Here is a 1,125,038-nt window from a genome sequence, read left to right on the forward strand (position 1 = left end):
CAGAGAGGCTAAAAGTGCTGGCTGCCCCAAAACTAGACAGGGGTGAGCACCACCCCTTCTTAGGCCCTTTCTCCTAAGGGAAGGAAAGAAAATTTTAATGAGTAATTTAGAAGGCCTGTGTGAGGTTTGCATTAAATTCACAAATCAAAGTTGTCAGTATGATAGTAAGGCCTTCAGAAGGTGATAGGATTTAGATGAAGTCATGGGAGCAAGAAGCAGGAGATGGGTCTGCGCCTTCCCTCCCTTTTCCATACCCTCTCCCCCTCCCTCCCTCCCTCCCTTCCTTTCTGTGGAAGTAGGGTCTCCTGTATACCAGACTAGCCTCAAACTTGTTATGTATCCGAGAATGACCTTGAACTTGCCATTCTCAAACCCCCAGCTTTTCCTGAGTGCTAGAATACAGGTGTACCACCATGTCCAGTTTATACGGTGCTGGGAACTGAACCCAGGATTTCATGCTTGCTAGACAAACATTCTACCAACTGAGCTAAGATGAGGAAGAGCAGGGTATGATGGCTCAAGCCTATAATCCCAGCACATGAACACTGAGGCCGGAGATTGGCAAGTTTTGAAGTCAACTTGGGCTACACAGCAAAACCCTGTCCCAGAAAAGAAGAGACCACAGGTTGTCCATGCCAAGAAGAGTCTCACTAGAAACCAAATCAGCTAGGACCTTGATCTTGAACTTCCTGGGCCCCAGAACTGTGAGAAACAAGTATCTGCTGCTAGAGCTGTCTGTTTAGTTCATCATGGTTGCCAAGCTGACCAAGACCTTCCTTCTAGAACCTTCCTCTTTCTACGGGAGATAATAAACCACATCTATTGCACCCTTCCTTTATCTTTCGGCAGACCAACATGGAAGAGACTACTCCTCACAATTCACTCAAAGACTTGTTTTAGGGCTTGGATGGGAAATGCCTACACCTCTGCACTGCACATGCACTTGGTCCCCAGCTGGTGGCGCTGTTTTGAGAGGTCAAATCTTTGCAACTGTAGTGTCTTGCTGGGGGTAGGGGTGGGGGATGAGGGCAGGGGTGGGCTTGAAGGTGATATCCCAGGAGAGCCCCACCCCCTGCTTGCCAGTCTACCAAGCTGTGAACAGGACATAACACGAGCTCCCATTGCTACGGAGAGAGTCCTCTCAGCCACCATCTCAGCCATGATGGATTGTTCTCCCTAATACTATAAGCTAAAATAAGCCTCTCCTTTCTTAAGTTGCATCTGGCAGGTATTTTGTCAAGGTGATGAGAAAATTTACTAATATATCTATATTTCACGGCAAGACGTTTTCTCGGTTCCTGTAGGTGGAGAAAATGATGCTCTTCTGAAGGTCCCTGCTCTGGTGAGGGGGGCAGTCTGCCCAGCCCTATCTACAGCACTCTGAGTTCTGATGGAGAGAGAACTCTCTGCCTGGAAGGGGATGCTGAAACTTGTGTTGGGAAGGATACACAGTGTCTGTACTTGTGCTTTGAAAAGCCATAGCTTGGGGACCACTTCAGCCCTGACTCTGTTTTGTTCTCCTTCGTTTCTCTTCTGAATTGGGTGCTGTCTGGGTCTTTGGCTCCAACTAAGCAGCCATGGGAGTGGGCATCACAGCTGTGGGTGGAACCCCGCAGCTTGAGCAGCAGCCATCAAAGGTGGCAGTGGAAGCTTCTGTCTGTGCCTCCAGGGTGTCCCCACTGGTCCCTGACACCACTCACTGCTGCTGGAACACACAGGCTGATCCTGTAATTGAACACTCTGTTCTAGCTCCGGTTACACTAGAGATTGAAACAGAAAAAAAAAAAAAAAAAAAAAGAATTACACAGTAACGACAACAAAAAGCTGACTCTGCCTGACCCATCCTGAGCTCTGTGCCCGTGAAAGGAGGCAGAGGCTGGGTTTGGTGTCCAAGGCTGGCCATAAAGGAAAAGGTGACCTGTGGTAGCTATCATCTTCCTCCTGGACACAGTGATGTGACCCTTCCTCTGCTAGAAAGTCTCCCCAGCAAATAACACCCTCTCACTAACCATGTATGGTGGAGAGGTAGTCTTGTGTTCCATGGATGTTTTCCTAAGAGAAAACACACACGTGAGAAGGCACACAGGTATACAATTGTGTGGAGGCCAGAGGGCAGCCTCAGCTGTCAACCCTCAGGTGCTGTCCACCTGGTTTTTTTAAGATAAGCTCCCCAGAGATCCACCTGTCTTCATCTCCCTAGTGCTGGGCTTACACGTGAGCACCACCTGCCTGGCCCCCAGGCAGGTTCCGGGGGAGGGTATAGAACTCACGTCCTCACGTTTGAAAGGCAAACGTTTTACCCACTGAGCTGTCTTCCTAGCCCCCTTTGAAACCTTCTAACTATTCCAGGGCCACCAAGAACGAGGGCGTGGTGTCTGGAAGTGACTTTCCCAGAAACAAGTTCCTCTCAAAGGGACAGGCTTCCCACAGCAAAACTGATAAGAAGCAAAACCGAGTTCGCATAAGCTGAGGCCCCCAAAGCCTGAGTCTTCTCTCTATTCCGGATCGATGGAGGCAGATTGGCTGAGAGCTTCAGGAGAGGGCCTCCTCTTAACCATGCAGGCATGGAAGACTGCCAACAAAGACCAGAGAACACCCTCCCTTTTCTTTTTGGCCTCTCCTGGGGATAAGGCTTACTAGATTTGTAGATATCCACCTGGTTAGGCAAAAGGTCTGCTCTTAGGACGAGCACAAATGCTATTAGGGGCTGGAGCAACAGTCAGCTCAGAGCCTTGCAGTTATGAGTCGGGGCTCTGGACCCAAATGGAGGAATCCACCAAGATTTCAGAGCTGGTACCCACATGAACTCCAGCCCAAGGGCACAGACAGCCTCTCAGCTGCTCGCTTGCTGGTTAAGAAGCTTTTGCTGCAAAACTGACTCTCAGGCCCCCTCTGCGAGCAAGCTGAGTAACAACACCCTAAAGAACAGCTGTTCCTGATGGGCTGGGCAGGGCCTGAGCTCTCAACTGTGCAGTTCAGAGTCTGGGGGGATGGGAGGGGCCTGGCCACCCAGCCGGGGAATAGATCTGCTATATCTAGCCTGCCTGTCCCCAAAGCCGCTCCTCAGTCAAACATCAGCCAGACAGCAAGCCTTGGGCCTGGACTGAGCACAGACAAGCAGGGAGAAAGAGGCAAAAACACTGTTTGAAGTGGACGAATGAAAAGCAGAAGAAAGGCAGGCTAGTTTTTCATCCGTTTTCACTAAATGCTCACAGCTGTTCTTCCAAGGCAGGTGAGGAGAGACCGGGAGAGCAATGAGATCTGTGCAGTGGCTGTGTCCATTCCACAGCGATGACAAGAGGCACCCTGGGGCTGAAGAGGATGGGGCAGAGCCCTCAAAGTCAGTAAGATACCTGAAGGGCAAAGATCAGAAAAGGAAGACAACGGGGTGTGGCTCAGAAGAGTGGGCCCACGGAGGAGTGAAGGGGGAAGGCTGGCAAAGGTGAAGGGTCTCCCTCCTTCCTTTTCCAGCCGAAATACCAAGATTGAACGGCTGATTTCTTCCAGCAGGCTCAGTGCCAGGGACTACAGTCTTTTAGGAAACCCACGGAAATGTTTTAATTTCTTTTAAAATCAGGGGAAAAATTAAATGAACTTTTAAATGAAAGAAAATGTTTTAATATGTAGTAATATATTTGTTTTTATGCCAACACAGCCGCAAAATATTACTTTTAATATTTTTAATGGAGGAATGAGCCCACGGAGGTAGAGGCGCCTGTTGACTGTTGAGTGCACCGGTTAAAAGGGTCTTAACAGCTCCTGGGCTTGCCACACTGGAAGGTACATTCTGCTCCCTTCCCTGGGCCACAAGGGAGGACCTCTCTGTCTCTCTCTCCATTGTGTCTCCGCTGCTAATGTGCCTTTAAAGGGGGAGCTGAGAAGAAGAAAGAAACAAAGAGTGCACGAGTTTGGCACCAACTTCACTTTCTCAGCCTTCTGCGAGTCCCAGGCTTCTCCTTTATCTTGCTCTCCTCCCTGAGCGGTTCCAGACTTTCGTTTAAGAGTCTGACCTGGGAAGGAAAAACTGGAGTCAACCGGCTAACACACACATACCCTTCCCAAACTGTCCTGCCCTGTCAAGTCCAGAGGGGTGTTGGGGACTCCGGCCTATGGAAGACCTGGATGAGGCAGGCCTTCGAGGGAGAGAGGGAGGGCTGAACCTGGAAGACAAGGCCGGAGAGAGAGCGGCACGTTCGCCGCCCGCACTACTGCCCTCCGGTGGGTCCGGGAGACGCCGGGAGCCCGCGGCCGCGCACACGGATTGGGTTTCTGCGGGGCTCGCTCCCGGGCCTGGCTCGGAGCCGCCGCCGCCGCCCCCTCCCTGCGCGCAGGCTGCGCTCCAGTCGCGGCCACGGGGTAGCGCTCGGCCCCCCTCTCCGCGTCTCCGCCTCCGCCGCGCTCGTCCCCGGCTCCCGCTGCCCCCGCAGCTCCGGCTCGGCGCAGGCAGACTCTCAGGCTCGGCAGCAGAGCGGCTCTTAGGACGCTGAGCCCCGGCAGCCCAGGGCTCCGGGCTCCGCGAGCCAGCGGCTCCCGAGGTGGGCGAGCGGCAGGCGCGACCGAGGCGCCCGAGCGGCCGCGGAGACTCGGGTCCCCGCGCTGGGCGAAAACGCCGGGCGGCCGAGGCGGCGCCGAAATCCCGGAACCTGGGGCTGCCGGCCGAGCTCTTCCCGTGCGGCTCGCGCGGAGCTCCAGCCGGGGCGCGGCGGAGAGCAGGACCCGCTGGTCTCCTCCACTGGATCGCCCGCAAGAGGCTCCTCGCCCCGGGCGCTGGCTAGAACCCTGGCCGCCCAGCCGGGCACCCGAGCCGGGCATCCATCGCCACCCGCAGCTGGCGCAGACATGGGCGCACGGGGCTGCGCGTCGGGCCGCGGGACCCGCAAAGTTTGCTAGCCAGAGGGGCGCGGAGCTGAGGGCGAGCCCGGCACCGAAGCCCCCGGGGAGGTAACCCCGAAATCTTCGAATTGGGCGCGAGGACCGCGGAGCTGAAAAGGGTGGCTCGGCCCTGCCAGGTGCCGCCTGCAAAGTTAGAAGAGAAGAAAACTTCGACTCCAGGGAGACTCGGACCGTTATGCTAACCGCGCCCCCACCCCTCGTCCCCTGCGCCCCCTCTGAAAGACACCCGGCACCCGCGCCTGCCGCTGCGCTCCGCTTGCATCCAGTCCCAGGGGCCGGGCGTCTAGAACCACAGTGACTACGTCGGCCCGGGAGAACCCAACCAGGGGGCGGGGAGGGGCGGGAGGCGGGCAACGTGGCCATCGGGAGGAAGTTTCCTGAAGTTGTCCTCTCATTCGGGAGCTCGGCCAGCAACCAAGCCAGATCGCAGGGGTCGCTCTGCCTGCGAGAAGTAGTCGGAGTCGGGGTGTTAAGGGATATAGACGCCCTGAGTTTGAAAGGAGACTTGGCCCCTTTCTGCTCTCCCCTCTCCTTGCGGAGCAGCAAACACAGAAGGAGGAAGGAGCATTTGGGGTCGCCTGCGCGGCCCCTCCGGCCATAGCGTCCTGGACTCGGCCACACAGTCTCCCGGGACGAAGGCGCGGGGTACCGGGACCCCACAGGATTATAAAACAAGTCACAAGGAGGGTGCACCGTAGAGGACCCCTCCACCAGGATGGCCAGCATGTGGAGGCTGCCGATCTGGACTCTACTGGCCCTGCATCGGATCCACTCGGCCGGAGCCCAAGGTACTGTATGGGCGACTCTCTCCACGTGGACTGGGAAACGGGTTCGGATGGGCGGGAATGGAGTGCCCCCTAAAACACCGCGCTTAGCCCAGGCTGCACCATCTCCTGGGAGTCTCAAAGCTCTCCCCTTCTTCGACTTTTGGGGCTTTCTTTGGGGTGGGGCAGTGTCCGCGAGACTTCTGGCCTGTCTGGATGGAGATGGTGAGATCTCCGGGGGAGGTGGAGAAGCACCTAAGCACCTAAGGTGCAGTAGGTGGGCCCTCGTGGGTGCCCTCTGGCCGGGAAAGGAGGGGCGCGTCATTCCATGTCTTGGCTCCACTGAACTCCCTAGGCTCCGGGTCCTGCTTGGGGTCCTAAGTGAAGGGCAAGGCCGTGCCAGGCAGGCACTGGGTGCCCCCGGGGTGAGAAGATGGGGCAGGGAGAAGCAAGGAAGAAGCCGTAATGAGGTTCAGGGTGCCCTCTTGGTTTCCCCTCGGGAGCAGTCACTCTGCTTGGCCATGTACGGGAACCTGCTCCTGGCTGCCTGGCCGGGCGCTGGAGCTGGAGTGGGTTGGCGGCATGGGCCTGGAGCCGAGCGGCAGGGACAGCGGCAGACCTAACCCACCCTCCAGACACACCCAGCGGGCAGTCCCAGGCTCCGGCTTCCACAGCTCACTGGATGTCTGTCCACTGCTGCTTTGATCTGTAGCCTCCCAGAGCGGCCAGCCTGGCGGTGAAGGGCTAGTGGGTGTGGAGTGGGTGTGTTGGAAAGGAGGTGTGATGGGGTTGTCTCTCCCTGCCTCCTGCAGCGGATGCTCAGCCGTCTCCCGGGTCCTCTGGAGGGTCCTGGCAGGTTAGGGCAGCTGCACCGGAGCTTTCTTCTTGCGTTTGGGGTTCGAGGATGCAGGTGGTGGTGGCAGCAGTGGCTGAGCAGCGCCTGCTGGGGGCAGAGAGAGGAGTCTAGACTGAATCCCCAGACTCGCCGGTTTGGCCTTGGATTTCTTTGGGTTTTCCGGGCTCAGAGGGAAGCCAGACCTACCCAAGAACCAGGTTGGGAGGGACTGGGATGGAGGCGCTGCAATCCCCCTACAGAGCCCTTCTCCACCTCTGGGGTCCTAGAGCCTCGGAAAGCAGGGACCCCATGGTATCCCAAGTCAGGCAATCCTCAAAGCCAAGATCGGAGATAAAAATAACCGGTTGTCACTCACAGGGTCGAAGGGAAGACTTTAAAGACTTTACAGGGTAATTTAGGTAAAAGCACTTGGAAATTTTCTAACGAGCTCCATAAATGTAAAGGCAATAAAAGTTATTATTTTTATAGTCACCGTAAAACCTTCCAGTAGGCAGGGACCTCGGAGGTCATCACATTCTAGTAGCCATTTAACAGATGGGGAAACTGAGGCCCTTTGCAGCGAACTGACTTGCCCAAGACCACACTGATACGTAGAGTAGGAGTCCTGAGCCCCCCTCTCTGCTACTAGGACCCTCTGTAGCTGGGGCCTCTTGTCTAGGATGGGATTTTGTGGAGACCCAAGACAGTGGCCCTGACAGAGTAGGAATGAGCTGTCCTCCACTCTGGGTGCCTGGCGAGTTTGTTTTGAGATGGCCGTAGGGAGGTTTCAAAGGGGTAGCAACTTGTGTGGAACCTTTTTGCCCCACTTCCGTGCAGACTCCCAACAGCTGTGTAACTGGACTTGGGAGGGGCAGGTGACTCACAAATTAGTCGCCCATCTAGGACCAAGCCCTTATGGAGTCTCCAGGGCACCTTCTTCTGGTATCTTCATGCCCCACCCACTTCTATACCTGCCTATCCCCCTGATGCCAAGATGCCAGTGTCTACTGAAGTTCTGGCCTCCCATCCCTGTGTGTCTCCCAGATGAGCTCCATCCTCCTGACAGGATCGGAGAAGCCCTTTCCTGACTGTTTCTCTGTCTTACTGGGGAGCTGCCTGGGCCCCTTCTGCTCTGATTATGTTCTCTGGCTCTGAGGATGTTTGTTTGCCAGCATTGGCCCCCCCCTTCCATTTGTCTCCCTGCAGAGGATTATGGGAAGACAATCTCTGGATTCCACCTTGAAGGTGATGCTGGGTTTGCTATCTGAGGGGTGAGGTTAGGGCACAGGTCATTTTTTTTTTTAAATCTGCTTTGGGGTTAGAGTTTCTCTGCCTCTGAGGCCCTGCCATTGATCCTTTGAGTATAGTTAAAACTGCCAGCACTTCCATTCTGCAGACTTGACACACACAGGATACACCCAGCAGCTGCTCCTCCTTTGAGACAAATGCCCAGTGGTCACTACATTGGGATGTTATGGAGATTTTTTTCCTAGTTCTTTTTCCAGGTGCAGGACTAAAGCTACATTACCTGGATGTACTGAAAACTATCATTTGGCCATTTGTCCCCAAATGGATCTTACATGATTTCTGCTCATTTTCCAGACAAAATGCAGTGATAGCACAGAAAATATTCTCTCCCAAACAAGGAAGAAAGGTTTCTCATGATCTGGTGAAGGCAGCTACAGAGATGTTTCTGCAAGACTCTTAGCCACTGGAAGCCTTGTCTCCTCATCTGTACCTTGGGAACATTATCTCTGTCTTTGCAGACTTGGCGTGGCTAGAAGCCCCAGGGAGAAGGCCCCAGCAAGTCCTTCATCCACAGGAGCTACAAACTTCCTTCTGTGACTACCTTAGTGTTTCCTGGAGTGGTCCTCCATGCTCTGAGCTCCCAGGAGCTAGTCACATACAGAGATTTCCACCAATCCTCGGGAGCTGGCTTCCTGACAGTCTGAGTGCTTTGGAGACTTTTCACAGGCTTGTGAGCTTGACCATTGCTAGAAGGCATCCTGGCCTGCACGCACAAGCAGTGGGGAAGGGGGCAGGAGCCGCCGAACCAGCCATTCTAGGAGGTTCTTTTTCAAGAGAATTGCACCTGGGGCGGGGGAACAAGAGGACACTGAAGGCTGAATGAACCAGACAGTGGGGGAAACCCTGATGGAGGCCTGGAAATGCCAATCCGGAAGCCCCTGGAGGGCCCCAAAGGGAGAAAGTTTAGTGCTGGGAGCTAATCACGATAAAAGCCAAACAGCACACGGGGGAATGGGATGAAAGTTTAATTACATGGTGTGGCTAAGCTGTAATTATTAATTACTGACAGCAAAAAATAACTTATTGATCAGGGCCTCTTGCTAATTACCAGGAGGGCTTGTGTCATGCTGGCCCGGGGCTCAGCTGTCAAAAGCTCCACAGGGGCATGAGCGTAGGGTGGGAAATGGCCCTGCTTCTCCCTGTCCCCTTCTCCTCTCCCCCTGGGTACCTCTTGATGTCAGCTGGGGGGTCTGGAACATTGTTGGTATGGTGAGATGAGTGATGGTGTTTGGGCCCTGCTACCGCTGGCTAAAGAAGTTCCCCCTTTGTGGGGTAGGGTCCACTTGGGACCCAAAGCCAGAGACCAAATCAGGCAGGCAGCTTGCACCTGCTGTGGGAATACTCTCCTGCACTTATTCGGCAAATACTTATCGACCGCCTCTCCCCTACGTCCTCTACTGGAAGGCTGGAGTAGGGGCCAGGATCCTCATTCCATCATGGAAAGGGGGCCGGGAAGGAGGCCAAATCCTTTATAGCAGACCTGTGTTTAAGACCTTCAGTTTAAGATGGTGTGTTAAACTGCATATTGGAATGCATTTGACCTTGTTTCCTAGGACACGGTCAAGCTGTAAGCTAAAGGAGAGGGAGAATGGGCTTGTTTCCTGTCTCAGGGGTTCAGAGAGTTATCTGAAGCTGCCCTGCAAATCCAGGACCAGTGCTCTTGTGGCCAACTTTCATACCCTCAGCGATGGAGGGCTCACTACCTTATACCAGCTGGCTGTTAGACATCGCCTCATGTTGATGAAGGGACTGGCCTGTGCGTTGTTGGTTATTCTAGAATTTAATGGGTTCCCTGCTTGTCAGGAAGCCCATTTCCTGACTCCTGGCCCCTTGGGGAGTGGGGATCTGGAGACACTGGGTCTCTGAGCTGCTGTGGGTTATCCACTTTGGCTATCCCATCCCCAGCACATTGCAGCAAAGGCCCCTAGAGCTCCCTAAGTGGTAAGAATTAGTCATTGTAATTTGGGGCCTTGGGATGCCAATAGCAACAAATGGGCCAGCAGCGGAGCGGTCTATAATGGAAAGGAAAACAAGCCGGTTGCTGCCGAACCATCCCTGGTTACATACCGCTTACCATCCCCTGTTGTCCATATGCTGGGGAGAGGCAGAGCCAGGGAGACTTCCCAAGACCCCACCCCAGAAGGGAGTGGGAAAACTGGCAGTTCTCTGGGCACACTCAGGGAAGGGAGTGTGAACCAGGCTATGACTGAGCCAGGAGCCTGGCACAGCCCTTCTGATGTCGGGGAGTCCCCAGCTTGGGTCTGCCCCTTTCGGCTCCCACCTCCATCACAATGTGATACTGAATTCAGTCTGCTTCATCTCCCATGTGAGGGAATGAAGAGCGGCATCTAGCTCCTTGTGGTGGTTTTGGGATAACTTTGTAGATGCTCTCGACAAACCGTAAAGGCTTTGAATGTTCTGGTCACATGGATACAAGAGTGGCCGAGTCCCTCCTCGGCTCCCTCACCATGTCATCTCCACACATTCGCTCTTGTGTCTGTGTAGACCCACCTGTTCTTAGAGCTCTCTGTAAGCTGACCTCTAACTCCCTCTAGCATTTGTATAGTTACGTACTGACTTCTGGTTTCCTTGGGACCCTACCTGATGTCCCTTTCCCATCTCTGAACACCTATACTGTGGCATCTCAGAGCAGGCACCACTGTCTCTACCCTTCCTTCTGCAGAACATGTCTCCCAGTGCATTGACATGGTCTTTCGTATATCCATTTCTCTCTTGTATTCACTCCTGATTTCCCAACCCCAACAGCAGTGCCTAGTACACAGGGACTTAACAAATACATATGAATGAATGAATGAATGAATGAATGAATGAATGAATGAATGAATGACTCACTCTTCCTCTTGCCACCTGGCCCTGCCTATGTCTCCAGCTTCCAGTCTTGCACGGATGAGTGACTTCTAAAGTGTCTGTGGTCTCCTTTGTTCTGTGGAGACCTCCTTGTGCCAAGCAGCAGAACACCCCAGATCATGAGCCTGACCCCAACAGTTGTAGCCTCTGATGGTGGCACCACCATGCTGCCATTGAGGGAGGGCCCTGCACAGAAGTTCTGGTACCCACCACACCCCAGCCATTCTTGGCTCTGGCTTTGCCAAAGAAGCTGCCTCTAACGGCCTGGCCTTAGGGTCCCCACTGAGTCCCGCCAGATGCCCTTTACCCTGATAGGGTACAGCAGGAGGAGGAGGGGTGAAAAGTTTGGGGCGATGCCTTTGTGTAGTAGATGCACTGGATGTAATACACAGGAGGCAGGGCACGTCATGTCAGCCTCCAAAGACATCAATCAGTCCCTCTTTTGACAGTCATTGGCCAGCATTAGCTATGGCCCCGCCCAACATCAAAGGAGGAAAGTAGAGAAGCTCAGCAAGGCCAACTGCCCAGGTGCTCTAGCTGAGGCGTCCAACTGCCAGCATGACCCCAGGATTCTGTGATCCCAATGTGTGTCTTCTTGGCGTTGCCCCAGGCTGCCCCTTGGCGTCTTCTACCATCTTCTCAGTGAGACTCAACCGTTGGCCTGGGAGATGCTCAGCTGTGCTGTGAGGAGACAGGACTGACCTAAGGAGGGCAGCAGAGCTTAAAATGGCTCCTCCTCTTCCTCCTCTCCCTCACCCCCTCCTCCCCTCCCCTCCTCCTCTCCTCCTCCTCACCCCCTCTTCCCTCTCTTTTCCTCTTCCTCTTGGCTCTGCCTCCACCCCTGTTATATTCTCACAAGACTTGAGCTTGGCAGAATGCAGGATGCCTTCTCTCCACCCTCCTGCCATCCCCTGCCCATGGGCATCCCAGAGCTGTTGGAGAGGCCTTCCTCGGGTCTCTTGAGACTCTGGTGACTGGCTGGCCAGTCACCAAGCCCCACAGGAATCTCCCAAATGGAACAGGGTTTGGGATGGGGGAGGAATGAGGTAAGAAAGGCAATTAAAGTTTGATGCCAACTAGGAAGCGATTAGTGGCCCAAAGGGGCCATGAAATTTTGATGCCGTGATCATCCAGGGAGAAGGAAATATTACTGGCATGCAGCTCACACAGGGAACTGAGCTGCTGTGGTAGACGTGGGGACTCTTGAGGGGCTGTTGGAGCCAAGACCCTAGGAACCCCTCTGGGCAGCACTAGAGAGGCAGACCAGGGAGGCTGTCAATATGCGATTTAGAAACCAGGTGACGGGAGGGATATGACCCAGCGCCAAATACTTGGATTGCCACTGCATAACATGAGCTCACGTTATGACTTAAGCCAGATTCCCCGTGTCTTTTTAAACTGTAGCCACCAATGCAGCATGAAACATCATGCCCCAGCTAGAGCAGCACAGACTGCTGAGCGGCCTCTATCATGGGTGGACCCCTGCTTATCATTTACCACCTGGGTGACCTTGGATGACTCACAGAGACTGTGTGTGCCTCGATTTCTTTATTCATAAAGTGGGAATAACAGTTCTATGCACTTCATTGGCTGTGACAGGGGTTAATGAGATAAGCGAAGCTCCTAGGGTACTAGTCAGTGTACCGTCAGCTCTAAATGCATGTTGTTATGACATTAGCACTTCTTCATCCTGGTAGGAAAGAAACAACATAAACTTGGGGTCTGGGTGTGCTGGCCCCAAAGGCTTCTGTTTCTTCTGTCCTTCACAAGCTTCCAGCGGCCCCTGAACTTCTGCGTCGGGCATTTATTAGACTAAGACGCTCACTGTCTCTAGCTGAAAATGCAAACATGCCCCCAGAAAGCCTACACAGTCAGCTTCTCTCAGCTGTGCAAACTTCAGAGCGGGTGTTTTTACTAGATCCTTTCATAAAATGTCAAGTGGATATGGGTAGCTCTTCAGTCCAGCCCGTGAAGGAGGGTGACAAAAAAAAAAAGTTAATATTGTTAGCATCCAATTCAGAAGCATTCAGTAACATGCCAAGATCACCTGACCTGGGAGAAGGAGATGACACATGCTGGGAGACAGACAGACAGACAGACAGACAGACACACACACACACACACACACACACACACACACACACACACACACACACACACACACAGGGGAAGGGGAGAAAGAGAGATGGAGGAGAATGAGGGGAGAGAATGAAGTGAGTATGAATGTAGGTCAGCTGCTTCCCAGGGCACTGCCTTTGATCTGGGCAAGATGGCACCCTCAGGCACTACGTGCCATACTGCTTCGGACCTACAGGTCCAGGGGATTTGAAAATAGTCTCCTGTGAGGCTTTTCCTCAGCTTTTCAGGCACAGGGGCTGGGCAAGGGGTATACCCTAAGATGGCCTCGCCCTCTCTCTCAGGAAAGGCCAAGCTTCCCTCAGTTCTCCATGTGCTCACCCAGAGGGTCTTAGCCATAGGTTCTGAGTGCATAGACCCCGGGTGTCACCCTCCAGCACCTCCCTTTCCTGCACCTGTATACATGCTGCAACCCAAGTTCAGGCTGCCCTCCCCGCCAAGCGGCCTGTGAGCACCCATCTCTTCCATCCCCACTTATGGACTCTCAATCTCCTCCACTATCCCAGATCCCATTTGTGCCCCAAAATCTCATGTGAAGCCACCACTGAACCCAGCTGTAGCACAGGCCTCAAAATTCCCACTCTCAAGACACCCACAGACTAGGTGTTCCATCCCCTTAAGGTACCCTCAAGCTGGGTTCCCATCATTTCTGCAGGCTGGGTGCCCTGAGAGGATAGGATACTCTGTCCCCTCAGGATGCCTACTGGCTGGGTCTGGGTGTGTCCTCTCAGGACACCCAGGCATTGGCACCCCACCATCTCTGGATGGTGCCCTGTGCTATTGGGACCCACAGACAGGATATCCCACCCCCTCAGGATGTCTGCAGACTGGATACCCCATCCCCTCAGGATGCCCATGGGCAGGATGCCCCATCCTCTTCGGCCTTGTTGATGATGACTGATCTTGTAATGTGTGTGTGAGACTGATTTCTTTAATTACAAACTCCTTGAGTCTAGATAATAACGCTTCATCAACAAGGATGGAGGTATTAGACATCAATTACTTTTCCCAATTAATAAACTTAACCCTTCAAAGACCAAGCCGTGAGAGTTCACAAAGCCAGAGAGAAGAGAGTGTTGATGACACCAGACGCCGCTGGGTCCTTCTGGGTCAGGCTTTTTGACCCCTGTGGCTAACGAGTTCATACTGGGAAGGCATGGGAGCATTAGTAGCAGTTCCTCAGTCTCCCAAGATGACTGTCCTGGTAGAAGAGGCTGGACACTGCCAAGATGGATCTGGCTGAATGACCCAAATCGACTGCCCATCCATATAACCTTTTCCCTTCTATTTAATTTTCCAAATAAATAGAAATTTGCATTCTACCCTATAGCATACCTGAATTCCATTTGCACACACACACACACACACACACACACACACACACACACACACACACACACAAAGAATATTCCAAAGCCAGATGATACGGGCTAAGATGTATCGTGTATTTTCCCCTGTGGCTTCCTTGGACCTCTGGAGCTACATGGAAAAAAAAAACCCAAATGAGATGATTTCTTAGGTCATGTCTTCCAGAAAATTATAAGGTACCTGACATATGTATTCCAACCATTCTCATTTAAAATTTTCTGTAACCTTCTAAAGTAATTGAGTCACCATGTAAAGTAATTGAGGGTCATGGTAGCCACCTGCGGGACTGGTCTATGATGATGACCTTGAGGGTGACGAGTGTGAGGATTGCATCGAACTAGCATCCCTGTTAGGTGCCCCTGCCACTGAGTTGATGGGTGTTTCTGGTTTACTCAGCTTTGGCAGGTCAGCTCCAGGCCACCGGGAGACTTGTCTCCTGGCCCCTCCTTCCTCGTTGATTGAGACTGGACAAACCAATCAGAAGCCTTGTTACAGAAGCATTGGAGCCAAGCAAGGAGGACTCACAGACTCTCCGCAGGGACAGAGACCTCTAGATGTTTTTGTGTTATTTGTTTTTCTTGTTGCTATAACAAAATAATGAATGAAACTTAAGGAAGGGTTTGTTTTGGCTCACAGTTTGAGGGTACAGCCTGTTGCTCTGGAGACCTCATGGCCAGCGGCAAGAGCTCAGGGTGACTGCTCACATTGCATCTACAGTCAGGAAGCAGAGAGAGACAGACACTGGTGCTCAGCTCCTTTTCTTTTTGTTTAGTTCAAGACTCCATCCCATGGGGTTTAGTCCAAGGCCATCATCCCTGTGGTCTCCTCTCTCTGGGCAGCACATTTAGAGTGGGTCTTCCCTCTCCACTTTCTGGAAACATCCTCGTGGGAAGCCCAGAGGGGTAGTTCCTAGGTAAATCCAAACCCAGTCAAGTTGGTGCTGAAAATGAGCCTGGACAGGTGTGTGGGTGTCTTCCAGAAGGGCTGAGTGACTGGGGTACTGACCTGGGAGCAGATGTCCTGTGTACGTTGTCTCTTCTAAGTCAAGTGACCAACTGTCTCTGAACTTCAGTGCTAGCAAAATTAATATTTTCTGGCCAACTTCCTTATTGTTCTGGGTGAAGGACAAATGGCATGTCTGTGAACATTACTCACATGAATTTGAGGTTTTATGAAAAGATCCAGTAAAAACATTCACCCAAGACCTCCATAGCTGATAACAGTCTAATATGTAGCTTCTCCATGGCATGTTTGAATTTATCTTCTAGAAAAGACCATCTTCCAGCAGAACACAGTCTTCACTGTAGTGTCTTTTCTGTGGCAGCTCTGGGCACCGAGCTCTGCCTAGACAACCAGCACCAGCTGAGTGCTTTAAACATGGTTCTGTCATCTATCTGCTCTTGATGTATGTGTGTGGATGTGTGTGCATGCATGTTTGGGTGCATGTGTGCATATGTGTTTGCATATGTATGTGCGTGAATGTTCATATGGGCACACATATACGCATGCATGTCCATATGGGCACACGTGTGTATGCATGCATGTTCATATGGGTGCATGTGCAAATAGGTGTGCAATACATGTAGAGGCCAGACATCAACCTTAGGTGATGTTGCTCAGGAGCTGTCTATCTTGATTTTTGAGATGGGGCTGTCACAGGCCTGGGGCCCACCCATTCAGCTAGGCTGGCTGACCAGTGCGCCCAGAAGATCCACCTGTCTCTGGTTCCCCAGCATTGGGATTACACGTGTGTGCCATTGTGCCCAGCTTCTTCATATGGGTTCCTACCGATCAAACTCAGGTCCTCATACTTGGGAGGCATGTACTTCACTGACTGAGTGTCTTCCCCCAGTTCGATCTCCTCCTGACTTCTCTAGACATTCTGTGCTTTGGGAACCAGACCCCCAAAATGTCAGTCCAGCCTCCCGCCTGGCAGCCAGCCTGGCCAGCACCATTGTTTGTCCCTTGCTGCCCTGGCACAAGGTCTTGGAAGCCAGAGCGGAGCAAGTCTATGCCTGCTGTCCATCATCCTGTGGTCTCCTCTCTCTGGGCAGCACTCTGTGCTGCTCAGCGTTATGACCCAGGACTTCTCTGTTCAGAGTCTTCTCTCCCTGCCTGGGTGTGGCTCCCACATCCGGGGGGTTGGCAGATGGGCAGTCTCAGGCCAGGCTGCCAGGGAGGGCCGGGGGAGTTCCTCATTAGCTCTGCTCCAAGCTCATTATCAGTCTGCGCATCACTGGGTGAGAAATGGCTGTCGTCAGGACAGTAATAAATACACGCCTGTCAGGGTTGATGTGATTGGAGTAATGAAGAGCGAGCAGCCATCGAGGGAAGGATGCTGCAGGCTGGGGCTTCAGGTTGGCCGGAGAACTCTGTCCACTGCCCATCCCCCCTGACCTAAGAAGCAAAGGACTGGTGCAGGGGGAGGGGGCGGGGGGGGGAGTCGTTGGCATCGAATGTCTTCCTCCTACAACTGTGCTCAATGCAGAACCTAGAAAGTTCTGGAAGCTCTCAGGTAAAGGGACAGGGCACAACCCCAGGAAGAGAGGAACAGGGTGCTGAGGCCCCCCTCCTCAACCTTGGCCTGAGCAGAGGCAGACAGGACCAGCCATTGGAGAGTGGTGCTTTTGATGGCTCAGCCTCCCTCTCTAGCCCTGGTTCTAGAACAGCCCACAGGAAGGCGTGGGGGGAACACAAGGCCTATTGTCCACACCACCCCGCCTGCCACCTCGCCTGCAGTGTTAGAATGCATTGTGTCTCCAGGAACTTGGAATGCCTAGCGCTGAGTGTGGGGAATAGGCTTCCAGTTCAGCTTCTCCCCTCTCTTCTAGGGAAGAACCTGGGGGCACTTGGCTGAGTCCAGACAGGACCAGGCTGGGCCTCCTAGACTGATGGATAGGGAGAGCGGAGGGAGCTCAGACTTGATATGATGCCAGGCCCTGGGGCACCTGGAGACCGGAGCAGGCGGGATTGGGGGGGGGCAGGGGATGGTAAAGCTGTGTCGTTCTTTCAGCAGCCTCGGGAACCTGGTACGGAGTGAGGGTGGCCTCCAACGATCCCTTGGAGGGCTTATTCAGATGCAGACCCCCAGATCCCATCCCCAGAGCTTCGAAACCAGCAGGTCCGAGGTGGGGCCTAGAACTCTGCATTTCTAACAAGTTCCCAGCTGACGCTGGTGCTGGTCCAGGGACCGCACTCTGAGAGTGCCTAGTGTTGAATTTCGACCAGAGCAGGTTTGATGTCCTGGCTGTGTCTGCTTCTGCTGCACAGCTGGGCTTTCCAACACCTGGACTCGAAGGCCTGTGACGTGGCACTCTAGTAGAGGGACGACTGGGTCTCCTCATGTCCTCAGACAGTTCTTGCTCTCAGTGTCTGTGTTAGTCAGCTTTCCACTGCTATGACAAAATGCCGGAGCAAACTGACTTCACCAAGGACAAAGGTTTATTTGGGCTCCTGGTTTGGGAGGTCTAGTGCATGGGCTGTTGGCCATGGTGCTTTGGCTGTGTGGTGGAGCAGTATGAGGCAGAGGAGAAGGCTGCTCACCTCACGGCTTTGTGTCTGAGAAGTGAGAAAGAGGAAGGGGCCAGTGGCCCAACATCCCTGAGGACACACCCCAGTCACCTCACTTCCTTCCATTAGGCTCCCCTCACCCTCGTGTGTGTGTGTGTGTGTGTGTGTGTATGTGTGTGTGTGTGTGTGTGTGTACATGCACGCGCATGCGCATGTGTGCAATAATCATGTGCACACAGGTATTTTGGGGGAGTGCACATGTGTGGAGGTTAGGAACAGCTTCAGCTGTCATCCCTTAGACACCTTGTTCTCCCTGATGCGAGGTCTCTAGCTGACCTGGAGTTCATTTCATAGGCCAGGCTGGCTGGCCAGTGGGCCCCAAGGAACCTGCTTGTCTTTCTCCCCTGGAGTTGTAAGGGCACGCCACCACGCCCAGCTTTTTCAAGCATGTGTTCTGGGGTTTGAACTCAGGTCCTCATGTTTGTGGCAAGCACTTCACTTGGCTGTCTCCCCAGCCCTGGGCACTGTCCCTTAAAGATCTCAATAACAGCACACTGGTGAGCAAGCTTTAGTATGTGGGCTTCGGGAAACTACCTCCAACCCAAGCCAATGTCTTCTGTCCAAATATGTATGACAAGAACAGCCCGGAGGCCTCTGTTCTGGGAGATTTATGACCCTCCTGAGATGATGGGAAACAAAAGCCATTTGTTCAAGTGTCCTACAAATGCCTACTGTGTGCAGGGTGCAGCATGTGGGTCCCAGCAAAGGCTCAGGCAGGTAGGCCCTTGGCATGGGGCATACCAGTGGCATTTGGGATGACATTGGAGGTACTTGGTGCAGGGAGGAACCATGTGATTCCAGGTTGCATAGGCGTGGCCTGATAATGCTGCCCAGAAGTGTCATCAGGAGCGGGGATGGGAAAGTGAGTTGTGGAGGGCTGGAGCACCCCGTTTCCCTGGAACATTTTTGGACTTCATTTCCATCCTTTCTGTTTCCAAGTGGGTACTGTGGGCTGAGGATGTGCACCTTGTGGCCTTTCGCTGCTGAGATGACATTGTTCCCGATCTAGGGGGCTCCCTTGTTGCTCGCCTCCCTCCAGGCACCCTGGCTCCATTTTGTAGAAACCACACAAGCTTTAAGGTGGACGTGGCAAATGACAGCCAGGCAAATCACCCTACTATATATGTATGATAAGCAAACACGTATGGAGAGTTGCAGCTTCCTCCTTTGGTCCCAGGTCCCTAGAGACTCTCCAAAGGGCAATGAGTACGCTCAACATGTAGCCAAATCACTAAGACCAGGTTACAAAGGGCCTGCTCAGTTTCTAGAAGAGAGGGTGGAACAGAGAGAGGAGGGAGGGATCTGGGTTTCCAGTTGGGAAGCCAACCAGCCAGGCAGGACTAAGGTTTCTCTGGTCCTCCTCCTTGGCCCACCCCCCATGCAGGATCAGTGGAAGTGGGAGACGAGAAGATCAGAGGGCCACTTCTTGTCCTAACAACCTTTTCCAACTTTAGGAGCCCTGTGGTGTAGCTCCTAGCTCCTCCCAGACAGCCCTAGACTCCTCCCTTCTGCTACCCCAAAGGCTTATCCCCAGACAGATGAAACTCCAGAGCTGAGCTCAGGGGAACCTGTAGTTCTCCCAGATAATTCACTTTCTTTGGGAGTGATCTCCCAAAACCAAGATGTAAGAGCAAGAGGCCCCAGAGACTTTGCCACCCTCCCAGGCATTCTTCCAAATGCCTTGTGTGACTTCCATCCTTAGACTCTCTCCACATGAGGAGATATGTTAGCCCCATTACATGAACCGAGAAATGGAGGCAGAGAGATCTAGCGGCTTGCCCGATGTCACCCAGCCTGTGAGTGAATAGATTCAGGAACCATCCCAAACATCCCACCAATGGATGGCTCAGGAGGCCCATTGCCTTTCCTGCCTCCCACCCACCTTTAGAGAGGCCCCATTCCCACAGCCAGACAGTAACATGGCCTAGCTCTGGCACTCAAGAGTGTGATTTACCCTAACTAAATCAGCCAAGCCTTTGATCCCCTGTCTGTTAACTGTGGGTTTAAAGCACATGAGTGAAGCCCCTCTTATGCAGAGGCTTTGGGGGAGGAGCATCGGGTTTTTGCCTGGCCTGTTTGGATAAAGCTGGAATTTCTCTAGAAGCCACTACCAGGACTCATTCACCCAACCTACATAGCCTGTGTCTCTGACCTTGTGCCGATCCCTCTTGCCTTTTAAATCTGGGGATCTTCGCATGTGTTCCCCAACACAGATCACCCTAGAAGTCTGTTCATGTGGAAAGAGAGGGACTGAAACATGCGATAGACAGGCACCATTATTGCCAACATGGTCATCATCCCTGGCCCTTCTTTGATTCAGGACACGTCAACTGTAAGACATGCTATGCTGTTACATGCCCCTGAGGAAGAAAAGGAGGATGAGGGGGTTGCTGTGTAATCTATAAGTGCATTCTGACTCTAAAGATGTAAAAGAATAAAAGGAGAGGTTCATCGAGAGGGTAAGGTGTGCTGATGGCCGGCCTATCTGCACTGCTTACGCTTCCTAGCTTCCCTCTGAGTCCCTCATATCCTCATGGTAACCCATGACTTGGCCTTTCCCGCCCTGATGAACAGAGCAGGCCAGACAAGTGGGTGCAGAAGACTCACTCACTTCTCACCCATGCAGCAGCATTGCTGGGCTCTCTTTGGAGCCCGTGCCCCAGCCAGAGCTGAATTCTTGGCTGCAACTGGAAAAGGAAACATGGAGACAGAGCTACCTGATGAAGAGATCAACAGAGCCAGGGGGATGACTCATTTGGTAAAGTGCGTGCCATGTAAGCATAGGGCCCGGAGTTCCAGCCCCAGAACCCACACGGAAAGGCTGGCCGTGGTGGTGTGCGCTTGTCACCCCAGTGCTGGGGAGGCAGAGACAGGACGATCCTCTGAGACTTACAAGCCAGCAGCCAGCCTGGACTACTTAGTTCCAGACCAAATGAGAGAGAGCCTGTCTCAAAACACAAGGTTGGCTGGCCAGCATTTAAGAAGTAATACCTGAGGCTGCTCCCTGACTTTCACACTGTTGCATGTGTGTATGAGTGCACACACACACACACACACACACACACACACACACACACACACACACACACACGAAATCCCCAGTGAAATGAACACTATCCCTTCCATCCCCAGTACAGCAATTCTAAACTCTTAGCGTCTTAGCGTCTAACCATAGACCAGGTGTCCCGGGCAAAACCTCCCACTCTACCCCAGTGTCCCAACACCCCAAGTCCCTGTCCCACTGCTTTCTAGAATGTCCTAGGCTGCGGAAGCCTCTCCCCACCCTGCCCTGCCACAAGCTTGCATTCCTTCCTCAGCTGAGCCCAATGCCAGCACCTGTTTCCTCAGAACGAGGCCCCTGAGGAGTGAATGTCTAGCATGGGTTCCTGATAGGGATGGGGGAGCATCCCCTCCCCCACAACTGGGACTGCCAGGCCAGAACACAGCCACTTGGTATGTCCTTTCCCCTTTGACCAGTCCCAAAAGGGAAATGAAGGGCTTGGCCGTGAGTCCACCAGGACCCTGGGGACAGGCTGGCACAGCTGTGCCCATCCACCTGCCCTTGGGGTTTGTTTCAGGGAGGTTTCCTTGGAGAGGCAAGGCCCTGAGACAGCTGCTCCCCTGCCAGCTTCCCACTCAATCCCCCATCCTCAACCACCTGGTGAATCTGTCACTGCAGACCGACCCAGAGGACAAGGAGCCCCCTGTCCTTCTCGCTCTCTCTGCCCCTCCCTGCAGAAGGCCCCTTCTGGCTTCTCTTGCCTCTCTGACGGTTCCCGTGGAGCTCCAGGCCTCCAGGCTCCGGTTCTGTGGGTTCGTGGGCCTGCAGCAGCCTGCTCCACAGACTCCCTCTGTCTGGCTCCATGCTACACAGTCACCACTCCATGACAGACAGCCGCTTTAGAAGACGGTCTGTCTGCTAATTTGCTGGCAAGGCAGGCCAGCTTCCTCATCTGCAGGGCCCAGCACAAAATGAAAATGCAAACTCCTGCTGGAAAATGGTTATGAATTTAAAAAATGGTGTCAGGGAGCGTTTTAAACCAAAAGCCCAGAGTTGACCACACAAGTCCCTGCCCAGAAAGTCCCCCCTGTCAATCTATTTGGGGGTGGCGGGGAGCATGGAAATCTCCTCTCTCCAGAGGGCGGTTTCATACTCTGAATGTCCAGTCACCCAGATGCCTGATTCCTGTTATCCACTTCCTGGAACCCACTTCCTCTCCCTGGACGGTGAGGCAAGGGGCCCTCTCATCATGACCCCAGGGCTAAGTCAAGAAATGGGCTGAAGAATGGTAAGCAAGCTCGGAAACTTCCCATGTTCTCTCCAGTTTCATACAAGATGCCAGGGAATGAAAGCCAGGGGCTGAGACTCCCGTGCCAGCGTGTCTGGTCCTGTCTAGTGGATGATGCTTTCTCTGCTCCTGGCTGCTCGCTTCACAAGAGGCCAAATACAAAAAGCCACAGCTTCGAAGCCGTTAAACACTCCAGCAGGAATCTCTGCCCTGTTGCTTGCCTACTGTGAGCCATTCAGAGAGACACTGCAGCTCACCCCACCTCAGGTGCCTCTACTCTGAAGAGGGACAGGTGCTCAGCTTGAGTCAGCTGACTAGGACAGACCCTGGAGACCAGGACTCACAAGAGAGAATGTTGGTGTTGGCTCCTGGTTTCAGGAGTTTCTGTCTGTGATCAACAGAACCCCTGTGGTCTGGGAACCTGTGATGAGGCAGTGAATCATGGAGGTGGAGGTGGGGGTGGGGGATGGCAAAGCAAAACCACTCACTTCATGGTCCCATAATTCCCTCCAAAGATATGCTTCAATGACCCAAAGACTTCCACTCAGAAGTTCAATCAGAAAAAAAAAAAAAAAAACCAAAACACTATTGGAAGGTTGTAGACACTTTAGGATTGCCACACTGGAGACCAAGCCTTTGCTACAAGGGCCTTGAGGAGCACTCAGAAGATATGAAGCCTCATATCAAGGCTGATTCTTTGGAGGGAGTTTAGGAAGATCCCTCAAAGCCAGATAGATTGTCCCTCTCTCCAACTGTGTCATGGAGAGCCTGGCATGTAGTGGGCACTCAATAATACCCCTTCTTATAAGCTGTGCCTCTGTATCTGATAACTCTGGCTGGACCTCCCCCAGATGATGCTAGGTCACTGGGCTCTGATGGTTTCTATCCTGGAGTGGCTGAGAGTATGCACAGGCCGGCAGCAGAAATAATCAGCAGACTACCCCAAATGCAGAAGCTGCCATGCCCTCCCCGCCCTCCCCTCTCCCGCCACGATCAGCAGCCACTTTGGATCCCCAGGTGGCAGGTGTGCTCAGAGTCCGGGAAGCCCTGGAGCTGGCTGACTGCTGTGGTTATTTTAGGAGCCTCGAGACCTCAAAGTCAAGTGGCCAGCCCCACCCACCTTCCCGGAATATGTGGAAAAGTTACATGTCACAGTTAACACTCATCTGTTTGGAAGCCCAGTTTTCTGTCTCGTACCCCAGCTGGAGGGCTGATGGGGGTGAGGCTGGGATGGGGGGAGGCTTATCATCTGGGCCTGCAGTTCTAGAGCCCAATCCTCCCAGAGGAAAAAAAAGCTTCCCAGAGGCCTTAGTTTTGTTAATGGCTGTTTGCAAGGGTAGGTTGGGAGGGGCTTCCTTGGTATAAGAAGGACTTGAAAAAGACTCACTCCTTAAATAAACAAACCCTCAAATTCTCCAGGGACCAGCAAGGAGAGCTCTGCAGGAGCTATCATTTATTTAAGGGCAGTTCCCTACAGTGTGGTGCAGATCCATTAAACAGCCAGCCTGGACCCACAGGCAGAAGAGAGGCTGCAAAGGGAACCGAGGTCTGGGGGCTTCAGGAGAGCTAGTCCTGAGGCAGTCAGGGGCCCAGCATCAGATGGTGGGGAACAGCCGGACCTGAGTGCTCCCCACACCCCACCTCCACACCTGCAGAGCCGGGCAGGAAGAGGAAGGAGCTAACTAGAGAGCCACCTTAGTTCCCCAGGTGCCCTCCCTTCCCTTCTTCACCTACCCCTTCTTCTTCCTCTTCTTCCGTGAGAGCCTGGACAGAAGGCCTCTTCACCTACCTGCATGCGGATAAGGCTTCGGTTGTAAAGCAGTTGCGAACCACTGAGCTCAGGGGTAGTGTAAGAACCCCGAAGCCAGACTGTGTCAAAGGCCTTCGGCTAGCAGCTTCACCTCTCTGAACTACAGTTTCCTCACTCCATGAGGTAGCTAAGGATTGAATTATTTCATAAAAGCTCCTAGCAGAGGTGCTGGCACACAGGCGGCATGACACAAATATGTATTAAATAAGTAAAACTAAGATGGGACACGATATTCAAACAGGGAAGAGCTGGCACTCCATGGAGGAAGCAGGAAGGTGAGACATTTGAACTGGGTGCAGAAAGATCCATCGTTGTTAGGACCTGGAGATGCAGAGATGGTGTATGAGGCTTGGAGGTCACCAAAGGAGCAAAGGTCCTGAAGACAGAGCCGTCGGTCCAGAAGAGGATGGATGATGTAGCAGGCTGGGTCCTGCAAGGAGGGGGCCAGGGAGTCAAGCTCTTGAGTCCCAAGCCCAGGACTTTGGAGATACATCTCCATAGAGCTGGAACATGGACCAGCCAAACCCCACCCAATGCAGGCATGGGGTACCTGAGCATTGCTCTTGGACCTTCCTGGTTCCGCAAGTTCGGTCCTTCTGGGGCCCTCATCAGGGGTAGGAGGTGGGAGGGAGAGCAAGTCACTGTGCTTGGGCTGCAACACTCTCAGCCTCCCTCCCACTAAAATACCAAACCACTGAGAGGAGGGCAGCAAAGAGACGGAGCGGGAGAGATTGAGGACTTGCCACTCCCGTCGTGAGCTAAGGAAACTTGTCCCACACATGAAAACAGTTCCGGTTTGTAGAATCGAGAGGGTCAGCCTGCAGGTCAGGAAGGAGTCACCCAGGGAGGAGAGGCGGCTGCCTTGCAGGGGGATCCGCCTACACAGGCACACAGACGCAGTGGGGCGGAGGGGAGGGTCCAGCGTGTTGCTGACTTTCTGGCAACCCTGAGATGAAAGGACTTTTTCCCCTTTAGTTGACCCCTCTGCTCAACAGGGAGAAAAGTACTTTAGCCGGTAGCTGAGCTGGAATGAGACTGGAAAAGCTGTCTGAAGTTTGGAAATGTGGAACACAGCATTCCCTGGACAGCATAGGATGAAGGGGTGAGGGGAAGCAGAATCAAAGGAGCACATGGGTAGGTCCCGTGTCTGTATCACACCCCTCCTCTCTGTTCTACTGTTGGGACATACAGAGTATGCTGCTGAAGGACATAGACTCCCTTGTCCCATTTTCAGATCTTAATCATTGGTTTTCAGAAGTTTGACAATGATGTGTCTGAATGTGGCTTTCTCTATATTTGTCCAGTTCACTAGCTATACTGAATCTGTATACGTGTATTTATTGTTTGTATGCGTGTATGGTTGTGTGTGTGTGTGTGTGTGTGTGTGTGTGTGTGTGTGTGTGTGTGCGCGCGTGCACGTAAAAACTTTTGTTTTTGTCCTTCCACCTTTATGTGGGCTCCAGGGATCAACTCAGGTCATCAGGTGTGTGAGCAACTACTGTGACCCTCTAAGCTATCACCCCCCCCAATGAATCTTTATATTTATGTCTTTCACCAAATTTGGTAAATCGTCAAACATATCTTCAAATATTTTGAAGCTTTTCAAGACCTTTTTGGCTGTTGTCTGAAGTGATACTGTGAATGTGTGTATGTACCCAAATGAGTATCCAGTCTCAATCTTTTACATATATATGAATGTAATTTCTGAATCTCATGATGGTTCTTTATTTGTTTTTGAGGAACCAACAACATTCCCTGCACACACAATCACTGAATAATTTAAAAGCACTCTATTTTTAAGATTATGTGTACCCTTGTGTGTACGTGTGTGTACCATGTGAGTGCAGTGCCCATGGAAGCCAGAAGAGGGCATCAGATCGCCTGGAACTGGAGTTGCAAGTAGTGTGAGCCATGCAGTGTGGGTGCTGGGAACTGAACTCAGGTCCTCTGAGAGAGTAGTACGTTCTTTAACCGCTGGCCCCAGTTACTGAACTATTTTCATTTTACTGTAACTCTCCTGATGTGTATGATGTGGTATCCCATAGTGGGTTTGATTTTTTTAACCCTATTTTATGAACTTAAAAAAATGAGTCTGCCCCCATCCCAACAGCCCTCCTTTGTGCCTCTGTCCCTCTCTGGCCTCTTCCTCTCCTCCTCTCCAAATGGTGCCCATTCTGTTCCCATGTCACAGGCATGGATTGGATTTGTATTTTCCTGATGAGCAATGATTTTCCTATAATTATTAGTTGGCCATTTGTATGTCTTCTCTGGAGATATTTCTATTCATCTTTTTTTTCCCCATGTGTCTGGGTGTGATGTATGCATGTGTGCTTGCATGTGTGGGATGCATTTGTGTGTGAAGGTGCACTTGTGTGTGTGTGTATGTGTGTGTTTGTCTGTGTGTGTCTGTGTTAGCCTGAGGTTGATGATGTTGGGAATCTTCCTTCATTGCTCTTCCCACTTTATCCTTTCAGGCAGAATCTCTCAATCAATCCCCGAGGCTTCTCCATATGGCCAGTTTTTCTGACCAGCCTGCTCCGGGGATCCCCTGTTTCCACCTTCTAAGGCTAGAATTACAGGGAGTCTGCTACACCCACATGGCATTACATGGATGCTGTCTGTCCACTCCGGCCATCTTGCTTGCAGGGCAGGGCAAGCACTTTAACTGCCGAGTTACTGCCCCAGCCCCTTCTGTTTTCCGAACGTGTAGGATTTGTTGTGGTTAAGTTCTTTATATATTCTAGACGCTAGACCCTTGTCAAATATATGCCTTCTGAATATATTTTCTTCTGTGAAATCTTTTTGTTTCCTTGATAATGCTCTTTGATGAAAGGTTTTCATTTTGATCAACTACACCATCACTATTTTGCTGTTCTTTTGTTTTGTTTTTTCTTTTTAATATCTTATCTAAGAATCCATTTATTAAATCCAAGTTCAACAGGATTCAGCCTGGGCTACATAGTGAGTTCAAGGCCAGCCTGGGCTAATAGAGTAAGACTCTACTTTAAAAATATATAGGATATATATGATATATATTTTTATCCTATATTTTTTATCCTGTGTTTTTTCTAAGAGTTTCATGGTTCCACTTTTTCAGTTTGGACATTGATCCATTTTGAGCTAATTTTGTATATGGAGTGAAGTAGGGCTCAACTTTGTGTGTGTGTGTGTGTGTGTGTGTGTGATTTCCAGTTACTCAAGCCCCACTTATTGGAGAGACATTCTTTCCCGTTTCTTGACCACATTATCAGTCCTCAGTGGCTGTGGCCATGGAGGTTTGTTTGTGGACCCTTACTTCAGTCCACTGTTATCTATGTCTTTCCTCTGAGGCTGATACACCATCTCACTACTACAGTTTTGTCCGGTTACACATGTGGTTCTCTGGGCTGTGCTGCTGTCATTGTGCCTTCAAGTTCAAAGCCATGAAAACATTGTAACAACTACTCCTTTAGAGAACAAAATCCCTCCAGAGCTTGCCTACTCCATCAAAATGCCTGTGCCTGCCGTTGGTTGCATTTTGGCATTTGGTCCAGAGTTTATGGGATGGTGACTGACATGGGTGTCACCCAGCCATGCAAAAGTAGACATCCACCTATCTGCCCCTTTGGTCCGCTGTTGCTTCCATGGTTCAGAGTAAGAAGGGTGGTGTAGAGGAGGGCATAGAATTTACCTGCCCCTACGCCCTGGGTCCCCTGTGCTCTTGAGTGTTCAGTAGCCTGTAGATTGCAAAGGGGAATTTCAGTTCACTTCACTGGTTTCTCAGCCTTACCTCAAACACATGGAGCCTTTAGGTAGCTCCTTGCCAAATATTCAAGAGTCCTTGACTGTAAAAAGGCAGTTGGGTGGGTTTCTGTGTGATTTTTGTCTGGTGTGCCCGGGGGCGGGGGGGGGGGGGGTCGTCTGTTTAGGCAATAGTAAACAAATCTGCACACACACTGATCTTTCCTTTTCCATGTGGAGGGCACATTGGCATCAATGGATGTTTGTGCTCCAAACCAGAAGCAACATTTGAAATATGGCCAGGCCAAGGTAGGGGTGCTAATTCAGCGGGACATTCCTAAGTGTCAGAAGGGTGTTATTTGCAGGCTAATGAAAGGGCTTTGCTTACGAAACCGCTGTTTGCCCTCCTTGCGGGTTAAGGAGGTCTGTTTACTGGTTGCCCGTCTTTCCTCAAATGGTGTGAAGTCCCCACACTTGAGGTCTTTTTCTGGTCCACCCTCCCAGGGCCCTCCCGTGCTCATCCGCTGCTGGTAACTGCTACAAGAGCAGTTTAGCTGGCCCTACCTCCTCTGTTCTGTTTGGTTTTGAGGGGACAGTGAGACCCTGATGCATTCCCAACCAGGGCTGCTCACTGGTTAGGTTCTGTCAGGTTTTACCAGATCCCTGATGCAGAGGATTGGAAGAGATGAGTGGTAAGGGCTCCTGGGCTCCCTCTGGTCCTCATCCTTTTTCTCCAGGAGGTAGATCAGGAATTCTTTGGTTAATGGGCATAAAGTGCTTTGAAAACATAAACTGTTAAGTGGCACCAGGGACGAGCTTACTAATTATTTATGATTTCAGGAGAGCCAGTTAATACACCGGGAGAGGGAGGTGCAGTGGAGGCAGGGTAGAAAAACCATTCAGAAGGCTGCAAATGTCACCCCCATATACCATACCTGGATGTGTGGGACAGGGCCCACTGCAGCCAGGGGAACAAGGTCTGTAGGTCAGGCCACCTGCAGTCTGGGCTCCTCCTCACAGCAGGACTTCAAGACCAGTCAGGTTCTCCTCCCTGCCTGCCTCAGACTGAGACCACATTCAAACTACCCCAGAAAAGGGAGATTAATTGATACATCTCAGAACTCCCCAGAGGGATGGGGCTGGAGGGTCAGCTCAGAGCATAAAGTCAGTCTGTAGTTGGTAAAATGCTTGGTGCTCAAGCATGAAGACTCCAGTTCAATCCCCAGAACCTGCAGAAAAATGCTGGGTGTGGTGGTGCACACACCCAGTGCTGAGGAGGTGAAGACAGATGGACCTGTGAGTTCCAGGCCATTGAAGGGACCCTGTTCCAAAAGTGGATATACCAGAGAGATGGTATCTGACGTGGGCCTCTGGTCTCCATGTGTAAGAACACACACACACACACACACACACACACACACACACACACACACACACACGCTCACTTACACCCACGAGCCTCCCTGCATCTGCCCTTCATCTCATCAAGGCCAGCTATTTCGCCCACAGGTGTAATCCCAGCTATGGCCACTTGTTCTTCTGTTCATTCAGTAAATATTGCCAACTGCCTCCCCCATGCCAGGCTGCCAGGCGTAGGCATGTGAAAATCCTTGCTCCCACTCTGCACCCTCCCTTTATCAACAGCTTCCTAGGGAGAATGGCGTCTCTGCTCACCCCCCCATCCCTCCCCCTCCGTTCTCAGCTGTCCCACTGGGCCCTGAGCCCTGGAGTCCCATCTTTCCCTGGGTATCCCATTACAGTTCTGGGAAGAGCACCTATACAGAGCCCCTACCCCAGCTCTCAGGCACTGTTCTTAGGGCCGGCCTGTAGTGTTGCAACTTCTCCGCAGTGTTTAGCTGCCTTAGGCTCTTCCCCCTTCTTTTATAGCAATTTAGAACATTCTTTGTTCCCAGCCTCAACAGCCAGGGTGAAAACTCCATTATTCTAGAAAATGGGCCTGTTACCGTATTCTAATTTAGTGAGGAGAGCAAACCAAACTATAGCACCACACCAGACAAAGACCACACCCTTAGGGTCTAAGAGTACAATGACCTCCCAGAAGCCCAGGGGTCAGCCCGCCTCTGCCTCCTAGGATGTCCATGCTGAGTCTGTGAATCTGCATAGCATTCTGGTCTGGTGCTGGGGAGGCTGTGGGGCTCCTACTGGGGAGACCTGAAAGGAAGCCTGAAGACCCAGGCTGCTAAGGGCAGGCTGGGCAGTACCCTGAGGTCAGTTTGCCCAGGAGTATCCACATGGCATTCTGGGGGAGAGGAGGTACCAACTCCAGAAGCTGGGTGATGTGTCCTCTCTGGCAGACCATCAAACTCACAGTGAGCAGGATGAAGACTACAGCTTGAGGATCGTGTCTGGGTTCCCACCATTTCCAATGAGCAGAGACAATCTGTCTGCTTCAGCTGACATACTCTCTAAGCGCTGTACACAGAGCCCTGAATCCCCATTGCCTTACAGGAGTGTTTGGTTCCTACCAGTTCCTAGTAGGAGGGCAGTGGGCTAGAGGTAATAGATTATGATGTTAGGGGGTCTGCATCTGGGCTCTGTTCTCCTGGGAGCTGGGACCTCAGATAACTTACTGTGGTGATATATTATGTACCCTAATAAAATATACCTGAAGATCAGAGAACAGAACAAGCCACTAGATTAAACATAGAGGCCAGGCAGTGGTGGCACACACCTTTAATCCTAGCACTCAGGAGGCAGAGATCCGTCTGGATCTCTGTGAGTTCAGAGCCACCCTGTACTACATGAGATTGACTCAGGAGAGAAACAAAGCCAGGCAGTGGTGGCATGCACCTTTAATCCCAATATTTGGGAATCACACGCCTTTAATCCTAGCACTTGAGATCTCATGCCTTTGCTTGGGAAGTCACATGCCTTTAATCCCAGTACTAAAAAGGAAGTGATATGGTGGGTGGAGAAAGGTATATAAGGTGTAAGGAGACAGGAACTAAAGCCTTTTAGGCAGAGGAAGCTCATTCAGCTAGAGGTCTTTTGGCTGAGGAGTCCTAGAGGTAAGAGGTGGCTAGTTCCTTTGTCTCTCTGATCTTTCAGCATTCACCCCAATATCAGGCTCTGGGTTTTTATTAAAAGACCATTTTAAGATTCGTGTTGTAACTTACAGTCATCTCCCCTTAGCTGTAAGGGACACTTTCCAAGACCCCTGGAAGATAGCACCAGGCCTGTGTGTGCTCTATCCCCTATACTTCCACAACACCCACGATAGTTTAATTTATAACTTAAGCACAATAAGGTATTAGCAGCAAAGGAAATCCAGGAGAACAATGATAACATATTCTATATAAAAGTTATTTAAAACTTATGAATTATTTCTGGAATTTTCCATGTACTATTTTTGGACTGTGGAAAGTGCAGTCATAGGTAAAGGGGAGCATCGGTGTGTTCTCTGTGAAGCCTGGAGTGCAGCAGCAGCAGCAGCAGCAGCAGCAGCAACAGCAACATGGGGTGGGCAGCAAAACTAGAGAGGTCTAAGGCTGTCCCCATCTGTACTTTCCCCGAGACCCTAGAACGGAATCCCACATCGTGAGGCAATAGCATTCACACCAAGCGCGTGCTTGTTGTGTTCTGGTATGCTTCACAGGGCTGGAAAATAAAATCAAAAACAGCAATGATAATAACGACAGAGCACCAGTACTCAGGGAGCAGTTATTTCACGCCAGGCGTGACTCGCACAGCAACTGAGGAGTGGCCTTTATGAGCTCTCTCTTAAAGATGCCTGGGATAGCTTGTCTCAGTCCTGACCTCCAGCCCAGCCTAGGCTTACAGTCTACTCTAGGGGCGAACACGCCACACTAGGAAAATCCAGGACTGCTAACCTAGTGCTAAGGGTCGACTCTAAGTTCTTTAGGAACCCCTGGGCAGGCGTGTGGTCAGCTCTGGGTGCCTCGCTGGGCTCCACTGTGAAACCAAAGAGCTAGGCACAGGCCTGCAGGGAAATGACGGAGACACTCCAGCAAAGCGGGGAAGGCCCAAAGCCACACCATGCCTGGAAAAACTCAACACAGGAGCCTAAGTCAGTGCGGTGATGTAAGCCGGGCAGGAGGCTACTCTAGAGAGGGCAAAGAGTGGTGTGTCCGTGGTGCTGTGACCCTTAATACAGTTCCTCATGTTGTGGTGAGCCCAACCATAAAATTATTCCATTGCTACTTCATAACTGTAATTTTGCTGCTGTTATGAATTGTAATGTAAATATCTGATATGCAGGACATCTGATGTGTGACTCCCAAAGGGGTCACAAACCACAGGTAGAGAACTGCTGTCTATGTCTTGTACACCAAGAGAGAAGGACAGTGCATTTGCTTATTTATTCTCCCCCTCCTCCTCTTCCTCCTCTACTTCTTTTTGAGACAGGGTCTCATGTAGCCCAGGCTGTCCTCAAATTCACTGTGTAGCCAAGGATGACCTTAAACTCCTGGACTTCTGTCTCCACCTCTGGAGTACTGAGATTTCAGGCATGTGCCACCATTTACAAGGTTCTGGAATTGGACCCAGGGCCTGGTCCCTGCTAGGTAAGCATTCTACCAACTGAGCCACACCCCCAGCCCCTGTTCCTTCTGATGTTAACTGCCTGCCGGGACTCTGGCTTCACCATGGAGGGTGTTTGGTTAGGTGCACATATTCCTTTATTCTCCAGGATACTCCTTACCTCTTCTCCGCTTTGCAGCAAGTCCTGGGACCTTAGTCAGTTCCTTCCCCGTGGAATCTAAAAGGCCCCATCCCTCGTCCCTGCCCCTCCTCCCCTCCTCCCTTCCTCCCCGGGGATTTGGCTGATGCATCCCAGGCTTGGCCTGCTGTAGCCCAAAATAGAAGGGAAGGTGGGGCAGCTGAGAGGGGGAGATGCCGCTGGCAGGGGGCTGGCCAGCCAACAAAGGGGTCCAGGACAGCGTGATGGATGGATGAGCACATGTGGGGGGAGGGACCGCACAATAGCTCTGATTTCAGAAACTGGCCTCCCCACGCCTGCAAACAGCTGACAGCCATGGAAAGCGGATGAAATGGGATTAGAACAACCTTTCCAAAGACAGCACGGACTGCAGAGCGTGACAGTACTGTCCCCTGTCCGACCAGCTTCAGGGGTGATTCTGCCAGCCTGGATCCACCTCTCCCCTGAGGCCTGGGGCCAGGGACCTGGAGAGTGGGGGAGGGGAGGGACAGTAGAGAAAGCAGCCACCATTGGTGTCTCCAGGGAGACCAGGCTTGGACCCACAGAGAGCCCTGGCTCCTGCAAAGGTCACCTTGTCCATCTTCCTGCCCCCTGCCTGGCCCCAGGATTATGGAGTCTTTGCAGAGTTGTACCATGGTTAACTGGCCTTCACTCAACTCTGCGGGGACCTGAGTAACAAATCCCCATGGCCAGCTGCCCCCTATCCCCTGCTCCCCAGTATGACAGGCAGGCCTCAGCACATCACTCTGTAAGGTGGCATTACTTTGCCCACACAGCACTGAGCTGGTGTATATGGAGAAGCCAGCATGCTGCTGCTGTTATTATTATCATATTCTTGGCATCATTGTTGTTTGTCTGCTGTGTATATGGATCCTCTCCTTTGGTTCACACTTCCGTACCCGATAAGGGCCAGGCTGGGGTGAAGGGGCCTGAGCTAGAGGAATAGGGTTATCCTACCATCATTGACCAAGTCATGATCTGCAGAAGACCCGATCTTGGCTTCCTCCACCCTCTACCCTGACACGGCCCCTGAAACAGTGAGGGATTGTGGGACCTTCTGAACTAGCTTGTAGCCCACATGCAACCAGGTCACGGCTGGCCGCTGTGTATTTGTGTTTGTCTTCCCTCGCTTGAAGAGGCTGCGGCAGGGGTGAAAGGAATTGATGTTTATTTTGATAACGAGTTCTCAATGCGTTTGCAAACTAATAAAATCAACTCATTAGGCTGCATGTTTAATTCACAACTGTACTGTGGGGAGCCTTCCCTGGTGGCTGATGGGTAATGTGGGCTCCCTCCTGAGATGGGGGAGGTGTCTACGGTACTTAAACTCTCTGTGACCGGCAGGCAGCACGTGGAGAGGAGGATCCCGTTCTTTCCTCCCACTCAGGTTCAGCCCGAGACCCAGTCGGAGCCCAGAGCCAGAAGACAGTTCCCTCTGTCCCTGGTTGCATCTCCCAGGATGTAGGCTACAGGGACAGAAGGGCTAAATTGGCAAGGACCTGGGTCTTGAGGGGATGGGTGTAGGTAGAGTGGATGGACTCTTGAGAGCTAAAATTGAACAGGGAAAATCCTCAATTGAATTGTGTGACATGGGGCGCCTTGTGACTCGTTCCAGAGTCACTTCTTGGAGAAGAAGCATGACAGCCCAGTGAAGGAAGGTGAGGGGGTCAGGGGTCATTGGTGGGCTACTAAGCCTAGGGGCCGTAGAAACTCAGTCTCATAATGACATGCGACAAGTCTTCTACCCCATATTCTACTAACCAAGCAAGCAGAGAACACTAAACACTGAAGGTAGACCCCAGTTAGGACTGTGCTGGGACTTCTCCCAGACACTGTCCCAGGGTTCTGGTTGTCCAGCAGGGTAGTCACAGGAAACAGCTCAAGCCTTGTGGTGCTGGAGCCTGGCTGCTTGGAACATGATCCAGAAGGTCCTAGGGAGTGTCCCATGCCAGTCATGGAAGACCCTGGCCCAGCAATGGAGAGGACTCTGCCTCTTCCATGGTCCTCTTAGGAATACCGGGGTTCTGGGATAGACTGGGCCTTCCTATATGATTTTTTTTTTAATCCCCAGAGAGAGGATTCCCTCAAGAATGTCACAACATAGAGTGACATGTTGTCCTAAACTTCTTATCTTTCCCTAAGAGAAAGCTAGTCATTTATGTCCCTCAAGGCTTGTGAGTTTGGATAATCGCTCAGCCTCTCTGAGATCTTGGAGGGGGAGGTCATCTCTTAAATAATGTCAGCATGATCAGTGTCTGGCAGGGCAGTGTCTTAGATTTCTAGTAAAGTCCAGTTTCACTCCACAGAGAAGACAGGACTGGGAACTGGTTTCACGTCCTTTGAAAAGTTGTACTGTGCTTCTGACAGATCCTCATGTTCATGAAGTTAGAACGTGGGGACACATGTTACCTGGACTCTTTTGCTCTCCATGTTCCTTTATTTCTCCTCCTCTGCATGCTCACTGCTCATGTACACTTGCCCCTTCCCCTGACACACATACACACACCTCTGCATATACATGAGCATATGTGCACACACAAATGCATGTGTTCATATGCCACAGTCTTTTGGACACATAATGCGCTATTCAGACACATTCCACTGTGCACAAACACACACTCACCAGCTGTATATGCACATGCCCAGTCTCCTACTCAACTGCTTTGGGGGAATAAGCAAACGTGAGTGCTCTTCCAATATTCAACATCTTGACTGTACTGAAGTAACCCTGTGAGTCAGAGATCCAGAGGGTGACCCAGATATGAAGGATCATACATGCCATCCTTAAGATTTGCAGCCACCTGGGACATGTGACGGCACAAAATTTAGGATGATGGCAGGATGGCTAATTGAGAGGTCCCCTTTTCTGCAGTGTCTGGGATGGGGCAGGGAGCTTCTGGGTTAGAAGTGGGGGAGCACATGTGTGTCAGTGTCCCCCCACAGTGGCTGGAAAGGCCCTCTTTGTCTTCTGAGGGGGTTGTGTCCTCAGAAACCTCTGAGTCCTTTCCTCAGAAACACATGTAGACACATAAGAATGAACATCTTTAGGATATATGCAGGGAGTTTCAAATCCAGCCTGTAGAGCCCTTGGGACAAAGGCTCTGGAGCGTTTAGTTTTTTAAAGTTCCTTCCAGAGGCCTGCAGGGAGGAAATGGGTGTTTCCTCCTGTCTTTTTGGGGCTGGTAGGCCAGTGGAACATGCAAGGACACAGGGAACCCTCTGTCTTTCCTGGTAGGTTTCCCTCACCGCTGCCTGGAGGGCGTTCACTGCAAGCCTTGCTGGACTGACCAGTCTCATGGATGCTCTTAGCTGCTGCAATGGGCAACCTCCTACCCAAGAGGTTCTGAAGGGTTCCAGGAGAGTCCTACATGACACCCTAACCTTGGTCCTACCATTCCCCACTTCCTCCCTGCTTGGTGCTTTAAGGTGTGAAGCGGCCTTAGCAGACTGTTGCACACATTACTGAAGACACCTGTCGCCTCCATCTCCATCACTCCTAGTAGTGGAATCGAGTTTGGTGACTTCTTGGTCTTGGGATGCTTCCAGTATGTCCTCCCTTTCCCGCTCCCCCTTCCCCTCTCCTCCCACCCTCTCCCCTCCCCCCTCCTCCTACCTTCTCCCCCTCCCCCTCTCCCCTCCCCTCTCCTCCTACCTTCTCCCCCTCCCCCTCTCCTCCCACCCTCTCCCTTCCCCCTCCTCCCACCCTCTCCCCTCCCCCTCTCCTCCCACCCTCTCCCCTCCCCCTCTCCTCCTACCTTCTCCCCCTCCCACATGTGTTTACTTCTTTTATATCATAGAACCTCCATCATTAGAAAGATGTCATTCATTTCTCCTGTCCCTGCCTCCCTCTTCCCTTCCTCTGTGGTCCTACCTCAGGTTTGGACTCCTGCACCCCGCTGAGCTGCCTCTGTGGAGTTGATGCTCAGCTCTTAACTGCCTTCTCCTCACATATCCTACCCCTGCCTTGGCACCTCCTTTGCTGGCTTCTCTAGATGAGGTCGATGTCGGACACCTGGGGCCCCACCCAGCTCTCTCCTCTCCCATGCACACTCACCCCTTGGTGATCTCGTCCCATCTCCATGCCCATGACTCCAACAGACATCCTTCCGACAGACATCAGCCTAGACCTGATTCTCAGACTCTGGACTTAACTTATGCACCTTGCTGTGCATGGAAATGGCCACACTGCCCCAGCCTAATATACCCAAGCTCCCACTTGTCCCCCGAGACAGTCTCCTCCCTGGGCTTTCTCAGCTTTGTAAAGGGCAACACTGAGACATGTATGTCCAAAGCCAGGACTTTAAGATACACTTGACTCTTGCTTCACTCATGTCCTACATGCAATCAGGGAATCACCTGGTAGGCAGGGACATTGTCAGTGACCCACATACAGTTCAGCACCCTGCTCTGCTGCCTTGGGGTCCCAGGCAGCAGTGTCTGATCCTGAGCTGCTGCAGTGTCTACCCTCTAGACAGTGGCTACTGTCACCCCTTAAAAAGAACCAAGCCTCCTCCCAGAGTGTGTCCTATACTTCGTGCATAGCTTCTAAGCCAGCGGTTCTCCACCTTCCTTAATGCTGCGACCCTTTAATACGGTTCCTCATGTTGTGGTAACCTCCAACCATAGGATTATTTTCATTGTTACTTCATAACTGTAAGTATGCTACTGTTATGGATCATCATTTAAATACCTGATATGCAACCCCTAGGAAAGGGTCGTTCTATCCCCCTAAGAGGGTTGTGACCCATAGGTTGAGAACCACTGTTCTAAGAACACCATACGGAAAGGGAATTTGCCCGTAACACCTTGACAACAGAGAAAACTAACCAACCTCATCTCACCAATGGTTAAGGTTAATGTCAACTGTGATGAGTCACATGGACAGTATGTCCCCTTCTGGGATATGACATAAAGAGCACCTTATATGGTCTTCCATTCCCCCCGAAAAAAAAAAATCTCCAAACTAAGGCACACAATGCACTATAGGTAGCATGTTTCAACTCAAAATGACCAAGATTTTCATAGACTCTGCATACCTGAGGAATGGCCACCGTGTCGGGGAGTCAGAGAGACATGGCATGGAAGTATAATGTGGGGTCCTGGTTGGTATGTGGGGGACAAGAGGAGACACTGGGGGAATCCGGGGACATCTGATGTACACGGAGTGTAGTGGATGGATGGAATGGAATGAACTCATGTTGGTTCCCTAGTTGATACGTGTGTAGAGCAATAGACAAAATGCTAACAAAGGGGAGACTGGGTGATGGGGATACTGGAAGCCTCCATTCTGTCTTTATTGCTGTGGTACAGAGTCTAAAATTGTCCTTGTTCGAATTTTGGGTTGTTTGGTTTGTGGGTTTTGTTTGTTTGTTTGTTTGTTTGTTTTCAAGACAGGGTCTCATGTAGTCCAGGCTGACCTCAAACTTGCTGTATAGTGGAGAATGACCAAGAACTTTGACCTTCCCACCTTTACCTCTGAAGTGCTGGGATTACAGGTGTGCACCACCATGCCAGGTGTTTATGTGGTGCTGGGATCCAATTTAGGGCTTCCTTCAGGCTAGGCAAGCAGTCTACCAACAGAGTTACATTCTCAGCACTAACAGTGTTCTAAAGTTATCAAATAGAAATCAGAGCATGTGTCCCCTACTCCACATCCACAGTGGAAGCCATAGAGTGAGAGCCAGGGCTGGTGAGGACTCTGAGCTATGAACCACACTCTTGCTTCTCGGAACCTCTGGCTCACAGCTTCAATTCTAGCCACGTGGCCTCTTCTAAGCCTCACACTGCCATGTGGCCACACTCTAGAACCTTCCGGTTGGCTAGTTGTACTACCTGGAGTGTTCTACTCAGGGAAGTACAGGGCTCTGTTTGGGGCATGTCCTTGAGGGCAGGGTCTAGCTACTTCCCCCATCGAACATAGCAGCCTGTACCCAGCTCTTCTACCCTTCACCTTAGACCTCCATGTTTTTATTTTCTTCCCAGCACACATGACCCTCTAGTACTTTATGTCATTTGCCTGTTTATCTTGCGTGTTGGTGATTCCCCCTCACACTACCAGACTAACTCCCAGGAGGCGTCTAACCCCCCAAGGGCGGTGACCTTGGTCTCAGTGGTCCACTGGAGGAGCCCTAATGCCCACAGCAGTGCCCGGGACTTGCAGGTATTTGAACAAATGCAGATTTGTTGAATGAATAAATCAATGAGTGTGGACCTCCCTATGAGGCGGGGCCAGCTAACTGTTAAAGTGTGTTATGGTAAGGATGTAGAATGTTCCCTCAAAGACCTACATATTGAAGTCTTGGTCACCGAACATGGTAACACTGGAAGGGGGTAGGATCTTTAGGAAGCAGGGACTAATGGGAGGAGGTTAGTCATTAGAGACATGTCCAGGAGGGGACACTAGGACCCCAGCTCCTTCCTATTCTTTGCTTCCTGGATAGCACTTCATGATGCCACTAGGATCTGTGAGCTGCATCAAGTGACCGTCAACTGAAACTTCTAAAAATATGAGCCATGATAAACCCTTCTTCCTCACACGTGTACTGTTTCAGGTTTTTTGTCTCAGTGACTGAAAGCTGACTAAGGCGGATGGTTAACATCCCCACCGGTCATGGCACAGAGTTATCAAAGTGTATGTCTCATCCGTGGTTCCTCAGCCCTGCTTCCCGCTAGGACCGCTCCTGTGAAGGCCACCCTGTGGCGGACACCTCTTCCTTTTCGCAGCTCTGGAGATAGCTCTGTGGGGCCCTCTTCACTACTCACTGTTTTCTCCCCTTCTCTGGCACTTGAATCAGCCACTACCTTCTCTGGGGGTCTCAGCTCATCTCTCAGAAAGTGTGAGGTAGCGACTATGAGGTGACTCAGAGGTTAAGAGCATTGGCTGCTCTTCCAGGGGACCCAGGTTCAATTCTTAGCATCCACATGGCTGCTCATAACCATCTGTTACTCCAGTTCCAAGGGATCCATGCCCTTTTTCTGGCCTCCATGGGCACCGCGCACATGTACACCGACATACATACAGACAAAACTCTCATAAACATAACATTTTTAAAAAGGAAAATGTTTGGTGGAGAAGTTATACCCGGAAAAGGTATTGAATGAATAAGACATGAGATGCCATTTCCTCCTCAGCTGCCCGGCTAGCTACAAGGTCTGACTCAGAGCCTCATATACTGGAGAGCCTCTGTGGACATGAAGCATTCCCAGGCTCTTATACCTGGCAGCCTAGAACATGGATTTGACCCCACAGTGGGACCCTTTCTCAGAGCTTTAGCCTAGGTCCCTTCAGGCACTCATGACATCTACTCCCAACTCACTGGCTTTTCCTTGCCCCACCTCATACAGGACTGAAAATTCCAGATTATCCAAGAAGGTATCTATCACGCTTCCAGGGGGAGTTCTGGAGTGAGTCAAGGTGGCTAGAAACCAGCGTTACTATTTACCAGTCAGGCCACTTGGGTCAGCCGACACCGCCTCCTTGAGAGTCCATGGACGCCAGGTGACCCTGCCATCTGCCTGGGCAGCGGTTGAGAGCGTGGATGCAGTGCTCCAGACAACCTGGTACAGAGTGAGCTCCAGCAGAAGGGTAGCTGTTGCTGTCTTCTCACCCATGTGACCCGCTCCTAACCTCTTCTCACAGTCCGGTCACCCCGAGGAAACTCCCCTATTGGTGAAATTATTAAGGCCACTCCATGTAGTTAAAAGGGAGATTTATTTAGTGGCGTAACTTACAAATGAAGGGATAGGTAACAGGGTCTGGGAAAGACGCAGCGCAGTCTGGCAGTGTTCTCTGGAGAACTCTACTAGGTCTACCTCCAATGTCCAGGGTCCAGGAAACAAGAGAGAGCGGAGCATCCAGATCTCGGGTCTTCAGCGTCCTCTCTTGGCCCCGCCTTGTAGGCGTGAAGCCTCAATGGGGGTTGGAACTTCCAGATCAAAACTGGAATGGCTACCCACTACACTCCCCCGCCATTCCTTGAAAGAGGGGCGCAGTGGGGTACCCAGCCTCTAGCTGTCCAGCTTCCCTGGGGAGGGGCAGCTGCAGCTCCAGCTCTGTGGACTCCTGCGACAGCCTCTAAGAACCAGTCTTTCCTTAGAAGTCCATCCATGTTTGTCGAGGCATGAAGCAAAGTAATAACAAGAAACAAGCTTGGTGTGCCACCCCCCGATGAGCACCCCACAAATAAATAAGATGTCTGTGTTAGAAAACCAACACAGCCCCATCTCTGCTAATTGGATCTCATCAGCCCTCCAAGAGGGCCACCTCATTTGGTTTTGTTTGGTCTGAGTAGATTGTTTTCTTATTTTTCTTAAATCACAGGAAGGAAAAAGCCAAGTCCACAGTTTTCTGCGGTCTCACTGGGTTGGCAGGAAGTAGGGTTTTTAGCTTTGTCGAGCTTAGGGAATCTGAGAGGGGAGCATAGGGGTTGAGGGAAGAGATGACCAGGCAGTCCATCTGCTATAAGCATGATGTCATAGTGATGTACTGAGCATGTGTTGAAGAGCGGGTGATGTGTGGGTGCACATGACCTGTTGGCTCGTGTGTGTCGTCAGTGAGGGACACAGTGCATATAGGTGCATAGGATGTTGAATAATAGGGAAGCCCTCCATGAGGTGATGTCAAGCCAACTCAGAGGAAAATCCAAGGTGGGAGTTACAAATTATTAGTGATGGCTCTCTCCAAAAAGTGAAAGATACCTTCAGTGGGGTCTCCTCTCCTCCAGCCTCCAGAGAGCCTCTCCTTTCCCATATCTGTTCCTATCTTCACTGGTCAGAGGTGGGCCTTCAGTGAGCCCGTGCTCACCCAGCCCCTCACCTGCTCGGGTATCCTCTCACCTGAGCCTTGAGCCTCTCTTCCCAGGGTCCCTGCTGCTGGCATACAGTCTCCCATCTGTCAGCCCCTCGCCTGTGCTGATGTCTTCCCTGTACAGCTCCCGAAAGTGCCATCACCACTTGCCCATACCCTTCCTTTGAGGCTTGGTCCAAGTGATCTGTGATCCCTACATCCATAACTCCAGTGGATCCTTGAATGGATTCCCCCAGAACTCCTGTCTTCCAGGGTCCTTTTGCCATCAAACTCTCCTTCCCTGCCTCTTCTGAGAATCTCCTCCCCTCGCATGGTCCAATGAGTGTGGGTGTTACTGTGGGTGTTACATGGCCTTGCCCAGCCTCCATCACTGTCACCCTCAGCTTCCTGCTGAAATGTCTGGGATGAGCCCAGACCTCCTGAGCATCTCCAGAGTCTTCAGCACCCCAAAGTGATCCTCTCAATTTCTACCCCTATGTGCTTGCTATCTTATTGAGAACCTTGCCTGTTACTTAGAGCTGGGGTGAACCCCTAGTGGTATCCCCATTTCTCCTGCTTCCCTTATGCTGAATGACCTAGTCAGGTCTCCTCTATTTAGAGATGAACTGCTGACTGTCCTCAGTTCCAGGACTCTGTCGGGGAGGAAAAGGAAGGTGCGGTGAGGTTGCTGCTTGTCCCCTTAAGCCCACAGACTGTTGGTTCTTTGGACTGTTGTATTCACTGGCCATGCTGTGTGTTACAGGCTGAAATTCCCTCAGGATAAACTGAGGTGTCACAATGCCTCACTCACTTCCTCCAGCCCTGTATGCCACTCCTGGGGAGGGTTCTAAGGATGCCAGTGGTAGCCTTGGCTGCAAACCCTCCGGAGATGACTTCTCCATCCTTCTTGGAAGGGATATGGCTGTTGGCTATGCAGGTCAGCTCCTTAGCTGGTCTGAATGGGGCTCTGTTCTGAAGACTGGCTGGGAGGTGGGGAGGCAGCTCAAGAAAGTATGTGTGTGAGCGTGGGTTTCCACGACCCCCACCTGGAAACCGCTCCTGGCCTCGCCCTGAAAATACTCTGTGGCCAGGCAGGCTGACGTGTTGGCGCCTGTGTCCAGGAGCTGCCCGGCGGGCGTTCCCTACATGTGGCAGACTCCAGGGGTGTGTGCTGCCTGTTTGGCCCTGGGTTCTAAGACAAGCATTGTCCTCCTGCCAGATGGGCCTCCGTCTCTGCCCTCCACCTCCTCTGAGTCCTCTCCCAAGGGCTCCTATGGAGAGGACACACAAGACCATTGGTGCCTGCCCCTTTAAAAAGCAGCCAGGGTGAAGGACAGCCTCAGAGAACAGGGGGTGCTTCAGGGCCTGTGTGGTAGAAGGAGCCACTCAAAGCTGTGTAGCCTCTGGCAACCTTCTCAATCTCTCTGAGCCTTGGTGTCCTCTGCTTTCGCAATGGGGCTACTGACTCTCTCTCTCCAGGGTTCTTTCAAGGAGAACATAAGTTTGAAAAGCCTCCAGCACAGGATTTTGGCACTCATGTGAACACTGCCATGTCTATAGATTCAGAGTGGAGGGACCCACAATCTCTGTACCTGGAAAGCCTGGGCTGCCTGTAGTGGCATCGTGGTCACCACAGAACGTTAGCTGTCTTTAGACTCATGAGCAGCTACGATTCAGAGAGGAAGGTGTTATACCTCCCAGCATGTCAATGGAGTTGATACCAGGGCATTTTAGAATCTTCCAGAAGGGATGTTGGTGCTTAGTATGAATCCTCCATCTAAAGCTAGACGTCTCTGTCTACCACAAAGTGGTCCAGCCTGTGCCTGGAACCCTCAGACAGGGAGCTCCGTGGAAGAGCAGGCCACTGATGGTGGGAAGCAATGGTCCCCTCTCCCAGGGTACACCCTGATCCTCCAGTCCCATGGTCATATAATATGATGATTTGGGGGGCAGTCTGGAACCTGCATCTTCTGCACCCCAGAAGACATGTGACAGTATCTGCAGACACTTTGGATTGTCACATCTTGTGGAGGGATGTTGAGTACGCCCTGCATCAAGTAGGTACGGCCAAGGACTCTGCTAAGATCCTGTAGGCACAGGGTGGTCCCCCAGCAAACTATGGTCCAAACTCCAGGCCATGGTGCCAGCAGCACTTGGGTGGAGAAACACAGCTTTAAACTAACATCCTCCCCAAGGGCGTGCCAGCCCCAACACAGGGCTCCTTGTGTGGGTTTCTTAGAATTTTATGGACAGAGAGTAGGGGAAGAAGCCTTCCAACTCCCCATCCACGTGACATCTAAAACATGGAGCTTTGCATAGGAACTGATAAAAACTTGGTTTCGTTTCTGCCATCCACATTGTTGTTAATTAGCACCTACCAGGTCCCTGCTACCCTGCTAAATACTCACGATTCTTAGATTCTGAGAGCTCTTGGGGACCTTGTGATGGGCAGTGTGTGGATCTGGGGAGACTAGGGTCCCCAGGCCTAGCCTCCTTCCAGGCAGAGGGCTGCCTGCTGTGCAGGATTGCTGTCCTCTGTGCTCTCTGGGCCTCCCACAAATGCTTGGAAGGCAGAAGCTCTAAGTCCAGCTTCATGGCCATCAGTGTCCTGTGTTTGTGACAGTTTGTGTCAGTTTCCCAAACCTGCCCAATCTGCCACCTCATCCAAGTGATGTAAACCAGGTAGCTTGAGGCAGTTCTGAGGGCCGGAGGTCCAGAATAGATATGGACAGTGTGGGCTCCCCTGGGAGGCCAGCAGGGACTGTTGGTTAGCATTGTGCCTTCATTGTCAAATGGTTTTTGTCTCCATCTCACGTCCTCTGTGTCTCTGGGACACTATCATTGCATGAAAGCCCACCCACGCCACTATGAAAGCCCACCCACTCCCCTATGAAAACCCACCCACGCCCCTATGGAAGCCCACCCACGTCCCTATGGCTTTGTTTTAACAGCCCCACTGTAAGGAGAGGGACATCAGGGCCCAGAGAGGATAAGAAAGTTGACAGAGGCTCACTACATGGCTTGCGAGTGGCCCCTTCTACCACACAGGCCCAGATATACCTCTGTTCTCTAAGGATGCCCCCTACCTGGGCTTGTTCAAGCAATGACCATATGTCCAAATGAGGTCACATCCTGAGCTGACATGAATTTGGGAGAAATATTGTCCAGCCCAGCACATGTACCCCAGGGTCCATTCAGTTACATTCCCTTCACTAGCAAAGACACAAAGACTGAAGGCCCTGGGCCTCTCCCAGGCGGGCTGCTGGGCCCAGAACCCTGCATCCGCTTCCTGCCTCACACTGGACCCAGCCTGGCTTGGGCAGAGACTGGAATGCAAAGGGGAGAGAGCTGCCTGGATTAGTCAGTCTGAGCTGTTCCAAGGACAGAAGAAGGGTACCCGAGTGGGAGTGGAGATGGGACTGGCTGGGCATGGGGGAGGGGACCGTTTGTTTGCAGGACAATAAATGCCTCTGGATGGGTTGTGGTTTTCACGGGCCTTGATGCCAGATCGAGTTGTCTGCATTGATTGGATGGCCACAAAGCCTGTCACAGAAAGGAGAGGAGCTGGCAGGGGACCTGATAGCCTGTCCCCAAACCATCCCCAGGCATCCCCAAAGGTGTCAGGAAGTTAGGTGCAGAGTGATCAGAGCTTGCAGCGGGGGCTGCCCTAGATAGGCCCTGGGTACCCTGAGATATGACAGCTCTGAGCCTGGACCCAGAGGCTTCCCTCTCCCCAACTCCCTCCTTCTCCCTCAGGGTAGGCAGAGGCCAGGAGGCCTATTGGGAGGGAATGTAACAGACAAATTAAAACCCTTGTTAGCAGTGTAGATAGGGCTTTGGAAGATCAAGGGAGCAGGGACTTGGGAGACAGCCACTAATTTAATCAAGAGGATGAATTCCAGATGTGGTCTCTGGCCAGCACACAGCTGCTGTCCTTGGACACTTGGGGAGAACCCTGAAGCTTCTGGACATAGGGAAGGAGACTGAAGGGTCAGGCTGCCCAGGACTCGGGCCATAGGACTGGCGTCTTCTCTAGCACAAGGGCCCGGTGTCAGAGAAACGCAGGCATCGCCCTGCGCTGGTGGCTGTTGCTGTATCAAGCACAATTTGAGGACGTGCATGGTGACAGAGGCGGGCTGGGTGTCTAAGTGGATCTGTATCCTGGTAACCTCACCATCTGCCACTCATGACCCATGGGCATGGAGGCTGTTGATCTGTGTGCAGATAGGGCTGCCCACTTCCTGTACTGGAAGAACTCCTGGGAACAGCTCAGAAGTCCTCAACCCCACATTAGAAACCAGAAGCTCAGCTTTCTGGAGCATGAGAGCAAACTAGTTTCTGGTAAGGTCTGAAGAGGAGCCAGTCTGGCTCTATCCCAGGTCTAAATAAGTGGGAGGGTAGCTAGAGGATGGGGAGGACACACGGTTGAGCTGTGCTTGAAGAGAGAAAGACAGATGTGGGTTCCTGCACGTTGCCCTCCCTCCATCCATCTTCTTCCTCTCTCTCTCCCTTTCTCCTTCTCTCTAAGCCTCTATGCTAAGCATTAGTACATGCAGATCACAGGGCAGACCCATTGTGTAGGGGACAACAGTGCTAAACCTCCAGTCTTTGCCATCTAGAAGTCTTCTAGAAGTTTCCAGCTGGAAAATTAAGAAGAGGGGTGGGCCCATCTAGGGGAAAGCTGCTTCCCACTTGCTCCTTAACCAGAAAGTTCTGTTTACATTTTCATGGACTAGGGACTTGGTTCAGTTTTTGCTTATGTGTTTTCATGACTTGGGAATAGCTCAAGGACAGCCCACCACTGTCACCCTACACTTCTTCAAACTGTGGTTATTGCATCAATAGCTCAATCTTCTCTCAGTTTATAGAATGCTTGCCTAGCAGGCACAAAGCCCTATATTTGATCCCCAGCACCACACAAAACAATATGGCGGCACATGTACCATAATTCCAGTGTTCAGAAGGTAGATGCAAAGGGACCAGAAACTCAAGGTCATCCTGGGCTGTATAGGAAATTCAAGGCCAGCCCGGGACACATGAGACCTTGTCTCAAAAAACATTTTTTTTTTATGATGGCATGGTAGTACATGCCTTTAATTCCAGCACCCAAGAGGAAGAAGCAGGCAAATCTCTGAGTTCAAGGCTAGCCTGGTCTACATAGCCAGTTCCAAGTCAGCCAAGGATACATAGTGAGACCCTGTCTCCAATCTGTTTTCTTTCTAAAACAAGGAAAGAAGGGAGAGGGGAGAAGAGGGAGAGGGGGGCCTCAGTTAAAGAAGAAACAAACAGCTGGAGCCATAAATACTCACTCCACTCACTCCCTGTGCTGTAGAAATAAAGGTAAAAGCCAGAGAGGTTCAAAACCCATCCAAGACCTCACTGTGTGCTGGTGTTTGGGGTCCCCTCACCTCCAGGCTCAGCACCCTGCCTGCCCTGTGGTGACCCAGATACAGTTCTCGGAAGGACCTGCCCTCCCAGTGAGGCCATTTGGAGCCTCTGCTAAGAGAAGAGGCCAGCCATCCGGGCTGCACCCAAGCCTCACACTTAACTGGCAGCTTCCTGTCCTGGAGGGTCATTTACTGACAGTGATGGACTTCAAGTGATCCAGCTTAGCAAGTGGTTTCTGTAAAGAGCAGAGCCTTGTCCTCAGGGACGGAGAACTGGGGGTGGGTGGGGGGAGGGGGAACCAGGAGAGACAGGCATTACAGGAGTTATGGATTTTATCGAGTCATAAGCAAGGCTGGAAAATAAACAATTAAAATTGGCTGGAGCACCGGGCCGCTGGGCCAGCTGGCTGTCGGGGAGGCCTGTGGAGGCAGAGAGACCCCGACACAGCTGCCATGGAGCACCTGAGTGGCCTGACTCAGGGGAGGATGTGGGGCTAGGGTCTTGGAAGCTTCCCATTCTCCATTCATGTAGCTGCAGGATTCACCTCTGAGTGCATTTGAATGGCCTCAGTACTGACAACCGTCAAACGGTGGGAGGAGAGAGCTGACCCATGCTGTGGGAGGGCATCCTCACACCCTCACCCAGGGAAGATGGGATGGAGAGAAGTCCTTCCTTGGGGACATATGTGTGTTCACTGAGTCACTGGTTGACTAGGTAAGGTCTGAGTAGCAATCAGAACTCCACTGAAGCTCTGCCCAGGATCTGTAGCTTTAGTGAGAATACCTGGCCATGTCTGGGTGCTGTAAAAACAAAAACAAAAACCCACAGAGGGGGACGTCCCAGTCTCAGAGCTATAGAGACAGGTGGAGGGAGTCTGGGAGAGACCGTCACTGGAGTCCTGAGAACTGGGACCAGAGCACATTGGGGACATCCTGGGCCCATTTAATTCTGTGCCTTCCATACTCAGGGGTGATGCTGGCAAAGGTCATCTGTAGATAGCAGATGGCCGGGTTTCTATAATGTTTCGCAAAACTGAGGTCACATAAGTTAAATTCTCCCTCAGTTGGAGAGTCCTGAATGCCGGCTGGTATTCCATTGCAAATGCATCTCCTGTGTCCAGAAGCCAGACATTGAGATACATACACGGGAGCTGGCTCCCCCAGGCCTTGCTTTCTCCAGTCCCCACAGAGAGAGGCGGAAGGCCTGCACAGGCACAGCCTCCACCTCATGGGCCCTGTGAAACCCAAGAGTCAAAATTACTTCAAAACAAGTCAGGAAGGAGGAATGATGTGCAGAGAAGCCAGAAAAAAAAAATAACCCAGGAGAACCTGGGGACAGGTGACCTGCAGACAAAAATGGACCCAGTATAGAGCGGGAAGATGGGCCTGGCTTCCAGGTATGATACAGGGGTCCTAGTAAGGAGAGGAGGTAGCCCCTGGGCCCCCAGGCTGTGCAACCAGGGTTCCCAGGAGGAAAAGCCTCAGAGTCCTCCTACATGTGCCTTTTCAGGCAGGTGATAGAGGGAGGCAAGGGTCCTCCTAGAACAGTGCTTCTCAAGCTTCCTAGTGTTGTGACCCTTTAACGCAATTCCTCATGTTGTGTTGACCCCAACCATAAAATTATTTTCGTTGCTACTTCATAACTATAATTTTGCTGCTGTTTTGAACCATGATGTAAATATCTGTGTTTTCTGATAGTCTTAGATGACTCCTGTGGAAGGGTCATTTGACCCCAAGGGGTTGTGACCCACAGGTTGAGAATTACTTTCCTAGCGTCAAGGTCAGCACCTCTCCATCACAGTCAGCCTGATCTCCCTCCTTCATTCCAATGTTTCGGTCTGTGCCAAGGAGCCGTTGCCAGAGATCTACCAGGGGCAGGACATTCGTCAGAGTGGTGGTGGGAAGCTCAGGGAGCTTGGGACCAGCTACTCCAAGCTGTGTCTCCAACTCTGCCCCTTTCTGTCTCCTTCCTGGGAGTTAGGGGACATCAGAGACAACTAGAACCTCTTTGAGAGAGGGCGCTTGGCCACAGGCTGCCAGGACACAGGATCAGGGTGGGGTGGGGGTGGGGAATATGCCACCAGCCGTCACTTCCTATCCAAGACCAACAAGGGACAGAGAGACCAGAGAGTCTGCTTAAACAACGCATACACACACACACACACACACACACACACACACACTCACACACACACACTCACACACACACACACTCACACACATACTCACTCGCACGCACACACACACACACACACACACACACACACACACACACACACACACGTGAGCAGGAATGAATGAGATGATGCGTCTATGCCTCAGCAAACCTTTACAGATAAGGGAACTAAGCCCCCCAGAGGCTGAGTGCTGTGACCTATCCTAGGTGTGACAAGCCAGGTGCGCCAGGCCAGGCATCTTCCCCAGGGACACGAGGAGGCATCCTCTGGGTCATCCAGCTGAGTGAGGAGGAGGCTCACGTAAGCCAGCCTCTCACCATATTGCTGGTCGCACACCAGGTGCCTTCTGTCGTGGTGTCTGCCGAGACTGCCTGGTGGTCACGTCCCAAAGAATCTGTGTGACTTCCTACTACCTCATATCAGGTTTCTGTCAATGAGAGCCCGGAATGTCAGCACAGGCAAGAGAAGAGGGGTTGCTTGGGGTGTGGAGACTGGGAAACAAGTTAGCATCCTCTGAGCCAGGACCTCTGGTTTTGACATATCATAGGACTTCCCTGTCAACCCACCTGGGCCATATCCATGACACCTCTAGCTGGTGACCCTTGGTGACCCTTCCAGATGGCAGGGAGCCTGACAGGGGCCCCTGGCAGCATGCCAGCCCTTCCCTTCCCTCCTGGCTACCTCTACGCATTCCAAAAGGGATAGGCTCTTGCCAGGACTTAGGGGAGAGAGGTCAGGCCTCCTCAGACAGCCTCCTGGCCTCTATTGTCTAGAGCTCCCTGCATCCCATCTTCCTGCCTGTCCCTGGGGCTGTTGGAAGCAACTGGAGCCAGCTGGCACTGGCCAGGGGCCCCAGGCCAACGTCACTGACTTCGCACCCCATCTGGAGGGGGCTTGTAACACTGGAGTCCAGACAAAGAAATAACTTCCTATGTCGGCCCTCTAAGCTGCTCGGGGGATGTTCTTGCCATGCAGAGCTGAGGGACACAAAGGTAAGGGGTGGTGGCCACATAGGTGAGAGGCATAAATAAAAGCCATGAGGGTAAAGCCCAGAGGTGAGGCCCCAGTGAGGAGGACCACAGGAGTGAGTTCCTTAGAGGTGAGTACCAGAGTCAAGAGTCATGGAAGTGAGGGTCGCAGGGATGATGACTATAGAACCAAGAGCCCCAGAGATCATGGACACTATGCTGAGGGCCGCAGAGCCCAGTGCCATGGAGGTGAGGACCACAGGAATCAGACCACAAGCACAGTTCTGAGGAACTCTGTGGCGTCAGTCTTTGTACGTCACAGGCCTCCCTCTTCCCCCATTCTGCCATGTGCCAGTGTATCATATTGGCACACCCTCAGGATTTAGAGGGCAAGGAGGCCATGCAACAAGTGGTGATTGACAGCCATGACGCTGCCTCCTGCCAGCCCTATCCTCTGACACCCACCTCTCTGCTTCCTCTCCTATCCCACCCCCGACATGTGTCACACCTGTGGCATGGCTTGCTCATAAGCACAGCCACATAGGTCTCGGGAACACACCAGGCCCCTTGGCACGGCCTGTGTTTGCCCTGGCCTGCATCTCTAAATGCTTGTCTGGAGAGTCAAGCTGTATACCCTGCTATATACCCCTCACCCTTCTCCCTAGAGGGAGACACAGCGCAAGGCCAGACACCTGTCCACATCACATGCCCAGGCCCCTGTGCGGTTTAATAACCTCTCAGGCTGTGTCTCCTGAACGCCTTTCAACTAATCTAGTTAACACCCGCAGTGATCCGATTACTCTGGTACTCAGTGTAAGAAACCCCAAATCTCATCATCAGAGAATGCATGAGTGGCATGGATTGGGGGTGTTCCAGAGAAGGGGTTCAACATTGATCATCACCTGCCCCTTCCCCCTGGACCTCCAGTCGTGCTCACCTGGGTGCTCTGCCTCTGGGACCAAGTCCTGAGCCACCAACCATCCTTTCCAGTCCCCTGCACAGAAAGAAAGTGGGGGCTATGTCTGTTACCCAGAATCCCAAGTACTCACCTCACAGCATCTAGGGGACCCTCTCTGACCCACTATAGTTATCCTGTAGTAGCACCTCATAAACAGTGAAGAGGACCAGGGCGTAGGGTGCTCCTGTGGGTGCCTGACCCACCTGAACTTCCAGGAACACCTCTAAATCCAGTATTCCCTGCTGGCACTGGACATAGGTCCACTTGGGAGGGACAGGAGCAGGAGCCAAGGGCAGAGCCCACCCAGCCTCCTGGAAGAAGTAAAGCCAGATCTGCAGAGATAAGGTAGGCGGCAGGATCCTGGTGTGTGTTTAGGGGTGTCCTACCAACCTCCAAGACTTCTCTGGGTATGCAGTAGTCTACCCTTATCCAGGGCTTTACTTTCCGTCAGCTGAGGTCAACCACAGTCCAAAAATAATGAAATGGAAAATTCTAGACATAAACAACTTACACTGTAAATAACTTCTGGCATCATATATTGTTACAGTTGCTTTTCTTCATCATTTGTTATTGAAGGTGTGGGGGGCGGGGGTCCTACTGGAGGTGGGGCTGGCTGAACTCAGCTTTCTTCCTGCCCTCTGCTTGGTGCCCCAACAGTGCACAGCAAGCCCTCCCTGGGTGTCCATCCCTGCCCCTGTTCCAGCGAGCAGGATGGTCTGCCACCTCGGTCCCAGTCTGGCTGCCTCTCCTGCCCTGTCCTCCCTCCTTTCCTGCTTGGCTCAAGGTGGCAGTTCAAGAGCTCCTAGTTAGACTCCAGACAGCTATATTCCTGGAAGGCAGCTCATCAGACAGAGAGCTGAAGGGGACAGATGGCTGGAGGCTGGCTGGGGCTTAGCAGGGAGGCCACCGTGAGCTCTGTGAGGTTGCCCTGCTTCAAAACTAAAAAGGCTGCAGACTTCACCACTCCCTCACCAGGTCCCCACTCCGTTGTGATCATTCCTATTATCCCATGAGCTCTGCTCTGACACCTTCCAATTGCACAGGTAGAACCCTGCTGGCAGGTTCAGGAAAATCCCATGGAACCAGTCTCCAATTCGGTCATGATAGAGACCCAGGGCCTCAGTCATTCCTAGTGACACAGGTGTCAGCCTCTTCCTTGGCTGAGGACAGCCACATGTGATTTCTTCAGGCTAGGAAGCTACCTTCCTCTGTGCTGTGTGAGCTGGGTGGGGACGAGGTGGCGATGATTCGGGTTTTGAACTGAGGAGGTTGAGCAGACCCAGCATCTCCTCTTACATGTGAGGAACTGAGCTGAGCTCATTAGTGGCACAGGAGAAGTGTCCCCGGAGAAGCCAGGCTGCTTCTTGGCAGCCTGTAGGCTCTAACTGAGCGTGTAGTGCACTTCCCAAGGTAGGCCCATTTTCTCACTGCCTGCTTCTCACTTGCAAGGTATCCTGACTGCCTGCAATGGCTGTCCTCAGAGGCTGCCCTTTCTACCTTAGTGGTTATGGAGAGGACCTGGGCATCATGGTACCCCCTAAACTTTTCTCCTGTGCCATGTTCTAGCCAAGTGATTCTCAACCTTCCTATGCTGAAACCCTTTAATACAGTTCCTCATGTTGTGGTGACTCCAACCATAAAATTATTTTCATTGCTACTTCATAACTGTAATTTTCCTACTGTTATAAATCATGTTGTAAATATCTGTGTTTCCTGATGGTCTTAGGCAACCCCTGTAAAAGGATCATTGGACCCACCAAGGGGTCCCAACCTGTAGGTTAATGGGATTCTAGATCCGTCAGGTTCCAGGCACACTTCCATGGTCAGTAAAAAAGGACTTGTCTTATCTCTTTTAATTTAAAAAAAAAAAGGTGTGCATGAATATGGGTCCCTGTGTGCCTATGTGGAAGTCAGAGGACAACCTCTGGTGTAGGTCCTTTTCACTTTGTTTGAGACAAGAGCTCTTGTTCTAGGCTGCGTGCATCAAGCTGGCCTGTAGGCTTCTGGAGATCTCCCGTCTCTGCCCCCCATCTTGCCATAGAGCCCTGGGGTGGCAGACACATGCTGCCATGCCTGGTTTTCTGTGGGGTCTGTAGATCTGAACTCAGGTGCTCATGCTTGGGCAGTAAGTGCCTTACCTACTGAGCCATCTCCCCAGTCCAGGACTAATCTGTTGTCACAAGTAATCCCCCACATTGCAGGTATATCCTACATCCCCCCACAATCTTGTTTGCACTAACCCCAGCCCTCACAGTTAGGGTCTGGAAAGAGGTTTCCCTGTGGGTCCTGGTTCACATATGGAGCCTGGGACTAAAGGAGTCAGGACTGTCCTGGAGGAGGGAGATAGACGAGAAAGCAGGCATGACACCCCCAAACTATTTCCAGTTACTTGTAGCTAACCTCTGACCTCAGTGGGCCCACCTCATTCTCTGTGGTAGGAGCGATGTGAGCAAGCCCAGGGTGGGTGGTCCGGATGAGGGACACCACAATGGATGGAGGCCTGAGATTCAGTCTCTGCTCACCACTGCACTATCAGAATGCCCAGCACAATAGGCCAAGAATCTGATAGGACAGACATTCACTCTACGTAGCAAATGGTGCTAGGTCTCTGCTCTTGTTCTCCACGATGGGCAAAGCCAACTCTGCCTTGCTGACATGTATCCTGCAGGACCCTCAGGCTTTCCAGCATTGTCCCTCCAGGGCCATCAAATGCCTGGGAAGGAGGGGTTGGTTGCCAGGCTGTCAATTCTCACATATTCCTGGTACTCAGCTGCATTCGCACATGCCCAGATTCCGGGAACAGCCTCCCACCCGACCCTCTGATCCAGGCTCTCCCCCTCCATCCTTCCTGCAGACAGCTGTCCAATTCATCTTGCTAAATGTCCTCTTTCATCACACACCTTCCCCTTCTCAAAGGCCCCCACCACTCCCTGGTTCCTACGGAGCCAGGACTTTGATTGCCACCACCTTTTAAACCTCTGTATCCTCTGTATCTGCATCCTTGCCAGAAGCCTGGTTCCCCCCCACCACTCACCGCCCCGCCTCCCCGGCCCTCTGGCCATTGGAAAGAGGCCACTTTAGGAGTGGAACGCACACATTTGCAGGTGCCCCCGATAACAGCTGCCTGCCTTCTCTTTAAGGCTCTCCCTCTTCCAGTCCTTTGCAGTTCACCTGATTACGGCAAGGACAAAGGCGTCATTAGGCGCTAATGGCACTTAGTACCTGTGAAGCACCTGTTAGTCCCCAGCCTTCTGCGGGCTGGCTGCTCAGAATACAGCACACCACAGCCAGGGATGAGGACCCATTACTGCTCTGCCCATTTGCCAGTTTGCCTGCCTGCCTGCTCTTAGGCCCCACCTTGGGTCCCAGTGCCCAAGGACCAGACCAGAACTTCTTGTCCCAGCACCAGCCAGCACCACCCTAGGAGCAGTGAGAACAGAGTGAATATTGGGTATTGTCCATGCGTTTCCCTGTCTGTCTTTACCCGTGCCAGGTGGTTGGCATCAGTGTCCCTATTTCACAGACTAGGAAACTGAGGCTGGGGCGTGAGTGAGGGTGTGTGCTTGGCTAAGGCTTATAGTGCTATCAGGCAGTAGGGTGGGATGCAGAGCCACATCTGTCCAACTTCAAGGTTACCTTCTTGGCTCCCTGCTCTTGTATGCGTTTAACTGGCTTCCTTCCTTCAACTCCGTAAATCTGACCTACACCTCAAAGCCCAGATCCTCCAAGAGCCTCATTTACTCTATTTCTCAAGTGGCCTCGAGCACCTGAGACTCTGCTCATTGGGAGAGACCCAAAAAGACACGAAGACATTAACACACACTATTCTCGTGTGTGTGTGTGTGTGTGTGTGTGTGTGTGTGTGTGTGTGTGTGTGTGTGAACAGTAATCTCTCCAGAGCTAAAGAGTCTAGTTCTTAAACATCTACAGTTCTCCCGTCACACAGTGGTACAGCTGGGTTAAAGAGGAGTATACAGTAGGCACTGACTAGACAGACCAAGGGAGCAAACAGTTGCAGTGCCTTCCTTTAATGGATCGCTGTATACAACCAAGCCTTTCCCTGTGGTCATACTATGTGCAGCATGAGAGGTAAGCCACCCACTCGAGCTTCATTGGCTCTGGTCCGAACCCTGCCCTTCGACTCCACTGGGACATCTTGGACAAGTTATCTGCCCCATCCCCACCCTTGTCAAGGAGATCATCCACAGAGCCCACTTTAAGAAGACTGTAGTAGTAGGGGAGGCGGGCTGACCTGTGTGCAGCACCTGCCATTCAGAGAGCTCCCTGGGGCTCCCCTGTGTCTGGGCCCCACCCTGGACCCATACTGCCCTAGCCTATGAGAACTCTGTGGTGTTCCACCCTCCTCCAATGTGAGTTACAAGGTACCCCAGTCTCAGCCCTGCTGATCTTTGGAGCCAGAGCATCCTGGGAGGTAGTGCTGTGGCACTGGATGCCAGTGTGACAACTGAAATGTCACCAGGCATTACCAAATGTCCCCTGGGACCATAGTGACTGTCACCGCAGATGAAAAACAGTTCCTCACGTGCTGGTCCTCCAACCTAAGGGTACATCAGTATCTCCTTGGAGACTCTAAAATTCACACTCCTGAGCCCCACCCCAGAGGTCCTGGCTTATCCTCAGAACCAGCATTCCTTAGGGATTCCTAAGGACCCCGCTTTGAGAACCACTCTACAGGTGTCCCACAAACACGTTTGGCCTCTGGTGGTGATGAGGCAAGATTCCAAACTGAGCTCCTGAACAGAGAGCCAACTCCCCGGGCGTATACAAGATTACAGACTAATTCTAAGATTGACAAATGAGCAAGACCCGTAGACTTGAAGGATAAGGAGAACACTGAAGAGAGGCAGCTGTGTGCTTAGGAGGAGCCCATGCAGGGGAATAGGGGAAGCCAGATCCGGGGAGTCAGAAGGGTTGATGGCTGAGGGTTGTTCGCAGAGGACCTCAGGGCTAGACTGCTCAGAACCAGATGGAAAAGCACATTGACTAGGGCCAGCGGAGCCAAGGACAGAATGCTCTACCTGAATGGGGAGTCATCAGCTCTAGAAGTGGCTGGATGTCTCATCTGTGAATAGCTAAATGAGTCCCAGCACTTGGCAAGCAGAGATGATAATGTGCAGAGACACCCCCATCATCGAGCCCAAGGGACAGAGATAGATGCAGACTCACAGCTGCTCAATGGAGTGGCAATGCCCGGCGACCCAGGGAGACAGGCGTGCCGTGAGTAGCCCTGGGGCAGTGACGGCGCAGTCACTTGGCAGCTGCGCAGTGGGGATGGCAGCAGAAGCTTGACCCAGCTCTGCCCTCACACAAATGGCTCCAGGATCCATCTCTGTCCTGTGGCCTTGGGATGCACAGCCAGGTCAGGACTTAGTGGTAGGCTCAAGCCAGCTGGCTCAAGGGGCCTATCCCAGTGACCCCAGACTCCATAGCCCAGAGACAGAATTTCAAAAGCTGGAATTTGACACAGAGACTGTGCCAACTTGTGGCTGCCTGGATTCCTCTGGGTCTCTTCGATAGCAGTTATAGGCTAGATGTGGTCCTGGACCCATTACTTGGGACATTTTACGTCTCACTCAAAAGCTGTAAGAGACATTGTCTACCCCCCTATATAGAAGAGGACACAGAGGGTCAGAGTGGCCACTAGGAAGCAGCTGAGCCAGAATTCTGTCCAGACCCACCTCTGAAGACCACCTTATAATGTGGTTTTTCTACCTCTTAACACAGCGCTTATGTTCCCTCCACATCCCCTCATAGAGACGTCATGAGAATCAGACAGGACAAATCTCACCGTTATAACTCTGAGATCGCAATCACAGCCCCTGAACTCCTGAGCCTTTGGGTCTCAAGAGCCAGGTGTGCTCGTCTCCAGACATCAGGGGACACGCTTCAGTCAGCCTGGCCAGGGGCTGGGAATCAAATTGGGGTGTCCCCCCAAACAGGTGCCCGCCCACCCCCCACACAGTGTGCTGAAGCATCCAAAATTAAATTTCACGCCTGACTGCACAGAGATACCAACTCAGCCCCGTGTGTTTACGGCTCGAGGAGGAGATAAGATTTGATTAAGAAGGCCGCTATTAATTTATGGAGTACGCTGGCGCGAAGGGAGAGGCTGCTTTTAATTAATAGCCAGAAGGAGTTTACGCTTTGGGTCTCAGCGAGGGGGAGAGGGCTAGGAGGCTCATCAGTGGATGGATGGATTCAGGCACTCTCTCACCTTCTTTCTGAAGAGGATATAAATAAATAAAAGGCAACGGGGAGGAGAGAGGCTGTTCCGGCTTAGGAGAATGGCAGGTGGGCTGGAGAACCAGCCAGCAGTGGGGGGGGGGGGGGGGGGGGGGGGAAGAGGGGGAGAAGGAAGGAGGAAGAGGGAGGAAGGGGAGGAGTTGTGAGGGGAAGGAGGGAGGAAGGAGACAGAAGGGAAGAGAGAATTCACTTTGCAAAGTGCTAGCATCGCAATAAACCCTTCACAGGGAGGACCTTGTCCTGGCTTCCCCACAGCCCCAGGAGGCTGCAAACATCCCCCAAAGGGATCCAATGGCTGTTGTGTCTCCCTTTCCCAACATTGATATTACCTTCCAAATGTAGTTCTAGCCACGTACTCCTTGTCCCCCAGGACCCTTGATGCCTTTGGAGTGTGCTTGAGTCCCCCAGATGAAATGGCAGAGTAGATGTTCAGAATCACAACAATGCTCATGTGGAGTTCTGATCCTCTAGCTGGCTTACAGTCACTAATACAATATAAATGCTGCGTAAACAGTCTATTGTTTAGGGACACTGACATGGAAGAAGTCAGTGTGTTTAGTACAGACAGAATTTGGGAGGTGGTATTTTCATCTGATGCTGGTTGCTGGTCATTGGTCAGAGAGTGCATGGGACAAGGGCAGACACTGTGTACTTCTGGTCTTAAGCTTATTTTAGATAAGAAACTTAGGGCTCAGAGAAGTCTAGTGACTTAACAAGGTCAAACAGTTGTTTAGCAGAGTGGCCTTCTCCCTGACGCCGTCTGCAGGCTCACAGGGAAGCTTTGCTCGTTCAGGCTGCTGAGAACAGGGTAGTCAGGGGTGTGGGGAGCTCTTGCCCTGGGCCTGCCCGCCTGTTGCTTTACACTGCCACCACACCACACATCTAATGTAGTCTTCACATTTTGAGAGCTGAGAGTAACTCCGATGGACTTTATTTGAATACACTCGGAGTGTGATTCACAGACTGACAGTACCAGCATTGGCCAGACACATCAGAGCACCAGGGAAGGCCCAGGGACCTGCTGTCCAACAGATCTTCTTGGAGATTCCCATTACCATTCTCTTGAAAAGCAGTTTCCTTTTTACAGACAGTGAAACTGAGGCCCAAAAAGAGCCCCCAAGTGTTCCAAGAGCACCAAACAGGATGGCAGACGTGAGTAGGGGCTAGCCTTGGACAGACTCCTAATCCCCATCCTGGTACCTTCTGTGCCAGTTAACCCTGATAGTTGCTTCTCTGGCTGTAACAAAATACCTGACCTGAAACAGCTAAAGAAGGGGGTTGTTTTGGCTCACAGTGTGCGGGCACAGTCCATCGTGGTGGGAAATGCATGGTGACAGGGTTGTTTTGGTTCACAGTGTGCGGGCACAGTCCATCGTGGTGGGGAATGTGCTTGGGGCAGCTGTTCACATTACAGGACTCAGAAAAAGATGAACACCGGTACTCAGTTCACTTTCTCCTTTTTATGCAATGATCAGAGCCCATGGGAAACCATAGCATCACCAAAGTGCCACCCATGGTTATGGTAGGTCCTCTCATCTCATTTAACCTAATACAGACATTCCCTGATGGTCCATATCAACCATCACAGCCTGCAGCATCCCCAGCAGGATGCTGTGGAAAGGGCATACAGACCACGCAGGGCTGGCTTCGGATCGCGGCTTTGCTTCCAGCTGCGTAGCTCTGTGCAGGTTTCTCAGCAAGCAGCCCCAGTGAGCTGGCACCACAGCATGCCAGGCTGGGTGACAGTAAGAAGCCAGCACGAGGCCACCACTCCACAATGCCTTTGGGACAGAGCGGAAAAGTAGACTCCCCTCTGTCCCCTTCGTCCTGTCTTTCATCTTCCCTCGGACACTGGCTTCTAATCAGCAGTGACCACAGATGAGCAGTCATCAGCATCCATCTCCGCCAGCAAATCGCCAGGTGTCAACCTCTGAATCCCTGCATCTAAATCACTCTATGCTCTGTGATGGAGGATGGAGGCCGGAGACCGAAGCCAGGGATGTGCGGGTGGGAGGGCAGGAAGGGACTCCAGTCGGATGGAGAGACCCTGCTTCAGTACAGAGCATGACACATTTGGGGAAACAAAGGCACAGAGGAGACGTGTGGTACCCAGAGTTCACATTGTAGGCGTCTGGCAGAGCTAGAAGTAAGCTCCACCTTGGGCCCTGCACTGCTCAAGGGTCCTGTCCTCAGGGACAGCTACTGTTCCGTGGGTACCTGCTGGGACCAACCACCCTTCAGAGCCCCATTCAAGCCTAAGGACAGGACCATGTAGAGGTAGCGTGTCCTTACCTCCAAGTCAGCTTTGGCTCTCTTAGGAGAAGGTAGGAAGATGCCCTCCCTGGGCACAGGCACAGGGCATCTGGTCCAGGACATACTGACAGAATGAGCCCACTCACCCTATCCTACTGGGACCAACAGCCTTTCGGGGTAGGATGGCACTGTGTATGGGAACCTCACCTGGCCCACTCTGGACCTCTGAGTCCTACCTATACCCACACCTGGGGCCTGCCAGCTGCCCATCCTATAGCTGGGAATGAGGGAGCCAGATTCCCCATGGCCATTCCCAGCTGCCCAGCTCTCCAATAGCCACTGCTTTGGGCACCACGTCTCTCCTGTCTGCAGTGCCAATGAAACTCTGGCCATCCTGCAGTGGCCAAATCCCTGTATCCCCAGCCCCCTAGAGCCTCCTCTGCTAAGCAATCCAGGTGTCCTTCCTGGCTGCAGCCAGTCCTTGGAGATCCAGCCTGCATGCCCAGGAGGACCAATCCCCGCTGGCACATAGAGGCCAAAAGTGTTGATAGCACTTCCTGGTCCTTCTTCCCTCATCCATATACTCTCTCTTATGCCAGGACCCCTGGGCTTGAAGTGGGGAGTCACAGACAGGTGATGAGGAAGCCACCCTTACCCTGACCCTTCCAGGTGTGTAAGTAGCAATCCCAGGAGCCTCAGCTTGTCAGCAGGGATGATTCCAGCCAAGGCACAGGACACAGGCAGCCCCTCTCTCCCTGTCCTGATAGCCAGCAAGCCTGTTTTTACCTTTTGCAGTGGTTCTCAACCTGTGGGTCACAACCCCAAATATAGTGGTAGTTTGAATGTAACTGGCCCCCACAATCTCATAGGGAGTGGCACTATTAGGAGGTGTGGCTTTGTTGAAGTGGGTATGGCCTTGTTGGAGGAAGTGTGTCACTGTGGGGGTGGGCTTTGAGGTTTCCTATGCTCAGGATACCATCCAGTGTCTCAGTCGACTTCCTGTTGCCTGCAAGCCAAGTTGTAGCCAGCACCGCATCTACCTGCATGCCTCCATGTTCCCTGCCATGATGGTAATGGACTGAACCTCTAAAACTGTAAGTGAGCCACCTCATTTAAATGTTTTCTTTATAAGAGTTGCTATGGGCCAGGCGGTGGTGGCGCACGCCTTTAATCCCAGCACTCGGGAGGCAGAGGCAGGCAGATCTCTGTGAGTTCGAGGCCAACCTGGGGTACAGAGTGAGTTCCAGGAAAGGTGCAAAGCTACACAGAGAAACCCTGTCTTGAAAAACAAAACAAAACAAAAAAAAAGAGTTGCTATGGTCATGGTGTCTCTTCAGAGCAATAGACTCCCTCACTAAGACAATCATGATTCATAAAAGTAGCAAAATTAAGTTAAGTAGCAATGAAAATAATTTTATGGTTAGGGGGTCACCACAACATGAGGAACTATATATATCAAAGGGTCACAGCATCAAGAAGGTTGAGAACCACTGCTCTAGAGTGAGGAAGATTGGTCATGCCTTGAGAAAGGACATGAGATACATTGTATAGACCAGGGACCTGCTTTCAAAGGAGAGTGTCAACCCATCTGCATAAGGGACAGCCTGTGCTAGCTGTTCAAGGTGCGAACTCAGAGCAGGGAAACTGGTCAAGGTTCCCACTGCTACAGAGCATCTAAAGTCTGTGGGAGCCAGGATGGCTCAACCACAATGCCCCCTCTTCACCCCATGGATATTTAGTACTATCCTGATGAAGATTGCAATGGGCAAGATACCACCCTGGTCTAGAGGAAGACACTTGCTGGGGCACTAGAGGAAGTGACAGGATTCTGAATATAGTCACCGATGGATCTATGACCTAGAATGGGAGGCGGGATTCAAGATCTTCCCAAAGGAGGTGGCTAACTAAGCTGATCCCTAAAGCTATAGGGGTTGGTAGACAAAATTAAAAGATAATTGTCCAGACAGCAAGGACAGAAGGTGTGAAGGTGTAGGCATAGATGCAGGAGCTGAAAGAAAGCTGATAAGGAAGAGACTGCTGGGCTCCAAGGGACTCATGGATGGGGCATGGAACAAACCAATGAGACAGACATGAACCACCGCAACCATACGTGTGCCTGCAAAGTGATAGTACAGTGTTGGGGAGAATGGAAGACTCTCTAGGTAGATAAATCTAGACTGCGTTTAAGGGGTGGAAGGTTGCCTCCCAGAAAGGGGGGTGTCTCTGTTCTGTTCCGGGACCAACAGAGCATAAAGATACAGAGAGGGTAGTCAAGGGCATAGTCTCGCCTGCCAGTGAGGTGGCTGGGACAGGGCTGGTCGGGGTCAGGAATGAATGGGTGGGAGGGCAGGCCATTTCCCCAGAGCCTGTCCCTTGGATGTCATACTTTCTGGCTGGCAGGCTGGCAGGCTTCTACATTATTAATAGTGACACATAGTAAACATTTTGATAATTGTCACAGCCACAGGCTTTGCGAGGCAGCACCAGCTGTTAGCAGCATGAAGAAGAAGCGAATCGCTTGCGCCCGCATACCAGGCTCCCTACCCTCTGCTTTATCCTGCCCCCCCCCCCATCAGTCAAGTGCATTCTGCCTCAGCCTGAAATGGGACATTTCAGGAGTACAGGGGAGGGACACTCCTTCACCTTCCTCATCCAGCCCCAGAGAGAGAGCTCAGCCAGGTTCTGCACCTCCCTGAGTGACAGTGTGGGATTTGCAATCCCCAGTAGGTTAGACTGCCCTCCCCAAATAACACTGTCCCAGCCCACCCCCAGCCCAGTGCCCCCACTGCACAAAGCAAGCCCTCTCCTATGGAAAGGCCCCAGGAAAGGAGCAGGATGCAGGGAGACCTTCTGTGGGAAAAGAGGGATCTCTTCTCCCAGGTATTCTTGGACAGTGGTCCCTTGCAAAGCTGATATTCTGGGAATGTACCTTCCCCAGAGTGGGTAGATATAACAGGTGGATGGTGGTGGATGGTCCGTGGGGGCTCCTGTGTGTGAATGGATGTCATCCTGGATGAGGAGGTCTGGCCAAGCGATGAGACCACCAGTGACAGGAGGGGTGTCCACGTAGCAGTGTGTTTTTGAGAGCTAACCTGGGAAGCCTGTGGATCGGAACTAGGGCCCCGAGGCATGGAAATGAATTTAAAGTCCCCTCTAGGTGCCCTGGGAACTCACCAAGGAAAAGAGACTGGCCTCAAGAGACATTTTGGGAAACAAGCTAAAGCTTAATGGTTGCTTCTGGGGCTGACTTGGTGGCCTGCGGGCCTTGGCGCAGCATGAGTGTATGAGGCATCAGAGGCACTGACGAACTGGGCTCTCTTCCATCTCTCCTCCTCTACCGCCCATGTCCGCTTCCTCCACAGTGCTTTGCTTACAGAGCGCAAGCTCAAAGGTGAAAGCATTGAGAATTCCTTAAGCTGAGTATGGACCACACATCCTCATACCTATGAGGCTGGTCTGGGTCTCTGGGAACCTCCATGTTGCAGAGAAGTAAGCTGTAGTTAGAAGCACCATCCTCATGAGAGAAGGGACAGGGCAGGGGACAAACCCAGGGTACAGGACAGAGATGGGGTCATACTTACAGGGTGTAGCCAATTGTAACAGGAATTTGTCCTTGAGGGAACAAGGGAAGGAAGCAGGGATCTGTGGGAGAACCTGCTGTTGGACAGAACCAGGGAAGGCTTCAGGATTCGTTTTTCCAAGACAGTCCTAAGAGAGATTTGTTTTGAGAGAGAGAGAGAGAGAGAGAGAGAGAGAGAGAGAGAGAGAGAGAGAGAGAGAGAGAGAGAGATTTGTTTCTTAAGTTCCTGGAGGCTGGAAGGTCAAGAGCTGAGTGTAGCAAGGTTAGTTTCCTCTGACCCTCTCCATGGCTTGCAGATAGCCACTTCCTCCCTGTATCCTCCAATGGTCATCCCTCTGTGCCTGTCCAAAAAGGCTGCCCCCTTCCCCACCTCCCATGATGGCAGTGGACCCTAGGCTTTTCATACGGTGGGCAAGCTCTCTGACACAGCTATATGCCTAGCCCTTGTTTTTGTGAGATGATGGATTGCTGTGTATGTAATCCAGGGTGGACTGGAAGGTTCTCTTGCCTCAGCCTCCAGGGTGCGGTGGTCACAGGGGATGCATAAGCAGACCCAGGGCAAATCTCTCCTTACGATGACAGCACAGTGAATGGGGGTCCCCTCTAGTGACTTCTGTAAAGTGTCCCCTCTCCAAACACAGTCACCTTCTCAGTCAGCAGGACCTAGACCCTTATATGAATTCAGGGGCCACAGTTCATTCCTGTGAAGTCCCTGATGGAGTGCCATTTGGACCAAAATTTAAACAACGACTTTAAAAATAGTGATGGGGGGAGGACCCTTCCAGACAGATGAACATTGCCCAGGAAGCTCTGGGGTTAGCTGAGGGTAGGTGAGGGTGTTAAAGAAGATTCTCGAACATGGTGCCCAGTAATTTGCAGAAGGTGACTGTGGTTGATGTGGGCCTTGATGAGAACATGGTTTCTGACCCAAGAGCCTGTAGCTGATTTGAGAAGATTACCGATCTCCTTGACTGTGAAGAGAATGGGCTCAAAGAGGCTGCATGGAGTCGAGGGAGAGACGCCTGAGCAGGTAGAGGAAGATGGCAGCAGCTGGACCAGCACTGTGACTTCATGATGGGCAATGTATAAGAATACAGAGAAAGAAGTAAAAGCATTGGTGGGGACATTGTGGGGTCTGGGGTGCTGGGATGGCTCCTGGCCTTCTGCCTGGCCAGGGTAGAATGCCTGACTGAGAGAGAGCATCGTGGGTAGGACACCTGGGATGAGGATATTGGGTTAGGTACATGGTGACTCGTGTCTTGGAGATACATGGTAGAGATAAGTGAGGCATGGGGCCTGGAGAATGTAAACTTCATAGGGGCCAACCATATATGGACCATTTCTTCATCCCTCTTCTGTATTTAGACCATTGTGAGGACACCACCCACCCGGATAGTCCAGGACGCCCACCTTATTTTACAGACCTGTGATTCAGATCCTCCATTCTATCTTTGCCATGGAACTCAGAAGGGTAGGGCTCTTCTCCTTTCCACTAAACCCAGTTCTTGGGGTCCCTAGCCTTTGCCTGTACCTCCTTGGTAATGCTCTCTGTGTTTGTAGAGTAAATAAGATGTTGAGTGATGGAATCTGTGCCCTGAAACTCCAATGCCAACAGAATTAAGCATCTTTGGGATACACTCTACAGAAGTCTTCACAGGACCCTGGAAAGCCCTTATCCACAGCTAGTGTTGCTTTGGACATCACATCATTGCTTCTCTCTTCTCTGTGTCCCTCAACTCCAGTTCCATCTCCCAGAGACGACTTTCAAAGCTCTTTAGGCTTCCCACCTCCATTTCCTGTCCAATGTCCTCAGAAGCCCTCCAGTGCTCAGAGGTCATGGTGCCTCCTTATCGACTTACTTGGTTTCCTGCACAGAAGGCCTGGATGCCAATGGGCAATGTAAGCAGCACCATGGGGTTGCCAGCCAGCATGGAGCAATATAGTTAAGGCAGTTTATAGGAATGACTGTAAAGATTTGCTACCAATGTCAGGTGGACAAAGTCCACCAAGACAAAGAAGACCTACTCAAACTGTGTCCTAAGGAAGAAAAGGAGAGGACGGTTTGGTCCCAAGGAGCCTGAGCTGGCCAGTGTCTCTAGAGGTTATATGTAGAACCCTCAAGTGTCAGAGCTGGCAGGGGCCCTAAAGACAACGTCCACCCTCCTCTACCCAGAGGATGCAAGCAGCTGGCAAAGGTGGTGAAGCATCAATACTGGATCCTGGGTCTCCTGACTCCCGGCATGATGATCTCACACTGAAACCTAGAGGGGGCAGGGTGGAGAGAGTGCGGTCAGTGATGTGTTTGCTATGCAACCATGAAGACCTGAGTTCAGTCCCCCAAAACCCACATAAGAGACTGAGCATGAGCAGATAGCCAACACAAAGCCACCGCAAGGCTGGTTTAGAGAAGGGTTTGTTTGTTGGTTTGTTTATTCCATAGTGCTTAGTCTGGGAATAGGAATTTTTTTAACCTTCCAGTATTTTTGCTTATGTATTATGATTTTAGGTTTGGGTTTTGATGGCCTATGTGTGCAAATGTGTGTGTCTCTGTGTCTGGGTTTCTTGTCGATTTTCTTTGGCTCTTTTTTCCCCCTGTGGGTTTGTTTGTTTTATCCTATTCTGGCCTGTTTGTTTGTTTGTTTTTAATCTCATTTTATTTTTAGATGCTTGTTTGTTTTCTAATGAGAGAAGGCAAGAAAGGGATTTGGTGGATTTGGATGGGTAAGGAGGCGGGGAGGATCTAGGAGGTGCTGGGGGCAGACCATAATCCAAACACACGGTTGAAAAAATCCATTTTCAGTAAAAGAAGAAGGAGGAGGAGGAGAAAATATGAGCATGGTGGTTTCTCTTGTAATCCCAGTGCTGGCTAGGCAGAGACAGGTGGATTCCTGGGACTCTCCTGCCAGCCAGCCTATCCTGCTTGACAAGCTCAGGCCAATGAGACACCATCTCAAAAAAGTGGATGGCTCCTGAAAAGCAACATCCAAAGTTGTTCTCTGACCTCCACATATATACATGCACGAGCATGCATTCATTTGTATACACACACACACACACACACACACACACACACACACACACACACACACACAGCACAGTTTTCCAAAGCCAAGAGAAGCCAGGATTCTGCCATCTCTAGGCACCAGGGATGCTACCAGCTTCCTCAGGCCATGAGGGGTCACTGAGGGGTCACAGGTGCTGTGCCTGCTGCAGGCTGGCACCTAGATGGCACAGGTGAAGGCGGCCTCACTGGTCCTCCAGCGCTAAGTGTCTCTTGTCTTCCTGGGTCCCTTGGGCTGACCCAGTACTCTCTGGCCTGCCCAGACTTTCTGCAGGTTTAATACTGGGGAGCTTCTCCCATCTGCAGAATGCTGTCTTCATCCTTGGGGTGTCCTTTCTGTCCTTGGGGTATGGCCTGCCCCACCCTAGGGACACCATCTACACCCTCTTGCCTCCTAGCATGCTCTGTATTTGTCTGTGCTCCCACATCCCAGACACTTCCTTGTTGACTCGGGAACTTAGCAGCTGTTCAGTTTTCTTTAGTGGGAACCCATTGGTCCTGTTCTGACCTTTGGTGAATCTTTCCCCTCCCATCTTGCCCATGTCCTTTCCCTGGGTCCCCATCTCATTACCAGGGTGGAGGGGTACCCACAGTGCTCTTTGCCATGTGTTTCTTTACTCCATGAGTCTGCAAGCCTCCAGGGACCAGGCGTCACTCTCCGTGAGCCCCAGCCCCCAGCTCTCATTCCTATTCCTCTCCTGGGCCTGCCATGGCTGTGTTGCGGGCGTCTGGGTGCACGCTCTGTCTCCCACGCTAGGATCAGCTCCTCCAGCACAGCAATTGTCTATTCATCTTTAATTCCATAATTACAAAGACAACAAGCCTATCGCGCCTGCCAAGTGCCAGGCGCAGTCCTGAGTGCTTTATACATATTAACTCGCTTAATCCTGACCCCGCCCCGGGAAGCAGATGTGACGATGACCCTGGTCTACAGACACAGGAGAGACACATGGAGAGGTGAAATGACGCGTGTGGCAGGGTCTGTGGCCAGCAAGAGGCAAAACGTTAGCTCCACACGGGTCTGCTCCAGCGCGCCTGGTTCAGAGTGACTTCTGAGGTCGGTGGGATGACTCAGATAGACGCAGGGTCTGGAGGGAGACACCTAAGGGTTTCTTCTAGTATAAGAATGATTGTGTGTGTGTGTGTGTGTGTGTGTGTGTGTGTGTGTGTGTGTATCTCCACCTGTCCATCCATCCATCGGTCGGTCGGTCTGTCTGTGTTTATGTATCTGTGTGTGGAAGCCAGAAGGCCACCTCAGCTGTTGTTCCTCAAGACACTGCCCACTCTGTTTTGTTTTGTTTTGTTATGAGACAAGATATCTCACTGGCCTGGAGCTCCACAAGTAGGGCTGGTGACCTCAGATCCATCTGTCGCTGCCTTCCCAGTGCTGGGATTCCAAGGGTGCACCACCATGCCAGGCTTGTATAAAAAAGTGGGTTCTGGGGATTGAACTCAGATCCTCATGCTTGCATGGCAGGCACCTTTCCAACTGAGCAACGGAGCCAGCTCCCCAGCTCTCAGGCCAGGGTTGTGACCTTTGCAGTCTCCCTAGCAGGTTAGGCAGGTGTCTCAGCCCAGCACAAGCACCAAGAGCAAGTGGTGGAACCAGGGTTGTTTGATTCCTGAAGGATACACACATCCAGCAGATGTCCAAAGCTATGTCCAGCTCAGGCTCTCACAGGGAATCCAATCTGCCACTGAAGCACTAAGCAGGGGTCAACTGGCTTCCCCAGGGCTGGTCTGTGCTGAGGTACAGATGTAGACTCTTGGCTGGTGTCCCCTTCAATCCCAGAGGTCTCTGGGATGTCCCTTAAGCTTCTACTCGAGAGCTGGACTTCTCATGACTTGGGACCCACTTGGTTCATTTCTTCCTGAGCCATCTCAATGTGAGCACCTGATCCCCGACACACACTGTGTTGACAGGAGGTGTCTAGAGCACGTGGGTGGAGAGGCAGGGGCTGGGCGCCAGCTTGGCATTAAATGTTTATTACGTTGGAGCAAGATGGTTAGTTAGCACACCTACTGCTTCAGAAGGGAGGTGGAGGGGATGCTGTGCCCCTGGGGGACTTTTGTCTCTTGACTGACAGCTGAACCTGAAGGGGAGGGTGGAGCTGGCCCTTCAGGGACTGCTCCAAACCCCTACCCCCCCACCCCCCACACACACATACAGGTAATGATCACACAGAATTGTTTCTGCATGAGTTCATAAGCTGTGTGGTCCATAGGGTTGAAGGCAGGGATGAGGAAGAGGAAGGAAGGAATGCATGCTGCCATGCACATGTGCACATGTATGTGTATGTATGAGTAATGTCATGTGTGACCTGGTCTTCCATCTGATTTTCCTACTCCACACTGAGTGATGAGTCAATTAATTTGATAACTATTAACTTTCTTGTTTAATAACTATTAAGCATCTCCTGTGTACCAGACACTGATTTAGGGCCATGTGTTCAGGGGTGAAGTGACGTGGAGGATAGTCCTTGTCTTCCTAGTGTTTCTACTGGAAGGATGAGCGATATGAGAAAACAGTGACACCAGAAGCTGTCGACGCTGGGACATGGCACTGGAGCCACTGTCATGGGGATGGCTGAGAAGGGATTTTCTGAACAGGTGGTACTGGGACAGTTGCCCTGATGAGTGGGCTGAGGGACCCTGAGAGCCAGTCCTGATAAAGGACTGAACATGGCAGCATGTGGTGAATTCAGAAGGGAGCCCTGCAGAGAGTCTGGAGAGTCCAGGGAGACTTTCACCACGGCCATGTGGACTCGGAGGTTTTATGCTTCACAGGAGGGGAACCCCCTGCCATTGGTATGATTTTTGCATTCATTTGAGCCCTCTGCTGTCCTGTGGGTCTGGAGCACAGGGACAGAGGGGGCAGCACATCAGAGAGGAGGCTGTAGTACTGCCAGTGATGGTGGTGGCCCCAGCCAGGGTGCCTCCTGCTGGTATAGGATGGTGAGATGTGGTTATGTCTAAGGGACCTTTGAGAGGTAGAGCTTGGATGTAGCTAGAGTTTTCCTGCCTGGCCCACAGTCAGGACAAATCTCTCTCACCTGCCAGTCCCACAGCCACTCAGACCCAACCAAGTAAACACAGAGACTTATATTGGTTACAAACTGTATGGCCGTGGCAGGCTTCTTGCTAACTGTTCTTACAGCTTAAATTAATCCATTTCTATAAATCTATACCTTGCCACGTGGCTCGTGACTTACCGGCATCTTCACATGCTGTTTCTCATCGTGGAGGCTGGCAGTGTCTCCCTGACTCAGCCTTCCACTTCCCAGCTTTATTCTCCTCCTTGTCCCGCCTATACTTCCTGCCTGGCCACTGGCCAATCAGTGATTTATTTATTGACCAATCAGCAACACACTTGACATACCGACCATCCCACAGCACTTGGAGGAGGTTCTGAGCTGATGACTGGGTTTGAGAGGATGAGAGGATCAAAGGTGAGGCTGAAGTCTGGGATCCCAGCAGCTGGATGAATGGTAAAGGTGCCCATTCCTAAAACGATGAAGACTTGGGGGGAGCTGAGTTGGAAGGTGACTCAGAGAGACCAATGGACCATTAGGATGGGCAAGAGACACTGTCCTTACTCTTTTGTGAGAGTGAGGTAGAGACCTGGTGGCTGAGTTTCCACAGAATCCTGTCTGTTTCCTCCTTAGCCACATCATTGAACATAAAGAGCAATCATGACCACTGGCTACAGCCGAGGCCTGGGTCCTGTTTAGACTCCGCTGATCTGGACCAAAGTAGCTGAAGAGTTTGTTCGGGCCTCCAGGAAGGTGTCCAGGCTGTGGTGGCTAGAAGCCAAGGGTGGAGAAGAGCCATCCCACAACCTTGTGATCAGCCCCAAGAGGAGGTGGTGCTGTCCTGTGTTAGCAGCACCATGGTGCAGTTTCTCATTCATCAGCATCCTCACAACGTTCCTCAGTGTCGTGACACAATGGTTAACAAAAGAAACATACTGGTTTATCGAGGTTCACTGTGGCAGCGTGCAGTCCATACTGGAGAAGACATGGGGCAGGGGAATGGCAGCTGGCTACACCCATCTACAGTCAAGAAGCAGATGTAGACTCTTGGCTCATTCTCAGCTCGCTCTTCTTTTTATTCAGTCCAAGACCTTTGCCTTTGGAACTGTGCTGCCCACATTCAGGGCGGGTCTTCCCACCTTATTTGAAGCTCTCTGGAAATGCCCTCACAGACATACCTAGAGATGTGTCTCCAGGGTGATTCTAAAACGAGTCAAGGGGACAGTCAACATTAACCATCGCTGGCATTGGGGCATGTGTTGACGCTAGACATACCTACCTTCTGTTTCAGAGTCTAGGGAGAGAGACAGGTAGTGATCATTGCAAGGGAGTGTGTTCAGGGGGCTGCTTGATGAGGCTGGGAAGCCTCTTAGGGGTACATCTCAGCTTTCAGATGAGAAAAGAAAAAAACTAACCAGATGAGAGCAGACACAGAAGGAAGAAATGCTACCTACCCATTGAGGGCTGGAGACATAGAAGAAGTCAGTGATGACTATATGTAGATACCTCTCCAGAAGCAAGTGGACATCATCTTCTTGGGTCATTCACTCATTCATTTATCCATTCATCCATTCAAGTATTCATCCTATCTCTACCACTGTCTAGGCATGGGCTCATTATTGAGATAAATAAATAGTTTTTAAAAAAAAAGAAAGAAAAGAAAGAACAAGCAGGCATGGTCCCTGTGTGTGCTGGCTAGTTTTGTATCAACTTGACACAAGCTAGAGCCATCTGAAAGGGGAGAACCTCAATTGAGCAAAAGTCTCCATAAGATCTGGCTGTAGGGCATTTTTTTTTAAATTAGTGATTGATGGGAGAGGGCCCTGCCCATTGTGGGCTGAGCCACTCATGGGCTGGTGGTCCTGGGTTCTTTAAGAAAGCAGGCTGAGAAAGCTAGGATGAACAAGCCAGTAAGCAGCACTTCTCCAAGGCCTCTACATCAGCTCCTGCCTCCAAGTTCCTGTCCTGACTTCCTTCAGTGATAGACTACATTGTGGAAGTATAAGCCAGGTCAACCCTTTCCTCCCCAAATCGCTTTGGTCTTGGTGTTCATCACAGCAACAGAAAGCTAACAAGGACACTCTGTGTAGACTTCGGATAATACTGAGGGGAAAATGGGCAATATGCAACTACCTACAGAACTACGATTTGAAAATGTCACCTATGCTAAGGAGGAACAGAGCGATCAGACTTGGGACTAGAACCATCAAGGCCTGGAAAGTGGTGGCATCAGCAGCTTCGAGAGGGTTGGGTGCTCTGGGTGGTGTGGGTCAGTGTCATGCAATCATGTTCCCTGGGTATATCTCCATTTCCACCTGCCCAAAGATGCTGCAGCTCCTGGTAGGTGGGACCTATGACCGGGTCGGACAGCCTTGCACCCCACAGCACCCACCCCCTGGTTGAATAAGGATCAGTGCACTCAGCTCTGGCTTCTCTGCTGGAGCCCTGGGTAGGATTTTGATAGGGCCAAAGTGAAATCCTTCGGAAAGCTTGAAAGTATGGGAGACACCTTGATTGATTCCTGAAGTCTTGCCTGCCTGAGACTTAGGCCCTAGTGATGACCATCATTCCCAAGATGACTCAGGATGTCACCACCAGTGAGAGAAGGGACCTCTACACAGGGACTGCCCTAGGTATGTCCCAGTAACCTACTATCCTCCCTTCTGATTGGATGTCAGCCTGCCTTGGGAGTAAGGTTATCAAAGGGACAGTGAGTGCTCTGGGCCACAGCACTGACAGCCTACAGGCTGGGAGCGTCTCAAGGAGGGGAGCTCCATCCGTGATACCCCATGGGACAGAGAGGGCACATGAGGACAGGTGTTGGCCAGGCCCCAGCCACACTTACCTTTCCTGGAAGACTGGCCTGGTGGGCATGGGAGACTGTGTTTCCAGTAAGAAGACAGAGTCAGGCTGGGCACACACCCCCTCACTCAGAGGAGGGAGCTTGGGGCTCCTCGGGAGCCCTAATGACTGCTGTGGAGAGCTGTTTACAGCTAAGTGAGCTGTAATGGCTTTCTGCGGTCATTAGACACAGGCTGCCAGAGCCCTGAGGGGCTGCCTGGCCTGGCTCCCACACACTCCCCCAGGACCCAGATCAATGAACTCAGGATGGGGCTGGTGGACCTCAGCTCCCTGAGCACAGGTGACCCCTGGGACCACACAACAGCTCACAGCTGTTACCCTTGACCTTATGGCCATGCACTGGGTAGCAGGAGAGAGTCCTCTTTAAGGAGCAAGACCCTAAGGGCATGGAACATGTGGAGTGAGTCACATTCCTAGAGGCCTGGGCACAACCTGGTAGGGAGACCACTTTGGGCTAAGTTGGATTGTTTCAGTGAGGGCTAGGAGGGCTCAGGAGCCTGGGAAAGCAGATAAGGTTCCCCAAGGGCTCTGGTGTTTAAAACAAGGTCCAACATTGAACTCAGCTCTGACCCAGGCAAGGACGGTCCTTTTCTGAGCTCCAGTCTTTCCATCTCTAGAACAGAGCTAAAATGACATTCTGTAGGTAGCTGTGAGGATGCAGTGACTGGTGTGTGTTATGTGTTTATGTGTCCCAAGTGCTCAGGGGAGGATAGCTGCCATGTCATCATCACCACACTGCCACAGCCACCACCAAAATCACCACGACCACCTTCACAATCAGCATCACCATCACACCATTATCACCACCACAATCAACATCACCAACATCACCACCACCACCACCACCAAAATCACCACCACTACCAAAATCAACATCACCATCACCACCATCACAATCAATATCACCATCACCACTACCACCATCACAGTCAATATCACCATCATCACCAATATCACCATCACCACCCAAATCACCACAGCCATCACCACTACCACCACCACAATCAACATCACCACCATCACAATCAATACCACCATCACAACCATCATCACCACCACCATCATCACACCATCACCACCACAACCATTGTCATCACCATCACCACAACCATTATTGCCACCAACGTCACTACCACAGCAACTATCACAATGATAACATTGCCATTACCACCATCAGCATCACCACTACTACAAACACCATATCTACCAACATTACCACCCTCATCACTACCAATATCACCACCACCACCATATCCACCATTGCTACCATACCATTTCCACCACCATCATCACCACCACTATCCTTATCACCACCACCATGACCACCAGCAGCAGCATTATCACGCCACCTACACTTATCACCTCCACCATTATCTAACCACTGCCATAGGAGGTATGCATATTGGGTGTTCTTTTCTTCTTTTGCTTTTGTTTTTCCTCCAATCTCATGAGAAATAGCAGAGAAAAACTCATATTAAATTGTTCTGAGACTGTCTATTGGGCATCTTGTCTGTGCTGGAATTTGGGAAACTTCTCCCAACTCCTAATCTATGGGTCACATGATTTCTGGATTAGGTGTTGGGAATAGAGAAGGGATGGCCATATCCTGAAGCCAGGCCATTTCTTTTGTATGTCACTTTTTTCTGCCTTTTTCACATGCCCAGAAATGTTGGACTGTATCCTGGTCAGTGTGAGTGACACACTGTGTTAATGTGACATAAACTAGAGTCATTTGGGAAGGGACTAGCCTGGGCTATATGAGACCCTGTTTTTACTGAGAGGAAACTCACCTAGGGTGTTTGAAAGAGATTGTATTGTTGGTCTCCCCCCCCCCAACCACTACCACCAAAATATCTACCTGGAATGAAACTTTTCTAGAGCTCTGTTGCTCTGTGGAGTCATCCAGAGAACTTAAACCTATGGGTATGATAGAACAGTTACATAGTTACAGAGAGGCACAAAGTCTGTTTTTTTTCCTTCTGGCGTGTCAAGACAGGGTCTTTCTATGTAGCCCTGGATATCTTAGAACTCTATCTAAACCAGGCTGGCCTCAAACTCACAGAGATTCTCTGCCTCTGCCTCTGCCTCTGCCTCTGCCCCTGCCTCTGCCTCTGCCCCTGCCCCTGCCCCTGCCCCTGCCTCTGCCTCTGACCCTGCCCCTGCCCTGCAAGTGCTGGGATTGAAGACATGTGCCACCATGCCTGGCTCCAAGTAATTTTTAAATGTTATTAATTCCGCTAAGATGTTTGAGGTGTAATATAATTTATAAAATCAGATCTGCCTATTCCTTGCAAGGAACAAGGAACAGATAACTCCTTGTGGGCTGCAAATTGCCCGTGACGGGTTTGGGCCTTCGTTCTGGGAGACAGTACCCACCTAAGCCTGATTCCAGCCGTGGGCAGATGACCATGGTGGGGGAGGGGGGGTGGGGTAGCAGAGCCACACCCCACCTGCCATCCCCCTCTTCCTTCCTGAAATAGTCCCTTCCCTGAAGTCTGAGTTGGCTGTCTAGCTGGGAACTCTAGCTTCCTCTGAGTTCTGCAGCCGTGGCTACCTCCGTTTCCTCGTCTTAAACGCAAACATGAAAGGGACCCACCTTGCAGAGCTGCTCTCAGAAAAAGCTAAAGAGACACAGAGAACAGGGACTCAGCGTTTGCAGGGCCCATGGTACATTCTGCAGTGTGCCCTAGCGGCCCTTGGTCCTTCAATCCGACTCCCTCTACCAAGCTTAGCTTCTCCCCTACGTCCTTCCTGACTATCCCAACCCAAGGTCTAACCTCATCTACCCTGTCCTCAGCCCTCACCTCCTGACCTGTACAGACACCAGGGACAGTCTCTGAGCCCCTCACCCCCCCCACACACCTGATACCTTCTTTTTCAGTCTCATACAGTAGCAGTGTCTTCTTTTTTCCCCTTTGAGACAGGGTCTCTGTATCCCAGGCTAGCCTAGAACCTGTAATCCTCCTGCCTCAGATGAGACCACAGGCATGTGCTACTGTGCCAAGCTCATGTCTCTTTGTCCTTTGAGCCTCGTGTGTCCTTGGACTGAGTGTGCCCTCTGGCCTCCCTCATTTTTGCCTAGGGAAGGAGAGAGTTAATTAGATTTAAAAATAACAGAGAACAGGAGCGAGCACGGAATTTAAGGAGGTACCCCCAAAACTCAGCAATCAAGTTGAGTAATATTTTAATGTAATATTTGAAACTCCAAATGAATGCAGACATTCCCAGATGAACCAAATATCAAAGCGTTCCATGGAAATAGGACTCTTCCGCTTTCTGGGTCCCCCAGCCCCATCAGAGCGCATCTCTATCAAACACTTTGATGTCTTGCTCTTCATGTGACTTTTCATGTAAATTTGAAAGGGCCACATTGAGGAATTGTTTGTTTTGAATGCCCAGTTGAGATGTCTCGCTCTCTCCATCCCATCCCAAGCTCCTGAACAGAAGGCCCTCAGGCGCAGAGACGTTACTCAGGGCAAATACCTTGGGGTCCCCACACTGACAAGAACCAGGGACCTCTGTTTTTTGTTGTTGTTGTTCCTAGCCCAGCTTTGTGGCTATTGGAAGTCCAGAACTGCATCACATCCAGGAAGGATGTGAGCTCTGATACACTGACCCCAAGGGTTCCCAAAGAACCTCTGTGCTTTATACCTCAAGGGTCCATGGTGACATTTCCATAGTACTGCTTGAACAAGAAAGCCAAAGAGCCTATGTCTTCACAGTACTTCTCCATAGTCACGCTACCGTTTGGGCATCTCCTCCCATGGGCCCTGTGCTGACATCTGCTGTCCCCACCCAGCCTCTTTTTGGTCTGTCTCCTCCACCTCCCACAGCCCTTCAGGTTCCCCATCCTCTGTATGAGACCTGACCACAGGGTGGAGCTGGTGGGGGGAGGAGGCCATGAGGAGGGTGCCCAGCCTCACTGACCCTGTCATTGTCTCCCTGTCCTGCCCACTGCTGTCCACCACAGCTATCTTTCCAGTTCCAAAATAACTCTCCCAGCTCCTCCCTTGACCCCTTCTAGCCACAGCTAGCAATGCCAAGTTGTGGAGATGGGTGGAGAAGTTGCCAGGTCCCCCAAAAGCTTGGGCGAAGGAGGTGGGAGCAAGCAGGTCCCTCTCCTTCCTGAACCTATGAGCAGTGATGGGAGAGGACAGCCAGAGTTTGTCTGTGCCCAGTCAAGGTGGGGGACAAGGTTACATCCCTTATGCTCCTCGTCTTAACCTTCATCCTGGTTCTAAATCCTTGCTGCCTACTGCTAGGTGAATCCTAGGTGCCTTTGAATCACACTTGGGGTGGGATGGGAGCCCCACATGTGAGCTCTCTGGCTTTACATTAAGGCTGGAGGCGGGGATGTGGCACCCTTGTTTCCCTTCAGCAGCATGCCAGGTTTCTGGATGTTGAGGTTCTGTTCTATGTGCCCAGCCTGTCATGAACCAACATCCTGACGGCTCTGGAACATTCTATCTTCTGCAGCTGAAGGACTAATGCTTAGCGTAACCATGGCCATCCAGCTCTGTTCCAGCTTTATAATCCAGGGTATAACCTTGGATACTTTCAATGACCCTGTCTATACTATGTCCTGATAGTTTTGGGTGGTGGGTTTAGCAGTGCCCACTGATGCCCTAAGCTTAAGGGACTTCACCAAAGCTGAACTTGAACCTGTTTCTGTGTTCTTCTGACTCCCGTACCAGCCTCCACATGGCTCTGTGGATCAAGACAGAGCCAAAGTAAATCTCTTAGGGGCCTAGATGTAACTCCTGTTGCATCACAGCCTAAAAGGATCTCCTAGCCCTCCTTGATACCCAACCCTGGAGACACACACACACACACACACACACACACACACACACACACACAGAGAGAGAGAGAGAGAGAGAGAGAGAGAGAGAGAGAGAGAGAGAGAGAGAGAGAAGTGAAGGAGCCTTGCTAAGTAAGGGGCTCTGACCAGCTGGAGCACAAGCAGCAGCAGGGTACTTGTCCCCGACAGGACAAGGAAGTAGGAAGATGGAAGTGGGAGAAGCTGGCCTCTCCTGCCCCTTCCCTCTCAGGGAACCCATCTAGCCCTTGGGAAGCTGGGAAGAGCCACTCTAGGGTGTAATATGTGGCAATGAAAGCAGGAGTGGCTGCGGAGATGGCTCAGTTGGTAGAGTTCTTACCACACAAGCATGAGGAACTGAGTTAGATCCCCACCACCCACATGAAAAGCCCCGAGTAGTTACGCAGACTTTTATGATCCCAGTGCCCAGGAGGTGGAGGCAGGATCCTGGGGATCACTGATAAAAGTAAGAGACTCTGTCTCAGAAAACGAGATGGACAGTGAGGAACAGCACCCAAGGCTGACCACATCCACATGCAGGTGTGCACTCTCATACTCGTTCACATACACAAGAACAAAAGGCAGGGGATGAGTCTGTGCCCCCACCCCCCACCATCTTCTCACTTCCTGACCCCCCGTCAGCAGAAAGTTCTCATTCCTGAGATGCCCTGGGAAGAATGGGGCTGCGTGTTATCACGTTGTTGTGTAATACTGTGCCCTATCGCTTTATGCTCCATTGTGCTGCATCTGTGCCGCATGGCATCCTCCCTGTCAATGCCTTCATTGGCTAGCTACTCTAACTCACATCCCCACCCCAAGCTGTGTGAGAAGGCCTCTACCTTCAGGGAGCAAACCCAAGGTCCAGGGAGGTTAACCAGCCTCCCAGTATCTAGCAGTGAGGCCCAATCTATGCTACCTTACTGTCCCTTCTACAAGGGGCCTGGTTGTAGCCTGTACCTCAGGGCAGTAGAGGGGGAGAAAATAGGGGGAAGGGGTGGCAAGAAATAGCAGCCTTTTGTTCCTGCTCTGACCCATCAAGAAGGGAGAGACAGAGGAGCCACTCACTGCCTCTCTCAAGTGTTTGCCTGTCTTCATGTTTTTGACTTTTCGTTTTCTGAATGGAGACTAAGAGGCAAAGCCTGTAGTGAGTGTTTTGTCTACAGACCTGGTTCTGTGGCAGTGGAGTACCTCCTACTTCATATGATCAGGGCCCTGGGCTGTAGAAGTTCAAGTAATGCCTACCCAGGGGAGGAGAACACTGGGGGACACTACCCACAGCTCCCCTCAGGGGTCCAGTGGAAAGAACCGAGGCTTAGTCCCAGGACCCTGAATCTTGTAGAGTTGGCCACTGACTCCACTCTCTCCCTCCCTCCCACTCCATCCTTCCCATCCTTTCATTTCTTCCAACTGAAGTTAATTTTAGAAGAAGTCCCTTTCTATCTTTGCCTGAATAGGGTCACTGTCATTCACAGAGATTCTAGAAGGTTCTAAAGGTGATATGGTGGAACTACACTCAGAGATGATCACATTCACCACCTACTAGATCCCCTACCCCCTTCAGCATCAGCAATAACACTACAGGTCTTTGCTCCCTGCCAATCACCCAACAGAACAGAGAAGTTCTCTGTTGGCTGCTGACCTGTACCCCTTCCCCTGTTTCACTCCTGTGTTTGGAGACAGATGCTGCTGAGTGGTCCTAAGGCTGAGGTCTGCAGCCTGGTTCTTGGTGTGGTCTGGATGCATAGGGACAGAGCAACAGGAAGAAGAAATTCCTTGAAAGGAAAAAGATGGGGACCTGGCAGGGAAGTCTAGGAAGATGACAGGAACTGGGGGATGTCCACTGCCATTCCTACTGTGATGTCCCGAGGTGCCTGTGCCTGTGTGATGCCTCCACAGTAGAAGCCAGAGCAGATCCCGCTGAGGGCAGCAAGTCTGGACTCCTGGAGTTCAGAACTTCCCTCAGTGACAAGGGGAAATGCTCATGGCAGGTCTGTGATGGGGGGGGCACTCAGGACCCCATGATTTCTGTACTTGATGGAAAGAGCAGGTCCAGCCCGGAGGGAGGGAAGGAGGAGGAAAGAAGGAAAGACACAAGGGAGAAAGAGGGAGGGGAAGGAAGGATCATTCTTTCAAGGTGCGCAGCCCCAAAAGGTCTGACCTAGATTCTAGCAGCCTGGTCCAACAGGGTCAACTGGTGTGTGTGGACCATGTTCTTGTTGTTCCATGAGCTTCACCCACTTAAACATCCTGTTACGTGGAACATATCACTCTTCCCATTTTACAGACAAGGAGACTAAAGCTCACAGAAGTGAAGTGGTTTGCCTCTGTCGCACAGCTAGGAGAGCTGGAGAGTCCAGACTCAAAGCTGGCTGCCTCAGGGTCTGCACTCTCCAGCTGCTGCTGGAAACTCCCGACACTTGTGAGGGAGAACCTTGCTGAGGGTGGATTGGTTCTTAGGCACAGCCTCTAGCCAGACATATGCTCTAAGGCTGGGATGGATGGCTTGTGTTTTTGAAAGAGTTAAAAAATGATTACAAGGCACTCTGAAGGAGTTCCCATGATAATCATTACCCCCTTGTCCAGAGGGGCCACACCTGGCTCTTCAGAGCAGACTGACTCCCCACCCCACCCTACCCCACCCCACTCTACCCCAGGACTATTCTGCCACTTCCCCACACAGCTAAAGGGAGCTGGTGGCTTCATTTGGTCCCTCATTTCAAAGCCAGGGTTCTCCCAGGCCAGGCTCACCAGCTCCCAACATTGCTTATGGCAGCTGAGGCTGGGCTTTTCTGCTCTGCACATCTGTTTTGGGGAAGACGCTGCTGCATTCCTTGCTGATCCCCTCCAGGGTGACTGTGCTTCTGCCATCCCTGTCAGGAGAGTGATGCCCACCCTATGTCATTTCCCATGACTCATTGCCTTGCCAACTGTCTGCCAAGTCCAGATCCTCCTGGACAGTGCCTCTGTGTCTCCTAAAGCCCTGGACACATCCCTGTAGTCCAGGAGCCCATTGGGCCCCTCTGTATATCCACATCCCCTGCTCTACAGGGAGTGTCCACTGCCTCTGACCAGCAGGACTGATCCCTCATCCTTCTCATCCCTCTGTCTCAGTCTTGAGGCCCTTTTCCTTTGGTGTGAAGCTCTGAGGCCTGAACCCTCCCCAGGTGTTTAGACTCTGCATCATTTCAAGTCAGTGTTTGCATTTTATAAAAGGGAAGTCATCCTGCCTGTAGAATATTAAGTGGCTCAGGCAGCTTTGGGAGACAGACTTGTGAATTCATAGACATCTGCCCATGTGATCTAGGAGCCCCGCAGCCCCGCAGCCCCACAGCCCTACAGCCCCACAGATGTCTCCCTACCTAGGCCCTTCCTCATCCTATCCCATTGAGTTCTGAGACTCTGAGACAGAGAGGCTGCCTAGTCATGCTTGACCAGTGGCTGGAAGAATTGCCTCTGAGACCCAGGGCAGATTCCTGGCTGAGACCTTGGGCAAGCAAGTCCCTTTCTCTCATGGGTCTTACTTAACATCCCTGGTAATGAAATCAAGGACAAGCTATGGAGTATTCACAGCCTGTTCTTCTTGATTGCCTGGTCCATGCTGGCCCACCAGCCTCCCAGCGATGTGGCCCTCTTAGCAGGGTCTGAATCTTCTTGGGTTTAGAAAGGCCAGTTCCTGACACTCTTCAGGACTAGTCAAGACCAAGCTCCCCACAAGGACCCTGCTGGATCATCACCATAGAAAGCACTTCCATTGCCCCACCTCTCCCTGGCTCCTGTAATTCCCTACACTCTATTTCAGCCTTCTCGGAGACAGAACCATATGCCCTCAGGTCAGGACTAGGCACACTGTTCAATGGTGTAAGCCCTCAGAAGACCAGGTGGTGTGATGAGGTTGGCTGCCTCCCAACATGATCCCCAGGCACTCTGGGTGCTAAACCCTGGCCCCAGAACACCAAGCGGGGCTCCTAAAAATGGAATAGACACCTTACTAGAGTAGAGAATTCAGTTTCAATCCTGGAACAAAAATCCACACTCAATTCGTGGTCTACATACTACTGCATATAGTATCTATTCACACTCACGGGGAGAACAGCCTGCGTGTGATTGTGACTGGATACCTAGCAAGAATGACAATGGAGAGCTCCCACAGCTAAAAGGGGAATGTGTGGATTCAGTCAGAGCGGAGCGGGGGTTCCCAGAGAGGGGGACATGGAGCCCAGACTTGATGCATAAGAACTCATGCTTGCAGAAAGGGAGGAGCATGTACCCCAGGAAGAGGAAGAGATGTCTGCACAAATGTGTGTGTGTGTGTGTGTGTGTGTGTGTGTGTGTGTGTGTGTGTGTGTGTGTGTGTGCGCGCGCGCGCGCGCGCGCACAGAGTTTGGGAGATTAGACACATAAGAATGAAGTATTGAGAGGGTCAGTTTCCTCCAAGACCCCTCTCCTTGGTGTCTTTGTGTCAAATGTCAAATAGTGGCTCCTTATGCATGGCATATGGCATTGCACAAAATGCCAGTTCCCAGAGATGAGGAAGATCTTACCAGTGTTCCCAGGAGCCTTGGGTGGCTGGAAAGAGCAGATGGCCTGAGATGGAGTGATCTGGACAGTGGGTCTGCTCTAGGGCTCAGGACTTCTGAATGATCTCTTATTGGTGAAATTATTAAGGCCACTCCACGTAGATAAAAGGAGATTTATTTAATGGCGTAACTTACAAATTAAGGGATAGGTAGGTCGCGGAGTCTGGGGAAGGTGTATCGCAGTCCAGCGGTGTTCTCTGGAGCTCTGCTTGGTACACCTCTCTAGTCCAGGGTCCCGCAACCGAGAGCGAGCGAGCCCGCCGATCCAGATCTCAGGTCCCCAGGCGCCTCCTTTCGCCCCGCCTTGTAGGCGTGACAGTTGCCGAAGTCTCAATGGGGGTTGGAACTTCCAGATCAAAGCTGGAATGGCTACCCACTACAATCTCTTTATGGGAGATTTAGGATGCCAGCTCCTCTGTGACCTCCTCCCCAGTCCATCTTCCTCCGCTGTCTTCCACTGAGAGTGGCACACCCCAGTAGGAAGGAGCCAGGATTTCAAGAGGGCATGTTAGAGCCATCAAATGCATTCCTTTGAAGAGGCTTCTATAGCCAAGCTTGCACCTGGGGAGGGGGATCACTAGGGACACTCCCAGAGAGCCCAGGGAAACCTAGGGCTCAGAGGAAGCTAGACACACCCCTCTGCCTACACTCCAAGGGAAGGGGTGATCTGGGTCTCCTGAGCTCAGGATCATTCTTGGCTATACAGCCAGTTTGAGATTAACCTGGGATAATGGGAACCTATCTCACATTTTTTAAAAAGATTTGTTTTTTAAATTGTGTGTTTGTGTGTGCATGCATACACATGAGTGCTGATCTTGTGGAGGCCAGATGTGTTGGATTCCCCTTGGGGTTGAAGTTACAGACAGTTGTGAACTGCCTGACATGGGTTCTGGGAATAGAACTCAGGTCCTCTGCAAGAGCAGTATGTGCTCTTAAGCACTGAGCTATCTCTCCAGCCACTAAACTTTTCCTAATAAACTCTAAGTTTGCTTCTAAATTGAAGAAGTAATAAGAATTCCAAGGTCACCATAGGAACCTTTGCATTGAGTAAATGATGTACAGGGATAAAGCCTTGACACTGGAGATGGTGGACCAATATTAGCCTCCCTATGGGAGGTGCCATGGGCTCTGGGCACTGGCTGCTGGGGCCTATTCCACTTCTCCAGCTCTTGGCTCTGATGAGATCTAGAAAGAGCACATTCCCAATCCTAAAGACTGGGTGTCTCAAGTTCCACACCACTCCCATGCCTAGAGGAGGGGGCCGTGAACTCTCTTCTTTCCCATCCCCCACATCGGCTGTCAATCCTTCCATTCAGAGAAGCACTGTAAAGCTGTGGTACTCTCCCTGGTCCCCAAGAGCAGGGGCTCAGAGTCCCCCACATAGAGGGCCCTGATAGTGCCACTCCTCAACAGCTCCCCTGAAGGTGACTGTCCCTATCTCTGAGTGCCAGGCAGAAGGCTGGGGGAAAACACTCTTGAGCTGAGAGGCTTGCCAGGCAAAGAATTAAAGTGCAGGGTAAATGAAACCAGAGAAAGATATGCCAGGGGGTCAGTTCCAAAGAAACTCTGCCAGAGACGTAGCCCACACCATGCCACAGTGGCTGGCACCACGTTGACATCAGCTACAGGCTCAGCAGTCAGCTGGGCCAAGTTCAAATCCCGTTCCTCGACATCCTACCATTGAGGTCTAGCACAAGCCACTTAAGTCGTGTGTCTGTTTCTTCTTGTCACTGACATACGATGTGGCCCAATGTCAGAGTGCTTGCCTAGTGTGTATGAAGGTCTAGTTTGGATGCCCAGCACAGCAAAAGAAAGAAATAAAAATAAAAGTGGGCATGGCCATAGTGCCTACCTGGTTACTTGGATGCTAGGAAGTGAGGCCAGGTGGCAGACAATGGGCGCCCAGTGCACGTGGCTCCTTGTAATGATCTGACTTAACACAGAGAGGCCAAAAGTCAGAGGACCAGGGAGGGCCCTTTGTTCCGTGGACTCTTGTTCCTCCAGCAACAAGCTGGCTTCATCGCATGATGTCTCTGCCTAGCTTTCTTCCCTCCTCCAATGATCCGTAGCTCTGGCTTGGACTCAGACAAATAGGATGTCTGCCTGCCTGAGAGGTTGTGAGCTCTTGCTTTGCCTCCTGGGTGCAGATGATCCTGCACTGCTAGGCTCCTACCCCACGCCCATGGACACAGCAAAGTGAGGAAAGACAGTGACCAGGAGAGACGGGGTGAGTCTGGATACTCTCCAAGACTCTCAATGGCCAAGCACAGACACACCCTTCAGCTCAGCCCTCCCAGACTGGGACCTCCACCATTCTCTCATTCCCCCCAGCTTGAAGATGTCCACCTCCATCACCCCACCCCTGACACACTGCTTATGACACAGATGTCATGAGTCCTCACCAAGCTGCCTTAACATGAGGGGATTCTATCTCAAATATGTTGCACAAATGAATAATAAAAACAAAGGAAAATTACCCTCTTTATTGAAACTCATTTTATGAATAAAACAATTATTCTGGTAATTGAAAAAATGTGTCGTTAAATTAAATGCAGTGGTTCCTATTAAAATTTTAGTGCGTTTTTGCTGCTGCCGGCTAGAGGCTGGTAATTATAGTCAAGAGTTTTGCTTTCTCTTTATTGTTTTTTAATCTCTCTGTGCTGCGGATCTCCAACGATATTTTATGTCAAAGAGATTTAGAACTGTGCCCCAGAAGGGGGGTGAAGCTGGCCGGGGGAGGGGGAGGCTAGCAGGGGGACTACAGCGACATCTGCCTCTGACTTGGAGCTTGCCTGTCATTCCAGATGTCCAACAGTTTTGATTGGTCTCTTCACCCATCTGTCAGCCTAACATCCAATCACAGCCCTCTAAATGTAGTTCCTGCCCCTCCATGCTCCTCCCTGACAGAAGCAACTGGAGTTAGGTGCCTAGGATGCCTGGGTATCACTGTCCCTTGGAACCTGGATTTGGAAAGCTGCAAGGTGAAGTGGGTGGGACCAACCAGCTAAGGCTCCTCCTTCCTTAGGGGTGGGGTTACTGAGGAAGGGTATGTTACTTTGGGGTTTGTGATCATATTGAGGAGCAGGCATGTCCCTGCCCTTCCCACCACTTTATCCTTAACTGGCAGCTTAGCCTCTGTCAATTAAGGTGGAGAAGGGAAGAAAAGGAGAGCTGTATTGCAGCCTGCTTGGTATAGAGTGGACCAAAAAGGAGAATGGGCAGGAGAGTGCGTGAGAAAAGTTGCAGGTTCCCTTTCCAGCCCCCGGCCCACTCTCTACACATACATCGCAACTAGTAGGCAAGATTCCCAAAGCATCACGGCTTCTGCTCCCACACTGGCAGGAGCCTCCAGACTCCTAGGCTGACTTAGACCCGCCATGACTGCCCTTGATGTGTTATATGTTTCTGGCTCACTCCGTTCTGTTCTTTGTCTGGGAGATTAAGCTCCTGGTGGGCAAGGTCTCTGGCTGTGCAACATGCCACTGGGAGCTTGATGGATGGAGCTGGGCTGGGAGCATCCTGACATTTATCTCTAAGACACCAGGAGTTGATTAGGAGCCAGATGCCATTGTCCAGTGATGTCGAATGCGGCCTGGGTACCAGCAGTGAGGAAGGCATAGTAATCCAGAGCCCAGGCTGGTATACCATCTTGCTCCTCTGTGCCCACCTGGATTGCTGCTTCATAGATCCCTTTCTCGGCTTTGCTATAGTTCAGCCTGAATTGCAAGAAGCTCTCTGCTCAGTGTCCCGGGCTCTGAAATTAGCTGGCTTCGGGCTGGGTTTGGCTAATGGGAAGCCGGGGCAGGATATAGGATGTGGAGGGAGAAAGAAGCTGGGGTCCCCTCCCCCACTCTCTTATGTCTATCCTGGCAATCCTGTAGCTGGCTATATCTGACTCATGACATCATCTCAGTGGGCAGGTGACTCGCCCTGGTTTTAGAACCTATTTCCTCACTGACCCCAGCACCTTGGGGGTGGGGATGGAGGCTTCCTGAATTATAGACCTCTGGGTTACTACTGTATTTGCCCCATGTAGCTTAGAAGCCCTCCCATCACCTATAGCCAGTTCCTCAGAGCAAACTTCAGTTTCAATACAACAGTTAGCTTCTGTTTTCCTAGCTGGACTCTGACCAGATGCCCACCCTGGTGACACCCCAGGAAGGAGAGATAGCTAGCCCAGGACTGTGGGCACCCCGCTGAGGATTGGAGAGGCTGTAATCTCCTAGCCTCCCTCCTCCCACTAGCTTCCATTCTGGATGTTCCAGCCCCCAAGTAAAGAGGCTGCTGTGTGCAGCAGCCGGTCCCCACACTGTCCTTGCCACCTCTCCAAACAAGTGCCTTCTGGTGGTCAGCCCTTTCTGATTATTGTCAGATGCCAATCCATCCGCCCTGGGACAGTTCCTCAGCTTATAGGGAGAGTAGAGATAGTGATTTTCCCAGTAGGCCAAGGGGTATGGTATTTCCTGAGCATCCAACAGAATATATGTCAGCACCGTTGACCCTGGAGACGAGTGACTGGGAGGTCAGGGTCCCACACCCCCGCCACCCCCTGCCCTTTACCCTACACTGTATCCTGTTGAGAACTTTAGTGAGCATAGTCCCAAGACCACTTAGCTCACCCTAACCTGGAAATGCCCAGGACCTCAGACCAAGGAAGCACATGGCAGCCACAGAGGAGTCGAGCCATAGGAAGTGTGTCTGGGTGCTGCAGCCAGCTGCCAACTGCCCTGGGATCCCCAGAAGTTCGGGGCTCAGCAGCGTAGAGGTATGACACAGAGTTGCAGGCAGATGACAAGCAAGATCCAGAATTCATCTGCCTTTTCTGTCCCCCTAGCAATATCCACTGTCTCCGTCTGGATTTTGGTCCCGGGATCACGGTTCCCTACCTGCCCTCTCCCTTCGGTCCCCAAGCTGCAGCCAGGATGATCTTTGGATATAGAAATCGGTTACCCTTTGGTGGCTCCCTATCTCCTTGATTACCCCTTGAACCACCCTTCTCAATATTTTCCCAGAATCTCTACACACCCTGGCATACATGGTGTCCCCCTCTGCAGACAGATTTATTATGTTTCTCTCCCACTAAGGCACATGTTACTTCTGGCTCGTGACTCTTGCCTGCCCTTCGGGCTGTGACTAGGGCACACGTTCCTCTAGAAAGCTGTCCCTGACTCCTGCAGCCAGGATTAAAGATTCCCCCTGTCCCCCAACCCCCACCTAGACACATCATGTTTTGCTGGCTTGTGTCTGGGAGGCAGAGGTTGAATTTAGGTTTGCGGTACCTGGTCCATGCCAAGGACTCAGAGAACGGTTTTAGGGGTAAATGGGTGAGGCATCGAATTGCCTAACTAAAATAATCATCATCATCATCATCATCATCATCATGTAGAAGATGAAGAGAACCTGCAGAGCCCAGCACAAGGAGGAGGCTATAGAAAGCTTTGTCTAGTGTGCATAGTCCCGGCCAGGCAACCTGTCTGTGGCAGTCAAGGAGGGCTTCCTGGAGAGAGAGAGAGAGAGAGAGAGAGAGAGAGAGAGAGAGAGAGAGAGAGAGAGAGAGAGAGAGAGCGCAGCCCTCTCTTCCCACCCCTCTCTCCTGGTCCCCCTCTCTCTTCACTCTTCACCCTGCTTCTCTGCCAGCCCCAGAGCGTCTCCATGAAGGAAGCCTGCTGCTTGCTGCTCCTCTCCTCAGCAGAAAAATCATCCCTTTATCAGCCAGCAACAGGGCCAGGGAAGGGACTGCTGGTGTCTGGGCAAACAATGAGAAGACCAATGGCGTCATAGTGACAGGAGTCCTTGACGTGTCTCCTTACGAGGCAGCCAGGGTCGTCATTGAAAGTCAGAGCGGCTGGGAAAAAGAGAGCTGACAGCAGAAGCTGTTAGTGAAGATGACATTTCTAGGGTGTCTGTGCTGGCAGCTGGAGCCAGAGAGGACTCCGCTGGGCCTGGGGAAAGCTGGAGTCGAGGTTCCTGTCCCCAGTGGCCAGTGGCCAACTTGAGTGTATAGGTCAAAGGCTACAGTGACCAAGCTGAAAGCTTGGTGGGTGTTCTGGTTTATTTCTGTTGCTCTGGTGAAATACCCTGGCAAAGCATCTCAGGGGAGAAAGGGCTTATTAGGCTTAAAATTCCAGGTTGCAGTCCATTGTATCAGGGAAGGGACTTGAAGCCGTTAGTCACATCACATCCAGCGTAAAGAGCAGAGAGAGAAATGAATGCATGAATGTTTTCTTATGCTCAGAGCCTAGGGAATGGTGCTGTCCATGGTGGACTGGCTCTTCCCACATCAATTAATAAAGACAGTCCCCCAGAGATATGCCCACTGATCCACCTGATCCAGACGATCTCTCATTAAGACTCTTCCTAGGTGATTCTAAGTTGTATCAAACTAGCCATTGTAATAGATAAGAGGGAGAAGGCCTGGGTTCTCCCGGCTTGGTTTCTTCCAGACAGTGTTCAAGTTCAGGGCAAGGTCCAAAGTCATACCTTCCCACAGAGCATCCCTGGGCTCCCGAGTGCTAACCTCTGAGGACAGTGGAAAGGAAAGAGGCCTTAGGATGGAGTATCATCCTTGTCCCCTCCTTGCTCTGTGGCATTCGACATGAAGTTCTCTCTGCCTCAGTTTCCTCGTTGTATAAAGTGGAATGATCAGAGATGTAAACAGCATCCATCTGGCCTGTCTGGAGTAGAGAAAGGTCAAGGGGCTTGCTGGGCGCTCACTGCGTCTACCCTTCCCTCTGCAGAACCGTGTACTCAGAAGCAATGCTGCCATGGCTGCTGCCACGGCCACTGCACACAGAGGCTTACTCTCCTTGGGACACATGGCCTGAGCCCCAAAGCCCACCACCTATCCAACCCCTTGAGGGTGCAGACACTGGCAGTGTCAATTAGCATTTCTGTATACATGAGAAGACAGGACCAAAACCCAACCAGATCTCCTGAAGCGGACACTATACCTCCAGAGCCAGAACCGAGTCCCCAACCGTCCCATCAGGGTGACACAGGGATGTGACTGAGGGTGCAGTCTGGACCTAGGGAACTTGTACCCCAGATCTGGTGCCATCAGGCTATATGGTCCCTGTACCTCTCTCAGAGCTGCCTCTCTTCAGGTCCCTTGAGTCAGTCACCAGCATTTGGGAAGAAAAAAAAAATCATCCAGATTCTGAAGGTAAATTCGACACCAAATGACAAACCTGACTGTCAGACCAAAAGGGACATCTGGGTTGAAGATGCTTCCTTCCACATACCGTCAAAGGCCTAGAGACTCAGAATCAGGAAGCCGAGTCCCCTGCCAACATGGAAGAGCTAGACTGCAGCCCCAGGCAGCCTAAGAAGGTAACAGACTTCCTCTGATTAGGTGGAGACAGAGATATGGCCTTGGCAGTGACCAGGAGGGGGCCCCTTCCTTGCTCTGAGATAAACCATCGTTGCCTTGCTCTCTCTGCCTAACCTGCCTCAGGGAGCCACCTGACCTGTGGTTCCCACAGCTTTAAGCATGTCCCATGCCATGAAGAAGCAGCTGGTTCAGGTGCCGTATCAGAGCAAAAGTGCCCATTAAGCCACCACTGGCTGCCAGGCCCACAGTGTCCCGGGAGTAGTGTTCACAGATATGTCAGCCTAATGAATTAATTGATTCTTTTCTGTACAGCTGCCTGAGGGAGTGTGGGGGGTGGTCCAGGGGCAGCTGGACCCCAGGCAGTCTCCTGCCCAGCCCCCTCCTTTACTCCAAATTCCCAGAGGCTGTTTTTCTACCCTAGACTCCCCCTTTGGAGGTGAGGTCTGAGCCTCTGATGGAGTCCACCTTGTTCCTAGGCTGCACCCCACACCCCATCTATCCCTGCTAACCCTTCCTGCCTGCCCCACCCAGTCCACTGAGGCAGAGAAGGAATGTGTCCAGTCCCTGTATACACCTCTCAGCTAGATGTCCCTCCCCGTCTCTGTTAGTGGCACTGAGAAAGCCGTATCTCTAGCTGGGAGGAATGGGGCTACCTGGAATCTGGGGAGCAGTGTTCAAGGCTGAAAGGACCCCATTCCTCCCAAAGACAGGAAAGTCTTTTCCTAGGGTTCACTGTGATGTGAACAGGTGAACTGAGCCCAGAACCAGTCCCCACTTGAAAACTAGGGTCCTTGAGGCAGATTTGGGCTGCAGCCGGCCACCCCTCCACCCCATCCCAGAACAGCTGGTGGCTGGACTGTAAAGCCTGGTGGGACCTTCCATTAATCGGCTTTAATCAGATTGGGGGAACCATCTGGAAATGGCAGCACTGTCCCCAAATGTGACACTCCTAATCAGGCTCCTGGGGCCTCAGGCAGTGGGGTGGGGGTAGGGCTCCTGTGTTTCTGGTCCCTTCTCCAGCCTTCAGGCAGGGCAGAGTTAGCTTGGTGTCTGCTCTCTGTTCTGCCCCCTCTTTCTGGGCCGCTCAGGCACTTCTTCCTTATCTCCAGCATCATCCCTTCTCCGCGTACATTGTCTCTCAAATAGTTCTGGCAGGCCTGCATTAAGAAATGGGAAAAGGTCTCCGAGCTGCTGTCTGGGCCGAGCTGGGAGACAAGGTGGGGTGGGTGAGGGGGAGACAACGAGCTGGCAGCTCAGGGAGAGAAATAGGATGAAGTGAGTCCCGTGGGGTGAGCTCCCCGATCTCATCTTGGGCCACGATAGCCAGGCAAAAGCCCAAGAGATAAGAAGCCCTGACAGGACGGTATGAACTTGAGAGGCCTTTCTCTGAGGAGACAGGAAGGAAGGAAGAGAAGTCTCGGGGATCTGGGATTCACTGTGTGAGAAAGGACAAAGGACCTGCTGCCCCGCAGCCCAGGTGATTGGCAGGCCCTGGTGTGGGGGCTGCGGAGCTGGCTCTAACCCTGCCTGCTGCCTGTACTCCTTGGAAGTCTCATGGGAGCCCTCTCTCCTCCTTGAGGCTCCGTTTTCTACCTGGGAAGTGAAGAGGTTAGGTTAAAAACTGGCTGAGGTGGCATGAAGCATGCTGGCTAGAATGATAGACATGGTTATGAGACTGCTATCTCTGTCTGTCTACCATCCATCCATCCATCCATCTATCTATCTATCTATCTATCTATCTATCTATCTATCTATCTATCTATCATCTTTCTGACTATCATCTATCTGTGTGTCTATCATACCTACCTAATCATCTACCTGCCTATCATCTATCTATCTATCTGTCTATCTATCTATCTATCATCTATCTAGCCACCCATCCTCTTCTCTCCCTTCTTCCTTCCATCCATCTAACAGCTGCCAAGGAGGCAGCTGCTACAGTCACATCTGGCTGCAGACTCTGACAACAGTAGTGATCTAAGACCCAGGCAAGTCTCACCCTCATGCAGTGCAGAGCTGCTGGGGACACAGATGTAGGAATCGTAATAGTGGAGATGGAGAGGCACTAAAGAAGGGGACATGGCAGACCAGCCAGCCTGCTGGGATCAAGGAAGGCCTCCTGGAGGAAGTAACGGAGCTTCAGCCTGGAGGCTAAGTCCTAGGTACACTGGCCCCAAGTGCTATGAAATTCTCCTGAGTCGAGTGGAAGCAGAGGCTCTTGGCAAGCACTGGTGGTCTTCAGTGTGTGACACATTGTAGTGGCCCTTTGTCTCTAAGAGTCCTGACCCAGTGAAACTTTCTCCTGTCCCCTAGACCCTCCACACTCACCTCTCTGCTTACTCATTCTCCCCTCCACTTACCTCCAAGACCATGCGGCAGAGTGACTTCCTCCTAAGTACTCCTGTGTCCCCTGATGTCCCTGGGCTTCCAGTTTCTGATTCTGTACCCCCTTCCCTGTTCTGGGACACGCTCGTGAGCAGCTGCCTCTCCTGTTATGTCCTGGGTTCCTAGAGGACAGACTTGGCACTAGCTGAAAGCCAGTGAGATTGGACAATAGAAAAAGAGAGGATGTGGCCTGATTGTCCCCACGTCTGCCCAGTGCAGGGGGCACAGCAAGGCTGGCAGAGCTCAGATGTCAGGATGTCTGTGTCCTGGTGAACATCTCCAGCCCTGTGGACTGGGATCATCCTACAGAGTGGGTTTGGGGAACCTCATCTTTCCCTCCTGAGAATGGCATTTTTTTTGAGACCTTTGTGCCTAATTTAATATTTGATACGTTGTGTTCCTGATGAGAGTCACTAACTCAAATAAGCTTCAGACCTCATGCAGCCCAAGGCTAGAGAAGAAGCATGCAGAGACCCTGGCCTCAGAGCTCCTGCCAGCCTGGGGCCCTTCCGCAGTGCTGACAGGGCCCCTCCACGGTAAGGTGTCAGTTTTGATTTTCAGGAGAGGACTCTTCTCCTGTGGCCCCGTAGCCTGTCCTATCACAGCCAGTCCCCACAGTCCTGACTTGGAGATCCCTCCTCCTGAGGCTCATTCCTGTTGAACTACTCCACATCCCCTTCACCAGGGCAGGTGCCCAGGAGGAGCAGGCCTGCCATCCAGGAAGTACAGACATCACTTTTCATACTACTGTAGATCAACTGTCCTGTCTGTGGATAGTAGCCATTGTGGTTACCAGGCAAGCCTGGTCTAAACTGCATTCTCTGAGCCATGCCAGTCCAAGGAACTCGTATCCAAAGGCTTAGAAGTAGACCTTGCAGCCGGGCGGTGGTGGCGCACGCCTTTAATCCCAGCACTCGGGAGGCAGAGCCAGGCGGATCTCTGTGAGTTCGAGGCCAGCCTGGTCTCCAAAGCGAGTTCCAGGAAAGGCGCAAAGCTACACAGAGAAACCCTGTCTCGAAAAACCAAAAAAAAAAAAAAAAAGAAGTAGACCTTGCATGGCATTGCATGGCATAGGCCAAGTGCCCTATGGAGCCCAGCTCGCTTCCCTCCCGTAATCCTGGGCACTTTAGATGTTTCCTGTTGCCCAAGATCCCTAAATACATCCTTTCCATTGTGTGACACTCCACAGTTTGCCATGTGTACCCCACAGATGCGGCTCTGTTTTGTTCTTGTCCCAGCTCCGCACTAAGGGAAGTGTGACTGTCACATTAACAGCAGACTGAAGCTGGGGCAGAGGGGGCTGTCCCAAGGGTCTCCAGGCAAGCCTAGGCCAAAGTCAGCATCTGTGGCTTCCTCTTACCGTGCCCGAGCCCATGAGCTTGGACCTCAAACTGCATCCACACTGCTGCTTCCTGGGGAATGACCCCTTCGGAAACAAACTGCTTTTCATTCAGTGTCCTCTCCCTCCGGCCCCTCCATGTGGCTCCTCCCCTTCTTTCTGCTGCTGCATGCTGGGTGAACTCATTTTCATATGAAACCAGACAAAAGCAGAGCAAATTAGGAAGGTGGAAACGCCCCAATAAATGCTGAGCCAGCAGGAGGTGGGGGGTGGGGAACCCTGGCCTTGGAGCATCTGGGATACGGACTACAGACAGGTGGCCCACCTCAGTGTCCTCACCTGTGAAATGGGGATGTCCCAGCCTCACCCTTGGAAACAGTAGGGAGGGGACCAAGAGGGACAGGAACGGGGCCCTCAGCAGCTTGCCCCCTCACCAACTGCCTGTCAGTCCTGGCCTCTGGCCTTCATGTGTCAGTCTGGGGATTATCAGTGCCTCTGAATCCACTTGCCAGCGGGGAGAGCCAGGCCCTGGCACTGTTCCATCTTTTAGAGGGACACTGAACACTTGGCATGCAGCCCAGTCCCCACACCACAGCCCACTCTCTCCAAACCCTAGGGACCCACCCCTTCCCCCTCATCAATGCCCCAGCTTGAGTAAGGAGGGGTACCCTCACAGTGAAGCTGGGCAGCAGCTGCAGAAAGCTCACAGGGCATCTGTCAGCAGCCATTTGGCAGTTTGCTAGACTGGGACCACATTAGTGGAGTGAGTGGAAGCAGAGCAGGGATGCCACAGTAAGGGTGCCTGGGGAGGCCGAGCATGTGGAAGTCGCCACAGCTTGGCACCCTCCATCCGGTCTGTACTGGTGGAGATACTGGACCATCTAGCATGTCTCCACCTCATTCAGACCTATTTAAGGAGTAGACCAAAGTCAAGAGAGGCACAGGAAAGGACCTTGAATGGGAACCTAAGTCTGGGACTCTGTTGCTAGCAGGTGGGTGTGGTGTTGTAAAAGAAATATCCCTCACAGGCTCAGACATTTTGACACTTGGTCCCCAGTTGGTGACCCTGTTTGGAGGGGTTGTAGGGAGGTGCAGCCTTGATAGAGGAAGTGTGTCACCAGAGACCAGCTTTTAGAATTTATAGCCCTACTCATGTCTAGTTCATTTTCTGCTTCATGCTTGTGATGAAAGATGTGATCTTTTACCTTCTTGCTCTCACCAAGATGCCTGCTGCTTGCGTGCCTCTGCCCCATCATGATGGACTCTCATCCCTCTGGAACCTTAGGCCAAAATAAACTCTCTCTACCTTAAGTTGCCATCAGTCATGGTGGTTTTACCACAGCAACAGAAAAGTAACCAACACAATGAGTGTCCTCAAGTTTGACCGTCCTAGCCAGTTTCCTCCTTTATCAATTGGTTATTATAGCAAATGCTGTGCATCACTCGGGGTTCTACTGAGAACATCACATAGGTGAGCCTTGATATTCCTGAGTTTAAAGTACTATCCTTGTTATAGCAGGAGGGATTGAATTCAGATGCAAAGAAGCTCTGTGTGTGTGTGTGTGTGTGTGTGTGTGTGTGTGTGTGTGAGAGAGAGAGAGAGAGAGAGAGAGAGAGAGAGAGAGAGAGAGAGAGAAATGTCACTTCCTGCTGCTGGTCTTTAAATTTAAAATCAAACAACCCAAAGCTGAAGAGATAGCTCAATGGTTGGGAACACTTATTGCTCTTGCAGATGACCTGGCTTTAGTTCTCAGCATGTACATGGTGACTCACAACAACCTGTAACTTCAGAAGGCCCCCTTCTGGTCGTCACAGGAACTACACACATGTGGTGCACATACATACATGCAGACAAAACACTCATCCACATAAACTACAATAAATGAGTGAATTTTTAAAAATTTAAACCCAACCCCACTTGAGGACTGTTCCACCAAATATTTTACTAGCACCCTAAAAACAAGGAACACTGAGAAACAGAGTCAAGGTGTGGGAACACATAATTGCCGAATGTAATGTGCTACCCTGGGAGTAGATATTAGGAGAAAACTAAAAAGGCTGAATGGAATGTGTGTTGTCATTAATAAGAATGCACCAGCACTGGCTCATTCCCTTTAGCAAAGCTACCTGTTGATGTACGGCATTCACAAAGAGGGAAACTGCATATCTCATACATGGGAATTCTGGGACTATTCTCACAACTTTTCTTACAATGAACACTTACTCAAAATCTATACTCCTACTGCTAAGCATTGCCTTCCGTCTGGGCACAGTCAAGTTGCTCTCTTCGATTCTTTGTCTTGTATTTAACAGTTTGACACAGAAGTAGTCTCTCCATTACAGAAACGACCTAAGGGACGGTGACTTATTTGGACTCATTGCTTCACAGGGCTTTAGTCCACCATGGTGGAGAAATCATGATAGTATATTTGTGGCAACAGAAGTGTGTGACAGAGGCTCTCTAGATCATGGTGGACCAGGCACCAGGGACCAAGGGCCACACTACATTCTTCAAAAGCCCACTTGTAGTGTTCTACTTCTGCTAGCCAGACTCCAACCCCTGAAGGTTCCACAACCTACCCAAACAGCACCACCATCTGAGGACCTAGCATTCAAAGCCATGAGCCTGTGGGGAGTGTTTCACATTCAAGGCATTATATAGGATATATCTCCCTAAACCTTGCTTACACACATACATGTAGAGTCTGTGGCCTCCACTTGATTTCTCAAGTATGTGCTGAGGCTGTCTGGAGTAAAGGAGGCAGGGAAACCCAGGAGTCAGCGGCAGAGACCCTGACCCCGCAGCCCATTACTGGGTCTCACGTTGCTCATGGAGGGGTCTGAATGAGCAAGCTGATTTACCTCTGATCCTCAGCTTTGTGGGAGGCAGGGACCCCACCTGTTGTAGATGCTCATTAAACAGAGGCCATGTTTTCCTCTCTGTGTATGTGGACATGGAACCATGTCTGCAGAGCCCTGGTTCTTCCCACAAGAAGGGTTCCTGAAAAGCTCTGGCAAAGTTTTCAGATGGCCACAGGCAGCTCATACCCAAAGCCAGAGAAATCGCCTAGAAATTTCTTCAGGATCCCACTCTCGCCATAATTAAATTGCTGGCATCTGCCCTGGTCTCCTTCCATCTATCTTCCCTCTTTTGATGGGAAGTCCACTGACTTATCTATTCCCTGATTCTCATCTTTAGCCACTTGCTCATGGCATGCTCTGCTCTAGGCCACAGGAAATGGTCATGAAGGGCGTACAGCCTTTGCAGTACATGTGCCACATGGAAGAGTCGATCTATACTGATGGGAACAAAGGAAGTCAGAGAAGTAGTGATGGGACCAGAGCAGTGAGAAAGAGTGTGTAGAGAATAGGCTAAGGACTGCTGGGGCTGAGTCACCCCAGGAGGTGCCCTAAGGAGGTGATGCAATTTGAGTTAACAGAGCTGTCCAGGTGGAGGGGAGGCTACGGGGGGGGGGGGGGGGGGGGGGGGGTGGGGGGGGGGCGACCTGTGTGCCTCAGCAGAGTAGAAAGTGGTCATTTGGCCACACAGGCTGCCAGGCTGAGCCCCCTGGAAAGAAGACCCCAGCTTTTCCTGAGGGTCGGTGGGACAGGTAGAAAAATGGTTTTACTTTTTGTTTATGATGGTGAAATATAGATGAGCTAAAACACACTGCATTATCCATCTGCGTTTGTGCAGATCTGTGGTGAGTGTATCACAGTCCATGTGAGCATCACCCCCATCTGTCCCCAAGCCACGGTCATCATCCCAAACTGAAGCTGTCTCCATTGAACACTTCTCATCCCTCCCCCTCACCCCCATTTTGTTCTCTGGCTCTGTGGAGAAAGACTACTCTGTGCGGATTTGACTATGCCGGGGACTGCTTATTAGTGAAATGATGGAATATTTGCCCTTCTGTGATTGGCTTAGTTCACTTAGCTTAATGACCTCAAAGTTCAGGAACAGTGTAGCCGGCGTCAGCATTTTCTTTCCCTTCAAGGTTGGATAAGATTTCATTGTGTGTTTACACCACATTTGTGTATCCATTCATCCTCGGTGGCCAATTGGGTTGCTTCCACTATGAACAAGGGTGTGCTAGCATCTCTTAGAGACCCTGCCTTCAATTCTTCTGGATCTGTGCCCAGCCGTGAGATTGTGGGACCATATAGGACTTGAGAGGATGTTTAGAGCACAGGAATGAACTGGGCTTGCTTGCGTTATTGAAATGTGAAGAGGCATGGTGGTAGTGGTGGTGCATGCCTGTAATCCCAGCACTTAGGAGGCTGAGGCAGGGAATCTCAAGTTTGATGCCAACCTGGGCTGTATAGCCAGACCCTGTCTTACACAAAAAAACAAGATGCTCCCTGGTGGACAAGTGGTTAGGATTCGGTGCTCCCAAACAAACAAATGAAAAGTTTAAAATGCCCCCCACCTAATTTCTGAGGGACAATTGATATACAGTTTGGGGAAGGGCTGCAGGTGGAAACATGGCCCAAGTGAGAAGTAACCATGGGTCCAGGGAAGTAGGTGGATTCTGGAATATACCTTGGTAGAAATGACCACAGGACATGCTAACTAACTGTCTGTGGAGCTGACCGAGTCGATTAAGGAGGATGCCTGGGTTAGGGACTGAGCAGGCCTGGGGCTGGATGGCAGCACACCCTCCCTAGATGGCAAGCTGTGGGAGCTTTAGGTTAGAGGTTTACTGGAAAAACTGGGACAGGGTGAAATGTGCTCTGACCATATTAATTTCCCGGAGCTGCAGTAACAAAGTGCCACCAGCTGGGTGGCTTAAAACACCAGGAATTCACTGTCTCCCAGCACTCAAGGCCAGAATTCTGAACTTGAGTCAGCAGGGCCAGGCTCACTTCCTCTGAGACTCTGGGTAGGATCTTTCCTTGCCACCCCCTTCAGCAGCAAGTGGTGCCATTCTGGGTTTGCCCAGGCTACCAGCTGCCATGCTCCAGTCTCAGGCTCTGAGGTCCCACATGGTCTCCCTGTACATCCCTGTCAGCATTCCCTTTCCCCTCTTATGACGACCTGACCGTGCTGAACTAGGGCCCACCTTCATGACACCAACTTGATGATGTCTGCATACTCGCTATTTCCTAGTAAATCCACTCTCCGATACTAGAGGGGGGTGGCTTGTTTATGCTTGTGGGTTATATGACATGATAGGCCAGCAAACAGGACCCAAGTGAGAGGTGATCATGGGGCTAGGGAAGTGAGAGGATTCTGGCATCCCCTTGGTAGAGGTAACCACAGGACTTGCCTAAGCCACACACTTCATGCCCCCTCTCATGCTGTGACCCCCTAGCGTTTCGGGGCTTCCCTGTAGCTCCTGGATCCCAGTTTTGGTCTCCCCTCCCCTCCCTAACTGCCCCCCTCTGTCTGTGCTTAGCAGAGCCCAGGTGGCATGCCTGTTTAACCCCTGCCTTTTGCTGACCTGACTGCTGCGCCCCACGTCCCTCTCTCACAGAAGCTGTCTCCCTTTGAGAACAAAGCAGCAGTTTCTCACTTGCCTGTTCACAGTTGTTTTTCCTCTTGAGGGAGCCTGGACAATGAGTGACAGCCAAACAGATGTCAAGTGACAGGGAAGCATCCCCAGTTCCTCTCCTTAGCTCCTGGGGGAATTCCGTGGCCAGAGCAGGCATAACCTGAGTCCTCTCCTGTTTGCAAATGGGGGCTCCAGAGGACTCAAGACGTGGAGGTTGCCTGGCCTGTCTTCTTGGGAGCTCTCTATATTCAATGTGTCCGTCCCAAATCACTGCAGCAATGGATCAGAAACTAAGGAACCTACAGGTTTCAGCAGCACCGGGTTGGGGGAGGGGGGCCACCAGAGGCCCAGTTTCTCGTCCCACTCAGCTCCTAAACAGACCTCCCTCTAGAAAGTGGGGAACCCCACAGCCAAGGTCCATTGAGACAGAACTGTAGTATACAGTGGGTATCCAATAAATGTTACTTCCTGTTCTCTCCTCCTAATGTGGCAGTGAAAAGCTTTTGAAGGAACCAGATGTCCTTCACTGGACCACAGTGTGACTGGAGCTGGGTTAGCCCCTACTTGATCTGTTCACTACGGTCCCAGAAGTCCTCATGTATCCATCTTTCTAAACGGCATATAAACTTGTTTTTGTACTTTCTGTTGAAAACGCACTTGAACTTGCTAAAACCAGCCCCACATAGTGAGCTTCTAGCAAAAGACCCCCATTGATCTTCTCAAAAGACAGCAGAGACAAGGGAATGGACAGACAAATATTAGGCGATCGTGTCTATAGACAGACCTAGGGACAGATGGGTCAATCTACTGACTTTTAGCACTGTGACCTAAGGAAATTGCCCAGCCTTCTAAGCCTCAATTCTCCCACCTAAAAAAAAGAAAGCACAATCATGACAATAGTCTGGACCTACATATAAATATTTCTGAGCCCTTCCCACCAGACCCAGACATCACAAGTCTCTGTCTGCTAGAAACTAGTCAGGAGACCTGAGGACAAGTCACTGTCCATGCGCTGCAGAATGGGAAGAAACCTCCTCATCCTGAAGGGAAGGAGTAGGTGGGTTGTGTGTCCCATAAGGGCCCAGCCCTCCAGGCCAAATGAGTCAGGCTTCTGCCTGCTGCAGCCTCCACCCGCTCAGCCCCAGATGAGCTCCTGGGCTTCTGTCCACTGCCGGACCAAACCAGTCTCTCCTCCCTCCCATCCCACAGCTGCCTCTCCATTAGCAGACCCAGAGCCCCATGAAAGGCGCCCTGTGAGCCTGGTTGGGTCAATAGGTCCCACTTTGGGAGATAAAAGCATGGGGGTGGGGACCGAAGCGGGTATGGAAATCGGGTGGGCAGAGGCTGGGGCAGAGTGGGCAGAGTGAGAGAAATTGAGTTCCGAGAGGCCCAAAAGCAAAATCGACAGATTGGAAATCTGCTTTGATGGCCTCTCCGTTTATCCCCCTCGTTAACAGACGTGTCCATTTGGCAGGGGTGAGGGCGGCAGGGCAGGAGGCTGGCCGAGTTTCAAGTTTGATTTCTCGGGGCTTACGATACATCTCTCTTTGCATAAAAAGGGATTAATATTTGTGCCTAAGTATTAACCGAGCACTCAGGCATGAGCTTGCAGGCGCATACACACACACACACACACACACACACACACACACACACACACACACACACACACACGTGCATGCACATAGGCACATACACATTATTATCATGAGCTGCCAACAGGACCAAGCCTAGTTTGAGACCCATCCTCACATTCTCCAAAGCCCCACATCCCAGGTTTCACTTCTGCCTCCCCGCAGCTGGCTAGTGGAAGGCTTCCCTGGTCCGTTATGTAAATAAAGAGCAGGGACCAAGATGTTGATCCTATTATGGGAGGATTAGTTACTCAGGAGGCCTGGAGATTAGACTATCAGCTAGGAGGGGGAGGTGGGACACCGGGGAAGGAGGGGGTTGGGCTACAGTTGCCTACATCATCTTGCACCCTATTTAAAAGAGGCCCTTCCGGTCAACTATGTCACCTCCCCCAGTGTGACTGGGATTATATGGCAGAAACTAGCCATATACCACTAATGTTTCTTTCTCTTCCTGGTCCCTGGATAGGTGGAGTGAGGACCTCAGCATACTCAAAGAAAGACAGCAGCAAATACCCCTCAGTTCCCTGGCATCTGGGTCCTCTTCAACCCATCATGGCGTACAGTTTTTATATCCCTGCTGCCCATTTTAGATGGACTCTACCTCCAGGCTAGCAGTTCTAAAAGTTTGGTCCCTAGACCAGGGGCAGCAGTATCACCTAGAAGCTTACTACAAATGATGGTTCCTGGAGATGGCATGTACTATACAATAGTGTTGTAGCACATTGTCTAGGGAGTCTGACGCTTACCCAGGTGACGGGGCAATGCAGCCCAGGCATGTTCTGACCACAAACCCTGCAGGGCAGGGCCTGAGACTTGTAGGCCACATAGGCAGAGAGCATAGAATTCATATAAGATGAGCACAGTACTAGGCCAGGCATGGCAGTGAGGGGAGAATTAGAAAGAATCCTCAGTGTATGGCTTTAGCTTTTTTTTTTTTTTTTTGGTTTTTCGAGACAGGGTTTCTCTGTGTAGCTTTGCGCCTTTCCTGGATCTCGCGCTGTAGACCAGGCTGGCCTCGAACTCACAGAGATCCGCCTGCCTCTGCCTCCCGAGTGCTGGGATTAAAGGCGTGCGCCACCACCGCCCGGCGGCTTTAGCTTTTTAAAAAAGTTTTATTTAATGTATTATTATTATGATGATTATGATGATGATGATGATGATGTGTGTGCACGTGTACGTGCTTTCATGCATGTGCATGTGCATAGGTACAGGTGTGCACATGTCATGGAATGCTTGAGAAGGTCAGAGGACACCTTTTGGGAATTGGTTCTCTCCTTCTTTTACATGATATGATAGTTAGCTTTAATTGTCAACTGTGCACAACCTAGAATTACCTGGGAAGAGTCTCCATAGGGACCATCTACATTGGCTTGTCCTATGGGCATGTATGTGGGGATTATCTTAAGTTAGTTAGTGTGGGAAGACCCAGTCCACTGTGGGCAGCACCATTCCCTAGCCCAGGGGTTCAGTCTGTGTAAGGGTGGAGAAAGCCAGATAAGAGCAAGCAATCAAGCATGCACGCATGCATTTCTCTCTGCCCTTGGCTAGATGTGATGTGATCAGCTGTCTCCAGCTCCTGGCATTGTAAGTTCCCCAAACTGATGGACCTTAACCTGGAATTGGGAGCTGAAATAAGCCCTTCCTCCTCTAAGTTGCTTACTGTCTGAGTGTTTTGTCTCAGAAACAGAAATGAAACTTAGATACATGAGTTCCAGGGGTTAAACTCAGGGCATCAGGCCCATGGGGCAGACACTTTTACCTGCTGAGCTCTCTTGCCGGCCCAGATGTATCTTTATGGAGTATTTGTGTCACCAGCTGTTGGCTCTCCTCCTCCTCTCCCAAAGATGAGTCCACAAGGAGCGAGCACTTCAGTCCATGCTGCCTTGTGTTCCAGGGGCTCAACCGGCCCTACCCTGGGTGGGTCTGATCAGCCCCTGCCAGCACATCCATAGGCAGAGGGATGTCTACTCCAAAGCCTTAGTTGGGTGACATACAGGTAGATGTGTTTAGAAGCCACTACCCACCATGCACCTCTCCTCCTAACTACAATAGGAGCAAAAGCAGCCAATCAGAGTCCTGAACCTTTCTCCTGGTGTGTCGGAGCTAGACATTGAGCAGGACACTGTCAGCTGCAAGGACAGAGGAGGAAAAGGCATGCTTTTCTCCAGGGTCCAACAGACTGCATAGTGCCCACCTACTATTCACTCAACAGACATGTGGAATAGCAAACTGTAACGCTATCTTCTCATCGGCCCTGATGGCAGCCATTGAGTTTAGTGTTTCCAGCCTCATTTCTCAGAGGAGCACACACGCTCAGAGCAGCAGCTAAGCCACACAGCAAGCAAGTGGCATGGGAGAAACTTCAGCCACCATGTGGTGTGATTGCCATAATCCTACTCTTGAGGAAGATACAGAGGGGATTGCACAGGACACATTCACTGTGAGAGCAAACCCAGATCGAGCTTTTGGGCTGAGATCCCTATAGACCCCTGGTAAGGACTCCAAGTAGAAGTATGTGGTGACCTCCATGATGTCACTAGGAAAGAAGCAGGGACAAGGCTACAGTCCTGCCCCCTTCAATTGCAGGTTGTTCTGGAGCCTCCCTGGAGAAGCCTGGCTGCTCTGGGAACTGCAGTTCCCCTCCATCTGGCTTCCTTCCACCCTGGCTGGCAGCCACTGGTCTCAGAACATCCACATAGAGAGCCCTAGGAGACTTGGGGGAGTCCAAGGAGCCAGTCCCGCTGCCCAAGGCCTGAATAGAAAGGAACTTTGAGTAATAGCAGGCTCTCTGCCAGAGATGAGAGGAAGGGAGGTCAGAGTTAGGGCCTTCTCCAATCCAGGCTGTTGTTCAAATGGGTGGCGTCCATCCACGAGTCACAGAGATTTCTCCCCAGTCCGGCCACATGTCCTCACCCACGCCAGGGCCACGCCTCTGACTTTTTAAGGCCACAATCTGCAACTTCTCCTCTGCCACCAATCTTTGCACCTCCTCTTTTTGTGATGCCATCTTTGGTCCTTCTCCATCCCATCTGCCTTTCCTCCCACACCCCACTGTATGCCTACATCCTTTTCTCTCAATACCACTCTCAAAGCCCTCTTTCACCCCACCCTCTTTGGGGAATGCTCTTCCCTAGGATCTTGGTCCAGAGGACATCGTCTTCTACCAAGTGGTGGGCAGTTCTGTGTCTCACTGCCCATCAGTTCATAAATTCCACTCCCCTTCCCTCAGCTCCGTTGTGTCTACTCATGGACCGGTCTTCACCGATCCATTCATTTAGAGGTACATTCATTTATTTATTCTAGATCGTATTGAGTTTCCACTGCATGTTCTGCACTGCACTGTGCTGAGGAGCTGAATAAAAAGAGCCAGCAGCCTAAGCCTTCTGGAAGCTGACTGGGAGGAGGGGGGAGGAGGAGTGGGAGCAGCTGAATGGCGCCTCGGCTCCAAGCGGAGGTGCAGATGTTGCCCCCGCATCGCTGCGCTCTTCCTGCTGCCGTGTTGTGTTTGGAAAGTGATGAATTTCAGCACCAGCTAATTAGTCTCTAATTAGCAAGTGGAGTGTAAACAATCACAACAGATGGGGGAGAAAAGGCATTAGCAATAATGACCCTTCTTCGGGGGCACCATCTCCAAGACAGGCAGGCACTTCCTTGACAGAGCTGGAGCCGGAGCCGGAGGGCATCTTAAGAAGTCCTGCTGGTGACAGGCTTGGCTGGGGTGCAGGGTCTCGGGCAAGGTGCTGGTTGGTGCCCTCGTGGGTTCCCCAGTTCGCCTGTGAGGGCAGGTCCCTTTCAAGAAAGGGTAACAATAGTCAGGAGTATGGCCCACATTACAGCCCTGAGCACCTGTAAAAGCGAGGGCTTTTTTCTTTTGCTTTGATGACTATTGTTACACCACACCATATATACATGCATATAGATACATACAACCTCCTGGGTATATTGAGTGTTGCTGGTATAGGTATGTTTTTAGGGCTGACCACTTGGTATTGGATAACCAATTAGGGGGCTCATTCCCAGGGAAGACTAATTTACCTTCTCTTAGCTGTCATTCATTGCCAGTAGCTCTTCATCTAGGATGGGACCCCATGAGGCTTCCCCCATCTATGCTGGCATGTCATCTGATGTTGTCACCTTTTAGGTCTCATTTAGTCCTATTAGCTACATGTTGTTGAGATTTCATGGGTACAACTTTCCTGTCCTGTATAGAAAATATGGTCTTTCAGCAGACATACTGTAAGTAAATATGAGGACAGGTGGGAATGACGGTCTAGACCCCAGAGGTAGGCATGGCCCCTGGGGGGCCTTGGGGTCTGTGTCCAAGGACCTAGTAGTATCTGAAACCATTCCCCTACTGCTGGAGATATAAACCTATGTTGATGGACCTGCCTGCTAAGTGGTATGCTTGCCTGCTCTGGGGTTGTCTCTCCAGGCTAGGCAACCTGTTCCTGAAGCCGGGCCAAGCCACCATGCCAGTCAGCCCCAGGGAACTTGAGCATATCCTGGCTCCTAGCCTGCCTAAGTCCTTGGCTGCAGGGCCAAGGATTCTGAGGAATTGGGTCAGAATGGGTTTCTGGCACCTCTCCATTAATATGTACCTAATGAAAAGCATCCTGATAAGATGTCCTTGATCTTCTAAGATAGACTGCTGTTTTACCTGCATCTGGCAGAGTCACCAAGCTTTCTTGAAGAGCTAGAGGAGAGCAGTCAACCTCCAGGGTGACACTCAGAAGGGGCCAGAGGCTGCACTTGAAGCTGACAAGAGAGAAAGGATTTGATGCCCAGACTCACCCTTAGTACATGACATTTATCGTGTGTCATCTGGGCACATTCCTGGGCTAAGGCCCACAGGAGAGGTGTCCAATGTGTCCCCTGTGACTGAAGAAGCCATCTGTGACCTCTCTGTCCAGGCCTTTCCTATGTCCCAGAGTGGCAGCTGTAGTGAGATGAGCCTTCCTGCATCTCTGCAAAATGACAAAGCCCAGCCTCAGGCCATATCTCTTATGGGACAAGAAAGAGCTACCACCTAGTCCCTATCCCTATTTTCTGGGAAACTGTCCCCTTCACAGCTGCTATTACAGGCCTAATTAACAGGCTTGTTTGTATCATCTGCCTGGCAGTCCGTGTTGGTAAGAAGGGCAATTTCACTGTCTGGCAACGGTACCGTGGCCCTGGCAACTTGTTAGCTAAATTGGTTGCATCCGCCCTGGCTCCTGAAGGAAGCCAGCAACTCTCTAAAGGATGCTGCTCTCCTCTGCCTTTGTCCTTGCCGCCTGATTCAGGTCTGGGAGACAGCCAGCTGCCCGCCTTTGCAGCCTCCAGTTTGCAGAAGGGATTGGACTGTGTCCTTGTGCTGGGACGGAGTGTGGAATAGCCACTCAGCAGGCTTACAAAGAGGCCTGATAGGTAGCAAGGACAAGGTGTGGTGGTTCGAATGATAATGCCCTTTCTGGGCTCCTATATTTGAATACTTGGTCCCCATTGGTGGACATGTTGGGGAAGGATTAGGAGGTGTGGCCTTGTTGGAGGAGGCAACACCTGGGGGCAGGCTTTGAGATTTTAAAAGACTCATGCAATTCCCAGCATTTGTTCCTCTCTCTCTCTCTCTCTCTCTCTCTCTCTGCCTTGGGTTGTGGATCAAGATGTAAGCTCTCAGCTGTTCCTTTGCTCTGCCATTGTAGACTCTAACCCCCTGAAACCAGAAGCCAAATTAAGTGCTATCTTTTATAAATTGCCTTGATCATGGTGTTTTGTCACAGCAATGGAAAGTAACTAAGATACAAGGCAAGGCCCCCAAGTATACAGGTGGGTGGGAATCACCTTGCTCAAGCCCCAACCAGGGTTCCTCAGCCTCAGCATTGACATGTTGAGCTGAGTCACTCCTTGTGATGGGCCTGTCCTGGGCAGTGTGGGTTACTCTAGCTCCCAGCCTGCCATACCTCCTTGGCTGTGGAACTAAGGATTCTGAGGAAATGGCTTGGAACACAGTTTCTGGGGCCTCCTCATGGATATATACCAAATGAAGGCAATGCTGAGAAGAAGATATCTTGGGCTTTATCGTGTCCAGCTTGCTACAGAGAGGACTGGAAGAGAGCAGTTAGCCACCAGGTCCACAACCAGAGAATGAGAGGTGAGCTGGATCAGAAGGGGGTCTGTGACCTCTGTCCATCAAGACTATTAATGTCTACTTCCCCTAAATTGTAACAACCAAAGACATTTCGTATTGTCAGGGTTGCTCCCAAAGGCAGTCTTTCTCATGGGGAGTCAGGAGAAGCAGAAGACAGTTATATGAGGACACCATTATAATGAGGCATGGTGGAGGTGATCCCGGGAGGTGAAAGATGACCTAAACTTTGTAGGGTTCCATGTCAGGTAGGTGTGTGGGCACTTGGTAGACAAGAGCCTGGAAGGGCTGACAAGAGTGCAAACCAAAGATAAGCCTGCATGGTTTGAGAGGTGTGTTGGTTATTTTTCCTGTTACTGTAGCAAAATATGTACATCAGCAAGGAAGGGTATATATGGGCTCACAGCTTGAGGGTACAGTCCGTCAAGGTGGGGAATGCATGGTGGCAGGAACTTAAGGCGGCTGGTCACATCACATCCACAGTCAGGAAGCAGAGAGAGATGAATGCTGGTGCTCAACTCACTTTGTCCCTTTTTCCCCTTTTTATTCAGCCTACGACTCTAACCCATACGGCAGCATTGCCCACTACTTAAAGTGGGTCTTCATATTTCAGTTCATCTAATCTAGATAATCCCTTGCAGGCCTAGCTCCTGGGTGGTTCTAGATTCTGTCCAGTTGACAATATTAATTATCACAGAAGGAAACTACAAAATGTCAAAAATCTATTTCATTGGTATTTCCCAAACATTTGCCACATGTGTGGTTAAATAATAGAGAGATCTATGGTTTCCTTGCCAAGATAGAGTATTTGACCTTTAGGCCATGGGGTCCTGTGCATGAGCAAGGAATTTGAATATGAGACACATGGTTATATATGCCTTTCATTTAAGTAGACCACTGAGCTAATGATGGGTGCCCAGAGGTCAGCGAGGGCCTGGAAGGTAGATTCCAGAGCAGAGAAGAAAGAGGTAGGGTTGGATGGCTTGCCAGCTTCAGAAATACTTAGGGCAAAAACCCAAGTGGACTAATTTCTTAGTTATTTTTTAAAAGTGTTTATTAGCTACTGGCTGTGGGTTCCATCCTGTGTTAAATACCAGGGTTAGTGCAGTCATCACAACATGGCAGCTGGGCTCACATGCAGCCTGGAGTGGGTGAGTGGGCAGTAGAGGTGGAAGAGAAAAAATACAAAAGCTACCATTCTGTCTAACTTGGATAACTTGGCCCACAGTGTCACTACCTGTACTAGTTTACAGGCCCTTGAGTGTTGCTTTGGCTGTTTTATATTTGTGAACATGAAGACCACCAAAATATAGTTAATTTATTCAGATAAGAAGTCAGGATTGAAGAGAAAGGAGGTTCATCCATCACACAGTGGCTGAGACCAGAAATACAGATGTTCTCAACTAGAGAAATGGTAGTCCCAAACACAAAGCTGGAGTCTATGATGTCTCAGAGGCTGTGGAGGAAAAAGAGTAAGGCAAAGAGGCAGTGGATGGATGGGGTAGGACCAAGCTGGATGGTGGTGATGGAAACCCAGGGTTAGAGAGAACATGAAGGGGGTGACTGTCAGCAAACTCCCACAGGCTTGTAACAACCATGAAAAACAGCCTGGGGGAGTTTAGCTAGTGGAGAGTCCCAGGAATGTGATTGGTGTTCCTCATCAGAAGTTACCACAAATAGTTCACTTCTTAAAGGAAATACTGTTCATCTTAGGCCATTTTATGTTGCTCATAACATAATACCACAGACTGGGTAAATTATGAAGCAGAAAGGTTTATGCTGGCTCTCACAGTTCTGGAGGCTCCAGGGGCTACATCTGGTGGACTTCTTGCTGGCAGAGTCATGAGGTGCTGCATGGTATCTCCTGGCAAGAGACACCAGGTAATGAATGTGTGGCTTCTGCTTTCTCTCCTTCTCCCTATAAAAACAGCAGGATTTTGTCATAGCATCCTACCCTGATGACTTTATCCAGCCCTAATTACCTCCTTCATATTAAACCTTTAGACACTATGGTCAAGTAAGTTTCTACCTTTTAAATGTTCACAATAAGAATTAGAACCAGAGTAAGTTTTAAGGGGAAAAACCATACTGGAGCTACAGCATCATGCCATGGCATATGTTAAGATGATAATGGGGGGATTTTTATCAAGATAGATGAGAACAAGCCTGTGAGATGTGTAAAAGGCAGGCATGTAGTGGTGCCATGTGACACAACTGATGTTGTCCAACCAACAATGGAGGCACCCACCACTCATGACCAGTCTTTGTCAAGTCTTAAAAAGTCCCTACACCTGTGAGTAGGAATGCTAGTATTCCATGTATCATAGAGAGAAGAATATCAAAATGATACATCAGAAATGAAACATGGAGTGTAAATAAGCTTGCTCTTCTTGCCTCTTTAAGTTCAGTACAATGAAAAATACATGGAAGGACAGGTTCATTCCCCCTGGCCCCATGTCCATGTAGATATCACTCAACCCCTACTGGGCACTGCACAGGGAAAATGGGAATGGTCCAGGATTAAAGAAGTATGTCTTCCCACACTTTATAGCAATTGTGTTAGCATTTTGTGGCTACTATAACAAGTTGCCACAAATTATGTGCCTTAAATAAAAGAGATGTATCATCCCAAACCCCTGGACCACAGATGTCTGAAATCAAGGAGCCAAAAATGTTGTTGGTTTCTATGGAGGCTTTGGGGGAGAACACATCCCAAGCTTCTCTCCTAGCTTCTCATATCCGCTGTGGTCTTTACTGTATTTAAACTGTAAATATACCATGCCAACCTCTGCCTGTCTTCACATGCCTTTCTTCTTTGTGTGTCTTACTTCCTTCCCATGGTCTCCTTGTAAGGACCCTTGTCATGGTGTTAAAGAATCATCTTATTCCAATGTGACTGCATCTTAACTAAGTACACCTGCAAAGATTCTAGTTTTCAAGAAAGCCATATTCTGAGAGCTGGGTAAACAAGAGTTTTGATGAGCACCATTCAGTTGCTTTATTCAGGCCAAAAATCACAAAGACATGAGAAGCATGATCACCCATGCAGTAGCCAAAACCAGGGACATGGATGTTCTCACTTAGGGGCATGCCAAAGCAGAAGGCTGGAACCCTCAATATTCCAGAGGCCAAGGGAGCAGAACAAAGTGGGGAGCACAACAAAGCCAGAAAGAGACCTAACTTACTATGTTTATGAGCCCGCCCACCCTATACCAGTTTCCTTGCCTGGCCTGTTTACCATTACATACTTTGTTCTCATGCCACTAACCCAGTTCCAGATGAGAACATCAAGACACAGAGAGATTCAGTCATTGCCCAATGTCTGTCAGCTCACCATACAGTCCCTGTGCATTCCAGCCTGGTGTTCCCTCAGCTGCATCTCAGCTTCCTGCATCCTCACCACATATCATAGCCTGGCTCCCTGGTGCCTACTCATAAGCACTTCTTGCTACAAGCTAAATTACCTCATCTCTCCCCAGAACCATCTTTCTTCTAGATAGGGAGATATTTTCCACATATGACTGAAAAGAAAGCCAAATCCCCCAAAGTGGGTATTTACAGAAGGTTCAAAATGGCCAAAATGATCTAAGAAGACTCAAGAGAGAAAGATATGGGAAGAAGATGCAAACCGCATGAGAGCCAGCAAGAAAAGTTGGATAGAGTACAGAGACACGAAAGCAAGAGAGAATCGTAGGTGGGGCTGCTCCCCTGGTTTCTTCCACCTATGTTGGTACCATAGTTCAAAGGATAATGAACTCACTGATGGCACATGTTATCTGTGTGTAGGGATGGCCACAGGGACTTTTCCCCTCACCCAAAAACAAAAGTTCTGACCTTCAAGGGATAAATGTAATATGTGCACATGGAACACAGAGAAATGGGTCTGCTGCCCGAGCTGATGGCTCCATAGTGTAGACAGTAAACAGAGGAGTGGGAAAGCCATGGAGAAACGGGGATGGGGCTGTAACTACCCTCTTGAAATAACACCAGGCAAGCTGTCCTCCTTGTTCACCTGGAGCTTGGCATAGAGGCAGGTGTCCTTGGGACAAAAGCCTGCGCCAAGGACTTGGCCAGATCTGAGTGTGAGTCTTCCTCTGCTGCTCACATCCACATGACCTTGGGCAGATCCTCTGTGGATACACTGCTGCCTCCCCATCTGTTAGAGGAGCAATAATGACCTTGAAGGATTGGCATGGCGATTTTTACGTATCTCAAGCACCTGGGACAACCCGGCATCTTCCAAGTATGTATTATGTGGTCGCTGTCTCACTGCTCCTGCAGACTATGAATAGGGCTGATCTGGAATGGAGAAGGAACCCTATGGGACACGAGAGATTTCTAGGAGTTCCTAGCTCATCACTCTCCCCTTTTCTCTGGGGAATTTTACAAGGTATTCAGCTCCAGTTTATCCCTAGAAATGCTAACTGACGGCTCCAGAGTCCCAGCCCTGGACACGTGCCTGGATGTCTCACCTGGACATTTAACTGACCACAGCTGTCCCCAACTGGACCAGCACCTTTTCCATAGGTCCATTCTTACCCTGTTATGTTCTTCCTTGTACCCAGGGCTCTCACTTCCAATTCTTCCCAGTCCTGCCTTGGCTGGACTCTTAACTGTCCTCTGAAGAGCCACATGACAAAGGCTTGGTCCCCATCAAGACACTATTTGGCAGTCATAGTCATTGAGAACTTGTCCTCGAAAAGGACTGTGGGACTACAGTCTCTTCGTTTTCCTTATTTACTCTCTGGCTATGAAGTGAGCAATTTCTACCTGTCACATGGTTCACTCACTGTCCTATGCCCCAAAGCAATTGTGACCATGGCCAAGAACTTCGCAAACTGTGCCAAATGATCCTTCCCTCCACCAGTTGCTATCCCAGGTATTCTAGTGACGGAAAACTGGCTCACACACCTTCGGACAACCCCACCCTCTACTCTGAAACAGCTCCCAGAGCCCACACTTCTTGCTACCTTCCTCCCCTCTCCCAGACCCCCAGACTCTACCCGAACTACCTGCTCTGTCCTCCCCTGCATTTTCCCAAATAACTACAGAGGAAGCCAAGCAGCTGCCTGGAAGGTCATTGTCCTTGTTACTTCTCTATTGCTGTGATAAAACACCGTGACCAAGGCAACTTGTAAAAGAATGAGTTTAATTGGGCTGACAGGTTCCAGAGATGAGAGTTTATGGTGGTGAGGGGAAGGCACGGAGGCAGTGGCTGGAGCAGCCGCTGAGAGCTCACATTGCCATCCACAAATGGAGCAGAGGTCACTAACTCAAAATGGCACCAGTCTTTTGACTAAGAAGAGCCCTAGAGACACACTTCCTCAGCAAGCCTGCAGCCTAAGACTATAGCCACCAACTGGGGACCAAGTGTTCAAACATATGAGCCTATGGGGGCTATTTTCATCCAAACCACCCCAGTCATCTCTGTCCTGGATCCTCACTAGTCTCTCAGTGTCCACCATGACTTTTTTTAGTTCATGTCTTACTGAACTGCTGGGGGCGGGGGGCGGGGGAGCTATGTAACTTCAGTGGCTTCCTGTGGCCCTTGGGATAAAGCCAGAGGCTTTGGATGCAACCTGCTAAGAAGGCTAGGACAGAAGCCCATGCCTTTTCATATCTCTATTTCCTCTCCATTCACTATGGACCCAACTATGGAGCCTCTGATAGTTGGCTCTAATTGTCAACTTGGCACAAGCGAGAATCACCTGGGAAGAGAGTCTCACCTCAATAGAGCCTGTGGGCATGACTGTGGGGGGAGTGTCTTATTTACTAGGACAGACCTAGCCCACTGCTGGCATCACTTTCCCCCTGAACTGTATTAAACTGGAGAAATCACACTGAACGCAGAAAGCAGGCAAATGTGCATGCATATATTCATTCTCTGTTCCTGACTGTGGATGCAATGTGATTAACTCCTTCAAGTTCCTGCCATGACTTCCCTTCAGCGATGGACTCTAATCTGAATTACAAGCCCCTTTCTCCCCTAACTTGCTTTTTGTCGGGGTATTTTATCACAACAATGGAAATGAAATCAATGTAAGGCTCCTTTCCAGGTCTAACCAGGTATGAATGGCCCAGGCCACCTTCTCTCCCACCCTCCAACACTGACTGGATCGTCCCTCTGTATTGGACACAACCGGCCACTTCCCTTTACCTGGCTGTGGCTTGGGATAAAAATGCACCTCCAGGGACTCTCTGCTCTGCAACCCCATTGCCCTGTCGTCTCCTGCTCTTTACTCTCAGGCACTTTCACTCTTGCAGCCTCTGTCTAGAGCCTGAGTATCTACAGACATGACTCCATGAGCTCAAAGATGCCATCCTCCTAAGCCACTCCCACCCCTGTCCCCAAGCAGAGTTGTCCTTCCATAGATGTAGTTAAACCAATGAGCTGATGACTCATGCTGCCTTGTCTCTTCCCTTTTGTGGCGGTTTCCTGGCTACCCTGCCAGTCCTCAGTGGCCCATGCTGCCTTATGTGCCCATCGCCTGATTTCTGTATCTTCTAAGAGCGTGCTCAGTGATGCTTGGGAGCCTTAGTCATCTCTTGCCAAATGAATCCTATCTCTGCAGCCAGCTGGCCATGGCCTCTGGGCAGGGGTGGTGCTCCACCTTTCCATGCTCCCAGGGACTGGTCCTCAGCCAATCCACATACACTAAATATGGAAGGTCGATGGAATAGGTTGTAATGCTGAGAAGCCAAGGGCCCTCACTCCATCCTCTTCCAAGGTCAGACAAGAGCACCTCAGTCTCGTCTGCCTGGTCCAGGTGGGGATCTCCCTGGAAGAAGCTGGAGATGAAGGCCTTGGCAAGGATGAGGACTGGGGTGAAGAGCTCCCCAAACCATCCTCTATGTATACATGACACTTTCTAAATTATCATGGCTTCCCCATCACCCTTGGGGTGCTCTCCAAGCTCCTTAACACTGCCTATAAGCCCTTTATTCTCTGGGACATGATCCTCCCCAAGCACCCATCTTTCCTTCCTTCCTTCCTCCCTCGCTTCCTTCCTTCCTTCCCTCCTTCCCTTGTTCATTCAAAACTAGGAACCATACTGGGAGATATACCTGCATCTTCTCTGAGGAAGCAGTGTCTGGTCCCCACATGCCATCCTCTTCCCAGGTGGATAAGTCCGCTTGATGACAATAGATGACTTGGCCAGGTCATGTGGCATCCACCTAGAGAAGCTAGCTGTTAGATTCAACTCACCGCACAAGGCCTGCTCTTTAAGTCAACAGGTCCTGACTCCCACCCAGCTTACCCTCTCCTACCTATCATGCCAAGATTCCTGAAGTTCCCAGAAGCCAATGTGTCTCTGACTTTTGCACAAATTGGATCTTTTGTCAAGTCTTCCAGACATCATCCCCCAGCCTTGACACATTTCCCTCCCTTTAAAACATTATTCAGACTGGGCGGTGGTGGCACACACCTTCAATCCCAGCACTCGAGGCAGAGGCAGGCAGATCTCTGTGAATTTGAGGCCAGCCTGGGCTACACAGAGTGAGTTTCAGGAAAAGTGCCAAAGGTACACAGAGAAACCCTGTCTCGAAAAAAAAAAAAAAAATTCAGGGACCCTTCTTACCCAATAGCCTTTGCAGCACATAAGCTTGGCAGGCCTTGTGTGTCAAAGGCTTTGGTCTCCAGTGTGTTGTCTCTCTGTCAAGTGAGTCCTCCACCTCCTGTGCACCTGTGAACTCTTGAGAGCTGGGGTTTGTTCCTTGCTTGCTGTGACAGCTCCTGGCACATAGTAGGTGTCCAGAAAACAGCGGCTGAATGAGTGGTGTGAGCTGGGTGAGGGAGTAGACCTCCTGTCATGCCTGTGTCTGCTATCACTCAGGGCTGAGAGCGTTCATATCAAATGAGTGTCAAGGGCACCCAAAAACAGGGGGAAAGTTCATGAAGGCTTTGTGGGGAGGTGAAGATGGAGGACCCAAAGAAGGAAGGGGTTCTGCAGCAGAAACCCTCCCCAAGGTTGACTGAGGGAAGGGGGAGCTGAGGAGGCCTCTGCCATGTGGTTTTCTTCCACCCCTCTGACACCCCCATTCCATTATTTCTCCTCTGTCCTGCCTCCCATCCATCCTGTTGACAATCTCACATGGGGCTGTTTTGGACCACATGTTTTATCTCTTGTCACCAGCCAAACAGCCCTATTATATTAATTTATTGTCCTTTCCAGTAACTTGTAGCCTTCCTGTAAACTCTCCCTTTCCCATGCTGGGGTCGGCCATTGCCAAACCACAGCTCAACACTTCCCTCCTGCCCAAGGCTGGGACAGGCAAGATGCCAAAGCAGAGGTCTGTCTCCAAGGGCCCTATTGGTTTGTTCCCCATGAAGGCCCCTTCTGGTGCCTCCATCCCATGTCAGCTCCCAACAGTGCTGCTTTGGGCTCACAGAGCTGATAAGGACCCCTCTGCTCCCTCTGGCTTCTCACTTCCAACGCTTTCTCACTTACTTCCTAGTGTCCAGGAGGATTGAGTGTCCATGACCTAAAGGGGAATGGGCCTAGAAAAGTGACCTGGCTGATGGACCTAAGGGACATGGGCGCTTTACAGTCTTATCACAACCACTTGAGGCAGTTGGTGACTTGGCCTCTGCTGGCAGCCTCATCCTGCCTGGGATATCCCAAGCCAGCCTTGGCCTATGGGAACTATGACAGCAATTGGAGCCTTTGTCACTGCCTCTCTCAGAGCTGTGGATGGGGGGGGGGGGGCACCTGGAGGTGACTTTATTGCTTTTCCAACCCACTTTGTGCCTTCTTGGAGACAAACAGGGACTTGCAAGACAGACAGTCCTGCGTGCAAGCTGTGAAACCCTCATGGCCCTCTGAGCAACTTGGGTGGCCGCTCTTGTTCTCGGGTATCAGTTTTCTCATTTTAGAGTGGAGCCATCAAACTGCCTGGGATGCAGGGATCACACACAAACAGCGCAGAGACAGTGCCCCTTCTCCAGGCCAGGCCGGCCACAGAGAGAAGGGACAGCAAGTGGGTGGCTGTCACATCACTCTCTGGATGAGAGCGAAAAATAGTGGGGTACAAAGAACGTCTTATTCAATTCCTGGGACCAGGATCAACAAATATCCCACCCACTGCCTCTACCCCCACCCCCAGGCTACAGGGATGAGCAGGGCCTTCAGTTCTGGGAAGGAGGAGAAGGCAGAGAGAAGGGTGAAAAGGGCATGGGGGGGGGGGGGGTCCACTGCTCTCCTTTCCAGAGGCCCTGGCTTCCAGGAAATGAGTTGAAAATGGCCTGCGATGCAGAGCCATCCATCACACGCCTGCCAACCTGCCAGTCCTGCCACCATGGGCTCCCCGCCACTCAGGACAAAGTCACTTACCATTAGCTGAGCTCTGGCCCCACTGCAGGGCAGCTGGCATGCTGTGGCCAGGGGACAGGAGAGCAAGACAAGGCCTGTGTGTAAGGTGACCAGTGAGAATGGGAAGCGATAGGTGGAGGGTGAGGAGTCATCATGCAACATTCTGGAAATGAGAGGGTTCTTCTTATTCATTCCTTCATTCTGTACTTATTGAACTTCTGCTTGGTGTGAGATTAGATACTGAAGGTACTAAAAGGGCCGAGTGCTGGTGGCATAGCTTGGTTATGGAGTGCTTGTTCAGAGTGTTCAAAAAGGGCTAAGACATGTCTGCTAACAGGTTAGAGTTGGGAGCATTTAGACATTTAGAGGCATCATTCTGGGTTGCACTCCAGTGGGTGTGTGAGTCAGCACACAGGGACCCCTTCTATTGGGGAGATATCCAGAAAACCTTCTCACAGGAAAGGACTCTGCAAAGCTGGCTGGTGTTTGGGTGTGTTTGTGGGGATAAGTTATCTTTCTGGGGGTGTCCTACAGTACCCTAAGTTGGTGGCTTGAGACAGTAATCACTTCTCATCCCAGCCCTGACTATCAGGGCGCGAGCCATTTGGACATTCACTGTAGCCTACTGGAGAACCTCTGTCCTCAGCATTCCTGGTCCCTGGCACCTAGGCCAGCCTCGGTATCCTTTACCTGTGACTCTGCCTCTGTCCTCGTGGGCCATCTTCTCCCTGGGTGTTTCTGTGGATGTCAACCATATCAGAGGAGGTCCAACCCCCAGGAACCTCATCTAAACCTACTGATGTCTGCAGAGGCTTCACTTTCAAATAGCATATGCATTGCCCGGGGATGTAGCTCTCAATTCATAGAGTCCTGGGTTTCATTCCCAGCACCACATAAATCAGAAGTGGTGGTGCTTGCCTGTAATCCAGGAACCCAGGAGGTAAAGACAGGATCAGAAGTCCATGGTCATCCTTAATTACATAACAAGTTCCAAGCCAACCTAAGACACATGAGACTCTGTCTCAAAAACAGTAACAAACAGCCGGGGGGCGGTGGCGCACACCTTTAATCCCAGCTCATGGGAGGCAGAGCCAGGCGGGTCTTTTGTGAGTTTGAGGCCAGCCTGGTCTACAGAGCGAGATCCAGGACAGGCTCCAAAGCTACAGGGAAAAACCCTATCTCGGGGCGGGGGGGGGGGGGGGGGGCGGGGGGCGGGGGGATTAACAAACAAGCCATAGTCACAGGCAGCTGGTGGAGGCCTTCATGTATCTTTTTGAGAGACACAATTCAACCCATAACAGGGATCCATGGTGCACACTTGGGAACCTACTCTTTCTCCCCATCAATTAGTGCAGCTGGGGCTTTCTGGGGGCCCCGGGCTCTGGGGAGGGGCAATAGCTGAACTTAGAAAATGGCAGTGAGTGTCTATTGAGCCCTTGTGCATAATTTACAGTTAGGGAGCTGAAGCGGATTGCTGTCACATGAGAAAGAATGACTCAGTACTAGGAAGCCAGCACTCAAGTTCTCCGTTAAACTCCTGTGCCTCAGTTTCTCCATCGGCCAACCAGAGAGTTGTAGGCTAGATGAATGCCACAGATACCTCCCCCTGGAGAAGCTACAAGGCGGCAGCAGCCGAAGTATTCTACCCATCAGGGACCCAAGCTGGGATGGCGCCTCCAGCTGGCCTAGTGTCCAGGCCAGGTTCCTCTGACTTCCAGCTCAGCCTCGAGAACCCGCCTCACCCCACGTTCAGGAAGGTCCAGGGACCCAGAGACAGGACTCCAACTCATTTCTGTGAGAGCCACTGCCCTCGTGGAGCGAGTTGTTCATGGTAAAATGACCTGTTTTGCCTGGTGACTTTCCTCATCACTCTCTCTCTCATTTTCTCTGGCATCAGCTACAGGACCCAGGCTTCTGTGCAAAGAGCACAGGGTGGGGAGGGGGCACTAAATCAGGAGTATTTTGGCCTTTGTGGCACTGACTCCCAACAAAAGCCAGCAAAGGAGGTTGACATGGCCCCAACACACACACACACACACACACACACACACACACACACACACACACGCACGCACGCATGCACGCACGCACGCACCAAGATAAAGTGGGAGGACTTGGGGAGCTTGGGCGCTAAATCAATGTCAGAGCTTTTGCCAATGCCTCTGTCATTCATATCCCATCTGCCCCTGCAAAGCCCAGGCTTCCCGCCCCCATTCCAAATGCCCTTAACCCCGAGGCTGATGGGAGCCAATTAGAACCCAGGCCCCCTCTGGCACCCAGAGAGCAGACCAGCACCCAGTAAGGTGCTTCTGGTGTTGGACAGGCCATGGGTGGGCTGCTGCAGACTGGGCCAGGTGGGAACTCCTAGGTGTCCCCTCCTAAGGGCTGCCTGGAGCTGGGGCAGGGGCTGCACCTGTCTTTCTTTCTGATTCAGCTGAGATTTCACACAGCATCAGAGCAGACAATTCAGTGACATCAGCGTCATGTGCAGTCACCGGTTCACCCCAAAGCATTCCCAGCACCCCACAAGCAAACCTTGTGCCTATCACAAGCCACCATTCCAGTTCCCTTCTCCCAACCACTGCACATCCACCTTTAGGAGGATGCCTTGGGTGTCCCTTTGAAATGGCATCATGCTGCGTGACCTCAGTTCTCCTCTAGTTAGGGATAAGAAGTGGGGCTGGGGCCCCTGCAGGCTCGGCCTGAGCCCTGCCTCTGAGGGAGAGTCTCTGGGCTTTGCAGAGGCAGTGGGTCAGTCTGCCCATCCACAGACCACCCTCCATGAGGCTCTGTGTGCTGCAAACTAATGACCACCATCCCCAGGTTTTGGGCTCTGTACAGCAGTCCATGTGGTAATCTCAGGCAAGTCGTCCCATCCTTCTGGGCCCAGCAGTCTCTGCTGATGAAGCTTCACAGGCTGCCCAAGGTTCAGGAGGGGGGAAGTAGAGCTCCTGGTGGAGACAGGAAGCCACTTTCTTTTTTAAGACTTATTTTTACTATTTTTAATTATGTGCATGGGGGTAAGGGGTATGTGCACATGAATGCAGATGCCTATGGGTGGCCAGAGGTGTAGGATCCCCCGAAGCTGGAGTTACAGGTGCTTTTGAGTTATCTGCTCTGAGTGCTGGGAACCAAAGTCCTATACAAAGCAGTATACATTCTTAACCACTGAGCAACCTCTCCAGCCCCTAAGGGAGCTGCTGTGTCCCCTATATCTGTTCCAGCGAGGGCCTGAGACTGCCAGGCAGAGGTGAGGGCTTCACACTCAGGTGCCAGGAAAGAGGCCCGAAAGATGGACCATGGGACAAGTTCTCCATTGTGCCAGGGAGGGGCCATATGCGGCTGTGCAGGCCTGTGTGGATAATCCAGCTTGTAAATTGCTTGGGGACTCTAACTGTGGAAAGGGCCATAGAGCCGCGTGTGTTATTATTTATGATAAAGCGCAGAGGTGCCTGCCAGGGACTGGAATGGGCTGAGCGTTGCGCACGGGATGGACGGCAAATTGAACTCCAATTTTCTGCTCCGCAGTCTTTGTTACACGCCACAAAGCGCCGGTACAGCGGGGTCACCAGCCTGATGAATGTGTGCTCTTCCTCATAGGCGGGTTCCATCTCTCAGCCTCTGCGTGGGGAGGGTAGTTTGGCTCCTGAGTTGCTTTTCCCTCCTCCCCCAGCGCTGGTAGACTCCTTTCCTAAGATCAAGTACCAGCCCTGACCCTGGAGAGATCAGAGGCCTTGGCAAGTTCAAAGCCCGTTCTGTCACTGATGCTCACGTGACCTGTCCCGCTCTGCGAGAGCTTCAGAGAAGAGAAACAAAGGGGTGGTGATTGCAGGACCCCACCAAGGCGGCTGGAAGGATTTAAACGAGACAGGAGGAGCTCACTCGCGTGGATTAGGCCTTCAGCACATGCCTGCTTTCCTTTCCTTTGTGGGTTTAGCTGCCTGATGCTGACCCCAGGGAAGCAGAGGAAAGAGAAGCCATGGAAACTGGGTGGATAGCCCCGACTGGAGTGGGGAGAGGAGAGGCTTAGACACCCACACTGCTCAGCTCAGTGGTCTTCCACCAAACTTTGGATATTGTTTCACGCTGGGGCTAAGTTTATCACCCCCCTTAGTGCCTGTCCCCTGTCATCTATGTCTTGTTAGGGGAGGATCCTGTTTTTTGGTGAAGAAATACAGTTGTTCCTGGGAATTGTGGCAGCCAGACTTGAGGACCAAAGACCTGTTCTTCACCATCCAGCCTTCTGTGTCCTATGTCTGGGGATGCTATCATCAGGCAGTGGGGTAGACCCCTGAGGCCTCTGGGCTGTGGGCTCTCCAAAAGCATCTTTCTGACCTGTGGGTGGCCAGTGTCTCCCTGTCATCACAGCCCCCTGACTTAGTGGGTGATCTGAGAACTGGTACCCATGTGGTGGCAAAAACCACCTTTTAGGAACCTTTTAGAGCAACATCACTGGGGTGGGGTCAAATCACTGAGAACCTGGATATGGAGACAGCTAAGCTCCAGTGCCAACCCTTTATTGATTTGTGAGGCTCTTGGGTCCCTCCTATAACTGGAGAATGGCCCCAAGCATGCCGCCCTGCTCCGAGGTCACCAAGGACAGTGTGTGGTCCATGCAACATGATCGAGTTTCTTGAGAGGAATTCCTGGAGTTAGTGTAAATTTTTATTATCAGTGTTTTACGGCTCAAATGAATCTGAATGCTCTGACACGATAATAGAACCGTTAGGCAGAAAACATCCTAATCAATGGTATAAGTTTAATCTCTGAACCCTCTGGCTGAGGTGGGAGAAAGGGCTCCCTCCTCCTGTTAATTAGAAAATAAACCCATGGGGAATGAGAACCATCTTTTTTCCATGCCAGGCTGGGGCTGCTCTGATGTTATTCACCTTTGAGATCCAGGGCAGAAGGCTCTGGCTGCGATACTGAGCAAAGATGAAGAGTAACCATGGCCTCCTCTTCACTGATGGCTCGTCTGAGCCGCACACTAGTCAGAGCACCAGCCCCTCTCACCACCTACAGTTGTCAACCCAGTTTCCAAGAGAGGAGACTAGGGGGCAGGGAGTTCATGCCCAGGGTCACATGGCTAGGGAATAGCAGAGCCCACTGGAGCTGAGCCAGAGGTCCCATTCCAGGACCCAGTAAAGTCAGGATGCACTCAGCTACTCAGATCTTGCCAGGGCAGAGCTGGAGAGCAGTGTGTAGGGATGCTCTGGGATGGCTAGTCGCCAAGAGGAGCACTACCATGCCCAGGCCTACAAGTCACCTGAGCCTTCCTACATGCAGTCTAGTGCCTGGCTCTGGGTGTGGAAAGGTCAGAGATCCCCAGCCTGCCTTGTAGTGAGTGGCATGCTAGTGTGAGAGTTACCCCACAAAGCTCTGATTCTTGTATGCCTATAAGGGGGATACCCTACAAAATCTGGGGATATAGATGAAATCTCAGGAAGAAAGTCAGAACATTGCATTTGAGTTTTATGAGTTGGATCTCAGACCCATGTTTTCCCAGTGAAGAAGGGATAAAAGGGATCCTTGTGAGATAGAACAGGCCAAGGGACAAGGCTGCGTGGTATCTGGAACAGCTCTCCCAGGACTCTTGGCCTCTGCCATAGTGGGATGATAGGCACAAGTTGCCATAAAGCATTATGTGAGTTTCCTAGATTGGCCATAACAAAGTTCTACAGATTGAATGGCTTGAAACTTAGTGCCATATCTCTGGAGGACGGACTCTGACGTCTGTGGGCCCCTTTGACAGCTCAGGGAAGAGAGTCTTCCTACTTCCTGTTCCCATTGGCTTCCCCAGCACTGCCTGGTGCTCCCTGGCTTGGGGCTACATTAATCTAGTCTCTGTCTGTCTCCACCTGGCCTTCCCCTTCCCAAGATTCTCAGCCCTTGTGTTAATTCTTCTCTTGTGGTGGTCAGACTTTCAGTCAGTGTGACAAATCCCTGAGGATTTGAGAGGAAAGATTCATCTTGGCTCATCACATCTGTGGTTTCAGTCCAAAGTTGACTGGCTCCCCTGTAATGGGCGCAAAGCTGAACATCGTGGCCGGCAGCCCATGGTAAATCTGTGCTTCTCCCCTCATAGTGAGCAGGAAGCAAAGCAGAGATGGGAAAGGGGAGGGTCAGAGACAAGGTCTCTCTTTCAAAAGCATGCCCCCTAGTGACCCACTTCCTCCAACAGGCCCGACTTCCACAGTCCCACTGCATCCTGGTAGTCTATTGAAATTCTGAATCTATCAACGCACTAACCACTCATGAAGAAGAGCCCTCATAATCCAATCATTTCCCCAAACCCCTCTCTGGATGTGTCTGCCTCAGGAACCAAGCTTTCAAGCATGTGCTTTTCAGTGGGACATTTCCTGTCCAAACCATAATACCATAGCACCTTCTAACATGCGCTGGGAATTGAACCTAAGGCCTTGCACATCCTAGGCAGTCCTCAACCATTGAATTATATCCCTAGACCATTTATTCATCAACTGAGCAGGGTCTCACTAAGTTGCCCAGGCAGGCTTTGAACTTTTTATCCTCTTATCTGGCTGTTGGGATTTGAGTGAGAAGTGTTCCCCATTGGATCACGTATTTCCAAATACACTTGGTTTTTGAAAGCAAAAATCGCTTGGTTTCCCAGTTACTGGCATTGTTTGGGGAGGTTATGGAACCTTTAGGAGGTGGAGACTTGTGGGAGGAAGTTCATCACTGGGGGCAGGCTGTGAAGGTTTATAGCTTCTCCCCACTTCCTGTTCTCTCTCTTTGTCTCTGCTTCCGGTGTGGGGAGGAAATTCGATCTCTCTGCTTCCTGCTCTGGCTGCCATGCTTTTCAGGTCATGATGGATTTTCATCCTCTGGAATAGCGAAACTAAAATCAACCCTTAAGTTGCCTTTGGTCATGGTAGTTTATTACAGCAACTGAAAACGGGTTAACATACAGGCCTGTGTCCCCAGGCCTGCACTACAACCTCTTTTAACACCACCCATCACGTAAAGCTAGTTCTGCTCTTGTGTGGCTTCCTCTTCATCGATCCTATCAGCAGTGACTCTGTTTCCAAGTAAATTCACGTTCTGAAGTTCTTGGAAGGGTTTTTTTTTTCAGGGGAGAGGGGGGTGTCACTCTTCAACCCAGGACAGCTATCATTTTGTCTTGTCCTGGAGACAACTTTATCACCACTCATGGCTTTAGGGAACCTCTGAAGACCACCACAGTGCTACCAGGCCTGCCTGGTCGTTCATTCACAAGGTGCTTCCAGAGCACTGTGTGAGCCCTGGGCCCTGTCCCCAGTGCTGGAGCTGTAGACAACCCAGAGCCATCAGCCCAGCCCTCAGGCATCCTCACTCTTCGTACTTCTCTGTGACATCTTTTGGCTGGCTGTCCAAGGGGCCCAGCCCGAGGAAGCCTGCTGGGTGACGGGGTCAGGCACACGCTCCTCCTTCCTTCCCTAACTGGAGCCCTGCCACCGCACTTACAATTCCCCCAGGGCTGTGTCGAGGCTAGGTTACGCTGGCTGCCCTGGTGGCCAGGCCCCCCTAATCAGATTAGATGTGTATTCAAACAAATTGATGATCCGTTCCATTAGATGCTTTTGAACACGCTTCCTGAGCGAGAAATTCATCCAGCTGCAGCTGCGGAGGCCGTGGTAGAGCTGATTGTTGCACCCTCCCGGGCTCCCGGAGTCAGAAGTTACTGGCTCCTGAAGGTCACTGGCAAGGATTAGATTAAGGAGGGCAAGAGCCTTCTTTCCTGGCTAATGAAGCGCTTGGCACATGGGCGGCAACAGGCCAAGCGGGGCCAGGCATCTGCCAGGAGACAGGGGAGGGGCATTGATTAGCATCTCATTTGTGGGCGAGCATCAGGAGAGTGGGGGGCATAGAGTGTTCAAGGCCCTGGCTTGGATGGGGCAGGAGTGGGCAGGCAGGTGTGCCAGGCACGGGAGTGGAGGTGAGGAAAGCAGATGGGAGTCTGGGTCCCATGCAGAGAACACCCGCTGTGCCTCCTCTGCACCGTGTACTCCCCAAGCATTCTCCCGGAGAACAGGGAGCAGCAGAGCCCCGGCAGCATCTTCTTGGGCTATGAGGGTCTCTTCCTGAGCCCTCTACCCAGACAGAGCCCAGGCTTAGTACTAACCCCTCCACACCCCATATATAAATATCTGGGCTTCCATGCCCGACAGACCTGTACAGTCACAGACATTGTGGGGAAAGCCCCATAAAGACTTATACAAACCTAGCCTGCCTCTCCCCCAGACCTGAGTTAGCTTAAAACCTTAGAGTTTGGAGGCTTGCGGGGAGGGGGGGGTGCTGCCCTGAGCCTTAGCTCTCTTTCTGACCTGAAGCTCTCCTCAGGTGCTCACCAGCCAGCTTTCATGCATGCAGGCTTCCAAGCCAAGCAGCCCTCTGGGAGGCCATGGAGGTCAGGATAGAGGTGCTAGACCAGGGGATGCAGGAGAGAAATTTGTGAGTCCCCAAATCACAGCTTCCTATGACCCAGGCACTCCAGGGTCACTAACTGGCTTGCCTGAGCTCTTATCGGGAGACTGGGAGGAAGAAGAAGTTGAAGACATTCAGAGGTGGAAGAGAATTTGTTTCTGTTCAGTGGCTTTGGAAACTTGCTCTGAAGGGCAGAGGGAGGTCCTTTGGCCAATTAGGAGCCTGGCAGAGGCCTTACCCAGGCTTCCCTTCTGCCTCTAGCCAGTATTCCCAGCAGGAACGGCTCCATGGGAGTCCCAGGCCAGGCAGGGAAGCCCCTGAAAGATGAGGCAGAGGGAGTCTGGCCAATCAGGGGAACAACGATATTATGTTGCAGAGGGGCTGGAGGAAGGGGGCAGGTTGAGTTGAGATTAGCTTCTGTGTGGAGCCATTCAGCTTTCAACCTAGCGTCTAAGGGTGACAATGAGGGTATTTAGTGGCAGTGTCCAGAGGAAATGGCAGCCAGGGCCTCCTGGCCTGACACAGGAAATTAGAAGGAAGTCGGCACTAAGACCTGTGGCCAACCTCTGCAGGCAGCAGTTCATCATGGGGCTGTCTCTCAGGAACAGGGATGCCCCCGCTGTGTGACACCCCTGATTCCCACACAGAGGCTCTGTCCTTCCCCTGCCCTCAGTACAGCTGCCCCATAACTGTTTTCACTGCACACATACACTCATGGGGGTTCGTGGATACATGCATCCGGCCGTGAGTGAGCAACATGTGCCAGGATCCACAGCACAGAAAGGACAGAAGGGGGCAAAGTGAAGAAACAGCACATGTGTACACATGGACGTACATACGCAGACACACAGGACACACAGTCACACACTAACAAGACACCGCCACCAATCCGCTCTCCTAAACACTTCACTTGTTAGGAAAAGCCCATCGCTGCACAGCAAATGCATCTTTAACCCAAAGGGCTGGAGGTCGGAGCTCAGTCGGTAGATTGCTTGTCTACCATGCACAGAGCCCACGATCCCGGTACCACATGCACCAGGCATGGTGGTGCAGCCGTGGTGCAGCAGGCTTGGTGCTGCAGCCGTGGTGCTGCAAGCATGATGGTGCCTGCCTAAAACCCCAGCACTGTGGAGGTGGACGCAGGAAGATTAGAAGTTCGAGGTCATCCTGAGCAACAGAACAAATCTTGATTTGAGATGAAACCTATCTGTAAATAAATAAGATTTTGACAGTCCCTGTACGCGGCAGTAGCAGACTCTGTAAATGACCCAGGGGTGGCTCTCAATGGTTGTTCTGGGGCCCCCTGTCACGGAGCAGTCCCATGCTGGAGATACAGTCCTCCTTTTGCCCGGTAGCCTCTGCATCCGCATACAGGTGTTTTCAAAACTTTCAGTGTCCCAGCTCTGAGAGGCTGCCATCCCACACATGCCTAAGTGGAGACCGTGGGAACTGCCTTCAGAGAGCTGGAGGAACGGGAGGGCTGTCGTAGAACTGTCAAGCTGCACTCGGTAGATAGCACACCAGGTCACAGCCCCATGAGGAGTGTGACCCCTCTGGGCACCTGGTCCCTGCACGCAAGTCCATTGGATCTCACACTCTTACACCTTGCTGGGGCCGGGGGAGGAGTATCCTGTTGTGACTTAGTTTACCTGCTTCTTGAGGAGATCAAGCATCCCCACTCTGTCCTTCTTCCCTCTGAACCATTTTCACCCTCTACCCATTGCTACTGGTCGTTTAATATTATGGATTTATGAAAACTGTTTTTTTTTTGAGGCAGGGTCTCAAAATCTAGCCTTGACTGTCCTGGAACTCACTCTGTAGACCAGGCTGGCCTCGAACTCATAGAGATCCCCCTGCCTCTGCTTCCCAAATGCTAGGATTGAAGGCATAATACTGTACCGAGCTGAGCACATTTTTTTCTCCAGGCAACTTAGATCTCTGTCTGCGATAAGTGTCGAGAATATCTTCCCCCAGTCTGTCATGTGTCGCTGCTTTTGATGTGTGGGTTTTCTCTTCCCTCTGAAGAATTTTCGTAGAGTTGAAGGCATCGTCTGTCTCCTGACCGTCTGGAGCACTCGTGGTACTTAGAAAGTGCTTGGCAGGAACTTAACTCCACCAGCATTGTGTATTTTTAAACTTTTGTGATTTCACCCCCCCCCCCCCTTAGTTCTTTTAGAATTTCATTTTCATGTTTAAAACATCAATCCCTCTAGCATTTATTTTGAGGTAAAGTGTGAGGAAGATAGTCAATTTTATATATTTTTCCCACATGGCTCCCTGGCAGTTCCAAAGCCATGTGCTGAGTAATTGATCCTCCCCACCCCTCACCCCCACCTGGATTTGCAATTCTGCTTTCATCATACATTAAAAGTCCTATTATGCATTTGGGTTTATTGCTAGGATTCAAGACCATCCCTTCGTGAAAATAGTCATAAAGACACACTGTCTAAGTGACCGCTGCTCTCTCTTGCGCTTCAGGATCCGGGCTAGTCTTTCCCCCGTGGTCCAGACTCTTTCAAAAGGTTGTTTTGGTTTGGGGTTTGGATTTGTTTTGCTTTGTTTTTGTTGCCAGTTTGTTTGTTTTTAGCTTTTTAAAAGAAGACTTTTACAGATTTTAGATTATGTGTCTTGTGTGTAGGTGCAGGTGGGTGCAGGTAACCCACGGTCCAGAGGCATCAGGTGCCCCCTGGAGCTGGAGTTACAGACAATCAGGAGCTGCCCGACATGAACGACAAGATCCAGAGCTGGGTCCTCTGCAAGCACAGCGCATGCTCTTCACTGTTGAGCCATATTTCCAGGCCCAGTTTTTAATCTATTTTTGTGGTTGTTTTTATATGAATTTTAGAGTCACTTTGTCTCATTTTGTAGAAATGGGGTAGACGGGGAGCAAAATGGATCAGTGGGTACCAGCTCTTGCTTCTCAAGCCTGATGGACAAGTTTGATCCCTGAGCCCATGGTGGAGGAAGAGAACCAACTTCCACAAGGGGACCTCTCACCTCTACAGCATGTGTGTGCACTGTGGACAGTGAACACCTGTCCACACACTCATATGATCATTATCATCGCCGTGGTCGATTTAAATATTTTTTTTTAAAGTTGGGGGGGGCGTTCAAAATGAGGAAAGGTTTGGGAGAATGATATGCTCACAATGTTGATTCTGTTTACCCGGAATTCTCTGTGCAGTTACCCCTTCTCACTGCAGGAGGCTCACAGGTCTGTGGTGAACACAGAGTTCCTCAGGTTGAGCACGGCCTCGTCTGAAAACAAAAGCAGAGGAGAGCTGCCGGCACCTCTAACAGAGTACTGGACCTTCTCACCTTCACGATGTGCCCATCCGTGTATGGGACCCATGGGAGCAATCGCTGTCCCTTCTTAAGCATGTGCTGGCTTCTGGTCTGTGCTTATTACTTTATTTAATTAGTGATCTGTGCTCATTTAGTCTCCACAGTAAACTTATCCCCAGCTTACAGCTAAGGAAACTGAGGTGCAGAGGGTAAGTGACTTCCAAAGCCTACAGTCTCTACGTTCCCGTGAACTCACGTGCAAACAGGAGGCAGATGTCCATGTACAGATGTGCAGGGTGGGGGCAGATGTGCCCAGACACTCCTAGATGTGTCAGGTACACATGTAGACATAGGTATACCAGCATATGTACATGCACACGAATATGCACAAACACACACAAGTCACACCTCACAGCCATCCATCCTCTCGTGGACCACACCCCAGCTCCCAGCCAGCTCCCACTTTCAGATGCACTCGGGACCCCCTGGTGCACGTCCCAATGTTTTCTCTGAATGGAGGCTGCTGTGGGATGTCTTCCTGTACACTGTGAATATGTGTTGCTCTGATTGGTTGATAAATAAAGCTGCACTGGCCTATGGCAGGGCAGGATAAGGTTAGGCAGTACATTCAGACTGAAGACGAGACGAAGAAGGGTGGAGTCAGGGGAGAAGCCAGCCTGCCACTCAAGGAGCAACAAGATACCAGCAGACCGGTAACACCATGGCCACGTGGTAATACATAGATTAATAGAAATGGGTTAATTTAAGATGAAAGAGCTAGCTAGCAAGAAGCCTGCCATAGGCCATACAGTTTGTAAATAATATTAAGTCTCTGAATGATTATTTTATAAGCAGCTGCAGGACTGTGGGGCTGGGCGGGACCGCGGGGCCGGGCAGGACTGGAGAAGCGTACCACTGCAGGAGACTCCCTCCCAGGATCCCTGTACCCAGAGGGCAAGGAGCACCACCACAAGGGTGACCTCAGAGCAATGGCCTGGGGAGAGGCACCTCAGTCCCTCTGTGTCACCTCAGGAGGATAACATGAGAGGAGGGATGGGGAGGACCATGGCAGGGCCTGGTACCCAGCAGGTGCTCAAGCATGGTCTCCCTCCCATTTCTTCCCCCAGGGCCATTATCTCCAGCAACCACTGGAATCAAACCATCCAAGCACGAGGTATTTGCCCAGGTTGTCCATTTCCGGGGCCTGGGCAGTGAGCTGGTAAATTCGGTGTTGGAGCAAGTGGCCCATGAGCAAGCCCACAGAGGTTGGGTGTCTCGGTGCATAGCGTGTGTGTGCTTGCATGTGTTCAAACACACCCGCCACCCTCCTCCTCCTCTCAGAGTGCTGGCTCTGAGTCAGCCCACATCCAAGGAAGGGATTTAATCACGCGGGGCTGGGAATGTTATTGTTTTAAAGCAAATGAGCAATGACAGCCTCAAACAGAGGGTTTTTAAAAACGCGATTCAAAGGGCTCTTGAATGCTGCTGGAGAAGATGAATGCGCCTTTGAAGTGAGAATGTGCCCATTTGTTAAGCTGAGGGCAGCACTGGCTGCCTCCTGGGGTGGCAAGTCGCGTTCCCTGGCAAACAGGTACCCACTGGCCTCTCTTTACCCAGCCAGCCATGGCCCAGAACCCCAGAGGCACAAGCACCTCTGGAAGGTCTCAGCTTTGGTGATCTGAAAGGGGCACCCTTTCAACAGCTCAATCTGTTTTTGAGATGGGGTCTCATGTAGCCCAGGCTGGCCTCACTCACCAGCTATTACGTAGTCAAGGGGTGCCCTTGGACTGATGACCCTCCTGCCTCCGCCTCTGAAGTGCTGGGAGGAGAGGTATGCATCACCGAGCCTGGTGCTGTGCTGCAGATCAAAACCAGAGGTTCCTGCATGCCGGGCAAGCATACTACCAATGGAGCTGCATTCCCAGCCCCCTCAACTGCTCTGGAGGCAGAACGTTCACAGGACAGCTGCAAAGAAAACCAAAGAGACAGTATGGAAGGGCCTTTGGCAGTCCTTGCTCTCCAAGCTGCCCTGAGGCTTGTCCTCTGGGGCAGGAATTCAAGGAAGAGCCCCCTCCCTCAAACTGTGCGACGTATGCACACATAAGATTAGGCATGTAAGTGGAGTACAAGGTTATAAGGTTTAGGGGTGCTACATACAGAGCAGGGCCACTCGGCTGGTCCCCCAAGAGCCTATTGTAACTCTTACTGAGGCACACAAATCAGTGCTTGAGCCCAGGTGAGATCTGGAAACAAAAGGTGAACCTGACCGTGAATGGTCCGTGCTGGTTAGACCTGGGGGTGAGAGGAGACCCAGGACCAGAGATCCTGCAGCCCAACCTGGTGTGCAGAGAGGCCCAGTACAGAGCCCTTCCAGCCCAATGGGACGTGTCCTTCCTCTTCTTCCTTTCCTTTGCCCCCTTCCTTAGTCCCAAAGCAGAACGGCAAGTGCTTTAGGTGCTTTCCCAGTTCTAGGCTCTCAGGGGAGCATGAACTCTGACCCAGGCCAGCACTGAGGATGTCAGTGTCCATCCCTGCACAGACGCCCACTTAGAACTAGACAACCCCATGCGGGGCATCGGTCCCCAGGGGAAGGCCTAGGCCAGCACTGTGACAATCATTATTTCACTGTACCCACAGTTTCTCTTGTATCCATGGATGGGGAAACTGAGACTCTAGAGAGCCAGAGCTTGCCCTCTGCCATGCAGCTGGCCAGTCCTGGGGTGGATACAAGGCAGCGGTCTGTAGATGCTGCTAGAGCCCCTGCCACTGGCCTGGAGGTGGGGACACCCACACTGCCCTGCTGGCCACGTCCTATGTGGCTCTAATCACTTGGGACTCATAGACAGCTTGTGGATTTAGCCTGGGAAGGTGGGATCTGACCCTGTGTCTGCCACTGAGTGGTGTGTGGAAGGTCCTGAGTGCCTTTTGGGGACTCTCTAGATGAGCTGTAGGGGTCACTCTCCATAGCACACTTCCTCAGGCTGTTGATACCTGGACCAGGACACAAACCCTGAGTCTGACTCTCGCCTTGTACTCATCCACTCCTTTAAGCCCTGGTCCAGCTGCTGCCTCCAGGGAGGTTAGCCCAGCTTCCCTGAAGGAGGTAGCTGGTCCTGTGGTTTGGATTGTTCCTCTCTGCCATATGATCTTCAACAGGTTCTGAAGACCAGGCCTCGCTGTGCCCTTTCTAAAAACATAGCTCATATTCCCTGGAGTCGTAACGTCACTATGAGGATCAAAGGAACACATGTGGAACCTTCTAGAATAATAGAACCTGTGAGGACTAGGACCTCTGTTGATATTCTTACCAGATGTTGACATCTGCCCACAACCTTGCTCCATTCCAAAGGCTGGTGATGTGAAGGCAGGCTGGGAGCTCCTCTCCCTTCTCCTCCCAACACCCTGGTCTAATCCCACCCCCACCTCTGTCCTCTTCCCCTCCATCCTGAACCATTTGCCTGAGCAGTCTGAGTCTGGGGAATGGAGCACGTTACTCCTTTTGAAGGAGCTTTGAGCTTTCATGCTCCGTGGGGCTGAGCCCGGCCAGACAGCTGCATGACTCTGCAGGACAGGGCAGCAGCTACCTGGACCCACATCCACAGCCTGGGCAGCCAGAATGGGGAGGTTGAGACTGACTGACTGGCTGGAGGCCAGCAGTCCCATGGCAGAGAGGCTCACTAAATAGACCCTACCATTAAGGTGCTTTCTAGCTTCAGGGAGGGACCCCTCTATTACTTGAACCTTGTGTCACCTCCATTCCGTGTTTTTCTTTTTTCCTTTGTGTGTGCATGTGTGTGTGTTGTGCCCACACATGTATGTGTGCATGTGCACTCATCCATACGTGAACATGTAGGCTAGAGGAGGGCATCGAGTACCCTACTGTCACTCCCTGCCTTGTCCTTTTCAGACAGGGTCTCTCATTAACCTGGAGCTAGGCTGGCATCCGGCAAGCCCCAGGGATCCTTCTGTCTCCACCCCCCAACAGTGCTGGGTGCATGGCACAGCCTGAATTTGTATGTGGGGTGCTGGAGACTGCAGCTCAGGTCCTTATACCTGCACATCAGCTGAGCCACCCCACCCAACCAACCTTTCAGCCACCCCTACTCCCACGCCCCCACACCACAGCTCTGAGGCAAAGGATGAGAACTAGACAAGACTCCCAAAGGGGGAGGGGACCAGAAGTGATGGAAGTTGGGGAGGGTGGAGCAGAGGCAGAGGCTGGCTAAAGAAGAAAGTATGTGGGCAAGACTTTGTTTGGTAGGGGAGGATGCTGAACGCCAAGCACTGGAGCCAGACTGACCTGAGTTCAGGTCCTTCTCAGGGTATGAGCTTGGGCAGGTTACCCAGCAGTCCCTGCTCTGTCTGCCGTGGGTGTTCCGGGGGCCAACACATGGGGCTGAGCAAGTGCTAACTGGTGGCTCTGTACCCTGTTTCCCACAGATGACGTGCCACCGTACTTCAAGACCGAGCCAGTGCGCACCCAAGTACATCTGGAGGGGAACCGCCTGGTGCTCACGTGCATGGCTGAGGGCAGCTGGCCGCTGGAGTTCAAGTGGTTACACAACAACCGGGAGCTGACCAGGTTCTCGCTGGAGTACAGGCAAGTCATCCCCCATCTGCATGGAGCTAGACGCCTCCCTCTCCTGAGAAAGGAGGGTGGAAGACTTGGGTACATAACACGGACCACAGGCTCCCGTGTAATACTCCTGAGAGGCTGGGACTGCCCTGCTCTGGAGTTGACACCCTACCCTGGTGATGCCCGCACTGGATGGCTGAGTGGTAGGCCCGGGCGTTCCCGATACGACTCTAGATGGGGCAGAGATGATTTTGAGGATGTAAACAGTGCCTTCCTCGCCTCCCCACGGGAAAGAACCCCACCCTCTCTAGAAAGTTCTACTGAAGGGGGCTGGACATGTAACAATTCGGGGGAGCAGTAGCAGAGGAGACAGGTCTTCCGGGGATCATGCAGATGGGACATGAAGTGAGGCTGTCCTGAGTATTGGACTTCATGACTCCTCCTGACCTCACTCTGGCCGAACAGGGACAAGCAGGGAGTGAGAACTTGGGGTTGGCACAGTTGGATTTGTCATGAGGACTTTTGCTGCCAGGAACCCGTCTGAGGGGCCCTCCCGCAGTGGAGCCTGGCCTCTGCTTGTTTGCTGGCCCTGCAGAGCGGGACGTGGTGCTCCCTCCTCCCACTCTTATCCTCCCATCTCTGCCTTTCTCATTGGCTCCCAGCCCCCTGCCTGTGATTAATCCCCAAGCACGATGTGCATAATCGGTTTTGTTGGGGAAACAAGATTGTCCTGCCCTGGGGACTCTGATACAAATCTGTCACCAGGGATGAGAATGCAAATGAGAAGAGGGGGGGCTCACCACTGGAACATCTGCCCATCCTCTCCGGGATAGTCGTCCTTTCCATTATGAAGCCAGGAGGCCAGAGTCTGGGGTGACCTCCCTTCTCAGTCTGTGACCTTATCCTGACTCAGCTGGTGCAGGCTGACCATATCAGCCAACAAGGGAGGAGAAGAGGCCACATCATCCCTTCTGTGGGGCTTGGGTGGGGAACACTGGACCAGGAAGCAAGAGATCCTCTTCCATTGCCAGCTAGTCTAGACAGGAATCTCCTACAAGGAGGCCAGAAGGACCTCTCCAAGCAGCCTCCATGATGACTTTTATCTGGGGACCTGGAGCCATTTCTGACTACCACATGGCATTGTTAGGAACAGTTGACAGTGTGTGAAGAGCCCCTGCATCCTCTTTGGTGGGATCTTAACTGAATGGGGTACCAAGAGCTTTCCAGGAACATATTGTGAGTACTGGTTTAGAAGCAGCCTCCTGCTTGCCCTTGACTAGGAAGCTGGAACAGGACCCTGGAGGAAGAGGCTTTGCTCCCTAACTGGATCAGAGCCTCTTTGTGGTACCCTGTACTGCCAGGTACACTCAGCAGCAAAGCCCAGTTCGGATCAATGGTTGGTTTTGGGGTTTTGTTTTGTTTTTTGTTTTTTTTGTTTTTTGGGGGTTTTTTGTTTGTGTGTGTGTGTGTGTGTGTGTGTGTGTGTGTGCGCGCACATGTGTGTTTGTGCATGCATGAGAGCAGACGTGCACATGTGTTCACGTGTGTCTGGAGGCTAGAAGATAACTTCAGTTCTTCCTTGGGTGCCATCTACCATGCTTTTTGAGATAGGTGTCTCACAGGTCTGGAACTTACCAATTCAGCAAGGCTGGTACACAAGTGAGCCCTAGGGATCTGCCTGTCTCTATTTCCCCAGCACTAGAATTACAAGTGCATGCCGCCAGGCCAGATGTGGAGGAAAAAGAAGTGAGTTCTGATGTTCAAAGTCAGGCCCTCATGTTGGCACCGTGAGCATTTCACCAACTAAGCTGTTCCTTCAACACCTCGGCACTGTCAACGATCGGCTTTGCTCAGCGATGGAGTGGGCTGTCTTTGGAAATGGTTCTTGGCCCCCGCAGCGTTAGTGAGCAGTCGGGACCCAACTACTGCAGATGGTAGCCAGGCACGATTGCACAGGTCACCAATCCCAGCCCTCAGGAGCCTAAGGGCAGGAGAATATTGAGTTTAGGACCAACCTGAGCTACCTAGCAAGTCTCAGGCCAGCCTGGGATAAAGGATGTAAAGGATGAGATGAAACCCTGTCTCAAAAACAAAACACGCATATCCCCCCCCCAAAATTGTCAGTGACAGTTATGATGATGATAATCACGGTCAATGAAGAAAGGACTCATACAGGGTCGGCATGGTGGTGTATGCTCCGGAGTAATGTCACTGGATTCTGCCAGCAAGCCATTGAGTTTCACAGATGCACGAACTGGAGCTTAGGGGGGTTCAAGGACACACCCGAGGTCAGCCGTGTCAGCCGAGCCTCAACGATAAGCTGTAGAGATTGGGGGATGGCTCGGTGGGTAAAAGCACTTACAAGCCTGGCCACCTGAGTTGGGTTTCTCAGAACTCACGTAAAAAGCCAGATGTGGCGGTGCACATCTGTAATCCCAGCTCTCTTACAGCGAGGTGGTGGGAGGTGAAGACAGGAGATCGGGGGCCGGCTTGCCTGGGGTGTGTGGGGAAATGGTAGGAAACAGTCAGAGAGACCCCACTTCAGAACAAGCGAGGAGGGGAACCGACTCCCAAAAGTTGTCCTCTGACTCCCACGTGTGCTGTGGCTTGCTCACACGCCCTCACAGCACACCCATACAAACATTTTATCTTTTAAGATTAGCTGTGTGACTCCAGAGCTGAAATCCTTTTTCATCCACCACCCTGCCTCTCAAGGAGAAAGGATCGCGGCAATTGTTTCCTTAATGTGTATCCTTAGCAATCTTTCTGCTAACTGTGCTCTGCAAATTCTAGAAAACAAAGCAGTGGGGGAATGCAAATATCCCAGTTTATAGCTGTGTTGGGTGGAAGTCATCCAGGGGAAATAAATGAGCTTCCACTCGGGGAGCACATCCCTTCGCTTGGCCGCTGCGGGAACGCCGGCTTTCGTGGCCTGGTGGCAGTGAGATACTTGAATGGGAAGCTGGTTCGGATGGCCAGTTCATCAAACACTGGCTGTGACTGTGAGTTAGGGCTCTGCTCCTCCGTGTGACCTGAGCACTCTTCATGGTTGGCTTCCAGCGGCATCTCCTGGTCTCATGCTGATTCCCTGGTTCCATCTAGGGTAGACATTGCCAGCAAGCTAGACGCTTTATGGGTCTCCAGACAATTCCTGCATGTTCTTTTTCTCTTGTCTTTGTCCAGCCTCTCCCAGCCTTCCTTGAGCCCCATCCAAGTGACTTTCAGAAAGCCTGATTTTGTCTCTTGTGTGTGTGTGTGTGTGTGTGTGTGTGTGTGTGTGTGTGTGTGTGTGTGTGACTCTCTCTCGCTTTCATTCCCTCTCTCTCTGTCTCTCCATCTCTGTATGTGTATCTGTCTGTCTCTGTATTTTTCTCTCTTCCTCTCCCTCTCCCCCCACCACATGCCTCTCCTCTGCCCTTTGACTTTTATATCCCATGATATCTTGCCTTCTGAAAACGTATATAGGACACTCTGAACAGACCACAGGACTAAGGTAAGAACCTTGACAACATTGATAATTCCAGGGACCTTGGGTCTTTGAACCCAGAGCCTGACGTCTCCTGGCCTTCTTCCCTATGGACTATTTTGCTATCCCTACCTCTGGGTTCAGCTTCATTCCCACGCAGTGAGTGACCCTGGGGAGTCCAGGTGTGGCAGGTTATGACTGTTTTGAGTAGGACTTCCTGAGAAGCTTTCCTTAGGAAAATGCAGGAAAGGATCAGATTGGGCAAACTCAGATCATCTCCAACCCATTACAATGGGCAGCAGTAGCATGCCACCCTGGCCAGGCCTGTGTCATGTGCACCATTGCTGGGCATCCCCCCCCCCCCACTCCAGCCATGAGGTAGTAAAGGAGGACAAAAGTCATTAGCAGAAGTGGGGAGAGGGTGATGGTCAGGTAGAAGCTGCCAGTTCCCACTACACTGCACCCCATGCCCAGTGAGAGCCTGGCCATAGCAGGTGCTTTTTCTGACATTTCTGTTTTCAATTTTGAAGTTTCAAATTAGGAAAATGGTAGATAGCATGATATCCGTGAACACGTGCACACACCTTACCCTTCACCCATCACTCGCATACGGCCCCTTCTCTCTCCACACGCACACGTATGTATACTCACTGTTTTTGCTCAACTGTTTAAGGATTGGTTGTGGACTTCACAGGGCTTCACTGTTAGGGAATATTTCTTCAGGACAAACTCTTCTACAGAACCGTGACATGGTGGAGACAGAACATGGATACAGTTCTGCCACCTTTAGTGTGGTTCATATCTAGGTTTCTCCATTTGCTTCATCTAGCAACGCCTCCCCCAGCCCAGTGTCCTTCGTGGCCATTCCGTTTTCATTTGATACAGGACACAGTCAGGGAGGAGAACACTTGGCATCTCACTGTCCTGACTCTCCCCCCACCCCCGGCTTAACTGGCATGGATATATGTGAGACGGCAGCCAGTTTTACCAGGTTTCCCCCAGAGTGGATTTTTCCAGTTGGATTGTCCTCGTTTGGGCAATGTGACATCGATGTGGCCTGGAGACACCAGCCATTGGGTTGTCCCCTTTCCCTTTTCACCTTCTTACCCAAGTACTCATTCAGGATCACATGATGCCGTGTAGATACACGGCCTCTGACATCTCACACCTCTCTGATGACTGTTCTGCAAGGGGACTTCTAGTCTTTCACAACCAGCACGTAGGGAGTGTGTGTGTGTGTGTGTGTGTGTGTGTGTGTGTGTTACTTGCCTTACACCAAGGCAGTCCTATGCATCTGCATACAGTCATGCATTCCTTAATGTCCAGGATGTGTTCTGAGAAATTTGTCCTTGACAATTCTGTCATTATGAGCACATGAAAGGGTAAACGTACAGAAGCATCAATAGCAAAGACGGTCCATTGACGTGGCCTCGTGACTCAACCAGGAGACGCGATGAACAATACTGCCGGCATAATAAGGCGCACCAATTTACAATACCTTGGTTTTATTAGCAGACAGAGTGCACGTGAAAATAATGATAAAAAGTATCATGTGGTAAATATATAACCCAGCCCTCCAGTCCCTTATCGCCTAGCATGTTCTGCTCATAATTCAGAGGGTAAGATTTTTGTGTGGCTTGAGACACATCAGCACAGGCACACACACGATGCATTCCATGCTGGGACGTTATGATGGCCGCTGTGTCACTGTACAGTCAGATCTTTTTAGCTCTGTTATATCTTATAGGATGGCTACCATAGCTGTGGTCCGTGGCTGACTTCATTATTGCTGTTATATGGTTAGTCTGGTCTTGCTGGTGAGCAGATCCATGCCCATCTCTAGGGGCAGAAACTTGAGAGTAGGCAGCAGTGGGCTAATGCCCCTAACTGGTTCTATGACCTTGGGCAGCATTAGCCTCCCTGATTCCATTGTCTTCTCAGAGCAATGTATAGTGATGGTCACCCTAGAGGGCTCCGTGAGAGTCTACAAGTCAAACCCCACCCCCAGTGTAACAGACATGTAGTAAATGGTGCTGTAAGGGTTATATGAGTTGTCTGTCTCCATATAGAACCATGGGACAGATCTGATAACCAAGCCAACATAACTCAGGGTTCAGATGGACCTATCTCCTCCTCCAACACCTGGTGCTCTGCACACCTGTCCCAACCTCACTGTCATGACCCAGAGACCTTTTTAAAAGGACCCCACAGTGACAAGTGTTGGGCTGTCAGACCTTTGTTGGGGACAGACCTTTGTTCATTTTGAACCCACCCTTGGATTCTGATTCAAGAAATAGCATTCAGGTGGAAAGGTGGCCCTTGGCTACAAAGCGAATCTTAAGAATGAGATCACACTTCTCACAGGTGTGTCGAACTGCCAGGGAGACCCTCCCCGAGGTTACAGCCCTTCGACTCCCCCCTCCCCGCCAGCAGATGTCCAGTTTTCCAAAGTCATGGCTTGATGGTGACATGCTGTGGAACTAGGAAGAGGCAAGATACTCTTCTAGATCAAAATGGTCTAGTGTGTCTGGGAGTGTACAAGAAGGGGTCACTTCAATCTCATGGGCATAGCTTTCAGTTATGGGGGGACCTGTCTGTAGGGGTCTCTGTACTTTGCAAACTATGTACAATGACAAAGTCATCAGGCAGATTATTCTGTGTCGCAGTGGTGAGACGTAACTACTTTCACACTTCAACAAGAAGAAAAGAATTTGATGAGACTGATGTCCCATGTACACACGTACTGATTTCCCACACGTAGGTAACCAGCTCTGCCCACATTCAGAGGAGAGCTACGGGCTAGCAAAGCTGACAGTGACAGCCAGGAACTTCGCACTGAGCATCTCACAGCAGCCCTGTGGGCTGAGTGTTGTGACTCTTAGGCACTCATTCTGCAGGCACGGAGCCTGGAACTCAGAAAGGGGAAGTCCGAGGTCCACGAGTGTGTTGTCTTTCTTGTACAAATCCTCGCAGACTTTCTAATTAGACCTCTTCTGTCCCCTACCCCATCACTGGTCGCCCTTCTGTCCCAATGGGATAAAAAAAAAAAACAAGGACCTCTTCTGGGGGGTCAGGACCAGGTGCCGAAGGCTGTTCCAGCGGGGAAGAGCCAGCATAGAGGAAAAGCCAAGGGAACTGAGCCTCTGGCCAACCCTACTGCTCTGCTGACATCCCTAGGGAGGGAATTATGAAATCTAGGAGCTCAGAGTAGCCTGAGGGGGGAGGGGAAGCCCCTATGTGCTGGCCCCGTGAGAGGCACAAGGCAGGGGGATGTGCACACACAGACAGCATGGAGAGCCTTTGAACCTCTTCAGAGAAAAAGGTGGCAGGTGGCAAGCTTGGCAGGCCAGGTGACCCAACTGTGTCCCTCCCTCCTCCACCAGCCCTATCTAGCCTCCTCTTAGAAGTGAGAGACACTGGCAGAGGCAGCAGCAGAGAAGAGAGGCCACCTGGGCTCCTAGCAGGGTGGGTGGCTGGAACCAGGAAAACCTTTGTTGGTAACAACTCCAGGACACCAGCTGCCTCTGCCTTACAACTAGGAATTGCCGGCAGCTCCCCCACAAGATCACACAGCAGTATTTGGAGAGTCCTGTTTCTCTGGTAATCTTTTGGACCCCAAACCTACATCCTCCCTCTCCCCATTCCATGCTCTACCACCCCCCAGGGGGTGAGGGGGACTTGTCTTTCCCAGGATAAGGCCACTTGCAAGTCCCCGCCTTTTGAGTACGATCCCAGCCAGCCAAGTAAATTTACAGTGCAGAAGATGTGTGCTCCTGAGAACGCTGGGCCAGAGTTAACCCCAGGCCCAGGCCTGCTCTAAGCACCTCCTGTCTGTCTGTCAACTCTCATTAACAAAAGCTCCAAACCAAATGGTTGATTGATCGATGCCCTGAGTTCCTCTCTCCAGCCCCTCCCCCTTGCACAGATGTGGCTTCTGCATTCATCCAGTTGTTTGGGGCAGAGAAGGGAAGGAGGCCATACTAGGAGCCTAGTTCGGGATAGCTCCAAGGATATGCAGCCCTTGACTGGAGTAGGGAAGAGCTGAGAGGCGTGCACAGGCCTCCCCGAGGGAGGTGCTCCTGGCAGGAGGTGGTGACTTCAGAGACATCGCAGACCACGCAGCCCCATGCAGTCAGATGGTGATGCTTGTCATACAGTGTGACGATGATGACAGATCCTTGCCCCCAAAGGACGGGAGGAGAAATAAATAATGATGCAGACATCAAGAAAAACTAATCGAAGTTTCCACGAGGGATACCAGACTCAGAGGATGACCCGGGCCCAGAGGGAGCAGGAGGGTTATCTAAGGAAGCGACGACGGGGATACATACATTAAAGCCAGAGGGGAGGAAAGGTCAACTTAACACCCCTGCCTGCCTCCGCTCACCCCTCCTCCACACCTCTGCTCCCTGGCGAGCCCTGGTTCAGCTACTAAGATCTAGCACAGCACCAACAGCGTGTGTCCCAGACCTGCCTCCCCAGGCCCTCACCATCCACCTTTGAGTCAATGATTTCTTCCTGGCCTCCACTGCCAGGTCAATAAAATGGGAACAACTGAGAAACTAATAGCTACCTCCCAGGGTGGTCCGAGAGGCGAAAATCTAGACACAGTTGAGCCTCTGGGTACTGAAATAGAAAAGGAAGTCTAAAAGCCATCAAGAAAATGACACCAGCCCCTCTCACCTGGCTCCTCTCAAGGGCCAGGCAACCCTGTATCATTTGCACCCGTGGCCTCCATCACTCTGTCCCAGGAAATCCGAACTCTTCCTTTCCATGAAGCCCGCCTCTTTGTGCCTGCCCCAGCCTCCTGGAGATTTACTCCAGACTGGCCATCACTTTGGGCCTCTGAAAACTGAAGGCCGACCTGAGCCAGCCGAAGTGCAGGAATCTGCTATGATGGACATAAATTGAATTTTAATAGAGATGTAGGTGGCATGAAGCCAGTGTACTGGGGCAGAGGCAAGGCAGTAATTAGAAGTTAACGAGTTTAGAAATGTCGTAATCCATAGGGAGAGTGGGGAGGTGGGCCAGAAGGAGGAAGAGCACCCAGCCTGGTGTCCTTCCCCTGACCCAGAGGCCGACTCCTTTCACTAGGGAGGAAGGCTCTAGAGAACACTGTGTGCTGTCACAGGCCCACCTCCTGCCGTATAGCTTGAAGGACCCTCGGGACCCAGCCTTGTTCTATCTGAGAGGAAGGAGAGCTAGAGCAGGCTTTCCCAACCTGGGTGCTCCTGGTATTAAGGGAAAGAAAGTTCTTTGTTATAGGGGCATCTATGCATGCTAATGTGTAGGCTACATCCCTAGTCTCTACCCCTTAGATTCCAGTTGCTGCCTTCTGCAGATGTGACAGCAAAAACAAAAACAAAAGTCCCCAAGCACTACTTACATGCACAGAGGAACATCACCCTACCTTAGGGACCTGTGTCCAACAAGGCTCTGATGTCCCCAAGGTTCTCTCAGCTGGAGCCAGAGTTCCCATTCCTGAGGGTCCCTAGACCCACACAACTGGAAAGGACAGAGACAGCTGGCTACCCAGCGGATCTCTCGGGGCCATCTTTGGTCCCCTCCTCCTCTTTACACAACAGCCCAGTCGGCTGTCTCCTGTCCAGTTCATTTTTGTCAACGTGGCACAGCTAGTCACTAGAGAGGACGGAACCGAAATGAAGAGAATGCCTCCATCAGACAGGTAAAGCTGCAGCACTTTTTTTTTTAATTAATGATTGATACGGGAGGGCCCAGCCCACTGTGGTTGATGTCATTCAAGTGGCCCTAGGTTGTATAAGAAAACAAACTGAGCAAGGCAGTAAGCAGTGTTTCTCCACGGCCTCTGCTTCAGTTCCTGCCTCCAGGTCCCTGCCCTCCGTCCCTGCCACAGCTTTCCTCAATGATTGACTGTAGCCTGGAAGCCAAATAAACCCTTTCCTCCCCAAGTTGCCTTTGGTCATGTGTGTTTACCACAGTGATAAAAAGCCAACTGGAACACAGTCACTCTGGTATCCTTTTTAAAAATTTATTTTAATCAAGATATAATTACGTCATTTCTCCCTTACTTTTCCTCCCATGTCCCCTCTCCTCAAATTGATAGCCTCTTTTTCTCGATTATGTTACATGTATACATATGTACAAAATATATAAATACAGCCTGCCGAGGCCATTTAGTTCTGTGTGTGTGTGTGTATATATGGTTTCAGAGCTGACCACTTAGGATCAGATAACCAGTTATGGGGTCCATCCCTGGGAAAGACTATTTTGCCCTTTCTCAGTCATCTTTAGTTGCCTGTAATCCTTTGTCTAGGGGTAGGCCCTGTGGGATTTCTACCTTCCACGTTAGTGTGTCTGAACAATGGCATAATAGACATGCTACTGCGTCCTTTATTAATACCCCCAGCTCCTTGGCCTCAGACAAGGAAGGCTATCATGAAACCCCCACTACACACCTATAAAAATGAAGGCTCAGAGAGGCCCCAGAGCCTGGCCATGCCCATTCATCTGCGAGCTGGGCTCCAACCTCAGCTCTCTGATATAGAGACAACCCTCTCTGGCCTCCTCCAAGCACCCTTGCCAAATGCAGTGGTGAGGAGGGTCAGGACACTGTTTTGGTGGAGAGGGCATGGGCTGCAGCCGTGGATCTTGGTTACCTGTGGCACTCTTGACCAGTCCCCAGAGATGCTCAGAAATGTCTCCTGGCACAGCCTGAACTCCAACTTAATCCGCTCCCTGGGAAAGAGCCCTGTGTGCCTCTGTGCAGGTTCTGCCTCGGCCAACCTGGGGTGCAGGCCTGGCTTCCGTGTCCTCTGTGAGCAGCAGGAAAAGCCAGAGGAGAGGCAGATAAGAAGAAAGAGAGGCCACAGGGATGGCCTCAAAGGGTCAGGGCTGGCAGTGGGTGGCAATAGGCACAGCTGGTTCCTTGTGCCTCTGGTGGACATCGCAATAATTATGTCAATTAAAACTAATAAGTTCAGAGTGTAAGTGGAAAGGCAGAAAAATCAGGCAAAGTCTCAAAAACCTTGGCTGGCTAGGTTTCCATGGCAACCTGTTTCCTCACACTCTCCTTTAATAGGTTCTGATTTGAGAGGAAGTGAGGCCTCCATTCCCCCATTCCCAAAGAAACTGGGTTTAGATGGGGGTGTCATTCCCTGTACCTGAGCCTAGGGAAGGGCATGCTAAGGGTAGTGAGAGTGAACACCAAGGGCCTTGAGAGCATCCCACAGATCCAGAAGGCCTTGTCTGGCATCTAGGCCAAGCTATTGGTCTCACAGCTGGCACATCATGGCTGTGAGCAGAAATAATTTCCTACAAGTAGGGTGAGAACTGATGTGAGTTGGGGTTGAAACCCAGGTCACCCAAGGCTCCCCCTAGTCTGCTCAAATCCCCCTGGGCTAGTGGACCAGGCAGCATCCTGTTAGATAAAAGGATCTCACGAGCTGGCTTGATTTGGTATCATACCATAGTTGGGCTGGGAACCTGGGAACATGGTAGAGCTCACTGTGTTGTGGGTAGGGTCCCTGATAGGGCGTTCACTGTAATGAAGGTGAGGCCCATGGATCAGAGGTTCCACTCTGACCTCACTTTCCCTGGACATCTGCTAAACTCTGTCAGTATCTCCATGTATTCACAGGTACACAGCTGGGATGGGTAAGGCGGGACATGTCCACGAATCCCTGGGATCCCCCTGAGGCTGCAGCAGGTAGGGAGGAGCTGTGGTCTTCGGGCGTTGTGTGTCCCTCTGTGGCTCTGCCTGTCTGTTCATCCCAGCCTGACCCCAGCACTGCCCAGCCACTCAGTGTACCTCCGTTCCTGTTCTCACTTGTCAGTCACAGGGTGGCATGGGAAGCCTCGACACATTTATTGATACAGAGACTTGGAGTACGTGCATATGGGAAGCAGAGGCAGGAGGATTGCCACAGTTTTCAGGCCATCCTGGGCTACATAGTAAGATCCAATGTCCAAAACAAACTGAAAGAAGAGGAGAATTAAGAAGAAAAGAGAAAGAGGATGGAGCAGAGGAGGAGGAGTGGGTGGAGGAGGGGGAGGGGAAGGGAGGGAGGAGGAAGGAAGAGAAGAAGTGGGTGAGAGGAGAAGAGACAATAAGTCCCAGACAAGCTAAGTGGCAATGTAAACACAAATTAGGTGGGGGGGGGGGGGGGCGTGGAATCTTCTGGAACAATGTACATGCCTAGCCACACCTCTCTTCTCTCCCTTTTTGCTCTCCCCTCTTTTCCAACAAGCAATGAATTTCCCATGTCCAGTCCCCATAGCCCTGCAGACCAGTGGCCACACCTCCAGACTCCCCAGAGTAGGAAGCACAGAACACGCAAATAAAGGGCTGGCTGCTGCCGTATAGGAAAGACTCCCGAAAGCTCATCTCTGATGAACCGAGGCTATTTATTCCCACCACGAAGAAATTTAACATGCAAATTAAGAAGGATTTGATCATCCATCACTTGAAATTGACATGCTCGAGTCTGGCCTGAATCCCTGGTAACCATCACACATGGATGGGCGTAGGGCATGCGTGCAAGATCTACAGGGAGGTAGAGAGAGGTGGGTTCCACCGAGGCCCATATGCTTCTGATCTGGGGCCTCTCAAGGCGTGCAAATGAGTTGATGATTGCTTCATCCCGCACAGCTGGGCTGGAGAGCAGAGCTGCCATTGTGGGGAGAGGTCCCCCTTCCACGCTTCCTAAGCCTTCCTGTGCCCCCTACCCTACTCTCAGCCAGGACACAGAAACAAATCCAATCTCTCTCCACTGTGCTCTAGGCTGTACAGATGACCGGGACAAATACCTAGAGAGTTGACCAAGACCCTGCTCCATGGGCTGTCTTCTTGCCTGCCCCGTCCTCACCACTGTCATCCCTCACAGCTTCCCTCAGAAATCTCACCTGGGATTTCTCTATCGCCCTTCCCCTAAGTGTTGTTCCCCACCAAGGCCCACTCTTCTGACGTCGGCCTTGCAGGTCCAAAGTTCAATCCCAGTCTCTTCCTGAGAGTTTTCCAGGTCTCCAGGGTCAGAGAAACTCCTGTGAGTGAGCACGGAGCAGTGGGAAGGGATATTGGAGGGGGGTTTTAGCAGGAAATGTAGCCCCAGACGCTGAGAAATGGGAGGGTGGACTGGTTCAGAATGGAGAAGCATGCAGGTAGTTTTCAGGTTCTGAGCCCCAGAAGCCTGGGTCCTTGTGAGCTCCAGAAGGCTAGGGAGAGAAGTCCTTGTGAGCCCCAGAAGGTGGGAAAGAGAGGTCCTTGTGAGCCTGAGAAGGCTGGGGAGAGAAGTCCTTGTGAGCCCCAGAAGGCTGGGGAGAGAGGTCCTTGTGAGCCCCAGAAAGTGGGGGAGAGAGATCCTTGTGAGTCACAGAAGGCTAGGGAGGGAGTCCTTGTGAGCCCCAGAAGGTGTGGGAGAGAGAAGTCCTTGTGAGCCCCAGAAGGCTGGGGAGAGAGGTCCTTGTGAGCCCCAGAAGGCTGGAGAGAGAGGTCCTTGTGAGCCACAGAAAGTGGGGGAGAGAAGTCCTTGTGAGCCCCAGAAAGTGGGGGAGAGAGGTCCTTGTGAGCCACAGAAGGCTGGGGAGAGAGTCCTTGTGAGCCCCCAGAAGGTGTGGGAGAGAGGTCCTTGTGAGCCACAGAAGGCTGGGGGAGAAAGGTCCTTGTGAGCCCCAGAAGCTGTGGGAGAGAGGTCTTTGTGAGCCCCAGAAGGTGGGGGAGAGGTCTTTTTTCAGACTCAAATATAGGAACCAGGAAAGGCCATTTACTGAAAGAGCCTGAGTACAGGCCTAAGGGACAGCCATAGCCAATCCAAGGCCTGCAGCCACTGTGGTGCCTCCTTAACCTTAGACCCCTAGAGAATGGGATCCCTGCCTGTGAGAATACACTCAACTTGACCATGAGCATGGCCTCTGGCCAGGGACCTCCTGCTACATCCAAAACCACTTCCAAAACTTGATGGCTTAAACAAACTACCACCCATCATTCCTCTGCCAGCCCCTCCTAGTTTCTGATAGTCCACTTAGGCTAACTCCTCGGGGAGCCTGAGACTGGCCCCCTCATGTGGCCTCTCCTTCCTGACATGGAGGACCCTGCGTCAGATGGAAGACTCAGGGTCATGGTCTAAGAGGCACATGTAGAAGCTGCAAGTCTACTGAAACCTGTGCTGCCACACTCTGGGAGAATACTCTGGGGGACGCACCACAAGGCCAGCCCAGATTTGGGAGAGGGAGACAGATTCTACAACCTGGAAAAACTGCAGAAAAATACCAGGTTTGCTCTCCCAGTCCCCGAGCTTTTGCTCAGCCTTGGCCAGTGTCCAGTGGCTTCTCAATCACCTTTTCCAGATGGTGGCTCCCAGGCAGGTACCCTTGGGCCTAATTAACACGGTTCTGGTCTACTTCATCCAGAAGTTGCCTCTGAAGTCACCTGCAAGGGTGACTTTGGAGAGTCCAGAGAGAACATGTTGGAGCAGGTGGGTTGGAGGAGCAGCAGGGGGCGGTGGGAGGGGGGCAGAGTGATGGGGCTGGCTCTAGATGCCGGTCTGAGCGAGTGTTCTGAGGACAGAGGAGAGTCCACTCAGGGGACACAGCCATCACAGATGAGCACCTGGTACCCATGCAGCACCAGCGTGGGCACTACCCCCAGGCTGCCTGCAGGTGGGGTTTGCCTGGCTGCGTGAGCCTCAGGCCAGTATCAGGACCATAAGGAGGAGAGACGGCTTTGTTCCTTCCCGCCAAGGTAGAAGAGTGAGTGAGCAAGAGCAGCAGCAATGACAGTGGTGCTGAGTCAGACCACGTGTGTGGCGTGCCTTATGGCAGGCCCTGAGCAGGCCCGTGTTGTCACACTTAAACCTCAGGGTATCACTTCAGGCGGGAGCAATGGCGTGTTCTGCCACCTGCTAGCTGTGAGACCCTGAGGCACGCCACTTAACCTCTCTGGGCCTTGGTTCCTTCATCTTCTCCAACTGACCAATGGAGACACAGTTCTGACGTGGGGTGGTTAATAAGGTGAAGAAGAGAAAGACAGGAAAGATCCATTACTGTGACCTGCCTTGGGGAGGGAGTGATAAGCCAGGCATGTAAACAAAAAGCTTACATATATAGTCTAGTTCCGCGGTGTAGATAGAGAGCCAAGACAATGGAGAAACTCAGCCATACCTTGCCAGGGGGAGGGTAGGTCATCGCCGACCTTGAGTCCGGTCAGCCTGGGTCAGGGAACTCAGTCTGATTACACCCAGTATAGTGCCTGGGTTGCTGGTGGTGGGCACTGCAGGGTGCCAGGGAGGTCTCTTCCCAGTCTCCCCCCACCCACCTGCCTAGCAAGTTTCAGGGAGTCCCTGGAGCCCCTTGGCTCAGCCTCCAGGCTTATCAACATCCATTCATCCCACCGACATCTGGCCTGGGGAAATCAGGAGCCTGAGGCAGCCCGGGGAGCAGCATTGGGCTGGGTAGGAAGCTCATGCCAGCTGGGCAGAGCCAGGCAGGGTTCATTGTATCACAGCTCACCTGTGCCCACCCAGTACCCACCTCAGTGGTCACTCAGTGTAGCCATTGCATGCTTACCCCTCCTCGTGATGCCTAGTGACAATTGAAGGGGTCTGTTGCCAAGTCATCTGTGCCCACAGATACACAAATCCTCATCCTCTTAAGGTCCCAGGGATCCGGAGATGCTGTGGAAGGGATAAAATTTAACACCATCCATTCTGTCTCCAGGAAAGTCCCCTCTGTGATCTTGGTAAGTGGTCATAGGAATGGATGGACCAGAGGTGTAGCTGAGGATCAGTACGGCTCTAACCCACCACAGCAAGTGTTCATCCAATTGTAGGGATGATGGCATCACTGTGGTTGCTGCCGTTGTTGCCGTTAATATGCAGAGCCCCACATAGCATCTGGCCATGGAGCGTTCCAGGGAGGGTGGAATGAGTCACAATGACGATGAGCTATACAGAAAAGCATATTTCCTGGCTCCTGACTCAGTTTCTGAGACCTAGCTAAGCTGTTGGCAGCCAGCTCTGCTATGAGGTAACTTACACATTCGCAAATATCCCCAGGCCATGCAAAGTCATGCAAAACTCTGCACGGCTTGTGGGGGAGGAAGAGGGGACATGGCACTCAGAATCTTCATGGTGGCCACACAGAAAAGGAGAGGTCTCTGATAAAGGTAGCTGTGCGGCTTTGCAGGTGTTCACTGGCTAAGAAAAGCGGAAGCGCTACAACAGGGGTAGTGCTTTGTTGGAAAGGCTGAAAGTGGGCTTTTGAAGTGGGCGTCAGAAGGAATGCAGCTGGTGAGCTGTTGTGCAGTGGTGGCGGAAGAGCCATCTAAAATCAAAAAGAATATCTTCACTCAGGTGTGGGTGGGTAGCACCCGCAGGGAACCGAGGACCCTACAGGTTTGAATATTTGGTGCATACGTGGTTCAGGTAGATCCAGATCTCTGCACGTGCCTGTTGTCTCTTGAAGACAAAACCATGCATAGGACCTACATGAATTGGGCCATCGGCATTCTGTAGTGGCCCCACCCCACCCTGAGGATCTGTGGGATATAATGGTTGCTGGGGGAGGAAGAGGCATTTACTTTAGTGATGTAGCCCATGCTCTGGTAAACAACCCCTTACACATGCTTCTGAAAGTGCCATAGTGAAATTCACTGGGACACACACACATACACACACACACACACACACACACACACACACACACACGCCATGAAAGTAGAAGAGAGATTTAGTTAAGAAGAGAAGGGGTATTCCCACAACTGTGAGGGAGACAAGAGAGAATAATAGGAGCTGAATATGATCAAAATACATTATATATCGCCAGTGTTATATACACAGGCTAGAGAGATGGCTTGGTGATTCAGAGCACTGCTGCTCTTCCTAGGACCTGAGTTCAAATCCCAGAACCCATGTTGGGCAGCTCACAACCACCTGTAACTCCAGCTCCAGGGAATCTGACACCTTCTTCTTGCATCCTCACACAGTTACACTTACAGCTCCACGATGCAGGGAAGACAGTATAGAAACACAAAGAAGCCAGTCACATCGCACCCTAGAGCAGAGAGAGAATAAATACATGCATACTTACTTGTTTGCTCTGATGGGTATCTCCACTCTTACACAGTTCAGGATCCCCTACCTAGAGAATGGTGTCACCCAAGGTGGGTTGGGTCTTCCCACATTAATTAATTTAGTTAAGACAATTCCTCATTGAGACTCTTTTCCCAAGCGATTCTAGGTTGTGTCAAGTTGGTGATTAAAGCTACTCATCATCTACTAAAACCCATTATTATATATAATTATTAATAATATATGCCAATAAATAACTTTTAAAACCATGTATATGCATTTCTAAAATGCACAGGTGCTCGGAGCATTCCTCAGCCTTTCTTCAGAATTAGACAAATGTGAATTTTCAAAGCAAGCCTTCCAGCCAACCAGCCTGTACTTATATTTCTTGTTGGGCAGCTACCCTGATTTTGTCCCATTTTTGAGATGAAGTATCTAAGGTTTGATAAGGTTCAGTCCTTTGTCTGAGGTCACATGCTCCATAGACAGTGGAGCAGCTGAAACTGGAGCAAGGATGGGCTGAGGTCATAGCATGGGCCCTTTAAGACTGTTTTTTTGATGACCCCATCAGAGTCATTTCCCAGATGGGGAAACTGAGGACAGATGAGGCTGCACTCTGCCCCTTACTAGCTCTAGGAGCTCTTCTGTTCTGAAGCCTTACTTCTGACCTCAAGACAGTCCAGGGTGGCTAACATGGCCTCACCTCAGCCTTCCCCTCATCACAGACAGTCCAGGATGGCTAACATGGCCTCACCTCAGCCTCCCTCTCATCACAGACAGTCCAGGGTAGCTAACATGGGCTCTTTTTCCTTCCATGGGGAGCCCAGGTTGTACCACACTTCAAGTGGCAGGTCTGGGGGAAGGCTTCCTCCTCTTGGTCAGTCCCACCTGAGCTTTGGAGATGTTTCCAGCCTAAGCCATCATTCCCCATGGTTTCCAATGTCTTCCCTTCTACCCCTCACCCCTTCCCCAGGAATCTGAAGCTACCATACAGAATTCTTTCTACTTCCTGGGCACAAGACCCCAGAACCCACCTCCTCTCCCTGAAGATGGCTCCCGTCCCTTATTCTCTCCAACTGCTCCCTTCTGCCATAGTTCAAACCTGCTCAAGGATCACGAAGCCCCTCTGTGATCCTCGTTCTACCCACATGCTCTTTGGATTTTCCGTCCTCCTCACTCTTCTCCTCAGTCCATGTCCTGGCTAGGTGTATGTCAACTTGACACAAGCGAGAGTCATTAGCACAAGGGACTCTCCCGTGAGAAAAGTGCCTCCATAAGATCGGCCTGAGGGCAGGTGTGTAGGGCATTTTCTTAACTAGTCATTGATGTGGGAGAACTCAGACCTCTGTGAGTGGTGCCACCCCTGGGCAGGTGACCCTGTAGTTTATAAGAAAGCAGGCTGAGCAAGCCATGGGGAACAAGCCAGTAAGCAGCATTCCTCCATGGCCTCTGTATCAGTTCTTGCTTCCAGGTTCCTGCTCTGAGTTCCTGCCTGAGTTCCTAGCCTGGCTTCCCTCAGTGATTGACTTCTAAGCCATAAGATGAAATAAACCCGCTCCTCCCCAAGTTACTTTTGGTCATGGGGTTTTATCACATCAATAGAAACCACAAGACAGCCAGGACCTGCTATCACACTTATTCAATCCCTTCTCTCCTCATAACTACCCCCCCCAACAAGGGTTGTCGGAGTTTTTGTGCCAAGTCAAAGACACCTGTCCATCATCCCCAGTCTCCAACACCATCCCATCTCCCTTGTGGCAAAGACCAAATTAGCCTGCCATTGACCTTGACTGTCTCATCTCTCTACCAGCTGAACATGGGTTCTGTGACCATGTTTCTCCATACCAGGCTAGGCAAACCCTCTCTGGGAAGGGATCTTGAGGGGCCTTTTCTGAGACTCTGAGAGACACACTGGGTGCCACTGCTCTCGTCCATGGTGACACTAGAGCAGCCACGGACGATGCAAATGGTGCCTGGGCTTGCTTGCAGGTACTGAGACTTGAATTTCATGCAATTTTTACCTCTCACAAAATTGTCTTCTTTTGGGTTTGTTCCAAAACCTACCTGTGTAAATACTATTCTTAGTACGCTATTGTAGATTTGAAGTGCCGTGGTTTGCCTTCCTGCTGTATACCTGGCTTAACATCCTCCCGGGATTCTTTTGTCCTGAAGGAAGACCCAAACTCCTTAGCCTGGCCCAGGAGAGCCTATGGGACTCACAGGACCATCAGCCCAGCCTCTTTCCCGCCCACCCTCATCTCTATTCAAAGCCATGTTGGATGACTGGTTGTCCTGGATCTGGCTCTCCGACATCTGTTTGTCATGCTTCTCCACCCCCATCCCTCCTCCCCTCCTCTCCCCTTTGACAACAGCTACTTCCCAAAACCTTTCCTTCAGCTGCTCCCAGATCCCTGCCCTCCCTCCGTCTCGGGCCCTCCCACCACCCCACCCCTAAGCCCACCCACCCTAATCTTTGAGCACCTACAGAGCTAGAACCTCAGTCATTAGGTGATAACTATCCTTGAGGGGGACCCCTTGTTACAGAATGAACTGTGTCCCCTTTTCTCCCAAAATGTATGACGAACCTTCAGCCCCTGGCACCTCAGAATGAGGCTTCCTTGCAAATGTAGTCAGCTCAGATGAAGTCACACCGGAGTTAGTGAGGTGACCAACACAATGACTGACTTACAAGAGGGAACAAAGATGCAAGAAGAAGCCATAGGAAGATGGGGCACAGCTTAGAGAGATGCAGCCAAGGAATACATGGGAGCCATGAGAGCTGGGACAGGCAAGGTCCTCCCTGGAGCCTTGGCAGGGGTGGGGGGTGGGGGAGGGGGCACTTAGATCCCAGCTACACCTTGACTTCAAACTGCTGACCCTCAAGTCTGTAAAAGAAGTTTCTATTGGGCTGAGCCACCAGATTCCTGACACTTTGTCATTAGAACAAACAAATTGGCCCTTGGATACAATAGAGACTCATGTCCCCAAACACCTGGCCACTCGATTCAGGACCCTCCTGCTGTGGAGGAAGAGGAGGGCACCAAGGCCCAGATTGTACTGCACTGGACAGGTCTAACCCAGACTGGGAGACAGTTTGCCCCTGCAAACCCTGGGATTGGATGAGGCCTGCAGGAGACAGGCCATGAAACTGCCCCCAGCCCTACCCATGTGGTCAGGCCTCCCTGAACCAGCCCTTGGCTCCTTAAGACCCGCTTCCCATGTGATCTCTTTATCAGTGTGCTTTGATTTGCTTTCTTTCTGCCTTGGAGTGAGAAGGATCATAATGAATCATAAGCAGGTGCCAGGTGCCCAGGACAAAAGAGCCCTCCTGGCCCTAGGGCAGGAAGCCAGATGATGGGGCTGTTCTCTGGGAAGAAACCTTCAAGCCATGCTTGAGAGCCACCAAAGCAGAGCGAGAAGCCACACTCCCTCAGCTTGTGATTGTGTTTCCTTTTCTTTGATTTTTAGCATAATAACCACACTGTCCCCAATCAAGCCTTGGGATTTCTTACTTCCCAATCCATATATATGTCCAAACTGAGAGATCTCTGGGTGAATTCCTTGTACCCCAGATAAGTGCTGTCCTCCACAGCCCTTCATTGTTTCCTGCTCTTGATAGTACATTTGGACACCTCCTGGCTGGATGACCTAGGGTATGTCCGGCCTCTCTGAGCCCAGGCCTTACAATGAAAAGATGGTTAGCCTCCACCTGTGGTTCACATGGGATAGTAAACCAAATGATGACATCAAGTTTTTGACTCAGAACCCATTTCCACTCCCATTATGGGAGGAGGATCTCTGCTTTTGCTCCAGACAGAGATGATTCCACCAACCACTGCCGAGTGGCTAGCCCCATTCCCAGCCCTGACCCACCCTTCTCTCCCCTCAATGGCCCACTCAACTTTCACTCCCATTTTCTCATCCAGCCAGTTACAGGTTGAATGGGAAATGACCCCCAACAGGCTCATGTATTGAAATATTTGGTCCCTGGTTGGTGGTGCTATTTGAAAAAGTTCTGGAAACTTTAGTTGTCACTGAAGGTGAGCCCTTGAAGATTATACCTGGTCCCCAGCCCCCTCCTTGCTCTCTGATTCCCGTCCCCCATGAGGTGAACAGCTTCTTCCCCCATGATGCCCAAGCATAGGTGACCTAGCAACCCTGGGCTGAACTCACGCAAAATGTAAACCAAAACAAACCTTTGCTTCTTGTCTTCTTGGGTGTTTGGTTACAATGCTGCTGAAGTAACATGGGCCTCTTCTGGGGTCCCAGGCTGATAGATAACAACTTAATGAAGTCTTTCTCCTTGTTCATTGAGAGCAGTTAATTGGCCCAGAAGGTCATAGGGTTGATGGACAGTCAGCCCAAGCCAGGGCTGTCACAGTGTTAGCAGCCCTGGCTCAATAACACTGCCAGCCCTCTCACTGAGGATCGATCATAACAGCATGGGCTGCCCCAGGGGAGGCTCAGGGTGGCCAGGAGGCCAGGGCAAGCCAGGACAGCTGAAGACAATTCCTTTATTTCTGAAGCAAGTGCCCATTGCAAGGGGTCCTATGAGCATGAGCCCATGGTTTACAGCCTCTGAACACCATCTTCAGGGGCCAGAGGGACTCCAACTCCAGACTGGACTCCCAAGCCACCCGTTTCTTAAGAATCTTCAGGGGTTGACCAGATGGCTCAACAGGGCCAGGTGTCTTTCACCAGGCCTGACAACCTAGGTTTGCCACATAGGAGAGAACTGGACTCCTGAAGTTGTCCCTTAACCTCCACACACATGCCCACACATGTGCATGAATATAGTAAATAGATTAATCAATAAATTTATTCATTAAAATGTAATTTAAAATAACAATTTTCAGAGCAACTGGACCCTCCATCTACTACTACACACGAAAGCCTGTGACCTCCATCATCCCTCCAGGATCCCCAGAAAGAGTTTTCCTTCCTGTGTCCACTTCAGTCTGTGTTAGTTCCCTCCAACTGCCATGACAGATCATCACATGACAGATCATCACATGACAGATCATTACATACTTAAGGACTTGAACCGGGGCATCCCTCAGTGGTAGAATGCTTGCCTAGCATGTTCAGGCTTGTCCCCATCAACACACACACACTCTCCATAACACACACACATACACACACACACATACACACACACACACACACACACACACACACACACACACACACACACACCTACCTTTTAAGTAAGATAACACTTACAGGGTCCAGAGTTAGAATTTCAGTATCTCCTTTTTAGATACACGTATTTTTATTTTATATGTATGCATATGTCTGTGGGCCATGTGCATGCAGTACCCAGAGGCCAGAAGAAAGCATCAGACCCCCTGGGACTGGAATTATAGATGATTCTGAGCCACCATGTGGGTGCTGGGAATCAAACCTGGATCCTCTGAAAGAGCAGGCAGTACTCTTAACTGCTGAGCTGTCTCTCCAGCCCCCAGAAACTCTTTTATGGAGACACAAATCAACCAAAACACAGCATCAAATGGCACATTTTTGACCTTTGGGGAGTAGAGCATGGACAGCTTTAGGGCATCCTTAGGCCTTCCCTATTGGCCATTCCAACTCAGTTATCTAGAAATTAAGTGTGTGACAGTCTAGGCAAGATGGAGGGATGGCAGCCATGACCTTGGGGAATACATTAATTACTTTTTTTTCTTTGCTATGACAAAATACTTCATAGAATACTTTGGAAGGTCTCAGTTTGGCTCATAGTTCAGGGGATTCAGAGGGCACAGTGGCTGGTGGCTCTGCCTATAGTTACATGGTTTGTTGTGTCTTAGTGGAGCAGGAAGCAGGGCATTCAGGCTAGAAGTGGGGCAGGGTTCTAAGCTCTAAAGCTCATGCTGTCGTGTAAGAAATGCCCTCCATAGGCTCATGTATTTGGACACTTGGTCCCCAGATGGTGGCTCCATTTGGGGAGGTTATAGGACCTTTAGGAGGTGGAGCCTTGTTGGAGGAAGTACCTCACTCTGAACAATCTTTGAGGTTAGATAGCCAGGCCATGATTCTATTGCTCTATCTGTCTCTGTCTCTATCTGTGTGTGTGTGTGTATGTCTGTGTGTGTGTCTGTGTCTGTGTCTGTGTCTGTGTCTGTCTGTCTGTCTGTCTATCACTGTCTGCCTGTATCTCTTTGTCTCTCTCTCTCTCTCTCTCTCTCTCCCTCCCACTCCCACCCCACCCGCTGTGTATGTGTCTGTATGTGTACATGTATGAAATGTGATCAGCCAGCTTCCTGCCCCTGCCAATATGCCTGCCTGTTGCAATGTTTTCCCCATCACAAAGGACTCTATCCTTCTGCAACTATGAGCCAAAATAACCATTTTCAAATTGGTTTTCTCAGGGTATTTTATCACAGCAATAGAAAAGTAACGAATTCAGGCCCATCTTCCATGGTGTACTTCCTCCATACTAGACCCCACCTCCTAAAGCAAACACAGCACCTGTGGTAGTTTGAGAGTAATTGGCCCCCATAAGCTCATTGGGAGTAGCGCTATTAGAAGGTGTGGCTTTGTTAGAGTAGGTATGGCCTTGTTGGAGGAAGTGTGTCACTGTGGGGGTGGACTTTGAGGTCTTCTATACTCAAGCTGTGCCCAGTGTCTCAGACCACTTCCTGTTGCCTGCTGTTCAAGACTCTCAGCTCCTTCTCCAGCACTGTCTGCCTGCACACCACCATGTCACACCATGATGATAATGGCCTAAACCTCTGAAAATGTAAGCCACCACAATTAAATGTTTTCCTTTATAAGAGTTGCCGTGGTCATGGTGTCACTTCACAGCAATAGAAACCCTAACTAAGACAGCCACATGCTGGGGACAGAGTGTTCAAATACATGAGCCTGTGGGGGACACTTGACATTCAAAACCATACCAGGGAGACATGTGCCAGTAACCAGGATGTTAAAATTAAGTTGTGATAAACACACCAGCTCTGGCAAAAAGAAGACCCTGGGAGATGGCAGGGAGATTCCAGAAAGGGCTCTGGAGGAGATGCCTTGGCTGAAAATACAGAGGAGCCTTCCAGGATGAGATGTCGAGTTTGGAGACGGGACCAGCTGCTTTCACCCAAAGCTGCCAGACAGGAGTTTGCTCAAGCCTGAGAATGTGCTGTTTGGGGCCTTCCACATCCTAGAGACAGGGCTGGGTCTTCAGGGGCCCTGAAGCTCAGACCAGTTCCTGTTCGCTGCTGCTACCCTTCATATAACCAAATGCTGGCTACTGACTATTTCCCTCCTCACCTGTATCGCAAGAGGATATTCTCAGTATGCCCAGAGTCTCAGCCTCCCCCGCACCCCACATGCCTATGTGGACCAGCAGGGGTGTATGGAAACAGACCCTGCTGCCTGGCCCAGCATCAGCTTGTCCCCATGTTCTGAAGATGGTACATTATTTGAGGTTCAACCCATGTTGAGGTTCAACATAGAAACAGACTCAATAAGATATCTGTGTGTATGATAGTATATCATCCTATATGTGAGATTTCAGATGAGATTTTGAGACCAAGAAGTCTCACAATCTGAAACTTGAGACCCAAGAAAGATAGGTGGGTAAAACACATTAGTATAAAGGCCTGAAAACTGGGGAGGCCACACTTCTAAAAGTCCAAGGGCTGGAGTACCAGGGACTTTAGTATCTGAGGCCAAGAGGAGGTGGACATCCCAGCTCAAGATCCAGTCTCTCCCTTCTCTGACATTCTGTTCTGCTACAGCAGCCATCAAGGACTGGAAAATGTCTAGTCATGTTGTGAGGGTAGTCTCCTTTACTCCGTCCTCCAGTTCAAATGTTGGTCTCTCCCTAAAGCCCCTTCACGGACACCCAGAATCAGTAGATACCAGCTTGCTGTGGGGTGGTCAACCTCAACTGTCAACTTGTCTGGATTTTGGAATCACCTAGGAGACACACCTCTGGGCATGAGTATTTTTTTCAGAGGTTTCATTGAGGAAAGACCATCCATCTTGAGTGCACGTGGCACCATCTCATGGGTGTCCCAGACTGAGTAAAAGGAAAAAAGCAGACTGAACACCAGCACCCATCCCTCTGATTCCTGACTGTAAATAGGGTGTGACCAGCTGTCTCACTCCCCTGCCCCAATGCCTCCCCTGCCACGGTGCCTCCCCTGCCACAAGGATGAACTGTGTCCTCTCAAACTGTAAGCCAATATAACTCCTTCGTCTTTCAAGTTTTTCTCAAGTGCTTGATCACATCAATGAGAAAAGTGACTAACCCTGAGTGTCCCTTAGCCTGGTCAGGTTGACTCCTACAATCAGCTGTCAGCATCACGGGTTCCTCCCCATCCTGGCCACAATGAACATCATCCCTACGTCTTCCAGGGCTCTAGGTGGCAGGATGAACCTGCCATGCTCCTGTCTGCCCACTTGTGTGTCTTAATATCCAAATGTCCATCTAAGACCCTCTTTAGCCTCCCAAGGATTCTGGCAGACCTTGCTTCCCTGTCTGGGCCCACTGGCCATCTTGCCAGGCTCCTATTCCTTCCCATGGGTTCCTCATCAGCAGGTTACTCCCACCCTGGCCAGAGTACGACATCCTTCCCCAGATGCCAGTGCAGAAACCAGTTGAGTGTGTGTCAGACTCTTACCTGAGACCTAGGAGGGAATTACAACACGGGACAAAAGCTGCTTAAAATAGAAGAGCGAAATCATTGCTCCCAGATTGTCCCTCAGGTGCTCACCATGACGTCAGCCTCAGACTCCCTGTGCTTCCTGTGCAGGGGAGTCTGTCTCTCTCTCTCTCTCTCTCTCTCTCTCTCTCTCTCTCTCTCTCTCTCTCTCTCTCTTCCTCCTTCCCTCTCTTCTTCTCTATCCTTTCCCTCCCCCTCTCCTACCCCCTAGTCCTCAACTCCATGAAGTAAGGTTTCTTGGGGCTGCTTTCAGTTAGGGTGACCTTATCATCCATCCCAAGGTGGCCGCAGCTGTCTCAACCCTTTCCATTCCTTGGCGCCCCTTTACACCATCAAAGGGCCCACTGCAGGGGGCAGTGAGATGACTGGGTAGATAAAGGTGACTGCTGTCAAGCCTGATGCACTGGCTTCAATCCTGGGGACACACATGGTGGAAGGAGAGAACTGACTCCTGCAAGCTGCCCTCTGACCTCGCACGCATGCCCATGTTCACAAAATAAATAAGTAAAATATAACTTAATGTCTTTTCAGAGGCTCAGTGCAGGCTTCACACAAGCCGTCCAGCACCTCCGTTCCAAGCCTCCCTTATATGACCATCTTCTGGATCCAGTTCTTAGCCTGCTCAAAACGTTTCTCTCCTGCTGTGCATGGTGTCTCATGTCTGTAAAAATCCCAGTACCCAGGGCAATGAGGCTGGAGAATTACAGTGAGTTCTAGATAAACCCGGGTTGCAGAAAGGGGTCTGAGAGCTAAGTGTGGTGGTGCACACCTTTCATCCCAGTGCTCTGAGGCCAAGACAGGCATATTTTTGTGAGTTCCGGGATGGCCAGGGCTACCAGGTGAGACACTGTCTCAAAAAAGAAAAAGAAAAGCTATCTAAATCAACAGCCCGCTTCCACTATCTTTCACAGTTCTTCACGTGTAAGAGAGCAGGCAAACTATTCTTCAAAGTCAACCCCAGGAATGAAGAGCTCCAAGATCCTGTGTGCATACCCAGGTCTCATATGCTCTACATGCCAGATTGCCCTGACATGCTATGTGGCCAGGACAGGTTAATTTCTGTCTCTGGACCCCATTTTTTACCCAGGAATGGAGACTCATGGGAGCTGTGCCTCATACGTTATTTCAGGGTTGATGTGAATCGGTTGTAAGTGTTGAAGCCTCAGGACACGGCGTTTCTTACAGCCACTGTGGCTGTTGTTAGGTGTGAGTTGCACGGTGGTGTGCTGTTACAGCACAGTATGTGTCCATGCCTCCCTGTGAATCACAGAGCCCTCTTTCCTGAAGACCTTTCATAAAAGCCAATTCCAGGAGGCTGGAGAGATGGCTCCAGCAGCTAAGGGTACAGACCTCTCGTCTAGAGGACCCAAGTTCAAATCCCAGAACCCATGCCAGACAGCTCACAGCCACCTGTAACTTCAGCTTCCCCAGAGCCAACACCCTCTTCTGGCCTCTGCAGGTACCCGTTCTTATATGCACAAACCCACACTCAACCCCACACACATAATTTAAAACAACAGCTAAAAACACTTAAAAAAAACAATTCCATCTCTAGTTGGCCAGGTCCCATACTTTCTTTGTCCCCTGTGTCATAAGCAACCTGAAGACATACACACTCACCGACATGCACACATGCACGCACCTACACACATGTATATGCACATATTGTGGTGCTTGCTATCTACTGCCCCAAACCCTATGAGAAGAGAATAGGAATGCTCACTCCCTGAGCCCAGTTGCCCAGTACTGACCCTGAAACCTGTATCAGTCCCAGCTGTCTATCAGCAGGTGGCAGGCACAGGATCCCTGCTGACCACCAGTGGACATAGTGACCCCTCTGAACATGTTTATATGAGGGAAAGTAGCCTAGTGAGAGCAGGTGCCCATGAGTGTGTATACCTATGAGTTTGCAGGCTGCTGGGTTCCCTGGCCGTCTACATACATGCACAATAGTGTGTATAAATGGTGGTGCATGCTGTGGATGTGCAGGCGTATACACTCTGTATGTGGCATGTGTGCTCCTTCTGTGTGCCCGTGCGCATGCACCCTTCCTCCATGTGAGCGTCTGGCATGCATCTCCAGGCGTCTGATTTATTAACCAGGACAATACAAGGAGAGTGTGCCTATTATTCCTGGTGTCCGCATCAGCTCCTGACAGCTTTGTGGAATTGAAATATCTTATTTAATGCGAGTAAGAATCATTTTAAATATCAACCATGACACTCAAGGACTCCAACCAAAAAGGGCATTGTGTGTTCCACCAAGCGCTGGGGACGATGCAGCACTTGTTAGGCAGTTATTTGCTCACTTTCTTGTCTCTTGTCTCTTAAAAATCCAATTATCTGTCCTGGTCCCCCTCCCCCATGGCTCTGCTGTACACTCTACCCCAGCCCTTCTCTTCATCTAGGAGGAGTAGACTGAGAGGCAGGGCCCTGTTGAATTCAATCAGGGGCGCACTTGGCAAGCGTCAGGACAGGGGTGGATTCTTGGTGTAGCTTCCGGCCCAGTCCAAAGCCCCTTCCCGGTGACCCTGTGCCCCCTCTGCACCCAGTTCCCTTGAGTCAGCTAATTGAGCAAAGCTCTCTGCATCCAAAAGAGTCCCCCATGCTCGGCAGATGTGACAGAGCCCAAGGCAGCGCTGGGTGAGCGATGGGAAGAGGTCTAAGACACAGTCACAGAGCAGGGGCCCGGGTTTGCCTGATTATAAAGGAGAGGGATTGGACATTTGAATTTGCTCACATTTGTGTAAAGAAGTTTCAAAGACACATTTGAGAAGCGACTACCTGTGAGTTTCTCCATGTGTGGGTTACAGGTCATCAATGACAGGCAGCTGGGATACAGGGAGGGTGGAACTGCCTACTATATGTTTTCTATTTTAGTCTTTGAGTTTTGACTCATGTAGGAAAAGTCCTATAATTAAGTGAGCCTTTGAAGGGACTGGAGCTGGGTGAATTCAGATGTTCAGAGCCAGCATCGGGCTCCTCCTTCTTGAAAATCAAAGGAAAGTGACTAGGCTAAGGGTTTAGAAGCCAAGCAAGGAAGTCTGAGCTCTCCTGGTGCTTAGAACAGTGTCATACCATGTTCTCTTCTTGGTCCTCCCCTCTGAGCCTCCCCACGTCATCCCAGAACCTTCCACCAGTGGCCCTTATATTTGCTCTCTCATTCAAAAAGTTTTTGTGCAGAAGCTGCCCTGTGCCTGGAGATATTCACATCCAAGATGGCCACCATCATGCCCACTTTACAGATAGGGAGTCTGAGGATCCAAAGCATCAGTAGCTCAGCCAAATGAAAAGCAATGAAAGTCTAGCATGCATCTCCTCTGCAGGAGAGTCCCAGCACTTTTCTCCCTCACCACATTTCCTCTTGGTGTGGCAGGACAGTCAGGAGCTGCTCATCCATGACATTTCATCCATGATCGTTCCTGATGGACCTGAACCAGCGCTGGCTCTTCCAGTTCCCTGCTGAGGCCAAGTGGCCACAGGTGAATGTGAGTAGACAGAGCTGTGGCCTGAGGGTGTGTGTCCTCCTAGCCATAGCAGGGGACACAATGACAATAATGAATGTGGTTACTGTCATTACCGGGGCTGCTTATGGTGTATGCTGAGTTTGCAAACCAAGACACAGACTGACTCCCTTCCATCCCAGGCGGGCAACAAGAGCCTCATTCTGGTGCTATGTATAGGGCCTCCCCTGGTAGAGAGGCAGTGTGAAGAAGTGTTGCTTTAAATAATGGTACCTGCAAGCCTGAAATAGGTCTCCCAGGCTGCAGCAAGTAGCTTACAGACAGTCAAGGGAGAGGAAGGTGGGAGAAGGGTGGGCAAGGCACTGCCAGTCCAGGGAGCATGCCTGCCCTCCACTACAGGACACGGGAGGGGCCTTCCCCAAAGCTCAGGGAACCGACTAGCAGCTTATGTCCTTCTTCATGACCCCCAGGTGGGGCCTGGGGCTGTCTGGCTGAAGGATGTGGACATCAGTCTTTGGCAGAAATTGGGTTTCATTAAAGTTTAAATTTTGCCACGCATCACTGACATTGGCAAACAAATTCAGCTTGAATGAGTCCCTGGTGCATTTTTTTATAATGTGTACTTAAATTCTATGCACAAAGTGAACTTTTTAAATTTTATCTTTAAAATAAAAGCCATCTATGTGTATGATAAAGATGATTCTAGTGACACAGAAAGATATAAATTTTTTAAAAAAGTATACATGTCCCTCCCCCAACTTCAGTCTTGGATTCTTCTCCCAAAAGAGAAAGAACACATTATGGATACACTGTCTCAAAAATATTTGTGTGGTTGTGTGTGTACACATGTGTGTATGTGTGCACATACAAATGAGTATTAGTACACACACACACACACACACACACACACACACACACACACACACACACACAAGTATACTGTTTCAATTTACCTAAATGATGTCCTAACATGTTACTATTTTTTTTTAACTTGAGGATAAGGTACAATCTAGACTGTTTTTATTGAGTCAGTTTCCAACCATTAAGAATTCGATAACACTTCTCCAAACAGCAATATCTAGGGATCCATTATCTCCTTGCTCCTAACACTCAGTTCTGAGGCTGTTTCGCCCCTCGCACAGCCTTGTATTTGTATTTTGATTCATGTACCTCTCCCGTCCCCCTGCTTTGATTTCCCTTCCTCACCCTGGGTGTCTTGGAGACTTTTCTAGTGCATCCCCACACAGGTGTTCTGCTCGCACTCGGGAACCACAGCATCATTTATTGATCTAATTCTGGTTTGATGGACGTGGCTGTTGCTTCCTAGTCTCTCTCTGCTTCTCTCTGCTCCCACAAGCAGTGCTACAGTGAACATCCTCATACATATTTTTTGTTCTGTCACACTGTTGCAAGCGTAACTAAAGAGCCCCCTCCAGGGGCTGGAGCGATGGCTCAGGGGTTGAGAGCGCTGACTACTCTTCCAGAGGTCCTGAGTTCAATTCCCAGCAACCACATGGTGGCTCACGACCATCTGTAATGAGATCTGACACCCTCTTCTGTGTACATAATAAATAAATAAATCTAAAAAAAAAAAAAAAAAAAAGAGCCCCCTCCAGGGAGCACAGTTCTTGTCCAAGAATTTACATGTTCTAATTGCCATAGATTTTTGCCCCAAAGGTATAGACCAATTCCCAGGACCACCAACAAACCTGCAGGGATACCTCCCCATTCTTCCCTTCCACGGCCCTTCCCCTTCCCTAACCTCCCCTTCCCCTCCCCTTCCCCTTCCTCCTCCCTTCCCTAACCTTCCTCTTCCCTTCCCTTCCCCCTTTGCCTCCCCTTCCTCTTCCTCTTCCCTTCCCCTCCCCTTCCCTAGCCTTCCCCCTCCCCTCCCCTTCCCTAACCTCCCCTTCCCTAGCCTCCCCTTCCCCTCCCTCTCCCCCTTCCATTCATTCTTGTGTTTTGACAATCTGACACACAAATAGGGTCTTGTGTGCTTTAATTCAGTTTCTTTCATTACAACAGAGGCCAAGTATCTTTTCATGAATTTCTCAGGCTTTTCTCTCTATTTCCCTTCCCCTGATGTTTTTTTTAAAAAAAAAAAAAAATATATCAGATTGCATTCTTTCACTTTCATTTATCACCATTGTGTGTGGATATGTGTGGGGTGTGCACACCTGTGGCTGGCACACATTTACTTGAGTTCTAGGGATAGAACTCGGGCCCCTCGGGTTTTGCTCGCTTTTACCTGCTGAGCTATCTCGCTGGCCTCCAGCGCCCATTTCTAAAAGCGGATCATCTTTCCAGACAACCTCTTCTCCCAACACCCTCTCAGATTCACCTACCCCTTTAAAGACACCATGCACTTTCCCCCACAGCTCCTTGGATCAGAGGGGTGGAGCAGCAAGCAAGGGGCAAGTACTTGGGACAGTGCTGAGAATAAAGAAGGGAACTATCTACTCTGAGAGAGCTTAGGTCCCTGCTGTCATCCCCAACAAGGGACAAGAGACAGACAAGACCTGTGGCCACTGGAATAGATAACAGGCTACAGCAACAAGAAGGTTCTGGTGATACTGCAGAGTCCGGGAAAAACTGTACACATGCTCAGTCACATACCAGAGTCGGGCAGTCCCCAGATGAAGGTGGATCTCTTAGGGGTGTGGCCTCAGCCTTGAGCTGGTTCACAGCCAGGCTCAGTGGGACCAGGACCCTGCCTCTTATTATGTGTGGAACTATAGGTCAGTGCGAAGGTGTATCTGATCCTTGGAACTCTTAAATGGCTTGCTAAGTACCCTCAAGAGTGTTAATGTTAATGTAAGGATCAAGACAAAGCTCCTCCAATGCCAGCAGGGACACATTGCAACTGTACAGAGAGCATATTAATGTAACACTAGCATAGGGAGCTTACAGAAAACTTAAATTTAAATTGTGTAAGTTACTTTTTATTAAGGTTCTTTTTATCATCTCAGAAATATCTTTTGGGGAGGGGTACTAGCCATTTGTATTTATTTTCTCTCTCTAGCACTTTATAATAATATTATTTTCTGTTTTTACAGTGGTTTTTGCTTGATTCAGTTTGCTCTTTGGTTGATTGGTTTTAATGATCTTGGCAAAGTTAAAAAGTTGATAGTCTTATATAGATTCATATTTTAAAGTGCTACTTGTCCATGGTATCCAAGAGTTGGGGAACTGCTGTATGAAATGAAGAAATCTATGAAAAGTGTCTGGAACACAGATGGTACCATCATTGGGAAGGGTCATGATGGTGGTGACCATGATGATGATGGCGGTGGAGAGGATGGTGGTCATGATGATGGGAATGGAGATGATGATAATGGTGGTGATAATGATAATGATAGTGGTGGTGGTGATAATGATGGTAATATCATGGTAGTGATAATAATAGTGATGATGGTGATAATCATGGAGAGGACAGTGATTATGATGATGATGGGGTGTTGATAATAATAATGACGGGTAATAATTATGATGATGGTGATGGTAGTTGAGATGTTGGCAGTGATAGTGGATGGTGGTGGTGATGGTAGTAACCATAATGTTGATGTGGTAGTAGTGATGTGGTGATGTTGGTAGTGATGGGATGAGGGGTGATGGTGAACATGGTGGGGAGAAATTATGGTGATGAGGATGGTGGTTATGTTGATGGTGACAGCAGCAGTGATGATGGTGAAGGTGGTAATGATGATTGTGGTGGTGGTATAGGTGATGATAACGACGGTGGTGGTGGTGGTGGTGGTGGTGGTAATGGTGGGAGAGGTAACAATGATTGTGCTGTTGGTGACAGGGCGGATGTTGATCATGGTGGTGGTGGTATGGGTGATGATGGAGAAGGTGGTAGTGGTGAATGGTTATGATGATGGTGACCGTGAGAGTGCTGATGGTTATGATGGTAGTGATGGTAATGTTATGGTAATGATGGTGGTGATGGTGATGTAATGGAAATGATGGTGATGGTAATTATGATTACGGCAGTGATGAAGATGGGTAATGGTAGGAGCAAAGATGGTGGTGGTGATTGTGGTGAGGCGGTGATAATGGTAGTGGTGATGATGATGGCGATGATGATGGGTCCATCCAGGCCAAGACTCTTATAAAACTAGCAGCTCCTATGAATGAGCTACTCCATCCCAGTCTTGGCATACCCTGGAAATAGATGGCTTTGAATTTGCCCACCAAGGTAGCTGGACAAACTCAAGGACCCTGAGAACTGGGGAGAGATATCAATGATCCTACCTCCTCTTTCCTCCGGGGATCCTGCTGGACTATTGCCTAGTGATACAAAAGGTTATCTCTCAGGGCCACTGTCCCCATCCCCACTTTACCTAGTGTCCTCTTGTTAGAACCCTCTTCACTGACCTGCATCATTCCTGCCTCTGCTCTCCTGCCACCTGCCCATCAAGGCCAACTCTGTGGTCCTTTGGGTGACAAGTGCCTGAGGAGCTGATTGAGGCCTTGGCTCTGAGTCAGGCATGTGGACAAGAGCCAAGCCCTCTGGCTCTGGAGGCTCTGTCCCCAGCTCCACTGGGTAGCACTGTATGTAGCATAAAGGAAGAGCTGATGGAGAACACTTGGGGAGATGTGTAAATTTCCCTGCCTCTGTCACCTGTCTCTTTTGATTAATACTCACGACACAGCCCTGTGCTGGCCAAAAACCAAATGTCCCCGTCTTCTCAGTGAGTCACAAGCAGGAGAGGACAACAGCCTCTAACCGAGCAGCCCTGGGAGGTGTGGTCATGGGCAGGGAGGCGTGGCCATGGGCAGGGAGGCGTGGCCATGGGCAGGGAGGCGTGGCCATGGGCAAAGGACTTTAAACTGAATCCTGAAGACATGAGCAAAGTCCTGTGGCCTACTGGAGGGGCCACATCCTATTGATAAGGACTTGCTAGGATCCCATAACATGGCCCAAGAACTTCCTCTAATCTTCATTCAGAGTAAGGTGACCCCATGACCTTTGACCCTGAGCACAACTTGACCTCTGCACCTCTAAAACTACCTACCTTAACTTATTGGCTATGTCATCTGTCTCCCAGGTACATGATCACCAGCCTGGACCGCACCCACGCTGGCTTCTACCGCTGCATCGTGCGCAATCCGGATGGGGGCCCTGCTACAGCGGCAGACTGAGGTCCAGGTGGCCTGTGAGTACAGTGGGGACTGGGGCAATAACGGGCCACTACTGCTGCCTTTCACCCCCTGTTGTAAGTCAGTGGAGCCCTTCCTGCATGGCCAGGTCAGTTCCTTTCATTGTACACCTGGTAGAACTGAGGCTCAGAGTGGGCATGGGAGCTCTCCAAAATCACACTGCTGATCAGTGGCTCTGGTTTCCTCTGTGCAGAGGCTGGAGAGCCAGACATTCCCCGGCACTTTGTTCCAGAAAAGCATTACCTTGATTCTGTCATCCTCTAGCTCATTCAGCAAGAGCAATGGTTACATTGACTTTACTGTCCTCCAGATAACTCACCTGGAGCAATCAGAGCAAAGGGTTCCCATGATCTTCAGGAGGCATTGGGAGACACCTCATGTGGGAGAATAATAACCCTAGGAGGGGGTAAGGAATGATGTATTGGGGCTCCCAGAAGTACCAAGGGGGCAGAGGGTAGAGGAATTGGTCATTACTCAACCTTTGTGGTTGAATCTTTCTCCTCAGTGCCACAAAAGCCCAGAGAGGCTTCCTCAGTAAGAGGGAACAGCAGTGGTCAGAACACTAGGTCCCCCCAGGGACCACCACCCCCCAAAAGCACTTGGCATCCCTTCCCCCAGACCCACTGCTTCCCAAAAGACCAGCTCCTTGCTGCAAAGGAGACCCCATGGTGGGTTCTTTTAAGCTGGCCAAGGACACATCGGTGGTCACAGAAGTCTGGGAAATTTTCCGCGAGTGCTGGAATTTTACAAGAGAAGCCACCTCTGAAAAGTAACAGTGGAGTGAATACCAGGGAGAGGCTGCTATGGGGAGAGAAGTTGAGGATAGAAAGCATAGAGAAAGGAGAAAGCCTCAAAGCCATGTCAAAGAATGTGTGTGATAATTAGGGAAAACAGCCGTAATCAAAATAAACCATAAACCAACCATCAAAGACAATTCAGTTCACACCCTAAGAGCAAAGCCCGAATCTCAACACTGGGTTTCAGGAAGCTGGCAGTACTAAAAGACGGCCATGGGGCATCTTACCTTAGTGCCAGGGATGCCCACCTTTGTGACATTTTGACAGAACGTTGTCATTTACAAAATTCACTCTCAAGAACCCTGCATTCTGCTGGGCAGTGGTGGCGCACGCCTTTAATCCCAGCACTCGGGAGGCAGAGGCAGGCGGATCTTTGTGAGTTCGAGGCCAGCCTGGTCTACATAGCGAGACCCAGGAAAGGTACAAAGCTGCACAGAGAAACCCTGTTTCGAAAAACAAAAACAAAAAAAAAAAAAAAAAAAAAAAAAGAACCCTGCATTCAAGTTACAAAAGAAAATACACATTCACAAAAATCTCATAATGTTTGAAGGACATTTCTTATTTTGTGTTGCCCACATTCATAACTATAGGGTACATGCAGCCCACGGACTGTGAATTGGACACACTAGCTTCTCATCATGTCCCAGAAACCTGCAGGCATGGAGCTGGGGGAAGCCTCCAGAGAGATTGTATGCCCCATGTGTATACATACACTCACATGCACATGTTCAAATGTATTCATAAAGGTCGATCTGTCTTTGATTTATGTGTGTAAGGAGAATGAACATATCTGTGTGCACGTGTGTACACATACACGTGTCTAAAATACACGTGTCTGGGTCAATATGCCTCTATGCAGCAGTGCATATGTTTGTGCAGATGTGTGTCCACACACTGCATGGATTTGTGTATGCAAATGTGCATACACACACACACACACACACACACACACACACACACACACACACACAGCCTGTGCTCACAGGTGTGTGTGTATGCATCTAGAGATGTGCAGATCTAACTTGACCTGTTCTTTCCTCTTGGGAGTGCAAGAGAGAACATGCTCTCCCAGCTTTCTCCATCAGTTTGTCTCTGTCTGTCTGTCTCTCTGTCTCTCTGTCTGTCTGTCTTCTTGCACAGGGTCACCATTCTAAGAGTGGGTGGTACCTGCTGTTTCTCCCAATCCCTGGCTCACCCTCCCCTCTTTTGCTATGCCCACCTGGGGGCGGGGGAGAAGCTGGCTCCTGTGGCTTCAAGCAGCTTGCTTCCCAGTGGCCTTTATAGGGATCCTGACAGGCCCCACCCCAGCTCCCGCCCCTCTAAAGAGGGCTTGTGACTTGTGTTCTAATGAGAAATTAATAAGGGCAGCTGTCTAACAACTAATGATAACGGCAGGGTCGTTTTTAAAAAAGATTCTTTACATGTTTTTAATTACAGCAATTAAGAGGAGTCAATAAAACCTCTCCCCTGACCCAGCCCCCTCCCTGGCCCCATGCAGAGTCTCTTCTTTGTGTTTTAAAAGTCGCCATAAATTTCTGCCATTGAACGAGTGGAATGAATGGCCAGGAGATCGGAAAGGTTCTCCAGACTTGGGATTTCCATGAGCCAGACTTTCACCACATCCAGGGCCTGTTGGTACCTCTCTGTTCCCCTCACCTGGGTGATGCCCCATCCTTCCCCTAGACCTTGCTGACATGCTCAGAATGGAATTTGCCATCCCATCCCATCCCACCCCACAATGCCAAACAGGGCATGGCAAGGGCCTGCTTGTCCTGGGAACCAGACCCACTTCCCTTGTTATCCGTGGGATTTGGCATCACTCTGTAGTCGTGAGGACTGGGCTGACACTGAAACGCCTCTGAGTGGCCAGCTTATCCTGGTTGCCCATCTACAGCGTGAGTGTGGAGAAAGGATGAGACGGCAGGGACTGTGCAGCCTCTTGGGGCAATGTGACAGGTTTGTCATGAGCGTCCATTGCGGGACGTTTACATCCATCACTAATGGCTGTAGCTAGCTACGCGTAGTGGCCTACGCCTGTCATCCCAGCTCTCAGGACTCTGGAAGAGAGGGATGTCAGTGGGTTACAGGCCAGCCTCAGAAACATGGCAATACCCTGCCTGGAGAAAAAATAATAATGAGTACAATTGCTGTAGTGTCCCACAGCATTCCCAACACTGTTCCAGGTAGTGATGATCCAGCAGGAAACACAATCAAGATCCCTCCCTCCAGGAAAGCTAAGCCGTCTATACATATAATATAATATTATCTATATGAGGCCCATGAATGAATGCACTGTATTACAAGGAAAAAAATGGAGCCGTATGAGAGGAATAAGGGAGAGGAACAGGAATCCTACTCCATGAAATAATGGAGAATGACCACTAAGGACGTGAAACTGAGCAGTCTGGTAGGAAGATGGGTGAGCCACATAGAAGCAAAGATCATCCGAAGCCAGGGAACAAGTATAAAGGCCCTGTGGTACACTTGAGGGTCTGGGCTTGGGGTGGCTGGAGCAGAGCGAGGCCAGCAGAGAGCCTCAGAGGTAGACTGGGGATATGGAGCTTTGGGTCAGACCATGGCATAGTACGCTGCCCTCAGAATGAGCTGGAAGTCATTGATGGTTGAGGCAGGGCTGAGGTAGGATCTGGTGGAGAGATGGGTGTTGTTTTCATGATAAATACATAAAACCACAAGGAGATACTTGGCTGTGTGCACCCAACTGACAAAACCCAGCCTGCAACCAGACCACGTGTGAAAGGGATACACCTATATAATTGGTAAATTGATGAGATTAAGGAAGTGGTGGGTGGCATAATTAGTCAAATTACCGTGTATGCACCCTTCCAGCCAGCAATTGCATCTTTGGAATGGTTGCCCTAGAGGTCTCCCCAGATCCTGTGTGCTGGGAGGGCCATGGGACGGTGGGGGGACACGGGGGGGGGGGGGGGTCTGTGCACAGCTTCAGCACCATGTGACCCAGGGAATTCCAGGCAGCTATGAAGATGACTGAACTGAAAGCCAGGATTTCAGTGGTGGTGGGGATGCCACAAGAACCACATTATCCATTTCCCCCCCCAAAAAAAAAAATCACAAGAGACCACATACAGAGTAATCCCAGAGGTGAATGTTTAAAAATAGGTTGAATTAGCCATGAAAAGCCTGAGTAATCCTGTTTATGAGGACATATGGGTAGGTGGCCCAGCATTCTGGGGAGAGGTTAGCCCTGAAAAGGCCAGAATGGGATGGGGAGGCAGCCAGGGAAGGGAACTGAGTACCCACAGTGTCCTGACTTTTGAGCTGGGTGTTGACTTTTTTCTTCAAATTATACATATAATTATATTCATTTTTGTATGCATGATCCATCTGAAGATTTAAAGATAAGTAGGTACAAGGATGTATTCTACAGTTAGAATTCTTACCTCACGGGCCCTTTTAAGCGCTAACAAAGACATCAAGCGTGAGCTCCAGGCCACATCCTGCTGTGCCTCAGGCCTGCGGTCCTCTGCTCCGGTGGGAGTGTGTCTGGAAGGCTGGCTAGGCCCTGCAGGGCATAACATGGTGGGTGGGTGGATGGATTAGCAGCATTTTGGGGAGTTAGCAAAGAGAGTGAGGAAAGTTCCCAGGGGACCTGGACCCAGCCTGACCTCCTCCAACCTGTTCCCCTGCCTCCCCCCGCCACCCCCCGGCTGTTCAGTACATCCCAGCTGTGTGCAATGAGCTGAAAAGTGTGTATGTATACAATGGATGCTGCCTGCTTGGTCCAGGGGCTCTCTGAGCAGATCCTAGAGCTCATGTGACATTGAAAAGGAGAGGATTCCTGGGGCCTGGGGGTCACGGTGGGGTAGGGACTCTGAAGTAGAAGCGTATAGGATGGGATCTATGCAGACCAGAGACCAAGGCTAACTAAGACCGTTTTTCCTCTACCCATCCCACTGTAAACATATACATGCATGCCCACCTACAACCATCCACACACGTGTGAAAACATCCAACCATCCAGCCCATCACACACACACACACACACACACACACACACACACACACACACACAACCATTTACTCTACATATATATATATATATATATATATATATATATATATCCCTCCACAAATACAGCCATCTATTCATAAAACCATACATAGCCACATGCAATCCATCCACCCATACATACAAACAACATATATATATAAACATAAAAAAACATAATTCAATAATCCATCCCTTTCTTCCTTTTCAGCTACCCACTCCCCATCAGTCCAGTCCTCCATGCTTCCATTCCCCATGCAGCCCTCCATCTCTCCATCCATGTAGTAACCTCACCCTACTGACCTTTTACTTGCTGCCTATACCCTTTCCTTCTGTCCCACCTTATAACTTTTTCCTTACAACATACACACACACACACACACACACACACACACACACACACACATTCACATGCATGCATATACACACATGCACAGGTGTAGACACATGTGCATATACACACAAGCATACATGCATGTGCATACACACCTCGTTACACCTATGCCTTATTTATGCCCCAGCCTGAGGAAGGTTTTGCTAGCACTTCTCAGAGTACTCTGTCCTTTCCTTCCCGGCAATTGTCACAGATGCCACTAACCACGTCCTTGTGGTCTTATCTGCCAGGCCATACTGTAAGCTCAGTAAGCAGGTCTTTCCTTTCTTTAAGATTTTTCTTTAAATTTTATGGGTACGTGTGTGTGCTGTGTGAGTCTGCATACCATGTGCATGCAGAGGCTCGAAGAGACAATAGAGGGCACAAGACCCCCATGGAACTGGAGTTACAGACTGTTTGTTGTCAACACGTGGATGCTGAGACCTGAATCTGGGTCCTCCACAAGAACAGCTCCGAGAGACCAGGCCTCTCATCAGCACCTTCACAGAGCCCACCTGACATTCAGTGGGGCTCCATGAGGAGCTCTTGGTTCTAGGCAGAGCAAGGACCTAGCCACCTGGTAGGCAGTTGCTTGTGAATACAGTAGAGTCCAGATGTCTGTCCATGCTGATCACCTCCGAGGAAGTAGGAGAGAGTGTGTGTTTCTGAGAAGAGTGCGAAGCCGAGCAGGGAGGGTGTGCAGAGGGAGGGTGTGCAGAGGGCCGCCTCACTATGCTAGACCCTAACTGCTTAAGTCGATCAGCTGCTTCATCTCCATGAACCCTCATTTCCTCACAGACCAAATGGAGCTAATAAAACAAGAGAGAGTGGGGAGAAGGAAACACTATTATCATGAAATTGCTTTAAATTGTTTAAATCTATCTTCTGAGTTCTGCGGAAAGTTTTTTAAAAATAGATAAAAATTATTATAAGAACAAAAATCAGCCTGATTTATTGATGTGACTTTTTTATAGATAGGGCCAAGTAATGGAAATTAATAAACAACTAAAAATGCATATTTATTCAAATCTAGCTTGTCATGTTATCGGAGGCTCAAATGAGATAATGCATATGTAGTCTGTCTGGAAAGAGACCCGGGATAGGGTAAATGCTGGGTTTTCATTCTATTTGGATGGTTTGGGATAATCTTTGTTGAAGAGGTAATGTTTACACTAAATCATGAAAAATGTACAGGATTCCAGTATTTTAATGCTGAGAATATTAGATATACTTATTTGGCAGCTTTACAGTCTTCCCGTTTCTATGGCTGCATAACAAATGACCCCAAGACAGTGTGGTGCAGAACAGTGTTTTAAAGCTCACACTACGAGTCTGGAATCTGGACAGGGCACAGTGGGGACAAGACATAGCCAGTCCTGCTTGGTGGCAACTGAGGTCTCCATAGTGGTCACAGAGGCTGCAGGTGAAATCACTTGTGTTCATCTGGGCATCTAGTGTTGATGGCCATCACCTGGGAACCCCAGGTCTCCTCCACCAAGGTATTCCCATGCACACTCAGCTGAGCTTCGTCACAACATGGTGGCTGGATTCTAAGGGTGAGTATCTCTCAAGTAGAGCCAGGTAGATGCTGGCTCCTTTGAATGACTTCACCTTTAAGACCATGTAGCATCCCTTCCAGCATGTTCTATTGATAGAATAGTCTTAAGCTCCCAAGACTCAAGGGGAGGGTATATGTGGGAGAAGTGTGAGTCACACTGTAATAAGAGCATGTGGGAAGGGGGATAAATATTGATTCAGGCACCTTTGGGAAAGATGCTATCTGGCATATATCTGGCATATACACATCATCTCATACAACCCCGGTACGACTCGCGAGGAAGCTACCCTTGTATTTCGCTTTTGCAAGGGAGAAAATTATAGTTCCACAAAGTCAAGGGTCAAAGACTTGGGTGCATGGGGCCAGGATTTGAATTCGACCCTTGACGTCTCCAAAGTTACTATATAATATATTCAGTGCCTGCCAAAGTTAAAACAAGGATGCCGTCGGTAGCTGTTTCTTTTAAAACACTGAGTTCCATTATGAAGGATGCTAGAGAGCCAAGGTACCGCCATGGTGAGCTATGGCTCATCCTAGCAGCATTCTGGGCAGGTGCGTAGCAAAAATAAAGCCTAGCTGTGGGAAGTAGCTTGTATGCCACTCAAGGTGGCAGGCCAAGACATGGGCGTTAAAGCAAGAACGGCTGTTTGCAGTCTGGCTATGGAGAACCTGGAATCCAGGCAAAGAGGATCTAGACTTTCCTGGGGCAATAAGGAGACCCCACAGGCTCTAAGTGAGAAAAAAAGAAAACAGCCTAGGACAGTGTGTGTGGGGGTAGGGGCTGATCTAGATGTAGATTGGGATCCAGTGGCTCAACAAATGGGCTAACTTGTCGGGGAGGGCCTTGGTTTGTGAAACTGAAGGAAGAACTGAGGACTGTGGGGGATGGGGAAGAAACACCAATGACTGAGGATTTGAGCTCAAGTGACTAGGGAAAGGGGCGCGTAGAGGGCAATAAACAGGACAAAAAGTAGAGCTTGTTGAGGATGTAGCAAAGTCTCCCCATTCTCCCACCACTCACCCACACCCACCCACACTTACCCACACTCACCCACACCCACTCACACTCACCCACACCCACCCACACTCACCCACACTCACTCACACCCACCCACACTCACCCACAGCAGACTGTTAGGAATGGTGCCTTGGAGGCCAGGGAAGAGTTGGAGCTAGAGATCTGGAAGGTGTTTGCAGAGAAGTCATGGTCAAGGTTAGGTGAGCCAGCAAAGGATCAGGGTGTCTAAGAGGGTCAAGTCTGGGCTGGAAAAAGTGAGCAAGTATGCTAGCAGCCTTACACTTGGGTGTGCTACAGCATCTGCAAGCAATGGACTCAGGAACTCAGAGGCCCAGGTGTGTTCCATGGGGGCCTCCCATGTCCTGGGAAAGTGGGAAGTGGGGAGCACCAGGTCCCCAGGAACTGCCCGTGGCGGAGTAGAAGAGCTCAGGGCTGCCTTCAGCCAACAGAGCAGTTCTCAAGCTTGGCTCTTGCCTGAAACACTTCCGAAATAGTGATGCCTGAACCCCACCCACTCCAGCTCTTACCTCTGGAAAACACCTAGCCAAGAGGCCCCTGAGCCAGTGGGAGGCTGGCTGATCGAGGACATGAAGAGGCCATGGAGTTAGGCGTTGACAAAAAGCTTCTGCCACAGTAGGGCATGTGTTTTTGTAGTTAGGAAGGGGGCCCTGGGTAAAGGCGAAACAAGGGCTCCATAAGCCAGTCTGAACTCCCAGTGCAGATCGGCCTGCTGGTCCGGCAAGCCCAGGTCTAAGCGTGTCACAGTAATAGAGTAGAAGATGGAGTGAGGACTCACAGGGGTATCCCCATCCACACTCCCTACCAAAGAAATGGGAAGCTTTGAGGGTGGGGATCCCAACAGCAGTTTTTAATTCGGGTGCCTCCAATACACAGCCAACCAGCGCTTGTCGCAGGTGAGCATGGATGCTCATCACTGGGTGTCATCAGTCTATGTTCTGACCAGGCAGGTCCAGGGGCTCTGAGACTCTGCAGGTCTCAAGGCCCCCAGGGTACCTATGCTGTGGCCTCATGCATCACACTTGGAGTCTCAAGGATATGCATTTATTGTCAAGGTCATAGAAGTCCAGTTACTCTTTCCCAAAGCCCACTCCAAGACACTGTTGTGGGAACCAATCCCTTCACCCCAGTCCAGCCCAGCAGGCAAGCACACAGGAGACCGGAAGACCCCTACCCACCCACCCCACCACCCAGTCCACCCACACCTGCTCAGTGATTTCTCTGTTCTGTTTCCTCCTGGCTCACAGAAGAGCAGGGCTAGCAGCAATGTCTCTGCTTATCTGCCAAGGGCTGGGCATGCTTTAAAAAGAGCAACGGAGTGTTTATGTTCAGAGGAGGCCTAACTCATTCCAACATGCCCAGCCTTCCCACTGCCTAAGGGCACAGAGGTCCGGTCCCAAGATCCACAGCCTAATCCCCTGCTATACTGAAATAGTTCCACAAGGCAAGGAAGGGGGAAATGCAACCTAATTCCAGAGTTCAAGGTCTGAGTTCAAATCCTGGCTCTGTTCCTTGCTATCTATATGACCTTAGACACATTAATTAACTTAGCTGAACCCATCTGAGCAGGTTTTTCCATTGTAAAATGTGTGAAATAATGATAAGCCTCTCATGGCTGTTGGATAAATCGAGTCAAGGATGCATGGGTACAAATTACACAAAACCTAAATGTCAAAGCAGGACACATCACACAGACTACTAGCGGAAGTGTCCAAGAGCATGCCCTGTGACAGACCTTATTGTCTGTGAATGCCTTGAGCTGTATTCATAGCTATCCTGGAATGTGTGCTGCCAGGCAAGAGTACAGACAGGCTGGATATGCCTGGGGGGATGTGGGGCGCTCCAAGAGAGGTGGCCTTTTCTTCAGGACCTTCCTCGTGACCGCATTCTTTCTCTGCTCAGCAGTCCCAGAGACTCGATTGACCCCTGACCTCTGCACCTCCTCTCCCTACAGACATGGGGAGCTTCGAGGAAGGCGAGAAGCACCAGAGCGTGTCCCACGGAGAAGCTGCTGTCATCCGGGCGCCTCGAATCTCCAGCTTCCCCCGGCCACAGGTGACCTGGTTCCGTGATGGCCGCAAGATCCCGCCCAGCAGCCGCATGTGAGGTCCTACTCTGGGTAGACTGGAGGGAAGCCGGTCCTGGGGGAGGAGGTCTGGGGCCAGATGGTGTCTCCAAATGCCAAGGAGGGCCCTTCCTATAGAAACATCTCAGTCATTCTGTAACACAGCCAGCTGAGCACTCCCCTGGCTGGTGAAAGAAGTTCGGTTTATGAGGGATTTTCTTGGAATATGCGTGCAAGGACCAGGGCGTTGCCTCCACACTCAACCGGAGAAAAACTCTGCTCCCAGAGGATTTAAGTCACCCAAACATGCCCATACAAAGTTACCGTTGCCATAGGAACAGATCCAGGACTCCGGCCATGGCAGGGGTGGGTGGGTGCAGGTGTTTATGCTTCTTGGGTGTGGCTGGGCTTACTCAGTGTATTTTGACTGCAAGGAGTTGGTGTGGCCAGGGAAGGCTGGAATAGACACACACAGCCCTTTCAGCATGCACAAAGACCCTTCTGTCTTCCTCTAGCCTCAACTGTGGGCTTAGCAGTAAAGGCAACACCCTTCACCCCCCAGCAAGCTTCACCTCCTGAGCAGCTCACTCTGGAGCTACCCCAGGCTTTCCTCTCCACTCCAACTCTCCCATTCTTGGAGAAAGACTACCTTCTGCCAACCTGCCCCGGCTGGCTACAAAGTTGCAGCCTGTGCAGACTGCATGGGGGGGGGGGGGTCTTGGGGGGGGGCCCTCCCCCCAGCCCCACCACCCTGGTCTGTAGGGAGCAGAGGGAGGTGGGGACAGGTTTGCCTTTGGGAAGCATCAAGTCCCACAATAGAAGCACAATAATAGTAGCACAGTAGCCAGGCTGTGGTGGCACATGCCTTTAATCCTAGCATGCCTGGAGGCAGAGGCATGTGAGTTCGAGGCCAGCCTGGGCTACAGAGTGAGTTCCAGGAAAGGTGCCAAAGCTACACAGAGAAACCCTGTCTGGAAAAACCGGAAAAAAAAATTAGTAACATAGTAATATAGCAACTACAGAAGTTGCAGGTAGTGGAGTTAAGTTCTCAGGACTGTGCTAAGCACCACACACATGTCCCCGCTCCCTTCCGGCTGAGCAGCTGGTGAGGGAGGAAGGAGGCACTCTCTGCCTTGCCCTTTTTCCTATCCCAAGAGTATGTCCTGGCAACTTTGTCGCTCAGTGCTCAACCCTCACAACAGCCCCCGAAGCAGTTGACTTCACCCCACAGCAACACTAAAGCAGAGCAGCCGAGGGTCAACTACTTTTCCAGATCTTTCCTAGCCGCTGAGTCCTGATAATCCTTGCCTTCCGTGAAACATACGGGCACACAAGCACACAGACACAAGTAAGTGCACACAAGCACACAGACACAAGCACGTGCACACAAGCACATGCACACAAGCACACAGACACAAGCACTTGCACACAAGCACACAGACACAAGCACATGCACACAAGCACACAGACACAAGCACTTGCACACAAGCACACAGACACAAGTAAGTGCACACAAGCACACAGACACAAGCACGTGCACACAAGCACACAGACACAAGTAAGTGCACACAAGCACACAGACACAAGCACATGCACACAAGCACACAGACACAAGCACTTGCACACAAGCACACAGACACAAGTAAGTGCACACAAGCACACAGACACAAGCACATGCACACAAGCACACAGACACAAGCACTTGCACACAAGCACACAGACACAAGCATGTGCACACAAGCACACAGACACAAGTAAACGACTGTGCTTCACAGACCTGATCCTGACACAGCAATTTTCAATCTGACCCCGTGGGAGCTCTGAAATGAACCTATCCTTAGGTTCTTGCCTAAGACACTCGGACTCAATTTAAACCCCTTTGGCTGTCAGAATTTTTTAAAGCTCTGTTTGATTCTAATGTGTAGCCAGAGTTGAAAACCATCCTCAGAGTCAGGCTTAGTGGCACACGCCTTTAATCCCAGCACTTGGGAGGCAGAGGCAGGTAGATCTCTGTGAGTTCGAAGTCTGCTTGGTGCACATAGTTCAGGACAGCCAGAGCTGTCAAGATAGTGAGACCCTATCTTGAAAAAAGCAAAACAAGGGGAGAGGAAGAAAACTATTCTCAGTATGTATCAACTACTTACAGCCATGATGTTGCTGTGTAACAGAACATCTCAATAGATCGATAAGCATTTACTGTGTTTTTCTTAGGAGTGTGCAGATTGGTGGTCTAGCCTGGGCCAGGCTAGGTCCTTCTTGTGGTTGGGCTCATTTGTCTGGGGTCATCTGTTATTGACTGTCCTGGAATGAACTTTTGCTAAAAGGCAGGTTACTTGGCCACATTCCACGTGCCTCATCCTCTAGCCTATCAGCCCCAGCATATTGTCTGGATGTTTCACAAGAGAAAGGGAGGAAGTACACACATACCAAGCCTCTGCTCATATCCCATTGATAGAAACCATGACATGGCAGAACTCAGACAGAAGGCTCTCTGTATCCACACCACTGGGCTCTGGGTCTCATCCTGAACACATGACCAGCAAGCAGCATGGGGCATGGGTACCCAGCAAGGTGAAGGGTGGAATATGCTGCAGATGAACAAGTGGACAGTTGCCTTATGAGTCAAAGTGTGCCCCCACCCCAGGCCTAAAACTCAATAAAGCCAGTTGAGTGGATCACCCATCATGCAGCTGTTGAGATCACATTGTGGAAGGGAAATGGTCTACCACAGAGATGCTGGGGCATACCAATGAGTCCCAACTCATTTACCCCATCTTAACTCCCTCTCTGCGTGTATCTCTTGAACCCCAGGTGTGTCAATGAAGGCATCCTGCAAGCTAATCAATTGGCAGTGGCTGCCTGGAACTCAGAGCTGGAAACAGTTCTGAGGCTCCACCAACACTCATGGGAGAGAACATCATGGTTTGATTAGTAATGTCTGCCCTAACTGTGGAAGGGGGCATATTGGCACTCACCTACTGCATTTGCAGAGGGAGGTGAATCCTTTACGCCAGGCTCTCTTCTATGATCACTTTCCTACCACCATTCTTCATCCTTTTCTCATCCCCATCCTCCATCCTTATCTGCTTCTCATGCCTAGCACTTTTGCCAACAGGCTAGATCAACCTTGGACTGTGGAACTACGCACTCGCACACACACACTCATGCACGCACGCACACATGCACTCATACACCTGGTTATGCGTGACCACTCCCATCCACGTTCATAAACACGTCTACCAAATTTATGATGAAGCACTGGAGGAGTTTTATTTTGGTAATTATAGCAAATTAATATTCATAGGCGAGCAGGAAGGCTCCCTGGAAGCAAGTCCCCTGTGTCTGTGTGCCTGTGCTCACTATCTGATAAGTGCTATTAGCCGGCAGGCTGTGCAGAGCATGAAAGGCTGCACTATCTATCTGCAGAGTGTGCCTCTCACCCCCAGGCAGGACTCGGCCCCAAGCCTGCTGGTGAAAAGGAACATGATTCCTAGCAGAGACACATGCTGGGGGCTTTGGGCGCACTGTAGGATAGCTTACCCACTCCTTAATTAAATTATGGATCCAGCACTCTTGGAACTAAGGAAGGGGCTGCTGAGTGAGAGCAGCAAAATGGAGGCAGAGCTGGGGGCCAGGCCGGTCATGGTGAACAGAAGAAACAAGGGGAGAGGACCCAGCCCCTGCCTGAGAGGTGAGCATTGCTGTTGGTGCCCCACTCAGAGCTCCTCTCCCCAGCTTCTCCCAGTGTGTGTGCATCAGGGGTGCAGCAGGCTGGATGCTGTGGGCATCCTGGAAAGGAAGCACAGCATCCTTCCACAGTTACCTGAAAAGGGACAGTCAACAGGTACAGGGCTAGGGACCCCTCCTGAGAGAATCAAAGTGACAAGTCAGAGAGCCTCTGCTACCCATTCCACTCCATGTCTGGAACTTGAACCCATGCCCTGAGACTTCCCAGACTCCGTGGCTTCCAGACTCTATGGCTCCCAAGCTAGAGTGCTGGGGAAGGCAATGCCAGCCATAGTAACCAGCAGACCACATTCCAGGGAGCTAAAACCACAGAAGGTAAGGTTCTGCCCATCCAGATTCCAACCTGGAGCTATGGACAGGAAGGGTGACCTCACACAGTCACCTGAAACCAGGGTCACTAGAGCTGTCATCACCAAAACTGACCTCCAAGGTTCCCCTGCTCCAGCAGAGGGGAATTCTGCAGGAGTTCCCACTATCCAAGATTAGAGGTGTCCGCCACTCCACCCCAACCCCAGATGAGGGAGATGCAGAGCTATGCCTTACTGCCCAGCAGCCACAGCCTTGTACAGGAGAAGCAGCAGCTTACGGCTCCTCTTCAGACAGGCTTTTACAGTGTCTTGGTCCACTTTCCACGGCTAACTGCACCAACCTACAGACTGACTGAGTTAGAAAGGGGAGCTGTGTTTTGGCTCCTGGCTCTGGAGGTTTGAGTTTGAGGGGCCTTAGCTGGTCATAACCTTGCTGACAGAGTCATGAGGTGGTGTAGGGCATCATATGACTAGAAACAAGTGTGTGTGTGTGTGTGTGTGTGTGTGTGTGTGTGTGTGTGTGTGTGTGTGTGTGTGTGTTCTGGTCTCTTCCTCTTATGAAACCCCCAATATTCAATCATGAGGTTCTGCCCTAATGACCTCCAAACCCAACCCTAATCAAGCCCTACAGCTCCACCTCTAAATGCCAGGGTCAGGTAAAGTCCCTCCCCTTTCCTGCCTCATAATGAGAATTAGATTTATTTCAACTCATCAAGCTTGAAGAAGACATTCAAACCACACCCAGGCCACAGCACTCAAACTCCCACTGGACATCCAGGGTCAGACATATTCCCTTGGGGATGTATATACTGGCAGAAATCCTGGCCTCCACTACTAACTGTCCATGGTGCTCTCCCACAGCTGTGGCAATCAATTGCCCAACCATCATCAAAGGTTCACTGGGAGTAAAGTCACTCCTGCTGGTTGAGAACCACATATGACACATACGGTGTGTGTGCATCATATCGTCATCTGCATATCATCAGCCTTGCAAAACCGCCACTCCCATCATGCATTAAACACCATGCCACATCTAGAAAACTCCCTAAAAGAACAAAAAGGGTCATAAATCCTGCTCTAGAAAAACTTTAACCCTTTCCTAAAATCTCCCCTTCACTCATGAATAATGCCCTCCTCCAGTAATTTGCTCACAGAATGAGCTATCTAAACTCCCAGTGTCGCGGGATGGGGAAGGACAAGCAGAAAGCTCAGTCAGAACATGCACAAGGTACAGCTAAGGCTGAGAGCGGGAGTTAGGCCGGAGGGGCTTCCCAGTCAAGGAGGGAAGAGTTGAGTGTGCTCCTTCTCTGGCACAGAACAAGTGGGTGACTAGACAGTAGGTCCCCTGGAGACTCTGTGAGACCTGTCCCCACAGAAGAACGACTCAGGAAGCTGCATCTACATGGGTCCAGTGCCCTGAGAGTCCCTCCATCCTGAAACCTGACTGTGCCAGGAGAGGGCTATGAGGATGAGGACAGGCAGTGGACTACTCTACTGCCAGGCACCAAGTGACAGAAACAGCCATGAGGCTGGGAGATGTCTTAGCAAATATTCTCTTCTACCTTTGCAAGGACAAGAAGACAGAGCCCACCTAGCATTGGAGGAAACACATGATCCTCAGAGGCCAGGGACCCATGCCAGAGCTCAACCCCAGCTCTACCCACCCTGCACAGTCCAGACCCTTCCCCCAACTCACAGCTCCGCACTCCACAATCCACACCTAAGGACAGGGCTCTAGGTGAGACAAGGAGGCCCTCAGATGGAAAGATGGTCACCAGCCCAATCCTACATCTGGCATTTAATATATTTTAGCATGGTGCTGGGAAAGCTGGACCTACATGATCCAAATACCCTAAAAGTCCGTCCATCCTGAAGTCAGACTGTGCCAGGTGAGGGCCGTGGAATGGGTTGGTAAGGTGCTTGCCTTGAAAGCCTGAGAACATACTAAGCACAGCATGGGGGCTCCCACTTGTAATCCCCACACTGGGGAGGCAGAAACGAGAAGATCCCTAGGGCTTCCAGACCCTGCCCAGACAGCCTAACCCACTTGGTGAGTTCCAGTCCAGCAAGAGACCCTGTCTCAAAGTGGGTGGACAGCACATGAGGAACAACCAGCGTGGTCCTTTGGCCTACACACACACACACACACACACACAAAAAAAAAAAAAAAAAAAAAAAAAAAACACGTGCACATGGACCCACATAAACATACATCCAGACTGTTGTTTACACACACACACACACACACACACACACACACACACACACACACACACACACAATATTCTAGCATAGCTATAACTCTATTCCTGCCACCTCATTAGCTAAAGTTAAAAAGAACTCTCCATGGGGAAAATAGGGCATCACTAGGGTCCCTAAGCATTGGGGGCCAGACAGCTTGCCACCCTACTGCCCAGAACTCCCCTGATGGTGTGAGGACTCTCAGCCTGAAAAGCCCCAAAATGAGGAGCAGCGGGGTGGAGACGGCATAGCCAGGCTAGGAGAGAGCTGGGCCAGAGAGACATTAGTGAGGATGTTTATCTGAGAGCCTGTTTAAAACTCTGTAACATTCACCTAATGGGAAAATTTGAAGAGAATTCAACTGGATTTGTCCTTGTTAAACTAACATTAAGGATGTTTAACAGCTGTCTCGGGCACATCGCATTACAATCCGGAGACAGACTTGGCAAACTAATGGTTTTGTTTGTCATCAGGAGAATGGGTAAAAGAAGCTGGGCAGAGCTGGTGTGGGCAGCACTCCAGAACCCCTTCACACCCGTTTAAGGGGATCCCTGGCTCTCTGTCTTCCTGCCTGCTGACCTTGTGATGAGAACCGGGAAAGGGAAGCAGCTTGGAACAAAAGGCCCAGACCCTGTGGACCAGCCCAGTTCACAGAGGGAAGGGGAAACTGATCCCCAGGGTGGAGTCTAGAGGGGGGTGGCCCTCAGAAGTCTGGTGCAGGCGAGCTGTGGCCTTGGAGTTGGCTTCAACAGGTTTAGGAAGCAGGCCAATCCCAGGGCCGGGGAGATGGCTTCATCCAGACAGTGCTTGCCTTGCAAACACAAGGACCTGAATTTGATCCCCAGAGCCCAAGTGCAAAAAGAAATCTGCTGTAGTGAGTCACAGTTGGAACCCCAGTGCTGGGGAGACAGAGACAGGCTGATCCCTGGGGTTCACTGGCCAGCTGCTCTAGCTGAATCCATGAGTTCCAGGCCAGTGACAGACCCCATGTCAACAAACAAGGATGGACATCTGAACGACACCTGAGATTGACCTCTGGCCTAGGCACAGACACACAGATACGCGTGTTCATTGTCAATCACTCATTCACTCTGCAAACTTTTGGCAGAGGCAACCTCACAAAGCCATCAAAGCTCTGACATGGACAGGAACAGAATCCCAAGAGGGTCAGAGAGAATGGCCCAAACCTGACCCTGGGATGGGCTCTGAGAAAGCTCAGCTTCAGGGAATGAAGGGACGGTTGGGATGTGGTGGGCAGCACCCTAGTCATGGTAGAGTCTCTACAGACACTGTCACTGGGTTTTAGCAGTAAACGGCTGGGGTGGGGCTGGGGGCCTCTTGGAGGTTGCTAGAGGAGAAAGTACAGTCAGTCTACCTACATCCGATCCCCCAGTCACACCCCCTGGCTCCAAGCCCTTTGGGCCGCTGTCCAAAGAATCTCTTGCCTCTTCTCAGAGCCATCACGCTGGAAAACACCCTGGTCATCCTGTCCACAGTGGCTCCCGATGCTGGTCGCTACTACGTGCAGGCTGTTAATGACAAGAACGGAGACAACAAGACCAGCCAGCCCATCACTCTTGCCGTGGAGAGTAAGTAAGCGCAGGGCCCGGGACGTCACTGAACAGAAACCAGCGGGTCATTAAATCTCAAGAACGGGGCTCCAGGGGGCTGTTGGGAAGATCGAATGGTAGGGGAGGCAGGGCTGGGGTGGAGGGGTGGAGCTGTCTCCAGAGGAGGAGGAGCTGCAGCCTGAGTAGGGGGACACCATGAGGGAAGCCAATGAAGGTCACAGGCAGGGGGAAGTGGAGTTCTGGAAGGTGCTTCCATGGCAGACACAACTCCGGGAAAGGGCAGGCTTATTATTAGCACTACCATGTCCACTGGAGGCTAGGAGAAGGCAGAGGCAAGTGAGAGAGTGTGTGCTCGCATGTATGGATGCCAGCCACCCCAGGCTCAGGTGCGGATGGAGAGAACACCGGTGGAGATCGGAAGCTCATTTTCAAAGAAGTACACACTAACTGTCTGCCCAGCTGGCACATAAAAGTGCTGTTTCCGCTCCAAGCCGGGCATTCCTCTCAACAGGCTCTTCTCCAGATTTCTACCTCTGCCCCTCTTCAGATGTGGCTCCATGGGAGAGACAGGCCCAGGAGCTCAGCCCAACATAACCCACCCCAGTATCCTCCAGCACAGAGACACTCACTCCTTCAGATGAGACCAGAGCAGGGTTCTCCCTACGAGACTGGCCTCAAGGCTGGAGAAGGTGGGGCAGATGGCCAAGGTGCCTCCTAGGCTGGACTTCATCACTAAGATGAAGTCAGGGTTTGGGGACAAGACCACCGCTTCCTGTAGCAGCTGAGCACCATACAAGCTGGGAGAGCCAGATGTTCACATACCTCCACATCTGTATGATTCCCACTCCCAAAGCACTTCTCATTTATCATCCATGCTGCACCCATACACATCCAGCAGCAGCAAGTTTAGTGTCTCTGCCCCCCTCTTATCCTAGCTTCTGTCTGCCAGTATCTAGAACATTCCCAGCCCCTGCTGCCTCCTCCCTGGGCCTTCTGAGCTCCAACAGGACTCTTTTCTGTGAAACCTGAATTAGGGGTGGAGAATCCGCTCTGGATACTGTCCAGGGAGGGTCATGGATGTCACCTTTGACCTTGACCTGAGCCAGGTCTATTTATACAGGAACAAGGAATTTGTCAGCAAGGGGGAATGCTTTTTCTAGAGATTTCTCAGTGATAAGGTTACTCAGAGTCTCCTGGAATCCAGACATCTTTTTCAAGCATTAGTGTCAAACTAGGTACAGCTCAGTGCATTGAGTGTTTGCCTACCACACACAACCCTGTCTCCACCCCAGTGCCACATAAAAACAGGTTGGTGGCAAATGCCTGGAATCCCAGCATTTAGGAGGTAGAGGCAGGAGAATCAGGAGTTCAAGGTCATCTTTGGCTACAGAGGGAGTATGGGGTAATCTGAGACACATGAGACATATGGGAGGGGTGGCCCCTGCCTTTAATCCCAACACCCTGGAGGAAGGGCAGGAGGGTCTCTCATTATGTAGACCGGCCATTCTTGTCGGTATAATGAGATCCTGTCTCAGAGAGAGAGATGGGAGGGGAAGAGGAAGAGGGAGAGAAGCACACACTGAGAGACAAAGTCATGGAGTGAGTTGTCCAAGTTAAATCCAGGCATCTTCTTTTCTCTTTTTCTTTTTTTCCTTTATTAAGAAATTTTCTACTCACTCTACATACCACCCACAGATCCCACCTCCTCCCTCCTCCCATCTCCCAGCCCTCCCTCCCAAGCCACCCCACATCCCCACATCCCCCAAATCAAGGTCTCCCATGGGGAGTCAGCAGAGCCCAGCACACAGAGCCTAGACAGGTCCAAGCCCCTTCCCACTGCACCAAGGCTACACAAGGCGTCACTCCACAGGCACTGGGCTCCCAAAAGCCTGCCCATGCACCAGGGATGGATCCTGATCCCCCTGCCTGGGTGCTCCCCAAACAGTTCGAACCAAACAACCGTCTTCTGTATCCAGAGGGCCTAGTCCAGTCCCTTGGGGGCTCCACAGCCACTAGTCTACAGTTCATGGGTCTCCAAGAGTGTGACCAGTCATCTCTGCACTTTTTCCCATCATGATCTCGACGTTCCCCACCTGCAGAATCCCTCCTCTCTCTCATCGATTGAAATCCAGGCATCTTCTTGAATGACTCAGTTTATCCCAGAGCCCTCCTCTGTTCCTCCTCCAGCATCTGGCTCCTCCTCTTAAGAATTGAGGCAGCCCATGCTGGCACTTTCTGTTCTACCTCAAACCACCCCAGCCTTCCAAACAGCCCAGGTGAGGCCAGAGAGCCCCTGCCGCCCCCCTCATCTACCTCTACCCCAGTCCCCCTCAGCTGCCAGTCTCCCTGTTCCAAAAGGCCTCCATTTCTGCATCCTCGACTGTGATTAAAGCCGGATCTGGAGCAAACTCGGCTGATTTTTAGCTAATTTCCCTCCCACGAGTGATTGCACTTCAAAACCCTGTGCCTGCTCTGACACGGTCCCCCAGCCTGCCTGCCAGCCAATTTGTGAGAGCAATTGCCACATCGTCGCCCACCAGCAGCTCAGCTCCCCTGTTACCTGGCTTGAAGCCACACCCTCCTTCTCCGTCCTCCTCCTCCCTTCCTTTCCCCATCAAGCTCTGCTCCCTCCAGCTCAGCAGCTTCTGAACAGCCCTTGGGGGAGCCATGCTCATTGTTAATGGAGAAGGAAAGAGCCAGGCTGGTGACCCCAGAAATTACCCCTAGCATCACAATCCTGAAAGTTCACACCCATCTGATACACACACACACACACACACACACACACACACACACACACACACACACACACACATGGATCAGACTTCTACTATTGTATAGAAATATAATATAGAATAAAATAGAATATAAATATGAGCCCCACATATCATTTAAAATTTTTTCAGTGACCCCATTTTTGTTCACTTATATTACTATTTTATTTTTTTTAAAGTTGGATTTCTTTGATTTTGTTTTTGAGGCAGAATTTTGTAGAGCCCTTGAACTCCCTATGTAGCTGAGGATGACCTTGAATTCCCTGTGTAGCTGAGGATGACCTTGAACTCTGGATCTGCCTGCCTCCACCTCTCAAGTGCTGGGATTACAGGCGTGCACCACCACACTGAAGCTTACCTCATTTTTCACAAAGTAAAAAGGAATAAGCAGAATTCATTTTATTAATGTGTTTTATTTAACCCGATGTATCGAAAATATCCTTTTAGCATGCCATCAATATAGAATATATTAGCAAGATATTTTACACCGGATTTTTTTTTTTTTTTGCGTGCTAAGTCTGAAATCTCTGCGTGTCTTACACTTGAAGCGCATCTCAATTTGAATGCTAAATCTTCATCTGAAATACGTGATCCGTATTTAGATTTCATCAGATTTACAGCCATAAAGGTATAGTCTTACGCCAAAGTTGTTCCACTTCTACTTAAAAGTGTTCTAATAACTGGATTGGGGAATCCGCTTTTAATTAAATGTAAATTAGTTAAAATTAAATCTCATTAAATCAAACGGACGCAAGCCACATTTCAGGAGCTTAGTGGGCATGCGTGGCCTGTGGTCCATGCTGGAATGGCCTGGACTTTGAGGCCTGGATACCCTGAGGATGGAAAGCTGTTGTCCTCGGGGTTGGGAATGAGCAGGTGTCCATGTCCATCAGGTCTTTTCAGGAAAGAGCTAACGGCCCTTTGATGCCCACTTGCAGCTCCTGGGGCCAAGTGAGTCACTTGCTCCCTGAGCCTGGCTGCTTCCACTATATGGTGATAGCTGAGGCAGTGCCAAGAGGAGCCCAGAGGGAACTGTCCCTTGTTGCCACTGTGACAGAAATAGTCCTAGGCTGCTGGATCCAACATGGCTTCCGCTTGAAGAGCTCCATCTGGGCCTTGTCCCTGGGACCTTTTTTTTGTTTGTTTGTTTTTTTTTGTTTTTTTTTTTTTTCGTTTTTCGAGACAAGGTTTCTCTGTGTAGCTTTGCGCCTTTCCTGGGACTCGCTTGGTAGCCCAGGCTGGCCTCGAACTCACAGAGATCCACCTGGCTCTGCCTCCCGAGTACTGGGATTAAAGGCGTGCGCCACCACCGCCCGGCATCCCTGGGACCTTTTAAACCAGCAATTTTCAGAAAGATGTCCTCCCTGTCTGGGCTTGTCTATGAGGTCTCAGCTTCTCTGTTAAGGTTCTGGTCACCACAGCATCCCAGGACTGTGGGGACTGTTATGATCCATACACGCCAGAGCCACCTTGTTGATTGTCCATCCCAGCCATGCTTGTGAGGGCCTGATCTACCTCAAGATCAGTAGCCCCTCCCCAGGTACCAGTCTTGCCTCCCCAACCCTGACTGGTGGCAGGAACCTCACAAGCATGAGTTGTTCCCACAGAGCCCCAAAGCTAAAGCCTTGGCTTCTGCCCATTCTGCATCATGGTATTGAGGGTTATCTTTAAGCCTTTATCTAGAGCATAAATTGAATGCAGCACACACCCGCATTCTGGTGCCTAGGCTGTGCCTCACCACAAGAGGTCACAGGATACCTGGTGGCCAAGCAAACTGATTCAACACAGTCTCCCAGCAAGCAGCACAGGACAACCAGGTATGTCCTGCAAAGTTGAGTAGCGCCATACCTGGTGGCTTCTGACATCACCTTTGTTATCCTCTGCTCTGAGGCATTGCCTCCTTCCTCGGGACTTAAGGCTCTGGGCACTCTGAAGGCTCCCTGGCATCCTCTCTACAGCAGTCCTCAGTGGCAGATGGTTAGGCTGCCATTACCCATACTTTATATTACATTTATTTGCGGGGCGGGGGCACACATGCCAGAGCACACATTTGGGAGTCAGAGACAACCTGAAGGAGTCCCTTCTCTCCTTCCACCATGTGGGTCCTGGGGATCAAATGCAGATCCTCAGACCTGGTGTCAAGTGCCTTTCACTGCTGAGTCTTGTAACTGGTTCCCATTATCCATATTTCATAGGTGACAAAAACTGAGGGGACTGGCCAAAGAAATAATATCATCACTTCCCGGTGGGTTTTACTAATCACTGGCGGAGTCAGGCGTGGGACCCACACTAAGTAACCACAAGCCTGGGCCCTGGGCACCACTGTGCTCTTACAGGGTCCATGTCAGAAGGAAACCAAAAGTTCCTCTTGAGCTGCTAGCCACATAAGGTCACAGATATCTCCCTCCCCAGCTCTGCCAGAGTCACCCTAGCTCAGCTTCTCCCAGCTTGTTCTCATCTTGGATCCCAGCCCCTGACCTCTCACCTAGACACCCCATTCCCTCGCCCCTGGCCTGGCCCTATTGCCTGAGCTGTAGGGGTCTGCACCCCACACTCTGTATCTTTCACGGGTCCCCCTGCACCACCACTTCCTCCTCACAGGAAGTAAGAAAGCCCAGCTGCATCCAGGCTCAGCTTTCATCCCTCTTCAACTTCCTGAATCGATGCCAAGTCCACACTAGGTGGTCCCAAGCCTGGCACCTCTGAACATCTCCAGCCATCTAGACATGCCATCACCATCTCAAACAATGTGACAGAATCTAAACACATCTCCCTTTGAAACCCAGTTTTCCCCCAGGACTTCCCACTACTCTATAAAGGGACCCCATCTCTAGGCTTCCAGTCTCTCAGCCACCATGACCCTTCTGCCCTCTTCCTCTACCCCTAGACAATCACTGTGTCCTGTTGGCTTCCTCTTTTCCAGCTGGGCTCATACATCTTCAGCCACCAAGCCCAACCCGACATCCCCCAGTCAAATCTGTCTCATCCCCACGGTGGGGAAGGAAAGTGGGCTTCCTGGCGTACGGTACCTCTGACCTTTTGTTTGCACTGTGTTAAGAATGATGCTGTGGACACATGTGGGTTTGGCTGGGTAATGTATTAGAACCACGGAGCCCTTCCTTCAGCAGGCCGGAAGGAGTGGTCTGCGGAGGGGCAGCAAGCCAAGATCATGAGCTGTGCCTCCCTCTCCTTATCTCTGAGGGCCACCTCTGTAGTGTCTACACCCTTGAATACTTAGTTCTTGTGTTATAGAACACCCCTCTTTCTTCTCTCAATACCCCTCAAGTCTAGGGGCTTCTCTGAAGCCCTACATCCATCTCCAGCATCTTGAGGCTCTGCCTTATCCCTCAAAGCTGGGTATGGGTATCTCTCTCAGTTGGGAACCCTTGAGGCTCTGAAACTCCCACTTCTCAGTAACCCCAAGGCCAACACTCAGCTGTGAGGTGGTGGGGACATCTCTTCCCAACACTTATAGACTGTTACCAGGAGAAGGAATTTCTTCACTGTGTGCCTACTGTGCACAGGGCATTCTGCACTCATGCTGGACCAGCTGAGTCGCCCCACTCCAGCCTTCCTCCAGCCTCACCACAAGCATCTTTAAGTCACTATTGAGCTGGCACTGAGGAGACTCCCAACTTCCTTCTCTAGGATGACAGATCCTACCACCTCTCTATGTAGGGAATCCCCCATTCCTGATATCCACCAAGCAAGATATGTTGAGCAGGCACCTGAATTCACACTGCCCAGACAGGTGCTACATTTTTTTCCCAATACTAAGAATCAAACCCAGAACCCACAGATACTAGGCAAGCACGCTATAGCTGAACTATGTTCTCTAGTTCCTCTTAGTTTTTATTTTGAGACAGGGCCTTGCCGGGTTACACAGGCTGGCCTTAAATTCTCTGTCTTCTTGCTTCAATCCCCCCTTCCCCCAAAGCAGCAATGATAACAGGCTTGCAGCACCTAGCCTAGCTCTGGTGATGACTTTTTGGTTGGGGGGCGGGGGTTGTTATTTAGACAGGGTCTCCTACAGCCCAAGCTGACCTTGAACTCAGTATATAGCTGAGGATAGCCTTGAACCCCCAATCTTCCTACCTCATGCATTCTGGGATGACAATGTGCCACCATGCCCAGTTGTTGTTTTGAGACAGAATCTCACTATATAGCCCTGGCTGTCCTAGAACTCACTTTGTAGACTGGGCTGGCCTCGAACTCACAGAGCTTCACCTGCCTCTGCCTCCCAGGTGCTGGGATTAAAGGCTCGAGCCACCATGTCCACTACCATGCCCTATCTCTGCTCCTGCTTCCAGCTACCATGTTGGAAATTGAACCCAGAGTTCTTGCATGTAGGCAAACACTCTACCCATTGAGCTATGTCCCAAGCCCCAGGTAATGATTTTTATTCCCCCTTTATCCCTGAGAAATCAGAGACTAGGTAGAATAGAGTAGCCTGTCTAGGTCTCAGTCTCTCTCTCTCTCTCTCTCTCTCTCTCTCTCTCTCTCTCTCTCTCTCTCTCTCTCTCTCTCTCTCTCTCACACACACACACACACACATACACACACACGTGTGTGCACCCTACCTGGGACAGAGCAAGCCTTAGGCCCAGGCCTATCCTCCTCCTCTCCCTGTACCAGGAGTCCTCAGCCACCATGGTTCACCTTCAGCCCTGTAGGCTGCTGCCTGGACCCGGCCACATGCTCCCAGGGTCTCAGTGTCGCACTAGCAGTCCTCATTATTTAATCTCTACCTCCCCGTAACTTGCCTTCCTCCAGGCTGTCTGTTTATCAGGCCAGCAGCCCCGGCTTGGACTCTAACAGTCTGTCTCCTCGGTGTGGCCCATTAATCTGGGCCATGGTACCTGCGCGCGGGCATGTAATAAACAACTTAGAGCACACGTTTATGGATTCAGCTATATCAGCAGCTTTCAATCCGATCGCACTTTACGGCACCTACATGAGGCTTTATATTGTTGCAATTACTCTGCTTTATATGCTGCCTTCTTGCCCCTTCATTTTACTTTATTTTTACATTTTATTCCTATTCTTCCTTGGCTGCTTCTAACAAGGCCTAGAGCTCAGCTAGGAAACCTGCCTAGGCTGGCCACAGTGGCTCACCATGGCTGCGAGGATCTGGTGTGCCCTCCTCCTGGCCCACAGAGGGTACCCCCATACCCACACCTGTGCAAGCGGTCACAGCCTGCTCCCTCTAAAGAGTCCTGGAAGGGGGCCAACTAGATAGATCTGTTGCATGAGAAAAGAAGTCCTCTTGGTGTATTTTAAGAGCTGGGAACAGGTGCGGAGTGGATGTTGAGGCTATGGGCAGTGCTGGGCCTGTGCTGACCCACAGAGAGGAGCCAGGCACCCCTGGAAGGGCCCAGAGTCCACAGAAAGGCTTTGATAGCACCCTGTCCGCACAGCAGGACTGCTTCTTTGCCTTTGGTTTCACAAGCCCACTCACGGAAGCTCTCTTTCATTTTCACCGTGTATTGAAAGTGGACAGTGACGATGGGTGTACAAGCTCATCAGTCACATGAGCGTGTTTGCACACCTACAGACCAGCATGTCCATGTTCCTTGCTGGCGACATGGTGGCTGCCAGGACTAAGCATCAGCTCGGGGGCCGGGACAAAGCCGTGTGTCCGGCCTTAAGCTCCATCCATTCATACTGTCACAGGTCTGCAGTTAGAGACCAAGGTCAGGGAGTTGCATGGCAGAGCCCATGAGGACATGATTCCTGACCGGGACTAATTGTCGGCTCATTCACTGTGTCCTCCTGTGGCTGAAGAAGAGAGGAAGGGAAAGGGGGAGAGAAAAAGAAACAGACAGAAGTAGGGAGTGGAGGGGGTAATACAACAGAGAAAGGTGACAGAGCTGAAGAAGAAAGAGGAAAGAAGTAAGAGATAGAGAGGAGAGAGGAGAGAAAGCGGGGAACAGAGAGACTGGAGGTACTAACCCCACGATGGTGGTCACGCCTTCACAACCCTAGCCAATCTCATCAGCTTCTACAGACTCACCTCCAAAGCCATCATATCAACATTAGGGCCCCAACATATGAGCCATCAAGGAGACACAGTTAGGCCCACAGCCAGCACCACCTCAGCTCCCGTGCCAATGCCTGGACAGGTCCCATGTAGTCACCATAACAACATGCCACCACATGGAGGCTTCTTAGCATAAGAACAGATTTCTGGTGGGTCTGGAGATAAAAATCAGAAACCAAGGGGTCGGTAGGTCCCCATTCTCCCTCAAGGGGCCCTAGGGACCGCCACAACCTCCTCCACTCCGTGCAGCTGGCATCCTTGGCATTCCCTTCTTGGCTCCAGTCTGTACCTCCACCTTTGCTGGGCCTCTCCCCTGTGGGTCTTGTATCTGGAGTCCCTGATTCCTGTGCAGAAAGATGCCGTTCACATTGGATGGAGGGCCTGCCCCAATATGATACTGTGATCTCAGCTGAACCAGTTACATCTACAAAGACCCTGTTTCCAAGTGAAGCCACATCCACAGCTGCTGGGTGGCCCTGAACCGGGGAGGAGACTACTGGGAGAATTTCTCCCCAGGAGAGATGTAAATGTCTCCCCCTTTATTATAAGGTGTCAATGACAAGCCAGAGTATAATTACACCAAAGTTCCCCCAGGTGGACTAGTTGTTTTTGTTGGTCTGGTAAAACACTTTTGACTTATGGTTTCACAGGGAGAGTCCATAATGGTAGGGAGGCAAGGCAGCAGGCAGCCAGAGCAGGGAGCTGAAAGATCATCACTCTTTACACTCAGACGTTAAGTAGAGCAAACTGAAAGGTGGGCAAGGCTATAAACTCTCAAAGCCCACCCTCGGTGACATACTTCCTTCAGCAAGGCTGCACCCCCTAAAAGTTCCGTAACTGGACAAGAAGCACCCCCAGTTGAGGACCAAGTGTTCAAACACATGTGCCTACGGAAGGCATCGCTCATTCAAACCACAGTACCGAGGAACTAATGGCTTACTTACAGAACAGAGATGAGGGTTGATTGACAGGAGCTTGGGGACCCCAAAGCAGCCATGTTGGACTGCCTTCACCCAGCATGGTCTTGGCTTCCCTATAGCCTTGTAGCCTCTTTTGGTTAATTTTCCCAAGCCTGTAGAGTAGACTCTAACACACCTGACCCTGAAGCCTCCTGAAATTAGGGCTTAACTGTATACAGATGGCTAGGAGGAGCAGCCAGAATCTTGGCCGAGGGTCCAGGGACCCTCCCCACCACTTCCTTCTCTGAGGGAGTGTCAGTTGTCCACAGCCGTGAGTCCAGTGGTCTCTTGTAAGCGGGTGCAGCTGATCCGAGGAAAATGGCAGCTGTTTTGCTTGGAGGACCGTGTTCTCTAACAGGGAGGAACACTGCTGTATTCAGTGTGGCGAGTGTGTGGTCTGGTGCAGGGCACAAGGATGAATGATGAAGTAGGTCAGTAAGGTAAACTTAGGCAGGAAGGAGTATTTTGAGGGTAGTGGGACAGGATATCGGTATGTGGAAGGGCATGGTTGACTTACAGGCCTCTGAGAACAGAGGACCTCCCCAAACTCCCCTGACACTTAGACTCATGAGCAGAGGAAGAGGACAGTCCCAGTCTGTCCAGAGGTGCAGCTGTGGGACTTCCCATATAGCATACTCCGTGCTCTGAGTACTGAAGTCTCCATGCACCGCGTGGGCAGGCAGAAATGAAATTTCTGACTCTACCCTCCTAATGCTTGACCTCTTCTCAGATGTTGGGGGACCTGCTGACCCCATTGCACCAACCATCATCATCCCACCCAAGAATACTAGTGTTGTGGCTGGGACCTCGGAGGTGACCATGGAGTGTGTGGCCAATGCCAGGTGGGTGGCACATGGTGATTGATTCCCAGCCAGAGCTGTAGCCAGGAGCAGTTGTCTTTGAGGAAGGGATAAGGACTGATGAGGGTGGGGGTGGGGGTGGACACTGAAAATCCAGAGCACTCTTGAGCATGCTCAACAGCGTTTCTTATTCTTGGATGTCCCAGGGGAAAGAGCTGCCCATGGGGAATTGGTGGAAAATAGATTTTGCCCAGGCTAGGGGCCAGAGGGTGGATTGATGTGCTCCTAACACAGAGCCATCCAGAGCAGGTAAGATAGTCCCTCAGAGTAGAGCCCTTCTGTCTGCAGGGTTCATGGAAGGGGACTGTGTGTATGGGAGATGACGCTCAGGGTGGGCACATGACTCTGTAAGGTACTCTCGTGTCTCTGCAGTCCCTCACAGAGGAGAGTGTTAGACTCTCCCTGAGCCACCTCCTAAGAGGAGGGCCTCTTTTTCCCCCAACATGAGAGCCTACAGCCCAGGGAAGGCAGGTAGTCTACACACAGTCACCCACATGGCCAATAGCAGTGCTGATCTGAAGCCGGCTCCCTGGAGGCCCAGCTCCCCGCACCACAATAAGGACAGATAGGACACAAGGGTAGACAGACAGACCCACTCTCACCTTTGAGAGGTCTGCTCATCTATAAAGTGAGTGTGACTAGGCACACACCTCACCATAAGACCTGCAAGGAGAATGCTGACCCCAGCCTGCCCTGCCTGGGTACTCTATGGAGGTAAAACCATGTTATGGCTGGGGTGTAAGACTGAGGGTCCAAGGCCTCCTGCAGCTGAGGATTCCAGGAGAGCTGGATCCTTTTAACAGTGTTTCTGAGAGCACATTTCACAGAGCCCAAATTTTTCATGAGGGTGGGAAACTTGACCAGGATGTGTTTTAATGGCCCTGAGAAGTCCTGTAGCCAAGAACCTACCAGAGCTTTCCATACTTACATACCCATGGAGATCCTTTTCTAGAAGATTCTGAGTGCCCCAAACAGCTAGTTCCACTCTACTTGGGGAGTTCCATCCTTAGGAACCACTAGGAGCTGGGAAGGAATGTCCACGCAAACCAGATCCCTAGAGTTTGAAGTACAAGGGCCCATGATGGTGGGAAGGGAGCCAAACTCTCCTTACCTCTCAAAAGTGAGAGTGGGTCTGTCTGTCTACCCTTGTGTCCTATCTGTCCTTATCAATTCCCCTCACCCTCCACTCCTCTCGAGTCACATATTCAAAGAAGGGAAGGTGTGGTACCCAGGGAGAGCTCAGCAAATAAGCTGCACCAGCTGCCAGTCTCTTCCAGAGCTGTGTGTGCAGTTACCACTGTGTCCCAACCCTGACAGGCTCACATGTCACCCAGGGCCAGCTGCCCCTATTCTACAGATGGGGAAACTGAGCTTCAAGGTGTTTTAAAAACTTGTCTTGACGCTTTGAGGGGGCGGGGCGGTGACAAAGTGCTAACAACCCCAAAGCCAGCTCTATCCTGTTCCTTCCCATACTTGCCCTGACCCCCATTGTCCTTCCAAAAGCCCTTGTCTGAGGGCAACTGCTTCCCTTACCCTGTAGGCCTCTGATCAAGCTGCACATTGTCTGGAAGAAAGACGGGGCCTTGCTCTCCAATGGTATCAGTGATTACAACCGCAGGCTCACCATCACCAACCCCACGGTCAGCGACGCCGGCTACTATGAGTGTGAGGCTGTGCTGCGCAGTAGCAGTGTGGCCCCTGTCACCCGGGGAGCCTACCTCTTGGTGCTGGGTAAGTCAGGACAAGTGTTGGGGCTCCTCTGCCGTGGGAGAAGGAAGGAACAGGGAGCGATCACAGCAGTGTGGCCAGTTGCCATCTCCACAGTGGCTGGATACAAAAGCAATGAGCCTCTAATCCTGTCTCCTGGTCCTTCCCCCCCACAGAGCCACCTCAGTTTGTCAGAGAGCCTGAGAGACACATCACAGCAGAGATGGAGAAGGTGGTGGACATCCCCTGTCGAGCCAAAGGTAACACAGAGGCACAGGTGTGGGGACAAGGACCACAGACCTTCAGCCTCTCTCATCCCTGCCAGGACATCTCTAAGCCCCCCCCCCCCACTCCAGACCACATCACTAAGCAGTGACAGGCTGGCTAGGCACTGGCACCCAGGAAACAAACAGCCAAATTACGGTAATCTCAGGCTGCAAATCAACCCACGTAACTCCAGGGTTACAAATGAGCCCAAATTACCGTAATTTCAGGACAGGTGACAGACCCAAATTGCCCATAATTTGAGAGTTGTAGACAATGCCGAATCACCATTTTGCCAGCATCTGCGGACCTGGTGTGTCCCACCTGAACAAGTGTCATCCACTCAGCCCGTTGGAGGTGGGGGTTGCCTGGCTCAGTCTTCTCCCCCTGCGGGTCCTACTTAACCCTCCATTACTGTTTCCCATGCTTACTGCCCCGTCCTGACAGAGTCAAGCCCAAAGGCAGCTATAGCCAGGGAATAGAGGGTTAAAAAGGTACTGTCGCGTGAAGTATGGGGACTGAAGCATCCTAGCATCCAGCAGCTGAGGCAGGAGGATTGCTGTGAGTTCCAGGCTGCCCAGAGAATAGAGATTCCTGAGCCAGGGAGGAGATATGGCCCCAGTAGCGTAGAGGAGTTTACAGAGCCACAGCTCTTCTGAGACCCTTGGGCAGAGGCAGAGATGAGGGCCCGTGGGAGCAGAGGGGTGGCAGGTGGACACTGCCGTCGCATAATCTCAGCAGGGTTGCTCATTCTTGGCCACCCAAGGGGAGTAAGCCAGGCTGGGTTCACAGATGAACCACATAGCCAAATCCCTCCTGTTTTCCAACTTACATATTTGCCCAGAGACGAAGAAACCAATAAACAAATAAAACTGCCTTATTTCATCTCATTCGAAATGCCATGAGCTGTGAGGTGCCCCATTATTTTATGTGCCACTAAGAAAGAAAAAAGGCTGCCAATTAAATCATGACATGCTGTCGATTGGAAGCCACACCCTGATCCCCCATCGTGTCGCCATGAATAGCCAAGAATTGGTGTCATCCAGTGCATGAAACACGGTGATGGCTGACTGCAGGGTGGAAGCGGGGAGGGGAGGCGGGGGCAGAGCTGTGGCTGCCTCTTGAGAGTGTAGGGTGCCTCTGGGGAAGTCAAGTTTGAGCAGAGTCAGAGAGGGAGGATGAAGGGGAGCACAGGAAAGCCGAGAGACATCTGTGAGGAGAGAGAACCAGGCCAAGGGTTGAGACATCCATCTTCCTCTGTGTGCAGACAAGAGATGGGACTTCTGGGGACCTCCCGTGGGACAGAGGCCCCTCTGCCTGCCTCTTCACCTGGGCTCCATTGTTGGGGGATGGGAACTGCACCTGGAGGTTAGCACAATACACAGAAGGCTGAGCCAAGCATTGCAGTAAAAAGTTAAAGACATACCTGCCATCTCTGCTCAGGAAGTGGAGGAAAGAAGGTTGACATGAGTTCAAGGCTAGCCTGGGCTATAGTGAGTTCCAAGACAACCTGGGCTATAGAGCAGGACCTTGTCTAAAATATATGATGACGATGATGATGATGATGATGATGATGATGATGATGATGATGATGTAGAAGCCAATGAAGAAGCCAGGGATGGAGAGTTAGCTCAGTTGATAGTGTTTGTGAGGCATGTGCAGAACCCTGGTTCAATCCCCAGCACTGTATGAACCAGGCATGGTGGCACAAACTCTTTGTACTACTAGCCCTTGGGGGCTCAAGGCAGGAGGATCAGAAAGTCAAGGTCATCTTCTGCTACACAGAGAGTTGAAGGCCAGCCTGGGATATGTAAACCTCTGTCTCAAAAATGACAATAGGGCCTGGAGAGATGACTAGCAGTTCAGAGCACTTGTTGCTCTTGCAGAGGACCCAGGTTCGACTCCCAGCACCCACATACATGGTAGTTCACAAGCACCCATAATTCCAGATGTCCTCTTCTGAACCCTGTGAGCACAAGACACATATGATACACATACATACATGTAGGAAGAATACTCATGCACATAAAATAAATACATTTAATAATAATAATAATGATAATGATAATGGTTCAGAGGTTAAAAGCTCATACTACTTATGCAGAGGACCTGAGTTCAGTTCTCAGCATCCACATCAGGATTCTTACCACCTTTGTCTCCAGCTGTGGGTGAAATGGATGCCTTTCGGCACCCACACACATGTACACACATACATGCACACATGTATACACACATATACACATGCACGCACGCACGCGAGTGTGCGCGCGCACACCCACACACACACACACACACACACAATTTAAAAGGTAATTCTTTATATAATAGGAGCAGATAGGATGTCTCTTTGGGCAAAGGTGCTTGCCAAAAAAACCTGACGTTCTGGGTTCAATCCCTGGAGCCCACATAAAGGTGGAATGGGAGAACTAACTCCACAAAGTTGTCTTCCGGCCTCCACATGCATGCAGTGGCACATGCATGCCCTCTCCCAACAATAATAAATAAAAATTTGAACAATAATAATAATAATAATGAACCTCCCCTCTAAAAATTGCCCAGTGAAGCATTTCTGTGGAAAACTGATTCTAGGAAATTTCCATTTTCCAAAAAAATCTCTACTCTATCTTGAAAGTCTTGAGACTTTTCAAAGAACGTACTCGATAAAAATCAATGTCTATGAGAAGGTTCTAGAAAGCAAAGCACCGTAGCGCCCCCCCTCCCCGCCCCGACTTCTGGCTGACGGTGGCCCTGGCCTCCTGCAGGGGTACCACCTCCCTCCATCACCTGGTACAAGGATGCTGCGCTGGTGGAGGTGGAAAAACTGACGCGCTTCAGGCAGCGCAGTGATGGCGGCCTGCAGATCAGCGGCCTGCTGCCCGACGACACTGGCATGCTCCAGTGCTTCGCCCACAATGCCGCTGGAGAGGCACAGACCTCCACCTACCTGGCTGTCACCAGTAAGTGTCCTCCCCTGGGCTGCCCCTGAGCCACCCCAGGAGGCACCGTATCCCTCCACACTGCTGAGGGGCGGGGTGGGGTGGGACTGCACTCTGGTGGGATTCCAGGAGGCTATCCCCTATGGCACCAGCTCGTGAAGTCCCTCAGCGCTGCATCTTGCCAGAGGAAAGGGAGCCCTGCTTCCTCATGATCCCCTTCAGGGGTCCTGGGGCCATTGATGCCCTTGGAGAAAAGCCAGTTCCAATTGCTGTGTCTGCTGACCTCAGGTCAGAGGAGTCACCTAGGGTTCTGGAGACCCAGCACAAAGGCAGTTCTCAGCTGTTCATCCTTAGACAAGCTAGTGCATGTTCTATAGAGGTCAAGTCCTACTGACTTTGTCACTGAGGGTGTGAGCTGCCCTCTGGGTCCTCAGTTTCCTCTCAGTGGAGTCCTGAGGTTCCAGAGGGCAGAACTGTCCTGACAGGTACCTCTGGACCTCTCACATGCCTCCCTGCAGAAGGCCCTGTAACACCAGGGCCAGTGGGCAGAGGGGAGGACCCGTCTTTTTTGTGGACTCAAAGCTCCTGGGCCCTGACCGGGGATCTTCCTAAGTGTCTAACAGACCCTGCTGTCTCCCTCTACAGGCATCGCCCCTAATATCACCAGGGGCCCCCTTGACAGTACAGTGATTGACGGGATGTCAGTGGTACTGGCGTGTGAGACCTCAGGAGCACCACGGCCTGCTATCACTTGGCAGAAAGGTAGATGGGATGAGCATAGCCATGTGACAGTCAGAGGAGAATCTTCAAATCTAATTTCGAAAGCTAGTCACATTGAGTTCCCCGTGTACAGTTGTAAAAGCTGTATACTGTGCCACACGTCTTTCACAAACCACATCACCCTATGTTTTCCTGTGTCTCTCTGTCTCTCCCAGGCCAGACCCAAGACCTCCTACATCCCACTGCAAGAGGTCTGTCCTGACCTGGTAGTATCTTTATCCATCTGTCTGTCTATCTGTCTGTCTGTCTGTCTATCAATCTATTATCTCTGTCTCTCTTTCACATCTCCCCTGCACTGTCCCGCTGCACCCCTCATCCATCCCTCTCCTCCTCAGCTCTCCTGAAGGTGACTGTCCCCAGAAGCATCCTGTCCTGTGCCAGGATGCCCATCATCACCTTGTCAGCCTGTCTCCTGCCTCCTCCTCCCAGCCCAAATGCAGCTGCCTCCCAGGCCGTGGCTGGCTGACGCTAGCAGCAATGACAGACAGAGCGTGGCCTCCTCTGGTGAAGGGCAGCCACGGTGGTGGGTGGAGGGTGGCAGAAAGGATGGCCTATAAAGGGTACTGCCACCCCGTGACCCTGTGAGCCTGAGCCTGTCACCAAGCCCCAGCTCAGGCCTGTTCCCAACCCATTTAACATTTCCAGAGTTGGGTGGGTACCTGAGACCTTCCAGAAGTGGAACATCTGGGGCCAGTATCAAGACTGCATCTGACACCCCAACGATCCCTATGTTACCTCAGGGGAGCGCATCTTAGCAAGCGGCTCTGTCCAGCTGCCTCGCTTCACGCTGCTGGAGTCTGGAAGCCTGCTCGTTAGCCCAACCCACATCTCTGACGCCGGTACCTACACCTGTCTGGCCACCAACTCTCGGGGAGTAGACGAGGCCTCGGCAGACCTGGTCGTATGGGGTGAGTGACCATCCGCGGGGCGGGCTGCCAGCATCTGTACTTTCAGACTGCGTTGCTGACACAGCCAAGGCTCTTCCTGTCACAGGGATGGTGACAAATTAACTTGGAAGCCAAGAACTGGAAGGTGACGGCTCTGCCAGCAAGGCCACAGGATGGGCAGGCTGTGCCATGCTTGGCTGAGTCCAGAGAACTGTAAAAAGCTGTCTTGTGTATTTTAGGGTAGAAATCAACACAGAGCCAGAGTGTAAATATTTTTGGCTCTGTGGGCCAGACAGTGTCCCTCTGAGCCCCTTAACTGCCCTTGTGCTGCTGAGAAAGCACTCGAGACATTAGCGCCATAGTGGTGAGGCCCATTCAGGTGAGCTTGTCTGCTCAGTACACCACCTGCCACACTCAGTCTCAGCCTGGAGAGATGTCCCCAGATGTCTCAAGCCTCTTCCACTTGGGGTGTACACCCTAGACATGCAGGTGTATGGCCACCTGTCCAGGCTGAGCCCCAGGGCCTGGGGTGAATGGCTAGACCCTGTCTGTCACCAACAAGCTGGCCTCGTGGCCCTGATCACTCTCAGCTTCCAGTTTCCATTCCCTACCGGGCACTCTGAGGCCTCACGATGTCTGTTTGTGGCTTCTGAGAATCACAGTGTCCCTGGGACACTTTGTCCTCTCCACTCTTCTGAGACTTCTATGTAGTCTACACACCTGTCTACACATGAGGTCATCCCTCATCCTCTCCCAACATCCAGAGGTACAGCCCCAGATCACCTGAGGAATGCCCCTCCTGTGCCAGGTCATACTAGGGTGCCAGCCCCACATCCCTGCTCGCTGCACTGTGTCTACCTTGTCTTACAGCCCGGACCCGCATCACCAAGCCACCCCAGGACCAGAGTGTCATCAAGGGCACCCAGGCCTCCATGGTGTGTGGAGTGACCCACGATCCTAGAGTGACTATCAGGTACTCCAGGCAAAGTGGGGGGGGGGGTTTGGAGGGGGTTGGGAGGGTGGATGCTTTTAAGTCAGGATGACATCATCGGGAGCTGATGCCATCTGTAAGGCCTTGGGAGCTATTCACAGAACTGGGTACGGGGCTAAGACGAAGAAGAGGCTGAGTGAGCATCTGGGGACTGTGCTGTGTTGACAGAATGGAAGGCAGAGAAGTAGAACAAGGAGAAGGACTTGGGAGATGACTCCGTGCTAAGAACACTTGCTGTGTGAGCACAAAGACCTGAGTTCAAATCCCGGCCCCCAAAAGTAGGGTGCAGCTGCATACGGATGTCAAAAGCAGAACATGACTGCATGGGTACCTGTAACCCTAGCACTGTGGAGAGGCAGAGCAGGACTGCTGGAGCTTGCTCCAGCCTATGCCAGGTTCAGGAGAGACACGGTCCAAAGGAGTAAGGAAGAGTGTTACAGCCAGGTCACCTGACATCCTCCTCTGGTTGCCATACACGTGCATATACACCCTGCCCATATTGTGCACACACACTCACACACACGTGTGCATATACACCCGGCCCATATTGTGCACACACACTCACACACACGTGCATATACACCCGGCCCATATTGTGCACATACACTGCACACACACACACACACACACGTACATATACACCCTTCTCATATTGTGCACACACACTCACACACACACATGTGCATATACACCCTGCCCATATTGTGCACATACACTACACACACGGAGCAGCAAAGGAGGAGGAAGGGAGGGAGGGAAGGAAAGAGAGGCATTTAAGATGAGATGGAGGACTCCAAGTGCACACTCCCCGCTTTTCAGACCCCAACTAACCTCATGTGAACTAATTAGTTTAAGCACCTATTGTAAGGTCTTTGTGTCTTATTTTAGCATCCATCATGGAGTGGTCTGGTTAAGAAGACAAGAGGGGGCTGGAGAAATGACTCAGAGGTTAAGAGCACTGGCTCTCTTCCAGAAGACCCAGGTTCAATTCCCAACACCCACATGGCAACTTACAACTGCCTATAATTCTATCTCCAGGGGACCTGACACCCTCACACAGACATACATGTAGGCAAAACACCAATGCACATAAAATTTAAAAAAAATAAATTTTTTAAAGAAGAAGATGATGATAAAGAGGTGAGCTTAGGGACAGGGCAGAAAGCGACCCCAGGGGATGACCAGGGAAGAAGGCTTATAAGGAAAATGCTTAAACTGAAGTCACCCCCTCCCCACTATGGGGGAGCTAGGACCTTGACCCTCAAGATACCTGGTCCCTCAAAAGCTCAGTGTGGCTCTGGAAGCCACTATAGAGGCTGAGAAAGTCATCTGTGTACCTAGGTTTCCAAATACCCGGACTTGAACAAGGACACCCAGTGTACCCCCAAACCGTAAGAAGACTGGGATGTACAACCAGGAGGGCTGTGTGGTGTCCCTTTGTGCTCTCCTGAGAGCTCCAGAAGGCTGGGGAGTCAGCATAACTGCTTCTTTAGAAGATTCTAGCATGTTACTGTCCCGCTAATGAGCAGTAACACTGTCACACAATTGGCATGGAGGCCAGGAGGGGTGGGCACTCCTGCCTCCCGCAGACATGGCCTCCCTGAGCCTCACAACTGTGTCCTGGGGTGCCACCTGGTGGTCACTGGGCAGAGGACCAGTGCAGAGTCAGTCAGTCACAGTTCTGAGGCGCCAGGATTGCAGGACACTAGGCCCAGCTAGGTCCTTAGAGAACACGGTGCCCACTCAGGCTGAGAAATGCCTCATGGAGTGTTCAGCATTGACTTTTGGAGCATTATTGCACGTCAGCATGAGCACAACCATGAGCCTGAAATCACGTAGAGCTAGTCGGAATGTAGACAGATCAATCTTAGGATCCTTAGTCATGACTTTATCAGATTTTTCTCTAAAAGAAAGCAAAAGTTAATAAAGCAACTGTGAACATGTCCTCAGAGAAGACCCACATCCATGCCACTGTGACTCACACTTTGGCATAACATGGTAGTGTCCTTTCTGTGTCTACTAGTTAAAAAATCTGTGTAACCACTGTGTTGACTCAGCAACTGTTTTCAATGTGTGTGTGTGTGTGTGTGTGTGTGTGTGTGTGTGTGTGTGTGTGTGTGTATGTGTGAATATGTGTGATGGCATGTGAGTGCATATATGCCTGTGTGTATGCACATGTGTATATGTGTGTATATGAATGTGTATGAATGTGTGTGAATATGTGTGTGTGCATACAAGTGCGTATGTATCTGTGTGTGTGTGTGTGTGTGTACGTGCATGGGTATGCAAACCAGAGGCAGATATCAGGCATCGCTCTCTATCAGTCTCTAAGCATCTCCCATTAAACCTGGAGCTCACAGCTTTACCAGGTCAGCATGCCAGTGAGTGCCAGACATCTCCATGCCCCAGCACTGAGATGGCACACATGTACAGCCTTGCCCAGCTTTTACATGGTACTGGGGAGCCAAATTCATGTTTGTATAGCAAGCACCGTGTCCACTGAGCCATCTGCCCAGTCCCTCTGTTGATATTTATATATTAAAATGTCACTTGTGCCGGGCGGTGGTGGCGCACGCCTTTAATCCCAGCACTCGGGAGGCAGAGGCAGGCGGATCGCTGTGAGTTCGAGGCCAGCCTGGGCTACCAAGTGAGTCCCAGGAAAGGCGCAAAGCTACACAGAGAAACCCTGTCTCGAAAAACCAAAAAAAAAAAAAAAAAAAAAAAAAAAAAAAAAAAAAAAAAAAAAAAAAAAAAAAATGTCACTTGTTAAAAAAATTTAAATTAAAATTAAAAAATGTCACTTATTTCTATTTCAGAAAGACCAGTTCATTTTATTACTCTTCTGGGTGGTTCCTAATGGAATAGAACCAGGAGTACCCATGCTTCTACAGACCCACTCTCTGGGTTCCCCAGCAACCTACAAACAGGAAATCCCTGCTGGCACTTTCCTAGAAGTCATCTGCACCTGAGGATGACATAGCCATGTCACACATTCCTCTTAAGATGAGAGGAGAAAGAAGTGAGCTCTCACCACACCCCCACCTCTGCAAATTGGCAGAGTGGATGCCCAAGGCTAGCTCTTCGTCTCTACTCCAAGCCTGTGTCCCTTGGGCAGGGGAGGCCCCTGCTGCCCTCTGCAGCCTTGAGATAAATAGGTGGTGAGGGCAGATCTCAGCATTTTTATAGCTCTCCAGTGATTCTGATGTTTTTTCCAGAAACAGAGTATTCTAGCTACAAAGCACAACGGGGTCCCCTGAGCAGGCTAGAAAGGGGTAAACCAACCGATCACATTCAAGCCTTGGTCGCTCAAATCCCAAGTGATGTGTTGTCAAGACAAAGCTGGGCCCCAGGGATGAGGCCCAGACAGCTAGCTGCAAGCTGCCAGCATGGAATGTCTCTAAAGCCATTCTAGAAGAATCTATTTGGTGTCTGGGTCTAGATCTAGACAGAACCTGAACGACATACTTTGAGACATTATTACTATTAATAATTTTTTTTTTACTTTTACTATGTAATGAATCGATTACATTTTAGGAGGAAAATGCAGATCAGCAGAAAAAAGTAAGATAGAGAAAAACACAGCGAACTGTTCCCCTTAATTAGACACCATCCATAATGATGTTTGAGTTCCATTAAGGAAGCCAGACATTTCTGTTCTCTAATCTTTTTCCCTTAAGGACCTACTGTGCCCGTGTGCCATGTCAATAAATATTTTTGCATCAACTCAATTACAGGACTGCTTGGAATCCATTGTGTGGGTGAAACATAGTTTACAAGTTCACAGTGGCTGCATTTTTTATTATTTCTAAATTTTTGCTAATATGGAGAAATCTCATTATGAGCATCCCAGAATCCAAATTGCTGACACATCTTTGATTTGCTCAGGATTGTCTATTGTGACCTAGAGCCAAGAGGGTCCCCAAAGGACCACTGGCCACACGATTTGGCAGCCAGTTGTATAACTAGATTAGTCTGAAAATTGTCCACACTAATGACTTGAAGAGACTTGGAGGTTATTTAATTTTTATTTATTTCAGCTTTGATTTGTGGAAAATAATGCTAAGAGTGTGATTTGGGTAGACAGATGTGTGTGTGTGTGTGTGTGTGTGTGTGTGTGTGTGTGTGTGTGTGTGCGTGTGCGTGTGCACACACACACATAGCTTTTTGAGATAGGGTCTTATTATGTAGCCCAAGGTGGGCTGAAACTTGTAGTCATTCTCCTGCTTCACCTTCCCAAGTGCTAAGATTACAGACAAGAGCCACCATGCCTGGCTAAGTATAGGTTTTATTTACTTTCGTAAGAAACCACCCAAGCCAGGATTGACAGCACACATCTTTAATCCCAGGACTCAGGCGGCAGAGGCAGAGGCAGGCAGATCTCTGTGAGCTAGAGGCCAGCCTGCTCCACAGAACAAGTTCCAGGCCATCCAGGGCTACATAATGGGAACCTGTGAAAAGGTGGGGATGGGGGGAAGTGCCCAGCTGTCTTCCAGAGGGGTGGTACACGTCTTGGAGGAGTGAGTATTCCCCTGCCTGGCACTGGGTGATTGATGTTGGCCATTCTTTTAGTTATGGTGTGGTTCTTGTTGCTGTTCTGAAGTGTTTTTTTTAATTATGTGCATATGTCTATGTGTCTGTGAGGGGTATGTGCCTGTGAATGCAGTTCCAATGGAGTCCAGAAGAGGGCGTCAGATTCTTTGGAGCTGAAGTTACAGGCGATTGTGAGCCTCCTGACATGGTGCTGGGAATGGAACTCCAGTCCTCTACAACAGCTGTATCCACTCTCAACTGCTGAGTCCATCGGCTGCTCTAATTTGCATTTCTCCATGACCTAGGAGGAGAACATCTCATTTCTGTCTCCCTCTGTGTGTGTCTTCATCGAGGAGGTGTCTGTCAAGGACTTCAGCCTAGTTTTTAATCAGGCATTTGTTTTCTTATGGTTGAATTTTAAGAAGTCTCTGTATATTTTGGATAACAGTGCCTTATCAGATATTTGTTATGCAAACATTTTCTCCCAGTCTGTGACTTCTCTTTTTATTCTCTTGGCAATATCTGTGGAAGAGCAGAAAATTTTAATTTTGACAGAGTCCATCTTATCAATCCTTTCTCCCAGGGATCAGGCCTTCGGTGTAGTATATGGAGCTAGCAACAAGGGCGAGGCCATGTAGATTTTACATTATCCCCTAGCAGTTGGGGGATTCTGCATCATACATTTAGATTTGGGACCAATTTTGAATTAACTTTTCTAACAGGCATGAGGCTTGTGACTACAGCTACATCTATTCTGCACGTGACGTCCAGTGGCGCCAGCATCATCTGTTGAAAGGACCTTTCCTTTTGTTTTGTTCTCGTCGGTCATTGGTGGGAGGGGATTTTTACGTTTTGTTATTGTGTGGGCATGCATGCATGTGGAGGTCAATGGCAGTGAGTTCTCTCTCCCCACCATGGGAGTTCCTGAGTCATCTGACGGTCAGCAAGCACCTTTGCCCACCAAGCCATCTCACCGGCTCTGGTTTTATTTTGGTTTTATGTCATTGAGTCATTGCAGAAACCAGATTTTATAACGCAGAGGTCAATAAACCATTTCTATAAAGGGCCAGAAGTAAATGGTTTAGCTTTGAGAGCCACGTTGTCTTTGTCACCACTACTCAACTCTATCTGTGATATGTCCACAAATGGGCTTGGCCATGTCACAATAAAACTTTTTTATACAGGGGCTGGAGAAGTGGCTCAGCAGTCACTGCTCTTGCAGAGGACCTGAGTTTGATCCCAGCATCTATATGGCAGCCCACAATTGTCTGTAACTCCAGTTGCAGGGGACCCAATACTCTTCTCTGCTCCACAAACAGTAGATGTGCACGCACACACACACACACACACACACACACACACACACACACACACACACACACACACAACACATAAACATGCATTCAAGCAAACACACAGATGCACAGAATAAAAATAATAAATCTTGGTTTCATTTTTAAAACTGTAGATATATAAGCATGTAATGGGCCATAGCTCACTGACCTCCTATAGAATATCTCCATTCTGGATTTGGCTACATACTATCATGTGCTGCTAACCTATTCTTCTATCCTTTGTGTTTCTAATTCGAATCAAGTACCTATTAATTAGATTTGAGTTTAGTAACACAATACTTCCCAGGCAGGGACTTATGTTCCCTGGAGCATCATGTCCTAAAGCGAAGAGCGTCTGCTTGCCATGGGTGTCTCTTAAGCAGCAGTAACTCTCTGCAAATAGATCTGCTTTTAAGGAAAAGCCTGCTCATTCCACGAACGCTAGCAAGGATGATTCTTTTCTGGGTAACAGGATGAATGGGAAGTGACTGCTATTGTCCATTCCTAAGCATATATTAAAAGCCTCTAAAATTAACTTGGCAGTTTCACTGCTTATCATTTATCTTTGAAGAAGTGGAGTGCAGGTAAACATTTTTCGATGAGGGTGTTCATCACATTATTAACTACAGTAGCGGGAAAGGAGGTAATAGTATGTCCAGCACTAGCAAGTCAGTGAAGTGACATGAGGACTGTATCCTAACACCCTGCATCTGATTGTTTCTAATTTTTAATGTATGGTTTAGCAATACCGCATGACAAGAGTATGTGATGCTTTGCTGAGAAAAGACAGTTTTAAAAACAGGATGTATGGAAATGTGGGTGGGTGGATGGATGAATGATGTGTGGATGGATTCTTAGATGGGTAAGTGAATGGATGATGGGTGGATGGAAGGATAGGTGGATGGATGGATGGATGGATGGATGGATGGATGGATGGATGGATGGATGTGTGGCTTGATGAGTGTATGGAAACTCAAAGGTAGATATGTGAGTGGGTAAATAAAAGCTCCTATAGATAGATGAGTGGATAGGTAAATAAGTGGTAGGTAAATAGATGTGTGAATGGATAGATTGATCACTAGAAATCATTGATATAAATACTCTTTGATGAAAACCTCAATGGCTGACTTTCACTGACCATTTGCCATGTTTGGTAACCCCTGAAGTATTCCATATTGGCTCCACAGTCTTTATAATTTTATGAAGTAAGTGGGTTCCACATGCTCCAGATGGCTGAGTCACAGACAGTTAAATAAACCTACCCAAGATCACATCACAAGCTGCTGGTGGCACGGGCAGCCTTGGGCCTGAGCTTCTCACTCCAGGACACAGTATCCCTGCAGTCCACCAGCAGTGCGTAGGCGAAGAATCTAGAAACAGAGATTTATGTTCTCATGTTGATCGCAGGCTCCCAGTACTGAAAAATGTTTCCTTTCTATGTCCTTCTTTTCCTTGTTTGTTTGTTTGTTTGTGGTTTTTTGTTTTTGTTTTTTTCTTGCCAGTAGTTAACACCTCTGTTGATTTTTCTATTTAAACTCGGGGTTAAAATATCACAGACATACTCTCACTGGCAGTCTTTCATTCTCTGAACTTCAGATAACTTTAGAACCCTGAGGCTGACCCACTTCTGTCCCCAGGTGACATCTTGCCCTTTTTGAGCCCTTTTGAGGACTACAGCCCCCTTCCCTGGAGGGCACTCACTGTGCGTGCCACCTCCACAGAGCTAGTTCTTGGAGTCTGTCCATGACGGTGATAATGGCTGTGTTCTCTCCCTAACAACTCTAGAGGAGGTATTTTGTACTGTCATGCACCAGTGTGGATGTCATTTCTCAAGTCTCCCTTCGTTCCGACTGGCCACAGCTAAAGTGATTTTTTTTTTTGGACACTGAAGTCAATTTGTCACAGTGATGCATCGATCTAATGATTCCCCTCATAGAACTAATTCCAAAATGTAGTCGACTCGGAAACTTTGATTCCTTCTCCAGCCATAATCTTTTAACATCTTCAGAGGAATTCCTCGGGCTGGCTCTTTCCCAGGGCTGTTTTGCGATGGCTTCTGGCCAAAAGTAACAACATTTTGACCCAGATCTGAACCCAGGGTGTAAATGGCCAGTAATGGCCTGCTGCTTGAATGGTGCTCCTGGACCCAGCACCTGCCCCAGGAGTGATGGAGTTCCAGGCTCTCCCCAGGGAACAACCTCCTCCCAGGCCCTGCTCCCTGCCCACAAACCCAGTCCCACAGGCCACACATATGAGGCCTGTAATGGCCTCCTGCCTGCTTTGGGCTCATTCTTTGCAGGAGGAGGCTTGGGTGTAGCCCACCCTGGAAAATTTCTGACCTCCTTTCACTGACCCGCCTGTCCTCCCCTTCCATAGGTATGTGTGGGAGAAGGACGGGGCCACCCTGGCTGTGGAGACCAATCCCCGGGTCCGTCTGGACAGAAACGGCTCCCTACACATCTCGCAGACATGGTCAGGGGACATTGGTACATACACCTGCCGGGTGCTCTCAGCTGGTGGCAATGACTCTCGAAACGCCCACCTGCGAGTCAGGTAAGGACAAAGGAGGCACAGGTAATGGGGGCAGTGGGGTATTCAGAGCCAACCAGCTCCTTTAGTCATGACCAAAAGCCATGTACGTCTACGACTAGACCCACCCACGTTCCCTAAGATACCTCCTGAGCATCCTGCTAGGCCTGTCCCTCAGCTCAGGGACACCCTGTGAGAAGCAGAAGTCTGTGTAGGCCTTAAATGGGGCTCTAGTTCCAGAGAGGAGAATCTGCAGGTACAAATGTCTACTCACTCCAGATAGGTCACCAAGACAGCAAAGGAATGATTCCACCTATGTCACTGGCCACTCATGGCATGCCAATGAGTTTGTTGGGCTTACTTGCAGGTGTATGGGTGACCCCCAAGGCAGCTGCATCACCAAAATGTCCCACTCCAGTGTGGATGGTGACTTCCTCGGAGTTGCAGAGATGGAGTTCCCTCTTCAGTTAGCCTTCTGCCCTGTATTTGCACTAGCCCCGCTTGAGAGCACATGCAGCTAGAACAGGGTTACATGCCACACGTCCTGGGGACGAAGGGCAAGAGGGATTGGTGGGACTCTCAGGTGACAGTCTAATGACCAACCTCCCCACCCCCTCCCATGAGGAAACATCAATAGGCAATCTTTGTTTTTACTGTTTGAGGATTTCATACATGCCTGTTACGTATTTTGATCAAATCTACCCGCATCCTTCCCCCCGCCCAACTCCTCCCCACACCCCACCACGTCTCCCTCTCCACTTCATGTACTTGGTTTTAAAACCCAGAGTTCACTTATGCCGCCTGTACGGGCATGGGTGGAGAACCATCTACCGGAGCGTGGAGAGCTTTTCTGGGATCACATCCCTGAAGAAAATGAATTCTTTCTCAGCCGGCCATTTCCAGCCAGATATTTAGCTATGGGTAGGACTCATGAGCCCTCCCCCTTCCATGTGGAGAGTGTGGCTGATTTGGTCTTGAGCATACAGCCACAGACACTGTGAGTTCATGTGTACAGCGTCCCTGTCACCCAGCAAACCCAGTTTCTGTGTAGATGTTCACCACCTCTGACTCTTACGGTCTCTCTACCCCTTCTTCCGAGATGATCGCTAAGCCCTGGTGGGGGGACAGGGGGGGATGTAGATGTGTCGTTTATAACTGAGTACTTCACAGTCTCTCCCTCTGCACATCGACCAGCCGTGGGTCTCTGTGTCTGTCACCCTTTACTGCAGGGACCAGCTTCTCTGGCGAGGACTGAAAGATGCCCTAATCGAAAAGTAGAAGGATAAAAACTTAGGAGGTGGTTACTTTCTATGTCTACTTAGGACAATGATGGTGTTAGAGTCTCCCCTATGACCATAGGCTTTAGGCCCATCTAATGGCATCTGACCTGAATTCCGTCTTGTGAAGCAGGCCTTGAACCCATGCAGAGAGTGGTTGGTTACCCCCATGATGTTTGTGCCACCGATGCACCAGTGAGTGTAGCTTGTCAGGGTTGTTGTTACTATAGCTTACAGGATTCACAGCTGGGTGGGACTGTGGATGACTTTTCTCCCCCAATAGCATGTATTGAACCTTCTAGAAATATAAAGGCAAGGCAGTAGGGATGAAGCTTCAGATTGGTACCAGCTTGATTTCTCCATGTCCTGTGACACTAGTATATGGTATTTTCAGCAGTAAGGTCTTACCATCAAGCTCTGGAAGTAGCAACAGCCTATAATGTTGGAGAGACAGTTTTGGGATCCCACCCAACAACACTGGGCTTTTTTGTTGGCTAGCCTATAAAATTATAAGCTGGTATCTAGGAGAGCCATTGTGCCCCTATTAGAGAGTAACTCCATCTGAACTCCTTTTATTTATTTTTTAAATATTTATTTATTTATTATGGATACAGTGTTCTGTCTGCATATCAGAAGAGGGCACCAGATCCCATTGTAGATGGTTGTGAGCCACCATGTGGTTGCTGGGAATTGAACTCAGGACCTCTGGGAGAGCAGCCAGTGCTCTTAACCTCTGAGCCATCTCTCCTAGCCCCTGAACTCCTTTTATATATGCCTATGAGTACATATTTTAGGAAGTTTCTACAGTAGTAGGTTTCCATATGGTGATCTTGTTGAGGGTCCTCTGTGGGTAATCACAGCTACTTAGATGAAGGTGGTAATGGCTGCTAGGCAGCAAATGCCTATAATCTAAGTATTTGGAAGGTGGAGGGAGGAAGATCAGAAGTTCAAGGTCATCCTCTTCTACTTAGCAAATTGAAGATCAGTTTAGCATGAAGGGCAGCATTCCATAACACACACACAGTGTCATGTACCCAGTGTCGTGGAAACATATGACTCACTGAATCTGCAGTGTTGCTGTCTGCCGATGGCAGAGCATAGCACTCGGGATGGGCCTTCCACACATCTCTCTCCTCCAGGCAGCTTCCCCATGCCCCTGAGCACCCTGTGGCAACACTCAGCACCGTGGAGAGGCGCGCCATCAACCTGACCTGGGCCAAACCCTTCGATGGCAACAGTCCCCTGATGCGCTACATCTTGGAGATGTCAGAAAACAGTAAGGTTCCCCAATATCACCTTCCCATGCCCCCCACAACCTGGGCAAAGGGGCACATGAGCTCAAAGATCACGTGTGCAAGTCAGCCAGCTCCCATCATACACTTCTTGGGTCTCTGAGATTTCCCCCCTGGGCAGCCATCTCTTCCTCACATGTAAAAGGAGCAATGAATGGTCTTACTTCCAGGACCATAAGTGACCCCCAAACAGCTGGTGGGTTATTATACAAGACTTGCACAGGTGAGCCTAGCATGGGACTATAGCCTGTAGCCCCAGCACTTGGAAGGCCAAGGTGGGAGAATCATGAGTTCAAAGCCAACCTGGGCTTTGCGCAGTGTCGGAAGAAGGTCTTGTGTAAGACCTGGCCCAGGGGCAGCCTCAAAGACAGCAGCTGTTGTTCTCACAAGTCTCCCACTGTGAACTTCAGTGTTAGCTGGTGCAATCTGAACGATATCCTTGGTGCAGCTTTTCTGGAGCTCGTGAATTCAAGGGGAAGAAGCATCTCAATTCCCATGAACCCCTGCTTCCACTTCCCCCCAGCTCCCACCAACCCCTGAGTCACATGGGCTAATGGGACCCAAAAGAGCTGACATGGTGACCTATACTGGACCAAGTTAGGGAGACACTCACTCTCCTGCCAACCCAAAAGAGAGGACTGGGAGTGAAGAGTAAAATCTATCGCATCACTGGCTGACGAGATGGCTCAGCCAGTAAAAGCATCTGCTGCCAAACCTGATGACCTGAGTTGAGTCCTTGGGATCCACATGGTGGGAGAGAACCCATGCCCTCAAGTTGCCCTCTGACCTCCAAATGACACCATGGCACATGCATACCCATAGACATACACATGTATACACAAAAGGAAATAAATTTGAAAATTAATGTTTTTAAAAAGGAGCATATCTCATAGCCCACCTGCACAATGCCCCCTTCTACCCCAACCCCATGTGTCTGCAGATGCTCCGTGGACCATTCTCCTTGCCAGTGTGGATCCAGAAGCTACCTCAGTGATGGTCAAAGGGCTGGTTCCTGCTCGTTCCTACCAGTTCCGCCTCTGTGCTGTCAATGATGTGGGCAAAGGACAGTTCAGCAAGGACACAGAGAGGTGAGGGGCACAAGTGTCCCCCTGAGTGAGACTCCACCTGCCTGCCACCAAACCAGGGCACATGGGGCAAGCCACAGGGTGGGTCTGGTTCAGTGTCTCTGCCTACTCTGTAGAATTGGGGAATGATATGTCTGACTTGTTTCCCAGGAGGGGCGTGAGGCTTAAAGGAGATGAAGAGTATTGTGGGTACAGTGTGGTCCATAATAAGCATGAACAAGCCAGGGTCATTCCTGTGACCATGAGCTTGGCAAGTTCAAAGACTTCCCTGATTCTGCCCAGTCTCACGAGCTTCCATCATGGTTCAAGAGACAAGAAGGTCCACAGAAAAGAGGGGCTCTTCAGTGTCCATGTCCAATTCCAAACCTGATGCCAGACCCTGTGGGCATCCTAGCAAAGCTCTTACAAGATGATAGACACCGGGAACCAATAGGCAATCCACATCAAAGCCTCCCACAGTTAGCACCGTTATATAGAGGCTAGACCCCACCTGGCTTGCCTTTTATAAGAAGCAGCTGCTTCTAATGGGAAAGCAGTTGTCATTTAAGAAGTCAGAATGACTGGGACACAGTATATGCACCAAAACTGTACACTTGGCTCTTCAGAAGATGCCTTCCAAGTCGGATGAAGTGGCATGGGTCTGTAATCCTCGTGTTTGGGAGGTGAAGAAGAATCATGAGTTCAAGCTCAGCTTGGGCCATAAATCAAGTTCCAGGCCATCTAAGCTATAGAGTAAGACCCCTGTCTTAAAAAAAAAAAAACAGCAATGCAGCTTGGAGGATGACTCAGTGGGTGAAGTATTTGCTGCATAGGTGTGAGGACCTGAGCTGTGATCCTCAGGAACTGTAGGCAATCTGGGCATGGTAGCACGTGCCTGTAATCCTAATGCTGAAGAGGCAGAGATGGGCAGATCCTGGGCCTCTCTGGCCAGCCAGTCGAGCTGGAAGAGCAAACTGGAAGTCAGTGAGAGACCAGGTCTCAAAAAAAAAGTGAAGGAAGGCCAGGCATGGTGGCGCATGCCTTTAATCCTAGTACTCCAGAGGAAGAGGCAGGAGGATCTCTGAGTTCGAGGCCAGCCTGGTCTACAGAGTGAGTTCCAGGACAGCCAGGGCTACACAGCGAAACCCTGTCTCCATAAACAAACAAAGTGGGCTGGTGAGATAGCTCAGCAGGTAAAGGTATCTGCTGCCAAACCTGATGGCCTGAGAGTTCACCCCCAGGGCTCATGTGTCCTCTGACCTCCATGGGTGTGCTATGGCGCTTGCGCACACACACACACACACACACACACACACACACACACACACACACACACAGCTACTTACTGAGCATTTACTATGTGCCAGGCTGGATTCGGCCCCCGGGTGGTACACTGAACAGGCAGTGGCTCCGCCCCTGAGAAGTCTCACAGTCACAGCAAGGAGGACTCAGAGTGCCGGGAGCCCCTCCCCACTTCTGCTCTGCCTGTGGCTGTACTATACACCCATTCGTACTCGTCAGGAACTTCTGTGCTAATAGCCTGAGTCACCATGGGAAAGGTTAAACCACCCTCCCTTTAAAAGCTGGAAGCAGACAGGACTGTTTGGGAAGCTATCCATCAGAGAACGAAAACATAAAAAATAAACAAAAGGGGAAAGACATCCATCAAAAGTAATTAACTTTTGTTTTTAATGGACAAGTGTCAGTGGCGTGAAAAATATACTTGGGCGGAACACTGTGTTCCCCAACCATGCCACAGAAAGAAATGTGGTGCTTGGTTTACAGAAGGCCGGCTCCAGGCTGGGGCTCCTTCCCTGAACCATCGCCACCCACCTATCCTAGGGCTCTGCTTACCCAGCAAGGGGGGCTAGGTAAGGCCCACCACCAAAACCTGTGGGGAACTGCTGGTGCCCTATTCCTAAAACAATAGCATGTGCCTGTAATCCTACACTCACGAGGCTGAAGGAGGAGGATTACAAGTTCAAGGCCACCCTGGACTGCAAAGCAAGACCCTGTCTCAAAAAAATAAAAAAAAAAAAAAATTCACAAAGAGACGTTAACTGAGCTACCCAAAAGCACACAGCAAGGGTACAGAATTACCCCTGGACAGTAGGTAGTATGACCAGCCTCTTTGTCACCTATCACACGCCTGTGTCAATGGGGTAGAGATGGGGTAAGGGTCAACCACACTTGCTGTTTCTTTGCTCCAGGGTTTCCCTCCCTGAGGAGCCCCCCACGGCCCCTCCACAGAACGTTATTGCCAGCGGCCGGACCAACCAGTCCATCATGATCCAGTGGCAACCACCTCCCGAGAGCCACCAGAATGGAATCCTCAAGGGTTACATCATCAGGTACAGGCCCACTCTAGGGCCCGGAGGGCACCCTCCCCTGAGGGGGATGGGAGGTGAGAGTGGATTAGAAGACAGTACAAATTCATGGTCCATCCTGGCCAACGAACAAAGACCAGGTGATGAGAAATGCCCGCACTGTGACAAGAAGGTTTCACACCAAAATTGCAGATGAATGGACAACAGCGATAGCCTTGAAAGCTAGTAGGAATGGGTGAACAAGGACACAGTTTAATTCCTTCAAGGCTGCGTGGCAGCCAGTGCTGCCACAGGACAGGGCTGATGTAGGAGCAGACGGGAAGAAAGAGATAACGATGCCAGCAGCCAGCCTCCCACACGACTCATGGTGTTCTGCTGCAGGCCTGCCTTTAGAATAAGGTGTGTCCAGACCACGGGTGTGTCCAGATCACAGACGCGTGTGGCAAGGCTAGCTATGAATGGGTCTCGACATAAAATCACAAACTGATTTAAAATGTTATGAGATCTTTCTTTTTGCAATTTCTGTTTGTAATTCAATTGCATGGTTCTCAAAATGAACTTTGTAGATGACAGTGTCCTGTCACAATATCCAAAGGTTGGACACACCAGCTAGATAGAATACAAGTAGAGAAATTGATAGGGAAAAAAAATTGACTGAAAAGAGAAACTTATTTCTCTGGTTCTTGCTGAAAACAAAGGCCGGTTCTGTGGACTTTTAAGCTTTGCATTTGACTGAGAACTGTTTCACTAGTAACCTAATAGAAAGCATAGGAGCGGACCAGAGTAAAATACCCCTAAATTCAAGTAGCTCAGTGGACGGTGACACCTGCCCTCAAGCCCAAGAACTTGAGTTCAATCCCCAGGAGAAAAACAATTCCTACAGACTGTCCTCTGACCTCCACAAGTGTGCCATGGCAATGGCATGTCCCCCACACAAATAATTTTTTTTTAATTTTTGGGGGCTGAAGAAATAATAGCTCAATGGTTAAGCATGCTTGCCGACTGCTCATCGAAAGGACCCAGGTTCAATTCCCAGCACCTTCATGGCAGCTCACACCACATGTAACTCCAGTTCCAGAGGATCTGTTGTCTTCTCATGGCCTCCCTAGGCCCCAAGCACACACATGATGCACAGACAGACAGACAAGCATGCAAAAACACATATTTTTATTTTATATTTAATTTTTTAATTATCTTGGGATTTTGTAGTTACTGGAAACACCTGTCTGTATTCTGAATTTGGCTGGCTGCAAAATGCCTTTCCAAGCCTGTGCCTCCTCCGTGCACAACAATATCCCTGGGTGCTGGAGGGCCGTACAGTTAGAAGAACCCATGGCTCTCGCTGTCCCATGATTGGTTGATTTTGCTGTGGTTTGGGGCTGATCCTAAAGGTTCCCAGAGTAGGGTCCCCAACCCAACAGGGTCAGCACTACCTGAGCACTAGGCAGAGACCCTGATTGTCAAGTCTGTCCCCAAGACCTCCTCAATGGGAAGCCAAGAGGATGGCCAAGCAGTCTGTGTTTTAATGGGCTGCTGGGTTGTACTGATTCATGCTAAGGTCTAGAACATACCAGCTCTGGGGTTCTGGAATGCATGGAAACACTTTGGGGGTTCTGATTTTGCAACTGTTAGACCAAAATAGCTGAGCATTATGCTTTTCCCTAGGACTAGTCCACCATCCATGCAGAGCACCCCACATTTGCTTGCTCATCTCCCCTCCTTTGTTGTGGTTGCTTTGCACCACACCCTTGTCACATGACTATGAGGAGGTCGGTAGCCTTGGGGGTTCCCAGTCCTTCTCAGCAAAGGAGCCACTGTACCAGGGAAAGAAAGAAAATGAGCTAAACTTGGGGAGTGCTTTCCTGGCCCATGATCCCCAAAAGCTAACACCTGTAACACTTTCCCCCGGGGACTCTCAGCCTCCCTGGCTGGCCATCTTGTCCATGTCTCCCAAACCCGTTAAAAAGAATGTTGCAGAGGTTAGGGGTGTTTGTGGCTCAGCCGATTAGAATGCTTGCCTAGCACACATGGAGTCCTGTGTTTGATACCTAGTACCACATCGACTGGGCATGGCTATGCAGATCTTTAATCTCAGCACTTGGGAGGTGCAGGGAGGAGGATTAGGATTATCCTTAGCTACATAGTTAGAGGCCAGGCATCCTGGACTACATGAGTAAATGCACTCTCTAGACCTGTACTATCGAGCAAAGTGGCCAACAGTCAACTGTCATGACTCAAAACAAAATTACCTCCAAGTCAAATTCGTTCCTTGTTGGCACCAAACCCTTGTCACATGGCCAACAGTCATGGGTTCCAGTAGTGACCCTATTAGACAGTTGTGGCGTATTGATGGAGAGTTCCCAGAGTCACAGCAAGTTTTAACAGCCAGCACTGCTCTGGGCAGTTTGCTGTTGACAAGTCTGCAGACTGACTCAACCCACTTTCACCTCTGCCTTCAGATACTGCCTGGCTGGGCTACCTGTGGGATACCAGTTTAAGAACATCACGGATGCTGATGTCAACAACCTGTTGTTGGAGGACCTCATCATTTGGACCAATTATGAGATCGAGGTGGCAGCCTACAACAGCGCCGGGCTGGGCGTCTACAGCAGCAAAGTCACCGAGTGGACGCTTCAGGGAGGTGGGTGGAGAAAGGGGCCATGGGAGAGCAGGTGTGTCCCTTTCTCCAGGTCCCTGGGCCTGTTGGGCTGCATGCCTGCCGGGCCACCCAGATGTCCAGTCATGAACACCTGGCTGACTTCACCTGGCCCTTCATTATGGGGCTTGAGTGGCATCTCCACCTGGCTCCCCTGGGGCAGATGGCTGAGGAGAAAAGAAGAGCATGGTTAGGAGTCATATGGGAAGAGGTAGAGGAACCTTCTGTGATGTTTCACCTTTAACTGGATCACAAGACAGCTTGGGAGGTGGGTCAGAAAAATTTATTGAACTCAAATTAATCCAGGAAGTAGGAGAGGAAGGGGACCCTTGGTTTGGTCAAGCACTATCTATAGAGTCTGCCTGTGTCCTCTACCATGCTGGACAAGATGAACAGCTGCAACCAATCTCTTGATCTCCTCTAGTTCCCACGGTGCCCCCAGGCAATGTGCATGCAGAAGCCACCAATTCCACAACCATCCGCTTCACCTGGAATGCCCCCAGCCCCCAGTTCATCAACGGCATCAACCAGGGCTACAAGGTAGGTGAGGGTCTCTGCTGTCCTCTGAAAGGAGCCTGGAGGGACTCAAGAGGAGAGGGGAGAAATGAAGGGCTCCAGGGAAGAGCAGTGGGGTCACTGTGGGTTTCTGAAACCAGACTCCAGCAGGCAGAGGTCACAGATAGAAGCAGAGGATACCCCCCCCCATGATTTTCAAGGTCACATACAGGTTTCTATGATAGCACACGGTACCCTAGCTGTCACCAGAAAGAGACTGTCCTTGGTAAACTCCAGCCACAAACAAGGCCTGTACACCTGAACATAGCCATATTCCATCAGAACAAAGCAGTAGTCATTCCTTACCACTCTGCTGTGGCTCTCACAGGCTACCTGTCAGGCAAGCCTCCATGGGCTGTCCTTGGCCCCATACACAGTGTGGGCAGAGGCGTGGGATTAGGACTCAGGCAGACTTGGACTAAAATCCCAGCTTGCCTCTTGCTGACTGATGTCATGAATTTTGGTGCGGATGCTGTGCCCTCTCCTTATAGCCTCATGAGGGTCTGTGACCTCATCCCCTCTTCTTGCAAGAGCGCCAGTCACACTGAGTTAGGGTCTGTCCCTGATGACCTCACTTAACTTTAAGCAGCACTTTGAAGGCCCAAGTTCCAAACACAGCCACCCCTGGGGAGTTGGGCTTAGAACTTTGACATATGAACTCAACCCAGACATGATCCACCAGCCAACAACTAATAGAAGCGTCCGAATTGTAGCTATACCAATGCTATTGGGTTTTCTGGCCATTTTAACTGCTGGGCATCTGGACTTCTCAGCCATCCTGTCTGCATCCCAGGCCTGGGGTCCCCTTCTTCTCCTGCAAGGAGGCCTGCTTTCCCCTGAGAGAGCTGAGGACATACCACATAGCACAGGGCAACACCATGTTTGAAACAGGGGGTTAATAGGGGGTTGCCCTCAGCAGAGGGAGGCAGGTAGGCAGGTGCCACGTGCTCATTAATTTCCAGGGGTGAAAAAAGAAGCAGGGAATGTAAGGGGGCTGGGAAGCTGGAGGAAAGGAGAGAAAACTACAGACTCTGGGTTTGCGCTACGGTTCCCAGTGATTTCAAGATGACAGCTGCCATATCCTCGAGTCCCCTACACTGAGGCTGCGCATATACCACAGTCAAGATCATCTATAAAACAAGTGTCTACACCATTGTGACTGTGAGGTTGGGAGGCCGGAGAGGAAGGAAGGCAGATTGTTTGGCCAAAAGAATGTTCTACTTGTGCTAGGAGCAACCTAGGGACCAGAGCTGGAGCCACCAGCCCACAACAATTTCACTCCAACAAAGCCGGAGAGCACGGGCCAAGAAAGAGTCTTCCTGGGATAGGGGCTGCAGCCCAAGCTTGCAGTTGCTGACTGGCCGGAAAAGGCTGCTAATTGGGACTCAGGGGAGGGAAAGAGGTCTGCATGGCTGTGGAGCACAGAGGCCGAGCTGGGAACAATTAAGCTTCTGGCTGCCAAGTCTAAGCATAAGTTTTATTCTGCGTGTGGGAAGGGTGAGCTACCAACTTCTAAGGCAGAAAGCTCCCCGAGGGCTGGAAGGCCACCAAGTGGCCAGGACAACTAGGGCAATGGCCTGTGGTGACCCAGAACAAGAAGACAGTGCAGAAGCCCCCAAACCTGCTTGATCCCAGGCTCTTCCAATCCCTGTACTCAGGAACTGTGCCATATAAACCAATGACCACCAGCTGACCAATATTTTGAGCACAGGAGCTCATGGGACAGTAACAGGGTATCACACTTTTGGGGGCGTACCCAATACCAGCCAACCAGCTACATACTTCACTCATTCTCTCATGCAAGACCCCTAAGAATTAAGCATTATGATCATCACCCCACTTCCCAGAGGAAGAAACTGAGTCATGGGAGAGAAGTCACTGTTCACAGTCTAAAAGTAACTGAGACAGCACAGATTGAACCCAAGGCCATGCTTTTCCTTACATTAAAAAAGAAAGCATGGGGCTGGATTGGTGGCTCAGTGGTTAAGAGCATTTACCGCTCTTGCAGAGGACCCAGATTCAGTTCCCAGCTCCAATGTGGCAGCTCATAGCTGCCTGTTAACTCCAGCTCCAAGGGATCTGATACTCTCTGGCCTCTGCAAGCACCTGCATCCTGGTGGTGCACATAAACTCATATAGGTATATACACATTAAAAAAATAAAACATAATAGGTAGACAGACATACAGACAGATCAATAGATAGACAGGTAGATGGAAGCTCATGTAGCCCAGGCTGGCCTTAAATTCAGTATGCAACCAAGGGTGACTTTGAGCTTCTGATCCTCCTGACTCCACTTCCAAGCCCTAGGATTACAACATGTACACCACATCTGGTTTATGAGGTGCTCGGGATTGAACCCGGAGCTTCAAGCACTCTAGGCAAGCACTCTACCAACTGAGCTACATCCCCAATTCTGTTTTTAATTGTAAAATTATACCCACAACTTGATGTTTTGGGAGTACAAGTGAATAAAAGTGAAGATCTTTTCTCTTTGCTTCTTCAGTTTTCAGAATATCTATGGGGGCGCGGCAGGGAGGGGCTGCCCCTGAACCTCTCAGCTCCTCCCAGCCCTTAGCCTGGTGGTTCTCAACCTTCCTAATGCTATTACCTTTTAATACAGTTCCTCATGTTGTGGTGACCCCCAAACATAAAATAATTTTCATTTTCATTGCTACTTCATAACTGTAATTTTGCTACTGTTATGAATTGCAGTATAAATATCTGATATGTGAGATATCTGATATGCGACTCCCAAAGGGGTCACAACCCATAATAAGTTGAGAACAACTGCCTTAGCCCCTCCTGGGGAACTTGCCGAAGTGAATCCCAGGCAGTTGGTCACATCATCCCTAAATGTTCTTGTAGAGAAAGATTCCATACAAGGTCTCTCTATTAAAAACAAACCTTCAGCCGGGCGGTGGTGGCGCACGCCTTTAATCCCAGCACTCGGGAGGCAGAGCCAGGCGGATCTCTGTGAGTTCGAGGCCGGCCTGGGCTACCAAGTGAGTTCCAGGAGAGGCGCAAAGCTACACAGAGAAACCCTGTCTCGAAAAATCAAAAAAAAAAAAGAAAAAAAAAAACAAAAAAAAAACAAACCCTCATTGACCATATTACCATACCTAAAAATGTCAACCATCCCATCATTACATATCCCACCAGCCTTTGGATTTCTGTGATGGTCTCCCAACCAATTCCTGCTCCTGGATGGTTTATATATTTCCAGATGTAGATGAAGGCCACCCAGTTGCTGTTGGTTAAAGGTTTGAGTTTAAAGTCTCCATTGATCTTAGAGGCTCCTCTCCTCCCTCTCTCCCCCTCTCCCTCTCTCCCCCTCTCCCTCTCTCCCTCTCTCCCTCTCTCCCTCTCTCCCTCTCTCCCTCTCTCCCTCTCTCCCTCTCTCCCTCTCTCCCTCTCTCTCTGTCTCTCTCTCTCTCTCTCTCTCTCTCTCTCTCTCTCTCTCTCTCTCTCTCTCTCTCTCGATTTATTTGGCAAAGAAACTTAGTCATTCATCCAATGAATTTTCCACAGGCCTGGATTTTGCTGATTGCCTCCCTATGGGGTCATTTAACACGTTCCTCTGAGTACTACATCTGCAGTAAATTGGAATGTAGAGCTAGCGGCCAATTGGATTCAAGTTTGTTTGATTACCTTTTTGGCAGGGAGGTGGGGGGGCCCCAAATGGTGCTATGTGTTGACATCAGAAGGTGCAAAGTTTGATTGTCTCTTTAATTGTGAACTTGGTGGCCATGGACAGCCCTGGTAGGGTTTGTGATTTTAATAGGAGTTACAAAATGAGGGTGGAAAAATACTGTCATTTCTTCTTGTTTAGCTGAAATGCCTTCAGGAAGGAAGAAAGGAGAGGAGAGAGAGGGAGGGAGGGAGAGAAGTCAAGAACAGGAAGGAAGGAAGATGACATTTCCCTTTGTCAGTTTTCTACTACATTAGGAACAATTTAAAACTCCATTCTTTTCCACGGCCTCTCAAGTCTCAGCGTTATAAAGTAGTTCCCTAGCATCTTCTAAGGCAACAGTTAAATTGGGTTGGAGGAGCTGTCTTTGGCTCCATTTTGCTTTTAGTGATGTCGTTATGTACTTAAGAATTTTTAAACACATCTGCTATGCTCCAATCCACTGCGGTTATTATCCTTATTGTTGCCAAGTGATCACTGGTCCCTTCAAGTTGGCTCCTGAGTCTTTTTCAACATGGTCCCAGGAGTCTCCCATGGCTGCCTGGCTGGCTGGGATGACAAGATACTTCAAGCTATATAAATGTATATAAAATCTGCATACAAATTTTGCCAGGGTTGCAGTGCAGGCCTGTAATCCCAGCCATATGGGAGGTTGAGGCAGAAAATCCACAAGGTCCAGGACTGCCTGAGCTGTGAGTTCAAGGCTGTCCTCAGTTGTGTCTGTTGCTGTGATAAAGACCATGACCAAAAGCAACCTGGGGAGGAAAGGCTTTATGTGGCTTGCAAATATTGACCATAGTCCATCACTGAGGGAAGCCAGAGCAGAACTTGGAAGCAGAAACTGAAGCAGAGGCCATGGAGGAGTGTTGCTTACTGGATTGCTCTCCATGGCTTGCTCAGCCTGCTTCCTTATACAACTAGGACCTCCTGCCCAAGGGTGGCACTGCCCCCAGTGAACTGCAGTCAGGCCCTCCCACATCAATTATTTACGAAGAAAATGCCCCCACAGATTTTTACTGCGAGATGACTCAGCTTGTGTCAAGTGCCAAAGGGGTGGGGGGGGGGGCTAGGACAAGGTCAAACTGAGCAACTCCATGATACCCTGTCTCAAAATAAAAAGTGGAGAGAGAACTGGGGATATAGTGCAGTGGTGAGGTGCTTGCCTGGCATATGTGAGTCCCTGGGTTCAATCCCCAGCCCAGAGGAAAATAAAAATCTCTTCACTGTACCTGGGGTCAGACATTTTCCCAAGGAACTCTCGATCCCTTGAGACAGAAATAATAGATACTGTGATGTGACTACTGGAGTGTTTCCTGCACCAAAGACAGTATTGTTTCTAGATTCTGATAGTTGACAGCAAGAAGGAAATTTTTTTTTAATAAAATGCTAGAGACGTGGCTCAGTTGGTAGTGTTTGCCTGGCATGCAGGAAGCCCTGGGTTCCATCTCACATCACATAAATCAGGTATGATAACACCTGTAATGCTGCACTCGGGTTGTGGAGGTAGGAGGAGGAGGACCAGAGGTTCAAGGTCACTCTTTGAAGTATGATCCTATTTAGTCTTATCAATAAAAACCAGGAGTCAAATATTGGGGGGATAACTTGAAAGATCAGAGAAGCAAGGGAGCAGCCACAAGCGGCTTCTTACCTCTCCGGATCCTCAGACTGAAAGGGGGTCGAGATTCCTGTCTCCACCTCCTGATTGTGCTGGGATTAAAGGTGTGAGCCTCCCAAGTGCTAGGATTAAAGGTGTGCACCACCACTGCTGGCCTCTGTGGTTAACTAGTGGCTAGCTCCTCCCTCTGATCTCTAGGCAAGCTTTATTTATCAGAACACAAACAAAATATCATACAATAACTCTTGTGTACATAGCAAGTTTAAGGGTAACCTAGACTGCATAAAACTCTGTCTCCAAAAAAAAGGTGCTGGTGATTTCCATTCAGCATCAAGATTGCAAGTTTTCTCGAAAGTCGTTGGTCTTTTGTTTGCAACTTTTTTGTCCACAGTAAAAATCCAGTTCTTGCACAGCTTCCTTGGTACCAGCTCCCTCATCCCACAGACACAATAGCTTCTCAACAGCGATGGGAGTGTGAAACTACTTATCAACAGCCCCAAATTCTTGGCATCTTTTATAGTCTTGGGACATAACCCATGAAGGTTACACTTCACACAGCTCTGCTGTGATCTCTTTTGAAGAGTTTTCCTTGTTATAGTTTTCCCACAGCTCAATACCCTACTAGGTTCATCGGCTTCCTGTGGGTTTTGACTTTAAGGGATTGGTTTTTTTTATTTAATTTCATCATATAACTATGTATAGTATTTACATGGTTTCAAAGTCAAATCAACAAAACAAATTTTAAGGAAATCAGCCTTGGCCTGAGGAGATGATTGTCTTGCTATGAAAGCCCAACACCCTGAGTTTACACATGTAAAAATCTGGACATGGTCACTATTCACATCTGTAATCTCAGCATGCTCTGTCTACTAGGAGAAGGGAGGCAGAGCAAAGAGGATTACCAGAAGCTGGCAGAGTAGCCAGCCTGGCCTACACAACAGTGAACAAGAGAAACTGTCTCAGGCAAGGAGCAGGCAAGAATGGACACCTGAGGTTGTCCTCTGAACTCCACGTGTACAATGTAACATGCTCAAGTACGCACTTACATTTGTATACATGCACATCATACACACAGAAAAAAAGGAAGGGAGGGAGGGACGGAGGGATGGAGGGACGGAGGGACGGAGGGACGGAGGGAGGGAAGGAAGAAAGGGAAGGAAGAAAGAAGACAGGCAGGCAGGCTGACTCGCTTGGCCCTACACTGTGAATTCATCAATGGATTAACCCATTGATTTTATGAGAGCGTTTATTAGTAAATCACCTCCCAATGATTAGGCCCACGATCCAGGAACCAAGCCTTCAATTCATGAGCCTTTGGACAGGAGAGTTGGGGTACTTTATATCCAAACCATAACTCCCAGAAATCTGGGGAACTTTGTGATTCTACGGTTCCATAACCCCACACACACACACAAGATATGTATTTGATGAAGCAGTCTTGGGATGCCTTAGCCCTGCTGCCATTTTGGGTCTCAGGGGTGAAGCTAGAGGAAGTTAATATGGTTGGCCCTTAGAATCACACGCCCATTGCCTTGTACACGTCCCCATGGGTCATTTTTTGTGGGCAAGACCCAGAGATACTATTTTAAGACATCTGTAAAGAAACTCTTTTTTCCTTTATTTTGTTTAAAATGGTAGTGATTGTAATTAGCTTAAGCCCAATAAAATAATATTTACCCAAATTTTACACTTGCTGGGGAACACACCACACAATTAATTCCAACAGCATAATTAATTCAAATTTACATTAATTAAATTAAATTAAAACATTAAACTCATTTCTTCATCTACTCCAAGGAAGTTGGGCAATTTAATTGCTATGAAACAAGATAACTGAAATAAAGAGGATATTTAACATACTTATTAAATGCCACTTAGTATTTCTGATTAGTATTTTTAGGGTCTAATTAGTGTCTAATTAACTTGCTATAGGCTATCTTTTCACAATACCAATTAAATTTCAAAACATCCTTTATAAACATCCGGCCCTGAAAAGGAGAAGATTAAGCATTGTTACTTGTATGAGTTAATCAGGAGACATTGGCGTGGTATTGTTTTATATCTATAAATACCATGCTTATTAAAACTCTTCAAGTGTAGCTTTTCACCATTAATTGCTATTTAATCAACTTCAAATAAATGAGGAAATCTCTGGGACCAGCTGCCATTGTTGGAGACAGATGAAGGCCCAGAAACCAAGAGCAGGAGGTAAGAGTGCAGGAGAGGAGGGGCGGGTGCAGGATGAGGGAGAAGAGGCAGGCTGTGGAAGGATGAAAGGAAAACAATGAGCCTGGGAGAATGCAGAGAAAGCAAAGGGGTCCACATGGGCTCTCCTGTCATCTCCTCGCCTCTGGGTGAAATGTAAGATTGACAACCTGACCTGGAACAAATGTAAGACAATAGCAATCGACACAGCTGTAACCTATGACCTCGGAGAACCCCATGGGAAAACGAGCCAGTAGGAAAACAGGGGTAGCAATTCCGATCCTCAGCTTCCCCTAGGGGTGGCTTTGTGGATGTGTGACCATCGTGGTCACCCAGGACTCCAGGCTTAGAAGAGCTTCACCTCGGTGAAGTGCTCTGCTGTAGTCACATAAAGTTTTAGAACTAAAGGGCCTCTGGCTCAGGTTTTGTGCCCAGTGTTCATTCAGATCATGAAAATGGTTCTGGTAAATGCCTCCCTTGTAGGATAGTTGGGAGAATGGGGTGACAGGTCCCTATGGGAAGTGCCCAGTACTGTGTCTTGCCTGGAGTCAGAAGCCAAGACACCCAGAGCATCAGAATGTGCACAGGAGTAACCTGTCTTGTCTCTCTCTTCCCTGGGATGAGTGACTACAGGAACAGTGTCCCTTGACCTAACCTGTGGGAAGGAGCTTCACTTTTTCTAGAACATTCTTCTGGTTTCTCCTCAGCTGATTGCCTGGGAGCCAACACAAGAAGAGGAGGTTACCATGGTGACTGCCAGGCCTAACTTTCAAGACAGCATCCATGTGGGCTTTGTGTCCGGTCTAAAAAAATTCACAGAGTACTTCACATCGGTGCTGTGCTTCACCACACCAGGAGATGGGCCTCGAAGCAGCCCCCAGCTGGTGCGCACCCATGAGGATGGTAGGTGCCATGGCCTCAGCTCTACCCCCAGCTCCATTCCCACCCACCAACCCAGGCCCTTGGGAAGTCCCTGGGCATCCTGGAACACAGCGGCCATCCTACGTAGGGTGGCCATGCTCTGACTCTAATGGGCACTGGTGGGTGGGGGACACTTTTGGGAACAGTGCCTGGGCCCGTGGGACACCTGAGCTTCAATGACATCCTGGACACCTCACTGAAGGTCAGCTGGCAGGAGCCTGGAGAGAAGAATGGCATCCTGACAGGTAGGCATGATGACGCACCTGAGCCCAAGGGTGGGACATTTGGGACTGGGGTTATCAGCTAGTCTGTTCCCTGCCTGCAGTCAGCCCCCATCCAGACCTCCCCACTGAGCCACACTCTCAACTCTCAGTTTTGCACTTTCAATCTGCAGCACTTCTCAGGGCTCCTGCCCCAGCTCTGCAGGACCTCAGGGTTCTGAGGACCTTAAGGGTCTGTCATAATGTTGCTCTCTCTGCCTGCCATCCCTGCCCACAAAGGACATCCCACTGAGACTCTGCCTGGGCCCTAGGCATGACACCAGCAGCTCCTAGCTCCTTTAGTCCCTCTGCTCCTGGAGTAAACCAAATCACCACACTAGAGAAGGATTGAGAATTGGAACAAGGGTCAGGGTCAATGCACGATCTCAACCCAGCTCATGCTGCCTCTGTGGACTCTTGCCAGGGTACCGAATCTCCTGGGAAGAGTACAACAGAACCAATACCCGTGTGACCCACTACCTGCCCAACGTAACCCTAGAGTACAGGGTCACAGGCCTCACAGCACTTACTACCTACACTATTGAGGTGGCCGCTATGACCTCCAAGGGCCAGGGCCAGGTGTCAGCCTCCACCATCTCATCTGGTGTGCCTCCAGGTGAGTGCCTCTGATCAGAATTCTTGTCTCTGCTCTGCTAAGCAGCACTCATTCTGGGGGCGGGGGGGGGGGGGGGGGGGCATCTGTCTGTCTGGTTTGTTGGCTAGTTGGTTGGTTAGTTGGTTGCTGATAGGTTGGTTTGTTGGTTAGTTGGTTGGTTGGTGGCTGATTGGTAGGTTGGTGGTTGGTTGGTGGTTGGTTGATTGGTGAGTTGCTGGTTGGTTGGTTGGTTGGTTGGTTGATTGGTGGGTTGGTGGTTGGTTGGTTGGTGGTTGACAGGTTGATTTGTTGATTGGTTAGTTGGTTGGTGGTTGATAGGTTGGTTTATTGGTTGGTGGTTGATAGGTTGGTTGGTTGGTTGGTTGGTGGTTGATAGGTTGGTTTGTTGGCTGGTTGGTTTGTTGATTGGTGGTTGATTGGTTGGTTGGTTGGTGGTTGGATAATTGGTGGGTTGGTGGTTAGTTGGTTTGTTGGTTGGTTGGTGGTTGATAGGTTGGTTTGTTGATTGGTTGGTTGGTTGGTGGTTAATAGGTTGGTTTGTTGGTTGGTTGGTGGTTGATAGGTTGGTTTGTTGGTTGGCTGATTGTTGGCTGATAGGTTGGTTTGTTAGTGGTTACTTGATTGGTAGGTTGGTGGTTGGTTGGTGAGTTGGTTGGTGGGTTGGTGGTGGATTGGTTGGTGGGTTGATGATTGGTTGGTTGGTTGGTGGTTGGATGGTTGGTTGGTTGGTTGCTGATTGGCTGGTAGTTTGTTGGTGGTTGGTTAGTTGGTTTGTTAGTAGTTGGTTAGTTGGTTGGTTGGTGGGTTAATGGTTGGTTGGTTTGTTTTTTTTTATCCAGAGTCTCAGTCTATAGCTCAGGCCACCATTGAACTCACTATAGTCCCATTATATAATCCACATTGGACTACAGCTCGTGGAAAGACTTATTGTGGGTGGTTGAACAAGACGGGAATAATCTCAGCCCCAAACACAAACACTAAACAAGTCAGGCATCACCTCTGGGCCTCAGTTTCCCCATTTGTACACATACAAAGTTGGACCAGATCACCATGTGCTCCTATCCAGATCAGAAAGGCTGTGCCTGGATGACCCAGCCAGATTGCCTGGGCCCACCCACTGGGGTGGCCAAGGCACCTCAGACTCCTTCAACCCCAGTGACAACATCTGGTAGATATCTGTATGGGACTTCCCAGGCCTAAAGTGACAGGCTTTCTATGCCTCCTCAATGCAGTTCCCCGCTCTATGTGGTCATTACTGTCACCATTATTCTGAGACATAGAGAAGGAGGTAGATGACTGTGTCGGTAGCTCCCCTTGATACTGTGACAACATGCCTGGAAAAGCAACTTAGAGAAGGAAGGGTTTATTTTTGGCTCACAGTTCAAGGGTACAACTGTCATGGTGTGACAGTCACTTCAGGAGGAGCTCATAGCTGGTGACATTGCATCTGGAAGGGGGGAGGGGGAGGGGCACAATGCTGGTGGTCCTCAGCCTGTAGAATGATGCCACCTGCAGGTAGGGCGGGTCTTCCCACCCACCCCCACCCTACCCCCACCCCACCCCCAACCTAGAAACACCCTCACATGCTCCGAGGCTGGTCTCCATGGTGATCCTAAACCCTGTCAATTTAACTGTCAGAGTTGCTCAAAGACACAGTCTGTGGTGGAAGAGGTGGTGGAAGAGGTAGATTCAAACCGACATGTCGGATGGTTTGTTTATCTGTTTGTTTGTTTCGTTGGTTGATTGGGTTTTTGATACAGGGGCTCACTATATAGCCTAGGTTGGACTCATTATGTAGCCAAGGCTAGCTTCAAACACACTACAGAATCTGCATTCTTTCTGTCCATCTTGAGCCCCAACAACTCCTTAGTTCCTGGTTGGAAAAAGAGAAGCTGCCTCCTGTCTGCCCCAACCCCAGTCCTTCTCACCTCCCAGCCATCACTGGACGTGGAGGGCTGTAGCATCGTGTGGCTGGAGACAGTTCTGATCCAGATGCTTGCTCTGAGCCTAGCTTGATTTGTGCAGCTTTGTGGGTATTTTGCTTATCGCCAAAACTTCTGAGGGAAGCCCCCGGCATGTAGAGCTCCAGGGTGTCTCTCCCCTCAGATCTGTCCCAGCCTCCCAATACGAATGTGGTACCTGTAAGGCAGAGTGTCACCGACAGGCTTTGGCTGCGCTTCTCCGGTGATGTTGCCAAGAACAGCAAGCAGTTCAGGCTCCTTCCTGCTGCAGAGTCCTATTCCGGGGGGAGCCACCCTCTGACTTTTTCTACCCTCTTCTCCCTCCCCAGAGCTCCCAGGGGCACCCACCAACCTGGGCATTTCCAACATTGGCCCACGGTCCGTGACCTTGCAGTTCAGGCCTGGCTACGATGGGAAGACATCCATCTCCCGCTGGGTGGTGGAGGCTCAGGTAAAGCCTGCTGGAGGGGACCCAGACTCCTCCCCAGGCAGCCTCCGGCAGCCCTGTGACGATCCTGTAGAGGGTGGGGGGCTCACTGAAGCTACAGGTACCTGGTATATCAGCTGGTCTTGGAGTCAGGCCTAAAAATGGGTTTCTCTCCAGCCTGCTGTGAGGTCCTAATGCAGGAGGACTCAGAGCCACCCCGCAGTCAGCTGTGGCTTTTAGGCTAAGACCTTCCCTGGGTGGGGATGATACCTACCAGGAGTTGGGACTCAGAGCATCCCACTTGAGCACAGCAAGTTGGACAGGCCTTAGGTTCCCTTTTCCAGGTGGGCGTGATCGGGGAGGGAGAGGAATGGTTGCTGATCTACCAACTCAGCAATGAGCCTGATGCACGCTCCATGGAGGTACCGGACCTCAACCCCTTCACCTACTACAGGTGAGGCACAGGTGGAAGCGGGGGAGGGGGGCTGGCAAACCCCCTCCATACCTTGCTCATTCCTCCTCTCCCACCCCAGCTTCCGCATGCGCCAAGTAAACATTGTCGGCACCAGCCCGCCCAGTCAACCTTCTAGAAAGATCCAGACCCTCCAGGCACCCCCAGACATGGCCCCCGCCAATGTGACTCTACGCACAGCCAGTGAGACCAGCTTGTGGCTCCGATGGATGGTGAGACTCCTTAGGGGTAGTAGGATGGGATATTCACAGGACTGTTGTCACCCTGTAGCAATGTGATGACCTCAAAGAGGTCACTGATTGAATATCTATAATTCTTTCTATTTACTTTGGGGTGGGGGCTGCTGCTGCCTTGTTTGGGTTTTTAATATTTTTAAATTTCTTCCTTACTAACCTAGAAGGTGCCCAATAGTTAATTGTGGCCAAAGGAGGGAAAAGAGCTAGAAGATACTTTGTATGAGCTGGTGAGATAACCCAGTTATAAAGTACTTGCTGTACATTCATGAGGACCTGAGTTCCATCCCCAGCATCAACCTTAAAAAGCCAGGCGTGTTAGCACATGCTTAGAATCTCAGTGCTGGGGAGGCAGAAACAGGAGGATCCCTGGGGCTTGATGGCCAGCCAGCCTCTCCTAGTTGCCAAGTTGCAGGCCAGTGAGAGACTCTTGTCTCAAAAAATAATTGAACACAATGGAAGCTGGCTGTTGGTGGCACAGACCTTTAACCCAGCCTCGGGATTAAAGGTCTAGATCTTTGTGAGTTTAAGTCCAGCCTGGTCTACATAGGGAATTCCAGGCCAGCCACAGATACCCAGTGAGAACCTGTCTCAAAATAACAAAAATAAATAAATAAAAACAAACAAACTGGGTGACTCCTGAGAAATGACACCCGAGTTTGTCCTCTGGCTTCTACACACACACACACACACACGCATGTACACCTACCACCTACACACACTTGGGGTAGGAGGGGGTGAGGAATGCTGCTGACTAGAAGTATTACCAGATGCTGAGCATCCTAAACTTCCTGTCCCGTTGAACCCTCTCAGAAATGTTGAGAAGGACACAGTCCCATCCTGATTTACAGCTGAGAACACGAAGGCTCAGAGGGGTTAGGAACATGTCCATGGTTGCACAGCAGCCATGAGATGGACCCAGGATTTAGAAAGGGTCCACCTGCTGCTGTGGTGGAGGCTGGGACCAGGCCAGTCCCACAGGTTGGGGCTGTGTATTGAGGGTCTTGACAATGGTTGACCTGCAGGAAGTAGCTCACTGATACGCTGTGGCTTCCTCCCGACCCGGGTGCCGTTGGAGGTGTTTTATTCAGAGCCTGTCTTTAGATGTTCTCATTAAGCCACAGCAGCAGAGTGAGGCTAGTCCCCATTTTGCATAGAAAGGAACTAAGGCAGAAAGAGGTCACATCACCTCCCCAGGACCCCCACATTCCCTGAGTTAACGGCAAGAGACTGAGCCCCCAAATCCACAACACAGGCCACTGAGCACATTGTCCTCTCACAGCCAGGAACCAAAAAACTGTGCCCCTCAGGCCACCCTGGGACAGCGCACCTCAGCTGGAGTCCCAGGCAGCAGTCCTAGAAACCTGTGGAGTAAATGAGAATAATTCTGAGAGTCATGAATGAGAGAGGCAACTGGCATCCTGTGCTCCTTGGGACACCCAGAAACTTTGCAAAGCAAGAGCCTGCTTGATGGCGCCCCATGGCCCCTCTCAACACACAGCCCTTTGCCTCCAAGAGAGATCACTCGTGGGTTGTGTAAACTAATGCATACTCCTGCACCATGGGGTCATGCTGCCATTCACCGAGTGGGACAGTGTGGCAGAGTGTGGCAGGAGCTGGTGGCTATGGGAGGACGTGGCACCATGAGCTCCCAACAGACACTGGTTATTAGTGCTGGCTCCTCGTCAGGTGGCAAGCACTGAGTAACACTTTGGGGCCAGCCCAGTGGCCCAGGGCACTGTGAGTGTGTAAGTGGGACCTATAGCCTCTTATGACCTCAACTTCAACTCTTCACTATCCCCTACCCACTGATCACACACACACATATACACACACACACACACACACACACACACACACACACACACACACACACTACTTACTCCTTAATTGTCTCTGAAGGTTTCCAAACATAAAAGTTAGAGAGTGGGTTACTGGGGTTGTGGGGGTGTGGGGGATGGGAAGTTGGCGTCTGTGCCATGCAGCCGCTTGACTCATAATAGTACATGGCCCATTACCTCTCCTTAGCTGGTAGGGAAGTTGCGTGCCAGGCCCATCTCAGCCTCTTGTGCCCATCCATTTCTGTCTTAATGATCTCTAGCTCATGTCAGTAAGTGTCTGTAGAGGGACTTGGAGGGGAGAGAAGAGTGAGTGGGCGAGGGAGGGGCTGGAAGGAATGGGATAAAGTGGGTTGGAAAGTGATGCACTGTGGATTGTGGGCATTTGGAGCCCTGGGGAGGCAGAATGGAGGGAGGGGACTGCAGACACACAGCTTCAGAGGAGTAGAAGCCAGGTTCTCAGCTGATGTCTGCTTCAGGCCAAAGGCCCACCTCCACCACCTACCAACATTGCCAGATTTATCCAACCTTGAACCAGCAAGCAGGACCCCTCCCACTGAGCTCTATGAACTGGGAAAAGAACCTGCCTTTTCTCTTTGGTGAGACTCTAACCAGTAAGAGAAAGATGAACTCCAGCAGGAGAGACTAAGGTTTGCTGGATAGCAGGACTTCTTGGCAGTGACGTGCATCCTGTCCATATGAGGATGCCTTCACACTAGGCTCCCTCCTCCAAAGGACAGCCTGAGCAGAGACCAGGTGTTGTAGGCAATTAACCAAGTGTATGTTGACAGCCTGAGTAAGGGGGTTAAACAGGAAGACAGTCAGAGCCAAAGGGCCCTGCTAATCAGCACACTGGGCAGACAGGTTTTGAGCCTGCTGGGAAGGACCAGCCTCGGGGCAAGGTCATCAGTCAGCCATGTGTATGATGAACAAAGGTGCTGCTTCTCATGGAAGTCCAGTGGGGAGAGATGGGGAGAGAGACATGGAGACAGTGTTACTTAGGGACAGCACCTCTTTGGAGTACTGGCTGCTCAACTGGAAAGAGGGACTATAGAGTGGTCCCCCTCCTAGCCCCTCATCTCTCTGCCCCTGCTTTACCCCAGCCCCTCCCAGAAATGGAATACAATGGCAACCCTGAGTCGGTGGGCTACAAGATCAAGTACAGCCGGTCCGACGGCCACGGCAAGACCCTGAGCCACATGGTACAAGACCGTGTGGAGCGGGAATACACCATTGAGGACCTGGAGGAGTGGACAGAGTACCGCGTCCAGGTCCAGGCCTTCAACGCCATCGGGAGCGGGCCCTGGAGCCAGGCAGTGGTGGGCAGAACCAGGGAGTCAGGTACCACTGCTCTTCAGGGACCACCCAAGAGCAGGCCACGCTGTAGCCATTTCTACAGATAGCTCAAGCCGCTCTCCCGTGTTCCACCCATGGCAGAGCACCCTGCCACACCCCCAGCCCCCCAGTATTGCCCTTCCCTGGGACAGCCCCCCACTCTTGGGGAGTCCGTGGGATAATGAAGCAGGTACCAGCTGTCCAAACATCCCACCCCACCCCACTGCCCTGACACTCCACTTCAACCCCAACACCCAACAGAAGGGTCTGATCTTAGAACATTCCAGAAATCTGTTTCTCCTAGGAGCCTAGAAAGGGGTCATCATTCCTAGAATATGAGTCCTGATCCACAGGCAGCCCTCATTTATCCAATTTGTGGTTCACTGTCCTGAGGGGTTGTGTGCGTGTGCGTGTGTGTGTGTGCATGTGTGTGTGTGTGTGCATGTGTGTGTGTTCCTTGACACTTTTTAACTGGCAGGTGTATCTTCTGGCTTCCTTGATCCCCCAGTTCTGCCCTCCTTCACCTTGCTGGCTAGAAATACAAGGTCATTCAAAGTTAGTCTGGAAGCAGGATAGACTGAATTCCTGAGTTCAAGGCCAGCCAAGCTACTTAGTGATACCCTGTCTCAAAAACAGGTGAAGGTAGACAGCAAGGTGGCTCAGCCGGTAGAGTCATTTGTCATACAAGCCTGATGGCCTGAGTTCGATCAATTAACTTAAAAAGTTAATTTAATCAATTAACTCTACAGTGTTGTCCTCCAGATACACACACTAGGGCATGCACACAACGCTACACACCCACCACAGGCTAATAATAATAATAATAATAATAATAATAATAATAATAATAATAATTTTTAAAAGTTAATGAGCAGGAAAAAAATGAGGGAGGCCAGACTGAGGATGTAATTCATTTGGTAGAGTGCTTGCCTAGCATGCTCTAGATTGCATCTCCAGCATAAACTAGACATGGTAATTGAAACCAGTAATCCCAGCACTTGGGAGTTAGAGGCAGGAGGATTGGACATTCAAGATCATTCCTGACAACGTAGTGAATTCAAAGCCAGTACATGAGACCTTGTTTCATACCTTACATCCCCAGAAACGAAAGAGGGAGGAAAAGCTGACCCCAGAAATCGTATCTGCAACACCCCCAAACCATCATAGGATCATTTGTGGTCTGCATGGGCCGTCTTTTCTCCCACGGAGCTGGTGACATGGAGCTGGCTCCTTGGTTGGCCCCGCATCTTGCTCCACTTACCGCCACTGTAGAACTATTCTTGGGTCCTTATTCCTCTTCTTCACCCCTCACTCCCACAGTCCCGTCCTCGGGTCCCACCAATGTGTCAGCACTGGCCACCACCTCTAGCAGCATGCTGGTTCGCTGGAGCGAGATCCCAGAAGCAGATCGCAATGGCCTTGTGCTGGGCTACAAGGTAGGTCTCGGGATCAACATGAGTGTGTCGAGTGTGTCGCACCGTCTTCCCCAGGCCCCTCATCCAAGGTGACCTGTCCTTCTCTTCTTTCCTATGGGTCTCTGCCTCACAGAGGAAGCACAGGGTATCTGCCTAGCTTCCCATCCGGTAGTCACCATAGCAAACCAGGAAGTCCTCCCTTAGGGGTAGGGAGACATCCCGTAAGTGACAAGGTCCTTCAGAATGCTCCCTCTTCCAGGAGGCTGAGCTAGGAGCCCCAGATCTTATCCTCAGCTCTAAGGGAGCCAGTCCAGTTTCTATGATCTTCTAAAATTCCTTTCCAAACTGTTCTGGGTCATGTGACCATGTGGCCATATGGCCTAGCCCTGTCCCTGAAAGATGAGAATTGTGGGATAATGTCACATGTCTGTTACTACTCCCTTGTGGGCCTACTAGCTGTGCTAAGGCCCTGGTCTTTGTTGGCAATGGCAGGTGAGGTACAAGGAGAAGGACTCGGACTCCCAGCCCCGGTTCTGGCTGGTAGAAGGCAACTCGTCTCGCAGTGCCCAGCTCACCGGCCTGGGCAAGTATGTGCTGTACGAGGTCCAGGTTCTGGCCTTCACACGCATTGGTGACGGCAGCCCCAGCCACCCTCCCATCCTGGAGCGGACGCTAGATGACGGTAAGTCTACATACATCCCAGTGAGCCCAGAGGGCCCATCCCTCATACCCTGTCCCACGAGGATCCCCAGTCTCAGGCTCCTCCTATGGAAAACGGGGTCATCCGAGGCTACCAACGCACTGCAAGAGGATGATACTCGTAGCCAGTAAGGGAAAATGGGGGGAAAGGACCAGGCGAGGACCATTGACTGTCTCATGGCCCCTTGGTAGCACAAGTAAATAGTACAAAGATTTGGTGTTGGTTTTTATTTTGTTTTCGCCTGGGGCAGATCTTGCTTTGAGCCCAATCTGTGAGAGAGAAAGTCTTAATCCCTGGGCCTGAGCCACCTTCCTGTATGCAAGAGTGACACCAGCAGGACTCCGCATACTGCAAATCAGGCTGACAGGCCTCTACCCCTCCATCCTCCTACACACAGCAAAATGGCCTGCCCACCACAAACATTTGCAAGGCCCAGACAAGTGCGGAAGGAAGCCCCAGTACCGTATGTCTGTATATTCTCACTATAAATCAAGCTAATGAGCTGTTAAATTAAATATGTTCTATCCTCCTGCCTTGACAAATATACCCACATAATGACCTAGAAGGCCAAGTCGGAGTTTACACATCTCATCTCCTTGACATTCTGGACTGGAAGGGAGTGTCACAGGAAGAGTGTCCCCTCCCCCATCTTCCTCACTGTCCTCATCCACACTGTTCAGCTCCAGCCACCACCCCCAAATGAATTTCCCTCAGCCATCCCCAGGGCACATAGGAGATAGATCTGGGGAACAAGCCCACTCAGAGTCCGGGGGTACCCTTGGGCCCCCCTGGGCTTTTAAACGCCAGGATTCCAGAGCCCAGTGTGGAGAGAGGATTCCTGCAGGCTCATGGTAAGTGCTTTCCAATCCAAAGCACAGACCAGGCTGGGGTCTGCAATGCCCTGGGTGAATGGATGAAGCCCTGACGGAGGCCTGGGGATCATTCCAGCACAGATTTAAAAACCAGTACAACTTGGAAAACCAAGAACTCCATGCCCATTCCAAGAGCCCATGCATGGACACATGGAGCCCAAGGAAATTGGAGTCTTGGGCCCCTCACCAAATAACTAAAGCCTGTTTGAGGGGTACACATACCTCATCTCACCTTCTAGGTTCTGTAAAATGACCCTGATTTTGAGGATAGATACTGTTTTGTGATCATTTGCTCAGAGGTATACTATACATGAACTCAGTAAGCCAAGAGGCCAAGAGATTCCCCCTCCCTCACTAAGCTAATGAATTAACCCCACCCCCCCTCACCCCCGCCTCACCAGGGCTCAGCTGGGCCTGGACTGGGTTTGGGATGGAATAGCAGCCTCACCTTCTCTCGTCTGTCTCCTCCAGTCCCAGGCCCACCCATGGGCATCCTGTTTCCAGAGGTGAGAACCACGTCTGTGCGGCTCATCTGGCAGCCCCCCGCAGCCCCCAATGGTATCATCCTGGGTAAGGCTGTACCCTTTCCTGTGCCCTTCCTAGGAAGGAAAGAGGAAGTGGCATGATGGGTAAAGGAAGCAGAGATGGGACAGGCCTGAGAAGTGTCCTCAGCCCCTGAGGACTAGGATCATAAGTTCACACCTGTAACCCCAGCACTTGAGAGGCAGAGGTGAGAGGGTGGGGAGTTCAAGGCTGTCCTCTGAGGCCAGCAGACTTGAGGCCAGTCTGGGCTGCATGACACCTAATTTACTAGTTACAGAACACCATGAGCAAAAGCAGAGTTTATTTGGGCTTACAGTTCCAGAGGGGTAAGTGTCCATCAGGGAGGGGAGGGAGGCAGGGCGGCAAATGGCAGGCTTAGTGACAGAAGAGGAAGCTGAGAGATCACATCTTTAACAGGAAGCACAAAGCAGAGAGACAGAGAACCGGAGTAGAGTGAGACTCTATCATCTCCAAGTCCACCCCTAGTGATGTACCTCCTCCAGCAAGGCCATACTTCCTAAACATCCCCAAACAGTGCCACCACCTGAGGAGCAAGTGTTCAAATACCCGAGCTTGTGAGAGACCTTTCTCACTTAAACCACTAAACCACCTCAAAAATAAATAAATAAATAAAAATGAATAAAAAAAATCTGAAGAGCCAAGAGTGATGATGCGCATTGTGTAATCCCAGCTCACAAGAGGGAAAGGCAAAGGGTGTGCTGCAAATTTGAGGCCAGATTGGTCAATATAGCAAGTTATAGCTCATCAAGATGTACAGATCAGGACCCTCTCTCAAAGTGATGCTGGTGGTGCTGGTTCAGGTGCTGGTGATGAGGGTGATGTTGGGGTGGTAATGGTGATGATAGTGGTGGCAGTCATGGTGATGATAATGGTGATGATGATGGTGGTGGTGATAATATCTTGGCCTTCATCCTCACTTCTTTTCCTGTTGTTGTGATAAAATACCCTAGCAAAAGCAACTTAAGGGAGAGAGGACTCACTTGACTCACAATTCCAGGTTAGAGCCTGCCATTGCCAGGGAAGTGACAGCCTCAGGAGCTCAAGGAGCTAGTCACATCACAGTCACAGTCAAGAGCAGAGCAATGAACCAGTGCATGCTCGCACACAGCTGACTCTCCTCCACCCACAGAGTGTCTACAATCAAGATAGGTCTTCCCAAATCAGTTAATGTAATCAAGACAGCCCCTCACAGGAATTCCCGGAAACCTGCCTCCTAGGTGAAGAGTTGTCAAGTAATACTGGCCATCGGTCTTGTTTCTTCTGATAGAACTCTGAGCCCCATCACAATATCTGCAGGAGAGCAAGGTCAAGGTTTAGCTCTCTTAAGAACTATGCATTGTCTTTATCCTTCCCAGTGCCTCCAGCTGGTCCCTCACCAGCTTTCCATCTAGTAAACTTTGGCCAAGCAAGATTCCCTCAACATTCACACATACATGTATACACACACACACACACACACACACACACACACACAAAGGCTTGAGAAGTTCTAGGCCAACCTATACAGCCTAGCAAGGAGACCTTGTCTTAATAATAATAATAATAATAATAATAATAATAATAATAATAATAAATGATAACAATAATAGTTTTAAAAAGAATGAACTGGGCCTGGAGAGATGAGTCAGTGGTTAAAAGCACTGGTTGCTCTTGCAGAGGACCTAGGTTTGGCTCCCAGTGTTCACAACATCTCTAACTCCAGTTCCAGGGGATCTGATGCCTTCTTCTGACCTCCTTGGGTACCAGGCACACGCATGGTACACATATGTGTATATAGGCAAAACATTCATACAAATAAAATAATTTTTTAATTTTTAATTAAATAAACTCCTGAATATACACACCAAAGGTGCCTTGGCCTACCTGTACCTCTCTCTTGGGCTTGGGCGGCACTAGTCCTGGAGGAATGCACACTACCTGAGAAGATAACATGATGGAGGATGTCAAGTCCTTTAGACTAGAAAGCCTTGGGCTGGTGGTTTGGAGCCCCCACTAGCTAACAGGTGACTTGGCCTCTCTCCTCCTCGAGTGGACTAATCAAGGGGTCTAACACACAATGCACTGAACTCCTTATGCCCACCAAAGTCCACCTCCCTCAACCACAGCGGAAGGTGTAAAGGTGACCGGAAGAGTATCACACAGGCAAATGAGGGCCAGGGAGGCCTGATTGCACATGCTGCTGAGCTACGTAGGGATGGACCAGTCCTCTTACAGGGCGCTGGGGCTGCTTGCTCTGCTGTCCATCATGGCCCTTTGCCTTTCTTCCCCACAGCCTACCAGATCACACACCGGCTCAACGCCACGACAGCCAACACCGCCACAGTGGAGGTCCTGGCACCCAGTGCCCGCCAGTACATGGCCACAGGCCTCAAGCCAGAGTCTGTCTACCTGTTCCGGATCACAGCCCAGACCCGAAAAGGCTGGGGAGAGGCTGCTGAAGCCTTGGTGGTGACCACAGAGAAGAGAGGTAACTGCCCATGGGGCTGGGCCAGGGGGGACTGGGGAGCTGAGAAGAGGGGCTCTGTAGCCCACCCAGGGGCTTAGCATCCTTCCTAGAGGGTGACTGGGATAAGCAGTGAGGAGCCATGTTGCTTTAGTCTACAATAGAGAACAGGCTCCAATATTGGAGTCACGGTCAGTGAAAGATCATGCCATCTTACAAAGCTGAACTGGGATTTCCCAGGATCCTACTCTACTCTGGGTTTCTAAAAGACATGGAAAGAGTGCTTGCCTAGCATGCATGAAGCCCTGGGTTCAAGTCCCAGCACTGCATATACCAGATGTGGTGATGCATGCCTGTAATCCTAGCACTTGAGAGACCCAAGCAGGAAAATCGGGAGTTCAAGGTCATTCTCAACTACATAGCAAGTTTGAGGCCCACCTAGGATACATGGGACACTGTCAAAAATAAATAAATAAAAATGAATAATACTAAAGAGGTGGTTGATGACCACCCCCCACCCCCACCCAATCTCCTTCTAGCCTTGTCCCACTGGGCTAGAGCCTGGAGTCTAGGCTGCCACTACCTTACTGCCCACTACCTTACTGCCCTGAGCAGGCCCCTTGACTGAGAGTGAATTCCCTAGATATAAGCCTGAGTCCCCAAATGGTTAAAAGTGATCTGTTAGAAAATGTTCCCAAGGGGGGGAAAAAAAACAGTAAGACAGTGGATTTCCTCCAAGGACTTCTTTGCACTTAGGGTATGTGGGGTAACATCTGTATACCTCTGGGTTACCCTACTTGGAGGAAGATGCTCCTGGCATTAAGCAGGTTGAGGGGAGGGGCTCCACAAAGTGTCCTGCAGTCACAAAGCAGCCCCACCACCAGGAAGTGTCAAGGCCAAGGCCAAGAACACTGAGGCTTGGAAGCCTGCCATCTGGGGTAGGAAAATAGCTAATGAAAGAGGGAAGTGGAGCAGGGGGATGATGGGAATGAATTCCCACAGGGAAGCATGGCTCACTCCCACTCAGTCAGGCACAATGCAGGTCCCATCTCTGTCACTAGCAGAAGCAAATGTGTCAACTCCTCCGTCAGGGGCTGTCATGAGCGGCATGACTTTCCAGGCACCCAGGGCTCTGGAAACTGAGGGCAGGTCTCACCTGAGGACTCATGTGTTGACTGCTGGCAGAAACCATGCAAGGCTCACGAACGTGGAAGTGAGAGAGAGAAGAGGTGTCTGTCTCAAGTTCAGGACACCTTCTCCCTGCCCTTGAGAAAAGGCACTACCACCCTGCTCAGGCTACACTGTCTCACCTGTTCCCTGCCCTGCCTCCCAGACCGCCCGCAGCCCCCTAGCAAGCCTGTGGTACAGCAGGAAGATGTGAAGGCTCGCAGCGTGTTGCTGTCCTGGGAGCCAGGCAGCGATGGGCTCTCCCCAGTACGCTACTACACCATCCAGACGCGTGAACTGCCCAGCGGCAGGTGGGCGCTGCACTCGGCCTCTGTGAGCCACAATGCCTCTGCCTTCACTGTGGACAGGTAAGGTGGGGTCCTCACCCACTCCTCTGCCCACTTCTCTACTGGAGACAGTACCTCGAGTGATCGAGCCTTGCAGGATGGAGGGGGCGGTTTCTGAGAGCATCTTCAGCTGGTCACCCAAGCCTTCCTTCACTCACCCCAGCAGGCACACTCACCCCTTCCAGCTCTCTCCTCCTCCCTGGGAAGCCCATTAAGGGTACCTCTTAATTATCTGTGGAGCCTGCCAGGCCCCCTTAGCGAAGCGCTGCCATCCTTCATTAGCGATTCTCCCGACAGCCCGTGTCCTCCTCCTATCTCTAATAGGGGTACGAAGCTCCTCTCCAAAACTCTGGCCTCAATCTAATCCCCAGTGGTTATATTTTTTGTATTCCAGTCAACGTGACCTGGAACTTGAGCAAGCCTTTCCTCCCCGCTCCCCAAGCCCTGTAAATCAAGAAGAAAGATGTTTATTAGGAAGAAAATGAGGCTCATAGAGACAACTCGCTTTCTCTCTGGGGAATTCCACCCCCACCCCACCCCCCAAAAAATTCCTATCTTTAGGAAAGGAAGTACAGCTTGCAGGGGACCATGCATGCGATTGTGGGGAGAGGGAGGTGTGAATGTTTTTGGTTTTGGTTTTGTTTTCGAGACAAGGTTTCTCTATGTGTAGCCTTGGCTGTCCTGGAACTCACTCTGTAGATCAGGCTGGCCTCGAACTCACAGATATCCCCCTGCCTCTGCCTCCCGAATGCTGGGATTAAAGGCGTGGGCTGGTGGCTTTATTCAAACTGCCCAGCGTGAATGTTTTCATGGCCACCAAAGCCTGGGTAAACATGAGCCTGGAGATGTGTGGCTTATCATTACAATGAGAGACAGCCTAAGCAGGGACGGTGCTGGGCACTCAGCATTTCAGTGGGCCTGTCCCAGTGTGTCTCCTTCCCTGGCCTTCATGTTTCCATCTGCGTGGTGTGTCAGCACCCATGGCCCCCTTTCTCCCCTGACGCCCCTCTTCCAGCAGGGATAGATGGGACCCCACCGTGGAAGTGTGTGGGGACCGGTCTTGAGGGACACTGTGTCAGACTTGTCGTCACTGTGACGGACTCCTGGAGGAAGCAACTTGAGGGGGAAGGCTTGTTTGGGGACACAGCCTTAGAGGTTTCAGCCTGAAGCCAGCTGGGTCTGTCACTTTGGGCACAGTGAAAGGAGCATGTGACAGAAGCCCATGGTGACCAGGACACAGGACATAAGATATACCCTCTGAGGCTCTGTCCCCAGTGATGCACTTCCTCTACCAAGGCCCCACTTCCTGGAAGTTTCCACTTCTCAAAAGACAACCATACCAGTGGGAAACAAATCTTTAACACGGGGCGGGGGGGGGGGGGTCGTTCATGCTCAAATCTTAGTTGACACCTTGGTTATTGGCCCCCAATTCCCTCCACAGACTCAAGCCCTTCACATCCTACAAGTTCCGAGTGAAAGCGACCAATGACATCGGGGACAGCGAGTTCAGTGAGGAGTCAGAGTCGCTGACCACCCTGCAGGCCGGTCAGTGCCACCTCCCTGCTTGGGCCTCTGGCTCTTGACCCTGGTTGCTTCCTGGACAGGAAGTGTCCTTCCGTGGGAGGGGCCTCTGAGGGTGAGAGAGGGCTCACTAGCCCTGCTCTGCCTGTCTGCCTCCAGGCCAGAATGCCTAGAGGTTTGGAACAAAAGGGATTTTGCCTAGGGCTCAGGGTCCCAAACTTAGCCTGAAATTGAGTGCAATTCTCTGATGTTCCCCCAACTAGCAGGAAGTGGGAGTGGATGCCCACCTCCACCCTGCATCTAACAGCAACCTAAGGTCTATGGCTTTGAGGGGTTCCAAGACTCTGGGTTAGGCTAAGGTCAGGCCCCCAGTTCACCCTGGCTGTTTGCTCTGAGGAAAGTGGTAGGTGTCCGGGGAACTTACGCAGGACCTACCTAGCCATCAGTGTCTGCAGAATCGGGTCCCTGTGTGTTCCTGGGTGGGACTGACTTTCCCAACCCCCAGAGTCTACTGTTCTGCCTCTCTCCACAGCCCCAGATGAGGCACCCACCATCCTGTCGGTGACACCCCACACCACCACCTCTGTGCTAATCCGATGGCAGGTACGGCTACGTGGACAGGGCGGGTTCATTTCCAAGGACTCGAATAAGCTCTCGACTGAGACCAAAAACTCCACCAGTCCCCACCAGAGCTGCCTTTGCCTCTGTTGTATACCCCCCAGAGCACAGAGGAAGACATGAGAGATCTAGGCATGTGCACATCACAGAGCACTAGATACACGTGTGTCCACACATGCACACACCCCACCTCTGGATACACATACCAAGCAGATGAACACAGACTGGGGGGGGGGGGGGGGGGGGGCTTTGTGTGGCCCAAGATCACACAGCTCAAGTGACAGGGTTAGTTTCATGACCCCAGGTCTGCTGAACCTGTGTACGGAAAAGCACCTGGAGGCTATGAGGACCTCCCCGCCTCCCCGGCAAGGCTCCACAAAGCCCAGACACAGAGGTCAGTGACAGGCTTCCAGACAGAGACCTGTGACCTCATCATGAGTGGTGTCCCCTTGTCTAGGCAGTCTCTCTCAGCTGCCTGCTCCTTGGTTTGCACTATTGGTTCTACCAGGTCCAGAGGCAACCTCAGCGATCAGGCTGCCCATGCATTCTCTGAAGTCTAGCCTTGGGCTCAGTAGGTCACCCACAGAAGACCCTCCCCCCCAAAAAAAGGCTAGCTCCTGTCCCTACTTCTTGGGATCTGAGGAACTGGCCCCAGCAGCAATCCTTGTACAACTGAAGCCTGGGATTCTAGAGGGGACACCCCCTAAGTGGACCTGGCAGCCATACATGAGCCACAGGAGGCTGGAGCAGATGGGATACCCTGACAAAAGGGCCAGGTGATGCCCATGGCAGCCAGGGAAGCAATTAAGAAGCTAATAAAAAGCCTGAACCATTTCAACAGATTTCTTAAAGGAGGTATCATAAAGAAAATAGTTTCCACTTGGCAGAAAGCCTGTTCTCCAGCTCAGCCGAGGACGGGAGCAGAAAGCAAAAGAGGAAAGAAGGGCCGTGCACACGGGAGTGCTCATCCTTGCACAGGCTGTAGTGTAGGCAGAGGGCTCAGTTCCTGGGAAACACCAGGAAGTGCTGGCTGGGTGCTCGTCAGAGCAACAGCCCCAGGGAGGCCAGAAGTGAGTCACAGAGTTCCCGGACAAGCAATGGCTGGTGACTGCCGAGGTGTGTCTTCCGGTCTTCTCGCCGCTGTGTGACCATGGCCCGTACCTTCATGTCTCTGAGTGTGTTTCCTGCTCTGCTAAAGGGGGCTTGCATGGTGATTCCTGCCCTTCCCCACCTCAAAGGGAATGTAACAACCTCTCTGAAAATGCCCCCAAGCCATCCCAGTTTCTTTTTCTGGTTGAGATAGTCCTTGCTCTGTGGTTGCAGGAGATGTGGTGGGCAGAGAAGGTGGAGTGGGATAAACAGTCAAGGGCCCTCCCCATGTTTGACCCTCATCCCCGTAGCCTCCAGCTGAGGACAAGATCAATGGCATCCTCTTGGGCTTTCGGATCCGGTACCGGGAGCTGCTCTATGAAGGGCTGAGGGGCTTCACTCTTCGAGGCATCAACAACCCTGGGGCCAAGTGGGCTGAGCTCACCTGTAAGTAGTCACCATAGGGTCTTAGGGAGGGGAGGGGTAGGCATGCTCACCTCCCTGCTCTGAAGCTCCCAGTTTCCTTGAGTCTGCTAACCTGCAACCCTGCCTCCCTCTCCTTTGTGTTCATCCCCTTACCCCATTCACTCACTTGCTAAGCATTTATTGAGCACCTTCTGCATATTCCAAGGCACTATGGGCACACACCAGTGGTTAAGCAGACAAGGGTCCCTGACCTCTCAGATCAGTCTGATGGAAGAAGAATCAGGCATTCAGTACTTAAACCCTGAAACAGATGTCAAGGGCCATGGGCATGACAGTATGGGAGAGTGTTCCAAAAGAATTCCAAAGGACTCTCTTGACATGGAAGGATGATCCCAGGTTAGGCAGGCAACTGTGTGGAGGGAGGAGCCACCAGCTTAGAAAGACCATCAGCCTGGAGATCTAGACCCCCACCAAGGACAATAGTCAAGACCCCCACCTATTCCTCCGAAAGTCAACACCCAGCCCTAGGGCCAAAGAAGCCAGCCTTCAAGTATAGGAGAAGGAGAGAAAAGAGAGGACGTTGGGAAAGTCATGAGCAAGAGAAGGGTGTGCGTGAATGTTGGGTTTGGAGGACACACAGGGGGCATGGAGGCGATGGCCTGACTGTAGGAGGTATGGGGGGAACAGAGTCAAGGAGGCTGTTGTGTTAACAGAGTGAAAGAGCACGAGGCTGAGCCAGGGAGGCAGGCTAGGTGTGCCATGGACATGGGTTCCACAGGGCTCCACGTCTGTTCGAGGAGAGGAGAGGCAGGCAAGCAGGAAAGAGGAGATCGTATAGAGGATGAGGAGCGGGGCCCACACTGTTCACCACAAGGGAAGTCAGGCAGCCTAGGTCCCTGTGGGCTCTGGCACTACGTCCCATATCTCCTCAACTTATGGAGCCGTAGCTTCCAGGGATGTTTACAGACAACAAAATGATTGAACATGGAGTGAGAAGATATTAAAAGAAATCCATAGAAATACCCAATCCAACAGCTCCTGTTCTTTCCTTATCTTTATTTATTTATTTTGGCCAATGTCTGCCTATGGCTGTGATTTTATATGGCCTGCGTCTAATTCACTCATATTTCTTGACAATAAAATTGTTTCTGGTTCATATGAGAAAATTGACGATGCCAGTATTTCACCACAGTTTGCCGAGAGCTCCAAAGTGAAACCTGGGAGCCAGTGGGATGAGAGGGTCCCCCAGAACTGTCCCCAGGGTTGGGAGGCTCTAGGGACTTCCCCCATGGTCAGTGTAGATCAAGACAGGAACGACAATGTTTTAGGATCACCCTCTCCCCAATTCCCATCTTGGACCCCTGACTCAGCACCAGGAAATGGAAGCAGTCCCCCTGCCTGCTCCGTTGCCAACCTTGTCATCCCATCCCAGGCCTGGTTGGTTCCCAGTGGGTGGGATGCCTGTGTACACTAACCTCTGTCTGCTGTCTCCCTGGCCTCTCACCTCCTGCCCCCCAGCCTTGTACTCCATGCGGAACCTGACCCGGCCCAGCCTCACGCAGTACGAGCTGGACAGTAAGTCCCCTTGCATGGTGGTTCATCGTGGCCCAGGCCTCCTGGGATGGGCTGGGGAGGGGGCCCTCATGAACACCTAGACCCAGGCCAACTAGGTCCCCGCTGTCCTGGGTTGCTTTCTGTTGCTGTGATAAAGACGGTGACAAAAAGCAACTTGAGGCAGAAAGGGTTTGTTTGACTTACCCAATCATAGTCCATCACCAAGGGAAGCCACGCAGGAACTCAAGGCAGGAACTGAAGCAGAAGCCATGGAGGAATGTTCCTGGCTTGCTCTCCATGGCTTGCTCAGCCTGCTTTCTTATACCACCCAGGACCACCTGCCCAGGGGTGGCACCACCCACAGTGAGCTGGTCCCTCCCAAATTAACCATTGATCAGGAAATGGCCCCACAGAGTTATCTACAGGCCAATCTGATGGAGGCATTTTCTGAAATGAGGTTCCCTCTTCCCAGATGATTCTATCTGTGTCTAGCCAGCATGCCCACTTGAATTCAGTGTGCTTGAACACTAGGACCACCTATAACACATATGTGTAAGCATGGAAAGCAGGCCGTGTTCTGGAAGAGACTCCTCCGAGCCTACCCTATACGTGCTGAGTAGTAAAGTATAGACTTGAGTGGAGGAGGGGGCAGCAGGTCAACACTAGGAGATAAAGCGCACTACAGGGCAGGTAGGCGGGCGTCCATTGCTGTTACCTGACTTGACCCGGGTAAGACATGTTGGCCCTCGCTGTCTCTCTAGCCCTGTCTGAAGCTCCTGTACGTGTGTGAGTCATCTCTGCCTCTTCTCTGTTTCCAAAGCCTCAGCAGGTTCTACACACACACACACACACACACACACACACACACACACACACACATGGGCTTCTGATCAGGAAAAACCAACCTCAGAGTCTAGACTGCCCTTCTCTCCTCAGCATGAGCCTACTCCATGACAGAACTGCCACCCTGGGGGACAAGAGTGGGAGGGAGACAGGGACAGCAGAGGACAGAGGATGGGAGGACATACTGGCCACCAGGAAAAGGGATCACGTCTCCCATCCAGGATGACAGAGCCCAGATTCTTGCAGCAGAATTCTTGGGTTCACCAGGCACCCGCCTCCCCACTCTCCACCCCACCCCCAAGCACTTCAAACTTGACTAACTCTTGGAATTTCTTGACCCAGAATTCACAGTCCATAAGCACTTCCCTCTAGGACTGAGCCAGTGGGGGTGGGGGCAGTCGAGTACAACTCAGTGGTAAAGCTTGTGCTCAGCCTTGGAGAGACCCTGGATTCACTCCCTGGCCCCAAACGAGTAGGGGGGAAAAAAGGAGCTAGTGAATGGGAATAGATGTGGACACAGCAGGGACATGGATGAAATGGTTTACATCTGCCATCGTGGGAAGGTCCAGGGAGGCCAGCACTGTTAATAAGGCCTTCCTCAGTCTCAACACGATTCACTTGGAGATTCAATTGTCTTTATGACCCTAGAGCTTTATGTCACGAATTCTGTTGGCAGGGTACAGCCCAAGCATCTAAGGTACATTGACTCTTACCCACTTCCTCCCTCCATGTCACATGGGGCACTAGATGGCAGATATTCCTCCTCCCTTCCCTGTAGCTCCAGCCTCCGTGGAGAACTCCTTCCATGGGCTCTGTGACCTCTGTGTCCCTGACCCCCAACTCTTGCCCGTAGATCTGAGCAAGCACAAGCGTTATGAGATCCGGATGAGTGTGTACAATGCCGTGGGTGAGGGACCCTTGAGCCCACCACAAGAGGTCTTTGTTGGGGAGGCAGGTGAGTATGCCCTCATGAGTCCCAGGTACTCATCCAGGGTCCCTCCCCTCCCCTCCCCCACCACCGGCCCACCCTAAGCCACCTCTTCTTCCTAGCCTACACCCTTAAATACTCACTCACCAACCTTCATGCCCTCCAGTGCCCACGGCAGCACCACAGAACGTAGCCATCCACAGTGCCACAGCCACACAGCTAGATGTGACCTGGGAGCCACCCCCACTGGACAGCCAGAATGGAGACATCCAAGGATACAAGGTATGGGTGATCTGGCAGAGGAATGGGGTGCAGAGGGCCAAAGGGGTGGGGAGGGCTGGGTGAGCAGGAGGAAGTCCCAAGCCCTTCCTGCTCACAGCCAGGTGTTCGCCCTCAGGCTCCACTGCACACCTGTGGCCTTGCACAGCTGACAGAAATACTGTAGAGTTGTAGAATATTTACGTTCTGAGGCAGGCTGAGCTTGATCCAAAGAACTCAGACCACACCTCGGCTTATTCTGCTCTAAGGCACACAATGCCCAACTCCACCACCTCCAGCCCCACAGTCACTTCAGATTTCTGAGGAGCAGGGGCTGGGGATGTAGCTTAGTTAGTAGAGTGCTTGCTTCGAATGCACAAAGCCCCACCTTCAATCCATAGCCCTGCGTAAACCGGATGTGGTGGTTTATGCAACCCCAGCCCTCAGGAGGTAGACAGAGAAGGATTGGAGTTCAAGGTCAACCTGGACTTTATAGCAAGTTTGAGGCCAGCCTATGCTACATGAGACTCTGTCTCAAAAAAAAAAACAAAAAAACAAAAAAACAAAAAAACAAAACAACAAAAAAAAAACCTGTGGCTTCTTAGGCCCAGTTAGTGATTAGATGATCAATTTGCAAAGCACTGCTGGCAGTATTTGAAAATCTGCTCAAAGGTCATCTCTGATTCAGGATGCTGTGTTATGGTGGGGTTCATTTTGCAGCGCCCTCTAAACTCTTGCAGCTTGCTGAAGGCCTGGGAAGCTGCTACATTGTGGCCATTAATGTCCATTTTATATGGACGAGGAAACTGTAGCCCAGCTTGATGTAGTCTGGAGAGGTCACAAACTAGCAGGTGTCAGAATCCAGATGCCCATCTCAACCTTGCCAGGAAGCAGAAAATACAACCTGGTCCCGTGAGGAGGCAGTGTGGGGAGGATGCAGCCGGGGTCCAGGAGGAGGCAGAATTTAGAAGAATGAAGAGCTAACCGACCTCCCTTGTTGGCGCATGCAGTCCTTGGCTGTGATGGAAGCGTGCCTCCCTAGCCAGCATTTGGGGGAGACTGATTCCTGATATTTGGATGGTATTTCAGAAAATGGACCCCATGCAATGGCCCTGGGGACACTGGGTATGCAAACCACAGGACCCAGTGGTTTCCCTGGCCCAGCCTGTCAACCCATGAGTGACAACAAGTATGTGCCAAGGTGAAGCACTTTCTCTGTCACACAGTCTATGGAGACAGGCCACCCTGGTGTAAGGCAGAATCCAGTATAGGAAGCTTTTCCATCCAGGGTGGAGGAGGAGGAGAAAGAAGAGGGAGGGAGGCATCATGCCAAGGAAGCTCTGAAGATGGGTAATACCCCCTCAAGGCTTTGCCCAGGAATGCCAGCTGGGAAACCAAATATTGCACCCATAGCATATGGCTCTGGAGAGAAAAGAGGCGCCAGGTGGAGCCAGCCACAGTGTGGCAGTCACTAGACTGTTGAGGTTTAGAAGTTGTGAATTAGCATACAGATCCAGGAAATGTGTGGGTGCCCAGGTGCCATATAGAACACAGCGGATGTCTGCAGTTTCCAGAAAATACAGGCCATCCTGCAGGGATGGAATTGTTATGCCCTGGATGTAAGCTAATCAGTGCTGTGGCATCAGCACCCATCAGTTGGGCCTGATGTGTTCACATCAGCATCCAGGCTGTAGGTGGGGCTCAACTGGCAGAATGCTTACCTAGCATGTGTGAAATCCTGGACTCTATCCCCAGCACCATATATCCAGCTGTGAAAGTGCACACCTGTAACATCTGTATGTAACCCCTGTAACACCTGTGTGTAACACCTGTAACACCTGTAACCCCAGCACTCAGGAGGTAGAGGCAGAAACATCAGAAGTTCAATACCATCCGTTGCTACATAGCAAGTTCAAGGCCAGCCTAGGCTATATGAGTCCCTGGAGGAAGAAGAGGGGGAGGGGGTAGCACTGGTAGATTCTAACAGATGACTATGGCATGAGGGAAGAAGAGGAAACATGGACTGCTGTTCAAATCTTAAATGGTCTTTTAATAAAAAACCCAGAGCCGGGGCTGGAGAGATGGCTTAGCGGTTAAGAGCACTGGCTGTTCTTGCAGAGGTCCTGAGTTCAATTCCCAGCAACCACATGGTGGCTCACAACCATCTGTAATGAGATCTGGTGCCCTCTTCTGGCCTGCAAGCATGCATGTAGGCAGAACACTGTATACATAATAAATAAATAAATAAATAAATAAATAAATAAATAAATAAATAAATAAATAAATAAATAAATAAAAACCCAGAGCCATATATCAGGGTGAAAGCTGAAAGATCAGAGAAGCAGAACAGCCAGCCACTAGTTCTTACATCTACAAAATCCTCAGCCTAAAGAGAGTGAGTGAGTTCCTGTTTCCTCACGCCTTATATACCTTTCTCTGCCCTGTCATATTACTTCCTGGGATTAAAGGCATGTATGCTTCCTAAGCAACGGCATGAGATCTCAAGTGCTGAGATTAAAAGTGTGTGCCACCACTGCCTGACTTTTTCTCTCCTATACTGGATCAATCTCATATAGCCCACTGTGGCTTTGAACTCTGGATCTCTGCCTCCCGAGTAATAGGATTAAAGGTGTGTGCCACCACTGCCTGACCTCTATGTCTAATCTAGTGCCTGGCTCTGTCCTCTGATCCTCAGGCAAGTTTATTAGGGTACACAATATATCACCACAATGGACAGCTCCCATAGCCAGGGAGCATGAGGAAGATGGACCCTCAGTCACAGGGAAGGAAAAGGAGGAAGCTGGAGGGACCCGGAGTCTGGCTTCCTATGTGTCCATTTCAGAACATCTGCTAGCCACCAAAGGAGACTATGAAGCTGTAGCTACAAGGGGGGCTTAAGAGAAAGGCTCCACACCAGAAGTGTGCACTGGGGAGTGCTCAGCACATAGAAGGTGCTGGAGTGAAAGTGCCTGAACACATGCAAATGAGAAACCAAAGACCCAAACCTGAGCCCTGAGGGAAAAGCATGAGAGATGACTCAGAGCTCAAGGGAGAAAGTGCTTCTGTGGGGAGGAAATGCAGATTTTCAACTCGTATTGAACTGCTTCTGTGGGGAGGAAAGGTGGATTGTCAGCTCTATTGAAAGACAGCAAGTGAAGCCCAGGGAGCAGTTTTTTGGGGGGTGCTAAGAGAGAATTAGAGCCCAGCTGATTTGTGGATCTTTTTAAAAAATATATATATATTTTTTTGTACATGCAGTGTTCTATCTGCATATGTGCCTGCACACCAGAAGAGGGCATCAGATCCCATTATAGATGGTTGTGAGCCATCATGTGGTTGCTGGGAATTAAACTCAGAACCTCTAGAAGAGCAGTCAGTGCTCTTAACCTCTGAGCTACCTCTCCAGCCCTGGTTTGTGAATCTTGATTAGCTCTATCTAAGATGTCGGAGCGGGACTGGGGATGTAGCTAAATTGGACCCAAAGCCCTGGGTTCAGTCTGCAGATTCCATAAACCAGACGGGATGGTGCACACTGGAATGCTAGCACTAGGCGGCAAAGACAAGAGGATCAGAAGTTCTAGATCATCTTTGGCTACATAGTGAGTTTGAGGCCAGCCTGGGTTATGTGAGATAACATATCCGGGGGTGGGGGTGGGGAGCAGAGGAAGAGAGAGAGAGAAATGCTGGAACTAGGCCAGATAATTCAATTTAACAGGATTGGCCAACTATAGCCTATAGGCCAAATCTAGCCCACTGTCTTTGTATAAATAATGTTTTGTTGGGATATAGCCATGCCTGTATGTTTATAAGTTGCCATGGCTACTTTTGCACAAGAGGGCTCTGAACAGATCTGAATAGTTGCAACAGAGGCCAAGAGGTCTGCAAACCCTAAAGCCTTGATCAGCTAGTGTAGCTAGAGTTTTCCTGCCTGGCCCACAGTCAGGACAAATCTCTATCACCTGCCAGTCCCACAGTCGCTCAGACCCGACCAAGTAAACACAGAGACTTATACTGGTTACAAACTGTATGGCCGTGGCAGGCTTCTTGCTAACTGTTCTTACAGCTTAAATTAATCCATTTCCATTAATCTATACCTTGCCACATGGCTCGTGGCTTACCGGTATCTTCACATTCTGTTTCTCATCGTGGTGGCTGGCAGCGTCTCTCTGACTCAGCCTTCCACTTCCCAGCTTTATTCTCCTCCTTGTCCCGCCTACACTTCCTGCCTAGCCAATGGCCAATCAGTGTTTTATTTAATGACTAATCAGCAACACATTTGCCATACAGAACATCCCACAGCACTTCCCTTTTTTTTTTTTTTTCAAAAAGGAAGGTTTTAACCTTAACAAAGTAAAATTACATATAATTTGGGAATTTGGGCGTAGCTTCTCTTACTACTTCCTGCTGGAGGGGGACGCTGTATCTTATGGGGAAACAAAGAAAATTTTAGGATTATGGAATAGTCCATGAGGGTGTATCGTCTGAGCCAGTTGCCTTCAAACCATTCTGGATGTTGGATCATCTGGGCCATGGTGTCATCGGAGACCTTTCAGGGGGTCTTGGCTGGTCAAACCTGATGTATCTTACTCTGGAACAAATCCATAGCCTCTTGTTTTCTGTGGAAACAAAAGAGACTCTTTTCCAAAGCAACATATCCTTACATCCAAATTTTGAAGTCAAGGTACCTTTAAAGTATACATTTTGACATAACTCAACAGCTTTTACAATCAAATGTTTTTCTGCAGTTAAAAGTCCCAAAGACAACACAATCCAGATTCTCTGTGTAATACTCATCTTTACGTGGCTTATTTTTTATATTAATATTACTGTCTCTTTAAAGACTTTATTTTTAAAACTATGTATTTGTTTATATAACTTTATATATCACATTTTTTGTCTCTTTCAAGCCTATATATATTTTACACACACTTTAAACTATTACATCTGAATCTGTCTTATTGTGAATCTATTGCCTTAAACTGCAGCAGCTGTGGCTGCTGGCTCCGCCCACCTCAGCTTCCCAACATGGCTACGTTTACCACCAGCTCTGGGAGCTATGTGGGTCTATGCTTTTATCCAAACAGCGTGTAGTCCAGAAACCTCCCCTTTTGCTCTGCACCAGCAAAGGCTAAATCCACCACGCAGCTCAAAGTGCCACTTGCAAAGGCCCCACTCCCGCCATATGGCAGGTTGAGCTCGCATGCAAGGAACCCACCAGTAGCTCAAACCAGCAGCTGCCACTCATTTGAGAGAGACAATTAGGAACTGTTTTTAGCTCCGTTTTAGAATCCTTTTTCTCAGTTTTTAGGTGGAAACTCTTGCCACCACGTTGGACGCCATTTGTAGCTTAAGTTTTCCTGCCTGGCCCACAGTCAGGACAAATCTCTATCACCTGCCAGTCCCACAGCCCCTCAGACCCAACCAAGTAAACACAGAGACTTGTATTGGTTTCAAACTGTATGGCCATGGCAGGCTTCTTGCTAACTGTTCTTACAGCTTAAATTAATCCATTTCCATTAATCTATACCTTGCCACATGGCTCGTGGCTTACCGGTATCTTCACATTCTGTTTCTCATCGTGGTGGCTGGCAGCGTCTCTCTGACTCAGCCTTCCACTTCCCAGCTTTATTCTCCTCCTTGTCCTGCCTACACTTCCTGCCTAGCCAATGGCCAATCAGTGTTTTATTTAATGACTAATCAGCAACACATTTGCCATACAGAACATCCCACAGCAAGCTAGTCCTCTGCAGAAAAACAAAACAAAACAAAACATAGTCAGGGTGGCCTTAAAGAGAGCCAGCAGAGCCATGGGGACTCACGCCTTTAATCCCAGTGCTCAGGAGGCAGAGACAGGCAGATCTCTGTATGAGGCCAGCCTGCTCTACATAGTGAATTCTAGGCTATCCAGGGCTACATGATGAGCCTCAATTTTCAATTAATTAATTAAAAAGTGAACCACCATGCCTGTAATCCAAGTACAGATGGCAAGAGGGGCTGAGACAGGAAAATTTTAAGTTCAAAGCCAGCCAATGCTACATAGTCTCAAAAATGAATTGGTAGATGGATGGATGGATGGATGGATGGATAGACGGATGGAAAGATGGAAAGAGAGTCACTGGGCCAGGCATGGCAGTACATACCTATCATCAAGTACTGGAGTGGAAAATGGAGTTGAGGCAGGATAATTGTGAATTCAAGGCCAACTTGGGCTACCTATCAAGACTCTTACTCCAAAATAGCAGGAATGACGTTGGGGAGGTGGCTCGTTGGTTAAGGTTATTTCCTGCTTTTCTCAACACCCACAACTGCATCTGACTTCAGCACCAGGAGCTCTGACACCTCTTCCTCTGACCCTTACAGGCACCTGAACTCATGTGCACAGTCACACACGCATACACATGCACACATAATTAAAATTTTAAAATAAAATAAAAACAAGGGCTATAAATTGGTTGTGGTGATACAAATCCATAATCCCAGTGTTCTGAACGTGCAGGCAGGGAGATTAAAAGTTCAAAGTCCGGACTGGAGAGATGGCTCAGCAGTTAAGAGCACTGACTGCTCTTTCAAAGACCCGGGTTCAATTCCGAGCATCCACATGGCAGTTCACAACTGTCTGTAACTGCAAGATCTAATACCCTCACTCAGACATACATGCAGGCAAAACACCAATGCACATAAAAATAAAATAATTATTTTTTTAAAAGAAGAGTTCAAAGTCCTTCTCAACCATATAGCTAGTATAAGGCTATCCCGGGCTACATGAGACTGTATCAAAAAAGGGCCAAGAATGTGAGTGAATGGTAGACCAGCTGCTCCCCATGCACCAGGCCCTGGGGTCCATCCACAGCATTGCCTCCCTTCTCTGGGAGACACAACAGGTGTCACAATGATAGGAGGTAGCAAAGTCCCGCCTGGTTCCTTCAGCTTCCCATCTCAATGCTCTACTGGGAATGAAGTGAGAGAGAAAGGGCAGGGAGAGGGCAAGTATAGGAAACAGCTGGAGCCAGCTGCCTATTCCCACAGGCTCTTCTGTGCCTGTGGATTCAACCTGCTGAGGATCATCGATATCGGAGGGAAGTGTTGGGCCTGAACTGAACACGGAGACATTTTCCCTGTTGGTATTCCCTAGACAGTGTGCTGTGATGACTGTTTACACAGCCTTGACCTCGCGTGAGGTGTTCTGAGCAGTCTAGAGATGGTGTGAAACTCACAAGAGGACAATGTAGGTTTGTGTTGCCCTAAGTGGCAGGATTTCCCTACTTTTAAAGCAAAATACTATTCCATTGTGTGTGTACACAAGCACCACATTTGTCCACTTAACCCACTGACAAATGTTTAGAAGGGGTTTGGGGCTTTTGTTTGTTTTTGAGACAAGGTCTTATGTTAGCTCAGGCTAGTTTCAAACTAGCTACATATTGGAGGGTGACCTTGAACTTGCGACCCTCAGCTGCTACTTCTCAAGTGCTGGGTGACAGGTGTATAATAGGGTGCCTGGATTTCCTACATCTTGGCTAACTATGGCTCTTACTGCAGTGAACACAGGAGTGTAAATATCTTCTTCAAGATCCTGATTTTAATACTCTTGGATACATTCCCAGAAATGAGATTGCTGGATCATATGGTAATTCTATTTTTAATTTTCTTTGAAGAACTCCAGACTGTTTTACACAGTAGCTATGCCATTTCACATTCCCAGCAATGGCACAGGAGGCTTCTAATTTCTCTCCATAGGGATGATTATCTTTTGACACTTTGACAAGAGCCACCACAATTGGTGCCACAGGACAGGCCCTTGCAATTTGTTTTGTTTGAGACAGGGTCTTATGTAACCCAGGCTGGTCTTGAACTCATCATATAGCTGAGAATGACGTTTAACTTCTGACTGTCTTACCTCTACTATGCAAGTGCTGAGATTGCAGGCGTGTGTCATGGTGCACAGCTGGTCATTGTGGCATGGACTCTCATGTCCCCAGTGGTTAGTAATGCCGGATACCTTTCCAGGTTCCTGCTAGCGGTTTATTTGTCTTCTTTTTAGAAAGGTCCATTTGTTTTCTTGCCACAAAGCTATATGAACCCAGAAGACATCGTGTTAAGCGAAATAAGCTAAACACAGAAAAACTGGTCTACACTGATACATCAGAGTCCATGGGATGGTAATAACAAAATAGAATAGTTCAAGTCATGCAGTCAAGAAGTAGAAGGTTGTAGTGGTATTTGCTCTGTCCATGACCTTGGGCTATAGGGCCTGAAGGAGGCGGTGCTTCTTGCTGTTGTACTTGATTTCTTAAAAGGAAAGGGAGGCTGGGCGGCCGGTGGCGCACACCTTTAATCCCAACTCTGTGAGTTCAAGGCCAACCTGGTCTCCAGAGCAAGATCTAGGATAGCCAGGGCTACAGAGAAACTCTGTCTCGAAAAAAACAAAAAACAAAACAAAACAAAAAACGGAAAGGGAGAAGCGTCACGAGCCCCTTCTCCCTGCTGCCTGGTTCCTGGTGTGATCAAATCCAGGTGGATTCACTCCTGGTCAAATCAGAGGATGAGTTCAGCTATCTACTCTGTTCTGTATTTGTGAGTGTATTTCCTCAATTTACCCTAATAAATTTCCCTACTACTCCTTAAGCAGACTCCCGTGGATCTATCGCATTAAAAGGTGTTTGCCACAGTAGGGAGGGACTGGAGAGATACTGGTCAAAGGATAAACATTTTAAGCCAGGCATGGTGGTGCATACCTTTAATCCCAGCACTCAGGAGACAGGGACAGGCTGGTCTCTGTGAGTTCAAAGCTAACCAGAGCTACATAGAGAGACCCTGAGTCTAGATAGATAGATAGATAGATAGATAGATAGATAGATAGATAGATAGATGAGAAGATATGAGCATTCAGGTCTAATTAAAGCATGGTGGTGCACACCTTTAATCCCAGCCCTTAGAATGCTGAGGCAGAGGATCACTACAAGTTCCAGGCCAGGCTGGACTACATAGTAAGTTCTAGGCCTTCCTGAGTTAGAGTGAGACTATCTCAAAAAAAATCAAAAACAACCCCCACCCAAAAGAGCTTCAGGCATGTAAGTTCTTGGGTCTAACCTGCAGTACTCTAGCCATGACTAATACAACTGTAGTGTGTACCTAAAGTACACTGAGAAGCTCGCTCTTGAAGGTTCTCACTATGTAGCAAAAAAAGGTAATCGTGTGAGCCAATGGATGCCAGTCAGCTTGGTGTAAAGATATTCCACAGAGTCTGGAGATATCAAAACGTTGGGGGGCAGGGGTTTGGCTCAGCTGGTAGAGCATGCTTGATTCCCAGGGTTCAACCCCCAGCAGGCATAAAACAGGTGTGGGGGTGTACACCTATAATCCCAGCACTTAGAAGGTAGAGGCAGGAGGATCAGAGGCTCAAGGCCACATAGAAAGTTCAAGAACAGGGCTGGAGAGATGGCTCAGCAGTTAAGAGCACTGGCTATTCTTCCAGAGGTCCTGAGTTCAATTCCCAGCAACCACATGGTGGCTCACAACCATCTGTAATGAGATCTGGTGCCTTCTTCTGGTATGCAGGCATACATGCAGGCAGAATGCTGTATACATAATAAATAAATCTTTTAAAAAAAAGAAAGAAGGAAAGAAAGAAAGAAAGAAAGAAAGAAAGAAAGAAAGAAAGAAAGAAAGAAAGAAAGAAAGTTAGTTCAAGAGCATCCTGGGCTACAGAATTCCCTGCCCCCAAAAACAATGGGCTAGGGGTGTAACAATGATACAATGATGCATGCTTGCCTAGCATGCACAAAGCCCTGGCTTCTGTTCCTAGCACTATAAACAACAATAATAAATAAGAACATTAACTATATATCTTAATTGTATTAAAATTTGTCAACTATGCCTCAGAAAAGTCTTTTAAAAGGAAATGAACTAGGAATCAAAACCAGTAGATGAGAAATAGAGATCAGAGTCACTCACCGCCACCCCAGCCCCTGTCTGGATCAGGCATTTCCTCGTGTGACATAGGTCTGTTGAGCATCAACCATGTGTCAGTGTGGTTCTAGGTACCTGGGACACAAAGGAGCCAGATGGACTGGGGTTCCTGCCCCCTGGAGCCCACAGCCTGCTATATACCCACTTCCCATGAAGTAGAGTACTTTGGGTACACTACTAATCAACCATGTCACCTTGGGGACCAGGATCCAGACTCAGCCCCCTTATCCCTTCTTACTGTGTATCATCATCTAACAAAGGTCTACTGGCAGCAAGCAGGCGCCTATTCCTGTATGTCCTACACCCTGACACTGCCCTGCCCAAGCTCATGGTCTCCCCAGCAGCACCGTGTGTCTCCCTCTGGGGCCTGTCACAGGCAGGCCATAAAGGCATTGTGAAATTTGTTTCCTCTCTTGTTCATTATTTAGTAGTTTTATATTTTTATTTGTATATGTGTTTGCATGAGTTTGTGTGTACCACGTGCATTCAGGAACCCAAGGAAGCCAGAAGAGGGCTTCAAATCTTTCCAAACAGGAGTTATAGGAGGTTGTAAGCCACTAGATGGGTGCTGGGAACCGAACCTAGGTCCTCTGCAAGAGGACTAAGTGCTCTTAACCACTGAGCCCTCTTTTCTGCCCCTTATTTCCTCTTTGAATGCCCTTTCGTAACCTCATGTTTTTGCTCACATCTCATTATTTCCTCTCTTGGTCCATTGACTGGAGAATTCCAGACCATCTTCCACAGGAGAGGGATGTAGCCCAACTGTAAAGTGCCTGACAACAGTTCACTGTGCCTGGTAATACACAGGCGTGACACAGTATACATGACGCTTGGGCTCAATCTTCCACAGAGGGAGAAAGAAATCAAAGACAGTCTTCCAGACTCACTGCCCCCTCTTTCTGCCATCTATCCTCTTTTCCAAACCTCACTCCAAGTAGGTTCTCATCCTCACCATCCCTCCAAACCTCACCCTGCTAAGACTGCTGATAAATATGCCCTGTTCTTCAACCCGCCACAGGCTTCACCCTTCCTGTCTCTGCAGCACTGTGCCTTGAAAGTTGAGCCACGGCATTTTCTTGCCCATTTCTCCTCACACTGCTCACCACCCCTCCTCAATCTCCTTTGCCGTTCCGGCTCCCCCTGCATTTCAGCACAGAGGTCCCAGCAATCCGTCTATTCCTCTTCTCTGGCTAGAAGAATCCAGCGGTTCTCTGGGTGTGCTCACCAAACTGTTGGTGCTCAGGGAGTGTGAAGATCCATAAAGCTAGCCTTGAGCTTCCCAAACTCTGACTCCAGCAGAAGCTGTGTGGCTGCTGTTCTGTCAATGGATGAGTGAGTGGATGAGTGATTTTATGAATGAAGACCTCAACTCCCCATATAAAAATAATCAAAACAGAGGCAAGGTTGTAGAAAAGCAAGGCTTTCGTCGTAACAATATGTCCTAACTGCCGTTTGCACATGCTGGGGGTGGACACTTTTATTAGCTCTTTCTCACTTTTATTAGTATAGAGAAAATGAAAGGCCCATAGCATACAGAAACCTCTTTGGCCAGCAGGTGGCACCAAATGATTTCTAATCTTGTGCAAGGTTTGGGACTCCAGGCTTTATGGAGGGTCCCAACTCAACATTTGTAATGTAGTTTGAGAATCTTCTCTGTATATTTAAAGGCACCAATCTATGCTGATTACAGAATGCCTGGAGGCTCCATTGGGAGCTCCTGATGCATCGAGGGCCTAAAATCTTCCAGGAGCATGCAATACCTTTAGAAGCTGACCGATTCCCCCCAGGGAAGCGCTGGCCCCTCTTCTTCTGTCCTTACAGCCTGCAGCTCTCATAGTCACCCTGGAAAATGGGTGTCCTTAACCCCTCTGGAGCTGAGAGAAACCATGCCTGACCAAGTCACATGGCTAGCAAATGGTGCCATCAGAATTCGGCCATGAACCAAATGCCAACTTAGTCCAGCCTTCCCCTGCATCAGACTTTGCCAACTGGCGTATCCACATGTATCAGAATTGGATTGTACACATTCACCACCATCCACCACACAACTGTAGTGTGTGTGTGTGTGTGTGTGTGTGTGTGTGAGAGAGAGAGAGAGAGAGAGAGAGAGAGAGAGAGAGAGAGAGAGAGAGAGCACATGCACATGATCAGAGATCTTAGCAGCCTACAGCTGCTAATGTGGCAGGTGGGTCAGGACTGAGGCTCTCTGCTCCTCACCAATCCCTGGCATTCCCAGGCACTTGTGCCCCACACATGGAGCAGAGGCCCTGTTTGCTTTCACCTCCCCAGCTCAGGTTCATGAGTGACAGATTCCTGTTCTAATGTTGACATGTACCAACCACAGTGAACCAAGATACACGGGGTATGAGCTTACAGTCTAGCAGAGGATTGGTTTTGGCTATCAAAAGGAAAGTTCTGGAACCTTTCTCAAATAGCTCTTAGCTACTTCCTGGTTGAAAGCAAAGGTGCCTTTGAACTCCGAGATGGGCAGAGGCAGAGGGGAACCCTAATGTCTTCTTCCCTCTCACTCCCACAATCATTGGTTCCCACAGATTTATTTCTGGGAAGTCCAGCGGAGGAACCTCACGGAGAGGGTGAAGACACTTTTCCTGGCAGAGAACAGCGTGAAACTCAAGAACCTGACTGGCTACACAGCCTACATGGTCAGCGTAGCAGCCTTCAACGCTGCAGGAGATGGGCCACGGAGCACCCCCACCCGAGGCCAGACTCAGCAAGCAGGTAGGGAGACGTCTTGGGGAGGTCAGTTTGTGGGGACAAGAGAGGACCACACCTGTATCAGAGCTGTCTCGTGCAGTCAGAAAGCTGGGTTTGGTACCCAGGCCCCACTTCCAAATGTCCTGCAGAGAGAGAACCCAGCTTGCAAAGAAGCCTCTAGATATGAGTCCAGAATAAAAAAAGAACCTCTCACCACGAACCTTGAGAACGCCCTCAGATCTCACCTCGCCTGTTCTGCCCCCCTTGTCTCAGCTTTGGGACTAGCCTCGGCTCCCACTCCCTTCCTGGCTTTCTCTTTCCTTTTGTCTTCTTGCCTTTGTTCATCCCACCAATGTTTATTATCCTCTATGAGCCCACACTTCTGTTTCACGCTGGTGATGCAACACTAAGAGAAAAAACAACAACAATAAGTCTGCGTCCTAGTGAGGGCCGCGGATCATAAATAAGCACAGCTGAGCTGGCTGAGACGGTGCTGAGGATGGGTGATGGAGGGGAGCGGTGTGGTGGGGAGCTCTGGACAGGCCCGCCCACAAAGGCCTGGCCAAGATGGCTGCGTCCAAACTGGGATGTGAGTGAGAGGAGACCCGCCATGGGAAGTCCTGGAGACAGAGCAGGAAGCCAGGTTCCTGTGAGAGGGACCAGCAGGTGCAGAGGCTTGGGGGCTGGAGGGGATTAGAGGAACAGAACCGGGTGCTGATAGGGAAGTGGGGTTGAGTTTCTAAGGGTCCGGAGGATGGGGTTTGTATTAGGTGTAATAGGAAGACATGGGAGGGTCTGAGCTGTTGAGAATTAGATCTTTTTGTTTGGAAACACTGGCTCTGCCTTCTGGGCTGAGAGACTGGGGGGAAAAGAGGAGAGAGGCAGAGAGACCAGATGGGGACTAGACATAAGACAGGATGGAGGAAGGAGAGAGGGTGCTGATGCTCTCGTCCTGAGGTGTCCAAAACCACTTCTGGTTAGTGTCACACTGGTTCCCCCATAAGTCCCAGGGGCGAGCAGATCAGTGCCACTTCTTTTCACAATGGGCAAACATCACCCCAGAAAACATGCTTTTTTCTCAGGTTCCCCTGGTAAGTCACAGGGCAAAGGACAGCTGCTGGAACCAAGGACAGCCAAGGGGAGTCAGGGGGTTTTATTTGTCTGTTTGCAATGTGGAGTTGAATAGGCAGCCCTCCGAATCCAGGAGTTCCGGATCTGCAGATTCAACCAACCAAGAAAGGAAAATATTTCCCAAAATTGCTTCTGCCTGGGCGTGGTGGCCCAGACCTGTAATCTGAGCACTGAGAGGTGAAGCCAGAGGATCAAGAGCTCAAAGTCAGGGCTGGCGAGATGGCTCAGCAGTTGAGAGCACTGGCTGCTCCTCCAGGAGACCAAGTTCAGTTTCCAGCGCCCACATCGGGTGTCTCACAACCACCTTATAGCCTCAATCCAGGGATCCTATGCCTTTTTCTGACCTCTATGGGCCCCTGTGCTCATGTGACATACACACAGACACATATACGCATAAATGAAAATAAAAAATAAACCTTTAAAATGAGATTTTACAGATCAGAATCGCCACCAGCTACACAGCAAGTTCAAGGCCTCCCTGAGCTACGTGAGAACATCTTAAAAAGCAAACAAAAAAAAAAATGTGTCTATACTGAACATGTACAGACAACACCAAATAACAACTATTTAGCAACATTGCATAGTATCAAGACTCATAAGTAACCTGGAGATAAGTTAAAGTATATGAAAAGGGCTAGTATATCTCTGTGGTTATAGCACTTGCCTAGCCTAAGAGACGCCCTGGCTTTAATTGCCAACACCACAAAAAGGGAGAGATACACAGAAGATAGTATGTCACTTATATGCCAAAGTGACACCATTTTATATACAACAGGCATCCTCAGATTTTTGTTAGAACCAATTGCCTATGGATACAGAAGGCAAAAGGACAGCCTTCTGCCCTAGCCACCGGAAAGCAGCTTTTTCCGGCCTGATGCATCCCTTAAGGAGCTGTAGAAAACAAGCTACCAAAGACAGTTCCTAACCTGGATCCTCTCCAGGGGAGCCTTTCCCTCTACTGGCTCTCCCGGGTCAGCCAGAGGCTGAGCTTGGGTGTGCTAGCCTGCATCTGTCTGCCTGCCTGTCTCGACGACGATGCTCCATCAGTGTCACTGGTCGGATATGAGCCCCTGGGAGCCTAGAAGCTTCCGGCGCTGTAGCAGTAGGACAGAATGTCCTGTCCCACGTCCTTCTACCCCCAAGTGTGTTGGGGGAGGAGGGCAGGAAGGGCCCTGAGTTCACCTCCCTCCTTCAAAGACAGCAGGGGAGATGGAGCAGGAAGCTGTCAAGATTAGTTCTGGCTTGGTGGGAGGTAGCCCTGGACAATAATAGCTGGCCATGCACCCGACCACCTCTGGATGCTGTGAGGGAGGAAATGCTTTCTGTCTTGCCCCTTTGCCTCTCGCCTCGTCCGCCCCCCTCCCCGCCCCCGCCACTGCCACACACCAGAATCTTCCATCTCCTGTTTTCAGAGTTACCCCCCAGGGGTCTCAGTACAAGAAAACATCTCTTGCAGAGGATCTGACTGTCCTTGGCCTGGCTCCTCCTGACAGCGTGATGTCTCTATGACAAGCCTTGCAGCCCGGGGATGAAAGGAAGAGCATGCCTCCGGAGGAGTTCTGACATCTTGTTTAGCACCCACTCAGAGGCAGAGACACCCCCACTTTCTCTAGCAGGAGAGCTGAAAGACACACCCCATGGTGCCAGGAAATGGTCTTGCCCCACAGTGACCCTTGGGGATGCAGTGGCTGCTCCCATGCTACTCGCCAGGGCTCAGGGCCACATAGGAGAGAGTCCAGCTTCTCCATCTGTAAGGAGGGCTTTTCTCCCAGTGCCAGGGCCTCTGATGCTAAACAACTGAGTGCTAATGACGTCAAGGGAGGAAGAGAGAGGGTTCAGGGGCCTCAAGTGACCCTTCCCGTCTTCTTTTGGTGCCTAGCCTCACTCTCTCTTTTTTCTGGGCACAGACCCAAACTCTCCTGGTAGTTGCTTGGAGCCCAACCTGAGGCTTTGAACTTCCACAGAAAGAGGAAAAACACAAACCCTTGGCTGTCTCTCCACAGCCCCCAGCGCCCCAGGCTCCGTCAAGTTCAGCGAGCTGACCACGACCTCAGTGAATGTGTCCTGGGAAGCCCCACAGTTCCCCAACGGGCCTCTGGAGGGCTACAGGCTGGTGTATGAGCCCTGCACCCCAGTGGATGGTGAGTGGGGATCTCCCACACGGCCTGAACTCAACCCCTATCAAGGACTGGTTTGCCTTGAAACTGCATCATGATCACCACTCGGCAGTTAGATGTGATGAGAGTCTTCCCGCCTTATAAATGGGGAGGCTGAGGCTTGACCCAGGAAAGGGGCGGTTCCCAGACAAAAGCCTCTGAGGGTAAAGTCAAAACAGCAACATAAGGCTGCCACCTCCTGTGTGGGTAGGGGACGGCTAACACAGTCTTCCTGTTCCATAAACTGAATTGGGAAAAGAGGGAGGGAATCCAGGCAAAATATAGTTGCCCCAAGATGGGACAGGACCCCGGAAGAGAAGTCCTCTGATGTTCTTCTCATACTCTCCTGGCCCCCTTCCAAACATCCGAGTTCTCAGCATACCCCCTTTGGAGGGTCAGGGACCCCTTTAGAAATCTAGTCAAAGCCTGGGGCGCTTCCCCCGAGAGGATGTGTGAGAGTGAGCGGTCACTCAGCCCTGCTCTGCAAGTGACTGTCCTAGCCCAGGACATCTGCACTGTCTTCAGACCGTTCCCTCTCAACCACTGCCCTTCCCAGTCCCCAAACAAGACCGTGGGCTCTCAGGGCGGTTAGACTGACAGCCCTGGCAGCTGGCATCCGGTACCTGCCAGCTTTCTCACATAGTATAGCCCAATGCCAGCTGGTAGGAATGAGGCAGGGCTGAGCAGAAGTCCCCAGAAGTCACTGATTTATTCTGCACAGCTATCTTAAAAGAACAAGGGACTTACAAGAGAGAAGGGGACTAGGCTCCTCAATGCCTGGGTCTGCTTACAGCAAGGCATAGGGATGGGACTGCCCTAGAAGTGACACCCCGGTGACAGGAAGTGACCACTTCTGTGGTCACCTCCCCCTCACTCTCACCCCCTCCCTCCTCCCAGCACTGGAGCCTGGCAAGAACAAGGGGCGGAGCCTGGGAACATCAGGATGCAGGCAGTTCTGGGTCAGTGGTGGGAACAATGGCCCTCAGTCTTTCTGCCACCACCTGGGTGCCAGCAGCCTGTCCTGCAGAGCAGAGCTGTCAGACCAAGGGGGAGGCAGGTCCTGGGAAGAAGTGCGGTCAGGAGCAGGGCTAGGTCAGAGGTCAAGAAGACAAAATGCAGGGAACCTAGACAGGCTCCTGTCCCAGTGGCTTCTACCTGGCCTATCGGGAGACCTCCCACCAAGAAATGGAGTACTTGGCCTCTTGTGATCTTATTCCATCATAGACCACATGGCTAAATTCCATGTCCCTATAGGTTCCTACCTAGTAAAGGGTTTGCTCAGTACTGTCCAAAGTACTCGTTCAATAAATAAATAGGGGTTAGAGGTGTGGCTCCATTGGTAGAGTGCTTGCCTGGCATGCGCAAAGCCCTGGGTTCCATTCACAGCACCACATAGACCAGCCGTGGTGGCTCATGCCTATAATTTCAGCACTCAGGAGGTGGAGTCAGCAAGATCGGGAGTTCAGGGTCATCCTTAGCTATATAGCAAGTATGAGATGAGTTTGCACTACTAGAGACTACTGTCTCAAAAATAAATAGGGCCAACCTGGCAGTGGTGGCGCACGCCTTTAATCCCAGCACTCAGGAGGCAGAGGCAGGAGGATCTCTGTGAGTTCAAAGCCAGCCTGGTCTACAATGTAAGTTCCAGGATAGATAGATAGATAGATAGATAGATAGATAGATAGATAGATAGATAGATAGATAGATAGATAGATAGATAAAATAGGGCCTAGAGATATGGTTTAGAAGTTTAGGATACTATCTGCTGTTCCAGAGAACCACATCCCAAGCACCCACATGGCAGCTCACAACCGTCTGTAACTCCAGTTTCAGGGAATTCAGTGCCCTCTTTTGGCCTCCTCAGACACCAGGCATGCAAGTGGTATGCAGACATACATGCAGGCAAAACATTCATACACGTAAGATTAAAAAAATGTATAAATTAAATAAAGTACCTACTATGTGTCCGGTGCTCTTTCCCTGTATCTAAAACTCCATATCCCTGTTGGGGATGCTCCTGACACTCCAGCTGAGTGGACAAATAAAGTGGAGGCAGCTGGAGACATATCTGAAGCCACTAGGGCCAGCTCAAGGGTGCAAAGCCTGTCCTCTGTGTGGTGGCACCCTACACAAGGAATCCTGGTCCTGACTCAGGGAGACTTTGGGATGGGAAGCACAGAGCACACAGTACCACCCTGTGAAAGCCCCCGTCCCGCCCCTGACTGCCATGACCCAAGGTGCTGAAGCATCCCTACTTCTGCCCTAAAAGCCAACTAGTACAGATGATGGGGCTCCTGAAGCTAGGCTCTCAATGGCCAACAGCAAAGAGGAGCACAGGGCTAGGACTGGGGCTGGGGCTGGCATCGGGGCTGGGGGAGGGGCTAGAGTAGTCACGAGGTGCCATCCAGCTCCACTTCCAGGGGTGGTTTCTTCACAGAACTTTCCCATGAGGGTGCCTGGATTTCAAGTTCTATGGGATGTCGGGGTGGGCTGATGTGGGGCACAGCGGTGAGACAGGATGGAGATTTTGTGGCTGTTCTGGGTTGGACAGCCAGGACATAGCTCTCCTCCTGGTACTTTAACCATGGAGCCCTGTTTTTCTGAGCTCACGTACAGAGCCCTGCTCCTGACACAGCATTAGCAGCACGTGGGCTGGAGTGACAGACAGCTCAGCTGGTTTCAGGGGCTAGAGGCCACCACTGTCACCTCTCCCCAGTAGGTGCCAGTGGCCTTGGTGGCCCTCTTCCCACCAGCCGCTGCAGCCCCTGCTCACAGCCCTTCCCCCACAGGGGTCAGCAAGATTGTGACAGTGGACGTGAAGGGGAACAGCCCACTGTGGCTGAAGGTGAAGGACCTGGCTGAGGGCATGACCTATCGTTTCCGCATCAAAGCCAAGACCTTCACCTACGGGCCTGAGATCGAAGCCAACATCACCACAGGCCCTGGAGAAGGTAGGAGAGACGCCACACTCACTGCCCTATGCACCGCATCCTCAGCCCTCCAAGTAGGAGGGGACCCCAGGGGGTCCAGAGCTGGACAGGAAGACAGTGGGAAGCACAGAGCTTACTCTTCTACCTCCTGTCCCCGCCCCTCCTTCTCCCCCCCCCTCCCTTTTTCTCCCTTCTCCTGGCTCCTCCTTCCTCCTTGTCCCTCCTCCTCTCAACTCCACTCTCCTCCCCCATCCTGGGCTTGGTTATTAGCATCTAAATCCTCGGGCTATTCCAGTCCCGAGCCAGGAGTGACCCAGACCCTCTCATCACACAGGCCCGTACACACAGCCCAGGCTGCCACACAGCCTCAGCCTGGCTAGAGAGCCCAGGTTGGCCTGGTACTTACGGTCCTTCTGCTGGGTCGCCCAAGTGCTGGGTTTATGAGAGTGAGCCGCCACACCCACCCTGCTTTCCATGCGTTCCTTCTCTCCTTCCTCTCTAACCCTCAGCCTCTGTCACCTCAGGCCCTGTCACCTCTGCCCAGGAAGGATGTGGCCTGGCAGGTGTCCAAGCCTCCCGGCTGGCCAGAACCACCTCCCCATGCCTCCCCCTCCCCCCCACCCCAGCAGCGGCTCCCAGAGCAGGGTACAGAAGAATTTCCCTCCGCTTTTGTCCAAATGCACGCTCCCTGTGGCCATCTCCTCTAGTCGCAAGAACCCCTGGAGGCAATGATGACATTGGCACTTCATTGGCACCTCTGATGGGCAGGCAACCTCCTCACAGTCAGGCCTGCCTTCCCCAAGACTCAAGACCCCCTTTCCAAGCGGCTTTTACACACAGAAGCCCACTTTGTATTTCCACATCAGTGCCCAACCCTTGGCTCCTTCCCTGATCATCTCTTTCACTTCCCCTGGTCTCTGTCACTTCCCACCTCCCACCCAGGACCCTGGGGCAGGCAGGGTTGAGTCTCCACAGGCCCTGTCTTGGGTTCAGGTTTTCCCCGTTCTAAACATGAGAACCACCTCCCAAGCAACCCTGCTGTCCCCACCCCTATCTTTGAGGAAGCCCAGGCTGCCCAACTTCCTTCAGAAAGCCACCCACCTCCTTCCCCTCCCTGCCCCACAGCCAGCAGCACACAATGATCTTTCTCTGGAGACCAGGTGAGTCTGGGCCCTGGAAAAACAAGGCTGAAGAGCCCTTGTCCACTTGCCCTCTACCCGCTAGTGGCTCGTCACCCCTTGGTGGCCCTCCCTGTCACATTCTACTCCCCGGGTCTCACTCAGAAAGTGATTTGCAGGAATATGGAAGGCTGCTGTCCCAGCTGCCCCAGCTCAGCTCCTCACCTGAAGCTTCCTGGGACATAAAAGCCAGAAGAGAGCTGGCAAATAAAGGGAAGGCCTCTCCGTACCTCAAGGACAGGAACAGGCCACCCGAGAAGAGCCATTGTAGGGTTTAAAGAGTTCCAGCTTGGAGTTAGCGGTGCAGGATGGGGAAGATATTGGACAGGAAGTGGGGAGGGGTAGAGGGTACAGAAAAGAAAATGAACCTCACTCAGCTAGTGTGGGGGAGAAGGGACCTATGAGGGACAGCACCCAGGCCAGCCGTTTTTGGCTTAGCAGAAAAGCCAGTGGCCACCCGTCCCTCAGCCCTGTCCTATACAGAGTGAAAAGCAAGGACTCTGAAGGCCACCCCAGCCTGAACCCCACTTTCAGGTCATGTCCCCCCTCCATGGGCTGCAGGCAGGATGCTCCTTAGAAAATGAGGTCCTCCAAAACTGTGCCTGCTGTCAGGACTGGATATAGAGACCTGGCAATGGAATATCCCGCTGTGGGAGGAGTCTCTGGCCTCCTGTCTGAGTTGAGCAGCTCTCCTGGGCCCCAGAGGGCTTCAGTGAGATGTTGGACCCATGCTCTCTTCCCATTGGGAAGCCAGAGGCCCCTAGCCTGCCCTCATACACACAGTGCTGCCTCAAGGGACTAGGAGCATGCTGGGCTCTAGGGATGGTGAACTCCACGTCTAGTGGGAAACAGGCTTGGTGGGGACCACACATGGTAGAAGGTGCCAGATTCGTACTGGCACACTCCCAGTGAGGTGTTTGGGATGCTGTATAGACAGATACCCAGTCCTGTGTCAACACCACCTGTCTCCTGTATCCTATTCTACCTTCCCCCTCCAGTATCTCAGTATGCTAGACACATCTTCTTCCAAGTTCTCTTTAGGCTTCCTAGGCCCTGAGCCTACTCTCTCCACACCTAGCCTAACAGTGCATGCATGGAGGGGTAGGAGATTTCAAGTAAGAGAGGGAGAGCATTATCCCATGCCAGGGAAGGAAATGTTGGAGGGGCTTTCAGCCCCCTCAGCCAGATCTTCATCCCTGGGCATGTCCCCCATCAGTCCATTCACCTCTGCTGCCCACCATGACATCACCTTTCAGGATTTCTTCCCCATGGCCCCTGCAGATGGGCATCCTGAGGCACCCCTGAGGATTCCATGAATGGATCACATAATAAGTTCTGGCTGGACTTAACTTTTGTCTTAGCCCTCTGACTTCCAGGATCACCACCTACATCCTGCCTTGTCCTGAGATTCAGAATGTGGGGTGTGAGGAAACAGGAAGAGACGGTAGTCACAGCCTGGCAGACCTGGCCCGAGATACACCCTTCAGACAGAGTATTTGCAGGGGTCCTGGAGACTCTATGGGCTAGAGCTGATCTGGTTGTCCAGCCCCCCATCACCAGTACAGGTTGTTGGAAAGGGTGGCTATTCTTAGCTCCACAGATGCCCTTACCCACTGTGGGATGTTTGCAGGTGCCCCAGGACCACCAGGAGTGCCAATCATCGTTCGGTACAGCTCAGCCATTGCTATCCACTGGTCCAGCGGAGATCCTGGCAAAGGACCCATCACACGCTACGTAATAGAGGCCAGGCCTTCAGGTATGCCCTGCCCAGGCTGGGCTGTCCTCCCTCCATGGTCCACTTCCTGCCCTCCTCCTGTCCTTAACCCTTGGGCTTGTGTCTGTCCTCCATCCGTGAAGACACGCGTACTATTGCAAGTGAAGCCAGAGGTAGTCCTGTTGGGGAGCAGAAGACAAGGTTTCTCCTTGGAGCTGGACTCTTGCTTAGGGAATTCCTGGGAAGCCCCCCCAAAGAACAGTTCTTAGCACCATCTATGGACCAACTAATGTTCAAGATAGTTCAAGAAGCCAAAAGGGGCTTAGTCAATCAAGTATACACGCATGAGGATCTGCGTTTGGATCCCCAACACCCACATAAAAAAGCCATACATGTAATTCCAGCGCCGGTCAGATGAAAATGAGAGAGCTGCTAGAGTTTGCTTGCCAGAATTGGCAAACTCTAGTTTCACTCTGTCTCAAAACAAAACACCAAACAAACAAAAAACCAATAGAGAGCAATTAACAAAGACACTCAACACTCATCTTTGACCTCTACACACAAGTGCGCACACTTGTGCACACACAGACACAGAGAAACTAGGGGAGCAGGGTTTGGCTCCCGTTGGTTAAACACGCATGTCCTACTTGTGACTAGCTCTTGTCATCCACCCTACCAACGTCTCCTGTCAAGCCTGAAATCGAATCACAAGGCCTTCCAAAGCCATCAGGACAAGAGCGGCTGATAAGTGACTCCTGGGGGGGGGGGGGGGGGGGGGGGGACTGCTCTCCGCTCCTGTTTCACTGTGTCTCTGCACCTGCTTCCCAGGCTCTAGCTCCCTCTGTTGCTAGGTTTCCAAGCTAATCAGAGGTGCCCAAGTCAGCCAAGAGCTGCGGGCTTGCTCTTTGTATTCAGAGGATCTGTGTCTTGGCGATAGAAGTTAAGAAAGATAAGTCTTTGCTACTCAAATGAGAATTATAGTCAGAGGAAGGGACGTGTGTGTGTGTGTGTGTGTGTGTGTGTGTGTGTGTGTGTGTGTGTGTGCCTGCCTGTTATGTGCCTGTTGGTGTAGGTACAGATGTACAGCACATGGAGGCTGGAGGTCAGCCTCAGGTGTAATTCCTCGGGTGTTATCCACCTTGTTTTATGAGGCAGGTTCTCTCACTGGCCTGGAACTCACAAAATTAAGCTAGGTTGGCTGGCCAGTAAGCCCCAGAGATCCTCCTGTCCCTGCCTCTCCAGCCCTGAGATCCCAAATGCTTACCACTGTGCCCATGTCCAGCTTTAAAAAATTAAAACCTGAGCTGGACGGTGGTGGTGCACGCCTTTAATCCAGCACTCGGGAGGCAGAGGCAGACAGATCTCTGTGAGTTCGAGGCCAGCCTGGGCTACAGAGTGAGTTCCAGGACAGGCTCCAAAGCTACACAGAGAAACCCTGTCTCGAAAAACCAAAATAAATAAATAAGTAAAAACCTGAGTTCTAGGGATTGAACTCTGATCTTTATGCTTGAAGGGCAGGCGGTTTGCTGGCTGAACCATCTCCCCATCACCCTTCTTATGGAGATTTGAACCATCCCAATCACAGGCTATACATTCCTCAGGGTGGCTAGGTGCTCATCACCCCAATAACAAAGAGTTAATTATTCTGGGAGGTACTGGAAGCTGCCACTACCCACCACTGCCCTTATCTTACTAGCCTAGTAGCTAAATATCTAGCCAACTCAGATCCACCACATCACCCACGCCACAGGTGGTGCTGGCTCTCCCCCAACTCCAGATGGCTCCTCCCTGGACCTCCAGTGCCGGCTGTTGAGTTGGCCTGGAGGCCTCCACGTGCATCTCCTCACCATAGGCCTGTGCCTGTTATTCCACCCGAGTTGGCCGACCTTGTGCCAGGCTGTGGAATGTTGGCCCTGGACCCCAGCCTGTTGATTTTCCAGTGTTCCCTGGGAAGCCCAGCGTGAGCCACTGCCCTTCCAAGTTTGGGGGCTGTGACTTGATGCACACTGGTGGAACGGAGGGTAAACTGAGCCAGCGCTCAATAACAAGCCAAGAAGGGCCAAAGCCAACAGCTCCAGGGAGGGCAGAATGGTGGAAAAGAGGGGGAAGTGAGCCAGGAGGATGCTAGGACAACCCCTGAAACTGTTGGAAAGTGGACTGCTTTTTAGAGATGGGTGTCTCCCCTCCTCTAGGCTGTCTGCCCCCTCTTTCATCCTCCCTCCATGATAACAAGCTCTCCACAATGAACTAGCCCTGGAGGTAACACTGTGTAGCCCTGGCTGGCCTAGAACTTGCTTTGTAGACCAGGCTGGCCTCGAACTCACAGAGATCTGCCTGCCTCTGCCTCCCGAGTGCTGATTGATATTAAAGGCATGCACCACCACTGCCCAGCTGCTATGCTTCATTCTACATGGACTAAGCTAAACATACCAATTTCTTCAAGCCAGAGAGCTGTCAGAGCCAGGGAGGGATCCACTCTGGGACTGATGAGCCTGTGAGCTGGCCCCCCACAGCTGCTGACTAGAGGGCTAGAGGCCAAGGCCACTGAGGGACATTCCAGCAGCTTCTCTCACTGCCCATACAGTTTATGCAGAGGCGAGGGATACAGTGGAGGGGGAGTGGGTACAAACAGCAGGCAGGAGGTCTCAACTTCTAGAAGGCAGCAACAGGATTCTCCATAAGCTGTTAGCAAATGCCAGTTACACCCAGCACTTTCCCGGTTACCAGGAGGAAATTCCATGCCAAGAGTCAGGTAACTCAGTAAAAAATGCCAGACTGCTACCTATGGCAGTGTGACCTTGGGAAGATGAATTAAGCTCTCTGAGTCTTGATTGTCGTATCTGTCAATATGAGAGCAGCAGTTTCTACCTCCTGCCATTGCTGTAAGCTTGAAAACATAAAACTCACACACACCCCCAGTTGGGTTGCCTAACATAGGAGTGTCAGCTTGGGTAGGGGGGCAGTCATGTGAGGATCTGAACCTCAATACATCTCAAGGAATGAAGTGTTGAACTATGCATTCAGCTACATGATACTACTATGAAAAACCCAGGGGAAAGCCTGTGTTCCTTGATTGAATACACGCTGGGAAGGTATCTGAGCAAAGTGCCGATTTATAAAGAAACAAAGATGACCCAGATGTGATCCTGCCCTTAAGGATTTCATAGCCTCAAAGCAGGGAGAGAGCTGGGAGATTAAACAGAAAGACTATTGGGTAGCTGGATGTGCTAGCACAAGGGAGGAGGCTGAGGCAGGGGGATTGTAAGTGCCAGGTCAGCTTGAGCTACAAAATGAGACCCTGTCTCAAATAATAACTAAAATAATAATGTCGGTAATGATCAAGTAGATACTCAAAAATACCGATGATGGCGTGGGAAAGATGGCCCAGTAGGCCAGGTGCTTATTGTCCAAGCCTGAGGACCTGAGTTTGGATCCCCAGCACCCATGGAAAAGCTGAGCCTGAATCTATAACCCCAGTACTGGGAGAGGGAGGCAGGCAGGGATGCTCATGGTCCATGCCAGCCAGTCTAGCCAATTGCTGAGCTCAAGATTTGATGACAGATCCTGTCTCAAAAAATAAGATGGAGAGTAATAAAGAAAGAAACCCAGACTTCCACACGTTCAGGCTCACACATGCATGCACAGACACACAGACACACACACACACACACACACACACACACACACACACACACACACACACACACACACACTACCAACTATGGCTCTAGACCCAGGGCCTTCTGGGAGGATCTCTGAACACAGACAGACCTCATGCAGGCTTCTGTAAGTTGGCAAGATCTAGAAAAGAGCAAGCTGCCCCCCACTGGGCCTGCCCCACACTTGGTCCAAAATGGTTTTAAAATGATGCTTGGGCAGTGGTGGCTACTTATGTCCTGGATTCCCCTGCTGGATCTGATGGAAAGCTTCGTAGGAGCAACAGATTCCTTTGATATAGGAAAGAACGTTCTAACACTGGGGAGCCAGCTGTGGTGTACAGGATCAGCTCAGAAGTCCACAGAAGAATGAGCTCACTGAGGGTGAAGACATGGGTGCTGCAGTCGGGGGAGAACCAAGAGAATTAGAGGCCCTCCTCCCTGACACAACCCGTATAACCCAGGAATGCACGGCAGCCAGAGTGTGAGGTGGCTGGTGGTCACATGTGTCCACAGTCAGGAAGCAGAAAGAGATGGATGCTGGTGCTCAGCTCACTTTCTCCTTTTTCCCTTTTTATTCAGTCTGGGAGGATGCTGCCCATATTGGAGATGGGTCTTCCCTGCTCAATTAAACCTCACAGGAAACACTCCCAGAGGTGTGTCTCCTAGGTGATTCCACATCCACAGAAGTGTGTCTCCTAGGTGATTCCACATCCAGTCAGCCTGACAAAGAAGATTAAATATCACAAAGCAGGGGTGGGGGACAGGTTCTAGCTAGGAGCTCAGCCTGCACTGTGGCCGAACACTGAGTCTATTCCTCTGGATGCTGGTAGAGATTGAGTGTCCCTTATGAAATGTTTGGGACCCATAGTTTTTCCAGTTTGGGATACTTTCCAGTTTAAGTGTGTGTGTGTGTGTGTGTGTGTGTGTGTGTGTGTGTGTGTGTGTGTGTGTGTGTGTGTGTGTGTATTTGGAATGGACCCATATCTAAACGTAAATTTCCTTATATGATATACCATATACACCTAGCCTAAAATTATTTTTGACACTATTTTAGTATTTTGTATGTCAAGTAAGTTTTATGGTGTGTGGTCTTTCCACTTAAGGTGTTATAGGCCTCAAAATGTTTCTGTTTGGGAAAACTTGGGATTTTATTTTTTTATTCTTTTAGGTCTCACTATACAGCTCAGGCTGGCCTCAAACTTGGAATCCTCTTTCCTTGACCTCTAGAGTGCCAGACCTCTAGACCTCCACTGGCATGTCGATTTTAGAATTTAGGTTCTCAGATTAGGGTGTTCAGTCTGTATTGGTTTGGTTGTTAGAGAATTTATTGCACAATACATTTTTTAAATGTTTTACAGATGTTTTAGTTTTAAAGAAAAGATTAAGAGACACCCCTTCCCAGAAGGTATCTATCTCTGAGACTTCCACAAGACCTTCCTAAGAGCCATGCTCAGACACAGTGTTGAGCCACTGACCAGATGGGACCCAACCTCAGGGAGGTGCAGCTAGAACCAGATGAGGTGGGAGGATCTGAGTCTCCTCCATCTCACAGTGCCTCTTCTCTATTTCCCTACAGATGAGGGACTCTGGGACATCCTCATCAAGGACATCCCCAAGGAGGTAACGTCCTACACCTTCAGCATGGACATCCTGAAGCCAGGCGTGAGCTACGACTTCCGGGTCATCGCAGTCAATGACTATGGCTTTGGCACTCCCAGCAGCCCCTCTCAGTCTGTGCCAGGTACCAGCCTTAGGGTGACAGAGCAGAGAGTCCATGGAAGAGCCTGATGACATGCTTGGCAGTGGGGGAGGAAGACAGACATTGGGCGGCAGAAGCATCAAGGTGGTCATCCAAACGCACTGTCCCTCAGTTCCTCTAACTGTGAACTCTGGGTCCCAAGGCTGCATCAGCTCACAGCCCCAAGGGAAGTTGCCAGTCAGGCCATGAACTATGTTTCCAGGGAAGCCACCTCACCCCACTCCCAAAAGACAGCACCCAGGCGGGCCACGGGCTAACCCTGGTGCCCTCTAAGACCTCACTGAGTAGCACCCAGGTGGGCCATGTTCACTGCCTCCCCTCCCCCTCTCTTTCGTCCCTCCCATCCAGCTCATCTCTGGGTTCACACAGGACACTAGGCCTACACCTGTGACCCTGGTCAGTCACTGAGTACTTTGAAAATGAAGGTAGAAATCCAACTCAAAATTGCACTTCCACTCTCTGGCGTCAGCAACCCAGCTCCTCTTTCCACCCATACTTACTCCTGTGCCCAGATGGGCAGCACCAAATTATAGAAAACAAGGAGTCTGAGACAAGAATAGAGAAACCATTCCCTTATTGGAAGTAACATGGATTAGGAGTTTCTGGGTGCAGGAAGCAAAATACGGGGGGGCGGGGGCTTGGAGAGAAGATGAGCCCTACCTGGCAGAGGCATTTTAAAAACCAACCCATGACCTCTCTACAACTTCCCTGGCTTTCTGCCATCATCAAAAAAAAAAAAAATTACTACAATTTTGAGGAGAGTTCTCCCAGACTTCCTAAAAGCCAGAGAAGCACAATTCTTCCCCATGCAAATTAGAGTCGGTCTCAAAGTCCTTTTTCCCAAGACAAGAGAGTAAAAAAGAAAAGCAGCTAACACACTGCTACTCTCCATTCTTGATCCCCTGGCAGACATCATTAATCAATCCCAGCACTATTTCTTAATAAATCCAGAGGATTCTTAATCAGTTAAACCATAAAACTCTTCTCAAAACAGTCCTCCAGGCAAACCTTTGCCTACAGATCAAAGCCAGAACTTTTAGAGTGCACAGGCCCACCTACCCATAACACCCATGAGCAGTTGGTGAAATCCCAGATGGAATAGGAAGATTTGTGGGCAGGAGAGTATTGAGTACCCTTGGTCCTGACACTGCACCCCCTGTTGCAGCCCAGAAAGCTAGCCCCTTCTACGAGGAATGGTGGTTCCTGGTGGTCATTGCCCTCGTGGGCCTCATCTTCATCCTGCTTCTTGTCTTTGTACTCATCATCCGAGGTCAGAGCAAGAAGTACTCCAAGAAGACAGACGCAGGTGAGTGAGTCTACACCCCTTGATGGCAGGCTTGACTCTTGAGGGTCTCCTTTCCACTGGGGGTGCGGGGCAGGTCTCTTTCCTGGCAATGCACCTTCTCAGGTACGGCAGCCAGAAATTCCTCCACACAACCTCAAGCTCTGATCTGGGTCTTGATGCTAACAAGCCTGAAAAAAGGAGCATCCAGGCTAAGTGAGAATATGGAGCTAGAAAGGAATGACCATGTGGTCTGATGGGTACCAACCCCCACCTCCCATCCTCAGGAGGCAATACCAAGTCAGGAGCCCTCGGCCATGGGGAGATGCTGAGCCTGGATGAAAGCAGTTTTCCCGCTCTGGAGCTCAACAACCGGCGACTCTCTGTGAAGAACTCTTTCTGCAGGAAGAATGGCTTGTACACCAGGTACTGTCCGTGCATGTGGGGGCAGAGGACAGAGGCTTGAGGGCCATGCCCCAGTGCCCAGCAGTGCCCGCTGGGGAGAAGCATGGAACATGCAATGCCCACTTGGCCTTCCACTTCCGGGGAAATAGCATCCAAGTTTCAGGGCTGCCAATGGTCAACAGAAGGTCATGAAGGACCCCAGCAGGACACCCAGGGATCTGTGTTAGTCCCACCAAACCCAGCTGCAGCTTAGGGAATGTTAGAAAATCCACGAGGAGGTGGGTACGAAGAGTTTCTGAGAGCGCCTGCAAAGTGCAGAAACATACAGCATTGTGGGTGCCAGCCTACAGTTGTTCAGAGTCAGTTGCACTAGTAACCGGCCTTAGAGATGGCCATACACCCCAGAGGTGAGCTGGACCCAGCCGAAGCACCTCAGGGAGAGGCACCAGGGACTAGCCCATCGTTGCTCATGCCTTCCTTAGCAAGGGGAGAGTGAAAACCTTCCTCCCTTGGGCTTGACTTGTTTCTGTTTGAGGATGTCCTCCTGCCACCATCTCTCAGCCTCTGGAAGCAGTTGGTGTGGAAAGGCCTCAGGGTATGGCTCAGCTGGCAGAGAGCTTGCCTACCATGCATGAAGCCCTGGCTTTGGTCCCTAAAACTGTGAAAACTAGATGTGGTGGCGCATACCTGCAATCCTGGCAGGTACTTGGGAGGCAGAGCCAGGAGGGTCAGGACTTGAAGGTCATCCCTGAAATCCATGAAGTTTGAGGCCAGCCTGCATCACATATGGCCCCTTCTCAAAAGCCCAAAGCAATGGAAAAAGCAGAGGCTGTTGGTAGCACCCAACTCCCATCCCCGACTTCTTTAAGACTCCGGTCCCTCCTGGACTTTCTTCCCTGGAGCCATCAGGCTGCCCATCTGCAAGGGCAGGGGATGCTCCTGGAGCCCACCTGATCCTCCTCTGATAGGATTCAGGCAGTTTTATGCTTCCAGAAGCTCAAGGGAGATTGGAGCCACAGCCAGAGGGACTCCTGTTTCCAGCCTCAGCCATATTGACATTCACGGCTCACTGGAGGCAGCAGGCTGGGGGAGGCGGGGCAGCTTCTCTAAGGGAATTCACAAAGCGTCTCTCTGTCTCCTCTTGAAGGGATAAGCCATGTGTACTTCTCCAAGGGGGTGGAGGGGAAGGCTGAGGGCAGAGCAGCGGGCAGGCTCTCATCCCTCGCCAATCCAGCCTTTCCAAAGAAAGAGGCGTTTGAAGCTGTGGTTAAACTCACCCAGGCTCTGCATGGCTACCACAGCCCCGCTGAGCAGGCTCCTGGGCCTGCCACAGGGAACAAGGGGGCATTTCACCCATGGCCACACCTCCCCTTGTCCTCTTGCCTCTCCTACTCATGGGACACACACATAGAGGCCCACACGTTCCTATGCCCCCGTGGGAATGAGAAGAATCTTGTTTTCACCAAACCAGATCTGAACCTGAACTGCTCACAGTGATGTCTGTACACGGACGCATGTGCCCAGGCACACAGACACACATACCATTTGCCCTAGATGTTCAAGAGCGTTAGTGTGGCATCCTCCCCCCCCCCCCCATCCCTCTTCTTCCAAGCCTCTCTCTCCAAGGCCTGGGCTGACACAGTGTGGTCACAAGAAGAAGCAGCCCAGGATGGAGGGAGGGGCTTATAGCTTGTGTTCCTCCTGACCTGTCTGAGGCCACCTCTCAGCCTCACTCCCTTCTCTCCCTAGGTCCCCTCCCAGGCCCAGCCCGGGCAGCCTACACTACTCTGATGAAGACGTCACCAAGTACAATGACCTCATCCCTGCGGAGAGCAGCAGCCTGACCGAGAAACCCTCGGAAATCTCCGACTCCCAGGTGAGGGCACAAGGGCCAGCGCCTGGACAGGTGGTGGCTGCTACCAAATGGGGGTGAAGGGGTGAACAGTGTCCCATCACACAGCCAGCCTTCCTCCTACCATCCCTCTTTTCCTCCTTCCTTCCCTCCCTCCTTCCTTCCCTCCCTCCCTTCCTCCCTCCTTCCCTCCCTCTCTTCCTTCTTTGACTAGTGCTATAAAGATGAAGGGCCTGCAGAAGCTCTCCAGAAGTCATTCATGGATCAGCCACCCACCACCACTTCCCAGCCCTGCTCAGAGTTTGCCCCAGGGTGATCACACAAGGTCTCCATGAGAGCCTGGTCCCCTACACTTACAGACTCAGCCCATTGCCTGGGTTCTCAGGAACTCTGACTCATGGAGGAACTTGGGCACTGAAGGTGTCCAGTGGCTCAAGGAGGGCCTAGGGATGCTGCTCATTGGCTAAGAGTACTTACCCAACATGCTGGAATCCCCGGTTCAAACTCCTGCAGCAGGTAAACCAGCAACACGCATAATCCAGCACTTGGGAGATAGAGGCAGGAAATGCAAGATCATCCTGGAGTTCACTCAGGTGCAACAGCGTAAGATTCTAGCTCCATAGTGTTAGGGCCAGATGCCACACTGCCTACCAGTGGAGTTGGGTCTGGACCTTGTGTCTACCCTATCCCAAAGTCCCGCCTATGGAACATTTTAGAAAAGTCTTCCAGTCTGTCCAATGAGACATCTAAGAGAACCAAACATTCATTCCACTCCTCTAGATTGTGTTTGACAAATAACTTGTGGAGTTTCTTTTAAAAAACAGTAATAATCGGGGGTGGAGAGGTGGCTCAGTGGTTAAGAGCACCAGCTGCTCTTCCAGAGGTCATGAGTTCAATTCCCAGTAACCACATGGTGGCTCACAACCATCTGTAATGAGATCTGGTGCCCTCTTATGGCCTACCGGCATTCATGTAGGCAGAACACTGTATACATAATAAACAAATCTTAAAATAATAATAATGATAATCAAGCCCACCTTTAAAGATTAAATGCAAAAAGTGTTCTAGGCACTAAAGTTATTCCCACACCCCTCGACACTCCTACCCACTGCATAACCCTCCCACAACCCCACACAGCTCTGGTTGCACACATTCGGATGATAGTTCCACCTCCCCAGAGGGCTGCTGTGGAAGACATGTTCATTTGAAAGATAGCACTTGGCTGTGGTATGATGCCTAAGACCTACATGGAGTCCACTATGTCTCTTAGTGACCCTGTGACTGGAAGGGTCCTTAGTAACCCTTCATACACACAGTGCAGGTAGTATGGTACACTGAGCAGGAGAAAGTTGACCCGTGTGGTGCCTGGCTCCTCACAGTTTCTGGAAAAGGCACAAAGCAAGAGTCAGGTCTTTCGGCTTTAACAGTGTTCTTGAAAACAAGACATTTGGCTTTAGGGCCACTGCAGAGAACCCAGGTTCTAGGAGGCTGTGCTAGAACCCTAGCATCTCAGAGATGGGGATGCCTGGGAAGACACTGAGAACATGGTGTGAGAAGATACCTAGCCCCTGTGTAGTCCTTCCATCCTTTAAAATATTAAACTGTTTGCCTAGCTGTTGGTGAATAGCCATATCCCTGAGCTCTTAAGTGTCATCAAAGGGACCCCAGGCAGACAGCTTTACCACTCTGTAATTACCAGGAACACAGGACCCTAATTCATCTAGATGGCTTTCTTCTATACTTCTAGGACGGACAGCCATGGGAACTGTGTTTCTGTGTTATCCTAGAGCTTGGAGCAGCTCCAGCAGATTCACAGAGGGAGGGGCCGTCTCTGATTTCTCTCCAACTTTCTTGTCTCTCCCTCTCCATCTCTCTAGTCCTGGGAATGGAACCCAGGGTCCCCCACATGCTAGGTGAGAATTTTACCCCTAAACTACATCACTGTCCTCTGGCTCATTTCCTGAGCCTACTCTCAGGACATGGAGGTGATGGAGACATGGTTGTGACCCCCCAGGTTCTCCTTCGGGTCTTCAGGGTTAGACCTGGAGGTACAGCAGCTGACCTTGTCCCTCTGACACCCTTGTTACACACATCTAGGAATCCTCCTTGTCAGAGCTCTCTGGGTTATCAGTCAGGGTCTGGAGTGTAGCATATCCACCCTCATGGCTGTCCTGGGCAGATGACAGATACAGGTCCCTGAGGATCAGCAACCATTCCCTCTCAGTGTCAGTGGCTCTTGAGAGAGTCACTGCCTCTTTGGGCTGTCCCATCCCCCAGGTCTTCTGTGTATGAGTGTGCATGTGCAGCCTGGTTTACATTGTGAGCCAGGCCACCCAAATCTCCTTCTCTAACACTAGTGCAAACGTGTCCAGCCTCTCTCCTGTGAGACAGTCATAAAGAAAATGTCAGTTTGACTTCAAAATAAACGTACATGATGAGATGCAGTGTGAGAGGCCTCCAAGAGTAATGTGGGTGAAGGGCTAGAGGAAGAGACTGACTCGTGCAAAGGACCCAGGGCCATGCCTCTAGAGATGCTAGGGAAAGGGGCCCCGAGCACAGGAAAGGCACACCCAAAGAGATTTGCCTGTGGCTTGTTTGAGGGAATGTCTAAAAATGCAGCCTGGCTGCATTCCAACTCCATTTTCAAAATAACAGTTGAAAAAAAAAAAAACAACAACAACATGTATTTAGCACACAAATACATCTCAATGGAAAAGAAACACTGAGCCCACAGTGTATGTCTTCTGATCTTGGATCCAGTTGCTAGCAGTTTCAGGGTCAGCCAGCTTCAGGCTCATTTATAAGAATTACATCTATGTGAAAAAGTATAAAGAAAACGTGTAGGACCAATCACATCTCATAGGATATTTATTGAGTGTGTGGAGCACTTACTAGGCGTCAGGATGGGCTCCAAGAATTGTGGGTAAATGACATTACTTGGTCCTCAGAGTTCCTGGAAGGTACTGGTGGCATTATGACCACGTCTAGATTAATACAATAAGAAGGAGTGAGTAGGGGTGGGAGTGTCGCACATACCCCCCTCAACAAGTCCAGAACCCCCAATTCCCTGTTACACCTTTCCTAGTACAACTTTCTGTAGGTCAGGCACATGGAGGGAGTAAGTGCTGAGTCAGAGGGACTTTGTGACAGCCTATTATGGTCTGTCGGGGAAGGCTACCTGTACCTAAATAATCACCTTTCAATTCTCACTCAAATATCACGGGACCATAATGACTAACTGTAAGAAGAAAGCGATGTCCAAACTTCTGTTTCCTCTGGTTTGAGGAAGTTGAAGCAGGGAAAAGAGACCGGGGGAAAGGTCGCTGCCCAAAGGCATGCAGAGGAGGAATGCAGGGTTGGAAGCAGGGGTCCCAGAAGAAGCTGGCATTCATTTGGTGTGTGGGTCTGAGCCAGGTACTTGGTCCCCTTCCCACATGGCTTCTGCCTGTGAATGTCTCAGATCTTTTTGTCTGTTTTGTTTCTTGTCCATTGGTTTGGGCCATTCCTGGTATAGAATCATGTCTCCCCTTCTCCTTAGCCCAAAGAGAGAGGTCCTGCAGGGCAGGAGAGCTCGTGGATACCTTTTCCATGCCAAGCCCACGTCCTGTGCATCTCATTTAGCACCCAGCAGCCCCACCGTGGTAGTGGATTGATCTCCCACATAGCACTTGGAAATACGGAGACTCGGAGATAGAGATGTCAAACACCAAGTTCTTGGGCACAGAGCTCATGAAGGCAGGTCACTGGGATTCAGTCTACATCCTGCTGACTCTGAAGACAACATCCACCCCAAACCTATCTCAGGAACCTCCCTCAAGGCCACTGGCCACAGACATCCCTGACAGCTAGGCAGCATAGGCTGTCACTTTACCTGCAAGGGCACAGGTTAGGAATACACATGACATTGTCTGAGCTAACATTTTTCAAGCTGTTTTCACACAGGGAGCTCAGAGCTCTGACAAATGATCCCTCAAGGGGATATCAGTGAAGTCCTCTGAAGATTCTCAGGAGCCCCTTAGCATGTCATCAGCCTATCTGACTCGAATCCCCAAGGCTGCAGCCCCTGCAGAAGGTAGCAACTCTGCCTCAAAGGTTAGCATATCCAAGGGGCGGGGCCAGAGTACTGTGCCCAGAATGATGTGGTCAGGCAGGACAGAGCCCCTGGGACCCCAGATGAGGGAGGGGATCTCTTCCAGTCTCTTAGTCTCTGAAGGGCCTACCTGTGTCTTCAAAATAGACACACACAGAGACACAGAGACACAGACACACACACACACACACACACACACACACACACACACACACACACACACAGTCTGCCTGGTCCCAGATCTCAAACATCTCAAAGCCCTGGGCAGCTCCTCATCTTCCACCTTTGGAGATAAGCAAAGGGCTTTGCCTCCACTTCGGGGTTTCAGCTTTTTCTCTGGATTTGGCCCCTCCCCCACTCCTGTCCCCCAGCCTGGCATCTGCCCTCCCGCTCAGGAGACCGGGTAATTGCTGATTGAGTGGCTTTGAAGAGCTGTTAAGAGGCCAGGGAACTAAAGCCGTCGCTTGATGGCCTGGCAGGATGGGCCCTGAAAGCCCCCTTTGTGCTGGCCCGCTCCTGGGAAGCTGCATTCAGTTACTGAGAGAGGCTGGAAGCTGCAATCGGAGCCCCTGGTCCCCCTCACACTCTTTCTTCTCACCCCACCCCCACCCTGAAAAGAAACAGATGTTCGAGGAGGTGGAAGCGGGAACTGCTCTGTTTGTCTGAGGCAAAGACCCCCCCCTTCCTCCTTGGCCTTGGGGAGCTGGAGGAGGGGCTGGCCAACAGCTCTGACCCCACCTCGTAGGCACCCTCTCTTCTAGCCTTCCCATCTGTCAGGGCTGCTGTACCAGACGGCCAGGCATCCAGTAAGTGCTCAACAGATAGCAGCCGCTGGTTTGTGGTCTGAGGTGATGTAGATGAATGAATGGGCTTTCAGATTTGGCCCCAGAAGAGCCAGAGAGGACCCACCCCATCCCCAAACCAGGCCCATTCACTGTTGGTTAGCAGGGGCAGGACAGCTGCCCCATTCCAGTGACATCACTGTCACCATTCCAGTGACATCACTGAAGCAGCCTCCAATCCCCGGCCCCTTCTGATCTCTCCCAAGGGGGCTCTGAGTCCCCCCACAGAAGCTAAGTCCCTGCCCCAGGCTTTCTCCCCAGTAATACAGTTTACTTTACCTCTCTTGCTTTGACTCCCTTTGCCTGATAGGTAACAAGCTACATGTTACAGGCCAGTCCACCAGGCTGAAAGCCCAAGAGTGGTAGTTACAAACATGCTTCACTAGTAAGGGCCGGATCACCACCCGCCCACCCCAGAGCCTCCTGCATTATAGGAGTGGCACACAGTGATCTGGGGCTCCTCCCCAGTGAGTGGGCTATGTCATCAGCCTTTCCAACTTGGAATGCCCAAGGCTGCAGCCCCTGCAGAAGGTAGCAACTCTGCCTCAAAGGTTAGCACACCCAAGGGGCGGGGCCAGAGTACTGTGCCCAGAATGATGTGGTCAGGCAGGACAGAGCCCCTGGGACCCCAGATGAGGGAGGGGATCTCTTCCAGTCTCTTAGTCTCTGAAGGATCCACTTGTGTCCTCAAAATACACACACACACACACACACACACACACACACAATGTGTGAGCTGGGGCTAGCCAAAGTTCTAGAAGCCTTGGAGATGTTGGCAAACTCTTCAGGACAGGAAGCTAGTGGAGAGACCTAACCTGGTACTCTATACCCCCAGACCCTTCTGGAGGAGAGATGCCTTACCGACTGCTCACACTCCACCTCCACGACCACCGCCATCACCCCCAGCCTCTCACCTCAGGCCATTAGCCTGGCCTCAGCATATGGAATCCTCCTGTCTATGTCTTTTGTTCTGGGTAGGCAGCTGGTCAGACACACACACACACACACACACACACACACACACCAAAAAAAAAAAAAAAAACACAGCTCACATTGTGCTGCCTTGAATCCATGGAGAATTGACTGAGGGGCTGTCCATTATGGGCTCTACCCTCCTGCTAAGGGGAGAAGCTGGGACTGCAGGGGGTGGGTAGGAGAGGAGGGATGGAAAGGAGGGGTGAGCTGGAGAAGTAAATTAGCAAATGCCTGGGGAGCATTTGTCTCCCTGGAAGGAGGGGAGGGCCTCTCATTCCCTCTAGGGGCTCCAGATAGGAGTAAGGGCAAGTCAAGAGCAAGTGTGGCTTTCCGAAAATCAGCTTGATCTGAGCTGAGGTCCAGCCAGGCCCACCTCCCAGCAGAACCCTCACTCTCTCCCTGCATTTGCTTGTCTTTAGCACTCAGCAACAGCCCATAAAGCACCCATGCCCATGCAGCATTAGTATGAACATAGCTTCAGCCAGCTCTCAGTCAGTACATAGTACCAGTACCTGTACATCAGTAGTACTCAGTGTCAGCACTCCCTTTCACATAGCATCAGTACTCACACAGAATAGAACAGGTACTTACATAGTATCAGTACCCATGTAACATTAGTAGAATTCACACAGTGCCATTAGTATTCACAGAATCGGTACTCAGTCACATAGCATGAGCACTCACTCAGCAACAGTACCCCTGAAGCGTTAGCACTCTCATAGCACCAGTACCCATGCAGCAGTAGTACTCACACAACCTCAGTACTCACATAGCATTCATATGTAGGATCAGTACTCACACAACACCAAAATCCATAGAATCAGTGCTTGCACAGCATGGGCGCACACACAGTGACAGTTCCCACGCAAGGTTAGTGCTCACAAATACCAGCATTTGCATAGTGTTAGTACTCTGGCAACACGCACACTGAGCAGCCTTAGCATTCGCATAGTGACAGAACAGAGGTGTGAAAACTCATTACAGAAATGCCAAGTCGGCAGCTCCTGCCTCCCCAGGAGCATCTGCCTCAGAAGTCACCATAGCTTTGCCTCTCTTGAGGGTCAGGATGTCACAAAGGACTTTGTCCCTGGAACGCTTTGTGCATCCCATCCCCCCGTGACTCAGGCCTGGGAATAAAGTCACCTCCAGTTTCTCCAGCTGTCAAACAGGGCACAGTGGGTCACCCCAAACTCACTGGTGTTAGCCGAGCTGGGTTTTGTTGATAGCACTCTCCCTGACAAGCATGTTTCCCTTAGGTTTACATAAGTCGTGAACTGGCCAGCTAGGGACCCTGGTGGGTAGAAGCGAGAGGAAGCCAGAGCGTTAGCTGGGTTGGAGCCAGGCAGCCTTGGTGGCATCCTCCGGGCTGCATGTCGCTAAGTGTGCCTTTCACCATCCGAGCTGGCCTCTTCCCCGACTCTCCATCTGTTGTCTTCTCAAGACGTTGCTGGAAGCTTGGGGTGGGGGAGGGGGGCTGATAATTTTAGCTTCACAATTCAGTTTACAATTCAGATTGACTTGTCTCCTGCAGAAGAGGCATGTGCATGGAGCTGCAGAATGTCATAACAGAGTTAAGAATAATTGAATGTTTTATGTTGGGGGCCGGGGGGGGGGGGGACCTCCAAAGCCATCGTAAGAGAATTTGGAGCTTTCATTGGCATTTAAAACTTTTTTTCACGTGTTTTCTGTGATTCGTGTACAAATGAGTGTAGGAGCCCAGAGATGCCAAAAGAGGGCATCAGAGTCCTTGGAGCTGGAATTACAGGCTGTTGTGAACTGTACAATGTGGGTGCTGAGACTCAAACCCAGGTCCTGTGGAAGAGCAGTAGGCTCTGACTGCCGAGCCATGTCTCCAGCCCCTGTCGACATTCCTGTCATGATGATTTCCTGACTTCCCCTTGCTTTTACCCTGAATCCCATGAGTGGGCACCTGCATTTTCACTGCCCACAGTTTCCATCTTAATCCAGCTCACATTTCATCTCTTGCCACAGAGTACAGGGGTGGCCCAGGGTAGAAGGTTTCTTGGGGCTAGAGGGATGACTCGGTGGTTAAGAGCACTTGTTCTTGCTGAGAACCTAGGCTCAATTCCCAACACCCACGTCGTGGCTCACAACTGTTCATAACTCCAAATTCCTGGGTCCAGTGTCCTCTTCTGACCTCTAGACACCGGGCACACACATAGTACACAGCCATACATTCAAGCAAAACACTCATACACATTAAACAAATCTTTAAAAAAAATTGATAGCATCTTGCCATGGATGATCAGGGTTTAGAAATGCAAACTGTCCTTAAAATCACTGTGCTAAGTCAAGGACACCAGAAGCAGCTTGAACATGGTATTTGTAATTCCAGAACTCAGGAGGCTGAGGCATGAGGATTGTCACACACTTGAGGCTAGCCTGGGCTGTATAGTATGTTCTAGGCCGTCTTGGGCTAAAGAATGAGACCTTGTCTCAAAAACCAACGAACTAAAAGAAGACACTAGTCATAAAAATATATAATGTGGACCCATCTGTATGGAGATCCACAACAGGTGTTCCTGAAGAGATATGTGGTTGTGTTGGGAGAAGAGGGGATAGGGAGAGAGGGCTCAGTGGCTTCAGGGTTGTACTTTTGGGTGACCAAAATATTTGGAGCTGGATAGACCTAATGGCTCACAGTGTCACCGACTGAACAGTGATGAATTACTCACTTTAAAATGGTTGACATTATATTAAGTGAATTTTATTTCAACTGGGAAGAATAAAGGTCAGGATTTGAGTGTGCAGGTCTGGCTGGCTCAGTGGTGTGGGTCTGAGATCCTAGCTATCGTGAGGCTAAGCAGGAAGAATGCAAGTTGAAGTCCAGCATAGTGAGTTCAAGGACAGCCTAGGGAAGCCCTGTCTCAAAATTAAAAATTAGGAAGGGGGTTCGGGTGTAGCCCAGTGGTAGAACACTTGCCTAGCATGAGTGAGGCCTTAGTTTTCAAGCTTCAGTACCACAAAGGAAAGAGAATGGCCTTCTTGCCCTGGACAGCTCATACCGGTTCTCCCTGAAGGGAGAGGAAAGGGGACATGAAAGGACACGGTGGTGTGAGGGCTTGAGATATTCAAGATCCAGGGCTTGAAAGAGGCAGAATGTCCTGTGCCTTTGAGCCCTGACCTCACAAGGACACTGACACCCCGATTCTCTGTCCTCCCAGGGAAGTGACAGCGAGTATGAAGTGGACACAAACCCTCAGAAAGCCCACTCCTTCGTCAACCATTACATCAGTGACCCCACGTATTACAACTCTTGGCGGCGTCAGCAGAAAGGCATCTCTCGGGCCCAGGCCTACAGCTACACAGAGAGCGATTCTGGCGAACCTGACCATGTCACTGTCCCCAATAGCAACAGCACCCAGCAGGGCAGCCTTTTTCGGCCCAAGACCAGCCGGACTCCAACGCCCCAAAATCCCCCAAATCCCCCAAGTCAGCAGAGCACCCTCTACCGTCCCCCCAGCAGCCTCGCCCCTGGTTCCCGGGCACCCATAGCAGGGTTCTCATCCTTCGTTTGACATCAGAAGAGGAAAAAGAATGAAAAAAAAATGACACCAAAATCCTCCTTTGCCACTTCCCAGAACGCCTGCCAGAAAACACACAAGAAAACCCCACCAAGACATCGGATCAACTTTTCACCTCTCCAGTTTGTTTTTCCAGAGATTCCAGGGCCAGCAGAGCCGGGGTAGAGGAGGAGGAGGACGGGGAAGAAACCCCTGGGACTTAGACATGTGTGACCTGCAACAGCTTCTCACATCCTTGGGGTCCATTGTGCAGTGTGGAGGGTGGAGACCAGATAGTCTCACTTCTGCCCAAGATAGAGGGGCTTGGGACTCTGGAGAGGAGGGAGGAGGGGGGCTGTAGGCAGGTGGGGCTGAGGAATGGAGACGCTTCTAGACATGCAGCCAACTTCACCCTTCCCACGTGGGCTAGATCTTGCTATCCTTGCTCCTCTGCAAAAAGGATGGGTGTCCTCAGAGGCGAAGCCTGACTGTTGTCTCTGGCTCTCGCTGGCAGGTGTTCCCTGGCCTTGCCAGCCCCCTGCCCTGCCTCAGCACCCTCCCAGGGCTCTTTACCCTTGTTCATCTTCTCCACCAAGCATTTGGCTTATTTGGGAAAAAAAGAAGAAGAAAAATCAAAGGGTGAGAATCCACTTAGCAACTTCCTCATTCCTGAAAAAAAATTTTTTTTTTTTTTAAATTGTGAATTCAAGGAAGAGGGCCTGAGGGCTGGGAGAGAGCCCTCAGCTGCATAACTGAGCCCTGCCTCCTGTTGCTTGGATTCACTTCCCTGAATGCAGATAAGGAGGGGTGACATCTGGGAATGGAGACCTAAGGTGCTGGCTGCACATTGGGGCATGCTTCAGGGAGATGTCCTGCAGGAAGTCAGAGGTGCAAGGACGAAGCCCTGACTGTCGTCTTCTCCTCTACCTGCCCAACACTGAGAAAAGGGAAACGGGGTGGGGGGAGCTTAGGATGGGAAGCTCAGCTCAGCCCACCTAGCTGTGGAGGAAAGTTGTATGCACAGATGTACCACTTCCTCTGAATGTACACCTTCCTGCTAACCCATGCACCTGCCCTTGTGAACTGTAAAAAAAAAAGGGGGGGGGGTACAGAAGCCCCTCCCTGGAACTTCTTTGCCCAACAACATTTTCACATGTCTCTACCCACAACACACGGGTGCCCAAAGGGGCGGCCCAATGCCTGGTCTTGAGGCTTTACAAAGAATCAAAGATCACTTGAACCCCTTCTAACATCTCCCAGGTTAGGTTCCGTGAAGTTGGGAAGGACCAAGGAGGGGACAGCCAGGAAGTTCTGTCCAAACTGAACATGGCATGGTTAGTCAGGAGAGGTGGGTCAGGTGGGGTCGAGGGACAAGAATAGCTGATGGGAGAGAAACTGGTACCCCAGGAATGTTCTGTAAAAAGCTGTGGGGGGCCTGAACTTCACATCAGCTTTGAGCTTCCAATGCAAGTGTTTGGGGAGGAGGTTTTCTAATGTTCTGGGTTGTCTGAGGTCCTTGGGGACACCAACCAGCCCTTTAAGGCTCAGCCTACTGCTGGGAATGCATGGCTACCTCTATCAGAGGCTGCATTGGGGCAAGCAGTTCAATATCCAGTTCAATAAAGGACCAGCCTTGCTGGGAGCATGCACTATTTTACTGCTGGCCTTATTGAGAGGCCCAAGTGGGGAGCCTGCAGCTGTCCTCAGCAATCCCTCGTTAGTCACTGCTAATTCTCACTGGTCAGGGACATCTGAGTCAAAGGCTTGAGTAAAGGACACACTCAGATTACTAAGTATGTGGGCTCCTCCCTACACACCTGCCCCCTGGAATATGTGAATGAGGAAATGTTGGAAGCCAGATCAGTAGGCAGGTGACCCAACTGCTGTGTGTGAACCAAGGCTTTTCACAGTGACCTCTCCTAAGCAGGTCCTAAAGCACAGTCTTGTCTCCAAAGGACAATAAAGGGCTGAAGTCTCGCCCCTCTGGGAGTCAGTTTCCCAGGGCTACCTTGGACTTTGTCAGTCAGCTGGACCCGAATCCCTGCAGCATCTGGCCTCTCCAGAGCCACACATATGCAGATGCTGCATGAGCTCACACTGCCACGCTTACTTTGCACCCCTCATTACTTTTTTAAACAACTTCATCTTTTTTCCTGTCTTTAGAGGCTTTAACCTTTTGAGGATGTTCCCTGTTTACATTAGGGAATTATTAGCCTAGCCCAGCCGAGTGAGGGAGCTTTATAGAGGAAGCAGGAATTGTTTAAAAAAAAAAAAAAAAGCATTGTGTGTGTGTGTACGTGTGTGTGTGTTACACATGAGGACAATTTTCCTTTGCCTTTAATGAATCACCTGGTGCACTGAAAGCCCCCTCCCCCTTCTGTGTGCTCATTGGAACCCTTGCTGACGTCCATGTGCACATGCAAACGTGTGTTCATGTACAAGCATGCAAAGATATGCACAGAACATACACATCGATATGTGTTAGCAAAGGGCCTCTTGCCATGCCCTATGATGGCCCCTGGCTGTCTCTCATCCCCATGAGGCACGGGTCACTTACTTTGGGGGTATCACTGGGACCTATTGCCCAAGCAGCTGGGCACATCACAAACTATAAGTCCTGGATGAGCCTAGGGTGAAAGTCCCTATTGGGTCACTACTTGCCCAGGGGGTGATTATTGCCTCCACAGCCCCAGTTACATCTGGACACCCTGTAGCTTTTCTGCTGTGGAACTCTAGGTGGTTTTATGCCATCTCCTGGTCCATGTTTACATTTCTGCTGGGCAGTGGAGGGTCCCAAGAACTCCACCCAGACACCTGACCACGTGCTAACAGTGTGGTGGGTACCAACCCTGAGTAAGGAGGAGCTTTCAATTTCCTGAGCCGCTGAGGCCAGGGCTGCTCTCTTGTGACTCTATGGGAAACAGGTTCACAGAAGGACATGCCTAGCATGTCCTTTTGGTGGTGCCTCTCTGTGCCCTGAGGAAATGTTGGATGTATTCAGAAGCCCACGTATGCTGGGGCTACTCTTTCCTCTCCTGGGAATGCCTCCTGCATTCTTGCAGGCTCTGCACCCAGATTGCCAAGACTAACCAAATAGCTGCTCTGGGTTCCAGAAGCATCTTCCTCCAGACAGCTGCAAGGAGTTTACAAACTCACGCCGCCTCGCCCAGCCCCCCTCCACCCCAAACCTCACACTGCCATGATCAGAGGGAGCAAGAAAACAGCCAGGCTGCCTCGAGAGCCCATGCTTCTGGAGGCCTTCTGTCTTCGTTGTCCATGCCTGCCCTGGACAGCGTACCTAAAGGTGCCAGAGGCTGCCCTAGGCAGGGGCTCCCCTTGCCTTCTCACATGGCACAGTGAAGAGGTCACATTGTGCAGCCTGCCAGATGCACCATCAGCAGGGGAAGGAGGGGACCCATGAACAGCCACCACCAGCTTCTGAGTGCCTCTGTGGTCCCATACAGGGACACCAACCCTAACCAACTCCTTGAGCACAGGTGCCCCACCCTCTTGGGACAACCCCCTCTTCTCTGTTTCCATAAAAACAAATCCAAAGCATTTAAATGTGTTACCTTTCTTCACCCATATAGACTCCCAAAACAAAACTCGGTACAAATCTTTATTTTTGATTTAAAAGCTATAATGAAAAATTATGGGGAGAGTATTCATTGTGGCAGGTGTCTATCTGTAAGAAAAAAATATATATCTATATGTCATATAGCTTGTTAGCAAGTTTATTTTTTAAATGAAAGGTAAGAAAGAAGTTGATTTGAAATATATACCATGAGAAGTCCCATGTCCTGTCAAACTGTCCGTATTTTATAAATAAACTTTTTTTTTTTTTTTTTGGAGTTCTGAAGCAGCAGTTCTTTTCCTCACTACAAATTCTGTTCCTCAAACGTTTGTTTCTGTTTCTAGCCATGTGGGGATTGTACAGAGCGAGCCAAGGGCAGGACTGGGCCTCCTCTTGATTCGTCAGCAGGGAGTATCTATACCTTTAAACAAAAGTTCCTACTTTACCCTGGGAGTATAACTCAGGGGTAGGATGGCAGTCTGGCATGCAGATTTATCCCAACTTCAGTCTCTAGCACCAAAAAGAGAAAAAGGAAAGAATGTGTTATTTTAAGTTTGGGGGACAAGAGCCCCTCAGATGTGTGATGCAACTGATAATGGTCCATAACGATAGAAGCGAGGGTGGGGTGGGGAGGGTGTCTCCGTGGTTTCCAGTGGTTGTAGCTATTGCTCAGGACCCAAGTTCAGTTCCCAGCATCCACAACACTGGATGCCCACAACTGCCTGTAACTCCAGTTCTAGGGGATCCAGCTCCCTTTGCTGACCTCCACAGCCACACGTGTACACACACACACACACACACACACACACACACACACACACACACACACACACATACACACCCAAAATTAATGATAAATATTAAAGTATAATGACAGCAAGAGGTGACACATACATGCCACACTCCATGCCCAGCATGGGTCAAATGATCACTTGATATGTGATAACTGATGAAGCCTTGTGACAGCCAAGGAGGGTGACAGAGCATTTTAAGCTTGCTTTCTGGAAGCGGCAGAACCAGGATTGGTCTATACTGAAGGAGTCTGACTCTGGGGGTACACACTCTCACAGATCTGGTGAGGCAACCCCTTTTTAGGTTTTGTTTTGTTTTGTTTTTGGAGACAGTGTTTCTCTGTGTAGCTTTGTGCCTTTCCTGGAACTCACTCTGTAGCCCAGGCTGGCCTCGAACTCACAGAAATCCGCCTGCCTCTGCCTCCCGAGTGCTGGAATTAAAGGCGTGCACCACCACCACCACCGGGCCTTTTTTAGTTTTTAATCTCTACAAATCTAGCACCCTGGGCCACTGAAGGTTGTTTTTAATGTTTGTGGTAGGACTTTTTGTTGTGCATTTGTTTACTTTTTACTTTTTACTTTTTTTTTTTTTTTTTTTTTTTAGGAGTCTTACTTCCCAGACTGGCCTGGAAGTCACAACAATCCTCCTGCCTCAGCATCCCAAATTCTGGGATTGCATTACTGTTGAGCTCATCAGATTCAATTAACAGCACTTGGGAGACAGAGGCAGGCAGATCTTTGTGAGTTCAAGACCAGCTTGGTCTATACAGTGAGTTCAAGGCCAGTCATGGCTACAGAGTGAAACCTTGTCTCAAAAAGAAAAGTAAAGAAAATGGAGAAATATATGTAGGTTAAATAGTTTTTACTTAAAATGCACAAATGTAAATTCATTCACCAATGTGTTGGTGTTGAGCCGTGACATCCTTTTTCTGCACATTGGCAACTCTCTGTGATCCTCTACTTTGCATAAGCCACATCTATTTTACATAAATCACATTTGTAATCCAACATTAGTGATTTCCTCTTTTTCTTCTTTTCTTTCTTCCTCCTTTCACTCTTCTTTTTTTGTTTGTTTGTTTCTTTCTTTTTAAAGTCGTTTTTGAAAAAAAAAATATGTGTATGGGTGTTTTCGCCTGCATGTGAGTGTGCACAGTGTATGTGCAATGCCCTTGGAGGGCAATAGAGGGCGTTGGATTCCCTGGAACTGGAGTTACAGATGGTGGTGTGCTACCGTGTGAGTGCAAAAAAAATCCAAAATGAGTCCTCTGGAAGAGCAGCTGGTGCTTTTAACCACCGAGGCACCTCTGTACCCCTTTTGTGTTCCCAGACGGCCTTGAACTTGAAGCAAGTCCTGATTCAGCTTCTGAGTGAGGAGATTACAGACATATACCATGTCTAAGCTTTGTTTGTTTGAAGCAAGATCTCTGTAGCCCTGGCTGGCCCAGAATTCACTGTGTAGTCCAGACTAGCTTGAAGCTCATAGCAATTCTCCTGCCTCAGTCTTCTGAGTACCTGGATTACAGACATGAACCATCATTCCTAGTTTAAGTTTCTATTTAACTGGGCATGGTAGCACGTGCATTTAATCCCAGCAGTTGGGAGGCAGAAGCAGACGGATCACTGTGAGTTCGAGGCCAGCCTGGTCTACATAGTAAGTTCCAGGCTGGCCAAGATTACATAATAAGATGGGGTCTCAACACCACCACCACCACCCCAAAAAAGAAGAAACTGAAAAATAAAAAAGTAAAGGGTGTGTGTATGTTTGTGTGTGTGTATGTTTGTGTGTGTGTGTATGTCTGTGTGTGTGTGCGCGTGTCTGTGTGTGTGTGTGTGTGTGTGTGTGTGTGTGTGTGTGCAAGGGTCAGAGAATGACAGTTCGGGTCCAGGGGATTGCACTCAGGTCATCAGGCTTGGCAGCAAGCTTCTTTTCCCCCAGAGCCATCTAGCCAACTTTTGTTTGTTTCTTTCTTGGAGTCTGGGTCTTTTATTTCTTCCTGTTCCTCTATTATGCCATGAGGTCGTAGTGAGCAGGCTTCAGCTGCATAGGCTCCTTCCAGCGAGTTCTCACACAGCCTGCTTCTCCAGGTGGCACAGGCCAGCGTTGCAGGTAAACTCAGGTGCCTTTCTCTTTGGTTTCCTTTTTCCTTTGATCAGTTCCTTGCCTGTGTCAGGAGATGACCTCAACTCCTAGAGAGTTTACTATGCTTAGCGCACACCTTAATCTCTCGGCAAGACTCCTGCCCCCCCCCCCCTTACTTGTTTACAGCGATGCAAACAGCAGGCTGAGTGACACTCTGGTCACAGTGACATTTGCAGGGCATTCCATTTGGAGCAGTGCTCATTCCTCTGATGTCTGCAACATCACCCTTGCAGATACATGTACCCAAAGGACTGTTGGAGCCCATTTGGGTTTCCTAGTGGCTTTACCCAGCAGGTCTGCATAAAGGGGATGATTGGGCCACAGGCCTGAGTACCAGGTGTCTGAGCTGGTCTGCACTGGGCTGTGCTGGGGGAGGTCTTTTACTGCACCCCTTGGCATTCCTTTAAAAACCCTTTGGCAGAGACAGTCAGGGCCTGATGGATTAGGATCCAGGCCCTCTCGAGGTTATCCTGTATTTTCTGTTTCTCTCCCCTCTATACTTCTAATATTTCCTGCTGCTCCTGCTCAAGAGTACCCTGGGGAAAAGTAGGGGTGGGATGGCCCCCCACAAAGGACCGACTCCCCATTTTCTAAAACGCCCACACACTATACAGTGGGTGCCTCTCTCTCCTCCTTCTGTGTCATTTTGGGGAATTGCTGGAAGTTGATGGCTCTCGTCAAAAGTTGAGTTCCTGTTTCTTTAAGGAAAAGCAGTTTACAGAAATGACCAGTTGCTGAGAGAGGAGAGACCTCCAGTTCTAGTGACCTTTCCCCAAGATTCTCCAGGTCCTACCCAGGACTGAGTCATCAAGGCTTTTTTATTTTATGTAGCTTCCCTTTACCAACAGGAATGTACTTTGCAGAGAAATAACCATTCTGTTTCCACTCTGATTTTACATCTTACGTCATAGTTTATGAAGTTAGGTAAAAACTCTCAGAAGGTCTACCAGCATAAACAAGTCTGGGACAACTGGTGCTTTGTAAAAGCCTGGTTCCGGGAGGGGAAATGTGCAGGCCTGATGGACAGCAGCCTACCACCTTCAGCATGCAGGACTCTAGAGGGGTCTCTGTGCTTTGCAAGGAAATCTAAGGCATGCACTGAATCCAGGAGATGGGTCAGGGGAGGTCAGATAAGCGATGTCTGTTTACATCACATTGAAAGTCCTGTGTACTACACTTTACAGCGGATTCTCACATTGATAAGGGGTTCTCAGTGGTCATTTTGACTACACATAATTTTTATCTTGCATATAATTTGGAGCCCCATTCCCACATTAGAAGTAACTTCCAGCCCCACAGCCTGAGGATGTTTGCTTAACGTATAATAACAGGGCTCTTTCAGGTCTTGACTCCAAGATGGACAAAAAGAAGAGAAACAACGGTCTCACCAACAAGGGCCACAGCCGTGTGGAGCAGATTTACGGTAGACACTGTGCCCGGAGCATGACCTCGGACAGGGCCATTAAGAACTTCATCATTCGGAACGCAGTAGATGTGTTTTCAGTGTGTAGGTGCTTCCCTACACACTGTGTAATGTGTCAAGCTGCATTACAGCCTGAGGTGTGCCATTCAGAGCAAGGTGGTCAGGGGCGGATCTCAAGAAGCCTGGAAGGACCAAACAACCTCACCACAACGTAGACACGACCCCCGACCTCCACCGTGTCAAGAGCTGATTTCAAAAGAACAGGAGAAAAGCCATCTGAGAAAAATAAAATGGAAATTATATATAAAAAGAAAAGTAATAACATGGGAGTCAGGAGGATTCTAGAACAGTCTCTCTACAATGTTGGCACTCAGAGTGCTTCTTGGTTTTCTTTTCCTTTCTATTTTTTTAAATATTTTATGTGCACTGATGTTTTGACTGTATGCATATATGTGTGAGGGTGTCAGATCCTCTGGAACTAGAGTTACACAGACAGCTGTGAGCCACCATGTGGTTGCTGGGAATTGAACCCAGGTCCTCTGGAAGAGCAGCCAGTGCACTTAATCGCTGAGCCATCTCTCCAGCCCCCTTTTTCCCTTTCTTTTGTTCTGTTAAGATAGGATCTCATTATGCAGATTTGTTATGGAGCCCAGGCTGGCCTAGAATTTGTGATCCTTCTGCATCTGTCTCACAAGGGCTGGGATTACAGACCCACACCACCATGCCCAGCCCTCCTAGTTTACTTAGGAGAATTGAATGAGCCCTGATCTACTATCACAATGAGATTTCTGAGGATGAGGGCAGGGAAGACAGGCATGGTGGCACGTACCTTTAATTCCAGCACTCAGGAGGCAGAGATAGGCAAATTTCTGTGAGTTTGAGGCCAGCCTGGGCTACAAGAAGCCCTGTCTCAGAAAATGAAAGAAGGGGGCTGGGGAGGTGGCTCGATGGGTAAGAATGATTCCTCTGTGCAAGCACGAGGACCTGAGTTTGAACCCCACGTAAAATGGTGGGCATGCTTGTATGTGACTGCAGACGCAACGCTGGGGGATGGAAAGAGGCACCATCACTTCTGACTTCCATTCTCCGATCAAGCTGTGCTCTGCTCTCCTTCAGGACTTTCCAGAGCTGGATCTTAGGAATTCAGGAACCCTGGGGAGGAGGTAAACCGGCCTATCAGAGTACATGAAACAAGCTTCAAGGCAACCTTACACCCAGATAAGGCTCAGCTGGGGAAAGATTTAGGAAAAGATCTATGCTGGTTGGGTTTCTTTTTTTTGTCGACTTGACACAAACTACAGTCACCTGGGATGAAGAGCCGCCTCCATCAGATGGCCCTGTGGGCCAGCCTGTGGGGCTTTTTCTTGTTTGTTGACTAATGTAGAAGGGCCCAGCCCACTGTGGGTGGTACCATCTCTGGGCACGTGGTCCTGGGTTGTATAAGAAAGCAAGCTGAGCGGGTCACAGGGAATAAGCCAGTAAATAGAGTTCTTCCGTGGCCTCTGCCTGCATCAGCTCCTGCGTCGGCTTCCCCCAGTGCTGCACTTGGCCTGTAACCTGAAATTAGTGTTTTATCACAGCTCAGGACAAGATCTCTCCCCTCAGTCGTGGGTAAGGTACGGAAAACTTCAAGGGGTACCCTAAGACACAGAGGTATGACAGCTGAATGCCATTCCCACCTATGCATAGCATAGCATGGCCAACGGAAAGAGAAATTTCTAGAACTTGCAGAAAAGGTTGGAAGGAGAGGGAAATACCCAGTGGGGATGTGGGTGGGGGCTTACCCTGCTCTCCGCCCATGCCATTCTCCTGTCTGAGCCCCTTGTAATCTAAACCCAATTCCCAATGAGAATTTGAGGGTGCTGGGGTGCAGCCCATCGAGAGAAGACTCCCTGTGGGGTAGAGAATAGGGCAAGGCATAGACATGAGGGTAGGGCCAATAAGAGCCAACTGGGCACATGACAAAGTCTCCTGGTGTTACTGTCCCCATGGAAAGTACCCTGCTCGAGTCCACCACATGTGACATGTACTTCCTGTACAGTCTCTCCTCGGCATCCCCAAAGGGTGAAACAGTAGGATTTCATGAGGTGTCGTGTCATTTCTATTGCTTGCTAGCACTGCCTCAAGCCTGCACTGAGACCCCGCTGGTATATCAGTCAATCCTCACAGCACCCCTAAGGCGTGGAAACACCCCACCCTACCCACAAATAAGGTTCATTCCCTAAAGAGACCTATTATGGAGACACCAGAGGCAGGATTTGGATCCAAGCCTTACCAGGTGCTAGAGTGCCCCTTATTTTAATCAGTGAGCAGCTTTGGCTCAAAGTTTAGACACTACTCAACCCAGAGGAGGAAGGTTCAATACTTGGGGGAGACTCTCAAACTCTGTGGGTGGCAGATCAGCAGGAGGCATTTGATCAAAGCCTCTGCCATCATATTAGCCATAGAGCATACATGAATGAATGAGCATGTCAGTGTTCTGGGCAGATTTCATGTACGAATATAGAAATTTGAGTCAGATATGATTTCATATGTAGCCAAATAGCATTCTGCTTTGTTTGTTTGCAACCCCCACCCCCTGACTCCCCAACCATTTTTAGCTCAAGAGACACAGAGAAATAGAATGAACTAGTGGTTTTCTGGTGTCTAGTGTGGCTTGGAGTCAAATATACACTCACTGGACCTCTGTAGGTTTTTGGTGTGGTCCCTGGATGAGGTAGGCAGGTTAGAGTAATATTTCCCCAAATTCACATCTGCTAGGAAACTCAGAAGTTGGGTCTTTCCAAATGTAATTAGTTAAAAGGAGGAGAGGATGCAGGACATCTCCAGGAGGGAAGGCCATGTGAAGGCAAAGGCAGAAGGCAGGCATGGTGGCAGAGACAGACCAGTCCTTGGGGCTCGATGGCCAGCTAAGCCTAGCCTAATAGACAAGTTCCAGATAAAAGTGAGAAATCCTGCTTCGGAACAAGGTAGACAGCACCTTAGGAACGACACTCAAGGTTGTCCTCTGGCTTCCACGTGTATATGCAATAGGTGTGCATGCCACACATTCATACACACATGTGCAGTGCACAAACCCACTTGGTTGATAGCAAGTGATGCTGATGCCACTACAAACTAGTGATGGAAGAGTTGCCAGGAATTGTTAGAGGTTATAAGAGGCTCTAGCCTAACTCTCTTGGGTTCCCTACCACCCTAAAAGTACCCTGCAGACACCTTGGTTTTGACCTGCCGCTCTCCACATCTGTGGAGAATACATTTCTGTCGATGTAAGCCACATCATAGTTTGTGGTCACTTGTCACAGCAGACCCAGACCCCACCTAAGAAGCTATGCTTGGAGTTGATGTGAGCATCCCTTTTCTCCAGGAGTTTGATTCAAAAAACTTACAGGGGCTGATGGAATCCCAGAGCCAGGGACCTCAGGCCTCTGTTCCCGTTCCTCCTCTAGCAATATTAAGTTTCTGTAGAAAATGCCAGCCAGTCCTGAGGTAAACTGGCAATTATAGGATGCTTCCTTCCTGCCTCTCCCTAGCCTCCCCCATTTGAATTGTTTCCACCTCTCACAGAGAGCCAAGCCCATCCTTCCGAAAAACTCACCAGCAAAACACATCCCAGATGCTGGGGACCAGAACTGGGGGCTTCTGCCCTCTGAGGGGAGCACAGGTGAGTGGGTAGTGCAGAGGACACAGGCAGCCTGGTTGTGATGGAAGGGGGTACCTTTCTTGGCTGGTACCAGGCCTGGCACGTGGGAGGCGGAAGCAAGCATCCAGCCTGGCGGCGTGGCGGCGTGGCGGCGTGGCGGGGACTTCATCTCCCTCACCCCACTCTGGGATGGCAAGAGCAAAGAGCAGACTAAATTCACCACGTGTTCTAGAAGTTAACAGCCCCACCGTAGATAGAGGAAGGGAACCTGAAGCCATCAGCGCAGGGGAACATCATGGTAACACCCTCCAGGACACTGCTGTGCTTTACAGAAACACATTCATTCCGTGTCACAGTGACAGAAGAGTGACAGAGACAAGCCTGGTAATCTGCTAAGAGGAGACAGAGTCAATGCCTGGAGACCATCACAGACAAAACATAGCTTAAACAGAGATCAGCTCCCAGGGGCATGGGATCTGCCCACCTTCCTACAGAGACCCGAAACAGAGGCCTTGCCTGACTCCTAGGCCTGGGACACTCAGCCATGGGCTGTTGGGTGGAGATAAATATGATCCAGCTTAAGGCCCCTGGGACCACACAGAAATAGTGTGGACAATCTCAACAGAGTTTGCTTCCATGGCCTTTGTCCTTTAAAGGAATTAGGGAAGCCTTGGGAAGATTTGGCTGGATGGGAACGGCAAGAGGTCGGAGAAGCCACCCCAGAATTAGTCTGAATGTCCTTCTTAGACTGAGACCCGTGGGGAGGGGCAGAAGAAGGTGGCTGAGGGTGGTGATAACCACATCTGACTGCAGTTGTCCAGCAACCTCCCGCCCCCACCCGGTCCTTCCCCTGTAATCAGCTCACTGCCTGTGCTTGCCTAGCCCCACCCTCCTGCCTAGACCAGTCCTGCAGACACAGGGGCTGTGAATCAGAGGCTCATTTCTGCAGCCTTCTGTGGTTCTTGGGGCTGAAGGCGCTGCGGGGTTGTTCAGGTCAGGATGCTTGGATTTCACCATAGTGGGAGTTCCTGGGGTTCTGCCCCAGGGAGCTTCCTCTGGGGAGACCCATCCTCTGACACCCAGGGAACAAGCAACAAGGAACTGCATGAGAAGACTCTAAGGGAAATGACAGCTCAGGAAAGTGACTCAATGGCTGGTGACAGCGGCCTCAGAAGAGGCAGGCACAGGAAGCCCACGGGAAGCCCACGGGTCATTCGGGGAACCCGCTGGCCTCTTAATAGGGGCTGCTCCTAATGGCTGCTGACATGGGGAGATGAGAGCCTGAGGCTCTCAGGTTCCTCTGAGTTTGAAAGGCTCCAAAGTAAAAGTTATGTAAATCCCCATTCTCATGTTTAAATACTAGCAACTAAAAGCACCGCATATATCAAAGACATACTTGCGACAGATTGAGTCCTCTAAAAATGGCTCCAACAACCTCCTGCCTTAGATACTCTTGACGTTGCTCCATCAAAAAGGTAGGGTTCAAAAACTGGATACGGAAGCTGGAGAGGTGGTTCAGCAGCTAAGAGCACTGGCTGCTCTTCCAGAGGTCCCGGGTTCAATTCCCAGCACCCACATGGCAGCTCACAACTGTCTGTAACTCCAGTTCCAGGGGACCCAATACCCTCACACAGACATACATGCAGGCAAAACACTAATGTACATAAAATAAAAATAAATAAATTATTTAAAAACAAAAACAAAACTGGATTTGGTGGGCCGTTCCTGGTGTTCCAGCACCTGGGAAAGTAGGATTGAATTAGAACCCAGATCTGGGGTGTAGTTTAGTGGTGGAATGTTCACCTAGCACATGTATGAGACCTTGGACTTGATACCCAGCATGGCGGTACACAAGCAAATAAATCTTAAGAAGGGCATGAGGTTCCTGTTGCCTCCCTTTTAACCTCGAATGGAAGTGTGATGTGTCGATTCTAAGGCTGGGTTTTGGGGGTTTTATTTCCTTTTTGAACTTGTCTTTTGGTAACAGAATTTCACCCCATAGCTCAGGCTAGACTGGAACTCACTATGTGGTCCAGGCTGGTTCCCAACCAGCAATTCCCCTGCCTTGGCCTCCTAAGTACTGGGTTTACAGATATGAACCACCGTCTCAACCTTTTAGGTCATTGTTGGGAATCGATTACCTGATCTCAAAAAAAGTCCTGCCTTGGTTTCGTTTCCCGTTGCTGTGACAAAATACCCTGACAAAATCCCAGCACTCAGGAGGCAAAGGCAGACAGATCTCTGTGAGTTCAAGGCCAGCCTAGTCTACATAGTGAGTTCTAGGTCAGTCTCCGCTATGTTGTAAGATCCTGTCTCAAAAAACAAAAAAAACAAAAAAAACAAAACAAAAAAAAACCCACACCAAACCAAACCAAAAAAGAGCCCTGACAAATGCAATTTAAGGGCTTAAGGGAAGAAAGGGTTTACCCCCACCACCCTACAGTTCAAGGGAAAAAACCACCACAGTAGTAAAGTCAACAGGACAGAAGCTTGAAGCAGCTGGTCATGTTCTATCCACATGTTAGGAAGCAGAGAGCAATGAATCCTTCTGCTGCTGCTGCTGCTGCTGCTGCTTTAAAAAGTCTATTTTTTTTTATGCGTTTAGAGTGGTTTACCTGGATGGATGTCTGTACATTGCATGCATGCCTGGTGCCCATGGAGGCTAGAAGAGGGGACTGGGTCCCCTGGAACTGGAGTTACAGACAGTTGTGAGCTGCCATGTGGGTGCTGGGAACCAAACCTCGGTCTAGCAGCCAGTGCTTTTAACCACTGAGCCATCTCTTCAACCCACCTTCTCCTTCTTATACAGTCCAGGATCCCAGCCCAGGGAATGGTGCCACCAGCAGTGAGTGGGTCTTTCATCTCAATTAACCTAGTCAAGACAATCCCCCATCAACATGCCCAGAGCTCACCTCCCAAATGACTCTAAATCTCACCAAGTTGACGACTGAGGTTAACCATCACAAGTTCTAAGCCCCCAATACCTGCAAATGTGGTTTTATTTGGAAACAGGTATTCTACAGATAATCGAGTTAAGATGAGGTCACTGGAACCAGCCTTAATCCAACATGACTGGTGTCCACATAAAAGAAGGGAAAACTGAGCCAGGCACAGTGCTGTATATCTGCACAGTAATGAGTAGGCTGAAGCAGGAGGATTGCAAATTGGAGGCCAGCCTGGTCTACTGAGCGAGTTCCAGGACAGCTGGGACTGTTACACAGAGAAACCCTGTCTTGAAAAACAAAACAAAAAAACACCCTTGTAGCTGAATGAGCAGCAGGCCCGGGGTGGGTGGGTGGGGTTGGCGAGCTCATTCTCATCCCAGGTTCTGCTAGCCCTGTGCTTTTAGACTGTCCCATCACCCCTCTGGATTTTATTTTCTGTTCTGTGAGATAAGTAGCTTCAGCAATCTCTCGCATCTCATTCTCCCCGAAGTAGCCAAATCATTGGCTCAAACCATAAGGATGTGGGGGTGGGGGGACAGCAAGATGCCTCAGCAGGCAAAGGGCAAAGTAGTCACCAAGTCTGATGATGATCCAAGGTCAATGTTCTGAGACCCACATGATGGAAGGAAAGAGAGCAGATTCCTCAAAGTTGTCCTCTCAACTCCACATGTATGCCACGGTACATGCCACACACACACACACACACACACACACACACACACACACACACACCCCAAATAAATGACACAATAAAAAATTAAAAATAAATGAATAAATAAATTGTGGCTAGAGGGATGGCTTAGCCTTTAAGAGTACTGGCTGCTCTTCCAGAGGACTCCGAGTCGGGGGAGGTACAATTCCCAGAACCCACATGATAGCTCACAACCGTCTGTAACTCCAGTTCCAGGAGGTCTAACAGCCTCTTCTGGTCTCTAGGGGCACCAGGCACACCTGAGGTACACAGACACATGTGCAGCTAAAACACCCATACACAAAAATAAAAACAAAGAAGCTTGAAATAAATAAACAGTAAAAATTAAAAAGAAGAGAGAAGTTCACATTTCCATATCTTCAGTTCATCATATTCAGTTGCAAAGGCCCAGGTCCTTTTGCCCTAGCCTTCAACGACACTCTTTGGGGACCTTGGGCTAAGTTTCACTTTGCTGGAGGACCCCTTAATGACAAGAGACATGTCCTTTGCTATTCTGGTGCTCTGGGCTCAGGGCCTGGGTCTGGGGCACTCCAGTCCACTCCACCCTCACTGTGAGCTTACTTAATATGTCTCTTGCCTTCAACTACAAGTGCTTTCTGAAGAGCAGCTGACTCGTGGAGATGACAGAGGGCTTGAGAGAAGGCTAGCGTCCTGAGGCATGATGCTGTCAAGCCAGGAAGTAGAAATCAGCCTTGACATTGACTCGGCTGAGTTATTTATTGTCATGACTCAAAAGCTTCCTGGTACTAAAGGACACACACACGTACACACACGTGTATACACACACACACACACACACACACACACACACACACACACACACACACACACGTACATACCCCTCCAAAACCATGTTTAGGAAACTAGAAACTTCAGAGAAGGGAGAACAGTCACAGGGACAATGTCACCACATCCGTCTCTTCACCCTTCCCTTGCAGATACTGGCTCCACATATGATCTCATTGACAATCAGTTCTGGGTTGATTTGTCTAGACAGGAGAGTGAGACGGATGTTCCCTACAACCTTTTTTTTTTTTTTTTCCAGACAGACTCCCTTCTAAACTCAGAGGTTGGGACCATACAGGCTAGGGTGAGACAGAAATACCAAAATGTCCAAAGCCCAGCCCACCCTGAGATGTTGAGGCTCAGCTTGAAGGGAGGAAAGAGAAGCTAAAGGAGTTTCCCAACCCAAGACACAGACACCTGAACTTCCCATTTTGAGGGGACTGTTCCTCTAAGCCAGTGGTTCTCAACCTTCCTAATGATGCGACCCTTTAATACAGTTCCTTGTGCCCCCAACCATAAAATTATTTTCATTGCTACTTCATAACTGTAATTTTGCTGCTGTTATGAATCAGAATGTAAATATCTGTGTGTTCCTATGGTCTTAGGTGACCCCTGTGAAAGGGTCATTTGACCCCCCCCAGGGGTCGTGACCCACAGGTTGAGAATTACTTCTCTAAGCATTGGTGACAGCTGAGCAGAGGTGTCATATCGTGTTGGGTCTCAGAGGATGCTGAGTGATGCCTTCGGTTCTAATCAGCTTCCTCTTCCCTCCTGGGCTTTGCAGTGAGCTCTAGGGAGCGATTTAATTGGCAGTGGCAAAGGTAGTAATTTTAGCCATTACCATGGCCTTCTAGAAGTACCTAGAAGCAGGCTGAGTCTCCTTAAAATGATATTGAAGTTTTCTGGGCAGAGACTAGTCTGCTATTTTGGTAAAAATGATGTCCAGTCTCCCTGGTAACCCCCTTTTGCCTGCCATCCTCAACCTATACATGATCCCTTGTATAGCTAGAATCTTCCTTCTCTCCTGCTTCCCACAGAAGAGCCATAGTTACAGGGGCCTTCATAATTTGGGATTGGGACTTTCCTGGAGTATCATGTTAGGCCAATTGTTCAGTCTTCCAGTTCTTTTAAATTACTGTTGTATGTACACATGATGTGTGTGTTAGCATTTAGACATCTGTACTGGCCTGCCCTTAGGGTCCTGGTAGGATATATCCTCAGCTGCAGACACTAAAAGCACTCCTTGTGAGCATTTGCTACATTTCCTTCTAAAAGGTGGGCCTTGCCCACCTCCCATCTCTTTCTCTCTCTCTCCCTTCGCTATGGTCCCCAGGGATCAGTCTCTGCCCCCTTCTCTGCCCCTTCTCTGCCCCTTCTCTCCCCTCAATAAACCTCCCACGTGGGCCCTGTTGTATGGTGTGACTCCTTCCCGCCGGTTTTTAAAATACAACAGTGTATTCACGAGTGTGCATGCCACTGTGTGCACCTGGAGTCAACGACAACTTCATGGGGTTGGTTGACACTTCCACCATTATGTGGGGTTGCTAAGTGTTCCTACTGAAGGCATGTTTGCCACGAGAGAAGAAAGGCCTCCTTCCTCCGGGGGTGCCTGTCCTTTTCCATCACTCCAGGCCTGGGAGAGTTCCAGCTAACAGGGGCTGATCTCCTCCAGCAGAACTGAATCTCTGCCTAGCTCTGCCAACTGCTGAGAGACGATGATGAGAGAGCCACACCGCAGTGGAGAAGCCCACCAGAGTTCTTAGCAGATGCTCAGGCCTTAGTGCCTACAGTGTAGTTCGTAGTGGAATCCTTGCTTAATACGAATGAGGCTCTGAGTGCCATCCCCAGCATAGGAGGATGAGATGTAGTGGAGGCCTGCCTCCTACAGATAATGCTGCTAACAGTTTTCTGTTAGCTCAATTCTGGGAAACATTGATGGCAGTGGACCAGTTCTGTGCAAAGATGGATCCCAGGGACCAAGCCAGGTCCAGCTGGCACTTGACTTTGAGACTGCTTGGTGCCTCCTGTGTGTCCTAAACTCTGATTAGCCACAGCCTCCTTTTACTACACACCAATACCAGAGGGTATGTGCCCATGTGGTCCCCACTGCACAGGCCTGGGAGAGGTCAAGTGATTCCCTCAGGTCATGCAATGACAAGCTGGGATTCACACTTAGGATCCTTGTCTCCAGGGCCTGTGTTCCTAATCTAGGTTTGTAGACACTAGGGCACCAAGAGGAGGCCTGCTACGCAGCAAGCCTGGCCTCTGTCTGTCTCTCCTGGGCTTCAGAGGTCACTCACCCTGTGCATTCCTTCCAGGGGCAATTCTTCCAAGACATACTGTCTCTGGTTGAAGCTTATGCCACTTTTGTCAGGAGCCCAGAGCTCTGGCTGCCTCTTTCTTGCCCCCTCTTTTCAGTCTCTTGAACAAAACCCTCTCCCTCTGTGTTGGAAATGTCCCAGCTCAGGATCGAGGAGCCTGTTGGTAACAATGGTGCACAGTGACACTGGAGTTTTGTTGGCAAGCGCTGGTCAACAGGCTCAGCCTCCTATCCTCAAGAGAAGTGGCAGTGAGCAAGCAAAGAAAGAATCATTCAGTGAGGCCACGCTGGGAAGAAGAACACATGATGAGGTCCACTGAGCCCACCAAGTCATTCTTCAGGCTACTGTCATGAGGTTTGGGTTTGAACAGAGGCCTAAAGGTATGCATAGCTAAGTGATCCTGATCAAGATGTGATCCTGCCCGCCACTGGTTCATCATCGTCTCAGCTCTAGTCCCTCCTGAAACATGGTCCTATACATCATCAAAACTTCGTCAAGAGTCTCTGGCTGTCACTAGGCTTCAGCCTCTCCCTTCCCCCAGCAAGGGATTCCTGGGAAAGTTTTAATTCTCTGGGGACCATTGTTTCTATAGTTTGAAAGCACAGGTCTGTCTTCCACAAGTTCTCTTTCCAGAACGCTCCATCTTTTCTCTCATAGAGAGATGGAGGAAACCTGATTTAGCAACAGTAATAGTAACTTGGGTCTAACCTTGAGCTGACAGGTCACCAAGCACGATCCAATGCTTGGTCCCCTTGCATCTGAACAGGAACTCCTGTGGCCTAAACTATGACTGTGCCTTCTTCACAGATGTGACTCAGTGAGACCAAGCAACACCCCAAAGTTCTCACACCTAGGAAAGTACAACCAACTTGTTTCTGGCCGCCTGAGGTCAGGCCTCATTTCTGGAAAGCTCCATGGCCTGTCTGCTCTGTTACCTTTCCTTCATCTACTCCAGCCCTCCTTTGGGCCTACCTCACCCCCAGTGTCACCCTGTCCCCAGAGGGTCCTCTGACACAGTGGCCTCCGTGGTACCAGAACCCACGTGAGCTATGAGCTCATCACAGCTGTCATGCTGTCCCAGTGTCTGGCCCTGCAGAGTTAACAGAGCACACATCAGGGAGGGGTGGCCAGAGTTCAATCTAAGGGCTTCTTAAATGTTCCCTACTCTCAACTCCTTTCTGACCACGAAATTTTTGTGTGACCCCCCTCCCAATATAGATGGATATGTAAAATAAATATACAAATCAGGCATTTAGTAATAGTAAATCACACATAAGTTTATTTTAAAACAATCTTGGGGGACGCATATAATTTTGCCATTTATTAAAGAAAGATGAAAGCAAATCTGTATACTAATGAGATGGATGTGCTTGTTTATTTTTTACATAAATAATTAATGTTGGATGAATACTTGATACCGCAGGGTGCCTATAGTGCATCTTTCAGCATCTTTCAGAGTTGACGGATATTTTGATTTCCTAACAGTCAGTAATGACAACATCATCTTGCATGAATATGCAGCACAAAATGGCAGAAGTATGTTCAGGGCCATTTCAGAAATTGCTGGAAATTCTGCCCTAATCCCAAGCCAAAATTCACATAATGTTTTTAAAATTTTATTTATTTATACAATACTTAAGTCAATCATTCAGACAACAATGTTTACAATCAAATACTCGAACCTAACATGACCCAGTAGACGGATTTGGGGGGCGGTGCTGGAGAATGGCTCAGAGGTTAAGAATGTGCACTGCCCTCGCAGAGGACCCGAGTTCCATTCTCAGCACCTACTTTGGGTGACTCACATCCACCTGTAACTCCAGCTCCAAGACATGACACCCTCTTTTGGCCTCTAAGGACACCTGAATAAATAAATATACACATTCACACAGAGACACACATGCACATGATTAAAATTAAAAGTAAAAATATTTTCAAAGACATACTAATTTGAAGCTTACATGCTGAGGAATAATTATAGGAAAACCTTTTAAAAAATAATTTTTATGTGTATGGGTGTTTTTCCTACATACATATGTGTCTGTGCACCATGTGTGTTCAATGCCCATGGAGGCCAGAAGAGGGCGTTGTATCCTCTGATACTAGAGTTACAGATGTGGGTGCTGGGAATTGAACCCAGGTCCTGTGGAAGAGCTCTTAACATTAAAAGTCATTTGCAGTCAGGTGGTGGTGGCGGTGCACATCTGGGAGGCAGAGGCAGGCGGAGCTCTGTGAGTTCGAGGCCAGCCTGGTCTATACAGTGAGTTCCAGGACAGCCAGGGCTATATACACAGAGAAACCTTATCTGGAGAAGGAAAAAAAAAAAACAGTCATTTGCAGGGAATCTTTACTCACCTGTACCAGCAGAGAGCTGTGTGTGTGTACAGTAAACACACTGCAGTCCGTAACATACAATTGTCTGGAATCGGAGTGGAGGCAGCATCTGCTGGTATTCTGTGGTGTGGCAGCATGCACTGTGCAAAGAACAGGTGCCTGGTGTTCAGTGCCAAGGCTGCAGTGACGTCATGCAATGCTACCAGGGCAAGCCAGGCTATGGGAAGCACCTTGGATTCATTAGGGGTATTTTGGTCCTTGTGCTCTCAGACACCACCTTTTTCTAGTGTCTGGTTTTTCTTGGCCCTTGGTTACAGTCCTCTGCAGTTGAAGGAGGCATGACCTACAGAAACTGCCACAAGCCAGCTCCCACAAGCCAGCTCCCACAAGCCAGCTCCGGCTTCCCGTCACTCATTCCTTCGGAAACAGAAGTGCTAACTACCCTCTTGAAGATTCAAACTGGGAGTCAGACTCCTCACTGTTTCCAGGAAACTTGGGAGGGAACCTTGTCTGGCTTCCTAGGAAGCTCTGGTCACCTAGACCCCAGATGTGTCTGGGCCTGGAGCCTGGGTCAGAGGGCCCCCAGATGAGGTACTCTAACCCCACAGTGGGGGTGGGGCAGGCTTTGTCCTGAGTACTATTTGGTTAGCCTGGGGATTTTCCCAGGTGCTCCATTAGAGGTCCGTCCAAGCCTTGGAGGTGCCCCAGGTGGTTCCCAAGTGAAAAGGTCTTTGTCCTGCGGCAAGAAAGTGAATTAGCCCAGAGCCCAAGCCACAGACAATAGTTCCTGACCTGGGTCACTCAGGCTCCAACCTCAAACTCTCAGACACCAGGCTCTCTGAGAGGATTCTGTTGCAGGAACTCAGGTCTGTTTCACGTCAGTGGTAGAAGGGTCCAGGATAGAAAGAGATGTGAGGATAACAGCGTTCTCCTGGGAAGGAGCTCTGGAGACCAGCTCATTCCAGAATGGAAGTGAGGGGTGGTGGGCATGGTTTGATGGTAGAGTGCTTGTCTAGCATGGCACCAGGCCTAGGTTCAAATCCCAGCACTGCAAAGAAGGGAGACATGCCTCGCCCAGAACCACACTGTATGGAAAACACCAGAGCAGGCCGAGTGTGGTTTCCAGCTCCTCATTAAGGAAGTGGGATTAGCCAATCCTTTTAAGGCTGGGGCAACATAAGGTGAACTAACATCCCGGTGTTAACACCAAGAGGTATGCCTCGGGCTTGGGGGATGCTTTGGAGAACATGCCCATGCAGCTGCAGGAATCACGCATGCTCAAACTCCAAAGGCAGGCTCCAGCAGCCTGGGACAGGCAGAGACACATGCCCAGGCCTAAAGGCTTATAGGTCAGGTTACACCTTAAAGGTTCAGTTAAGACCTTAAATCCCTCTCCAAACTTTGGGGCTTAGCACTTGCCAGAAATTTCCAGCGAGGCATTCAAGCCTCCAGTTAGTCTGGTTGATTTTGCCTGACTATCCACAGATGGCACCAGCCTAAAACGTTGGGAAGAAATTTACCTTCGGTGGAGTCTTTGGAGAAAGATGGACAGGGTTGGGACTGTAAACAGCTGGGAGAAATTAGCATTTTCTTTTGTTCATCCTCTCACCCTTGATGAGTGCTAAAAGGAGGTGGTCTAGACCCCCCACGGAGAGGAACTAGTTTCCACCAGGCAGTTTGAGGACTGTGACCCAGGTGGCTTTTGTCCTCCAAAGGGACCTCCACTAATTTCAAATGTTTGTGGAAGAGGCTTGAATTTGAAGAAAAGGAGATGGAATTTCAAAGGGACTAAAAGAAGAAAGGGAAACCCAGGATTAAGGGAAAACCTGTAACAGCTACTTAAGAAGATGGAGCCTGTGGGCCTGGCCATCTGCTGGGGACAGAGCCAGCTCCAGGATGACCTAGGGACAGCATTCACTCCCCGACATCACCAGCAGGAAAAGGACCCAATTTCCTGTAGTGAAGAGGGGACATTGTACCCCCCTTCCCTAACTGGGGTGGCCTGGCATTCCCAAATGATTTACTGAACACGACGGAAGAAGTGAGGGAGAGGGAGAAGTCTCAGAGAAAACCAGAAAAGCATTTATGGAACAAATGAGACTTAATACTAACAGACGAAGAAGTCCTGGGACTCTCGGAGCACAGGAAGGCGCTGAGCAGGGAGCCACTGGGGTACAGCACTCGTGGGAGAGCCAAGAGCCTGCATCTACCAGCGCATTCATCAGGGGAATGTTAACATTTGGGGTGCTGTGCACATCGTACAGATGAGAAGGCTTGCAGGCCAGTGAGGGGCAGAGTTGGAATTTTAAGCCAGAGGGAACCCCAAACCTTTCCAACCGGCTTGCCCTATAGGCTCCATTAACAGCCACCTCTGACCCAGGTCATGACAGCCCTGACTCCATTTGACACTGCTCTATAGTCTACACAAGGTTTCTCCTCAGGTGAGGTTAGGAGAGGGACCCACACAGGGCGAGTCGGACCTGGTGGGGAGGAGTGTAAGTTCCCCGTGGTAACGCAATCAGGGTCAGAAACCTAGGGCTTTCCCTTCCCCTAACTGCTCTGGACGGCGATTTTTAGTTTCACGGTCTAACTTCTAAGATGGTGGTTCTGGGACTTGAGTGTAGTGTGGACTCGCCTCGTGCTCTGCAGCAGGAGCTAGGCCCCTAGACCAGGCACCCAACGGTTGGATTTGATTTTCACACAACACGAAAAGTTTAACGTCTTCTCTCGGACAGACAGGAAAAGGAGGCGCGATCCTGAGAAGGCACGGTTTCCAGAGGAGGCTGAAGGCGCTGAGGGACCACGAGGCAACGCTCGGGGAGAAGAGGATGGAGCCTCCACCGCCTCCACACCCACTTCCTTTCCGTAGTTAGGGAACTTCGACTTTAGGCTGGCTCCATTTTCCTTTTGTTGACTATTTCACCGCCGGCATCTGTTTCTTTTAACGACCATTCATTGCCGGAACGTCCTTTACCAAGAAGAGCTCGATGACGGCTGCTGCTCAAAGGATCGGGTCCAAGAACTCAGGAGTTATTCCAGGAGGTTCCCTGGGAGGGTACTGAAGATGCCCGTGGTCGCCAGGCAGAGAGATCACAGCCAGGTCACCTTGCTGAAGCCTCACCACGGCGCAATCCGGTATGGATTCGGGCGGGCCTGATCCTCCCGCGCTCCAGATTGAGACGGAATCCACAGAAGCCACGGAGCCCACACTCCTGCTCGTGTCGCCAGTCCCAGGTCCCGGAGTGGGTAGCTGGTCCTGGAGGGAGTTGGTGGGAGCACGAGGGACGCCTTCTGGGCAGGGTGGGGAGTATGTTCCTTACCATTGTTCAAAACTGGAAGAGCCTAGAGAGGGCCTTCCTTCTCTTGGGCCCTGGGGAGGGGATGTGCTCCTGGTTCTGCGGAGCCCAAGTCTGGTTACGCGCCAGAGCACGGGGGATGTGGAGGGGGATCGACCGCTCGGAGCAGGACCAGCTCCTGCTACCCCACAAGGAGCTGGGGGTGGGAGGGAGGAGTCTCGGGCTTTTAGATTTGAACCTGGGAGGCCGAACAGCCAGGCTGAGTTCCGGGACAGCCATTGGCTGCTGTGGCGGCGTGACATCAGCGCGGAGGGGTACGGGAGGGAGGGCTGGGAGGAGCCAGGGAGGGGAGTGTCCCAGCGCCCAGCACACCCGGAGCCCGGAGCCAGAGGAAACAAACGCCGGCGCTGCCATGGGTCGTCAGTCCTGCCGAGGCGCCAAGCACACAGAGGGGAGCGCACAGCCGTGCCGGGCCCGCGCTCGGGGAGCTGCGGACCGAGGTAGGCAATGGGCACCCGTTTGTGGCCCTGCAGCCGCGTGAGGCCTGGGTAGGCTCGAGATCCCTGGTCGCGTGGAGAGGATAGAAAGACCCCGGGGATGGGGAGGACGAGGGAGCAGGGCGCTGACAAACGCAGCCCTCTGTGCCCAGCGGGGGTAGGTATGGCTGGGGCTAGGGGCGCAATCTTGGGTGTCCAGGACCCAGAGCCACACACTGTGTCCCAGAAAATCTCAGTGTGCGGAGGAGGGGGTGACAACAGGGCTCAGCGTCGCCAGGACTCGCCTTCTAGCCACAGGAGCTGCTCCGGGTGGGGTGAGTGGGAAGGTTTTAAAGGTCCACCCCCTCGCGCAGGAATGGGGTGTGTGTTGCCGTGGGTAGGCACACAACAATCGCGGTCGCCCCGAGGGGGGCGTGTGCGCACAGACTTCTCCATGAATAACAGCCGAGTTCTTGTGTAGTGGCAGAGAGGTGTACGCGCGCTCTCCCGCTTGTACACACATTGCAGTAGGCGCCACCCGGTGTTGCCCGGCCCGAGAGAAAGGAGGGCAGGAGCCGTCTGGAAGGCAGTAGCCTAACGAACAAATATTCCCCCTTCCTCCGGGCCCGCACAAGCCCTTCCCTCCCCCGCCCCGCCCGCCTCCATCGAAAGACTTGGAGGCCAAGGCCGCAAGAGGCGCAGGCTCCGGGCGGCGGGGTGGGGCTGCCCGAGCTGGCCGCCCCATTGCAACCCCAGACGAGGCTCCCCGCGCGCGCGCGCGCGCGCCGGCTGCTCCCGGAGCACTGTGTTCGAGGCTTGTTCAGGGGCGGGTAGGTAGCGGTTGGTTAATGTTTAACCGCTCGCTCGGGACGTTGAAGCTGTGATCCTGGTCTCTGGCGCCTCCCCATTCCTGGAGCGCCCCCAGCCGGGGGAACAGATCTGCCCTCCTATGTCTGTGGTGTCGCCTGCAGGGCTGCCTCTGCCTGTTAGGGGTCCCCTGGCTGCTGTGGGTGAGTGTCCCAAACTGGAGGGGTGAGTGGCGGTTGAGCTTCCTGGGAGAAGACCGTAGGACTTGCGTTGAGTGTGTGCCTGAGGGGGGAGGGGCGCTCCCTCTCTGTTAACTCAAACCAGGTTCCTTGTGTTTGCCCAATGAAATACTGCGGCCTGGGCTTCGGAAGTTTTCTTTTTCTCCCAGGGAGAAAGAAGAGGAAATACAATGCTCTCTCTTTTCTTCTTGGCTGGGAACTTCTCCCCCCTCCAACACTCTCACCTCTTGCAATCTGACCGGCTCCCACGTCCCTCTCTGGGCCCACAGCTCCCATTCTTTGCCCAGGTAGTTGAGCAGTGGAATGGGGAAAGAGTCCTTGTGGGCGTCTCTGTACTTTGAAGCCTTCTGTCTACTCTGGCGGGAGAGGATGGTGTACTTGCCATTCTTTACCCCCAGCAGCCATCTGGACCAGAGACCTGAGGAGCATAAACAATGAGAGGCCCTGGCAGGGGGCCTCTGCCACGCAACTTCTTTGCCCCGTCTGGGTTTCCAGTAACGCCTGCAGCAGCTCCGCCCGCCCCTTTCTGAGGCCAGGCTGGAGGAGGGGACCACCAGGGGGATGGAGTGAATTTTAAAGAACAAAGGACAGGGCCCATAGCAGGGGGAACTCTGCTACAGGTTTCTCCCAGAACTTGGGAAGGGGGTGGGTGGGTGCTGGAGCAGAGCCAGGCCTCTGGGCAGCCCAAGGTCAGTTGGCAATAATGGGGCATCCACTAGAGTCCTGGGAGTTGCCCTCCATGTTGGGTAGCCTGAGACCCTGCTGAGGGTGGGGGTGCCATGTGCTACCAAGCTCTCGTCAGCTGCCCGCAGCGTGTGACTACTGATTAATGTGGTTTATCTCCTCTGAACTGAGACTTTGCCCCTCAACTATTTCCCACCATGGGGAACCATAGGAGATAAGCAGGGGAGCTTCCCAGAGGTCCTGGGGACCTGTCTTTGGGGGGCCTTTGGAGCTAGTGTGCTAAAGTGAGCCTGCTCTCAAGCAGCGGTGATTTAGGGGTGTCCTGCCCCCTGGTAACTTCTCAGAGTTCACAGGGTCCCTTGCTCATTCGAGGTACAACTGCTCAGCTCATGCGCTCAGCTCATGCCGTTCCTTGGAGCATTTTTTTCTTCCACTTTTCTGGGGTCTCTGTCTTTCTTTTTTTTAGCTCCCCTCTCCCCCTTCAGTTTGTTTCTCACACACACCCCAGCTGTCCATTCTTGTTCCGAGCCTATGCGTGTGCCCAACAGTCTTGAAACTGACAGTCCAAGCTCCCAAGCAGGAAGTCGCAAAGAGAGGGTTTCCTCCGTAAGGCAGTGGTCCTGGGGGTGGTCTGATGCTGACCTACCTGTAAAGAAATCCCAGACCCTCCTTTCAGAGCTTTTCCACAATGGTCCTGGGTTGCCTCTGGTTCAAGACCACCCCCCTCCCCAGACTGATTTTTGTGACCAGGACAGGCTGTGCCCAGCTGTGGCAGGCAAGGTGTTTGATGTTGGGGTATCCTTCTCTTCCTCCTTTCCTTTATCCCTGCCTCCCCCCTTGAATTTTGGATGGAATTGGCAGAGGAGGGAGGTCTGCAGCCAGCATCCTGGATGGCTGTGGAGTAGCAACTCCAGCTGTTCTGGTTAGGACATCCCGCAGACTCAGCCCCACAGACACTTAGGCGCTTGCCCCTGTTGCAGGGAGGGAGGAGTCTGTCCCTCAGAAGAACAGAGGAGTTGGGTTGATGCCAGCGATAAGGCTGGGGAGTGGAGAGGGCTTGAGCAATCTCACCCTGGGAGTTGAGCACGGACCCGAGCTGTTGCTTAGGTCTTCTGACCTAAGGACCAGAGACTTCCCCCCAGCCTTGGGAGAAAGGACCATCCCAGGGCCAGGGGACACTTAGAGCGGTAGTTTAGCAGCAGTCCCTTGACTGCTGACCCCAGCTAATACTTCTGAAGTGCCTCAGGAAGGCTCAGCCCTTGTCGGCCCTCTCTGGGCAGGGCCTAGGACAGTCATTCAGGGAGGGACAGCAGAGTGGCTCAAAGCAGCCCTGCCTACTTGCCTGGTGGAGAAAGTTGAGCCATTAGCTTCCCACGTTCCTACTCCTGGTGGAGCCCCAGCATGAAGTGGGCCTCCTGGAGCCTCGGGCTTCCTTCCAGACGAGCAACACTAGAGCCCTTCCCTGCGCCCTAGGCATCGCCAGCTTGCTGCCTCGGCTCAGTGCCAGGAGGACAGTAGTGCTGGTATGCTGGCATGCAGAGCCTCCTTTACCTGAGACTGCTGGTCTCTGCCCCACCTTCCCAAGCTGAGGTAAGGTCTCCCTTTTCAGTCTGAAGTGAAAACAGTTTGGGGGGTGTCATGTGTGCACACCTCGTGTTCTCCCCCTGCCCTTAATCCCAGGGCCAGGGCCAGAGAGACCCTTGTATGTCTTGGTGCCCAGTCACAGCTGCTTGGTCACCACCCTCTGCCTTGATTATCAAGATGGCAGGTGATGCCAGCTGAAGCCACCCCAGCTCCCTGCCATCTCTGGGTTTTCCTTTCATCTGTCTCCATTCAGTAGCTGAACTTAGTCTAGAGACCCCAGTTTTAGATCTTCCGAGATGTGACAGGAAGCCAGGTCTTATGTCCCTGTTTCTCCCCATCCCTACCACTTCTCTGCTCTGCAAGCATCTGCCAGAACTCCCATTCTGTTATAACCCTCTCCTTTCTTCAGAACGTTGCCCAGACCCTGAAGCACCAGAGAGGGGACCCTCTGCTCTCCTCCCTCTCTGTCCGTGGAGATTAAGGCTTGGAGAGGAAGAGCTTGGAAGGAACAGAGAGGCCAGTGGTACCCTGTGTGGAGGACTCTCTGGAGAATCTGGGAGGTTCAAAGGAGCAGGCTACTCTCCACTGGGGTCTGGCACGTCTTCTCTTTGAAGTTCCGTGCATTGGATTGTCTCTCCCTTGCTCTTATCCGAGGGAAGAATGAAAGTGCTCACAACCCTTATTGAACTGAAATCAGAGGGAGGCAAGCCTTCTCCATCCTGCATCATCAAAGGTCAAAGGTGAAGAAGAGGGGAGAATGAAGCCCAAGGCAGGGCTGCCTCACGACCCCCTACTGGGTGGCCATGCTGAGTGAGGACAGACTCTGAACTCTGGCTTCAGGGGTCAGCTTCACACAGCACCCTGGAGCCTGCTGGGTTAGATGTGTGCACGTATGCCCAGGGCTCACCGCGGATCCTGGTTGAACTCTTTAGCGTGTCACTGAGCGTGCGGGGTGCAGGTCGTCTTCCCACACACCTGTAGATGTCGGGTACCATATGCAAGAGCATATCTCAGTGTCATCTGTTGAATGCACAGTGTTGTACTGAATACTTCATGTGTTAAAGCTTGTTACATCTTCACCTTAATGGAGGCGGCTTTGAAAACTATGGGGAAACTGAGGCACAGACAGCAAGCTCAATGTGGTGAGCCAGATTATGATCTGGGGACTCTGACCCTTGACCCCCTTTACTTCAAGCTCCAGAGCCAGGAATGGAAGACCTGCTGTCCTGACTGGGGGATTTCTCTGGAGACCCCACAGTGCCCTTGTATTTTCCACTCCGTGGAGTACCGCTTCCTAGGAGAAGTGAAGTGAAACTGAGCCAGGCCTGGGGTGGATCTGGTTTCAAGTGCAGCGGCTTCCTTCTGAGATGAGGGAGCAGCAGCAGGGCCACTTCCAGGCCCCGGCAGCTTGTCCCGCACGGGGACAGCTCACTTCCCCACGGGACACCCTTTCCTCTCCCCTCACTGGTGGTGGCTTGTGTTGGGTGGCAGACTCCTGGAAGCCCACGTTTCCAGGAAGCGTCGTGTAAACAAGTGAAGCTGCCGGATGTCCTTGGGTCACCAGTTCTGCGTCGTCTTGGCTCCTTGGTGAGTTGTTGTTTCCGGTCTCTCCCAGGCCCTGGCTCCTTTCTCTTCCCTTGTGGGCAGTTCACATTCCTAGGACATGGGTGAGGGAAGCCTTTTCCTTCACCCTCCCACTGGCTTCCTTCCCCTGGTTCAAGGCAGAGGGTTCTGGAATAAGGATAGAGGTGGATGCAGAGCACAGAGACTGAGGTAATTCCCAGCTCACAAGGGCTCCCGGAAGGATGCGTCCCCCTGCCCCACCGTCTGTTTCTCAGGATTAATCGACTTTCTCTGGAATGGTAGGAAATGAGGTACCCATTATTTATTTTGATTTATGTGTGTGAGTGTTAGCCTGTGTGTATGAATGTCCACCTGTGTGACTTGCCTGCAGTGGGAACCAGCTCCCCTGGAGTTAGAGTTGTGCATCTCCATCTGTGTGCCAGGAACCAACTGGTTCTCTGCAAGAGCACCAAATACTCTTAACTACTGAGCTATCTCTCTAGGCCCCGAGAGATACACACACACACACACACACACATGAATGGGTGAGATGCACGTGAATGGGTGGGGGAGGGACATGTGACACTGTGGAGGTCAGAAGGCACGGGTATGTGCTCAGTTCTCTCCTTCCACCATGTGGGCTCTGGCCATCAAGCCTGGTGACAAGTGCCTTTACCAGTTTGAGCCATCTTGTTGGTCTTAGGGAGATTTTTAACAAGAAATTGTCTATGAAGCTTTGGGCTTCCTTTGGGTGTTCAGCACCTGCGGTCCTCATCTCTTCTTCAAGGCTTGGGTCCTGATCGTGATTATGAGTCTCCCACCACCTCCGATATACTTTACACCAGAGTGGAAAACATAAGAGTTAGCTAGATTCTCCTCTCAGCTCTGTCCTTAGGAGCTGTGGGACTTGGGTGACTTCACTGGGCTCTCTGAGCCTCAACTTTCTTATCTAGGAGATGGAGATGTTGGTGTTGAACCATGGTATTTGGTGTCTGAGATGCTCAGCAGAAGGACCTTAAGTACTAAAAACTGTAATGAGAATGCAGCATCGGGACATGGAGGGTCTGCTCTACTTCATACTTCTTGTGACCTGTAGACTGGGGAGAGGACTGCCTGGTGCAGGATCTGGCTAGTTCCCTGAGGCTAGGGAGCATCTCACATCCTAGATGTCAGTTGATCGGACCAAACATTGGGAGGCATCATTCCAGACCACTCCTGATTCCAAAGTAGACTGCGATCCCTCCTTTCTTGCAATTCCAGGGTTGATAACCCGGCCATATTGTGTTTCCCCGACTTCTCAGCCTGGCTCAGGTATGGGAATTGTATAAACACTGTTAAGAACTGCAAATGTGAGTGGGACGTGGTAGCACACACCTATGATGCCAGTACTCCCAGCACTGGTGGAGGAAGGGATATTTGTATGATGGAGATGATGAAGAATCTCTAAATCCACTAGAGAATGTGACAATTAATGGCGGTAACTGTAGGACAGTGCTGTTAATAGGAACAAATGCTGGGAGCTGAGGGTAGCTCGGTGGTAGGACATACGCTTAGCATGTGTGAGGCCCTGGATTCTGTGCCCACTTCTGAATACCACTCCCACTTCCCCCAATAAAGGAATATAAGGCCAGTCATACACATAACTTAACTTTCTATAAACAAAGCATTTGTTTTGTTTTTTGAGCCAAGATTTCTCTATGTAGTCTTGGCTGTCCTAGAACTCTCTGTAGACCAGGCTGACCTCGAACTCAAAAAGCTCGCCTGCCTCTGGCTCTTGAGTGCTGGGATTAAAGGCATGCACCCCACCCCACCCCCAGCTCATAACTTCAATTTTTCTAATAGCCATATTTTTAAAACTTTTTTAAAATAAAGGTGAATTTTTAAATTAACCCACCACACCCAAAATATTGCCATTTCCACATATTTGTTGAAAATTGTTAGTGGTGGGTCTGGGGAAATGGCTCGGCAGTTAGGATCGCTTGCTGCTTTTTCAAAGGACCTCATTTGGTTGCTAGCACCCACATTGGGCAGCCTACAAATAACTGTAACTCTAGCTCCAGGAGGAATCTAATACCCTCTTCTGGCCACACACACAAGTAAAAATAAGTGGACATGGTGAGGCACTTGGAAGGCAGAGGCAGGCTGATCTCTGTGAGTTCAAAAACAGCCTGTTACATGTAGTGTGTTCTTAGGCCAGCCCTGGCTACATAGTAAGGCCCCATCTCAAATAAATACATAAATAAACTTACAAAAATTACCTGTGGTGTATTTTATGTTGTTCTTTAAGATATAGAAGCTTTAGCTAGGAGGTGGTGGTGCACGTCTTTAATCTCAACACTCGGGAGACAGAGGCAGGTAGATCTCTATGAGTTGGAGGCCAGCCTTGTCTACAGAGTGAGTTCCAGGGCAGCCAGAGCTGTTACACAGAGAATCCCTATCTTGAGAGAGAGAGAGAGAGAGAGAGAGAGAGAGAGAAGCTTCAGAATGCATCCTGTCTCTCACACTAACAGTGTACTGTAGTCTGAATGCCAAATTTAATAAATATTTGATCAGTGTTTGGATTTCATAAAATTTACAGTCACAGAGTCCCACACTTAGGTTTTCCCAACATGCTGAAGTTTTCCCATAAAGGAACCACACATCTGATTTAACCTGATAATAACTTGAGTTAGATATTAAAAATGTGTTTCCCGAGTCATACTAGCCACAGCTTAAGCACTCGGTGGCCCTCCTGGCTGGGGCTGCCATATTGGGTAGCTAGGTTTAGGGTGTCGTGGGGATGCCAGGTGCAGAGGAAGTGCTCTCTGTCTGCTGTGGTGTCCTGGGAAGTAATGGCAATTGTTGCAGGTGGCACAAGATTTTCTCTCCCCTCCTCTCTTGTCTTTTGAGGTCAAACTCCTGTTTTGTAGCCCAAGCTGGCCTAGAACTTTAATCCTAACTTTGGAATCCTCTTGTCCCAGCCTTCCCAGTGCTGGGATGACCGGTGGATGATGTCCAGCCCTTCCTTATTCTGAGATACAAATGGAAGAATAAACAGGTTAGAAAAGCCAAGATAGTTTTAGAAGGAACAGTTGAACGAGGTCTCTTCCCTGCTGGATACTCAGAATCTGTTCTGCATGGTTAGAACTCAGCAGAACAAGGAACAGAAAAGCTTTTGTGGAAGCTGTCCCACAACTGCACAGGATCAGGAAGAAGTTCATATCTGATAAAGCCATATTCAGTTACTTTCCGCCCATTTTTACAACAAAACTGGTTTTATAAGAGTTCAGGAAAATTATTGTTCTTTGTTGCTGTTATTTTTTCTTAGTTTTGTTATTTTATGTGTATTAATGTTTTGCCTACATAGAGGTCTGCACATTGCCCAAGGTGGCCTGGCGTCAGACCCCCCTGGAACAGGAGTTGCAGATGGTTGTAGGCTGCAGTGTGGGTGCGAGGAACTAAATCCAGGTCCTCTGGAAGAGCAGCCAGTGCTCTTAATTGCTGAGCCATCCCTCCAGTCCTTTTTCTCTGTGTGTGTGTTTTTTTTCCAAGTCATGAAGATTCCCCCACCACACCCAGATTTTTTTTTAAAGAACAAACAAACGTAAACCAGATAGCATCCTGCTCTGTACCTCAGGCTAGCCTAGAACTCACTATGGTCCACGCTGCCTCAATCCTCCTGCACGCACCTCCACAGTGCTGAGATTGCAGGTGGGAACCACCAACCCTCACTAACTTGGTTGCTTCTGTTTGCTTTTTACTGTTATTTATGCTATGATGTTATATTTACATTTTATATACTACTACTTACTGTGTGTGTTACCTGGGATCAATCCAGTCTACCACCGAGCTGTAACCCTCCCTGACTTAATGTTGAAAAGAGGCTCTGGACTCCATTGCCTAGGTTTTCCTTGAGTTTATCACATAAATGAGGCTATACTTGAACCTGCGGTCCTCCTGCCGCCTCAGACTGAGGAGCTGGGATCACAGGCAGGTGACTCCAGGCCTGGCACTTGCCTGTTACTGGTATTTGTGTCCCCTTGTAGTGACTCGGGGAGAGGTCACGGACATGTGTACTTTACTGTATTTCTTGGGGGTTTTGTTTCCTGTGAGTAGTTTGCACTGCATTTGCCCATACTTTCAGCTTTTTTCCCCCTCGGGAGTAGAAGTCTTTGATTGGTGAGATGAAAGCCAGAAGACACAAAGCAGCTTGGACCACATACAAATGAGGCATTTGGCAAAACGTAAATCACCATAATGTAAACAGGCATATGATAACTTGCCAAAATATTTGCAGAATATGTCTAGGATTTCAAGATACCAGGCAAGTCCATTGGAGACGGGAAGCCACTCTTGCCAATGGAGGAATGGGCAAAAAGCTTCAACGAGCAGTTTCCAAGAGAGGGTACAGGCGAAAATACTACATCTCTAAAAAACACCCACACTTAGTAACCAAAGAAAGACAGACCTCAGGTTTGGAAGAGGTTATGTTTGTACTTTAAAGTTTCAGTTCAGTGAAAGCCTGGGGTGGTGCATACTTACCATTGCAGGAGGCAGAGGCAGGAGGAGAGCTGCAAGTCTGAGGCCAGCCCTGTCTGTGTAGCAAGTTTGAGGACAGTCAGAGTCAGGACTACATAGTGAGACCCTGTCTCAAAGAGGAAACAGAGGCCAGGCAGTCTAGCACACGCCTTTAATCCCAGCACCAGGGAGGTGGAGATAGGCGGATCTCTGAGTTTGAGGCCAGCCTTGTCTACAGAGCGAGTTCCAGGACAGCCAGGGCTGCACAGAGAAACCCTGTCTCAAAAACATAAAAACAGAATCAAAAAAGGAGACAGAGACTGGGAGAGACAAAGGGAAGGCAGGCACAGGTGTCCGATGTTGGGCACTGTCACCCTGTGTTGCCGGGACTGCCACACGGCACAGCATCCAGAAAACAGAATGATAGTAAGAAACAAGTGATTTCTCCCCCCGACCAATCTTACAGAAATAATTTCCAGCTGGCATTTTTTCAGGAAAAATGGAAGTTACAGAGTCTAACCAAAGAATAAACATTTGTGAGAGACCGGCTGGACGGACGCTCACAGGGTTAGGACTACATCTGAAGTGGCCTGTGATGTACTAGCCCAGGAGTGCCTTCTGTCCCAGAAGGAACAGTGGCTGGCTTTATTCCCGGTCTGCAGTGCAAGGTCCTGCCTGTGTAACAAGGGGGATCGTCCAGATCTGCACAGCCCCGCAGAGTATGTGAGCTTTAAAGTCAAGGGCTCATTATACTTTTTTTTTTTTCTTAAAGATTTATTATGTATACAGTGTTCTGTCTGCACATATCCCTGCAGGCCAGAAGAGGGCACCAGATCTCATTACAGATGGTTGTGAGCCACCATATGGTTGCTGGGAATTGAACTCAGGACCTTTGGAAGAACAAGCAGTGCTCTTAACCTCTGAGCCATCTCTCCAGCCCATCATTATACTTTTAATATATTTCCTTTAATTGTGTGTGAACATGTGCACACGTGGAGTGCAGGTGCCCACAGAGGCCAGAGACAGCCAATCCCCTGGAGCTGGAATTACAGACGGGTGAGGCGATGATGCAGTTACGTACTCTTAACCCCTAAACCCTCTTTCTAGCCCGTCTACTCTGTCTTTGAGACGGGGTCTCTCACTGAGCCTGGAGCTCACCCATTTGACACGGGGAACTTTCTTGCCTCCCTGGTGCTGGGATTACAGGCATGTGTCACTCTGCCGGGGTATTTATGTGGTGCTAGTGAATCCGAACTCGGGACCTCCTGCTTGCATAGTGAGTAGTTTGCTGACTGAGCTGCCTTCCCAGCCTCCCGTGTGGAGCATTTACCAGCTCAGCAGCCACACACAACCAGTGGCCGCTGTATTGGATGTCAGGTGTGGAGTATTTTAATAACCTGAGGCTGAAGAGATAGCTTGGGGGTTAAGAGCACTTGCTTCTCTTGTAGAGGACTCAAGTTCTGTTCCTATTATCCCCATCATGTGGCTCACAACTGCCTGTAACCCCAGTATCTGGGCCCCATGGGCACCTGCACAAAATTGCATACAGATACATACATATAATTTCTTTATTGTTTTTTTGTTTGGTTGCTTGGTTTTGGTTTTTCGAGACAGGGCTTCTCTGTTAGCCCTGGCTATCATAGAACTCACTCTGTAGATCAGACTGGCCTTGAACTCAGAGATTTGCCTGCCTCTGCCTCCGATTAGAGGCATGATTGAAGGTGTATGCCTGTAGCATTAATCTTAAAGAGTCTTATTAATAAAATCAAACCTGAGCCAGGTATTGGGTTGAACACTGGAAGATCAGAGAGCCAGAACAAGCCACAGCTACCTCACCTCACCGGATCCTCAGCTGGTCTTGCTTCCTCAGACTGGAGGCCTCTGAGTCCTCATCCAGAATGGGTCTCAGCTGAATTGCTGCTCAAAAGCCTGAATGCTTAACCAGGCCAAATGCTTCTAGTTTCTGGTCCTCACGCCTTATATACCTTTCTGCTTTCTACCACCACTCCCTGGGATTAAAGGCTCTTTTGCTTTCTGGGATTAAAGGCATGAGTCACCATGCTTGGCTGTATCCTTGAACACATGGATTTCTGCCTCTGGAATGCTAGGATTAAAGGTGTGTGCTACCACTGCCTATCCTCTATGTTTAATATTGTGGCTGTTCTGTCTCTGACCTAATAAGGGTACACAATATTTCTGGGAACACAATACCACCACATATGCCACCACCACCCGGCTAATAAATATAAAATATTTTAAAAATATAAAACAACCCATAGAGAAGTAGCAGAAAACGGGAATTGGGAAGATATTCTGGTATAGAGGACTGCTCTTTTTCCTTGCCTGATTCACTCTGTGGTCCCTGCCCTGGCTGACTTAATGCCGCCCATCTCCAGCATCCTGCTGCCCTCCTCCCTCCCACCCCCACCCCCACACCCCCACACCCCTGACCAGCAGGGATGGCTAGGCCATGTGCATCCCAGTGCAGCTGTGGAAAGCACAGGGGGATGTCTGGGGCCTCAATCACTTTCCCTTCCAGGAAGGAGCCGTCAAAGAAAGGATGTTTATCTCTAGGAAGTAGGATGTGCCCTGGCTAGGCTTGGGCAGTGTTGGCCTGGCTTGGCTGGCCTCTGGGAAAGGTGGAGTAAATGCCAGGATCTGAGGACTAAAGAGCTGACTTGGGTCAGGATTCTGATCTTCCTCCTTGGGATCAGAATTGGGTTGGGGCTTCCTGGAGAAGTTTTTGAAGCTAAGCCTTGTGCTGACCCCATTCCTAAGTACCCAGGGGACACCTGACCTGGGCTTCTGATGGGTCCTTTCTGCTGTCTTCTCTGTAGGACTTTGGGAGTCATGGAGTTCAACTGTCCCTTTGGGCAAACTTCTAATCAGGGAGTTGGTAAAGTGAATTCTGATCCCAATCATATTCCCTAAGCCCATGTTCCTTAGCCCCTCCAGGCATATGTGTGCCAAGGTCTGCCAGAGATAGGCTCCCAATTGGTTGGTTTAGAAGCTATGAGAGGGAGTGAGGACATTTGACCTCCCAGAGCCTCAGATCCCCTTCCTGTAAAATAGGGGTGATCATGACACTCTCCTGCCCGGTGCAGATGCGTACATGTCCGTTCTTCCTGCCCCGGTGCTAGACACATTGAAGGTACCCAGTAAGGGGAATAAAGTTGCCAGCCATAATTTTTCTGCGCATGGTCAGTTGAAGGGAGCACCTTGTGCTCCTTGCCCTTGAGTGACCTCTGCCCTTTTCTTTTCCCCTCTTGTCTCACAGTATTGCCTCACGGTATTGGGGTGGCCAAGCTGGGTGTGGGAGGAGCAAAAGCTGGGCTTACACCTGCCTGGAGTGTCTCTTGACAGGCAGTCCTGTGGGCAGCTGACCTCCTCAGAGCTCCGGTGATGCTGGCTGGAGCCAGTCTCTGTTGGGTGAGCATGGTTGTTACCAGTCACCTTCTTTGCCAAGAAGGCTTGAGCACCAGGAAGCAGCTGCTGGGGAGTGAGTTCTCTCTCTGGGGGTGGGAAGTGTGGAACAGGTGACTGATCTATACAGATCTAGGAGTAAGTCTATTTAATCTAGTATAGAGCATATGGATCCGTAGTTACAGATTTATATCTTCTTTTATTTTATGTGTATGGGTGTTTTGCTTGCATGCATGTAAGTGCGTTCAATGCCCGTGGATCCCAGAAGAAAGCGTCGGATCCCCTGGGGCTGCAGTTACAGATGTGAAGAGCATGTGGGTGCTGGGAATGGAACCAGGTCCTCTCTTAATCTGCTGTGCCATCTCTCCAGCATCTAGATCTTTATAGTATAGATTGCCCACTCTTAGCTCCCAGACATTTAGCATAAAACATGAATCTTGGGGGTGACCTGGGGGAGGAGGCGGGACGGATGTCAGTGGGAGAGGAGCCCACGGCTGTGCAGAGCCACTGGCCCTTGTTGAGGTCTTGTTCTTGCAGATGCTGAGCCCTAACAGCGGAGAGTTTGTAAAGCTGTTTTGAAATTAAAGTCTTTTCCTTAAGCCTTTGATGCTTTGGGATTTATTATTATTATTATTAAAAGCAGCTTCACCACATTAAAGGGAACTTTGGGGGAGGAGAGGCTGGGGAAATAGTTCAGTCGGCAAAGTAGGAGGAGGATCTGAGATTGATCCCTGGAAGCCATGTTTAAGGGTGTGTGTGTGTGTGTGTGTGTGTGTGTGTGTGTGTGATGGTTCAGAGGGTGAGGGTGCCTGCTGGCAAGACTGCTGACCTGTTGCATCCCTGGGTTGTCCACAGTGAAAAGAGAGAACTGGCTTTTGTAAGTCATTCTTTGCTAGTGTCCCATAGCACACGTACCTAACACACGCACGCACACACACCAGACATGCACACACCAGGGAACTTTTTTTTTTAGACAGGATCTCACTGTCTGGTCCAGGTTGGCCTCAAATTCAGCCACTCACCTCTGCCTCCCCAGTGCAGGGATTAAAACCACCACACCTGGCCTTGGCCAGTTTCCTCTTGAGCCCAGCCTGTTGTCTTGGTTTCCCACTGTCCTTTCAACCTTTTCAGTGAGTGCTTATCTGAGTGGAGTTGGTTGGCTATGTGTCCCCCTTTCCCTGAGTGCCACTGCCTGCTGTTTGGGAACTGTTCATGTGGCTGCATGGCCTCTGGACAAACGGCTCACCCCGCCCTCACCCTCACCCCCACAACAACCCCACCCTCACCCTTCATGGTTTTGCAGCAGTCCCTGGACCTTATGCTTCCTCATTTTCTCAGCCCGCCCCTTCCTGCTAAGCATCCGGTTCTCCCCAGCTTGTGCTGTTGTGAATCAGGCTTTGACGGTGAATATTTGTGCACTTGGGACTTTTTCCTCCTTCGACACAGTTTCATGGGGTCTGTTTCCAGATGTGGAGGTGGCTGAATTATGCCCCTCAGCCACCCTGTCCTGAGGTCCTCAGGATGTGAGCAGTTCCGTGACCCCCTGCCTTGTAGAATTGTCCCCCTGGCTCTTACGTTGGACAGTTTGTTAGAAGACACAGGAAGGTCCAAGCTTGCTCTGTTGGTGACCCAATCGCAGGTGTTACTTGGGGAAAACATTCAGATTGTCAGAGATGTGAGCTCTAGTACCACCTGGGTCCCTGAACTCTGTGACCTTTGGCAAGTCACCTGTCCTTATCTCCACCCTCTCTACAGCCTGGTCCAGGCCACTGGGTTGGATCGTCTCTGTGACCCCAGGGCGCTACATTTTAGTACCCACCCCATCTCTGGGCTACGTGACAAAATCTACGAGTGTGGAAAGAACATACCAGAACCGTGACAGCTGCCCTTCAGTGTCTACAGTGGATTGATTCCAGGTCCCCCGGGATACCAAAATTCACAGATGCTCGAGTCTCTTCCTTTCATGAGACAGCCTAATATTTATGCATATCTCACAGAGCACTTTACTCTAGATTCCCACAATACCAAATGTGATGTGGATGCTATGAAAGTAGTTGTGTTATATTGTTTAGGGAATAAAGATGGATTGGGGTTTTACGTGTTCAGTATGTGTGTGTGTAGTAGAAGGGGTGTGCTCACCTGGGCATGCGTCTGGAGGCTGAGGTAGGCATCGGAATGTCTTAATTGTTTCTCCACTTGGAAAAAAAAAAAACCAAAAACTTAATTTTATTTATTAGTGTATTAGTCTATACATGTGTCTGTGTTTGATGGTTGCTTGGGTTGGGGAGGGCCATGCACTTGTCACAGTGAATGTGTCTGAGGTCAGCAAACTACTTTGTGGAGCTGGTCCTCTCCTTCCACGTTTCCATGGGTTACTGTGATTGGATTTGGGATGCCATGCTTGTTCCTGAACCGCCATCTTTCCAGTGCTCCACATTACTTTTTAAAACCTTTTTTAGATTTATTTTATATGTATGAGTGTTTTGTGTGTATATATGTGTGTGTACCATATGCATGCCTGGTGCCTATGGAGGCCAGAGGAGGGGATTCGATCCCCTGGGACTAGAGTTACGGACAGTTGTGAGCACAGTTGTGAGCTGCCATGTGGATCCTGGGAATCAAAACCAGGCATCCCAGCCAGTGCTATTGACCACTGAGCCATCGCTCCAGCCCCCACCTTACTTTTCAAGACAAGGTCTCACTAAGGCTGCCTGACAAGGGACCTCCCAGATTTGCCCATCTCTGCCTCACCCCATGTGTGCCGGGGATCAAACTCAGATCCTCACACACAGCTATTGCCTTCTCTTCTCCACTGACTCATCTCCCTAGCCTGTTTCTGAGCACTTTTAATTTGACCAGGGAATTCACAGATTTAGAAGGCTGGCCATCTATTGATTTTATTTTCTTAAAAGACAAATAAATAAATAAACAAACAAATAAGTAAGTAAGTAATTGGCAGTTTGCACATAACCTAGGTGCAGAGCTGAGCATAGTAGCACACGCCTTTCACCATAGCACATGGGAGACAGAGGCAGGCGGTTCTCTGTGAGTTCGAGGCCAGCCTGGTCTACAGCGTGAGTTCCAGGATAGTCAGAACTACATAGTGAGACTCTGTCTCAAAACAACAGCAACAACAAAAAAAAAGAATTGTGTACACATAAAGGACACTTTAGGTGGGTGTATCTTACATGGTACCTCCACATTTTTTATATTGTGCACCTCTGTTTTAGCAGATGGAATCTGGAGAAGGAATTAAAACATGGCTTCAACCTGTGGTCTGGGCTGAGTTCTTTAACATGACTTTCCCATCTCTCAAAGCCTGATTCTTTACCCCACCCAGGTATTTTAGAGAGATGTTTGTCACAGGGTGGGAAGTGGGGGTCCTGATGTCACGATGGTGATTGTTTATGGTTCCATCCCCAGCTTTTATGTCTTGGAATCATGGCTGTTCAGACCAGAGGTTTTCTTAAGTCGGTACATCCCAAGCTCCTTGTACAAACAGCAGACTTTGAGATACCAGGATCTCCTGCAGCCACAATCCTGGCACAGACCGCTAGAAGTCCTCCTCGTTAACAATGTGTGGCAAAGCCCCCACAGCTCTGCTGTCCATCATCTGCCCCCAGTCCTCGCCTCTCCCTGTCGTCACTTCATAAAGGCTAGTGAGTGTTCCAGAGAATACCAGATCTTTCTCTACTGACAAAAGCCAGAGCTACTAGTCTCTCTGGGAGAGGTGTGGCCTGTGGCAGTTCTCTTGCCCCTGAGATATGTAAAGAAGCACCGGACATTTGGATGCTTCATCTTTGGACAGACTTAAGTTCTGCCTAGGGGCAGGTACAGCATTGTCCCTGTGGGAAAAGGCATGACTCAGCTCTGGGAAAGGATGCCGGGAGTCCCCTTGAAGGCTGCCCTTTGATCCACCGTGGGACCGTCATCAACTCCTGTTGGCCACAACTCTGAAACACTCTCAGGATGTGTCTCCCTGGATCCTCCCAGCCACTGTAATGTCTTGCCTCATCCTTGCCCTAAACTCCAGAAAAAGTATCTGGACTGCATTTCTCTTTCCCCTCCCCCATGGCTTCCAGGTCTAATGCCACCAGGAACTTCCCAAGGTCATTGGTTTATATTCAACACTGAGGACAAAACTCACCTGGCCTGTCCTCTGACCACATGGATTTTCATTTTGTCCTTTAAATACTGCAAGTGTGTTCCCACCCCAGGGCCTTTGCACATGCCATGTGGTTTCTGCTTGCCCAGGTTTGAACTGGCTGCCTCCTGGTTGTTCAGGGTTCAGTTCACAGCACCCCTTCCTCAGAGGGCCCTTCCCCTTTATCCTCACTTCCACATCCTCCCATCACCCAGTCCCCTTATTGCACACACAACCCTCCCCACTCTCTGTGTGTGTGTGTGTCTTGGGAATGATAATGTGCTGTTTTCACTTACCTGTTTTCGGGTCCTGGAAGAATACAGTCATACCTCGGTATTCATGAGTGACTGGTTCTGGGACCCCTCAGATATCCAAATCCCAGATGTTTGAGTCCTTTGTGCACATAACCTGTGTATGTCTTCCTATGTCCTTCAAGTAGGCTCTGGGTTCCTTGTACACACACAACTCGTGGGAATGGTTGACGGAGCTGTGCAGTCTTGTTCACGTAATCGTAAGGGATATCTGTGCATGTTTGGTGCAGCTGTAGATTTATCCCCTGCAAAAGGTTTTCAGACGTGGTTGGCTCAGTCTTCGGGTGCAGAAGGTGTAGCAGGAATCTTAGAGAGTCTTATTAATAAAATCAAACCCAGGGCCAGTTACTGGGGTGAAATGCTGGATGGTCAGAGAGACAGAACAAGCCACAGCTAACCTCACCTGGCCAACTTCTCAGCTGATCTTGTTTCCTCAGACTGGAAGCTTCTGAGTCCTCATCCAAATGGCTCTCAGCTGAACTGCTGCTCGAAAGCCTGAAGCTTAACCAGCTAAAAGCTTGTTTCTGGTCTTCACGCCTTATATATCTTTCCTTTCTACCATCACTCCCTGGGATTAAAGGCTCGATTTCTGGGATTAAAGGCGTGTGTCACCATGCTTGGCTGTTTCCAATGTGGCCTTGAACTCACAGAGATCCAGAGGGATTTCTACCTCTGAAATGCTAGGATTAAAGGTGTGAGTGCCACCATTTTCTAGCCTCTGTATCTAGTGTCTGTTCTGTCTCTGACCCCAGATAAGTTTATTAGGGTGCACAATATTTTGGGGAACACAATACCACCACAAGAAGGAGCCCTTGGAAGTGCAGAGGGGCGGCTGAATGTGAGTACTGTGGGGGTCTGCAATAACACAGTAAGTGAATGAGTGAGCAGATGAATGAATGGTAAATGAAACCTCTTACAGCCAATCCATCCGAGCTAGGGGCTAAAGTTACCATGCTTAGTGTCCTTTTCTATCTGGCCACATTGCCTGGAGCTGGTCTCAGATGGAGAACAGACGGAGAACCAGGAAAGGACTGACAGGGCGTGGCTGCTCTTGGCGGTGGTGGGCACTGAAGCATGTGTAATTCTGTATACTGACAGGGGTGAGCCTCCGGTCAGCTGCAGAGGGGGAGGCCGGTCTGCCTGGCTGTCTCGGGAGCAGTGTAGCTCTGGCTCCTGCTTAGGGCTGGAATGCCAGGGACAGGCCACTACCTGGGCATTTAGAGTGGAATACATTGGTGCTGCCTGAACTGCTTGTCAGTCTGCTGGCCAGTCCAGGAGGGTGTTTTTCACCGTTCATCCTGCCAGGGAGGGTGGTGACAGGTCCAGGCAAGGACTGTGTTGTGTTCCCAGATACTGGATGAGCTGTGTGTGGGGTTGGTGGACGGGCTTATACATGGTGTCCTGGGAGAAAGTGCTGGTTCCAGAAAGCTTTGCCTTCCAAGGCTCAAGAGGACTAGGGAGCATTGCAAGCTGCTGGCTAGTTTCCATGGTCTACCCAGGAAAGTGGGATGTGGACTCTGGGTGGGATGGGGTGTCCACCTGGTCTCATGGGGCAGCCTGTTTTAGCCACGTCCCCAGAGCTGAGTCACGGTGTTTAGCAACACTCCTCCCAAAGCCACAGCCCCTCTGGTCTAATCCCTTTCAGAAGTGAGATGGAGGCCTCCAGGGCCAGCCCCAGGCAGGCCCTTCCCTATGCTTCCCCCTAATGTCCCTGACCACCTCCTCAGTTCCAAACCCTTGTCTGTTAGAAGCTTGGGTGGCGCACTGCTGCTTGGACCCTTGAAGCCAACACTTCAGACAGTGTATTGACTGAGTTTTCATTGACCTTAAAGAGTGCTGCGTGCTCTGTGTCACAGTGCTCAAACTGAGACCCAGAGGACAGGGCCTCGTCTCACCCGGACAACTGGAGTGGAGGGAGAATTGAGGACTCTAAACACTCTTGCTAGATACTGAAAATGGTTTATCCCAAGCCACACAGCCTGTACCCGGTCTCTGGAGCAAGATCACTGGAAGCAGATAGCGTTGTGAAGACCTGTCATTGTTTTTCAGGAGGCAGAGACGGGGCACTAGGTCTGGCCCAGGATGACACGCATGAATGTGGAGTGTCACACTGATTTTCACTAAGTGTCCCCACTCTCTCTTTTCTATAGCCCTACTGGCAAAGTAGTGTTGGGGAAGGAGACGAATGAGCTGATGCAGGCTTCCCCTTCCCTCTGTTATGGTCTGGATACTTGGTCCCGCGGGGTGGCTGTGGGGGCATCTCTGGAGAATCCTGGGCTGCCGAGCCTGCAGTTCCCCTATATTTTCTTGCTAAAGAGCTCTTCAGATGGGAAGCTGCAGTTTGGCCAAGCTTGAGGGGGATTCCTGGACTTACAGTGAAGCCTTTTCACAAATCACTGTGATCTTGGGTGCCCCGCCTGCCTCTTTCCTGTTTTCCTTTTTTCCTCCTGGAGAATTAGGAAGTGGGTGTCCTGACCATTTCAGATACCATGGTTGGGGGGTGGATGCTGCTGGTATCTTAACAGCAGAGACCAGGGGTGCTGTGAATGCCCTTAGCCAACACCATCCCCAATTTAAAAAAAAAAAAAAAGATTGACTGTCCTCAAGCATCCTCAGGCCACCCTAGAATAATACGACTGTTTTTAGATGGCAGAAGTCTCTCTTCTCTGGACCTCCTGGGCAAGTGGTGGGGAAGGCACTCACTCCATGGTGGTGGGCAGCGAGCAGAGCTCTGATAAAGGACCCAGAATCAGGAGGAAGCCTCAGCAGGTGCCCGCCCTGGGTTGGCACTGCTCCCTGGGGTGTGAACCCGGCTGAGGCTGAGTTACCACCTCAGTGACCCTGCTTTCTCATCCGAAAGATGGACGAGCCTGGATGTCCCTTCCAGCAGTGTGGGAGTCTAGCATGCTGGGTGAGGAACCTTCTGTTCACCTGGCAGCAGAGAAACCAGGGGGGTCGCCAGGATCACATTTTAATGACAGGGACCATACCTCCCTTTTTTTCCCCCTCCCCCCTTTTCCTTTTCTTTCTAATGGCGTGGGGAGCTGGAGAGACAGCTCAGAGGTTAAGAGCACTAGCTGCTCTTCGGAGGACTCAGGTTTGATTCCCAGTACCCACATGGTGGCTCACAGCTGTAACTCCAGTTGCAGGGGATACAACTCCCTCTTCTGACCTCCATGGGCACCACATGCATGTAGTAAACAGACAGACAGACATACACCCCACACACTTAGAAAGAAAATAGGTGTAACACACACATCACACCACAGTCCATGTGTGGAGGATAAAGGAACCTCCCACCTTGTCTGAGACAGGGTCTCTTGGTGACCACTGTGTTGGCCAGGCTAGCGAGCCTCCAAGTGTCCGGCTTCTCTGCCTCCCATCTCTCTGTAGGTGCTAGGATGCAGAGACATCTAGCTTTACATGGGTTCTGAGGATCCAAACTCAGGTCCTCACGCTCGAGTGGCAAGCATTTGACCCACGGAGCCGTTTCTCCAGCCCTTTTTTGTGAGGCGAAAGAGAGTTTTCCTCAAATTTTGGCTCAGGGTTCTCCCAGACTCCAAGCTGGCCCAGGTCACCTGTATAGCAGACCTATCTGCCCGTGTGCCTGGCTCCCCTTGGTGTGTGTTTGCCGTGAGACCTGCAGTGTGATTGCTTGGGTGTTGCTCTCGGTGGGGGTAGCCATTAGACTGGTTGTTTGGCATGGAGCGATAGAATGTAGGGGGAGGTGCAGAGGGCATAGTGAGCCCCGGGATGTGGCTGTGGGCTGAAAGGGGCTGACATGAAGGCAAGAGGGGAGAGATACTGAGGAACTGCATCAGGTTGGGGTGATTGGTGGCCACACTTTAAATGTTTGAAGTCCGACTGTGTGACTCAGCAGTGCTGGACAGAGACCTGTAGAACCCTCTGGAAGTCCGTAACCTGGCAGGAAGGTTAGAGTCCAGCTGTCAGGGACAGAATGACGTAACAGGTGCCTCAGGAGACGGGACATGCAAAATGCTGTGTGAGGCAGGTGGCCCGGAGGACGAGCACTGGCAGTTGAGACTGTCCTGGGGCGGCATTGTCCTCCCGTGAGGTCGTTGGTGGCACTGGATGGTGGGGTGTTGGAAGAGGACACCTCGTATCAAGGGCAAGAGTGGAATGAGAGGGCAAGGGAAGGGTGGGTGGCAGTGATGTCAGGGAGGGGACTGTCACTGTGAGAGTAAGAGAGAGGAGTGGGGCAGGCAGGAAGATCAGTTAAGCAACAGTAGGGACAGGTGGCCTGGGTGGCCTGGCATGGGGCAGCGGAAGCAGCCGGAGCCTGCCAGGCCTCACTGAGCCCTGCAGTGGAACAGGTGGGCTCTGGTAAGACTTAGCTGTCTAGCTGTCGTCAGGATGGGGTGAGGACAGACATCTGGGGAACCCAGCTCCATCTCTCGCCATCCTGCCCGGCTCTGCTGGGGAGAAAGGGCCTGACTTGAGATCTTGACACTGCATTTTCTAGCCTTAGGCTGTACCCTGAGATCTCCCTGTGCTATCCTCTGGGGTTCTAGTTAGTCACCCAGGGTCCTGCACATCCCAAGAGAAAGTCATCTAAACTCCCATCTCCCTCTGGCCCCAGCAATAAACCAGGAGGGAGTTTCCCCCAGCTTCATCTTCCCAAGGGATGGGGGATAGAGCGAGTCTCTGGAAGAGCTTGGGGCCTCACAGTGATGTCACAGGCGGGAATCATCACGCGTGTGACACCCCATGAGAGCTGGAAGGCCAGGGAGCCGGTTCTGTTGGTTCCTGCATCCCCACCCCAATTCTGATTCAGAAAGAGAGCCAGGCCGGCCAGCCGCCCGCATGTGTGGAAATGACAGGCAGCATTTGGGCCTGGCCAGCTGGCCATTCCGTTCTCTGTGACTCAGGCTGAGGTGTCCACCAGCTCTACAGGGATCCAGGTTAGACAGCGGGAAGTTCTTGCCTGCAGAGCAGCTGTCTGGAACCTACCTGCTTCAGTCCCTTTGTGACTGTAACTGCGTTTAAGCCCGTTTGTTCAAACAGTGTTCCAGCTTAGGCAGGGGTGGGGGGCGGGAGGTGCGAAATTTGGGGAGATTATTTCCCTTTCAGGTGTCAGAGAACATATGTCTCCGGTCCCAAACTCTAGCCCAATTATAAATACTCTTCCATGTTAGGAGGCATGGGTGAAGGAATGGCGGGGTTAGGAAGTTCACTGCTGGCAGTTCTCCAGTATTTTTGATGGGAAGTCAGGGGTGATGGGATGATGGTCCTTCGGTGGGTGGACATTGTGAGGCTAGTCTGTATTAACCACTTGGCTCCTGTTCTCTGCCTACAGCCCTCTGATTACCTGCCTACCCTTGGCGCTTGCTGGACTTCAGATCTGACCCCACACCTGCCTGTTACCTTGGGAGTGCCCGCCTCCCCTCCCAGCCAGCACGATGCCCATCCTCAAGCAGCTGGTGTCCAGTTCTGTGCACTCCAAGCGCCGCTCTCGTGTGGACCTCACAGCAGAAATGATCAGTGCCCCGCTGGGTGACTTCCGCCACACCATGCATGTGGGCCGGGCTGGAGATGCCTTTGGGGATACCTCCTTCCTCACCAGCAAGGCGGGTGAGGCTGACGGTGAGTCCCTGGATGAGCAGGCCTCCTCCTCATCTTCCAAACGCAGCCTCCTGTCCCGCAAGTTCCGGGGCAGTAAACGGTCACAGTCCGTGACCAGAGGGGACCGGGAGCAGAGGGACATGCTGGGCTCCCTTCGGGACTCAGCACTGTTTGTCAAGAATGCCATGTCCCTTCCTCAGCTCAATGAGAAGGAAGCCACTGAGAAGGCCTCCAGCAAGCTACCCAAGAGCCTGTCTTCCAGCCCTGTGAAGAAGATAGATGCTGGAGATGGTGGCCAGGAGACAGGCTCAGGGGAGATGGGTCCCCCTCGGAATGGGGCCACAGGCCCCCACTCTCCTGACCCACTCCTTGACGAGCAGGCCTTTGGGGACTTGACAGATCTGCCCATTGTGCCCAAGGCCAGTTATGGACTGAAACATGCTGAGTCCATTATGTCCTTCCACATCGACCTGGGGCCCTCCATGCTGGGTGACGTCCTCAGCATCATGGACAAGGATGAGTGGGACCCAGAGGAGGAAGAGGGTGGCGGATACCGTGACAAAGAAGGTCCCAGCAGCATGGTCCAGGCTCCCCCTTTGCTGGAGGTAGCTCCTCCTATAGGAAGACAGGAAAGCAAGGCCAGCTCGGACCAGGCCTCCATGCTGCCCCCACATGCTCTGGAGGATGACGGGTGGGCGGCAGCAGCCCCCAGCCCCAGCTCAGCACGCAGCGTGGGGAGCCACACCACTCGGGACAGCAGTTCCCTGTCCAGCTGCACCTCAGGCGTCCTGGAGGAGCGCAGCCCAGCTTTCCGAGGCCCAGACAGAGCCCGGGCTGCTGCTCCAAGGCAGCCAGACAAGGAATTCTCCTTCATGGATGAGGAAGAGGAAGATGAGATCCGAGTTTGAGCTGGACAGAAAGTTGACAGTAACTTCCGCAACTCTGGGTTGCATCTTTTCCCTGCTGCTGCCGCTGCCTTCACTATGACCTTTGACCTTCCTATGTAGGTGCAGCTAAGAGCCTCATACTGGAGTAGACAGACCCTGGACCTCTGGGATTGGGGTGCCAGGGAGGTAGCATGGGTACTGATGGCCGGACTCGGACCTGACCTTCCTTTACTGCAGCAGCCTGGGACAGTGGTGTCCCAGCAGGAATCCATTCCCCTCTCTGGGTCCCTTGCTTCCAGCCTGGCCTCGGATGGATGCCAGATGTTAGTTTGTGTTTCTGCAGCAATGGCAGGGCAGCCAAGTGTGGCCTTCTCTCCAAGGTCATGGACACTTAGCTCCCTTTTTTCACCTGATGTCTGGTGCCTACCAGGAAGGTATATGCAGCAGGAGACGGGGTGGTCATATGTCCAGGCTCTTCTTTCCTTCACCCCTGGCTCCTCACTGGAAGCCTGGTGCTCTTTGGGTTCAGCTGGGGCAGGGGACAGCCTCAACCAATACACTAAACCTAGTCCTTCCCAGGGGCCAGGACAGGGTGGGGGGCAGAAGGAACTCCCCCAGCCCCCAGCTTCTTGGGTTTTCAAGAAGGGGCCCTTCCCCAGTGACACAGGAACAGGAAGGGCTAGCTCTGCCCTACGGGTGTATTTGTTTGTTTGTTGTTATTATGTTTGAACCTGAATAGTGCGGTATCAAAATCCCCTCCCAGGAGAGTATAATCCTGTTAGCGAGATTGTCTTGGTGGCACAGTGCCTGTTAGCTTACTCAAGTCTGGGTACTACAGACCCTGTCCAGGTTGAACTGTCCAGGGGGGCAGCCGCCACCAGTGTTTGCCCATGAACCCCACCTCCATAGCTGTTAACAGCTGAATAAGGACTATATAGGAAAGTTCTGGAATGTGATTGTTAAATAATGCATTGTTCCCCGAAGTGTGAGCTGTGTTTTGACTGGGTGGTTCCCTCCCTCTGCCCTACTCTGTGTGGGGGGGACAGGGTCTCCTTCCATTCTCAGCCTCTCCCAACTGCGGAGACCAGGGGGGCTATGGGCCAGGCTTAACAAGACCATATTCAGTTTGAATTCCAGGTTAACGAAAGTGGTGTTTTGTTTGTTTGCTTTCTGAGACATAGTCTCACTCTGTAGCCCAAGCTGGCCTCAGACTCACAGCAAAGCCTCACTTAGCCTAGGAGCTGAGGTTACAGGCATGCGCCACCCTCCTGGCTGTTGGTCAGCAATCTGTTTGTGCTCGGCTCCTGTGACTCTGCCCAGAACAGGAATAGAAGCAGGGGCCTGAGCCCCAGGAATGGTAACTCATTACTTTTCTGTGCTAGGAGCATCCTGGCCCACCTCCTGGTCTAGTATAGCCAGTAGGAATCTGAAGAGAGAGCAAGCTAAATTACAGAAGGATTCTGGCCAGATGAGGCTGGTGCCCTGCCATGGGCTGCTCTTGCTTCCAGAGTCCTCCCAGATCCTGACCCCGAAACACTCACTGGGCTCCAGACTGGTGCTCCTACGTAGGTAGGCATTGACAGAGCCGCAGAACCATGCCTCTGGCCTGCAGCACACACACCCCTCCCAATCTACCTGGTCAGTTCTAGACTCTAAACTTTGTATTTTTTCCATGACATTGATAAAGCAGTAAGAAAACATTAAAATTTCCTCCTAGCACCCCTGGTGTCTTGTCTCTCCTTCCTGGGGTCTTATTTCAGGATGCGGGGAACTGGTCAGGGTCTCGGTTCTGACCAAAGCGGGAACTTGAAGCAGCTGGCCACACCCAGTCCATAGAAGAAAGGGCAGTGGATGCTGGTGCTCGGCTCACTTTCTCTCCTTTTTATACAGCCTAGGAGCCCCACCCAGGGGATGGTGCCACCCATAGTGGGTGGGTCTTCCTACCTCAAGTAACCCAGTCAAGATCTCCCCCACTCGCACACATACATGCCCAGAGGCCCTTCTCCCAGGTGATTGTAGATCTCCTCTAGTTGACCATTAAGATGAACCATTACTGTCAACCAGGGGCTCCTAGCCTCATGAGTCTCAAGGTGGCTTCTCTTTCCCTGCTTGGGGCCACCCCACCTTCAGGCCTCTTGGAGAGACAAAGCCTCATGTGGCTCTCAGGTAGAGCAGGCCCTGCATGCTCTGGGACTCTGCTGTCCCCACTGCTACCTACCAGTTGGGGGCCCCTTGGTCACTGGGCCTTTCTGTTCCTTGGCCCTCTCTGTAAAGTGGGAGTGCTGCTGCTCTTGCAGGGTGGGTGGGGTGGAGCCTGTGGCACAGGGTTTACTGGAGTGTTCCTGGGATGGGGCGGCTCTGTCCTCAGGCCCCAGGAATCGTTCAGGATGCTGCCACCCCCAGGACTGCAGAGAGCAAAGTTCAGTGGGCCTCCTTTTTCTGCCATTTGTCATGGGGAATGGACTTCCAGATGGCATGCTTTGGGCTCAGCCTCAGTGCTCAGTCAGGATCGCCATATTCCAATGGTGCTGGATAAAGAGCCACTCAGGCTACCGGGGCCATCGTACAGCACTTGGAGCCACCAAAGCCGTGCCGAAGCTGAATGACGGTGTGGCGATGGAATCAGAGATCATTAATTGACAACCTCTGCCCCTTTTCACCTCCCCTGGGCGCCTCTCTGGAAACGAGGTCAGGGTGCGTCTGCCCTGGGTGTGGGAACCAGGTGACCCCGCCACCCACAGTTCTGGCTCCTATCTCAGACCCCGCCTCTCTCACACCCACACTCTTTTAACAGGCTGGGGTGGCTCTAAGGAGAGCGAGCATGGCCTGGACTGGGGTCCCGGCTTGACTCTGGAAATTTAAGGAATTCTTAGGCTGAGTTCTAAGTCCTCTAAGCATCTACGAAGAAATGTGGGCTTCCTATTCATCCTCTCCCTGGGAAGCAATTCAAGTTGTAATTAGAGTGTCACCCATGTCTCTCTGTCCCCAGACAGGCTCATTAAGGCCACTGAGAGACATGTTTAATGAGGAGTTAAGAGTAGGGTGGGGCACACAGGGGAGCCCTCTGAGAGTATTAGGGCCACTCTGACTTAAAGCCTGTCTTGAGTGATTTGGGTAAGAAGGAACTATTGGGGTAATGGAACAAGAGATGCCCTTCCTTCCCAGGCCCTCTGCCCACCCCAGACTGGCCTAGGGTTCTTGGCGATCCAGGAGAAGCCAGCAGCCATGGCTGCATCTGATTTGAATGCGGCAGGAGCCTTCCTACCAGGGCTTACAGGGACTTGCACTCTGCTGGGTTCCACAGACCCAGGAGATGCAGATAGGAGAGTGCCAGCACTCTGACTGCCCTCTGCTTCCTGACTCACATGGCTGGTTGGTTTTTATCTCGGATGCTCTGCAGTGATGGTGCACTGAGCCGGTATGTACTAAGCCACAGCATCCCTTGAGTGTGGACTACCGTTGGTGGAAGGCCCTTCTTTTACCATCCCGCCTTGGTCTCTGAATTGTACCTGAGAAACCTGGGGGTCCTACACAGCAAGCCACTTCTCTCCCCACCCCCCTTCCCTTCTCAAGCTGACCTTGATTTCTGATACTGTCCTCATGTCTTAGCCTCCAGAATGCAAGTGTGAGTCACCAGGCCTGGTTCAGGTCTCATATTCTGTAGGATTCCTTCTACCTCAGACAACTTGAAATGGTCATTTTAATTCAGCTCTCAGCTAAGACTTCCCAAAACCTGAGGGGACCCCAAGGCTTCTGGCCCAATAACAAGCCAACATGGGACCCACTCTCTGCCCTGCCCAGACCCACCCCTCCTCCCTCCCTACTGCCCCCAAGGTGCTCTGTTTCTGTTGTGGACCCACACTGTCCTGTCCTGTCCTGTCCTATTAATGTGATGGGGGGGGGGGGGTGTTGGTGTGACTGCCACACATCAGGACCAGTGTTAGTATTTGGTCTCAAGCGTCTTGCAGCCTTTAAGAATGGAAAGTATTCATAGCACATCCACTTAGAAAATTTAATTACATTTATTATTTGGGGGCTGAAGTGGGAGGAGTGATTGTCACAGTGTACCTGTAGAGGTCTGAAGACAGCTTCCAGGAGTTGGTTCTCTCCTTCCACCATGTGGGTTGCAGGGATTGAACTCAGGCCAACTTAGAAGCAAACACCCTTACCCACTGAGCCATCTTGATGGCCAGAGCACACCTGAGGAGTGTGAGTACACCTGAGGAGTGTGAGCACACCAGAGGAGGCAGCTTAACATGAAGGAATGAACTAGTGAACTGAGGAGCCAGGACACACCAGGAACAGCCTCTGGAGGCATTGCTCACACCTAGGCCTTTTAGCAAAACGATCTACACATGGGGACCTAAAACGACCAGGTAAGAACAGTGCCCAGCAGGCCACACCTGGCAGAGACCTGGCTGGCACCCCCTCGCACACACACACACACCCACTCCCCTGGGGTTTAAAATCACAGTCTGAGGAAAACGGGCAACTCTGGCTTTTCAGTGAAAACTGTTCATTCGCCCACCAGGGAGTGCAAAGGCCTTCACTTCCCAGGTTCACCTCGTCTGCCCTACCTTAGCCAGGCTGGACCAGGGCAATGATCCAGCCCTTTGCCTCTGGAGCCCACAGCCTCAGATACAGTCTAAGGTGGTCCTGTGTGTTCATCTTTGATCCCATCATCCTGCATACCCAGTCACCTCCTCTTCTCTCCACCAAGACTCACAACTTCCCCGGGAAAGCAGAATGGAAGGTGTCAGGGCCTTGACATCCCGAGGACTCAGCGTTGTCCAAACCTCAAATCTGGTTTCCCAGTTGCCCCCATGTTACGGATCGGAAGACAGACTGGAGGATAGGGGACCAAGGAGAAGCACAAAGCAGAGACAGAAACTTGCCGGATTGGCTTTGGGTCGTCCAGTAAGAGCTTTTCAGAGACCTCCCAATCTTATCCACACCTCAGCAGGCAGTCCTTCCTTAGCACCCTGGACTACAGCCCTCGCCTGTGCCCATTCCTCTGAGTTAGGATGCAGGAAAAAGGAATAAAAAGAACATTCATCTGCTCACCCATCCTTCTCCCTTCACAAGCTCCTTCCTCTCGGCCCTGAGGCTTTGTGCCATCAGCCAGATGGGAAACTGAGGAGTGCTCTGGGGGAGGAAGTCAGGCTTGCCGGCAGATGGACGTTGGCGGTTTGGCCTCAGCAACCTGTTGCTCAGTCCTGCTTAGCTGCTCTTCCCCTGGAGAGAGACTCCTGGGGCTGAGGGGGGGTCAAGGGTAGCTGTGGCCCTCCACTCCGGGAGTCCAGTCCTCAAGTTAGACTAGGCAATAAATAAACAAACACAAAGCAACCTGCCAAGACCACAGGGCTCTCCTGAATGGTGTTTTCTTTTTATGCCCCACTCTGCTCAGAAAGGTTTGGAAGCAGCTTCTGAAGTTACACAAAATAACAATAGGGTAAAAATAGAACAGAGAAAACAATGCTAGAACAAACAGTGCTATGAACCAAGTGCCCAGGTGGGCCTGCCCTGGGCTCGGGCTGCCTGTCAAGACAGGGAGCTAGCCTCCCATTCGTAGATTCACAGGACTGGGATGGAGGGATGCACATCAGTTCAGTGGTTTTTGTTTGTTTCTTGACACTAAAGTCTAAAAGGAATTTTTGTTTTGGTTTGATTTTGTTTTTTAAGAGCACTTGTTCTTGCAGAGGACCTGAGTTCAATTCCTGGCACCTACATGGTGGCTCACAAACATCTGATCCCAGGGAGCCAATGCCCTGTTCCGACCTCTGGCACAAGGCACACATGTGGTGCACATACATGCAGGCAAAACACTCATACGTGTAAAATAAATCTTAAAAAAAAAAAAAAGGCTGGGTATGGTGGCTCATAGCTTTAACCTTGGCACTTGGGAGGCAGATCTCAGTGAGTTTGAGGCCAGCCTGGTCTACATGGTGAGTACCAGTCCAGCCTTGTCTACATAGTAAGATCAAGGCCCAACAGAGCTATATAGTGAGACCTTGTCTCAAAAATTAAGTAATAGATATGAAATGATAGCTATCCTGATCCCTTAGGAAGGAGCCATTTAGCCAAGCCCCAAAGGACAGAGGTCACCATGTGAAGAACAGGGCAAGCTCTTACTTAGCCAAAGGCACACAATTGACCTAAGCAACAGTTGTGGGAGGGGAAGACTGAGCAGGCCAGCATCTGGGGGAAACAGTCTGTTGTCAGCTTTCCATCACCATAACAAATGCCTAGGAGAACGGCCTTAGAAAGAAAAGGTTTGTTTCAATGCAGGTTTGGAGGTCCCAGTTCAGTCTGTCGGTCCTGTTCTCAGGACTGGGTGGAGGCAGAGCATCATGGTGGTATAGACAGTCAGATAGACTTCCTGATCTCGGGGTAAGGGAGAAGGAGAGGAGAAGCCTGGGGTGGGGGTAGGGGAGCACTGTCCTTACCAAGTCACACCCTCAGTGACCTAAAGACCTCCCAGTGGGCCCTGCCTTTTAAAGGTTCCACCACCTTCTATAGTACTGTCCTGGTGACAAAGCCTTTATTAATACATGGCTCTTTAAGAAATGAACGTGCAGGCTGTGGTAGCACATGCCTTTAATCCCAGCACTCAGGAGGCAGTGGCAGGTGGATTTCTGAGTTCAAGATCAGCCTGGTCTACAAAGTGAGTTCCAGGATAGCCAGGGCTACTCAGAGAAACCTTGTCTCGAAACACAGGCACACACACACACACACACACACACACACACACACACACACACACACACACACACACACATTCACCAGGCATGGTGGTGTGTAACTAGAGTTTTCCTGCTTGACCCAAGGTCAGGACAAATCTCTCTCACCTGCCAGTCCCACAGCCGCTCAGAACCGACCAAGTAAACACAGAGACTTATATTGGTTACAAACTGTATGACCGTGGCAGGCTTCTTGTTAACTGTTCTTACAGCTTAAATTAATCCATTTCTATAAATCTATACCTTACCACACGGCTCGTGGCTTACCGGCATCTTCACATGCTGTTTGTCATCGTGGTGGCGACTAGCAGTGTCTCTCTGACTCAGCCTTCCACTTCCCAGCTTTATTCTCCTCCTTGTCCCGCCTACACTTCCTGCCTAGCCAATGGCCAATCAGTGTTTTATTTATTGACCAATCAGAGCAACACATTTGCCATACAGACCATCCCACAGCAGTGGTACACATCTTTAATTCCAGTATTCCAGAGGCAGGAGGAAGTCTGTGAGTTTGAGGGCAGCCTGATCTACATAGTAGATTCCAGGTAGCCAGGGCCATGTAGGGAAACTCTGTATCAAAAAAAGATTGCACCCTGGTTAAGAGCACTGGCTGCTCTTCCAGAGGTCCTGAGTTCAGTTCCCAACAACCACATGGTGACTCACAACCATCTATCTAATGCCCTCTTCTGGCATAAAAGGTATAGGCACAGGTAGAACACTCACATACATAAGAATAAGTAAATCTTTAAAAAACAAAGTCAAAAAACTGAGAAAGACAGAGAGAGAGACAGAGAGAAGAAATAAATGCACAAGCCACTGTAGAAGATGTTCTCCTACATCCACCCTGAGTTATAACTATCAACAGGAATGGTCTTAGGAGGTGGGGCCTCTGGGAAATGATTAGGTTGAGATGGGGTCATGAGAGTGGGGACCAGAAAGGCTCAATCTCTTTTCTCCTCTGCAGGCTATGACAACATGACCTTGTAGCCCAAGTAGAGTGTCTTCCCCAGGAATCTGTCACATCTTGATCTGTCACATCTTGATCACATCTTGAATTTGCCAGAATTGTGAGAAATGTCTGCTGGACCTGGTGGTTTATGCCTGTAAACCCAGAGGCTGTCTGTAAGAGGGGTCATGGGTTTAAGTCCAGTCTGGCTACATAGCAAGATTCTGTCTAAAAAACCAAACCAACCAAACAACAACAACAAAACCAGAGGCTGGTCAGCATCAGAGTACATGCCTTTAATCCCAGCATCTTGAGGCTGAAGAAGGGTTACTGTAGCCAGTGGCCAGCCTGGGCTACATAGCAAATTCCCTATCTCAATAAAACTCAGTCACCAGCACTGCTGGGTGTAGTTCAGGGGTATGGTGCTTATCTGGCATGCGCACAGCCCTGGATTAAATCCTTAGCACTGCCGCTCATGAAAAAAAATGTGAGCACCGGAGGAGATGACTTCCTCAGTCACCTTTCACCTCATTCATTCATTGCATGCACGCACATGCTATGTGGATATGACACTCATGCCATGGCATATGTGTGGAAGTCAGAGGACAGCTTCATAGAGTCATTTCTCTCCTTCCACCTTTCTGTGGGCTCCAGGGATTGAACTCAGGTCGCCAGGCTTGCAGAGTAAGCGCTGTTATCCCACACCATCTTGTTGGCCCCGTTTTTAAAAAAGATTTATTTTGTGTGTACAATAGGTGTTTTGCCTCCATGTATGCATGTCTGTGCACCACGTGCATGCAGTGCCCACAGAGGGCAAAAGAGGGTATCAGATCCCGAGGAACTGGAGTCACAGATGGGGGCCAGCTGCCATATGGATGCTGGGAACCAAATCTGGGTCCTCGGCAAGGACAACAAATGTTCTGAACTTCTGAGCCACTTCCAACACACACACACACACACACACACACACACACACACACACACACACACACTTTTTTTTTTTTTGACACTCTTACTGAGTCTGGCACTCTGATTTGGCCAGGCTGGCCAGCCAGTGAATTCCAGGGACCTGTTTGTCTCTACCTCCCCAGTGGTTTTTACATGGGTTCTGGGGGTCCAAACCCAGGTTCTCAAGCTTGTGTGACAAGCACGTCACCCACTGAGCCATCCCTGACCCTTCACCTTTGGAAACAGGGTCTTATTTCTGAGGCCCTGACCTTGCTGTGTAGCCTTCTGCTCTCTCGTCTCCACCTCCGGATTGCTAAGATTACAGGCATGCACCGGTACACCACTACGTTCAGTTAATGATGTGCTAGGGATGGAACCCAGGGCTCCCTGCATGCTAGGCAAGCACTCTGCCAGCTGAGCTACATCCCTATCTCCAGATGTGCACTTTTGAAAACAGTCTGTGCTGTTACAGCAGCCCAAGCTGACAGAGATATCAACCAGCTGGACCAGGAAGTCATCAGCCAAGAGATGGAGTCCACCACTTAGCCCAGGAACCAGAGCCAGGGCCGCTGTGGGCTTGGTGAACTCCAGTGGGAGGCAAAGTCACAGGGGACAGGAGGTCATGGAGGATGCACCTCTACCCCTGTGTTGTTCTAAGTCTTCCTCTCATATCCTGGCCCCAGGTCAGGGTGGTTTATTCAGGCGGAGAGGAGGGTCCACCCTCTGTCACCTGCTACTGCCACCCACGCCTACTGGGCTGTGTGCACAATACAGGCACAATGGCTTCCCTGTCAATAGTGGGGCCCGGAGGGTGTTTCCATCTGTGCTCTGTCTGTCTGCCTTGTGACCCAATAATTATTTAGAGATAACAGGCCAGAGGGCAGTCAGTGGGGAGAAAATGGAGTTTTTCTTGTGGACACAGTGGACCTCAAAGGCAGATCAAATCTGTGACCTCAGACTCACAATTAGTGAAGGATTTTGCGGCAGCCAGGCCTGGGAGAATCATTCCTTCTAGGTCAGTGGGTACGGATCCCCGTGGGTCCCTGTTGCATAACCATCCCCAGTCCTGGGTGGTCATGCTGCACCCCCTGGGTGGCCCAGACCATCCACTGGTTAGAAGTTTGCTGACAATTATTGTCTACTTTGGCATTTTACAGGTTTGCTTTAGAAATGACAGTGTGCCCCAGGTCTGGGGGAAGAATCCCTCCCTTCCAGGACTGCCTTTCAGTGGGCTCCTATGGGCTCCTGGCCTTCTTTCCAGAGTGAGTTCAGGGTTTTGCAGGCAAAGGACTTTTTCTAAAATGCACATATGTAGGATATCACAAAGTGGGTGTATGTTTTTTTGAAAAGTTTATTACTTTGCATTTTCTTTTTTTTATAATCTATTTTTATTTTATGTGCATTGATGTTTTGCCTGCATATATGTCTGTGTGAAGGTGTCAGGTCCCCTGGAACTGGAGTTACAGACAGTTGTGAGCTGCCGTGTGGGTGCTGGGAATTGAACCCGGTGCCCCTGGAAGAACAGCGAGTGTTCTTAACTGCTGAGCCATCTCTCCAGCCCCAAGTGGGTGTCTTTGGAGTGTGACAAAGGCCTCAGGTTGGAGGTCCTTCCCAAAGCCTGGCGATCAGAAATGGCTTCTGAAGTTAAGCACTCTATAATTGATCTACATCCCGAGCCCTAAAATGATATGTGATGCTGAGACTGGAATCCAGGGCAGTGTGTATGTTAAGGACATACTCTACAGCTGGACTTCCTCTTCGGACTTTCTTCCCCTGACCTAAGACGGGTCTCAAACCAAAGCATGGGAAGACTGTCTTTCTTTTCCAGGTTCAAATAGGGACTCTGTCTCTGGACTTTTCAAGATGATAGAACCTAGCCAGGCATGCACACCTTTAATCCCAGCACTTGAGACAGAGGCAGAGGCAGGCAGATCTCTGTGAGTTCAAAGACAGCTTCGACTACATAGTAAGTTCTAGGACAGCCAGGGCTATATAGAGAGGCCCTGTCTCAAAAAATCAAAATAATAAAGTAAAATAGAAGAACGCAGAACCTATGTCCCTTGGCTTATGGTCCCTTTGTCCACCTTCAAAGCTAGCAGGTCAGCATCTTCAAATCTGTATTCCTCTGCCTCCACAGATACTTCATTGCTGGGTGTAGTAGTATGCATATGTAATCCCAGTACCTGAAGGCTGAAGCAGGAGGATGACCAGTCAGTGATATGCAGTGAGTCTGTCTCCAAATAAAATACATAATTTTTTATTGACTCTGTAAGGTCTCGTTTGCCATTTATAGTGATGGGTTCTCACTTTCTGGAGACCAGGGCCTGGGCCATCATTCTGCTGTCCACACTACAACATAACCACTTCAGTGGTTATGTCTTGCTCATTCTCAGGCTTCCAGGGGGAGAAGTTGACAGGTTCTTTTGGCCTGCCCCTGCCTCCGAGTCCTGGGATTAAAACCGTGTGACTCTACCCCCTGGTGACAGCTGGTGACAAATACATTTGAGCCTGTGAGTCAATGAATGAATAAGAGGATCCCTCCCAGGAACTAGGTAGGCCAGAGGCCAGAGAGGGCAGCCAAAGGACATTGGAGGCCTGGGAGGAGAGCAGGTGTAGCCCCAGCTGGCCCCAACAGCTACTCTGCCAACTCCCTTTTGGTTGACAGTGGGGTCTGCAGCCTTCCCTGAGCCCATGAGCCTCTGTTTCTACAAGGTGAGGGGGGACGATGTGTAGAGGTAGGGCCTGTGAAGGTTTCTCTCTGCACTCAAGACAGGCCTGGAGGGACTCTGGGCCCAGAACCAAAGGACCAGGCCAAGACTTCTGGTGGTAATGGCATAGAAGGAAAATGGAGGGGATGACCCTGTAGACCTGGGCTTACTACTTGAGATGTCCAAAGACTCAAACTTCTTGACTCTTCAGCCCGTAGGTCCACTCATAGGTATAAGCAACGACCCAGTCATGGTCTTGGGCCTCAGGGGCTTGTCTTGTCCAGAGGAAGCAGGGCCCTCTTCCTCACTGAGGCCTGAGTGCCGCAAAGGAGCCAGGGTCTTGGGAGCAGGCCTGAACTCACAGTTTTTAGGAAGCAGGGTATAGACCTGCCAGGCTCAGAAGCATGGAACTCTGCCTGTTGGGCCCCTTTGCCCTGCACTTTAAATGGCTATTGTGTAGTCAGTCAACAGATGCCCCCACTAAGTGGCATCTTTGGGACACACAGAGATGGAGAGGGCAGGGCACACTGGGTCATTGTCTCTGGAACTGAGCAGCAACAGCAGCAGCCGCCACATCTGTGGGTCACCTCCCCAAACCAAGACTCTCAGACTGCTGGGTTTTTTCAAGTTCTGAGTTTGGCAACTGTCGGGAGCTGAACAAGCAGCAAGCCCCACCCAGAGCACATCTTACCAGGCCCCCTAGGAACAAAATAGTAAATGTGACAAATGATAGCACTGTGGACTGGGAGCAGGGGTCCTGGTCCTTGTGCCTCAGGCCCAGGATGGCTCAGTGGCTAGTGGAGCTTGCAACTGAGCCTGATGACCTGAGTTTGATCCCTGGAACCCATATTGTGGTGAGAAGAGAGAACTGACTCTTACAAGTTGACCTTACAAGAGAAGACTCCTTGGTACACACCCTCCACCATACAAAATAAATAATAAAAAATAAAATTAACTTTAATCCCAGCACTTGGGAGGCAGAGGCATGCAGATTTCTGTTAGTTTGAGGCCAGCCTGGTCTGCAGAGCGAGATCCAGGGCAGCCAGGACTGTTACACAGAGAAACCTTGTCTCGAGAAAACAAAAAAATAAATAAATGAAATACAATTAAATGAAAACATGGTTTATGCCAGGTATGGTGGCTGCACGCCTTTAATCCCAGCTGTCAGGAGGCAGAGGCAGGTGGATCTCTGAAATGTAGGGGTCAGCCTGGTCTACAAAGCAAATTTCAGGCCAGCCAGGGATATAGAGTGAGTCCCTGTCTCAACAACAAACAAACAAACCAAACAACACCCCCCCCCCCCAGTATTTATTTATCCTCAGTCTCTGAAGTAGGTAACACTTATAGGTCCATATTACTGATGGGGAGTCTGCGGTGTAGAGAGATGACCAGAAATTTGGCTGTCCCATGCCACAGGAGCCTTTCCATGAACTTAGAATGAGAGTGTAGGGATGAGGCAGGCGCACAGGATGATGGGTCATGAGTGAGTCTGAGCTCTGCCCCAGCAAGGCACTAGCGGGAAGGCTGCAGAGCCTGGGGAGGTGGAGGGGGAGGTTGGGGTGCTGACCTCACCAGGCTCTGCAGCCAGAGAATTCCAAAGCTCTGGGCACTGGCCACTGCTTTTCAGAATGGGGCGTTTATAAAAAGGAAGGGTGGCGGTGTGGTGGTGATGATTCATGGAATTTGTAGCTGGAGTTGAATGAGAGCCTCGTAATGATGGTGATTAAAAATTAATGCCACTGTGCAGCAATTTTGGTGTCCACTTTGCACCCATGAATTAACAAAGGGCAACACAAGTGCCCAGGGCAAGCTACAGGGTGCAGGAGCTGGATCTGGAAGGATCAGAGGGGACACTCCTGCATGGGGCACCTGTCCCCATCCCCAGAGCATCACTAGACAGGGGCTTGCTTTCTGTCTTTGCACAGTGGGGTGCTGACCCACCCTGGGAGCCCTGACGTAGTCTAAACCAGGGGACAAGAAAGTTGCCCCTGGTCACAGGGGACATTTGTCATCATCAGTAACAGAGAATACAACTGGAGGTTGCCAGCCTGAGTCCCCATTGTGGCTACATGGCCTGGGACTCAAACTCTATGCATAGCCAAGAATGACCTTGACCTCCTGATGTTCCTACTTTTGCCCCTCGAGTGCTAGGATTACAGTCATGGGCCACCACACCCAGTTCATGTGATGTTGGGGATTAAACCCAAGGCCTGGCTCACACTAGGCAAGCAATCTACCAACTGACCTACATACCCAACCTTTTTTTTTTTTGAGACAGAGTCTCACACTGTAGCCAAAACTGGTCTGCAACTCAGTATGTAACCTAGACATCTTAGTTACTCACTTTTCTATTGTCATGAATAGACACCATGACCAAGGCAACTTATAAAATAAAGCATTTCATTTCGGGTCTCACAGTTAAAGATGGTTACAGTTCATGACCATCATGGCAGAGAGTATGGCAGCAGGCAGGCAATCCTGGTGGAGCACTAGCTGATGAGAGAGAGAGAGATGGTTGCAGAATATTCCTTTACTCTGTGTGAAGATGTGTCACTGTGATTGGTTTAATAAAGAGCTGAATGGCCATTAGCTAGGCAAGAAGAGGTTAGGTGGGACTTCTGGGGACAGAGAAGGCTCTGGGAAGAAGAAAGGCAGAGTTGCCAGCCAGACACGGAGGAAGGAGGATGGGCAGTACAGAGAAGAGGTAACCGATCCATGAAAAAGAACATAGATTAAAAAATATGGGTTAATTTAAGTTAATCCCAGCACTCGGGAGGCAGAGCCAGGTGGATCTCTGTGAGTTTGAGGCCAGCCTGGTCTACAGAGCAAGTTCCAGGACAGGCTCCAAAGCTACACAGAGAAACCCTGTCTTGAAAAAATTCAAAAACAAACAAAAAGAAAATTCAAAAACAAAGAAAAAGAAAAGAAAATGGGTATAGAAGTCATAGAATAAAATAGTTTATAAATAAGATAAAGTCTTTAAAGAAAGAATAAAATCATATGAAAAGGATAAGCCATGTAAAGATGGAAAATACACAGAGAGTCTGGATCCTATATGGTATCTTGTTGACTTGGAATTTTTTTTTATTGCTGATGAGCAAATGATAGCTGCTCCATGGGATTATAACAGGGACTGCTGAATTAAATCAGCCTAGATACTTTAGGAATGCTTTAACTTGGAAGTCAGAAAATGTATTGCTTTGGGGAAGAGGTTATGCTTTTGTTTCCACAAAAAATGAAAGGCTGTGGATTCCTTCAAGGTTGATGGAGATCAGGTTTGATTGGGGAAGACCTCCTGAAAATCCTGGCTACAGACATAAAGAAATAAACCTAGAAAAACTACAAGACAAGTGATGTACATTTTACCTGCTCAGACAGAAAACAAAAAATCATCTTTGGCTGGCTTGTGTGCAACACACAATCTATACTTATGTTAATGCAGATATGTGTGTTACCTTTTCAGAACAAGGGACCAGACACCAATAAAAATGGGTGGCCCAGGTATTCCAGCCTCTCAGAGTGCCTCTGTTGCAGTTTTCTCAAAGTTCTACATCCAGAACAACTTCAGAGCAGTTAGCTAAGATGGTCCAGCCTCATAGGCTATTCCAGTCAGGACTTCAGATAAGCCTTACAGTCTCCCATGACACTGAGACTGGACAATAGCTAGCTCTCCCAGAACTTGATCTTTATCTCAATTATTTTAGGGTTCCCTAAAGATGTTGTTGCCCACAGACAACAAGAAGCAGTCTAGACAACACAATGCCCACATTCCCAAGAGGTGGGGTGGGTGGGTTTTGGTCATTCGATAGATGTTTGTCATCATTTAGGGGGTTGGGCACAAGTTGTTATTGGTCATGGTCAGGGAGGAAACTAAGCAAAGGAAATTAAATTCAGGGATCTTGTTCTGAAAAAGGGAAATATAGGAATGATAGGATAAAAGGGTAGCTTATTGTATCTACTTTCAAGCTAAAAAAGTAACTACTAGTTTTAAATATTTTACGTTGGTATAGATTTTTGTATATTGATACAAATTTAAGGTTATTTCTGTTATATATATATATATATATATATATATATATGTTTATATTCTTGTTTAAGGTATTGTACTTATGCAGCTCATTTAAAACAGTAATATAAAGTTTTAGTCCTATTTAGGGTAGTAAAGAAATACAGGTTAATAGTCATCTATAACAATCACACTTACAGTCATGTTACATATGTTTTCAAGGTCAGAGATATATTTTAAATAGATAGATGGTCTTCAAACACTTCAAAGACCTACAGAATATGGCATTTTGATGTTTTGATAACATAAGGCTTTTCATGACAGAGAGACATGTCTGCTCCAAGCAGCATCAATTTACTTCAAAAGAGGATGATGGGCATCAAAGAAACTCCATATGGAGTTTGCTTTCTTTGTGGCAAAAGCTAACAATTGGGCAAGAAACTGCCCTTGCCTCTCCTGCTGACAACATGCTGTCCAAACTGGACAAATAGGATACAAAAGGAAGTGACTACTGAACTTTGCCAAGACAGGGTAGGACAGTCCTTTAAAAATTCCTGCTTCACAGAAAAGTCTGTCAGATATTCTAGGCCTATAGGCCAAAGAAGGATGCCCCAACATTGCAGAGGAACCTTGGTTGACTGTCCAGGCAGTCAGCTGTTTCTGTCATTTCTATAGTTTTGAAAGTTGCTTGCTTGCCGGGCGGTGGTGGCGCACGCCTTTAATCCCAGCACTCGGGAGGCAGAGCCAGGAGGATCTCTGTGAGTTCGAGGCCAGCCTGGACTACCAAGTGAGTTCCAGGAAAAAAACCAAAAAAAAAAAAAAAAAAAAAAAAAAGAAAGTTGCTTGCTCTGAACTTTCTGTTTACTCAGGTAATGTTATATCCTTCTCAGGTCTTTGATGGAGTTGAAGACAAGATAGTTATGGTTACAGTTACAGTTTTCTTGGTTACCAAATTCAAAAAAGAAACTCACAAAAGAGATATAAAATATACAAAGTTGAGAGACATAAAAGCTTAAATTGTTTATCTAAGAAAATGTCTTGAGGTCTCAAAAGTTAGTTTTAAGATGGCTAATACAGTTATGATAGAAAATGGTTTAGGTATAAAACTTTAAATTCATCAAGCTAAGATAGATAATAGAGTATTTTCTCTGAATATGCTAAATACAAATGGACTGGACATTGTGAATATAATTTTTTTTTTTTGGTTTTTCAAGACAGGGTTTCTCTGCAACAGTCCTGGGTGTCCTGAAACTCTCTTTGTAGACCAAGTTGGCCTTGAACTCACTGATGAATATAATTCTTACCTGATAATTGTTCTTATTGTTTATAGTTTTATTATGTTAGAGTTAAAACCTTTCCTTTTTATTTAGACAAAAAGGGAGAAATGTTGTGGAATATTTCTTTACATTGTGTAAAGATGTGTCACTGTGATTGGTTTAATAAAGAGCTGAATGGCCAGTAACTAGGCAGGAAGAGGTTAGGAGGGAATTCTGGGGACAGAGAGGACTTGGAGAGGAAGAAAGGCAGATTACCAGCTAGATGCAGAGGAAGCAGGATGGGCAGTGCAGAGTAAAGGTAACCAGCCATGCAAAAGAACATAGATTAAAAAATACGTGTTAATTTAAGTTATAAAAACTAGTTAGGAACAAGCCTAAGCTAAGGCCAACCTTTTATAATTAATTATAAGTCTCAGTGTCATTATTTGTGAGCTGGCAGTCCTGACAAGAAGTTTTGTCTATAAGAGACAGAGACACAGAGAGAGCGAGAGCATACTAGCTAACTAGGAATGGAAATGGTGTGGGCTTTTGAAACCTCAATCCTAATGACATACCTCCTCCAACAAGGCCACACCTCCTAATCCATCCCAAACAGTTTCACCAACTGGGAGGGACCAAGTATTCAAATATATGAGCCTATAGGTACCATCATCATTCAAACCACCATGCTAGATTAGCCACACAATCATGGCAATCCTCCTTTCTTAGCTTCCTAATTTCTGGGCTTCCAGTCATGAGCCCCCATATTGGTTCTTTCCGGTCTTTGTGTCTGCTTCAGTTTCATCCAGCTTCTGTTTGCTTTTTGCAGGGGATATAATGCAGGGCGCAGTGCACACTAGGCAAGTTTTCCATCACTGAGCCACACCCTCAAACCTTTCCCGGGTCTTCTGTTAGCTTACCAGTGAAAGGAGTGAGGTGTGTAACTAAACACCCCGGAGGGTGGGGTGTGGCATTTGTGGCAGCTGTTGTGTAAGCTCACAAGAAGGGGACTAAAAACTACTGAAGTGTATTCTCTCTCGTGTTCTTGAGGCCAAAGGTGCAAAGTCCCAGCAATTAATGCCAGGTCCCTTTGGAGCCTTAGGAGACGGCCTATGACTCTTGTAGCTTGTAGAGATGACTGCCTGCCGTTCTTAGCTTCCTGAAGTAGCAGTGTGGCTCCAGTCTCCACCTCTTGTCTTTCTGTGGCCCTCTTGTCTTCATGTGTCTCAAATCGCTCCTTCCTCTTTTTGCATGTTAAGACAGACTCTGTGTAGCCCGAGATGGCCTCTAACTCTTCTTCCTCCTGCCTCAGCATCTCAGTGCCAGGATTGACAGCCTGTGCCACCATGCCTGGCTCCTCTCCTCGAACATGGACCTCCACTTATGGGGTCGAGGACAGTCCCTAATTCCAGGGTGATCATATCTTGAGATCCATGACTTACTGATGCCTGCAAAGTTTTTATTTCCAAATAAGGATAAGCCCATAGTAGAAGGCGTTAGACCAAGTAGGGCCCAGTTCAGCCCACTACAGACGGATTCTTTCTTGTGCCACACTAACCATGAGAAGGCCAGGGGAGGGAGCCCATACTTTGGCATTCAGGAGTATTTTCTGCAGACCAAGTGCTAGAAGGGCCCCTTGACCCAGGAGAGGAGGAGAAGCTGGTGGCTCCACTCAGGGAAGTGTTTCTTTCAACTGAGGGTCTGAGGTTTCGCTTTGAGGCACCAGAGCTCCAGAAAGTGCCTCAGGCCGTATCCCCAGTAATATGGATTCACAACATGCCCCCATGGTTGGGTATGGTCGTGCCTGCCCAGCAGGACCTAATCACTTCTGCCTAGTCATATCCAGGTCAAAACGTCTCCCGTGACCAGGACCCATAGCTTTTCGTAGTTGCACATGTGTGGAATAGCCACATGGGCCTGTGTGCGCAGGCGCGGCCCAGCCTTTATAAGCCGGGGCCATGATTCCTGGCCCCACTTCACTCATGTGTCTTTCCACAGGCCTGTGCACATCTGTCCCTCTCCCTTATCTTAATAAAACTCTTGTTAGTGGATTCTGTCGTATTTCATGACATTTCCTCTCAGGGTAAGAGTGCTGCAAATAACCCAACACCCAGGGCCCAACTATCATTTTCTTTCTTTCTTTTTTTTTTTTTTTTTTTGGTTTTTCAAGACAGGGTTTCTCTGTGTAGCTTTGGCACCTTTCCTGGAATTCATTCTGTAGCCCAGGCTAGCCTCGAACTCACAGAGATCCGCCTGCCTTGGCCTCCTGAGTGCTGGGATAAAAGGCCTGTGTCACCACCGCCCGGCTCCAGCTATTATTTTCATATCCCCCTTCCTGCCTTTCCTCTCAGCCCATCCTCGGGGGTATCAGTCCTCTCCAGGGAGTCGGTTGGGAGGTTCTCCTACCATTGTGATAAAAACCATCTCCCTGCCAGTCTGGTCGTTGGTCGTGGTAGCTCATGAGGCCTTTAATCCCAGCAGAAGTCAGCATAGAGCTTGGTCTCTGTAGCTTGGTCTAGCTCCTGGGTTCCATGTTGATCATCAGGGCTGTGTAGAGAGACCTTGTCTCAAACAAACAAACAAACAAACAAACAAACAAACAAACAAAAACAAGCCACCAGAGTGGCATAAGACTCCCCCCCACCTTCGTCCTTCCCGCTTGCCGTCCACTGTACCCCTTCTCTGACCCCCTTCATTGAATGTTTATTGTTTCTTGCCTCAGGTCTTAGCTCGGGCGCTTCTTCTGGAACCTTCCCCCACCCCCATCATCCTTCACGGTTAGACTTTTCTCTAGCACACTCTCAGCCACTTTTTCCCTGCCCCCCTCACTCCATCCATCCCTTATTGTGTAGAGCGTGGAGGGCAGGGCTCCGCCATCTCTAGGATCTGGCTTGTAATGTGCCCTTGGCCTTGACTTCCTCCTCCCTTCTGCCTTCTCCACCAGACCCACGGGACTCTCCAAAGAGCCCAAGGTGAGTCCTGGGACCTAATCAATAGCCAAGGATAGGATCAATGATGCAGAGGCTTCTTCCCCAGGGACCCCGGGTCCCCAGCCCTAGACAGCATCACAGCCATTCTGCCTTCAGTCCCCAGTGTAGACCAGAGCAGGGTGATGCCAGGCAACTCTCCCTCCAGCTTCGCTCAGCCCCCCCCCCCCCCATTTCCAGTGTGGGTCTATTGCTCCAGCTGTTTTCTTTTCAGATCTGGAGTTCAACAGAACAACAGATCTAGGTGTGGCAGCCACAGGACACAAAGCTGGCAGGCTGGATCCTGTCTGCTCAGCCACAGGCCTGCAGGGTACTGCTTACCTCTCTCGGCTGGGTCCTGGGAGGAGATGGCTCTGGTTCTGGTTCTGTGGGCCTCGAAAGCCAGTGTGTCCTGGAAACAGTGGCTCCAGGAGAGGCCAGGCCAATTCAGGACCCAGCAGGGGGAGGGAACAGCCGGGTTTAATTAGAGCTTTAAAAATGTTCTGAAGAAAGCCGATTTAGACGTCCTCAGCCCTGCGGGGCAGGGCTGGCATAATAATAATAAAACAACATTTGCACGGAGATTTCATTTTTCATTTACAAAGCACTTTCTGGGCCGGGGGTAGGGGAGGCTCTGGGGTGGCCCAGCGGATTCCTAGCTGGGAGGTCACACACACCCCCCTCCCTCCCAGCCTTGGGTTGGTTCCACCCTCCATCCAAGTTTACAATTGTGATTGCCTGCAGGGTAAACAAAGGGCCCTTCATACAACTGTTTCCGATTCTTCTGGCCTTCATTCCTTTCGCCCTCTTCCAGGAAGAGCACACTTGAGGCTTGTCATTGAGTCTAGAAAAGAGGCTCAGAGGGCCTTGTGAGAAGGGAAAGTGGCTGGGACCTAATGGAGGAAGCTTTCCTCTGTCCCCCACCCCCACGCACCCCACCCCACCCCACGCTCAGGCAGAATATGGCACTGCTGTGGTAGGTTAGTGCCAATGTCTCCTTTGCTCACCTGTGGCTATGACCCCCACAGACACCATGGGAGCACTAGTTTGGCTTGGCTATGTTCGGTGGTGATAGACAGAGATAAGCAGGTGTGAGTCTGCCAATCCCTCCCCACCTGAGGATGGGAATTGTGTGAACAGTGTGGGGGCGTCAGGCCCTGGGGTGCTTGCACCTGCATGGGTAGGAGGGTTGAGGCGGCTGTGGGGCCTCTGTGGTTCACTCAGAGTCATATGCAGTCACCTGACCACTGGCACCCTGAAGGAAGGGGTAACCTGGGCCAGAGGGGGCAAGCATCAGATAGGGCTTGGCCCCTTAAGTGCTGATGGATTAAATAGGAGCCACCTGTAGGGACTCTAGCAGTTTGGCGCGATCCCCCGTGAGAGACTGAAGATGGAGGAGGTCATCGCGGGGCTGGAAGGGTTCACGTTTGCCTTTGAGCAGGATGTGGAATTGCAGAAGGGCACTGGGCTCCTGCCTTTCCAGGGCATGGACAGTGAGTGGCAATGGCATGTTCCCCTACCCAGGTCCTTGCGGAGCTCTTCTCTCTGACTTCCTTCTGTCTCTCCTACAAGGCTTCTGGGTAGTTCACTGTCCAGGATAGAAAGGCAGATTTCCGAGCTCCCCACTGGCCTCCAGGGCTCCCTCCCTGGCTGTCCCCAAAGACTTGCACCTCCTCTCAGAGATGGGTTGAGTTTAAGTGGAATGTAGAGACTGGTTCTGGAAGGTCAGGGGTCGGGGTGGGGGGAAGGGCTTGGGTAGAGGGTGCCTTTGACTCACAGTCGCCACAACAGGAGACAAATGACAGATGCTTCTGATGGCAGAAACTGTGGCCAGAAAGAGGCGGAGACAGGAGGATGACTATGAGTTCCAGGTCAACCTGGACTGCAGAGTCAGACCTTGTCCCGTAAACAAACAAACGAAGAAACAAGTGAACAACACGAGAAACAAAAGCCCAAAGATGGCAGCCCGAGAGAATGCTTGGGGGCTCGCACAGATCCAAGCCCGCAGGAGGCTTGGGTGGGACTAGCTGAGGAGGAACTTGAGGCTCCCTGGCAGGGAGCTCAGCTCTGGGGAAGCTATCGTCTCCTCTGTTTCCTTCTCCAGAGTCCAGCTCAGCTGTGTGCAACTTCTTCGCTAAAGGGCTCTGTGGGAAAGGTGAGTGAGGTAGCCTGGGCTGGGCAGGAACAGGGATGGCCGTGTGGACCAGCCGGGGTGTGGGAGAGAGTGTGAGATCGGCACCTGGGGTATCCAGCCTCATGAGGAGAGCAGTGGCCTGGGGGTGGCCCACCCCCTGACATTTGTACCAGGGTCATGGGGCTACCCCATTCCCTTCTTTAAATTATGTGTGCCTGTGCGTGGGTATGCAAACGTGAGCACGTGTGTCCTTGGAAACAGAGGTGTTGGATCTGTCTGGAACTGTAGTTACAGATGGTTATGAGCTACCTGCTGTGGGGCTGGGAACCAAACTCAGGGCCTCTGGAACAGCAGCTGGTGTTCTTAACCACTGAACTATCTCTCCAGCCCTGATATTCTCTTCCTATTGGAGGTAGTGGTGGGTCAGGGCCTTTGGCCTGTGTTCTCAGGCTTCAGTCCTCCTCAGTCTAACCCATCCTCTTCCCAACCTTTTTAAGTGCCCCTTAAATTCAAGGTTGATTCCCCACCTTGAGTCACCATGGAAACTGACGCATCATCCCAGCTGTTTCTTCTGCCCTTAGGTAGTCTCTTGAGTGATAGCAACCGCTGCCCCAGGACCTCCCTCTCAAATCCCTCCCCAAATGTAGCCCGACCTGCCCCCAGGCTTCTGGCCCTCTCTCCTGGATTGTGGATCACTTTGAGGTTCCTCCAACAGAAACATACAGTTGCCAAAATACCTTGCCCCTAATAGGAGGGTCCCCCCGCAAAGCCTGCCTATGGATCCAGGTGAAGAGGTTCTTAGTGGGGTGCCTTGGGGACCCCTAGTATTCCGTTCCTAAAAGTCAAGAGGGAGGAGGTCAGGCAAGGAGGGCCTGGAGCCTGTGTGTCCACTTCTGGATGGTTGGATGACAAGGGAAAGGAGCTCAGTGGCCACCCAGGGCTCTGGGCAACCAGCACCTTCCAGGTCCATTACAGACCAGGTCATTGAGGAGTCGTCAGACTCAAAGAGACGGCTTCTTTCTTGCAAAGAAATCAAGCTGCTATTGAGGAAGGTCATAGCATCAGGGATGGCCAGAAGTGTGTGTGCATGTGCGTGGGGGAGGGCGAAGGGGCACTTAAAAAGGACGCCCTGGTCCTGCATGAAACAAGTCCTGTTTAGACACAACCCTCCCTTCTGGTGGCAGTGTCTTCTAAATAAAGATACTGAGGTGGCCAAATCTAACTTTTCTAGTGCCTGACCGTTGTAAGAGACACCTATTTCATGTCTGTGTTCTGTCCTGGAACTCACTCTGCAGACCAGGCTGACCTCAAACTCACTGAGATCCGCCTGTCTCTGCCTTCCGTGTGCTGAGATTAAAGGCGTGTGCCGCCACCACCCGGCAGGCTGGGTTGTTCTCAATATTTGAAGTCACGAATGCATGATGAGCAGGTAGCTTAACATGCATTAGGCCCGTGAGCCCTAGCATGCATGCATAAACTGAGCATGGTGGGCCATGCCTGTAATCTCAGCACTCAAGAGTTGGAGGCAGAAGGATCAGAAATCCAAGGTCATTCTTGGCAATGTAGTAATTTGAGACCAGCCTGGGCTACATGAGACCCTGTTTCAAAAACTAAGAGAGAGGATTCGGCAGCTAAAGGCACTTGCTTCTCTTGCAGAGGACCCTGCCGCAATTCCCAGCACCCACCTGGCAGCTCACAACAGTCTGTAACTCCAGTTCTAGGGGATCAGATGCCTCTTCTGACCTCCAAGGGCTCCTGCACACACAATGTGCACATACACACACAGAAACACATAAAAACAATTTTTTTAAATAAGGAAGAAACAAATCCAGAACATTTCCCTCCCTGCAAAAGTCATGAACACAACAAGCCCTTAGGGTATGCCAAGAGCTGGGCTGGGTATGGCCTTGACTGGGTATGGCATGGAGTGAGGCGACTGCTCTGTCATGGGAGAGGCATCCTGGAGGTTCCTGGGTTTGGCTCTGGGAGATGGGCCCGCCATCTCTTAAGATAGCCTCTTGCCCAGGGTGGTCCTCTGCCCCGTTCCATCCCTTCCTGGGTTGTCTAGGTGATGGGACACTGAGGTGACAAAGATGTGGGGAGCAGCCTCACAGGCCCTGGGGACCCCTCCAGGCAGGCTAGGTGAGGCCTACAGCAGGTGCCGTGTTCTGCAGGGATGCTGTGCCCGCTTCGGCACGAGACGGGCGAGAAGATGGTGGTGTGCAAACACTGGCTCCGAGGCCTTTGCCGAAAGGGGGATGGTTGCAACTTCCTGCACCAGTACGACGTCAACAAGATGCCGGTGTGCTACTTCCACTCAAAGTTCGGTAATGCACTGCCTGGTTTGTGTGGGGGTGGGGAGGGAGGGGTAGAAGAGGCCCAGAAGGCCAGCCTTGTCTGACTGAGCCCAAGCCGCCTGCTTCTCTGAACCCTAAGAAAACAGAACCAAGGCTGGGCCCAGTGGGGCATACCTCTAATCTCAGCACTAGGGAGACGGAGGCAGGAGAAACCGGAATTCATGGCCAGTCCCAGCTACAGAGAAGTTCAAGGGTAGCCTGGACTACATGAGACCTTGTCTGAAAACAACAATAACAACAACAAAATAATAATAAAAAAAATAGGGTCAGTTGAGGTGGTGCACTTTAACCCCAGCACTCAGGAGGCAGAGGCAGGCCGATCTCTGAGTTTGAAGCCATAGTAAGTTTCAGGCCAGCCAGGGCTACACAATGAAACTGTCTCAAAAATAAACCAGTATGGGGCAGGAGAGGTGGTTCAGTGGTTAAAAGCACTCCCTGCTCTTCCAGAGAACCTGGATTTGGTTCCCAGAGCCCATAGAGCAGCTCACAGTTGCCTATAACTCCTGTTCCAGGGCATCTGACACCCTCTTCTGGCCTTCTCAGAGTCTAGGCACACACATGCTTCGCATACATACATGCAGGGAAAACACCCATACACATAAGATAAAAATAAACCTTTAAGGAACCAATAAAAAATAAAAGTAAAATGAAGGATGCAGAGCTGAGTCTGCCGTCTGTTAGTCTCAGCACGGCAGTTGCCTCAAAGGGAAAAGAATATTGTTCCACACTCCAGGCCCGGCTAACCCACACCCAGATGTCTGTCAGGAATAGCCTTGAAAGAGTCACTTCTCAATCCTGCTGGGCCCCGTCAGGCCTCACCACATGAAATGCATTTGGTAGCCGTGCTCAGAATGGTCACCAGTACCCAGGAGGCACCCACACCCCGTCTTCTTCCTGCTCTCCTTCTATTTCTAACTTTCATTTTAGATAAAAATGTCATGTTACCTCCCAAAGGGGAAAGCCTGCATCACTCGTTAGAAAGAGAAGGTCACTGTGTATATAAAGCCACAAAGTTCAGAAGTCTGGTCCCTAAAATTATCTTGTGTGGTCAGGTCTGCTCCAGTCTCCCTTGGGGCCTCAAGTCCTTCTTGGTCATCCAAGGCGCTATTTAGGGCTGATCCCCTTAAGTCACTGCCTAAAGCATTTTCACTTAGAAATGTCCTTTTACTCTCTCAACCCTGGGTTTCTTGGCTTGGTGATCAGACGTGGTACTGGAAACAGGAATGGGACCACATTTGCCTGTAAGTAATTCAGGGCAGATGTGTACACTCATGATTATATGTAACCCAAGGTTGTTTTTTTTTTTTAAGATTTATTTATTTTTATGTATATAGTGTTCTGCCTGCATGTATGCCTGCATACCAGAAGAGGGCACCAGATCTCATTGTAGATGTTTGTGAGCCATTATGTGGTTGCTGGGAATTGAACTCAGGACCTCTGGAAGAGCAGCCAGTGCTCTTAACCTCTGAGCCATCTCTCCAGCCCAAGGTTTTGCTCTTAACAGTGAGTGAATATCTATAATATTACAAAAATAATTATATAATTATAAGCTAGGTGTGGTGGTATATACCTTTAATCCCAGAACTCAAGAGGCAGAGAGAAAAAGGTCAATCTCTGTGAGTTCAAGGCCAGCCTGGTCTATGTAGAATTTCAGGCTAGCCAGGATTACGTAGTGAGACCCTGTCTCAAAACAACAACAAAACCATGAGAGTGCATGCTTGTAACCCTAGTTAGTATTTGGGAGGCTGAGGAAGGAAGATTCAAATTCAAAGGCTGCCTGAGCTATATAGGATGTCTTTTAAAAATCATGTATGTGTGTATGTATCATTTATTCTTCTTAGTCATATCAGGCTGGCCTCAAACTCAAAGAGATCCATCTGCCTCTGCCTCCCGAGTGCTAGGATTAGAGGAATGTGCCACCGTGACACACACACACACACACACACACACACACACACACACACACACACACACACGTTGTTGAGGGGCCTGGAAGCCAGAAAGCACATTTGGTTAGAGCCAGGATGTCCTGTGCTTGAAAGGAGTCAGGGTAGCTAAAAAGACAGAGTGGAGGCTGGAGTGTTGCTGCCACCTGCTGGCCTGGAGCAGATATAGCAATGTGCAGCTGGGAGGGACAGATAGGGGTATACCAATCCTGGACAAATTTCCTCACCATCCCCTCTTCCCCAGGTGTTGACCAACCCTATGCATGAGGTCGTTTTGAGTCTTAAAGAGGCTCAAACCCAGGGGACAGCACTCTACCAAGTTGGCTCAGGATGTGCCAATAAGTCCTTTTGGTGTGAGGAAGCTGATTGGTACTTGCCTCTTCCTGAGGGCTGGCATCCACGTTTGTAAAATGGAAGGGCTGGGAAGGAGAGACAAAACTCTTAGAAATCAAGAGAACCCTTCCTCAGGTGAAGTATCGTCTTGTAGAAAAGCCCCATGTATAAGATAACTCTCTGGCAGACCTTCTGAAGTTCCTGTTAGCTCCTGTCATAGGCCTTGAGGGAGGGTGAAAGCAAAAATATTCCACCGAAAGGAAGCAGAACAGGTCATAATCTTCTCTCTGCTTCAGATCTGCCTAAGGGAAACGTAAAAGCTGCAGCTGCCAGCAGCCTGTGCCTACAAGGCTGCCCCCTTGTGGAAATGCAGTGGAACAAGACTTGGTTTATCCCATAGATACTGCACAGCCTAGGCTCACAGCTAATGCGGTCCCTCTGAAAGGTGCCCACTGGACCCAACCGGAAGCTCTACTCTGTCCTTGGTATTTCTTCCAAAACACCCCTGCCCCTTCTTGGGCTCTGGAAATAGTGGAGGGTTCACAGTGGAGATTACTAGAGAGTAACTTCCTCTTCCAGTGGCAGAGGTCTTCCAAAGATGACGGACAAACAGAAGATGGCCAGGGGATTCCATGGGAAGGAGGGCCAAGGTAAACAGGGTGGGGATGCAGAAGTGGTCGTAAGGGTGAACCTGTTTATATACAGAGAATGTTGTTGGGCTTTTCAGGTTGCTGCAGCAACAAGGACTGCTCCTTCCTCCACGTGAAGCCAGCTCCCAAGACCCAGAGCTGTCCTTGGTATGACCAAGGGTTCTGCAAGGATGGTGAGAGCCCCATGGGCGGGGATGGGATGCACTGAGGGATGAGGGTGATCCAGATGGGGGTGCTCAGCAGGCGAGGAGTAATATTCCCCATGGGGGTTTGTGCCGTATAAATGCCCCCGTGAAAAGCCTTTCTGAAGTTACCCGAGGCTTGTATGCCAGTGGACACACTGGAAGATGCAGCCTGGCATAGGGCACAACAGGCTTCTCAGGCAGGACTGGGGGATGCATAGCCAACCCTTCTCAATGGGTGGATGTGGGACCTGGGCTGAGAAGCCTAGCAGAAGGTCTAGTGCATGAGAAACATAGCTCCCAGGAGCTGAATGCCACTTAAGTTCTAGCCTTTCCCCTGCTCCCAGCCACACTTAGAAGGTGAGGTCCCTAGGCCTTATGATCATGTGTCTTCTGGTGTGATTCTTAGCACTGGTTTGGGAGGGGATGCTGGGGAAAGGTGGCTTGAGCATGTTCTCACCTTCTTTGTGCTGGCAGAAGGCAAGGCTGGGCATTGGAACCCAGGGCCTGGAGCATGGTCAACCTGTGCTTTACCATTGAACCACATGCCCAGCCCTTACCTGAGCCAAGGTTTCTACCCCTGTCTGTCTCCTGGCTTCAGGGACATCAATGGCAGGAAGGCTTATTCACCCTATTTCCAATGGCAAGCTACCACAGCATGCTTTTCCTCACGAGCTATCATGTATACCCCCTCCTCTGAATGAAGCAGACTCTCTTGGCTATTTGCTCTTTGTCTACTAGGTCCCCTGTGTAAATACCGCCATGTCCACCAAGCAATGTGTCCCAACTACTTCACCGGCTTCTGCCCCAAGGGACCTAAGTGCCAGTTTGGGCAGTAAGTATGACTCATCCACTCCTCAATCCACTGGAGTGCTGGGCCCTACCAGCTGGATCTAGACCCTTCTGGACTTCCTTTGCCCTCAGTGGGAGATTATCTAGCAAGTATCTTCCAAGTGATTTTCATCACACTGCTGCCCCACCCTGGAGGTCTGGGTGATGTTGGTTGCGTGGACTCCAGCTCTTTCTCTTAACACGTACTTACAGTGGGGCAGGTGTGTACCTCTCACAGGCTGTTCTAGAAATAAGCGGAAATATTTCTTATCATTCCCCCAGTCCTCTGCAGTTCTGTGCAGTGCTTAGGGTGACGCCTCCTTCCCGAGGGGCTCTGGCATGGGAAGTCTGCAGCAGGCTGGTGCTGAGCATGCTAATGAGCGGGGATAGAAGGCGAGCGCTGTCTCTAGCACACATCCACAACTCTAACACACACGTTCTCTCCCTCTGTCCTATCCCTCTCTCCCTCTCTCTTTCCCTCAGTCCCAAGATGAGTCCTGCACTCCACCCCAGTAATGTGAAGGTAAGTGTAGCACTTGGGGTGTCCACACAGTGTCTGTCTTTTGGCTCCCCCACCTGTCTGTGCTTCCTAGCACTGTACTGATCTCAGCAGACCCCACACTTTTGAGTCCCAATCCTGTAAACGGTACATGTGGTCCTGTGTATGGGGCACCTGCATACCGTAGCTCCTTCCAGGCTCCCCATCCTCTGCCATCTCTGCACTGGGTAGGACCCCTCCATTATCGCCCGGAGGCTGGCCTTTTCTTTAGCTGGGATGGTTTCCTTTCTTGGCTTGTTACTGTGTTTTAAATTTTATTTATTTACTTTGTGTATGTACATGGATACGTGCCTGCCACAGTGAATGCGTGGAAGTCAGAGGACAACCTGGGACAATTGGCTCTCTCTTTCTACCATCCGAGTCCCCAGGGTAGAACTCAGGTCCTCAGGCTGGGCAGTAGACGTCCCACAGGAATGTTTTTCACTGACAAAAATCCAGGACTTACAGTCCAAAGTCAGTTTTCTGAATGAAGACTATGACAATTCATAAATTTCCCTGGTTCCCAGGGAGACACATATTATCCCCATTGTTACCAAGTATCAGTGAGAACTCGCTTCAGTGGTCAGCACACTACTATCTTCAGGCCATGCCCAGCCCATCATACTTCCCCATCCCCCACCTCAGTGCTGGAAATTGAACCCAGAGTGGATCCTGGGTGGCTAGGCAAGTGTACAGCTAACACCCCCAGCCTCCTCATGCTTGTCTCCCCCGCCCCTACCCCCTTCCCCCCCCCCACTTTCTCTCTTTTGAGGGCTTTTTGGTTTTGTTTTTTATTTTTTCTTTCTTTCTTTCTTTCTTTCTTTCTTTCTTTCTTTCTTTCTTTCTTTCTTTCTTTCTTTCTTTCTTTCTGTTTTTGTTTTTTAAAGACAGGGTCTCATGGTTTAGCTCTGGTTGAGGTCTGGCTGGCCTGGGACTTGCTATGTAAACCAGACTGGTCTCAAATTCAAAGGTCCACCTGCCTCTGCCTCCCCAATGCTGGGATTAAAGGCATGCACCATCACTCGTGGATAATGGCTTTTTCTATAACTAGAGACATGAGAATGGTTTTTTTAAGAGGTTGTGGGGAAGGCTGGAGACATGGTTCAGTGGTTCAGAGCAGGCACTGTTCAGTTCACTGTTCAGAGCAGAATGAACCCCAGTTCAGTCCCCACCACCCAGGGGATCTGATCCCTCCAGCCTCTGCGAGCACCTGCATGTACCTGCACAACCCACACACATACACGTACTTATTAAAAAACAAAATAACTCTTCAAAGGTTGGAGGGAAATGAGAAAACTGTTTTGTGTTGTGGGATGATCTTCCAGGCCTTGGAGCAGCTTTATTGGACCAGCATCACACATTCATCATCTACACATTGCCTGTTTTGGTTTGAATGTGCTCTGATCACTAAGTGTTGGGGTGGTGCCTACCGGGCTCAATCATCCTCATGGGACTAGATCCTGATGAAAGTGGTTGTTATGAACCAAGTTGGCTTTCCCGGCTTCCTTGCTCACCATATGACCTCTCTGCATGCACCTGCTCCCTCTTCACTTGGAATAGCACAAGGCTCTGCCCAGAAGCTGAGCAGACATACCTTCCAGGTCTTAGACCTCAGTCTCCAGAATGTGAGCTTGGCAAACCTCTTTTCTTTGAAGTTACTGAGCAGGTAACTTCTTCCAAAGGCATGCTTTTGGTAATTAAAAGTGTTAAAAACTCTGGGGAGGTAGAGGCAGGAGGTTCAGGTCAAGGCCACCCTTGGTTGCATCTTAAATTTGAGGCTAGCCAGAGTTACATGGGATACTGTCTCAAAAATAAAATCTCTCTCTTTCTCTCTGGTGTGTGTGTGTGTGTGTGTGTGTGTGTGTGTGTGTGTGTGTGTGTGTGTGTGTGTGTGTATGCTCAAGACATGTCATATGAAATTCTCAAAGAACTAATCAAAAAAAAAAAATGGCCAGGCAGTGGTGGTGCACACCTTTGATCCCAGCACTTGGGAGGCAGAGGCAGGTGGATTTCTGAGAGTTCAAGGCCAGCCTGGTCTACTGAGTTCCAGGTCAGGCTCCAAAGCTATACAGAGAAACCCTGTCTTGAAAAACAAATAACAACCACAACAAAAAGATATGTTGGGAACAGCAAAACAAATCAACGCCACCACCCTAATCTCTCATGTCAAAATACAAAAAACAAACCCCCAAACCACAGAACACGGGTATCTGGGTGACCATGTCTACACAGGGAGTCTCTGGAGCAGGGTTTTCTCATGATGTCACTCTATCTGCAGCTTGTCAAACAGCCAAAGAATCTAGCAACTCCAGCTTCTTCTGGCAACATTGTAGCAGCCCCCTCCCAGGCAAAGCCCATCGTGTCCCATCAGAAGAGGTGGACCCTGCCTCCTGCCTGCAGCTCAAGGGCCCAGCCTGCACCATAGGTAAGTGAAGGAGCCCACAGGGCAGGGAGAGCCCTTCGGTCTGCTGAGGGCTGCAGGGGAGGGCCAAGCACCTAGTTGGAGACCATGACTCCACATCTGCAGCTGAGGAGGATGCCATGCTGGGGAGGTGCATGCCTGCAATCCCAGCATGCAGCAGGCTGAGTCTGCAGGACTGACTGCAGCAAGTCTGAGGAGGCTCATTTAATCTACATAGCGAGCTCCAGGACAGACAAGGCTACATACGGAGTGAATCCTTGTCTGAAAAGAAAGCTGAACTGCTGGGCATGGTGGTGTAGACCTTCGATCCCAGCGCAGAGGAGGCAGAGGCAGGTGGATCTCTGTGAGCTGGAGGTCAGCCTGGTCTACAGAGCGAGGTCCAGGTGTACTAGGGCTGCATAGTAAGACCCTGTCTCAAAATAATTAACTAAAATATAAAAAATAAACAATGCCTTTATGAGGTAGATGACTGTCTGTCCTGCACTGTAATTTTTCTCTTTAACCAAATAATCAGATGGTGTACGCCTTTAATCCCAGCACTTAGGAGGTAGAAACAGGTGGATCTCCGTGAGTTCTAGGGCAGCCTGGTCTACAAAGAGAGTTCTAGGACAGTCAGGGCTGTTACACAGAGAAACCCTGTCTTGTGAAAAAAAAAAAAGTGGAGGCAGGAGGATCAGAAGTTCAAGGTCATCCTTGGTTATATAGAGAGGCAGTTTGGGCTACACAAGACCTAGTTTCAAAAAGAAAATACAGTTTCACCAGAATGCTAGGCAAGAGGACAGAACCCTTTATTTTCTTGTATGTTTGACTTATGAACTTTGAAAATCAAGAAATACCTTGTCTGCAATCTGGGAGCTGAATGTGAATCCTAAGTTTCTCTCTTTTGGGTCCAGATCTTGTGATTATTCTCAGAATGGTCTCAAACTACTGCACTTACAAGGTCTTCCCACCTCGACCTCCGGAACAAGACCCCCGAGAGGCTGGAGAAGCCAATACATTCTTTAGAAAACCAGCCTGTGGTTCCCTGGACATGCGGGGACTTTTCTTTGGAGAATTGATAAGAAGGCATGACCTTAACTTTCTCTCTTTTCTTCAAAACCCAGGCCACCATGCCCGTGAAGAAAGCTGTACCAGCTGGAGTCATCAAAACCTAGCCTCTAGCAAGGGAGCTGGAAGCCCTCCTAGTGACGGGGCTCCATGGCCTCACCAGGGAATTCCGCACATAGTGGTCCAGTGAGCCCCATCACCCCAGTGAGATACAGGATGCAGAAACAGCCTACAGCATCTGGCTTATTTCCATCTATCCTGTACATGAACAAGCTGCCAAAAATTAGAGCAGGCAGAGGTCGGCTGACTGCGGGAAGGAGGAGTCATCTGTGAACCAGTGGAGCAAAGGGCACTGAACTCCACCAGGTCAGTCGGTATCCCATGCTCAGCTCCCATGCTCTTGCAGACCGCTCTGGGTCAATGGCCTCGAGTGCTCCCCAAAATGGGCAATGTAATCAAACAGTTGCTTTTAGCTCGACAGCTGTTTGCCTGTATGGCTTGTATAAATTTGAGAATACATTCCGTGTCTTATGTGAAGCTGTATTAATCCTCCCCACACACACACATACACACTTTTTTAAACACCTCTACCCACTGAGCCTTCTTTTCTGGCCCTGGAAATAAATATTTTATTTTATTTTTGTTTGTTTGTTTTTCCAAGACTGGGTTTCTCTGTGCCTTTTCTTTTTTTTTTTTTTTTTTTAATGATGTGTCAAAACAGCCACCTTAGGGAGACCATGGTGGGAGTGTGGACTGGCTGATCGTATTGAATCCATTCAAGGAGGCCTAGGAAAAGAAGTGATCAGCTTCCTTTTCTTTTTAAAACTAAGTCTGGGATCCCAGTACATAGAGAGGGTGCTACCCATGTACTGTAGCATGGTTACATGGATTCCATGTATTCATGGCCCGTCTTCTCTGCTCAGTTAAACCTAATACCTTCACAGACACACCCAGGGGTGTATCTCCTAGGTGACTGCAGCCAAGCTGACATAGAAGATCCCCCTCACAGGGGGATTAGGCATGGGCATATAGAAAAGGCTTATCCCGCTGAGTTAAGGCAGTGACCAGGACAGTGGTCTCCACCACAATGAAGCAGACACAATGCCATTTATCTCCTGGGAAGAAGGGGGCAGCTAAGCGGACTTTTCCAGTACAGAGAAGGGCAGCTTGCAGAAGGACTAGGTGGAGGATGGCTACCTCCTTCAACATGAGACAATGGGTAACACGGGCCCAGGGGCCGGTTTGCGGGTTCGGCTACCATTTTGAACCACTTTAGGATGCTATGTGACATCTTTCAGCCATGTAGGAAAACTGCCTAACCTCCTCTAGCCCGCTTCCTCCATCTAGAGCACAAGCAGCCGCGTTCCCGGGCTGTTACACAGGTAAAATGACCCAGTACGCGTGACAGAACTCTGCGGGACACCTGGCACCAGCACGCACTCAAATCTTAGCTGGTCCAAGTGTGGACTGCTGTGGAGCTCCTCCTGCAGGCTCAGAGCTTTAAAATGATGATCTGAATGAGTCCCTGCCATGCTTTGAATGAGAATGGTCCCCATAGGTTCATATAATTGAACGTTTGGCCTCCCTAGTTTGTGGAAATGTTTGGGAAGGATTAGGAGGTGAGGCCTTGTTGGAGGAGGTGTGTCACTGGGGGTGGGCTTTGAGGTTCCAAAAGCCTCTAAGTGGAAAAACCATTTCCACTTAGTCCTCTCTATCCCTCTCTGCCTCATGGTTGTTGTCTCAAGAGGTGAGCTCTCAGCTACTGCTCCAGCACCATGGCTGCCTGGCTGCCGCCACATTCCCTGCCATGTTGGTCATGGACTCCCCCTTTAAGCCCCTATCGTCCCTTCTATAAATTGCCTTGGTCACGGTGTCTTACCAGAGCAGCAGAATAGAAAAGTAACAGTCCCTCCCATCAGCCGTCCCTTCTTGGACTGGACAGGCACACATCTCTGCAGGGAAGGTCAAATGTGTCCCAATTTAAGAGTTCAGAATGGAGCCGGGCGGTGGTGGCGCATGCCTTTAATCCCAGCACTCGGGAGGCAGAGCCAGGAGGATCTCTGTGAGTTCGAGGCCAGCCTGGTCTACAGAGTGAGTTCCAGGAAAGGCACAAAGCTACACAGAGAAACCCTGTCTCGAAAAACCAAAAAAAAAAAAAAAAAAAGAGTTCAGAATGGAGGCTCAGGGAACCTACACCAGCTGCCCCATGGTGTTCCCAACTACTTCTCTGAGGGTGGAAGAGGCGAATGATCCCCTCAGACATACTTAGTTTTTTAATATTGTCATTATGAAGAGTGGTGACATGACTTTCTCATTAAGATAGCCTGTCAACAACATGATAAATGATATTCTGCTTTCTTGATACAGGGTCTCATGTAGCCCAGGCTGTCTTCAATCTCACTATAGAGTTCAGGGTGATCTCGTCTCTAACTCCCAAGTGATAGCCACACATCTAGCTCCACTATGTTTTATTTTTGTGGTGCCAGGGAACCGAACCCATGGCTTCCAGCCACATGCGCTCTTCCACTGAGCTCTCTTAACCCTTAAAATAGCTTTTAAGTTCTCATTATGTAGTTCAGACTGGCCTTGAACTTGGGATCTTCTTGCCTCAGCCTTCCAAGTGCTGGGATTACAGATGTGTTTCACCATGCCTGGCTTAAGATTCAGCATTGATTTTGTTGTTGATGCTGGCGATCATACCCAGGACCTCATTCATGCTAGGGAAGAGCTACCTCTGGGCTACATCCCCAGGCCCTGACTTTTTAATACATTTGTGTGGTGGTATTGTGTTCCCCAAAATATTGTGCACCCTAATAAACTTATCTGGGGTCAAAGAACAGAACAGCCACTAGATACAGAGGCTAGAAAATGGTGGCACTCACACCTTTAATCCTAGCATTCCAGAGGCAGAAATCCCTCTGGATCTCTGTGAGTTCAAGGCCACATTGGAAACAGCCAGGCATGGTGACTCAAGCGTTTAATCCCAAGAAGTGAGCCTTTATTCCCAGGAAGTGATGGCAGAAAGCAGAAAGATATATAAGGTGTGAAGACCAGAAACCACATGGTTAGCTGGTTAAGCTTTCAGGCTTTGAGCAGCACAGTTCAGCTGAGATTCATTTGGGTAAGGACTCAGAGGCTTCCAGTCTGAGGAAACAGGATCAGCTGAGGAACTGGCGAGGTGAGGTAGCTGTGGCTTGTTCTGCTTCTCTGATCTTCCAGCATTCACCCCAATAACTGGCCTCAGGTTTGATTTTATTAATAAGAACTTTTAAGGTTCGTGCTACACATTTGTGTGGGAGTTGGTAGTGGGGAAGGGAGGCATGCACACCACATTCTAGAGGAGGTCAGAGAACAATGTGTGGGTGTGGCAGTTGGATCTCTCCCTCTACCATGTGGGGCCTGGGGGATCACTCTAAATTTGTGTGTGTGTGTGTATTTTGCCTGCATGTATGTGTATGGACCATACACATGCCCAGTGCCCTTGGAGTTCAGAAAAGAGTGTAAGATCCCCTGGGACTGGAGTTACAGATAGTTATGAGCTGCCAAGTGGGTGCTGGAAATGGAACCCAGTCCCCCCCAAGAGCAACAAGTGCTCCTAACTGCTGAGCCATCTCTCTAGCCTCCACTTTTAGTAGCTAAATAATTTTGTTATTAGAAAAAACCGTTTCCTGTAAACCTGAGTGCTGGTATTACAGCTGACTGTCACTACACCTGGGTGAGTTACAATTACTGACCCTGACCGATGTCAACCAAACCCTTATCAACACAGGCTCTCACTCTTGTCCTACACCTGCTGAGATGACATCCTTCAGGGTTTGACAGGTCATTAAACTAATAGCACTTCTAATCAGAAGGTTAAAGTATCAGAGAATTCCATTTACCACAGTAAACAGTTTATAGTCCTGAAGATGTGGTCCTGTGAAGAAAAGGGCCTCTCCCCTGGATAAAAATCTCCAGGCCACACGATTTCCCTGTGGGCTACCTCTGTATTTAGGTATTAAGGGGAGGCAGTGGGGTGTGTGTGTGTGGTGAGGCTCTCAAGGTACAACACAGCATTTGAGAGAAGTGTTTTGTGCTGGATAGTTTTATGTCAACTTGACACAGGTTAGACTCATCAGAGTGGAGGGAACCTTATTTGAGAAACTGCCTCATAAAATCAGGCTGTGGGCATGCCCATAGGTCATTAATTAGTGATTGATGTGGGAGGGTGCAGCCCATGGTGGGTGGGGCCACCCTGGGCTAGTGGTCCTGGCTCTCTAAGAAAGCAGAATCAGCAAGCCATGGGGAGCAAACCAGTAAGCAGCACCCTCCACAGCCTCTGCATCAGCTCCTCCTCCAGGTTCCTGCCCTGCTTGAGTTCCTGTCCTGACATTTTCCTTCAGTGATGAACAGTGTTGTGGAAGGATGACTTACACCTGGCCTGGTGGCCCACACCTTTAATCCCAGCACTCTGCAGACTGATCTCTATGGGCCAGCCAGGGCTACAGTGTGGCCCCTTCTTTAAAAAAAAGAAAAACCACAATACGATGACTCTACTCTTCTCCACCCGAGATTAACAGCTTGCCTGCCCCACTTCTTCTTTTTTTTTTTTTTTTTTAAAGATTTATTTATTTATTTTGTATACAGCATGTATGACTACAGGTCAGAAGAGGGCACCAGATCTCATTACAGATGGTTGTGAGCCACCATGTGGTTGCTGGGAATTGAACTCAGGACCTCTGGAAGAGCAACCAGTGCTCCCAACCTCTGAGCCATCCCTCCAGCCCCCTATTTCTTCTCTTAAACTCTAATAAGATTGTTTTCCGAAAAGGAAAAAAAGAAAAAGGTGGTTTCAGCCGTTTTATTATTTGCACCCTTCTGCCCCGGTACACATTTAAAGGCATTCTGCAGCTGTCTCTGTCACACCCTCGGTGGCCCCGACGTGCTCATCACTTGCGCCAGCGCTGCAGCTCTTGGGACAAACAGAGACAAATATGAGAACCTGGGAGCGCATCTCTTACTGGCTGTTTTTTTTTTTTTTTTTAATTTATTTATTATGTATGCAGAGGGCACCAGATCTCATTACAGATGGTTGTGAGTCACCATGTGGGTGCTGGGAATTGAACTCAGGACCTCTGGAAGAGCAGCCAGTGCTCTCAACCTCTGCGTCATTTCTCCAGCCCTTACTGGCTGTTTCTATCTCTGCTTGTTTAAATATTTTTGTTTCATAAACTTAGAAATCTTCTTGGTCCTAAGACCATCTGGCTTCTAGCTTCAGAGATGAAAAAAAAAAAAAAAGTAAGTCAGGTGCATAACCCCAGCAGCACCCAGGGACGGAGGTAGGACAAGAGCAACTTGGCTAGACACTGAAATGTCACATCTACCATGACTGCTACCACAGCAGGGGCCAAATAACCCTTTGGATTGGTTCAGCTTGGAGCAAGCACTGTCTTTAGGGAGACAGGATTTGGTTTTGGGACTTCTCATTTGTACTGGGATCCGGTGTTTCACTTGCGGCCCGATGCCTGGTACAGAGCTGGTGTTTATGGCATGATGTTCAGCATGCAGAGGTGTGCTGCAGGCCCACTCATGCTGAGTCACCCGGTCACCTGCCCTCCGGAGAGCCAATACACCGAGTTTTCATCTGAAATAGCCTAGGCTCCTGCTACCTCGTAAATTAAGGAAAAATACTAAACTTTTTCTGGGCAGTCTCCAATGAACTATGAGTTTTTTCTTTCTAAACTCTCTAAGAGTCTCTTTTTTAGATCAAGCTGGCCTCGAACTCAGAAATTCACCTGTCTCTTCCTCCCCAGTGCTGGGATTAAAGGCATGCACCACCACTGCCCTGCTCTTTTTTTTTTTAAACATTAAAAAACAGATTAAATAAGAGTTTTTGCCTACATGTATGTATGTGGTGTCTGCAGAAGTCAGGACAGTGTGTTGGACACTCTGGAATTGAGGTTATGAATGTGAGCAGCCATGTAGGTGCTGGGAACTGAACCTGGATCCTCTGTAAGAGCGACACGTGTTCTTAACCACTGAGCCATCTCTCCAGGCTCCAGATCTGTTTTTTTTGTTTTGTTTTTTAAAGTGATTTATTTTTATTTTATGTGCACTGGTGTAGGCATGTGTGTCTCTGGGGTCCCTGGAAATGGAGTTACAGACAATTGTGAGCTGCCATGTGGGTTCTGGGAATTGAACCCAGGTCCTCTGGAAGAGCAGCCAGTGCTCTTAACCACTGAGCCATCTCTCCAGTCCCCAGATCTGTTTTTATACTATTTAAATGAACAAAAGTTATCTTGAGTTATGAGAAAAGAAATTTTTGCATTTCCCTCCTGGTCAGGACTTCGTAGGAGTTCATCCGTAACTAAACAGGCAATACGGTCTGGTGTTCGGAATTCATTACCCTCCCACCCCAGCCTCTTGAATGATGGGATTATAGGCACATACCAGTGTGCCTGGTTCAAGGAGCTTGTTTTTAAACATTGAAGGTAGCCAGGCTCAGGGGCTAGAGATGGCTCAAAGTTAAAAGCACTTGTTGGATTTTCCGGAGGACTTGGGTTTGATTCCCAGCACCTACAAGGCAGCTCAAAACCACCTGTAACTCCAGATGCCTTCTTCTGGCCTCCATGGACACCAGACATGTACTTGGTATACAGACATGCAGGCAAAACACTCATACACATAAAAAATAAAATGAATTAAATTAAAAAACAAAAAAGCCAGGTGGTGGTGGTGCATGTCTTTAATTCCAGCACTCAGGAGGCAGAGGCAGGCCTGGTTTACAAAGCAAGTTCCAGGACAGCCAGAGCTGTTACACAGAAACCCTGTCTTGAAAAAAAACAAAACAAAACAAAAAACCAAAAACAAACAATAAGCATACAGCCTCTAGCCAGGTGTGGTAGCATGTCTCTGTCATCCTAGCTCTCGAAGGCTGAGGAAGACGGAGTGAGAGCTCGGGGCCAGAGGCCCGGGCAGGAGTGCTGAGGGTCAGTCTAGCCTGATCTGCACAGGGAGACCCAGTGAACGAAAGGATGGATGGAGCTGCTGTGTCTGAAGCACATGGACTATTCTGTTTCTCCTGCTCTAAGTGGCAGAAAGCCCTTCTATTCCACTGAGAACTCTCAGGCACCAAGGAGGGCACCTCTCCCTAGCAGGGACGGGTATAAAGCAGGAAAAACAAACCAACCCAAGGCCTCCAGCCCACCACCATATCACTAATGGGCAGCAAGAGCAGTCATGTACATGTAAGTCAAATCTTGGAGACCTTTAATGGAGCCCCAGAGCCCCGGGGACAGCTTGCTCATCAGGGCTCCTGGATACTCCCACCAGAGCCCCAAGGGAGATGACAAGTCACTTAAGCTACCGATGATGACGGCTTACTCATTTGCTTGAAGCTCCAGCTACAACACAGGATGAAGTAGCCAGCGAAGAGCATTGTGAGGCCCCCAACACTGCTCTTCTTTATGGTGGTACTGCACCTCACCCAGCCTGTGCAAAGAGAGGCAGATCACGTGGTTAGTGGCCAGGGTGTGGCCCAGAATGTTCGCACTGTTCAAGTCAGCCCTGTTAGCTTAGGCAATGAATTCTAACATGCACAACGTACAACGTACATGCCTACATAAGTGTGGGCTATACAAAGTATATACATTCCCAGAGATGACAACCAGGCTAAGCAGAGGAGGGCTTGGGTAAATTCAAATCGCATGTCCCCACACTGGGAGCTGGGTTAAACTCCGGAGCGATGCAGATGAATACGACTGGTTAGCTGAGGTTCAGCATTGCCTTGGCTGATCACTGTAGGGGAGGGGAGGGTCAGGGACAGGGGGCAGGGGTGTGTTTTAAGAAGTGGGAGCTGCTGCTCTGTTAGCTTTGGGGTTCTGAATGACACCCGACTCTGAAATGGAAACAGACGGAGAATGTCAACCACTGCTTTCTCTTCTCTTTGGTTAAACAGCCTCCAGTGGAGAAACTTCTCCACAAGCCTGCAGCCAGCAAGAGAACCCACCAGTCCATAACAGCAGCCTCACCTTTGTGCACAGCTCCCAAGAGCCTCGTTAGAGGGAAGCTGGAAGTTGTAAGCGCCAGGGGTTCCGAACTCCCGCTATCAGCCAAACTTCGTCCCAACCAAGGAACTACGGTTCCAAAGAGAAGTCACTGTGACAGTCCATCTAGAATCATCTCTTCCCACCATGCAGCCGCAAGTCCTAATGGCTAGGCCTCAGGAAAAGCACACCCCTGACAGATGGATCGATGAGCACCTCACTGGGCTGCAGTTAAACTACACACTGAAGTAAAATCCACCTCAGGTCAAAAGCTCTTATTGACAGAGACCTTGCACTGTGATAAATGTACTGTCTGCCCCCTATGTGTGTGCGTGCCTGGTCAAACCACGTTTTATCACCTGCGGAGATTTTGGCAAGAGGTATGACTTTCTACTACAGGTTGAGATGCATGTATCCTGAAATGCATGGACCAGAGAGTTTAGATTTTGGCCTGAAAAACATCTTGGACCATCTACATATGTATATGGAGTTATTTTAGGCCCCAAACCCAGAACCAAATATGGAATCTCTCTGTTCTCTGCTCCCTACCCCACTGGTGACTGAGCCCAGGATCTAAAAATGCATGTCCGTGTGTCCTCTACCACTGAGCTACATCCGCAGCCCCCAAATTCATCTTGGTTTCCGGTGAATTTGTCAGATAAAGACTTTTTTAAAGCATGCCTGTTTTGCCTGCAACCCTCCACATGGGACTAGGCTCTGGATCATCCCTTGCCAGGACTGTAGATGCCCATGTCAGCATTCACGAGGCTGTTGCTCATTCACGTGGACTTGACTTAGGGACCATTGACACACCTTAGAAAGACCTCGACTCCCTGTCACAGTCATCTTTATTTGTCTGTTCTGTGCCCCACGGCCCCGCCTTGGTTGAACCTTCCTATCACACTGACACACAAGTAACAAGTAGAAACAGAAAAGAAGGTACACGTTTCTTTTTCACATTTTCCCCTGTGCTTAAGTCAGACAGTGATCTCTACTGGTCATGGTTTTCCAGTCTCATTTTGCCTTGTCAAGACAAAGAATAAATTAGCTGGGCAGTGGTGGTGCATGCCTTTAATCCCAGCACTCAGGAGGCAGAGCCAGGAGGATCTCTGTGAATTCAAGGCCAGCCTGGTCTACAGCATGAGATCCAGGACAGGAAGCAAAACTACACAGAAAAATATGGTGATATTTTATTTGTATTAAAATGTTATTTGTATGTTAATAAATAAAGTTGCCCGGGGATCAGAGCTATTAGCAAGCCATAGGAAAGCAGGGCAGTGGTAGCGTACGCTTGTAATTCCAGCACTTGGTAGGCAGAGCTGGGTAAGTCTCTGTGTGTTCAGGGATACAGCCATTATTGGATACACATGCTTTTAATCTTAATACCAATCATGGAAAACCTGGAGGCCTATACAGACAGGCTGTGAGGAGGTGGTCATGTGGTTGGGTTTACAACCAATGAGAAGGCAGGACAGGAACTCTATATAAAGACTTTAACACAGGGGTAGCTCTGATTCGGAGAGGTAGGACCACCGCAGGAGGAAGGGTAAGGTTTTAGCTCTTAGCTCTGACCTCTTGGCTTTCTTCTTTGCATTGGTTCTGTGTTTATTATTTAATAAGAAGGTTGGATACATCTACATTTGGCGCCCAACGTGACAAGAATTCATTAAAAACCGCTTGGCTTGGCTTGGCGGCAGGTCCGGTTTCCGGCCTGGGCGGCCCGGCTGCCTAGCTTGGGCCCAGGCCTGACTGACCCGCAGCTGGAGCTACTTGCAACTGCTACAAACAACTCGGCTCAAGCGGCTACACTTTCTCTCTCTCTCTCTCTCTCTCTCTCTCTCTCTCTCTCTCTCTCTCTCTCTCGCTGGATTTACACCTCGAACACCAGGTGGCTGTGAAATTCCCTGGGATTCTACTGTTCTACCCAGACTTGGTAAGTCAATTAACATATCTATTTAAAAGAGAATTTTTTTCTACATTAAAAAAAAAAAATGGGCTTTATGTGTACATTGGAAGAAAATTGGGCTTTGTTTGAAATTTTAGGCACTCTGACAATGGAACAACTATATGAAAAGATTAATATTGATCGAATTATTCAGTTTATTACTTTTCTTATCCTCATTTTACTATTTAAAAAGATCGTCAACTTAAGTGCCAGGATAACAGTCTTAGAAAAACTTGTTAAACCGGTAAAAATGAATTATAGAGAAATTCAAATTCAGACAGAAGAAATAAATAGTGAAGTTGTTTCAAAATTGGATCGTAAGGTTACAGAAAGAAAGCCAGTTTTCACACAATCACCCTTAATTTATCCAGTAGCCGTACAGCAGCTACCTGATGAAGAGAATGAACAAAATACTTGGGTTCCAGTTGAAATGTTAGACTTACGAAGATTTAAGGAGGCAATAGCATCTTATGGCATGCACTCCCCATATGTAAAGCAAATGTTAAACACCTGGTCAACTTGTAATAGGATTCTACCAAAGGACTGGCGGGAATTGGCACAGGCTGTTCTTGAACCCGGACAAAATCTCCAGTGGAAAATGTGGTTCAGTAATGAGGCTAAAAATATAGAAAGACAATGGAGGGATAGCGGAATACAAGTCTGCCAGGATCAGCGTATTGGAGAAGGCCAATATGCTTCAGTACAAAACAATGTTCATATGATGTCCAAACCCTAGTTCTATGTCGAACGGCAGCTTTGAATGCATGGGACAGAGTTGAAGAACCAGGAAAAAAAACTGAGTCATTTACAAAGGTTATACAGGGCCCCAAAGAATCTTTCACAGATTTCTTACAAAGATTGACTTCAGCAGTACAAAAAATTGTCCCGAATTCAGAGGCTAGTCAGATAATAATTGAATCTTTAGCCTTTGAGAATGCAAATGCAGCGTGCAAAAGAATAATCAGGCCGTTAAAGGCAAGATCTGCACCTTTGGAAGATTGGATTAGAGATACAGTTAATGTAGAGGCTTATGACCATGATGATATGTGGGTAGGAAAAGCAATTTCAAAAGGTTTGAGCAATGTTAGATGTTTTGGATGTGGAAAGCAAGGACATTTGAAAAGGGATTGTAAACAGGTCATTCCTAGAAATAATGTTTCTTCAAGGAACACTGGCAACAGAATGCCCCTTCCTTCTGGAGTATGCAGAAGGTGTGGTAAGGGAAAACACTGGACCAACGAATGTAGATCAACAAGGGACAGACAGGGTAACCCTCTGCCTCGAGCTTCGGGAAACTCCCAGAGGGGCCTCAGGCAGGCCCCCACAGTAAATCCAGTTCAAACCTTTCCTGCAGTTGTAGAGGAAACCCCTACTCAAAGCAACTAAATAACCAAATGTCTATTGGAATAAATCATGTTAGTCGAGATGATGAAACAGAGAAAATAGGAAATACAGGAAAAAACATAAAGAAAATTTTTTGGCAAACTTCTATTAATGAACAAAGACCAAAACTAACAATAAAAATAAATGGTGTTTTGTTGTCTGGTCTGGTAGACACAGGTGCTGACATTACCATAATTGCACCAGAATTTTGGCATCCAACTTGGCCTCTTCAGGAGGTAAACATTCCACTCTTAGGAATTGGGACATTATCTAGAGTGAAACAAAGTGCAAGATGGCTTGAATGTATAGGTCCAGAAGGACAGAAAGGAAAATTAAAACCATATATGGCTAACATAGCTATGAACCTGTGGGGTCGAGACTTGTTACAACAATGGAATACTCAGATTAATATCCCTCCAATCTCAGAAACAAATCATAAATTAGTACATGTTTCTGAGAGAAATATTAAAAGATATTATTCTAATGAGTGCTCACCAGCCATCCATGTCATACAAGAACAGGGCACAACAACTGATAATCTTCCAAAAACACTAACAGCTCTACCTTTAAAATGGTCAACAGATAAGCCTGTATGGGTTCAGCAATGGCCTTTAACAACAGAGAAACTCCAGGCTTTACAAGAGCTGGTGAAAGAACAGTTAAATGCTCAGCATATTGAAGAATCAACCAGCCCTTGGAATTCTCCTGTATTTGTTATAAAAAAAAAAAATCTGGTAAATGGAGAATGGTAACAGACCTTAGAGCAATTAACAAAGTAATTCAGCCAATGGGCTCTTTACAATCTGGAATTCCTTTGCCTACTCTGTTACCAAAAGGATTGCCTCTCATAGTTATTGATTTAAAAGACTGTTTCTTTTCAATACCCTTACAAGAAAAAGACAGAGAAAGATTTGCTTTCACAGTGCCTACTTATAATAATTCTCAACCGGTTAAAAGATTTCAATGGAGGGTTCTCCCACAGGGAATGTTGAATAGCCCAACTTTGTGCCAATATTTTGTAAAACAGCCATTAGAAGTGGTACGTAAAAAATTTCCTAAATCTATAATTTATCATTATATGGATGACATTTTATTAGCTGATTCAAATGCAGATACTTTAGAAAGAATGTTTGAAAAAGTAAAGAAAATTTTGCCTTGCTGGGGATTACAAATTGCTTCAGAAAAGGTACAAAAAGGAGATTCTATTAATTATTTAGGATATAAAATAGAACTTCAAAAAATTAGACCTCAAAAAGTGCAAATTAGGAGAGATCGACTACAGACTCTTAATGACTTTCAAAGATTATTTGGAGACATTTCTCATCTAAGAACTATTGTTGGGGTAAAAAATGATGAACTGAATAATTTGTTTAAAACCTTAGAAGGTGATAAGGACTTAAATAGTCCAAGAGAATTATCACCTGAAGCTGAGAAAGAATTGGCCTTGGTAGAAAAGAAAGTACATGAAGGGCACGTAGATCGTGTTGATCCAAAGCTGGATTGCATTTTGGTTATTTTACCTTCTAGGCATTCCCCAACAGGAATATTAATGCAAAGGAAAGATATTATATTGGAATGGATATTTTTACCAAATAAACCAAATAAAAAATTAAAAACTTATGTGGAAAAAATCTCTGACTTGATTTGGAAAGGAAAATTGAGACTTCGTCAATTAGCAGGAATAGACCCAGCAGAAATTGTCGTACCTTTAACTAAGGAGGACATTGAAAAATTAAGGATAGAAAATGAAGCTTGGCAAAAAGCTTGTAGTAATTTTTTGGGAGAAATTAACAGCAAATATCCCAAAAGCAATAGAATTGATCTTATAAAGAGAGCTGATTGGATCTTGCCTCGAATTGTGAGGAAAAAACCCATATCTGGAGTTCGTACATTTTATACAGATGCCAACAAACAAGGAAAGGCAGGTTACAAATCAGAAAATTTAAGTAAAGTGGTTCAAAGTCCTTATAATTCAGTTCAAAAATCAGAATTGTATGCTATTCTGTTGGTATTAATGGATTTTTCAGAACCTCTCAATATAGTAACTGACTCTCAGTATGCTGAAAGAGTAGTATTACATATTGAGACTGCAGAATTTATCCACGATGCTTCAGAATTAACTTCATTATTTATTCAATTACAAGATACAATCAGAAAAAGGAGTCATCCTTTATAAATAACTCACATCCGATCCCATACTGGTCTGCCAGGCCCTCTAGCACAAGGCAATGATGAGATTGATAAATTATTGATAGGAAATGTGCTGGAGGCCTCAGAATTTCATAAAAAACATCATGTAAATAGTAAAGGTTTAAAAAAGGATTTTTCCATAACCTGGCAACAAGACAAAGAAATAGTAAAGAAATGTCCTACTTGTTCCTTCTACAATCAAACATTATTACCAGCAGGATGTAACCCAAAGGGTACTCAGAGGAATGAAATCTGGCAGATGGACGTGTTTCACTTTGCAGAATTTGGAAAACTGAAATATGTACACCACACTATCGATACTTATTCAGGATTTCAATGGGCAACTGCTTTGAGTTCTGAAAAAGCTGGTTCTGTAATCACTCATTTGCTAGAAGTTATGGCCATTATGGGTATACCTGCACAAATCAAAACTGATAATGCTCCATCATATGTCTCTGTTAAAATGAAACAGTTTTTTGCTTATTATAATATAAACCATGTTACAGGTATACCACATAATCCTACAGGTCAAGCAGTTATAGAAAGATCAAACAGAACCCTAAAGGATATGCTAAATAAACAAAAAGGAGTAACAAAAACCCCCAGAAATAGACTACATAATGCTCTATTAACTTTGAATTTTCTCAATGCCAATGAGAAAGGAACAACAGCTGCAGAGAGACATTGGATAATAGAAAAAACTACAGAATTAAATCAACCTATATACTTTAAGGATGTGCTGACCTCAGAATGGAAACCAGGATATGTGTTACATTGGGGACGAGGTTTTGCTTTTATTTCTACAGGAGAAGATAAGCTGTGGGTACCATCAAAATTGATAAAGGTTCGATTTGAACAAGAGACACCTCTTAAATTAGAGGAGGTGATGGTTCATCAACTATCGTAAACATCCAATTTAAACTAACTTACACCAGTAACATATGCCTTTTCATTTAATCAGATAACTTGTCAAAAAGGAACATCCCCAAAAAACCTTGGGGAAAGGTTTTTGTTTTTGTCTTTTAGGAGAATGAAGGTTAAGGAATTTGAAGAACACTGGACAAATGAGACAACTGAAGAAAAGGGACAAATCATCTATCCTAAGAAACAGAGTGAAATGGCGTATGGGTATGTTATCTAAAAAAAATTTTATGTCTTCCTAAATGTTTGTTTCTGCTTTTCTTTAAAGATTTAACACTATTTAACTTCTAATAGTCCCAGTTCAATTAAAATTTAAAGCTGACTTTGGAGTTGGAGAATGGCTCTCTCCTTCTTTAAACTCAAGCATGTTGTTAAAAGGAAAATGCAAACTCCCTGTATCATGCCAGAATAAAAGAGCCATCTTCTGCTATGGAACAGGAGAAAAGCCAAATTAATTAAGGGACTATTCTATTACTAATCTCAACTCTTTGATTCTATTCTGATTCTCTAAACTTTTCTTAAAGTATGAATTTTATATCAAAATTTACAAGATCAATATATATAGATATATATACATTTTAAACTTTGTTAAGATATAAATGGTCATATAGAGTACTAACTAATTCTAAAAAGTCGCATATATAGTCTTTGTGTTCGAGTCTCTTATCAGTTTTTTGCAGGAAATCACGGTTAGGACTAACATCAACTGAAGTCTCCAGGAAGAAGATGGGGCCCCACAACAACAACAATTCCATGTGGAAAATAATAACATCACTAAGCTGACAAACATCATCTACAGATCAGCTTTGAACTACAAAGTGCTCAGAGCAATTTTGAGAAGAGCTAGCTGAGATGATCCAGTCTCAAAGACTACTTGAATAAGGATTTGAGATAAACCCTGAATTTTGGCATTATACGCAGACTGGATAACGAAGGATATATTTACCTTTCCTAGAATTTGACAATTAACCTAAAATTTGTCTTTCAGGATAAAGATACCTTCGCCCATACCCAGCAGGAAGCAATTTCAAGAATACGACGCCCACATTCCCAAAGAGGTGGTGTGGGGCGGTTGGTTTTTTTGGTCTTATTAATGGGTTTTGGGTCTGGGATAATTTTCATTGATTAGGGGGGTTGGTTACAAGTTGTTGTCAAGGGTTATGAAAAAGGCTAAGCAAAGGAGATTAGATTTAAGGTTCTTATTAAAAAAAAAAAGAAAGAAAGAAAAGAAAAATGTAAATACTTTACATTGGATTGGATTGTTTTATATTGGATACAAATTATATATATTGAAATTGATATTGTTAGAAAATGTTATATATATTTTTCTAATTGTACCGTTCATCTAACAATGTAATGCAATTTTCTGATCCTTGAATGTTATTACCAACTATTAGGATATAAAGAAATGAAAGTTAGTAGTTAGATATTATAATAGAACTTGTAGTTATATTAGGTATGTTTTCAAGATTGAGTAGATATATTTTAGATAGACAGGTTATCTTCAAACCCTTCAGAGATCTACAGAATATGGCATTTAAAATGTTTTAATAACTTAGAAAATTTTTCTTTTTTGTTATGACTATGAGACATGTTGGCTCCTGGCAGTACCAATCTACTTCAGAGAAAATATGGGCATTGAAGAAACTGCATATGGAGTTAACTTTCATTGTGGCAAAAGTTAGCCACTGGACAACAAAGTATCCTCGAATCAACAGGACAAAATGGACAGACAGGACATAAAACAAAGGATTACTGATTCTTGCCAAAACAAGTGTGGTTATGGCTTTATCAAAAGGCATCTTCAGAGGCCAGGACAATATGGCACCATCCCTGAAGTGGCCTTCGCAATTCGAAAAAGGTGCAGTGCCCTTTTCTTCGAAGGCAGCTGAACAGGCAGTGGGCCGATGGCCTCTGATGTGCAATGGAACAGCAGCTGAAACAGTTATTCTTGAAGAGTAACTAAGCTCACGCCTCTCAATAGTAGACTGGCATTTGATGGAGGGATATGGAGAAGAATGGGATGCTGAGATGAAGCCATATATACACAGCCAAGAAGAATGGACAGCTGAATTAAAAAACCATCAACAATTTCCAGAATTTAAAATCCTGAATCATGACATGACACTAGTGGAATTCAGGTGTTTCTGGTACATGGACTACTCTCACTCAATGTGAGGTTGAACTGTTGACCTTGTGTACATCCTACTTCACAAATGAGTCTGTCAGATATGCTAAGCCTATAGGCTGAAGATGATGCCCCAGCACTTCGGAGAAACCTCAGGTGACTGTCCAGACAGCTGTCTGTTTCTGTCAACTCACAAATTTTTTGGAAGTTGCTTATGTGCACTTCCTGTTTTTATTTTTGTTAGCTAATATTATTTCCTTCTTGGGTCTCTGAGGGAGTTGAAGATTAGTTAGTTATAGTTGAAGGTTAGTTAGTTATAGTTGAAGATTAATTAGGATACATTTTGGACTTACCAAAATAGGATAGATAATGAAATTATTTTCTCTGAATTTGTCAAATACAAATGGACTAGACATTGTTTAGGTATTTATTACTTGTATATATTGTATATAGTTACTGTACTTTTGCATATAGTTTTTCTTATATTAGTTATAAGCTTTTTCTTTTTTTTCCTTTTTATTAAAATAGAAAAGGGGAAATATGGTGATATTTTATTTGTATTAAAATGTTATTTGTATGTTAATAAATAAAGTTGCCCGGGGGTCAGAGCTATTAGCAAGCCATAGGAAAGCAGGGCAGTGGTAGCGTACGCTTGTAATTCCAGCACTTGGTAGGCAGAGCTGGGTAAGTCTCTGTGTGTTCAGGGATACAGCCATTATTGAATACACATGCTTTTAATCTTAATACCAATCATGGAAAACCTGGAGGCCTATACAGACAGGCTGTGAGGAGGTGGTCATGTGGTTGGGTTTACAACCAATGAGAAGGCAGGACAGGAACTCTATATAAAGACTTTAACACAGGGGTAGCTCTGGTTCGGAGAGGTAGGACCACCGCAGGAGGAAGGGTAAGGTTTTAGCTCTTAGCTCTGACCTCTTGGCTTTCTTCTTTGCATTGGTTCTGTGTTTATTATTTAATAAGAAGGTTGGATACATCTACAGAAAAACCCTGTCTCAAAAAAAGGATAAATTAAGATAGATGGGGTTAGCAGGTGTGGTGAAGGCTGCTGTGGATACAAAAGTGCTCAAATGATCTTCTTACCTAACAATGGAAAGCACACATTGGGGGCTGGGACAGAGGGCTCCAGCAGTTGAGAGCACTTGTTACTCTTGCAGAGGACTCAGTTTTGGTTCCCAGCACCCATGTAGTGTTTGTAACCATTCTGAACTATGGTTCCTGGGGATCGGACACCCTCTTCTGGCTTTCATGGGTAACTGCATGCATGTGGTGTACATGGTACATGAACTCACATGAGTTAACACATATATACATTACCACACATACACATTAAAAAAAAAAAAACTTTAGAAACAAAAAAACAACATTGGCATCCAAGGAATCACAGAGTACATATTCGTGCAGGGCCAAAGTCTCCTAAAACCAAACAAGAAAAAGAAAATCATGGGGCTGGAGAGATGGCGGAAGTGGTAAATAATGCATACTGCTCTTCAAAGAGGACCTGGGTTCAGTTCCCAGCACTCTCATCTAGCAGCTCACAACCACCTGTAACTCCAGCTCCAGGAAAACTGATGCCCTCTTCTGGCCTCCACAGGCACTGCACTCAGGTGCACATTTTACCCCAGTATCTACGCATACTTGAAAACCACCACCACCACCACCACCAACAACAACAACAACAAAAAGACAAGTCATAAAGCCTGGAGATATACTTCAATTCCAAACACAAACTGTAACCTCTCAAAAACTGCCACTGTTAGGCTGTGGTCTCAGAAGTGCTGGGAACTGTGTGGTACCATGACTTTTATTTTCTCTAGTTGTCCAAGCGGGGCTCACTTCTAGGTACAAGTTTAGGGTAAGTGACTGAAAGAAATTGAGCCGTGATCACGGGTGATCATGGATGGAGTACAGAGAACCCATTCTCTGCACTCACAGGCCTTTCTTCTCTACCTGCCACTCAGGAACACTGGAATCTAATCCCTTACAGCCTTTCCCATCAGATTTCCTTTTTCTTTTTTTCTTCAAGACTATGTTGCCCTGGCTGTCCGGGAACTCATTCTGTACATCAGGCTGGCCTTGAACTCAAAGATCGCCTGCCTCTGTGTCCAAGTGCTTGGGATTAAAGGCGTGTGCCTCCATGCTCTGAGCTTATCCATCGAACTTCTGTTAGGCCTCTTTCCAGTACAGAAACTCAACTGCTATCAGGATCAGTAGCCTGCCCAAGTCTAACCCTCAACTCTCAATGGAGAAGGAAGAAGGAACATTACAATCAATCCTGGACCAAGAGTTCTCTTTTGTCAATTAAGTCAAGTGTTGGGTAGACTGTGTAGGTGAAAATATGTTAACTGAATGAAAACAAGTAATTCTCACCCCATTCCAGAAGCACAGAGCATTCTGGAGGGGCAGGATGGTCCTTGCAAATGAGCCTGCTTACCTTTCGAGATACTTGCACCCTCGGAAGTGGTAGGAGGCGGCATGTGAGACACTGAGTTCCAATGCTGAGGCCCCCTTGGCAATACTCCTAGACCAACGTAACCAGGATAGAGTTCTGGAAACCACTCCAGTCCCACGGACCGGGGAGGAGTCTCTGAGTCAGCAGCAGCAACATGACTGATGAGGGAGCTTCTAGAAACAGGGTACGGAGCTGAATATGATGGTATGTGATACCCTGTCTGGACTGCATGGGGTTGGTGGAAAGACGTGGGTTCCAGAACATCCCTCTTGCTTCCCACTAATAGCGGTATGGCAGGGACTTGACTCTGGCCATAGAATTGGGTTTTGTCTTCTGGAGACTTCACAGCCAGAGAGGCAAGGCACTGGCGCCCTGATTCTGGTACAGAGAGAAGCTTATTCGAAGTTCCCTCTGGTGGAGTAAATACGTCCAAAAGTGCAAGGGCTGCCTCTGCTTTCGCCTTTGTGGGTGAAATGGGGTCCTTACCACCGAGGCCTAAGTCAGCCTGTTCCTGTACTTCTGTGGCAGACATGCTGGTCTCAGTATTTCCCTTGCTGTGGCACACTTCTGCTCCGAGGCCAAGTTCCTGGCGTTCTCTGACTTGCGCTTTAGCCAGTGGAGTGGTGTGAAGGCCCGAGAGGAGTGATTCTGACTTCTGCTGAGTCTCAGCATTGGCAGGGTCGGGAGAGACTCCTGAGAGGTGGCCTCCGTCTCGGGAACTGCTCTCCCTGCTCAACACTGAGGGTCCTCCTCTCTGAACCCCGTGGCTGCCATTCTTTGGAGAATGACAATCACTAACAGGCACGTCTAAGAATTTTGCCAGAAGCTTCTCTCTTTGGGGATCGAGTGTGTCCAATTTCAGACTTGCACAAGTGGCTGGTTTAGCATGAGGCTGAGCTGAGGAGTATGTTCTATCTTGATTAGATAAAACTGGTGCCATTGAGCCGACCCGGACAGATGCTTTGGTCTCTGAGGGATGACATACAGATGCTTTGGTCTCTGAGGGATGACATGGACTTCCCCTGGATCCAGTCACATCTCTGGCAAGTTCTGTCTCAGGAGAGGGGGCGTCTGACGCACGAGCCTGAGGGTCCATGACTCTCGGCAGAGCCACCTTTGGCGTGGCATGTTTGAGTGCCTGGAAGGAGGGCTGGTTTTGATCTCTGGTTTCTCCTCCTGCCTCTGCTGTACCCGCTCTTTCCAAGACATCCGCCGTCAGGGGCAAGGTGGCAGCTGTCCATGCTGATCTGCCCTTTTCTGACTTCACGTTTCCTTTTGCACTCTCTGTCTCTAGCCCTTTTCTTTTAGCTTTGGTTGGGTCTTTGGTAGGATTCTTCGCTTTTGTAGCACGTGAAAGTGTAGCTGGCTTGGACTGATACACTTTTTGATCAGCAGATATCATCTTACAGTGTGGCAAGTGGGTTTTTAATCGCTTAAATGGCTTCTTACAATAAGGACACACTTCCATTCTGGGACCAGCATCACCCATCCTCTTCCTGGAGAGACAATGAAGAATACAGAGTCATCATTTGATGCATAGATTTTAACTTTAACTTTTTATTTTGTTGCTTTTCTTTTATTTCTTTTTCTTTTTTTTTTTAATTTATTTATTGTGTTTTATGGGTATGGGTGTTTTGCCCAGCATGTATGTCTGCCTGGTGCCCACAGAGGCCAGAAGAGGCCATCAGATCCTCTGGAACAGATAGTTGTGAGTAGCCATGTGGGTGCTGGGAATTGAACCCGGGTCCTGTGGAAGAGCACTCAGTGCTCTTAACCGCTGAGCCATCTCTCCAGTCCCTTGTTTGCTTTTCTTAAGATAGGCTCTTGATTTTACATTTGAAAAAGGGACAAATACTATAGAATTGTATTATATGAAATATATAGAATATTCAAATTCATAGAAACAGAAAGATTAGACGTTATCTCAAGACAGAGAAGAAGGGAATATAGAGCAATGATTTCCTAAGTACAGAATCTCTGTTTTGTGTGATGGAAAAACCCCACAAATGGACAGTAGTATCATGACATAATATCATGAATGTAATAAATCAATACAATTAATGTAATTAATGAATATCATAAATGTAATTATTGAATGAATACTGCAAATGTAATCAATGAATACCACAAATGTAATTAATATCATGAATGTAATTAATGAATATCATGAGTGTAATTAAAAAAAATAAATAAATTAGGGTTGGGGATTTAGCTCAGTGGTAGAGCACCTGCCTAGCAAGCGCAAGGCCCTGGGTTCGGTCCTCAGCTCTGAAATAAATAAATGAATTAATTAATTAATTAAAAAAAGATAGGCTCTTGTGTGTAGCTCAGGTTGGCCTCAAATTCACTATGCAGCCTGGTCTACATAGTTCCAGGACAGCAAAGTTACATTAGTGAGACTATCTCAAAAAAAAACCCAACAACAACCCCACCCCAAACAATAACCACAACAAAATCAAACCAAAAGATTTAATAAATTAATGCTTAGTCAAAGGAAAAGACATTTAAAATGTCAGCCAGAATTCAATTTTGTTATTTATGTCAAGTGGAAGTTGCATAAATTTAATGAAATTGTTTAAAAACCCTTAACCATGAAAAAAGGAACTACTTAGGGCTTTTAAGAGCAGTTGAGTGTTGCAGAATATTTGATCACACTGTGTGAAGATGTCTCTGTTTTACCTCACCTGCCTAAGGCACCTTCTGATTGGTTTAATAAAGAGCTGAATGGCCAATAGCTAGGCAGGAGGGGACAGGCAGGACTTCCGGGGAGAGAGGAACTTTGGGGAAGAATCCGAGGTGAGAGACTTGCTAGTGAGACGTGAGGGAAGTTGGAGTACAGTACTGAGGAGAGGTAATGAGCCATGAGGCCAAACATAGACTAATAAAAACTAGTTAAGTTATAAGCACTAATTGAAACAAGCTTTTTTTTTTTTTTTTTTTTTTTTTTTTTTTTTTTTGGTTTTTCGAGACAGGGTTTCTCTGTGTAGCTTTGCGCCTTTCCTGGAACTCGCTTTGGAGACCAGGCTGGCCTCGAAATCACAGAGATCCGCCTGGCTCTGCCTCCCGAGTGCTGGGATTAAAGGCGTGCGCCACCACCGCCCGGCCCAATTGAAACAAGCTTAAGCTAAGGCCAAGCTTTCATAACCAGTAAGTCTCCATGTGATTATTTGGGAGCTGGTGGTCCAAAAAAAGACCTCTGACAGTTAAGAGTGCCTACTGCACTGCTACTGCAGAGGACCTGGCTTCTGTTCCCAGCACCCACACCAGGCAGCTCATAACTGAGTGAAAGAGAAGAGACAAAAAAGGACATGACTGCTCCTAGGTATGGTGGAGAGAAAGTTGACTGTAGATAAAAGGGAGAACATAACCAGAAGCAGAGACGTCTGTGACAGTCCAGAGTGAACAAGACCCTGAGCTGGGCCAGGGGAGGGGAGAGGGGAGAGGGGAGAGACAGGAGAGTAAAGATTAGATGAAAGGGCCTGGAAATCAAAATGGCTGGATTATATAGGGAAGGGCAGCTGGGAGAAGGGTAGCCTATCCCCTGGGCTAGAGAGTTCAGGGTAGGGGAAGGGGTATGCCAGCCATACCCTGTAACAGGTAGGGACTGAAGGATGATGGGAGAACCGATGGGACAGGTCCACTTTGTTATGTTAAACAGGCGCCTTAGCCATTTGTCCTGGGTTTGAGACCTAACAGTAACCACCTGTAACTCTAGTTGTAAGTGAATCTAGTGTCCTCTGACCTTCTGGGGCAGTGTGTGCACATAGTATAAATAAACTCATATAAACAAACTCATGCAGGCACATATACATACGTACACTTAGTAGAGATAAAAGGAACCTCCAGGTGGGTATTCCTCACTTGGAACCTCTCCCACTCTCAGGAACTCTTCAATACATCACATTCACTCTTCTTGAACTTGTCCTTCAAGGATGGAATGAGGAAGGATAATAACATTCATGCGGGCTACAAAAACTGGTTAGAACAGTTTCTAACATTACATAAACAAGATTCACTGGGTATGAGGACTCATGAGAACTCTCTTTGTCAGCTGGGGATATGGTTCAGTCAGTAGAGCGCCTGCCTGGCAAGCATGAAGCCCTGGGTTCTATCCCCAACACTGCACAAAACCTGATGCTGTGGTAGAGAGTCATGATCCCAGCACTTGGAAGTGGAGATGGGACAATTAGGTCAGCCTTGGTTAGAGAAAGATTGAAGCTAGCCTGGGATTCATGAGAGCTGGGGCAGGGGGGGGGGGATGGGGGATGGGGTAGTTTCCATAACTCAGGAGAAATTAATCTCTGCTAATATTAATATCAGCAATACATACATATTAAAACTAACAATGTACAGAAGGACATAATCCCCATTTATTTATTTATTTTTGGTTTTTTGAGACAGGGTCTCCCTTTGTAGTTCTGCCTGTCCTGGAACTCCCTCTGCACACCAGGCTGGCCTCAAACTCAGAGATCTACCTGCCTCCGCCTCCCAAGTGCTGGGATTAAAGGTGTGTGCCACCTGGCCCCAATTGTTTTAATTTTAATTTGTACTACAATTGATTATTGTGTACAAATAATTTTGTAATTTTATTACAAATTTATTTATTGTGTACACATAAATTTGTAATTAATTGCTTAGTTTGAGATTTTTGATAAATGTGTATCATGTAAAAATATTTTCAAACATTTATTACTACACATCATTTATCTCTGTTACCCTCTAGAGTTGGGAAAGGAGAATGTTTAATTCCAAAGCTCAGCTGGGTTCCAAAGAACAAGGAACATATCTATCCTAGCACAGCTACGTTCTCAAAATCTAGCATCACCAAGCATACTGTTTACCTCTGAATGCTCTCAGGAAGCTGAGGTGGTTTAATATCAACCTGGACTGCACATCCATCTCTCAAACAATCATCATCATCATTAAAACACACACACACACACAAACAAAACAAACAGAAAAAAGCCTCTAACACTGAAGCTGGTATATGACATTTGTTGAATGAGTAAATAAATATGTATATTACAACTATTTAATACCAAGACTGAAAATATCTCCTGACCACTTAAATAGATTAACACAACAAAACAATAACCAGGTGTGGTGGTGCATGCCTTTAATCCTAGCAATCGGGAGGCAGAGGCAGGTGGACCCCTTGAGTTCGAGGACAGCCTGATCTACTGGTGAGTTCCAGGACAGCCAGGACTATACAAAGAAACCCTGTCTCGAAAAACCAAAGAACAAAACAACAACCCCCCACCCCCCAAATCAAAAAACCCTGAAGCTGGAACCACTTACAAAATAAATATCTATTAAATCAACCAGCACTTTATCCTTCATGAAATGCAAAAATCAAACTGTTCTCTGAGGAGTGAGTCCACAGTGATTATTCTTACTGTTAGTAATCTCGTTTGCAAACCGCACACGAGAAAGCCAATCCATAAGCTTTCAAGTTGTAACAGTACCTTTTCCTAATTTTTCTTGAGATGGGATCTCACTGTGTAGTCTTGTCTGCCCTGGAACTCTCTAGGTAGACCAGGCTGGTCTTAAACTCACACAGATCGGCTTGCCTCTGCCTCCGGAGTGCTGGGATTAAAGACTTACTTGAGTTAGTATGCCTGGCCCTATACCCTACATCTCAACAAGGGACCCGTTTTCCTGCCTGACTTCTTGCAGTCGTCTCTCCAAGACCCCCATGTTTGTGCATCATTGTTCACGTATTTGGCAGAAACTTTGAACGTCAACTTCTGTAAACGATCAGAACTAAGCGGAGAGCTGTGATGTGACCAAGTACTGAGTCCTATACAAATAATTGGATTATGCCCCTGGCAGATAACTGGGGATCCTTCTGAAAACCAGAGTTAAAACTTCCCCAAGTATCCCGGGCCCAGAATACACTTATTTGAAAAAATAAAATAAAAAAATTTAAATCTGAGACAAGGTCTCAAGTAGCCCAGACTGGCTTCGAACTCGTTTCCTTGTCGAGGATGACTTTACCTCCCAAGGGTTGGGATGACAGGTGCGCACCACGCACGCCCGGCTGGGACCTCGTGATTTCCTCTGATCGCGCTCACATCGCCCCGAGCCAGCTCTCACCGCCGCGTTCCCACGCCTGCCCGCCTCCCCACACCTTTCTGCCCGGCTGCTTCCTAGCAGGTGGGCGGTACCGCTCCCGGTCGGGGCTGGGACTCCGTTAGTCCGTTCGCCTCGTCTGCACTCCTCTCTCGACCTACAACAAAGCTCGTGGAAAACAGCCCAGCCCTTGGATACTCCACGGAACCGGCTCCGCACCTCTCGAGATGCGAAATTCCACGTGGCGCTCCCTTCGAACCCGGAGCTCACCAACACCTTCCAACCATGGAACCCAGAACCTGTGGCCGTCCGCGTCAGTGCCTGATGGAGCTCGCCCGGTTCTTTCTTTTCTTTAAAATTTTCACCTCCCAGAGATTTTACGCAGATGGAAGCATCCGTTAGTGTCCAATAATTTAATTTTTTTCCAACCCGGCTTGACTTTTACAGCTCGTCCCGGATTGTTTTTAAACAGGCGGGTGCCTCGGACACCTACCCGGAGCCCTGGAAGTTCCAGGTCTGTTTTCCCTCTCGGGACGGGCCTCTTCCTGAGGGCGGGGTTACGGGCGAGCGCGGCCCGCGGCCCGCCACTGCGCAGCCGCAGGAGGACGGTACCACGGCGCCTGCGACATGGGGGGGCGCGGAGGGGACGCCGGAAGTAGCGGTGGTACGGGTCGGCCTGCGGGGTACTCACCGCCCGCAGCCTCCACCCGCGCGGCGGCGGCCAGAGCCCAGGCCCGTGGGGGTGGGCGTGGCGGTCGCCGGAACACAACTCCGTCTGTTCGCTGTCGGCGCCGAGTGGCGCCGCGTCGCTCGCCTTCACCAGCTGCCATGAGCGAGCGCCTCCGCCCCAGGTGAGGGAAGGGACCCGCACTTTTCTCCGCGGCCCCTCGGCCCGAGGATCGGCGCGACGCAGCCGAGGGGCGCACGGAGCCCGGATGGTACGAGGCTCCTCCGTCTGCGTTGCTCTGCGGTCGGAGGAGGCGGGGAGAAGGTTGCGCCGCCTCTGTCACCTGGACCCTGTGGGTAGCCGAGAGAGGTGACTCTCCGGAATCCCGGTCTAACTCCTTCGCCGTCTTTCTTTCTTTTTTTTTTTTTCTGTTTTGCTTCTTCGACTTCTGCCCTTTCCACTTTGGAATGAGGTTTGTTCGGTCCTCCAAGACGGACGCTGGACCTAAAGCTTTTCTAAATTTAGGCGGGTAGGGGGATGGGAGGAATAGCCGGGCTTGAAGAGGCAGCCCCTCAAGAAGGCGCCTCTCAGGGGGGACGGGACGCGACGGGGCGGGGAGCTGCAGGCGCCCCAAGGTCAGGGGAAAGGCGGGGGTTGGGCTTAACCCTGCAGCTGGGAGGGCTTAGGGCAGACCGCAGCGCTGTGTCCTGATCTCTTGTAAACCCAGAAGGGCAGATGGACCCGGGCGGGTTGTGACCCACCCGGTTGTGGCATTAACAGGCAGGATTCTAAACTGTTTGGAGGAGGAGCCGTTTGGCCGTGAGGCGGGAGGTGGAAAACATTGCGAGTTAATGCTGGCTACCCTCTCCCCTGAGCCTGGCCTCAGGCCCCAGGCGGCCTCTGCGAGCCTTAGGCCCCATGCAGGTGAGGTTTCTTTTTGCCTTCTCATTTTTGTCTTCAGGAAGGTGGGAAGAAGTAAGTTGGGATGCTCTGCCTCAAAACGAAGAGGACCCGCTTTCTTTCTTATTAGAAAGTCTCCTAACTACGGAGCTTGACGACCTGTACATCACCAAGTTGTACTTTTTCCGTTTTCTTGATGAAGAACAGACTCAGACGCGTTTAATTATTTAAGTCTATCCAGGTTCACGTCTCTTTATTCCATAGTAGTTTCAGGCTTTCAGGTGGCTCACAGGGTTGCTTTTTTATTTTCTCTTTTAAAAGATTTCATTTATTTTTACGCATGTGAGTGCTTGCTTGCTTGCATGTATGCATGTACACCGCGTGCGTGTGTACGTGCCTGGTGTCCATGGAAGCCAGAGGAGGGCATCGAATCTTCTGGAACTAGAGTTATAGATGGAAAAAACCTCAGTTCCCTGTGACCGCAACACGTTTTCTCAATCTTGAGCCTTCTCCCAACCCCTGTGTCTTAGTCCTTGCATTAATTGGTTGTGAATGTAGTCATTTTTTTAAGACTTCTCCTTGAAATGGTTATTCTTTGGGACTGAGGCTCACCAACGTCCTGAGGTTATTTGGTCCAGTGTTGAAAATGTGGAGGTGAGATTATTTGGTCCAGTGCTGAAAATTGGAGTTCCTAGACAGAACTGAATTGTTGGTTTTGTTTATATAGTAATTGTGGCAGAACGCCTGTACTTGTGTGGACAAGATGATCAAACTAAATTGGAAATTATAAGGTGCCTGTCAGAGTTATAATCTGACCTGTGGCATTGATGCAGTACCAAAAGGTTTAGTCTTACTGATTGTACAGATAGCATGAAGCCATAATCTTGCCAATTATTAAAGACTATTGAAAGATTTAAATTAGGCCAAGTTGAAATTATGGTCCAGTTACAGTTACACCTTTAGGATTGGGACCTTTAGATACACTAAGCCTGAGCTGACTGCCATTTTTTTGGATTCTTGGATTATCTCCCTTATCTGACAGCCCTCAGCATTTTCTACCACGAACAGATTCTTTTATCTGGTGCTGTAGGCTAGTAGTCAGAGTTTGTGCTGTACGGAGATTCTTTTTCTCTAATTTACTCACAGGAATCTTAGTGTGTTTCTATCTCCTGGTGATTTCTTTAAAATAAGCCATTTGGTGAGGACAGACCTTTCTTGCCCACTTTTCTCTTGAGCTCCAGTGTCTTTCCTGTCTCTGGATCCTGTTCTTCAGTTAGGAGATGAGGGGTTGAGCTCAGAGAACATGAGGGCTGTACAAGGTGGGTGTGTGGGTGGCAAGGAAGTCTGCCTTACCACAGATCCCTAGTTTTTACATAGGAATTGGGAGAGAGACACCCTACAGCAAGAAATTCTTTTAAAGAAACATTTGAGATGGAGTGTGGTTTCACTTGTCTTTAATCCCAGCACTCAAGAGGTAGAGGATCTCTCTGAGTTTGATGCCAACTTGAAGTTCCAGGCTAGCCAGACCTCGTCTCAAAAAAAGAACACTTGAGAAGCAGTTTCTGTACTCTGATGACATCTGCCCAGGTTCTTGAAGAGGACCAGGAAGACAGGACAGAAGTGAATAAGGAAGCTGATGGAGTCAGCTGTTCTTGGGGGTAATAAGTGTCCAGCAATTTTCTTTACCTAGGTGGAAAGGAGAGAATCTAATCAGTTACAGGGCGCCTGTAAAAATAAACGGCAGTATGACTTAAGACCTAGCATGTACAAGGCCCTGGTTTGTAGACAGTGATCATGCCCCTTATTAGTAAGGCTATTGAAAGCTGAGTGCTTCTAGCGTGGCATCTATAAAAGCCAAGAACAACGAAAATGGAGACTACAGAGAGCTCATTCTTAACTCATTACCCCCCAAAGGAGAGGACAACTCACAGGCCCAAGAGGTGGCATTTGTGCCGTGAGAAACAAATGTCTTAGATGGCTTCCCCAGAAGTAGATAAGAACTGTAGAGTGCCCTTTGCTATTCTTGTTCCCTATTACAGATGAGGACATAACAATTTTTGGTCAGGCTCACACAGTTTGGTGGGAGTGACTCAGCAGCGCCAAGCATAACCAGCTGTTGGCATACTGATAAAAGAACAGCTCAGGGGCTAGTCTGCTGCCACCGTGAGTTTTGATTGGGTGCCACCTGAGTCCCAGCAGACACTGCTTTACTGCACATCCCCATGTAAATTGCCTTTATTGGGGTAGAAGCAGAAGCCTCTTGGTTTAGATTTATATACTAAGGTTTTATTTATTTGTTTGTTTAGTTATCTTTTGAGACAGGGCCTCACTACGTCACCCTGGCTGTCTTGTAGCTCTTTGTTATAGACTAGGCTGGACTCAGATTCACTCACAAAGATCTGCTCACCTCTGTGTCCTGAATGCTGGCATCAAAAGCGTGCACTGGTGTAGATTTATAATAGCGTACCCACTTAATGGTTACTAAAACTTGGTTGTGTCTCGGGTGTAGGTCAGTGGAGCCCTTAAGACCTAGCATGTGCAAGGCCCTCGGTTCAACCCAAGCACCACAAAGAAAACGACACCCCCCCCATACTATGCCAAAATTAAAAACCTAGTATTTGTCTTGTTTTTAATCTTCAAGTAGTTCAAGATTATTGTGCAAGTGCTAGCCAGTCTTCTGGGAGAAGGGTAAGAAGTAGAAAGAGGATCTACGATATTGCTATGTGAGATAAGTCATTCTGTCTTCAGGTTGGTCAGAACTCCTAGGCCTGTCTGTAACTCCAGTTCCAGGGGATCTGACACTCACACAAATGTACATGCAGGCAAAACACCAATGCACATAACATAAAAATAAGCCATTAAAAAAAAAAGCGCCGGGCGGTGGTGGCGCACGCCTTTAATCCCAGCACTCTTGGGAGGCAGAGCCAGGCGGATCTCTGAGTTCGAGGCCAGCCTGGTCTACAAAGCGAGTTCCAGGAAAGGCGCAAAGCTATACAGAGAAACCCTGTCTCGAAAAACCAAAAAAGAAAAAAAAAAAGCATCAATTTTCCTTCCTCATTGCTAGTCCTGTGCCTGACTCATCCTGTCTCTGTCTCTGTCTCTCTCTGTCTGCCTGTCTGTCTCTCTCTCTTTCATACATACCCCATCGGAGGACTTGTAAACCCCAAACAAACCATTTTGAAGAGTCCTGCATGGGACTGGAGAGATGGCTCAGTGGTTAAGAACACTTGGTGCTCTCGCAGAGGACCTGGATTTGGTTTTTTTTTTTTTTTTTGGTTTTTCGAGACAGGGTTTCTCTGTGTAGCTTTGCGCCTTTCCTGGAACTCACTTGGTAGTCCAGGCTGGCCTCGAACTCACAAAGATCCGCCTGGCTCTGCCTCCCGAGTGCTGGGATTAAAGGCGTGCGCCACCACCGCCCGGCTGGATTTGGTTTTTAACACCCATATGGCAGCTCACAACCATCTCTAACTCCGGGTCCAAGGGATGTGATGCCTTCTTCTGGCATGCTTGTGGTACATATGAATACATACAGGAAAAACACTCATTCACAGGAAAAAAAAAAAAGATGAGGCCCAGTGGCTCACACATGCAGTCCTATCACCTAGAGGCTTGAGAGTCAGGAATGAATTTGAGGGCAGCCTACACTGCAGAGTGAGAGCCTGCTTTAAAACAACACCAGGGCCATTGATGGCTCGGATATAAAGGTAGTTGCTGTGCAACCTGTCTGCTTCAGTACCTGGAGCCTTTGACCTTTGTAAAGCAGAAGAGAACCAATCACAGTATTCGAAGTTGTATCCTGCCTGTATGCACAATAAATAGTAATAATAACAACAACAAAAAGCCATGCATTCCTTACTCCAATCCTAATCTAGGGTGTAGAGTGTAAACTCATTCTTTTTTTTTTTTTTTGGTTTTTCGAGACAGGGTTTCTCTTGTAGCTTTGCGCCTTTCCTGGGACTCGCTTGGTAGCCCAGGCTGGCCTCGAACTCACAGAGATCCGCCTGGCTCTGCCTCCCGAGTGCTGGGAAGTGCTGGGATTAAAGGCGTGCGCCACCACCGCCCGGCTGTAAACTCATTCTTAAGAGTTAGATAGCTGGGCAGTGGCACAGCCTTTAATCTCAGCTTAGGAGGCCTCAGAGGCAGTCAGATTTGAGTTCCAGGCCAGCCTGGTCTGCACTGTGAGTTCTAGGATAGCCAGGGCTACACAGAAACTCTGACTCAAAAAAAAAAAAAAAAAAGAGTTGGAGGTCTTCAGAGTTTTCAGAGTACAGGTTCCTGAGCCAGAGTGGTGATTTTGGTTTCCACTCAAAGCCTTGTGTTAGGGACTTGATGTACACAGAGAGCTCCTAACTGTACATGAGACCATAGTGTACATACTTAAACTAGCCTTTGTCTGTTCTTTTCTTTGGATCTCTCTCTCTCTCTCTCTCTCTCTCTCTCTCTCTCTCTCTCTCTCTCTCTCTCTCTCTCTCTCTCTCTCACACACACACACACACACACACACACACACACACACACTGGCAGTCTCTGTATAGTCCAGGCTGCCCTGGAATTCTGTGTAGAGCAGACTGGCACTGCCTTTTGGACATATGGAACTCAGTCAGTGCTGTCCAGTAGAACTATTTTTTTACTGTTTAAAGAGCCTATTAAAGCAAAAGTTTGATAATTAATTTTTTTCCTCACTCAGTTATCAGTTCAGTTATTTCAAAAGAGCTGAGGGCTGGAGAAATGGTCCAGCAGTAAAGAGCACTTATTGCTCTTGCAGAGGACCTAGGTTCAATTCCCAGCACCAATATGGTGATTATCTGCAACTCTAGCTACAGCGGATCCATTGCCCTCTTCTGACAGCCATGGACATCAGGTACACATGTGTACATACATGTAGGCAAAACATTCATATACATAAAATAAATCTTAAAGTTAACAAAACAGTGCTGATGGTAATCTGTTTCACAGAAAAGAACTGCAGACCTACAGTATCTTTGAATTTTTGTTCTTTGCTGAACCTTCTTTTTCCTAGGGTCTAAAAACAAGTCATTTGTTTTTGTATTTTGTGAGTTATTACATACTTTTTTGTCATTTTAAGTAAAATAATTTAGGACTGGTGCTGTTCACTAGACAAGGTTTTTGTTTGCTTGTTTGTGTTTTCAGTATATAAGGATCAAAATGTCCTTTTCTGCTGGGCATGGTAATGTATGCCTTTATTTCCATTACTTGGGAAGCAGAGACAGGTGGATCTTTGAGTTGGAGGCCACCCTGGTCTACATAGTGAGTTTTGGGACAGCCAGGGCTACATAGTGAGATCTTGTCTTAAAAAAAAGTTGGTTGGGCAGTGGTGGTTCAGCACTCAGGAGGCAGAGGCAGATGGGTCTCTGTGAGTTTAAGGCCAGGGCTACACAGTGAAACCCTGTCTCGGTTGGGAAGGATCAAAAAAAAAAAAAAATCCTTTTAAAATTTATATTTTGTAACATTTCCTACAGGAAATTTACAATAATCTTTTTTTTTTTTTTTTTTTTTTTTTGAGACAGGGTTTCACTGTGTAGCCCTGACTGTCCTTGAACTCACAGAGATGTGCCTGCTTCTGCCTCCCAGGTGCTGGGATGAAGAGCGTGCACAAGCACCACCCGACCTTACTCTTGATTTTTAAAGTATATTTAATAATTGAGTGTGTGGAGGTCAGAGAGCTACTTGTGAGAGTCGGTTTTTTCCTCCGACCATGTAGGACCTGAGGCGGAGCCCTGGTTGTCAGGCTAGGCAGCAAGGGCCTTTGCCTGCTGAGCTACCCCACCAGCCCCCTGATGGCTTTTAAATGGCCATAACCCCAGCAGGGTAAAGCAGCAGCTGTTGATTGCCATCTGGGCAGCCTTTAGAGAGTCCAGCTACAGTTCCATCAGCCTTCAAGCAGATAGCTGGAGACTCGAGTGTATGACGTAGTTCTGAGTCCTCAGTCTCCAGCATGTCCACAAGTTTAGTACGATGAATAGGTTGCATTGCTCCAATGAGAACAAGCTGCCCTTCACCCAGCATGTGCTCTTGCTGTCAGAGGCATAGAGCCACATGGAAACAGGAGCCCGTACTGCACAGCAGGCTTTTGTGTAGTACCGGTGGTTGTGCATGAAGATGTTGCGGATTGTGGACTCCCACAGTGTATTTATACTGGCCATGTAGAGATGGGAGTGGCTGCCGCAGCAGTAGCTGCAGGACTGCAGCCAGCCTCTTTCTGGTGAATGTGCTAGGAGCACATTGGGTTGCCGTGACTCAGCCTGTGAGGAAGCTGGCTTCAGTACTGAAGAAGGCTGGTACAGGAGCAGCTGGGGGCTGGTATATTAGGCAGATCTTGGGAGGAGTGAGGCCTGGCGCCCTGAGTGGTCCAGTGAGTACTTGGTCTTAGTTGAACAATATGGCTGGGAAGGTAGTAGGCAGCATGGCTGAGTCTGGGGTAGCTGCGTGAGGTAACCTGAAGGAGGTGTTGTCTGGTCAGAGTTGGTCACGGGGTTGGGCACAAATTGTTTGTACATTGGCTGTTCTCTGTATGTTGGTAGTTAGGTAGTCCTGGCACTCTGTTTAGCCAAAGCTGCATATGGTGACTCCAGTAGAGCTTCTGTAGTGAAGGGACTATGCTCTTCAGTGTAATCAGATAAGGCTTCACATTGTGGCTAGGCTGATCTGAAACTCAGTGTAGCCCAGGCTGGCCTCATGTGCAGTGATTCTCCTGCCTTAGTTCCCTGCATGCTGGCATTATAGGCATAGTCACTATGCCTGGCAATAACTGGATTTTTTTATTTTTTTAAGTTAATAATTTTGCTTTATTGAGACAGTCTTTCCTTGTTAGCCTGGAACTCACTGTACAGAACAGAGTTCTGGGATCAGAAGTGCAAGCCATCATCCCCGCAGGATATATGGATTTTAAAATTTGGTTTCTTTAAATGTAAATGGCCACATTATTTGTGGCTGCCATTTTGGTCACGGTGTTCCAGGCAGGTGGTCAGAGAGCTGTTCCTCCTTTCATTTATTCCTGTTTTCTAGTTTGGGATTAAAATCCTTCTGATAGCCCCTAATTCTTGTAGATAGTCTAAATAAACATACACTCTCTCAGACTGAGAACACTTGCTAGAGAAAGATGTGATTTGTTTCCCCGCTTTAACCTGGCAGTCTTAACCAGCATATCTGTCACTGAGCGATAGCCCACTGCAGTGACGTACAGCGCCGGTGGTGTGGCCTAAGCAAAGGAATGGACACCTCCTCCACCCCCACGAGCAGAGCATTAGAACCTCTCGCCTGTGTGATTCCATCTTGTGTGTATTTCAGGGCAAACAGGCAGTCAACGTCCCCACTTCAGTGTTCTGTGGGGCAAGTGGAGATTTGGAATTATAAATTTCAGGGGATGCGGCGAGGGGAAACTGAGTCTCTTGTCACTCCGTTCCTTTCCCTGTAAGGCTTGGCCTTACTAGCTGTCTCTGCTTAGTGCCCAGTACTGGAATGCTAGAATTCCTCCCACTGGGATGTCGTGGTGGACTAGTTTTTTAGGCTAGAGGGTAAATTTTGTAGGTTGTTGTGGTTTTTCATTGTGTCTACGAGCTCCGTAACTGGTTATTTTTCCTCTTGTGTTTACATTTCAGGAAAAGGAGAAGAAATGGCAGTGATGACGACAGCCACCTCCCACCCCAGACCAAAAGGAGCAGTAGGAACCCCATCTTCCAGGACTCCTGGGACACAGAGGTAGGCAGGTGACCACAGGCTCAGCTGCATGGCCTGCTCTCCATTGCATAATTGATAGGAGTTCATTTGTTCAGAGAGTACCTCCCCTGCCTTGATTGGTCGTTTCCATCCATGATGCTTACTTGTCTCATTTTGAGGCAGAGTTTTGATGAGTAGTCGTGGCTAGCCTGGAAGTCAAACCTGGTTGGCCTCAAGTTTGCGGCTGTCTTCCCTCCTTAGTGCTAGGGTCACCCCGGGCCTGTATTGCTCCTTGAAGCAAATCCTCTTTGAGGAGTGGTGGCTGCCCTGCCAGGTAAGCAGTGTGTACGTGTTCATTTTCACACACCCCCACCCATCTATAGTAGTTTCATGGACCTCGGAAACCCCTTTGAATCCTCTAATTTTATTTCCACAACCCATTTCCTGGTAGCTCATGAACTGTAATTGTCCTCAGGGGAGACATATTTGTTACTTGATTCAATAGCAGTTGTAAGCAGCAGAGTGTGTACAGTGTGTGTACACAGATCCCTTTTTGTCCTGGGATTAAAGTCCTGGCACAGATCCCCTTTTAAAGGGTTTTCATTCTTCAGTGTGTTCTAGAAAGTGTTCATCCACAAAGTTGGGAGGTGTAGAGAGTGTGGTAGAGGTGGGGATCACACTCTCAGAGTTCTTTGCAACTTTTGTTTTCTAGAAAGAGTGCTCTGCTGTGGGAACATTTTTGGTGCAGTTGGGAATTGATAAGGCTGGGAACAGAACTCAAGGTTGAAGTGCTGAGGGTAAATCATGCCTATACATTGTGGCCCCTGACAGTTGTCATGCTATAGTGACAGACAGTAGGGTCTTTACACACACAGATCCTGCTGATTTGGTTCCCACTAGTAGGATTTTCTTGTATCTAGACTGAACCACCAGTCCAAAGTCACCAATGAGGGGACACTGCCCTTCATGTTTCAGGACCAGTTAATCTACAGTGTGTTCCTGACATGAGTAGACTGGAGTTCTGATAGCATTTCTTTAAAAATCTTAGTCTCCTTTTTTCTTTTTTGAAAAAGTGTTTAACCTGCTTGGGTGGTGATGGCGCAGACCTTTAATCCCAGCACTTCAGAGACAGAGGCAGGTGAATTCTGGGAGTTCAAGGCCAGCCTGGTCTCAGAGTGAGTTCCAGGACAGCCACAGAGAAACCTTGTCTCAAAAACAAAACCACAAAGTGTTTAGCCAAAAAGCTGTTGAGCTCTTGTTGAATGGGATGATTGTGGAATCCTGGAGATGAAGGAAACCAGAGATCAGAGTATGCCGTGAGCATCTTAAGTTAAGCAGTAACAGCCACGGACTTGCCGCCATTCTGTCTGTGGTTTTGATGCGTTAGAACAGGATTAAAAAAAGTCGCCTTTTTTGACTTAAAAATTGGTTCCCTTTTTAAAGATTAAAAGATTATCTTTACTTATCTTCGTGTGTGTGTGTGTGTGTGTGTGTGTGTGTGTGTGTGTGTGTGTGTGTGTGTGTGTGTGTGTGGTGTTCTGGGGGTGAGCACTGTGGAAGGCAGGGGTCGACCTACACAGAGGCATCGGTCAGTTCTCTCCCTCCACTGTGGAGCTTAAGAATCAAATCAGTTATCAGACTTGGGGCAATTGCCTTCGCCTGCTGAGCTGTCTCACTGGACCTGGTTTTGTCCTTTTTCTTTTCTTTTTAATATTTTTTTTGTTTTTGTTTTGTTTTTTTAAGACAGGGTTTCTCTGTGTAATAGCCCTGGCTGTCCTGGAACTCACTCTGTAGACCAGGCTGTCCTCGAACTCACAGAATCCGCCTGCCTCTGTCTCCCGAGTGCTGGGATTAAAGGCGTGCACCACCACCGCCCGGCTGTCTTCTTTATTTTTTACTTACGTATATGTGTGTGCCTGTGTGAGTTTATGTACACCACATGATTGGAAGTGCCTGCAGAGGTTGGAGCGCACCAGCTCCCCTAGAATTAGATAGGAGTGCTTGTGAGCAACCTAATGTTGATGCTGGGAACCAAACCCTGGGCCCTCTAAAAGAGTAGTAAGCACTTTTAACTGCTGGGCCATGTCTCAGGCCCCTCTGTTTTCTTAGTTTAAGCACATGCATTTTAGTATTGGGGTTTTTTGTTTTGTTTTTGTGTGTGTTTGTGTGTTTTGGGTGGGGGTGGATAGGGTCTCTCCCTGTAGCTGTTGTTATCCTGGAACTTGCTATGTAGACCAAGCTGGCCTTGAACTTGAAGAGATTCTACCTGCCTTTACCTCTCAAGTGCTGAGGTTAAAAGTGTGAACCACCATGCCAGGATATATTGCTTACTTGTAGTTTGTAGAAAATACCCTTGACTCAGTTTCTACCATCCATGCATTGGTGTCCCAGAAGAAAATGGTGGCCTGTGACTGAACTGTTGGGTCGCATATCTTTTTCTTACTCGTCCAGAGAAGTTCCACTGTTGAACCAGTTGGAAGCAGCAGTCTGAAGTGTGGACTAGCTGGTCCTCATTACAGCTTAAGGCCGCTGTAACATGGCAGCTCGCCCAGCTTGGCATCTTAACCATTACTTTCAGTGTTGTTTGCTGGACAGAGGCTTCTGTGCTGTGCTGAGCTGCTCTGGGCTGGGGTGGTGAGTGACCTGGAGAGGCAGAGGGTCTTCTAAAGTGGGAAGTGAAGCCCAAGTGATTGACTTCCCCACTGGAATAGCTTCTGTTTGGAGCATAAACACAGCTTTGGAACTGGGCTGCTGTGGCACATGCCTTTAATCCCAGCACCCAGGAGGCAGAGCTAGGTGGATCTTTGTGAGTTCGAGGCCAGCCTGGTCTACAGAGCGAGATCCAGGACAGCAAAACTACATGAAGAAAACCTGTCTCAAAAAGAAAAAAAAACACAGAAAAAACAGCTTTGGAGACATTTGGTTCCTTTCTAATAATTGTATATAAAAGAGAAGAATAAATTACTAATATTGTCATTTATGTATTAAACTACTGGCTTAATAAAAGTAGTAACCTCTTAATTCTAAGGCTGGGTCGACAAGATTTGGTTCCTTTAGAGTGAGGTAAGAACCCATTTCCTGTGGCTGGAGAGAGAGTTCAGTGGTTAAGAGCACTGGCTGCTCTCCAGAGGACCCAGGTTCAATTCCCAGCAACCACATGGCAGCTCACAACTGTCTAACTCCAGCTCAAGGGGCTCCAACACCCTCACACAGACATACATGCAGGCAAAACACCAATGCACATAAAAAACAAAACAAAACCATTTCTGGGGATTTCTTGAAATACTAAAATAACTTTAGAGTTCTTTTTCTGTTAACTTAACAAGCCAGTTAGACTCAGAGGGGCTAGTCTTGCTGGTTTGAGTTGTACTTGTGCACATGTAGGAGTGATGCTCTTCCACATAGCTTTAGTGTCTATAAATTACACTAGATGTTCACATGCAAACCTGCCTTCTGGTACTCGGGTGTGTGCCCTGTAAACAGAGGTTCTACATGAATAAATGAAAGTGGTACCTTTTTTTAGAGTGCAGAGTCCCCTCACCAGTGTTTCCCAGAACCGAGAGATCATGGGAAATAGACTGGAAAGATGTGGAGCTGCAGCAAGTGGCTTTCCTAAAGCAGCACGTGCCTCCTTGCGTTTGCAGGAAGAGAGGAATTCTGGTGCTAATACTGAAGCCCCAGGAATGTTTTTAGTAAGAGTAGGGAGGTGTGCCCAAAATAACAGAAGCAGGGAGGGGGTCCACAGGGTTTCAAAGTCACTGCTGTAACTCAGAAGAACTAGCGGTTAGGCGACAGTGGGGATGTATATAGCATTTATTTATTTATTCACTTGTTCATTCATTCATTCATTCATTTACTTACATGTAGGACCTAGAGCCTTGCACATGCCAGGCCAAGTGCTATACTGCTAAGCTATATCCCCAGCCCGGTTTAACATAATCTTTTTTTGTTTTGTTTTGATTGTGTTTGGTTTTTGTTTTATTTTGTTTTTTTCCTGAGACAAGGTTTGTGTAGCCCTGGCTGTCCTCTGTAGACCAGGCTGGCCTTGAACTCACAGAGATCCTCCTGCTTCTGCCTCTCGAGTGCTGGGGTTAAAGGCGTGCGTCACCACTGCCTGGCTAGCATAATCTTTTAAAAAGATGTTTTTAATTTTCATTTCATGTGTAGGAGTGTTTTGCTTGCATGTATATCTGCACTATGTGCCTGTGGAGGTCAGAAGAGGGTGTAGGTTTCCCTGGAACTAGAGTTACAGAAGGTTGTGAGCCACAATGTGGTTACTGGGAACTGAACCCAGGTCCTCTGCAAGAGCAGCCAGTGTTCTTCGCTGCTGAGGCATTCCTCCAGCTCCCAGTGGGGCATATTTTAGAAATGTTTAATATCAAAGTGATCATTTTTAATTTTGCTTTAAATTTAGATTTATTGTCTAATTTAGTATTACATTTACTAATTACCATTACAGTTATTTAGCATATTACATGTTTAATGTGTATGTGTCTAGGTCAGAGGACAACTGTGGGAGTTGGTTCTCTCCGCCATGGAGGAACCATCTCCCTGGTCATGGTTGGTTTTTCTAAGACAGGAGAGCCCACTCAGGCCTGGAACTCACTGTAGCAGAGCCTAGCCTTGAACTTACTTTTTGTGATCGTGTCTCCACCTCTCAAGTACTGGGACTGAAGGCCCAACTAAATAAAGCTCTCAATTTTTTCCATCTTGAATCTTTTTGGGAGTAGTAGGTATTTGCTAAAATACAGCATTGTTTTGGCTAACTCTTGTGTGAGGATTTAGGGTTGTTTATAACTCTGCGACAAATGAACTTTTGAAATTACCTTTTTTTTTTTTTTGAGATAGTTTCTTGGGATAGCCAAGGCTGGTCTTAGACTTCTCATCCTTCTGCCTCTCTTTCTCTCTGTGGGATTACAGGAGTGTGCCATCATATTGCCATGAGAGGGTTTTCTTTGTAGGTTCATGTAAATTGAAAGCATTGGTGAATGTGGAGATGGAGGTGAAGAGAAACTAGGGCCTGAAAGATGAAAATGGTTTTTTCTAGATGGGCATAGCATCGGCCAAAGTGTGACACACCTAGTCAGCACTCAGGAGGCAGAGGCAAGCAGATCTCCAGACTGGTTTACATAGTGAGTTTCAGGACAGCCCGAGCTACACAGTGAGACCCTGTTTCCAAAACAAAACAGAATATCAGCCAAACAAAAAAACTCTAAAATGCCCTCCCTTCCTCCCTTTGTAATAAAGGGAGGAAGCATGTGGTTCTCAGTGATAAATACACACACATTCTGGTTCTGATTATTTTAGTTAGCATATGTTAATTATACATAATAATAGGCTTCCTTATGACAATCTCATGCATACATGCAAGGCACTTTATCATATCGACTCCTCCTCTCCCTTTCTGTTCCCTTCCCACCCAGATACTTTCCTGTCTTCGATTATTTTTTGGTTTACTATTTTTGATGACCCACTGAGTTTCATTAGGGTTGCTGCAGGATTGTGGGTGAAGTTATTATAGGATCATAGACTCCTTGCAATGGATGCTCCATAGAACGTGTTGGGACCTTGCCCTGCAGCCATTAACTATAGATACTCAGGGAGGGATGAAGCTTTGTGAGCTCCCTCCCCCACAACTACCATTGTCCTGGGGTAGGGGCTCATAGGTCCTTTCTCTCCATGACAGAATGTTGACAGGCCCAATCTTTAACTTTTAAAAATGACATTTATTTATTTAGTGTAATACTTACACAGAACAGTGAACAACTTGTCGAAGTTGGTTTTCTCTTTACACTCTGTGGGTCCTGACTACTGAACTCAGGTTGTTAGGCATGGTAATAAAGTACCTTTACCCCTGAGCCATCTCACCAGCTAGACAGGTCTGAGCTTGCACAGGTCTTGGCCAGTAAACACTGATCCTGTGAGATCCAGACTGCACAGGTATTCTACCTCACTCCAGTCCTTCCTCTGACTCCTCCATTCTCTCCTTCTCAACCTTTGATGTTAGAGAAGAAATGATGTGTAAGTCCCACGTGTGGCCGAGTGTTTTACCAGACTTACGTAGCACTTATCTGTAGGTGGAAACAGCATGATTGAGATGGCAGTTGGATGGGTACATGAGTCCATTAGCTTCCCTGCTGAGGCCTAGGACCTCCCCAGCCTCCAGCCTTTGGACAGATTTGTGGTACCCCTTGGAGTAGGTCTCCAATACATCCCGCGAGGTTGGTTACCTTCTTACTGACTCAGTGCCGCCGTTGGCAGCAGTGTGTACTTCTTGCCTGGCCGCTCAGTAGTGTAACATTGAGGGTCCACAACTGAGTTCTCCCTCAGCAGCCTGCATAGCATCCTCCAGCAGTGAGAGAGCTGGCCATCAGGGAGGAGGCTTCCATCCTTGTTCTAGCTTGATCTCTCTGTGTCCTGTACTCGTTTTGTTGGCTTTTTGAGAGTCTCATAGCCCAGATGGTCCAGGCTGGCCTTAAACTCCTGGTCTTCCCGTCTCCAGAGCGCCGGGATTACAGACATGGACTGCCACACCTGGCTTCATTCTGAGTTTATGAAGCAGAGAGACTCCACAGTTAATAGGCTTGCTTGGGCTGCTTTCTAAAGCTTATGACTAGAAAACAGTACTTAGAGGTGTTCAGTTTCTGCCATGGTGTAAAGGGGTTATCATTCGTTTATTTAAACTAATGTCACAGCCTGGTAAAGATAGAATTACAAGCAAGCCTACCCGGGGGGCAGCATCTCTGGTGAGGAGTTTGAGAAAATAAAGATGACCTTCTTTCGTGTATTCATTCTCTGCATTGCAGTTCCTAGATCTTTGCCGTCTTCCTGTCTGTCACCAGCTTGCCAGGGTCCCAGAGGCATCTGCTGGGTTTTCTTCTTATCTTTGTACCTCTGAGCCTGCACCTCTCTGGTCTGCCACTGTGCCCCTCTTCCTTCCTACCTCACCCACCTGCAGCTTCCTTCCCTTCCCTTCCCTCCCCTCCCCCACCTGTCTTTGCTTGTCTGTAGCCCTGTGGTACTTTCTCAGGCACCTTCCCTTCCTCCTTCCCTTGCTAAACTCTGTGGGAGTGTTGATATTCAGCAAGTGGTTCCTGGTATCTGCTGCTCTTAAGTGTATGCCCTGTGTCCTCAGTCAGCTGGGCATCTCCATCTCCCTCCAGAGCCCTCCCGTCCCCCTCTTGGGTATGACACACACCTTCAAAACTTCCCAGTCCCTGTGCCTGCCTCCTGCTTGGCCTATGAGGAAACATCAGTGGGCCTCTTTTCTGTTTCTCCAGATCTCATCATACACCAGAGCCCTGGGATCCTAACTCCCTGGGATAGATCTGAGCATGACCTGAGTGTTGGGAACCTCTGCTGTGCCTCAGTGGCTCTTGTAATCTAGCCATGACCTCTCTGTGGGTTTTCTGTTTCATCAGCTCCTGACACAGTCCACTTGTACCACACTGAGCTTGTCACTCTCAAGACATTCTTCTTCTGTATGAGCTTTGAGTTTATGCTGATTCTCTTGGTTTGTCATTTCCTGCCTGTTCCAAGTTTTCCTCATCCAGTGGAGCCACTGTTAGGAGCTTTTCCCATGCTTACCCAGCATGCACCACTGCACTTCTCTCCCAGCAGTAGCTGTGGACTCTGGTTGTCTGTGGATGCATTACCACCATTTTTCCCAGTTGAGCTCAGTAAATATTTACCAAGTGCCTGAGCAGCCCTGGTGACGTGCTCATATCATCCGGTTTGCATAACAGGTGGGCCTGAGTACACCAGAAGCCCACAAGTGACTGCAGAATTTTTGTTCAGGACAGCGCCCTTCTGGCTGCACCGTGCTGCCAGCAGTTAGGAGGATATAATGGCTGCCCTGTTTCCACAGGTTTTCAAAGCAGGACTCTTCGGAGTGGTCAGTGCTTCCATGAGGAGGTTATTAGCAAACAGCCGGGAACCAGTTTGGGTAAAAGAATTGGTGTCTTTTCAGATGCAGGTGTAACAAGGATAGTTCTGGACAGGGTGGCAGTTGAACTGTGTTCCATCGCATAGGAGCATCTCCTTCCAGCCATCTGATACTGAAAGTTAGCATCACCAAGCGAGAGCAGCTTCATCAGCCACCTGTGGCTGGGAGGGCAGTGGGGCCGACAGCACAAGGCCACTGTGACTGTGCTCAGAGACTGCCCAGGCCTGCCTGCCCCCAGGGAGCTGCCGGACGGGGCTTTCCACCAGTTGTCCATTTCCGATTTCCTTCTGGAGGGTGAAGGAAGGCCTCGGGGAGAGAGAGCCACAAGCCTGAGAGTCCTCGGTAGTTATGTGTGGAAGGTGAAACAGCCTTCCTAGAGTCTGACTGACAGTCAGTCAGTAGCTTTTTCAGAGTCTCGGTCTTGAAGTTGGAAGTAACTAAAGACCTTACTCTGTTTTGTAGTAACGTACTTTACTCATGGTTATTTTTCTCTCTAAATATATTTTTTGGTTAAAACTTTTAGAAAATAAAAATAATGGGGTCTGGAGAGAGGTCTTAGTGGTGCTTACTGCCCTTGCAGACCTGGTCAGTTCCCAGCATTCACAGCAGCTGACAACTACATGTAACTCCAGTCCCAGGGGACCAGATGCCCTCTCCTGGCCTCCTGGCTTTTATATGAATGTGGTGCGCACACATACTCACTCATACCCACACACACCCTCACACCCTCACACTCGCTCCTGGGGGCTTTAGAAAAGGAAAAGAAAGCAGTTAAATACAGTGGAAGATCCAGATTCTAAACACCTTGCCACGAGTGTCTTCCAGACTGGTTTTTGATGTATCATAGTATGTATATGGCAAAGAAAAGGTTTTTAAAAAACAAAAATATTTGTTAAATTTTCAGAATTTTATAGTGATTTGATCATATCACCCTCTTCCCCCACTCTTCACAAGTCTACCCCACTTCCCTACCCACCCAACCTGTGTTCTTTCTCTTAGAACAATCATTGAGCCGGGCAGTGGTGGCACACTCCTTTAATCCCAGCACTCGGGAGGCAGAGGCAGGAGGATCTCTGAGTTTGAGACCAGTGTCGGCTACAAGGTGAGTTCCAGGAAAGGCACCAGAGCTACACAGAGAAACCCTGTCTCGAAAAAACAAAACAGAACAAAAATCATTGACTCCAATTTGTGCTGCCTTAAAACTCTTGGGTATGGGGAAAGAAAAAAAAAAAAAAAAAAAAAAGACAGGGTTTCTCTGTGTAGCCCTGGCTGCCCTGGAACTTGATCTGTAGACCAGGTTGGCCTCAAACTCAGAGATCCGCTTGCCTCTACCTCCTGAGTGCTGGGATTAAAGGCATGCCGCCACCACAGCCCGCCAGAAAAATATTTTTATGTGATTTTTATTACATTTATTTGTTGTGTATGTGTGTGCACATTCGAGCTACAGCTTGTGTGTATGGAGGTAAAAACAACTTTTAGGGGAATTGGTTCTCTTCCAACACATGGGACCCAGAGATCAAATTCAGGTTGTCAGTCTTGGCAGCAAGTAAATACCTTTATTTGCTAAGCCATCTAAGCCAGCCTAAGAAGAAAAAACAAAAACCAAAAAACAAACAACCCAGATGATACATTATATGTAGGGTTTAGTCTAAAGAAAAAGTGATTTCTTAAGTTTCTGGCATCTCTGGTAATGGTGAGGATAATTTTGTGGTACATATACATGTAATGGATGTATTACAATTTAACCAGTTCAGCTGGATGTATGCTTGTGAGACAGTTTACCCATGACACCATGAGTTGGTTTGCAAGAATTAAAAATGAACTAGGAAGCAAAAAAATGAACTGGAGCATTGGATGTGGTGGCATATACTTATAATCTCAGCAGTGGCAAGCTGAGGCAGGGGCGATGCCCATGCAAGGTGCAGCCCAAGAAACCCCACCAAGACCAGCTAGTTGGATGGATACTGTTAATGAGCTCTCATCTTTTCTGAATAATGTCATTTTGACTGTTACAGTTTGAAATACATACAACTTGACATGCAATTTTGACTTTACTAAAGACTTATTCTAGTTCTTGCCTTAATTTTCAGAAAGTGCCTGTAACGAAAAACAGTAAAGAAAGCAGACTAAGAGGAGACAGAACTTTTTGCTCGGTATGTTTCTGATCTAGGGTAGTGACCTACTTAAATATTCATGACCTTCTCAAAGTGTAGGTAGCCAGTCTAGGCTGTTAAGGTAGCTTAGGAGAGGCCTTTGTAGAGTAAATTTTTTGTTTTGGCATTGGCTTTAAGATTTAAAAAAATTAACTCCAGCTGGGCGGTGGTGGTGCACGCCTTTCAGGAGGACCTCTGAGTTCAAGGCCAGGACAGTCTGCAGGTGAGTTCCAGGACAGCCAAGGCTCCACAAAGAAACTGTCTTGAAAAACCAAGGGGGGAAAGAAAAAGAAAATGAACTCCAGCCAATCCTGCTGCCTGATTTCCTTATACTCCTTTTCTTATTTCTACTTTAATTGCACAGACAGTACCTGTGAGCACTGGGTATGTGCCTGTGCTAGACAGCTCAGATCCTGTGGACAAGTGTGGGTGTCAGGTGTACCAGTAGATGCTTCTGAGCAGTGCATTCTGGCTGTTTCAGGTGACTTATCTGTGTGCATATTAGTACCGAGAGCTAGGACTTAATAGTCACTTGGAAAGTATAGCTCTGGAAGCTTTTATAAACCTATTCTTTATTTGTTCATTCATTCATTCATTCATTCATTCATTGAGGCAGGGCTTTTCTGTGTAGCCTTGCGCCTTTCTTGGAACTTACTCTGTGTCCCAGGCTGGCCTCGAACTCAGAGATCTGCCTGCCTCTGCCTCCTGAGTGCTGGGATTAAAGGCGTGCGCCACCACTGCCTGGCAAGACAGGCTAATTTTTAAGTGTATTGTGTGTCCTAAGCGGTTACAGGACATTATTTCTTGTGCAAGTTGTCAGTTACCTTTGTCAAGAGTTTGTAGATAGGGCATGCCTTTTCTGTCCCCTGAGCCAGTAGCTGATACTTTGAAGCTGAGAACTAGCCACCTTTAGTTGCTGGGAGTGTTAGGATAAGTGGTTAAAGCAGAGAAGTGAAGAAATCAGATATACGTAAGGGTGTGCAGTCAAGGTCCATGCTGGAATTAGACCCAGTACTTCCTACGTGACAGGCTGGTTGTGTGTGTGAAGCCCAGTGTTGGGAGTGCATGAAGTAACCAGTTTCTTTGTGGCATTTCAGGATAGACTTTCGGGGGTTGTTCCTCCTCTCCCCCCTCCTGCTTATACCGTGTTACCCCGCTTTCATGTCTCATGTGTTCTGTTACACCGTCCACTCTACTTAAAACCTCTTCCCTTCTCATGATCCCTTTCTAGTTGCATGAGCTATACCCACTGTCCACATAAAGTCTGGGATAGCTTAATATCGTCATTTTTAGATCCGTTTCATTTTTTTTTGCCATATGACCCAGAGATACCACTCCTGGGCATCCTACCACAGAAGCACTTGCACGATTGTGTTTATTGTTGCTCTCTTCAGAGTAGCAAGGAAATGGAGTCATCTTAGGTGTTCAAGAGATGAGTGAATGTAAAAGCACGGGACACATACACAATGGATTATTATTACTATTATTATTATTTGGTGGTGGTGGTGTTTTTGGAGACAGGGTTTCTCTGTAGCCCTGGCTGTCCTGGAACTCTCTGAAGACAAGGATGGCCTCAAACTCACAGAGATCCACCTGCCTCTGCCTCCTGATTAAAGGTATGTGCCATCACCGCCCGGCTCACAGTGGGATTTTCTTTAGCCATTACAAAGAAGACTTTTTTTTGTTTTGTTTTGTTTTTGTTTTTTTCCCCGAGACAGAGTTTCTCCGTGTAGTTTTGGTGCCTGTCCTGGATCTCGCGCTGTAGACCAGGCTGGCCTCGAACTTACAGAGATCCAGCTGGCTCTGCCTTCCAAGTGCTGGGATTAAAGGCATGTGCCACCGCCCGCCTGGCCAAAGAAGACTCTTAATAGGGCGTCTCATTTTAAGCCCAAGTAAAGCCTTTTTGCGGGAAGACTGGCTGATATGACCCTGGCCTTTTCCTTCTCTTCCAGTCTTCGAGCAGCGACGGTGGTGGGAGCAGCAGCAGCAGCAGCAGCAGCAGCATCAACAGCCCGGACAGGGCCAGTGGGCCAGAGAGCAGCTTGAGCCAGATCATCCCCGGATCCTGCCCCAGCACCCCCCAGCCGGTGCCCGAGCAGTCTGCACTGTGCCAAGGCCCGTACTTCCTTATCAATCAGACCCTGAAGGAGGCCCATTTTCACAGCCTACAGCACCGAGGCCGGCCTCCAACATGATGCTCCGGCAGTTTCTTGCCTTCTGTGAAGGGACAGCACTGTGCAGATTGGATATTTCAACTTAATGATTTGTTTTTAAAAGTTGCACACAGAGAAAAAAATGCCTGTTGGCTTTCAGTCTATATTTGAGTATTGGGTCAGCAGGCAGCTGTTTACTTGGGGTTTTCCTGCACTATTGTGATTTCAGAGGGCTTGGGAGCAATTTTTTATAGAATTCTTTGAGAGAGGGCAATCAAGTCCATGTCATGGCAGTGTCTGAGGAAGTCTCCCTCTGACTGAAAACCACATCTGTCAATTAGACATTGTACTGTAAGAGCCTCTTTAAAATGTGGGATCTTCAATTTTTTTAACTCAATAAACTAGTAAAGAATATCTAGTTTCCATGGGAAAAAAAATTTAAGTTTTCTCCCCAAATAAGAAGCTTGACTCAGTCTTGCACTGAAGTTAACTGCCATACTACCTCTTAGTATGTAGACGTCCATGGGAAGTGCTCCCTGAACGGAACCCGCCGTCCACTCTTGAAGACCATGAGGCCAGGCGCCTTCCCTAGTGGTGGTCTGTTACATGTTTGTATTTCCAGGGAGAATATCAATTCCGTATCTGTTCTCTTTAGTCTGCACCTCAGATGCTACAGAGAACAAGCAGTCTCTAAGTCAAGAAATACCTAGTAACTGACAAACTTGTCTATTAACAGCTTAACTGCTAACCCTTGCAGTGCCCATAACCAAGGCAGTGGTCAGTGCTCATGAAGCACGAGCTGCCGATAGCTGAGAGAAGGAGGATTTAACTCCTGCTTGTCAGCACCCCTGCCCTGCCAGGGGCCACACTCCATCATCAGGACCAGACAGTTTGGGGTATGTAGAAACACAAGCAGAGGCACATCTAGTAAAAATAATGCAGGAGTATTTAATTAGAGAGCCTGGGCATTGTTTCCACGCTACTTTGTCATACTAGAGAGCCAGGCAAGCTTGAATAAGGAAGGTGCAGGTGAGTCGTCTTCCCTCACTGGCCAGCTGTCTGAACAAGGAGCCAGGATGCGTTGGGTCACCTACTCTGGAGAGTGCCGGGGGGCCAACCTGCCATTAGATGAGAGGAAGTGCCTTAAGTGTTCACCCGCAGCCTCCTGCCTGTTCCCCCTCCGTGCACCCCACTCAGAGGCCACACAACACAGGCAGTAGCACTGAGGAGCAGGGATGGCTGTAGTAAGAAAGGTCTGAGGGACTTGCTGGAGGTTACACTCTGTGATACAAGTACAGTCTGAAGGAGGCCCATGCCAGGAAGAGTGAACATGCGTACCTTCCATGGCCCGGTCCTCTGAGGGCCACAGCATGGAAAGACCAGCTGTGTGACACGGGAACTAGTGTCATGAAGCCCGAAGTTCACAAAGTTTTTTCTCTTAGAACCATTTTCCAGATTTTAAAACCAGCTGTTTGCCGAGGACTTAGGTCTTACTGGGTTTGCTGGCAGGGAACGTGGGAAAGGATACTCTACTGGAATTCTAACAGTCAGGCAAACAGTGCTATAAGAGAAGCCGTCAAGCACACATGTACACAACACAATCCAGAAATACCCAGGAGGGCTCCGGCAGGCTTAATGGATGGCGTCCTACCAAAACAAAACATGTATTAATAAAACAATGCTTGAGAAAGCACGTTTCTTCCTATTTCCCACCCAACTAAAGGCGCAGATTAGACCATCTGCAAGACAAAAGGGTCTTCTCCCCACGCTCTGATCACAGTGCAGGACTGCCAGGAACAGTCAGCTCTTTTCACCCTACAAAATGCAAGAAACCATCAATCCTGTGCTGTGTGTCCTTCACGGTCTGGGTCTGGGTCCCTTTCTGTTTTGAGGCTATTTGCTCAAGCTGATGGGCATCTTTCTATGCGCTCAAGCTAGTGAAACCTTGTACTCTGTTGCGCCGCCATTAAAAGCAGCCTTAGTGCATTGCCATACAGTGCCTAATTGGTTATTTCTAAAAGAGCTGGTGGGGGTTTGGGTTGGAAGAACCAGGAGAGCCTCTTCGCACTGACCTGGGCTTCTGTTTCGACGCCTCTACTGGTGGCCTTTGCCTTCCTTGTGCTCGTCATGCTCAGTGGAAGCAGTCCAAACCTCAAGACAAGAAAGGCGATGTCAGCGAAGTGAGCAGGGGCCTCGGCCTGGCAGAGCCTCATGAGCTACTCACCTGATCTGACTGGAGGCCAGTGGCAGGATGTTATGGGGTTCCTGGGAGTTGAATGTGCTGCTCCGGGAGGCAAACTGATTCTCTGTACCAGTAACCAATCCGAATAGAACCTGCAGATAAGAAAGGGAGGGGGCCCAGTGCCTGTCACCCCAAGAAACAGTCACTTCACTGTCTACCCATTGTTTGGGATTTTTAAGAATTACTCCTTAATCTGCCATGGGTGAGAATCCCAAAGCCATGTAGTTCTTTTCTAAAACATTTGGGGGGGGGGGGGGCGGTGTTTGTGTTTGTGTGTGTGTTTGCAAGCGCACTGGAGGTCAGAAGACAACTTTCTGGACTCAGTTTTCTTGTAACATAAGGGTCCTGGGGACTGAGCTCGGTGGCAGGTCAGTGGCACACATCTTCCACAGTGGGCCTGGCACCCATGTATTTCTTTGTGTGAGGCTCATGCAGATAAACTTAACTGACCCTTACCTCCAACATGGCTATTGAAGCCCATGGCATTTTACCTAATCCTCTTCCAGGAAGTGGCTGTATCTCATCCCTGTGCATGAAGGACTGGAGCAGGCTTGGAGTGTGATCTGAACTAAGTATCTCTAGTCACACTGAGCATGGTTGTGACCCAACTTACAGAAGTCCGCTGTACCAGGCGATTAAGGTTGCTGTTGAGATGTGGTGTGAAAACATCCAGGTCAAAGGGGTCAATGAGGGCCTCCAGTCTGTCAGTCACTTTCTCGATTCTGAGAAGAGTTAGAAACATTATTCTCCACACACTTCACGATAGAAAACGATCTGACAGTATTTTACTACCATAGAAACCCTAGAGGTGGGCACTATCCAGCCGAGTTGCTTAGTGTCCTTTTGACAATCAGCCTGCCATGATGCCTAAGTCCAGTGCCTTCCACTTACCAAACAGGTTCTGCCTGCCTCACTTGGCTGTGGAATTTATTCAAGTATTATTTAACCACCAGTTACACAGTGACTCACTGTTTAAGAGAAACCAGTCAATGTACAGGATATGGCTGGCTTTCTTTGGAGACTTCGGGAAAGGGGCTTTAGATGGTCCTCAGCTTAAACTGTTGTCATACATCAGCATACAGACTACTGTAAGATGGTGTTGGACCACAGCTTAATAGTATAGGACACAACAGTGTGAGATGTGCTCAGCTCATAGACCCCTGCCTCCCCAAGACAGGGTTTCTCTGTGTGTAGTCCTGGCTGTCCTGAAACTTGCTCCATAGACCAGGCTGGCCTTGAACTCAGAGATCTGCCTGCCACTGCCTTCCAAGTGCTGGGATTAAAGGTGTACACCACCTGTGCAGCTTATAGAGATATTATGCACAGTGCAAGATGTGGTTTACTGCTGGCCCAGACAAAGATCTATTTCCTGGACTTGAAGTATGGTTTCTAATGAACGCTGTGCTCTCCTACCACTGTAAAATGGGGAAATCCCTAGAGGAACCCTTTTAAGTGTACTGTCCATTAACTGCATTAGGAAGAGGTTGCTTGGAGGTGCCCAGTAGGAATGGTCACCTGGAGTCTGGCTTGCTCCGGGCACTCTTCACCTCCTCTCCCTTGCTGGTCAGAACGATGTTGAGGTAACGCAGGTCATAGAGGAGCTGCAGGGCTCGGTTCTGGGTCATCGCACATGTCCCTTCTTTCTGCAAGTGAAGGCTGGCTGGTGAGGGGGTGATTCCTCACATGTTCCAAGAGCAGCTGCAGGTTATGCTTGTGTTACAGCTTGGTACAGTTTCAGAAGGTGCTGTTGACACCCACAGGGCCAGGTTAGTCTCAAAGTGTTAAATACAGAACTCTGGTCTTAAAAATCTCAGAGACCCAGCCCTTAAAAACAGGCTCTGGGCTGTGGCCATCACAAAGGGGCAAGGATTCTTGCCTGGAGATGTATGTGAGCTCTGAGGCCCAGGAGTGAAGACCACTGAATTCGCTCAAGCCAAGCCTTTAAAAGTTCCCAATGAAACCATAGGGCAAGTCAAGGGTCAAGGGCACAGGTGCAGTGGAGGCTGAGAGGCTGGGCCTCCTCCCATCCTAAAGCGAACCTCGGTGCCATAGCTTCCTGCTTCCTCCATCTCACCTGGCAGCCAGCATGGAAGGGCTGCATCCAGCTGAGCGGCTCATCTGCTGCTTACATTTGATCCTGAGTAGATGAAGGGGTTAGACCTGCCCAGAGCCTGCATGGTGCCAAAGCTTAGCTGTTTGTACTGTGAAAGCTTTTACCCTGTCCACCAGTCCTGACCTTCAGGGTGATCAATTTGAACCCGAGATCGGGTCAACTTGCAGAGCTGAATGCCTCTCCTAACACAACAGAGCACATTTATGGGACCGGGACCTGGCTTGGGCGATGATACCATTCTGTGCTCTTCATACGAACCACCCAAATCCGAGAACAAGGTGTTTGTTTGGGAAAACATTTGGATACCTACCTTTACCTGTTGTTCCTCTGTGAGTTGCTCATAGGCAGCTATGACTTGGGCCATGCAGGTCTTCAGCATCTCCTGCAGGGTCACCTTTGGCAAGGCATGGCCTCCAACCCGATTAACTTCCTGGCATAAGCTAAACAGGAAGGACTGGACATACCAGGACGGCTGAAAGATGAGAACAACACGTTGTTAAGTGCACTGAGCAAGCCACACGCAGCCCTCACACGGGGTACTCACCTTGACGTCGCCACTTGAGCATCTACCCAAAGCGCCCAGCTGTTCCTCAGAAGGTACGTATGGAAATGGCTTTCTAGAGCCACCCTGCTTCCCCAGAACAGTTTGTTCCCCTTCTGCAGCCCAAGTACCCGTGACAGTGGGACGGACTCACTTGCGTGGGGAGGCGTATCTTAGATGTGACACTGCTGCCGGACTCCGTTTCCTCTTGAATTTCGAGTTCATCCCAGTTGGTGGCAGTGGCCAGGATTGAGCCAGCGTCACTTAAGAGCAATGACTGCGTGAATCCACAAATCAGAAACTGGTGATAAAAAGAGAACGGCCACATTAGTTCCTCAGGGCCCTCGCAGTGTGTGGAGGTGGTAGGCAGCCAGCCCCACGCTCCTGGCAAGTTAACACTCAGCAGGAGAGTGCATTTGCTAGCCCCTTCAGTAATGGCAGGTGTCACCTGGTTAGAGACCACAGGGGCTGCCGTATTGACACAAGCAGGAAGCAGGATTCCCTGTCCAGGTTGGTTAAGATGGAAACATGCTGTGAAGTCTAGGCTGAGGAACAGGCGATTACACCTGGCCCAGGTTACGGTAGCTATGACTAAGCGTTACTTGTCTCTGGGACTGAGGATGGCCAGACTGGACTAAGACCCCATGAAGTCCTGTCACTCCGTCACTCACTTCCACAAGCGCTGAGCTCCAGACCCGGTAGGCCATGATGCTCTGTTGGAGCAGGACTTCCTTCACTTCCTGCCACTGGGCCTGCACGGGGAGGACCTCCTGAGCTTTTCCCTTCCCCTGCTTTTTCAGAGCCCTGGCCTCTCTTGCAGGTTTTTCAGAGCCCCCACACTTTCCCACAATACATTGCTTCAGGTGAGGGCACAGTTCTCCCAGGGACTGGCAGAGTCTGGCCATGAAGAGGACTGCGTGCAGCTTGGTGCCATGAAGGACATCCTTCTGGTCTCGTGTGACTTCTTCAATGGTCTGCAGCTCTGCCTGGATGCAGCCCATAACGTACTTGATGCAGGCCACAGACTGAGTTCTCAGCATGTCCTGCACAGTCCCAGCATCTGCGTATCTATCAAAGGCAGAGTTCTTAGCCTGGTGCATGGGGGAGGGGTCCTTGGGCAGTGGTGTGTCACTGGAGGGAAGGTAGGCCAGGAGGTCATCCAGTTTAACCTTCAGCTTAGAATCCAGGGCTGAACAGAAGTTCTGCACACAAGGGCTGACAGCTTGCGCTTTCATGGAGAGGCCACTATTGGCAAATTGAGCCCGGTTTGCCACGCTGACCCAGGCAGCATCAGGAGGCAGGTCGCTGGGACTCTCGGACCAGAGGAAGAGAGACATGTTCTGCTCAAAGTGGACATGCTTATTCGATGTGGAGTTGTTGGTCTCCAGTTCCTGCAAAGCTGAGACCAGAAGCTCTTTGGAGCTGCTGGAGATGGATTCAAAACCCTCTCTGGTCAGTGTCTAAAGAGAAGGAGGGCAGAGTTTTAGTCATAGTTACTCTACGGAAATTTGCAAATGAGTTGAAATGGCAGTTTACGCCAGCATTCAGAACACTCTCTACCACACTCACAGTGAGTGTTGGAGCCTGACCGTGAAATGCCCACCCAGGCTCAGGCGTTAACAGCTTGGTCTCCCTTGGTGGCATGCTGGAAGGCTGTGGCAACTTTAGGAGTGGGCTTCATGAAAGCTGGGGCACTGGCTGTGTGTTCTCAGGATCGGGACTTTTGTTCCTCCCACCCCATCTGCTTCCTGTTTCCCTCGAGGTAAAAAGAAGGCTCTCCCGAATGCTCTGGTCACGTGTTCTGCCTCACTACAGTGAGACTCAGCTACATGTTCTCGCCATGGGCCCGAACCAGCCAAGTGTCCATGTGCTGAACTCTCAAAACTGAGCTAAAACACATCATTCCTCAAGTTACTTCTGTCAGGTCACAGTGATGAGAAAAAAAGACTGATACCGTCAACACAGGGGCAGAGAACAAGGACAGGCAGCATCACTGAGGGCCCCCGACAACAACCTGCTGTCTCTCTTAGCTTTTAGAAAATTTAGATGTGGTAAGAAATAGGGGAAGCAGACGCTAAATGAGGGCATTTTTAGCATTTTTAACGTGGTCAAGGGCCACACTGGGCTCGGGTGTCAGGTGGTCCACGTGATGCTCACCGCACCTGTAAGCGATCCAGGAAGAGCTGCTGCATCAGGTCCTCCCAGAACAAGAGCGGCTTCTCCAGAAGCCGCTGACACACCACCTCCCAGCTGTGGCTGGCGGACTCATTGCTAAGTAGGTCCCATATGGCATCTCGGATCCCCGCGAGCCCTTTCATGCTCTTCACGTACAGGAGCAGGTTGGTGACCCCATTTTTGATGTCCTCATTGCACCTGTAAGAAGACCACTTCCTTGGCTCTACTGGATTCCCGGATTTTGTACGTTTGTTTTCTAAAGAGAGATTTCACTATGCATTCCTGTCTGGCCTGGAACTTGTTATGTAGGCCACGACGGACAGAGATCTGTCTGCTTCTTGAGCGTTGGGATTAAAGGTGTACACTAGCATACCTGGCCTTGATTTGTGGTTTTTCACATCATTAAGACAAATTCTTAAAACTTCCTTTGAAATCTCTGACTTGAGTACATCAGCACATTTCTAACTGGATTGAAGCTGGGATTCTCTAGCCCTCTTAGGCCAACTTTTATCTAGAGCCCCATGGCATGGCTTCAGAACCAACACATTAAACAACTCAGAGCATTCAGAACTCAAACATAAGGAGAAAAACCTCTACTTACTGTTTTGGAAAAATAAATTTTAAAGATTTTTTTTTTTTGAGACAGGGTTTCTCTGTATAGCCCTGGCTGTCCTAGAACTCACTATGTAGACTAGGCTGGCCTTAAACTCAAGGGATCTGCTTGCCTTTGCCTCCTGAGTGCTGGGATTAAAGGTGTGCGCCATCACTGCCTGGCTTGGAGATTTTATTTGTAATTATGTGTACTTGCGTGTGTGTGTGTGTGCAGGTGGGTAAACATGAATGCAGGTGCCCTCAGAGGTCAGAGGCAGCAGATCCCCCTGCAGCTGGAATTATAGAGGTGGATGTTAGCTGCCTGATGTGGGTTCTGGGAACTGAATCCAAGTCCTCTGGTAGAACAGCAAGTGCTCTTAACCGATGAGCCATCTCTCCAGCCCATGGAAAAATAACTTTCTGATTCTCCCACCATAGGTACTAAGTGGGTACAAAGGGAGCAGTGCACCCTGAGTGGGTGGCTGACATGTGGTACATCACCCAGATGACTGAGTCTCAGCTCATGCCTCACAAGTGTGGCCACATCAAAGGCTGCGTGCAGGTCAAACCTCAGGGATGCTTTCTGACTGCTTACATGTCGATCCATTTCTGCAGTGTGTCTTTCAGGTACTCCTGGCTGATAGGATGTGCGAGAGTTCGTAGCTCTGGCTGGAACTCCATAATGGAGGCTGGCAGGTGTCTGAACCAGCTGCACAGCCTCATCTCCCCTTGCAGGACACCGATGCCCTTTCCTGGAGAAAAGACAAGCGAGAAGAATCCAGGCTGTGCTTTGAACAGCATATTAAGAATTAAAAAACCATGAGGGAACTTCCAAAAGCCTAGCCCTCCCCCGTTGAGGGTTAATCTGGATAAAAGGTTAGATAAGGAAAGTACAGGGAATGTCAGGCCCTCATTGTTTGGGAAAACATTGTGTGCGGCAGCTTCCCCACGCTCTGCCATTCTGCTGGTTGAGAAGAATACATGCCAGGGGGAGAGAAAGGAGGGCAAACAGGGAAGGGAAGAATGCTGTGCAGTCTGTGTGTGTGTGTGTTTGAGGTGGGATCTCGCCATGTCACTCAGGCTGGTCTCCAGCCCTGAGCCCCAGTGGTCCTCCTGCTTCAGACTTCTGAGTAGCTAGGACTCCAGGTGCATGCCGCTGTACCCACCAGTCCTTGACATTCTAACAACAGAGCTTAAGTTATCAAAACAGTGCAGGCTGGTCAATTCCCTTTCCTCAGCATCCTAGGTCCCTTGAAGATCCAAGGGAACAACCACTGGCACCCCTTCCTGCTCGCTGAGTCTCCTGGTCATCCCTCAGGCCTGCACTGTGCTCCTTGGGGAGTGCCTGTCACTGTACTCTGTAGGAGGCCACTCAGCAGCCTGGTCTACAGAGTGAGTCCCAGGACAGCCAGGGCTGCAGAGAAATCCTGTCTTGAAAAACAAAAAACAAAACAAAAAGCCACTCGGAGTTTGAAACCCAAGGCTCTTGCAAGGGAACCTTGAATGTCTGTTTTTACTATGCCAGGGCAGGTCAGTCAGTACTCACCTTTCATGAGAGGGATAAATGATTACATGCCAGTTCGGAGCGGGAGGGAGGGTGCTGTGTACCTGTGCGCACATGTGCGCGCGTGCTCTCGTGTGTGTGTGTGTGTGTGTGTGTGTGTGTGTGTGTTAGTAACTACTCACTTCCTGTCACCTTGGGCTGCCTCCAGAGTTTACCGTCCCACCTCTCCCTGCAGTCCTACGATGCCAGGGATCTCTCGTCATCCTCTCTCCTCACTGATACAGCCATCTTGTGGCTCCAGATGCTGCCAAGTGTGTACTGCAGGTGTGTGTCTCTGGGGACACCTGCTCACTCTTGGTCCCATTTCAGGGTCTCGGTGTTCTCCAGTGTCTCCTCTGCAACTGTAAGTCCATCACCAGCCCCAAACCAGTTCCTCTTCTAGTTAACGTGGATACTTCCCTTCCCACATGCTTCCCAGCCAATCCTTCATCCCCAGTCCTCTCCACAGAGATCGACTGTCCACTTACCCCATCTCATGGCTCCCTTCTAACCCAAGTCCCCATCCTATGTCTGACCCTGGACCATGGTGACAGCCTCCTGTTAGCTCTCAGTATCACTCTGCTCTGAAGGACTTCACTGTCACATGAAAACATTTAATTATAGCTAGGAAAATGCTATCCCAAGGAAGTATGGGATGCATGGGGACATGTGGCGGAGGGAGCATCCCAAGCCTGCAAGGTCATGGAAGACTACCCTGATCTCTGGGTAAAGTCCAACTTCCAACATCTGGCCCATGCTGCTGTACATTACCTGGCCCCTGGACATGCCTTGGGCTTCTTCTCACTAGATCCTCCCATCACTCTAGAAACTTCTTCTGCTGGCCTTTTTCAGCTCCTCAGACACACTAACATCCTCATCTCAGGACTTTGAGCCTTCTCTTTCTTTTACCTGGGACTCTCTTCCCTTCCTCACTCAGTAACTCCCCTCACCCTTCAGCTTTCAGGGTTTTTGCTGTTGTTGTTATTTGTTTGTTTGGTTGGTTGGTTTGGTTTTTCAAGACAGGGTTTCTCTGTGTAGCCCTGGCTGCCCTGGAACTCACTCTGTAGACCAGGCTGGCCTTGAACTCAAGAGAGATCCACCTGCCTCTGCCTCCCAAATGCTGGGAGTAATAGGCATGCACCACCACTGCTCCAGTGAAGTCCTCTTTGGCCTTGGGAAGATCCTTCTGGTGTTGCTAGGCAACTGGTACCTTCCATTTACCACAGTGACTATGACTGACATCAAACAGCAACCTGCACCTCTGAAGATTCAGCATCTGCTTTTACAACCCAACTACGACATCCACGGAGGAGATGGAATCTTCTCAGTTCACTGATTTATCCCCAGAGTATGTCATAGTGGCTGGGACATGGCAGATCAGCTGAAGGGATGAGAGAAAAGGTTCTCAGCTCACCCGTGGGATGCTGGCTTGTGATTGTCTCCAGGGTAGAGAAGAGCAAGCCACAGGGCAGGGACGGGTCTGGCAGCATGCCTTCTGGTAGAGTGTAGAAAAGGGCATGGGCTTGGTTCAGAGTAGTAGCCAGCAGCTCCACCAAGGAGCAAATCTGGGCCTTGATGCCAGCACCTGGAAGAAGAAGCCACCCTCTTTTAAATGATACCCTTTAGCAAGGCTGAACACAGAACCCTGATGCCTCAGGCCCTCTTGACACACGCTGCCCCATCCCCTGTGAAAGAATTACACTTTAGAGAAAAGCACACCCACCGTGGTGAGGCTGGTTCAGAAGCTTCTGAATAGTTGCCTTTCTGGCCATCAGGAAGTCTGTGAGGGCTTGGCGGGGAGAGCTCTCCTCCAAGAGCATTATAGAGCACAGGGCCTCGGCCACAGCCTGGTCCGACACGTTCTGGCATTTGAGTAGCATCTTGCTTTCATGCAGAATAGTTGACCTAGAAAGACTCACAAAGATCAACAAGAATGGCTAACGTGTGGGGTGAAGTACCTCCGTACATCAGGAAAGAAGACAGACTCCGTGACCCAGTAGGGGTTAAGTGAGGTCCAGACATCATTAGAGAGCCAGTAGGCGCTCACTTACCGGAAGTGGCTGGCCGCTGCCACCTGCCGGATGAGTATGGGAAATCTGGAGAGGATGGGGCTGTATCTGGAGCTGGAGGAGTCCAGCTGGAGCAGGCTGTGCAGGTGGCAGCAGAGCAGGTAGAGCTGTGTGGCCTGGAGATGCTGCGATGTCTCCATGGAGCTCCAGATCTTCTCGGGGATCTCCAACAGCAGCTTTATCTGGGCAGCCATGCTGTAGAACTTCTCAGATGCTGGCTGTGGCTGAAGGGCAGAAAGGAGAGCAAACAAAAGCATAGCTCCGTTTACACAGGCTTGGGGAGAAGTTGGGGGATATCTGAAGATTTGAAGCTTTGCCGGGTGCGGAGGTGCACACCTTTAATCTCAGCACTCAGGAGGCAGAGGCAGATGGATCTATGTGAGTTCAGAGCCAGCCTGGTCAACACAGCGAGTTCTAGGACAGCCAGGGTTAAGCAGAGAAACCCTGTCTTAAAAAAAAAACAACAAAACACTGAAGTTTCATTAAGCTGGACCTAGTACCACTCAGCCGGCGGGGCACTGAGGTCTGAGGCAGGCCAGCATCTCACCACCTGGTTGTTGGTGGCAGGCACCTCCTTTCTCTGATGTCCTGTCTTCCTACTTCTCCTCCCTCTTTGAGGGCACCAGAGATTTGTGCTCACGGTTCTTTGCCACCCCTGCACCAAATTTTCATAGGGCCCAGGCTTCAGGTCTCAGTCTGCCCTCTCACCTCACAGTTCCATCTTGGACTTCCTAGGACCCAATACTGTGGAAAAATGAATTTCTATTCTTTATGAATTATCCAGTGTCAACTATTTTGTTATAGGAGCACAGCTGGTCAGAGACATCAACGTTCCAAGTCTCAGCTGTCCTTACTGAGGAGGACCCACACCTAAAGCACTTCCTTCAGAACTATTATATCAAACAGACACAGTTATTTTGGTGATTAATCACTTTTATGATAAAATATTTTCTACTGCTATTCTAAATTCCTTACATTAAGAAAAAATTCAACTCCTCATGGATTTACTTCCTTGATTAGCATGTAAGCTTCAGAAAAGACATTGGGAGGCTTCTGTTTGTGGTTTGAATGGAGAAGGCATTTGTGGGGCTGCCCCAGAAATGCATCAGTCGTAACTATGAAAATCAATATTATTTTTTAAAGTAGGCTTATATAGTTGAAGTTAGCCAGCTGTCTGGTCATTTGAAGGGGACTGTACTTAATGCAGAGCTTTGGGAGTGATAAGGACCAATGTATTTCCAACCTTCTATGTGAGTTTTCATCACGCTACCCCAGTTTTTTGGCTTGGATTTTCCTGAAAACCAAGCAGCATGAGAAAGCCAGCTCCAAATGAGAGTCAGATTGTGCTTCTGTTGTTTCTACTGTTTCAGTAACTTCTCCCGGGTTAAAAATATTTATCCTACATGCCCTCTGTTCATGCCTAGGCCAATGCCAAGGTTAGGATGTGCTTCCCACCCCATCCTTCCACATGGGGTCTTTAAAGTTTCAGGGAATGGAAGACGGGATGACCTGAATTTTCTGGACCAGCTTCGCTGCCTAAAATGAAATTGTTCACCTGTTAAAGGGGGGAGGGCCTGACGGCTGAGGCTGCCCTCCCCCAATTTTCCAGACTCGGGTACAGGGTGGGATGAGGAATGAATGACTTGATGGGAAGATGTGAGCAAACGGGAGAAATCTGCTCCTTGACTGTCGAGGGACCCCTGGCGTTTTCAGTTAAAAGGGAAGGAGAGCGCTGGGAACCCGAGGGAGGCGAGGGAATCGTCCGGAAGTCCGGGAAAGCTCCTGGAGCAAAAGGCCCGGCTGACTTTTCGGAAGCGGACCCGCGTCCTGAGCAAGGCCGGCAGACGCCTCCTCGGAGCCCAGACCAGCGCGAGGGGCGGGCTCCTCCGGCGGAAGGTGAGGGGTGGGGTCCGCCGGACGGCGAGGGCGGCGGGACGTGGCGGGTTCGGGTCCCGGACTGACCTGCGGGGCCCGCGGGACCCGGGGCGCCGCGGAGCCGGCCTGGCGGAGGCGGGCGCAGTACTGATCGGTGGCCCGCACGGCGTCCACCAGCCCCTCGGCGCAGCGGCGCATCTGGCCGATGGTGTCGGCCGCCTCGATCAGGTCGCGGTATCGCTCGCCCACCATCTGCCGCAGCTCCTCCTTCTTGTGCTCGATCTCCGCTCGAACCTGGCGCTCCAGCCCGCGGATTTCCTCCGCTCCATGAGTCTCGAAGAGCGCGTTGGGGTCGCGCAGATCCAGCCGCTTCAGAGCCGGGGAGGCGGTCGCGGCCGCCATGGTGCTAAGCCAGTGGTCCGCCGGCCGCTTCCGCCTGCCAGCTCCGCCCCGCCCCCTCCGCCATCTTTGATGGGGGCGGAAGTACTTCCGCCGGGGCGGGAGCTGGGCTGGTTCCAGGGTTTGAGCCACGGCGGCAGTGCTAGCCTTGAGCGCTTGTTTTTAATATTACTTACTACCTCTCCCTCCCTTTTCCCCTTCCCTCCTCCTTCCGCCTTTCACTCTGTGTAGGGCGTGTGGGACGGAAACTGATGCGCGTGGAGGTTACAGAACAGCTTGCAGGAGGTTCACTCCTTCCGCCATGTGGGTCTCAGGATAGAACTTTAGATACTAGAGGTTCTCCAGCTTGGAAGCGATAGCCTTTACCCGCTGTGCCTTCTCGCCCGCCCTGAGCACTTGTTTCCTTGGAGAAGCGAGGTAGTTAAGGTCTCTGAGTTAAGTGCTGAACTGGTACTTGCTGGTCAAAGCCTTATAGTGACCTGGAACCCTTATGTCGCACCCTAACCCTTTCCTTGTGAGAGAAGAGCTTCACCGAGGGGTTAATTACGATATAGACGTGGTCGTGTGGTCATCACTCTTTAAGTACACACCTGTGCCCTGGCTAGACCATCACATCAACCAGGACGGGGCTTAGGACCCTTTCCTAATCATCTGTCCTCAACAGCTGGAGCTCCGAGTGACAGCTGTGGTCGATCTTGTGAGCAGCCCCAAGGTATAGCTTCCTGGGTGGCCTGGTGCCTGGGTGCAGTACCCCCTGCTCCTAGTTTTTAAAATCGTTGATCAAATGCAACTTTATAGGAAGACAATGTTTGAATCCATGTTTGTTGATCGGAAAAAGCCCCACTTATAGAGGTTACCCCTTAACGTGTTTGTTTGTTTTATTGCTGCTTAGTTCTTTGGTATTCCATTTTATTTTAATTACTGTTTAGTAGCTACAAAACATGTTTCCCCTGTCACAGTCCTCCTGTGATGGAGACCGGTGGGGAGTCCATGATGCCTGAGGATTGGACACCCAGTAAGAAACCTGGACATGCTGGCCTGTTGTTATTAATTCAGTTCAGGATCCTTCGTTTTGGAGAAGTTTGCTGTTGAAGAATCCCTACCTACGTTAGCGCAGAGAAAACAGTATTATGTGTTCAGCAGCCCTGTATCTCTTCCATTCACCATTGCCACTATTTTGAGACAAATGTCACAGTAATAGATTGATATTTAAATAAGCGGCTTATTATGACATACTAGCAAGAACAGTGCCCCTGCTCTATGCACGGGGAATTTTATTTGCCTTGGGGAGGGGTGTTATCTTAGGAATCCTAAGCCTCTTGGCTCTTGCCTCCTGCTCTGTCAGCGTTCCCAGTACATCGCGCCCCCTGGTGGCGTAGCGGCGATGTGCAGCCCTTCCTACAGTCTCACTCGGCAGGCTGCGGGCAGTTTTGCTTCTGAGCTTGCAGAATCTGTCTTCTGTGTTTGAGAAGTGCGTCTCTGTCGGGCAAGACCTTTCCTTTCCCTAGGACTCCTTGTACCTATGCGCCAGCCTGGGACCTGGGACTGGTCCACAAGACACAACTAACTGTCTGGGGCTTTGGAGGCGCGGTGCTGCCAGAGTGCGGGGGTGGGGATGGGGGTGGGTTTCATCCCGGTGGAGGCATAGGTATCGCCTGCAACATCTACTAATAGTGCAGGGGTGACAGGGACAGTGGCTGCAATTGTAGCTCCCAAGTGCCAGTGCTGGTGGTGGGGACCCTCAGGTTGTGCCTGGCCCCCATCACCCTGTGGCATGCTTTGGATTGGGAATGTCCTTCCGCCCTTTGCTTCTGCCTCCTCAGCTTGATTGCCCATCCTTCCCAGCAGTTCTACAAGCTGCTCGATGTCTTAATGATACACCCAGTTTTTCTGAAAATCAGAACCGTGATCTATGGCTTGCCCTGGGAGCCTAATGCTCATTCCTCAAGCTCCCGGCTCCACAAGAGTTTCTAAAGCCTTCCCCACATTGAGGGGAACACGGCTGGCCACAGATCAGTTAGTGTGGGACCCGGGACTTCCTTTGTGATGGTTCTGGCAAAGGCCCTGCTGCCCAGCGTGTTTTGAGATCAGGGTTTGCTTTCCGGCCTCGGTGCTGTTTCCCTGGCTGAGTTCATCAGACTGGCCTGAAGATGCCACTGTTGCCCCTCTTCCTGCAGAAGAGTAACTGCTGCTCAGGGCTCTTTCCAGACGTCTTCTCAGCCTGGGCACCGGGAAAGCTCCTCAGGTCTAGGGGACGTGTGCCCTTGGTTCTGCTCTCCAAGCCTCCATCTTTACCCCCGTATCCGAGGAGCAGCCCCCCCTCTTCTGACACTTACTGCCTATCAGCTGGATCTATCAAAACCAGCAAATGGGCCAAGAGTGCAGCCCAGGCAGCCAGAGCAGGCACCATGCTGGGGATGTGGGGGACAGAGATTGCTTAAGCTAGTAGGAAGCTCAGAGTTATTGATGTAGTTTAGTTTCAGTTTATGAATGGATGCAGGTATGTGTTGGATATGGCTTTGATTTTAATTTAATTTTTTTTTTTGTTTGTTTGTTTTTTTTTTTTTTTTTTTTTTTTTTTTTTTTTTTTTGGTTTTTCGAGACAGGGTTTCTCTGTGTAGCTTTGCGCCTTTCCTGGAACTCACTTGGTAGTCCAGGCTGGCCTCGAACTCACAGAGATCCGCCTGGCTCTGCCTCCCGAGTGCTGGGATTAAAGGCGTGCGCCACCACCGCCCGGCTCTTGTTTGTTTTTTGAGACAGGGTTTCTCTGTGTAGCTTTGGAGCCTTTCCTGGAACTTGCTCTGTAGACCAGGCTGGCCTCAAACTCACAGAGATCTACCTACCTTTGTCTCCCAAGTGGTGGGATTAAAGGCATGCATCACTACTGCCCGGTTTGATTTTAATTTAATTAAAAAAATTTATATGTGTGTGTTTATCTGTGTATGTTTGTGCAGTGCCTGCAGAGGCCAGAAGAGGGCGTCATTCCCTGGAGCCGGAGTCACAGGAGAGAGTGAGCTGGGAACCAAACTCAGGTCCTCAGCAAGAGCAGCGAGCACTCTTAACCACTGGGCCATCTCTTCAGCCCCTTGAGTGTGACTTTTCATATCAGGCTTTCTTCCTTTTAGCTTAAAGCTTTACGCTGTAGCACTTCAAGCAGCCAATGTTTGACCAATTTTGTTCGGTTCCACCTGAGCCCCTGAAATCAAATAGGCATTCCTCCACAATCCTAGCTGTCACTGGAGTACCATATGCCCTCTGCATGTATCACCTCTGGTTCTCACAAGGACCCTATGCAGAGGTGACATCACAGATAACTAAGTTTCTGGAGGAATAAGTCACCTACCTGAGGTCACCAAACTGGTTGATGGCCAAGCCTGCTGTCATAGTGTCAGCTGTCAGTTGGACACAAACCTAGTCACCTGAGAAGAGAGACCTCACCTGAAGAATTGCCTTGATCAGACTGGCTTGTGGGCATGTCTGTGAGGCATTTTAAAAAATGCTAATTGATGTGGAGGGCCCAGCCCACTGTGAGTAGTGCCTTCCCTGGGCAGGTGAGCTTGGGCTCTATCAGAAAGGTAAACAAGCCAGTAAGCAGCATTCCTTCATGGTCTCTGTGTCAGCTCCTGCCTCCAGGTTCCTGCCTTGAATTCCTGACCTGACTTCCATCAATGGTGGACCGTCATCTAGAAGTGTAAGATGAAATAATTCCCCAAGTGGCTTTGGGCCAGAATGTTTTATCTCAGCAACAGAAAAGCAAACAGGGACACTTGTCTTCATGTGTCAACATGACTCCAGAAGTCCTTGATCTTTTACTGAGTCTCCTGATTAGCTTTAAAGAAAGATTTCAGAATAGCAAGATGGCCCAGACAACACTGACCAACATTCACATAGTTCCCACACTCTCCCTTCACTCTACCTGAAGGGGGTCTCTGCAGCTGTACTGACAGGTTAGGGAGCATGGTGTAGTCATGGCTGCTGGCCAAGCCTTGGGACATTAGAGGGAGGGCTGCCTTTCCAAGCTGGGGACATCATGTGTCACTTTTCTCTAGGCCTGTCAGTGTGTACCCTTGTCCCATTGAGGACACTGAGGGGAAAGATTTGTACTTGGCTTGTTTTGCTTGTTTGAGACAGGCTCTTGCTCCATCGCTCAGCATGGAGCCCAAGCTGGTCTGGAATCTATTGCAATACCCCCACTTTAGCCTGCTGAGTGCTAGGGTTACATCTGTGAGCCACCATGTTGTGTTTTTGTTCTTGTGTTTTGGGTGTGTGTGGGAGGAAGATGGTTTCTGTATGTAGCTGTAGGTTGACTTTGAATTTGAGATCCTCTTGCTGCAGCCTTATGAATGCTTGGGTTTGTAGGCATGTGCCACCATGATGCTTGACCCTTCCTTACTTAAAACAAACAAACAAAACCCGGAAATCAACCCTTTTGTTTTTGTTTTTTGAGACAGGGTTTCTCTGTATAGCCCTGGCTGTCCTGGAACTCGCTCTGTAGACGAGCCTGGCCTTGAACTCTGAGATCCACCTGCCTCTCAAGTGGTGGGATTAAAGGCGTGCACCACCATGTCTGGCTGAAATCAACTTATTTTTATTCTATGTGTATGGGTGTTTCATGTGTACCATGTGCATGCAATGCCTGTGGAGGCCAGAGGAGGGCGTTAGGACCCTGGGACAGGCGGTACAGAGTTGTGAGCCACCATATGGGTTCTGGAAACAGAATCCAGGTATCCTGGAAGAGCAGCCAGGGCTCTAAATTGCTGCACCATTTCTCCAGCTCCTCACCCTTCTTACTTTTTAATAGAAATATAGAAAACTAGCCTGAATAATGCTTAAAACAGAAAAGTCTTGCTGTACTTTGGATAGTAAGCGTCCCTCACAGTTCCACAGGTAGAGGTTCGGTCCCTTGGGTAATGCTTTGGGGATGTGGGGAATCTTTAAGAGGTAGGGTCTAATGTGAGATCTTAGGTCATTGAGAGCAGCCCTTGAAGGGGATTGTGTGACCTTGGCCCACTCCTTGCTTGCTCTTCACTCTCTGGCCATGAGGTGGGTGCCTTTTTTCTGCTACATGCTCCCACGGTGATCTGCTGCCTCACTGCAGGCCCCAAAGCAGTGGGATCAACCAATCCCTCAAACTGTGAGAAAAGCAGCCCCTTTCTCTGTATAAGTTCATTGCTTCAGGCATTTTGTTACAGTCACAGGAAACAAATGAACACAAGTTTCTAACAGATTTTCATAGACACCGTGGTTTGTCTTCCTGGGGGCAGTCTGTGATCTGGTTCCCCGGGAAAGGGTCCCATAAACTTTGGCTGTAGCTAGAGTTTTCCTGCCTGGCCCACAGTCAGGACAAATCTCTGTCACCCGCCAATCCCACAGCCTCTCAGACCCAACCAAGTAAACACAGAGACTTATATTGCTTACAAACTGTATGGCCGTGGCAGGCTTCTTGCTAACGGTTCTTACAGCTTAAATTAATCCATTTCCATTAATCTATACCTTGCCACATGGCTCGTGGCTTACCGGCATCTTCACATGCTGTTTCTCATCATGGCGGCTGGCAGTGTCTCTCTGACTCAGCCTTCCACTTCCCAGCTTTATTCTCCTCCTTGTCCCGCCTACACTTCCTGCCTAGCCAATGGCCAATCAGTGTTTTATTTATTGACTAATCAGCAACACATTTGACATACAGACCATCCCACAGCATTTGGCTCTTCCTCAAAATGACCCAGCTGATACTCAGGAAACATGTCATGCGTTTAGGTTATATAATGACAAAGTGTCTACACAAAGGGTGCATAGGAAAAGGCACGTGGGGCTTTTAACCATCCATTGCTGAATGTTTGTGTGAGAGAGCCATACAAGCCCAGTCTCCCCCAGATCCTGCTGCAACCCCTGTCCCAAACCTCCTCTTAGATATGAGATGGTCATGGTCCTACATGTATGCACAGATCTGAAAGGTGGACCTGTGAGCTTTGTGCTCCCCCTACCCCATCCCTGCTGCCCCACTCCACCCATTGTGTTAGAGGGCGTGGTATTTACATCTTGGGCACGCTCAGATAGGGGATAGGAGAGAGAGAGAGAGAGAGAGAGAGAGAGAGAGAGAGAGAGAGAGAGAGAGAGAGAGAGAGAGAGAGAGAGGAGAGAGAGACACTTTTAAGTGGAAATCAGAAATTTAGCTCTGGCCAAGGGAGAAAGCAAGAAGGAAGGAGAAAAAGGAAGGGGTGTGTGTGTGTGGCATTTGAGGAAGCAGAGGCTAGACCGAGTCAATAACAGCCATGTCAGGGGTTGCATTGGAGGTGGATTTCTACACGCTTGCCCAGTGGGATTCAGACATTTGGTGTTTGCTCTTGGCCTGGGATGCCGATAGGATTAATGCTGACTGTCTTGACATCTTATCTTTATGGCAGCGTTTCTCAGCCTGTGTCTACCGGAGGTGACATCTGTGGTAGAAGAGGCGGGTGTTTGACTTGACTGTTTGCAGATGCCTGAGAGATTACCTTTCACTAAGAGCTAGGCAAGCATCTCCTCTGGTGAAGGAGCCTGTGTGTCTGGGCTCCTCAGGTCCTCAGTGCTCTGACTGTACAGGGCGATTGTGAGGTTCACAGTCCACGCCTCATGTTGGCTGTGCACGGCTCCTGCCATGTGAGCTGTCGGTGAACACGACCAGTGTTCTCTCAGCAGCCCTGGCTCACAGACCCCTGATCTTGGGCACCTCCACTTGCACCACTGTGAATCAAGACACCAGCTTCTCCACAGAGCTCCAGTTACCTTGCAGAGTTACCCTGCAATTCCTCCCGTTTCTACTCTGCGCCCCCCTCCCCGCCCCTTTAGTTCCTGCTCCTCGCTGCAAAAGCCAGACCGACCATCGCTGTTCACTCCTTTGAATGGTTAAGGCTTTGACTACCTACTGCATGGAACCTGGCCATCCTTTCTTTTCGCTCAGAGGCAAACTGGTGAAGACCTTCGAAGCCCCTGTGCAGCCTCGCTCCTTCCTCCTCCTCCCTCCATCAACTGCAGCCTCCCTGGTCTTCTTTAGTTCTGTAAAGTTTTGATCTTAGGAAGGGAGGCCTCCATTCTTGCTGTTTCTCTTGCCAGATCATGCTAGACTGGGGAGCCGCCCTGGACCACTGCAGGTGAAATAACAGAGGCTCTCATTGACCAAACCTCCCTGGGCGAACCACCTTAGCCCGCTCCCTCACAGCCACCAGCGCTCAGAGCCGGATCCTGGTTCTTATCTTTATGGAGGAGGAGATTGGGACAGGGAGGTTTCTAATTTACTCCAAATCATTGAGGAAATGGCAGAGCTGATGTGTAAGTCAGCTGTCTGCCCCTGGACCTGGGGCCGCAGCCCCCACTCTTTATTGCCTGTGTATTTTCATTGCAGCCTTTGCTACCGCACTGAAATTACAAGGTCATTTGTGTGTGTATTTTATACACACACACATACACGCGAACACACCCGGGTGTGCATGTGCCACTGTGCAGGGGGAGGCCAGAGGACAACTTGCAGGAGTTGGTTCTCTCCTTCCACCTTGTGGGGTCCAGGGATCAAACTCAGCTTCTCAGTCTTGGCAACCAGCGCCTTCACTCTCCAAACCGCCTCACAGGTTGATTTATATATTTTGAATCAAGTATCTCCTAGTACAAGGAGCGGAGAACAGCACTGTCGTTTGTCTCCCTGAATTCCCAGCTTCAAAACAGCCTCTGACACATAATTAACACACAGTGTTTGTGGAATACATGAGTAATTTAACTTTGTAAGTAAGTAAGTAAGTAAGTAAGTAAGTTCTTGGCATACTAAAAAATATATCTATGAAAATAATCACATTACACCTCACTCTAATTTCTAAAGGAGAGGATGACAATTCATACTGAGTTTATTTATATTGTTTTTTATGAGCATTATTTATTTTTTTAATTTCTTTTAACAATCCATCATGATATATATGGATGGGCTTTATTTTGCCATTTTCATACCTGCAGATAATTCAATTTGATCATATTCATCTTCCATTACCCTCTCTCCTTTCTCCCGTTGATCCTTCCCTTTCCCAGTCCCCTGCCCCCATCTACACTCAGGTCTTTTGTTTTGGTGACCCAATGAATTTCATTAGGGCTGCTTTCAGGAGTGTGGCTGACATTTGTAGGAGTATGGAAACTTACTAGTGTCTACACCACTGAGGAAAATGTCTCTCCCCAGCCACTCTTCACTACCTAAGGTCCCCAGGGAGCGGCGGGGCTGCTTGGCCCCTCCACCCCCTTCAGCATCCCCACAGAAGGATGATGGAACCGGTCTTGTGCACATCTTCTTAGGTTGGTCATCCCAGCTGCTGTGAGTTCATGCACACATTGGCCATGCCATGCTTGGAAGACTGTTTCCTGACTCTCCACCTCTTCATCGGGCTCTTACATTCTTTCTTCTGGTCGTCCACGACATTCTTGGAGCCTTGGAAATGGTGGTGTAGAGACAGATTTAAGGGTGAACATTCCATAGTTACTCGGCACTTAGGCCAGTCGTGAGCCTCTGCAGTAACTGCTGCCCCCTGAAGAAGGAAGCCCCTCAGACCAAAACTGCGGCAGCAGCAGTAACTCATGGGCATAAACATAACCATTCAGAAGGCAAGTTGACAGGCACATCGTGTCCACTTAGCAGAAAAAACAGCGGTAGCTGTCCACTAGGGCCTCCTGGTTTTGATTAGGTTTACATCACCATGAGTTCATTTATACTCAAATCTAACATTGGTGTCCTCGCCTCCAAGTGTGAGACACCTTTGCACTTTTGAATGTTGTGTATGGAATTAGGTAGACACTGCTCTGTGGAAACCCTCTGATCTCTTGTCTGGAAGTTTCTCGGCTGGTCTGTTTACATGTTCATGCTCCATAACAGCTATACTGAATATGTTGACTTGAGTGATGAAAGTCAGCCATGGTCTCAGGCATTTGAATCCTTGGCCCCCCTGGTTGGTGGCGCTGTTTGGGGAGGCCTATGAGGTGTGACTGGAGGAAGTATGTCACGGAGGAGGGGGGGCGGGGGCGTTGAGGTTTCAAAGCCTCATGCCATTTCCAATGTGCTCTCTCTATGCTTTGTGCTTGCGGTTCAAGATGTGAGCCCTCAGCTTCCTGCTCCTGCAGCCATGACTTCCATCTGCCATTATGGATGGTGGGTGCCATGTGGGTGCTGAGAACCAAACTCAGGTCCACTGCAAGAGGGCCTTTTATATAGTGAACATTGAGAAAAATGCAACCATTTGACTGAATCGTTGAAGAGCTTGCACATTTAAACAAATTTATTGATTGGGGTTAGAGAGATGGCTCAGTGGTTAAGAGCACTGGGTGCTCTTCCAGGGGATGGAGTTTGGTTCTCAGCACACACATAAACAACTCACAACTGTCTATAATTCCAGTTCCAGAGGAACTGATGCCTTCTTCTGACCTCCTCAGGCACCAGGCACGCACATGGTGTACATGGATATGTGCAGACTAACATTTATACACATAAAATTAAAAAAGATGTTATTATTGTGCATCTGCAAACTGCCATGGTGTGCAATTGGCGGTCAGAGGACGATCTTGTAGAGTTGGTTCTTTCCTTCTAGCATGGGCCCCAGGGATGGCGCTCCAGCCGTCATCACCTTGCACAGCACGTGCTCTGCCCACTGAGCCATCCCACCACCCCCTTCCCTCCCCTTTTGGTTATGCTTTTGGTACAGATGGAGGCAGCAGTCTCCTGCATTTGAACATTCATGCACTGAGGCTCCATTTTTCCCAAGGTAGATGCAAAGCAAGATCAGAGTTGGGTCTGTGGGTGCTCTCCACTTCAAATGCCATTCGAGAGACTAGAAACCCCATCCTCCAGCTCTGTTGCAGCCCACAGGTCCAGGGGTTATTTTCTAGAAACTCTTTAGGATTCAGAGCACTGACGTGTTAGAAAGCCCATTTGTGCTTACCTCTTGCTCTAGGGGTGGTGGTGCATGCATGTGTGTGTGTGTACACCTATGTGTGAGCACTCTCATGGGTTCATGTATGGAGGCCAGAGGTCAACTCCAAGTGTCTTCCTCAGTTGCTCTCCAGCCTATTTTTTGAGACAAGGTCTCACTAAACCCAAAGCTCACCAGTTCACCTGGCTTGCCAGGGCGGTGAGCCCTTGGGATCGCTGCCTGTCTCCATTCCCAGCACGGAGCTTACAGACATGCACCACTGTGCCCCGTTTCTATGTGGGCTCTGGGGAGCCAAACCTAGGTCATCATGCTTGCATAGCAAGGAGTTTACCTACTAAACCATCTTCCTAGCCCCGAAGTATTTATTTTATAATTGATCTTGTCAATTTAATTATCTTATTGTTTGCTGTGCTGAGGACTAAACCCAGGACCTCATGCATGTTGGGTAAATGCCCTCTGTCACTGAGATATACCCCCAGGATGGAGATTGCGCACCTGCTGTTCTAACAGAGCATTGTGAGGTCAATGAGAGGGTGTTCTGTGCCTTCTACGTGTGCCTCTTCCCCTTGCCACGTTTAGTATGCAGCCCCTCTCTGCCCTTACCCTGTCCCAGTTGTCCTCTGGTTCCAGTTGAGTCCAGCAAAAGGAGATCAAAGGAATCCAGTGATTCCAGTGGCAGACTGCATCACTTCCTCATGGCTTCTTCTCTTACTGGTCTCTCATGACATCATTCCTTCTTTGCTCCTCTGTTTCAGGATTGGTTAGGGTGTCCAGCTTGACCTTGTCTCCAGGCCCGTCCCTTGCTAACCTCCTCCCATGTCTCTGCATGTGGTTCCTTTATGGCATGCATTTCTCTTGAGTGCACCATCTGTTTCTATTGGACCCGTGAATAATACAGGAGACGACAGACCCAAGACAAGGGTGCTTCTCTTTTGGCTTAGCACCAAGCCCTAGGCTGGGCATGATCCCACACAGAGGAGAGGAAAAGAGTCTGGAGTGATGGTTCGGTGGTTCAAAGTACTTGTGGCTCTTCCTGAGGACCTGGATTCAGTTCCCAGGACCCACATGGTGGCTCACAACCACCTGTAACTCTGTTCCAGGGGATTTGACACGCTCTTCTCACCTCTTCAGGCATCAGGCTTGCACACTGGTGTAATACATACCCACAATCAAAACACTGACACACAGACCATCAATGAAAAGCAAAGACAAAGGCACTGTGGCTTCATTTGTTTAATTAAAGGTGTGATGACACTCATCTGCATCTTTCTAAAGCCCGTCTCTAGTTCAGGCTCTCAGGGATGGAAGGTTGGTTCCATTTGGTAAGATTCTAACCCATTTCCTTGAGCAGCTAAGATCTCTTCCAGTGGCAAGTAGGCCCAGAGGAGAGTTTCCATAACAGTCCTAGTAAACAGACTTCAGTTTGAATACCTTTGATGGAGAATGCCATTTCCTCTGAACAGGCTTTATAAACAGCACTTTTGGAAATGTTTAAAAATTAAGTCACCAAAAAAGAAACGTTTGCCCTTTGTTTTCTAGTATTACTGCTGTACGGCTACTTTCACAGCTAGTATGGAGGTCAGTGTATCTGCAAATGAAACAGACGGTGACGGAGGTGCACAGGGGGGGAGGAGAGGCGGTTTAGGTTCTCCATTTAAAACCTGGTGGTGTGGGGATGGCGGATCAGCAAGAAAATCAGCGCTGAAGATCATGAGAACATATAAGAACAGACAAAAGTCTGGTGATGGGCTGTGGGGGAGTTTTGTTGACATGTGTATGGGAACCATCAGTTACGTAGTTGAAACTTTCTGCAGCCTGGGCTGCTGAAGTCTTCTCCTGGGTGCCCTGGGTTATGTCATATCTACAGATATGGCAGAGCAGGAGAAGGGAGGCCCCAGTCCGCCTTCAAATACAAGGGGGGAGCCCAAAGGCAGCATGACCCTCGCTACCCTCAGAAAAAGACACAAAACAATGTCTGCACCTCTCAAAACCTGGAAAGGGGTGTGCAGTGTCTATGTGTGCCTAGAAGAGTGTTCAGTCTCATTTGGCAATGACTGGTCTCCTTTGTAAAAGGCTGCCACTATTTCTTGGTGACAGCCAGAGAGTAATGGATGGATTCGAAATGAGGAAGCATACTGAGAAAAAAACACACCGCTTGAGTTCAGTGCACTTTAAGCAAGTTTTAAAAATGAGCTCATGGATCTGGAGAGATGGCTCAGTGGTTAAGAGCACCCAGGTTCAGTTCCCAGCACCCACAAGGCAGCTCACAACTGTCTGTAACTCCAGTTCCAGGGAACCTGACACCCATGGCAAAACACCAATGCACATAAAATAAAAATAAATAAATTTAAAGAAGTGAGCTCATATACTCTGTCCACTGTTTTATGTATGTGTCTGTATTTGGCCGGAGAGGTGCTAGGTCTGTTGGAAGTGGAGTTGTAGATGGTTGTGAGCTTCTGTGTGGATACTGGGAATCGAACCGAGGTCCTCTTCAAGAGAAGCAAGAACCACTGAGCCATCTCTTCAACTCTTCTCTACCTTGTGTTTTGAGACAGCGGCTCTCGTGGAATCTACAGCTCATCAATCCGCTGGACTGACTGTGGGATCCCGTGGGATCCTCTTGTCTCCATTTCTCCAACACTGGGATTATAGGCTTATGTTACAACTTCTGGCTTTAACATGGACGCTGGGGCTCAGAACGCAGACCCCACGCTTTCACGCAGGCGCTTTACTCCCTGAGCCATCTCCCCGGCCCCTGCTGCTCCTTGTTAATGAGATGTTCCTGGTGTGTCTGGAGACCTGAAAGTCTCTGGGAGCCTTTGAATTGTCCCTTGTTTTTGGCACTTCAGCAGCCGGAGTGACTTGGCTTCTGGAGCTTCACCGGCTGGCTGAGCTGGCTCCTGTCCCCCTCGCTATGGGAACAGACGGAGCCCGTTCTCCGTTAGCTGTTCTTCGAAGGGTCTTTTTCTCTTGCTCAGCTATGTATTAAACTCCCCATATCAGTGTCACTTAAAGACCAACAGGAGGAAGAGACAGAGAAAGAGTGATCTTGGCACTGGACCATCAAGTCACAGGACCCAGATTCTCTTCTGGCTCGTCGCTTGAAGTCACTTCCCGGCCGGCATTGTGAAAACGGAGTTCCACTTACTAATAGTTTAAGGGAGGTATCATAGAAATCTTAAAAAGAGAAATTTTCAGCCGGGCGGTGGTGGCGCACGCCTTTAATCCCAGCACTCGGGAGGCAGAGACAGGCGGATCTCTGTGAGTTCGAGGCCAGCCTGGGCTACCAAGTGAGTCCCAGGAAAGGCGCAAAGCTACACAGAGAAACCCTGTCTCGAAAAACCAAAAAAAAAAAAAAAAAAAAAAAAAAAAAAAAGAGAAATTTTCAAAATCCTTTAATTTAAATTAATTTTTTTATTGTGTGTATGTGGGGGTTTTGCCTGCACAGATGTCTGTGCACCGTGTGCTTGCAGTGTCTGTGGAGGACTGAAGAGGACATCAGATCCCCTGGGGCTAGAGAGACAGCTGTGAGCCACCATGTGGGTGCTTCGAATTGATCCCAGGTCCTCTGCGAGATCAGCCAGTACTCCTTACCACTGAGCCATCTCTCTAGCTTGAGATTTTTATTTTATACATAAATTTAAACTTCTAGAGAACACTTCCATGTTGTTTCGTTAACATTAAGACAGATACTATGTAGCTCAGGCTAGCCTCAAGCTTATGTTTTGTTTGTTTGGTTGGTTTGTTTTTGTGTCTGCCTTTGCCTCCCTCAGTGCTGGGATTACACTCGTGCACCATCATGCCTGGCTTTCAAAACACAGTAGGTGGAGTAGGGTAGATACAGAAAAGAACTCTGAAATCAGGGAGAGGGAGAGGGAGAAGGAGGGAGAGAGATTGACTTTACTAATTGTGTCTGGGCCTCTCTTGACCACGGCACTCTTTTTCTTTGTGATCCTACTCCGTCCCCCTGGCTGGCCTTGAACTCCAGGACTCAAGCGACCTTCCTCTGTCAGCCTGCAGGTGCACTCCACTGTCTCAGCCTTCTTGGCACCCTTTGAGGGGAAGCCAGCTTCCCAAACCAGGCTCTCCTGGTGGAGTGGCTTGGTTCAGTGGGGCCCCACATGAGTTCTTCCTCCACAATTAGGATGTTCTTCATTGGTACATCCTGGAGCAGCAAGAACCCTCTACCTTTCCAGCCAGTGTCCATGTCCGCTCAGCAGCCCCAGGACACACTGCCGGTGCCAAACCACATTCAGTTGGACTAGAGATGTTCTGTCTTCCTAAGAATGGGCCTTTTTTGGCTAGGAACATGGCCTCTTGTGGGGGTTAGGATGTCCCTTCTGCTACCTTGAAGTTGATGAGCCTAAGAAAGCGAAAGGTGGCTTTTTTAATACCTAATGAGGAGTGACTTAGGGAGGAAGGATTCATTCTGGGTTTAAGGGGGTACAGCCTATCATGGCCTAGATGGCATGGTGGTAGCAGCCGGTGTGGGCTGGTCACATGGCATCACCAGCCAATGAGCAGAGAGTGAGCAGGAAGTGGGACTGGGTTATGGAATCTCAAGGCCCACTTCCTCCAACAAGGTTCTGCCTCTTAAAGTTCCCACAGCATTCTCAAACACTGCAAGCAGCTGGGGACCTGTATGAGCTTTGGGGGGTGCAGAGTGGGGCATTCCACATTCAAACCTCAGCTGTGGCCTTACGAAGGTGCAGAGAAAAAAGGGAAGTTCTATGGTTTGTCATGTCCCAGATCTCTGGATGGGAGTGTGGAAGAGAGTTTTAGGTAAGGGTTTGAATCTGCCAAAGGGCTTTTAGGCAAAAGCTGAGCAAAGTGAGTCTTCATTGAGGCCTTCTCTCCATTCATGGCTTCCCTGAGGTGGCCAGCCTTCTCTCCATTCATGGCTTCACTGAGTCCAGTCTTCTCTCCATTCATGGCTTCACTGAGTCCAGTCTTCTCTCCATTCATGGCTTCACTGAGTCCAGTCTTCTCTCCATTCATGGCTTCTCTGAGTCCAGTCTTCTCTCCATTCATGGCTTCACTGAGGCCAGTCTTCTCTCCATTCATGGCTTCACTGAGTCCAGCCTTCTCTCCATTCATGGCTTCTCTAAGGTGGCCAGTCTTCTCTCCATTCATGGCTTCACTGAGTCCAGTCTTCTCTCCATTCATGGCTTCACTGAGTCCAGTCTTCTCTCCATTCATGGCTTCACTGAGTCCAGTCTTCTCTCCATTCATGGCTTCACTGAGTCCAGTCTTCTCTCCATTCATGGCTTCACTGAGTCCAGTCTTCTCTCCATTCATGACTTCTCTGAGGTGGCCGGCCATTCGCGGCTTCCCTGAGGCCAGGGTTTCTAGTCACTCTCTTGGAGTAGGCTCCATTGGCAATGTGGAGGCAGCTCAGCTAACGGAATGATCTCAAGCTTGAACACTGGAGGTCCAATTCCAGCTCATCACAGACAGGAGTGACAGCATCCTCCCCTCTAGCTTAGAGACGTGGACTGCAGCAGGACCAGGCAAGTGAGGCCAGTCTCTTGCTGTAGTGGTTTGAATGAGAAGCCCCGCCCCTCAGCCCCATAGGCTCATATACTTGTTCCCCAGTTGATAGGACTGTTTGGAAGGATGAGGTGGGGGTGTTCTCATTGGAAGAGGTGTGTCACTGGAGATGAGCTTGGAGGTTTCCAAAGCCCAATCCCAATCCTAATGCGCTCTCTACCTCCTGCTTGTGGTTTGAGAGCCTCTCGGCTCTTCCCGCCTTCATGCCTTCGCTCTGCCATCACGGAGTCTAACCCTCTGGAACTGTAAGCCCAATTCAACTCTTCCTTCTATAAATTGCCGTGATTTTGGTGTTTTATCACAACAATAGAAAAGTAACTGAGACACCAGTGGAGCTGCCCTCCTAGGAGAGAGGGAGCTTCCGGCATTTTCCTGGTGCTGGAGTGTTCCAGCTTCGCCAAGATACTCAACTTTCGATTTGTGTTAAGAGACACGGGGTATCTAAGATGCTCTCCTTGTGTGCTTCGGTTGCTGTGATAACTCCATGACCAAAGGCAACCTGGGGAGGGAGGGGTTGATTTGGCTCACACCGGGTTACAGTTCACTGAAGGAGGCTGACGCAGACACTCAAAGCAGGGGAGACCATGGATGACCAAGCTGACTGGCTTGCTTGTTTCCACTGCTTGCTCGGCTACCTTTCTTATCCAGCCCAGAACCACCTGCCCAGAGATGGCATGGCCCACAGAGGGCCGGACTCTCCTACATCAATGAATAGTTAAGAAAAATGCCCCAAAGACACACTCGCAGGCCGACCTGATGAAGGTGACCCCTCGCTTGAGGAATCTCCCAATGTGTGTCTAGGTTTTGTCCCTGTTGGGGACCCATTTAAAATTGTTTTCTGGTGATCTTTTCTGGAGAAACATTACTGTTAGCCTTCGATATGCTTTATGCTGGCTGATCCATTCATACTCTTCGGCAGCTCTATGTATTTTTGCTTTTAAATAAATGGCTTTCATATTATCTCTGTTCACAAAACTTTCAGATTTTAATTGAGATGGCCTGTTTGTAGCAGGGACAGTAGGCTGTGTTGAGCCCAGAATCCTGGGTGGAAAATAAACTCATGAGCATGTATCTCTCCCCACTGCATAATTACTGAACATTCCTAGATTTCTCTTTGTGTGTATGTGTGTGCATGTTCATGTGTGTGTGTGTGTATACATGTTTGGGGGGGTGTACACACCATGGCACACTTATGGAAGTCAGTGGACAACCTTGGGGGTCAGTTCTCACCTTCTACCTTGTCTGAAGCAGGGTCTCTCATTCATTGCTGTGTACATCAGGCTAGCCTTCCAGAAGCTTCTGGGGGACTCTCCTGTCCCCACCTCCCATCCTACTGGAGGGGTGACATAGACATGTGCTGCCATGGGTTCTAGGCGTGTGGAAACAGGTCATCTTGCTTGTACAACTAGTACCCCACCCACTGGCCATCACCTCCCCTCAAACAGTCCTAGATTGCAAATGTGTTAGTCAAACTATGATTCTATCCTTTCACTGAAAGCCGCTGGGGAAATGCCTTCAATGGAGGTCTCATCTAACTGGTATATGAAGTCTGTGTGTGTGTACATGTGTATCTCACACATGCCTCCCACACTTCGCATGTGTGCCTCATGTGTCTGACAAGTACACACATGCACACACACTTGAGTGAATCTGCTTATTACTTGTATCTATGTGTATCCCACGTAGCAGCCATGTGTGGGAGCGTTACTTGTACATGTGTACACATGTCAAAAATGGGAGTAAGAGCAGAGACGGAGGGGAACTGGAGACCCTGTGGACACTGTCCCCTGTGACAGCTAAGCGTTGGTCATGGTGTATGAAGACTATTTGAATGGACTATTGATGTTAAAATGTATACCTTTGAGAGAAATATTAGCTTCCTTAGCAATGAACCTAATTCCCTTCCCTGGGAACAGGACAGCCACCCCCACCCCTATAAGGCACAGGAATTACTGGCTAGGAATGGCTGGTCCCCTGCTGTCCCTGGCGTAATGGCTAGTCACCTCAGCCAGCTAATTGTGAAATTTGTTCCAGTGACAGTGACTAGCAGTTTCCCTCTGGGGCCCCTGCCCTGACCCTTTACAGCATCTACTTTGTGAGGAGCTGTGTGCAGGGCTAGCAAGATCATATTTAGTAGACCTGCCCCTGGGCTGGGCTCTCGGGAGACCTCCATGTTACTTTCTTCACAGGCTTCTACTGTCAAGCGACCTTCTCCATTGCTTGGACAACCAGGACCCCTGCCCCTGAATAATAGGGGTGGTCCCGGCCATGGCACAGCAGTTCTGATTTTGTTGTGAGTAAGCCTTGTGCACACACACACACACACCCTGCGCCCCCATCTTTTTTATGTGTTTGGGTGTTTTGCATGCATGTTTGTCCGTGTACCACATGTGTGCCTGGTGCTCACAGAGGCCAGAAGAGGGCATCAGATCCCCTGGAACTGGAGTGACAGATTGTCTGAGCCACCATGCTTGGAACCCAGGTCCTCTGGAAGAGCAGCAAGTGCTCTTGGCCTCTGAGCCATCTCTCCAGCCCCCTTGTATCCCATCTCTTAACAGGCCTTGTAAGAAGGCCAGACGGCTGTATCTCTAAACCAGGACATTCCTTTTCCGCTTCTGGCTCTGGTGGCGCAGACTAGAAGTGAGTTGCTCCCTGCTGGATACCGGCATCCCAGCAAAGAAGTCTGCTCTTTCCACTCCCCGCCCATGCCAGGGAAGAGACTGATGTAAAATGAAGCCTGCCTCATCCACATATCAGCTCTGTGTCTGTGCACTGAGAGTCGAGCCTTTGGCTCCCTCCTGCTTCCTGCCCTTGTCCAAAAGGAGGCAGGCACTCAGTGGACCAGGTGATCCAAGCTTAGCCTTTCATTTTAATGACATTACACTCACTTCTATCTTAGGAGAATCAATAACGCTTTACAGTGGGTTCGGCTAGGGCTTGGTTAATATTTAGCCCTGTTTTCAGGCATAGTCCAGATACGAACAGCCAGAGACATCTCTAGGAAAGCGAGCAGCTCACCCACTAGCATTCAGCCCCTCTGAGTGCAGGAAGGGGTGGGCAGGCATTGGAATGGCGATGGGGGAGTCTTTGTCTTTGAGACAGTACAGTATTCTCTGCCCAGGGATTGCTGAATAGAATAGGTAATGACAGCTACAAAAGATTGTCCTCTGAAAGTAGAATCCCATCCCTACATGAGCTGCTAGGAAAAAAAAAAAAAAAACCCAAACAAGCAAACAAGCAGGGTGGTGGTAGTACACATCTTTAATCCCAGCACTCAGGAGGCAGATGGATCTCTGTGAGTTCAAGGCCAGCTTGGTCTACAAAGTGAGTTTCAGGACAGTTAGAGCTGTTACACAGAGAAACCCTGTCTTGAAAGAGAGAGAGAGAGAGAGAGAGAGAGAGAGAGAGAGACTCCGCCAATGGAATTGTTTTCAGGAATTTATTCACAGAGGGAAAACAAACTCTTAAGTGAAGATTTGCTTTGATAGAGCATTTGCTGGGGAATTCGGTGTTTGGAAGCTGGCAAAAATGTGGATGAGACAAGTGATCGATTCTAAGTCATTACTTATGAGCTCAACTGCTGGGCCCGTCAGTACTTGTTATCCCTGAGAGGATGCACACTTCAGAAACCCTAATTACTTTCCAACCGCACCCCAGCCGCTTGAATCCTCCTGCTGTATTTCCTCAATAAGACCCAAAAGCTTGACTTTCATCGATTGTGACTTTCCTTCATTGAAGGGTCACCATTGGAGCTGCTTGGGGAGTGGGCATGCATCTCAACTGCCATCGTCTTCCCACACACCCCGGTGTTCATACAGACCACCTCTAGGGAAGCTGGGGCCAGAAGCTTCATCAAGCAGCCCTTGAGCTCTGCTGTGGAGCGGTCAGATCCGTGTGAGCCAACAGGCTCCTGTCCGCCAGTCCACATTGTCCCCTCCGCCTGTCACGTCACCCTCCACTGTCCTCTTCACAATATCAGAGAGAGTTCTAAGTTAAGGCACAAACCTCACACAGAATGCAACTCCACGGCCAGAATTACTCAGCTGTCTGGTCCTGGAACCAAACCTCAGGTCATTTAGCACCCCAGTGCCATGGTGTTGCCCAGTGCGTCTCCTGCTAAGTCTCCGTAGGTTTAATCTGCCCTGAGCAACCCCTGCTAATGGGAGACCAGGAGCAGTTTGCAAAACCCATCTGACCATTGGGATCACAAAGTCAATCTGAGGCATTAATTTAAAAAAAAAAAAAAGGTTTATTTGACTTTAAATTATGTTCGTGTGTGTGTGTGTGTGTGTGTGTGTGTGTGTGTGTGTGTGTGCGCACCTGCATGCAGGTGTCCACAGAAGCCAGAAGAGGGCATCAGATCCATGGAGCTGGGGTCCAGGGTGATTGTGAGCTGCCCAGCGTGGGTCCTAGGAACCAAAAGGGTATTCTGCAAGAGTAGCAAGTGCTTGTAACTGCTGAGCTATCTTTCTGGCCCCAGTGTATTCCTTCTTATTGTCCCATCCCCAGCATCCAGAGGATTTGTCTTCATGATGTTGAGTTGAAGCTAAGAGGGACTTTGTGAACCAAAATTGTGTTATTTTTCGTTCCTCTTTTGGATAAAAGAAATCCAGAGAACAAGTCATCTTTAAATAAGATGCGCCGGGCGGTGGTGGCACATGCCTTTAATCCCAGCACTCGGAAGGCAGAGCCAGGCGAATCTGTGAGTTCGAGGCCAGCCTGGTCTACAGAGCGAGATCCAGGACAGACACCAAAACTACACAGAGAAATCCTGTCTCGAAAAAAAAAAAAAAAAAGATGCTTCAGGGCTGGAGAAATGGCTCAGGGGTTAACATCACTGGTTGTTCTTATAGAGGACCCAGGTTTGATTCCTGGGAGCCACATGGTTACAACCATTTGTAACTGCAGTCCCCAGGAATCCAGTGCCCTATTCTGGCTTCCACAGGCATGAGGCATACACATGGTACACAGACACACATGCAAGCAAAACACTCATACATATAAAATAATATATTTTAAAATTTTAATTAAAATATAAATATAGGTGCTTTAACAGGTGAAACATAAATTTCCCTATCATGAAACCTGACTGCTTATCTGTATGGAATTAAGCATCAATCTTGTATGTGTGCTTGTGTGTATGTATGTGTGGTATGTGTGTTGTATGTATGTATGTGTGTGTGGTTTTTTTTGTGTGTGGGTATGTGTGTTGGGTGTGTGTGTTTATGTGTATGTGTGTGTTGTGTGTATGTGTCTGTGGTATGTGTATGTGTGTGTTGTGTGTATGTATGTGTGGTATGTGTGTTGTGTGTGTGTGTGGTATGTGTTGTGTATGTTGTGTGTATGTGTGTGTGGTATGTGGTGTGTGTGTATGTGTATGTGTGTATTATATGTATGTGTGTGTGGTATGTGTATGTGTGTGTGGTATGTGGTGTGGGTGTATATTGTGTGTGTTCATGTGTATGAACGCACATGGGTTGGCAGGGTGTGTGTGTGTGCGTCTGAGGACAGCCTTGGGTGTTGATCCCTAGGCACACTACTTTTTGTTTGAGACAGGGTCTCGTTGGCCCGGACCTTCACTGTGTAGGCCAGGCTAGCTGGTTTATGTGCTTCCAGAGGTCCATCTCTCTCCACCCGCCTCCTGCCATTGCTGGGATTGCAAGCACACAGCACTGCTCGTGACTGAACTCAGGTCCTCAAACTTATGAGGCAAGTGTTTTCCTGACTGATCCACCTCCCAACCTGTACCATGTATGTTAAGGTCCCTTTCTTCCTGCCCAAATGACCATCCTGTTGCCAAGTACCCACAGACACTGCTTAGACACCCCATCTGGAGGTCATTGGTGGCTGCTTAGGATCAAAGCCTTGTTGGAGACAATTTCTCAAGTATGGGGACATGAACACTATAGAGTCACTCAGACCTATCTTCCTGAAATAATTGTCATCAGTTCTGGGTTTCTTAGAGAGATTTCCCTAAGTGAAAAAAAGAAAACAGGGCCTTTATTCAAGACACATATCTCCAATTGTAATGATAACATTCTATCTATAGTGTTTCTTTCCGATTTTTCACCACTTGTATTAAAGCGAAAAAGAAGGACTGACTCACTGTTTGTTGTGGTTGCCAAGACCAGCCCAAAGCTGAACTCCTAGCTAACTTTGCCTTTGCTAACAGTCTGGGATTTTTCTGCATATGTTTATCTTTTTGCGACAACTGCCCCTGCAGTCTTGTTTTATGATTGTACTTTTATTTTTGGGTGGATTTATTTGCCTATCACAAGGCCTACTGAATGTATCTTCCTAAGCCACACTAAGTAGTTTTGGGGATGAGTGATGTAGCCTGAGAAGGTAGGGTGACCAGAAGTAGGACAGTCAGCCATTCTGACCACTGAAGAGTCCTTGCTGAGGGAGCGAGAAGAAGAAAGCACATTTTAAAATCCAGTTAAAGTCTACAGGTGGGAGGCTAAAATGATGCTTCTGGACCCCAGCGTGAGCAGCATCTCCCACACGCCTGCATTTGTATTTTCTTCAGATCCTAGAGCCATGACCACCGAGGGGATGCGGGCGGAGTCTTTCCTTGTCATTTGTACTCAAACCCATCTACAGCTGGAAACAAACAAACACCACTGGTAGTGTGAGGAGCAGCTTGGAGAGGCCATATCATGACATGTATGGCACTCCACGCATGCGCCACTGAGGAAGGAGGCCACACAGCCATCCCTGTGAAGGATGGGGCTCCCAGCCTTTGCCCTGCACACACCTATATACTCCGTTAGCTGGTCTTGATTGAATGTTTCATCTAAGCCCTGTTCCCGAGTCTTCAGTATTGTGACTTTCCGGCTTTGTATAAAGTTCTCCAAAAAACATCTTAGAGAGCTAGGGAGATGACTTCATAGGTGAAGGTGCTTGCTGGGCAAGCCTGGTGACGTGAGTTTGGTCCCCATAACCCACATAAAGGTGGAAGGCAAGAACGGGCTCCCCAAAGTTGTCCATTGACATCCACACATGTGCCATGACAAGCACGCCCCCTCCCCACTAATAATCAATACATAAAAACTCCTTTGAGAGCTGGGGAGATGGCTCATTTGGGTAACACACATGTGAGGGCCTGAATCTGGATACCAGGGCTCACGTAAAGGTTGTCTAGGCATGGCAGCACATTCGTAACAACAGTGCTCCTGGGGTAGAAGTGGAATCCTCTAGGCAAGCTGACTCGCTTGACTGGAAAGCTTCACGTTCAACAAGAGACCCTGCCTAGTAAATAAAGTAGAACATGGTGGAAAGAGACAGCAAAGTCAACTTCTAACCTACACACACACAGGCACATACATGCACACCCATGCACGTGCACACCATACATACACATACACGCACATATGTACATGTGCACACACAGAGACACAGGCATAAATACACAATGTATACCACATAAACATAGACAGGAAGAAAGAACAACCTCCCCCAAAACCAAGGACAACAAAACCCCAAAACACCCTTGAGGAGCTGTCAAATTACATTTCTGTTTTCTTTCATTAAGAAGTCTTATCTGGCATCAAAAACAAAACAATTTCCATTGTTTCTCTTTAAAGTTATAATTCTACTTCATTTTTCTTCTTCTCATTATTATTTATTTGTGTGTGTGTGTGTGTGTGTGTGTGTGTGTGTGTGTGTGTGTGTGTGTTTTGGGGAGCAAATTGTTTACCCACAAGCATCATAGTCTGTATTTTGCCTTTCAGGTCACTGATCCCACCCCTTCCCCAATGTCTCTCTAAGTAAAACTAAAGCAATTTGAGGAGAGAAACATCCGATCTGATAACAAAGCATGCTTTGTCTTGATACACACAGTGCTCGATGACCACAACCCTTGCAGTCCTTTCGGGTAAATGAGTAACTGATTGAATCTGAGAGGCAAACTCGTGTTTATATTCTGACTCTCACAGTATGTTTTCTCTCTCTTCTTACTCTGACTAACGTGTGTGAAATGGACAAAACAACTGTCCAGGTTCAGAGGCAGCGCCTGTGAGGCGAGAAGCTTCTATAGCTTAGGAACCCTCCAGGAAGGAGAATACAAAAATACCTTACTTTCACCATTTTTTCCTTTTCTTTTTTTACAAAAACATATTATCATATGAACATACCGCTCATGCTCCTCCTGGGTCTGGAAAAGGCCCACGTGAGAGAGATGCCGGAAGTTTAGACTTGGTTGGCTTGTCATGGCAGGTTCATTTCTTCAGGTTCAGTGTTTTGGTAAACGTTCACCTACACTAGCACGCACGAACTAGCTACTTCAGTTTACAAACACAAGGCATGTATGTACTGGCTCCGAAGAGACTAGGTAGGAATACACAAATGTAAATATCAGATCACAAGATTACGTAGTGTATAAGCACACATACACAGGGTTTTGGTTTAGTTTAGGGTTTTTTTTTTTGTTTTTTGTTTTTTCCGATTTCTCCCCAGCGGCTGCTTTCCTCAACATCACACCCAGGCAACGATGTCCTCTTCTCCAGACTTTGAATTGTCTGCCTGCACGAAAATGTTCACTTTAAGGGAGACATAATCAGTGGGATAAACTCTCAGACAAGCAGCTTCAGATCCTGTCCTCTGAACTGGGCTCCTGTAGAACAGTCTGTTCTAGAAGCCAGCTCTGATGGGTGGGGAGGCTGGAAGCAGGTGAGGGGAAGCACACTGCCAGGAGGCAGGCTTGGCTTGTATGTGTGTGTGCGCGTGCACGCACGTGCGCGTGCTGTGTTTCCAGGTATCTCAGATACTGGTTTGGAGGTCTCCGTTGAGGAGGGTCCTCTGGGTCTCTGTGGTCTCATTCAGCCGGGATTTGTCCTGCTTACTGTCGCTCCGCTCCCCATCATCCGTACCACTCACCTTGACCAAGCAGAGAACGTTCTGGAAGCTCTTCTTGAAGTTGTCAGATAAGAAGGCGTAGAGGATGGGGTTGGCGCAGCTGTTGGCGTAGGTGAGGATCACCACAAAGTCAAACATGCCTTTCAAGGCCGGGGTGGGACTGATGGCCACGGACACAGACGAGACATTGAAGATGTAGAAAGGGAGCCAGCAGAAGATGAAGACAGCCACCACGATGGACACCATTCGGGTGACCTTTTTCTCTGACTTTTTCCTCTTGGACGATCCCACTCGGATTCCAGAGGACTTCACCTTGATGATGATAAACAGGTAGCAAAGACAAATGATGGTGAGGGGTACCAGGAACCCCAGGATGAAGGCATAGATAATGAACCCTGTGTACCACGCCCCAGATTCACCTGGCCAATTGATGGTACAGCTGCTCTTCCCCCACTGGTTGCTCCGGAGGCCAGCATATATCATGATGGGCAAAATGACCAGCAGAGAGATGCCCCACACAGCCACATTGATCATCTTGGCTGTCCGGGGTCGCCTCCACTTGGCTGACTTGATAGGGTGGACCACAGCTAGGTAACGGTCAATACTCATGACTGTCAAGCAGAAGATACTGGTGAACTGATTGATGCCGTCTACAGTCATGACCACCCGGCAGATGGCCTTGCCGAAAGGCCAGTGGACCAGTGCCACCTGCATGGCCAAGAAGGGCAGCCCCAGCATGAAGAGTTCGTCTGCAATGGCCAAGTTGAGGATGTAAATATTGGTGATGGTTTTCATCTTGGCATAGCGGAGGATGACGTAAATGACGAGTGTGTTGCCGCACAGTCCGACAACGCATACCACGAAGTAGATGAACGTGAGGACCGCGTTGCTTGTCATGTCGTAATATGGCTCTGTCTGGTTGGAATCATTGCTTGGTCGCAGTGACCCATTGATGTCAAACGGGGAAGGCATCCAGATCTGGCTCCCATTCAGTTGCTCAGATGCCATCTCCATGGCTGCTTTTCAGTCAGTTTAGAACCAAGTAGCCCAGAGATTTTCCTCTCACCTCAGTGGGCTCCAGGGACCAAGAACCTACTGGGACATCTGGGAAAAGAAAAAGAAAAGTAACCATCAGTCCCGAGCTATTTAGACTCCCATATTCCACCTGCCTGGTTTATCTTCTTGTTGAGACATTTTCCTACCACTTGCTCTTTCTCTTTCTTTTGTGTATTTATGTGAGTGCAGCTGCCCCCCCTCTCTCTATCTCTCTCCTCTGTGTGTGTGTGTGTGTGTGTGTGTGTGTGTGTGTGTGTAGGCCAGAAACTACTCCTAGCTGTTGTTATGGAGGCAAAGCACCCCACGCCCCTTTGGAGTCGGGGTTTCTCACCCTGTAGCCTCGGCTGCAGGGACCCACCTGTGTCTGCCCCGACACTGCTGTGATTACAGACACGTCACCACACCGAGCAGTTCTCACATGGGTTCAGGGGTTGACTCGGGTCTTCCTGCTTGCAAGTTAAGTGTTTTATTTATTTATTTATTTTTGGTTTTTCGAGACAGGGTTTCTCTGTGTAGCTTTGCACCTTTCCTGGAACTCACTCTGTAGACCAGGCTGGCCTCGAACTCACAGAGATCCGCCTGGCTCTGCCTCCAGAGTGCTGGGATTAAAGGCGTGCGCCACCACTGCCCCGCATAAGTTAATAAAACATAAGTGTTTTATTGACTGAGCCATCTCCCTAGTCTCCTTCTGTCCTTCCTTCCCTCCTCCCCTCATCCCCCGTCTGCCCCTCCCTCCCTCCCTCCCTTTTGTTTGAGACAGGCTAGCCTGGAACTCTGCAACTCACTATGTAGCTGAGGCTGGCTTTATATTCACAGCACTTTTCCTGTCTTCACCTCCTGGGCTTGGGATTACAGGGATGAGCTACCATGCCTTGCTCTCCTAGATGTATTTTCAACTAAAAACAAAGTTTTCTTTTTTTTTTTTTCCCATCTAGCTGCAAGCCTGCCTGTCAGCCTGCAGATTTTTTGAGGTCTTTTTTGAAATGGTGGGGGAAGGGTTTGGGTTAAACCATCATCTTTGATGACGCACATGTGGCGGATGGCTATGACTTGAAACACATAGACTTTGACCCCTAAGGAATTGACTGGTTCAGACTATAAAAAAAAAAGCAGATCTTAGAGGGTTTCAGCCCCTGACCTTGGAGGGGGCTGACACCAGCATTCTAAGCCCCATGAAGAATCCCACGCAGGCTTGATGTCTGCTTGGGAGCATTTCTACTCAGAGACCACCATGGTGGGAAAACCCAAGAATTTAAAGGAAGGACAAATCTGGGCTCCATGGTTGAGGCCCACGTGACCTCATGCCCAGCCCTTAACTGTTGTGACTCTCCTTTGTCAACATGGGGGCGGGGGTCAAGAAGGATAAATACGAGAAGGAAGATATGTGCAAAAGCCTAACATTGTGCAGGAAAATGTTACCCCCACCCAGCTGTCTCATTAGCTCTAATTTATTGAAACCTGACTACACAGTGAATCAAGTTATAGTCTTTAATATTTAAAGAAAGAGTCTGGCTTTCTTTTGCTTTTTAAATGTGTGCTTTAGGCGATTTTTCTTCTTGGTTTTGTTTTTCCAATGTTCAGTGCCCTCCATTCCCCACCCAACTCCCCGCTTAGGAAAGCCCTTTCCTAAAGCCGACCCCACCCCACCCCCACACACACTTCATTCCCTGCAATGCATGGCCTTTTGCTGCAGTTCACAGATTAGGGCAAAAACAGAAGCTAGGTGATGGATTTAGGCTGTTCATGAATGTCAAAAGAGGCTATTAAGAACTGGTGGCGTTCATCCATACCTGTTGTCCCCTTGGTCTCCCTAACCATCGTGGGAGTTGAGGATACTGTCCTCCCTCACTTAAAGAAGTGCAAATCGAGGCTTAGAGAGTTAAAGTCCTTGGAGTGGATACTTGAACATGAGCCACCTGGCCCTAAGTCTTCTGTGATTTTCAACGTGTCCTGGCTGATGTTCACTGGATGGAAGTTGATGACTGGGACTTGGGCTTGAGTGACCTCCATGCTGAGAAAATAATGAGAATGCTGTTTGCTTGGCCTAAGATATAAAGGACGAGATCAATCCATAATTAAGTGATTTACCACAGTTATAAAGCATCAGTGTGTGTGTGTGTGTGTGTGTGTGTGTGTGTGTGTGTGTGTGTCACTCTGATGGAGCTCTCTAGCTGCTAATACTTCCATAGGGGAGTCAGGCAAGGGAGTCAAGTCAGGTAGTGTGTGAATTGCATGGAGGTAAGGCTATGAACAAAGTGTGTTAGAACACCACTCTTCCCTGGCTGTGGGGGGGTGTTCTCAGGATTTTGGGGGCTGGGTCTTGTGTATATAAGAGCTCAGGGTAGGAGGTCCATCCAGGAAGAGGGGAGCTGGTGAAGGATTGGAATGTATAGCACCACTACTTCACTTGCCTGACGCATTTCCCCTAAGCAGAGTACTTTTCCAAGTGAATGCCCGATGCTGGTAGAGACTGCAGAGAAATCAAAGATATAGACAGCAACAGGCAGGTGCTCCTTGCCCACCTCTGCCTCTGATTCATTCTGTACTGCCAGTGCCTGGCTTTTCTTTCTGCGTTAATTTCCCCAGCACATGTTTGGTACAATGAGGTCTGGGATTTTGCATTTGTATTTGGGGGACCCACTGCATTGTGTCTGCATTGGGTAAGCAAGCAGAAGCAGGCAGCTATTAGAACCGGAAGCTTTAAAGAAACTGTTTCTGTATCCCCAGATTAACTCGGGTTATTTCCATTCCCTTCCCCATCCTGTCAGTTACTTAATTCTACAGACCCAGAATCCTATTCAAGCTGCTTGCAGTGGGACCTTACAGGAACCGTTAGCTTGTGCCATCTACGTACCATGAGAGGGTACATTTCAGTGTCTGATTGAGACTGAAGAATCCCTGGGGCTGTAGAATCCCTATCTAGAGCCAAGAGAGGAGGAGGAGGAGGAGGAGGAGGAGGAGGAGGAAGAGAGGAGTGGTGGTCACACAGGGCCCAATGTGCTTCTTCAGCTCGAACTGTGCCCTTTGTGCAGAATGAATGGTGGGAGGGTGTCACTTTTCTCTATAATTGGCTGAGACACACCTCCACGTTGGGGAGGTCAGCCATACAGAGATTCAGAGCCTTGGAAGGTGGGTGTAGGTCATATGCTGGGGAGCTCCATGGAAAAGGAGAGACTCCTCCAAGGAAGACATGAGCTTAAAACCTAGGGAGTCCTGTATAACTAGTCAGGTGCCTAACATCCCCAAGTGACCGCTTCTCATTTTACGTTTGTCTCACCAAAAGAATTCCAAATGCCACCAGTCGATACTTGTTGAATTGTGGTTAAACTGAATGCACCAGGAAGTCTGATTTTTCTGCTTTTTTTTTTTTTTTTTTTTCCTGTGTCAGGGCTGTTAAATATCAGCCTGTGGCTTGGTGGGTGGTTTCCCCTGAGAGAGTCCTGGCTCTGTTGGAGAGTAGGGTTTCCACGGTCTCAGGAATCCTCTCTTGTTCCCATATGCTCGATAGAGCCCACTCCGATTTAGTGTCACTGACGTCCTGACATCTTTCCATTGTGAGCCCTCAAGACCCTCTCCCCTAAGCCTGCTAGAGACCCCCACCCCCACCCCACTCCAAGAATCTGGGGCTGGAGACTGAACCGGTACCAGCATAGACAGTAGCCCTGTGTGGTTCACTAAGGCGCTAGAGTGCCCCTCAGCACTGGCTGAGTGAGTGGGAGGCGGGTAAATAAGCAAGACTCAGGATCGCAGAGTTCGTGCGGCGGCGGCGGCGGCGGGGTGGGGGGACATTTGGGGCCATCAACTCGCTGACCCTGGAAACAACGTGTTCCCTAAAGGATTCCCACCATTTCCAGGAAGAGTGGACCGTGGTGCCTGCACATCCAGCTTCGATACACAGAGGGGACTGAGGTGTCAGGGATAGGTGCCAGGGACAGACAGTCGCTTGGGGACTTGACCGTTCAGTGGTTGGTTCTCTCCAATCTAGACAGATGTCTCTGCCCGAGGGCGGCGGGGTGTAGGAGGGACCTGACCGCATACGAATCTGTCCGCCTCTCCATCGGGCGATTGAAAAAAAAAAGAAAAGAAAAGAAAAACCCATTTTCCTTCCCTCTGCGATGCCCCCCATCAACTGTCCCTTCCCTAATTTGGGTCTCAGTCTCAGGGTGCGGACTCAGGAGCCCTGTGGTGGCACTTGGCATGTCCCTTCTCTAGCTGGTCTCGCTTTCCTTGGACCGGGGCTGTTTCGCACAGGGCTGTTTCGCAGGTGGCTAGAAAATAAGTTGTCCCCATCCAGCTTCCACCTGGACACTCGGGCTCGCAGGTCACACGCCACCGCACCTGGGCAGTGGCTGTGCGGACAGATCCGTCCTAGAACACACTACCTTTCCACCCCTGACGCCAGGATACGCATCCTTCATTTCTACCTGTCACCTCCAAAGGCACAAAAGCAGAGAATTGCGCGCAGGGACCAACATGCAGGTCGCCGGGATCAGCGCTCTATCCCCAGCGCAGAAGCACGCAGGTGCCCAAGTGCGCTCGTCGCTCCCTCCATCTCTCTGTGACACACACATATGCACACACACGGGCAACCACACACACCCCTCACCTTGCTTTCCACGAGCTCTCGGTTCTCCAGCACTCAGAAGCTGTCCTTTACCCAGCCCGGCGCCCGTGAGTGCAGCAGCTTGGCTCCTGGGCTCTCAGCTTCCTTGGCTGGCTCGTACGGGCCCCTCTGGCATCTGAGAGAGCTAGCCTGGGCCCCGAGAGAGCTAGCCTGGCCTGCAGATCATCGACACCAAGCAGCGGACTGGTGCTCCGGGCGCCTCGCGAGCGCGCCGGTGGCTGCACCGCTAGCATTGGCCCAGGCGGGTGGCAGCCCCTGGGCACACTTCCCCACGCCCCCCGCTCTGACGTCACAGCAGCTTCGCTCCGCCCATCCAGTCCTGTAGGAGCAGAGTGGAGAATCCTGAGGGCGCCCGGGGAGGAGGGGACAGCGAACCAGGATGAAGTGGTGTCAGTGTCCCTACGACTCCTCCCGGTGAGGACCCGCGCTGATTTTTCTCCGATTTCGGAGACTCAGTTCTGTTTTACCCAACAAATTCCAGACAGCTGGTGCAGGGGCTGGGGTAACCTAGACTCGCTCCGGGACCTTTTAAGTCGTGTTCTCAAGTTTGCAAAGCCGTGCCTTACCACGGACCAGTCCCAGGCTCAGGGCAGAGGGAAAAGGGGGTGAAAGCAGCAAGCAGATATCCTGCTGCAGGCGTCTGCAGGTGTGTGTGCCCTCTCCTGGCTTCTGTTCCCGCAGCCAGCAGGGGCTCTGCGGGGCTCGACAGGTTTTCTAGCTGGAGGCCCTGGGGCCATAGTATCTCCTAGCTTTAATTTAGCCTGCCAGTCAGTGCTTGCTGGTTTGACCCAGTCCAACCACTCCTCCTACACCGCTGTGGCGCTCTGCGGGAGAAAAGAGGGACGAGCAAGAAGTGGGAGATGTGTCGCATCAAGTTGTAGCTATTTATTTTTTTGACTGTGATGATTCAGTCGGTGTTCCAATAGTTTAATAAGTCATAATCAATCCTGCAGCCTCCCTTCCATTCCCTCTCAACACACACACACACACACACACACACACACACACACACACACACACACACACACACACACACTGGATAGTTCCTAGAGCATGGGAAATCAGAAAGCAAACCCTAATTAGCTTTCTCTGTGGGCTTAGCTGCCCTGATCTGACCATCCTGTTTATGATTGGCTTGCGGGTTCATCTGGGAAAAGCATAAATCCAGAAGCTGTGTGTGTGTGTGTGTGTGTGTGTGTGTGTGTGTGTGTGTGTGTGTGTGTGTTGCAAGGAGGCATGGGCTCTGCCTATGGTGAGTTTAGACAGGGAAAAGCAACCAGCAGATAGAAGCAGCCTGGAACTGCTTCTAAGTCAGGGTGTCACTCACAGGCACCCACTGGCACCGTCTCTGTGAGATATTGACTATTTTGAACCCTGTGAACTTGGTAGAGATGGATCTAGGGGTTCAGTTAGGTCAGCTTGCCTTTAGATTTTTATGGGCAGGCCTGAGGGGCTGAATTGTGCAGCTCTCAAGATGAGGGTAGTGCCTCTGGGGGACAGAAGGCTCAGGGGAAGGTCTCCCACTCCTGTGACCCTGTGACCCAGTTGTTACAATGCATATTGCCACTTCCAGTCTAAATCCAGTGACCCCAGCCAGCTTCCAGGGACAGAGAAGAATGAAGAGCCGGGAAATGCCCATTCTGAGTTCAGACCCCCCCCCCCCATCATGTGACCTTGTAAAAGTCCATCAACTCTTGCTGCCTAGTTGGTGTATTGTTTAGAAAAATAACACATGCAAAACAGGAACCCCTGCTTCACAGCGATTCCTTCCCCTACACCCAAGGTGACCCCCAGGGGGCGGTGTACCGTTTTTGGTTTCTCTACTTCTGATCTCATATCAACACCACCAGCAAAAAGCAAGCTGCTCCTGCCAGCTAAACAGTCCTCCCCCAAACAACCTGGAGAGCATTTCTGTATACAATACCCCACCCTTCACACACTTGTGAAGTCTTACCCCAGCTCTCGCAGAGTCAGGTCTGGCAGGCTCAGCCCCGTGGATGAACTGCAGGCACACCCCATCTCTTGGGCAGCTGACCCAGTGAGATCTGAACACTGCCCTTGACAGCGGAGAATGTCATCTAGAGCAATTATTGATTTTGTCCAACTCGTGTGTGCCTCTCTCCCCTCCCCTGACCTGTGAGTGCCTCCAAAAAACTCTTTGAAATGGCTGCTGGCTTTGCTGGGCCCCCCAACTTCAACAGTTGCCACTCCGTGTTTGGCAATGCCCTGCTCTTTGGACACTCTCCCAGCAATCTGCAGCGTGCCTGTCCTTCCTCAGCAGCTCCTTTAGGAACTGAGTAACAAAACCTTGAGCCAGAAAAACGCCGAGGTCGGGGAGGAGATAACCTCCTCACTGGCTTGTTTGGTAGCTTTAGGCCGATGAAATGACACACTTCTCCCTTTTGGCACTTACCAGAGGGACACTAGGTGGCAGGAAATGAAGAATGGAAATGGGACAAAAGACCAGGCCAGGGCTTAGCACACTCTTCTGGAGAAGTTCACAGCCTGGGAGCTCAGCAGGCAACAGAGACTGGGGAAGTCTCGAGTAGGTCATTCTGTCTGGTCGCTTGGAGGCACTGTCAGTTAAATGGGGAGAAATTGTTCCTCTGTCATCAATTCGGTGAGAGCAAATATTGCGGTTAAGCTTAGAGGGAAGTATGAACCCCAGGAGGAGAGCTGGACTGATTAGGGGTGTTAGGTGGTGGACCAGGCATCTGGCATGGTCTCAGTCCTCGGCATGCGTGCTATTTCTGTGGGTGGAGAAGGAGCAAGGCCCCTGAGCTTCAGAGTGTCAAGTGTACAGTGGTTTGGAACCACTGTCATCCAGGCTGGCCTCAAACTCGTGACCCTTCTGCCTCTGCCTCCTGAGTGCTGGGATCGCAGGTATGGGCCACCACACCCAGCTTTGATGATTTGTTTGGAAGCTACAGCATGTGATTACCATAATTCTTTAAAGATAGAACCATTTGGCCTAGAGGGCTTGATGGCCTCTTAGATACACTGAGGGTAGCATGAGTTCCTTTCCTCTCTTCTCTCCCCACTCCTCTTAGATACACTGAGGGCAACATGAGTTCCTTTCCTCTCTTCTCTCCCCACTCCTCTTAGATACACCAAGGGCAACATGAGTTCCTTTCCTCTCTTCTCTCCCCACTCCTCTTAGATACACCAAGGGCAGCATGAATTCCTTTCCTCTCTTCTCTCCCCACTCCTTGCATTGTCCATCCTGGCTTGGTACCACTTCACCTTGCTTCTTTATGGGGGTGAGCAGTGTGGAGCCTCTTTGGAGACTGCTCCTAAGTCTGGATCCAGCTATTCCTTTCCTCCCTCCTCTTCCCATTCCCTTCCCAGCCTTGCTGGAAGTTCATGAAAACTGTTGGTCCCAGGAGAGACCTCAGAGCCTCTGATGTTCAGAGCCAATGCCCCATCATTGTATAGGTAAGGAGACCAGACTCAGAGAGGCCAGGTGACTTGCCCAAGGCCATCTAGCCAGGGAATAGAAAGGCAGCAGTCCAGTTGACTGACAGCATCAAGCTTCTTTCACAGGACACAGCCCAATCCCAGTACCTCTCTTCACCTAGCATGTCATTCCTGATACTGTAACAAGATTCTCCTGCACTCACCCTGGAACAAGTCCTTGGTGAGAGTTGGGAAAGATGTAGCTCTCTCTAGGATGTCATCCAGAGTGCTTACTGGAGTGCTCATCATGTCACAGGCTTTTCAGAAGGACAGTGTGGACAGCTCAGGAGAGGTGTATAGAGTGCCTGCTGAGAATACCGTGAGGTATCGTGTATTCCCAGCCCCTTGTCTGCATGGAGCACATGCCTACGATCTCAGTGACCCTTGATACTTTTGGCACCTACCACTTGCACCATTAGCACGGTCATTTCAAGACATCTTGCAGTAAGAAACTGGTTGACCTTTACCCCTTGACCTTCACACTTGATTTAGCCCTGGCAACCTTCCCATGAATACATTTGAACATGTATTGAGTGCTTACTGTGTGCTGCACTGGGTACTTTATATTAACTCGCTTAACCCTCACCATGGTCCTATAAAGCATGATCAATATTCTTTTTCATGAATGGACCAACCAAGGCACAGGGAGATTGAGTTCTTCAAGGCCACAAAGCTACCAGTTCAAGTGACAGAAGTTGCCTGCTTTGTGAGTACCCACAGTACAGTTACCCAGAGCAACAGAGCTTGGCAGATCCATCTTCTGCAACCTGATTATATGGAAGAGGGACCATTCTCCTGGTGGGTAGCTTTTGTTGTCTTCTCTCCCATCCCCTCTGTGTGTGTGTGTGTATGTGTATGTGTGTGTGTGTGTGTGTGTGTGTGTGTGTGTGTGTGTGTGTGTTTTGAGACAATCACTGACTGGGAAGAATTCACCAGGTATGCACAAGGGATCCACCTGTCTCCATTTCCCTAGCACTGAGCGTTTCAGGCACGCACCACCACACTCTGCCTTTTTTTTTTCTAAGTGTGGGTGCTAGGGACCAAACATAGCAAATACTTAACAGACTGAGCCACCCCAGCCCTAGTTTTAATTATCTGTAGTTGTCCTCAGCCTCAGGTTGTCTTTGTGGATGATTCTGAACACTTCTCAAATACTGGGAGTCTCCAACAGCTGTCTGCCCCTCCCCAGCCTGCTTTCCTGCTCAGAAGTGTCTGGTTATCATCTGCAGGGTGGGTGGGGTGGGTGGGTGATCTGCTGCTCTTCTTCGGGCAGAGGGGAGAAAGGACAGCTACCTATAGGGGAGGACTTAGGCTAGGCTGTGCTGCAGAAGCTCCTGGGACTTTTCATCAAGAGGACTGCCTTGACTCTGTTCTTAAAGAGTCTCGTTTCCCAGGCCTGGGATGGAGTCCAGCACTTTGGAGCTCTTCCGATGCTTTCACTGTGCACTGGAGTGGGGATGCCCCAGAAGCTAAGCCTCTTGTTCTAGATGACTGCACTGGAGCAGCCCCTGAGCGACTGGATCTCTGTTGACTCTCAAGCTTCTTTGGGATTCATTGCTGTCCAGCCCCGGAACCTCGCCATTGTGCAGGGCTTACTGTAGCACAAGAATGGGGCCTTGGGAACCTCTGCACTCCTGCACCAGACCAAAGCTGTAGAACCTGTCACCGAGCCTGTGCCCTCGGGAGACAGAACCGGGACAGAATGGCAGCATCTCAGGGCCTCTGGCCGGTTCTTATAGGAATGGTGTGTCTCAGCTTGTGAGAGGCACAGCAGCCCACAAACGGTCCAGAAGCTGTGCATGGGGAGACACAGGCCCATGGAGGATCTCCAGGTGGAGATGGTGGCTTGGTGTCGGTGGAGAATTGTCCTTGTGCTAGATTATGCCTCGTCCCTTTGTGGATTCCAGCTCTCTCTCTGGGTCAGGCATTTCTACTGCCGAAGGACCTCTGTCCCTAGCAAGCCGAAGCTGGGAACTGATCCAGTAACTGAAGTCGATAGCCAGGTATTTTCCTTTCTCCGTGGAGGCTGGCACCTAATACCAAACCCTATGTAGGCTATGTTTTACCTGTATGCATGTATTCATGATAAAGTTTAGTTTTTAAATTAGGCATATTCAAAATGAACAATAATAATAATAAAATACGGCAACCATAGTAGGATCTAAGAAAAGGTGTGTTTTTTTTTTTAGAAGAACTCATGAATGACTTATTTCTGGAATGTTCATTTCACATGTTTACCGTGGGAATCTGAGATCATAGAAAGAGAAATCTGGAATGAAGGGGCTTTTAAACCCTTCGCTTCCAAAGAGGCTGCAGTTCCCATGCCGGCCTCAGGGTGGCGTGAGCACACAGAACTCCTCTCAGGGTCCTCCGCTGTTCTCTCAGCTCCAGCCCTGCAGAATGGAACCCCAAAGTCCTCTCTACAGCTGTGCTTTCTTCTTCCTCCCTCTTCTCCGTCCTTCTGCTACTCTTGCGGAGTGACTCAGAATGATGGCCTTGGTGCCATTTAGGGAAGAGTCACCATGGATGAGGAGAGAGAGAATGTCAGCAGCTGCTAAAAAGGGATTGGCTTCAGAAACACAGCCTCCTGGAGTAAGGGACCTTTGGATCCTTCTACTTCAGCCTCCCAAGTAGCTGATAGTACAGGTGCACCTCCTGTACCCCGCTTCTGGCAGAGGCAAACCCGATAGAAAGAGCCTTGTTACCCAAGTGGATGTGGGCAGGCTCTTGAAAAGCTGTTACCAGGAGCCGCCTGCCTGTTTCTGCCTCTGCTGAGTGCTGCCCGAGTGCCTATGAGGCAGGAAACGCACGCCCTTCTCCGTGACACAGGACCGGGCTCCCTAGAGCCCTGGGTTTCGGTTGCAGGACCAGAGAGGCTTTGTTCAGCTGGGTGATGCCCAGGGATGTGCTCTGGCCACTTTCCAAAGTAACGGTTCAGTGGTGGCTTCTCCCTCGTGGGACAGCTGGCTGGCTGCCTTTGTTCGGTCACGGTACACGCCTGCTCAGGGGCCCCAGAACAGATGGCCAGTCCAGGGAGGGACCGTGGGAGGCTTCTTCATCCTGCGAGTCATTATTGTCTCCTCTTGCCCCTACCCCCCAAAGGGCTACGTGTTTCTTCTGTCCCCCCTCCCCCACTTGCTCTCCTGTGACTGGATCGCTTCTAAACAGATTGGCCCTGTGGCGGCTGCCAGAATCTCATCTCTCCATGCTACTTCAGACACTCAATCTTTCTCTCCAGAAAGACTCTTTATTTGGGAGTTAGAGGGAGCACGACAACTCTTGGGCTCTGTTTTTGGCAGCTGTTTTGAGTAATGGGATGCCAGGCTTAGGGGGAATCCTTACACCTAGGAAAGGTGAGTAAGAGCTTTGAGGATGCCAACGTGACCTGACAGAGCAGGTGACTGGGGAGGGAGGTGGGACTCGGAGCATGACATTGCAGCTTACTCAAACAGAGCGTAAACAATGTTTATGCAACATATATATGCGCAGCATATAAAAATTTTAAGCAACTTATGAGACTTGAGCTGGATCCAAACATCATGTCCACCTCCTCCGTGAAGATTTGGCACTGACGGGTCTGTTCTAAACCTTCTGGTTTCAGCTCCAAGCTGAATTTTCAAAGACAAATTCCAAAAAGTGATTTGGCAGTGGTGACACTGAATGCATATTTAGTTTTCTAGGACAAGCAATTCTGAATGTGAGTTGACTGTTAGACTGTTTAGAAATAGCAACCACTCATTTGATGTATAGTTCTAATGTGATTGGCACAAACAGAACACCAGCATAAAACACACAACTGACAGTGTAATCATGCTGTGAAGACTGTCTCTCTATGTGGTCTTCTGTGTAGATACAAGCACCTTCATCTATACAATCTCTATTTTACCCATCTCCTCACCCATGCAGCTCTATCTACTCATCATCCATCCATCCATCCATCCATCCATCCATCCATCCATCCATCTACTCATCATCCATTTATCATTCATCTGTCCATCTTCTCATCCATTAATCCATGTATCCATTCATTACTCATCATCCATCTATTCTCCACTCCTATTTATATCCATCTGTCTATTCATCATCCATCCACTATTCATCTATTCATCCTTTGGTCCTTCATCCACTCAACCACCCATTCACCCATCCATCTATACATACATTGTCAAACATTTACCTCCTACCCATCCTTCCATCCGTCATGCATCTACCAACCACCCTTCTATCCATCAATCATTTGATCCATGGATCCATTTATCTGTCTGTCCAGCTATTCTCTATCCACCTATTCATCCATCCATGCATCCATCCAGTCAACAAACCAAAAAGTATAACAGAGAAAAAGGAGAAATCTTGTTTTCTAAGCCCTGAGATTGAACTTCCCATAGTGTTCTTTTGGGACAAAGGAACCCATAAAACCCAACCCTAAGCCTGAATCCTTAGCAGGAAACATTCAGGGGAGTATTTAGGTTTGAGGTGTCTCTGCCTCTGTGACTCTTCTAGAAATCAAGTGTTTTTTCGTGGTCTCTTACACCCTGTCCAAGGGAGGCTTTAGAGAGCTGTTATGTCTAAACGGTTTCTGTCCCTGTTTTTGGTATACTGCCACACAACTGGCAGTTTGTCAGAAAGCAATTAGTGGAACATGACTTTATGATTATTTGATGCATGTCTGTAGGGAGCTGGGAGCGAGGGCAGCTTTGGTGCCCTGCATGGGTAAAGGCTGCCTGGTGGGCTTGAATGACTCATCCTGGTTAATTTCTCCTAAACTTACATCATCCTCCATAATTGAGGTATATATAGTAAAATATATGCTGATTATATGAACCAGTCTTTAATACAAGGCAGGAGTAGGGTTTGTTCGGCCAGTAAAATCTTTTGATTTTGAATTGAGCTTTCTGTTTATTAAATTATATATGAAGATGTCTTAGAAAGTGAGAGGGTAGGAGTGGGCTGCTGAGGACAAACTGCAGAGCCCTGCTCCAGCCCTCCACTTCTGATACCCTCCCCGAGGACAAGCGCTTCCAATTATTTCTGCTGGGTTTTTTCTTTTTATTTTTTCCTGCTGATTTACGTCTCTGTGTTATAAATGGTGCATGGACACTTCTATTTTTTGAATTTTCTCTTTTCGGTTCTGTTGACTTCCCAACTCAGTACTTCTAAATCTCCCAATTCTTGTCTCTCTCTTTCCATCAAATCAGTAGTCGGTGTTTACATTTTTGTAACTACGTAACTGTTTAAATCTGAGCCAAGTGCTCTTCTCGGCTGGTCCCTCTTTCTTGTAGGGCCTTTTGTTTCCCCTGGGGTTAATGATTACCTCTTTTCCTAATTTTTCTTATTGCTTACTTTTCTATGTATTTATCAATGAGTCATCCTCGAATTCTGACAGCTGAGAATTGATTCCATGTGTTACTTTCATTTTGGTTTTGAAACCTCTCTCTGGGTTTGGTTGCAGTGGCACCCAACCTTGACGTCCCTAACACAGCTTGCCCCTTCTCTACCCTGTCAGTCTCTCTCTGGCTTTTCGGGGTTAGTTAGCTTTCTCACTCTTAGTTTGAAAGGTTTACTTATTTTTATTTTATGTGTGTGTGTGTGTGTGTGTGTGTGTGTGTGTGTGTGTGTGTGTGTGTGTTTTGCCTTCATGTCTGTCTATGTACCACATGTGTTCAGTGAACCCAGAGATCAGAAGAAGGCATTGAATCCCTCTGGAACTGGAGTTACAGATGGATGGGAGCCACCATCTGGGTGCCCAGCATTCAACCTAGGTCCTCTAGAAAAGCAGCCAGTGCTCTTAGCCACTGAGCCATCTCTCCAGGCCTGCCTGCCTTTCTCCTCCTTTGGGTCTGATTTTCTTGGTTGTGTGGGTGGAACATCACCTCCAAGAACTTCCAGAGTGATGGTTCTCAACCTGTGGGTCGTGACCACTTAGGTTCACAGGGGTTACCTAAGACCATCAGAAAACCCAGATATTTACATTATGATTCATAACAGTAGCAAAATGACAGTTATGAATTAGCAATGAAATAACTTTATGGTTGGGGGTCACCACAACTGTGTTAAAGGGTCGCAGCATTAGGAAGGTTGAGAACCACTGTTCCAGAGGAAAGGTGTATTACAGTCAGCCTCAAAGATGATCTGACCTCTTGGTATGGACAGCCCATGGTATTCACACCCCATGTGACACCACCCATATTGACTGATGGAATGTGATGGGAATGCTATTTCACTTCCAAGATTAGGGAAAAGAGCTGTTCTTGAGGTGTGTGTCTGTGTGCATGTAGAGGTCAGAGGACAGCCTCAAGTGTTATTTCTTAGGCCCCTTCCACCCTTTGTTTGAGACAGGATTTCATAGTCCTGGTTGGCCTAAAACTCGCTATGTGGACCAGACTTGCCTCCACCTCAGAGAGCCTCCTGTGTGCTGCTATTAAAGCCATATGCCACCACACCTGTCAATATTCCTTATTCTTTTTTAAATAAATATTTAATAAGGCACGTTTTGCATTTTATAAAGATTTATTTATTTTTATTTTATGTGGGCAATGTTTTATATATGTGCGTGCAGTGCCCATAGAGGTCAGAAGAGGGCATGGGGTCCCCTGGAACTGGAGTTACAGATGGTGGTGAGCTGTCATGTGGTGCTGGGAACCAAATCCAGGTCCTCTGCAAGAGCAGCCAGTGCTTACTGCTGAGCCATCCCTCCAGCCCTGTATTCCTTATGTTCAAAAGCTATTGTTACTTCAGGCACTTGGAACGGCTCCTTCCCTCTTTAGTTTCTTTCTCCTGATGTTGGTATTGTTCAGGTAGACCATGCTTCTCATTCCCTTGGCTTCAACTTTTTTCTTTTTTATTGTCTTTGTTTTACTTTCTGGGTGATATTTTACTTCTAACTTTTTTGTTGCTTTTTAAAATTTTCAGCTATTGTATTTTTAATCTCCAAGAGCTTGTTCTAGAAGCATTCACTGTTTATAGCCTTCTGTTATTATGTCATGGATGTGACCTTTCATTCACAGTCTCTGAGGACTGTTCTGATTTTTAATCTTCTAACTCTTGCTTGCCCATTTCTGTCAGAGTCCCTTAGCATATGTATTTTTTGTCTGTCATTCAGGGTTTTCTGAAGATGTCCTTAGTGATCCTAGATGCATTCTGTCCTGGTGACAAGCACTCATGTCTTCTTGGAGGCTCTCCTTACATAGGTGTGGCTAACTAGAGTGAGATCTCTCTGTTGAAGAACCTGTGTGCCTTATTCCTTTTCTCACCATGGTGACAAAAATACTTAACAAAAGCAACTTAAGGGGCTTTTGTTGTTGTTGTTGTTGTTTTGAGACAGGGTTTCTCTGTGTAGCTTTGGAGCCTGTCCTGGAACTCTCTCTGTAGACCAGGCTGGCCTCGAACTCACAGAGATCCACCTGCCTCTGCCTCCCAAGTGCTGGGATTAAAGGCATGCACCACCACTGCCTGGAGCAATTTAAGGTTTTATTGTGACTCTCCATTTAAGAGCACAGACACTTGATGAGAAGGCACGTCAGCAGGAGCCAGAGGGCCATGTGGTATCTGTAGTCAGGAAGCAGAGAGAGATGAATTCAGATGTTCAACTTGCTTTCTCCTTTTTATGTAGTCCAGGGCCCTGGCGTGCATAATGGGTGTTGCCCACATTTAGGATGGATCCTTCCATCTCAATGCAATCTAGAGAGCCCCCGCCCCCCGAGACACACCCAGAAGTTTGTCTCCTAAATGATTCTAGATTCTGTCCAGTTGACACTCACTATAAACTGCCACACTCTATAACCCACAGAGTGTTCTCATAGACTTGTTAGTGTCCTTAGAACTCCAGCCTGGATCCTGGAGTTCTATAACACTGGATGATAGTTCTAGTGCTCACAGAACCAAATGGGAGGAGGTGGTGTAGAATGTCACCTCTAGGCATGCCAGATGGGTATTTAATTTCCTTCCTTATAGCCTTGTATCCCATCTTCACCTCTGGTAGACCTCAGAGCCCCAAGTCCAAAGCCCGATCAGTCTGAGCCTACAAAGATAACAACTTGTGAGGAGGATTGCAATGTGAGGGCAGGTCTAAGCATCTAACTGGACAGCATGGACTCTACCAGCCTTCCTCCTCTGTCCAACCCTGGGCCCTCTGTCCTGGACAGCACGGACTCCACCCACCACCCTTCTCTCTCCAACCTGGTGCCCTCCATCCCTGCTTATCATGGACTCCGCCCACTGCCCTCCTCTCTCCAGGTCCTCCATCCCTGGACAGCTTCTGCAATGTGAATGGAGTTTTAGTCTGATTGTTTATTTCCATTCATGCCCCTCCCTTTTCCCCCCTACTTTATGAAGTCAGCTATCTCCCTGGCCATTTTCCAACTTCCAAAGTGGTGTCATGGTTTTCCTGCTTGATGCCGTTTCTTTATCATTTTATTCTCCCTTTGAAACATTGGCTTTATGTTTTTTCTCACCGTCATTTTAGAGGAGTGTGGTGGTTTGAATGAGAATGGCCCTCATAGGCTCATGTCTCTGAATGCTTGTTTCTGAAGTTGGTGGAACTATTTGGGAAGGATTAGGTGGCGTGGCCTTGTTAGAGGAGGTGTGCCACTGGGGGTGGCTTTGCAGTTTCAAAAGCCCACTCTAGGCCCCGTCTCTTACTCTCTGTCTGCTGCCTGTGGACCAGCTGCTGTTTTATCGCCATGCCTGTCTGCTTCCCACCATGAGGATCATGGACTAACCCTCTGAAACTGTAAGCAAGCCCTCAGTTAAACGCCATTTTTATTAGAGTTTCTTTGGTCAGAGTGTCTCTTCATAGCAATAGAATGGTAACGAAGATGGAAACAAGAAGAGAAACTCATATGGATAATCTGCTGGGCTCTTTTAATAAAATATTTTATTTGTATGTGTGGTAAGTATACCATGTGTTTGCAATGCCCACAGAGACCAGAAGAGGGCACCAGGTCCCCTGGGGCTGGAGTTACAGGAAGTTGTAAGCCATCTGATGTAGGTGCTGAGGACTGAACTCAGGTCTATCTGGAAGGGCAGCAAGAACTCTTAACCACCTAGCCATCCCTCCAGCCCCCTCATCTGCTGTATTTAAACAGGCATCTTATCAGGCAGTCTGCATTTGAGTTCTGTTTGATTTTATTAATTTATATGTGTGGCTATATTTTTAAAAAAGATGTATTTACTTTTATGTTGTGTATGAGCGCCAGCAGAGGTCAGAAGAGGGTGTTGGATCCCCTAGAACTGGATTTGCAGATGTTTGTGAGCCACCATGTGGATGCTGGAAACCAAACCTGGGTCCTCTGCAGGAGCAGCAAGCGCTCTTAACCAATGAGCCATGTGAAGATATTTTAAATTCTCATTTAATTGCTTTAAACCAGCTGAACATTGTTAACCTGGTTAGCTTTAGACTTGGTTATCAGTTCGGTTGGCTAAGTGCTTTTTGGTTTGGACAGCTGCCATAAGGTCCCCATCCCAGGGAGGTTCTGGTGCCTCACGCTGGGTCAGCCGTCAATGTGCTGGTGGCGAGATCGTGGCACCGGACTTTCCATCAAGCAGGTCATTGTTGTTGTCACTGCGATCGGAGGTGACCTGACATCTGCTGTACATGACTGTTTTCTAGGAACAGGGACTCTAGCTGGTGACACGTAGTGACTATGCCAGATGTGTGGAAATATCTGTCTAGTTGGGGTACCTTCTCGTGACATGTGGGTCCATTTGGTCTTGTGGGGTCAAGTGATTGCAAGATCCACTGTAGTCTGTGAAACTCTCTTGGTTTGAGCCTTCCTCTGGGTGCTGCTGCCTCCTGCTTTCTTTTCCTTCTTTTATGGTCTCCTCAGTCCTTCTAGGGTCACCTCATCAGATCTGTCCAGTACTGGCTTCGTGCCCGCTCCTGCCCAAGGAAGGAGGAACACGTGGCATTGATGGAGAGGTGTGCATGCAGATGGCTTCCATGCAGTGTGCTCTGTGTTCTGACAGTGGAATGATGTCCTTTGGGGACATAGTGTGTTATGAAAGGGAATTGAGGAGAGGGAGAGGCAGGCAGGGCCATGGTTGAGTTGATAGGGCTTCAGGTACTGTTGTGAATGGAGTGGTATTCCTCAGAAGACGCTGGCATTCTAAGCCCTGGTCCCCACGACTTGGTCTGATTGATAGTTTTCCCCCACAGCTGTAATTGAGTGTGGAATAAGTGGAGACTTCTTACCTGAGAACTAGTGAAAGCTCTTTGTTCAGAACTTGCCATAGCAAGGAGTCCACCATTATCATTCATGTTTGGCAGAGACTTGAAGCCGGGCACAGGAGCCAGGAAAGCTATAGTGTAGACAGAAGGGAGGCTTGCCTGGCATGGGGACCGTTGGAGTGACTGGGGTGTTGGCAGGTGGCCTAGAAGCAGGACTCACTAAGTGCTTGGGTAGAGAGTGCATTTGACTTTCTTTAGGATGGTTGACTACCCTTTGGGTCAGTTAAGGCAGCTGTCAGGACTTCTCAATTCCTGGCCATTTAGGGCCATCTGTGATAGGGTTATGGGTTAACTGCCTGGCCTGGTCACTGCAGACAATGGTTGGCATCTTGGGCTAGTCACAGGTTCTGGTCAGAGATGTTTCTGTATGTGGTCTGGCATTGCTTGTCTATTCAAACCCTTGGGAGTTCAATGGAGGCCGTTAGGGTGAGGCCTAATCCAACAGGACTGGTGTCCTTGTGAGGACACAGAGACGCAGGGACAGATGCACAGGGGGAGGGCCACAGGATAATGCAGACAGAGATGAGAGCAGTGTAGCTAAAACCGAAGGCATCAAGGATAATGAAGCAAGGAAGTCCTCCCTGAAGCCTCCTGGGAGTCCTCCCTGAAGCTTCCTGGGAGTCCTCCCTGAAGCCTCCTGGGGAGTCCTCCCTGAAGCTTCCTGGGAGTCCTCCCTGAAGCCTCCTGGGAGTGCGGATCTGCCCATACCTTCACTCCAACTTCTGGCCTGAAAAACTGAGACTGTGGGGCAGTGCATCACAGCAGGGACAGGGCAGGAAAACAATCCCTTTGGGGGTTAACTGGGATCCATCCAGGAGGGCGGGCAGTTTTTCCACACTTCCTGTCCATGGGCCACTGGTCTCACAGCTATCCTGGGACATCTCAAAATGTGATTCCCTGGTCTCTTCCATGGACCTGTGGAGGAGGAGTCTTGGAAAAAGGGGTCAGAGGACTTGGTCTGAAGTCCCCCGGTTCATTGAAGTTCCAGAACATTTTCTGTTTTTAATGAAAGGATTTTTAGTTACTATTTTTATTTAATTTTAATTTTATTTTATTTTATGTGTGTGAGTGTTTTGCCTGCATGTATGTCTGTACAGCATGAGCATGCCTGATGTCTGCTGAGGCCAGAAGAAAGTGCTGGATCCCCTGGAACTGGAGTTATAGATGCTTGTGAGCTGCTGTGTGGGTGCTGAGAATTGAACCGGGATCCTCTGGAAGAACAGCTAATACTCTTAACTGGACCTGCCTGGTGGAAGGAGAGAACCAATTCTTGAAAGTTGTTCTCTGACCTCCATTCATGTGCTGTGGTGTGGGAGTGGGCTGCAGACATATGCACACACACACACACTAAACAAACACACACGATAAATAAATAAATGTATGTATGTATGTATGTATGTATGTATGTATGTATGTAAAAAAAAATCAAACCAAAACAAAGCCCACTCAGGGTGAGCACCATCTTCAGATCTGGATAAAAACTAAGGCCTTCCAGTCTTTTCTAGGCCAAGCAGTAGCTTCCTTTGGACACATTCTCTTTACCAAGTGCAGTTAGCTCGTGCCTTCTCCAGCCTGTTCACTCCTTCCATCCCTTCACTCTCTTGGGGTTGCAGTCCTGGTTCAGGCCTGCAGCTGACGGGAAGCCCCCCTCCCCCACGCCCTTTTGTCCCTTCCACCGGGACCCCCAGTCTCTGAGGTGTGCAAACTGACTCTCTCCTGCCCTCCTCCCTGCCTAAGCACCAAGTCTGGTCCTTGTACACTCACACCTTGGCACAGCAGATGCAAACAGAGTCTGGGGCCCAGGTTCCTGCTGTTATTTTGAAAATTAAACAGCTCCTTCTAGAGCGGCCTCCTTCTCTTCCCCTCCTCTCTTTGCGGAGTCCCCTTTCCCTGCAGCCCATGGTTCACCTCATCCCCACCACCCCTACCTCCCACACTGTCAGTGTCACCCCACCCTAGTGCCTGAGGAGAGTTAGTTTATCTGGAAATCAAAAGTGCAAGCTACTTCAGAACCAGGAAGAAATCCCTTTCCCTGCAAATGCAGGGCATGTGCAATGAAGAACCTTGGGACTAGAAGAGCAGGGCGGCTCCTCTCAGCACACTGCTCTCTCCAACAGAACATTCCTCAGAATTACCCCAGGAGGGATCAAGGTAGCAGCTGGGGAAAAAAAAGGTCCCCCCTGGAAGCTTCGAGAGGTGTGGCCATTTCTGTTTAAATAAGAAAGGACGACTGGAGAGCAAGCAGCAGGGCTGGGTGGCTTATCTGGTGTCACACACGGCTTCCTCCACACTGCAGGCACATTTTAAGAAGTCCCTCCAAGAGTGGTACAAGCGGCAGTATTGCTGCAGATGACAGGAGCTCTGTGTAGATTTTCAGCTTTTGTGTGCACAGAGATTGAGAGGGAGTGGGGGCTGAGCAACTGCTACGAACCTTCTAGGCACCTTGCCTAATGATCATATGTGGGGAGGGGGATGGAATCCCATGTAATCCTCAAACAAATGGGGTCTCTCTGTCTGGGAGAAACAAACTCCCCGCCTCAGGTTCCAGTAACGTCCTTCAGATCACCGATGCACAAATGGAATCCACCAGTTTTGGTTTTCTTCCCAGCTCTATGGAGGTAGCATTAACTAATGGAAGTTGGTATGTTTCAGGTGTTTGCCATTTAAGTTGATACATGTGCATGTAGTGAAATGATCAGCACCTTCAAGGTCAGGTTATTTTGCCCGCAGTTACGTCTTGAATATCCAGGAAGAACACACTGTGTCGCTCTTTTAGAAACCCAGACTCCTTCCCACACCCTTCCTCACTGTCCCTGAACACTGAGGTCATCACAGGCGTTCAGAAGTGATGTTACCATCTCCAGGCCCACAGAAGGCCACCCCCACACCACCTGACGACAGGTTCGGGCTTCCAGGAAATTGAAGTAAAACAGGACAAGGCTCCTCAGAGATCCAAGAGTCCAGGATGCTTCTGGAAGAAAGAGGGGACTGCTCTAGGGGAGGCAGCAGACAGATGGTCCGGGCGCCATGTCAGCTTCATCTTCCTGACCAGCTGTCACCGGGGAAGTGCACCCTAGGCTGGAAGGGAGCCAGAGAAAGGAGGGATGGAAAACCAGGCATCCAGATATCTTCAGTTCTTATTCTCCAGCTCCAGATGACAGCCGTCTTCATGGACGTAGACAGGGAGTGAGGCCTTCCAAGGCCTCTTGGTGTATAGACTGGGTCTTGAGCTGGCTGTCTCTAGTCAGCATTTCTTCCTGACACCCCTGCCCACTGTCAAGCCACCTGCAGTCTACCTGCGTGGGCTGCTGTTTGCATATGCTGGCACCGGGTTGATCGCCAGCTAGTGGGTGACTGCATAACCTCAGGGCCTGGCCACAGGATAGCAGCATTGCCAGGCAACAGCTGTCTTACTTCTCACGGATCAGTGGCTGAGCTCATTTTGAGGACCTATCTCTGTCCACCCCTCTGCAGAAGCATTTCCTGTGGGACCAGCGACAGGGCAATAGTACCACGTTATGCACTGTCAAAAGCCCCAAGGTCAAAAGCACTTGTGGGGGACAGTTTTAGCTGCAGATAGTGTGTGTGTAACAGAGATATATGTGGCTCACAGAAGAACCGATAATTTTGGTGTACCATAAAGACAATTTCGTAATACTTTACAAGCTGTTTTAAATGCATGCATGAGTGTGTTCTTGTGTGGATGTGGAGGTGGCGGCCAGAGGGAAACCTCTCCTGTCATCCTCAGGAATGCCTTCCAGCTCCTCTGAGAAAGGGTCTCTCATTGCATGGAACTCACCAAATAGGCTGGCTGGTCAGCAAGCCCCGGGGATCCTCCTTTCTCTGCCATCCCAGTTCTGGGATTGCAAGCAAGTGTCACTCAGCAATTTTACATGGGTTCTGATGATTGAACTGAGGTTCTCATGCTTGCAAGGTAAGTGTTTCCCACCTGTCCAGATTAGCTTCAGCTGTCAATGTGACATAGTCTAGGGCAGCGGCTCCCAACCTTCCTAAGGCTGCGACCCTTTAATACAGTTCCTCATGCTGTGGTGACCCCCCAACCATAACATTATTTTCATTCCTGCTTCATAACTGTCATTTTGCTACTGTCATGAACTTTAATGTCAATATCTGTGTTTTCCAATGGTCTTAGGTGACCCCCGTGAAAGGGTCATTCTACCCCTTCAAGGGATCGAGACCCACAGATTGAGAACCATTGGTTTGGAGTCATCTGAGGAGCTCTCCATTGAGGGGCTGCCTCGATGAGCCAGTGGCCATGTCTGTGAGGGATTGTGTTCATTGATGATTGACGAGAGAGGATACAGTCACTGTGGGCAGCACCATCTCTAGGCAAGCAGACCTGAACTGTATGAGCAAGTTAGTTAACTGGGCATGGGGTGCATGCCAGCACATAGGAGGCAGAGGCAGTTGAGGCTCTTTGTGAGTTCGAGGCCAGCTTGCTCTCCATACCGAGTTCTAGGGCATCCGCAGCTACATAGTGAGAACTTGTCTCAAAATAAACAAATAATGAATAAGGAAAGGAAAGAACGTTAGCTGAGTGTTAGCATCAAGCCTATGATGGAGCCAGCAAGCAGCATTCCTCTCTGGTCTCTGCTTCAGGTCCTCCCTCAGTGATGAGCTGGAAGCTGAGATAAACCCTTGCCTCTCCCCAGCTGCTTTTGGTCATGGTGTCTGTCACAGCAACAGAAATGGAACTAGACCACCAACCGAGCCTCTCCCTGGACCCTTTACAAGCCTTCAAATGTCCTCAAGAGTAGAAATGGGGCCGGGCGGTGGTGGCGCACGCCTTTAATCCCAGTACTCGGGAGGCAGAGCCAGGCGGATCTCTGTGAGTTCGAGGCCAGCCTGGGCTACCAAGTGAGATCCAGGAAAGGTGCAAAGCTACACAGAGAAACCCTGTCTCAAAAAACCAAAACCAAAAAAAAAAAAAAAAAAAAAAAAAAAAAAAAAGAGTAGAAATGGAAGGGACCAATGGGGATGGGGAGAGGTGAGGAGTGAGAGGGTGGGTGGGTACACAGATGCCATGGCATGCCTGTGGGAGTCAGGGGACAATTGGCAGGAGTCACCTATCTCCTCCCACCGGGGTCCTGGGGATCGAACTCAGGTCCCCAGGCTTGGCATCGAGCATCATTACCTGCTGAGTCATCTTCTTGGCTCTGGACTTTTATTTTTTTGGAAAACCCTCTACACTGCTTTCCACAGTGGCTGTCCCAGTTTCACACCCCCACCCACAGCAAGCGTGTATTTATATCCTCTACTCTGTGTACAGAATTTGTTTTTGTGTATTAGTGGACTTTCAGGTTGCATCTAATGCTGGGCTCATGAATCTCAGCTTTCAGGAGGCCAAGGCAGGAGGGTTGAGAGTTCCAGGCTAGCCTAAGCTTCCCAGCAAGATCCTGGTTCTGAATAAATAATGAATGAAAATAAAAGAAAATGACATGGTTGAGTTTTTCCCTATTCTACAAGAGAACGGTAAAGAATTGATGGGAAACAAATTATAACTAAAGGCTAAAAAATAGGGATAAACTGAATTGTAAGAAAGGAAAAGCAGTATAAAGCTACTTTGAAGTATTGCATCATGTCTAATATAGGGAGAGGGTAACCAGGGACAGTAGTTCAGTTGATATTGTCCACACACACACACATACACACACACACACACACACACACACACACACACACACACACACACACACACAGATATACACTACATACATACATATATGTGTACAAATATCATATATGACACATATAAGACACACACACATATGGTCTTCTTTTTGAGACAGTCTTGCTGTGTAGTTTAGACTGGCCTCATGTTCCTGACCTTTCCACCACCGTCTCCCATGTGCTGAGATTACAGCTGTGTAATATCCCATGATATCTGTTCTTTTTTTTGGCGGTCTACCATAAAAATGATCTCCTGTCCAGGGATTCCCATCTCATGTCTGGAAACTCTAAGCCTCAGATTTCCCTAGTCTCCTTTGCGACTGAGTCCCGAGTGCTATGTGCTGGGGGATACTAATCACATCCACCAGCACGTGGCTTTGGATAATAAGCTGGTAACAGAAGCAGGGAGCCCGCAGAAAGTTCTTCTGAAGGTAGTGGCAACAGTGACTATGTCCAGCCTGCCAAAGTCACATGGTTTTGGTCCTACAAACAGTATACAGGGATCCGGGGGCCAGGGCTGCACCAGGGACTACAGTTTCACTGCTGTTGTTTGTTAGTCCTGGGTCATACGATCCTTTATGGTGCTGGGGACGGAAATCAGGGATTCAAGCCTAATGAGGTAAGCATTCTACCACTGAGTTACAACCCCAGCCTAGTCTTGTGCTTTAGTTGTGGATTCCACTTGACTTTTGCCTCTATGTCTTGTGGTTCCGTCCCTCTTCACGCTACTCAACCACTGAGTGAGTTTTAATTTTCATTGAAATGAGTCATAGTTTCTCTTGTATACAACAAGAGTTCTGATGGATGGATGCATGTAATCATATAATTGTATATATGTTCCCTGGGTAGTTTTAACCAGTGGCCCTTTTCCTTTCTGTCTGTCTGTCTGCGTTTTTGTGTGCATGAGTATGGGGATGTGCACATGCATATGTGCTGTGGGATGTTGTTCTGTATGCTGTGAATATGTGTTGCTCTGATTGGTTGATAAATAAAATGTTGATTGGCCAGTAGCCTGACAGGAAGTATAGGCAAGGCAAGCAGATGAAGAGAATTCTGGGAAGAGGAAGGTCAGAGTCGGAGTCACCAGAAGACACAGAGGAAGCAAGATGACAAGGCAGAACAGAGAAACGGTACCAAGCCATGTGACTAAACATAGATAAGAATTATGGGTAAATTTAAGTGTAAGAGCTAGTTAGTAATAAGCCTGAGCTAATGACCAAGCAGTTATAATTTATATAAGCTTCTGAGTGATTATTTTATAAGCAGGTCATGGAACTGCAAGGGTCTGGCTGGACCAGAGAAACCTTCTGGCTACATTTGGCACCCAATATGGGGCTTGAACCCACAACCCTGGGATTAAGAGTTGCTGTGGGATGTTCTCTATGCTATGAATGTATTGCTATGATTGATTGATAACAAAACGTTGATTGGCCAGTAGCCAGGCAGGAAGTATAGGTGAGACAAAGAGAAAGGAGAATTCTGGGAAGTGGAAGGCTGAGGACAGAGACGTTGTCAGCCGCCACGATGAGAAACAGATGTTAAGATACTGGCAAGCTACGAGCCACGTGACAACTTATAGATGAATAGAAATGGGTTAACTTAAGATATAAGAACAGTTAGCAAGAAGTCTGCCATGCCATACAGTTTATAAGTAATATAAGTCTCTGTGTGTTTACTTGGTTGGGTCTGAGCGGCTGTGGGACTGATGGGTGAGAGAGATTTGTCCTGACCGTGGGCCAGGCAGGACCAGGAAAACTTCAGCTACAAAGAGTCCCATGCTCTATTGACTGAAAAGAATTCTGGGAAGAGGAGGGCTGAGTCAGAAGTTACCAGCCAGACACAGAGGAAGCAAGATGACAAGGCAGAACAGAGAAACGGTACCAAGCCACATGACTAAACATAGATAAGAATTATGGGTTAATTTAAGTGTAAGAGCTAGTTAGTAATAAGCCCGAGCTAATGACTAAACAGTTATAATTAATATAAGCTTCTGAGTGATTATTTTATAAGTGGGCCATGGGACTGCAGGGGCCTGGCGGGACCAGAGAAATCTTCTGGCTACACACATGTATGCCAATGCACATGGAGGATAGATGTCCACTGTCATTCCTCAGCACATGGTCTACTAGGCTTTTTGAGACAGGATCCCTCACTGGTGCAGTACTCATCCATTAGGCTAGAGTGACTGGCCAGCAAGCCCCAGGGGTCTGTCTGCCAGTCTCCACCTCCCCAGCCCTGGGATTGTGAATGTGTGACATCACTCGTGATGGGGATTAAACTCAGGTCCTCATGCTTGCATGGTGAGTACTTTACCAGCTGAGACATCACCCAGCCTTAACCAGTGGTGTCTTTATGCAATAAGATAGATAATAGGAGTAGGAAATGCACTCATGACTAAGAATTTCCAGAAGTCTCAGGCTTTTGGAAATAATCAAAGGCATTTGCATGATTAATAATATGAGATATTTGCATGAGTGGTCTAAGCTTAAAATTTTATGGAACTCATTGGAAACAATTCTGGAGGAACCTTGTTTCTCTTAACTAATAATTGGGTCATATATTGGAATTTCTAAAGGCCAAGCAAGTTGGGATGAAAATATTACTTCTAATGAGTCTCACACTTAGTCATTTTCCCAAGTGGAGTACATTTCCATAATGGTGGGAGTTGGTGATGAAGCTTTTTGATTTCCCACATCGCTGCAGTTCTAGCCTGTTTAGCACAGTGGCATGGCATATAACTAATAACCCATCGGTCAGCCTTGAACCTCTGAAATCTCAGTGCTCAGGGGATACCAAGAGAAAGAAAATGCTGCCAGCCATCTCCTTTCCCCAAAGAAGTAGCAAACCACATGCAGATATAATTAAATCAAGGATTTTTTTTTTTTTTGAGTTTTCCAATCATGTAATTTTTTAGAGTTTTCAATGGGGTTAGTGGAAGGAGAGAGTTTAGGGGTCAGAATCAGGAAGGCAGAGACGTGTCCATTTATGCAACAGCATGCCTTCAACAAATGCTCTGACCATGCATTTCTTGCAATTAGCTTCAACTCCAAGCAATAGGAAGTTCTAAATAACTGGGCCTTGTCTTATAGAGAAAAAAAATCTACAGGGAGTCTAGGGCCAGTATTGTGTCCCATAACATCAGTGACACTGGTTCCTTTGCCTCATTGTTCTATTGAAGGTTGCTTTCACCCTCTGGTTCCTTTGTAGTCTAAAAGCACAGCTGGGGTGACAGCCATGGCTTCTTATTTCCGACAGCAGGAAGGATGAAGCAGAGAAAAGCTTGCTTCAGCCTTTACTACAGAATGCTTCCAGGTTAAAGTCCCATCACAAGAGCTCACACAGCTGCAGGGGCTACTGGGAAATGTAGACTATATTCTAGATGTCTGAGTGTCCAACCAAGAACTGGAGGTTCAGCCGGACGGTGGTGGCTCACACCTTTAATCCCAGCACTCGGGAGGCAGAGGCAGGTAGATCTCTGTGAGTTGGAGGCCAGTCTGGTCTGCAGAATGAGTTCTAGGACAGTCAGGGCTACAGAGAGAAACCCTGTCTTGAAGGAGGGGGGAAGAACTAGAGTTTCTTTTAGGGAAGAAAGAGGAGAATGGGTTCCCACAGATAACTAGCTGTCTCCACTCCAAGTAGTTGTAAAGAACTAGATTAGGTAGATGAGGTCAGGCATAGTGGCACACACCTTTAATCCTAGCCCTCGATTGATCTCTGTGAGTTGGAGACTAACTTGAGCTGCATGGCAAGTTCCAGGCCAGCCAGGGCTACATAGTGAGACCCTGACTCGATGTGGGGCCTCCCACTGATGCGTGGTTGATTTATTGGAGACCATACTCTTAAAGAAATTTCTTAAAGCCATTTGTCACTTGAATTCCGACTCCTGCTGGGCCCCATGGCTCCTTGCGTGGTGATGCAGCCCCTGCTTTGATGTTCCACCTCTGTTAGATGGCTTCTGTGTTCAGTGGGAAGGGACAGGCTGCTCTCAACATCGGTCTGAGTCACACATGATTAGGAAGATACATCTGCCAGGGGACAGAGAGGGAGATAGGCGACTCCTATTAGCATCTGAAACCAATTATAAAGGCTTTTTGCTGTATCTGCGGCTAGGGGTTGTCTGAACAGCTTCCAACACAACTGGGAGTTGGCCGTGCTTGGATGTAGACCAGTGGGAAAAAACAGAAGGGAACAGGAGGTTATCAGTCCTTGACTAAGGAATGAAGCATTATGCCACCCTTCACAGTGGGTTGCTTTTCTTCCTCTGGAGAAGTGGTTCTCAACTCGTGGGTTGTAATCCTCCACAGAGGTTGCGTATCAAATATCCTGCATATCAGATCTTTACATTACGACTCATGATAGTAGCAAAACTACAGTTATGAAGTAGCAATGAAAATAATTTTGTGGTTGGGGGTCACCACAACATGAGGAACTGTATTAAAGGGTCACGGTGTCAGGAAGATTGAGAACCCCTGGTCTAGAGTGAAGCTTCACAAACTTCCTATGCATGGCTGGAGAGAAGTTATATGAGGACCACACCTTCTCTGTTGTAAATACTTACCACTCTTATTGTTTGGAAAAGTAGCTGTAGGCAGACAAGATAGAAGCCAGTGACTTCGATGTCTCCCTGTAAAACTTCATCTGTAGGGGCTAAGGAGATGATTCTGTCAATAAAGTACTTGCCATCCAAGCTTGAGGAGGTGACTTTGATCCTCAGCACCAGGGCAGAAGATGGACATGGTTGGGCATGCCTTCAATTTCAGCTCTGGGACAGGAGGAATCAGGAGGCACTCAGTGGCTAGCCAGTTTAGTGGAATCAGTGAGAGATCCTGTCTAGAGAGCAGAGCAATTGAGGAAGACAGCCAGTGTTGACTTCTGGCCTCTATACACATAAGCACACACATGTGTATACGTGCATGCCCCTCCCCCATTAACCCTTTATTTATAAAACCAGGTAGTAACTAGGTTTGGCCCATAAGCTGCCCTGTGCTAATCTTTGAGCTAACACTCAGTGAACCAATGGGCCAGTTCACATCTCTGCTCCTTCCTTTGGATGTTTCAAACTATGTGGGTTAACATATCCCCATGCTGACTCAGCCCCTGTAGGGGTGGCAGGTCCACTGCCCTGCAGGAGACACTCACTTTGTTGCTGATCTTGATGTTTTCAGGGCCAAGTTTTGTAGAGTTCTGGAAAAATAGCACTTTAGCTGACTTCTTGCTAATGACTGTCCCATCAGTGGGTTTGGATGGCCTCCCTGATGCTCCAACCAGTCATGGAACAGTTTTTCAATTTAAGCTGATGGGCTCCAGGAGACAGGAGCTCGAGCTGGCTCGCCTCCAGAGCATTGGCACCCAAAGCACCACCCACTGGGATGGCCTAACCCAGGCACAGGCGGCAGGGCACTCAGGGACATCTAAAAAGTTACGGATACATAGCTGTGCATTGGTTTGTATGTGTGTATGCCTGTAGCATCCTACAGTTGTGAGAAAAACACATCTTTCTGTTTGCCACATTAACCATTTGTGTGTGTGTGTGTGTGTGTGTGTGTGTGTGTGTGTGTGTGTGTGTGTATGTATGTGCACACTCTTGTTATTTGTTGCTGTATAACCCAGGCTAGTCATCCTATGAGATTCTGGGGATTGCGTCTCCACTGCCCATCTTACGGTAGGTATATCCAACTTGACGTAGATCCTGTCGATCCAAACTCAGGTCCTCATCCTTGTGTGACATACATGTTACCCACTGAGCCATCCCTCCTGCCTGTTTTTGTTATTTTTGAAATGGGCCAGTGAGACAAGCCTGCCCACTTGAGTCTGATGGCAGAGACCCACCTGGTGGAAGAGGAGACGCAGGTTTACAATTGTCCTCTGACTTCTACTGGTGTGCCTTGGTACACATACTCCTCCTCACCCCGGAATAAATAAGTGAATTTAATTTTAGAAAGCAAAAGCAGAGGAACAATGTAAACAGGATAATCTTTTGTTTATTTATTTGGGCATGGTTATTGGTGTCTACTTCAGGCTAAGGCAGTGGGCTGCTGTGCTCTCTTCAGATTCTCATCTTTTAAGGACAGACATGGTCAGTAAGCAAGTAGACATGCAAGTCTACCAGAGAGGAGAAACTTATTTAGCTGTGGGTGTTGGGTAAAAGGAGCCGAAAGGGCTGAAGATGTGACTCGTCGGTTAAGAGCACTGGCTGTTCTTCCAGTGGACTTGGGTTCAATTCTCAGAACCCATACGGTGGGTCACAACCATTTGTGGCTCCAATCCCAGAGGAGTCCGACACTCTCTTCTGGCCTTTGAGAGCACCGGGCATGCATATGCTGCACAGATATACATACAGGCAGAGCACTCATACACATGAAATGAAGTAAAGAAATTTTTTTTTTTTCAAAAAGTGGTAGCAAGCATTGCAGGGTGTAAGTAGAGTGAGTGACCCAGCTTACAACCCTTCCCACATCAGGCACATGTGCCTGTCCAAAAGAAACCCACGGCAGGAACTTAATTATAATAAACCTACTCATCAGACATTTGAAAGATGGAAGTGAAATTCACATAACATCGGATCAACTATTTTCCTTTTTTTAAAATTATTTTTATTTTATATGTATGAGCATTTTGTCTGCCATCTGTGTCTGTGTACCACATACATGCACTATTTATAGAGGCCAGAAGGGGAGTCAGATCCCCTGGGATTGGGGTTCAGACATCTGTGAGCCACCATGTGGGTGCTGGGAATTGAACCCTGATCCTCTGCAAGAGCAGCCAGTGCTCTTAACTACTGAGCCGTCTCTCCACCGTAACCATTTTCAACAAATGATTAAGTGCCATTGACAGGATTCACACCCACCACCTTCATGTACATCCAAAACTTTTCATCATCCTAAAATAAAACCCTGTATCCATTGAGCACTTTCTACCTGTTCCCTCTTCCTGTAGCCCCTGGCAACCACAGCTCCTCTTTCTCCTGTGGCTTTTGTATGTGTGTGGAATCACACAGGACATAATCCTTTGTGTCTGGCTTCTTTCACTGTGATATGTATCAGTACTTTATTTTCATGAATGAATAATATTCCACTGCATAGATATACCCTATATGTTTACCCATCCACTAGCCCTTGGGCATGTGGGTTGCTTGACAGTCTCTTGGCTGTCATGAGTGGTGTTTCCAGGCACACTTCTATACAAGGACTGTTTGCCTCCATTCGCTTTTCTTGGTGGGGAAAGGGGTTATGTGATCACAGCTCGATTTAGATGTCACTCAGTTCCCAAACCATTGTAAGTAATAAGGAGGGTGACACACATTCTCTTTCATCTCTTTACTGAGTCCAGAGATCCATTCCTCAGGCGTGAGATCTTAAAAATCTCTCTCTTCCTTGTTCCAAAAGAAGGTCCCCCCATCAGCTGTCCTGTTGTCCCAGGGATGCTATCTTAGGGCTGTATGCCTCCTCACTCAGACACTGCATCATGGTCTCCTGATGGTGTCTCTCAAGGTCCTACTTTGGGGGAGCTGGGTCAGGAAGAGGTAACTGAGCCAGGTTGTGGAAATCCCTCTTCCAAGAGGAAAGGATCCCTCCTCCTTGGCGGATTTCCCAACATGTGTTGTCCTGTTTTGGGGAAAGAGGTATTCACCCCAGGACTGGGGTCCAGCCTTCTTTCTGAATGGTTCTCCTCCATTTCATGTAGCCCAGGCTGGCCTTTGACTTCTCGGTAGCCACAGATGACCTTGCACTTCTGATCTTCCTGCCTCCACTTTTCCCGTGTGCCCTCACACCCAGCTTCTCTGACTTCTCTTTTGGGACATTGTTCTATTTCTACTTCAGCACGAGGGATTCACGAAAGGCGGAACTCTCTTTGGTGCTGTCTGGGAGTGCTGTTGTGAATGGAATGCTATGTAGGAGAGAAAGGGAAACAGAAGAACGGGAGGGGAAAATTGGAACATACAGAGTATATGGTATATACTGTGTATATATGTTATATACACAGACAAAACTGTGGAGACATCGGTCAGTTCTTTCTCAGTCTTTGACACAGAACGCTTAATTTCTCTAGCATTTCAGCCTCCCCAGCACTTAGCCGAGAAGAGAGCTCAGTGTGAGGACAACCCTCAGCAATGAGTCAGTTCACTTCATGGGAATGAGGCAGGATGGAGCCCACACAGTCCTCCACCACAGCTGTGCCCAGACCTTGGGGGTTCCCAATCCTGGGATGGTAAAGCACAGTTGGGCATCCTTCCCTCTGATAGACTCAGAATGAAACATCGGCTCGTCTTTGAGGTTTAATTCTGGAACAAATCGTGTTTCCTGCTCAGGTCATCCTGCCTTCAGACTCCCCATTGTCTGTTGGACAGAGGCTGTGAGGACCCTGTGTTCGCTTGTTAATCTAATGGGTGGCCTAGCCCTTGGCTTCTCAGGGCAGGGCCACTTTCATTGTCCGCTGGATGCCTTGGGTGTAACTTACCACTGGGGGACATCTGCATTATCTAATTTATTCCTTTGAAGCGTTTCATTCTTGCTGATTGCTGCTTAAAGGTCATTCCCAAATAAACACAGACTGAAAGGTCACTGTACCCAGCTGAAGCATCATCTGAAAGCAGCTTTGATCCTACTCAGCGCCAACTCTGACCTCCTCTGACCTTCCCTGCTACTGGAAGAGCCTCTTCTGGTGGCGTGTGGCTGATGGCATTGCCTTTTACTTTTAGGCACTGGAATTGGGAATGGGTGATCATAGTGCAGGAAAATGGTAGAAATTGCATTGCAAACTTAACTTTGTTTGTATGAGTATTTGTGTGTGTGTGTGTGTGTGTGTGTGTGTGTGTGTGTGTGTGTGTGTGTGTATGTGTGTGTGTAAGCCAGAGGTCAGTTTTGGGTGTCATTCCCCAGGAGCCATCTACTCTGATTTTTTAAAAATTACATATTTAGGGCTGGAGAGATGGCTCAGAGGTTAAGAGCACTGACTGCTCTTCCAGAGGTCCTGAGTTCAATTCCCAGCAACCACATGGTGGCTCACAACCATCTGTAATGAGATCTGGTGCCCTCTTCTGGTGTGCAGACATATATACAAACAGAACACTGTATACATAATAAATAAATAAATCTAAAAAAAAAAATTAAAAAAATGGGAAAAGAAAAAAATTACATATTTATTTATGGCTTTTTGAGACAGGGTCTCACTATGTATCCCTGTCTGGCTTGGAACTTGCTATGTAGACCAGGATGGTCTCAGAATCTCAGAGATATACCTGCCTCTGCATTCTGAGTTCTGGGATTAAAGGTGTGTACCACACTGTCCAGCTGTGTGTGTATATTATGTGTGTCCACAGGTGTGCCACAGCACACGTGTGGAGGTCAGACGACAACTTGTGTGAGTTGGCGCCTTTCTCCCACTATTTGGGACCCTGGGATTGAAATTAGATCGTTAGGTGGCAACTGTCTTTACCTGCTGAGCCATCTTCCTCTCCCCATGCTGTTTTTTGGGGACAGAGTCTCTCACTGGCCTGGAGCTGGCAGATTTGGCTAGGCAGGCCAGCCAGCAAGCTCCAGGACCCTGCGGTCTCTGCCTCCCCAGCCCTGGGATTGCGAGCATTCCTCACCATGCCTGACTTTTTCACATGGGTTTGGAGGACTGGATCTTCATGCTTGTGATTCGAGCACTTTACCAATGGAGCCGTCTCCCCACCCCCTCAATGCCGATCTGTACCAAAGTGCAAACTAGTCGTAAGGAACAGGGGCTGGGAACGGAGCCATCTCAGTCCTGCCGAAGTCACTGAGCAGCCGGGGCAGCCATGCTCCTGTCTGCGGTGAGTCAGCTACCTCCAGACAAGTCTGTGTGATTGAAGGTTTGGTGAGAAGATTCTGGACAAGCATAGAGCAGGGGAATTACAACAAAAGACCAGGGAAGTGTCCCTTTGCATTTCTCAAACAGTAAAGAGGGTGCACACAGCCATCCAAGGCTTGCTAGTGAACCGCCAGCCTGGGTGTAAGCTCCTCAGATGGACTGTACAGTAGATGAGCCACCAGAGAGTCACACTGGACCATGTCCTTTGCTTTCTGTGTTGGCTCATGTGGTGGGACATAAGTGCTGTGACTGTGGACTCACTAATTGTCCCAGGCATTTGTCATCAAGCCTGGGCAAGGCAGGTGGGCTCAAGAACCACCTACAGAAAAAAGTCAGTCAGATTTGGGCCCAAGGAAGGGTTCCTTCGGAGAAAGATGGGTTACTGTGGTAAGGAGGAAGGTTCATGGTTGGAAGGCCCAAGGAAGGAGACAAAAGGCATTGACAATCAGCAGGAAGGCAAATAATTGTGGGGAGCCAGGTGGGAACTGTGTGACTAGGAAATGGGGGGGGGGGAGGACAGGAAGAGGGAGAGAGATCACACATGCTTCACATGTAGCATTCCGACATCGATTTAGCTCTCCGTAGTGTGTCTTTTGGAGGGGAGGGTTGGTTTGGTTTGGTTTTTTGAGACAGGGTTGAGACAAGAAATCTGCCTGCTTCTGCCCCTTGAGTACTGGGATTAAAGGCATGCGCTACTACGCTCAGTTCGAAGTGTGTCTGTTTCACAGGTGATGACATGGAGGTAGGTGCAGGGCTGGGATGTTCAAACATCTGCTTCTCAGAGGGTGAGGCTGCTATTTCAGCATCCACATCGGGACATTGATGAGGATCCATGACTAACCCTCAGCACGGGCAAAATAAAGAATTTCCATTTACCTGTGATGGCAGTGAAATATGGAGACTGCTCCCAGGAGTGTGATTTGGCAATGTCTGTCAAAATGAAGTGTGCCCATTCCTTATGACCTAGCTTGCCCTTCTAGGAAGGGATGTTATGGAAACATCCTCATCAGTGCTTAATGAGGCATGCATAAGAATGTCATCTAGGCCGGGTGGCGACGACGGCGGCGGCGCACAACTTTAATCCCACCACTCAGGAGGCAGAGGCAGGTGGATCTCTAAATTCAAGGCTAGCCTGACGAGTTCCAGGACAGCCAGGGCTACACAGAGGAACCCTTTCTGGAAAAGCAAACAAACAAACAGACAACAACAACAATAACAACAAAGATCGTGATCTATGCCAGTGAGTGTAGAGGTATCCTGTAAGTTTCTCTGGAAGATGTGTCAAATGCACAGCCTCACAGTGGATGACACCACACAGCAAAGGAAGGAGAGCTGAAGTGGCCATGGCAGCTCAGAAGGTGCCTGTGACAGGCCACCAAGTCATCCAGTATGTTCCTGAGTGAGCTGCCTGATATAAAATACAATCATGCGCCACTATAATTATGTAAGTATATAAGAATACATGCAAATGTATTTGTTTTCAAATTAATATTTATGTAAGCAAACATGTAGATACATTATATAATTTAGCTTTATAGACATCCATGCATGTATCTCTATGAAGATGGGTTTGTGAATATACACGTGTCAATATGTACATATGTGCATGTATATATACATTTATCTATGTGTATGTTTGTGTATGACACACAAAAATATGTTAGAAGGAAATACTTTGAACTGTTAATAGTGGTTACTTCCATTGTGACCACTTAACTCCACCCCTTAAAAGCTCTACAACCTTAATAATGCCACATGGGGTGAGCTCCCTACACATGAACCTCTAGGGAACACAGCAGTTACCTGAGGAATTAAGAGCACACACAGGCCCCAGGGGGTAAACTGGCTTCCAAGAAAGACAGAAATTTGGTTTAAAGGTGGATGGACCGATGCTTGTCAACTTAGCATGACCTGGGTACCACAGAGGGTTTTCTCCCTGCTCATAGTCCACCACAGATGCTGTGACTCAGTTGGTGGCAGGAGGGGCACATCACCCCCAGATGTCCCACTCAGCCAGCCATGTCCTTTGTTTTAGACTTGCTGTAGCTGGGGGAGGGGCACACATGAGTTGGGGAGAGTTAGGGAGAGGCCTAACTAATGCTGAGGGGATTGGGCTCTGCTCCCTCCTAAAGCAGGGCTCAGGAAGAGCCCAGTGGAGGAAAACAAGGTTGAGAAGGCAGATTTGTGCCTAGAAGGCAGTGACTAGCTGTGGGCTGGTCACTGAAGAAAGGGCCCTACTGTAACACACTAGACATCTAGGCTAGACTGATCGAGGTCAGAGTGCATAATTTCCTATCTGAGCCTAAGGCCCTGCCAGCCCGAGGGCGTACTCTTATTTTGTGACCCTCCAAGAGAGAAGAAAAGCTGCCCCAAACTATAATACCCATGTATACTTCAAAAATCTAGCTTTGCTGGGTGGTGGTGGCGCATGCCTTTAATCCCAGTACTCGGGAGGCAGAGCCAGGCGGGTCTCTGTGAGTTCGAGGCCAGCCTGGCCTACCAAGTGAGTTCCAGGAAAGGTGCAAAGCTACACAGAGAAACCCTGTCTCGAAAAACAAAAAAAAACAAACAAACAAACAAAAAAAATCTAGCTTATGCCAATTGAAAGAACTCTTTTAGGGCGGGAGGTGGTTCCATCTGAAAATTGTTTGTCCTGGGAGAATGAGGACGGAGTTCGCTTCCTCAGAATCCAGGTATAAAAGCCAAGTCTCAGGGTGGACATTGTCATCCCAGATGAAGGTGGAGACAGGAGGATCTCTGGGAGCCACTGGCTAGCCAGCCACACTGAATCAGTTGGCTTCAGGTCCAATGAGAGAGCCTACCTCAGAATACAAGGTGGAGGAAATACACTTGGTGTTGGCGCGGATACATACACACACACACACACACACACACACACACACACACACACACACACACAGACACACAGAACCCAAAAGAAAAATGGAAACTCTTCCAGGCTTAGTTTGAGCATGTGTTATACTTTATATCCATAAAGGAAGTCATATGCATACATGTACATGTCTGTACATCATATGATCCTCAACTACACAGAAAAATAATGGAATAAACTGAAGAGGAATTGTTTCTTAACACATCCCTTGTGGTTTGAGTCTGATACTTTCCCTTTGTTTTTCAAATCACTTAAACTCAAGGAGTTTTTTTTTAATTTTTCTTTTTTTTTTTTTTTTGCACGGTATTTTGGCCTGGGGCCCTGCTAATGCTAATTCAGACTGGTAGATTTAAGACATATGTTTAAGCCAGGCGTGGTGGTGTGTACCTGGAAACTGAGGCAGGAGGATCATGTGTTCCAGGCCAGTCTGGGCTCTGAGGAGAGTTTGAAATCAGCCTGGGTAAGGTACATTGGAACCCCCCATCTCAGAAGAAAAGGCAAAAGCATGTTGGCGAGAGGGCTTTGTGTGTCAAGTCGCTTGCGGCCAAGCTTGGGCTCCACACGTTGGAAGGAGAGCATCAACTCCCGAGAAGTTGTCCTCTGACAGGTGCTGTGGTGTGCACAGCTGTTTTGTTTTGTTTTGAGGCAAGAGCGTGGAATCAGGCTGGGCTCAAACTTGTTCTGTATCCAAGGACAACTCTTAACTCCTTCCTGCAGAAGGCTGGGATTACTGGTGTGTACCACCACACCCAGTTCATGCTACACTGAGGATGAAACCTAGGGCCTGGTGCTTGCCTGTTACCAGTCCCCAAATCCAGCGTTTCAAGACGCTGAACTGTGGTGGGAAGAGGTCAAGAGTACATCTTAGAATTGTCAGGATATAGAGGGGTTCGCCTTCCTTCCCTGCAGTAAGTGTGGGGAAGGCTCAGGCTAGCCTGGAGGCAGACATGGGCGGCTTTTGGCAGTCCCCAAGCTTTGTGCTGTGACACAAATAGTAAACAGCGCTCCCCTGCAGTGGGGGCGGAGCGTCAAGTGCCCCCACCACCACCACACGCCTGGGACGGCTTCACGCCTTCTGTTAGATGGCTGAGGAGTGTGCAGATGGATTACCCTGGTTATCCTAACAAACGAACAATCCCCTCCCCCCACCATTTTTTTAAACAATGCCATTAGAAAGCGTCTGATATGACTCATAATGGCACAGGAATAAAAGGCCAAAGCCTCTATTGCTTTCTGTGGGTTAAATAATAAAGAGTGGCTGTGGGTGCAGGGGCAGATGGTACAAGCTCCCAGCAGCTGGAGGCTGCTTGTCTTCATTAGTGTCACCGACAGAAGGCTTCCCCTTAGACGTGGGATAGCCCTTGGTCACCCAGCTGATTCTCTCTGGCAGCCTGCAGGGTTCAACCTGGCCTCGTTGTTTTCAAGACTTTAATGAACTCCTTAGCTGGCAGGAGGCTTGCCCTCACTCCTGCAAGGATGTCTCTCCTTTGTCTAGGCTACTGGTTCTTAACTGGACACTCTGGGAGACTTCCTTGGTTGTTACATCCGGGCTTCTGCTAGGCAGGCTGTTGTGCCCTGGCCTCGCTGTCAAGCATGGTCTGGCATGGGCGCTCTGTTGTGCTGTGGTTGGGAAATGGTAGCCAAACACAGCAGCCTCTTGAGGTCCAGAGGTTCTAGGTTACCCTACCCTCTCTTGAAACCAGGAGACAGGAAATGGGCCATGGATTTCACTGGTGTCTGCAGCCTTTTAGAGGGCAGTGCCATCATTGTGCACAAAATGCTGTCATTCCCCCAGCACTGAATTTGGAAGGTTCCCCTGGGTGTAAAGACAAAAGAAACAGCGCATACATGGAGCCATAGATAGGGTGAGGGACAAAATCCCATCCAGTGGTTCTGCTCCCCTCATGTATGACTGCGTAGGGGATGTCCTGGGGAGCTGCCTGAAGTCATTCACTCAGAAGCCTGACATTCTGCATCTTTAATAGACGCCCCTGGGGAGGGGAATCTGTGCTGGGTGTGCAAATGTCACACGTTGGTTGGCACCGAGTGAACCTGACCCTTGAGCCCCTATAGTTGTGGTTAGGACTGGTGTAAGACGAATTGCTAAATGGTCTTATAATAAAAACCCAGAACAAGATATTGGGGTGAAAACCGAGAGATCAGAGGAATAGGAAAAGCCACAGCCAACCTCACCTTACCGACTCCTCAGCCTCCAAAGAGACCTATTTCCTGTGCACCCACGCTATGCCTTTCTGTTCTGCCATCTCACTTCCTCTCTCCGCCCAGCTACATCACTTCCTGTTTCTGCCCAGCTCTGTCACTTCCTGTCTGTCTGTACAGACCTCTAGACCTTTATGGTTAACTAGTGTTGGAATTTAAGGTGTGTGCCACCACACCTGGCTCTGTTCCCAGTGTGGCCTTGAACTCACAGAGATCCGGATGGATCTCTGCCTCCCGAATGCTAGGAAAAAAGGTGTGTGCTACCATTGCCTGACTTGGCTGGCTTTTTCCTCTGATCCTTAGATAAGCTTTAGTAGGGAGAACAGTATATTGGGGGACACAATATTTCATCACAGACTGGTACTGATCCTTTCAATACTAACTATAAGAAGGCCCCTCTTGAAGCCCCATTGCTGTGTGCTCAGCTGTCCTTCACTTGTGATCCAGGCAACCTGGGTACCAACACAATGGTTCTGGGACAATCAAGATGGTTGGTCATCCAAAGAAAAGGCTGTGTTTATGTGTGTACATGTGTGTGTGGACACATACGTGGAGGCTGGAGGGGAACTTCAAGTGTCATCCCCAGGAATGCGGTCCCTCTGTGAGGGAGGGTCTCTCATTGGCCTGAAACTCATTAATTTTAGGCTAGGGGATCCAGACTCAGGTCCTCATGCTCTGGAAGCAAGTGCTTGATACACTGAGGCATCTCAAGCCTCTAGTTGGGCCTTTTGACTGTCCCTTAGTGAAGAAAGCTCTCTGGGTTCCCTAGCAGGTATAAGTTTCTGTCCTGTAGAAACCTGTGACGTCATGGACTTTTCTGGCTCACAGCAGAGCCCAGTTTTGGCCACTGGATGGTTTCTCACTTGTCATGGGACTTGTATTCTCTATCTCTATCTCAACATCCCCTCTGCTCCAGTCCTTTCTCCCTCCCATCCCAGGAACCCACTGCTTCCAGATTCCTCTCTAGTGATACTCTGAACAGAGAGTGAACCTCACTCTCTACTGTGAAATCATAAATATTTCTTGACATATAATTCTCAAATTTTTACCTTCAAGAAAATGACTTTGGGGTGAGTAGAAAAAAGGCCATTTTTTTTTTCTAACTCTGAAGTAATATCTATGCATAGTGGGTGGGAAGTCTACCTATATATTTTTTTTAATCTAAGAGATTTTGTGATGAAGGGCTGCATTGCTGGATGGATCATGGAACTGTGTGGATGTAAGTTTGGATGCATCAGGGTGCACTCAGCAGGCATGCCTGCTAAACTCCCCATGGCTTGGCTTAACTAAGTGTAATTGGCCAGATTCTTGCAGATAATTTCTACCTCTGTGCCATTGAGTTTTTGTTTTGTTTTGTTTTTGAGACTGAGTCTCCTGGTGTTGCCCAGGCTGGCTTCCTCCTGCTCAAACCTCCTGAGTACTGGGGTTATGGGAACACATCACCACACTTGGCTTGTGTCTTTGTTCAAATTGGTGTTTCTGTCAACAATGCCCAACTTGGTCTGGGGGATGTGAGCCATCACAGAACAATGGTAGAGCATTTCCCAGCATGCATAAAGATCCAGTCACATCCCCAGCACCACCCAATCCAAAACATAAGGGAAGGGAAAGAGTAGGGATTCCTTCTTTCTCTGCCATTCACTATTCACATTCTTCATGTCCTCTGAGGGTCCTGTCTCACTACCCACAGTGTCTTATTACAGCCCTGAGTGACCTCCGTCCTATGATGTGTGGCACTTACTGGGCATGGCATAGGGTTCCAGGGAGACTGATAATCGCAGCCTTGCCAGCAAGGGCTCCATGGGGGAGATGTTCACAAAAAGAAGAGAATGATTAACACTTGGAGGAGCAGGGTCATTTCAGGGTGAGCCCCCCGCCATGCCCCCAGTCAGCCTAATCACCTGAAGTCCCACCATCCCCCTGGAACAGCAACTGTGCTCACTGCTTTGATTAATTCCTGCCGTAGAGGTAGTTGTGAGATTTTTCACCAGGAGTCTGGCTGGGCAGTGTGCATTGTAAAAATTAATTGTCTTAAAAAATGCGGATCACTGTTCATTTATCTGACAAATGCTTATTAAATGCCTCCCCTGCTCGCCAGAGAGGATGAGACACACTCACTGTAATCCCCTTCAGGGCTGAGCAAGCTAATTGGTATACATGTTAGGAGAGTGGGACCAGGGTTGGGAGCTGCTTGGCTAGTTAACTGTTTGGGGTGCTGCATTTCTGTGATTGCTCTCCTTGTTTCCCAGACTGATGTCCATGGGTTCCATTTATTCCTTATGCCCCGCAGCAGTGATTTCCAGCCTGCAGTGTCTAAGGTTGAAGGAACTGCCTCGTATCGTGTTTATCAATTATTAATATTTCCAAAAGCTGAGCAAAGCAGAGGCAAATTAAAATCCGATTTCCTTGCTCCGGGCTCTAGGAGCAACCCCTCAGTTCACTAGTCCAGTTGGTCATGTCGATCCCAAGTGCCGATTGGTAGTGGCATCTGTGTGCTTTTGATGCATAAAAAAACAGGGGAAAGAATTAATTCTTAACTAACATACTTTCGCTTGACAAATTTGTGTCAAGCCAATTTTTATAAAGATTTATTTTTATGTGTTTGCATGTTTTGTCTGCATGTATGTGTGTGTACCTCATGATGCCTGGTGCCCTTGGAGGCCAGAAGAGGAAACTGGATTCCCTGGTACTGGAGTTACAGATGGTTGGGTGGTGAGCCACCGTGTGTGGATCCTTTGCAAGAGCAGCCAGTGTTCTTAGCTGCTGAGCCATTGCTCCAGAACCTTCCAACCTATTTGTTGGTTTTAGAGGTGAGTTAGTGAAGTAGCCACCAGAGTCCTCTAGTCAGCAGAGAGCTGCTCAGTGGTTATTAAAATGAACACAAAGTAGTTTCTGGTAAAGAGGGCATGTCTATGGAAGGTTCTGGAAGAACTGAGGATAGCTCTCCCAACCCCAGAAGAAGCCACATCAGGGTACAATATTCTAAGGTCTAACTATCAGGTGAGCCCTTGGCAGCAATTTGGTATGAGTCCAGAGCCTGTGTATTATAATTTTCTGGACTGGAGCAGGAGAAAAGGAGTCTGAGGTAGATACCCTGCCTTGACCTTGTGATTACCTGGAAACATGTAGGGAGCCTGAGATGTTCACAGAAATGGGGGCCTCTGGTGTATGGAGGGCTCTGCTAGGCTGGCGCCTTGTAACCTGAGCCATAGCCTCACCAGCCATCTGTCTGTGGAGCTTGTAGGGAGTAAAAGAAGTCACTCAGTTATGGAGGCTGGCCTGGTGGTGACAGGCAGCCCTGGGGCCTGTGGGTGTGGGGGGAGTGTGCAGTGGAGGAGGGCGCCTCCCTCAGGACTTTGATTCTGTTCATATGACACTACCCAGTTCTGCAGCTGGCCAGTGGAGAGGAGAAAATTCTTAGGAAACAATGGGTTAAAACAAATTGTGGCAATTCTCATGGGAACTCCGTGTTCCAAATTGGTAGAGATGTCAAATGCCCAAGAGGCTTTGGGTGGAAGGACTGAGAGTCTTGTGTTGGGTTTAGGGGTCTTGGTTCCTTGGCTAGCTTTCACCTCTGGCTTTATTAAGCACAAAAAGCTCTCATTCAGCATTTTTTTAAAAAAGCATATTGGAATTATTAATTTCTTTTGTTTTTATTTTTTTTATTTTATGTACATTAGTATGAGGGTGTTGGATCCTCTGGAACTAGAGTTACAGACAGTTGTCAGCAGCCATGTGGGTACCTGGAATTGAACTGTGGTCCTTTGGAAGAGTAACCGGTACTCCCAACCACTGAGCTATCTCTCTAGCCTACCAATTCAGCATTTTTGTAGCTTAATTTCTATTCTTAATAACTATTCACAAGTGAGGAAAGGAACCTAAGAAAGGAAGAACCTTCTACCCTCATCTGGACCCAGTGTCCTAGCTAGCAATGTATAATTGGTATTTATACTTCCCTTCTGGCTTCTGTTACATGCCTATTATTTTCTTATTGTGATGACAAATAGTACACTCTTGTATATACAAAAGTAGATATGCATTTAATCTGTGTGGCTGACTAGCACAGGGGGCCTCCTCATTTTCCTGTGACAAGAACAGCAGAAGTCAGTGTGTATTAATTTCTTAGGGTCGCCGTGACAAACACAGAACAAAATTCTCATCTACTGGGTGGTATAGACTATTCTCTGGCTGTTCTGAAGCCCGAGGTCCAAAATCATGGTGTCATCAGGGCCATGCTGCCTCTGAAGGCTCCTGAGGAGGGGGCTTCCTGCCTCCTCCAGCTTCCGGTGTTTCTGTGCATCCTTTGGCTTGTGGCCACATTGCCCCAGTCTCTGCTTCTGTCTCCCCATTTCCTTCCCTTCATCTCCTGTGTTACCATCATCTCACCTCTGTCCCACAACCTCATCACTGCTCGTATGTGGCATGTATCTTGTGCTAACCATGAGAGTTCCTCCTCTTCTGTTTCTTACAGTACGTGTGTCACTGGGTTTAAGGGTCACTTGGTTAAGCCACATGATCTTCGGTTGTACTTAATGACACCTGCAGAGACCCTGACTTAAATTAGGTTAAGTTACAGACTCTGGAGGTTGGGGTGTGAGCACCTTTGTGTTGGAGGCTACTATCCAAACCATCCACAAGACCTCATCTGACCTTACCCAGAGTCCACATATGGCCAGCTCTGGCCTCCTTTTCCCCACTCAGTGGATGTGGAGTCCCTTGACTGTGTACAGGTGAGGGACTAGCATTGCAATGGTTAATCTCCACTGTCAACTTGATATCTAGAGTCACCTTGGAGACAAACCTCTGGTCATGCCAGTTAGGATAAACCCACCCACTCTGGGCAGCACCATCCCCTGGGCTGGGATCCTGGACTATATAAAAGGGTGACAGTGAGTGGAACACAAGCATTATCTCTCTTGATTCTTGTCTATGTAGTGTGAGCAGCTGCCCCAACCTCCTGCCATTATGGCTCCCTCATGATTGACTGTACCCTCAGATTCTGAGCTAAAATAAGCCCTTTCCCTCTTCATGAGGTATTTTACCACAGCAACAGGAACAATAACTACTAACAGTCCCCACTTTTCCCCTCTCTATACGTATATGATCAGTTTTCCTTTCCTGCTCTCCATCCCCCAACCCTGGAACCTTGCATCTTTTGCAGATCTTGGCTTTCTAGCCACATACCCAGAGTGACGGTGACAGCAGGAAGGGACCCTCCTTTTAGCAAGGCAGTGCCCAGCCTCTCCCTGGCATCAGCTAAACTTTATGGGATGAGCTTTGTTGAAAGAATAGCATCTTGAAACCCTTGCTCTGAATTCATCCAAGGGGCCTTTTAGCTTTTCTCCGAGACCTGTTTTTTTTTCTAGATAGAAAATTTTTCTTTGGTACCCAATATATTAAAATGCTCTTACGTTCCAAATAAAGTAATTCTGTACCTCCCAAAAAAGTCAGAGAGAAGTTTTTATAACTCCACTTTGAAACTGCTTAGCTTTAAGCTTTATTTAATTTATGGTTGGCTGTGATTTCTTGGCTTGCATTGTGCATACTTAAGAATTTTCTGGAAGTGAGAAAAGTCAATCCTCAGATTAGTTTTTGAATGAGATTAAATTTTTATGAATATTAAAGTCAATAATTAAGAAGGGCTAATGGGCGTTTAGCTAAACATTCATTAACTTAGGTCTCCGCAGGTGTGTTTTTCTTTTCCTTCAACACATCTCTTTTTTCCAATTCTTAACCATTCCTTAGGCCCCCATGGAGCTTGGAACCCCCAGATTCTGGTCCACTCATTTCTGATCTCTGAGTTTCTCTACTTTTTTTCTTGCTTATCTTTTAATTCTCACTATGATATGAATTGAGGCTGTTCTCCCCACGTCCCAATCCGAGGCCACAGTCTGTACTGTTCAGGCTCTATTTTGAGACCGAGGGTCTGTCTCCTGCTTCCCTACCTGGGCTGACTGGCTGTGGGTCTCACATATGCTTTCTTTAGAGCAGTGGTTCTCAACCTGTGGGTCATGGCCTCTTTGACAAACCTCTAGCTCCAAAAATATTTACATTACAATCCATAACAGTAGCAAAATTGCAGTTATGAAGTTGCAACAGAAATAATTTTATGGTTGGGGGTCACCACAACATGAGGAACCATATTAAAGGGTCACAGCATTAGGAAGGTCTACAGCCTTCTAATTTTAAACCTTTCTGTGACTGATTGAATCCTTGACCCTGGCCTGATTTTGCCACTATGATCTTTCTTTCTGTGCGTGCACGTGTGTGTGTGTGTGTGTGTGTTTGCTTGAAGTTATAATTACAACATTTCTACCTTCCCTTTCCCCTCTCCATGCCCTCCCATATACTGCCCCCACCACTACTCTCCACTTTGATTCTGTGCTCTCCTTCACCTTGATCCTGCTACATCAGCCTCGGGAACACCCCTGCTCCACAGGTGTGTCTCCTGTGCAGTCAGTCAAAAGACCCAAGCTTGGCTTCATGCTCAATTTTCATTGTCTTGAGGTCCTTTGTCATTTTATCTTCTACCTTGAGCTTTGTAAGTAGTGCAGACGTGACAATGGAACCTGCATGTTGTTCTGTCTGTCTGTCTGTCTGTCTGTCTCTGTCTCTGTCTATCCCCCCCACTCTGTGTATGTGATTGCAGGTGTGTGTGTGTGTGTGTGTGTGTGTGTGTGTGTGTGTGTGTGTGAACATGCATGCATGTGAGAGTCAGAGGCTAACCTTGAGCCCTGTCCTCACCTTATACCTTGTTTGATGCAGAATTTTATCAGGGTTGCACATGCCAGGTCCACTGGACTGTAGCTTCCTGGGATTCTCCTGTCTGCCTCCCAGCTCATTACAAGAAAACTCTTGGTATAGACATGTGCCACTCTGGGTTCTGGAGATCCAAGTTGAGGTTCTCATGCTTGTGGGGAAAATGTTTTAGCCACTGAGCCATCTCCACAGCCCTCTAGTACCTTTAATGACACTTTTCCATTTTTTTAAAAACAGGGTCTCATCATGTATCCTGGCTTGCCTAAAACTCACAGGAATCTGCCTGGCTATGCCTCCTAAGCAGGGATAAAAGATGTATGCCCCTGTGCCAGCCTCTTCACAGCTTATATATTTTTGAAGAAGAGGCTTCCCATTTTCATGTTCTACCAGGCCTCACACAAGTCTTATAGTTAATTCTGCTTGGTAATGAGAGTAGATGAGACCCAGCATGGATCCTGCTGGTTCACTGTGAGATGAGATAGCTGCTTCCAGGCAAAAGGAGGGGCATGAGTTTCTTTTTGCAGCTGTAACAGGCTAAAAACTTGGTGACTTAAAGCCATACCCATTTGGGCTTTGGTTGTGACTCAGTGGAAGACTTGCTTGCCTAGCATTTGCCAGACTCTGGGTTTGACACCTGGCACTGTGACACGCTTGCAATCCTAGGGGTCACAAGTCCTAAGGTCAAGGTATGTGGAAAGCTGTGTTCCTTCTGGAGGCTCCAGGGAGGTCTGTTTCCTGGCCTTTTCCAGCTTCAGGTGGTTGTTCAATGACCTTGGATTCTGGCTGCATTTCTCTGACTTTTGTGTCCAAGGTCACATCTGCCCTTATTCTTACTCTACCATCTCTCTCTCTTTCCCCTCATCAGGACCACCTGATCCAGGATCATTTCTTTATCTTAAGACTCTTCACCTAATCACAGCAGCAAAGATCTGTTGTTGGACTTTTTTGTTGGGACCATTTGTGGTGGTATTGTGTTCCCCAAAATATTGTGCACCCTAATAAGCTTATCTGGGGTCAGAGACAGAACAGCCACAATATTAAACATGAGGATAGGCAGTGGTAGCACACACCTTTAATCCTAGCATTCCAGAGGCAGAAATCCGTCTGTTCAAGGATACAGCCACGCATGGTGACTCAAAAGCCTTTAATCTCAGAAAGCGAGCCTTTAATCCCAGGGAATGATGGTAGAAAGGAAAGATATATAAGGCGTGAAGACCAGAAACTAGAAGCATTTGGCCTGGTTAAGCATTCAGGCTTTTGAGCAGCAGTTCAGCTGAGACCTATTCTGGATGAGGACTCAGAGGCCTCCAGTCTGAGGAAGCAAGACCAGCTGAGGATCTGGCGGGGTGAGGTAGCTGTGACTTGTTCTGGTTCTCTAATCTTCCAGTTCACCCCAATACCTGGCTCAGGTTTGATTTTTATTAATAAGAACTTTTAAGATTCCTGCTACAACCATTGGCTCCCCAATAATGATACAGAGACTTATTATTAATTATGCAAGCTAGGCCAATAGCTTAGGCTTGTTTCTAACTAGCTCTTATAACTTAAATGGACCCATTTCTATTAATTTGCTTTCTGTCTTGTGGCTTAATTACCTCATCTCTGTATTGCCCATCCTGCTTGCTCTCTGTCTCCGGGCGTCTCCACCCTTCTTCTTCCTAGTGTCCTCTGTGCCTAGAAATCCTGCCTAGCTATTAGCCATTTGGATTCTTATTAAACCAGTCAGAGTGACACATCTTCACAATGTACAAAAAGATTATTCCACAACAAAATCCTTTTACTGTGTCAGGGTGACACAATAGTTTGTTTTGTTTTTTTCCCAGAACTGAGGACCAAACCCAGGGCCTTGCGCTTGCTAGGCAAGTGCTCTACCACTGAGCTAAACCCCCAACTCCAACACAATAGTTAATTTTGATTGCCAATTTGTCTAGGATTTAAAATCAACATGGAAACACACCTCTGAATGTATCTGTGAGGGTGTTTCCAGGAAAAGCAAAGACTCACCCTAAATATAGGCAGTGTGAGTCTATGAACTGGGGTCCTGGACTGACTAAAAGGAGGTAAGCTGAACAGTGGCCTTCATCTCTCTCTGCTTCCTGATTGTGGATGCAGTATGAGCCACTGCCCCAGGCTTCCCTTGTCATGTCTTTGTCACCATGACCCTTGAGCTGTGAGCCAGAACAAACCATTCCTTCTGTAAGCTGCTCTCATCAGAAAGTTCCCACCACGATGAGAAAAGCAAGGCCTACAGGTGACCCGTTTCTACAGTTCATGGATTAGGGCGCAGCTAGACATCTCTGAGCTGTAGGTGCATGACTCTCTGTCTGCTAATGGAAGCTGCTGGATTTCTAGCTTGAATCTCTAAATATTCATCCACCGCATATTCGAGCTTTGTGGCTTCTGAGGCTCATTTCATTCTAAGAGTCTATTTTTTTTAGAAAAACAAACAGGACCAGGTGTGGTGGCATAGTCCAGGAATCAGCACATAGGAGGCTGGAGCTGGAGGAGGATTCTGAATTTAAAACCGGCCTGGGATACATAGAGAGTCCCTGTTTCAAAACAAAACAACAGCAAGAAAGAACAAGCAAAAATTTTGGCACAAAAATAAATACTATTTCAGAATAAGAGGAAACCACAAGTTTTCAGACCTTTGGTCCAGAGATTTGGTTCCAAGGGCTCTGTGGTCAGCATTGTCGACATGGGTATGATGCCTAGAATGCTGTCTCCTCCCATACACCTGCTACCATGGCCTTGGGTGTGGACTGCATGGTCTGTTGCTCTCTTACCCTTAGGAAGGAGAGTATGTTCTGCTGGTCTGTCCTACCTAGCTGGAGACATCTGCTAGCATCCATGGGGCAAGGCATGGATGCTTTATGAAGAACAAGGAGAGCCATCCTTGTATTGGCTGATGTGGTACAACCAACACAGGACACAGCAAGGTATAAAAGCAGCATCATAAAGCCATGATTTGGACTGATGTCACATACTGGTGTGCACCCAGCACCTCCCGTATCCTGTCACATCATAGATGTGCGGTGAACATTTGTTGAAGGATTGGACAAGCCGGTCACTCGGGTGAGTGACAGCGGGAGAGGCTGGAAGGGGACTTAACTGTTGAGCCAGTGCTGTTATGTTAGTGAGCTTGCGAACGTGGCCTCTGTGGACTTACTAACCGGGAGACGCCAGAAGAGGCAGGTTTTGTTTTGAGTTTTGAGACAGTTCAGGCTGGCCTGGAACTCATGACACTCCTGCTGCAGTTTCTGGAGAGGCTGGGAACACCGTGACTGGTTCAGAGGAGTTATTTAAAGCAACAACAGTAGAGAATGGGGGAATTGATTTCTGCTAATTATTGTCTCAGATGGTATCACCGGAGGGTTGATTCTGTATTCAATTGGTGGTGGTTTTTACTTAGTAATTGGTATCTTATTAAGCTGCCAGTCGAGCAAGTCGGAGTATGAATTTTAAACACCTGTTCAGGGCTAGAAACTTCCATCCCAGCAGTAGATTTCCATAAGTCAGCAGGATTGCATGCTTAAGCTCCTCTAGAGCATTTGTATTATAGACTCAGAATCAAATGCTAGACAAAGATGAGTAGGGGCAAGATTGCTGACTCGGTTTCTTTCTTGAGCCCTGGAGAACAGCTCTTGTCTGCAACAGGCTCAGAGAAGCAGTGCCCAGTGGCTGTGAGTCCCTCTGCTTAGGTTAGTCACTGGGCAGGTGGCTAGAATGTCCTCTTCATGGTTTACCTGTTTCCATCAAGGAGCCAACCTGAATAGGGAATAGGCAAATCTGTCCCAGATGTGGAGGAGCCACTGTGTCCCAGTGAGCCTTAACTGTCAACTTGACATAGTCTACCATCATCTAAGTGGAGAAGCCTTGATTGAGAAGTTGCTTATATCAGATTGGTCCATGGCTATGTCTATCAGGAAATTGTCTTGAAGTAAGTGGGCTCAATCCACTATGGGTAGCACCATTCCCTAGGTGAGTTGTATAAGAAAGTATGATCCTGCAAGCCAACAAGCTGTGTTTCTCTATGGTTCATGCCTCTAGGTTGCTGCTCTAATTTCACTCAGTGATGGATTGTGGCCTGGAAGTATAAACTGAAATAAACTATTTCCTTCTCTGTATAGCTTTTGGTCATGGTTTTTTATCAAAGCACTAGAGAAGAGACTAGATCACACTGCCAGAGTTCTAGGAGTTTCCATGTGTAAAGCTCTGGGGCACACCAGTGTGATAATGCCACCAGAGCCTCAGATAACTAATACTCAGAGAACGGGAGGGAGCACAGCTGGAGCAGGCTTTCTTTAGGGTCACCAACCAGCTCCCAAATCGTGACACGGAGACTTATTATTAGTTATGAATGTTCAGTCTTGTCTTATGTTTGTCCCACTAGCTCTTATAACTTAATTTAACCTGTTTCTCTTCATCTATGTTTTTCCTTGGGGATTTTTTTTAACCTTTCTTTCATTCTGTATGTCTTACTCTATGTCTGGCTGGCTGGTGGCTGCCTGGCTAGCTTGCCCTGAGCATCTTTCTCTCTCTTTCTCCTTCATTCTCTCTCTTCTTTCTCTTTTCTCCTCCTACTTATTCTCTTTGCCTGCCAGCCCCACCTATCCCTCTACTGCCTAGCTATTGGCCATTTAGATTTTTATTAGACCAATCAGGTGCCTTAGGCAGGCAAGGCAGCACATTTTTACGTTGTTAAACAAATATAACATAAACAAATGTAACACATATTTGCCTAGTTAAAGTAATATTCCACATTTCCCCTCTTTTGTCTAAATAAAAAGGAAGGGTTTTTAGCTTTAACATAGTAAAATTGTATACAATAAGAACAGTTATCAAGGGGCTGGAGAGATGGCTCAGAGGTTAAGAGCACTGACTGCTCTTCCAGAGGTCCTGAGTTCAATTCCCAGCACCCACATGGTGGCTCACAACCATCTGTAATGGGATCTGATGCCCTCTTCTGGCATTTGGGCATACATGCAGGCAGAACACTATATGCATAAAAAATAAATAAATCCTAAAAAAAAAGAACAGTTATCAAGTAAGAATTACATTTACAATATCCAGTCCATTTGTATTTGGCAAATTCAGAGAAATTACTCTATTATCTATCCTATCTTGTTGAGTTCAAAGTTTTGTACCTAATTTACCTTCTGTCATAATTAAGGAAATCTGTAACTATAACTACTTGGTCTTCAATTCCATCGAAGACCCCAGAAGGATATAATATTACCTGAGTAAACAGGAAGTGCAGTGCAAGCCACTTCCAAAACTGTAGAAATGACAGAGACATCTGGCTGCATAGACAGTCACCCAAGTTTCCTTAGCAATATTAGGGCATCCATCTTTGGCCTACATGCCTGGACTATCTGGCAAACTTTTCCGTGAAGCAGGAATTTCGAAGGACTGTCAAACCTTGTCTTGGTAATGTTTGGCAGTTGCTTTCCTTTGTGTCCTGCTTGTCCAGTTTGTACAGTATAATCTCAGCAGTCAAGGCAAGGACAGTTTCTTGTCTAAATGGCTAGGTTTGCCACAATGAAAACAAACTCCATATGGAAGTTTTTTCAATGCTCACCATCCTTTTATGAAGTAGATTGATGCTGTCAGGAGCAGACCTATCTCACTGTCATGAAAATCCTTCAGTTATTAAACATCTTAAATGTCATATTCTGTAGGTCTCTGAAGTGTTTGAAGAACATCTATCTAAAATATATCTGTTTAACCTTGAAAACATACCTAATATGACTACAGGTTTGATTGTTATAGATGACTAACCTCTAATTTGCATTTCTTAATTATACATTACATTTTTAAAAACTTAAAAAAATATTTTATGTGTATTGATGTTTGGCCTGCATGTATGTGTGAGGGTGTTGGGTCTCCTGGAACTGGAGTTACAGACAGTTGTGAGCTGCCATGTGGGTGGCCTAAATTGAACCCAAGTCCTCTGAAAGAGTAGTCTGTGCTCTTACCTGCTGATCCATTTCTCCAGCCCCCTATATATTATATTTTTAAATGAGCTATATAATACAATAACCCCAAAAGAGTAAAAACATACATACAGAATTATAAAAATAACTTTAAATTTCTATCAATAGACTAAAATCCATACCAATGTAAAATATTTAAAATGAATAGTTGCCTTTTTATCCTATATTTCTATATCCCCACTAAATGATGACAAACATCTATAACCCACTGAATGACCAAAGACCACCTACCTCACCTCTCGGGAATGTGGGTGTTGTATTCTCTAGAGTGCTTCCTGTTGTCTGAGGATGACAGCATCTTTAGTGGGTCCTAAGAAAATTGAGATAATGGTCAAGTTCTGGGAAAACTAGTTGTAGAATTTGTTGTCCAGTCTCAGAACTGTACCCATGCAGAGGGACCAGTATATACGTCCCTTGTCTTGTAGTTTTTCTTGGTTTCTTCCTGCATGTTTGTTCCAAGATTTTCAGGAGGTCTCCCCCTATCAAACCTGATCTCTGTTAATCTTGAAGGAGTCCACAACCTTTCATTTCCTGTGGAAACAAAAGCATAACCTCTCCCCTAACACAATACATTTTCTGAATTCCATTTTAAAGCTAAGGCATTCCTAATGTATCTAGGCTGGTTTAATTCAGCAGTCCCTTTTACAATCCCATTTTTCTCAGCAGCTGTAGTTCACTCATCAGCATTCAAAAAATTCACAGTCAACACAACACCATATAGGATCCAGACTCTATGTATTTCCCATCTTTATGTGGCTTTTTTTTCTTTATATTACTTTATTATTTTTAAACTATTTTTTCCTATGACTATACACATTTCTAAACACACTATAATCTGTTTAGAGGTTTTTTCCAATCTGGACCTGTCTTGACTACATGTCTCTAGCCTTTTCTGACCACAGGAGCCAAGCCTTAAACTGCTAAGTGGCTTTGGGCTGGCAATTGGCTCTGCCCTGCTAGGGTCCATGAAAGCTCAGCTTTGTGCTCAGTGAGCCTGGCTGAGAGCTGTGTTCAAGTGGGAGCTGTGTTCAACTGCTCGAGCTCTCAGAAGTTGGCGCTCCTCACTGTGGCAGGCGTTTTTACTTTGCTTTGTTTCTACTTAGCATACTGGCTACATACGTACAGCAGAGCCTCTTAAGGAGTATCCTTTTTCTTCCCCCAGCTTTCTCAGGCTCTATGTGGAAATTTGTGCCTCATGTTGGGCGCCAAATATAGCAGGCTTTCTTTTGGGCCACCAACCAGCTCCCAAATCGTGATATGGAGATATATTATTAGTTATGAATGCTCAGCCTTATCTTATGCTTGTCCCATTAGCTCTTATAACTTAATTTAACCTGTTTCTCTTCATCTATGTTTTGCCTTGGGGATTTTTATTTTTCTTTCATTCTGTATGTCTTGCTGTATCTGGCTGCCTGCCTGGTCTTGGACATTTCTTTCTCTTTCTCCCTTGTTCTTTCTCTCTCTCTTTTTCTCTTCTCTCCTCCTACTTATTCTCTCTGCCTGCCAGCCCCTCCTATCCCTCTGCTGCCTAGCTATTGGCTATTCAGCTTTTTATTAGACCAGTCAGGTCCCTTAGGCAGGCAAGGCAACACACCTTTAACATCATTAAACAAATGCAGCATAAACAAATGTAATACATCTTTATGTAGCTAAAGTACTATTCTACAACACAGAGCTTGTGGGATATTTGTTTCAGTGTGTTTTCAAATTGTACAGGAATATGAAGATGAGTTGGACAGTCACTTCTCTTCAAGATTTATGGTAGGTCACATGTTAACTAGTGACTGAATAAATGCTTTTTTTTCAAATCAAATTTTGTTTCATTTGATGGTGTGGGGTGGTGGTGAATGTATATATATTCTGTGGTACATGAATGGATATCAGAGGACAACTTGTGTGAGTTAGCGATCACTTTCTACTCTGTCAGTCCTGGGGTTAGAACTCAGGTCATCGGGCTTGGCTGCAGGTGCCCTTATCCACTGAGCCATGTCCCTGCCTGGCAAATGCTCCTTGAGACTGGTTTAAATGTTACTGAGTGATTTGATCTCTGAGGTTCATAGGATGACACCAAGGAGTCACATGGTTTGTTTTGGCCTCTGACATGTTAGGTCAGATAGTTCTTTGTGCTGGGGTTGGGGCATTGTAGGATAGTTAACACCCCTGACTCCCCAATCCCACTCACTAAATGCCTCACTCGGTAGCTATAAGAGCAAAATTATTCTTGGCTGAGAACCTCCGTGTGATATTATGGTAGGTGCCACAGGATTCCTGGGACAATTTGATCTAGTATGCACGTGTTATTTTTCTGATAACTCTTAAGAAAGTCTATAACGTGTAGTCAGCAGATAAAGCTCCTGTCCCTGTTTGACTTACTCATTCAGTAAATAGGGGCCATCTGCTCTGCACTAAGTCCTGCAGAAGTACAAAATGCAACCATGGTGCTGCTCCCATGAGCTGGCATTTAGGGAGAACAAGGAAGGCAAGAAAGGTCTGTGTTAGGTTGGATGTTCAAGGACTGACCCATTGAAGGATAGCATTTGAGGTGAGATCCAAGGGACAAGAGGGTCCAGTTGGGTGTATCTGGGAGCTTGGTGCTTCAGGCAGAGGCAGTAGAAGGTGCAAAGGTCATGATGTAGGAGAAAACTCCATGGAGTCAGAGGTGGGCAGGGCAGGGTGGAGAAGCTGTGTTGTGGGGAGATAGAGACCCCGTTGAGGTGGACGGCGGTGGACAAATTCTAGGGATTATGTATATGATTATATATGTAACATGTACAGTAATTTTCAAACATTCTATTATATCTCTGTACTGGCTGGTTTTATGGTCAGCTTGACCTAAGCTAGAGTCACTAGAGAACAAGGAGTCTCAGTTGAGGAAATGCCTCTGTGAGATCCAGCTGTGAGGCATTTTCTCAATTAGTGATCAATGGGGGAGGGCCCAGCTCATGGTGGGTGGGGCCATGCCTGGGCTGGTGGTCCAGGGTTCTATAAGAAAGCAGACATAGCAAACAAGGGTAAGCAAGCCAGTAAGCATCACCTCTCCATTGTTTCTGCATCAGCTCCTGCCTCCAGATCCTGCACTGTTTGAGTTCCCATCCTGACTTCCTTTGATAATAAACAGTGATAAGGAAGTGTAAGACAAATAAAAAACCCTTTCCTCCCCAAGTTGCTTTTTGGTCATGGGGTTTCATCACAGCAATAGAAACCCTAACTAGAACAGCTTGGTAACAACTTGGTACCAGGGACTGGGGTATGGATGTGATAGGTTGGACCATGTTTTTGTTTGGAGTAAGACAGACTTGGGGAGTTTGGGTTAAGAAAGCAGTGGAATGCTTTAAGCGCTGCTTCATAGGGAGGAGCATGGAAGACAGTGGTGCTGAGAGAGATTTGAACTGTGGGGTCCTGGTTTCAGAGGAGAAGAATATTAATATGTGGCCTAGAGATAGTTCTTGTGACATTTTGGTGAAGAGTGTGGCTGCTTTTGGCCCTCGTCCAAAGAGTCTGTGAAGAGATTTGGATTAATTTTGTTGGCAGAGGAAATCTAGCAACAGCCTAGTATTGACTGTCATGTGTTTACTAGTGTTCATGCTGATAAAGATTTGTAATGAAAAGGAGCAAACTGAGAGAAAAGGAGCACCAGGAAGTGGAATGGAGCTAAGTCCTGTGTGCAAGGAGATAAACAGAAATGGAATAAAGGGTATGGTGACCTCAAGGCAAGTTCCTACCCAGCTAAGTTTCCAATTTGTTGGAAAGGAATGAAAGAAAAGCTTAGAACAGGGTGTGGTGGTACACGCCTTTAGTCCAAGCACTCTGAAGGCAGAGGCTGGCAGATCTCTGAGTTTGAGGCCAGCCTGGTCTGCAGAGCAAATTCCAGAAACAGTCAAGCTTAGGCAGTGAAGGTAACCATCAAAAACAGAAAGCTGATGAAGATGTAATTGAATGAGGGAGTCATGTTCCAGCCCCAGCAAGCAGCAGAACTTGGCAGCTTTGGCCATGTGATTCTGGCTTTAGAGTTAAGGATGGAATTTGCCTCTTCACCTAAAGAAACCCGCTGAGCTCAGGCATGTATCAGAGGTGTCCCTGGAGAGGCCATTGTGTGGAACTGTGAAGATGAAGCCTGGATTGCCTTGGAGACCCTAAGATGTCAGAGATGCCAAAGTCTGGGATATCTGCTGACGAGAGCTGCTAACAGAGAGTGGACACAACCCAAGAGAAAGAAGTGAGTTGCAGTCAGCAAAGTGGAAAGGAGTTGATATAGAGAGACTTTTGATATCAGATGTGGAGATGAAGAGTTTGGAGTTCGCCCAGCTGGTTTTTTGTTTTGTTTTGGTCCAGTATTTCCTCACTATGCTCCCTTCCCTATGTTTTGGAATGATAATGTATATCCTGTGCCATTGTATGTTGTGTAGTTTTGGTGTGCTTTTTGTTTTTGATTTTTCCAGGGATTATAGTTAAGAGATTGCATGACTCTCAGAAGAGACTTTGAACTTTAGATTTTTAAATAAGTTTGAGACTGCTATCTACTATGGGGACTTCTGAAGTTGAACTGAATGCATTTTTGCAGTATGATATGGCTACGAAGTCTTTGGGGGCCAGGGAATGGAATGTGATAGTTTGAATAGCCCCCAAGGTTGTGACACCTTATTGGAGGTGTGGCCTTATTGGAGTAGGTGTGTGCGGTCTTGTTGAAGGAAATGTGTCACTTTGGAGGCAGGCTTTGAGGTCTCATCTATGCTCAGGCCACGCCCAGTGAGACAGACTACTTCCTGTTGGCTGCACAAGATGTAGAACTCTCAGCTACCTCTCCAGCACCATGTCTGCCGGCATGCTACCATGTTCCACCATGATGATAAAGGACTAAACCTCTGAAAATGAAAATATAAGCCACCTCATTGAATGGTTTCCTTTATAAGAATTGCTATGGCCATGGTGTCTCTTTACAGCAATACAAACCCCAACTAAGACAATATCATATAAATAAGATTTTTTTCTTTAAATTCCCTAAGCAAATGATAAAGACTGTAAACCCTCCAAACTTCAATAGCACATCTCAGAGCTTTCCATTACATTCACTTCTGTGGTCCCCACCTACAGATATGAGAGCTGATTTTAGCTGGGCTCATTGTCCACAATAGGCCACCCAGGCTCAGAGTTTCTACCCCGTTCCCATGCTGTGTCAGTGGCCAAATGTCCTAAATGGTGACTGAGATAGGGCAGCCAGGCAAAGCCATGTCCTCTTTTTTGGCATCTGTACATCATGGCCCTGCAGTGTGAGTGACACCAAGTCACTGCAAAAGACAGATCTGTTGAATCAGTCAAGGCTAGGAAGGAAGGAAGGAAGGAAGGGGAAGGGAAGGGTAGGCAATGGTCCTTTAAGGTGTCAGGAAGGCTGCTGGGAAGGATGAGATACATCATTCCAGGTCATAGTGACTCAGAGCACAGTGTCATGTCATTATCCAGGATGGGGACACTGAGGCCCAAAGGGGGTTGGCAGTTTGTCCAAGGATCCCATGTGCCTCCATGAGGTCAGATTCTGAAACTGGCTCTCAACTGCTGCGTTGTCTCTTGAAGGAGATGAGATGGAGATGGAAGAGAGGGAGATGGGAAAGGGGGTGGGGAGGAAGAGAAGAGAGAGAGAGAGAGTGTGTGTGCTCAAGCTAGGACTGACTGGGCTAGAGTACTTCTTTTGGACACCTCTTCCTTTTGTATAAAGCTCAAAGCTTCAGGCTACCTCGGATCTTGCAGTGGAGGGCCTAGAGGAGGTGTTGGCCAGGCATTGGGCTGGATCAGATGATACAGCCACCTACATTTCTGCTGCCCTTTATTCTTGTGGCCCCTTCCCTGATGGCCAGGGTGTCTCTTGGTCATCTGACCCTTGGGCCACAGGGCTTGTGTCCGAAGAGCACCTGCCAGCCTTGCTACTCTGGATGTCTTTGTACATCTCTCCCTTCCTGCAGCAGATGGGATGCAGGGCTCCTTTGTTGCTATGGGAGAGGATGTAAAAGAGCTGGGAGGAGAGGAAGACGCAAAAGCCTTAAGGGAGCATGGGTTTCTTCTGGACAACATTCTGGCATTTAAAGAAATGTTTAAATTTCTTTTCATACGGTGTATTTTGATCATATTCTTTTCCCCCTCCCAACTCCTCCATGATCCTGTGTAGTTGGTTGTTTTACTCTTTTGGGTGGGTGGGGGGCCTGCCACCAAGCTCCCAAATAAATACACAGAGGAGACTTATTCTTATTTATGAATGCCCGGTCTTAGCTTGGCTTGTTTCTTGCCAGCTATTCTTAAATGATCCTGTCTGTCTTTTGCCTCTGGGCTTTTCCCTTTCTCTATTTCTGTATGCCTGTCTTCTTACTCTGTGGCTGGCTGTGTGGCTGTGTGGCTGGGTGGCTGGCCCGTGGAGTCTTCCTCTCCTTTTCTTGCTTCTGATCTCCTCTTCCCAGATTTCTCCTTCTATTTATTCTCTGCCTGCCAGCCCTGCCTATTCTTTCTCCTGCCTTGCTATTGGCTGTTCAGCTCTTTATTAGATCAATCAAGTGTTTTTGACAGGCAAAGTAACACAGCTTCACAGAGTTAAACAAATGTAACATGAAAGAATGCAACACATATTTGCATCACTAAACAAATATTCCATAGTATAAATGAATTAAACACATCTTAAAATAATATTCCACAACAATCCTCCCCATCTCCCTACCTACTCACCTTTATGCACGCTCTCAAAAACAAAAACAGCAAAAAAAAAGTCGAAACAAGCAAACAAACAAAAATACCAATAAGACAAAAAGTACCGAAACAGAAACTTCACACACACACACACACACACACACACACACACAAAACATGGGGTCCATTTTGTGTTGGCCAACTTCTGAGCATGGGGTTCCACCCTGGAGTGTAGTTGATATATTCACTGACACTCCCTTAGAGGAAACAGGTTTTCCCTCTCCCAGTAGGTATCATCGCAGGTAGCTTCTTGGTCAGGAGTGGGACTTTGTGTCCATGTTTCCTTCTCCACTGGCACTTTACACTTAAGCAAATGGGCAAGAGGCTTAGCTGTCCACATGTGTTTGGAAGGTCTGCGATTGTTCGTGCGTGGGACTTACTGTGAAGATGGAAGCATCCTTGCAGACTGGCTCTCTTGTTTTAGGACACCCTTGTGGTGTAAGGGAAGTGAGGTGTTCTCTTGACTCAGGTGGCCCAGGATTAGTCTGGAGAGCCCCAAATGTCCAGCGTAGGAATGGCCCTGTTCACTGAGTCATCCAGGCCTGGTATCCCACACTGCCCTGGTGACTTGGGTGGGTCCCTCCAGAGCTTCCCAGAGCCTCAGTTTCCTTGTCTGTAAGGTGAGGATGATGGTACCTAGGCCTCAACACCACTTCTTGTTAGAAATTTTATTCTTTATTTTGTTATGGTGTTTATTTGTTTTCTGAGACAGGATCTCACTGTGGATTACAGGCTGGTCTTAAATTCATGATCTAGCTTCAGCTTGTGGAAGCTGGAATTATACTAGTGTGAGTGCCGTACCAGTGCTGCCATGAGAGGATGTAAAGTTCCCTCCCCTCGGCAGCAACATCAGTTACTTTGACCATTGCTGTGACCAAAATATCAGATGGGTGTGTGGGGAAGTGTTGCTGGGGAAATTGGGACTCTCTTTTGAGGTTAGAGTTTTGTTAATGAAAGAATTTAGAAGCAGACTCAAAGGACAATTTTATTAGAGTTTAAGAGAAAAACAGCTGAGGAGAGCAGGGGGAGGGATGAGAGGGGGAATCTGTGGTTGGTATGTAAAATGAATAAAAAAATTAAAAAAAAAAGAGAGAAACAGCAGAACAAAGAAACTGTAAATTTTAGACTAGGGAGATGAAGGAGAGGGAGAGCCAGGCCTCTTCTGTTGGAGGTTGGCAAGTAACCACTGGGCAGAAGTGTGTGTGTGTGTGTGTGTGTGTGTGTGTGTGTGTGTGTGTGTGTGTGGACTCTTGGCTGGGTGACTAATAGGCCTAGTTGGATTAACTCTTAATAGGAGGAGACAGTATCCATAATGTTTTGGGACCTTACCCAAATGTGAGTATAGCACTTAAATTCTGTTCTTTTGGGTGGGAGGAAATAGCCTGGCCTTAATGGGCCTCAACTAAACCCTGGAGCCTCCACTCTTTCATGTGGTAATTTAAATTCTGAAGAGTAGCAAAGCTGGTTTGCCCTGGGAAACAGGAGGTGGAGTCCAAAGACCTCAATAATGGCCTTAAGGCTATTGCTGCAGAAGCGTTTGTTTTGGCTCACAGTTTGAGGGGATGGAGTCCATCACTGTGAGGAAGCCTGGCAGTGGGAGCAGGAGCCAGAGGTCATTCTGCAGTCAGGGGCCAGACAGTGAACAAAGGTGGGTAGAGGTGGGCCATTAGAGCTCAAAGCCCATGTGCAGTGACTTATTCCTCTAAGTTGCCACCTCCTGAAGGTGGAGGAGACAGCACAACCTCCCCCAACAGCACTAACAGTGGGGACCAAGAGCAGCTCGGGAGCAAGTGCTCTAACAAGGTTGAAACCCTGGGTCTGGGCACCGACATCCTCAGTGACGTTAGCTTCTCCAGTGGGGGCTGAAGGGACACAAGTCCTGGCACAGTCTGCGTTTGTCAAATTGACACAACCCTCGACATATCTGGGAAGAAGGACTCTCAGCTGAAGGATTGCCTCCATCCAGCTGGCCTGTGGGTGTGTCTACGGTGTAATTTTTGAGTGCTGATTGTGTGTGGTGGCCCAGCCACTGTGGGCAGCACCGTCCCTAGGCAGGTGGTCCTGGGCTGTGTAAGAAAGGTAGCTGAGCAAGCCAGGGGAAGCAAGCCAATGTGTAGCATTTCTCTGTGGACTCTACTTCAGTCCCTGCCTTGACTTCCCTTGACTATGGACTGTAACCTGTAACCTTTCTCCCTCAAGTTGTTCTGGTCAATAAGAGAAAGCAAACCAGGACCACTTTGTAGAGACCACATGATGTTCTGTGGTCCCTGGGAGGATGAAAACCTCCTTTCTAATCAGGATTAGAACAGGAGAGTGTGTTTAACTCCAGCTTTGAGGGATGCAGGGACTTAAATTGGGGAGTGAAGAGACGGGCTGGCCATGGGTAGAAATGGTTAAGGGGCAATCCGGGACCAGGGAGGGCAAAGTCTTCATGCTTCATGCAGCTTAACCAGGTACCTAGAACAGGTGAGGCAGGGTGGGTCCCGAGAGGTATGTCTGGGACCCCTGAAGAAAGTCAGTAGACTGGGGCCTGGTGGTGGTGGCGCCCACCTTTAATCCCAGCACTCAGGAGGCAGAGCTAGGCAGATCTCTGTGAGTTTGAGGTCAGCCTGGTTTACAGAGTGAGATCCAGGACTGGCACCAAAAACTACACAGAGAAACCCTGTCTTGGAAAAACAAAACAAAACAAAACAAAAAAAGAGCATTGGCTGCCAGACAGTGGTGGCGCACACCTTTAGTCCCAGCACTCAGGAGGCAGATGCAGGTGGATCTCTGAGTTCAAGGCCAGCCTGGTCTACAGAGTGAGTTCCAGGACAGCAAGGACTAGACAGAGAAACCGTGTCTTGAAAAGTAAAATAAAAAATAAATAAATAAATAAATAAATAAATAAAGAAAGAAAGAAAGAAAGAAAGAAAGAAAGAAAGAAAGAAAGAAAGAAAGTCAGTAGACTGAAGTGTGATCCTAATTCGTCTCAACAAATAAAAACCTGGGGTCAGATATTAGGGGGTGAAAGCTGAAAGATCAGAGAAACAGAGCAGCCACCCACAGAGACTTTCTTACCTCTACAAAATCTCAGACTGTTCCTTGTGGTGAGCCACAAGAATATGCTATGGGGAGTCTAGCTGTATATAATAAGCTATACTTTGACCGACCAAGGGTCTGTCAAATGGGAAGCCATTTATCATGGAATATTTGGTGTTATACAGCTTTAATATTCAGCTGCCCTTGCTATGAATTTCTTGTGCTCATAATTTCCATAGAACGTGTATGTATGAGCACCCTGCTCGGGCCAGTACTTGGATAAAGTCACATAGGCAGAGCCTTCTGCCTCTGAGCTCCCAGCCCCTCTTTTTAGCATTTGAATTGGGTATCTGCCTTTTGCAAATTTCCCCTTTAGTTAGGGCCAGCCCCCCAAAAAGCATGGAAGGACTAGTGGGGGCAGAATAGCTCAGACCATCCCTTGCCTTCAGGCCTAATGGCATTCCAGAGCTATTGACTGAGAACAAAGGTTTTTGCATATCGAGGTGAAGTGAAGGGTGAGGCAGGATTCCAGGGAGAGAATTTTGTATGGCCGGGAGAGAAAGAACAAGGCAGTTTCTTAGTAGATGGTAGACAGAACCGCATGACCAGAGAGAAGAGAGGAAGACAGAGATTCTGCGGATGGAAAGGCAGAATGGCTCAGGCTGAGGAGTGAGGAGCAAGGAAAAGTTTCTTGTAGATTGTAGGTGAATCAGATCAGGAGAGGAGAAGGGGAAGAGAAGATGGAGGATGAAGGAACAGGAGACGAAGATGAGATCGAAAGCATAAGGGCTTAGTTGTGACTAAGCCTATGAGGGGACAGAAAAAGTAGGTACAGAGAGGAACTGAGAGTCAGGATGGAACTGAAGCTGTATAGATAGAATTTTGTCATAGAGGAATAAAGTAAACGGACAAAGGAGTGTGGTGTACGAAGATTCCTTTCCCTCAGATACCCCATGCCTAACATAGCATCTTCCCCAGGACTCTGGGAGGAATTTTCTCAGGGCTGGGACTTGGGAAAATTCTGTTAGATCCTGTCTCTGCGAATTCTTGGACTAAGTGGGGGAGATCCTGTCTTTACCAACCTTCAGACTGAATGGGGTGGGGCGAGATCCCCGCCTGCCTTATATTCCTGTCTTCATTTCCCCAGTGCTGGGTTTAAAGGTGTGTGCCACCACCACCTGGTTCTGTTTCTACTGTAGCCCAGGGTGGCCTTGAACTCCTCATCTTCCTGCTTCCTCCTCCCAAGTGCTGAGATTAAAGGTGTGTGCCACCACTGCCTGACCTCTATGGTTAACTAGTGACTAGCTCCACCCGCTGATCTCCAGGCAAGCTTTATTTGTCAGAACACAAACAAAACATCATACAACAGGAGACTGCTCAAACAGCAGAAAGAAGGGAGAAGGGACCTGGCAGGAGAGACACTTTGTAGATTGATTAAAAAACGTGGTTAATTTTCCTTTCTGAAATGTTTAAATGCATAGAAAAGTAGGAAAATTCAGTGAACCTGTGTGTGGCTGTTCTCCAGCTTCAGCAGGGATGAATCTGTGGCTGTGGTCAGTTTTATTTAATCCCACCTCTATTCACTTCAGCCTTCCATAGAATTCTGTGGCGAATCCAAGGCATTGTGCTTCTTAATGGCCAGCTCAGTGGGGGAGTCCTGTGACCTTTTTTGGGGTGGAACTGATGGCCCTGCCCCCTGGGCCTTGTTTTGTGTTGCTCATTTAGCAAGCTGTTTCGGGGCATGATTGTTTACTATTTTGTTTTGTTTTGTTTTTGAGACAGGTTGGCTTTTAACCATATCTTTACTTTTCAGCTTCCCAAGGACTGGGATCACAGGCATGTGGCACCTTGCCTGGCTGACTGTCCTTGTCCTGGGGGGTGGTGAGTCTCTCGAGGGCGTAAGATCAACCCTCCAGGTCATCTCCTCCTGACAGCGCCCTATGGGGTGACCATTAGCATGAGTAGCTGACTTTTGCTGGACTGATGTAGATGAAACTCCAAGTGATAGAATTGGTATTATAAAGGACTTACTAATAGATTTGCTTAGGAGACATTGAGTTACACAAGTGGAATTTAAATAAGGAGCATGACCTCTAAAATACCCCAAAGATAAATAGTGGGTTAACAGGCCTGTTAGAGATGAGTGAAATTTAGGATGCTAGGGTGTGAATGTGTACTCACCAGGAGTGACTGACTGATATACTTAGACTGATTCCCATGATGAAGGAGACAGCTTTGGCTCACAACCAGCCATTAGGTTTTTCCCAAACCAAAGACATATCTCTAAGGGGCAGCTAGGGGTAGGGGCGGGTACAGAGTAGGGTTACAACCACTGTTAAATCCAGGTCTGTCATTAAATCCTTTGTGCTCCTATCAGGAAAACCATAATTCTGCTAGGTGGACAAGATGACCCCAGATAACAACTGATCAAAAGAGAACAACACTGATGTATTTAAATTATAATTCTGGCAATATGTAATACCTTTGCTGTGTAAATCTCCTAGCTGCCCAAGTGGCCAGACTTGCAGTCCACTGTCTCTGTTTTAATTGTTCTAAAGGTTACCTGGATCCAGGACCCGAAGGAGATTTAAGGATGACAGTTTGTGTAAAATGCATAAGCCCAAGGTGTATATAAACTAGCAGAATCTGCTGGGGGCCGATTGGGCATTAGCTGAGAGCTGGACGAGCATTATTCAAGAGTTCGTCCTTCATCTGTAAGTGTGTGGAGTGATTTTCAGTAGGAAGGTATATTATTTCTATAACAGGAAAAGTAAGCCTACCCCTGTGTCTTCTTTGGTCTATGGCAACTCCAACGGCAGACTGTTTTTCTGCCCTGAGTACTCTCTGCTAGGTTGCCAAACACAGTACAGACCACTCACTTAACTTTACATTTCAGAAAATAGCAACCATGACATTAGCGTAAGTATGTCCCATATATTGCACGGGACATACTTACACTAAGAGATCGTTTTCTTAGTATATTTCCCTGACATCCAAATTGAATCAGGAATCTGGCCTTCATTTTGTTGTAGCTAAATCTAGTTATGATGTTTACCAGAAGCCCTGGTGTTGTAGAATATTATTTTAAGGTGTGCTACTTTTGTTTATGCTGCATTTGTTTAACTCTGTGAATCTGTGTTACTGTGCCTGTCTAAAACACCTGATGGTCTAATAAAGAGCTGAATGGCCAATAGCAAGGCAGGAGAAAGAATAGGCGGGGCTGGCAGGTAGAGAGTATAAACAGAAGGAGAAATCTGGGAGAAGTAGCCAGAGAAGGAGGAGGACTCCAGGGACCAGCCACCCAGCTACACAGCCAGCCACGGAGTAAGAGTAAGATTTACAGAAGTAAGAGAATGGGAAAAGCCCAGAGACAAAAGGTAGATGGGATAATTTAAGAAAAGCTGGCAAGAAACAAGCCAAGCTAAGGCTGTGCATTTATAAGTAATAAGTCTCTCTGTGTGTAATTTATTTGGGAGCTGAGTGTCAGGCCACCACCAAAGATCAGAAGCAAACACCACCACCATGGAGTGCAAAGTCCTTGACCTGAGATAATGTTTCTTAGAGTACAGTCCATAGTGGGTCCTCAACATTGGCATCCCCGGGTTCAAAGTGAAAGATTGTAGGCATTTAGAATGCAGAGCCCATGTCGGGCATCCTTCTAATGGAAGCTATTGAGCTTGAGGATAAAGCCAGTGGCCTTTGGAATGTTGCCCTTAATGACATCATCTGACACTCCAGCTCACCGGTTCTGTTGGTCAGTTAGAGTTTAGGACCTGTGACAAAAGATGTAGACTACATTAAGTACTACTTCAGAACTGGTACATAGTGTCCCTTCTTAGGGTGTCTGTTGCTCACCCTAGGCTTCCAGGGCGGTGTGCATGCGTTCTGCAGTGCCCTTGGCCCTGGGCTCTGCGTTTGTGGCCCTTGGGGCGCTACACTTGCCCGCCCGCACCTGTTTCTGAACTCATTGCAGTCTGTGAACCAGAGACTTTATTCTCCAAGCAGGATTCGCCAGTTACGGAGGGGCGGGGCCTGGTGGTGGAGGGCCACGTGTGCTGGAGCTAAGCAGGAAGTGACTGCAGGAGTGGAGCCCGGCGAGTCTGTGGCATTCGGGGCTGATGGAAGTGGAGAGGGGGCTGGAGAGGGCACCCTAGTGAGTCGCCTTTTCTCTCCTTCAGGCCTGGGGTGCAGCGCAGTCACAAGAGCGTGCAGCTGTCTTGAGATTGCAAAGGGTTGCCCTAGGGAGGGCAGGTCTTGGAGGAGCCGCAGGGGGCTGTGGCAGGTGGCAGAGGAGGGTGGGTGCTCAGGCCCCCTCTGCTCCACCCTCGGATGAGCTGGAGACAGTGTTCTGCGGCCCCTCAGTGTACAGCCAAGGGCCTCTTCATTCATTGTTTCATGGTGGTGTGTAGGGGACGAGGGATCGCTGGGAGCCAATGGCAGCAGTTCAGAGGTCCCTCCCACTCCCCCTGCAGCTGATCCGGGGGAGGCCTGAGAGTCGGCAGGGCGCCTGCTTAGAGAACTTTTTCGCATTCATACTGGCAGCTCCAGATCCTGTCTCCAGGGCGTCTCTGTTTAGTAGAGTCTGGCCTGCGTGTTCTGTGCGAGCTCACTGAAGCCAGGCGGTGCCTTACTTGAACTAAACCAGCGTCTTGAAGTGGGGGAGGCAACAGATTTAAAAGAGGAGGGAAACAGAACAAACAGGACTGAAGGAAATGTACTGGCTTTACAGGAGGTGGCTGCTCTGTGTAGTGAATGCATAGACACAGCTCGGTGATGACTCTTTTGAAGTTAGGGTGAGTGGAGGATGGTCCTCTTGAGGACCCTTGAGGAAATCTGAAGCAGACTGCCTGGCATGGTTTGGAGGTGCTGTGGCTGGCATGTCCTGTTCCTAAGAGCTTAGTGGTCTGTTAGGTACTTGGGACAGCTGGTGCCAGTCTCCTATAAGGCAGGACTCACTAAACCATTGGTGTTGTGTAGAAACTGGTCTGGCTTCATGTACTTAGCTGTGTGTAGGGATTCCCCATGGAGCACTCAGCAAGTGTGGCGCCACCTGCGACTCTGCACTTTAAGTAGATGGAATGCATTTGGTAGAGTGCTTGCCTACACATTGTGCACCAAGCTCTGAGTTTGAGCCCCAGCAGTGCATAAACCAGGGATGGTAGCACACAGCTGCAATCCCAGCATTTGGGAGGTGGAAGTGGGAAGGATCAGGAGTTGAAAGTTATCCTCTGAATCCCAGTAAGTGCCAGGCTACATTAAAACAGCAACAACAACACAAAGAAACGAAGCAGCTCCCAAGGGAGGCGCCAGAACTACTGGCCCTCACCACCCTTTGAGTAGCCGGAGTTTTCGAACAGTGAATGGAAGAAACTTCTCCCGAGGGTACTGGGCTCGCTTGTGATAGGCGCTATAGCTGGCGGATGGACAGGGTATGGTTTCAGTCTTCCTCTACATCCCTCTTCGTCTCAGGTGCTCAGTTATACACTGAGTTTAGGAGAGTGTTTTCCTATGCCATCAGGTGCCACGATCACCCACAGCTCCCTTCTGTGTGATTTTGCTGGTTTGTACTTGGAGGGGGTGGTGTGTTTTATGCCATGATCCGTCTTGGATAGCTAGGGCTGAGAAGCTTTTAGCTTGGTGTCTGTCTTTGTAAATACTTAACATTTTACTTCACCAGCAACTGGGAATGATCAGTGTGTTAGTGGTCCAGGGTCTCAGTTTCAAAACACACACAAGTTCCTCTTATTTTATTTTTTGACATAGGATCTCATTATGTAACCCTGGTTGGCCTGAAACTCGCTACGTAGACTAGGCTAGCCTCAAACTTGCAGGGATCTGCTTGCATTTGTCTCTAAGTGCTGGGACTAAAGATGTGTGTCACCATGCCCAGCGCACACCACTCTCTTGAGGTTGGCTTGACTTGGGGATGTTGTAAAAGACTATTTGTTTACTTGCAATTATTTCTTTTTATTATTAATTTGTGCAAGTCACTGTCTTGAATTCCTATATCCAGGGTGTCCAATCTGCACCCCACTATAGAGATGAGTACACAAAATAGTAAACTCACTTAAACATTGTGAGATTTGGGAAAGGGTGCATTTTAAAACTACCTTTTAGTTTGTTTACTTAGTGTGTTTGTGTGTGGGGCTTGTGCATTCCATGGTGCAGATGTAGCGGTCAGAGGATGACATGTTGGTTCTTGCCCTCGTGTGGTTATTGGGAGTTAAACTGAGGTGGTTAGGCTTGAAGTTTTTGTTGTTTTTATTTAATTGTGCGGTTCTTATAACATAACAACCATGTCCGGTTGAAATGTCAAAAAGTTACATATATTCGGAATCTGAATCCATGAGTGACTTTACCTAGCACAGGGGCCCCGCTGGGCTCATGTGAGCCCACGGCCTTTTCTGAATGTGGATTGGGCACAGGGCCCTGTCCACACTCTGTCATGGTTTCCTCTAAGGCCAGCAGTGGGAACTTCAGCCCTTGATATAGGGGCACATCATTCCTGGCTGCTCAGCACTGAGGGAGCTGAGCCAGGTGGGGTCAGGTCCAGTCCTGTGGGTGCTGGCGGGTGAAAGGGGAGCTGAATGAAGCCTTTCAGTTGAGGCCCCACACCTAACGTGTGCCAGGGCACAGGGCTGCTTCACAAGCGGACTTCCCTGCTTTGTAACTTTCCACAGGAGAAGACTGACGCTGTCCTTTCAGGTCTAGGAGGGAATGGGCTGGCTAGGGTCTCAGTGTTGAGCCTGGTTAAGTCTGAGAGAGGGCTCTTTCTTTTCTTTGTGGACTATGTTGCCCCTTTACCATCAGCAGGAGTGTGCTGAGCTTCAGGGCAAGCGCCGTTCAGTTTTATTTCCTTGTGTTCTCTGGTTCTCCTGTCCGGGTAAGCTGGCTCCTTCTCATTCAGCAAGTAGTTTCCAGGGGGTGCCCATGCCCCTTTTCACCAGGTTGTGGGAAAGTGTCATCTCCATCCTCAAGCAGTTAAGGATATAGAGACGAAGAAGGCAGCAAAGATATGTGTTTGGACGTGGTGGGGGATCATGGAAGGCTTTGTCACAGAGTTGGCATCAGATGGGCCTCAGAGGAGGCTCCTGGGCTTAGAGGGAAGGAACTGTGGAGGGAAGGCTTTCCTGAAGGGGCTCATGGGAACAAGAACATGGAGGCACAGCTGCCTGGGTTTGTAATGAACTGAGTTGAATGGGAGTGAGGCGCTTCTACTGGGTGCCGTTGGACTTTGGCTTGGAGAGTCCATGGAGGAGGAATTTACCCTACATTTAGCCAGGAGGCTGGCTGGGGAGCCAGAAGGTGTGACTAGGAATCACATGGAAGCACTTTAGAAGGGAGTTTGAGCCAGTGGCTTACGTTTGGCAGGGACGGAGAAGAAATGGCGGGCAAGGACAGGCGCACGGAATGAGTGGGAAGGCTATGGCAGGATCTCAAAGGCCCCCTTCCTCCATGCTACACAACTCAGAATCTTTGTGCTTCTCTCTAGAGCGACTTCCCGGTACTGCAGCCTCTTGGGAGGGCTTCCTGGCCTCTTCCTCCAGGTGTTCTCATGTTGCCTTTTAAAGTTACTTGATTTTTAATACTTCTGGAGCCTGGATGAAAGGCTATTGCATTGGTGTGACTTGAAGGTGCAGACCACCTACTCTGATGAGGAGTACCATAGGCACGGGTTTAGGGCATGCGTATGTCCCTAACCTCAGCATTTGATTCTCTTGTCCTTCTGTGCTCAGCTGTATCCAGCATGCTCCAAGGCTACAGCTCCGTGTTCCAGGCCTTGCTGGGGACCTTCTTTACCTGGGCAATGACAGCTGCTGGAGCAGCTCTTGTGTTCATCTTCTCCAGTGGCCAGGTGAGTTGCTTCATTTCTGGAGGTTCACAGGGACCCTTGGTGAGCTCTGACACTGTGCCCCTTCCACACGACAAGTGGCAGCAGCCACACAGGCAGTTGGTGAGGTGGCAATGTTCCCTCACCTCCTTGTTTTCGTTCTGTCCCCTTACTAGGCCAGGGGACAGGCACCTGTTGGTGGCACACAAGCCATGCATTGTCTTCCCCTCACCTGCCTCTGGCACCCGGACCCGAAAGGGCGTGGGACTGAGGGACTAGCTGTTTTGCCTGCATTAACTTGCTGCCTCATTCCAAACTTCCAACTAATTTCCTGCTTGCCTGGAGCAGGGAGTGCTGTTCAGGATCCAAGATGATTAGGGTTCAGATGGAACTGCCCTCCTTGTGGCCTTGAGTTAGACAGTTGGTGAGACCTTGGGGGAAGGAAGAAGTCTGCTTCTCTTTTACCCTAGTCCAGGGCATTTTACTCCTCCCCCTTGGCTGGATATTGACAGGCTCACCTCCTTCTGCTCACCTCTATCCCTACTCCACCCCCTGAAGGAATATAGATAGACCCACCTCCTCATTCTCCCTTTTGATACCACATAAGCCCACCCTTACCTCAAATGCATCCTCTCCCTTAGATGAGAATAGATAAGCTCCTTGCCCACATACATACTGTGTCTGTCCATCTCTTACCCCATATATCCTCCACACATCCTACAGAGAACCCCAGTACACTCATTCATTCTCAGGCCCTGCATTCTGGCCCCACATCCTCACAAGATCTCCTGTATCTCCCCATCTTTTCTTCCTCTATACTCCACATACTTACATCCCTCCTCCACCCTCTGCATATACCCTCCTACACTCTGTACCACAGGAGTAGCCCATACCACCTCCTATGCCTGAAATTCTACTCTCCTCCAACCCTGAGCTGCCCCCATCCCCACTCAGAGCAACTCATGGCTATCTTGAAGAATGCCTTTCTTGCCTTGCTCGGGGCACTTGGAGATGCTGTGGGAGTGGCCCATGAGAAAGCAATGTAGATCTCTTTAAATACACGGAGCCCTGGATCTAGAAAGGAAAACTCCTCTAGAAAAGTTGGTGTCTCAGGCCCCCCAGTGTCTCAGGTGTTATAGATCAGTTTGGTAGGTACTGGCAACAGCAATAACATACTGCCTCCCACACTGCGGCCTCCACCCTAACTTGGGGAGGTTGGTTGGCCCCAATCTATCATTTGGAGACTTGGATCTCAAGTTACACAACCAGGAATTAATAGGGTACCCAGTATCTCAGTGTGTAAGACACCGAGGTAGGTCAAATTCACAGCTAGCAAGTAGACTGGCACTTGCCAGTAGCCGAGAGGAAGGGGTGGGAGGAGGGAAGAGGGAGGATGTTGAGTGGGTATGGAGAAGCCTTGTGTGCAAGGACGCAGTGTAGACTTTCCTGTTTGGGGCCTGTTGTTAGGTGCTATACTCACATAGCATTTACTGTTCTGTGTCTGGCCGAATTCACCCTGTTCACTTCTCGGTTCACTGAATGCTTCGGCCTGTTGTGTACATCTGTCTATACCTATCTCTACACACATGCATGCACACAGTGTGTTCTTTGTGCATGTGACATGTGTGCCTGTTTTCTTAGCCCTGTGCTATTTGGTTGTCTTCCTTGGTGATCTGTCTTTCTGTGGGTGGGACTTGGTGCAGTTTCTAGTTTCGGGGTCTTATGAACATTGCATCTTGTCCATGGGTTTGGTGATTCCCAGCATTCATTGCTGTCATTTCTCAGTAGTAGCATGTGCACTGTAGTCAACTGCTATTAGTCCCACCACATGGCTATCTGTGTGACATGGTTGTGCCAGTTTGTGTCCCCTACCTGTGTGACCATTTTGGTTGCTCCTTATGTTCCTCACCAGACTTGGTCTTTCCCACATTTTAGATCAACTACTTACCAAACGCATAGGGGTGCTGGGTAAGAGAGAATGTGCAGGCTTGTGCACCCCAAGACCCCCTCCCCTGCCAAGGGTACTTCTGGTTGACTCTGGAATGGATGGAATGTTTGGCTGTTTCCCGACCCCCGCTCCCTGGTTCTTGTCCATTCTGTGAGATCAGGAGGTTACCACCAGCTTAGGAGTAGGTCAGTGGCCCTTTTGAGCTGTATGGCATTCTCCCAGCTGAGGCCACATCGTCTTGTCCTCGGAAACTGAAACATCTCACTTTTTCATTTTCAGAGGCGGATCTTAGACGGAAGTCTGGGCTTTGCTGCAGGGGTGAGTCGCATCTAGTGGGTGAAGTGTGTTGATCCTAACCTCTCCCTCCCTGGGGCTGGTGCCAGCCCCTCACACGGTCCAGGTGTGCTTTCTATAAGAGCTAACACCTCCTGCCTTCACCAACTGTGTTTGTTTCCCAGCTCATTAGGTACTCTCTTTAGATGGAGAAGGAAGTGGTTCAAGACGTAGAAAATAACGTCAGGGAGGGCCTAACCTGATAACTAGCATGAATTAAACATCTCTTTTCTCTCCTCTCCAAGGACTTTTTAAAGGCTTTATGTTTATTTTTAATTATGTAATGTGTGGGGGTGGTGGTAGTGGTATGTGCAGGTGCCCCCACAGGTCAGCAGCATCAGATCTCACTGGAGCTGGGGTTACGGGAGGTTGTGAGACTCCCCCTGTGGGTGTTGGGAATCAGACTTGTCATTTGTGAGAACAGTATGTGTTCTTGCCTGCTTCACCGTCTTTCCAGCCCCAGGACTTTTTATTTTAGGTACTTTTAAGCACTCAAGAAAAAAAAATCATAATCTATAGCCTCGGTACACATCACCCACCTGCAGGTGTGATTGACATTTGGCAAATCTTATTCCATCTGTCTCCCTTCAGCCTGCTTGGGAACTCAGAATGTTTTATAAAAGCAAATCCCAGATCCATGTAATTTCACCTGGAAATTCAATATGTATCTCAAACTCAGTGACTTCTCGTGAAACCATAATCAGTATGCCACCCTCACACCTACCAAAATGCAAACAGTAATTCCTCACTGTAATCGGATGCTCAATCCATATTCACATTCCCTCCATCTTTTCCAAGGTGTTCTGTAAGATTATTCTGGAAGAGCTGAGATCCGAAGAAGATCAGTTGGCCATATTTTCTAAGTCTTTCAAGTCTCCCTCTACCCTACCTCCTCCTAAACTGGTGATTTGTTGGAGAAACTAGGTCTTTGTTTCTAGAACATTCTCCATTCTGGGTTTGGTAGATTCCTTCCCTGTGGTGTTTATAACTTGTTCTTTTGTTGATCTCAAGCTGAGAGTTAATTCATCTAGAGAGGTCCCACATTTTTCTTTAAACACTATTTGAACGAAATAATTTGTTGTGTTTGTGTGAGCATACCTATGCCACAGCACACATGTGGAGGTCTGAGGACCATTTTTCAAGAATGGGTACTTCATGGTGGTGGTGTATACCCCACCGGCATGGCTGTATCAGAAGGTACATACTGTGTGCTTTCTCTTGTAGCCCATCAGAGCTTGGTTCTTATCCGCGTCTCTATAGTCCTGTGATCTGGGAAAACTTGTCTTGGGGTGGGACCTCACTGAAGCCATCAAAGTCACTGGCTGTCAGACAAGGGTCTGTTCTTAGAGAACATGGAGATTCCCATGCTGTACTTAAGTGCACAGCGAGCAGTAGCAGAATCCGTTTCTAGGCTGTCAGCTCGCATATAGTCCTCTCTGTAAAACTGCTGTGCCCGAGGAATGCTCTGGAAGCCAGCTCTCCTTTCTAGCCTTCCTAGACAGATGTCCTCTGCTTTATTCTCTTGTCTCCCAGCAGCAACAACTCCTGGCAGAAGTTGAGAGTTAGGGTCACATGATGATCCCCTTTGAGGTGAATGCCTCCAATGACCTATGGACTGCTCTATAAAGCCCCATTTCTCAAAGGTTCTGTTACCACCCAATAGCGCCATCCTAGAGACCCAGGCTTCAACTTATGGACCCTTGATGGTCACTCCCAAACCATAGCAACTTGGTAGGACTGTGATCTTCCTGCTGAAGGATCGCACTTGACAAGCTGGTGTGTTGTAATGTATGAAGATTCTGAGGGGCAGGGTCCTTCTCCAGCCTCTTCCCGGACTCAACTCAGGGTCCATGGCACTGTTGTTAAGTAAAGGATTGGGGCCCTTAGAGTCGGCATAATGCCAACCTCCCTTTTTTCTGTTTTTGGACTCAGCCTGACTTTCAGGGCTCCCAAATGCTCATAATTTCTGAAGGCTCAGGTGTACCACAGTGGCATTTCTATCCCCTGCCTTCCCCTGGCTCTGCTCTACATGTGCAAGCATGATGGAGGGTGGCCTGTTCAGCCCTTCCTAACTCCTGATCCACGATGCCAGGAGAACAATCTATGGTAAGATGAGGGGTGCCGAGGCACAGAAGGAAGAGAGCCACTCAGAAAGAAGATAGATTATTGCTATTATTACTGTCTTGTATTTTTCTTTATGACTTCATGCTCAGATTTCCTTTGTGACTATCAACAGTGTGGGGGAGGAGATGATTTATGTCACCCTCCTCCAAGGTGCTGGGATGCAACAGTGTTTGTCTTGGGGGAGGAGCTCCTTGCTTTTCCTTCCCCTGCCGAGTGCCCAGGGTCGAGTGTTCCCTAACTGAGTGGTTGGGAGACCTTCCTCTGGGGTCTCCCGAATAGTCACCACCCTCCTCCTGCCCTCACCTGTTCCTCCCTGTCTTGCTTGTACTGGTGCCTAGTTAGTGTGAATGGGCAGCACTCCCCGTGACCTCTGCAGCAGGTTCCTGCTCTGCTTGAGTTCCGGTCCTGACTTCACTCAGTGATGGATGTTACCTAGAAGGAGAAGACAAAAGAAACCCTTTCCTCCCCAAGTTGCTTGGAGTCATACATAGCATTTCATCACAGCGATAGGAACCTAATGAGGGCATAAACTACACACAGAGAAGGTTAAACCAGCAAGAGCACTGGGGCTGAAGGTTCGCTCCACACTGGGCCCTGTGACTATGCAAATTAGCTGCAATGTTCTTCTTGGGAATGTGATCCTCCTTGATGAAGACGACTCCCATTGTCCTTGCAAGGAGACGGTGAGAAGATGAGAAAAAACTAAAAAGGCCCAGAGATGGGATGTGGCTCAGTTGAAGAGCACTTACCTGGCATGTGCAAGGCCCTGGTTCAATCCCTGCCATCTCCCCCAGATGAAACAAAACACCTAGAGATTCAGGTGCCTGTGTGTGTTTGAGTCACCTCACCTTGTTTCTCTGTAGGAACTGGTAGATGTCTAATAGCTGCTCCTTTAATGTGATTGGCTCAGGCAGGTGCTCACAAGATGCTCTCTTAGCATGACTGGGTCGTGTTGCACCTGCCTGTCCATCCATTCACTCGTCTGCCCATTCATCCAGCGTCTGGTGGGAACCTGTTCTACTCTGTTCACTGTGACGAGTGCAGGGCAGCCAAGGGTCTAAAAACCACTTCTGTCTGTCAAGCAGCTGTAATCTACTGGAGGGGTGTGGCAACCAGTCTGGTGTGCTAAACCCATCTGCTCCCTGTTCTTGTGAATCTAGACAATGCACTGGAACAAGCCACACCCACGTGTCCCAGTGCCTGTGGCTGCTTTTGCATCATAGCGACAGCACCAGCACCCGGCTATAGGTGACTCACTGCTTCACAAAGCCACAGCTATTTGTTCTTTGGACTTCAAGAAAAGTTTGCTGGCTCCTGTGGTGGCGTTGGGGGCTGGGAATTCAGAGGTGTGATGGCAATGTGAATAGCCAGAAAGGAAAGGACCACGGCTCTGTTCTGTTGGGCCCAACTGCAGGTTCCAGAATGCTCCCTGGAGTGTCTGATGTTCCCAAGTAGATGTTTTCCTGGGAGATGCCTGGCTTTGTGTGGATCCTGCAAAGAGGCTTGGCGCTTTGATCTTCCTTTGCTGAGGGTCCTGTGCAGACCCTTCAGAGGATGGCTTTGTAGTGTAGTGTGGTGACATACATGGACTCTTACAGTGTTTTAAGTGACATGAAGAAGGGTGTGTTTCAGCTAGAGAGCTGGTCCAGTGGTTAAAAATGTGTACTGCTCTTGCAGAGGATCCAAGTTTGGTTCCCAATACCCACCTTGGGCGGCTCACAACTGACTGTAACTCCAACTCCAGGGGATCTGACTCTTCTGAACTCCATGGGCACCCACACTCACATGCTCACACCCACACTCACATGCTCACACCCACACTCACATGCTCACACCCACACTCACATGCTCACATCCACACTCACATGCTCACACCCACACTCATATGCTCATACCCACATGGAGACATACACATAATTAAAATATAGTAATAAATTTCAAGAAAGGACAGTGTCTCCAGGGACGCTCAGGGTGAAGGTGTTGTGATGGCAGATGTTGGTTGTGAACTTGATGGGATTTAGACTTCATGGAAACAAACCTCTGGATGTGTCTGTGAGGGAGTTTCCGTAGTAGGTTAACTGAACTGGGAAGAGGTACCCTAAATGTTGGTAGCACCATTCCATAGACTGGGGTCCTGGGACTGAATAAAGGATAAAGTGAGCCGAGCACCAGCATTCATTTCTCTGTTTCTGGCTGTGGAAGCAGTGTGACTGGCTGCCTCTTGTTCTGGTTGTCAAGAAGTCCCCTGCCATGATGGACGGTATCCCCTCAGACCATAAGCTAGACCAAACCTTCCTTAAATTGTTTTCGTTAGGTATTTTGTCACAGCCATGAGAAGAGTAACTAGTACAGGGGAGATTTTGAAAGCAAGCCGCCTGTCTCAGCACAAACCCAGCTTAGTTGTACAGCTGTCTTCAGTCGCCCTGGCCTAGCAGAGTGCGGCTGCTTGCCCTGGCATCTCTGGCAATTGAGTTAAGCATCCCTCTGGCTTTGGGAATGTCACTTTCACTATGATGCAGGGATCCCCACCCTGGCTGCATGTTGCAATCACCTGGAAAGCTTGCATTACATTTTAAAACCACATTTGTTTATTAGGTCTGTGCACGATGGGAGGGGGCATGAGCGGAGGTCAGAGGTCAGAGGGCAACTTGTAATAGTCAAGTCTCTCCGTCGACTCTGTGGGTCCCAAGGGTCAAGCTGAAGTCCTCAGGGTTGGTGGCAAGCACCTTTACCTGCTGAGCCATCTTGCTTGCCCTCTCCTGGAGAGCTTTTATCAGGGGCCTGAACTGTGTGGGAGAAGCAGCCCTGTCTGCTGAAGGCCTGTGGCATCCGTCCTGGACCTGCTAGAGGATTGGCTCTCAACACTGGTCAATCTAGCCTGGCAAAGCAGGCCGTTGTCATACTCCTGGTTCATTTCCATAGATCCAGGCGATGTTGGACAGCCACCAGTTGGGCACAGAGGCTCCTCTTTGTGATTTGGCTCTTGCAAAAGAAAGACAGGAGGCAGGAGCTTGGGAAACTGGAACTTGGGTTGAAATCCCCACTTGATGCCTGAGTGCTTGTTGGATTACGTACCGTGTGAAACATCACAGGACTGTCAGGGACTCGTGGGAGTCATCCCTGGCATCAGACAGGGCAATGCTTCGCCGAATCCACACAGATGGTGGGAGCATAGATTGTTCCCCAAGACTTTTGTGCACCAAGATTTCATGTTTTAAAAACCTAATTGAATGTTGAGCTGGCTTGTTATAAACTTATCTGATCCCAGTGTCTTCTGCTGCACTTGCATAATCAAGTGTTGCTGGCATCATTTTCTTAGGCATTTTGGTACCAATCCTGTCCAAAATCATTATGTTCAAGTCAGTTCTCTTGAAAGATGTTAACTGACTACCCAGGATCAGAGTCAGGACTGGCTCGCTTCTGTCCTTTAGAATCTGCAGAGCAGGGGCAAATCTCCAGACGTTCTTAAGACAAGCGCTTTGTGGAAAGGCTGCTGCTGAACCATACGCGATCACTTTTCAGCGCCGACTAGCACACAAGAGGGAGACCAGCCAGTAATCTATGCCTTGTAGGGGGGCCAGTGTCATTTACCAGGCTGTCAAATATGTGTTCAGTTTGCAAAATAGCCATTGGTTTTGTCCTTTGGAGTGTGGAAGCAAGCTGAGGCAAAGTTGTCTTCATACCCGTCTGCCCCTCCTTTAGTGAGTATCTGCTGTGTGCATGGTATTATGGGAGAGTAAGCAAAGAAGTGATATGCTAGCTAGTCCTGCAAGGGGTTTCGGGTCCTTGGTACAGAAATCACTTTCACCCATAGAGAAACATGAGGCCAATTAGTGTGAGGTAGTTAATGAGATGATGAGTAAAAGGTGCTGGGGACCCAGGGACAAGAGGTTCCTTCTAGTTGCAGACCTAGAGACAACTTCATGGGTAAAGATCAGATGGGAAGATAGGTTAGGTTTTGACAGGTGGGGTGATGCAGGGGGCAGACAAGGCAGCATGGGCAGCACAGAAGCGCTGTGTGTGGAAAATACAGGGATGAGGGACTGGGGAGATGGCTCACACAGGGATGAGGGACTGGGGAGATGGCTCACACAGGGATGAGGAACTGGGGAGATGGCTCACACAGGGATGAGGGACTGGGGAGATGGCTCATGGGGGCGGGGGCGGGGGCGGGGGCGGGGAGGGATGGGGAGATGGCTCACACAGGGGGGAGGGACTGAGAAGATGGCTCTCACACACGGGGGAGGGACTGAGAAGATGGCTCACACACGGGGGAGGGACTGGGGAGATGGCTCACACAGGGGTGGAAGGACTGGGGAGATGGCTCAGTTGGAAAGAAGCTTGTTATGCAGGAAGTTGGATCCCCAGACCTCATGTGAAAAGCTGGGTATGGTGGTGCATACCTGTATTCTCAGTGCTGGGGAGTTGAGCTTCGGATCCCAGTGAGAGACAGACAGATTGGAGGGGTCTGAAGAGATGGTTCAGCGGTCAAGAGCACCTGCTGCTCTTTCGGAGAACAGGAGTTCAGTTGCCAGTACCCACGTGGTGACTCACAACCACCTGTAACTCCAGCTCCAGAGGATCTGGTGCCCTCTTCTGTCCTTCATTGGCACTGCACTCACATGCACATACACAGTCACAAACATACACATACATAACATAATAAACCTTATTTAAAAAAAACAAAACACAAATTAGATGGCTCCTGAGGAAAACAATCAAGATTGACATCTGGTCTCGACGTGCATGTGCACATATACCCACACCTATAAACATAAGATCGTGCCATGTATACACACACACACACGAGGAGGAGAATAAAGAATATACAGGGGTAGTGGTGGGTTTGGCTGGGACATGGCTCTGCATTAGCTGGCTGAGGCCCAGATACAGAAAACTTGAGGTGCTGTGGAAAAGCTCTGTTTTTTTTTTCTTTAGATAGCTGGGGGAATCGCTGAGGGCTTGGGGATGAGGAGAGGAGCAGAGCTGTGCTTTGGGGAGCATGCAGGGGAAGTGCAGAGGGGCGGTTACAGAAAGATAAAACTAGAGCTTGAAAGCCCAGAGGCAGAGGAGACAGGAGTGAGATCTAAGGGTAGCCCTGCTGTTGGGCTCAGAGGGTTGACTGACAGGTGTCTGAAGGTGAGGGGGCCAAAGAGATTGTGGTGTCACCTTTCCTGGGGCTGGCATCACCATCTGGCTCATGGGTGGAGGGGGAACCTACCAGAATGGGGAGGGGGCTCTTTTCCGGCCTTTCTCATTTGAGTGAGTTTGTACTTTGGAATCTGTATGTGTTGGGGTGGTCTCCATGGCAACCAGACACCTACAGCTTGCCGTGCTGATGGTGATGTTTCCCCCGCTGCTCTGCGGTTGGTGATCCCTGTCTGTTAAGATTAGATTTGCCCCAGGACTGAGGCTTGAAAAACAGTGGCCTGAACAAGAAAGCCCCCTCTTCTGCAGCGTTGTGGAGACCGTGACTTTGAAAGTAGGTCTGTGGGATCAGTAGTCAGGGTCCCAGTCTTCACTGCTTTCCCTCTACAAGGTTCCAGTTTCCTTCCTGCTCCAAAGAAGCTGCCAGAGCTCTGGTCATCACATTTGTTTTCCAGGCAGTGAAGCAGCAGTGGCGTGGGGAAGGGGTCACTCCCTGCAAGCCCGAATAGCAGCTCTCTGTATTTCATTGGCCAGGATTTGCTCATGTGATCAAATCTAACTGCAAAGACAGTCAGGAGACATGGCCCTTTAGCAAAGCAGCCACATGTCTAGCTAAACATTGGGATTCTGTTACTGTGAGTTGGCAAAGAACAAAAAGTGGGGTGGGCCATGAGCATGCTCAGTCACAGGGCCTAGTGTGGAGTGAGCCTTCAGCCCCAGTGCTCTTGCTGGTTTAACCTTCTCTGTGTGTAGTTTATGCCCTCGTTAGGTTCCTATCGCTGTGATGAAATGCTATGTATGACTCCAAGCAACTTGGGGAGGAAAGGGTTTCTTTTGTCTTCTCCTTCTAGGTAACATCCATCACTGAGTGAAGTCAGGACAGGAACTCAAGCAGAGCAGGAACCTGGAGGCAGGAGCTGATGCAGAGGCCATGGAGGGGTGCTGCTTACTGGTTTACTCCTCATGACTTGCTCAGCCTGCTTTCTTTTACCATCCAGGACCACCTGCACGGGGGTGGCACCACCCATAGTGAGCTGAGGCCTTCCACATCAATCATCCATCAATGCCCAACAGGTTTGCCCCCAGGCCAATCTGGGAGGGGCATTTTTTTTTTTCAACTGAGGTTCCTTTTCCTCAAGTAACTCTAGCTTGTGTCAAATTGACATAAAGCTACCCAGCATATTTTATATGTTGATTTCTTTACAAGTGCTATTCTTTCATTAGTGAGTTTCTTTCTAATGATTGATTATAATGTAGGAATTTGATAAGAAAGTCAAGTGCTACCCAGGGTGCATAATAAAACAAATCCTTTGGTCTCTGCATCATCCAGATGCAGAGATAAAATGATAGAAAACCTAATTCAGGCTGGTATAAGGGTTTGGTTCATGCATTACAACTTTCTTTTTTGCGTATTTATGCATATGTGTAGCTGTACATGAGTGGGGGGCGGGGGGCGAGGCAGAGGGCAGTGTTAGCTGTCATTCCTTAAGGGGCATCCTTGTTGGACTCACCCAGTAGTAGACTAGGCTGGCCAGTAAACCCTATGGGTCTGCCTGTTTCTGCTTCCTAGGTGCTAAGATGAATGAATGCACACTATCATGCCCAGCTTTTTTATTGCTCTTGTTTGCAAAGTAAATTAACTGAGCCCAAGCCCTTCATGCATTACAACTCTCCAGGAATTGATCCGGCCTCAGACACTGAAGTCTGTGGGCCAGAGGGGGCATTCTGATCCCAGGTTGGCTTTTTCCTGGGAGGTTCCATTGTCGAGTAGTCCAGAGAGGTGCCTTCTGTGACCTTTTCATTGACTTTCATGTTTGGGTGTAATTGGCGTGGCTTTGGATGTACTCATCCCTGAGTACTGATCCCCGTGGCTAGGGGATCATGGTATGGTAGACCTGGCCTGACCTGGGTTGCTTTCTCCTGGCTTCCCTCATGCCCTGACCAGAATAAAATATAAAGACCAATCCTGACGGAATGAGAGGACGAGTGGGCCCAGCAAAGAGAGATGAATGTCGGTGCCTGAAGTAGGTGTGATGTGACGGCAGACACACACTGTGACCCGTACACTGCAGCTCACAGAGAATGTACCTGTGACGTTCTGCAGACATGCCTCACATGCTTCAACACACAGTTCAAACCACCTTAACGTACTGTGGTTTAAATCAGGGGCAACTTACTATTTGTTGAGACGGTTAGGGTGGCGGGGCTCAGGTAGGTGGCTCTTCTTCTGGCCTCGCCTCTCTGAGGTTTTGTCTGTTAGTAGCTCCTGTAGACCATGAGTGGACAAGGGTGTCACTTGCAGGTCTGTGGTTCTGGTACTGTTGCTTACTCTCCTCTCTGTGTGTCCAATTGTGGCTCAGGAGTACAGCCCACGGATTCTTACCAAGTTGTGGGAAAGTACGAAGAGGCTGGGCGTGAAGCTGCACAGTCTTTGGAGACCCAGACTACAGAACCCAGAGCCTCGTAATTCTCCTTTTCTTGGCCAAAGCAAGTCATAAGGCCCACTTACACCCAAGGGGTTCAGAGAATTGACTCAGGTTCTTAGAGGCAGCCTGTAAAACACAGGGGTTTGATGGCTACCTTTAATTAATTTGAGACGGGAAGGGAGTGTCAATGAAGGATTGTCTGTATTGGGTTGGCCTGTGGGTTTGTCTGTTTTTTTTTTTTTTTTTGGTTTTTCGAGACAGGGTTTCTCTGTGTAGCTTTGCGCCTTTCCTGGAACTCACTTGGTAGCCCAGGCCGGCCTCGAACTCACAGAGATCCGCCTGGCTCTGCCTCCCGAGTGCTGGGATTAAAGGCGTGCGCTACCACCGCCCGGCTGGGTATGTCTGTTTTTTGAGTGTCTTAATTAAGTTAACTGATGTAGGAAGACCTAGCCCACGGTAGGTGGTACCATTCCCTAGGCAGGGGGTCCCGAGCTGTGCAGGAGTGGATAAACCAAGCTGAGCACAAGCAAGCGAGGAAGTGAGCAGCAGTCAAGTGAGAATGCATGTACTCTTTCATTTCTTGGTGCTTTTGACTGTGGACGTGCCGAGACTAGTTTAAAAAAATAGATTTACTTACGTTAAGTGTATGAGTGTTTTACCTACATGTGAGTATGTGCATCCTATGGGTTCAGGTGCCCATGGAAGTCAGAAGAGGGCATTGGATCCCCGGAAGTTGGAGTTACGGATGGTTGTGAGCCAGAATGTGGGTGTTGGGCTTCTCTGCAAGAGCAACAAGTACTCTCAACTTCCGAGGCATCTTTCTAGCCTGTGGACTAGGTTTTTGAAGTTAGTGCCTTGACTTCCCCCAAATGATGGACTGTGACTTAGAATTCTGAGGTGAAATTAACCCCATCCTCCCCAAGTTGCTTTTGGTCTTCCCATATCAGCAGAATGGAGCTAGGCAAAGCCCTGCAGTCTCTTCCTCCCTTTGCAGGACCCCACACTTGCCTCCCTGCCTGCCCCCCCCCCCCCCCGCCTCCTTCTCTCCAGCTGGCTCTCAACCAGTGAGAACAAGGGCTGCTTTCTCAGCTTCTCTTGGGTCTTCTATGAACATCTAGGGAGGAAGGGATCTTGAACCCCAGGCCACAGCCACCTCTGTCTGTAGGTGGCAGAGGAACTAAGCCTCAAGGACCAAGGTCAGTTGTGGGTGTTCATACCTATTAAGGGCAAGTGCTTGGGTCGTGTTCTTGGTCCTGGGGCTGTGTTGTCTCAGAAGCAAAGAATTCTGGATAAGGCAGAATCCTCTGGCCAGCAGAAATGTTGTCTCCCCAGAATCTGTAGGTAAGCAGGGTGCACAGTCCCCAGAAAACAGGGCCATCTTGTCTGTGGAATTGGAAGAAGCAGGGGAGAGATACTATTTTTGCAAAAATTCTACATATTAACATTAATCTTGTTAACCTGAACCTACATTATTTTTTAATCTATCTGTCAGTCTATCAGTTCACCAATTTGTCTATCAGATTCTTTTCAAAGTTATTTCTTTTATATATTGAGATTATAATATAGTTACATCATTTCCTCCTTCCCTTTCCTCCCTCCAAACCTTCCCATATACCTCTTCTTGCTCTCTTTCAAATTCATGGTCTCTTTTCTCACTAACTGTTGTTACATGTGTATATGTATGTATGTGTCTGTGTATGTATACACCACATATATTATAAATATAACCTGTTTAGACTGCATAATGTTTTCAGGGTTGACCATTTGGTATTGGGTAACCAGTTGGTGTGCTCTTTCCTGGGGAAGACTATTTCTCAAGCTCTCATCATTCTCTGGTTGCTTGCAGTTTTGTGTAAGGTTCTGGCCTTGTGGGCCTTTCCCCGTCCACATCAGCATGTCTGTTGTTGGTGTTGTTCTGCTCCTGTTCGGGCCGTCATGTTGGTGAGACTTTGAATGCTGCTTTGGCATTTTTAGTAGGAGATAAAACCTCACAGCATACTCCCTGGTCCTCTGGCTCCTGCAGTCTTTCAGTCTCCTCTTCCACAATGTTCCCTGAGCCTTAGCTGTGGGAGGTGTTATAAAGGTTTTTGATGGTGTGTGCTGGCCTTGATCTGGTGATTCTCCTGCCTCAGCCTCTTCAGTGCTGGGATTACAGGTGTGTACCACTGTGTCTGGCTTGAGATGTTTTTATTTTTGAGGGAAGGGAGCAAGGGCTCAATATGTAGTCCAGGCTAGCTTTGAACCCAAAGCAGTCTTCCTACCATGGCTTCCCAGCTGCTAGTCTTATGGGCATGCACCGCCATGCTCAACTTTTATTAACTTTTCCCCTTAATCAAGAAGTTTTCTTTCTGAATCAGGACTCAACCTTCATCTGCCTTTGTCAGGGAGGGTCTATCTCATTTTCCATGTCCCTTGTAGACGGTGTGGCTGTTGTAGTGGGTGTGGTGGCAGTAGCTAGTGACAAGCCCTGATTGCTCTGGTTACCCCCTAGAAGTTGGTAAAAAGGATCAAGCCTCTAGTTTGTAGCTAAGCTGTTTATGATCCCTGCCTTTAAGTGACACCTTGAGGTTCCAGGAGACAGAACCCTTCCCCTCCTGGCCTCTGCCCCTGGTGAGGTTAGATCCAGCCTGGACTGTTTAACGGTCTCATGCCCTGCAGAGAAAAGAAAGTACAAATAGCAGGGAGGTGAGCGTGTTAATGGCTGGCCACTGCAAGCTGCTCTTTGCTATTGAGCTCCCTGGCTTTTTAATCTCAAATCTGACATTGGCCCAGGGTCTTAGTCTCTTCAGCAGCAGCAGGCCAGACCCCTCCTGCCCGTGGGAGAATCGTGCATCACCTGCACACCCATGCCCTTTCTTCTTGATTTTCTCTTCTGCTCTGGCGTTTCTTTGGAAACCTCTCTCTATGTCTGAAGCTCTCTCCCTCCTGTGAAGAAATCACCTGTGACAGCCCCGGAGCTAAGTGAGTTAGCTCTCTGGGAGGGTGGACAAAACCAGATAGCTGTTAAGTTGCATAAATAAGGGAAAAACAGATTAGTGGTGCATTTAAGACTCAGAAGGGACGTGGTCATTATCCAGGCAGACCTTTACACAGATTCTGAGCTTGCGTTTGCCCAGCACTTTGTAATCATGCATGAAGGTTTCTGTGGGTGCAATTGTCCCCACAAGGAACAATGGTACCTCTGGGGCTCCTGAATCCCTGCGTTATCAGGCGTCATTATTTTATTGCTTTTTACTTTTCAAAGCACGTTCTCGTCCGTGGCTTCCAGTCCTTGCAGTGATCACACAGCTGTAGTTTTATTTGTTATTTGTATCTGGTGGATGAAGACTGGACTGGACCCCATGCTGGGTTCTTTCATCTGCTCTGCTCATGGGATGGATGCTCAGAGCAGTATGGGAAGAAGGAGCCGCCTCTGACCTTCCTGGTCCCTGAAGTATATGCCTTAAATGACAGTACTGCATAGCCCTCTTCCTGTGAACTTGTCAGTCATCCATTTATTGGGCAGCTCATCATTGGCAACTCTAGGGATTGAACCTAGGGCCTGTACATGCCGCCCCAGGTCAATTTTTACCACTGATCTGTGTCCTCATCCCTTATTCCATTTATTTTTTACTATGAGACAACTTAGGTTGGTATTGAACTCAATTCTTAGTCCAGGCTGGCTCTGAACTAGATACTCACAGCTCAAACTCTGAGTATTGGGATTACAGGCGTGCACCACCATACCTGGTTTATGGAGTTCTGGGGCTCGAACTCAGGGCTTCTTGCATGCTAGCCAAGCACTCTGCCAACTGATATCTCCAGCTCTCATTTTTTATTTTTATTTTTTTGAGACAGAGTCTAGTGTGATTCAGGTTGGCTTCTAACTCACTGTCTGTTCTTGGGCTGGTGTCAAACTCCCAACTCTCCTGCCTCTGCCCCCTGGGTGCTGGGATTGCAGGTGTGAGGCAACATGCCTGGATCAAGAAATATTTTGGAAGCATGTGTTGGGCTCAGGTGTCATAGGAGCTGGAAGTTTCTTTTGTGCTCAGCCCTGTTTCACCAGATGCATGCCAGAGCATCAATCTACGATCTTAGAGCAGGCCCCCCGAGAAACCATCCCCAACAAGACTTTAAGGGAATCATCGCAGTGATTCTCCCAATGAAGGAAGAAAGTAATTGAATGCAAACTCATTACATCTCTGAAGCTCCTTGAACATCTTCCCGTGATTTAATTTTGATGAACTTCTCAGGATGTAGCCAGGCCAGGAAATGTCTCAAATGGTTGGCTGGGGCCGGGTGAGCTCAGGACAGGTGCAGTGGGCCTAGGGTGGAGCCTTCTTTCAGCCAGACAGATGCTCTGGTATCGGAAAGGACTCCAGTCACCTGGCTTGGGTAGACTCTCCTGGGTGCTGGAGTGAAAGGCATTGCCACCAAGCCTGGCATAAGCATGCCATTTTTTAATGAGTGATTTGATAGACATTTAAGTTACTCATGGTTTTGAATGACTGCTCTCCCTCTCATATTCAGAAAATAGATGCATACATCTATAATGCTGATAAAGAGGCCTAGAAAGAAAAGAACACAGTCTCTCTTTCTCACGGTGCCCCACAGGCCTGGCCCTCTGTCCAGAAGGGACCACTTCTGTCTGTTTCTTGAGAAACTTTCCCCTTGCATTTCTAAATGAATTTACAGTTTCTGGGTTTGGGAGCTGCGGCCCTTACACTTCCTTGCACCCTCTGGCTTGTTGGCTAGTGCCTGGTGGGCCTCTCCTCTTCCTCTTCTGTGTGTGTGTCAACCCAGAGCTGTTTCGCTCTGCTTGGTGGGGAAGTTCATCAACTTGAACAAAGGAGTAAATGCTCTTTTTGTGGTTGTTTTTTGAACACTCTGTTGTTGTCCCTTTAAAATTCTCTTTTATTTTCCTCTTTCTGTGGGCTTATCCCATACACTCTGATCTCTCTGTTACGAGTGCAAGTTTTCCTTCTTACAAATGTTGACTTTTTGAGTTCTCTCGCATCCGTCAGAGGTCCGTCTTCTTCCTGTCTGGTTGCTGTGGTCTCCTTTAGCAATGCTGGAGGTTTGCGTTGAAAAACGACTTCCAGTTGGGTAGATGGTGCCAGTATTCAGCACAGCCAGCATTCCCTGTGCCCAGTATGTGTCAAGAAGCACATGTTTGCCCATTGCATCCCTCCTACTTGAGGGAGCTGGGGACCATTACTCCAGTCTTAAGGATGACAAAAAGCCATATATCCTCAGCTCTGTGGGGTTCGCAGTCTCCCCTAAGCCTGGCAATTCAGCTTTTCCTCCTCGGACTACAGGCAAGGTTAGGCACCTGCTGTATTCCTTGGTACCCCTTGATAGTAATTACTTTGGTGGTGAGTTGCTGATTTATGTCCTTTCCCAGCTTGTTGCCTTACACATGTGTCTGCACACGTGTACAGGTTCTGCACACATGTGTACAGGTGCATGTAGAGACAAGACATCAACCTCAGGTATCGTCCTCTGGTGCTACCCATTTGTTTTTGTGAGACAGGTTCTCTCACTGAACTGGAAGCTCATTGATTCAGTTACACTGACCAGCCAGTGAACCTAGGGACCCTCCTGACCCACCTCCTCAGTGTTGGGATTACAAGCATATGCTTCCATGCCTGTTTTATTTTTTAAACTTGGGTCATCATGTTTGTGTGGCAAGCATGTTACCAACCATTCTGTCCCTCCAGCTCCCAGTTTGTGTTTTAGGTTTGAATTTATGTTCGTTCTCTCTCTCTCTCTCTCTCTCTCTCTCTCTCTCTCTCTCCATGCATGCCTGACATGCACGTAGCGGTCAGAAGACAGTTTGAAGGCGTCAGTTCTCTCCTTCCATTACACAGGGCCTTGGAGTGAACTCTGGTCATCAAGTTTGGCTGTAGACTGAACCATATTGTTGGCCCTGTGTCTTCAGTTACTAGAGGCTTTTGAAACCAACCATCTAAAGATCCCTCTTCTCCTACTCTGTTCTTCCTGAATCCCTCCACTAGTCCTCCACCTTCCTTCCTAGGTCTTTAGTCCCTTCCCACGTCTCGGTTTGGGCCATCAGTCACTGCTGTGACCTACCATTCTGCCTTTCTGACTGCAGTGACCTCTGACGCTAGACTTCAGGCTAGCTGGCTGGCGGACAGCCTGTGCAGCAGCTTCAGCCCACAGTGACTGCTGGTCCTCCCTCACTTCCTCCTCTTTCCACCCAGCACCTGCTCTGCCCTAAGGCTTCTTTTCTCAGTCAAGGGCACCACAGTTTCAGGATGGGTAAATAGGGCTTAAAATCCCCAAGAAGTTCACACATAGATATAGACCGGAAGCCTTTGGTTCAACCTCTTGTCTCAGGTCACTGGCTGTTTGTTATACCAGTGGGGATAGAGATGTAGCAACATGGAGCACCTGACATTCCTGGGCCTCCTCTTTTGTTGAGCATTTTACATGGACAAGCTCATGTCATCCTTCTTGTACTGACCCTGGGAGATTTCACCCCCATGGAAGAAGTCAGAGTGCATTCTGGGAGTGGCATGAGTCTTTTGAAACCTCAAAGCCTGCCCCCAGTGACACAGCTCCTCAAACAAGGCCACACCTCCTAATCCTTCCCAAACAGTTGGATCAACTGGTTTCCTGTACTTTTGTTTGTTAAACTAGGTACTCCTAGAAGGGTCTTTCCATACTATGTCAAGAGATCCTGCCTTATTACTCCATACCTCCCTCTGTTCATCTAGGAATCACCGCCATTGCACTGGCGGGGTCCTTCACTTCTCTCTGGGGAGGCTAGGGCAGGAAACATGTTGACTAATGTCCTTAGTTACTTTTCTGTTGCTATGACAAAATACTTTGACCAGAATAACTTATAAAAAAAAAATCCATGGGCTCATGGCTTCAGAGGCTTAGAGTCCATGACCACAGCGCAAAGGCCTGGCAGTGGGGGAGAATTCACGTCTTGATCCACCAGTAGCCGTCAGAGAAGAGGCATGCTGGGAGTGGCAGGAGTCTTTTGAAACCTCAAAGCCCACCCCCAGTGTTACATCTCATCCAACAAGGCCACACCTCCTAATCCTTCCCAAACAGTTCTACCAACTAGGGACCACACATTCAAACATATGAGCCTATGGGGAGCAGGGCCTTCTGATTCAAACCTCCACAACAAACCATGTGCATTTGTCATGTTTGTATAACCATGTCCATAATTCCTGATAAGTACGACTTAGAGGAATGAAGGGTATATTTTGACTCTTGGGTTTATAACCAGAATACCAGACATGTGACTGCCTGTCACTCACAGATGCCAATGAGTGGAGACAGGGATTGACTCTTAAAACTGTGCTCCATTCAGAGAGCCAGAGATCTGAGAAGACAGTGGATTAATATCTTAAAAATCTATCTTCCTCTTCATCTCCATCAGGCACTGAAATGGGGGCAGTCAATCAGCTGTCCCTAGATTCTGTCTCACCCCTCTCATTAGAGGCTCAGTATGGTTTTGAGACTGATATTTGTGCTTCTCTTATGACCCCTCACACTCTTCCCTCGTGTTTTGGATGTCTGAGCGCAGGCACTGCTTGAGACATGGAGAGCCTAATTAATGTCTTCTGTATCCACCTTCTATTTCAGACTGGCTGGGTTGGATTGGGATTAACTCAGAACAGACAAGCCATGGACAGTGTATATGTATGTGTTAATTCATTTTTATGGCGTGGGGCTTGAGTGTGTCTTTCTAATACAGAATGTGAAAGTGTTCCTATCCTATCCCCTACCGTTCCTCCTGTCCCCTACCAGTTTCGATGCATCACGGAAGGGACAGGACTTCATGTGGGACAGCTCAGCTCGTTCATGGTTGTGGGAACATTAGACAAGAGGGTTTTCACATCATGGCAGTCCAGAAAACAGAGAGCAAACAGGAAGTAGCCCAGGTTAACATATCCCCAAGGACCCACCCTCCAGTAACCTGCTTCTGCTACTTGGGCTGTATCTCTCAAATTTCTAGAACCTTCCAAAATAGCACGACCAGATCAAGACCAAGTGTTCAAAATGTGAACCTTCAGGGGCTGGGGGTGGGGAGGGTGCATTTCATGTTTCAACCACGGCACCGTGCTTTTCTGAGAGGTAGGACGAGATGTGAGTCTGTTTGGAATGGGAGGTGTCATCTTTTCTTCTTGGCCTTGGAGGGCCCTCCCCTAAGTCTTACTGCTAGTGACAGCTGAGAGATCCACAAAACCTCCCCCGAGGGAGCTGAGCAGCGTTGGGAGACAGAGATGCTCATTCCTAGATCGTTGGGTTTTCTCTCAATGGAGCCAGGCAGCTCACCCGACTCCCCTCCTTCCAGTGTGGGCAGGGCTGCTTCCTTGCCACCAGATCTGGGACAGATTGGCTCAGTGTGAGTGAGTGGTAGTGTTGGAGTGGGGAAGCCTGGCCAGCTGGTGCAATTGTCCATCAACAAGCCCACGGTGAGAGGTGCTGATGGATTGGTGGCTGGGTGCCACGGAGAGGCTGTTGAGGGCAATGTGTTCACACCCTCTTGGTGGGCAGCTGGTGAAGGTTTGGTGAGCGTGCTCTCCCCTCTGCCATCGCCCTTGTTTGTTTCCTTCCCTCCTTTTGTCTTCATGGATTCATTATTCTGGTGATCTTAATGATTCTTCTGAGAGTCCTCTTTCATTTAGCTCATCTGGGTCTGCCCTGAGAGAGCAGGGGTTGTTAATGTGCTTGCCTGCTTGTTAATCCCAGCAATGGATTTGTGGAAAAGGAGCATTGACGTCAAAGAGAGAAGCTAAGGATTAACAAAGTCAAGTGTTTGCCTTGCAAGCAGGTGGACTTGAGTTTGGATTCCCAGGACCCATGTGAAAAGCCAGGCAGGGTAGCATGCACCTGTGATCGATCCCAGGGCTGGGGAGGCAGAGACAGAAATGTCTCTGGGGCTCACTGGCCAGCCAGACTGGCAGGATTGGAAAAGTATGTTCAGTGAGAGACCATGTCTTAAACAATAATGTAGAGAACAAATGAAGAAGTCACCCACTGTTGACCTCTGACCGCCCCCCCCCCACATATGTGTGTGCATACCTGCACACATGTGTACACACACGAGCATGTAAACTCACACCACTAAGTACTATTTGACTTTGGAGCTGTGTGATCTCCCTTAGGGAGTGGCCTAGTCATGGCTCATGGGAAATCCAGTGCAGGTGGGTACCACACATGGGAGCTGGAAAGAGCCCAGTTTGTCTCAGAGCTTAGATTTAGAACAAGACCAGGCGTAGGGGCTAACTGCTTTTGAACTCTGGTCACCTGACCGTACCTTTGAAGCCCAGACATGAGTGATGGTGTTTGCTCTAAGAAACTTACTATTTCCTGGGACTTCATCGGCAATGATCCATGGCAGCTGATTAGGTGCGGGAGGCCCCTTTGGGTTTAGTCTTGCTGACACTTAAGTGTTTCAGGAGAGCTTGCCTCTCAGCTCTGGGCCTGGGCCTTGTAAAGTCCTTGAGTCACAGTGGTGACTCAGGCCTGTTACAGGGACCATTTCAGGGTGGACTCTAGAACCCACAGGCCTAGCATGGTATCTATCATGAGCAAAGTTGGCTCATGAGAATCCAGGATGCACATATCCTTCCAAAGACTTACAAATGGATATAACGGACATGCACTATTCCCAGATCACAAACTTGCTGGTCCAATAGTTTTTCCTTTTAAAAATTTTAATAGGAATATTAATTGTGACTTTACTTGTATTACTGTCCACTAGAGTCAACCTAAAGGTGTGACTGCAGCTAAGAATAATGAATTATGGCCTGGCCATATAAAACCACTTATAAATAAAAGTAATAAGGTACTTGAACATATAGAATGATTGGATCTCTCAATAACGATGAATGGAGAAAAATATAAAAGAAAATGAACATGAGCTGGAGAGATGGCTCAGAGGTTAAGAGCACTTGCTGCTCTTCCAAAGGATCTGGGTTCAGTTACCAGGACCCATAGCTCACAACCATCTGTAACTCTAGTTCCAGGTGATCTGCTGCCCACTTCTGGCCTCCACAGCCACTTACACCCATGTGGTACTCATAAACTCATGCAGAAACACATATACATGATAAAATAAATGCATAAATATTCAAAAAGAAACCAAATGTTGTGATTTCATTCCCTTAAAATGCTACAAATGGCAAACGGGTAAATAGAGGGACAGTCACTGTGGAGATGAGAAGATGGGTTGACAATAGGGGGCCACGTGACTCTGAGGGTGGCAAGCATCTGTGCTGCTGTGACTACAAGGGTCTTGAGTTTAAATCTAAAATAGCAGTCCTCAACCTGTGCGTCTCGACCCTTTGGTGGTCCAGTGACCCTTTCCCAGGGGTCACATATCAGAAATCCTGCATATCAGATATTTCCATTATGATTCATAACAGTATCGAAATTACAGTTTTGAAGTAGAAATGAAATAATCTCATGGTTGGAGATCAGCACAACATGAGGAACTGTATTAAAGGGTCACAGCACTGAGGAACCATGGCTCTCAAAAGTCTCATTTTATTCTTCAAAGATGGCCGGTTTATATCTATTCTGTCTCAGCAACTCAGTTTAAAAAGTGACTCTACCAAGACCAAAAACAAACAAGAAACTCACGTTGATCTTCCATTCCTCTTGAGAAATGATTTTTAGCAATACACACATCAGTTCAAGGCCGGTCCTCCCCAGCCTCTGGCAAGGGCAGTCCTTCTATTCAGGAAGCCAAGGCCCAAAAGCACCCACAGCTGGGCTGGGGAAATGACTCAGTGGGTAAGGTGCCTGCCACACAAGCATGAGGACTGGAGTTCAAATCCCCAGAATCACATAAGGCTTGACATGGTAGCACACATCTGTAATAACTGCGAATCTATGACAAATGGGAGAGAGAGACGGGAATCCCTAAAAGCGAGTGGGTCAGCTCACCTGTCACACTCAGTGGTGAATAACCAAGAGACTCTGTCCCAAATGAGGAAGAAAGTGAAGACTGACACTTGTGGGTGACATCTGACTTCCATATGTGGGCTGTGGCATACATGTATTCATATACACATGAATATGTGTGTCAACACATACACACATACTATATATATATATATATATATAGTATGTATGTATGTATGTATGTGTGTATGGTCTGCCTTCTTTCAATCGATACAGAAGTTTTGAGGTTCATCTGCTATGGCTGTAACACTTATAGTTTGCTCCTTTTTTTTTTTTTTTTTTTTTTTGGTTTTTCGAGACAGGGTTTCTCTATAGCTTTGGAGCCTGTCCTGGACTAGCTCTGTAGACCAGGCTGGCTTCGAACTCACAGAGATCCACCTGCCTCTGCCTCCTGAGTGCTGGGAATACAGGTGTGCGCCACCACTGCCCGGCAGTTTGCTCCTTTTTAATATTTATTTATACTTAAAAACTTTGATTTTGTGTATATGGTTATTTTTCCTGCATATATGTCTGTCCACCATATGCATGCCTGTAAAGGCCAGAAGAAGGTGTCCGGCCTCCTGGAACAGGAGTTGCAGATGGTTGTGAGCTGCCATGTGGGGGTTGGGAATTGAATCCACTTCCTCTGGAAGAGCAGCCAGTGCTCTTAGCTGCTGAACCATTTTTGTAGCCCCTATCATTTTTTAAAATTTATTTGTAAAATAAAAAATTATTATCCTGGGTTACGTAGGCCTTTTTCATGCACTTATATAATTTACTTTCAGCTTTTACCCCATTCTCCCTTGTTTATTTATTCTTTTGAGACATGGTATCCTGGTTAGAGTTACTAAACACCAGGACCAAAGCAACTTGGGGAGGAAAGGGTTTATTTGACTTAAATCACTGTTCATCAAAGGAAACCAGGACAGGAACTTAAGCAGGGCAGGAACCTGGAGGCAGGAGCTGATGCAGAGGCCATGGAGGGGTGCTGCTTACTGGCTTGCTCCCCATGGCTTGCTCATCCTGATTTCTTATAGAACTCAGGACCACCAGCCCAGGGATGGCGCCACCCACAATGGGCTGGGCCCTCCCCCATCAATCACTAAGAGAAATGCACTACAGCTAAATACTATGGAGGCACTTTCTTAGTTGAGGTTTGCTCCTTTCAGATAACTCTAGCTTGTGTCAAGTTGACATAAAACTAGCCTGTACACATGGTCTCATGCAGCACAGGCTGGCCTTGAACTTGCTGTGTAGTTGAAGATGGCATTGCATTTCTGATCCCTCTGCCTCTGCCTCTACCATACACGTTTCCTGAGGGGCTGCTGATGGAGTTCTGGGCTTCATGCATGCTAGGTATGCTATTCTGCCAACTGAGACATACCCAGCTCCTTCTCAGTCTTTTAAAAAAACATAAATATTTTTATTTCTTTGATGATTTCATACATGTATACAATATATTTTGATAATATTCACCCCTCTTCCCCCCAGTTATTCCTGCTCAATCATTTTTGCTGGCTCTCTTTCTCCCCTTGACTTCTGCAGGTCAGGGAGCCAGGTTCCAGCCTTGGCACCACTGGTGTGCCATGCCTGGCTCTGTCCCTTTTTCTTGGTAAGGATTATCTTATCTCCTAAATGTACTATGAGGTGTTTTTCCATTCTACTGTTGATAGACATTTGGGATATTTCCAGTTTGGTGCTCCCGTGAATCAGGCTACTGGGAACATTCTTGTATAAGGCATCATGGGGGTATATGCTTTCATTTGTCTTGGGAAACTCCTGGGGAGAGGAAATACTGGGTTATGTTGTAGATTTTTCTCATGTGTATGTGATTGTTTTAAGCATAAACCCTCTTCTGTCATTTGGAGTGTGTAAGGCAAGCTCTGCTTGTCTCTGGTGCTAGGTGGGCGTGGCTAAGAAATGTTATCTATGACAGCTAATAACTGTAATTGTATGGAACTGATATTTTCTGGGCACTTGTTCACTTATGGAGAGTGAGCCCCTGTGTGAACTTGGTTCATACTTGAGTCATGACCAATCACTGACATGCTGGATTGGAAAGCTGACTAGGTGTAGAGTCCCTGTGTCCACTCATCACATGATTCAAGATTGGGGGACATGGAGGTGAGGGGCACCTCACTATGGAGGGTCCCATGTACATTCCTTTCTTCTCCATTTCTCACCATCTCAAATCTGGATCGTGTCTGTAGCCCAACACCTGCTCCCTTGGTTTCCAGCCTGCCTTTTTAACTCCATCCTGCTTTCTGATGCTGTCTTACATTGCCTGGTGCCTCCTTTCTGTCACTCAAGGCTGCTCCTGGTGGCCTAAGATCAAGCCACTCAGTCCCGACAGCCACGCTTCCTCAGTGTCACTGGAGGGCTCTAAATGCTGTGCCCAGGGTTCTGCCCCGCAGAATCTGCTTCAGTAGATTTTGGAGTGGCACTAGCATTTGATTTCAGAAATCTCAGTTACTCCATTGTGCAGGCAGGGATGGGAGCAACGACCCTCTCCCTGAAGGTCGGGTCTTGCTGCCTGGACTGGTTTTCCTCTCCCTGTGTCTTAGTTAGGGTTACTGTTGCTGCGATGAAACACCATGACCTAAAGCAGCGCAGGGAGGAAAGGGTTTATTTGGCTTACGCTTCCACATTGTAGTCCATCACCGAAGGAAATCAGGGCAGGAACTCAAGCAGGGCAGGAACCTGGAGGCAGGAGCTGATGCAGAGGCAGCAGAGGGGTGCTGCTTACTGGCTTACTCTTCACGCTCAGCCTGCTTTCTTATCAGAACCGAGGACCACTAGCCTAGGGGTAGCCCTCCCCTTATCAATCACCAATTAAGAAAATGCCCTACAGGCCTGCCTATAGCCCAGTGTTATGGAGGCATTTTCTCAATTGGGGTTCTCTCCTCTCAGATGACCCTAGCCTGTGTCAAGTTGACATAAAACTGTCCAGCACACCCTTTCTCTACTTTGTGTTTGTTTTGAGAAGAGGTCTTATGTAGCCTGTCTGTCCTCAAACCTTCAAAGTATCTGAGGATGACACTGGGCTCCTTATCCTCAGGCCTCCACTCTCGAATGTTAAGATCACAGGCATGCCAATTCTATGTCCAGCATGGCCTCTTTGCCACACCCAGCTGTGTCTTTACGGCCCGGCACACAAGCTCTTTCTCTGCCGAGGCGGATTTCCCCGAAGTCCTACCGTGGAAGCCCCGGATGCTTTTGCTGGACTCTCTGCACATGATCTTGCCAGCAGCACAGCTCCCACCCTGGGCTCCCAAACCGTGTCCAGCCCTCTAGAGGCTCTCTGTGTGATCCAGGAGGCTATGATGTAGCTTCTGTGTTTTCACACAGGCTCTCCTTCCATGTGATGACTGTGACTTTCTCCATGATCTGTCTAGATGCCTCTGTCCATATGTCTCAGATGCCTTCTGGAATCTTTCTTATTATGGAACATAGTCAGCTCCTGGTAAAGGCAGGGCACGGATCTGCTTTGGATCTTTTTTTCCTTCCTTTCAGCCCTCCAGGATCTTGAATGATGTAAGTTACATAATCACTGCCCAAGTGTTTGTTGGTTGAACGGAAAAATGTTTATATCTGATTTGGAGACAGAACTTAGAGACATTACTTGGGAGTAATTATTGCCTTGATTTTTATGGGTTGTAAGTTTGCAGTTATTAGTTAATTATACTGTAGCTGTGTGTATGTGTGTCACACATACACTTTGGTGTGCACTTGTGTGGGCATGTGTGGAGGCCAGAGGTAAGCTTCAGGTGTCATTCTCAGGACCCATCCAGTCTGGGTTTTTTGAGACAGAGTCTCTCAATGGGCCCACCCATTAGGTTAGCCGGTGAGCCTCAAGGGTCTGCCTGTCCCTCCTACCCACAGCTGGGTTAGAAGCACACACCACCATACCTGACCTTTTATGTGGGTCTTGGGGATCAAACTCAGGTCCTTGTGCTTCCTCAACAGATGTTTTCCTGGCAGAGCCATCTTCCCAGACCCTCTAAGGTTGGAGTGTATGTTCATTTTCTCTGTCACCCATTTACAGACGACCCACTCTGCAGCAGGTGCAGGGGTGGGTGATGCCATTTTGAGCTCTCTCCCCATCTTCTGTCGAGGCTGTTTTCAAGGTGTGTTGAATTGGTACTGTGGTCCAGTGGAGAGCAAGGAAGTATGTGTGGCCGTTTCTGGTTCTCCTTTCTCTTTAAGATAGAGATTTTGTTCCTTCATCCCCGTATTCTTTCTGTGTTTCAACTGCAGTTACTGTGATAAAGGGAAGGCTTAACGGCACCCGTCACGCCAGAGTACTGTGCCATGTTCCTTAGGGAGCTCTTCATAAACTCACCTCTATTTCCAGAGCGGAAATTGTTCCGGGTGGAACACCACACGGAGACGAGAAGGCTCACCTGTGGTGGGATCGTGCCTGTCTGGCTGTTTGTGATTACCCTGTGCTGGTACCTCTGACATCAGGGGGAAGTTATTAGCAATGGGAAGTATGGGTCCCTGAGATATGATATTTTGAGAGCAAGGATCATATCATGGACTCGCTAGATTATAAGAATGACAGAAGGGAAATGAGGAATCCATTCTAAGGGAACATAAGTAAGGGTCTGGAATAGTCTGTGTTTCCTGAGCTCCCTTTTAATGTTTGCATGTGCATGTGTGTGTAGGTGTGTTTGAGCGTGTGTGTGTGTGTGTGTGTGTGTGTGTGGTGCATGCCCGTGTCTTGTGCAGAGGCCTGAGGAGGATGCTGGGTATCCTGACCTATGACTTTCCACCTCATTGCCTTGTGACTGGATCTCTCAATAAATCTAGAGCTAGGATGGGGCCAGCAAACTGCAGTGGTCCTCAAGTCTCTGCTCCCCCATAGTACTGACATACACACACACACACACACACACACACACACACACACACACACACACACACACACTCTAATATAAGCCCCTCAAATATTTCTGTATTTGTTTCATTTGCTTGAGTAAAATGAATGACAGTTTAGTTTTGATTTTTACTCAGATGTAAAAATCTGTCCAGCTGTCCCAATACTACCAGTATTACTTAATGAATAATCTCTTTCTCTGTTTTGAAATGTCACAGTTGTTATTAATAAAATCTATTTATCTGCTGAAACCAGCAGCAACAATAACAAAGCTTGAGTAATATCAAAGACAAAGGAAATGGCGTGTGTAGCTTCTGGGTGGGCACTGTGAGTTTGGAACTGGGCCTTGGTTTCAAATCCTGGCCTGGTCATTTTCAGCAGAGCATACTTGGATGAGTAAGTGGACTCCTCTGAGCTTCAGACAGGAAGCCATGGGATTCAAGGAGGTGGAGTATGCTGTCGCTGGCTACCACATACTGAAGCCCCAGGCCTGTGCTCTGCTGACCTCACAGAACAAACCCTGGGTGCTCTTGTCTTCAGGTATTTGCCTGGTTTATGCACCTTGCTGGACTGACCTCCCTCAGTCCCCTCTCCCCATCTGCAACCTATTCACAGTCTCTAATAAACTGGTCATTGTGGAGGTATTTTCGATTTTCAGAGGAGTTTCTAAAACGATGCAGGGAGTTTCCGTATGTCTTTAGAATGTGAGCATCTCTCATAAGTCAAGTCTGTGGAATCCTTGAGACATCAACACTGTGATCTAGTTACTTTTCCATTGCTGTGGTAAAATACCCTGATAAAGAGACACTTAGAGGTGAAAAGGGCTTATTTTGGCTTATAGTTCCAGAGGGGACACAGTTCATCATGGTGGGGAAGGTCTGGTGATCAAGAAACATTGATCACATTTTATCTGCACACAGGAATCGGGGAAGGAGGGAGGGAAGGAAGAAAGGAGAGAGATATTGAGAGAGAGGTGGGGGGGAGGGAGGAGAGAGAACGAACATGACCGAATATGAGAACAGGATGTGGATCTAAGTTCTAAAACCCCATAGTCCCCTGCCCCCACCCCATAATGTACTTCCCCTAGCAAGGTGTCTTGATTTGGGTTTCTATTGCTGTGAAGGGATAGCATGACCATGGCAACTCTTACAAAGAAAACATTTAATTGTGGTGGCTGGCTTACAGTTCAGAGGTTCCATCCATTATCATGATGGGGAGCATGGCGGCGTGCAGTTCAGAGGTTCCATCCATTATCATGATGGGGAGCATGGCGGCATGCAGTTCAGAGGTTCCATCCATTATCATGATGGGGAGCATGGCAGCGTGCAGGCAGATGTGGTGCTGGCTACATCTTGACCAGAAGGCAGCAGGAAGTCTACTGACTGTCATACTGAGTGAAGCTTGAGAAAAAGACATCAGAGCCCGCCCCCACAGAGACACACTTCCTCCAACAAGGCCACACTTCTTAATGGTGTCACTCCCTTTTTTGGGTTCTTTCAAACCACCACCCCAGGCTTCATCTTTAAATTTTTATTTTATTTTATTTTTTTTGGTTTTTCGAGACAGGGTTTCTCTGTGTAGCTTTGCGCCTTTCCTGGAACTCGCTTTGTAGACCAGGCTGGCCTCGAACTCACAGAGATCCGCCTGGCTCTGCCTCCCAAGAGTGCTGGGATTAAAGGTGTGTGCCACCACCGCCCGGCTTAAATTTTTATTTTTTATCTTTAAATCCTTTGTGTTTATTTTATGTGTTTGTATGTTTTGCCTGTATGTATGTCTATGTACCATGTATCTCCAGTGCCGGAGAAGGCCAGAAGAACGTGGCAGATATCCTGGGACTGGAGGTGTAGACCATCATGTGGGTGCTGGGAGTCAAACTCTAGTTCTTTGGAAGAACAGCTAGTTGTCTTAGGGATGAGCCATCTATCCAGCTCCAAGCTGCCATGTATTAAAGATTCCATAACCTTTCCACACAGTACCACCCACTGTGGACCAGATACTGTAAGGGAACATTTCTCCAAGTCCAACACACTGGAATGTGACAGTAACCAAGACTCCAGGCTGTGGGTATCATCTGTTCCTTATTCATGTCCCTTTTTTGTTTTAGGATCCCCTCTGGGGTATATGTAACATGGGGCCTTCTCTTGGGGCATAGGTTACCCTGGAGGAAGGTGGAGACTTGGCATAGGTCACCCTGGAGAAAGGTGTGGAGTTGAGTGTGTACGTGCTTAGTTTTACAATCCCTAGCTCAAAGTGCACTTCCGGGCGGGGATTACACTATAAACTCCTTAATTGCCTATTTGCCTGTCTACGTCTAGGGCACTCAGGGGTTATTAAAGATATAAATTTATGAGGCCCCGTTCCTCTTCCAAATGTAGGTTCTCAACAGACAGTATTTCATTGTTTATTAGTGGTCTGTAGTTCTGGTATGAGCAGAACTTTGACATTCTCATTTTATGTTCTTCAGGTATCTCCCCAGCACATTGCTGTGTCACGTGATAGTTCTAGTTTTAATTTTTCAAGGAACCTCACATTGTTTTCTATGACAGCTGTGCTAGTGTGCATCCCCACCAACAGTGTGTAAGTGTTTGCCATGTCCCTGCCACACCTGATACCTTTTGTTTTGCTGATGCTAATTTCACCCCCTCAGTTATCCCAGGATCCTTTGCCTCATGAGGGGAAGTGGTAGCGTATACTCAGTTTTTACTTAGAAGTTTCCAGAGTTTCACAAAAGACTACGTCATGGCAGGGTTAGAGGATAATACTAACTTGCTTGGGGCCTGGGGCAGTTGGCCTTGTGTGACATCGTTCTGCTCTGGGGCCTCGGGAAATCTACTTCATCTAGTTCAGTATTGCTTACCCTATCTGTTAAGTAAAGTGTTTGGTCTGAGTAATCTCCTGCAGTCCCTCTGAACACCAAGGGAGTTCTCTCAGTAGATTGCTCGGTGTGTTACCCATGAAGCTTTGCAAAGTCTTATACTGATTTCCTACCCCTGAAAAACTCCCTGATTTTAAACAATTACTCAGCTAGCGTTTTGTCAGAGGAGTGAAGGCATCTGAGTGTGAGCCTGTGCGCTGCTTAATTTGGAAGGTTAAAAAATCACTTTAAAATGCAGGCAACAGACTCACAAAGCGGGTTGAATCACTTCCTGATCATGCGTTCTGGTTTCTCCGCCCCCGCTGCTCCCCTTCATTAGCAGGGATGACAGAGGACTCGTTTAGGCAACAAATATTAAACAAGCCTCTGTCCAAGACTGCTCTGCTGGGTGGTGGCAGCGCACAGAGGTGCTGCAAGCAGAGGCCAGATCCTGTCCTGTGCACAGTCCTGAAAGTTTGGGTCAGAGAACAAGTCCAGTGAGATGGATAAGGGGCCCAGCCAGAGGGGAGCTGTGCCCATCAGGGGAAGGAGGACCATGCTTAGTGAGCTGAGTGTTGGGAAGGGGGAGGATCCAAAATAACACCTGCCTCCTGCCAGCTCCAGGGTTGCCATGGTGGCTCCATTGCTACGTTCTCCCAGTAGCCCTGGTTGGTAGCAACACTGCCAGTTGGCCAAACTGAGCAGCAGAGGACTCATGTTGTTTGCCGGGGCCACCTCACTAGTAAGCGCGAGAGCCAAGTTTCTGAGTCCAAATTCTGCATTTTGTTGTCATGAACGTGGACTGCCAGCCAAGGGTCAGAGATGCCCGGGAGAAAGGCCAGCTGAGGTAGGTCCTGGCGTTGCCACAGATGGAGACAGAGAGTTGCAACAAGGGGCTAGAGAGTTCAGTGCACCTCGGTGGGGCAGATAGGGTCCTCACAGTTACTCGAGTCAACCCTCACTTTTTAAATAAGTTGTGGTAAGATTTACACAACACAATGATGACCGTTCAGTGGTGTTCAGAACATTCACAGTGGGCAACATTACCAACCTCCACTCCCGGATAGCAGCCACCAATGTGCTCTGTCCCTGTGGATTTCTAGATCTCATTTTTCATGTAAATGAAGTCAAGTCTGTGGTTTGACACCACCTCTCCTCTCCAACTGTATTCTTCTCACACCCTTGAAGGATTCATGACATGACACTGGCCCCAAGCTGCTGTCCAAGGTCATCTCCATCTCAGTGTGGCAGAATTTCTTCTGCCACAGAGGATAAGAAAGTCACAGGTTTGACCATCTTGACCACCGCACATGCCCCTTGAAATAGCTTTTCTTTGGACCCCACTCATTTTGGACAAGAACCCAGTGGCATGTAGAAATCATTCCTTTTTTTTTTTTTTTTTTTTTTTTTTGGTCAGAGCTGAGGACTGAACCCAGGGCCTTGCGCTTGCTAGGCAAGCGCTCTACCACTGAGCTAAATCCCCAACCCCAGAAATCATTCCTTTGTCACTTCTCAGTTTATATGTAAAGCAGGAGGCTGGCAAGAAAATAAAAAAAATGAAGAAATTCCAAAAGGGATCTAGATTTGTCTAGAAGGGTGAAGAACAGTGATTTCTATGGCAAGGTCAACATATGTTGACTGGAATGTTCTTCCACTCCAAGCATCCCAGAGTCCATCATGGCCTTCTGTCTTAGTGTTCTATTGCTGTGAAGAGACACCATGACCACAGCTACTCTTATAAAGGAAAACATTAACTGAGGCTGGCTTACAGTTCAGAGGGTTAGTCCATTGTCATCATGGTAGGAAACATGGCAGCATGCAGGCAGACATGGTGCTGGAGAGGTAGCTGAGAGTTCTACATCTGGAACAGCAGGCAGTAGAGAGAGAGAGAGAGAGAGAGAGAGAGAGAGAGAGAGAGAGAGAGAGAGAGAGAGACTGGGCCTGGCTTGAGCATCTGAAACCTCAGATCCCACCCCCATGTCACACTTCTTTCAACAAGGCCACACCTCCAACAGGGTGACACTTCCAATAATACTAGTCCCTATGAGTCTATGGGAGTCATTTTCATCCAGACCAACCTTAGCAAGAACATGCCTCTTTGCCCCATATTGAATAATATAGCTGTGAGAACTTGGCATGTTTTTCATGCACAGAGACTTGTATTAATAGTGGTGGTCCTCTAGAGCTTCTAGAGGATAGAACTAATAGAATAAATGTGTATTAAAGTGGATTTATTAGATTGTCTCACCTCTCTAGCCTGTCTAACACTGGCTAGAGAGGCTGAGAATCCAGAGGTCATTAAGTCTAGGTGGCTGTATGTCTTAGCAGCCCCAGTCTGGTGCTGACATTCTAGTAGGTTCCTGGACAGCTTCTGGTATTCAGTCTACATTGGAAGCCTGGGGAAGTTGGTTCTAATGCTGGTGAAGGAATGCTTTAGCAACAGCATAGATGAATTTACCAGCAGAGTGAAGGCAAGGAGGCAACAAGCAAAGCTTCCCTCCCCCCATCTCTTTTTATCTGGGCTGCTATTGGGGAGTGCCACCCACATTTAGGATAGGTCTTTCCTCTCCAGATAATGTAAGCAAAGAAATCTCTCACAGCAGTGCCAAGGAGCTGTCTTTTAGTTGATTCCAGACCCAGTCAAATTGACAACCAAGATTAGCTGTCGCAGGCAGAAAACAGGGCTTGTACCCAGAGATGCAGAGGGATAGAAGTTGAAGCAGATGTTGGAATAGGCGTTGTAATGGGAAGGAGCAGAGAGGCTGGGAAAGTAGTTTAGGTGAAGCTGGTAGAGTTGCTTTGTCTCCTCACAATGTGTAGAGAGGTCTTGGAGGGTCTGATACGTGGTGCTCCGTGGGTCTTACGGTTTTGAAATTGTTAAAGAGGGGGCTATGTGGGGGATGGATTGCTGGTTAGGTCAAGTTCACAGAAGAGAATGAGGAACGTCTCCATGTTCGTCCCTGTGCAGGTGGTGAGCTTACATGGGCTGTGGAGGTCTAAACTCAGTGCAGTGAAGTCCGGGTGGGGAGTCCTTGGATCCTTTTGTTACCTTTTATGACAGCCCGGACTCATGGCATTGAACTGGTCACTCTTTGCACTGATGTGGTTAAGGTGACATATTTTCATCCTTTCTGGGAGCTCCAGAGGCAGAGGCAGATTTCCATGGTGTAGTTAAGACCTTTGCTGGGAGAATCGGTTCCAGGGCAAGTGGCTTTGTGCCAGCAGTGCCTGGTAGAAGGGCATCCACTGCCTTCTGCATAGCTTGTTCTTTCTTCCTGCTGTCCTAATGCCTGGTTCTGTCACTCGGGGTGTTATTTTGGAGATGGATGACGCAGCATAATTAAGTAAATTTTAGAAATCCATTCAACATTTTATATGTCGTCTGTGACTGTTACGACAGGTGGTGGGTGGACTCTAGCCATGAAGATGTCACAGCATGTGTAAGATGAAAAAGCCAAAGGCAATTAGTTAATTTGGTCAACTCTGGAGAACAGTTTGTCAAATGGAGCCTGTTGACCTCTGGATCAGCCTCATTTTTCTCTTTTAGTCCTTGAATTGATTGTGGTCCTGCTTGGTCTGTGCCCTGCATGCACCACTTATTGCCTGGGTGAAGAGGAACAAATTGCTTTAGTATTTAAGATTCAGCTTCCCTTCATTCTTATGTGTATGCGTTTGTGTGTGGGAGTGTCCCAGTTTGCTTTTCTGTTGGTGTGATAAAACACCGACCAAAAGCCACTTCCAGAGGAAAAGGGTTTATTTTAATCTTACAACTTTATTTTCTCTTAGATCATAGCCCATCACAGAGGGAAATCAAGGCAGGAACTCAAGGCAGGAACTCAAGCAGACAGTGGAGGAACACTGCCGACTGGCTTGTTTCAAGGCTCACATTCAGCTACCTTTCTTATCCAGCCCAGAACTACCTGCCCAGGGGTGGCACTGCCCACAAGGGACTGGGTCCTCCCACGTCAATCAAGAAAATACCACACAGACATATACACACAGAACCTCAGTTGAGGTTCCCTCTTCTAGGTGTGTCAAATTGACAACCAAGATTAGCTCTCAAAGTGGGTGTGCATCAACATGTGTGCACTCTTGTGGAGGCTAAAGATCAACTCTGGTGTTGTTACTCAAGGGCCTTCCACTATGTTTATTGAGATAGGGTCTGTCATGGAACCTGGAGCTGGCCAACTTGTCTAGGCTGGCTGGTCAGCAACCCCCAGGGATCCATCTGTCTCCACCTTCCCAGGACTGGGATCGCAAGCATGGCGGCCACACTTAGGTCCTAATACTTACATAGGAAACAGCTTTCTAACTGAGCCCATACCCCCAACCTGAGATTCAATTTCTTGTTCCACAAATAACAACAGAGAAAACATCTGCCTCCCGGGGTTGTGATGTCAAGACAAGATATCAAATGTCAACCTTGGTGGCTAGAAATGGCTGCTGATCAATAGATATTAGCTTCCCTCTTCATTTTTAGAGACGAGGACACTGAAGAGACTGGTCTGACATTGACGTACTGGCACCTTCAAACATTTCAAACCTGTCACGTGGACGAGGGGAAGGCCCACCTTTCTTGATGTGCGGAGAGCAGGAAAAGGGTGAAGAGGCAAACACGGAGGGGAGACGCACGTCAGTTCAACACGAGGAAGGGCTCTATGATAATCAGCCAGCCACGTCCTAATGCAGTGGCGCCTACGTAGCGATGAGCGGTTTGTGTCGGAAGCTTTGGATTAGAGCAGCATTGCTCAGCAGCCTTAGGACTCACATCTGGGGCCAGATGTCTCTTGGTTGTCAGGGGCTGTGATGTGTGTTGTAGGATGTTTATCACTGATATAGCCCCTGTCCCACTCTCAGTGTGACAACTCCAAGTGACTCTTTTGCTTGGCATTGTCTCCTGTCCCGTGGAGTGCAAAAATCACTCTTGGATAAGAACTCCTGTGGCAGAGGCTAGATAGCAGCATACTGGACTCCATCCTTTTGGACCAACTCTGTCCTGCCCCCAGCTGGGTCTCTTATTTTTATGTGTTCTTATTAGCATGCATTAATTATATTATGCATAGCAGCGGGTCTGATGATGACAGTCTCACACAAATATGTTATGTATTTTAATCATATTCATTCCCTTACACTCCATGGCCCTCCCCATTCCCGCTGGTCCCTTTCCTATTCTCAGCTAGCCCCCTCTATTTTCATGCCTTCGCTGTTGTTGGGCCAATGAGTCCACGCTTACAGGAGCACGAGTGAGGGGTTATCACAAAAGCATGGGCTGCTTCACCTTCCTCAAGTTCGGTTCATAAAACATGAATTCTGGGAGGAACTTTGGTGAGTTTTGGTGATAGTCTTTTGGTTGAGATAGTAGCTACCACCTAAGATATAAGGCCTAACAAATGTGTTAGGCTCATTTTCAAAATTGTATGGCTCATTTTATGACAGAGGGAATGATGAGGCCCCATAGGAAGGCCTTATGCATTGGCTCCCCCTACCCCCAAGACCTTATGAGTTACCCCTCCCCAAGGCTTTATAGTTTGGTTCCCCACTCCTCAGAAGGCATTATGGGTTGGTTAATGAGAGTCCCCCTTATAGTGTCCCCATCTTATAGGACCTACCACCCCCAAAAGCCTATGGGTCAATGTACTGGCTCATTTTGTATGCCAACCTGACACAAGCTGGAGTTATCAGAGAGGAAGGAGCCTCAGTTGAGGAAATGCCTCCATGAGATCCAACTACAAGGCATTTTCTCAATTAGTGATCAATGTGGGAAGGCTCAGCCCATTGTGGGTACTGCCATCCCTGGGCAGGTAGTCGTGGATTCTATAAGAAGGCAGGCTGAGCAAGCCTTGAGGAGCAAGCCAGTAAGCAGCATCCTCCATGGCCTCTGCATCAGCTCCTGCCTCCAGATCCTGCTCTGTTTGAGTTCCTGTCCTGACTTCCTTCAATGATGGTCTACAATGTGGAAGTTAAGTCAAATAAACCCTTTCCTCCCCAACTTGGTTTTTGGTCATGGTGTTTAGTTGCAGCCATAGAAACCCTCCCTTAGACAGTTGGTTAACGACGTGCTCCCTGTGGTTTCTGCAGGTCATGTTGGCGGCTTCCTATTGGTCTCTGCTAGCACCAGCGGTTGAGATGGCCACGTCCTCAGGGGGCTTCGGTGCCTTTGCCTTCTTCCCAGTGGCTGTTGGCTTCACCGTGGGAGCTGCTTTTGTGTACCTGGCTGACCTCCTGATGCCTCACTTGGTGAGTATCGTCTTCCTCTGGGCTGTCGCTCAGGAGCCATCCGGCTCTGGGCAGTAGGTTCGTTGCTGTTTTGCCCTGATGGATCCATTCTTACCTCAGGGAGCTGGTGGATTCTTAACAGACAAGACACTAGAAGAAGTGAACGGCGATTCCTTCCATAGAGAAAGCGCTTGTTGTTAACATGACTGACCACTCCCTGGTCATATCTCACTAAGTTCAGATTTTGAAGGTCAGATATGTAAGTTGTAGCTGATGTGGTGTGTCACATGTGTGTATCCATGAGCAACCGGAACCTGGTGTGGGAGGGGCTTCTGATCCTGGTCTGGGCCTCAAGAACTGAGTGAGTCATCAGGGAGATGACAACACACCTGCTAGGTGGTCACATCTACTCAGGCTAACAGGAAGTGGCAGGAGGAAGGGGTCTGGGAGGTTGGGGTTCCCTTCTGACGTCTGTGGCCATATGTCTCTCAGCTCCCGCTTTCCTCCCTACCCTCTGGGGACTGGAAGATGACAACAGCAATAAAAGCATCGGCATTGGGGGAACTAGGGCTGTCGAGCTCTGATGGAAATCAGGCAGGTGGTTTGGGCATCTCTTCCTGGCGTGAACTGCTTGGCCGAGCAGAGAGCCAAGGCCAGGCTGTGTGATGGCAGCCCAAAGAAGCCTTTGGCTAAACTCTTGTTACCACAGTGCATGATGCTGGCAGGGGCAAAGGGTTGATGCCAGTCACAGGGTGGGATGTGTGTCACGTCCACGTACCACATACATACCCACTACATCTTAGAGGTGGGCAGAAGCACCTCCATGTTGGTGCCTGGATTCCCTGATCACCAGAAAGGGGAGGGGTATAGGGAGAAAATGAGATTGTTTCTTCTGTTAGGTCATGGAGTTGTTGGGGCCAGGGGATCTTTGCTCCAGGACACTGGTGAAGGCTCTCCTGTGTGCATACTCCCTCTCCACCCCCTCTGCGTTTCCCATTTCCATCCCCCCTTCTGTTCATTCTCCCTCCCCCTTTTCTCTCTCCCTGCCGCCTTCTCTTCCTTCCTCTCTCTCCTTCCCTCCCTCCCTCCTTCTCTCTCTCTCTCTCTCTCTCTCTCTCTCTCTCTCTCTCTCCAGTGTCTCTCTATGTAGCCCAGGCTAGCCTCGAACTTACAGTCTTCCCGCTTTACCTCCCAGCTGCTGGGATTTCTGGCCCGAGCAGCCATGCCTGACTCTTCCTCCTGTCTCACCTTAAATTACCAACTAGAGAAAGGAGAGAATGACCTCCCGGGACCTAGACTGCTGGGCGCTGGGGCCCTTGCAAAGCTTCTCGCTTGCTGGGCAGACACACTGAAGCACGCTCCCCGGACCAGTTGGCTGTGCTGGCTGCATGGATGACTGTGATAATATCCTAAGGAAACACCATCTGTCAGCCCTTCTCCTTTCACTGGAAGCTTGAATGACAGAGCCTGTTTCTGCCCCCTGGACGTTTCCTTCCTTGCTGTCAGAGGTAACTAACCGAGCTGGTGGCTTTTAGAGGCTGTCATGCGGAGCTGCAGCTTCTGCCCTTAAACCCATCTAGCTTTGTGTAAACTTCTCATTGGAAGATTCCCTACTCGTCCCGGCAGGAAGGCCATGGATGCAGTGGCCCGAGCTCCCAGGCAGTGGATTGAAGTGGCTCAGTGGCTTTGAACAGCCTGCACTTGGCCTCCCATTCTGCTTGCTCACCGGAGCCACCCGGGCTCCTGAGCCACCCAGTCTCTCATTAAGGGCCCTTCCTGTCACGACTGGTCTTCATCCCTGGGACTAGGGAGAGATGGGAATGGTAGACATCAGGCTGAGTACCTGGTGTATTTGACCAGCTGCCTGAGCAGAGGGCATTTCTCTGGGCTGTGTAAATAGTCACTGGCCAGTTTGTTCTGAGCTACATGTTTTTTTGTTGATGTTGTCCACCTTTGGTTCATGTTTGTTTTAAGACATGCTTTAGATAAGGAGATGCTCCCAGGGGTGAGCTCCCGATGGATAATATAGAAAATCGGAAATGGCTCTGGGGTGGAGGCTAAATGTTGTGGGGTGGGGTTGGGGAAGGGTTGAGAGACACCCAACCATCAGGGCCCAGACCTTGCTCATTGGCAGAAGATTCAGTAAACATCTGTTCTGGGACCCTGGAGAAGAAATTAATTGCCACTGTTAATGTGAGAAGGGGAACATGTCTCAGAAGGTCTCATAAATAGGCAGGCTTTGTTTCTAATTGCCCCAGCTCTTGAATACAAATGTCCACAGAGTCGTGCTCAGAGGCGGCCTGCTGCCCTGCACTTGGAGGCCGGTTAAAGGTTTTCTTCTTGTGTCACTGGTAATTTGCTTCCCAGACCTGAAAAGGGCCATGCAGGTGCCATGTGGAGTGGGAATTAATGCGTTTTGATATGGAGTCCCTGTGGTTATCTGGTATCAATTGAGCACAGGCAGGGAATGGACCTTCCCAGGGCAGCAAGACTCGATTCCCTGAAAGTTTATTGCTCCTGGAATTTGTGAGCCAACCACTTTCGAGGCTGGGGGAGGGCTTGGGGAAGGGCTTGGGGGCTACATTCAGCTGAGGCTGCTTCAGTTTTTAATTCACTGAACCTTACCACAGAGTCAGAGCAGGGGGAAGAGGAGACCAGAAAGCCCTCGCTGCAGGCTGGTCTACGCTGTACTTTCCCAAGCATGCCCGTGTATGCCGGGGACTGGAATCTTGTTGTCAGTTTTCTGAAAAAATACATGGTAACACTGCCTGTGTTGGTGCTGCCTGCTTTTTCTTCAGCTTGCTTCTGTCTTGGCACACTCACCCTGAGGAGAAGTGTGCTCTCCCCCTCCCTCCCGTCTCCTTTTGGTGCCTGACATCTTAGGGAGGCTACGTAAGAGGCTGCAGTGGGAAGAAGAAGTAGCAGTTGCTTGTGGCTCTCCGTGGCTCTCCGTGGTTTTCTCCTGTCTGAGAAAACTTGGCCTAAGTCCCTCCTGAGCAGGCTCTGGGTGGGAGTGGAGGGAGATCAGCTCCCTCCTGGATTTAACCGCGTCCCCAGTCACACCGTGTCTGTCGCTTCTCATTATGATGGCTAAGACGACAGTGTTAGTAAAAACCCGACTGTGGAACGGGCACAACACACTTGTGCTGGCGTCAGTTTCTGGTGGGCAGGAGCTGTGTCCTGGAGCCACACGTGGTTAATGTCCGAAGTGACATGTTGCAGGGAAGGACTTTGACTACCAGAGGGATGTTTGCGTGTATCTCTCTCCTTTCTGGATTTTCTCCACCACTACCATTCCTCATTCTAATCTGCAGAGAACGAGAGAGAAAAGAGAGCCGTGTGTGTGTACTGCTCACAAGTGTGCGGGATGAAGCTGGTACCGTGGGGTAGCCTAATTGGAGCTACAGGGGAGTGAGATGTGCTCCTCTCTGTTGCATGAATCTTAAAAGTTCTTATTGATAAAAACAAACCTGGAGCCAGGTATTAGGGTGAATGCTGGAAGATCAGAGAAGCAGAACAAGCCACAGCTACCTCACCTTGCCAATTTTTCAGCTGATCCTGTTTCCTCAGACTAGATGCCTCTGAGTCCTCATCCAGAATGAATCTCAGCTGAACTGCCGCTCAAAAGCCTAAAAGCTTAACCAGCTCTAGTTCCTGGTCCTCACGCCTTATATACCTTTCTGCTTTCTGCCATCACTTCCTGGGATTAAAGGCGTGAGTCACCATGCCTGGCTGTTTCCAGTGTGGCTTTAAACTCACAGAGATCCGGATGGATCTCTGCCTTCCAAGTGATAGGATTAAAGGTGTGTGTGCCACCATTTTCTGGCCTCTATATCTAGTGGCTGTTCTGTTCTCTGACCCCGGTAAGTTTATTAGGGTGCACAATATTTTGGGGGACACCATACCTCTCCCTCAGGCTTCCCATCTCATTCTTCCTTATCTGTCCTGGAGGTTTGAGATGTGGAGTCCCGTCTCTCTCTGTGAGGCGCATTTTGGCCTGGCATATCCTTGGCATTTAGCTAGGCTGGTTGGAGCCTCTCCCGCAGTGACTGGTCCTTCCTGATAGGGATGTGGTTGTGCCACTGGGAAAGTCTGGTATGTAGGGATAGACTTCATAGTCCCAGGCCAAGGAAGGATATCGCTTTGCAAGCGGACCTCTTGGTTACCTGTCTGCATATCTGTATGAGTTTGTTTCTGCTGCTGTAATAAACTTCCTCCCTTGGAGGCTGGAAGTTCAAATGTGCAGCGTCCCCAGGGCTGGTTAGTTCAGAGGTCCGTTTCCTTTGCTGTTGGATTGCCATGTTTTCTCTGAGTCCTCATGGGGTCCTCCTCTGTGTAGGTGACCCTTCCTGGTATCTCCAGATGTCCAGATTTCCTCTTACAAGAACAGCACTCAGTTTGGTCCAAGGCTCCTCTGGTACCACAGTAATTCAGCCACTTCTTTTAATTTTTTTCTTTCTTTTTTTTTTTTTTTAAATTTTAGAGGCTTATTCTATTTTATATCTTTTTTATTAAGATTTTTTTTCACTCATTTTACACACCAAAGATCCCCCTCTTTTCTCCTCCCATCCCCCCAGGCTTCCCTCTCAACCCCCCCCCCCCCATTCCCTCCCACAAGAATGCAAGGCCTCCCATGTGGAGGCACATTCAGTAGAGGCAAGTCCAAGCCCTTCCCCCTGCCTCAAGGCTGCACGAGGTGTCCCAGCACAGGCAGTGGGCTCCACAAAGCCCGCTCATGCACCATATATTGATTCTGATCCTATGGACAGGGGGCCTCTCAAGCAGATCAAGCTACGCAACTGTCTCACCAAGCAAAGGGCCTAGTCCAGTCCCATGTAAGCTCCACAGCCATTGATCCAACTTTCATGAGTTCCCTCTAATTTGGTTTGGTCATCTCTGCAGGTTTCCCCATCATGATCCTGATGCACTTGCTCATAGAATCCCTCTTCTCTCTCTTTGACTGGACTCCTGGAGCTCTGTCTAGTGATTGGCTGTGGATCTCTGCATCTGCTTCCATCAGTCATTGGAGAAAAGTTCTGTGATGACAGTTAGGGTATTCACCAATTTGATCACTGGGGTACACCAGTTCAGTTTAAGCACCCTCTCCACTATTGCTAGTAGCCCAGGCTGGGGTCATCCTTGGGGTTTCCTGGCAACTTCCCTACTGGGTTTCTCTCTATCCCCATGATGTCTCTCTCTATCATGGTATCTCTTTCATTGTATACCCCCTCCCTCCCTATTCCAGCTCAACCATCCCATTCCCTTGTGTTCTCATCCCCTCTCCCCTACCTTCCATTGCCCACCCCTCGTCCCCAGTTTACTCATGGAGATCTCATCTATTTCCCCTTCCCAGAGTGGTCCATGCATCCCTCTTTGGGTCTTCCCTGTTAGTTAGGGAGCCCCCACCCAGCCATCTCTTTTAAAGCCTCATCTCCAGACAGGCCCATTGTGAGGTGTCGCAGTTAGGATTTCAGCATACAAATTTGGAGGGGCTTGATTCATCCCCAAACAGCATCTCTGAAGTTTCTGTGTATTGATTTAATAAGATCATTAAATGTACTATTTACGTGTGTGCGCATGCATACATGTATGAGTGTGTGGATGCCAGAGGTCAATGTTGGGTGTTGTGTTTTAGTCACTGCTTATCTTGTTTTTTTTGAGACAGGGTCTCTAACTGGGACCTGGGGCTCACTAATCCAGCCAGGCTGGCCAGCCAGCATACTGCAGGGATCCAGGCATGGCAAGCCCTTTACTGATGGCGCCCCCTCCCCAACCCCTTCGCAGTTTCTCTTGACACTTGTAGGGTTAAGCTGGAGAGATGACTGGGGTAGAGGAAGCTCGCCCTGTGGATGCCGTCATAGGCCACCAGGCAGGCACAGTGCGTTCCTAACTGGAGCCCACTCCGGGCATCATTTCCCTGAGCACCTACTGGTGACTGCGTGGGGGTTCCCTGAGGGGCATGCCATGCTCAGGCATCCGTGACTCTGATTAACACTCCACTTCTGAGTGGAGAATCAGCATGTATGTGACAGTGGGGGTCCTGGCTGGGGGACATTAGGAAAGGCTTCCTTTTCACAGAGCTTCACTGACTGAGGGACTCTTGGCCTCCTGAATCTCCAGGCCTTTCCCTAGGCGAGGTTTTAGGGAGTTGGCATGCCTGGTATCTTTTCTCAGGTAGAAATGGCATAGCCATGATGGAGGCAGCTTCTCCAGCTGTTGGGGATACCCACAGCCTCCTGTGACTCCTACAAGTGAAGTCACATACAACTTGGGGTTCTGTTGGCTTGAAGCAACTTCCTAATATAGTGCCCTCACTGACTTACAGAGAAAACAGTGGCTTAGGCTGGGCATGTCCTTCACTGGCCAGGCCTTTGTCTAGAAGGCATGAGATTCTGGGTTTGTTCCTCAGTACCACAAAACAGTAACAACACCCAAACCAAAAAGCCAAACAACTTATCCATTCTGTGGATGTGTGTGAGTGCCTGTGTGGATGGTTAGAACACCTGCCACGAACTCTCTATGTGCTGTGTTTTCTGGGGCGGGCAGGGTAGGTGGCTCTATGTATCTGTGTGCATATCTGTATTATGCTTTCGATGTTTCTGTTGTCCCGGCTCACTGAGATGTCACAAAAACTCGCTGAAGCTTGGCAGGCAGAGGACTCGGAGGTTCCAGGACTGCCTGCTCTTTAGCTTTTCAACCAGAGTTCAGAAATACACCTGACAGTGAAGTTTGTTCCCGAAGGAGCCAGAGTGGGACTGGTGTGAGAACACAGGCACGCGTCGCGCGCGCGCACACACACACACACACACACACACACACACACACACACACACACGCATGCACGCACACACACACACACACACACACACACACACACACACACGCACGCACACTCGCTGAGGGAGACTCCTTAAGCACTGAGTGGTTCTTGTCTTCATAGACAGTATTGGTAGGGATTCTTGAAAGTGAACGTGTATTCTTGGAATCTTCTAGAACTTGTGTTCATTCTCCCATCTTTTCATCTTAACATATGTTAGGCTATAAAGTTGTGACTTTTTCTGTTGCCGCTGCTTGAGTCAGGCAACATTTCAGGCTCCACCATGGAATTATCTAGAACCTGTGGGTGGTTGGGGTGGCGAAGATGACATGTGGGGTGTGTGCAGAGACACTGAGTGCGCACTTATGCTAACGGCATACCCGCTCTTCATGGGAGCTGGGACAGGGTCTGGCTTGCCCACAGCCCGCAGCTCGCTCTCTCTAGTCAGGTGGCAGGTGATTCGTGGAACCTCCCTCGCTGTGTCTTGCTGTTCACCACATCTCAGGTTGATTGGCCTAGGAGTCAGAGTCCCAGGGAGATGAAGGGAAAAGAGCTGGTGTCAGGCAAGAAACGGACAGTAAAGTTTTGGGACAGAGGCGTCGTTTGGCCAGTTTGTAGGGAAGGAGGGGGCCAGTTAAAGCCACTGGGATGCCATTCTCTCCCTCATGCAGCCTTGGGGACGCTGTAGGGTTGGGTGGGAGAGATGGGATTTTTTTTTTTTTTTTAACCCTGTGTCTCAGAGACACACTGCAACTCTGATCACAGCCAATGTCCTTTGGAAATTCCCCTTTCCAAATACACAGATGAGAAATAGGAGGGCTGCCTCTGCCTTGATGTGCACGAGGGTGGGGTGTTGTGAATTTAATTTGCAAACCATAAAATGATTGAACATAGTAACATAATGGCAGTGGTTGGCAACATCTGTACAGGCCAGTGTGTAGCAGGAGTCTTAAAAGTTCTTAGTAATAAAATCAAACCCGAGGCCAGGTATTGGGGTCAATGCTGGTAGATCAGAGAGCCAGAACAAGCCACAGCTATCTCACCTTGCCAATCCTCAGCTGGTCTTGTTTCCTCAGACTGGAGGCCTCTGAGGCCCCCATCCAGAATGGGTCTCAGCTGAACTGTGCTAGAAGAAGCCTGAATGCTTAACCAGCCAAATACTTAACCAGCCAAATGCTTAACCAGTCCAAATGCTTCTAGTTTCTAGTCCTCACGCCTTATATACCTTTCTGCTTTCTACCACCACTCCCTGGGATTAAAAGCTTGCTTTCTGGGATTAAAGGCATGATGAGTCACCATGCCTGTCTGTATCCTTGAACACATGGATTTCTGCCTCTGGAATGCTAGGATTAAAGGCGTGTGCTACCACTGCCTATCCTCTATGTTTAATATTGTGGCTGCTCTGTCTCTGATCCCAGATAAGTTTATTAGCATGCACAATATTTGGGGGAACACAATACCATACCAGTGGGTTCTGGTTTCCTCTTGTTGAAGGGTTGGGGGCTGAGCATGTGTATCTCTCTTGCTATGCATGTGACCCTTACTTTGTTTGGTGAGTGAAGGACCTGAGACAGAGTTAAGCTGGTTGCCCTCTGGTGGCTCCTACCCCCACCCACCCCACCCCTATCTCTTCAGCAACTTCTTTCCTTGATAATAGCCATCCTCACATACTTTCTCCTTTTATGATTGGACAGTGCTCACTGGACCAGTATCCATCCCCTGGACCACACCAGCTTTAGTCAAAAAACCAGACTTGCTGCTCCCTCTGAAAGCCAGGAATGACCCTTGGGCATATCCAGACCAGTGCCAATCATAAGAGTGAAGCTGAGGGCTCTCCCAGGCTGGCATGGTGGAGAGGAATCTATTTTTTTTTCTGAACATAAACATAAAGTGTAAAACACAAGGAGTGATGGAATGCCATGGGGGACGCTGTCCAGAGGCAAGCCCCACATCCTGTGGCTGAGATAAGTAAGCATCCTTTACAGCTGAAGATCTGCCTCCGTGGAATAAGGGCTCACCTGGGTGGTCATCCACTCCGGAGCCCTTGGCCACAACATTTTAATCCGAAGTTTGCTCTCTGCTGATCTTCAGAAAAGTGGGGATCAGGCATGTGTTCCCACGAGTGGTCATGGACAGTGGTGCATGTGGGTGCATTTACACACACATTCACAGTTACATATGTGCAGTTCACAGTGCACACATACACATACACATGCTTTCACATGGGTCTTCAGGGTGACACCCATCCTGTCAGACCCATGGACTCACAGGATGGCAGTGGTTTCACAGTGCAGAAGAGTGTCTAGGGACAGGCTGACAGAAGCAGCCTGTGGTGGAAGCTGCTGTTCAGCCCTAGGACTTAGAAGTCCCAGGGAGCAGCCTGAACTCGGCCAGTGTCAGCTCCAGGCATGATATGATATGTACAGTAGTGGATTGGTTGTAAGGCCTGGGGCAGATTTGAGAGCAGCATGCTGTTGCTGTCAGAGCGCCTGGGGACAATGTGGGTTTTCACTGTCATCTGGAGAAGAATAGTGCCATGCCAGGTTCTTTGAGGACTTTCCTTATCCTTTCACAATGCTATCCTGAGGAAGGGCAAGGTACATGCCACCTGAGAGTGTCCCAGCTGTTCTTCAGCATGCACTGTGGAAACAAAACACCAGTCTGGTGGCTTGAATGACACACCACATCAGCGTCCTGACTGATTTGATTACAAGTCAGGGCCGTCTTTTCCCAGTTTGCAGATGGCTGCCTTCCCACTGTCTGTACACCAGGCGAGGCAGAGAGATGGTGAGCCTCCAGTGGGTCTTTTCTCATCGGTACACTAATCTTATTATGAGAATCCCACCCATATAACTTCACATAACTAACCACCCCCTCTAGAGGCCTCACTGTGACATTGCACACTGCCATCCTTCAACATAGCAGTCTTTTTTGGCGGGTAGATATGACATGGAAATTTTGTTTGTAAATACCTGCTATAAAGAATTTGAGGACTTCCCTTCTTCCATCTTTAGGACGTAAGAGTGCTTTGTGAAATTTTCCAAGCAGAACTCTGAATGGACAGCTCTCTGGCCAATGGACAGCCCTGTCTGGCTAGCAGGAAGAGAACTGTAGCCTTTCAGTGGAATGAAGCTGAAGATACTCTTTGTATTAACTCTGTTTTGTTCTGGTAGTAGCAGCTGGTCCAGCTTCCTTCTGGCAGTGTGCTCAAGGCATGTCATTTCCCATCTTGATACGTTTAGCATTGTGTTTTTACATTTAATAACCAACAGAATTAGTCTTACCTTTTTTATATTGGTGTGTGTACATACATGTTTGCATGTGTGCACATGTGTGTGCCTGAGTGTGTAGAGGTCAGAAGTCAACCTTGGGTATCTTCTACAATCATTTTCCACTTCTTTGTTTTTTTGAGACAACACCTCTCATTGAACCTCAAGTTCATCAGTGTGGCCAGTGAACCCCAGAGAGCTTTTGCCGTCTCTGGCTCCCCAGTGCTGTAATTACTGGTGTGCACTACCTCACCTGGCTCCTCTGTGGTGGCTGGCTGTGAAGCTCACGTTATCATGCTTGTGCCGCCAGCGCTTTCCTGAGCCTCCTCCCAGCCCTGGGCTTGCTTTTTAGCTCATCTGATCTGTCTTCTGATGGGGCATTTAGTTAATTTATACTTTAAGGATTGATCTGCTCAGATTCATGTCCACCATCTCACTGTTCTCTTCTAGTCATCCTCTTTGGGATTTTGTTGCTGTTATTGCTCTTCTGGGGCTGCTGTCCTGCCATCTTCTGGGTTAATCAAGTAATAATCCACTCCGTTTTCTCTACTGGATTTAAGACTATATAACCCAGCGTTGTGGAGATGGCTTGGTGAGTCACACAAGTGTGAAGACTTGATTTGGAATCCCTAGCACCCTTGTTTAAAAGCAAACAAACAAACACACAAAACCAAACCCAGCGTGGTTGGCACACACACCTCATGTTAGTGTGCGGTGGGTGATGGAGACAGGAGGATGCCTGCGGCTTGCTGGCTCCAGGTGCAGTGAGAAACCCTGCCCTCAGGAATAAGGCAGAGAAGTGATAGAGCACCATTTCTGCTGCCATCCTCTAGCCTCTGCACATGTGCATGGGTGCATGTACCCCTGCCCCCCCCATGTGTGTATTCACCATGCACACCCCCAAAATATTTATCCCTTTGTGTTATTTTGTGTGGTTGCCATAGTGATCACTGCACCCTTAATCACTATAGTTTACCTTGAGTTAACACTGTGTGCCTTTTTCTATGTGATATTAGAGCTGTCTAATAACAGTCAGCTTCCCTCTCCCCTCCTGGGCCCATTGTCTTGTTTTTGTCACACATTTTATGTCTTCAAGTACCTAAAATAGTCAATATACTGCTAGTACTTTGGCTTGAACAGTCCATTACCTTTAAAGGAAAATGTGAAATCATGCATTCGCTTTTTGCAAGGATCACAGTCTAGTGCAGTCCATCCACCAATTCCTAGAAACAGTTTTATTGCACTTCCATCCATTACTCCATTGAGCCTGAAACAGAAACTCATGGTGAACTTAACTTGAATCACTGCTCCAGACTCTTTGCAAGAGATCTTGGGCTCGTCATTTTTTTTTTTTTTTTTCTTTTCGCTCCACCTTTTGACCCCCTTTGCCTTTCAAATGGGGCCGGTTTAGTTGTAAGGCTATTTTGTGTGTGTGTGTGCGTGTGCGAGTGTGTGTGTTGGGGGTAGTAATGGTGCATGGATGTGTGTGCCTGTGTGTGGAGCCCTGAAGGTTGGTTGACTTTGGGCACCTTCCTTCATCACTGCGCACCTTAGTTTTTGAGGCAGGGTCTCTCACTGAACCAGTTCAGCTAGACTAGCAAGTCACAAGGCTCTTCCTGTTTCTACTTCTCTCCTGCTGGAATTATGAGTTTATGTTGCTGAACCTGGCTTTTATGTGTGGGTTGCTAGAGAGCCAAGCCAGGTCCTGTTTGTGTGGCAAGTGCTCTACCCACCCACCCATCTTCATAGCCCTAAGGTCATGTTGAAGAAAAAGCTACATGCATTTCTGAACCAGAGTTCCTGTTTTTCATTTTCTTTATCTTTTCTTTTTTTCAGTTTGGTGTCTGTTTCTGGAATAGTGGCCACATTCTAGCTGCACACTTTTGAAGACTAATTAGCTGGCACTCAGATGGGGAGCCGGTGGCTCTTGATCCTGGTGTTTAATGGGGTGTTGCCTCGGATGGCAGGAATCAGAGTAATTGGATGATAGCCGTGATACTGGCTGATTCACAGAATCACCCAAAGGTGTCACTCCCGAGAAGGCGACTAGATTTAGCTTGGTTCAAGGGTTCTAAAGCGTTGTTCCAGCTGCCCCAACACTTCTCAGTTTCAAGGAAACTGCTTATATTGAGAAAAATCACCTCTCAGCAACAGTGGAATTAAGTGTTCTTTGAGAGATTCTGGATTCTGAAGCCTGATGTATGTTAGAAACAGAAATGACATGCTCTTAAAACTACAGCTTTCTGAAGCTCTCCCATCCTGAAAGTCTCACTCCAGGGAGCTGGAGTGGAGCCAGGGCTCTGCATTTTTACCAAGTATCCCAGAAGATTCTGATGTAGGAAATCCACAGACTTCTTGTGTCTGATAGACTTTATAAAATAATTTTAACAATGGGATATTTTGTCCTGTTTGTTATTTTATTTTCTTTCAAGAGAGTGCAGAGGCAGCATAGGCGTTATTGACTCACGATGCAGGTGATCACCCTGTCCAGGAGAAGCGTGAGCTTCCCTGAATCCGACAGCATCTTGATAGTGGGGCAAGGACAGAGCCCAGGCTTCCCACTGGCTCCTTTTCACCTCCTGTTCCATGGACCTCAGTTGGTGATGCCAAGATGTAATGGTTCATATTGACTGTCAACTTGACAGAGTCTGGAATCACCTAGGAGACAAACACCTGGGCATCATTTATAAGGAAGTTTCTAGATTGGGTTGGTTGAGGTGGGAAGTCCCACTGTAGCTGTGCAAGACACCATTCTACTGGGGAGGGTCTGAGCAGAATCAAAAGGAACAAGTTGAGCAGCAGCATTCATCGCCCTCTGCTTCCTGAGCGTGGATGTGGTGTGACCTGCTGCCTCAAGCCCCTGCTGCCATGTCTTCCTCGTCATGATGGACTGTCCTCATCAAATCATAAGTCAAAATAAACCTCCCCTTCCTAAAATTGTTTTTGTCACAGCAACAAGAAGAGCAATGGATGGATATTGTCTGAGATGGGAAAGCACCCTCTTTTTGCATTTTTCTCTGTGTAACTGCCCTCCTGATGTAGAAATACTGTTTTGTCGGGAGTTTTGTTTAGGGTGATTGACGAGTGAGAGTCGCCTCGGCGAGAAGGTGGTACCCTTAGAGTACTCGGACTACAGAATACTCACGTTGCCTCAAGGTGCCGTTCCCTGGGCTTGAGGTCAGAGGGAAGGCAGGGTTTCTGTGGACGTTGTGATGTTGTCTAGTGGTATTTTTGTCTCTTGACCTGGCAGTACATATGTGGATGGTTCAGAAGGGTGAGACAAGATACCTAGGACCTGACTGGAAGTTTGGATGGTGCTGTTGGATGGTAGACCAGGCATGTTGTGTCTGGGCTGATGGCAGCGGATCTGGGTGGAGAGGTTCATAGGAGATGGGGTATGGGATACATGTTCTCCAGGCAGTAAGGAGCTGGAGAGACCTCTATACTGTCAGTGAGGGCCTGCCACAGCATGGGGAGATTTGACATGTGAGTGGCTGAGGTAGGAACCTGGCTCAGTTTGGTTCAGAGCTTGTCTCTCTAAACCAGAGTCAAAAGGAGAATGTTACAGGAAGAGAGCTATCTGAGGTTAAGAGTGAGTAGAGCCTGGGCCTCAAAGCTGGCCAGACCCTTTGGGACTCGGTGAGGCAATGTGGGTCCCAAGGCTGCCTGTGTCGTCTACCCTTGTGGCTGTCCCAGTGTCTAGTGTTAGGTACATAGTCAGCTGATATGTGAGAGAACAGATCTGATAGTTTGACTGGGCCAGGAGGGGGAGAGAGGACCAATGTTCCCACAGCACTGGAGGCATAGGCCACTCATTTCTCCTGTCAGGCCGGGTCAGCGTTAACTGGCAATTTTTTCCTGAAGGAAGGGACTTCCAAGAGGCCAGGCTGAGGCTCTGTCTCCTCAGGGGCAAAGACTGTGGGAAGATGAGGTGAGGTGGCCTGAGAGGGTTCTGTGTTTGCTGTGTGGGAGAGGCAGGCTCTGCTGAACAGGAGGTGAGAGGTGAGCTGCTGACTGGTGTGGGTGAGGTCGGCTGTGCCAGGCGGTAGGGCATCTGTCTGTGTGGTGTCCACACTTGTGCTGTGTGTGTGGAAAAGGGAAGGGCAGTGCCAGAGGGGCGGGCTTTAAGGCCATGGTCAAGCTTAGCTTCTCTGATCAATGAAGCAGTGGAGACAGGCCCGCCCAGCATGTCAGGCCCCCGAGGGCTGCTTTCATTATACTCTGATCCACCGCCCGACCCTATGACCCTTTGATGTCATTCTGAAGGGATTGGTCAGCTGCAGCCCAGGGCCACATCAGCTACACACCCCTCCATTTACCTGATACCAAAGGCTACCTTCATGGGATGAGATGGTGTGCATGCTTACTCAGCATCCCTGGGGGTGGGTCCCAGGAGCCCCCTCACCAAACACTACCCAAATCTACAGATACTTAAGTCCCTAGTATAAAATGGTGTAGTGTTCACATATAAGCCCGCTCCAACCTCCTGTGAATTTAGTTCGCATGTGGGTTACTGGAAGTACTGACTGCAGTGTGGATACACGTCAGTTATTGGGCTGTGCTGAGTAGGGAACGGCAGGGGGAACCTCTGTATGTTCAGTACAGATGCATGTTACGGGCTTAGCCACGGAAGCGAGCAAAGTGAGGTGGAGAGAGCAGAAGAGGCCTGTAGGTTGGCGGGGGACTGCACATCCTGCCCTAGCTGATGGGTTGATATAGTGCTTGCTCAGCCACAGGTTCAAACTTTGCTTTGGAACTTTCTGGAATTTATTCCTTCCAAATTTCTCTCCTCTTCTCTCCCCATCTCCCCCTTCTCCCTCCCTCCTTCCCTCCTTCCTTCCTTTCTTTTCTTCCCTCACTTTTCCCTCTTTCCTTCTCCCTCCATTCTCCTTCCTTCTCTGAGCTCCCTCCCTATCCCTTCACTTCTCTTCCAGCTCCCCTCCCTCTACCCCAGTAGTTCCCACTCTTCCTAATGCTGCGACCCTTTAATACAGTTCCTCATGTTGTGGTGACCCCAACCATAAAATTATTTCCATTGCTACTTCAAACTGTAACGTTGCTACTGTTATGAATCGTAATGTAAAGATCTGCTATGTGACCTCTGTGGGGTCACGACCCACAAGTTGAGAACCACTCACTGCTCTACCCCCCCCTTTCTCCTCGCCCCTGCACCTCCCTTCCCCATCCTGTCTTCCTTTCCCTCCCTATTTCCCCTTTTCTTCTTTCCAAGGTTGCACTTTGTAGCCCAGGCTGACCTCAAACTCTTCATCTTCCTGCCTCAGCCTCAGGTGTGCCGGAATTACAGGCATGCAGAACTCTTCTCCCCCTTCCTGTGAATATATTTTCAAGAGATCTTTTGTTTCTAATTATGTGAATATGTATGTCTGGGTGACAGGCAGTACTGAGTGGCCTGACATGGGTATCAGAAACCGAACCCCCCTCCCCACCCCCTCTGCCCTCCACCCAAGAGTGGTAACCACCCTGAGCCATCACTACAGTCTCTCCTGTGAATATTTCTGACCTGTGGTTGATTGATCTCCTGATGCAGAACCCTCAGATACAGATGGCCGATGGCAGTTCAGCAGAGGTATTTTACTCTCTGGCCCTTTGCAGAAGCAGCTGCTGACTGCTGATATAAGCATGCCTCACTTAATCCTTTCTCTCTGTACTTCCATCCACTGTCCAGGGCACCATCATCTCCACGCTACAGGCGGCAGCATCACTCACAGCTTGAGAGTCTAGTCTTGAGTCTGGCTTACTAACCCTTCCAAGGTTCCTAGTGTCCTCCATCACAAGCTTCACCAGCCCTCACGGCTCTGGTCCTTGACGCCCTCCGCAGCCTCTTCTCTCCCGTGCTTACCACCTGCAGCACCACCACCACACTTGATGTCCTTCCCCTCTGCCAGCCTTTGCATCAGGTGGCCCCCTCTGCCTAGAACACTGTCTCTGTGGCATCCATCATCCTCTTCCCCATTTCTTCTTTAAGTTGTGGTCTATATGCTCCTTCCTCAGAGGTCCCCAGATTTGCTTGTGACTTGGGTTCACTCCACTTTGAGATAGGTCTCTCACTGGAATCTGGGGCTAACTGATTAGCCCAGATTTGCTGGCCTGTGAACCCCAGGGATCCTTCTGTTTCTACCTCCCAGCCCAGGAATTAAATGCATGTACTTACAGGCCCTGTGTGGACCTGGATACTTGTGTCCTGTGCAAAGTGGAGACCCATTGTTCTGTGTGCTTCCCTGTTACTGTGCTAAAACAGTGACCGAAAGCAACCTGGGGAAGAAAGGGTTTATTTCATCTTACAGGTTATAGTCCATCCTTGAGGGTAGCTGAGGCAGGAAGTTGAAGCAGAAACCACCAGAGGAACACTGCTTGCTGGCTTGTTCAGCTGGCATCCTTGCATAGCTCAGGCCCATGTACTGTGGGATGATGTCTCCCTCAGTGGCCTGGGTCTTCCTACATCAATAAAATGCCTCACAGACATGGCTCCTGGCCAGTCTGATGGAGTCAATTCTTCAGTTGAGGTTCCCTCTTCACAGGTGACTCTAGGTTTATGTCAGATTGGCAAGTAACGTTAACTGTGATACATACTGAGGTCTCTGCCTTGGTCTCTGCTGGGACCTGGCTAGCAAAGGGCCCATCCTGTAACAGATCTTCAGGAAGTATTTGATGGATGAACGAGTAAACGGGGATATTTAGATCTTCATAAAAATCTCCTCCTTTTGGTTCGTAAGCTGAATAACATAAGGGAACAGATCTGTGCCCTTTGCAATTGACCACTTTTTCAGCACTCCAAACATGAGGCTTAGATAATTAGACATGTAAGAGAAGAAAAATATGAATTTTAATGTGAACACTGAGTGTGTTCTGTGGTGGTTCATGCTTTATTTACTTTCATAATTATATTTGCCTAAGAAGCTAAAAGACCTCTGCCATTTATAGTCAGCTCTTTTGAACTAGAGGGAGGCTGGGGAGCAGGGAGACTACTGTCTGTGTTGTTTCAAAACAACACTGATGGCCAGGACTTCCCTGCTGGAAAGTCAGATTCACTATAGCCAGGGTGAGGTAGGTGTGTGTGTGTGTGTGTGTGTGTGTGTGTGTGTGTGTAAAAACATACATGTATACGTATGTATGTATGTATGTATGTATATCCTTCCCCATGAGGATACCTACACTCAGCCACAGGGGCCACCAAAGGCTACTTCTCACTTGCTTCTGTCCAGGTCTTTGATTTTGGAGGAGTTGTTGCTATTGACATCTTATTTATTACAAAGGACTCATTAGCGAGGGAAAGAATTTCTCTGCAGATGATTGGGGGCAGGGACAGTCTCAGGAGGAAGAAGGAGGAGACCTGGCTGTGTGGGTTCAGACTTTGTTGTTCTGGGACAGGCTGCCAAGCTACCCTTAACTCCTGATCCTCCTGCCTCCACCTCCTGAGTGCTGGAGTGCAGGCATGTACCACCACCTTGCACCCAGTTCTATCTGCTACACAGAGCCTGGGCCTCATGCATGCCAGGCAAACACACTCCCAACTAAGCTACACCGCCAGTCCTGGATTCAACTTTGGACCCCAAGAGAATTACCTATAGTATCTGGCAAACTTCAAGAGCCAGGGTTCCACTCCATAAAAATGGCCTAGAGCAGTGGTTCTCAACCTTCCTGATGCTGTGACCCTGTAATAGAGTTCCTCATGTGGTGACCCCCAACCATAAGATTATTTTCATTGCCACTTCAGAACCGTCATTTTGCTGCTGTTATGAACTGTAATGTAAATGTGTTTTCTGATGGTGTTAGGCAGCCCCTGTGAGAGGGTCGTTTGACCCCAAAAGGTTGAGGACCGCTAGTTTAGAGGCCCAGGGTGAGGTCCAGGCACATGGGTCTTAATTGAGGTCACCGGTAGCCTCAGTGCTCCCACCACAAAGTGATAGGAGCATGGAAAAGGTGGAAGGGCGGGTGACAGCACAGCAGGTGTCCGGGAGCTGTCGTGTCAGGGGTGGGGCCACGGAGGGGGCATGGAGGGTGGGGGCCACGGAGGGGGCATGGAGGGTGGGGGCCACAGGGGGGCATGGAGGGTGGGGGCCACGGAGGGGGCATGGAGGGTGGGGGCCACGGGGGGTATGGAGGGTTGGACCATGGAGGGTGGTAGCCATGGAGGGGGCCATGGAGGATGGGAGACACTGAGGGGTGCATGGTGGGTGGGAGCCATGGGGGGTGGGACCATAGAGGGTAGCCAGGGGGGTGGGGCCATGGGGGGGCATGGTGGGTGGGAGCCATGGAGGGTAGGGGCCATGGGGGGTGGGAGCCATGGGAGGTGGGAGCCATGGGGGGTGGGAGCCATGGGGGGGTGGGACCATGGAGGGTAGCCAGGGGGGTGGGGCCATGGGGGGGCATGGTGGGTGGGAGCCATGGAGGGTAGGGGCCATGGGGGGTGGGAGCCATGGGAGGTGGGAGCCATGGGGGGTGGGAGCCATGGGGGGGTGGGACCATGGAGGGTAGCCATGAGGGTAGGGCCATGGAGGGGGGCATCGTGGGTGGGAGCCATGGGGATGGTAGCTATTGAGGGGAGCATGGTGGGTTTGAGCCATGGAGGGTGGGGGTCATGAAGGGAGGCATGGATGGGGACATCATGGATGGGTCATGGAGGCAGGGGTAGTTTTGAGAGCTAGGCTCTGGAACTCACTCATTATCTCAGGGCCTCCTCAAGTACAGTATTTAGCATGGGAATGAAATTAACATCACATACAAATTATTCATTTAAAGCTTAATGGTTCAGTGACATTCAGCAGTCCCCAGTCCCCAGTTCTCTGTAGCCAACGCAGCCACCCAGTCCCCACACCTCAAGAGAACTCCACTCCATTGGTCCTTTGCTTTGCATCCCTCTTCATCTCCCACTCTTGACTACTGGGTAGCCTCATTCTTTTTACACGTATGTATCTATTTTGTATGTTGGTGTGTGTGTATATGCATGCCATGGCATGCATATGGAAGTCAGAGGACAACTTGCAGAAGTCTGTTCTCTTTCTACCATGTGTGTTCTGGGGATCAGACTCAGGTCCTCAGTCTTGGCAGCAATCACCCTGACTCACTGAGCCATCTCACGGGCTCTTCAGAGAGATTCTTAAAAGGCTTGGGTGAGGGGCTGGAGAGATGGCTCAGAGGTTAAGAGCACTGACTGCTCTTCCGGAGGTCCTGAGTTCAATTCCCGGCAACCACATGGTGGCTCGCAACCATCTGTAATGAGATCTGGTGCCCTCTTCTGGCCTGCAGGCACACATGCTGTATACATAATAAATAAATAAATCTTTAAAAAATTTTAAACTTTCCATTAAAAAAAAGGCTTGGGTGAGCTGACACATTTCACTGATTCTAAACAGCATTGGTTCATGTTTGTCATCTTTAAAATTGGGCTTCATCTTAGAGGTAGTGGTGGGTGTTATGATTGGAATGTAAAATGTCCCCTACAGGTTCATGTGTTTTAATACCTGGTCTATAACTGGTGGCCTCATTTTGGGAGGGGACAGACCTTTGAGTGTTATAGCCTGGCCTGGCTTCCAGTCTTGCTTTCTGCTTCCTGATCTGCTCAGACGTGAACAAGCCATGCCACATGCTCCTGTCAGAGGCTTCTTTGGGCCAGCCACCATGATTTCCTGAACCTTCTGGAATGGTGTTGGGGGGAGTGTCCTGTGGTGGTTTGAATGCGAAATGTACCCCATAGGCTCACATATTTGAACACTTAGTTCCCGGTTGACGACACTGTTTGGGAGGGGTTCAGTTGGTGCAGCCTTGCTTGAGGAAGTATGTCACTGGGGGTGGGCTTTGGGGGTTCATAACCTCACCCTACTTCCAGTTCACTCTGTGCTTCATGCTTGGGGTTGGGGATGTGAGATCTCAGTTTCCTGCTCTGGCCACCATGCCTTTCTGCTCTCATGTCTTCCCACCATGATGGACTGTCACCCCTTTGGGACCATTAATGGACTTTTTCCAAGGGCCTGCCCTGAGAAGATTCCTCCCAAAATTCTTTGCCAATATGGCCTAGTAGTATATGGGCACACAAGAATTTCATAGCAGAAGACAGCTGATCTATTAAAAACTGAATAACACCAAATGTTCCTTGATAAATGACTTCCTCTGGAAAATGCCTTGAATTTTCTACGTGTAGCTTTAACATACAGCTGAATCTCTGTAATATATTCTTGCAGCCCAGTAGAGACCATAAGCCAAAATTCTGTAAGTGTCTTTGGTTGTAGTGTTTTATCACAGCAACAGAAAAGAACTAATACAGAGTCCAAATAAACTCTCTTCCTTGACCTTGTGACATCAAAATGTCACAGTGACGAGAAAAGCAGCTAACACCATGGTCATTGGTCAGCTGGCTGCCTGCTCTTCTTTCTCAGCCACTCCTTGAGTAGTGGTGTACCGTACAGTAGAAGACTTCTTGGAATCACTGCGAAGGGAAATCCTACAGGTAAGGCTAGCACCGGGGCCTTCTAAGACTGCAGCAGCTGCTGGCCACCATGTCGTCACTATTTCCTTTGTGACATACAAGCAGAAAGCTTTTGGTGTGATAGCACCATCCTTCTCAATGCCCGGTGGTCTTTTATTCTCTTCTGCATCCATGTCCCCATCTGTGCCCAGAGGCCTGGCCTTTGCTTTCCTGTGCTGTCTTTACTGCCCCCTCCCCCCACCCACCACACCGGTACAGCCTCTCTTTGGGATCTGGTGTAGGAGAGCCTGAGGGCTCGGAGACTCTGATCCCATCTTCCTTTGTCTCCCATACTGTAAGCGCCATCTAGGTGGACGCAGACCCTGCTTTCCAGACTTGAGTAGCTTGAACACCTTTCCAAAGCCAAGAAGTTTCTTCTTGTTTTGCTCAACTTTCTATTGCTAATGTAACACAATGCCACAGACTGGGTGAGTTATAAAGAAACAAGGTTTATAAAGAAATGGAGTTTGTGGTTCTAAAGATATAAGGTTGAGAGATTTTGTCTGGTGATGACCATGTTGATGGCAGAGTTCTTCTGGCAAGGGGCCCTAATGTGGCATGAGTCAGGGTGGGGTTGGGGCATATGCATACATGTACCAGCCCAATCCCTCTCCCTCTTTTTTGAAAAGCATGTGTGTGTAGGTGTGTGTACCATGTGGATGCAGGTACATGTGCACGTGTGCGTGTGAGGAGGCCGAAGGACAGCCTCAGGTGTCATCCCCAGGAATTCTCTCTACTTCCTTTGAGACAGGAAACTGTCACTTCAGGCTTGACTGACATCCAGTGAGCTGCAGGATCCGCTGCCTCTGCATCTCAGAGCAGGATTACAGGTTCACACTGCCCTGAGCTGCATCTTTATGTGAGCTGCGCATTGGGTCCTCATGCTTGCATGGCATGTGCCTTATCAACGAGACATCCCCTCCCCTGCAGGATTCAGTCGTGGGGGCTTCACCCTGTGACAACCTTATCCAATCCCAGTCCCATTAATGTCTCACAGTGGTGGTGAAATTTCAATGTATGATGGTTTGGGTTTACCAAGACCATATCTAACCATAGCACATGTGAAGTTTTTTTCCTCCTTATTTCTCAGTTTCTCTTCTCACCAGTGGCAATAGCTGTTTTAATGGCTGTTATCTATCCGTATGGGTCTTGTCCAAAACAGGGTTATTTGAGCAGGGGAATCTTACTGTGGAGGATTGCTGATCAGGAACCAAATTGTCATCCAGCCCCAGAACTCAGGTGTGGTGGAGGGAGACTTCTGGAAGCGGCTGCCACCCTGGGGGCTGATGACCCAGAGGAGGAAGTTGGCCTTTAAAGCTTGGAAACTAAGTGGGGGAACCCCCTCAGAGCTGTACCTCTGATATTCTAGGGGAAGTGGCCACAAGCTGGTGTAGGTGTCCTCACATGGGGCACAGTGAGGCCGCTCTGTGAGTATTGGAAAAGCTTGCCGCAGCTAGGGCAATGGGAGGACATTGTTGCTGCCACCGTGAAGAGCGCTGCTGGGGGATGCTCGCTCTCATCAGCAGCCAGGAGCATCAAGGTGCTTATCTCCCCTTCAGCTCCCCAGTTTCCCAACCTCAGATGACAGAGCTGAGAACAGGAAGCCAGCGCATCACTGGTGGAGGTTGCTGGTTGTGATCTGAAGCACCACAGATAGAGAATGGTACCCCGGGCTGAAAACACTGCAGGCGCTGTCTTCACTTGGCCCATAGCACCATAGCACCCTAGGAAAGAGGGTGTGTCTGCCTGCTCCAGTTTTGGGTTGCAGATACTGACTCCAGCTGGTTCAACAGGGTTGGAATTCCTGAAAGGACGCTGAATAGTTACTGAAATACTGGAGGGGGAAGGGAGACAGAGAACCAGCTAAGGGCTCAGCTTCTAAGAATAATAGTTAATATTGTCAATTAACAGCATATAGAGTCTCCTAGGAGACAGGTCTGTGGGCGTACTTGTGAAGGACTGTCTAGATTAGGTTAGTCTCTGGGCATGCCTGTGAGGGATTATCCAGACTAAGTTAGTTGAGGTGGGAAGACTCTCCTTAACTGTCTGACAGAAAGTTGAGCGTGAGCTTGTGGTCAATTCGACAGTATTAATAATATACTCAGAATCACCGATAATGCACTGATGTCACATTAAGGGAAGAAATCAATAAAGTATTTCCCCTCGGAGTTATTTAACCAAGATTGAGTTCAGATTTGAATTTTCTACTACACGGTCCCTGTCTTCAGTCCTCTGTTGCGTGAGTCTGAATTTGTGTCTTCCTGGAGACTGTCTTGTGAATCTGTCCTGTTTCAGCATCCATCTGTATGTCTCTGTGTTTGTGACTGTGTGTCTCTGTGTGTTTGGATAAGTCTGTTAGTGTGTGTGTCCCTAGCAAAGGTCTTTGCCCTGTATTTATTGAACAGCATCACACAGGAAAGGAATGAGGGATAGTTTGTAGAAATCTTTAACAGTTAGGGGGTTAAGTTGCTGACTCCAGCTGACTCAGATAACAAATAGTGCTACAGATATTGTTTATCAAGAAAGAGCCAAATGTTTCATTCAATATTTATGGTGGATATTCATTTTATAAGGTTGCCTTTAACCTCTATTTCCTGTTTCCAACCAATGACTATCACAACACAGATACAAACACACATTATTCTTGGTCAGGGGCATTGAGGAGTACATCATTTCAGATCACAGCTGCACATTAGTTGTGACTGTAAAAGTTCATTACATGGGGAATCCAAGGCAAGTAAGGTCGACTGTTACATTGTTCTGCTAAATAAGGTTAAACCAACAGGCTTAGCACACAGTGGGACAGCAGTCTTAAGTATCCTTAAATTGTGTTATTAACGCTGGCTGTGAGGACTAACAAAAGTTCCAGTCTCTTAGAATGTGAGAGAGATTCTTATCATTGTGCATCGCCACAGATCCTCCTCTGTGTTTATTAAAGGAACCTGTTGATGGAGGTGGTCACCGGCATAGAGCAGCTGATCAAGTGTACTGTAGAGGGAGTCTGAGTCACCGTCACTTCCTTCCGGGTGGTCCTTTAGAAAAGTGGCCAAAGTCGACTGTGAGGAGGAGGAAGCCACAGAATGGCTGTTCTGTAAAAAGCCCATGTGTTAAGGTTAATCCTGAAAAGCAGTTATAAGGGTTAAGCTAGGCAGTTATCAACCATCACCTCAAGGTGTCCATTTTGAAGATAGGACTTTACAGTCGCTGTCGTTCGGGTGGATTGAGTTGAGGCCACTGGTACTGTGGCAGTGTAACTGTGGCAGCTATGATGGCTGCAATAATCATTCCAATGAATATTCTTGTACTTATATGTTCCAGTGCATAATTAATTTGTTCTAAAGTAGATCCCCTCAGGCCATAGATGAGGCAGGTTAACAGGAATCCATGCAGGTATGGTCTCACTAAGAATTAATATGGAAGAATTTTGGGCATTGACACAGTCTCTCTTTCCTGTGGATACGATGTGACCATCAGTTAAGTCCCTGGTGCCTGCCTTCCTTGCCAGCATGGACCGTGCCCTCAAACTGAGCCAATGGAAGCCCTTCTCCCCTAAGGTGCTTCTTCTTAATTATTTGGCCATAGTCATGAGGAAAGTATCCAATACGACATCCCAGATGAAGTATGGGATGGCTCTGCTGAGCAAACCAGTGTGGGCCACAGAGTGCCAGCTGCCTGCGGGCTGCCCTGCGCTGCATCTTCATCAGACACACGTCAGATGCCGCTGCTGCCGCTGTTGTGCTAGCCAACACCAGAAAGAGATGGAAGAAAGAAAGGAGAGAGGGAGGGGAGGGAGTTGGGGAAGTGTGGGGGGAAGAGAGAGAGGTAGGAGACCTAGCTGATGATACTAATTTTTCAAAAAAATTCTTCGAAACTTTCATAGTTGTGTATAATGTATTTGATTCTATCCACTCCTCTAAGGTTCCTTTTCTGGGGGTGGTGGTGAATTATTTTGTGCTTCGACAGTGTTTTTCTTGATAAAAATTCTTTTATTTATTAAATTTACTTTTTAAAAAAATCTCATATATGTGTACTGTGTTTACCTGTTTCTCCCACCCCACCATCCCTCCAATTCCCGAACCCTTTTTATGTCCCTTCCATTTCTACTCACTCTCCAATGCCTGGCCTCTTTTTATTATTAACACACACACACACACACACACACACACACACACACACACGCACGCACGCACGCACGCACGCATGCACACGCACACGCACACACACACACCCACCCAAGGAATGTAAAATAAACACATATGTCAATAAGTATATAAATACAGCCCTCTGATTCTGTGTACTGTTTCTTGTATGTGTATATTTTTAGGGCTGACCACTTGGTATTGGATAACCAGTTAGGGGCCTTATCCCTAGGGCATAATAATTCTCCCTCTCTCAGTAGTCCTTAGTGGAATAGGCCTGTTCTCACACAGACCCAGTCCTGGTATCAGCAGCTGCTGTGTATTCGTGATTACCAAGGCTGTGTCTCCCTGAAGGTGACTCTCCGCAGCCCCTCCCCCGTTCGCCGGCTCTGACATTCTCTCCGCCCCATCTTCTGCGATGTTCCTGGAGCTTTAGAAGAGACAGTATAACTGTCTTTTTTAGGACCAAGTCCTTGTCTGTCTTCAGTGACTCTTTTACTATGTGGGGTCGCTCCCTGGAGAGGGGAGTCAGGAAGCTCTCTGTCACAGTCCCTTAAAGACTGCAGCTTTCTCCATTGGCTCCTTCTCTGTGGCCTCCTAGAATGCTGCAGCTCTCAAGTTCCACCTCTTGGGATCAGGGAATTCCACTATCTCAGCCCGGGTCTCAGTGGACTTTGGTCTCAGGTTTAGTAATTGGGTGAGTTTTTGTGTTTTGAGACACCTTTGTGTAATAGTCTTGGCTGTACTGAAACTTGCTTTGTAGACCAGCCTGGCCTCAGACTGACTGAGATCCTCCTGCCTCTGCCTCCCGAGTGCTGATACTAAAGGCGTGCGCCACCACAGCCAGGTGGTGAGTTTTTAATATCCCCAAAGGGTCCCAGCACATCGAGTGTCAAACTACGTTGTGCTGTGAGATGAGACTCAAAGACTTTCCCGTGCTTCCATATTCTGCCTTTTAAGGCTGTGAGCTCTCTCTTCTCCCCATCACCAATGGCTGCCATGTTCCCACAGGGCCTCTGTATCCTCGGATTCATTTAGTGCCAGCTTTTGGAGCCAGACCTTATTCTTGTACAAACACGAGAAAGCAGCATGGCTGTAATTTCTGTCTCGATGGGCGCTGGTATATGACAGGAGCTCCCGGTCTGTTAGTGCTATATCACACGAGGTTCCCTGGAATTGGTGCCTGAGTTTACACTTTAAAGATTAAATCACAGTTTGCAAGGTGGACGGGCTTGACGGAAATGGGGAAGGGTGGCGTGCATTTCAGAGGAAGGTGACAGAATATCTACAGTTAGGCTCCGTAGTCTGACCAGTTCATCTTGGCTGTGGTACAAGGTTTGTGTGTTAGTCAGCAAGTATTGCTATGTAGTAAATACTGTTAGTGGCCACAGTGGAGGTTGACTTTCTAGGTGTCTATAGTTGGCTCCATTGACCTTCCTGGTATCGGCTGGCTGGGCTGCTTCATGTGTCTGGGGGCCAGCCAGGGGTTCGTCAGCCTTCACAATATCAAGCTCTGAGTTTGCAGATTGATGGAGTGACTCCGAGTGCCTATCATCTGCTTGGGCCTGGGTGAGTTCTTCTCATGGAGTGAAGAGGGAGAGCGGAAACTGACAAGTCTATCATCTGCTTGGGCCTGGGTGAGTTCTTCTCATGGCAAGAACAGAGGCGTAAAGAGGGGGAGCGGAAACTGACGAGTCCCCGAAGGCCGAGGTGTAAATGGACTCAGTGGTCTTTCTTTCCTGTGTCATTGACTCATCAGATCCCATGACAGGGCTTGGGAGAGGAGGACCTCTGCCATCTCTGTAGCTGATAAAAGACTAGTGTCTAGACTATATAATGAGAAATATATGTGTGTGTGTATATAAATATATATATAAAATGAGAAAAAATGTATAGAATGAGAAAATATATAATATAATGAGAATATATAATGAGAAAAGGGCAAGCCGTGCTCAACAACAATACCATTAATGAGTAAACTCTTCAATTAAGGGCTTAAGATGGAAAAACTGCCAAAGACCAATAAATAAATCCATGAAAAGATACCAAGCCTCTAGTAGCTAGGGCATGCATCTTTAATATTAACTATTATATTTGCTCCCAAATGAAAAAATGTTAATTGGTAGTAAGAACTGACACAGTAGGGTTTGGGCAAATGGGAGCATGCCCAGAGTGGGCACTGGTAGGAGTACAAGCTGGTATACCCATCTGGTGAGTTATTTGTCCATACCTAGTATAATTAAAGATGTTTGTATCTGGTGGCCAGACAATTCCAATTTTAGCTGAGTAATAGCTAAACAGTTCTACAAATATATGTGAAGAGCCACTGTATGCTCATTACAGTATTTTTTTTTGTAATGATGAAAATTTAGATACTGAGAAAATATCAGTCACCTGAAAAATGGGCAATTAAATTGTGATAAATCCATAAGGTAGCATGTACACACACACACACACACACACACACACACACAGAATGAGTAAATAAATAAAGCCCTGCTATGATCAGGAATCTGTTTATACCCCTGTGTTTGAACCCCCACCCACATCTCCTTCCTGGTCGTTTTGCCAATGACTACCATAACACTAAGTTCTAATAACTACTGAGAAAAGTGGTCTGGGTTTGTCAACCTCTGGGTTGGTAACACATAGAAAAAACAATTGCTAGTGACCCCGAGGGCACCACACTGGCTTGAATCTCAGTCTTCTCACTGCAGACCAGAGCAGGGCTGGTCACCTGTTCCCATCATACCTAACGAAGCTTGCCGTGCACTGCCGGCTCTGCCGTGGGTGTGTGCGTTGCCGTGCCTTTTCCATAATGAGATGTCTCAGCCCTTGTCGGCATCATCTGCAGTAGCCTGATCTTCATCCACCGCTGTGCTCTGTAATTCAGGACGACTTCTCATTGACAGAGCGAATTGCCTGACTGATGAAGACAAAAGGAATTGCCAGAGAGCCTCTTACACGTGCATTCATTTCACCCCGGATGACAGTTGGGACCCTAAATAATTCAGCTTTAGTAATTAGGTTTTGTCATATACATACATGAAGCTTGTCACGGAGGGAGCACTACCCTTGGGCTTAAATGCTGCCGTTCACCCCCGGCGATGGCTTGCTTGCTGTTCAAGGTGGGAACTTGTCACCTTTCCTTGATGACTGCCACATTGTACACTCCTCCCCTTGAAATAGTGGCACAAGAGAAACTGTCTTCACTCGAAGCCTGGCTTGATAAGCTGCGGGGGGTGAGGGTGCTTGACAAATTGTCATGATAAGTTAGCAGACGTTGTAAGTCCAATGATAATTTCTTAGAACAGTGGATGCCCTTACAAATATTCCATTAGAAGGAAAAAAAAAAACCCTGAACACCAGACTAGATTGTTTAAAGGTAATCTGTATCCTCAGGACGTATCTTGAGATGGTCTGAGTAAGAGGAACTGACAGAAATAGAATGTGGATGCCCTTGTTGCCATTGTGTTAGAAGGCATGGTGGTTGCATGTAAGGGAAACTTGGTCCATTCTCACAATGGACTTAATTCACTGCAGATACAAATCTTAAACAAGAGGAAGGGAGATTCCAGAGTCTGGAAAATACTGGGAAACCAAGCAGCCAAGATTATTATATACCACAGCATGCCTGTGTTGGTTGGCGAGGCTGCTGCCTTTCTCTCTCTCTCTCTCTCTCTCTCTCTCTCTCTCTCTCTCTCTCTCTCTCTTTATCTCTCTATCTCTCTCTCTGTCTCTTGTGTTTTTCTGTCATGGTGAAAAAAACCACCACAGCATCCCCCATCTTATTTTACCAGAGTTCAGTGTGTGGTTCAGTCTTATTCAGTATATCACTGTGATAGTCATTTCAGAATGTTAAATTCTGCAGACCCCAAACTCAGCACCCATTAAATGGGTTGTCCTTTTTGTTCACTGCTCTCAACCATGAGAAAACAGAGCCTTGTGCTAAGTGACGGTTCAGCCAATGCTTTTGCTACAGACATTTACACATTTGGTGGTTACTTGAGGGACTACCTTAGGACCCTTATAGAGCTTCTTGGGCTGGTGTGTGTGTGTGTGTGTGTGTGTGTGTGTGTGTGTGTGTGTGTGTGTGTGTGTGTGTGTGTGTGTGTCTTTCTGTCTGTCTGTCTATCTATGTCTGTGTGTACAAAAGGATTCCAGTATTGTAGTGTTTTCTTTTCCTGTGAAACAGCCCGGGGGTGCTGCTGAAGACAGTGAGCAGTCCCCCCTGTACTTTTTCCTGGGGCTTCTTCGTGGCTTGCATTACCTGCTTGGTGCACACAGGTGCTGGCCTGAGAACTGCCTCTGCTTGTCTCTCTGTCCTCATGGCCCTAGGAGACAGGTCTCTGCAGCACACCATTTTATAGACCAAAGAATTGATGGGGCGGTGCTGTGGGATGGTCTGTATGTCAAGTGTGTTGCTGATTGGTCAATAAATAAATCACTGATTGGCCAGTGGCCAGGCAGGAAGTATAGGCAGGACAAGGAGGAGAATAAAGCTGGGAAGTGGAAGGCTGAGTCAGAGAGACATTGCCAGCCGCCACGAGGACAAACAGCATGTAAAGATGCCTTTAAGCCACGAGCCACGTGGCAAGGTATAGATTTATAGAAATGGATTAATTTAAGCTGTAAGAACAGTTAGCAAGAAGCCTGCCACGGCCATACAGTTTGTAACCAATATGTCTCTGTGTTTACTTGGTTGGGTCTGAGCGGCTGTGGGACTGGCAGGTGAGAGAGATTTGTCCTGACTGTGGGCCAGGCAGGAAAACTCTAGCTACAGGACGGGGTCTGACCGACTGCTATTCAGTGATGCCACTCAGATTATTTGGATTTATTCTTCTTTCCTTTTAATCATTTGCCTTACATCCCCTCAAAGCACTTTTCACCCTGGAATATGTCCCCACTTCACCTGGGGAGCTTATTAAAACACATGTTCATGGCTCATGGCTCATCCTTCTAATCCCAGTACTTGGGAGGCTAAGGCAGGAAGATTTCTGTGAGTTTGAGGCCAGCCTGGGCTACACAGTGAGTTCTAGGAAAGCCTGGGCTACAGTGTGAGATTCTGGTTCAAAAACAGAAAACAGGGCTGGGGAGATGGATCAGTCAGTAAAGTGCTTGTCTTGCAAGCCTGGGGACCTGGGTTCAAGCCCCAGAACTTGTCAAAATGCCTGGTGTGGTGGAGCATGCTGGAACTCCCGGAGGCAGAGACACAGAGATCTCTGGGGCTTGCTGGCCAACCCTTCTAGCCTAATTAATGAGCGACAGGCTAGTGGGGGGGGGAGAGAGAGAGAGAGAGAGAGGGAGAGAGGGAGAGAGGGAGAGAGGGAGAGAGGGAGAGAGGGAGAGAGGGAGAGCGAGCAAAAAAAAATACAGGTTCTAATGGACCAGGCCTGTAAAGAGCTTGGTTTTGCCTGGAGCTAGCTCATAGTGATCAGCAGTGTCGACACAGCAGCATGGGGGTCATGGAGCCTCACTGTTGAGGAGTCCCGGAAAGGTCTGTGGACCAGTGCTGGGCAGATGGACATCACACCAGACCCTCTGGTATTCTGATACAAGAGACGTGGGTGGGGCTCCAATCCCTGCCTTCTGAAAAGCTTCATAGTGGCTTCAGAAGATGTAGTCCCCAGGTTTGGAATCACTGTTTGTCACTGTCCCCCTAACCTTCTCAACATCTCCCCCTAGTGGTTGTGTGGTGACTGGGTGTGCCTGGTTTGGGGAAGCAGCTACAGGGGCCATCTTGCCTTTGGGGGAAACTGGAATCTCATTGTAGAGTGAATTGGTTTACCATGGTTGCCCTGGTAATGGGCCACAACTTGAGTGACATCAACTACAGAAAATCTACCTGTCTCAGTTCTGGAGGCCAAAACTTTCTAGAAAGTTCTAGAAGCACAAAATCAAGGTAGAAAGAAGAGAGTCCTGTTTTCTGAAGACACTGGGAAAGGATCTTTCTCACATCCTGGCAGTTCATTTGGCCTCTGTATACACAACTCCAGCATTTCCAGCTAATCCGCATACCTCTCTCTATATACAAGTTCCACTTTTTTATAAGGAACCCATAGGTCAATAGAATTAGGGACCAAAGTCATCACCACCTGCAAAGACCATGCTACTGAGTACAACTGTGAGTAGTGGGAGCCAGGACCATGACATTTGGGAGGCTATAGTCCAATCTGTGATAGGGACATAGGGCATAGAGAGCTGGAGGATTAATAACTCAAAGGCAATACCAAAAAGTCAGACACTGGCATTTAGAGAGGGGAAATGAAACTGAGGTCCCATGTGAACACAGAGAGTTTGGCTGGAAATGAACATCACTAATGAATGTCACCAGCAGTGTGTGTGTGGGGGGGACAACATCCAGCCCCACCGTCAGTCCCACGTCCTCTTCCCTGTGTAGATGCTGTCTACAGGGCCCTCGCTCAGCGGCTCTTTCCGGGTGGCCCCCTGTGGATCTCTCTCCCAAACGCATCAGCATCACAGCTTTGTACCTGGCATGTGGCAGAGGGCTATCCACCATGCCGGGTGCTTGGAGGACAGCCCTAGACAAGTTACCTTGCTGGCACCTGCCTCTAGCCTGGGCCTCCCGAAGTGCTCTGATGAGCAAATCGAAGCCAGTGCAATTTGTAGAGGGAAGACTCTTCATTCTAAGCAGAAGAAAAATCAATCCTGTAAGAGGATTGTTGGTGGTGGGAGCAGCCAGTACCCACGTTTGTTAGCAGAATTAGTAGCTTTGGAAAGAAAGGCAGTCCACTTGGGATGTTGTGTTGCAGATGAACAAATGGCCTTATTCATTTAGCGTTCTGATTCTGGGGAAGGAGTGGAAGAGTCAGGGCTGTGTGACTTGGCCTCCCTTGGCATCTGTGAAAGACACAGCTCCGTGCAGTGCCCTCACAGGAGAATGTGCTCTGGGATAACTGGAAGGCCTTCTTCAAGCAGACCGCTGGGCCCACTACCAGGCACACAGGTTGAGGATGTCTAAAGGGGTCTGGAGTTTGCATTTCTTGCTAGTTTCTGGGTGTTGTTGATGTTGCACTCTCATGATTCTACTTTGAGAACTGCTATCTTCTTGAATTTAAATTCTGTGTATCTGCAGCTTTATGGTATCCCGTAATGCTCAGGGAAAAGGAATCTGGTCTGTTGATTTGGCAAGAAGTGTTGGTCCAGCTGACTCCATTATTAAAAAGTCATTTTGCAGAGAACATTCACTAAAGTTGTAGGTGTGTGTGTATGTGGAGTATGTGTGTGTGTGTGTGTGTGTGTGTGCGTGCGCGCACGCATATGGAAGCAGAGGTCAATTTCAGATGTCATTCCTCAGGACAGCCTTATTTTGTGAGACAAGATCTCTTGCTGGGGCCTGGGCTCTCTGAATTAGGTTAGGCTGGCTGGCCAGTGGGCCCCAGGGGTTAACCTGTTTCTGCTTTTGCAGTGCTGGCTGGGATTACAAGCCCAAGCCACCACAACAAGCTTTTTAAAATTATATATATATATATATAATATATATATATATTATATATATATATATGATATATGAGTGTTTTGTCTGTGTGTATGTGTACCATGTGTGTATCTGGTGCCTGGGAAGGACAGAAGTGGGCATCATATCTCCTAGAACTGGAGTTACAGACAGTTATTGGCACTATGTGGGTGCTGGGAATCCAACTTAGGTCCTCCACAAGAGCCACAAATTCTCTTAACCGCTGAGCCATCCATCTCTATAGTCCCCACACCCAGCTTTTTATGTGAATTCTGGGGATTGAGTTTGGGTCCTCAAGCCTCTAAGACAAATTCTGTATGGACCTAGAAACCCCCCAGCCTGCACTAAGTCTTTTTATGGTGAAGCATATGTACACTTTCTAAGGAAAATTGGTACCAGGAGTGGGGTATTTCTGTGACAGACCTGATCATGTTTTTTCAGGGAGGATTGTGGAAGGACTTTGGAACTTTGGGATAGAAAAGTCTTTGACTGTTGAGAGCTCAGTGAGCTGTTCTGTATGTGTCGAGTAGTGCAGATTATGGAGGCCTGGCTTGTGAAGGTTCAGAGGGAAGCCAAGACTCTACTGGACTGTTCATGTGAAGAATCTATGGTGTGTGGTCAGCTGGAGATGAAGAGTCAACTCTGACTAATGAGACTGGCATTATTGAAGTGAAACTTTTGAGTTACTGGGACAATTGATGTTGGTTAGTGGGAGCTGAGAATAAAAAGAGACCAGAATCACCGAGGTGAAATCTCCTGGGAAGTGTTTCCTTGAGAGTCAGCACACAGAAGCTAGATCCAGAGGTGGTTGGGGTTGTACCTTTTGCTGGCAGCTGAACTTGGTAGTGTAAGCATCACCTAGGTGGTCCTGGTTTTGAAGGCATGAAGGGGTCTTAGAGAAGAGCTTCTGAGGTATGGCACTATGTGGTAGGGCTGGAGTCCCTGAAGAGAGCCTGGGCGAGGCTACTGGTGAAGGTGCAGCCTCAATGGCAGTTGAAGGCCCAGGACTGAAGGGGTCATGCTGAGGAGTTGAGGTTTGGCACCATGAAGAGAGCCTAGGAGAGGCTATTGGTGAAAGTGCAGCCCAGTTGCAGCAGAAGACCCCAGAGTTTTGGACATGACCACCAAGAACGGCAGCAGCAGTGGAGGGGAATTGGCCAGAGCCTAGGACACAGCTGTGTCTGTTGCAGAGGGAAGAGCTGGAGAAATGACCCAAGCCCTTTGGAGAATTTGGAAGAGCCCAGAAGATCCTAAGTGAATCTCAGATAATTGGACATTCAGTTATTTACACTGTTGGGAGTTTGGTTTTGCTTTGTTCAGACTGTGACTGTGCCCTGGTTCTTCGCTCTTGAAAATATTTAACTTAAAATTTGACTTTTATAGGAGCCCACAGCTGAAAGACTTTGAACTTTTAAAAGAGATTTTGGATTTTTAAAAGAGATTGGGTATTTTAAAGAGACTGAATTTTTAATTTGTTTGAGTTTGTAAAGACTGTGGGACTTTTAAAGTTATTTATATTTTTAATGTGAGATCTTGGGGATGAATGCGAAAGGAAAGGTTGTAGCATAACAATGAAGTGCTGTGTGTCAAGATGACAAGGAAGCCAATTGTGTTGGCTAATCTTATATCAACTTGACACACAAACTAGAGTTATCTGAAAAGAGATCAACTGAGAAAAATGTCTCAATTAAGAAAATAAGATCAGGCTGTAAGCAGTCCTGTAGAACATTTTCTTAATTAGTGATTGATGGGGGAGGGCCCAGCCCATTGTGAGTGGTGCCATTCCTAGACAAGAGGTCCTGGGTTCTATAAGAAAGCAGGCTGAGTAAGTCATGGGGAGCACTTACTCCATGGCCTCTGCATTAGCTCCTGCCTCCAGGTTCCTGACCTGTTTGAGTTCCTGACCTGGCTTCCTTCTATGATGAGCATGATAGGGAAGTGTAAGACAAATAAATCCTTTCCTTCCCGACTTGCTCTTTGGTCATGGTGTTTCATCTTTGCAGTAGTAAACCTGGCTAAGACCCTTTCTCTTCTGGATTCAGTTTGCATCAGGTCTTTCAGAAAGGTCCTGCTGCGCGTTGGTCTGATGCAACAAGAAGCCGCTTTTCTGGGGATGGGAGTGGCATATGTCCACAGTCCTCATGAGGTCGTGAGTGTGTGCATTTCAGTCTGCAGACCCATAGGATGAACATATTTGTGCAAGTTCCCGTGCTTTGGGGAGGATGCAGACTCAGTTGTGTTAGGTTTAATGGCCCCCAGCTATTTCTATGCTCCCAACCTCTCAGAGAAGTTTGGATACAGGTTCAGCCAGTGGCTTTGAATAGATTTGTGAATGTCTAATCACAAACTTTCTGTAAGAACAGAAGGAACAGATGTAAAACAGGACTTGGCCATGGGTCAGTGAAATTGAGAGTGGCCGTTGTCAGGGTCCTCCTCAGGCCTCCTGATGCCCTTACACCAATGTAAGGAGGCCAGATCTAAAGATGACAAGTGAAAGTGAATTTTATGTAGTTGGTGACTTAAGCAGGCCATGTGTAAATTCACGAGTCTCCACATGCAGTGTGAGATGGACAACTTAATGCACATTTATGTGCATGAAATTAAAATATTTGGGGGACTAAAATTTCCCCTTAATATTCTCTCTCTCTCTCTCTCTCTCTCTCTGGCTGCACCAGAGCCATATCAGAGAAAAAAATATGTCCTGCATCTGAGACATATGAACATGTTTAATAGGATATTTAAAAAATGACTTTTTATTTACATGCATGCATACATACATGCATGGGTGTGTCTGGGTCTGTGTGTACATGTATGCTGGTACTTACAGAAGCCAGAAGAGGGTGTTGAATCCTTTCTTGGAACTGATGTTACATGTGATTGTGAATTTCCTGACTTGGGTGCTGGGAACTGAACCCAGGTCCTCTGTACAAGCAGCAAGCACTCTTAACCTTGGAGCCATCTCATGTTTTAAAAGTGAGTTATATTATATCATGGTTTGGGGCTTTTCTGTTTTTTTTTCTTCTTCTTCTTTTCTGTTTTTAACTGAAAATTTCCAGTTGGCCTGGGCAGAGCTTGTTCCCATTTACAGTCTCACCAACAATGTGTGAGAATGCTTTTATCCATACCTTTGCCACCCCAGGGTTTTAGCAAAATAAAGGTGCAAAATCACATTTCATAGTGTCTTCACCTGCCCATCTCCCGTATTTGTGTCACTCTGTGGCCATCTGTGTTGCTGTCTTATTTTCCGGGTGGACTGTCACTCTTGCCTGAAGCTTACATTAGAGTTCCTTATATATTGAGAAAATAACCTGTCATGGCTATGGCTTCTGTTTGTCACTTACGACTCTGTTTATGGTGCCTCTGACCACGTGGATTTTTATTTAATGTGTACTTAAATTATTACTCTCTCTGGAATGAGGCTTAGTAACTCTTCATTATTCCAACACAGTTAAAGCATTATCTATTTTCAATTATTCTTATTTTTTGCATTCAAATACTTGTGTGTGTGTGTGTGCACCTGTGTGCCAGTTTGTGCAACTGCATATGAATGTGTGAGCATGTGTGTATGGAAGCCAGAGGTCATTCCAGAATATGTTGCTCAGGAGCCATCCCTGCGCCCCCTTTGAGACAGCTTTTCTCATTGGCCTGGAACTTTGAGGAAAGCCCCAGGGACACACCTGTCTTCATCACCCCGGCACTTGGATTACAAGCATACATCGCCACACCTGGTTTGAACACAGGTCCTGGGAATCGAACTCAGGTCCAAACGCTTGTACAAGCACTCTGCTGACTGAGCCGTTGCCCCAGCCATATCCAAACACTTCAGCCATCCCAAATTCATTCTGTTAAAAAGAGGTGAGGTGGGGATTAACATATGTACAATTCCATATGCCCCAGAAGTCCCAACACCATTGTTGGACAACTTACTTTTTCTCCATGGATATGAAATGCCAATTGTATAATTTACCAAGTTATAGGATGTATTTGGGTGCTTTTTTCAGATTTTTAAAAATCCTAAGATAAATATATAGTGGCCATTAGCTCTGTGTGCCTGCTGAGCACTTAACCTGTGGTCTGGTTCAAATGAAGAGGTGCTGTAAGAGCAAAATACGTTACACATTTTGGAGATGTAGAAAAAAATAAAACCCATATAAAAGAACTCATTAGCATTTTTTACACTGCTTACCTATTGGAGTGGTAATATTTTGGCTATATTGGGTAAAATAAAATATATTATTAAAATTAATTTTACCTATTTCTTTTTTCTTTGTTTGTAGCTGCTACTAGAGAATTTAAAATTCTATTTGTGGCTCACATGATATTTTTATTGCTCCGTGTGGCACTAATCTTTTCTGGGTTGTTGTCTTGGCCTCAGTGTTGTTTCAGTGATGGGAACAGTGACTTGTTCTCCAGTTTAGTTTTTTGAGGCAGAGTCTCTCACTCCACCTGGAACTCACCTGATTAGACTAGCTGGCCAGTGAGCCCCAGTGTCTCAGCCTCCCCAGTGCTGGGGTGACGGGCATGGGTTCTCAGGGTGACTCAGATCTCACACTCACACAGCGTGCACAGCATGCACCTTGCTGATTAAGCAGTCTCTCCAGCCACAAACTGAGTATTTTCCATGTAAGCAATTATTCTTCATGCTTCTCTGAGATTTGTATATATGCAAAAGTATCTTCATGGGTAAAGATGGTTCCCTGGCCCCCACTATTTTAGTCTTTGATGTTTCATTTCTCGTGCCCTGTGTCTGATATTCTTGTATCTATGACCTGGCTTTTATTTATCAGACACATTGTTTGGCCCCCAGGCTTTTATTTCTGTCTTCTTCACATCCCCTCCCCCTCACTGAAGTTTACATTTTACTTTTAGTGTTGAGCTGTTCTTTTCTTCCCCTGAAGTATTCATCTGAGTGATGGGGCTGCCTGCCTGGGAGAGCCTCTGGGCACAATGAAATTGTGGAATAAAGGCCCTTTTACAACCAATAATTAAAAATATTTTCCTGCCACACTTGACACGGAAATTAGGGTAGATCTGGAGAAGCTCATTAGCACAAGACATTTTCTTTGCATTTTTCTTGTCCCCCAAAGAAAGAGATTGACTTTCTCTGTGTGGCTCTTGTGAGAACACTCACTCTTCTTTCATTGTGTCATTTTAAGAATGTGTCATCTACGAGTTTAATAACTGTTTTTCTGTAAAGCTCAGGTGTGATAGGACACAGGCAGTCTTCTTAGTGGGGTTACTTGTCACCATCTGTTGATCCCCTTAGGACCTCCAGGCATCTCCAGTCCCTTGACATTGTGACAAATAATGCCATCTGCAAAGTTTGTGCTTGGGAACCTTGTAATCAAGTTACCAAAAAAAATTGAAAGGAAAAGAGAAACCTCGAAATGTCTTAATTAAATTTAGGATTTTGTTTTGGACTGTACTCATAGTTCTTCTGGGGTGCAGGGAGACCATAGGCCTCAGGTTGGACCCTCCATATTGTACTGACTGTGTATAGACTGTGAGCCCAACTCCATTCCAAGCATTGTGGTGGGACTCAGTCTAGGGGACGGCCATGCCCTGCTGAAGTGTGCAGACACCACAGAGGCAAACCCAGGCATCCTAAAGGGCACAAAAGGGCACAGGCTCTATATACTCGCATGTTTATATCTCAGCAGGGGCACTTGAAGATGGGCTGGAGGATAGAGAAGAGAGAGGATTGTTTCATTTGGGGACTAGCTCCATGGAGGCTGTACCTTGGGACACTTGCTGTGTGTGGACCTCTGGGGAAGGGCAGGTAGTTTCCAGATGTGAAAGGTTTGCAACTATGCTGGATGGCATAGAACAAGAGTCAGGTCTCTGGCTGCCATCTTGGCTGAGGCCAAGGTCAGTTGTAAGTAGTGGGAGACGTGGTGAGATTATGGGCTGTTGGACCCCACAGGGACTCCCAGAGTCTTCTGCTACTGCTTCCAGCCCACATAGTGTCTTTTTGCTGGCTCCCCCAGAGAGGGGCCATGTGGCCTCTGCCTGAGCAGTGATGGAGAGCTCTCCACTTGCCAGGTGACCCTTGCTCGTTTCCTGTAGCAACATCTGTTAGAAGATTATTTTCTAAAAGCTGAATTGAACTTCTTTTGAACAAGTCGTTTTAAAGATCAGATAGTGTCAAATAAGAATCCTGGTTTCTTTGTGTGTGTTATATTTGTACATGTGCTTGTGTGTGTACAAGGGTGCTGCTGGAGGCCAGAGGTTGGTGTTGTGTGTCTGGCCTAGTCACTCCCCAGTAGTTGAATTATTTTTACTCTTTGGGGACCCACTACCCAGCTCCCAAATAAATACACAGAGACTTATTCTTACTTGAATGCCTGGCCTTAGTTTGGCTTGTTTCTAGCCAGCTTTTCTAATTTAAATTATCCCATTTCTCTTTAACTACATTTTGCCTCTGGGCTTTTTACCTTTCTTTATTCCATATATTTTTCTTTCCTTCTTACTCTGTGGCTGGCTGTGTGGCTGGCTGGCTGGCCCCTGGCATCCTCCTCTCCTCCTTTTCTCATTCCTCACTCTTTTTTCTAGCATAGATTTCTCCTATTTATTCTTTCCACCTAACAGTCCCACCTGTTTCTCTCTCCTGCCTTGCTATTGGCCGTTCAACTCTTTTTTTTTTTTTTTTTTTGGTTTTTCGAGACAGGGTTTCTCTGTGTAGCTTTGCGCCTTTCCTGGGACTCACTTGGTAGTCCAGGCTGGCCTCGAACTCACAGAGATCCGCCTGGCTCTGCCTCCCGAGTGCTGGGATTAAAGGCGTGCACCACCACCACCCGGCTCAACTCTTTATTAGACCTTTCAGGTGTTTTAGGCAGGCAAAGTAACACAGCTTCACAGAGTTAAACAAATGCAACATAAAAGAATGCAACACATCTTTGCATCATTAAACAAAACATTCCACAGCATAAACAAATGTAACACATCTTAAACTAATGCTTAAACTAAACTAACACAACACTCCCCTTTTTAATTTTTGAGACAGAGCCTCTCATTGAACCCCAAGCTCACTGACTTGGCTAGACTGGTTGACCATCATGCCCTAAGGATCAACCTGTCTTTGCTGCCCACCCTCTCCAGTCCCGGGTTACAGACATACACTGCCACACCTGGATTTTTGAGTGTGTGCTGGGGATCCCAGCTCAGGTCCTGATACTTGTACATCAAGGATTTCCCCAAGTGACCATCTCTTCAGCCCCAAGAGTCCTGATTTTTGATCCTTCATTTTGGTGAGTGGAGCCTGGTGGCCCAGTTTGACCACTGCCAGTTTGGTCTGGGTGGCTGCTGCCCCTGGGAGGTAATGGTGAGCACCTCTTCAGCCCACAGAATGAACTCACATCTACCCACTGAAGTGTCTCATCTGGTGCTTGCCAAACACTTGGCCTCTGCTTTTGAATTTTGGGGATTCTATATAATAAATACAACCAATTAGCATCTAGAATCTGATTTCCCAGCAACAAAAAAAGACACTTGGCTATTGTTTCTGTATGTACCTAAACTTATAGATATTAACCTATTCCATGTTGAAAGGCTAAAACGTGCTGAAGATGGGACTTGAATCCGGTATTTTGTGACTCCAAAAGCCCTGGTGTTCTTTTTCAGGGAAGTGGGGACAATTTGGTATTCATCCCCATAAGGGAAATCTTACAAAGTTTGGTAGTGTGGGTTTACTGTAACAGTAGCAGGAACATGGAAGCGTCTCACATGAGGTACGAGGGAGGTGACATAAATCGTGCCATAGACTCAAAGGAGAAACCTAAAGCTGAAAGAGACCCAGTGCTCTCTCACCCTAACAGAATCTTGGCTTTGTGGTCATCTGTCCCTTGATATGGGCAGGTTCTCTGTACTGGACACTAAGAACTCCCTAAGGTAGCATGGCCTCTGAGCACCTTGGAGAGAAAGGCACTCGGATTTCTCTAACAAGACTAAGAAGGGCCTGGGAATATAGCTCAGTTGGCAGAGTGCTTGCCTAGCATGCATGATGCCCTGGATTCATTCCCTAGCAACGCATAAACCACTAGGTACAGCGGTACCTGTCTGTCATCCCTGTACTCGGGAGGTAGAGCCTTGGCTACACAATGCTACATAGGAATTCTGGGCCAACCTGGACTACAGGAAACTCCATCTCAAAAGGAGGCTAAGGAGTGAGACATGGAGATGTTGAGAAATGGACTCTAGATTTTTCTTTGACTGTGATGGGCAGATTTTTTTCTTCCCTAAGGCCAGCTGCTTAGAAACCCTACTCCCTTTCCTGTGCTTCATGATTGCAGTCAGCTTTGAAGATCAAACAGCAATTCCATGCTCCCAAACAGGGGCGGGAAAGCTGTGAGCCGTGTTTCTGCTGAGTAGCCCTGCCTTTATGGTGGGAATCAGTTCCTGTGGGCGACAGCTTTGGGGGTCACAGGCAAGCTGATGCTATTGGAAAATGGGAAATGTTTCTTTCTCAGTTCATGTGGGATCTTACTTAAAAGAAGTGCAACCACAGGAACTCCTGACAAGTCTCTCCCATGTCCCGTCTCGGTCGTTGTGGGCTGAATTCTGTGGCTGGAGGTGGGACTCCATATGCCTTTTGGGAAAAAGAGAGCTTTGTAAGGAAGTCACCTTTTGGACTTGTTTACATTTAGAGGTTTCCTGGCTTCAGCAGCCACCTTCCTTTGCCCCTGTTTTTTCTGAGCCCCATGAGGGACAGGAGATGTTTTTAGTAGCTGGGAAACATAGTTTAAGATGTTCCCACTGGTGATTTCAGTGGCTTTTGGTCAGCTCAGCAGAGTGTGTGCAGAGAAGAAACTGAGATGGCGAAAGTGTTCTGGTGGCCAGTCACAGAAAGTGTGTTTGAGCTGTAGTGAATGTTTGTGGATGTTTGGTTCATTGTTTTGTATGATGCTGGTGATGGAACCCAGGACCTTTCACCTGCTCATAAATGCTGTACCCCTGAGCTACGTCTTCATCCCTGTTGTGAATACATTTGATACAGATATAGCAAGGCCATTTGACATGAGTTTTCTTGACTTCTGGGCTTAGGTATGAAAGGGACAGTGGCATAGCCCTGCTGTACATGTAGCTGTCTAATTGTACCCTGTTGACAACACTCAGCAGACTGTAACCAGTCTGGAAAAGCAAATTGCAAAGGAGTTGTTGGATACCCTGCATAGGCAGAAATAGAAATAGCCTATTTGGTGATGGTGAGCTCGGGAGAGGGCTTGTCACAAGCTTCATTGAGGTGGCACTGCAGAAGCCTGAGGCAGGGGCATCACTGTATGTGCCTGTCAAGAAGAGAGCTGGGGAGCAGCTCAGTTGGTAGAGTGCTGCTTGTGCCAGCTTAAGGGCCTGAGTCTGGATCACTGGCACCTAAAGGGCAAAGCTAAGTGCGGTCGCCTGTGTCTATGACACTTGCTGGGGGTAGAGGTGTGGGGGTGGGGACAGTGGATCTCTAGAGTTCCCTGGCCAGCTAGTCCAGCCAATCGGTGAACGTTGGGTTCAGTGAGAGAACCCGTTGTAAAAGAAAAGATGGAAAGTGATCAAGGAAAACACCTGACACCAACTGCTGGCTTATCCATGCATGCACATGCATGTACTTAAGCACCCATGTGCCTATGCATGTGGCCATGCACACACAGAGAAAGAGAAAGAGAAAGAACTGAATGTTAAGCCACAAGACTGACTAGAACATGAGATGTCAGAGTGCAGAGAAGCTACCTGAGGGCTGGAGGGTAGGGTGGCTCCTCTCTTTAGAGCACTGCTCTCGCAGAGGACCCAAGTGTGATTCCCACCACCCATGTCAGATGGCTCAGTTTCCTGTGACTCCAGCTCTTGGGGATCCTACGCTTTCTTCTGGTGTCCTTGAGCACCCACACTCATGTGCGTACGTACACCTATACACACACACACACACACACACACACACACACACACACACACACACATTCACATAATTAAAGATAAATGTTAGAAAGAGTCTTGGGAGGGCTGGTGGGTGGTGAGGAGTGGTGAGGGTAGCAGTTGTAAGGGCAAAGGTGGAAGGAATATTTGTGGGGGGAGGTTAAATGCAAATGTCCTAAAAAAGCAGCTGTAAGCTCAGTTTGTGGCTTTCCGAAAACATCTGTCACTTTCTCATCGCTGTGACATGGTGACAGGTGATGGAAGGGTGTGTTCTGGCTCACAGTTTGAGGGTGCAGCCCATCAAGGTGGGGGAGACGTGGCCGCAGGAGCTTGAGGCAGCTGGTTGTTTTGTGTCCATGGTCAGGAAGCAGAGGGTGATGAATGCTGCCGCTCAGCTCCCTGTGGTGGCATTGTGTTCCCCAAAATATTGTGTACCCTAATAAACTCATCTGGGGTCAGAGAACAGAAAAGCCACTAGATACTTAGTTAGGCAGTGGTAGCACATGCCTTTAATCCTAGCATTCCAGAGGCAGAAATCCATCTGTTCAAGGATACAGCCAAGCATGGTGACTCACACCTTTAATCCCAGAAAGCAAGCCTTTAATCCCAGGGAGTGATGGCAAAACCAGAAAAATATATAAGGACCAGAAACTAGAAGCATTTGGCTGGTTAAGCTTTTAGGTTTTGAGCAGCACAGTTCAGCTGAGATCCATTTGGATATGAGGACACAGAGGCTTCCAGTCTGAGGAAACAAGATCAGCTGAGAAGTTGGCCAGGTGAGGTTAGCTGTGGCTTGTTCTGTCTCTCTAATCTTCCAGTGTTCACCCCAATACCTGGCTCAGGTGTGTTTTATTAATAAGAACTTTTAAGATTCATGCTACAGCTCTTTCTCTCTGTACCTAGCCCATGACCCAAGTCATCCAATGGTCTCACCCACAATTAGAGTCAATAGTCCAACCTCCGTGAACTCAGTCTACAAACCTCCTCACAAACGTGTCCGGAGGTTTGTTTCTGTAGTGATTCTAAACTCCATCGAGTTGACGATCAAGATTAACCATTACAGTGTTCTGTTGCTGTCTTAAGAGAGGCTCCATTAGAAAAATAGAGACTGGCTTATTTAAATGGGACTCAGGACGCAGGGTCTTGGGTTGGAGGAAGATTTCCTGGCAGGTGTCCAATGGAGTCCAACTGTTTTGTTTTTTTCCACTTTTGACTCTCATCGCTCTTCCTGCAGTTTGAAAGCAAGAAACCCAGTAACTGGTTGTTCTGTTTTGCTACTGTTTAGAGTTTTGGTTAGTTGCAGAAAAATAAACAAACAACTAAGAACACCAGGGTTGCCAAGTTCAGGGTGATGCCCAGGATCATGGGAGATCAACACCTGTTCCCATAACAAGCAAGATCGCCTCAGTTCACCCACACCAGCTGTCACAGTTGCTTTTGCTTCTGCTATTTATTATTATTATTGTTGTTGTTATTACTTTTGTTATTGGCCTACTCCCAACTTTTCTCTCTGGCCGAATGAGGGCAAAGAACCTCAAAGGCTGAGGGAATTCCCAGCATGCTTTCTCTACCCACAAATTGTCCGTCCCCCCCTCAAAGGATCTTGACTTTGTTGCATGATGGAACGTGGTCTCCGATTACATGTTCATGCATCTTCCTGGCCCACTCCAAGGAACACTTGCAGTGAGAAAGTCAGGCTGCCATGTTTATCATGACTTTGTCCAATCTCACCAGTTCTTCTCAGTGGCTTCTGCCAGCTGTCCACTCAAGGACACAGCATCTACTTCTTCTAGGTCCTCTGACTGGTGGTTGCTGTAGCCTAGGCCCCTGGCTAGTGTGCTTGGGGGCGAATGAGGCGAGAAGAGCTGGGGTGCACCTGGGCAGGGAGGGGCTTTAGTTCCTTGTCGGGCTCTGGCCCTGGAGCAGATGAGGGGTAGAGTATTTTTGCAGGTGGCCTGCCTTCCTCAGGTAAACCTGTGTGGGAACTCGTCCAGACATAGCCAGAGTTGTGTCTCCATGGTGACCCTCTCCTCTCTTCTTCTTTCTACACACTGTACCTTCTCTCTGAAATGTTCTTGCAGCTCTGAGCATGGCTGTGGAGGGACAGATCGCACATACCTCCCGGACCCCCTCTCAAGCCCTCCTGCCTCCTCACTGTGTATTTCTTTTCTAGAGCCCGTCATCATCTTTCATTATACAAGTGTCTCTTTGTCTATTGTTAGACTTCTTTACAAAAATTACATTTACATTTATTTTATGTGTGTGTATGGTGTGTGTGTGTGTGTGTGTGTGCATGTCTGCCATGGCACGCTCGTGGAGGTCTGAGGACAACTTGTGGGAGTCCCTTCTCTCCTTCCACCACGTGGGTCCTGGGCATCAAATGCAGGTCGTCAGACCTGGTGGTAGGTGCCGTTCTCCGCGGAGCTATCTTGGCGGCCCTATGACACACTGCTTTATAATCTGTCTTCCCCATTGGAATGGGGGCTCCTTGAGGACAAGGACTGGCCAGCCTTGTCTGCCAGCACTAATACAAGGACCTCTGTGAATTCTTGCCTAGGAAATATCTGAGGAAGAAAAGAAGGGAAGCGAGGGGGAAGAATTTTTGAGGCTGGGAAGATGGGGGCTGCTGTAGTCAGGTTTACCTATGGGGTCTGCACCCCAGGAAGTTAGGGGCAGCCCACATTCTTCAGTGTGAGTCTCCCCTCATCTGCAGGCTGCGGGATGGCCCAGTGGTCTCCCAAACATTTGGCTAGAAAGCTGGTGATGGTAAGGAACCTTAGGAACCAACGTGTGTTATTACTCCCCTGGGGACCGTATGCCTCAGCACTCCTTCCCGTTCCTGTGGCTTCACAGGAGGGAGAAGTGCCCGAGAACACAGGCTCATGTGGTCAGTTGTTTCCTGGCACCGTGGCTCTCCCAGGCAGCTGGCAGCCGATGGTGTTGTCTAGGCAGTCTCTTTATTGTTTTATTGAGTGGACTTTCATCCACCGTGGGAGCTGTTACTCTGTGACTGCTTCCCCTAATGGGACTCCCTTTTCCCCAGACTTATCGATGTGGTGTGTGTGTGGAGGTGGGGAAGGGGCATGTTTCTGTTCTGGTGGCTTATTTTGCATCACCCATAGAAGGTGCTAGAATCTCGTAGTTCTTTCTTGCTTATCTCCCAGAGTCCCTCTGGATGCTCTTGACTTCTTCACTTTCTCTGTGGCTTTTGCAGGTGGCTCATCTATTTCTTGTTCCTAACTCATCTGTCCAGGAAAGGGGCTGCCTTCCTGTTGTCTCATTGGTTCAGGAAGGCTGTTCCCACTTGGCCAGGAACTCATCACCTTTCCCACTGTATTAGTTTGTTCTCACTATATACAAATGGCTGCCAATTCGGTGACTTTAGGTCACACTCATCTGTGAGCCCAAAGATTGGGTTAGAAGTCAGGGAGGATGTGGCCGGGTTGTCTGTTACAGAGCTAGAGTCAGGTTGGCTGATGATAGACTTGGCGTGTGAACCCTGCTAACCTTATTTCTGTCAGCAGAGTTCAGTGCAACTGTAGTCATGGGACTCTTTCTTAGCTGACTTCTGTTGTCTTCTTAAGTCCTCCATGTCCTTCTCACACAGCCCCATCCACATCCTTCTCACACAGCCCCATCCATGTTTCTTCTCACACAGCCCCATCCACATCCTTCTCACACAGCCCCATCCACATCCTTCTCACACAGCTCCATCCATGTTTCTTCTCACACAGCTCCATCCACATCCTTCTCACACAGCTCCATCCACATCCTTCTCACACAGCCCCATCCACATCCTTCTCACACAGCCCCATCCACATCCTTCTCACACAGCTCCATCCATGTTTCTTCTCACACAGCCCCATCCACATCCTTCTCACACAGTTCCATCCTCATCCTTCTCACACAGCTCCATCCACATCCTTCTCACACAGCCCCATCCTCATCCTTCTCACACAGCTCCATCCACATCCTTCTCACACAGTTCCATCCACATCCTTCTCACACAGCTCCATCCACATCCTTCTCACACAGCTCCATCCACATCCTTCTCACACAGCCCCATCCACATCCTTCTCACACAGCTCCATCCACATCCTTCTCACACAGCCCCATCCTCATCCTTCTCACACAGCTCCATCCACATCCTTCTCACACAGTTCCATCCACATCCTTCTCACACAGCTCCATCCACATCCTTCTCACACAGCTCCATCCACATCCTTCTCACACAGTTCCATCCACATCCTTCTCACACAGCCCCATCCACATCCTTCTCACACAGTTCCATCCACATCCTTCTCACACAGCTCCATCCACATCCTTCTCACACAGCTCCATCCACATCCTTCTCACACAGTTCCATCCACATCCTTCTCACACAGCCCCATCCACATCCTTCTCACACAGCCCCATCCACATCCTTCTCACACAGCTCCATCCACATCCTTCTCACACAGCCCCATCCTCATCCTTCTCACACAGCTCCATCCATGTTTCTTCTCACACAGTTCCATCCACATCCTTCTCACACAGCCCCATCCACATCCTTCTCACACAGCCCCATCCACATCCTTCTCACACAGCTCCATCCATGTTTCTTCTCACACAGCTCCATCCACATCCTTCTCACACAGCCCCATCCACATCCTTCTCACACAGCCCCATCCACATCCTTCTCACACAGCTCCATCCACATCCTTCTCACACAGCTCCATCCATGTCCTTCTCACACAGCCCCATCCACATCCTTCTCACACAGCTCCATCCATGTTTCTTCTCACACAGTTCCATCCACATCCTTCTCACACAGCCCCATCCACATCCTTCTCACACAGCCCCATCCACGTCCTTCTCACACAGTTCCATCCACATCCTTCTCACACAGCTCCATCCATGTTTCTTCTCACACAGCTCCATCCTCATCCTTCTCACACAGCTCCATCCACATCCTTCTCACACAGCCCCATCCACATCCTTCTCACACAGCTCCATCCACATCCTTCTCACACAGTTCCATCCTCATCCTTCTCACACAGTTCCATCCACATCCTTCTCACACAGCCCCATCCACGTCCTTCTCACACAGCTCCATCCACATCCTTCTCACACAGCTCCATCCACATCCTTCTCACACAGCTCCGCTCCATCCACATCCTTCTCACACAGCTCCATCCACATCCTTCTCACACAGCTCCATCCACATCCTTCTCACACAGCCCCATCCACATCCTTCTCACACAGCTCCATCCTCATCCTTCTCACACAGCTCCATCCTCATCCTTCTCACACAGTTCCATCCACATCCTTCTCACACAGCTCCATCCACATCCTTCTCACACAGCTCCATCCACATCCTTCTCACACAGCTCCATCCTCATCCTTCTCACACAGCTCCATCCATGTTTCTTCTCACACAGTTCCATCCACATCCTTCTCACACAGCTCCATCCACATCCTTCTCACACAGTTCCATCCACATCCTTCTCACACAGCTCCATCCACATCCTTCTCACACAGTTCCATCCACATCCTTCTCACACAGCTCCATCCACATCCTTCTCACACAGCTCCATCCACATCCTTCTCACACAGTTCCATCCACATCCTTCTCACACAGCCCCATCCACATCCTTCTCACACAGCTCCATCCACATCCTTCTCACACAGCCCCATCCACATCCTTCTCACACAGCTCCGCTCCATCCACATCCTTCTCACACAGCTCCATCCACATCCTTCTTACACAGCCCCATCCACATCCTTCTCACACAGCTCCATCCACATCCTTCTCACACAGCTCCATCCATGTTTCTTCTCACACAGCTCCATCCATGTTTCTTCTCACACAGCCCCATCCACATCCTTCTCACACAGCCCCATCCACATCCTTCTCACACAGCTCCATCCACATCCTTCTCACACAGCCCCATCCACATCCTTCTCACACAGTTCCATCCACATCCTTCTCACACAGCTCCATCCACATCCTTCTCACACAGCTCCATCCACATCCTTCTCACACAGCCCCATCCACATCCTTCTCACACAGCCCCATCCACATCCTTCTCACACAGCCCCATCCACATCCTTCTCACACAGCCCCATCCACATCCTTCTCACACAGTTCCATCCACATCCTTCTCACACAGCTCCATCCACATCCTTCTCACACAGCTCCATCCACATCCTTCTCACACAGCTCCATCCACATCCTTCTCACACAGTTCCATCCACATCCTTCTCACACAGCTCCATCCACATCCTTCTCACACAGCTCCATCCTCATCCTTCTCACACAGCCCCATCCTCATCCTTCTCACACAGCTCCATCCACATCCTTCTCACACAGCTCCATCCACATCCTTCTCACACAGCTCCATCCACATCCTTCTCACACAGTTCCATCCACATCCTTCTCACACAGCTCCATCCACATCCTTCTCACACAGCTCCATCCACATCCTTCTCACACAGCTCCATCCACATCCTTCTCACACAGCTCCATCCACATCCTTCTCACACAGCTCCATCCACATCCTTCTCACACAGCCCCATCCACATCCTTCTCACACAGCCCCATCCACATCCTTCTCACACAGCTCCATCCACATCCTTCTCACACAGCTCCATCCACATCCTTCTCACACAGCTCCATCCATGTTTCTTCTCACACAGCTCCATCCACATCCTTCTCACACAGCTCCATCCACATCCTTCTCACACAGCTCCATCCACATCCTTCTCACACAGCTCCATCCATGTTTCTTCTCACACAGCTCCATCCTCATCCTTCTCACACAGCCCCATCCACATCCTTCTCACACAGCTCCATCCATGTTTCTTCTCACACAGTTCCATCCACATCCTTCTCACACAGCTCCATCCACATCCTTCTCACACAGCTCCATCCATGTTTCTTCTCACACAGTTCCATCCACGTCCTTCTCACACAGCCCCATCCACATCCTTCTCACACAGCCCCATCCACATCCTTCTCACACAGCTCCATCAGTCTTCAAGTCAGCCACACACATAAACTCTTTCTTTCCCTCGAGTGTCAGATTTTGCTTTCCACCATAACCACAGGAATCTCAGGCCCAGTCATGTGACTTCCCAGGCCAGGTCATCCAAGCTGGGTAATATGCTTTGGTTATAAGCTGATGACCTTTTGCAGTCCCTGATTCTGGGAAGTTAGAGAGGATGTCTGTTTATAAGTCTTCCTGCCTCATTTGTGCTAGGAGTGAAGTTATAATCCTCAAACCCCACAGGAAGGTCTCCTCTACTGCTTGAGTTCTCCAAGTAAAGGATAAAGAGAAAGGAAGGCATGGGTCATCTGTGGTGGACAAGGCAGTCTCTCTGGTGACCTTCATAGAGGCCTCAGCTGTGAGCCTGTGTGGGGCGCTAGAGCACTCAGACTGAAGAAGTTGCTTACAGTGCCAACCAGCTCGCAGCTCCTTCCTGAGAGACCCAGACCACCTGAGCTTGGTGATTGTTTTTGAGTTCTGGCCAAAGAGAAAACAGAAAGTTCAACAGACAGTCTGACCATAGCTTGATCTTGACCAAGAAACACTGTGTGTGTGTGTGTGTGTGTGTGTGTGTGTGTGTGTGTGTGTGTGTGTGTTTTAGAGGGGAGGAGGTATTTAGACCAGACTATGGCATGAAATTACCACAGTGCTTTCCAGGGGAAGAAGCATTTCCTATTGCCAAGGCCAGCTCTGGTGGGCCCCACAGGGGCTGTCTCCATTGCTCTAGTCTGTGAAGGGAACCCCATGGACCCCAGTAAATAATCCAAATTTAGAAAAGTAGATGAGGGTAAAGTTAGAGAATGCATCCTTTTTAAAAAAGCACCTCTGAGGATTATAATGAGGGAAAATGATTATCAAATCTGCATTGTTGGCTCAGGGCCCTTGAATGGAAGTGGGAGAGGGTATTGATTAGCTGAGTGGCTCTTTAAAGCGCTGGCTATGTTTGCCCTCATGCCTCATAAGCAGGCAGCTCTTCTCTGTCTCCCATACATATTGGATTTCAGATGGCAGTGCACACAGATGCTGCTTCTGCTGGGTAAACATTAGGCTTAGGATCGGATGGGAGATCTTAGAGCAGGTCTGCCAAGCGGAAGGGTTGGAGAGCAATCTAGACTGTGATGCCCAGGCCTGTCTGGACTGGGAACACTCCCTCCCAGGTCCACTGATTTTTCACCCTCCTTCTCCTGAGGAGAGTGTCCCCAGTGGTGTCAGACAGAGAGGAGTGGCAGTGGTGACGCGGGCAGTGTCTTTCTGGTCTACTTGGGGAGCAGGCTTACGTGCGCTCACTCCGAGTTGAGCAGCCTTGATCTTGTTATAGTCACACTGAGTCTCTTTTCATTCCCTTCCCTATGCCTTCCATTGCCAGGATAGCCCCAGGAGTGGCATTTGCTTTAATGGTGGTGGTGGTGGTGGTGGTGGTGGTGATGATGATGATGATGATGATGATGATGAGCACAGCTACTATTAATTGAAGGTTTGCTGCCTCGAAGTCATCCTGCTAGCCTCTTGATACATGCTGTCTTTACTCTCATTGTGGAGACAGGCTCAGGCCCCAGCAGGTTGGAAGTAGAATTTGTATCCACAGCAGGCATCCTCTTGTTCTGGAGCAGGACTATGGGGCCTATATTGCAAACCATATATGTTTTATGGATAAAATCTTGGTCTTCCAAATGGCTACGTTGGAGGCCTACAGTCCCTGCAAGCCCCAGGCCTTCTCTTTTTTAGCTGTACAAACTACAAGCAAGTTTTGATGCTGTGTGCCCAATTGGGTAGGTAGAGTAGAGTATGTATGATGAGCAGTTGGCATTGAGGGAGCCGTGGGATTGGAGCTGGGTTGTCTTTCTGAGGGGGGTGGTCTCCCTAAAGCCCTCCCTACTTCCCAGCCAGAATGGATTCCAGAAGCTTAGAATACTCCATATCTAGGGTTCACTCGTGTCCTGGAAGTGCTCCTGTTTGCCCCACCCCAGCACTTCCTCAAAGCGTTGTTGATCACTGGGGTCAATGGCATCTTGATTGCATGGTTTCTTTGTCCGCTTTTCATCTGAGTGGGAATGGAGAGAAAATGCATTCTCTGACTGGAGAAGGTTGGAAGTAAAGGCTTTTATTGCCACTGGGGAGTGTGCCATTTCCTGGGGGGGGCGGGGGAATGAGCAGTAGGCCACGTGAGACCTTAAATGACCTTCAGAGAAGAAGGGGGAGTGTGTGTGTGTGTGTGTGTGTGTGTGTGTGTGTGTGTGTGTGTGTATGCTTATGTAAGGTGAGGGATGGATAGCAAATACAGACCTTGATCTTTTCTGTGAGTAGATTCTTGATGTAGACTGTGTGGTGGTATTGTGTTCCCCAAAATATTGTGCACCCTAATAAACTTATCTGGGGTCAGAGACAGAACAGCCATTAGATACAAAGGCTAGAAAATGGTGGCACTCACATCTTTAATCCTAGCATTCCAGAGGTAGAAATCCCTCTGGATCTCTGTGAGTTCAAGGCCACATTGGAAACAGCCAGTCATGGTGACACACGCCTTTAATCCCAAGAAGTGAGCCTTTAATCCCAGGGAGTGATGGTAGAAGGCAGAAAGATATATAAGGCGTGAAGACCAGAAACTAGAAGCATTTGGCTGGTTAAGCTTTCAGGCTTCTAGCAGCAGTTCAGCTGAAATTCATTCTGGATGAGGACTCAGGCTTCCAGCCTGAGGAACAGGATCAGCTGAGGAACTGGCAAGGTGAGGTAGCTGTGGCTTGTTTTGTCTCTCTGATCTTCCAGCATTCACCCCAATAACTGGCCTCAGGTTTGATTTTATTAATAAGACCTTTTAAGTTTCCTGCTACAAGACTGTTAACTAGAAGCCTCATTAAAAAGATGTTTTAGTTTATGTGTGTGTCTCTGTGTAGTATGTGCATATGTGTATGCCTGTGAGAAGCCAGGAGAGGGTGTTGGATCTTATGGAGCTGGTGTTAGAAGGGGTTGTGAGCTGCCCATGTCGGTTTTGGGAGCTCAGATCCTCTGCAGGAGCAGCAAGTACTCTTAACTATTGAGCCATCTCTTCAGCCACCACTCCCGCCCCAACCCCAGTGTGTTTTAGCTCAAGTTTTCAACCATTTCCATTCTCAAGTTTGTCATCAGACGTGGCTGTCATAAGCCCTTATCTTGCACTCATTTCTTTCTTCTGGATCATTCCCTGCAGAGAACAGAGAAATCGGAGCCTGAGACAGAAAGCATAGAACAGGAGACACAAGAGGTCTGGGGGATTTGGGGACAGGGTACAGGCCTCTGGTACATTGTTCATAACGGTGACACTATCGAAGGCCAGCTGTGTCACAGGCGTGGAGTAACATCAGGGATCTTCTGAGTCCCACACCTGCTACAGGTGCAGGCCAAGGAAGGGCCAGTGGGGAGCCCAGTGCAACCGCTCAGAGGACTCAGAACTCCTGGAGCGAGATGAGTCTCCATCCTCTGCCTTGCTTTGGCAGGAGGCTCCCTCTCAGCTTCTGATGAAGTTAGGGTCCTCAAGTGGCCCAGGAGTCTAGTGTCCCCTCCCGCAGACCCTTCTGGACAGCTGTCTCCTCAGCGAATCCAGCCCCTGCACTGTTTTAGTGGTCACTAGATGGGAATCTGCAGGTCAAATGCTGCGGACTGCATTCTCTGCTTTAGCCCTGTTACTGCTACAGAATGGTCTGAGCTTGGATCCGTGTGAACCTGAGAATGATGGGGCTGCCCCACAGTTCCTCCCAACAGCAGCACCTTGTCCCTGCCTCTCTATGGTTCAGCCATGGTCTGCTGGGATTCCTCTTTGCTTTCTACCTGAACGAAGAAGGTCAGTGTCAGTGAAACATTGCCATAGGCAGAGGCCACCTGCTGGGATCTCCAGGGTCTCCTGTCCCAGAACAAGCAATTAGGCCTGGGATATGTGCATAGTGGGAAATACAGGGATAGTTTTTCAAGAGAGAAAGGGTGAAAGTGGGCCAGGGCTGGAGAAATGTCAGAGGTTTAGTGGTGCCTGTGTGGGGTAGATGGGGACATTTATGTGGTGTGCACTTGTCTGCACATGTTTGTTATGGCTGCCTTGGTGGGGGAGGGGCCCTACTTTATCTACCTAGACTTCTTTTCTGTTGTGATGGTTAGTGTTAGAATCACTTGGGAGATGGGCCTCTTGACAAACCTGTGGGGGGTCTTCCCACATCATTAATGCGAGACACGTTATGGGTGGGACCACTTCCTGGGCATGGGATCCTGGACTGTCCAAAGTAGAGAAAGCAAGTGAACACTAACTTGCATGCATTCATTGCTCTGTTCCTGATGAGCAATGCCACGTGATCAGCCTCTTCAGGCCCCTGCGCTTCCCCACCATGCTAGACCATACCATTAAGCTGTGAGCTGGAACACACCAGTTTCTCCCTTCTGTTGCTTTGATCAGAGTAATTTCATCAGGGCAGTGGGAAAATAAACTAAGAATCACACATTAACGCTAATGTCTCTCTCTCTGCCCTACTCTGGCTTCTGAGTGCTGTGGCTGCTGCGTGGCTCCTCCTATGCCTGTTTCTGGGTCCAGATAAGGTGGTATTGCAAATGCCAGAGAGGGGGAGGTGGGGATGTGAGGAGCAGAAGGCTGTAAGGGAGGCATCTGGCTGCTGGTACAGAGTGAAGACTCAAGTCCCTCTGGGAATGGGTGTGACCCCTATATCCGGGATTTAACCCCTGGCTGCTTATAATTTGTCCTCATTGATTTTGGGAATGCTGGCCTTTTAACTGCCAGAAGGTTAAAGGCTGGCTAAGTGTTTTGGGGACTTATAAATATCATTTGAACTAAAGCTAAGTTGTCTGACCCTCACTGGCAACCCTCCCCCCCCCCCCTGCATTCAAGTGCATGGAAATGGGGAGTGGGTGTTGGGCTGTGCTGGCCTTTCTCCTGGGTACAAACCCCCAGGGTCACAGTCTCTTCAGGTGAATCTGTGGCCCCGGGGACAGTATTCTGGGGGCCATTATAGGCTGGGATGCATTCTTTGCTGTCACTTCTATGAAAACCAGGTCCTCAGCCCTCCATAATTTAAAAAAATATTAGTGATAAAGTCAGCATTGTCTTTGATGAGTAATTGTTCTTAGCATTCAATCCATGTCCGAGTAACCGGGGAGATGAAGGCATCTTCTCCTGGATGGTTTCCTGTGTATTAATGCACATGTCTTAAAGATGTATATGTTGCTGGATGAATTGAAAACCTAGAGGCAGGGGTGGCAGGGACAAAGGCGGGAGGATCAGGAGTGTGGTGACACATTGTTCTTACCTCATTTTCTGGTGTCCACTCTGAGGTAGCAGAAAGTACTAACTCTGTCCCCAAGAGATGTCTTGTTTTTCCCCCAGGATCATCCTCATCTTTTAAAAGCATTTTTATTAGCAGGCATTACTCATGGGCAACGCTGAGTTTAGTTGAGCTTTCTTAAACAGGCACAGTCTGTATTTTGGTCATATTTACCTTAGGCTCCCTTCTTCCGCCTTCTCGCTGGTCCTTCCTTCTCTCATGGGCCTAGATGCTCTTTCAGTGGTTCATTGAAGTGGATCATGTCTTCTGTTGCCCTCTGCCATCACTGCATCTTTCTTAAGTGAAGGGGGCCGGCTGGGTTGGAGGAACTGTGTCTCCTCCCATGGAGTGGCAGTTTGTAGCTTTTTCTGGAACTAGAACATCGACCAGATGGATGGGTGAATGCCCTCCAGTCTTATGAACACATGTTGAAATGGCAGGTTCAGTTACATATCAGCAGAACTTACTCTCTGCGCAAACTTGTCAGCTCTTGAGGTGTTGAGAGAGAGGCCTCTATCTATCTGGGTCTCCTCCATCTTGGGGTCCTTCCTGCTTGTTAAACTTCTCTTCCTTGTCCTGCCCTCCATCTTGGCGCCACCCCATCCTTGCTGTCACCCTAACTCTTTCAGTGGTTCTCTTCCTCTCTCATGTTATGCTAACCCCACTGCACACTCTCATGCCCCAAAATTTCGTTTCCATTTTAAAAAAACAGGATGATTATCTAATTGATAATGTCAACAACAAAGAGTTTTCTGCCTGGTTTTTGGCATTTGAGAAGGATTTTATTGCCTCATTTAAATCTTCCACCCCCTGGAGGTCATCAGCTCTCAGCTATGAGGTGGCTGATGGGACTGGAGGCCCAGTGGAGCTCTGGATCTAAATGCTAAATGGCTCATCGAGGAACCAAAAATGGCCCTATTAGCCCTGTGTGTATAACTCTAGGCTAATTTGTTCCCATCAAACTAATTACCAAGTTTGTGCTCTGCAGTGGCCTGAGAACTACCCCGTTGTTACTCATCATCATCCTCTTTGAGAGGAGGGCAGAAGTTCAGCCTTGTAGGAGGACCGAGGTCTTGGCTCAGTGATGCTGAGACAGGTTTGGGTTCTCTCTGGACTCACCATAGACCTTGTATCACACACAGAAAATGTGTGTGTACCCCGAAGGGGTGTCACACCCCAGCCCACCTTTGGATTCTTGATGGCCTTGGAAGCTCCTGCCTTCCTGGCTCGTTTATCTCTAAGAATACCACAAACCATACATTACACCTGTGTTGTATAGAGGTGAAGGTACCTGGACTTATGCTTTTTTTATTTGCTCATTTTCCTTATTTATTTATTTGTGTTTTTTAGGCTCTTCATATTGCTGCATTTTGTGTTTTTAATAATGTTTTACTTATTTTTTGATAATTTTATATGATAGTTCTAATCATGTTCTTTCTCTTCCCCCTACTCCTCCCAGATCTCCCCAGTCCCATCCAACTTCATGTTCTTCCTCTCAAGAAAATCCAAAACCCTTGCTAGGTATGATGGTGCACACCTTTAATTCCAGCACTTGGTAGACAGAGGCAGGTGGATCTCTGTTAGTTTGAGGCCAGCCTGGTCTATGTAGTGAGTTCTATGTCAGACATGGCTAGGTAGTGAGACCTTGTCTCAAAGACAAACAAATGAATGCCCCCCAAACCAAACCAAACCACAACAAAACCCCCAAACCCAAACACACAGTAAACTCTCTCTCTCTCTCTCTCTCTCTCTCTCTCTCTCTCTCTCTCTCTCGCACTCGCACTCGCACACTCATGGATGGATTTCAATTTGTGTTGGCCACCTACTCCAGACCACAGGCCTGCTCTGGAGTGTGATTGATGTCCTCAGTGTCACACTGTGGTAGTTTGAGTGTAATTGGTCCCCATCACCTCATAGGGCGTGGCACTAGTAGGAGGTGTGGCTTTGTTGGAGTGGGTATGGCCTTATTGGAGGAAGTGTGTCACTGTAGGGGTGGGCTTTGAGGTTCACTATGCTTGGAATACCACCCAGTGTATCAGTCGACTTCCTGTTGCCTGCAAGATGTGGCACTCTCAGCTCCAGCACCACGTCTGCCTGCATACCTCCATGCTTCTCTCCATGACAATAACAGACTAAACCTCTGAACTGTAAGCTGCCACCCCAATCAAATGTTTTCCTTTATTAGAGTTGCCTTGGTTATGATGTCTCTTCACAGCAATAGAACAGTGACTAAGATGTGGGTCTTTGTGTTAATTACCATCTTTATTCATTATTGCTCACTTTTCCCTTCTGATTTGAAAGGAGGAAACTAAAACATCTTTATGGGCCCCTATAGTGGGCTACTGGGCCTTGTGTCTAGGGGGCCACTTGGCTCTGAGGCCAACAGATCTCATCCTCACAGAAGCTGAGCTCAAGCCTCTGTCTCAAAGTTTCTGGAACATTCTGTCTTACAAGTATTTGCTGATGAGTCAAGAGACATGGTACTTGGTCTATGAGGTTGGAGTTCTGGTTGAAAGGGTCTGTCTCAGGGATGTGGTCAGGTATTATGCTTTCTTACAACATTGCTTTGAACTTAAGACTCAGTGAAACACACCAACCCTAGAAATCTCAGGGTGGAGGCCTCAGGGAAGAGTTTTGTGTGATAGGCATCACTGTGGGTGAAGTTCTCACACGGCCCTGACTTGCCAGCTTGTTTATGTTTTCATTCCCATGAGGTGACCAGACAGCTTCCATATGACTCTGAGTTATCATGACCCAGTAGACCCTTAGACCAGGGGCTGGCTCCTTTTTGAGGGCTAAGAAGTTTGAAGAGAGACACACAGGTCTGCTAGCTTTGAAAAAACAAGCATCCCTGCTGTGCCTTGTCCATGAAGGAGGAGGCCACATCGCCAGAACCCGAGGGCCACTAAGGGCTTAGGAGTGGCGGCCACCTGGTAGCCAGCACGAGGACGGAGATTTCCATCCTTTATATGAACTGAATTCATTCTACAGCCACTGTCTTGGAGGAAGACTCTGAACCTCTGATGGGGCCCAGCCTCTACCCCAGACTTGATTTCAGCCCAGGAAGCTCTGAGCGGGGTGGGGTGGGGTGGGGTGGGGTGGGGTGGGGTGGGGTGGGGTGGGTGGTGGGGGGGGGTGGGGGTGGGTGGGTGGGTGAGTGGGGTGGGGTGGGTGAGTGGGGTGGGGGGATGAGTGGGGTGGGGGGATGAGTGGGGTGGGGGGGTGGGTTGGGAGTGGGGTGGGTGGGGTGGGGTGGGGTGGGGTGGGGCGGTGGGGTGGGGGGGTGGGGTGGGTGAGTGGGGTGGGTGGGGGTGGGTGGGGTGGGTGGGTGGTGGGTGGGGTGGGTGGGTGGTGGGTGGGTGGGTGGGTGGGGTGGGGTGGGTGGGTGGGGTGGGGTGGGTGGGTGGGGGTTAGCCAGCTCATACCTGGACTCCTGAGCCATGAAAATAAGAAAGGGGCTTCTCCAAACTGCTGCATTTCTGACAGCTGGTTACTCAGTGGTAAGAATCGCACAGACATTTGATGCTGTGCTTTGGAATGTAGGCATAGAAAAAGAGAGAAGGGGGGAGATGGCAGTCGTCCCCCCCCCCCATCCCCACGGCGGGAAGCAGAAAAACAGCCCCTTAGAAGCAAGCTGCTTCAATACTGTGTCAGCTGCCAAGTCCTCATCAAGCTCAGATAAGCTGAATAATTAACTCTGCTCCAAGCAGAGAGATGCCACGGATAAAGCCCCATCCTGTTAAAAAGAGATCAGATATGTTTTTCAAAGCCCCAGCTTTCCCTTTGAAGTGGTCTCCATGCCATTCACACAGTTTCCATAGTGCCTAAGTTTTCCTTCTCCACCTACAGCCGGTCCCTTTCTCTCTACCTTCCTGTCACCCAGTGGTCCATCTTTTCTGGAAGGCTTGGTTTGCTCTGATGACTCTGGTGGACAGCTCCTTCTATGAAGCTGTGTGTCAGCCTTGGAGGTAGCAGTTATCAGGATGGGAAAAGCTGTTTTCAGAGAGAATCGGTGGTTTCAGATGCTAGTGATCAAGATCACGTGGATGTGACGTTATTGAGAAGGCAGTGGCCTGGGAGGCTAGGCAAGAGACCCAAGGACTGACAAAGCCTTGACTGTGAAGATGAGAGGGTGTAACCGTGACTTGCTGACCTTCTAACACCCAGTGCCAACCCATGCCTAGCACCTGGAAGCCCATCCTTTGACCTCTGCCAGAAGATTTTGGGAAACATTATGTATGCTAACCCTGAAATGCTGCAGGAATCCAGCACTGGAACCCTCTTGACAGGTTTGGGGGTCCCAGTCTTTCTCTCCCAGCCAGCCTCTCACTGTTTGTCTTTAACTCTTCTGATGTTGATTCCCATAGTGGGTAGTGAATGCATTAGTACCCTACTGTGGCACAAGGACATCGCCATCCCTGCCGAGAATCAAACTCTCTTAGTCTTGCTTTTCATGTCAGGCCATCTTTAACAGTAGCGGGGACATTTGTTAGCTTTTTCTGGTGTAGCCTAAAGGTCTGCTCTGCAGGCTAGACTTTTTTAAAAAAAATTTCCCTTAAAAACTGTGTGTGTGTGTGTGTGTGTGTGTGTGTGTGTGTGTGTGTGTGTGTTTGCAGGTGCACGTGGAGACAGAAGATAGCATTCGATTCCACTGGAACTGGAATTACAAGTGAGCTGCCTAATATGAGTGCCTAGAAACAAGCCCAGGTCCTCTGCAAGAGCAGCAAATGCTCCTATCTGCTGTGCCATCTCTCTGGCCCATGTTTCTGTTCCTTAGGATGCAGTCCGTCCTACCTGGGGAGGCGTGCCAGTAGGAGCTTAGAGCAAGCGGCCACATTGTGCTTGAAGTCAGAAAGAGAGAGATGAGTACCAGTGCTTAGGTCAATTATCCATTTGCACTCAGTCTAGGCCCCTGTGGGACAGTGCCACCACATTCAAGGTGAGCCTTCCTTCCTCAGGGAAACCTCCCTGGAAACACTCTCACAGGCACACCCAGGAATGCAGCTCCTAGCTGATTCCCAATGCAGTCAAGTTGACAGAGACACGGACCACCACAGGTGCTGATCCAACCAAACCTTGCTTAGTTCCTGCTCTCTGTAGAGAGAGGTGGGTTCTTTGTGTGTGGGGCATCTTATGTACATCGCTGAGAGGAAGTTAAGGTTCAGGACTCTGTTTTATTGTGATTCTACCATGTAAAGGGACAGAGACTATACCTAAAGGAGAGCCCTTTGCCCAGTGGTAGAGATTTGCTGCTGAATATAGTGACTGAGCACCTGTTGTGTGCACATAAATTCTTCCCGCCTTGTGGACCCATGTCTCGATGGTGATGGCTGTTTTCTTTCTCCTCTCCTCCTCTTTCTTCCCCTTCCTCCTCCTCCCTCCTCCTCCTAGTCCTCTGCTTCTTTTTTTGACTTCGTCAACAGAATCTTGCTATATAGAACAGGCCAGCCTGGAAGTCACCATCCTGCCTCAGCCTCCAGTGTGGGGCTGACCGGTGCATCCCTGCTGTGTCCAGTATAGTGGTATAGAGCCGTATTCCTTCCGGCACACTGCTGGTTGCCCCATGGGAACAGCACTGCACTGGGTGAGGGGTGGTATTTGGAAACAGAAGATCTGGCTTCAAATCTTGTCTATACGCTGAGGCAGAAGATTATAAGTTTGAGGCCAGCCTGGGCTTCCTAATTAGTTCTAGAACTAATGTTAAAAACAACAGCAACAACAAAACCTTGGAAGAGGGGATCAGTGGGAGTGGAAGGGGGATAAAAGAGGTCAGTATGGAGTGGATATAATCAAAACACATTATAAACATGTATAAAAATGCCCAAATAAACCACATTATTATGTATAATTAATGTATGCTAATAGAAAATTAAAAATCCTGCTTGCTCTTTTGATTGATAGTGTGATGTTCAGCGAGTCATTAGCTTCTGTAAACACTGTTTCCATAAATGAGAAAGTGATTGCTAGGCCTGTCATGACGAAGTCCCCCAGACTAGATGGTTTAAAGCCTAGAAATTCATTTCCTCACAGTTTCGGGTGCCAGACATCAGAAGTGAAGGTGCTGTCAGGGTGGGGTTTGCAGTGCCTGGAGGAAGGCTCTGTCTGCACCCCCTCTTCAGCTGTGACTGACAACTCTGTTTCCTTTCGTCTTCACACTGCCCTCCTGTACACTTCTCTTGAGATCTCCCCTTAGGAGGACATTAGCCATTGGGTTTGAGCCCTCCACCAATCTCATTTAAGTTTTTATTATTTTTTTATAATTTATTCACCCTTTCAGTGTGTGTGTGTGTGTGTGTGTGTGTGTGTGTGTGTGTGTGTGTGTGTATGTGTACATGCGTGTGTACCCCACACTGCTGTAATAGAAAAAGACTGCCCTACAGCTTGGAACAATGGGCCTCCTTCTTCTCTCCCTATACTGCCACTCAAAACGTAGAAATTCTTGCCTTTGAATTATGGACCAATACTGAGATTGTGGACAGTCTTCAATGGCCTAGTCATTGCTTTACCATGTTCTAAGATACTTGTTTAAGGTAACACTCTCTGGACCTGCTACAGAACAGCTTGTGCGAGGTGGTTCTCTCCTTCCATCTGGGTCTTGGTGATTACACTCAGGTTGGCAGGTGTGATGGGAAGTGCCTTTACCTGCTTCGCCATCTCTCCTGACCTCTAATCCAGTCTTAATGTAAGAGCCTCTTTAAATACCCTGTCTCCAGATATGGCTATGGAGATACCAGGGTTTGATATACAAACTTTCTTCCTAACAAGGGGAGGGAAATGACCCCAGATCTTAATGCCACCGGTCCAGTTGCCTCACTAGCCAGTCTCAGACAAAATAAGAGAAAGTGTGTGAGAAGCCAAGTGTTTACAGATGAGAGTTTGTGCAGGCAGCTCCATCCAACTAACTCTTTAACTCAGGATCCATGCCAAGCCTGTTTCTTTCTAGCCCTATCCATCTTCTGCTCCACACCTCTGGACATGGCTCCCCAGCTGAGGTGAGGGCTCTGGTCTCCTAGGCAGTCATTCGCTGGGGGTTGTGACTGGCTGGGGCTGGCTCTTGGACAGGTGTAGTCAGCGTTTCTTTCCTTCCAGATTCAAGGGATGTCATTGGTGATTGTCAAGGCTATAGAGATTGGTGGTAAACTGGACTTCGCCCTTTCTTCTCTGTACTGCTTTGACAGTGGCTTGGCTTATCCATTTCTATCCTTATTTCTTTAATTTGAGGCTGATTCCTTAGAGAGTAGTTACCTTCTTAGTTTTCCTAATCTTCATCTAGTGTAGCTTGAAGGGTTATGAACACAAGCCTGTTGGACAAGTTCTACTGAGCCGTCTCCACACATGGTGAGCATAGACCTTTGCTTGCAAAGTGGTGAGATTTGAGGTCGAGGCTTCCAGCTACCTTTTCCCTCCTCAATGAAATAGAAACAGGTCCACTGCATGATAATGAGCCTGGATTGGAATTTCTCAGAGCCCTGCTCCCTATGACTTCATATGCTGAACACTGATATGTTTATATATGCCTCAATGATGTATGATTAAACAAAACCTGTGTTCTTTGCTGTGAGATTTCATGGAGCCATTGCCTGCTTGTGTATAGATTTTCCTACATGTATGTATCTATGGAATCTGTTCTCTCAAAGCAGCCTATGAAACAGGGAACTCTGAGAACTCATGGGCAAGGACAGATTGTCCTTAGGAGGTTTATTTTTTTTTTTTGTCCACACACAGGTGTGCATGAGGTCTCAGAAGCCCAGAGAGTGATAATGTAAACAGGTCGATATTCTAGAGTACTATAAGCCAGGGACTGGGCCGCTGTATTAGTATGTAATTCTGAGGCAGGAAATCCTGTATTTTGAGTGGCAGGATAAGGGGGGAAGAAGGAAGGGCGGCCAGTTGTTCCAAGGTACAGGACAGTGCTTTTCCTGTTTGACTGTTAGGTTTGTGAATCAAATAAAATCAATACATCTCAAGATCAGTATAAGTGTGTGTGTGTGTGTGTGTGTGTGTGTGTGTGTGTGTGTGTGTGTGTGTGTGTGTGTATTTATAAGCATAAAGATGCACATGTATAAAACTAAGTATTAGTTGGGCTCATGATTTGGCTTGTCAACTGTCACAAAATGAAAAAAAAGGGACAATACAAATCAATCAAATCAAACAATATGTTTTTCTTTTCATGCTTAATATTAACCACTGGCTACAAGGTATCAGTGGTACTGGCTTCCATGATCAGCTCCCAGGGGTTCTGACAGCTCTATCCCATGAAGGTGCTGAGCTCACCCAGTGAAATTCTAGAACCTTGTGGAGACTCCTGCCATCTCTCTGGGGTCCTGGGGGTGTGTGGAGTAAGTGGCCCACTCTGGGCTCAGACAGTGTTCGTCTGTGGAGCTGACCTTTATGCTTGCCCTGTCCTCTCTCCACAGACGTATCCAGTCACAGCACTGTAACCCATTCACCCAGACATGCACATGCAAATGAGGCCCCCAAAATCCAGCAGTGCGGTGGTTGACGCTGGCATTTCTTCAGAATATCATTGTAATAAAAATATAACATAAAAAACCCTGAAACTTGCGGATCTCTGAGGATGTGTCCTGTTTTAGGTGGAAGAGACTGAGCTCGTGGGTTTAGGCTGGAGCAGTTATCTATAGTCTAGATCCAGAGGGAGCTGTCAGGGGCCCGGGGCTAGGTTCTCATGTTGCATGGCATATTCCCTCTGCCCGTGCATATGCCATGGATGGCAAAGGTGCCACAGACTCCCTCCAGATGACACTGACCCTCTGAGTCCACAACACTGCGTGTGTGTGCTCCTGATAAGAAGCACCACAGATTTGGTCATGCTTCTGCACAGTCAGGATGCTCTGGCTTGGTTTGGTCCATGGGATGATAGCAAATTTGATTCAAGCTGAGATTTGAAAGCTCCTTAACACTGGAGGCCAGTTTCAAGTTTACCACACACCAACCCAGCCTACCTGCATGGAGGATAAGCAGTCCCCAGAGAGGAGTCAGTGGTTCACATCCAGTAGTTAGCCAGTCAGTCCAGATAGATGTGTGTGTCATCCCAGACCGTCCACCCCTTGGTGAGCCACTAGCTGGGTAGAAGCATGAGTGAGACCCACCACACCGGCATCAGAGCCTAATGGACTGTAGAACAATAATAATTGATGGTGGTGTAAAACCAACAGTTGGAGTTGGGGGTTGTTACCTTAGCAACAGGTACCTGAAACACATGCTGTTTTTTTTTTTAAATTTTATTTATTTATTTATTTATTTATTTATTTATTTATTTATTTATTTATTTATTTGAAACATTGCCTAAGGAGGACCAGAAGGGACTCACTGGCTTACAGGGATGCAGCTTAGTGCTATGTAGGATGAGGGCTGGCGTTAGCTGACAGGCATCAAGTCATCTGTGAGTGGAGAGCACAAAGCAAATTACTTTATTGTATCTTTATTGCTTTAAGGAAAACCACATTTCGAACAAAAAGAAATAGCATACTGATTTGGAAAGCTTCCCTACCCTGTCTCTCTGTCACCCACACCAGCAGGACATCCAGCTCTTGGGAATCAAAGCCAAGAGTCGCCTACCTAGGATTCCTCTTGGCTGTCCCTACAGATCCTCTCAGAGCTATACCTTTGTAAAACACTGCCATATTTTGAAATCTGTTTGATGTGATTAAATAGGCTTGATGTATGAATAGTAATTGATTGGCATCAGAAATAGGAGAAAGCTTTGTCTCACAAAAAAACAGTCATCACACATTTACATAGCTTAAGTATAACCAGAAGTCAGTAATGGATGGCCTCCACGTGCAACTTGAAGACCAGGTCATCCACAGGTGGGAGGAAACAGAGAGATGTGGCCTTGGAGGATGCTTGGTGTCCAGGTGGGAAGAGATCACCTGAGCAGGGAACAGGATGGGTTTCCAGTCCTGTGTCTGACAGGAAGGGAAGCGGAGTGAGGCATTTTGGGTGGAGAGTTCCAGCTTGCACATCCTCTTGAGGTTTTGGACCTCATACTGGTAGCTGCTCATGATGGTCTCTAGCATGGAAACGGGGATGTGGGGATTCCTGCCCTTGTGATCCAACAGTGAGCCAAGGTGCATTTGAGCCCCTTTTCCCCCTTTCCATCCACAGATGTTCGTCCACATCTTCCTTCTCTGTAGTGTAAATGGTTTTCTTGGTCTGGAGATTTCATTGTATAGTTAATTCCCTCGAGTTACCTGTATGTTGAGCAGTGTGTGGGGCTCCTGAAAGCAGCACTATGGGATATATAGTGCCTTCTTGAAGAGCCTTGTGGTTATAGCAGGGCCACAGAACATGGTAAGTTTTCATTTTGGTCAACAGATGGCCGAAGCATGCATATGTCAGGGGAGGACAGAGGGGCACATTGGACCAGAGGAGGCTGGGTGCATCCACGAAGGCTTCCCAGAAGAATACAAGAACTTGGAGCTTTGACCCTGCCTTGCTGACTGTTCATTGGATAACATCCTTGTTGCCATAAGAACGAGGGACTGAGGCTGAGTTAGAGATGAAAGACTGTGTCCCGGAAGAGAGGGTTGTACCTTACAAGTCACTAGGAACTCGTAATTGTCATTTTCATCTCTATGACCCCACAGTCCCCGAGTGTCTGGTAACTTGAGGTAAGGGGGACATCAGTGATATCAATCTTAGGGCCTGAGGTAGGACTGTACCCCAAGCCCCTGTGTCTGTTCCACGCAGTGTCCTCGTTTGTTTTGAGATGACTATTCCTCATCCTGAGCTGATCTGGCCCTGGGCAGAAGGCCATGCTGGGTTCTCTTCGAGAGAAAGTCATTCATTATGTAAGCGTTATTCATATTCTAGCTGGTGATCAAGGGCGACATTTAATTTTTTTTCCATTATGTGGAATAATTTAAGATTATGTTATCAGTGTCATTTTTATGGCAACTTCTCAGCCATAAAAACAGCATCAATTATTCAACATGTCACCTTGTGTGTCTGGGTTAAGTGGGGATGGCGGGAGGTAGAGGCGGGCAGGGACAAAAGTAAGCTCAGGTGTCGCTCCAAGCAGGTGGCCCTGTGGCTCCTTCCTCATCCTGGCTGAATCCCTGATGACTGAGTTCCCTGCTCCCTTCTCACCTGGTGTAATGTCCCCCAGGGGGCGCCAATTAATTCCCTGAACTTTCTCTTGACTCTTCCCCAGGGAGTTCTGACCTCTTCATAGACCTTACTTAAAGAGTCTTTGTTCTAGGAGACTTAGACGCTCACAGCCCACAGAGTCTAGATTGTATGATACTGGAGACAAAGCTAAGAATTCTCCACCCCAAACCCTGTGAGCATGATGGCTGGTATATGTGGGAGGGTCAGATCCATGGGCTGCCAGCATGAGAGCCTGGCCAGCAGTTTTTTCTCCCTGGATGCTGTTGTTGGTAGCGTTGGGATATCCTAGCAGGGAAGAAAAAGAGTACAGGTGACATGAAGCACAGTGAAGGTCGCTATTGGGACCTGAGGCAGATGTGTCCGACTGTCTACAGTGAGTTTGGAAGATGGCAGGGCCTTCAGGGGTGGGGTACCCATTACCATTTATGGAGCTGTGTTTTGCATTTAGTTCGCTGTTTTATCCTCCATACGAGCGAGGATAAAACAATGTTTGAGGGTGGAAGGTGAAGGTTGGGAATGCCATCAGCAAGTGAGAAAGGAGCCCTGGATGCTGCTGCCTGAGGGTGAGTGTGTCCCTTCCATAATACTCTCTGGTGTGTGTGTGTGTGTGTGTGTGTGTGTGTGTGTGTGTGTGTGTGTGTGTATGCATGCACACGCCATAGGAGGCTGATTTTACCTTCCCCCTTGTTTGAGACAGCATCTTGTTCATTACTGCCTGAGTCCAGGAAGCTGGCCTAGAAGTGCCTGGAGATCTTGTTTTCTGCTTCCCATCTTCCTATTGGAGTGCAGGGATTTCAGATGTGCGCACTGCTGTATCTGCTTTTCCGTGGTTGCTGATATCCAAACTCAGGTCATCAGGTTTATATAGCAAGCTCTTTATCCGTGGAGCCATCTCCCTAGCTATATTGACTTGTTTGGGGTGTATGTATGTGGGTAGTTCTGGGCAGTTTCTTCCTCACATGGGGACAGCAAAGCAAGGTGAACAGAATCTGCAGTAGGTTCTGGGCATGCATACTGCATCCTGAGTCCTTTTGTGTTCATGTGAGGCATGTGCAGAATCACTGTCCCTCCCCCTGTTTCCTCCCCTCCCGTCCCACCTTCCTTTCAGCTCTCCTTCCCCTTATTTGTATTTTCTGTGTATTTCTTTTGGAAAATGCTATTCATTACAGCTCTTGACGCTTTGCGGAGTGGGTGGAAACCATCTTGTATATTGTGGGCCAGACACTGGCCTCAAACCACGCATGGTAAAAGTAATAATAACAGTAATAATTGTAATTCTGCTGCACGAGCATGGAGATTTCCAGTTCTGGAGCCATGGATGGGGTGTTGCCTCCTGCCTCCAGCAGCCCACTCCTGACTTTCTGTATGGAGTTGCGTTAGGAGTTGTGGGTGGAAATGGGGGAGGAAGGGCAGGGCAAGAGGTCGGAGGGGCGTGGGAAGGAAGTGGAACATTCTTCTTGTAGGAGGAGCCTCCTAATTTGCACATTGCCATTTGGAAGCTGTGAGGTGACACAGCAAACTTGAGCTGTCCAAAGCCCTTGTGGTGGGGATGGGAAGGAAGGTGACTCACCCTCTAATCATCAGCCAGGCACTCTCAGGGCTGTGGCAGAAAGTCAGGAACAGCTGGCACCAGTCACATGTGTGTCCTGGAGAGATATATGCTCCCTTTGCCCTTCTTACGGGGCTACCAGGTTCTAAGGAGGGAATTCGAAAGGAAAATCATTGTGGAGATTAGAGTGCGTTAGCCCTGGAAATGGAAGGAAGATGGCCACCACAGCATCATGAGAAAGGCAGGAAGGCCTTTCACTCTCCATCCCTGATGCCTCCTGCCAGGCTGAGGCTGCGTTTATGGACGGCATCTGTATACAGAACTCTTACCCTGCAAGGCAGGGCTCCCCAAAACAGTGATGTTGTCAGCCCAGGCCAAGAGCCACCTTGTGCCTGGAGATGTCATCTCTTCCCTTCCCTCGCTGCCAGGGGCATCATGAGGAAGTCACCAAAGCAGAGTTCATGTGTCCCATTGGGAGCTGTTCCTGGAAGGGTGTGGGTGTGGGTGTGGGTGTGGGGTCATAGTCCTGCATTTTCCTCATCAAAGTCTGAGAGCAGAAGGAGAAGAATGTTGGGAATGCCATCAGCAAGTGAGAAAGGAGCCCCGGGATGCTGCTGCCTAAGGGTGGAGAGGATGAAGGGGTTGCAGGTGTGGACATATAGGAGAAGGGGTACCATCCCAGGTACCCCTTTGAGATGCTTGCATACCTGGGCTCACCTGTCTTTTTTAAGTTAATACTTGTCAGTTGTCCATATTCCATCCATGCATGCAACAGGTATAGATCAAGTCTAGCTTCCCTTCTCTATACTCCCTACTTCCACACTCTTTCCCACCCCTAGAGAGCGCTATTGTATGTCTCGGGCTGACTGACTAGTGTCTACGAGAGAGAGCCTATGGTGCTTGCCATTCTGTGGGTCTGGATGATCTCATCTAACCTGAGCCCTCTGCTCTCGTCCATCTTGCTGTAAGTGATAGCATTTTGTTCTCCATTGTGGTCAAATTGTACCTACATCACATTTTCTCCTCCCGTTCTTCTATTGACAGGCTTATCTTAGTTATGGTCAATATGCTGCAGTAGGCACAAGGCCTCAACCTTCTGAAGGGTAAATGTGTGATCAAGCATGTTGTTGGTGGGGGGACAGGTGGGCATGGACACAGGTGAGATATCTCAGTCCTGCTCCAGCTTTTTAAAAGGGAAGTCTGTTGGAGCTGGAGAGATGGCTCAGTGGTTAAGAACACTTGTTGCTCTTGCAGAGGACCAGAGTCCAGTTCCCAGCACCCACATGGTGGCTCACAACCATCCATAACTCCAGTTCCAGGGGACTTATACTCTCTTCTGACCTCTTTGGGAACCGGGAACTCATGTGATACACAAACATAAATACATGTAGCCAAAACACACTTGTAAAATAAGATAAATAATATCTAAAAAGGGAGGCTGTCTCATTTTAAAAAAATGTTTACTTAGTTGTGTGTGAGAGAGAGAGAGAGTCGGAGAGGTGGAGAGAGATGGAGAGAGAGAGAGAGAGAGAGAGAGAGAGAGAGAGAGAGAGAGAGAGAGAGAGACGCACGGGGGTGCACATGTGAAGGGAAACACATGGAGGATAACTTCTTTCAGGAGCCTGTTCTCTCCCTCTGCTGTGGAATCTGGGGATCAAACTCAGGTCTTCAAGCTTATAACCTCTAAGCCAGTGGTTCTCAACCTGTAGGTCGAAACCCCTTGGGGTCAAACCACCCTTTCACAGGGGTCGGCCATTGGAAAACACAGGTATTTACATTCCGATTCACAACAGTAGCAAAATTACAGTTGTGAAGTATCAATGAAAATAATTCTATGGTTGGGGGTCACCACAACATGAGGAACTGTATTAAAGGGTCACAGGGTTAGGAAGGTTGAGAACCGCTGCTTTACGCCATCTTGCTGGCCCTAGAAGGGCGGCTTCTGAGTGAAGTTGGGGTAGACGCTTCAGTGTGCTTCCTCCTCCTCCTGCAAGCATGGATTTGAAGCAATGCAGTTGCCAGATCTTGCTTGATGGGGAGTGGTAGAAAGATCTGAGGGCTAAGGGGATGCCACAATAGGTTTTTCATTTCTTTTTTCTTAAATGCCATCTTTGCAGAGAGGCCACTGTCTACACTGTGACCCAAGGATCACAACCCCTCCATGTTTAATCATGGAAAAGCTTACGTGAATCACTGAACATCTCATCCATCACAATACTGGGAACAAGGGTGGCTATAACCTGTGGCTGTGACATATTTTTCATTTGATTGTGCATTTACTCATTTTTTTGTGTGTGTGTGTGGTATATGTGTGGGTGAAAACACATGTTTGCACATACATGTGGAGACTAGAGGCTGATGCTAGATGTCTTCCTTGTTTTCACTGAAGCTGGGACTCCTCAGTTCTCTAAGCTGGTTAACAATGAGCTCCAGGGATCTGATTGTCTCTACCTCCTCAGAGCTGGGTCACAGACACCACCACCATGCCTGGCTCTTACTTGGATGCTTAGTTCCAAACTCAGCTCCTCATGCTTCCACAGTAAGCACTTGATCCACTCAGCCACTTCCCCAGTCCCTTTCTTCCAAACATGGTCACTGTTCAGGTCTCCAGTTGTTCAATCTGTCATTGATTGTTTGTTATGGTCTCTCAAAGGAGAAGGGATGGTTCGTGCAGAATGGGAATTGGCCCTTTTATATCTTGCGGAGCTGCAGAGCTCTGGTAGACAGTTGATGCTTAATTAAAAATGTATTGAATCGTGAGGGCAGGCAGGCAGCAGTCATCCGAGAAAGTGACAGAATTCTTTTCTTGGTAGTAACAAGAGCTCAGAGTTCCCAGCATTAGCTTGTAATAGCACAGGGAGCTGTGAGGTCCTGGTCAGCCTAAATCTTTCAAAAGCAGGGCTTCTCCACATTAGTGATGCTGTCGTTTGATTGTGTTCTGCTCTGAGGCTGTCCCATAAATGATAGGCTATTGAGAAACACCAGAAAAGCCACCCACACGCCCACTGGAACAGCCAAAGATGCTGATTTCTCCGTGTTCCGAGGTCTGGGGAGGAGAGACTAAAATCACCCTGTTAAAAACCATTGTCCTAAATCAACCAGATTGTCTCCAAGTTGTGCCTTCCTGGAGGGCTTCAGTGGGAGAGCAGCCTCAGCCTCAGGGTGGTGCACATGAATGCAATGGCATTTCCCCTGTAATGAAGCCATCCCCTCCCCACCTCCATCTTTCTCCCAGTTCTTCTTCGATCACATCATCAAAGCAGGAAGACAAAGGAAGGGACGTCAGCTGTTACCCTTTCATGGTGAGGCATGCCTTTATTGCTACAGTGATCTGTCAGATAGCAGCGGGAGATGTAGAATTAGAAATAATTAAAGCATATAAACAAACAAAGAGCTGCGACTCTGTGGCCCACGGCTCATCACGCAGATACCAGCTGTCACCCGAAAGTAGTTGAAGGGGCCTTCTGCAGAGGTGTGGACTGTCTTGCTCGGAGTTTCTCATCCACCCAGGATTCTGTCCATCTGTGGTGCCAGCCTTGACCAAGATGCCAAGAGCCAGATGCCACTCAGTGTGACAGAGGGGGATTCTAGGATTCAGCATAGAAGCTGGGGACTGTGTGGGACTGGCCAAACAGAGATGGGGGTTCTGTCTCCCCCATTTTCAAACAAGATTAAATGAGGCATTGGTACTCTTGTTAAAGTACTCCATAGAAGGTTTGATGTATGAAGAATTAAGAAACTATAGATGCATGCAAAAAAAAAAAAAAAAGATGTGAGGCACCCTGAAGTGTTCGTGTTTAACATTTAATTAGAAAGAAATGATGAGGGCTGGAAAGATGGCTCAATGGTTAAGAGCACTGGCTGCTCTTCCAAAGGTCCTGAGTTCAATTCCTAGCAACCACATGGTGGCTCACAACCATCCATAATGAGATCTGGTGCCCTCTTCTGGCGTGAAGGCATCCATGCAGGCAGAACACTGCATATATAATAAATAAATAAATCTTTTAAAAAAAAAAAGAAAGAAATGATGAAATAAAATATTTGAGTCTTTAGATTTTCTTCTTGTCTTTGATCATCATGGCCATGAGAAAACAAGAAGGTGTGTGTGTGTGTGTGTGTGTGTGTGTGTGTGTGTGTGTAAGGTACAGCCTGGCACACCTTTTCTGAAATTCTTTCCTGAAAGAAATGTCCCCAGCGGAAGCTGTACTTTGTATGTCTTTCTTGGCTTCTTGGACTTCCGTTCTCTGAACTGCTGTCTAATGCTGGGCCTTCCCCACTGTGATGGACTGAAAGCCTCCGAAACTGTGAGACAAAATAAATGCTTCCCCCTCACTCTGCCAGGTGTTTTTTTTATTTTATTTTATTTTATTTATTTTTATGGTGATAGAGAAGTAACAAATACAGAAAATTGGTACCACGATTGGGCGATTGGCATGACTAACCCTGATTATATATTTCTCAAGCCTTTGGAACTTGTATTTGGGAACAATTTGGGAACATTTAGAGGTGTGGGCCATAGATGCCCTAGAAGCTGTAAGCAGAACTTAGTGGGTGATTCTGCTGGAAGCTCAGGCGCCCAGAATCCCCTAAAAACCCTGTAAAGAATGTGCTCGTCTGGTTCCTGTTGGGGAGAATCACCCTACTGAGAGTTGGACTACAGACCACGCATGTTATGTCCTAGCAAAGACTTTTGTCTACATTTACCTGTGTCCTAAAACTTGGTGGGAGGCTGATTTGAAAGTAGTAGATAGGTCTGGAGAGATGGCTCCCTGGTTAAGAGTACACACGCCACTCTTGCAGAGGACCTGATTTTGATTCCCAACACCCTCTCACAATCATCTGTCACTCCAGCTCCGTGGGCATCCAGTGTCTGTGGCCTTTGTAGGCATCTGCACACACACACACACACACACACACACACACACACACACACACACACACACATAATTAAAAATAATAAAAAAGAAAGTAAGGAATAAATTAACTTGGCAGAGGAGTTTCACAGATAGCATAATATTTAGGTGGTGGGATGGTTATTGCTGGCTTCTTTTAGTCATGTTTATAGTGAGAATTGTGAGCAGAAAAGCAGGGCAGAAAGATTTGAAAATATGAAGGCTGACTAGAAAAAGAGTAAGTTGAAAGTTGTGGGCAAAGAGGGTATAGTTTGTAAAGAGATTAGTTATGTTAAAGAGAAGCGAGACACTTTGCACTGAGACAATTGGATGCTGGGCTAGACCCCACTAACAGCATACTCCAAAGTACAAATCCACAAACTCCGCTGAAGGAGTGTGTGTGTGTGTGTGTGTGTGTGTGTGTGTGTGTGGTGAACACCAGAATTTCTTGCTTACACAGGACTATCTAGGGAATTGTTTTCTCAGATTCCTCCACCCAGGCACTTACAGGCCACTTGTAGCTCTGGTCAAATCTGGTCTGGCTATTTAACATGGTGGCAGACTTGGACATGGTCTCTTTAGTGTTTGGTTTAGCAGGCATATGGAATGCAAGAGGTGCTGTAGAGGCTTCCACACAGATGTAGACAGACTTTTCTTTGGGCTGCCAGCTCACAGAAAACAACATGGAGACTTACTATGAATTATTAAGTCTTAGCTTAGGCTTGTTCCTAGCTAGTTCTTATAGCTTAAATTGACCCATATCTTTTAATCTATGTTCTTTTACATGGCTCAGTTGCCTTCACTCTGCACATCCTGTTTCCTCAATGTCTGGCTGGTGACTCCTCCTCTTTTTTCCAGCCGTCTCTCTCTGCCCCGGAAGTCCTGCCTATCTCTTCTGCCTAGCTAATGGCCATTCAGCTTTTTATTACACCAATCACAGTGATACATCTTCACAGTGTATAACTATCCCACAACACCCAGATCTTCAAGGGTGCTTTAAAGACCAGCCTGTATATTCTAGAACCAGACTCACTGTGAGGATCTCCTGGGAAGCTGATGTGTAAATCTGTGAGAATGTGTACCCTGGACACTAGGTGTGGAGCTGTGGGGTCTAATTTTTTTCTGCTGGGTTTCAGTTTGTCCTTACTATTCTCCCATTTCTCCATTTTGAAGTAGGAATCCTTACTCTGTGCTTTTGTAGATATGGACCTTACATATTGATTTTCCGGGAATTCACAGCTGTGAGTTGCCTTAGGCATCAGAAGAGACTTTGAACTTGGACTTTTGAGTGACGTTGAGACCGTGACTTTTAGAGGGTAGAATTCATCTTGTTTTGTGAGGTGGACATGGCCCTTTTGCATCCTAGGAGTAGAATGCTGTGGCTTAACGTGAGGTGTCCGAGTGTCATGTTGACAAGTGGTGGCCTTGTGATGGTTGCTCTTCATGGTTGACTGGGTTCCTAATAACTGATGGTGAGGCTTGTGGAGTGTCTGTGAGGGTATTTCTGAGAGAAGATTGCCTGGGGTGGGAAGATCCGTTCTGTATGTGGGCTGGACCATCTTCTCACCTCAGGGACTGGATGAGTAAGTGGAAAAAAAGGAGGAAGGTGGAGAAGTATGGGCTTGTCTCCTTCCTTTGCTTCCTGGCTGCTGTGAGGAGAAGTGCATCGTTCTGCAGAGCCTTCCCCGCCATCATAGACAGAATCATTTGAAATAGTCAGCAACATCAGCCGTTTGACCCACAGGTTGTTAACTGGAATTCTGTCACAGTGACCAGCAAAGGCAGCTACATGTGGGATGGATGAGTGGACCCACAGGCTTATTTTAATGGGTCATGGTTGAAGTCTGTTGTGTTCTGTGTCCAGCAGTGATAAATGTCCCATGCCCCACTGTGTGTGTGTGTATGTGTGTGTGTGTGTGTGTGTGTGTGTGTGTGTGTGTGTGTGTGTGTGTATGTGTATGTATGTTGGGGGGGATTGGCATTTAGGGGATCGATGCCAACTCCTTAGATCTTGGGTTTTGGAACCTGAAAAGTCATCTACCTCAAAGCTAGTTGCTCTCCACACAGTCCAGCCTGTGAGAACTGGGTTGTGTCAAGTACTCAGCCCTCGGTTCCCTTAGTAGGACATGGGTCCTGTGTCCAGACATCTGTGGGTCCTGAGGGTCTGGAGTCCCAAGGCCATGGAAGCGCTGTAGTGACAGTTCTGCTTCTTGTTTCAGGGTGCTGCGGAAGATCCCCAGACGGCCCTGGCCCTGAATTTGGGTCCTGCACTGATGAAGAAGTCTGATCCTGAGGGCCCCGCCACACTGCTCTTCCCTGAGAGGGAACTTTCCATCCGGATAGGTAGCCCTGGGTTTCTTTCAGGCAAGCCTTCTGCTGCAGATGCTGAGCTGGGCCGGAGGGAGGGTCCGGACCTGGGGCTGGTGCTAGGAGAGGAGGGAACGCTGGCACTCTGCTCTTCCAGGCTGCTCACCTGACTGCTCACAGTGGTGCTCTGCCCATGCCCCATTGTTTCTCTCATTTGCTCGTGCGAACTCTTGTCCATTGTACAGGTGGCCAGAACAGCTTTGTAGCTATTTCAGACTTGGATGAACGGACAGGGGTCACTCTGAATTGGATGGTGCTGATTTAAGTTAGAAAGGATGAGCATCGGTCCCTCCATCTCCCCAACCCTCGTGAACCCCGAGTGCCCTTTTCATTTGTGAGATATTGACTTGCTGCTTCATCTGGGGAAAGAGTGCGGCAAGCTCTTGCATTGTCTCTGTGGAGCCGGCCAGACACTTTAAAGACAATGGCAGCAGAGCGGCATCATTTCTGCAGAGTTAGAGGGAAGGGTCTCTTCCAAAGAAATCAGCTAACACTTCCTCAATCTCAGAGGGGTCCAGTCTGAGCCTGGATTCTGCCCTGCACAGCTCTCAAGCTCTCGAGTTTCTGTTCAGACTCTGCCCCGAATGCATTATCCAGGAGAAACCTTGGATGCCTTCTCTCTGGTTGACCTTCTCTGCCTCCCACAACTTCCCAGCTTGGATGTGAGTGGAGATAAAATTCATCTAATAGGATCTCAAGCTGTAGAGGGTCGCCACAGCTGCCCTCTGGTACCCATCACACATCTTGTTCATGCTCAGCCTGGAATGATCGAGGCCTAGCTGCCATTCTCTCCCACAGGATTGTAGTCAAGGGCGTCTTCCACCAGACTTGTCTGTGTGTGTGTGTGTGTGTGTGTGTGTGTGTGTGTGTATGTGTGCGCGCGTGCCAAGTCCTGAGCTCACAGGCACATGGATCTCTCTGAATTCCCACTAGCAATTTTTCCTGCCTGGCCCACAGTCAGGACAAATCTCTCTCACCCGCCAGTCCCACAGCCATTCAGATCCAACCAAGTAAACACAGAGACTTATATTGCTTACAAACTGTATGGTCGTGGCAGGCTTCTTGCTAACTGTTCTTACAGCTTAAATTAATCCATTTCTATTAATCTATACCTTGCCACGTGGCTTGTGGCTTACCAGTACTTTACATCTTCCTTGTCCTGATGGCGGCTGGCAGTGTCTCCCCCACCCAGCTTCCTGTTCTCTCAATTCTCCTCTCTGTTAGTCCCGCCTATACTTCCTGCCTGGCCACTGACCAATCAGTGATTTATTCATTGACCAATCAGCAACACATTTGACATACAGACCATCCCACAGCACTTCCCCTTTTCTTTTCTTAAAAAGGAAGGTTTTAACCTTTACATATCTCCAAAGTCAGCTTGGTATATTTGGGAATTTGGGCGTAGCTTCTCTTACTACTTCCTGTTGGAGGGGGGCGCTGTATCTTATGGGGACACAAAGAATATTTTAGGATTATGGAGTAGTCCATGAGGGTGTATCGTCTGAGCCAGTTGCCTTGAAACGGTTCTGGATGTTGGATCATCTGGGCCATGGTGTCATTGGAGACCTTTCAGGTGGTCTTGGCTGGTCAAACCTGATGTGTCTTAATCTGGAACAAATCCATAGCCTCTGGCTTTCTGTGGAAACAAAAGCAGAGCCTCCTTTCCAAAGCAACATATCCTTACATCCAAATTTTGAAGTCAAGGTACCTTTAAAATATACATTTTGGCATAACTCAACAGCTTTTGTAATCAAATGTTTTTCTTTAGTTACGAATATCAAAGAGAACATAATCCAGATTCTTTGTGTGGTAGCCATCTTTACGTGGCTTATTTTTTTATATTAGCTTGAGCCTATTGCTTTGAACTGCAGCCTTCTAAGCCTGAAACGGCGCTGGTATTGTGACTGCTGGCTCCGCCCACTTCAGCTTCCCAACATGGCGGTGATACGTTTTCCACCAGCTCTGGGAGCCATCAACTCTCAGAAATAGTGGGTCTATGCTTCTATCAAAGCAGCGTGTAGCCCAGAAACCTCTTTTTTTTTGTTGTTTTGTACTAGCAAAGGCTAAATCCACCACATAGCTTAATGTGTCACTCTTAGAGGCCTCATTCCCACCATACTGCAGGTCGAGCGCGCACACTAGGAACCTGCCAGTAGCTCAAACCGGCAGCTGCCGCTAACTTGAAAGAGACAACTAGGAACTGTTTTTAGCTCCGTTTTAGAATCTTTTTTCTCAGGTTTTAGGTGGAAACTCTTGCCACCACGTTGGACGCCATTTGTAGCTGGAGTTTTCCTGCCTGACCCACAGTCAGGACAAATCTCTCTCACCCGCCAGTCCCACAGCCACTCAGACCCGATCAAGTAAACACAGAGACTTATATTGGTTACAAACTGTATGGTCGTGGCAGGCTTCTTGCTAACTGTTCTTACAGCTTAAATTAATCCATTTCCATTAATCTATACCTTGCCACATGGCTCGTGGCTTACCGGCATCTTCACATGCAGCTTGTCATCGTGGTGGCTGGCAGTGTCTCTCCGCCTCAGCCTTTCACTTCCCAGCTCTATTCTCCTCCTTGTCCCGCCTATACTTCCTGCCTGGCCACGGGCCAATCAGTGATTTATTTATTGACCAATCAGCAACATATTTGGCATACAGACCATCCCACAGCACCTGGGTGCCCTTGCGAGGATGCCACAGCACTAACTCGGTGTTTCTGGAGGGTAGAAAAGTTGGCCTGGCTCTACTTGTCTTTTAAACCAGAGGAGTTAGGGGTTCAGGGTGGCTGTCAACAAACAATGTGAATACTGGTGCACACACACACACACACACACACACACACACACACACACAGGGATGCGGAATCAGCTGTTGTGGAAACCACAGGACAACCTTTGCTGTTATTCCTCAGGTACTCTGTACCTTTCTGTCTGTCTGTTTTGAGAACAGAGAGTGGTTGTCTTACTGAACTGGAACTTGCCAAGTTGACTAGACAGGCTGGCCACAGAATCCCAGGAATCTGCCTCTCACTGTCTCCCTACGTTGGGATTGCAAGCACACACCATCGTGTCCAGCTTTTTTATGTAGGTTCTGGGGCTTGAACTCAGGACCTCATTCTTGAAAGGCAAGCGCTTTATGGACTGAGTAATCTTCCTAGCTCTTCGGTGGACCTCTTCCAGGGAGCCTTGGGAGATTTCTGTATGTTCTCAGGCAACCGGTGTTCATTGGTGGGGCTATGTGGCCAGAACTGCTGCCCTTTCACCTCCCGCTGAACGCGAGGTACCGCCTGTTACCAGGTTGCCAGGCAATCCTTGTAGCGGTTGCTAACTGTTCTGAGCAGGCCTGGATGCAGCCCTTGAAGACGGTTTGCTCTCTGCCATCTCATCTCACCTGGGTGCACCTGTGGGGGTCAGGCTTCTGCAGATTCTCAAACTGATAATGCTTATTTGCTGCCTGGCCTCCTGCAGACCAAGCCTGAAGGGGCACTCTTGGTGCCATCTGGACTTGTCCTTCAGCTCGCTGTAGCTGGAGCAAGGAGGCCAGCTTAATGGGCATCTAGTGACAAACATCAGCCTTTAAAAAACGATCATGGCACTGCTACCATGGCCTGTAATTGGTTCAGCAGGGGAAAAAACCTGAGCAGCCATGCCTTGGGAGGGGAGTTCAGCTGCCCTGGGTGGGAGCAGCAGCCAGGCTGGAAAATCATTATTAGACACTTAGCTGTTGATGGCTGTCCGTGCCTAACGTTTATGGTATCAGCTATTCTCAAAGCTGGGGGTATTTGGGGCTGCAGTACGGCCAGAAGTTCCTTTGGAACTGTATCATTCTCCCTTTCTCTCCTCCTCTCTCCCTCCCTCCCCCACCCCTCACTCCCATTTTTCTTCTTCACTCTTTCCATCAACCACCTACCCATCTGTCTACCCACCTGCCCTTTTTATCTTTCTTCCAATTCAAAATGTAATGGCAAGGATTAAAAAGAAAGAGTGGCTTTACCCCCAACCTCAAATCACTTGGAGTTTAATCCCCTTCCGCAGACACAAGCCATTTCTGGCTCCTTGTGTGCCCATTAAGGATTGCTATGCCTTTGCTGTAGTCATCCTTGGACCATTATTCTGTATCTTGTGATTTTGAACTTGACCAAATTTTGTTATTGTATGGGGCCCTCTTGGATCCATGCCATTTTATTACTGCCCATAATCTTGCATGACTGATAGTCATTTAGATTAATTCTAGTGTTCTGTTGTTATCAAGGATTTTGCAGAGAACATTTTGACATTAGTGAATAGCTGTATGTATGTATGTATGTATGTATGTATGTATGTATGTATGTATCTGGGGGTCTGTATTTGAGCATTAAAGGGTTAATTAGCCTCTTAAAATATGCAAAACTTTTGTGTGCTTGTGTTTGTTATATTAAGTTCTTTGACAGTTTCATACATGTAGATAATACATTCTGGTTACCCCCCCTCCCATTTATATTCCTCCTACTGCTATCAAACCCTCCACTTCCAGTCCCTTTATCAGATTCATGACTTTGGGTTTTGTTGTGTGACCTGACCTAAGTGTTTTTCAAGGCAGAGGGCTGTATCTTTGACCACACCTCAGATTCCCTGAGACTCTGATGTATCCTAAGTCTTGGACGTTTGTGCCTCAATTCCTCCCATCAACCATTTTGAATTATCATCCTCTTTATGCTAAGAGAGGTTTTTTTTCCCTTCATCTCTTCTGGGCTCAGACCTATAACCTGGACTTCATTGAAAGAGTGGGAATAAAAGCATGGTGGTTATTAAAATGTGCTATGAGGAAAGAAAGAAAACAAAATGAAATATGGTAGGACATTTTGTTTTGCAGAAGGTTGAGAACAAAGGGCTAAGATGGTGGTGGAGGTGGTGATGATGGTGGTGGTGATAGTGATGATAATGATGGTGATTATGATGATGGTGATGATGATGGTGGTGGTAATGATGGTAGTGATGATGATGGTGATGATGGTGGTGGTGGTGATGATAGTGATGATGATGGTGATGATGGTGGTGGTGATGATAGTGATGATGGAGATGATAATGATGGTGATAATGATGGTAGTGATGATAATGGTGATGATGGTGGTGGTGGTGATAATAGTGATGATGATGGTGATGATGGTGGTGGTGGTGATAATAGTGATGATGATGGTGATGATGGTGGTGGTGGTGATAATAGTGATGATGATGGTGATGATGGTGGTGGTGATGATAGTGATGATGGAGATGATGATGATGGTGATAATGATGGTAGTGATGATGATAGTGATGGTGGTGATGGTGATGCTAATGGTGATGATGGTGGTGGTGATGATGACAGTGGTGGTGATGATGGTAGTGATAATGATGGTGGTGATGATAATAGTGATGATGATGGTGGTGATAATGATGGTAGTGATGATAATAGTGATGATGATGGTGATAATGATGATGGTAGTGATGATGGTGATGATGATAGCCAAGAGCGCTTTATCACTGTGGATGTTAAATAAAGTCAATAAATGACCAGATATACTTTCTTGAAGTGGGCTCTATGCAGGGAAGTGGGGCAGTTACATATCTCTGCTTATGGCACTGTTGTCAGATGATGCACTTTCAAAGCTCTTTCAACTTCTGAAGAGTGTTGTTATAATTGGTCCAAGAGAGCTCAGAACCCAAAGTGCTTGGCCTGCTTCCTTGCCCTCTTTTCTTCTTCTGTGAGGTAGGCAGTGGTTTGGGAACACTTTTTTTTCTCTTGTGGCCTGACCAGAAGGCCATGTGGTATTCCCATGAACCTGATTTAGCCATCCTGACAAAGCATGCTGAAACAGAGGAAATACCCTCCCTATCCCCCACCCCTGCCCCTGCCAACCATGGGGTAGGAAGTCAGAAGTCAGATGGAAATGTCTAGGTGCAGGCTAGCTTCTTCAGAGGCCTGTTCTTGACTTGCAAGTGGCTGACTTCTTCTCTGAATGTCTGCCTGTCATGTGATACTATTCCTGGGGAGATGAACAACTGTCCACTCACCCCAGATAGGGCACTGACAACAGACCAAAGTATGGATACTACCAAAGACCACCTTGGTGAGCCAGTGGGCTTTACTGGGGTTTGTAGGAGCAGAATTACTGAAAGACAGCTTCAGCCCACCCCAGCACGGGTGACAGCTCACAAAGCTGGGACGTGGGGCACACCTTACAACCTACAGGCTATTCAACAGGTTGCAGAGTGTCCATTGTTGGTGACAAATCAGCTGGTTTCTGCTTCTTCCTGGCTTATATACTTTTCAGGGAGGGTGGGATCTAGTGAATCTGGTTGGTTTCAGGGACTTCCTAGAGTGATTTTGAGTTGTTTATTTCTGGACTTATGGAGCTTCCCTGTAAGGTGGAGTGTTTCACTACACAACACTGCCCTGTCTCCTTTGTTTGTGAGGACATGGGCCCTGTGGAATTAGGGCGCAATCTTAATGACCTCACTGAGACTATCTCCATGTAGTGTTCATCTTAAGATATACAGTGTTAGGACTCTGGACAGTGGGGAGGGTTCCCGAGTGAACCTGTCTGTGTTACTTTTCTCATTGCTACAGAAAAATACCTAACACAAATAATTCAAGGAAGGTCTTATTTTGACTCAACAGTTGGAGGGTACTGTCCATCATGACAGGGCAATCATGGCTGCACAGCATGAAGTTAGCTGGTCACACTGAACTTATAATTGGTGGGGGTAGCTGCTCCTGTTTGGGTTGCTTTTCTCCTTTTGTTTCAGCCTGTGGCCCTAGCCTACAGAATGGTGCCACCCACGTTTAGGGTGGGTTTTCCCCACTCAATTATCGCAATGTAGAGACGCCATCACAGACATGCCTGGAAGTTTGTTTCCATGGTGACTCTTAAAGCCGTTAAGTTGACAATTGAGATTAACCATTGCATCACTTTAGCACCAAACTAATTTGGAAACGTCTTCTCACAGATGGTCATCAGCCTCAAGGAGTCCGACATGGTGAGAAGAAATGCTTCTAGTGGCTTCTTTTAGATTCTTTGATTCCTTAGATTCTAGTCCCTCATGCCGTCCAGGTCTAGGAAACTTGGTGTTGGAGAATGCTGTCTTCTGAGCCAGAGAGCTGCCATCTGCATCTGATCTGCTGTATCTTCTGGCCAGAGGCCATCAGGAGCAGACCTGGGGACTGTTGATGTTCCCTCAGACAAGGAGGGAGCAGGGAGGGTGACTGGCCCCTCACCTCAATTTTAAGCTCTACCCATATATCCCTCCAAGCTGTTTCTATATAATATAATCCTACCCTGATTGTATGTGGGCTCAGGTCTGGAGAGGTACTGGATTATATAGCTTGGGGAAGTTAGCTAGAGGGGAAGGCTCGGTCTGCAGCTCTGGGGAAGCCACGTTGACATGGCAGATGGACACTTTCCAGTGACTACTTTGGGGTCCCCACACTCCTGTCATAACCCACCATCCACGCATACTCTGAGATAAGCCCAGTAAACTCATCGGTTCCCTAGAGTGAATGTTAGTGGAGCTGATCTTCGGTTTTCGCCTGACTGCATCTTTTTTGCCCTTTGACCGGTGTTCACCCAACTACACACGCACAGTCCTGGTTTCCAAGTGAAGTCACGTTCTGAGGTTCCAGGGAGAGCTGTATCTTGGTGGGGGCACCATTCCACAGGACACATACACCACCCATCCTCTGCTCATCCATATCTGGACTCAGGAGCACAGTTTGTGTAGAGGACATGTGTGTCAGGCACAAGTGAGGGAGAGAGAGAACAGGAGAGAGAGCCTGGGGAGGCTAATCCTGACAGTAATAGAATGAAACCCCTTTTAATTCATCCGGAGCCTTGGAGCTCGAAGCCTGCAGCTTTGCTTGAGGTATTCATTAAGTGCTACAGAGGAGTTAGGGATACTGTCTCCTTATGCAAAATTTAACATTTGCTTGGTTAGCAGGCTCCATCATATTTATAAGAGCCTGACACATTCATTTCAGCTGATAAGTCTATTAAACAGGGTAATGTGTTTTTAATGTGCACTCGGGAAGCAACTGAGAAGCGGCCAGAGCCCCACCAGCCGGGTCAGGACATTCCTGCCGGGCTTTTATTACTGGGAGATTTAGAGGGCTGTTCCCAGAAACAGCTGTCTTGGTTGTTTTCTATATATTTTGTTTTGTTTTTCAGCTGTTGCCTTTTTTTTTTTTTCATTTCAGCTCTTTAAACTCAAAATATGGGGTAGCTTGAGTACTTAGGACTTTTTTGCCCCCCTGCCTTCAGTACTGGGCAGCGTGGTCAAACTCAAGGCCTCATGCAGCTGGACCAGCACTATATGCCTGAGCTACACACTCAGCCTTTGAGGATGTAGGATCCTTAGGGTTTGTTTTTTCTTTTTCCTCCACATTCACTCCTAGCTCTGATTCTTATCTTTCTTTTTCCTCTTACTCTTAGTATCTTGCCCCGTACAGACCAGAACCTTCTTTTGATTATTTAAGATTGGGAGGAAATTGATGCTGCTTCCAGCCTGTGAGCTGGACAGGGCTGAAGGAGGTGCAGAATTGGGTTTTGAACTCAGGTGAAGTTCACCATAGTGCTAGCATCTGGAATGTGGTGGGCGCTTCCCCACCTTGAGGAAAAGGGTTGATGATGGGGTCAGTGATGTGCCCAGCTTGACCTGACTGCTATAACCACTCCACAATTGGATAGAAAACAAAACAGGCCCAACACCCTCCCAAACTCTTCCTTGGCCACACGTGTAGTCAGCCCTAGTCACCTCTTTAACCCTTGGCTCTGTGGTTTGTTTTGCTCTTTCCAGATTACCTTCTAAGCGGAATCATATAGCCATTGCAGCCAGACTGCCTTCACTTGGCATCCTGAGAACATATCTGAGAACACTTCATGATGTCATAAGTAATAAGAGTCACCTCTTTTATGGCTTAATAATATTCCATATTATGTGGATATACCATTCTGCAGCTGAGAGCCATCTGACTTGGTGCCCAGTTTTGGAGAATTGAGGGACATCACTCTAAATATTCACATACAGCTTTGTGTGTAAACAAAAGCTTTCATTTCTTTTAGAGCAGAGTTGAGGAGTTATGTGATGCATGTGTGCTGGACTTTACAGCAGCCCTCCAAACTGTCTTTCAAAGTTCCAATTCATCATTCCCACTAGACTTCCACTTCCTTAGTCCTGTCCAGCCTTGGCAATCGAAACTTTCCATTTTCTTTTTTCCGTCTTGGCTCTCCCAGTGGTCTCTTGTGATTTTAATTTGTGTCTCCCTAATACCTTGCGTTGTTTGGCATTTCTTTGCGCGTTCCTTTACCATCTATATATTATCTTTGCTCTCAAGATTCTGTGCCTATAAACAAAGAAGAATGTTTGTTTGTGTCCTTACTGCAGAGTCCTCAGAGCTCATTATCTGCATTGCGGATAAGAACCCGTTGTCAGATCTGTAGTTTCCGTTCATTTTTCTCCTGGTTTCTAGCTTACCAGTTTATTCTCTGAACAATGCCTTTGGGGGGAAAAAGCAAGCTTTTTGCAAAAAATAAATCCAGCTTACCAAGGTTTTTTTTTTTTTTCTTTTTCCAAATTATGCTTTTGGTGTCATGTATAAGAATCCTTTGTTTAACTCATGGTCACGAAAATTTCCTATGTTTTCTTCTTAAAGTTTCACATTTTACATTTAGGTCTTTGTGATCTTTTTGTTTATTTTACACAACCTGTAGTCACCTGGGAAGAGTTTCAATGAGGGATTGACTAGATTAGGTTGGCCTTTGAGCATGTCTGTAGGGGGTTGTCTTAATTACATTCATTGAGGTGGGAACAGCCACACACTGTGGGCATCATTCCCTAGGCAGGGGATCCTGGACTGAGTAGAGAAAGATAACTGAGTACTGGAATGCATGCATTCATTGCTCTGTTCTCTGAACAAGCACACATTATGGCCACCTGTTTTAAGCTCTTGATGCCCTGCCGTCTCCACCCTGATAGATTGCAACTTGCAAGTGTGGTCTAAAATAAACCCTCTTTCCCTTAGGTTGCTTTTGGGGGAGGATTCTGAAACAGCAACAGAAAAGAAACCAACACAGTTTATGATCCATCCTGACTGACTTTTTTGTTAGAGTTATGTAGCTAGAGTTTTCCTGCCTGGCCCACAGTCAGGACAAATCTTTGTCACCCGCCAGTCCCACAGCCACTCAGACCCAACCAAGTAAACACACAGACTTATATTGCTTACAGACTGTATAGCCATGGCAGGCTTCTTGTTAACTGTTCTTATAGCTTAAATTAATCCATTTCTATAAATCTATACCTTGCCACGTGGCTCGTGGCTTACCAGCATCTTCACATGCTGTTTGTTGTCGTGGCGGCTGGCAGTGTGTCTGACTCAGCCTTCCACTTCCCAGCTTTATTCTCCTCCTTGTCCCGCCTATACTTCCTGCCTGGCCACTGACCACTCAGTGATTTATTTATTGACCAATCAGCAACACACTTGACATACAGACCATCCCACAGCACTTCCCCTTTTCTTTTTTTTTTTTCAAAAAGGAATGTTTTAACCTTAACAAAGTAAATTACATATAATTTGGAAATTTGGGCATAGCTTCTCTTACTACTTCCTGCTGGAGGGGGGCGCTGTATCTTATGGAGACACAAAGAAAATTTTAGGATTATGGAATAGTCCATGAGGGTGTATCATCTGAGCCAGTTGCCTTCAAACCATTCTGGATGTTGGATCATCTGGGCCTTGGTGTCATTGGAGACCTTTCAGGGGGTCTTGGCTGGTCAAACCTGATGTATCTTAATCTGGAACAAATCCATAGCCTCTGGCTTTCTGTGGAAACAAAAGCAGAGTCTCCTTTCCAAAGCAACACATCCTTACATCCAAATTTTGAAGTCAAGTTATCTTTAAAATATACATATTGGTTTAACTCAACATCTTTTATGATCAAATGTTTTTCTGCAGTTAAAAATCCCAAAGACAACACAATCCAGATTCTCTATGTAATATTCATCTTCACGTGGCTTATTTTTTATATTAATTTTACTGTCTCTTTAAAGACTTTATTTTTTAAAACTATATATTTGTTTATATAACTGTATATATCACCTTTTTTGTTTCTTTCAAGCCTACGTATATTTTACACACATTGTAAACTATTACATCTGAATCTGTCTTATTGTGAATCTATTGCTTTAAACTGCAGCATTTGTAAGACTGAAACAGCGCTATGGCTGCTGGCTCTGCCCACCTCAGCTTCCCAACATGGTGGTGGTACATTTACCGCCAGCTGTGGGAGCTATCGTGGGTCTATGCTTTTATCCAAGCAGTGTGTAGCCCAGAAACCTCTTTTTTTGTTTTGTACTAGCAAAGGCTAAATCCACCACGCAGCTTAATGTGCCACGTGCAGAGGCCTCATTCCCACCATAGGCGGCGGCAGGTCGAACGCGCACGCTAGGAACCCACAAGTAGCTCAAACCGGCAGCTGCTGCTCATTTGAGAGAGACAATTAGGAAGCTGTTTTTAGTTCTGTTTTAGAATCTTTTCTCAGGTTTTAGGTGGAAACTCTTGCCAACACATTGGGCGCCATTTGTAGCTAGAGTTTTCCTGCCTGGCCCACAGTCAGGACAAATCTTTGTCACCCGCCAGTCCCACAGCCACTCAGACCCAACCAAGTAAACACAGAGACTTATATTGCTTACAAACTGTATGGCCATGGCAGGCTCCTTGCTAACTGTTCTTATATCTTAAATTGATCCATTTCTATAAATCTATACCTTGCCACGTGGCTCGTGGCTTACTAGCATCTTCACATGCTGTTTGTTGTCGTGGCGGCTGGCAGTGTGTCTGACTCAGCCTTCCACTTCCCAGCTTTATTCTCCTCCTTGTCCCGGCTATACTTCCTGCCTGGCCACTGGCCAATCAGTGATTTATTTATTGACCAATCAGCAACACACTTGACATACAGACCATCGCACAGCAGAGTTATTTTATTTTTAATGATGTGTAATGTGTCTGAATCTGTATGTGGGTATGTGCACATGAGTGCAGGTGTGCACGGAGGCCAGAAGAGGGCATCGGTTCCCCTGGATCTAGAGTTACAGTGTTGTGAGTGACTTGACATGGCTGCTGGGAACTGAACTCTGTTCTCTGGAAGGGCAGTATACACTCTTCATCACTGGGCCATCATCTCTCCAGCCAGGACAGCTGCATTTTAAAACAGTATCAGGTGGGATTTCTTTCTCATAAAGACACTCAATTTCCCCAGCACCATTTATTCAAGGACTCTTTTTTTCCACCACTGGTGTGTGTGTGTGTGTGTGTGTGTGTGCATTTGTGAAATATAATTGACCATATTTGTGTAGCTCTGTTTTTGGATTCTTCATTCTGATTCATTTGTGTGTCCATATTTTCTCCAAATTCACATTCTCTCTATTATTGGAGTTTTATAATACTTTTGAAATCAGGTTATTTTATGCCCTCATGTTTTGTTCTTTTTCAAAGTTGCTTTGTCGACACCATTTTCTTTGTCATTACATAAAAATTTAGAATCAGTTTGCCAAGATCTACAAAAAAATTCCTGATGAGATTTTGGTTGGGATTCCATTGAGTTCATTAACGTAGGGAAAATAGAAATCTCTATACTATTGAGTTCTTCATTTATGAATCCTGTATATCTCTCTACTTACCCAAGTTTCTCTGAGTTCTTTTTGTATTTTCTGGGTTTTTTTTTTTAGCATCTACAAGCTACACATTTGGTTGGCTTTATATCTATGTGCCCCTTGTGTCTACTAGATAGTAATGTTTTAAACTTCAATTGCTCATTCCTATGTGTAGAAACACAACTGACTCATGTGTACCCTAAAACCATATGCTCATTTGATAGTTGTAAGAAATTTATTGTTATATCTTCAGGGATCTTCTGTTCATGTCTGTGAAGGATAATTTCATTTTATTTTATTCTACTGTTTAAAACCTTTTCTTGCTTTATTGCAATGAATTTGGCTTCTAGTGTGATGTTACATGCTGGAGATAAAAGCAGTCATTCTTGCCCTGTCGTTACTAGCATGCTGTTCTCTGTAGGTCTTTGGTACATGTGAGCTCATTTCTGAAAGTTGTCATGGTGTGCATATGATTCCGAGTTGGAAAAGGTCAGAGACTAGGTGATAGGTTTTGACATGCTGGGATAGGGTTATGACTCGATCCCCTAGCAGCTGCTTGACCTAGGAGTTTCCAGGAAAATAGACAAAGTTAGTACATATACGATGTGTAGAATAAAGCCTATTTTATTGTAGGTCCTTGACAAACATGAGCTGTTTTTTGTTTGTTTGAACAATAATAAAAGATGGTCAGAGAGCCCAGAAAGCTTGGCTGAGAGATTGCTTTGGTCTAGACTGCTCATTCGGGAAACTGGCAAGCTCTGGGTGTGGAGATTGCTTTGGTCTAGACTGCTCATTCGGGAAACTGGCAAGCTCTGGGTGTGGAGTTGCACTCTTCAGTCACTCAACACATGGGTGTCTGCAGGGCTTTTGAGCTACCCTGAGAGATGAAACATTTAGTAATCTAATCTCTACACCCAGAATTAACGGACTGTGCTAAGGTAGAAGATGAGGCTTCTCTGCAGAGAAATGAATCCCTGTAGAAGTTGAAGAGGCCTACTCATATGGATTAGGTAAAATGCAGGATACAATAGGTGTGAAAAGTCACGGCAGACTGGGTGGTAGAACACATCTATGTGCGTGAAGAGCAGGAGGCAGAGTGAGGGTTTGCGGCCATAACGTAAATACATGGTTCACTAGTATACAGGCAGACTTTGTTCATCCTCCTTTTCCTCTGCTTAGGAGCTACAGCAAGGCCTTAGAGTCGAGGATGGAAGCTGATGTACTAAGATAGACTCTGCACTGTCTGGGCTCTGTATCAGTGAAAGGGTCCAAGTAAGGCTCAGTGACCCAAGGCCAGGACCCTACTGGGGAGATTCCTCTGTGTAGCATGGGAGTCGGGGTTGAGTAATTTTATGTTCTGAGATGCCCCAGCCACAAGCCTGCCAAGGACATCTGTGGGATGGCAGTGTCCAGGAGCCTGTGTCCAGCATACAAGAGAAGGGCCCATGTGACTTTACAGTCTGGGGCTGCAGATGAACGAAGGCGGGTCCTGGTGTGGGTCTTGGAGTGTGGGGGTGGAAAGTTGGCTACAGGCTTTACTACACAGTCTCCCAGGTGAGCAGCTAGGTGCAGCAGCAGGTGAAGCCACTGGGGGACATTGGCTACTTTCTCTGGCCTTGCCTTTCAGCTAGGTGTTGCCATGGTAACTGTAACTTTTCCCCTTCTTCTCTGAGGTCCACCAGCACTTCTTGACTTTGATAACTAGTTTTTTCTTACTCCCTCTGGTTCTGTTTCATGGTACCTCTTTTCTCTGCATCCCTCTTGGCTTCCCTTGCTCGCTTCTTTGACCCCTTCTTTCCATGCTGCACCCCTCTGGTCTCCATGATCTGCCTCTCTCCCCTTATCCCCCAGCCTCACTCTCACTTCTGAGTACTGGCGTCTCCTTGGAGGATCCTCTAGGTCTCTAGGGGCTGCAGTGGGGACATCTTTCTGCCCCTGTAGTGCCACAACACTTGGTGATACTAATTAGAAGAGCCCTCCGGAGACATTTTCTTTTCCCTCCACATAGAGATCTACAGGGGTAGATGCCACCCCAGGGCTCTTCCCCTTTTTCTGGAAAATTCAATCTGGGTAAAGTTTCCTCCGGGCCCTTGCTTTGGGCTGGCGTTACAGAGCAGAAGCCCATTAGGCGATAGTGCTAATTAAACACATCCGAGTGGTGTGTCTCAGGCCTGCCGTTCATTGGGGAGGAGCCTGGATAGCCAGGAGATTCGTCATAGAGAGGAAGCCAAGCTTGGAAGCCACCTTTCCCAGTGCCTTGGTGACGATATTTCATCTGCCCCTCATCCAGCTCTACCTGATTAGTTATTAACCACCTAAGTGTCAAACTGTTTGCATCTCTGCCATGCTGGTCTCCTTCACATGGTCTTACATTACAACACAAATACCGGGAAGAGGCTTCATTGTGTGGCCTTTGCAGTGTGTTCCTATCTGGGACTGGGGAAAAATAGGGACAGGGATAATGACTACGCTGGCATCTGAGGGGTCTTGTTATCTAGCCAAGTGTCAGAACCCTTCTTTGCTAGTGATTAGATTAAGCAGCCCTGAGGCTCTGGCTGGTGGATGAAAGCCTTTGTAAGGCTAGGGGACAGGAAACTCGGCAACAGAATGTAATTGAAATGACGCTCTGAGAACTAACAAGCTGCCCCCTGACTTCCTGTCTACCCTGCTGTTAGGAGGCCCCATGGCTGGTTTGACATGCTGAAGGCAGAGGGCTGCCCAAAGCCAGTTTCGATTGTACATCTTGACCAGTAGAACAGGACTTTAAAAAAAAACAAACAAACAAAAAAAAAAAAACAAAACCAAACCTGCATCCTGAAAGCCTGGTTAGGAGAGTTCTAGAAGGGCTGTGAGACTGTTTCCCCTGTGTCTCCTTCCTTCCTTCCCTTCACGCCGCACTTATAATGTCATTGCCAAGTCGTATAGATATTTGTGTCTCATTTCACCAGTACCCTAAGGCAGATAGATACTCGCCTCCTCCCTCAGGGACTCCTCAGTGCCATACATTAAACATGGACACGTGCTTTATTTTCCAAGCACAGTGTTTTCTTTAAACTAATTAGCAATTTGTTTCTTTACAGGGTGTACCACAGAAATTAAACTCATAGTTTCTAAAGATTCCAAGACACGCCCCACTCCCACTGCGGGGCACCGCGGGGCACCGCTGGGAAGATTGGAGGAGCGGGTCTCCACTATGCTTGTCTAAGCTCTCCCACTCCCGTTTCTCTCCCTCTAGACAGCAATGTCGCTTCAAGCTTCAAATGTGAATTTCAGTATTTGAGAAGTTTCAAGTTGAAGGGGATTGTTGAGAAGGTTCAAGGTGAATGGAAATGCTGGCTGGTCAAATAGGTTTTAAGAGCTTCCAGGAATGTTCTGATCCGTCTAGACACTCTGAAGTAGCTATTTGCTTCTTTCTCCTTTGTACTCTGTATGGGATGACGCCCAACCCTTTCCTCTTAGACTCTCTCTCTCTCTCTCTCTCTCTCTCTCTCTCTCTCTCTCTCTCTCTCTCTCTCTCGTGTGTGTGTGTGTGTGTGTGTGTGTAAGCACGTGAGGACATCAGAGAGCCACACTGACTGTCATCCCTCAGGTACCTACCACTTTTCTTTGAGGCAGGGACTGTCATTGACTTGGGCTTTCACCATGTATTTTGGGCCAGCTGGCCAGAGAGCTTCAAAGGATCCTCCTGCCTCTACTTCCTTTCTCACCAGCAAGGGGAGTATAAGCATGTGCCACCTATGCCTGGCTTTTTACGTGGGTTCTGGGGATCGAACCCTCAGGCCCTCACACTTGTGAACCCACTTAGATAATGAGCTACTTCCAAGAAAGGCTTAGTGCCCCTGAGGTTTGCTTTTAAACCAAAATTGTTTGTGAAGTACAGAGACTGCCTTCCATGCTACTGAATACCCGAGGATGTGAGATTGCCCTCTGCTCTGTTGAACACCAGTGACGTCCTTGTTAAGGTGTGCCTGAAACTGTGCACTTTACAAGCAAGGTGACGGGCTTGGTGATGTTTCAGGGAACACTGGTTCAAACCCAGTGCTGGGAACTCAAGTGTTGTCAGCTGCAGGGAGTATTTTTAGTCTTAGCTCTGTATTGGGAACTGGGATGTCTCTCAAACAGTGACCATTAGGCTGGGTCATGAGGACACTGACGTGTTAACAAAGTCTTTTAGTCTCATGTTCACCTAAGCCCAGCTCTTAGTGTCCACTGGTATCAGGAGCAAAAGGAGCCACTAAGACATGCCAGCATCCATTCTGAGGCAGTCATCCCTTTCAGAGTGGAAAAACAACTAATGTGTGAATCCATGTGGCAGAACTCTCCTGGGGTGACTGGGAGTGCTCCATCTGGGATGATGGCTGCTGTGGTTTGGGTACTATATAAGTGTGACCTCTGTAAGAGTTCATGTATCAGAATCCTGGTCCCCAGGATGACAGGATTGGGGTGGTGGAATGTATAAGAGATGGGGCCTACTTCAAGATAATTAGATCATGGGGGTGCTGCCATGGGGAGAATTAATTAATGCTGATCTCACAGAGCAAGTGAGTTTCTATGAGAGAGGGTTATTATCCAGCAACATCCTAACACATCCCTCTTCTCTTTAACATTTTAACCTTTACTAGACAAGAGTGACCTCCATTCACTCTGCTGTTCTGACTAGGAGAAGGAAAACTCTCCAGGCAAGCCTTGTCCAAAGGGGCTGTGATCATAGGACATTTTCTTACTTGTGTCTGGCTTCTGATAGCTTTCTTCTGGTTCTTGGAGCTGTCAAGGGTAGGCATGAGGCTGTTATCAAATGTGGGGGTAACACGCTATGCCCCATGGGTCTGGCCACCCATCCTCAATGAGCCAATAAAAAGAACCAGATTAATAGTGGAAAGCAGAGAGAAGAGGTTATTAATGTGGCCACCTGGGAAGAGAGACAGCAAACAAACCCTCACTTTAACTGTCAGTCTTCCACAGGTGGACTCTGTGAGCTACAACAGTGTCTGCTCACAAGACACGCCCACTGTGCAATAATGGCATGAACACCATGGGGTAACCAACCATTTTTTGTTTGTTTGTTTGGATTTAAGTCCCATTGTATGTTATGAAACTCATAGTTGGCACCATTGTTGGGCTGGGAATCTGTGGCTAGTGAGATTCAACTTTAGAGGACCAAGGATATGTACATCTCCACAGTTCTGGTCAAAGTGTGATCCTGCCTACCACTGACCGATCACTTTCTGGGCTTCAGTCTCATCCTGTAGGTGGTCTGGCAAGTCCTAAGAACTGTATGAAATCTCTTTCTGGGATGCCCATTCCCACACTGGCTGGTGCCCTTTCCTTCTCCCAGTGTGAAATTCCTTGGGAAATTTCCTATTTCTGTGGGGTCCATTGTTCAGATAGTCTGATACTCGGATTGGGAGACACAGATGTCTCTTTCAAATGTCTTCGTATCTCCCAGGCAGGCTACAGGGCTACATTATAAGTGCCCCAAGAACAGAGGCCAGGCACGCCCTAGCTACAGCTGTTGTCCAAAGCATGGCTGGTTCGAAATAAAATTGTAGTTTCGATTTCTTCCCCATTGTTATTAACTTTTGCAGTTAGATGACTCACAAAGATGATGGAATTTGCCCAAAGTTTCTAGGAGCATTTATATAGAGAAAATTGTGCTCACAGGCGCCTTCCCAGCGAGGAGGAGGATTGAAAGCCCAAGGGTTCATGTGGGGCTGCAGGAGTGCTGCTTTCATTAGATTCTGCGCTGCCAAGAGCTGCAGCACTGACTTCATTTGTCTCTTGTAACAGGGTGTGTGAGTCAGCTCTGCCTTAAGAACGCAACAGGCAAGGCTCAGTCGTTTGCATCATGAGGGGGATATTTTGCTTTCAAATAATATGCCAGCCACAGGATGGCTCTGCCCCCCCGCCCCTTACTTTCTGCTCCTTGGTCCCAGGCTGGCGGAGCAGCTCTTAGGAAAGGCATGCCCGATGTCCCGGTGAGGGGCAGAATGAAAGACTGGTAGATGCCCTTCAAGAGTTCTATAGGGCAAGACCAGGGAGGTAGCCCGGTTGGTAAAGTGCTTGCCTAGTGTGTACCAAGGCATGAGTTAGATCCCCTGCACCACACAAGCCAATCCTGGCAGCACATGCCTGTAATCTTAGTACTAAGGTGGCAGGAGGATCAGAAGTTCAAGCTCATCCCACCTGCATAGCAAGCTCCAGTCTAACCTGAGCCGCACGAGCCCTCATTTATCTATCTATCTATCTATCTATCTATCTATCTATCTATCTATCTATCTATCTATCTATCTATCTATCTATCTGTTTATTTATTTATCCATCTATTTATTTATTTGTCTGCCTGTCTGTCTGTCTGTCTGTCTGTCAGAAGTTCAAGCTCATCCTATCTGCATAGCAAGCTCCAGTCTAACCTGAGCCGCCCGAGCCCTCATCATCTTTTTATTGATTGATTTAAATCCTGCTGAACTCTGCCATGCTCACGTCTACTCTCTTTCCATTGTCCAGCAGACTGAGTGGCAGACGCTGACCCGGCAGAGGAACACACTTGGCAGTTTGCCCCTGCCCTCTCTGTCACAGATAGTCATGTTTGTTTCTAAGTTTCAGGAGGCCACTGTTCTAGGCTAAGCTGCTGTGCCCAAACATACTAGAATCAAAATCAAAATGGCGTCACTCATGATTAAATGTCCCCCTAAACCAACTCCAAACTAAGCTGTTCATCCAAGAATCAAGGATTCAAGAGACGATGGCCAAAGTTTCCCAAGAATCCCATTTTCCTCATGAAAGTTTCTTTGCCTTCATCCTCACCCAGGCACACATGCTCTGTGCTGGTTAGCTGTTGTCACGTGATGCAAACGACTGACTTCTGGGAAGAGGGAACCTCGGTTGAGGAAATGCCTCCATCAGACTGGCCCCTAGGCAAGCCTGTGGGGTATTTTCCTGGTTAATGATGGATGTTAGAGAGCCTAGCCCACTGTGTGTGTGTGTGTGTGTGTGTGGGTGTGTGTGTAGAGTGCCACCCTTGGGTTTGTAGTCCTATCATATATATGAAAGCACTCTGAGTAAGCCATGGAGAGGAAGTCAGTAAGCAACATCCGTCCATGGTCTGTGCTTCAGTCCTGCTCCAGCTTCCTGCCCCGACTTCCCTTCAGATGGTTTGTGATTTCAATATGTAAAACAAATCAACCTGTTCCTCCCCAAGCTGGTTTTTTAGTGTTTTTTGTTTTGTTTTGTTTGTTTTTGCAGCAAGAGAAAGCAAACTAGTATGTTACACAATGCCTGACCTGATCTGATCTTAGCCAGTCATTTCTTTTTCTGCCTTCTTGTCAAGAAAAGTGACTTGGGAAATGCTCTCTTAATTAAGGCTTTTCTTGCTGTGATAAAACACCATGATCAAAACGCAGCTTTGGAAAGAAAGTATTTATTTAATCTTACGGCTAGTCCATCACCCAAGAAAGTCAGGGAAGGAACTCAAGGCAGGAGCTGATGTAGAAGCCATGGAGGAGTGCTCCCCCTGGCTGCCTCAGCTTGCTTTCTTATAACTTTTGGGACCACCAGCCTAGGGGTAGTAGACACCCACAGTGGGCTGGGCCCTCCCACATCAATCCTCAATCAAGAAAATGCCCTACAGGCTTGCCTACAGGCCAGTGTGATGGGGGCATTTTCTCAGTTGAGGTTTCCTCTTCCCAGATGACTCTAGGCTGTGCCAGGTTGACATAGAAACTACCCAGCACAGAACTAGTATGCTTTGGGAGTTGGTTTTTGCGTTCTCAACCCTTTTCTGTACAAGACCAATCCCTGTGCTTGGCTCAGGGGAACACTTGTTTTCTGTTCTAGTACGAGATATCGCCTGATTCTAGTATTGAAAACGAAGCCTTTGAAGAGCTTTAAATTGCTGTAATTTGATCATTTGATACAGCCAGGAGGAGGGTTGAGTGGTGGCGAACAGCCATCTGTCACTATAGGTCTTCTTTCAATACTAGATAAAAAGGAGAGGCGAGCCATCCCTGCCTGTGGTCCTGAGAAAGCCTTGCATGTATCATCTTATTAAGGGGAAATTGGGAGATAGGCTTAGCAATGGGTTGTTTGGGAAACCCAGCGGAGTCTGATCTTGTGTTTTCTCTGGTCGGCATCCTCCTACTCCCCAAGTTCCTTAGAATCTCCTCAAGAGGGGAATGGTACCCCAGCTTGTAAAGACAGTCGACGGGATGGGTGTGTTTGTCCCCCAAACTCCCCTTTTCCCTCTATGGTGCACACATGTCTCATAACCTCAACCTGCCAAAGCTTTCTTTGGTTCTTTCCTTGGTGAAAAGGATATGTTTCAGGTCCAGTAAGGACTCACACACCTTTGTTTCTCCATCTCTCTTTTGACTCAGAGCACTGTCTGTCCCGGGTCATTAAATCCCACTTAGGCGCTTGTTTATTGCAGTGTGGAAGGCTGGCTCTCCAGCTGTTGTAAAAACCGATGTTCCCTAGAATGAAAAATCTGAATTCTCTTCTGGGCTTCTGGAAGTGTGTGTGAATTACTGCTGGCTCCTTCTGCAGTTTCTGATCCTTGGCTCTAATGACTTGTTGTCTGTGTCCCCAGTGCAGCTGGTTGTTCACGTTACCATTCTTTTCTTTTCTTCTTCTTTTTTTAATGACAGTGTCTCATTTATCCCGGTCCACCCTTGAACCTCATTGTGTAGATGAGGATGAATGACTCTGAACTTCTGATCCTTCTGCCTCCACCTCTTGAGTGCTGGGATGGCAAGTGTGGGCCACCATGTGTAGTTTTGTGAAGTGCTGGGGATCGAACCCCAGGCTTGGAGCATGTTAGGGGAGGAACTTTACCAACTGAGCTGTATTCTTAGGGAATCCAGATCATCGGAGATTCTTGTCTTCTACTTGGCCGTTAGTCTGCAGCCCAGGAATTGAGTCTTCTATGCTAAAGGGCAGGTGTTCACATAGGCTGGGATTTGAGCTCCTCTTGAATTCTGGCTGTATTCTTACTTGTAATTTTGATTAAACACTCGAACACCTATTCGTCATCTGGGTCCAAGTGAATACTAGAAGAAGCTAATGGTGTTTGAAGTATGTGGGGTTTAGGAGGTAAGAGAGGGAAGTAATAGAGGCACATCCGTATCAGCCCTCTTAAGTCACAGGAAGTCTGGATTTTGTGCTGTGAGTTCCATTAAGCCACCACGGGTCGGAGCCTGGTCTGACTGAGATTTTGAAAGGATGACCCTGGATCCTGCATTGGAGATTGGTAAAAACAGTGAAAGCATTGATCCACACCCCCGATGCATTTTCTCTTTCATCTAAACTACTTGTCTAGTTCTGCAACATTCAGCAAGCAGAGAAAGCCCACGTTTGTAAAATGCTTTCTGAGAAGCCCCTTTGAAAATGTCCACGCCATCCAATTTTACTGAAGCCGCTCTTACTCCCAAAATAGAATACAATCCAACCTCCAGCCTGCAATCCACTTCTCTGAAATACCATTCAGGGCAGCGAAATTCAACAGCAACTGAAGTCTTGGGAGAGTTCCTTGAGATTTCTGGCAGCTGGACTTGGCCTTGTCAACCCCCGTGTTCTCACGATCAGTTCCAGCCCCATCTTGCATTCCCGGCAGGGTACTGGTGGTGAGCTAGGGTGTCACAGGCACCAGGTCACCCCGAATCTCTGACTCCTCCGCACGTCACAGTTGGAGGGCTCTGAGCTGCTCTCTGTGTGGGTTGATAGTTTTTGACCTTTTGCTTCAAGAAAGAGGAACCACCACCCCCCCCCGACCCCTGAAGTTGGGGTATCTCGGCAGAAGTGTTTCCAGTTGTCCATCTCTGTTTCTGTGGTCTGTATCCCTCTCTTTTGTTTCTCTCTTCATTTTTATGATCAGTGAAAGATTAGTGTTCTCACATAACCCACCCCCAACTTCCCCCCAGATAACCCACCTCTGTCCCTGCCTCTTCCTTCTCACCTTCCCACCTCTCTCCTTCCTCCTCCTCCCACTTCATTATTTTTTTAAAAAGACTTGTTTGTTTGTTTGTTTGTTTATTTACTTATGTGTGTGTGTGTGTGCGCACACACACGTGTGTGTGCCCATAGAGACCAGAAGAGGGGGTTAGGTCCCCCAGAGCTAGAGTTACAGGTGGGTGTGAGGGGCCTGATGTAGGAGCTGAGGTCCTCGGCAAGAGCAGCAACCTGTTGAGTTGTAGGGGCCGTCCTGAGGTTTGTGTCTGGACGCCCTGAGGGCAGGGTTCAGGGAGCTGAGGTTGTAGAGAGCGGCATTGCTTCTTGGTCCCCAACTGTCTTCTGATGTCATCTGTCATCCACTCACTCGTTCTCTCCCCATCCACACTTTCTAGACCGGGGGCCTTGCCTTTCTAGGCGACATTTAAGATCAAAACTCTACTAACAGATGTGTGAGGTCCAGTCATTGACGTGAAGAGGAAACTGGGAAGGCACCTAGATACGAACCCTCACCACACCCGTGGAGGACCTGAGTTCAGCCCTCTACCCCGATCCCTCCCTGTTCTAGGAAGACCAGAGAGAGGGTTTTGTGGGGATAGCAAGTGTGAGCGAAGTGTATGCAGCTGCAGATCCCTGTTTTAAAAATTAAAGAGACATTTTGGCTACTGTTATGGTCTAGGTTTTGAGTGTCCCCAAAAGGCCTATGTGCTGGGAACCAGCCTGAGGTACCCATGGGATATGGTAGTATCTTCAGGATATGGAGCCTTTGGGGAAAAAGTGGTGTCATTGGGGGCATGCCCTTCTTTTTTCTCTTCATGAGGTGAATGTTTTCTCCACCACCTGGTTGCATTTTGATGTGCCCTGTGCCACAGACCTAAAGTGACCGCAGAACAAAACCGCCGTAAGCCAAGATACAGCTTCCCTGTTTTTGGACTTGGTTTTCTCAGGCAGTTTGTCTTATCCACAGAAAGCTGACCAGCACAGGTTTCCAATCAAGGGTGTGTGCATTGGCTGTGGCCCTTTGAAGTTATCACCTGGTTAAATGCCCTTTGCCATAGATAAAGACATGGAGTTCCCCAGTGGAGGAGTGGCAGGTCCCAGATGGCCCGGTGCACCTGTGATTTCAGCCCTGTTAGTTGCTCTTTTTTCTTTTGCTCTGTACCCAGAGGTCTCAGTCCTGATGAGTCTGGGTCTGCAGGTCCCATAGCCTTAATCCATTCCTGGGTCTCTTGCCACAACTTTTCACTGTCGCCGTAGTCCTTCCTGGTGGAGGAAGGTGGTGATCCTTGTGGAGACGAAAGGCCAGGTCGATCAGATGGACTGACTCAAGCGTCTCTACTGGAGGGGCCAGAGAGATGGCTCAGCGGGAAAGAGAGTTTGCTCTGCCCAAGCATGAGGATCCGAGCTTGCATCCCAGTAGCTACCTGTACAGGTGCAGTCCCATGTACACCTGTAACCCCAACACTGCGGGAACTGGAGACAAGAGGGTTTCTGGGGGTTGCTGGCTGTCTGCCTAGCTGAATAACATGCTAGCTCCAGGTTTAATGAGAGACCTTGCCTCAGAAGGAATAAGGTGGTGGGGTATAGAGGGGGGCCCTCTGTTGGCCCCCTCACACATCCACATACATACATGTATACATACACCATATGTACCTACACCACATTAATATACTCACATCCACAATTTTTTACAAGTATGTATTAAAATAGCTGCTGGAGAAGCTACTGTAGGTCATCACCTGGCGGAGAACTCATTTGCACTATGGGCACGTTACAGATTCACACCCACTTCCACCTTTGTGAGCTCAGCCTTGTGAGAAGCTACAGGTGGATGTCCACGAGTCCCTTCACAGCAAGGCCAGTGAAGTTTTGTTTTGAAACCTTCCTTCTCTCTCTGTCTACCTGTCTGGAATCCTGCAGCCATCTCTCTGGTCCTGCAAGGCTCTCTGTGGTGGAGAGCGAGCAACCCCTCACTGAGCTGTGGGGTTGCTCACTCTCCCTCCCTTGCCCACAGTGCTCCTATGGCTTCACTTTTCACTTCCATCTGTCTTCCCCAGTTCACAGCCTCCTCCAGATGCATTTTAGTTGGAAGCGTTTCTCTGTGAGGTACAGCCTGGCTTTCCTGGTCTCTGGAGCTGGAGCCAAACACCTTCCCTGTCCCTAGCAGTGCCCGGCAGTTGCTGCAGAGAGAACAATTTGAAGGCTTCCAGCAGGACGTGGGGTGAGGAGCCTGGCTTGCACACCTATGGAGATTGGATTGTGGGGAGCAGAAGGACTCCCCAGCTCTGCCTAGCAGCTCTGTTTTCTGTGCACTGGCTGAGGCATCACTGGGAATATGGAGTTGATTTCTCTTTTGAGTGCCCTTTACCAGTGAGTTTACTGGGGTTCCTTGCAGGGGTGTGACGGAGAGGTTGATTACAGGAGCAGGGATGACTCAAAGGCAGCTGCATCACTGAAGCCCTCGCCCCCAGCATGAGTGATGTCTCTTGAAAGCTGGAGCTCTGGTGTTGACTGCAGAACTTTCAGGCAGCTCAACAGGTCAGAGTCTCTTCCAGCAACTCTGCTGGTATCCATCTTCCCCCTAGTCCTTACTGTCTGTATAACCTGGAAGAGGGAGGGGCTTTGAGCATCTGGTCAGTTTCAGGGACTTCCTGAGACTTGTGAGTTATTAATTTCCTAAGTCTCACGGAGCATCTCTCCAGGATGAATGTTTTATCTCAGAGGAAATTGCTATACAATACCAAGCAGGTACCCAGTGTCCTTTCAGGTCACTGCGAACATAGTAGAGAGGCCTTGACAGGACAGCAGTGACCCAACTACACAGAAGTTCTTTCCCATACTTCCTTTACTCTCTCCAGTGTTCTCATTCTCCTCCTTAATTTGCAGATGTTCAGAAAAATATGTCAGTCTCATCTCAGTTAATGAAATACCATGTGTGTATGTATGAGATGTGGAGCTGTTTCTCTCTTGAGCTGAAGAAATGTCTGTTAGTGGTATTTACCTCTGCCTGGGCATGTTTGCTAAATCACTTTCATGGTTTTACCGTGAGCTGAGGTGTGGAAGCTGTGGCATATCTCCCAGGAGAGGTCATACCTGGTGAACAGAACCCGGATTTACCTGCCTTCAGGGAGTCAGCTTCAGGAGCTGCAGAAAGGTTTGAACTTGACCTTTGGCCTGTGCCTGATGGTTAGATTCCTCCCTAGATATTCTAGAAGGGAAGTGGAATGAGAAGGGTTCTTGTAGAGGAGACCTGGTGGCCTTAGGATAGCGCTGTCCTGGTGAAGTGGCAGCCATGTCCAGCTGCTTTATAGTGACAACCACACATGGCCTTCTCCAGTTTAGAAAGCCCAGGAAAGAGGGTCAGAAAAGCAATGGAAAGTGCCTTGCAAAGTGGAACTCTGGGACCAGCCTTCAGGACTCAAGAAACACTTGCAGGGCAGAATTTGTAAGAGGACAGGGACCTGCCCAGGCCAGTGAGACGAGAATTAATGACTTGGGTTATGTATATGTTTATGGTGAACAAATGGAATGAAGTCTGTTTTTCCTTCCTGTCATAAAATTTTGAGATGTTTTTGTTTGCCTGTGTGTGCCCATGCATGCTTTTGTGTGCATGCACATACAATGGGCACACTCATCTGTGTGCGTCCACATTTCACCTCTGTGAATGTGGCTGACAGTATGCCATATCTTGGAGATTCAAAGCCGTGAAGAGATTAATGGGATACTCAGAGACGTTTAACTCCAGAGCTGGCTCATTGACTGAGCAAAAAGTCCCATTGTTCTGAGACAAGCTGCTCCCACTTGATCCCCTCTGGAGAAACAAAAGCCTCCTTTGTGTACGCCTGTGTTCCTAGGCAAGGGCAGACGTGTGGACGTGTGCCGCAGTAGATGGCACTAGACACTGGCATATGGTGGTGTGGGTGTGAGTGGCTGGTTCCTATTTACACAAAGAGAAAGTGCACGTTTCTGAAAAATATCTACTTAGCAGACTTTTTATTTTCGTGGATTCAGGGACATTTCAGTTAAAGGTGTGAATCCAGGAGCTGTGGGGTGTGAGCTGCTTCAGGCTGACGGAGTGTGGGACCATCTGGGCCATGTACCATGTAGTTACTGTCAGCCTGGCTCAGCTCTGCCCACTGCCAGGATTAACAAGGTGCCAGCACGTGAGTGAAAGGCACATGGAGGGTGGTGGGATGGATGGAAGGAGGTCAGTAGGAGTGGGTCGGGGTGGAGAGTCCATGTGTAATCACAAAGACCGAGTAGGACCATGGAGAGGCCAGTGCTATGGAAAGAAGAATGTGTGCCTTAGATGACTAAGAGAATTGGACACACCACAGAGGGTAGGGCCAGGGGAAACCAGCAGGAGGCAGAAGTCAAGATCCAGGGGAAAGTGGACGTCAGAGCGTGGGCTTCTCTGGAGAAATAGCTCAGCCACCAGGTTCACAAGTTCAATTCTGAGCACTCATATCAGGTGCCTCACAACTGCTTGTAAACTCCAGCTCCAGGGGGATTTGTCTCCCTCTTCTGGTTTTGCAGGCACCTGCACTCATGTGCACACAATCCACACATATGTACACACAATTAAAGATAAATACATTAAAAACAAAGATGCAAAATACAAGGGCAGCGAAGAATTCAGGCCAGTGTGGCTGGTTTTGGTCCCTGTGGGCTGTTGTCTGGGATTAGCCCTGGGTTACTAAGATGTGACTGGCATGCACATGAGACACACTCCCTTGAGATTCTCTATTCTCTTTGCTCTCTTTAAGAGTTAGCTCACTGTGGAAGGAACAGTACCCCCTGAGTCTATAAGACCCCACAATTTTTTTTGTTTTATTTTTTTGAGACAGGGTTTCTCTGTGTAGTTTTGGTGCCTGTCCTGGATCTTGCTCTGTAGAACAGGCTGGCCTCGAACTCACAGAGATACACCTGGCTCTGCCTCCTGAGTGCTGGGATTAAAGGCATGTGCCACCACCGCCCAGCCTAAGACTCCACAAATGTTAAAACAGCCTAAGACTGGAAATAAAAATAATAATAACTAGTGCCCAGGATGGGGGATGGCAACACGTTCTTGAGGTTGTACAACAAAGAAAACCTGGATGCTTTTGTTCACACAACAGAACATTCACAAATGTAAAGAAAATTCATTGTTCCTTCCTTCAAAAGAAGCAAAGCCTCTAGGGACAAAAAGGCTCAGATGTTCACACCTTTATAAATTCCCTCCCAACACCCACTTTTGGGCAACTTCATGTTTTAACTTTCCAGTGCTAGTATACAGGCTTTTTGACATTTGAAAACTTTCCTGGTGGATGGGAACTGGAGACATTTGAAGAATGTATAGTGGATTATAGATTATGTTGATTATAAGATTATGTTGTTATATGTAGGCTCAGATTTTCCTACCATGTCCCCCCGGTTCCTCTGATGAAGGAAGTGTCCTGGTTGCTGGAGAAATGGCACACAAAACTGCCGTGCAGTGCATGATCTCCATGTCAAGTTCATGGTCTCCGACCTCAGTGGAACCTTGAATGAAAGGTCTCAAACCTGGGATGTGCAACAGGCAGGTACCCCTCTTGTGTTTCCCAGGATGACTAGTCTAAATATTTACCTTTTTCCTCACCCCTGACAATTTACCTCTCTCCCCCCCCCTAACCTCATGCCCATGTTTGGACTTTTCCTATTCCACATATGAAGCCATCTCCTACTTCACTGGGCTCCATCCACTTCCTACACTCTTGACTTTGCCTTCCCCCTTACTTCCGGCCTGGTCACCTCAGAGGATGTCAGGTCTTAATGCCCTTCTGCAGGATTCATTTGCCCAGCCCCACAACTGATCTCCATCCCCTTTCCTTAGGAGCTTGCCTGCATGGTTAGCTTTCCTTTATTACATTTACAGCATCTGCCCTCAGGGCTTCTTCTATTCCACTCAAGGATGCTCAAAATTTCTCATTAAAAATTTTATTTTTGACCCTAGACCCTACAGTTTCTTCTTTGCCATGGCTCTGTTTCCTCATTGTGGATTTACTTGTCCATACAGCCGTAACATAGCCCGAAGATATTTTGCCATTACAGTACAGATCAGGGTTTTTCAGAATAGCTAGAAGTTAGAAGAATAGTTTTATCCTACTTGGTTACTCAAGAAGGAGGTGAGAAGGTGGGGAGGCAGCGATGTTATGTATTTTGATTTCATCCCAGAAGCACACCTGGGGATGTTCCTGATAGTCCAGGTGTCTGAGAGGTCAACACCTACAAGCTAATTGGTACCGGGGGTGGTGGGTGGGGGGGGGGGCAGGAGAGTTGGGGAAGGTGGGCGGAGCTTTTATCTGGAGTCCTGATGTAGGTGAGAGAGTTGAGGCTTCGGCGAGGGATCCTCATAGCACTGGCATTGTGGTCACATCTGCCTTCTCTCATGCCACCCTGTTTTGGCACACACTGGACCAAGTTCGACAGTCCTCTCTGGCTGGTGTCGATGCTCCTTACCCAGAATCCTTTTGTAGCCATCATTGTTGTCAGCAAACTTAATTTTGTCTGTGAGATCTAAAGGAAGTTCCAGGTTTGGAGTTGGTGCAGGAGTTAAGACCGAACTAAAAAATCATTTATTCTTGGACCTCAAGCATGGCTCACTGCTGTTTTAACATTTTTATTTGAATTATCTTTGTAGATTAGAGAGTATTGTATCTATGTAGGCAATGTTCACAGTAAAAGTCTTGACTGTCATTTGGGGAGAGGTTTCATTCAGACTCCAATGAGGGGTCCTTTTCCATTCTCATGCCTCCTCCATCCTTCAATCTTAAAGGCCAGTGATGGCCAAAAACTAGTTTTCTGAAACATCTTCATTGCTTGTGAGGAATGTAGACCCTGTCTATCTAAGGGTCAAAAGTTTTGATCTGTCTGAACAAAGGACCTGTATTTCGAGACTGGAAGACCCTCCCAAAAACTTTTCTCCCACAAATGCCTCTGGCATCTCGTTACCGTGAGAAGAAAGGGAGAAGACAAGGCTCACACCTCCCCGTGGGTTTATTAGGACCGGGCTGCCCTGCCCAGGTGGCTAAAAGCAGCCGTCGCAGACACCAGCTACAAAATTCCCCAGTTTCAGTGAGGACAGACAGAGGTTGGACAAGTCCCAGATCCCAGAGGGCAGTGTCCGGGGTGTCTCACCTGTTGGGGGTCCAAGAGAAAGGAACACCAGAAGAGGGAAAGAATGCACCGGAAGAAACCTCTCCGCATCAGAGTTGTTAGCGGCCAGGCCTGGCCAGGCCCCTGTGCGTGGACAAGGGTGCCATGTGCATCTAGTGTTCTGGTGGGAAGATGGAGTCATGCTGTCCACAAGCTGTTTGCCTCCTCTCCTCTCTGCCATATCTACTCACGGCTTCCCCAGCCCCAGATACTCGCCACTTGCTGTGGCCAAGGATCAGCCACTCTCCTCCTGCGTCTCCACTTTGTGCCTTCTTTCTGTGGGCCCCCTGTATTGTTGATCCGTGGTCTGCTATATGGGTCACAGGCGTGGGTTCTACCGACAGTACCAGCGGTTACTCCTGTCATGTGCGCATCGTCTCTTTCTGGAGTTGGAAGATGTGACTGGATCCACTGGGAGGACCTGAATTGAAGTGCCTGGGTAGAGTGGAGAAGAGGGGAGGGTCTAGCTGGCCCCTTGTGTTGTTTTGGGGTAGGCGGATGGTGTGAAAGGACAGCTATTTCAGGGTGTTGGTGGGATAGGGAGCCCTTTACCAGTTCTCACGTGAGTCCTGCCATGTGCACGTGGGCAGGAGGTCTCACACCGTCCCCCTGAGTCATTCTCTTCTGACTTCACTCTCCTTGCACACTCTCTTAGAAACTAGAGAAAGCATAGGAACTGTCGCAGCTTCCTAAATGTCAGCTCTCCCTCCCCACTTCTCTCCTCTCGTGACTGCCTGACGTCAATGGCTGCCTTTTGGCCACTGGTCTCGCCTGCTTTGGCAGATCTGGCTCTCAGAGCACTTCCGGAAGGAGCAGGAATTCCGAGTGGCCAGCCATGGCTCTCAGGTGCAGGGTGCAGCCCAGGCTGTGTCGCCTGAAGGATGTGTCTCCATCCCATCACACATGTTTCCAAGGCAGGGATCCAGCTGAACACAAGCGGGCCTAAGGAAGAGCTATAATAGCGACAAGCAAGGTTTGCTGCTGAGTGGAGAGATTATCTGAGACCTATGTGGGTTTTGATTTTAGATCCCTAGTGAGATTTGTTTTAGAGAGCTGTGCCAGTGGATGTTGGTATGATCTATATGTGCTAGCCTGGTCTCATTAAACATATCTATAGCAGAGAGTTATGTTGTATCATCAATGGTAGTCTGGAGGGTGCAGCATGCTGCAGGCAACATGGCAATCTCCTGGACTTGGACATCTGTCCAAGCAGCATCCTTTAGGAATTGCTGGGTGTTCCACCTCCTAGGCCCACTTTTACTTCCTGTGTTCACAAAGCCCCGAGTTCTGAGTTCCAGTTGTGATAGGGAGAAATCTCACCACCCAGTCTTCATCCTGACTCTTCATACTCTGCAGTGGGCTTCCTGGATGCTTATGGTTCAGATATTTGACCAACTTCCTATTGTTTCCTGTGGACTCTTGGTCTGGGGTGGAGACCCCTGTCTGTATCCACTTTCCTTTCTTCTTTTGTTTACCAAGGTAAACCTCCTTGGGTCTGATCTCTCACATGTGACTTATGGGGCTTTTTAGATATTGTGGAAGTTTGTAGGAAAACGGCCCCTCAAAGGGAGTGGCACTGTAGGAGGTGTGGCCTTGTTGGAGTAGGTGTGGTCTTGTTGGAGAAAGTGTGAGGGTTTTGAGAATTCCTATGCTCAAGCTACTCCCACTGAGAAAGACCACTTCCTGTTGCCTGCCTATCAATATGGCCTCTGAGCTCCAGTACCATGTCTGCCTGCATGCCACCGTGTCCCTCCATGATGATAATGAACTGAACCTCTGAACTGAAAGCAAGCCACTCCAATTAAGTGTTTTCCTTTATAAGAATTGCTGTGGTCATTGTGTCCCTTCACAGCAATAGAAACTCTAACTAAGACAGAGGTTGGTCCCAGGGACTGGGGTAATGCTGTGATAGGCCTGGGCATGCTTTTGTTTGAAGGAATCTGGACCATGACACTGTGGATTAGAAAAGCAGTGGAATGCTTTAAGCACTGCTTAATGGGCCATACTAGTAGGTGCATGGAAGACAGCTAAGAGTGATTTGAACCGTGGGAGGCTGGATCAAGAGGTTTCAGAGAAGAATTTTAGTGTGTTGCCTAGAGATTGTCTTTGTGATATTTTGGTGAAGATATTTTGCCTGTTTTTTTTTGAAGACTGCTTGAGGCTAAAGTGAAGAATTTTTGTGTTAATTCCGTTTGCAGAGGAAATCTCAAAGCAGCCTAGTATAGACTCTGTCATGTGGTTATTAGTGTTAACGCTGATGAAGATTTATAATGAAAAGGAGCAAGCTGAGCAAATAAAAATACAAAAGTACAGGTTGAGAAAAGGGGCACCAGGAAGTGAAATAGAGCTAAACCTGTGTCCAAGGAAATAAGTGAATTAAGAAATGGAATAAAGGAAGTGGTGACCTCAGGGCAAGTTTCTACCTAGCTAAGTTTCCAACTTGTGAAAAGGAATTAAAGAAAAGCTTAGAGCCGGGTGTGGTGGTACATGCCTTTAATCCTAGTACTTGGGAGGCAGAGGTTGGCAGATCTCTGAGTTTGAGGCCAGCCTGGTCTGTAGAGAAAGTTCCAGGACAGCTAAGGTTAGGCCCTGAAGAAACTATGAAAAACAGAAAGCTGATGAAGATGTAATTGAACGAAGGGCCATGTTCCAGCCCCAGCAAGCAGCAGAACTTGGCAGTTTTGGTTGTGTGGTTCTGGAGTCAAGGATAGAAGAAAGGGGCTATGGAGTTTGCCTCTGGGACTAAGGAAAGCTACTGAGACCAGGAATGTATCAGGGGTGTCCCTGAATGGAGGCCTAGAGAGGCCATTGCATGAAGCTGTGAGGTTGAAGCCTGGATTGCCTTGGAGACCGCAAGATGTTGGAGATGCCAGAGCTGTGAGATACCTGTTGAGGAGAGCTGCTAACAGGGAGTAGAACCAGCCCAAGAGAAAGAAGTGTGCTGCAGTCAACAAAGCTGAAAGGAGTTGGAGATCTGAAGAGCATTTTGACATCAGACATGGAGATGTAGAGTTTGCTCAGCTGTTTTTCGGTCTTGCTTTTCTCCAGTATTTCCTCACTGTGCTTTCTTCCCTGTTTTGGAATGGTAATGTATATATCCTGTGTCATTGTATGTTGGAAGTATGTGACTGGTTTCTTTGATTTTGATTTTATAGGGAATTACAGTTAAGAGACTTCATGAATCTGGGAAGAGACTTTGAACTTTAGACTTTTAATAAGTTTGAGACTCATATTGACTATGGGGACTTTTGAAGTTGGACTGAATATATTTTTGCATTATGATATGGCTACAAGCCTTTGGGGGCCAGAGAGTGGAATGTGGTGGTTTGAAGGAAATGGCCACCCAAAGGGAGTGGGATTATTGGGAGGTGTGGCCTTGTTGGAGTAGGTGTGGTCTTGTTGGAGGAAGTGTGCCACTTTGGGAGTGGGCTTTGAGGTCTCCTATGCTCAAGCTACTCCCAGTGAGACAGACCACTTCCTGTTGCCTGCCTATCAATATGTAGGTCTCTCAGTTCCAGTACCATGTTTGCCTGCACACCGCCATGTTGTACCATGATGGTAATGAACTGAACCTCTGAATTGTAACTAAGCTACTCCAGTGAAATGTTTTTCTCCATAAGAGTTTCCATGGTCATGGTGTCTCTTCACAGCTATCTAATGATATCTAATGTCCCAAACTACACATCCTGGCCATTCTGGGCCACTCTATCCAGTTTTGAGCAGGAAGTTAGTATTAGGTATTGGAACCTTGCCAGTCTTCATGCTAAAGGGGTTAGCTACAGGGTTAGGGTTATTAGTGTGCAAGTGACCCCAAGAGGCACAAAGGTGCCTTGGGAAGTGATGTTTAAGAGTAGACCAGACTGGGATCTTTTGGTGTGAGGCTAGAAGTCCCATCCAAATTGAAGAATGGAGATGAGTTGGAATTGGGGGCTCGTCTGGGATGATTTGATGCTGAAATTAGCATTCGTCCTTGTACCTTTGACTCAGGATGTGTTCCTGAAGATGGAGTTGTTCTAACGTGTTCATGTCCCCACAGTGTGACAGATACCTAAAACATTTGCCATGGCTTTCATTCAGAGCCTTAGATGATTTTTCTGAAGGTAGCTAAAGTCAGTATACTATTTTATTTAACAAGAGCACAGGCACCTGAGTGAAAAGTGACCGGGACCATGTGAGCAGAGCTGGGAATAGAACCTGGGGCTTTTGTAACCCAAGACATCTAAAAGTGGCTGTGTGCTACCACTGTCTTTTTGCTTGCTTTATGGTGAACTTTGTTTCTTCCACGCAATCTGCAGGAAATCTTATGAATGATTAAAGGAGGTGGAACATGGAAGTGGGGTAAGGAGCAGGGCTGCCTCATGCATCTGAGCTTTGGTCCATGAGTAGCCCAGCATGGTGCTTTTCCAGGGAAATTTTCAAAAGTGGCAGCTGCTCCCTGGGGATTGGGAGAAAGAATGCTGAGAATGTTATTTTCTGCATTATGAAGTTCATGTTACTGGGTTGTCTCTTGAGTAACTTTGTGCCTAGAGTGTAGTCCAGTTACAAATGGTGGGGCTCAATGCTGTCAAAAGTTTCTTTATCCCCTGCAGGATTTGTATCCAATTCCGGTCAGTGCTGTAACAAATCACCAGTAACTTAGCTGTAAGAAGCCCACACACAACACATTCATTCTCTTTCAAGTTTTACAGATCATAAATGCAAAAATCAGTTGCATGGGCTAATTGAGGTTAAAGCCCATTAGGGTTGGTTTCTCTCCCAGCCTGAGCCTGTGTCCTTCCATGACTTTTGTCTCAATCATTCCATCCATGGCTTCTGGCATCACATGGCCTTCTCTGACTATCTTCCTGCTTCCCACTAATAGGAACAGTTATGATTATATAACCATTACCCCTCAACTGCAACCTAGTGCAGTCCTCATGAATTTAGATCCTTAGCTCAATTCCATTTGCAAACTTCTTTGCCATACAAGGTATAGTCATAGTTTTTAGGGTTTAAGATGTAAACTACTGAGTAAGGCATTATTCAGCCTGACACAGGATCCCACTGAATCATCACACACTCCCTGAATCATGGTTCCCATAAGCTCTTAACATCATTCCCTTCTGAGTACCTTAGCATGATCAAAAGACAGAACCAGAAACCATGCAGCCATTGGTACCTGCACCTTCACATACCACTTCTGTGAAGATAACTCAGCTACATGAGGATTGAGTTTCCAAGAAGTGGGACGGGCTCAGTGTAGCTAGAGAGTTTCTTTCTGGGTCCTGCCAAGCCCTGGCAGTCCCGCAGCCCACTTATAAAATAAACACACAGACGCTTATATTATTTAAACTATTTGGCCTAATGGCTCAGGCTTCTAGCTAGCTGTTCTTATATCTTAAATTAACCCATTTCTATTAATCTATAAGTTGCCACGTGGCTCGTGGCTTACCGGTATCTTAACATCTGCTTCTCCTGACTCAGCCTTCCTGTTCCCAGAATTCTCTTCTCTGCTTGGCCCACCTATACTTCCTGCCTGGCTACTGGCCAATCAGCATTTTATTTATACAGAGCGATATCCACAGCAGGCTCAGTTAAGTAGCCTTTCTCACTGTCTGGTCTGTATATAGTCAGAGAATTCTTTACACCTTAGGAGTGGATAGTCTCTCTCAAAGATGTCGTGCTCATTAGGTCGACAGGCCCACAGGAAGGAACACAGCGTGCCAAGGTCCCATTAGAATTTAGACGACTCCTCTCTTAGTATTCTGTTGCTGTGATAAATACAATGACCCAAGCAGGTTGATGGGGTGGAGGATTCAACTTACACTTCCACATCACAGCCCACCACTGAAGGAAGTCAGGGTAGGAACTCAAGCAGGACTCTGGAAGCAGGAACAAAAGTAGGAACCATGGAGGAACAATGCTTGCTGAGCCGGCTTTCTTATACAGCTCACCTGTGTGATAGTGAATACACAGGGGCTCTCCCACATCAATCATCAATCAATCATTTATTAGGCCAGTCTGATGGAGGCAGTTCCTCAGTTGAGGTTCCTACTTCCTAGGTGACTCTGCTTTGTGTTAAGCTGACAAAAATTAACCAGCTCAACTCCTCACTCAGACACCTGGCTTATCCAGCCATCCATGGCCCAAGGCCCTGGGTCCATCTTTGTTGCTTCAAGATGCAACTTGTTCTCTGGGGTGACCATTTCCGAATGAAACATGACTTGTAAGGATGAGACAGAAGGTGAGGAGAGATGCTGTAGACATCTTGTCTTTGACAACCTATCCCCATTCTGGACACCACATTGGGAAACTCAGTGGAGGCCGAATACTCCAGGTTCTCTGACTTGAGGCACCCTTCTCTCTATTCCCAGGCTTCCAATGGTCACCTTTTTGGAAGGAGCAAGCCTTCCTCCATCCCTGTCCTTTCTCCATTATCCCCCTGTCCCTAGAAATAACTGCTACAGGTGATTAATGGTTTGTGAAATCCCTCCCTCAGTGAGACCCTTACTATGTCTTTTCCATCTCAGGTTATCATGTGCCCAGGAGAGCATGGCATGTGGGAGACCAGCCTCTGAGGCCAACAGCATCAAAGGTTGGCAGAAATGTTTCTGGTGCAGAAGCCTGCTGGCTGCCATTGTGTATGCAGCAGGAGTGAGGAGACATGAGACGTAGTTGCAGGGCTGGAGACACTGCTGGCTTGTTTAAAATTTGAGGGTTTTTTTTCCTCTCCTTTTTTTCTCCCAAAGGCAGACAGATCTTTCTAGACAATTGAAAGGACCCATCAGGCCCAATTACTTTGAAAACTTCTCATTGTTTCTTCCATTATCATCTGCCCCTGCCGGTTCCCTCTTGAAATTTAATGCGGGGAAAACGTGAAGATAAACAGCGCAGAGCTCCCAGCCTCTGGGAGATCTCCTGCCTGCTGTCTCTGAGGCTGGGATGCCCTTTTGTGTTACAGGACTGGCCCAGGCTTTGGTTGGCCATGGCTGCCAAGTAAGCCTTTGAAAGGTCACTGGAGAGCATTATTTCTAGTGGTGGCTGCAGAGTGTGACAACATGGGAAACCATACAGATGGGAAGTGGCTGGAAGAGGCCTAGAGGCAGGGCGTTGGAAGGGACTCTTGGACATTCATGTGAAAAGCCAGCCTTGACTTGTGTTCCTGCTTCTCCTGTGGTCTTTCCTGGTGTACATTTTAAATTTTACTTAGTTGTTTTATTTATTTGTTTTTTTTTTTTTAGTTCGGGGGGGGGGTGGTGTTTTCTCACTGTGTAACCCAGGTAAGACCTGAACACCAGGATTCCATCAGTTTTCCTTCCCTTGGCTTCCCAACAGGTACATGCCACTCTCTACCATTTTTGTTCACTTTGCTGGAGTGTCTAAGTGACTCTTTTGCTTCTCAGACTACAGTTTATGATGTTTGGCTAAGATAGAGAAAAGCCCCAAATAATTTTTAGGTTCCACTGTGTGTTTGCAGAACAGGACCTACTCTGTAATATCTCAGGAAACTGGGGGTGATCAGCAAAAGGAGGCCTGGGCCCTGGGGTAGCTGCCAAAAGACAGTGGCTTTTACCCGGATCTAGGTTCTTCCATCAGCTGCACATTCATCCCTCCTTCACTTCCTGGTTCTCAAAGCTGTCTGGTCTTTCCATCTTCCTGTTCTCGCCTGTGGGCGTGGACCACCCGCCCCTTGCTCACTTGTTCATCATTCTGTCACTGTCCTGTCCCGGCTGTGATGCTCTCCCAGCGCTGCTGTGACAAACCATCCCACACTCAGATGACTTTAAGCAACGCTAATTTCCCTTCTCAGCAATGACATCGGGTACGAGTGGGGATGTGCTCCTTCTAACGGCTCTTGGAGGGGATCATTCCTTGCCTCTCCCCAGACTCTGGTCATTCCCATCTGTCTAACCTGTAGCTCCGGCCCCCACTCCTCTCTGTTTCTTCTCTGTGTGTCATCTCCACTTTTGCTTTGAGGTTTACCCTAATATGATCTCATCTTAATAATGTCAGTGAAGACTCTTCTTCCAAATAAGGTTGCGTTCTGTAGTTCCAGGTCACATGAGTTTGGAGGGGACACTGTTCTGTCTACGTGGTGTCAGCCCCAGCCTTGATGGTGTCAGGTACTGTCCCTTCTACAGGTCCCAGATTTATGGGCAAGGGCAAACATGGCCCACCAGCCTTGAACCTGCAGCTTCTGGGGAAGATGATGGCTACATCATCACCAGATATCCAGGTATGAGCCAGAGCCACCTTCCTGTGCCTGCTTTTATGGTTCCCTGGTCAGAGTAGTTGTTTTCATGTGTCTCCAGTCTAGGTCTCTGCACTCAGCACATACCTGGTCCTGTTGTCTGTGCTCAGAGACAAGAAGGGCTGGTTCTGAATGCCAGCCTCTGGCTTCTGCCTGCAGTCCCTGCCTCTGATAGAATTTCACAGTGAGCCATGTGTCAGCTGTCCCCCAGGATGCAGTGCGCCTTCGCTTTAGCGGGGGTGGGGGTGGGATGGGGGTGGGGGGTGGGGCAGCAGGTCAATGAGTAAAGCCTGCACCTGTACAGAGATTTTCTGTTACCTAATAGCTATACAGCTCTGTTACCTGCCGTCCTGTCCCCGGCATTGGCATTCTACCCATGATTCCGCTTCATTAGCTTCCAGCCTCCATTCTCATAAATCTCCACAGAGAAATTGTTCTGACTTAGCCTGCACCCAATTTTTCACATTTTATCAGCTCTGCAGATCGGCTCTTGGATTTCTTCAGTTTGATGACCCTCCTGCAACATAATCCTAGAAGGCGGTGTGTTTGCTTTCTCTAGTGGATGCAAGCATGTGGGTGATATCTGGAAGCCTGGTTTCTGCTAAGAAAGAGGGAGACATAAAAATAAAGGCTTCCCCTGCACTGTGCTGGTGAGAGACCAGACCCTGTAATTGCAGCTGTTCCCTAATTAGTTCCTACTTCTCCAACACACTGACTCGACACACTTATTAGCATGGATGTTAGCGCGCGCGCGTGTGTGTGTGTGTGTGTGTGTGTGTGTGTGTGTGTGTGTGTGTGTGTGTGTGTGTGTTGCTGGAGATGAACTCAGGATCCTGGGTGTGTGCTCTGCTACCAAGTTAGACTCCAGTGTCTTGTGGTGGTATCGGTGACTACAGATACGAATGTTCTGTCCTGGAAGGTGGTACCTGGCGCATTTTAATCTCTTTATCTTTGTAATGGTTAATGTTAATTGTCACCTTGTTAGGATCTGGACTCACCTGGGATGTAATCTTCCTGGCACATCTGTGTGTTGGCCTCTTAGAATTCGAGGGGTTGTTTTATGTTAATTGATGTGGGAACATGCATCTTGATTGTGAGTGGGACCCTTTGTAGGCAGAGGATCTGGGCCTGTATAAAGTGGAGGCAGCAAGCCGAGTCCCAGAACAGTTTGTCATTCTCTGTCTGATTGTGGATGTCATGTGACCACCTCTTTCAGCTTCTGCCATCTCTACTCCCCCACTGTGATGGACAGTGCTCTCGGACTGCGGGCAGAAATACACTCTGTCCCACTGAAGCTGTTTTTGTCGGGGAAACATATCACAGCAACAGGGAATGAAGCCAAGACAGGCTCCATTCCTTCCTCATACCAGACCCTTGCCCGGTGGCCACAGCAGCCAGGCAAGGTGCAGACCTGCTGACTTCAGGTCAAGTCCAAGCTCCCAAGCTTTGTAGGAGCACACTTTTGGGAGCCCCTGTTCCTCACTGTTCCCATTGCAGGTTCTCAGACCCCGCCACCACCCCCTGCCCTTCCTTCTCAGAATCACATGCCTGCTCTTCCCTCCAGACTTGTATGTTTCCTGATGGCCCCGCTCCATTCACACCATCCAGAGATCATGGTGGCTGGCACCTCCCACTTCCTTGCCTTGATGGCTCTCTCTGCCTGTACTCACAACATGCCTCGTTCTATCACGTGGACTTTCCCCAGTGCCCATCTTTCCCCAGTCTGTGTGTCTTGCCTACCACTGTGATCCTGAGATATGCAGATGGCATCACACTTCAAATGTGGTGAGTGTCATTCAGCGGGAATGTGGCTGGGACTAGAGTGAGTGAAACTATTGGGCTTAGCTTTCCTCAAAATTCTGCTATCCTTTCTTTAAATTAAAGAGGCACATACCACACAAAAATGGGATTTAAGATTTAAAAGACAAAGCAAAAATGGAAGCAGTAGTAATTGTTAGTTTGAGGATGAGGAAGCCGAGTAAGATTGTGTGTTCAGATCCGGTTTGGGGGATGGAATCTCTGGGGGCCTCTTCCTTGATCCCTGGTCTCTAACCAGCATGAATATTGCACCATCTTTTGTTGTTGTTGTTATTTTGTGTGTGAGCATGTGAAATTGTGTAGATGCATGCATGCCTTCCTGGTTTTTTTTTTTTGTGTGTGTGTGTATGTGCACTTGTATAGATGCATGCATGCATGCTCCCTCATCCCCCCCAGCCCCCGTGTGTGTGTGTGTGTGTGTGTGTGTGTGTGTGTGTGTGTGTGAATACTCATGCATGAGGACAACCCCAGCTGTTGTTCCTCATTGCCATCACCTCGGTTCTATTTTTATTTCTAATTATGTGTGGGTGTGTGCATCTGCATGTGGGCTTGTACACATGTGTGCAGGTGCCCACAGAGGTTAGAGGCAATGGATCCCCTGGAGCCAGAGTTACAGACAGTTGTGAGCCACCATGTGACTGCTGGGAATTGAACCTGGGTCTTCTGTAAGAGCAGCAGGTGCTCTCAACCTCTGAGCCATCTCTCCAATTTCCATCTTGGTTCTTGAGAAGATCGCTCATTGTCTGGAACTTGCTAAACAGGCTAGGCTGGCTCAGCAGCAAGCCCCAGGGTTCCACTTGTCTCTGCCTCTCTCTCTTCTCTGTATCTGCACTCTCTTCATTTATTACAATGAGCTAGTGTGTCAGAAAGAGTACCAAAAGTAGACTGCTTCCCACTCTGTGACGTCTCAGAGGAAGGGCAGGCTGGGTCATCACTCCTCTTCTGGTGTCATATTTGGTACTGATGTCTACCAAGCGCATGAAGGTGTGACCTGGCTCACCCTGCAATGTCCCCATTGGATGTGGACTGCATGGTAGGCTCATAACTGCCATCAAATTCCCATCTATGGGAATTTGTCACATGATCCGAATGCTAAGTTTTTACAGCCCTGGTAAATAAGCTAGATTCTGAGGACTTTGAATTTTAAGGCATTGAATCATACCAAATGCACACTAAGAAAAAAAAGATTTAAAAAATCTTTAATAGAGCCTTGGGATTATGAGCACTTCATTAAGCACTAATTCCTTCAAAACTGGCAATTTGTGCATGATATATATTAGCAATTTTCATTTTGCTGCAGTATTTGGCTAAGTAATACTCTTCCCAACCATCCTTCACAGAGAAATTTATTGAACATTCTCAATTGGGTGTTGCTGATGGTAATGTTCAGATGGAATTTTCTTTCCTTAAACACACAGACCATGGCAGTGAGAGGCAGAGAGAGAGAGAGAGAGAGAGAGAGAGAGAGAGAGAGAGACAGAGAGACAGAGAGACAGAGACAGAGACAGAGACAGAGACAGAGAAAACAAGGGAGGAGGGAGATAAATATGGGGACATGCCATGGAGGACAGTAAGCCCAGGTGCTTGTTTTTCTTTAAGGGGAAGCTCAGTCGAGTTCTTCATGTGTATGTGTGCATGAGTACATGTATGCATGAGTGTGTGTGTGTGTGTGTGTGTGTGTGTGTGTGCGCACATGCATGCATGAGTGCACAAGTACCTTGTTTTCCGGCACTGGGTCCCTCACTGGCCTGGGATCCACCCAGTAGGCTAGGTTAGCTGGGCAATGACCCACAGGTTTCCACCTGTCTCTGCCTCACCGATGCTGGGATTATAAGTGCACTTCATCACCCTTGGCTTTTCACGTGGGTGTTGAGGATCAAACTTGGGTGTAGTTGGTTTTTTTCCTCTTTGGGGGCCTACCATCCAGCTCCCAAATAAATACACAGAGACTTATTCTTACTTATGAATGTCTGACCTTAGCTTGGCTTGTTTCTAGCCAGCTTTTCTAACTTACATTATCTTGTTTCTCTTTTTCTATATTTTGCCTCTGGGCTTTTTAACCTTTCTTTATTCTGTATATCTTTCTTTCCTTCTTACTTCGTGGCTGGCTGTGTGTCTGGGTGGCTGGCCCCTGGCATCCTCCTCTCTTTCTCCTTTTCTCACTCCTAACACTTTCTATTTATCCTTTCTGCCTATTCACCCCATGTAGCTAGAGTTTTTCTGGTCCTGTCTGGCCCACAGTCAGGACAAATCTCTCTAACCCGCCAGTCCCGCAGCAGCTCAGACCCAACCAAGTAAACACAGAGACTTATATTACTTACAGACTGTATGGCCGTGGCAGGCTTCTTGCTAACTGTTCTTATATCTTAAATTAATCCATTTCTATAAATCTATACCTTGCCATGTGGCTCGTGGCTTACCAGCATCTTCACATGCTGTTTGTCATCGTGGCGGCTGGCAGTGTCTCTGACTCAGCCTTCCACTTCCCAGAATTCTTCTCCTCCTTGTCCCGCCTTTACTTCCTCCTGCCTGACTACTGGCCAATCAGTGTTTTATTTACTAACCAATCAGAGCAACACATTTACCATACAGAACATCCCACAGCAACCCCACCTATCCTTTCTCCTGCCTTGCTATTGGCTGTTCAGCTCTTTATTAGACCATCAGGTGTTTTAGATAGGCAAAGTAACACAGCTTCACAGAGTTAATTAAATGCAACATAAAAGAATGCAACACATCTTTGCATCATTAAACAAATATTCCAGAGCATAAACAAATGTACTACATCTTCAACTAATATTCCACAACACTTGGGCACACTAAGCACTTTACAAATAGAGTGAACTCCCTAGCTCCAGGGCTCTTTATAGTATAAACAGTATATTCACAGTGGTATTGGGTCTTTTTAGGTAGTTTTCAAACCAGGTCAGGGATGTTTTATTCATTCTATAGTACTGTATTGCAGTCTGGCTTCTCTCTGTCCCTTTTCTCACTGCTCCTGGGGTCTGCCAGTCTTCCAAGATACCTATGTTCCTTCACAATGTATCTCAGTCCCATTAATCCTGCCAATGCAATTTACTATAAAGTCATCAAGAAGAACCCTGATTTTAGTTAACCAGTTAAACAAAGGTGTGAATGGGTATTTACTGAGCTATTACTGTCCCAGGATCCGGGGATACCCTGTCACGGGCTGTGTCTCCCCAGCTCTAACACACTCTCCATAGCCACTCTTATGACGCTGACCTCTGTGTTTGAGATGTTCCCTCTCCTCCTGGCAATTTCCATGTGGATTTTCAAGCCTTAAGCATTCTATCCTCTATGGGACCTCTCTTCACCAAGGCTGCAGTGTGAGTCCCTTTTAGATCCCTGTCCTTCTCCTATCTACTGATTATTGGCATTGCTGTTCTGCTTTGGACTTCATCAGTTTCATGCATCAGTTTCTTTTGCTGCTCACTTCTGCAACTTCAGACACTGTGCTGTCTTACCTGCCTCTGTGTCCTAGCAGGGAGTTCTAAAGGTGCCTGGGATATACAAGTGTTGGCAGATATTTAAAATGATACGTCTTTTATGTTTTTAGAGATTTATTTTATTGTTTCGAAATTATTTCTATATGTGTGTCTCTGTTTATATGCTTGTGATTGCCAGTGCCTGCAGAGGTCAGAGGCATTAAATCTCCCCTGGAGCTGGAGTTACATTTGTGAGTCACCTGCCTGGGTACTAGGAGTTAAACTCCAGTCTTCTGCAAGAACAGTACATGCTCATAACTGCTGAGCCATTTCTGCAGTCTGAAACAATACTTTAATCAGTTGGTAGATCTGTTGCCCCTTTATGTTTTCTTCATGTCTAGTGATTAAATTTGTTCTTTGACAGTCTCACACATACATATTCTGTGTGCTCCCTCCCACGTCTCTTCATTCCTACACACGCTTACCACTCCACTCTTCCCTGCAGCTTCCTTTGCCACATCCTTGTCTTCCTGCTCTGTTTTGTGACCCACTGTTTTTAACCAGAGTCATCTGTGTGACCTCAGATTTGGAACTATCCACTGGAGTCTGATGAGCTCACCGTTGGGCATACAGTTGAAGATAATGACTGTCCCTCCACCAGAATCCATCAGTACCCAATAGTTCAACAGGGAGGGATACCATGGTTGACTGTTGAAAGGCTCAGTCTTGTGCAGGCCAGTGCACTCTGCATAGCTACTTTCCAAAGGTAGTGGCTCCACTCATCTTAGTTGCCGAGTATAAAGAAACTGAGTTGGAACTGTGATGGAAGCTTCCTCCCTGTTGACTTGTTTTCATGATGTCAGAAGGTGCTATGCCAGCTTCTGGGGAGGAAAAGGCACCAATGGTCTTCTTCAACTGTGAACTCTCCGAACTACAGTGCTAAGCTAGCAAGATGTCCTAATTGATACATTAGTGGCACAGCCGTTCTGGGGACAACCAACTGCTCTCAGCTTGGATTTGAGGTCTCCTCTACAAGACAGAGTGCCCCAACCTGCAGGGCTTCAATGGGTTCTCGACCACCCTAAGGACGGAATGTAGAGACAGGAGATACAAGGAAATACACCAAGTCTAGATTCTGATCAAGGTGCCACTTTATTTTTCTCCAGGAGGGTTTATATAGTTCCTGCAGGGTGGGGGGGAGCAAGAAGCCGTCATCTGCATAAGATGGGGCAAGCTAACAGGATGTTTGTATAGGATGTTTACAGGGTGAAAGAGTCAAGGGCTCTGACTCAATGTCCTGTTGCTAGGCAACCTGACTGTAAGATGATCTAGTTCCCTGTCTTATCGGGGGTCTGTATTTTTCCACTAATTAGAGATTTTGTTCTTGTCCCTGACAACAGAGTGCCCACATTGTTACTTCTCTTGTTGCTATGAGAAATTACCCGACACAAGAAACTTTAGGAAGGGGAGGTTCATCTTGGCTCATAGTTTGATGTTACAGTCCATCATCACAGAGAAGCCATGGGGCAGGAGCTTGAGGCAGCTGGTCATGTTGTGTCCAAAGTCAGGAGGGGGGGGGGGGAGAGGAATTCTGGTGCTTAGTTCACTTTCTCCTTATTCAGACAAAGATCACAGTCTGGGATGATGCTCCCCACATTCAGGTTGGGTCTTCCCTCTTGAGTTGAAGTTTCCTGGAAACACCCTCACAGACACAGCTAGAGGTGTGTTTCCATAGTGATTGTACATCCAGTGATGTTGGCAATGAAGATTTCTGTGTGCCTTGGTGTAGCCCAAGGGAATTTCTAACTCTTTCTCTGTCCAATAGTGGTATTCCTAGCCTTATGCATGTCTCAGAGCCTCCTCTTCCTAGTGCTATAGCATAGATGGAACCCAGGGGCCTTGCACATGCTGACCAAGTGCTGTACCACCGAGCCACACCCCTCAATGTCCCCAGGTCCTCCCGGATGTGTTTTAATCTACCACTTTCTAACCATGGCATATTAATTCCTACTTCTCTCACTGTGGCAGGACACCAGACAGGAACAATACAAGGAAAGGAGTTATTTAGGGTCCCGGTTCAGGGTGTATGATCTATATGGCATCTGATCACATCCTAGTGGCATTCAGTGAGCACAGATCTCCACTGGAAGTAGGCCTGGGACTAACACCCTCAAGGCCCACCACAGTGACCCACTCCTTCCTGGGAGGCCCTACCTCTTAAAGGTCCCACTGCCTCCAAAACTGTGCCACAGCTGAGGAACAATGTTAAACACATGGGGGACACATTTCATATTTAAACCATAACACTTTGTTATGCATTTTGGATTTTTATAGCAATTAAAGCTCTGCCCCCTCCAAATTTTACCCATTAGTCTTCCAACATTAGGTTCTCAGGTTATGTAGCAGGAACCACATTTAAAGAACATATTGTACTATATAGGTGTCCAAAGAATTAGTTCTGTTTTGAGCTTCTGTGGTCCCCATAGTTTTATTCAATAGTATCAGGCTTCTTTCTCCTCCCTCTCCTCTTCCTTCTTCTTCTTTTGGTTGGAGATGGACAGGGGGTATTATTTTTTTTAAACTTCATATGATAATTGCTTTGACAGGGAAGTATTAGTCCTCATTCCGACTGGCACTGCAATTGAAATCAGAGTCACAGCTACCATTATGAAGACCTCCCTCATTTCCCAGTCATCAATTAAACATGGTTGTCTCTCGGAGAAGCCACCCTGTAAAATACATCAATGCTATCAACGAATGACAAGCCACATTCACTGGCCTCTCTCTGTATCTTCCATTTGGCCTTTTGATGCAGCCCATCCGCTCGTCATAGGAAGGAGTTGAGTGGCCAGTCTGTGCTCCGGATGGCACCTCACGGAGCACTTCGTGACTGCCGAAGCTGGGTAGTCCAGCAAAACGGATGGGTTGTAAACCAATTGTTTCTGTGCCGTGCCGCCTTGCCCAGAATCTGTAGAAATTGATAGCATCTTTTAGCCCTGAAGTCTAGAGATTCAATTTACTCTGTAGCTCACTTAGAAAAGATAGGAAAAAGAATAATGCCAAATCAGTGGGGAAATAGACTCCCCAATCTGGAACGAACCACACAATATTATTTAATCTATTTCTCCTCATTCTTTTTCCTACCCAGGAAAGAGAATTATCTCTTTTCTTTTTCTCCTCCCTGAGACTCTTCAGAGGTGAAGCCGTTTTCCATCACTTCTGTCCCTACTCCCAATTCTATAGTAAGAGACAGGAGTGTGTGCCCCCCACTTCCACAGAGGCCCTTCCCATCCTGTGCACAACTCGTGAAGACTCGAGACTCCTGGCTCTCTGTTGATCGCCTTTTTCTTTGCACTGCTGAAGATTCAATCCAGGCCATCAGGAATGATAGGCAAGCATGCTCCACCACTAAGCTGCACCCCAGCTCCGTTCAGAAAGTCCTTAGGAGCATCTGCTATGTGTCGGACTCCCTGCTGGACCTATGGAAGCAGTCACACAGAAGAGAACAGCAGAGTCCCAGACTCACGAGCTAGTGGGGAGACAGGTAAAGTGATTTCAAAGACACCCATGCAAGTTTAGGAGTGATATGATCATGATGTGTGTTGATAGGTAGAGGTGTATGTGTGTCTACATCAGTTCGCATAACAATGCCAAGTAGGGAGGGACTGAAAAGAGAAAGTCAGTCAGGTATGGCCGGAGATAGGGACCAGGAAGTCCCTATTTTTTGAGAGTTTTGAGAGTTTTGAGAGGAGTGGTTTTCGGTGGTGGTGGTGGTGGGGTATGTGTGTGCATAGGAGTGTGCATTTGGAGGTCTGAGGTCAACTCTGGCTATCTTCCTTGATTGCTCTCCCCTTTATTTATCAAGGCAGGGTCTCTCAATTGAACCCCAGACCTACCTCTTTGACTAGTCTAGATAGCCACTTTTTTCCCCTGACAGCCCCCCAAGTAGCGGAATTACAGGAAGGTTGCCATGTCTCCTGGCATTTATGTGGGTGTCGGGGATCAAAACTTGAGTCCTCACTCCTGCCTGGTAATCACTTTGTCCACTGGGCCATTGCCCAGCTCCTGAGAAGACTTTTGTGAAGCGCCTAGAGCAGAGACTAGAATCCTGAAGTGCTAGGAGAGAGCAAAGAGAGAACCTTCTAGATTGAAGAACAGCAAAATATCAGGCCTTAAGTTAAGGTTACAGGGGATGCAGGTAGGAGTGGTGTGAACCCCAGGCATACCAGGTGTACATGTGCACACACGTGTATGCCATGTGTGTTTGCACGTGTGTGTGCCCTGTGTGCGTGTGTGTGCCCTATATGTGAGTGTGTGCACATACGGACGTGTGGCCCAAGGAAAGCCGGCATCTTCTAGCGATTGGTCAGCCCAGTAGTTTGGCTCTCTAAAGGAGCCAAGCCCCTCTGCAACACCTGTCACAGAGCCCAGCAGATGTTAGCCTTCGAGAGCTCTTCACTTCTTCCCTGGCACTCACTGCCTCAGACACTGCTACATATTCACCAGAATCCCAAACCACAGCTCTGGTCCAGTCCTTCCTGCTCTGCCCTAGCCCTCCTGTCCTTAGTTCTCTCCCCCGCCTCATCCATTCCTTCCCTTCCAGATCCACCTGGAACACATGCCTTCGACCGAGTCTTCGTCTCCACTGGTAGAGCTTCTCAGTTACCTGGGTCCTATGCCCACATCTGTAGCTAGGACACCACTCTCCAGATCATGTGGGAGCTGTTTCTTCTCCCGGCTACTCAGGCCAGCTCGGGGCCAGAAGCACGGTTCACAGTATTCTTATTTTTGCTCTCGGTTGAAGCCTTCTTTAAACTCCTGTGTCGGGCTGGAACACTCGCCTTATTCGCTAGGCGGCTGTTGTAATAAAGGCCTGCTCAACTCCTCAGTGAAGTCTCATACCTTACACATAGCATCTTGTGGACTAACTCAGGGCGGGGGAGGACGGGACTCTGGTCCATGTACCTTATGCCATCCAGGCCCTTTGAGTCCTGTCAGCTGGTGGGTCCTGGGATCGTGGAGTTCTCTTAGGTCCTCTGCGGTTTGACTGTAGACAAGGGAAGAGGGGGAGCCAGGAGGACTTCAGTGAGATTCAGACACGAAGTCTAGAAGCATCTGCTAGCTCTCTCTTTTGCTCACATTTCTATTGGCTGTATTGGAGTCACATGGCTCACCTCACTTACAGGGAATCCTGGGAAGAGCTCTGGAGGAAGAGGAAGCAGAATGTGAGGAACACAGAGTAGTCTCGTCGGCGCTGATAGCTCCATGGGGGCAGTTTCTGATGTCCTTGCCTGTGGTCACTCTTGAGTCCCCTTCTCAGTGCAGACTTAAACTTTAATGTCGAATTCTCTGCCCTTAGTGCCCAGTCTTTCCGTGGCTCTTGCTACTTCTCTTCCTCTGTCTTAGACATTTTCTTTCCTTTCATTGGTTTTTCCTGTCCTCCCTTCATCTTCCAGAGTCTTCTCTTCCAGAACCTTCCCTTTCTTCACATTCGGTCTTTTGACGTCAGCATTGGGTCATCCCTACACTCTACTTCTCTCTTTCTTTACTGGAGCTCCCAATGCTTGTTGAGAAATACTATGCCCCACGAGGGGTCAGCACCACTATAGAGTCAGGGCTCTGCTCTCCAGGCTCTCGGGACTCAGCAGCTCCTTCTCGTCTCTTCTAGATGATTTTTCAGAGATTTGACAGACTTGTTGAGCTCCCCTCTTAGCCTTCATCTTCCTGCTGTCTCCTTTTCTTTCCCTTTGAAACTTATGACAGGAGAGGACTCTCTCTGCTCTCCCCTAGCTCCATGTCGACATGCCAAGGGCATCTGCAGTGATTCGCTGTCCTTTTCCTTCCTATCTGGCAATATCTTGCCAGTATCTTTTGGGGCTTCTTCTTCCTTAATTGACTGTTTACTTAGCAGACCCCCCCTTCCCCACATCCTCCATCATTTCATCAGCTTTTCACTTTTTACTCCATTCTCTCCTGGATATCTCACTCATGCTCATTGTACCTCTTAGAACCTCGGGGCTGAGGCTTCCGAGTCAATTGTCCAGCCAAGCTTTCTCTGTGAATGTCAGAACCAAACATCCCTACTCTTTCTGAATCTCTTTATTCATTTGTCCAGCAGCCATTTATATTCAGTGGTTCTAAAATGAAGTATACCGATAGATCTGCTTTTCCCTCCAATCTCTGCCTTCTCTATCTCTTTTATTGCTCATATCAGGAAGAATTTAATGGAACCAAATTTACTTGGCCTCTCCAGCCTGAAGCCTCAGCATCGTTTATCTCGCTTCCTTTTCTCTAACCCTCAAATCCACTTCGTTTACCAGGCTCTGCTGATTCTGCTTCACAAATGCTTCTCAAATCTCTGCCTACTGTGACTGCTGAGTCCCACATTGTACCTCACCGGGACCGTCTGTCTGTGCACCCCCCCCCCCCCCGCCCCACCTTCCCTGCCCTTCCCTGCCTCTGGGCTCCATCATCTCTCACCCACCTAACTCTGTATATTCATTTGTTCCATCTTTTCACCGGGTCAGAGTCCATTGTCCCTCACATGACACCCAAGCCATGCTGATCAATACAGCACACGGCTCCCCAGTACAAATCAAATCTGCTCCTGCAAGATAAATGAAAACAAAATGAAAAACGACCCCAGTACCATGGAAATGAATCTTTGTGGCTCAGGATAAAATGACAAGTGACAGTGTTACAGGTGGGTTATGAAGGAGTGGAATCTTAAATAACTTAGGAGGGAGCAGAAATTATGTGCTGTTGAAATGTCATTCAATAACAGAAAGGTCTCTTGTCGGGGGAGCAACACTAGCATCCAAGATGCTGAGACTGGAGAATGGCTGTGTGAGATGTGTAAATGAGCAAAAGGAACACCTCCAACTGATGCATCTTACACACTGTTTCACAGATGCCTATGGGAGGGAGTTAGCTCATCATTACCAGTCAGCATTTGGGTGTTGTATCCATAGCTGTGTCTTAAAAATACATGTGCTGTGTTGGAGAATGCTCTCCTTTTCAGTAGGAAGAACAGATATTTGCTCCATAACAGAGTCATTGTGTATTTGGGTGGTATAAAAGGTTATTAAAATTTTGTTTGACTGCTGGGGCTCATCCTGATCAACATGCTTAATTACTATAGTATCATGTCTCTACAATCTGTCCCTCACAGGTGATACTGACTTTGAGGGAAATGATCTTAGGGCTGATGTAGTAGGCAAAATGCTGCTGTTGCGTGGACTCTGAAAAGTTCATACATGCTTAGAAATATCTTTATTTAGAGCAAAGAAGGTTCCGAAAGGCTTGGTCATCAGTCAGAGCTGTCACATGTAAGTGTCCATTAACTCCCAACCTTGGGTCATGTGTTGATCCAAGATATTGGGGCTCTATTATATGACTTCCTTTAGATTCATTAAGGGTTTGTGGGTTGAAAGCACACAGAGTTCTGCGTGGCTCTCAGTGCTGTGGCCAAGTACCCAAACACACAGTTAATAAACTTTAGACCTGTGCATTCCTTATAATTTAGTAGCATTTAAAATGTAGGAAACAGAAGTTTAGACTTAGTTAGGGTCCAATGTAACCATCCTGGTAGAAATGAAGATATTCTGCAGAGACTTCTCTCTCTTACTCTTTGGTTATGTTAAAACAGTGGACCCCCAGAAATTGTAACTCCCCCAGGAGTCTCATGCTAGGAGAAGGAAAGGGGAGCTTGTTTCCTGAAAAGAGATGTCACACAGTTCTGACAACTTGTCAGACCATCTTATAGGATGAGACTCAAGCCAAGACGGTGATGGGTGATGGACAGGACCACACCTAGACCTCACTGCTTAGTTAGGCACACCTCTTGCCATCCATGTAAACTTACACCTCCAGTTAGTGCCCCAAAGGTGGACTTGGGAGTCGGGGGTGGTTACTGGACCTCTTTGTAATTCTTCCCAATGTGGCCAGTTGAATAAATCTCCCATTTCAGCCTTCAACTATTACTTTTTTGATTAACTGCCTTATGAGGATGGGAAGGAAGCTAAGCCTGCCTTGTTATGGGTTTCATGGGCTCAGGCTCTGACCCTAAGCACTCCAGTAACACTAAGATGATAAGCAAGGTCCCCATCTGATGTACTGGCTTCATTCCCAGGTCCTTAGAATATTTGGTCCTGATTAGTAGGATTTGGGGAAGAATTTTCCAGCTCCTGAAATATTTCTGGGAATAAAAAAAATTTTTTTCCTTTTTTAGAAACAGTGATCTGAGTGTGAGGGAAATGGAGTTTCCAAGGCAGGCTGGGAGCAACTGGGGAAAGTTTCGTCTCTAAACTCCCACTCAGAAATCAAGAGATAGGGAAACATCATGGGTACCAGAGCAAACTTGCATTTCGTGTTTAGCTTTGTGTTTAGCGAATAGGGGGCTAACAAATGGAGTCATGGTTCTGCTCAGCAGGCTGGTGTTTTTAATGACTAGTCTTTTCCCCTCCCCGATTCTATATTTGCAGTAATCTGGGCAAGCGCCTACACAAATAGCCACAATTTGTAAATTGTGCCTGACATATTTTCTGCTCTTTGAATTCCCTGAGTGCCTGCAATATAATTAGAAATAAGCAATCTTTTACATCGTAATAGGAAAAGGGACATGGTTTCAGCATGCAAATAAGACGTTACCTAGACAGAAAATTCCAGCTGCCAAGTCGACTGTCGTCACTGAGGAAGAAAGGAGGGCTGTTGAAGGAGGTGGGGCTGGTTGCCAGCTTTGCACACTGACATTTTCCTCTCACGTCCAGTCACCTGCTGTGTGCATGGGCAGAAGGAGGAGACTCAGATGATGCAAGACCATAGGGAGAAATGCTCCGGGCTTACTTGGTGGGATTGAGACTGCATGGCTGAACAGACCCACTAGTGGGCTTCCTTAGCTTTATCGCACAGTTCCCTCAGCCAGACCTGAGAGATGGCTGGCGTGTTTAAGAGATTCAATAAGTCAGTGTCTGCCACCTGGGGGATACAGGTAGAGAGGGAAGAAATAAGAAGATTCCAGCAGAGCAAACAGGAGAGTGGCCTGGGAGGATGTCCGAATGTCAGGAGAAACTAGTTTCATGGGAGCCACATGAGGTATGTTTAGAGTTGGCTGGCAGAAGGATTGGTAGACATGTGCAGGGCTGAGAGGATATGCATGATGAGGTCTGGGGAATGGTCTCTGGGTTAGGCTGAATGGAAGGAGAACAGTGGTGACCCTGGCCAGAGCATCCTTGGTAGAGTGGTGGAGACGAAGAGCTGGTTAGAGTGGGTCAAAGAGAGAATTAAAGATTTGAAAGTGAAGCTGGTGAAAATAGATCTACCAAGGAGCTTTTCTTGTAAGCAGACTGGAAGAATAGAGCAATGACAGGCTGTGACATTGATGGAAGGACACTTTAAGAAGGTGACTGTAGAAGGAGGATGCTCATAGAACCAATCCACAGGAACGAGAGAAACTGATGGCCTCGAGAACTTAGGGGCAGCATTGCTGAGAGGCCAGAGATATGCAAGGAGTTAAGAACATCCATTGTGTGGTAGATGGGAGGCAGAGGGGGTGGCACAGATATGGGGGCACTGGTGCATGGGAGTAGATGGTGTTTTCCTTCCATTTTTCAGCAACCTAAGAAATGTAACCCATCAGAGGGCGGGAGGGAGCTTTGGAGACTTGAAGACACAGGATACACGGAACAGGCACCTTTGGCAATGGGAGGCTCCCCTTCTGAGGGGGATCTTGTAGAATCACCATGCAGCCCAGAGAGATTTCAAGTCAGGCCTGACATCCCAGCAATGTTTTCCTCAAGCCTGTTATTCATCTCCTTAGAGATAGATGTAGCTTAGATGGAGAGCTGACGTTAGCTGGGCATGTGTGGAAGTACATGCCTGAGGGTAGTTGTAGCAAGGGACCACTGCTAAGGAGGAAAAGGAAGAGAAAGGGATGGTGCATGTCAAATGTGGTTGATCCCAGTGGGACCAAAGAATGATAGAATTGGGGATTCACTGGGAAGGAACTGGGACCACAGAAGGGCAGTCATCAGGGATGATTCAAGTTGAGATGTAGGGTTAGTTTTGTTATTCATGCCTATGGGGTGTGATGTAGTGGTACATGCCATTAATTCTAACACTCCAGAGACAGAGGCAGGTGGATCTCTGAATTTGAGTACAGCATGGTCTACGTAGCAAGTTCCATGCCAGCCAGGGATATCAGGGCTGCATAATAAGACTCTGTCTCCTGTCAATCAATCAATCCATGATAAATAAATTAATAATCCCTTTGGGACTAACTGGCTTAATGTGTAGGGCAGTGCCATTGGAGGTGAGACAAGAAAAGAGCCCAAACCTTAGTTTGTTTAGCTGCGTGAAGACTGATATCTTACTAATTGTGCCTAATCATCATGAATGGAAGAAGGGGCAGGTGATTGAAAGAGGTGGCCCTTCAACTAGCAGTGGTAGATAGTTGATAAAAACAACACAACACTGATTGCATTATTTCTGGCTTCGTGATAGACTCACAGCTCCATAGACCCAGCACTTGATTAGAATAAACAGGAACCCGAGTTAAGTTCATAGTAAGTGTTGACATTCCAAGAATTACAGCAAGCTGTCTAGTCTGAAGGTAGAGAGGAAGTTGTCTGAAAATACAGGAAAAGTCTAGAAGCTGGTTTTAGAATTCAAATGTAGTACATAGGAAGTCTCTTCCAGAATCACTGTGTTCTGGTGGCGCCAAGGACAAAGCCCCTTTATCTACAGGCTTCTTAAGGTAATGAGAGCCCAAAAGAAAGCCAAGGATCCTTCTGTAGCACGAAGACCTGCTATAATGATTGTCATTTCTATCATTTAGTGCTGTGCCTGTTACAATGTGTTTTTCTTTTCCAAATGAACTATAGGGCCCCTTTGGTCAAAAAAAAAAAAAAATAGTTATACTGACCAGGCTTCCGTTAAAGTTATTCATTTGAATGGAGTTGGTAGCGCTCTGGTTCTTGGCCATTCTCCACAGAGACTGTCATCACATAGTCCTCATTTTATATTTTAATCCATCTCAAACTTTCCTGCTCTGCTGAATTCTAATGTTCACAAGGAGACAACACCAGGCCTTTGCTGCTTGCATAGCTCATCACAACTGGAGTCTGTTCATTCAGATCCTGAGCAATGTGTGGAGTTGAAGGCCACTAGACTGATGCCAAGCACGATCCAGCACAGGTCAGCAGGTGGCCTGACTGCTTCTCTGCACTGACTCTGCCCGCAACCCCCAAAGCTGAGGACAGCCGGGCTGCCTCCAGCAGTCACTTGTTGAATGAAATCTTGTCCACAGGGTTAGTTGTTGTCTTACTTTGCATCTCTGTTGTTGTGATGAGCACCATGACCAACTCCAACTAAGGGGAGGAACAGATTTCCCTGACATACACTTCCACATCACAGTCCCTCACTGATGGAAGTCAGGGCAAGAACACAAGGCAGGAACCCAGAGGCAGGAACCAAAACAGAGACCATGGAGGAATGCTGCTTACTGGCTTGTTCTCCATGGCTTGCTCAGCCTGCTTGCTTAGACAGCCCAGGACCACCTGCCTAGGGGTGGCACTGCTCACAGGGGCCTGGATCCTCCCAAATTGATCATAATCAAGAAAATGCATCACAGACATGCCCATAGACTTATCTGATGGTTACAATTCTGAAGTCCCCTCTTCCCTGGTGGCTTTAGTTTGTGTCACCTTGACAGAAGCTAACCAGCAGAGTTATCATCCACACATTCAGACCTAAGGATTTTGAGCCACAGCTTTGTGCAATGGCCCCTTTATAACTGTAGGTTTTATATTCATGGAGTCAACCAACCATGAAGAAAGTGTTTGAAATGTCATATCAGTGCTGGACCTGGGCAAACCTTAATTTTGTCTTTACTCCCTAAGCCCTACAATGTGATTATTTATATAGTATGTGTATTGTGTTATATAGTGTTACAATTCATTTAGACTCAAAGAATGCAAAAGGGCATGCATAGGTTATATGTGAATTAAGACACTTGAGCACCCATAGATATTGGTGTTCCTAGTTGGGAGGGAGATTGACCCTGGAACCAGTTCCCTTAAGTTCAGAAGGACTGTCCTGCAGTAAGTGAAACAGGGTGGAGGAAAATGGCTCTCTGAGGAGTCCTTGTTGGGAAAGCAATGTAAAATATGCTGGAACAGCTTGATGATGCATCTGGCAATATGGCAGGGATTGGAAGTCCTCAGGAAAAAGCCACACTTGTGTTAAAAAGATTCTACCTAGTTGATTGACTGATTAGAATGATTGTGATTATGGTGAGCTGGAATGCTGCAGGTCTAAAGTCAAATTACTTTGGATAGTTTTAAGCCTCCTGAGATATTGTCAACCACCCTTACGTGTGCACTACCATGCTGTGACTGTCAGGCAAAACCTTTTTAGAATGCACATACTGGACCTTTAACTCCCACAAATCCTAAGCCAAGAGTGTCATCCGTTACCCATCTGAGGCCTATAGCAGAGGTTTCTGTTTTACTGTAACCACCTACCTGATGCCCCCACCGATGTATTTAAAACAAAGCCGTGACTGGGGAGGTGGCTCAGTTGGTAAGGTACATGTTGTGTAGGCATGAAGCTCTGAGAACCCCAGAACCACATACAAACCTTGGTGGGGTGGTATGCGTCTGTAATCCTAGAGATGGTGAGATGGAAGGCAGAGGTGGTCAGATCTCTGGGACCAGCTAGCCTGGATTACATGGCAAAGTTCCAGGTCAAAAAGAAACCGTGTTTCAAACAGAAAGTAGAAGGTGTCCGAAGACCAGTACCTGAGGTTGTCCACTGACATCTATAGACATGACATGCCCACATGGACCCCCACCCACATGTGCCGTCTCTACAAGTGTGCACATGCACATGGCAAAAACCCAGGAAATATGTATTTATGACTTTCTTTGTTCTGTTCCTATAAAAACTTCATGACACTGCTGTCACATGGGGCAGTGGTTTTGGGAGTAACCCAAATCCATGTTCCCAGGCCATGATAATTCACCCTTGTCTTGAGAATTAGCTGCCTTCTTCTGTTTGGGACGAGACTGTGTTTGTGTAGACAGTGGCTCATGGCTGTCAGCAGTAGCATGCTGCTCTTTTGAGCCAAGCTGTGGGGCAAGCCAGCAGGCCCACCCAAGTCCACTGTGCTTAGTTCTGAGAGCTTCTCTGCAAACTACTTGGGCACAATAGGAGGTCATACTGTACAGTCCTCCAACTTCCCTACAGAAAGATGCCAATCCTTTCCCTCCACGGTAAGCAGTGATGGGAGACATACAGTGGCTGTCCTCCTAGCTCTCCACTGGCCAGTTCTTTGGATGAAGCTAGAACTCACTTAAAAATATTTATCTTATTTCAAGTTACGTGTGTATGGGGCAGAGAGTATGTGCATGTATGAGTGTAGTGACCATTGACACCAGAAGAGGGTGCTGGATCCCCTGAGGCTGCAGTTAAAGGCAGTTGAGTCAGCCAATGTGGGTGCTGGGAGCGGAACTTTTGTTCTCTGCAAGAGCAGCAGGCACTCTTAACCACAGGGCCATCTCTCCAGCCCTAGAACACATTTTTCAATGGGCTCTTTCTTACAACCCGACAGATTTTTTCAACCATTTCTCAGTCAAGTGATGAAACCAGTTCACCTGCTCAGTAACACCCTGCCAGCCATAAGAATAGAGAGAAGAATTCAAAATATGTCCCCAGATGCACTTCAATTACCTGGCCAGCTCCTGTCCCATGAGACATTGAGAAACTTTGGGGCGAATGAAGCCTGGCTATCATCATTTGGATATTCTCCAGGAGTGCTCCCCAGCTGGCCCAGTCATTAAGATGCCCAGGGGTCATCTCTGAGATTTTCTGCTGAGGGACTTAAAGAGGATTGGAAGTGGCATTAGGAAAGGAGAGCCAGTCCAGATGGCTAGAAAAATACCTCAGGCTGCAAAGGCAGGTGAGCTAATGTGGGCGTTAACAGTGCTGCATTGCTCTGCACAGGGTCCAGCTCTTCTCCGTGGCTCATGCAGCTTTGATTCTCCGGCTCCCATGATTCCACTGAGCCAGTCCATCTGCAGGTTGTGGGGATCTGCGCAGCAAACGTCTTCATAATCCCCTGGAGGCACTCTCTGCTTCAAGCAGGCTGCGAGCTCTTTCATCATCCTGCCTAAGGCAGACCTTACTGCTGGTAAGGAGTCAGGCTCATTAGGGTTTCAGATGAAACACAGGTTCCTGAATTAAACACTTGCACCAAGCAACGTGCATGAATAAAAACAGCCCAAGCTGACTTAATCACATGCTTAAAAGACTTCCATATGTAGCTGCAACTCTGGGGGTACTCAAGGCATGTATGATTAACTGTGTACTGTGGCATTTTGAGAGTTCAGGAAAATCCTCCTAATCATCATAATTTATGAGTGTAATAAATTTTTGATGTAGAACTGACATGTAAACACCTATACAATTGAAATCTTTTTAAAAGATTTTTAACACTTTTAAAAACTATGTGTATGGGTATGTGTCTCTTCGTGGGAATGTGCATGTGAGTACAGATGCACAAGGAGGCCAGAGCATTGTGTCAGTCTTCTTGGAGCTGGAATTACAGGTGGTTGTGAGTCACCTGACGTGGGTGCTGGGCAATGGACTTGGGTCCTCTCTAAGAGCAGTGCATGCTTGTAACTGCTGAGCCATCGCTCCAGTACATCTCATTAAAATGTCTTCAGTATTAAATTAAAGTAACGTTTAAATTACTATTAACTATTTATTATAACCAAACTAATATCCTAATAGTTTACATTTCAAGGGTACCAGTCCATAAATTGTGACGTACACATATACTTTGAAACCACTACTACAGCAACAAGAGCTCTTTTATTATGACTTATCGCTGGCTGTATTCCACAGTCTGGTCGTTCACCCATCACTCACTGACCACTACAGGGACAGCAGCTCCCTTTTATCGCGGGCTGTATTCCACGGTCTGGTCGTTCACCCCGGTCACTCACTGACAGACGCTGAGCTAGTTAGTTTGGGCTATTACACTCCAAGCTAGAGCAAACATGTGAATACCAGTCTTTCTGGGGACACACACTTTCATTTTTGCCTAGGAATAGAACAAGGGATTAAGCCGGGCAGTGGTGGCGCACGCCTTTAATCCTAGCACTTGGGAGGCAGAGGCAGGAGGATCTTTGTGAGTTTAAGGCCAGCCTGGTCTACAGAGCGAGATCCAGGAAAGGCACAAAGCTCCAGAGAAACCCTGTCTCGAAAAACAAACAAACAAACAACCACAAACAAACAAACAAACAAAAACCCCAACAAGGGATTATAGAGTGGGTGTGTAATTAATTTACAATTTTCTTTTAATTTATGCGTTGAGAATTTCTTACATGCACCCAACATATATTATCGTGAGCTTCAGGCAAGTCACCTGTCTTTGCCTCCCTGATAGAGGCATGCTGGGATTATAGATGCCAGTGAGCCCCAGGGGTCTCCCATCTCCACTTCCCCAATTCTGAGATAACAAGCATGTGCCACCACACCCAGGCCACTGAGATTTATTATTCTTGTTGTTGTCATTAATTTTATGTTTGTGGGGGTTTTGCCTGCATGTATGTCTGTGCACTGTGTGCAGGCAGTGCCAATAGAGGCCAGAAGAGGGAGGGCATCAGAGGCCCTGGAACTGGAGTTGTAGGTAGTTATTAGCTGGCATTTGGGTGCTGGGAATTGAACCCGGGTCCTCTGGATGAGCAGCCAGTGCTCTTAAGTTCTGAGCTCTCTGCAGCGCCCACACCCAGCTTTTTATCTGTGCACTGGAGAGAACTCAGGATCATGCTTCCATGGCAAGCACTCTACTGACCCAGCTGTCTTCACCCCACCCGCCACTCCTTTCGCCCTTTGTAAGCTCAGACATTCCGAATTACCACAGTACAAGGCTACTGTGGTTCAAATCTATAAAACCCCATTTCAGACAGCTGTTTTGATCTCCCATGTCTTTTATTACACCCTCTTGTCTTCTTCAAGCTTCAGTAGCTGCATGAATAAGCAAAGCCCACAAATTGTCTAAATGTAGGTTAATTTCTCATTGGATTTAAATGTCAAGTCTGAGGAAAATTTGCAGAAAAATATGTAGAGAACTTTCCTTTGTTTAAAATTTGATAAAGATTTCCTAGCTATAGGAAGTTGGTGTTGGCTGAACATTCACCATGGGAAACTGGGGCTGGAAAGGTGGCTCAGTGGTTAAGAGCACTTGATATTCTTGCAATGGGCCCAGGTTTAGTTCCCAGCACCCATATGGTGTCATACGACTGTCTGTAACTCCAGTTCCAGGGGATCCAGCCCTCTCTTCTGGCCTCCTCCTCACCAAACATATACATACAAGCAGGCAAAACACTCATAACACGTGAAAGAAATAAATCTTTAAAAGAAGATGTGAGGTGGGGTGGAAGGTTCAAGAGCCTCTCCATGCAGCAGCTTGTTGCTTCTACTGGAACTCCTTATCTCTTGGTCATGATCTGATAACCCAGGGATGCTAGTCACTGCGGAATTGGGTGAGGTGGTTTGGAGGGTGTGCAAGTACATTTTCCTATGAAGTAAACTGGTACATTGTAGCCGGAAGTTTCTCAGGTCCTGCCCAGCCCCACAGTCAGGACGACTCTCTCCCACTGGCATCCCTCAGCTGCTTGGTCCCAAGTAAACACACAGAGGCTTATATTATTTACAAATTGTATGGCCCAATGGCTCAGGCTTCTCGCTAGCTAGCTCTTACAACTTAACTCAGCCCATTTCTACTAATCTATACATTGCCACGTGGCTTCGTGGCTTACCAGTACTTTCACATCTCGCTTCTCCTGGTGACAGCTCACAGCGTCTGCTCCACTCTCCTTTCTTCTCCTCTCTCTCCAGTTCAAATGTACCACCTAACCTTATTCTGCCTCACCATTGGCCAAACAGCTTGATTTACCAGCCAATATTCATAGAGCAACACATATTCACAGCATACAGAAAGGCATCCCACAGCAGTATATGTCATCAAATTCTCCAAAATGTCTGCACCCATAGAAAGACATTATGAACCTCACCATAGGGAGAGTCTGCTGGAGTCATCTGGAGAAAGGCGAACCCTGCCATTCACTTGTTGATGTGAGTTAGGCATGTGGCTGTGTGATCATATTCCTCATCATCCACCTTCTATCTGTGAGCCAGTGATTTAAAGGATCTCAATGTCAAGGTGATGCCATGTGAGCACAGCTTGTGGTATAGACACAGAAGTGAGGATGCCCCACTTGGATGGCGTTATGAAAACTCATTTCCCAGTCACTGTTTTTCAATCTCAAGTGTAGTTTTCTCTTGTCATAAGAAGAAAAACCTTTGCAAGACTCAGTGTTGACGCTAGAGACATGCTGAAGTGAGCATCAACTCCAGGGTTGTACAGGGTCAGAATCACAAACCCAGAACCAAAGCAGGTGTGTGTGTGTGTGTGTGTGTGTGTGTGTGTGTGTGTGTACACATGCCTGTGTGTGTGTGTGGGGGGGGCTAGGCTTCAACATTGGGTGGCTTTCTGATTGCTCTTCACCTTATTATTTGAGTCAGCGTCTCTCCCTAGACCTGGAGATCACCCATTAGGCTAGGCTACCTGGCCTATGAGCCCTCTCCCTAGATCTCCACCTATCTCATCTATACCTGCCACACACAGAGATTACAAGTGTGTGCCACCATATCTAGCTTCCTCCTGAGCCACCTCCCCAGCCCCCAAGTACTCATTTTTTTATTAGTATAAACCAACTGTGCAAGATGTTTCATTATGTTTTCATAAATATCTATGTAATGTGCTTTGTTCATATTTCCCTCATTACTTTTTCTTGCCCCCCCTCCCTCTTCCCACTGGTCCCTTCCTCTTCCCAAGTAGGCTCTCTCCTACTTTAATGTCCTGTTTGAAAATCTAGGCTCTGTGTAGGCGAGAAAACTCATGGTGTTTGTCTTTCTGCCTCTGGCTTATTGTGGTTATAATGATGATTTCCAGTTCTATTCTCTTCCTTGCAAAATCATGATTTTATTCTTTGTAGCTGAACAAAAAGTCATTCCATATCTATAACACGATCTTTTCATCTATTCGTCTATTGGTGGATGGCTGATTCTGTGACTGGGCTATTGTGAACACTGCAAAAATAAATGCTCGGTGGAGGCGTCTCGATTGTATACTGACTTGAATTCCTTCAGATATCTACTCAGGAGTGGTATAGCTGGATCATATGGAAAAATCTGATTTTAGGTTTTGAGGAGCCTCCATATTGAGTTTCATAAACTCTAGACCGATCTAGATTCCCAGCAGAGACACATAGGTATCTTAATTCATGGCATCCTCCTGGCCCGTCGTTTGTCTTTTGATGTCTAACTAGGGAGAGATGGCATCTTAGATGCTGCTGGATGTTGTCATCATCATTTGTTTTATTGAAACGGCCTCACTAGATAGTCCAGGCTGGCTTGGAACTCACTGCCATCCTCCTGCCTCAGCCTCTCAGATAGTGGGGTGACAGGACTGCAGCATTACCGTGGACCTCAGTGGAGTTTTGATTTGCATTTTCCTGGTGGCTGAAGATGTGTTTTCCATGTATTTACTGGCCATTTGTACTTCTGAGAACTTTCTCTTCAGCACATTTGCCTGTCTATTGGAGTGATTGCTTATTCCTTTGGTGTTCAATTTTTTTAGGTCATTGTATATTCTGGACATTAATCCCCTGTGATTGATGAATAGCTGGCAAAGAGTTTTTCCTGCTCTGCAAGCTGTATCCTCACCCTGACCATTGTTTCTTTTGCTGAGCAAAAGACTTTCATTTCGCGCAACCTTACTTACCCATTCTCATTGTTTCCCAAGCTATTCAGAAAGCTGTTGCCTATGATTATATCTTGAAGTGTTCTCTTTAGGTTTTTCTCTAGTAGGTTCAAGATTTCAGGTCATACACTAAGGTTTTTGATCCATTTTGAGTTGATTTTCTCGTAGGGTGTGGTGGTTCGAATGAGAAATGTTCCCCCATAGGCATGGGTGTTTGAATACTTTCTTCCTAGGAGGCGGTGCTGTTTGGGAGAGGTTTAGGGGGCATGGTCTTGCTGGAGGAAGTTCTTCACTGGGGGGTGGGCTTTGGGAGTTCATAGCCTCACCTTATTCCCACTTATCTCTCGTCTCCTCAGCAAACATGAAGCAATCTCAGCTTCCTGCTTTCATTATCACACTTGCCACGTGCCCCCATGGCTCCCTACCAAGACAGACTTCTATGCCTCTGGAACTGTAATCAAAATAAACTTCCTTCCAGAAGTGTGGTGATATATTGTGGTACTTGCCTGATGATCAGAGGACAGAACCAGCCACTAGATTAGACATAGAGGTCAAGCAGTGGTGGCACACACCTTTAATCCTATCACTCAGGAGGCAGAGATCCATCTGGATCTCTGTGAGTTCAAGGCCACACTGGGAACAGAGCCAGGCAGTCGTGGCACATACCTTTAATCCCAGTACTGGGAAGCACACCCGCCTTTAATTCCAGGAAGTGATGTCTGGGCAGAGAAAGGTATGTAAGGCATGAGGAAACAGGAACTCACTCTCTTTAGGCCAAGGATTTCGTAGAGGTAAGAACTAGTGGCTGACTGCTCTGCTTCTCAGATCTTTCAGCTTTCACCCTGATATCTGACTCTGGGTTTTTTATTAAAAGACCATCTAAGATTTGAACAACACAGAAGTCACGTTTGTTCATGGTGTTTCATCACGGCAACAAAAAGTAACTAATACCCAGGGTTTGAAAAGTGCATTAATTTTAGACTTCTTCAAATAGATATCTAGTTTTCCCCATACCATTTGTTGAAGAGGCTATCTTCTTGCCCACACATGGTTTTGGCATCTTGGTTCGGTGTCAGGTGGCTGTAGCTGCAGATTTATCTCCGGGTCCTCTGTTCTGTTCCACTGGCATATGCACATTGCTGTCCCTACTCTGCTGTCTTCCATGACTCTGACTCCACAGTAGAGTTTGAAATCAGGTCCTGTGGTTCTTCTAGCATCCCTCTTTCTGCTCAGCATTGCAATGGTTATTTGGTGGTTTTTGTGCCTTTAAGTGAATTCTAGGATTTTGCCTCTGTCTGTGAAGAATGTCATTGGAATTCTGATGAGAATTGTATCAGATGTATAGATTGCTGCAAGAATATTAATTCTTCTAATCCATGAGCATGGATTAGACTCTTTTTCAGTTTTTTCCTTTAGTGTTTTATAGGAAGTTTTTCTACTCCATGGTTAAGTTTATTCTTAGGTAGTTTTTTTTTTATTTATATACATTTTAAAGTTGTGGATTTTTTTTTCTTAGAATGTTCAACATCGCTGCGGAGAAAGCTGCTGATTTTATATGTTGATTTTTGTATTGTGATTCTTCACTGAAAGTGTTGATCAGATTTAAGAGTTTTCTGGTAAAGACTTTAGAGTCATGCCATCTGCAAGTAATGGTAATTCAAAGCAGGACTCTTGATAAATGGGATGGAAAAAATTTAACTGTAAAATCCCCGAGCTCTTTCTTGCCAATAGATGAGAGGAACCACTTAGACCCTGACATTAACATTCTTAATTTGTATTCCAAAAGAAGTTTAAGGAGCAGCAGTACACACCACTTAGGTTGCTAAGAACATCAAGGACAGATTGATTACTCAAGACGGCTGGAAACAGAGGCAGCCTGTTTATTGTAGCAACTGCTGCAGGAGACGTTTAGAAGGGAATGGTAGCCGTAAAGTCAGGGAGAAGAGACTCCTACCCCAGAACTATCTTGAAATGCAGCACAGTGGTCTGGAGCTACCAGTCGAGGGTAGCATTCCCCATTTGGGCTTGGAAAGGATACTCTTGGGTCAAGCTGTGGAGCCAGCATGGCAACCCCATAAGCTGTTCATGGCTGAGTGTTAGCAGTGATCCCAGACCCACAAGTCATTCCAGCATCTCCATAAAACCGTGGGAAGAAACCGCTCCTGGCGCCGACACTGCCTCATCTCTCCTGGCATATGCAAGCGTTTGTTCAGTGACAGCTCTGCTAGCGTTCCCTGGGTAAAAATCTGCAGACGAAGCCCTTAGGGCTCCTGAAAGCTCACTCTCTGAACTCAAGATATTTTGTCATCTTAGGTATATATGAAAAAAAATTAGACAAGGCTAATCTTAGTAGCGCTCTCATTTCTAAGAAGTATATGAGCCTAGAGGCTAACGCATGAACCTGTCTCCCTTATCCATATAATTCGTCCGCTTGGAGCCCTGGTCTTGCCAGTCCACGCTGGTGGCAGCCTGGTGGTGGACATTAAATTGGTACAGGTTGGGCCTCCTTAATCTGAAACCCAGAAATGCTCTTAAGTGAACAACAACAAACCCCAAGCTTTTGAATGCCAGCATGGAATCAGAAGTGGGAATTCCACACGTGACCGGGTCTTCCCCACAGTGGTACACCTGTCATCCCAGCACTCAGGAGCTAGAGTGAGGAAGACTGACATCTGAAGCTCAACGTATATTACATAAAACTGACTCCAAGCTGTGTAAATAGGGTGTGTAGGAAGCAAACGGATTTGGTGTTTAGACTTTTATTCTCCTCTCCATCCTCATCTCATTATTAAAAAATCCAGAAAGATGCAAAAACCCAGATCATTTTCTGGTCTCAGTAATTTTGGACAAAGTATATCCAATCTGTAGGAGGAAAAAAAAAAAACAATCCCAATTTTGCATTTGTGTAGAGGAGAAATTTTCATTGTATAATCAAATGCACTTTCTGAGAGGAATGAAAAGCATTTAATTTCCTTTTTTAATTATAGACTCCCAGTCCTGGATGGGATATTAAAATGTAATCCAACAGGTGCCAATGAGAAAGAGCCCCCACTGGAACAGTTTAAGTAGCCAAATTAATAATATAGTATTGGAAACCGGGCTGTGGTGATGCATGCCTTTAATCCCAGCACTTGGGAGGCAGAGCTAGGCAGATCTCTGTGAGTTCGAGGCCAGCCTGGTCTACAGAGTGAGATCCAGGACAGACACCAAAACTACACAGAGAAACCCTGTCTCGAAAAACCAAAAAATAAAAAAATTAAAAAAAAAACCCAGATCATAATGTAGTATTGGATTATAACCTAAAATATAAACACCCATGTTCCCAGACCCACCCAAGTAACTGATTGAATAGATAATAAACAAAGGAGAAGAGAGAAATGTGTGCAGTGTGTAGATGCTTGTTCCTTAAGGAGGAAGAAGGTCCCTCTCTCCCTGGTCATGGGCTGTACCTAGTAGCTTACCTCTCAGGGAGTTGAGCATGGGAAGGCAGGGTCAACTGTTGAGCTTTGCTAGGTGATCAAGGTTAACTTACTGGAGCACTCATTGACAGCATGTTCACTAATATGATAACAAGGATACTTGGTGCCTCTGTAGTCTTCGTCCTCAAGTTCCCAAGCTCCATCTTATGATTGAGAGAGAGAGAGAGAGAGAGAGAGAGAGAGAGAGAGAGAGAGAGAGAGAGAGATGCAAATCTAAAGGCATCCTATAAAATACTTGACCAGAACTTCTTACAGTCAAAGTTGGGCCTTGAGGGATGGATGGCTCAGTGGTTAAGAACACTGGCTGCTCTTGCAGAGGACCCAGGGTCAGTTCCCAGCACTCACATGATGGTTCACAATTGTTTGTAACTCTGGTTCCAGGGCATTCAATGCCCTCTTGTGACCTCTGCAGGTACTGTATGCACATGGTACCCAGACATATGTCCAGGCAAAACCATTCACAGAAAACATTTTAAAAATAAAACAATTAGCTTTTTAAAAATGTCAAAGCTGAGTCTAGAGAAATGGCGCAGTGGCTAAGAGTGCGTCCTGCTGTTGCAGAAAGTTGGATTTGGTTCCTGCACCCTTGTCCAGTGGTTTGCAGTGACCTATAACTCCAGTTCTGGGGGATTCAACGCCCTCCTCTGGCCCCTATGAGTACTGCACTCATGTGCACATACTCACACACCATCAAACACACACACACACACACACACACACACACACACACACACACACACACACACAGGAGGTTATTTTAAAGTATCAAAATCATTAAAAGCAAGCAAATCAGGCTGGGCAGTGGTGGCGCACACCTTTAATCCCAGCACACAGGAGGCAGAGGCAGGCAGATCTTTGTGAGTTCAAGGCTGGCCTGGGCTACAGAGTGAGTTCCAGGAAAGGCACCAAAGCTACACAGAGAAACCCTGTCTCAAAAAAACCAACCAACCAACCAACCAACAAACAAAAAAGCAAGTCTAAGAATCTATCATAGCTCAGAGGAACTCAGGGAACTGTTATGATTAAGTATAGTGTGGAGCCCTGGATAGGATCCTGGGCCAGAAATCACTGTAAATCAAGTGACTCAATGAAATCAAATGAAGTGTGGTGTTTGGTCCGCAGTGACTTGTCAAGGTTGGTTCTGTAGCTGTGACACCTGCCATGGCAGACTAAACTGCTAACCAAAGAGGAAGGGATCTGGGCTGGGGGCTTGTGAGAACTCGGCCCTGTTTCTGCAGCTCTTTGATACGTGTACAACTCTTTTAGAGCTGGTAAGATGGTTCAGCGGGTAAAGGTGCTTGCTGCCAAGCTTGACAATCTTGAGTTCACTCCCTGGGTCCCACATGGTGGAAGGAGAGAACCGACTCCTGAAAGTTGTCCTCTGACCTCCACAAGCGCGCTCACGTGCCTGCACATGTACAAGTGTAAAGAAAGAAAGGAAAGTTTTCTAAACAGTTTACTGAAAGCTAAATTTATGTAGCAGGTTACTCTCTAGGTATTTGAGAGCGTCACTGTGGAGGCAAGAGAGTAAAAGGTTTGCTTTTTCAAGATTTATTTATTTTTATGTTATGTGTGTTTGAGTGTATGTATCACATTTGTGCTGGTGTCCATGGAGACCAGAAGAGGGTGTCGGGTCCCTTAGAGCCAGAGTTACACAGTTGTAACTATTTTCTTATCCCCTCTTTTTGATAATTGAAGAAAGTTAATTACCTTTTTCCTTTTTACAAAAAAAATTGACATTTTATGAGGGAGAGTAAATGCAGCTCAGGGACCAAGAAGCATTTTTAACACACACTCAGAAGTAGTGGAACAGAGGAAAGTGAGCTGAGCGAGGTGGGACTCAAGCTTGTAATCTCAGCCCCTGGGATGCTGGGGCAGGCAGGGTTGCCACCAGTTCAAGGCCAGGCTAGGGTACAAAGGGAGTTCATATCACCCAGGGCTACAGCGTGAACCCTCTCTCAAAATGAAAGCAAAGACACAGGAAAAGACATGGCGTGCCCTTCCGGTGACACCTGTCCTCTGCACTGGCCGTGATGGCTGTGACCACTGTCTCTCCAAAAACACTGACATTTTCAGGCTCTCTAAACCTAGCTGGCTTCTGCAACAGTGGCGAGGCCCCAGGCTAATGGTCTGAAACTGGTCCCAGATACCTTCTCTGTCCATCCAGTTTCCAGCTTTGGGGCCTCTGGTCAATGAGATGCTTCTGGCCTGAGTGTCACACCAAATCCTGAGCCTGGTGATGAGGCTTCCCGTGTGGTCTCATGTTCCTCTGTCTCTGTGTGTCATCAGGAAGGCTCACACTAAGTCCCTGGGGCTTGATGAAGGGACAGCAACTTTCGTTCTTCTGTCGGAGTTGACAGTGATTTTTTTTTAAAAAAGGCAGCAGGTAGAGATTTAGAAAATGGAAACTAAGCTCTATGCAAAGTACATCACAATTGCACCTTCTGCTCTGATCCCACCATTCCTTTTCCTCCAAGGCTTATGTTCATTCTGATTGTGTGTGTGTGTATGTGCATGTGTATGTGCGTGCGTGCGTGCGTGTGTGTGTGTATGTGCGTGCGCGTGCACAAGGGGGACCCGTGGTGTCCACTTCAACTAGTGTGAGTGTATAAAGCTTTCTGACTTGACTCCTCTCTTTAAACCAGTCTTCCAGTCCCCTTGTTTGCGTGCTGCATAGTACACAACATCTTTTTGTCACCTACCCACACCCTAGAGGGTGGAATCTCAGGGACTCAGCTCTGGAACATTCTCTGTACTTTTCTTACAACATATTATTTACTTATTATGCATTACTCCTCCCCTGGCCCCCCTGCCACATACTGAAGATTAAACCTCATGCATGCTCGGCAAATACTCGACCACTGAGCTACAGCCCTGCTCCTTTTTCATTTTTATTTTGAGACATGGTCTTGTCAAGTTGCTTTCATTGGCCTTGAACTTCCTCTGTAGCTCTGTGAGCCTCCTGCCTCAGCCTCACAAGTAGATCTAGTCCCTGGCCTGCATCCCCAGGAGTGTCAGTTACTATTTAAAGTACCAACACGTTCTGCTGGAGTGAAACTAACCAATGAGGTCAAATGAGGCTCCTACTGGAACTCACCCATAGACTTCCTGGGCATGAGGCTGCTTCCAGACAGATAAAGTCAGAATTGCATGGATGCAGGGGATGCCTAGCTAGTGAGCCCTGATTCTTGCTGGTGGGGAGAGATCCCAACACACTGGTAGTTGGGGTCACAGAAGCATTCTGTATTGATTGCTGTGTGAGAATAGGGGGAAATGCTTCATACCCACCTCGCTCCGGAACGCAGCAGGAGAGTGTGTGGAGGTGCTGACCTTTTAAATGAGATAATAAAAGTGCTCACTGAGAAGGTATGATTTAAAGCCTGAGCATGGGAGAGTCTTAGGAATGGCTCAGTCCAAGGAAAGGGACTGTTAGACCAAGAGGGAAGAGCAGGCAGCAGGGTCCAGAGGTCAGACAAGTTTCCCTGGGCTGGGAACCTTATTATCCTGAAATTCATGGAGAACAGATCTTGCTGCATGAGCCATCTTTTCTTATTTTTATTTTTTCACCTGAATCTCCCAAGAAAAGTGAAATGCCAAGACACCCTTTCTGAGGAAGCAAAAGGTGATGGGTCCGTTGTGAACATCAGAGCTTGCCTTCATACTGACAACCTCGGGCACTATTTTAAAAAAATGTGTGTGTCTGTGCAGGTGCACACACGTGTAGAGGCCAGAGGTCGACCTTGGCTGTCATTCCTCAGGTACCGCCCACCTTGTGTTTTTGAGTCAGGGTCTCTCGCTGACCTAGAATGTGCAGGTTCAGCTAGGCTACCTGGCTAGTGAGCCCCAGGGATCTGTCTATCTCTGACCCACTAGTGCTGGGATTACAAATGTGTTCCATCATGCCCAGCTCTTTTTTTTTTTTTTTAATGTGCATTCTGGGGCTGGAACTCAATTGCTTGTGTGTTCATGGCAAGCACTTTACCAGATGAACCATTCCTGCTGCCCTCTGGTGCCATTTTGAAAATGAAGACCTATCCAGTCCCTCTCCACCCCTTGCCCCAGATGTAAAAGATAAGGCAACTATGAAGTTGGAATAAAGCACACTCATCCGGTTGTCATGAGACTATGGATGTCATTCAACTAGCTCACAATAGGAGCTCCAGAGTCGGGCAGCTAGAACCACCCCTTTCCCAGGATAATTAGCTGTGATTTCTCTTATCCAGCTTCTGATTTTTCTCCTACTTTGATTACCTTTCATGAATAATTGGGGGAAAATAATTGGTGGGTTCATTTGAGCATCCCAGGCTGATGATGGAGGAAAGGCTTGGGCCTCCTGTTCTCTCCTTTGCCTATTTCAATGTGACACCAGCCAGTGTGACAGTAATTGTATCTGATGATCTAATTGCCCATCCTTCAAAGGAGTCAGGAAAATGGGCCATATTACACAGCCACCAATAATTCTGCCTGGGGAATTACTGTTCAAAGACCCGGTGTGATCGGTGTTCGTGAAGTAAAGGTGAGAAGGGAAATTGGACCGGAGAGACACAGACAGTTGATCATAAAGCCTTCTGCCCTTTCTCCCAAAGCACACCCCTGAACACATGGCACAGTATCTCAATTTAACTTCGGTTTACCACAGTCTAAAGAAAATGGGGTTGATTCTTGACAACAATAGTTATTCTATCTAGCCATTGGGTCAGGCCATGCTTAATTTGATTTTATCTAACCCAGGTGTAACACCATGCATTTTCCGCTTAGCCTCCTCCAACTAAGGACCTGGCTTTCAGAGAGCATGCCAGGGAACTGGGCATTGCTTTCTGCCTGTGACACAGGGAAATTGAAAAGGTTCCCAGGGGCTCTAGGTTTTTGTGCTATGTTGGCTTACTAGCACCATGTTGGAATGAGCAGAGTCAAGTGTTTAAAATTTAATAATATGTTTCCTTGGTGCTGTAGTTCAGATCTGAAATATCCTCCACAGGCTTATGTACTGAAACACCTGGTCCTTGGCTTATGGGGCTATTAAAAAGATAATTTATGTATTTTTATTTTATGTGTGTTAGTGTTTGCCTGCATGTATGTATGTGCACCACTTGTGTGCAGTACCTGCAGAGGCCAGAAGAGGGCATCAGAGGCCCTGGAATTGGAGGTACAAATGGTTGTGAGCTATTGTGTGGGAGTTAGGACTCAAACCTGGGTCCTCTGGAAGAGTAGCCAGTGCTCTTAGCCACTGAGCCATCTCTCCAGCCCCTTTTGGAGTTACTGTAACAGTTGTGAAGTCTTTAAGAGGTGGAGCCTGACTGGTGAAAGTTGGTCACTGGGGGCAGGGAAGAGTATCTATCCCTGGTCCTGGCCCTTACTCTGCTCTCTGCTTGCTATGCTCCACTGCGAAGCAAGTGGCCTCCGAGCCAGATTCCGCCACCATGTGCCCTCCCTGATGCTTCTGAAGCCAGGAGCTAAAGCAAACCCTTCCTCCCTCAGTCACGCCTGTCAGGTGATGAGGTCACTGAAAGTGACAGGCACGCTCTGCTCTTTGGTTCCTGACTACGGCTTTGGGGGTCATGAAAACCCAACCCCGCCCTTGAAGCTCTCCATCACTGCTCTTTTCTCCCCATAACAATTCTGCAGTAAATTCTGCATATTTGATATTTGACCATCACAATCCAACTTGTTTTCTATCCAGCCAGCTCTAGGGCATGGCAGAGTGGGGTGAGGTGTCAAAATAAGGAGAAGGAAACATTCAACTTTGACCCTCACAGGAGAAGTGGACAAGTTAGAAAGCAAACCTCGTTGCCATTGAACACAAGCACAGGAGCTAGGTAGCCACCAGGGTACATGGTGTAGCATGGCAAGCACACATATGACCATACACAGTCATAGGCATGCCTTCATACAAGATGAGGAACCGAAGGGTGGGTCGGTTTTGGAGGATTTGTTTCCAACACATTTGGACGGCTTTTCCATAAAACTGCCCCACTCTGCAAGCTTGCTGGGAATTGGACAACCTCAGGAGAACCCAGGGTTCTGCTGATCTCCTGGGAAGTCCCCTGGACAGTTTAACTGCTGTGTTCGGAGTGGTGCCTGTTGCTCCTGCTGCTATGAAAGTTGTCCCCCACCAAAGCTCCCCCACCCCCACCCGATGGGCTGTTTTCAGAGACAGGAAACCTTTCCCACTCTGCCTGGGTGTAATTAAACTTCGGGTTGAAGTCTCACCCCAGGGCACTGCTGGCAAATTCAATAATGATGAATTAAGTGGGATATTTACAGCATTAATGTGAACAGGACTTAAAATAATGTGTACAGTTCACTTAATTACATTCCTTGTGACTCCACACCCGCTCCCAAAATGTCATCTCGGCACCCGGCCTAATTGCAACAGCCCTGCCGTTTCTTTCCTCTGCCTGTGATTTCCATTTCTCTTTTTCTCCATGTCTAACTCTAAACCTGTTTGCTCAATTAGGGTTGGCACTTGTGGGGATCCTTCCTTCCCCCAGTTCCTTCAACCTGTGGCCGTTGTAATATTCCTTCGCTTTATTTATGGAATGGATTTCCTTTGCCCCTATTTTTAGAGGAAAGAATCAAGAATGATTGGTTCCCGAATGCCGCATGCTCTGTTCTTCTTGCTTGGTCCAAAGTTGGGTTGAGGCCTCTGGCTATGCTGTCTCCCCTGAGTGAGGGTCAAGGACCAGGCTCCGGCTGGTGTGACTAAGGCAGACAGTGCCCACATTACCACCATGCCCTCCTTCCCATCAGCACATTTCCGCTAAGTTGCCCCTGGTCGTTTCCTTGGAAGCAGAGTTTGGAAGGTGACCTAGGTTTCCTGTCTGTCCTAGTTATTCCAGGCCTCTGCTAAGCAAGAGTTTGTAGAAGTTGGATTACCAAGCAGTGGGCTCTTCCCCTTCCTTTGCCTACGATCCTTGGGACAGTTTTGAAAGTAGATGCCACTGGTCATTGTCCCTTGGAGATCCATCTTATCTAAGGATGTAGCTTCCGCACCCTTTGGTCATACATTGTGAGAGGGAACTGCTTGTCTGGGATGGGGCAGGAGAAGGAGGGTGAGCCTTGTATTTAGCAGGGAACAGGGCAGACTCTGGGTTCTCTCTTTGCTTTGGAGCCATACCAGGGAACCTACCCCCAGATGCTTGGTTCCCTGACAAATGTGTAATGCCAGCCTTCTGTGGCTTGCTACATACAGCAGTGGTTCTCAACCTATGGGTCGTGACCCCTTTGGAGTTAAATGACCCTTTCATGGGGGTCACATAAGACTGTCAGAAAACACTGATATTTACACTACAATTCATGACAGCAAAATTACATTTATGAAGTAACAACGAAAATAAATTTATGGTTGGAGGTCACCACAACATGAGGAACTGTATTATAGGGTTGTAGCATTAGGAAGGTTGAGAACCACTGTTGTATACCATTGCCTTCAAGACTCATCACAGCTGTTAGGAATCCTCATCAAGGAATGGGGACTGGGTTTGAGAAAGAGAGAAATACTTCAAACTAGCTGTGGGAAGAAGACAGGATGGATTAGGAGGAAGCAGAACCCTAGGATAATAAGCCCTCTCAGCCTCAGGGCGCACCGACAGTAGGAAGTGTGGCTGTGGTGCCATGTGTTTATTCCTCCCATTCACTTCCACCAAGGTCCCTAACTTCTGCTCCCTGTCAACTGTCTACTCTGTAGACTCTCTTACCTTCTCCATGCCACCAGCGGTTAAAGCACTGGAGTTGCTACCTCTTCAGTCCAGGAGCAAGCAAGCCGAGAGTCTGGCCATTGCGTGTTAGACCTGCCCAAGTCAACTGCACTCTTCACTGCGGAGCAGAATGGAGCACAACAGTAGCCCAGGCTTACCCATCCATTCAGAAGGCATGCCTCAGAGGATGCAGGTAGCATGTGGGTGGAACCCCCCCTCCCCACTAAGGCTTGTAAACCCAGAGATGTGGGTGTCAGATGGCAGCCCCTTCAGCTCCAGGACTCTGGGCTGGGTTGGGATCGCCTGTCTGTATCGGGATGGAGGAAGAACATCATGAGCCGTGTGCTCTTGTCTAGGGAAACCAGCTCTTCTCCGTATTCTTGCCAAAGGACACCATGTGAGCAGAGGAGCGAGCTTCCCCTCCCACCAAGCAGCTTTTCAGCCCTCTACAGGCATTGTTAAGTTTCCCACAATTCAACTCAACTCTGTCAGCATCTGCCTGGAGATAGTGTCATGTTCATGGCCTGCTCGGCTTAAGGCACCGACATCCATCATCTGGGCTTCTGACCAGTGCTGAAGATTTCCACAAGCCCCTCTTCAAGCTCGCTCATTGGCTAGGAGTGTCTCACAGGACTCTGGGAAGGAAATTTAGTGGATTGCCAGTTCCTTCCAGAATGCCCTGATCATGACATGGAGGCCAGGTGCAGGGAAAGAACCACAGTGTGCACCAGCATTTCTACTCACTCAGTGCCCCAAGCTCTCTGAACCCAGCCCTCCTGGGCTGCTAGGTTGGCTTTCTTATGAGAGCATGCTTATTATGTCATTGGCTGTGGGGCATGAATCCAGGCTGTAGCTCTTTCTCCTCTCTGGAAGTCAAGCCAATGTGTGGGATGGAAGGTTCCAGCCGTCTAATCACGACCAGCTCCCAAGCTCTCGGGGTCCTTTGCAGGAGCCATCACTTTGTCACTGACTGCATCCTAAAGGGGCATCTTTTGACTCTCCTTTCTCTCTTAACATGGGAAATTCACAAGGGCCCAAGGAGTCCTAGGACCAGAGCTGAAGACCAAAATAGGTTTTCCTTACTACGTCACAGCATCAGCCCTCTCCACTTGCAGATCTCTGGGTGATGGATAACATCATCCCTGTACCCCCGGGAGGAAGGCATTGGCGAGGATGTTCAGAGATAATTAGATGAAGGCTAACAGCGTAGGCTCATTAGCAGGCAAACTTTTTCCAATTACGAGATAAGTGAGCCTGTAAAACGACGCCTCTGGCAAATCAGGAGCAGTGTTATCTTTGAAGGCTCTTGCCAGGCAGCCAAAAATTTGTGGGAGAGTATGGCCAGGAGAGGCACAGGGCCGTCAACATCCAGAGAACATTGGGGGCCACGAGAGACCAGCCTCTGGGCAGCTTCTTTAGCTTTGGCCTTGAGCCAGGCAGGAAAAGGGATGAGTAGCCACTTGAGGTTCTACCCAGCATACTTTGCAAATGAATAGATGGCTTCCATATATACCATTTTCAGAGGCAAAGCCAGGCATACTTCCTACCCATGCGTCCTGACCCCTGGCAGCTGCTGGGAGACCATGCAGGTGTTAAAAAGAGTCTGGATGGAAATTGTCATCCATTTGGATGAGACCATGGTACTGAGAGGCAGGATGTTTTCAGTCAGGTCCTCAGGAAGTCTGCTGACCTCACTATCCACTAGACTCACCGAAAGCATTGGCTGAAACTGCAGTGTGATTCTTTTCCTGCTGCAAGCCACTTTACTGAGCAGGAAGTTGTAAGAAATCCTATAGAATACATGTATGTATGTATATATATGTATATGTTTAACCAGCTACCACACTGAATGCAGCTTTTGAGCAGAAAAATATTGGAAAAGGTATATGTCCTAGTATGGCTATTATTTTTTCTTCCAGAGGAGGACATTAGAAGCTGTCGTTGGTGGTTAACTGTTAGAAGAAATATTTAGGGCTGGGGAAGAGAGACTTTGATTTTTCCCGTTCACCCTTTCGTTCTGTTAGCGTTTCTGAGTACCTGTGCTCTCCCCAGTACCAAATGTCAGCAGGGATAATCCGAGCAGTGGGATTACAAATCATTTTTTCTTTATCATCTTTTTTGTATTAAGAAAATCATTTTTTAAAAATGCACCAGCCTCTGCTGCTAGCCGCTGCTCCTCTGGGGAGGGAGCCCAGTGTTCAGTGTTTAACATGTACAGCCATGCCTCAGAACCGAATTCCGTTGCAGGCATTTCCAAACGGGCATTTTGACCAAAACAGGGGCCTTTGCTGTTCTCCGGAGGTGGAGTCTTCTGGAGCATTCTTGCTCCTTCCACTCTCCTCAGTCCAGGTTACGAATGCCAGGGCTCATTTGCTGCAGGGGGATGCCCTTCAGAACATGTGTGTGGGCCTTGCACTCAGAGGAATCTTGAGTTTGCTCTTTCGTGGTCAGCTAGAGGAAACTCTTTTTACAGAGTAAAAAGCCGTGTATGCCTAGGTCAGGCCCACCTGGCTGATCTCCTTCTGCCAATGTCATCTGTGCCCTATCCCAGGGGTGACATCTATCAGACTCACAGTCTGATATCCAGGGATTGTGCATTGTGAACAGGAGGAGGATAGAGGAGGCTGGAGGAGGTTGAAAGAGGCTGTGTGTGGGGGGGGGAGGGGGGCTGCTAGGGGAGGCTGGAGGAAGCTGAGGGAGGCTGAAAGAACCTGTGGGAGACTGGAGGAGGCTAGAGGAGGCTGGAGGAGGCTGGTGCTCTCTTTAGAATTTCCGTTTCTGTCCTACAGAGGACAGTTCTGCAGTTTTATCGTGAATCTGGTACTTCCTGAAGAGTGTGACAGATAAACATTTTGATAACTAAGAAAGAGATTTCCTTTGCCAATAGTTTTGCATCTGTGTTAAATGAATATGGCCAACATCTTTTGTGATGTGGCCTCCTCTGGCTTCAGGAGGGGGTTAAGTTAGTAAGTTAGTCTCATCAAGGGCTGGTGAGCATTACTTTTTTTTTTCTTTTTGTTTGTGTCTCTTTTTGTCTGGTCTCTGGGGTGGTTAGCAGGGGGTTGAGGTCATTAGTTCCTTGGTAGGTTCATAGTCAATGTTAAAGGCAAAATGTAGGCATATGAATCCTGGTAAGGGTTTGAGCTTGCAGGGATTCAGGAGTCCATGGTTCTGTGCAAGGGAGTGAGGGGTACTTTTGTACATTGTTCTTCAAAGCAAAAGAAAGGAAATACTTAATTGGTTAGAATGGAAAGCCCCCTAGTTATGGTTGCTTGGCAATTTCTGATTGGTTGGGCTTATATTAAGTTGGATATGGTTTGCTTACATGGAAGCACCAGGAGTTGAGGTTGAGGTCATCTGATTCTAATGAGCTGTGTGTGTGTGTGTGTGTGTGTGTGTGTGTGTGTGTGTGTGTGTGTGTGTGTTATGTATGCAGATATGTATGTGCAGGCTTATGGGCTCATGTGCACATGCTTATATGTGTATGTGTCAGAGGAAGATGTCCTACTCTGTCACTCTCCACCTCATTCCCTTGAGACAGGATCTCTCATTGAATCCATATGGCAGCTCACAACCCTCTGCAACTTTATTTCCAGGGGATCCAGCTCCATCTTCTGGCTTCTGAGGGCACTGCATGTATACGGTGCACATACATACTGGCAAAACACTCATACACATAAAAATAATTTAAAAAATAAGCAAACAGCAAGGTGCACCAGGCAGTTCATGCCTGTAATCCCAGCGATCTGAGATGAGAGATGGACACAGGAGGATCCCTGGGAGCACCTCGTCCAGCCAGCCTGGCTTATGTGACAAAGTTCAAGCTAGTGAGAGACCCTGCTTGGAACAAGAAGGTGGAAGGCAGCCAAGGATGAACACCTGAGGGTGTATGTGTGTGTGTGTGTGTGTGTGTGTGTGTGTGTGTGTGTGTGTGTGTGTGTTCACTTTAATAGTTGACTTGATAATGTACACAATTCATCTGTACCCCCTTTCTCATCCCTGGCAATCAGGTGTAGGAGCACAGACACCGACTCTTGGTCCTCCTCCTCCTCTTCCCATAAGTAGTTTCCCATTTCAGTCACTTCTTTTTGGCCACCTCCCCGGTGGCCCCTGGAATTGTTCTCCACCCAGAGTCAGCTCTTGTGTCTGTGTTCCTACATCTCCCCACAACACCTTCCATCCCCTTCGGCCTCTCGTCTCTCACCCCTTTGGACTCACGCTCCAGTGGAAAGACAAACAGATTGCCCTTGTCTCTTCCCCTGTTGCAGCAGCACTTAGGGGTGATGTGTAATCTTGTCTGAAAATGTCTTTGTTTTGCCGACTCTTGAAAGGTGAGTATGTGAGAGTTCCGTTCGCACGTCCGGGCTGAGAAAGATTTTCCTTGGCACTCCATTCTCAGTGTAGACTGTTCCCATCACCTGCAGAACTTCAGTAGCTGTGTGTTCCCTGGCAGTCTCCTACAAGCACATTGCCAGCCTCCTCCTTTTTTATTCTTTCTTTTAATTTAATTTTAAATAGAACTTTGAGTTATCTTTTTTGGCTCTCTGTTTTAGTGTGATGTCTGTATAAGTGTGTGCATGCACAGGTGTGTACCTTTTTGAAATAATTATTTTTGAAAACTGTTTTTAACAAATATCTCTTTAAATCTGCCCCTTATATTCATTTTCTTCCCCTGCAGCCCTGGCTGGGACACCGTGTATCCTTATTATCTCCCCTGTGTCTTACCGTCTTGTTAATGCTGTTCATCCCAGCATCTCTGCCTTGTGGATCCATACTCTCCCTCACCCACTAGGCCTCAAGCTGCCACCCCATCTTGTCTGTTGAACTAATTGAAATGCATGTAGGTTTTGACTTTGAGTTCTAGTGGGTTCTTCTTACCATATCCACCGTTTTCAGTGTGTGATACTCAGTCCTTTCTTAGAGTGTTCATTTCGTCTCTCGGATCTTTAATCAGGTAAGACACATTGTATATTACATTTTAAATGGCAAGTCTGTCATAGAAAGGTCGCGTCTCTGTTTGCCTCATCCACTCCCCCTTATCCACAGAGCATCATTTTCCCCAGGCTTTGGAACTTTTTACTGATGGCTGTTCTCTGCTGGGTGTGTTTTCCTTTAGAGCTCCAGGTTCCTTGTTATGGGAACAACCTCTTAGAGAAGGATAAAACCCTTTTCGAGTTAGGCTAATCTCAACTGATCTTTGCAACAAGGTCCAACTCACAAGGGAAGTGGAATCTTAGACAGCAGGATATGTGAAATGCAGAGTTTTCTTTTATGGAAGAAAACTTATTTTTCTCTTTTGTGCGAATGCTTGCATGCATGCATGTAGACCAGAGGTCAGCACGGGGTGTCTCCCTCTGTCATCTCTTTGTCTCATTTGGGGAAATCACATTTTCCACCGAAGCTGGAGCACCCCTATTCAGCCAGATGGCCAGCAAGCTCCAGGTGTCTTCCCGAGCTCTGGGATTACAAGGTTTTGCCACATTACTGTAGGCTTTTTTGCGTGGGTGCTGGGATCAAACTCAGAGCTCACATTTGTACAGCAAGTAATTTATTGACTGGGCCATTTCCTCAACGGTCAGTGATTTGCTCACTGGGGTTTACCTGGACGTGCACCTTTATGGGAAAGCTGTCCATTTCAGTGCAAGTCCTGAGCTGTCCACACCAGCTGTCCAAGTGCTAGGATAAAGCATGGGAGTTGATGCCCTGTGACTTGCAGGAGGCCAGGAATCTGCATTTTAACACTCTCCATGTGATTCTCAGTCACATTAAAGCAAAAGATTGTTTGTCTTGCATGGCTGAGTGTCCCCAGGGAGACATGGAGGTGGTAACGGGGAAGCTAATGCGTTCCTAAGGGCCTCAACAGACAGAATCTCTTTGAAGGCTAAAGACAGCTCAGTGGTACAGCGTGTACTTAGCATGTGCAGGCTCTGGGTTTAGTCCCTAACATGTCAAAAAAACTTTTTTGATGGCCAGGTTGCTGTTGTCAGAGAACTGGGGTGGACTTGGGGAATTACTTTGTGCCAGTGTGCTGTGGAGGAGGAGGCACAATCTCTGGTTCATTGAAGGTCTTTGGAGGTGTTTTGGGGGGAGCAAAGGGGAGAAGTCTGTATATTTTAAAGCTATTTAATGATATAAAGCGGAAGTTAGAAAGAGGGCAAGAGAAAATCTACTCGGGCATCAACTTCCTTGGGGTTTGCATTCCAACATTGCCCAAATTTCAATTAAGCAAAGCACCTCTTCCCCATCCCCAGTTGATCAGGGTTGCCATGGCAGCAAGCACACTGTGCAATAAGTCCACCCCACCCCCACTACCTGCCTCTGGCAATGCTTAGTCTGTGAGCTCTTGCTTCCTCAGTAGACACAGGGTTCCGGTGGCTCTGTGGGACAGACACCAGTGGGAGGTCAGGGCTGGCCACTTTCAGAGGTACCTTGGTTCCGTGACTTAAGGAAACGTGCCAGACAGCCCTGTTGGGCAGGACATGGCATTCCTGCTTGCCTGCATTAGAATAATCCAGGAACCTCATAAAGAGACTGAGCAGGTCAACCTGCAGGCAGCACACACTTGAGCTGGCTCCCCTCACCACTTGAACACAGATGTCCAGGATGTGAGTCCGTGGGCTTCCCTTGGGTCTTCCTCTAGGACAAAGATTCTCAAATAGGTTCCAGAGTCTCACTGCATTGACCCTTGTTTCTATCCAGGTTCCTGGTTGTAAATGGGCAAGTGTAGATGTAACGGTCTTATTAAATAAGAAACACAGAGCCAAATGCAGTTAAAAGCCCAAGAGGTCAGAGCAGTAGCTAAGAGCTGATACTAAAAACCCTTTCTTACCCTTCACTGCCACTGCTGTCCTTCCCCTCTGAAAGAGACCTACTTCCTGTGTATCTGTCTTTTTAATTGACTTTCTGTTCTGCCTTCTCATTGGTTGTAAACCCAACCACATGACCTCCTCGTCACTGCCTGTCTATACAGAGCTCTAGGTCTCTATGGTTGGTATTGAGATTAAAGGCGTGTGTCTCCATGCTGGTGGTGTCCTTGAACACACAGAAATCTGCCTGTCATGTGATTGGGATTAAGGGCTTGTGCTACCACTGCCAGACTTCTGCTATGGCTTGCAATTAGCTCTGACGCCCAGGTAACTTTATTTATTAACATACAAATAAAATCACATTTCAGCACAAATAAAATACCACCATAGGCAAGGTTGTAGATTCCATCATCCTGTGTGTGTGTGTGTGTACAGATGTGCATTCATGTTTGTGTGTGCAAGTGGATGAGTGTGCACACTAGTGTGAAAGCCAGAGGACAACGTCAGTGATTCTAAGATGTTAGCTACTTTATTTTCTTTTAAAAAAAAAAAAAAGACAAGGTTTCTTATTGGCTTGGGGCTCACTGAGTAAAGTATCCTCCTGTCTACTCTCTGGGGCTGAAGTTAGAAGAGTGCACTTCCGTGCCCAGAATTTCAAATTGGGCCTTTTGTGCTTGTGAGTCAGGCAGTTTAGTGACTGGTCTACCTCCCTAGCCTAGCCTGCCGTTCCGTGTCTCTTAGGAATACAAGAAAAGAAAACTGTGCTTTGTGGCAGCTCTTTGTGTGTGTGTGTGTGTGTGAGGGGGGGCGTGCGCGCGCGCGCACACACACACACACACACACACACACACACTGTGGTCCATCTAGGGGAGGGAAGTAGCTGAGGCTGTGAGGCTGTGATCCCCTGATGGAGAGTCCCTGGGAAGAGTTAGCAGGAGTCCTGGGCTCTTAGGAGCTCAGCCCAGGAGATCCCTATTTGTCCTGATGGGGGTCCTATAGCCCAGGTGACTTCAACTTGTGACCATCTTGCCTCAGCCTCCAAGTGATAGAATTACAGTCAGTTGTGTGCTACCACGGCTGGCTGGAAGATCACATTCATAACAGGTCCCGTGGTGCTTCCTTGGGCTGTTTTTGCTCCTCTAGACTGTGATACCGAGGGTGCCTGTAACATGTGGGTACTCCAGAACATGGGTTCTAAGAATGACTCCCCACATAGTTTTGTGTGTGTGTGTGTGTGTGTGTGTGTGTGTGTGTGTGTGTGTGTGTATGTATGTGAAAGTGTGGTTGTATATCTCTGTGTGTTTTATATGTTTAGTTGTGTGTGTGTTTTATATGAGTACTTTTGTGTGTGTGTTGTGTGTGTGTGTGTGTGTGTGTGTGTGTGTGTGTGTGTGTGTATGAGAGAGGGGAAAGAGAGGGAGGGAAGGATGTTGGACATGTGTAGTTGTGTGTGACTGTCCCTCAGGTTCCTGGCCCTGTGACCCTTCTTCACATGAGTAGTAACCAACGCTAATTTGAATGCCACCGAGACCATCTACCCTTCCTTTGTTTCCAGCCAATGTTTTGGATTTTTCGGAGGCCAAGAGAAGACAGACTCTCTCTGGCTGTGTGGCTCCTTTCTCCCCATCTTTGCTGGGTGGCTTTTGCTTCCTGTACTTTGTGTGCCCTGTCTGGGAAGGAGCAGCGTGGGGATGCTGCTTCCGCTCTGCCTCATTTAGTCTAATACTCTCCCTGGGCATTGTCCACTCTGTAGCCTCGGGCAGCCTCTTCTGTCCCCACACTAATTTCCCTCAGTCCCACTTGACTGGATTCCTAATTTCTTTTATTTCTGCTCTCTCAGAACCAATTTTTTCTTTGCTCCATTGGCTCAGGAAATATTAGGTCAGCCCAAGATACCTCTGCCTGCCAGCTCCCTTCCAAACCAGGTTTGTGTTCAGAGAGCAGAGGGCCCCAGAATCTAGGTGGCACCCTTGCCAGGTCAGTTGAGCATCTTAACATTGTATCTAGTTTTGGGTATAGAGACTACATAATTGGAGCTGGAGAGATGGCTGAGTAAGGGTAGTTGCTAGTTGAGTACCCGAGTTCAAATCTCAAGAACCTATGTAAAAATCTGAATATAGTCGCACACCTGTAACTCTGGCACTACAGAGGGTGAGTGGACACAGGAGGATTGCTGGGACTTGCTGGTTGCTAGCCTCACTCCAGGTTCTGGGAGAGACCCTGTCTCAAAGGAATGCAGTAGAGAGCGATAGAGCAGGACACCCAAGGTCCTTCTCAAGCCTCAAAGGGTGCACAGCTGTAGGCACCTTCATATACATGTGTGCACACACAACATATGTACAACACGCACATACATCTCACCACACACATGCACACATACCACACACACACACACACACACACACACACACACACACACACACACCTCACACCACACACACACCACACACACACCACACACACATATCTCACCCCCCCAACACATGTGCGCGCACACACACACACACACACACACACACACACACACACACACACACCACAAAGGTAAGAAAAAGCAAAAAGGGTAGAAAATGAAGCAGCCCCAACTTCACAACAAATGAGATGTGTCCCCTTGGCTGAGAACTTCAGTCTAAATGGGCTGGTGAGTCCCTCCCCCCTCTCAGAAACCAGCTTCTCTTGGCTCTTTCCTTCCTTGCCCATGTTATAGACAAAACCATGGACCACAGGGTGGTGCTTTTTCTTCCCACAAAAGTCCAGCACTATTTCATGAAGTCGACATAGACCCAGTACAGGAGGAAATTTTTCAAAAATCATGTATGATGAGTTTTAGAAACTTACCAGGGAGCCGGGCGGTGGTGGCGCATGCCTTTAATCCCAGCACTCGGGAGGCAGAGCCAGGCGGATCTCTGTGAGTTCGAGGCCAGCCTGGGCTACCAAGTGAGTTCCAGGAAAGGCGCAAAGCTACACAGAGAAACCCTGTCTCGAAAAACCAAAAAATAAAAAAATAAAAAAAAAAGAAAAAAGAAACTTACCAGGGAAATGGGAACTGAATGGCTTGATGAAATAAATAAGCTTATTGAATATATATTATGTGTTATATATAGATCATGTACATATTTGAGTATGTGTATATACATCTGTCTATCCATCCATGCATCCATATACCTACCTATATATCCTTTGTCTATTTGTCCACTCATCTACCCATCCATCCATCCACCCACCCTCCCATCCATTATTGATTGTATATACCTACCCACCATCCATCCATCCATCCATCCATCATTGATTCTGCCTGTCTGTGTACCTATCTAATTTATCTATCTATCTATCTATCTATCTATCTATCTATCTATCTATCTATCTATCCATCCATCTATCCATCTATCCATCTATCCATCTATCCATCTATCTATCTATCTATCTAACCAATCACAGTAGGATCATAGGCAGCCAGCCAGCATGCTTCAGGGATGCAATTAAGCTACTTTATACACATCTGCCTGGCCAGAACATGTTTTTTGGAAGTGCAAACTTGTATCTGTGTTACCCTAAGTAAAGTTAATTAGAAGAACAAATCTACTATTTCAAATAGCAAAAGAAAGAAAAGATAAAAGAATGTTACTTTGTATTCCAGAGTAATTCAGAGCACCTTAAAGAGCATCCCGCTCCGTTTATTGATGGAAAGTCTCTATTATCTTTAGCTGCAGGTAATCCTTTCTGAAAGTTGAAAATGTCAACACGACTGCAGAATTTTAAGGCATGTTTGCGTTACAGGCAGACTATGGTTCTCCTCTGCTAACATGGAGATTTGGGATTTAATGGTACTTGACAATTCTGTACCAAATTCAATCCTGATCCAATTTTTTTCTCCTTCACCACAGGTAGATTTCAATTGTGAATAGATTAGGTGTGCTGGGACACTGTTCGTCTTTCTTATTGTACTTTTATAAATCCATCCCAGGTTTATCTTAGAAGCAGAGAACCGGGCTTTGTTCCCAGCCTGTTAGGCAAGGGGGTCCTACTCTGAACAGCTTCCACAGCAGGTCTATTGCGTGAATCATATCCCCAAATAGCAAGTTGGGAAACTGAGACACAGGAGTCCCCAAAGACCTTTGATTATAAAATAGTGGGGCTCCATTACAGATGTGGGAGGGGAGCAGAGCACTAGCTGCTTGGAAGTGAAGACATCTGACCCTATTGATATGTGTAGTTACTATTTGCAAAATAAAACTTTAAAAATCAACTAGTGAAGCTGGACTCTGGTTTTCAGGCCCCAGAGGCACCTTTTCCCTGCTTCTGCCAACACTTACCAGGGGGGATAAAAAGAAAGGTGAGAAATCATAGTGGAGAGAGAAGACCAGGGTGTGAGGAGCTCCTGTGACTTCACTAGACTGTTGATTGGTGTCTGCTGGGAGGACTGGAGGCCACTGGCTGTGCCAGCAGTGACCCCTGCCTGTCTGACCCACCATGCCTGGCTTTGATGACGGTCCCCAGGAGAGGGCTTGGAAGAACTGCCACACCAGTGAATTGAACCAAGTCATAATCAGCATGTGGACACACACATATGCCCATCTGTCTTTCTGTCCATCTGTCTCCTCTCTTTGCATTGAGTGTAAGAGAAAAAGAAAGAGGAAATGTGTCTAAGTTGATGTTTGCAGATATATATTACTTTTTAATTACTTTTTATATTATTCTCTGTGTGTATGTGTATGTGTGTGTGTGTGTATGTATGTATGAGAGAGAGAGAGAGACCATAAAGATGAGAGAGGACTTCCCAGAAGTTCTTCTGTTCTAGGCAAGGAAAACAGGAACCCACCCACCCCAAAGAAGCATTAGATCAGGGACAAAACTATAAACTAGAGAGCAGCCTTCAAGAGGAGCCAGGCGCTGCCCCCTCGTACCTCTCAGTTCCAATGGACCTTTCCTCCTGAGCCTTGGTCCTCAAGGTTCTGACAGGACAATTTGTCTCCATGTTCTGTTCACGGAGAACATGCAGGTGTGCTATCCTCATGAGATGGGAGATGGGCCCATCATTCTTACAGTGGTTCTTCCTTCCCGAGCATCTGAGTGATGTTTACCCCTGCATGGTCTGAGATATTCTCTGATTACATTAATAGCATGGAAATACTGCAGGGAGAGGGTATTTAGCTAATTAGGAAAACAAACTTTTCTAGACACAAACATTTAGCTTCATGATGTGTAAATTATGTGCATCTGAGTGATATGCTAATTGTCCCTTCTGAGCCCTTGCTGATTAGCTATGAGCTCACCCAACCCTGGGGCATTAGGGAGCATCTTATAGGGTTCACCTTGTAGCCTGGCACCTTCTGCAGTCTTGGCTGCTGCTCTACCTGAAGAATGCAGGGCACCCACCCACTGCACATTCTCTGTGGTGCCCTTTGCTCCCTCCAGGAAAGAGCTTTCCCTCAAACCTTGTGCCATGCTGATCTATTTGGTGGGCCTAAGCAATTAACTTACTCAGGGATCTGAAAAATAAGGAAACTTAATGAGATCTTTTAAAAGTCATGCTTTAAATGTCCATATCAGGTGTCAGCAATAGGTCCAATCTGAGCTGCTACCTGGTTTTGCAAATAAAGTTTTATTGAAACACAAACATGACAACCCACATGTTATCTGTGGATATCTTTGTGGTACAACAGGCAGTTGAGTAGTTATGACAAATCCAGAATGACCCTCAAAGTCAAACATTTTGCTTTCTGGACCTTTAAAAAAAGTTGGCTGACCTTTGAATGTCCATGAAGTAGATCTTTGTGTATATGGAATGTTGTTCTAGCAATAAAATAGGACTTCGTACAACTACATCCTTAACCTTAAAGAAGATCATAATGTCCCTGAAAGCAGGAGCAGAATGTTCCATGTGGGTGTGTGGATGCTTTCCCAGGAAATACCTTCCCCCGTTGGCTTTTGTGCTCCCTGCTACACATATTAAAGTACTCCCAGTGTGCCAGTCACCATACAAACTGTAGACAGAATCCTGTGCAGAGCTGATCCTTGCCCTTCTTTCTTGGTATGTCTGTGAATGTGGAAGGTGGCGGACCTTGAGACCCAGCTGGCAAGTGATGGGCTTGAAAACTGGTAAATGTAATAACAACCCAGGCTGCAGAAAGAAGTCTGGCCCCACACTGGTGCATGTACATGTGCACTCGAACACACACACACACACACACACACACACACGCACACGCACATGCACGCACTCCCTCACGCACTCACGTATTCTCTTTAATATGCCCTTCAAGCTGTGCCTGGAGAAGGAGAGGCTCCCAAAGCACTTGTCAGGGTAGCATTTATGCCACGATGTCTCAGAACATGATGTATTAGCCCTTTTAAGTTCAAACAACATTTGGTCAGTTTGTAAATGGCCATTTATAAATCCCATCTAGCTAGCTTTTATTGTTCTAGGCACAACCCAGAGGAGGACTGGAAGGCAGCTGTCTGTGCCTGACTTGGAAATCATTAGGACACAGAACACACATCTTTTCTAAGAGAAAAGGAAAATGGACATCTAGTTTCAGTTTGGGGTTTGACTCCTTGAAATTCTTCATATTGCTCTCTGACCACTGGATGCTAAAGGAAATTCCCTTGGGCACCACTGATACAGGAGGGCATTTATAGATCATGCTTCAACTCTGTAGGAAACAGCATCACAAGTCCCAGCAGAATAAATGGTGTGTGTGTTTCTATGGACATGCACAGATCTAGTATAAAAATGTGTGTGTGCATGTATATGTGTAGGTGTGTGTGTGTGTGTGTGTGTGTGTGTATGCATGCGCGCCTGTATGTGGAGGTCAGAGGTTAACCTCGTCTGTGATTCTTCAGACTCTGTTCACTCTCTCTTTTGAGATTAGCCTGGAACTCAACAAGTAGACTCGGTTGGCAGATCTACAAGGCCCTTCCATCTCTACCTCCCCTGCACAGGGATTGTATGTGCACACCATTACCACCATTCATAGCTGCTGTTGCTGCTGCTCCTCCTTCTTCCTCCTCTTCTCCTTCTCCTCCTTCTTCCTCTTCCTCTTCTTTTTCTCCTTCTCCTCCTCCTTCTCCTCTTCCTCCTTCTCCTTCTTCTTTTTCTCCTCCTCCTCCTCCTCCCGCTCCCTCCTCTTCCTCTTCCTCCTCCTCCTCCCTCCTCTTCCTCCTCCTCCTCCTGCTCCCTCCTCCTCCTCCTCCTCCTCCTCCTCCTCCTCCCGCTCTCTCCTCCTCCTCCTCCTCCTCCTCCTCCTCCTCCTGTGGACCCTGGAGATCGAACTCAGATCCTCACCCTTACAAGGCAAGCACTTTATTGAAGCCTTTTGTTAGCCCTAGTATACAAATTTTAAAACTTGTTCCAGTGTTTAAAAAGAAAGTCACCACCGAGTGGTAAGTAATTTTTAGTTTTTCTTGGTGCTTATCGGTGTTTTCTGAACTTTCTCTATGGTTTAGGGATGTATAATATTATCAGATGGCATTTTAGCCAGGTGCACTGCAATATGTTCGTACTGCCACTACTTGGGCCACTGAGGCAAGATGACCCCTTGAGCCCAGGAGCTTTGGGATACCCTGAACACTACAGTGAAAACTCATCATTTAAAAAAGAAACAAATTATTTTAATGAACTTCAAAGGAAAATCATGTATATTATTTTAGGGCATGAAGAGACATCCTATCATCCAGCAAATGCCCTTCCTTCTCATTGACTGGACCCTGTCGTTCTGTAAGGAGTTAAAGCAGGCGTTCTCTGAAGCTCTTGGAGAGTCTCTTAGGCTAGAGAGCTCAGTTAGTGCTGGCATGGAGATACCATGGGGCTCTTGCTCATGGGACTGAGTGATCGTTTTGACAGTAGGATCAGAGGTTGATGGTGTCTGGAACAGGCATGTTCATGCCATGTCAGGAGTTATACTGGGGTCTACTTGCATAGGCTCTTTATAGCCAGAAGCAACTGAGACCCTTGGGGGTCCCACTTTTCCCAGGATGCCTGCATCAGCCTGGAGGTAGAATTGACTGGAGAAACCCAAGCCCCAGGATGCATTCATTTATTTTTGTCTTTATGAAGGAGAGGAAGGTCTGAGGTGAGTTTCATGGGGATGAGTGTTGTGTCTAAGGATGTAAAGGAGGCTTCCCTGTTGTGCTGTCTGGTTTTATGTCAACTTTACATAAGCTAGAGTTAACTGAAAGGCGGGAGCCTCAATTGAGAAAATGCCTCCATAACATCTGGCTGTGGGGTATTTCCTTAATTAGTGATTGATCGGGGAGGGCACAGCCCATTGTGGGTGCCAACCCTGGGTAGGTGGTCCTAGGTGCTATACTTAGGCAGGCTGAGCAAGCCATTGGGAGCAATCCAGTAAGCAGCACTCCTCCACGGCCTCTGCATCAGCTGCTTGCGTTCCTGCCCCGACTTCCCCCAGTGATGGAGGTTACCCGCAAAGTAAGCTGAAACACAGCCCCTTTTCTCCTTGGTTTCATTTTTACATAGCCCACAGGATAGGCTAACTTCTGATGGGGGGAGCTGCCAGTTTTCATGGATGTTGTCATGACTTACAGGATAGGCGAGGGTGTGGGAGATAAAAATAGAGGGGGTGGTTTTGATAGGTAGACCCAAGGAGAGTGAAGGAGTGCCTCTCTCAGTTTGGGAAATTCATTTTTCTCTCAGTCCATCTGTTGTGGTTGTATTTTCTTTTATGTTCTCCATGTGCTGTGAGAGCAAAAAGCCTCTCAGAAAGGGCTTTTAGCTGAGGTAAGGAAATTATGAGTTTTGCCAAGGCAACCCAGTTACTTTTACCTCCTAGTCTGATGAAATAAAAAAAGAATGTGTGTAGATGTATCCAACCTTCTTATTAAATAATAAACACAGAACCAATGCAAAGAAGAAAGCCAAGAGGTCAGAGCTAAGAGCTAAAACCTTACCCTTCCTCCTGCGGTGGTCCTACCTCTCCGAACCAGAGCTACCCCTGTGTTAAAGTCTTTATATAGAGTTCCTGTCCTGCCTTCTCATTGGTTGTAAACCCAACCACATGACCACCTCCTCACAGCCTGTCTGTATAGGCCTCCAGGTTTTCCATGATTGGTATTAAGATTAAAAGCATGTGTATCCAATAATGGCTGTATCCCTGAACACACAGAGACTTACCCAGCTCTGCCTACCAAGTGCTGGAATTACAAGCGTACGCTACCACTGCCCTGCTTTCCTATGGCTTGCTAATAGCTCTGACCCCCGGGCAACTTTATTTATTAACATACAAATAATATTTTAATACAAATAAAATATCACCATAAATGTGTGTGTGCACATGTGTGCAGGTAACCATAGATGCCAGAGGGAAGGTGAAGTTACAGGTGGTTGTGAGCTGCCCCGTATGGGTGCTGAGACTGGAACACCAGTTCTTAACCACTGAGCCATCTCTCCAGCCCCTGCCTTTGAATCTCAAGTTTCTTCCCCCTCCCGCTCCCCTGTGCATTGAGAAAGAATCTCATGTATATTCATGGTGGCCAGATGCAGGGAAGGGTCAGGTATAGGCAGGCCTGCCCAGTACTTAATGGGCATTAATGGTAGGGAGATCTGAACAATGTCTACTCACTCCAGTGACAGACCAAAGGGATGATGGTCTTCAAATCCAGAACTTGACTAGTGCGGTGGAATTAAATGAAGCTTGGTGTGGGTCATAGGAGGGAGTGGCTGGAATCTTGAGGTGAGAGTCTGCTGACCTCCTCACCCCTTCTTCTATGAGGAACATTAGCAGGCTTGATTTCTGACCTTCCAGAGGGTCTGGTTCCTTCCTGAGCATCTCTTGTGGGTAGGCACAGCAAATTTGATGAAGATGTGTGGTAGTTTGAATGCGATGCCGCTCCTAAGTCTCGGACATTTGAGTCCTTGGTCCCCAGCTGATGGTGCTGTTTGGGGAGGATTAGGCGGTATGGCCTCGCTGGAGGAAGTGTGTCATTGAGGGCAAGCACTGCATTTTCAAAAGACTTGTGCCATTTCAAGTATACTCTCTCAGCTTCCAGTGAGTCCCCAGCTCTCAGCCACTGGCTCCAGCTGCTGTGTCTGCCTCCTGCTGTCCCTGCCATTATGGACTCTAACCCTTTGGATTTGTAAGCCCCAAATAAACTCTTTCTTTTAGAAGTGGCTGTGGTTATGATGTTTTATCACAGCCACAGAAAAGTGATTAATACCAGGTGCTAATAGCTTTTACTACCCAGAGGACACATGTGGACTGGATAAAGTGTCCTAGAATGGCTTGTCCCTGGGCAGTCTAACATGTTAACTTTCAAGTCAAGCCATTTTCTTAGTTGAGGTTCCCTCTTTCCAGATGACTCAAAACAAAACCAACCAACCAACCAGCACAAGTGTGTACCACCATGCCTGGCTTTTTACAGAAGTGCTGGCGATTTGAACTCAGGTCCTCATGGGTGTGTGACAGGCACTTTACCAACTGAGCATCTCCCCAGCCCTACAAGGACCTTTTGGATGCAGATGTCTTGCTGATGATGGGCTCTCTGGAGTCTGTGATGGTCTCGTTTTCATGCAGGAGCTCTTGTACTGGACAGCCTGTTTCAGGGTCAGCTGTGGAGGCATCTCTGAGGCCCAGCCAGGATTTATTTTTGAGATCATAATTAACTCACCAGGAGTCAATCCAAGTCCATGAGATAGCTGTTTGTCCCTTTAACATAGAACAGCTGATGTGATAGATGGGCTTTTAATATTACTGGAGATTTGGGCTCTATTGCCTGAGAGTAGAAATTATTTTACCTGGATCCTTGGAATGAGGAACATTTTAGTGGGCGGTTTGCTTAATGGAAGAGAAATCTTTCGCTAATAGTGAGCCTGCCTCTTCTGCAGCTGTACATTTAATTTCTGCCAATTATGCGAACCCATTTGCTTATTCATAAGTGTTCAAGGTACAGCTGGGGCGGCTTTTGGTGCCTGTCAAAACATGCACTTCCTGAGAAGACCAGGAAATTGACTGAGCCGCCGCCTTACATAGGCAGCTTCTGACCTCTGGTCATCGTGTGGCTTGTGCTTGTTGGAGTGATAAATGGAAATACCCTTTGTAGCTAAGAAGGTTGTAAATAAACTTCTGGTCGTGTTTCTTAAGCTCCAGGGTGGAGTCCAGATGTCTCTCTGCCTAGAGGTCAGTAATAGAGCATGACAAATACTCCATTCTATTTTCACGAAGTTTCCTTGGTCTCCAGTGGAATCTTTTCCGGCCTGGAGCTGTGGAAGGCACAGGAAGAACATCCTTAATAGGCTCCAGACACCGCAAGTGCCTGTCTGCTCCTTGCAGAATGTGATTAGTTTCCCACCCTTGTTCCTCAGAGGACCTGGGTCCTTGGCTGGGCACAATTCATGGTGTCAGATAGGATGCATCCTACTGGCCTGGGCGGGGGGAGCTGCTTAAGCATGAGGACCTGAGTTCTGATCCTCAGGGATGAGGGGACAGAGACAGGAAAGTCTCAGGGATGCAGTGGCCAGCCAGTCTAGCCAAAACAGTGACCCTCAGGCAGGGAGGCCTTGTGTCAAAATAAATAAAAAGGCTGGAAACTGATTGAGGAAGACAATTGACATCACCCTCTGCCATCCACAGCCACCTGTATAAATGAGTGCAGACACACACACACACACACACACACACACACACACACACACACACATACACACACACACACACACACACATATATACATGGGTGCACACACGCACACTCACACATAAGCACACACATGTGAAGCACGTACACACACACACATGCATATACTCTAGTGAGTGCATGCGTGTTCACACACACACAAATTTTTTAGAAAATACAGTGTGCCTAAATTTGAATTTCAAAAATAAATTTTTGGTATCGCTGTTTTCCCATGCAATGCTTAGGTTGTACTTACATGAACAAATTCTTAATCTGAAATTCATACATACCCAGCTGAACAAATTCTTAATCTGTTTTTTATTTTCTGTGCCTGGCATCCTTAGCAGGGGCTCAGTTCACAGTCAGTAGGTTTTTCTTTCAGTATTGTTTGCCAAATCTTATAAGGATCCTAGGGCAGCTTTTGGGGGTGGGACAGGAAACTGAGGGAAGGAAGGGATGCCCATACTCCTCCTCTGCTTCCAGAAAGAGATGTGTCTCAATATTGAGAGAAAATGACCATAGACCATGAACTTTCAGTGACATGTTCTCATAAGTTAAGCAGATACAGTGTTTTAGAACAGACATGATAAGATCTCCAGAAAGTTCCCAAGGAGCCCAAAACAAACCGAGACAATTTGCTGGATGTCTCCCTCCGCCTTGTGGATGCAGCTGTCTGGTATAACACCAACACCCGCTGCTACCAGGCAGACCTCATCAGTCATTGACAGACATAAGTGGATCATGGGAAAATTACCCGCCTGTGAGGAATTAGCCAATCACGTGGTAATTACTTAAAGAGGCCTCATTTGGGCCGAGCACATCTCACAAAAGAGGAATGAAATGGGGCAAATGATGGGCAGCTCTACTTGAAGTCAGAGATTACAAATTAAGGGAAATACCATATCCTCTATCCCATGAATGAATGCACTCTTGAGAAATACCTGGTATTGACTGAGATATGTATGACCGATGAGATTGACAAAATGCTGCTTGTAGTGGTGTCAGTGGCACCATGTTTCTTCTCCTCCCAAATTTCTGACCATTTGCATAGGTTAGTGTTTGCAGTGATATTTAATAAGGAAACAATTTAGAAGCAGCCTCGGTGCCTAGTGGTATGAGAAAGTCTGGACTAATCTGTATTGCTTGGCAATGCCTGAAAGGGTATTTAACCATAAGAGGAAGTGCTTCTGTTATGTTTAGTGGGAGCAAAGAGCAGTCTACCATCATACAATATGAAATTTCAGCCCAGTGCAACCGCATTAGGGTGTGCAGAAGGAAGTGTGCCAACCTCCATTATTTTTAGTCAGTGAGATCATGGTGGCTTGCATCTTCTCCCATGGGCTTGGTCAGTTCCCATGGTTCTTTCAGCCATGCATTTATAATTTTGTGACCAGAAACATGACCATACATGAGGATGTTTTGAGTGAGATGTATAACCCTATGGTAAAGTGGATGGATAGAGACCCGTCCTGTCGTGGTCCCTTCAACCCATAGCTTGCGTTCAGTTGATGAAGCTTCCATGGATGTTCTGACATGGATTTTTATGCCAGATCCTTACATTGTATCTCTCTGTTGTCAGTTCAAAGGACTCTGTAAAATTTGAGGACCCCATCTGGTAAGACTCAGTGAAGTCAGAGAATTTATGGGGTGGAGATGCCTATAGTGTCCTTCTCTCTTTTTACTGTTCTCTTGACAGATGATAGGCCAAGTTTATTGTCACTGTGCAGCTGACCTACCTGTCAGTGCTTGACAGTTAGGCCACAACTCAAATGCCTAATGTGTCCCAAAGGTAGTCATTCAGCAAAATTACTACCAAGTCAAAAATCACCCCTGTAGAAATCCATTTTGTCCTCTAAGCCTTCTGGTTGCAGGTCCCCAGGAGATCAAAAGTCACGAACTGACTTGTTTTTGCCCCCATCTTATTTGAAGCCTTATCCTTTTATACAAATTTGAGACCAAAATCAGTTTGAGGAGGCAGTGGAAAAGAGAGTGGAAGAGGCCAATGAGGGAAATGCTTTCTTATTATTTCATTTTTATTTTCTTATTTATGTGTGTATGTCTAGGTGTGTGTATGTGCACATGTGAGTGCAGTTGCCCATAGAGGTCAGAAGGGTGTGTGTGTCCCCTGGAGATTAAGTTACAGGTCATTGGCGAGCTGTCCGACATGGGTGCTGGGAACCAAATTATGGTCTTCTGGAAGAACAGCAAGGGTTATCATTGCTAAACCAGCCCTCCAGCCACTTTCCTATTGGTTTTTAAATGCATATGAATATACACTTATCTTTGCATGTGTAAAATGCTCAGAGGATAAGCTTCCCTGTGGGTCAGGTTTAGGGAACCAGTTGCTGGCCAGCAGTTAGTTAGAACTAAGCACACAAGAGACTTTCGGATCTGTGTGTGAAGTTTCTCCCTAACTTGAATAAGACCCCTCCCCATGCACTGGACTCTTTTCCTGGGACTGGTCCAGCTCTTTTACAGGTTTCACTGATGCCCATGGGCCATGAAGTTAAAGGCATGGTGCATCATGTCACACAAAAAGGGTCCTTTCCCAGGACAGGTACCCATTCTGGAAGGGAAGGAACAGAAAAATGTGACTCCCTGTGGCAGGAGATGGTTACTACAACTTTTAGCACTTGGAAAAAAAAAAGCAGAAGTAATAGCTTGAATTTAAAAGAAATAATTTGGCAAATAATTGGTTCACAACTAAGCAAAAAGTCCCAAGACATTCACCAAAGAAATCACAGAGAAAATAAATGCTTTCATACTCTCAAGTGCAATAGCAGAATATAAAACCTGGCCATGGGTTGTGTTGTGCGTTTTATGAGCCAGGCACTATACCCCACGCTCCCATGATTCAGTTGTTGGAACAGTCTCACTACATAGATGTGATCAAGCACATACATTTTACAGCAAGGGAACTAGGTACAGTGGCAGCATTTGCTGGGTGAAGCTAATAACTGAATGTGGCTCTTTGAATGAGAATGGTTCCTGGAGGCTCATCTATTTGAATACTTTGTTATCAGTTGGTAGAACTACTTGGGAAGGATTAGGAGGCGTGACCTCATTGGAGGAGATGTCACTGGGGCCAGGCTTTGTTCATTTCCAGAAGACTTGTGTCATTTCTAGTGTGCTCTCTGCCCCTTGCTTGTGGTTTGAGATGTGAGCTCTCAGCTGTTCCTGCCTCCATACCTCCTCTCCATCATCATAAATCCTAACCTTCTGGAACTGTAAGCCCAATTAAATGCTTTCTTTTATAAGTTGCCTTTGTCATGGTGTTTTATCTCACCAATAGAAGAGTAAATAATCCAGTGACAGAGCTGTGGTCCCATGGCAGACACTGTGGTCCTTTCATCCATTCTCCTTGCCGTGACACAGCCCTGACTCCAGATATGGAAGAAGACAGAATCCACATTCATGAGCTGGACAAGGGGCTAGGCAAGTAAGAATGAACTGTGTTGGGGTATGAGGATACCTTTTCTGACACATGCTCTTTAATATAATTAATTATATATAATGTGCATAATGTCCATGTTTATAGGTGCATGTGTGTATGTAAAGGCCACATGTTGACATGGATGTCCTTCAGTTGCTCTCTACCCTGGTTTTTGAGACAGGGTCTCTCACCAGATCTGGAGCTCATTGATTCAGCTGGTTGGTTAGTGAGCCTTGAAGACAACACTGTGGTTACAGACACATGTTGCCCACCCACCTTTAATTTTTTTTTAACTTGTATAAACACACACACAGAGCATGGAAGGAAAAGATCCACTAATATTTCCCCTTCCTTATTGTTTTCAGAGATCAACTTAATTAGGAACAGTTCAAAATATGCATTGTAACAAGGCTTTCTAAGAATTGAGTTCTGAGGGCTGGAGAGATGGATCAGCAGTTCAAGAGCTTTTCCTGCTCTTGCAGAGGACCTGGGTTCAGTTCCCAATATTCACATGATGGCTCAGAACCATCTGTAACTCTGGTTTCAAGGGAAACAATGCCCTCTTCTGGCTATCATAGGCACTGTATGCACATGATACACTCACACATGCATGTGCATACTTGTGTGTGTACAAATATGCATGTGTAGAGGTCAGAGGACACCGTGGGTTTTGGTCCTTCCTTAGTGGTCCCACTTTTTTGAGATAGGCTTTCTCTTTGGCCTGGAGCTCCAGTGAGATTCTAGGAATCTGTTTCTCTCCACGTCCCATCATGGTCTCACTAAGATGACAGGTATCTGTTGGGCTTGAATTTATATTTACTTATATATTTTAGTGTGTGTGGTGTGTGTGCACATGCATGCACACAAACACACACATGCTATGTTATGCATTTGGAGGTCAGAGAACAGCTTATGGAAGTTGGTTCTCTCCTTTTACCATATCAGTCCCAGGAATCAAACTTGGCAGCCATCTTGCCAGCCTCTTGCCAGATTTTTACCAGGCTTCTGGGGATCTGAACTCAGGTCCTCACACATGCAACATTATTGCTGTACTGAATGATCTGTCTCCCCAGGCCTCTTCTTCCATACTTGTGATTTGCCTGCTGGTGCTGTTCAGATGCACACAGCACATGGTCCCTCAACATCCCTCTTACTGTGTTTTGTAACAGGGCTTAGAAACAAAAACTTTTCTCGGGAATTTGAAGCTGTGTGCACTCAGTAGGTGAGAATCTGCCCGTTGTGTCATCCTAATGAACTCATCTCTAGTGAGAGCTGGGGATTTTATTCACTCTCTCTCATGGCTGGTGATCAGTTAATTAGCATTGCTGTATTCATCGGAGGCCTGAGATCCCATCACTGAGCCCATTTGATTCAACCAGTCACCCTCTCGGGGACTGCAGGCCATCTGTGTCCTCGGGTGGCCGGGCCCACGGGCTGTGAAAGAGGAGGCTAGCTCCATATTCACTTCCCTAGATGTGTCTTAAATCCTGGAGGACATAGCCACGCTTCCACACCATCTGCGCGTGTTCGGCTGCAGACTGGATCGGCCTTCCGGTGTGCTTTTGAAAGTGGCTGCTGATCAAGATGGCTCTGCGCCACCATGGAGAGGACATCCGGGCTTGTCATGGGACAGGGGCAGTTGCGTCCAGGCAGCAGAGGGTTTGTTTGCTCAGCTCATGACTCCAGGTTTGTGCCCTCCAGGTGTCATCTATGGATATGCAGGGACAAGAGAATCCCAGCCTTGGTATCCGGGAAGAGGAGTCAGGGAAGCAGATGCTAGGCTCATGGACAACACTGAAGTGTCCCATGATGCCTCTAGACTGGGGGCTTGGAATTCTGGAGACTCCTGACCAGGCTCTGCAGTCCAAGTCATCTAGATGTTATCAACTTAAGATGTATGAGTCCACTTCCACCTCATACGCCCAGAAATACCCATGCGTACATTCAGGAAACCTGCCTAATATGTCCGACCATAAAGATGGAACCAAGAGTCAGTGCACGCACACACACACACACACACACACACACACACACACACACACACACACATTCACACTCGCAGTGTGAACACCACCCACCCTGGATCAAATTCCAAGAGTTGCCTAAGAGCTGCTGAGATGCTACCTTCTCTAGAGGCCAGCATTGAGTCATGTACTGTGGAGGATCAATTAAAGGCTTTCCTTCCCTTCCTCCCTCTCATGCTCCTTCCCTGCTCTCCCCTGCCTTACCCTCCTTTCTTTCCTTCTCTCCACTCCTCTCCTCTCCCCTTCTCTCTCCTCCCCTTTCTTTCTCTTTTTAAAGAGACCTTTTTTTTTAGTTGTATGTCTGCATGTCTGTCTGTGTGAATGTAGTTGCTTGTAGAGGCCAGAAGACGACTTTGGATCCCCCAGGAGCTGGGGTTACAGGAAGTTGTTAGCCACCTGATATGAATACTGGGAACCACGCTTGAGTTCTTTTAACTGCTGAACCATCTCTCCAGCCCCACGGGACTCTGTTCTTTATGGTCAGTATCCCAAAAGTTGAGACAAACTGTACTAGGCTGGTGTGACAAAGAAGGCATTAGATCAAGTATGTCCACACGACGAGGGGCCAGGAGACCACAGAGGTGTCCTTTGTTTCTATTTTAAATGTTATTCATCTGTTTTTAGCGTGTGACAGCGGTGGGGTGGGGCACACAGGATGGAGGTCAGAGAACCGCTCTCAGGAGTCGGTTCTCTCCTTCCACTGTACATTCTAGACATCAAATTCAGGTTGTCAGGCTTGATTGGTGAGTGTTTTAGATGCTGAACTTTCTCTCCAGCCCCCTTGTTACCTAAACTGGATTTAAGGAAGGTCTGCTTCCATCTTCATAGCAGGAATTTCCCACTTCTAGAAGGAAGTTCTCTGGGTGGAGATGGGAAGGAGGACTGTCCAGGGTCCCTGTCACCCTCAGTCAAGGGCGTGGACTATAGTGCCAGAGTGTGAAGTTTCCGCCATCTCCCGAAGTCAAGGATCTCCATGCATCTAAGAAACACCATTAAGGCTACTGTCTGAGAAACAGCAACACTCTAGTCTAAACCAGGGGAATTCTTTTTTAAGACAGTCTTGTTTTATGTATTCCTGCCTGCTCTTGCACTTGACATTCTTCTGCCTCAGCCTCCCAAGGGCTGGAATTTCGGTCCTGAGCCATCATACTGTCAATAAAAATGGAGTATTTTCAGATGGTTAGTATATGAAACTCAGCCCCTGAGTGTTCTTTAGGACCTGGACTCTATGTATTTCTGTCTGTCTGTCTGTCTCTTTGGCTGTATGCTTGCCTGTCTCTGCTTACTGGGGCACATTGCTTCCTTCTGTCTATCTGCTACAGCTGCTCTTAAATCACTGTGGGCTTCATCACCCTGCATTCTAGGAGAGGGAATCTGATTGGCTGATCCTGACACCTGAGGTGTTCCCTTGAGTCTCAGGGTGACCAGGAGGAGGGTCATATTCATAATTCTGGAGGGTTCGGGGAGAAAGGGAACATATTACCAAGAGTACCAATCTGAATATTCAACACTGAGAATATTGCAAGCACGCTCATGTCTTCTCTTGTTGAATCATCACAAACCTCTGCCGCATCCTTGCTGGGTTCCAGGGGTTGATTTAACTCGAGTGGTGAGGGAATGAAGGAATTTGAACACACAGACACTCCAACATCAAGAGCTGGGATCGTGTAGGGTGGGCTCTCTGATGGGGAAGCTGTAGCACCCCAGAAACTCAGTGTGTTTATTGTATAAGAGTTGAACAGAGTGGAAGGTTATTATATACAGCTGAACAAGGAGGCGGGGTTATTACATACAGCTGAATCAAGGAGGCGGGGTTATTATATACAGCTGAATCAAGGAGGTGGGGTTATTATATACAGCTGAATCAAGGAGGTGGGGTTATTATATACAGCTGAATCAAGGAGGTGGGGTTATTATATACAGCTGAATCAAGGAGGTGGGGCTAATATATACAGCTGGACAAAGAGGTAGAGTTATACATGGCTGGGCAAGGAGGCGGGGTTATTATATACAGCCGGACTGCCATGGGTACTTGACATGACCAGTGCCTATCTCTACAACACACATTCAACCTGTGCTTCTCTCACTCCCTACAACCCCTTAACCTCCAGAAAATGTTTCATTGATCTGTTGTTTTGAATCAGGAAACTACAGTACAGGGCAGTGAAAACTCCTGGTTAGCAAGCATCATTCAACTGGCGTGTGGCAGGGTCAAGAAGTAAAAGTGATGGCCTGATTCCACAATCTGTGTTCCTTATCAACCCCCAGCATCCCTCCCCTTAGGTGGCCATTTTCATCCTTCTTAGAGCCTAGACTCCAGGCATAGAGTGTCTAGTTCCTGAGTCCTTGCTGAATGACTGTCCCAGGGAGTGTCTGAGCCACCAAGAGGAGACGCTTGGTCCGTGGCAGTCTGGATGTAGAATCGCCTCTGGCTTGGGGCTTCCTCTTGCTGCTGCCTGCCCAGGAATCGGAGTACACATTTTCACAGCCCCTTTCCCTCCGTTCTTCTTTTTGCACAGACAAGAGTGAGAATGGCGAGGTCTACCAGAGGAAGAAGGTGGCAGCGGCTGCCCTCCCAGAGGGCACTGCCCCCTTAGGACCTGTGCAAGGGAACTCAGGGCAGCCTGGGGTCAGCAGCTGGAGGAGGATCGCTCTGCTCATCCTGGCCATCACCTTACACAACGTTCCAGGTGAGGACTGGTCCTGGGGCTGTCTGCCACCTGCCTGATGGTCGAGCCATTGCCCACACAGCCCTGCAGCTGAAAAGGGGAACTGTCAATAGTGACATGGGTGCAATCTGAAGGGGAGTGGAGGCCACGCTATGCTATGCGTCATTCAGTCTAGAATGATCTTTGCATTTTCCACCTCCTCATTCCAGTTACTTTAAATAATCTCTGCTATTTTGACCCAGGAGTCCCTTCCTTTACATATTTGGTACCAGGTACCAAATCATGTGGAACATAATTCTGTAACCCCCGTGATTGCTGGGATAGAGGGAGCTGCCTGTAAGTGCAGGATGTCTCCAGTTCTGACTGATGCTCTAAAGGATGTAGTGAATTCAGGGGCCTGGGAGATAGCTCAGTCAGTCAAGTGTTTGCTGTGCAAGTGTGAGTTTCATCCACAGAACCCAAGGTAAAAAGCTGGGTATGGTGGCATGTACCTGTCATTTCAGCACTGGGGAGGTAGGGACAGGAGGATCCCTGGGGCATGCTGGACAGCCAAACTAGTTTATTTGGTGAGTTCCAGGCCAGCAAAAGACCTTGCCACCAAAAATTAAGTGGATAGAGCTGAGAAATGACACCAAAGATTGATTTGTAGCTTTTACATAAACACACACACACACACACACACACACACACACACACACACACACACACACACACAGACCAGTATGCAAATATGCACACCCACAAACATGCACCTTACTGCACACACATACTAAAAAAACCAGTATGGAATTCTGCCTTGATTAAGATTTATACTTCGCTCATGTGCTTTCTTTGTAGGGACCTCTCTCTGCTGAGTACTTTTCAGATCTTTTCCTATTACAGAACAACTTATTTGATGTCTTGGGATTTAATTTTATGGGAGAAGACTTACTGGTGCTTTATTTAAAAGATAATATTTCTTCTAGAGCAATAGAAGGCACGGGTAAGCATAAAATCAAAAACTACTAAGGCTACTACAGAAAATCAATGCATGAAGGATCCTGAGCTGCTAGGGACACATGGTGGAACTCTAGCTCTGCCATCCACTGATGAGTCTATCTCCGAATACTGCTTGGTTTTCTCATGGATGAAGTGGGACTAATATGCCAACTGGTATCCTTGGAGACTTCTACCAAACATGGGCACAGCCATTGGCTATGCTCGGGCCCTCTGAGCATTTGACAGATGAGGGTCATTGTGTGGGCCAGGCTCCTCAGGTCTTTCAACCATGATTTTGTCAGTCTTGAGTTCTTAATCATTCCCATTCGTCTTTGGGGGAAAGTTGAGCATGCGTAGTCGTCTTCCCTGGGGGCCGTTGCAGGTGATTTGTTTTATGGATCCATAGAGAGTTCATAGAGCCTGTCTGCTGCCTGTTACGGGAGCAGCCCAGCCAGCCATGGCTCTCTAAGGTGACAATGTTTTTCTCTTAAGGCTCATTCGTGTAGATGTGATTCTGCCGTCTCCTGGTGTTGGTTCTGTAGAAGCAAAGAACACGGCAGGGATGAAGTTATTCCCTTGGAGAACTTGATACTCTCTTATTTGTGCAAAGAAGACACCAAGTATAGCCTTATCTGTGTTATTATATCTAGTATATATGGAATCTGCCTAAAACACCATGCACCAGATCACTTTTAAGCGGGGCTCTTTCTCTGGGAGGAGAGACACATGTTTCTCTAGTAATTTCCATTGTAGTTACGGGAGTTTTTATGATGGGATCATACACAGGCTGCTTTTCTTGGAATTTTCCTCATTGCCCATCTCTCTCCCATTTCCTTCTTGGTGCCTCAGCCCTCTCTGAGTCAGATGTGCGTGCACATCCTTGGTTAATTTCCTAGAGCTCTCTATTTAGTGTGTCTTCCGATGGCGTTGTACGTGGGACCCCTACATGCAGTGCCCAGAGAAGACCTCAGTGCATTTGTACTGTTGGGGGCTCCCATCATGCCCCCACAGTATCTTAAATTGCCCACTGGAAGTCTGAGGGCCCCTGAGTCTCTTCCAGCCTGTGAAATACCAGTCATGGCAGAAACAGGGTTACCTGTGTCATCCTGTCAGCCATGGAATAGTCCCAGCACACTGGAAGATACTTAGCTATACAACAAGTTCGAGGCCAGCTTGAGTTACATGAGACCCCATCAGAAAAAAAGATTACCTGACTCTGAAGTTCCCAGCAGGGTTCACTGCTCCTGCCTCTGGTTTCTGCCTTAGTCTGAAGAGAATGACTCACCCATGCTTCCTGTAGGAGCATGCTGCTCCCTGACAAGAGTCATTTTGAGAGCCTGTCCAGTTCCAGCTGCTGTGAAAAGGTCTCTTTTTTCACACCATCCTTTCTAGTTTATTGAAAATTGAGGTGCATCTTTGACATTCCCCAAGACCCCGGGCTTTCAGATAGACGTTCCGCAATGACTTAATGGATAATCAATGGTTTTTTGAAGTTTTTCTCTTTGTTGGTTCAGTTTTGTACATCCTGAGGATGACATTTTGTTTAAAAAATTGTCTCATGCGTGGAAGAGAGAAAGAAGGCTTGTTAATGGGCAGCCTGGCTGTGGAATGTTCTAGAGTGTGAGGACACACCTGCAGGCACTTGGAAGGACAAAGGAGTTCTGAGCCTCTGGGTTTCATGATTCCCCTTGACTCCAGGGAAGTCACAGACCTTTGTTAGTTACTTTGCATCTCTGTGGCAAAATGCCTGAGAGAAATCAAGTTAAGGGAAAAAGGTTGATTGACCGTGGCTCAAGATTACAGTCCCGGTTCTGTGGACTTGAGGCAAGGCAGAGTGTCAGGACGGCAGGCCTGTGTGGCAGCTCCCTCTCATGCGACATGTGCCATCATGTACTCAGTTGTTTACATCTCTGTGTTTCCCCTTGTGAGATGGGGCCTCTTTCTCAAAGGTCACTGCCACATTCCTTTAGCAAGCGAAGATCACAGCGTGTACTGGAGCCCCGACCTAGTCCATGGCTACTCTATACTCCAGCTCCAGAAAGGCTAGGTGTGTCTGCTTCCTGTCTCCATTCTAGGAGAGCAGAGGCAGAACAGCTGAAGGATTCATTCTCTTTGTATGTTGGCTACCAGGTGTGCTAAGGGTGAGTGTGTGTGTGTGTGTGTGTGTGTGTGTGTGTGTGTGTGTGTGTGTGTGTGTGTGTGTGTAGTAGAGGTTGATGCATCTGGTACTTTCCTCATTCAGCCTCACCTTACCCTCTGAGTCAGGGCCTCTCACCGGGACCTGGGCCCAGTGATGAGGCTAGTCTGGCTGGCCTATAAAGCCCAGGGATCCACTCACATCCGCCTGCCCAGCTCTGGGGTTACAAGTGCATGCTGGCACACCCAGCTTTTTGCCTGGGTGCTGGGGACGAACGGCAGCCCTCATGCTGCTCTCCCTCACACACAGCTTGCTTCTGGAGACCCCCAGTGGAACCTGCATCCCTTGCCGGCTTCTCATCCTCTTCTCTTACGGTCAAGAGCGGAGCTCATTTTGACAGTTGTTGCTGTGATATAGAGACCTGAGGGCTGCTGTTTGTGTCTCCAGGACAGCACAGCGGTTGATTTTAATTATTTGGCTTGTCATCATTGCTAGTTTCTAATAATGGCTTCAAAATGAATGCTCGGTGTTTGAGTCAGAAGCGATTTTAGTTTCAGGGAACTCAAGAACAAATTTAGAAAACAAAATATTAATGGTGGCAGGCTGTTCCTGAGGGATAGGGTTATGACTAATTTTTATTTTCTTCATGGTTTTGTAAGATTTAGAAACAAACTTCCCTATGGGAAAAATATGATTACTTGTGATGAGATAAAAGTGATTGGAAAGGGGATCTCCCCAAGTGAGTTTACCACCTCAGGGCCCCTGATTCTCAACATACCCACCAAAGTAGAGAGAGAAGTTATACAATAGGGACAGTCTTATTTGGGCTAGCCTAGTGTCCTTGCATGTTGGAACAAGGATAAGAACACACTCTCTCTCTCTCTCTCTCTCTCTCTCTCTCTCTCTCTCTCTCTCTCTCTCTCTTTTCTCTCTCTCTCTCTCTCTCTCATAATGGAACTAATGTCCTTCCCAAGGGTGCCATCCTCATGACCTAATGACCTTCCCAAAGCTGTCTTCTAAGAGCATCCTTTGTATTGGAAACAGGATGAAGGACTGTATTAGTTAGCTATAGTTGCTTTAACTTTTTACTAACATAATGGTTTTAAAAAAAAAAAGATCAGACTTGTTCTTCTACAGTTGTGGAAGTCAGAAATCTTAAATCAGTTCTTAAGTTGTTGACAAGACTGATTTGCTAGAGGCTCCAGGATGGGGTTGTGGGACTTCATTCCTTGTTCCTTCCAGCTTCTACAGGCTTCGGCAGGCTTCTGCAGGCCTCTGCATGGCCTCTACATGGCCTCTGCATGGCCTCTGCATGGCTATCACTCTAATCCATGTCCCACTGTTTTCTCTGCTGGGTCTGATCTCCTCCTTCCACCTTCTAATTTGCATTCTTTGACTGCATGTAGGGCCTCCTCAGATAACCCAGGACAGTCAGGAATCTGGTCATTCCCTTTGGACAAGAGGGCAACTGTAGTAGGCTCAGGCATTAGAACTGGGTGTTTTTGTTGTCCTCATTGGCTGGCCACAGAAACCAAAACAATCACTGGACCACTGGCCAGAGACAATTGGCTCGAGTCTTCCCGAGTTTTCATCTTGCCCTGGGACTTCTTATGGGCACCAGCTCTGTCTTGTTTCCCATCCCAGGCCGCTTCTGTTTGGGTTTCTAAATAATTCTACATACCTGCTGAATGCAGGTATCTCTGCTGTATTATCCCTGGCTCTTATGCAGTGAGAGGATGGGTGGGGTTCAGAAAGATGGTCTTTACTTGGCTTTCTCTCCTGTGTGTTCGGTGAGGGTGTGAGTGTACCTTGTGGGTGTTGCTGAACTCATCACTTGTGTGCCACTGTGAATTCAGTCCCTCACAGAAACCACTTAAGTGAGGAACAGATGTTGGGTTCAAAGGGAAGAAAAACTTGTTTTGGCCCACGGTTTCCATGGGTTTAGCCTATCATGGAAGGAGAAGACCTGGCAGAGAGCACCTTGATCTATGGCGTAGGTGACAGGACCCAGAGACCAGGTACAAGGAACCCCCAGTATCCTACTTCTCCTAGCTAGGCTTCACCTCCCCAAACAGGGCCACCAGCTGGGAGCAAGCCCTCAAGTCACGAAACCATTTGGGACACATTTCAGGATTCAACGGTAACAGTTCCTATCCGCATCGAATGGACCCCTTCCCCTCCTTACCTGTTTAAACTAGCCCCATGCCACCTTACTCGTGTGGCCACTCTGCTTTTTGTGACAAAAAAAGACGTTCATGGCAAATGCACTCATGGCTGTCATTTACTGAAGGTGACAGCGTGCATGTTCAAGTGTTTTCTCCCCTTCCTGGAGAATGTCACCATATGGCATTCTTCTCCCATGATGCACAAGGGCCACCAATCACTTGAAGATGTCTCTTACCCTCTCACACAGAGGACACTGTTCTGGCTAATTTCTCATTTGAAATTGAGAGTGAATCCTCATACCGTAATGCCCACCCTTTCGAGGTATACAGGAATCGAAGGGTGTGTAGCTATCACCACTGTCTACGTGATACACTCTCGCCATCCTGTAGAGAGACCCCATACCTGGCAGCGGCAGTCATTTCCTGGTCCCCTGCTCTAGCTCCTGACTCCACCCTACTTTCCATCTCGTTTCCTGCCCTGCTCTCCTGAGGATGGTGGCATGTGTGTGGCGTGTGTGTGTGTGTGTGTGTGTGTGTGTGTGTGTGTGTGTGTGTGTCATGTGGCAGCTGCCCTAGTTTCTTTCACTCAGTTCCTTTGCTTTATAGCGTTGATATTAGTTCTGCTTCTGGTCAAGCCCAGAGCGGTCTCCATCCTGTGATGTGATGGTTAATTGTCTTCGACAGGACTGCATGTGAAGACACGCCTTGGGTTTCCAGGGAGGTTACACTACGTGGAGGCCACCTGCCTGGATATGGACACCATACCAAGGGGCGGGGACTGAATCAAAACGAGAAAGTGAGCCAGGCCAAGTGTTCATCTCTCTGCTTCTGATTGTAGATGCAATGTCATCGTCGGCTGCCTCACACTTCCACCTCCATGGCCTCCCTGCCAGGAAGGACCATATCCGCTCAGTCCGCACACCAATCAACTCTTCAGATGCTTTTGTTGTAGTGACAAGAAAAGGAGCATCCATGTGGATGCGTGCCACTGGGCCTGTGTTCACCTCCTCATGGGCATTTGGCTTCCTTGTGCCTTGGTCAGTGTTGAGTAGGTAGGAATGTGTGTTTTGTGTGGACATGCTCTGCTGTTTACATTGCTTGGGGTGGAACTGCCCTGTCACATAGGAACCTTTTCAGTCTTTGAAGTCCATTGTTTCTTTTGTTAAGCCCCTCCCACTTTGTTCCAGGCCTCCAGCCTTATATGCTTTTCGTATATTATAACTCAGGACTGACCACAGCTTCACTCAAGAAAGTACTGGCCCTGGGGTGTCTGTGCGTCCCACTCTTTAAGGAGTGCCAATCAATTTTGGACTGGATTTTTTGTTTGTTTGTTTGTTTTTGTTCTTTTAGAGACAGGATTTCTCTATTTCTCTGTGTAGTTTTGGTGTCTATCCTGGATCTTGCTCTGTAGACCAGGCTGGCCTCGAACTCATAGAGATCTGCCTGGCTCTGCCTCCCGAGTGCTGGGATTAAAGGTGTGCACCCCCCGCCCCCGCCTGACTTGGGTTGGATTTTAATGGGCCACTAAATATCAGGGTGTTACTGATCCTGGCATAGGGCCCTGGCTTCTGTGGGCTTCAAGTGTTCACATTGCTCCCAGGTAGCTTTGGAGGGCCAGCTCTCAGAACAAGGTGGGGCTACAGCTTACAAGATGCCAGTAGTTTCAGAGAAAAGCGGAGCATCTCACTTTCCTGGGACAAAGACTGTGTGGAACACTCTATTATTAGATACGGATTCCCCAGAAAAAAACATGATGTAATCATTCTAAGTTATATTCTGCTTCCAGACATTGTGGGGTCGTTCTCAGCAATAAGTAGTGCGGGCCCAGCCAACAGGTGAGCGCCACACAGCCGTGAATTATTGATGATACTCAAACTTATTTACTAAGGATTGGAAGTTCTAGACACCATAGAAAGTATTCCGTGATTGTGTTTGGATATTTGTCCTCTTGAGTGAGACAGAGACGCAGAAGTTCAAAGATGGAAGCTGGCGGACACACACCCTCGCTCCAGGTGGAGCAGACTCTCGCTCAGCCGGTTCTCTCCTCCTGCTTTGGTGAGCTCTAGGACTCTTTTCTAGCGATGGATGGCAAAGCTCTTCAGTTATTTCCAAAAAAGTTCAGAGAACACATTTTGCTTTTCTATTTTATTGTATTTTTTATTTTATTTTTTTTAACAACATGAAATGTTAGCGTCTGTGGCACCAGCCGGGTGTGTTGGAGGACTTCTTTCTCCAGATGTCCAGGGCTCTGTTCAGCAGCAGGCTCAGGCTGGGCAACCTGGATGGGTTCTGAGGGAACTCCACTCGGGGTTGCAGAAGGAATGCCCGAGTGGTGTCCCTTCCACACATCCATCACCAGCAGGTGAGGATGGACCAGGGTCAGATGGGTGCAGACTGTAGAGTCAGTAAGGCCTGAACTTAGCTCCTTCAGTCTTAGTAGCCATGTGACTTTGGGTAAAGGCCTGAGCATCTCCGTGCTGGCGGATGTAAATGGGAGATGATGGTGATGACGTTTCACCTTGCAGTTTGGCATGCAGTGAGCTAACAGCTATTGCAGCAGGCAGGCTACCTGCTGTGTCACCCAACTGCATGGTGGAGCAGAGCCTGGTGAACACGAGCTCCTTTGTCCCTGCCTCCTTTTCTCTGCCCTCCTCCTTCGTTCCCCCACTCCGCCTCCCCCTTCCTTCTCCTTCGGGGCACCTTAGCTTAATCTTCCAGGTCTAGTCAGGTAACTTTCAAGGGGGACAGCTCAGAGCATTTTAATTCTCATCTCCAGCAGGTTACTTCAAGATCCTTCTCATTTACTCCAGGAGTTTGAAAACACTGTAATATTCCCCTTTAATTATCTGCACCTCAGTGGGAGGCCTGACATTATAATTAGCATGGGCTCCGGCATGGGATGACATTTTGTTCAACATATCGTGTTCCTGGGTGTGTGCAGTAGCAGAAGTTGAGAGCACGCTTTCAAATGATGCCATTGGATGTGAGCGTGAGGCCTGGCATGAGCTCCTAGAGTGGGGAATTGCAGTTCCAGGGTCCCTGTGTGATCCCATGTGGAAGTGCCAGGCAAGCTGAGAGGCTCACCACTGTTGCCAAGGACTGTGGACACACAGGACTGCAGATCTCTGCTTCCTGGCCAAAGCCACAAGCTCAGCTGCACTTGGCCTTGTGTTAAAATGAAGACTAGTTTTCTACATGGACTCTGTCATGTCATTCCCCTGCCTCATATGTAAAGAGAGGAGTCAAAGCCAGATAGTTGGAAGACAGTTTTTGTATTGATCTGCCAAGTTTCTGGTTAACCTCATGCTGCCTTGCTCCCATGGCCAAAGCAGGGTGTCAATAAGGCCTCATATGTTTAGCTGTGTACCTGTTTAGCTTTTTTTTTTTTTAATAGACAAAGTCTTCCTCTATAGCCCAAGCTAGCCTGGAACCCATTCTGTATCCCAGGCTGGCCTGAAACTCTGACAATCCTACTGCCTTAGCAGCTTACGTACTAGCATTATAGGAATGAGCCACTATGCCTAGCTTATTAAGAAAGAGGATCCCTGGAGTTTGGTGGCCAGCCAGTCTAGCTGAATCCAGGAGTTTCAGGTTCAGTGAGAGAGAGACCCTGTCTCAAAAAACAGGGTGGAGAGTGATTGAGCATGTCCTGACATGGACATCTGGTTTCTATACACATACATACACATGTACATGTGTACTTGTACAAATGTGTGCATACATATACACATGAGCACATACATACATAAACACACAAAATTCATCTCGTAGCCAAGGATGCCCTTGAGCTCTGGGTCATCCTTCCTCTATTCCTTGAGTACTGGAGTTACAGGTGTGTGCTACCACACTTCATTATATGTTGCTACAGATTGTTCCCAGGGTTTTTGCTTGTGTGGCAAGTGTTCTAGCAGCTGTGCTGAAGCCCCTTATTCAATTCTGCTTTTTTTCTTGAGTGGGGACGGACATGGATTCAGATAGCTTGTATAGGAAAATTGGTGCATGCTTCTGAGTCATGATGTCCAGTGCTGGGCAAAGGCTGCTCCAATAATGAGAAGATTAAGATGCAAGTTTTCCTGTGTCCTGCCTAGTCCACAGCTGCTCAGACCCAAGTAAACACACAGAGGCTTATATTAATTAACTGCTCGGCCATTAGCTCAGGCTTACTACTGACTAGCTTTTACACTTAAACTCAGCCCATTTTTGTTAATCTATATGTTGTCACGTGTTCCGTGGCTTTACTTGTGTGCCATTACATGCTGCTCCGTGGATGGCAGGCTGGCATCTCCTGACTCAAGCTTCCTCTTTCCAGAATTCTCCTTGTCTGCTAATCCCACCTATACCTCCTGCCTGGCAAGTGGCCAATCAGACTTTTATTTAACCAGTGTACAAAAACATTATCCCACAGCATTTCCCCTTTTCTGTTTAATTGTTAAAGTTAAAACTTGCCTTTTTATAGTAAAATTATATATAACAAAACACTTATCAAGCAAGAATTACAGTTACAATATCTAGTCTATTTATATTTGGCAAATTCAAAGAAAATATTCTATTTATCCTATATTTGTGAGTCTAAGGTTTCATAACTAACATAGTTATCTTTTATTATAACTAAGGAAAATTATAACTATCTAGTCTTCAACTACATCAAAGACCTCAGAAGGATATAATAGCTTAGTCGGTAGAGCATGAGACTCTTAATCTCAGAGTTGTGGGATTGTGCCCCATGTTGGGCGCCAGATATAACTGTATTTAACAAGACAATTCCACAAAATTTATCTGGTAATCAGGAGAGGTTTATTTCTGAGATAACTTACAGCCAATAGGGATTGGTTACAGGATCCAGGAGAGATGAGCTACCATCCAGTGGAGAACTCTGGTTTGGTGTCCCATCCAGATTCCAGGACCACGAGGTATCCAGAAGGGGCCCAACACATATGCACCTCAAGTCTTAAGGGGCTTGCTCTTAGCCACAACCCAGGGGCAGGTCATAGGCAGGTGTGGCAGTTACCTGCTGTCACTCTAGGGGCAGTGTTTCAAGGTCAAAGCTGGAACAGCTACCCACTAAAAGAAGGCTTTTCTTGTCCTCCTGTTCCTCCTCCTGCTCCTCCTGTTCCTCCTGTTCCTCCTGTTCCTCCTCCTGTTCCTCCTGTTCCTCCTGCTTTTCCTCCTCCTATTCTTCTCCCTCCTCCTGCTCCTCCTCCTCTTTCTGCTCTTCCTCTTCCTTCTCTCCTACTTTCAAATGGACACCTGCCCTCTCTCCTGGCCAAGACAGCATAATGGGTCCATGTCAGCTTATGCCCTCCTGAAAAATTAGTCCCTTAGCTTAACTTGGGTTTTGAGGAAAGGGTCCTGTCTCCTGGAGACCACTGTGACACTCTCAGGCTTTTCTAGGAACATTGCCCAGCTTGGCACTCACAGCTACTACGTAAGACATTTAGTTAACAATACATTTTCTAGAATTGCTTTGCCTCCCTTGTAAAAAACAATTCAGGTGTTGTTGATTGTGTATAACTTTTAGTCATTGGTGCCAGGGAAGCTAAGATCTGTATTTCCTTGGTAACAGTGACGTATGTTCTTAGGGTCTGAATTAGTGTTCTCCCATTTTTACAACCAATCATCATATCACACTTTAGTCAGTTTCAAAAGGAGGGGGATTTTTTTTCATTAGTTGTCACAGTTTTTCCCCACATTCCTGTTTTGTTTCCTGGCCACCGATTGTGTTTCTAATCCAGATGCATAACCTGAAGATGCTTATTTTGGTACAGAGGGGAGGAGAGGAAGTAACCTTTGTAGTACTCTCTGAACATTTGCAGTGCGAAGCAGCTATACACCCGCACCTCAGAGATGCAATACAGGAGGCTGGAGAGATGGCTCAACCGTTAAGAGCACTTGTTCTTGCACAGAGGACCTGAGTTCAATCCCCAGCGCACACATGGCAGCTCACAACTATCTGTAGCTCCAGTCCAAGGAGATCTGACACTTTCTTCTGACACCCAAGGGTGCCAGACACTCATGTGGTGCACATACATAAAGGTGAGCAAAACACTCACGCACATACAATAAAATTAATATATCTTTAAAAAAGAAATATGTAAGAATACAATGTGGCTTTTTAAACTCTCTGGTAGCCATAAATAGGAATGATATGTGAATATGCATATATTTTATATATATGTACATGTATCATTTATTATAAAATCTCCCCTGGGGTATAAGTTTAAAACATAAAAGAAGCAAAAAGCAAATGGAATTAATTTACAAAATACATTTCATCTAATCTAGCCACACTATTACCATTTAAACATGGAATCTGTATTTAAAACTTGGAAGACCATATAGGTTTTGAAGTGTGTGTTTTATGTTCATAGCACATTTCAATGTGGATGCTGAATTTTAATGGTTAAAATGAAACTGAGTCATTCTGAAACAGAGTTGTGAGCCAAGGAGCTAGCTCAGTGGGTAAAAGGCACCTGCCACACAAATACCTAATGACCCCAAGTTAGATCTCTGAAACCAGTGTAGAAATCAAAATGTTGTGGCTGGGCAGTGGTGGTGCACACCTTTAATCTTAGCACTTGGGAGGCAGAGGCAGGCAGCTCTCTGAGTTCAAGGCCAGCCTGGTCTACAAAGTGAGTTCCAAGATAGCCAGGGCTATGCAGAGAAACCCTGTCTCAGAAAAAAAAAATCCAGATGTTATAGCAAGTACCTGCAATCCCAGCACTCATGCAGCAACCCCAGCACTCATGCAGTGAGCCCAGCACTCATGCAGTGAGCCCAGCACTCATGCAGCAACCCCAGCACTCATGCAGTGAGCCCAGCACTCATGCAGCAACCCCAGCACTCATGCAGTGAGCCCAGCACTCATGCAGTGAGCCCAGCACTCATGCAGCAACCCCAGCACTCATGTAGCAACCCCAGCACTCATGCAGTGAGCCCAGCACTCATGCAGTGAGCCCAGCACACATGCAGCGACCCCAGCACTCATGCAGCGAGCCCAGCACTCATGCAGCGAGGTGGGCGGTGGAGACAGGAGAGTTGCCTGGCAGCTTATGGACAGGGAAGCTTGAAAACAGCATCAGCCTGATTCTTCCTGAAACAAAATGGAAAGAGAGAACCAACTCCTGAAGGTTGTTCCCTGACCTCCACATGTGCACTGTAATATGAACAACTCTCCTTCTTACACACACTGAAAGCAAAACCAAAGTTGTACATAATGGGTGAATGTTACACAGTCTTTAAATTTATCCCAGTTGAAATGAAATGAAATGATCTCTTTTCTCAGCAATGCTAGCCACGTTTCCAGTTCTCAGCAGGGAAGTGTGGCTAGCAGCTGCCATGGTGAAGGAGTCTGATCCCAATGCTTAAAAAGGGATAAGGGGAATGAAATGGAGTCCCCACAGTGAAAGAGCTTTCAATCTAACAGAAGAAACAAAGTTTACTCACACATCCATTTCAACATTGCGCAGAAGCCGAGCATGATGGTGCACACCTTTAATCTCAGCACTTAGAAGGAGGCAGGCAGATCTCTTGGAGTTCAAAGCCAGCCTGGTCCAGAGTGAGTTCGTGGACATCCAGAGCTACATAATAGACCCTGTCTTAAAATAAATAAGTCAGCATTGTACAGAGTGGATGGGTCATCACAGGAAGTCAACACAGTCAATGCAAAAGCCTTGGGCACAAGAATGTGGTTGGTTTTTGTTTTTCTGTAGTCTTTGAAGATGAGGCAGTTAAAAAGTCACTCTGGCTACTGGAAATGCTGCTGTTAAGGGGCTTGAGCTCCTGTCTGGCATTTGCAAGGCCTTGGATTCCGTTCCCAGCCATGCAGGAAAAAAAACCAAAACAGAACAAACAAACCAAATAAAAACAAAACCAAGAGTTGTCAGCTGTTTGGGCACTTCTGTCCCCACAGGGGAGCGTTAGTCACTTTCCTCCTTGCTTGGAAGAAGCAAATGAAAGGAGGAAGGGCTGATTTGGGCTGATAACTTGAAGGCTCCAGCCCATCGTGGTGAGGTAAGGAAGGTATTGTGGTGGGAGCTGGCCGCATAGCGTCCACAGTCAGGCAGCCGAGAGCTGAATGTTGGGGCTTATCTGCCTCTCTCCTTTTCTCCAGTCCAGGATCTCAGCCCATGGAATGGTGCCGGTCATAGTCAAGGTGGGTCTTCTGTGCCCGCTTCAATGGTTTTGGGGACTCCCTTACAGATACACCCAGAGGTTTGTCTCTATGGTGATTCTAAACCCCATCAAGTTGACAAGATCAGTCATCGCAGGGAGCTTAGAGGGGACTATGAGAATACCCTACACAAAGGGGCAGATCAAGGCCATTGTCTGGGTACCAGATGGCTCTCTCATCCCATTCATGTAGCCACAGCACTGACCTGCCTCCTGGGTGTGGGGGGTAGTCTGTGTCAGGGGTTTCCTTTCTTGCCAGATTTCATCCCCAGTGCTCTTCAGCTGGTGACTCTCCCTGGTCAAGGCTGCATGAGATACACATCAGACCCTTGTGGTCCCTGGAGAAGCCACACAGAGGACCAACCCCATAGCAAATGTCAGGCTGCTCCCATCCCTTTGAGCCGGAGGTATAATGGTGTCAGCAGATATTCCAGAGTCCCCTGTGGGTGGTCCACCCCAGCTAAGAGTTGGCCTTGGTAAGAGTGTGATTCACTTTCCCGTAAATAGAGCTGTGGCTCTTCTAGAACATTGGCTCATAAAAACACTCAGCACCTTTGCTAGCTTTAGGTCCCCCAAGCAGCCACCTCCCCGGCTTCCATTCTCTCTCTGTCCCCCTAGGAGGTTTTCTAATTTGTTCCCAAGCCACAGCAGATAACAAGTTTAATCAATTGATAACGTTCAGGGTTCACGCTCTGTAACAACCCCAGCTGATTCCTATTCATGTATGCTAATCCTAACGCACATTAATTATGCATTTAATAAGTCCTTGTTTATTCTGTTTGCCTGCATTCCCTGGATGGCTTTTATAGTGTGAGGTTGAGAATAATGACAGTGTTAGTTGTGTTCTACAAATAACAATTAACTGAGGGTGGATCCTCAAATGGAAATTCCATTTTCTTTTCCTTTCTCAGAAGAAAATGACATTTCATCATCTTCTAGGCCTAGTCCCTGCTCTGTCTGCCGCTCGTTCACTCTCAGGGCTGTGACTGCCTGTTGAGTCCTGTCAGCAGAGATGTGTCTTGTCCCAACTTGAACGACTTCATTGCTTTGTGCTCCCCTCATCTAGGCCACTAGGTCTGGGACATGAGCTCAGTATGGCAGCTTGGGAGAGAAGACAGACTTCCCTCCATAGACCTGGGGTGCAGAGTGTCTTTAAGATGGGTCAGTGTGAAGCCTCCCGAACCTCACAGGGGAGGGTTGTGATACATCTAAGCTCCAGCAACACCTGGATCAGTCATACCATTTTGATCCATCTGGCTCTATTCTGCAAATAGACAACCATGTGGCCTATGTGTTTTAGATGTGACCTGCCCACTTGTGAGTGTTAAGACCCTTATTCAGGTCTTCCCCCAGTCAGTTGCTGCTGGTTGCTGGAATCTTTGGGGCTATCCATCTGATTGCTTTTGTCCTGGATTCTGTGCTAAAGCTGGTTGTCTTAGGGTTTCTGTTGCAGTGAAGAGACACCATGACCATGGCAACTCTTACAAAGGAAATCATTTAATCGGGGCTAGCTTACAGTTTCAGAGATTTAGTCTATTATCATTATGGCAAGCATGGTGGCATGCAGGCAGACATGGTGCTGGAGAAGGAGTTGAGAGTCCTACATCTGGATCCACAGACACCAGAAAGAGCATACTAGACCCAGCTTAAGCATCTGAGACCTCAAAGCCCATCCCCTAGTGACATACCTTCTATAGCAAAGCCACGCCCACTCCAACAAGGCCACGCCTTCTAATAGTGCCACTCTCTGTGGGCCTCTCGGGGTCATTTTCTTTCACACCACCACAGTGGTTATGTTCTGTTGTCTGCAAACGACTACAGCCCCGTGACCTGGCTTGCTCTGCACAGCCTTAGTTCCTTTCTCACTTCTGTGACATGGGTCATGACTAAAGCATATGAAGAAAGGAAAATTGGCACACAGTTTGCAGGTTCGGTCTGTCACACATCACTGTGGATGTCACGTCAGGAGGAAGGCAAGACAGATAGCCACATCCCATCAGTGTCCAGGAAGTGGAGAGAAATGAATATCGTTCCTGACTGACTTTCTCCTTCTCATGCAGTCTGGGACCCCAGCCCGTGGAATAATGACAGCCATGTTTACAGTGGGTCTTCCTTCATCAGTTAACCCAGTCTAGAAACTCACAGACACTCGGAGATTCGCCTCCTGGATTCTTCTAGAACCTGTCAAGGTGACATCACTAACCACCACTCCCACCTTCCCCTCTGATGACTGTATAGTAATGTTAACAGCTCCGTGGATGCCCCTAGGTCCTGGGGTCTTTTCAGCCCATTACAGTGGTTCAGGTTCCCTCCCAGCCTTGCAGCCCCCCCCTTTTCTTCATTCACCAACACATACGTTATAAATGGAACTGAAGTGATGACTCTGAAAATTAACCTTACTCTCTCGATAATTCTACTAAAGATTGAACGTTTGATGCATTTTAGTTACTTGTTGCTGTGACAAAATACTCTGACGAAACGGACCTCAGGAAGAAAGGGTTTCTTTTGGCTCACAGTCTGAGTGAGGTTCCAGTCCATCATGGTGGGGAGGGCACAGCTGGGGGAGGGTGGGACAGCTGATCACATGATGCTCACTGTCGGGAAGCAGAAAGATGAGTGCTGCTTCTCATTCTTTCTTTATTCAGTGCAGGACTCCAGTTCAGGGAATGGATTCCTTCACAATCGAGCCTAAAGGTTAAGCTGAATTGAATAATCCCTCACTGGGGTCTGGAAGCTTATCTCCTAAGTACAGTCTGGATCACTTGATGTTGGCAATCAGTATTAACCATCACAGGATAGACCCATACAGTTGAAGGATGGCTGAAAAATGTAATTCGAGTGTACTCCACAGACAACATGAAATTTGGGGATTTTATTAAATGATAACAACTAGATAATGAGAGTTCCTCAGTACCAAGGAGAGGTCAGAGTTTGCCCTCAGACTCTATAGTGTGTGTCTTATGAAATAACCCCCCGGGAGTGTATGGGAGAACAACCCCCATTGGAGACTGCCCAGTCTGTGAGGGAAGGGCTGTCATTCCAGGCTCCAGCCTGGCCCCTGCTCTGCAGGTGCTGGGAGGGTAGCTAGGGCCGTGGACCTGAGCTGGCTGAGACAGAAAGGATTGACATGAGTAGTACTTTCCTGGATTGCTAGATGCAGCACTGGAAACTGTCTCATGTTGGCTCCTTCCGATTCCTAGCTCCATCTCCTTCAGCCGTGGAGTTCACTCAGCTCACCAGCTTGCTTCTCTGGTCCCTGTTACGGCTCACAACTGTCACCTCTTGAGAGCTTGTTCACTTATTCTTCCTCTTTATATTCTTAGACTTTCTTCCTGGCTCAGGGATCGGGGCACAGAAGTAGAAAACAAACACTCTGAATCCTGTTTTCTGGGGCAAATGAGGTCTTCTTAAATGTCAACACCACAATATAGGTGTCTCCTCTCTTCTTTTAATCAAACCCTTTGCTCCAGGCTTAGCTGTTTGTCTGCAAAATCAATAAGTCATGGTGACAGTGACATCGTGGCTTTGCTTCCATGTCCTGCCCTCTAGGGTTAGCCTGCTCTTCTCCCCTCTAACCTAGGCCATGTAGGGTTTTTGTGTGAGAAGTGGGGCAGCGTTAGATGACAGGTTGAGTCATTGTTTCCTCCAAAGGATCAGGGCTAAGACAGTATGTATCGATGGAATTTCAGGCCACAAGGAACTTAGGGGGATAAAGCGGGGATGTATGAGGTCTGGGAAAATACTTGAGGATATACACCTTTCCTGATCTCCTCGGGCTGTGCCCTGTGAGAGGCCAGTTATTCTGCCCTGGTCTGCTTTGTCCTGGAGGACTGGGGTAAGTGCTGGATTTTACCTCCTGGTAATTCTGAAGAGTGCCCTGTTGCTTAGAGACAGGAATGGTGCCTGAAGTGAAGATAAGGTTGTCAAGGAAACCAAGCCACAAATTCCCTTGTTTTTCTTCGGGTTGCTGGACTGAAGAGTAAAGGATTTTTGCTCTGACAACTGGAAGAAGATGCCTTCCTTTCTGTGTATGTCTAGCAAATTGATGTGTTGTCCAAAACACAGCCAAGATGATCCCTAAGTTGATAAACAGGGCATCAAGTTCTGACTCATTTTTTCTGTTGGAGAGCACTTTCAAGTATAGACAGAATTAGGTGGCCATTTCAATCTGGACTTTTCTCAGCCACTCTGTCATACAAATTAGCCTCTTTGAATTCTGACTTCATGTATAATCAGTCCCTCATCTTGTTGTGCTGTTGCGGTTTTCTTGGAGACTCCCAGTGGGGTCTTCCTCTTTCCTATTTTCCATCTTGGATGTATTTTTATGCTTGAGATGGTGACCATCATACACCTAGACATCTGCCTCTCAGCCCTGGCATTACTTGGGGTTCAAAGATAAGGGTACTCCTTCACCCTCAAGGAGATCCTTTGTGAAGCTTAAAAAAAAAGCCAGCAATAACCCTCTCATCTGCTCTAGCCTACTGTGTCAATGTACTGAAGACAGGTGGGGGTGACATCCAGGAAGAAACCCCAAGTGTTCATGCTCCCCTGGGGGCATTGAAGGTCCAAATGAAAAAGTTTTTGACTGGTGGTCAAAAGTAGCTCATGTTGTAAGAAGCCTGCTAAGAGCTGTGTGTGTGTGTGTGTGTGTGTGTGTGTGTGTGTGTGTGTCTGTCTGTCTGTCTGTCTGTCTGTCTCTTGCCTTCATGGCTTTTTATCCTTCCCTCTCTGTTGTCCACCTCCTCTTTCTTTCTCTCCTACCTGAGTGTCCCTCATGGGCAAGCATCAGATGTTTTCTGAGCACCCCTACCTCACTGCTTCTGACTATCCCCTTGCCCCGCACAAACCTCCACAAACGACCACCCTGAACACAGTCCAGCTCTGTCCCTCTGCCGTGGCCAGGGGTGTTTTGGAGAAGTAGCATGATTGTTCAAGTGGGTAGCACTGGAAACACAGCCGTGGAAGTCACATAGCTACTGGGTGGATGTGAGGATGAGGATGTCAGAGCAGGGAGGAGAGAACTGGGGGGGGGGGGGTCAGGGTGAGTACTGTGTGGGTCCTGAGGCAGCAGGATGTTGAGGTACATCAGACCCTTCAAAATGCACAATATTCTAATTTAAAGGGGAGAAAGAGGAGGGGCCTGTTCTCCAGAGCCCCAAGATACAGGCTGCAAACATCCTGCTAAGTGTCTCTGCCAAGATGGCCTTCAGACTTGCCCATTCCGTCCCTACCTTCTGTGTCCCATATCCCATAATGTACCGATCGTCACCCAGGTGTTCTTGACTAGAAGCCTTACTACTGTCAGGACGCCTCCCATCCCTCCCCACCCCCATTCCATCAAATACCAAGCATACTGGCCCCGTCCCCCCACCCCTACCCCCCGCCTCTTCTAGCCCTGCTGCCTCATTGCACTAGTTCCACCCCAACACCCTGCACTCTGTCCCCAGACACAATTTCTTTACTTGTTTTTTTTTTTAGATTTTATTTTATTTTTCTATGCGTATAGGTGTTTTGCCCACATGTATGTATGTGCACCATGTGTGTGTAGTGCCCGCAAAGGCCAGAAGAGAGGATCAGATCATCTGGAACTAGAGTTACGGATGGTTGTGAGCCACCATGTGGGTGCTAGTCACTGAACCCAGGTCCTCCGGAAGAGAAGTCAGTGCTCTTAACTGAGCAATCAATCTCCAGGCCCCAAACCTCACTTCTTAAAAGGAAATCTTTTTTCCTGCTGATCACCAGCTCTCTGAGGAGAGGAGGAAAAAGTATTTCCATTACTGACACCTTATGTTACCTCTCACCTCCCATGTCCTTGAGTTTTGTATTCTTCTTGCCGGGAGACATACCATTTGAGATTTCCCCAGCAACACAGGAAGGTCTTGGTGTCTCTGCAACATCTTTACCAACACTTGTCATTGTCCGCGTTTTCCTAGTGGATGTGAGGATGTGCGTCCTGGTGGTTTTGACTTGATTTCCATGATAGTTAATAATAGTGAGCAGTTCCTATGTTAGGGACCCAGAGACCTGTGGTAATCAATGATCTAATGTATGAAGCCTCTCCTTCAGTTCCTGGGTACACACTGCAATGACATGTAATATGTAGAGTCGTGGATCTGTAAACTCTCGATTGAATTCTTCTTCCAAAGAATTTACCCTGACCCAGGGGAGGAGGGTGAACCTCTGGTTTGTTTAGAAGAAGCAGGGCATGAACCATTTCTTGGAGGAAGTGTGGCCTGTATAGATGGGGAAAGCTTATATTTCTTTACACTTTTATTTTACATTACAAGCACCTGTAGCATCGAATAATCCTTTCTGTGCCCAAAGATGTGGCACTCTTTCCTCCTCCCTCTTTCCTTACCCAGAATTCCATGCATGCATTTTCAAGTTCAGGAATCCTATAGTTGGCCATTTTCTCCAGGTTTCTGTTCATCTGCAAGAGAAAAAGGAATACCCTTGCTTTTTCATGAGTGTTAGAAAATTCTCGGTGACAACTTCAGAAAGTCAGACTCTGTGGCCAAGGCAAACAAAGTGGCACTTGTGTGGCATTAGCAGTCCTGGACATTTCTGGATTCTCTGACCAGAAGTTACCATTTGCCTCTGAGCTGTAGCCCAGGATGTTCCCTTTTGGCAAGCCACATTGGGGAATCTACTGTCCAGCAATAATTTTAAATATGGACATAAGGTGGGAGTGATTTAAGGACTGAAATTGGGTTCTAGAGACTACCCCATGACTTGGAGAAGGTGGGAAGGATGGCAGGCAGATTGGGCTTATAGGGTCAGGTGCAGCTCAGGGACACCTCCCTGTGCTCTTTACTAAGACAGCAGGGTTGTGTTTGACTGCTGTGGATGAAGGATGATGGAGAGTCTAATGCTCAAACTGATGTCTGCAATGCTTATCACATGAAAATGGGGAGGAAGCCCAACCCTTTACTTTAGAGCTCACTCTTCACTATTTACCCCAAACCTTACCTCCAGATTCTCTGGTCTGAGAGGAGGGAGCAGGAAGAAAGGGGACCCAGGCCCCAAGGTCAAAGCTGGACAACTTAGAGACACTTCTCTTGAATTCTGATTGTGGTAAAGTGGTTTTCTTCCGTGAAAATAATTTTTTCAAGGTCCTGGAGGCTGGGCATCTTAAGTGAAGTAGTAGGCAGAGATGGTTCCTTCAGGCAGTGCTGAGTGATCCACTTATTCCAGGTCTCTGTTAGTTACTTTTCATGTTGTGTCAAAGTACCTGAAAAGGGGGCTTAAGGAAGGAAATTTATTCTGGTTTACCATTCAAAGGGATCCAGTCCTGGCTTACAGTTCAGAGGGATCTAGCCCTGGCTTACAGTTCAAAGGGACCCAGTCCTGGCTGACAGTTCAGAGGGATCCAGTACATCATGACAGGGAAGGTGTGGTGGCCAGAGCAGGAGGCAACTTGTGACATTGAATCTGTCATCAAGAAGCAGGGTGAACAGGCAGTTGGGCTGAGCTATAAAACATTAGGGTCTAGCCACCGGATCCCTCCTCATCCATGAGTCTCCACCCACTAAAGGTTCCACAACCTTCCCAAGCTCCATTATCTAGGGACCAAATGTTTATGCATATGAGCCAATGGTAGAAACATCCATTCAAAACACAGCAAGGCCTTCCTCCATGGCTTGTAAGTGGACAAACTTTCCACATGACTCTTCACGTTATCTTCTTTATGTATCTGTCTGGGATGTTTTCATTGTCTTGTCGTTAAAGAGTTATTTTTAATATTTGATTATGTGTATGCATGTATGTCTGTGTGTAGAGTATGTGTATGTGGGTGCAGTTGCCTGTCAGAGCCACAAGAGGGCATTAGATTCCCTCTGGAGCTGGAATCACAGTACTGGGAAATGAAGCACAATTGATCCTTTGCAAGAGCAGTATGCAACCCCTGAGACATTTCTCCAGCCCCAACATTTCCCTTTTTATGAGGACATTAGTCATGGGCTAGGGACCCACATTGCTTCATAGTGACCTCACTCTAGCCTACCTACCTATCTGCTGACACTATTTTTAAATGAGACCACATTTTAAGGCATTGGGTTTTAAGATATTGTCTTAGAGTTTCTATTGCTGCAACAAAACACCATGACCAAAAAGCAAGTTGGGGAGAAAAGGGTTTATTTGACTTACACTTTCAGGTCACTGTTCATCATTGAAGGAAGTCAACATAGGAACCCAAATAGGGCAGGAACCTGGAGGCAGAAGCTCATGCAGTGGCCATGGAGGGGTGCTGCTTACTGGCTTGCTCCTCATGGCTTGCTTAGCCTGCTTTCTTGTAGAACCTGGAACCACCTGCCCAGGGTGATACCATCCATAATGGGCTGGGTCCTCCCTCATCGATCACTAATTAGGAAAATTCTCTGTGACTGGATCTTATGGAAGTGTTTTCTTAATTGAGGTTCCCTCCTATCTGATGATTTAGCTTGTATCAAGTTGACATAAAACTATTCAGCACAGCACATATGAATTTGGCGAAGATATAGTTGAACCCCTAAACTCTCTTTCTGGGGGTGACTAGACAGAGGATATGAACTTGCTTTCAGAAATACATAACAATGAATTCGAGCCAAAGATAATCTAATTATCTCTCGGTCAGGTACGTCAGTGGTGTGACAGTGAGTCTGTAGTGGACATAAGGTGGGAGTATGGGGAGGGACAGGTGCTCTGTGGTGTAATGGAATCCCAGCCAACAGATCTCAAGAGGCTAGAATCCTGATGAGTTCCAGCCAGGCCAAGTGAGCACCAACTGGGGGTCCTGAGGAAGGCCTGGAGTCAGATCCCCAAAGAGGTGATAAAAAGCCTATTGCGAAGCTAGGGGAACACATGGGATTTATTCAGCAAGCTGAGTTCTCTTGTGCACTTGGGGTCCTGTTGATCTGAGAAGAATCCTTCCTGGCATGGGAGAGCCCCAAGAGCAAAAGTCAGGCCTTGGCAGTGGTTTCTCTTGGAGTAGCGTATTAACTTGTCTGTTACCGTGATGAAATATGCTGACCACACATGAGTCAGGGAAGAAAGGGTTTACTCTATCTTACAGTTCCAGAAGGGTTACAGTCCGGGATGTTAGGAAAGCCTGGCAGCAGAGGGACCACATTTCATCCACATACAGGAAGGAGGGGCAGAAGAAGAGGAAGAGAAGCAAGGAGGGGGAGGGGGAGGGGAGGGGAGGGACAAGCTATATAACCTCAAAGTCCACCCCCCAGTGACGTACTTCCTCCAGCAAAGCTCCACCTCTTAAAGGTTCCATAACCTCTCCAAATAGCACTGCCAATAGGGGGATCATGTATCAAATACATGAGGGCCTTTCTCATTCAAACCATCACAATGAGTTCTTGCCCACAGTGGAGGTTATGCACTCTTCTAGGACCCATTATTCCACATCCTGTGCTTTCATACCATAACCCATAGTCATAATATATCATAGTCATTTCATATCATCTGGGCTGGACCCTTGGCTGAAAAGGATGCCACCTTCTGGGATGGAAACAGGAGGTCATGGATGGCACAAATCTTTTCAGGTCTTTGGAAGGACCTCAGTGGCTAGCGTCTGGATGTGCTGGTTAATTCTTATCAACTTGACACAAACCAGAGTTACCTAGATAGAAGAAACCTCAGTCGAGCAATTGTCTCTGTCGGAATGGCCCATGGGCACGTGGTGGGCATTTTCTTGGTAAATGGGTGATGTGGGATGGCTTTGCCCATTGTGGGTCTATATGAAAGCAGGCTGAGCAAACAATGGGGAGCAAGCCAGTAAGCAGCACCCCTCCATGGCCTCTGCCTCTGCTTGAGTTCCTGCCCTGACTTCCTTAAATGACAGGCTGTGATTGGGATGTATAAGCCAAATAAACCCTTTTCTTTCCCAAGTTGCTCTTAGTCATGACATTTATCACAGCAACAGAAAGCAAACTAATACACTGTGCTTGTCTCTGTTCAGTGAGTCCTGGAGTGAAAGGCAAAGTCTCAGAGGGAATAGATGAACCTTGATGTACAGCTGGGCCACAACTCAATAAACCTACTCTAAGTTTACTACTTTAAAACATCCTGAACTGAATTTTATTATTTACTTATTTCAATTTTGTGTGGTGTGTGTGTGTGTGTATGTGTGTGTGTGTGTGTGTGTGTGTGTGTGTGTGTGTGTGTGTGTGTACACAAGCTCACATTTGCACGTGGAGGCCAGAGGTCAAACATAGGTGTCATTCCTTAAAACTTGCTTACCTTGTGTTTTGAGAGAAGATCTCTCGTTAGTCTAGAACTTGCAAATTAGGCTAGGCACAAATTAGGCTAGAACAAATTTGCAGTTTGTTCAACATTAATATTAATATGTATTATATATGAAGCATATATAATAGAAAAACCCTGGCATCAGTGTACTCTATACCATTGGTACTTCACTCTGCTTCCTGGGTGGGTGGAAGAAAGAAGGGGAAGAGTAGAGAGTGACAGGTGATGGCTCACATACCACGTTCTTCCAGCTTAGAGAAATATTTGGGGAAGATCATCAGGGAAGTATGCCAGATGCAGATGGCTTTTGTTCCATGGCAAAGTAAAAAAGTTTTGAGTTTAAAAAAAATCGCAAATTAAATCACTTTCTAAAGGAAGTGCTTTTGGCTCGCAGCTGTGTAAAACTGTTCATGTTTTCCTTGGCTGTGCAGGCTATGGACACAGCCACCATCTATTGATAACCTGTTAGAGAAAGAAACCCTAGGATCTGCCAAGGCTAACTGCAACCACATTCAATGCCAGGAACCTTCAAGGTCAGAAAATGGTCTTGAGCAAGCGCTGTCTTCCCCAGGGCACAGAGCCTGGAAAATTTTATTTGCATGCTTATTAGTGGATTAGAAGTAAATCTTGCTTTTGAATAAAGACTTATTCTTCATATCTTTCCACTTAAGCTGGTCCTGGGCTGTGGGGTATGAAATCTAATCTGCAGTACCAGGAAATGGTTATTTATGTGAATGCTCTCCTGCAGCCATTAGGCTCTCCGGAGCGTTGGAAATGATAGGTTTCTGTCCTCTGACTCCTGGAGAGCTTGGGTTTATGTATTCCACCTGTGCCTGCATGGCCAGGTCTGAGTGAGGGGATTAGAAGCCCCCAGCTGCGACTGGCAGAAGCCTTCTGCATTAGCCTAGAACATTCTACAGCCCCATCACCTTCGTTAATGTGCTGGCTTTGTGCTTAGAGATAATTTGCAAACTCTCTTCGAGCAACTATGCCTCTTGTTCCTCTGCTTTACAAATGTTTCCCTCTGATTAAGAAAGGGAATTGGTTGTACCCTTGCTGGGATAGATTTTCCCCCTTCCTGGCAGGTGAATGGGCACTGGAAGAAAGAACACACACACACACGCAGAGAGGAGAGAGAGAGAGAGAGAGAGAGAGAGAGAGAGAGAGAGAGAGAGAGAGAGAGCTCTCAGACCCCACCAGTGGTGACCAAAGCTGACCCTTGAAGCCCATTCCTTCCAGAACACCCTGCAGGCACAGGTGGTCCCTCCATGCTTCCAGGTATTTGGATTCCCAAGTCTAAGTCTTACCTGAGGATGGTGGTCCTGGAAATGACATTTCTCTATACAACTGGGCAGCTCCCTTCAGGAACTTTTTGGGCAGATGATGCTGAATGCAGCATGTGGGGCTTTATATAACCTCCCTGATGGGTTTTCTGACTTCCCAGTTTTTGTAAGGCATTGCCCCAAAACAGAAAATCTGAAATATGAGCCGCCTCTCTTCTCCCTGGCTGATAAGTACACTACAGTCTTTCTGGGCACACAAACCCCTTTAGTGTTTTAATTTTACATATGGTTTTGAGGTTACCTCATGGTTTGAGAAGGAAGGCTTTGTACTTGGTTGCTTTGCCTTCTGGAAAGTTCTAACATGTAGTGTTCTCTTAGTTAAGAAAGGGATAGGATGGATTTTGGAAGGCATCATTAGCCTTTGTCCCATGAAGTAGTCTGTCAGAACTAATCTTTCTATGTGAGCTCTGGGAAGGGCCCCTCCACACACACACACACACACACACACACACACACACACACACACACACTCCATATCACACCTCTGTAGATCAATGTGTGGTGGTCAGGAGGATTCTGGCTCAGCCAACCACTAGGGCATGTTGGAAAGGCAATGAGCTAAGGGTGGGGACATGGCTCAGTGGAGAGCACTGCCTGGCATGTGCACAGCCGTGAATCTAGTCTCCAGCACTGTAATGACATCGTTGACCTGTTTTACGGCTACCCTTCTTTCTCTGCATTCCCCTGGCCAGTGACCGCTTTCCTGTTTTGTTTTATTGTTTTTGTTGTTGTTTTCCCCCCAAACAACAGGCAGTTCCTGTCCCGTTAATACCATGCAGCATTCATCACCTCCCTGTGGTCTTTGCACTCCACTGTCCTACCTGGGCTGCACCTTTCTCATGCATTTCTTCTGGAACCTTCTGAGTTTAAAGGGTTTCTTGTCCATTCTCTTGGCTCTCCCTTCCCTGTCCTGATGATTTCACGAGCAGATGCAACTATGCCCCTGTCAAGTTCAGGGGCTGACGTACAGTTCAGTGTCGCTCCACTTCATGGCCAGGGTCCGTTTCAACAAGCAGGTCTAGGTCTGATTTAGTCATGGGAGTCTGCAGTGAACAAGAGGTAAGTGATCTGTAATTCCTCTTCTTGATTTTCTACCCTCTACCCAACTCCTCAGGGTTGAGGGAGAAAGAAGGGGGAAGGGGAATGTGTTTGGGGGTGAGAACCCTGCGAAGATGATTAGGCCTGGAGAGCCTTTGCCTTCGTGAGCGGATGAGGCTGATGTCATGGACCTGGGTTAGTTAGGAGCAGAATGGGTTCCTGATGAAAAGATGAGCTTGACTCTCCTGCCTTCTCTGTCACACATCTGCTCTTAGGTCCTTTGCCCCCCACTGTGGGAGAGCATAAGATGCTCGTCACCAGGTGTGGGTCCCCTGGCCTTGAGCTTCTCAGCATCTGGAACTGGAAGAGATAAATTTCCCTGCTTTCTAAATTACCCAGGCTCTGATATCCTGCTCTAGTAACACAAAGTGTACAAAAGCAAGTGCCGAAGTCCTTTCCGGAGTGGTGCAACTATGACTTCATGTCTTCAGAGTAGCAAATTGTCAAATGGTCCTTTTCCCCCATAGGATCTAGTTGGAGGGCACCTCAGGACTTCTATATGGGAATATCCTCAAAGTAGGGCCCCCTTCAGAAGGGGGCTAAGGAGTACCTCTCTGCACTGATCTCATTAGAGTCACTTTGTCCTCTGAGAAGGACCTCTCATGGTGAGAATAGATGTTTATGTCTAATTCACCTTCCAAAAAGTCAGTAACCTTTGCCCCCCTAGGGCTGCCTGCTATTTCCTATTTGCCAGCCCTAGCCACTTCTTACCTCTCCCTCTGTCCAGGATGTGTTTCCATAGCAACTCAAGCATCTCTCCTGAAGGAGCTAGAGGTAGGCAAGTTTCTTCACCCTCAGGCACACCCTGATTTGCTCTCTCGGGTACCTGCCTGTGCTTGCTCTCTCTGCCTTTCAGCTGGGGAGTAGTAGCATCTAGGAGGGACAAGGGCCAAACACCTCCCTCCCCAAGCAGTGCTGCTCCAGAGGACATCCCGTGGTGACAGAAATGTCCTGTCTCTGCACCGGCCAACAGAGCAGATTCAGACCCCCCGCAGCTGCTGAGCACTTGAAATGTGGCTCCGGTGACTGAGAAACTGGAGTTGTAATCGAGCTTCATTTCCACTGATTGAAGTTTAAATAGCCACTTGTGGCTACTACATTAGCCTCGTGAGGCTCAAGAGTGGAGGCTGAGAGGGTAACAGCAGCACTTTCTCTCAGCAATAGCTCTGAGACCAGAAAATCCCCGGCAAGTGTCTTCTTCTTCTCTGGAAGCCATCTTCATGGGTTCCTAAGCCATAAATAATTGGAATTGTGGATGGCCAGTCTAACTGGCAGGTCATAAAACCCTGTGGCTAGGGAGATGGAACTAGCTTTTATTTTATTTTACTTTGTGTGTGTGTGTGTGTGTGTGTGTGTGTACATGTTTGTGTGTACAGGTACTCACACATGCATTTGTGTACTCACGTGTGTGGAGGCCAGGAGTCAACCTTAGGCCTCTTCTGCAGTTGCTCACCACCTTGAATTTTGAGATAGTGTCTCTCACTGAACCTGGAGCTCTAGGATCTGAATAGGCTGGCTGGCCAGCAAGCCCTGGAGAGCGCTTGTCTCTGCCTCCCCAGCACTAGGATTATTAGCCAATGCCACAGTGCACAGCTCTGGTGTGTGCGTTCTGGGGCTCAGGCCCGCATAGCAAGCTCTTTACTGAGTGAGCTGTCTCTCAAGACCCGACTCTAGCCAGCGCCCCCTCACCTCTTTCTTGATAGAGAGTCTCACTGTGCAGCCCGGCTGGCCTGGAACACACTATGTAGACTAAACTGGCTTTGAACTCATAGAGATCCTCTTGCCCTGAGATTAAACATGTGTGCCACCAAGCCCTGCCACTAGCCTTCACTAACGGAGAGTCTTCCTCTCACCTTTCCGTTGCTGAGCTGCCTGCTAGGGGGTCTCTTACTCCTTCAGGAGTGAGATTGGATGTTTAGACCAGCCATCCTCTGGGTCGTTTTCTTGGGAGATGTACCTGCACGGGGTGGTGTCATCATGGGCTTGGGCTGAGAGGCAGAGTGCCCACTCTCTGCTGTTCCCTCTGGGGATTAGGTGGCAGATGGGCCACAGTCAATGCTGCACAGTGTCTGAGACACCTGTGGTTATAGAGAATGGAACTGAGGGTCTCTCTTCCTTCCATGCAGTGGCTGTGACTTCCGGTCTAGCATAGCAGAGAATCAGGGTTTTCACATCTTTCTAGTCCACATTAACCGTTGAGTCTTAAAATCACATGGTTAGGGAGATTGGAGTTAGGCTTTGTTTTATTTCATTTTATTTTACTGTGTATGTGTCTGCATGAGCGTGCACACATGTGCAGGTACATGTGCATATGTGTGCAGGTACATGTACATGTGTATGCTCAGATTATGGCTGCACTTCAGAATTTCAGTCGCTCTATAGAGGTAACTGATGTCTTAGTGAAACCATGAAATTCTTGTCGTGAAATTAAAGCTGACTTGAATTTTATCACTTTAAAGTACATAGCCCTATAGTGTGGAGTAAGAACTAGGATTTGTTAGTTGAGCCAGTTCTGGAGGCTGAGAATATAGAGTTTCTGTAAATAAAGGTGTAATTTAATAATCAAAGGGGAGTGTCTCTTCCTGGTGTATTGGGATGCTGAGAGAGCTCGGGCAGATGTAGAGCCAGCCTGGACCCCTCAAACTGCAGCTCTGCCTATGTCTGCCAGCTCCACCACATGTCCAAAAGCTTCCAACCTTCTAAAACTGCATCACAAGTGGAGGACTGGCTGCTCAAACATGAGCATGTGGGGGGGGGAGTGCATTTCATATTCAAACCATAACAAAGTTTCTTCAAAGGGCTGACATCAGATTGATTCAGAAACAAAGCCATTTCTGCCACTGTGCCATTATGCTGAACATTCAGTTCTGGAAGAAAGCATTTGCTTGGCCTAGTGCAGGGAAATTGTAGAGGCTGAGAGAGGGGCAGAGAGGATCTCAGCTAATGATCCCATTAGCACAATGTAAGACAGCTAGGGCTTTCTCAAGAGAAAACAGGACATCCACCAAAAAGGAGGGTGAGGATGCTAGACATAGGAAGACAGCCCTCTAACACTCTCTCTCTCTCTCTCTCTCTCTCTCTCTCTCTATATATATATATATATATATATATATATATATATATATATATATATATATAAAACCAAGAGGTGTGAGCATACACAGGATGGGGTTATGTGATTAAATCTGGTCCTCATCTGCTGTTGTGATTTTCATCAATGAATTACAAAATAGGAAAGTTCATTATAGGAAGGGGGCTTGGGCGATGACTCTGTTTCTCCTCATATGCCCACTTTACAGATTGAGGAACAGAAGAGCAGAAGATGGCTCTTTTCTTCTGGAGTATGCAGAAGGTGTGGTAAGGGAAAACACTGGACCAACGAATGTAGATCAACAAGGGACAGACAGGGTAACCCTCTGCCTCGAGCTTCGGGAAACTCCCAGAGGGGCCTCAGGCAGGCCCCCACAGTAAATCCAGTTCAAACCTTTCCTGCAGTTGTAGAGGAAACCCCTACTCAAAGCAACTAAATAACCAAATGTCTATTGGAATAAATCATGTTAGTCGAGATGATGAAACAGAGAAAATAGGAAATACAGGAAAAAACATAAAGAAAATTTTTTGGCAAACTTCTATTAATGAACAAAGACCAAAACTAACAATAAAAATAAATGGTGTTTTGTTGTCTGATCTGGTAGACACAGGTGCTGACATTACCATAATTGCACCAGAATTTTGGCATCCAACTTGGCCTCTTCAGGAGGTAAACATTCAACTCTTAGGAATTGGGACATTATCTCGAGTGAAACAAAGTGCAAGATGGCTTGAATGTATAGGTCCAGAAGGACAGAGAGGAAAATTAAAACCATATATGGCTAACATAGCTATGAACCTGTGGGGTCGAGATTTGTTACAACAGTGGAATACTCAGATTAATATCCCTCCAATCTCAGAAACAAATCATAAATTAGTACATGTTTCTGAGAGAAATATTAAAAGATATTATTCTAATGAGTGCTCACCAGCCATCCATGTCATACAAGAACAGGGCACAACAACTGATAATCTTCCAAAAACACTAACAGCTCTACCTTTAAAATGGTCAACAGACAAGCCTGTATGGGTTCAGCAATGGCCTTTAACAGGAACTAGACACTTGTCTAAGGCTAAATAACAGAAGCAGTGGGACAGAAACAAGTGTCTGGACTGCAGAACCATGTTCCCAATCCTGCCTGTCTACCCTGTCATCAAATGTTTGTAGATTTCTCAAATACGTGACATATGGCTGTAATACTATCACTAAAGAGGCTGGGGCAGAAGGATTGCTATAAGTTTGAGGTCAGACTTGGCTACAGGGTGAAACCCCATCTCAAAACACAAGACAACAATGGCAAAGCCCATTGTCCTTCTGCATAGCTGACCGTTGCTGTTGCAGTCCCACGGATGCATGTGTGCTGTAGGCGGTATCCACCCCTAGGCTCTAGATGCCAGATCATCCCAGTGTAAATTCACTTTCCTCCCTGCTCTGACCTCATATAGCAACCAGAATGTCCAGGATCTGGTGGTCATGATTCTTAAGCTTGACCTTGGGAGGTGATCTCAAGGATGAAGCCCCTAAGATTGCCCAGGTGCTTGTTTTCTGTCAGAAATGATCTTCAGTCAACTCAGGATGGACTTGGGGAGCAGCTTTCTTACAATAATAGTTTTAGAATGTCTTACTTCAGAGGAAACAGCATCATTTGCATTGAGGGATAACTTGGAGGGAGAAAGCCAAGGCAGTCTCTTCAATGGTCACTGCGTTGGTAGGCACAAACGGTAGCTCTCCCGCCTCCCATTACTAGACAGCGCTGTGAGGAGCATTTTCGTCCTGGGCACAATTTCATAGCCTTATGATATAAGCCTTTCCTTCAGAAACAATATGTTTTGCAGCAAAATTAGGCTCTTGTATCTCACAGCATCTGCTGTGTTCATCACGTGGAGCTGGCTGAGTACAAGGCATGAGTACAAGGCATGGGCGGTGTGTCCTGCCCCGGAGGGCTAGCCATCTGCTCTGGGTGGGACAGTAAGGGCAGCGAAAGCCTCAGTCTAATGGACAGGAAGGAAGGAGACTGATGGCTTCTCATTTGAAAGGCAGTCCCCTCCCGTCCCCCTAAATGGCCAAAGAATTGTAAGAGTAGAATGGACCCCAGTGATAATGTAGGCCACTGGCTTATTTTAAGAGGAAACTGAAGCGTGGGGACATTGTGACTTGCAAAGATGATGGATGGGGTAAGAAGGGATGACTGTGGTACAGAGCATCCCAGTGACCTCGCCTCTGATGGTAGGGATGCCTTGTCCCTCCCTCACTTCTGAGACCCAGGCAGGCTTCTCGTTTTCCTTAGTTTTTTCTCCTCCAGAAACAAAACAAACCAAAACAAAGAAACTTTCCTGGAAAGCTTTTAAATGATAACCAGTGATCACTGTGGAGTGAACGTTTGATTCTCCTGCCTCCAGAATCTGTAATTTGAATACCCAGTACGACACAGTAGGATCAGGATCCGGGGGTGACTGGCTCAGAGGCGAGCTTGTGAATGCAATCAGTGCCTCCATCAGTTATTGTTCTCACTGTGGCGACCCAGCACTTGCCCAGAGCAGTGTGAGGGAGGAAGGCGGCATTTGGGCCGTGGTTTCAGAGAACAGACGGCCGGCCGTGGGAATCAAGGTGTGGCTCCTGGGTCAGACGGCTGCTGGCCACGCTGCCTCTGCAGGAGGAAGTAGGGGCAGGTGAAGGCTGGCACAGTGCTGGCTTTCTCCTATTTGATCAGTTGAAAACCCCAGCCTGTGGAATGGTGCCACCCACATTCTGGAGGAGTCTTCTGACCTCAATTAACCCAATCGAGAAACAGCTTCACAGACACACCCAGAGCGGTGTAGTGACTCTGAGTCTAGTTAAGTGGAGTATCAAAAAGAAGGGGGTACCAGACCTTGTAAGCACCCCACGGCTCTTGCCAGATAAAGAATATTTGAGTTGTAACTCAAATGTTTGTCCTCCCCACTTCATTTCTACTTTTAAAGGACAGTAGGACAGAGAACATTGGGGTGCAAGGTGACCTGCATCCCTTTGTCCACACTGCAGAGGCTTAAAGATGACCTCAGAGGTGACTTGGCATCACCAAAGCGCACTCCTGAGATGGTGTACACAGCCGAGCAAGTGGAAGCGTCAGGCCACACTCCCTGATCAAGGGCAAACAGCAGCTCCGCAGCCAGAGAATGTACCATGAGCATAAATCCACCTCCCTCAGAGGCCCATTGGCTTGCCCATCAGAACACCAGGACTCGAGGTAACGGCTCCAAGTGCTAATTGCGCAGTTGGCTGAATTACAAACGAGCTTACCATTAGCCTTTCTGCAACTTGGCCTTTGAAGAGTCCTGGGATATTTACCAGGCTGGCACAGGTGTCACGGGTACATGAACTTGAACTGGTGTTTTCCATCGACTGCCCTGCCTGTCTCATTCACCAATATTTTTGGGTTATTCAAAAGCCCATTCTCCCCCTGCACAGTTAGCTGTTCCTTCTGCAAATGCAATTCATTTGTTTGAGTGTTTTGTTATATAAATTACATCCAGCCTTGGGCTGCAGATATGGCTTCATACCGGTTGGTCCAGAAGTGGAGGAAAACTTCTGCTGGCCTAACATAACCAAGCCGGTGTACCCAGGGATTGACCACTGGGCAGAGCGCTAAGCAGAACTCCAGGAAGATAATACATTCCTGAGACTTAACACTCAAATGGAGACTTAAGATTAAGATTCACTGAAGGGTTAGGGGTGTAGCTCAGTTGGTAGAAAGCTTGCTCAGCATGCAAGAAGCCTGAGATCCACTCCAGCACAATATAAAGGGCGTGATGACTCATGCCTATAACCCTAGCACTCAGGAAGTGGAGGCAGATGGCTCAAAAGTCCAAGTTCATCTGCTGCTTAAAGAGTTCAAGGCCTGGGATACATGAGGCCTCAGCAGCAGTCCACGGCTTTAGCATGGATGAGAGTCTTCCTCTATAACGACCCATCTTGGCGTGGGACTGGTCAGAACAGTGTGTGACAGACGAGGGCTTGCATCAGAGGCAAGAACTGCTACTCACATCCAGTCCTGCTAGCATCCTATCCCAGGTTACTAAGGAACAGCAATTCCTTGAGGATGGAATGAGATTAGTGGTCCTTTATTCTGCCAAGTATCTATTCAAGGTCTTCTCTGCACTACAAGACCTGCCCTGCAGAAGCTGAGACCCTGGCTGGGGAGGGCTCAGATCTCCAAGCAAATCAAGGAGAGACCGGGAGGTACCCTCCTCAGGGCACTTCCTTGGGGGACAATGCATGCTAGAACTAACTGGGATCCACAGGCTACACAGTCTCCCTGCTGCCCCAGAGTCGTCTCGGGGGCTCTTTTGTGCCCCCGAAGGAATTGCTTCATGTCTAAGCATGTGGCTGGGACACTGGATGCAAAGGCGCTTTGACCAGGGGAGGGTTCACGTTCTGGCTGTGTTTGTGCAGGGATGGAGACACACACAGCAGGGGCTACCTGTGGGGTGACTTAAGACGCCCACTCTGTCTGAAAAGCCAGCTGGAGCCAGAAGACTCTCAGCAGCACCGTGGCCTGGTGTTACTAAAATTCCTTCCCTGGAGGAGACGTGAACAACATCTACCTCCTCCTCCTGGGGTCCTAATCGACAAACCAAAGTTCAGTTTTACCACAGTTTGCTCCAGAGAAGCAGTGAGTTCATTGGGCTTACAGAGCATGGGTGAGGGTTTGCTGATAGAAGGATGGATGGCTCCCGGGTAGCCTCTCTGGAAGGCCTCGTCCAGAGTGGACAATGACTGTAATGTAGCCATATAGAAGGAGCTCCTTCCCCACTCCTCCTCAGTCTGTGTATTCTAGCCCCTGCCCTAGACCCTGAGACTGTATGCAGTTCAGGCTAAATTACACACAAATGGTTGGAATATCAGATGAGGGTCCAATGACCCCCTTCCTCTGGGGGTATGTCAATAGTTCACTTGCTCATCATGGGGAACTTAACAGGCAGACACAGCTGACCTTGTGTTTGGCTTGGAGGACTGTGCTTTATAAGCCTTGATCCCTAAGGGATGAACTGTTTGGGGCTTTATAGCCTAGGGCTGAAGTGGAGGAGGGTGTAAGTTCCACATCAGGCTCCTGGGGTCCGAGAGTTAATCTAGGTCTAGTCCATAAACAAGAAAGCAGCGTGTGCCTTTTTATGTGGCAGAGCCCATGAGTTTAAAAGGGCTGAGGATTGCAAGGTTGCATGCTTGACTCAGAGGTCCCTGTAGGGCAGGCTGGATGGCTTGTCCCCAGCAGAGCAAGATGAGGAGTTCTCTGAATGTTCTCAGCCTGAGAAAGGCTTCCCATTGATCATCATGAGGACTTTGGCATGTCTCCTGGGTTCTGGGAATACCACCAGCGGGCATCTGTGGCCATTGTCTTTCTGTCCCCTTCCAGTTTCCTCTAGGGGACCTACAGAGCCTATTTGATTGAAGTGAACCACCTTCCTTGTCCGGTAGATAAAAATGGACTTGCTAGCTACCCAACCCCATGGTATCACATCTTCCCCTTCCCTCACCCTTCAAACCAACCAGTGTATTGCAAAGCAAGTTTAACCCCATGCCTCCTGACCTCCTCTCAGGCTCCAGGAAGAAGCATCACTCTGCCTTTATCTCCCTTCCAAAGCTTTGGAATTTTCCACTGTCTAAAGGGGTCCCTGACTCCAGGCATTCTTCATACACACCCCACTCATCATCCCCGAGTCAGTCACCCAGGCACTTTCACCTGGGAGGCATCACATAGGGAAGCTTGAAGCAGAGTAGAGGTTTGTTTCCAGCGTGGGAGCTGCACCAGGGTGGTAGCCTTCTGTGGGTCAGAATACAGCTTATGTGGTCCTTATCAAAATTCTTCAGTACTGATACTGGGCTTTGATGATGATTTGGGACATATTCTCGTCACTTTAATCCAAATGTACAGCAACCCTACTAAGATTTTGTATACATCATAAATATTTTTAAATTAATTGGGGGCTGAAAAGATGGCTTAGCAGTTGAGGTTACTGAATACTCCCCCAGAGGACCTAGGTTCAATTCCCAGCACCCACATGGCAGCTCATAGCTGTCTATAACTGTAGTCTCATGGGGACCCCATGCCTTCTTCTGGTCGCATTCACTTCTGTGAGTGTCAAAGAAGAGCGAGGTACTGCTTCCCTCGGGGGAGGAACGTATGCCCAGGCTGCTGGGGTTTAGGTTCTGCAGTCTTCTCTTCTAGCCTCCTTGTCAGGTGGCCTCAGCACATAGGCCCCTGCGAGACAGCACTAAGAAGTGACTTGAGCATTTTGTGGGGACTTTGGTGTTTATTTTAAAGGTGTGTGTGCATGCTCACAGATGCCAAAAGAGGACATCAGGTCCCCTGGAGCTCGAGTTACAGGCAGTTGGGAGCCATCTGACATGAATGCCAGCAACCAAACTTGGGTCCTCTAGAAGAGCAGCAAACGTTCTTAACCACTGAGGTATCTAGCTCCTAGCATTTACTTTGGCACAGAGGGCCTGGGGTCGGGCTCTGCCACCTGCTAGGTTGGGTTGAATACTTGATACCTCTAAATTTCCATTTCCTCATCTGGATACCCAGACAGTGATAGCTTACATTGTAAAGCAAGGCCGTGCCTACCTAGTACGTGATGTTTAGGAGAAGCTTGATAAATGGAGCTGCTGGTGTTGTGCTGTGTGCCCTCCCCTCAACCCTCCCCTTTGTCCACCCTTCCTTTATTCCCTGAGGTGAGTAGAGCCTCCTCTGCAGTGTCTCTTCTTTTAAAGCCCCGTCTAGTGCTGTCTTCTTTTAGACTAACCACTTCGATGGGAGATGGAGGAATGAGAGACACTCCACCTACAAGTAGTTCCTTAGGTTTCTTTTTTTCTCTAGTGCTCAGAAAGCCTCATTCTGCTGATGCAGACACCGAGCCTCGCTCGAAGAAGGTCCCTGTTACTCGGTCAGTCGTCCACCCTGAGCTCCCAGGCACATCCGTAGTCTTACGGATTGCTGTTCACTCACAAAGCTTCCCAAGCGGTCCCGGGTCCCAGGCATTCGTGTTTGACAGGCATTTCTGTATGGCCAGATCCTTGTTTTCTGTATCGTCCCCTCTTATCTATGTTTTTTTTTTTTCTTTCTTAAATTTCAGTTACCTGTGGTCGGCTGAGGTCAAAGTATTTGATGGAAAATTAGACAAATGAAAAATAATTTCTGTGCTGGGGAGATGACTCAGTCAGTAAAGTGCTTGCTGTGCGAGCATGGGGACCTGAGTTCGAGGCTGCAGATCCTACATGAAGGAAGTCGTGGGAGCAGCATGCGCCGGTGACTCCAGCACTGGCAAGGTGGAGTGAGACAGGGGGATCCCTGGAGTCACTGGCCAGCCAGCCTAGCTGAATTAGGGAGCTCCAGGTTCAGTGAGAGACCCTGCCTTAAAACAAGCTAAGGATGTTCTCCTTGTGGGTGGCTTTCCTCAGCCCAGCAGCCCACTTCCGTTCTTAGAGGTTGCGTTTTCCTCTTTAGCAAACTGTCTCTGTTTCTGTTCGGTGTGGCTTTCTCCACTTCGTCCTCGCAGCGGCTGAGATTGTCACCTAACCTCTTCTGTTTCCTCTTAAACTCTGATAAAATTGTCCTCAAGTTTCACAAGGTGGGGAACGTTTGGAGACACCTGATGTCAACCTCTTGCATCCACACACACGTGTTTACAGTATACCCATGTGTATATGTGCACGTGTGCACACACAAACACAGACCACACACACACACACACACACACACACACACACACACACACACACACACACACACACACACACGTACATACGTACGTACGTATGTAATATAAGGTACCTACCACCTTATATTATACTGTCATTATCTTTTTTGTATTGTTGTTTTTTCTGAAGTAACTTTAAAAGCTCATTACCATGTGTTTATGATGTATATTTGTGTGTGCAGGGGGTACACACACACACACACACACACACACACACACACACACACGCAGGTCAGCTTTGTAAATCAGGTCTCTCCTTCCATTGTGAGTTCCCAGGATCAAGCTCAGGTCCTCAGGCTTGTGGGGCAAGTGCTTCTACCTGCTCAGTCTGACATTGGGGTTGGGATAAATGTCTCTTAGTTTGCTGAGCACTTGGCACCAGAGAGCATGCGGTCAGTGGAGAAGGCCGTGTTTCCTTCAGACGTGAATGTGCATGACTGTTCTCTGGATACGCTGTGTCCCTCTTTATTCTGTTCGCTCAGCTTCCCACTGTGAGGTGTGCTCTCTGTCCTGTGCTTGTCCCCCAGTCCCTTTCCCCTGTTGTTCCTCTCTGTCACCTTCCTGCTCCCTCATCTAACATTTCCCAGGAAGGGGAAGTAGAAGGTGGAAGGCTGGACTAGCAGATGCCAAAGTCAGACCATCAAAAACGGCCCAACCCCATGGAGAAGAGAGGCTCGGACTGCAGCCTTTGGGCCTTTTCCTCTCCCGAAGCACATAGGGTGACCCTAGAGAAGTCTGCGCATACCTGCCCGCTGGCTTCCCTGGGCGCTCCGGTGGCAGCAAATGGCTGGGAGCCCATCACTACCAGAAGGAGACTGAGGGAGACCTCATTTGCAAAAGGAGATGTGACTTCCAGGCTCTTCCGTCTCATTTATTGGGAAATAGCTTTCCTGTCTGGCCAGCATCCTGCTGAGGCAATCTGAGGTGTTTCCTGCTGTCCAAGGCTGCGCCGGGGGCTCCAGCCCATAACTCAGTATGTGAGCCACAGTTCAAGGAAGCGAGGCTGATTGGCATGCTGCTAGAGGAGGAATTTACATTTCATCCTGTTAGCATGGCACTGGAGAAACATCACTGTGCGTTTGACCTCTCTCTCGTCTTGTTTCTTTCCACTTCCACTTGTTTCCTCTCCCCTCAAGTTTCTTTCCCTCCTCATTCATTCATTCATTCATTCATTCATTCATTCATTCATTCACTCCATCTGTTGTACACTTACTCATTTCTCTAGCCACCCAGTAGTCGTCAGGCCCCTAAATACTGGGCTTTCTGAGGTATAGCTTGCAACCATTCTTGCCTTTCTGGAATCCAGTTTAGGAAGATGGACAGACAGACAGCACCCTATAAACTATACACGTGATCAGTTAATTGCTACAGTGGCAAGTCCTAAGCTGCGGAAGCGGGGCTGCTGTGCCCACTGAGCCGTCTAGCGGGAGATCCTGACTTTATGAAGTGGGAGGATGTGGTAGCTATAAAAAAGTGTCCATGATATGCTGGTGAGGTGATTTCATTGGGAACGTACCTGCTGTGTAAGCATGAGGACCTCAGGCAGCCAGGACCAATGGTGATAGACCCCTGTAGCAGAGACAGATCCCTGAAGCTCACTCCCTTGGGTTTCTCCTCACTGGGAACTGGCTGCTGCTTTGTGAGCCGATCCTTAGCTCCTAAGCAGACTGGGAACTGGACTTCAAGCAGTCACATGAGTGAGTTGGAGGTAGAGCCACAAGCCCCAGTCCAGGCTCCTAGAGGAAGGCAGGCCAGCCAAACCCATGGCGGCAGCCACATGAGAAGCTGGGGTGGCGCCTCTCAGCCACCCTGGCCCTGGATTCCTGGGCCTCGTTAGCTCTGAGCTTGTACAGGCTTATTGTTATAAACCACTAAACGGGGTGGGGTGGGGTGGCGGTGTTAGGGAGTTCTACATGACACAGGATAAAGTCACTTTGGGCTGGCAGCCTGTGTGCAGAATTCTCCCCCACAGCCGGAAAGCATCTCCTGGCTTTATCTGTCACACCCAGCACAGGTGCTGTTGGAGAGGCTGATGTCCCCAATGTCTTTCTTCCCCATCCGCAACCCACAGACACTGCATGAAATAATAAATCAGCGGTGGTTTGCTAAGTCCCAGAATCTGTTATTTAGCTTTAGATACATAATCCAGAGGAGATGGTCTGGAAGGAGCCTGAAGGAAGAGAAGGAATTGAGCAGGTGAAGAGATGGGGTGAGAGGTGTTACCGAACAGTCCAGACAAGAGTCCCACACCATTATGGAGTGTGATGAGATTCGGGGAAGAATGGAGGCCTGTGCCTCCAGCAGCAGAGAAGAGGAGGAGGCATGGCTTGAGCTGCCACGGGGAGGGACGAGACAGTGGACATGGCACCTGGATGGTGGGGCCCAGACTCTGCTTGAGTCTTGTTCTTCATCTCAAGAGTGATGGGAGGTGTGGGGGATTTGGGCAGGAGAATCACTTAGCAGACTGTCACTCAGCTAGAGACATGGTTGCCTGGGCTCCAACAGAGGACGGGGTAACCATGCTGGGCCTCCTGTCCATGTTGACCTTGTGTGATGGATTGGTTCTACTCTGTTCTCCAAGGCTGCGGTGCCTTCTCCCAGGCATGCCCTTTCCTCCTGACACACAGGAGACAGGTTGGGAGAGTTTGCAGTACTGACTGGCTAGGATTGGCCTAGGGCCATGACTGTCAGGGGTGTGTGTGTGTCCGTGCGTGTGTGCGTGCATGTGTGTGTGTGTGCACAGTGCCTTCCCTTGCACAGTCCTCAATGCTGTCTTGTTCTGTCAGTCTGAAATGGGACCTGGGAATTTGCACATCTGGGAGTTGGGGGATCCTGGGCAATGTAGATGCCCTACCTGGAGAACCAATGAATTAGTAGAAATATGTGTGAGTGGGGGAACTCAGCTTTGTGCCGAGGCTTTGGCATGCTGAGTGACCCTGGGGACTTGGTTTTTTCGTTTCTTCTTCCCTCCTCTCTTTCCCCTCCCTTCCCCTTTTTTTAAAGAGGGATCTCATGTGACCCAGGCTGTCCCCAAAACTCATTGTGTAGCCAAGGATGACCTCACACTTCAGGTCCTCTTACCTGAGTGCTAGGATTGCAGGACAGCACGCATACTCTATCCAGTGCTGAGACTCCAACCAGACTTTGTGCATACTGAGCCAGCGCTTCTAACTGAGCCACATTCCCAGCCCTCCTCCTTCCTTCTGGTCAACCTCTGACTAGCTGTGCCAATAAATGCTGCCTGAATTCGTTTTCTTTACCAAAAGAATCTTGTTTATCTTTCCTTAGACGTGGTTAGGGGTGTGTTCAGGGTACAGTGCCTCTCTAATGAGGGGGATTCTTATCTCCCACAGGCATCCTGAGGTGCAGGAGGTTGCAGTTTCGGTCTGAGGCATGACTCCCTCTCCTTGCTTCCTCACTGTGTTCCGCTTCTCCAGCTCACTTTCATTATATTTGACATATTTGCTTTGAACTTGATATCCAGGAACCAGGATGTTATCTTCTTCCTTAGCCAGAGACCCCTTTGATTATCCCATCGAAGACTGCTGGACCAGACTACTCTGGGCATGTGGGAACACTCACTACTGAATACTTCCCAACATTTTAGTCTATATAGAGAGAAGAATATTCACTTTGGCTCTTCCATTGTGTAGCCATGGAAATGAAGCTTCCTGCCATAGGCTTCTGTTGCTAGAGCAACACACCTGAGACTGGAGGGCTTATGAAGAAAATAGGGATTTTGTTTTGTTGTGTTTAGCTTATAGTGCTGGCAATCCAAGAGTCTCCTAGAACGTGGTACTAGCATCTTCATGGCTTCTGCCGAGGGCTTTGTGACAAGTGGAATCATATAGGGGTAGCACATGTGACAGTGGTCAGAAAGCACATGAAGAGGCAGCCACGGCACCAGGGTGACTGTGCTTTATTCCAGCCGACTTTCAGAATAATGAATCAGGATACTGGAAGACACTCTGCATGTTACCAGAAGAGAAAAAGCAATAATCATTGGCATCTACCTGCAAATCCTGCAACCCACAAGAGTGACCCATCAGCAAGATAGACCGGCGCAGTAGTGGCACAAGTCTTATGGGAGCAACCAACCCCTTTTGACCGGAATTAAGGCCCACTCTGTGACATGGAACCCACACCTGACACCGTTAAAGTGGCCAAGAATCTGAGTCTAGATAGGTCATGAGCCCAGGGGAAAACTTCCCATTATTCTAATAAAGGAACAATAAATGACTCCTAATGACGTATTGCTATACCCATAGATCAGAGCGCCACTCAGCCCTCATCAGAGAAGCTTCTTTTTGCTGTAGATGGTAATTAACACAGAGACCCACAAACTAGACAATGTGAAGAGAGTGACAGACTTTGGAGAACTCATCTCTGGGGAGGGGGGTGTCTTCATGAATCCAACTTCTTGACCCAGTGTCTTAAAACTGGATATTGACTCACTCTTAAAGGTAGAACCACCATGACTTAACTATGTTCAGAAGGTTACCACCTCCTGAGCCTGTCAGGAACTACATTTCAGTGTGAGCTTTGAGGTGACAAACCATATCCACATCATGACACCTCCTTGCACACAGTACAAAGATTTCTGTTTTCGTTGTATTGTGAACACTGATTTCCCTACACCAAATCTTCTGTAGTCTGTGGGTATAAGTAGACCCATCAAAAGTCAGGCTAGTAGTGTATGCCTATAACCTCAGCACTTAGAAGGCTGAGGCAGAAGGATGGCTGCAAGTTCACAGTCAGTACCAGGTCCACCAGGGCTGTATAGCAAGGCTGTCTGAAAAAAAAAATGATAAGGAAACAAATAATTTAGTAAGATAAAAATGAAGCCAGATTAAAATTAAATTGTCTGTAAACATCTCCAGGTTTGCTAGGTCAGACATAGATCATAAAAGCCTGGCATATACACGAACTGTTCATTCAGCCCAGCAACAGGCGGGGCTTGTGTCTGTCTCCACTACTGCTCATGCTCTGGGGCTAGACATCCAGACTTTTGGAGAACTCCCCAGGGAATGGGGATCCACAGTACCCCTTGGAATACAAGGTTCTTATTCAGAAGCCCCACAGAAAACTCGGCCTTTAATCAGACAGAAGTTTGATGTATGGCCTATCCAGTCTTGCCCACATAGTGGGCAACTGATCCGAGTTTGCTGAAGTGAACTGAAGGGTGGAATTCTAGTTCTGTCTATTATCTTCCCTGTAATAGGCCTGCTCTGAGGGGGTCCTCACCTTGGTGACAGTCCATTTCCTCTCATCTCTGATCATGACACCAGCCTGAACTCACCCGCCTCTGGTCCCGAGAAGTTATGCTTTGAGTTGAATTATGGGAAGCCGGTCCTGCCACGGCTCCTCCCAGTGGTGCCCACTCTAGGAGCATGTGCAGGGAAGTGAAAGATGCAGAGTGGAGTGTGTGACATGGGCAGGGGACGCAGCACTCTGCCTCCCATACCTTTCTGTACCTAGAGTTCAGCACCTTTCCTCTCGTGGATGGCAGGAAACGGGAAGGCTAGCATCTGAGAACTCGGCGCTCAGTCAAATGAGAGTGATAATAATAATAGTACAGATGGAAGAAGGCACGGGGGGATGAAATGGCCAGTGCTGCAGCCGTCACCTGTGGCCCTGTTTGCCCATCTTCCGCTCCAGCCATGCGGCACACTCTGCTTTGGTTCAGTCCCAATACGCAGCATCCTCTTCCAGTATTTGGGATGGGACCCTGACTATGGTGATGCTAGGACTCGTGTTTAATAAGGGTGAGATTTACCCCCTTGGTACCATGACTGACTGAGGCAGCACTGGTTCTGGGTGGGGCTAGGGCTTGGCCATGTGATGAAAGGCCCTCCTGCTGCTCAAGATTGCATGTGTTTATCTTACTGAACATGACTTTTTAAAAGGTAGGTTTTGCTCATACCTATAATACTAGCACTTGGAAAGCCAAAGCAGGAGGATTGCTATGAGTTCCAGCCTGGGCTACAGAGTGGGACCCTGTTTCAAAAACACAACAAAAATGCAAGAAGGAAGAAGGAAGGAGAAAAGGGAGGTAGGCAGCCTGGGCGGGGGATGGCTAAGTCACTGAAGACTTACCGTGCAAGCATGAGGACCCGCTTTCAGACCCTCGGCACCCATGTTTTAAAAAGCGGGGCTTAGCAGCTGAAATCTCACTGCTGGTGAAGCAGGGACAGTCAGATCTCACTGCCCAGCCAATCCTGCCAAATCAGTGGACTTTAGGTTAGATGAGAGACTGTCACGGAAAAATGAATGGTGAACCATTGGGGAAGGTAGCCAGTGTTGACATGGCCTCAACACACATGGCCAACGCAACTTAGGACAGAAAAAGGGTTCTTTTATCTTCTGCTTCCAGGTGACCATCCATCATCTAGGGAAGTCAGGGCAGGAACTCACAGTGGGGGCCTGAAGTCGGGCCTGCCTGCCATTCAGGCAGCATTGCCTTTATTAACCAGGGATCTTATTGACAGCACAAACCCTGGAGGAACTGCCCTCTGGCTAGCTCTCCTGTGCTTAGCTCCCTTTTTTATATAGTTCAGGACCACCTACCCAGTGGGCTGGGCCCGCCTATACCAATGAACATTCAAGACAATGTCTCTGAGACATGCCACCATCCAGTCTGATCTAGGGAAGGCCTCAATAGGCTTTCTGCTCTGGTGGTTTCTAGGTTGTGTTGTTGACAGTTAAAGCTGATGAGGACAGGTGGTGTGGTGACTTTGGGGTTACTACTACTGTTTGGGATGGAGCAGCAAGGAGTGGTTTGTCAGGACACGGTTGGGTTTTATGTATACTTGATTTTTGCTACCTAGGAAAGTATTTATACCCCCAGGACTCTGTACATTTTGTGTCTGAACATGTCATTGTCTGAATGATTAGGATAGTCTCTGAAAAGGGACACCAGCTATATGTAGAACCCTAAGGATTTCAGCTCACAGGAACAGAATTCCCTTCAAAGCTCCAAGGTATAACAGTCAAAGTGACCAAGGGCCAGGGTGGCAGCCCACACCTATCATCTCAACCCTTGGCAGGAGGATTGCCCCAAGTTTGAGGTCAACCTCAGATACACAGTGAGTTCTAAACCAGCCTGGGCCTGTGTGGGTACATAATCAGCAAGAAAGGATGCTTGAGGAAATGCCTCACTGGGTGAAGTACCTGCTGTACAAGCGTGAGGACCTGAATTTGGATCCTCAGTGCCCATGTGAAAACCAGGCATGCCAGTTTGCATCTGTAATCCAGTGCTGAGGAGGTAGAGACAGGAGGATCCCCAAAGCTCCCTGGCCAGCCAGATCAGTGAGTTCCAAGTTTAATACGAGACCCTGTCTCAAGACATAAGATGGGGAGCTGAAGAGATAGCTCAGCAGTTAGGAGTACTGGCTGCTCTTCCAGAAGACCTGAGTTCAATTCCCAGCAACCACATGCTGGCTCACAACCATCTCTAGTGAGATCTGATGCCCTCTTCTGGCATAAAAGTGTACATGTAGGTAGAACACTCATATACATAAAATAAATAAATTTAAAAAAATAAGATGGAGAGTAAGTCAAGAAGAAACCTGGTGCTACGTTCTGATCTACATCCCCACACGTGCATTCACACACACACACACACACACACACACACACACACACACACACAAACATACACACACACTTACAACATGTAAGTATACCAAAGGAAAGGGGGTGAAGAAAGGGAAGGATGGAGGGAGGGAAAGAGAGAGGAAAGGAAAGAGGGATGGAGAGCAAATAGTAAATGATGGCAGCATAACTCTTTCAGAACCTGTTGAGGTCTGTCTGTCCCCATAGGCTGATGCAGCTGGACTGTGCTGAACCTCTCTGCTTAGATGCTGCCTCTGGGACCCTGTTCATACATCCCAGTCACTTTCTCCAGCATCTTCACTTCATCCAACCTCCCATCTGTGTCTCATTTCCTCCCTTTGTAGGAGGAAGGGGTCTATGACAGATCTAGAAATCACTGTGTAAACTCCTGGCATCGAGGAATATCCTGGGTGCCTTCTAGTCATGAAAAGTACCCCCAGATCTCATCCTGAAATTTTTACCTCTTGGAAGCAGTTAAACGTTTGGAGGCATGGTGAGGGGCCTCATTCTGGTATCTAGGACAGCTTTTCTATCTTGATGGAAAGACAGGATGTGAGGTATAAAATAAGACATGTGTAGGAGGGCATATAGCACATTTGCCTTTGAAATTGGATTATATTTACAGTAAGACAGGAAGATAAATGTAAAGTTCTGTTGGCATGGGCTGTGGGGTAATTGTCTGGAAGAGCCAGGATCGAAGGCATCTGCAGTTACAGTGTTAACTAAGAATAGAACATTCCATTGGCTCTTCTGATATGTTCAAAGTCTTTGTTGAAGCTCTCCATATGCTTGTACATAGAGTAGGGTGATGTTTTCATCAGATCCTGGCTCCCAGCCCCTGCTTCTTATTTCCTGTCTAGAAGATTATACCACATGGCCTCAGCTTGTGTCCATGTGCTTAAAAGGGTGGTGTGTATGCATGTGTGTGTGCATGAATGTGGAGGTACATGGAAGCCAGAGGCCAGCTTTGGCTGTCACTCTTCAGCTTCTAATCCAACAGACTCTCACTGGCCTGGAGCTTGATGGCTAGTCCTGGGGGTCTGCTTGTCACCTTTTTCCAAATACTAGGAAGTATTCTACTGTGACCAGCTTTTTTTTTTTTTTTTTTAATAACATGGGTTCTCAGGGATTGAACTCAAGTTTTCATGTTTTCACAGCAAGCCTTTTGCTGCCTGAGCCATCTCCCCAACTCAGGAACTCTTGTTTCTTGGGGTGCTTGTTAAATAGCCTGTGACACATAATGGCTTTTGTAAGACAGAAGAACATTTATGTCCTCTGAGTATAAATTCTTTATTCTAGCTGCAAGGGAGGCAGGGTGTAATCTTATCTAGCTAAAACCTTGTTCCTGGGAAAGGAGGACGGAATGGTCAAGAGGGACTCAGTCTCCTGCAGGATGATGTTATTAGGATGTGTTTCTTTTCTCATGTGACCAAATACCCAAGAAGCAGCAACTTGAAGGAAGGAAGTTTACCTCAGCTCACAGTTTTAAGGTACAGTCCTGTGATGGCCATAACTTGACTATATCTGGAGTGAACTACAATCCAGAAATGGAGGGCACACTTGTGATCCAGAGCTTGAAGCAGGAAGACAACATGCCTTTGATGAATCTTAAGGCCTAGAAGACATAAGGTTTTGATCTGGATCTTGAGGTGGAATGACACACGCCTTTAATCTAGACCTTGAGGTGGGAAGGCACACCTTTAATCTGGACCACACCTTCTGCTGGAAGTCTATATAAGGACAATGGTAGAAGGAAGGGTTTGTTCTTACCTTGTTAGCACAAATCCATTCCTTTCCTTGGGATTCCAACAAATACAGAAGACCAGCTGAGACACCCAGCCTCATGGGACTGAGCAGCTACTAGATTCTTGGACTTTACATTTATAACTAGCCATTGTTGGACTGGAGCCTCTAAGTTATTCCAATAAATTCCCGTGTGTGTGTGTGTGTGTGTGTGTGTGTGTGTGTGTGTGTGTAGATAGATAGATAGATAGATAGATAGGTTGATAGATAATGTTCATTCTGTAAGTCCTGTGACTCTAGAGGACCCTGACTAATACAAGTCCTTCATGGCAGGGAAGGGATGGAGACAGGAATGACTCTTGGCTGTGGGAGCATGAAGCTGCTTGCTCACATCTGGACAGATCTAGAAGCAGAGACAAGATAGGAAATGAAGCTGGACTATAAACCCCAAGGTCCCATCCTCACTCTCCACCAGTGACCCAGTGTCTCCAGTGAAATTCCACCCCCTGAAAGGTTTCACCACCTCTCAAACCAGCACTGCCAGCCAGGGGTCAAGTGTTCATATGTGTGAGCACGTGAGCCTGCAGAAGACATTTTTGGATGGGGTAGAGTCAACACAGAGTGGACAGAACTTGGCCATTGATTTATGAAGAGCAGGAGAGAGGGATAAATAATAAAATGCTTCCCTTCCCCTTTCCAGCTCAAGAAACTAACAGGAAGTTCATGTAAGAGAAGTAAAGGAGTGGAAAGGAAGTCTATCATTAGGACATGTTGCTTTGAGCTTCCAAATGCTTCCTTGCAGGACATAGGAAGCTCCTGAATTTGGCACATAGCAGGAAGTACCTGGGCAGCGACAGGGAGAGGCAGCGTGAGCTGAGTTACTAGAGGGCCTTTACACAGGGCCCTGCCTGGATGTCTTCATCCACTTGGCTTGCTATAGCAAAATGCTGTGCATTCCACACCTCATGAAAAACAGAAAAGACTCTGTACAGCTCTGGAGGCCCGGATGACCAAGACATAGAGGTGGCAGATTCAGGGTCTCGGTCAGAGCTGACGTTTTTGCTGTGTCTTCACATGGTAGGAGGGACTGTTGGGTTCCCTTATGCCACTTCTAGGAAGGTGCTAAACTCGTTCCTGAGAACTCATCCTCCTGACAGAGTCATCTTCTGGGGCCCACCTCTTGGTAACTTCACCTTGGCGCTTAGAACTCTGGGATGTGAGTTTGGAGAGGAGACCACACATTCAGCGCTGCCCCCCTGTCACTCTGTGCCAGCCCCTGGCTGCAGTCACACTGATCAAAGCCATTCTTCTGGGGGTGTCAGATCTTTGAAGAGTCCTTCTCCTCCCCTGGTCAATTCCTGCACATCCTTTGCCATCCGGCCCTCAAGCGACTTCCTGGTGAAGGAGCCACACCCAGGCAGGAGAACCTCTATGTCAAGAATCATATCTCATTCTGTTTTAGGTCCCAACACAACTGAACAGAAGAACACAGACCCCTCCTGAGTATAGGGGTCAGCTGACTTCTTTTGAAGCGCAGGATTTCCCCTGGGGAGAAAAAATGAATGCCCTGTTTAACAAAACAAGGGCTGCCTGTAGTATCCACAGGTGGAGAGGTAGCTGGGAGCCCTGGCAGGTTCTTGTGAAAGGGTCTGATTGTCCTGTCACTTTAGAGTGGCACACTGGAGATCAGTGTGCTGAGGGCTGATTAAACTCATCCCGTTATGAGGTGACAGGCGTCTCACCTGCTGTCAGTGGGTGAACGTGGCAACTTGAGAGGCACCTGAGGAGGACAGACAGTCCTGGGAGGCATGCTGATGAGGAGGATCAAGTACCAAATTTGAATCAGTCAAATTTTGAAGCATTAGACAAAACAAGCAATGGTTTCATCCTCGGAGGTAACCAGTGTGGGAGAGAAGGGCCACTCTTTAGGGCAGAAAAGATATGGGTTCGTTTTGAGACCATTTTATGAGGTAGGGCATATTTTGGAAGACCACGAGGTAGGCCAGAATGAATTTAAAGCTTTTCATTTTTTTGTCAAGTTGACCAGACTGCAATGTAGACACCCAACTGAAGTTGTGACTGTGACCCTCACTATTCCATAGGTGGCTGTGGACTGCAAACTTCTAGACATCCCACTAGAACTTGTGACTGTGACCCTCACTATTCCATAGGTGGTTAGGGACCTGCAAACTTCTTTCTGTAGAAACTTCCCTGACAGTTGAGACACTGGGGAGCTAGATGAATGAAAACAATGAACATGACTACTCCTAGGTATGGCTGAGGAGAAGCTTTATTGTAGACAGGAGGGAGAAAACAGCCAGAGACACCTGGAAGGGTCCAGACTGAACATGGCCATGAGAGAAGGCATTTGGGAGAGAATGGAGAGGAAGAGAAGAGAGAAGGAGCAAAGGGGGTACCTGGGAACCCAGAGACCAAGAGATCAAGAGGTCATGTAGCCAAAATGTCTGCGTTATATAGGAGTCAGAGAAGCTAGGGGAAGGGAAGGGAAGCTCAAGGGTTGGAGAGGTTCAGAGTGGGGGGTGGGGTGAGAAGTGCTGAGAGGAGCCAGGTGGGTGCTGAGAGACTGGCGGCCAGCATCTGCTTTGATATGTTAAATAGGCACCACACATGTACCCACACATGCACACAAATACAAACATGTACACATGGATGAATACACACACAATGGTATGCGGTTCTTTTACTGCCTTTCTCTGCTTCCCTTTGCAGAGAGGTAGCTTCAAACCGCCCTAAAAATGTGTGTGGCAGAGTTTGAGAGTATCAGTGTCTGGTAGCTGCTGTAATGAGTATTATAAACAGGGTAGATGGACTGCCTCACAGTTTGGGGGTGAATCTACAGTATCAGTAGGGCTAAGCTCTTCTGGAGGCTCTAAGACGGAACTGTCCATGTCTGTCTCCCAGCTCCAGGGATTCCTGAAAGTCCTTAGAGTTCTAGCTTGCAGACATGCCTCCCCTGTCTCTGGGCCTGAATCTTTGTATATTGGTGTCTGTTTCCCTAACTTTCCATTGAGAAAGATGTATTGTGTTTAAAGTCCACCTCAAGCTGGGCTGATCTCAAGGTCCTTGCCCTTATTATATCTGTCAAGAGCCAAGTTTCAGATCAGCTCCTATTCACAGAGACAAGGGTTGGGGCTTAGTGGAGAGAGCAGAGGGATACAGTTCAACCCGCTGTGAGTGAAGGAGCCTTTTGTCAATAGAACTCCTGTGAATTTTTTTTCCTCTAACAGTGCTGGATGGGATGTGAAGTGGATTCTCAGGTCTGGAGCGTCCATTCTCTAAAGACATTGGTATCTTGTGTCTAATGTTGATAACAGCATTCCAGTGTTTCTCCGGCTCCCACATAAGCTCAGACTGAATGAAATGGCTGAAAGTAGAGATGGCTCAGTGGTTAAAGCACATGCCATGCAAACCCGAGGACCAGGGTTCAATTCCTGAATCCATGTGAATGCTGAGTGGGTTGTGCAGCCCTCCTGTAATTCCAGCCTCAGAAGATGGAGACAGGAGAGCCCGTGGCAGGCTGGTTAGTGAGCCTGGCCATATTGGTGAGCTCTGGGTTTGAATAAAGACCCGGCCTCAGTGAATAAAAAGCGATGGAGGATGATTCCTAGCATCAACCTTATTAGTCTCCCACATGCACCCACACAGGAGTGCACACACATGTTCACGCATGCATGCAAAAACTTGCATATACACGTATGCATACCACATACACATGTGAAAGCCTTCTCCCTGGGCTTCATGGATTCCTGTCCTAATGGGAAGAGAGTGGCCAGAGGAAACCAAGAAAATGTCCCTTATACGTGCAGGGCTGAGAGCAAGGCTGCTGGATTCACTCTCGTGGCATTGTTACTATGGACTGCATGTGCAGCTGTAACTCACAGGGACCATGTGAGGCTGCAGGCATGCACAAGGAGTTATGAAGTACCCCCACCTTGATATTCTTCCCAGGCAGGAAAGAGCAGGAGAAAGTTGATATTGCACTCTCACAGTTTCTGAGAGTCCATTACAGCAGGGAAGCCATGAAGGACAGCTTAGTCATGGCCCTGGGAGTGTGAGACTGTTCAAATCACAGCTGACCAAGAAGCAGTGATCGAGATCCTGGGGTCTAACCTAAACCTGCTGTGACCTGCTTCCTAGATAATAGGCCTAAAACTTCACCCTGGGGAACAAGTGTTCAAAACATGAGTCTTGGAGGACATTTCGGAGTCAAACCATAACAAACACACACCCATAGAGACACAAACACACACGCCAGCACACACACAGTGGATTTGTGTTTGCTGGTATATATGTCCACGCAAACACATGCATGCGTGAGTGTGGAGGCCAGAGGTCAACCTTGCATGTTACTCCTCTAGAACTGTCCCCTTATTTTCTTAAGACAGGGTTTCTTTTTTCCTTTATTATTTTTGGCAGGGAGGGGTGTTTTCCAGACAGGGTTTCTCTGTATAACAGCTCTGGCTGTCCTGGAACTCACTCTGTAGACCAGACTGGCCTTGAACTCACAGAGACCTGCCTGCCTCTGCCTCCTAAGTGCTGGGATTAAAGGTGTGCACCACCACTGCCTGGCAGGGTTTCTTATTGCAACATGGAACTTCACGGTCCTGCTAGGTTGGCTGGCCATGGACCCCCATGTAGAAGTAACCAACTGGCTTATTAAATAAGAAACACAGAGCCAATGTAAAGATAAAAGCCCAAGAGGTCAGAGCTAAGAGCCTTACCCTTCCTGCTTCAGCAATCCTCTTCAGCCAAGAGAGACCTACTTCCTGTGTGTTTGTCTTTATATAGACTTTCTGTTCTGCCTTCTCATTGGTTGTAAACCCAACCACATGACCGCCTCATCACTGCCTGTCTGTACAAACTTCCAGGTCTTCTATGGTTGGTATTGAGATTAAAGGCGTGTGTCTCCAATGCTGGCTGTATCCTTGACCACACAGAGATTTACGTAGCTCTGCCTACCAAGTGCTGGGATTAAAGGCGTGCACCACCACTGCCCAGCTTTTGCTATGGCTCTAATAGCTCTGACCCCCGGGCAACTTTATTTATTAACATACAAATAAAAGCACATTTCAGTACAAATAAAATACCACCATACCCCCAGGAATCCTCCTGTCTCCACTTCCCATCGTTGGAATTACAGATATGGGCTGCCAACTCAGGTTTGTTTCTTTAACTCCGGTGCTGGGGATCCAAACTCGGGTCTTCATGCTTGTATGCCAAACACTTTAACCACTGAGCCATCTCCTGGCTCAACAAGTCTGTTTTTCATTCTGGGAGCCTAGTCCAGTTCATTCCCTGCCCCAGAATATAAGATACTTACTGAGTTCAGCCAGGTCTATACAAGGTATTCAAAGGTTGGCTCTTTGAACTCAGCTGGGGAACAGGAAAGCAGGGGTAGGAAGAGGTCTGTGTTCTCTAGGAGAGAAGCCAAAAAACCTAATGCCCTATAGTACTCAAGACTTGACGCATACAAGAACGCCGTGGCCCTCCGTTCTATTGTTTATTCTCACTTTCTGCCCAGTTACTAGGAATTCGGTCATCTCCTTCCCCAAGCTTCATTTCATTAGGCTAGGGAAGAAAAGAGAAGTAAACATGAAAGGGAAGGGTCCCAGGGAAATGGACCTCTGATAACCAGGACACAGGAAAACAGATGCCCAGATGCTAATGAGGCGGGTGGAAAGTCAACCAGCGCCTGTGGCTCCCACAGACGCCACCTCCGCACACAGACCAGCTGGGGACAGCTCTTAACAAGGACCTGACATCCTCTCCTGCTCCAAGATGACCTAGGCCATCACCATTTCATGTAGTCACCCAGTAATTAATGTTTCCAAGACAATTCTGAGTCACCAGTGCAGAAATTAAGTAAGATTATAGATGCAGGAATATGAATACAGCCCTTGGGAATGACTTCTAGCAACATAAAGGAATATCACTGTGGAGCGGCAAGGCCTTGGCTGTAGGAGAAAACAGACTAATTGGACTGCCCAGCTCCTCTGTGGCTCTGAGTCAACCCAGCGAGGCTGCACTCACTCTGTCAGGGTGCAGGGGTCATGCATGGCAGGTCATGAGGAAGTGGGGGTGCTGCTGACTGCTTCCCCAGCAGAGTGGAGCCCCTGTGGTGTCCCCCTGTGAAGTGATGGTTCACTACTGTGTCCCTGCAGGATGAACGTGACAGCTACACAAAGCATGATGTATCAGTATCCTCCATGGCCATTGTGTTAGATCCCCTGGCTTCCCAGCAAAGGACCGCCCACCCGCTGGGTGACTTGAAAACAACAGGAACATCTTGCTCTCTCAGGCCCTGAGATTCTAGAAGTCTGAGAAGAAGGTGTCAGCAGGGCTGGGCTCCCTCTAAAGCCTCCCTGGACCCTCTCAATTCTGGGTGGCTGTCATCAGTCCCTGGCATACTCATGGACACCTCATGGCATCCCCTACCCACATCCCTCCCCCACCCCCCACCCCGTGTGCCTCTGAAGCCTCACCTCCTCGTGTAAGGACTCTGGTGTGGGAGTTAAGACCCACCTTACTCCAGTTAAACCTCACCTTGATGAATTTCATCTACAAAGACTATTCCCAGGGGCTGGAAAGATTGCTTGCAAGCACAAAGCTCTGACTTTGATCCTCAGAACCCACGTTTTAAAAAGCTGGGCGTGGTGCTCCATACTTGTAACCCTGGCTCTGAAGAGGTAGGGACAGATGAGTCCCTGGGGCAGACACAAATTTGAGGGAACACTGTCCAATCCAGGACATCGTGTGTGTTGTACAATTTTTTGAGATGGTTCCTTGCCATAGGTGACACCTACCCCACCTCCCAAGACCCTCACACCTTGACAGCCAAATGAAGCCTGAAGCTTCTAACTGCGGTCTGTCCTTTGGGTTAGAGCTCTGGCGCTCCTGAGGCCCGGGGAGGCATTGCTTTTGTTAGCTTTTATTCTCATGCACTAAAGCTGCGGCGTGACTGTGTGCCTTCACAACAGATCCCGAACCCTGATCATGACGTACACTTTAGACTGTAGAGCCCCAGGACCTTGCTCATCCTCACAATACCCAGGTCAGCTTGTAGAGGAGAGCGGTGAAGCTGGAGGCCGGAGAGATGGCTCAGTCACGAAAAGTGCCTGTGTGCCAGCAGGAGGCCCTAAATTTAACCCACGTTTAAAACAAAAACAAGCTGGGTGTGCTAGTGATTGTTTGCTCACAGAGCTGGGAAGGTGGAGACAGGCTGGGGTCTGGAGCTGCCTGGCTGGCTAGCCTTGCCGATTCTGCAAGTTTCAGGCCAGTGAGACACCCCCGTTATAAACAAACAGGCAAAGAAACAAACAGAAAAAAAGGTGGACGGCTCCTGAACAATGACATGTTAGTCTCCGCCCCCTACACACACACACACACACACACACACACACACACACACACACACACACACACACACACACACCCCACACGTGAAGTTGAGAGAAGCTGCATATCCATCGGCTGTTGAGGAAAACCTCAGAGCCTGCACCCCTGAGCCCTTGCATTGAGGCAGATGGCCATCAGATAGACACCTCACTTTACCACAGACAGGGTGCTACTAAGAACTGTCGCTTCAGCTGTCCCCAAACGCTCATTTTCTGCCTGTGACATGGAACAGGTGAGAACTTCTTTGGGATGCCACTGTGAAACAGAATTAGACCATGGGTCCTGATGTTGGAGATTGCCTAGGAACTCACTCTTCTGTGTGTAGCCATCATGGTAACACGGCCTGTCTCCTGCTTTTTTGCTCAGTATTTTTCTTGTGTGGTTCTAGATAGTTTTCATTTGGGAAGTATAAAGTATGTGGAGAGGGAGTGGGGAGGGGATAGGAATGGAGGCAGCAACCTGAGGGTCCCCCACTGAATCAGAGCATCTGTCAGGGGTGGGCTCGGGGTGGACCCCTTATGGTAGTGTCTTGACTCTGCCATCTGGTACTTGCAAGCTCCTGTTCTGGCCAGCTGTCTGTCATCACATCTCCCTCCAGCAGGGAGTTTGGCTCATCTTCAGCTCCTGGCTCTTGCCAGATGAGGCTGAACTAGGGACAGGGTACATGTGACAGTCCATGAGCTCTTCCTGGAAAAGACAGACTCAGAAATATCATGGAGGCATGACCTTGGGGCAGACCCAAGAGAGGAGTTCTACGTGGATAGCCTCTATTGGCTCAGAAATATCCGCGATGGAAAATCGGGCCACCACCAAGTCCTCCACAGCAAAAGAGAAAGAGATCAGGGTCCCATCCAGATCCAGTATGACTCTGCAGTGGGTTTACTCCAGTCTCGGGGCATAGAAGGGAAATGGCTTGTCCTCCAAGACTGACCATAAAAGGCATCTCAAGGCTCAGGCTAGCTAAGGTTCCTGTGTGTTGATGTTTGGGGATCTTTTTACTGCAAATAGACAGTTCTTTGTAGCTGATATCCATGAGCTCAAGGCCAGACTGGCTTGGAGAGTGAGTTCCAGGTCAGCCAGGGCTATATCGTGAGATCCTATGTAAGAGGAGGAGGAGAAGGAAAAGGAAGAGCAGGAACAAGATGGGGAGGAGTTTGGGGGGAATAATAAAGTATACCTGCAGGGGTATCGTGTTTTCAGAGAGGACTGACGAGGAAGGAAGGAAAGGCGTGCCCTGAGTGTTGGTGCACCATCCCACAGTTTGGGGATCCAGATGGAATAGAAAAGGAAAGAAAGAAACCTGCATCACAGGCATTCTGTTTCTGCTCACTGGCCAGCATGATCTGAGGTGTGTGTCACCCAGTCATGATAGGCTGCCTCTGCTGAAGCGCTGGCCTGAGTACATCTTACAGTGATGCCCAAGTCTGACTAACGTGAGAACCCAAGCAGTTTGGCCTTCCATGTTGTCTCCTCCAGTTCTCTGGACTTGGCAATCCCTTCACAAGCTCTTCAGCCTTTGAGCCGCACGTGCTGGCTTACAGAAAGCAGAAATCCTTCCTGTTCCAGATGCCCGCTGTGGTCCCAACAGCTCCCATCATTCATAAGCTCCTTGAAAGGTCAGTATTTGAGTCTGCAGCCCATGCCCCTCCTTGGCGTGCACATCTGCCCAAAGTGAAGCTCAGACAAGTTTTTTCAGCTATACAAATCAGTAAGAATCAAATTATTCAAATGCTGTTTTAGTGAGTAGGGTGGTAGTTGCAACCAACTGTGATTTTGACCATGCTGCAGGAGACAAATACACTGTGATGTCGTGTGTGTGTGTGTGTGTGTGTGTGTGTGTGTGTGTGTGTGCGCGCGCGCGCGCATATTGGAGGAAGATGGTAAATTGGCCTCTCAGTGTGGAAGATACATTGAAAATGGTGGGCGGTTCGTGGCTAAGCATGCCTCTCTCAAGGTGAATTTTATGACAATCCCGTCACTAGATGTTGCCCCCACCCAACACTTTCAGATCCAAGCACACCATTAGTATTTCTTTCCGTTTTATTTTGCCCTTCTCCCCTGTCCTTTTTGATCACACTTCTCGTTTCACACATCCATGTCATCCCTTCAACACTTGTTTCCTATCCACCTGCTGAGAGCTGAGCCCTTATCCGCAGACTCTAGGTCTAGGGTACTATCAGCTAAGCCTTGAGATGTGAGCAGCCGGTCTGTTGTACACCACCAACCCCCACATTTCCCTTCCCATTCCCTCTTCCTCATCTCTGCCCTGCTGAGTGGGGAATGGTTTTCTTCAGCCTCGCCTTGCTCCACTAGGACATTGGACAGCATTCTCTCAGGCAGGGTCAGCCATTCTCTGTGTGGGGTTTTTGAACATCCAATGTGTGGCTTTCTGAGCTCTGGATACACAGAAACTTCCCAAGGTAGGTTGCTGATCCACAACCCCAAGCGATTTGGAAATGACACGTAAAATATTCAGGTAGTTATTTATTATTTTTATTCTGAAGTTTTCATATATATATATGTGTGTGTGTGTGTGTGTGTGTGTGTGTGTGTGTGTGTGTGTTGTATGTTGAGCACATTTATCCTCATCTCATTAGTCCCTTTGTTCCCCTAGACAGTGACATTTCTCCTTTCCTACCACATGTCTATGCATGATTTTATGCATTTGTATAAAATCTAGGAACCACACAAGAGAGAAAATGTGCAATATTTGCCTTTCTGAGATGATGATAATGTTTTACATTCTTATATATAAATAGTTTTTGTTAATCCTGCCTCAAAAAAAGCACAAAAATATAGAGATAATTTGTATCTATATATTATAAATAAATATAGAGATAATATAGAAGGTGGTGAGGTCTGCTACCATGCTAGGTCTGGAGGTCCTGGGGCCTGATGAACCCCAGGAAGCCCGGGGTTGTCTACAGCCTGTGGAATGGTTGTGGTAATATTCTGTTATGAGGAAATCTTAAGTATAACATGGAGGGTGGGAGCTGTGAATCTGCCTCCATGGGTGGAAGGCCAGGAGTGGGCAAGGGGAACAGTTTTCATGATGACCAAAGCTAGTCCTGCCGAGACCCTCTTAATGTGGACCCCTGATGAAGGCTTGTCGCCTGCCCTCCTGTGCCCGCTTGGACCCCTGATGAAGGCTTGTCGCCTGCCCTCCTGTGCCCGCTCTGTTGGGAAGGGCTCACGGGCTCACAGAGAGCCCCCGGCGACAGCTTTTCCTCTCAGGTGTGCCAACCGTACTAGACAGCACGAACAGGAATCCACTCTCTTGTTTTAGCTGGAGAAGGGCATGGCGGGATGAGCAGCAGAGAGCCCCCTTCCACGCCCTGCAGGAAGGAGTGTATGCAGCAGAGAGATCCTACCCCTGGAGGAACGTGTGGACAGGCTCTGGGCCTCCTGACCCTTTCACATCCACTCCATCTCTGTCTCAGATGACTAGTTTATTGCATTTTTTAAATAACATGACGTCAGGTGTTACTCCTTGACTGTTTGACGTCTGAAAGACAAACTCAGAATCGCTGTCTGTAAACAACACATTGGTTTTTCCCTCCGCTCTGGATCGCAGTGGGCTTCAGCTATGGCTGACGCCCAGTACAGTAGTCTTATTAGCCTCCTCAGCCAGCATGCTTCATTGCCCATTGGCACGTCTTCTTGTTGATGGTAGTTGGCATGTAGACAGAGATGGTCTCCCTCCACCAGACCATGGAGCCTCAGCTTGGGGCTCCCTCCTACAAGGTGGGCCTGAAGACTAGGCTCGGCTCTAACTCCCATTTCCTCTTCTGGCTCATTCCCTCCCATAGCACCTTGAATGACTTTCTCTGTGCACCTTGGCTTCTGGTTCCTCATAGCCCTCTAAAATCTGTGGTGGGGTAAATTTCTTAAAATATAGTCCAGCACCTGGCATGTGTTAAGGGCTAAGTGATATTACCTGTCATTTCTAACACCATTAATATCAATTATAGCCAAATGATCTATCTAATCACTCCTTATGGCTCACTCACGTGCAGAATGTTGGCAGGCAGCAACCTGTCCGCCTCTGAAGTGCAGGCAGAGCACATGTTCGCCATCAGCAGGAGCCTAATGCACATGTATTAAATGAATAGCACAGGCTGAAAATGAAGGTCTGAGAGAATTCAAGGCGTTTATTGCCCGTTCAAGTGCATGCTTTGCCCACAGAACACTTACTGGGTGTGGTGTTGGTTGGCCAGCATGGTGGTTACCATCTTAGGTGCTAAGACAAACAGGTGCCAAGGAGGGCTTAGACGTGAGGGATTTGCTGGGGGACACCGGGCGGGAGCAGGGGTTGGTGGGCTGCAATGCATGTCTGCCTCCCTTGAGAGGAGAAAGAAGTAGAAAGGTCTGGTGAGAAGTGCCTAGACCACAGAACAGCTCCCAGAGCATTTCCATCAGGCCCAAGTAAGATGGGCGCTTTCAGAGCGCCAAGTAAGATGGGCACTTCTATTTAAGGGAACCTGTGTTGGTCCTGCCATGCTCGATCACTGGCTGCCAGGGTTGTAAGGTGCGGTGTTGTGTGCTGAGGGACCGCACTTGGAGCCATTAGAGGCTGGAATGTCTATTACAGACAGAAGATGGACTATTTCCTGGGACAGGCTGTGTTGTGGTTTGAATGAGAAACATCATCCATAGGCTCGCAGATTTGAACCTTTGGGCCCCAGTTGATGGTGCTTTTGGGAAGGTAATGGAACCTTTGCGGGGGGTGGGGGGGGTACAGCCTTGCTGCAGGAAGTACCTCAGTGAGGCCGATTTCGAGGGTTTATAGCCTCACCCACTTCCTGCTGGATCACTGCTTCCTGTGTGTGCTTGTGATATGATCTCTTAGCTTCCTATTTCTGCTGCCATACCATCCCTGTCATTCTGGGCATCTAGCCCACTGGAACCATAAGCCCCAAACTCTTCCTTAAGTTTCCTTTGGTCCCTTCATCACAGCCACAGAGAAGTAACTAAGCCAGGCTGTCATCTCTGAAGACCAATGCTCTTCTCTGTTTCTCTTCCCCAACACAATAATTCCTACTGCCAAATCGCTGGGTTGTCTTTACTGAAGCATCACCAGGAGGGAGCGAGAAACTGGGCACGTTCCAAGAGTTGGTGGGTGCAGTGTTAGAAGCAAGTTAGGGTTCATCACACATCAGCCACAGGCCACTGTCCCTGCAGCCTAAGTACTGGCTTCTTGTTGCGCTCCAAGAGGTCGAGGCAGGAGACTCACCAGGAAGACAACTTGTCATGTGCTAAATTAACTGTTTTCCTGGAAGAATGCCATCTTAGAGTAGCCTGAATACATCAACTGTTCCCTGTGGGCAAACTAGGAGACCAATGCTCTGAGACTGGGCAATGTCTAGTCCCCACCACCATCACTAGTGTCCTGTGGCCTCACTCTGTCTTTTCTTATCACCTAATATCATAATTTCTTGGTCTCCTTTCTAAAATTTTACCCATGCTCATTCATCTACAGTTTTTGAGACCTAATCTCTCCCTGAACCTGGAACTCGCTGATTCAGCAAGGCTGTTGAGCAGTGAGCACCAGGGACCCTCGTGTCCCCTTCAGTCCCAGCTCTGGGCTCACAGATGTCTACCCCAGCACCTGGCTTTCACGTAGGGATTGGGGGTCCAAACTCAGGTCTTTATGTTTGCAGAGCAGGCAGCTTACTGACCGAGGCTTCTCACCAGCCTCAGGAAACCATGTTCTGTATCATCTCTCTTGATCACCCCCCTCCCCTTTCTGGAGTAGAGGACACCAGGGACCTTTGACCCCTCGTAATCCATGAAGGGTGAGAGAGATGAAATCGCCAGGCACTGTCTTTATTTACATCTTACCTTCTCCACAAAAGCTCGTGGTCCAGTTGATCAGCAGTCCCTGGCAGGTTGGTGATCTCTATCTCTATTCTGCCTGTGTCTCCAAATCACCACTGTGCTGGTCCCTGGAGGAGCTGAGGCAGGCTGGTCACTTGAGGGCTGTGTAGGCTCTTGAGGTTTGTAAAAAAACAAACATCCCATTATCTTGCTCTCCCAGCACCGTGTTAGTTATGAGTCAAATGGCCTTTGTTGGATATGGGGACAATAAATCTGTCTTTGGGGTACCTTACAATACAGAGATAAAAATGACAGACATGTTGTTTGGGGCTTAAACTGCCTTGTGGCCGACCTGATTTCACATTTGTGGCTGCAGGGATTAATGCTGGTGACTTCATCTAGATTCTAGAAGGAAACAAAGCACCCCAGCTCTGGTGGGCAGAGCTCCCTGGACCTTCTGGCTGTTTCCTCAGTATGCCATTGATGGGAACCCTTGCCATGCTGAGCTGATCCCACCATCCCTGGCCACATGGCCATCTCTGGCTTGTGTTTAGAGACACTGGATAAAGCCCACCCTCACCAAAGATCCTTAGTTTTCTCTTGTTGCTGTCAGGGCATAGGATCAGACCTCAACTCCAGAGTCTGGTGTACAGGGTCCCCATCCAGTATCTGTAGCATTTATACCTGCCCCACCCATCACTCTGTCCACCCACAGCTATGCAGGACTTGTCTCATGACTTGTGGAGGCTTTTCTTATAGCATGAGGCAGAAGCCATTGGGGTCTCCAAGGGAGAAAGAGGTTCACTGAAGGGGAGCATGAGGGCTGAGAGCTGTGGGAGGGAATGCCAGGTGCAGTGGAACTCACCTGCTATCCCAGCTGCTCTAGAGACTGAAGCAGAAGGACCACTTGAGCCCAGAAGATCTGGGCTGTAGTGAGGTAAGCCATCAGGTGTCCATGCTGAGAGAAGCATCAGTGTGCAGATCTCCTAGGAATAGGGAGACCATCTATCCAGTTGCCTAAACAGGGGTGGATATGCACAAGTCAGAACTGTGGGAGGAAGCCGGTCATCACCTCCAAACTATCTAGAACCCCTACTGTATTAGTTAGAGTTTCTATTGCTGTGAAGAGACACCATGACCACAGCAAATCTTATAAAAGAAAACGTTGACTGTTGTAGAATATTAAGATGGGTTATATTTGTTTATGCTGTGGAACATTTGTTTAATGATGCAAAAATGTGTTGCATTCTTTCATGTTGTATTTGTTTAAAACTGTGAAACTGTGTTACTTTACTTTTCTAAAACACCTGATTGGTCTAATGAAGAGCTGAATGGCCAATAGCAAGGCAGGAGAAAGGATAGGCGGGGCTGTCAGGCAGAGAGAATAAATAGCAGGAGAAAAAGAGAATAAGGAAGAAGGAATGAGAAAAGAAGGAGGAGGGCATCAGGGGCCAGCCACCCAGCTACACAACAAGCCACAGAGTAAGAAGTAATGAAAAGTATACAGTAATAGAGAAAGATAAAAGCCCAGAGGCAAAAGATAAATGAGATAATTTAAATTAAGAAAAGCTGTCAAGAAACAAGCCAAACTAAGGTCAGGCATTCATAAGAAAGAATAAGTCTCTGTGTGTGATTTATTTGGGAGCTGGGTGGTAGGCCCCCCCAAATGCCAAAAAAGTAAAAAACAACCATCTACAATTGACCTACCCCAGCATCCTCCCAGTGGATCAACAGACCCTATAGGCACAAGTGCCACCCACACCAGTTGGAAGAACAGGGTTCTAGTCAGCACAATAATACTTTTAATTAATAAAGATTAAAAACTGAAAAAAATAAAGGAAAACATTTGATTGGCTGGCTTACAGTTCAGAGGTTTAGTCCATTATCATCATGGTGGGACATGGCAGCTTGTAGATAGACATGGTGCTGGAAAAGGAGCTGAGAGTCCTACATCTTGATCCACAACAGGATGTAACAGGAAGTCAACTGAGACTAGGAGTAGCTTGAGCATAGGAGACCTCAAAGCCCTCCCCCACAGTGACACACTTCCTCCAACAAGACCACACCTCCTAATAGTGCCACTCCCTATGAGCTTATGGGAGCCAATTACATTCAGACTACCACACCTACCTCTCCTGTAGTTACTTACCAGCAGGATCTTCTGTGATAGCTGTGGATGAACCAAGAGAATCTAAGGATAGGAGGCATTATTCTCGAGATGCCCTTCACCTTGGCAAGTACTTAAGATCTTTGCCTCTGCTTCTACTCCCCCTGTTTTACCAGTAGGAAGCCTGGGGTTTCAAAACTCGAGAGGATGGCACTGTCACCTTCTCTTTCTGAGAGAAGCAAAGTTTTGGAGCCTCCCCTCCCCCAAGCTCTCTTTCATGAGGTCAGCCTTGAAGGTTGCCCTTCACTTGGCTGCATGTAGCTTCTGAGCTGCATGTCTGAAGGATTGGAGGGGGGTAGAAGGACCAGGAAAAAGTTGTGTCACTGAGGCTGGTCAGTGACCCCATTGCACCTCATCTTTGAGTTCTAACATTGGCTCATGTAGCACAGAAGTACAAGCTTGAAGGAAAACAGGCCCTGGCCCCACAAGATGTTGGGTAAAGCAAGTTCTGCTTTATTAAGGTAGAAGAGGAAGAGACAGGCAGCAGATGATAATCACATTTGCCAGGGGCCTGCAAGGACTTCCTGGGATGAATGCTCTGAGAATGGAACTGGCTGTCGCCAGGGGACTTGTGCTAGCCTTGATGGATGGATGGGTCACTGACCATCAGCCTCTGTCTGGGAAAATTCCTTTAAGCCCTGGTTCAGAGCAGAGTTCTTCCAGAAAGCCCATGGTAGCTCCTTCACACTGAGCTAGCCTCTCCATCCTTCACGCTGAGCTAGCCTCTCCATCCTTCACATCAAGCTGGCCTCTCCACCCTTCACACCAAGCTGGCCTCTCCACCCTTCACACCAAACTGGCCTCTCCATTCTGCCTGTCTCTTTTCCTCAGAACCCTCATGCTTCAATGTCCTCTGTTCTGAGCCAGTGTCTGGTACCGAGGAGGCTCTTAATAATCTTGTGTGAGTGGAATGAGTGAGCATGACCCCAGGATGAGTAGATTTTTATCTTATGCAGTTTATGCAGGTACAGCCACAAGGTGGGGGAGGATGAGTCTGAACAACCCAGAAATCTCTTAATTATCTCCCAGGCAGTGTTTCCCAAAACAAGTCCCCACAAAGTACGGGTTCCAAGAGGTGTTAACAGGCGGGCACTGTTTAATACAAGAGTTCTCTTGTCAGACACACTGGGGAAACAAAGCTCTGCAGGTTTCTTTTCTGCTGGCAATCTGAGACTCTTGGAATGTTCTGGTGAGTTCTGATCCTTCAAGAGAACAGTAAGTGTTGATAAACTTACTAGGTTGTGCTGCATGAGATTTTTATCTTATGATTTAAAATAATAGTTGTGAGGTCTAGGCGTGTAGCTCAGAGGTAAAGCATTTGCCCAGCATACTTTTTGCCCCAACTCCAGAAAAAAAAAAAAAAAAAAAAAGATTATGGGATAGAGGTGTAACTCAATACTAGAGCGTGCTCTTAGGATTTGTGAGCCCTGAGTTCAATCCACAGCATGAATTTTCTTTTTAAGAAAGTGGTCAATTAGGACTAATTTCATATGATTAAACGTTGGCCATAGAACCCCTCTAAATGTTTCTAGCACCCATGGAGGTGTTTCCACTGTAGTTGTCTTAGTTACTTTCTAGTTGCTGTGGCAAAACACACAACCAAAGCAACTTAAGGAGGAAGGTTTGAATATGGCTCACAGTTCGGGGGAATACAGTCCATCATGATCAGGAAGGCACAGGGCTTGAAGTAGCTGGTCAGTTGGGAAGCAAGAAAGATGAATGCTTGCAGGAAGTGGGGGAGGGGGGGATGAAAGATGAGTGCTGGCAGGAAGTGGGGGGGGTGAAAGATGAATGCTGGCAGGAAGAGGGGGTGAAAGATGAATGCTGGCAGGAAGTGGGGGAGGGGGGATGGTTGATACTCAGCTCACTTTCTCACTTTTGTTCAATCCTGGACCCCAGCCCATGGGGTGGTGCCGCTCACATTTAGGGTGGACATTCCCACCTCAGCTAGCCTGATCTAGAAACTTCCTCATAGGCATGCCCAGAAGTTTGTTTCCATGGTGATTCTGAGTCCTGTCAAGTTGACATCAAGATTAAGTATCATACCAGAACATGGTCTTTCATCTGGGATGCTGAAGGAGAATGAGGAAGGAGAAAGGCTCCTGAGCAGGAGTCTCCACCACACTGGGAGGCTCACCCAGGACAGGAGAGTCTGTACTGTGGTTTTTGGTCATACATTACCTGGGAAGATATAAAGTGTTCATCCACTAGAGATCATTAATTTCTTCCCAAATGAACTACGGTCCAGTTGAGCCTCAAAGGTCTTGAAGAGCTACTGTGATCAGGACTGAATATGAACATCATGAGTCACTTGGGTGAAGTTGGGACAGCCTCCAAATCCTGGCCGTCCTTCTGTGGTGGTTATGTTGAACAGATCTGCAGCGTGGTCGGATCAAAATGACACTCAGCTGCTACAAGGGGAAGCTCAGCATCCAGAGACTCCCCTGTCCTCACAGGAGGGTCAGACTTGCCGGCTCGGTCACCTCAGACTGAGTCTGTGCTGCAGATAACTGGCTAGAGCCTGGAGCCCTGATCCCTAATGAGCAGCTGAAGCTGACCCGTGTTTCCACCTCCTCATGATGGAAGTTGTGCCGCCTTGCCCCACTTTCTCTTGCTTGTTTCGTCCTGTTCTTTGAGTGCATTTTGGCCTGAGCTTTGCATGTAGCTTGCAAAAGAATCACAACCAGATTCAGTTCATGCAGGGTGACGGTTGAAACTCCTAGGCCAAACTTATCATTAATCTGTTGTTGATCTGAGGCAAGTAAGGAGAGTAGAACATTGGGGCTCAACAGACATGGCTGTCAGACATTGTGTGCCCCCGCCCTAAAAGTCATGTAACTTTTATGGGCTCTAGTTTTTTATCTTTAAAATGCAGATTGGTCATATCTCCATCCCATGGTGGCTGGAAGGTTAATATTCGAAAATATGAAATGGGGTGCCTGAAAAAATAGCAAGTTACTCAGAAGCCACACCTGGATGGAGCCCCATCATTTCTTCCCTTGCCCGTCATTTCCTTTAGGGTCTCACTTTGAAATGTTTAACAGGGATTGGAAATTGGAGTGGGGGAATGGGTTGGATTAGCTAGTTTTATTTTTCTTGATTGGATTGGCTTACCTGGGCCATCACTCTGTAGTTTGTATGATTGGGGAACAGCTGATAAAGAGGAGCAGCTCCATGCCGGGTAGTCTATCAGAAGGGATGAGTACTTAGGATTGGGCAGATGCTTTTCCAGATGGAGCTATGCTGGGATTTTCCTTGTAGGAAGACTGGGAACAGGTTGGATAGTGATGTAGTATTTCGGTAGGTGGTGTGGGGAATGCAGCCTCCCTGGGGACGGTGGTGATTTGAGTTGCCTGCAGGGCTGGACCTGAGATAGCAGTGGAAGTGGACATTGTGTGGCTGGCTTCCTGGATCAGGACTATCTGCTCTCAACAGAGGTGGAGAGGATGCAGCCTGTGTTGATGGAGTCAGTCCTGCTGACATCCCAGGCATCCTTTCAGTGATCACACAGTCGGGGGAGACTTGGGCTGAATCACCACATTCTTCCTGTGGCATATGAAGAATTCCTGCTGGGATGTGTAGGTGGCTGAGGTTGGATACTGCCTGTGATTAGATGCCCTGGGACTGCCCTATGTCCCCCACAGAGACCTAAATTGTCTTTGTCTTCATGCCCCAGGCCCACTTCTGAAACAAGAGGGAACAGTGGGCTTGCATGTATCAGAAGGGCTCTCTGCACGAAGTAGGTGGTGCCCCCGTGTCTTTTCTAAGAAGCACAGGCTTAAGTGCTGCATGAAACCCGGAGATGGTGAGACTCGTCAAGACAGAACCTAAGAAGGACCCTTTAACCAAAGAAATTGGAGACTTGATTCCTCATGTGCCTCTGACAGAGTCACCCAATGCCAACTATAGATAACTATTTTAGATACATGTGTGCACACATAAATATGTGCTACATACACATGTGGATACATATGTGTTTATTTGTAGATACATAAGCCCTCTACAAATATGCACATGAAAATATAGACACATGTATACATATCAGTAGGTATATAAGCATGAATATGAATTACATATGCATTTTGTGTCACATATATTTGATAGAACCCTCTCATCAAATGCTTACCAGGTAGCCGACTAGAGCCCTGCAGAATTCACCAGGGTAATACCATCTCCCTGTCCCTGTTTTGATGTTTGTTGTTGTGGAGATCCTGTTTCTGCCTACACCAAATATTCCTATAATGGGAAGTCCTCACCACAAGGCCTGTGCACGTAGCTAGTGACAAGCAAGGGCTTCACACATCAAACCCAGAGCTGCCCACATGCCTTCTCTTGATTGGTTCTAAATCCAGAACATTACATTTAACTTTCCTTAATTAATTAACAATTAATTGATTGATTTTGTTGGTAGGGGAGGGGTGCCCATGAGGGGGTCAGAAGACAGCTTTCAGGAGTTGGTCCTCCCCTCCCATCCTGTGATTCCTAAGGATCCAACCCAGGTCTTCAGGCTCGGTGACGGGCACCATTGCCTGCAGAGCCTTCCCATCAGCCTGCACAACTTCCTCTTCTGAATGCTCGCTACGTCTGGGCGTGATGTCGCTGCTTCTCCACCTTGGGTGATTTGGGTGTGCTCCCTGTCAGGCCCCTTCGAGTTCTTGGCTCTGTGCTCTGTCCTGATTTTCCCTGTGTCTCCGCTGGAGTTGCTGATGTTGATGAATGGACAACAGCAGCTTGGTTGGCTTAGCTCTGCCCATCTCCTCCCGGGATGCATAAACTCATTATTATTCACCCTACTGAGAGCAGTCAGTTGGGCAGTTATGAATTCATTTCACTGCACCCCGATGTAACCACTTTTAAAAAGCGTGTTCGTGTGGCGCCTTGAGAATTAAAAGGCTGAAAGCAATCCAGACACATGGAACTTTATTCTTCTCCTTTCACATTCTCCTTCCTGATAAAATCCAATCAAAAGGATATTGTCATTCGCTTGAACTGCTTCTGAGAATGAAGCCAAATAGGCTTTTCTTCCTCGTCACTTCCATTTGCTCGCTTGAGGAATTCATGAGCCAGACTTTATTCTTGACATATATATATATATTTTTTTTTCTTTCTGTTTTTCATATGGTGGCCACTAACAATTTGTTGTATCAAGAGGAGGTACACAGTTTGTTGTATGGAAGTGTACATTCGTGCTCAGGTCAAAGGTCAACCTCAAGTGATGTTCCTTGGGCACTGCTCATTCTGTTTTTGTTGTTGTTTGTTTGTGTCTTGTTTTTTTGTTGTTTTTTGAGACAGGGTCTCTCACTTGGATCTGGGGCTCGCCCATTAGGCTATCCTGCCGGGCCAGAGAGTCCCAGGCATCAGCCTGTCTCTACCTCCTCAGAACTGGAATTACAAATGCATGTCGCTGCACCTGGCTTTTTATGTGGGTTCCTGAGCCATCCCCCTAACCCTGAGTTTCTTTAGTCTGTATGTACTGTATAACATCTTCATCCTGAAAATCCAGCCATTTTCTTTTCTTCTGGAATCTCTAGTATTTACTATAATTTCTCCAAGATTATTTTATTACTGGTGGCATCCATAATTTATTTCAGGCCTTTATAAGATGTCCCAGATGGTGTGTACAAATTAGGAGTGAGCAACCATGAATCTGGATAGCAGCACCTCTTAAATACGTGGAGAGCTGTGTCCCCCACACAGTGTGAAGGCCAGGCAGTTGTCAGTCTAGGAATTCTTAGGAGATCAAATGAAGGTCCGGTTAATGGTGCCAGATATCGGCTCCATCTCTTGGTTCAGCTCTTAATTCCCATATTAAAGTGGCTGGTTACTCCCATGCCAGTAGGCATATCTTGTCAGGCCAGTCATCATAACTCACAGGGTTCACATCCCAGTCTGACTGATGATAACCTGTCTCCTCCAGTAGCATGCACCCTCCAGCACTGTGAAAGCTTGCAGGCCAATGACAGCTGGATTTCTCCACGTCCTATGACTCAAGTATACCATAACTTCATCAAAAAAGTAGAGGTAGATCTGGGAGGTGCTAGGGGAGTGAGGATGAATATAATCAAAATATATACACTGTATGAAATTCTCAAAGGATTAATAAAATAATATTTTAAAAAGGGAGATGATATCCTGGGTTTCATCTTTTACTTTCATATACAATTGGATTCATTTATTTCAAAAAACACAAACTATCTTATCCTTAAAAAATAGTAGGTTGTGTAACTATTTTATGACCCTTTATTAGTTTCGAATGAGAATGTAAAATGAATCATTTTTATGTGCTTTGAGTCTTGGAAGTAACACTGAGAAATGGGGTTCAGATATATGGAGATGGTAGCAGCAGACACAATAAGAATGCTAATGAGGGTCTAAGCAGGAAACAAACAAACAAACAAACAAACAAAAAAAAAACAAAAAAACCTCAGACCGGAGCTGGGCATAGCAGAGGGAACAAAACAGCATCCTCCGCCTGAGTTCTGGCTCCTTCCTCTCAGTTCCTCTGGGTGTTAGGAGCTCTCTGGACAGCTTACATGATTCCATCTCAGGGTACCAGAAACTATCCTCACCTCTTTGTGCCCCATCAGCTCCCTTTAAACCTTGGGTCGATGCCATCGTTTAAGTTTCTCAGACTTCATCTGGGCAGGACCAACATGACCATGGCCACATGGGGCCACCTCAAGGAGAAGGCTGGCTGCTACCTGGCACCATGTCCCAGCACACTGCTGAGCTGAGCTGTAGATGGCAGAAGGTTACTTTTTTCACTGTTAATCTCCTGGTGAAATAGTGATACTTGTAAGAAAAAAAGTGCCCTCACCCCAGAACATGTTTGGGTTGCTCCCCGACCTTGGGGGTAGCAATACAGAGTAGTGATTGGGGCTTCAGATGATTTCCAGCCTGTCTTTTTTTTCTTTTTTTCATGCTGTGGTGCAAGTCAAATCCAGGGCATGATAAATGAACCTGTATCTTAGGTTATTCATCTTCCTGAAGGAACTGCCAGGGTCTAATTTTATTCAAGAGTCCTCCAAGGAGGTTAAAAACAAATCCTTTCTTCTCATTTTCTTCAGGTCAAGACCATAGAAATTACAAAAACATAAATAAGTCCCCCTGTTCCAGCACACCCAATAGTCATTTAGCAGCTGTCTAGTGTGTCCTCAGGCTGCCACCAAGAGGGGCTGTGTATGCAATCACAAGGCTCTGGCCGTAGGCTACTGTGTGTGTGCACATGCATGCGTGCATACGCATGCACACACCTTGGTGCATATGTGTGTATATGTGTGTGGAACAGGCTAGAAGACTACTGGGGCTGTCATTTTTCAAGAAAATTCTTTTTTTCTTGTCCCAAATTTTCTGGTCGTAGTTTAACTAATTTCTCCCTTACTACATACATCCTCAGTGGACCTGGGAATGACTCAGCCTATCCATTCCAAGTCACTCCTCCACCCCTGGGGCCTGTTGTCATTGCTATCAAGGGTATTGTTTGCTGGTAGTGGCCATGTTTAATATTTATGAAGCCTCCCCAGGAAATGTTAGCTGTTGCCTAAATTTTAATGGTTTTCAAATTGAGGAGGATAAGCCACAGCGGCTCCCCTGATTTCCTGTGTGGCCTTTGTGTTGACATTTTCTGGCCATAACTTCTAGAACTAACATCACGCACACTTTGATTGGAGGCCCAGCTGGAGAATAAATGGTGCACAGTGAGGAGATTCGGGGGGCAGGAGCTGGGCCGTGACGTCATAGCAGCACACAGGGGAGACACCGAGCCCTCAGTGACTGAGAGTCCTGGAATTGTTCCTGTGGGAAGCTACCCAGGGGGACTGTGTCCCCGAGCAGTGTGAGCTATGTGGAGTCCGGAGGGGGAAATGTGACAGTCCTCATCCCTGGTCCCACCAAACTGGGATGACCTCGTCCTATCTCAGAAGCCCCACTGTGCCGAGACCACTTGGTACCAGAGCCCATGCCACAAGGAGTACAACCAGACAAAAGAGCTTACTCCACAGCAGCTCCGAGGAAGCTGCATCTGCCCCAGAAGGGGAGGCTCCTGAGCCAAGAGGATGATGCATCTCCGTCCATCCCATAGTGTCTTTTCCCCATCCACCCATCCCCAGTCTCTGTGAATGCCCAGCTGCCATGGCCCAAATGTTTGTGGCCCTCTAAAAATCCATTTGGTAAAATCTTAACCCCTAGTGTGATGGTTTAGGAGGCAGGGCTGGAGAGTCATGATTAAGTCTTCAGAATGAAGTCTTCATGAATGAGTTGGTGCCTCAAGAGAACCCCTTGATTTAAGAACATTGAGGAGGTGGCTTCATTTATAAATCAGAAAGTATCCCTCCTCTGATGTGAAATCTGCCTGTGTCATGCTCTTGGTCCTTCCACCCTTCAGGAGTGAGATGGAAACTTCTTTCATTTACATACCACTCAGTCTGTGTTGTTTTGTTACAGTGGCCCGCTGTACCTAAGACATCTGTCAAAGTTGAAGTCACATAGATGTTGATGTTTGGAAGACTGGCAAGAAAGTCTTGTAAACTCTATCCCCTGCCCTTAAAGTCAAGAGTCAGTGGAGCCTACAGCAAGAAGAAGACACTTTACTTTTTTCCTGGACTCTCATACTGTCTGCTTAGACACTTGGGCTGTTCTGGAATACTTTGAATTTTTGTTGGAGGTGCTGACCACTGGCAGGAAGAGAGGTGGGATTTCTAGAATGTGTCCAGCTCTGGTCATGAGTCCTAGAGAATTTTAGCTAACTCTCACTACTCCCCGGGGTTGGTTGCCATTAACAAGAACACCCTGTAAGCAAAGCCACAGCACCCTCTTAGCAATTCTGTAAGAACCTTATGTAATGGGGTAGATCCAAGACTGCCTCTGTCTCAGCCAAAGGCCCTCTGTTAGTCATCCTCTCTGTCTCTCTCTGTCACTCTCTCTGTGTTTCTCTGTCTCTCTCTCTCTGTCTCTCTCTCTGTCTCTCTTTCTTTTTCTAAGTTCTTTGAGAATTTTGTACAGTGCACTTTGATCATATTAACCCCTTTCCCTACTCCCTCCAGATCCATCCTGCCTTTTCTACCCACCCAACTTTGTGTTCCTCTCCGCTCTGTAAAACCCCATTAAGTACAGTTTGTGGTCTTCACTGGAGGCTGGTCTAGTGGGAGCCACAACCGTAAGGAAAACTGACTCTCCCACCCTCATCCGCTATCAACTGCCGATAGCTCTTTAGCTAGGGGGTGGGGCTTCATGCCCACCTCCCCTCCCCATGCTGTAACTCTTGTGCATGTTGCCTCAATTACTGTGAATTCACTTCTGCAACTTCCCTGGTGTTTTCTTAGTCACCCACCACCTGTGGCTCTTATGGTGAATCTTTCTGATCCGGTAAGGATAGGGTAGTGGCAAGGGGCAGCCCGCCCCATCCCGGTCCCACAGGAAGGCTGTGGTGGCTACAGCAGCTTTAGCCTTGGTGCTCAGCTTGTCCTCCATGGGGCCTCTCCTGCAGTCAGCCATCCTCACTGGTCCAGGCAGTTTATCTCCTCTTTGTATGGGGGGCTAATAGCAGAAGCGTCCTAATGATATTCCAGGCACGTGAGCATCTTGTCTTAATTACCGTCCTCATTTGCATTTTTGGTGGAACACCTGGGGTAGGAGTCGGGATTTTAACTCCCTTTCCTTTCCCACCAGCGGTTCCTTCTTCCATCTGTTGATTCTCTAATTTATGTTCTTTCTGCGTGTGTAATTTATCTTAGCTTCTCATTCATTTAACTCCTGCGGATCGCCTCCCACCTTTGAGCACAATAACAAAAACCTTCTCTCCCCCAGTAATCTTCCTCCCTTGCTTAACGCAGTGGGAACCTGAGCTAGCCATGGCCACCTTGGAGGTCAGCGGCATGCTTTAGAGGCAGTGACTCCCTTCCTTGGGTCTGCAAGAGAGCAGTAAGAAAGGACCTGCCACTTTGGAAACCGGCACTGGAAATTCTCTAGTGGATCGCCCCCTGCTGGTGGTTTCCCTCAGGTGCATCGCTGGCTGGGAGCCGAAGCATTCATTCATTCTGCAGGGAATGGAGCTGGTGTTTGGCACGCACAGGGCCACGCCACATCCATGGAAAAAAGCCATGAGCCCAGGCAGCAAACTGGATATCAAATGGCGTTCTGGGAATGATGACAGATGGTGACATAGGTTCAAGACCAGTCCACCCCTCCACAGCTGGGTCACTTTACTCATCCTTTGTCCCATCCCAAAGCATCAGTGAGCATGCATATGTCACAGTGCTGTGCGCTGAGCCGCTCTCTGGGGGGGGGGGGGGGGGGAGTATTTTGATGATTAACTTATGTGCCATTGCTCTAAGCTACTCTGTGATTTACATTAAAATGACTAATTAGAAAAAAAAATTAACAGAGGAACCAAGCAGCTGTTGTTTATGGCTTTAGAGAGCAGTTTTTTCCCCAAAGGGAAGTATTTGAGTCTGGGGTCAATAAAAGCCTCAGTACCTTCCCGGTTTTTGACACCTGTCCTCAGCTGGCCAGAGTCCCGACAATCCAGTGTCACCCATGGGAGTGGGTTGGGGGCCTCAGCTGTGTTGGTGCACCTCATGGCAGAGGACAGCAGTTTGGTAATGTCTGGGTCGCATGAAGGTGAAGGCTGGCTGGGGGCAGCAACTTGAAGGTCCCGCAACTTGGTTTTCTCCTGGGTATGGTGTGGGCAACTCTGCAGAAAGAGGCTGCCCAGGACCTCAGCCATCCCCACTGCAGCTTGCCCTGAGCAGGAATAAGTTCATCCCTGCCTGCCCCATTTGGAAGCTTGCCACGAACACCAGGCGGATACTAATACCGGGTACATCCAGCCCTCTGCCTGGGATTGTGGCTTCCACTCCTGGTGGGAACATCTGGAGAAGAGGAAGAACACACAGATGTGGGGCCCAGGACTCTGGCTCTCAGAACCAGAAACTTACTTGAGCCAGCACACCCTGTCACCTTTGGCCTCTGCTCCAGAGCCTGGAGATGACAGTCACTGCTGATGATTCACGTAGCAGCCTGACGTACTGAGGATCATTAGCCCCCCACTTTTCTAAGGAAAAGGACTCCAGAAGATGAGGATTTTGAAACAAGGCCCTAGTAGGAGGCCATCATCAGCTTGGAGGAAACACTTGATAAGTGAGGATCAGCAGTTGGGCACTTTCCTCAGAGACCGACTGAAGTAAATGAACTATAAAAACAAAATCTATTTTATTTCATTTTATTACGCATGAGTGTTTTGTCTGCATGCAGGTTGGTCCATGCAGGTAAAACACTCATGCCTGCAGAGGCCAGAAGAGGGCATCAGATCCCCTGGAACTGGAGTTATAGACTGTTGTGAGCCATCATGTGGGTGCTGGAAATCAAACCTGGGTCCTCCGCAAGAGCAACAAGTGCTCTAAAACCCCTGAGCCATCTCTCCAGCCCCCATGAATGAAGTTTTAGTAAATTCACTTCTGAGGGCAATATAGCTCACTGGCAGAGGGTTTACCTAGCCTTCACAGGCCCCTGGATTCCATCCTCAACAGAACAACAACCAAAAACAAACAAACAAACAAAAAAAAAACCTTGGAATAATCTGGTAACCTTGGCCCCGACTGACTTAGCTGACTTCCTTCCCCCTAGAGCTTGCAAGAAGGAGTGTCTTGGTGACTTCTGTGTGACTTGCTGTCATGTGTAGCATCCGTTCTAGGGAAGCAAGGCTGAGGAGTCCCCAAGCTGCTGTGTGGTCTTAGGAAGAAATCCCCCCTTCCAAACATGTGACTTTAGAAACTGGAAATGGCCCCAGGCATCACTCCAGCTGGGACTTGGGGACCCCCTCTACTTCAGAAGGTCCTAGAACTCTGTATTCTAGGGTTAAGATATTCGGTGAGGAACCAGAATCCCAAATTCCTCAACCAGACTGCCTATGACAACACAGGTACTATGTGAAAGATTCACACACAGGAGAATGGGCACAAAGGTAAAGTGAAGCACCAAGGAGTCATTGGTATCTTAACAGGGTCATTGGGCTCCAACCCCCCATGGTAGCATCTTGCTGAACCATCCTGGGTCTTAGGTGAACTCTGTCCCTCACGTGGGACAGCCCAGCCTACTTATTCTGTATGCCTCTAAGACCCTATTGTTTACCCCCCTCCCCGTATCAGACCCACACCAAACTGAACAGGACTCAAAGAAGCAAGCCATTCAAAGGGACAATGAGTCCCGAAGAAACACCAGCTCCTCTTGCTCAGTAGATAATGCCTTTCTCATAAAAATGTTCCAGTGAGGCTCAAAAAGCCCTTGGTCTTGACACAGCCAAGTACTGGAGGTCCTTCCTGCTTGGATCATAAGAGCATCACCTCCCCAACTTGGGCCTGGTGTCAGTGGGTACTGGTTCTGGCTCTGACCCAGGAGATACATGTGGAGTTACATCGGGGGGCTTCTCTTCCTAAGGTGTGAGACAGAAAAAGGAAGGGTTCTAGCATTCTGCTTGCTTCTTGCATAGGTGCAGTTCAGGGGTACAGTCCATCATGGTGGGGGAGACATGGTGTCAGGAGCTTGAGGCAGCTGATCACACAGCACCCACAGTCAGGAAGCAGAGGAAGATGACTGTCTGTTCAGATCATTTTCTCCTTTTTCATTCCTGATCCTGTGGAAAGGAACCGCCCAGATTTAGGGTGGGCTTTCCCACCTCAACCTAAATGAAATAATGCCCCTGGGCTGGGTGTGGTGGCTCAGGCAGATCTCTGTGAGTTCAAGGCCAGCTGTGTCTACATAGTGAGTTCCAGGACAGCCAGGACTATATAGAGAGACCCTGTCTCCAAAAAAAGAAAGAAAGAAAGAAAGAAAGAAAGAGAAAGAAAGAAAGAAAGAAAGAAAGAAAGAGAAAGAGAGAAAGAGAGAGAGAGAGAGGAAGAGAGGAAGGGAGGAAGGGAGGAAGGGAGGAAGGAAGGAAGAAAGGAATAATACTTCACAGATAATGCCAAGGGATTTGTTTCTATTGTAATTCTAAATTCCATCATGTTGACAATCCCTGCTTCTCTCTCTCTCTCTCTCTCTCTCTCTCCTCTCTCTCTCTCTCTCTCTCTCTCTCTCTCACACACACACACACACACACACACACACACACACCACACACATATCAAACAGGAGGCAGACTGGAGTTTATGAACCTAGATTTAAAATGCCACTGTTCCTGACTCTGATTTTCTGTTACTTGCAGCCTGAAGCAGCCTACCTGATACGAGGATGGCGGTGGAAGTGATCCCTAACCCTCTGTGTCTTGTGTCTATTTTCAGAGGGTCTTGCTGTCGGTGTAGGATTTGGAGCTGTAGAAAAGACTGCATCTGCCACCTTCGAGAGTGCCAGGTAAGCCAGCTCCTGGAGCCTGGAATGTGGCCCTCACAGCCCTCAGGTCTCCACACTTACTTGGTCCCTGGGTCAGCTGCTGGCACAAGCTTGCCAAGCATCCTCAGCCCCATCGTGGCAAGAGTGATGACGTAAGAGGAAGTTCATGTGTGACTGAAGTACTCAGTCAGACAAGCGGGCTTGTATGTAGTCTTTCTCATGGGAGCCGGCTAGCAGGTAGCCACTTTGTAAATGAAGCCAAGATATAATAGCATGCTGTACTCTAAGCACGTGATGTATAAAGACGAAGGAGAAGGGTTAGCAGAGGCAGCCATCAATGCCCTAAGTGGCTTCTTCCTTTTGGAAGCCTCCTTTTCTCTGTCACTGGGCTTTCCTGGTCCTTCAGGTTTAGACTGTCTTCCCAGAAGGCTCACCCGATGACCCATTCTTAAATGTCAGTGTCCAGCAGTCTGTCCCTGAAGCATCCTCTCTTTTCATTCCGTGCACTCTCCCTGGCAACCTCCTCCATCCCCGTGACCTATTTTCCATCTGCTTGCTAGTGATGCCCACATCTAGCTCCAGCCTAATCCTGAGCTCCTTTGTGTGGGGCTGGCTGCCTTCTCGACATCTCGAGACAGGTGTTTCTTAGAGTCTTCATGCTCAGCTTTTTAAAGTTGAGCTTTCCTGTCACCGTCCCTGTCCTATGGGCCCTGTGCTCCTTCAGGGTTGCCTTCCACCAGCTTGCATTTTGCCAGCCAGGCCAAACCCACTGTCCTCCTCACCGCCTAAGTTCTCCCCTCTTTCTCTAGACTGCTAAGTTCTTCCTCTCACTTAACTCTACTGAGTCCAGCAGGGCCTTGGTGTGATTATGGCCTCGAATCACATGATGTCATTGAGACCTCATGTGATAAACCCCACAGGGTCCACCCACACTCACAAAGATGACTACTCCGTCCTCCAGGCTGAAGGCCAGCAGGATGGGCTCTCTCATCCAAGGACCACCTTCAGAGTGGAAATAATAAGATGGAGGTATCTGGGAATGGTGCACACTGAGGGAACTTAAAACACTCACTGCCTAAAAGCACCTAGATTCGCGAGTACTTGAAAAGTAGTTTAAGGGCTGGAGAGGTAGCTCAGTTCGTAAAATGTCTCTTTTACAAGAATGAAGATCTGAGTTTGGTCCCCAGAACCTATGGAGCAGAGAAGCTAGTCAGCGTGGTATATACTTGTAATCTTGGCACTGAGGAGGCAGAGACAGGAGGGTCCCTGGGGCTGGCTGACCAGCCAGCCTAGCCTAATCGATGAGCTGCAGGCTAATGAGACACCATGTCTCCAAAACAAAATGGTGGGCAATGCCCAGGGAACAACACCCTAAGGCTGTCTTCTGGCCCCCACATGCACAGGCACACACATACATGTACCCCCAAAACATGAACACACACACACACACACACACACACACACACACACACACACACACACACCCCTCAAGTCCGATGGGTCACAGTATTTAGCTCATTGCCATCAGACAGCCCAGCGGGAAGCCCTTCTGCTTCCCACCCCCACACAGTGCACCCCTCTTCTGAAGACCAGCCCTATGTCTACTGGCCAGGTATGTCAAGAGGAATTTGCTACATTACCCCTTTTCCATCTTTGCACTTGGCCTTTTTACACCCCTGGAGGACTGAGACCACATCTGCCTTTGTATCTGTGTCCCAGATGCCACAGAGCCCTGTGGGTTAAATGCCCTCACGGTCAGATTCTGCATCCTAAAGCCGATACGTTAAAAGTATGTTTGCTCCCTGAAGCCCCAAACTTCAAGGGGCACTGGCAGGCTCTAGGTTGAAGTATGCCCTGCTAAGCTCATTCTTCCTGCCTCTTGGACCCCTAAGCCATTTTTGCTTTAGCCTCATGGTAAAAATGATGCTGTTTGTAAAAATCAAGTCAGAAAATGGATGGGGGAAGGAAAGAAGGACCTTTAGAATGTAAGAAATACCACCAAAACCAAACCAAAACAAAAATAAACAGCCAAGGGCTAATGATGACTCATGGCATCCACAGACTACTCTGCTCCCATGTCCTGAGAGAGGGCAGGCTCGGCCCTCTGTCCTTTTGATGTGGTCAGTTTGAACTTGGCTTCATCAGACCATGAGAACCTCCAGGGTCAGACAGTGTCCCCGGGTCTGAGAGCCCTGAGGAGCTGACCTAACAAGCATTCAGAGACCAAGCTCTCCCAGAAATGGGAGGCCACATGTGCCCCACGAGACCACTGCCTGCAAGTGACAGCCATGCCCCAGGCACTGTACTCATAGGCCAGGCTCTGTCTGGTGGCACCATGCCCCCATGACATCTTTATATCAACTCCGATCGATCTCCCTCTCTGCCGTCACCTGCTCTTTCTGCCGGCCTTTGTGAATATTCCTCAAGGAAATGGAACAAAAACATTTCCAACACATCCTCTCTGAGTTGCATTACCCCTCCACAGGTCACTGCAGCTGGGGGTAGGGCAGCAGGCCTCAGTGTTTTCAGCTACATGAGCTGCGCTGCTATACCGACATCACTAGGTGCTTCTTACGTCCCCACAGGTCATTCAGCCCTGGTGATGGCCTAGGGACAGAGTTGTTGGAGATCTGCTGCCACCGTGGCTACCACCACATACACAGAGTTTGAAGGAGTGTAAAACTTGAAGCCAGTGAAGGAAGGAAAGATGCCTCCAGCCTTCAGCCTAGCTCCCCCATGGAAACCTCACATGGGGTTTACCAGTTTACTGCCTTTCTCGGGGACCTGCATTCTTACCCTTGGGTGATAAACACAGAATGGGCTCCTAGACAGGCTTGTTAACCCCTTCTGCTTCAGTTCATGCTTTAGACCAGTGGTTCTCAACCTTCCTAATGCTGTGACCTTTTAATACAGTTCCTCATGTTGTGGTGAATCCCAACCATGAAATTATTTTTGTTGCTACTTCATAATTGTAATTTTGCTACTGTTATGAATCGTAATGTAAATATCTGAAAGGCAGGATATCTGATATGCGACCCCTGTGAAAGGGTCATTCAACCCCCCCCAGGGGTCATGACCCACAGGTTGAGAATCACTGCTTTAGATGGCTTCTCATGGGAAGATAGGTAGTGGTGAGTGAGAATCTCTCCCTCTGGCAGCCACAGGGTGGGGGAGGAAAGCTTGATGAGCTGCAGATGGGCAGGCGGGGTACCTATGATCTTTGAGGCTGTCGAGGCCAAACCAAGCCCATGGTTAGGCTTGTGGGGTGCTTGTTTATGCAGTGTGCTTGAGGGAGGTGGCTTCTGATTGTCTCCTCATGCTGGGGCTTTTGAGCCTATGCTGTATGTGGAATCTAAAAAAGCAGGCTGCAGGAGCATCCGTGTGCCCTGCCAGGGTCCTGCCTTGGATTGCCACCTGCAACTTCGGCATGCTCCGTTATGGTAGGTCCGCCCCCTCTACCCCCACCCCACTTGTTAGTTCTCTCTTTGTCAGGAAAGGAGATGGCAGTCAGCTGTAAGACAATAAACACGACCACGGTTCTTAGCTGAACACGCTGGTGAGACCAAGATGTCCCCAGCGTTGAGCAGGGCAGCAGAGGTGGGGTGTGGTGGCACTGGGTAGGGGACTCTGTACCTGCCCCCTGTCTGGAGTATCCTGACCTCACCCAGTGCTTCATTTGGGCCCTAAATAAAGACTGTAAATTTTAGGGTCTCGTGGAAGCTGCAGATGCTGAGTCTTCTGAGCTCCCTTGAGCTACATTCATTCATTCATTCATTCATTCACTCACTCACTCACTCACTCACTTGCTCACTCATCTGTGTGCACTTCAGTGGGCACGAGTGCATCCCCCACGTGTGCCAGCCACTGTGAAAAACACAGTTGTCTAAAACTCTTCCAAGTAGTGTGAAAAGTGCCCCAGTCCTTCCAGTAACAGAGTAAACTCAGCTGGCATGGATATCCCTTCTCAGAGGAACCAAGGAACACTAATTGTGTCCATGGACTAGAGAAGAGAAATGCTCATGTAAAGGGGACTCCAAAGGCCAGGTGGTGAGTGGCTTCAGAGTTTGGGAGAGATTTGAGCACATGCAGACATGGCCTTTCCGTGGGGTTCAGGAAGCTGAGACAGTCCAGGCATAGAGATAAGGGCCAGGCATACTACCTGCCTATGTAAGGGGCTGTAAAATGCTCCATGGTCCAGGAACTTGCATGGGGAATGTGCTCTCTTTCCAGGATCTCAGGTGGAGAGGGGATATTTAGGAAAGTATCTATAAGATATCAGAACCTTAGGCCTGTAGAATACAAATTATGTGCTCTATCTTGTCCCAGAAGCCACAAATAAAGAAGCCATATATCCAGGATGCTTCAAGGTAGACACTTAAGTATAGATAAGAACACAGTAAGGGGACTGAAGAGATGACTCCGTGGTTAACAGCTCACTTCCTGCTCTTGTAGAGAACCACAGTTCAGTTTGATTCCCAGCACCTATATGACTCCAGCTCCACGGAGCCCAAGGAGCTCTTCTGGCCTCTTCAGGTACTCATCCACCCACCTAAACACACACACACACACACACACACACACACACACACACACACACACACACACTAATAATAATAATTACAACAAGAACATAAAATCTTTTTTAAAAACAACACTAAAACAAAAATAAAATAGAGACAAAATCAGTTAAGAGAAGAAACAACCACCAAGGAAAAATCACATCTGTAAAACTACAGGTGAGAAAAAGACATCAAACCCATGTGACCAGCCTCTGCCAAATTCTCAGCATTATCAGAATCGAGGACCCTTGGAGACAGACCAGGTCGGGCCAGAGAGGTTGCACATAAGGTACTGTCCTGATTGGGATCCCAGAGACATCAGGAGAAGTTGACAAGAATCTAAGTCTGCTGTCCCATGTGAGACCGTAATGTCTCACTGAGGAAAACGAACCCTTTTACATAGACATTAAGAGCTGGGGGGTTGGGGGGCTGAAGGGATGGCTCCATGTCAAAAGTGCTTGCTGTACAAGCACGACAACCCGGGTTCAGATCCCAGGTACCCACATACAAAGCAGGGCAGGGTGGCACACATCTGGAATCCCAGAGTTGAGGGCTGGAGACAGCTGGGTCTTGGGGGCTCCCTGGTCAGCAAGTGTAGCAAACACTGTAAACTCCAGGTTCAGTGAGGGACTCTGTCTTAAGAAATAAGGTGGAGAGATAGGGGGAAGGTACCTGAAATCGCCCTCATACCTCTGTGCATGCACATACACACAAAAGAATCCGACAGCTGGATAGGAGGCATGTAGTGTGTGTGTGTTGGGGGGGGGGGGGTCTCGGAGCTTCTCCACATAGCTAAAGATAATCTAAAGTAAACACTATTTTGAGGTTGCAAAAATGAAGGATGCTTTTTAACATTTAGTGAAAAATAGAAATCCAACCATCAGCCAGTAGTTCTGCAGCCAAACAGGAAGGTCTGAAAAGACCCAATGCAAACGCTGATAAAAACAAAGCAGACACTGCAGTCTCAGCTCCGCTCCTGAGGTGGGGAGCCACAGAACGAACAGAGGAATATTGTATGAAAGGGGAGCAGACCGCAGGATGACGTGATAGGCATGCGTTTTTATGCACCTGCAGCGTGAGCTCAGAAGGTTTAAAAGCAAACCATGTTGGAACCGTGAGGAGAGAAGCTAGAACTGCAGTCTTGTGGGGAGCACAGTATCTCTTTGGGAGGCTTGTTAAGAGCACAGCTGAAAAGTGAACAGAATGGAGAGTAGGCATTGTATCCTGGGTAAATCCTTTCTTTTAAAATCTGAGTGTATTTTTATGTGTGTGAGTAAAGGTACATGCATGACACAGCATGTCTCTGGGGGTCAGAAGACAGCCTCAGGGGTCAGCCCTTGTTGTGTGGCAAAACTTTTCCTGGGGAGACACAGCACATGTCTGCTCTCCCCAGTGAGGGAGCCCACAACAGACCAAAGTAAAAATTCCACCAAAGTCCAACTTGGTGGATAAACTAATGAGTTTTATTGGGGTCACTTACAGGAACAAAGACAGCTGCATCACCAAAGCATGGGTGACAGCTCACAGGTCACTTACAGGAGCAAAGACAGCTGCATACCAAAGCATGGGTGACAGCTCACAGGTCACTTACAGGAGCAAAGACAGCTGCATCAGCACAGGTGACTGCTCACAAAAGCTGGGAAACCTGGAGCACTCTGCACAGCCGCAGGCAGCTCAACAGGCTGGAGAATGTCTTTTCCAAGTGACCTTGCTCTAAACTCTTAGCGACAGCTTGGCTGGCTTCTATTTCTTCCAGGTAGCGGTCTGGTCTCAGAGTCTTCTTATAGCTCCTCTCCCCTGAGCCTCTTCTTAACAGCTCAGGTTGAGCCTTTGTGGTGCAGCTTCCTGTGAAAGAGATGCTCAGTTTTCATTGCTTACTCTGGCAGGGAGGGGCCTAGTGAATCTGGTCAGTTTCAGGGACTTCCTGCAGCTCTTTTGACTTGTTTGCCTTCCTGTTTAAAGAGCTTCCTTGTGGGATAGAATGTTTTAATCTCAGAGGAAACTGTTACACGACAGTCCTCTCCTTCCACCTTAATTGAAATAGTCTCTGGTTTACATATACTAGGCTAGCCTGCCCATGAGCTTTCAAAATTCTGCTCTCTCTGCCCCCTCATCCTGCCAGTCATGCCGGGATTATAAATGTGCTACCATGTCTAGCCTTATGTGTATTCTGGGAATTCAAACCCAGGTCCTCAATGCTTGCACAGCAAGCACTTTTCCCACTGAGCCATAATTTCAGCCCTGAAACCATGTCTTTATTAAGCACACATGCTCATTTCCCAAAGTAGCTCGGTGCGGTGCCGCAGAGCCATTATCACTCGGGTCATCATCATCCATATCACATTATCAGACTTGAGTGTGATATTGTTGATCATCATTAACAGAAGCAGTAGACAACATAATTTGTGAGTGGGCATTCAAAACCAGAAGCAGTATTCAGATCAGCATAATCTAAGCTGCAGGGGAGTAATGGAAACCAGACTATCTATGAGACTCAGAACAGGGAGAGCCTTTTACAATTGTGGTATGAATTACAGCCAAGCCTAAGGGCAGCAGGCTGCAATACATGGGAATGATGCTAGAGAATGCAGTAAGTAACCGGAGGAAGCCCCCATCGCGTTCTCAGGGCAGATGGACAGATGTTCTCAAGATAGACTCCCCTCGTGCTCACAGAAAGTAAGCTGAAAGAATTCTGGGGAGGCAGGTTGGAGACCAAGCGTATCACCCACCCAGTGGCCTGACCCCACCCTGCCTTGGTGCAGACTCGGGACAGAGCCCCATGGGTGCTGGAAGCAGCCACCTGCCTAAGCTGGGATGGCTTGGGGAGGTGGGAAGAGGATGCGGGAGCCATGGGAAAGATTTCACTACAGAACAAGATGACCTCAAAGAACTAACTCCAGTAACCCTCAAGAAAGGAAGGGCTATGTACGGTGCTGAGGAGAGGAAAAAGGAAAACTCACCAGAGGAGGAGTTTAACACAGACCACAAATGTCGCTAGTTTAGAAGGGACATTTCGAGATCAGGTGTCAAGGAGCCACGGTGAATCATGGGACAATGATGGGGAAAAAAAGAAGGGCTGATGTGAATCAGGGAGTTATTCAGCATGCTCAGACTGCCGCCCTACAACAGCGGCAAATGGTCCCATCCTCTCTAAGGAGGCTGATAGTTCCCTGCCAGGCTCTCCAGGAAGCCACTGACAGTCTACAGAGGTCTGTGTTGCTGAGCTGGATGCCAGTTAAGGTAGATGTCTTGTCAAAGCATTGTATGTGTGTTGGGGAGGTAGTAGGGATGGAGGGCAGAGGACACCTTACAAAAGTCAGTTCTCTCCTGCCACCATCCGAGTCCTGGGGATCAAACTCAGGTCATGAGGCTTGGCAGCCAGTGCCCTTACCCGCTGAGACGTCTCACCAGCCCTTAATGCATTTTTATTTTTTTTTACTTCTGATTTCCAGTGGGTTCGTCATTATTCTAGGGGGATGTGTACACAGACACAGCTAACCAAGTTTGGCTCAGCACCTGTTTATGTAAATAGAGTTTTATTGAAACACAGATTAATCAATTTCTTTACATGCTCTCTCTGCTCCTTGGCTACATAGGCTGAGTGAGTGGGTGACATAGACTTCTTAAGGCTGAAAATATTTTCTGACTTTTTACATAAAGGTCATGGACTTAGATAGAGTGGACACAGTCCATAGTTTTGACCCAAGTTCATCACTGAGCCCTTAGGTGCCAAACTGTCTCTTCATGACCTTTGGGGGCCGTTTGCAATGCATCTTCTAATGGAGTCTCGCCTCACCTGTAATGTGAGCCTTCGCCACCGGTAGAGAAGTAAATAGTCACTATTGCAATAAGGTACTTTCTTCCGTTCCCAGCCTTTTGCTGTGACCTCCTAAGGCAAGAGACACAGAAAGGCAGGAGGCGCCTAGCCTAGAATCGATGTGTCGCTACTGCCACCAGGTGCCAATGTGCTGTTACTACCCTCCTTATCTCGCCCAGTGCCCTTGCTGAATCAGCTGTAGGGCAGTTTTTCCTTCTAACATCAGTATCCAGCATGGATATGGTGGTATATACCTATAGTCCTATCATTTTGAAAACTGAGGAAGGAGGATTTTATAAGTTCAGGGCCAGCCTTGGCTACATAAAAATTATCAGTGAACTGGCTACCTAGCAAGGGCCTGTCTCAAAAAGGGAAAGAAGACTGGCCAAAGATGTAGCTCAGTCAGCAGAGTGTGTCTAGCACGCACAGAGCCCTGGGATCAACTCCAGCATGGATTGGACTAGGTGTGGTGGGGCATGCCTGTAAATCCCAGCACTCAGGAGGTGAAGAGAGGAAGATGAGAAGTTCAGGGTCATCCTAAGCTATGTAGTGAGTTTGAGTCTAGCCTGGGACACACGAGACACTGTCTTAAAAAAAAAAAAAAGTGTCCCCTGAGTCAAGAAGACTCAGCCAATCCTGAACAGCCTATGGGCCAAGGAAAACACTCTTTGGCTTGGCTTGGCTTTCTGATCTGGTCCCCTGGTGGTTTCTTTTGGCTTCAACCACAAAGAAATTCCGAAGACCATATGTCCTTGGGGAGTTTGATGATGAAAGCAATTTTCCTTTCGTAAGTATCATTAAGAGGAGACCACACCCGCATCCCTCACTTCATAGTGAACATAATTCAAACCAGCAGGGAGAGCAAAGGCAGTTTATGCTTAAACACTGTGCTTTGCACTCCCGTTTCCAGCCTGGGCTATGGGTGTTTATAGTCTCTGAACTCCTGGACTGATGGGTTCAGCAGGTGTCCTGGTGCAGGGCCACGCAGAGTGGATGATGTTGCCTGCAGTATCATACAAGGTACATGACTATGTACCTTGAACAACCCACAGAAGCATATCCCCAAGGGCTGGTTGCATGCATTTCATGCTGCATGCCCAGGCTGGCTACTGCTGCCCGGTGTCCAAATACTTAATCAAAGATGTCTGGTGGGTTAGTCTGCATACAGAGCTCACTCGCCCAGTTAAGACCAACTTTCAAGTTCGTGTCTGCTAGCATATCAAAGAGTAGAGATAGTAAACGACATACATCTTTTCTTTTGGCTTGTGAAATGCAAACATTGCTATATGACCAATCATGTAAGACAGGAGTCATTAATTAACCATTTGTTTAGATTAAAAAAAATAGCAATGGGTATGTTTTCCTGGTTCACTGAGCATCTTTTCGGGAACAACCCACAATAATTGCCTCTCAGCAAAGACCACGTAGAAGCGTGTATGATTGTCCCTACATGCACCAAGTCCACGTGCCTTTAGGGACATTCCAGGGAGACCCTCTCTTCCTCTGGGTTGTTGATCTTGAGCTCTCCATGTTCTCTGACTTGTTCTTCCCTGGACATGTTCTCTAGACTGAAGTGTGGCAGGTGAGCTAGTGTGAGGGTGTGTAGGCAACCTGAGCATGGTAATGCCTCTTAACCCATCATCCCCTCTCCTCTTCACAGCCCTTCACTCACCTCTGCTGCAGTTCTTCATCAGTCCTTGAAGACCCTGCTCTCAGTTTCTAAGTGGGCAAGCTTTCTCTCGAATCCATCCAACTGTCATCTCTGGAGTTCTTGAGTGGTCCACAATCCCTTTCCTTCAACTTTGCTTTCCAGGCCACAGTGGCATTTTAAAATGGCCCACAGCGCCACCATGTGGTGGTCTGGCATCCTAGCTCACTAGGTGAGGTAATAGGGAAGAGAGAGACTTCAGGGGGCACTTGAGACGATTCTCTGAACTGGTGTTGGGCTTAAATAGAACTTATACCTATATTGACTCTCTTCATATAACTACACCCTCTGTATATATTACTATCTTTATCTTCTATCTGTGTATCCTTCCTTCTGTCATGTGTGTCTGTAAGAGTTAGTAAACATTCCCTAGATGATTTGTAAAATAGCATTTTTATAGTCCTGCTGTCTGGCTCTGAGTATTTCACGACTCATTTAGTTCATCACAGAACAGATTCATCATTGTTGCTCCTTCTCCCAAGAAGAATAGATCTTTTCTGTGATGCTCTGTGAAGAGACCAATAGAGCAGGAAGCTACTCTAATCAAGGAAGATGGAGGTGTGGGGCCGCAGAGCCCCCAAAAGTCAATTCGGTTTTTCTTTTTGTCATTGTGACACATGTAGGGTTCTAGTGACTTTAATATGATTATTTCTTTTATGTGAGTGAGTGCTCTGCCTGCATGTTTGTGTACCATGCCCACAGAGGTCAGAGTAGAGCACCTGGAGTCATGAATGGTTGTGAGCCGCCAGGTGATTGCTGGGAATTGAACCCAGGTCCTCTGCAAGAGCAGTGAGGACTTTTAACCTCTGAGCCATCCCCCCGCCCCATGTGACTGTTTCATCAATCCTGGATAGTAACAGACGTGGGTCTGACCTGAGTTGACCATGGTTAAGAGAGTTCTCATGAACCATCTCAGATAATAAGGCATCAGATCCCTTATGCACCTACACGGCATCCCTTTGATCCTCAGGCCCCATCTTTTTGGAGAATGATAATATGAGCAACTATTCCAGCCATTTCTAGTGGAAAAATACACTTGTGGTCAAGGACTGATGGGTTCTAAGTGATCTTCAGAGACAAGCTTCCTTCTGAAGTTATGTTTTGTTTTTTCAATTGATGCTTTCAAACAAGATTCTGGATAGAACAGACATCCACTCCCAACACAGAACTCCCACTCTGTGCTCAGAAGGAAGACCTTGATTAAGCCCGGGTGAAATAACAGCAGAAGGCATGTATAAGGAGCTGCTTGTCTATCCCTGGCTCCTTCCTGAGTCCTGAGGCTCTCCTCTGCCCTAGCAAAGACAGCTCTGGCCCCAGATGTCCCGGTCTCCACCTTAGACAATGGAGAGATCTCTAGAAATCTCAGGCCTGGTTTGCCACTCAAGGTTGCTCCCCACACCCCCATCATGGCTATATTTCTCTCTGCTTAAACTTCAAGAAGATCCTTTCCAACTCTAGAGGTAGATCTTGAAGCCCAAGTGAGCTTTGTAGGACTGTCCCATTTGTGCTGTAGAAAACCCGAGTTCAAAGGATAAAGGCATCCAGGGGCTTGAAACAGAATAGGGATGTGCAAATCACCTGGGGACCCATCTCCAGGGCATCTCAGGCTCCGTCTGTTCACACACAGAGCCAGAGGCCAGGGAAAGGGGTACAATGTAGACCTGAGCCCCCTCCCCACTCCAGCACTGCTATGACCCACCAGGCAGAGCCTTGTGAGTAAACTGGCATCTTCATTTCTTAGACACACACCCAGGAGTGGAATTGCTGGGCTCTCTGGCCATTCTATGTTGGACATTCTGTGGAGTTTTAAGAACCGCCTTGTGAGTCAAAAGAACAGGAATCTGTTTAGACCAAGAGTTGCTCATTAGTGCTTTAAAGTGCTGTTTCTCAAACACAGAAGCATGCTCATCCCAAGAACCCATGATGCCCTGTGTAGTCAATGTTGTACCACAGTTAGGATGAGGATAGGATAGTCCTCTGGTGAGGACCTGCCAGGTACTCAGTACTGAGTTTTGTTTTTTTTTTTCTAATCGAAGTGGCAGGCTGCCAACAGGACCCACAAAAGAACTGAGGCCCTAAGGGGGATCCTATCCACAGACCCATCTTCAGTCAAGGGAAAAGCCAAGCCTTTGCCCTGGTTCCTGGCAGAGAGAGAGAGAGAGAGAGAGAGAGAGAGAGAGAGAGAGAGAGAGAGGGAGGGAGGGAGGGAGGGAGGGAGGGAGGGAGGGAGGGAGGGAGGGAGGGGGAGAGAGACAGAGACAGACAGAGAGTTGGGGGTGGGAAGCAGGTCTGACTTCCTACGTCTCCCTTATTGCAGATCCTTTGAAGGTTGGTATGAAGGGGCATGCAGCAGAATATCCAAAGAGTGGGTTCAAAGCCTGGCTGGCTAAGGTGATGGGTGGCTTTTCTCTGTAAAGCATGGGTAACAGTAGCTACTGCAATGGAGATGTCCCAGCAATTATCCCAGTTTGTCTACAGAAAGCACCCACAATAGTTTGAGACAGGCATGCCACAAGGCTTTATATGCTGTAGGAGAGAGCCAAACCCCATGTCATCCCCCAACCCTGGCCAGCCCAAGCCCCAAAGCAAGTGTCCACCCCTGCTCACACACAGGATCAGTAGAGGCAGCTTCTGCAGCGTGCAGAGCTCAGGCCCAGGTCTCTTGGTACTGGTGTTGATTCCTGGCCTCGGCATCCTCCCCGGTCGCCCGCCCTCCAAATACAGTTCATAGCACTGCCTCCATGCAGACTTGATGTGTTCCTTATTCCTTGCCCTGGCAGTTCCTGCCCAGTGTCCTTAACCTTCACCCTGCCCAGGACCAGGCAGTGTGCTGGGTACCAGTGTCTTGCCCAGAAACTCACAAGCAACTTTAGAAGAGACAGTCCTGGGCCCAACCAGAGAGTCTTTCTTTTGCTTCCCTAATTACCTGGACTCATTCCCAAGCCCCTCTGATCTCACCGCACATATCACTGTCTCAAAACAAGGAGGCCACCGAGCTCCCCTCACCCCCTTTGCCCTGAGCAACTAGCAGTCACTTCTCCCCCACCAGCAGCACAAGGGGCCCATTATGCCCACCCCTTCCTCCTCCACCACGGCTTCGGCCGCCCCCACCCAAGTCCCTGGCGACAGGGGCCGGACGTCTTGGCAGCAGGAGCCATAGATTCACAACATGTGCTCTGTTAGCCTGGAGCAGCTAGGGGAGGGGCAGGCCCACAGAGCCCTCTGGGAGCCAGTATGCTTTCTGTGTGGCTTTCCCAGGCACTCAGGATGACACGCTCCCTCCATCTTCTCCAGCAGCTGGCTGCAGATACCTGGGGGAAGGAAGCTATTGTCTTCCAGGACAGACCACTGAGGCGGCACTCCATAGGGAGGGTGGTCTCCGTCCCTATACGTTTTGTAGAGGGAGCTGAGAGGTAGTTTTGGGACATTAGTGCCCATGTGGTACTGAATAAGAACATGTGTCACCAGTGGTCTGTTTATAATGATTGCTTGGTGGGGGCTGCTGCAGAGGTGTGGCCATTCTTTAGCAAGTAATGGCATTTAACCTCCGTTCGTCAGATACCAAAACTCATGAAGCTGACGTTTCCTGAGCCCCCTCCACATGGAGACCTGGTGTCCTGATATAACCTGCTGTCTATGCCTCCCAGTCCTCTGTGGGGGAGACGGCCTCCTCATTTTGCAGACCTGGAATGTCCAAATGACTGCTCAGGGTCAGGGCAGGGTGGGTTTTGAACCCAAACAGCCCAACTCTAGAGCCTGCACCTCTAACCACTGCCCTTCTTTGCCTCTCAAGCCACACATCTGTTGTAACCTAAAGGCTTGGAAAGTGTCCCCCAAAGTTTTAGGGAATTGGAGTCAGTTCCCTGTCAGGGCAATATGTCAACTCTCGTTGTGAGTACCTTGGATGTTGTCTGTAGAAGTCCTGATTTAACTGTCAAGTGCATCTTCTATGTCCCTGGGCATGCTGGGAGATAGCATGTGCAAAATTACCCCAGTGAGAAGCAGTCTGTCCAGCTAGTCCTTAGGGAGGCAGACACTAATGTTGACGAAGGATTTGAGTGTGTCTGCAGCACTTGCCACTCCGGTGAGTACTGTGGCCCCTGATGGCTGCCCTGCGTAGTGGGTAGTGAAGGATGAGTGGCGGGGAGGAAGTGAGGAGCAGAGGTGGAGAAGGAGGGAGGGAGGGAGGGAGGGAGGGAGGGAGGGAGGGATGGAGGGAAGGGACACTCCAGAGAGGTGGGTCCAAAATGATCTGGTAGCACTTAAGTCATGAACTGCTTGTCTTGCCTCACCTTTTGGGACCGGTGGACAGATGGGCAAAGTCACTGAGGAAGACAGAGATGAGAGCCGGGGCACTAGTCCCAGAAAGTTCCGGAATGGAGGTGATGGTGGAGGAAAGGCACCCTAACCCTCAGCACTGTGAAGGTCCTTACATGGCAGTGGGTCCTGGCTAGTTCCGATCAGCTTATAGTGGATTAGAACAGGTCCTAAGTCCTCTGTGACTGGGAGCACTTGTAAAACAGGGATGAGGGGGAGGGGTTGGAAGGAGACTGGAGAGAGACAATGGGGATATGTAGTTACACAGATACATAGAGGGAAGCCACCCATGTGGCAGTGGTGGCAGAGCTTGGAGTGATGCAGATTCAGACAAAAGTCTTCCTCAAATCTCAGATACCACCCAGAGCTGGAACAGGCAGGAACGATCCTCCCTAGAGCTACTGAAGGGAGCCTGGCCCTGCTGATCCCTTGATGTTAGACTTCTGGCCTCAAGAACCCTGAGAAATCTCTGCCCTAACAGCCCTCAGGAGCCCAGGGAGAGCCTCCCAGGATACACCTGGGCCTCCAACCTGGTCCCTGTTTAGCTTTCTAAACCATTTCCTCCCATGAAGCCTCAAGGTCACACTGTAACCTGCGTCCCATCCATGCCCATGTAGCTGGTTCTCTTTCCCTTTGGTAGTTTTGGTAGGAGGAGCTTGAAATTTGGGAGGTTAATCCTCCCGCTCCAGGTCTCCCTCCGTTCAGCTTGAACCAGACTGCAAAAAAGCAGTCCTGTTCGACCTCCTTCAGTGACCCTCAGAGCATGGCCTAGGAGAGTCAGGGCCGTCCGTATTGGAGCTATTAAATTGTCGTAAGAAAGAGGCCTTTGTCGCAGGAACACAGCCCTCAGCTCAGTCACAGAGACAGATTGTGCCAGAAAACAAATAACAAAAAAAAAAAAAAAAAAAGAGTTCAACCACAACATTCTTTGGAACTCAGTCATCTGCCTCTCATCTGTTCTTAAAAGACGAATTTCCTTTTATCAGCGTAATTCCTTCAGATAGATCATTGGCTTATAATTCCAGCCAGAACAAAGAGCCCTGTGGAGACCCTTGCCCAGACCATCTGCATGGCCTGCACCCTACTCTGGTAAGCATGATCACAGGCCTGCAGTGGGGAGACAGAGGGCCCCCCTCAGGTGCCCAGGAGAACCGGGCCTGCGGTGGAATTTTCAATAGGAGTCAGCAGGACTAAGTTATGAACACCCCAGCTCACAAATCTGCCTTCAAATCCCAACTGATATCTGCAGATCAGACCCAGGGGCAAAGGACCACTTGACCCACATGGCCCTCAGGTACTGCCACGAGGCCAGGAAGTCTCGTGTCTCTCCCCACCACCCTACCTCTCATCCCCCCCACCACACCACCACAAGTCTTCTCAGAACATTTCCCACAGAACCTTTGGTTCTGGTAGCCAGCCTGGGCCTTAAATCTGTGCGTGGGACTCCTTGATGAATATCTGTAGAGGCTGAGCAGGTGGGAGGCCACTCTTGTAGGAGGCCCGGAAGACGACCTTGGCCTCTGGGGAGGGAGGCCCACATCCTGGTGGCAAAAATGAACACACTCCTAAGAAGGGTTTAGTTTCCAGTGCTGTGGCTGGAACTCAGGGCCTCCTGCGTGCTAGGCTGCAGTCTACCCACAGCTGTAACCTCAGACCCTTGGTTAGTTTGTGATAGGAGCTCACCATGGAGCCCAGATGGGCTCCAAACCTTAGATACTCTCCCTCCATCTCTTAGAAAGCTGAGATTACAGGTGTGTGCCATCACACTGGTAAGAATGAGCTTTAAAAAAATCAAGATGTGGCTGGGGTGTACTTCAGTTGGTAGGGTCCTTCCCTAGCATGCACCAAGCCTTGGGTTGGATCCCCAGCATGACATAAACTGGGCATGGCGGCACATGCACGGTCATTCTGAACTATGTGATAGGTTTGAGGCCAGCCTGGGATACATGAGACCCTGCCTATAAATAAATAAATAAGATGCTAAAGAAGATATGTCCATATTTAGAAAAGACAGGACAATTGTGTGGGGTGGGGCCTCTGCCTTGTCCTTCTCCAAGTTCCAAAGCCTTTGGTTCAAGTAATGAGCATACATTAGAGCCATTGAAGAACACAAAAATCCAGGCTCTAGCTCTGACATGGAATGTAGCCTGTCAAGGTTTGGCCCCAGCATCCGCAGTTCCCAGGGAGCTCTGATATGCCACATAGTATGAGAACCAGCTTTCCAGATGGAAGGCAGGGAAAGAGAGGCTCATGACCCCCCACCTGCGTGACCTCTGCCCCTTCTGCAGGGGCCATGTAATCCCAGACAGGAGTCTTCTGCATCTGAATGCATCAACTCTGGCTAAAGCTCAGCGAAGTTAGCTCAGGTAGGTGGCAGTGAGAGACAAGGACACTGAATTTTATGTCCTGAGGATTGGAGTTACAATCCAGTGCAGAGTGACATGCAGGAGCCTTGTTCCAAAGGCAAAAAAAAATGACTTTTTTCTTTCCTCTGTGATAGTTACCTTAGTGTGCGATGCTGTGTGTGCATGTATGTGCATGACCTCTTTAACTTTTATTAATAGAAAATATACATGCCTAACGTTTACGCCCGCAGTCATCTTCCATGGTGCACGGCCACATTGCTGTACCGCCAGTACCACCATCTGTTTTGAGAACTCTCTTTCTCGTCCCAAGCAGCCTTGTACCCATTTAACACCAACCCCTCCCTCCTTCCCGGCACCCAAGCTCTCTGCTCTCTCTCTCTCCACAGCTGACTCTCCTAGAGACTCTGGGATTTGTCCCTTTGTGTCTGGACCTGCCACTTAGCATACTCTTCCTGAGGCTCCTCCGTGATGTATCCTGTGTCAATTCCCGTCCTTTTCAGGGCTGAGTCATAGTCACGCTCACGAATGGACCTTATTTTGTTTCCCTGTTCACCGGTCAGTGGACAATTGGGTCATTATTCTTCCCACACTCATATGCACATACACAGTGCACACACTCACATGCACACTCAGGCACACAGTGCACACACTCACATGCACACTCAGGCACACAGTGCACACACACTCACAGGCATGTACACATACACACTCACGCCCCCACCCTGTGCTGCAGGGGCAGAAAGCTTGTTCCTCCAGGCTCCAGTGCTCCCGTGACCTGGTTGCTTGGACCTTCCTGTCCGTTCTGCTGTCTACTTTCCTGGCTTGAGCCTGCCTGGTCTGCTTGGCTTTGGAGCTGCTCACCTCCTTCCTCACTGGCACCGTCTGTCACTGTCACTTTTGGCCCAGGATTTTTTTTTTCTTTTTTGTTTTGTCATGTAGCCCTGGCTAGCCTGGATTCAAACTCATGCAGTCCTCCTGCCTCAGCCTCTTGAGTGCTGGAATTCTAGGTGTGAGCCACTACACCTAGCTCTGTTTTTCTTTATGTTTGTTGTTTTTATTATTTTTAAGAGGTCTTACCAAGTAGTTCAAGTTAGTCTCAATTGCAATCCTGCTGCCTCCACCTCTAGATGCTGGAATGACTGGCCTGCCCCACATGTTCAGCCCCAGTGTTTCATTCCCCACCTGGACTCCTCCCCTTCCCCTGACGTGGACTGGCCCCCCTCTCACATTGTTTGTCGCAGTGTCTGTCACCTGTCATTGCACCAGGCAGGGACACCTGGTCTACCCCCTCCTGCTGCAGATCATGTCTCAATGTGACCCATGGTATTAACTTTCATATTAAAAGTTCCATTTCTATTTTTCTCTCTGCGGTTTAGTAAAATACACAAAATCGTATCCCTTGGCCTTGGACTTTGCAGAGGGAGAAACAAGGAAGTGTAGCAGGGAGGGTCACCTCAAAGGACTCTGGAAAGTTCCTCTCCTCACCTAGGAGAGCTGTGAGAACAGTCGGAGCCAGCACTCAAAGCTCACAGTGCTGCTGTGTGAGCCGTGACAAGGGCAGGATCCAAGACTGTGCAGGTGGACCTCCCATGTCCTGTTAGTTACTTTCTGTTAAAAATCTGATTTTTTTTTTTTTTTTTTTTTTTTTTTACGTAAATTAACCCATTTATTAGAGCACAGGCAGGTCTCAAACGGTATGCTTCTACTGGTCTTTCAGTTCCTTCAGTCTTCTGATGGCGGACTTCACTGTGACAGCAGAAGTCGTGTTGTAGGTCCAGGCTCCACCAGCCACTGTTTTCATGCAGGAACCACAGTGCCAGATGCCAACGGCTCGTCTCTTCATCTTGGTCTTGCCACAGAAGGAGCAGGTGTACTTGGCGTGCTGGCTGATTTCAATTTTCTTCACCATTTTCCGGAGGGAGGCACCATAGCGGGTCCCGTATTTCCCGACGATCCCGACCTTCTTGGTGCGTTTAGCCATGTCGCCGGAACCGAAGCCCAAGCCGGAGAGCAAAAATCTGATTTTTTAATGGAAGCTCATGAGAAGTTTTAAGATACATATACTTTCTTTTTTGAGATAAGGACTCATATAGTCCAGGCTGGCCTTGAACTTACCGCGTAACCAAGGATGATGGTCTTGAATTTCTGATCCTCTTGCCTCTAGATCCCAAGAGCTGAGGTTACAGGCATGCCCCACCACACTTATTTCGTGCAGTGCTGGATGGAGATCAGGCCAGGCCTCACATACACTAAACAAGTGCCCTACCCGCTGAGCTCCATCCCCAGCTCTGGCTTCTGGTCTTGTTTTAGCCTCTAGGAGTTAGTGAGAATGGCATCTACCTTTGAGTGAGGAGCTGACATTGCCCAGCATGGCCAGCTGAGTTCTCCTGTAGCGAGTCAGCTCAAATATGTGTTAAGAATATGACAGCAGGGATAAAAATACATATGTTGAAAATCCTTGGGACCTGACTCCCTCTCCCCCTACCTCTGTGTGTGAGTGTGTATGTGTGTGTGAGAAAGAGACAGAGACAGAGACACAGAGAGAGACAGAGACAGAGTGTGTGTGTGTGTGTGTAATCCAACCTGCTCAGTCTATATAATGTTACTTGTATGTATGTTTTCAGGGCTATTTAGTGTGCTCTTCCCTGGGGAAGACTATTTCTCCCACTCTCAGAAAAGACAAGCAATTGATCTAATCACTCCTTTCTACTCATCCTCTGCTTCTTTGGCCCAGGCCCACTTCCCTCACACGTCCAGGGTGCATTTCCCATTATTCCAGGAAGCTGCTGTGTGCCCAAGCAAGGGGAATGTGGCAATGAAACTGCTATCTTGCTGCAGCCTTCATTCCTCAGGAGTCAGAGACCATGCCTGATACTAGATCATCTGAGAGGCCACAAGCAAGCCTGGAAGGATGGCACCATGTCTGGCAGTAGGGGTCCACTAGAGAAACACAACTAATAGGATGTGTGTGTGAACAGATCAGATGGAATTGGCTCTCATGGGTACAGAAGCTGGGAAGTCCAAATTCAGATTGTGGGTAGGGAACTCAACCTAAGAGAACTGATGGTTAAGATTCCACTGGAGGAATTCTTTCTCACTTCGGGGCCATGTCTTTTTGTTCTGTTCAGGCTTTTGATTGTTGGGGTAAGGCCCACCAGATCAGGATAGGCAATCCCTGCTCCATGTCACCAGTTACGATGTTTGTTGTGATGTGTAGCTTAGTTGGTAGACTGATTGCTTAGCATGCAGAAAGCCTTGAGTTCAATCCCCAGCACTGCATAACCAGGGGTGGTGGCACACTCATATAATCCCAGCACTCGGAGGTGGGGTAGAAGGACCAGAAGTTCAGGGTCATCCTTAACTGGCAAGTTCAGAGCCATCAGTGAGACCTTGCTCTAAAATACAAAATTAATAATAATAATATTTATCACCTCTAAAAACACCCTTATAGAAACATCTAGAATATCTGACCATCCCTGAGCATTCTATAGCTCAGTCGAGTTGACGCATAAAATGAGCCATCACCCATGAGACCCCTGGGGCCCACTCAGCTGAAGAACAGAAGCAGGCAGTCCCCAGACAGTGGGCTCCTTCAGCAGATAGCTGCACTGTAGCAGGAAAGGGTCTGTGTAGTTACTGTTCCTGCAGGAGTTGTGCTTGGTTGTCTGTCTGTCTGTCTGGAGTCTGCTGGCTTGCCTCTCTCTCCCTGTTTGGAGTCTCGCTTCTTCCAGCTGTTTGTAGTTAGAGGCCAGTTTTCGCCACACTCGGGCAGACTAGACACCATGGGGCTTCACGGCCGAGCTTTGCAGTTTGCCTGGCACCGATTACTCCATGCCGTCCATGGACTTTGCCTCCCTGGCCATTCGGTGGAATGAAGACCAAGAATGACTTCATGGCCCTGTAACAGAACAAGCATGTGTGTCCCTGTGGGTGTGGCTGTGGGTGTGTCAAGGGCGATGATTGGGGCTTTGTTCTCCTTATAATGGAAACGATGATGTCTTGAAGTGGCTTGAAGACACATGTGCCTTCTTTCTTTTTTTTTCAGTCTTTCTCTCCCTTCAGTGATTCCTTCCACTTCTTACCCACCCTGCAGCACCGCCCACATGTCCCTGCCCATACATGTGTACCAGCCTCTCTCAGGACAGATCCACATTGTTCCAGTTGAGCTGCCCACGACAACCTCGTTCATAACAAGGCTTACATTCTCTTTCCGTAGTCCCAGGAACCCCTGCTCCCATTTACAGTGCATCTCAATTTGGATTTGCATATTCCCAGTGTTCCCTAGCCGCCCAGGGCTGCCATATTGGATGAAACATGAATTTTAACTCTTGGCCGCACCATACAGTCAACTGAGGAGCTTTAAAATGCTGAGGCCAGGGCAGGAGAGATGGCTCCATAGTTAAAAGCACTGGCTTCCATTCCAGAGGAGCTGGGTTTGATTCCCAGCATGTACTTGTTGGCTCACAACCCTCTGTAACTCCAGTTCCAGAGGATCTGACTCCCTCTTCTGGCTTCTGTGGGCACTTTACACACACATGGTGCACAGATACACAGGCATGTCTATGCAGATATGCAGGCAAAACACACATATATATAACATTTTTTCCAGTGCTGATGTCTAGGTCCTAGCTCACAGCCATTCTAAGTTTTTATTATTACATTTTTGGGGGGTGTGTGTGCGTGTGTGTGTGTGTGTGTGTGTGTGTGTGTGTGCGTGTGCGTGCGTGTGCGTGCATGCTATGAAGTGTGAATGGAGGCCAGAGGACAACTTGAGGGAGCTGATTCTCTTCCTCCACTATGTGAGTTCTGGTGTTTGAACTCAGGTCAGTCTTGGCAGCAAGCACCTTTACCTGCTGAGCCATCTCACGGCCCCTGTTTTTATTTTGTTGTTTGTTTTGTTTTGTAACAGGGTCTCATGTAGCCCAGGCTATCTATGGAGGACTTCCAATCCTCCTGTCTCCACTGGAATCAGAAGCACGCAACACTACACCTGGTTTCTATGTTGCTAAGGATTGAACCCAGGGCTTCCTGGATGGTAGGCAAATAAATACTCTCCCAGGTACTGAGCTACATCCCTATCCCCTGGTGATTTTGATTTAAAACTGGGCTGCGCTGTGGTCTGGACTCCTCAGACAGCTGTGAAGCAGACAGTCATAAACCGTGGTAGTATAAGGTGCTGTCCTGGGGAGGCAAATCCCTCCTCTGTCATGGCTAGGCTTCTCTTTTCCTCCTTCCCTCTGAGACCCACACTGTAAACAGAAATTAAGCAAGCTCCAACTTGGGTCACAGAGGGGAGAAAACCAGAAACAGGAGAGTATTAAATTCTGTCTGACAGGCGAGAGGGGACAAGCCAAGCTCCCTTGTCTTCTTGGGATTGTTTACCAACAGGTTCGGTAAGCGTTTGTTTTACCACTGCCCTTTAAGCTCCCAAGGCATTTCCCATCCCCGCTGCCAGAGTGTTCTCTGAGAATCAAGGAGCCGTTAGGAGCACCAAATGTTTAGCATCGTTTGCCCTGTGCCTCTCTGGGATCTTCTGAAGGGATCGGAGGCATTTCCATGGGGAGTCTCCGTTCTGGACATAATGAAGGGATCAGGAAGGCAGAAGACGAGGGGCACTCTGCCAAGTCTGCACCATCCATTCCTCTCTGCCCTAGACAAGTGAACTCTCCATCTCCTCAAATAGAAACCAGCCCAGACTAACCACGGGACTCAGGTTTTCAAATGCATCCAAAAATGATTGTTTCAGGGAACTGATCAAATGAGGCATGAGTAATTCAATCAGAAGGAATGCAAACACAATCATATCTGGGTCCCCTGGTGTCTGGGTTCAGCTTCTTGCCAGCTAGGTAGGGCAGCTCACACACACCTGAGGCTCTGCTTGGCCAGTTGGTCTCTTATACTTCAGGGGTGGCAGAGGGCTGGTATCCATGCATCTGCAGGACCGGAAACTTGCTAAAGGTTTCCTGGAGGCTGGAAATCGGAGGAAAAAATATGCAGAGGAAGAGGGGACATGCTTCATCTTTTCTTTTCTTTATTTTTTTTAACTATGTATATGTGCATAGGTCAGGGTGTGTGCACATGACTGCAGATCCTTTCAGATGCTAGAAGTGTCCAGTCCCCTGACCCTGGGGCTGGAAATGCTGGGAACAGAACTTGGATCCTCTGCAAGAACAGTATGAGCTCTTAACCACCGAGCCGCCTCTCCAGTGCATCCTCTGTTTGGAGGGTGTCAGTTTTAAATGAATAAACTCAACAACTGATCCAAGAAGATGGTTGTTGTACTGTGTGCACCTGGGAGATGCATACGGCCCAGTCTCTGTGGCTGAATTATGTGGCTGTCGGTTAGGCTACCAGCCTTTGTATGTTAAAACCTTCCAGGATAGAAGATGAATTGGCCCCTCTCTCCTTGTCTAACTAGTCTGTCATCTTTATTTGCAAACAGTCAGCTAGGTCAGAGGTACAGCATATCTGCAGATAGGTGATACAGTTCAGTGCATTCTGCAGGGTCCATGGTTAGAGAGATGGCTTAGTGCTGCATAACTATGAGGATCTGAGCTTAGATCTCCACACCCATGTAAAAAGCCTAATGTGACCATGCACAGTCCTGTAATTTCAGGACTATGGGGAGTGGAGACAGGGGATGAGCCTTGCTGGCCACTGGGTTCAGCTCAAGGTTCAGTGAGAGACCCAGTTGTAAGGGAATAAGATAGAGGATGACAGAACAGAACACCCAATATCTTCCTCTGGCTTCCGTGTGTGTGTGTGTGTGTGTGTGTGTGTGTGTGTGTGTGATCTCCTGTTTATGATCTGATAAATGATGTCCCCATACACACCAGGACTTTGAGCCCTGGTTTTCTCTTTCTGTTCCCACAAGCCTAACATCCTTTTACAAGTCTTTGAATGGGTTTCTCACTTCTTATTTACAAGTATCTTTATCTTTATATTTATCACTTATCTTACACTATTTACAAGACATGGAAGCACAGCTCACCATTGCCTAAGCTAAAAACATAAGTTTATTAATTCACAGAGAAAAAGAGTTCAAAGATTCTGGCTTCAGGCACAGTTTGGTCCAGGGGCTTAAATTATATCTTAAGTGTCGGCTTGCTTTTCTCAATCAGGAACGCTGCATCTTTGGGACGAATAATCCTGTCATGGAGGATGCCGTGTGTAGTGTAGGACGCTCAGCAACGTCCTTAGCACCTGTTCACACTATGTGCCAGAAGTTGTGAAGTCCTACTATGTGTCGGGAACTCTACCAAGTTCAGGCTTAAGGGGAAAAAGAAAACAAACGAACACAACAACAACACAAAAACCAGTTGGTTCCACCACACAACTCGGTAGAACATACTAGAACAGAGTTGGAGCAGCACACTGGGTCGTGTGAGTGTGAAGACTGTGGATTTGTGCAGGAGCATAAGCAGGGGTGGAACCTGATGTGTTCTTTAAACTGTGTCGCTTACTGTCATCTGGAAGAGCTCCATCTGGCCCGGGTGTCCTACTTGGCATCACACTTCTCTTGAGCCCTCAGATCCATCCCTTGTATCTCTCCACAGTGCTAGGGGAACAGCTGCTCTCAATCCCTCTAGGCTTCTGAAGTTCAGTTAGCTGCCACTGGGCCCCTTCTCTTTAAGAGAAGTTCCAGATCTCTAGCCTCCTGGAAGGCATTGTGGATAATGCCCCAGCTGTGCCAGACATCTGAATGAGGACTGCCAAAGGAGGCCAGTTCTTCCAGACATCTCCAAACTCTGCCTCTAGGATGAAATGTGGAGGCGACCCTCCGAGACCTGAGTTCTGCAGTAGGCCATGTGTCCTCTTCTGCGCTCCCTGCTTGCCCCAATCACTCTAAGGAGTGGCTGACTGGATAAGTCCAGGCTAGTCTAGGGAAGGTCCTCCCTGAAAACCACCAGCAAAGTCTGGAAGTGATTTCAGTCCTCTCCAGAGAACCTGCACCCTCCCAGATGCCCCCCACCCTCACCCCCCCCCCCCCCCCGGTCCAAGGAAGCCCCATCCAACTTCCCACACTGTCAGCTCTGCTGGCATGAGGACATCTATCCCACCCAAAGCCCAGGAGAATCTAGGGCACAAGTGGATATTGGCTCAGCAAGACAAGTGAAGAGGATGATTTCAAACCAATGCTTTTTATTTCTGTTGGGTTTGTTGGTTTTTGAGTATCCCAGGTTATATACCCTCAAACTTAAGACCCTTCTGCTTACACCTTCCAAGTGTTAGAATTGCAGGCGTATGCCACCAGGTCCAGCATATCCCGTTGTCTCTTCACTGAATCATATTTGTGTTCATTGTCCTCTTCCTCCTTGGAGAGAACATTTAAATAAACATATAAAAACAGAGAGAATTCTGTACTATCAAACCCCATATGGTCATGACCCAGTGCCGGCAACTGTCCAGCCAAGCCACATCTTGCCCCCTTTTTGTTATTGAGATTTGTAAGCACACACTAAAAATGGGAGCCCCTGTAATGAACTCAACATGCCATGTGAACACCCAGCTACCAGAGGCAACCAACTTCGCCACAGGAAAAGCACAGTCAGGGATTTGAGTTACCATTTTGGAAACTGCCAGATCGGCTCCCTTCTGAACTGTTTATAGAGACAAACTCAACATCCTACAATTATATCCAACTTCCTTTCTGAGAGAAGACCCAGAAAATGCCCACTTTTTCCTCCCTTTCATCTGCAAAAGCTTCCCCCAAATTTCAGCCTTTGCCTATGTAAACACAGACTTAGAGGCATTTGGGGAACACCCACCTCCAGGGGGGCTTTTATCTGCGATTATCTTATCAGGATAACACTAAACCAGCCCCTGGTAGAACAAGGCTGCTAGTCTTTTACCCTGCTTCTGTTCCCAACCACCAGTTCAGTTTGTAAATCCACCGTTCCAGGCGGAAAACAATTTGAAAGGCAACATTGTTTCCGGACAAGGCTGTGATTGTGACAAAGAGATTATGTGGCTCCCTTCTACTAATAAATCCCCCTGCTGGGTTATGGCGGGGGTGGGTGGTGGGTGGGTGGGGTTGGTGGTTGGCAGAAGGATGAGGTAGCCTGTCAATCTACCTTCCTGGACCCATCTGAGTGCTCATGTAGAGAAATCATTTAATACAGAAGGGCATTTCCAGAGCCCTGTGGTCATGGGGGTGGTGGGTTGTGTTTTGAAGATGTAGAGGAGCAAAAGTCCCTGTGATAGCATTTCTGGGGTTGTAGGGGACGCTTGCCACTGGTGCTCTGCCTCGTAGGTAGCCAGGTATCTTGTATGGAGTAAGCTCATTGTACAAGGTGCCTAGATGTTCGGCTGAGGGTGGTGGTGTATATGTATGTCTGTGTATGCGTTCATGTCTGTGCAGGTGCATGTCCACATGCATGTGAAGGCTAGAAGGTGACATTGGGTGCCTTTCTCTATCACTCCTAGAGTCTCTCACTGAACCCAGGCCTCTCCAATTAGGCAAGACTAGCTAGAAAGTCTCCAGGGTCCTCTTATGTCCACCTCCCCCGACCCGGGGCTGATGTTACAGACGTGCACCACTGTACTCTGGTTTTTACCCTGGCTCTGTGGGTGGAACTCAAGTCCTCATGCTTACCCAGCAGGTGCCTCATCCACTGAGCCACCGCCCCAGCCCCTCTCTGACACCTCTGAGATGGTTTGGTGGCAGCAGACTCAGGTGCAGCTTTACAAGGTTAGGTATGCCAGATCTCTGCCCTCTTGCATCAGTGAGCTACTCCCTGGCCCTGTCTTGATTCCAAGCAAGTTGAAAAGAGACACCTCACTGCGGGAGAACTAGGAAGTGAAATGTACAAAAGTCCTTAACAAAACCATAAATGGTGCATAAAAGTTGGGTGTTAAGGGTTATTAGCAGAAATAAAACAAGAATGCTGCAGGCAAGGTGCCAGAGAAGGCTTTGGACTTGGATCAGTGCCCCAGGCCTTGGCCAGGGCCCCCAGTTTTGCTTATAAAATGTAGACACCAAAATGTAGCTCCAAGGCTGCTGTGGTAATAAGTGGGATCTTGTGTGTCAAGTGTCTACTGTGGTGTAGCACACATGTCAGGGCGCACCAAAGGCAGGCAGTTACAACGTAGCAATAACATCACAAAGGATACAACCATTAAAAGTGGATACACGCAGGCACTGCAGCGAGGGGGTCACTGTGGGCAAACCGGGGGGCTCCTGATGGATGCAGCCATGGATTATAAGAGAATTTGTGGAGAAATCAGAGTTGGATTCAGGGTCCCCCACTAAGGGAGTGGGTTTTATTGGTTGGGCATCTGACGACAGCTGGGGGCTTTCAAGAGTGATAGAGGCAGCGAGGACCATCCATTCAGCCCCGCACAGGCACAGATTTTGAGGTGAGCGCTCAGGTTCACTGTGGAGGGGCTATACCACAGCCTCCAACCTTCCTTGATCTGTAGATGGAGATTAATGCCAGCCACCTGCATCCTGCATCTGTCCTGTGGAGCCTGTACAGGAGTGACTGCTTTTTTGTACTTTGGATTCTCTGTCACTGGGATAGAGGGCAAGAATGCAGAGGCTAGGGCTTCAGACTTAGCTCCACTGCCCCTTTTGGTCCCTAGAACTCCCAGCTGAATGCCAACATATTAGAAAGGATGACCTTTCTTCTCAGGAGACCCTCTCCTCCCTCCAGCCCACCCATCTCTTTTCAAGCTCTACATGAGCTGTGATTATAAACATTTTTACTTGCTTATTTATCGCCCATATCTCTTTCCAGGCTCTGCTTCATCACATGGTCCTTCTGCCCCATGCCTGGCATCCAGGTATTGCACATGGTCTCCTGTGGCTGCTATAACAAACTGCCACAGACCTGGGGACCTGGAACCATGAAGGCTAAATCTCAGGAGGCCAGAGTCTGAAGGCAGAAGGGTGACAGAGCCTTGTTCCCTTGGAAGACTGAGGGAGGAGCCTTCCTCTGTGTTCCTGGGGGCTTCAGGCTTCCCTTGGCTTGTGTCTGCATAGGTTCCCTAAGCTGCCACCTTTGCAGGGCTTTCTCATTCTCTGTGTCTGGCTCCTGCTTGTATCTTGTGAAGACACCTGTGATGGGATTTAGGGTCCTCCCTGATAATCCAGGATGTCCCCATACCCAGACCCTGTATTTCCTTACAGCTCAAAACTTCCTTTCCAAATGTTTGCAGTCTCTGGGACTCAGATGCATCATTTGGAGGCTGGTATTTAATTCCAGAAGCCTTCCTTTACCAGAAGTCTCACTGGTAACAAATAAGTTTTCATCTATATCTCTCCAAGTCCCTATAGGCTTCAGAGTTCCAGTTGGGCTCAGCAGTTAAGAGCACCTGTGCTTTTTTAGAGGTCCCAGGTTCAACTCCTTGCACCTACGTGGTGTATGTATGTATGTATGTAACTGTATGTAACTCTAGTCCAAGGGGATCCAAGTCCTCTTTTGGCCTCTGTGGGCACCAGGCATGCATGTGATGCCCAGACAAACATGCAAGCAAAATACCCATATACATAAAAATAATTAAAGATTAGGAAAGACATGAACTTGTAACTTCCCCCTTCTCCTGCCCTGACTGCCACCCCACGCTGCCATGATGAGCTCTTCTTTATCTGGAACCATAACCCCAAATAAACTCCTCATAGAAGTTGCCTTGGTCATGGTGTTTGATCACAGCAAGAGAAAAGTGACTAATACACGACTGTCCTTTCTGTCAGAACCAGAGCAGCCAAGGAGATGGCCTAGTCAGTAGGTTGTCACATAAGCATGAGGACCTGAATTTGAACCCCAGGACCCAAGTTTTGTTTTGTTTGTTTTTCTAGGAGCCGTGGTAGCATATTCTTAAATCCCAGAACTAGTGAGGAGGAAACAGGCAAATCCCCGGAGCTTCCTGGCCACCAGCCCAGGCTATGTGGTGAGCTCCAAGCTAGGAAAAGACCCTGTCTCAAAAAGGTGGACAGTGCCTAGAGAATGACATCCAGGGTTGTCCTGTGCTCCCCTCCACTTATGCAAACCAACCTCCCAGCAGAACATGCGCACACCCCTAGAGCATAAAAGCCAGTCGTGCAGCTTTGACAGCCAGCCAATCTTGATGGCAGTTACTCCGCTCTCCCCTGGTAGCCCAGCAAGGAGCCATAAATAATACAGAAATGGATAGGTGTGGCTGAACGTCAATAAAATGTCCTTTATGAAACAGGACAGGTGAGTTACAGGCCTCAGGCTAGTTCGTCAGTCCTTTCTGTAGATAGTAGGGGGCTGTGGATTGTTCTTGAGCAGAAGAACAGTGTGGCTAGAGCATGGAGAATTCCTGTGGCATCTGCAGGTGGAGGAGAAAGGGGGCTTTTCCTTTTACATTGTTTCTCGATGGCCATTGCACGCTGAGGCCAAGGGTAGCGCTTCCAAGACAATACCATATTTGCCACACTACCAAGAAGCAAGATTCTTGCCATTCTGGGACCACCCAAGAAATGGATGGTTGGCTGATCTCATTTTTAAGGAAAATACTTAATAATGAGGCTCTCTCCAGACTCAGTCCCAGCTGGTATCACGGCATCTGTCCTGGAAAAGGACAGGCGATTCTGCCAGCTTTGCCATCTGCTTTGATTAGAAATGAGAGGTTTTCCAGGCAGTGAGCTGGCTGGCTGGTCAGTGGTCTGCGAAGCCTCGGCAAAATGGAGCCCAGGTGGAGCTTATGTAGAATCAAAGTGTTCCCCCACCTTCTTGGGGTAAACGAACAATGGGGTGATGGGGTGTATCAGTGAGGGGAAGCCTAAGTGCATACCTAAACAGAGGTTCAGCCTCTCAATCTACAGGAGCAAGTGACTCTCAATTCCACTATTGGTGTTGTGTAAACTGTTCCTGGGGAGATGAACGATTACTTACCTGCAATAAGACAGCAAGAAGGGACCAGAGAAAGCTCTCATCCAGTGGAGCATGGAGAGCCAATGGACCTAATTGAGATTACTTAGCAGAGCACAGGCAAGTTAAACCGCTGCAGGAACATTCCCTCTGCAGCTACACATATATGTAACAGAGGAGCTGGACCTGCTGAACCCCACCCCTGCCCTCAGCAGCATTAAGTACTGTATGTCTGTGGGGAGTCCAGATATCTGCAAGTCTCCAGCAGATAACCACAGATGCTAAGTCAGGAAGCCAACATCTGTGTCACACATGGAAGACCCACAGCAACTGGTAGTCCCCTTTGGAACTTCTGTTTTCATCTGGAGATCCTCATTGGGAATTTCTCCAGATGTTTGGTTTCGAATGAAGATACTCGGCATGCCACATAACCCACAGAACCACCACTGATTAGAGCACTTCTTAGCAGGTGGATCTTGTCTAGGTCCTAGGCTAGAGCCCCATTCAGATGCAGGCGAGTTTGTGAGCAAGCTGCTGAGGAATGTAGCCAGCCTGGTCTGAGATCATTTGCTCTGCTCCTCTCTCCCTTCCAGCCACCAGCCAGTCTGTGTGGACAAGGGTCTCATGGGCATTGATGTGGACATGAGTCAATCTTGGCTTTTATCCTCTGCTCTCACTCCACCCCATCATTTCACTGTAAGGTTGAGCAGAGTAATAAGAATCCGCTCAGAAGCCCTTATAGACAGATACTGGTGTAGGCAGGGGCTGGACTCTAATAGCCTAGTTGGGCTTGGGCTCCTAGGCTCATCAGGAGTGACTGATTCCTTCTTTCTGAGTCCTCAAAGATGGGACTCACATCTCCTGTCTAACACAGTGGACCTACCTATTTTTGTCATTGTCCTGGCTAGATACATACGTGTGTGTAATGTGTCTGTGTGTATGTGTCCCTGTGTCTCTGTGTGTGCATGCATTCCTGTATGTGTCCCTGTGTGTGTCTTTTTGTGTGTGTGTATGTATCCCTGTGTATGTGTCCCTGTGTGTCCCTGTGTGTATGCATTCCTGTATGTGTCCCTGTGTGTGTCTTTGTGTGTGTGTGTGTATGTATCCCTGTGTATGTGTCCCTGTGTGTCTCTGTGTGTGCATGCATTCCTGTATGTGTCCCTGTGTGTGTCTTTTTGTGTGTGTGTATGTATCCCTGTGTATGTGTCCCTGTGTGTCTCTGTGTGCATGCATTCCTGTATGTGTCCCTGTGTGTGTCTTTTTGTGTGTGTGTGTGTATGTATCTCCGTGTATGTGTCCCAGTGTTTGTGTGTCTCTATGTGTCCCTGGATGTGTATGTCCTTTGTGTGTGTGCCTCTATGTATGTGTGTGTCCCTGTGTGTGTGTCCCTGTGTGTGTGTATCCCTGTGTGTGTATATGTGTCCTTGTGTGTTTGGGATGGAACCGAAGGCATTAAGCTTGTTATTCATGTACTCTACCACTGGCCTGGGCCCAGGTGTTTGCCCAGCATGAGGTCAGGCTGTCCAGTGGAACAGTCCTGCTATGTGCCTACGAAGTATTACTACCTGCCCTCTGGTGCAGTCATGCCTGCCACAAGGCCCTCTCCCAGCCTGGCATCCACTCCTGTCTCCAACAATATTTTGTACTTCTGAGCCCTTCATTCAGCCTCTCGTGGCCCCTTCTCATTCTGCCAGGCTCCTGCAAAGCACAGCTTCCTCATTCAGAGGGTGGAAACAGGCCCAAGCAGGCCCAGGGCAGATCTATGGCATGAAAGCACACTTGTCTTCCTTCAAGCTCAAAGTTAATCAACCCCGACACTTGACAGTCACCTCAAGTGGCCTCCAAAGCTAATGGCTTCTTTCTTATTTATACTCCACTCGGATTGTTCTGCTGGAGTCAGGCCATCCTTGCCTGGAGAGGGGCCTGTGGATGGATGTCACTTGTGGGAAGTTGGGCACACCAGGGTTCGAATCCTGGCTCTCCAGGGAGGGGGTTGTGATCGTGGAAGCATTTCTCAGCATCCCAGATCTTCCATTTCTACTGGCATAAAGTGGAAGTAATTACATTCACTTGGCAGAGATGCCCCAGGTATCATAGGGTATGAAGCTCAGACTTGGCATGCACTGGGGAGGCAACTGCCACTGTTTTATTAGCTTCATCATCATTAGCATTGTGCACCTCCTGTTCCAACCCTCTTGGGGCTGTTGGTCCCCAGGCTCAGGAACTCTGGATTTTCAGTAGTGCTTTGCAGACCATCACTGGCAGGGCTCCCCACAACCAGGGTGGGGTGAGGGGACCCAAGTTTCACTCTCATTGTTTTCAGTGTTCCTCTCCAAGACTCCAGCTAAGGAAAGGATTTCCATACCTCATTCATTTGGCGGGTAGCCACTCTAGAAGCCTCCAGAGAGTCTGTTCCAGCTTTTGATGAGGCTTGCTAGTCTGACCACCAGCAATGGCATGGATACTTGGACAAGAACAATAAGCATACTTTTCTTCTAATAGCTAGTGGCAGATGGACCAAGTAACCTGTGGATCTCAATATGTTCTTTTTTTTCCTTTCGGGGTTTTCAAGACAGGGTTTCTCTGTGTAGCCCTGGCTGTCCTGGAACTCCCTCTGTAGATCAGGCTAGCCTCGAACTCAGAGATTTGCCTGCCTTTGCCTCCTGAGGGCTGGAGTTAAAGGAAGGCACCACTACTGCCCAGCCCCAATGTGTTCTTGATTCATAGACACTCTAACTTAAGTGTCTGTTGCTGCAAGTTCAGCCCACTTACTAGAGGAATCTGCTGGCTTTCGGGCTCTGGACTGAACTTGAATACACACCCTGATCCTGCCAGCCATCAGTCTCTTTTCAAACATTCTTTATAGACTTGAACGCACCTGGCTGTTCACAGCAGCAAGCAACAGAGGTGGGTAGGGTAACCTGCTCCTCTGGCAGGGGCACCCAGGGGCACATGCTGATCCAGGTGGACCCGGGACCTGGGGGAAAGGGCCTAGGCAGGGGTAATGTAGTTGCACTTACCATCTAAGCAATCTCCTAGGAGTAAGTGGAGTTTGGGAAGCGGGTGGAGCATTAGGGGGCAGGATCCAGGAACAGACATCTTTTGAAAGCGTGGGCAGACCATAGTGAGCTTTCAAGTCTGTCCCTGCTTAACATGACTCTGCATAATTGTTAGTGAGTCAGGAGCAGGGATGGGAAATAAGAAGTCAACAAGACAAGGCTCAGTCATAGAAAGGCATATGTCAGGGCCAGCAGAAAACTGGGTTGCAGAGACTCGGTTGTGCTTAGGAGAAAGACAGATACATGGTCTGCAAAACAGTGAAGAGATGTGGAGTCTTGGTAAATGGACAGAAATTAAAACTTGGCTGTATATAAAGTCAATATCCTGCAGATAAAGGTCCAAAGGTCTAACCCTAAGTGGGGGTTACACAGAAATCTGGCTACTTTGGAATCAGGCTGTTATCCTGAATTTATCTGAATTATTTCAGAGTATCTGAAATCATTCCCTAATCCTAGCCTGTCACTTCCCATCCAGGACTATGTTCCCATCCATCAGTGTGAAGCTGAGTAAAACATTTGGGGGAACCTGGTGTCGGCCCATGGTGAAAACTGACCTTTGCATGTTCCTAAGATTAATCCAGTCAGGACTCAGGACCTGTGGAGTGAAGTTCTCCGTCATCTTCCCCCATCACTGGTCTTACCATGGGTCAGGCTTTACTGTTTGCCCCTCTGCAAGGAAAGTTACTTTTCCCAGTGCTCACTCTAAACCACCTCAACCCTTTAATTCTTCAGATCTTAGCTTCAGCGTCCTCTTCAAAAAGTCTGCCTACCTGCCCTCCTTCCTCTAGAGACTGCCTTGAATTTGATAGAGCCACATTTAACATCATACTGGTTAGTTCCATCTGGTTATGGCTCTGTGTGTGGAGATGGATGCCATTCAGCGTTTTTTACTTTCATGTTTTCTGTCTGGTTCCAACTCCATGAGAATCTGGGTCCCACCTTTAATCCACCCCTGTGTCACTTGCAGCCATCTTGGTTCATAGAACATGGGAAACGTAGGGTCAGGCTTCTAGGCATCATTTGTATCCCACACTTGCCCCATCCAGTTGGCTTAGATGGGCCTGCCCTGCAGGCAGCTAAGGAGCCACAGTCCATGGACTCAGTGTATCCTTAGAACCCCTGAGACAAGCATGTCTGCCTAGACACAAACTCAGGTCACTGGGGACCCAGTTCAAGCACCCACAATCTGCAGAAGTAAAATGCTTTCTCTCCTGCCTGCTTGACTCTTACTATCTCAACCCTCTGATGACACCAGAGCCCCCTTCTGCCAGCACTGCAGAAGAACTCCAATCAAGGGCCACATCTGTCACCTGGAGCTAGAGGAGGGAGACTTACCCGAGTCACACTTACAGAAGTGCCTGTGATAAAAAACAAAAAACAAACAAACAAAAAAACAACAACAATAAAAACCAATCTGCCTAGCTGGCCTTTCTGTTTAGGTAAAGAGTTAGGAGACAAAGTTTCAGTCTCTTGACCTAAGAAATCTCTAGAAATCCTTCCCTCATTGACAGTAGCTTTCTGGAGTCCAGAGTTATCTCAGATCAATGGCAGTATTGGCTGGGCAGGGTTTCCTGCCCTTGGGATAGTGGCTTGGTGATTGAAAACAAAGGTCTTCTGCCCTGGCTTGTTGGCCCATTAGCTTTTGCTGCTCATTTTTATGATGTGTTGGTTAGCTCATAAAGTGTCTTCCTGTCCCACTAGGCAATGCCCACTGGCCATGAGCTGAGCACCATGCCTCTGACTCCTCCATGGTACCACTAGACATCCGGCTGATCTCAGACCCAGTGAGGCCAGATGCTTGCTGGGCCAGGACTGGGTTCAGACCTGGCTCTGACTCATGGGCTATCAGGCTAACCCACTTTTGGAGACAACAGCACATAGGTCATGGCAGGCTATTAACAGGCTTGCAGAAATAACCGTGTGGCTCTCTGGGGACTCACATGAGAACAGGAAACCTGGCCTGTGAGTCATGGCACTTGTCTGCCCTCAAAAGCAAGCTTTGTGCTTGGAAATCTAGACTCTGGGACTGAAGAGGCTCTCCACCTACAGGAGTTAGAGGGGTGGGATTAAAAAGATGTATCAGAAAGCCTCTCATGGCTTACAAACAAGTTACCCAAGAGGAGTGCCAGGTCAGGCTTCTCTAGAAAAACGCAAGTGACAGGGCCCTAGGGCTGCCAGGTGTTCTCTGGGGGAAGCGATCGCCTGGAGAACATACCTGACTGGCGACCACGCTTTGGTTGCCTAGTTCGCCTCTGACTTCATGGGGTTTTCTACCAGCTCAGCCCTTTGCCTCTCAGCATAAGCTCCTTTGTGGACAAGTGCTGGGTATGGAACCACCCATGGACCCTGTTCTGTCCTTGCTACTGTCCACACGAGCCCCAAAGAATTGGAGCAGCAAACCCAGAGCAAATCATTGCATTGGCCATGTTTCTTCTTGCTTCCATGGGAACATGTATGCCATGCCGTTTGTCTGCCCATCCCTCCTCACTCCCATTAAATGGGATCTGTTGAGACTATGTGGCGGTGGGGGCATCAGCCAAAGTCTTCTGCCAGTGACTGTGTGAGGCAAATCAGACTGTGGGGTTCACTCAGGAATGTTCCATAGGATGCAAAGCCCTCTTCAGAAGCTGCAGCTGCTTGGCCACAGGCCACATTTTCAGTTCAGGGGTCTAGAATCTTTATGTAATCTCCTTTATATACTTTTATAAAAAGAAACATCTCATGTAATGACCAGGCAATAAGTTCTCTCAGGATGAAGATTCCCCACATCTGAACTGAGTGGGCGGGGCAGGTGCGTGGCTGCTACTTCATCTTGACTTGTGGACTCCCGTTTCGTTTACGAGTTTCGTTGGTTTTTTTTTGGTTTTAGAGAAGAGAAAGTTCTAGGTCTGGGGTTATTCTGATTAGAGATGATTTAGACTTTGACCCAAGACTGCCTCTTACGAGGAGAAACAGTTATATAAATAATAAGACCAATAAGATAGTGAAGGCTGTCTGGAAGTCGGGCTTGCTTTAGGGTGGATGTCAGCTCATGCTTGGAGGGCAGGATCAGGATGGGTGGTGACCACAGTCCACAGTGTGTGGACATAAAGGCTCCTCAGATATGGCAGAGGGTTCAGCTAAGAGAGCCTGGGGGAACTTTGGTGTGTGTGTGTGTCGGGGCGGGGGGCAGTGGGGCGGGATCCATGAGCTTCTTGTGGTCCACCTGTGAGTGAGTTCAGCATCCCCTGGACTAGGCTGCTCACCCTAGTCTACTGGTGACTCCCTGGTTGTTTTCAACCCATGAACATGTCAGTGGGAAAGGGATTCTTTATCTCTGGGGCACACATGTCTGTCACTGGCTCCTCTTCTTTTCTGAATGAAAAGAAATAAAAAGGAGAGGAAAAGACATGACTGTTCCTAGGTTTGGTGGAAAAGAAGGTTTCTTGTCAATCTGTGGGAAAGCATGGCCAGAGGCAGGCACATCTGGGAGAGTCCACATGTCCCTGAACCCTGTGAGGGGAGAGGAGAGGATGGGAGAGGGAAAAAAGAGGACCAGGTGCAGCAGCCAGGAGGCCCAAGGAGAGCAGATGAAAAGGACCAGGTAACCCAAATGGTTGGATTACATAGGGAAGGGCAGCTGGGGGAAGGGCAGCCCAGTTCAATGCCTGGACTGGGAAGTTCAAGTTTGTGTGTGTGTGTGTGTGGGGGGGGGGGTGTTAAATATGCCAGCTAGTCCCTACCTGTAACACATAGGGACTGAGGGATCTGAGGGATACAGGGAGAACCTAGCAGCCAGGGCCTTTGATATGTTAAATAGACACCTCAGCCATTTGTCCCAGGTTTGAAACCCAACATTCCCCACACTGTCGTCTAGTCTCAGCTGGACTAGCACCTACCACCAGCCACCACCTTGATCCACACCAACCATTGCAAACACCTAAAAATACATCCCTAAGTACACGTGATCCCTTCACTTAAATGGCAACCAGGTGGTCCTGAGACAAACACAGAATCCTGAAGTGTGCCTCTGCCGTTGTGCTCCTCAGGATAGACTCGGCATGATTGGAAACAGGTGACCAAACAGAGATGTCTTCATGAGTGCTCATGCAGCACCTTGTCAGCGGCCAGGAGGCAGAAACAATACAAATGTCCCATCAATGGAGGATGGATAAAGTTACGCACATACACATGCAATGGCACACTGGCTGTACAAAGGCATGATGTGGTGAAGCAGTACTCAGCGTGGGTGGACCTTGAAACTATGATGGTCCGTGGAAGACGCTAGTGGCCACATCCTTATGGTTTCATCCACGTGCTCTTCAGAGCTGGTGAATACACAGAGGCAGGAGCAGAGTGGTGGTTTTTAGGGGCTAAGAAGAGTAGAAAAATGGAGAGTAGCTAGCTACTAATGGGTAGTGTAGGGGGCAGAGGTTGTCAGAGTGATGAGAATGTTCTAGAACTCTTCAGTTTTTCTGGAACTATTGGTGATGGTTTTACAACACTGTGAATGGATTTAAATGCTACTGAAATGTGTTTTATGTTAGCCAGTGAGGTGGCTCGCATGTTTAATCCTAGTACTCTGGAGGCTGAGGCAGGGGGTGTGTTGTGAGTTCGAGGTCTGTGTGGGCTACACAGTAAATTCCAAGTCACTGTAATCCACAATGTGAGACCTTAGCTCAAAAAAAAATCAACCCCAAATTAATTTTAAAAAGTATTTATATCGCTGGTAAGATGGCTCCATGGTAAAGTGCTTGCCATACGAGCATGGGGACCTGAGTTCAGATCCTCAGAACTCACCCAAAAAGTTAGGTGTGATGGTATAGGTGTGTAATGCTGGTGCCAGGAGGCAAGACAGAAGGGTCCTGGGTATCGAGTCCAAAGGGCAACTCAGTCCCCCAAACTCCAAAAGGCAGTCCAAGTATCCAGAAATGAGCTTAACCTGGACTATAGGAGGATTTCTGGGGGTTAGACTTATAAAAGCCAGCATTCCTCAGGAGCTTGTGAAGCCAGTTCCCCTCTACCAAAAGGAGTCATCCCTTACCTCTGGCAGAAAGGACAAATGGCTCCCTGTGACGTTTCCTTCTTTAGTTAAACCTCTCTGAAAACAGCATCTTACACATGGACAGATGTGTTCCCATGGTCACTCTATCCAATCGAGTTGATGGTGAAGAGTAGCCGCCAAAGGTGCACAGTCACCCCGTGTTCTGGGATGCGTGGAGAAGGGCTGGTCCCTTCTGGATGTTCTTACCCAAAATGTATAACCTCTGTCTAATCATGAGGAAATTCCAGATTAGCTCAGACTAGGGCATGGTATAAAAGCAACTGGCCAGAGCTCCTCACAGTCCTGAAGGATAAGGAAACTCTGAAAAGTCGCAGAACAGGGAAGATAAAGGTGACATGAGAACTGAACGCAGTCTAGGATCCTAAGGTGGATCCTGAAACAGCAAAAAGACTTGGGGTGAGGACCCATAAGACCGGAGTGGCAGGTCCAAATGAAACTCCAGTTCCCCAAACTCCAAAAGTCAGCCCAGCCAATGAGCTCAACCTGGACTATAGGAGGATTTCTGGTACTTAGGTAAAAGCCAGCATTCCTCAGGAACTCGTGAAACTGGTTCCCATCTACCAAAAGGTGTACTTTCCCTTACCTCTGGCAGAATGGACAAATGGCTAGCTGAGGTAACTATGAGCATCTCAAAGCTCATGCTGGCCTCTAGGCTCCCTGTAGGTATCACAAGTACCTGTTATACATTTCAAAGGCCATGCTAGCATCCTAGCCCTTATTTTGGCTCACAGTCTCAGGGAGTTCAGCTGTTTGCCCCATTCAGTGAAACAGAGTATTGTGGTGGCAGGAACATGGGGCAGGGGAGGTTCTCCATGTTCTCCTGTCTTATGAGTGACAGGAAGCAGAGCATGAAAGAGTAAAGGGCCAGAGACAAGATAACGCCAAGGACCTGCCACCATTGACTTTCTTCCTCCATTTAGGTCTCACTATTGGTAAAATTATTAAGGCCACTTCACATAGTTAAAAGGGAGGTTTATTTTGTGGGGTAACTTACAAGTGAATGGAAAGTTTACAAAGTCTGGGAAAGGTGTGGCATAGTCCGGCGGTGTTCTCTGGAGAACTCTGCTCGGTCTACCCCCAGCATCAAGGGTCCAGGAACCAAGAGAGCCGGCACATCGGGATCTCTGGTCTTCAGGGTCCTCTCTTGGCCCCACCTTGTAGGCATGACAGTTACCGAAGCCTCAATGGGGGTTGGAACTTCCAGATCAAAGCTGGAATGGCTACCCACAACATCTCACCTTTTAAAGTTTCTAGAACTTTCTAAATTAGTGCAACTACCAGGAGACCAAGCCTTCAATACAAGAGGCTGTAGGGGAAATAGTTCATATTTAAGCCGTAATACCATGTTGAATCTCCTATTTCTGTCCTTTCACCCCTGTTCAACTATACCCCCACGTAGCTAGAGTTTTCCTGCCTGGCCCACAGTCAGGACAAATCTCTGATACCCGCCAGTCCCACAGCCGCTCAGACCCGACCAAGTAAACACAGAGACTTATATTGGTTACAAACTGTATGGCCTTGGCAGGCTTCTTGCTAACTGTTCTTACAGCTTAAATTAATCCATTTCTATAAATCTATACCTTGCCTTGTGGCTTACCGGCATCTTCACATGCTGTTTGTCATCGTGGCGGCTGGCAGTGTCTCTGACTCAGCCTTCCACTTCCTTTATTCTCCTCCTTGTCCCGCCTATACTTCCTCCTACCTGACTACTGGCCAATCAGTGATTTATTTATTGACCAATCAGCAACACACTTGACATACAGACCATCCCACAGCACTCCCCCAGGTCTCTCATGAACTCCACTCCAGCTGCCTTGGGCTCTCAGCAGTGCACAGGGTTTGAAAATTCCAGGGCCTCTGGGGGGTTGATAGCAAAAGCTTTATAGATGATGCTATTGAACTCTCCCCATCCCACACTGGGTTTGCCACTGTGGGCATATCCTCTCAGGGTCATCTGATTTATCCAGTCATGCCCCAAATATAATAACAACCAGGCACTCTTCTGCCATATGGCTGCTGCTGGGTCAGGAGAGAAAAGCAACTGTGCATGTGAGAGAAGCCAGTGAGTCATGTTAAAGTATCAGGGGCCTCTTTCCCTTGGCATATTCTCACGTAGTTTAATGTTTATTGCAGGCAGATCTTTTGTACTTAGCAATAGATAGCTTTGGGACAGGAGCCAGGGTTAATAATCACAGACTACCCCTCACAGACTAAGATTTCAGCAAGATCCATTTCTTGTGAGGGTGGTGTACAAAGCAAATGAAGGCCTTCAGCTCTGGGCTCAGCGGTCCTGATGTGGGTTTCTATCTGGGCCACATGTGGGCTAGTGAATCAGGGAGAGAAATTGACCATCTCTGACCCTCACTTTCTTCCTCTGGAACATGGGTTGATGACATTTTCCAAATAACCTATTGCCAGAGACCAACTAGAGGATGTGTGGCCAGAGTTCAGCATCGGGGCTGGGCTGGGCTGGGCTGGGGGGCTCAGAGGCAGTGTTGGTGTTCCTGTGTGTCTGCATGGTCCAGGGGCCTCTGCAGTCAGCACCCTGCATTTATGGAAAAGGTGGCTCTGATACAGGTGGTTGCTCTGCCTGTCTCTTGGTCTCCTCAGCACGGGCAAAGCAGCAGATGCCCACCCCTGGTTCATGTTCTCCCCACCGACCCCACTGGCATGGACTTCCCAGGCTAGTTGTCACCCAAGGAGACGCCTGCACCCTGCATTCGCTCTTGGTGGCCCTCCTAGGAAGCCCAACAAACACAGTCATTTTCCATTGACAAAGCCCTGAGGTCCTGGGTCCTTAGACGTCAAGACCCGAAATACACAATACAAGGAAGGGGGTGTTTCACTTCTGTTGACTTCCTCTGCAGCCTCTTCTTGTCCCGTTTCTTCCTGTACTCAGCACAGTGGGTCTTGGTCCTGTGCTCATCATTCCTTGGGCTTCAACTGGACACATGCTGAAGTTTCTAATCTCCTGAAGTCGTACTAGCAGGTGGGGACCAAGATTTCAACACATGAGCCTGTGGGAGACAGTTCATATTCAAACCATGATACCACCCACCACTGTTAGGTTTTCTTCTCACTTTGAAACTACCTCTCCTCTAGCCCCCCACATGCTTAGCTATGCCCCCCCCCAAAACACACAAGAGGCTCTGAGCTCTAAGACAGTGTTGGAGAATGAGGGTTCAGTAGTGGAACTGGCTGCTACCATTTTACCTTACCGCTGATGAATAAAGATGACCAGGCATCTTGATCCCAGGGTCTCCCTCCACCCTCCTCCCCTCTCTAAGTAAGCATCCCCTGTTATCCACAGGATACTGACTTGAGGGGTCTCTGTTAGCACTTCAGGACACTCCAGGATGTCCTCACCATCAAGCTCCTGACATCCCAGGTTACGAAGGCGCTAATAGGAAGCGTCCCGCACACCTCTCCCTGCTCCATGTCCTCTATATCTTCATTCTGTATCCTGAAACTTAGTTCATTTGCAGAGGCATTATCATTCCTGTTTGTTTGCAGGGCCCAGGCTGGTGGTCAAATGAGGAGACTGCCAGGTCTGTGTTCCCTCCCCAGCAAGGAGGGAAGAGCTCAGACTAAGAGCCTAATTGCATGGGAATAGCCAGGGATTTCTCCCCCACCCCCCAGAGCTCAGTTCTCTGTGCATTGTGCCCGAAGTAGTTCAATTGCCCCATCTAAAGGGACTGGAGGTGGAGCAGGTGGTTATGGCTTTGAACTCAGGCCACATACCCTAAGGGTAAGTGAAGGTACGGTTTGGTCTAAATAAAGGGACAGGAGGAGGGGACAAACAGCCTTTCAGTTAAGTTTTGCATTGGCCAGGAGCCAGGGGGAGAGTGGTGTGACAGACAGAAGCTGTAGTGAGAAGCTATTGAGAACGTGTGGACCTCAGACACAGAGCATTCAGCTGCTGAGAGCATGCCCAGAAGACTGCTCTGCAGCTGGAGAAAGAAAAGCGCCTTTGAGCCTCGCCCATTCGGCCCTCGCTGCAGTTTCGCTGAGGAGCCAAGGTTTTGTGTTTTTTTTTTTTTTTTAAAGTTTCTTCTTGGAACCATTGGTTTATGCTGTCCAGATGTGCACAATGAGACGGTTTTGTGTTGTGGTTTTCCAGATGTGCTCAAACAGGAAAATGAGCTTTGGCAAGTGTGTGAGGGAGTGTAGCGGGGGAGCTGTCTCTGCAGCCCCCAGAATCTCAAGAACCCACAATACCACCCTTGTACAGCAGCCACAAAGCTAAGGACCAGGGAAAGAGCTTCTGGGCTGCCTAGTCCTGCCCTGTCACAGCAAAAGACAGAGACCCAGAGGGCTGTGGCACACTTTACAGACTGATCCCTTATAGCTGGGAGCAGATATTAGCTGTATTAGATTTGGGGACTGTATTCAGACACGTGACTCTTTCATGGATGCATACACCTGGCTCTTTTCCAGGCACTGATATCCCCTCAGTGAGCCAACAGATGGAGATTCTTAGCTTGTCCTCATGCCAGACTGGGCAAGGGAGGAAGAATCAACACTAATATTAAGAACTGGAGATGTAATACTGTATGTTAGTAGGCAAGAAATGCTATTGAGAAAGATAAAGGCAAAAGAACCGAGGAAGGAAATTAGACTAGTTTTTTTTAGGTGGGACATCCACTGCTGTTGAACAAAATACCTCACAGCTTGGTACCTTAAGCCAGCAGGTATTGCAGATTTGGGGGGCTATTCTAGTTACTGGGATAAAACCTTCAAACAAAAAGCAACTTTGAGGATAAAATAATGTTTATTGAGCATGTGCAGTCCATCATTGAAGGGAAGTCAAGGCAGGAACTCAAAGCAACTCCTCGTAGCCATAGCCAAGAGGAAAGAAAAATAAATGCACACAGGCCAACTTGCTTACTTGCTTTCAGCCAGCTCTCTCCTCTCTTAAAATATTGCATGTGCTGGTGGGTATGGGGAGGTGGGGGTGGGTGGGTGTCTTGCCAGGGAATGGTGCCGCCCACAATGGACTGGGTCTTCCTACATCAGTTAACAACCCCCCGCCCCCACAGGCCAACCTGATCGGGATAATTTCTCATTGAGACTCTTCCCAGGTGATTATAGGTTTTGTCAAGTTGACCATTCAAAGTGCCCATCACAGGGGACTAGGGGTTCAAGAGTGGTTTTGTTGAGTGGTTCTCTCTCGGGGTCTCTCAAGAGGTCACAGTAAATATGTCAGCCAGGGCCAAAGTGACCAAAGGCTTGACTGGCACTGGATCATCTGCTTCCAAGATGGTGCCTTCCCATGACTTTTGGCAAGAGGCCTGACCTCCTCACCACATAGGCTTCTCATATGGCTGCTTGAATGTGAGTACAACGTGGCACCTGGCTTCCCCCAGAGCCATCAGTCAATAAGCCAAAATGCCTTCCAAGACCTTGAAAGTGTTGAGGAAGTGAGCCACACATACCTGAGAAGGAAGGTTCCAGGAAAAAATGCCCTAAAGTGAGAGTGACTAAGCCCTCCTGAGGAAGAGCAAGAGGAGGACATGAGAGAAGAGCAGCAGGGGAAGAAATCAGAGGCTAACACCAAATGAGTCGTGTCAGGCCAGGGGAGGACTTGGCTCTGCCTCTGAGTGAAGTAAGAGTCAAGCAAAGTTTTGAGCAAGGGAGCTCCATAGCCCCACACTGTGCATGACCAGGGACTGGAGTTGAGCAGGGCAAGAGCAGTGTGAATATCACAGAAGATGTGATGAGACTCCCAAACAGTAAAGCAATCAAGTTGGAGAAGAGGCTGGATTCTGAGTCGATACGGAAACTGTTCCTCGGAGATGCCCCATCAGCTCCTGTGAGGTGTGATGAGTAACCAAGGCCACACCAAGGTGGATGGTATATCTCCTTCCTGGCAGCTTAACTTCCTACTTGTTCTCTGCTTCCCGTAGCTCTGGATAAAGCCGTGAGTTCTGGAAGGGAGAGACTCCAACATGGATCCCTCAGTGCCATGACCCATGCTCTGTGAGAATAGACTCACCACTTACCTTTGAGGGGTCTTTGTTGTTACGTCTACAAAATGTAAAATGTTCTTCAGTCCCTGTAGGATGTGCTGTCGGAAGCGAGGATGGTGATTCCTCTGGAGCGAGGGAGTGGTGTGCAGGGAGCATGGGGCTACCAACGTTCTGCTTCCTGATCCTCCTGAGGGTCACATGAGTTGGCCAGTTTATGAAAACTCATCCAGCAGAATGCTCATCGCGTGTTCTTTTCTGTGCACCTATAGTGAGCTATGACAAACCATCGTGTGTGTGTGTGTGTGTGTGTGTGTGTGTGTGTGTGTGTGTGTGTGTGTGTTGTGGTGCTGTGGGTTGAACCAGGGCCTTATCTTTCAAAATTATTGGGAAGTGATTCTTTCTTCCTAAATATGGGTCCCACCCAAGAACTAAAATTCTGCCTGCAAATTAAAACCAGACATCACCATTGTCTGAGTAGATGAACAGGCATTGCTCAGTTTTGCCTTTGTGTGTGTGTGTAAATGAGACTATTGCAAATAGCATTTAGTATTTTTTGCCTTGTTTCTTTCATTCACAATTGGGAGGCTCGGGCCTCCCACGGATGGAAGCAGATCTCTCACTCCCGTTGCTATGTATTTTCCCGTTGTTTGAATGGGACTCAGTGTATTTGCTCACCTGCTGTGGATGGGCATCTGCACGGTGTCCAGGTGGGGGCTAATGCAGCTAGCAGTGCTGGGGCTTGGTCTTCATCTCACAATGAGCACCCGGCACCCAGGCACAAGAACTCTGCCGGTTGAGGCAGCCTTCCATCCAGACAATGCACAGGGTTGGCTTTATTGGCTGGTAGTCTCAGCAGGTCAAAGTCTCCAGGGCCTGACTCTGGGACTCACAGATCCCATGCATACCTGCTCTTCTGCACGTCTACAAAGAGGGGTGTGTAGGGACGACCTGAACCACCCTCAGCCACCACCCTGCCTTGTGGCCTGGCCACCTGGAGCTCTTTCTTCCCTGCCGGCTTTGGGGAAGGCAGCAGACTTTAGCAGAATGGATGGGTCATCTGAGTCTGAGCCAGACAGGCTCTCAGAATGGCAGGAGAAGGGTGGGGGAAGATCCCTTGCGTGCTAAGCCAGCTCTGCTGAGCGGGTAGGGACCGGCAGCCCTGCAGGGAGCACCCAGCCCCTTCCCACCTGCAGGCTCATCAAACACCTTGACAGGCTGCCCGAGTGGGAAGCTGGTGATGTCATCACCAGGCCTGAACAATCAGGCCTTTTAGGGCAGGATGATAACAATCAAAACAGTATGTAAGGGCCTGCCACGCAAGAATACACACGCTCGTTGCCCCTGGGAGGCTCTCAAAGCTGGGGTGAAGCGGGGCTTGTCACAAATGCGCCTTTCTCTTTTCCTCACCAGCAGGCCAGGGAACATAGCCTGGAGATCAAGGTTGTGAGTCGCTTAGGTCCTCACCTGTCAGTTCGTAGAAACTCCTCAAGTCTCTCCACCACATACCCCAAAGAAACCTCACCACCAAGCCCAGAACTGAACCTCAGGCTGGTTTACAACCCTCCATGTTTGTGGGCCCCACTGCACAAGTCCAGGGGGTGCCATGTATAAGACACTTCTTCCAGACCGGAGCCATGGTGATGCTGGAGAGTGGCCAGTGTTGCAGGACTGAGGAAAGGAGGTGATTCTCACACGTTGTCCTTACAAATCCAGCCCCAGGAATTGGCTCACCGCAGTGAACTTCTCCAGAGCCCTCAGCCGCGCTGAGCTTCACTCTTCCCAAATAAGATGTCTAAGGGCCGGGGGGGGGGGGGGGGGGGGGGGGGATAGTTAGCTGGTAAGAACGCTTTGCAAACATTAGGACCTAATGCTGTGCAAAACATTGATCCCCAGAACCCGTGCTAAAACAGCAACAGCAACAAAACCACAGATGTAGCAATGAGCACTGGGAACATGGAGACTGCAGGATCCTGAGGCTTGCTAGCTAGCCAGTCTAACCAAATTGGTGAGCTCTGGGTTCAGCGAGAGGCCTTGTCGTAAAAAATAACGTGGAGAGGGCTGAGGAAATAGGATTCAGTGAGTAAAAGCACCTGCTACAGAAGTCTGAGGACAGGAAAGCTGGGTGGGATGGTGGGTCTGTAATCCAGCACTTCTGCCCAGATGAGAGGTGGAAACAGGAAGATGCCCTGGAAGCCCCTGGGCCAGCCATCCTGCGATGCACTGTGTATCAGCAAACAGTGAGACCCTGACTCCAAAACAAGGTGGAAGGCAAGGGCTGGCACCTGAGGTTGCCCTCTGACCTCCACACACATGCTCTGGCATATGTGCCCCCTCACACACAAACACGTATATACCACGCACACACATATTCAAAACGAAATATTTTTTACCATATAAGATAGTGATCAAGGAAAACAAGTGATGTTAACCTCTGACCTTCACATTTACATGCACAGAAATGCACATGTCCCCCCCCACGTACACACACTCAAGTGCACATACACACACACACACACACACACACACACACACACACACAGTTGCTTGCTTCTAAAAAGAAATGGAAGAACATAACAAAACGTTTTTCAATGGGATGCCTGGGATTGTGGTGTTTCCATGAATACTCTCATTCACCATCACACACATATACACTGACCTGTGTACATTATTTATATATATATATATATGTACATATAACACATACATATATATGTAACACATGTGTACACATGCGCGCCCACACACACACACACACACATACACACACACACACATACACACACACACACACACACACACACACACACACACACACACACACACAGTTCTTTTCTTCTAAAAAGAAACCAAAAAGAATGAAGGGCAATCAAAAACATTACCCATGCTGCTCTTCCAGGATGGAGCAGAACCTCATCCCATTAGCTGAGTAGATGGAAGACAGTTCCTGCTTCCTTGTTGGGGATTGGAGCCAGGTCACTACTCTTTCTGTGTTGGACTGATGCATCTGCAAGAAGTTAACAAGACCCAAAGTATATGCCGAAGCCTAGTAACCCTGAGGACCAGTCACCCCACTTACATACATATCTACTCCCCACCTGTGGAATGGGAATAATCATAGAGACACTTGAGAGACCACTGAGGGGTATAACATGCTGCTGCGTGTAAAATGCTTCCAACTGCACCCAGCATGTAGCCACACTACATACAGGAGAGATTGTCATCTCTCTCTCTTTTTTTCTTCCTAGCCAGAGGACCTCAGACTTGGTCTAATGGGCGTGGTAATCAAAGACAGGCGCTGGTTTCAGCCACAAGTTGTTGCCATGGGTTGCCCAGGACTCCGCGTATCTCCTGGCGCATGGCTCTGTGCTGACTCAGTGGAAGCTTCGCCAGTGGAAGGCCTGAGATGGCCTGAAGCAAAATGTCTGAGTGTAGTGGTCATTAAATGGATTTCAAGGAATGCTCACCCCCCCCCCCAAAAAAAAAAAACCCACCTCCTGAGCAAGTCACTCAGCACAAGGACCTGCCTCCCAGACATGGGGCAGGGACCACTTAGGTGCAAACCCTTGCCTTTGGCCTTTCAAGAGCCATGGCTTGGGTTGGGCTATTTAGCACTTGGGTTTTCCTTTAAAAAGCCAGTGGAGTGTGGTAGGACTCACCGAGGGCAGGTGTCCAGGAGAGCTGGGCTGTGAAGCTCTTCACCACTGGTAGTGGTGTTTGGGAACTGGCTCTCTTGGTGGGAGGGGAAGACGTGAGTCACCTTCTTCCTGAATGAAGCTCCCCCCCCCCCCACCTCCCCCTTAGTATTAGAGTTTCTTTCTTCAAAGTCCATCTTGAGTATCACTTTGTCCATGAAGTTTCTGGATCCATGCCCCATGTTACTTCCCTCCTGGCCACTGACAAGCTTCTGGGCTGTGTAGCCATTGTTTGCCAATGGATTCTTTTGCTCCCAAGTTCCATTGGAAGTTTCTAAAGGTGGGCTGCTCCCCGGTGCCTTCCTTCCTATATGGCATCAGCACTTTCACATGGCTTAGGCTTAGTGGCCTACTCCTGAGTCACTCAAGAGGAGAGCCCCACCTGGCCATTGTTAGGATTAGAGGGCATGGGAGGTCCCAGCACTGACTGGAAGGTTGTACAGACCATACATACCTCAATATTTGTAAGTGAGCCCAGCCCCTTCCCCACTTCCACCCCACTGTGATATCCATGGCCAAAGGACCTTGAATGCCCATCTCAATACTGTCTCTCATGGAAGCCTTGGGCAGTGTTGACAGTAGCTAGCGTGGAAGGAATAACTACCCTGGCCTCCAGCCTGAGACCTTAAAATGATTATCTCCTATCCATTCAAGGACTCTGTAAAGGAAGTTTTCCACCATTTTACACATAAGGTAGTGGCTGGTGCTGGGTCACAGTGTCCCTGGGACTCTGAATTAATTAGTTTTCTCATTACTGTGGCAAAATGTCTAATGAAAGCGGCTTAAGAGAACACAGGCTTATTTGGGCTCACAGTTTGAGAGGAGACAGGCCATCCCAGCCGGGAAGACATGGCCTGGAAGATATGGCCACAGGAGCTTGAGGTAGCTGGTCACATTGTATCCATAGTCAGGAAGCAGAGAGCTATAGTGCTGGCACTCGGCTCATTTTCTCCTTTTTATTCAGTCCAGAACCCCAGCCCATGGAATAATGCTTCCCACCTCAGTCAACCCAGTCTACGGACTCCCAAACAGACATGTTTGGAGAACTGCATCCTGGGTGACCCTGTCAGTCTGGTCATCAACTGGCACAGGCTCCCACCCATGTGCATTTGACTCTTTAGGTCACGTAACCTCCAAAGGCCCTGAACTTGTCCACATCTCTGTTTTCTACCCTGGTGGTAAAGGCATCAAACAAGGGCCCCCTCCGGGGCCCCTCGCAACCCGAGTTCTCTGGTTTGTAGCTATGAGATGTGAGGCTAGCATTAGGAAGACATAGAGGGTAGAAAGGGCAGCCATTGGGAGGCTGCGGGAGGAGAGCCAGGCTTCTGGCTGTCCCTAGGTTTTTAAGGAAAAGACCAAACAATGGCCAGCCGCTTGGGATGAATGGCCTGTGATGAAAAGGGAATGGAGGCTGTTGTTTGCCTGGCAGCCTGGAAGGACCCAGGCCACTGCCTCTGCACCTCGACCAGGTTGCAGAGCAAAGGACGACAGAGACAAGGTAGAAAAGACGCCCCCTACAGCGGGGAGGGTTTCTTCTGCTATTGGATCCAGACTGAACAGGCCCGCCCAGTCTGTGAATGGGCACCTTGGAGGTTGCCTGCACCTCCTTGGCACTTTGCATGGGCCTGCCTGTGTCTGCTGAGAGTCAATATTTGTGAGTGAGCCCAGCCCCTTACCTACCGCCACCCATTCTTCCCACCCCTGGGGGTTTTCAGCGCCTCCTGGCCCTAAGCAGCCTGGATTGTTCCTTTGGATGCCTGCCCAGCCTTGGAGCACAGGATCCATCACCTCTGCCACTGCTGCTTCTGAAGTCCCTGCAGCAGCCCCTGGCTAGCCTGAAAGTGTCGCTCAGCCTGGGTGGAGACAGGAGCCTACAAGAACTGCTCTGACATCCCCAGGCTGGTGGAAGTTTTAGGGAGCTGGTTGTGTCATGGGAGGTAGCCTGGGCTGGCCTCAAACTTGTTATGGAGCTGAGAATGACCTTGTACTTCTGATCCCTAGGATTATGGACATTTATTCATGAGATTTATTTGGTGCTGGGGATCAAACCCAGGGCCTTCTGCATGATGGGTCCCAACTGAGCTACATCCTCAGCCTTTTCTTTTTTAAGTATCTGTTCCCCTTCCAAGGTAAAAGTCCTCTCCTGGGATTTGTCTCTGTTACCTACCCTTCTAGGGTAACCAGCTCACCTGAGTGTCCTGGGGCAGTCTGGAGTTTGGTACTGACAAGTCCTCCATCCCTGAAAACCCCTCAGCTCTGGAGTATCCAGATTCCCACTAGGAAAGTTGTGAGTGCTCAGGAAATTCTGATGCCTGGGCATTGACAACATACACTGGCCAGTGTCTATGGTTCCATTAGCCCCGCTGCTCACCTCCACCCCCAGGCCAAGGAGTAGACTATGCTGTTGTCTTCTTGTTTACCTTTTTTTTTGTTGTTCCAGGACTGTAGCTGTACTCATTCATATTCTCTCTCTCTCTCTCTCTTTCTCTTTTCATCCCCCCTCCCCCTCTCCCGCCCCTCTCCAAATATAATGTGAAATGAATTTTAAAACAAGCCTAATTTTAAAACTCTCCCAAGGCTGAGTTGCAAGTAGCCATTTCTCTGGGTCTGGTCCGCCCCAGTAAATCCTGACTCCCCAGGAAAAGGAAAGCAGAAGTTTGGGCACTGAAGCCAAAGCCAACTCCTCTGAGAGGCAGCCCTCCCACACAGAGCCTCGCTCACCTTTCCCAGCAGAGGCCTCCTTGGGGCTGCTCCTGACCCTGCGGTTGCAGCCTGGCTCCCTAGGAACCACTTACCTGCCCTGGCCTCCAGTGATACCCTATCCTGTAAGCCTTTTCCTGGCCCTCTGGCAAGGTCCCCGCTCTCATACCGCCCAGCCAGACCCTGGTGACCGCTCACTAGGAGGCATGGCTGCTCAGGGAAGGGACACTGCTGTCCCCATTTTCATGTGACCTGGTAATTGAGTCTTGGTTTTGGAGAGCAGGAGAAAGAAAACCCAGCAACAGCAACTTTGCTGGGCTCTGAAGGGTGTGGTGACAGGGTTAGAGGTTTGTGTGCCATCCCGTCCGATGCTCTGCCCCCTTTCGTCCACCGTGCCCCGCCCCCTTTTGAGTACTGCTTGCAATTTTGTAGTAGGTCCTAGAAAGGAAACCTCTTTCCCTTCCCCAAGCTGCAGCGTAGGAGGTCAGCCAGGCCTGCCAGCCCAGGAATGCCGTTGTAGAGTGCTTGGTTAGGTCAGAGATCGTAGATGACCGTTCGGTGGGACTGGGGTGGAGGCCTCCTCTAAGCCATCAGCTCTGTATTAGGCACATTTTTCTCCTCACATTCTCCCATCCCTGCTAGCTCGTCTAGGAGTAGGCTCAGAGTTTGTCCCCTGAAGACCCTCCCTGACAGCTGAGTCTCTCCCTCCATCCCCTCAGGTGTTCATTAATTAGCCCCCTGCTTCTGGTAGCTCAGGAATCCCCACTGTGGCCACAGCTGCTTTGTTGGTCCTGCCCTTGTTCCCCGGAATCCCCTCCAGGGCCTCCCACGTCAGAGTCTATGTAGAATGGACACCCAGTCTGCAGAGTCTCCATGCACTCACAGCAGCCCCTGGTGCCCATGGCTCCCAGTCTGTGTTGGGAATCGAAGCAGAGAAGAACAGGCTCTGGATGGAGGTGGGCTCAACCACTACCTCCGTCCGTCTTCACACCTGCTGCTGCTGCTGATCCACAGCCATAGCGTTTTCTTCCGACTTTGCAGGCACAGGTCCCATACCTCGTCAGAGTCTACAGAGTGTCCCAGGCCTCTGGTAACGCTCGCTGGTGCCTGGAATGGAGAACTGGTTCTGAGGAGCTGGAGACTCAGCTCACATCCCAGGGCTGATGCCGGTGATGAAGAAGACACCCCCTTCCCTGCCCATCTGGCATCTGCTGTGCTTTGGATATGGAGTGTCTCCTAAAGACTCATGCACTGAAGGCTTTGCCCCCAGCTGATCAACCCAGTCCTTGACATGTGATCAGACTGTAATGGTGCTGACCTCGTTTTTTACATTATTGATGGATTCATGATTCAATGGCATTTGGGCGAGCTGATGGACACTCACAGGGGTGGGACCTAGTTAGAATTGATCACTAGAGACGTGTCCTTGGATATTGTCTCTTGTCCCAGGACCTTCCTCTGTGTCTCTCTACTTCCTTGATGTCATGTGAACAGCTCTGCCATGTGCTCCCTGCCATGATACTCTGTCTCACTGTGATTCAGACATGATGGAGTCATGTGACCACAGACTAAACTTTCTGAAACTGTGAGCTTAAGCAAATCCTTCCTTCATGTGTCTATGTTAGGCATTTTGTTAGAGAAATGAGAAATAAACATGATGTACAGCTGGGAATGGGAACTCAGCTGGCCTTGTGTATGTGAATGCATGCGCTTATATAAAGGAGAGCTGAATTTAGAAGATTGTGTAGGAAGAGGGAAGGCAGAGAGGCTGTAGTCTGAGTCCACAACATGGTCTCAGGAGCCCAGGAATGTTCAGAATAGACTTCCTGATCACACGGCAAAGCAGTACCCTGCAGAGAAAGACCTGGCAGGATCTTGGGGTGTGACTAGAAACCGTGTGCCAGGGCTAGGGCAGGGCATCGACAATGAGTCTTGCCAGGGATGGAAGAATGGGGCTTCTGTCCTGCTTATCAGGGCTCAGCTCCGGGGCAGGATGTGGAGGAGGCTTCCCCAGCCTGACTAGTGGATGGCAGGACTTTGGACAGGAAGCGTCATCACCTTGGATGTACTAGTGACACTGGGTTGGTGGCTCCATGTTCACTCCTAGGATAGGTCATGCTCCTGCATGGGTATACAGAAGGGTAGATACTAACAGTGGACTACAAGCTAGCCTCCAAGCTCTGCCTCTGCATCAGAGAAGAGACATAGGACCTAGTTTGACCCTAGGCCAGTTGTTCTCAACATGTGGGTTGTGACCCCACGTGGGGGGGGTCATATATCAGATATTTACATTACAGTTCATAACAGTAGCAAAAATACAGTAATGAAATAGCAAGGAAATAATTTTGTTTGTTTGTTTGTTTTTGTTTTTTGAGACAAGGTTTCTCTGTGTAGTTTTGGTGCCTGTCCTGGATCTCGCTCTGTAGACCAGGCTGGCCTCAAACTCACAGAGATCCACTTGGCTCTGCCTCCCGAGTACTGGGATTAAAGGCGTGTGCCACCGCTGCCCAGCTGCAAGGAAATAATTTTATGGTTGGGTGTCGTCACTACATGAGGAACTATATTAAAGGGTCGCAGCATTTGGAAGGTTGAGAACCACTGCCCTAGGTTGATCTCTTTGGGAAAAAATCCTTGGCATTGGGGTCTGCAAAAGGCCAAGAAAACTGGTCTTATTTGACCATGATTTAGGGAGAGGCAAGGAGCCACTGAATGGTGTTGAATGTAAAGGATGCTTCCAACGGCTATGGAGAAGACAGTGTAGGGAATGCTGGAACATTGGCAAGAACTTGTTCTTAAGGTTTGTTTCTTCCACAGAAATGTATGCCCAGTGTTTCCCACTCCTGGATAGGAGCTCAGGGTCTTCCTGGACGTAAAACTGGTAGAAGAAGCTTCTAGAACAAACTGTAGTTGGGTCCTCTATCTTGATCAGAAATCAACAAAACTTCTATATAAGTTTCTTTTCTATTTCTGAGATAACCATGACCAAGGCAACTTATCAAAGGAAGTGTTCAGTTAAGCTTATGGTTTCAGAGGGTCAGAGTCCGTGATGGCAGAGTAAAGGAACAGCTGAGAGCTCAGACCTCAAACCGAAAGCAGGAGGCAGAGAGCACACTGGGGATGGCACTAGTCTTTTGAAGTCTCAAAACCTGCCCCTAGTGACACCTCGTCCAAGAAGACCACACCTCCTAATCCTTCCCAAATAGTTCCTCCAAATGGTGACTGAGTATTCAAACATATGAGTTAACTAAAGGGAATACATACTAACTAAATGTTTATAAGTTCGATTCTGGTAGAGTTGGTCTTTGTCTAAGAGACTCCCTGAAATGGTCCCAGAATACAGGGTCATTGAGCCTCCTATGAGATGCACATGTATCTCATGTGGTGATGGTGGGTGAAGGCAAATGTGATGAAGATGAAGAGGAGATGAAGCCCCCAAACAAAATGGAGCCATGATATTTAATACTGGGTGTTATCCCTTGTGCTCTTTGCTAGAGTCTAGACTGGAGGGCCCTGGCCAGAGCTGGCCTGGTGTGTAGCTAGAGTTTTCCTGCCTGGCCCACAGTCAGGACAAATCTCTCTCACCTGCCAGTCCCACAGCCACTCAGACCCAACCAAGTAAACACAGAGACTTATATTGGCTACAAACTGTATGGCCGTGGCAGGCTTCTTGCTCACTGTTCTTACAGCTTAAATTAATCCATTTCCATTAATTTATACCTTGCCACATGGCTCGTGGCTTACCGGCATCTTCACATGCTGTTTGTTATCGTGGCAGCTGGCAGTGTCTCTCTGACTCAGCCTTCCACTTCCCAGCTTTATTCTCCTCCTTGTCCCGCCTATACTTCCTGCCTAGCCAATGTCCAATCAGTGATTTATTTATTGACCAATCAGCAACACACTTGACATACAGACCATCCCACAGCACTGGTGGGCTTTCAAGGTAGCAAGTTATGTTCTGATCCTGGAACCTGGGCACAAACTTGGAGTGGCCCCGGGCTCCAACTGCTGGTCTGTGGCCCTCCCTTGTGTCTGTCCAGAGCTAAGGGGCAAATTCCTACTGGGAGCAAAGCGGACAGACAGGAGTCAATTGACCAGAAAGCCAAGTATGAGGCAACTTTCCCTTTTGCAGCTAGACCACCTCCAACTCCTTCAGGCCACAGGCCAGCATTGCTAGTTGACTGATGCCCTTGAAGCTCTGGAATCAGAAGGGTCCTCCATGGAGGCTGCCCCTAGACCAGTCTAACCAAGGTCAAGTCTTGTCCAGGGAGGTAGTTTCAAATTGCCTTTCTGTTGCCCTCAGACTGGCCCGTTCCCTCCTGTGGCATCTCTCCTTACTTTGCAGGTTGGCACGAGGGTTCATGTGTGTGCATTATAAATTATAATCATGTGTGTGCCTCGTCTCCCTGGATCAATTATGGATTGCCCGTGTGCCTACCTCATTCCCATTCTCCCTTTGCTGTGATCTAGTCTCTGGCTTCTGCACAGAGCTGCCTCTCATGGACAGGTCCCTAGCATCTGACTCAGGTGCACAACACAAACCCCTAGGCTCTTGCAGAGACAAAGGCTCTCACAGTGAACACCACCCAAGCCCAGAGAAATGAAGCAAGAGTCCGTGGGAAACCTGAGCCTGGAGCCACACCAGTGTCACCTTCATTCTGTGTATTTCCTTCCTTGTGCTGGTTCTGATGTCCCTTCTGGATAAAATGAGACACACCCATCTCTGCACTACAGGAAACAGAAACTCAAGTGCACAGACCATCTCCCTGTGTTATGAACTTTTCAGGCATTGCTAGGCTGACCTGTGACACATCATTATCCCCATGTTGTGCATTAGACACACACGTGTAAAAGTCCAGTGATTGACACAGACTTGTATAGCAAACTTGGGCCATCCTGAGTTGGAACCAGCATGTTCTCTGATGTACTGTGCCATACTGGACACAGAATATGACAAGGGACTCAGGACAGGAGGACAGCAAGGAGGAAGATGTCACTCCCTCCTATGATGCCAACTACATGTGGGCCCTCTTTCTTCCTTTACCCACAGATCCATGTCTGGCAACTTAGCACCAAAGGAGGCCTTGACAAGGGCCCCTTTTTTGATGAGTACATGTCTAATGAGGTTTCTATTGCTGTGAAGAGACACCAAGACCACAGCAACTCTTATAAAGGAAATCATTTATTTGGGGCTGGCTTACAGTTTCAGAGGTTTAGTCCGTTGTCATCATGGCAGGGAGCATGGTAACATGTAGGCAGGCATAGTGTTGAGAAGGAACTGAGAGTTCTACATCTCGATACACAGGCAACGGGAAGTGAACTGTGGCACTGGACATAGATTGAGCATAGGAGACCACAGGGCCCACTCAAGACCACAATGACACACTTCCTCCAACAAGGTCATACCTCTTAATAGTGCCACTCCCTATGCGGGCCATTTTCTTAAAAAAAAAACAACATAGTACGTGATTCTAGATAAGACTTTTTACATGTTATTCTAATTTCTTTTCTGTTACTATGATTCAAACACTCTGACCAAGAGTAATTTAGGGGAGAAAATGGCTTATTTTGGATTACAGACTATGCTCCATCACTGAGGGAAGTCAGCTATTACTGAGGGAAGTCAGGAGAGAAAATGAATCAGGAACTTGAAGCAGGACCATGGAGGAACTCTGCTTGCTGATTTGCTCACAGGCTCATCCTTAGCTAGCTTTATTTTTATAGCCCAGGACCATCTGCCCAGGGAATAGTGCAGCCCACAGTGGACTGGGCCCTCCTAATCAACTAATAATCAAGATTGTCCCCCAAAGACATTGCCCACAGGCTAGTCTGACCTAAACAATTCCTCTCTAAGATGACTCTAGGACATGCTAAATAGTCAAAGCTAAGTAGGACTTTGCCTTCTTGTCTTGCAGGAATTTGGCCATTGGAATTGGGATCCAGAATTTCCCTGAGGGCCTGGCTGTCAGCCTCCCTCTGCGTGGAGCGGGCTTCTCTACCTGGAGAGCTTTCTGGTGAGTGTACCGGCCCATTGACTCAGAGGAGAGTGGTGTAGGCTGTAAACGACTTGGTGTGAATTCTGTTTTGCAGGGTCAAGCTCATGTTGGAAGCCATTGTGAGGCTTCTGGAAGAACACCACAAATGTGGGTGAATGTTGTACACACAGTGGAGACCCCCAAGACATAAGCTTGACTCTTAACCTTTGACCTTTACACAGCCAGTTTGAGTGGCTGTGTCCCTTTTCAAAGGCTTCTGTGGAAAGCAACCCATGGCCATCAGCACTAGCCACTTCCCCCAGCATATGTCTCCTCTAAATGTCACAATCTCCTCAGCTGAGTCTCACCTGGCCACCACCTGGCCCAGCATGCCATTACGATAGCTCTTCTCATATGTCCTCCACTTGGGACACGGGCCTCCCACATGTCCTTGCTAAACAATCACTGCTCTCCAACATAAGGTCACAGAACTCATGCAGACCGCTGATGGGACAATTTTAAAACGCCTTCCATTGTGTAAGGTCCTGTGACTCGCAAGTTTGCACAGGTACTTAAGTGATCACGTTTCCACCCTCCACAGATCCCTTTCTCCATTGTTAGAGACCCTCAAATAGAGGATTTGGGAGAGAGGGAGGTGGGTGGCCTTAGAGATTTTCATAACCTACCAAAGCCACAGCTGCCGTTTCTAATAGTTGAGGCACCAGGGAGAAAGGAGGGAGGAGATGAAGAGATTTGTGGTCAGTACCAAGATCGAGAAGGGAAGCTTTGTTCTCCTTCTCAAACTCCAGTCCGGGCTTGATGTCAACGCTACATTTCCCAGAGACAACAAGGCCACAGGGAGGGGGCAGATAAACCAGAGGGCTGTCTGTCCTGCTCGTCTGTTTGTGAAAACATAAGGAGCCAGGACGCGGTATCTACTCTAAAAGATTCACAACAAAAGGAGGGTCTCCCGGTGCCCACTTCTGCCTCTAGCAGAGAGCGGCTGAGATCTCAAACACGTTGCCCTCCTTCTGGGGAGGCTGGAGGTGGGCGATGTCTCTCACCCCCGTGATACAGATGGGAGGACTGAAGCTCAGAGGCTGTGCATCTGCCCAAGCACCCACTTCAAGAAAGGGGCCCAACCCTCTGCTTGCTGGTGCTGTACTGCAGCAGGAGGCTTCCGTCTGCAGGGCCCGGCTTACCACTTGCCTTTGCCATTCTCAGTCCTCACTCATCTGTCCTGCTCTTTTGATCAGAGCTCATCTGTTCTGAAGCAGCAGACACCTCCTCTTCCTAGCTCAAATAAAGGACTTCCTTAAAAGGAGAAATCTCATCTTAAGCCAAGATGGTGGTTCTGAGGGTGGGGAGTAGAGAACATGTATTAATACACAAACATCCAGGTAGGCCCATCTCTGACACCGTGACAACCTAAACCCACAAACATGCCTCCCACAACTGTCCTTGGGATATACCGAGACCATTCCTAATCAGTGTCCTGTCATTCAACATAGGATCAAAGATGAGCAGAGAGGTGGCACGTCCAGCCATATAGTGACTGTTATTCATTCTTAGAAAGATACATTCTACATAGGCTGGGACCGTAGCTCAGTGGAGAGGAGACTTGCTGTAGAAGCATACGATCAGATTGGAATCCCCAGCACTCCTCTAAAAAGCCAGGTGTGACCATGTGTGCCTGCAACCCCAGTATTGTGGAGATGGGAGGTTCAGGCACAGGAGGATCACTGGGGATGGTGGCTCCCTGCTTAGCTTCGGTGAGAAGCCTGTCTCAAGGGAATAGAACAGAGAGTAATCGAGCAGGCCCCACTCCCACTCCCCTACCCCCGCTCCTTCTCTGGCCTCCTCACAGGTGGGTGCTTGCATGTGCATGTGCGCGTGCACCCCCCCCCCCCGCACATAACACACACACCACACATAACACACGTGTGCACACACACACACACACACACACGCACACATGCTCCAAACATGCTACAGCATGCTCCAAACATGCTATATACTACAGCAAGGATACACCTTGAAAACATTATGCTAGGAGAAATCAGCCACCCTCACTCCCCCCCCCCAAACCATATATGATTTTGTTTGTAGGGAATATCCAGAGGCAGCAAACATATAGAGGGAAAGAGATGGAAAGACTCATGTTGAACAAGATGCCCACCACACATGTCTGTTTTCTAGGGTTGGATCAGCAGTCTGGGCAAGTGGCACGTCTGCTTGTGTCTCCCTGCATTGGTCAATGTCTCTGTTCCCTCCTTAGGTATGGACAGCTGAGCGGCATGGTGGAGCCCTTGGCTGGGGTCTTCGGAGCCTTTGCTGTGGTGCTGGCTGAGCCTGTCCTGCCCTATGCACTGGCCTTTGCTGCTGGTGCCATGGTCTACGTGGTCATGGATGACATCATCCCCGAAGCCCAGATCAGGTGGGGAGTTTGCCCAACTGTCCACCCCTGCTCCAGGCCTAGTCTGAGACACCCCCCTTCACATCTGTCCTCTCTTCCTTTCTCTTTCCTTTCCTTATTCTCCAGATCCTTCTGCCCCTTCCCACAATTGTTCCTGTCCGTTCTCTGCTTGCTAAAACTGAAATAAAGAGAAGGAGGGTGACATCATACAGTGGTATAAAGCAGGGACCCCTGGCCCCTTGATGAACTAGACAGCCACCTTTAGACTCTGACTCTGTCTCTCTGTTTCTGTCTGTCTCTGTCTCTCTGTCTCTGTCTCTCTCTCTCTGCTGGAATGAAGAGAGAGGTGGCCAGTTGTCAAGGGGGATGGTGGGCAGGGTAGGGGCCTTGCATGGTTTCATTCAGGTGTTTATAACAGAATAATTGCGCAGCTGCATTATCATGTCAGGTCCATGTCTTTAAGGATAGTAACCAGGGCTGGGGAGATGGCTCGGTCAGCACTGTGCTTGTCACTCAACCTTGAGAACCTCAGTTCAGTCTCCAGAATCCACATAAAAAGCCAGGCATGGTGGATGTAATTCCCGCCCAGGGGAGGTAGAGACAGGTGGATTCCTGGGGCTGCATGGGTAGGCAGATTACCCAATCAGTGAGTCCCAGGCCAGGAGGAGACCCTGTCACAAGCAACAAGTAGACAGTGCCTTCAGAGGAATGACTCCCAAGACTGACCTGTGACCTCCACATATATGTGCACACATGTGCACCTGTACCCATATACACATGAGACTATACCCTCTCCCTATGCACATGGAGAAAACGTAAGAAACAGTCACTAATTTTTAGAAGGTGTGCGTGTGTGTGTGTGTGTGTGTGTGTGTGTGTGTGTGTGTGTGTGTCTGTGTCTGTCTGTCTGTCTGTCTGTCTGTCTGTCTGTCTGTCTGTGTCTGTAGAGGCCAGAAGTCAGATCCCTGGAACTGTAATCACAGGCAGTTGTGAGGCGACTGCTGTGGATGCTGGGAACTGAATTCTGGTCCTTTACAAGAGAAGCAAGTGCTCTTTACTGGTGAGCTATCTCCCCAGACCTCCTGTACTGGCTGGTTTTGTACGTCAACTTGACACAAGCTGGAGTCATCAGAGAGGAAGGAGCCTCAGTTAAGGAAATGCCTCTGAGATCCAGCTGTAAGGCATTTTCTCAATTAGTGATCAGTGGGGGAGGGCCCAGCCCATTGTAGGTGGTGCCATCCCTGGGCTGGTGGTCCTGGGTTTTATAAGAAAGCAGGCTGAGTAAGCCACGAGGAGCAAGCCAGTAAGCAGCACTCCTCCATTGCCTCTGCATCATCTCCTGCCTCCAGGATCCTGCCCCTTCAAGTACCTGTCTGACTTCCTTGAGTGATGAATAACAATGGTGAACTGTAAAACCGAATAAACCAGTGTTTCATTGCAGTAACAGAAACCCAAACTAAGACACCTCCTGATCACTACTCTGTTATTCAAGCATGAACTGGAGAGCCACGGTCAAATGATTTCCCTGTGCTGCGGCAGCCCCAAGAATCACAGGAAATAACGGGACCAGCCTACTGAGGGCATTGCCTGGGGTTAGGACCGAACAGTCGCTTGGCCTGTGATGGCCACTTGTCAGCGTTGCCACTGTTAGAATACTATCTGTTGCAGTTGGGTATTGCAGAAGGGGCATCAGCCTGGAGAAGCATCAGTTAAGCCTTACCATCTTCCTCTCCTTCCCTCCTAGTGGCAACGGGAAGCTGGCATCCTGGGCCTCCATCCTGGGATTCGTGGTGATGATGTCCCTGGATGTGGGCCTTGGCTAGCTCTGACAACCTTCGGACCCCAGGAAGGAAAATTCCAGGCTTCTGCAGGACCACGAGCCTCTCTCTTCACATTAAAACCCCGTTCCTTTCTCTCCTCCCCATCTCCTTACAGATCAGCTCTGATTACACTTTGACTTTTCATTTTGCTTTGGAGGGAGAAGCTGGTTTTCTTTGTAATCTCAAGGCATCATAGAACTGTAGATTTGTGTCTGGGCCACTGAGTGGAAGGAATCTTTCCTCGGTGGGATTGTCAAAGCCAGCCAGTCCTACTGTCCCACCTCCAGTCTCCCTCACTAGACTCAATTTCAGCTCCTCGGGGTCACCTCCAGAAGTCAGCTCTTGGGACACAAGTCCTGAGCATGTTGGCCTAGGGTCTCAGAGCAGGTGGCCAGAGTCCCTTGTGCTCTTTCATCATGGATCTTCTGTCCAACCAGAATGCCAGGAGAGAAGCATCATGACCACAGAAGGCTGCTCGCCAAGGCTGAGCCAGCTTCAACAGGGTCTGCTTCCTCCAGGGAGGCATGCACGGGACAGCTCCCACATGAAGGGAAGGGGGTCAGCTCATCTTTCTCTTCTGTCCGAAGGCAAAGATTGGCATTACTGAGGTTAGAGAAATTTGGAAATTAGGGTGACTGTGAACACACAGTGTGCCCTGTGAAGAGCCGTGTGAGGATGGTTTTGAGCTGAAGCCTCTGCTCTTGGTAGGTCACAAGAACAGAGCACTTCGTCATGTTTCCTAGATCTCCTTAGCTATTGATCTGGATGTGTTTACAGCCATTATTTTTCTGAGACTTATGAATACTAGCAAAGTGCAGGTACTCAACCCCTCGTTTACTAAAGGAGTTAAGTTAGCTCTAGCGAATGAGTGACCTTTGGAGTTTGCTAAGGCACTTTCTCTGCTGGCCACTTGGAAACATAACCCCATCCAGAGCCCCTGAGCTTTGGTAGGCTTTGTTGGAATCCGGCTAGAGGGCTTTGAATGAGAAAGGAAAGGGGGTAGGAAGATGTATTTTTACGTTTCCTTTCTTAGAAAACTTAAAATTCTGAGATGACCCTGAAGAATGACTGGACCTAGACTATATGCTAACCTGCTCCATCATACACGTAGCTCCGCCATCAGCTCTCCCAGCACATCTGAGGCCCGAGCCCTTCATGATCAGAGGAGTGTATGGGACTCAGAGTGGACTCTACCTGGGACCCAGACATTCAGGTACTGGGTTCTCAGTGTCTGCTCTCTGTGTTCACGTGTTCCCATCCCTCCGAGGGTGAATATTGTAGTCTGTGAATGTTCAAGATCCCAGAGGCCAACCTCAGCTGGGCATATGGCTGTTCTTCTGAAGCACTGGTGAGCAAAATTGAAGACTCCTTCAATTTGATTGGTTGAGGCTAGCTGGGTTGGTGATTGGCACATGTGTATATTTTATTCTTACGTCTTTGTGTGTAGTTCTTTTACTGCAAATCGTCCTTTCTGCTGGATAAGACCTTGTAACTGTGATTAATATCAATAAAGGGAATTTTGTTGTGCATGAGCTGTGTTATATTCAGTCCTCAACACCGCTTCTTTCCAGAATGGGTAATACCCTCTCTCCCACCCAACACCAGCAGGAGTAATTAGATGCTCACAGCAGAATAACTAGTCAGCTTAGAGGTTGCAAAAAACAGCATCCACCTCCAGCTTGTTTAAACAGAGGAGATTGTTGGATGGTGTTAAGAAACTTGAAGGATCTAGTGGAGAGTTGGGCTTAGATATAGGGTGGGTTTAAGACAGCTAGATCTGGGCTGTAGCCTGATGGCATTTGGAAAAGAGCTCCATGAGATGCCATGGCCCCTGGTGCTGGTGACTAAATGCTGGCACCTCTACTGAAACTCCCGTTCCCTGGTACCACCAACAGCATCACGAGAATTAGGCTGTACTGGCCCAATGCTTCAGGTCCTAGTTCCTCCTTCAAGGTCAGGGCCTGGAGAGAGAGGTCAAGTAGCAGAGGTTCTCATGTGACTTTTACATGCATGCACATACAGACCCATGTGTAAAACACACACACACACACACACACACACACACACACACACACACACACACACACGTGCTGGCCAAACATCCATCTAGAACTTTGATCCTGTGCCCATGAACTGGCTGGTCTTACCCCTCCAGGTCTGACATGACAGTTGATTTTTCCAGACTTGGGGGTGGGTTCAGATGATAGCCACAGGAAGAGACATGGTTGACTCAGGATATCACAGAATATTTTGTTGTAACCCTATTTTCACATTTTGCAGCGGTCATTCATTGTAGAATATTATTTTAAGGTGTGTTACTTTTGTTTATGTTGCATTAGTTTAACTCTGTGAAGCTGTGTTACTGTGCCTGTCTAAAACACCCGATGGTCTAATAAAGACCCGAATGGTCAATAGCAAGGCAGGAGAAAGGATAGGCAGGGCTGGCAGGCAGAGAGAATATATAGGGAAAAAAAAGAGAGAGAGAGCTAGGAGCCAGCCACCCAGCTACACTGAAAGCCATGGAGTAAGAGTAAGATATACCGAAGTAAGAGAATAGGAAAAACCCAGAGGCAAAAGGTAGATGGGATAATTTAAGAAAAGCTGGCTAGCAACCAGCCAAGATAAGACCAGTCATTTATAATTAAGAATAAGCCTCTGTGACTGATGTATTTGGGGGCTGGGTGGCAGGCCCCCTAAAAGAGCAAAAACAACAACAGTCGTTGCCATTCCTCATATCAAACTTCACTCATCCCTTCACAGAAGGAGCTAGCCCAGTGCTGTGGCAGCCCCTATTCCAAAAGTGTCTGTATGAGAATCCATTTCAATATATATATACTCTCCCCCAAACTTTATGTAAATTATTTTTTCTTAAATCCTGAAATTATTTGGTTCCCCATTCCCCTTCTTCTTGGTTTGTGTTTGTCACAGTCTGTCGCTCTGGCTTAGCGGTGGTGTGAGGATGAACCCCAAGAGTTTATGTCTCGAAAGCTCGATCCCCAATGTAGCAGTGTCCCAAGGTTGAGAGATGGAGTGTAGTTGGAGGTCATAGGTCAGCGAGAACTGCCCTGCAGTCCAGGTTAGTTCTTGAGTATGGTGCTTCCTGCCCTCTGGTGTGACCTCTCCCCTTTCTACCTGGTATCATTGACCTTTCAAATTCCTGCCCTCTGGTGTGACCTCTCCCCTTACCACCTGGTATCATTGACCTTTCAAACTTGTGTCAGAGTTTTTGTCAACTTGACACAGACCAAGACATACCTGGGAAAAGGAAATGTCAGTTGAGGAATTATCTGCCAGACTGGTGGGCAGGTCTGTGGGGGAATTTCTTAGCTAACGGTGGATGTGGGAGGACCCAGGTGGTTCTGGGTCGTATAAAAAAGCAAGTTGCCGGTAAGCAGCACTCCTCCGTGGCCTCTGCTTTCGTTCCTGTCTCCAGGGTTCTGCTTAAGGTCCTGCTGTGGCTTCCCTCAAACGATGGACTGTCAGTTGGCAGGGTCCGACAAATACAATCCCTTCCTCCTCAAGTTGCTTTTGGCCATGGAGTTTATCACAGCAACGGAGAAGCAAACTAACACAGACCATCGCCAGAGTTTGACTGGCTGGAGCTGCCCAGTTGTAGACTTCTAGCCTCCAAAACTATGTGCCAAGTGAATTCTTTATATAGCCCCCAGCCTCAGGTATTTTATGATAGCAAAGGCAAACTAACCCAAACCAGTCTCTTCTGAAGCGGACGAGGCTAGAACTCCCTCAGACGCGCAAATGACTGAGGATGGCACACAGACAACTTTTATTCTCTGGCAAGATGCTGTCTGTAGGAGAGGCAAAGGCATGGCAGTGTCTTTACAAAGTGCTTCAGAAGACAGGAGATGAGTCCTTGGGGCAGAGAGGAGGCTCTTTGAAGAGCCACAATCCAGAGAACTTCGACTTTTGTACATCTACCTGTGTTGCTCCCTGCTGATGCTCTCCGTCCAACACCTTCCTGGCCAGTTCTCTCTGGAAAGGCTGTGACTGTCCCAGCCCTCTCTGGGGATCCGGGATCGCCTTGGGGCATGCTGAGTCAGGACAGTGCCTGCTGCACAATCACGAGGACCTGAGTTTTGATCCCCAGCACCCATATAAAAACAAGGTGAGGCAATGCGGTGGGCACTGTGGATAAGCCCAGTGCTGGGGGCGGGGGGCAGGTCAGGTCATGGAGAAAGGCAAATCCCCGAAGCTCACTGACCAGCCAGTCTAAACTATTTGGTGAGCTCCAGTTTCAGTGAGAGACCCTGTCACAAAAATAAGGCCAAGAGGCTCTCTGGTGTCAACCTCTGGTCTCTACATGCACACTCACAGACAAGCACATCTGTGCATGTGTGCACATGCAGAACCATCATAGGACTCTCAGGTATCAGAGCCCTTCCTCCCTGTGTTCATGCATTCAGGGCTTTCCAGTGTCTAATAGAGTTGCTGGCAGTGCTCACAGACTGCTGGGAAAGCATCATGCCTTCGCCTGGTTGGTGATGGCACAACCTGTTCCCTCCTGGTGGTGCCACCAATGAACCCTCGTTCCAAGTGACGGTATATCATATGCGGGGGCGGGGGGTGGGGTGGAGGGTTGATAGTAGCTCTGGCTTTCCCTAGGATCCTCACAGAAGGTAGTGTCACCCTGCCATGTGAGGGCAAGGGGGAGGAGGGCAAAGGACTATGAGAAGATTATGTGACATTGTTGATCCAGGAAGGACGCTGTGCCTCTTACTGTTCCTTTTAATCCCCCTGAGCTGTGTATCATTGATCAACCTTACCTAGGAGGAAGATGAGCTGCAGGAAGTGATACTGGCCAAGGAAGTGGCAGGAAGCTGCAGGGTGGCTTTTCACAGAAGCAGCAGAACACAGGACCTGGCTTCCTGTCCCTCTTACACGCTAATGAAGCCAAAAGAAAGTTAAATTTGATTGTCAAGGTGACTGGGTTAAAAGATCCCCTAGAGGAGAGGTCTCAACCCCTTTGGGAGTTGAATGACCTTTTCACAGGGGTCACCTAAGACTGTCAAAAACCACAGATATTTACATTATAATTCGTAACAGTAGCAAAATTACACTTATGAAGTAGCATCGAAGACAATTTTATGGTTGGGATTCACCACAACATGAAGAACTGCATTAAAGGGTCACAGCGTTAGGAAGGTTGGGAATCACTGCCCTAGAGCATTAGTGAGATACAACTTTGGTTGTGTCTGTGGGGGAAGGGTCCAAGAGCCAATAAAAGTGGGGAGAGGGGCAAAGGCAGTTGAACATCAGCCTGCCTTTTTAAAATGCCTCCTAGTGTGGTCAAATATGAGGAGTCATACATGTTCCCACCATCATGAATCTTGCCATGTCTTCCCTACCAGGCCCTGATAGATACCCCCCTCTCAAACAGAGAGCCAGAATAAATCCTTTCCCCACCATGGCTTCTTGTCAGGTGTGTGGTCACAGGAGAGAAGGGTAAGTAGTACAGGCCGCAGCCTGCAGGCCTCCCCACTCCTGGCACATGTTGGAGGGGTGTGAAAGACAGAAGCTAATGGCCCTTGGGTGGGGGGTAGTGGTCTTTCCCTTTCCTTTTACATGGAGGCATGTCATCCATGCAGCAAAGACACAAACGTTTAGAGTGTATTACATGCTTTTATGGATTTTACCCATGCATCCCTGGGACACACCCTGCCTGGGGGTGGGAGTCATCATCCCAACTCACAGACATCTTGGTTCCTTGATCTGGAATCTTCTCCCTCTGGCTAAGGTCCTGGGTGAGCAGGCTGCAGGTGTGGGCAGACTCCACTCAGCCCGCCTCAGGCCAGGTGATGTGGACTGCCTTCACCTGCACAAGTTCCTAGAGCCCAGCTCTGAAAGCCTTTGGCATGGCTGTCATGGGGGACGAGGGCTGGGTGTGGAAGGTCATGTGCAGGGAGAGCCACACATGTGCCCCTGGACCCTTCTCCAACCTGCCCAGCTGCTAAAAGAGGCAGTGTGCCAACCCCTGCTGTCACCTGCTTGGCTGCAATGAGACGGGACAGATGCCCTGAAGTGACCTCTGGCTCCCCAGGATCCCTGGAGATCCACTGGGCTGTACTCCCTATCTTTCCTAAGGGTAAGTCTGGGGAGCCCCAAAGGCAGAGATATACAAAGTAGGAGTGCTCTTTGAGGAAAACGGAGACCTGCCGACAAAAATGAAGCTGAGGGCTCAGGGGGCCACTGAGTGAGTGCACACTTCTGAGGCTCAAGCATCATTAGCCTTGGGGTGACCTGAACTCTGGTGCAGGGCAGGGGGCCCGAGGTGCTTAGGAACGCTTAACAAACTGGCTTTCCTGACATCTTCCTGTGCACATCCGACCATCAGCTAGAGAAGGACTGTGTTCAAAGGTGGAAAGAACACTGCTCAACATGCTCAGCTCCCTGTCTGCCTTCCCATATAGGAGGAAGAGTTAAATCTCCCTCCCTCCCCTCTTCCTGCTCACCTGAGCAGCCAGAAGTTGCCATCAGAAACAGCAGCCTTGAAGGAAGTTAGGTCATTGGGGATGTCTCTTTAAAGAGGATGTCCCAGTTTGTTTTAACTGTCAGCTTGGCACAGCCTAGACTCACCCAAGAGGGGAATCTCAACTGAGGGATGACCCAGATTAGATTAGCCCATGGGCATGTCTATGAGGAATTGTCTGGATTGTTCATCAATGTAGAAGGACTCAGTCCACTGTGGGTAGTACCATTCCCTAAGCTGGTGATCCTGAACTGTATAAGAAAGCTAGGTATAGGCTGGCTTGTGGGCCAGCTAGCAAGCAGCACCCTCTGTGGTTCCTACTGTACTTCTTGGCTATGAAATGAGTTTCTTGGTCAAAGGTGATGTTGTGTGGAATAGCAAGCAGATCTGCCCTGAGCCCCTGCCTTGACTTCCCTCAGTGAATCATAACCTACAAGTATAATCCAAACAGATATTTTCTTTCCTGAGTTTCTTTTGGTAATGGTGCTTGTCACAGCAATGGAAAGGAAGCCAGAAGAGAGGCTGTTGTGTGACAGTTTCTTTGTCTTTGTCCCTCTTCTGCTCCCCACCATCATGTTCTTTCTCACCACAGGTCCAGAGCGACCATGGACTGAACCCTCTGAAACACGACCAAAAAAAAAAACAAAAAAAAAAAATCATTTACCCCGTATAAATTAATTATCCCAGGGATAGAAATCTGACACAGTTGGGGGACCGTGACAACAGAAAGAGCTCCTTAGCCAAAGTTCAGTTTCTAATTGTGCAGTAAGGGTGTTAGGTATGTACCCCTTTCTCTGACATTGGCCTTTCAGGGAGAGGACTCAATGCACACCTGTGTCTGCAGCCTGCCTGACTTCCAGCATTTCCTGGAGGGTGTCCCATGGAAAAGTACAGTGAACCATTGTAAGGTTAATACAGACATGTACATTTTTCCAAGAATTTCTTCTGTGAGAACCTCTACCCTCACTGAGTGTCTTAGTTAGGGTTTCAGTCACTGTGAAGAGACACCATGACCACAGCAACTCTTAGAAAACATTTGACTGAGAGGGCGCACTTACAGTTTCACAGGTTCAGTCAATTATTGTCCTGGCAGGGAGCATGGAGGTGTGCAGGCAGAGGTGGTGCTGGAGCTGAGAGTCCTACATCTTGCAGGCAACAGGAAATCAACTGACTCACAAACCTCAAAGCCCACCCCCACAGTGACACACTTCCTCTAACAAGGCCATACCCATTCCAACAAAGCCACACCTCCTAATAGTGCCACTCCCTTTGGGGGCCACCAAGATTCTTTTTTTTTTTTTTTTAATTTTAAAATTTATTTTACATACCAACCACAGTTTCCCCTCCCTCTTCTCCTCCTGTTCCCTCCTCTCAGGTCTTTTCTAACCCCCATCCACTCCTCAGAAAGGGGGAGGCCTCCCATGGGAGTTGACAAAGCATGGCATATCAAGTTGAGGCAGGACCAAGCTCCTCCCCCCTGCATCAAGGTTGAGTGAGACATCCCACCATAGAGAATAGGTCACAAAAAGCCAGCTCATGCATCAGGGACAGATCCTGGTCCCACTGCTAGGGACCTCACAAACAGATCAAGCTATACAACTGTCACCCACATGCAGAGGGCCTAGATTGATCCCATTAGGGCTCCCTAGCTGTCGATCTAGAATCTGTGAGCTCCCATGAGCTTTGGTCAGCTGTCTCTGTGGGTTTCCCTGTCATAATCTTGCCCCCTCTTGCTCATATAATCCCTCCTCCCTCTCTTCAACAGAGCTCCCGGAGCTCAGCCCAGTGCTTGGCTGTGGATCTCTGCATCTGCTTCCATCAGTTACTGGATGAAGGGTCTATGATGACAATTAGGATAGTCACCAATCTGATTACAGGAGAAGGCCAGTTCAGGCACCCTCTCCACTACAGCTAGGAGTCTTAGCTGGGGTCATCCTTGTGGATTCCTGGGAGTTTCCCTGGCACCAGGTTTCTCCCTAACCTCATGACGGTTCCCTCTGTCAAGATCTCTCTTTCATTGCTCTCCCTCTCCACCCCTCCCCCGATTTAGCCACCCCAATCCCTCATTTCCGTCCCCCATCTCCTCCCCTTTACTTCTCCCACCCCACCCCCAGTTTACCCAGGATATCTCATCTATTTCCCCTTCTTAGGATGATCCATGTATCCCTCTTAGGGTGCTGCTTGTTACCTAGCTTCACTGGGGCTGTGGATTGTAGCCTGGTTATCCTTTGCTTTACATCTAATATCCACTTATGAGTGAGTACACACCATGTTTGTCTTTCTGGATCTGGGTTACCTCACTCAGGATGATATTTTCTAGTTCCATCCATTTGCTGACAAATTTCATGATGTCATTGTTTTTTACCGCTGAGTAATACTTCATTGTGTAAATGGACCACATTTTCTTTATCTGTTCTTTGGTTGAAGGGCATCTGATGTTTCCAGGTTCTGGCTATTATGAATAATGGTGCTATGAACATAATTGAGCAAATGTCCTGGCCACACCGAGATTCTTATGGACTATCATATGATCACAGAGTGACATTCTATCCCTGTTGCCCATTAAACCGAGGCCACCAAATTTTATTTCAAAGGTTCAGATCATCACTTTTACTCGTCAAGGTAAATATGACACAACCAAGTACATGTGGTTAGGACAGAGTTCTCTTCTCTTCGATGTGGACACTTCAGAGTGGTACAAAGAATGGTGGCAGAGACAAGTGGGCAGGTCAGGATTGGTACCAAGGCTACCCTCTGGGATGACTATCTCTGTCCCATGAGCCCAAGCCTGATCTCTACGCCCTCCTCTGGGTTTTCCACAGGCTAGTCTCCAGAACTGTGGGTCAGGGGTGTAGCCAACACTTGGTCCTTGGGGGATGCTGAGAAGTCAGGGAGTACTATCTGCACAGATGCATCTCTCACTTCATCTTCTCCCATCTTCTCTGTGAGCACAGTGGTGCTGAGTACAAAGGAGCTCCCGATCCAAGTTGCTGTTTCCACAGAGACACACAAGGAGGTCTTAATTTTGGTCACTACGTTTATCGAGGTCCTTTAAAAAAATAGACTCCAGGCCGAGCAGTGATGGCGCACGCCTTTAATCCCAGCACTCAGGAGGCAGAACCAGGTGGATCTCTGTGAGTTCGATGCCAGCCTGGGCTATAGAGAGAGTTCCAGGAAAGGCTCCAAAGCTACACAGAGAAAACCTGTCTCGAAAAACAAAACAAAACAAAACAAAAGCCTCAGTTGTGTATTGTCTGTAGCCAGGAAGAGTGGGAAGGAAAAGGACTAAGGGATGCAGGGGTGGGGGGTAACCAAAGTGGTGTTATCCCTAGACCTGTGAGGTGTTTTAGCTTACAGTCTATGGCTGTGATAAAACACTGACCAAAACCAACCTGAGGAGGAAATTGGCAACTGCATCCCAACTACAGCCTCTCTGAAGGCAGTCAAGGCAGGAACTCTATTAGGACAGAAACCTGGAGGCAGAACCCCAGGGAGTGCTGTGACTCGCTTGATCTCTAGTCCCTGCTCAACTTGCTTTTGCATATAACCCATGACCACCTACCAGGGGTGACACCACCCATAGTGGGCTGGGCCCTCCCAGGTCAGTCATCAATCAAGAAAATGCCCCTACTGACTCTCCCACAGGCCAATCTTATGGAGGCCATTCCTCAATAAAGGTTATGTCTTCCCAGATGACTCCAGTGTGTATCCAGTTGACAAGAATAAACAGATCAGCGCAGAGGATATAGACATAAGTGTTTCCCAAGGCTTTAAAAGTATGTATGCTACTTAATCAAAGCCTGCCTAATAGAAGCAACAAAAATCTTGGAGGTCAAAATGAAGCCTGGACTTTCTCATTTGGGGCTCACATTTCTGTAGCAAGAAAAACTTGGGCAGAACTGGGTTTCAGGTCCTCTGTTCTGGAAGCCAGCGAAGCCATGAACCCACGTTGCCCTCCTGACTGGGAGCTGGTTCCTTTTTCCAGTAGGTTCTGCTTGTTTGGGAGGAGGGGTGATATAGGTGTGTGTGTGTGTGTGTGTGTGTGTGTGTGTGTGTGTGTGTGTGTGTGTGTTTAATGCAGAGTTCTTGGCAAACCTACCCAGTTGGCAAGTGCTGACAAGTCAGATCCTCCTTTTTTTCCAAACCAGAAAAGAAAAAACCAACTTGACGGTGTCAGTTTCCCGTCATCTCCCTCATAGCCCCACAATCCTTCTTTGTTGTGGGTGTGCCTAGACACTGGAAATAGTGACAGTCTCTGGCTGAATGCTACAGCCCTCAAGGTTAAAAAGGTGCTGCTGTTTCTCCTTCACGGTTGCTATCATCTGGAACATCCCCTCCCTGGCTGTGGAAGGCAAATGTTTGAGTCCCTTTTGTCACTGACCTAACACGAGCAACTTTTAAGGCCCATCTCTCAGATGACTCCAGATCCTGACAAGTTAACAGTCACAACAAAATGAAAACAGGTCGACAGCCTACCCACCACTTAGGGTTTTAGACTGGGGTAGTAGAGATGGGCTTAGCAAAGACAAGGGATGGATGTTGACAGGGAAATGCAGACCAGCATCATGGGCATCCTTGTGGAAGTGTGCCTGGCATAAGCATGCTGAGACCAGCATCGTGAGTAGCCCTATAAAAATGTGTCTGGACCAGGATGGCAGATAAGCATCATGGGCATCTCTACGAAAATATAGCTGGACCAAGGATGTCGAGACCACCATTGTGAGCAGTCCTGTAGAAGTGTGCCTTTATCATAAACTTTCCTGTGAAAATATATTTGGACCAGGGATGTTGAGACCACCATTGGGAGTAGTCCTATAGAAGTGTGCCTTTATCATAAACTTTCCTGTGAAAATCTATTTGGACCAGGGATGCTGAAGCCAGGTTTGTAGGCATTCTTGTGGAAGTGTGCCTGGATGAACAGGTAACATGGCTTCGGGAAAAGGCAAACTCCTCCAGGGTTCATCCTCAGAACGCACAGCACCCGGTGCATGTCCATGTAAGAGATGACAATGCTGATAACATGGCTGATTGGGATCAGCCTTGGCAGGAACTCCCAGAAGAGCTTTGTGGTTTGGAAAGTTGCAGCAACAGCCAGGGCACCAGCTGCCTCTCAAACACACCTTTCCCTGATCAGGCCAGCTACCACGCCCACACCCAGGCTTCTCCCGCTGGAAGCTCAGCTTCCATGTCCTACCTACTTTAGCTGGTGTAGGATAATAATACCCAGGGGGGTATTATCCATGAGCATCCAGTACCCTGCCTCTTGTGGGAGTGTGGACTTCCTGTGCTACCTATAGCCCATAGAGATGACCATTATTCATTTAGGATCACTGGGCAAGAGGGCTTAAGCTGTCCCAGGGGATTCAGAGCTTGAGTTGAGAAGGAGGTTAGGTTGCTTGCTCATCAAAGGAAAGACTTCCTAAGCAGGCGGATGTGACTGCTTTGCATATTACCTCTCTGATCTTAACCTCCACCAGCCCAGATCTGCTAAGAACAAAACAGCAAGAAAACAATAAAGTGAAGCTGGGGTGTGGTGGCGCACGCCTTTAATCCCCGCCCTCTGGAGGCAGAGGCAGGCGGTTCTCTGAGTTCGAGGCCAACCCAGGCTACAGAGAGAGTTCCAGGACAGCCAGGACTACATGGAGAAACTCTGTCTCAAAACAAACAAGCAAACAAAACAAAAACAACAAGAATAAAGTAGTGACCCGGGCCTCAGCTATGTACCTGTTAAAAGTAGGATAGCCGTTCTCTAAGACAACAAAGTCAATACAGTATCCTCTAGACTATGCCACTGCTTTATCCCGGGGCTCTAGATGACTACATGGATCATTGTAAGCCGTTGTCCAGACCACTCTCCTCCTCCTTCTGCTTGCAAAAGTCTTTGTGACAATCTTCTTTGAAATAATAGCTAACACAGAGGCTTGAGGGATGGCCCAGCAGCTAAGAGCACTGGCTGCTCTTCCAGGGTCCCAGGTTCTATTCCCCCACATGGTAGCTCACAACCGTTTGTAATTCCAATTCCAGGGAATTCAAAGCCGTCTTCTGGCCTCCACAACCACCAGGCATATGAGTGGTACATAGATATACATGCAGACCATACACACAAGAGAAAAAAATAAAGTAATAATAGTAGCTGACGCAGGGATCAAAATGTACCCTGTATTTAGTGGTTACCTAGAAGTCAAAATTTTCCACCTCTCTAACTTTGTGACATATGTCTGTCAATACCACCAATACCACTCTAGTGTTCTGGATACATTTGACTGCATTCTGCTTTGGAACCTCATCAAAAATAGTGACTGGTTTACCAACCAACACTGGCTGGAACTTACCCATATTTTAAACAATTAAGTGTGTGTGTGTGTGTGTGTGTGTGTGTGTGTGTGTGTGTGTGTGTGTGTGTTGTAAATTTATGTGTGTGGTGTGGATGTACATGTGTGTGTATGCATGTTGAGGCCAGACAGGTTCTGAGTATCTGACTAAAGTTCCCCTTATGTGGCAAGCACTTTGCTGATAGACCATCTCTCCAGTCCTCTTACTCATCTTATTGCCTGGTTATAAAACACAAAACAAAATCTCTCTTAGCTGCTACAAGTTAAAAGCAAAGATAGGTCTGACCACTTACTTCCTAAGGCTCACATGAGTTCATGTACATGGCACTTTAATTTTTACTTCCCTTTGCTCTTTAAATTTTATTTTTGTTCAGCTCTTTCTTATGAAGAATTTCAAGCGTATGTTCAAGAAAACAGAATGGTATCATGAGCCTCATAGAGCCATTACCCATTAGCCTCATAGACACATCACCCATGAGCCTTTATGGACGCATCATCCATGAGCCTCATAGAGCTATCACCCATGAGTCTTTATGGACCCATCACCCATGAGCCTCATAGAGCCATTATCCAGAAGCCTTCATAGATACATCACCTATGAACACTCACAGACCCATCACCTCTGAGCCCTCATGGGCCCGTTGCCTATCAGCCCTCACAGGTCCATCACCCTGGTCCAATGACTGTCTAACCCAGCCACATCCTTACTCTGCCTTCCCTCTTCCTACAACTAAAAAACTTAAGGTCTGAGGAGATGGCTCAGTGGGAAAGTGCTTTGCTGCACCAACATGAAGGCCTGTGTGTAGACCCTCAACACTCTGTGAAAAGCTAGACATGGTGGTCCATGCCAACAAGCCCAGCACTTGGAGGGACAGACTCTAGGGCTCCTGGCCAGACAATCCAGTGGGAAACAAATGGTGAGCTCTAGACTCAGTGAGAGCCCCTGTACCGATCCACTCTGGCCTCCACATCACTGGTTAACTAACTAACTAACTAACTAACTAACTAACTAACTAACTCTCTCTCATTAAAAAGATACACTGTCATTTTCTTGTTAAACAGGTCAATATGAATCTCAAAAAGAAAGCTCCAAGACTTTAATATGTCCCCCAAATTTTGTGTGATGGTAACAGTTGTAAGTTAGTTATCTGGGGGTGGGACCTTTGGGTCATGGTTAATGGGTTGTCTCAGTAATAGCTTGATTACGAACCTAGCCACTTCTGGTTGCTCGTTTTCCTCACCATGTGGTATCTGCTATTGTGTTAGGATGCAGCATGACAGCCTGCACCAGAAGTCCTAGGGATGCTGGCTCCATACCTTGAGCTTCCCAGCCTCCAAAACCATATCTGCACAGACCTTCACTCCTTATAAATCAATTAGTCTCTGAGAGTCTGTTGTAGCAACAGAAAACAGACCCAGACATAAATGACCTCTCTTTGCTATGACTTTGATGTCATTACCATGTGCATACAAAGTGACATTATATAATTTGCGATATGACTATAATTTGCTATATAAATTTACTATATAACTATAATTTATAGAAGTTATATATCATATATTCTTTATTGCCTTCCTTTTTTAGTAAGTAGTGGCTTTTGGCTAAAAGCAATAAAATGTTACTTTTTTTTGGCTCAACTGTTCTATATTTTTAGGGGAATTTGGGCTTCTTCTCAAAACTCATTCGTTAGCTCATTCCATGACTAACCCTATGAATTCAGTCTAGGAATGGACCTAGAGAGATTGGTTCAGCCACAGCTAATCTCTGAACCCACCTTGCCCATGTAGCCTAAGCAAATCAAATCATACCAATGACCCCTACCCCAGGATACTGCAGACTTTGACCACACCCTCCTTTTCTGGCCCCTCCCTGCTTCTATGTTGAGTGGCAGGAACAATGCAAGTGTAGGCAGAGGGAGATTCTGTTTGCCCAAATAAAACACTTGTAATGTTCCTGTCCTAGTGGCTGGCGGTGACATGGCTAGAGGGAGGGAAGGAAGGAGGGCCTGACGACTAAGGACACCAAGAGATCCACAGTCCAGAGGCTGGAGGTATGAGGGTAGCTCGATTAAGGGTTTCTAGCACGTACAAAGCTTAAGTTTCAATTCTTAATACCACATAAACTGGGCATGGCGGCTCACTCTTGTAATCCCACTTTACTGGAGATAGAGGTTGGAGGCTTAGGAGTTCAGGGCCATCTTCAGCTATATAGCAATTTTGAGGCTAGCCTGGGCTATGTGAGCACCTGTTTCTGTCAAAAGAACGAGGGGGAAGAAGGAAGGAAGGAGGAAGAAAAAGAAAAGAGAGTGAAAGAGCGGGCAGGTGGGCAGGAGGGAGGGAGAGAGGGAGGGAGGGAGGGGAGAAATGCAAAGAATAATATGAGCAGCCTCCATGGAATGTACTTCTAGTTTCTGTGGCCACAGCAGCCTCAAACTTCTGCAGAGCCTCTATACCGGGAGGAAATTCTCCTCTTTTGACTGGGATAGCCTGATAGGACATAATATAATATAACTGGCATTCCCAACCCCCACTCTGTCCTTGTCTATCCTCTAGGCTGCTGACCTCATGAGCCAAGTGTGTGCACCACCTGGGCCCACAAGTTTGCTCACTAACCCAGAGAGCCTCTGCCAGTGTGGGGACATGGTTTTCCTTCACCCAGCCCTGTTGGGCTGTTTTTAAGAAAGAATGCGTCAGGGTTTCAGAGTACTTTCGTTGGCCCTTGGCTTCTGGGAAGGAGAACCCAGTCTCCCTGCCCCCCCTCCTTTGGTGGGTCCCCACCCTTAGCTCTGAGAAGGTGACTGACAAGTTGCGTGTCAGTCCGAGCTGCCTGAGGCTCAGCTGGGGAGTGTGGAATCACAGCTTGCATTGTGTACATCAAGGGCTCTGACAGGTGCTGATGGATTTGGCTTCCTTGAGGCTCCCGAGCTCTGGGAGGGGACAAAGAGGAGCATTGTTTGGCAGGGCAGGCCTCTGCCTGTGAACCCACTCATTTGCCTGATGCTGGTGACAGGTGTATCATGCTGAGTGTGCCAGAACTATGTTGGATGATAAAGATCTCTGCTTCATTCCCTAGAACCAGCTTCAAGCCAAGGATGCTGCATAGGTGCAGCCCATGGTCCCTCTCTCCCGGCAAAGCCAGCCCAGCCTTTCCTTTTCCTGGTTTGCCATTCTGAGCTATACTCCTAAAAATGAGGGCTTGTAAAGAATTGGGAGTGGAATTCTGCCTCAAAGTCCCACTCTTTGGAGCCGAGGTGGCAGTGGGGCACAGGGCATGCTTACCAGTGAAGGCACATATGCACAATTGTTGAGCTAAGACTGTAAGGTCAGCTCTTAGCCAAGATCTCTACTGACACTTAGAGTTTTCCTGGAGACTCATCCAGCCTGATGCATGCCAGCCAAGGGCACCCTGTGGCTTGGCATTTTCATTATCCCTTCTGGGTCGTTGCTATAGACACTCCAACCACGTGCATCATTTTTAAATTAAAAAGATATTTCTTGGGCTATCCACTCAGTGATTGAGTGCTTACCTAGCAAATAGGAGGTCCTGTGTTCAATTCCCAGCAAACCTCCCCCAACCCCTACCATCTGATGTATGTTTTTCTCCTAAAATTTTTTATTTTTTTAGTTCTGTGTATGTATGTGTAGGAGGGTATGTACATGTGAGTGCAGGTGCTTATGGAGACCAGAGGAAGGCGTCAGATCCCCTGGAGCTAGAGTTAGAGGTGGATGCTGGGAACCAGCCCTGGTCATCTGCTAGAGAAATACATGCTTTTAACTATGGAGCCATCTCTCCAGCCCTCACAGAATATACTTCTTATTAAGTAAATACAACGCTGAATAACTTGAACAGGACGGTAATGACTTTAGAGGAAGTCACTCTGCCATCCTGAATCTCCACCTCTCCCATCACCTCTCTGAATTTCAATTAAGATGTTTTGATTGGGACTTAGCTCTGACTTCCCAATACAGTTTTTGCCCTGGCTTTTCTCCTTACCTTGGCATAAGATGTGAGCTTTTAACTTCTTAGCTGAAAAGCATCCATTTTCTTAGGCTTGCATTTAGCTTTTTGCAGTCAAAGTCTCCCTCCATTGGCTTTGCCTGAGCAGGGTCTGTTCCTCTAGTGAACCTGAAGTACAGTATAGGGTTGGCCTGAGATTGGAGCAACTGCCACATGCTACCATGGGAGCCTCCTGCCTTCTTCCTACTCCACAATCCTGCAGCTGCATGCCTAGCATCCCTCTTCCTTTTAGCCTAAGACAAAAACCACCCCGATTTTGCACACAGCTGTAACATGTTCAGGACGAGTAGATAGAATAAGGGCTTCCTGAAGATGTCTGAGGCCCAATCCCCAGCACACGGGAACATCGTGTTACATGGCAAAGGGACTCCAGGTTACAGATGGCAGTGGGGTTTTAACAGCCAGCCTTAAAATGGGATTATCTTGGAGTTTCCCGATGGGCCATTGTAACCAAAGGGTCTTTGTTTCGAAGTGGGAAGGGAGGCTGGCGAGGGTGGGTCAGGGTGATGGATGTGAGAAGGACTCACTGTGGATGAGGACGGGGCCGTGCTGAAATCCCGTGGTGCTGAGGCTTGTTTCACTTGTTGGCCTGGACCTTTGGTAGCTGGTTTTTTACCTGGAAACTTGTGTCATTTTCGTATATCATTTTTGTCACAATCATCCCCTCATTATTTTACTATTGCTCTTTTGGAATTATTTTATGAGTGTGTGTGTGTGTGTGTGTGTGTGTGTGTGTGTGTGTGTGTGTGTGTAAAAGAGAGAGGGAGGGGGCGGTTGTTCTTGCCTGCTTGTCAAGGGGATATTGAATACACAGATGTGCACAACTGTGTATGGAGGTCAGAGGTCAGTCTCAGGTATCATTCCCCAAGGGCCCTCTACCTTATTTTGGGGGGCAGTCTCGCGGAGACTTGACAGTCCCCTTTGCAGCTAGCCTGGCAGACCATCAAGCCCAAATGATCCACTTGGGATGATGGGAGCCAACACTACACCCAGCTTTATACATGGGTGCTGGGGTTCAGACTCAGGTCCTTCTTACGTGCAGCAAACCCCTTAGCCACAGAGCCCCCTCCTGTGGAACTCCCACTGTTGGAATCACTAGTTTGATCCTCTTTTTTTCCTGTTCCTCTTTTCTTCTCTTTCCTCCTCACGACCTGCTTAACATTGTACCCCATTTTTACCCCCAACTTTTTCTTTGTAATTTCTGCTATCATGTTTTCAGTTTCTAAAACTCTAATCATCATAAAATTCCTTCTCAGGACCTCCTGTGGTCCTTCCTTCTCTCCAAGGAAAATAATGGAAGGTGTGGATATATATATATATATATATATATATATATATATATATATATATATATATATAATATATATATATATTCCTATTGCATGCACTGTTTCCCCTAGACCTATTGCTCTTCTTCCCTCTTCCCCCTCCTCCTTCCCCTTATTCTCCCTCTCCCCCCCTCCTCTCTCTCCTCTGTCTCTTCTTCTTGGTGTGTGCATGATGTCCATCTATGTGTGTTGGGGGGAAGGTCATACATGTGCCATGATGCTCATGTAGAAGTCAACCTTGGGTCCCTCATCTTCCACCTTATTTGAGGCAGGGTTTCTTTTCACTGTCTGCCTAGACTCCTGTGTGTTTCCTGGGATTCTCCTGCCTCTGCCTCCCATATACTGTAAGAGTCTCCAGACAAGCTACCATACCCAGTCGTACATGAGTTCTGGGGATTTGAACTCAGATCCTCGTGCTTTCACAGTAAGAACTTTACTGAACCATCCCCCCAGTCTCTCCCCTGAGTCTCTTTCTTTTTTTCCCCACCCTACGATTTTATAGTTTGAATCTCCATCTTTCTTAGGAGGGACTTTTCCCAAATGTCTGGTGAACACCCTGAATATCGGGATATGGGGAGAGGTACTGATACTTCGCAACTAGTGCCCATCATAATTGTAGGGTTCAGAGACAAAGACTTGGCTTTTTAATGAGCACTTCTAAATGTTACTTTTTTGTTATTGTTATTTTCTGTTTTGCTTTTTGAAATGAACTGACCTTGAGCCTGTAACATAGGGGCATTTGACCTTGTACTTTGGATCCTCCTGCCTCCACCTCTCAAGTGGTAGGATTACAGGTATAAGCTATCTTGTTCTGAAGTTCTTGGCTTTGAACACAGGGCTTTGTGGATGCTGGGCAAGCTCGATATCCACTGAGCTGCACCACCAACTGTCCCAAATATTGCTCTGTGGGGCTTTTATCCCTGGGGACCTATTTTACTGTGGAGGAATAAGATGGTTCCTGTTAGATATGAGGAACTGGTTAGTAACATTTAAAGAGCCAGGTAGATGTGGAGTTATGTAGATCTTTCTCTAATGTGTCTGCCTCAGTCTCCATAATTTACCCTTGACCTCTGCCCTCCTGGCTCTGAATGCCTTCACACAATACCCTGCTCCTTCACTGTGGTACTTTGTCAAACTGTCACCCGAATAAGACTATAGCTAAAGTGTTTAGAGTGACTTGTGGCACAACATAAGGGCTGGCTGTGATTTACCATGCTACACCACCAGACACACATCTAGGTGACCTCAGGGCCACACCTCCTCTCCCAGGCCTCTCCTTCACGGCACTCCTCTGCCATTTCCAGCTCTCCAGGGTCTAGTGGTGTTTTATTGCCAGCCCATCTCCCAGCTATACAAAGGGGGTCATTGTCATTGTCCTTTCCAGATGTTGCATGTTTAGAAGACACTCCGGCCAGAAGAACTTGTCCTCTGGATGCCCTTAGAAGAGGGGAAACATCCAGGAACAGATGAAGGAATGGTGGTCCTTGGTCCCAGAGTAGGGGGTTCCTCCAAGGGTAACTGAGGGAAGCCATGGGCACTTAAGAGTCTCATGATGCTATAGTCATTAACTTTATCTCCATCGTTCACTCAGCACTTCCCCTGATGCCCAAGGAAAGGCTGCACACCTTGGCCCTACCCTATACATACACATATATGCTTATGAATTGACTAGGCTTGGTCATCTTCCATCTGATTGGATCCTCTTGAGAAAAAATGAGATATTTAAAACAACACTTATAATTCATACTGGAGTGAGACTTTGGATTAAAGAACATAGGTAACCTTCATTTTCTTCTTCACAAGTTATAGTAAATAAGTTATGTGTCTATTTAAAATGTACAAACCTTTATTTTTCTTCCTCATTTTTAATTAGCTTTTTGAGAAGTTTGTACAATATATTTTGATTATATACACCCCTCTTCCAATTCTTCCCATATTCACCCCTTTCCTATCCAGTCAACTAACTGTGTGTGTGTGTGTGTGTGTGTGTGTGTGTGTGTGTGTGTGTGTGTGTGTGACAGGGAGGGAGGGAGGGAGGGAGGTGAGGGAGGGAGGGAGAGAGAGGAGAGGAGAGAGAGAGAGAGAGGAGAGAGAGAGAGAGAGAGAGAACTCAATATTTAAAAACCCACCACATTCAGTTTGTATTGCCCATAAACTCTTAAATGTGTGGTCATCCACTTAACATGGTAGACCTACTCCATCATACCATCTCTGCTTAAGGCTTAGTGGATCATCGTGGAAGAGGGGGTATAAAGGCCATACCTGATGGATACCTGCAAGGAAACAGTATCTTCCATACAAAACCAGGACAGCTGTTCACATGAACTTACAGCAATTATGACAGCCTGCACATACCTCTGCAAACTCAAACCAGACAAAATCCCTAGCATGGAAGAGAGAGGTGGACATGAAGTCCCACCCCTAGCTGAGGGGCTATTGGCAACTGAGACCTGCTAGGTAGAGGAGGGTGTCAGTTTTATTTAAGGGTGTGACTCACAGAAGAGGGGTGACTTAAGCAGCAGATCGGGATTAGAACCCAGGATTCTGCCTCCAAATCTAGTTATCTCCCATGACACTCCATGTATCAATCTGCCAGGGAAGAGGCAATAATCTGTTACTGTTAGGATTTACCTGCAAGGTGGTTGTCTAGAGTGGCACCTAGCACTAGGGACTCTCATGCACTCTCTCGATGGTTCAATTGGGAAATCAATAAATCTCAGTCCCATTTATGTTGCTAGGACAAAATGCTCAAGGATGGACAATTTATGAAGAAAGAGGTTTGTTTAGTTTACAGTTTTGGAGATTGTCAAGTCCAACATCAAGGCTCTGGCAGTTAGTAAAATCTTGCTGTTCTATCGTAACATGGTAAGTGGGGCTTCACATCCTGAGCCAGACCAAGAATGTCAACCCAGGTCTTTTTTCCTCTCCGTATAAAGCCACTAATATCATCATCAGGGCCCCACACTCAAGATCTCATCATGACCTCAGTATCAATCCTAACCATCTTCCAAAGACAATTTCAAAATATTTTGATTGGTGAATTTGAGGCTTAAGTTTCCAACCCATGAACTCTTGAGGGAAACATTCAAGTCATAGAAGTGATTTGTAAATGGAGAGATGGAGAGCCAAGGAGGTTGGACTACCTTCCCCAGAATCATACAGTCAATGAGTCTGAGACCAGGGCAGAATTGGGATCCAAGACTACTGAGTGTGGTCATTTTCCCAAGGCTCAGAGTCATGGGGTGGGGAGGGGCTGAGAAACTCAGAGTCATGGGTTAGCCATCCTCAGCCGTGCCCAGCCAATGACCAGGCCCCATGGAGGCCTCCCAGAGCACCTCTCTCCCTGCCTTTCAAGGCTCTATCCAATTGTAGGCTAGCCCTTCTGCTTCCTATAGGCACTACTCCAGTCTGAATGGAACACTCAACATCATCATTGGCTAGTGTCCACTTTAACCTCTTCAAGACTCAGTCTCTCTCCTTACAAAGCATTAAATTTCCTCCCTTCTATGGGGTTATGACAAAGACTGGGGAGAGCCACATGGCGTGTGTGGGCTATGTGAGGACAGCTGCTTTGGGGACCCAGATTTAAATATTGACTATTCCATGGACTTTCTATGTGGTTGCTAGAAACTTGCTATGAAGTGGGGCTCATCAATGTAATCATCTCCATGGTGGCTGGTGAGAAAGCCAGTCTAACAGAGTGGAGATTCAGAGGCCACATAGAAGAGGGATAAGGAGTCATGTAGTACCAACGACTGTGCAGGTGATTAAGGCTCTTGGGACTCAAGCCATAGAAGTGAACCCAGGGAAGATTAGCAGAGAGCATCCGAGTGAAGCCAAAGAATTATGAGAAATCAATCACTGGTTGAACCATTGAGTTCTGGATCCAAGCTCAGCTACAGAAAACTGCAAGTTACAGGGCTTGATTGAGAGCCATCCTGGATTGCAAAACCCCAGGCAGCCTAAGTATAGGAATGAATGCCTGCTATTGTGAGCCACAGAGTGTGTGGGTGGTTTATTTGCAATGCTATCCAATAGGTGATTAATACAGGGGATTCAGACCTGACTCCAAAGCTCATTCATTCATTCTCTCTCTCTTGCTCTCTCTCTCTCTCTCTCTCTCTCTCTCTCTCTCTCTCTCTCACACACACACACACACACACACACACACACACACACACACACACACACACACACGAGAGAGAGAGAGAGAGAGAGAGAGAGAGAGAGAGAGAGAGAGAGAGACTATCTACCAAATGGAGGTCAGAGGAGGAGATCAGGAGTTCCACTCTGTCTTCTATACATTATTCCACTGAGATAAAGTCTCCCATTGAACCCAGAGCTAGGCTGGCAGCCATTAAGTTCCAGCCACCCTCCTGTTTCTTCTCCATTGTACTGGTTATACAGCCATGCCCAGCTTTTTATTTGAGTGCTGAGAATTTGAAGTCAGGTCCTCATGTTCACAAATAAAGCTCCCATCCCACCCGCAGCCATCTCCCAACCCTCAGTGCTCACTTATTGTCTCATTACAATACTGTGTTGTTATCCCACAAAACACATAAGAAACATGAATCTTGGTGCCCAAACACACCTCCAGGCTTCTCAGAGAGGCCAAGAACCCTGTTTTGAACATGGGTCTCATTGTAACAGGCTTTCAGATTGCTAGAAAAAGGAGTGGGGATCTGTGCTAGAACCAGAAGATGGGTGAAGATGAGTTTGTAAACTCTTCAATACTACACAAATAATTTATTCTTAAATGTAAATTAAAACATCTTGGATTATACCCAGGAGTTCTGTGGTGGTGCAAAAGCTCTATATTGGAAGGGCAGAGAGGAAACCATAAGGAAATACATCCATGTCTTTTGGGGGAGAGAATGTGCAGACTCCGGGTGACACAAGGTCATTTGTGTGATGTTCCAATCTATAACTGAGCAACATGTTCTTCAAGAAGACAATTCACAATGAAAATAAAGAAAACAACGAAGCCAGTTCAGGGGAGGGAAAGGGTGCCCGTGGAGGGATACACAAGAAACTCGAGACTAGTCATGTCCTCGATCTGACACTGATGGATATAGGGGCGTAGCTCAGTTGGCAGAGTGCTTGAATAGCATGAGCAAAGTCCTGGGTTTAATCCCCAGTACCTTGTAAACCATGCATGGTAATCCATGCCTGTAATCCCAGCACTTGGAAGGTGGAGGCAAGAGGATCAGAAGGCCATGGTTATCAGCTTCTATAGTAAGTTTAGAGCCAGTCTTAGCTATACGAGATGCTATCTCAAGTAAACAGGCTGTAGACATGTGCTGAATTCAAATTTGGATTTGCCACTCATCAGAGCCCTGTAATTTCAACTCTCTAAACTTTAATTTCCTTCTTTATAGGATGGTCACTAAGAGAACTTGCTTAATGCAATGCCTGATGCCTAAGAGCAGTAAGTCCCCAATGCTGTCTCCCAAGTGTCACTGTGTGGATATGTTACAAGGCTTGCCCTGTATAGCAGTGATGTTGCAACCACACAGATGGAGATGGGAGAGGGCACAGACCTGCGATCCTTCACCATCCGCATACTGGTCTAGCATGTGTCTTGCCAAGCACAGTTGCTCATAAGACGTGGTGAGTTCAGCAGCATCTAAATAGCACTGAGCAGCTCCCAAGGGCACAAAGTGGTCACGTTGTTGCAAAGACCTTTTTTTACCAGTGTCAAGGACAGATGGCGCTAGCTGCTTCTTAGGAGGCAGAAGAAGGTTTTACTTGCTTGCTTCGGGTCTCTCTGGGTGTGGATAGAATGCAGTCTCCAAGCTGGGTGCTCCCTTTGCAGACTTGGGGTCTGCCCAGATGGCGGTCCCACCCCGGTGCTGTGAATGGAAGGGATTGTCATGTTCATGGGAGGGGCTGGCTGTGGAGATCAATAACTTATTTGCCACAATTAAACTAGAGACTTCTGTCTCCAGTGGCAGATAAGCAAGTGGAGAGCTAACAAGGAGGAAGGGAGCGGCAGCTCTGACAGACTGGTTGTGAAGGGCAGGCCAGGCTGATTGAGTGCCTGTCATTGTTTTATGGTGGCAATAACATTGGCAGGCATCTGAGGGACCTAGGAAAGAAGGAGCCAGCTGTAGGCACAAGGCAGGCACTCCAGCATGGCTTTCTTCAGTCTACTGGAGCCACCAGGGAAGGCTTGGGGTCCCAGGCCCTGTGAGAAACAATGATTGATAACCAGTTCACTGTCACCTCCCCTTCTGGGTCACAAGAACCAGGGAGTGCTGGAGTGAAGTTCAGACATGGGTACAGAAAGAGGACACCTTCTGCTAAGATGGGAACGGATTCATGGAGAATGGCTGCCCAGGAGGGCAGAGAATGAAGCAGGTAGTAGTAGTGTAGTCTCCAGGAAGAACTGCTTCAGACATCGTGACAATCTGGAGAACTGTGTGTGGGGAGTGCCTGCTCTTTACCAAGGCGCTTTACAAGAATTTGCTAATTCCTGTAACCCACAAGTAGGTACTGTCATTATCCATTTATAAGACAAGGCAGCTGGGTTCTGCAGAAGTTAAATGCCTTGTCCAAGGTCACAGCTCCTGAGTGACAGAGCCAGCCTGCTCTTGGAGTCTCTAGGTCGAGTACTGTCTGCTAAAGATGTCTGCACCCATCAGATGCTGTGGGATGGTCTCTCCCGGTCATCTTGCTGTGCCATTGATCAGCTACTGCAGTCACGCATACATGTACTACATACATACATGTACATACCACATAAATATCTATGCACATCCATGTGTGTGCACATACCACACACTTGCGCATATAACATAATACATAGATCATACATGTGAAACAACACACAATGCACACATCACATGAAGCATCGATCACACACAATGCACAAATTACATCCATACAATCCACACATATAACATATAGGCACAATCACACACATGCACATCATACACGATGCACACATAACATCCACAAACAGGTCACACACATGCATACTCACACAATACACAAATCACATCCATTAACATCTACAAACAATAGATACATAGTGTACAGGCACAGATCACACTACATCTGCACATAGTGTGCAAAAACCATACATATACACATCACACATGTGCACATAGTATATGTACACACATGCATGTGCCACATATTTGCATAGCATCACATACAATCACATGAAACACCACACACCCCACCTAGCAAGATCACACATACACACGTTGTTCTCCCCAACCATCCCCAGCTGATGTGGTTGGAATAGCCATTGACCTGATTTCCATCCCTTGCTCACCTGCAGTGTGAGTGGATGGAGGGAACTGCAAGGATTGATTGCTCTCTGTCTAATTAGATGCAGTCTGGCCTGCTGCCTGGACCCCATGACTTCTAAGACATGGCTCTCAGGCAAGATATCTCTGTTTCAGTAACTATGGCATTTGAGGCCAGTTCATTCTGCCTTACAGGGCGCTGTCCTGTACACCAGATGATACTTACCATTATCCTACTCTCTATCCCTGAATGCCAGCACTATCATAAGATGACAGCTAAAATTATCTTCAGACATTACCCACTGTCTCCTGGTGGAGTACTGATGTGCAAGATTGCCTGGGTTCAGATCTTTTATACCGATCACTTTAAAATTTTGGACTGTGGAGCTTGGAGCATAGCTTAGTTGATAGAGTGCTTGTTCAGACATATGAAGCCCTGGGTCCAATTTCTAGCACCACATAAAACTATATGTGTTGGCGAATGCCTGTGACCCTAGTACTCAGAAGGTGAAGGCAGGAAGATCCAAACTTCAAGGTCATCCTTGGCTACATATTGAGTTCAAGGCCAGCTAGCTGCATGAGTCTCTCTCTCTCTCTCTTTCTCTCTCTCTGTCTCTCTCTCTGTCTCTGTCTCTCTGTCTCTCTCTCTCTCTCTCTGTCTCTGTCTCTCTCTTTCTCTCCATACATATATATGTGTGTGTATGTATGTATGTATGTATATATGTATTATACATACATATGTATATGTGTATATACATATATGCATATATATTATACTAGATATATTAGATAGGTAGGTAGGTAGATAGTCAGACAGATAGATATAGATTAGCTATAGATAGCCAGGCTTCATGCCAGTAGTCCCAGCCTCCTCAGTCCCCTACTTACACACCCATCCATATTATTCTTCTCTGTTTTATGGGAGCCGGGGCAGCTGTGGGCAAGACCGTGTTTTGTGCGTGAGGAGGAAGGCAAGACATGGGGCCCTCCATCATCGTTTCTACAATCAGCACTTGAGGCTTTCAAGAAGCAAGCCACACTTCCGAAACTTGGGGCACAGCAGCTGGAAAAACAGGCCTTTCTCTCCATCCCCCTCAAGGTCCTAGTTGTCTGCCCAGTCCCCTCCATGGCCATCTGAGACTCTACTCATCTCTGCAGGCAGCGACAAGCACAAACACCCTTCTGTGCTTTCTCCAATGGGAATTTTCCTCCCTCTCTTCATCTTCTCCTTTAGAAATGCTTGGGGTTTTTAATTTTTCTCGTGAATTCATTTGCTGCACACTCCCACCCCCTCCTGTGCAGTGCCCTCCCCTTCCCCTGCTACACCTGACTTATTTATTTATTTATGGCCAGAGTATTTGAGCTGGGGGTTTAGTTTGGTCTATTAAGCTTGCTCCTTTTCCTGCCTGGGAACCCGGGTAATGAGTAACCATAGCGTGCTACAGGCAGCTGTCTCGGACAACCCGAGAGACTCCACGGAGCCGCATAAGGGAGCGTTTGTTCTGTCCCAGCTCAATAGTTCCTTGTGCGGGAGGCAGTGATGGGAGGGAGAGGGAGGCAGGGAGGCAGAAAGGAGACAGACACTAAATCACTGCGTTCTGACAATTCCTCTCTCTTCTCCCACCCCTCCCCTCCCCCACCTGCCCTGGTGATCATGCGTTTGGGACTTTCCTAGTCCTCTTTCTGAGCCTGTGGACCTGACCAGAAGCTCATGCATATCCCAAGGAAAGTTCTTTGGCCAGTTTAGGTTACATGAAGCCTGAGGGCTAGTTTTTCACATGGGGTGGGGGGGGGGGGGATTTGGTGGCCTGGATCTCTCATTGTGCTGAGGAACACAATGCCCATTGTCCCCAAGGTCATTTTGTGATCCAGTAAATCTCCAGCCATTGGCCCCCAACCTTGTGTGCCAGGATATGCCATAAAGCTGTTTGAAAAGTGCTTTCATGAAGTCTTTCAAGTGTATTATGGGATTAGTTATATGCCCTACAATCAACACGGGACTCATTAGGACCTTGTTTGATCTGTGACATTCTGTAGACAGGGGAGTCAGAGACAGATATTGTTCATATGGCTTTTAGAATACTCCCCCCAACAAACTGCAGTCATACCAACACATTCCATGCATGGGGGCAGGATACCTCTCCTGAACCAGCTCCTTGGCCAGGTACTGGGAAGGTTCTGGGAATGGCTATCAAAACAAGAAGGGTGTGGCCATGCTCTCAGCTTACAGTGTGGTAAGAAAAACATATCAGAACCAAATTTTAATTATATAAGGTAAGCCAGGCTATACCATGTGGGGATCATGCACACTCAACAGCTGGGAGAGAAGAGCAGAAAAGATTAACACGGGTAATCACCAAGGAAGATTCTAGAAGGCAGCCCCTCCTCCAGGGAGAGGGGGATGTTTTGCAGGGAGTCTGAGGTATCGAGCATTGGGGCACATTGAGGGAAAAAGATGGACAGGGATAGTGAGGGCATAGGCAACTGATTCATAATTCTTAATAAGCTCTGGGCCATTCCTTGGGCTATGGCATGTAAAGTGCCTGGAAATGTGAGAAAGAGATGACAATGTGGAACCCACCTCAAAGCAGATGCAGTGGTCTGAACAAAAGAACATGACAAAAGATGGGGTGGCCACAGTAATGACACCAAGGCCAGCAGATGGAGGGTCCAGTGATACAACGTGCAATGGTGTGTGGCAGCGAGCAGAGGGGGGATGCCCTGGGACTCTTAAGTCTGGATGACTGGAACACAGATCTAGAGAAATATAAGTATTAGAAGGTCCCAGTGTCTGGAGCTGGAGAGATGACTTTGGAGATAGTTCAATCAGTAAAGTGCTTGAGTACAGCACGAGGACCCAAGTTCGAGTCCCAGAGCCCATATAGAAAAGCCAGGTACAGTAGCATGTACTTGTAAGCCCAGCACTGAAGAGGCAGGGGAAGATGGATCCCCAGAACTCACTGGCCAGCCTACTAAATCTTAGTGAGTACTGGGCAAAGGAGAGACTGTCTCAAAATCAGGGTAGATGGTGCCCAAGGATTAATATCCAGGATTGATGGTTGGTCTCATACACTCACATAGGCTCATACTCTTGGGCTGCACACATATGAATGTGCACACGCACGTGCTTGCACACACACACATACACACACACACACACACACACACACACACACACACACACACGCCAGTAAACAAACAAAACAAGAGATCAGGGGATGATCAGAGCTAAGCATTGAGATGAGGAGGATTACTTAAATCTTGTGTTTGATAGACAAGAGAGAGGGGCAAGTATCCCAAGATTAGCTGGAAATGGAAGTTGGGAGTCAATGGGAGGTCAGAGGCGCTGTCTCTTAGAACAGCTCCTTCAAATATTCCCACAAGACCAAAAACTCCCTCGCCATGGAGCTGGATCTTCTCTCCAGAGTGGCGTGGTAACGAGGCTGTGTGACAATGTGACAATGGAACCAACAGGAGACGACATAGGTTCACGCTCCAACTTGGCCACCACCATTGTATGACTCCATCATCGCATGACTGGGCACCCACTCAGCACACCTGACCTATCTGCATACCCACATAGAAAGGGACTAACAGTACCTACCACCTCAAACTATTGACATGAAGCTTGTGTGAAACAGTGTTTGTTAGAGGATGCTGTAAATCCTCTTTAGTCTAAGTTCAGGAAGACAGGATCGGTGGTGCATGGATCCCAACACTACCTTGGGTTTCTATGAGTCTATTAAAATCCACTGGTGTTTGAAACATCTTGCAAATTAAGGATGGATAAGAAAATATTCTCTCCACAGTCAACATGGGAGAAGAGTTCTAGAAAGGTTGTGTGACTTCTCCAAGATCTACCATCTGTCACCTACCAGAGACAGTGTCATCAGAGCCCGGGGCCTCCACGTTTTAGCCTAATGCAGTCAACCTAACTGATAATTGGTCAAAGATGCTTCTATGTGTGTGACACAAAGCTTAATGGAGCCTTGTTTAGTGATAGGTCGTGTGTTAGTCTATATGTCAGGAAATTCCAAGGAAGTGAGCTTCAGAACTAAGGTCCACTGAACCATCAGGGACTTGGGCACCTTCTTTTCATCTTGATCTTCATCCTAAGGCTCATCTTCCAATAGGCTGCAAGAAGACAACCAAGGATAGCTGAGGTTACTTCCTTCCTTGTTCACAAAGGAGAGAAAAATCGCTTAGGCAGTCAGAAAATACATCCTTATGCATTTTATATGCAGTAATTATACACTACTGTGTGAAGAGTTACCCAAAATTTAGTGGTTCAAAGCTACAAGTGCCACATGTCACAAATGCACAGAGCAGGAATTTGGGAAAAATTCAGCTAAGTCTTCTATCTTATATGACTTCCATGGGAGCTACCTACTAATCTGCAAATGAGTAGCCGGGCTCCATGATTCAAAATGACTTCATATCAATATGTATCTGATATACCTTTGGAGACTTCAGTGGTGGCCAGGCAAGAATTTCTGGCCAACAGCTCCAGAACTGTGTACCCATGACCTGCAGAATTTTCCATGGTGGCTCAAGGATGCTGAACAGGTATGCTAAGACACTGAGCAACTTACAACTTAACTTCCAAAGTCAGAGGTCATTTCTAGCCTGTCCTACCAGTCAATAAGCCATTAAAACCAATCAAACTTCACAGAGAGAAGAGGTAGACTCTACTTTTCAGTGAGAGGAGGAGTCATGGGTTGGTGGCCATCTTTGAGCTGCCCTAGAATGAAATAACATTCTTCTTTAATCTTATTGAGTGTGATGGTTCATACTGTAAATCCAAGAACAGCTAGAATCACCATAGAAACAAGACTCTCATCACATATGTGAAATTACCTAGATTAGGCTAAATGAAATTGGGATACTCATCCTATGTGGGTGACACCATGCCACGGGCTGGGGTCCTGGGCTAAATAAAAAGGAGAAAGTGTGGTAAGTCCTGCATTCATCACTCTCTGCTTCCTGACCACAGATGCAATGTGGCCAGATAACTCGAACTCCTTCTGCTGCGCCTTCTCTGTACCCCAAAAGTATGACCCAAAGTAAGCCCTCTCTTAAGTTGCTTTTGCTGAATATTTGGTCACAGCAATGTTGTAAGTAACGAGTACACTGAGTCACTGTGTGTCATGTTCAGTCATCCTTCTCCCAGAGCAGTAGCCGTTGCCAGGGGAACCCCAAGGCTGATTGGCAGGGGTGAGTTAGGATCCCCTCTAGAGCTGGCATGAAGACTGGGCAAAATAAGAACTCCATTAAGAAGGAAGAAGAGCAGATGGAATGCTGGGTAAAGAAAATCAGGGGCCCCCAGAAAGACTAGACTGTATCCTTTATCATCTTGCCTCAACTCAGAGAACCAGAAACTCCACCCCCCCACACACACACATTAATTTCTAGAACAGCCCAACTGGAATATGAGAAATTAAAGGGCACAACAAATGGAGCAGAGAGAATACAAGAAAGAAATTCATGTCTGTGTATACATGAAATTACAAATTTATGTATTCATAAACAAATACATGTTTATACATAGATGGGAAGCCTAAGAAAAGAAAGGTAGATATCCCATATCGGACCAACCACCTTGCCTGCCTAATGTCTTCCCAGCCTGAAGGATGCACTACTAATAGGCTTGAGAGCTAAGACAGTGATATCTGTAGAGTTCAGGAAGAGATGCTGGGGTCAAAGTCTCTGCTGCCATGTGCTTGGGGCTCAGTTCTCAGGCTCTTAGTTAGCCTCTGGTCTCGCCTGTCTTGTTTCAGTCTTTTATGCTTCCTCTTTGGCAATTAAGTGAATAAGGCAATAGCTGCCTTCTTTGGACTTGACACTTGACTTGGGTTGATTCCAGAACATTCAGCCCTGGCCTTTATTTGTGCACATCCTCGTATGTATCCTGTTTCCCAGTTTAACCAACATTTGCCGTGTCCTTCCTCTGCCACTGTTATGCCCTTCTTCCCATCCCCTCTCCTCTCTGCACGCTTCCTTCCTTTCTCTCATTCATATATTAGCCAATATTTACTAAGCAATGCTATATCATAGACAACATGGTGTTTACGTTATATACATTCTCTTAATCTAATTGTGCACACATCAATAGCGTAAGATCAGCTCCATCCTGTGCCTATTTTAAAAGGTAGAGATAGTCAGACTGATGGCTGGCCCAAACTAGACGCTAACTATGTATTTGCTGAAACAATTGAATAAATGAAGCACAGCTCTTCTTTTTTGTTGTTGTTACTCTAAAAAGCAGCCTTTTTTACTGAAGTTCATGGCACTGCATGTCAGCATGTGTTATAAGTGTGAAAATATATCAAGCAGACCCTCCATCCCCGTGAGTTCTGCATGCCTAAGTTCAACAGCTATAACAATGATGTCTAATGGCCAATGCATTTCCATTGCATTGGCCATTAGACATCATCTGGAGAGGATCTAAAGATCTCTGGAGGATGTGCAAGGATTGGGTGTAAATACTATGGCATTTTATATAAGGAAGAAAATACTTTTGTACCCGCGACAGGGATGGAAGACTCATAACAAAGTGGTAAAAGTGTGAGTCCACCTCATCTGAGTCTGCATCCCACTTCTGTTGCATACATGCATACTTGTGTGTGTGTGTGTGTGTGTGTGTGTATGTGTGTGTGTGTGTGTGTGTGTGTGTGTGTGTGTGTGTGTGTGTGTGTGTTTTGGGGGTGTGTATTTACCTGTTATGAGTAAGTGGAGGCCAGAGATAACTTCCTTTGTGCAATTCACTGTAGTTTTTGAGGCAGGCTCTCTTCATTAAGCCTGAAGGTCACCATTTTGGCTCCAATGGCTGGCCAGCAATCCCCTGGGATCTGTCTGTCCCCACTCCCCCACTGCTGGGGTTACTGGCTTTGCACCACCAGATCTGCTTTTATGTGGGTTGTGGGGATCCAGACTCAGGATCATGCAGCAGGCACTTTACCCACTGAGTCATCTCCACATATGCGCAGTGCTGGTGCATAGACGGGTCAGAGTAATCTTCTCACACTGGCAAAAGAGTAATAATAGCATTAGTGACAAATAATAACTATGAGAAATTAGTAAACGATATCAGCTACTAAGGACTATAGAAAAAGAAAGGGAGAGCTGGGTGGAGAGACTCTCCATTTCACAAACAAAGGCCCAGGGCTCTTAAAAAAATGGGGACCTGGGACTGAAGAGATGAGTGAAATGCTACAGAGTCATGAGGACCCAGCACCCACATAAACAAACCAAGTGTCCCATGCATGCCTGTAACCTTAGTTCATGGGGAGCAGGGACAGTAGGACCTCTGGGGCATGTTAGTGTCCAGCTTTCAGAGGAAACACAAGTGCGAGATTCAAGCCTCAGACTCAAGGAGAGACCCCCTCAAGAGGAACAGGCAGACTATGACAGAAAAGGGCACCGGATACTTTCTTCAGGCCTCTACACGTGCATGCCTCTACATGTACACACCCGCACACTTGCACTCATACACACATATACAAATAAATAAATCTTTAACATTATCAAAGCTAAAAACAATTTGAAATGGAGACCTTCGAGCAAATACTTAAGGCTGTGACATCTTCCTTTCCCATTTTGTATGGCCTACTGCTACACAAATTCAGCATGATCTTTCCTTAGGTAGGAGGTGTGAAATACATATCATTTAATGATGACAGACCATTATTTCTGACTTCTACTTTGTGGCCATTAAAAGAAATATAAACCATTTAAGGACACACAGAGAGATGCTTTCATGCTTCATTTACTCAAGATTGCCTGGGTTGGACCAAGTCATAAGTCTTAGAACAGGAAAGGCCATTGCCCCACCCTTTCATTTTATAGGTGAGTTTTGAATGGCTGGCTACAAGCCATACTGTGAGCTAGAAATGTAATCGGTGACTAACTTGAAATCTGGTGCCCGCCAGGAAGTATGCTTTAACACCTAATTAGATGGCTGAGACAACAGGACAGATGGTCACTTCTTGGTTCCCTGGCTTGTGATAGAAATCTCTAGATCATTTGCCATTAAGCATTATAGTCCAGCCATTTAGAATGTGTTGTTGATATTGGCACTGCACTGTACCTTTGGGGCTTCAGGTAGCAGTGAGATGACTCTGTGTTCCAGTTTCATCTCGGTCACCACTACAAGATACCTTGACAAAAAGCAGTTTAAGGGAGAAGGAGTTTAGTTCAGTTTATAAATCCAAATTACAGTCTATCATTTCGGGGCAGTCAAGGCAGAAACTTCAAACAGTTGGTCACATCACATCCATAGTCAAGAGCAGAGAGCAAGAAATGCATGTATGCTCACTTGCTTGTGCTTAGCTCCATTTCTCTGCTCTTACACAGCTCAGAATCCTCTCTGCCTAGGGAATGGTGCCACCTATTGTGGGCTGAGTTTTTCCACATAAATTAACTTTAATAATCCACCACATAGAGGACTATGAGCCAACCCAATGTAGACAATCCCTCACTGAAACACTCTCCTCAGATGATCCTATGCTGTGTCTAGTTGACAAAACTAAACATCACATAACATTTTCTCAAGGTACTTTCATTTTCGAGTTCAGTGGGGGAAAACGTCAGAATATGACCATTGCTTAGACATATAGATTCTCATCACACAAGAGTGGCTTGTTCTTCACCTCTCTTAAATTCTTGTCTCTGCTTGTCATGTGTGTTACTGTAACTTACAAATGTGTTTTGTTGAGTACCCTCATATCTTAAATTGCAGCTATTCTAAGATAATATGAACATTCTATAAGGTTCACATCTTTGAAATTTTTGAGTTTTTATTGTTTATCTATTTACAAAAGTTGTGCATTGATCAACACTATCTAATTCCAAAGTATTTTCACCATGCCCCAATTCACATCCACGAGGAGTCACATCTCAATGCCCCCATCCTCCATGCTGCAGCACCACTAAATCTACTTCCTGAGTCTATGGGTTTATCTGAATATTTCATACCAATGGAATCATACCATTGGTAGCCTTTATATTTAACTTACTTATTTGGCATGATGTTTTCAAAATTCATTCAATACTGCATTCTTTTCTATGGGTATATAATAGTTCATGGTATAGCTATATAGTGCCAAATTGTATTCATCCACTCATCTGCTGATGGCTGTTTGGGTTGTTTCTGTCTTTTGACTATGATGATCAATGCTGCTCTGAACTTTTGTGTTCAATTGTGTGTGTGTGTGTGTGTGTGTGTGTGTGTGTGTGTGTGTGTGTGTGTGTGTTATTTGAGTATGATCTGGCAACTCTGTGTTTGATCACCTGAGAATTGATCCCCTATTTTCCAAGGATCTGTAACATTTTATGTTCTCACCCAGAAGTTCATGAGGGTTCCAACTTCTCCTTGCTCTAAGATGTGGTGTTTTCATGTTATCTTCCAATAGCTCCCTGGTCTGACGGCTCTGTTTAATTTTCTTGTGGCCTTGACTGAGACCTTCAGTGTAATGGTGAGTGAAGTGCTGAGTGGGCATCCTTGCGTTATCACTGACAGACAGCCATCTTTCACCTGCTCAGTACAACGCTCATTGAGAAAATTTTTTTTTCAGAGATTCCACATGTCAGATCAAGAGACTCTTTTTTATTCCTGGCTGGTGGTGATGATTGGTCAGTTACTTTTCCTGTATCAATCAACACTGAGACGACCCTGTAGTTTTATCCTTCATTTGATAGTATGTCACATTGGTTTCATATGTTAAGCCATTTTTGCATGCCTGAGATAAATCTCCTTGGCCTCTGGTGTCTGATCTTTGTATATATTGATGAATTGGTTTGACCAGCACTTTGTTGAGGGTTTTAGCATCTATATCAGAGGCTTGTTGGTCCGCAATTTCCTTTTCTCCTGAAATCCTTGTCTTGTTTTCTATCAGGGTAATATTAGCTTCATAAAATGAGTGATGAAGTGTTCTTTTATTTTTCCGAAGGGCTTAAGAAAGATTAGTGTTAATCCTTCTTTAAATGTTTGACAGCATTCATCCATGAAGCCAGCTGGTCCTGGCTTTCCTTTGCAAGTTTTTTTTTTTTTTCTGTGTAAAACTCTTTACTTGTAAGTCTATTTAGAAATTTCTGTTTCTCCTTGACTCAGATGGTTTTGAAAGTTGGTAAGTTAAAGACCAGTTTGTCACATGATTTAAGAGTGGCCCTTTGCATCTGCAATAGCTGCTGTGGACAGTGTAAAACTGCCAGTTGGTTTCAAATGGTGAAACTGTGAACCTTCAGTTACTCGGAGGCTGGCTCTGCTGGTCCTCATCTGCGTGCTTCTGTGACGCCAACTCAGTTTCTCCAGCTGCAAAATAGGCTTTCCTACTGTCCTGTATGAGGTACTTTTCTATACTGTTGCTGTGGCAACAACAACTTGAGAGTTTCCTGGTTAGTTTTTTGTCCACTTGACACAAGCTAGTGTCATTTGAGAAGAAAGAACCCCAATTGAGAAAGTGCCCCCACCACATCGGCCTGTGGGCAAGCAAGCCTGTGGGCAAGCAAGCCCATGGGCAAGCCTGTGGGGAATTTTCTTGATTAACGATTGGCATGGGAGGGCCCAGTTTATTGTGAGCCGGGGCAACCCCTGAGAAGGTGGGCCTGAGTTGTAGAAGAAAACAGGCTGAGCAAGCCACAGGGAGAAGCCAGTAAGCGGTGATCTTCCATGGTCTCTGTTTCAGTTCCTGCCTTGAGTTCGTGCCTTGGTTTCCCTCAGTGGTCTGTGACCAAGGATATGTAAACCAAATACACCCTTTCTTCCCCAAATTGCTTTTGGTCATGGTGTTTCATAGCAGTAGAAGCCCTAGCTAAGACAAAGAGTTTATTTTGTCTCACAGTTCAGGTCAGCAGGCAGTTGATCACGGCTGCGGGAACATGAAGTAGACTGCAATCAAGAAGGAGAGAGAGAGAGAGAGAGAGAGAGAGAGAGAGAGAGAGAGAGAGAGAGAGAGAGGAGTGCTGACGCTCAGCTTGCTTTCTCCTTTAAGAAGTTTACATTTATTTATTTGTTTGTTTGGGTGTGGGGAGAACATGGAGGTCAGAGGATAACTTTCAAGAGTTGGCTCTCTCCTTCTACCCTGTGGGGTCTGGGGATTGACTCAGGTTATCTGTCTTGGCAGTACATGCCATCTTGCTGGCCCATTGATGTCGCCTTTCATTTGATCTGGAATTTCTGCTCATGAGGTGGTTGCTCTGCAATCAGAGTGGGTCTTCCCACTTTAGTTAATCTTCTCTGAAATCACTCTCATAGAAGTACTTAGAGCCGGGCAGTGGTGGCGCACTCCTTTAATCCCAGCACTTGGGAGGCAGAGCCAGGTGGATCTCTGTGAGTTCAAGGCCAGCCTGGGCTACAGAGTGAGTTCCAGGTGCAAAGCTACACAGAGAAACCCTGTCTCGAAAAGAAAAAAAAAAAGAAGAAGAAGTACTTAGAGGTATGTCTCTTAGGTTGACTGTAAACAGTATCAGGTTGACCATTAACTTGACCATCTCAGTCCTCAGGTACGAAAGGATCCAGGATAATCCATCCTGTGCTTAGCACAGTACCTCCTTATACAAGTGTTTATCCATGTGCTCTGTCAGCATCCAGCAAGCACCCACTAGGGGCTGGAGCATTCCCAAGACTAGAGCTACAAAGTAGAGGAAAGCCAGAGACTCTGAAAGTTCCATCCTTCTGGGGGTGGGGAGGGGAGAAACCAAAATAGACAGCTACTGTTGAAGGGCTGAAGGAGAGCTCTGCCTTGCTGGTTACCTGAGGGATGGGCTCTGGCATCAGACAGGCGCAGCTCCAGAGTTGGAGTGCTAGTTATCAGGGCAGGAGTACCGGATCTGACTGGTGTGAGACCAAGAGGTGGGGGTGACTTGAGCTGTCTGGCCTCATCCCACTTGCAGTCTAGTTCTTGGGACAATCGTTCAAGGGCAAGTTTGTACGTGCAGAATAAAATGCTTCTGAGACACAATGCTGGGACTTCCAGTCTCTAACACAGCAGCTATTCTCCCTGGAGAAAGTTGAGCTTGAAGCTCTTGACCACCAGTCAGTTCTAAAGACAAGGTAGAGAGAGTGCTCAGGAGCAGGGCTCCATGGGGCTTTCATACTCAGCAGGGTCTTTTCTCACAGACTCAGGAGTCGAAGATGTCTGTGCCTCCTCCAGCTCACAGTCTTAGGAGGTATACCATCACAGTGGGAGCCACTTTGCTTCTCCAGGAAGCTAGCCTTCCTTTTGGGAAGATAATGGAAAGACAGGAAGGATCTAGATGCGAAGGAGACAGATGATGGTCTAGAAAGTGGTCCTCAACCTTCCTAATGCTGTAACCCCTTAGTACATTTCCTCGTGTTGTGCTGACCCCCAACCATAAACTTACTCATCTTCATTGCTACTTCATAACTGTAATTTTGCTACTGTTATGGATAAATATCTGTGTTTTCTGATGGTCTTAGGTGACCCTGTGAAAGGGTCATTCGACCCCTCCTCCCAGAGGGGTTGCGACCCACAGGTTGAGAATGACTAGTCTGGGCAGAAGCAACTGCCCCATGGGTGTGTTTGGGGATCATAAATCTCTCTTTTAGTCTCCCTTTCTCTCCACTCTTCTTGTGTGCCATCTTTGTGTGCCTCATGTAGACTCTATCTTCCTCAGAGCTTCATGGGGCTTGGAGAAGGTGGACAGGCTATCTCCTCCAGCCTGTAGCTTGTCATAGTCAGTCTTGTATTAGACAGGTTCCATGAGGCCATTTTCATAGCAGTGTGTAGCTCTTTGAGCATGCTCCCCTTTCACTACCCTTCCTTGGCTCTCCCTCCCATGAGTCTCCCGCATTCCCTAGGCAGACCAGCTTCATTTTCATACCATCTGCACATATATGATTGTATGTGTCTGTAGTGTCTAAGACACACAAACGAGACAAAACTCGTGGTATTGTCTTGCTGAAACCAATTTAACCTGCAAAAAACACTCTCTCTAGTTTTAACCATTTTCCTACAAATGACATAACTCCATTCTTCATGGCTGGAAAAGGATTTCATTGAGTAGATGCACCACATTCTCCTTAGCCATTCCTCTGTTGAGATGGGATTAGCCTGAAGACTGTCTTTTCTTTGAATATAGCTTTCTTCCTGGAATATATGGCTGGACTCTTGTCTTCCTAAGGGCAAGTTGAAAATGAGATAATCTAGACTTCTATTTAAACCCACTGTTGGGTGACCTCTCTCCACTATGGCTACTCAAGGACGCTAGCTGGTATTATCGCAGCAGGTACCCTAGCTTCTGTGTCTGCTGAAACCATTGGATGCACGATATCATTAGCTTCCAGGGAAAGAAATCAAGTGTCTGCCAGGCCCTGGCATGTCCTGAGCCCCTTGATTTCTGTGTTCCTCTCCTGGCAGTTTCATGTCCAGGGTACTGCCAGCTAGGGGATGGGGGGAGCAGTGCGGCACTCAGGCAGTGGTCTGTGAGCAGAGGGAATCAGTCAGTCCTTGATACCTCTCCCCCATCCTGTTCTTAGGTAATCAGACCACTGTCTTCAGATTGAAGACCTCACCCATCATGTGACAGATTATCATGAAGATCTGTTGGTGTGTAGCTTCCTGGTATTAGAACTTTAGATGTTGCTGAATTTGGAGAGAGTTATCATCAGCGCTGGGCGTGGAGCCCTGGGCTGGGCAGGAAATGCCTCAACAACCTGGGGGCTTGTTGTTTCTATGGGGCATCTTCAGAGCAGCTGATTTCCGCCAAAAGGCCAGAAGTTGATCCCTCACCCCACAGAGACCTGCAGTTGGACCGTGTTATCATACTCCAGCATTCTGGGTTAGCTACGTTAGCTCAGGACTATCAGGTTGAACTGAATGCCACCATTTCCTAGCTCTAGAGACCAGGGTGGCAGAGTGACTGTACTATCAGTTGAGCTGCCCGAGCTCTTTCAGGTTGCTGCTGCTTCCCTCGCTGACCTTGAATGAGTTGTTTGCCCTGCCGTGTGCATGAATCCCCCAAGAACATGCCCTCTGTTTCTAGGCTAAAGGTCCTGTTCATTGCTTCTCCCTGCTCTGGGCTTGAATTGAGTGAATGAATGAGTGAGTGGGTACGTTGAATGAATGAAGGAAGACAAGGCAGTTTGTTTTGTGTCATACCAGGAAGAGACTTATGGCCTCTGCAGATTTGTGCCCCAGGCTAACCCCTTACTTCCCCACAGGGAAGCCAGATTCTGTTCTGGCTTGACTGACCCAGACCTTGCATCTGGCCTTCTCTGCCTTCCTCCCTAGACTTTCTTTTACAGAGCATCATCTCTCCAGCCTGGCTGTGGTTTGACCACTGGGGGAGCAGATGAAATCTGCAGGCTTCACCCTTATCAGCACCGGAGTTAAAGGCTGGCTTGGGCTTCTCCTCAGGTGTAGGAAGCTGAATTTCTTCATCTCTCCAAGCCAAGGTGCTGGTCTGTGAGACGATGGGGTGTTAGGATAGACAGATAGCCTTGGTGATGCATGTTAGCCAGTGGTAGTTTCCTTTCTGCTATTCCACCCTCCTTTCTCCTCTAGTTCCCTAAAGTCCGAGGTGAAGGGGAAATCAACCTTTGGGTGTTGGATGAGGAAGTAGGGTGACTGATTTTAGAACCTCCAGAAAAACAAAGCCTTACTATTCCAGTGTTCCAAGGGGAGTGTCCAATATGTGCCGCCTCCTTTGGGAGTGGGAGGTGGTGGGAGTGGAGGGCAGCCTAGGCATTTGCCCAGCACTGCTCACTCACATCTGTACATCTGAGCGGCATCCTGGAGGGAAAAAAAATGAACCTAGAGAGAAAGGAGGGCACCTGAGGTGAATGACCCAGCTCCCATCTTTGATAATGCTTGCATTATAAAGCTTCTTGCAACATCTGGGTGGGGCCTCCAAAGGCATGGCCATATTTTATTTAGCTCACTCATGAAAGGAAGAGGGTGTGGGTCCCAAGTCTTTTGTCTTCTGTGACCGGTATCCTGGGTGCCAGGTGAAAATGTGGGTCTCAGGGACATGGCTGCCACACTCCCAGAAAAGGGTTTGTTTTGTCACATGTGTTCTGCTTCGTCTATCCCCACCTGCCTCCCGTCATCCCCCAGGTATGCACTCCTTTCCCAAATGTCCTCCCTCCACCCAGTCACTTCCACACCATCCTTTCACCAAATGTTCCTATCTTCCTTTAAAGACCCAGGTTGACTGGCCCTGGATGCCTTCTCTGACTAGATGACCCACTCAGGTCTCCAAGTCAGATGTGAGGGAGTGTGTGTGTACCTGCCGTGGATGGTCCTGTGTTCATCAACTTTCTAACTTATCTCTTCCTGGGAGAAGCCTTTCTAAGCTGGAGCCTCTTTTCCTACTGTGTGGTGGTTTGAATAGGAAGTGTCCCCCACAGGCTTAGGCCTATGAACATGTGGCCCCCAGTTAGCGGTGCTGCTTGGGAGGTTTAGGAGGTAAGGCAGTGTGTCACTGGGGGCAGGCTGTGAGAGTACACAGTCTCACTCTACTTCTAGTTCATTCTCCGTTTCATGCTTATGGCTGAAGACGTGATCTCTCAGCTTCCTGCCTTGGCCTCCCGTTGCTGTGGTTACCTTGTCATTATGGACTCTCCTTTGGGAACCATAAGCCCAAATGAACTCTTTGCTTTGCTCTTGGTATTTTATCATAGCAACAGCAAAGTAAATAATGCATATTTATAAGTTAGACTTAAGTCTTTTCTTGTTCTTATTGTACTGCACAATTATTTAATGTAGCCATTCACCTATGTATTCTGACTCCCATACAAAGAAAGAGAACATACATATCTTTATCATTATATCTCCAGTGATGAACATAGTTCCAAAGTGCTTAGTAGAGCCCAGTAGATGTGTATTGAATGATCACCATTTCTGCTTTTCACAGGAAAAGGTGCCTATTCCCATTTTTCATACAACCTCTAGGAAATATAATCTCTTTTCTATAGGTGGTAATACAGACAGCTTTATCCTCCATGATTCTACAAACAAAAATATTAATTAATGCATTGATGGTAGCACATAGGCACAAGGTAATGACTTCTATCAGCTTGGGCATTTTGCTGTGACATCTGGCTTTGGGATGGAGATTTGTGGATATGACATCTGGAGATTCTGTGCAACTTGGGGGAATGAGCAAATTGGTCTACTTCAAAAGCACCATTCATCTGTTCTTACTTTCTTAGCTATGTAGTCCTGTCAGTCAAGTTAAACCAAAAAAACGTTGACTGAATCTCCTTTGAGGGGATTTTCAAAAGCAAGCAAGCCTACTATCCAAGTGCACTTAACATCCATTAAAGGAGCCGTAAATGCATATCTGCCTAAGCAATGGTGGAAGACAAAACGTTCTAAGTGTCTGATAAGAGAGCCATCGCCACCGGGGAAGAGGAGTGACAGAAAGCTCATGTCAGAAGATCCTGAAGGACAAGTCTAGCGAAGTCTGAAGAACATTCCTGAGAGAAAGCATGGTGTGAGTGATGATAAGGGATCATCAAGAGAAGAAACAGTGAGGACTTACCCTTGGGTGGGAATCATGAATGGAATCATGGAATCAGCACACCAGGCATCTCGGAACATGCTTCATAAAGACTTCATGGGGTGGGAGAGAGAGAGAGAGAGAGAGAGAGAGAGAGAGAGAGAGAGAGAGAGAGAGAGAGTTTCTTAAGCTTCCAGCTCTGATTGGGGGAAAAAAAAAGTATAGTCTTGACCAAGCCAGGGAAGAGGACACTCTCAGTACAGAATGTGAGAGCAAGCCAGAAAACCGAGTACTGCACGTTCGTAAATACTTAGCAAAGGTTTTGGAAGAACTCCTTCTCAGCTTTTTGTGGTCTGTGTTTGAGACCTGAAGATGTTGGAAAGGGATCAGAAGAGGCTAGAGAGTGCTGTGTCATGTGGTGTGACAGGAAAGGTCTAGGCTCTCAATGGTGGGGAGACTCATGCTTCAGAGGGGCTGGGCCAATACTTGCTAGCTCAGGAATACTCAGTTGAATCATAGCATCCCTGGCTATCCCCTAGAATGCCTTTGAGGCTGTCTGTTTTTCAGTTATTTGAATCTCTGCACCAAGCATGCAAAACCCAGCCATTGACTTCCACAGACTCACCCTCTTTCCCAGCCAGGCTCTTACTCTCACTCACCTGCCAGGCCTCTTCGCTTGCGGCTCTCTCCTTGTGCAATCCTCTCTTTGATCTTTTTTTTCTTTTCTTTTCTTTTTTGGACACCAGTGCCAAGTTCATCTGCATATTTTAACCAGCCAATATTCATATCCTGAGATCCGAGAGATTCATACAACGTGTGGCCCCAGGCCAGCCACAGATGCTGTTGAGTTTCCTCCATGGCAACCAGTTTCTGAATGCTCTGCCTCCTTTGCTGGTCAGGAAGGTTTTCTGGGACACACTTCTGGCAGAAAGAACATTGCAGGGCGAGATGGAGGCTCCACTTAGTTAAAGCAAACACTCTGTCCAAGAGGTTTTGACTTGCAAAAGGTTTTGATTAGAGCTATATGTGGATTTATGCCTACTTGCAAAGTTAAAATAAATAAAACCCCACGTGCATCAGTAGATGCGGAGTCTGACGCTTGGAGTTCAGTGAAATGATGCTGTCCTCTCCTCTCCCCCTATCTCCTCCCCTCCTTCCTTTCTGCTTCTCTCCCTTCTTCCTCCATCTCTTCTGCTCCTTCCTTCCCCTCCTCCTCCCTCCCCTTTCCCCTTTCTTTTCTCATCTCCCATCCTCTCTCACACACACCCGCCCCGCCGCCAGTCTCCAGTTTCTTTCTTTTCTGCTCCCCAGTTCTCTATCCTTTTCCCCTTCTGTTCTTTCCTCTCCGCTCACCCCCTTCTCTTCCCTGCTTGCTAGCTCACTCACAGCCCCCCCCCCCCCTGTCCTCTTTCTCTTTTCGTACTAGAGATTGAACGAGAGTCTGGTGTATGCCAGGTGAACACTCCGTCACTGAACTCTATGCCCAGCTCTCTTGATTTTTCATTTTAAATATGGGAGATCAGCAAATTCTCTAAGCTGGTCTTGTACCCACTCTCTAGCTTATGTTAGCTTTGAACTTGTGATTTCTCTGCCTCAGTCTCCTGAGTAGCTAAGGCAATAGGCCTATGCCACCAGACGTGGCTTGAGTTGGTCTCTGTGTCCCTTTGACACATACATATTATTGGTTGCCTGTAGTATTTATGTACATTGTAGCACTTTCTTACTTTCTAACCCTATAAGATGGTCGAGGCTCTTTCCATATATTTCTGGCCCTTGTCGCAGATTCAGTCATGTTTCCAAGTTTCCTTGATACCTTACATAGGACAATAGTATTAGAAAGTACCCATGGGCCTGGTACTTCTTGGTCCTGGGGTGTATTGTATCTTGTCTTTCATAGTGGAGTGAGCAGAGGTGTGTGTGTGTGTGTGTGTGTGTGTGTGTGTGTGTGTGTGTGTCCGCATCTATCTGCATCCAAAGCTAAGCAAGAGTTCCTATTTCTACACCTAGAAGTTTTTAAACAAGGACTGTGTGACCCCAGCTTTGCCTGGACACAATACTTACTTTCCACAGGAGTGAGGATTTACCATCGACTGCACTCTGTTTTTCCAAATTCTTCAGGTGGCGACTGCTGTTAAGAGAAACTTTAGAGCATTTGAGGAGTGGGGTAAAGAGCGAGTGCAGAAGAACCAGCAGCCAGGCAAGTCCACCCCAGGCTCGGTACCATTTTGAGACGACAGCAATCCTTTCACTGCCATGACTATGTGGCTCTCTAGGAAAGATCTGGAGAAACTGGGCAGGTCCTTGTGACCATGCTGAGGTCCTCTCCCTGGGGTTCTGTGCTGCAGACCTGGGGAGGCCAGTTGTCTGTGCATTTGGTCTTCACTCTTGTCCACATTTTCCTGAAAGCGGTGTGTGTGTGAATTGTGACTGTAAAATGGAAACAGTGACCTAAGCTCTCCGCACTGCCATTGGCACTGCATGGATGTCACTTGGTGCCAGATAGGAGCCAGGTAACCAGGGCCAACTTAGAGCTTGCCTGGAGCCTGCAATTTCAATGGGGGTGGGGGTTAATTAGAGCACTGGGTTAATTTCCATTGGGTAGAAATTTGAAGACTGGGCTTAGGGGAGACCTAGACGCTGTTACCTTTTGTCTTCTCTAATTCCATGTGGTGGTTTGAATGAGAAATCTCCAAAGGCTCACGTGTTTGAACACTTGGTCCCCATTGGTGGTGGTGTTGTGGGGGGTATGGAAATTTAGGAGGTGCAGCCTTGCTAGAGAAAGTATATCACTGAGAGCGGTATTTGGGGGTGAATAGTCTCACCCCCACTTCCTGTTTTTTTCTCTCTGCTTCCTGCTTGTGGTTGAAATGGGATCAGTGAGTTTCCCATTCCACCATGTCTGCTGCCTTGCCATGCATTCCCCACCATGAGGATGCTATCCCTCTAGAACCATAAGCTAAAATAAATCTTTTCTTCCTTAGCTTGCTTTTGGTCTTGGTATTTTATCACAGCAACAGAATAGTAGTCAATATACCCCATCGCTCTCATCTGGAAGAACACATGAGTGTCCTGTCACTGTATGTATGCACATACTTACTGGCTTTTTAGACCAGGCTGAGTTTGAACTTAACCTCATGGTTAAGCCTCCTGAGTCTGGGGATTACAGGTTAAAGCCACCACATCTGGCTTTCTCTTGTCATATTAAACATGTATATTTTGTCTGGGTTGTGATGCTTAATGCTAAGGAATCTAAAATTGGAATCTAGAGTCCCCTGGGAGACAGGACTCTGGGAATCCTGTGGGCGATTACCTTGATTATGTTAATTGATGTGGGAAGATTCATCTTAACTGGGGGCAGAACCATTCCCTGAGCAGGGGTCCTGGACTGTCTAAAGAGGAGAAACGGTTGAACAGCAGTGTGCATTCACTCCTCTGTTCTCTGAGTGTGGATGTGGTGTGAGCAGCAGTGTGGATTCACTCCTCTGTTCTCTGAGTGTGGACATGGTATGAGCAGCAGTGTGGATTCACTCCTCTGTTCTCTGAGTGTGGATGTGGTGTGAGCAGCAGTATGCATTCACTCCTCTGTTCTCTGAGTGTGGATGTGGTGTGAGCAGCTGTGTGCATTCACTCCTCTGTTCTCTGAGTGTGAATGTGGTGTGAGCAGCAGTATGCATTCACTCCTCTGCTCTCTGAGTGTGGATGTGGTGTGAGCAGCTGAGTGCATTCACTCCTCTGCTCTCTGAGTGTGGATGTGGTGTGAGCAGCTGTGTGCATTCACTCCTCTGCTCTCTGAGTGTGGATGCGGTGTGAGCAGCTGCCTAGAGTTCCTGCTGCCTTGCCTTTCCCACCACAGTGGACTGTACTTGAAAAGTGAGCTAAAAAACCTTTTCTTTAAGATGCTTAAAAGAAAAAAAAATACCTTAAACATCATGCACAGAGCTGGAGAGATGGCCCACCATTTAAGAGCACTGGCTGCTCTTTCAGAGGTCTTGAGTTCAATTCCCAGCACTCACATGATGGCTTACAGCCATCTATAACTGTAGTCCCATGGGGTCCGATGCCTTCCTCTGGTGTGCAAATGTACATGTAGACAAAACACCAATAACATAAAGTACATAAACAAATAAATTAAAAAAAAACAAAAAACTTAAAAAAAATCACACACAGAAATGAATTAGACTTGAAGTATATACAGCTCAGTAGATGTCTCAACAGTTAGGACAGGCATTCCTAACTGAATGAATCGTCGAGACTCACAGTGGAGTTTACACTGCCATGCTCCAACATATTTTTATGCACTTACTCATCACCAAAATGAAAAATCTACGACAGCGTTAGAACTTGGAAAGCAATTAGTTTCATATCCTCTTTCATAACTGTGGCCATTACCTGTGCTTGGGCCTTCTTCATCCCTTTATATTTGGCCTTTCTTGTTCTCTTTTCTTCATGTTATAGTGTTGTACAATATTATTATTATTATTATTATTATTATTTTGGTTTTTCAAGACAGGGTTTCTCTGTGTAGCTTTGCGCCTTTCCTGGAACTCACTCTGTAGCCCAGGCTGGCCTCGAACTCACAGAGATCCGCCTGGCTCTGCCTCCCAAGTGCTGGGATTAAAGGCGTGCGCCACCACCGCCCGGCTGTACAATATTATTTTAAGATGTGCTACATTTGTTTATGCTGTGGAACATTTGTTTAATGATGCAGAGATGTGTTGAATTCTTTTATGTTGCATTTGCTTAACTCTGTGAAGCTGTGTTACTGTGCCTGTCTAAAACACCTGATGGTCTGTCTAATAAAGAGCTGAATGGCCAATAGCAAGGCAGGAGAAAGGATAGGCGGGGCTGGCAGGCAGAGAGAATAAACAGAAAGAGAAAGGGGAGAGGGAGAACAAGGAGCAAGAAAAGAAGGGGCCAGCCACCCAGCCACACAGTCAGACAGACAGACATGGAAAAAGAAAGAAAGAATAGATATACAGAAACAGAGAAAGGTAAAAGCCCAGAGGCAAAAGGTAAACTGGGTAAGTTAGAAGAGTTGGCTAGAAACAAGTCAAGCTAAGGCCGGGGATTCATAAGAAAGAATAAGTCCCATGTGTGTGTATTTGTTTGGGAGTTGGGTGAAGGGCCCCCCACAAAGAACCAAAGAGTAAAAAAATACCAACTACTTTACACTGTGCCCACATGTACATTTGTTTCACATATATGCATATATTATTGGTTAGGTTCCTCATATGAGGGAGACTACATGTTTTTTTTTCTTTCTGAGATTATGTGACCTTGCTTAATGTTATATATTCTAAGTCCATTCATTTTCCTGCAATTTTTTAAATTTCATTTTTCCTTAGAGCTGAATAATATTCCATTTTATATACACACCAAGCTTTCATTATCCATTTATCTGTTGATTGACATCTAGATTGATTCTGTTTCTTTGCTGTAGCCAATAAAAAAAAGCCATAAACATGGGGATGCAAATAACTCTATGGAGGATATGGAGTTCTCTGGGCATATACCCAGGATTGAAGTAGCTGGATCATATGGCAGCTTTATTTTCAACTTTTGGAGAAATCTCCACACTGATTTCCACAATGGTTGTATTCATTTGCCCTCCCACCAACAATGAATAAGGGCTTTTCTCTCTTCACATCCTCTCCAACATTTCTTTTTCCTTCTCCCTCCCCTCCCCTCCCCATCCCCTTCCCTTTTCCCTTCCTCCCTCCCTCCCTCCCTCCCTCCCTCCCTCCCTCCCTCCCTCCCTCCTTCTCTCTCTCTCTCTCTCTCTCTCTCTCTCTCTCTCTCTCTCTCTCTCTCTCTCTCTCTCTCTCTTTCACTGTTTGTTTTTGAGACAGGGCTTCTTTGTGTAGCCCTGCCTATCCAGGAACTCTGTAGACCAGGCTGGCCTCAAACTCAGAGATCCACCTGCCTCTGCCTCCTGGGTACTGGGATTAGATGCGTGTGCCACCACTGCCCCCTCCAACATTCTTGTCATACCTGTTGACAATGGCCATCCTGACTGGGGTGAGCTGGTGTCTCAACAAGTGAACACTTTTAAAAATCAGTTATTGTCCATTTGTTTCTCTTTCTCTCTCCCCACCCTCCCTTCATCTGTCCTTCCTTTCCCCTCCCTCCCTCTCTCTTTCTCCCCTTCACCCCCCCCCACCCCCCCCCCCCCCCCCCCCCCGGTCTGTCTATTCAGTTCATTTGGCCATTTGTTGATTGGCAGTTTTACCTCTTTGATATTTAATTTCTGAAATTCTTTGTAAATTCTTTTGTAAATTCTGGATATTAGCCCCTTGTCTGGAGTGTGGCTGGTACAGATTTTCTCCCATTCTGTGTGCTATTTATTAACTCTGCAGATTCCTTTGCTGTAGGGAAGTTTTTATTTTCATTCGGTCTTATTGGTTGACACTTGGGGTTAGTTCTTATGTTGTTGGTGTTCTATTAAAAAAGATCTTGCTTACTCCAGTATCTTGAAGGGTATCCCCTATGTTTTCTTCTAGAAGTTTCAGTGTTTTTTTTTTCTGGTTATAAATTAAGATCTTTGATCAATTTGAATTGATTTTTGTACGAGGTGAAATATACAAATCTAATTTCACCCTCTGCAGGCAGAAATCCAGTTTTGCCAGCACCGTATGTTGCATACGCTTACCCTTTTTTTTCCTCCAGTGTATGAGCCGTGGTGAGTCCTTTGCCAATCGCTGGATGAGTGTTAAGGAATAGGAAGACGGAACTACAACTCCCAGGAAACCACTCTGCCAATCTATCGCTTTGCCCCACCCTCTGACCACGCCCCTCAAAGTCTGTCTCTATAAAAACGCGGAGCGCTCCTCCGGCGCGCAGAGCGGTGGTGGCGCAGGACGCGCCCGGTTTTCGTCGCTTTGGTGTGGACACTGCGCCTGGGCGCCTCCGGGGCTTTCCTGCCCAGCGAGCGTCCTCCCTGTGCCACCCGATCCTCGTGGACCTACAAACCCGAGGCCTATCTGGATTCGCCAGAGGGATTTTTCCTAGCGCGGACTGTGTGTTTGCGCTGGCGATGCTCACAGAAGAAAGGCTCAGAGCTGTGCGAGGAGGCAGGATGCGCCGGTCAGAGTCCTCGGGGTGGCCCTTGCCCGCAGCTCTTGGTGCCGGTCCGCTCCCGGGGACCGCGCTGCAGCCGCCCGGGAGTCCGGGCGCGTGATCTTTCCACAACCCACGCGGATCCCCGGAGCGCTGGCGGCGCTTTGGCTTTGGGCGCTGAATGGACAGGGGAGAAAGGGGTGGGGGCGCCGGATCTCCTAACATGGATTACTTGGTGCTTGTCAACTGGATTTAGAAGACCCACGACCTCGTCCCCATCATCCACGGATTGCCTTTCCACCTCCCAGCGGCTTTCCCACCTGGAGGTAAGTTTCACTGCGGTGCGGTTGTGGATTTGATTTGCCTACTCCTCCTCCCCTTGAATTGCTTTGAGGTTTCAAGATTGGAATTTTTGTTCTAGTTGACCTCTTGGGGGTCATTTTAGCAATTCTTTTGCTTCAGGTGGAACCTACTAGCTCAAATCTCTGTAGGCAGCGGCCGTTCTGGGTCATCGTCCTTCAGCCTCAGGCGTTGGTTAAGCCCTTGGTTACCCCGTGCGCGCGCGCGGGGACAGAGACTTAGCGGGAGGAAGCGCCTGCCTTCTTGGCACTTGCCTTTTCTCAGATGGTCCTTCGAGACCCTTTGCTTTGCCAGCCAGGCCTCTCTAGGCAGCTGCCATTGCACGAAGCGGGTTTCAGGGGCACAGCGTTTGAAGAAGCCACGGGGCTGGGGGTGGGGGCGGCTGGGTAGCGGTGGGGGCTCTTGGTGGATACCGCATTATTTGGAAGATTGGGCTGCTGTGGAGCTGTTGAAGGGTTGATATTAGCCACCCTGAGAGCATGCTTTCTGAATGCAAAGACGGATACATTTGGTTCAGTGTGTACACCCGCTGCCCTCGGCCTTCTTTTTGTGCAGCTTGGATCATGAAGAGGACTTTTGGCTTAGGTCTTGAGACATAATTGTAAATGAAATGACTCTATCTATACCCGATAGCTTTCTCCCCTCCTTGTCCGTTTGTGATTGCGTTGTTGTGGGGACGTTGGTACCTGTCACCGTATAGCCCGGGAGTAGGCGTTTGTTGAATGAATGACTGAGCTACCCCACCCTAAGTAACACCAGGTTCCTCTGTTTCTCTCTCTTTGGCTCTCACCCTTAATTCCAGAACCTTCTCCCTGGAGGTGGTTTCCGGGTAACACTTTTCCAGATATGGGATTCCCTCTCCCCTTCTCCACCCACCCCTGTCAGAAGTCTTTGGACTTTCTTTTGGACCATGTATATGGTGACCCATTTCCCACGCAGAACTCTCTCCAACATAGAAAACTACAAAGCCAGGGATTGACTTTGGTAAGTGCCCAGGGGTCCTGAGCTCTCATTCAGCACCTGCTCAGGGAGGGAGGGCTAGGCGGCACAGGAAAAACAAAGCATGTTTTTAGAAAGAGGAATTTTGTGAGTCCCTGATTCTTTCTGCAGAAGTTGGGTCCTGCTGCCTCTAGCTCCATCCAGATCCTTGCATACTGCCCAAGAATGGTTCCCCGGTGGCCATCCTTCCCCTGCCCGGTTCTCTGCCTCAGTCTGACCCTAGGAGAGGCACTTTGGAAACTTTCTGGATGACCACGGCGTACCTCTTCCCCACCCACTCTCCCCTTCTCTGCATTACAGGAAACCACAGAAAGCTGCAGTTGGCAGAAAACCATCCAGTTGCCGCAGTGCTGGGAACTGCACACGGTCCCCACTGCTGTCACCTGCAGTAGTCATAACTTTGTTTCCTGCTGGTGTGCCCCTCCCCCCATCAAAACTCTGTAGCACTACTGTATTCTCCTGCAACCATTTGCTTGATAATCCAGCCTACTGTTGGACACTCAGGTATTTCCAAACTTATACACAATGATCTTGTGCTGGTGGGGGACCCAAGTCTTTCTCTGCATTTGGGAAGATGTTCCTGGAGAAGTGTCTAGAAATTGTCCTTTGTAAGTCGGCCGGTTGGACATTAGAAGAGCATTTCAAGTGGAAGACATTTCGGAGAGGGCTTGGAGGCAAAGGGCGCCACCCTTCTCTTGCACAGCTTTTCTTTCAGGGAGGGGACACAAACACAGGGCTAAAATCTAAACGCGGCACCTGAGTGGAAGCTAGGCTTGCTCTGTTCCGAGGAGCCGATCAACACAGTCAGGGCAGGACAGTTGAAATTCTCCTGAAAACTGTGACGTCAGTTGCTTTGGTGGCACCAGATCCATGTGCGCTAGGCAGCAAGATTTAAAACGAACTTTTGAATTTAGCACGGACCTAGATTTGTAGGAAAGTTGCAAATACAGTCCCTCCTGCCTCCTTTCCCCACATTTGTTAACATCTGGCACACACCGTGGTGCAGCCATCAGGCACTAGGACGCCAGCAAGGATCCAGGGCTTCTGACTCCTTCACGGGCCTTGTGCGGATGGATCCCTCTCAATTATCCCATGGATGTTCCTCCTTGGGGCCAGGATCTCTTCCTAAGTTGCACAAAGCCATCTTGTAAAAATGGTTACTGAGGGGGCACAACAGGTGGGCCCGTTCCAAGGAGGCCTGAAATTCAGAGGTCCCCTCCACCTCCCATCCATGTCCACTCACCCATCTCGTCTGACAGCTACCGAACGGGATTAGAACCCTCCTCCCCAAGGACCTCTTGGGAGGCTCTGGCCCAAAATGGAAGAATCATCTCTCTGTCCCTCGCTCCACCAAACTTCCACCAGGCTTGTTGTTGAGTGAAAATTGGGTTATTACCAGATCTGTCCCAACATGTTTCTGGAGGCAGGAGATGGATAACATCCGGTGTGCGTGAGAGGAGCTGCTGAGCAACCTACTCCATGGTTGAGAAGTACATGGTGTAGCGCTTGCACGGGTGACTCACAACACAGGAGTGGCAGGTGTGTCCGGTCCCCGGCTGCAAACCTAGCTGTGGCTACATTTCCTGGTCACCCGGGCAGAGCGAAAGGCAGCCTTGTTCCCACCTGTGAAAGGATTGAGGGAGTTCTGGGTAAGGGATTCCATCTTTCCATAAGAGAGTTCTTTTTGGTGTGATGGGAGCCAGCATGAAGGACTTTGGGGTTTGGGGGTGAGGGGAGGCAACATGAAGGACTGACCAAAGGCCTTCACATACAAGAATGCATATGAGGAGAGCATTGACTCTTGACCAGCTGAAGCCACACCAAGGTCTTTTTCTCTTCCTCCAGAAATTCCCCGCCCCCCCCCCCCCCCAGCTTGCTTGCCACACTGATCTGCACCACCCAGACAGAGACTCCATGAGTCTAAGCCTTGGTCCCACAATGTGTGTAGATTAGGGCTGCCTGCTTCCAGCCCCACTCAGCTGTTTCCAGCATGGGGTGGCTGGCTGCACAGAGCACGGTTGATGTTTGCGTGAAGTTCCTTCAGCCTCCGAAGAACACACTTCTGAGGTCTGGCTACCCAGACTTGACTTTTCTGTGAGCACTCTGGACTTTCCCATCACCTGCTGTGTTTGATTGATTGATTTTTGGAGCTAGGGTCTCACTCTGTAGCCTAGGCAGACCTTGACCTTGAAACAACCCTCCTGCCTTCATTTCCCAGGTGCTTAGATTAAAGATGTGAGCCAGCACACCCAGTTCATCTTTAATTTGTAATCTGAGAAATCTCCAATCTGTAGTCACTCTTAATCCATACCGGCCCACTCCGGTGAGGGTCATCGTGGGAAGTGTTAGGGGAGAGGGGCTGGAGTGTTGTGACTAAACAGCCTTGAGATGGCTTGACCCTGGCTGTCCAAACCTGCTTTGTCTCTCTCTTCGGGGACTCATCCTTGAGCCCCACCCCCACCCCACCCAAGTAGCCACAGCTCTTCCTGGATCTACCTGGGTCCGGTTCAGACTGTCCCCTGGCCTTCCACACTCTGCCTTCAGATTGTGGCTTGCTTGAGAACGGTTGGCTTGGAGAACTTGCTTGGCAATGTCCTCACTTCTCCCGACTTAGCTCTGTTTTGATTTGTCTGGGGCTCAGGAGGCAGCTTGGTGGCCTGCCTTTCTAATACGCTCACCAGGCTATTGTACTGGAGACGCTTGAAGAGACCGGGGCTCCTGATTCTTGGCCAGCTGAAACCCAAATCCAGCCTCACCCCTGCTGAAGCTTCCTGGCCACAAAGCCCACTTGCTCTGCCTCCTCCGGGCAGCCTCTGTGGCCTCCCTTCACTTACTCCGGACTCACCTGTTTGTGTCTTTGGTTGGTACACCTTTTTTACGGAGACCTCTCAAATTCAGGTGTCTTTTGTCCTTAGTGAGACAATTGTGCTGTAGTAACAAAGGAAGTGCTTCTGTGGGTTGTAGGAATGCATTAGATCTTCAGTCCATCCTTCTCCCAGGTGTGAGGCCCTGGAAGCTTGGAAGGTGCCCCTAACTAGGAAGCTTTGCACGGGCGTGCACACAGACCACTGTGACCTCTGGTTATGAGCACACCATCCTAGTCAACATTAGTATCCTCATGGAACCAGTGCCAAATTATTTTTTTTGATGCTGGGACAGGTCCTTGCTGGTGTAGCCCAGGCTGGCCTCAAGTGCTGAGATTGTAGGCATGAGCCCCCACACCCAGCTAGCAGCCCCAACTCCCACTCTCATAGAACAAGAGGAGGGGGTTTGACCCCCTCATGATTTTTTTCCCCTTCACTTAGGCCACTGGCTAAGTACACCATGTTCAGAATCCCTCAAGCTCCTTTGCTTTCTAGACTGAGTTTGTGATGTGGCGGCGGCGGTAGGGGTGGGTGGGGGTGGGGGTCCTATACAATACCATTCCTGTTTGAGTCTATGAAAGCCCCAAAGCCCAGAGGAATCCAGCAACCTGCAAGAATGCTGAAGTAGCAAGTTTCCATCCAAGAATTCCTTCTGTACCATGAATCATCACCTTCTCCCTTATTTGGTTGTTGCTACAGGTTTTTGCATAGAAATCTTGAAGCCAGGTGCCTTTGTCTGTGGTCAGACCGAAGTGACTGGGTTTGGGGGAACGTGGAAGGGGGGCTGTGGTCTGCAACCCTGAAACTGATCAAACCCCTTCCGTCTGTGACCCCATCCAGCCCAGCAGCTTAGAAGGAGCTAATCTTTAGCATCTTTTGCATCCATTTATTTTGCCTGACAAGTGGGTCCCTGACCTCATTTAATGGGATCAGTTTCTTTTCCTTTGTTTTACCTGGACTGAGAAGCCTGGGTAGGTAAGGATGGGAGGGCTAACCTTGTCTGCCCTCCAGTTCCAGCTGGCATGCTCTGTGAGCCATCTATGGAGCATTCCCTTCCCCTAAGTGTAGACATATTTCCAGTCACACCACTGTGGGCTTCTTCCCTCGGTTAGGCTTCCAATACTGAGTGCCTGTGGATGCTTCCTTAGATACTGGTGCTGTTCCTTTGGTTCCTCTGCCCGTGGCCTTTCATGGTCTTTGGTGCCAGTGAGAAGCCAACTTGAAGATGTGACACTCTTCCACGGAGGAGGGAATCTGTCCTGCTTAACTTACAGAAACAAAGGTGTCGGAGAGAGGCTGGCTTTTGGAGGTTTCTTCTGTATTTGGAAGGCACTCACACTATTAGGTGACAATCATTGTGTCTGCAGTTGTGACTTAACTCAGTAAAAAATATCCAGCCACTATTGCGATAAAATATGCACAAGGAAAGAGTGACCGTCCTTGTCATTTTTCTGTGTACAGTTGTGGCCTTTCGTCTTGGCATTATGCAATTGTCCCCTCCCTCTGCAGATTGCATTTGTCCAGAGAATCCATATTCACCAAGCAGTAACTTCCTGTCTTCCTGGCCCTCCTATCCTGTCTGTGGCTTTGACTCTCTAGGGACATGGCAGGTGCAGTCCCATGCTAGTCACTTAGATGATGTCCTCAAGTGTATCCTTGCTATAATAACGTGTACACATTGCTTTCCTTCTCAGCTCCCAGTGTCCCCTCATTCTGCTTAGGCAGATATCCGCCTTTTTGCCACGAATAATGCTGTTATGATTCTGGCTATGTAGATATTCATCTCGGTTCCCAAGTCAGTCCTTCGGGTCTGTAAGCAAAAGTGGAATTACTGGATCGTGTCGTGATTTCATGTTTAATTTTTTTTTCAAGATCTCCCCTGCCTTCCCCTGCAGCTGCACCCTTCAGGCTTTGCTAGCGACAGTGCACACTTTCCTGCCCACACTTGTATTCCCCTTTCTCGTTCCTTCCCTCCCTCCCTTCCTCCCTCCCTCCGACCCTCCCATGCTCTGGGCCTTGTAGCCTTGAGGAAGCAACCTCCATTAAGAGCTAACTTCCCTAGGGAACCCAGGGACAGTAGAGTTGCCAGGGGTAGCCCCCAGCTCTGAGGGCACTGCAATTGTCCCTTTCTGATGGAGAAGCTAGGTGGCCTTGTGTACTCCTGAGGTCTTATTAGAGCTGGCTTTCTAGTGCTTTTGTGCCCATGTCCCATCTGACACCACCAGCCTGGTGACACAGTCAGGTGGCATCACATCTGACAGAGAAGGGCCTTCAGGCACAGTAAGTGCAGCCAGGGCCTTTGGCCTAGACCCATTGATCCGAACCCCTAACTCAGCAAACGTGGGAAAGGGAGGTGTTTTCAAAGCGTTTGGTGTGGAGATGTGGGCTTAGGAGGGTGGAAATTTGTCTCACTCTTTGAGGGGAGGCGCGACTCTGGGGTGAGTCTTCTCACCCTGCTTGTCCTACAGCTTCACATTTTCACATAGGGACATTGCTGCGAGTGAGCGTTTTTATTTGTTTTTTATTAGCCAGTCCTTTCCTATACAGTTGAGTGATTTAAAGGATGGGTTTAAGCCCTATAGGGAGAAGTCAGATTTTGCGGTAGATCCTGTGGAGAGCCAGGATCATGGCTGGGTTCAGGTGGCCCCATTTCTTCTAGTGTTTTCCAACGTGAGCCCCAAAGGCTCCATCTGTTCTGGTTGTGACTGGATATCCCACACCTGCGTCCCCCGCTCCAGGTGGGATCAGGCATCTTCAGTGAGTAGCATTATTAGTACTGGGGGACAGTGGGGGACAGGCTGTGCTTATTTGCCGGGTTTCCTAGCTCTCTGTGCTTCCTCCCTTGTGGCGAGAGGGAGGGAGGGACATGGCCTTGTGTCCCTGGAGCCACCGTAGATGCTGTTCTTTGCCATTTAAAGTTTTTAAACATTTTTTTTTCACTTTTAGAATTAAGCATCAAGAAGTAGGAGCTGCTTCCCTGAAGCCACTTGGGGGTGATGGAAGGAGCAGCCGTGCCTCAGGGTTTACTTCCCTTAGCAGGGGAGCAGATGGCTCCCCGTGACCTCTTCCAAGGGTGAACTCTGCCCATGACCTCTCCTTTAGGCTATACTTGTTTAGGCATTCAGCTGAGTCTCAGGGAACCTGTGGTTGCTGGCAAGCCCACCTGGGAGTTCAGGTATTTGGAGTTTTAATTAGATTTCTGAGTGGAAACCAGGGATGTGGTTAACCAGAGACCTGAGCTGGTCCCGGCTTCTCACTGCACCCTGACCACCAGGCTGTTTGGGCCTTTCCAGGGCTGGTTGTTCTCATTCCTGAAGTACCTTTCCTATATCCTGGCCCTCCCTTCTCCTCATTGTTGTGTTGGATCTGGCTCCTCATGCCTCTTTCCAAACCCTTTCTCTAGGCCCTCGTCTCCACAGCAACGTGTCTGCTTATAGGTAACAGTTTGGAAAAGATGTACCTGTGGCTGCATGTGTGGTTCACTGGTCACGCCGGCCATTTGATGGTGTCACTTGATCTTGTTAGCTGGACTCAGCCCATGTCCTTTAACTGTATCATTGTGTTGTGGGTCAGTCCATTACCCCTTTTCAGGAGGTATCACTGCCAAAGGCCCTGGCTGCACTTACTGTGCCTGAAGGCTCTTCTCTGTCAGATGTGGTGACACCTGACTGTATCACCAGGCTGGTGGTGATGTCAGATGGGTCCTAACAGGAAGAAGAATGAGCCAGGTTTCCATCTTTGAGGATGGAGCTGTGGTTCAACACAGTGTCCTGCCCACCCCATCCCCATCGTTTATATGGAGGGCTATATCAGTTTTGCTAGGCCTCTAGGCTCAAGTCCTCATTTATAAAGGGAGTGTGTTTACCTTGGTAACTGGCTTTTAGTTGCAGGTTTCAGAGAAACTGGCTTGACCCAGCTTAAAACAACCTTAGGTTTCAAATAACTGAGGGGTTTGGGGCTGTACTTTGGGGGTATTTATTGGTTTCCTCCCCCCTGATTCTTCACATCATCTCTAGCCACCTTCCTCCTTAAGTTTGCTTCCTAGGATTCTGAAAACGGAAGCACAGCTCCTAGGAAGCAGAAGGAGATGTGGGGCGATGCCCTTCAACACTTGATGTGAATAACTTGGGCAGCTGGGCTCACCTGGGTGTGTGTTTCCTTTTGGGCAAGGAGCTTGGGTTTGCTTGTTGTGAACCTGGTGCCTAAGGGGGTTCTGAGGCACGCTGATGCCCACAGAAAGCTGGCAGAAGGACAGCACCTTCCTCCTCTACCTCCGTGAACCCAAGAGTCTGTTTTTGTTGTTGTTTTCTTATTAGTCTTTCCCTCCTGTACCCAGGTCGGACGACCGATTTCCTCGGCAGGATCACTATGGATCTCCAGCAGAGTTTCCTCTGGCTTCGCCCTGCCCAGGCATAGTTCATCTTTCAGGTCCTAATGCATGCGCTTGTGCTCCACCTCCCCAGCGCAGCGGCAGAGTGTCGGGATTACACCGAGAGTGTGTTTTTGTATGAAGACCTTGCCATGCTCCACCATGGAGCCAGGAGTTTGGCTCTTGGGTTGCCAAATCCAGCCCCACCTTGGGTCGCTTGTGACTGGCTTCCTGTTCCTCCACACAGTTGTCATAGAGGAGCAACCGGATGCTGTGAATGGCACCTCTTACCTGGGATTTCCTCAAAGAAAAGAAACCAGTTCCCTAACTCAGAGCATCCTCAGGCCCATGCTATTATTCCCCATGTCCCTCCAGGGAGATGCATTCTGTCCTTTTCTGGCATTCACAGCCCGCCGCCAGGAGCTGGGGGCAATGGATTTGGGCAGACTTCTTGCCAGACTCGTGTGTTTGGCAGCCTGCAGGGAAGGCGAGAGCCCAGGGAAGCCAGACATGGAGTCAGCGCAGGAGTCGCTGCACAAGTGGCCGTATTGAGATGGCTCTTTTTTGTTCACACATTCATGTGCCAACTTGGAAGGAGATCTCCCGGGTGCTCTGAGTGAGAGAGGTAGCTTTGATCTCCAGGCTGTGGAGCTGAGGCGGGGCGGGGGGGGGGGGTTGCGGGGGGGGGATGGGGTGAGGGGGGAGATACTCGGTATTGCTTGCTTTGTCTGCCTACTATACAGGTAGGCTTTGAGGAGCTGTGACTCATGCTCATGGGTTGTGTGAGCCCTTGAAGAAAGCTATGCAGCCCTGGCAGGTGCGGCCAGCTGTCCTTATTTACCACGGTGGGGCGGGGGGGGGGGGGGATCTCACCCTCACAGATAGGTTATTTCTGTCTTGAGTAGGCTTGCTTTGTTAGGGAGTGGAGGGGAGAAGAAGGGGTAATTCTTATGTGTTGAAGGGGTCCAGGAGGAAAGCAAGTTACTGTTGCTGGGGTTGTTCCATTTATTTACCAGATGAGGAAATTGAGGCTGGCTCCTGGAGCTGATGTCACTCATCTGGAGTCACCAGAATGGTCAGGGACGAAGCCTCGAGCTGAAAACTTGTAAGTGTGTTTCCTTTGGGAAGTTCTAGAAGTCACAGATCAAATGGATTGCATCCTGCGTCTATGGCTGTCATTTGTCCTTCACCTCTGTCTTCTAGTAAGCTACTGTCTAGAACCCTCTTCCCTTCTCCCTCTCAGAGTTCTCTGGAAGTAGATTCTCTCCTCTGTAGATGAGACAGTATGGCCAGCATCATTAGCACCCAAACCACAAGGTTCTTTACTGGAGTCTGCCCCATAAGGAACTCTCATCCAGCACCCCAGAGGTCCAGGCATTCCCCTCACTGCTACTCCTTCCGTTTGCCACCCTCATATCCCGCCCTGGTGACATCAGGTTTGGAAAACTATCAGTAAATGCATAGCATTTCCCAGCTCTTGGAGTCTGGACTGGATGTAGACAGGTATGTCTTCAGAACTAGTACCTTCCCCCAATGCTGTCCTGTCGCTCTTTGCCTTAGACAGTGCACATGCCCCAAAGCATGCCTCAGCATCATCATGGATTTCTCATGGATTTCACTGTGGACACCCAGTAAATGATGCTGAAGACTGGGCTTGTTGAGTTGAATTCTATCCCCTTTAGCATTTGTAATGGTTGGCATTTAGAGCGATGATCCTGGGAGCAGGGAGGGATGTCCCAGCATCCTCCATTACGAAGGCTTGTGAGGATGGGTTGTATGTTGCCGCAGGATGATGAGAAAGTAGATGGACCCATTGTGAATGGCTTCTCATCCTCAGTTCACCCCGACAGTGGTGTGCTGTTTGTCCTGGAACTCAAAGCTTAACTTGCAGGGCGGATGGATCCCTTGCTGGGCTCTCTCTTTGGATGCTATGCCTGGAACTAAGGAGAGTGGGCCAGCATCACCTTCGGATGGGGTGCGGAGACGTCCTCCCTCGCCTGAGATGCACCCCATCCTGCCATCGTGCACCAGGTCTTTTTCATGGAGTACTCTTTGACGGACAGGATTGGGAGGATGGAGGAGCGAAGCCCCTGTGTGACCTTGAGGTTGAGGGAGATGGGGGTTGACGTATGCATCATTCATTGGAGTAGGTGCACTTCAATCCTTCCTTCTGCTTATTACAAATATTTAGACTGTGGTACACGCACGCACGCACGCACGCACGCACGCACGCACGCACGCACATGGAGGTCAGAGGACAACTTTCAGGAGTCTCCTCTCCTTCCACCTTGCTTTTGAGGCAGGATCTCTCTTTTTCTGCCACTGCACTGCTTGTGTGAGCTTCCGTCTCATCTTCCTGTCTCTGTACCCCATCTTACCGTAGGAGTGTTGGGGTGATAGATGTGCACCACAGCATCTGGCTTTTTAAGTGGGTCCTAGGGATCAAACTCCAGTTCCCAGACTTGATCAGCTAGTGCTTTTACCAGGGAACCATCTCCCCGACACCTCCCACCCAGCTGAACCATCTCCCCAACACTGCCAGCTGAACCATCTCCCTGATACCCCTACCCAGCTGAACTATCTCCCTGACACCTCCCACCCAGATGAACCATCTCCCCAACACCGCCAGCTGAACCATCTCCCCAACACCCTCAGATGAACAAGCTCCCCAACATGCCCCCCACCCCCAACCTTAAAGCCTGGGATTTAGATGAAAAAGTCATCCCCATGTTTCTATCTTTTTGGACTGGGGTCCTTCTGTGCTCTCGTGTGGCTGGATTGAACTGGGGAAGAAAGTTTCCATTTTCTAACTAGAAGGCCCGATTCCCTTAGGGGTTTTTCTCTAGGAAGTGTAAAATTTGGGCTGTGGTTTCCATGGGCTTATGTGAGATGACTTCCATAAAGGCAGAGTGTAGACTTCTGTATGTGAGGTGGGTAGGATGACTGGCCAGCCTAGGAATGTGTTGGCTTGAGCAGCAGGGTTGAGATGTGGGGAGGAGGCTGTGCGGTAGCCTGTAGCTCTTACAGCCTGGGGTCTGCAATGGCTGGTGTCAGCCATTATACCTTCCCTGGGTCTCTTCTGGGTTCCATTGACTGGGCTTGATCTCGGCCTACTATACCCCAGGTCTCTCCTGGGCGGTGTCTTCCTCCTCTCCTTGGTCCCCTCTCCCATTGCACTCAGTGATTCTCAGCAGTAAGGTGAACTAGCAGCCTGTATTTTCATCCAAGGAACAGAATGAACTTCACCCACGGGTTCAGCACTCACTGTATTTTTGCCAGGTTTTCTTCTGCACCCAATACTTCTCTTCTTGAGCTTCTGAGGTGCTGTTGTTTGGTAGCCCTGTGTACCACCACCACTACCGTCTCATACGCCTTGGCTCCTCTCTTCAGTGGAAGCCCGGGGACGTGTTCTCTGATTTCACGACTGCTGGCCTGATGCCACCCTCAGGTCAACCTAAAGCTCTTCAAGGTAAACCAGTAGGTAAGAGGCCCACGGTGTTCTGATGTTGGGCTGGTGCCTGGCTGTGGCTAAGGTGGGAGCTGGGACGGGGGTGGGAGTGTTCTGAATCCTCATCCTACTGCAAAAGCGGCTCCATTGTGCTTCCCAAACGTGTTGCTGGTCTCCGGGGGGAGGGGGGGGGGGTGATCCCAGGCTCATCAGGCTGCTTCTGTCTTCCATGTTTGTTTCTATCCGCAAAGTCCTGGTCAGTCCTTGTCACGCCCTTGTCACTCGTTGTGAGACTTGTGACACATCACAGCATAAGCGAGGGTCCCATTATCCTCTCAGAGTACCTGGTGACTCTGCCTCGTTGGTTAGTCTGATGACGACATCTCTGAAGCAGACGGCCACGAACAAGGCAGGGAAGGAGGGAGGGTTGCCGGGGCTGTTCCCAGTGGAAAGACCACTCCCAGCCGTTCCAGGGAGACCCCTCACTTCTTTGGAGATGTGCACAGTCAAATAAATGGAGTCAAAATACAAAGCAGCCTCACCCGACAATCTTTCTAACATATCTGGGGTAGTCTGGGATGGCTTTTTTTAAAAAATGGCGACCTTGTACCAAACCAATTGAGAAGCACAGGGATGACTCTTCCCTAAGATTTGGCAGAACACTATTTGGGGGGTACCGTGTCCACCCTTTTCCTGGGCGGGCAGATATTTGGACTCTCAGGCCTCTGGAGGATGGATGTTTAGGACAAGAAAACCAAGGTCCTCCTCCTGGTAAGAAAGATTCTTTCTGGTGTGCCGGTCTCACATCCTGGATTTGGGAGGCAGGTCTTGCACTGACAGACCCAGATGCCAGTAGAATTCTGCTCTGTGGGGGCTGTTAAGGCCCAGCCATTCAGTTGCTCCTGAGGCATAGAGAGGCCTTGTTACAGCCTGGATTGTTCTGGCCATGAGAAGTACTGCCACCGCCCCCCTCCTTTTCCTCTAACTTCCCTCCCCTCCCCTTAGGAAAAAAATCCCCCCCCCTTCAGCATCCCTGTCTTTAAGAATTCCCTCCATTGTAGCCCTGGGACAGAGACCCTTCTGTGAGCGTGCTGGAGGCCTGTCCTGGGGACACCCCGCCCCCCCTATTAAAAGACCATTGGAACAAGCTCCCCATTCTCCTCTGGAGAGGGTCCCTCTGTCCCAGGCCAAGGGACTCTTAAGGGAACGCTTATCCTGGGACATTCAGTTTACAAAGACTCCTGCAATGTCAGATAAACTCACTCAGCCAGCATGGGGAGGGGGACAGGAGAAGGACAAAACCCCTTTTATTTTCACCCCTGCAGGGAGACCAATAAAGACTTTGTGCTGGAGAGAGCCGGGGTCTGAGCAAACAGAAGAAGGGGGTCTGCGCGGGCTTTGATGGGAAGAGCTGGGTGGGTCATTATCATTGCCGTTTGGGGCCGGCTTGGCATGGGATGGTCAATTGCAGCTTTCTCATCAGGTATCTGATCCTGATCCTAAAGTGCTCCCTCCCCCCTCTCTGGGAAACCAAAAAGACCTTTGGCAAGTTGTCCTTACTGGCCAGGGACAGGGGAGAAATCCCTAGGTGGGGTGGTTTTATTTTGATTTTTCCCCCCATTATTTGGATAGGGAAAACCTTCCAGTTCAGTAGACTGGCCACCAGCTGTGTGTGTATTTTAGAAGATTCATGGTCTTGGGGACTTTGGATGGCTCAGTATTGGTGTGGGTGACCATCTATGAGTGCCGTGTGTGTGTGTGTGTGTGTGTGTGTGTGTGTGTGTGTGTGTGTGTGTGTCCCTCACTATTTGGAGTAGACTTGGCTGTGTTATGGCACAATGATTTCCCTCAGTTATGTAAACTAAAAAGTCCTACAACTAGCCATTTTCAAGAGAAGGGCATCCAATGAATGTGGCTGAACATCTACGGAGAGAGCAACTGGGTCCTGTGAACAGCTTACTGAATCTTCCTTCATTGATGAGATAGTCATATCTCAGACATGCGCCTGTCGAGATTCTGAAAGGGAAATTGCCTTGCCCTGAGTTACTTTCTGAGGCTTAAGGTTCAAGCTCTGATGATTTTGGAGTGTGTGTGTGTGTGTGTGTGTGTGTGTGTGTGTGTGTGTGTGTGTGTGTGATATGAGTGTGCACAGGCATTCACTGCAGAGTTAGAGGTTTTACCTAACAGCCTGTGACAACTGTCTGGGCTGTGATGGGTCTGAGAGGATGAACATCATAACAAAATGGTTAGTGTTGCCAGGCCCGTGTCTTGTTGGGCTTTATCCCTGGCCTCCCCGATGCTTCCCAGCCTCTGCTTCAGACATTAGCTGAGCACTGGCCTCTTAGGGTCAAGAAAGTGAAGGTGTGTGTCTAGGTGGTCTTGTCTCTGGAGGGCTCAGCATGGTGAAGGCATGGTAGAGAGGCTTGAGCCAGCTCACACTGCTGGGAGGGAGGGTCCTGGCTTCCTTGGCATACAAGCTGCATTTAGGAACCTTGCTATCATATTCTGGCTATGAGGACCCCTCCCTGCCAACATTTCTAGAGAGAGGATTCCTCACTCCTCACCTGGGAGGGTCTCTCTCTCTCTCTCTCTTTCTCTCTCTCTCTCTCTCTCTCTCTCTCTCTCTCTCTCTCTCTCTCTCTCTCTCTCGTGTGTGTGTGTGTGTGTGTGTGTGTGTGTGTGTGTGTGTGTATGTGTGTTGGACTAAGTGCTGCAGAGACAGGAGGCTCTTGAGCCCTAGGCCTCTGTTCTTCCTTTCCTACCCCAGAGGAGGCAAGGAGGGAGGGATGGAGATTGGTGTCAGGGCCCGTCCAGGTGGCCTTTGTGCCTGGGTTCAGAGTCCAGCCCATGTCAGCTAGCCGTGAGATCAAGCGGGCTCACACTCCACAGGCCCGAGGTCATTAAAGCATTCTTGAATAGCCAAGTCCACTGTACCCATTGTGGGACCTGCAGTCCTACCTCCAGATGCTGCCTGGAGTGTAAACCAAGATCACCTTGGGCAAGGTGGATCCTGTAATGCCAGGCCACGGAGGGGGGGGTGCTGGTGGGGCCTTCCTCTCTTGCAGATGGCGGGGGCTCCTGGGCTTTGCAGATGCATATCCTATAGGAGGTGGGTATGGCTCTCAGGAAGCATAGCGTACTGCTGTAGACAGATGGACCCGATAGCAGGGGCTGAGTATGGATTGGTTCTCCCAGCCACCCTGTCCATCTTAGTCACCTGTGACAGTCACTGCCTCTCCTGGGGTTCCTTGGTCACTTACTTATCATGCTGAGAATGCCCACCTCTTGCATCTGAGTGTTTAGGACCACTCACTGCATTATAGAGAGACCAGTTTCAGCCCTCAGCCTGGAGCTTGATCAAGTGGAGAAGGAGGAGAGTTGTGCCCATCAGGAGTATCTGGGTCTCTCAATCATAACTTCTCCCCCACCCCCCTCCCCGGTAGATAGCTTTCTCTGCCTTGCTGTGCCTCTGTTTTTCCAGAGCAGAACACCAGCCATGAGTTCTGCCTAGGTCTGTATGTTTGGGATGTCACGTGTGCAAGGCATGCTGGGGCTCATCATCTGGGCTCATTATCTCCATGCATTTCTCTGTGACTCAGATCCATCCTGTCCTGGCTCACCAGCCCCTAGACCCTCCTCTCTGCTTGGAGACGGTGGCAGGGTATGAAGGAGTCATGGCGCTGACCTGGTTGGTTTGGTTACCGCATCAGCACTTGGAGGGAGCTGGCGAACGTCGGGCCCAAATGAGAGGCTGGAGCTCCGCGTGGCGGGCTGAAGAGCCTGGGTGCGTGCTCTCTTCCTCACACTTCTCTTCCTTGCTCTGCCGAGATGGAGGCTCTGGAGATTTCTTTGCTGACTCCTGAACCCTACCAGGTTGGAACAATCAGTGTGTCACCCCCTGGGCCGGGCAGGGTGACTCGTGTCTGATTTCGGGTTCATCGCTCCTGCGTGCGGTTGCCCCCTACCTTCCAGTATCCCAGGAGAGCAAGCCTTAGTGGTAGAAGGTTATGAAGGGGTACGGACAGTCTGCAAACACATCTGGGGAGCCCTCCTGGCTTGACTTGTCAGGAGAAGCACCAGCTAGTGTTTGACTTTGTTCCTTTTATACCTGGGCTTTTTTTTTTTTTTTTTGAGGGGCCAGAAGAAGCGTACCCCAGTGAATAAGAGATGTTTTGGAAAACTCACAGAAGGTCACTGTTTTATCGTTGGCACCTGCTTGTGAACCAGAGGGAGGGGCTGGGTTAAATGGGCCAGGGACACCTCTGGTCTCTGGACAGTCCTTCCAGAAGCACACAAGGAAGAGACATGCTTTAGCACAACTCCCCCCTCCCCTCCCCCCCCGCCCCGCCCCTGACATAAGACTCTTGCTCTTCGGCCAGGGTAGGGAGATGCTTTGTACAAGGGGAACTTCAGACAGGACAAGGCTGGGGGGCGGGTGAGTGAGTTAGTGGCAGGAGGTGGTGGTGGTGGGAACGGAGTCATTTATTAGGTCTATGGAAACAATACGGCGTTTGTCTCCTGGGGATGGTGGTGCTGGGGGAGGCAAGCCAAGATGGGCCCGGGCAGAACGAAAACAAGCAGAGGTTTGATGAAAATGTGGTGACCCCGAGGAGCAAGGAGAAAGACGCCTTTGTCTTGGAAGGTCAGGGCAAGGGGTGCAGGCAAGGAGGCCTGTGGTATGGGGCAATTGCTGCCTCTCCTCTGGGGTCCTTGGCCCCCAGAAGGGGCTCAAAGGCACCAAGATGCCTAATGTGATGGGAGTTTCAGGAGTGGCTGATCCAAGACCTTTCATCCTGGGGTGTGTTTGTGGGTTATGTTCTTTATCATCCTCGTCCTTTGAGGGTGCTGGGGAGGAGGAAGTACCGTGATGGAGTGCACCCCACACTGTGGTTAGGAGGTGTGGAAGTAGATGACGGGTTTGTCCCGGTGGGTGCGTTCTTGGTGCCGTGTGTGGCTTGCTTGCTGTGTGGCGTAGCTGGCTGATGCGGTGCCGGGACAGAGATGTCCCTGGGGCTTGGAGCTCTGCCCATGGGATCCAGGGAAAAGGTAGGGACTGTGTGTGTCTGGTGCCGCTTGAAGAAGCAGACCCCTTCCACGGACCACCCCTAGAAGACTCGCAGTTCACTTCTAGACACGCCTGCGGTTGTGTGCTCTCACCCTACTGACTCAGTTTCCTTTCTCACACACCGCACTAGAGTTACATACAGATTGTGAGCTGCTGTGTGGGTTCTGGGAATTGAACCCGGGTCCTTTGGAAGAGCAGCCAGTGCCCTTAACTACAGAGCCGTCTCTCGAGGTTTTGTTTTAACTGAGAGGTTTTTAGACCCCTGACTCCTTGGGAGAAGCACTGATCCCTGGATCCCTTGCTGAATTTATCCTTGTCATGTGACAGTAGCTGTGGATGTCCTGCAGGACAGTGTGGTGCTGGATGTGGCCTTTCTGTTCTGACAGACTCAATACTGTGCAGTGGGGACCACACAGGGAGCTCTTCGGGGCCTGGCCAGCTTCTCTGCCACCTCTCACTGGACAGGGACTATACATATTCTGAGAATGTTCTGGAAAGATGGTTGAAGTTGTTAGGATCTGGGCTGTGGCTATCAGCTGTTGTCAGCACAGCAACACATACATGCTCAAACACACATGTGTGTACACATGTGTTCATGTGCTCTTCACACGGAGTTTAGCAGGTGGACACTGCTGTGACCTCTGTGTGACTGATGGGGAGACCGGAGCGCAGAGAGGGAAAGTAAGTTGTTGCCAATCACACAGCTTTTTAAGTGGTGCCGCCTGGCCCCAGACCAAGCCCTCCGGCTACAGAGACTGTGTTCCAAGTGCTAAGCAGCGTTGCGTGCCCCGTTGGAGGCTGCTGGGTGCCAGGCATCCCATGGCCATGTCTGCACTGCCAACAGCCCGGTGCGGGTAGCTTCACAGTGGCAGCTCCTGTGGGTGACAGGTCACACTCAGCCTAAGGACTCAAGGTCATCCTGTTACAGTGACGCTCCATCCCCAGGTCAAGTGGTGGGGACCTTCTGACCTGTGGGTACAGCGACGCCTTCCGGTCATCAGAGAAGCCAGGAGGTGCAGCTGGGGTGGGAGAAGGCCAGGGCCCCCTGACTTCCCCTGTGTGGGGAGGGTGCTCTCTCTCTCTCTCTGCATCTCCCCCCCACAGGGTAGCCAGGGCACAGCTCAGGTCCCCAGCTGGTCCTGTTGACTCTGGCTTGTCGGCCAATGCCTCCTTGTGGGCTCCACACTATGGGGTGATGCAGTTTTCCTCTTGTGACTTGGATTCACCCTCGTTTTTCATTGAGCGTGACCTTGGAGGCTCGCTTTTCACATCAGTCCAGTGGCGACGTTCACCTGGGAGATGACAGAGGCCTGGTGGTGTCTGTTTTTTCCCCTGAAGGAAATGGTTCGTGTTTCCCCCTTTCACTGTTTGGGGTCCTGCCTCTTAGGGGCCTCATTCACTGTTAGCATGGGGGACCCTGAGCTGAGGAGGAGGCAGACACAGCACATGGCCCCTAGGCAGGAATGGAGGTTTTCTTAGGGAGGTTAAGTGAGCGCTGGTTTGCAAGGCTGGCCCTCCGTGCACACCTTGCCTTCAATGCTGTGGCTTTTCTCAGGGTCCCGTCCGTCCTGCTGCCTGCTCCTGTGGGAGACACACTGCTTCATCGTTCCTGAGTGCCCATCATGTGCCAGCCTCTGCGACATTCTGAGAGGGAGGGAGGGAGGGAGAAAAAGAGAGAGAGAGAGAAAGAGAGAGACGGACAGACAGACACAGAGAGACAGGGAGAGACAGGGAGAGGAAGAGAGACAGGGAGAGTGGGAGAGAGAGACAGAAAGACAGAGAGACAGAGAGACAGAGAGACAGACAGACACACACACACACACACACACACACACACACACACACACACACACACAGATCTTTCCTCACCCAGACACTGTGAGTGGTCCCTGTTTTTGGTCTGACATTCCTGGTACAGCCTGAAGTGCTGAGTGTCCTAGCTGTGAATATGTATTTGCTGGTTTGCTTATTATGTGTACATGTATGTGCATGTGTGGGTATATGCATGTATTCTTGTAAGGAGGCCAGAGGTCAATGTCAGGTGGTGTCCTCATGAACAGTCCACCTTGTGTTTTGGGACAGGGTCTTTTACTGGGACCTGAGGCTTGCTGATTCAGCCAGACTGGCTGGCTCAGAAGCTCCAGGGACATGCCTCCCTCCCCTGCTCTGGGATTACAAGTACTTGCCAAGGCTTTGTCTTTTTCCACGGGTGCTGGGGCACAAACTCAGACCCTCCTGCTCATGTGACAAGCACTTAATCCACTGAGCCATCTTCCCAGCTTGAAGACAGCTAGGACTTGAAACAGATCTCTTGACTGGGAAAGCTGTGTGTCCTTCCTAGATGCCCAACTCCCTTCAACGTGACTTACCCTTGGCCCTCTTAGGGACTGACTGGGGACTTCCATCCTGTACCTTGGTTCCCTCTTTGGGCATTTCTCTCCAGAGCCTGACTGCAAGGGTCCTCTGCTACCTTGAGTTGCTTCTGAAGTCTATACGCAAAGGGCGAGGAGGCCGGTGGTGTGCAGAGGTACCTGGACAATGACTGATTTGCCTTGGGCTGTCAGTGTCCTTTTGAGGGACCTGCAATGATGGTGTTGTCTGCGTCTTGCACGTCTGGCCTCCTTCAGGGACTCTGAGAGCGAAGGATGCTAGCCCTTCCTTCTCCAGCGCATCCAGCCTGTTGGACTTTTGGCAGCAAATGGGTTCATGGGAACCAAGGATGACCTGGGGGGCTTGGGGTTGCCCTTAGGGGTCAGAGCCTGGTCCTACACTGCCTGCCTTTTTGTGTGCCTCCTACCTTGCCTGCCAATTTTAGAGACGTGATGTCCTCCTTCCAGGCCCCTGGGGCTTAATTAAATCATAATGGCAGAGGGACAAGGGCTGTTTCCTGGCAATTAGGATAAGTGGAAGATTGGAACACAGTCCAGCTCTGTTTTCAGCCAGGAAGGACTTGACTCCCCCATGAATTCATTGTTCCTGCCCCACCAAAAAGGCTTGGGCAGGGGTAGAGGTGGGGCAGATGCCGGTAGCTCCTCCCTCCTCAGGCAGGTGGAGGCTGACAACCCCCCCCCGCCGCCCCCCCCCCCCCCCCCGTGACTTTAAAGGCTGCTGTGTGTGAAAATGGAGGTGTGAGCTACTCTTATCTCTATCCTCTTCCTCCTCACCATCCATCCCCGTGCCAACCTGAGGACTCGGGGACGAGGAACCATGTTTCTGTTTTTCAAAAGAGTATTGAATGTCTGAAAATAAAATTGAGGATAGTGCTGTAGCCAGAACCCCAGACTGTCTGGGGTCGGGTCGGGGGCTCCCAGCCAGAATTCAGAAAAGGAAATGTGAGGTGACTCCAGGCTGTGCAGAAGGAGGGAATGAGCTAGACCATTGACTTGCAGGTAGGGAAGCCACTGTGTTCTTGGAGTGGTCCACCTGGACTGTGAGGGATAACCTTCCTTGTTGACTACGTTTAGAGTCACCTAGGAAACATACTTGTGTGTAGAAAACACCATCCCAAGAACCAACACCGTGGGCACTCTAAAAATGGCCATGCAGATCTCATGCTTGGAGCAGCCAGGGCCACGACCACCCACGTTCTCGTGGTCCCAGCACTGAGCACCAGTTGGGGAGCTTCAGCCACTCCTGGGGGACCTTGTCTCCAAGCAAGGCCTCAGCCTCAGGAACCACGCCAGGGGGACACTACAGCTGACCCTGAGAACTGTCAGGGGCTGTAGAGAAGCCACAGGTGAGGGGCCAGTGCAGTGCAGGAGACCGGGAGCTCCTGCCAGGCCGGGCTGACTACCCTGTGTGCTCAGGAGCCACATGCCACAGCCCACAGCACTCTCAAGGACCCGTAAGGATGTCGATTTTCATTTACACTCGGAATAAAAAAAACACACTTTTCAACCACAGAAAATGTTTTACTCTATTGTGCTCGTTTGCTCGTGTGAACAACGCAGCTGTCGAATGAACTTCTGTTAGCAAGGCCCTCCACAAGGCATAAGTGAGTCAGGGTGGTTGCATCCAAGTAGCCCAGGCTGCCTGGGGAAGAGTCAGAGCTCCGGGAGAAGGTCACCCCTCTTAGCATCCAGGACCCTCTTTTTGACCCTAAGGCTAACACCGCTGATATCACTAGCCATGGTAACTGCTGCCTGGAAGCTTCCTGCTGTCAGGGGACCCTTCAACACTGTCTTGAAGCTAAGAGAGCTCCCTGGGAGAGACAGAGGGCCACGTACAGGTGTCCCTTGGTTTATGACAGAGTTCCATCCCCTGAGCACAACAGAAACCAAACATCAAAAATGCACTTAATTCAGCTAACTTTCCAAACACCCCAACTTAGGGATGCAGAAACCCCCCCGCCCCTTGGCTCACAGGGCTGGCCAGGGGTTGCAGCTGGCTGCCTTTGCCAGGGAAAGGGACTGATGATGAAATCATATTACTCCCGACCCAGGAAAAGACCCAGATTCCAACTGGAAGGTGGAGTTTTCACAGAGAGAATTTCACTTTCACACCACAGTAAGGTCCAAACCTTCGTAAGTGGGCTGGGGGCAGAGTACGGCGGAAGGGGGCTTGTGGAGCATGCATGAGGTGGGGGGGTCTCAGGACTGGGATGGGGGTCAAAGGTCAAGAGCCACACGGAAGGCAATCTCTGCGCCTCTTAAAGTCCACCACAGAGCTGCCATGACCCCCCCACACAGTCACTTTTTATTTTTATGTGTATGTGTGTGCATGCTGAGACCATCAGATCCCCTGGTGCTGGAGTTACAGGTGATTGCAAGCCGCCTGATGTGGGTGCTGGGAACCGAACCCAGGTCCTCTGCAAGAGCAGTAAGCTGCCTTCATCTCTAAGTCATCTCTCTAGCCTTGCACCCTGCTGTGGTAACCAGTTTTTAAAAACACACAGACCTGTGGCACCTGTGTATCCATACTGTTGTGTGGCCATCACCACTGTCGAGTTCCAGAAAGCTGTCATCCTGATAAAAGGAAATCCTGGACCCTTGGTCAGCCACTGCCCGCTCTCCTCTCCAGCCCTGGCAACTACTATCCAACCTCCTCTCTGGAGTCACCCTTCTGGGCATTCAGAGAAATAGAGCCCTGCAGTAAGTGGGCTCCCCCCACTCTGATATCCCCCTAGCTCATGCACATTATAGAATGCTGGGACTTCGTTCTTTTTTATGGCTGGATAATCTGCCATTGCGTGCTAGCCATATGCATGTGTGTGTATGTATGTATGTGTATATATATATATATATATATATATATATATATATATATATATATGTGTGTGTGTGTGTGTGTGTGTGTGTGTGTGTGTGTGTGTGTGTATATGGATATATTATGACATTAAAGCACTTACGAGGGAAAGTTGGAGCCTCTGTGACCAGTGTCACACCCTGGTGGTCAATGAGGTAAGAGACGAAGGACCATAGAGAGACTGGGCTCAATTGGTGGCAAGCTCATCCGCCTCACCTGGGGCTCTGATAGACACTGCCCGCCAGGTGGTGGTGTTCATAATGAAGGCTGAGTAACTGGAAGAGCCCAATAAGAGGATGGTCGGACAGGAGGAGGAGAGCCTGTGCATGAAAGAGGGCCTAAGAGGCGGGGCTGGGAGGAGGGAAAAGAAGGTGACCTCCTGGCCTGGGTCCTCAAGCCCAAGACACAGAGGATGGCTTAGAAAAAATGACGACTTTGTCTGGGGTTCAGGGAAATGCACCGAGGAAGGCTGCAGGGCTCCGAGGCTGAGCAGGAAGGCAGTGCCCAACTCCACAGGCTGCCCTCACTTCCTGCCTGGCTGGAACACACCTGGCTGAGAGGACCCTTTTCCCTCACCCCCAGCCTCATGGGGTCCCAGGGAATTGCCTGTGGGTTATCTAGTGGTGCCAGATGGGAGACACAAGTCAGAGCATGTGTTCCTGTTATTTACATTTTTAAAAGGTCACACACACACACACACACACACACACACACACACACACACACACACTGCAGTTCTACTTTGCAATCTGTAAGGCAGGGTGATCGGTGGCTCTTGAGGCCAGGCCATGCCTGAGCCTGGGGAAGGACAATGCAGCTTTTCTTTTTGGAGGGAGGTGTTTGCTTAGCACTCCGCCCTCTGAAGGCCGAGGAGGAGAAGGGGGTGAGTGTGAAGGGAAGGACAAAGGTTCAGCACCTGGGAGGAATCCCAAAGAAAGCCAGCTGCTCAAGGTCTTCTGCAGGATGGGAGGCATGAAGGGAGGGCAGGAAGGCAGACTACATCCCACGTGGAGACAGGGTCCCCAGGGACACTGAGCCTGAAAATCCACTTAGAGGAACACATGGCCCTTAAGCTACCGTTGTGTACCAGGATGCTCCAAGATGCTTCAAAGACCCTGAGCTGGAAAGTAGAGAAGAAGAGGGTGGGATGTGCCCACACAGCCCCAGGTACACGGTTGGAGAATGTTTCCTGACTATGCCCTGCTACCTCATCAGGAACCCCCTCACTGGAGCCCCTCACCCACTGTAAATGCATACACTACCCACAGCCGCCAGCACAACAGCTTCCATTTAGGTCCCCAAAGGCCCAGTCGGATCAAATAGTAAGACAGAAAGGGAAAGATGCCATAGTATCAGTAACACATTAATGTAAATGAAAATCCGGGTGCTGGGGAGATGCTCAGGGGTGAGAGAGTTTGCTGAGAAAACAGGAGGACCTGAATTCAGATCCCAACACTGTCATACAAAGCCCGGTGTGTATGTGTGCATGCCTGGAACCCTGGGATGGGGGTGTAGCATCAGGAAGATTGCTGGGGCAGGCTGACTGCCAGGCTAGCTCCAGTGAGAGACTCTGTCTTAAAGGAGTCAAGAAAGGGTACCTGACATGCTCCCTTGGCCTCCACATACGCACATGGCTACACACACATCCAGGCATATCTACCACACAAATGCCATAATAAAAGAAAATAAAGGCATCGTGTGCCTCAATAGTGACAAATGGGAGAAAAGGTCACACAGATGTGGCCCAGGACCAAGAAATGGGACTCAAACCCCACACTCCACAATTCTGCAAAACGGGCCAAGAAGAAAAGAGATCCCTGGGTAAATGCATGAAGATGACCGTGAGTCCCACATCTCCCCGACCCCCGCCTCCCTCCTGTCCCTGATTTCAGGTTGTGAACAGCCACACCCCATGGCCTCTTGATGAGCAATCTACAGACCACTTGCCACATCACAGATTTTCCCACTTTTCCCCACCATGCCAGTCACAGCCCTACACCATGAATACGTGACTCCTCACCGCAGCCAGCACCCACAATCCCGTTCTTGTGGTTGACATGGCGTCACTCTCTGCTAGGGAGTCATTTGGGGGAGATTGTTTTTGACAAGCTTTAATAGAATAAAAAGGGAATTAAGTCCAGAGTATTGGAGAAAGGGCCCTTTGGTCCTAAAGTTCAGCAGTTACACCCCCCCCAACACACACACACACACACACACACACACACACACACACACACACACACACACACAAATAACCGCTTCTCTGTTATGTTACTTCTGCAGGGCAGGCCCAGTCTGGTGGCGTGGATGTCAGCCTTGCCTGGGTGGGTGGGAGAGGGTGTCATGGCTTCCCTAACCCAGGATCTTTACCAGGGGTTTCCTCCCTGTGTTCTGCTTGCAAGCCAGTATGTGGACGCATGGCGATGTGCCTCGTGCTGGGAATGGAACCCGAAGCACACGGGAGAGGAGAGCCTGGCCACTGTGTTGCATTCTCGGTGGTGAGCTATTTCAGCACTGCTGGTCAAGAACTGCCAATCAGGTTGGCAATGGATTGGCCACTAGTAGAGGGAGGGATAGGTAGTGACATACCTGGGGTGGTGGGGCATACATGCAGAGCACATGTAAGTACATGTGCTCTATGTTGTGGCTTATACACATGGGGCTGAATACTGTCCTTCACAAGTCACAGGCATCTCCAAGAAGATCCAGTGGTAGCATCAGGAGCTGGCAGGGCTGCTCTGGGTTCCCTGAGACCCACCCTCAGCCAGGCCAGAAGCACTGGTGTTATAGTCGGCCCAGTTCTGGGTTATCGTAGGCATTGCTCCTGCAAATAGACTCCTGTTGCGTTCACCTTCTGGGAGGTGCTCACCGGAGTGGAAAACATTCTGGTCCCTGATAGTCCTCCCCATCTGTGGACAAATGGCCATGAGAAGCCGCCTCCCAGTGTCTCAGGATGAGAGAGAAAGAGAGAGGGTGGGGAGGGATATTAAGTGGCTGTATGGGGATGTCACAAAGAGCTGTGTGTAAGAAAATGTATAAGTGATTGGCATATGTGGAGCTTGTGTAGCATGTGGTGTGTGGTGCAGGCCCATGACTCTGCTTTGTGGGCCTTCAGGCACCTGCTTATTGGTCACACCGACAGCTGAGCATTCAGGGATGTGAGCCTGAGGGTTCTACATCCTACAGTTTGTGCAGCTAGGATAGATAGCTGGGACCTTTTGTAGCTGGAAACTCTGTGCTTCCTCATACGGAGCCCATTCAGGGCCAGGGCCAGGGTCAATGCAACCAGACTTGGGCTCTGGTGCCATCTAGTGTCCAGGTAGCATTATTGCAGGTACATCTGTAAATTGGCCAGTCTGCTGTACTGAAAAAACAAAAAATCTGGGTGCTCCCTCTCTCAGTGGAGTTGGACAGTGCTTTAGAAAAGTCTCAAACTATTAAGTATATTTATGCCTACTATATTACCCAGAGTGGTTAAGACAGTTTTCAAACAATGTTATATTTATGAGCAAAGGCTAAGGGTAGGAGAGGGAACGCGTTAAGGATTAGGGGTGGCTGTGTGGTAAAGCACTTGCCTAGCATTGTGCAAAACCCTGAGTTCTGGAGGCTGGAGAGGTGGCTCAGTGGTTAAGAGCACTGGCTGCTCTTTTAGAGAACCTGGGTTCAATTCCCAGCATGCACGTGGCAGTTTGCAACTGTCTGTAACTTCAGGGGAATCTGATACTCTCACATAGACATACATGCAAGCAAGAGACCAATGCAGATAAATAAAAATAAATAAAATAAAATAAAAATTACCTTAAAAAAGACCCAAATTCCACCCTCAGTCAGTCAGCAAACAAACAAATAAATAAAAGTAGAAAAACAATAAGAAAAACCCACAGACAGAGCTAGGGTAAAAAGTTCCAATGCAGCCTGTGTGATGGCTGTTGCCATCCTCTAGAACTTTCCGGATTATCATATTTAGATACATGATCCACATACCCATCATCACTGCTTTAGATGGGTGTCTGGGGATCCCGAACTTCCCAAGATGCCCCATGGTTGAGGCATCATCTTTTTTTTTTTTTTTTTTTTACAGATATTTTGAAACTTTAGTGAACTTAAAAAAAAAAACACTAAGGACTGTGACAAGTCCACAAATGCCAAGTACATGTCGGTGGCTGTTGGGGGTGATGATAGATACCTTTAGAATGTCTTGAAGCTTGGACTTGACCTCATCATAGCCAGCTGGAGGGGACTCCACCTATGAGTTTTGAACTCAGCAGCTGAAGTGTAGGGCCTGGAACCTGGCGTTTATGGGAAACCCCCCCCCCCCCCCGGTACTGCTGGTGGTCATCGGTCTAGCAGGACAGGCAGAAGCCTCTCTTTTTCTCTCCCTTTCACGAATGGGAGCAGGCTTGTGGTGATGATTGTCGCTAGTTAGAAGGATGGTCCTGTTCTCCAGATCACTGGAGTGTAGCTGCCGTTCTCCGCTGAATGGCAAAGGCTGGCATTGGTGAGAAAACTAAGGAGACCCCCAGGGGATACCTCCCAGGACCAAATTTTAGGTCTCAAGGGAGCTCTAGCCTTTTCTTTCAGACCTCAGCTGCAGCACACAGTAGTTGATCATCAAGGCTTCTGTGGTTGCCATGCTGAACAGCAAGCCTCTTCTGACTCAGGAATCATTAGCTGTTGGCCTGAGTGTGTGGAGATAGATGAGACATAAGTGACTTCCATTCATTCATCTGCTCCGTTTCGAGCTCTAGGTTCTCTGTGGGGAGGTGAGGCCACAGCTGAGTGATGCGCAGGGCCACATGAGCAGTAGAAGAAGCTGGGCTTCACATCTGGGCAGTTGGGCTCTGAAGCTGGAGCATTTGAAGTTTAAAAAATAGGGGTCCCAGAACCTGTTTGTCATCCTTCTGTTAATTGCTGGCATGTTCTCAAGACAAATGCACTCTAAACCCTGTCTGTCCAGGGTGAGCGCAAGGGTTTATCACAGTGTGTGGCAGAATGGGGCTGCAGGCCAGTAGAGTTGGGGCAGGAGCTCAAAGCTGTTCGGCAGTTTCTGCAAAAGGCCTGTGGATGAACAGCCCGCTCATTCCTAAGAGATGACCCCAGGATTCCCACTGCAAGGTCCAGGAAGGTGTCTTCCTTCTCTGCCCACAAATGTCTGGGCTCAGCTAAAGGCACCGGCAATGTCTGGCTGGCAGGGAAGACACATTAAAGAAAACCCAGGAGTCAGGACTGCCTCCCTGCCCTGCACCTGTAGGCTCTGTCGCCACCTAGTGGCATTTATGTGTGTCAGCCTCACATGTCCATCCGACCTGGGCTTGCTGCTTAAGGGAGTTATGTAGGAGCATGCGTGTGCCTTCTGTGTTTGTCAATGAATGTGCATCGTGGGGTCAGCACTGGATCACACATACTCTTGAAAGTAAGATGACTTTGTCAGCTTAGCTGTTCTCATGAAAGGTTGATGGTCATGGTAGGTGTGTAGGTGTGCATGTGTCGTATGGTGTGTGTGTGTGTGTGTGTGTGTGTGTGTGTGTGTGTGTGTGTGTGTGTATGTATGGTGTGTGTGTGGATGGTGTGTGTGGTATGTGGTGTATATGTGTGGTATGTGTCATATGTGATGTGTGTGGTGTGATGTGTGTATGTTGTATGTGGTGTAGTGTGTGTGTGTGTGTGTGTGTGTGTGTGTGTGGTATGTGGTGTCTTATGTGTGTATGTGGTATGTGGTGTCTTGTGGTATGTGGTGTGTGTGTGTGTGTGTGTGTGTGTGTGTGTGTGTGTGTGAAGATTTCTCTCCTCCCCCTCTCTCCTTTCTGCTTTGCCCTTGTTTTGAGGTAAGGTGTCTTGTGGTATGTGGTGTGTGTGTGTGTGTGTGTGTGTGTGTGTGTGTGTGTGTGTGTGTGTGAAGATTTCTCTCCTCCCCCTCTCTCCTTTCTGCTTTGCCCTTGTTTTGAGGTAAGGTTTCCCTGTGTAGCAAGCTGGACTTGACCTCATCATATAGTCCAGGCTGCTCACACACTCACAGACGTTCCTATTTTCTTTCCCATCTCTGTCCTTGTCATTGGAAGAGATTCTCCGTGGTCCTCACAGGAGAGTGATCCCCGTTTCCTGAGGAGGTTGTGGGGCGTGCCCATAGTCATTATTTACAGTTCTGTAGGGAAGCTTTGCTCCTCCACCCCCTTATTTACCTACCCATCTTACCCTCACGGGTCCCTGTGGACAAGGCCGCCTGTTAAAGCCTATCACCTTGGCCTTGGCCCTGGACCAGTTCTCAGGCTGGGTGTGACAGTTGCTGTCACTGTGGGGTGTGAATTTGTCATTCTTTAAACCTCTAATGGGTGTGTTTACTCACTGACACTGGGCTTGGTAGGGTCTGTGTGATGAGCATGAGGACTCCTGAAGGGGTCACACTGGGGTCCCCCTGGTAGTATAGCCAAGGACTTTGCTTTGACAGCAGCAGGGACTCAGCCTGACTCTGGACAGGGAACTTGAGCGTTTCCTTGGTGGGGTCACCGCCCCCGCTAACTCTAGCTTTGTCTTGGTGAGGTGGAGGCTAGCATCGCAGATCATGTGTGCAAGCCACCTGACACATGGGACACTGAGGGTGTCTGTGAGGTGACGTTGTTCTCATCTTCTTACTGTCTCTAAGGCCATGATAGGCTGAGAAGTTACACATGTCAGCCGCAATGGCTTCCAGGGTAGTAGCTTCTCATGGGGACTGTTGACCTGAGGTAATGATGGAGCCACACCCGCTTCTTCCCCGATGCCGCCTTCCCTGACGCCGCCTTCCCCGACGCCGCCTTCCCTCATCCCCATGGTTCAGTAGTGGTCAGGCAGGGGTCAGGCAGGGGTCAGGCAGGGGTAGGGGACACTGGAGGCCAAGACAAACTCAGAGGGCCCAGAGACCTCACCCAGTGGCTTCAGTAACTTGATCTTCCTCAGTCTAGGGATTGATCCAAGACCTTCATGGGCAGATGGTTCTTGAGCAAATGCAGGGTGGTTGGGTACATCAGATGCTGCCTCATGAATAAGGAGGAGGCGAAACTGGGGTCACTTTAGAAGGCTGCCTGTTGCGCCTGTGTTAATCCATTGAGTCCTTAAAACAATGTTAGAGGCAGGTGAGGCCTCCCTCAGTCTGACAGGTGAGGAGGCTGACGTCCCAGAGCTGATAGAAGGGCCAGGAAGCAAACTAGGGTCATGAGGCTCCAGGCTCCCTGCTGTCAGCTGTGACAGGAGCCCCGTGTGTCAGCCCCATTGGCTCATGCTGGGGCCCTGTATTCTGGACTGGAGCTGATCACACGGGTTGCACTTGATAGCCGAGTTCTTGGACAGAGGTGTGGCAGACCTGCCACGGAAGGCTTGCCTTGTGTTTGTTTTCAAATAAGAGTAACTGGTGTTTGCTGTGCACTAATAAATGTGCTTTGCAAACAGGATATGCGTTCTGAGTGACCTTGGGTGAGTTCTGTAAGCCATCCAGAAAATTGAGAGACTGCAGGGAGATCCTGAGAGCCCAGTTCTCAGGGAGCTGGGATGCTGGGGTCCTCTGCTGGCTCCCCAAATCCTCCCAGGAAGGTGTCAGAAGAGCAGGGATCTACACGTACTGTGCAGCCAGGGCGTAGCTCATGTCTAGAGGCAGCTGTGTGCTGGGCACTGGGAGGCCGAAGAACATGAGGTCTGGAGTCAGGCCTGGGCATGCCAGGGTGGTATACGCTGTATGGCTCCCTGCATTCAATGGACTGAGGCTTGGCTTTGTACAGGGATGGAAGAACCTTCTAGAATGAAGGCTCCATCCTTAGGACTGACATAGATCGTCCCAGCAGGCTCCAAGTGGGCAGGTGGGTGCTCCCTGTCCAGTCTCAGCATGAAGAGTAGGGCTCGGCCATCTACAGGACATAGCCTTCCAGAGGGCTTGAGGCTTTCTGCTTTGTGGAGACCAAGAGGACACGGGTTGAAAAGTTCCTACCTTCCTCACAGGTGACAGCCCCAGGGTCCCCATCCAGGCATGATATCCTCACAGTGCCTTAAGGTCTGTGTTTCCTTTTAGTTAGTCCCAAGGGACTGCTCTGTGTCCCTTCTATTAGGGTGCTCATCCTGTTCCCAAGGGCTCCACCCTCTAATCGCCTCCTCCTCATACCATCACTGTGGGTGTTCGGAGTTCCACATGTAAATTTCAGGGAATGCAGACACAGTGTAGTGTGGTCCTCGCCATGGGCTGCACCTGTCATGATGTCATAGAGAAGCAACTTCTGGGGTCAACACCTTATAGTATGCTAACCAGACAGGTACATTCTGTTCATCTGAGCCAAGTAAAATAGGGTTGTGTGTGTCCATGTGTCAGTGTCCGTGTCCGTGTGTGTGTGTGTCCGTGTGTGTGTGTGTGTGTGTGTGTGTGTGTGTGTGTGTGTGTATGAGACCCTGGTTGCAGGATGCCTAGGGTAAGGCTCAGAACTCCCTACAAGGACTGAGGAAGGGGCCCAATGTCTGTCTGCTCACCAAAGCTGGGGAAAACCTTGCACTAAGCAGCTCAGTCCTGAAGTGAAGGTTCCCGGGAGGCTGTGGTTGATTCCAGCGACAGGATATGAAACCAGGCTACAGACATGGCAGTTCAGTTGGTAAGTGTTTGTCTGGCGTGCAAGGGGCCCTGGGTTCTAGTCTCAGCACCCTGTAAAAACCCAGGGTAGTGATCATTCTGGGGCTTCAGAGGTGGAGGCAGGAGGATCAAAGTTCAAGGTCACCTTTGACTACCTAGCAAGATTGAGCTAGGGCTCAATCTTAGACCCTGTCTCAGAAGGATAGAAATGAAATTAGCAGAGGGGAGAGGCTTGTGGGGCTTAGTCCAGGGGACCAGGTGTGTGTTCCCAGAGGCCTCATGGGACAGGCCGCCCAGTGACATGGCCGTGGGTACCGCGAGCCACGATGCTGTTTGCCCTGCATTTCAGAGCCATGAATACAAAATAATACAAAAACTAACAGACTTGGGGATGCTTTTTCAAAAGACTGATTGGAAAGATTATGGAATATATACTAAGCTAAATTCCAGCTACTCCTTAAAAAAAAAATCACAATCACCTAACATTCTGCATGATACTTTCTTTGCCTCTTCTGGCTCACACCAGGCACAATACTGTCACTCCCAGAGCAATTCATCGTTGCTCCATAGCATAGGCTTCCAGAGGTGACATAGCTGTACCCACAATTGGTAAAGGACATGTTGGATGGGTGGGGTATCCCCTGGGGTGGGGTATCCCCTGGGGTGGGGTATCCCCTAGGGTGTTCGCATTCCCAAAGTGTTTCCCTTGTGAGAGAGACAGGGAAATCAGTTCTCATAGTGCTGGGTCCGGACATCGCTGTGTTTGGGCCGTGCACATCATGGAGGGCTCACACCTCCTGTTTGAGCTTTTGAAGTTGATTGCCCAAAAACAGGGATTCAATTTCAGATGGTACAACATGGTATCGTTCAGAAGAATGTTCGATGCCCTGTTTGGGGAGTTGGGGTGTTTTGGATGACTTTGGGAGATTCTTCAGGGGGGAGTGTAAGGGAGATGAAGTGGGTATAGGGTCTGATGATCTCAGCCTCTGAGGCAGGGCTTGAACTGTAAACCAGAGAGGGGGGACAGAGAGAGGAGGGGGAGATGATAGACAGACAGACAGACACTTATACATAAGACTGGGCCAGGTTTTGAGCAGGAAGTGGCAAGATCTGAGAAGTTTGAAGTGGGGTCAACACACAGAGAGCCATTACTGGAGAGGATGGTTGTAGGACCAGGGGCTAGACTAGAACCCCATCAGGGCAGGGAGGGGGCTTTTGGTGCTTTTGGTGGGATCCAGGGAGGTGGCTGGACCTACCATGAGTCCTGGCTTTCTTGTCTGGATGTGGAACAGTCAGTGGGACTGTTCAGAAGCTAGCAGGGAAAGGGAAGAGAGAAGCTGCCAGGGCAGGATCAGCTTTAGAGAATATGTGTTCCGATGATCTCACTCCATAGGGCAGGAATGGTGGTGTAACTGAGTGCCTAGGATTGAGGACCCAACTCAGGGCTGATGAGAACCCAGCCATTGGGAGCACGGCTCTGTGCCTGGCATCCCACTGAACCTTGATGTCCCATGTGTGGGGGCTCATTCAATCCCTCAAATTACTCCTGCTGTATGATCCTGATGATACGGAGGAGGAATGGACCAGAGAGGGTACCCATTCAACAGAGGTTTACTTGGCGCTTCATGAGGGCTTGCATGAAGCCTAGCTTCTAGCTGTCTCTCTGTCACTGTGACTCTCCTGCTGCACCCTGGAAATTTAAGGAGCAGGTGACTTGTGAGCACAGAGTGACCACAAAGTGAGAGGGAGCCAAGAAAATGTTGTGTCACTGTGCCCTGATGCTCCAGGCACAGCTGTTTCTGGGAGATGGCTCAATGGGTGAATTGCTTGCTGCAGAGGCATGATCCCTAAGATCCCTAAGTCAGATCCCTAAGATCTCCCTAAGTCAGATCCCTAAGATCCCTAAGATCTCCCTAAGTCAGATTCCTAAGATCCCTAAGTCAGATCCCTAAGATCCCTAAGTCAGATCACTAAGGTCCCTAAGTCAGATCTCTAAGATCCCTAAGTCAGATCCCTAAGATCCCTAAGTCAGATCCCTAAGATCTCCCTAAGTCAGATCTCTAAGATCCCTAAGTCAGATCACTAAGGTCCCTAAGTCAGATCCCTAAGATCTCCCTAAGTCAGATCCCTAAGGTCCCTAAGTCAGATCCCTAAGATCTCCCTAAGTCAGATCCCTAAGGTCCCTAAGTCAGATCCCTAAGATCCCTAAGTCAGATCCCTAAGATCCCTAAGTCAGATCCCTAAGATCTCCCTAAGTCAGATCCCTAAGATCTCTAAGTCAGATCCCTAAGGTCCCTAAGTCAGATCCCTAAGATCCCTAAGTCAGATCCCTAAGATCTCCCTAAGTCAGATCCCTAAGGTCCCTAAGTCAGATCCCTAAGATCTCTAAGTCAGATCCCTAAGATCCCTAAGTCAGATCCCTAAGATCTCCCTAAGTCAGATCCCTAAGGTCCCTAAGTCAGATCCCTAAGGTCCCTAAGTCAGATCCCCAAGGTCCCTAAGTCAGATCCCTAAGGTCCCTAAGTCAGATCCCTAAGATCCCTAAGTCAGATCCCTAAGATCTCCCTAAGTCAGATTCCTAAGGTTCCTAAGTCAGATCCCTGAGGTCCCTAAGTCAGATCCCTAAGGTCCCTAAGTCAGATCCCTAAGATCTCCCTAAGTCAGATCCCTAAGGTCCCTAAGTCAGATCCCTAAGATCCCTCAGTCAGATCCCTAAGTCAGATCCCTAAGATCTCCCTAAGTTAGATCCTTAAGATCCCTAAGGTCCCTAAGTCAGATCCCTAAGATCCACTTCAAAGCTAGGCAAGGCTGGGCTGTGTGTGTGTGTGTGTGTGTGTGTGTGTGTGTGTGTGTGTGTGTGTGTGTGTGTGTCTGCTATAGTTCTAGCACTGGGGAGGCAAAGACAGTACACACACACACACACACACACACACACACACACACACACACACAGGAGCTTACTGGCCAGGCAGCCTAGCAAACTCTGTAAGCAGCAGGTTCAGTGAGAGACCCCGTCTCAACAGCCACGGTGGAGATCAGCAGAAGAAGATGCCCAAAGTGGACTTCTGTCCTCCACACTTGCAGCCCACATGCCCACACACCTGTACACACACATGTGTACACCCACACAGGCATGTGCTGCAAGTGTGAACATCAGGGCTGCGAGCCTCCAGAGGCAGGGGAGGGCTGAGAACAGCGTCTTTGTACTTGGCAGTTGGGGTGTCATTGAGTAACCTTGAGTCTTGGCAGCTTCAAGGGTGAGCTGGGCAAACTGGCCTGGAAGTCAGTTGCAGAAGCCAGAGCAGTGGCTGGGAGGGGCCCACATAGAAGCTGCTTCCTGAAGGCCAGGTGATAAGGTTGGTTGGTGTGGGGGTGGGGGCGGGGCTAGAGAGGGCAGAGGTGGGTCTGCCCTGAGATAAGGAGGCCCCAGCCCCTCACCTGCACAGTCTCTCATGCCCAAACCTAGCTAGGCATTTACTGCCTGCTCTGTACTAAAGATGCCCCTCCCACTAGAAAAATGTGTGAATCTCTGTTTGCTAGGACCTGGATCCACCTGGAGGAAGCAAGTATAGAGGTGGAAGGGTGATATCTAGAGGCATCCAGAACAGGAGTCTGCTCCAGCTGGCGCCAGGATCCAGGCCTGGCTTTGCCCCCTCCAGCAGGCAGCCGGGCGTGTGCAGTGTTTCATTTCTGGGTTCTGCCTTTCTTATAAAACAGAATCATTAAAGGTCCCATCCCCTAAGGTTGTGGTGAAGGTTAAATGGATCTCGTGCACAGTGGAATTAGCCCAGAACACGCCACCGTACCATCCTGTTGTCCATGTGACCCCTTCACACAGTGCCACCCTCCCCCATCTCTGCAACATCATCTTCTGCTGGAAATTGTGGTCGAAATGTATTAAGTAGAAAAATTCCAGAAATAAAGAATTTGTAAATGCTGAATGATTTTTAACCACAGTACGTTGTTAAAATTGTTCTGGTTGATTAATAGTTATCGGCAATCTCCTAATTATTTAATTTGCTTTTCCTATTATAGTCTATCATAGGTGTGATGTGCAGGAAAATAGTATATGCAATCAAGCCTTCAGATACGCCCTGGTCTGGAACATTTTTCCATTCGAAGGTTGTGTGTTTTGAGGCCTTCTTGGTCTGTGAGTGGAGATCACATGTCTTCCTCTTGAGTTACTCTGTAATTTGTTCCTGAGGACCAGATCTGCCCCAGGAAGCACTTGGAATTAGATTCTGAGTTCCAGGAGAGAGTGTTAAAGCCATGGATTTGTCAGGGCTGTGGGCTGCAACTCCCAAGGCTCCGTTCCTTCCCTCAGGCTGGGCTCTCTGCTGACGGACTGCCTCGCAGTTTCTGTGTGACTCTATCCCCTGCAGGATGCACACAGGCTAGCAGGTCTGCTGTGCAGGGGTTGTCCTCTCTCCTCTGCCCCAAACCTCTTGAGAACCTGAGCACATTGCTGGAGGAGAGGGTGGTTCCTGGATTATGACCTCTTCCAGAGTTGGAACGGGATCTCTGAGCGTCCTCCAGGTCAGATTCCAGGCCAGCCCTGGAGGGTGTTGCATGCCTGGACAGATGGTGTCCGTCTCCAGGCTCCTGCCTCAGGTCCTGGAGTGACAGCTTGGCAGTACTCTTTTCTCCGGGGATAGTTGAGGCTGGGAACACTGGACATTGTCCCTCAGCCAGGCTCACTCATGTTGTGACCATTCACAAAGTAGCCACTTGATGGCGCTGTGGCTCCACCGTGATTGCTTTCGCCTTCAGCCCCTAGTTGGGCTGCCGTGGTCACCCAGGCGCCTGACTGTGCCCTGGCTGCTGATGGGGTGCAGAGCCGGACGCCTGCCCGCCTGCCCGGTCTGCTTGAGCACAAATGCAGTGCTCAGAGCTAGTTTCTCCTGCGGTGAAGGGAGTTTGGAGCATTGGTATTGTGTTCTGCGCCATGTCCCTGCAGTTTCCCCAGCAGCTCCTGAAATGCCCTGGTGTGCTAAAGGGCAGTTTAATGTGCCGTCTGCACCCCGACCTGGGGATCACTCTTTATGTGGGGGAGAAATGATAGACTAGTCTGAACTCTTGTCGGGAGTTTGTGCTTGGGAGAGAAAACTGACTAAATGCGGAATGCAAGAGGAGGAGGAGGAGGAGGAGGCAGAGAAAGGCGGGAGGAGAGATGGGAAACTTCCTAGCCGAGCTTCCTCTCCTGTCACAGTGATTCTGTGTAAAACCGGGCAAAGTGCAGAGGGAACAAAAGAGCCCCTTCGAGTCGGCCCCAGGAGCAGCTTGCATTCTCTCCGAGGTTGATTCTGGTTGCACAAATGTGTGCTCCGTCCACTCCTGAACAGGGCCACCTCATTCATTCCGTTTACTGTCCTGCTGCCAGGCTCACTGCAGAGCGAAGGCTCTTCTTCCCAAGCCGGCTTGTAGATGCTGCTTTTAAGCAAGCCCTTCTTTGGGCTTTCTGTGGGCAGAGGCAGGGGTTTGGGGTCACAGTCGGCTCACTGAAGCTGTGGTTTGGGGAGCATTTGGAAGAAGGTGATGGGATTGTAGTTTACAGGGAGAGCTGAATAGGGAGTGCGCTTCTGTTTGAAAGCTTTTTTTTTTTTTTCCATTTTGTAACGCGATCGTGATCGGCTCCATTTAAGATGGGCTGTTCTCAGGGAAACACAGAGCAAGGTCCCGAGTTCAGGCCTCTCCATTTGGGGCTTCCCTCCTAGAAGCCCTCTGTGTCTCTGTGAAGATCAGAGCCTTTCCAGGCTGCATGGGCTAGTGACTGAGAGGCAGGTCCCAGGGGTCACTGCACCAGACCCTTGTTCCCCCCCCTCCCAAGACCCTGGGACAAATGCAGAAGGCTGGTGGGTGTGGGGGATGGGGGCTAGACCTGCTGGCCCCTAGGGCCAGGCGCAGTGTGGGGCCTGAGCTGGCCCTTCCTGCAGGGAGCATGGTGCCCAGAGGCAGAACTAAGGGAGGTTGTGACCCGACCCCAGCTGGGGAGGGTAGAAGGAGGGGAGGAACCTGGACAGGCTGTCCTTACCCTGCAGCCTAACTCCCAGCTTCTCCTGGGCCAGCGGGCCTCCTACAGCCTGGAAAAAAAAATTATACTTTTATTTGTATGATACCCTGTGGCTGGCTCACCCCTGAGCATACTACATTACTTGGTGCCTTCTGGAGGCTCAGAAGTTGTGTGGCTTCTAAGACTCTGAAAAGAGAGGCAGGAACACAGACAAAAAGGACGCCCCCGTTAGTGGTTAGTGACTGTGGATTGTGAGCCCTGTGATAGCCCAGGAAAGCCCAGCATGGTGAGGTCTGCCATGTCCACGCCCCCCCTCCTCCCCCCAGCAACTCCGTGGGAATGCGGCTCTTCAGCCAACACCACTGAGTTCTGGACCTCAGGGACTCCCAAACACTCCACTATTCTTATCAGTAAGATGGACTAAATCCCGATCCATAGGGTGCGTATGAAGAGCTTGATGGACAGTCTTTTCCTTTTATCATAGTCCTTTAATCCGTTCGGAGTTGGTTTTTGTCTGCCAGATGGACAATCGTTTCTTAAAAAGTCGGTGCTTACTAACCTGCTTCCTCAGAGCCCAGAGCTGTGCTACGGTCTTTCTATTTAATCCGCCCAAGATCCCAGAAACTCCTGGATGGTGTGGAACTGCTTAGACGGGCAGTTCTCCAGTCACCCACATGTGTTGTCTTAGAAGCAGAATCTGAGCCCCAGAGTGTGACCTGTCACCTTTGTGGGCCTGCCCATCATTACCTTCCGTCCCCACAGCACCCTGCCTCGTGTGGTCTGATCCAGTGTGGATCTCTGCCGTGTCTAAGGACTCTGACTTGGAGCTGTTGGGCTCTTTCTCCTCTAGTCACGGGGTGGACCTCCCCACTCAGACTCTGTGCAAGAAGCTACCCTGGAGAGTTGAACAGTGGATATTCCAGGGGAATTTATTAATGAAATCTTCAAGTTGGGGATATACGGCATGCCAAAAGGAGAGAGGCTCTACTGTGTCTTCCCTGTGTGAGTAAAGACCATTATTTTCAGGCGTGTTTATGTTTTGTGGGTGATATGGGTGCCTGTGTACGTGTGTGTGTGTGTGTGTGTGTGTGTGTGTGTGTGTGTGTGTGTCTGTATGTGTGTGTCTGTGTGTCTCTGTCTCTATATGTGGTGTCGTTTCTGTCTCTCTGTCTGTGTCTATGTGTGTGTGTCTCTCTCTTTTTCTGTGTCTCTCTGTGTGTATCTCTGTATGTGTGTCTGTGTCTCTGTGTGGGTCGGTGTGTGTGTCTCTTTCTATCTCTGTGTCTGTGTGTCTCTGTGTGTGTTTGGAATTCTATTCTGAGAATTAGCACCGTGGAGATGTGGCCTAGGCACTAGATAGGCCAGGCAGAGCATGGAACACTTTTCCAGGCAGGTGGAGCCATGGGTGGAGGAGAAGGCAGCTGCTAGGTCAGGCCAGGGCAGATGCAGGTCTGGGGTGGCTCGTGGGGCATCCTGCCTGACTGCCCTTGTCTGCTGTGGCTCCTCAGATTCCTTTGAAGAAGAAAAAGCCCTTTCATTGGGGAGGCTTCACAGGGCACTGCCTGAGGTGACACTTGGGTGTGAATGAGCTTCAGTTGAAGTGCCGTCCATCAGAGGTTCAAGAGTGACTCAGTCCCTTCCACGAGGGGAAGGTGAAGATGGCGGTGAAGGATGACAGGTGGGCAGCGAGAGGAAGCAGCCATGCAGCCACTGAGGGACCTGCTTTGGAAGCATGGTGACAGCATTTGCTTTTCTGCTGGACCAGGTGTCCACAGGGAGGGACTTTTGGTAGACTGCTGTCGACCACAGTTGTCTGAGCCCCTCCACTGGTACTGTCACTCTTTCAGGATCTGATAACTGAGGTGTCTTTTTGCTCTGTATGACAAAACATGGAAGAGTATGGTCTATTTTATATTTTTGATTGTGACCTACCTTTAATGGCTGAGCCATCCCTCCAGCACTATGGTCTATTTTTGATGGCATGCACACATGTTATAAGAGTCAGTCTCCATGGAGATGGGAGCAGGGCCTGTGCCTGGGCAGGTGCATCTGATCCCTGAATATCCCTTGGAGCTGGTTTCCATCCTTTCTGCCAGGACAAGAGATAACTCTTGTTAGTTTAGGTCTGCAGATAGCTACAGCTATACTTGCAGGAAGCTTGGTGCGAGTATCCCGAGAGGATGTCAGCATTTCCTGTCTGTCTGGGGTGAGGAGCTGAGCTGTTCATTGCTCTGGCTACACCATCCCATGGAGGCTCCTCCCATGTGCCTTACCATGAGACCTCGGTGCATCCTTGGGTGTGCCTTCCTGGGAACAACCTGGCTGTGGGTGGGGCTGGTATTCTTAATAAATCTGTTTAGGGCCAGTTTGTGGGGAGAATAACTCTCTACAAAGAGTCGTGGAAGTCTGTCCTTAGGGGACTTTAGGTTGAGACACTGTAAATGACTGTCACTACAGGTGTCTCCCTCATCTGCCAGGATATGTTTCAAAACCTCTGTTAACACTTGGAACTATGGACAATGCTGAATGATATTTGTCTGGTATTTTTCCTGTATATGTATACTTCTGATAAAGCTTGCCCTCTGAGCTAGGCACAGTAAGAAATGAGCATTCGTTTGATCATAGAACAGTTACAGCAATACTATGGTATGGCAGATGTTATGTGGATGTGATCCCTCTCAAAAAGGTCTTTTTATTGTCCTAGAGTGCCCCATCTTCCTATTGATGATCTGGTGTCCACATCTATTGATGATGTGGGGTGAGATGGAGTGAAGTGGGCGACATGAGTTTGTGATGTAGCATTAGACATCTGTGGATGGCATTATCAGGAGGAGGAGGGTCTTGCAGCTAGGATAATGCTGTTGATTGAGTAACTGAAACCTTGGAATTTAAAACTGCAAATAAAGAGCTGGCTGTAATAGTTTCTACCTACTGACCACATACAATGCCCAGATGATGTTCCACACAAGATCTTTGGTACCTAACAGTGGAAGGTAGGGATCATGTGTGTTTTTTTGATAAAGTAGTACGTTAAGAGAAGTGTAGCTAGTTGGCTGAGGCTAGACAGCTTATTGGTGGTGGTGGTGGTGGTGGTGGTGGTGATGGCCTGTCCATGTTCTGTTGGCTTCCCCAGCTGGTAAATTTTTTTTTGATGTGCAGCATGTGACATCTTAGATCTAACAGTGTAAAATCTCACACCCAAATGTGATGATGACACACAGACATGTCTCAAGAAAAAATGAAGTGGCTGAGTTCTTCTCATTCTCAGTGAGCCTTCGACTGCTGAAGACCTTCTGGGGTGACACAGAGTGTTCACTGTTCAGTCCTGGAGGATGCACAGAGGTCCCGGGGTCAGGTTCCAGGAGAGTTTCCGTGTGGCAAAGAGTCCACAGCTCAGCTCCCGGCCCCAGATAGATCATTTCCTTGGAACTTTTGTACCACGTTCCCATATAATCATCATAGTCTGGGGCTGAGTGGGAGTTTGGTAAGCTCCCTGGACAGAGAATAGGGGAGTCTTGTCACCTGAGGTTTGATCTGTTTGGAAGCTGCTTAGGAAACAGTCCAACAGTCCCATAGGTGCTGTGGTCAGCCCTCTCTGATGCATTTGCCCTCCTGAAAACATAGCCAAGCAGGAAGGTGCCCGTGTGATATATGATGGCAGCCACCAGCATGCTTGTCTACACCTCTCTGGGCCTAGTAAACCAGCACCTGCCTGTGGTTGAACTGTCAGCCCTCTGCCCAGCCTGAGCTCTCGTGTGTGTCCTCCTTAACCAGGGTCCAGCTGGAGGCCCTTTCTTCTCGGGGATGGACAGAAGCTGTAGTGAACTTCCTGGGTTTGCGACTGCAGCCTTTTGGGAGTCCATCACAGCTTGCGGCCTGCCCTGTTGTGAGGTGCTATCCACCATCTGTGCAGAGTGGGCTCAGGTGCTCTGGGTATGTATGTACCTGGGGATATTACCAGTCAGACTCTAACCGAAGCGCCCCCTGGACTTTCACGGTCCTTCAGCAGAGGTGACTATTTTAATGGTCATTCCCCGCCGCCGCCGCCACTGCCGCCATGATATCGAGCAATGTGCCGATTTGGTGAGCGTCATGGGGTCCTATAATGCATTTCTGAGGAATCCAACATCAAGTTTCATAGCAGGCTCTTAAGGACTCAGGTTCTATGACAGAGATACTTAAAACAAAGTTCTTCAAGTTGAACTGGCATCCAGTAAGGGGACCTTTGGAAGCCCCCAGGCCATCGTTTTTTTCTCTTGAGGCAGATAGCTCTTCAGACACTTGTCTCTCCATAAGAAGGAAGGAAGGGCTTCTGCGACCTTGCTGGTTAGGAACTACCCAGTCCTTCGGACCCATCTGCTGGAGCAAGAACCTCCTAAGCCATGGTTCCCGGTCTTCCTCATGCTACGACCCTTTAGTACAATTCCTCATGTTATGGTGACCCCCAACCGTGAAATTATGTTCGTTGCTACTTCATAACTGTAATTTTACTACTGTAATGAAACATAATGTAAATATCTGTGTTTTCTGATGGTCTTAGGTGACCCCTGTGAAAGGGTCATTCGACCCCAGAGGCTGAGAGCCACTGCTTGTAAGCCTCCCAAGTCTGGGTTTTTGGCTTGCTCAAGGCAAGGTACTGGTGGGGGTGAGGAGTTGGGGAGACCTCCCTTGGAAGCTAAGCAGGAGGCCCTGGGGACCCTGGACAAGAAGGCGATAAGGTTTTGATGTGATTTTTAGGGTGTGTCCTTGTCCAAGTCGCTCTTAGGGGCGCTGTGCTCCTGGTTCAGTTTTCACATAGCAGCTGAATGTCACAACCTGTCCCTCCCTTATCTCAGCCCAGGACCTGCTTGCTCTCACCTGCGGCTGCCTGAGCTTAGATCACAAGGCTTGTTTAGTTGACTGTTGATGCTCATTTTGGCTCTCTTAGATCACAAGGCTTGTTTAGTTGACTGTTGATGCTCGTTTTGGCTTACTTAGATCACAAGGCTTGTTTAGTTGACTGTTGATGCTCGTTTTGCCTCACTTTCTTCTGCCATATTTATTTCTCTTTCCATGATGACAGTGGGGTTGTCCATCTGTTCAGAACCTCCACCTCCTCATCTGTAAAGTGGGCATGTGTACAGTGCACAGGGCAGAGCCAGGAAGCAGAGCCAGATCTTTGGAAGCTCCCATCTTTGCTTACCAACCCCATCGCTTCCCTCTTGCCCCTCCGCAGAGTTTTCTCTTCTTTTCATGGTCTTTTGTCACGATAAAATGAGAGCTTCAGGTTGATAATTGTCAGGGGAAGGCCTGACGTTGGTGTTATCCTTGTGAAACTGGGGGTGTTATTTTGAACATATCTCTATACATAGTTCGTTCCAAGGGAGGTTTGTAGTTTAGTTTGCACTCGTTGAAACTTGGCTTTGAGCTTTGGATACATAGATGTATTCCTGAAAACCAGGACGCTGTGTTGTGAGAACAATCATTTAAAACATTTATTTTTATTCCTTCTGTGTTCTTCCATGGACTGAACTGGGGTTAAGAACTCCTTGGAAGCATTCAGCCACACTTGCCTGGGCATATGTGGAGGGCACTTCTGTCTCGGGGAGGCCAGAGTGGTAGGTTTTCTACAGAGAAAGAGAAGGTAATATCTAACCAAGATACTTAGGCCATTTTCCCCCCTTTAAGTCTGCTTTTAAAACTGAAACATCCCTAGTGTGCTACAGGCTGTGAAATGAGCTGATGTACCTTGAAGATGTGTAGTTGGCCTGGACATGTCTTGGCAATTTAGACATTGCTTAGATGTCTATTGATTTCCGTTTTAAATTCCCAGGAATTTTAAATCCTATTTCGCCCTGAGATGTCAGTGCGTCCAGCTATCTGTGAGTTTCCACTGTCTCCTAGCTAGTGCTTAGGAAGATGGGCAGTGCATACCCTCCTACGCCGCCTTTCTCTCTGAACTTGTGGGTCTAGGCCCGAGCCCTGGCACCAAGAGGACGTGTTCTGGTTCCTCCCCTTGGCTTCTGTGCTTGGCCAGCATTTTCCCATCATTTGGAAAATTCCTGGGCCATGGCTGGCAACATTATTGCGGATTTTGTTCTTCTGTCATGAGCCCCAGATGTCCCTGCAAGGAATTTTTTGTAAGATGCACATGGGGGTGGGTGGGAGGAGAGGACTTGGGGTTCTTTTGTGAAGACAGAGATGGGAGTGACAGAGAAGGGAGAGGCCAGGAGCCCATGTTCTGGCAGATAACCGAAGAGAAACAAATGGGTTGAGATAGTGGCCTGAAGCACTGTAGCAACTATGGCGTTCTTCATTTTCCCCTGCGTGAGCTCTCTCAGCTCTTCGGGATGTAATATTTTAAAGTTCAGAGATGGCCTGACATGCCTTGTCCTGGCCTATTCCATTGCCTCTTGGTCCTTGGCAACCAAGGAACTATTCTCTGTCCCCATCTCTTCCCTTGGGAGTTATCTCAACATGACCCAGGACCCTCCTAGTAGCTAACCTATCCGTAAGTGAGTTGTGTAGCCAGAAGCCAATTGCTCAGGCACAGGAAGACTAGGGGTGGGGGTGGGGTGGTTTTCATACTGCCAGAGACAGACCACTCTGGGGACTAGAGTTTTTATTTTCCTAAATAAAAAATTAGGTGTATGGATGTTTTGCCTCTATCTATGTCTATGTACCATGTGTATGCAGTAGCCAAAAGAGGCCAGAAGAGGATATTAGATTCCCTAGAACTGGAGTAAAAGATGGTTGTGAGCCACCATGTGGGTGCTGGGAACTGAACCTGGGTCCTCTGCAAGAGCAGCCAGTGCTCTTAACGGTTGACTCATCTCTGCAGCCTCATTATTATTATTATTATTATTATTATTATTATTATTATTATTATTATGTTTAGAGAAGGTCTTGTTCACTTGTCTATTCTAGTCAGGCCTTCAATTCATGATCCTCCTGCCTCTGCTTCCTGAGCATCCGGGAAGGTCCGCCAGGCTCAGCCAGTGGGGTGGGAGTGGGGTGGATGACACCAGACTTAGAGGTTAAATATGCTCTCAGTTCCTCCTCTGTTTTCCAAATTGTTAAGTTAACTAAGAGCAACGGGTGTGAGCTGAGCACTCTGAGGACTTGGAGTGTGCGCTGTTGTGTGTGACTTTGAAAGGAGATTCGATTGACAAACTCTTTAGGGTGATTTTTGAAACCGAAAAACTGAAAACTAATAGGTTCTCTCAGGGTCTGTGAGTAATTGGACTTTTTTTAACTGTAGTGTGTGTACCTACGACTAACTCTTGGGTTTCTGTGTGTGGACATGTGTGCACCCACTTTCGTACCGAGGCCTGCTCTTCTGGCTGGCTTGTGTATTATGTGTGTGCAGCTTTATGTGGGACTCTAAACACAAAGCGTCAGCGAATGCCCGGGGCAGAAACACAAGAGTTGCGCTTTCTATTTTGTGCAGTAAATGAGGCATGTAGGGAGAAACAGCAGGTCCCGGAAGGGGCCAGTAGAAGTGGCCGAGCTCTCTGGGTTTCAGTGCCGTGCGGTGCTATAGTTAGAGGGGACCCAGGTCGTTGGGGCTGGTGACATTCCATTCCTTACTCCAGGGCTCCTCTGGGACTTCCTGCTTTAACTTTCAGGCTGACTCCTGACTCAGTGCTCAGAGGGATGTGATGTAGGACCTGAAGACTTTGTCACTCTTTCCATGTATTTTCTATGGATGACTCTCGGAGTTTTCTACAGCCAGCAGAAGGGGTGTGTGTGTGTGTGTGTGTGTGTGTGTGTGTGTGTGTGTGTGTGTGTGTGTGAGCGTGTGCACGTGCACGTGCACATGCAGGTTTGTATACATATGTACATGCACGTGGGGGTAGGAATAAGCTTTGGGACCAGGTGTAGAGATGACATGAATATTGAATGAGTGCCTACCGGGTGCTGGACCCTGAGCTAAATCCCACAGCCTCCATCACTACTCAGGACAAGTTGTGTTATCCTCAATCTGTAAGTAGGTAGAGGGGCTTCCAGCGGCTCATCTGGATGGAAACAGAGCCAGATGCCGATTCAGAACGGCGCATTGCAAAGCCGATAGTCACCTATTTTCAGTCCTCTTGCGTTTTCGTTCTTTTTCTCATGGCTGTGACCTGCAGCTTGCTTTGCTCACGGTTGAGAGGATACAGACCGTCACCTCCATGCTGGCGGGACCTTGCCACTGCTCACATCACAGTGGCAGGTGGGAGGCAGAGAGCTCAGACTGGAGGTAGAGTCAGGCTGTAACCCTGTGCCAGCTCTAAATGCCCTCTCCTGAGAGGGACATGTCCTATGGATACCATAGTCCCCTCCTTCATACAAGTTGGGTAAGTGCCTATCAAATGATGTCATAGAAGATTCTAGAAAGGTCTCAGCACATATGCATACATGGTCCTCAAGGTGTTTATCATCTAGTCTGTGCCTGTGGGCAAGTTTATTTAAGCTCCCTGCCATGGTTTCTTCATCTGTAAAATGGGAATTTTGTATACAACCCATACAATTGTGGGAATCAGAGGAGTTAATGATAAAACACTTGGCAGTGGCTGCTGGTACTTGGTGTGTACTAGGGCACCATAGCAATTGGTGAGGCAGTCTTTGTGATCACATGGGCACTGCTAGATGAGACAGAAACCAGTGGCTGCTGGGGTGGCTGGTGTAGGCGTGGCCAAGTTTTCAAGGATGAGCCACAGAATGGGGACAACAGAGAGAAGCCATAAGGAAATGGGCCTCCATGGAAAGGGCCTGGTTGCAGCTTTGAGAGAGTGGGCATCCTGAGGGACTTGTGGGGGTGGGGCTGAGAGACTGCTCCTCCCTGGGTTGTCTGGGAAAGTGCCAGCTGAAGAGAACATAGGATGACTTGGCAGGAACTTGGGGAGGTGTACAGGGAGGAGGCAGAAAAAAGTCTCAAGGCTGGAGAAGTTCAGAATGAGTGAGTGGCTCTGAGCTCTTGGTAGTGGCTTGGGCATTAGTGAGGTAAGTGAAGCACAAGGAGAACATTCTAGAAGTCCCTTTGTGTGTTGAGCCTGATGCTCTCTTTGGGCCTGCAACAGAGAGAAGGCAGTGGGGGGCCACCACCCACGTTACAAAGTCGGTGTGTGTCAAGGACACCCGTCAGCCCGGGGTCATTGAGCCTGGTGGGTCCCATGCCAGCGCCAGCTGTGGCCTGTGTTCTCCAGGTTGAGTGACTCTCAGCTGCCTGCTATTCATGCGCCAACTCCAAGTCTCACCCCAGACTGACTCAGGGGAGCAACAGGGAGCCAGGCCTGGGGATCTGTATCAGACGCAGGTTCATAGTGACCTAAGGCAGAGTGACCACTCGAGGATGGTGACTGGGTAAATAGGAGTCAGATTTCTTTCTCAGAAGCCGAAGTAGCAAGACTCACAGGGACTAGAGAGAGAGGGATGGATCAGAGTGGACAAGACCAGCATGCAGCTTCCTCATTGGGCAGGAAATCAGTGCTATAGAGAGGGCCATCTGTCTGCCTTGCTCGAATCTTTTATAGTTTTTTTAGGCAGTGGCCAATGCTGTGGATTGAATGCTTGTTGCCATTCCCATTTGTGTGTTTGAGGCCTGATGCTCCATTTGATGATAGTAAGAGGTCAAGTCTTGGGGAGATGATTGGGTACTGAGGGTGGAGCCTTCATGAAAGGGATTAATTCTCTTATAAAATGGCTCTATTTAGGGCTGGGAGATGGCAAAAGTGCAACCCCAAAGAACTGAGTTCAGTTCCCGAGCATCTACATGAAACCAAGGAGTGGGGGCTCATAGCTGAAAGTCCATGTACTTGGAGGCAGAGGGGAGACAGGCAAATCCCAGGGGGGTCACTGGCCAGCTAATATAATCAGTCAGTGAGCTCCAGGTACAGCGAGAGAACCTGTTTTTAAAAAGAAGGTGGATGTCAACAGAGGATAACACCTGATATTCATTCCTGGCTTCTACACACACACACACACACACACACACACACACACACACACACACACACACACAGGTGACCATTCCCCAACCTGTTGTCAATCACACATAACACCCCCACACATACACACATATACACCCAGGTGACCATTCCCCAACCTGTTGTCAAGCACACATAAAACACACACACACACACACACACACACACACACACACACACACACACACACACACACACACAAAGTGTATTTGGAGTAGGGTAGCTAGTGCCCTGAGGGGCTCTGGCAATCATACTGTGTGAGAACTCGTTGTAATATTATGGTCATTTCTTGACTGTCACATATTGAATAAGTGGTTTGGTCATGTGGTCAAGAGGCAGCAGTAGTAGGAACACTGGTCTGAACACCTGATACTCTGCCATGCTGAGACTCTTCCTTAGTGTAAGAAAGGCTCGAGCCTTCCTGCGACAGCCTGCGGCCCAGTTTGGGGGTAAATCTTCAGTTACACTATCATTGGTTTTCAAGCTCTGTCTTGCAAAAACTGTCCAAATGAGAAACAAGCTGCTTGAAAAGACTGGCTTCCTTTTCTTTTTCCCTCTCTTCTCCTCTGCATCCCCCCCCCCCCCCCCGTTCTTCTCTTCACTTCCTTTCTCTTCTCCCTTTTCTGGTTCTGAGGATTGAATCTAGGGCCTTCTACATGCCAGGCAAGTGCTCTGTCTCCGAGTTACATCCTCGGACCTCTTTTACTTTGTGAGTTTTTTCAATGAGCTCTTGTTAAATTGTTCAGGGTGGCCTTCAGCTCCCTTCTGTATCCCAGGCAGGCTTTGAACTTACCATTTTCTGGCCTTAGCCTCCCAGGATTCCAAGCCTGTGCCACCAGGCTTGGATGGTGTGTCCATGACTTTTCTTCAGGTGCTGCATGGTGTGGTCTGGTGGAGGGGGGAGCGACGGGGGGGGGGGGGGGGGGGGGGGACGGGACGGGACGGACTTGGATCTGAGTGAGTGACCTGTTGACTGAGACCAGACCCTTGCCAACAAATACCTTGCACAAGTTGGGCACAAAATAAACCTGTAGTGATTTTTTAAACATCCATGTCTGTGCGTGTGTACTCATTATTAGAAGAACAAATCATAGGAAGTCCGCACAATGTGTTATGTATGTACCTCCATGTAGCAGCCATCAAAACTAAGACAGAATTGAGTATTTCCAGGATTATGAAAGGCACTGTCTTCTCCCCTCTCAGCTGACACTTCTCTCCCCTTCCTCTGAGGAAGCCCCTGTCTTGTGACTTCATGTTGCAGGAGGGCAAGGTGACTCTCACAGCTCGGGGATTCACAGACAAGGCCGGCTGGCAAACCAAGAGGAAATACCTTCTTGCAGAGGCATTTCTAGGTTTGGCATAGGTTAACACGCACCTAGGTGGATCCTAAGGCCTTTCATGTGCTGAAATGCCCCGATGCTCTATGCATTTGCTGGTCTTTATCTGGCCAGGTTGCCCTTCCAAAGGCTTTCTTTTCCACTTATCTGACAAACCATAAATTTTATTTCCTCTAAGGACAAAACCAACCTTGGAGCTCATTTACAGCCCACGTTTTAAGAGCCTACTGCCCTTCCATCCTGTGAAATATGTTTTCATTTTCTCAGCATAGACTATTCTGAAGAGGGCTGAGATGTGCGCTGTTACCTCTCCAGTGGGAGTGAGCATGCCCAGAAACCTATCTCCATCCTCCCCTGGAAACCAGGACTCAAGCTAGAATTCTCTCTGCTGGTGGGTGGCCGTGGCATCAGAGTCTCACTCTCACCTAGCCTTTAGGGTTCTCTCCCTCCCTCCCTCCCTCCCTCCCTCCCTCCCCCCGTCTCTCTCTGTCTCTGTCTTTCTGACTCTCTGTCTCTCTCTGTCTCTCTGTCTCTGTCTCTCTCTCTCTCTCTCTCTCTCTCTCTCTCTCTCTCTCTCTCTCTCTCTCTCTCTCTCTCTCTCGTGTGTGTGTGTGTGTGTGTGTCTGCTCCTGGATTTTGGGTATCGAATGTGATTCTCTTTGGTTCCTCAGCTGATCCTGTATCCTCAGACTGGATGCCTCTCTGCTGAACTGTGCTGCTCAAAAGCCTAAAAGCTTAACCAGGCTGTAGTTCCTCATTCTCACACCTTAAATACCTTTCTGCTTCCTGCTATCACTTCCTGGGATTAAAGGCTCTTGTTACAATGCCAGGCTGTTTCCAGTGTGGCTTTGAACTCACAGAGATCCAGAGGAAAGCTAGGATTAAAGGCGTGTGTGCCACCATTTTCTGGCCTCTGTATCTAGTGGCTACTCTGTTCTCTGACCCCAGATAAGTTTATTAGGGTGCACAATATTTTGGGGAACACAATATCACGACATTTCTCCTTTTTTGTCTAAAGTTAAAAAAGCTTATTACTAATGCAAGAAAAACTATATCCAATAAGTATGGACAATATATACAGTCAAGAATTACATTAACGATGTCTAGTCCATTAACATTTGACAGATTCAGACAAAAAACTCCATTAATATATAACAATGTCCAGTCCAGTAACATTTGATAAACTCAGACAAAAAATTTTCATTACTTATTTAAAACAAGTAGTTCCTTTTTAAAAGTAGATTCAATAATCTCCCTTTTTATCTTATTATATTCATATTCTCTCTTTTTTCTTTTCATAATAGATTCAATAATCTACCTTTTTCATTTTTATATCTTCCCTTTTTCTTTTTAGAGTAGATTCAATGATTTATCCATTTATCCTATTATTTCTTCATCTTTTTTCTCAGAGTAGATTCATATTCTCTTTTTTTCTTTTGTCTTTTTTTTTAAACAAAAACTCTAAATCTAATCTCCTTGTTCAGCTTTTTTCCTGATCATTAATAACAATTAACAACTTGTAACCAACCATCGTAAACAATGACAATTATCCATAACTCATTTAACAACCAAAAACCTTCCACCTCACATTTTGGGAATGTGAGCATCGTTTTCTTATAATTACTTCCTGCTTTCTGGGGGTGAAGACATCTTTAGGGGATCCTGAAAAGAAAATTTTTGGGTTAATTGTCAAGTCCTGTATCATTTGTCCAGTCTCTGCATAATGAGAAAGTGCAGGGCTTGTTTCAAGTCCTTGTTCAAGTAGTCTGTCAGGCTGGATCATCTCAGCTAGCCATCTCAAATTGTCCTGAGTAGTTTGTAGTCCAAAGTCGATCTTTCTGTGTTGTTAATCAGCTTAATGGCTTTACCATAGTCCTTGTGGAATCATCGTCGTGAGGTCCCATCATCCTTTTGAAGATTTCAAAGTTGCTGTTAGGTGTGGCCATGGTTCCCTGCTGATTTTTTTTTTTTTTTTTTTTTTTTTTTTTTTTTTTTTTTTTTTGTGGTTTGGAGCAATTACCATCTGATAAATGTCTGTCTCTCGGAACCATGAATGTTCTTCCCTAGAAGAGAAAATCTTCACAGCAATTTCTTCCCACCATTTGTCTTGCCAAACTTTTCCAAACTGACCTTTGCCGATGCTTTCTTGTAACACGATGGTCCAGGCAATTCTTCTCTGAACAAGCAGTAGTAAACCCTTCGTCCCAGGTAGCAGCATCGCCACAGTCACCAACATGATGAGAAGCAGCCAGCAACTCGGAGCAGCAGCTGCTGCCTCCATGGTCCCACCACCACTTGTGGTTCTGCCCCAGCCTAAGCTTCTCCTTAGCAAGTCTCCTAGGCTGGCCTCAAACTCAGGATCCTCCTGCCTCTGCCTCCTTCAGTAAATCCACCCCGAGTGTATCACCACAACTGGCCGAGTATAGCTCGGGCCTGAGCTGGGGCCCACAAGGCCACAGGCAAGCAGCTTTTTTGCGAAATTGTACCACAGATGTTGGGCACCAGATGTAGGATGAATCTTAAAAGTTCTTAGGATTTCTGCCTCTGGAATGCTAGGATTAAAGGTGTGAGTGCCACCATTTTCTGGCCTCTGTATCTAGTGGCTGCTCTGTTCTCTGACCCCAGGTAAGTTTATTAGGGTACACAATATTTTGGGGAACACAGTATCATCATAAGGGTCTCTGGCTAGCCAGCCTAGCCTACCTTGTAAGCCCCAGGCTAGACCCTGTTATAAAAAGCAAGGTAGATGGCACCTGAGGAATAGCACACCTCTGTCCTCCATATGTACATTTGTGTACATGCACCTGTACACACACATGTACATGCATGCACATACACACAAACACTTGTTTGTGCTTAGTGGTGGCAAAATACAGCATGAAATACTTGTCATTTTAACTGCTTGTAAATGTGCAGTGCAGTGGCCTCACTACAGTGTTTTCAGTAGTGTCACGTGGCCTTATCACACCATCCGTCCATAAGATGAATTTTTACCTTATAAAATCAAAACTCTACCTATCAAACCCCAAATTCCACTCTCCTCTCCCCACTAAGACTCTGTCACCTTCTACTCCACTTTTGTCCCTGAGTTGGTTAGGGACTTCCTGTGAGCAGAGTCATATCCTCTTTGTTCCTTTGTGATGATCTCACTGCAGTTAGCTTAACGTCCTCAAGGATCTCTGTGTTGTAGCAGGTGGCAGAGTTTTCTTCCTTTGCAAGGCAGAATGATCCTCTGTTGGACAGACTGACCATGTATAGACAAATGCATCAGCACCCGAAGCAGTCTTCATTTTGAAACTGCTGAGCACCTACTGTCTTCCCGACTGAGCACCTGCCATTCTGTCTGGAGACTTCCAGGTGGAGTTTCAGTGTGTAGACGGGGAACAGAAGCTTGCCAAGGGAAAAGTGGATTTGGGGAAGGCTGTTTTGTAAGGTTGCTTGTTCCCAGGGTTCACTGCACGGAGAGCTTTGAGGTGTGGCCTAATGCTTCTGCCTTGTGGCAATCCATCTTCCCTGGATTTCTGGAGATGAGATTAGGCTTGCTTAGCCTGGACTTAATGGCCATGGTGGTGACATAGGTTTAGACATCAGCTGCTGGCAAGGCCAAGGGCATATAGGATTAGTTCATCACCTCTCAAGTTAGTAGACTCTGAAAGCTTTAGATGTGATGGGTGAAATGTATTTTTGGAGTGATATTAAGACTCTAAAATACCATTCAAAGGGTGAAGAATAAATTGAGTCTATACTTAAAAAGCCCAATGAAAGCTACGAGAAAACTCTTAGGTGTAATAAACACAGTAAATCTGTAGGGTACAAAATTAATATAAAAAGTAGCTTTATTATTCCAACAATGAACTCTCAGAGAGAGAAATTAGGAAAAATATCTCATTAATAATAGCTAAAAAACCCCTAGTAATAAACCTTCCTAAAGAAGTGAAAGAATTCTTACAAGAAAATAGCAGCCCTTTATTAATTCATCTGGAGCCCCTGGGCAGGCATCTCATTATTAGCTTGTTCCTTCTCGTTGCTCTTTGGTAACGTGTGGTGGACAACACCACACTCATCCTGCTATGGCTCAGAGCTCTTTACATGGAAGTGTTGCTAGAGTTTTCCTGCCTGGCCCACAGTCAGGACAAATCTCTCTCACCTGCCAGTCCCACAGCCACTCAAACCCGACCAAGTAAACACAGAGACTTATATTGGTTACAAACTGTATGGCCGTGGCAGGCTTCTTGCTAACTGTTCTTACAGCTTAAATTAATCCATTTCTATTAATCTATACCTTGCCACATGGCTCGTGGCTTACCGGCATCTTCACATGCTGTTTCTCATCATGGCGGCTGGCAGTGTCTCCCTCACTCAGCCTTCCACTTCCCAGCTTTATTCTCCTCCTTGTCCCGCCTATACTTCCTGCCTAGCCAATGGCCAATCAGTGTTTTATTTATTGACCAATCAGCAACACATTTGCCATACAGAACATCCCACAGCATGGAAGGGTAGTTCAGAGCCTGGAACATTCTAGATGGAGGTCTCCTCTCAAGTCTTGGATTTATTTCTAGTCTGTACCACTTCTGTTACATGTACATCTCATTAGTTCCTTTAATTGACCTTACCCTAGAGCAGTGCTTCTCAACCTTCCTAATGCTGCAACCCTTTAATACAGTTCCTCATGTTGTGGTGACTCCCAACCATAAAATTATTTTCATTGCTACTTCATAACTGTAATTTTGCTACTGCCATAAATCATAATGTAAATATCTGTGTTTTCCAATTGTATTAGGTGACCCCTCTGAAAGGGTTGTTTGATCCCCAAGGGATCTCAACCTACAGATTGAGAACCATTGCTTTACAGGTCAATTTATATGTCTACCCAATACTTTTTGACTATTCTTTCTTTTTTGGGCATTGAAGTATGGAGCTATGACAGACATTGAGGGGTAAACAAAATTTCCAACATTATATACATGCTGATTATACTTTCTATTGTAAAATAACTGGGGTGGAATCATATCATCAGATGGTTACATCAGGTGGAGGTTCATAGGTCTCCACTTCCCTGGTGGTACAATGGCGAGGTTGACCAGATGCCCCTGTGATTTTTCACAGTCATCTCTGGTTCTTTCCGCATTGAGCTCTTGAGTGTACTGCCCTAGGTCTGTAGCTAGGTCTCTCATATATAAGCCTTTGGGATCAGATTTCATTTCTAATATCTAGCTTTGTTTTCCTTGGCTACCAAAAGAGTTGTGTTTTACTCTTCAAGTATTTTTAAAGATTATTTTATTTCTAATTATGTGTATGTATGTGTGTCTATGGTTGCATATGAGTGTGTATGTGTGTGCCCATGTAGGACTGAGGTACCAGACTCCCTGGAGCAGTGGTTATAAGCAGTTTTGAGTTTCCTGACATAGGTGCTGGGAATGAACTGGGTCCTCTGCAAGAGCAGTAAGTGTTTCTTAGGCTCTGAGCCCTCTCTTTAGCCCATGTTTGACTCTGGACAGTTCTTCATTTGTCTTTGTCAGGTGTGTTCTTGGCACACGTAGCTGTTCAGTTCAAGCTCTTAGATGCAACTTTCCTGTGTATACATATTTTTCTCTGGTACAAGGAATTCCAACAATCCCAGATGCTTGAGGCCTGTTGGTATTGGTGGATGGGAGAAGGAATGAATGGCTTTGGGGAGATGTTGAGTACTGAATCCTCTCAAGAGGATGCTATTTGCTTTCAGACATCCTCCATGTGTGTTGCAAATGGGACTTTCTAAACCACCAGAGCCCTTTTAGGTAAGATTCACATGATGAAAAAACAAGACACATTTTTCAAAGTAAGGATAATGATTGAATCTTAAATGAAGTAGGAAGGGTAGAGGTTCATGGGGATGAAGGCTGCTGTGAGAGTGCTGCTGGTACAGCCATTGGGGAACCTTATTAATGTGTTGTGTGCGTCATGGAACTGAAAGAAATGATGGGCCCTCAGGATAACTTGGAAAGCCTCTGCCAAACAGAGCCTAGGGGAAACCTACCTTGTGTTCTGTTTTCCCTGTGGCCAGCTGTGGATGAAAGGCAAGTTTTCAAGTTCCATGGGTCTCTACTTCCCTAATGGCACAACGAAGAGGTCGACCAGATGTCCCTGTGGTTCTTTACCAGTATCTCTGGTTCCTATCAAGTATATCTGGTTCAGTTCCTGTGTGTACCATCCTGGGCTGTAGTCTGGGTCTCTTGTGTAAGCCTTTGGGACCAGTTTCAATAAAGTGTTTAATACACAACCTTGCAGACTCTTGCAAACCTTTCTGGGTAACACTTACTTCATTGCACTTTTAAAAATGAAGAAAAAAGAGAGAAAGAAAACGCAGCTTAGCAGGCTCAGAGTAATTGAGGCTGACAGATGTCACTCAGAATTTTATTATTTAAAGCCACAATGATTTTCCAAATAACCTAAAAATATATAATCCAACCTCAAAATAGTGTTCTGTAACAGAGGCAGGCAAGCCTGTAGGAAATGAAGTCATAATCTTGGCACCCCTCGAGTGCTGGTCCAATGGCTTTGAACACTTTTATGTTCTCTGAGAAATACATGAACATGGAGCCATATCTAGTTACTCGGTGCGGCTGCCAGGGCCTCAGAGAACTGGGGTGTCTTGGGTGTTTTTCCCTGGCTCCTCAGTCAGCACAATACCTCTTCTGGTGCCTGCAAAGAGATTTCTCTCTATTCTGTGAGAGCGGGCCTTGAGATGCAACAAAGTGCTCAGCTTTTAAACATCAAGTCTATAGGTTGTATTGGTATATTCAGATCACCCTCCTGCTGGGCAGCAGAGACTTCTAGAAGGAATCTAAGATGCATGTGGCGCCTCCTGTCATCCATCCATTTTTCTTCCTTTAATCTGCGTGCTCTTTAGTCCTCGTGATTATTTGCATATTGTTTGCACCAGTGACATGAACACACAATAATTAACATAATTAACATAATAATTAACAACACATTAACCTGGTAGGAGTTACTGTGCTGCTCAGTCGATACAGATATTGAGGTCCATAGACTTTACCCAGTCTATGAGAGTGAGGGGATGGCAGAATGGGGCTTTGGATCTGGGTGAGGTAGAGTGGAATTTCAGAGCTGACATGAATTTCATTGGGTAACTATTATGAGCCCTGGGACAGTGGTGGGGTTAAGTCTCCATTGGTTAGTTGGCTATTATGTTACTTTGAGGTTTTCTTTTTCTTTTCTTTTCTTTCTCTCTCTCTCTCTCTCTCTCTCTCTCTCTCTCTCTCTTTCTTCTTCCTTCCTTCCTTCCTTCCTTTCTTCTTTCTTTCTTTCTTTCTTTTTTTTTTGATAGGGTCTTACTATCTAGCTCAAGCTGGCCTCAGTCTACCAGTGCTGAGATCACAGGCCTGGGTCACCAAGCCTGGCTCAAGTCTGGCTTTCTAAGATGAGTTGAGGAGTGGGTTTGTGTTGAAGTAGGAAAGATGCAGGACACGTGGTTCTGGTGATCTGAAAAGGCAGTTAGAAGCCAGGCTGTGTTCCACGTGGCGGTCCCTGGAAGATCCAGGCTGGAAGTTCTCTCTCAGATGGGTGTCCCGGAAGCATCTCCGGGTGGCTTCCGAGCCGGAGGAGAGGCCACAGGGCTGCCAGCGTGGGCCTGGCTGTATTTGGTTTTCTCTGACTGGATCTTTGTTCGCCGGCAGGCCTCAGCTGCCCAGGCTCTCGTGCCCCAGCTTCCTCTGCACTGCGTGAAGCGCTAGCCTGGTTAAGTAAACACCGCTGGAATATTACCTGTCTGTTAACTTGTCAAAATTGCTTTACAGCCCCTTTTATCTCTCACCCCCACCCCACCCCCAACAGAATTTCCCCTGGAGTTCTCAGCTCCCTCCCTGGTTCCTTTCTTTCCAGCCCTCCTCCAACCTACAAAGTATCCCCACCCCCAGTCATTAAATATTGTCAGAGTTCTGCCACCGCACCGCCTTGTTCGCCCGCTCCAGATAAATGGTTGTTGACTCTCTAATGCAGACCAAGGACACTGGGCTCCCAGCCCCATGAAAGTAGCCGTGATGCCTGCCAGGTGGGCCAAGGCCAGGGGGCTGCAGGGCATGGGCTGCCTGAGCCCAGGAGGCCGCTCTAGCTCCTGGCCAGCTGCTGGCTGCTGGCGCCCTCCTTCCTTCCCTCCCGCCTGCCCCACCCTCTCTCTAAACATGACTGTATAAACCTTGAGGGTCTTAGGGGAACGTCCAGTTCTGAGCTCAGTGGTCACAGAGCCCGAGCCCTGGCTCCATGAGTAGGTCTCATGCTTGATTGAATAAGGTCAGAGGCTCTGTAGAGAGTTGCTTCCTTTTAGCTGTGGTAAAATGCATTTAATATCAAATCGACCATTCTAACCATTTCACAGTATAATTCATTCACAGTGTTATACAGCCTTGACTACCTCCACTTTTCTTAAGCTATAATTGACATGCAAAAGTTGCATGTATTTAATATCTGCATTTTTGAAGAGTTTGGACAGAGACACATAGCATTCCAAAGGAAACTCCATACCTCAGCAGTTGTTCCCATCCTCACCAGACAGTCTGCCCCACCCACAGCAACCACTGATCTGTGTATATGTGCTGTCTATGGATTTGCCACACACAGGATCACTGTGTGCTCTGTATGTTTGGCTTCTCTTCCTGAGCAAGATGTCAAGGTCCTGCAATCCATGTTTGCCTTCCGAAGCTCAGGTCTTCCAAGGGACAGCGTGGAAACTGGTAGGAGCTGGTGGGTGGCTCAACTTGTTTCTGGCAGCAGTTCCTTGTTCCTGGCAGCTTGGACTCCTGGTGTCACCATCAATGGCTGAGTTCCCCTTGTGCATTCAGCAAGGTCATTTCTAGTTTGCTGAAATGACCAGGTCTCCCTCTCTCAGGTCGTCCCACAGTTACTGCCCATCCAGCTTCCTTTTCCAAACTTGACAACGGTGGAGAGCATTCCTCTTGGACACTGGAGCTGAGCACATCCTGTAGAAGCCCTCCACCCTCAGTCAGAGTCAGTATAAAGTTAGGGTGTGGATTTTGGAGTTGTGGCTCTGCCATCACCTGACTGTGTGGTCTTGGTATGTTCACCCATGTGACAGGATTGACAGTACATCCTCTCTGGGGCCGGGGTGAATGAATTCACTAACAGCAGTCAGTCACTGTGTGTAGTACCTTGTGATTCAGACCACAGAACCACCAGCTATTGTTAGTAAAATCTGGACTGAAGAAATGATCAGTAAGAGTGCCCTCCATTCTTACCCGGTTGATGTTTGCGCTTTTGGAAAGTTTTAGGAAGTCCATAGGACTTTAGTGTGTCTTTAAATTAGATGCATGTCATGGTTTTCAGGACTCTGAAAGGCTTCCAACTTAGATCTGGGACAAAGAGAAAAACCTTGCTTCTATTCAAACCAGCAGCTAAGTGTCCCCCATTTCTTTCCACTTTCCTCTTTTTATTTTGCCATCCCATCTGTACACTTCGTCCCAGTCTGCAGCCATCCTGCATTCACCGATGTTTTGATTCCACCAAGCCAACCTTGCAGGGCCACTGTGACAGGGCGTGTTAATCTTGTGTGACTCTCCATGGGTTCCAGGAAGTAGGAAAGAGTTAACAGGTCCCCCTGAGTGCCTTGTCCCTTTTGATGTTGGTGGAAAACTAACTTTATGGACTCAAGTATGGTTCTGTGAAGTTTATTATTATGTTTATACTGTTTATTGTTATATATTTATAATCTGATTAATCATGGTTGTTTATTTATCATGTGAGCTCACACGAAAGGACTGGGGAGACGTTGGTGGGCTTATGACATCAGGTCCTGTCTTGGCTCTTGTGTGATTACTGAGTTGTGTAACCTCTTTGTTCATTTGGTTTCATGCCTGGGGATCATTGGCCGTTGGCTGGTGTGTCCTGTGGTGTGAAGAGAGGGGGTGGACCGCCTCCTGGGCGTTGCCCGCTGCCCAGCTGTGGTGCCCATTCTTGGCCAGTGCACAGTGGCTTTTCAGGGAGTCACACATACCTAGGTCAGGTACCTTCCTGGGGGAGGACCCCGGAGGGGGACTGCTATTGCCTTGCTTGGCTGTTTGAACTCACGTTTTGAGGCCCCTTTTTCTTTTCAATTTAAAAACACTAAGGGCTACACTCAAGCACCTCTGTACCATTGTGAGTATATATGTGTGCAGTTTTCGCTGGAAAAGGGGACCCTGTGCACTTGCTTTTTAAGTCAGATTTGCTGTAGTGTGGTATATATATAGCCGTAGTCATCCTTGGTTGGTGTTTGGTGCAGTTTGGCTTTTAATTCTGGCTTTTCTGTCTCGGGTCTCCCTGAGAAGCAGGCTTGGAACACTGCAGCTCTGATTTCACGGCTGACTCTAGCCAGACCCTCCGATCGCTGCTGTTATTGCAGCCCTGGGTCTCTTTAAGCAGCCACTGCCAGGACTATGTTCAGAGCGTTCAGTACGTTCAGATGTCCACACTCGGCATGCAGGCCCTGAGCTGCAGTGGCTTTCAAGCAGTGCAGTGGTCTCGGAGACAGACACAGATGAAGGATCGCTTTGCGTCCTGCTTTGGGGAAATTGAGGGACAGTTGTTAGATCTTTGCCCTGTGTATTTTAAGGATAGTCATAACTATAAGAGAGGCAAAGAGGTCAGGCACTCTTGCTCTCCCTTCCCAGTGCACATTCTTGCCAGAGGACCCTTGCATGATCTACACCAGGGATCCGTGGAACAGGAAGGTAGTACATGGGCAATGTCCTGGAGTGAGCTGCCTGGCCTCAGCCCTGCTCAAATAACCATACCTCGCCTTTAAGAGTCTAGATCCCCTCCCTCCCTCCCCCCTCCCTCCCCCCTCCCTCCCCCTTTCCTCCCCCTCCTTCCCTCCCCCCTTTCCTCCCCCTGCCCCCCTTTGCCTATTCTTTGTCTCATTTCCCATACCTGGGGTTGAATGCGGGGCTTAACACATGCCAAGCAACCTTTCATCACTTAGCTACTGCCCAGCCTCCGTTTCAGTTCCCTAGACAGGGTCACACTAAGTTCCCAGGTCGTCCTTGAACTCACTCTAGCCCAGACAGACCTTGATCTTTTGATCCCTTCTACCACAGTCTCCCGAGTATCCGGGATCCCAGGTCTGCACCGCCAGGCCTGGCCTCATTCTCTTCTTCTTGGGGTCACTGGGAGCCCTGGGTAAAGACTGTGCCTTCTTTCTCATTCTGCATGAGCCTCCCCACAGACTTGAGTGTAGGGAGTCTGGGCAGAGAGCTAGCTCTTCAGTGCCTGCCTTCCGGCTCACTGACTCCGTGATAAGGTTCCGATGGATGGATTGCATGTCATGTTGCTTGGAAACAGGGTGGAAGCTGGCCAATGAGTTCTCAAAGCAGTGTTTCTGAGCTCCCAGGACCAGCACATTTGAAGGGGGCTGATAATTCTCTTTTCTGCCCCCCTCCCCCCTCCAAAGAGGAGAACATGAGCGGTCTGCTTCCACACAGATAAGCTTCCTGAAGGGAGAGCGAAACGGGCTTGATTTTTTTTTTTTTATTCTTTTTTTTCTGTGAGTTGTCTGATTTCTCTGCTGGAACAATTGTCTTGCCTTCAAACCTTCCAGAGAGTAAAGCTAGCCTTAGTCCACCTTGGGGATAGAGGCTGGACAGAATATGCTTGCCCGTCGAACGCAGCGGGGGTCAGGGGGAGCTTGAGAAGGCCCGAGGACAGCTTTGTTTTCTCGCTCGCAGCAGCAGCTCGCAGGCTCACGGCCATGTCCTGGCTGAGCGATTGTGTGTCCAGCTCACTGGGCCAGGGCTGAATCACCACGAATCCCCCACAGTCCTGGCAGTGGCTGCTTAAAGAGACCCAGGACTGTAATAATGGCAGTGCTCAGAAGTTCTGGCTGGAGTCAGCTGGAAGAAGGCGTCTATCACGGTCTCCTGAGAGATGAGGAAAGCCTGGGTCTGGCTGCTGGGGAAGAGATGAGCGCGATCTCTGGGCTGTGCTGAGAGACATTCTGAGCCTTAGCAACTGGGTTCCAGAAGTTTCTTCTCCCAACACAAGCTAGCTGTTATTGGGGGCTTTCAATTAGCTAACTCCTCAAATGTGTCTCTCTGTGGTGACCCATTTTATAGATGAGAGTGAGGTTTAACTTATCTGAAGTCAAGGGCAGATCAACAAGAGTTTTTTTGGCGGGGTCCAGCTCTACCATGGCTGTCTTGAGTTTGTTAGCTATCCTTTATTGCAGATTACCAACTCTTCCAATCTGAACTTCTATATGTATTATTAAGTTTGTTTGGTACATGGCAGTCCCCACCACTATGTAGGGGAGGTGATGGGGTTTAGTCCATAGTAAGTCTCCAATGTCTGGTTCACAGTAGGATCTTTAGCTATTGAATGAATGACACTTGCCCCCACTATGGCTAACCTTTGTGTCACTCGGTCTGTGTCCACATGGAAGGAACTCTGTGAACATGGGCAGCCAAATTCAGCCCCCTCTGGAGAAGACTGGCGTGGGAGCTCTGGGGTACTCAGCTCACACTGCCTGTCGTCTGCGGCAGGATGGCCTTGGTGGTGAGGGCAGGCTGCTTCCAGAATAGTCTGGCACGGTTGTTCTCTTACCCTGCTCCACTCTCTGCTCACCTCCAGCGTTGGTGGGAGCAACCCAGAAAGTAAGTTACCCCACTTATCCTCTGGTACGGGGAGTAAGAGGGCCATGGAAAGCTAGGAAGCAGCTTTTGCATTGGAGACCACCCACATTACTTCCTCTGCTTGGCTCTTTCAACACTGTTAGCCTCTTGGGCTACTTTCCTGGTTTTGCCCACTCTTGCATTTATCTTTGGAAGGGTCTCCTCTTCCATAGTGGCCCCTCCCTCTTTCTTCTCCAGTCTATAGGAAATATGGCTGCTGCCCCAGGTCTAGTTTTATGCAACAGGAGAACCTTGGAGAAGGGGAAAGGGTGGGACTTCTTCCTAGAACATGTTCTTGTGTTTAGCACATGTACTTCTTCAGGGTCCCCAGGTAGACCAGATGAACCAAGTAAGCCAGATTGGAAACACTGGGGTATTCTCACAGATATTTACTTTACATTGATAAATATAAATCTGCCTGCTGGTGGTTTACAAATGGCAGCAGCATGGCTCTCTCTAAATAACTCCTCTTGTTCTCTGATTTGGAGGCCCAGACAAGTATCCCCCTAAGAACTCCAGCCATCGTATTATCAGCAGTTGTTCTGAAGCCAGTCCTGGGCTCTTCAACATCCTGCCTACCTCCACTGGAGTAGAAAGCCTGAGAGCCTGAGTGTTGGGGACTTGCTTATCCTGTGACGTCATCCCAAGTGGAATTCTGGGTGCTCTACTGGATCCTGAGCTGACAACATCTTTATGAGGTCCTACTTTTCTAGGGACCTACACGGAACTTGCTTCAGTTGCTGGCTCCCATCTTCCCTCCCACCATCTGTATTACTCCTGAAGAAGTTTGTCTTTTGGAGTGGAGTTCCCTGTTGCTCAATCACACTATAGCTATTCTTCAGTGTCCAGCTTTGTTTGCAAGTTGTATTTGATTCCAGTGGCTTGTTTTATTTACAGGTAGGGGGCTTTTTCACAGTTTACACCGACAGAAGATACACAACTATTTATAATTAAAATGGTAAACACACACACACACACACACACACACACACACACACACACACACACACACTCACCACTGACAGCTGGTGGCTTTGGTCAAGACTCGAATGAGTGAGCAAGGCCCTTGGGTCAGATTCTCCCCATGGTAGAGCTCCCTTCCCAACAAATTCAGAACATTCTGGTCTCGCTTGTATTTCAATATTGGTTGATAAGACTGAATCACATAAATGTCAAAACTGATAGACTCATACAATTTAGACAGGTGTACCATTTCTCCCTAGAAAAGACTGTTGAGAACAGAGCTCTGATTTCTAAGGATTTTACCTCTCTCTGCAGAGACCCGTTGAGCTCATACTTGCTAAGCTGAGCATCAGCCAACCAAAAAAAGTATTGTCTTTATTTTTGCTCTTTTTACAGCTTCAGTGAAGTACATTTGACAAAACAGAATCTGTTCAAGGAATACACATGACGTGGTGATATGATATATATCTATATGTGTATCCATAAATATATATTCACATACAATATGCATACATAGTGAAATGATTAATGTAATTAAAATAACCAACACACTTATTACTTCTCTTAGTTACCATTTTTTTTTTGTGTGTGTGTATGTGTATGTGTGTTTGTGTTTTGAGATATGGCCATGTAGCCATGTGACCTTGGACTCATGGCCTTCCTTCCTCAGCCTCTCGAGTGCTGGGATTACAGGTGTGCACCCCACACTCAGCTCTACATGTACTCTTTTAAGTATTCTTTACGTCACATGCTGTATAATAGATCCTGGAGCATTCTTCCTATGATCTGAAAGCCACTAGACTCTCAGTGTTGTCCCTCCTCGGATGTCTTCTCCTCTCTGGTGACCAGAGAACCCTGTAAGAAAGGGCCATGGTTGTCTTTTGGACAGATGTCCTTGTAACCAATTAGCCTTTTCTCTTGAGAAGGCAGATCCTCCTGAGGTTTCTGGGCAGAATTCAGACTTGGAACACATCCTACCAGTCACTATAGCAGACCACAGAGGCCCTGGGAGATAGCCAGCCTTAGCTCATGGGGATTGTTCTTACTGAGGACGTAGAACTCACACCAGTACCCTTGTGCTTCAAAGACATCACCCTAGTGACTTGAATATGTGGCCTTGACCAGAGTGACAGGATCACAAACACCAGAGGGAAGAAAATAGCTCGTGTGGCTGCTGTTTTCCTTCTAGAATAGTCTCCACTTCCTGATGCTTTTCATCGGTTACGTTTGGAGACTCTCAGTTTAGAGCAGTGTCCCGCTTTAAGAGGTTGTGTTGTGTATTAATTCAAGCTGAGCTTGGCATCGGAGAGCATTCCCTCTGCCCAGTAGCTTGTTTTCTTTCTTTTTTTCTCCCTTCTTTCTTTTTATTTTCCTTTCTGCAGGCCAGAATGGCACATAAGAATTCCCCGGCATGGGGCATGGCTCAGTGGCTCTAAACCCTCCCAGGCACCTCTTTTCCAATCACCCAAATGTATAGTGTTGGGTGTATTTCTGAGCATGGGGCTGAAGTGGTTTGCAGGGAACATGAATCTCTGAATAAAAGAGATCTGCCCTGGGAGGAAGACTGTGGTGTGCTGGACAGGTGGTGGTTCACGTTTGACCTTTACCCTTCTCCTTGTCTTCCCGCCCCCTTTTATTGGACATTAAAAAAAAAGAAGAAGAAGAACGGTATGTTACTTTGCTGCCCATCATGTGCTCTTATCCTTCTTGCTGCTTGCCCTAACAGCGCTGGCTCAACGCTTTTCTCCTTTGGGGAGTTTCACTAGACACTACCAAGAGATGAGAAGGAAATTAAACTCGGTAGGGGTAATTCCATGATTGGAATACCAAAACCCCAAAGATGTCTGTCTGTCGGTCCCAGAGAGGAGACCATGTACCAGCTGGAGTCCAAGAGAGTAGACGTTTAACTTTCAGGCAGGGGTTGGAATTGATCAGTCTGGTCTGTGGGGGAAATGGTTGTCCTAGAAGTCCGTTAACTCTTCCTATGCTAATCTCACTTGAGGAGTGAAGGGAGGGCTGTCTCTTGTCTAAGGTGAATCTATCGTCATCATCATCTGCTGGGAGGACAAATGGGTCCCGGCTTTCTGGAGGAGACAGCGGTAAAGGAGAAGATGTAAACTGGAACCTGTGTGTGTGGTACATACATAAGTGATGGGTCGAGGACACACCCTGATGGGGAGCTTGTCTGTTTTGCATTTATGCAGCACTGAGGGATGAAGGCAAAGGAAATAGCACTTAGGAGGAGAGTACCACCCACCCCCAGAGTGGGATATTAGGAAGTCACTGGAAGTCAGGCCATGTATTTATGTTTTTCGACATAGAAATGTATCTCTGAGGCATTCTTCCGTGCAGTCTGCTGAAAAATAGTGGGTGTCAACTCCATTGAATCCCAAACTAGAGTGTGAAATAGGGAAGAGAAATAGGTGGGGGAAATCAGGTTTTGAATAAAATTTGTAGTGTAATTTCACTGTAAAATTTACCTTTAAAAATTTTTGTGTGTACGGTGTTTTTCATGCACCCATGTCTGTGGCACGTGTGTATAGTGCCTGAGGAGGGTCCTCTGGAACTGGAGTTACAGGTGGCTGTGATCCACCATAGGTGGCCAGGAACTGAACCCCAGTCCTTAGCAAGAGCAGCCAGTGTGTTTAACCACTGAGCCATCTGTTTCTGTTTATTTCTTTGTTTGGGCAAATATGCTGTGGTTATGTAAAAAGTTTGCATGAGCCAAAGATAGGTAAAAGCATAGGAACTTTTTTTTTAACCTTTGCAGCTTTTCTTTTAATCCAAAATTATTCCAGAATAACAAGTTAAGGAAAGAAAGGTGACAAGCACTTCTATTTTGGAAAGATTATTAAGGAAAGATTAGCTAGTTGCCTATGGCTGCCGACCTTCGTTTTCTAGTTTATAATGAGAATTATTTTATGTTAATAAGTCAACAAAGTGCATGATTTGGGAAGAAGAGAGTGGCATGCAAAATAGAATCTGGTGGTCCTTTAGTTACTAGAACCTGTCTCCATCAGACTTCCCTGGGTCTGTTAGAGTTAAGCCTACGCTCCTGGGTGCAGCCCGACAGGCCAGATAGGCTGCGATTAAGAACATGGACTTTGGAATGAAGCAGAGAGAGCTGGTCTGAAGCCCTCACTTGCCAGCTGCATGGCCTTGGGCAGTCATTTTGTCTGTGGCTTATTTTCTTTAAAAAAAAAATCTGTAAAATGTGTTTAATGATCTCATAAGACTATTGCCAGAACTAAATGAGGCAATATAGTGCTTCATACATACGTAAGCTACATAGGGAATGCCTGCGACCTTTCTCTGTTACCGTATCTTGTATTTGACATGTCTTACTCGGAACATAGTTTTTCTGAAATCACTGGTCCTATCTCCCAATGTGTGAATTCTATTTTTTGATAATTCCTTCAATAGGTTTTTTTTTTTTTTGGGGGGGGGGGTGTGTTACTGAATGTAGAGTATTTGAGAGTCATTATCATTCCTATTTCAGTACCTATATGGGCCCTGTCTCATGTCCCATGCCCAGGTGATGTTCCTGGGTTGTGCCTGTGTGGACTGTTTTCCAAATTATGCCACTTAAGGAAAATCCTTCGTAAGTGTTTGACTGTTCCCCTGGGTCTTTGCACAGAAGCTTCTTTGCACAAAAGCTGTTGACTTCACAGGCTCTTGCTATCCCTTATTTCCAGGGACAGGAGGGGTCACTGAGTGTCCCCAAGGAGGTAGCCATTGTCATCAAATGGGCTCACACCCTCAGCACAGCTGGTGCCCTGGGTTGCTGAATCCAGTGCCCCATGGTGAGAGCAGAATGCCTTGCAGGTGGACCTGGATCCCAGGCCACCTGTGTTCTGTCCCCAAGTAGGCCACACAGAGCCCATCTGTCACTCTCTCTGGAATCTGTGTTCAGTGATTTTAGGACATTGGGCAAGAAAAAGCACCATCTTTACTCATTCCACACTAAACAAAACAAAACCCCAAACCAACATCAGAGGCCAAAAGGCTTTGAACATACCATTTAAGAAAATGTTTATTTAATACTGGTTAAAAAATATACTGCCTTACCTTTGGAGAGAAGAAACAATTAAATAACTTGGAGGGCTTCAAAGGTTTCCTTTCCCTCTGCTTTCCAGGAGGGGAAATATTTTACAGAGTCATTTGAATATTAAAGAACTGGGCCCAGAAAAGAAGCCCGGGCTGTCTGTGATGGAGATCAGCAAGTCAATCACGTATCTTCCAAAAGTTCATTTTGTGCAATGAAACAGCAGGACCCTTTCACTGCCACCACTGAAGCTGCTGTCCTTCTGTCTCTTTTATTTGCTTATTTCAGGCCTGGCTGTGTGCTGAGAAACATTTGTTTCTGATGCGTTCACACTTAACTCATCGAGATACTATTTAGTGTGAGTCCTTTCAGGGCCCTGAAGCGCTTGAGCCCTTGGAACTAGAAGATGTTGGTCAGGGTAAGTGAATGCAGATGGCCTTGGGCTTGAGCTCCATGGTGAATCTCTCCACCTGGCAGTTTGGCTCCAGCCTGGTGAATGCAGGAGTGGCCTCCTCTGCCTCATGGCTCCTCTGTCACCTCTGTCTGGAACCTCCAGGCTGGGTCAGTAGCCTGGATAATGCTCCTGACAGCACCAGCCTGAGAGCCTGCTTTGGATGCTCACTTATCCCCTCCATCCCTAATATTTCCATTTGTTTCTTATGGGTTTTTTCATTTTTATGTGTGTGTGTGTGGTATGCATATACATGTGTGTGCATATTTGCAGGTGCACATGAGTGTGTGCGGAAGGCCTGAAGTTGATAGTAGGAGCCGTCTTCCGTCTCTCTTCAATACTTTATTCAATAAGTCAGGGTCTTCTAATCAAACCCAGAGCTCACTGATAAGGCTCGTCTCCCTCGTCTGCTTGCTCTGGGGTTCCCCATTTGTGTCTTCCAAGGCTGGAGTTAGAGGTGGGCACTCCACCCACTTGGTATTCACATCAGTTCTCAGGATGGGCACTCCAGGCCTCAGGCTTGCACAGCAAGGGCCTGAACCACCAAGCCATCTGCCCAGCCTCCAGGATTCTAGTTTAGAAAGTACAGACATGTAGAAAAGCTGAAAGAATTTGCGTCTGGCACCCTTACCACATAGATTCCACAAGCGTGCTTCTCTTTTTAATTCTATAATTGGCTCACCCTGCCCCTTACCCGGCCTGATCCCCAGGCCCGGCTCTGTCCATTCTAAACCTATGTGATCTCCTCTATCTAAGTGGCCTGCTTCCACCCACCCACTGCTCTAGAGTTGCTCACAGATGTTTTTAAAATTTGCATGCACGGTGCTGCCACAGACCTCGGATCTCTGGTACCTACGGCTGATACCACTAGCCTTGGCAGTTGCCATGTGACTTTTCCTCTCATGCTGACCTTACTGTTCGAATTTTTTCCCCCCTATACTAGTTGTACTATTCTAAGGGAATTTCATATCAATGGAGCCAAATAATGTATATGATAGCCCCCACCCCCATCCACCATTTCCCTTTCATGTACTCTGGGTCCGTAGCGGTTTGAAAAGATTAAATGGAAAATTTCAGAAATAAATAATTCATAGGTTTGAATAACTTTGATTACACTCTGGTATAATTTTCCATTTTACTATTAATTACTGTGTTTAGGATCTTACAAGTCTAATTAAATACATTCAGTTGTATCATAGTTAGGCGTATGTAGGGGAAAGTGTGGGATAAAAGAGTTTAGTGTCACCCACAGTTTTACGCGTCCACCCTGGGCTCTTGGATTCTGCCTGCCTCAGACAGGGAGAGGATTGTATTTCTCTGTGGCCCTGGTCCACTCTGCAGGAAGCTTTTGAGACTCCATGCCATTGCACAAAACAGAGGGTGGCTCCTGGCATCTGCTGAGTCATGTTGCGTCTTATGACTTGACCCGTTTTCATGTCTGAGCTGTTTTGAATAAAGTCATCTCAAACGTTACTGAACAGAATCTCTCACAGACACGCGTGTGTTCATGACGCTTGGGTGGATAACTCGGAGTAGACTTGTAAGATGTTAGCGCAGCGGTGTGTCTGATTTTTATAAGAAGCTACCAGGCCCCTCTGCAAGACCCCCTGTTCCACTCTGCGCATCCACCAGCAATATCCAGGAGTTTCAGTTGCAACAACCCCTGGTCACACGTGATGCTGTCAGTTCAAAATGACAGTCACTGGCTGGTGTGCCCAAGTATCTTGGTGTGTCCTCACTGTGTGCTGTGCACATTAGGTCCAAGCCTGCATGGACAGAGTGGTACACATGGTAGGAGGACAGATGCTCTGCAAAGGATGCTCTGAGCCAGGCGGGCTCAAGCTGGACTTGGGAAACCTTGCCCAGAGCTGGGGAGATAGCTCAACTGGTAGAGTGTCTTGTAATCCCAGTGTGCTAGGAACATGGAAACAAGGGGGTCCTTGGGCATCCGTGGCTGGGCAGCTTAGCCTGAAAACCTTCAGCCTCAGGTCCTAGTGAGAAAGCCTGTCTCCAAAAGTAAGGTGGCCCCCCTTTTAAGGAATAACCCTGGAGGTTGACCTCTGGTTTTCACATGCATGTACACCCACACACAATGCCTCCACCACACAAATAAATGAGTAAATAAATAAACATATACATGCATACATACACGCATAGTCTTTCTCTTAGAAAATGAGACCGTCTTAATTCCACTTCTTTCCCTCTGGATCTGTTCTTTTTGCCTCCTTGCAGAATAAATACCTCTCAGGAGGGCATTTCCAGTGACTGCCTCTGTACATCGCTCTGAGACTTATGTCTGACTCGTACTTTCTTGTGACTCCTCAATCCCCCTCACCTGACTTAGCCTTGTGATCTGGACCCCTCCTCCCTCACCTGAGTCTCCATGTTCAGGAGAGTAAGAGACACACAGTAGGCGCTCAGCAAATGTCTTACCAAGACGCCTTGCTAGCTTTCCCCTTCTGCAAGTTGTTTTTTATTCCATACACGTTGACTTGGCATCTGTGGCTTATCAGGTGCTAAACAAGGAGGGTGGAGGGCAGAGGGCAGCTTGGAGGAAGACTTGGTGTCTGCCCTTTGGGAGGCCTGCGTATCAAAGAGAGGACGGAGGCAAAAGTAGGTTGGCTTCTGGGTGTTCCTGTAGGACAGGAGGGAACGGAGTGCACACTGGGCTCAGGGTCACTGCTGTTACTTTTCAGCTCCGTGAGCTGGCAGGTTACTGTCGTCCTTAGCCTTCCCCTTCTGTGCAGTGGGATAGTAGAGAGTCTCGTGTGCTGGGCGGGTGTGAGGTTTGATCCTATGCCCAGTATATCATGACCTCCAGGAGGGAGAGATTGTAATTTTAATAAATAAATCTGCGTTCTGAAGGGATGTTTTCTTAGACAGGGGGAAGAGGCAGGGGCAGATCTCCTAGGGCAGAGGTGCCAATTACTTACTCAACTCTTGAGCTACCTTGCCTAGGTCTGTGGGCTCTCCACTCTTCATGACCTTTCTAAGTTGGCAGCTGTGAATTGCATGGAGATGAAATATTGTGGCGGTTAGTGTAAGATTTTAATTTAAAAGTATGTGTTGAGATATACGTGTGTAGAAGGAGGCCAGAGTCAACCTTGGGTACCATTCTTTAGGAGCTGTTCACATTGTTTCTTCAGATGGGTCTCTCACTGGGGCCTGGGATTCACTGATTAGGTTAGGTGGTCTATCCAGCCAGCCCATGGGTCTGCCTGTCCCTATCTCCCTACTGCTGAGATTACAACTACTTACCACCATGCTTGACTTTTCTCATGGGTTCTGGGGGTTGAACTGAGGACTGTATGCTTACACTGCAAACATTTTAAGCCCTTTACAGACTGAGCTATCAGCCTGGGTGTTTTGTTTTTTGTTTGTTTTGTTGTTTTTTAACAGTTTAGAAAGGAAGCATGAATTCCACTTCAGGTGTTAGTGCTGACTCTGCCCAGGGACCCAGATCATTCCAGACAGGTTTTTTTTTTTTTTTTTTTTTTTTTTTTTTTTTTTTTTTATAAATGGTGTTGTCCAGTAGCATTGCAATATTTGAGAGTTTGCAAGGATTTGATGCCTGGCCTGGTCCTATGTGGCTCACGCTGCTTGCTATGTCTGGTCTCTTCTTAGTGAAGAGTTTATTGATGATCATCATGCCCACCAGTGCCTATGAGTTCTTGGCCTATGTGTCAGAGACAGTCCAGGAAAGAGGGAGCTGGCTAGTGGCTAGGAGCCAGGTCACGTGCTGTTGGCCCTGCCCTCCTGCAGTGAGTGCTCAGGTCACTTTCCTCTGGCCTCCTTGGACTCTCCAAGCCAGCCCTCACTTTCCTTTAGGTTTAGGGAAGCGGAGAGCTGTTCTAACAACTGGACCTGGTGTGGAGCCGAGAGCTGTCTGGATTCCCCACCCTAGCCTCCCCTCTAACACCCTCTGGATCCAAGGTTGAGTAAGAGATGTTGGCAAGAGCTCGGGAAGACAACTCAATTGTTTCAACTTGCAGAGAGAGAGAGAGAGAGAGAGAGAGAGAGAGAGAGAGAGAGAGAGAGAGAGAGAGAGAGAGGTGGCGGCGGGGAAGCAGGCAAATGGTCCTAACCTTAGAATGACTCATGCGCACAGCACCCCACCCTGCCTGTTGAAAGTTCCCTACCTGATGCAAAACCAGAAACAAACCACAAGCAAGTTGCCCCCTTGTCTGTACACACATGTGGAGTTGGAGACACCCTTGGAGCAAGTTGCTGAAGATGAGTTCTCTGGAGCTGTGCTTCCCAGCCTTAGCTCTGTTCTGGAGGGGGTGTGGGGGGGGTGCGGGGTGGTGGTGACTCCATGTCCTGGGCCTGCTGCTAGGAGTTGTTCTCAGGGAGAAGGAGGGGGGCCAGCCTGGTCAAAGCCAGGTTCATTGCACAATCTCGCATGCAGCTTGGTCCCTGTCCCTCATGGAGGTCCCTGCTTGGTGCCTCTGAGAACAGCTTCTGCTCTGCTTCCTGGACTCTGAGTGTGGTAGCTGTAGGCCCCAGCCTGCAGGGAGGGGATCTCGTGTAAGTCCTGCCGGCTTCATTCCTATGCAGGACAGGTAGGCTGCAGGCTCTAACACGCCGCCAGCCTGGCTCCACAGAGGCCTCTGCACCAGGGGAAATTTAAAAAAAAAAAAAAAAAAAAAAGGCCAGCAAGAGGGAGGGAGTGAACAAGCGAGAGAGGGATTATTTTGTTTCGACGTGTTTGAAAGCTGGATCTGTGGCCAGTTGGGTTTTTTTTTTTCCTCCTCTTTCCCCCCTTATTTACACAGTCTGTTCAGAGACACACTCGGGCCTGTTTGGATTGGGTGTTTGCTCCGGAGACGGGCCAAGCATTTCAGCACTGTGCGTTGGCACTGCCACCTCGGCGGCACCAGGAGGCCCGGTCGGTCACAAGACCTCACGGGGCCTCCTCACTCCCTATTTACCCTCCCTTCACCTCCTCTCCGTTTCTTGCTGCTGCTTGCGGATGCTGGACAACTGTGGGCAGCCAGGGAGTGAGGTCGCCATACCTGGTGCTCGTCTTTCCGAATGAGGGCATTGCCACACCAAGGCGAGAGTGGAAAGTCTGTCCACAAGCTTGGGGTGCAGACCTAGAGACTGAGATTTCCCTAGCAGGCTTTGGGGTCCCTGAGGGCCTGGGCTGGAACTGGCAATATGTGGCATCTGGCCAGGTCGGGGAAGGCAAGCAGAAATTTACATAGGGCTGTTCTCCAGGGATGCTGAGCTGGTTCGGGGAGGGGAAGTAGGGCAGAGCCAGCCAACACCATGCTATGCCAACACTATGCTATGTATCCCGGGGTGTGTGTGGGTGGGTGGGTGGGTGGAGCTTGTTTGAAATGCAGGTCCTCAGGCTCACAAGATCCTCCCTTAGCTGTTGCTAGACTGGGTTGATGTTTGCGACCCTCAGCTCTGAGCCCGCATCTTACAAAGGGAGTTAGTTTTCTGGACCTCATCCTGTGTCTTGAGATGCATTTGTATGAATGATCCTGTAAGTGCATTTCGAGAATAGTAGAAAATGCAAGACCCTCTTGGAAACTTACCAAGCTTACAAGAGCTTCATTTAACATAAATTAACTCACCGTTTCCCAGATTCGACTCGGGGGATATCTCCCACTGTCCCCTGCCACACCCCCAGGTCTCTAGTCTAGTGTCACATGGTTTCTGCTGGAGGGTATTGCTCTCTCGGCGAAGCCCTCCTCATGGTCTAAGGTGTTTAGAACCTTCGTTTTAGATCTAGAACATGGTAAGATATGGGCTCTGGAGCTAAACTAACTGGATTCTAATTCAGTTCAGCACCTTACTGGGAGTGTGACTTTTGACAGGCTGTGTGGTTGCCCCGTGCCTCAGTTTCTTATTCCATAAAATGAGAATAATATGAGCATTTATTAGAGAGGGCTGTATTTGTATCATTGTGTCATTGATAGTTCTGGAAACAGATTACTGCCCCCTCACCCCCTGTAAATACTGTCTAACTCGTGTCTTTCCTTCTCAATCAGGCTCACAGCCTCTCATGTATTCTAAATGTATAATCCTGAGTCCAGTCATACGTCAGAGTCGCCCACAGAGTGCTTTGAACAAGTTACCCACAGCTCCATGCCAGCTGAAGCCCACTGCAGGAGTCTCCATCCGATGGGGAAGCCTCGGGGCTGATGTTAACATGCTCCCTGGGTGATTTCATCACAGTTCCCTGACCAGAGGTGGCTGGAGAGCCATGGCTAGAGCTCCAGGTTTCTAAAGCGAAGAAGGACCTGCTGGGGGTGTCATGCTGCTGCGTGGGGGACTCACACATTAGTGGGGAGAGTCCCATCTCTGATCCGGGGGGCTCAGCCTTGAGTGGTAGAACCTTCCTCTAACTGTTCTCACTCCCCTTGTCATAAAACAAAGGGAGGAGCCTTGCAAAATGTGGTCCCTGGGGCAAGGATGGCAGCACCCACATTCGGGAGCCTGTTACGGTGTAGACTCTCTAGTCTCACGGCAGACCAGTGAGTGGTCTCAGAGTCTGTGTTCTGTCAGGGTCCCCAAGAGATTCTTGGGAAGCAAAAGGAACACCTCTCTAGATGAACTGGAAAATCAAGTTCGTGGTGTCAACCTCAGAGCCTTCTTCCTGGATGGGAAGAGGGATGCTGAGAAAGGTGTGTTATCCCCATTGTTGCCATAGTAACCAGCTGTTATCCATCCACACTGGGCTGGAGGAAATGAGCCCCAGGAGCCTGGTCAGATTTCTAAGGACATCTCCAAATGCAGAAGTTTAAGAGTCCTTGGGGCAGCCTGCAGGAATCAGTGAGCTCGGATGGCCCTCTCTAGAGTCCATCAATATCAAATCGGTCACCAAGCATCTTGATGACTGTTTATTAGCTGTCAGTTGTGTGCCAAGCATGGGGACCCCTAGGTTCTATGTGGCAGTTGTCAGTGTCCCTACGATTTCAAGGCTGTTCTTTCCCTGTTTGTTCTTTCTGTGCTGTCCTCATAGTAGGGTAGTTGACTTCTTACACACCTTCTACGTCTCCTCCAGACTGAGGCCTTGCACTGAGAGCCACCGCTATGGCAGATGAGCACAGTGAGTGTTTGCTTGAGCCCCTGACACTTGGCTGAAGCAGGAGGACTCCCCTTGGTGATGCGGTTGTTTCTAGACGGCAGCCCTCACTTCTCCATTCATGCTTGCTTTTCCTTGGTCATTTCTGTCGTATGCGATTATGCTCCCCATCTTGAGGTTCATTTGCAGCGCCATCCACTGCACATCTGATTATCAGACTGCCATGCAAAGCACGGTTCAACCCTCCCTCCTTCCTCTGGCTCTTACCATGGCATCCCACCCAATCCAGCACAAGAAAGGGTATTGAGAGGGAATTGGCAGGGCTTAGTGGCTATTTCCAATACCGCTACCTCATGGAGGCTCTTACTCATGCCTGGCTTGTTAAGGGAACTTCTCACCGACTGGCTTGCCCCACCTACCCTCCTGCGGCCTGTCTGCTCCCAAAATCACCACTTCCATCTTTCCCGTCCTTGGTGGCCAGCGATTCCTGCCAACTACACGACAGGGATGGGACGTCCTTGTGTCTGGAACAGTGGTTCTCAACCTTCCTAATGCTGCGACCATTTAATATAGTTCCTCATGTTGTGGTGACCCCAACCATAAAATTATTTCATTGTTACTTTGTAACTGTAATTTTGCTGCTGCTATGAATTGTAATGTAAATATCTGATATGCAGGATAGCTGATATGGGACACCTACAGGAGTCAAGACCCACAAGTTGAGAGCTGCTGGTCTAGATGGAAGGCCTGCTTAGCCCCTCCATGTCTGCACGAGGTCTGGCTTGATTGCCAGGGTGGCCTCAGCACCTCTGCAATTTGCTGCTTCTCTTCACCTCTGCACGTTCGGTTCTTCTCTCCCTTTGTTCTTCTTCCTCTCCTATGGATGAGACTCATTCAAGCTTTGAACTCCTAACCCCTCCTCGGAGCCTTCTTTGGATATATGTCATGATGATATCCTTGGTGATCAACTCTGACTTTATATGCTATTTATTAGAAACTTGAGGCTTCTCTTGGTTGGATTGATTCTCTTTCTTTGAAGAACTCTATTCTCTATCTCTCTCTGTCTCTCCCCCCTCTCCTCCCTCTCTCTCTCTCTCTCTCTCTCTCTCTCTCTCTCTCTCTCTCTCTCTCTCTTTCTCTCTCTCTGTCTCTCTCTCCCCTCTCTCTCGTTTCTAAGTACTTCCCTAGAAAACTGAGTCTGGTGTTTTACCTGTGTGGGTGTTATATCTTAAAGGTTTACTGCTCTGCTAGGGAGGGACTGTATTATGCATGAGATAGGGATCTGTTCTCTTCATGTTGACATTATTTTCTTGTAGCACTAAAGTCAGAACTCATAGGACATTGTGCATTCCAGCTAAATGCTGCCCCACCGAGCCACACTCCAGTCCTTGCCCAAAGGACCGATCAGAAGCAGTCCACACAGCACTGTTACCAGCGCTGACACAGCTGCGTGGAGGCTGAGGGATGGCAGGGCCTCTAGAGGCAAGCACTCCGGAGTGCAGGGCTTGGTAAAACGCTGGGCGCTGTTGACATTAGCCAGTAGAGGTTCTGCCTGGCTCAGCCACTGAGCATCTGTGTCAGCATTGTCCCGTGCACTGTCACAACTCCCCTTGCCCCCACCTGACCCCACATCCCCACTGAAGCCCTTTGACGGGAACTCAGTCACCTCTTGGGCCATTCCTTAACTGCCCAAGACTCTTTGGTTTTTCGAGACAGGGTTTCTCTGTGTAGTTTTGGCTCCTGTCTTGGAGCTCACTCTGTAGACCAGGCTGGGCTCGAACTCACAGAGATCCGCCTGCCTCTGCCTCCCGAGTGTTGGGATTAAAGGCGTGTGCCACCACCACCACCACCTGGCTCCAAGACTCTTCATCGAACCTTAGAAGACTGTCGTAAGAACACAGGCATTCATGGTGTTAGGTATCTAGTACACAGCTAATGTTCATTGAGCACTTACAATCTTAATTTATTGAATACTTGCTGTAGTCGCCAGATGATAGGCTGCCCCTGTGGGTGAAGTGGGTATCCTGAGTTTCAGAGCTTTGGATCTCTTTTCTCTAACTTTCAACTACCCTTTGGCCCGGTGACCTTATCACCTTCACATGCCCGGCTGTCCTTTCTGTGGGAGCATCTGCCTCTGTCTACGGAATGTGTCGGGAGCAGCAGTGTGGCTGCCTGCTGCTTTTCTGTCAGTATCCAGGGGTGGACACATCTGTTTCAGGAACTACAGGATTTTTGCCACAGATGTATCCAGATCCTGAATATACCAAACAGCTGGAAAATCGTCAGTGGGCGACGAGGCCCAGGGAAAGCAAATGCAGATTTATTCCCAGGCATGTTCGCTGCGAGGTTGTCCTGACGGGCTGTCAGAACTGCTGCATGCATGCATGTTTGTGTGCATATAGATACTTGTGAGGCGTGTGTGTGCGCTGCGCGCGTGCGTGCGTGTGTGTGCGAGTGTGTGTGTGTGTGTGTGTGTGTGTGTGTGTGTGTGTAGTGGAGAGAATGAAGGCAATGCAGGAAGATGCTCTGCTAGCTGAGTTGTTAGGAAACAGTAGAAAAGAAGAGTTAAATGTCCACCCCCACCCATGCCATGGCAGCCAGCTTAGCCTAACATAGTCGGAAAGTTGGCTGATTGGAAGCCATGTGTGTCAAAAGAAAGCTAGCCATAACTTCCTTATTGTCTAAATTGTCTTCTAATTCCTTGGCTGCTCCAGGTGAAGGGAGTCCACCGTTCTGCTGTGTTAAGTAAGGCTGGGGACCAAGCCATGACTTAACAATAATTATAGGGTGCACAATTGCCAGACATAAAGAAAAGAACACAGAGATTTGGGTTCCTTCAAGCCGGAGGTACGTTGGCTGTGGTGCTGATGCCTTTAAGAGTCTTGCCTTCAATGATGAGTGTGTCAGGGTTGCAATAGGGGCTGTAGGTGTGGAAGTGTTGGCTCGCTCGTGTGAGGAGGAAGGAGCTGGGATCTGGTCTCTTGTTCGCATTTGTGCATGCTCTGTGCCATGTAAAAGACCTCTCTTGTAAGTCGAAAGTTCTAGGCCTTTTCAGGTGAGCAGTCCTTAACTAGTGGCTTCTGGGTTAGAAGTCACCTACGCCTGTGTTTTCATTGGCTAATAACAGTCAGTGTTTCACTTTTTTTTTTTTAATCAGAGTTTGAGTTTATTAAAAGACATTTTTTAGGCTAGATCTTAAGCACAGGGGTTAGCAGAAGGAGAGTGCTGGGTGGGGAGTAAGAAAGGCTCAGGTGTGACTAAGGGCATCTCTAGGGACAGTCGCCCGTCCCAGTGTCTCACCTCCTGAAGTCAGCCACCAATATTGCGTTTTGCAAAAGATCATTAAAAGTCCAGTTTCCCGGCTTCTCCTGAAAAGTCAGAAAATCTGGCAACAATGAGTTTCTCTTTCCCCATATGGCAAAAATCAGCAGGCTGAGAAATAAATGTCTCCTTAAGACAGGACATTCGCCCTCGATTTGTTCAACTCCTCCCTACCCCCATCCCTGCTTCCTATGGCTGGGCCTCAATCTGGCTTAACTGACTTCTGGCCCACAGGCATTTAGGACCATGATCCTGACTTGAGTGTGAGCCATCCCCTTTAGCAGGCTATGAGTGTGGTATGTGGGTGAATGAGGTAAAACAGGGGTACATAACTGCTGTTTACCTGGGGCCACTGTTTCTGGGAAGAATGTGAGTTTCTGCTGCTGGGTCAGAGGTCAAGAGTTCAGAAGTCTTATTCCAGCTGTGCCCTTAACTTTCAAAGGGACCCACCAGCAATCATTTAGCCCAGGTCAAACTGTTTGCAAAATGCCAAATACCTAGGTCTCCCTAATACATCTGAGGAGGAATTGGTTTGGGAGATACGGAAAGGCCTCCACGCGAAGGTTGGTTTCCCTTTCATCTCCATGGCTCATATCCTACACCCAGGATGGTCGGTTAGGAATTTCTTCTAACGGACATGGCTACTTTGGAAAACTTTTTGCTTACGTCTCCTAATGTTGATGTGGCTTCTTCGCTCTCACAGGATGCTGCTCTGTGTAAAGTTTGGCTGCACTGCTGCTGGAGTTGCTTAAATAATCAACACCAGGAAACACCTAGCACAGAGCTGGGAAGATGGTGCGCTCAGTAAGGTGCTTGACTTGTAAGCATGAGGACACCCCCCCCCACACACACACCTCTCATCCGTCTGTCCGTCCATCGTCCAGTCACCAGAGCCCAGGGAAAAAACTGAAACAAATGAGACAAAAACAAAACAAAAAACTAGTATGGTGCACACTTGCAACCCAGCACTGGGGAGGTGGAAACAGCTGGATCCCCAGCTAGCCTAGCCTAATTGGTGACATCTTGGCCAATGAGAGACCTGTCTTGTAAAACAAGGTGGAAGGCTCCTGAGGAATAATCCCCTAGGTTTACCTCTGGCCTCCACATGCCTGGACACATATGCACACACATGTATACACACACACACACACACACACACACACACACACACACACACACACACACATTTTGCAGATTCATTTACATTTCACTAAAATACATACTCTGGAATGCTGGAATAGACCTTCTAGCCCTTTTTGTAGTAGCCCCAATTAAAACTCGCTATCAATAGTGGAATGAATAAAAACAGCTGTAGGATATTTATTCACTGCAAAATACTATAAGCAATAAAAACAAAGATGTTACAGCTGCATGCAACCCAAGCAGATGAATTTCCTGAGGGTAACCTTGCTTTGAGTGACAGGTAAACAGAGAAGCTCCTGGGCCGGATGAACCTGTTACCACACAGGTATTTCAGAACTGGCAAAGCTGAGCTATGATGTCAAAAGTGAGAATGGTGGCTGTATTTGGTGGGTGATAATGACAGGAGGAGATGGGCTTGGGGGAGAATTGGAAGTGGATCTGGTTTTGTATGAGTTCTGTTTGCATAGTTTTTTTTTAATTCAATGAGTTCTCATCTTATGAAATATGCATTTTTCCGTTGTAGATTTTACTGCAATAAAATATTAAGGTTAATCTAGGGAAAACACCACCAACAACAAAGCCCACTGAAGAAGCTTAGCACTGTGAGATGCGGCTTCCAGGGCTGGGAGTTTTGTACAGAATCCACATTCATCTGACTTTTTGCATACATGCAACAGAAACCACCTGTGGCTGATTAAGCCAAAAGTGAGGTTATAGAAATCACATGGTATAGCTCAACTTTTCTGGCAGAGTAAGAAAATGAGATTTGGAGGTCCTGCAATCAGGGACACTACAGACCTGGTCAGGAGATGACATTGCTTTTGCTCCTGGACATGGCCATCTCAGCCTACCTGACTGGCCCTGGGTGTAGGAGGCTATGCTAGATCCACTGCCTCTGCAGTCAGAACATAGCCCCTGCCACTTACCACTGTTAATCAAGCTAGAATGGTTAACTGTGATGTTTATAATAGCCTCAAATTAGAAGGTCTGCTGCTCTCCCACACTCACCATAGTGAGTCTCTTGGGGCTTCTGTTGCTTTGTGTTGCTGTTTCAGGCTCAAAGTTGGGTATAGTCATGGCCTCCTGGGAAAATCTGGGCTTGGTGCTCTGTTCTAGCTGCAAGGGAGTCTGGTACTAGAAAGACTTTGCGTTTTCATACCCAGTGCGATGGAGTTGGTTCTGGTTCAGAAAATAAGACATTCCCTAAATTCATGTGATTAGCAGATATCCACAAGAAACATGATCTGCTTGGGAATGGCTAACTGTTCTTCTGCCTACTGGTAGAAAAGCTTACAGCTAAACATATTCTTTTTGCTGCAAACATTCATAACCAGCAAAGAAGGGCAAATTCAGGGGCTGAGGAGTTGGCTCTGTCAGTACAGTGTTTACCACACAAGAATGAGAACTTGAGTTTAGATCCCACCACCTACATGAAAAGTAAGGCCTGGTGGGACTTTCCTGTAACCCAAGACTGGAGAAACAGAGATTGGAGGGTTCCTGCACCTTGACAGCCAGCCATGCCTGCTAAAAAGACCCTGTCTTAAAAAATAAGGTGGAAAACAATTGAGGAAGACACCTGACACTGACCTTTGGGCCTTAACATGCATGTGTATACATGTGCATGTGTGCATACATACAGACACGCAAACATGTACACATGCACAAGCACACAAAGACACGTAAGGGTGAATTCAACCCAACTGCCGAGAGGCAGGATGGGAGAGAAGTTTGTGATATGAATTAATGTGTACTAATGCTTCTCTCCCAGATTCTAGGGACAGGCCCCAGGGTCAGCATGGTTAGCCTGGCAGATTGATGTCAACAGGGTTACTCTGCCTTTCCACCCACTACAGGAATTTCGGTGTTTACTTGATCACATTTCATTGTACCAAATATTTCTTCTTGTTTTCAAACATAAATTTATGTATCCTCAAATTTATCCGTAGTGGGGAAAATATTTTTTCCATGTTTATAATTGATCTCCTTTATAATTGAACCAATGTGGTTCATTTTAGTAAATTGTGGCTTCTTCTGGCTCATGAACTGGATTCCTTGGGAATCATTTTCCTCATCTGGAAACTGAAGATGATAAAGCTGGTGAGGGAATTCGGAGTGATGAGGCACAGTTGACCATAAGAGCTTCCATGAGCTGCTTGTTCAAATTAGTCCGTAGTGACAAATGGACTAATGATCCTCACCCTGGGGAATTCAGTGATAAAATGAGATAACATATTAAAGCACTTAGCTCCGAGCACATGCTGTGGCAAACACCCCATCAATTATAGTAACAATAGCTCTTATTATTTGCAGATCCGTAGCATTCTGATCTTAGCTGTCGTGATGGCTGATGGACTGGTGGGGAGCATAACTCCATCTTGCCCTCTGTTCACCCCAACCCAGCTGCAGACATTATACAGACGAGGAAACCTAGGTCTTAAGCAGCTAAAAGATGAGGCAACAGCATAAGTGAGCTCCACTGGCCCACAGCCAGTCAAGTACTGCCCGAACCCTTGACTCTTGCAGCCTCTGTATCCCCAGGGGCATTGCTTTGATGACCCTATCTAAGCAGAGCAGTGGGAACTAAAAATGTCTGTCCTCAATGTCAGTAAATGCCTTCAGCCTACACTAATTTTACTTTTATCATTTAAGGTCCAAAGTATTGAAACTGCTCATTTCTCCATTGGCTCTCTGGTGGCTGTGCTGACTCTTTCATACTGGCTAGAGCTAGGCGAATCACCTGGCCAGACTCTTTCATCTGCTGAGCTGGCTCTGGTGTCTAGAGATTGGTTAAGTGGACTGTGCTGGCAGATTGTGATGGCCTGCAGTGTGGGAACCTGTGGACCTTTGGCTGGAGTTATAAACAGGATGGAAGGCAGGGGGCTTAGGAAACACCATGTGGTGTCCATCTTCCACTGTGTCCCTCCCTCAGTCTCTTACCCTGTTGCTGATGCTGCCCCGCAGACAGCCTGGTAGGAGCATAGCCTCCTAGTTCCAGGCACAGGCTCCAGAACAGGAAGATGCCCAAGTATAAGAAAAGGCTTTGCCAGCGATGGTCCTGGACGTACACCTGAGCCAGGCCCAGCGGGGAAAGCGATGGGCCTGCAAGAGGTTAAAACTCGCCCCTGTGTTTACTTTTGTTGGCTGCCACACTGCATAATAATCTGTCAGCACGTCAGGTGCGGATTTATTTGTGCATTAAAAATGGCCTAGAGCAGGCGGATGCAGACACTCTCCAGCATGCTGGAAAATCAATGTGCCTCCAGCACAGAAACAGCCGCTCCAAATATTTCACCCTTTTTAATAAGTGCATTTAATTAAAGTCATAGAACTTTTTTTATTATGTTTGAAAAAAAAAAATCCTTTCCCGTGCTGAAGCTGAACGTGCACTTTGGAGCACAAAGGGAGTGTTCCCCTAGTGCCTAGTCCTTAAAATGGAAAGCCCAGCAACGGGTGTGCATCTCTGGCCCTTAGCAGGCCTGGAGGAAGGTGTCAGTGTGGCCTGAGAGGAGTGGCCTTGAGCGGCAAGGAGACAGGCCTAGAGTGCTTGGTTGTGTGAGTCCTGTTACAGTGTTCGCTTCTGTGAGTTCATTTCGCAGTAGGCAACTGACCTGTATATTAGTACGGGGGAGGCTGTGTGTCAGACCCCTGGAGGCAGATGGTCCCCCTAAAGGCAGGGACATGGACTCAATGACTTCCCAACACCCAACCTTCCAGTGATGAATGTGGCCTGTGGATGGGAAGAGAGGACCGCTTCAAGATGATGAACAGGGATTTCTTGAGGCCTCTCTTCCTATCCTGGCTTGGGAAGTCTCTAAATGGGCCGAGACAAAGTTTGGCTCCGAGGTGGTGACAGCGGGGGCGGGGGGAGGGGGTGGGCTCGCCCTGCAACCCACTCTGCCTATGCCAGCAGATTAGGAAACATGTCAGGATGAGGGTGGCCTGGAGTAGAGCTGTAGTGCTGAGTGTGGGGACCCACACTTGGTGAGGTGGCACGGGGGGGGGGGGGAGTTTGGGGGGCGGAAGGGCGGGATGTGTGCACAGCAGGGCAGAAGTGGCGCCACTGAGAAGGGGGCTGGGGGGCAACCACAGCATACCAGGCCTGGTGACTCGAGGCCTGCTAATTATGCAGCCCAAGGGAGTCATGCTGGCCTGCCAGAGCTGCCCAGAAAGGTGGCATGGAAAACCTCATAAGGGGGTCTGTGTGCTTCGGGGCTGACCAGGAAATCGCCTCCAGGTCCTGAAGGCTGGGACTGAGGGGCCCAAGGCTGGATGCTGGGGCTACTTGTATGTCAACAGCAGCGGTTTGCAGGGCTCCTGGAGGCGGTCCAGGCAGGAGAGGACACGGTTTGCAGGGTGTCTCCTCCTGCTAGGTGAGGTCTCTGGAGCATCTGAAATCTCGGATGCCCATTCCAGAAATATTTCAGGGCCAGCCTTCTTCTTCTTTAGCCTTCTGGTTCCCACTGCTCCCCCGGGCATGCTCATTAGCGTCTTTTTATGGCTGTAGAAACAGAAATCCCAGAATTAGTTCACTCGGGCCACCCAGAGAGAGCAAGGTGACCAAAGACCAAGCAGGCTTGAAAGCTTTTTTTTTTTTTTTTTTTTTTTTTTTGGTTTTTCGAGACAGGGTTTCTCTGTGTAGCTTTGCGCCACTCTTGGAACTCACTCTGTAGCCCAGGCTGGCCTCGAACTCACAGAGATCCGCCTGGCTCTGCCTCCCGAGTGCTGGGATTAAAGGCGTGCGCCACCACCGCCCGGCTTGAAAGCTTTTTAAAGAATATTCTTAGCATCTTCTAATGACGTGGGAGCACTGCTGTTAATGATGCTTGTCCCTGCTCACAAAAGGTAAACAAAGTCAAGATTCTCCTCAATCTCCCAGACCAGGCTAAGTTTTCTCGCTTTTGCACCTTCCCTGGGGCTTTTCTTTAACGTATTAATTGAAATGATCATACATACATTGTTGTTTGAGAATTTGGTAACTCTTATGCTTTTTGAAAGGAAGTTACTTCCATTTTTAGGAAACTAGGTTATTATAAACTTCAGTCAAAGATAGGTTTTAAATGTTGGCCTTTGCACTGTAGGAGTCAATATGAAATGTAGGCATTGAGTAACTGCTACAGTTGGTTGTATGTGCATGTTCATGTGTGTCTGTGTTCAGGTAGGGGGTGTTTTAAAGTGTGTGTGTGTGTATGTGTGTGTGTGATGCATGTGTTCCTGTGTGAGAGTATAAGCATACATGTGGAGGTCAGAGGACAGCCTTGGATGCCAGTCTGCACTTTCCTTCTGCCTTGTTTGGGACAGGATCTCTGTTTTTTGTACCTTCATGCTCCAGGCTAGCTGAACAGTGAACTTCTAGAGCTTCTCCTGCCTCTACTTCTCACCTCTTAGGAGTGCTGGCATTACAGATGTATGCTACTTCGACTGGTCTATGTGCATCCTGGGGATCTGAATTCAGGTTCTCACAACTGCACAGCAAACACTACCCACTCAGCCGTCTCCCAGCCCAGGAGGAGGCTTTTTGGTCAGCAGTCAAACCTCCCTATGGTATGGTGAGAATGCACTTGTACTAAGTGAACTGGTTACCGTAAACAGTGGGCTCCGTGTGTCGGACCCTATCAGGAGCTGAGTTACAAAGTCTGAGAAGAAAGCTTCAGAGATATTTTAATGCATTTTCTACCTATTTGCATGTCTCCTCATCTATAAACATCAGATATAATAGTCTCTGAGTACAAAGAGAGAGTTAGAAATTGGAATTAGAAAAACCTAAAGAAAACAAAAATACTATTTTCCGTGTCTTTTCTAGTCTGTTTTCCGAAACTTTAGGAACATCCTGTGGCTCTAGTCCTCCAGTTGTTACTCTTATACACTGGCAAATCTCAAATGCTGAGACTCCCTTACCCTTCTAAGTTAGTTGCGCCACCCCCCCAACATTGTTTTTAATATGCTGGTTATTACTGATCATCTTTATTTAATTAGAAATTAGAACTAAACATTAAGAGCTATGTATTCATTAATTTTGAAATGCCAAAAATAAGCCCATTGCACACTAACATTTTTATGACAAATGGCTAAGTTATGGAACTAAAAATCTATTAGTCAGCTATCCTTTAAAACATCTTTGTTGGGCTCTGGGTTGTCTGGCTCATTAGAAAATGGTGGATCTTTGATGTTTCTGCCTCATATCTGTAGAGAGATATATGGTAGGATTTTTTTTTCTTTTTAAGGACAGAGTTTCATACTCAGACTCACTATGTAGCTAGGGATGGCTTTGGACCTCAGGTCTCTCTCTCTCTGTCTCTCTCTCTGTCTGTCTCTCTCTCTCTCTCTGTAGCTATGGATGGCTTTGGACCTCAGATTGATCTCTCTCTCTCTCTCTCTCTCTCTCTCTCTCTCTCTGGATGGAGTTGAACCTCAGATCTCTGTGTAGCTGTGAATGGCTTCGAACCTCAGATCTCCTGTTGGGATTATAGGCATGTGTCCCCACACCTGGTTTGTGCAGGGCTGTGGATGGAATCCTGGGCTTTGTGCACCCTAGGCAAAGACTCTACCACATTAGCTATGTCCCCATTCCCAACATGAATTGGAAACTATTTTCATGAACTTTCTTATTCTTATTCTCCATTAATAGCTTTCGGTCACCCTTGCCTATTGAATGAATCTTCTATTTATGCCAAGTTCTGAAACAGCTTCTCTTGGTCATTTGACAAATATTTACTCCCTACATTATGCAGGTCTCCCAGACATAGGCACCTTTTACTTCACAGTGCCAATCCCTACCCCATTCTTTAACACTATCCAAAAATACCCTAGTAGACCAAAGCTGTGAAGCTCGTGGTGATGGACATGAGTTGTCTAAAAGTCTAAGTCTTGATTGAAGTTCAGATTGTATCAGTAGTCAAAATTGCTCTTTTCCTCAAATGACAGGCATTCTTAACTCACTATGGGAAAGTGTCTCCCAGATAGCCCAAGGATGAACATCCATATTTTATCTACTTTCTTTAGGTAAAAATGGCATTTGATGAAACAAAAATGTAGCAATGTTGATAACAACAATCCTTGAGTGTTTTTCTTACCAGCAAAACATTATATCCCACTGGGCACAAGCAATGCCTTATGAATGCTTCTCATTCGGCCATTTATTGTATTAAACATATATCTTTCCATGAGAGTATTAAGGTGCATATTCATGCACCAAGACAATAAGATTAACACTGGAAATGATATCAACAAACACAATCTTAGGTTAGATTATCTGTATGCACATATATGCATATGTATATTCAAGTGTGAATCTGTGGCATAGTATTTGGAGATCACTACCTCTAGTCATAGTAAAATGTTAGTGATGATACCTGCCACTAAGTATAAACATGAATTCAGGGAGAAGGGTGAGCATCTTGATATATATGGCAGTTTGAATGAGAATGGCCCTCATAGGCTCATATATTTGAATGACTGGTCCCTAGTTGACGGAACTATTTGCGAAGGAACAGGAGGTGTGGCTTTGTTGGAGAAGGTTTATCACTAGGGTTGGACTTTGAAGGTTCAAAAGCCCATTCAGAAGTTCATCTCTCTCACAGTGATCCTCCTTTCTCTGCCTCCTGAGTCCTGGGATTAAAGGTGTGTACCACCATGCCTGACTCCCACCTCTCACCAAACATTTAACTCAGTAGTACCACATGAGAATGAAAAACAGTTCAATGATTTTAAGCTCCTAGAGAATCTCTCTTTTCCCAGCATGAGAATGCAGCAGTCTTTGCAGATGCCACTCTTTCTGATGTCATGTCAGTACTCTGACTATTATTGAACTAAGGCCATGAAGACATGATGAGAGATGGAGTTGGCGATATGAGGTGCATTTCATTGGGAAGCAGAAGATGTGGTGACAGCTTCCGCGTAGGGGACATGCCTCCCACGAGGATGGGGTTCAGTTTGTTCTTTTCTCCATCTTCTGAGGGAAGAGTCTCCCATTCAAACATGGTCTTTGGACGCTAATCACACAGTGGTGAATCAGCAGTTTTCAGTGACTGGCTTGAGAAACAGCCTCATCTTGAATAGCTTTCTAAATGAATGTGGACTGAAATACAAAGAATAGCTTTGGCTTTCTTTATCGAGACAAAGTTTCTTGAAAACCTTCAAATTCTCTTGTTGTTCCACATTTTTCCTCCTATGAATACCCCCTGCATCAGAGTCTTAGAGACGCCTGCTCATTATACCAGCCTTAAAGAGCCCTGTAATGATCCTGTCCAGGTAAAACCCGGAAGCTAGGAAAGAGGAAGGCTCCATGTATGCCTTCATGGAGTCCAGAGCCTACTCTAGTCCAGCTGCCCATTGACCAAAGGATGTGGTTTCTAGTTTGGTCTCAGTTGCTGTGATAAAACCCTCTAACTGCAGCAACCTGAGGATGAAAGGCTTTCCTTGGCTTACGCTTTCAGGTAGCAGTTCGTCATTGAGGGAAGTCAGGGCAGAAACTTGAATTTGGAACTTAACGCAGAAACTATGGAGGAATATCATTTGTTTGTTTGTTTACCCACTGACTCATACTTAGCTAGCTTTATTGTACAGCCCAGGACCACCTGCCTGTGAATGGTGCTGCCCGTGGTGGAGTAGGCCCTCCTACATCAATTGAGACAGTCAAGACAGACGTACAGACAGTCCTCTATAGACATACCCATAGACTAACATGATAACGGTAGTTACTCAGTCGAGACTCCTTTTTCCAGGTTATTCTAGGTCTGTACCACATTGATAGTACTAAGTAGGACAATGCATTTCTACTATGTGGAAGGCACACTGGTCTAGGGTGTCTGAAAAAGGATGTCCTACTAGATCTTTGTGATACTAGCGATTGGAGTTCTCAGACGTGCAGGAACATTCCAAGCCTCAGTACTGTCTTCCCAGGGTTTCAGCATTCATCTGTTCATCTCTGCAACTTCTGCACCTTGAGACACCATCTCCACCCTGCTCTTCATCCACTGGTACTGCAGTCTGCATTTCCTTAAAGAACGTGCTAGCCATGGGAGATAGGAAACACTATGATTAAAAAAAGACACTTGTTAGAAATTTAGGGACATTTTAGGCAATTGCTTTATTTATTTATTGGGAGTGTAGGGATTTCCCTATGGAGAAAAATTCCCATTTCCCCCCAAAGACAAATCCTAATGTGTTTCTAACTCACAGGGTCACAAGTGTATGTGTGTCAAAGTCCTCGCTAGCCCAGGGAGATTTTACTTGCAAAAAACACTCAAGAATTAGAATATAATAGAGTATTCTTGACTTTCTCTGTTTTGGAACATGAGGAATTACAACTTTATTCACTTCATCAAATAATCTTAAGAACCAATTTATGCTGTATATTTGCCTTACTGGAGTTTTAACAATAAATAAGAAGAATGTCCTTCTTCATATGTTCAAATGGAAGACGAGGTTAATTGATTATCACGATATAAATAAATACATAGTTTGGGAACAGTGGGGATGTGGAGGGCAAACACAGGCCAAAGAGATGCTAGAGGGGTATACAGGTCAGGTATGCAGGGAATTGAGGATGGACATTCTCATGGGGTTGTTAGGGAGAGTCTCTGAGAGGTGGCATTTAGACAGAACGGATATATAATATATGTGCCAATGAGTCAACTACAAGTCTGGGCTCCATAGTTTTTATACTAAAGGTATGGTTGACTAGGGGTGGGGTTGAGTGTGTATGTGAGGGGAATATTATACTAACTTATCAACCCTCTTAGCAACTAAAGACAGCAAGAGTCTATTCTCTTACAGTTCCGGAAGACACAAGTCCAAAACCAAGATATTAAGAAGTCAATGCTGTCTCCATGGGCTCCAGGAAGGATCTGTCCCTGCCTCTTCCAGAATCTGCTGCCTCTGCTTTCTGCCTGAATCTTCATGTGGTCTTCTCTGTGAGTCTGTTTCCTCTTCTCTCCTCATCAGGACACCTGTCAATGTATTTAAAGCAAACCTGGGTAATCCAGGATAGTCATCTGGAGACCCTGAATTTCATTTGCAAAGACTCCTCTTTTAAATAAGGACGCACCTACAAGTTATGATTGGGGGCTGCCATTCAACCCAGCAAAAATAGAATCTTGGAGAATCACTTGACTAGCAGTTTGTAAATCAAACTCAAAGGTGTTCCTATGTAGGGTAGGGATTCTCCTTCTCTCTAGCCACATGACTGATGTGTAGCTCATTTCAGCAATGGGGCGTGGGCAGCCATGATCCCTAGTGAGCTGCCTGGGGCACTCTAGTCAGTATGGTGACTTGATTGCTGTCCCATAAAATCACCAAGTAGCTTGCTCAGCTGCCAGCTCAAACAGCTTTTAGTTAGACTTTACAGTGGCAATTTCAGGAGGGAAGTCATGGTATTAAGGTGCAGGGTTGTGGATCTTCGTGGGAACACCTCATAAAGAGATAGCAGTTCTAGAATTGGGAAATTGAGAAAGCACAGCTGAGCCCAGAGGAACGGAGTATGGGAGCTGTTAAAGCTGTCTAAGGAGGCGGGACAATAATAGCATTCCCTGGATATTTCATAAGCACATGACCAGGAGTTCTGGTGGAGGCAGGAGACTGGAAAGCTCCAGAAGGCAGCACCTTGAGAAGTTGAGACCTCAGTCTAAGAGGAAGCTTCATTGCCCTGAGCAGCCCTCTTTTCGGGGGATGTGAGGTGTACAGGTACACAGAGGTACCTCCTATAGGGAACCCATCTCCAGAGGGTGGACACTCTGCACTAAGACTTCATTGTTTGGTCTTTTTCTCAGCCGTGTTTCATGCCAGAGGAAGGCAGTGAGGAGCAGGATGGCACACCCTGAGCCTGCCTGAGTTGGGGGTGATGTTTGCTCAATTCTGTACACCCCCAGCTGTTGCTCCAGGTGCTAAGTTAGACACTCAGTAATTAGCTGGGCTAATTTATTTAATCATGTTGGTACTGTTTTTCTCCTCCTGGTTGTTCTTGCCCTGATCCTTCAGGTTTTCCTGGATCCACTCCCAGGTGTGTTTGTTGGACTGTGGTGTTGAGGGAAGATGGATCCTCCTTGATGCCAGAGATTACAGCAAGCTCCAGCTTGGCTTTGGGAGGTGGGGGCATGCCGATCTCGTTCGTGTTCTAGGTCAGAGTTTCTCAAACTGGGCACTAGTAACATTGGAAGCCAGAGAATTCTTGGTGTTTTTTGGGGGGGTAGGCAGGGGCTTTCTGTGTATTATGGGGTGTTTATCAGCATTCTTGACTTCTGCTAGATGCCAGAAGTGTACCCCCCCCCCCCCACTGGTTGTGACAACCAAAATGATTTTCAGAGACTTTAAGAGAAGGTGCCTTTTGGAGGCTCTGAGCTGCCCCTGTGGGGAATCCCTTCAAATCATAACAGTGACCAATGATTTATTTTATTGGGACTTTTTTTTTTTTTTTTTTTTTTCCCGAGGCAGGGTTTCTCTGTGTAGTTTTGGTGCCTGTTCTGGATCTTGCTCTGTAGACCAGGCTGGTCTTGAATTCACAGAGATCCGCCTGGCTCTGCCTCCTGAGTGCCGGGATTAAAGGCATGCTCCACCACCGCCCGGCTTCTTGGGACTTTTAAGCTAAAGAGTATTCTTCAGGAATCCATGCAGGGAATTGGGAGATGGCTCAGTGTATAAAATACTTGCTGCCTAAGCATGAAGACCTGAGTTTGAATCCTCAGCACCCATGTAAAAGCTGGGCGTGGTGCGGTGAGCCCTCCAACCCAGTGCTGGGGCTGTGTAGCTAGGCAGATACGCCAGGCTGATTGGCCAGCCTGTCAGGGAGCTTTTAGTTCAGTAAGAAACCCCGCCTTAAAACTAAGGTGGAGAACTGTAGGAGGATGCCAGAAGTCAATCCCTGTCTTCCACATGCGCATGCGCCCTGCCCCCACTCTTTCATACAGACAGACTCTGTGCGGTGGTTTTTTGGTAATGACTGTCCTTCTTTACCGACTTCTCGTATTGCTGTCTTCTGTGCCTGCCCTAAGTGGAAGCCCTAGGCCAGGGCAAGGGCTGTCTTGGAGTGTAGGACTTGCAAGTCTAGCAAGGGCTCTCCTCCTAGAGACGCCGATGTTGTGTCAGACAAGGAAGTAAGAAAGCTGCGCTGTATTGGAGGGCAGCAGGCGGCGGAGCTGGAGTGAGCCTTCGGGAAGACATGCTGAACCAGAAAAGCCACTTCTGAGTAGGTGGAAACTGAGCTTCATGGACTGCAGGATGGAACCAGTCCAACATGGCAGTGACCTGGGGGAGGGCGTTGTTGTCTTGATGTTGTTGGATCCCCTACTCTCTGAGCCGTGTCGGATCCAAGATTCTGACTCATTTTGGGGTTTCCCACAGAAGCTAACTTAGGGTTTTTGGTTGTCTCGTTTTGTTTTGTTTTGTTTGTTTGGTGTGTGGTGTGTGTGTGTGTGTGTGTGTGTGTGTGTGTGTGTGTGTGTAGAACACCTAAGACTGTTTAGCAAATGAAGGCAGGTTGCTAGAATCCTGGGAAGGGCCCAGATAGTCTAGGAGTGTCTTCAGGGACAAGAGAAGGCAGGGGCTACAGAACAGCAGCTATGAACTCAGCCTACAGCAGCCTCTTCCTTAGAAACACCACGCTGTGCGTTCAACTTCCTGATGGCCATATTCAAAGGAGAGAAACCCATTACCAGGCTCACTAGGTGTTCTAGGCCAGCTTGGGCTGCAGGGGAGTCAGGCTGCGTAGAGAGAGTCTGCTCAAAAATATCAAAATAAATAAATAACAACGAAGATTAAAAATAAGAGAAAGGAAATGAATGAAACCCATGTTACTCTTATTTTTACACAAATGTCTTTTATTTATTTACTTATGTGTGTGGGTCATGGGGTAGGCAAACACGTAACTGTGTGTGGAAATTAGAAGACGACTTGCAGGAACCATTTTTTTTTCCCTTTGTGGGGTTTGAACTCAGGCAAGCACCTTTATCCACCAATCCATCTCACTGGCCCTGAAACCAACTTTAATAAAGGGTTTGAACATAAAGTCCAGCATATCCCCACTTGTTTGGGTCTTCACAAATAGTCCATACAAAAGTCATTAGTGAGATAATACGCATTTTTAAAGAGTCTTTGTCTTCCCCCTGCACACAGGTCTGTGCTTAGACTGGTTTGCCTTCAGGGTGTCCCTCCTGGAACCTTCTTCCCTGGGTAGTGTGGGTCAAGAGAGGAAGGTGAGGAGAGTGCTTTGTGGAGGTGGACTATTGCTCACAGAAGAACAGTACAAAATGAACAGGACAAGGTCCCCCCTCCCCCCAACACACATCCATTACACAAATACCTGTCGCCAGGCTCCTCTGGGGTTCCCTGCAGACAGCGTCTGTCTCTTGAATCCAGTGGCTCTTGCTTCCTCTCTGTGGTCCCCCCTGCTTGCTTTTGTTTCAAAGAAATGAGCACACAGAATAGAGCCTGCATGCCCCTGGGCAGTCACATGGCATTGCACCTTCTCAGTTCATCAGGAATCAGATTTCCCTCTTTATTGGCTTAGTGTCTTAGTCAAGGTCCCAACTCCACTCCAGAAGTTCTCAAACTTCCTAATGCTGCCATCTTTTAATACAGTTCTCATGTTGTGGTCACCCTCAGCCATAAAATCATTTCATGGCTACTTCATAACTATAATTTTGCTACTGTTATGAATCATAATACAAATATCTAATATGCAGGATATCTGATATGCAGCCCCTGTGAAAGGGTCGCTCGACCCTGATGGGGTCATGACCCGTAGGTTGAGAACCACTGCTTTAGAAGCTGTAATGCCACCTGCCCAGGTAAATGCCAGCAGCTGAGGTCTTTGCAGAGACCTTTTTCTTCTTATCCTGAAGAGAAACCCAAAGAGACCTTTCCTTAGAAGGGACAAAGGAAGATGTAGGCTGGCTGAGCTGGAGTTAATGATGTTGGCCAAGAAGGACCTGAGAGCACAAAAGCAGCGAAGACCAGGCCCATCTTATTTAACAGGTGAGGACTTGGAATAGGCTCCTGGCTTCTTAGCAACGTTTGAGTTCAGTTTCATTTCCCCAGGATCTCTTTCTTCTGCCTCTGCCACGGATTGAACTCCAGAAGTTTGATCTTGTCTGGATGTAGGAAGCCATTGTGCTCCCTTGCTGGGTCACCTTGAGGTTTGCAGAACACCCCGTTCTCAGACTTGCTGCCCAGGAGGGGTGATCTGATGGGTCCTCTGAAATAGTTCTGTATTTGAGGTTCTTCTTAGGCCACCTCTACCAGCGGGTCAGTGGCATCAACCAGAATTGGTCAGTACCGCCCTCTCCCTCAAGGGACACACAGCAAGGAGTGAAAACATTTCTGGTTGCTACCAGTTGTCAGAGAGAGGGCTCAACTGGCATCGGGTGAGCCAGGGGCATCGCTGAGTTTCCTCTAATTCACAGGCAGATCCTCCTCCTGCCGCAGAGCATGAGCAAGCTCAGGTGGAAAGTGCTGGCCTTGCAGACACGAGGACCTGAGTTCTAGCCACAGAACCCACATTTAATAAAGCCAGGCATGGTGATGTGTGTTTATAGTCCCAGCACTGGTGATGCAAAAGCACACAGATCCCTGGAGCTTGCTAGCCAGCCCACCTAGCCTGCTTAGCGGGCTCCAGACCAGTGAGAGACTCTGAATAAATACAATTTAAAAAGTGGTCGGTGTCCGAGGAACGTCATTTGATGTTGTCCTTACACACACACACACACACACACACACACACACACACACACACACACACATACCTGTACATAAACAAAATAATGAGCTCAAAACATCAGAAATAACAAGACTAGGAACTCTGTTAGAGAACCTCTCCTTTGGATGTTCCAGAATTTTCTCTCAAAAAGAGCCTTGCAGAAACCCTTGGGTACACTTAAGCGCATAAGTGATGAAATGGCCACCGTGCATATCAGTTAGTGCTTTTCGTGGCTTTGGGGGCACCCACTGAGAATAAGAGCTGGCTCCCCACTGGTGCCTCATGGAGGGTTGGGTGACCCAGGAAGGAGGGAACTAGACTAAGTGGTCAAAGTTAAGTGTCACAGCTTTCTGATTCTTTCCAAGGAAGGAGCCATACTTCCCTGGCAGGGTCTGGTTGTTGCATGTCTGTCTGAGTGATGTATGTGTAGATGTATAAATGTGTGCAGGTTTGCCCATTTGTGTATGCAGAGGCCAGAGGTTAATATCCAGTGTCTTCTATTTATTTTTTTAAAAAGTATTTACATTTATTTATTTGTGGGTGAATGGACTCATCCACACACACACACATCTGTCACAGCCCAACATATGGAAGTCAGAGGACAACTCGCTTGAGTTGATTCTCTCCTTCTACCAAATGCGTCCTAGGGATCGAACTCAGGTGGTCAGGCTTGGCAGCAAGCCCCTTTACCCATTGAGCTATGTTGATGGTCCTGTCACTTAGTTTTTGAAACAGGGTTTCTCATTGAATGTGGAGTTTGCTATGTGGTTAGACTGACTGGCCATCAAATCTCCTGGGATCTACCAGTCTCCACAACCCCCCATCCCTGCAGCAGTAGATCCCTGTCGCCAAGGTCCTTGTTACCATACCCAGATCGCGTGTGAGTGCTGCCGATGCAAACCTGGACTTTACCTACCGAGCCATCTCGGTAGCCCCAAAGGGGTCTCATTTTACTCTCTCCAAGGCCATCATATGGGTGCATAAAGGCTGGGTGAGATTTAGTTCAAGAATCATTTCTGCGTCTCTAAGGCTGGGATGACGAACCAGCCTTTGCAGACGTGGCAAGGAGATGGCTTGAATGAGTGAAGCAGAAAGGAAAGGGCAGAATCCTCTAGTGCCTCCTGTAGGTGAGCACCAAGCAAGAGCATTTTCATGGGAGGAAAAGTGGGAGCAGCAAACCAGCCTACCAGTCTACCAAGCCGGAGGTATCTGCTGGCTTTGTTAAATGTGGGTGGAGTCCCTGTGCCAGAGACTGGGTCTTCCTTGCTTTCCTACAGGCCAAGGCTGGCACAGTCCGATTCTGACTGCATGCATGTGTCTGGCCTCTTCAGAAATGTTCATTGCACTTCAGTAGACCTGGTCCTGCTTACCAGCGTAGACACACCCTGGGGCCCAGTGCAGCAAAGGGCAGACTCTGTCCATGGAGAACCTTTTTTTCTCAACAGGTAGGGGTAGTCCCCTGGCCTAAGGACCCCAGCCCAGCCTTCCCTTTGCCCCTAGACTTTCTCAAGGGAGCCATCTGGACTAGGGACCTCCGGGGAGCTTGTCCAGAGCTATGGGTGATCTGGAATCTATCATGCCTGACAATCTCTGCATAATGACTCTCCTTGTGGAGTCACTACAATTAAAAGGCATTGGGGGCCCCGAAGGGAAGAGAAGGGACATAATTCTGGGATGCCAAATGGGGGAGGAGCCAGGAGAGCTCTCCTATTGTTGAAAACAAAATGTGACTTAACAGAATACATGCTTGGCTCTTTCTGTCCCAAGTCATCTGAGATGGACTTTCAAAAATTTAATTTGACCTTTACAATATTTTTATTTTGGGGTGTGTGTGTGTGTGTGTGTGTGTGTGTGTTATTTCCTGTGTGTATATACATGTGTGCTCCAGCCTTTTATGTGGGTGCTGGTTATCTGAACATGGGTCCTCATGCTCGTGCAGTAAGTTCTTTATCCACTTTATTGAATATATATATTTTAATTTCTCTTTGCTTGGTCTTCTGAATTTAGAAAACCTTGGTAGATGAAGCCAAATAGGACTTGGGTCAAAATTGTCACTACCTAGCTGTAACCTGGGATGAGTCTCTGGGCTTGGGTTCCTCATTTGTCAGCTGAAGCCTATGGGCGGAGCAGGAGTTGTTGTAAGGCTCAAATGAACAAATGCCAGTCAAAAAGCTTTGTAAAGAACGACAGACAAGTGTTTGTAATTACTTGCACCTAGGGCTTATTTTCCCCCCTCTCCCTAGGAGGGAGGAGATCTCCTAGGCAGAGGCAGGGACCCTATAGGCAGGCATGTAACTTCTGAGCCCTCCCCTTACTGTCTAGCCTCTAGCCTCCAGGGTTCAGGCAGTTGCTTATTGGGGAAGACAAGAATGGGGAGGGAGTAAGAAAGGGTAGGAATTTGGAGTAATTGCAGTGGTTGTCTAATTATAGATCCCAGTCTCCATTAGTCCCCAAGCTGTGTGCATGGAGCATAAATCATTTGTGTCTCCCTTGTGGGAACTCATGGCCCCATCCCCAGGGCCCAGCCACACTCTGAGCTACATTCCCATCCCTCACCCAAAGGCCAACCTTATTCCCTGTAATAAGTATTTTTCCCCAATAAAAGCCAGGTGGGGGTCTGAGACAATCCCATGCCTGCCAGGCCTGGGTTGTCGGCAGCTTCCTCTGGCTTCAAGTTTTTGTTTTTAAGCATTTCTGCACAGTGACGGGCTCTGTCCTTCGGAAGAGCGAAGAGGCGGGAGAGGCAGCGAACACACTCAGAGGGGGAGATGAGAGGGAATGGAGAGGCATGGCAGCCCATTAAAGAGAAATAAATTTTGCAGAGGGGAACCGAGAGGTTCCCTCCCTAGGACTCTGTAAATCACTGTGTTTTATGGGTGGGATAGGAAGGGAAGTAGGAGATGGGCTGGCCCTGATAACTAGGGTCGTTTCTCCTGTGTACGCCTGTCTGAATTTTAGGATCTTCAGTCAGAGAATGACTTGAAGCAAGAAACCACTAGAAATTTATTGTCGTCATTATTGCTCTCAAATCAGAACCGTGGTTACTTAAGAAGGACACTTGGAGAGTTTTGATAGAGACACCACCGGCTTGTTCCTGCTGTCTGTTTTCCCCAGCATGCCCTGCAGCCAGCCCGCATGTGGCTATGTGGGCATTGTGCATCCAGGAATAGAGGTTTTTGTAGGTGATTTGATATCGCCTCCCAGGCAGAAGTTCCATCTTGTGCCAGAAAAGCTGCATTCAGATCCAAAGTTGTTCCCAATCTCGGGATCTCAGGCGTGCTTCTCTTTGTCTTCGGAATAGATCTTCCAACCAGAAAGACATTCCTGGGGGATGGATTCATAAGCCAGAGTCCCAGAGGCCTGAGTTTGGGTGTGTTTAGTTCTTAACTTATACCTTGTACTAAAGTGGTTTGGGTTGGCTGCCGATATTTAAACGGTGGGGTATTCATATGAAATCATGCATCTCTGGCTTGGCTTCCGGGACCCTGTAAAGTCAGATTTCATGCGCCACCCCCGCCCCCCAACCCCACCCCACCGCGCTCCCGATAACTGCAGACTTCAGGAATTGCAAAGTACTACCTCCATGGGCTGCTCACACCTTCCTCCTCTTTCGTCCTCAGCCCTAGCCACCTTTATTCATTTCTGTTTCTCTGTAGTCCTTGAAGAGTGTCTTCTGCCTTTGCTGACTTGAATTACCCACTGAAGGAAGTGCAGGTACAGGAGGGACCCATGGTTGGAACTGGGGTGATTCTCTGCAGGGTCCTCTCTTCTGTGTGCACAGGGTCGTTTCTGGAATATGGGTATACTTGGAGGTAGCCATGCAGTGCTGACAGGAAGTAGATTTACCTCCCCCCCCCAGTAGCTGTATGACCTTGACCAAATGACTTCCTCTCTTTTGCCTTAATTTTCTTCCTAGAAATTTCCTGACAGATAGGCTCAGAGCTTTGTCTCCTAGATGATTCTAGACCCCGTCAAGTTAGTGATGTTAACCACCACAACCTATGACCAAAGAAAATGACAAGACTGTCATTGTCATTGAGTGAGGTGAAGGCAAAGGGTGGCCCTGGGCAAAGGGGTGGCCCGGTAGGGACCGTGAATATGCATCTATACCCATTGGAAGGTAACCATTGGGATGGACTCACTGGTGAGAGAATCAGGCGGTTCCTGGATGGAGACAGTGCTGAGGTGGTGGAGGCGGAGTTCCCTGGGTGGGACACACAGACAGATTTCACACTGATAGAGGAAGGGCAGGTAGATAACAGTCGTGAATATTGAGTCATTCCTCTACGTGACAGGCACTGCTTGCTTGGGATACTAAGACTGGGGGTGGAGGAACTTTTTGGAAGAACACCTTCAAGCCCAGAGAGGTCGGGGAGGGGACCTGGCTCTAGGCAGAAAAGTCCCTTGCAGTTCAGATGCTCACATTCCAGAGTGTGTTTCTGAGCCAGGTATGGTTGTACACTTCTCTAGTCCCCAAACTCAGGAAGCTGAGGCAGGAGGACCAGGAACTCCAGGTCAGCCTTGGTTATGCAGCAAATTCAGGGTCAGCTTGGGCTACATGAGAGCCTGTTTTTAGAAAGAAAAAAAAATTAGTCGTAACAACTAACAAGTCTTTCTGAGGTCATCAGAGCTGACTGAACCAGAGAGGAGGCAGGAGGGACCTTGAATGGAGATCTTGAATGTAGTCCAGCCTCACCCGTTCACAGTCTCTCTTGCCCCTGTCCCACAAAGCCAGGGGAAAGGTGCTGGGCTGATGGCATCTATGCTGTTACACCTGTAAAGTGCCAGCCATCTCCCCTGTCCAGGCATTCCTCGCCATCCTTCTGTGAAGTGTCTGGTCTCTGCAGGAGGGGGCAGGTGCAGTCCTGCAGGGGTGGTGGCCAGGCTTTTCTGTGTCTTGGCTGTTGCAGGTAGTAACATGATCAAGCCCTTCAGCCTGCACATGTGTGGTTGGACAAAAGACAATTGCAGATGTTTCTGGAATTCCCAAACCGGATACAAAATTGCTAGCAGGATGCAGAAAGGGAGGAAGGAGCCAAGTACTTTACATAATGAAAAGCTTGCCTCCTGTCTGCGCGATCTCTGTGAGAGAGCAAGCGCGTGCCCAGGCGGTCTGGCCTTCTTTTCCTGAAGTCCCAAGGATTAGGAAGCCTGCATGCCTGTCTGGAGGGCAGAGGGCTGCTGTGGCAGACAGCTCTCCCTGGCTTGGGTTTCTGTCCAGGATCCACAGCCTTCCTCTGGGTGTGGTAGGGCCGGAGGCAGCCAGCCAGTGTGCTCTTCTGCCCAGATGTACCTTGGTGCCCAGGGTGGAAAGGAAATCAGGCAGTGGGCCTAAAACCAAAAGCCGCCACCCATTTCTCTTCCCCGGGGGCCCCGTTTTTTTAGCCAAATTCTGTCTGGTGGCAGCAGGAGGTAGAGCCAATATGGAGGGCATTTTGTATCCAGCCTGGACAGTGGAGGCTAGGGAAGGCTAGAAATGGAATATCCTAAGGCCAAGGCTTTGGGAATACATGGGACAGAACCCTACCAAGGAAACTGGGTCAGAATCTCACCAGACAGTGGGCCTATTTATCCCTTGGAGTAGAAACTAACCCTCCCAGGCTCATGCCCCTGCAGTTACTCCCTAACCTTCAGTTCTGTGACTCATCTTATAGGATAGCTCTTCACAGATAGTTAAGTGTACCCACCCCTCTCCCCACCTAATCCTGAGCAATTCTGGGAGGCCATTGGAACCATGGAATAAATGTTTGGGGGAGGAATTTACACAGAAGAGGGGAATGGGGCTCTTCTGAACAGTGGCTCTCGTGGGAGGGTTCTCCGAATTAGTCCACCACACACAAGTGGTGGTTTTTCGGAACCCTTCTAGTTGCCCACTTCACCCTGATGCACCTGTTAAAGGTGGAGAGCACACGTGGGCTAGTGTCTCTGAAGTCAGACTCCCTGACTTTAAATCCTCCCTACGGGAACTTGGCAAATCCATTGTCTTCTTCTAAGTCTCAGGTCTATGAAATCAGGGACAGTATTTGCTTATCTCCTGTGTTAATCCAAGAATGCAAAGAGGTTTTCCATGTTGGCATCTGTTCATAGAGCCAAGTGCTATTACGATTATATTCCTTTCAACAGAAAACTGTCGGACACCTTCCTTTAACATGGTTGATTCTTGACCAGTGGTTGGCAGACTGGCTCCTGGGCCAGAACCAACCTGCAACCTGTTCTTATGAGCTGAGAATCAATGTCACCTTCCAAATTAAAGAAAAAAAAAATCCTCCATCCCTCAAGAGGCACCGGAGAGGACATTGGTTCCTATACGGTTACTCTCTGCCTTATTCTCTTGAGGCAGGGTCTCTCAGTGAAGCTGGAGCTAGACTGGCAGCCGGCAAACCCCAGGAATCCTCCTGTCTCTGCCTTCGCAGTCCTGGGGTGAAGGGCACATGGACAGCCACACTCACTTAGCTTTGTATGAGTGCTGGGATTCAAACAGAGGTCTTCATGCGTGTGCATGTGTACCAAGCTTTTACCCACCCAGCTGTCTCTGCAGCCCCTCCGTTATTTTTGCTCCTATAAGAGACAACTGGGAAGGTCTTACAGTGATCCACATGCCTTTAATCCCAGCACTTGGGAGGCAGAAGCAGGTGGATCTCTGTGAGTTTGAGGCCAGCCTGGTCTACAGAGTGAGTTCCAGGATAGCCAGGAACCTCCAGATTTCAGTCCTGGTATCATGTAGGTCCCTGGGGCAGGGACCCCACTGGGCTGTTTGGACAGCAAGGGGTGGGGAGTGGAGAGTACAGTCTCTGATTCTCCACCCTCCGTCTTCCTACCAGAAGGACACCTGTAGAGACACAGCCATGCTTGGGAAACAGGAGTTTAGTCATGGTTGCATGTGTTGGCTGATTCTCAGCCTCGTTCTATTTTGTTATAGAGAGGAGGTAAGGTGGCCAGGACCCTCCAGGAGCACAACGCTGAGGGCTGTGATGTAGGAGTGAGCACAGGTGTCGTTCTGACTTAAAGGAGGCCACCCGTGTGGTGATTCATGGGTTTCAACAGAGGGAACATTTTTCTTGCCTCTGTCACCCCCACTTGGATTTGTCCTCTCAGTTCTCCACACAGCGTATCGTGTTTTCTCGGGTGTGACAGAGGAGGGAAGCAGGGATGGAGAAGAGGCTGCCCTGAGTGCCCATGGCCGCCCACCGAGTGCAGAGCCTAGAGCAATGGCTGGCAGGTCTGCAGAGCAGCCTGGCATGTGAGCTCTGGACGGAGGCTGAGTAATGGATGGAACAGGGCTGGGATCAGCACTTATGAATCACCCCCTGAGCAGCTGCTCTTTGCCCCAGGGGACCCACTCACACATTCCCAAGGGAGCCAGTGCCTGGGAGACATGACATCATTGTCACCAGGCAAGGAGTTTCATCCACGTGTGGCCTTGGAGCTCGTTCCCAGGGGTTACACCCAAGCTTCTCAGGATGAGACAGCCAAATCAAAGATGATGGATATCCTCCTCGTGGAGTGTGTGTGTGTGTGTGTGTGTGTGTGTGTGTGTGTGTGTGTGTGTAGGTGATATGCATGTACAAATGTGCACATGCAAGGTCATATGTCTATGCAAGGGTTTGTCTATGTTGTGTGCATATGTGTGAGTGTGTGTGTGTGTGTGTGTGTGTGTGTGTGTGTGTGTGTGGCGACTGTCTGTCTGTCTGATCTGGGACCCTCATTATTAGGTTCTGGCTCTGGTTCCTTTCAGAATGGCAGGAACTCTCAGGAGCTCATTCATGGGAAGGAGGTGGCGCTGTAGTGAATAGGCTGTCGGTTCATACATTTTTCTCAAAGATGTTCCTTTCACAGAGTCCTGCCCCAAACACACAATTTTCATGAGACATTCTCTGTGCAACCACTGTGTCTGCTCTTCCGGCATGTGCTCCCCTATCGTGTGGTGAGAGGGCCTGGGCATCCTTAATTGATTTCTGAGAGGCCAGGCCAGCCCTCTGCAGCCTGTGGAGTTTCTCCCAAGCATCAGTCTTAGGGTTCTGACGTCTTTTGCCTCCGTAACCGGCACCTAGGCCCTTTTGCTGCATGAGTAGCTCACACGGCAGGGAGGAGAGCCCTTCCACGGTGTTAGCCCGCAGAGCAAACCCAGTCACTACACACTGCTGAGCAGGCGTTTATCCCCCCCATTAACCATCACCTAGTCATTAAGCCTTTCTCCTGTGCACATGTTTTGGTTTGGTTTGGTTTGGTTTGGTTTTCTTGCTAGTGTTGGGCCTGCTTGACAGCTATTGTACCACTGAGCTACATCCCTACGCTTTGTTTCTTTGAGATGGGGTCTCACCATATAGCTTAGGCTAGCTTGTCACTGCCTCAGACTCCCAAAGTTCTGGGACTACACATGTGTGCTATCACACCTGGCTTTTTTTTTTTTTTTTTTTGGTTTTTCAAGACAGGGTTTCTCTGTGTAGCCCTGGCTATCCTGGAACTCACTCTGTAGACCAGGCTGTCCTCGAACTCACAGAGATCCACCTGCTTCTGCCTCCCAAGTGCTGGGATTAAAGGCATGTGCTTTACTGCTTGAATGACTTTCTTTTATAATTTTATGTTTTTCTTCACCCGAATTGCACTCTTATTGAAAACTTTTTGGCTGTCCCTGATTTCCTGGTTTAATCAGGACCCCAAAACCTTTAAAATATTTCATCTCTATAGATGACTGAGGCAAAAAGAGACTGAATCCAGTGTCCACACCAGGAACAATTAAATTAAAAGATGGGGTAGAGATGAGGCTCACAGACATGGCGAGTGGGTTGGGGACATGCTGGGCTGGGGGGCACCATCCATCCGTGACGTTCACCATGTCACCATTGGCAGCATACACTGGAGCATGTTGCTTGTTTAAAGAAAACAAACCTTCCTAAAAAAAGACAAGTCACTGTTACAGCTCCTGTTTGTCAACTGTCATTTCAGGGGGTCCATCTCTACAATGTGGGTCTGTGTTGACAGTCCCCCTTTGCCACCCCGAGGTCCCTCCTGGGAGAGAGGGTGGACACTTCCAGTGGAGACATCATTTCCTCTTGCTCTGTAAGAGTGCTTCCAGCTTGGGACTGCACCGTTCCTCCCAAGCAGCTGGAATGCTTGTGGACACAGCGCCTAAGCTAATATCCAGGAACTGGGCTTGGTTGGGGTTGCTCCACCCACACCTCCGTAGAGGCCCTGATAGGAAGGCCACGTTGTGGGCATAGCAAACAGAAAAGGCCAACGCTGCCCTGGTAGGAGGCACATGTGCCCTGCGGCTCCTTGGGTCGTGGGGAGTGACCTGAATCACATTCAAAAACCACTTTTCCTTTTTCTTAATCACAGACTCTGCTTTCTGTTTCCTCTCTGCCACGCTCTTTTTGAAAAGGGAAACACACATCAAGCAAATTTCCCAATGCTGGGCAATGTACAGAACCTCCAGGGACGTGCTCCTGGCTGAGTTTCCCTTGTGGATGGTGGTCACAGCTCCAACGTCCTCTCGTGGGCTCTTACTTCTTTTATTTCTTTCCTGATTTATGATAGATAGAAAACATGGCCATGTTTCCCATTTTCCTGGGGAGGGGGCTGCTACTTTCTGACATGCTTCGCTTTAAGGGATTAAGGGTTGACTCCAGGTGGGTTTCTTTCCCCCTCCTGCCTCTGTCACCAGGACGGCCATCGCCATGGTGATAATCCTCCCTGAAACAAAAATAATGGGCAGAACCGGTTGGACAGAAAGTGTGGCCGAACACTCAGCCTGAGAGGCAGGGACCTGGAGGCTGTGAACCCCTGTAGGTCGGGTTCAAAGGAGGGAGGGGCCTGGCGAGCGCTGGTGAAAATGTCCACCACTTTGCACGTTAGGGAAAAGCGCTAGTTGAGTCCTTCGTGGATTCCATGAGAGAATTCCCTTTCTGTAGCCATCGGCCCTGTCTGGAAGGCCGTTGTTTTGTGACTCACAAGGAAGAGAGGGGTGCTGGGGCTTATAATCTACTCTGTAAAACCCTGTGAGCTGGGCAGGCAGGGGTTGAAGTTTTATTTTCCTTCTCCAAATCCCCGAGGGTCACAATGTTGTATTTCACTATGTTAGCATGGAGAAACAAGGGAAAACCCACAGTAGCTTGAGGAAGAAACATGTTTTTTTTTTTCTTTTTCTTTTATTCTGCTTTTAAAAAAATGTATCAGTCACCAAAAAGGAGGTGGGAGTGGCTTTTGGTGGGCATTGGCTGGGCTGCCAGAAAAATATTGTTGTTGTTTTCTGTCTTATATTTGGATCTCAAGGAAACATTGGCAGCTTGTGGAACGGTCTCCTGGCTGCAGAGAGCAATGTCCTGGGCTTTGGGACCAGGGAGCCTTGAGCTTCCAATGTTATACTGCCATGTTTCTCTGGTGATCTGGAGCAAAGAGCAAAGGTCAGACACCCGAAGTCTATTATGGATCTGCACACAGCCTCCGTGGGGGCGGGAGGTGGCCTTGTGGCCTGGCCATTGAGAGTCTCCATCTTCAAAGAATGAGACATGTACATTGAGGAGAGAGAGGGGTGTGACCTGGCAGATGGGTAAGACTCATACATTCACTCAACAGCTATACCTCCAGTGCTTATTAAGCACAGGACAGTTGTGGTAAACCAAGGGGAAAAATTCTTGTTCTCCATCTCTAGAGGGTATAGACAGACTCTCAACAGACAGACAACACATAGAGACAGAAGTCATAATGCTGTAGAAAACAGAACAAAAACCAAGGGCCAGGGCTGGGGGATGGCTCAGTGGTTAAGAGCATTGGCTGCTCTTCCAGAAGACCCAGGTTGGGTAACCAGCACCCACATGGAGGCTCAACACCATCTGTAACTCCAGTTCCAACACCTTCTTCTGGCCTCTGTGGGCACCAGGCACACAAGGTGCACAAACATGTATGAGGGTAAAACACTCATGCACATAAAATAAATGATTTTTTTTAAAAGAAGGGATCAATCTTATAAAATCAAAAGAGCAAGGGGGTAGAGACCAGTGGAGGGCATCCTTGGAATGTGGCCAGGAAAGGCTTCCTCTGGTGGAAGCATTTGAACAGAGTACAGGCAGGGGCCAGGGGAAAGAATGTTCTAGGGCAACAGACAGGAGACGGTGGCTTTCAGGCCGTATCCTGCCAGCCGATATTTTTGTGAAGAGATTTTATTGAAGCCTGAGTTGTGGCAGAGCTGAAGGGTGGTCATGGCTTCCTCATGTGTTACTGTGGGAGTCTAAGACTCTAATCAGGCAAGGGAGTTGCACAAAACTGTCTCTTGGTGACGTCAGTCAACTACAGAGCATGCCTTACCCAGTCCTGTCTTGCCTCATTCTTCTTTGCCTGGCTAGATGCTCACAGGGACACACATGTTAAGTGGCTTTGTAGAGGGTCTGTCCTATGCCTGATTTGTTCCTTCACAGGGACTTGTCTGTAAGGTCAAAAGGGTCCACATTCCCACAGGCCTTGTTGTGGAGGCAGGATAGGGTAAGGATATATCTAGCCTAACTTTTTAGAATTTTTATACTTTCTCAAGGTTCCCAGTCTAGACTGGAAACTTCTTGAGAGTAAATGTCCAGGTCTTATTCATTCTCTGTTCCAGGGCCCAGCAACACATGCTGGCTTCTGTAGAGATCCTGCAGACACCCTTTAATAAAGAAAGGCTCACATTCTTGAAACTATGTGCATGTGGGGAAATGCCACAGTGAAATCCATCACTGTGCCCAGTCGGTATACACCAACCTTGAAAACAAGAGAACAAAAATCACTGATACCCTGAAGCTGGACAGAAACGATGTCAGGTATGAGTGTTAGCATTTTATTTTTCTTTATGTGAGGTGGTGTGTGTGTGTGTGTGTGTGTGTGTGTGTGTAGTGTGTGCACAAATGTGTGTGCAAGCACAGGTTCCGGAGGTTAGAGTGGGACATCGGGTGTCACTGGCCTGTCCTACTCCACTTACTGCCTTGAGACAGGATGTCTCACAGAACCAGAAGCTCACTGTTGTGATCCCTTCTCCCCATCCTGCCCTGTCCCTTCCCAGACTGGTCGGCTAATGAGCCCTAGCAGTTCTCCCGTTTCCATCCCCCATAATGCAAGTGTTACAGGTGCACACATGACCTTGCCTGGCTTTTCATGTGGGTGCAGGGGATCCGAACTCAGGTCTGGATGTTTGAACAATAAATATTCTTACCCACTGAGTCATTTCCCCAGTCTTGCTTTTTGACTTGCCTTTGTATGGGAGTTGTCACCATAATAGGCAGTTGAGAGCACCCTGAATGTGGTCTCATGATGGAACTGAGCAGGGTCAGCGTCAGGGTTGTAGAAGATAGGAATGGGACACCACATCTAGGGTGTGACCTGTGACCTGGGATCCTGTGTCTTGTTCACTATTCCAGGCCCTGCTGGAAAAGCCAGCTCTTCTGTGAGCCACCTTGGTCCCCAGAGGAGTTCCTTTTAGCATCATAATGTTTCAGAGTGCTGCCATGAATGTGGCAGTGTGTTGCCATCACCCTGTGGCAGGTCTCTTAGGGCGTGCTAGAATGTAAGGTTCTCAGATGTCAGATGGTAGGACACCTACAGATGGTCCCTAGAGGGCTTGTGCTGGGCTTTTATGTAGTGGGTGCAGCAAAGGTTGACCAATTGACTGCTGGGAACTCATTGGTAGTCCAGTAGTTGTGTGTCCCTATGTGAATGTTTGGTTCTGTGGATTTTAAGATAAGTCCAACCAGGCAGCTCCCCAGGGTTTAGACATGGAAGAGCCCATGTCTTCCCACAGCCCATATGAATGTCAGATGCCTCATACATGGCCTTCAGGCTTCCAACCTACACACTGGGAATGACTGAAGTGGCTACCTGGTATGTCCCCAGGTATGCCCAGGGCATAGTGTGTGTTGACTTCTGCCCCCGCAGAGCTGGGTCAAAGGCACACACATGGCTATGCCTGACATTTTATATGGGTGCTGGAGATCTGAACTCAGGTCTTCTCACATGTGTAGTTGGAAGGTGGACCCTGCAAGACTGAGTATAGCCACCATGTTCCTTGGAGACCCTATGGATGGCCCTAGAAATTCTATTAATGTGTAAGGTGGGACTGTTTCAGACACCCCATGATGGTCGCTGAGAAGGACTTATCTTTTGAGTACCTCTGACATAAGATCTTCAAAATAAGTCTTTATTTTCTCTGGCATCTGTGTGATTGACAGTCTTAACTTTGCATGAACCAGGAAGTTGAGTGGGTTAACTTCTTTGTGATCTCAGGAGGAGGTGAGGACTGAGAGTGCCAGATGGGATGGGGGCTGGGGGAGATGGGCGGAAAACACACCAAGAAAACCCGGTGATGGCTGAACCTGGCAGAGATCTCCGATGGTGGCTGTCACAGTCCTCCCTGAGGGTCCTGGGGGCCCTGGTGGTGATCGGTGATGGGCTTTCCTCCTGCCTCCTGGGTGGCTGCCAATGCAGGTTTTAATTCTCTCACAGATGTAGCTTTGCAGCCGCCAGGATTTTAACATTGAAAGCTCCCGTTTATAAGCCCGCGCCTCGTATTTTGAGTATTATAGCAGTGACATTTTCCTTAGCTTGCAGAGTTTAGTCACAGGTGCAGGGCTGGAGAAAATCCATGTCACAGGAGGTCAACTGAGGTCCTCTTCACTGGCAACCATTCCTGAGCCTTCTTTCTGTACCTGTTTGTCTGTAAGGTGGAAGGAAGGGACAGATCATACAAGGATTTTCTGGGCCTTCACTGACCCTGTTGAATGGACACACCTTCATTTCCAGTAGTCCACCTCTGGGCTCTGTTTCTTTGGCTTGGAGGCAGTTGCACTGACCTGACGGGCAGGTGTCAACCATGTCTTCAAGTTCTGATAAGCAGAGCGTGACGCCAGACAAGGTCCCGGAATTAAAATTCCCTCGGGACATTCTTGTTTGTGGTTTCCAGAAATGGTCCCATCCCCTGTTCATTAGCCTGCACTGGCCATCCTGTTTCTGTAAATGGAGGCACATGGAATGATGGTATTTGGTATACAGAGGCCTGGAACCCAGATCTGCCTCCAGGAGCCAGAATCATGGTCCTGAAGCTGGGGTAGATACAGACAAGGACTCTTGTCTCTGTTACAGGTGTTTCTGTGACAGAGAAACTGTTACAGGAAAGCTGTAATTCTCAACAAAGATGACAGAGCTCACTGGCTTCCCAGGCACCACTGGGCAATGTCTGAAGATATTTTGTATTGTTACATCTGGGGGGTTTTGGTGTGTGGCCACCAGGTTTCCAGTGAACAGACACATGACCAGCAGTACTTTTGCTTCTCTTTGATACAAGGTCTCATGTAGCCCAGGCTTGCCTTGAATTTGCTGTGTAGCCAAGGATGACCTTCACCTTTCAAGTGCTGAAATTATAGGTATATACCACCATGCTTTGTTATACAATGCATCAAAGCCAAGGCTTCATGTATGCTAGACAAGCATTCCATGAATGAAGACAGATCTCCAGCCCCAGCAATGCTTCCTGACTTCCTTCAAGGCCCCCAACAGTCTCTACCATAAATAATAATCCAGCCAAACATGCCCTCATTGACTGAGGTTGAGAAACTGATTTAGATACACATTGTTTTTTAAATGAAATTTAATGAACCAGTATTAGATTGTGCACATCCAAAGTCAATGTATGAATAGCCAGTGCAATAAAACCAAAGAATGTTTGTAAAGAGCACCGAACTGTTGTCTAGGGCCTCTGAGGAAGAGGTAGTTTTTCTTTAGCAAAAGGAAATTGGCCCATAGAGAGATGATGGTATAACCATGAAGAGATGGTATAGCCACAGCCATGCCTAAGGCCACACCTAAGGGAGCTTTTCTCCCAAAGTGCATTGGTAGGAATAAAGCAGAATATAATGAGAGTAGGGTGGAGTGATGCCCATCTATAATATTCTCAGTTCTTGGAAGGCAGAGGCAGAATTGGTCACATTTTCAAGGCCAGCTTGGTCTACGTAAGGAGTTCCAGGCTAGGCAGGACCATGTGTCTCAAAACATCAAACAAAGGAGAATATAAAGGGAAGTTGCTTTATTCCCGATACCGGAATCCAGAAGGGGCACCTCGGGCGGTATCTTCATCAAGGACTCTGGAAGTACTGGCCTCTGCTACAGGCTGCAGTAGAAGCCACTAGGTCATGGCTCCATGATCTCCCTCCCCTCTGGCTAATCACTAGACTCAGGTGGGAAGCCACGGTCTCTGTTTTCACAGGTAGTTATAACAATAAGAGCCCCCTTCCGGCCTAGGCTTTTTCATCTTCAAAGCACTTTATGAATGTGTGCTAATCTCCCGGCACCCCGGTCAAGTCAGAACTCCTGTGTTTTACTGGATGGAGCCACCAAGGCAGGGGAGCAAAATGAGTCACCTGAAGCCAGCTGGGGCTAGAGTTAGGCGAGGTTGGTTGGGATTGGGACTCAAGTTTATGGTGGCTGGACTCCTGCACACGGCCTTTACCAGTCCACACCTTTCTCTTGGCCAGTCCTTTCTTGGTATTTGTGCCAAGCCTCAATCTGGTCTGTCTGGGTAGAGAGGAAGGGACATTTCTTCTCTGTAGACTGCTTGTACAGGGACTTCTAAATGCTTTAAAAAATATATTTAGGTCTCTGTTTCACTTCTTGCTTCCTCTGCCTGCTCCCCTTTCTCTCTCCTTCCCCCTCTCTCCTTTCTCCCTTTCATTTTTCTTCCTCTCTTTCTTCTGTCCCTTTCTTTTCTACTCCCTTTTTTTCTGTTTCCTTCTTCCTTTTTCTTCTCTCTCCCCTCTACTTCCTCATTCCTTCTCTCCACCTGTTCTTCTCTCTCCCCTCTCCCTTCTCATTCCCGATCCTTCTTCCCACTCCTTTTCTTGACCCCTTTCCCTCCCTCTCTCTGTTTCTTTCCCTCTGCACCCTCCTCTCCTTTCTCCCTACCCCCCTCCTATGGCAGTTAACCATCCCATCATCCACCCGCCATCAACCACAGAGTTACATTCAGAAAATACTTTCCTTGTGGGCCATGTCTCCCAGGATGGCAGTAGGAGCAGAATGGTTGCAGTGTACCCCTTCACAAGCTTGTTTGAAGAAGTCTCTGGGTAGCAGAGATGTGGCCGTCAAGACCAAGGGTGTCTGGCCACCAGCCGTGATCACTGCTGAAGGGACCACCCTGGCATGTGGAACCTTTGGGAGCCTGTGGGTGTAGGCAGGACATTTCCATATGTGCTCATCCTAGTTGCTTCTGACCTTGGCTGGGAGGAGCTGTGGTTGGGTGAGGTGTCCAGGAGGAGCCTGAAAGCGGCTGTGTGGCTCCCTGGAGGTTAAAACAGTGACCGTAATCAAGTAAACTTTCAGATTCAGGCAACGTTTATACCTGCCTGTGAACTGCTGTGTGCCATTAGGTCTCATGACCAGGGACAACTGACCCCATTACAAGTGTGTGGGAGTCCTTTGTTCCTTCATTCCCTCTGCTACTTTGGGTAAACCAAGGCAGACAATGCACTAATAGTCAGAACCTGGGGGTTTGAGTAGGTTTCAGTTTACATTGGGATTGTCCCCAGGTATAGGCTAAAAGACAAGACTCTAAGGAGCTGAGAGGTACTCATGTGGTTCAGCCAAAGATGCTGGCTAATTTGAGTTACCTTGCCTCTTCTCTGTGATACAGCAAGCAGCCTCAGGTTGCAGCTATGCCCATTTTAAAGCCTTTCTCTTCTGTCTTTGTCAATGTGGGCTGTTAGGACAAAGTTGCTGTGGACTGAGCCACTGACCATCTATTGCTTACAGCCCTGGAGACTGTGGAACATCCTTGACAAGAGAGTCAGCATAGCTAGACTCCTTCTTGGTTATAGACACTTGGTCTCTGGCCGACCAGGCTGAGGTGGGCCAGGTGAGGGTGAGGGAGACCTTTCATGGACACTAAGTCCCATCATGGAACACTGTCCTTATGGTGTCTTTATTCCCCAAAGGCATAGCCTCCAAACACCATCCATCCCCTTGGAGCTTAGCCTTTCAAAGATGAATTTGGGGGCCCACAGTACCTTTCTGTAGGATCCTGTCCAACCTTGGACTGCAACAGTGGGGTTCTGGGTTGGGGGAGGAAGACACAGAGCCATTAGCCCCCCAGTATAACCAAAGCAGAGACTCAGTGAGGTTTCTCTTGCTCCACAAACGAATCTGCCCACCTTCTGCTTGCAGGAGGAGTGGCATGGATCACGCAAGTGGAACCTAGTGTGTGTGAGTTGTAGGAGGGGCCTCAGCCCAGCACCCCCAGGCTCACTGCTACGCTGGGAACCTAGTCTTAAGGTGTCAGTATCCCTTCTCCACCCCCAACGCTGGCCTAGCTGCAGACAGCTCACTCTCTTGTTCCACAAAGGTCAAATCCGGTTGTCAGAAGCAGCACCAGCAGCAACAGCCTGCCTGTCATTTCACCCTTTGTTCCTGAAGGATCCAGCTCCCTCAGAAAACAGAAGGGCGGCCCCATTGTTCACTGTGTCCTCCTCAGGTTTCAGTCATTTCTTCAGGCTTCCTCAGTTACCTTGGTTTCTAGCTAAATGCAGGTAAATGATATGCAGATGGAATGGGGTGAAGACAGAGAAGGGGAATCCCAAGGGGATAAAAACACTGCTGTGAGATGAGCATCTTCTTCAGGCTCTCTCCATTGTGTGTCCTGCCTCCGGCCCTCTTTAGTCTCAGGCTGTCCCCCCCTCATCCCGCTTAACACTTTCCCTCCCTAAAATCATGAACGAGGACGGGACGGCTCAAAAGCACAACCCTTCAAGTTGTCTCTGCCTGTCTTAGTGAAGGTTTCCATTGCTGCAATGAAACACCACGACCAAAAGCAAGTTGGGGAGGAAAGGGTTTACACATCCACATCACTGTTCATTGTTGAAGGAAGTCAGGACAGGAACTCAAGCAGGGCAGGAACCTGGAGGCAGGAGCTGATGCAGAGGCCATGGAGGGGTGCTGCTTACTGGCTTGCTCTCCATGGCTTGCTCATCCTGCATTCTTATAGAACCCAGGACCACCAGTCCAGGGGTGACAGCACCCACAATGGGCTGGGCCCTCCCCCATCAATCACTAATTAAGAAAATGCCTAACAGCTGGCTCTCATGGAAGCATTTTCTCAATTGAGGTTCCTTCTATTCAGACAGCTCTAGCTTGTGTCAAGGTGACATAAAACCAGCCGGCACACTGCCTCATCTTCACCTAGATCTCTTTGTCTCTTGAAAGGGAACTTGACCCTCCCCCTTCCCTCTCATCCCCTCCCCCTCCCCTTCCTTCTCTTCTCCTTTGTAGTTTTTGGCTCATGCTATGGAGACTACAGTTGACCTGCAGCCCAGCTCCTTCTTCAGCTTGTAAACTTGTCCACCCTCCCCTCCCTGCCTCCCCGGTGGGCTTCACTCTTGCCCAGTCTCCAGCTGAGCCTAAGGATTTGCAATGGAGAAAATGAATATGAATCCCCCCAACCTCCGTCCACTCTTCCCTCCAGCTCTCTGCCTCGTTGGCCCTCCTGAGGTTAAACTTCCCAGATACCACCATTTACCATCCTTCCTTGTACAGAGAGGGGGACTCTGAATCCCCCGTTTCATTTGCATATCCCATCCACCCCTTTCTCACAGAAACCCAGCTCTTGCTTTATGACAATGAGGTTTGACTTCCTCCAAACCCCTGTGATCTACTTGGTACCCCCCCCCCCCCCGCCACTGATCATAGCTAATCAATTCTGATCCCCCCCACCCCCCATAAACTCCTTCAACACTCCCTGCTGCTACATAACAGGAATGAACTTGGGCCTTATGCAAACTGCCCCAAACTTAGCTCTGCATACTTGCTACTCCAGATGTCCATAGCCTGCTTTATGCTCGTCTCCTAGAGTTTATGACCCCTGAGTCAAAGCCTCCTTTTGTCCTCTTGCCTCAAGCTGGGCTCTTCCCTTCGTCTCTACATTTCTCAGATCTGAAGATCAACATCAACTTTTCTTTTATTTCCTTTCTCTTTTGGCGAGGACACAGTTGACTCCTAGGACTCCAGTGTCTACTTCTTACACTGGCTTCTTGCAAATGAGGGCAGGGCTTGAGTGTCTGCCTTCCACTCTGCCATTTTTAGCAAATGTCTTCTAAATGACCTCAAAGCATTGTCCTCCTGCCCGGGGAGCACTTTTTACACACCACGCCCCCCCCCCCCCCCCCCCCCGCCCTGTTTTTCCCTCTTTCCTGGAGCTTCTTGCCCTCTGGAACGTTGAAGATCCATTTCATAGTACTTTTTCTCTCTCCATGGACTTCTATTGACTGAGCCCTGTAAATATTTGGTAAATATAACATGTTTGCATAAGGCATTGCATATTCAGTCTCCTAACAATGCTCCATGTGTCTGTGGTCTTGTGGGACTCAGATGTTAATTTCGTGGCTTCCCAGGAATTTGTGGCTGACATTTGGTGACCACCCACCTAGATTTTTGTAGCGGTTTCCAACTGCACATCTTACTAGTGCATGCGACATGCTAATAGGTTGTGCACCCTTTTGTGTGTATCACTTCTACTAGAGAGAGATGCTCTTACGCTAGAGTGCATCCTGAGAACAGGCCGTCAACAGGCAACTGGAGCCTCACAGGTCCCTGGTTTCTTCAGCCTTTCCATAGATGGAATTCATTCTAAGGAATTAGGACATCCTCCCACCCCCTCCCCTACCCCCAAAAGGGACTTAGGTTCTGGCAGCTTGATTTTTAGCTTAGGTTGTTGTTTATTTATTTATTTTTGTCTAGGGTGCCAGAAACCCTTATCAAAGAACCACACTCAGTCTTTTTTGAGTTCTCCATCTCAGGGCTCACTTCTCTGAGGGACTTGTCCCACAGGCTTGTTCTTAAAGTATGTCTTATGCTGTCTTTTATACCACATGTGTGCACATGAGAGCATATTTCCAACTTTATATGAAAGTTATTTTAAATATAATAAAAGCAAATAAAAGAATATTCATAACCTCTCTATCCACAGTGACCTATTTAGAACATTTTACCCCATTGGATTTGTTGTATATTTTTATCTCTCTCACACACACAGAATTCTTTTTCCTGGCCCATTTGAAGGTAATTTGCATGCATCATGTACTTTCCCCTTTAAATATATCGGTGTATGGTGTTCCTGACAGCAGGGATGTGTTTTTACAAAGCTCAGTTCAGTGGTCGCCATTATAAATTTCCGTCAGTATGATACCGTAGTCCCCAGGCAAGGCCCAGGTGTGCTAGTCAGCCCTACAGAGTCCTTTAGAACATCACTTCCCTCTATCCCATCATCAAGTGTGAGGTGAACCATTGTACTGACTGATCCCTTTAGTCTCCTTTAACCTGCAGAATTCCTAGTCTGTCTTTGTTTTCATGAAATGGACACTTTCAAAGAACTATTTTTAAGAGGAAAAATCCCTCTATTTGCATTTGGGATTGGGTGGTGGGGGAATTGGCTTATGGTTCTAATTTTGTTATTGTATTGCTTTGTTGGGCTCAGGGCTATGCTATGTAGCCCTGGCTGGCCTGGTGCTTGCTACATAGCCCGTGATGGCCTCCATCTCATGGCAACCCTTCTGCCTCAGCCTCCTGCCTGCTGGGATTGTAGATGTGTACCACCACGCCCAGCTGATGAGGTTGTCTGTTCTTTACTAAGCTCCTGTTGAGTGATGTGTCAATCAACATGTCACTTCTAGAGTGATCCCATCTCCATCTGTCTCAGATTGGAGGTTCTGATTTGGTTCTACTGGGTAAAGTGCGGCCTTGTTTTACTGTTAGACAGTGAATATGTGTTTTCTCCTTTGTGACGTGGAAGCCATCTGTGACTTGAAGGGCAGGCAAAGCTCCTTCTCCAACCTTTCACTTGGGTTTAGCATCCATTCTTCGTGTTTTCTGGTTAGGTCTTCACTGTGGGGCTGCAAATGCTTTCCTAGCCCCGTTATTCTTCTTGTCTTCCACTGGGCTACTGAGATTCACTGTCAGCAAGAAACTTCCTTCTCCTTGTACGTACGTGTTGAGTCCAGTCTCTCTCTCTCTCTCTCTCTCTCTCTCTCTCTCTCTCTCTCTCTCTCTCTCTCTCTCTCTCCCCACACACAGGCACAGACACACACACAGACACACACACAGACACACACACACACACACACACACACACACACACACACACACACACACACACACACAGTTTAGGTGCCTTGCAAAGATTCCAGACCTCCTTAGAACATATTCCTATTGTGACTCACCTACAACAGCCACTTAGTTGTGGAGTAAAGAAGGAAAGATGTGCCTTTGGAATGTTTTCTTGGGTTCCTTCCTGCTGTTGACAGTTCCCACCTATAATGCAAAGATCTGAGGCCCATCTGTCAAGTTATTGTGCGGTTAGGAACTGTGAAGTCACAGTACTCAGTGTTCTGTCGCTGTGTACAGGGAAATCCTAGAGTGTCAATCATTGATGCTGAGTCTTCTTTATCTGAGCCTCCTTTGATACAAACCCACGTTATGGCTCAGTGTCCATCCTTAACACTCACATGAGAAATATGAAGTAAGCATCCTTAAGTAGAAGTACTTTTTTACAGGAATTATAAATACAGATGTCTACAGGATCAGGTAGGTGACTCTAGCAAGTGAAGGTGCTAACACTTTGACAAGGGTGGACTGCATTATTCTGGCGAGCACGTGACCTCCCTTAGACGTCTCAGCCCTCCAGCTTCTGACCTGCTGCTTTGCTGGAGTACAGCTATGGGGCGGTCAGATCTTCCCATTCTCCAGATTTTTATGTCAAATTTAAAATCTCTCAATCTTTACACCTTGTCGCCTAAATCTGAAAACATTAAAATACACATCAGAAGCACGAGCTAAGCCAGTTATCTGTGTGCCTTACAACCCCCGACTCATCAGAGTGAGGTTAGAGACTTAAAGGGTGGCCTTTTGGGAATCTTCCTGGATGATTTTGTGGTTTGTTGTTGTTGTCTAAAAGTGAGAAGCCTTCACATTTCCCCTGATGTTCCGTTCAGAATACAAAGTGAGAGATATAAAGTCTGTACTTTAAAAACCCAATCATTTGCTTTCTACGTGCACCTGAAGTTCATAGCCCTCCTAAGCACCGTCCTGATCTGGCCTTCGTGTAGATGGAGTATGCACAGTATTTAGAGAAAATGATGGGTCCCTCCTCTGGGGCTGAACAAGACAGATGGAGGGCTATACCCAGCCCTTGTTGAAAATCCAATCCTCAAATCATGCGAGGTGAGTCAGAAGTTCACTACATTGATACCAGGAAAAAGAACCTGCTCTGTGAATTGTTTTGTTTTGTTTTATTGCTTTGCTAAGCAAACACACTCGGAGGAGACACACAGTGTTCTGGGGCAGTCAAATGCTCTGCCTAGCACATGCGCACGCTCTCAATCCCCTGCCCCCCATTCTTCCGATGAAGGATCATAAGAAATGCCAGCTTGTAACACATTACACATTTCTCAGACGGCAGCCAGGCTTTCTCTGTACCTCTGTCTCCCATTCCGAATAGCTAAGCTAGACTTCAGGTTTGAAAGTCGCACACATCTTTTGACCTATAAAATCAAATAAAACTTACCAGTTCCTGTTTAGAATAGACTATCAGTTTTCCCTTGACTCTTTGCTTTCCTTCCTGAACAACCTTCTGTCTCCTCTTTCTGTATAAATAGACCCAGAAGCGTGGCCTCCAGATAGGACGTTTCCAATTCTTTCTGCTTTGTAACAGGATTTGGAGAGTGTACAGTGTCACTTACCTGGCCAGGGGACACTGGGTTATGAATGGTGTCTAAATTTCTGCCCTAGATTCTTTATATTTTGTTTTATTTATTCATTTTTTTCCAGGTCAGGGCAACATTTAACCAGTCCAAAATAATTAAATTTCAAAATAGTCTGTGATCTTTGGGCTAGGGGATATCCAGAAGGTAAAGTGCATTGGCATATTTACATCTACATTCATGTTTTTGTTTGTTTTAGCTTATTTTGCTCCTTTTAAACTTATCATTAAAAGGAAATTTATTTACTAGTTTTAATCCCAAATCTAGTTACGCATCCTTATAAAAATAGGCAATAATTCATCTGGAAAATATCCGGTCATTAATATTCAACACAGTCTAATATTTCTTTAGAAAGTATATCACTCATTCACATAACATTATTTCAGTTGAACACTAGATACCTACAATAAACATCTGGAACCTGGGTGTTTTTTTTTGGGGGGGTCTTCTTTTTGTTTTGGTGCTGAGGGTGGAAACTAGGGTTTTACACTCAGCTGTACCCAAGCCCATCTGTGCCAGTGTTTTAATCCTTGATATTCCAGGGACCTGGGCAGCTCTTCCCCACGGCAAATAGCAACCCCTACTTCAGGAAAAGCGTCCTCTGGTGTATCCTTGCCAAGGGCAAACGAGTCTCCTGCCCTGGTTTTTGCAGACTCGGCCTCCCAGAGCACAAACCTGAGGCACAGTTGCCCATGCCTTGTGTTTACTTTCATTTCCAGCCACATCTGGAGGCCAACATTTATACATTTATTTCCAAGCCTTACAACAGTTTACTGAGTTTGTACATTAAGGGGAGGGAGGGAGAAACGAGCTCCTGTGACTTGTCCAGTGTGAAATGGATGGTGAGTTCGGTGGGCAGCCCGTAAACCCCAGTCTTGTTTATTAGCATCTGTGGCCTGCCTGCAGACAGCAAAGGCGTGAGCGGACTGTGTTTGTCTTGAAGGTTGAGTCCAGAAAGTTCCATGGAGTGTTCTCCATATATATACAGCCAGGCATCTTTTTAACCCACCAGAGGCCCAGGGAGGGAGACAAAGGCTGTTCAGAAGTGGAGGGCCCTATGTCTCCTGGGGGAGAGCAGGGATGGGCATCCAGCCCTGTTTACAGTTGGGGCACAGCAGCGGGTGGGCCGATTCTTGTGACGTACTTGAGGCTTAAAAAATGGTCATAAATCTGATGTCTGTCAAGCAGGGCTGGCGTTTTCTTTCCCTTTCACAACCAGGTTTTGTGTGACTAAAATTTTATTTTAGTTTGTTTTTTCCAATAAGAAGCCCTGGCAGGTAGGGTGGGACCCTCCTCCCAGCGCACACTCTGGAGTGTTGAGGAGCGACGGTAGTCTCTCTTCCCCACTGGAGACACGGACCCTTCTTCATTATTTCTCAAATTCGTACTTATTGAGGGCAGGGTCAGCCCCTCCGAAGGGATGGACACCCGAAGTTCTGCTTTCAAGAACTTGGTTTTAACCAGTTGGCATCGGGTCTAATAGAAGTAACCCAGACAAGCCAGTAGCTCCTTCCTGTAGACTCCCCACTCGGCCCTGAGTCCAGCAGGAACCAAGGGGGCGATTCATAGGGCGCCAGGGCGGGGGAAGGACATGCTGTCTGTGGCTGCCAGCCACAGACCCTCCACTGCAGAGAAATGTGCTGGGGATGTCCTTTGAGTGCGTGGTTTGGCTGGATGAGACCTCACGTCTGAGGTGAGTCCGCCAAAGAGAAGGACACTTTTTGTGGTGAGAGCCTGGGGCTTAGATGCAAAGCCTGGACAGAGGGAGTGTGTGCCTGGAGAAGGTGTGGCCCACCAAAGAAGAGAGAAACCCCCATCTGCGAGCAGACTGGGTGCCAGGTCTCTGTGTGCAGGGAACAGTGAGTGACTGTTGAGAAGCTTGGCTGGCTCCAGCATCCAGGTGTGCCCTGGCCAGTCAGGTGTGGCATTTCATGTCATGTGCAGAAGTGTGAGGGTCTTAGTATCCACCTCTGGCTCTGTTGCAGCTCACCTCTGCCCACCCTTGCGAGAGCCTCCCCATCCACCGGAAGGACAACCCCATCAAAATTGGTATGTGACCCATGAGCCTTCTCCCTCTGCCGAGGTTCGGCCTAGGTGCAGGCTGCGGTTCCTGTTCCCTCCTCCATCTACTAGATCTTCATGTTTCATTTTCTGCTGTGTCTCTGCCAAGCTTCGAGCCCTTGGATCTGAAGAGATCCTTGCTTTTCGGGGCTTTTTTCCTGGCCCCTAGCCACCCTTGACTGCTTGGTTATTTGGACTTGGAGTTGAAGGGTGTGAAACATATTGGACCAGAGAGGAGAGCTGGAGCTTAACCCTGCTGGGTGGGATTTCCCTGTGGGCTGCGGGTGGGAGGAGGAGATATGTCCCCCAGCAGAGACCCCTGGAAGAAACCCAGCCACTGACAGGCCAGTACTTTTCCGTTGGTGGGTAGGGCAGGGTGGAGGTGGACTTTGAGCTGGGGACCTAGCAGCCTAGGGATTTTCCAAGGTTGCCTTAGGGAAGTTACCCCAACCAGGGGCAAGGAAGCAGGGAACCTTCATTTTATTTATTTTTAAATGTCTCTCATTGTGATAACATGTGGAAGAGAGCATGCTTGAGGGTCCCATCAGTGCCTGCCCAGAATGCAGTGGGCCATGATAGGATGAACATCTGAGAAGATGGCAACTCAGGGCTGGGCTCCCTTCCTCTAGAGCGCTGGTTCTCAACCTTTCTAATGCTGCGACCCTTTCATACAGTTCCTCATGTTGTGGTGACCCCCAACCATAAAATTATTTTCATTGCAGCTTCACAATTGTAACTTTGCTACTGTTATGAATGGTAATGTAAATACCTGATATGCAGACTAGCTGAGATATGACCCAGAGGGGTCATGGCCCACAGGTTGAGAACTGTTGTTCTAGAACCAGTTTTATATGGCTCAGGGATGGGTGCCAGAGGTGGGCAGGGGTCAACGGACTCTGTGTCTCTTTCCTTGCCTTACAAAGAAAATCGGTATTCGACAGCCTTGTGTCCTCATGGGTCTTATGTTGTCTCAAGTCTAGGGTATTTTTTTCCCCACTGTTCCAGATTTTCTATGTTCCTCAGGGTAGCCTTGACGCTGGGCCCACACCATTGGTTTATACATGGAGTCCCGCAGGCAGTTCCCAGTGGTAATTTCTATGATTACGTCGGCTGCGTTCTCTCAGTGTCCTTTCCTTAGAGGGGTCATACTGTAACTGCAACCTCGTTCCCATCTGCATAACTTTCTTCTTTGCAGAAACTTTAGGACTTAGCATAGGACACTTGTGTTTGTTGACCTGCGCCCCTGAGTGGCACACACATGTGCAGAGACTTGATCACAAGCAAACTGGGGCCTCTGATGTGCTGGATGTGCCCTGTCAGTGCTGAGCTAGTAGCTTTAAATGAGAGCTGGGTGTAGGGTGTACAGTTGCCGATGGTTAGTGCACCTTCTGGATCCCAGTGTCCCTGTGGACTTCTGATACTTGGCCACTTCCAGATAGAGATTAAGGCATCCATGTGGCCATGTTTAAGCCTGATGATTGATCTCTCAATGTACTGGTAGTCAGAGCTGTGGGACTGTGGTGTGTTCATGTTGGTTGAAGAGAAGGTGTGCATACAGGCCCATAGCTTGTGTATCAGTTGCTATGATTGCAGGAATCACAGTGCTGTTTGTTTCTTAACCAGTAAGACAATTGTGGTCTCCTTGCTCTTTGGCAAGTGGTTAGAAGTGCTGGGTTCTGATTAGGCATTGGGATAAGATGAAGTCTCAGTCCCTCCTACTGTTGGCTGTGTGAATGGTTAATGTGACTTTGTGCCCTGATCCCCACAAGGCTGCTTATCCTAAGATTGCATCTGCTTAGTACTTTCTGTAGGAGGGCTCAGAGAGTCTGTGTGTTTTGGAGCATCGCTTTAAGCTGAGAGTCTGCTTAGATGTTTGGAATTTTGGAGTGTTCCCCAAAGCTTCTGGTTGAATGACCCAGTTGCTGTGAATATCTGCAGGGAAACTGGGACATTTTGGAGGAAAAAGTATGAATCCTGCAGACATTGAGGTTGCATTGCTAACACCAAGGCTTGAGGACCTCTACATTTAGGCCTGCCTCTGGGACTATCCTGGTTGCATGGACTGTACATAACAAGAGAAAAATAATTAACAAGCGTCTGGTCTATGCTGTTTATAAAGATGTAAGTGTGAACACTAAGGGCAGGGAGGCAGACTGGGGTATAGTTCAGCTGGGAGAGGACTCCTCTAGCATAACCCTGGAATCTATTTCCAACACAGCATAAAAATGGACATGGTGGCACATGCCTGTAATCCCAACACTGAGAAAGTGGAAGTAGAGAGAGCAGGTGATCAAGGTCATTCTTGGCTGTATAGTGAGTGTAAAGCCAGCCTGGGCTACATGAGATCCTGTCTCCAACCAGCCAACCAACCAAACAAACAAAAAAACCACAAACAAACAAAAAGGTGCAGGAGGTTTTCTCTCTTTCTTCTGTCATGAGTGCTTGTCTCTAAATAAATATTTAAGCAAGTGTGTCTGCATTGGCCATATACAATACAGCTAGCACTGCCTCTGGTTGTCACTGACTAGCAAGCTGACTTAACCTGTGGTATGATAATAGCTTACCAGGGCTGATGGACTGGGAATGCATCTGAGCCAGAATGGCTTAGAAACCACTAGCAGATCTGGGCTCTGGGAGTCCGTGATATCAACAAAGCTGCCATGGAGACTGCTCCACACATCCCCGCAGCTTCTGGTGGATTTCCGGTGGCCTTTGGCACTTCCTGGAATGGATAATCATGGCCCCAATTTCTGGCTTCATTGTCATATAATACTCCCTCTCTAGGTATGTCTGTGTTCTTGTTTCACCGTTTATGCAGACACCAGCCATAATGAATTCCATCACCATCTTACCTTAGTGTGGCTTCATCTTGACTAATGCAGTGACTATTTTTCCAAATAAGAAGACCACATTCTCAGGAGCAGAGGGATGTTGACATATACTTTTGTGTGACTGGATACAGTTCACTCCATAACAAATGATAAACGACCAACTGTCACAACAGAGGTATAGATAGAACTCAGTTTTAACTTCTCCCAATTAATATCCCATCAAGGCAAGTTCCTTGAGCAAAATTCTATTGTGTATCCATGAGGAAGTTAGTAAATTTATGGGAGAAGAGCAGACGAACCTTCCCAGGGTCTCCTAGACATGCGCCTTAGCGACCTGCACACTACTATTTCCAAACATTTCTCCTGCACGATTCCACATGGTTTATGTTAAAACTGTGCATGAAGGCCACTCAGTGTCACCGTCGTAAGTGAGTCCAGCATTGCATGACATACAGGATATGATGAAATCATAAAACATTAGAATCTGCGGCTTTTTCAAGACACTGAGCCTGAGAAGTGTCCTCTCTCTCTCTTTTTTTCCCTCTCCTAAAGCCAGATGGAAGAGTCATTAAGAACTTCCTGATAGCAGATAGACGTGTTTTTCCTGAGGTAACCAGGGCTGAAAGAGAGTAGAGAAGAAAAGCCTTCTGGTGTGACTCAACGTCACTCGGTGTCATTTCTAGCTATGTTGAATACTTATTTCAGGCACCACTGGGCCCCCTTATTTAGGGGAACACCAATCCAATCCAATTTCCTCATCGGGTAGATGAGAGTGTAAGGTCTTTTTGAGATCAAAGCCCCCCAAATTGAGATCCCATTGTCAAGCAGTGGCTGACTGTAGGCCGGTAGTGAGGGGACATTTGCCAATGAACAACTGTCACTCCTGAGGGACGCTCCTAGAGGCTAGAGATGTCACCCCTGTCCTCTCATGCACAGAGCAGTCTCCATCCCACAGCAGGGTCCATCTATGGCAGTGGTGTTGGTGTTGGAAGACCCGCCCTAGGGAAAGGCTCCTGGCTCTCTTTTGCTTGATTCTCTTCTAAGGTGTCTGTTTGTAAAAACGGCAGCACAATAGCATGGTTCGCTCCATAGACGCACGGGGAGGTGTTCTCCTCTCTAACCTCTAAGGCTCCCAAACCTCCCCAAGGCTGGAGGGCCGCCTCTGGTTCTCTTCGCTTTCTTTAGATCCCATAACAGTGGATTTGGCCACCATTCAGCTTGAGTTTCTGGTTATAGCACAAGCCTGTAAAAAAAAAATCAGCCAAGAAAGTGTCATGAGAAGGGACTTCCTGATTTCAGTTTAGTACTTTAAATACCTGCTTGTCCACTCCTGGCTAAATAGCTCCTTTCCCTTTAGGGTTTTCTGAGAAGCTTTGGGAGGCCCACAGCCACTGCTGACCCATGGCTTCCACTGGTGGAAGATGCACCTTTTCGGCTCTCTGCTGGCCTTTCTTCTGACATCCCAGATCTCCAGCCTCACCTCATCACTACCTCCCGACTTGGTTCTCATGCGTCTCTAGATACCCCACGGGAAACAGGAAGGATGAGGAGCATTGGTCCAGATCCAGCTGATGGAGCCAATAAAGCTGCATGAATGCAGGTGCCCATGGTGCTGCCCCTGGGCTCCCCCTGGGTGCCTCTCCCTCTGTTGTCAGGCTCGCCTGCTAGCATCCTTTGATTCTGTATCTGTTAAGTTCCTCTCGTTCTCTTCTTTGTAGCCACCCGACCATCTGCTATTGGATGCTTGAGTGCCTAAGGTGGGGTAGCTAGAAAGTTCTTCCCAGCCAAATAGACCTAACAGCCAACTTGGCCATGAGACAAATAGCCTAGCAACTGTCTCTTCCTTACCAGTCTGTCCCCACGTCCCCACATTCTCCCCCAGCCACATCTGCACAAATGAACTTGTGATATGCTAAGTAATGTTATATGCAATGCATATACTTATATGTAACCCATTATAATCCATGTCACATAATATGAACATTGGCTATTTTTGTTGATGAAAGCCAGAGAATTGCACCTGCTAGGAAAATGTTCTACCACTGAGCCATGGCCAACTTAGATTTATGAGACGAAACCTTACTGTGTATTCTAGGCTGGCTTTTAACTCATGCTCTACCTGCCTCAGCGGGGCATGCTAGGATGACGAGGTATGTGCCATCATGCCGGGCAGACTGGCTATTTCTTTTTTGTTGTTGTTGTTATTGTATGTGCATGATTTGGGGGACATGTGTGCCACCATGCCTCTGTGGTGGTCGGAGGACAGCTTTGTGGAGTAGACTCTCTCCTTTCATCTGTATGTGAGTTCTAGGGCTGGAAGTGAGCTGGCCAGCTGTGTGTGGCAGGTACCTTTCCCCGCTGAGTCATCTCCCACGCTGTCTGGTGGATGTTTTGATGTCATCATTCTTACTGAATTTGACCTTGGGGATCCTGGGACCTGCCTTCTCTCCTCCGCATTTCTGGAGCTTGGTTTAATACCTGGCGTAGAGTAGGTGCTCGGTCAACACCAAAGCAACTTTGTGGTGTGGAGGTGATTTGGGGTAAAGGTTTTGCATGCCCATACCTTGCTTAGTGTCATTTGAAGTTTGCTTGAAGGCTTTGTGGTTTCTTTTTCTCTCCCTCCCTCCCCCGCTCCCTCCCTTCCTTCCCTCTCTCCCTCCTTCCCTCCCTTCCCTCTCAGAGCTGCTGATGAGCTTCACACCTGTTAGGTAAATGACTTACTATTGAGCTATACCCCAGACCTTTGTGATCGATTTCTTTGAGAAAATTCCATCCCCCAGAGAGATATGTCACCTCTGATTAGTTGTGCTAATTGGGCCATGGGTGGGTGGCAGTGTTATTTAGACTAATATGGAGGGTGCTAAGGGTACATGCAAACCTCAGGCCTCCTTATGGTTGGCCACCATCATCTCCCAGTCCCTGGGCACAGGCAGGGACAGGGCACCTGGTGAGGGAGCCCGGAGCACTCTCGTCTTCAGGTAAGCTCATAATTCTGTGGCATAGATCAGATAGAAAGTTGAGCTCAACTTTAGAGTGAGCCCGAACTTTGCAACTACAGCCCAGTTCCTCTGCAGTGGTGACCATCAAGTATTACAAGTGGTGATTTACAAGTATTGATTGGAACCTCGAAACAGCTAGAAACATAGGAGATACTTTTGTGAACATTCTTGATGGACAAGGAAAAGGAATCATAGAGATGCTCAAGCATTTCCCTCAGCTTCCAAACGTCATAGGTGCCATTCAGACACCTTGTGCATCCAGACACTGCGATTTGCTCTTTTCATAATGAGTCTGAAAGTTAAGTATGGTGGTATATGCCTGTAATCCAAGGTGTGGGATGCTGAAGCAGGATGATTATGAGTTCAAGGCCAGCCTGGACTGAATAGTTAGAACTGGTCACAACAAAACCAAGCATGAATAAGCTTGAAAGCCATGGGAAACTTCATCTACCTTAACCCCAGATCTTGACTCCACTAGATGCATTGGGTTCCAGTGTGGAGACTCTTCTGTTGGGCACAGTGCATACCTGGAGAAATAATTGTGAAGTCACTTGGGTCTAGGGAACAGGGTGGGCTGACAGGTAGCAGAAGGGCTATGGCTAGCCTTGCATGCATTCTCTAGACACCAACTCAGGGATGTGGGAACTACCTCTGTCCTCAGCCTCTCTGTATAGCTGTTAAGTCAGAATTTGCACCCAGATAACTTTATGAAAGCATGTGAATTTACCTGGCCGAACCTTTTAGAATTAATACTGTGAGTTAACTGAATAACTACTCAGACCTCTGAAAGCTAGGCTTGGGTAATGCTGGCTAAGGCAGATGTTGATCTGGCTTGCTAGGGGACCATTGGCAGCTGGTGGAGGCTTTGGGGACCCATAGACTATGCTGATCCACAATGGTGGGTTCTGTCTAAGATAGCATGGGTTCCTGTAGCATCCCTAAGCATTTCCAGTTAGCAGAAGGGTTTCTCCTACCAAGGACACGTTCAGATTAAGATCACCTCGTGTTTCGCTCACCCCATGTAGTGAACAAGGCTCTCAGGGATTTTTTTTTCCATGTTGCTTAGGGTCACACTGTTTAAATATACCTCTCTGATTTTCTGTGATCTCATTTTCCCTTAAAATATCACTGGAAAGTGTTTTTGAGTTGAATGTTTTATTTTCCATTTAAACGTGGTGAAACCCAGACACGGGGGCTCTGTCTTGGCACCAAGCTAGTGGACCTGGACCTCGGGTACCTTCTGTGGTTCACAGCCTTTAGGGAACTGGGAGCAGCCTGCAGCCACAATGACATCACAAGCTTGCCCAGGGACTCCGGCCTCCGAATAGCTGCTGGATACAGGCACTGTCTTCACCAGGTGTCTCTAGGGACACAGATGTGGTTTGAAAAGAGAAAATGCCATGGTCTTTTAAACTTTGGCTGTTTTCATTTTTATTTTTTAATCCCTTGCACAGAATGTTGGGCTCTGTCTTTACACCCAAGTTCGAGGCGGTTCAAGGAAGTTCTAGTTGGGGGAGAAAAGTCAGGCCAAAGTTTGTGACTATGGATGGAGGCAGGCAGGGAACACCCAAGGGATGCATGGACCACAAGAAGCAGCAGCCACAGTGTGACAGGAGAGAGGACTCTGCCATTATGGAAGATGTCTACATGCTGCTGGCCGTGTTATGTGGTACACTACTGATGCCTTTCCTGACTGATGGTCACATGCTGGGCTGAGCTCTAGATGTTTGTGCATGTGAGGTCACATGAGGGCAGTTGCCCACCCTGAAAGCATCTAGGTCTCCATAGAGAGAGGGGACAGAATACCTATCACCATTGTCTTCAGCTCCTACCAAATGCAGGGCACCTGTTGGAATTCCAGCAAGGTGAAAGTCAGCCCCAGTGAGAGATGACTGCAACAACCATGGGGCCACCCACACCTCACCATCCAAAAGAGGGTTCTAGTGCTGTCTCTCACCACTTACCAGCCAAGTGCCTTTGACATACTTAGTGCTTCTGTGGCTAATGCAGCTGCTCTTTCCCATGTGGACTCTCATCTGTAGATGTAACCAACCGTCTTATTAAATAAGAAACACAGAGCCGATTCAGAGAAGAAAGCCAAGAGGTCAGAGCTAAGAGTCTCACCCTTCCTGCTTCAGCGAGCCTCTTCAGTCAAGAGAGCTCTCCGAAAAAGGGGGCTACTTCCTGTGTGTATGTCTTTATATACTCTAGCTGTTCTGCCTTCTCATTGGTCGTAAACCCAAACACGTGACTGCCTCGTCACTGCCTGTATGTACGGCCCTCCAGGTCCTTAAAGGCGTGCGCCACCGCCGCCACACACTTGCTATGGCTCTAATAGCTCTGACCCCCAGGCAACTTTATTTATTAACATACAATTAAAATCACATTTCAGTACAAGTAAAATACCAGGGACAAATAGCCAAATGAATGGAAACACATGAACTATGAACCAATGGCTGAGGGGTCCCCACTGGATCAGGCCCTCCGAATGGGTGAGACAGTTGATTGGCTTGATCTGTTTGGGAGGCATCCAGGCAGTGGGACCGGGTCCTGTGCTCATTGCATGAGTTGGCTGTTTGAAACCTGGGGCCTATGCAGGATTGTTTGGCTCGGCCTGGGAGGAGGGGACTAGACCTACCTGGACTGAGTCTACCAGGTTGACCTCAGTCTGTGGGGAAGGCTTTGCCCTGGAGGAGATGGGAATGGGGGGGGGGGTTGGGGGGAAGGTGAGGGGGACGGGAGGGGGGAGAACAAGGGAATCCGTGGCTGATATGTAGAACTGAATTGTATTGCAAAATAAATTAAAAAAAAATACCACCACACTCATCTATCTATGTTCAGTCATAAAAGGGCCAGTTTTAGGCACTTTATACAGTGAGAGAAAAGAAGAAGAAGAAGGAAAAAAAAAAACCAAACCCAAACCAGCAAAGCTGTTTGTAGTCCAGGATCTCACAGTTGCATGGACAAAAAGATACAAACCAAAATGAAACCAACAAGTCTGGTCATTTGAGATTAGCTAAAGTACAGTGAAGAACACAGGAGGTTACACTGCTTACGGGGAATGGGTCATCATGGAGAGCCTCTCTGAAGAATGCCCTGGGAAGGGAGCCTTTGGATGTCAAAGTATTTCAGACTAAGGAAATGGTAAGTGCAATGGTACTGGGCTGCTAAAGAGCTTGGGGTTCTCCATCAGAGAAACAGAGCTAGTGAAGGAAAGGATTCATGAACAAGCAAAGACATGTTACAAGAAGAGTAGAGTGGGTGGGATGTGTGGCCCAGTGAGTAGACTACTTGCCTAGTATGAATGAAGAGCCACGTTCGATTCCCATTACTGAATACATTGGGCTTGGTGGCACATGCCTGTAATCCCAACACTGTGGATGTAGAGATAGGAAGATCAAGAATTCAAGGTCATCCTTGGGTATATAGTGAGTTTGAGGATAGCCTGGGCTACATGAAAGCCTGTCAGAAATGGGGAGGGGGATAAGGGGAGGAGAGGGAGGAAGAAAGGAGTGAATTGTTAGTGGAATTGAGTAATACTTACAAAGGACTGAGGCATGGTAAACACTCAGTAAATGACATCATCGTCATCATCATAATTATTGAAATGCCCCTTACCTAAGGTTGACAAGAGCCTATGTTGTTGGGATGGCCATGGGAACATAAGAGAAGACTCATCCTGAGAATGATCAGAAGTCGCCAGATATGAGGTGATTAATTTGAAGTTAGAAGAGGGATTCCCATGATCAGATGGTGAGAGAGAACAGGGAAGCTCCCCTTTGTCAAGAGGAGCATGAAGAATTTGGGTGTAGTGAACTTGAGATTATGGTAGTCACCTTCTCGCCAGGCAGCTGGCAACCCGAGGCTTAGGAAAGAGACTAGGAGCAGGAATTCAGGGCATCCTGAGGAAGGGGAGAAAGGAAAAGTCCCACCTTGTGATAGAGGGGAAGCTTCAGAGCTGGGGTCCCAAAAGAGGCCCTCTCATCATCCCCTGCATGGCCCTTAGTGACCTGTAGAGTTAGCAGGATGACTCAAGACCTTGGCTCTCCATCTCAGACCTATCTTTTCTGTATTTGTGTGGGTAGCAGGCCTCTCATTCTTCCTGGCAGAGGCTCGGCAGCTGTCCGAGGAGCGTGTTCTCGGCTGCCAGCCAGGGCTGTGTGACAGACACAGGGAAGTATGTGTGTTGTAGGTTCTGAACCGAAACACAGGTATCACCAGTGCCTTCTGTCACAGCACGGGAATTTGGAAAATGCCACAGAGCAGGTCGGTTCTATCCTGTGGGGTGTCCGCTAGGTTAGAACCCTCGGTCATTCAAGCCAACACAGACTGATTCACTGGAGATGGCCTTCTCTGTCTCTAATATCCTCACTGCCTCTGAGATGTCAAGTGGCATCTGCCACCAGGTCAGCTGACTCCTTGTCTCTCTCTGGGCCCTGTCACAGGCCCAACAGTAGAGAGCTCTTGCCATAACTCACCTGGAACCCAAATCTGGACTCCAGCATGCACCTTCCTGACCCTGATTTCCACTGTTTCTGATTTTTTCCAGCAATCTTGCAACTTCTATTTTGTATATTTTTAAAGGTACATTTACTATTTTATTTCCAGTTTAGAACAGCACATCATTTTTATTATTTTTTAATGTCATAATAGGATTTATTTTTCTTCACAAAGCAATGTTCATTCACTTTAGACACAAAGAAATGAGAAAACAAGTCACACATCAGTTTGATACCCAGAGACCAGCACAGGGACCTTTTGCTTTCTCATTCAGTGTTTAATAATCTGTGTATTCCCGAAGTATTTGTAGTAATAGAAACAGATAGCACTTATTGATTACTTACTATGGGCCAGGAGATGTGTAAAAACATTGAATATATTGAATTACTACAACAGAGAAATAAGCATGATCCTATCTCACATCTTTACATAGAAAATAACAATTATGGGGCCCAGGGCTGTAGAACTCTTGCCTAGTAAGCATGAGGCCCTGGGTTCAATCCCTAGTACTGTAAGCAAAGAAGAAGAAATAATTATGGTTGTAGAGAACTTACAGGGGACAGGGATGCTAACATTCATGCCCTCATGCTTTCATTGAGATCATGATGCCCAGAAGATACCCTCGTGACAGGGCTAGCTGGTGGTCATGTGAAGATTTTGCCCTTGAGCTTTCTGCCTCCAGGACTCGGGCATGTGTGATGAGACTGATGAGTTGATAACACGTGGTGCTTCCCCTGTGTCTTCACCGCCTTCCTCAGCTCCTTGTGCACCGGCCTGCCCTCCACTCAGACCCTGAAATGACATTCAGCACTTTAGAAAGGAGCTGTGTCACTGACTGGGACTGGCCACCCCCTCCCCCTCCATAGGACCCACAATCTTGTTTGGTTCTGTGTTGCTACCTCTTTCCAAAAGAGTACCCGACTTGCCTCCACCGTTGTGGAACTGGAGTTGTCTAAGATTTTGCTAGGACCTAGAATGATTGCAGTCTAGCTGATACCACCTTTTACATTCTTTTCACTGTTTTTAAATGGGACACTCCTCCTGGCCCAAACACATGAAAGAACATTTTTTTGCTGTTGTAACTCAGACACACACCGCAGTACCAATGAATGTATGTTTTAGATGATATTGGCCACATACAGCAAAACCTGGTCCAAAATGGAGTGTTTTGTTCCCATGCGATTGTGAAGAGCAAATTGCCATCCCCTCCCCATGCAGACCTGGAAAGGTGTCTTAGTTATGGTTTCTATTGCTATGTAGAGACACAATGACCAAGGCAACTCTTGTAAAGGAAAAACATTTAATTTGGGTGGCTTAAATTTTCAGAGGTTTAGTCCATTATCATTATGGTGCTGGAGAAGGAGCTGAGAGTTCTATGTCTTGTTCCATAGGCAACAGGAAGTGAACTGTCTACCACACTGAGCGTAGCTTGAGCAAATGGATACTTCAAAGCCCACCCCCACAGTGACACACTTCCTCCAATAAGGTCACACCCACTCTAACAAAGCCACACCTCCTAGTAGTGCCACTCCCTTTGGGGGCCATTTTCTTTGAAACCACCACAAAAAGCATCCTGTCTTTTTAGCCAAGCTGGTTGGCTAAAGGCACATGGAACTAATTTCTTGGGCAGACTTGTAGGCATTAAAGGTAGAGAAAATTGCCTCAGCCCCGGCATATACTACAACCTTAGTTTTCTGGCAGTCTTCCATAGAAAACCTAATAGATTGTAAGTGTGAACTCTTTTTCACTGACCAGGGCCTTGTCTTTGAAGCTCTGGACATGTTGTCCTACCTGCATTGACTGAAGAGTTTGACTAGGAAATTATCTTCCCTAAAAGAGACCCCCAGAAACACACTCACACTCACACCACACCACACACACACAACACAATAATGCTTTTTTTTTTTTTTTTTGTAAGATGAAGGATGGGCTTCAGCATGCCTGTGCATCTGGGTACCAGTTCCTTAGTGGTCTAGCCATCTGATGAGAAAAGGACTCAGGTACCAGCTCCTATTAATGACCTATCCTGTGGTGGTGGTGGTGGTGGTGGTGGTGTCTAGAGAAGTGCATATATGTGCTCTCCAAGTAGACTTTCCAGAGTTGATTGGAACACATAGGAGGTAAATGGCTACCTGGGAAGGTCAGTTCATTTGTTGACCTTGGGCTGTGTAGTATATACTAAACCTTTATTTGGAATGCCCCAACTTTTCTTCCCTGTGAAAAATCCTGCATCTTTCTATCCATCTCTGTATCACTGCTTCCGTCCTGATTGTGGCTCCATTTGAGTGTGCTGATTGTGGCTCCATTTGAGTGTGCTGGACTGGGCAGGTCGTGGGAAAGATCTCTAGGCAGCTGACTTGTCTGAAAGCCAGGCCTGGCCAGTATAGGGAGGGCAGGCAAGAGAGGAGGCCTTTCTGCCCTCCCCTGGTAGGAAAATAAAAGAGATAAATGAACCCTAATCCTGACCCAGGGGCGAATCCCAATAAGGATCCAAGTTAATTCTTCCTGCTGATCCAACCCTTGAATTCATTGTGAGAATTAGAGAGTTCTGAACACTAATTTGCCAGATCAGATTGTATAATTATCTTTTATAGGCCCGAGTGTGATGTATGCTGGGTGTTTGTGCTCCAGGGGCTGAGTGTCTGCCTCTGTTTGGACTTTAGAAGTCCTTCCTGACAGACTTGAGCATCCCACATACAGGTGGGGTGGGAACTACTGTGGTCTCTGTCTGTGATCAGACAGACCCAGCAGGGTTCAAAGCCCACCCCCGGGGGGGATGCTTTCCCATGGTAAAACAAGAGTTTTACGTGGAACCACAGGGAAAAGGGTGAACCCTATGCAAGGCCATGGTAAGGCCCAGGTGCCTGGCTGGAGCAGGCATCTTCCAGAAAGATCCCTCTAGGAAGCAACAATGGGACATTCAACAGGGGGTCTCAGCAAAGTCCACCATGTTTGGGGACTGTGAAGAAGCAGATTGTTTTAGGATCAAATTGTGATGGTCAAGCTCTTATGATTTCATAGTTCCCTTCCACCATAAAAACATTAAACTTAAACTTTTATGGCTGCAATGGTAAAGGATGATTAGTGCCCAGGCCGGATCCGTTACCTACGCATTACTGTAACTATCATTACTATGATCATCACTTGCTCTGGTTTTGAAAGACGTGAGAACATCTCTGTGGGCCCGTAAAAGTAATTGCAGCATGGTGGATGTGTTGGCCTTGAGGGAGGTTCAGGAAATGGGATCCAGTGCTGTGGCCTCCAGAGAGCTTCTTGGCCTATTTTGTAGAAGTCACTCCAATGGGATAGTTCTTATTTATTGTAGTAAAAAAAAATCACATTTATGTGATACCTAGTTCTAGCATATGAAGGGATCATGAAGGAACTGATTTGGGTTCAAATCCAAGGTGTGGGCAGAAGAGCAGTATGGTGTGGTGGGATCTGGTCAGGTGTGGGCTGCTCTCTGACCTGCTTCTGAAGGTGTTCCCCTCAGCCCCTGTCCACTGTCTCCACAGTGACGGGCAGTGAAGGCCATACTGACATAGTGGATGTGTAAAGTTCAGCAGAGCTCCTAGGACACACTCCAGCCAGTATGCCAGGGACAGACTCACTATCCCTGGGTAGTCAGCTCTCTCTTCGGGAGGTTCAGGTGGCCATGCCACTTTAGAGAACAGAGTGAAACAAATATTCAGTGGAATGCAGTGATCTCTTGAGATACACAACTGCCTAGAAATGAGTCTCTTGGGCTGTGAGCCCAAACTTCCTGCATACCTAGTACTCCACAGTCCCCAGAAGGGGAGCTGCAGCTGGAGAGAGGTTGTGGGTAGCTTGCCTGAGTTTCTGGGGGTGTGGGAGGATGTAAGAGGGGTGTCTCTGAGCTCAAGCTACTTACTCATCATGTCAAGGACTCCCAGCCTTGGGTTTCCCTGGGAACACATTAAAAATGCAGATTTTAGGTATAGATATTGTAAGGTAGGTAAAGTACTTGTCACACAAACATGAGGACTTGCATTTAAATTCCCAGAACCCATATAAAAGCCGGATGCAGTAGTGTAGGCCTCTGAAATCCCAGCACTCTAGTGAGTGGAGAATTCTTGAAAGCTCCTTGGTCAGCTAGCTTGGTGTCCATAGCAGGTGAACAGTGAGAGATCCTGTCTCAAGCAAGGTGGAAGGTGAGGACCCATGCTTGAAGTTGTACTCCAACCTCTGTAAACATGCCTTGGCATGCACATCATGGCACATGTGCACCTGCACATACACGCACACACACACACACACACACACACACACACACACACACACACACAGATAATTTTACATGCAGATTTCTCAGGTTGCCACCTATACACTATGAATTCACTTTTAGCCACATCTCCAGCAGATCCTCAGAATTACTAAGGGCTTCCTCCCAGTGCTCAGGCCTCACTTGAGACCAGTCAGGACCATTGGCATGGAATTAGGTCTTAGTGTGATTTTACAAAAACCTAGGGGAAAGGGGATGGTTCCAGAATCCCTCATTCCCCTCTTCATGACACTCCCCAACTCTGTAACTTCAAGAAGACCCCAGCCCAGGGTTCTGATACACTGGCTTTTCTATTCATGGAGAAGTGTGAAGACTAAAGATTGCTTCATGTTAAAATTAATTCAGCTCTCTACCAGAAGGAGGGGCAGAGCTAAAACTGTCTCCATTCATCTGGGGTCTAGCTTGAATGAGTTTATGGGGTATGTTCCACCCAGTAATAAACTGAGAATAGGTGGATGTGGACTGCTTTGCAGAAAGCAGGGATGGGAATCTGTTCTAGATGCAGGGGTGGAGGTGGGAGGTAGCCTGCAGTTTCATTTGCTCTCTGGGAATGAATTTTCTATTTATGCCAGTTGGCCAGTGAGGTTACAGGTATAACACAGTTCTTCTGGGCACAGATGATCAATTTGCTTTGTCCCATAGTGTGGTGATATATTGTGTATCCTAATAAACTTGCCTGAGGGTCAGAGGATAAAATCAGCCACTAGATTAGACATAGAGGTCAGGCAGTGGTGGCATACACCCTTAATCCTATCACTTAGGAGGCAGAGATCCATCTGGATCTCTGTGAGTTCAAGGCCACACTGGAAACAGAGCCAGGCAGTGGTGGCACACACCTTTAATCCCAGTATTGGGAAGCACACATGCCTTTAATCCCAGGTGAAGTGATGTCTGGGCAGTGAGGTATATAAGGTGTGAGGAAATAGGAATTCTCTCTTTAGGCTGAGGATTTCATAGAGGTAAGAACTAGTGGCTGGCTGCTCTGCCTCTCTGATCTTTCAGTTTTCACCCTGATATCTGACTCTGGGTTTTTTATTAAGACCTTTTAAGATTTGCATTACACATAGTCAGGAACCCAATGCATGAGGCTGGGAAAATAGCTCAAGTGTAAGCCTGAGGATCTGAGTTCAATCCCCACCACCACCACCCATGTACAAAGCATTTATACACCTAGTGCTGGGAAGGTAGAGACAGGAAGTTTCCCTAAGGCTCACTGTTCAGCAGGCTTGCTCCAGTTACTGAGTCCCAAGTCCCAAATCCCAAATCGCAGTGAGAGACCCTGTCTCAAAAAATAAGGTGTATAACTCCTGAGGAGTGACACCTGAGTTTGATCTCTGGCCTCTACACATGTTCACACATCCATATACACCTGCATCCCCAGGAACTTAAATACACAGAGACTGTTGCATTTGCGGCCTGGGGCTGGTCCTTGGGTAAGTTTATGGACATGCTAGTGGGATGCAGGCCTTGTACACATGTCACTGGAGAGGCACTGTAGTGCAAGAGTTCCCCTTCCCCCATCTGACCTAATGGCTGGCGGGGTTGGCTGCAGAGGACCAGCCCCGCCCTGACTTCAGGAACTAAGGGAGCCTGGAGTGGTGATGTGTGGATGTTCACTCAGCCACCCAAACAATCCTTTCTCTTGTGAGTGAAGGTTACCAGTTTTCTGTTTCAAGTCTGATTGTATTCTTTTCCCCTCTTGTCTGTCTTCTCTCTGTTTTCATCTGCCAACCTAGGGGTCTAGAGTGATTTCTTTGAGCCTAATGATGGGGAGGCTTAGAATGGAGCTATTATCTCTAAACACCGTTTGAAATACTACTCTTCCTGGCGTCTGAAGTAGATTGAACAGAGGCCGGATTTAAAGATTAAATATCTGTTTTAACAGCAACAACAACAGCAACTCCGCTGATACCTGCACATTTGTTCAGGAATTACCTGTACTCCCTCACACCCCAGAAACCCACAAGGGAATGCATAGTGCATAGCAGTTAGAGGTATATACCTGGTGTTTATTGGAGTGTGGTGGAGGCCGGCTGCAGAGCCTGATGCTACAGATGTACTGCCCTGTTGAATGAGCTCAGACATAAAGTTCAACATAGAAAAATAATGGAATAGGAATCTGTGTAAAAGGACCAGTCACGGACTAGGCAACCAGCTCCTTTGGTAAAATGCTGCCTTGAAAGCTTGGGAACTTGAGTTCAATCCCCCAAATCTGCATAAAGGAAAAAAAAAAAAGCTGGGAGTTGGGAATAGTGTGTGTGTGGGCGGGGGTAACTGCATACAGCATGAGCATGCACACACATAAACACATACATGTGCACCTGCATATGGCATGAATATGCACACATATGAATGAATACACATGAATACACACACGAGCACACACATGAAAGGTCTCACTCAAAATAGAACAGCTCAATAGTCAATCATCCATTATTTTGCTATCAATGTCTATTGCTAATAACTTGAAACAAGATCGATATCCATTGTAATATGTTTGTATTTCCTTAATTCTAGCTTTAGTTTATTATTTTTTAAAACTGATATTTCTTTGAAAGTAGTTTTGAATTTTTCATGACCCCAATTGAGTGGATTTCTTCTGAAATGTGGTTTCACTTTGCATATTAAAGGATGATTAGCAACTGTCAGCCAGATGAGGTGGCTCATGCTTATAATGTCAGCACTTTGGAGGCTAAGGTAAAAGATGCCTGAGTTCAAGGCTAGTCTGGGCTACATAGCGAAAGCTTGTTTCATGAATGAATAGAAACTGCAACCCTTAAGCCTTTGTGCCCCTAGAAGACCTGACGTTCAGGGTCTGCCGTCACCAGTGGCGAGTCTGATGATGGTGTGTTCAGTCTTGCTCTGCTCCCAGATTTAACCTCCCCTTATTGTTTTAGGTAAAACCAGAGGTTTCTGCCGAGGTGGAGCGAGGACAAGAGAAAGGTGAGTTGTGGGTGGATGTCTCAGTGCAGCCGTGTCCCTTCTGGTCTTTGTGCTTTTTTGGAGGTGGAGTCATGTTCCTTTGTATGCCCCCAGGTGTAGACACATCCCTCACACTCTGTGTGCCTAGCCAGAACGCAGGCAGCAGGCAGGGGCCTTACCCTTGGCTGTGAGAGCAGGCTTAGACAGGTGAAAATACAGCATGCAGTGAATCCAGGCAAGGCTGTGCTCGCTGCTCTCCTGATTGTCACTCAGGTTAATATAACTGCTCACACCTCCCAAAACTCCAGCAGATAGGTTACAGTATGCCCAAAGACCAGACAAAGAAATTGAGGTAAAGTCACATGCCTACGATGGTGTGGGTAATTTGGGAGGAAGTCAAGACTCAAAGCTGGGTCCATATCGTTGCAGTTCTATTTTGCACGATGGAGGGACCCCCTCCCCCAACAAGTTCTTGCTTCCTGTTAGAGTTCACTGCAGGGACAGTCTTGCAGCACAGGGAGAATCACCAGGCAGGTGACTCCAAGCCTGCACACACGGGAGATAGACAGCAGGTGGACCACACCTGCTGCCCTTCAGGAGTGCAGAGACTACCCGCAGGATTAAACAGGATCTCAGAGCTTTCTGGAAAACTGCCCACCCAAGTCTGGTCCTAATAATGCTGGATGTAGAACACATGGCCTCTCCCCTTATCCAAGACCTGGCTTTGCCTGTAACTGTCTAGATTCCTCCATCCAACGTGGTTACAGCAATCCTGGCCATAAATCTCAGGGGTAGGTCCTGAGGGGGAAGTTCAGAATATGGGCAGGTTTGACTAGAGACACAGATCATCCCAGTGTCTCCTGCAGAAATGAAGTGCTGGGGGTGCAGACAGAGGTGGAACCCGGCAGGTCATGAGAGCAGGACAGAGTGGTCCTTTGCCTGTTTCCTGGGACAGATACAACATTGGACAAGAGGCAGTATTTTTTTTTCTTGTTTTAATCTTGCCAGTTATGGATTTGATTGCAGATGAATTCGTCTGTAAGATGGTGATGCTAACTCTTGCTCCTTGGGAGACCAGGAACAGAATGAAACAGGACCAAGGTCTGTTAGAGTGCAGAGTCCTGACAGTCCTGGCAAAGGATTTATCTCCCAGCCTTCTCTTCCCTTCTTCCAGTCACCTCTCTGGCTTTGGATTTTGGGGAACCAGCTGGGGTACCCATGGTGTGCTCTAATCTGGGGGCTCCAGTCTCTCCTCCTAAAATAATCCTGTTTGCATCTCCCCTAAGCCTGTGTCTTAAACCCAATATTCCATGTGTCACTTGATGCCTTTAAGAAACCCACTGTAACTTGTCATTTATTGTCCCAGCATCTATGTCTCCTGGGACACTCATCTCATGTCCCATTATTTTCTAGTCCTCCTTCTTTGCATCTAACCCCCCAGACAAGATTCTTTCTGCTCTCTGCATCCCCACACCCTTCCCTCCTGCACCATCCGTGACCATCACCTTCATAAAGCCCATAAGCACACGTCCCTCGGGGCTGGCTGCTCCTTCACCTGGCCCTCCAGGATGTCACCTGCACTGCTGCTTCTGAATCCCCTCGGGGCTCTAGGCGATAGGTGTGGAAAGGCATCTTGTTCCTGGGTCTATGCATCCCATTTCCCATCTTTTCCTATCTTCACTTTTCATCTGAGGATCCAAGGAGCACAGAGAAGGTGTCTGGATGACGGTGGGCTGGCTCCCTGATGAGAGCGTGACCTTGTACCAAGTGACTGTTGTTGAGTTTGATAACTGGAGGGCTGCGTGCATATTGGGGACAGGGATGGTTAATCAGAGACTTGAGGGGATTTCCAGGCAAACTGTGGGTACTGCCTTTCTGAAAACAACACTCTTGTCCTTTATCAGTCCTCAGGTTTCCTCCTCAACCCAAATGCCAGAGTGTCGCATAGGATGTAGCTTTTTCCTCAGGCCTGAATGGCAGTAATTCCATTCTTTATTCATTCATTTCTGCAGATATTCATTGATGTCTACCATCACAGAGACTGCACTAGTTGGAGGATTTAACAGAACAGGACTGATCCTGTTTTCATAGAGCTCGCCTTCTAATAGGGAGAGTGTAGGTGATATGCAGAAAAAAAGAAGGCAAGCAACCAAACAGTCTGCAAGCAGCTGATGGTATTGCAGAACAATATGGAGCCAGAAAATACAGCTCAACACAGCTGGAGGGAGGAGGGAGGGCAGGTTGCAGCATTCCTTAAGGGGAGATGGAGACTTGAAGGGAGGGGAATGGAGGATACCCTGCATACTTTGGGAAGAACCCTTGGGACAGAGAAAACAGTCACATCAATGGATCAAAGCAGGAGCATGGAAGCACAAGGTCGATTTGAGAACCAGAGCAGATGTAGTTGGGTCTCAGTGGCAGCTGATTCACAAGAGGACCAGACCCAGAAGAGCCTGGAGGCTCTAGACCTGGCTGTTGAGGGATTGTAGCAGCCCTGGCAGGGTTTTTGAGTGACCTGTGCTAGGGTCTGACTTTCCCTCCTAAGGTCCCTTTGCAGGGGCTGGTATGGAAACTCAGAGGAGCAGGTGGTTAGGAGGAGAGGTTCTAAACTCACTCTCTCTCTCTCTCTCTCTCTCTCTCTCTCCCTCTCTCCCTCTCTCCCTCTCTCCCTCTCTCCCTCTCTCCCTCTCTCCCCTCCCTCTCTCCCTCTCTCCCTCTCTCCCTCTCTCCCTCTCTCCCTCCCTCCCTCCCTCCCCCCCCCCCCTCTCTCTCTCTCTCTCTCTCTCTCTCTCTCTCTCTCTCTCGTGTGTGTGTGTGTGTGTGTGTGTGTGTGTGTGTGTGTGTGTGTGTGTGATAGACTGTACCCATCTCCCTCCTTCCCTGTCACATACAGAATGGTAGTGATGTTGTCGATGAGCTGAAAAGCCCTGGTTGCATTTCAGGAGCTTCCACTACTGCTGAATTTAGAGTCATCTCTGGCATTGGGGTCTGGACTTAATAAGAATGTCACCCCCAACACACACACCCCTGAAGGCCTGTTGGCAAAGGAAATAGGAACATGGATAAGAGGAGAGTGACTAAACGCCTACGTTCTCTTGTTCTGGGTGTGTTCGGACATGGATAGGTGCTAGGTGCATTTGAGGGACACCTGAGAGTGACACCATTGGGCCTCAGAGCGGCTGACAATACTGAGGATGCTCCCATGTGGGCTCCTCGAATCTCCGAGGGCTGCCCTTGTCTTGCAGCCCCGCATCTTTCTTTCGCTAGACTCTTCCCTCTGAGAACATGCAGCTTGACAGTTGTAGAGATGTTTGGGGTCAGCCATCATGCCACAACAGCCATCAAGGAGAGGCAGGCTCAGAGTGCCCTCCGCCCAGTTCACATTGGACACAGAGGGTCTTTCTGAGAATGTGTCCATGTGCATCTGGCCTTGGTAGTTGTTCGGAACCGTGTGATGGAAGTTGAGCCTGTAAGACTATGAATGTCTGGCGTCCATCTTTGGGGTGGGGCCAGGGAGGGATGTTTCTCCGTAATGGAAGAACTAGATGCATATCCTGGTGAAGCCTTAGAAATGGGTGCTCTGTTGAAAATGCCTGGAGAAGGAGAGAGGAATCTTTGCCTGTATGCTCCTGCCAAGGCCAAGGCCAGGTGTGTTTCTGGGCAACTCCTGAGGACACCTTCCCACCCCGTGCCTTGCCCTGCTGCCTCAGTAATCTTACAGGATTAGAGTGCTGGCTCTGTCTACTTCCTCTGGAAGAGCTGTGACATCACTGCCTCCTGGCCCCCAAGGCTCCCGTGTGGTGTCAGCAGGAGGAAGGACTGTTGTAACTGATGAAAAATCTGACACCCTGGGAGGACATGCCCTTTCCTCGGCTCCATCCATCATGTGTATGTGTGGGGGAGGGGAGATGGCGGGAGGGGGGAGGGTGGGGGGGCCGGAGCTGCCACTCAGATGACAATTTCCACCAGGCAGGGAGTTGAGAGTGGAAAGCTGGGAGCTGGAGCAGGCATCATTAGTGCAGGGGTGAGCTCAGCCAGGGACTAGTGTCATCCCAGGGATTTGTAGGTGGAACTTCCCCCACGGGATCCAACTGTGAGTCACTGCGGTTGTTGGTGTCCCTGCATCGAACTTCTTCTCTAGGCCTCCCACTCTCCCCTGGGACATCATGGTCACAGGTCAGGGCTAGTGACTCACTGGGTACCTGAGCCAGTTCCAGGGGTGGAGTCTCACCTCCTGGCATGTGGACCCTCGGTGTGATGGCCACAGCTAGGCTGGCTGCTGCGTCAGAAGCTATGTGCAAGATATGTGGACCAGCGGAAGGCCCTCTCACCCTGGGGAGTTCGAGCAGATGCCACAGCAGTGGCAGATGTATTTCAAAGGGCTACGTGGGGAGTCCAGGGTGCTTCGCTTCGTGAGACAGCTAGCTGCAGCCACTGGGGTGAGCTTGGCAGGGATGCCTGAGAGATGGGGAAGTAGCTCAGAGCCCTGGAGTACGGTGCTGGGTGCTGAGGGGGTAGAACACATGGAGTTTATGCAGAAGGCCAAGCACAGACCAGCTATCACCTCTCCGGCTTGAGTTTCAGCTCTGAGCGAAGGAACCATTTCACTGGTTCTTATTGCCAGTTCACAGCTGCCTGGGTCACTGTCTCACCTGAGGGCTACCCATCTGTGCCACAAACCAGACAGCACAAGGCCGGGGTGGTTGTAGGGTAAGAGAAAAAGAAGGTCCCTTAACTAGTTGGAGGCTGTGTGGTGGCATTTTTTAAAATGCCCGTCTTTTATTTTTATCTTCTCCCTCTTGGGGTCTGCTTTTGGAGAGAAAAAGGGAGGAAGGATGTGAAGTTGGGTGGGTAGGGAGCAGGGAGGATCTGGTAGGAGTTGGAGGGAGGGCAAAAATCATGGTTCAAAGATAATGCATGAAAAAAATTAAACAAAAAAAGTCCATAGGGACGTGTGGAAAGGATCGCCTGGAAAGCATGCATTCTCCTCTCCTCGGGAGGCCTTTATTTGAAGTTTCCCTCACAAGGTTTCCACCAGAGTCACCTCATGAAGCTGAATACCTGACCCTTGGCCTCAGGGCTCACCTGAAACACTGTAGGAAAGCTGCTTGGGTATAGGACTCAGTTTACCTACTGCCAGTCTGTCTTTTCCAAGAGTGATGGAACTCACCTATTTGCCTCATGGTTGGCTTGTATCTTTTGGCTCATAAGTTCTGGACCTTTACGTTCCTTGTCTCCTGTATGTGTTACATGTGTGTGGGGCACACATGTTCAAATATGGGTATAGTTACATGTGTGTGGGACACACATGTTCAAATACAGATATAGAGGTTGTAGACTGAACTTGGGTGTTGGGCCTCAGGTACCTTCTGCCTTTTTATTTTCGTTCTTGTACATTTTTTATATCTTTTGGGGGATATGTGGAGGACAACCTGTGGGGGTTGGTTCTCTCTTCTGCCATAGGGGTCCTGAGCTCATGCCATTAGTTCTGGTCACAAGCACCTGTATAAACCCACGGGGCCATCTTGCCACTGCGCTTTTCTATTTTATCTGTCTCCCACCTCTTTCATTGGTCTGGAACTTCAGTCCTAGTTCAGGCCGGCTGACCTGGGAGCTCCGGGGATCTACCAGTCTGCACTGTGCATCTCACCATCTTTGAGATTACAGGCACCCATGCCATCCCTGGGTTTTTACATGGCTTCTGAACTCAGGTCCTCCCATTTGAGAAGCAAGCACTTTATTGACTGAGTCATACCTCAAGCCTCCATTTCTATCCTCATTCCAAGCAGAGGGTAGAGGGGGCTTGAGAGCACTATTTAGAGTAAAGGCCAAATATGAGACCAACCTCTTCAGGCCTCAGGCGTGGCACCCACCAGTTAGGCAGGCCTTGTGTTTCTGAGACTCCTCGTGGCTCCAGTGAGTCAATGTCCCAGATGAGGGAGCAAGGTGGGGTGGGGTGGGCAGAGAGCTGGTCACTAATGGGGACTGTAAGGGTCAGTTCCAGGGGCCCAGCTAACCTAAAAGGAGGTGGGTCTAAGGTACGGCCATGCATGTGAGTCGGCCAGAATGAGAGCTTGTGTGAAAGGGTCGACTTGGGGTGACTCAGTCAGCTAGCAGACTATAAAAAGGGGAAATGACTCACTTCCAACCCTGAACAAGAACTCCTAAGGCCAGGCCGCCAGCACCTGTCTGGGACGTGGTTAGTTATTAACGCTGCCAGTAAGAGTGTCATGGGAACAGAGCTGGGCGGCCGGAGGCAGCTTTCCTTTCTCCAGCGTGCAGACAGTTGCCCTCATGTTCTTGGGTCTCCTCTCCACCTTGACCCCAAATGTAGACAAGACCGCAGGTGCGTAGCATCTCTCAAGGTACAGGAGCCACAAAGGATGGGGAAGGACCAATGAATGGGCTGGGCATGGGAGCCACAGCCCCTCGGTTCAGACCCACCGTATGATCAGGTGCTGCTAGGATCAGCTCCTATCTAGCCTTTCCAGCATCAGCTGGGCAGGGGCTGACTCAGCCTCATTCTGCCCAGCAGGCTCTAAACTCCAGAATTCTGCTTCCAGGACTGTAGTCCTGTGAAGGGTTTTGGATGACATGGGCTGTGTCAAACTAAAGGCCCTATCTACAAGTATCTAACCCAGCCACCCCCACCTAAGGGTCAAGCATGATGTGGCCCCAGGAGAGTGGAGTGTGTGTCTCAGCTACGCTTCTCGGGCTGCTTGAGTTGATCACGGGCAGACAGAGAGCGGGCCTTGCCCTGGGCAAAGCTTTGGTGGAAAGTGAGCGAGGAGTTTAGATCCGTTCTGCCCAATTCCTTCTCTCTCCACGCCTGGAAAAGTACAGGATGGAGTGGCTTCTCCTCTCAGGGCCCAAATGACATGCCTGGCCACTCTTGGGGGAGGCCCAGCCTGGGCACCAGCTGTGCCTGTTGCTGCCAGGCCCTTGCTCTCCAAGTCCATACTGCCAGACAGGAGGAGGAAGCCTGGTAGGGAACTTTCAGCTACTCAGGCTCCCTAAGGTCCATAAAGGAAGCCCTGCGTCCAGAGGGAAGAGACATATCCTGGTATTTGCGGCTACCACTGCAAAGCCCTCAAGAGCTCATAGATGTCATTTTGCCCACCTGGGCTGCTGGAGAAGCACTGGGGCCAGGAACTGGGGCCATGCTTCTGGGTGGCCATGAGCGGTGAGCAACCCATGAACTGCTTGGCTCACCCGGTGGAGCTTCGACATCTGTAAAGTGGGAATGATAAGACCTGTCCTGCGTATTGGCAGGGTGTGTGTGAGGCCTGCTGAGATCACCCAGCCTGTGACAAGGCTGGGGAGTGGCTGAGGGCCACCCAGATGGAGGATGCAGCACTAGGGTGCTTATGGTGATTAGCAGTCAATTTAGCAAGGCCTGAGGTCTGGGCTCCCTGGGAGGGTGGCTTTACAGGCACCCACCTGGGGCTTAAGGGTTTCTTTACCTCCCACAGCAAGTCAGGTGGGTGTGATTTGTCTGAGCCTCTACAGGAGCAGCCAGCCCGCCATTGGATCCACTCCTTCCCTTCCTCAGGGGCTGGGCAGTGGGTGAAGTAGATCCCAAGGCTCCCATCTATGAGCAGTTCCTAAGAGACCCTGCAGATGTCACATGAATATTAGTGACTTCCTGTCCCTTTCTTGATCTGCATCATCACTGGGGTGCTGTTTCATCATCACTGGGGTGCTGTTTCCAGTTGCTCCTGCCCTGGGAATTGTTCCAATGTGTCACTTTCTCACCACCAAAGAAGACAGAGACACCGAGGAGCCTCAGATTTTATCCCAGAGCCCAACATACCTAGGAGGTACTCTATAAATCACCATCAAATGTAGGAAAAGTCAAATCCTCAGCATTACCTTTTTCCTGCTTTATTTTACCTTGCGGGGATCCACACAGCTGTTGGAGGGGGAAAGCTGGCATCAAAGGGAGCCCCCCCCGCCCCGGTAGGGAATAGGCATCACGCTAGTGCTCACATTGTCTAGAGGAGTTCGCCTGCCGTCCTTGCTCTCACAGCCATCCAGACCATGGCATCCTTAAAGTCTTCCCAGATAGGTGCTTTCCGCTTGAACAGTTTGATGATGGGGGAATTTTATCCTTTCTGAGGCTCCCCACTCAGGTTGCCAACTCCAGTTGAACTAGAAAAACAGAGGGATTCTGGGAGTGTCGCTCAATGGTAGAGTACTTGCCTACCCTGCACAAGGCCCTGGTTTCTGGCCTATGCATTGAAAATAGAAAACTAACTAGAGAGACAGGAGATTGGAGCTGTAGACCAGCTGTAGTGTTTGAGCTCTGCCCCATGCACATCCAGCAGATAGTTCAGTGGGTGAAGACCCTGCCCCCGGGTCTGTCCATCTGAGTTTTATTCCTGGAGTACACATGGTAGGAAGAGAGAACCAAGTCCTGAAAGATGTTCTCTGACTTTCACATGTGTACATGTACCCCTTCCAAAAAAGTAATAATATATTTTTCAAAACCCACATCCACGTTGAACCTCAGACATGATCTTACTTGGAAAAGGAGTCTGAGCAGGTGCAGTCAGTTAAGGGTCTTGAGATGTGATCATCCTAAATTTTGGGTGATTCCCATATCCACTGGCTGGTCCTGAGAAGAGGACAAGAGAAGCAGGTGGCCGGGAGGTGGAGGCGAAGACTAGACATAAACATCTGTAAGCCAAGGGGAGTCAGGGATCCCCTGAGAATCTAGGAAGAGAGATACGGGCCCGGTTCGCTCTCGGAGCATCTAGAACCAGCTCTCTTGAGACCTTGACTTTGGATTTCTAGGCTTGAGAACTGTCAGGGGATGAATTTTAATGTTTGGAGCCATCAGACTGTGGCACTTTGTCATAGCAGACCAGACATAGGTATGCCCTGGCTCTGTCTACCTGACTTATCTCTGCTAAATTCCCACCTCCACCCCATTCCTCTTTCTGTGCTCATGGAAAGGGATCCAACCATCCTTAACTTCCTTACCACCCTTCAAACAAGTTTGCAGCACACAGTGGCAGAAATAGCTATCTTCAAACCATACCCTGCTCTATTATGTCCAGCTTTAGTCAGTAGTAATGTTCGATTCTTGTGGTTCATGTTTCACTGTAGGGCTCCAACAGAGCAGTTGTTTTTTGCTCTTTGATGTTTCTGACATGTATTTACTTCTCCTGCTGTAGAATAAGACTGTGAAGACAAATCCCATGGCAAGGACTTTTTCTTAACTGTATTAATTCCCTGGGCTGATGTAACACATCCCACATACGCTTGATGGTTTAAAACAATACATCCCTTAAAATGATAGAGGCCATTAGTCTGATATGGGACCTCTGGGACTAGGGTGTGGCTCAGTGGTAGATTATATTACATGAAGAAGCCCCTAGGTTAGATTCCTCAGAACAACACCAGATAGAGAATGTGAGAGAACAGGGTTTATGGAGGGGAAGGGAGATATGAAGGGTCTCATGAAACAGGACCTCGAAGGCTAACATCAAGTTGTGGATGGAGCTACTTTCTCATGAAACACGGAGGGAGAATTGTTTGTAGCATCTAGTGATGACCAGCATTTTATGACTTGCAGTTACATCCCCCATGCTTCTGCTCTTGTGGTCACTTGACTCTTCTCTGTGGTCAAGTCTCCCTCGGCCTCCCTCTTAGAGGGGCACTTAAAATTGCATCCAGGGCCTCCCCACTTAATCTAGGATAATCTCCTCTCAAAATCTTTCACTCAATTCAGTCTTCCACATGCCTTCTCTGTGTAAGGCACCACTTAGAAGTTCTGGGGGTCAGAACATTATTTTACAGGGGTAGCCAGAACCTGTCAAGTTTAGCACCATAACCGTGACTGTGTCCACACAGTAAATGCCGTGAATGGGTATGGAGGGTGAATGGTGGGGACCTAGCTTGTTTACCTTGTTAATGTGAAACCTTAGTCCTTAGGTTATTTAGGTAGAGAAGACTTAGAGAGCTACAGTCACCCATGCTTGTCGTTTTTATAGTTACGTTAGTTAGGTTCCCCAGATTTACAGAAACATATGCCAAGTGGATAAGTAATCTTCAAATACTTTGTAGACCTAGAGAATATGGCATTTAAATATTTCGATAACTTAGAATTCTATTGATGTGAGACAAGATTGCCTGTTCTTTTGAATCCATCCCTTTTGCGCTGTCCCTTTAAGAACATTCCCAGCTCTCCTGGGAGTGAGATTGGTAGGAGGGGGCTGCCCCAGATTGAAATCCCCATTACAGGAATCATTTCAAGTCCCCTCTAGGAAGCTCGGGGCTAATGAGATAATTCCTATTAGAGGAAGGAAATGAAGGTGGCCCGACATCCTTTCTGTCTCTAATTTATATGATTCACTGAACCCTCCCCCTCCTCCCTCCCGGGCCTCCTCCCTCCTTCAGTCACTCCTTGGGCCGCCCCTTTGAATTCTGGTTCCACTGTCCACCCACTTCTGCCAGCCAGGGCTCCAGCTGCCAGCAAGTCCTAACACGCCAGGCAACCTGGGAAGTTGGCTTTCCAGAGGAGGCATCTGGGCTCTGGGTTTGGCAGCCTTGCCAAGTCATGTCTCTTCAAACCTCCCCTCCTTCTCCCTTGTGCCTTGGCCAACTTGCCCACCCCAGCCCTGCCCCACAGGGACCAAAGACATGAGGAAAGCTGTCAGGAGAAGCCAGATAACCCCAGGAGGATGGAGAAGACAGAGCTCTGGCTATTGTGTTTGTCTTCCCCTTTCTGTGCCTGGACTTTAAGGGGAGGGGAGGGGAGAGGAGGGGAGGGGAGGGTCAAGGGAGAGGTCCTTTTCTTCCTGTTTTGTAAGGCTGCCTACACTTTCCATTAAAGTTCTCTGCAAGCATGAAGACCCAGTTTGATCTTTCCTTGGAGAATTGTGATGTCACCCAAGCTTCATGGGGTTTGAAGTTCAGATTTTGCCCTGGATGCACATCTGGAGGCTGGAGAGATGGACGGAGCCAGATGGGGAGCTCCATCTCATCTGCCGTGGCACTGTAGACTACCGCTCATCATTCTGTTTATTTGGTACTCTCCTCTTTGGCTCAGGCATACTGGGGACAAGGGTAACCACCCATATGTCCCCTTCCCAATAGGGACTCAAGCACCCAGAAGTGTGGCTGTTACTTGCCCCTGGCTCATTCTCTTTCCTGTCGTCTTGATCCCCAGGGAAGCCATATGGTGGAGTCTTCCGAGTCAAGGCTAAGAGCCAGCGTGGCTCCGGCCCTGGGGACAGTCCAGCAGCCCTGATGTGCAGTGTGGGTGGCCTATTCTGTGAACTTGTGCCTGGCCTTGCCTCTGAGAACCCAGCTGCAGTCTAGAGGAGCAGTGGCCCCATCATGAACAAAGAGTGCATAGGTCCAACTCCCCTCGTCATCGGGGCACAGGTGCCACCAGGCCATGTGGGGCTGGGACTGGACAGAGCAGCAGAGCCTTGTGAGTACCATTTCCATTAGGGTTGGCCCACCCTAATTTTGAAGGCTGCTGTGTTCTGATGGGGGAGGGGGAGTTGGAGACAGAAGAAAGGTACAAGGGAACAATGCAAGAGCTGGGTATCCAGCAAGGTGTAACTCTGAGGCTAGAGTGCCTACTTAGCATGCCTGAGCCCTGGGTTTGATACCCAGCATGCCAAAAGAAAAGAAGGAAAAGAAAAGAAAACAAAACAAAACAAAATAAAACAAAACAAAACAAAACCCAAAACCCTGTGCATTTCAGTGCTCGATAATAACAAAGTTCAAGTTCAGTGTTGATGTTAGCCGTAGCTGGTTTAGAATAATGCTTTTTATCAATAGCTGAGCTTTGTCATCTACAGTGGGGACTCCTTAAGTTCCATCCCTGACCAGGACTCCTAGCTTTATCACCTCCTCCATGTACATGGGTCCCAGTTCTCCTGTGTTTTGAGAGTGGCCAAGAGCACGTGGAAACAGGGCCATGAGGAGTGGTCTGAATGCTAACAGCAAGCTTAACAATTAATGACAAGGAATACAATAAAAGCAATGAAGAACAAACCTGGATTTCTTTATGTACCTCTCGGGCATGGTCTGTAAGAGAAAGGACTGTGGAAGGGGCTCCATATCCTTTCTTGGAAATGTGCTGAGTTCGTTTTGAAATCGAGTACATGAAGTATATAGAATACATGAAGAATACGGAAGGAGTGAAAGGGGTCTCAGTCCTTCCTTAGTGGCTGCTCCTGTTCTCTTTGGTTTAAGGACGAGTCCAAGAGACACTAACCTAAGTTGTCCAGGATCCTGTACCCTGTTAGTGACTGCTCCTGGACTTGAATCCTGATTTGATTGATTAAGCTCCAGTGAGACAGTCTAAATCTGGAGGGTTTTCCCATTGGAAGGAAAGAATGACCTTACTCTGAGTCCTTTCCATACTTGTAGGATAGCTGCTTCATGTTACTGGTAATCTAGTTTGTTCATTCACACATCTGTCTAGGCATCATCCACTCATCCACCCACCCATCCACCCACCTACCCATCATGTATGTATCCACTCATTCATCCAGTCATCATCCACCTATCATCTATCTATCCACCCATCTTCTATCCATCCACCCATATAAACATCCATGATCATCTTACCATCCATGATCATCCATCCACTCACTACCATCAACTACTCACCCACCTACCAATTACCTACCTATCCACCCATATATTCATTTACCCATCTGTCCATCTACCCATCTACCCATCATCTACCCAGTTACCCAGTCACTCATTTATCTATCATCTACCTAGCCATCCATCCATCCATCCATCCATCCATCCATCCATCCATCCATCTATCCATTCATCATCCACCTGTCATCCACCCATATGTCCATCTATCCATTGATCCATCTCCCCTTTCATATGCCTTTTCACTGCAGACAATAATCTTGGCATTCTCAAGAGAAAGATGACATGGCTGCTCCACTGTCTACAGATAGTGGCTGACAGCTGTCATACTTGAATAAATAAAGAACACAGTGATCCAGTCCTAGTAAGAGACATAGTAGAGGAAGAGACTCAGAGAGTCTGGGTGTGGGATATTTATTATCTCTAAAGTCCATCTTTAGGAACAGTCCACTGGGGGATCAACAAGAGACCTAGGTTGTGGGTTCGGAAGGGTCTTTGATCTACCTACAGGTTAATGCTTTGCAGCGGTGAACTGCAAAGCAGCCCCACCCGACCCTGAGATAACAGGCTAGAGCAATCACAAACCAGCCGCCTCTGATAACGCAGGGTTTTATTGAGGTCTGGTTCCTTGCCCAATGGGAACACATCCGGCAGGCATCAAAGGGAGCAGGCGTCACCTTGTGCAAAGAATCCTGGGCCCTCAGGTGTGTGCGTGTCAGGAAGGGTACATGTGTGGCTGTGTGTGCACAAGCCAGCCCGTTGGCAATTATCATTCTGTAGGTCAGAGGCCACCAGCCCCAGAGGGGCTTTGACAAGCACCCAATTCCATTTCCTCTTCTGGCTGGCCCAGCTCCTGAGATTTCCTTTCAGATGTTCAGGTCACATCTTGAAGATGAGGGTTACTCTAGTGTTATTTTGCCCCTGCCCCTCTGTACCAAATACCCTTGATAGGACTGTGATGGAGAAGTGAGGTGGGTGCTCTGTTAAAATGAAGCCAGCTTCATTTCACTGTTTGTGCATCTGTGAGATTTGCTTCTCTGCAGGCTTTGGAAGGCTTTGGCATGACCTCAAAGATACAGGTCTCATCCATGATAATGGAAGAAACTGGTTGGGATGGTGAGTGGCAGACTGTGTACCTCTGTGGTGGAAGAGTTAATGGGTAAACTGGCTGTGCTGTGGCCCTGGTGGGGGTTCACCTCCTGCTCCCCCAGGCAGAGCCTGGTGGCCTGCTGTTTTTTCAGGATGCTGTGTGTTATGAGTCGGTCTCCGGAGGCTAGCACAGAGAAACACCACAATACAAACAGAACATCTGGAAGCTTTCTCGGGTTTATTTTTAACGTGTTTGCCGGAGTCAGGACATTTGCACAGACTGGAGGGATTCTAGGGATGTGAATCAGGTGGGAGAGGTATTCTGGTTAGAATCAGGAGAGGAAGTAGGGGCATGGAGAGACAGTGTTGGGGAGCAACAAAGTCCTTGACTCTGAGAGTTCCCTCTTGCACACAGTGACCTGTTAGAAGTTCCTGGGAACAGCCAGGGCCTGGGCTGGGCTTGGGGTGGGGCTTGGGCTGGGACCCGGATTCCTAGCCTCTGGTTCTGCTGAACCAGAGCAGCTGTGTTCCTTCATCTTTATCCCAGGCAGCTGTAAGAGAGCTAGCTGCATGGTAGATGGTAGGACCCCTGGGAAAGGACAGAGTGGGTAGGCAGAGGCAATTCCTCTGCACCGTGGTCTCCTAGAGATACACTGGCTTTCTCTGTGCACTTTATAGGCTTACACCTGCTCCCTCGTCTTTTCACTTGGACTACCAAGTGGAGCTGAAATAAATAGGTGAGGAACAGGGAAGTCATTCATTCCAGTCCTGCCCTGATGTGATGCACCTAAAACCGTGAGCATCTGGTAGCTGCTGCTCCATTGTTGTTGTTATTATTATTATTATTATTTTGAGACAATGTCTCACTATGTAGAGCTGACTGGCCTGGAACTCACTGTATAGACCAGGCTAGTCTCAAACTCAGAGATACTCCTGCCTCTACCTCCTGAGTGCTGGGATTAAAGATGCACACGACCACACCCAGCTCCTGCACATGCCTCTCTTCTTCCTCTTCCTACTATTCTTCCCGCTCCTTCGGCTCCTCTTCCTCCTCCTCTCCTCCCTTTCTTTTGTCTCTTCATCTCTTCTTCCTCCTCCCTCCTCCACATCCCCCTTTTCTTGGACATCTTAGCCTTCAGGATTTGAGCCAAGAGAAATCAAGAGAAGGCTGGCCTTCTGGGTTAGCGTGTCTGTGGACAGCGTCCTTGCTCAGGTCCTATTTGTATGCCATTTCTAGGAGACGTGGTCTCACAGCAGACCTCCAGGTCCTCTGGCTCCGGCAATCTTCTCACGGCCCCTTCCAGGGTGTTTCCTGAGCCGTTGCTGCAGGAGTTACGTGAGACGTGTGTGTACTTGGGGCTGGGCTCCCTACAGTGCACTGACCTCTGAACTGTCCCCAGTGGTGGTTTTCTGTAATGGTCTCCACTTGCTGTAAAGAGGAGGCTCTTTGATGAGGGGTGAGGACTATACTTCTCTATGGATATAAGAGAAAAATCTCAGAGTCCCACACCTAGGCACAGGCAGCTAATGGCACCTGAGACAGGGAGAATTAGCTTCTCCCAGGGACAAGCCCCTGAACTGGTTATCCAATACAGAGTGGTCAGCCCTGAAATTGTATACACACAAACAACAAAAATGACAGTGAACTGACTACTCTCCTTTCTCTCTCTCTCTCTCTCTCTCTCTCTCTCTCTCTCTCTCTCTCTCTCTCTCTGTCTCTCTCTCTCTCCCCCTGTGTGTGTGTGTGTGTGTGTGTGTGTGTGTGTGTAACAATAATTGAAAAAAAGGAAGGTGGGGTGGAGAGCATGGGAAGGGTTGGAGGGAGGAAGGAGGGAAATGATGTAATTACATTTTAATTAAAATCTATTAAATAAAAAAAGTGGGCTCAGCATTCCATCAGGTCAGATTGGGAATGAAGTAATGGGTGACATAGATGTCTCTGCGGGAGAGAGAACGGACACCTCTGGACTTCATCTTTCCTCCTAAGGGCTCAGAACATGGGCGTAGTCAGCCCTTTTACTTGGTTCTTCCTCCTCCGTCCCAGGCAGGTGTAGACCCACCCATGGTCTAGCCTCTTCAGGGAACGTTAAAATATGCAGACTCTGCCTGCTTGGGTCATGTCCTGGGTTCAAGGCTAGCCACTGCGAAGGAAGTCCCATCTCCTTCTGAGCAAACCCCACCGCCCTGATGCTGTCTTTAGTCAATTCCTTCATTCTGTGGGGCAAGTTCACATGTGTTGCTCCCACTGGACTCTGAGGAAGCTGGGGCTTTACATAATTATTCACGTGAGAGACTGAAAGGTGTCCTTACGGGAAACACCTGACCAGCCGCCAGGGATTCCGCCCCATCTGTCCATAGGAATGCCTGCTCCCGGGGCTGTCCAACCCACTCTCAGTTGCAGCTTTGTGCTGGGAGCCCTGTGTCTTCCCCATCAGCCATGCTCAGCACCTCCATGCAGCCTGCAGCAGCTTTCCCCCAGGGCCCAGGCCAGCTGCAGTGGTGCTGAGCAGGCCACACACTGGATCCACCTGGGTAGCTTTGACTCTAGGATCCGCCCCCATCCACCTTCACTTCATGAGGACTGGACAAGTCCTGGCCATTGGAATTTTGGAAAGCTTCCCAGGGGAGTTGTGATGTGTTTTTAGGGTTAAGAAACAACTGTGGGCTGGGGAGAGGCTCTGTGGGTTAAGCGTTTGGAACACAAGTGTGAGGACTTGAGTTCTAATCCCCAAAGCCACATAAATCTGGGCATGGGTCTGTGAAGTACGCATCTGTGGTCCCAATATTCCCACTGCAAAGAGGGAACCGGAAGCAGGCCATCACCTGAAAGCTTGCAGGACAGATATGTGGTGGAGGCCTGGACGGACACAGACTGTCCTCTGACCACCACAGACATGTGTTACTCCCGACAAACACTTTTTTTTTTTAATAAGGGAATTGGAGAGATGGTTCAGTGCTTAAGAGCACATGCTACCCTTAGAGAAAACCAAATTAGGTTCCCAGCACCCACATTGGGTGGTTTACAAGCACCTTAACTCCAACTCCAGGGGATCCAACAAGCTCTTCTGGCTTTCAGGGGCATCTACATGCACTTGCCATACACATGGATGTACACACACACACACCACACACACACATGTAAAATAAAATAAGTCTTAAAAAATGATAAAGTAAAGGAACCCGAAGAACCAGGGCAGAGTCTCTTACCTGGAAGCAAGGCTGTGTCGCCAGCCTCTGCTCTATTAATGTGGCAGTGTCTGAGACACTTCTTGTCATTGTCCCTCTGAGACGAGGGTGAAGTGTGATCCTAATTAGTCTTATCAATAAAAACCAGGAGTTAAATATCAGCATAATAACCTGAAAGATCAGAGAAGCAAAGGAGCGGCCACCAGTGGCTTCTTACCTCTCTGGATCCTTAGACCGAAAAGGGGCCGAGATCCTGTCTCTGCTTTATATTCCTGTCACCAGCTCCCTAGCGCTGGGATCAACAGCAAGAGCCACCACCCGCCTGGCCTCTATGGCTAACTAGTGGCTAACTCCACCCTCTGATCTCCAGGCAAGCTTTATTTGTCAGAACACAAACAAAATATCATACAACACGAGGGTGCTTGTGTATAAAGGCCAGGGACACCAGTGAATCCCATGGTGCATAGGAGAGTGGTGGGCTTCACTTGTTCCTGGTAGATCATGGTTCGCACACTGGAGAGCACATAGGATGTTTGGAGGGCTTGTTAAAGTGTGTATTGCAGGGGCTGTGGGTGTGGCTTGGTATGTAAAACACCTGTCCCACTTGTACAAAGCCTTGGGTTCCATCTCTAGAGTCTAGGATGTGGGGTTTGCATTTCTAACCAGTTCCCACGTGATCATGAAGCTATTGGTCCAGGTCTATGGGTTGAGAAATCCATTGTGATGATTAGAAAGCGTTACAACCGAGATTTAAGACAAACAGAAATCATAAAACCATCCCATGCCAATCAAGCATCATTGGAGTGTGGCCAGAATCCAGCCCTGCCTTCTTTTAACCATTATAGGACATGAATGTCTCTACTAGACCAGTATGGCTGCCGGAGAACCAGCCATCTGACCTTATTAAAACAGGACTTCAAGATGGATCGGCTTCAGACTCCTTTAGCGCAGCCTGCCCTGAATTACTCCAATAGCTTTAATTGCATTGTATTGGTCAGTTCTTATATAGTTATGCCTCACCACACAAAGTCTGAACTTCATCACACCAGAAAAAAAAAAAAAGGTTGTATTGGCAAATAGAAAGGGCTGGGTAGATACTGAGATGGGCAAGAAGCAGCATCTTCGACTCAACGTCTGAAAAGCACAAACTGTCCTAAGCAGTATCACTTCTTTGGCATCCGCTATTCACCAGGTGGTTTCCATGTATTTATCTCATTTAATCCCAAGAACTTTGTAAGGGAGATGATAATATTATCTTTATTTTGCAAATGACGAAACAAAGGCTTTTTTTTTTTTCTCTCAGAGATTAAGCAACAGCCTTCTTCGTGGCTTGGGTTCCCTTCTTGCCTTGGATGCTCTCAGAGGCCTGCCTTTTTCTTAGAGCCTGCAGGCTGTTGCCTAGTCTCTTCTAAGGCTAAATCCTGCTCCACTGCTAGTGATGAATTTGCCTTTCTGGTTACCTGTATCCCTACTCTGGTGCCCTCTTGGAAAATCTTTGGGGATGGGGATTGGGTCTGGGAGGTTGGCTCAGTGGTGTAAGGCTTGCATGGCATATTTGAAGCCCTAGGTTCCATCATTACATGGTTTAAAATGTCTCCGTGGTAGTACGGACAGTCTGAGGCCAGTTTTAGTGTGCTAAAGAGAAGGTATCTACGGAACTGATTTCTTCTAGACACTCCAGGGGAGACACCGTTGCCTTCACTGTCCCTTGTCCTCGGGAACCCCTTCTTGAGCTTGCCAAGCTCTCTCTTCCACTCCACACCTCTCTTCCCTGTGTTCCATCTGCTGTGCCTCTGATGATGCTGAGGGCACAGCCTGATGACTCCTTTCATTCCTGGTTATCTCCTGCCTCAGACTGCTGACCTCCTCCCATGTCCACACAGCTCCTTTTGTCATGCAAGGTTACAGTGACTAGAAGGAGAGCGTCTTTTAATATCTCCATTTTTTTCCCTTCCATCGACTGCTCCAAACTGTACATAGACTGTACATGTACTCTACTTATGGATGGAAGTTTTAAAAGAGGCCAGAAGCCAGGCCTGGCAATTCATGCTTGTAATCCCAGTACTCAGGAAGCAGAGGCAGGAAGATTGCTCTAAGTTCAAGGCTAGCCTGGACTACATTGTGATTGCCAGGACAGCCTGTACTGCACAGTGGGAGACCCTGTCTCCAAAGTGACAAATAAAAGAGGCAAGAGATGAGGGCCAAGGCAAGGCCGTGTGGTGGATAGCTTGTCTACTCTGTCATAGCAACACATAGAGAGACAGTCCAGCACAATGGGCAAGGGGAGAGGGTTCTGCCCTGGGTGTGACTGTGTCCCCCTGGCGGAGTGGCTTCACATGTGGAGAAGTGTCATCGGAAGGGGCATTCCGGTAGATACTGTAGTTTTCTACACAGCAAACTTCGTCAGCCTTGGCTGCCATTCCTGGTGACTTCTCAGCTCCTAGACTTTTTTTTTTTTCTTTCAATCCCTGAACCCCTTTCCCTCTTTCCCTTTCTCCAGGCTGACAGGAACAGTTTGGTGAGGGTTGGGAGAACTTTCTCATGCTCGAACCCCACTTCCTACTGGGGAAGTGTTAACTCCCCGCCTCCTGCCCCACACCCACCCTCTGTCTAGTTCTACCCTCCCAGTGTTTTGCTTTGGATTTTGTTTGGTAAATTCCTCATGGCAGCCCCTCTGTGCTGAATGTCCTGCTGTCCTGCTGCATGGAGTTGCTGAGCAACAAGAAGGAAGCCCCGTCACTGCCAGTTAATGAGCCAGCTGCATGGCCTGTCTCCCAGGCGAAAAGGCTTGTGGGGCTCTAGGAGACAGCCCCGAGGCTGGTGCAGAAGGAGAAAGGAAGCTGGAGGAAGATTAGAGAACTTTGGGGTTTGGGGGTGTGTTTTTAGGTCCAAATGTGAAGGAGTGTGTGAGGGGGCTGGGCTGCTCCTGGGATGCACTATCCCTATTTTCTTTTGGGCCACCAATCGGAACTCACTTTTTTATTTGTGATTTTGAAGTTGAGCTTGTCCCCTTCCCCAGCTCTCTTGCAGAGATGCCTTCAAGTGTCTTCTGCCCTGGGTGTCCCCATCATTCTACCTATCACTCTAGGCCTCATGGTGACTACTCCACCCTGCCAAGAAGATATTTCACCTAGACATTTTCACATGGAGCCTCTAGAATCCAAATCCTCAGGGCACTACCATCAGCTATCGATACCCCGGCTTTTACTGGTCTAGGAAGCCTTGAGCATGAGATACCTCCTTCCCTGCAATGGCCTATAAGGATGGTACTTAGCTGACTGGCTTATTCTGGGATCTGAGCATCTCTTCTGACAAGGTACTTATGGACGGCCTGCCCACATTTCTCATCCTGGGTTGATGATGGTTGTGAACCTGAGACCAGTAAAGCAGCCACCTTCTTTGTATGCCAACACCATCTCCAGTGGCCAGACTCAGTCAGCACTGAAGTGGGGTGGTCCCCTGAGGGACTCGGTGATTGGTTGCTCAGCATTGTGGGTGATGAGAAGTGGGAAGGATCTGTAAGGAGTGTGCATCTGCCCTCACCCATTTGCCCTCAGACTGGGAAGAGAAATGTGCCAGGTGTTCTGTGGAACCCCTGTCCATTCTGAGTCCATTAGTCTACAGGCGGGAGGCATGGGGCCTACTGTGACCATGTGTATGGAGAACCAGACCCTGTTGTTCTGGGGACACTAGTGTGTGTCTGTGAGCCGGGTGATGTGGCACCTTCACACTCATCTGTCAGCTCTGGGTATGACAGTAGGATGCATGTATCAGGCTTCTTGCAGGTGCTGCAGTGAGCAGGGAGGCCGGGAGCCAGACAGAAGCATCACGTCTCCTGAACCTTAACTGAAGCACTACTGTGTTCGGATGCAGCAGAACACAGAGCCCTGTGGAAGGGAGTTAGGAAACTGAAGAGCTATGAAAAGAGCAGATGCCGCCATCTAACTCTCACTGTCTTTTGGTCCACAGGCCTAGAGCGGGAGGCTGACCAAGGGCTGTTCCTGCTCACTCATGATGCTCACCAGAAGCTCTGTGGAATTGTGGAAGATATGTCCCTAACCCTCCTTTCAGGACTTGGCTGTGATCACGCTACCTCTGGAGAACTAAGAGCCCTGGATTCAATTGAGGAATATTATTTGGGAAAATACAGAAACTTCTAGACTGTGAAGATATTTAAACGAACAAAGACATCTCTGGACATGACCTACAGCTGGGGAAGGCTCGCCATCCCAACTCATCTACTGTTTTCTAGAAGACAAGTCCCCTGATGCCACTCCCAAGGATACTCTTCTCCACTCTGTCCCTGTCCCAGATACCACGCCTTTCCCTGCCTGACCCCACCTCATCTTTGGACCCAGAGATTCTTATTTGCTCTATCCATTCGAGTCAGATGCAGAGTGAATAGTTAACTACACTTGAGTTGAATGGGATCTTGGTTTCTGTTTCTGTTCCTTGTAAAGAGGTCACTCTCTGTTCGTGGCGCGCAGCCTGGAAACGGTTTGTGACTCCAAAGAAGCACAAGAGTCAGCATGGAGGTCCTGTGGGCTCTTGGAGATCAGGGGAGTCCAGTAGGGCTGCCGCTTGCTGTGGTCTTCCATTGCTTGGTTCACACGCAGGTGTACGCTTGGACAGGTAGAGATGAAGCCATTGTCACCCCATCTTCTGTGACACAAATGGGATGAGCTATAAAGACCTTCTTCAAAGGTGGCAGTGGGGGATCGTCTTGTCCAGGTGCTTTGTGACTGAGCCGCCGGCTCCATTAGTGGTGCCTCCTGAGGACCTCCTCCCCCTGGTGTATGCTGATGGTTGGTACACACAGCTGTCCAGAAGCTGGAGACTTCTGGGTCCCTTTCCTCTGTGGCCTCCACGTGGGCAGTTGGAAATCCTTCCAAATCATGTCATAAATCCACCTTCTTGACTGCGTACTCAAAGACATTCGAGGCTTTTTATTTATAAAATGGATGCATAGTTTGTTCATATAAAGCAATCCGAGCTTCCTCTTATTGTAATTGATGTATTTCTGTGGCTGTTCAGTGACTTTATAGTGGGATATTGACTTTGGCCTCTCAGATTCTCCATGGTAGAATTGAAAGACCTCCTAAAGATGTTTAATGCTGCTGAAATCCAAAGAAGGCTTACAGACATTCTTCTTCCTCCCTCCCTCCCTCCCCTACTTCCTCTTTCCTAAGCACACAGTGGCAGCATGTGCTTGAATTGCATGAATTCCTTCAGGTTCTAAGGAATGGTGACCCACTCCTACCATCTCTGTAAATGTGATCTTTTCTAAAGTAACAGTAGATAAAGCAATAGAAATGGGTGGAGGGGCTACCTAGGTGGCCTGCCCATAATCTGTAGGGGACCTGCCCCCACATTACCCTGGGTACTCTTGAGAGAGGGATAAGAAAATATCAGGTAGGAAGAGAGACCTAGTTGTTGAGAAGAAAGGACCTGGGTCAATATCCACCGGCCCAGAACTTTATTCAAAAGGACTTTTTATAACAATGTCAAGGGGCAAGGCAAAAGACCTCCCCTTTGCTAGATACAGGCAAGTATAGACCCTTCCAAACACCTGGTAACCACATCTATGGTCAAATCATCCCCTTTTGCAGCCCTGCTGGGTAAAGTAAGCTCAGATTCTCTGAGCTGGAGTAATTTGGGCCTCCACAATAATCCCATAGTTAGACCACGTACTCAAGAGCCACAGGGATGACAAGGACAGTGGCATCCAGATTGTCATGTTCCTCCCTGTGCAGTAGGAAATAGGGTTCCTAACTCCCACATTCCACTCTGTGTGGAGCTGGGGAGATCCAGTCATCTCAGCCTGCCCAGGACAAGGGATTTCTTGGGACAAGAGATTTGAGGGAGCTAAATCTGGGGCTGACTTGAGAAAAGTGTCACAGTTGGTCATCCTGCTGAGTGAACTAGTGACTGTGTCTCTTCTGCTCCTGTAGCAAGGAGAAGCTGGGTTGCTTAGCCAGTCCCCATTCAGGCCTGTATGTCTGGTCACTCATTGGCCACAGGGCAGCCTACACACAGAGCAGATCAGGTGCCCCTCCTGACCAAATGTGTTATTTGTAAGATGGTAGGTTTGTCTTGTATTGAAGAAAATCTTAAGTGTGGTGGGCCAGTTGAGACCATGTCCTTCCGAGGAGTGTTGTGTACAGTGGGCATGGCAGAAATTCAGAGCACCAGCAATTGCTCTAGGACCGTCCTATATAGGTGACACTGACCCTGTATTAAAAATGAAACTGCCCTCGAAGAAGCAAACCCACGGCCACCAGGATAGTACAGGATGCACAGCACCATGCTCATGCTTGGATATGTGTGTGTGTGTGTGTGTGTGTGTGTGTGTGTGCAACACCTGTGCAAACGTGCTATATAGAATAAACGAAGATCAAAAATTTGCATCTTTGCTAGACAGAGACAAAGAGCTGAAATCTTAGGGACAATGTCTGGAAAGCAGGGGACTTGGCTAGGAGACTTCCTGAAAGTCCTTTGAACTGTAGCTTTTATTTAGAATATCAAGGGCATTTCGACTGGGATAAGTGTGTACTTTCTTTCTTAAGTCCTCCCCGATAACCCTGATAACCTGGGTTCAACTTAGAAAGCATTGAGTGGGACCTCCCAGCTCACTCTTACCTTCTCAGTCACTAGCATCAGGGAGTGGGTGGGACTTTAAGGAGGTAGGAAAGGGCGGAGTCATGCCAATCCAATTTGGGGTGTTCATGACAAGTAAGAACAATTGAAAGGTAAATTATAGGTTCTTTTGCAGCTTAGAAAAGCTAGGTTTTCAGGATTGCCTGGCACCTGAAGTTGTTGTTGTCTGTCAGGGATTTCAGCTCCCACCTTTCTGCTGAAAGCTAGGCATGAGGGTCCATGATGTTGGAGCAGGGGCCTCCCCCTAATCCTTCTCATCTTCAGTTTTGAGGCCACAGTGTGGGTAATTACATACTAGGGCAGTGATGTGCATCCAGGCATTCAGGGATTTTGGCATTATTCCTGAGAACTCCCATGCATCGGGAAGAATGCAAGCCTGTATCCTTTTCTTTGGATACCATCTTTGAAAAGATAACTATGGGATTGAGGAGATAGCTCCATCACGAAAGTGCTTGAGGACCAGTGTGGGGGTGTGTGCATTTATTACCCCAGTGCTTGGGAGACAGAGTCTTGGGGTTCACTGCTCAGCCATTCCAGCCTACTTGGCAAGTTCCAGGCCAATGAGAGGCCCTGTCTCAAAAAAACAAGGGCGCTGGAGAGATAGCTCGGTGTTTAAGAGTGCTTGCTGTTCTTGTAGAGAAGCAAAATTCAGTTCCCAGTACGCACATCAGGCCACTCACAACTGCCTGCAACTTGAGTTCCAGGGGATCACACACCTTGTTTTGGCCTCCACAGGAACCTGTACACACACACACACACACACACACACACACACACACACATACACACACACACACACACACACACAAAGTAAAATAAATCTTGAAAAAAATCAAGGTGAGTAACTCTTGAGGAACAACACTTGAGGCTGTCCTTTGGTCTCTTCTCACACATGCCATGTGCACTCATTCATGCTCTCTCTGTCTCTCGCTGTCTGTCTCTCTGTCTCTGTCTGTCTGTCTGTCTGTCTCTCTCTCTCTCTCTCTCTCACACACACACACACACACACACACACACACACACACAGTATTCACTCAAAGATGAACATGTTTCAGCTGCTCCTTCCTATGTACCCCATATTCACTGTTTGATCCTTGAAGAAGCTTTGCTACTGAGGCAAAGGCAGCCCTCTTCCTCTCTCTTCTCATCCACATAGAATCCCAGGATCTCAGTAGCTCAAGTAATCTACCTCATCAGTTCTCTGAACCGATCCAACTCACACAGGAATCTCCCTTTCAAATTCTGACCAGCTGTCATCCAGACCTGGGGAGGCAGCCTTTGGTTGAGAGGGAGTTCTAAGGGAAGGCTGAACGTTAGTCACCATGATGGTGAAAAGAGGAGAATTTTAGAGAGGAATGCAGAGGCTGCTGAGTGGCCATGAGTGTCAATTCCTCAAGGAGATTTTGAGCTAATTTATTTTGCCTTTGCCCCTAATCAGTCTCTTACGTTTGGATCCTAAGGTATGTGTATGCTGGTTTAAAATAAGCATCACAGGGCAGGGAAACAGGAGACCTGAGATTTTGATGTCAGAAAGTCCCTCTTTGTATTTAACATGCAGGGCTGGGTACAAGTGCCTAGGACCGTCTCCTGATGCTGTACACATTGCTGTTGTATTTGGAGCATAAGTCATCAGTTTTCTAGGAGTTGTTGTCTTAAAGATCTGCTTATTTTCCATAGTGGAAGAGTCCATTAACTGATATCCATGGGACGATGGGAATTACCCCATCTCCATGCTGACCACTCTTAACCTGATCATAACTCAGTTATCATAATCATGACTACATTTCAAATTTACTCTGCTCCACGCCCCTGGGATCTTATGGATCATTTGAACTTGACTCTAGACCCCAGGAACCCTCTGGTCTACAAATAGACTTGGGGACCTTCCTATGCAGATGTGTGTGGAATTACTAGAGGTGGGAAGACATTCTTATGGTGAGGCATGGCCTCCCACTCAGGAGACAGCAGTTTGAAGGATAAAGAGTGACTTCAGAAATGACCACTGACACTGGATGAGACCCTTAAAGACTAGGCTTGTGGAAAGCATGTGGAGGGAAGCCTAAAGAGATCCTTGAACTTGAGGTAGGTTGAGGAGCGGTCTGGATACCTGGGATCTAGTCCTTTGCTTCAACTAGCTCAAGGTCATGTGTCAATCATTCAACCCTACCTTCTGTGGCTCAGTGTTTTCTGTATGTACAAAGGAGCAGGAAAGTAAAGAAGTTGACTGTGTGTCAGGCTGGTCGCCCTGCGTGCCCTGGCTGCTGTCTATTTCCTGATCGGTAACTCATTGTCTCTTTAGCCACACAAGTTGGAATTAGGGCTTTCTCTTCCCAGGGAAGTCCATTACCAAAGACTACTTCAAAGATGTTTGCACATGTTGTCGGCTGCACTAGGCATGAGTTTGTTGAAGGCAAATAGACACACAGCTGGTGACGGGAGGGGACCAAGGGCTGTTTAGCCCTGAGAGACTGCAAGGCAAGGCCAAGAGAAACAAAACAAAACAAAACAAAACAAAACAAAACAAAACAACTCTGCCTGCCATTTTGACCAGTCAATAAAAATGGGGAACTCTGAATGGTTAAAACCATAGGGGATTTATTAGTTTGCTTAGTGAAGGGCAAATATTAAGTCTGAAGTTGACCCATCCTGGGACCTGCCTTTTGGCTTTTGTGTTCGGCCAGGTGCCGATCACTGCAGACTCCACGTTATTAAGTTCTGTTCCTTTTCTTTTTTAGAATTGTTTTCTGTCTCCCTCTTTTCTCCCTCCTTTACCTATCCTTTCTACCTCCTACCCTTCCTAGAAACTCAAGTGTGGATTTTGGAGGAGGTGGAAGACTTTGCCTGATCATAAAATTCTCGGGCCCAGGGCTCTGGCTGGCAATTGGGGTGGCCTTGGGAAATGTGCTTTCTAGGTTGCCTTATGGATTCTCCATCTTCTGACCTGGACTTCAGAGTGCTAATAGGCAAAGGATTCGTCCCTCATTAAACTTGGAATGAGTACAATGGCATGTGTTAGACCGGACCACAACTATTTCTAAATCATAACCTCGATGTCCTAGGAGACCGTCCCTGCCTATCCACGACAGGTAGCTTCAGCTACTTAAGGTACTACTTAAGGAGAGGGCCACAGGGCTTATGACTATTAGAACAGAGAGGATGGACAGTCTACCTAGCTTCCAAGAACCAGGTCAAATGTGAACATTTCCAGGGGCAAGCAGTCCACTGTGAAACACTGCAGCTGTGAGTGCTTGGGTCTCCTGTGGGATGTAGTACTAAAGGGCACACTGCTCCACATCAGAGACTCAGCGCTCTTATCCAGATCTGCTCCAGGAGACTGCCCAGAAAAGAATGTCTTCCTTCTCTGCCCCAGGCATTACAGACAACTCTCCACCTATTGCTCATGCAGCCCACAGTTGGGAATGTTCTGGAACTGCTTCATGACGAAAGTCCCTCTCATATTCCAGTAATGAGCTTTTATTGAATGGGGCGTGTTAGCTTTCCATAGCTTTAGCAAATACCAGAGATAATCGGCGTTTAAAGAAAAAAGGTTTATTTTGGCTCGTTGTTTTGGAGGTTCCGGTCAGAGCCATAGCTTGGGGACAAACCTGAGCAGGAGCCTACGGCAGAGCAAAGCCACTCATTGTGTGGCTGGAGAGAGAAAGAGGGTCCTGTGTCCCACAGTCTCTCCAAGCGCATTTCCCCAATGGTGTGAAGACTTCCCAGGAGACCCAGACTTTAACACATAAGCCTTTGGTGGGGGCAGGGAGGGTGTTCCAGATTCAAACTGCAGCCTACCATGTGATTTCAAATCCTTTGCCCATCTTTATGGGGAAGTCTGTGTTTTGAAGGATCGATAGTAGGCACCAGGGGAAAAAAGCTTGTCTCAAATGCTCTCTTATCTAGGAGGCTTTCTTTGATTTTTCTTTCCCTCTCAATGAATTGGGGCAGCCCTCTTACATATTTTATGAAGCATGTTGTAGCATGTATAGACATATATATGTCTGTATGTCTGTATATGTCCCTCCTCCCATGACCATATGTTAATATCAAATTAACCACACCATGGTTGAATTATTCTGAGTGCCTCCTCTCTGCTTACCCCTTCTGTTAGAACAAGAACTCAGTTATTTCTTATTGATTGGAAGGTGACCCCAAACTGCCCCTGGTGTTCAGCTCTCACAACAAGCACTCTGATCTGCTCTTCACAGACGCTCTCTGGTCATCGGAAGACAGGCCTAGAGGAGTCCAGTGCCTTGTCCAAGCCTTATACAGGTGAGAGCTGGGATTCAGAAGCCACGGGGTCACTGACATGGCAAATGAGCAAACAAGATGTGGAGTTGCCTTTCCCTGTTTGCAGTCTGTCACAGCGTGTAGTGCCACATCTGCCTGCCTTTTGTTTGCCTTCTAATAATCAATAAAGTGTTATCAGAACAGCAGGGAAAATATGTGAGCTTTACTGTTTGGTTTCCATGAAGAAAGTGGAATGTGGCTGGGGTTTGCCGGTCCAACTGCAAAGCTAAGCTCATGTTTAAGGTGGATATAAATTCAAAGGTTTCGATCAAGAGGCTGGGGACTTGATTCCTTTGGTAAAGTGATTACCACACAAGCGTGAGGTCCCCCCAGTTGTGGGGATGCAGATATGAGAGGATCCCTGGAGCTGCCTAGCTAGCCACTCTACCTGAATTGGTAAGCTCTAGGTTCAGTGAGAGGGCCTGTCTCAAAAAGTACGTGGAAAGAATTGAGGGAGACACTTTGGCCACAACATACGTAAATCCTCACATACCTGTGCATACACACAAACATCCCATATATACCAATAATATTTAAACCAAATTTCTAGAGAGTTTGACTTTGTCTAGTGGTGAGAAATCAAGAAAAACAAAGTAACAGCAAAATCACATCTAAGCTTCCCTGCTCTTGGGGACTTTTGTATAACGAGGTAGAACAAGGCTTACGTGTGTGAAAATCAGTCTTGTTTGCCCAACAAACTCCTGGTTGGTATTCCAGAGAGTCTGGGCAGATGTCTCTTACTCTGTACTCTAGTATAGACTTCGCCAGTGGGTGGCAGAGAAGTTAGATAGTGTCTGTCGGGTGGACCATTTCCAGGAGTGTCACATGCAGACTCCAAGGCATACCATCTGGGGCCAAAATCAGAAGAGGTACCACTTAAGGGTCAGCAGCCCCAGAGAGGAAGTGTGTGTGACACCTGCTGTCCCATCTCTCCCTGGGGGAGGTGGCCACAGACGAAGGGGGAAGAGACAAAAGCGACAGAAGACTTTTCACTTCTTTGTGGGAAAAGACTCTCCAAAGCTCATCCCTCCTGACCTCTTACAAGCATGGCAAGATCTGGACAAAGAGGGTGTCACCTGTAAACCAAGATCACCAGAGGTGGCTTCAGAGAAGGAAGAAATGTTAGGCTATTCAGTCAGAAAATTGGGCAGTTCAGAAGAAAACGAAGTTTAGAACTTTGCAGTCATAGAGCTCTGGGTGAAATGTCTATGTCTCACTTGAGTCTCTCTCTCTCTCTCTCTCTCTCTCTCTCTCTCTCTCTCTCTCTCTCTCTCTCTCTCTCTCCCTGTGTGTGTGTGTGTGTGTGTGTGTGTGTGTATGTGGATTCATGTAGAGGCCAGGGGTTGACCACTGAGATGTCTTCCTCAACAATAGCTTTTCTTCATCATCATCATCATCATCTCCTCCTCCTCCTCCTCCTCCTCCTCCTCCTCCTCCTCCTTCTTCTTGAGATAAGGTCTCTCATTGAACCTTATCATTTTTGCTAGATCAACTGGCTGTCAAACTCTGGAGATCCATTTGTCCCTGTCCCTCAGTGCTAAGATTTTAGGTATACACAGCAATGCTTGACTTTTAGGTGGATTCTGGGGATCCAAACTCAGGTCCTCATGCTTGACCAGCAAACACTTTACCCACTGAGCCATACCCCAGCCTTTCATGTTAATTCCTTGACAAAAACTCTACTGAGAGCTATTGTTCTTATAGGTAAGGAAACTAAGACTGAGAGCCAGGGACTTGTCAGAGCACATCACATTAGGCTCCTATCTCTGAGCCCAGAGAGGAGTCTCTATATTATAGCCACCATGGTATTAGTCATTGCTGGCCGCTATAACAAAACACCATCCAATCTCCATTTCTATCTGAAGTTTTCTTGTCTGCACTCCAGCTGAATGTGAGTTGGTAGCAGTAGAAGCAGAGAAAACTCTTTGCAGAAATGCTGGGACCCAGGCTCCTTCTGTCCCAAGACACTATTACTCCAGTTCTTTCTTCCTCCTGTGCCAGTGAATTATGTAAGAACATGCTAGTGTCACTTCTGTAGCCTAGAAGGACCACCTTTCTCTCCCGTTCACACCGCATTGGCAGAGATTGGCCAGGATGCTCCAGCTGATACAGGAGATCTGAGACATGCCCAGCCCTGTCACACAAATGCTGGTGATCACCACAAGTTTTTGCCGCACACACCCAATGTCCACTGTGACAACTGGGGTGTCCCTTACTGCATTCATCCTGGTGGCCTTTCAGGTCCATGAATTCTGGCCTCTTGAATGCTCTGCTGTCACAGGCTAGTATATAATGGTTCAAAGGTATAAAGGTATAAAACAAGTCAGGGTTGAAGCAAAGCAGAGCCCTGAGCTTCACTTACCTTCAGCAGTGACCTCCTGTGATTCATTTACTCCTTCTGTGCCTTGATTTCCAGTGTGTGTGTGTATGTGTGCATGTTGACTATACATAAGCAGGTGCTGATGGACGTGTGTGCATGTGTGTGGGAGCCAGAGGTAACCTCAGGTGTTGTTCATCAGAGCTGTCCACCTTTTTTTTTTTAAAAAAAAAAAAAACAGGGTCTCTCGCTGAACCTGGAACTCACCAGTTTGGCAAGACCAACCAATCTGTCTGTCTGTCTGTCTCTGCCTCCTCGGTAATCCCTTGCTGGGATTACTAGTGTGTACATCTCTGCATGGCTTTGTCTATGGGCACCGGGGCTGGAAATCAGGTCTCCATGCTTGCCTGATTTTCCCTATTCACTTTACCATCTGAGTCATCCCCCTGGCCCCAGCTTCCTTCTTAGACCTCCTTCTCAGAGAGCGCTTCCGAAGTCTGACTGAGTTTTGGCCTTTGCAGCAGAACTTGGAGCAACAAGTTCTCCTGCCGCATATCGTCTTAGCTTTATTTATTCAGGGCGAGTGTTCTGTATGCACATTGCTCGGAAACCAAGGATGATGATTAATTTTAATTGTCAACTTCACCGGAGTGAGACATAACTAGAAGATAGTTTATAAGGCGCACCTGTGAGAGTGTCGGCCATGGCTTTTCTAAGGAAGTATTGGTCGCCAGCACTCTAACCTAATCAATGGCTTGATCCCTGATGGATTTACAGCTGATGACATCACTGAGCGATGGAGTCTAGTTAAAGGATGCAAGTGACTGGCTCATGTTGTTTCTCTGATCACTTCCCGAATCTCTTTCTCTTCACTCCCTGTCATCTATGAAGAGATGCCTCTGAGCTGTGTTCCCACCAGCATGACATTTTGTGCTAGTACACCATGGTGCCAAACAAACACGGACTGAACTCTGAAACTGTGAACCAAAATAGATCTGATTTTATTTCCATATTGTCTTACCGTTAAAACCAATTGCTCAGTGAGGGAAGGCGTTCTCTGCCAATGACCTGAGTTCAAGTCCTGGAAGAGCACAACACGAGTAGAGACCCGACTCACATTACCTTCTCACCTTCATGTATGAGTTATGTATGACACACGTGCGTGTGTCCATACACACAATAAATCAATAAATAAATGTTAACAAACTTAAAGAAGTGTTTGAGATTTTGGAATTTTCAGATTTTGAAATATATACATGTAAAACCAAGGTATCTTGGAGGTGGGTCCAAGCCTAAACTCAGAACTATCTTACCTTTCAAACACACCTGTCACACACAACCTGGTTACCTTCTATGGTAGTTTTTGAACATCTGGGGTTTGAATAGAGCACATGACATGAGGTCAAGTGTAGAATTTTCCACCTGTGTGTGATGTCATACTAGTAATCAAAAGGTTTTTGATTAGGTGGCAGGCCCCGGGGGGGCATATTTTGGGATTTGTACTTTTGTATTGGAGAGTCCCGATCAATGCTCTGAACAAGGAAGCGCATAGGTCTAGACAAGAAGAAGTAATTTCCGATGTGCAAAATCTCTGCTGTGCATCGTGTGGTAGCCCAGCACAGTGGGTTTTGGGTTCAGTGGTTTTGTCTATGATGGGGAACAGTCAGGACTATGGACATTGGCCTCAGCAGCCAATCTCAGCACTTCATCTCATCTAGCCTCTAGGGTCGCCAAGGTTTTCTACTGAAGATCAAGATCTCATGGAATCTCTCCTTGTCATGCCTAATGCAGTCTTAGGCACACACACTGAGTACTCAAGGCCCCTTCTATGGCCTTTCTCTCTGGGGGCCAGAGACCTTCCAGCCTTCTCCTTATGTCCACTTGCCAGATTTAAATCCCCGCCTCCCCATACCTCACACTAAGACCCCATCACAGACCCCCACGGACCTGGTGTGGGCTCTCAGAACTATGAGACCTCAGTGGCCAGCTCAGCCTGCTCCATCTGAGGCCCTCCCCTGGCACCACAAGAGAATGGAAAAGCTGGTTTGTTTACAGGGCACGGGGCCAGGAGAGCGTTAAAAAATCAGCAGCAAAGAAAACGTCACGAACAAATTTCCCTTCCAACACAGGAGTGCAGTCTTTCCTGCCTTCTGACACTGACCACTTTTCTGTGTTTGTATAAACTTTCATCCTTCACAGTTACCATTCCCAGGGCAGGGCTGCGTGTTTCCGCTGGCTATTTATTTTGATTTTGATCATTCCTCTCTATTTGAGCATCACACACCTAATTATAAAGAAAATGGGTTTCCTATGGGCGCCGAGGGAACAACTCCTCCCTGGTCTCTAGGCAGCCTCCCTCTTCCTTCTCATCGCCTGGCACCTTTGGACTGGGCTGCTGCTGCTGCTGCTGGTGGTGGTGGCATGGTAGACCTTTGGTGCTGGCTAGGAGCTGTGGCTCTCCGGGAGGGCTCTGAGCATTGGTTGAGTGAGAACCAAGGAAGGAAGGAGGTGAAGCAGGAGAGAGATGTGTTTTCCAAGGATAACTGGAGCAGACACAAAGGGCTGTGTGGGGTGGAGCATATCTTCCCAAGAGCACTCCAGCCTGAGTTTTTGTGTGAGCTGAAACCTGCAGATCTCACATTTCCTGACCCCAGCAGGTAGCTTATTGTAAAACAGTTCATCCAGAGGGGAAAACATTCCTTCTCTCTGCATTTCAATCTCCTCTTGCTCTGAACCAGACTTGAGAGAGAAAGAATGGAGGCTACTGCCTGTGTCCCAGCTCGGAAATACCTGTGACAGGAGGTTGGAAACCCAAGCCACGGAGGCACCTTGGAATAAGTGGTCTACTTGTCTTTAAAGGCACGATGGTGTAGCCCAGCACTCCCGTGTGCGCGTTTTGAACTGTTCCTCCTATCCAATGCTTGGATTCTCCTCAGCCTTGATCTTTCTTCCAGGTTGGCGTGGAGGAGGGAGGGACACCCACAGTGGCAGTGATAAGCGTTAGTAATTCTCACATGCTCTCTAAAATTAATTGAGCTCCCTGCCTTTGCCGTGCTGAATTCGGAGAGGGTGAAGAACAGGGTGGCCCTGACTCATTGACAAGTCATGGAATCTGTTGGGCTTAAGAGTTTACTCAGGGAAGATAGCAGGAAGTGGCTTGGGTGGAGGGTGGGGTTGGCTATCCTGCCGCAGCTTCCAGATGAGCTGAGTCCTCAGGCTTCCCTGTCCTCCAGTTTGATAGAGTCCTTCCAGTGACTCCACAGGTAATCTCCACCATGTGCACTGGAGAGTGAGGGGTGGGGAGCGGAGGGGAAGTAACCATTATCTGAACTCTCTGAAACTGTGAGAAATCTGTCTTCCTCGACCCAGGCTAGACCTTGGCCCTGTGTTAGAGTTGGTAACACAGGGACCTTGGCATTGCAGGGGGTCCAAGCCCCTGGTAACAAACCCTCCCTGGCGCTTGATGGACAGTTGTTGAGAGTCAAGCAGTTTGTTGGCAAAACGTTTGCCAGCCTAGCATGGACAGAACCTGGGTTTGAGTCTTAGCATTGCACAACCCTGGGTGTGGTGGTGCACACCTGCAGTTCTCAGGCTTGATAGATGGAGGCAGGAGGATCAGAAGTTCAAGGTCATTCTTGCTGTATAGAAGATTCTAAGCCAGCCAAGGTTATATGAGACCCTGTCTCAAAAACAAAACCCAAATGAGTAAAGTACAAAAAACTAAGGGTCTGCTGTGCCTAGATTTACACAATACTGTGGGTTCTGTGTTCCTCGGGAACGTGCTTTACCTAGATCCTTCCAGAACCAAGCATGAGACTCTAAGGAACCACCCTGATGCAAGCGCAGGCCCAGTTGAAGGCAATGGAGCACTCTAACATAATAGGAATCATTGTCCGACGATGAAGTGATCTGTGGCCTCTGCTCTCAGACTCCCATCGTGGGAACATGGAGGTTCTTGTGAGCCCACTTCGCCTCCAAGCATCACTCAGCAGTCAGTAGTGAGGTTTTGTCTGGAGCCAGGCTAGGAGCCCCTGCTGGTAAAAGGCTCCCCAAGTTGTCTTCCTGGACAGACACAGGTCCTGGAGGCTGGAGAAGGAAGGCATCATCTGATCATGGGAGGGAGGAGGAGCCGCCCTAGCAAAATGCTGCAGAAGCAAAATCCATGGTGGCAGCTTTGTGCCACCGTCAGGGTCCGGTGCTCCTGGGTCAAGAATGCTTTGAGCAAGAGGTGCTGGGGGTAGGCCAGCCACTGTGTGGGGAGCTGAGCTCTCCAGGGAGGGGAAGACTTCATCAGGCTGCAAGCCCCATGCTCAGTTCCGCTCTATTTAGAATCCTTTTTTTTTTTTTTTTTTTTTTTTTTTTTAAAAAAAAAGCAGCTTTGAGGATGAAAACCCAAGGCCAGGAAAGCTGAAGTTGATTGTGCAGCGTTTTCTGAATTGGAGGTGTGTGTGGGGGCGGGGGTGAGAGTGGGAAGGACCAGCCCGGTAACCTCCTGGCTTTTCCTCTGCCTCCCCCCACCATCAGCTTTCTCCTCCTGCCTGCAGCTCGTCTCTGTGTAGAACACAGTGGTCATGGGCATGTGCTAGAAACCTTTGAGACTAACTTTACCTGGGCCAAGTGAGACAGAGGCATAAAGCATGTGATCGCGTGCCTCTCTGTGGCATGTGGTGCTGAGTTGGACTCTAAGGGACACACACATCAGGCTGCCGGGTCTTCAGTGGCACATGCCGTGAGCCTCTGCTGTGCATATAACTGTCGTGACCATCACAGTGGGCTCATCTTTCACCCTCCTCCACAGACAGAAAGCTTTGGTAAAACAGTGTAGGTCGAGAGTTGTGGGTGGCCAAGAATGTCTCAAGTGTCTCTAAAACACTTTCCCAAATCTCTTTCCTTTTCTTCAATCTTTGTTTTTCCAAAAGAGCTTGGGGTCTGAGGAGTGGCTCCTACTGACCCTATGCGGGACTCTCTTAGAGCCCATTAGGACAGCTGACTATCCGTTGGTCCCCAGTTGGCATCCTGGGTGTCCCTTGGCTGCAGGCTTCCTCCTTGAAGTGGGTGGAAGCACACTTGACCCTCCTAGTCAAAGCTACTTTGAAGCAAGGGGCAAACGTTTGGGGAGAGCTTTGGGAGCAGGAGAGGGTTGTGTACCTGCTCATTAGCAGGTGTGTGTGTGTGTGTGTGTGTGTGTGTGTGTGTGTGTGTGTGTGTGTGTGTGTATGTGTGTGTGTGTGTGTGTGTGTGTGTGTGTGTGTGTGTGTGTGTAGGCCAGAGGTCAACCTTGGGTGTCTTTCATTTGGTACCACCACCCACTTTTTTTTTTTTTTTCAGATAGAATCTCTCACTGGCCTGGAACTTTCCAATTTGGCTAGGCTGACTGGCCAGAGAGTCCCAGGGATCCACATGTCTTCCCCTCTTCAACAGTCATTACAAGCATGCACCAGCACATAGGCTTTGCCTGTGTAAAATGTGAAGGGGAGGACGTGTCCTGCCGATCAAATCCAGGTCCCCATGCTTGTGTGGCAAACACTTTACTGACAGAGCTGTCTCCCCAGCCCTCTTTTAATTGCTTGCCAAGCAGACAAGATCCTGGTTTCTTTGGCCGGTGGGACTCGTGGGGCATTTTTGTGTAGGCGCTGGCAGCCCACAGCCATCAGTGACCTCAAATGCATCAGACACTATGTCCCTTCCCAGCTGACAATCTACTTGTCCCTTTCCAGCCCTTAAAAAAGGCATAGGTGATGCTCCCACTCAGCTCTGGAGAATTCCTGCATGCTTTGCTTGCTGGGAGGGGGAGAGAGGGAGGGAGGGAGGGAGGGAGGGAGGGAGCCTCTAGGTCTCAGCTGCAAAGTCTGGGGCACTTCCGTTTGTCACAGCTAAGAAAGGTCATGTAGGCAGAGGCTAGAGGTGCCAGGAGAACCCTGCCATAGAGGGGACAGCCACCGAGCATAGGATGATGTGCCCTTAGCAGTCAGGTGTCCTGGGCCTAACAGGTGTGCAGCAGACCTCTGCCACGGCTCTGTAGTCCCAAGAGCGCCTGTTGGAGTATCAGGTTCATGTGTCACAAAGCAAAGGACTGGACCAAGGGACATTTGGTTAGAAATAAGAACAGAGGCAGTTACTGAGAAAGGGTCCATCTCCCGAGAATGGGAATGGGCTAGTGAGCAGAAACGCATGTGTTCAAAGCACCAGGCTACAGGCCTTGTGGCTCTTTACAGGTGTTCTACATAGCATCTCTCTTCCTCATGTATGCATATTGTAGACTTTTTTTGAGCATGCTTCACTATTTGTGTGAAGTCCATGTGAGAAAGGGCTTCTTTTCTGTTAGTTAGTCTTGATATTACTTTCTTTCAGTCTATACTTCCCTCAACTATGGGCTCCTCCCCTCCTCCTTGCCCCCAACTCCAGTCCTGGGCTCCCAACTTCCTCCTTGACCCCTGTTCTAACTCCGGGTTTCCCACCTCCTTCTTGCTCCCCTGGCTCTAACCGCAGATATCCTACCTCCTCCTTTTACCTCTCTATTCTACCCCCTATTCTAACCCCCACTCTAACTCCGGGCTCCCCACCTCCTCCTGGGCTCCCAGCTCTAACCCCGGGCTCCCCACCTCCTCCTGGGCCCCCAGCTCTAACCCCGGGCTCCCCACCTCCTCCTGGGCCCCCAGCTCTAACCCCGGGCTCCCCACCTCCTCCTGGGCCCCCAGCTCTAACCCCGGGCTCCCCACCTCCTCCTGGGCCGCCAGCTCTAACTCCAGGCTCCCCACCTCCTCCTGGGCCCCCAGCTCTAACCCCGGGCTCCCCACCTCCTCCTGGGCCCCCAGCTCTAACCCTGGGTTCCCCACCTCCTCCTGGGCCCCCAGCTCTAATCCCGGGCTCCCCACCTCCTCCTTTGCCCCCCCAGCTTTAACCCCAGGCTCCTCACTTCCTCCTTGGCCCCCAGCTCTAATCCCGGGTTCCCCACCTCCCCTTCATCTCTTTATTTACTTACAGAGCAGGGGAAATCTGTTATTTTTCCAAGTGCGTCTCCCTCTGTATCTTATCAAGAACCACCAAGTTCAGCACACCCTTGATTAGTCACTTCCATTAACAGTGTTGATTTTGGGGTTTGTGTTTATTTTTGAAATGTGCTCTCCTTTTTCCTCCTTGCTTCCTTATGCACTAGTGGGACCGGCCAGCTTTCTAACGAAAGCTTGTCTACTCTCTCCTTAGCCACCATAAACCACGAGGCCCACCTCTGAAGACACCTGCTCCTGTCTCTGCCCTCAGAGGGGCATCTGAAAACTTCAACAGTCTCTCAAATGGACAATTGTGGAAAGGTCCCTTTTCCCTTATTTCTCAGGGATTAGACACACACACACACACACAATAATTAGAGAAGAGGCATTTAGTGTTGAGTCCGTTTAGTATTGTTCATATGTATTTGTTGAGGGCTTACTGTTTGGCATTTGATAACCTATCGGGGCTCATTGATACTCTACCTCTCAGCAGTCATTTGTTTTTTATTTTTTTAAGCCAGTATCTAGTCTCCAACTCACTGTGTAGGTGGGGATGACCTTGAACTCCTCATCTTCCTTCTTTCTCTGGGATTGGAGATGTGTACCACCAAACCTGTTCATGAAGTCCTGGAGATTGATCCCAACGCACACAAGGCAAGTCCTGTACCAACTTAGCTACATCTGCAGCCCCTCAGACAGGCTTTAAATCCCTTTTATTACAGACTGTTACACAGTCCATCTCCTACAAAGCCTAGCTGTCCTCATTCCATGGAACCTAGTGATTCTCGTTGCCTTCTCTGAGTCAGAAGGCAGGGAGGCTTTTGACTTAGGCATCCCTCCAGTGTTCTCCCCGCTCTGGGTTCTAGTGAAGTGTTTCTGACTCACCAGCGCTCGCTCGCTCTGATCACTACTTCTCTCCACCCTCCGTGGCTCTTGGCTCTCCCTCTGGTAGGAGGTTTCTGGCTGAGTGATGGGAGAGTCACACAGAATCTCTGCACATCTCTTACGTTTCATCTTTGCCTGGAGGACACCCAGCATCTGCCTCCTCGTTCTGAAGTTCCGGCAGCCACAGCCTTGCTCCCGCCCCCTGTGCTGTGCGGTCTCTGTGGGGGGGGGGGGTGGTTCTCACTGTATCTGTCTCAAGCCAGTGGCCCAACACTTACTCAGAAGGACTGGCCAAGGGTGCTTTATGGCCAGCAAGTGGCAGAGATGGTCCAAGACACCCCCCACCCCATTCCTTCCTGGGATTTGGATACCACCACCACTGGGGAGTGGGTTCCTTTGGGGTATTTGTTTGTTTAAACATGGGTGGTTCCTAGAGAGGAGGGTGTCGGGTTTCAAGGTTGGAGACCAGGGCAAACAGAAAGTGGGTGGTCTGGACAAGTGAGCAAGGGGGAGAGGGAGGAAACCCACCCACCTTCACTTCATGCCTTTGAGGATAGACATGCTGCAGTGTGACCTCCTGCCAGACCCGGTGCGCAGGAGTGTGCACATCAAGGGCGCTGAGGCTGCCCCTGGGAGAGGATCATTGGGAACCAGGTGAGCAATAAATGGGATAAACTCATCCCAAGAGCTTTGATGACTATTCTCCAACCTTGGGGAGCAGCAGGTTAAGGGCTTGGGTAGATCACACTACAGTCCTGCCTCAAGGATTCTAGAAGATCCCAAAGGACCTACCTGTCTGCAGGGACTGAAACAACATCTCAGCCAGGAAAGTGTGTCTTGCGAGTATAAGGACGGGAGCTCCATCCCGAATTCTCATATTAAAAAGCCAGGCTCGGTGGCACATACCTTTATCCTACTGCAGGGAAGGTGGACAGGCAGGAGCTCTCTGGCCAGGTAGCCTAGCCTAGTTGGCCAGTTCCAGGCCAGAGAAACAAAACCAAACAAAGAAGCAGGTGTATGGTGCCTGATGAGGGTTCTCTGACTTTGTTCTTTGGGCCCCACATGCATAGATGGGCATGCATGCATGTGCATGCATGTACCCACTCGCGCGCGCGAGCGCGCGCGCGCGCACACACACACACACCCCAGAGCCAGTATAATCATGGAATAGCATACCTCTCTCCCCAAAGAACTTGTGTGTGTGTGTGTGTGTGTGTGTGTGTGTGTGTGTGTGTGTGTGTGTTTGTATGTAGAATGAATGGGTCTTCCTGGTGTCCTTTGGCCAACCTCCTTTCTGAATACTGGCCAGGAAAAGAATCTTCCTAACCCTGAGTTCACATCAGCTCTAGCTCATGGGACTTAGAGTTTGGCATAAGTCAGGTAACTATTGAGGATCCCAAAACAACAGGAAAATCAGAGATAAAAGTAAAAATATCACTGAAGGTATATTGCCTCTCAGACTACAGTAGACCGAACGCTCACCAATGATCATCATGGACAGACAGAATGCTGAGAGACTGTAAGACACTAGAGGTAATTTTTTTTTGAGAGAGAGAGAAAACACCAGGGAAGTTCTGGGAGATATGGTCGAGCAGTCAGTGACTTGGCTAAATAAATACTGAGGGGCACAGCGGAGACTGTGATGAGTGACTCTAAAGAGATGGGCTGAATGGGACAGTGGGAATTAGGTCAAACAGCAGAAACCATCTCCTGTTACTGACAGCTGTAGCACTCAGATAAAGTAACTCCCACCCACCGCCCCCGCCCTTTTAAAAGCTCAGAGGGGAAGGGACGGACGCCTCTCTGCTCAGACTTAAATACTGTCCCGTTGAAACAGAGAGACTGTCACTAGGTTAATAACACCTGAGTGTCCAATGTTGGGCTCTGAGTTCACAGCCCAGGAGTCAGCTGGAGAGACCTAGCTTAAAAAAAAATGATGTGTGAGGCTGGGTAACATCTCAGTGGACTAAAGAGCTTGTCTTGCAAGCATAAGGACCCGAGTTCAATCCCTAGAACTCACATTAAAAATAAAAAGAAAGTCAGAGGTGGTGGCATGGGCTTATAATCCTAATGCTAGGGAAGCAGAGGCAGGAGGATCCTTGGAGCTCCCTGCAGTCTGCCCAATCTAGGAGAGTTCTAGGCCAATGAGAGACTGTCTCAAAAACCAAGAAAGGGACTGGAGAGATGCCTCTGTGGCCGAGAGCGTTTCCTGGTTGTTCAGTTCCAGCATTCACGTGGCAACTCGCAATTGTCTGTAACTCTGGTTCCAGGGGATCCAACACCTTTTTCTGGCCTCTGTGGGCACTTGCTCACACATGGTGCCATTACATGGAGGCAAATCCTCCCGTAAAAATAAAACGAATATTAAAATCAAAACAGCTGGGTGGTGGTGGCACACGCCTTTAATCCCAGCACTCGGGAGGCAGAGCTAGGTGGATCTCTGTGAGTTCGAGGCCAGCCTGGTCTACAGAGTGAGTTCCAGGACAGCCAGGGCTGTTACACAGAGAAACTCTGTCTCAAAAAAACAAACTACATGGCACCTGAGTAATGACACCTCGGGTTGTCCTCTCACCTCTGCGTGCACACAGACATGCACATGTAGGAAAATGTGAGCATGCAAACACACACACACACACACACACACGTGTACACACACACACACACACACACACACACACACACACACACACAGACACCATTGTGCATATCTATTGGAGTGTTTAGAGATACAATATCCTGGTAAGCAAAATAAGCTGGGTGGATGGAAAACCGAGCAGGTTGGTGGATGCTCTGTACAGGAGCAAGTGTGGCAAGATCTTGAGAATCACAGAGTGAGTGATGGGCACAACATGTCTACGACTTTGAAATTTTTCAAAGAAAATGCTGGGGGCAAGTACCAGCCCTCGTACTTCCCATGATGATTTTGATTTAGCAAGCTGGTGTTAGCATCTACAATGAAAAATTATTTATTATTAGTGTGTGTTTTGGGGGGGTGCGGTATACACATGCCATGGCACGCATGTGGAGATCAGAGGAAAACGTTCAGGAATTTGTTCTCTCCTTCCACTGCTGGTTCTGGCGACCAAACTCGGGTTGTCAGGCTTGCCTGGCGAATGCTTTGACCTGCTGAGTCACCTCACGGGTCCAGGCTACAGTTTTTAAGAACTGTTTGGAGCTCTGTGGTGTAGACTCTTAATTCCCCAAGCTCGAATGTGCACACGACTCCCAGTGAGGCTCTGTGTAAAAGCCGAACCTTGATGGGGCCCCGAGACTGTGCATGCCCTGCCAGCTCTCAGGTGAGGTAGATGCTGTTGGCCCGTGGACCACACCGGGGTAAGAATGACCTGACTGCCCCTCACCCCCACCCTGTCCCTCTTCTCTCTATAGTCAGGGGATGTCCACTTGGGCTTCATATGGGAATTACCTGGAGCACTTTAAAACATGCTGATGTCTGGGCGTGTCTTGTTCCCAGGGCTTCCGGTTTAAGTGCTCTGGGCTGCAGCCTGGGGAAGGAAGGTGGAAAGCTGCTCTGATGAGTGTAATGTGTGTAAGAACTGGTTTCATGTAATGAACAAAGCACAAAGGGTGTGTGTGTGTGTGTTCAGGGTCACAGGTACATGTGAAGACAACCTCGGGCATCATCCCTTTTTTTTTTTTTTTTTTTTTTTTGAGATGGTCTCTCACTGGCTGGGAGCTCACTAGGTAAGGTAGGCTGGCCGGGCAGCAAGCCCAGGGATCCACTCATGTCTGCTCCTCCAGCGCTGGGTTACAAGCAGAAGCCACTGTGGCAGGGTGGTCTTCCTGGTCTTCTGTTTGGTTTAACACGGGTTCTGGGGAGAGAGATCGGGCCCTCATGCCCTAAGGTAAGCATTTAGCAACTGAGCCATCTTCCCGGCCCTTCCCCTGAGCGCTTAAACTGTAGGACATGAAATGTTGCACAGGATCTCATGTTCCCTCCTGATGCAGCTGTTCACAGACTTCCCCAGCGACGATGGCATTTCCAGTGATGGCGAAAGGCTCCAGGGCAGCTCCCTCCATCCTGCCTGATTTCTTCCTAATGAGTGTGATTAGCGGGCAGCCTTATTGAGTGCGGTGCATTTCCCGTTTATTAGATCATCTAGTCATCAGGGCAGCCTGGCGAGGCAGGCATGCTTATCCTGGTTTACACGTGAAGGAGTTGAGCTTGGTTGGTAACTTGTCCATGATCATGCATTGCATCTTGGGCAGAGGTCTGAACTAGGACTGCTCCACTTCTATTTCCTATTCTGTGTGTGTGTGTGTGGTATGTGTGCATGTTCATATGTGTGTATGCTCATGTGTGTGCATGTTCATATGAGTGCATGTTCGTGTGTGTACATGCTTATGTATGTGCAAGTTCATGCAGTGCATGTTCATGTGTGTATATGTGTGTTCATGTATGCATGTGCAGGTTCACATGTGTGTGAATGTTCATGTGTGTGTGCATGCCCATGTGTATGTGCATACTCACATGTGTATACTTGTTCACGTGTTTATGTGCGTGCTCACGTTTGTGCATGTTTGTATATGTGTGTGTTCAGGAGATGTGTGAGTGTTCATGTGTATATTACATAATCATATGTGTGTGCGTGTTCATGCATGTGTATGCATGTTCATGTGTGGGTGCATATGTGTGCAGAGGCCAGAGATCAACATCAGGTGGCTTCTCAGGTGCTATCCAATTTATTTTTCTTTTTTTTCTCTTTGTGTGTGTGTGTGTGTGTGTGTGTGTGTGTGTGTGTGTGTGTGGTGTGCTTATATGTCTATGCATGTTTTTGCATGTGTGTGGGTGCAGTGTGTGTGCACGCCTGTGGAGGACTGAGGTTGAAGTCAGGAATATTGCTATGTTCATGTGTGTGCACATATTCATGGTTACCTTCTTCAGTGAGTCTCTCAGATGCAGAGCTCACCGATAATGACTGGTCTTCCTCGCCAGTTTGCCTTTCCGAGGCTAGGGTACAGGTCGGCGACCACACTTTTATGTGCGTTTCCAGGGGATCCACCTTGGGTCCTCATGCTTGGGTGACAAGTGCTCTAACTGTCAAGCCATCTCCCCGCTCCCCACCTTGTTATTCTGAGACAGGGTCCTTCACCAAACGCACTAGGACCGGACAGTGAGCCCCGGGATGTGGCAGTCTGCCTCCCCAGTGCCGGATGTTTGCATGGATTCTGGAGTTTGAACTCATGTCTTCATGCTGGCTTGGCAGACACTTTACCAACGGAGCCATTTCCCAGCTCTCAAAACCCCTATTCTCGAACCATCCTATCATTCTCTTAACTTCACAGTCTATGCCAGGGATTGACACAGTGCACACACAGGCCAGATCTGTCTGGTTTATGGCATTTGATTAGACTATCTATGCTAATTGTCCATGCCTTGTTGGTGGCTCCTGTCCCTCTCCCACAGCAGAGGCAATTGGCACAACACAAAGGGCGTGACCCACAGTGCCTGTGACCTTTACTGCTGGCCCTTGGTCCGGTACCCAAACTGTGATGGATGGTTGAGGCACTTACACAGGACAAGAATGCAATTCTCAGCCAAACCCAGAGCAAAAAGAATAGCCCATGGAAGACGAACTTGAACTCACGATCCCCACTTGAATGTTGTAACTCAATCGGTGGCCTGCGTTCACTCAGGGTTACTTATTTCCTCTGCATAGATTTCATTTTGATGCCAGATTTTCTGATCTGTTTTCTTAAGAGCAGAAGGTCTTGATCCCAAAGCCCTGGGGCCATCACACCACTCCCTGTGGAGTGGGGTGAGGGAGGCCAGCTGCAGGCCACCTTCCGCTCCAACACTGTGGGAGGCCTGCGTGGAAAACCTCCAGCCCCCATTACTCTGGGGAGGTGTCAGAAGCAAGAGGCTTCCGCCCATCCCATCAACCATCCACCAAGAAGCTCTAGCAAGAGGTCAGGAGGGAAGAGAGGGGAAAGGAAATGCCAATCAATTCATCAAAGCCCCGCCTTCCTGTGGCTTCCAGGCCGGGAGCTTAGCTGGAGCATCCTTGACCCAGCCCCAGGGGCCCAGGGAAGGGCAGGCAGGGAAGTGCATTTGGTAATGATTCTGGATTTCCTGCTTTCCTTCAGGGGGCTTTGGGATATGCTCACGCACGTTAGATATGTGCACATGCATGCTACATCCCTTCTTGTCTCTACTCCTTGCTTCTTCCTCTCTCTCTTTCCCTCCCCCTTTCTTCTCCTCCCCCTTCTCCTCTTCCTCCTCTTTTGCAAGTTTTCCTCTTCTGGCGTTTTTTAATTGTTGTTAATTTTATGTGGCAAAGCAGAGGAGCAAGCGCTCAGCTCCCCTGCCTTCCTCCCTGGAAAATGCGTGGAAAAGGAAAGGTGAAGGGCCAGGAGAGGCCAGCCAGGCTCCCCCACCTGGAGTCCCTGGGTTTGTCTTGTGAGCCGAGGAGACTCCAGATGTACACAATGGTAAAAAAAAAAACACTTTATTTAGTGCTTACTGTCCACACTGGACAGGAAGGCCCCCCAAAAAGTGCAACCTTGGGCTACAAGGATGGTTGAGTGGGTAACCTGTGAGGACCTGATTCCTCAGAACCCATGTCAAGCCAGATGGGGTCGCATGTATCTGTAAGCCCAGCGCTTCTGAGAGGGAGGTAGAGGAGAAGACCCGGGAGCGGGTGAGCCAGCTAGTCTGGTCTGTGCAGTGGGGAGCAGTGAAAGACTGTCTCAAACAAGGTGGAAGGGGAGGACCAGTGCCTGAGGTTGTCCTCTGACCTCCACATGCATGCTACAGCATGCACCCCCCCGCACACATGCATGCACATACATCATGCATATGTATGCAGACATAATACATATACATGCAGAGATAAAACAATAAAGAAAGACACCTTGGGAGAGGGAGAGACAAAAGAGCAGAGGGCCGGGGAAAAGAGGATGATGGGAAAGGGAAGAGGGAGAGGGAACAGCGGGAAGAGGGGAAGGATCAGGGGTCAGGAATCCTCTGGCTCAGGTTTCTCTTCCAAGCAGTATTGGGTCGATTTAAACATTCAGGACATCTGTCACTAAATAACCCAGTGAATAATAAACCTGGGCATCACTGCCCAGCCCATGGCATGGTGTCCTGGGTCTGCAGTCTTCTTATCGGGTAGAACTAGACCCTGAAGCGGCCTCTCTCTGCTCCTTGGGCTCAAAGGTCTAGCTTGTGAGGGCATTTGGTCTGCTGGGGCTCCAGGCAGGAGGAACCTGCACCCCACGAGCATAGATGCCATCAGGATCCAGCTGCCCTCTTCAGATTCAGTGAGCACTTTGATCCCTTTACGGGAGAAGAGATTCCTTCCTGGCAACACCTTCCAATGTCCCACCCCTCCCTGGCCCTGACCCCACTGTCCTTTACTCTGAAGTAATGTTTCCAGTTGGGCCCTTCCTCTTCTGGATTTAGAGTAGGAGTGGGTGAGGCACTCTGGAAATGGGGTGGATTGGGCTTGAGCCTTACAGCTCAGGTTCTACCTACCACATGTGTGTCCTGTGTCTGGGAGGTAGCTGTATGGGCTGGTCATGGAGCCTGCCTGAGGGGTGGGAGTGGGGGTTGTGCTTTTGCTGTGGCTAGTCCTGTTTCCAGGGCTGCAACATGGTCAACCGTACAGACTTTGTGGCTCTGATAGCTCAGTCCAAGGTGCCTGCCTTACTCTGCCCAGACCTCTGGAGTCTCAAGCTGGGTGGAGAGACTAGCAACCTTTGTTGGCCTCCCCGTCTCCGTCTCCTCTCATCTATTGTTCTAAGAATGAAGTAGCAAAACTGTGTCAAGATGACGGCAATGGTGGTGATTGCTAGATAAGTGCTCCCCTTTTATTGTGAATTTTGACGTGGGGGGAGGGGAGTCTCACAACATTGTCTAGACTGATCTTGAACTCACTCTGTAGCTCATCAATGCTTTGGACTTGTTTTTCTGTCCCAGTCTTGTGGCTGGTATTACAGGCCCATACCGCCGGCTCAGTGATACAGGTGTTATCTATTTGCATGTGAATTCTGCGCCAGCAGGATTTTAGGTGCTTCCACGTGGAGCTAGGGCAGCCCAAGGCTCCTTGAGCTGAGAGGAAGCAGGAAGGCTAACAGCACTCCTAGGAGGGAAGAGAAATGCTCCGTGGAATCAGAGCTCCCATCAGGCAGGACCCTGACCTGGAATCCTCTGCCCCTCCCTCAAGCCTGACCACATTTCTGCAGACAAATGGCTCCTGAGGAGTCCCGAAATGCACACTGGAGATTGCATCTGGGAGGAGCCCAGCCAGGGTGGGTGGGAAGGTATCTCTTCTAAACCCAAGGTCCATGGTTCTCAACCTGAGGGTTGCATATCAGATATTTGCATTACGATACATAACAGAATCAAAAATTACAGTTATGAAGTAGTAATGCAGATAATTCCATGTTTCCAGGGGTCACCACAACATGAAGAGCTGTATTAAAGGGTTGCAGCCTTAGGAAGGTTGTGAACCACTACCTAGACCTTCTCCAGAAATAAAGGGATCACTATACTTTCATTAAAAATAATGTGTTGTATGCACATGTATATATGTGTGTATACAACACATATTATTTTTAATGAAAAATAATATGTGTGGGGTTAGGGGTGTGCACTCACATGTGTACACATGAGCGTGGTGGCCAGAGGTCAGTGTTGGACATCTTCCTCAACCTTTCTTTTTCTGAGACAGGATCTCGAATTGAACCTGGAGCTCACCGTTTCAGCCAGGCCAGCTGGCCAATAAGCTCTTGGTGTCTCTTTGCCTCCCAGTGCTAGGCTTACAGGCACATGTCGCCACACCACACCTGGCTTTTAACTGTGTGCTGGGGATTCAAACTCAGGTCCTCAGGCTTGCCCTTTGCATTCTGAGCATCTCAGCCCCTTCTGGTGCTTTCTAACCTATCCCCTGATTCTTCTGAATTCTCCATCCACTCAAAGTCCTGCTTAGTTAACTCTGTTCCAACCTTGCATAAAGGAACATTACATTCGATCATTTCTATCAGGTAAAACATGCTTTTGAAATGAGACTATGCCTCAGTTTATCATGATGCACATATATATGCATGCTCATGAATATATGTGTGCACGTATGTATAGACTTTTAGCATATATATACATAATGTATAAGGAGTTTTACAGAAGCATGGAGTCTTTACCTAAAATATCTGGTCCCCTCTGGTAAAATGACCAGCTCGTTCCAGTTTACCCAAGACTGTCTTCATTTTAAAATAAACCTTGTCCAGCTCAGACCTAAACAAATTGGGAAATCCAATTACCCTGGAGCCAGGCATGGCATCTGTCATCTCCCAACCCCATGAGGACGCTGTAAATTAGGCACTGTCTTTGCAGATACAGGAATGAGATGTTCAGAGAGTTGTTAGAGGTGACACAGTTGGTTGCTCTTGGGCTAAAAGCCATGCCTCTGTGTTTTCCACAAGGACACAGTATGTCTTGCAAGTACAAACAGGGACAGCCCTGTTGCTAGCCCAAGTGACTGACAGTGGTTACCCAAGGTTGGAAACAATCCTCTTCCAAAGGCAAAACAGAGGCCTGGAGGAGAGAACGTTCTAGATAGTTCATCCTGGCTAGGTTCAGGCAGCTCAGGGGTCTCCAGCTTTGGGTTCTAAGCAGGATCAAGGACTTACCCCCAGTCACCTGGCATTCCTGAGTCCCTCCACATGGTCTAGAGTTCTAGCCTTCTCCCTACCCTCAACCACACGAAGGTGGGTGGTGGGAACTGGTGTGGGTGTATGGGTGGGTGGGTGGGTGGATGGGGCAGTAGAAACTCCCTAAAAGTGTCCGTCCAGACTGGAGACTAGGCTGTCTCCCTCCTGCTGGCTCTTCTCACCCCTAGTGCTGCTGCTGCTTCTCCCCAGAAGTTCCAAACAGGTTCTCCTGGCCCATCTGCCAGACCTGCTTAGGGCTGCTGAGCCTGGCCAGGAGCAGACAAACAGAAAGACCAACAACTAATGGCTGTTTTCTCTTCGGCTGCCCTTTGAGCCCTGCCAAATGAGGATTCTCATGCTGTAGGGACCCTAATCCTGTACTGATACCTGGAGGTATCCCAGGCACGGAATCCTTCTTGCTCATTATCATGGGCCTGCTTCCAAAACCTGTCCCCTCCCAGAGCTGTCTCAGCCATCTCCCCACACCTGTTCCCCTGGGTCTTCTAGCTCAGGTGTCTTGGATGCCACCTAGACAACAAAGGGATGGATGGGGTTTTCACCTGTGGGTTGCCAAAGTTGAAGAGATAGGAAACCAGGCCAGGCCATTCCATCCCCAGAGGGCTGTGAGAGAAGGGGTCCTTTGGGGAGTTTCTCGCTTTCAAATCACAGACCTGGAGTGCAGACTCCCCTGAGGACAGAGGCCTGTCTCCTGGAGCTTCATGCCATGAGCGATAAGTTAGAGTTACTGAGAATATGAAAGCAGTCAGCTTTGAGGACAATTCTCCCAGGCCACTGGGAGGGGAAGAATTCGGAGGGAGAAAGCATCACCCTGCCTATTTTCTGTGCATGGAACTTGGTTGCTCAGCCCCCCCTGTCCCAGCCCCACTTTGCCCTCCATCCTGTTCCCATTGAAATAATCACTGGGTAGACCCAGCCTGGTTGTGTTGCCATGACAACTGCTCTAATTTCTTTTAATCCCAGTGTTCCTTCCTAAAGGGACCCCCCCCCCCCAACCCCTTGCAATGTGTTTTAATTGTAATGACTCCTGGGTTTTCAATAGGTAATGACCGCGTGTGGGGAGCCAGTGTTGGCCTGGCTCCATCCCCAAAGCTGCTTGCCCAGCGGCGCCAGGCAGGGCTCTGCCCCCCAGCATGAGTCCGGGAGGAACCCAGGGCAGACTGGAGCAGAGTCTGCCCATGGGGTGTGTGGCCTCAGTGCTAATGAAGACAAGCAGGGGCCTGAGGGGCTGGGCTCTGTGAGGTTCATGTTCTGAGGCCATTTGATGGCATGTTGCCCCCTACCACCCCATCTTCTCCCTCAACTTGAAGGGAATCCATGCACCACTGGCTGCACTGGCCCCAGGCTGCTATACTATAGCCTCAGGGTCAGGGCCCTCCCTCTACTGCTGCTCACCCACCTTCCAGCATTCCTGAGACAGATACAACTCCCTATAATAAACATAGCCTGGATACAGCTCCAAGGTAGTCTTTCTGGCAGGACAATGTTTGACAAAACTATTTATTAATAAAATAATGTTCATAGGAAGTTTAAAGAAATAAATATAGCTGTAGAGATACAGAAGATACAACTTATCCAAAAATATAGGGAAGGGACTAGGGAGGTGGCTCAGTGGATAAGGCTCTTGCCTTCCAACCGTGAGACCAGAGTTCGAATCCCCAGAATCCAAGTAATGCTGGGGCAGTGCATGCATCTGTAATCCCAGTGCTACTGTTGAGACAGGAGACAGGAAGCTCCCGGGGCGGTGAACAAGGGACCCTGACTCAAACAAGGTGAAAGTTGAGGACCAAAACCCAAAGTTGTTCTCTGACCTCCACATGTTCTTCGTGGCGATGGCACAGCGGCGCTCACACAGGTGTAAGTAGACATGTGGATGGACGGACGTGGACACACACACACACACACACACACACACACACACACACACACACACACCATAAGAGTGTGAAGGGAAGCCAAGAGAAATTGTCCAGAGTTCCCCCAGAGGTTAACATTCTCTCAGGCTACGTCAGGAAACTCGGAGATGTGCACCCTGAGCAGCCAACAGGGCACAGCCTTTCAAGTGCCTTGGAATCCTCACTCTCAGGTCTTACCCCATGCAAGCTCCAGCTGGATGTGCGGCTTGCTTTTCGAACTGGCTCCAATGCAAGCTGCCTCTCCACTAACCACAGAACAGTCCAGAACAGCCCTGTCCTGTCCTGCAGAGCTGTCCTTGGAGATGGAAATGTCTCAGTCTGTGCTACTCAGTGTATTATAGAGCCCTTAGTCCCTAGAAAGGTTATTGAACAGTTGAAATGTGACCAGTGCATTTGAAAAAGGGGAACTTTCAATGATATTTGATGTTTGTAAAGATTTTAGCCAGGCGGCGGTGGCACACACCTTTAATCCCAGCACTTGGGAGGCAGAGCCAGGCAGATCTCTGTGAGTTTGAGGCCAGCCTGTTCTACAGAGTGAGATCCAGGACAGGCTCCAAAACTACACAGAGAAATTCTGTCTCAAAAAACCAAATAATAATAATAATAATGATGATGATGGTAATAATAATTTAATAACTCTTATGTTTGCAGCTATCATATTGGATAACAGAACACTCCATTGTGAGATGTAAACTCAGACTTTGTATGGCCTCTCACTGGGGAGAGAATGCCGAGTTCAGTGTAGATGGCCTCGGATCCCCCTTGCTGGCCCCTCTTCTCCCGGGAGCCTATGCTCAGGAAGCCCATCTTTACGCTTTATGCATGTGGTATCTCTCTGGTTGCTGTTCTTCATGTGGACTGCTGAGAAGTGAGCCAAAGCTCGAGCAGCTTGCCTATGTCTGGAGGAGATAGTTTAGCCAGAGGGCCTGAGTTCCAACCCAAGAACCCTCATCAGAACGTGGGGAGCATGTCCAGCCATGGTGGTGCACACTTGTAAGCTCAGCATTGGGAAAGTGGGGACAGGAAGATCCCTGAGGGTCCTGGCTAGGTAGCCTGGCCTACTTGTTACACTTCAAGCCAGTGAGATGTGCTGCCTCAAATAAAAAACCAAGGCGGATGGTGCCTGAGGAATGGCATCTGAAATTGTCCTGTGACCTCCATATGCATACAGAAGCATATGTACAACTACCTGTACACACACGAGCACCTTCTCAAACACACACACACACACACACACACACACACACACACACACACACACACACACACACAGAGAGAGAGAGAGAGAGAGAGAGAGAGAGAGAGAGAGAGAGAGAGAGAGAGAGAGTGCCTAAAATCTGATGAAAGCCTGAAAGAGTCCCCATAGCTCTCAGGGCAGTGAGTTCTATTCAAGGCCACACTGAATACACAGGATCACCGTGAGCCATCATGTGCTACCCCAGACTGCGCCTTCCCTCCCAGGGACTCCAGCATACAGGTTTGGGTTGGTGCACCAATGTTGCGGAATCCCTTGGTCCCCATCTGTTCCTACCACAGTTCTCCCAGGCCAAGCTTCCCCTTCGCACACTGAAATATTAGATGTTCAGTTGGGAGTCCAGCAGCAAAATATTTCTGAAATTGTGTGTGCATTTTTTTCTTTCTAATTTAATGTGCCAGACAAGCCTCCCTGTAATTAAAACCAGAAAGGGACCAGACTTACACAGAGATTTGAAGGCTGTAAAATTCTAGGACAGGTTTATGTAAAGCAATTAAAAAGGGAGTTAAAAATTGTTAAAAAATTAAACACTAATTACTTTTTTTCCCCCTCCTCTTATTTCTGCTGAGCTGTTCTGGCCATGGAGCTCGAAGAAAGATATAAAAGGGGGGGGCAGTTTTTCTCTGTTGCTGTAAATCATGTTCAACCCAAGCTTCTCCAAATTTTGCAGCCGAACCCATCTGCTGTCAATTAGCCTAAATCATGCCTTTTCAATTAGAGTGGTTTAGGGAAGTCTGGTAGCGAAATGTGCATGGGGTGTGTGTGTGTGTGTGTGTGTCTGTGTGTGTGTCTGTGTGTGTGCATGTGTGTGTGTGTGTCTCTGTGTATGTGTGTGTGTGTGTGTGTGTCTGTGTGTGTGTGTGTCTGTGTGTATGTGTCTGTGTGTGTGTGCCTTGAGGTGGTATGGGGGAATGGGAGAGAGGTAAAATATGATTTTAAGCTGCGAAGTGGAAACATCTTTTAAAAGGTGTGATCCTAGTTTAGTGTTTTCCATATAAAATAGGCTATTATTTGCCATGCTGTGGGGAGCAGTGAAGGCTGGAGACAAAGTTGAGAAGGTGAGCCATGGAGCTGGAGGGAAATTCTTGTTGTTTGGAGCCCAGTTCCATCTGAGCTAGGTACATGCCCAGTACCAAGGGTGCTGGCTGGGGGCTGGCTGGCGGGGATGTTCTGAGACCTCCGGGGTGTAAGAATCCAAGTTGGGGCAGGAGGGCTAACTACAGCAGAAGGATCTTGGGATATCCACATGGGCACACTGTTTCTTGCTTAGAGGCAATATGGGATAAATATTGGAACCTGTGACTTAGAGAAAGTCTATACTGTGGTAAGAAAATTATGCATTGTGGTGAAGGCCGACAAGGAATGAAGTAAAGATGCTGTTGTTCAAAATGCTCTTCCAATATCTGAGATGGTCAAGGCATAGTCCCAGCAGGGCTGGAGGGAGGGCGTGGTCTCTGAGGACTGTTATGGGGTCATCAGTGCCTGACTCTCTCCCTTGGCAAAGGTCAAGTTGAGGAGTGGTTCACCCCGAAACCAACATAGTTTTGCGAGGACAGGAGTTTCTTTGGCTCTGTCTTTGCTCTGGGTGCTTCAGTACTCCTGTGGTTCCCCAACCTCTGGTGATCCCATGCCCTCCAGCTCCTGGCTTCTGTACAGATTCTCAGGTGGGCTACTCCTAATGGACAGATGAAGTCGAGGGTAGTAGTCTGTGTGATAGAAACGTATCACTCTTTACTATTTACTAGCCCTGGTGGAGGAATTTGGGTCATTAGCTGGAGGAGAGGTGGCAGGTGAGCATGTGCTGTGCTAATGTGCACGGTCTTCAGACCCTAAGTCCCTCTTCCCCTGCCCACCCGGAGCCATCAGCCTCTTGCCTGTCACCAAACCCACTCCTCGGCTGAGGGAGGACATCAGTGAAGGCAGGTCTGGTCATAGCAGCCGGAACTTTCAGAGTCAGATAGACATTGACATTAATGATAAGAATAAAAGCTATAGGCCGGGCAGTGGTGGCGCATGCCTTTAATCCCAGCACTTGGGAGGCAGAGGCAGGCAGATCTCTGTGAGTTCGAGGCCAGCCTGGGCTACCAAGTGAGTTCCAGCAAAGGCGCAAAGCTACACAGAGAAACCCTGTCTCAAAAAACCAAAAAAGTAAAAATAAAAATAAAAGCTATGATTTATGGAACACATAGGGCATCCAAGCCCTGGGCTGAACACTTTACCCAGAATTCCTCTTTTTAGTCACTTGCTCAGGATCATGAGAGTACAGATAGGCTCTGAGCTGGCTTGCAAGCTTGGAACCCCCACAGCGAGTTGCCTCCTGTAGTCAGGGGGGCTTGAAGAATGCTCATATGTCTATGGCTACGTGTGATTAATCTTCATTTGGAACACGAGTGGATTTGGAGTTGCCCAGGAGACAGACCTCTGGGTTTCTGTGAGGGTTTTCAGAGAGTTTTAATTGAGGGCAGACAACATACTGTGAATGGAGGTGGCAAGGAGCAGGGGTGGGGGGTGGGAAGAGAACGTAAATTCATACCAGCTTCCTGACAGTGGACAGAATGTGATCAGCCTTCCTCACACCTCTGCCACCACCATGCCTTCCCTGACACGCCTTCTTAAGCCATGAGTAACTAGCACACTATGCTTCCACATTCGGTGTTGGAAGAGGCACCCTCGGAATTGTTTAGTGATGGTTTGGGCGGGATTGATGATGTACCAGCTTTGGAGCTGGTGTATCTGGACACAGATCCTTCCTGTGTGTCTACCATGTCTGTAACCCTCACCTTGGCCCATCTGCAAAAATGGGCTCACCCTAGCCTCTCTGGAAGGCTGACGTTTCCCATGTACCGTGTGTACCCGGCTGGAGGAGACACTTGGCAGACACTGGGCTCCAGGCATTCCTTGCTGGCAGCCTGATTCCATGCAGTTTGACCTGGTTTCTTCCTGGATCAGAGTTTGTGATTTTCTTCAGGAGATGGTGAAAGGTCTTTTGAAGTGGTTCACCCTAAAGAAGCCAGTGTGGGATACCTTCCTTGGAGCAGGCCCACACCACTAAAAGCTAGGCCAATGTCCCCCATCCAGGAACTCCAACTCTTCTGAGCCCCCTCTCCCAGGGAAAGGTCACCCGGGGCCTCTGAGGACTCCTGCCTTTTGCGGTGGTTAGCAGACAAAATTGAAGCCGACTCAGCCTGTGTTCTCTGTCCACGGCTCCTTCAGGGAGTCTGGTGGCCTGCTGGATAGCCCAGAGGAAGAAAGGGCCGCCTGCCTCGGTGCAGAGCAGGCCTGCCCGTCCCCAAGCAGGACAACCTCACTCTGAGCCCCTTTAATCCCACAGCGGAGTGCAGTGATCCAGGACCAGGCTTCTGAGGGGGGCCTTTTGTGCCAGGCACTGGTGTTCTCCGTACTCTCTGGGTGGTGGGGAGGTTACCGCCTGGCTCCTTGGAGTTGGCAGGAGATGGGAAATGGAACGTGGAGGTAGAGGCTTCAGTTGGCTGCACAGAGGTGCCTGCTCCTGGCAGGACCTCTGTTGGTCTGAGCCTGCAATGGAAGGAGAATCAGGTGAAGGCAGGTAGGAGAAGCTGGGGGAGCGGGCAGTTGTTGGGTGTCCTGGCTACCATTTGCTGTTCACCGTATCTTTCCATGTACCCCAAGGTTGGCATGGCTGAGGCCAACTGCTTGCATTTCAAGCCTTGCCCCAGCTCTTGGCACCCCTCTGGTTTCTCCCTAACTCTTGGCACCCCATTTCTCAGCCCTGCCCGTCTGCCCTTAGAATAACTGGGAAAGCTTTTTTTTCCATAGGCGGTGGGGTGGAAGGTGGCCGCACAGGAGAGGCCACATTGAGGGCGGATGAACCAGCTCCAGTTCTCTCTTCTGCAGCCACTTAGACAGGGCTGGCCTGAGGCAGGTTACTGTCTTCTCTGGGTTTCAGTTTCTTCTTTTGTAGACTGAGGGCAAATCAGTTAGCATGCTCCTGGAGAGCTGAAATAATGAAACTGAAGCCATAGCTTAGTGCCTAGCACTCCAGTCAGTCAAAAAGAACGATGTGTTGCCCCCTGTATCCCATGACCCACTGCCTCCAGGGCCTTCATTCCATGGGGCCACCTTGGAACTGAGTGACCTGACTGCCCATTTATTGGAAGAAGCCTGCATAGGCTTGGCTAACTCATGCTGGGGCCATGATGAGTCACAGGATTAGACTGACAATCAAACTTCTCGCTGTTGACCACTGTTCCTGGCAGTAGCTGGGACCAGAAGGTGACATACTGTCCTGCATGCAGATATATTTACTGGAAATAGTTGAGACGTCACATGACCATGGGTAGGATGACCCAGCCAAAAGGGAATCTCACTCTCCACACTCCTGCCTGCCAGTGGTACACTTCTGAGCCCACCCTTCTGGTTTCCATTCTGCCTTCATTTGAGGCAAGTGTCCTTGAATGAGACCCTCAAGTGCCAGCCTCCTGGTTCTGGAGAACCCTGCTGCCAGCTCAAGGGACAGGACCGGAAGATCCTGTGATTTCGCAGGGAGAACGCTCCTGCATGAACTTGTGTGAGAGTTCCTGTCTAGTTGGGCAGCATCAGATGCAGCTGGTGGAGACGAGAGCTGGGTTTCAGCTGCAAGCAATGCCTCCCTTCTAACTGGTGCCTTGGTCTGACAGGGGGCGTTTTGTGGATGGGAGAGTGTGTGTGTGAGTCAAGCTGCTGTAGGTCATGCTAGGCTGCCTCGTATGCTTCTGTAAATCTCGCTCCTGGGTTTGAAGTCTATGGTATACATTCCCCTATCAATCTGCTTGAATTTTTAAAATTTAATTATTTGTATGTGTAGGTGCAGATGTGTGCATCTGTGTGCAAGTGCAAAGGCCAGAGGAGGAAACTGAATATCCTGCTCTGTCCTTCTCTGCTTTGAGGCAGAGTCCTTGCTGGACTAGGAGCCAGCAGCCACTCCCCACAACAGTGGGGTTACAGGTGCACATGACTGTGCCTGGGTTTTTATGTGGGTTCTAGGGATTTGAACTCAGGTCTTCATGGTTGTTCAGCAAGTGCTCTTATGCATGGACCCATCTCTCCAGGCCCTGAATTGGTGTGTGTGTGTGTGTGTGTGTGTGTGTGTGTGTGTGTGTGTGTGTGTGCGCGTGCGCACGCGCGCATGTGTGGGAAGCTAGAATCTCATATAGCCCAGGCTAGCCTTAAACTCACTGTCTAACCAAAGATGACTTGGTTATTCTTGTAATCCTCCTACCTCCACCCCCTAAGTGTCAGGATTATAGTCATGTGCTGTGGTGACGGTTTATGCAGTATTGGGGATTAGACCCAGGCCTTAACACTGAGCAAGCACTGAACCAATGAAACTACATCTCCAGCCCCATCCCACCTGTTCCTTTGACCATTTCACTCACCAGCCCCACAACTCCTTGGAGGCACAGGCTATTTGTCTAAGGTACCTACAGGATCCTTGGCTTATGGGAGAGGGTCTCTCTAAATGCCCATTGGAAGGATAGGTCGGGGAGACTAAGCTGAGAGATTACTTTGGTGGACACAGTAGGGTTTTAAGAGGTGATCCTGGTCTTCTGAATGTCCTCAAGATGCCCAGGTCTGGTACATCCCGATCTTGCTGAGGATGTTTCAGGGTGTCTATGAATTTTGCCTATGTTGGGAAGCATGAAGTAGGTGGAGCCTTAGCAGTCCCGCTCTGAAAGATGCTCCAAGGTGCCCCATGGGAAGTGCCCCAAACTGTCAGAAAGTGAGAAGCCACCTAACAGCTCAAATGACCACTTTCTAATGTGGAGAGTAAGGGGCTTCATCTGGATTGGAAGCTGTCCTGCCTGGGTCGGGGGTTGGCTAGCTCAGGAGAAGCTTCAATGGCTGTGGCGAAGGGATGCGTGGAAGGGTGGCCACACCTGCCCACACAGCCTGCAAGAGTCAGCACCTGGCTTTGTCAAAGGATGAGAATGAGAAGCATCACTCAATCATCACATCCTGTGCACATAAGCATCACTGGGGAGTAAAAAACCTGCATCATTCATCATTGGGGAACTTCTTCCAGCACGGTTCACAGCCTCTGGGGTTTTGTATTCCAAAGTGGGAGATTTGAGGTCACTTCTCTTTAGAGGAGCAGCCCATGGGGAACCAGAGCAATAGTAAGAGTCTAGCTATTCTTGGGACTTCAATCCTGGCTCCGCTGAGGGCTTTGCCTCTGCCCCGCCATATACCTTTATGTCAGTCACTCAGGCTCTCTGAATCCCTTCTATTACAACGGGAAAAATTGCCCTTCTCAGACTTTCCAGAGTTGGGATAACAGTGAGGTCTCAGGATGGCCATTCAAAAGTATCTTCCTCCAAACACGGGGAAAATGTCAGGTGCTCAGCAGGGCTCATGGGACTCCCTGCTGCTTCCCTTTAGGCTAGATTGCCTAGAACGTTCTCTATATCAGAAATTTGTTTTGTTTGTTTGCTTTGGCCTCTGATAGAGAAAAAGGGCCTCCTGAGGATGAAGGGTAGGGAGTCTCCTGATAGCCGGGCAAATGCCCAGCACTCCTGGCCTAGACGCCACCTCAAGGAAGCTGGGGTTGTGGTGACCAGCACACTCCATGTGACTTCTCTGCAGACAGTGGATGGACACGAGGTTTGGCAAACTTCCTGTACCACTGACCCATCCAGCTCTTCTTGGAACAGCCTGGTCCCTGCCCCCAGGGGTGAGCTGGTCCCTTTGAGCTGTGCCAAGTTCTCACTGAACCTGTGACAGAGTCCAGTCTCCAGTTGGTCCTGCCCTGGTCCCAGCCATTCTGAAATACAATATAAATCAATAACACCATCTCCCTAGGGCCTCTGACTTACTCCAAATCCTTAATGTTAGAGTATTGTTGGCTGTTTTTGAAGAAATATGGCTTTATACCTTCAGCTTGAGTATACACTACAAGAGAAGGTATGGAAGAGATGGATGAGTAAATTAATATAAAAATAAAAAGAACAAAAGGCCTATGTGATGTCACAGGCTCTAAGAGTTATCCCCTTGGATCCTGTAATACAGTGTAGCAAAGCTCTGAACCAAAGGCTGGTATAGGAAATTAGGAGTCCCTAAGTCTTCTTATTTTTAGGGATCCCTCCCAAGAACATTAAAATGCACCCCACCCCCATATTAAGTATAATTTTATAGGGGGAAAGGGGATTGAAGAGAGAACAATAACTTTTGGTTAGTTTGGGAGTTGAGGAAAAAAGAGAATTTATTCTTGTGATTTCAACTTCTTTTGTATTCGCTGTAACTTTGAGAAGTGACTAATGATTATAGCCGACAGTGCTATTTTGTAAATAGGTAACTGAAAATTTGGAAGGAGGAGAAAGGTTTTGCAGTTCTCGGTATTTGGGAGCCAATACTTAAAAAAATAAAATAAAATAAAGAGTTTCCAATGTTTCCACTGATCCTTGAACGCCTACAGTCTTTAGCCACTGCGTATGTCTTTTCAAAAGTCTTGCTAGAGTCAGGCTGTGGTTTGCAAGGTTTGTGCACCATGTGGCTTGTGTGTGTGTGTGTGTGTGTGTGTGTGTGTGTGTGTGTGTGTGTGTGCATGCCTGTGCACATGTGTGTGAGCATGTGTGAATGAGTCTAGAAGACAACCCTAGGTGTTATTTCTCAGACACTGGCCACCCTTTCCTGAGATAGGGTCTCTCACAGGCCTAGAGCTAGGCTGGCTGGCCCACAAGCCTCAGGGAATCCTCCTTTCTCCTACCTCCTCAGCCCTGGGACTACAAGGGTGTACTTTTATAGGTTCTGGGGAGCAAGCTCGGGTGCTTGTGCTTTTTTGTTGACCTGTCTCCCCAGTTCCCTACTGTATGGTTTCTTTGAGCCTCACCTTCTCCATCTGTAAATGGGGCTAATTTGCTCTCTCTCTATTTCCACAGTTGTGGGGAAGATAGCTGTGATAACGAAGGGAAGTTCATAGCCTGGGGCTGGATTCCACTTATAGAGTTATCTGGTTAAACATATGAGCATTAAAAATTCAAATAGAAAAGACAGGTGACTCCAGAAGTTGGGAAACAATCTATTATCTGAATTCGGATGACTCGCCTATTCTCTAGTAAGAGCCTGAAAGCACAAATTTAAATACACACACATCGTAATTTAAAAAAGGATCTCGTTCATTCAGAATTCAGGACAGTTTCACCATGTTTTAGGTTTACCTTTGGATGTTTTGTGAGGAAAGGATGAAGCAAGAATTAATGATGTAAACAAGATTGGATGGAGGTGGGGGAGGCTTTGGGTCTACTTGAAGTAACAAGTTTTTCCAACCTTTAGAAACATCTACTTACCAGCAAATTAGTGTTAATTAGTGCAGCTTCTTATCAGATCCACAGAACCTCTTCTTGGCTACAGCCTCAGAAGGACCTTGAACTTAAAAAACAACGCAGGCAGGCATTTCTGCTTCTGCAGGAATCTGGGACAAGGGGCTTTACTTACTCTGGGCAGTCTTCCTCACTGAGGGCTGACCTCAGAAGCTGTGAGAGGGAGATGGGGCTTGATGGACATTCTGGGAATCTGGGACAGGGGTGGGGGTTCCCCGCAAGCACATGATGAGCACAGACCTGCACGTGATGTGAGTCATGCCTGAATGACTCCAAGTAGTTTACCCAACATGGCATTTGGCAGTTGGAGTTCTTGTCTTTCTAATTGGAAGGGCAAGACGGATTGATGGATGGGGTGCTTGCAAGCTGGGAAATATGTGAGCATTTCAGAGAGAATCTTGCCGGTCACATGGTACCATTCGAGTGCCAGTTTCTATGTCAAGGCCATGTGTCTTGGTACACCAAGTGAACATTACATTCCTGGTTGTGTGGGAAGCCTGGGGGTTCAGGATACCTAAATCCCAACTTGCGTTCTGTTAATAATAAGGTGTGGGACGTTAGATAAGTCACTCTGGCTATGGATTAGCTGGGTTTAGAGCATGCTGAATTCAGTAAGAATGATAGATTGGGGAAATTAGATGCTTTCAAAGAGTAAGCACTAAATGGATGAGGTTTGGTTTGACTGTCTGGTTAAAAGAGTGGACGTGGATTGGATAGTGGTCCTACTCTGCAACTTACCAGATGCTTAAACAGCCACGTCCAAGATAGCAATCAAAGGCTTATTTCAAGTCCAAGTTATACTGTGGGGCCCTATCCCTGTCTCATGTTGTATCAGTGAACTCACTGAAGATCATGACAGTCTAAAGATGACACCAGGCTGAGGAGCAGAGCCGAGATGCATGATGCAAGTGTCAGGGTCCTTGGTAATCTCTACAGACCCTAGTGCTTGCCCCAAACCCATAAGATGGAAGACTTTCTGCTTTGGTTGTTCAGTTTCATGTGGTTTCAAATTCAGAAGCGCGAGAACTAGATTAGAGAGCCCCGAGTTGGCAGCAGCTCACATGAAAGGGATCTGGAGGTTTCAGTTGACCACAAGCATAATGTGATCCACCAGTGTGACTGTTGCTGAGAACATGAAAATGCTTGTAGGCTACCTTAATGGACAGATGGGATGCAGATCCGGGGAGGTGACATTGCAGGGTCTTCTGGCTGGAGCGGGCCCTGTCTGGAGAAATATGCCCAGCCCTGAGCATCACATTGATCAAGGGTTACCCTTGGAGACATGTAGTAAAGGAATGAATGAAGACACCTCAGTGGACTCATGGGTATGCTGGGGACCAACAGGATACTTACCATCCTATAATCTCATGCTAGGCAACCTGGAGGTCAGCACTTCCCAGCCTCCCATGCACTTAGCTGGATTATGTGCTAAGTTCCAGCTGATGGGCCATGAACAAAGTTGACAGGCTCCATCTCAAGCCTGCCCTGCCAGTGTCCTCACGATACCACATTGTGCTCTTTTCCTCTATTGTGCTAAGGGTGTGATAAAAATCGACAGAGCTGAATTCTGGGAACCATCCAGAATCGCACTCGGAGGCTCCTTAGGGAACATCCATTTAGAGCATGAAAGGAATGAACCATGCATCTTTATTGCATTAAATCAGATGTGGGGGTGTTTGTTACAGTAGCTAGCCCTGGTAGCTCTGACTACTCACAGACAGCTGTGGATAGATCAATGGGGAAAAGGATGTTACGTATGACTAATGAGTGGTGTGCTAGATTAACCACTGAGAGACCACCCTGCTTTCCCAACTGCAGACCCCTGAAGACGATGGAAGATGGTTTTATCCTCCTAGGGAAATGGCTACCGGCTCTGTCCCTTGTTGGATGCCCCCTCCAATGACAGCTTTTGCTTTAAGCTTTCTTTGCTTTTACAGTAGTCTAATTAGGTCTCCTGTCCTGGCTAGTCATGTGACCTCGGCCAAGTTACTTGACTGCTCTGGGCCTCTTCGTCTCTGTTTTATGGAATAGTTATGGTGTTAACCCCTCCTAGGGAGAAACAATGTCTCCTTACCTGCCTGCCTTTGCTTCTTGCTGATGTGTTTGTGGACTCTGTCATAGCCACTCCTGCTTCTATCCCTCTCTGACATCAGAACCTAGCTTCTTCTGTCTTCTGACAGAAGCTCTCTGGGAACCCTCCAGGCCTTCAGCTCCAGATTGGGACCACCGAGGCACCTAGCATTTTCAATGTGAAGACAGCCATTGTTGGAATACCTTGCTCTTATCATGTAAGCCTATTGAACAAATCCCCCAAGACACATGCGTGTATGAAAAAATATATATTCTTTTCATTCTGTTGGTTTTGTTCCTCCAAATGACCCTGACTGATACAATCATGAAATCAAGGTTTGGCCTGGGCCTTAATACCTTTGATGGAACTGGAGTGTCTGTGACATCAAAGTTACCTTCCAGGGTGGCTGGGAGTGGGAACAGGCTGAGGATGTTCATGTATAGAGGGAGTTAGCTTCTGTTTCTAGGAGAGGACCCAGCAGGAGAAGCTACGGTTGACAGCTGGGCAATTCCAGTGGCCTCAAACAGAAGGTGGATACTAGCTGGGGATGCAGACAGTCACCTGGATCCCAGCAATTAGATGTTTCAGTGCCTCACAGACCACATGATCCTGGGGCTTGGGAAGAATTTCCATGGTGGGTAGGATCAAAAGAGTGGGGAAATTAGTACAATGTATAGAAAGACTCTGTGCTGTTCAAGAGCCCGTAAGTCCCCGTGACTCTCAGTCATATTGCTGTGTGGCCTTGGAGGTGCCTAACCTTTCCTGGCTTCAGTTTTTCCTTCTGGAAACTGGGAATGAGGCTGCCTACCTCCAAGGTGAGATGAGAGACAAGGCAGTGGATACCGAAGACTTTCACAGACTCGCCGGTCCGATGACGAAGTACAACTCAAGCATTGATATTCCTGGTTTAGTTTGCACTAAGGAGTTAGTTTGCACCGGCCTTTCACCTAGGCTGGAGCTGCTCCATGAGGTAAGGGGTACCTGGGAACCAGAAGTGTCTAGCAAGATGCCAAGGGTGCAGGAGAGATAGTCTCATAGGGGTGGAGGTGATGTGGGGGAAGTCCGGGGGGGAACACCCTCAGGACACCAGCCCTCAAATGTGCTGCCCTTACTTTGCCTGTAGGTGGGAAGGTGCTCCCACCCCTTCACCAACAGGGTGGGCAGGCGAGAGAGATGATCAGGGAAAGAGAGTGTAGACACCGAGGATCTCACGTCATAACTCAGGGCTGGCTGCAGCCAGTGAGGAGTTTCACACTCTGCACAGGCGGGTTGTGAGGCATTCTTCCGAAGTGAGAGAATGTGCCTTTCCTTTGTGTTTTTTTTTTTTATTTCCTTTTGCCAATAAAATAATTAACCCAGGGTTTCCAAAGGCTGCCACCCCACCCGCCCTTGCTGTTTCTATGGGGTGCGGAGAAGTTGGGTTGGCAAGGGGCTTGGCTGGTGACAGAAGGAGTGGACAGACAGTGACATGCTGAAAAAGGTGTTGAAGTCCCAGAGGGCACTGGGGAGCACCCCCTCCCCACTGACTTCTCGTCACCCCAGGTGACATATGACTTAGCACGTCCCCAGGTCTCCTGAGCCACAGCTGGCTGTGTGTTTTCCACATGTGTTCGGTATTATCGGTGTTTTTGCAATAATAACTGTGGTCTTGAAAAGGACTAAAATTAATTAAAATGCAGCACTCGGCCACATTTTACATTATGATCATCAGAATACTTGGCTGGAAAGGGCCTCCTTAGGAAGGGGGTGGGTCATCTCATTCATCCCCCTGTCTCTGCCTAGGTTTTGTCTCAGTTAGGTCTGTCAGCTGACTTTAGAAAATGACCAGTGAGAGACCGTCTATATAGTCTTCTGGTTAAAATTATTTCTGTAAAGGAAATCTTTCTTGGTCTTTGTACTGTAGTGAAATAGGAAAGCACCAATAGTCAGACATTGTATTTGAATGATGTGAGGATGACCATACAGGCTGTGTTTTCCAAACTCTGCTCATCTGGAGATCCTTACCATCCCTTGGAGGGGCTGAAGAGATTGCTCAGTGGTTAGGAGCACATGCTGCTGCTGCTGCTGCTGCAGAGGACCCAGGTTCAGTTCCCAGCATCCACATCTGTCAGCTCACAATTGCTTTTAATTATAGTTCCAGGGATCCTACCTTTTCTGGCCCCTGTGGGCACCTGCACACACATGGTGTACAGGTATACATGCACACACACATGCACAGGCACATTAAACTAAAATTAATAAAGATCACATTCTTTGGGTCAGGGGTGAACAACCTGCCTTTTGGTTTAGAGCAGGTTCTCAAACTCAATTTGATACCATTGATGTTTGGGGCTGGGTTTTCCTGTGCACGATGTTTTCTGTCCTGTTCTTCATAGAATGCTTAGCAGTGTCCCTATCCTGTACCCTCTCAATGCCAGGAGGGATTCCATCATCCCTTTAGCCCAAATTATACCAATGATAAATGTTCCTAGACATTGCTAAATAACCCTTCTCCTCTGGGGAGGGGGGACAAGTCACATCAAACTGAGAAGAGTCTCTTAGGAATCTTGTCCACGTCTCTGCTACCCTCTAGGACCTCCTACCTCGCTGCTCAAAGCATCCAACTTGGAGTGACATGGGAGTGTGTCATACTCACTCATGAGCCAAGGACTAGGTGACCAGTTCTGAATAACATCCTGAGGTTTGCAGCTGATTCACTTTTTAAAACAAATTACAGTAGGTCCGAACATAGCAACATCCCTTTGCCTGCCCACACTCGGATGTGTTTTCCCCAGGGCAGGAACTGACCGTCACTCCCAGTTTGCATTTGGTCACAGCCTGTACGAGGTTAGGTACTGCGGCTAGTGGGTTCCAGGTAGTAAAGGGAATACAAATTATCACTCTTGGTTGTTCACGGGGCTGTGCTGTGCACTACACCAGCATTCTTTGTGTGTGTGTGTGTGTGTGTGTGTGTGTGTGTGTGTGTGTGTGTGTGTGTGTGTGTGAAGTGTGCATAGTGTGTGAGTTGCTGCAAATGTTGCAATCTATGGCTCCCTGCATTCTAGGCAAGTGCTCTACCACTGAGCAACACTCCCAGTCACCTTCAGATTCACTCTCCTTGAACTTGTACTTTTACCTGCAAGAGAATCTGAACTGCAGAGAGTCTGTTGGCTCTACTAGATAACTTTCTATTGCTGTGAAGAGACACCATGACCAAGGTGACTTACAAAGGGAGGCATTTAATTAGGGGCTTACTTATAGTTTCAGAGGGTAAGTCTGTAACCATCGTGGTGGGAAACATGGCAGCAGGCAGGCAGGCATATTTGCAAATTGGAGGCAGAGAGAGAGAGAGAGAGAGAGAGAGAGAGAGAGAGAGAGAGAGAGAGAGAGAGAGAGAGAGAGACTGGCATGAGCTTTTGAAACCTCAAAGCTTATCCCCAGTGACACACCTCCTCCAACAGGCCACATCTCCATCCTGACAGTTCCACCAACTGGGGACCAAGCACTCAAATATATGAGCCCATGGGGCTGTTCTCATACCAACAGCCACATGGCCTCAGCTTCACTTTTCTCATCTTGCTGCGTGTTCTACCTACACCCATTATTTCCCCTTCCTCTTCCTCTTCTCTGCCTGTTACTCTGAGCATGGCTGGCTCTTCCCCCGCCTCACACCACAGCTCACATCACCCTCTCAGAAAGGGCAAGTCCACCTCCCATGGAGCCCATGGGGTCCTCTCCTAGCACAGCAGCCTCTTGTCCTCTCGGTTCCTTCTGCAGCCCAAGTCATGTACCTGCAACTCTCTGGATCTTGAATTCAGCTTCCCAAGAAGTACATGCTAAGATGGAGTTTAGAAAAACCCAGAGGAAAGAGAAGGGGAAAGGGGTGGGATGGGGAGGGGGGTCATTAGACTGTGAAGTCTTCGAAAATACAATAGGCTGTGGAAGCTTCAGATTGTAGGAGTCCCCTTCCAAGGAAGAGGCTTGGTGCCTTGGACCACTACCTCACTTGCTGGAGGACGTTAGGTGGCCATACTCCTCTCAGCCAAAATGTAAGTCCCTTCTTGAAGGCAGAGCTGAGCCCCCCACCCCCCACCCCCGCCTACCTCCCGGGCTGGAATCGATGTTCCGCAGCACAGGGACCTGTAGGTCTTGCTGTGGTTATCCCATTTCCCCAGAACAGGGCCTGGTGCATGGGAGGAGCTCAAATAAAACTGTGGAAAGGCAAACATGTGTCATGAGAGAGAGAAAGCAGAGTAAATGGCTGTTACAAGATACCAAACTGTTCCACCCTGTGGTGCTTCCAAGGTTTGAACCATTCAGATGTTCGAAACTGGTAGCTTGCTTTTTACAGTTGGCTGGGTAGGATCTTTTAAGCCTTCTGTGGCAGTCACGTGGGGCAAGGGGGCAGGTCACCAAATCCCAAGGAATCCCAGAGGAGAAGGAAAAGGGCTCCATCAGGTGGGCCCGCCGAACCGGAATGGTTATCTGGTCTGGCAGAGCCAGCATCGTGGGTGGCCAAGCAAACCTCAGATATGGTGTTCCCAGAGACTGGGGGTGGGGATACTTGCCTTTCCCTTCAGTCTGCCAGAGAACCCAGGCAGGAGTGGGCTTGTCACTTGAGTGGCTAGCCTCTCAGGGCACAGATTGGAGCCCAAGATTCTAAGGAAATAGGCCCGTCCGTGCCGGAGGCCCTTTGTGCAGCAAGACAGAGGGCTTTTCTGGGAGGCAGAGGCACTGTGGGTGGATGCCCAGGAGCCTTGGGGTATGGAGGGGCATGTATGAGCCCCATGTGTTGTGTGCAAAGAAAGAGGGTGACAGGGTCTGTTTGAGAGAGGTAAATTCCTGGCTCCGAGGGCAGGTGTGTGCTTTAGGTTATAGACCCAGGGATGTAGAAAGTAAAACTTCATTTTCTCTCCCTTTTGCTTTGGAGACGGAGGTTCTTGTGTTGCATAGCTGGGGGTGTCTTTGAACTTCTGATCCTCCTGCCTCCACCTCCTGGTGGTTGGGATTACAGGGGTGCACCACCACACCCAGTCTATGTAGTGCTAAGGGTTAAACCCAGGGCTGAACTCGCGCTAGACAAGCTCTCTAATTACTGAGCTCCATCCCCAGGCCTCTGTGTGTTTGTTTGGAGACAGAGTCTCACTATGAAACCAGTTTAGGTTGGCCTTGAATATGTGGTAATCTTCCCACTCGGGCCTCCAAAGTGCTGGGATTATGGTTACGTACCACTGCTTGGAGATGACCTTCATTGTGTTCAAGCCCAGCTGCACCAGGGCATTCCAGGCTCCTCTCCTCCTCTATTGCTGGATACTGGGATGGAAGGCATCAGGGTGTGGGACCCTGTGTTCCAGTCATTTCTCCACACTGGACTCTTCTGAGTCCATTATTGACTTTGTATGGCTATCTGTCTCTGCCGGTCACTGCTGAGTTGTCATTTACTCCAAAGATGCTCCAGGGTCACAGCCACTGTCTCCTTTCAGATTAGCACCTCGTTCTCTACTCTGTGTCTGATTCTCCCCAGCCTAGCAAATTCCTTTGCCTTTCTCTGGGAGTGGCTTCATTCTCCCAAATCTGTTTCTAAAGTGTTCAGTGATATCCCCAAATCAGAATTGATTGTGTCTTTGATTTTTACCATACCTGTCTACTCAGTAACATCTCAGAGTTAACTGGATGAAGAAATGCCACGCACGCATGCAGGGGACATGGAGATTACATGGCTCATCAGCATTCCTCTGCCACCTTTGCTTTGGGGACTTTAATGTCTAGAACTCTCCAACCTCATGAGACATACTTTCTCAGGTTTGCTTGTCCCGGCTGCGAGAACATACAGTTGCCACCATGTCCTATCCTCGAGGGCCCCAGGAATGTCAACATGAACCTGTCCAGGCAGACGCATGACTGTTCCTCTCTATTCTTGGTGATGGTCGGAACCCCTCATTGAGAATCAGAAGAAGAGAAAGCAGACGCAGCTCGGAGAGAAGCATATGACCCTCAAGACAGAAAGGTACCTACTGCCTACCATTGTGGAATGGCCCAAGCCGCTAAACCCAAAGGAAGCCAGTTAGTCGGAGGCGACACCTAGGCAGTACTGGTGTGGTACTGCAAGCTTCAGAGCCATCAGGATTGTGGGTCCCTCTGGTTACTGATTCTTAGACCCACAGCTTGTTCCCTTCTGTCTTTTCTTTATACACACGCAACAAATGCTTTATACAGACACATAAAATACATGGCTATTCACAATGCCCTTAGAACACTGCTTGACCTGTATTTTCAGGCTTAATCACTGTGAATTCTCTTCCTTTCTCTTAGGAACTCCACGGATAAGATCAGCTCTTATCTTGAAGGTCCTGAATATTGACTTCACTCCCTAAGTTCACTCAAATGACCCTCAAGGAACTCAAGTCAAGCAAACACAGAGGGCATACCACCAGGACCCCCCCCCCCCTTTACCTTCTTAGCTCTGCTCCAGGGAGGATGGATAATCAGGTGTCTCATCTTGGCACCGACCCTCCTGTGGTGTGACTCAGTCTCTTGCAATGCCCTGCAAACTTCTTTCATCCATGAGAGTTCTCACCGGTAAGAAATGTTTCCTTATTCAGTATCAATTTCTGAGGTTGATTGGCCCTCTTCCACTGCCGATTGCCGTAGCTGCTCACCTCATTCAAGTACAGCTGCAATACTTTAAAAGGAAATGCCCAATAAAATGCCTGCTCCTCAGTGAGCTCACCATCCATCAAAACCAAAATTCTGCTGCAAAGATGATAGGGCCACACTTAAGCCCTGGAGGGAGTACCTCTAATCACAACCGTGTGGCGTCTTCTAGGCAGAAAGCAGAGTTTTGCATCCTTCCAAAATCAGACAGTTTCTCAGCCTTTGGGAACTTTGCAGTTAAGGTCACCTGCAAGGTCCCTCATTCTCTGGAAGCAAGGCATTCTGGGATTTGAAGGGAAAGGCCAGCTTTAGGAGAAAAAGTGCTTAGGTCTGAGGTTTGGAAAGACAGAGGCCTAAGAACAGCAGGATTGGGAATAGAAAAGCATTCCCTGCATGGGGTGGGGCCATCCAGATGGTATAGAAACTGTATCTCACATTCCGCACAGGTGAGTCTCTGGCTGAGGAAAGAGGGCAGGGAATGAGGAATGAGTTGGCAGCACTCCTTGGGAACTGGACTATTTTATCATGGTTCGGAGGTTGGAACTGACCAGAGCACAGAAGAGAAACTTAGACCTGAAATGGTGGAGAGGGCTGTCATTTCTTTTCACTTTCATGGCTTGTCCCTTGCCAGCAGGTGACTGACTGGCCAGTTCTGCCACCTGTGAGCTCAACAATGCAGATTTTGTTTACTGTCCTCGGCCAACCCCAGGGAGGGGCTTGGGCAGAGGACTACCCAAGGACAGCCCTACTTTTTTTATTTTATTTTATTTTATTTTAAAGTTCCTTTACCTTCCTTGTGCTAAGTAGAAGAGGAATCTATACAAAGCTACAAAGCAGCTAGCTGTCACCAGTGGTCACCAGTGGTCACCATTGGTATGAGAGGCTCAGGTAGTGGTGGGGCTCCCAGCAGTTGAGCCTAGAAGACTGGCATGTACCTTAGAAATCATTAACCCGACACCCTCATCTTTTTAAAGTAATTTTTAATTAATCTACTTTTAATTTATTTCATATATTTTGATCATATTCTTCCCCTCCCCCAACTCCTTCTAGATTCTTTCCATCCAACTTTTTGTTCTTTTTCTCTCTCTCAAAAAAAAAAAAATTAAAATGAACAAACATCCAATAAGACAAAAATATGAAAAACAAAACACTCACGAAGAACCATGGAGTCTGTTTTGTCTTGGCCAACTCCTCCTGGGCATGGGGCCTGCTCTGGTGTGTGGTTGATCTATCCAAAGACACTGTTGGAGAAAGCTGATTTTCCCCTTTCGCAGCACATATCAATTTCAAGTAGCTTCTTGGTTACTGGTGGGACTTTGTGTCCTCTCCCTCTTCTGAGGGCTGGGATTTTGTCTGGTTTGAACCAGCGCAGGTCTTATGGGTGCGGACACAATCTCTGTCTGTTGTGTCTGGAAGACAGGATTTCCTCCATGTAGTCTACTACCTCTGGCTCTACGGTCTTTCTGACTCTTCTTCCACATAGATCCCTGAGCCTTGTAAGAGAAATGAAATGATAAACTTTGCAGGTGAACGGATGGAGCTAGAAACTTGCAGGAAGAAGCTTCTCTGATGAGGACTGTGTAGCTGGAGAATTTTTCTCCAGCTCCCACCGCCAAGTCCCGCCAGTCCCGGAGCCCACTTATAAAATAAACACACAGACTCTTACATTATTTAAACTGCTTGGCCATTAGCTCAGGCCTATCATTGTCTAGCTCTCACTCTTATATTTAGCCCATTTCTATTAATCTTTACTTTGCCACATGGCTCATGGCTTACCGGTACTTTACATCTTCCTTGTCTTGGCGGTGGCTCCAGCCGGTCCCTCCTTCCTTCCTCCTTCCTCAATTCTCCTCTCTCCTTGTCCCGCCTATACTTCCTGCCGGGTCACTGGCCAATCAGTGCTTTATTTATATAGAGCGATATCCACAGCAGACTGAGTGATGCACTGGTCTATGGGTATAGCAGTATGTCATTTGGAGTCTTTTATTGCTATATTCCTCTAGTGGGATAATAGTGGTAGATTTTCCCTTAGGGTCTATGACCTATCTAGTCTCAGGTTCTTGGCCACTTTAGCAGTGTCAGGTGTGGGTTCCAACTCATGAAGTAGTCCTTGAATCCAATCAAAAAGTTGTTCTTTACGTCCATAACATTTGTGCCACTATTTCATCAGTATCAGAGTCATAGCATCTGGTTTTAGGCTGAGGTCCTTGTTCCATTTGTAGCTGAGTTTTATACAAGGTGTTAGATACGGTTAGATGCAGCTAACCAGTTTGGCCAGGGCAGTTCCCAGTACCCTCATCTTACAGGCTGAAAAAAATGGAGACTGGAGCTTGACTGTGAGAATACTTCAGGCCACAGAGTTAGTTGGAGATGGGAGTGGAGTGCAGACTAATAGACAGGTGCGTATGCAAATGAGATTCGGACCCCAAACCTTGTGCTTTCGAAAAGGGGTGTGATGCCAGAGCTGAGAGTCTAGTTGTGGTTATGTAGCCCCCCCCCCTTTAGAACAGACCCTGCTCCCCCCTTACTGTTCTTCCTTCCTCTGCTCTGGGCCACAAGAGACCAACCCATATTAATTGCGTCAAAACTCTCCCAGCAGCCCTGGCTTCCAGCTGGCCCTGGTGGGTGAAAGAGGGAGAGAACAAAGCTGCAGATGTCGGTCCTCCTCTCCCTCTGTCCTTCCAGCCATTCTTAGAAGGGCCCTGCTTGAACCCTAGTGAGGGACACCATTCCTCTGACGACCCACACCTTGAAAAGCAATCCCTTTACCAACTCACCTCAGATGCAGCTCTGTTGCGTGTGCCATCTGCTTCTCGCCAGGACCTTGACTGACGAGGTAACCCTCGGTCCAGAAGAGCTTTAACGCTACAGTGCCTTTCGCCCAACCGCTTTGTGCTGGCATGCCTTAATAGCGACTGAAGCCTTTGAGAGCCGGCCCTGGGAAGTGTCTGCGGACTGCAGAGGATGGACAACTGGCAAAGGTCCCTCCAATTGCTTCTTTGTTTCCTTTCATTGTTATTGTCATCGCTCTTTAAAATGATGTGGATGACCTGGGACTGCCTTCTGTCTACAGACAAAGCAACGCATGGATATGCATGTTGAGGGCATGTTGACTAATTTAATCTCGCCTCCCCTGTCACTAATTGCACTCTCTTCCTGGGATAACTCTTAGGGCAAACTAGTACATTTGATTCTAGTCTGTTTCTAGGCATTTTTTTTTTGGTACAAATATCACATACATATAATGTAT

The 1,125,038-nt window shown here is 48.6% G+C and overlaps 10 protein-coding genes and 3 long non-coding RNA genes across 39 annotated transcripts; 7 read left to right on the forward strand and 6 right to left on the reverse strand.

The window, feature by feature from the left end:
* Positions 1-5,252: 5,252 nt before the first annotated feature.
* Positions 5,253-290,545, forward strand: Sdk2 (sidekick cell adhesion molecule 2). Its single transcript, XM_052759781.1, is given in 46 exon segments — positions 5,253-5,681; positions 130,751-130,910; positions 164,573-164,633; positions 164,635-164,680; positions 174,430-174,577; positions 182,292-182,425; positions 192,911-193,022; positions 194,581-194,771; positions 194,924-195,007; positions 197,774-197,968; positions 198,593-198,709; positions 199,468-199,635; positions 200,485-200,587; positions 208,846-209,022; positions 211,415-211,551; positions 212,508-212,655; positions 214,842-214,982; positions 217,418-217,599; positions 218,039-218,154; positions 226,387-226,582; positions 226,747-226,845; positions 227,285-227,476; positions 229,767-229,888; positions 230,209-230,318; positions 230,398-230,548; positions 233,511-233,748; positions 235,063-235,178; positions 235,650-235,839; positions 237,201-237,299; positions 239,566-239,760; positions 241,070-241,271; positions 242,692-242,795; positions 243,304-243,374; positions 244,790-244,925; positions 246,423-246,479; positions 248,155-248,256; positions 248,396-248,511; positions 261,006-261,192; positions 264,303-264,440; positions 267,245-267,406; positions 270,194-270,319; positions 275,513-275,677; positions 276,861-277,001; positions 277,265-277,403; positions 279,132-279,258; positions 288,327-290,545. Coding segments are annotated over 46 exon segments (6,528 nt in total). The 5' UTR covers positions 5,253-5,608; the 3' UTR covers positions 288,681-290,545.
* On the reverse strand, positions 250,801-260,999 carry LOC128123409 (uncharacterized). Its single transcript, XR_008222662.1, has 2 exons — positions 258,439-260,999; positions 250,801-256,554 (listed from the first exon to the last, which is right to left on the reverse strand). It is a non-coding gene; the product is annotated as an uncharacterized LOC128123409 (long non-coding RNA).
* Positions 290,546-312,988: 22,443 nt separating the features above from the next.
* Cdc42ep4 (CDC42 effector protein 4) lies at positions 312,989-338,547 on the forward strand. 6 transcript variants are annotated; one of them, XM_052757625.1, is made up of 2 exons: positions 312,989-313,178; positions 335,676-338,547. In XM_052757625.1, exon 2 carries the CDS (start codon positions 335,779-335,781, stop codon positions 336,847-336,849), a length of 1,071 nt encoding a protein of 356 aa, XP_052613585.1. In that variant the 5' UTR covers positions 312,989-313,178; positions 335,676-335,778; the 3' UTR covers positions 336,850-338,547. The 6 variants fall into 6 exon arrangements, with proteins under 6 accessions (XP_052613585.1, XP_052613584.1, XP_052613586.1 ...); XM_052757624.1 differs by having other exon boundaries at positions 312,989-313,130; XM_052757626.1 differs by lacking the exon at positions 312,989-313,178 and adding an exon at positions 313,886-314,116.
* Positions 338,548-357,350: 18,803 nt separating this feature from the next.
* Cpsf4l (cleavage and polyadenylation specific factor 4 like) lies at positions 357,351-369,479 on the forward strand. The gene is given in 8 exon segments (XM_052758980.1): positions 357,351-357,942; positions 357,975-358,081; positions 358,502-358,550; positions 360,704-360,856; positions 363,893-363,988; positions 364,739-364,832; positions 365,312-365,357; positions 367,645-369,479. Coding segments are annotated over 8 exon segments (849 nt in total). The 5' UTR covers positions 357,351-357,785; the 3' UTR covers positions 367,792-369,479.
* A 4,168-nt stretch (positions 369,480-373,647) lies between these two features.
* On the reverse strand, positions 373,648-394,774 carry CUNH17orf80 (chromosome unknown C17orf80 homolog). Of its 8 annotated transcripts, XM_052758526.1 has the most exons (6): positions 393,894-394,481; positions 391,715-391,820; positions 387,879-389,392; positions 376,845-376,949; positions 376,198-376,305; positions 373,648-373,786 (listed from the first exon to the last, which is right to left on the reverse strand). In XM_052758526.1, the coding sequence occupies exons 3-6, from the start codon at positions 389,383-389,385 to the stop codon at positions 373,764-373,766; spliced, it is 1,743 nt and encodes a 580-aa protein (XP_052614486.1). In that variant the 5' UTR covers positions 389,386-389,392; positions 391,715-391,820; positions 393,894-394,481; the 3' UTR covers positions 373,648-373,763. The 8 variants fall into 8 exon arrangements, with proteins under 8 accessions (XP_052614486.1, XP_052614489.1, XP_052614484.1 ...); XM_052758529.1 differs by lacking the exon at positions 376,845-376,949; XM_052758524.1 differs by lacking the exons at positions 373,648-373,786; positions 393,894-394,481 and adding an exon at positions 394,660-394,774 and having other exon boundaries at positions 375,542-376,305.
* Positions 394,489-415,877, forward strand: Fam104a (family with sequence similarity 104 member A). 4 transcript variants are annotated; one of them, XM_052758542.1, is made up of 4 exons: positions 394,497-394,819; positions 403,155-403,254; positions 413,248-413,310; positions 415,263-415,877. In XM_052758542.1, exons 1-4 carry the CDS (start codon positions 394,596-394,598, stop codon positions 415,503-415,505), a joined length of 630 nt encoding a protein of 209 aa, XP_052614502.1. In that variant the 5' UTR covers positions 394,497-394,595; the 3' UTR covers positions 415,506-415,877. The 4 variants fall into 4 exon arrangements, with proteins under 4 accessions (XP_052614503.1, XP_052614502.1, XP_052614500.1 ...); XM_052758543.1 differs by lacking the exon at positions 413,248-413,310 and having other exon boundaries at positions 394,489-394,819; positions 403,237-403,254; positions 415,263-415,356; XM_052758540.1 differs by lacking the exon at positions 413,248-413,310 and having other exon boundaries at positions 394,507-394,819.
* A 511-nt stretch (positions 415,878-416,388) lies between these two features.
* On the reverse strand, positions 416,389-429,074 carry Cog1 (component of oligomeric golgi complex 1). 4 transcript variants are annotated; one of them, XM_052758517.1, is made up of 15 exons: positions 428,700-429,072; positions 426,720-426,961; positions 426,392-426,573; positions 426,083-426,253; positions 423,721-423,877; positions 422,522-422,732; positions 421,031-421,819; positions 420,514-420,660; positions 420,129-420,290; positions 419,221-419,348; positions 418,319-418,427; positions 417,688-417,797; positions 417,536-417,614; positions 417,076-417,110; positions 416,389-416,581 (listed from the first exon to the last, which is right to left on the reverse strand). In XM_052758517.1, the coding sequence occupies exons 1-14, from the start codon at positions 429,012-429,014 to the stop codon at positions 417,096-417,098; spliced, it is 2,817 nt and encodes a 938-aa protein (XP_052614477.1). In that variant the 5' UTR covers positions 429,015-429,072; the 3' UTR covers positions 416,389-416,581; positions 417,076-417,095. The 4 variants fall into 4 exon arrangements, with proteins under 4 accessions (XP_052614477.1, XP_052614476.1, XP_052614479.1 ...); XM_052758516.1 differs by lacking the exon at positions 417,076-417,110; XM_052758519.1 differs by lacking the exons at positions 417,076-417,110; positions 428,700-429,072 and adding an exon at positions 428,293-428,394.
* Slc39a11 (solute carrier family 39 member 11) lies at positions 428,295-871,540 on the forward strand. 5 transcript variants are annotated; one of them, XM_052758530.1, is made up of 10 exons: positions 428,296-428,633; positions 523,593-523,711; positions 525,915-525,953; positions 560,392-560,550; positions 634,727-634,871; positions 734,554-734,724; positions 809,688-809,757; positions 865,716-865,814; positions 868,054-868,212; positions 869,936-871,540. In XM_052758530.1, exons 1-10 carry the CDS (start codon positions 428,372-428,374, stop codon positions 870,012-870,014), a joined length of 1,302 nt encoding a protein of 433 aa, XP_052614490.1. In that variant the 5' UTR covers positions 428,296-428,371; the 3' UTR covers positions 870,015-871,540. The 5 variants fall into 5 exon arrangements, with proteins under 5 accessions (XP_052614492.1, XP_052614490.1, XP_052614491.1 ...); XM_052758531.1 differs by having other exon boundaries at positions 634,727-634,850; XM_052758533.1 differs by lacking the exon at positions 428,296-428,633 and adding an exon at positions 519,896-520,009.
* On the forward strand, positions 442,324-448,839 carry LOC128122799 (uncharacterized). Its single transcript, XR_008222495.1, has 2 exons — positions 442,324-444,963; positions 445,050-448,839. It is a non-coding gene; the product is annotated as an uncharacterized LOC128122799 (long non-coding RNA).
* Sstr2 (somatostatin receptor 2) lies at positions 447,735-459,311 on the reverse strand. 5 transcript variants are annotated; one of them, XR_008222493.1, is made up of 3 exons: positions 459,015-459,309; positions 452,632-454,456; positions 447,735-451,747 (listed from the first exon to the last, which is right to left on the reverse strand). XR_008222493.1 is itself a non-coding variant. In XM_052758539.1 (3 exons), the coding sequence occupies exons 2-3, from the start codon at positions 454,364-454,366 to the stop codon at positions 452,972-452,974; spliced, it is 1,041 nt and encodes a 346-aa protein (XP_052614499.1). In that variant the 5' UTR covers positions 454,367-454,456; positions 459,015-459,311; the 3' UTR covers positions 447,735-452,971. The 5 variants fall into 5 exon arrangements, 4 of the variants coding, with proteins under 4 accessions (XP_052614499.1, XP_052614497.1, XP_052614496.1 ...); XM_052758539.1 differs by having other exon boundaries at positions 447,735-453,019; positions 453,374-454,456; positions 459,015-459,311; XM_052758537.1 differs by adding an exon at positions 456,199-456,419 and having other exon boundaries at positions 447,735-454,456.
* LOC128122798 (uncharacterized) lies at positions 679,347-687,226 on the reverse strand. The gene is made up of 3 exons (XR_008222494.1): positions 686,789-687,226; positions 684,624-684,746; positions 679,347-681,107 (listed from the first exon to the last, which is right to left on the reverse strand). It is a non-coding gene; the product is annotated as an uncharacterized LOC128122798 (long non-coding RNA).
* LOC128122797 (60S ribosomal protein L37a) lies at positions 828,157-828,511 on the reverse strand. Its single transcript, XM_052758544.1, has one exon. The coding sequence runs from the start codon at positions 828,482-828,484 to the stop codon at positions 828,206-828,208; it is 279 nt and encodes a 92-aa protein (XP_052614504.1). The 5' UTR covers positions 828,485-828,511; the 3' UTR covers positions 828,157-828,205.
* Positions 871,541-917,890: 46,350 nt separating the features above from the next.
* On the forward strand, positions 917,891-1,081,848 carry LOC128121510 (uncharacterized). The gene is made up of 5 exons (XM_052756251.1): positions 917,891-917,908; positions 918,557-918,569; positions 918,713-919,272; positions 1,053,823-1,053,868; positions 1,074,725-1,081,848. Exons 1-5 carry the CDS (start codon positions 917,891-917,893, stop codon positions 1,074,913-1,074,915), a joined length of 828 nt encoding a protein of 275 aa, XP_052612211.1. The 3' UTR covers positions 1,074,916-1,081,848.
* Positions 1,081,849-1,125,038: the final 43,190 nt, after the last annotated feature.

This window comes from Peromyscus californicus, unplaced genomic scaffold (genome assembly GCF_007827085.1).
Source record: "Peromyscus californicus insignis strain IS unplaced genomic scaffold, ASM782708v3 Scaffold_3__1_contigs__length_106647218, whole genome shotgun sequence".
NCBI lineage: Eukaryota > Metazoa > Chordata > Mammalia > Rodentia > Cricetidae > Peromyscus > Peromyscus californicus.

Coding starts and splice junctions, on each gene's coding strand:
- Cog1 (XM_052758516.1), bottom strand. CDS start 429,014: ATGGCGGCCGCGACCGCCTCCCCGGCTCTGAAGCGGCTGGATCTGCGC. Junction 420,661..421,030: donor GGAGCTCAGCGCTTGTGGAA/GTGAGTGACGGA, acceptor TTTTATCACCAG/TTTCTGATTTGTGGATTCAC. Junction 420,291..420,513: donor AGATACGCCTCCCCACGCAA/GTGAGTCCGTCC, acceptor CTCATCTTTCAG/CCGTCCTGGTATGTCCAGTC.
- LOC128121510 (XM_052756251.1), top strand. Junction 919,273..1,053,822: donor AGCGGCTTTCCCACCTGGAG/GTAAGTTTCACT, acceptor TTATTGTTTTAG/GTAAAACCAGAGGTTTCTGC. Junction 1,053,869..1,074,724: donor GGAGCGAGGACAAGAGAAAG/GTGAGTTGTGGG, acceptor TTTGGTCCACAG/GCCTAGAGCGGGAGGCTGAC.
- Slc39a11 (XM_052758530.1), top strand. CDS start 428,372: ATGAATGACTTGATGGGAAGATGTGAGCAAACGGGAGAAATCTGCTCC. Junction 734,725..809,687: donor CACCTTACACAACGTTCCAG/GTGAGGACTGGT, acceptor GTCTATTTTCAG/AGGGTCTTGCTGTCGGTGTA. Junction 809,758..865,715: donor GCCACCTTCGAGAGTGCCAG/GTAAGCCAGCTC, acceptor CTTGTCTTGCAG/GAATTTGGCCATTGGAATTG.
- Fam104a (XM_052758542.1), top strand. CDS start 394,596: ATGGGGGGGCGCGGAGGGGACGCCGGAAGTAGCGGTGGTACGGGTCGG. Junction 403,255..413,247: donor AGGACTCCTGGGACACAGAG/GTAGGCAGGTGA, acceptor CTTAATTTTCAG/AAAGTGCCTGTAACGAAAAA. Junction 413,311..415,262: donor GAGACAGAACTTTTTGCTCG/GTATGTTTCTGA, acceptor CTTCTCTTCCAG/TCTTCGAGCAGCGACGGTGG.
- LOC128122797 (XM_052758544.1), bottom strand. CDS start 828,484: ATGGCTAAACGCACCAAGAAGGTCGGGATCGTCGGGAAATACGGGACC.
- CUNH17orf80 (XM_052758524.1), bottom strand. CDS start 389,385: ATGGGTGATGCTGGTCCCAGAATGGAAGTGTGTCCTTATTGTAAGAAG. Junction 376,950..387,878: donor GGGTGCAAGTATCTCGAAAG/GTAAGCAGGCTC, acceptor TTGGAACCGTAG/TTCCTTGGTTGGGACGAAGT. Junction 376,306..376,844: donor CTTGGGAGCTGTGCACAAAG/GTGAGGCTGCTG, acceptor CTCTTTGCACAG/GCTGGGTGAGGTGCAGTACC.
- Sstr2 (XM_052758535.1), bottom strand. CDS start 454,366: ATGGAGATGGCATCTGAGCAACTGAATGGGAGCCAGATCTGGATGCCT.
- Cdc42ep4 (XM_052757625.1), top strand. CDS start 335,779: ATGCCCATCCTCAAGCAGCTGGTGTCCAGTTCTGTGCACTCCAAGCGC.